At 46.5% G+C, this 1140014-nt stretch overlaps 4 protein-coding genes across 4 annotated transcripts; 1 reads left to right on the forward strand and 3 right to left on the reverse strand.

Annotated features, from left to right (window-relative positions):
* Positions 1-8939: 8939 nt before the first annotated feature.
* LOC147101849 (uncharacterized) lies at positions 8940-145326 on the reverse strand. The gene is made up of 9 exons (XM_085965844.1): positions 144741-145326; positions 60375-60561; positions 58709-58940; positions 43024-43118; positions 26981-27177; positions 25695-25773; positions 19318-19496; positions 14360-15067; positions 8940-10445 (listed from the first exon to the last, which is right to left on the reverse strand). The coding sequence occupies exons 1-9, from the start codon at positions 144953-144955 to the stop codon at positions 10211-10213; spliced, it is 2127 nt and encodes a 708-aa protein (XP_085821970.1). The 5' UTR covers positions 144956-145326; the 3' UTR covers positions 8940-10210.
* Positions 145327-151521: 6195 nt separating this feature from the next.
* Positions 151522-181060, forward strand: paxx (PAXX non-homologous end joining factor). Its single transcript, XM_085965845.1, has 8 exons — positions 151522-151717; positions 155222-155362; positions 162590-162650; positions 164372-164421; positions 166925-167115; positions 168288-168356; positions 179078-179174; positions 180833-181060. The coding sequence occupies exons 2-8, from the start codon at positions 155247-155249 to the stop codon at positions 180879-180881; spliced, it is 633 nt and encodes a 210-aa protein (XP_085821971.1). The 5' UTR covers positions 151522-151717; positions 155222-155246; the 3' UTR covers positions 180882-181060.
* A 26264-nt stretch (positions 181061-207324) lies between these two features.
* Positions 207325-250829, reverse strand: LOC147101851 (chloride intracellular channel protein 5-like). Its single transcript, XM_085965846.1, has 6 exons — positions 250546-250829; positions 231547-231656; positions 224615-224740; positions 214374-214480; positions 213930-214093; positions 207325-211194 (listed from the first exon to the last, which is right to left on the reverse strand). The coding sequence occupies exons 1-6, from the start codon at positions 250579-250581 to the stop codon at positions 211033-211035; spliced, it is 705 nt and encodes a 234-aa protein (XP_085821972.1). The 5' UTR covers positions 250582-250829; the 3' UTR covers positions 207325-211032.
* A 22282-nt stretch (positions 250830-273111) lies between these two features.
* Positions 273112-876281, reverse strand: abca2 (ATP-binding cassette, sub-family A (ABC1), member 2). Its single transcript, XM_085965847.1, has 49 exons — positions 875975-876281; positions 666281-666374; positions 651651-651762; positions 633843-634006; positions 624920-625041; positions 583982-584086; positions 553176-553358; positions 499396-499614; positions 496108-496424; positions 488224-488383; positions 471002-471130; positions 459035-459202; positions 457227-457323; positions 448033-448206; positions 444729-444831; positions 441479-441593; positions 437331-437521; positions 435307-435457; positions 433220-433424; positions 427950-428114; positions 423738-423918; positions 423113-423325; positions 421030-421226; positions 414930-415112; positions 411072-411247; positions 409523-409643; positions 404280-404561; positions 388672-388887; positions 388395-388497; positions 384879-385207; positions 373932-374145; positions 367059-367164; positions 362497-362608; positions 341054-341114; positions 339682-339856; positions 336382-336497; positions 323776-323923; positions 319503-319626; positions 318274-318406; positions 317355-317475; positions 314402-314580; positions 314080-314221; positions 310970-311104; positions 305447-305550; positions 298581-298673; positions 296253-296355; positions 290662-290799; positions 286934-287140; positions 273112-277333 (listed from the first exon to the last, which is right to left on the reverse strand). The coding sequence occupies exons 1-49, from the start codon at positions 876038-876040 to the stop codon at positions 277298-277300; spliced, it is 7488 nt and encodes a 2495-aa protein (XP_085821973.1). The 5' UTR covers positions 876041-876281; the 3' UTR covers positions 273112-277297.
* Between the last annotated feature and the right edge of the window lie 263733 nt (positions 876282-1140014).

Raw genomic sequence — 1140014 nt, forward strand, 5'->3', positions numbered from 1 at the left:
CTCTTTCCCTTTATACCCTTTCTTATCACGGCTACGTGGCGGTCAGTATGTCTTACCGGCCCTACTCCCCTTTGTTTTCACACCCTACTGAGCTCTATTATATTGAGAGAGAATATTTGTCCAAATAATCCTTCCCTCCTGAGTTAACACCCCAGAGTCCTGACAGCCCCTAACCGAATTCTGTATTGCTCCTGCAGCCAGGACTATCTTGTCCTGTGTTCCTGCAGGCATCCATTTCATACCCCAGTGTTACCTTTGCCTGGATTGGTTAACCCCGCCTGTGTTAAATCAGAAAGCAGTCCTGATGTTTTCCCAACTTCATCAGTATTACCACAAGAACATCTGCATATTGTCCTGAAACATTTTCTCATTAAAAGACCATGGGCCTAGAAATTCGGTTTGAGTCGGCCAGGGCTTTCGCGCCCGAAATTTTGCGCCCGCCATAATTGCCGCTGCGCCCGCCTAAAATTCAGTTGCCCCGGGCCCAGACGGCGGCGGGCGCTAATGGAGGGTTTTAGCGCCTCGCTATGGGCGTTGAATGCAGGTTTCAGGCGCTAATCCCCCGCTGCGGCACCCAATGCGGTGCGGCAGGCTGTGGTACTGCAGGCCTCCTTCGCTTAAGGAGGAGCTGCGTGCAGCCGACAGCTGACCGGTGGATTCCCCCGACAAATGAGCCCGGCACCTCGGAGAAGTGCCGGGCTCGCGGGACACACACATCAGTGCCACGAGGGGGTGGTGCAGGAGTCCGGGGAGGGAGGTGCGGGCAGGCGGCCGCCGGGAAAGCGGCCGGCCGCCGCTCCACCTTTATGCGCCGGCCTTACGGTGCTGCAACATCCCGTTCCACAATCGTTGTTTGCGGCTGCCACGGGCGAGGCGGCCGCAACTGAATTTGGCCATCGGGCCGGATTACCACTGCAACCGGGGCGCTGCGCACACCGATGACGTCATCGGTGCCGGCGCAGCGCTACCGGGTAACACCGATGTTAGGGCCCATCGCAATTTCGGGCGCAGCGATACCGCCGACGCAAGCCACTCCAACGCCCCTAATTGGGCGCTAACCCAACCGAATTTCTAGGCCCATTTGTTTAAACATTCCCTAACAACTGTAATGAATAACTGATTAGTTACTTTAAGACATTGTGGCTTAAGGATCATATTATCGTGTTGCCAAAGCATGGCAATGCTAAGCTAGCAGATTCCCTCAAATCAATCAGTCAGCCACAAAATTTCTGCTGCTAACCTGATTAGCCTTTCCATGCTGGTCTATTACAACCAGTATATCTATTATCCATAGGAACATAGGAACAGGAGTAGGCCATTTGCCCCTGGAGCCTGTTCCACCATTCAATGAGATCATGGCTGATCTGCGACCTAACTCCACATACCCGCTTTTGTCCCATATCCCTTAATACCTTTGGTTAACAAAAAGTTATCAATCTCAGATTTATAATTAACAACTGACCTACCATTAACTGCCATTTGCAGAAGAGAGTTCCAAAGTTCTACCACCCTTTGTGTGTAGAAGTGTTTCCTAACTTCACTCCTGAAAGAGTTTCTACAAGTATGTAAAAAGGAAAAGAGTAGCAAAAGTAAACATTGGTCCCTTAGAGGCTGAGACAGGAGAAATTATTGTGGGGAGTAAGGAAATGGCAGAAACATTAAACAAATAGTTTGTATCTGTCTTCACAGTAGAAGACACAAAAAGCATACCAAAAATGGTGGGGAACCAAGGGTCTAATGAGGGTGAGGAACTTAAAGTAATTAATATAAGTAGAGAAAAAGTCCTAAAGAAACTAATGGGACTAAAAGCCGACAAATCCCCTGGACCTGATGGCCTACATCCTCAGGTTTTGATAGAGGTGGCTGAAGAGATAGTAGATGCATTGTTTTAATCTTCCAAAATTCCCTAGATTCTGGAATGGTCTCAACGGATTGGAAGGTCACAAATGTAACACCGCTATTCAGGAAGGAAGGAGAGAAAAAACAGGGAACTGCAGGCCAGTTAGCCTGACATCAGTCGTCAGGAAAATGCTGGAATCCATTGTTAAGGAAGTGGTATCATGGCACTTGGAAAATGATAACATGATTAGGCAGAGCCAACATGGTTTTATGAAAGGGAAATCGTGTTTGACAAATTTATTAGAGTTTTTTGAGGATGTAACTAGCAGGGTAGATAAAGGGGAACCAGTGGATGTAGTATATTTGGATTTCCAAAAGGCATTCAATAAGGTGGCACATAAAAGGTTATTGCACAAAATTAGGGCTCATGGGGTTGGGGGTAATATAGTAGCATGGATAGAGGATTGATTAACAGACAAAAAACAGAGAGTAGGGATAAACGGATCTTTTTCAGGTTGGCAGGCTGTAACTAGTGGGGTGCTGCAAGGGTCAGTGTTGGTGCCTCAGCTATTTACAATTTATATTAATGACCAGCATGAAGGCATCGAGTGTAATGTATCCAAGTTTGCTGATGATACAAAGCTAGATGAGACAGTAAGCTGTGAGGAGAACACAAAGGGCTGGATTTTCATTCAGCAGTCGGGAAGGAGGCGGGACTACAACTTTCGGGTTTTAGTCCCGCCTCCATCGACGTCCGGCCAATCCATGCGATTTTCCCTTGATTGACCTTGTTGAGCCCGCCCAGCGGGCTCAGCAGGTCAATTAAGGGCCACCCGGCAACAGGTGACGTCACAGACTGAAATTTCATTTGTCAGGGCGTGCTGACAGATGAAATATCAGTGTTTCACAGCTGTTTGAAGCTGTCAAACACTGACAGTCTGACTTCTAACCTGAGTCCTTCTACGCAGACTCATTTAGAACTCTCACCGGCACTAAAAGTTGAAGGCTGTCACTTCTGACAGATCGCAGCCATTCTGCTTTCAGTGCCGGCTGAATGATGGACTCCCGATGCCTAGAGGAAGAAAGGCTGTTAAGGTAAGTACAGGTAATTTAAACTTCTTTACACACTTTAGACACACCAAACACACTTACCTTTGCACTCATGCACCCATCACTCACCTTTACACCGACATCTCGACCCCTCCAAGCCCTTCAACCCGACGGCCCGCCTGCTCTAACCTGGCGTGGTTTGGAGCCGTCGGGAATCCCACGCGACACCCCTCAAAATAGGGATTAGGCTAAAAACTACCTGTTAACAGGCAGTTAATTGGCACTAATCCCTTCCCGCCTCGGGTCGGCGGGTTCCAGTGCGGGGCGGGTACCCGCCTCCTTTGAAACTTACATGGAGGCGGGATGGTGTCGGGACCCCCGAATTCGGGATTTTAGGCCCCCGCACGCCTAAAAGCCTGCCTCACAGCACACTGAAAATCTAGGCCAAAGAGTCTGCAAAGGGATATAGATAGACTAAGTGAGTGGGCAGTAAGGTGGCAGATGGAGTATAATGTAGGGAAATATTCACTTTGGTAGGAAGAATAGAAAAACAGAATATTCTTTAAATGGTGAGAAACTTTCAAATGTTGGTGTTCAGAGAGATTTGGGTGTCCTCGTGCAAGAAAAACAGAAAGCTAGCATGCAGGTACAGCAAGCAATAAGGAAGGCAAATGACATGTTGGTCTTTATTGCAAGGGGATGGTGTATAAGAGTAAGGAAGTCTTGTTACAATTGTACAGGGCCTTGGTGAGACCACACCTGGAGTACTGTGCACAGTTTTGGGCTCCTTATCTAAGGAAGGATATACTTGCCTTGGAGGCGGTGCAACAAAGGTTCACTAGATTGATTCCTGGGATGAGAGGGCTGTCCTATGATTAGAGATTGTGTAGAATGGGCCTATACTCTCTCGAGTTTAGAAGAATGAGAGGTGATCTCATTGAAACACACAAGATTCTGAAGGGGATTGACAGGGTAGATGATGAGAGGTTGCTCCCCTGGCTGGACTGTCTAGAACTAGGGGGCGTAGTCTCAGGATAAGGGATAGGCCATTTGAGACTGAGATGAGGAGGAATTTCTTCGCTCAGAGGGTTGTGAATCTTTGGAATTCTCTGCCCCAGAGGGCTGTGAATGCTGAGTCTTTGAGTATATTCAAGGCTGAGATCGATAGATTTTTAGACTCTAGGGGAATCAAGGGATATGGAGATCAGGCGGGAAAGTGGAGTTAAGGTCGATGATCAGCCATGATCTTATTGAATGGCGGAGCAGGCTCGAGGGGCCGTATGGCCTACTCCTGCTCTTACTTCTTATCTTATCTTATAAAGGCCTGGCTCAAATTTTTAGTCCTAGACTCCCCAACCAGCGGAAATAGTTTCTCTCCATCTAGACTATCAGTTCCCCTTAATATGTTGAAAACTTCAATCAATTCACCCCTTGACCTTCTAATTTTCAGGAAGTTTGCGTAATCTCTCCTCATAATTTAACACTTGGATAAGATTGCATTCTGGTAAATCTATGCTGCAATCCCTCCAAGGCCACTGTATCCTTGCTGAGGTGTGGTGCCCAGAACTTCTCAAAGTATTCCGGGTGTGGTCTAACTAGGGCTTTGTATAGTTGTAGCATAACTTCTACCCCCTCAGGTGCTATTATGGCCCTGAAAATACGATCTTCCTGTTCGTTATCTTTGCCCTTCAGCCTACAGTGTGATAAACCTAAGAAAGGAGAAAAAAGGAGAATTACCAAACATTTTTGAAGTAAATGTTCTTTCTCCCAGCAGTTTTTTCTCCTCTCCTGAAGGCAGAGACTCCTGTACTGGTGTTCAGTTCCACAGCCAATGACCGTCCCCCCAGCAACACATTAACTGGCCATTATTGATATGTTAGCCTTGACGAGTGTCAGCAGACTATTTGACAGCAGGTGCCATTTCAGGCAAAGCCACTTTTATCGCCATCCAATATAGACACACACTTGCTTCCAGCAAGAGTCACTGTGTTGCAATCAAGAAGAGAAACACTTCCTTAATTTGGGCCATTGCAGTAAATTGTACCAGCCCTGATGCTGCTCGACCGTGATCAGCTAACTCAGCGGAGGCTGGGAATCAAACCTAAGAAAGTCTAGAACAAGGAAAGGCAATCCAGCCCATGAAGTCTACTCCACCCAGAGTACATATATGATTATTCTAGCTTGGGCTTCTTCCCATCAACTTTAGAAGGAACACTGGCCTAGAAATTCACTGGCGCCCCGTTTGGGGTGCCAGTCTCACCAGGGCGTCGGAAGTACTGCCCCGGAAGGAGTCATGGCCGCCCGCCGCAAATTCACTTTCAGCGCCTCAGACGGAAGCGCGGCGCTACTCAAGGCGCCCCACATCCCTCTTGGGGCGCTGCAACTGAAAATCGCAGCGCAACGTGCCACAGCGCCACACACTGTGGCACGGCACGCTGTGGTACTGCAGGACTTCCTCTCCTTCTTAAAGGGGAGGGGCCTGCTGCAGCGCACTCGAAGAGCGCGAGTGCCAGCAAAAGAGCCCGGCACCGAGGAGAAGTGCCGGGCTCTTGGGACACAGCCGGCACTCCGCGGGGGGGCTCAGGAGGCCGGGGACGGCGGCGCGGGGAGGTGCTGGCAGGCGGCCAGCAAAAAAAATGGCCGCCCCGCACCTCAGCGCCTCTACCGCCGCAGGTAGGCCCCCCTGAACCGGTTGCAAATTGCAACCGGTGTTAAAGCAGGGGGTGCTACTAAATTTCGCGTTCGGGGCGGTAGCGGGGTGCTGCGCACACCGATGACATCATCGGTGGTGGTGCAGCGCTAACGGCTAGCGCCGCCATTAGCGTCCCGCTAAATTTAGCGGGAGGCATGGCCAGTGGCGCAAAACCCACTAAGTACCCTCTTAGGGTGCTAACGGGTGGCGCAGCCCACTGAATTTCTAGGCCACTGTTTCTTCCCCTATCTCCCCTCAAAATACCAAACAGCCCCATCAATATGTTTAAGATGTTAGCCTTGGCTTAGTGGTAGCACTCATGCCTCTGAGTCAGACAGGTCGTGCATTCAAGCCCCACTCCAGAGACCTGAGCACATAATTGGCCTACTGAAATTCCAAGCTTCATATTTCGACTTAACGTTGTCGAAGGCCTCATTTAACTCCCGGTCACAGGTGCCAGGTGAAGCAGCAATCAAAAGAAAGCTGCATGAGTTCCATTATCACAGCTAATGAGTCCTATAATGGAGCCCATGTAGACGGAGGTGATTGGTAATTTAACACAGCAGCTTCATCAATCCTTTGATGCTCAACACTCTATATATACGGCAGTGGCGTTCGGGCGAAGTATGCTTCTTGCACTGTTACCTGTAGCAAGAAAAAGAATTGGAAATCCAACATGACCTCTTTAAATTTTAGAAGCCCTTTAGTTAAGGTGTCAGCTGTGGTTCAGTGGTAGTATAGAAACATAGAAGATAGGCGCAGGAGTAGGCCATTCGGCCCCTCGAGCCTGCTCCGCCATTCAATGCGATCATGGCTGATCATCCAAACTCAGTACCCTGTCCCTGCCTTCTCCCCATATCCCTTGATCCCTTTAGCCTTAAGAAATATATCCAACTCCTTCTTGAATATATTTAATGAACTGGCCTCCACCGCCTTCTGTGGTAGAGAGTTCCACAGGTTCACCACTCTCTGGGTGAAGAAATTCCTCCTCATTTCTGTCCTCACCTTTTGAAATCAGAAGGTCATGGGTTCAAGTCTCCACTTTAGAGACTTTAGCACAAAATTTATGAAAAAAAAGACTCCAGTGCAGAGTGCTGCACTATTGGTGATGTTGTCTTTTGGATGAGATCCTAAACCGAGGCCCTGTCTGCGGAGTTCCCCCCATAGTCCTGTCCAATAGTTATCCCTCAACCGACATAACTGAAACAGATTATCTCTTCAGTAACTCATTACTGTTTGTGGGACCTTGCTGTGCGCAAATTGGCTGCCATGTTTCCAAGAATGACGACACTTCAAAAGTACTTTATTTTGCTATAAAGCAGTTTGGGATGTTCTGAGGTCATGAAAGGCACTATCTAAATGTAAGCTCTTTCTTTCTTCTTTGCAATCTTCAAACCCCCTTCTCAATGGATATCAATCCAGCAGGTGTTTTGTTAAGGGAATTGAGGAGAATATCTGAAGGAGAGTATTTACAGATTGTTCTCGTTCACCTCCCAGTAATCGCTCATGAGCATTACAGACAATGGCTTCAACCACGGGTGGCATTGAACCCTCGGAGACGTGAAAAGGAGGAAAAAGATAATAGCTGCAGGAGACAGAAGGAGTGAAGAGAGAGAAACCGTACAATCATACAAAAATCTGGACAAAACTGCTTCAAATCTACAAAAGAGACACAGCTGACAAAACAGCCTGGCTGAGAAATAAAGGCTACATTATCTGTAAAACCGCTGCACAATTTGCTGCTCCTTTCTGGATTTTCCAGGCTGTTTCGATTCAGCGAGTCCCTCGCACACTGCTTGCTAACCATTGTCTTTGGATCCGTGTCAAGGTTGCATGGAGCTTGAAAGTCTAAGCATTTCAGAATTATTCAGAAGCAAATATTTTCTGAAATGTCTGAATCCCTCCATTCTGAAAACACTTTCATTGACTTCTGGTTCACTTTTTTTGATGGAATGTTAGGTAACCCTGAATTTAAGACAAGCTAAGTCCCACTGCACTTTCAGCGTATGTATTTTGTTTTTGTATATTATAGGCCTTTATTCAGGGATGTATTTGTGTCATTAGCTCTTATTGAAACTGTTGGCCAACGTTTGTGAGTTTTTGAGGTTGATATATAGGAATAGGAGAAGGAAACTATTCCTCCTATCGTGAAAACCTAACTATTATAGGGAGACAATAAGAAATAAGTTTATAGAACTGGGAGCAGAGATAGGCCTGTAGAGTGAGCTACGAGAGGGGAGAGGCCTGCAGAGTGAGCTATGTGCAGGGAGAGGCCTGTAGAGTGAGCAATGAGCAGGGCAAGGCCCTGTAGAGTGAGCAATGAGCAGGGAGAGGCCTGTAGAGTGAACTATGAGCAGGGAGAGGCCTGTAGAGTGAGCGATGAGCAGGGAGAGGCCTGTAGAGTGAGCGATGAGCAGGGAGAGGCCTGTAGAGTGAGCGATGAGCAGGGAGAGGCCTGTAGAGTGAGCTATGAGCAGGGAGAGGCCTGTAGAGTGAGCTATGTGCAGGGAGAGGCCTGTAGAGTGAACTATGAGCAGGGAGAGGCCCTGTAGAGTGAGCTATGTGCAGGAAGAGGCCTGTAGAGCAAACCAGGACCAAAGAGAAGCCCAATTTTGCAATTATCTAATGGTCTCTACTGACCCCTACATCACAAATTATTGTTTGTGTCTTGGGCAGTCGGAAATTGCTGAATGGCAGTTGTGTGTCTTCCGCACTCAATTTGTAAACAATATTTTCAATTTTTTAACAGGACCAGTTCATGTTAAAAAAGTAGTCCAAGTTTTTTTACTACAGACCTCAGATGAGGGGGACTCATTGCAATCAGACGACATCTCGCTCGACTATGTCACAGATCTCACTGAAGCCTTCCTGCATGAATATGAAATCCTTCTTCATCATTATTCCAAGTATTATACTTTTCTTTGGCTTAATTACACTCAAATTTTCTATTTCTTTTTCTCTTTCCTTCCATACCCTCCCATGCCATACACCTCTGTCAGGAAGGTAGGTAGGCAGCATATTTCTAATCTTGTGCCAATGCTGTTCTTGAGCCAGTCACCAGAAGGTCTGCGATTTTCTTGGTTTGATCCACACTCTTTTCCTTCCCTTCCCATGGGAACGCAGCTTCCTTCCACATCAGTGCCTCGTCCCGACAATCCGTCAAAATGGAACGCTCACCGTTTGGAGAATAGGGAGTAGGAACTTGTGTCTTGTCATTGAGTGGCACAGCCCGTTGACACACCACTCCCCAATGTCACCAGACCATCCTTTTTGCAACTATTCTCTTTCAGCCATGGTAAGCCCTTTCACCGACCACCTAACCCACAACTGTAAATAATATCACAACACGTTTAAGGCATTTTTTTTTAAATTAAAATGTTTTATAAAATGTGTACAAGCTGCACCAAATTACAGAAAACATGACATTGAACAAAAAGTAATAATAGCTTCCAATTTTGTATTCATTTGCTTGCAACACCACCAATACTGGTTGATAGCCAAGCCCTTTCTATGTGGTCACTGATTGGGATCATTTGCTTGGGGACTCTGTTCAACGTCATATTATTTAGTGCTCATAGTGCCTGTAAGCAAGTCCTCTTCCTGAAAACCTGGTCCTCATCCCTGTGTGGGCCAAACAGGGATAAGACCCTCCTCTCCTCTCTCACGTCAGGGTAGATTGTAAAGTAAAATGGCTGCATGAACTGAGAATACTCTCGCTGATCTGGATTCATCAAAGTTGAGTTGATTTCGCAAGGGACAGGTATTTGCACAAAGTTCTTCACATTACTGAACACTGTCAATGTATTGGCTTTCTGGCAATGGGTCTCCTTCGATACAGCATTGTGGTGGAATAGAGGGGGCATTAAACTCAGCAAGCTTGGTTTTTGTCCCATCTTGTAGACAACCTCAGCCATGTGTGGTATTTCCACCTTCTTCTTCCCCTTTGAAATCAAGGTTGGCCGTAGCCAACCCTAGAAAGGCTGGCCCATAGGGGAAGAAGCCCATTCCTGAGGATGAGGCAAGTCTTTCAGCATGGAATCTGTTGGCTTCCCAGCAACGTGGATACCCCGTTGGGCAAGCAGTGAGGCGCCTTGAACGAGGGACCACCTTGCTGAAAACCTAGAACCCTAACGTCTTGATCGCAGGCGCCATATAATTTTCCTTTAAGGCAGGGAGAAGTAACTGACAGGAGAGTCAATTCTGACCCCAAGACATTAGAGCCATCGTCACGTAAAAATCCAACTACTGTTCTAAGATCACTGTCTATTTATCACAACCGAGCTCACTGCTACATACACAGCTAGGGCCTGCTGCTCAGCAGTATTTCTACATAGACAAATAGAGTGTATTGCAAGCAACAAAGGACCCTTCAGAGAGATCCTGCACTTTTTTTGATTTGTTCACGGGATGTGGGCGTCGCTGGCACGGCCAGCATTTATTGCCCCTCCCTAGTTGCCCTCGAGAAGGTGGTGATGAGCCACCACCCTCATTCCGCTTCTGCTGTACTTATATGTACCTTTGCTAATACAACTGTACGATTACAGATGCTGTATGAAATAAAATGTGTGTGGATTTTGAAAGTAATTCCATATCTCAAAATTACTTCTAAAAGTGTTACAATCAAGGCTTTTACTTGTGTCGTGCAACAGTTTTGAACATTACATCGCTGTCACACTGCTTATGGGTTCCTTTAAGATTGCCTTTGCTTAGGGTTTGCTGAGCTTTAGGTGTTTTGCCAGGGGACTGTTCTTTATGAATCCCTGGTTGGGTTCTGGACCTCCTGAGCCGTTCAGCTAATTCCGAAACTTCTTTGGTTGAAGGCGAAGCAGTCGGCTGGCTCATCCGGGCAGGGGAATAAAGACATCTGTAAACAAAGCAAAACCAGAAACGGAATTTAAAAAATGGGGCTAGGTATTCAAAGGCCTAGAAATTGAGTTTGCGCTGCGCCAGGGCTTTAGCGCCGGAAGTTAGCGCCGGCGCTAAGTCCCTTTGCGCGCGCCAAAAATTCAGTAGCGCCGCGCCCAAACGGCTGCCGGCGCTACTGAAGGGTTTTAGCGCCTGAAAACTGGCGCAACGCGCCGCATTGCGGCGCTATTCCGGCGCTGCGGCGCCCGCTGCGGTGCGACAGGCTCGGGAAGTGCAGGCCTCCTCCTTCCGTTAAGGAGGAGCTGCCTGCACCCGGCCGCGGCCCGCGCAAATCTCTTCAAAAATGAGCCCGGCACCTCGGACAAGTGCCGGGCTTGCATCTGTTCCGGGGGGGGGGGGGGGAGCTGCGGGCAGGCGGCCGGCGGGAAAGCGGCCGGCCGCCGCGGGGCCTTTAATGCGCCGGCGCAAACACATGTTGGACTCTGTTGCCAGAGTCTTAGTTGCGGCTGCCACGGGAGAGGCGGCCGCAACTGAATTTCGGCGCTGGGGCCCGTCGGCATGGCAACCGGGACGCTGCGCACACCGATGACGTCATTGGTGCCGGCGCAGCGCTACCGGTGCAACGCCGCTTTAGGGCCCCAGGGAATTTTTGAACTGGCCATAACTCTGGCGCTAGTCCCTCTAGCGCCTCAAAAGCGGCGCTAAGGCTAGTGAATTTCTAGGCCAAAGTGTCTGCAATTTTCAGATTAAACCACTTATTCCACTAAAGTTCTCAGGAACTATGTTTATAGAATGATACAGCACAGGAGGAGGCCATTCGGCCCATCGTGCCTGTGAAAGAGCTCTCCAATTAGTCCCACTCCACCCTGCACTTTCTTCATCGTCCTGCAAATTTTTCCTTTTCAAGTATATTTCCAATTCCTTTTTGAAAGTTACTATTGAATCTGCCTCCACCACCCTTCCAGGCAGCGCTTTCCAGATTCTAATAACTCGCTGCGTTAAAAAATAATTCTTCTCATCTCTTGCCTGGTTCCTTTGACAATTATCTTAAATCTGTGTCCTCTGGTTAATGACAATCCTGCTAGTGGAAACAATTTCTCCCTATCTACTATATCAAAACCCCTCATAATTTTGAACACCTCGATTAAATCTCACCTTAACCTTCTCTACTCTAAGGAGAACAATGCCAGCTTCGCTAGTCTCTCCACATAACTGAAGTCCCCTTTCAGCCCCTTTGCTTAAGTAACATACTATACAGTAATATACTATAAAATGCAGCATGAAAATGTCGGAGATGAAAAAAAAACCTAAATGCATAAACCAAAATAAAACCAGAAAAGATCGGAATTGCACAACAGGCTAGTCAGCATCTGAAAGACAAAAACAGGTTAATGTTTCCGATGCAACTCTTCTTCAGAACTGGTGTGATTAGGCGATAGAAGCCTCCGTTGCAGGACTGACAACTCAGGACATCCGCAAGGACAAAGAAGGCAAGACAAGAAGTAGGAGGTCCAAAAGTCTACCGCTGCTCAATACATTCACAAAATCCCAGCTGATGGGTGAACAGCCTATTAGATTTTGGAATACAGGAAAGGAATGTAGAGTGGGTCCACACTATACAAAGGTCATACCGAACAGAGGTTCGGTACTGAGGAATTTCAAAAAACCAAGACATTGGAAAGGGGAAGTGAGACATGGTTCCAAAATGAAAGGGGAAACATGTGAATGACACCTTTAGGGAGAATCCAGCAAGGGGAGTAAACAGCAGAACAACTAAGGACTGAAGCTGAAGTCAATGCCCAGACCAGAAGGCCCAGGCGAAGGAGGAAATGCAGTTTCTAAAGTTTAGGTTAAGTTTGGTTAGAGCAGTGTAAAAGATCAACGCCAGAAAGGTTGTCTTGTTTTGCACACTTTGTACAAAAATAATAAATTGCAGGACAACGGAGTATTACAGTTTAAACTCTTTTAATGAAGCATCAGGTCTGTAAGCTTTCTCAATCAATACAGCACCATGTGGACAAGATGGAGTCAGGACCCCCTGGGTCTTCTAAACAATAGCAGTCCTTACAGATGCCTGCAGGCCAATGACAACTCAGCATGTGATCACATGTGAATATAATAGGTATTCCTTACAGATGCCTGCGGGCCAATGATAATTCAGTATGCAAATGTTACAAAGGTCAGATGAGAATGGGAGAGGAGAGAATTAAAGCCACTGGGCAGTCAGGATTATGTTTATGGGCAGAAGAGTATTCAATGAAACAGTCAGCAAATTTGCATTTAGAAAAGTCGAAGGGGGTTCAGATCACACTGCGAAAGCAATCAAGTTATAACTGAAGGATTTTTCTTAGGATGAGTGTACCTAACCTTAGGTTGGTTTTTCATGTAAAAACAAATCCATTTGCAGGAAGGTGCTCTGGAATTTCAAAGCTCGATGTATTACAGAGTTTACAAATCCACTTCGGTTCAAGTGCTTTTGTTGTTAAATATGTACTTCTTTATCCTCCTGTCACATATTTCACTGTCTCCCCCGTGACCCATTATATCTTCAGTTCTGTCAGGGTAAATCAGTGCCTGTCAGATTTGGGAGGGGCCAAAAAACACTGATAACTGGCCACACACTCAAAAAAAACACTTTGCTAATTAGATTAAATTAAAAATGAATAAAATACAAACATCCTATTAAGCTTTAACAGTCAGGCCAAAAAATAGACAGGTGGAGATCCCAACCAGAAGTATCCAACTGAATGATTTCCATGTCCTGGTGTGGCAACAAGCAAACTACCACTTAGTTTTCAAACTGGAGTCTACTGGGAATGGGGTAAGATATTCCCAAACAGCTTGTTCAGGACAAGTGGTCAAATGCAAAACTACTGGTTGAGGGGAGCTTTTATTGACAATTCGTTTATAAGTCAACTGAGCAGTGAGATTGATGATAGTGATGTTGGCCCCTATCAATAGGAATGACATAAGCTTTCTTTCCCTATCCTCATATTCAGATTCAGATTTTTCCCTAATCCCTACTTGATATTTCCTGAATGTGAATTTTAAAAGCCCCAGTAAGCTTCCCTACATCATCAGGAAGGGACTGCTTCATCCCTTAGGTGGGAACACTAAACAACAACAACTTGCATTTATATAGCGCCTTTAACATAGTAAAACATCCCAAGGTGCTTCACAGGAACGTTATAAACTTGAGACTGAGCCACATAAAGCGATATTAGGACAGGTGAGGTAGGTTTTAAGGAGTGTCTTAAAGGAGGAGAGAGAGGCAGAGAGGTTTAAGAAGAGAATTCCAGAACTTAGGACCTAGGCAGCTGAAGGCACGGCCGCCAATGGTAGAGCAATTCAAATTGGGGATGCGTAATTGGCCAGACTTGGAGAAGCGCAGAGATCTCGGAGGGTTACAGGGCTGGAGGAGGTTACAGAGATAGGAAGGGGCGAGGCCATGGAGGGATTTGAAAACAAGGATGAGAATTTTAAAATCGAGGCCTTGCCGGACCGGGAGCCAATGTAGGCCTGCGAGCACAGGGGTGATGGGTGAACGGGACTTGGTGCGAGTTAGGACACGGGCAGCAGAGCTTTGGATGAGCTCAAGTTTACCGAGGGTGAAACGTGGGAAGCCGGCCAGGAGAGCATTGGAATAGTCATGTCATGGGGTAACAAAGGCATGGATGAGGGTTTCAGCAGCAGATGAGCTGCGGCAGTGCGAGACGGGCGAGGTTACGAAGGTGGAAATAAGCGGACTTGGTGTTGGAGAGGATATACAAACAAAGCTTTTTCTTTCAAAGTTCCTACTGTCTTTTGTATTCAAAAGCAATGGGGGTGCCATTGAAAAGAACCGAAAACGATCCATTCGACTATTGAGCTAACTTGTTCCAAAATGGACTGGCGCAATAAAGGATAACATACCTGGTTGTATTTTCATACTCATCCTTGGCCGTCTTCTTTATTACTGGCTTGCTTTCGCATTTCCCCTTGCTCGTGATGGCACTCACGGTGCAGGCATATTCCGTGTTCGCGGTCAGGCGCCTTGCAGTGAAGGAGCGGTCCGGTCCCAGGTACACCACCTTCCCGTTCATGCACAGTTCAAAGTTGAACAGGCGTCCCAGGGGCACCTCGGGCATGTCCCAGGTGATGAACATCTCATTGCGCCCCAGAACGTTGAGGGTCAGTTTGCTGGGAGCGTGATCACCGGGGTCAGCGGTGCTCGCTACGAGCGAGGACTTCTTGCCCTTCCCTTTGCTCGTGCAGGCGCCCACGTGGAACCCGTAGGATTTGGATGGCGCGAGGCCACTGACGATGCAGCTGCATTCTGAAGTAGATTCGATCACCGTGTCACCTCTGTACACCGTGTAACACTTAATGACGCCGTTGGGCTCGGCCGGTGGGGCCCACGCCAGCTTGAGCTGCGTCGGAGTGCAGCCTATCACTCGAAAATCAAGTGGGCAGCTCGGCACCGACTCTTCGACGGTCACCCTGGCAATGTCACTGTAGAGCCCATCATCTCCCTCTGTGGAAACATGGAGCTTGAAAGCGTATTCTTGGCACAGCTTTACGTCTGTTAGAACATAGCTGCAGTCTGGGCCCTTATACAGTGGTTTATCGCCATCAAACAAGCTGAAATCACAGCAAAAGAGAATCAAAGCCAACTAGGTTTATAGCAATAGCAAAATACTGCGGATGCTGGAAATCGGAACTAAAAACAGAAAATGCTGGAAACACTCAGCAGGTCAGGCAGCATCTGTGGAGAGAGAAACAGAGTTAACGTTTCAGGTCGATGACCCTTCGTCAGAACTGGAAAAAGCTGGAGATGGGACAGGTTTTTAAGCAAGTGCAGGGGCAGGGAAAGAGGGGAGGGGAGGAAAAAAAACAATTTCAGACCATAACTTCTGCCCCTACCTTTTTTTTCCATTTTTTTCTCTCTCTCACATGGCAGCTGTCTTTCATTCTGCCAGGGCCATTAACACTTCATCTAGAGCCATGTTTTGTTTCTTAACTTGTCCCATTACCATCTCCTTTTGCCTTGCACCATCATCCCTTTTGTCTTTTAATCTCTCCTGCCTTCCATCCTATCATAGACCTTCCCTTTTGTTCTTTCCCCCTCCCCCCTTTCCCTGCCCCTGCACTTGCTTAAAAACCTGTCCCATCTCCAGCTTTTTCCAGTTCTGACGAAGGGTCATCGACCTGAAACGTTAACTCTGTTTCTCTCTCCACAGATGCTGCCTGACCTGCTGAGTATTCCTAGATTTATAGCAACTTCTACTTTATATTCAACTTCTAACACTAAATTAGAATGCTCCCCAGCAATACTAGTCCAGTAACATAACCACTATGCTACTGTACCCCCATACATATATATCATTGTATACGTGTATATATGCGCATGAATGACTGCACTTTATACTTTTGACTACATAATAGTGACTGCCCTTCAAAATAATCCATTGGTTGTAAATTGCTTTAGGATCTCCTGAAGGCTTGATGAGGCATTTATATAAATGCAAGGTCTGTTTCATTTTGCTGTAGCACATCAATTACTTGAAATTACATATCTCATAGGATTCAGTCTTCGCATGTTACATATCCTTCAAATAGCAGCTCTCTTCCGTATGATGGGCAACGTATTGGTGGGCAGAATTCTTGAAGAATTAGATATTTAGTTTGAGACGGGCATGTTTTCAAGCCCCATTTTAAGACCTGACCTCATAACTGCCCTCTGAAATGCCACTTACTCAAGAAGGTGGCTCACCACCAGCTGCTCAAGGGAAATTAGGGATGGGCAATAAATGCTGTCCTTGCTGGTGACACCCACATCCCGTGTATGAATAATACTAATAAAGTAACAGTGTCCACAAGTTTACACTATGGTGCATGAGTAAATATCTTCAGCAGGTTTTACACTTCCCTTAGTGGCTCTACCCGACTAGGAATGTCTCAGGGTCCATCGCTAGTGTTGAGTTGGTTGATCTCTGCCAAGGAAGTGAGCTGCGGGGGGGCGGTGGGGGTTACAATTGGCCTCAGCATCCTGGAGCAGCTGGATCAAGAAGATAATTCTCAGCGTGCCAATTTCCTGAACTCTCGGCCCCATGTGCTCCTCCTGTTAAGCTTGCTTTTTTCAAAATGGCCTTTTAGCGTCACGGATTTCCACGATGGAAGGGACCGCACAGTGGAACCCAAAAACAACATCCTACGGAAGAGAGTGCAGTCCACTGGCAACAAGCAGGGGGAGATCCCATGGATTGAGGCCACTAACAGCGATTGATAAGTTGTCCATTCACGCATCGGGCAGGAGGTTTTTTTTTAGAAAGAGCATGCCACTAAATATTTGCCGATCACGCAGCAGCTCAGTAGAAAGATTGTGAAAAACAAAAAGAATCGCTCAGGTTGAATAATGAAAATATGCCTAAGACAGCGGAGCATTGGTAATTTAGCTGACTAGAACATCAGAGTATCTTCAAGAGTAGTTGGTCCAACACTTTCCCTGCCACTGAGGGGGGAGCTTTTGTTTCTCTCTCCCACCTGGCAGCTATCTCTTATCCTGCCAGTACACTTCACACCTAATCTCAGCTGTCTTTTGTCTTCACTGGCCTATTACCATCTCGTCTGGTTTCGAATACCTTTTATTGTCTCTTTTACTTCTTTTGTTTGATCGCAGCCCTGCCTTCGATCTATTTTATTTTCATTCCAGTTTTGAAGAAGGGTTTCGACCCGAAACGTCAACTCAAATTTCTCTCCACGGATGTTGCCTGACCTGCTGAGTTTTTCCAGCATTTTCTGTTGTTATTACGTTAGATATTGGGGCCTAGAAATTCAGTGCCCTTAGCACCGATTTTGCGGCGCTAGAGGGCCTAGCGCTGCAATTGGCACCGGTTCCTAAATTGCCTGGGGCCCTTCCACGGCGGTAGACCGGTAGCGCTGCGCCGGCACCGATGACGTCATCGGTGTGCGCAGCGTCCCGGTTGCCGTGGTAACCCGGCCCCAAGCCGAAATTCAGTTGCGGCCGCCTCGCCAGTGGCAGCCGCAACTAAGACTCCAGCAAACGGGTGTTGCCGGAGTCTGCGCCGGCGCTTTAAGGAGGCGCGGCGGCCGGCCGCTTTCCCGCCGGCCGCCTGCCCGCAGCTCCCTCCCCGGACTTCTTCCCCCACCCCCCCCGGAACAGATGTAAGCCCGGCACTTGTCCGAGGTGCCGGGCTCATTTTTGCAGAGATTTGCGCGGGCCGCGGCCGGGTGCAGGCAGCTCCTCCTTAACGGAAGGAGGAGGCCTGCACTTCCCAAGCCTGCCGCACCGCATCGGGCGCCGCAGCGCCGGAATAGCGCCGCAATGCGGCGCGTAGCGCCAGTTTTCAGGCGCAAACAGCCTTCAGTAGCGCCGGCAGCCGTTTGGGCGCGGCGCTACTGAATTTTTGGCGCGCACAGCGCGACTTAGCACCGGCGCTAAATTTCCGGCGTTAAGCCCCGGCGCAGCGCAACCTCAATTTCTAGGCCTCGGTCTTATAATAAGGGACATTTTCATTTCAAAGGAAAAGTAGTACGGCTTCATAAATGACATCCAATTTTGTACGGCAAAATTCAGAGAATGATCATAAGGCAACGTGACACCTCTGGATGGTTTTTCAATGAAACTGTCGTTTCTTGTATAGGTCTGCACAGCTTCATATCTGCACTGACATATGTTGAAAACTCAACAAGGATGAGGTGACTCTCAATCTGTGTGCGGACTGGCCACACTTATATTAATACCAACCATCAGATGTTCCCAGGAGGGAGGATGTCTGCAACTAAGAATCTCTAGAATAAAAGAAGGCATTTTAAAAACAAGAAGCTGGAAAACATAACCGGGAAAGCATGTTGCAATGAAATTACTCACCATAGTTACCATCTCCATTAAGCTTGGTGAAAAGGCTGAACGTTTGACAGTAAATTCATTAGGCCGAGAGGAAGGGTTTCTGAAATAAGGCTACCAATCTCCATGACAACATGTTCATTGATGTTGAAAAACGTCCAACAATCTTATTGGGGCAGCAGGGCTTCCAGCTGTCTAGGTCATGCCCTCTGCAACTCCCTACCTAACCATTTTGCCTTGCTATTTTCTTTCCTGGCTTTATAAAGGTCTGCAAAGCCTCCCCTTTCAACTGTGCATCTCTCCTAATCTCCTACAACTGTTCAGGTCTTCCCTGCATTTGTCAAGCACCTTGAGACACTTTATTACCTTTCCTACATTACAACAGTGATGACAATTAAAAAGTACGTCATTGGCTGTGAAGCACTTTGGAACATCCTAAAGTCGGGAAAGGCGCTTTTTAAATACAAGTTTCTCCTTTCTCTATCTTTCTAAAGGCGCCATGCAGATAGAAGCTAGTATTATTTTCAACATGACTGGTTGCCTGATTTCAAGGTTTTAGCAAAGAACTAGAATAAGAACAATTGGGAAAGTTTATTATTTCGGCTCTGGCAATATTACGACACTGTTCTACCGAGCACGGACTAACCGCTGGCAACGAGTGGTCAGATTGAAAATAATTCACCAAGTACAGTTGAAAAGATGTAACTCATCAACCAAAATGCAAGAGCGCCCTGATTTTTATGTTTCATTCGCCTCCCCAAAGTATCTCACTGCTTCCAATTCAGTTATATGTCACAATTTTATTCCGATACATTAATAAATTGATGATTGAATGGGGCGGAAAGTCACATCCTCAGCAAATGGGATTGTGACGTCATCAGAATTACTTTTGAGCTACAAAAAAAGTGAACAGTAAACTGGTCTTTCAATCACACGTGTGCTCCAATGTCTAAATCGATCCCGAACTAATTCTAGAAAAGGTTATTGCTATCGTATCTTGCTCAACCGTGAAGTATCTTCTCACCTGTATGTCACCTCCAGTCCGCTGTCAAGTACAAGATTACTCCAGGTAATTCGGATTGAATTGGTATTCAGAACGTCTACACGTGGAGGAGAAGGCTTGGAGAGAGGCTGCAGCTTTCTCAAGGTGAAGTCCACTTCCTCCAGCAGATCCTTGCCAGCAGTGGGAGAGCAGGCCACGGTCTGTTCAGTTTGGGTAGAACTAAAATCAGGTCTCAGTGTGCATCATAACTCCCAGGACTGTGTGACTATTGGATAATGCCAGGGTTACCCTGGTCACCTCATAGCTTGAAGGCTGCGCGTTTGAGCGCCAGGAGTAAACCGAACATCAATGTCAGCTATCTCACTGACAATGAGTTTGGTTGATTCCCATCATGACAGCATGATTTGCAGCAGCATCTCGGCACCACATCCAGTAATAACACAACTTTACAGTGAGTCTATCCTGTTCACACGGTAATAGAAATAGAAAGCTGGCCAATATATCACTGACATTTTAATGTTTGCGTACTCTGACCAGTGTATGTGATCCTCCTTTCCGTCTAATTCGGCCTCTCTCCAAGTTCTCCAGAGTCACACACCTATTGTGGTACAACAGTGGTGTTGGAGGCTTGTTCCCCGGCCACCCCGTGGTCACTCTGTGGTGTTTATCTGGAATCATTGAGAGTAGCCTGGTGCTAAGTTGGCCCATCTGATCTTGCCCTCTTCTCCGCCCCCGCCCCCCCCTTAATACGTTATCCTATCTGAAAGAGTTTAAGATGTGTAGCCTCTCTGCCACAGCGAGGCGGATCTCAGATCAGTGCGTTACTGAATCTGAGTGCCAACATTTTGGAGTAGCGCCCGTCCAACTCAGAATTCTTCAGAGGCCTCTGCGGCTGCCAAATTGAGGAACGTTTTTAGAAATTCTTTTTTCTAAAAAAAAAACTCTCTGTGGAGCCAGAAGGAGCAGGGTAGCTGGCTGCAACGCCTACTCACTTCCCCATAGCCTGCTCCTACTCCCCCATAGTCTGCTCCAACCACACCCCCCCCCACCCCGTAGCCTGTTCCTATGACCCCGCCCCACAACAGTCTGCTCCAAAACCACCACCCACCCTGTAGCCTGCTTCTATCCCACGGCAGCACACTCCAACACTGATAGCCCACTTCAACACCCCCATAGCCCACTCCAACCCCCCATAGCCCACTCCAACCCACCATAGCCCACTCCAATCCCCCATAGCCCACTCCAATCCCCCATAGCCCACTCCAACCCCCCCATAGCTCACTCCAACCTCCCATAGCCCACTCCAATCCCCCCATAGCTCACTCCAACCTCCCATAGCCCACTCCAATCCCCCATAGCACACTCCAACCCCCCATAGCCCACTCCAACCCCCCATAGCCCACTCCAACCCCCCATAGCCCACTCCAACCCCCTCATAGCCCACTCCAACCCCCTCATAGCCCACTCCAATCCCCCCATAGCCCACTCCAACCCCCCATAGCCCACTCCAACCCCCCATAGCCCACTCCAACCCCCTCATAGCCCACTCCAACCCCCCATAGCCCACTCCAACCCCCGATAGCCCACTCCAAACCCCCATAGCCCACTCCAACCCCCCATAGCCCACTCCAATCCCCCATAGCACACTCCAAGCCTCATAGCCCACTCCAATCCCCCCATAGCCCACTCCAACCCCCCATAGCCCACTCCAACCCCCCATAGCCCACTCCAACCCCCCATAGCCCACTCCAACCCCCCATGGCCCACTCCAACCCCCCATGGCCCACTCCAACCCCCCCATAGCTCACTCCAGCCTCCCATAGCGCACTCCAATCCCCCATAGCACACTCCAACCCCCCATAGCCCACTCCAACCCCCCATAGCCCACTCCAATCCCCCCATAGCCCACTCCAACCCCCCATAGCCCACTCCAAACCCCATAGCCCGCTCCAACCCCCCCATAGCCCACTCCAACCCCCCCATAGCTCACTCCAACCTCCCATAGCCCACTCCAATCCCCCATAGCACACTCCAACCCCCCATAGCCCACTCCAATCCCCCATAGCCCACTCCAATCCCCCATAGCCCACTCCAATCCCCCATAGCCCACTCCAATCCACCCCCCACCCCGTAGCCTGTTCCTATGACCCTGCCCCACAACAGTCTGCTCCTAAACCACCACCCACCCTGTAGCCTGCTTCTATCCCACGGCAGCACACTCCAACACTGATAGCCCACTTCAACACCCCCATAGCCCACTCCAACCCCCCCCCCATAGCTCACTCCAACCCCCCATAGCCCACTCCAACCCCCCATAGCCCACTCCAACCCCCCATAGCCCACTCCAACCCCCCATAGCCCACTCCAATCCCCCATAGCCCACTCCAACCCCCCCATAGCTCACTCCAACCTCCCATAGCCCACTCCAATCCCCCATAGCACACTCCAACCCCCCATAGCCCACTCCAACCCCCCATAGCCCACTCCAATCCCCCCATAGCCCACTCCAACCCCCCACAGCCCACTCCAAACCCCATAGCCCACTCCAACCCCCCATAGCCCACTCCAATCCCCCCATAGCCCACTCCAACCCCCCCATAGCCCACTCCAACCCCCCATAGCCCACTCCAACCCCCTCATAGCCCACTCCAAACCCCTCATAGCCCACTCCAATCCCCCCATAGCCCACTCCAACCCCCCCATAGCCCACTCCAATCCCCCATAGCCCACTCCAATCCCCCATAGCCCACTCCAATCCCCCATAGCCCACTCCAATCCCCCATAGCCCACTCCAATCCCCCATAGCCCACTCCAATCCCCTATAGCCCACTCCAATCACCCCATAGCCCACTCCAACCCCCCATAGCCCACTCCAACCCCCCATTGCCCACTCCAACCCCCCATAGCCCACTCCAACCCTCCATAGCCCACTCCAACCCCCCATAGCCCACTCCAACCCCCCGTAGCCCACTCCAATCCCCCGTAGCCCACTCCAACCCCCATAGCCCACTCCAACCCCGCCATAGCCCACTCCAACCCCCCATAGCCCACTCCAACCCCCCATAGCTCACTCCAATCCCCCATAGCCCACTCCAATCCCCCATAGCCCACTCCAATCCCCCATAGCCCACTCCAATCCCCTATAGCCCACTCCAACCCCCCATAGCCCACTCCAACCCCCCATAGCACACTCCAACCCTCATAGCCCACTCCAACCCCCCGTAGCCCACTCCAACCCCCATAGCCCACTCCAACCCCGCCATAGCCCACTCCAACCCCCCATAGCCCACTCCAATCCCCCATAGCCCACTCCAATCCCCCATAGCCCACTCCAACCCCCATAGCCCACTCCAACCCCCCATAGCCCACTTCAACCCCCCCATAGCCCACCCCAACCCCCCATAGCCCACTCCAACCCCCCATAGCCCACTCCAACCCCCCATAGCCCACTCCAACCCCCCATGGCCCACTCCAACCCCCCATGGCCCACTCCAACCCCCCATGGCCCACTCCAACCCCCCATGGCCCACTCCAACCCCCCCATGGCCCACTCCAACCCTCCATAGCCCACTCCAACCCCCCCGTAGCCCACTCCAACCCCCCCGTAGCCCACTCCAACCCTCCCATAGCCCACTCCAACCCCCCCATAGCCCACGACAACCACAGCCCCCCACCTCACTGCAGGCCTACCCGAGGGCCACAGCCATCAAGGCCCGAAATGAGCTTGTCCTGTCGGGCGAGCTGCCTAGGGAGGTGCGACAGGCACTGGCAGCTCACCCCAAGTATGTAGATGAGGCCGAAGGACCAATACCTGCCAATCCTTTGGCCCGAAAATAGGCCCAGATGAAAATCGACCCCTTTGTGTCTCTATGTATTGCTACTCCCGTGTGCTGCACCACTTCACCACCCCAATACATTCTGAACGTTATACAGCAGCTTTGTTGCCAAGAATGTGTCTGGGTGGATACCGGGGGCAACCATAAGTGGAACATTTATTATAAAGGAAAAGGAAAAAAATAGATTAGTCAATCACCTCTGGCCTTGCAGACGGTCAGTCAAGACCATGTGCAACATGTTAAGTCAGGCAGGGAAGTGTGAGGATGAGAGGGGTGGAGAAAGTGGGAGGGGAAGAGTTATGGGAGGTGACATGGGAGAAAAAGTTGGGAAACTGTCTTGGTGGTTGGGGTGGAAAAGAAAGGCTGGAAAACAATCCCAGTATGGGTGGGGGGTGGTGATGGTGTAGCCAGCAAATAATCTCCATTCGGAGGGGAGCGGGAGGGGGCAAGGCTAGGAAATATTCTAAGTGTGTGTTTAGGGTATCCCAGCAGGGGAAGGGCGAGGGAAGAAGATCGATGATGGGCAATGTCGGAAAAAAGAAAGAAAGATTTGCATTTCTATAGCGTCTTTCATGACCACAGGGTGTCTCAAGGCGCTTTACAGCCAATGAAGTACTTTTGAAGTGGAGGCACTGTTGCAATGTGGGAAACGTGGCAGCCAATTTGTGCACAGCAAGCTCCCGCAATGTGATAATGACCAGATAATCTGTTTTTGTTATGTTGATTGAGGGATAAATATTGGCCAGGACACCGGGGATAACTCCCTTGCTGCTCTTCGAAATAGTGCCATGAGATCTTTTACGTCCACCTGAGAGAGCAGACAGGGTTTTATGTCTCATCCGGAAAGACGGCACCTCCAACAGTGCAGCACTCCCTCAGAATCCAGTGGGGTGGAGGGTGGGAGCGATATATCTGAGCAAGGGTCAGTGCCAGGAAACATTCTTGGGGAGGGGCAAAACATCTCAGCTGGAGGTGGGGGCGAGGTGGGTCGGGGGGGGGGCGGAAAGGAGAGGGTAATAGTCGGCAGTCTCAGCATTGGGGGAGGGGAGTGGAGAGGGATGCCAAACATCTCAGCAAGCAGGGGAGGGGCCAGTGACATCTCTCGTGGGAGGGTGGGGGTCAAAGAGCAAGCACCATTCTCTTGCCGAGTAACAAGTCAGAAGCAGGCCCATGGGAGTGGTATACAACATTTTGATCAGAACAATAAATGAAGCTAAGCAGGCTCGTGTGGGAAGGGGGGAGCGTTCAAGCATGATAGATCTAATTATCGCAGAAGGACCTGCAGATATGCAACTTTGGAGTGTGACTGAGCCAGGACTCAGGGCCTGGTGAGAAGCATAAAAGTTTTTGAATCACTCCGGGTCTGTTCAGAGTAGAAAACACTGGGATTTAAAGTAATTGGATTAAGCACAATAATAACGATTCTAAAAACGTCTTGCATATTAGCTCACACTCAGACATGGGGTTTGAGTGAGCACATTGGTGCTGGGCCACCTGGTGGTTAGGATGTGAAACTACTTGCAGACTCAAACCACCAGTGTAAAATATCAGCTATTGTTTAAGTGGCTCACGTTATGTGACATTTAATATTGAAATCACCAACATACACGTATTACCGGGAAATGTGGACACTTCAAATGAGAAATCCCAAAAGGGAGAGTTGACACAGGCGTTTACAGTGTATTTGGAAATGGAATGTGGTGACTCACGTATCAGTTTTAATGTAAAAGAGATAGTAGGTAGGACTGATGTAATGATGCAGTAAGGTGACCTCATTTGCATAGGTGAGCTGTTCAGAGAGGTATTAAGGAAGGACTGCGAGTGCATTGCCCACCTACTCTCTTAGCCACAGTTGCTACATGGACCATGAGAACAAAAGGAGTTAGAAGCTAAATACCCTCGAAGCGTAACTACTGCTTATAGTTCCTTGAGCAGGCTCGTCTACCCTTACATCCGATGCATATTCAAACTGTTGGACAAGTGCCCAGGCGGGTGAGGGGACTGTACCTTTGGTGCCCTGATGTGGAATTTTCCCTTGTCCTCACGTGTTTTATGCTCTGGCCTCTCTGCTCCAGATTACCACACAGTGCCGATCCCATGTCGATTACTGGACAGTTCCATGTTGTGGAACCACACTCATTCACAATCGGGTTGAGATTATCCAAGCTCACTTTTGCACTGGACCATTAGACCTGCCAGTGAAAGCGGAAAGTTTAATATTCCCCCATTTATCTTTAAGAAAAGGAGTTCATCAGCTCAGTATTAACTGCTTTTGCTTGGAGTCTGTAACGGCTGCCTGTTCTCATTTGATCAAGCTTTAGTTAAACATTACCTCCATTGCCTTTACTAAAAGAATGTTCTCAATTTAAATTTCATCAACAGCTCAGTTGGAGGGAAAACTGAAAAATGTATCAGAATTCCTCAATCACTGACTTTTGGTACTTGACCATGTCACTATAAGTAAAGTGTGGAATTTCTCACTATTGTTCTCATGCTCATGTTTCAGCTCTAGGAGCGTTATGTCAGTCTATGTAGTCTGACCATTCCTTAGCCATCGCTTACCTTTAAGAGGGCTGATATTTTCGGGTGCTCTCTCAGTTTCACAACCCCTTTTGGATGACTGCCTAACACTTTTAGTGTCCTGTAAAGTACAGAAACAGTATTGAAACACCATTCCTCACGCAACAGCCAAGTACTGAGTCAGTCCCGCCGAATCATAGAAATCATAGAAACCCCACAGTGCAGATAGAGGCCATTTCGGCCCATCGAGCCTGCACCGACACATATTCCACCCGATCCCCGTAACCTTGAAGAATGTTTACTTGCTTCGTGAGCTACCATTACTTTCTTCGTACAGCAGATGTTTGATGACCACATCACTTGGCCCTGAATTTTCACAGGTGTGGCCTTCATCTCCTGCCGTAACTTTGGCAGGAGATCAGCACAACCACCAAATCAACAGTGTAAACGGCCACTTTCAGCTGGAGGTAAGGATGGGGGCTGGGGACTGGGACAACCCTCCCTCCCACTTCCCCCCATTGTGTTCTATGCTGGAATATTGCTTCTGTTTCCTCAAGATCCCCCATTACCATTGCCATTCTAGGTTATTGTATGCTAACAGTCTACAGACACGTTAAAAATCACAAAGATTCCAAACGTGATTGGCTGGCTAATAGGTTACGTTGTGGCAGAACCACTGAGGGACTTTGAACAACTGTACATAATTCCCTTTAACGATGTGTTAGCTACAGACTAAATCTGTACCATTGTATATACTGTTTGCATGTACAGTGTGCGGCCCCTTTAAGAGCGCGGGTAAACGCGATGACGTCATGCCGCTAATCACATGATCACCCAAACGCGGGAAAAACGTGATGACGTCATGACGCCATCCACGGGACCGCCCAGGCAGTCCTCGTGGAGCCTCCGACCTGTTAAGACCTGTATTCATAGTTCTCTTGCATCAATCTGTTTAAGCTCGTTAGTTTGACATTAAAAACCTTTTCGATTGATTGCCTGCGTCGAACTCAATCTCTAGATAGGAATTTGACCATTCCTACAACGTTATACTTAACTATCATGGTACAACAGCTAATAGGATAGAAAACTCTTCAAAATAGCATGGGCACTAAAACAATTATTCAATGTCCCCACATTGCTTTTCCTGATTACAATGACCTGTGACTGCATTGGCACAGACTGTTTCTTCAATATCAACCCAACATTAATCTTCTGCAGTCAGGTCTAAAAACTGAAGCACGTTATCTTAAAGCAACACCAAGATGCTAAACATTAAAAAAGACCTTTATATTTGTTTTTATTAAACATGATTTCTATTCACTACGTACATGGCAGCAAACCAAGCTGACTCTTGCTCTTTGGATTCCAGTAACATGCACAAGGTGTTTAATATTTCTGGGAAGATGGGGTTCATCAGGATATGGGCGTGGCCGTCGTTGTCGGTTGCCAGGCAACTCAGTGCAAAACAGGCGTTTTTGCTTCCTGCCATATCCCCATTTGCCATCATCTTCTCTAGCGCCGTGATCTGAATAAGGAGAGGACAGAGACTCAGGTCACAGACATCGCTTATAACATGGGAACAGAGAGTGAACGCCGAACCTCTCAGAGGTCTTGGTGCCCACCCCTGCCCCAAAGTCAAGGTCAAGGTTCATCACACTACATTCCACGATCAGAGCCAACTGAGACCTCACAGGAAAAGAGTCATCCGCTCAGCCAAAACCAAATACTGCGGACGCTGGAAATCTGAAATAAAAGCAGGAAGTGCTCGAAAAGCTCAGCGGGTCAGGCAGCATCTGTGGAGAGAGAAACAGAGTCAACGTTTCAGGTTGATGACCTTTCTGACGAATATCAGTTCAGACCAGTTCTGATGAAAGCTCATCGACCTGAAACGTTGGGCTGGATTTTACGAACCTCAGCGGGTCTGTGGCGGGCGATGTCGGTGGCGGTTCGCGGCCCCGCTGCTGTCTCCATCCCGGCCTCTGAAATGAACTTACCGTGATTGGGTTTATTAAGCCCGCCCAGCTGGTTTGCCGGCCGATTAGAGGAAGTGGGTCTGGTGACATCACTTGATGACGCGTCATCAACCGGTTTCCTTAAAGGGACCATGGCCAACTTTCTTTGACGTTTGTGCTGTCAGTGTTCTACAGCACTGAGGTGCTGCAAACACTGAGAAGCGCTGCACCCAGGCTCTCCCATGACTCCCTCCATATGCTTGTGAAGGGAAGAGACCTCACTAGGAGGTCAACACAGCCTGGTTGCACATTGCAGAGGAGGCCACAAGCAGGGGTGTGGTCAGGAGGACCTGGGTTCAGTGCTGCAAACGTTTCAATGATCTCAGTAGATCACAAAACATTAATACAAAGTCACACTCAACCTCATCCAGCTGTGCCTCTCATCACATCCCCATCACTCTGCCTTCCCTACCCTACTCCTGCACATCTTTACTCACACCTTGCACCTCCACCCATCACTCTCTGTCTACATCATCACATCCCCATCTCACTAGTCACCCCTCACACTCACCCTCATCCTAGTGCAATCATACCAACTAACAACACACAAGGGTAGGCACTTGGGTGTTTTATGCAATGTTCATGTAAAGTTTCTGTTAATGTGGTGTCAAACATTGAAACCTTTATTTTCAAGACTTTGCATTCTTGGACAGATTTGTGTGCACCTTTGCAAGTGGCTTAGTGAGTTACAGTGAATGGTGAGACATAACGGTACCCCCCGCAATGGTGATGAGCGTGAAAGGAATGACTTGGGCATTGTAGGGATGTTTTATGGTGTTGGTGTGGGGTGGTGCCAATCTGGCACATCATGTGGCAGCCAGGGTGTACAGTGTCAAGTGAAGTAAATCTGGCCATGGTGAGGCCATCCCTGGCCTCCCAGGCAGCAATGTGCTTGGGTGCTGATGCCCTCTGTCCTGTGCAGCATCAGGTGATTGTGGAGAAGGTTGTTGGTGTTGGTGTTGTTGTTGGTGCTGCTGGTGTACCTGATGCTGCTGGTGTTGGGGCTGATCGTAGTGGGATTCTGAGGACCAAGGTGAGAGAGTTTCAAAGGTACCTATGCTGATGGAATAGATGGCAGGTGAAGTAGCGATGACAGAAGCGATCTGTCAATGGTGGGAGAGGTAATGAGGTCAGACTGGATGGAGACTTACAGCACCCTGAATCTGTAGTGGAAATGCAGTTTAGAGAAGCTAGTGGTTAAGGGAATATTATTCAATCAGCTAGGAGCTTTTATTTGACATTTGAAGCTGTCAACTCATCAGCTGAATCAATGGCCACTGACTTCCCACCTCAGCTTCACAGACGAGGTCTAGGCACAGCGGGAAACCGGTGGGCAACCTGTCAAATCCAAAAAGCTGGGGAAAAAGCATTGATAAGTGGCTGTAAACAAGCCACTAATAATTTTAATTGCCTCCTCTGCTGCTACGTGTCGGGTCTGCTCAGCGCTGACAGACTCGCCATTTGGAAAAGGTGTGTGGCAGCGGGGTCCTGACCTGCTGGGGAAAAAAACACTTTCCCACCCGACCCACCACCAATCATGCCCGCTGACCCTGCCTCCCCCCACCCCCGCAAAATCCAGCCCAACTCTGTTTCTCTCTTCACAGTGCTGAGCGTTTCCAGCATTTTCTGTTTTTATTCCATCTGCTCAGAATTCTTTCAAAATGTTCTTTAACCTCTGCAACTTCAGGTTTTTAATCCTAAACACATAATGAATAAGAGAGTGAAGCAGGAGAAAAGGAGAACATATAAGAAAATCCTTCAAAAGATTTAAGTACAATGAAGCCTGATTAAATATGCATCGTGGTTGCTGGATAACAATGTGCAGAGGACTAGGCTGTGCGTTTAAACTATCTGCTATTGAAACCAATGGTGCTGCTTCAGCTGTTCGAAGTTTACTAGTTCTGTACTGTTTGGTGCTTTCCTTTTTCCGACAGATTATGAACAGAAAATCAAAATAAAGAAAACAAGTCAGTCAGTAGTCCTTATTTTCTTATATATAAAAAAAACAGCAAGAGCTTATAGTTACGTTCCTCCAACTCTGGCCTTTTGTGCACCCCCGATTTCCTTCGCTCCACCATTGGTGGCCGTGCCTTTGCCCATCTAGGCCCTAAGCTATGGAATTCCCTCCCTAAACCTCTCCACCTCTCTCTCCTCCTTTAACTCCCGCTTCCCCCCCCCTTAAAATCTACTTCTTTGACCAACCTGTCCTGATATCTCCTTATGTGGCTCGGTGTCAAATGTTGTGTGATTACACTCATGTGAAGCGCCTTGGGACGTTTTAGAATCATTGAATCATAGAATCATCACAGCACAGTAGGAGACCATTCGGCCCATCGAGTCCGTGCCAGCTTTCTACAAGAGCACTTCAGCTAGTCCCAATCCCTGCCCTTTCCCCGTAGCCCTACAAACTTTTTTTCCTTCAGGTACTTATCCAATTCCCTTTTGAAAGCCATGATTTAATCTGCCTCCACCACCCTTTCAGGCAGTACATTCCAGATCATAGCCACTCGCTGTGTAAAAAAGTTTTTCCTCATGTCACCTTTGGTTCTTTTGCCAATCACCTTAAATCTGTGTCCTCTGGTTCTCGACCCTTCCACCAATGGGAACAGTTTCTCTCTATTGTAGTGTATGTAACTGTTCTACCTTTAAGAGAACTATTGTATGTAACCGTTCACCTTTAAGAGAACTATTTTAGGTGTGGCACTACTTTATCTTGGCTGCTGTATACTGTAATACCGACAGTGACCACACCGGTATATAAGTGCTGTGTCAGGATTTATTGGGCAGATTCGCCCTGACCTTCGAATAGTAAAGTCCTGTTAAAGTTACTCTTGTAGTCTGTGTATTAATTCGCCATAATACCTACAGACTTTACAGTGGCGACGAGTTCGATCTTACCCTGCGGCAACAATACTTCCGAAGCAGTTAACGAGCGTCGAGAAGAGGCACCCGCCCTCGTCGTTCTGCTGAGAGAAAACTCGAGTCTGCAGAGCAAGGAAGAAGGAAGAATTCAGACACGAAGCCTTCCATCAGTAACAGGCACTGATTGTCCCTTCTGCCACGGTGGTGAGTGAGCCGATCAGCACGAGAAGCAAGTCGGCCACGGTGACTGTGAGTAAAGGGAAAATAAAAAAATAAACGGAGGATAAGGGCGGTGAACTCGACCACGGTCGGGGGAAAGGAGCCGGACAGAAGTCGGGCCCAGAGGCGCTGAGACTGGGGCAGCGTGGAGCACGGAAGCCGCGGTACAAGCGGGCTGGGAGACACAACGGCGTCGTGAGACAGCTAGACCGCGACCGGCGAAAAAGGCCGGGCAGCTACCGAGGCCACGAGGCGCTGCGACCGGGATCGTAAGGCGCGGGAAGGTATAAAAATAAATAAACCGCGGGGAACTCAGCCGCAGCCGGGGAGGAAAGCACCGGACTGCGAGAGGGCTGGGAGGCGCGATTGGAGTGAAAAAGACCAGGCAGCGACCGAGGCCACGAAGCGCTGCGACCGGGATCGTAAGGCGCGGGAAGATATAAAAATAAATAAATCACGGAGAACTCAGCCGCAGCCGGGGAGGAAAGCACCGGACTGCGAGAGGGCTGGGAGGCGCGATTGGAAGCCGCTGAGGGAGAGACAGAGCCCGAGCGAGCGGGAGAGACAGAGCCCGAGCGAGGGAGACTGAGCGAGATCCAGCCAAGCGGCTGAAACTGTTCGCCGTCAACGGGTTGTACCCAGCGCCGGTTGCCCTGCCGAGAAAAGGGAACAAGGAACGCACTGAAGCTGACGCGCAGGCTGCGAACCCCGAAAGCCAGCGGTCGTCGCCCGAGGGAAAAGCTTACCCCTCCCGCCAGGGGAAGAAACGCGGGAAGCCGCCAGTAGGCGGGGAAGACGACAGAAGCGGGAAACCGCCATTTTGAAAGTGGGCGGGGGAAGAAGACAAGCGCGGGAAACCGCCATTTTGAAAAAAAAAGTTAAAGAAAAATTTTGTGTTTGTTTCGCAGAAAGATAGTGAGAGATAGTGAAGATGCCTAAGCATGGTAACATCAACAACTTTGATTCCGAGGTGGAAGATTGGGCCACGTACGTAGAACGTATCGAGATATATTGTGAGGCCAATAAGATAGCAGATGATGATAAAGCTCTCACCTTATTAAACGCAATGGGGGCAAAGACATACGGGCTAGTGAAGCATCTTCTATCACCAGCTAAACCAGCGGATCAGACTTTCGCTAATATTGTTGCTGTCCTGAAGGATCGTTTGAACCCCACACCACTGATGTTGGCGGAACGATTCAAATTCTATGCGAGAACACAACAGAAGGAGGAAAGCAACGCGGAATACTTGGTCGAACTGCGTAGACTAGCGAAATACTGCCAGTTTGGGGAAAATCTGACAGAGGCATTGAGAGACAAGTTCGTGTGCGGGTTGTCGAAGGAAGGAACACAAAAGCGTCTGCTAGAAGAGAACGATCTCACACTTGATAAGGCTGTCCTTATTGCAGCATCGCACGAAGCCGCAGTGAGAGGCACAGCGGAAATGCAGCTGAAGGCAGCGGTACTCAGTGTGGATCAAATTACTTCGGGTACATCGAAATGTTATCGTTGTGGGAAGGCAACACACGACCAGAACCAATGCTGGTTTAAAAACCAGGAATGTAGAAAATGTGGCAAACTTGGTCACATAGCTAAGGTATGCCGGTCAGGAAAGAAGACCAACAACAACAAAAAAAAGTCATCGCAGGAAAAGTACAATAAGGTACACAAGGTGGCTGAGAAGAGTTCAGATGAACAGAATTCAGATTCAGACCCAACCGTTCAGGAACTGGGTAGTCTGAGAATTCACAATGTGAGTAAGGAAGCTGACCTGCAAACTATCTGGGTCATGCTAAAAATAGCCAGAGTCCAAGTGAAAATGGAATTGGACACAGGATCAGCCCTATCAGTCATAAATCGAAGGGATTACAACCGGCTATTCTCACACATACCCTTGAGAGATACCAAGATCGTATTGCAGACATACACGGGGCAGAAAGTATACCCCATGGGAAAGATAAAAGTCAAGGTGAGAGACAGGGGCAAAGAACACCAAGGAATGTGTTTATATGTACTACCTGAGGGAGGTCCACCACTTCTGGGACGGGAGTGGATCTGGGAAATAAACATGGAATGGCACTATTTAAAAGCAATAATGAGTGAGAACTCGGTGAAGACAATCAGCTCAGACTCTGAAACGGATGACGATAAGACCAGCCCAGGTGCGAAAAACAAGTTTAAAATGGACTTGCTGACTAAGGTTGGAAAAATGAAGGAGTGCATAAATGCTTATGCTTCAGAGGAGAACAAAGTTTCAGAACAGAATTCCACTGAACAACAACAACATAGTTTGACAGAGAATTCTGAGTCTGTCCAGTTTACAGATATGCACAATTCTGAGGAACGCCGGGCTCGAACGCAACTCCATTTCAAATTACAACAGCAATTAGAACAATTGAGTTGCCGTCTCGAACAAGAGATGAAAGCAATGAAAAAGTTCTGTGACGCAGAGTGGGAGAACCTGGAAAGACAACAGAAACAGCTGATGGAGAAAAAGGAGCAGGAGCACACAAACCGTCGGGGCAAGGAGGCCAAACGAATCAAAGCTGATTCGGTTTCAGAAGGTGCGTGCTTTAATCTGGTGGAGCAAGAGGTTCAGCAACTGAAAGCGCTTGTTAGCGGATTGCAGGCAGAAAAGACTGATTTGGTCGCCATGAACTCCGAGCTCCTACTGAAGTTGGGTGCAGCATCACCGGACGATTCAAGTGGGGAAATTCGAATGGTGGAGGCTGCGGATGATGGCGAAGTGGAAACAGCAAAGGAGCCCCAGGGCAAGGTTATAAACAGCCCTGCAGCTACTGGGAAACGTATGAGGTCAGAAGAGTTAACGGTCAGCCAACTCTTTCATATGCTGAAGGACAAGACTCTGAAATGGGAACAAATTGAACAGGAGTTTAAATCTTCAAAGGAGAGGGGTTTGGAGCTCCCAAAAGTTATTGAAATAGCTGAGGTTGCAACACAGACTGAGAAGATGGCAGCAGAGCAACCCTTGGATGCCAAAAGTACGCTGACTCACGTCAATGTTGAACAACAGAAGGTTGAAACAGCTGCTGCAGTAGAGGGATTGAATAGTCCGATCAACCAATCTCCGAATGAAGTTGAAGTATTGAAATCACAAATGACGTCATTAGTAAAAGACTTGCAGGAAGCCCAGAAAAAGCTGGATGAAGCTGAACGCCTGAAGAAGTCTCTTCAGGAAAGATGTCTGGATTTGGAACAAAAGCTGGCTAATGTCCAGCTGGGTATGGAGGAAATAGAAGACCCTCTCACTGGCCTAGCTCAAGATGACACCGAATATTACCATGACCTGTTGGACGACATCGAATATTACGATGACCTGTTCTGCCCAGCTTGTGATGAAAACTCCCAAAGTGCAGAAACCATGAAGAATCACAAAAAGTCTAAGGAACATCGGGAGATGGTGGCGCTACTACGGAAAAAGGAGGACGAGAAGGAGGAACTGTGCATGCAGCTGGCAGCTGACAGTGGAGCCCAGAGAGTCTCCAAGAAGCAGAAAAGGAAAAGACGAAGCAGAAGATGATGATCATCTGCACCATCATCATCACTACTAGATCACGCACGGGGTCCCTTCGAACGGAGCCAAATCAGTTTGGAAGTAGAAAAACTTCCCAAGGTACTCAAGTTTTTACAAGCCAACAATGCTGGTTCAGAAGGACGGAAGTTCAATCTGTTAAGTCCAGTGAAGGACTATTGGATGAGTCACTCCAGCAACGTGAACCGACTACACCACAGGGAACTGCTACACCACTGAGGTGTTGTCAGGACCGAGTCAAGAAGCACGGAAGGCGCATCCACCGAGATTGAATCTGTGAACTGTTTTCCGCAGAGACTGAATCTATGAACTGTTTCCCGCAGAGACTGAATCTGTGAACTGTTTCCGCAGAGACTACATCTGTGAACTGTTTTAACATGAAGTTGGATATATGTTATGATGTTATGTTTAATGGGGAATAAGTATGTTGTAAGCTAAAAAGGGAGGATTGTAGTGTATGTAACTGTTCTACCTTTAAGAGAACTATTGTATGTAACCGTTCACCTTTAAGAGAACTATTTTAGGTGTGGCACTACTTTATCTTGGCTGCTGTATACTGTAATACCGACGGTGACCACACCGGTATATAAGTGCTGTGTCAGGATTTATTGGGCAGATTCGCCCTGACCTTCAAATAGTAAAGTCCTGTTAAAGTTACTCTTGTAGTCTGTGTATTAATTCGCCATAATACCTACAGACTTTACATCTATCTACTCTGTCTAGGCCCCTTATGATTTTGAACACCTCTATCAAATCTCCTCTCAATCTTCTCTGCTCTAAGGAAAACAACCCCAGCTTCTCCACTCTATCTACATAAGTAAAGTCCCTCATCCCTGGAACCATTCTTGTAAATCTTTTCTGCACCCTCTCTAAAGCCTTCACATCCTTCCTAAAGTGCGGTGCCCAGAATTGGACACAATACTCCAGTTGAGACCGAACCAGTGTTTTATAAAGGTTCATCATAACTTCCTTGCTTTTGTACTCTATGCCTCTATTTATGAAGCCCAGGATCCCGTATGCTTTTTTAACCGCTTTCTCAACCTGCCCTGTTACCTGCCTCCTTTAACAATTTGTGCACATGTACCCCCAGGTCTCTCTGTTCATGCACCCCCTTTAGAATTGTACCCTTTAGTTTATATTGCCTCTCTTTGGTCTTCCTACCAAAATGTATCACTTTGCACTTTTCTAGGTAAACTTCATTTGCCACGTGTCCGCCCATTCCACCAGCCTGTCTATGTTCTCTTGAAGTCTATCATTGTCCTCCTCACTGTTCATTATACTTTCAAGTTTTGTGTCATCCACAAATTTTGAAATTGTGCCCTGTACACCCAAGTCTAAGTCATTAATATATATCAAGAAAAGCAGTGGTCCTAGTACCGACCCCTGGGGAACACCACTGTATACCTTCCTCCAGTCCGAAAAACAGCCGTTCACCACTACTCTCTGTCTCCTGTCACTTAGCCAATTTCGTATCCATGCTGCCACTGTCCCTTTTATTCCATGGGCTTCAACTTTGCTGGCAAGTCTATTATGTGGCACTTTATCAAACTCCTTTTGGAAGTCCATGTACACCACATGAACCGCACTGCCTTCATCAACCCTATCTGTTACCTCATCAAAAAATTCAATCAAGTTAGTTAAATACGATTTGTCTTTAACAAATCCGTGCTGGCTTCCCTTAATTAATTCACACTTGTCCAAGTGAGTGTTCATTTTGTCCCGCATTAACATTTTTAAAAGCTTCCCACCACCGAGGTTAAGCTGACTGGCCTGTAGTTGCTGGGTTTATCCTTACACCCTTTTTTGAACAAGGGTTTAACATTTGCAATTCTCCAGTCCTCTGGCCCCACCCAAGGAGGATTGGAAGATTATGGCCAGTACCTCCACAACTTCTTCCTTCACTTCCCTCAGTATCCTAGGATGCATCCCACCCGGTCCTGGTGATTTATCAACTTTAAGTACAGTCAGCCTTTCTAGTACCTCCTCTTTATCAATTTTTATCCCATCCAGTATCTCCACTACCTCCTCCTTCACTATGACTCTGGCAGCATCTTCTTCCTTGGTAAAGACAGATACAAAGTACTCATTTAGTAGCTCAGCCATGCCCTCTGTCTCCATGCGTAGGTCTCCATTTTGGTCCCTAATCACCCCACCCTTTCTCTTACTACCCGTTTATTATTTACTAGCTGGGGAGCCCCGCGTTGCGAGGGCAATTTTGGGGCGCTTGGTCTCCCTGCCCCTGTGTGTCCCCCCTCTCCCTGTCATGTCCTCTCCCTGTCCTATCCCTCCCTCCCCTCCCCTCCTCTCCCTCCCCTCCTCTCCCTCCCCTCCCCTCCTCTCCCTCCCTCCCCTCCCTCTCCCTCCCCTCCTCTCCCTCCCCTCCCCTCCCCTCCCTCCCCACCCCCACCCCTCCCCTCCCCCCACCCCCTCCCCTCCCCCACCCCCACCCCTCCCCTACCCCACCCCCACCCCTCCCCTCCCCCACCCCTCCGCTCCCCCACTCCCCCACTCCCCCACTCCCCTCTGTCCGGGCAATTTTGGGGCGCTTGGTCTCCGTGCCCCTGTGTGTCCCCCCTCTCCCTGTCATGTCCTCTCCCTGTCCTATCCCTCCCTCCCCTCTCTCCCTCCCCTCCTCTCCCTCCCCTCCTCTCCCTCCCCTCCCTCCCTCCCCTGTCTCCCTCCCTCCCTCGCCCACCCCCTCCCCCACTCCCACTCCCCCACTCCCACTCCCCTCTGTCCCTCTCTCCGGCCCCTCCCCCTGCCTAGCGCCTGAGGTCCGGAGCTGAGGTCTCCCGCGTATGGCGCGGCTGATGGACGGCCGCTGTGGGCGGGCGGGCAGCGCATGCGCGGTCAGTGCGGGCGGCGCATGCGCGGGCGGCGCGAGCCCCCCGCGATTTCCCGAGGCTCGCCCCCCCCCCGCGATTTCCCGAGGCTCTCCCCCCCCGCGATTTCCTGAGGCTCTCCCCCCCCCCGCGATTTCCCGAGGCTCTCCCCCCCGCGATTTCCCGAGGCTCTCCCCCCCCCCGCGATTTCCCGAGGCTCTCCCCCCCGCGATTTCCCGAGGCTCTCCCCCCCCCCGCGATTTCCCGAGGCTCGCCCCCCCCCCGCGATTTCCCGAGGCTCTCCCCCCCCGCGATTTCCTGAGGCTCTCCCCCCCCCCCGCGATTTCCCGAGGCTCTCCCCCCCGCGATTTCCCGAGGCTCTCCCCCCCCCCCGCGATTTCCCGAGGCTCTCCCCCCCCCCGCGATTTCCCGAGGCTCTCCCCCCCCCGCGATTTCCCGAGGCTCTCCCCCCCCGCGATTTCCCGAGGCTCTCCCCCCCCCTATTAAATTGTTATTTAATTCCCTAACACATCATTAAAATATTTACCTTAGTTCCCTAACACACAGAAAGTGTGGGGGAAAAAATTGTGAAAAATCAAGATGGCGGCCACTCACCTCGGTTCAGAAGGATAAGGCCCACCCACACACGCACCGATTGGTCGACCGGTCAAGTCACCGAAGCGTAGGATTGGTCAATCGTCGAGTCACTCGACACTCAACTGTAGGAAGGAACCCGCCGTCCGATTGGTGGACCTCGACGTCACACGGTCGCTAATGAGATGCTAATGAGCGGAACGCTGAAAGTTTTTGGGATACCGCGGGCGGGATTTTTGTCCGGCCGAAACGTAAATACGCCTATGACCGGTCCGGAATCGCAAGCTTTCTTTTGAGGTGACGCGCGCGTCGGTACGCTCTGTAACTTTCAAACGTATAGAGAACGGACAGACATCGGGACAGACAGAAGAGCCGCTTTATATATATAGATATGCCTATAGAAGACTTTTGGATTCCATTTTATGTTTCCTGCCAATCTATTCTCATACTCCCTCTTTGCCCCTCTTATTTCCTTTTTCACTTCCCCTCTGAACTTTCTGTATTCAGCCTGGTTCTCACTTGTACTTGACTACATTAAAGGTACTATATAAATCCAAATTGTCGTTGTTGCCATTTTGGCAAACAGGAGTAGGGGCAGTCAGGGAGAGCCCTCAAGAGAGGGACAAAGCAGGAGATGGGGAACCTCCCTGAAGCAGAGGCAGCCAGAAACAATACTCAGGGGAAGAAAGGAGCAGAATGGGAATGAGGGTCAGAGGGAGACACATCTTCATAAGGCAAGGCCCCTTCACGCTGTCCTTTTGGCAAGTCTCCAAGGCGAAGCTAGTGAGTCATTAACTTTATTCAATACAACCCTCAGTTCACTGCCTGCTCTCTACATCCTGATGGATTGAAACACCAGAATCAGTGACACCAGATGAAAGAAGCAAGTACCCCATCAGCTAGCTGCTAGACATCCTGGGGAGATGTATGTCGGACATCTTGAGGAATTAAAAGTTTAACAGTCGAACTTCTTTGTTAAACAGGATGAGATTGAAGTGTAGTTAAAGGAATGCATTGTCAGGCTTTCTGATATAAACAGCATGACATTGAAGTGTCGTGAGGAGAAGGCATGGCTTGTCTTCTGATATGTAAAGTGCTTGTGTAAGGAAATAAGTGTGGGGTAATAAAACAGGGGTAGCGAGTCCTTTTGCTAAAAATAACAGTAGGTAAAGGAAGTTTTGTTTAAGGGAAGTGGTTCTGAGGTAAACAATTGCAAACTGTTTACATAGATAATCTGTTTTCAGAGGATTTGGGAAATAGATACGTCGTTTTGACATTTTCCTTTGATGTAGTAAAATATGGTGTATAAAGGGTCATGGTTTTCAACAGTTTGTCAGAGTGTGCTCGAAAGATACAGAAACCGGCAAAGTCACTCTCTGTATACAGTTAAAGGCCGATCACTTTTCTGTGTATCAATAAAATCTGTTCCTTATACTCCACTACGAAGTCTCGTGCTTACTTGAAATGTGTTGTTGTGAACCAGAGGTGTAGGGTTTGGCCGGTGCCAACATCAGTGGGTGCATGTGCAGGAAGGATTTTTGGACTTTTAAAATGGATATGTACCCTTTTAAAATGGAGACGTACTTGGGCTGCATTTTAAAAATGGAGTTTGGACTTTTGGACTTTAAAAGGGACTGGTTTCTGGTTGGTGTCTGTCTTTTGGGTTGCCATGGGACCAGTCTCAACGCTGACATCATGAAAGGCCGGAGCCTTTTCATATTCGAACTTGTGTGATTTGTGGAAAACCACCTTTTGTCCATGGAGCCGGGATGTCTGGATAGACAATGAGGTTTGGAGGCCAAAAGTAACACCTCTGGACTCTTTCAATGTAGGAGCAGTCAAGAACTTAAACAGTTAGCAATTCGAGAACTGCTCAACTACAGTAATGGCCTACCATTGTTTTCTTCAACAACACAAAAAGAAAATACTGCAGATGCTGGAAATCTGAAATAAAAACAGAAAATGCTGGAGATACTCAGCAGGTCAGGCAGCATCTGTGAAGAGAGAAACAGAGTTAACGTTTCAGGTCGATGACGAAAGCTCATCGACCTGAAACGTTAACTCTGTTTCTCTCTTCACAGATGGTGCCTGACCTGCTGAGTATCTACAGCATTTATTGTTTTTTTCAAGATGACCAATCCAGGACAAAGACAGCACCAGGAAGGCCAACTAGCATCTCTGCGACCATGGTAACCAGGAATCGCCCAACAAGTTTTGTGTATTGCACGGGGTATAAACATGCTGAACTTTGGGGGACGCAGGGCTTGCTTGTTTTTCCTCTACCATCTGGGACGGGGGTTCTCCGCATAACTATGCATCCATCAATTCTCCAGGAACGCCCGAAGTGAATGCCTCACCGTACCACCCGAACGTAACTCTCTAGGCCTCATCACATGCCTCTGTTAGGCACGGTTTGGTCTCTGGAGTCGAACGGACCTGGGACCGCGTGAATCAATGACAAGGGCTGGTAATTATATCCAGCATACACCTCTAGAAATCCCCAGGACCGCCCGCGTGTTTTACTGCTGAGGAACTGCAAGTGTCCAAGACACAGGCTAACACGTGTGTGTGTGTGAGGAAGCTTCCAAGTGTGGGCTCTGACCAAACCAGGAGAGGGGTTTAGTTAGAAGGGTTTTTCCATTATCTAGGCTTAGATTCTGGGAAGGGGTGGGTTCGGCGTAACCAACAGGGTGGGCATTTTAGTCTAAAGTTATAAGCTAGTGTCCACGGTCACCTACTCGTTCTGCCGTAAACGAGAGGACTAGGGATTGTCGTTTTTGTGAGTGTAATAAAAGGAATTGATCTTTGACCAACCTGAACTGTTTTGTTTTGTCTGAATCATTTTTAATCTATCCATAGTAACTCCTTGGGTCCGAACCTGGGGGTTGTGGGGGTTGTGGTTCACAGTATAATTCGGAAGACCAACTGGGTGGCATCCGGTCATGGCCAGGCTGCACAGTAATCCCGCTGGGGACGCTGCGCATCGGGCATAGGAGAAGACCTATCTGGCCTTGGTCTCTCTCTGTGTGGGATTACCCGCTAATCGATGGGCTGGGCAGGGACTATTGGCAAAAGCTCCTGCCGTCCAAGGGGAACAACCCAAACCGGGGAGCTTTTGTGGCACGGGTCGACTCAAGGGAAAGTCATAGAAACACGGGGCACGCGAAAACACCCTGCAGAGGAGAAAGAAGGTTGCTTAACACCAGCTTGGTGATTTAGCCCAAGATATGAAGAGAAAGAGATAAATAAAACACAAGAAAGTTAATCTCAGCTATAAAGTTAATAGAGCTTGCTTGATTAGAATTTATAACCCTCTTAAATTAACACACTATTAAATTTAACACAATATACTTTAAAATGAGCTGGCAGTGTGGTCGTGGCAGTGTTCAATTCTCAATCAATGAATCTGAGACAGTGTGATTGATCTTACCATTAATTCCAATCACTTTCCCTAACAATATGTGAACATTTTTCCGCATGGGAGAATGAGCTCAAGAAACATTCTGTGCATTTAGATAACTAGATGGACCATCAGAAAATGGCCCACTGGAAGACGTAAAGATCTACGCAGGTAAACACAATGGGGCTGAAATTCCGTCCCGGATCAAGGATGGACAGTGGGTGAATTCCCTGGCACCAGCCCAAAATTTGAGATTCCTCTCCATTTCTTTTCAATGTAGAGAAGCTGTTTCCTCTGGTGAGTGGGGGAGTCCAGAACAAGGGGGCACCTTCTTAAAATTAGAGCTCGGCCATTCAGGAGTGAAATTAGGAAGCATTTCTTCACACTTCTTCCACACACAATCTAGAACTCTGACCCCCCAAAGGCCGTGGATGCTGGGTCAATTGAAATTTTCAAGGCTGAGATGGACAGATTTTTAACAGATAAGAGTATCAAAGGATATGGAGCAAAGGCGGGCAAATGAGGTTGAGGTACAGATTAGCCATGATCTCAATGAATGGTGGAACAGGCCCGAGCAGCTGAATGGTCTACCCCTGTTGCTATAGTCCAGTCAGTTTCTGACAGGAAGATCATTTGCCTGCTCCCTCATGTCAGGGGGGGTAGAGTCTAGGGGCATTCCCGGGCCAACCTGGGAATTCTGCCCATTCCGCGCTTATAAACTTTCAGCAGAACTTGCAACAGCTGAGATTGAGGGGATTTTAAAAAAAATCACACTAACACTGAAACCACGTTTCTTCAACTAACATTGATCTTTTTATTGAAGTATCAAAAAATGCCACAGAATTTAAAGGATAAGCTGGGGGGGGGGTGGTGGAACACTCAGCTTCTGGCATTATCTATCGAGCTTACCTATTGTTTGACTCCCTCAGGCCTATCTATTACTAACAGCACTTCTACATGTGTGTTAAAGGGAACAGAACGCCTAGTCACAAAATATCACCAATAAAACAATGATCAGCAAGTTAGATACCCTCCAAAGCACGAGAATGGGTTTGTTACATTCATATTTGGGCATTTCGGATACAGATGTCAATTTTCAAAAATCAACACAAGGCTGGAAAAGAGCTCAGTCCACCCAGGAGCAACTGATCTTTCTTTAGCTGTGTATATAAGCGTGTTAAGACTTGGTCTACCTCGCGTCCCTTGGGAACAGTGCCCATTACTGACTGAACTGGCCAGTCACAAAGCGTTGTGCAAGCTAAACTGTATGCAGCTTTCGAGTTTGACATTCCAGGTTAACTTCAAATGGAGTAAGTTTTCCTTTTTATTGTCTCGTTGACCTCAAAGAGGGAGTTGTTTATGAAAATGGACGGCTACAGTGAAACACAGACTGGGCTAAGTGTTCAAAGAACAAATGGACAGATTCCTGCCTCCACGAATGGACATGCAGGCTTGGCACCATGGCAGGAGACAAGTACAAGTGGTTTGAAAGAGTCCTGTATGTGAACTGATGGAGTGGGATGACCTGGGTAGGTGGAGAAGCCTCTTCTCATTCTTATCAATTTTTCAAATGAACGTAAACATCTCAAACAAAAGCAAAAATACTTTTGCCTTGCACCACTTTTGTCAGTTAATCTCTCCTGCCTTCCACCCTATTGCAGATCGTCCCTTTTGTTCTTTCCTCCCCTTCGCTGCCCTCCCCCCAACTTTCCCTGCCTCTGTACTTGCTTAAAAACTGTTGCATCTCTAATCTTTTCCAGTTCTGACGAAAGGCCCTCGGCCGGAAATGTTAACTCTGTTTCTATCTCCTGAGTATTTCCAGCATTTTCTGAAAACATCTCAAAACAACTTTTCATCAGTGGGTGTCTGCCCGCTGGTATCGTTATAAGTTAAGACCACACCGACTCACCATATTTGGAGCCTCCTCCATGTCCAGTATCTGCTCACGACCTATGTCCAAGTTATAGAGGCGGCCGAGTGCAAATGCAGCGCTCATTCCACAGCCTGCAGCAGGAAATAAGAGAGAGTTACGTCCAACAGGGCTAATTGGAAATGATGTCTTCTATGGAATTTTCTTCTCTTTTCTCTTTCAATGTTTGCTCATGAAGATGAAGCGTGTAAGTGCTTAGAATTGGAACAGTTGCCCACTTCAGCTACTCAATGGCAGCATCAAGGACAAACAAGTCAGGGATAGCACAGAATGGATGCAAATCAACGATTTAAAAGGACCTTCTAGTCTACGATCCCTCTCCCTCTCTATGACTTTCTTGTCTCTCTGTTAAATCTACACACATACGGTCAGTGCTCATCTGAACCTTTCTCCCTTGTTTCTCCAAATATGCTACCCTCCATGACCTTCCTTCTCCCTGCATTCTCGATATGTTGAAATGTAGGCTCATCACACTGTTTCCTACTTTGGCTCATTCTGTCCCAGAAGCCAGCACTGCGGAACACCTTACACTCCTTCGTCTTCCCTTCTTCCTAAACCATACAAGCTTTTAAAACCCAAGCACAGTCTCAGCTACTCAGTACTTCTTAATTTACTTTGTCTTCTCTCCAACACTTCTCAATATCCTTGCACTTTTGGACAATGGCCCATTTCTTTGCATTTTTTTTTAAATAATGGCTCATTCCTATTGGGGTATAAGGGCTGATACGTGGAGATAAGGGAGACCTCTGTCTCTTTAAATGGCTCACATGCTCTAATAAATCGTGTGTATTTTTCTAACCAGACATTAAATTAATAATCAATTTGGGTCACTTTGAACTCTGAATACATTGCACAAGAATCCTTCCTAATATCACTTCCCGACAGACAGTCTTTGACAGATCTATGCCCTCCTGCACGCATTCTTATTCCAGTGAGGGACTGGTGGAGGAATGTACCAACAAGTTGAACACACTGTTCATTGCACTGTTTGTTCATTGATCTGAAGGTTGACAATTCTTGTGCCTACAGTGTAAATATAGCTTTACTAAAAGTGCACAATAAATATCTGTATTTGCACAGTTGCAGCTAAATGCTAAGGGAAAGGCTTAGTTCAGAGCAGCTTATTGTTCTTTAACTTTCGGTTTAATATTAATAACTATAACTAATATTCTCCCTACTCTCCTTTGATTTTCTCCTAAAGTTGTTTGACTGCATCTGAAAAGGAGCAGCGATTACAAATCCTCTGTTGTCATAGTCATTCTCAGTTCAAGGAAAAGGTGATTCTGAAGGAAAGTAGCCACATGATGAATACGTCCTATTTATTGACTCACTAAACTTTTGCTTTTCAAATATTTAGCAACTGGGTGCCAAGCAGGTATAGACAGACACAATTAGACAAGCAACATTGTGTTATATACAGGAAACTTTGGTTTATCCGGAGGTTATATGTCCGGAATACTCGATCTGACGGCAAAAATCAGGAGCCGTTTTCTATAAGTTTTTTTAGTTCTCGTTGCTTTTTTTTCCCCCAGTCAGGCACTGCAAGGTCTGTAGCTATAGCAACAGCTTCAGCTAGAGACGCTTGCAGCTGCAGCTGACTGTTTAGAAGCTGTTGCTAAGCAACAGTGTTTGTTGTCAGATACGGAGATGAAAACCTCCGTATGCTTCAACATTAACTTTGTATGTCCGGTAGTTTTGATAGATCGGCAACAGCTCGGTCCCGTCGGTGCCGGATATCACAAAGTTTCCTGTACAATAGAGCAAGCAAAGTTCAGGGCAATCCAGCCCAATGCAACATGGTTAGAAATGGTACTACAAGCTCGGCTAAGTTGGTAGCACTCTCAGCTTTGGATTGGAAGGTTATGGGTTCATGCCCCACATCAGAAGTTGAGCTCCTCACCACAGTGCAGAGCTGCACTGCCTGAAGTGTCATCTTGTAGATGAGACATTAAACTGTAGCTGTCACCAGCTCTTCATGGGGACATTCAAGGTCCTTTATTATACTGTTTAAGGAAATTCAGGCAGCTTGCATGCTGTCCTGGCAAACACACCTCACCAAAAAACAGGTTAACTGGTTATTGATCTCATTGCTTTGTATTTGTATCAGCAATCACTGTTCTCCAAATGTAATTCATTATTTGAAACCCTTTCAGATGTTTTCATGAAGTGATAATCTGGTTAATAAAAGCAAATACTTCTTTAACTCCAACAGATTACAGAATGAAAAAGAAAGAAAGGCCTAGAAATTGGCCTGAGGTGCCCAAGCGGCACAAAGTTCGCCTGGGCGCTGGAATTTGCACCGCGATCGCCGCATTAGCGATCGCCGCAAATTCAGTTGAAGTGCCCCTAGAGGGAGACGGGGCGCGGCTCGAGGCGCTCCGCGTCCCTCTTAGGGCGCTGAAAGTGAATTTCGCAGTGCTACGTGCCGCAGCACGGCACACTGCGGTACTGCAGGCCTTCTTCCCACGGTTAAGGGGGAGGGGCCTGCAACAGCGCGAGCCCCAATCACGAGTGCCGGCAAAAGAGCCCGGCACCAAGGAGAAGTGCCGGGCTCTCGGGAAACAGCCGGCAATGCCGCGGGGGGGGGGGAAGCAGGAGGCCGGGGACGGAGGTGCTGGCAGGCGGCCCCGCACCTCCACCTTAACTTGTGCCTCTGCCGGCACAGCAAGGCCCAGTGAACCGGGCACCGAACGGCGCTACAGCGGCGGTCGCTACCAAATATCGCGATCGGGGCGCTGCGCACACCGATGACGTCATCGGTGGCGGCGCAGCGCAAAAGGCTAACGCCACCATTAGTGCCCCTGCTGAATATCGCGGGAGGCGCAGCCAGTGGCGCTACAGCCACTGACTGCCTCTTTAGGCGCTAACAGGTGGCGCTACTCACCCAATTTCTCCCCCACAGACTTATATATTTATATAGCGCCTTTCACGACCACTGGATGTCTCAAAGCGCTTTACAGCCAATGAAGTACTTTTGGAGTGGTCACTGTTGTAATGTGGGAAACATGGCAGCCAATTTGCGCACAGCAAGCTCCCACAAACAGCAATGGGATAATGACCAGATAATCTGTTTCTGTTATGTTGATTGAGGGATAAATGTTGGCCATGACACCGGGGATAACTCCCATACACTTCTTCGAAATAGTGCCATGGGATCTTTTACATCCATCAGACGGGGCCTCGGTTTAACGTCTCATCCAAAAGATGGCACCTCCAACAGTGCAGCACTCCCTCAGTACTGCACTGGAGTGTCAGCCTAGATTTATGTGCTCAAGTCCCTGGAGTGGGGCTTGAACCCACAACCTTCTGACTCAAAGGCGAGGGTGCTACCAACGGAGCCACAGCTGACATGGAATGAACATTTGATTGCAGTACAGGACGCCCAGTTGTACAGTCAGCCCTAATGGAAAGGAGTTTTCTCCCTGCATGCCATGCTCTCTACATAACTGGAGCTAATGTTCCAGAGTGTCCGACCACCCAGGCTTGACCACCTCCCTGCAACTGTAAAACTTTTTTTTTAATCTCTACATGCATCCAGCTCCTTTTTAAAGAAATAAAATCAGGTCAACATTAGCATGAGTATAGGTCCAGGGAAAACAACCTTTTGCAATCCCATAACTGATCCCAAAGTTTAAAAACTGCAATCTAATCCATAGACCACTTTCTCTAAGAGACAAAATAAATTATTGTAGGAGTCTCTGCACTCCCAGCAAAGAATCTATAAACTCAATAGTAGTTAACAAACTGAGTTTAATGTACTAAAACTTTACAAAACAAGAAAATGCAGGAGAAGCTCTAAACAGGTCTATTCACTATCACTCCACACGAGGACTGGCTAGAAACGCCCTCTACTTCTGACATCATGACATCATCACGTTTCCCGCCGTTGGGAACGTCACGTGACCCACGTGATGACGTCATCGCATCAGATCGCGATTTTGTCGATCTAGCTCTGTTTAACCAGAGCCAACATTAAAAGGTAATAAACATGATTAAAGGCAATTGTACAAGTCACTGTGAGAGTCTCTTAGTGGCTTTGCCACATTATTCTACTTTCTCTTTACTGAGCAAGTTTCTCTTTGCCTCAGTTAATTTGTCATTGGTAAAAGGGCGAAGTTAAGAAGGAGGAGAAGGCGTAAAGTTCTGACAAGTGATATTTCAGAGGACTGGAACTTGGCTAAGTTGGAATGTTCCTGTAGGAGGATTCTATGACCATATCAGTGAAATCCCAAGACCTCACCAAAGTTTCAAGTTTATTTTCAGGCTTTTAATACTTGTATTTCCTTCCATTTTAAGATAAGTTTCCCCCTATTGAGACTCTAGGAGCATAGGAACAAGAGTTGACCATTCAGCTACCTCGCGCCTTTTCCGCATTCAATTAGATCATGGCTGATCTGTATCTCAACCCCATTTATCCACTTTGGTTCCATATCTCTTAATACCCTTCCCTAACAAAAATCTATCAATTCTCCTGTGCTGTACGCCAACCCCTGTCCAGGAGGGACAAAAGACCACCTGCCCCTACAAGCCTAGCAACGTTGCTCCATATCTGACTACTGGAAGCTGTGCATGTGGCAGCCCAAGATGTTTGAGCCACCTATTTTTCTCTACACATGATCCCTCTTGCATAATGTCCCACATAAGATCAGGAACTCACCACATGGAGAGTGTGAATCCACCATCTGTCAATGTACAGTGCAGCCTGTATCCCTGCATTGTACACAAGCTACACCTTCCATTAGCAACAACCACGTCTGGGGCGTTGCTATGGAAGCACAAACAAACCACGCCACGATACTGCAAGCTGTGTGACCCAGATCGGTGTTATTCAAATCACACATCCGCCTGGGTCAGAAAGATAACCGAGGGGTTTTCTTCAACATTCTATGGAATGGATCATTTCAATAAACTTGGAGGCAGACAATGCCAGTCAATTATTTGTCCACCATGCAAATCATGGTGCAGACAAGGCAAACATTACGATTGTTGCCAGATTTGTGTTGCAGTTTTGGCAACTGGCTCTCGAGCTGACATTTTATCTCAAACCTACATTCAGTATGGCTTTCTCCCAACAGGACATCATGATCCCAAGAGGCTGCTCATATCCCTGGGTGGTGTTAAACTCCCGTGTCGGTCAATGATGTAAACAGTCTTTGCAGAGTGAAATATTTAATACCAAGGACATTAACTGTCTGCTCTGCATTGGTGCTACTGTAAACCCTGAAGCAAGCCCCAGTATAAAATAAGAACATAAGAACATAAGAAATAGGAGCAGCAATAGGCCACTTGGCCCCTTGAGCCTGCTCCGCCATTCAATAAGATCATGGCTGATCTTGGGCTCAAAGCCACTTCCCTGCCCACGCCCCATAACCCTTCACTCCCTTATCTTGCAAAAATCTGTCTCTCTCCACCTTAAATGTATTTAATGACCCAGCCTCCACAGCACTCTGGGCAGAGAATTCCACAGATTTACGACCCTCTGAGAGAAGAAATTCCTCCTCATCTCAGTTCTAAAAGGGCGACCCTTTGTTCCGAAACTATGCCCCCGAGTTCTAGATTTCCCCACGAGGGGAAACATCCTCTCTGCATCTACCTTGTCGAGCCCCCTCAGTATCTTATATGCACCGTAGGCTGAGTGCCTTCATAGGGGGCATTACTGGGGAGGAAGTGCAAGAGCAGCCAATAGTATTCCAATTACAGTGGTTGATCTGAGGAAAGAAAATTCAGGGCTCCCATGAAATACGAGAGTCGTGGCACTCCTACTCTGCCCATTCCATTCGATTCAAGGCATCACAACAGAACCTCTCAATAGGAAAAGGAATGTTAAGGGCATCAAGCTCTGTGTGGAGAGGGTCCACGTCTCAACTCAATCAGAGTGAAGTGAGCTTCTTAAATTCAGGAGAAAGCAGCTCCCAGATAAATGGTCTCAGGAAGTAAAATCTGCCAGAGGAGGGAATACCCACCAGAAATACCACAGAGCAGATTTTTATAAAATATATTGTGGAGTAATTTGAGGCTTAGTCTCGCCTGTGGTTTCATACAGTAGCTTCATGGTATTTAGCATCAATATTATCTGCATTCCTTAATGAGATTAACTTTATCACTTCCAGGTATTCTTTGTTCTATATACAATCCCTCTGAATGCCTTAATCAGATTTCAGTTTGTAACTCATTCCAGCCTGCAACACTCCTGGTATCCATTACTCGATATATAATCCACCCAAACCCCTCAATTAGATGCCAGTCTGTAACTCACTCTCGGGTATCCATTATTCCACATATAAAAACTGCCTGAACCCCTTGTGACAGATGGGAGATGTGCCCTGTTTCAGCTGGAGATAATCTCTATGCTGTATTTTTTATTATATATCGGAATGTGCCAGCTGGAAAATTGTCTGTAACTAAAACACATGGCTCTTCCCTGCTTATGGTGATTACTGAAATGCAGTCCCCCATCTCCAGGCATTCAATTGCCTATATATAGCTAATGGCATTTGCAATTGAAGGGCCTTTACTTGAAATGTATGTTGAAATGGGGCCCTGTCTACCAGGCTCGCAGTTCTGCTTTGTCCGGAAGCTGGGTGAGTTTCCTGAGTCAGATATCCCATAGGTCAACCCCCATGTCTTTGAAGCCTGACTTGAGTGAATCATGTGTGGAGAAGTGATAAACCATAAGTCAGCTTTATTACGATAGCAAAATACTGCAGATGCTGGAAATCCGAAATAACAACAGAAAATGCTGGAAAAACTCAGCAGGCCAGGCAACATCTGCGGAGAGAAATTAGAGTCGACGTTTCGGGTCGAACCCTTTTTCAAAACTGGAAGGAAATGAAATAGATCGAAAGGCAGGGCTGGAGAGAACAAAAGAAGTGAAGAGACATTAAGAGGTATTCAAAACGAGACAAGATGGTGATAGGACTAGTGGAGATAAAAGACGGCTCTAGATTAGGTGTGAAATGTTCTGGCAGAATGAGAGGCAGCTGCCATGTGGGAGAGAGAAAAAAAAGGAAGGGGGGGGGGAGGGGAAAAACCAAAACAAAGGGGTGGATAAAAAATAAGTAAAAATGTAATAGGGGCCGAGGTTATGATCTGAAATTGTTGAACTCGATATCGAGTCCGGAAGGCTGTAAAGTGCCTAATCGGAAGATGAGGTGCTGTTCCTCGAGCTTTATTAGTTGTCAACAATATCTGTCGGTTTTCGTTTACTAGCCAGGGTGTAAGGAATGAGTGATATAACTGGGACTAGCTCTGTAGTTCTCCAGTCCCCTTCTTACTATACTGCTATATCGGCAATTGGGAATTCCTTTCTTTCGCACATAAAAGTTCAATATCAGAAACACATCCCAACACCTCCCAAACCCGCAACCTCTACCCTAGAAGGACAAGGGCAGCAGGCGCATGGGAACACCACCACCTCCAAGTTCCCCTCCAAGTCACACACCATCCTGACTTGGAAATATATTGGCCGTTCCTTCATCGTCGCTGGGTCAAAATCCTGGAACTCCCTCCCTAACAGCACTGTGGAAGTACCTTCACCACACAGACTGCAGCAGTTCAAGAAGGCGGCTCACCACCACCTTCTCAAGGGCAATTAGGGATGGGCAATAAATGCTGGCCTTGCCAGCGATGCCCACATCCCGGGAACGAACAAAAAAAAAACACATATTCCAAGTTACATAAGTTATAGCAAAGTTCTGCTATAGCAAAGTACAGCAGGAAAGTTTGGGACTTGTAAGTTAATTGTTCAATTTAGATAAATCTGCTGTTTTCTCTTCTGTTTATTACTTAGTAATAATTTCATTCCTAACTTTCAGCCTGAGACACATGGTCTGTCAGTATGGAGTTTGTCACTTGGAGAGATCCGAGGTGTATGGGGTGTCCCAGATTGTTCCCAGTGCTTAGTTCAATGGTAAAAGGATTCATTGTTCACCCTCTAACCTCCAATTCCAGTTACTTCATACCTAAGATCGAGTTTCAGTTCAGAAAACAACAAGGTCATGCCTGCAGATGTGAACTTCTGCATTGGGCACGAGCAATGATTGTTCAGAGCTCTAATCATAACACCCCTTAATTAGAGCCCAGCCTATAGCTCACTCCCAGCTATACATTTGTCTGGGGAGTAAATTTGCAAGGCATGTCCCAGTGCAAAACTTTGCTTGACAGATGTTCAGAGCAGAGGATTGGATGTGGAGTGCCCTGAATTCAGCTTACGGAGCCCCACACCCAATTCTCCAATCCTGCCTGAAACATAGCCTAGGAAAATTACCCTCAGCAATAAGCCATCGGAAGCTCTCGTGTAGATTCCAACTTGTAATTCACTCCCAGATATCTGTTCTATGTTTCATAAAAGAAAGAAAGGAACAACTTGGATTTATATCGTGCATTTCATAACCTCAGGATGTTCCAAAGTGCTTTACAACCAATAAGGTACATTTTTGAAGTGTAGTCACTACTGTAATGCAGGAATGCACAATATGGAAGTTTCTCAACAGTTCATTCACTCTCAGTTATTGACCCAGGAGAGGGAAGCAAGAAAAAAGCGTGCAAACTCTTTGAGATTCTCCACAGGTCAAGCCCAAGGAAGGCAGTTGTCCACTGTGACAAAGTCTGAGCCCTCTAGATTCAGGGCTTGACTCATCCATGTGCACTTGTGCCACAGTTGGGGTTACGAGGAACTGCAGCTTGGAGTCTTTGGCTTAAGTAAGACTCTTCAGTCAAGTGTCTGCAGTCAACTCCTTCCCTCGTTTCCAGAAAGGACGTAGATTAAGCCTTCCATGTTGTTTATCCAAGACTGGACGACAAAGCGTCCGCTACATAAAAATAAAATTAATTTGTACCGTTGCTTACCTCGAACAAGATCCTAACTAGTCAGAGACTGAAATTGTCGGCTTTATGGAATTTGAACCATTGTGTTTTTTTGATACCAGAAGGAGGGTTTAAAAGGACACCACCCCTCAACAAGTCCTTCTTTTAAGTTTCTGACATTTTGATTTCTGTGGTTCCCTCGGCCCTCAGGACTTCGACAAATCTGTCTTGGTCAAAAAGAGAGATCGGGCCCAACGATAAAGCGCGTCGACCGCCTTTGAGGCTTGTATTGCATATGTTGAATGCCCCAGTTGGAAGCCGAGGGCAGTGCCGATAATGGGTCAATGCAACAATATACCCAAAGGCATCTCCAAGCAACGTATCCAATAGGTGCCAGCATTCTATTTTCGGCCAGTACTTTTTTGGGGGGGGATCCAAAGTCAGTCCATTCCCAAAAATCCCCAAAATGGTTTAAACCCAACAATTTGTATTTGAGACTCTTTAGCCCAGTGGGAAGCACACAGGTATCGCCGCACTGAAAAAAAAAGGAACATATTCACATCTACAGTGTCAAGAGATTGGGACCAAGCCCTTCCCCAGCTCATTCAGCCTACCAAACAAAATAGACACACTGTCACTTCTACACTTTCAGCATTAGGTGCAGACAAACCATCCTGCCGACAGCGTAAAGGAAAAAATGGAGATTGGCAGGCCATCGGAATACTGAACATCTACTGATTGCACATCCAGAGGTCCCAGCCAAAATGTATCAGCGGAGATTGGCCACCCTACAGCAGACGTCTAGTCACCTTATACCTCCCTGCTTCACACCAACTTCAGTCCCTGCTCTAGCAGATTACAAAGTAAAAACAATCTTTTTTTATAGATGTGGCAATATTCTTATTTGCCTATAATCAACTTTCTTTTAATGATCACACCTCTGAAGCACCATGGGAGGTTTTACTACATTAAAGGCGTTATATAAATGCAAGTTGATTTGTTGTTAATTGCCATTTTATATATTTGTAGGGACAGTAAGGTAAATTTTAGAAACGCACACTCCCAGTGCTGATGCTCACCTGCTGGGAGCAGACATCAGGAATTTTTCCATGGCCTAATGGATGGAAAGCATGCATTCGTAAAATGTATCTTGTATCACTGTAATGACCGTCAATGTAAGCTCATGCATTAGTCCCCTCTTTTCCACCGCTTCTGCCAAGTGAGAAAAATTATACACAATTATACGCAAAACCAAACTGTCCCACAGTGCATCTCATAAGAGATGTAAGAATCTCATTTTGCAGTTCAGATGACAAGCTAGAAGCCTCATTAGGTTCACACTTGCTATTTATGATGTCACTTGAACTCCCTAATCAGGTCATTGCCTAGCTTCTAACCATAGAATCATAGAATCATTACAACAGTGACTCCACTTCAAAAATACTTAATTGGCTGTAAAGCGCTTTGAGACGTCCGATAGTCGTGAAAGGTGCTATATAAATGCAAGTCTTTCTTTTAAGTCTTTCTTTTCATAGAATGGTTACAGCATTTCACCCCCCCCTTCTAACCACTCCTCAGCGAGCCACTGAATGCATCAACCAACAGAATGCCATTATTAAACTGCAGTTTTGTAATCAAACCCAGGTGTCTATTATTCCTCATATTTTTTCTTTTAAATGTTAGTTTTGAAAATGATTGGTTGTTCCAGACACAAATAGCAGCCACCAGCCAGCCAACGCCAAGTTGCGGTGATGCGGAAAATGGCGGCACATGTCTCGTCTCCGGGTGTGAGGATAGTATAGACTGGAAAAAACACCTCATCAACAGGTACAACCGGAAAGTATTCAAGAAGGCATAGCCCCCCGTCTCAATGCTCTCATCGCCATTTCAGCCATCGCACTCTAATATGAACATACGAAAATGGCGGAGAACATAAGAACATAAGAAATAAGAGCAGGAGTAGGCCATATGGCCCGTCGAGCCTGCTCTGCCATTCAATAAGATCATGGCTGATCATCGACCTCAGCTCCACGTTCCTGCCCAATCTCCATATCCCTTGATTCCCCTAGAGTCCAAAAATCTATCTGTTTCAGCCTTGAATATACTCAAAGACTGCATTCTCAGCCCTCTGGGGCAGAAAATTCCAAAGACTCACAACCCTCTGAGTGAAGAAATTCCTCCTCATCTCAGTCTTAAATGGCCTATCCCTTATCCTGAGACTATGCCCCCTAGTTCTAGACACTCCAGCCAGGGGAAACAACCTCTCAGCATCTACCCTGTCAATCCCCTTCAGAATCTTGTAGGTTTCAATGAGATCACAACTCATTCTTCTAAACCCCAGAGAGTATTGGCTCATTCTACACAATCTCTCATCATAGGACAGCTCTCTCATCCCAGGAATCAATCTAGTGAACCTTCGTTGCACCGCCTCCAAGGCAAGTATATCCTTCCTTAGATCTTCTTCTTCTTAGGCAGTCCCTCGGAACCGAAGATGACTTGCTTCCACAATAAAAATGAGTTCTCAGGTGACTGATGAGTCCAATGCGGGACCTACAGTCTCTGTCACAGGTGGGGCAGACGGTGGTTGAAGGGGCGGGTGGGTGGGGTTCTTGGGTTGACGTGCGATCCTTCCGCTGTTTGCGCTTGGCTCCCGCTTGCTCCCGGCGAAGAGACTCGAGGTATTCGGCGTCTTCCCGGATGCTTCTCCTCCACTTTGTACGGTCTTGGGCCAGGGATTCCCAGGTGTCAGTGGGGATGTTGCACCTTTTCAAGGAGGCTTTGAGGGTGTCCTTGAAGCGTTTCCTCTGCCCACCTGGGGCTCTTTTGCCGTATCGGAGCTCCGAGTAGAACGCTTGTTTTGGGAGTCTCGTATTGGGCATGCGGACGATGTGACCCGTCCATCGGAGCTGATCGAGCGTGGTCAAAGCTTCAATGCTGGGGATGTTGGCCTGAGCGAGAACACTGACGTTGGTGCCAATGGATTTGCAGGGTCTTGCGGAGGCAGCGTTGGTGGTACCTCTCCAGTGCTTTGAGGTGCCTGCTGTACATGGTCCATGTCTCTGAGGCATACAGGAGGGCGGGTATTACTACTGCTCTGTAGACCATGAGCTTGGTGCCGGGTTTGAGGTCCTGGTCTTCAAACACTCTCTTCCTCAGACGACCGAAGGCTGCACTGGCACACTGAAGGCGGTGTTGGACTTCGTCATCGATGTCTGCCCTCGTTGACAGTAGGCTCCCGAGGTATGGAAAGTGGTCCGCGTTGTCCAAGGCCTTGTCATGGATTTTGATAATCGGGGGGGCAGTACTGTGTGGCGGGGGCAGGTTGGTAGAGGACCTTTGTCTTACGGATGTTTAGTATAAGGCCCATGCTCTCGTATGCTTCGGTGAAGGTGTTAACGATGGTTTGGAGTTCGACCTCCGAGTGTGCGCAGACGCAAGCGTCGTCTGCATACTGTAATTCGACGACAGAGGATGGGACGACCTTGGATCTGGACTGGAGGCGACGGAGGTTGAACAGTTTCCCGTTTGTTCTGTAAATTAGCTCCACTCCAGCGGGGAGCCTACTGAGGTAAGGAGACCAAAACTGTGCACAGTACTCCAGGTGTGGTCTGACCAAGGCCCTGTACAATTGTAGCAAGACTTCCTTACTCTTATACTCTGACCCCCTTGCAATAAAGGCCAACATGCCATTTGCATTCCTTATTGCTTGCTGTACCTGCATGCTAACCTTCTGTGTGTCCTGCATGAGGAGAGGAAAAGCCCAGCGGGTCCATCGAGCCATGGTGAAATTGAGCATCTTGATCTCCAATGCCCCCTCCGCCCGCCCACCCACCAGCATCCATGTGGCCTCCTGGGAGAGGCAAGATATCTTTGTACCTACACTGGTTGAGGTGGGTTGGTGGGGAGGGGTGGGAAAAGGGAAAGGGAAAGTCTCCACAGCCACCGGAATTGCTGTGCATATTGATTTTTACATTGCACTGTGAAATTCCTCTTTTTACTAAATTTACTAATGCTGCTGTTTCAGATATTGTACGAGGAATTTCATACAAATACATTATGCCTCCATATGCTAATAAGTGCAGAGCATCACTTAGAGGCCAATTCATTTTCTCATGTTTATATTCCTCCTCCATTTTCCTCCCTTTTTCTTTTATCTTTCCAGGTGCCACGTACCTACTCGGGTTTGAGGATGTGCTGAAGCCCTGCCCCCCAACCCCGTCAATAATACTGCGAAATCAGCTGCTAGCAAGTGTTTTCTCGTAACCCTAGGTGCCAGTTCCCTCCAATTCTCCCTCCCTCGGTAGCAGCATTTGCATTGGGAACGCAATATGTGGAGATTTGCAGCAAGAAACCCACTGTGGATAAAAGGAAGCATTTTCTGTCTCTAATGTATGTGGCGTTGGCTTCTTTCTATTTGTCACAGTACACATAGGGTTAAAACCTAGGTACACTCACATGGAAAAATGGGTTAACTTGTTTTGATACAAAACAGGAACTTATGACCTGCCAAGTGTCCCAATGAGAGGCCAAGGAATATGTGCGTGATTAGCTACTCTATTGGAGTTTAAGTGATACACATTTGTTAGCGCCGCCCGTTAGCTCCTGGCGGGGGCGCTAATGGACGCTAAGAGCATAGCGCCCGGGCACGGCGAATGCAGCAACGCTCGCAAACGTCAGTGCCGGTTTATCGCTGGCTCTTAGCGCCTGGGTCTCTAGCGCCTCGCAGATCGTGACGTCATAAAGTGCGCAGCGCCCCGTTATCGTCCCGGATAGAAAAGTCACTCGCGCCCCCTGCTTTATCGCCTTGCACCGACAACGCCAGCAAGAGGAGGGGTTGCGAACTCGGCTGGCCACTTCGGGAGCGGTAATTAAAGGGAACGCTTTTCAGCCAGCGCATCCTTTATTACTTGCACCAGTCTGGCGCCTGTGGAAAGTTTTTAATGTTTCATTGGTGCGAGATGCCCAAGCCCTCCACTGTGTGGGTGTGTTTAGGGCTGTAATGGCAGTTGCCCAGGTCACCTTGCAAAACAGAACTGATGACAACGAGCTAGTGCAGCATCATTGGCCCTTCCCTGTAAGCGAGGGAAGCAGCCTCTGTGATGAAAGAGTGCCGTTTACAACCCGCTCGAAATTGTTCAGGGCTCTGCCGCTACCGCCCCGCTCTCGGACTTTAGCACCCTAAGAAAAGTGGTTAGCACTTGATTTAGCGCTCCACTTCCCTCTTGGAGCGCTACAACTGAATATCGCAGGAGGCGAGAATGATTAGCGCCTGGCGCTAATTTTGCAACTTTCAAAGTTTTAGCACCCCAAACAGGGCTAGACTGAATTTCTCCGCGCCCCCCCCCCCCCCTGCCCCCACATTTCAATTCCCCTGGTCATTTTTTAAAAAGTGTTTTTCAGCCCACCTTAATCAAATTTAATAGTCTATCTGAAGCCATCAGAAAGAAATAGGTGGGCCAGAGAGAGAGTCCGTAGACTCTCAGCAACAACAAAAAGGCCACGTTTGATATTTATATTACAAGTTAGCACAGCAGAGGTGACTGTTTATTATTTTCTACCAACTCAAGCAGAGATGGTTAACATAAAACCTACACTATTGTTCACTTATCCATTTAATAATTCTGTTGGCATTTCTAGCCCAAGTCACATTTTAATGAAGTGTTCATTCTGTCATCTTCCGAAGTCAATTAAGCTCACGGGAGGTCACGAGATATACCCAGTGAGCCAAAATAAACCGAACATGGGGTTTTTGTTGAATCTTAGGGCTTGATACAAATGACCTAGATACAGGTAAAGACAAATTCCAGGCCTTGGGGGAGCAAGGGTTCATTTACACAAATGGTCTGAGATGCTAAAACTTAGAAAAATAATCTAGAGTAAAAACTAAAAAAAAGTTACTCCCACTTCTATCCATTCTGTTTGTACTTCTCCTTCATTTGTACAGTTTTCTTCTCTTTATGTTTACGCAATACGCCTTAACTGAGAGGCAACCATTGCAGGGGCCTCGGTCAATGCCATTCAAGTTAGTTGCTAGAGATGTTGAGAAGCAACCTTGGGTCACTTACCTTCTGATATTTCTGCCCACTGTGGGTGAGGAACTCTTGTCTCATGCAAAGCATTTACCTCATAGCTACAATTGGAAACTTGCTATGGTCGGAGCTGAGCACGCAAGTACATAAGAACATAAGAAATAGGAGCAGGAGTAGGCCATTCGGCCCTTCGAGCCTGCTCCGCCATTCAATGAGATCATGGTTGATCTTCTGCCTCAACTCCATTCACCGGCCCTATCGCCATATCCCTTGATGCCCTTATTAATCAGAAATCTATCGACTTCTGTTTTGAATATACCCAATGACTGAGCCTCCGTAGCCCTCTGGGTAGAGAATTCCAAAGATTCACCACCTTCTGTGTGAAGACATTTCTTCTCATCTCAGTCCTGAATGGCCGACCCTTTATCTTGAGGCTGTGGCCCCTGGTTCTAGACTCCCCAGCCAAGGGAAACATTTTCCCAGCATTCACCCTATCAAGCCCTGTAATAATTTTGTATGCTTCAATGAGATGCCCTCTCATTCTTCTGAATTCAAGAGAATACAGGCCTAGTTTACTCAGCCCACTATTACATAGAATCTACAGCACAGGAACAGGCCAGTCGGCCCAACAGGTCTGTGCTGGTATTTATGCTCCACACGAGCCTCCGGATGACTTGGGTTGTCCTGCACCACGTTTTCCGCTACACCACCAACGAGGGAAGTTCCAGGCATTTGGAAAGTAACTTTGTTCGCAGTGTGAATATCCATGTGCTTGTGTGTTCATGGCGTGGGGCAAGCAATACAACACGGAGAAGAGGAATGCTGCTTACCTGTCTTGTCCACACCCAGAGATGCAATCAGCTTGCCGAGCGTGTGCCGGGAGTTAGAATGTTCCAAGAGCTTCCTGCAGCCAGACTCGCAGATGGCGATCCTCGCCAGTACCAGAGCAGCATTGCTGGCTGTCCACTCGTTTACATTGTCCAGCAGAGCAGTCACGTTACCCACTATCTCCTCAATGTGAGAGTCATTCAGTAACCATTGACGACCTTCATTGGTCTCGGCCTGAAACAAAAAAAATACAAAACCCCCGCATAACAAAAGCATTTTAAGTACTTGCTTCTCTTTTGAGATGGAAGAGCATTTGATACTTATTTGGAAGTAAAGCCCTGATGTGAGCTGTGGTATGGGTGTTGGGATTTGGGTCCATGCAAGTGATTCCCAGAAAAGCAACGTTCCCACTATCCCACTGGTTAGACCCCATCTGGAGCACTGTGTTCAGTTCTGGGCACCAGGAAGGATATATTGGCCTTGGAGGGGATGCAGAGCAGACTCATCAGAATGATACTGGAGCTAAAAGGGTTTAATTCTGAGGACAGGTTGCACAGGCTGGGCTTGTATTCATCTGAGTATCGAAGATTAAGGGGTGATCTAATTGAGGTACTTAAAATGATTAAAGTATCTGATAGGGCCGATAGAGAGAAACTATTTCCTCTGGTGGGGGAGTCCAGAACAAAGGGGCAGAACCTTAAAAATTAGAGCTCGGCCATTCAGGGGTGGTGTCAGGAAGCACTTCTTCACACAAAGGGTAGCGGAAACCTGGAACTCTCTCCCCCAAAAGCTGTTGAGGCTGGGGGTCAACTGAAAATTTCAAAACTGAGATCGATACTTTTTGTTAGGCAAGGGTATTAAGGGTTACGGAACCAAGGCGGGTAGATCGAATTAAGATACAGATCAGCCATGATCTAACTGAATGGCGGAACAAGTTCGAGGGGCTGAATGGCCTCCTCCTGTTCCTATCCCAACAGGAGGAGAAGGAGCCAGTTACAGGTAAGGCAGAAATAGGTTTGGTGGTCAAACAATCCCAACCCACTCTCATACATTTCTGGGCAATTGGCTCAGAAACAGCCTCCACAGAGGCCTGGAAGCAGGGTGCTTGTCTGATGAATGGTGCCTGAAGAGGGTAAGGGGAGATACATTTGAAAAGGAGATCAAAAGACAAAGGAGGTTCACTTTTCGGTAAGTACGAACTAAAAAAAACACTGGTTCTATGACAAGTAACTGCTCATCCTGCACAAGTTCATGCGGAGAGGTGATCTGAGAAAGTGCAAAGGGTCAAAGAGTTTCTTTTGAAACTGATGGTGTTGGCCGATTGATTCACTAATCACTGATCATGCCAAGTGGGTTCAACATGTATATGTGGATGTTCAAACTCACTAACAAATGTATCAACATACATTGAGTGAGACCTTTTTCTTGTGTTATGAAGCAGACCAGAGGTTGTTAAGATCGATTCTCATTGGGAGTAGCCCATTATGATTCCAAAATAAACCTCTAGATTCCATTCAATGTATCATACGCTGATCACAGTTCCTTAATCTTTTACATTTTCCTCGGTTTTGTTTTAATGTAAGTTATGCCTGTGCTGAATTGGTGTAAAAGTCACACGGGTGACCCTTAGGCCGGACACACCTGCCCAGAGTTGATGGATATTCTTACCATTGTACCGAGGGTCCCAGCAGCATTCATCACTGCTTCAGCATCTGTCCACTTTAACATGGAATTCAGGTTGCCAAGGAGATTGTCAGATTCCAACAGCTGGGTCTGTGCCATTGTCACCAAACGCTGAGCGCCAACCTCGTTTTCTGCAATTGTGCCCAGTATGTACACCACATTACTGCAGAGGCTGCAAATTAGGACAGTGGAAATGAGTAATACAGCAAGTGTTATTAACCAGTAATGCACAGGGTTGATCATTAAGTACAGCAGACATGTACCAATGTGAAGTTAAGGTGATTGAGCATAATTCTGGGAACATTAAAAATGGAAGTTTCACACCAGCATGGGTTATATATATTCCAGGAGAATTCGCTCAGATTTTGCCCACTGTATCTCTACCTCAAACTGTACATCATCGATGCTTAATTCTTCATGCCTCATGTTCACATCCCACCTCCCCCACTTCTTTAATGGGACATTGATTTCTTGAAAAGCATTTAGCTACTTTTTCTTGCTTTGGAGAAGTAGAGGTACCGGGACAAAATTAACAGTCACTTGGACAAGTGTGGATTAATTAAGGAAAGCCAGCATGGATTTGTTAAAGGTAAGTCGTGTTTAACTAACTTGATTGAGTTTTTTGATGAGGTAGCAGAAAAGGTTGATGAGGGCAATGCGGTTGACGTGGTGTACATGGATTTCCAAAAGGCGTTTGATAAAGTGCCACATAATAGGCTCGACGCAAAGTTGAGGCCCATGGAATAAAAGGGACAGTGGCAGCATGGATACGAAATTGGCTAAGTGACAGGAAACAGAGAGTTGTAGTGAACGGTTGTTTTTCGGGCTGGAGGAAGGTATACAGTGGTGTTCCCCAGGGATCGGTACTAGGACCACTGTTTTTCTTGATATATATTAATGACTTGGGCTTGGGTGTACAGGGCACCATTTCAAAATTTGCAGATAACACAAAACTTGGAAGTATAGTGAACAGTGAAGAGGAGAGTGATAGACTTCAAGAAGACATAGACAGGCTGGTGAAATGGGCGGACACGTGGCAGATGAAATTTAACGCAGAAAAGTGCGAAGTGATACATTTCGGTAGAAAGAATGAGAGGACATATAAACTAAAGGGTACAATCCTGAAGGGGGTGCATGAACAGAGAGACCTGGGGGTATATGTGCACAAATCGTTGAAGGTGGCAGAGCAGGTTGAGAAAGCGGTTAAAAAAGCATACAGATCCTGGGCTTCATAAATAGAGGCATTGGGGCTAGAAATTCGGTTCCTTTGCGCCTGCCGATAGCACCTCGGGGGGGCGCTAACGGGGCGCAAAGGTCTTATCGCCTGGGGGGGGGGATGAACAAATGCCTCCTGGTAGTGCACGGGCTGCTGCACCACCGGCAATGACATCACGCGGTGCGCCACGGCCTCTTAGCGCCCCGCTGCAGCCCCTTACTGCCCCGCGGCAGAAATTCGGCTGCACCCCACGAGGCTGCCGCGGGACACGTCAGCGTCAGCCTCGCAGGGATGCAAGTCGGGCCGACCTCCACTCACAGGGCGATATTTTAAAGGGAGGTGCGGCCGCGACCCACGCTGCCATTTTCTTTTTGTGGCCGATCTCCAGGTCGGCCCTCTGTGATGGGCCATGGCGTGGTCCTGGCCGTCATCACGGAGCCCGGCACCGCGTCTCGGTGCTGGGCTGCGGCTGCAGCACCACGCCGCCCTGGTGGCCTAGTGTTGGCCATCGGAGGTCCTGCAGAGTGCGCAACAGCCCTCCCCTTTAACTGAATGAGCCTCCGCGGAGCGCTGCCGATCGCGCCCCGACATCACCTCGGTTACCGCTGGGGTGAGCGGTACTAATCTGAATTTAGCGGCCGGGGCGTAACTTCTGCGCCAGGTGCTAAATGTCCAGCCTTAACTCGGTTACCACCCCCAAACAGGGCGTAACCGAATTTCGTGCCCAGAGTACAAAAGCAAGGGAGTTATAATGAATCTTCATAAAACACTGGTTCGGCCTCAGCTGGAATATTGTGTCCAATTCTGGGCACCGCACTTTAGGAAGGATGTGAAGGCCTTAGAGAGGGTGCAGAAACAATTGACAAGAATGGTGCCAGGGATGAGGGACTTCAGTTACGTGGGTAGACTGGAGAAGCTGGGGTTGTTCACCTTCGAGCAGAGACGGTTGAGAGGAGATTTGATAGAGGTGTTCAAAATCACGAGGGGTCCAGACAGAGTAGATAGAGTGAAACTGTTCCCATTGGCAGAAGGGTTGAGAACCAGAGGTTACAGATTTAAGGTGACTGGCAGAAGAACCAAAGGCGACATGAGGAAAAACATTTTTACGCAGCGAGTGGTTAGGACCTGGAATGCACTGCCTGAGAGGATGGTGGAGGCAGACTCAATCACGGCTTTCAAAAGGGAATTGGCTTAGGTACCTGAAGGAAGAATATTTGCAGGGCTACGGGGAAAGGGCAGGGGAGTGGGACCAGCTGAAGTGCTCTTGCAGAGAGCCGGCATGGGCTCGCCGAGCCGAATGGCCTCCTTCCGTGCTGTAACCATTCTATGATTCTATGATTCTATATGTTACCCTTGTTACGATGATGTGAATGCGACAGTAACAACACCCCATCCTGCTCCATATTATAAATACCTTTTGCATGTGGAATTTCAAACTATTGTGAATTTAAAATGGAACTCTTTGCTGTCTCCTGAAAAGAATGTTTTTGTCTTTTTGTGGGGGATGTGAGATAATCCACAAATCCATCTAGAGATAGCTATGGCTGTTGACTGCCTATACTTCAAAGTTCATTGGATCAGAAAACAAACTGGGTTTTTGTGTTCTGATTCATTTTTCTGAAGCCAAACTTTGGACCGTCAGAAACTTGAAATATTTTTGCTATGACCAGCCAAAGCTAAGACCTTAATAACTCCAACAACACTCAAGAAGCTTGACACCATCCAGGACAAAGCAGCCCACTTGATTGGCACCCCATCCACCTCCTTAAACATTCACTCCCTCCACCACCGGCGTACCGTGGCTGCAGTGTGTACCATCTACAAGATGCACCGCAGCAACTCGCCAAGGCTTCTTCGGCAGCACCTCCCAAACCCGCAACCTCTTCCACCTAGAAGGACAAGGGCAGCAGGCGCATGGGAACACCACCACCTCCAAGTTCCCCTCTAAGTCACACACCATCCAGACTGAGAAGTATATCGCCGATCCTTCATCATTGCTGGGTCAAAATCCTGGAACTCCCTACCTAACAGCACTGTGGGAGTACCATCACCACACGGACTGCAGCGGTTCAAGGCGGCTCACCGCCACCTTCACCAGGGCAATTAGGGATGGGCAATAAATGCTGGCCTTGCCAGTGATGCCCACATCCCATAAACAAATTTAAAAAAACTTACTCCCATCAGAAACACAAATTCAGGGTTAATGTTATTAATAAAAAGACTTGCATTTCTATTGCGCCTTTCACGACCACCGGACGTCTCAAAGTACTTTTTGAGGTGTAGTCACACTGGTGTAATGTAGGAAACACAGCAGCCAATTTGTACACAGCAAGCTCCCACAAACAGCAATGTGATAATGCCCAGATAATCTTTTTTTCAGCAATTCTCTCCTGCTTTTGAGAAGTTAGATTGGGTGTTAAAAATAATCAAAACCCATCAAATGCTAGAAGTCTACAGGTCACACTTTATCCACCTAAAAAGGTAACATTGATTAATAGCATGTTTACATGCTGCATGAGAACATTATTTTGGTCTGCGGTGTCCCAGCAGAATAATCCATTTGCAACTGCAGTAACCCTGTTTCCATCATGTGATTCCATATCACAGCAATTAGCTGGGACTCCCTGGAATGAAAGACTAACCACGTTACATTCATCAGAAGGATTAAGACTTCAGGGAGGAAAAATTCAGTATTGCCCATTTTAGGCGCTAATATCGGCCGGGCGCAAAATTTAGCGCCCGGCACAAATTATCGTCGGCAACCAGGAAATTCGTCTCCAGTGCCCCTAGAGGTGATTGGAGCGCTAAATCAAGTGCTACACACCTCTCTTAGGATGCTAACGTGGGGGAACGGGGCACTACCTCAGAGCGCTACTCAAGCTCAGACGATGTCAATCACCAAGTCCTCAGACAGACTGGCACCTTCCAGTTCTTAAAGGGGAAGGTCAATGATGCTGCAAAGCCACACCCTGATCATTGCTGCGTTTGCCCTGGGCCTGCAAGGAGGTGCAAATCTTCATCAACGATTATCATGGCTGCTCAGAGGCCCAGGGAGAGAGCTCACCGGTTTAGCGACCAGGCATTGGTGGCTCTGGTTGGCACTGAGGAACGCCGACGGGCAGTGCTGTTCCCAGACACTGGCAGGAGGTCGTTGCCCGGGAGTTTACAAGGGTGTGGAGGGAGGTGGCCCAGTACGTATCGTCCAGGAGCCTGGTCCAAAGGATGCTTTCGCTGTGTCGCAAGAAGTTCAATGACCGCACTCGGGTGGTCAGCGTGAGTAGATACCTGAAAAAACTCTACATCCCACCATCTCAACCTCACTCTGTGCACAGACAGTGTAAAGTCTCAAATCCTCAACACTCACCCAACAGCTATGCCTATCTACTAAAAGTCACATCCACATCTCACACCTTGCAGACATTAACGGCCATTCAACTATGGTAGGCACATCTGCCAAACACATGGCTGCACACTCGCTCACACGCTGCCCTTTTTCTTGCAGGCCAAGCTTTCACATAACCAGAGGGAGCAACAATGCACAGGAGGAGGTCAGGAGGAGCTGCACCCCCTCACACAGCTGGAGGAGCGAGTTCACAGACTCATTGCAAGTCATGTCGTGGGTGCTGTGGCAGTTGGAGAGGTCGACCCCATGGGGACAGAAACGGTATGTTCATCTTCTCTCTCTCCTCTCTCATACCACTTCCCCCTAACAACACCAGCCTTTCCCACTTTCCATCTAACTACACTGTCTCCAGTCCTTGCTCCCTTCCTGCCCCCCTGCCCTCACATTAAAGCCTCTCTTGTACCTTCCTGCTTTCAGATAGTGAACCACCAGCTGACCAGCCTGTCCCTCAGCCTCCCAGTGGCAGTGACACGAGAGAGGAGAAGGAACACGAAGCTGGCGCCTAACCGCCTGCATCTCCCGAGAGCAAGACATCCGATACTGGGGCCATGCATTCACTGGAGGGGAGCAGGGGGTTTGGATGCGATGTGGGTGAAGCTCCAGGACCCAATGGGCTGCAGCAATGCCATGGGGAAAGGGAAGCTCGGGGGCCATCTCCCCGGAGGGTGAGTGCGCGCACGAGTTCTGCTGCACAGGACTCGGATGAGGGCCTCGATATCGCGGCGATGAATACTCAGGCGATGAGCATGCAAACTGAGCTCATGGGTGCAATGGCAAGGATGCCCAAGAGCATGGATGCACTGGCTAGGAGCGTGGAGGAGTCCACCGCTAACACAGCTGTCATCTGTGCGCAAACCCTTGAACCCATCCTTGCCTTGTTGCAGAGGATGGTTGAATTGCAGGGAGACCGTGGGGACCCAGAGCCCATGCCGCGTGTAATGGGCGAGGTGGCAGGATCTATTGCAGCACAGGCCGAGGCAACGCAACGGCTTAGTGCTGGAATTGAGTCATTGGTCGGTGCCATCCAATCTCAGACTGCGCTGATGCAGACTCAGATTGATGCCACACAAGCGCTGGCTGCTGCCATTCTCGCTGGGTTGCCCGGGGATCTGACGGCGCCGCAGCAGGCCAGCAATGTGGGCTCGAGCAGATTGCTCTGGATGCTGAGGTACTGCCCCGTAGGAGTGGCAGTGTGTCGGTCGAGCAGGAAGATGCTGCCCTCTCTCAGGATGACAGCATTCCTGCTCCCACCACTGCCACTCCACCACTGCACTTGCCACAGCCTGCAACACAGCCAGCCCAGACTGCTGCCACCCATGCAGAGTTGGTGCAGTCTGCAGCCGGGCCCTCCAGGCCCAGAGCTGGTCGAGGCCATCCTTCAAAGCCATCTGCAGTCTCTGGATCCAACATTCAGCAGCCTTCCGCCAGCCTTGCTGCAGCCACTGGGGCCACATTACGGAGGAGCAGTAGGGTGGGGAGGGGGGGAAGTGCGAAGGGGAGGGAGATCATTCTCAAAGGGCGAATAACTAAAAATTCTCAAACAAATGGGGGGAATGTTTGTCCCAAAGTTGAATGTGTTTGTAAATATATTGTTCACTCTGTTAAGACTTATTAAGAATCAGTTTTGTTTGTTAATGAATTGTTGTGTTTGTTTGTTATTGGTTGTGCTTAATAAGAGACAGTTGGTCAGAAAAATAAAAATTTTATTGAAACATTATAAATTTCCTCATGTTGCTTATTGGAACTTTGCCCGGTAATAGGGCCGCGGGATGGCTGTAATGATGTGCTTGTTAATCCCAAAAGCCATCTTCTCCGTCATTCATCAGAAGCGGTGCCTTATGAGCCGTTCACGAACGGCCCTTGCAGAGGCAACATTGGGCGCCTCCCTCCCGCGTTGTTGCTGCTCATCCTCCTCCTCTCCCTCTTCCTCCTCCTGAGGTGGTCCACCAATCCCTGGTGGCAATGGCTGGGTCCTCATTGTAATGTATATACCTTTAAGGGGGGGAACTACTTTTTACAGCTCATGTATACTGTAGTACCGGCAGTGACCACACCTGTATATAGCACTGAGTAGTAATCTGTACAGTTCAGTTCCAGAGTGAACCACGTTGAGTAAACACATGTTGTACCGTTCTCCTGCAGTCTTGTGTCTTACTACTGACGGACACAACATTGGCGACGAGACAAATTCGATCCTACCTGATACTATGCATCACCTCCCAGGGATTCATTCCTGGAGACCAGTAGATTGGAGGTCAAGGCCAGAGACATGGGCGTCGACCACGGGCAACCGCCCAGTCATCCGGCAGGGACTCGAGAATTGCGGGGGAGGCTGTTGAGAGCCAGGCTTGCCTTTCCAGTCGCAGTGGTCCAGCGAAACGGGCTGGCAACAGGTAGTGCGCAGACCCTTCCCGGACAGCGGCGGGCTAGAGCCCGACCGAGCGGCACAGCAAAGGGCCGAGCAGCGTTGACGGGGGAGAGAGAGAGAGGGCAGAGCGCACAGGGCACAGCCGGCGTTCAGGGGCCGAGCAGCGTCGAGGAGAGGGAGAGAGATGCGCAGAAACCCGCGAGGCGCCGCCATTGCCACGAGAACCGCCGAGAGCGGCGTTGGCAGCAGCGCAGGAGAAGCGCGCGAAACCTACAGGGTGCCGCCATTGCCACGAGGACCGCCGAGAGCAGCGTTGGCAGCAGCGGGGGAGGAAGGAAAGCGCGGGAGATGCCATTTTAAGCCATTTTAAACCACACCCAAAATGCCGAAGAGTGGCAGTATCACCGCATTTGACAATGAAGTCGAAGATTGGACTACATATGTCGAACGAATAGAGGTATACGGCAAGGCAAATGAGGTGTCAGATGACAAGAAAGCGCCGGTATTGTTAAATGTAATGGGTGCAAAGACGTATGGCTTATTACGAAATCTAGTAACCCCAGCGAAGCCAGTGGAAAAGAGTTTTGGAGACATAGTGACGATACTACAGGAACATTTAAACCCCACACCGCTGCTGATAGCAGAAAGATTCAAGTTTCACAAACGGAACCAGCATAAGGATGAAAGCAATGCTGAATATTTAACAGAACTGCGCAAACTATCGAAACAGTGCCAGTTTGGAACGGGACTGGCAGATACCTTAAGGGACAAGTTTGTGTGTGGGCTTCAAAGTGAAGGAATCCAGAAACGGCTTTTATCTGAAAAGGACCTTACGCTGGACAAGGCTTTCAGCATTGTGGTATCATATGAAGCAGCAGCACGGGGCGCTGCAGAGATACAACAGAGACTGCAAGAATATGGCACAAACGAAATGTCATACAGAACAGAGAAGTGCTATCGCTGCGGCAGAACAACACACGACCACAATGATTGCTGGTTCAAAGACAAAGTGTGCAGACAGTGTGGAAATGTAGGACACATAGCACGAGTCTGCAGGTCGGGAAAGAAAACCAGCAATAAGAAATCTCCAAAAGAAAAGTACAAGAAGGTACATAAGGTGATGGAGAATAGTGCAGACGAACAAAAGAGTGATACCAACTCCAAAAGCAGGGAGCTGAGTTGTCTGAAACTACATAATGTGATCAAAACGGAGGATCACCGAACCATTTGCGTCACTCTCAAGATAGCAGGAGTCCAGGTAAAAATGGAATTGGACACAGGATCAGCCCTAACAGTCATAAACTGACAGGACTACGAGCGGCTATTCTCACACATACCCTTGAGAGACACAAAAATTATTTTGAAGACGTACACGGGGCAAAAAGTCTACCCCAAAGGAAAAATAAGGGTGACCGTTATATATAACGGTAAGGAAACACCAAAACTAGACCTGTATGTATTGCAAGATGGAGGACCACCATTACTGGGACGTGAATGGATCCGGAAAAGACAGCTGGATTGGCATTCCATACAAGCACTGACTGTGGCTGCCAAAAAGGATGACGACGTCACACCTGGGCGACTGTCAAAGATCCTAACCGACGCGCAAGAAGTGTTCCAGCAAGGACTCGGAACACTAAAAGGCATGACAGCAACAATTAAAATTGAAGAAAACGCAAGCCCAAAATTTTTAAGGCCAGACCAGTACCTTATGCGATCCGCCCAGCCGTCGAAGCAGAGCTGGAGAGTTTGGAACGTTCAGGAGTACTGTCCAAGGTAGACTGGAGCGAGTGGGCTACACCCATCGTCCCTGTGATGAAAAAGTCGTTGAGTAGCACACCTGGGGAACCAAGGAAGGTTCGCATCCGTGGGGACTTTAAGGTAACAGTGAACCCAGTCCTTCACACCGTACAATATCCACTTCCGCGGATTGAAGATATTTTCGCCTCGCTATCTGGAGGGAAACGCTTCACTAAGATTGATCTGGCCCAGGCGTATCTGCAAATGGAGGTAGAAGAAGCATCAAAAAAATACCTCACAATCAACACCCATAAAGGTCTCTACCAATAAAACCGGCTGGTATTCGGGGTAGCATCAGCTCCGGCTATTTGGCAAAGGGCAATGGAACAAGTCCTGCAAGGGATCCCAGGGACCCAGTGTTATTTGGACGACATCCTGGTCACGGGCGAAAATGACAGTGATCACCTCGCCAACCTGGAGCAGGTGCTCGCTAGATTGAAGGAATATGGGCTCCGAGCTAACCGCCCCAAATGCGAGTTTTTTTTAGAAAACAGATCTCGTATTGTGGCCAGGTTATCGATAAAGAGGGGTTACATAAGTCCCCAGAAAAGATTGAGGCAGTAGTCAAGGCTCCAGCACCGGAAAACGTGTCACAACTGAGGTCGTTCCTCGGGCTGGTAAACTACTACCATAAGTTCTTGCCAAATTTGTCTACAATACTACACCCACTGAATGCCCTACTGCAAACTGGAGTGCCATGGAAGTGGAGTGACGAATGTAAATGAACTTTCCAGAAGAGCAAAACACTAATCACATCGAAGGAGGTATTTGCCCATTTCAACCCAGCACTACCAATTCAGTTGGCGTGTGATGCGTCACCCTACGGCATTGGAGCGGTGCTGTCGCACAAATTCTCGGACGGCTCAGAGAGGCCAATAGCCTTTGCGTCACGATCACTAATCTCAGCCGAGCGTAACTACGCCCAGATTGACAGCGAGGCCCTCAGCCTAGTGTGGGGAGTGAAAAAGTTCAATCACTACCTGCACGGGCAGAAATTCACCTTGCTGACTGACCACCAGCCTCTTGTCTCCATTTTTAATCCGAAGAAGGGCGTTCCGGTAATGACTGCACAACGACTACAAAGATGGTCACTCTTTCTAGGGGCACACCACTATGAGATTGAATATAAGGGCACGAAACAGCATGGAAATGCTGATGGGCTATCACACCTGCCACTGCCGACTGCGGAGGAAGCACCAGCAGTGGATCCTGTCGAAATATTTCATTCGACTATAGTTGAATACCTACCGGTAACTAACGCTCGTATAGAAAAGGAGACCCGAAATGACCCGACACTGTCTCGGCTATATGATTTGACGGTGAAGGGATGGCCAGCACATGGCGACTCACTGTTGCCAGCATTCTCGACAAGAAGAGAACAGCTGTCAGTGTGCTGGGGGATCTTGATGTGTGGATCCCGAGTGGTAATTCCACCCAAGTTAAGGGATAGAGTGCTCAATGAGCTTCATGAGGGTCATCTGGGAGGGGTGAAAATGAAAAGCCTTGCCAGGGCTTGTGTGTGGTAGCCGGGAATCGATAAACAAATCGAGGACCTGAACAAGAGCTGCTCAGGATGCCAGAAAGTCCAAAATGCACCACCACATGCCCCTCTACACCCATGGGAGTGGCCCTCATCTCCATGGCAACGGGTGCATATTGATTTTGCTGGTCCATTCATGGACTCAATGTTTTTAATAGCCGTGGATGCGCACTCGAAATGGCCTGAGGTCATCAAAATGTCCTCCACCACCACGGAGAAAACTTTTGCAGTCCTACGGACCATTTTTGCCAGGAACGGCTTGCCAGAACAGATTTGCTCCGATAACGGACCACAGTTTGTGTCCGAAGAGTTCCGGAGGTTTATGAAGAAGAATGGGGTAAGGCATTACACATCCGCCCCGTATCATCCAGCCACAAATGGATTGGCTGAGAGGTTCGTACAACCCTTTAAGAAGGCAATAAAGGCTATGTACAATGACAACATTCCGCTGCAGCATAAGGTGGACAATTTCCTGTTCGCCTACCAGAATGCGACACATGTAGTCACCAACCAGGCCCCGGCCATGATGTTCTTTAACCGAAGGTTAAGATCTCGCCTGGATTTGCTCAGACCAAACGTACGAAGAGATGTTGAGAGTAAGCAATTCCAGCACATCCATGAGAAGCCAACAAGGAGCTTCAATGTAGGGCAACCAGTCTTGGCCCGCGACTACCGAACAGAAAAATGGCAGCCAGGAACGATATGCACACGGCAGGGCCCACTAATGTACACAGTGGACGTTGGGGAGAACATCGTGAGACGCCATGCTGACCAGATCCTAGAGTCACAGGAACAAGTCAACCCTGTGCCTTGCCCATACGTACCTGGTGAGGAACCCGACGTACAGGTCACATCTACCCCAGGAACAGTAGCATCGGAAGCTGATGACCCAACCGATGACAGGGTGCCAGAATCGCCTCCGCACCAAGAGCGAGACACTCGGGAAAGGCGCTATCCAGAAAGGATCAGGAAGCCTCCCAAAGACTGAATATATAAATAGACTATTTTCACCAATGTTGTATGTTAAAAGTGTTAATTGTAATTAGTTTGATATTTAATTGTTAAATGAGTGTTATGGTACTGTTAATCTAAAAGGGGAGGAATTATAATGCATATACCTTTAAGGGGGGAACTACTTTTTACAGCTCATGTATACTGTAGTACCGGCAGTGACCACACCTGTATATAGCACTGAGTAGTAATCTGTACAGGCAGTTCCAGAGTGAGCCACGTTAAGTAAACACCTGTTGTACCGTTCTCCTGCCGTCTTGTGTCTTACTACTGACGGACACAACACTCATAATTGCGAGGTTGTGAAGCAAGCAGCACACAACAATGAAAACCGATACTCGATCGGGAGAGTACTGCAGAGCTCCTCCAGAGTGGTCAAGACACTGGAACCATTGCTTCAGCACGCCAATGGTCTGCTCAATGAGGTTCCTAGTGGCGCTATGGCTCTCACTGTATGCAAGCTCAGCAGGAGTGTTGGGGTTACGGAGCGGTGCCATCAGCCAGGTGGCGAGTGGATAACCCTTGTCCCCGAGGAGCCAGCCACCAGGTTGATGCGGTGGTTGGAACAGGTCTGGGACGCCAGTCTGGTGCTGGATAAAAGCATCGTGGCTGCTGCCAGGGTAGCGGGCATTGACGGCGAGGATGCACTGTCTGTGGTTGCAAAGCAACTGGACGTTGAGAGAGTGGAAGCCTTTGCGGTTGCGGAAAACCTTTGCATTTTTATGAGGTGCCTGCAATGCCATGTGCGTGCAGTCAATGGCGCCCTGAACCATGGGTGTTAAGTCCGTGAATGATTGAGACACAGACCAGCAGGAGTGAAAACAAACAAGTCTTTACTGGTGGAAGTCAATAGCGAAACTAACAAACAGAGGCTCTCTAGCGCCTTTTATACAGGGGTGGTCACTGCCGGTACTGCAGTCTGAGACCAGTTATTCTCTTAAAGGTACATACACAACAATTGGGAACCCCGCTATCCTAGCGAAGCCACATGTGCATTCACGCTGTTTGTCTCGGGTCATGGGGAATGAGATATACTCCCTTCTCCTTTTGTACAGAGCATTTGTGACCTCCCGGATGCAACAATGGACAGCAAACTGGGAGATGTTCGCAATATCCCGTGTTGAAGCGTGGAAGGAGCCGCTGGCATAGAAATTGAGAGCCACCATCACCTTCACTGCCACCGACAGAGACGTCCTGGTCCTGAGCTGAGGCTGGAGCTCTGGCTGCAGGAAGTGGCAGAGCTCTGTGATCATCTCCTTGCTGAAGCGGAGCCTTCTAAAACACTGCTCCTCGGACAGATGGATCAATGAGAATTGCTCCTGGAATACCCTGGGAAGGGAAGGTCTCCTGTGCAGAGCCCTGTTGGCCCTCCTCCCTCTGGCCACATTCTCCACTCTCTCTCTCTCCGCCTCCGCCTCCGCTAGCTCCGACGGTGAAGCTGGAGGGCGAGGCTCCGTGCCAGGACAGCCCCCATTAAATCTTCTAAATTCGGTAGTAATAAAGCTGACAGAAATAGGAACCTGATAAGTCTTACTGAGGAACAAAACTCCTTGTAGGACAGCGTTAAATGTCTGCAGACGCCTCTCTCCCTCTCTCAACCTGCGTATGCAGAATCTTTTGCTGACAGGAAAAAGCAGGAAGTGCACGCCTTTAAGTAGCGCTCCCCCAGCTCCCAGCCGACTGAAAACCGTCCCCCTCTACCTGTTGTTCCTAGTGGCAGGCGCTGAGGCAGGGGGCGAGAATCAATTTCCGGTCCGGGGTGCTACCAGGACGATACGCACTTCGATGACGTTGCGATCTCCGGGCGCAGGAGATTGTGGCGGTAGTGTTTAGCACCACCGCAAACCGCTAGATCAATTTCGTGGGCGGCACTAATATCACCGCGTTCAGGCGGTAATTCGTTAGCGCCCCCCGGAGGCACTAACGGGTGGCGCTAATCAACCGAATTTCTCCCATCCAGATGTTATGATTTCCAAGGAAGTTTAAGAGTATTGTATAAGTCAAGTATTGTATTGCCAATTAGCCTTTTGCTTCAAGATTAATTTCTAAATCTTGCAACTAAATTCGACTACTAGTTTTAGCATAAATGATATGATCTGACATTTTGGGCTGAATTTTAAAGGGGAAGTGGGGTTGGGGGCGAAGGGAGGGACAAGGCGGTCAGCAAACCTGGGAGAGCGGGTTTCCTGCAGGCCCTGTCAAATTTAATGTCAGGGCCTGATTTGAATGGGATGCCTCTGTTTCCCAGATTGAGAAGCTGGCTGGCTCCGGACGGGTAGGCCTGCGGCACTAGGCCGCACAGAGGAGGGAGGTGGGATTGCGAGGGGGCTGTCAAGCGGCCATAGTAGCAGGAGGGGGGGGGGTCTGAAAATCGATCGGGGCCCGTGGAGCCGCCAAAGCAGCAGGGAGGGGGGGATCCTGAGGATCGGGGGCCAGAGGAGCATGGTGGAGGGGGAGGGGGAGGCCTAGTGGGGGGACCTGAGGCCTGGGGGTCAGGTGGTGGAATCAGAGACCTGGGGGGGTTTCCGATCACGGGAGTTGGGTTAGGTTGGGACCCTGGATCCAGAAGGCACTTAGCTCCTGGATGCAGCAGTCCTCGCCTTACTTTAGCTGCCGGGTTTCACGAGGTGTACAAAACCCAACCAGCTAAAGTTAAATACAAAATGGAGGTTAAAGCAGAGGCTTCCAGCCTCATTATAATATTTAAATAGACGACCCGCCTCCTAGCTGAGGATTGGCTGCCCGCACCCCGTCCACCTCCGTTAAAACCGCAAGTGGGCGGGTTGGAGGCGGGTTCAGGTCGGGATCAGATTTTTAACACTTTAACTACCCCAACCCACCCGTTTTTTAGGTTAAAATTCCGCCCTTTGTGTTTTTTCCAGAGTAGACAGGAGCCCATGGTGGGTAGGCCATGCAATCTTCAAGGTGAAAGGGTAACTATTAATCCTGCAGCAGTCTCCCTGCATTTTCAACATGCACAAAAACAACCAGAAGAATTCAAACAGAGGAGTCATGGTCAAATTACATTACATTGAATTACATAGGACATACAGCACAGAAACAGGCCAGTCGGCCCAACCAGTCCATGCCGGTGTTTATGCGCCACACAAGCCTCCTCCCCTCTTTCCTCATCTAAATCTATCAGCATAACCCTCTATTCCTCAGATGCTTATCTAGCCTCCCCTTAAATGTATCTAAATTATTGGCCTCAACCACTCCCTGTGGTAGCGAGTTCCACATTCTCACCACTCTCTGGGTATGAAGTTTCTTCTGAATTCCCTATTTGATTTCTTGGTGACTATTGTATATTGATGGCCTCTAGTTTAGTTCTTCCCCTAATTTGGTTAATTAGTTTATTTAATATTTCTCCTCTTTCTATTTTAAATGCAATTATATCATTTCTAATCTCATCTTCTGATGTCATATCCACCTGATCGGTCTCCCTGGTAAATACTGAAGAAAATTAATGATTTAATATTTCTGCAATTTTGCTCTCGCTGCCTGTGATTTTATCTTGTCCATTCCTTAGTGGCCCTATTCCCATCCCAACTTTCCTTGTTTTATTTAAATGCCTACAGAATATTTCACAATTTTGGTTTATGTTCCTGAATAATTTAATTTCATACTTGCTCTTTGCCTACCTAATTGTTTTTTTTTTGTATTTTAATGGGCTCTGCATCAATTTATTCCTCTATACATGTTGAAAGAAAAGAGGTCTGCCTCCCTGCTTTGCAAAAACATTGTCCCTTTAAAAAAAACGAAGTAAAATCACACCATCTGTTAGGAAGTACGCAGTACACATGCACATACACAGCAATATTAAAAAATAATGTGGAGCAAAGGAGACTGTCATCTGCCCCAAGTGTGCAGAACATCAACAGCTGGGTCATTGGAGTTATCCTGCTGGGAGATGTAACTGGAGCTAACTCATGTAGGATGGCTTCAATCATCCCAACTTCATTCTTGTGTTCAAATCCCTCCATGACCTCTCCCGTCTCTATCTCTGCAACCTTCTCCAGGCCAACTCTGCGTTCCTCCAATCCTGGCCTCTTGCGCGTCGCTAATTTCTTTCTCCCCACCATTGGCAGCCGTGCCTTCAGCCGTCTCGGCCCTAGGCTCTGGAATTCCCTCCCTAAAGCTTCCCCGCCTCTCCTCCTTTAAGACACTCCTCAAAACCTACCTCTTTGACCAAGCTTTTGCTCACTAACGTCTCCTTCTTTGGCTCGGTTTCAATTTTTTTTTTTGACTGATCACGTTCTTGTGAAGCGCCTTGGGATGTGTTACTACTTTAAAGGCGCTATATCAATGCAAGTTGTTGTTGTTGTTGGGCCATTTCACCGAGTCCGAATGATAGATGCCCGCCTACTAAACTCAGAAAAGCAGACCGACAGCTGACACCTCGAGGGAAACAAAGTACAACTGACAAAATAGTCTTCAATAAAGGTCCATGGCCAAGGCCACTGCTTCAAGGTGGCTGCATAAGTTTACTTCCTTTTTATGACACCATTTTTCATGATTTTCATTGGTGTTTTGGGATCACATTCTGCAATTGTTTGTTGTTCTATGAAAACTCAAACCAAACAGTCTCACATCTGATATACAAAAATAATTATTTGCAGTAGTTCGGTGGGACATGAACTGGTCATCAGCTATGACCTACATTCCATCTTGTATTATATGGGGACAAATAACTTACAATAAAAAGTGTCAATTTTGCAGTTGTAGATTTAGAAATTTTTGAAGAATGAAGGAGAGCTGATTGTGCAAAATGGATTTTCTACGGGTCTGTAGGCATACCCCTGCCCCAGGAAATGTTACTTTCTGCACGTTTTTGGGTACATTTGCCAGCATTTAAAGTGTACTGTGATTCTTTTCCTTGCCTGTTTTTCCTGTTCTTTCGCTGTGCTTTCTCTTTCTTTTCCCCCATACAAATGTCTTGATTGTTTTTTTGTCCTGCTATTGAAATGCAGCCCAGCCATAAATCTTTACCGCCTTCCACTCCTGTGCTGACGTCGTCCCATTAATACAACCCTGAGCAACTCCATGGGCCTTGAACTAATTGAAATAGAAAACTCAGAACAATCCAAAATGGGTGTGTTGAGGTGAAACTAATAAACATGCAAAATGAAAATGCTGCATTGTGTCGAGAAAGATGCTGTTGAAAAAAAATACCCTGTAACCATTAAGTTAATCTGTGGTTTTATCAAGTGTGGAACCAAATAAGCCAGGAGAGTGTAGAGTGCTACTCACAGTTTAGTGAGGATAAGAGCCACATTTGTTAGACTTTCATTTTTAAAATAAAACCGTCACTTTTACTTTGACTCCAATCGCTCCAATTTCAAACTCCTTTTTCCTTTTCTGTGCAATCTCAAGCATTTAATAAAATAAATTCACTTTCTGCCACTTGTTCCTTGCTTCTCCTGTTAAATCACCGCATGCACACACCTTCCTAAATACTTGTTCACAAAAACAATTTGTTTCAAGTGGAAGAATACGTACTGGCATTGTAATCTTATGCCTTGTGGTGACTCGCCACCACTGGACATAATCCGCTCACGGCGGCACGGACAGTTTAAGCAGACACCCCCAGCCGGGGGCCCTTTCCTCCAGCAACTTGTTTTCTGCAGGGACAGGCTGCCGGGAGCACTTCCTGTCTGGGGAGTATTTAAGTGGATGCGCGGGCTTTTCCAGTTCCTCTTTGCCATGAGGTTGAATAAAGCAGTTGTGTTTTACTAACTCTGGTCTCGACTCCCACGTTTGCCGCGGTATCTCAACACTGGTGACCCCGACGCTCAGGACGAATCCTAAGCTAGCATGGCGGATACAAACGCAGTCACGGTTAAACGACCGGACTTTTGGGAGAACCTGGCCGAAGTCTGGTTTGTTCAAGCCGAGTCCAGATTCCGGCTGAAACACATTACAGTCGACACCACAAAGTACGACTACCTCGTCTCCTCTCTCACCTACGCCACAGTCCCCAAGGTTTGGGCAGCGCTGCAGGATCCACCAGTGGAAGGCAAGTACGAACATCTGAAGGCTGCGCTCCTTAAAAAATTTCAAACGTCCTCTTACCAGCGCAACTGCCAACTCCTTGACCTCCCTGGCCTTGGTGACGCTTCATCGTCGGATCTGCTTTCCCACATGCTGTCCCTCTCGGACGACAAAAACACCGGCGCCCTCTTTCGCACGCTTTTCATTCGGCAGCTCCCCGCCAGCATCCGCCCGCTCATTGTGGAGTCTGGCTCCACGGACCTGAATGACATAGCCGAAAAGGCCGACCGGCTGCTCTCTGCGCAGTCCGCTCGCGACGTCGCGCCCGGCCTCACGGCAACGACCACGCGGTCTTCCCGGCCCACTAGGCCCGACCGCCCTACCACTCCGGGTCACTGCTACTGCCACACCCGTTTTGGCACTAGGGCCCAACGCTGCACGCCACCGTGCACTTTCAAACCCCCCCCCCGCGATGGCCGCGGAGCAAAAGGGGCCTCTACTGTACGTCACCGACGACAGAACCAACCGCCGATTTCTGTGCAACACAGGGGCCCAGCACAGCATCACCCCCGCCTCCGCCCTCGAAATCCAACGTGGCGCACGGGGTATCACGCTGGCCGCAGCCAATGGCTCTGACATCCGCACATATGGCACCCGCATGGTCACGCTCGACCTCGCAGGCCGCCGCTACCGCTGGGAGTTCCTCACAGCCAGGGTCCTCTGCCCACTCATCGGCGCCGACTTCCTACGCGCCCACGGCCTCCTTGTCGACATTCCGAGGCACCGCCTCGTCGACATCAACACTATGGCCCCCATCCCCGGCGCATTCACCCCGGCCCGTTCGGCCGGCCTGACGACCTACTGCCTCGCCAGAGCCACGGACGACTACTCGGCACTTCTAGCCGAGTTTCCCGCCCTCACTAACCCGACCTTTTCGGCCAAAGCCACCAAACACGGTGTGGAGCACTATATCCCCACCACCGGCCCCCCAGTTTCTGCCCACGCCCGCAGACTCAACCCGGCCAAGCTGGAAATCGCGCGGGCCGAGTTCACCACCATGGAACAACTCGGCATCATCCGCCGCTCCAGCAGCCCTTGGGCCTCGCCCCTCCACATCGCCCCCAAGTCCGGCGGAGGCTGGTGCCCTTGCGGGGACTACCGCCGCCTCAACGACGCCACCACCCCCGACCGATACCCGGTGCCACACATCCAGGACTTCTCGGCCCGACTGGCCGGACGAACCGTCTTTTCCAAGGTCGACCTGGTGCGCGGTTACCACCAAGTCCCCGTACACCCCGCGGACATCCCCAAAACGGCCGTCATCACCCCATTCGGCCTGTTCGAGTTCCTGAGGATGCCCTTTGGCCTCAAGAATGCAGCCCAGGCTTGCCAGCGCCTTATGGACTCAGTCCTCCGGGACCTGAACTTCCTATTCGTCTATCTAGACGACATTCTCGTGGCCAGCTCCTCCAGACAGGAACACCTCGAACACCTTCGCATCCTGTTCGGGCGCCTAGCCCAACACGGGCTCATCCTCAGCCCGGCGAAGTGCCAATTCGGCCTAACCGAGATCGATTTTCTCGGTCACCACATCACCCCTGCTGGGGCCGTTCCCCTGCCCAACAAGGTGCAGGCCGTCCAGCAATTCCCCCGCCCCAAAACCATCAAGGGCCTCCAGGAGTTCCTCGGGATGGTGAACTTCTACAACAGGTTCATCCCCAGAGCTGCAGCCCTCATGAAGCCCCTATACGACTCCCTCCGAGGTAAATCTGGCAAGATGGACGTAGCCTGGACCACTAACACGTCAGCCGCCTTCGACGCCACCAAAAACGCGCTCGCCGACGCCACCCTGCTCGCGCACCCGAGGGCCGATGTCCGGGTCGCGCTCACTACCGACGCCTCTGACCACGCGGTCGGAGCCGTGTTCGAGCAGTGGGTCAATGGCGCGTGGCAGCCACTTGCCTTCTACAGCCGCCAACTGCGCCCCCCGGAGGTCAAATACTCTACTTTCGACCGCGAGCTTCTCGCGCTCCACCTGTTGGTCCGCCATTTCAGGTTCCTCCTGGAAGGCCGCCCCTTCACCGCGTACGTGGACCACAAGCCGCTCACATACGCGATGGCCAAGCACACCGAACCCTGGTCCGCTAGGCAGCAACGCCAGCTCGCGGCCGTGTCCGAGTTTACTACGGACATCCAGCACGTCTCCGGTAGAGACAACGTTGTCACCGACTGCATTTCCCGTCCCGCCATCTGCGCGAATCACCTCGCGGTCGACTACGCGCAACTAGCAGCGGCCCAGCTCACGGACCCAGACCTCCTCTCGGCGGCTACCAGCCTGCCAGGGCTACGCCTAGCCAAGGTCGCGCACGGGCCCGAAGCCACGGCAGTCACTTGCGACGTCTCACTCGGCCAACCCAGGCCGGTCGTCCCTGCAACCTGGCGCCGCCGCATCTTCGACACGCTACACGCGCTCTCCCATCCGGGTGCCCGCGCATCCATCAAACTCCCCTCCCAGCATTTCATCTGGCGCAGCCTCAGCAAAGATGTTCAGACTTGGGCCACCTCCAGCCTCGCCTGCCAACGGGCTAAGGTACAGCTACACATAAAAGCACCCCTGGGAGACTTCGAGGTACCCAGCCGCCGCTTCGACCACGTACACGTCGACATCGTCGGTCCTCTGCCGCCATCGCAAGGCCAAACTTATCTCCTCACGATGGTCGACCGCTACACACGCTGGCCTGAGGCAGTGCCACTGCCCTCCACCACTACAGCTGACATCGCCAGGGCATTCGCTAACACCTGGGTCGCAAGGTTCGGCGTACCAGCCGACATAACCTCCGACAGAGGCGCCCAGTTCACCTCCGAACTCTGGACGGCCACAGCACGCAACCTCGGGGTGACGCTCCACCGAACCACGGCGTACCACCCGCAGGCCAATGGGCTGTGTGAACGCTTCCACAGGTCACTCAAGGCCTCACTCCGCGCCGGCCTGCAGGACAGTACCTGGACTGACCACCTACCGTGGGTGCTACTAGGCCTACACACCACGGTCAAGGAAGACCTCCAGTCCTCGGCAGCGGAGTTAGTCTACGGACAACCGCTGCGCGTCCCAGACGAATTCCTTCCGGAGGCTACCACACCTTGGTCGGCCGAACAGCAGCGGCTCAACTCTTTCTCTTCCGCTCAGCAGTTCACCCCACTTCCGGTCAACCGACACGGCGAACTCGCACCTCACGTCCCGCCAAATTTACAGCAGGCGCGCTTCATCTTCGTGCGACACGACGCGCAGCGCGGGCCCCTGCGACCCCCGTACGACGGACCGTACGAGGTACTACAAACCGGGGACAAGGTCTTCAAGCTGCGACTCGGCGACAGGGTCGACACAGTCTCCATCAACCGGCTCAAACCAGCACACACAGAACCAGGGGAACAGGTCCCCGTGGCCCGGCCTCCAACTAGAGGCCGTCCCGCCAGCAAGCCAGCACAGCCGGCGGCGAACCGCCCGGCCCCACCAACTAGACCGGCGACCACTCAGAGCCGCTCCGGCAGAACCATCAGACCACCGTCACGACTCGTCCACTCCTCCTAAGCGGATTCTGGGGGGAGCTCTGTGGCGACACGCCACCACTGGACATAATCCGCTCACGGTGGCACGGACAGTTTAAGCAGATGCCCCCAGCCGGGGGCCCTTTCCTCCAGCAACTTGTTTCCCGCAGGGACAGGCTGCCGGGAGCACTTCCTGTCTGGGGAGTATTTAAGTGGACGCGCGGGCTTTTCCAGTTCCTCTTTGCCATGAGGTTGAATAAAGCAGTTGTGTTTTACTAACTCTGGTCTCGACTCCCACGTTTGCCGCGGTATCTCAACAGCCTTGTAGATACTAGAGACGATATAGTCTCAGTTCATTATCGAACGTCTATCTTATCATAGAATCCTACAGCACAGAAGGAAGCCATTCAGCCCATCGTGCCTGTGCCGGCTCTTTGGTAGAGCGATCCAATTAGTCCCACTCCCCCCTGCTCTTTCCCCATAGCCCTGCAGATGTTTCCTTTTCAAGTATTTATCCAATTCCCTTTTGAAAGTTACTATTGAATCTGCTTCCATTACCCTTTCAGGCAATGCATTCCAGATCACAACAACTCGCTGCATAAAAAATATTCTCATTCTCATCTGGTTCTTTTGCCAATTATCTTAAATCTGTGCCCTCTGGTTACTGACCCTCCCATCAGTAGAAACAGTTTCTCCCTATTTACTCTATCAAAACGTCTCAGAATTTTGAACACCTCGATTAAATCGCCCCTTAACCTTCACTGTCCTATGGAGAACAATCCCACTTTCTCGAGTCTCTCCACATAACTGGAGTTCCTCATCCCTGAGATTTGTGTATGTGAAAGCCCAGGTCGCTCTGTTCCTGCACCCCCTTTAAAACTGTACCACTTGGTTTATGTTGCCTCTCCTCATTCTTGCTCGCAAAATGAATCACTTCATACTTCACTGCATTAAATTTTATCTGCCATGTGTCTGCCCTTTGCCTATGTCCTCCTGAAGTCTGCTACTACATTTACAAGTTTTGAATCATCTGCAAACTTCAAAATTGTGCCCCCTATACTCAAGCCCAGGTCATTAATATATGTCAGAATCAATAAATTAATGGGATATTTATATTATACATTTAGAAATTAAACCTCAACTTCTATTAGGAATGAAAATCATTTCCCCAAACACAGTTTTTACGCAGATTGGCCGTTTTGTGAATTTGCTAATGATAATTTTTCTAACATCCCTCTTCGAATTGTGATTATAGACAATTGTATTTCTGTTGGGGAAGAAAGCAAATACAAAGAAATGATGATGACATTTAGAACAGTCAGGAAAATATAGCACTGAATAAATAGAAAGAGCGCTTGGTAAATAAATCACATCTGTTTATTACAGGCAGCAGTTGAAATGAGGCTTCAAACATGAATTTGCTATAGATCAGTGTTGATGATACTGTCCAGACATTTTTATGTTCTGAAATTTTCCACAAAATCTAAGTGGCCTTTCATAGCATAGGTCAATAGAAAGATAATCAACCCACACAACCTACTGTAGGTGGTTTTTCAACCAGTATAGCCAACTGGATGAGCCTCAAGGAGATTAGGCTTACCTTCATACCTGCAACACTGCTCTACCCTCTAGTTATGGGACCTTGCGCAATATATTCTGTGCATGCACAATATTAGGATGAGCCAAAGTCAATGACAACAACAACAACAATCTCCTTGCGCCCGGGCGTGGCGCCGCTAACGCCTCTCGTAAAATTCTGTGGGAGGTTAGCGGTGGTGGTAGCTGGTAGTGCCCTGCGCACTGCGCCGCCAGCGATGACGTCATCACCATGCGCAGCGTCCCGGCTGCAAACTTCCCTTGCACCCCCTGCCCTATCGCCGGATGATATGTCCAACAGGATCAGGGGACGTTTTTGCAGCGGCAGTGGCGGTACTTAAAGGGCAGGTGTCAGGCGGCCATTTTCTTTATTTCGGACGCCCGCCAGCACCTGCCCCCTTCCCCTTTTTTTCAATTGGGGTGCCAGCCGCAATCGCTCAGCCTGGTACTCCTCTATAGTGTCAGGCTGTTTTCCCGGCACCCCACTCCCCGGTGGTCCAGGAGGGCCCCGGTGCGTGAAGTGCTAGGCCCCTCCCCTTTAATCAGCGGAGGAGGTCTGCAATGACGTGGCGCTACGTGCCGATGCATGTGGTGCTGTTGCACGTAGCGCCATGAACTTCAGTTGTTGTGCCCCAAGAAGGAGGTGGAGTGCTTCCAGTAGCGCCCCGCCTCCTGCTTGGGGCGCTACTGCTGAATTTCCGGCGGAGTGGTGCTAACGTTTTCAGGGCGCTAAAATTAGCGCCACAGCAACGTTAGCTTGGGGTGCCACCCAATTTTTCCCCCCACGGTTGTGAACAGTGTGGTTCAGTCTCAGTCAGATGTTAGGGAGAGGGATGGAGTCAGTGGCTCGGGAACGGTGACGGAAAACAATGGCTTCGGTCTTCCCAATATTTAATTGGAGAAAATTTCTGCTCATCCCGGACAAGCCGTCTGACAACTTAAAGAGTGGGGAGGGGTCGAGAGAAGAGGTAGTGAGGTAGAGCTGGGTGTCGTCAGCGTACATGTGGAAACTGACGCTGCGTTTTCAGATGATGTCGCCAAGGGGCAGCATGTAGATGAGAAATAGGAGGGGGCCAAGCATAGATCCTTGGGGGACACCAGAGGTAACTATGCGGAAGTGAGAAGAGAAGCCATTGCAGGTGATTCTCTGGTTAAGATTAGTTAGATAAGAATGGAACCAGGCGAGTGCAGTCCCACTCAGCTAGACGACGGTGGAAATGCGTTGGAGAAGGATGGAGTGGTCAATCGTGTCAAAGACTACAGACAAGTCAAGAAGGTTGAGGAGGGATAGTTTACCTTTGTCACAGTCACAAAGGATGTCATTTGCTACTTTGGTGAGAGCCATTTTAGTGCTGTGGCAAGGGCGGAAACCTGATTGGAGGGATTCAAACATGGAGTTGTGGCAAAGATGGGCACAGATTTTGGAGACTTTGGAGAGGAAAGGGAGGTTGGAGATGGGGTGGTAGTTTGCAAGGACTAAGGGGGTCGAAGGTTGTTTTTTTTGAGGAGGGGGTGATGACAGTAGATTTGAGGGAGAGGGGGACAGTACCTGAGGAGAGAGAACCATTAACAATATCAGTTAACATGGGAGCCAGAAATGGAAGTTGGGTGGTCAGCAGTTTGGTGGGAATAGGGTTGAGGGAGCAGGAAGTGGGTCTCATGGACAAGATGAGCGCGGAGAGGTCATGACGGGAGATCCAAGAGAAACTGGGGAAAGATGTGAGTTCAGGGCTAGGGCAGGGGGGAACCTTTGAGGAAGTTTGGCCCGTTGGGCTAGGGGAAGGAAGGGAAGTGGCAGAGGCAGCTAAACGGATGGTCTCAATCTTACAGACAAAGAAGTCCATGAGCTCCTCACACTTGTTGTTGGAGGTGAGGCTGGAGGAGACAGGGGAGAGGGGTTTAAGAAGACGGTTAGCAGTAGAGAATAGGAGCCGGGGTTTATCTTTGCATTCCAGAATGATTCTGGAATAGTGAACAATTTTGGCAGACGAGAGCAGGACCCGATAATGCTTTATGTGGTCCAGCCAGATCTGGCGGTGAATGGCTAAACCAGTTCATAACCATTCAAGTCTGCATCCCTTGGACTTAAGGGAGCGAAGATGAGGGCCGTGCCAGGGGGAACGGCCAGGGTGAGAGAGGGTCATTGTTTTAATAGGGACTAGGGCATCAAAGGTGGTGGTGAGGGTGTGGTTGAGCAGATCGGTAGCTGCAGGAATATCATGGTGAATGGAGGGCCAAAGGCTGAACAGTTGGGATTTAATAAGTGCAGTTTTAAGAGTGTTTGGAGAGAGTTTTTTCCACGGGCGGATGCAGAAGGAAGTAGGGTTGGGGGGCGGTGGAAGGGGGATGTGGGTGGAGAGCGATACGAGGAAGTGCTCAAAGATGGCCCTATCTGCGATTGACACGATGGGAGTAGCGAGGCCACGAGAGATGGCAAGGTCGGGGGGGGGTGGCCGTGAATATGGGTTGGGGAGTTTGCATGGAGGGAAAGATTAAGGGATAGGAGGCTAGTGAACTCAGAGGAGAGAGAGAGGATGAATTGAGATGGAGGCTGAAATCACCGAGGATGAGAAGTCGTTCGGTGCAGAGGCTGAGGGAGAAAAGCAGTGAAGATATCTCGGTAATAAAGTTTTTTGTGGTACTTAAGTGGGCGGTGGAGAACAAGATTTTTAAATGAGGGGTGAGAGGAGTGGAATAAGGTGAGATGCTCAAAGGAGGAGAAAGTGCCGGAGGAATGGGGGACAGGCCAAGGTGTGATTTGGTGATGAGAGCCACACCGCCACCACGGCGGTCTGAGCGGGGCACGTGGTGGAAGGTATAGCCAGGCGGGGAGGCTTCATTTAAGGAAAAGGTGTCATAACCCCTCAGCCAAGTTTCCGTCAGGGCCGTTATGTCGATGCAATCATCCACAATAAGCTCATGGATGGCAAGGGCCTTGTTCTCAAGTGAACGGACATTCTGGAGGGAGATGCGGAGCGGGTCGGTGAGGGCTGACCGACTGCCAAGTCCACTGCCAAGTCCTGAAAATCCACCAACATTAAAGGGGCTGCACGAGCAAGCCATTGGAAGAGCGGGCGCTGATACCAGCCCAGTTTAAATTCCAATGGTTTGAGGAAAATTTGAGGAAAACTGGCACATTATCTCTGCACACGCGGCCTCTGGATACACATCCAACTCAACGAACCCCTAACTATTACGTCCGTGAATGATTGAGACACGGACAGCAGGAGTTGAACAAAACACGTCTTTACTGATGGAAGTCAATAGTGAAACTGAAAACAACAGAGGCTCACTAGAGCCTTTTATACAGGGGTGGTCACTGCCGGTACTGCAGTCTGAGACCAGTTATTCTCTTAAAGGTACATACACAACAATTCCTCCCCTTTTAGATAAACAGTACATAACATTCATTTAACAACTAAATGATAACTAATTACAATCACAATTACGGTTGCTAGATACATTGGTTAAGGTTAAGCAATTATAAGTTCAGTCTTTGAGGAGGCTTCCTGATTCTGTCTGGATAACGCCTCTTTGGGGTATCAGGTTCTTCTGGCAATGTTGAGTCGGGATCAATGTTGTTGTTTGGTTCATCTGCTTCCAATATCACCGGTTCTGCGGTAGCTGCAATTGGAACGTCGATTTCATTACCAGGTGTATCAGATCATGGTGTGCAGTTGACGTTTTCCAGTGACTCTAGAATCTGGTCAGCATGGCATCTTACAATGCTCTCCCCAACGTCCACGGTATACATGAGAGGTCCTTGTCGTGTACAAATCGTTCCTGGCTGCCATTTCTCAGTGCGGTAGTCCCGGGCCAAAACTGGTTGACCTATCTTAAAACTCCTGGTTGGCCTTTCATTCATATTCTGAAACTGCCTGTTCTCCACATCTCTTCGGACGTTAGGCTTAACCAAATCCAAGCGGCATCGTAGTCTTCGATTGAAGAACATCATGGCTGGAGTTTGGTTGGTAACCGCATGTGTCGCATTCCGGTAGGCAAACAAGAAGTTGCCCACCTTGTGTTGTAGGGGTATATCTTCATTACACATTGCCTTGATAGCCTTCTTGAATGTTTGGACAAAACTCTCGGCCAATCCATTAGTGGCTGGATGATATGGGGCAGATGTGTAATGCATAACACCATTGTTCTTTAAGAACCTCCGGAACTCTTCAGACACAAACTGTGGTCCATTGTCAGAGCAAATCTGTTCAGGCAGCCCATTCCTGGCGAATATGGTTCGTAAAACTGTGATAGTTTTTTCCGTGGTGGTTGAGGACATTTTTATTACCTCTGGCCACTTTGAATGTGCATCCACCGCAATTAAAAACATCGAGTCCATGAAGGGACCAGCAAAATCAATGTGCACCCTTTGCCATGGAGATGAGGGCCACTCCCATGGATGCAGAGGAGCTTGTGGTGGGGCGTTTTGGACCTTCTGGCATCCTGCACAGCTCTTGGTCATCTCTTCGATTTCTCTATCGATTCCCGGCCACCACACAAACGCTCTGGCTAAGTTCTTCATTTTTACCCCACCCAGATGACCCTCATGAAGCTCATTGAGCACTCTATCCATCAACTTAGGTGGAATTACTACTCTGGATCCACACATCAAGGTTCCTCTGCACACTGACAGCTGTTCTCTTCCAGGCGAGAATGCTGGCAGCAGTGGTTCGCCATGTGCTGGCCATCCCTTCACCGTTAAATCATAGACCCGTGATCGTGTCGGGTCATTCCGTGTTTCCTTTTCTATGTTTGCATTCGTCACAGGGAGACATTCGACTATGGTCGAGTGGAATAACTCCATTGGATCCACTGCAAGGTCTTCTTCTTCCACCGTCGGCAACGGTAGGCGTGACAATCCATCAGCATTTCCATGCTGTTTGGTTCCTTTGTACTCGATGTCATATTGGTGTGCCCCTAGGAAAAGGGACCACCTCTGCAGCCGTTGTGCTGTCATTATCGGTACGCCCTTCTGAGGGTTGAAAATGGAGACAAGAGGTTGATGATCAGTTAGTAGAGTAAATTTTTGACCGTGCAGGTAGTGATTGAACTTCTTCACCACCCACACTAGGCTGAGGGCCTCTCTGTCAATCTGGGCGTAGTTACGCTCGGCAGAAGTTAACGAGCGTGACGCAAAAGCTATCGGCCTCTCTAAACCATCAAGGAATTTATGTGACAGTACCGCCCCAATGCCGTAGGGAGGCGCATCACACGCCAGTCTGATCGGCAGTGCTGGGTTGTAGTGAGCCAATACTTCCCTTGAAGTGATTAAGTCCTTACTCTTGTGAAAGGCCCGCTTACAATCATCGCTCCATTTCCATGCTACCCCCGTTCGTAGCAGGGCGTTCAGTGGGTGCAGAATTGTCGACAAATTCGGCAAAAACTTATGATAGTAATTCACCAATCCGAGGAATGACCTCAGTTGCGACACATTTTCAGGTGCTGGGGCCTTAACAACCGCTTCAATTTTGTCTGGGGACTTATGTAACCCCTCTTCATCAATCACGTGGCCACAATACAATATCTGTTTCTTAAAAAATTCGCACTTGGGGCGGTTGGCTCGCAGCCCATGTTCCCGTAGTCTAGTGAGCACCTGTTCTAGGTTGTTAAGGTGTTCACTGTCATCTTCACCTGTCACAAGGATGTCGTCCAAGTAACACTGAGTCCCCGGAATCCCTTGCAGGACTTGTTCCATCGCTCTATGCCATATCGCCGGAGCCGATGCTACTCCGAATACCAATCGATGATACTGGTAAAGACCTTTGTGAGTGTTTATCGTGAGATACTTCCTAGAGGACTCTTCAACCTCCATCTGCAAATATGCTTGTGCTAGGTCAATTTTTGTAAAACGCTTCCTTCCAGACAGTGAGGCGAAGATGTCTTCTATCCTTGGAAGAGGATATTGTACTGTGTGCAGGACTGGGTTCACCGTCACCTTGAAATCCCCACAGATGCGAATCTTCCTTGGCTCCCCGGACTTATTGCTTAACGTTTTCTTCATGACAGGAATGATGGGTGTCGCCCACTCGCTCCAGTCAACCTTAGACAACACGCCTGCCTTCTCCAGATTCTCCAGCTCTGCCTCGACGGCTGGGCGAATTGCATATGGTACCGGTCTTGCTTTGAAAAACTTGGGAACTGCATTCTCTTCTATTTTTATCAAGGCGGTTACGCCTTTAAGCATGCCCAGTTCTTGTTGAAATACCTCTTTGGCGTTAGCTAAGATTGTTGACAATCGTCCAGGAGTGACGTCTTCATCTTTTTTACCGTCCACCGTCATTGCATGAATGGAGTGCCAATCTAAGTTTATCTTCCTGATCCATTCCCGTCCCAAGAATGGTGGTCCACCATTTGGCAGTATGTAGAGATACAATTTCCGTATTTTCTTGCTGTTGTATTCGACAGGCACCCTTATTTTTCCTCTGGGGTATACTTTTTGCCCCGTATACGTCGTCAAGACGATGGATGTCTCTCTCAAGGGTATGTGTGAAAATAGCCGCTCGTAGTCTTGTCGATTCATGATGGTTAGCGCTGATCCTGTATCCAATTCCATTTTAACTTGGGACCCTGCTATCGTGAGGGTGACCCAAATGGTTCGGTGATCCTCTTTTGCGATTACATTGTGAAGTTTGAGACAGCTTAGTCTCCTGTTCCCGGATTCACTATCGCTCATCTGGTCTTCGGAACTACTGTCTGCCATCTTTTGTACTTTCTTGTACGGTTCCTTAGTAGCCTTTTTGTTGTCGCTGGTCTTCTTCCCAGACCTGCAAACTCGTGCAATGTGTCCCATCTTCCCGCATTGCCTGCATATTTTGTCTTTGGACCAGCAGTCCTTCTGGTCATGGTTAGTTCTGCCGCAGCGATAACATTTTGCAAATCCCCGTGTCATTTCGTGGGTGCCGTATTCCTGTGGTTTTTGTTGAATTTCTGCAGCTCCCCTGGCTGCTGCTTCATACGATACTGCCACGCTGAAAGCCTTATCTAGCATCAGCTCTTTCTCTGAGAGTAACTTCTTCTGTGTTCCTTCACTCAGGAGTCCACAGACAAATTTGTCCCGTAGGGTATCTGCCAGTCCTGCTCCGAACTGGCAGTGCTTTGATAGCTTGCGTAGTTCCGTAAGGTACTCAGCATTGCTCTCATCTTTATGCTCAGTTCTCCTGTGGAATTTAAATCTTTCTGCTATCAACAGCGGTGCAGGGTTTAGGTGTTCCTGTAGGACAGCAACAATTTCGTTAAAACGCTTCGCCTTCGGTTTGGCTGGAGTAATCAGGTCCCGCAATAGGCCGTACGTTCTAGCGCCCATTAAGTTTAGCAATATCAATGCCTTTTTCTCCTCCGCTATTTCGTTTGCCTCGAAATATACCTCGACTCTTTCCACATACGTGGTCCAGTCCTCTATTGTATTATCAAAAGCAGTGATACAGCCAGTCTTCGGCATCTTGCAAATCTAAAATGGCGCCTCCCGCGCTTTGCCTTCTTCCCCGATTTAACAAAATGGCACCTCCCACGCTTTGCCTTCTTCCCCGCTGATTAAGATGGCGCCTCCCGCGCTTTGCCTTCTTCCCCGCTGTTGTTAGCGCTGCTTTCCGCGGTTCCCGTTGCAACCTGCAGCTCCTCGCGGTTTCTTGCGCGTTTAATATTTCTTTTTTTTTAATTATTTTCCCATCGTGGAACAACCCTGTGGGACTCTTGCCTCCCTCTTCGCGGGTCTATACGCAGCCCGGCTTCGTAGCACCGGCCGCGCCCTGTGTGCTCCACTCTCTCTCTCTCTCTTCTTCCCGACAACGCTGCTCGGCCCCGTTGCAAACCACCCACTCGAGTTTGCGACCGCCGCAGCCCAGGAAGGATCAGTGCACTACCTGCCACCAGCCCGATTAGCTGAAGCACCGTCGACAGGAACCAGGCCCCGCTTCCGACAGCTTCTCCAGCAATCTTCAACTCCGGAAACACAGGGGCGGATGCCCATGGTCGACGCCCGTTTCTACTGCCTCTTACTTTCTTTTCTTTCTGGCCTCGGCCTCTGCTCACTTCGCTGTAGGAATGGATCCCAGGAGGTGGTGCAGACTGTAGGTAGGTTCGTATCTGCTCGTCGCCAGTATTACGTCCGTGAATGATTGAGACACGGACAGCAGGAGTTGAACAAAACACGTCTTTACTGATGGAAGTCAATAGTGAAACTGAAAACAACAGAGGTTCACTAGCGCCTTTTATACAGGGGTGGTCACTGCCGGTACTGCAGTCTGAGACCAGTTATTCTCTTAAAAGGTACATACACAACACTAACTTCAAAATTTAACAGAGCCAATCCTCCTTCAGGAGAGGGTTGAGTTTATCCCACAGTGAATCCCGATACCAGACGACTTGTAAACAGATTATAAAATCATGACAATCATGACAATGCTACAATGATTCCATTTTTAGAGGGGTTTCAAAAAATTCAAGAAATTAATCGAAGTAACCACTAGTAACTATTACCTGGTGTGGGAGGGAGGGAGGCAAATGTTGCTCCAAGTTGACAGGCTTGTGATGAAAGTACATAATAACCAATTCGATTCTCTGTGGCAAACTTCAAAATCCGATCCATGAGTCAATCAGATCCGCAGTACTCCAAGGCACTCTTGATCATTGATCAGCCTGGCTCGCTCACTCATGGAACCTTGAGCGATGGACCCACCACTAGAGGCTGGGATTCTTCCCATTCACCTCCAGATAGCCCTGTAAACCAGTGCCCTAACATTTAGGGTTGTCCTGGTGGGAAGCTGTGCTCAGTGCTCATAGACTTCAGCAATACACATTTGCACACTTGGAGGTCCCTAAGTGTTGGCTCTGGCAACCTGTGCCTGAACTCTCCAGATTCAGATCCGGGGAATTGTTCTGCTGGGACAGGTGTTAGCCATGGCTCAGTGGTAGCACTCTCGCTTCAGAGTCAGAAGGTTGTGAGTTCAAGTCTCACTCCAGAGACCTGAGTACATAGTCCAGGCTGACACACCAATGCAATACTGAAAGAATGCTGCACTGTTGGTGGTGCTGTCTTTTGGATGAGATGTTAAACCAAAGTCCTGTCTGCCCTCTCAGATGGACGTAAAATATTCCATGCCACTATTCTGAAGAAGAGCAGGGGAGTTCTCTTGGTGTCCTGGCCAATATTTATCCCTCAATCAACATCACTAAAAAAATAGATTATCTGTCATTATCACATTGCTGGTTGTGGGACTTTACTGAATGGCTGCCGCGTTTCCTACATTGCAACAGCGACTACACTTCAAAAGTACTTAATTAGCTGTAAAGTGCTTTGGGACATCTAGAGGTCGTGAAAGGCGCTATATAAATGCTAGTCTTTCTTTTCTTTCAGAGTGCGGGTTCCACATTGGGCAAACAGGAAGTGTGAGTGTGGGTTTCTCAGCAGCCTAGCTTGGAGACTCAAATATGAAATGGGTTTCCATTGTTCGTTAGACACCTGGCTGACCTAAAAAGAACTCAGATTAAACACCAGTATGTATGAAATAGGGTGGCACATGGCTTAGATATACAATGCTAATTGTAAGCAATGATTAACTCAGTTGGATACAGCAGACAATAGCACTGAAACAGAGCCCAGTAACTGTAAACCATCTTACAAGAGTACAACAGAGGTTCTGTGACTAGGTTTATTGATTCTGTATGAATAGAGCGTTTACAAACACATTGTAAGATCAGTTGAAGTTTTCTGTTACTAAAGGGTTATGCTTGTGTGGGGGAGGGGAGAATACGTTCAATATTAAAGAATACTCCTCCTCCTTCTCCCCTCCCCCAATCATGGTATTGGACGAAATATTGGGGTAATTTTAACTTTTATCACCAGGCAATAGCAAATTGGCAGCCCACTTTACACCCATCACCATTTTCTTTTCCACTGAAGTTAAAATTACCCCCATAATAGATTTCCCTCCTCTGTTAGGATACAGTAGTCATCTTAATCTGCTTCCCTCAGAATGCAGGCCTTCCATCTTATGCCACTATCTCTCTGCAGGTGAAAAGGTGGTATCCGTGACAAATAGTCCTGATTCTCACCAACTGGTCTCTCGGGCTATTCTGCAGAATGCCGAGTAGAAGTGCTTTCTGATGAGCTTGGCTAGTGCATCAACCCTTTGCAGAGAGAGGGAAGGTTTCATTGGATGGAAGAACAGAATAAAACCAGCTGGCATCGGCGAACAAGCAGGAGATTGTTCTACGTTTTTTTCTCACAATTGAATTTTGGAGAGGAGGAGGATGACCTCTAATGTCAAAAGTACCTTCTGTGAACGTATCTTCTCCTTTACGGTGAGGTTTTTCGATTGCAGAGCAAAGAATGCTCACCAGTATTGTGGCTCATGGGCCTATTCGGTTGCCATGGAGCTTATTCTTTCATCTCTTGGATCTGGGTTTTGTTGAATCCGTGATTCTTAAAGTATGATGTTTCCCAATAACTACACGGAGGCTGTAACTTAACAATCAACAGGTGTTTACTGGAGGAGGGTAGTCTAAAGACTGACAGTACAGAGGCATGCTCAAGGCTTATATACAGGTGTGGTCACTGCCGGTACTACAGTATACAGGAGCTGTAAAAGTAGTTCCCTCTTAAAAAGGTACATACACTACAATTCCTCCCCTTTTAGATTAGCAGCACCCATAATGTTCAAATAACAATTAACACTTTAACATGCACATTAAACTGAAATAGTCCATTTATAGATTCAGTCTTTGGGGCGGCTTCCTGATCCTTTTTGAGATTTTAAACTTCAGCACTGCCAATAATTCAGGACTAAGTAGTGGGTTTAATAACGCTCTGTGCAATGTTCCCCCTAATTTTTTGGGCGGGGTGCCCGGCCCCTTTAAGGGGCTGCGTGACCCATTCACAGCTTAGCGCGAAATTTAACATTGAAAAAGCCAGTCCCGGGCTGTGCTGAACCAGCAGAAAGCTGCGTGGGCATCAGAGGGATCAATGCCTCTGTGTACTATTTTTACCACACGGGTTAGCACATTCACCTTGAATTTTGCTCTGTACTGTTTTAAACACCGTCATTAACCTAGTTAAAATAAACAGTTAGCGGGCTCACTGAGGGGAGCCACATAGTTTGCTGGGCTGGAAAATGGAAACATTAGAGATGCAGTCAGGGGTGGCCAGCCCTCCAGGATTGGGCTGGAGTCTCCAGGAATTGAAGATTAACCTCCAAGACACTGACTGCGAGCAATCCTGGAGAATAATCAGAGAGCCATTAAACTAATAGTGGGGTTTTTTTCATTGTCTTTGAATACTTCTGTTTATTAGTTATAAAAATATTGGAGATGGGAAAAAGGCTGTTTGATTGACAGTCAAGAATCATCCAATCAGGTGATGAAGAGTCTTTTCGCTTTTCTATTGGTGTGGGAAGGTGAGGCGTGAGGATGGATGTTTTGGGTGACCAATGACGGAAGCATGAGGGCGGGGCAGTTAGAGGCAGGAGGTCGTGGGTGTGATGAAACCTCCGGGAATATCGTCAACAAGAGTTGGCAAAACTAGATGCAGTAGGAGGCACTTTTGGAGGGGGGGGGGGGGTTGTGTTTGCAGAGCAGAGCCATCTTCGCTCTACAACTGACCCAATCCGTGGGAATACTTGGCCCAACCCCAGGTGAGGGGAAAAAAATGGGAAAACATTGAATTCATCAGGACTGATATATCTCACCCTGAGCAAATTCCCCCCCCCACAAAAAATTTTGCATTTTAGTCAGGAACGTGTCAGTAATTATCAAAATGTTGTCGCTATAGTGAATGATTGGTAATACGGACCAAGTGTCTCCATACTACGAGACAGGGTTGAACGAGTTCAAGGCAGAACCCTCGGCGGGGCCTTTGGCTCAGGATTTGGAAATTACATAGAATTTACAGAGACAGGCCATTCGGCCCAGTGGCTCCGTGCCAGTGTATATGCTCCACATGAGCCTCCTCCTATGCTTCATCTCACCCTATCAGCATATCCTTCTATTCCTTTCTCCCTCGAGTTCTTATCTAGCTAAGCAATCAGCAGATTATTGGGGTGGGTTTTGATGTCTTAATCTGCTCAATAATCAACAAAATTATGAAAAAATCATACTATTTACAATCTATATTAATGACTTGGATGAAGGGACCGAGTGTAATGTAGCCAAATTTGCGGATGATACAAAGATGGGTGGGAAAGCAAGTTGTGAAGAGGACACAAAGAATCTGCAAATGGATATAGACAGGCTAAGTGAGTGGGCAAACATTTGGCAGATAGAGTATAATGTGGGAAAGTGTGAGGTTATCCACTTTGGTAAGAAAAAGAAAAAAAAATTATTGTTTAAATGGAGAGACACCTCAAAATGCTGCAGTACAGAGGGACCTGGGGGTCCTTGTGCATGAAACACAAAATGTTAGTGTTAGATCTGTGTATCTATGTTGTGTCCTTCAATAATTAGACAACAGACTGCAGGGAACGATTCAACAGGTGTTTACTGAATGAGGGTTACTCTAGAACTAACTGTACAGATCACTACTCAGGGTTTATATACAGGTGTGGTCACTGCCGGTACTACAGTATACAGGAGCTGTAAAAAGTAGTTCTCCCCTTAAAGGTATATACATTACAATTCCTCCCCTTTTAGATTAGCAGTACCATAACACTCATTTAACAATTAAATATCAAACTAATTACAATTAACACTTTTAACATGCAACATTAACTGAAAATAGTCTATTTATAAATTCAGTCTTTGGGGAGGCTTCCTGATTCTTTCTGGATAGCGCCTTTCCCGAGTGTCTTGCTCTTGGTGCGGAGGCGATTCTTACACCCTGTCGACAGTTGATTCATCAGCTTCCGATGCTACTGTTTCTGAGGTAGATGCAACCTGTACGTTGGGTTCCTCACCAGGTACGTACGGCCGAGACATGGGGTTGACTCGTTCCTGTGACTCTAGGATCTGGTCAGCATGGCGTCTCACAATGTTCTCCCCAACATCCACTGTGTACATTAGTGGCCCCTGCCGTGTGCATATCGTTCCTGGTTGCCATTTCTCTGTTCGGTAGTCGCGGGCCAAGACTGGTTGCCCTACATTGAAGCTCCTTGTCGGCTTCTCATTGATGTGCTGGAATTGCTTACTCTCAACATCTCTTCGTACATTTGGTCTGAGAAAATCCAAACGAGATCTCAACCTTCGGTTAAAGAACATCATGGCCGGGGCCTGGTTGGTGGCTGCATGTGTCGCATTCCGGTAGGCGAACAGGAAATTGTCCACCTTGTGCTGCAGCGGAATGTTGTCATTGTACATAGCCTTTATTGCCTTCTTAAAGGTTTGTACGAACCTCTCAGCCAATCCATTTGTGGCTGGATGATACGGGGCGGATGTGTAATGCCTTATCCCATTCCTTTTCATAAATCTTCGAAACTCTTCGGACACAAACTGTGGTCCGTTATCAGAGCAAATCTGCTCTGGCAAGCCGTTCCTGGCAAAAATGGTCCGTAGGACTGCAATAGTTTTCTCCGTGGTGGTGGAGGACATTTTGATGACCTCAGGCCATTTCGATGACCTCAGGCCATTTCGAGTGCGCATCCACGGCTATTAAAAACATTGAGTCCATGAATGGACCAGCAAAATCAATATGCACCCGTTGCCATGGAGATGAGGGCCACTCCCATGGGTGTAGAGGGGCATGTGGTGCATTTTGGACCTTCTGGCATCCTGAGCAGCTCTTTGTCAGGTCCTCGATTTGCTGATCGATCCCCGGCCACCACACATAAGCCCTAGCAAGGCTTTTCATTTTCACCCCTCCCAGATGACCTTTGTGAAGCTCATTGAGCACTCTCTCCCTTAACTTGGGTGGAATTACCACTCGGGATCCACACATCAAGGTCCCCTGGCAAACTGACAGCTGTTCTCTTCTGGATGAGAATGCTGGCAACAGTGAGTCGCCATGTGCTGGCCATCCCTTCACCGTCAAATCATATACCCGAGACAGTGTCGGGTCATTTCGGGTCTCCTTCTCTATACCAGCGTTAGTTACTGGCAACCATTCAATTATAGTCGAATGAAATATTTCGACAGGGTCCACTGCTGGTGCTTCCTCCGCAGTAGGCAGTGGCAGGCGTGATAGCCCATCAGCGTTTCCATGCTGTTTCGTGCCCTTATACTCGATTTCATATTGGTGCGCCCCTAGAAAAAGGGACCATCTTTGTAGCCGTTGCACAGTCATCACCGGAACGCCCTTCTTTGGATTAAAGATGGAGACAAGTGGTTGGTGGTCAGTCAGCAAGGTGAACTTCTGCCCATGCAGATAGTGATTGAACTTTTTCACTCCCCACACTAGGCTGAGGGCCTCCCTGTCAATCTGGGCATAGTTACGCTCGGCTGAGGTTAGTGACAGAGACGCAAAGGCTACTGGTCTCTCCGAGCCATCCGGTAATTTGTGCGACAGCACCACTCCAATGCCATAGGGTGATGCATCACACGCCAACCGAATTGGTAGTGCTGGGTTGAAATGAGCCAACACCTCTTTTGATGTGAGCAATGCTTTGCTCTTCTGGAAAGCTCGTTTACATTCGTCACTCCACTTCCATGGTACCCCCGTTTGCAGTAGGGTGTTCAGTGGGTGTAGTACCGTAGACAAATTCGGCAAGAACTTATGCTAGTAGTTCACCAGCCCGAGGAACAACCTCAGTTGTGACACATTTTCCGGTCCTGGAGCCTTGACTACTGCCTCAATCTTTTCAGGGGACTTATGTAACCCCTCTTCATCAATAACGTGGCCACAATACGAGATCTGCTTCTGGAAAAACTCACATTTGTGGCGATTGGCTCGGAGCCCATATTCCTTCAATCTAGTGAGCACCTGCTCCAGGTTGGCGAGGTGATCACTGTCATTTTCGCCCGTGACCAGGATGTCGTCCAAATAACACTGGGTCCCTGGAATCCCTTGCAGGACTTGTTCCATTGCCCTTTGCCAAATAGCCGGAGCTGATGCTACCCCGAACACCAGCCGGTTGTATTGGTAGAGAGCTTTATGAGTGTTGATCGTGAGGTACTGTTTCGAGGCTTCTTCTACCTCCATTTGCAGGTACGCCTGGGCCAGATCAATCTTAGTGAAGCGTTTCCCTCCAGATAGCGAGGCGAAAATATCTTCAATCCGCGGAAGCGGATATTGTACAGTGTGAAGGACTGGGTTCACTGTCACCTTAAAGTCCCCACAGATGCGAACCTTCTTTGGTTCCGCAGGCGTATTACTCAACGACCTCTTCATTACAGGAACGATGGGTGTAGCCCACTCGCTCCAGTCCACATTGGACAGTACTCCTGAACGTTCCAAACCTTCCAGCTCTGCTTCGACGGCTGGGGGGATCGCATAAGGTACCGGTCTGGCCTTAAAAAACTTTGGGCTTGCATTTTCCTCTATTTTGATCGTCGCTGTTATGCCTTTTAGTGTTCCGAGTCCCTGCTGGAACACTTCTTGTGCGTCAGTTAGCATTTTTGACAGTCGTCCAGGTGTGACGTCGTCATCCTTTTTGGCATCTACAGTCAGTGCTTGTATGGAATGCCAATCTAGCTGTATCTTCCGGATCCATTCACGTCCTAGTAGTGGTGGTCCTCCATCTGGCAATACATATAGGTCCATTTTTGGTGTTTCCTTGCCGTTATGTATAACGTTCACCCTTATTTTTCCTTTGGGGTAGACTTTTTGCCCCGTGTACGTCTTCAAGACAATCTTTGTCTCTCTCAAGGGTATATGTGAGAATAGCCGCTTGTAGTCCCTTCGGTTTATGACTGTTAGGGCTGATCCTGTGTCCAATTCCATTTTCACTTGGACTCCTGCTATCTTGAGCGTGACCCAGATAGTTTGGTGATCCTCCGTTTTGATCACATTATGTAGTTTCAGACAACCCAGCTCCTTGCTTCCGGAGTCTGTATCACTTTTCTGTTCATCTGAACTACTCTCCGTCACCTTATGTACCTTCTTGTACTTCTCCTGTGGAGATTTCTTGCTGCTGGTTTTCTTTCCCGACCTGCAGACTCTTGCTATGGTCCTACTTTTCCACACTGTCTGCACACTTTGTCCTTGAACCAGCAATCATTATGGTCATGTGTTGTTCTGCTGCAGCGATAGCACTTCACTGTTCCGTATGACATTTCATTTGGGCCATATTCTTGCGGTCTCCGTTGTATCTCTGCTGCGCCCCGTGCTGCTGCTTCGTGTGATACTGCAATGCTGAAAGCCTTGTCCAGCGTAAGATCCTTTTCTGATAGAAGCTGTTTCTGGGCTCCTTCACTTTGAAGCCCACACACAAACTTGTCCCTTAAAGTATCTGCTAGTCCCGTTCCAAACTGGCAGTGTTTCGATAGCTTGCGCAGTTCCGTTAAATACTCAGCATTACTTTCATCCTTATGCTGGTTCCTTTTGTGAAACTTAAATCTTTCTGCTGTCAGCAGCGGTGTGGGTTTTAAGTGGTCCTGTAGGATTGACACTATGTTTTCAAAATCCTTTTCTACTGGCTTCTCTGGGGTTACTAGGTTTCGTAGTAAGCCATCTGTTTTTGCACCCATTGAATTCAACAATACCAGCGCTTTCTTGTCATCTGGCACTTCATTCGCCTTGCAGTATACTTCTATGCGTTCGACATATGTCATCCAATCTTCGACTTCATTGTCGAACGCTGTGATACTGCCACTCTTCGGCATTTTTGGGTGTGGTTAGACTGGCTTAAAATGGCGTCTCCCGCGCTTTCCTTTCTTCCCCGCTGTGGCTTAAAATGGCGTCTCCCGCGCTTTCCTTTCTTCCCCGCTGCGGCTTAAAATGGCGTCTCCCACGCTGCTGCCAACGCCGCTCTCGGCGGTCCTCGTGGCAAATGGAGATGCCCTGTGGGTTTCGTGCGCTGCTCCTGCGCTGCTGCCAATGCCGCTCTCTGCGGTCCTCGTGGCAATGGCAGCGCCTCGCGTTTTCCTGCGCGCCTCTCTCCCCCGTTGACGCTGCTCGGCCCTTGAACACCGGCTGCGCTCTGCGCGTTTTCCTGCGCGCCTCTCTCCCCTGTTGACGCTGCTCGGCCCTTGAACACCGGCTGCGCTCTGCTCTCTCTCGCCTCTCTCCCCCGTTGACGCCGCTCGGTCCTGAACACCGGCTGCGCCCTGTGCGCTCTACCGTCTCTCTCTCCCCCGTCGATGCTGCTCGGCCTTTTTCTGTGCCTCTCGGTCGGCTCTAGCCGCCGCTGTCCGGGAAGGGTCTGCGCAGTACCTGTTGCCAGCCTGTTTCGCTGGACCACCATGACTGGAAAGCCAAGCCTGGCTCTCGACAGACTCCCCTGCGATGCTCAAATCTCCGCTGGATGACTGGGGGGGTTGCCCGTGGTCGACGCCCGTGCTTCTGGACTCGGCCTTCTCCCACTGTTCTCCAGGAGCGAATCTCTGGGAGGTGATGCAGAGTTGCAGGTAGGTTCGAATCTGCTCGTCGCCAATATTAGATCCGTGTATCTTGATGTTGTGTCCTTCAATAATTAGACAACAAGACTGCAGGGAACGATTCAACAGGTGTTTACTGAATGATGGTTACTCTAGAACTATTGTACAGATCACTACTCAGGGTTTATATACAGGTGTGGTCACTGCCGGTACTACAGTATACAGGAGCTGTAAAAAGTAGTTCTCCCCTTAAAGGTACATACATTACAGTTAGCATGCAGGTACAGCAAGTAATCAGGAAGGCAAATGGAATGTTGGCCTTTATTGCAAGGGAGCTGGAGTATAAAAGCAGGGAAGTCCTGCTACAACTGTACAGGGTATTGGTGAGACCACACCTTGAGTACTACGTACAGTTTTGGTCTCCTTATTTAAAGAGGAATATACTTGCATTGGAGGCAGTTCAGAGAAGGTTCATGATGTTGATTCCATGATGAGGGGGTTGACTTATGAAGAAAGGTTGAGCAGGTTGGGCTTATACTCATTGGAGTTTAGAAGAATGAGAGGGGATCTTATTGAAACATATAAGATTCTGAGGGGGCTTGACAGGGTAGATGCAGAGAGGATGAGGAGGAATTTCTTCTCTCAGATTAAGACATCAAAATCCACCCCAATAATTTGCTGATTGCTTAGCTAGATAAGAACTCGAGGGAGAAAGGAATAGAAGGATATGCTGATAGGGTGAGATGAAGTATAGGAGGAGGCTCATGTGGAGCGTAAATCTGTGGAATTCTCTGCCCCAGAGAGCTGTGGAGGCTGGGACATTGAACATATTTAAGGTGGAGATAGACAGATTTTTGAATGGTAAGGGAGTGAAGGGTTATGGGGAGCGGGCAGAGAAGTGCAGTTGAGCCCAAGATCAGATCAGCCATGATCTTATTAAATGGCGGAACAGGCTCGAGGGGCCAAATGGCCTACTCCTGCTCCAATTCTTATGTTCTTATTTTCTTATGTTGAGGAAATCCATTACAACTTGGTCGCACTGGGATTAAAAGGCTGAATTACAATCACTGTTTCACTGCTCCTATATGAATATGATCTCACCATCACCCTCTCGGCAGGCCCGCGGCCACCCTGTAGCTCTTTTAAATCTTCATTAGACGCCGGCCATGTGTTAAAATGTTAATATGGCCAACAACCAAAGCGCTTGGTCATTTCCATCATCATTAATCTAACTGTGAGGCACTTTGCATCGCTGATCATTACTGCCATTATAAAACAGCTCAGCCCTGGCTCCCATTTATAATCCTGGTCGTGCAACCACTGGCTTATTACTCCAAGTTGTTCCAACATAATGACGGCTGACAGAATGTGCAGGCAATCCATCAAGGAGAAAGTCACTTACCCCGTGATGGATTTGCACAGAGAGCGATGTGGTTATTAGACCTGCTACTGAGTAAATATTGAATATTTGCAATCACATGTGACTTACTGCTGGGATACCCTTCAGTTAAGCAATAACATGGCAATTTGTGCTGAGCTGAAGTATTCGCCAAACAAAGGGAGTGTCTGGAACAGTGGGTTTTCTGTGTGGGAGACCCACCGCAAATATTGACGCAGTCCAGGGGACCCCCTGTCCTGCTATTCAAAAGGCAATGTCAGCTAGTCAAAGATTTTTTGAAAAGTGCCACCATCACAGAGAATATTTATTGGTATGGAGCAAATGAATAATGAGCTAGTAAGTCAACAAATTCAGGAAAAAAAATACAGAATACAGAACTATCATCACGAGGTTGATTCCAGAGATGAAGGGGTTGTCTTATGAAGGAAAGTTGAGCAGGTTGGGCCTACACTCATTGGAGTTTAGAAGAACGAGAGGCGATCTTATTGAAACATATAAGATTCTGAAGGGGCTTGACAGGGTAGATGCAGAGAGGGTGTTTCCCCTCATGGGGGAATCTGGAGCTAGGGGGAATTATTTCAGAATAAGGGGGCACCCATTTAAAACGGAAATGAGGAGGAATTTCTTCTCTCAGAGGGTCGTGAATCTGTGGAATTCTCTTCCCCAGAGAGCTGTGGAGGCTGGGTCACTGAATATATTTAAGGTGGAGATAGACAGATTTTTGAACAATAAGGGAGTCAAGGGTTATGGGGAGTGGGCAGGGAAGTGGAGTTGAGGCCAAGATCAGATCAGCCATGATATTATTGAATGGCGGAGCAGGCTCGAGGGGCCAAATGACCTCCTCCTGCTCCTACGTCTTATGTTATTATGTTCCTGGCCCCAGACAGACAGAAACCTGATCAGCTCAGGTGCCCTTGGGAATCCCCCAGTTGACTCCACATTCAGCAAAATGCATGAGGGCCAACTCAAGATCATAGACCAAACAGTGCATAGGTTCCACGAATTCCACCTTCCCCTACTGGGTAACTGCAACCAGAGGGCACGCTCCGACATGTTGTAATCAGGTCCCCAGATCCAATTAATCCAGGTGGTGGGTAAAGATCACAGGGACCATAGTACTGCAATCCTTCCCCTCTCACATCCCAGACCCAGCCCCAGGACTGCTGGGTCACTCACCAGCAAGCAGATCTCCTTGTGAAGGAATAAGCCATATAACCTAGTCAGAAAAATACACCATTCTATGAAATAATTCTGGCTTTATTAAAACATGACAAACTGGGTCTGGAAATCTAGAAACCTAACGATGAAAAAGCTGTGATAGCATTCTGGCTATAGAGATAAGATAAGTTGTTGACACTGAATCAATAACCTTATTGAAACAGAAGGTTAAAGGCTCCCGACAGTCTGAACCTTTCGGAATCAAACAAGGTGTTCTAATTTACATTTCGTAAAGAAGCACAAACATCTGCCTTCGTAAAAATGACATCAAGTAAAACGCATCTGCTGTTACACCGTTTTTTATGGTAAACTTAGAACACCTAGAGAAGAGACATAATTCTGTAGTGCTACCAGCTGAGGTGACTGTAAGAATTGCAGGGGTCAGCAGAAATATAACTAGAGATAATTAGCTTACATCAGCAGAAAACCTTAAAGGAAATACCACTGGAAAAGGGTATAAATATTGAACTCTCAAATGAGATAGTAGACTTGCTGTAATCGGGCAAAGTGATTCTCGGCTTCAGAGGCGGCTCTGTAAGTCTCCAACTCTTTGTACCTCGGGGATCAAAGGTACTGTATTTGATTTTGGTGGATATCCTGTAGAAAACCAAGAGCTGTAAAACTGTAGCGATGTTAAGATTTGAGAATAAGGTTCTCTGATAATAGAATTGTAAGTTTTCTCTTTTTGAAACTGTTAATGTTGCGATTGACTCACCAACTGTAAATTACATGTCGGTTCTTTAATAAATCTATATATTTTTAGAATTGTCTCATGTAAGACTTCTGTATCAAACTCGCGAACTCAATTTCTGTAAACTCTTTGCTGAGGAGTTGCGGAATTCTGGTGGGGGGGGGTTCCAGACCCTCATAATATCCGGAATGTTACAGTCTAGCTAAACTTATTAAAAGTGCTATCTGGAGGACAGTAACATTTTCAGGTTGTTCCTTTCCTTTAGGGAGAGATGGTCCAGGACTTTAGACCCAAGTGAGCATCTTTAAGGTTCAGCTACCTCAAACTTTAGTTGAAAGTGAACGTCTGGGGAATACGCCTGATCCGGGGTAGCCCTAAAGGGGCTAGGACTAGTAATTATCCCTTCATCCTTCCCGCCCCTCCCATCGCCTGTAGCATGGAGTTTAGCACAACTCCGACTGCCAGTCTCACTGTGTAGGGAGGACTACACTGCACCAATATGTGCTTGGGAAATAAGTCGGAAAAGTTCTGTTCAACCTCCACCTGGTTCCCCTGCATAAAGGGCCTCTTCCAAATACTGGAGAACGCACACTAAGGCAGAAAGGGGAAAGAGGACAACAGCAGTGTTTTGCCAGAAGTCAAGCTAAGACAGCAACCCCAAAGGGAAGACAAACAGAAGGACCTCCTTTCCCCCTCAGCCCAACCAAAACCCAGAGGTTAAGACTAAAAGTTTTGCTTCATGCCTTAAATAGGCACAGTCCATGCACAACAAACTCAATGGATTCTCCCTACATGTAATCAAAACATAAAAGTGCGTTTATATGTAAACTCTTGAAAATTTAATTCAGAAAAAAGGATAATGTGGTAGGTCAAATCCTACAACTATCCTCAAATTCCTCCAACCGTAAAATGTACACGTACGGTATTGCTGTTCTGTCACTACTCCTATGAAACTATCACTTGATGAATAAATCATTAGTGTTTTTGTATTTACAATAGCCCTGGGTACAACTTATGCTGGGAACCGTGCCATGGAAAGGGTGTGAAAGAAAGACTTGCATTTCTATAGCACCTTCCACAAGCTCAGGACATCCCAAAGCGTTTTAGGGCCAATGAACCACTTTTGAAGCGTAGTCACTGTTGTAGAAAAAGCAGCAGCCAATTTGCACACAGCGGAGTCACACAAACAGCATTGCGATGATGACCAGATACTCTGTTTCTGGTGGTGTTGGTTGAGGGATAAATATTGCCCAGAACATCAGGGATAACTCCGCTGCTCATCTTCAAAATAGTGCCATGGGATCTTTTACGTCCGCCTGAGAGAGCAGACGGGGCATCAGTTTAACATCTCATCTGAAGGACGGCACCTCCGACTGTGCGGCACTCCCTCAGCACTGCACTGGTGTGTCAGCCTGGATTATATACGTAACGTTTCTGGAGTGGGACTTGAACCCATAACCTGCTGACTCAGAGGTGAGATTGCTTCCACTGAGCCAAGGCTGACCATAGTGATAAGTTATCTCACTAAGGTATGTATGATCCAGTCAGTCAGAGTGTTCTCAACTCTGAAAGGATGGCCAGAAGCCAATCAGAAGGTGGAATTTGCCAGACATATACTCAGAATATGCATTATTTCTGATCGATGCTGGCTGTCATTTCCTGGTAATTAACTGTTCATTGAAGATCCCGATCGTTAGTCCTTTAGTGTGGAAATTATCGTGCAACAACAATTTGGAACGCTATCTGTCAGAATTTGCCAAGGACATAAAGCTCAACGGAACCACCCCAAGTCATTACTAACCTATCCCAGCCAAAAACAAAATGCTTCATGCACTGAGCGAAGAACAATAACTCGGAGAAAAGCATTTGGACACAAGCAAAATTCAATCAATGCCAGAAGTGATCTGAGCAGGCTCTGCTGTATGCAATTCTCGAGCACACTCCAATCGAACAGTTTCCACTTGGGAGCTGCAATTAGTAAAACAGTGGACATGTATTCCACCCATTGCAATAAATAACAGTGTGCTGATTCAATGTGAGTTTAATCAAGTTAATCTCCCCTGGCAGTGACTCTCTGATCTGAGAGGTTCGGAGATTCTCCTGCCAGCTGCTTCTTTCCATGCTGTGTAAATATTGCTTATCTGACAGCCCCGCAAAGGTTAGGAATGAAGCAATCTGTGCAGAACTGCCAGGTTTCAACAACTTGCCTCTCTATCTACCTCCTCCACTCTCTTCTAAATAATTAACGGAATCAGAAAAAAAACACAGTTGTATCATTTAGATATGACTCACTCCTAGGGTAAGGAAGATCATTTTATAAGACGTTAAACCGAGGTCCCGTCTGCTCTCTCAGGTGGACGTAAAAGATCCCACAACACTATTCGAAGAAGGGCAGGGGGGGTCTCCCTGGTGTCCTGGCCAATATTTATCCCTCAACCAACATCAATAAAAACAACTTATCCAGCCATTTACCTCATTGCTGTTAGTGGGGCCTTGCTGTGCGCAAATTGGCTGCCACGTGTCCCTATGCTACAACAGTGACACCAAAGTGCTACACTGGCTGTAAAGAGCTTTGGGACGTCCCGAGGCCATGAAAGGCGCTATATAAATGCAAGTTCTTTCTTTCTTTTCACGGTGCTAAGAATAAAGTGCTGAAATTAGAAGCTGAACTGGAAATTCATTTGGGTTCAGGTACGATCCAGTTGGTTGGCTTACCCAAGGAGAAGGAGATATTTAAATATCCTAGGTTGATGAAGGAGCTTTTTCCCCCCATCTCTAATAGTTTGATAGCCAATAAACAAAAAGTGTTAAAAGAAATGTTTTAAAAACACACAATATTTTTTCTCCTGGATTGGTCATAGAAACCCTAATTAAAACTAGGAAACAGCAAGGGGGGAATTTTGCCAGTCCTGGGGAGGTGGGTATTGAGACAGGACTGCCGGGAAAATGGCAGAAACTGGGAGGGGGTACCGAACCCGCTCCCAACGCGCCTCCATGCCATCTTTCTGGGAGGTGGGTCCCCGAGTCGCGCAAGGACCCGTCTCCTCGAGGTGGGAAGGTGATTACAGCCATTTAACTGCCTGTTAACAGGTAGTTAACAGGCAGTTAAGAGGCTTATCTCCATTTTACCCCTGCAAGTGTGGGCTTCCCGACAGCTGCGAACCTCGCCAGGGTCAGCGAGGCGAGCAGTGGGTCTGCGGGAGTGAGAGGGATTGAAAAGTGCGCTGTGGAGGTGAGTGATGGGTGCAAGTGTGGAGAGGTAAGTATGAGAGGCGAGTGTAAAGTGTCCTCTGTCACCGGCTTTCCCTTAATTGGCAGGTTAAGCCCACAGGGCAGGCTTAACAAGGTCAATCAAGGGAAAATAGTGTGGGTTGGCCGGATGTCGTTGGGGGCGGACCTAAAATACGAAAACCAACAGTCCCGCCCCCCCAACGCGTCCCCATTGACAAAATCCAGCCCAGAGAGTATTCAGGAACAGTTTAGTGTCAGGGGTGAATAAAGTTCCACTGGAGTTAATACCTGAAGACATAACTACATAAATGTCCCGGATGTAGAAACCCCATGTGATCTGTGTTGAATTTTTAGATGACACTTAAAATAGAGAGTACAGTTGGGATTGAGTATACAGTTACGGTTTATCAGGATGGACATAGGAACGTGGGAATTTCTAGACGAGAAAAGACCCAGTCCATGTAGTTCACCTTCTACCATCCTAATAGTAACATGGTACAATGATAATGGAGTTGCTGACTAAACATGGCAATCAATCTCTCTCAATTAGTCTACAACAGAGCCAGGCATGAGGCGAGGAAAACCCCCAGTGGTGGAGAGCTTTGGTAACCATAGCTCCAAAGTGACCTGTTCCTCCCAAGCACTCTACACTCACTGCATGTTCTGTCTCAAATTGCTCAGACACTGGAGGATTTATATCTGTTGTGCAATTGGGCAGACAAATGGCACATTTAATTTAAATACTGGAAAATGCAAACTATTGCACAGCATTGGCAAAAAAGGCAGGAAGGAGATGAGAATTTTTTTTACGCATCGAGTTGTTGTGTTCTGGAATGCACTGCCTGAAAGGGTGATGGAAGCGGATTCGATGGTAACTGTCAAAAGGGAATTGGATATATACTTGAAAAGGAAAAGTTTGCAGGGCTATGGAGAAAAGAGCAGGGGAGTGGATAGCTCCTTCAAAGAGCCGGCATAGGCACGATGGGCCGAATGTGCTGTAAGAGTCTATGATATTGGAAGAAAAAAGTTAATTCAAAAGGCAACATAGAATGTTGGGACACAAAGGCTGAAGAGCGGAATATAAGTCAACAGAAGTTACACACTGATCAGACCGCATTTGGAGGACAGTGTACAGTCCTGGTTATTATACTTCACAAGGGGCATATATGCACTGGAATGGGATAACACAAATACCAAAATGATCCCAAATGTGGAATGGATGAGATATCAGGAAAGATGAGAAAGGGTTCATTCAGCTTCACTTTCTTGTGTGACGGTTAAAGGGGACCTCAGGTATATGAAGCATTCAACAGCATAGATCAGACGGACCCGTAATATTACTTTAGGTTGGTTGGGCCAGTAGAACAAAGGTCAAAGATTTAAATTAGCAGAAAGTAAATATAAAAACAGATTTTACTCCTCCTTCCACTTCCTACCAAGGACTACTATTATCTATAACAGCTCCTTAAATAGCAGCACTAAACCTTTGTTAAATAGGTTTTATATTAACAAATATATGCTCTAAGCAAATCATTACTGGGTTCAGTTTATTTGTGACTAAGTCAGTGCTGGTCCTGTCACTGTGTTAGCAAGTCTTCATTTTAACTGTGATTGGCAGTCGCATTGGTGGGAAAAGGGTGCATTCAGTGTTGAAATGACAGACCCCCCATACCATCTCTGATTTACAATGAACAGCCAGGTGACTTTGGACCTTAGAGCTGGTTTCTATTTGTTCAGTTTTACAGGTACATCAGGACTTGACCTGCACAAGCTTATTGACCAGCTCCGCTTCAGACAAACGGACCCGAGTTACCATGGCTACCAAGTAAACACACGCCAATACATCTTGGCTGCAGAGAGAGGGCTGACCGGGAACAATCTACTGCAGCTTGCTTGTCATAAAACGGCAGAGAAAATACACAAGTTTATGGATTCAGAATGAATCGTGCGTGTGTGTGGAACACAAGCATTTCAAGTATGAAGTGAAGATGCACTTTTACTCAATGCAATTACTGCATGTTTGAGAGGATATGGCTGAGTCCCAGAATGGTGATAGACATTTGGACACTAATAATTTTGCGAGTTGGCAAGTCTAAAGCCAGCATGCAATTTTATTACCATAAAGAGCAAAATATTAACTAGAGATGAGATAGAATTTACAGCAGAAACAGGGCTTTTGGTCCAACTGGTCCATGCGATGTTTATGCTCCACACAAGCCTGCTCCCACCCTATTTCATCCCGCCCTTTCAGCATATCCTTCTATTCCTTTCTCCTCCATGTACTTATCTAGTTTCCCCTTAAATGCATCTTAGCTGTCCGCCTTAACTATTCCCTGAGGTAGAGAGTTCAACATTCTAACCACTCTCCGGATAAAGTTTCTGCTGAATTCCTTACTGGATTTATTCGTGTCTGTCTTATATTGATGACCCCTTGTTTTGGACTTCCCACAAGTGAAAACATCTTCTCTACATCTACCCTATCAAACCTCTTCATAATTTTAAAGACCTCTATTTAGGTCACCCTCAGTCTTTTATTCTAGAGAATAGAGCCCCAGCCTGTTCAATCTTTCCTGATAGTTATAACCTCTCAGTTCTGGACTCAGCGCTATATTTAGATGAAGGACAGCCATCTCTAAGTGTGATCTAACCAAGGTTCAATACAAGTTTAGCATAACCTCTATGCTTTTCAATTTTATTCCTCTAGAAATAACCTCTCTGCTTTTCAATTCTCCTCCTCTAGATGCAGCGTGTTTATGTTACAATTGCCCAGTGAGGTCCAATCTCTCTGCAGCACTTCAGTGGAATCGTACTTTCCCACAGACAAGGCAAAGGAGATAAAACAAATACAAGGTCTAATTAGCCTAGTTGTACAACACTAAATGGCTGGTCACAAAGCCTTGTATCGGACCTGCACTCAATCACTCACTTTAACACATTACAGGAAACTTTCAATTTACCGGCACCTAAATAACCGGAAATCTCGGTTAACCGACAAAATTCAGGAGTAGGTTTTACTTCATATTGTACTTGCGTTCCTCCGTCTGTTGCTGTGCAAGGGTGTGGCTGCAGCTGTTGCTAAGCTACAGAGACGCTTGCAACTTGTGGCCATTGTTCTGAACTTGTTGCTAAGCAACAGGGTTTGTTGCTTTATACGGAGCTCTTGGCTCTCTGTATCTTTTACTATAGCGTTCGGTTATCCGGAATTTTTGGTGAACCGGCACCACGTCGGTCCCGTCCGTGCCGGATAAAAAAAAGTTTCCTGTACTAGAACCCTGGAGTGCTATAACCCATAGTAATGGCTGACTTGCAATTCCATTGTTGACTTTAGGAATACCTATATGCAATATGGAAACATAGAGTAGTGTATTTGTTGAATACTTCAGTTTAAGTATTTAAAGCTTGTCATCCATAAAGTGGCTGCTACAAAACTACCAGAGGTAGCAACATTCAGCAATCCCCAACTTTGTGATTTTCAACTGGAACCACCATGGCTTTCTAAGCAACTAGATTCTTCCAGCTGACGGCAGGAACATCTGCCACGTGGACCAGTCTCCAGTTCACAGCAAGTTACAGGTAACACTTCCCTCACACAAAAAGCATAAGCACGTGTAAAAGGGCTTCATGGGTCACTTGGAATGGCCGAGTGAGATTAACATATTCTGCTTCTCTCGCATTCCTCTCTTTCTCTACGTTTCTTTTTTCTCTCTGCATGGTCTACCTGGGTGTGGTGTTTACAGGAGACACTTTGGCTTCCTCTGAGTGGAGAGCATGAGAGTGCTAGGACATCTTGTTGCTGAAGTGGCAGGGCAGGAGTCTACAACCTCGGGACTCCAGCTGAACATGGGCATTCATGTGCAGCCAAATAACGACAAAAGAAAGAAAAAGAAAGACTTGCATTTCTATAGCGCCTTTCACGACTACCAGATGTCCCAAAGCGCTTTGTAGTCACTGTTGTAATGTAGGAAGCGTGGCAGCCAATTTGCGCACAGCAAGCTCCCACTAATAGCAATGTGATAATGACCAGATTGAGGGATAAGTATTGGCCAGGACAAGGAGGGATAAATATTGGCCAAAGTACAACATATAGTTGTAATTCAGGTTGGCTCAGTGAGTAGCACTCTAGCCTCTGAGTCAGAAGATTGTGGGTTCTAGGACCCACTCTGGGATTTGAGCACATAATCCAGATTGATACTTCAGTGCTGAGGGAATGCTACATTGTCAGAGATGCCATCTTTTGGTGGAGATATCAAACCTAACTTTTTGAATAGGAGCGAGGAATTCTCCCTGAGTCACAGAAATCACAGAAACCCACACAGTGCAGATAGAGGCCATTTCGGCCCATCGAGCCTGCACCAACACATATCCCACCCTATCCCCGTAACCCCACGTATTTAATCCCTCTAACACTAAGGGTCAATTTATCACAGCCAATCAACCTAACCCGCACATCTTTGGACTGTGGGAGGAAACCGGAGCACCCGAAGGGAACCCACGCAAACACGGGGAGAATGTGCAAACTCCACACAGTCACCCGAGGCCGGATTCGAACCCGGGTCCCTGGCGCTGTGAGGCAACAGTGCTAACCACTATGCCACCGTCCTCGCCAATGTTCATAATTTGGCCAACAGCACAAACATAGATTAACGACTCAGTCACCTCATTGCTGTTTGTGGGTTCTTGCTGTGCACCAATTGGCTGCCACGATTGTCCACAACCTGTGACTACACTTCAAAAGCTTTCATTGGCTGAGAGCATGAAATGCATTATATGAATGCAAGCTCATTTTTAATTCAAATTATCTGTTAATTTGAATTGAAATTTTACAAATTAAAAGCCTCCAGTTCTGTTTTATTAAAACTGCTTAATTCATACTTCAAATGTTCCGATCAAAAAAACAACTTCAAACTAACTGCACTGACTAATGAACCAGACTGCATTCATGCACAATATAAGGCTGAATACATTATACAAAGATAACTAGCTTCCCCCACTGCCAAACTCAGTATTGTAACTGATATAGGTTTTTTTTAAACAAACAGCTCATTTTCAAATGACTTCTAGTTCATAAACTTTGAATTAAAAGTCTGCAAGAAATTCTGCTATTAAATGGTCCAATATTTCCACTAGAAAATTACTAATGAGAGAACACCCTCGATTAAGTGAAATGTTGTAACAAAGAAATTATTGACTCGTCAAGAACAGACAGTGCTAAGGAGCACTGACTCGAAATATGAACATGGTGACAGACACGGAGGCTCTCTACCATGGTAATAACCAGATTATAATTTACCAAGCCAGGACAGGAGACTTGCACAAGATGTTTACTTGCTGAACGAGTGCATTTTGGTATTTTAAACTTGCATTTATATGGCACCTCAACGTGCCCCTCAAAAGTGTCCCCAAGCACTTTACACATAATGAATTGCTTTTGAAGTCCAGTTACAGTTGTTATATAGCCAAATGTGGCAGCCATTTTGTGCACAGCAACATCTCATAAGCAGCAATGAGACAGGTGACCGGTTAGTTCTGTTTTTGGATGCTATTGGTTCAGGCAGGAATAGAGACCACCACACTGGGAACCTCTGTTCTTCTTTGAATCGTGCTTGCAGAGTTGTCAGTATTGGAGTATTGTGCAGAGTTTTGGTCTCCTTAGCTAAGGAAGGATATACTTACCATAGAGGGAGTGCAGGATAGTTCACCAGACTGGTTCCTGGGATGGGGGGATTGTCCTATGAGAGATTGAGTAGGCTAGGCCTATATTCTCTAGAGTTTAGAAGAATGAGTGGTGATCTCATTGAAACATACAAAATTCTTACAGGGCTTGACAGGGTAGATGCAGGGAGGATGTTTCCCCTGGATGGGGAGTCTAGAACCAGGAGGTCACAGTCTCAGAATAAGGGGTCAGCCATTTAGGACTGAGATGAGGAGAAATTTGTCCACTCAGAGGGTGGTGAATTTTTGGAATTCTCTGCCCCAGAGGGCTGTGGCGGCTCAGTCGTTGAGTATATTCAAAACAGAGATCGATAGATTTTTGAATATTAAGGGATATGGTGATAGTGCAGGAAAGTGGAGATGAGGTAGAAGATCAGCCATGATCTTATTGAATGGCGGAGCAGGCTCGAAGGGCCAAATGGCCTACTCCCGCTCCTATTTCTTATGTTCTTATGTCAGAATCTTCTTTGTTGTTTCATTCCCCTGATTTTAATCATTGTCCCCTCAATTGATCCCAACTCCGCATAGATCGTTTTGTTTTTCATTCCCTCTCTCTAGTATACTGGAACACCTATGACAAAAATGGTTGTTGATTATGTATCGTAATATTGTCTTCTTTTGTTCTGTCATGGTACAGGTGGGATTAAAAGTGAAGGAAACTCATCGAAAATGCCCAGCTTGTTTTCATATAATAGCTGCAGAATATAAGAAAGACTTGCATTTATATAGCGCCTTTCATGACCTCATGTTCCAAAGCACTTTGCAGCTACTGAAGTACTTTTGAAGCGTAGTCACTGTTGTAATGTAAACCTTTTGGCTGGTCAGGTACTTGAGGGAGGGCCAGGCTATTCAATTCAAATACAAGCACCTTGTGAGTTTTCTTTGTACAAATGTTTGATTGGCAGCTCTTTTTGATTTTAAGACAATTATTTACATTTTCTTTGTCCTGGTCATTTTTATGAAAACTATTTCTCAGTCTATCTTGTAAAAATTGGGTAGTCCATCTGAAGCCAGAAATTGATAAATAGGCCAGAGAAAAAACTCTGTGGATGATAAACAACAAACCACTATATAAAAGGTTAATATTCAAGTAATTTATACTGTAAATCTACAGTGTGTCATTATTTCTGTTGACTTATCCATTTATTGTTTAATAAATTTGCTTGTCAGATTATAGAATACGCCATTGTCCAGCAGAGTGTTTATTTTATTGCCTTCTGAAGTCAAGGAAAATAATGTGGGCACATGGTATAACCAGCAAAACAAAATACAGTAACGAGGGTTTTCTCTACGATCCCTCGGCTACAAATTACTCGGCATTGGCCAATTAAAGGCACATGCCAGGTCACAATGAGCAAGGGCTCACTCACAGGAGTGGCCAGATATAGCGAACCCAAGAAATGTATCCCTTTCCCCATAACAATAACAAAGAGACAATCTTCTTTCAACGCCACTCGAGCCATCTACAAGAACTGCTCCAGCTTGAATCTCTTTTATTTCTCCCCTCCCCGTGTCCATCTTGGACAGTCCATCTGTCACACCTCTGATTGCCGACTGCTTGCCCACTCCAACGATGCCCTGTTGACTGACACGTCTAAATATGAAAATCAGTACTTCGAGTTGAGAGCGCGGATTCCTCTTCCAAATGCTGTGCCCTTTCTTTGAAAACTTTTAAACTTTTACCATCAGCCTTGGGGAACTCATGCTGCGAATTACTGCATGGAGGCACGATGGGGCCAGCAAAGTTGTGGTGGGAGAGATGAACCAAAATCCTGATAGCGCCATGACAGTTGGTCAGCCAAAGGCACATGGAGCAGTTCAGCTGCATTCGCAGGCAGGCAACAAAACAGAATGGTGGGGCTGTGACAGACAGACAGACAGACAAACCCTGATAGGCATGGAGATCTTGAAACTCAGTCCTTCCAGGCAAACAGTTTCAGGCAATCTCCTTACACATGGAGATCTTGAAACTCAGTCCTTCCAGGCAAACAGTTTCAGGCAATCTCCTTACACGGTGTCTTTATTCCACCAAACTGTTGTTTTATTGGCTTTGTAAGCAGAGCTCCAAAGTCACCCAGCAACTTTACAAGAGCAATGGAGCCCTCTTGAAGCCTGCGAGTTGAGGGGAATTGGAGATTAAGCAAAAGAATTGCAAACATTAAAAAGGGCCATAAACCCCACAAAGCTTCTATCCCGTTGAATTCTCACCGAGGCCAAGTTTATTTTGCTTCGCACAGTCCAACTGCAATTATATTTCAATGAGATGACTAAAGTTTGAAGAGCTTGTAGATGTAGAAGAGAATCACGCTTTGTCTGATTCTGTTAAATATGCAGAATGTGTAAAGAAAAGAACTTGCATTTACCTCATCGCGTCTTCTGGATGTCCCAAAGCGCTTTACAGCCAACGATGGCTTTCGAAGCGCAGTTGCTATTGTTATGTAGGCAAATACATTGGCAAATGGGTGACGGTTACTGTAACACTGTTGACTGAACATTTCATGTCCAAACATTCTCCATCCCTGGGAGTCGCTGCAATAAAGAAATACTTTGCCATGCCGACAATGGCCCAGAAATTCGGGTCTCCACGGGTGAGTACGTGCTGGGTACTCACCTGTAGGCCCAACGGAAGTGCTGGATTCATGCATGCACTGCGCATGCGCGGGAAACCGGAACTTCCGTTCCCTTAAAGGAAGGGGTTCAGAGGTCGAATGCGTGCGCCGGAGAGGCAGTGCGTGCGCCTGGAACTTACGTTTTTTTTCCAGGTTTCTCCGGGAGGGTAAGTCTCCAGGAGTTACACTTTTAAAAAGCAGGCGCAAGGCCTGCTTTTAACAAGGTAAGTGGTGAATTAATTAAAATTAAAACATTTTTTCCACAGGTTTATTATTTTTAAATACTTTAAAGGTAAGTTTATTTTTAGCCCCGTTAGAAAATGTAATTAATTTTTTCAAAAATTTAAATTATTGTTTAAAATAGTTATTTTATGTAATTTATAATTATTGTAAAAATGTGATTTTTCAAAAATTTATTTGAAGTTTAAGTTATGTTTTGGGGCTTATAGTATTTATAGTTTTGACAGCTCTTCCTGTCAATTTTATGAATGGGCATTTCCCTGCTACCATTGGCTCTCCATGGCCCACGTGATCCCAGGTGACACTTCAAACTAACTGCGCCCCTGCGTGCCGGCAGTTGGAGGAGGCCCAGGATCGCAATTCCACGCGGGCCCACAGCTCAACGGCCGGCACGCTAGGTAAGTGCAGGTCGGGGGCTTGCACCCACGGGAAGCCTCCGACCCGAATTTCTGGGCCAATATCACCAACTGCATCAAGAAAGGTTCTCTAACATCAACTGAAAACTTGCGTTTTCTATATCCCTTACTGACAAGTGCAGAATATAAACTATTGGGACCATCCAGATAAGATAAAATTGGTACAGGATGCCCTCGCACAAATAGTTCCTAAAAGACTGAGCATCATTATAGTTAATATACTGCTGGAGTACTGTATACATTGGTTGGGGGAAATATTACGAATCGTTCAGATCAAAGCTGGTTGCTCTGCCACCGCATTCCTCCCCTCCCACATTAGCTACAGAATATTCTCAGTAATGATAAACTTGATTTCTGATAATCCTGTAAAGCAATAAAGGACGTTGTGGATGGATGCATTGGAACACTATTAATGTTTGCACATTTCGATTCAGTGCTAGAAGGTAGTCCAGACTACTTGGAGCCAAATGGAATCATATTAGAGACAGACCAACTGTGAGCGCTTTTGCAAGTCAATACTGGAATTATTGCGGACCTGAATTGACCTTTATAAAGTCACCAAGTAATACGTTCAGTGCTGGCTGGGTTCTGCCTGTGTGGACCATTGAAATCTAGCCCACACATCTCGAACAATAGAAAGTGTTCAAAAGTTACACATTAATAAACAACAATGTTGTAATGCACAGGGGAAATATATTATTAAATGTAGTACTAGGTAACTAATTTTGTTTTAACATTTATCACAAAGATGTAATTTCTGCAAATCCACCTGTCTGGAGAATTCATGCATGCAGGTGTCAGCCATGACTTGCAATGAGATCACAACCACTTGGGTGGTTTTATTGAGCTTTAGGTCCTTGGCAAATTCTGTCAGCGAGTGTTCCAATATGTTGCAGGTGTCAGGCGTGGCTCAGCGGTAACACTCTCGCTTCTGAATGAGAAGGTGCTGTTTTCAAGTCCCACTACAGAGAGCTGAGCACATAATCTAGGCTGACGTTCCAGTGCCGTACTGAGGGAGTGCTGCACTGTCAAAGGTGACGTCTTTCAGATGAGACGTTAGAACTTGACCCCGTCTGACCTTTCAGGTGGACATAAAAGATCCCATGGCACTATTTTGAAGAAGAGCAGAGCAGTTCTCCCAGTGTCCTGGCCAATATTTATCTCTCAACCAACATCACTAACACAGATTATCTAGTCATTGGGCTAAATCTTCCTGGTAAATGAATGGCCTGTTAACAACGCACGCACCTTTATTAATGTGCAGATCAGCCAGCAAGTTCAGGTGATTAACAGACATGCCATGAGTTGTGAATCTCCAGGACTTGCTGGTCCATTTACATCACTCTGCCGTTTCCTTCGCACAAACGGCATCACGCCCTTAGCCTCCACGTTATTTTAAAGAACTTGCTGAATTTGCACATGAAACTCGCCGCAGAAAGTTAGGGCTTGTTGAGATACCGCGGCAAACGTGGGAGTCGAGACCAGAGTTAGTAAAACACAACTGCTTTAATCAACCTCATGGCAAAAAGGAACTGGAAAAGCCCGCGCATCCACTTAAATACTCCCCAGACAGGAAGTGCTCCCGGCAGCCTGTCCCTGCGGCAAACAAGTTGCTGGAGGAAAGGGCCCCCAGTTGGGGGCGTCTGCTTAAACTGTCCGTGCCGCCGTGAGCGGATTATGTCCAGTGGTGGCGTGTCGCCACAGGCTCATAATTAACAGCCTAAGTACCCTTTTAACAACATGAGAATTGGTAATACAATGTCAATCAATCTCTCCAGCCAGAAAGGGAACAATTTATGCTGTCTCATGAGTCTCATATCTGCATGTAGTAAAATGTTACAGATTTGCAAAATTTCAATTTTTTTATTTTTTCTTCATTTTCTTTTCTGTCTCTTTTTTCTTTCTCTCTTAATCCAATCTTTCTTTCCCTCTCTATTTCTCTTTCTGTAACTGATTTGACTCTAATTCACCCTCCTTCTCCGTCATTCCCCTGTTTCCTTCTCAATTCTTAAATCTCCTTGGTTAAGGTGATAAGACTGTTGGTCCCATCGTTCACTAAGATCCCATTGCCCTGCCGCACTGTTATCAGCTCGCACTTCCAGCAAGTTACGGTACAAATTATATTCGAGTTGAAATTGTACAGGAAAGAGATGCATGCTGCAAGATGCACCGATCCAGCAAGATTTGGCCATTATCACATTGCTGTTTGTGGGCCCATTATCACATTGCTGTTTGTGGGCCCATTATCACATTGCTGTTTGTGGGCCCATTATCACATTGCTGTTTGTGGGCCCATTATCACATTGCTGTTTGTGGGCCCATTATCACATTGCTGTTTGTGGGCCCATTATCACATTGCTGTTTGTGGGCCCATTATCACATTGCTGTTTGTGGGTCCATTATCACATTGCTGTTTGTGGGCCCATTATCACATTGCTGTTTGTGGGACCAGTATCACATTGCTGTTTGTGAGCCCAGTATCACATTGCTGTTTGTGGGCCCATTATCACATTGCTGTTTGTGGGCCCATTATCATATTGCTGTTTGTGGGACCAGTATCACATTGCTGTTTGTGGGACCAGTATCACATTGCTGTTTGTGGGACCAGTATCACATTGCTGTTTGTGGGCCCATTATCATATTGCTGTTTGTGGGCCCATTATCACATTGCTGTTTGTGGGCCCATTATCACATTGCTGTTTGTGGGACCAGTATCACATTGCTGTTTGTGGGACCAGTATCACATTGCTGTTTGTGGGCCCATTATCACATTGCTGTTTGTGGGCCCATTATCACATTGCTGTTTGTGGGCCCATTATCACATTGCTGTTTGTGGGCCCATTATCACATTGCTGTTTGTGGGCCCATTATCACATTGCTGTTTGTGGGCCCATTATCACATTGCTGTTTGTGGGCCCATTATCACATTGCTGTTTGTGGGCCCATTATCACATTGCTGTTTGTGGGCCCATTATCACATTGCTGTTTGTGGGCCCATTATCACATTGCTGTTTGTGGGTCCATTATCACATTGCTGTTTGTGGGACCAGTATCACATTGCTGTTTGTGGGACCAGTATCACATTGCTGTTTGTGAGCCCAGTATCACATTGCTGTTTGTGGGCCCATTATCACATTGCTGTTTGTGGGCCCATTATCACATTGCTGTTTGTGGGCCCATTATCATATTGCTGTTTGTGGGACCAGTATCACATTGCTGTTTGTGGGACCAGTATCACATTGCTGTTTGTGGGACCATTATCACATTGCTGTTTGTGGGACCAGTATCACATTGCTGTTTGTGGGACCATTATCACATTGCTGTTTGTGGGAACATGAAAACGGTGGTCTTGCTGTTGACAGATCTAGCTTAGTTAATAATCAATAACTATTGGACTGGTTTATTTAAGATGGTTCAAAGCAGGTTAGCTTAGGTAGTAGTGATTAGATGTTTTTCTGACTGGAGAGATATAGTGGGGTCCCACAGGGGCCAGTATTAGGACCATTGTTTTTCTTGTGATATATAAATACCTGGACTTGGGTATAGGGAGTACAATTTCAAAGTTTGCGGATGATACAAAACTCAGCAACTTAGTAAATAGTGAACATGATAGCAGCAGACTTCAGGAGGACATAGACAGACTGAGGAAATGGGCAGACAAATGGCAAATGCAATTTAATGCGGATAAGTGTGAAGTGATGCACTTTGGAAGAAACAACATGGGAGAATCAACATGAATATAATCTAAATGGGACTATTTTGAAGGGGGTGCAAGAACAGAGGACCTGGGGGTGCATAGTCAGAAATCTTTGAATGTGGCAAGGCAAGTTGATAAGGCAGTTAAGAAAGCATATGGAATACTTAGCTTTGTACATAAAGTCATTGAATACAAAAAACAAGGAAGTCATGCTAAACCTTTACAAATTTCTGGTTAGGCCTCAGCTGGAGTGTTGTGTCCAATTCTGCGCACCACACTTTAGGAAGGATGTCATGGCACTGGAGAGGATACAGAGGAGGTTTACCAGGATGATACCAGGGATAAGGGACTTCAGTTATGTGGAGAGATTGGAGAAGCTGGGATAGTTCTCCTTGGAGCAGAGAAGGTTAAGGAGAGACCTAATGGAGGTATTCAAAATTATGAGGGATTTTGACAGAGCAAGTAGGGAGAAACTATTTCCTCTGCCAAGTGGGGGTCGGTAATCAGAGGCCATAGGCTTAAAATAATTGGCAGAAGAACTAGAGGGGAAATGAGGCAAAAGGGTTAAGATCTGGAACGCACTACCTGAAAGGGCAATTAGAACTAATTTGCAGGGTATGGGGAAAAAGCTGTGGTATGGGACTAAATTGGACAGTTCTTTCAAAGAGCTGGCACAGACATGATGGGCCGTATGGCCTCCTTCTGTGTTGTAAGATTCTATGGTTCTATGTATGAAATTGAATGCAAGTGGTAAATCCCCCAATCCACTTCTCCGAAACAAATTCTGAGGGTGGTAGATTCATCTGATGTCCTTCAACTAATATGGGGTATGTACAGGGACTTTGCTTTCTATACATAGTGGCCCTGAAATTAGGATCGGGAGCTTGCCGCGCGTGCAAGCCCCCGATGTGCACTCACCCGGCGCGCCGACATCTGAAGCCCGGGCCTGCTTGCATTTCCTGTCACTGGCCCGGTTCAGATGTCGGCGCGATGTGCTTACCTGATCCAGCGGCGTAGTTAGTGCGATGTGCCGGCTGGGATCAGGTGAGCACTGTGCAGCCAATCAGGGGAGGGGAAACTTCATTCATGAGTTTGAGAGTAAGAACTGTCAAGCTCATGAAAAGTATGGGCTGCCAAAACACTACTTAAACTTTAAATAACATTTTTTAAAACATCCCACTGATTATATTAACTATAAATAAGTTTTAAAAAATATTTTAAACAATTAATCACATTTTTGAAAAAAATACATTTTTAAAAAATAGGGTCTAAAACTAAACTTATCTTACTGTAAATTCTTTAAAAATAATAAACCTGTGGAAAAAAAAATTCTAAATTGTACTAAAAGACCACTTACCTGTAAAACTAAGTACTTACGTCTGGTTTTTCCACGCGTAAAAAGCGGAGGCCTTTACACTCGGGCAACTCTGGAAAAAAAAAGGAATTTCAGCGCGCATGCGCTGCATCCCAAGTCACACGCGTTCAGCCTCTTAACCCCTTGGGTCAGAGGACAGGAAATGCCGGTTTTCAGCGCGTGCGCTGTGCATGCTGAAAACCGGCAATTCCTCCGGTCACACGCGTGAGTACCCCGTCCGTACTCACGCGTTGTGCCCGGAATTACTGGGCCAGTATGTTCGTTTTGTTTGGAACTTTTCACTAATGCTCCCTATAGTTTCCTTGGGAACTTAGAACATAACTCCATCACCCTTTGGGTGAAAAGGTTCCACCCAACTTTTGTTCTCATTTCTTGCTTCCCGTAAATCTAAAACGCCAGTCCCATGTATTCAACGTTTCAATTGAATTAGTCATTTGCTTGGATCCGGTTGGTCAGATCCTTTCATTATCAAGAAAAATTTTAATGACATTACTTGGAATTCCCCGTTTCTAAACAAAGCAAACGCTACTCCTTCAATCTCAACGAGCCAAAGCTAAAGATGCCCGAGTTCAGACAAGCACATTTTGTTGCTGTTATGAAGACGGAGCCCACACAGTACATCAACACCGAACATACCTCTCCCACCTTCCAAAACCGCCCTCCTTCAGTGAAGCCAACATAACCTGCCAGGGAAGAAGGTCAGAGAGAGGAGCACACAAAACATTAATCCATTCAAGTTTACCATGGCTGTGCCACCACAGCAGCTCAAGTATTAACAAAGAGGAGACAAAGGTATCTTTCTTTCTATACATAACTAAAAACCGGGTGATATATTGAAGAAACCAGGAGCAAAAGGTAACCATCGCAAATGATGAAATGTGCAGTGAATATTTAAAAGAGCAGCAATGTTTTCGCCAAACAAGGATTACGAAGATGACTTGTTGTCTTTCATAATCAAAGGGTTTTAGTTGCCTTTCTTTTTGTGAACTAAAGTAATTAGCTCGTCTAAATGCTAAGTTTAATTGCCAAGTCCTGCAGACTCAGAAATCGGTTCCAGCCATTCAATTCCAGGAATTGTTTATGTGAAGTTCACCATTGTTCAGTGACAGGCACAAGCAATGGTTACACGTCATTACACAATGCAGACATTCACATCACCATGTTTGTGTCTGTCACTGCACAATGGTGCAAGTCAGACTCAAACACGGTTGTGTGTCAAAACTGGCCAACTGGCATATGTGAAAGTGGCTGCGGTCTACTCAAAAGTCACAAAGTAGTTTCGTCTGCGCAGATTTTAAAAATTCATCAGCATTCCTTTTTCAAAGTAAGTGAATAAAAGCGAGGTCTGTCTGCAAATCCCTAAGTTCCTGCTCGATTCTGAATCGTGTTCAAGTATTAAAAAAACAGGGGCGAGATAAGGAGACATTCTTTTATGCAGCGAGTTCTTCTTCTTAGGCAGTCCCTCGGAACCGAGGATGACTTGCTTCCACATTAAAAATGAGCTCGCAGGTGACTGATGAGTCCAATGCGGGACCTACAGTCTCTGTCACAGGTGGGGCAGATGGTGGTTGAAGGGGCGGGTGGGTGGGGTGCTTGGGTTGATGTGCGCTTCTTGCGCTGCCTGCGCTTGGCTTCCGCTTGCTCCCGGCGAAGAGAATCAAGGTGTTCGGCGCCTTCCTGGATGCTTCTCCTCCACTTTGTGCGATCTTGGGCCAGGGATTCCCAGGTGTCGATGGGGATGTTACACTTTTTCAAGGAGGCTTTGAGGGTGTCCTTGAACCGTTTCCTCTGCCCACCTGGGGCTCTCTTGCCGGAGCTCCGAGTAGAGCGTTTGTTTTGGGAGTCTCGTATCGGGCATGCGGACAATGTGACCCATCCATCGAAGCTGATTGAGCATGGTCAGAGCTTCGATGCTGAGGATGTTGGCCTGAGCAAGAACACGGACGTTGGTGCGCCTATCCTGCCAATGGATTTGCAGGATCTTGCGGGGGCAGCATTGGTGGTACCTCTCCAGTGCTTTGAGGTGCCTGCTGTACATGGTCCATTTCTCTGAGGCATGCAGCAGGGCAGCTATCACTGCTGCCCTGTAGACCATGAGCTTAGTGCCGGGTTTGAGATCCTGGTCTTCAAACATTCTCTTCCTCAGGCGACCGAATGCTGCACTGGCACACTGAAGGCGGTGTTGGACTTCGTCGTCGACGTCTGCCCTTGTTGACAGTAGGTTCCCGAGGTATGGAAAGTGGTCCACGTTGTCCAAGGCAGCGAGTTATTGTGATCTGGAATGCACTGGTTGAAAGGATGGTGGAAGCAGATTTAATAATAACTTTCATAAAGGAATAGGATAAATACTTGAAGGGAAAAATGTGCAGGGCTATGAGAAAAGAGCAGAGGAGTGGGGCTAATTGGATAGCTCTTTTCAAAGAGCCAGCACAGGCACGATGGGCCGAATGGCCTCCTTCTGTGCTGTATGATTCTGAAGAGCTTCACGGGCATGTGGCTTAGATAGTCCACCAGAAGCTCTCCACCTGGTACATACAGCTCGAGAAGATTGAACTGTTAATATTCACTATATGAAGGATTTTTTTTTTAATTCCAAGAGTTTATTCTTGCTGTGGGAGAATGACTAATAAGAGCACTAAGATACTGACGTTCTAAATCATAATGGGATTATAGTGTAGTATTAGTTTGGATTACTGTATTTTATAATTCTACCTGATTTTGTGAATACATTTTTATTAGTTATTTTAACCTGTTGCAGCTCTGATTTCGATTATTTTTCTTCCGTCCAAATTGACTATGGAAGTTTAGCAGGAGGCTAAACTTAATCCAGTAGCAACTGGGATCATTATTAATCCCTGCATCCATTTACTCTATATAAAGTTGTTAATTTGCAAAATAGACTGGCCCCAGCAGAATGAACGAGGACTCGAAGCGATGTCCAAAGAAGCAGTGGCAATGTTTCTGATTTGTGATGGGACACTTGGTGTCAAAGTAGGGTTAGGGGATGAAAATGTTTAAATGTTTTCCCTACATAGATCTAAACTTTTGGGACATAGTAAGTAGATGATCTGAAGTGACCCTTTCATAATCTTACTTTTTTACATATTGTTTGAGTAAAATTAATGTCAAAATTAGCCTTGATTTCTGTGGTTTTCTAGAAAGAAAGAAAGAATTTATACAACACCTTTCACGACCTCAGGATGTCCCAAAGTGCTTTACAGCCAATGAAGTACTTTATTTAAGTGCAGTCATTGTTTTAATGTAGGAAACACGACAGCCAATCTGCACACAGCAACGTTCCACAAACAGCAATGATATAATAACGCGATAATCTGTTTTAGTGATTTTGGCTGAGGGATACATATTGGCCAGGACTCTGCGGAGAACTCCCCTGCTCTTTTCGAAATAATGCCATGGGATCCTTTATGTCCACCTGAGAGGTCAGATGGGGCCTCGGCTTAACGTCTCGTCCAAAAGACGGCACCTCCGACAGTGCAGCACTCCCTCAGCATTGCATTGGAGAGTCAGCCTGGATTATATGCTCCAGTCTCTGGAGTGGGGCTTGAAACCATGAACTTCTGACTCAGAGGAAAGAGTGCTACCACTGCACCAAGGCGGACACCTTAGACGTATTGTTGGGACAGAGCTTTGCTCTACATGCTACGGTGGGAGATCTGACCTTGGAGTGCTTAGTGCTGACAGCAGATGCTTGCAAAGTGAAATGTTCCTTTCCCAGCACCAACATCCCTCACCTTGGTAATCACAAAGAGTACCAAAACAAAAAAAAAATCTCTGAAAAATTGACGTAAAATTTTTATTCGCACTCTTGGCTCCCAAATTTTAACATGGAATTTGTTTTAAAATTGCACCAAAATAAAAGGAGTTAATAAAATCAAGTGTACTGGGGCCTGCATCTAAAGAACATTAAATAAACGAGAACATGTAAGCATGCATCAGGTAGCATTGTGATAAGCTCTTCTATTATGTTAGGAATGGCTTGGGAATAGACTTTGACCAAAAGAGTTGCATGAGGCAGGTGATCGTAACATTTTTCAAAAGGATTCTCCTTCGAAAGAGTCCTAAATGGAGGATACCCAGCAAATGATTTGTATGCCAAATAAATAGCCATGTGCAATCAAGTAGGAAAGCACAGGGACCACAAAAATGTGCTGGTGCAGGTCCTCAATCAACTGTTAGCAAAACCCTTTCAGTCAAACTTGATTAAAGTTTTGCCAATGGCTGGTTTCTAACAAAGGTGCAGTTGCAAGATAATAACAGTGTGCAATAAAATATACTATTACAGTGAAATCTAGTTAAGAAAATCAGATAGCAAAATTTAAAAAAAATGCAGTCCAATGGACTGCCATGTTATTTTTTTCTTCATTAAGCAATCACAAGGATTTATTCAAAGAGTCAGTCAAGCTAACCAGGTGAACTCAATGTACCAAAATATAATTCACAATAAATGTTGTTAGCTTTTGATAAACTCTCAGTCAGATTCCTCTCCCACTGCAGCTAAAAGCCCTGAATCCCATCACCAATGTGGTTTTTATTTTACCTAGGATTGGTCAATAATTCATTGGTACTTTTTAATATTGTGCGAATGGAACAGTCAATAAAATAGCAGCCACCAGAAGGAAAGCTGTAAGTACAGGTGAAACTGAGACATGGGGACCAGAGACAACAATAGAGACACACCTCTGGGCTGGATTTTGCCAATGGGGAGCTTTTGGAGGCGGGACTCCCACTTGTCGGGTTTCAGTCCCGCCTCCATCGACTTCTGGCCAACCCACGCTATTTTCCCTTGATTGACCTTGTTAAGCCCACCCAGCTTAACATTCTCCGTAGTTTGATGAGTTCTTGAATTCAAGACTCATCAAACCTCTTTCTTTAGCAGAAATTAGATGGTTGCTGCATTGGAGAATGCAACGGCCATCTGCCATCTCTGCCGGTGAGTTGCGAGACTCTCTGCATCCCCAACTGTTGAAGCCTGCAGGAAAAGGTAAGTAAACATTTTCTAACACATTCCACTTACCTCACATACTCACCTCTCCACACTTGCAGCCATCACTTACCTTCACAGAGCACTTTTGCACCCCTCCGACCCCCACACACCCACTGCTCGCCTCGGTGACCCTGGCGGGGTTCGCAGCCTTCGGGAAGCCCACGCTTGTGTGGGTAAAATGGAGATAATCCTCTTCTCTGCCTGTTAACTACCCGTTAACAGGCAGACAAGTGGCACTAATCCCCTTCCCGCCTCCAAGGAGACGGGACCCGACGCGGGTCGGCTACCCGCCTCCTGGCAAGATGGCACGGAGGCAGGTTGGGGGCGGCTGGGCACCCACCCCCAGATTCTGCCATTTTTCCAGCAGTCCCTCCTCCAAACCCGCCTCCCCAGGGCTGGCAAGATCGCGCCCAGAACTCCTCGTAACCATATTACAGTACCAGGGCTCAGAGCAATATCACCTCAGAGGCTGGCGACTGGAACACAGGGATATCACAGCACCCAGCCAGCTTCCTTCAGTGGTTACCAGGTCTCAAGCACTAAGCTAGTGGTTACAGTGCAGACTGAGATGCAGGGAGCTGATGGTTATTTGAGGAATGGAAGTCTTAAAAACAGTCTCTGAAAGTGGCAGAAGGTGGTTCACACCCCACCATTTTGATTTCAGTGCAGAGTCCATAAGACAGATCTGAATTTTAGACAGCGGCAGAGTTTAATCTGAATCTTTTCCCAGATACCAGGGGATAATTTCATTTAATGGAATCAGCTGATTAAGTGAATCAAAACATTCTGAATCAAATTGATTTCCCGATGTGACTTCACCAAACTGGCTGCCAACCTTTCGTGGCCCTGTCACTCATACTAGAAAACAGATGCCATATGTTCTGTGTCAGCTGCGGCTCAGTTGGTAGCACTGTCATCTCCGAGTCAGAAGGTTGCTCGTTCAAGCCCCACTTCAAGACTTGACCATGTAATCTAGGCTAACACTCTAGTCCAATACTGAAGGAGTGCAACATAGTTGGAAGTGTCGTACTTCAAACAAGACATGAAGCAGATGCCTACTCTGCCAGAGCAGGTGGATATTTAAGATCCCATGGCACAATTCAAAGAAGAATGCCCATTCCGTAAAATAGATCAACTAGTCATTCACCTCACTGCTGTCAGTGTGGTCTTGCAATGGGCAAAATGGCTGCTGCATTTGACCTCACATAAAAGTAATTCATTGTATATGAAATGCTCAGATATATTTCTGAGAGACAGGATAAGATGTTATTCGAGTGTCTTGTTTTATAAATGATAAAAGTCATGTTATTTATTAATGCTACAGCCCGGGGCCATAGACCATAGTTATCTATACTGCCTAATTAAGGGGTGTAGGCGTGCAATTCCCAAGGACAGCACAATTTGCAAAAGCATTAAAGGTTACTTCAGTAAGGATTGTCTGGTGACATAGAATATTGACCGAGCAATTCACTACAGGACAGACAAATACCTCTTAGGTTTGCACTTGTAACTCCTCAAGCTCCTAAATATTATGTCGAATAACTCCAGTTTAACCTCCTGCACTTTACAAGAGGACACAAGGGCACTGGAAGGGATGACAAAAAGCAGCAAAGAAGGTAGCAACTCGTAAAAGAACGCAATATGGAGAGAGAGTGAAAGAACTGAACCTTTTTTTCATACGAAAAGAGAAACGGAGGGACTGACATAATTTTTTTTTAAATCACAGAGGGAAATAACAAAATGGATGCGGAGAAGTTATTTATGTGCAACGAAGGAAGCTAATAAAAACCACAAATTAAATGTAGCTCAAGGAGTCTGCACCCCCTCAGAGTTGTTAACTTGTAGAACAGAAGTTGATTCTGTTTAGAATAGGCTTCACACCAGGGCTGGACCGAGATCAAAATTGTACCGATCCTGAACATGGACCGAAGTGATGGACAACCTAGATGGGCTGAACGATCTTGCCTCGATTATTGTGGGGAATTATATAATTTTTCCAACGCCAATGGAACTTACCAACATTTTAAACGGTTTTCTGTTTGAAGCTGGTAAAACCAGATCATATTTTCAAAAACTACCGAACACAATGCACCCCACACAGTTTGTTAGCACACACATCTCCTGACAACAAATACTACACCATGTCGTCTTCCAAACAGCACATCAGCTTAAGCAACAGAAACCATTGCTTGCTCACCTCTGTGGCTACAAAGTTTTTCCCAATGACATTTGCGCATTTTGAAAAGAGTAACATGGCTTTTTGTGCACAAACAGCAGCAAGGAATGCTCATACTATCCATCTTCGACATGGCACCAGATGCAACCTACTGCATGAGGGAGTGTGGTGAGCAACACAGTGCAAATATCATCAGTAGCAGAATGGGATCACTTGCAAACAATGCAATGATGTTTTCCTGTGATGCTATGCCATTGTCATGACATAATTTGCATCAAGACCTTGTCAACATTAGGAAAGATTTCCCCAAGACCAGGGGTGACAATGTTCCTTTAAATATACAACAGGAAACAGGCATGTATAAATACATCAATGTCAGCACTGATTGCTATATATTAAAAGTCTTGCGTATATCATCTTTTGTTTCTTAACTTGTCCCATTACCATCTCATTTTGACTTACACCGCCATCTCTTTTATCTTTTAATCTCACCTGCATTCTATCCTATCACAGATCTTCCCTTTGCTCTTTCCTCCTCTCCTCCCTTTCTCTGTCCCACACTTGCTTAAAAATCGTGTTACTTCTCCAACTTTTTCCAGTTCTGACAAAGGGTCATTGACCTGAAACGTTAACGATACTGCCTGACCTGCTGAGTGTTTCCAGCATTTTCTGTTGTTGTTTCAGATTTCCAGCATCCACAGTATTTTGCTATTGTATTGCGTATAGTATGCACTTGCTGCAAGTGTCACACCTGTAAAATTTCTCCCATCAAAGTTTGCTGCTAACACTGCGATCATTTAAAGCAATGTATCCTCTGATTCACTGTGAACAATGCCACTTCAATATCACAATCCAGTCGTCCCTTGTGAGCTCTCTGAGCTTTCCCTGTGGACATGATTAGAAGAAGTGACTTGGTGGGTTTTGACAGCAAAAAATTTACAAAGTTTTTACAAAGTATTTATAGCACAGAAACAGGCCATTCAGCCCAACAGGTACATGCCCGTGTTTATGCTCCACACGAGCCTCCTCCCACCTCTCTTCATCTAACCCTATCTGCACATCCTTCTATACCTTTCTCCCTCATGTGTTTATCTAGCCTCCCCTTAAATGTATCCATACTATTCACCTCAACCACTCCTTGTGGTAGCGAGTTCCACATTTTAACCACTCGCTGGGTATAGAAGTTTCTCCTGAGTTCCCTATTGGATTTATTAGTGACCATCTTAAATTTATGATCCCTAGTTCTAGTGTCGCCTGCAAGTGGAAACATCTTCTCTGCATCTACCCTATCAAATCCTTTCATAATCTTAAAGACCTCTATCAGGTCACCCCTCAGTCTCCTCTTTTCTAGAGAAAAGAGCCCCAGCCTGTTCAATCTTTCCCAATAGCTGTAACCTTTCAGTTCTGGTATCATTCTAGTAAATCTTTTTTGCACCTTCTCAGTGACTCTATATCCTTTTTTATAATATGGAGACCAGAACTGTCCACAATACTCCAAGTGTGGTCTAACCAATGTTCTATTCAAGTTTAACATAACTTCACTGTTTTTCAGTTCTATCCCTCTAGAAATGAACCCCAGTGCTTTGTTTGATTTTTTTATGGCCTTGTTAACCTGTGTCGCTACTTTTAGTGCTTTGTGTATCTGTACTCCCAGACCCCTCAGCTCCTCTACCCCATTTAGACATTTAGGGCTAGATTTTCAGTACAGACAGTTTTGGGGCGCTAACCTTAGCGCCCACCCGAAGTTAGCGCCCGCCCCAAAGTAGCGCCCCGTTGCCGGAAATTCAGTGGCTTCGCCCTAAGAGATTGGTGGAGCGCTAAAAGAGGCGTTCCACTCCTATCTTTAAGCGCTAAGCCGGCGGTCCAGAGGGATAGCGCCCAGGCGGGGCGCAGCGCGGGTGCGGTCATTTTTGCACTGACAGCAGACCCCATGGCGCCGACCAGCTCTTAAAGGGGGAAGGGACGAATTGGTCTGCTGCCACGCCCTGCACACTGCAGCCTTGCAAAGAGGCCTCAACACTGTTGCTCAGCCCCAGGGAGTCATGGCAACGCCAGAGAAGGCCCGTCAGCGTGCCCTGCGCTTCTCAGAGGGTGATCTGGACATAATGGTCACAGCTCTGGAGGTGAGGCGCAAGATCTTGTTCCCAGAGAGTGGGAGGAATCCAACCCACCACGACTACACCAAAGCCTGGAAGCAGATCGCCCAGAGGGTGACGTTCACCGGCGATGCCCCCAGGACCCACAAACAATGTCGTAAAAAATACAACGATCTGACCAGGATTGTGAAGGTGAGTAGCCTTTCCAGTCTCCTCCTCATTCTTGCATGTACACCTGACATGATGGGCAAAGGGAGCTGAAAGTCCTATTGGCCAGCCCTCAGCCAGCAGAATTGGGACAGTCATGAGCATCACATGGCCATTCGGCACTCTACACTTTGTCCAAGCTATTCCACCATGGGAGGCAGTGCACACTACATCAGGGCTTCACTCTGTCCATGCTATTCCACCATGGGAGGCAGTGCACACTACATCAGGGCTTCACTCTGTCCACGCTATTCCACCATGGGAGGCAGTGCACACTACATCAGGGCTTCACTCTGTCCACGCTATTCTACCATGGGAGGCAGTGCACACTACATCAGGGCTTCACTCTGTCCACGCTATTCCACCATGGGAGGCAGTGCACACTACATCAGGGCTTCACTCTGTCCACGCTATTCCACCATGGGAGGCAGTGCACACTACATCAGGGCTTCACTCTGTCCACGCTATTCCACCATGGGAGGCAGTGCACACTACATCAGGGCTTCACTCTGTCCACGCTATTCCACCATGGGAGGCAGTGCACACTACATCAGGGCTTCACTCTGTCCAAGCTATTCCACCATGGGAGGCAGTGCACACTACATCAGGGCTTCACTGCGCACTTACAGCCCGTCCTTTCTCTTGCAGGCTAAAGTAGCGTTTAATCGCCAGGCGCGTGCCAGGGGTGGCTGCGCCAAGCTGCAGAAGCTCACTCGGCTGGAGGAGCGCGTGTGTGTGCTCATGGGAGCCCATGTGATTGTCCCCACAGCGTGCGGAGTATCCGACCCTCCACTGCCCAGCCACCCAGGAGCCATGCGCGTGGCCCGCGGCCTTCCCCCCAAAGGGGGGAAGGATCAGAGGGGAGTGCTGCTGATCGGCACACTCGCCGCCACCAACGCGGCAAGGGTCCCCTAGTTCGGCCCCCTCCTCCCCAGCAGGAGAGTCGCGACTCCAGTCCGGACACCTTCACCTCGGAGGAGGTGCGGAAGCTGGATAAGATGGCCGAGGATTCGGACCGGCGCCACACGGAGCTCATGAGCGTGCTGGGGCACATGCCTGAGGCCATCGAGTCGCTGGCGACCAGTGTGCGCGAGTTCGGGGCAGCAACTGCCGCGAGTGGCCGCATGCTGACTGATGCCGTCAAGACCCTGGCGGCTGTGATGCGCGCGCACACCAGGACCACAGGGGCACTCACTGCTGCCACACGCGCTGTCTCAGGCAGGCATCGCCAGGGCAGCCGCCGCGCTGGACCATCCCAGCAAGCCGCCCCTCGGCTGATTGTTGCGGATCCTGCAGTGCGGGCCCGGCCGAGTGCCACCGCGCCACAGCACCAGCCAGCGCATCCCAGACGCCAGCTGGCCCACATTGCGCCATCCGTCGCCGCCATTCCCCCACTGGGGCGTCAAGGGCAAGCGGCTGCAGCTGATGGTGGCCAGGCTCAGGTGCGCCACTCAGCAGACGGCCCCTCGAGGCCCAAACGCCGTGTAGGCCGCCCCCCAGCGGCATCTGGCGGAAGGGCATCTGAGCCTCAGGCGCCTTCCCCCAGCCTCGCAGCAGCCACTGGGCAGAGCTTGCAAAGGAGCAGCAGGCCGGGCAGGGGAGGCAAAAGGCTGGGCAAGGTCTCGCCCTCGCGGGCCACTCAGTAGAGGGTGTGGGCAGCTTTCCTTTTATATGGCGGTGGCCATCTTTATTTTGCCCATGGTTGTGTTGTTGGAGGGCTTATTTTTTGCGTTAGGCCGACGTTGAGGCCCGGTTTGAAGAAAGGTGGAGTGACTCCTCCCCAGTTTGTGGGAGTGAGTCATTTGTTGGGCTTTTTGTGGGGCCCGTTTATTGTTTTTGGGGATTCATGTGGGAAGGGCTTTTCATTTTTGTGTAATAAAAAATTATCTTTATTCATGCAGTCTCCATGGTTGTTCTTCTTAGTGTTTGTTGGCTTCGCCGGCTGAGGGGTTGCGGAGCGGCTGCATTCATCTTCCCTCATGGCCCCTGGCCATTCCCTGACAGGGGGCTTAGAAGTACCGTGTAATAAGGTGGCGTCGTGCGGCCCTTGGCCCTGGTCGCTCCCTCCTGGGAACGTACTCCTGCTCCTCCTCCTCCTCCTCCTCATGCTCCTCCTCCTGAGGTGCTGGTCCAATGTCAGGTGGCAGTGCCCGAGTCCTGCGGATAGCCAGGTTGTGTAGCATGCAGCAAACCACCACAAATTGGGAGACCCGGTCCGGCGAATACTGGAGAGCTCCTCCGGAGCGATCAAGGCAGCGGAACCGCTGCTTGAGGACCCCAATAGTTAGCTCGATGATGTTGCGGGTGGTTTGATGGCTCTCGTTGTAGGCCTCTTCAGCAGCGGTCCTGGGCGCGCGGAGCGGGGTCATGAGCCAGGTGCACAAAGGATAGCCTTTGTCCCCGAGTAGCCATCCTCTTGGGGGAGGCTGTGCCTGGAACATGTCATGCACAGTACTCTGCCGCAGGATAAAGGCATCGTGGCTGCTGCCTGGGAAGCTGGCATTGACTGCCATGATGCGCTCCTTGTGGTCACAGACCAGCTGCACATTCAGAGAATGGTAGCCCTTCCTGTTGCGATACTGCTCGCCATGCTCCAGAGGGGCCCGCAAAGCCACATGCGTACAGTCAATGGCGCCCTGCACCAAGGGGAATTCCCCGAGTCTGGAAAATCCCAATGCGCGCTGATGCTGGCTCTCCAGGGCCATGGGGAAGGAGATGAATTGGCTTCTCCTTCTGAACAGTGCTTCGGTCACCTGGCGGATGCAGCGATGCGCGCCGTACTGGGAGATGTTTGCTATGTCCCCAGCAGCGTATTGGAAGGAGCCGGTGGCATAGAAGTTCAATGCCACCGTCACCTTCACTTCCACCGACAGAGACGTCCTGCACCTGAGCTTTGGCCGCAGATCTCGGCGAAGCAGGTGGCAGATCTCTGCAATCACCTCCTTTCGGAATCGGAGCCTTTTAACACATCGCGCGGCACTCATGTTTAGGTAGGAGCGCTGCTGGCGGTATAGCCTGACTGGGTAAGGCCTACGTGGCCGACGCCTGTAGCCCCCTCTGCCTCTAGCCAGGGCTGCCCCTCTCACAATGCGTCTGCGAGCCCTACGGACATGGAGCTGCAGCTCCGCGTTGGCACCCCATGCAACCCCCATCAAATCCTGGCAAACACTCTAATTTCCAAAAGGCCACTTGCAGCGCTCTGGCCTGAGTCCAAAAATACCTGGCTCTTGCTGCTTGAAACCAGTTAGCTATCCTCCTTGTTGTGTCTCCAGAAATGCGTTGCACAAGAGTGTTTTCTGAAAAAAGGCTGGCCTTTATACTGGAGAGTACGTCCCCTTTAATTTGCGCCCCCCGGGGCCCACGCTGGTTGTGTTGCGTTCCTTTTTCCAAACGCTCCGGCCGCCAGCCGCACAATGGGGCGGTCCGACTGAAGTTTGGAATCGGGGCGCACAAAGGGCGTTGCACGAGGATGTGACGTCATTTTCTGCGCGCGCATCCGGGCGGGCGCTAAACTTTGCACCGGCGCTGACGGGCAACTTAATTTGGGGCGGGGCGCAAACTGCGCTGCGCCCGGGCGCTACACGCATAGCGCCCGAAAATCACTTCTCTTAAGGCGCTAACTGCTGGCGCAAGCGACTGAAAATCTAGCCCTTATTTTCCTACCAAAATGTACTACCTCACACTTATCTATATTGAAGCTCATTTGCTAATTACACGCCCATTCTGCAAGTTTATTAATGTCTTCCAGTACTTTGTCGCAGTCCTCCTCTGTATCAACTACACCCCCCAAGTTGGTGTCATCCACAAATTTTGAAATTGTACACCCAATTCCCGAGTCCAAACAATTTATGTAAATGATAAACAACAGTGGTCCCAGCACTGTTTTTTGTGGAACACCACTTCCCACCTTTTGCCAATCTGGATGGACCTGAGTTTTATCCTCTCTAAGTTTGATTAGTTTATCAATGATCTCCTACTCTCGGTTTACTGTTCTGTAGCCAGCTTGCTATCCATTCTGCTATTTGTGCCCTGACTCCACGTGTTCTGACCTTAGCCAGGAGCCTACTATGCAGTACCTTATCGAAGGCTTTTGGAAATCCAAATATATTGCATCTAATACATTACCCTTATCCACCCTTCCTGTTACTTCTTCAAAGAATTCAATAAGGTTGGTCAAGCATGACCTTCCCTTTTGGAATCCATGCTGACTTCTCTTTATTATATTTTCTGCTTCTAGATGTTTTTCTATTACATCTTTGAGTAAGGATTCCATTATCTTTCCTACCACCAACATTAAGCCAATTAAGCTACAGTCCCATCTCCTTTTTTATGAATAGGAATCACATAAGCTGTCTGCCAGTACTCTGGCATGATTCCCTTTTCTAATGAATTTCATATATATCTGTAATACAGGAAACTTTTTTTTATCCGGCACCGACGGGACCGACGTGGTGCCGGTTCATCAACAATTCCGAATAACCGAAAGCTATAGTAAAAGATACGGAGCTGAGAGCTCCGTATAAAGCAACAAACCCTGTTGCTTAGCAATAGGTTCAGAACAATGGCCACAAGTTCCAAGCGTCTCTGTAGCTTAGCAACAGCTGCAGCCACACCCTTGCACAGCAACAGATCGAGGAAGGCAAGTAATAAAACTTACCTGAACCTACTCCTGAATTTTGCCGGTTAACCAAGATTTCCGGTTATTTAGGTGCCGGTAAATCGAAAGTTTCCTGTAGTTCCCTAACTATTAATATGCACGGATGCAATCCATCCAGACCAGGGGTTTTATCCTCTCTAAATTTGATTAGTTTAGCAATTATCTCTCCCCTTGCTATCTCAAATGTCTTTGGATCTTTTTTGCTCTCTTCTTCCAATGTCATGTCCACCATATTAGTCTGGGAAATACCAAGGCAAAGTCATTATTTAATATAGCTGTCATTACCTGTGAGTTGATTGTGTGTATCCCTTAGTGGCCCTAGCCCTATCCTGATTTTTCTTTTGTTAGTTATGTGTCTGTAGAATACTTTACTATTTCTTTTCATATTCCTTGATAACTTAATTTCGTAGTTTCTCTTTGCCTTCCTAATTGTTTGTTTGACTTCTTTCCTAACCTTGTATTCCCTTTTGTCATCCTCTCCTTTGTTGTCTATCCTCCAACAAATTCCACTAAGTTCGACACTATTGCTCGAGGATCCAGCAGCACGCCGGTGAGTAAGATGGCCAACTCTGGTTTGAGGCATTCCTGGAGGTTTGATCATGTGATGTTCTGACCACATGACATCTGACCATGTGATGCCTAGTCACGTGACATCTGATCACATGACATCTGATAACATGATTTCCACAAATGTTACTGCATTGACCTTATAAAGGATGGGTCCCCTGTTGTTCTATATCTTTGCTCATAGTTTTGGTTTTGTGCCAGCAGCTGTTGTTTGAGAAGTTCCAAGAACCAGGATGCCACCCATGAGCAGGTGGAGAGGGTAATCCGAGGGCGAGGAAGAGGGGAGACCGAGGGCGGGGAAGAGGGGGGACCGAGGGAGAGGGTAAACCGAGGGCGGGGAAGAGGGGGAGACGGAGGGGGGGAAAAGGGGAAACTGTAGGTGGGGAAAAGAGGGGAAACCAAGGGCGGGGAAGAGGGTAAACCGAGGGCAGGGGAGAGGGGAGACCGAGGGCAGGGGAGACCGAGGGGGGGGGGGAAAGAGGGGAAACCGAGGGGGGGGAAGAGGGGAAACCGAGGGCGGGGTAGAGGGGAGACCGAGGGGGGGGGAAGAGGGGGAAACTGAGGGGGGGGAAGAGGGGGAGACAGAGGGTGGGGAAAAGGGGAAACTGTAGGTGGGGAAAAGGGGAAACTGTAGGTGGGGAAACCGAGGGCGGGGAAGAGGGGAAACCGAGGGCGGGGGAGAGGGGAAACCGAGGGCGGGGAAGAGGGTAAACCGAGGGCGGGGAAGAGGGGAGACCGAGGGCAGGGGAGACCGAGGGGGGGGGGAAGAGGGGAAACCGAAGGGGGGAAGAGGAGAAACCGAGGGCGGGGTAGAGGGGAGACCGAGGGGGGGAAGAGAGGAAACCGAGGGCGGGGTAGAGGGGAGACCGAGGGGGGGAAGAGGGGGAGACCGAGGGGGGGGGAAGAGGGGGAGACCGAGGGGGGGGGAAGAGGGGGAGACCGAGGGGGGGGGAAGAGGGGGAGACCGAGGGGGGGGGGAAAGAGGGGGAGACCGAGGGGGGGGGGAAAGAGGGGGAGACCACCGGGGGGGGGTAAAGAGGGGGAGACCAACGGCGGGGGGGGGGAAAAGAGGGGGAGACCGAGAGGGGGGGGAGACCGAGAGGGGGGGGGGGAAAGAGGGGGAGACCGAGGGGGGGGAAAGAGGGGGAGACCGAGGGGGGGGAAAGAGGGAGAGACCGAGGGGGGGGAAAGAGGGGGAGACCGAGGGGGGGTAGAGGGGGAGACGAGGGGGGGGGGAGAGGGGGAGACCGAGGGGGGGGGAAGAGGGGGAGACCGAGGGGGGGAAAGAGGGGGAGATCGAGGGGGGGGAGAGGGGGAGACCGAGGGGGGGGGGAGAGGGGGAGACCGAGGGGGGGGGAAGAGGGGGAGACCGGGGGGGGGGGAAAGAGGGGGAGACCGAGGGGGGGGGAAGAGGGGGAGTCCGAGGGGGGGGAAGAGGGGGAGACGGCGAGGGGCGGGGGTGAGGGGAGACCGAGGGCGGGGGTGAGGGGGAGACCGAGGGCGGGGGAGAGGGGGAGACCGAGGGCGGGGGAGAGGGGGAGATCGAGGGCGGGGAAGAGGGGGAGATCGAGGGCAGGGAAGAGGGGGAGATCGAGGGCGGGGAAGAGGGGAGACCGAGGGCGGGGAAGAGGGAGAGACCGAGGGCGGGGAAGAGGGGAGACCGAGGGCGGGGAAGAGGGGGGAGACCGAGGGCGGGGAAGAGGGGAGACCGAGGGCGGGGAAGAGGGGGAGACCGAGGGCGGAGAAGAGGGGGAGACCGAGGGCGGGGAAGAGGGGGAGACCGAGGGCGGGGGAGACCGAGGGCGGGGGAGAGGGGGAGACCGAGGGCGGGGAAGAGGGGGAGACCGAGGGCGGGGAAGAGGGGGAGACCGAGGGCGGGGAAAAGGGGAAACTGAGGGCGTGAAGAGGGGAAACTGAGGGCGGGGAGCAATTTGCAGAGAGGAAACCAGAGGTGGGAGGAACTTTGATTCCACCAGTAACGAATGGTAACTCATTGAAATTGCACAGATAACTAATAGTAATACTGGTAACTGCCCTCATAACCAACAGTAATACAATAACTCACTGATGGTCTATATGTAGCTGTTGTAATAAGTGTAATGCCCGATATCCTACCTGTACCTATTAATAATCCTACAACCCACTGGCATTCGCCCTGAAACCATAGCCAGAAATCCCCTGCACTGAACAAGGTGCGCTCAGGCTGCCCAGTTGATGCCACTTTTAAAAGACCCCATCTCTCTCCCTACGCCCTATATCCAGCAGCCTCGAGTGGGACTGGGGTCCAGGAGAATGGGGCACAAACTGTGGTAGACCTCTTTCAGACAATCAGGCATCCCCCCTCCTCCCATCAACCTGTCAAACTCCTCCCCGTTTCCCATCGGCGGCCCCTCTTGAAATTGAATTCTCAAAGCTTTATTTTAAGCAAGTTTCATATTTAAAATCTTAGCAACTGCTCCTCTCTTATTATTCGGTGCACAGCTTTACCTCACAGTTAGATGGCCCTGTTGATAAATGAAACCTCTCATGTAAGTCCATGTTTAGTGGTACTGACAAGAAATTTGAGAAGTTTCAGAATTTTTTGTGCCCCAAGGGATGGAAGTCAAAATCTCCAATCAAGTGAGCTCTGCTGTGTTGATTTTATGCCATTGTCTACTTTATTGCTGATAATAAACCCACTCAGTAGTTTAAAGCCCTAGTCACAGAGTTAATAGTATTTATTCTTTGCCTATCTGATGATTAGGAGAAGATGAAAGGATGTGTGTCAAATTATTGAGCTAATTACCGTAACGAGAGTTTCTTTTTGCCACCTTGGCAATGCTGCATTATTGGATAAGATGTGCCTCAATGAATCCGAGACTCAACGTTAACGGAGCATAGCAAGGCTTTTATTAACTCAGAAAGTAATACACAGTGGAGAAGTGTCTCTCATCCAGAGATCTGCTGTACTGCCTGTGAGACACGCTGGGGCCTGCTTAAGTAGGGGCCAGGTATGGGCGGAGCCCTACACACAATACAATACAGGTAAGGAAATGCAACTGAAACTAAACTCCCCTGCTTGTCACAGTCACAGGCACAATCAAACACAGAGAATACAGAGTGCCTGATGAATGGCATATTTCATCACATTCACCCCTTCTACAGATTTAGTCTGTTCGGGGGTTTGATAGTCCTCTGTGACCGACGTAGCTGTTGTGGTGCCGCGGGTGTCGGCTGGGTGTCCCCGGTGGCCTCCTGGGTCTCTGCCGGTGGCGCCGCCAGGGTTGTTGAAGGGGTAGTTGGTGGGGGCACCATTGGTCGATGTTCTTCCGGGGGTGATGAAAGGATAGTGGGTGGGTAAGAGTTGCTGTGATTGTTGTTGCTGTTGTTGTCGTGGTTGTTGTCGTTACCGGCTGGGGCAACGTCTTTTATGGACACTGTGTCCTCCCTTCCGTCGGCGTGCCGGACATACGCGTATTCGGGGTTGGCGTGGAGTAGGTGCACTGACTCCATGAGAGGGTCCGTCTTGTGGCCCCTCACATGCCTTCGTACAAATACCGGACCTGGGGTGGAGAGCCATGACGGCATGGATACGCCTGAGGTGGATTTCCGGGGAAAGACAAACATTCGTTCATGAGGCGTGGCATTAGTGGCAGTACACAATAGCGACCGTATCGAATGGAGCACATCTGGGAGGACTTCCTGCCAGCGGGAGATAGGGAGGCCCTTGGTCCTTAGGGCTAGAGTGACTGCTTTCCATACTGTCCCGTTCTCTCGCTCCACCTGGCCGTTACCCTGGGGGTTGTAGCTGGTGGTACGGCTCGTGGCGATCCCCCTGGACAGCATGTACTGGCGTAGCTCTTCACTCATGAAGGACGCCCCCCTATCCGTATGGATGTAGCTCGGCATACCGAACAGGCAGAACAGGCTGTTGAGGCATTTAATGACCATGGCGCTGGTCATGCCTGGGCAGGGGAAGGCGAATGGGAAACGGGAGTATTCGTCCACAATGTTCAGGAAGTAAACATTGCGGTCGACTGACGGGAGGGGGCCCTTGAAATCTAAGCTGAGCCGCTCAAAGGGCCGTGTAGCTTTGATTAAGTGGGCTCTATCTGGGCGGTAGAACCGAGGCTTGCACTTAGCGCAAGTGCAGCAGTTCCTGGTCAGAGACCGAACTTCCTCAATCGAGTAGGGTAAGTTGCGGGACTTTATGAAGTGGAACAGCCGCATGACCCCTGGGTGGCAGAGGTCGTTGTGGAGGGTCTGTAGCCGATCCCCGGTGGCGCTGGCACACATCCCTCGTGAGAGGGCGTCGGGGGATTCGTTAAGGGCCCCTGGCCGGTAAATGATGTCATACTCGAAGGTGGAGAGCTCGATCCGCCACCTGAGAATCTTATCATTTTTAATCTTCCCCTTCTGTTTATTATTAAACATAAACGCTACCGACCGCCGGTCGGTAAGTAGGGTGAAGCGTTTGCCAGCTAGGTAGTGGCGCCAGTGGCGCACTGCCTCCACGATGGCTTGGGCCTCCTTTTCCACAGAGGAGTGTCTGATCTCGGGCCCTTGGAGGGTCCTCGAGAAGAAAGCTACGGGCCGCCCCGCCTGGTTGAGGGTGGCCGCCAAGGCAAAGTCAGACGCATCGCTTTCCACTTGAAAGGGAGTGTTCTCGTCCACTGCCTGTAGCGTGGCCCGCTCAATATCCCGCTTAATGCTTTTGAAGGCGGCGTGGGCCTCAGCAGAGAGCGGAAAAGAGGATGCTTTCAAGAGGGGGCGGGCTTTGTCGGAGTAGTTGGGGACCCATTGGGCATAATAAGAAAATAACCCCAGGCACCTTTTCAGGGCTTTGGGAGTGTTGGGCAGGGGCAGCTCCCGTAGGGGACGCAGTCGGTCGGGGTCTGGTCCGATTTCCCCATTCTCCACCACGCTGCCTAGTATGCAGAGGCGCGTGGTGTTGAAAGTGCACTTGTCCTCGTTGTAAGTGAGGTTGAGTTTTTGTGCGGTTTTCAGGAACCTCTCGAGGTTCGAGTCGTGATCCTGCTGGTTGTGACCGCAGATGGTGACATTGTCGAGGTAGGGGAAGGTTGCCTGCAAGTGGTGGTCATCGACCATGCGGTCCATCTCCCTCTGGAAGACCGAGACCCCATTCGTCACCCCAAAGGGGACTCTGAGGAATTGGTAGAGGCGTCCGTTCGCCTCGAAGGCGGTGTACGGGCGATCCTCTGGTCTGATAGGGAGCTGGTGGTACGCTGACTTGAGGTCGATGGTGGAGAACACCCGGTATTGGGCAATTTGGTTCACCATTTCTGATATGCGGGGTAGCGGGTAGGCGTCTAGTTGGGTGTACATGTTGATCGTTTGGCTATAGTCGATCACCATCCGTTTCTTCTCGCTACCCCTCACCACCACCACTTGGGCACGCCACGGGCTGTTGCTGCGTTCAATAACGCGCTCCCTCAGCAGCCTGTCCACCTCGGTCGCGATAAACCGCCTGTCCTCCCAGCTGTACCTCCTGCTTTTGGTCGCTATTGGCCGGCAGTTGGGAGTAAGGTTTGCGAATCGCGAAGGCGGCTTTACCTTCAGGGTAGCCAGACCGCACACTGTGAGGGGCGGCTGGGACCCACCGTAATTGAGCGTGATGCTTTGGTGGTGGCACTGGAAATCCAGGCCCAAGATCACGCTCGCACATAGACTCTTCATGATTAGTAATTTAAAATTATCGTATACAGTTCCGTTAACGGACAATTGTACCGCGCAGTAACCCATAATGGTCGATGTCTGGGTTTTATCAGCCATAGAGATGGTGCCCCGAGCAGGGACCACCGTTAGAGAGAGTTGTTGTGCTAGTTCAGGGTGGATAAAACTCTCCGTGCTTCCACTGTCAATTAAACATTTAACCCCGCACCCGTTTACCTCGATGTCCACCATTGATTTGGATAGCGGGTGCGGTCTGGTCTGGTCCACTGTGACCGATGCCACTGTAGGGCCCTGATCGAGACAAGATGGCGTCCACGCTGTCTGCTCACAAGATGGCGGACCCCACGAGGTCGGGCAAGATGGCGTCCAAGATGGCCGCTCCCACGGCGCACACGCGGCGGTGGTGGGTTTTCCAGCGGGGTTCCCTCTGCACACCTTCCCGAAGTGCCCCTTCTTACCGCACTTAAAGCAGGTGGTGCCTTTCGCCGGGCACAGGTTTCTGGTGTGCTTCGGCTGCCCGCAGAAGTAGCAGTTGGGGCCCCGACGCGTCGCGGCTGTCGTAGGGCTTCTGGGGGGAGAGCGGGGCCCCGACGGTGTCGGGCTGCCGGGCGGGGAAGATGCCTTCCAAGATGGCGGCGCCCTTGGTGCACACGTGGCGGCGTGGGCGGCGCGGGCTGAAGAGTAGGCATCCGAGTTTCTCTGGGCCACATCCAGGGATCGCTCTGTGTCCACAGCCTGTTTCAGGTCCAATCCTGTTTTTTCCAGTAGTCTCTGCCAGATGTAAGTGGAGCTGAGGCCTGTGATAAAGGCATCACGAACAAGCTCGTCAGTGTACACTGCGGCTTTTACATCTTGGCACTTGCAGTCTTTGCCAAGCGTTTTCAGGGTGACTAGGAATTCATCCAGCAATTCCCCAGGTCGCTGTGTGCGAGTAGCGAGCAGATGCCTAGCGTACACCTCGTTCGTAGGCTGCTGGTAATGCGCCTTTAGGATGTCGTAGGCGGCCGGGTACGTGTCGGCGTCTTGGATGAGGGGGTAAACCCGGTGGCTTACCCAATTCCGCAGGATTCCGAGTTTCATACTTTCAGCGTCCGTAGCATCTGTGATGGCTGCGGAATTGTCCAGGAAGAATTCCATACACTTAAACCAGTGTCCGAATCGTGCCGATGCGTCCGAAGCATGCGGGTCCAAATCCAAACGTTCGGGTTTCAAGAGTTGATCCATTGCGTTGAAAATTGAGTTAATAAAATTGATGTGCCTCAATGAATCCGAGACTCAACGTTAACGGAGCAAAGCAAGGCTTTTATTAACTCAGAAAGTAATACACAGTGGAGAAGTGTCTCTCATCCAGAGATCTGCTGTACTGCCTGTGAGACACGCTGGGGCCTGCTTAAGTAGGGGCCAGGTATGGGCGGAGCCCTACACACAATACAATACAGGTAAGGAAATGAAACTGAAACTAAACTCCCCTGCTTGTCACAGTCACAGGCACAATCAAACACAGAGAATACAGAGTGCCTGATGAATGGCATATTTCATCACAGGATATTAAGCGAATAAAAGCACATTCCCGTTGGTGGGGAGCAGAAGCGCGCTTGTAACAGTGGTCCCTCGCTCCGAGCACAAGGCAAGTAGCAGGAGACAGGGGGGGGCTCGAAAAATGTAACACCACGATCTGTCAGCATTGAGCCAGAGGACGCCAGGATGTGGCACCATTGGGGAGGGTACGGGGGACTGGCAGCATTAGGGCGAGGTCTTAGGGTTTGGTGGTACTGGGACTTTAAATAGAACACCTGCACTGCAAGCTATAGCTAAGTCTCACAGTTTGGGAACACTGGGGGTACTCTTTCAATGTCTAAGTGTTATGGATGGCGTGGATGTCCTGTACTGTACAAGTGACAGAAAGTACAGTGTGTGATAGCACTGGGGGTGGGTCCCAAGGTCTGGGAATATTGGCAACAGATGGTCCTAGAATCAGAGGCACTGTAGAAGGAGGGGTCCCAGGGTCTGGGAGCAGCGAAATAGACACAAGGGTCTGGTCGTATTAAGGTGACCCAGAGATGGGCAAGCCCAGTACAAGATAGCTCAACCCACCCCTGAAGTTTCCCCACCATCAGCTCAGGTTCCAGGCTGAAGTTCGATTTTACGTGCAAAAATCCTCTGTTACTGCTTGCCGGCAAATAGTTGTCAACTGCAATATTTAAAATGCTTGTCGTGCTTAAATCTAGCACAGGCTGACCACTCAATGGCTGGACACAGGCCAGGAGTTGGTCATGGGGCTGATGGCTGGGAGCATGGCAGGCAGGAAGGGCCAGGAACACACTGGGTCCAGGAGTGGGTCACCACAGGTTAGCCAGATGGTTGAAAGGGGAATAAAAGGACATGGGAACGGGGGTGGTGGGATTAGGACTGCTGCTCGTGTGGAGGAGAAACAGCGACACGGACTGGTCACACTGAATGTCCTTCCGTATTATAATTTCTATATGATGTAATATAATTCTACCTAACAGAAACTCCCTTATCTTCTTGTTTCTCTCTTACACACACACTTCTTTTCCTACATTACAACAATGACTACACTTCAAAAAGTACTTCATTGGCTGTAAAGCACTTTGGGACATCCGGGAGTCATGAAAGGCACTATATAAATGCAAGTCTTTCTTTTTTCTCTCTTCTACATATACTCGCACACACAAACATATACACAAACGCACAGGCACACATACACATATACACAAACAAGCATGCGCACATACACACATACACCCAAACACAAACACATGCATACACGCACATCCACCACCTTAAACATTCACTCCCTCCACCACCGGCACACCGTGGCTGCAGGGTGTCCCATCTACAAGATGCACTGCAGCAACTCGCCAAGGCTTCTTTGGCAGCACCTCCCAAACCCGCGACCTCTTCCACCTAGAAGGACAAGGGCAGCGGGTGCATGGGAACACCACCACCTCCAAGTTCCCCTCCAAGTCACACACCATCCTGACTTAGAAGTATATCGCCGATCCTTCATCGTCGCTGGGTCAAAATCCTGGAACTCTCTCCCTAACAGCGCTGTGGGAGCACCTTCACCACACGGACTGCAACGGTTCAAGAAGGCAGCTCACCACCACCTTCTCAAGGGCAACTAGGGACGGGCAATAAATGCTGGCCTTGCCAGCGACACCCACATTCCAAGAACGAATAAAAAAAAACACACAAACAAGCATGTTCACATACACAAACACACACGTGCACACACATACACACACAAACGCACACACGTGTGCTTGCCACTTTCACATTGACAGTAGGTTTTCTCTATATTATGTCACAATATACCACAGGTAGGCAGGGATGTAATTACATAGATAGATAGCACAGAAGTTGAGTCTGTCCTGTGCCCAATCTGAAGAGTCGAAGTGGTGCAAATAAAACTGGATCAGTGTCTATCGCCAGTAAACCTGTCAGTCAGACCCCCGCTATCACATATGGAGAGAATTTGGGCACTCACCGCGTCTCTCCCGAAGCCATGGACCTGCAGAGAGCTAAGAGAAGCTGTTGGCAGCTGGGATCCTCCAGGAAAGACCCGACCAGCTTCTCCTTATCCTGGTGCAGCCCCAGCACCAGACTGTCCACCGTTTGCTGGACCCCTTTCTGGTCTGCAGACAGCAACTGCGAGAAGCAGCTGTGCCCGTCCGCACCTTCTGCACCGCCGCACCGCAACATCCTGGGGCGTCCAGCAAGAGATGGGACTTTATCTGCCTTTCGCTGTATAAAAATCACACCTCCCGAGGGAACCGAGAGCTCAGAATCTGGGCAATGTGTAACAGACCCGAGTGCGTCGATCTTACGCTCGGTGCAATTAAGGTCGCAAATGCGGCGCACTGCGCTGTAATGAACCCACTGGCGTTGCACGGGGGCAACAATCAAATTTGGGCGGAGTGCAGCATTCTGCTCCCTCTCTAACTTGTGCCGCTTTTCCGGGCTACTGAGACTTTCTTAAGCAATTGCACATATTTCACACGTTGACAGGTCGCTGTCGGTCCACCCCTTGTTGTTCCAGAATGAAAAATGTCCCCGAGTCTCCAATCAGGCTCAGGGAGCCGCCCAGCTCCTGACAGGCACGGCTGGCAGAAGTGGCCATGAGAAGGGCCATGGTTACTGGTTTCATGTTTTATGATTGCGCCCGCCCCTCCCGCCTTAAACAAGCTGTAAATTTCTTAAGGTTTGTTTCACATTTTAGACTAAAAAAAAACATCAGCCCTGCACAGTCTTATCCAAAAAGTGATACAAATTACTGTGACATCTATTTTTTTTACCTTAAGAATTGTTACTCCCCATTTACTCTGTACTAATACCTATAACGGTTCAGCACTTTAAAGAGGCACCGTTCATCAAGAAAAAGAAAAGAAATTAACTTGTGCCTGTATCATGCCTCAGGACATCCCAAAGTGCTTTACAGCCAATGAAGTATTTTGAAGCATAGTCACTGTTGTAATGTAGGAAACGCGGCAGTCAATTTGCGCACAGCAAGCTCCCACAAACAACAATGTGATAATGACCAGATAATCTGCTTTTAGTGATGTTGGTTGAGGGATAAATATTGGCCAGGACACCGGGGAGAATTCCCCTGCTCCTCTTCAAAATAGTGCCATGTAGATAGTGTGTGGCATCTGGAGTGCGACAGGGGGGATGTGCACGCATTTGTAAGGTGTTATAATATTCTGGATACATTCTGGAGTTCATAGGGCAAAGTCCCGGCTGCTCCTTTCTGTCCCTGCGACAGCACCGAAAGGCTCTGGCCGAAGTCACAAATTACACCCTCTGTGATTGTGACCTTCCTCAACTTCTTCGATCTCTCTGCAACCTTTCATACAGTCGGCCACACCATCCTCCTCCAATGCCTATCCTTCGTTAGCCAGCTCAGTGGGACTGTCCTTACTTGGTTCCACTCTTACCTATCCAATCGTAGCCAGAACATCTCCAGCACTGGCTTTTCTTCACACCCCCTCCCCCCCCCCCCGCCACCCCCGGTAACATTACCTTCAAAAACCCCATGGATCTGTCCTTGGCCCCCATCACTTCCTCATCGACCTGCTGCTCCTTGGTAACATGGCCTACAGACATGGGGTCAGGTTCCACATATATACTGATGAACCTCGCCTCTAACTCTCCACCACCTGTCCGGACTCCTCCACTGTGTTGTCACCTTGCTTATCTGACATCCAGGCTTGGATGAGTCGCAGTTTTCTCCAGCTAAACATTAGGAGTACTGAAGCCATCATTTTTGACCCCCGCCACAAACTCTGTACCCTTGCCATCAGTTCCAACCCTCACCTCACCACTGTCTTGGGCTGGGCCAGACCATTGCAACCATGACATCTTACTCTTCTACCCTGAGCTGAGTTTCCGACCCCATATCCTCTCCATCACAAAGACCGCCTATTTTTACTTCCGTACCATCGCTCGCTTCTGCCCCAGCTCAGCCCATCTGCTGCTGAAACCCTCATCTATGTCGAAACCTTCATCTATGCCTTTGTCACCTCGACTATTGCAACACTTTCTAAAATCCTCATCCTTGTGGTTAAACTAATGGCCTTGTTAATTTGCTACTGAATGCTTGGCAAAACTGATTGCAAATTGCACAGCGCATGCTGCAGGGATGTGCAATCGAATTTTGCAAAGGGAGCCTGAAACAAGCATAGGCCCGTTATTTGCATATGCAAAGGACCTAACGTCTGTAAAATTTATGCAGCGCGATCCAATGTCTAGGCCCAAGATTATAATCTTAAATAGAAGTCGGTTGGTTTCCATTTGGGTGTGCGTCATAATTATTAAAGTTGTCAATTCATTCTCATCAGCATCAAACACTGAAACTCAAGCCATGATTCTGATTTGGTTCTTTTTTGACATAGGATAGCAGATTATGGCACAACAAACCACACCTCTCAAACAAACCTAAAATTATCCTCACTACGTGCAGGGTATGCATCAGCTTGACTTGGTAACCTTCTCACCTTTGGGTTGCGAGGTTGTGGGTTCAAGCCCTACACTGGGTCTTCGAGTTCACAAACTACGATGACACTGAGCGTTGTTGGAAGAGTCAACCTTCAGATGGCACATTAAACTGCACTGCTGCGTACAAGTAGACATTAAAGATCATAGAATCTTACAGAACAGAAGGAGGCCATTCGGCCCATCATGCCTGTGCCGGCTCTTTGAAAGAGCTATCCAATTAGTCCCACTCCCCCACTTTTTCCCCATAGCCTTGATTTTTTTTTCCTTTTCAAGTATAAATCCAATTCCCTTTTGAAAGTTACTATTGAATCTGCTTCCACCGCCCTTTCAGGCAGTGGATTCCAGATCATAACAACTTGTTGCATAAATTTTTTTCCTCATCTCCCCTCTGGTTCTTTTACCAAATACCTTAAATCTGTGTCCTCTGGTTAATGACCCTCCTGCCAGTGGAAACAGTTTCTCCTTATTTACTCTATCAAAACTTTTCAAGATCTCATTGCACTTACCATAAACATCCATCACCTCCACCACTGCCGCACCGTGGCTGCAGTGTGTACCATCTACAGGATGCAATGGAGCAACTCACCAAGGTTTCTTCGACAGCCTCTCCCAAACCTACGACCTCTACCAACTAGAAGGATAAGGGCAGCAGGTGGGTGGGAACACGATCACTTCCAAGTTCCCCTCCAAGTCACACACCATCCCGACTTGGATATATATCACCATTCCTTCATAGTCGGTTGGTCCAAATCCTGGAACTCCCTACCTAATGTCACTGTAGGAGTATCATCACCACACGGACTGCTGCGGTTCAAGAAGGCAGCTCACCACCACCTTCTCAAGGGGAACAAGGGATGGGCAATAAATGCTGGCCTTGCCAGCGACGCCCACATCACCAGAAAAAAAGCCAGGACTTCTCCTGGTGACTACAAACATAAAACAAATTAACTGTTCATTCATCTTGTGACTTATTGTGAAAAATGTACAGAACTGCACTGCACGTCCAGCTCCATTCCCTAGTCACCGACTCCATTCCTTCTCCCTAGCAACTGTCTGAGGCTGAACCAGATCGTTCGCAACTTTGGTGTCAAATTTGATCCTGAGATGAGCTTCCGACCACATATCCACGCCATCACCAAGATCGCCTACTTCCACCTCTGTAACATCGCCCGACTCCGCCCCTGCCTCAGCTCATCTGTTGCTGAAATCCTCATCCATGCCTTTGTTACCTTTAGACTTGACTATTCCAATGCTCTCCTGGTCAGTCTCCCAACTTCCACCTTCTATAAACCTGAGCTCATCCAAAATGCTGCTGCCCATATCCTAACTTGCACCAAGTCCTGTTTACCTATCACCAATGTCCCCTGTAATTTTTTTGGCCCCGCGCGGTTTTTATATTGAAAAGCCAGGAAGCCAGCTGTGTGGGTTCCCTGGAGCGCTGCGGGGCCACGGAGCTTACAGGGAACATTGCCCATCACCCCTGTGCTCGATGACCTACATTGGTCCGGCAACGCCTCAATTTTAAAATTCTCATCCTTGTCCACAGCCTCACCCCCCCCCCCATCTCTGTAACCACCTCCAACCCTACCACCTTCCCAGATCTCAGCGCTCCTCCAATTTTGGCCTCTTGCACATCCCCAATTTTTATGCTTTCAACTGCCAAGCCCCTAAGCTCTGGAATTCCCTCCCTAGACCTCTCCACCTCTCTACCTCTCCTCCTTTGAGACGCTCCTTAAAACCTACATCTTTGACCAAGCTTTTGGTCATCTGTCCTTTTGGCCTGGATTTTGCGGTGCCAAGTAAGTCTTGTAAAAGGCCCTGCAGTGCATGCGCGAAAACCCAGAACTTGCGATCTGTCCAGGTCCGCCTCGACAGATCTACTGCACCACCTCAAAAATCATTTTCACTGGTGCAAAACTCTTTGTCCAACTACTGCCCAGCAAATGCCCACGAAACCCTTATGCCTGGTAAAAGCAGGCACAGAGCTTGCTTTTACCAGTGTAAAGGTTAACATAAATCTTAAATAAAAAATAAAAAAATCATGCACAAACATGTAAATTTTGGCCTGGATTAAAATTATTTTTCAAAAAATTAAATTTTTATTGTAACTGCGGCATTGAAGGGACTTTTATTTAATTCGGAAAATGGGAACGTTTATTTTTATTCCAGTTGTATAAATTATTTAATTATTTGGGGATTCCTCATATGCTTATGGTGATTCTGTTCGTAAATGGAATCCACATCAGCATATTAGGAATCATCTTTTCTGATTGGTGGAGCTGGCCCACGTGATCCCCAGGGAAACTTCCGAACCGCCTGCGTCCCTGGGATCCGTGGGCCTTTACGCAGGCGTATGCCTACAGGCCCAGGACCCGAACGTTCCGAAGCCCGGGAGCCTGAAGGTAGTTGTGGATTTTTTTAGCAGGTCGGAGGCGTACTCGGGAGGTACGCCTCCGACCACAAATTCCGGCCCCATATCTCCTTATGTGGCTCGGTGTCAAATTTTGTTTGATAACACTCCTGTGAAACACCTTGGGGCATTTTACTACATTAGGCCACTATATAAATGCAAGTTGTTGTTATTGAGTAATTCCTTGTCTGAAGTGATTTGAGAGCAAAATTAGAGACTGAAGATAAAGCCCTGTATAAAAGCAAACATTATTATTTATTATAAGGCATTGCATGCACTTCTTAAACTTACACATGGCAAGACTAATATTATCTAAGGAAGGATATACTTGCCTTGGAGGCGATGCAACGAAGGTTCACTAGATTGATTCCTGGGATGAGAGGGCTGTCCTATGATGAGAGATTGTGTAGAATGAGCCAATACTCTCTGGAGTTTAGAAGAATGGGAGGTGATCTCATTGAAACATACAAGATTCTAAAGTGGATTGACAGGGTAGATGCTGAGAGGTTGTTTCCCCTGGCTGGAGCGTCTAGAACTAGGGGACATAGGCCTAGAAATTCAGTGGGCTGCGCCACCAGTTAGCGCCCAAAGAGGGCACTCAGTGGCTTTAGCGCCACTGGCCACACCTACCGCGATATTTAGCGGGGCGCTAATGGCGGCGTTAGCCTGTAGCGCTGCGCAGCCACCGATGACGTCATCGGTGTGCACAGCGCCCCGCTCCCGCCCCGATGACCATATTTGGTCGCGCCCACCTCTTTAGCGCCGGTCGCAACTAGCGACCGGTTCACAGGGGCCTACCTGTGGCGGTAGTGGCGCTAGTTAAGGTGGAGGTGCGGGCGGCCGCTTTTTCGGCGGCCGCCTGCCAGCACCTCCGTCCCCGGCCTCCTAACCCCCCCCCCCGCGGCATTGCCGGCTGTTTCCCGAGAGCCCGGCACTTCTCCTTGGTGCCGGGCTCATTTGCCGGCACTCGCGAGCGGGGATCGCGCTGTTGCAGGCACCTCCCCCTTAACAGTGGGAGGAAGGCCTGCAGTACCGCAGCCTGCCGTGCCACAGCGTGTGGTGCTGCAGCCGTTAGCGCGCCGATATTCAGGGTGAGCGCCGCAAGCGGGGCGCGGGAAGCCTCGAGTAGCGGCCCGCTTCCATTTGGGGCGCAGAAACTGAATATCCGGATGGCGCAAGTGGCTCCGCTCGCAACGGTAATTCCGGCGCCCAGGCGAGCTTGGCGCCCCAAACAGCGCCCAACTGAATTTTTAGCCCATAGTCTCAGGATAAGGGGTCGGCCATTTAAGACTGAGATGAGAAGGAATTTCTTCACTCGGCTGTGAATCTTTGGAAGTCTCTGCCCCAGAGGGCTGTGAATGCTGAGTCTTTGGGTATATTCAAGGCTGAGATAGATAGGTTTTTGGACTCTAGGGGAATCGAGGGATACGGAGATCGGGCAGGAACGTGGGGTTGAGGTCGAAGATCAGCCATGATCTTATTGAATGGCGGAACAGGCTCGAGGGGCCGTATGACCTACTCCTGCTCTTACTTCTTATGTTCTTAAAAGGGAATTGGTTGCTGGAATATTAAATGACAACAACTTGCAGTTATATAGTGCCTTTAACTTAGGAAAACGTCCCGAGGCTGAAAGGGTATGTGGAGCAAGCGGGAGAGTGGAATTAGAGGAGCGGGGCAAAAACACCACACAGCCCCGAATGGTGTGTTTCTGTGCTCCCAACACGATGATCCTCGGATTATATTGAAGAAAAGAAAATAGAAAAATCCACTCGTCAGTCCGGAGTTCTCTCGCCAACACGAGATGGCGCTGTGAAGAAACCCGGTCGGACTTTTCTAGGAAAGTTTTCTCCCCAGTTTTTATCCCCTTGTTGTGTGCGAGGAGCCGGTTTGACAGGTCGGTGCCGAGCGCCTGCAGCGGGGGAGAGAGGACGGGGTCAGTGCGGCGACAGGGAGCGCAGACCCAGACCCACTGCTACTGCCTGCACCAGAGGCAGGATTGCACCGGGGTCAGAAACAGGCAACTGGGAGAGGGGAGAAAAGCCTTCCATTCATTTTAAAATGTAACTTCCGATTATTGGTCATTGTTAAACCCAAATATTTGAACAACATCAAAGAGTTTTGTACTTGTAGCTGGAAAGAGCAGACTCCGTTTTGTGGTTTTCAGTGTTTAAAGATTTGTGTTATAATATTTACCGTGTTACAGTGTTAACTGTTTTTATATTATAGTACTTAGTTAAACAGTAATTAAAGTCTTTATTACAGTATTTACTATAGTGTTTACTGTATGTTGTATTTAGTTATACAGTATTTACAGTGTTTATTACAATATTTACTGCATTTATGTTAGTGTTTAGTTATTGTATTTAGTTCAGTATTAACTGTATCTATGTTATAGTATTGCAGTAGTTTCTCTTCCCGCACCCACACCATTACCTCTGGTGTCCCCCAAGGATCTATCCTGGGCCCCCTCTTATTTCTCATCTACATGCTGCCCCTCCGCGACCTCATCTGAAAACGACGTCATATTTCACATGTACGCTGACAACACCCAGCTCTCCCTCACCACCACCTCTCGCGACCCCTGCATTGCCTCTGATTTGTCACGCTACTTCGCCGACCTCCAGTACTGGACGAGCAGAAATATCCTCCAACTAAATATTGAGCAGACCGAAGTCATTGTCTTCAGCCCCCGCCACGAACTCTGTCCCCTAGCCACCGACTCCATCCCACTCCCTGCTCACTGTACGAGGCTGAACCAGCCCGTTCGCAAACTTGGCGTCCTATCTGAGCCTGAGCTGGGCTTCTGACCCCATGTCCTCTCCATCACCAAGACCGCCTCCTTCCACCTCCCTAATATCACCTGTTTCCTCCCCTGCCTCAGCCCATCTGCTGTTGAAACGCTCACCATGCCTTTGTTACCTCAAGTATTGACTATTCCAATGCACTCCTGGCCGGCCTCCCACCTTCCACCCTCCGAAAACTTCAGCTCATCTAAAACGCTGCTGCCCGTAACCTAAATTGCACCAAGTCCCATTCGCCCATCACCCCTGTGCTCGCTGACCTTCATTGGCTCCCAGTCCGACAACGCCTCGATTTAAAAATTCTCCATCCTTGTTTTCAAATCCCTGTATGACCACACCTCTCCCCATCACTGTAACCTCCTCCAGCCCGACAATCTTCCGAGATCTCTGCTATCCTCCAAGTCAGGCCTCTTGCGTATCCCCGACTTTCATCGCCCCACCATTGGCGGCCGTGCCTTCAGCTGCCCAGACCCTAAGTTCTGGGATTCCCTCCATAAACCTCTCCACATCTCTACTTCTTTCTCCTCTTTTAAGGTGCTCCTTCAAACCTACCTCTTTGATCAAGCTTTTGGTCACCTGTCCTAATATCTCTTTATATGGCTTGGTGTCAAATTTTCTTTACACTCCTGTGAAGCACCTTGGGATGTTTTACTATGTTAAAGGTAGCCATCTAAATGCAAACTGATGTTGTAGTAGTATTTAGTTTTACAATATTTACTGTATGTTATAATATTTAGTGTTATGGTATTAAATGTATATGTTATAGTATTTATTATACAGTATTTATTACAGTATTTAGTTTTTATGCTATAGTATTTAGTGTTAGAGTAATAACTGTATATATGCTGTGGTATTTAGTTATACGGTATTTATTGCACTACTTACTATATGTATTCATGCTCATTTACTGTCAGCATTTGTTATATATTTACAGTTTTTTGTTACAGTATTGCCACTATTTATGTTACAGTATTTACTGTCAGTATTTATTTATTTATTTTTTAAATTCGTTTTTATGGGATGTGGGCGTCGCTGGCAAAGCCAGCATTTATTGCCCATCCCTAATATTGCAGTATTTACTGTACACTACACTATATGCTATGTAATTGCTTTATTATAATATTTATTTATATTACAGTACATACTGTATGCCCAGTACATTACAGTGCATATTATCATAGAAACCTACAGCACCGAAGGAGGCCATTCGGCCCGTTGTGCCTGTGCCGGCTCTTTGAAAGAGCTGTCCAATATGCCCCATAACCCTGCAAATTAGTCCTCTTCAAGCACATGTTCAATTGCCCTTTGAAAGTTCCTATAGAATCTGATTCCACCACCCTTTCAGGTAGTGCGTTCCAGATATCAACAATCCTCTGTGTGAAAAAATTTCTCCTCATTTCCCCTCTAGTTCTTTTGCCAGTTATTTTAAAACTATGACCTCTGGTTACCGACTCACTTGCCAGAGGAAATAGTTTCTCCCGACTTGCTCTATCAAAACCCCTCAGAATTTTGAACACCTTGATTAGATCTCCCCTTAACCTTCTCTGCTCCAAGGAGAACAATCCCAACTTCTCCAATCTCTCCACATAACTGAAGTCCCTCATCCCTGATATCATCCTGGTAAACCTCCTCCGTACCCTCTCCAAGGCCTTGACATCCTTCCTAAAGGGTGGTGCCCAGAATTGGACACAATACTCCAGCTGAGGCCTAACCAGTGATTTGTAAAGGTTTAGCATGACTTCTTTGTTTTTGTATTCAATGCCCCTATTTGCAAAGCCAAGTATCCCATATGCTTTCTTAACTGCCTTATCAAATTAGCCTGCCACCTTCAAGGATTTGTGAATATGCACCCCCAGGTCCCTCTGCTCAAAATAAGACCATTTAGATTATACTGCCTCTCCATGTTTTTCTCCCAAAGTGCACCACTTCACACTTATCCGCATTAAATTGCATTTGCCATGTGTCTGCCCATTTCACCAGTCTGTCTGTGTCCTCTTGAAATCTGTTGTCAAGTTTTGTTATCATCCGCAAACTTCAAAATTGTACTCTTTATACCCAAGTCCAGGTCATTTATATATAACAACCCCTGGGGGACCCCACTGTATACTTCCCTCCAGTCAGAAAAACATCCATTCACCGCTGCTCTCTGCCTCCTATCCCTTCATACCCAAGTTACCACCGTCCCTTTTATACCATGTGCTTCTATTTCCCGAATAAGTCTGTTATGCGTTAATTTATCAAATGTCTTTTGAAAATCCATATATACATCTACTGCGCTACCTTCATCAACCCTCTCTGTTACTTCATCAAAGAACTCAATCAGGTTAGTCAGACATGATTTGCTTTTAACAAATCTGTGCTGGCTATTCCTTAATAACCCATGCTTCACCAAGTGAGAAATAATTTTGTCCTTGACAATATTGTCTGTCATTTTAGTATTAATGTAATTACAGTATGTACTGCATGCTAGCATTTAATGTACACTACATTATATACTATGTTAGTATTTAATGTACATTCTCCTAGATACTATTTTAGTATTTAATGTATACATTGTACACTATGTTAGTATTTACTGTATGCTATAGCAGGTTCTGTCTTTGTAATTAGTGTACATTACACTATGTATGTTGGGTCTATTTGTTGCACCATGTACTCCATGCATTGCGTTAGTATTTACTGTACATTGCAGCATGTACTGTGTGTTAGTGTTTGTATGTGACTGTACTGACTGTGCTTTATCATATTTGCAATTTTTTCAAGAAACTGACCACTCAGCTGCTGGAAGATGGAAGCTAAGCAGCGACTGCCCTCTGTCGGGTCGCTACACATCCACACCCTCCCTCAGAGCCACCAGAGGTACCTTTGCTACACCCGGCCCGGCCCTCACAACTTCCATCTGTGGTGAGTCCGTGAGAGGCGAGAAAATAATTCCAGTGAAAGATCTTTGTTGCTAGTGCTGGCTGTGCTGGGGATTGTGGGGCCTAGTTATTGTGCCATTTGCATGTCCTATTCTGCTGCATATCGATGGGAAGTTACAGTACAACTCTGGAGTCAGGTCCTGCTTTGGTTTCACACACCACTTGAGCTTGACACCGTGCATAGTACAACCCTGGTATAACGTCAAGACAGATTTAAGAAGTTCTCAGATTGCCCATTGGTTTTCTGTCACTTTATAAACTTGCAGGAGTGGGGGATTTTTTTGTGATTTAAGAGAACAGGCACACCAGACTGTGGTTTCAAAATTTCCTCAGTAACTCTAATAACCAAAAACTTCAATAATTCTCAATAAAAACTTGTAATAATAAAAAATCTTAAGCAACTCTAATACCCTCACTGACTCTTAATTAACTTGAAACATCAGCAGCTATGCACCTCAGTAATTCTAATAGCTTGTAACCTCAGTAGCTCTAAGGGACAGAAAGCAGAGAATAGTGGTGAACGGTTGTTTTACAGTCTGGAGGGAAGTGTGCAGTGGTGTTTTCCCGAGGTCAGTGTTGGGACCACTGCTCTTTTTGATATATGTAAATGACCTGGATTTGGGTATACAGGGCATAATTTCAAAATTTGCAGATGACACGAAACTTGGAAATGTAGTAATCAGTGAGGAGGATAGTAACAGACTTCAGGAGGTCATAGACAGACTGGTGAAATAGGCAGACACATAACAGATGACATTTAACTTGGAGAAGTGTGAAGTGATTCATTTTGGTAGGAAGAATGAGCAGAGGCAATATGAACTAAATGGTACAATATTAAAGTGGTGCAGGAACAGAGAGACCTGGGGGTGTACGTACACAAGTCTTTGAAGGTGGCAGGACAAGTAAAGGCTGTTAAAAAGGCACACAGGACCCTTGGCTTTATTAATAGAGGAATAGAGTACAAAAGCAAGGAAGTTAGGCTAAACCTTTATAAAACACTGGTTAGGCCCCAGCTGGAGTATTGTGGCCAATTCTGGGCACCACATTTTAGGAAGGATGTCAAGGCCTTGGAGAGGAGATTCACTGGAATAGTACCAGGGATGAGGGACTTCAGTTATGTGGAGAGACTAGAGAAACTGTGGTTGTTCTTCTTAGAGCAGGGAAGATTAAGGGGCCATTTAATAGAAGTGTGCAAAATTATGAAGGGTTTTGACAGAGTAAATGAGGAGAAACGGTAGAAGGGTCAGTAACCAGAGGACACAGATTGAAGGTAATTGGCAAAAGGACCAGAGTTTTTTTTTTTAAAGGGATGTGGGCGTCGCTGGAAAGGCCAGCATTTATTGCCCATCCCTAATTGCCGTTGAGAAGGTGGTGGTGAGCCGCCGCAGTCCGAAGTCGATGCCGGGTGGTCCGGCCAATTATGTTTCGTAGCGGTTACAACTGAGTGGCTTGCTAGGCCATGTCAGAAAGCAGTTAAGAGTTACATGTAGGCCAGACCAGGTAAGGACGGCAGATTTCCTTCGCCTAAAGTACATTAGTGAACCAGATGGGTTTTTACGACAATCCGATAGTTTCGTCAATGCTAGTAATTATTCCAGATTTATTTAATTAACTGAATTTTCAAATTCCCCAACTGCTACGGTGGGATTTGAACTCCCGTCTCTGGATCATTAGTGCAGGCCTACTGGATTACTAGCCCAGTGATATTACCACTACACCACTGTTCCTGTGCTATGAGGAATTTTTTTTTTATGCAGTGCATAAAAACCAGCCTGCCCATCTAAAACTGGACAGGTGGGAATGTCATTAGTTTTGAGATTATTAACTACAGTGAATTATATAGCAGCCACCCTCAGAACGATTTACAGAAATTTTATTATTTGGCAAATAGTTAAATTTCACACCCTTTAAAAATGATATTGCTACATCCAAGGTTTTCACAATAACAGTTATGTAACATTCCCAGATGTTAAAAAACACTGATTTGGGATATTTTCTGTACTTAGATAATTGGGCATTTTGTTTTATAACTCCATGCTGGGGGTCAGCCAAAAGAGAACGCCAGTGGTTTTCAAACTGTTCTATGTGGGAGGAGGTCCTGCAAATATTTACACATGGGCCTCCTGCAAAGATTGGCGTACTTTCAGAGAGCTGTGCAAGCATTGGCACATTCTCAGGGACTTTCTATGAAGATTGATGCATCCTCCTGTGGCCATGTAAATATTGGCACATTTTCAGAACCCCCTGTAAAGGTTGATGCACTTTCAAAGACCCCTCCGTGCCACCACCTTGCAAGTATTGGCACATTTTCAGGGCTCCCAGCAAAGACTGACGCACCCTCAGGGACCCCTGCAAGTACTAGCTCACTTTGAACGATCCCTTACACTAAAACTTCCAACGGTGACCCAAAGGTAGGCACTGTTATCACTGCAGAAAACAGCTTCCTTGACTACACAAACACCACACCAATGTCAGAACTGTAGGTACACTGACAGAGTTCCAGATTTCACATCAGCACCTACCAGACCCTAGTTTGGAAATCACACAAGTACGCGCACACTATTGTGAAATTCCACGTAGGACAATTGTCACCTTGGCATTCTACGGTTCGTTTTAATTTTTATCCTATAAGACCTATCAAAATGTAAAATATCACAAGCTTACAATCGAGATCGGTTCCAAGAACATCTTCCATTGGATTGTCCCCCGCCCCCAGTCCCTTGGTTTTCCTCTTCCTTGCACCATATCTTGACGGAAGAGGCAGGCAGACGCACGACTCCCAGGTCTTTGTCCCGCCTGTCCATGAGTTGGCCACAGGAGGCGCACAAGAGCATGTTAGAATAATTGGCCCTCTGCTCAGATCCTCCTCTTTATTGGTCCGCGGAGCCCGAAATCACTAATGTAAACCTACCACTGGCCACTTCCTACACCAGTTGTTCTGCTGATGTTAGCTACTGATGTGTCAGGGGGAAGGTCCACTTGTAACCCCAAGAATCAGTGTCCTGGCCTCCTTGCTGAGCTCTGAGTTGCTTCTAACTTTTTCCTCCCCTCCCATCTTTCCCTACCCTCAATCTCTCCTTCATCCATCTCATTTATGACCAGTGTATGTGCAGGAAGATTGGAGTTAGATAGCTCTAGATGAAGAGATAGCACAAGCACATTGGGCTGAATGGCCTCCCTCTCTGTTATAATCTCTGTGACGCCTCCCTAACTCCAATCCTGTATTTCCGACTACAGAGAAATTGAATTGCCAATGTAAATTTACACTATTATGGGGAAAGGCAGGTATTTGAAATAAATTCTTCACAACTGAAGACTCAGTCGGTCTGAGGATGCCATTGTCCATTGCGGTCAGAAAAGCAAGTGTAATAAAGAAATTCAAAGGCTGAAATGTGTACAAGGCACCTGAATAAGTGGGCCAGGCCTTGGAGTCCTCAAGGAAATGAGCAAGGAGAGGCTGTAGTTAATATATGAGGAGCTCCAATAATATAGAGGCTATGCCTGGACATAGCAAGTCATCAAATGGAAGGCATTTTAACAGGGCAATGATAGACTCCTCAGTAGTAGAGAAAATGCTGAAGATAATTTCACAGAAACAGCAGAATTACTGATCCAAAAGACAGAGAGTGCACAAGCAGTCACCAGTCTGGACTTGGAGGTAATCACAGACCTACTGGGATTATTTGAGGAATATACTGAATTAAGAAAAATAACCCGTCTAATTATTTCGCGCCTTATTATGTCATTTAAACATCTCAAAGCACTTAAGCATCAGCCTTGGCTCAGTAGTCGCGCATGTGCCTCTGATTCAGAAGGTCGTGGGTACAAGACCCATTCCAGAGGCTTGAGCACAAAATCTAGGCCGACACTCCAGTGAGACGTTAAACTGAGGCCCCACCTGCCGTCTCAGGTGGATGTAAAAGACCTCATGGCACTATTCGAAGAAGAGCAGGGAGTTCTCCTGTTATCCTGGCGAATAGTTATCCCAATACTTAGCCCTGAACCAACATCACCGACACAGACTATCTGGTCATTTAACTCATTGCTGTTTGTGACACCTTGCTGCGCACAAACTAGTTGCTTTGTTTCCTTACATTACAACAGTGACTACACGGCAAAAGTATTTCATTGGCTGTTAAGCACTTTGGAATGTCCTGAGGTTGTGAAAGGCTCTATAAACTGAGGAGTCTCATTCCTTCAGGTAGTGAATTGTTGTTGATGATTTCAAAAATGTCAAATTTTTTATTTTTTTTTACTTTTCCTTTCTATCTAATCTTTCTCTCCCTCTTAATCCAATCTTTCTTTCCCTCTTTATTTCTCTTTCTATACCTGATTTGACTCTAATTCACCCCCTTCTCAGTCATTCTTCTGTTTATTTCTTAATCCTTAAATCTAATTGGTTAAAGAGATACGTAGGATTACATAGAATATGCAGCACAGAAACAGGCCATTCGGCCCAACCAGTCCGTGCGACGTTTATGCTCCACTCGAGTCTCTTCCCCATCCTTCCTCCTCTAACCCTATCAGAAATACCCTCGATTCCCTTCTCCCTCATATGCTTATCTAGCTTCCCCTTAAATGCATCTATACTATTCGCTTCAACCACTCCCTGTGGTAGCGAGTTCCACATTCTCACCACTCTCTGGGTAAAGAAGTTTATTCTGAATTTCCTATTTGATTTTATGGTGACTACCTTATATTGATAGCCTCTGGTTTTGCTCTTCCCCACAAGTGGAAATATTCTCTCTGTGTCTACTCGATCAAAACCTTTCATAATTTAAAAGACCTCTATTATGTCACCCCTCAGCCTTCTCTTTTGAAGAGAAAAGAGACCCAGCCTGTTCATCCTTTCTTAATATGTATACCCTCGTATTTCTGGTATTATCCTTGTAAATCTTTTTTTCACCCTCTCCAGTGCCTCTATATCCATTTTGTATTATGGTGAGCAGAATTGTACGCAGTACTCCAAACATGGTCTAATCAAGGTTCGATACAAGTTTAGCATAACTTCCCTACTTATCAATTCTATCCCTCTAGAAATAAACCCTAGTGCTTGGTTTGCTTTTGTTGTGGCCTTATTGACCTGCGTCACAACTTTTAGTGATTTGTACTCCCAGATCCCTTTGCTCCTCTCCCCCATTTAGATTCTTTTTTTCCAAATAATATGTGACCTCCTTATTTTTCTTACCAAAATGTAATACCTCACACTTATCTATGTAGAAAAACACTGTTAATCGCGCTGTTCACTAAGGTCCCAGATGCCGCGCTCCTGTTATCAGCTCGCACTTCCAGCAAGTTACGGTGCAAAAGATTTTTGAGCTGAAGGGTGCAAAACGAATTGTGATTAACGGGCATTGCCCTGTTCCAGCAATTGATATTAACCGGGCATGCCCTGTTCCAGCAATTGTGATTAACCGGGCATGCCCTGTTCCAGCAATTGTGATTAACGGGCATTGCCCTGTTCCAGCAATTGTGATTAACCGGGCATGCCCTGTTCCAACAATTGTGATTAACCGGGCATGCCCTGTTCCAGCAATTGTGATTAACCGGGCATGCCCTGTTCCAGCAATTGTGATTAACCGGGCATTGCCCTGTTCCAGCAATTGTGATTAACCGGGTGTGGTAAACCACTGTCGTTCACTGTGTTCACTGTTGTTGTTGTTGTTGTTGTTGTCATTCACTCTTGTTTCACTGTTATACCTGACTATGCCTCAGCTGACTCCGCCCTTGGCTACCTGGTATAAGGACGGCTGCACGGCAGCTCTCTGCCATTCGGTCGTCCACTAGAGGCATAGTCCTGATCTGTTTGTAGTTGCATTCAGTAGTTAATAAAAGCCTGTTGTTCTGAACTCTACTCGGCCTTTTATTAGAATCGATAGCGCATCACCGGGCATTGCCCTGTTCCAGCAATTGTGATTAACCGGGCATTGCCCTGTTCCAGCAATTGTGATTAACCGGGCATTGCCCTGTTCCAGCAATTGTGATTACCGGGCATTGCCCTGTTCCAGCAATTGTGATTACCGGGCATTGCCCTGTTCCAGCAATTGTGATTAACCGGGCATTGCCCTGTTCCAGCAATTGTGATTACCGGGCATTGCCCTGTTCCAGCAATTGTGATTACCGGGCATTGCCCTGTTCCAGCAATTGTGATTAACCGGGCATTGCCCTGTTCCAGCAACTGTGATTAACCGGGCATTGCCCTGTTCCAGCAATTGTGATTACCGGGCATTGCCCTGTTCCAGCAATTGTGATTAACCGGGCATTGCCCTGTTCCAGCAACTGTGATTAACCGGGCATTGCCCTGTTCCAGCAATTGTGATTACCGGGCATTGCCCTGTTCCAGCAATTGTGATTAACCGGGCATTACCCTGTTCCAGCAATTGTGATTACCGGGCATTGCCCTGTTCCAGCAACTGTGATTAACCGGGCATTGCCCTGTTCCAGCAATTGTGATTACCGGGCATTGCCCTGTCCCAGCAATTGTGATTACCAGGCATTGCCCTGTTCCAGCAACTGTGATTAACCGGGCATTGCCCTGTTCCAGCAATTGTGATTAACCGGGCATGCCCTGTTCCAGCAATTGTGATTAACGGGCATTGCCCTGTTCCAGCAATTGTGATTAACTGGGCATTGCCCTGTTCCAGCAATTTCCAGCCCAATTAACTGTTTTTTCAGTGTGCAGTGACTGTTGTTATGTAGACCAATACAGTAGTTACTCTATGCCTTCTGTGTCCACAAACAGCAACGTGTTGAAGAAGAATACCAGTCAGATTAGTGGTTAAACTCCATGCTCTTCTTCAAATAGTGTTATGGAATCCTTGATGTCCACCTGAACAGGAAGAGGTGACATCAGTTTAAAGGTCAGCACCTCCATCAATGCCGCATTCCCTCAGTACTGCAGCGGAGTGTCAACCTGGATAATGTATTTACGCCTCAGGTCAGGATTCTGACCCAGAACCAAGAACGCTACCCACTGAGCCAAGCTGCCATTGGGCTCAGACTGGCGCACTCATTTTCACTTCAAACCTTTACGGCTGTCAGAGGAGACTATTGACCCATTACTCTGAGCTGGATCCTAAATGGCGTCCCTGAGTTGAAAGGACTCCATCGTGCTCCACTGTGCCTCCAAGTCTATCCTCTTATTTCACTCTTGTGTACATGACTCTGTAAGATAAAGCACTGACAACAACTGTCCACCTTTCCTTTGCAGTGTTACAAATGTTGTGGATGTTTGGAGTACAGGTTTCAGTCCACAAAAGCTGGAGGAACATGTAAGTAGCAGGGCTGCTAATTTCCCTAATGTTGGAGGACTGAGATAGAATCATTGCATAGGTGTGCGATCCTGCTGCTGACAAATGGTCCGGTGTTTTTATAACTATATACTATTCAAAATTTTGCAAAAGGTCCACAGTTCCTGTCTACAAACCTTAGTTCCTGTTGTCTAGATGTTTGATCATGCTTTTGTGTCAACATTTCCCATTGAATTGTGCTATGTCAACTGTCACAGTGAAGCTGCAGGCCATGACCATTAGGTGGCCCCATGGAGCAAGTGTCTGGAGTCTCTCCACTAACTCTGTCATCATCTTCTATATAAAAAAGACTCAGCTTTATCAACTGACCGTGGGCAATGTTTACTCGAATCTAGCTATATTAAAAGTCTTATGTATAGTATGCACATCCTGCAATTGTCACACTTGCTTCCTATAACACTTTCCTTGACAGACTTTACTCATCATGCTTTGCTGGTAACATCCCTATTGTTATAAAACAGCAACTCACCATGATCAATGCAATGGGCCATTAAGTGGAAGAACAATAGAACGCCAATGTTTGAGTGACTGGCTCCAGACCAGTTGCAGTCTGACGCCATTACCAAGACAGGTGTCACACAGGGACAGATTCTACTGGCTCAATAATGAATCTGTCACTGCACATGGCCCCAAGACAAAGCAGAGTCCAGTGAGCCGGGGTGGATTGTGGGTGTGCCAGCAGGTGCATGAGTGTGGCCCTAATACGATTCTTCTTCCAACTGTCCCTCCTTCAGAGCCTGTCCTCTGCTCAATGTCTCCCTGTGGTAACATGGGTAGGAGGGGCGGGGGGGAGAGATGGCGGGGGGGAGAGATGGCGGGGGGGATGTCATGGGTGTGAAAATTAAGTACTCGCATTAATAAAGAGGAATATTGACACTTTTGCCTAAGAAAATATTATCCACTTAGTTTTGCCCAGTTCACTCTCCGCTGGAGTTTCTCTTGGGCGACCTGCCTCCTTCAGCTGAGATGGAGGGGTACAGGGTGGCTGTCCTGATCCCAGATCATTGCAAGTGCCCCTGCTGGTGATAGCCTAGGGGATGCTTAATCGTAGTGCCTTGTTGACTACTTTCCCATGTTCTGTCTCCCAACTCAATCTGGGTTCATCCCCTCTGCAATACAGGTAGACTATCCTTTATCCGAAAACCTCGGGACCAACCGAGTTTCGGATAAAGGAGAATTTCGGATTTCGGAAGGTGGGTCGGTAGGGGTCCGCGGGGGGGTCGGCGGGGGGTCGTGCGCACGACTTACGCTGACGCTCAGCGTAAGTCAGTCGGGGTCGGCGGTTGTCGGGGCTGGCAGGGTCGGCGGTTGTCGGGGCCGGCGGGGTCCGCGGGGGGGGTCGGCGGGGGGGATCGGCGGTTGTCGGGGCCGGCGGGGTCCGCGGTTGTCGGGGCTGGCGGGGTCCACGGGGGGGGTCGGCGGGGGGTCGTGCGCACGACTTACCCTTTATCCGAACTTCCGAAACCGGAAGCCTCTAAAAACCGAAGGTTTTTTCGTTCGTACGCACGACTTACGCTGAACGAAAAAACCTTCGGTTTTTAGAGGGTTTCGGTTTTCGGAAGTCCGGATAAAGGGTAGTCTACCTGTACGATTCACCAGCACTCCACTGTACTGCCATTAAGCTCATTTTTTCACATTGGAAGAAAACAATGTTTACTTTTATTTCTTTTTTTTTTAAACAGAAATCTGCACATGGGGTGAAAACCTCTGAAGAATACCACACTAGAACCAGGTGTGTAACCGTCAGTCCTCAGGGGAAAGAAGAGCTGATGGTGATCTAGGAGCATAGGAACAGGAGGAGCCCCTCGAGCCTGCTCTGCCATTCGATGAGATCATGCTTGATCTGTGCATCAACTCTATTTACCCGCCTTAGCTCCATATCCCTTGATACCCTTAGCTAACAAAAATCTATCAATCTCAAACTTGAAAGCTCCAATTATCCCAGGAACCACAGACTTTTTGGGGGAGAGAGTTCCAGATTTCTACTACCCTTTGTGTGAAAAAGTGCTTCCTGATTTCCCTCCTAAATGACCTAGTTCTAATTTTAAGATTACGTCCCTTTGTTCTTGATCACCCCACCAGAGGGAGTAGTTTCTCTGCATCTATCCGTTTAACATTTTGAACACCTCGATCAGATCTTTAGTATTCACTATGGCTTCTCATGGATCTGCCATGCAGCGGGCTTTTACCCACTTTCATTGGCCCACTGGGTGTTGATGGCAGGAAACATGTCCTGGCAAACATTTTACCCAATGGGTAACTGGAGGGGAAGCATGATGGCATGCAACTGGCATCATCTCATCACCAACTGGACCTGTAGCTAAAACCATTTTTATCTATAAACGCGGCACAGAGAATTCTGGCATGCCAACCTGCACACCCTGGGTAGTAGGAGGCAGCTCAGTCTTGTATTAATCAACTAGGACCCCTGTCTCAACCACACTGCACCCTGGGAGGTGCCGGGTGAAGGTCACAAGAGGGAGAGAAAAAATAGATAGACTTGCATTTATATAGCGCCTTTCACAACCTCAGGGCATCCCAAAGCGCTTTACAGCTAATTAAATACTTTTTGAAGTGTAGCCACTGATGTAACGTAGGAAACGCGGCAGTCAATTTGTGCACAGCAAGCTCCCACAAACAGCAATGCAATAATGACCAGATAATTTGTTTTAGTGATGTTGGTTGAGGGATAAATATTGGCCGGGACAGCGGGGATAACTCCCCTGCTCTTCAAAATAGTGCCATAGGATCTTTTACATCTACCTGAGAGGGCAGACGGGGCCTCAGTTTAACGTCTTCTCCGAAAGATGTCACCTCCAACAGTGCAGCACTCCCTCAGCACTGCACCGGGAGTGTCGGCCTGGATTTTGTGCTCAAGTCTCTGGAGTGGGACTTGAACCCACAACCGTCTGACTCCGAGGCGAGGGTGCTGCCCACTGAGCCACGGCTGACACCTAAATAGATGGGGGTCTGCGGCAGCTGCTCTCAGTCACTTGGTTAACCACTAACCAAGTGCAGCATTGGTGGTGCCTGGGTGTACAAAGTGTCTAAGCAGAGGAGAAGGGGCCAGCGAGAGTTAAAAATTAAGAGGAGGAAAGAGGATGAGATATACAGAAAAGCTAGAAATACATTGCAAAACCTCACAAGAGAACATTGTCACAAAAATATATTTTTCTGACTGCTAGCATGGTAGCAGCTTGGAGCAGGCACGAAACTTGGTGGCTGCAATAGCTACTTAAACACGCAGTCATATATTTGACAACGTCTTACAATATATTGCGGTTCCTAATGAGAGTTATTTGGATGTGAAATGTGTGTAATATGACCTGTTGAGCCACTGAACCTTATTAACTATAATAGTCCTTTTTTGTTGCTCCTTGTGGCAGATTTTCACTCTTCCCTCTTCTCCCCTCCTCCCAAAGACTCATTGTTGGGGTACAGCTCCATGGCCCCAGGCACAATGCAGTGCCTCACGCAGACGGCCATTCTCCATGTGGCAGCCTGGTGAGTGTTGGCATGCTCGTTGACAGGAAAGGCATCACAGCCACAGCCCGATCCTGTCCTACACACACACACACACACACACACACACACACACACACACACACACACACACACACACACACACACACACACACACTCTCCCAGCCGGGGTTGCTGGGCAGCGACCAAAAGTGGGAAGTCGAGCTGAATTCCCCCCTTCCTAACCGAGGGAAGCTGCGATTGATTGTAGCGTCCAGATCGCTACCACAGTTGGGAACCAGCTGTCTCAGCATTTAACCGGAAACTTCCAAAGCTGTGCGGCTCAACTACTGACTGAGCCAACTTGGGAGCTAAAATGGACTCACTGAATCAGAGAGTATTGAGGGATATGGAACCAAGGCGAGTAAATGGAGTTAAGATACAGATCATCCATAATCTAACTGAATGGCGGAACAAGCTCGAGGGGTCAAATGGCCTATTCCTGTTCCTATGTAACTCACTACAGTGTGGCTGGGCCATTTCAGTCTCACTAAGTATTTTATTTTAATACTAAAGTTCTATTTATTTGGAAGGTCCTGTCACTGAGGGAGAGAAACCCATGGGGGAATGAAAGAGTGGGTCCATACACGTCAGTGAGAAAGTGAAGTCAACTGTTGTGAAGTATCGCGACACATTGTCCTTCGGATCAGGAAGGGCGAGTGCTCGATGTAATAAATCAACGCTGCCACTCACACTTTCTGCCGTCCCCACAGAGAAGCTTTCCAGAAGGCCGCTGTCAGCCTCACTGTCCTGGACAACACAATAATACTGAAACTCAGCCAAGATGACCTGGGACTAACCTTTGACCTCTACAAGCTGTCCATTTCTGAAGCCAAGGCGGAGATCCAGTCGGTCATGTTTCACCTGGTGAATCAAGTACATGACCTACAAAACCAACTGAAAGGTACGGGGGAGTGTGAGGGGTTTGGAGGGGGGCGGGTGGCGGGTTGGGTGGGGAGGGGGGTGTTGATAAGGCGAAAACTATCGGAAAACTACCAAGTGCTTTTTTGGAGGGCAGAGGTAGAGAGTGGGGCAAGGTTCTTTTGGTCAGTGGCAATGTCTTAAATCTTCACAATCTTTAAAAATACCTCAGCACAGTTTTTAAAAACTTGCTTCCATTTTAAACTTGATTTAACGATCAAGCCATGAACTAGGTGATAGTCTCGGGGAGTGAAGTTTCTGTAGATTGAATTGCACATTTTGTCTGCAATTGCTTTTATTGTTGGTTTTCATTCTCCTTCCAGTCTCTTTACACTTCGACCAGCCTAGCGGACAAGGAGGTGTCCTGTTTCCTGGCCTCTGCCATTAACTTCTATTAACAGCCTGTGGGAGGCGTGAAGGGGCACAACCCCAATTTCCTTGCCTTCACTCTGCAGCACCATTTGGCAGCCTGGCTGAGCAAGATGGAAGGAAGGACTTGCATTTCTATAGCGCCTTTCACTACCTTAGGATGTCCCAAAGCACTTTCCAGCACTTTTGAAGTGTAGTCACTGTTATAAGGTCCCACAAACAGCAATGAGATAATGACCAACCAGTTAATTTGTTTCTTAGTGATGTTGGTTGAGGGATAAATGTTGGCCCAGGACACCGGGGGAGAACTTCCCTGCTCTTCTTCAAAATAGTGCCATGAGATCTTTTACATCCTGAGAGGCCATACTGGGCCTCGGTTTAATGTCTCATCCAAAAGACAGCACCTCCGACAATGCAGCACTCCCTCAGTACTGCGCTGGAGTGTCAGCTTAGCTTTTGTGCTCAAGTCCCTGGAGTGGGGCTTGAACCCATGACCTATGCTGACTCAGAGGCGAGGGTGCTACCAACTGAGCCACAGCTGATGCATTAGAGGTGTAGAAGAGAGCACCATGTGTTAACCTTCCTTCATAACGAGCTGGCTGCTTTACCCCTGTCGCTAATCACTGTTGTGGCTGGTTTGAGCAATTAGAACTGCAGGGAGATGCTGTTAATGATTCTTGTATGTGTGAATAGCGAAGGCTGTTCTTTACTGTCACACTGAGGGAGGGGCAGTGCCCTGATGAATACTTAAGCTTATTCTTCAATGCTACATTTTCCACCCGGCAGCTTCTGAAGAAAGCAACGCCTTAAACCTTGAGAAGAGGATGCAGAGGACACAAAGAATGTTTCTAGCAGGTAAGACAAGTCATGGAGCTGTGATGCAGGGATCTTACAGATGCTGATCAAGCTGCTGTGCAATCCCAGCATTTTCAGGTTTCATCTAAGAACCCGTCACTACTTCTCCCCTTTAGCGGTTGCCAGTTTCTTTCATTCACATTGCCTCAGCGACTGACCTAAGCTGAAAGTAAATAGGCAGGTGGAAGTCCCTCTGGGACTGGTATTGTAGGATTGGGCAAGTGGTCATGGTTTTCTCTACAGTTACCACCGGGCCATTTGTCACGATTTGATGTAAAATTATTTTCTTGCTTGCTCTCCTGAAAGAGTGGCCTCCTCACTGAAGAACAAGCAATGGAGGACCCTCTGGCAACCTGTCCAACTGGCCAATATTGATGTGTGAGCCTTGATTTTAAAAAAGACTTGCATTTATATAGTGCCTTTCACAACCTCAGGACGCCCCAAAGCGCTTTACAGCCAATGAAGTACATTTGAAGTGTAGTCACTGATGTAGGAAACGCAGCATCCAATTTACACGCAGCAAGCTCCCATAAACAGCAATGTGATAATGACCAGACTACCTGTTTAAAGGTGTTAGTTGAGGGATACATAGTGACCAGGACACCAGGGATAACTCCCCTGCTCTTCTTCAAATAGTGTCATGGGGTCTTTTACATCCACCTGAGAAGACAGACGGGGCCTTGATTTAACGTCTCATCTGAAAGACGGCACCTCTGACAGTGTAGCATTCTCTCAGCACTGGGCTCAACTCTCTGGAGTGGGACTTGAACCCACAACCATTTCTGACTCCGAGGCAAGAGTGCTACCACTGAGCCACAACTGACACCTGATGGGGAATGTCAGCAGGCTGCTGATTGTGGAGAGAATCCCAGCCTAATCTTCTCTTCACCTGACATTCATTTAGACTCGCACACAAGTCCAGGAGGAGTCACTGGATAGTTATCAGGAGTGGGCCCCTGGCTGATTTTCCCCTCTTTAACAGGGGAGTCCCTGAGGCCTGTTGTTAGGACGCCTTTCCATCAAACGCTGTGTTCTTCCAGGGTCTGTTTGACCCTGTTACTCACAGGCCGGGGCGGGGGGTAGGTCGTATTCCGAGTACACTGACAACACATTGCAGTAAGTCCGCGAGTGCTATCAGAAGCCGAGGTTCCATCACCAGTGTGTAGTTAGACAATTACCCCCCTCCCCCACAAGTCACTGAGGGAATCTGGAAAATAATTTGAATATCGAGAAGTGTTTGTCTTCAGCAAACCTTCAGAGTGATAGTTTGAAATATTGAACATGTCCAATTATTTTTCATTCGAACAGTTAGTTTAAATATATTAAAGAAATTTGGAAAGGTAGAAATATTGGTAATTTCATTGGTTATTTTGGTTGTTTCAGTTACAGAAAGTTCTGGCAGTTTCTAGGTTAATTCAACTGTTTTAATTCGAGTTAGCAAAATTGAAGCCCATGGGATTAAAGGGGCAGAGTCTGTGTGGACAAGAAATTGGCTAAGGGACAGAAAGCAGAGCGTGGTGGTGAACGGTTGTTTACAGACTGGAGGGAAGTGTACAGTGGTGTTCCCCAGGGGTCGGTATTGGGACCACTGCTCCTTTTGATATATGTTAATGACCTAGACTTGGGTATACAGGGCATCATTTCAATGTTTGTTGATGACAAAATATCGGAAATGTAGGCCGTGAATTTAATAGCGCTCAGGGGTCGGGTTTGGAGGCGGGTCCGCTGTCAAACTAGCAAAGATTGATAGTGGGTAGGAAACCCGCTGTCATCGCGCCTCCACGCTGTTGTGTATGTACCTTTAAGAGAATAACTGGTCTCAGACTGCAGTACCGGCAGTGACCACCCCTGTATAAAAGGCGCTAGTGAGCCTCTGTTTCAGTTTCACTATTGACTTCCATCAGTAAAGACTTATTTTGTTCCACTCCTGCTGTCCGTGTCTCAATCATTCACGGACGTAATACTGGCGACGAGCAGATACGAACCTACCTACAGTCTGCACCACCTCCTGGGATCCATTCCTACAGCGAAGTGAGCAGAGGTCGAGGCCAGAAAGAAAAGAAAGTAAGAGGCAGTAGAAACGGGCGTCGACCGTGGGCATCCGCCCTGTGTTGCAGAGTTGAAGATTGCTGGAGAAGCTGTCGGATGCGGGGCCTGGTTCCTGTCGACGGTGCTTCAGCTAATCGGGCTGGTGGCAGGTAGTGCACTGATCCTTCCTCGGCTGCGGCGGTCGCGAACTCAAGCAGGTGGTTTGCAACGGGGCCGAGCAGCGTTGTCGGGAAGAAGAGAGAGAGAGAGTGGAGCACACAGGGCGCGGCCGGTGCTACGAAGCCGGGTTGCGTATAGACCCGCGAAGAGGGAGGCAAGAGTCCCACAGGGTTGTTCCACGACGGGAAAATAATTTTTAAAAATATATTAAACGCGCAAGAAACCGTGGAAAGCAGCGCTAACAATAGCGGGGAAGAAGGCAAAGCGCGGGAGGCGCCATCTTAATCGGCGGGAAAGACGGCAAAGCGCGGGAGGCGCCATTTTGTTAAATCGGGGAAGAAGGCAAAGCGCGGGAGGCGCCATTTTAGATTTGCAAGATGCCGAACACTGGCTGTATCACTGCTTTTGATAATACAATAGAGGACTGGACCACGTATGTGGAAAGAGTCGAGGTATATTTCGAGGCAAACGAAATAGCGGAGGAGAAAAAGGCATCGATATTGCTAAACTTAATGGGCGCTAGAACGTATGGCCTATTGCGGGACCTGATTACTCCAGCCAAACCGAAGGCGAAGAGTTTCAACGAAATTGTTGCTGTCCTACAGGAACACCTAAACCCTGCACCGCTCTTGATAGCAGAAAGATTTAAATTCCACAGGAGAACTCAGCACAAAGATGAGAGCAATGCTGAGTATCTTACGGAACTACGCAAGCTATCAAAGCACTGCCAGTTCGGAGCAGGACTGGCAGATACCGTACGGGACAAATTTGTCTGTGGACTCCTGAGTGAAGGAACACAGAAGAAGTTACTCTCAGAGAAAGAGCTGACGCTAGTTAAGGCTTTCAGCGTGGCAGTATCGTATGAAGCAGCAGCCAGGGGAGCTGCAGAAATTCAACAAAAACCACAGGAATACGGCACCCACGAAATGACACGGGGATTTGCAAAATGTTATCGCTGCGGCAGAACTAACCATGACCAGAAGGACTGCTGGTCCAAAGACAAAATATGCAGGCAATGCGGGAAGATGGGACACATTGCACGAGTTTGCAGGTCTGGGAAGAAGACCAGCGACAACAAAAAGGCTACTAAGGAACCGTACAAGAAAGTACAAAAGATGACGGACAGTAGTTCCGAAGACCAGATGAGCGATAGTGAATCCGGGAACAGGAGACTAAGCTGTCTCAAACTTCACAATGTAATCGCAAAAGAGGATCACCGAACCATTTGGGTCACCCTCACGATAGTAGGGTCCCAAGTTAAAATGGAATTGGATACAGGATCAGCGCTAACCGTCATGAATCGACGAGACTACGAGCGGCTATTTTCACACATACCCTTGAGAGAGACATCCATCGTCTTGACGACGTATACGGGGCAAAAAGTATACCCCAGAGGAAAAATAAGGGTGCCTGTCAAATACAACGGCAAGAAAATACGGAAATTGTATCTCTACATACTGCCAAATGGTGGACCACCGTTATTGGGATGGGAATGGATCAGGAAGATAAACTTAGATTGGCACTCCATTCATGCAATGACGGTGGATGGTAAAAAAGATGAAGATGTCACTCCTGGACGATTGTCAACAATCTTAGCTAACGCCAAAGAGGTATTTCAACAAGAACTGGGCACGCTTAAAGGCGTAACCGCCTCGATAAAAATAGAAGAGAATGCAGTTCCCAAGTTTTTCAAAGCAAGACCGGTACCATATGCAATTCGCCCAGCTGTCGAGGCAGAGCTGGAGAATCTGGAGAAGGCGGGCGTGTTGTCTAAGGTCGACTGGAGCGAGTGGGCAACACCCATCGTTCCTGTCATGAAGAAAACGTTAAGCAATAAGTCCGGGGAGCCAAGGAAGATTCGCATCTGTGGGGATTTCAAGGTGACGGTGAACCCAGTCCTTCACACAGTACAATATCCTCTTCCAAGGATAGAAGACATCTTCGCCTCGCTGTCTGGAGGGAAGCGTTTTACAAAAATTGACCTAGCACAAGCATATTTGCAGATGGAGGTTGAAGAGTCCTCTAGGAAGTATGTCACGATAAACACTCACAAAGGTCTTTACCAGTATCATCGATTGGTATTCGGAGTAGCATCGGCTCCGGCGATATGGCAAAGAGCGATGGAACAAGTCCTGCAAGGGATTCCGGGGACTCAGTGTTACTTGGACGACATCCTTGTGATGGGTGAAGATGACAGTGAACACCTTAACAACCTAGAACAGGTGCTCACTAGACTACGGGAACATGGGCTGCGAGCCAACCGCCCCAAGTGCGAATTTTTTAAGAAACAGATATCGTATTGTGGCCACGTGATTGATGAAGAGGGGTTACATAAGTTCCCTGACAAAATTGAAGCGGTTGTTAAGGCCCCAGAGCCTGAAAATGTGTCACAACTGAGGTCATTCCTCGGATTGGTGAATTACTATCATAAGTTTTTGCCGAATTTGTCGACAATTCTGCACCCACTGAACGCCCTGCTACGAACGGGGGTAGCATGGAAATGGAGCGATGATTGTAAGCGTGCTTTTCAGAAGAGTAAGGACTTAATCACTTCAAGGGAAGTATTGGCTCACTACAACCCAGCACTGCCGATCAGACTGTCGTGTGATGCGTCTCCCTACGGCATTGGGGCGGTACTGTCACTTAAATTCCTTGATGGTTTAGAGAGGCCGATAGCTTTTGCGTCACGCTCGTTAACTTCTGCCGAGCGTAACTACGCCCAGATTGACAGAGAGGCCCTCGGCCTAGTGTGGGGGGTGAAGAAGTTCAATCACTACCTGCACGGTCAAAAATTTACTCTACTAACCGATCATCAACCTCTTGTCTCCATTTTCAACCCTCAGAAGGGCGTACCGATAATGACAGCACAACGGCTGCAGAGATGGTCCCCTTTCCTAGGGGCACACCAATATGACATCGAGTACAAAGGAACTAAACAGCATGGAAATGCTGATGGATTGTCACGCCTACCGTTGCCGACGGTGGAAGAAGACAACCTTGCAGTGGATCCAATGGAGTTATTCCACTCGACCATAGTCAAATGTCTCCCTGTGACGAATGCAAACATAGAAAAGGAAACACGGAATGACCCGACACTATCACGGGTCTATGATTTAACGGTGAAGGGATGGCCAGCACATGGCGAACCACTGCTGCCAGCATTCTTGCCGAGAAGAGAACAGCTGTCAGTGTGCAGAGGAATCTTGATGTGTGGATCCAGAGTGGTAATTCCACCTAAGTTGACGGATAGAGTGCTCAATGAGCTTCATGAGGGTCATCTGGGTGGGGTAAAAATGAAGAACTTAGCCAGAGCGTTTGTGTGGTGGCCGGGAATCGATAGAGAAATCGAAGAGATGACCAAGAGCTGTGCAGGATGCCAGAAGGTCCAAAACGCCCCACCACAAGCTCCTTTGCATCCATGGGAGTGGCCCTCATCTCCATGGCAAAGGGTGCACATTGATTTTGCTGGTCCCTTCATGGACTCGATGTTTTTAATTGCGGTGGATGCACATTCAAAGTGGCCAGAGGTAATAAAAATGTCCTCAACCACCACGGAAAAAACTATCACAGTTTTACGAACCATATTCGCCAGGAATGGGCTGCCTGAACAGATTTGCTCTGACAATGGACCATAGTTTGTGTCTGAAGAGTTCCGGAGGTTCTTAAAGAACAATGGTGTTAAGCATTACACATCTGCCCCATATCATCCAGCCACTAATGGATTGGCCGAGAGGTTTGTCCAAACATTCAAGAAGGCTATCAAGGCAATGTGTAATGAAGATATACCCCTACAACACAAGGTGGACAACTTCTTGTTTGCCTACCAGAATGCGACACATGCGGTTACCAACCAAACTCCAGCCATGATGTTCTTCAATCGAAGACTACGATGCCGCTTGGATTTGGTTAAGCCAAACGTCCGAAGAGATGTGGAGAACAGGCAGTTTCAGAATATGAATGAAAGGCCGACCAGGAGTTTTAAGATAGGTCAACCAGTTTTGGCCCGGGACTACCGCACTGAGAAATGGCAGCCAGGAACAATTTGTACACGACAAGGACCTCTCATGTATACCGTGGACGTTGGGGAGAGCATTGTAAGACGCCATGCTGACCAGATTCTAGAGTCACTGGAAAACGTCAACTCCACACCACGATCTGATACACCTGGTAATGAAATCGACGTTCCAATTGCAGCTACCGCAGAACCGGTAATATTGGAAGCAGATGAACCAAACAACGACATTGATCCTGACTCAACATTGCCAGAAGAACCTGATACCCCAAAGAGGCGTTATCCAGACAGAATCAGGAAGCCTCCTCAAAGACTGAACTTATAATTGCTTAAACTTAACCAATGTATCTTGCAACAGTAATTGTGATTGTAATTAGTTTTCATTTAGTTGTTAAATGAATGTTATGTACTGTTTATCTAAAAGGGGAGGAATTGTTGTGTATGTATCTTTAAGAGAATAACTGGTCTCAGACTGCAGTACCGGCAGTGACCACCCTTGTATAAAAGGCGCTAGTGAGCCTCTGTTGTTTCAGTTTCACTGTTGACTTCCATCAGTAAAGACTTATTTTGTTCCACTCCTGCTGTCCGTGTCTCAATCATTCACGGACGTAATACACGCGAGTCTCCCAGGTGTCGCGTCTGTCAGCGGAGAACTGACCCGACACCAAGCAGCGGGGGATACAATTCAGCTTGTTAAATGGCTTGGTAAGAGCCAATGTAAGACTATTTTGAGGCTTACTTCTAATTTTACGTTCTCCCCCACGGGTTACCTGCTGTTCGGGGAACATGCCAGCTGAGCCTGGCGTGATTTGAGTCTGCTCTGATGTATCTGATAAGCTGACAGCTGCAGAAGTGGTGTAAAGGATGCCATGTTGCAGATGGTCAGTTTCAGAGCGCAGAAACTGTTGGTTACTGCATTTTTAATACACATAGAGATTTCTTTAGCTTACAAGTTTTTAGATCCAACTGTATGTCCAGTGCCACCTCATTGGGAGAACCTCTCTCACCAGCGACAGATCGCTTCTGTCATCTCACCTGCAGCTGCCATCTATTGCAGCAACATCAGAGCTAATGAAACAATCAGACCTTGGTCCTCCGAATCCTTCCACGATCAGCCCCAACACCAACATCACCAGGCACACCAACATCACCAACCTTCGCCGCCATCGCCTGATGCTGCACAGGACACAGGGCATCAGTCCCTGACAACATTGCTGCCCGGGAGGCCAGCGATGGCATGACCATGGCCAGATTTACTTCACTTGAGGCTGTTAACCCTGGCTGCCACATGATAAACCAGGTTGACACCATCCCACACCAGCACCATGAAGCATCCCTTTAATGTCCAAGCCATTCCATGAACACTCATCACTATAGCGAGGTGGGGGGGAGGTGGAAGTTATGTCTGAACAATCACTGGAACTCAGTATGACACTTCTCAAGGTGTGCTCAGATTTGTCCAATAAGGGGCACTTTTGGAAAAATAGATTTCACTGTATGACAACACATTACCAGAAACTTCACATGTGCCTACCCTTGCGTGTTGTTAGTTGGTATGCTTGCAGTTGGATGAGGGTGAGTGTAAGACGTGGCTAGTGAGATGGGCAAGTGATAAAGTAGATAGAGAGGGTTGGGTGGAGTTGCAAGGTAAGTTGGTGTGAGTAAGGATGTGCAGGAGAAGGGTAGGGAAGGCAGCGTGATGGGGATGTGTTGAGTGGCACAGCAGGGTGAGTTTTGAGTGTGGCTTTGCAGTAATGTTTTGTGCAGCCAGGGACCCCTGACAACACCCCTGCTTTTGCCCTCCTGTGCAATGTGCAAGCAGGCTGCGTTGGTGTCCTGGGGGGGTCTCTTCCACCCTTGGAAGGGAAGAGAATGTTGTCAGCATCAGGTGATGGCGGAGAAGGATTCGGAGGACCAGGGTCTGATTGTTTCATTGGCTCCGATGTTGCTGCAACAGATGGCAGCTGCAGGTGAGATGACAGAAGCGATCTGTCACTGGTGAGAGAGGTTCTCCCAATGAGGTGGCACTGGACATACAGTTTGATCTAAAAACCTGTAAGCTAAATGCAGTAACCAACATTTTCTGTGCTCTGAAAGTGACCATCTGCAACATGGCATCCTTTATACCACTTCTGCAGCTCTCAGAAACATAGAAACACAGAAGATAGGAGCAGGAGTAGGCCATTTGGCACCTCGACCCTGTTCCACCATTTAATGAGATCATGGCTGATCATCTAAATTCAGTACCCTGTCCCTGCTTTCTCCCCATATCCCTTGATCCCTTTAGCCTTAAGAAATATATCTAACTCCTTCTTGAATATATTTAATAAGTTGGCCTCAACTGCTTTCTGTGGTAGAGAATTCCACAGGTTCACCACTCTCTGGGTGAAGAAATTCCTCCTCATCTCAGTCCTAAATGGCTTTCCCCTTATCCTTAGACTGTGACCCCTGGTTCTGGACTTCCCTGCCATGGGGAACATCCTTCCAGCATCTAGTCTGTCTAGTCCTGTTAGAATTTTATAAGTTTCAATGAGATCCCCTCTCATTCTTCTAAACTCCAGCAAATATAAGCCTAATCGACCCAATCTCTCTTCATACGTCATTCCTGCCATCCCAGGTATCAGTCTGGTAAATCTTCGCTGCACTCCCTCCATGGCAAGAACATCCTTTCTCAGATAAGGTGACCAAAACTGCACACAACACTCAAGATGTGGTCTCACCAAGGCCCTGTACAACTGCAGCATGACATCATTGCTCCTGCACTCGAATCCTCTCGCTATGAAGGCCAACATACCATTTGCCTTCTTAACCGCCTGCTGCACCTGCATGCTTACCTTGAGCGACTGGTGCACAAGGACACCCAGGTCTCGTTGCACTTCCCCTTTTCCCAATCTATTGCTGTTCAGATAATAATCTGCCTTCCTGGTTTTGCCACCAACATGGATAACCTCGCATTTATCCACATTATACTGCATCTGCCCAATCACCCAACCAGCTTATCAGATACATCAGAGCAGACTCAAAACACGGCAGGTTGAGCTGGCGCATTCCCCGAACAGCGGGTAACCCGTGGGGGAGAACGTAAAATTAGAAGTAAGCCTCAAAATAGTCTTAAATTGGCTCTTAACAAGCCATTTAACAAGCTGAATTGTATCCCCCGCCGCTTGGTGTCGAGTCAGTTCTTCCTGCCCACTGTCAATCTTTGCTATTTTGACAGCGGATCCACCTCCAAACCCACCCCCTGAGCGCTATTAAATTGGCGGCCTACATATAAGCATTGGAGTCATTGGAGAGCCTGGGTGCTAGCGTCCACCTTTGTGCAGTGCTTGTCAGTTTTTGCAGCACCTCAATGCTGTCAAACACTGACAGAACAACTGTCAAACTCCAAGTGGACATGGTGCCTTTAAAGAAACCGGCTGATGACGCGTCATCAAATGACGTCATCAGACCCTCTCCCTGTTAATTGGCCGGGAAGCCCGCAGGGCGGGCTTAACAAGGGCAATCAAGGAAAAATCACGTCTACAGAGCGGCTGCAGCCGGGTGCGGAACCAGAACCCGGCAACCAGCTATCCCGCTACCATCCTGCCTCCTCCATTAAATTCATGGCCTTAGTAAACATTGAGGAGGATAGTAACAGACTTCAGGAAGACATAGACAGACTGGTGAAGTGGGCAGACACATGGCAGATGAAATTTAATGCAGAGAAGTGTGAAGTGATTGATTTTAGCAAGAAGAATGAGGTGAGGCAATATAAACTAAATGGTACAATATTAAAGAGGGTGCCGGAACAGAGCGACCTGGGGGTGTACGTACACAAGCCTTTGAAGGTGGCAGGACAAGTTGAGAAGGCTGTTTAAAAGGCACGCAGGATTCTTGGCTTTATAAAGAGGGGCAGAGTGCAAAAGCAATGCTGTTAATGCCAAGCCTTTCTAAAACACTGGTTAGGCCCCAGTTGGAGTACTGTGGCCAATTCCGGGCTCCCCACTTTAGGATTTACAGACGGTGTGAAAGAGATTCACTCGAATGGCACAGGGATGAAGGACTTCAGTTAAATGGTGAGACTAGAGAAACTGGGGTTGTTATCCATAAAGCAGTGAAGGTTAAGGAGAGATTTGATAGGGGTGTTCAAAATCATGAAGGGTTTTGATAGAGTAAATAAGGAGAAACTGTTTCCAGTGGCAGAAGGAACCAGAGGACACAGATATAAGGTAAAAAAAAACAGAGGCGGCATGAGGAAAACATGTTTTACGCAGCAAGTTGTCATGATCTGGAACGCGCTGCCTGAAAGGGGCGGTGGAAGCAGATTCAACAGTAACTTTCAAAAGGGAATTGGATAAATACTTGAAGGGGAAAATTTTGCAGCGGCTATGGGGAAAGGGCAGAGGAGTGGGACTAATTGGAGAGCTCTTTCAAAGAGCCGGCGCAGATACGACGGGCCGAATGGCCTCCTGTTCTATTGATTCTGATTCTATGATTGAATTCTGTTGCAATTTTGTTGCAGACTACGATTCTAAGAGGAAAGGAAATGGACCTGGCTCTTCATCAGTGGCCAAGAAGAAACTTGCAGGAGAGTCCCTGATAAATCCAGGCAGTAAGAGGTAACCTTACTTACTCCATTTTTTTTAATGCTCCACACAGGCCTTTGTGCCAACCAGTGTGAAGTGTACGAGGCTAGGTCCCAGCGACATAGCCTTCATTTCTTATTTTTTTTTTGCTGTCACCGAGGTGAGGGATATTAGTGCCTAGTGTCACCATCAAGGTATAGTACAGTTTGGTGCAAAGTTAAGCTCCTTCTCTATCTAAACCTCAACCTTAGAAGACAGCCCTCTACAACAACAACTTGCATTTATATGGCACCTTTAACATGTAATAAAACGTCCCAAGACGCTTCACAGCAGAGTTATCAATCAAAGTTTGACATCGAGCCACATGAAGTGATATTAGGACAGGTGACCCAAAGCCTGGTCAAAGAGGCAGGTTTTAAGCAGTATCTTAAAGCAGGAGCGCGCGCTAGAGAGGTGCGAGAGGTTTGGAGAGAAAATTCCAGAGTTTAGGGCCGACGCAGCGGAAAGCACGGCCGCCATTTATCGAGTGATGGAAATCAGGGATGCACAAGAGGCCAGAGTTGGAGCAGCGCAGAGATCTGGGAGAGTTGTAGGGCAGGAGGAGGTTAGAGATAGGGAGGGGCGAGGCCATTGATGCCCTACTGTTTTTTTTTTAACGATAATGCTCGTGTGAGAAGCGCCTTGGGATGTTTTACTATGTTAAAGACGCTATACAAATGTAAGTTGTTATTGTTTCCCACACCGAACATCTTTGGGCCAGTTCGAGTGACATTGCCGGTTTGTTCTTATTTATTTGTTCTTGGGTGGATGACATTGGCAACAACAAAGATGCCATGTCACCATCCCGAGGTGCCCTGAGGGCATTAAGAGTCTATTACATAGTCTGGAACTGAAGTCACACGTAGGCCAGAGCAGGCAGAGGTGGCAGGTTGCTTTCCCTGTAGGGCATTAGTGAATTAGTTGGGTTTTTATTACAATCCAGCAGCTTTCTTGGTCATTTTGAATTCAATTTCACAATTTGCCATGTAGGGATTTGAACTCTCAAGGCCCTGGGTGCGAGTCCAGTACCATAACCACTAGGCTACCGTACTCGGATCAGCCTTGACCAGAGTGATGAGTGCCAATTTTGTGCTGTAGGCCCAACTCCATTAGTAGACTGACAAAAAGCATTTCACAAAGGCTCCTTACAGCCAGAGGAAACTTTTAACGTCACCTGTCTGGGCTGGGCTTTCACTCAAGTCCGAGATGTGAAAAGCCAGCCTCTAACGCACTGCGCCGCTGGTTCCTCTGCCTCTTTATTTTGTTTCAAAGCGGTGTGGCTCCCGAATGACACTTAAAGGAGCTTCAGGGAAATTTTCAGGTGCCCCCCGCCCCCCCAGTTCCTGGAATGGCCCGGAATATTGCTCACGATGCCAAGTGAAGAGAAGAATGAAAGATTATACGAAGAAAAATTAGTGATGGCAACTGATGTTATCTTTCATCCTGTACAAAGAGAGGTGTCTCACAAGGCACTTTGCCTTCATAGCCCTGTCCCTTTAAGTATAAAACCTGCTCCCTGAGGTTTTCAGCTGAGCACTGGCTGTCCAAGTCTTATACTGTGCAAGTCGGTGGTGCCATTGGTGCTTTGTACAGATGGAAGGTTGTACTCCCTGTGTCATAGATACAAACTGTCTCTTTCCTCTTTCATTCAGAACAAAGGCTCCCACTGGAGTGAGTTTTGAAGACAAAGGTGACGAGTGAAGCATCCCATTGGGCTCGAAATGAATTTGCTGGAGATATTTATAATGAATTGTAGTTTACCATAATGTATTGCTTATTATAAACAATGATGAATATCGATTTTAAAAGAAATTTTAACAAACAATAATGGGACATTTTATAAGGCTTTTTAAATTAAAGATTGAAAGTATAAAAAAAAATTGTTTCACAGTGTGTGTTAAATGTAGAAGGCAGAGTTCACACACGGGTGTTGGAGGGGTAAGCTTTGTCGTAGAAGCGTGGTATATAAGATTGGTGAGATGCAGGTGCAAATAGCCACATGGGAATATGATGTCGTGGCGATAACGGAGACCTGGCTCAAAAAAGGGCAGGATTGGGTGCTAAATATTCCTGGATATAAGGTGTTCAGGAATGTTAGGGAAGGAAAGAAAGGAGGTGGTGTGGCAGTATTGATTAAGGAGAATGTTAGTGCTGGAGAGAGAGGATGTCCTGGCGGGGTCAAGGACAGAATCTACTTGGTTAGAGTTAAGAAACAATAGAGGTGCCATTACATGACCAGGTGTATTCTATAGGCCACCAAGTAGTGGGAAAGATGTAGAGGAGCAAATTTGCAGGGAAATTACACAGACGTGCAAGAACTATAGAGTAGTAATAATGGGGGACTTCAATTATCCTAATATAGACTGGGATAGTAATAGTGTAAAGGGCAGAGATGGGGAAGAATTTCTGAAGTGTGTTCAGGAGAACTTTCTTGATCAGTATGTTTCTGGCCCAACGAGGAAGGAGGCATTGCTGGATCTGGTTTGAGGGAATGAGGTGGATCAAGTGTAGCAAGTGCCAGTAGGTGAACATTCAGGGAACAGTGATCACAGTATCATAATGTTTAGATTAGCCAATGGAAAAGGACAGGGAGCAATCTAGAGTAAAAATACTTAATTGGAGGAAGGCAAATTTCAGTGGATTGGGTACGAAACTGACCCAGGTAAATTGGAATCAAAAGTTGGCAGGCAAAACTGTCATGAACAATGGGCTTTATTTAAAGAGGAGATGGTTAGGGTACAGTCGAGGTACATTCCCACGAGGGAGGAAGGCAGGGCAACTAAAGCCAGAGCTCCCTGGATGATGAAAGAGATAGCGAGAAAGATGAAGCAGAAAAATAGCGTGTATGCCAGATGTCAGGTTGAGAATACAAGTGAGAATCAGGCTGAATGTAGAAAGTTCAGAGGGGAAGTGAAAAAGAAAATAAGAGGGCCAAGAGAAAGTATGAGAATAGATTGGCAACTAACATAAAAGTGAATTCCAAATTCTTCTATAGGCATATAAATAATAAATGGGTAGTAAGAGGAGGAGTGGCGCTGATTAGCGACCAAGGGGGAGAAATACGATAACACCCCATTTGGGGCGCCATTATTGGCCGTGCGCAAAGTTTAGCGCCTGGCGCTAATTATCGCCTCTGACTGCAAACTTGGCTTCTATCACCCCTGGAGGTGATTGGAGGGCTAAATCAGGCACTACACACCTCTCTTAAGGCGCTAACGCCGAGGAGGGAGGCGCTACCTAAGAGCACGGGTGAAACTCATGTGATGTCAGTCAGCAATGGAACACAGACAGACTGGCGCCGGCCAGTTCTTAAAGGGGAGGGTCGATCTTGCTCTCCATCCACACCCTGCTCATTGCAGCCTTGAATCTCGGCCTGGAGAGACCTGTACATCAAATCTGCTGGAAAGAACAATGGAGAGGCCCAGGGAAAGAGCTCAGAGTGCAGCCCCCACAGTCTCTTCTAAATCAATGCAAGGAAGGTCAAATCAAAATGAACCTGCAAAGTGCAGCTCAGTATCCAAAACTCCTTCACACAGCGTTGAATCTCTCCAGAAGTCTCTCAGAATGCGTGGTGCAAAAATGTCGCCGACAAAAAAAGGCAGGAAGCGGTCGCCTTGAAATAGCGCTCTCCCAGTCCCTTCCCGACTGCAAAACGCTCCCCTCAACCTGTCGTTGCTAGCGGCAGGCGGTAAGGCAGGGGGCGCCACTCAATATCCGGTCCGGGGCGTTGCATGCTTGACTGGCGTCACGATCTGCAGGTGCAGGAGATCGTGGCGGTAGTATTTAGCACCACCGCAAAACGTCTGGTCAATTTTGCGAGCGGTGCAAACATCGCCGCGCATGGGCACTAGTTGCTTTGCGCCCCATTAGCGCCCTCTTAGGACGCTAACAGGAGGCACAAAGCAACCAAATTTGTCCCCCCAAAAAGGAGACCTGGGCATGGCTGAGGTACTAAACGAGTACTTTGCATCTGTCTTCATCAAGGAAGAAAATACTGCCGAAGTCATAGTGAAAGAGGAAGTAGTGGAGATACTAGATGAGATAAAAATTGATAGAGGTACTAGAAAGGCTGTCTTAAGTCACCAGGACCGGATGGGATGCATCCTAGGATGCTGAGGGAGGTTAAGGAGGAAATTGCGGAGGTACTCGCCATAATCTTCCAGTCCTCCTTAGATACGGGGGTGAAGCCAGAGGACTGGAGAATTACAAATGTTACTCCCTTGTTCAAAAAAGGATGCAAGGATAAACCCAGCAACTACAGGCCAGTTAGTTTAACCTCGGTAGTGGGGAAGCTTTTAGAAACGATAATCAGAGACAAAGTTAACAGTCACTGGGACAAGTGTGGATTAATTAATGAAAGCCAGCACCGATTTGTCAAAGGCAAATCATATTTAACTAACTTGATCACATTTTTTGATGAGGTAACAGAGCGGGTTGATGAGGGCAATGCGGTTGATTTGATGTACATGGATTTCCAAAAGGCGTTTGATAAAGTGCCACATAATAGACTTTCCAGCAAAGTTGAAGCCCATGGAATAAAAGGGACAGTGGCAGCATGGATACGGAAACAGAGAGTTGTGGTGAACGGTTGTTTTTCGGACTGGAGGAAGGTATACAGTGGTGTTCCCCAGGGGTCGGTTCTAGGACCACTGCTCTTCTTGATATATACTAATGGCTTGGACTTGGAAGTACGGGGCACAATTTCAAAATTTGCAAATGACACAAACTTGGAAGTATAGTGAACAGTGAGGAGGATAGTGATAGACTTCAAGAAGACATAGACAGGCTGGTGAAATGGGCGGACTCATGGCAGATGAAATTTAAGGCAGAAAAGTGCAAAGTGATACATTTTGGTAGGAAGAACGAGGAGAGGCAATATAAACTAAAGGGTATAATCCTAAAGGGGGTGCATGAACAGAGAGACCTGGGGGTATATGGGCACAAATCATTGAAGGTAGCAGGGCAGGTTGAGAAAGCAGTTAAAAAAGCATACATAGAAACATAGAAGATAGGAGCAGGAGTAGGCCATTTGGCCCCTCGAGCCTGCTCCGCCATTCAATGAGATCATGGCTGATCATCCAACTTCAGTACCCTGTCCCTGCTTTCTCCCCATATCCCTTGATCCCCTTAGACTTAAGAAATATATCTAACTCCTTCTTGAATATATTGAATTGGCCTCAACTGTCTTCTGTGGTAGAGAATTCCACAGGTTCACCACTCTCTAGGTGAAGAAATTCCTCCTCATCTCAGTCCTAAATGGCTTATCCCTTATCCTTAGACTGTGATCCCTAGTTCTGGACTCCCCCGCCATTGGGAAAAGCCTTCCTGCATCTAGTCTGCCTAGTCCTGTTAGAATTTTATAAGTTTCAATGAGATCCCCTCTCATTCTTCTAAACTCTAGCGAATATAAGCCTAATCGACCCAATCTCTCTTCATACCTCATTCCTCCAGGTATCAGTCTGGTGAATCTTCGCTGCACTCCCTCCATGGCAAGAACATCCTTCCTCAGATAAGGTGACCAAAACTGCACACAATACTCAAGGTGTGGTCTCACCAAGGCCCTGTACAACTGCAGCAAGACATCCTTGCTCCTGCACTCGAATCCTCTCGCTATGAAGGCCAGCATACCATTTGCCTTCTTAACCGCCTGCTGCACCTGCATGCTTACCTTGAGCGACTGGTGCACAAGGACACCCAGGTCTCATTGCACTTCCCCTTTTCCCAATCTATTGCCATTCAGATAATAATCTGCCTTCCTGTTTTTGCCACCAAAGTGGATAACCTCGCATTTATCCACATTATACTGTATCTGCCATGCATCTGCCCAATCGCCCAACCTGTCCAAATCGTACTGGAGTTTCTCTGCATCCTCCTCACAGCACACACGCCCACCCAGCTTTGTGTCGTCTGCAAACTTGGAGATATTACATCTAGTTCCCTCGTCTAGATCATTAATATATATTGTGAATAACTGGGGTCCTAGCACCGATCCCTGCGGTACACCACTAGTCACTGCCTTCCACTCGGAAAAAGACCCGTTTATTCCAACTCTTTGCTTCCTGTCTGCCAACCAGTTTTCTATCCAAGTCAGTACCTTACTCCCAATCCCATGTGCTTTAACTTTGCACGCTAGTCTCTTATGCGGGACCTTATCGAAAGCCTTCTGAAAGTCCAAATACACCACATCCACTGGTTCTCCCTTATCTATTCTACCAGTTACATCCTCAAAAAATTCCAGTAGATTAATCATGCATGATTTACCTTTTGTAAATCCATGTTGACTTTGTCCGATCCTGTCACTGTTTACCAAGTGCTCTGCTATTGCATCTTTTATAATGAACTCTAGCATTTTCCCCACTACCGATGTCAGGCTTACCGGTCTATAATTCCCCATTTTTTCTCTACCACCTTTTTTAAATAGTGGGGTTACATTGGCTACCCTCCAATCCATGAGAACTGTTCCAGAGTCTATAGAATTTTGGAAGATGACCAGCAATGCAGCTACTATTTCTAGGGCTACTTCCTTAAGTACCCTAGGATGTAGATTATCAGGCCCTGGGGATTTATCGGCCTTCAATCCCGTCAATTTCCCTAACACCATTTCCCTACAAATACTGATTTCATTCAGTTCCTCCCTCTCATTAGACCCTGTACGGGTACGGGATACTGGGCTTCATAAATAGAGCCATAGAGTATAAAAGCAAGGAAGTTATGATGAATCTTTATAAAACACTGGTTCGGCCTCAACTGGAGTATTGTGTCCAATTCTGGGCACTGCACTTTAGGAGGGATGTGAAGGCCTCAGAGAGGGTGCAGAAAAGATTTACGAGAATGATTCCAGGGATGAAGGTCTTCAGTTATGTGGATAGACTAGAGAAGCTGGGGTTGTTCTCCTTCGAGCAGAGAAGGTTGAGAGGAGATTTGATAGGGGAGTTCAAAATCATGAGGGGTCTGGACAGAGTAGATAGAGGGAAACTGTTACCGTTGGCGGAAGGATCGAGAACCAGAGGACACAGATTCAAGGTGGTTGGCAGAAGAACCAAAGGCGACATGAGGTAAAACTTTTTTATGCAGCGAGTGGTTAGGATCTGGAATGCACTGCCTGAAAGGGTGGTGGAGGCAGACTCAATAGCGGCTTTCAAAAGGGAGTTGGATAAGTACCTGAAGGAAAAATAATTGCAGGACGGGGGAGTGGGACTAGCTAAAGTGTTCTTGCAGAGAGCCGGCACGGGCTCGATGGGCCGAATGGCCTCCTTCTGTGCTGTAACCATTCTATGATAGTATAAAACGGGTGATATCAGGATCGTCCACCCGTTATTTACCTCTTCTTTGTAACAGCTTCCATAATCTATCAACTATAGTAAGAAAGACATGCATTTTTATAGTGCCTTTCACGACCACCGAACGTCCCAAAGTGCTTTACAGCCAAGGCCGTACTTTTCAAGTGTGACCACGATTGTGATATAATGTTGTAAGGCAGCCCATTTGCACACAGCAAGGACCCACAAACAGCAACGTGATAATGACCTGATAAACTGTTTTAGTGATGTTGGTTGAGAGATAAATATTGGCCAAGACACCAAGGAGGAACTCCGCTGCGCTTCTTCGAAATAATGCCATGGGACCATTTACATCCACCTGAGAGGGCAGACGGGACCTCGGTTTGACGTCTCATCTGAAAGAGGGCACCTCCGACAGTGCAGCACTCAATTCAATTCAATTCAATTCAAATCGCTTTATTGGCATGATAAGTTACATCTTATGTTGCCAAAGCATCAAAATACATTTATGGTTTAGCACATAAACGCAGTTCTATTCATACAGTGTATAAACAGGTGTATCCCTGAGTGTATAAATATACATTCGCATTGTTTATATATATTCTTTTCTTAGTTTACTGGTTGTCCCTCTGTTCATGGCAAGCTGTAACATAGTGTGCCGCCAGTGTTACACAGCTTCTCTCCTCTCCCAGTAGGAATGGGAGTTTTTGGTTGTCATTCAGATTTCTGAAATCAGGGCATATTTGTGAGAATTTTTGGTAGAAATTCTCCCTGATGCCCTGATATTTTCCGCAGGCTGTGAGGAAGTGCATCTCTGTCTCCACTACTCCCTGACTGCAGTGAGTACTGCACTGGAGTGTCAACCTAGATTTTGTGCTCAGTATAAAGATGTGAGTGCAACCACCTGAGCCACAGCAGTCACCTACAACTACAGTATTGAAACAACACACAGACCCTCAAATAGAGCTTGAGCAGTTATTAAAATCAATATCCCTCATTTCGCAGTTCCTTTAAGGGCTTATGTTTTAATCTTTCTGCAATTGATTTTCTTTGTCCGAGTTTCTGCATGAACAAATCCCTGAAAAGAACAGCGGAACACCATTTACCCAAACAGCTTAGCAAAACGTGGCTGTTTAGAGAAATAAATAATTCTGATAACTGATTATGTATTAATTCTAATGCTGTGACATATTAAATGATCAATTCAACACAAACACCAATGTACAATACAATGAAATAATGAAGCACATAGAGCACGTTGTAAAATTAATACAAACTGTCTAAAGGCCTTTAACCTAACATCGCTACTTCCCATGGCAGTTAACTTAACAGAAGCCTGCTTAGTCGATGAACATAGTCCCTGGAACCTATTCAATTAGATCATGGCTGATCTGTATCTAAACTCCATCTACCCAACTTGGTTCCGTAACCCTTAATACTCTCAGCTAAAATCTATCGATCTCAGTTTTGAAATATTCAATTGACACCCAGCCTCATCAGCTTTCTGGGGGAGAGAGTTCCAGGTTTCCGCTATCCTTTGTGTGAAGAAGTGCTTCCTGACATCACCCCTGAACGGCCTGGCTCTAATTTGAAGGTTATGCCTCCTTGTTCTGGACTCCCCCCACCAGAGGAAATAGTTTCTCCCTATCTCCCCTATCAAATCCTTTAATCATCTTAAACAGCTCTACTAGATCACACCTTAATCTTCTATACTCGAGGGAATACAAGCCTAGTCTATACAACCTGCCCTCATAATTTAACCCTTTTAACCCTGGTATCATTATGGTGAATCTGCGGTGGAATCAGGGAGCAAATCAGCTTGAACCACACATGCACCTCCCAAAGGCAACTCCGAAACGTCACTGGATGATGGTAGCGCTTTTCCCACTCTCTGACGCCTACATGTGCTTTTGTCGGGTACTGGAGCTTTACTTTAGTGGGTCTGTGGCCAACAGCATTGGAGGCTAAGCTTGTCTCGTCAGCTGTTGAACCATGAGTACTTTTGAAATATCATTTTGCAGAGAGAGAGAGCTGCTGCAGTGGGTTTAGACACCTGCCCTTTTCTTTCGCAGATTTGGGCTCAAAATAAAGGGATGAAATTCTCTGCCTTTCTGCCATCTGTAATTGAATCTCAGCAGTCTCAATCCATTTCCTGGGCACAGTTTGTGACGTAATTGGGTACTACATGGCCAGTCTTGCCACAGGATTGATATTCCCACACTGTGGCTGTCATGGCAGCCTTAGCCTGCTTCAAACGACTATAACTGACCAGGCATGGTTAATGATGACACTGGATGTTCCACTTGTACAAGTGGCCCCTTCACCTTAAGCACAAAATGTCTTTCAACTGCCGGAACTCTGTTGAAACTTGACTTCCATCACTGGATTCCTCTACCAACAGGAATTCGCTGCTCTACTGACTACACGGTTTGACTCAGTGGCTGTGACTCTGCTCTGCTTTTCAGTCGCTTCAAGTCTTATGCTGCTGAATTCTTTTGTCAAATTGGTTTCCGATCTCCTGGACTTCTCTGGACATCTAGACTACGTTTCTGCTTTGAACTACACTGGATTACACCACTACGTTTCTGCACTGGACTACACTGGATTACACTGTAACAATTACCTGCTGTGTCTCTGTCTCTGCTGCTAAAAAAAAAATTAACTTTTAAACTGCGGTTGTGTCTCTGCTGAACTGGTTCTACGGGTTCTACTGGTTTTTCAGCTCTGCTGGCTTCTAGCTAGCAGCTGCTGGTTCACTTGCTGTCCGATGACTCGTTCTACTGGTTTTCAGCTTTGCTGGTCACTGGCTTGTGGTTTTACTTTGATCTACGGTGACCTCCAACTTGCGTCAATTTCACCATCATCTTCCTGCACCGCTACCGACTCTCATTCCTATGGCAACAACCTCCATCCTCGAACTTTCTACCCTTCAAATATCTTCTGGACTTCACTCGCCTGCTTTGGACAGCGGTCCGTCGATGCTCCATGCCGGCCCCATCCAACTTCCATCGGCTTTGTCCTTCCATGGGACCTCTGACTTTGACCCTGGTCTCCCTACTATTCCCTGCTACCAGGAAATATGTATCCCATTAATTACTACATTTAACCAGGCCTATGTAACCTGAGCTTTTCCCCTGTGTCCATTTGCGTGCGCACTTTGACTGCCGCTCCGGACCCGAGCCATTCAATACATTTCCACTTTTTCACCCCCTTTTCCTTTTCTCTCTATCCCTCCCTGGCCGCTCTTTCCGACATGCCTCCTTTCATCTCTCCTCTCTCGGATACACTCCCTCCCAAATCCCTACCCAACCCTTCATTACTCTTCGACCTTCCGACTCTCCTGTCGCCGTCCCAGGCTCGACGCCCTCTTAAATTAGCCTACAGCTTCTCTCTGTGCCTCTCTTGGCATCCTACGAAGGGCCCATTGAGGCACTCGTTGCTGCCTCCTTACGAGCAGCAACCCCAACTATCCCATCCTACTCCCTCGTTGACCTTCCCGCCCAACGCACCCACGGGGGGCTAATCTTGCCAATCTCCTCCCCATCCAACTCATCCACCCCAGCGCTGACCCTGTGAATGCTGGCATTGGGTCAGCCATCACCGACCCTCTCCGCATCTCCCTCCAGAATGGCCGTTCACTTGCGAACAAGGCCCTTGACATCCATGAGCTTATCGTGGATGATTGCATCGATATCATGGCCCTGACGGAAACTTGGTTGAGGGGTGATGACACCTTACCCTTAAATGAAGCCTCCCCGCCTGGCTATACCTTCCACCACTTGCCCCGCTCAGACCGCCGTGGTGGCGGTGTGGCTCTCATCACCAAATCACATCTTGGTCTGTCCCCCTACTCCTCTGGCACTTTCTCCTCCTTTGAGCATCTCACCTTATTCCACCCCTCTCACCTCTCATTTAAAACTCTCGTTCTTTGGTGATAAATGTGTTAACACATCCCTATGAATTCTGTCGATCATCATCTTAATAAAAGCATTAATCCATTTAAAATAAATGGGTTAGTGCCTTTGTTAAAATAGGAGTACTATCTAAGCACATTAACACCTTCATAGGCGTTTATCTCATTTGTTCTTGGTAGGACCGTTCTATGCCAACATTGTTTGCCCCGTTACCTACAAAACAACAGCGACTATATTTCAAAAATAATTCTTTGGCCGTGAAGTGCTTACGGGATGTTCTCTGTTCCTCCAACTCTGGCCTCTTGCCCATCTTCAGATTCCTTCACACCACTATTGGTGGCAGTGTCTTCAGCAGCCTTGGCCCTAAGCTCTGGAATTCCCTTCCTAAACCTCCCCACCTCTCCTCCATTAAGACCCTCTAAAACCTACCTCTTTGACCAAGCTTCTGGTGACCCATCCTAATGTCTCCTTCTTTGGCTCGGTGTCAATTTTTGTCCGATTATGCTCCTGTGAAACACCTCAGAACATTTCATTACGTTAAAGGCGCTATATAAATGTAAGTTGTTGTTGTTGACATGAAAAGCACAAACTATGCAAATGCAAACACGATAACATCTCCTGGCACGAATTCAGCCTCTTTGTACTTTTTCAATCCCCATTTAAACTATATATTTTTAATTGGCTGAGAGAATCACAATATTTGCAAATCTAACGGCAATGGCAGCAATTAAACATCTGGTCCCGCGAATAAACATGACAATTTGTCACAGTGCTGCACAAATTGCAGATATAAATATCCCTTTGTGTTCCTGCCACACTAAAGCAGTTAAAAACATAACGGGCAGCTTCACGCAGCTGCAGAAAACAAAACCAGTTCGTCCAATCTTGACTCTTGCTTCTGAAACAGGAAACAAAATATTCAGTTACTTGGCCATGAAAGAAATTGTGCGTTGGTTCTTGGCGCTCCATGCCCAACAGCTGCAGAATGTGCAATACAGGGGAACGGCCCTATCATTCTGTTCTGGTTGGGCGGGAGGGGGAGAGGAAGTACAGATGATCTGATGTCGCTTCTAAGTCCCCTCTGCAGTAACAGCACTTCAAACTCGAGCCAGAGAAGCAGATAGAATATTTGCGCTGAATGACGCAATGTCAGTGAGCTAATTAAGAAGCATGTTATCATGGACACAACATAAAAAGACAGAAAGTACCCAGTCCCTCCCATGAAGTGTGAGATAAACGGATGGATATGGTGGACAGGAAGAAACAGAGAGAAAGCATTAGAAGCTCACAAAAATCAGCTCTGACAGGATGTTAAAATGCAGGCTCCTCTACAAAGTAGCAAGTCATTTTTTAAAATTTGTACTATTTGGTATATTTTTGTGCTCATCAAGGTTAGGGTGTCAGTGCCTGGGAATGGAACACTTTCAGCACTGGATGCAATTGGAGTTCCCACTTTCCCACGTGGGATGGTAGCATAGCAGATATGTTACTGGACTGGTAGTCCAGAGACGCAAGTTCAAATCTCACGAAGAATTTAAATTCAGTTAATTAATTAAATAAAGCTAGTGTAATGGTGACCACGAAACTATCAAATTGTCGTAAAAACACATCTAGTTCACCGTAGGGAAGGAAATCTACCGTCCTTACCTGGTCTGGCCTATATGTGACTCCAGACCCACAGCAAATGGGTTGACTCTTAACTGCACTCTGAAATGGACGAACAAGCCACTCAGTTGTAACAAACTGCTAACAATAAGAAGAATAAAACTGGACAGACCACCCAGCACTGACTTCGGACACGGCAACACCCCAGTCGACCCTGCAAAGTCCTCACTAACATCTGGGGACTTGTGTCAAAATTGGGAGAGCTGTCCCAAAGACGAGTTTGCAACCATCTTCAGCCAGAAGTGCCAAGTGGATGATCCATATGGGCCTCCTCCTGAGGTCCCCCACCATCACAGAAGCCAGTACTTCAGCCAATTTCATTCACTCCAAGTGATATCAAGAAACGACTGAGCGCACTGGATACAACAAAAGCTATGGGGCCCCAACAACATCCCGGCTGTTGTGCTGAAGAATTGCATTCCAGAACTAGCTGCACCTCTAGCCAAGCTGTTCCAGTACAGCTACAATACTGGCATCTACCCGACAATGTGGAAAACTGCCAGGTATGTCCTGTCCACAAAAAGCAGGACAAATCCAATCTGACCAATTACCGCCCCATCAGTCTCCTCTCAATTATCAGCAAAGTGATGGAAGGTGTCGCCGACAGTGCCATCAAGCAGCACCTGCTCACCGATGCTCAGTTTGGGTTCTGCCAGGTCCACTCAACTCCATACCTCATTACTGCCTTGGTCCAATCATGGACCGCAGAGGTGAGGTGAGAGTGACTGCCCTTGACATCAAGGCAGCATTTGACTGAATGTGGCATCAAGGAGCCCTAGTAAAACTGAAGTCAATGGGAATCAGGGGGAAAACTCTCCACTGGTTGGCGTCATACCTAGCACAAAGGAAGATGGGTGTGGTTGTTGGAGGTCAAGCATCTCAGTTCCAGCACATTGCTGCAGGAGTTCCTCAGGGCAGTGTCCTAGGCCCAACCTGCTTCATCAATGACCTTCCCCTCCAACATAAGGTCAGAAGTGGGGATGTTCGCTGATGATTGCACAGTATTCAGTTCCATTCACAACTCCCCAGATGATGAAGCAGTCCATGCCCGCATGCAGCAAGACCTGGACGACATTCAGGTTGGGCTGATAAGTGGCAAGTAACATTTGCGCCACACAAGTGCCAGGCAATGACTATCTCCAACAAGGGAGAGTCTAACCACCATCCCTTGACATTCAACGGCATTACCATCGTCGAACCACCCACCATCAACATCCTGGGGGTCACCATTGACCAGCCACATAAATACAGTGGCAACAAGAGCAGGTCAGAGGCTAGGTATTCTGCGGTGAGTATCTCACCTCCTGACTCCCCAAAGCCTTTCCACCATCTACAAGGCACAAGTCAGAAGTGTGATGGAATACTCTCCACTTAGCTGCATGAGTGTAGCTCCAACAACACTCAGAAGTTCAAAACCATCCAGAACAAAGCAGCCTACTTGATTGGCACCCCATCCACCACCTTAAACATTCACTCCCTCCACCACCGGCGCACCGTGGCTGCAGTGTGTACCATCTACAAGATGCACTGCAGCAACTCGCCAAGGCTTCTTTGGCAGCACCTCCCAAACCCACGACCTCTACCACATAGAAGGGCAAGGGCAGCAGGCACATGGGAACACCACCACCTCCAAGTTCCCCTCCAAGTCATAAACCATCCTGACTTAGAAGTATATCGCCGATCCTTCATCGGCGCTGGGTCAAATTCCTGGAACTCCCTCCTTAACAGCACTGTGGAAAGTATCTCCACCACACGGACTGCAGCAGTTCAAGAAGGCAGCTCACCATCACCTTCTCAAGGGCAGTTAGGGATGGGCAATAAATGCTGGCCTTGCCAGTGATGCCCACATCCCAGGAAAGAATTTTTTTAAAATTGAAACTTAAAAATTCCTCTGCCCAACAATGTAGTCTAACCCAGGCCTACCAACGCTGCCAATTTTAGTGGGAGACTTGTGATTACACACTGGAGAGCAAGAGAGCACAAGGGAGGTAAAGCTATCCCAGCATTCATACCACTGGTGAAAGCACCCTAGTAAAACTACAAGCTCTACTGTTTCAGTAGAGTGCTTTCACCACCACTATGAATGCTGGGATTACACTCATCATGTGGCTCTTTCTTGCATTGTCTGAGCCTCCAGCTAAAGAAAGCAAGAGAATACGCTTGCAAATACAATGGGTAGGCTGTGAAGAGAAAGAGAACTAAAATCAAAAGCGAAGAAGTTATGTTAAACTTGCTTACACCACACTTGGAGTGCTGTGAACAGTTCTGGTTTCCATATTACAAAAACGATACAGAAGTGCTGGAGAAAGTGCAAAAAAGTTTTACAAGGATGATACTGGAACTGAGAGACGAAAACTATCCGGGTAGACTGAACAAAGTGCGGCTCCTCTCTCTAGAAAGTTGAAAAATGAGAGGTGATCTGACCGGGGTCTTTAAAATTATGAAGGGGTTCGCTAGGCTAGACGTAGAGAAGATGTTTCCACTTGTGGGGAGTCCGAAACTAGGGGCCACAATTATAAGATAGTCACTAATAAATCCAATAAGGAATTCAGGAGAAACTTCTTTACCCAGAGAGTGGTTAGAATGTGGAACTCGCTACCATGGGGAGTAATTGGAACGAATGGCATAGATGCATTTAAGAGGAAGCTAGATAAGTATATGAGGGAGAAGGGAATAGAAGAACATGTTGCTAAAGTAAAATGAAGTAAATAGATTAAGGGTAGGCTTGCGTGGAACATAAACACCAGCATAGATCTGTTGGGCCGAACGGCCTGTTTCTGTGCTGAAAATCCTATGTAACTCTATGTAATTGAAGAGAAGTGGCAAAGAATATGAGTTGGGGAAGGGAAAGAGGAAGAACTACATAGAAACTACAATGTGGAAACAGGCTGTTCGGCCCAACCAGTCCGTGTTGGTGATTATCTTCCACATGAGCAGTAATCCTAATCCCATGTACCTGTCCTGCCCATCTATACACCTTTCCTTCAACTACCTGCTGAACTTATTCCTAAATGTTTGCATGGTCTGGTAACTCTGCATTCCACAGCTTCACAACCCTCTGTAAAAATGTTTCTGCTGCTCCCTGTTCTCAATCTGTTACATATATCTGTATCCCTTTGTTCGAGATTCCTCACCCACCAGATAGTCTGTTCTGATCTACCATGTCACATTCCTTCATAATTTAAAAAAAACCTCCATCAAATCACCTTTTAATCTCCTCTATTCTATTCTAACAAATACAGGCTCAGAATAATATATTGATTGCGCGCAGCCTTTCCCCCGCAGGCCATGTGCCACCTTAAGCAACGTTTATGTTTTTGTTGCAAAGCAGACCCTCAGACATGATTCAAAAACTCATATCCAGGAGCTGTCCAAAGTTCACAGCCGTTTTTATTATTCATTCTCGGGATGTGGGAGTTGCCGTCATTTATTGCCCATTCCGAGTTGCCCGTGAGAAGGTGGTGGTGGGCCGCCTTCTTCTTGAACCACTGGTGATGGTGCCCCCACAGTGCTGTTAGGTAGGGGAGTTGCAGGATTGTGACCCGGGGCATCCTCTCACTGGGTGAACTTTTCCACTTCTCACACCAGCCGCCCTTGTGACCAGAGCACTCTTGCCAACTTCATGATGAATTGTGAGCAATTCTGTGCGGTGGGGCCACACTCAGAAGGAAGTGGAATTAAACTGTCAAACCCGGGATTCCACTATTACCATTTTAGTCCATGTTACCATCCATCCACCATGTGAAAATAAAAATGTACCTGCTGTCATGTCTGTATATATTTGTTTTCTGTTCCTGAGCACTGCCTAGGGAGCTTTCCCTTGCAAACACTTGCTGTGTTTTCCCCAAACATACAGTTTGTGCAGGTTGCTATGATACACTCATCCACAGTTCACATATGTAAACATCAACAACAACAACTTGTATTTGTATAGTGCCTTTAACGTAGTAAAACATCACAAGGCGCTGCACAGGAGTGTTTTAAGACAATAAATTTGACACCGATCCACATAAGGATAAATTAGGGCAGGTGAACAAAGAGGTAGGTTTTAAGGAGCGAGGTAGTGAGGCAGACAGGTTTAGGCAGGGAATTCCAGAGCTTAGTGCCTAGGCAGCAGAAGGCACGGCCACCAAAGGTTGAGCGATTATAATCAGGGATTCTCAAGAAGGCAGAATTAGAGGAGCGTAGATATCTATGGGGGTAGTGGGGCTGAATGAGCTAACAGAGATAGGGAGGGGCGAGGCCATGGAGGGATTTGAATACAAGGATGAGAATTTTGAAATCGAGGCATTGCTTAACCGGGAGCCAATGTAGGTCAGCGAGCACAGGGGTAATGGGTGAACGGGACTTGGTGCGAGTTAGGACACGGGCAGCTGAGTTTTGGGCCTCACGTAGGGTGGAATGTGGGAGGCCAGCCAGGAGTGCGTTGGAATAGTCAAGTCTAGAGTCAACAAAGGCATGGATGAGGGTTTCAGCAGTGGATGAGCTGAGGCAAGGGTGGAGACAGGCGATGTTACGGAGGTGGAAATAGGTGGTCTTTGTTATGCTACGGACATGTGGTCGGAAGCTCATTTCAGGGTCAAATATGACACCAAGGTTGTGAACAGTATGGTTGAGCCTCAGACAGATGTTAGGGAGAGGGATGGAGTCAATGGTTAGGGAACGGAGTTTGTGGTGGGGACCAAAAACAATGGCTTCGGTTTTCCCAATATTTAATTGGAGAAAATTTTTGCTCATCCAGAACTGTATGTCGGACAAGCAGTCTGACAATTTGGAGACCATGGAGGGGTCAAGAGAAGAGGTAGTGAGGTAGAGCTGGGTATCGTCAGCATACATGTGGAAACTGATGCTGTGTTTTTGGATGATGTCGCCAAGGGGCAACATGCAGATGAGAAGTAGGAGGGGGGCCAAGAATAGATCCTTGTGGGACACCAGAAGTAACGATGCGGGAGTGGGAAGATAAGCCGTTGCAGGTGATTCTCTGGTTATGATTAGATAGATAAGAATGGAACCAGGCGAGTGCAGTCCCACCCAGCTGGACGACGATGGAGAGGTGTTGGCGAAGGATGGAGTGGTCAACCGTGTCAAAGACTGCAGACAGGTCAAGAAGGATGAGGAGGGATAGTTTACCTTTGTCACAATCACAAAGGATGTCACTTGTGACTTTGATGTGAGCCGTTTTCGTACTGTGGCTAGGGCAGAAACCTGATTGGAGGGATTCAAACATGGAATTGCGGGAAAGATGGGCACGGATTTGGAAGGCCACAACACGTTCAAGGACTTTGGAGAGGAGAGGGAGGTTGGAGATGGGGCGGTAGTTTGCAAGGACGGAGGGATCAAGGTTTGTTTTTTGAGAAGGGTGATGACGGCAGATTTGAGGGAGAGGGCGACAGTACCCGAGGAGAGAGATCCATTAACAATGTCAGCTAACATGGGAGCCAGAAAAGGAAGTTGGGTGGTCAGCAGTTTGATGGGAATAGGATCGAGGGAGCAGGAAGTGGGTCTCATGGACAAGATGAGCGCAGAGAGGTCATGAGGGGAAATCGGAGAGAAACTGAAGAAAGATGTGAGTTCAGGGCTAGGGCAGGGGGGAATCTTAGAGGAAGTTTGGCCCAGTGGGCTGGGGGAAGGAAGGGAAGTGGCAGAGGCAGCTGATCGGATGGTCCCAATCTTAGAGACAAAGAAGTCCATGAGCTCCTCACATTTGTTATCAGAGGTGAGGGTGGGGGAGACAGGGGGGGTGGGGTTTAAGAAGACGGTTAGCAGTAGAGAATAGGAGCCGGGGTTTATCTTTGCATTCCAGAATGATTCTGGAATAGTGAACAATTTTGGCAGACGAGAGCAGGACCCGATACTGCTTTATGTGGTCCAGCCAGATCTGGCGGTGAATGGCTAAACCAGTTGTCCGCCATATCTGTTCATATCAAACTGAAAGAAAGAAAATAAAGGCTTACATTTCATGACCTCAGGACACCCCAAAACGCTTTATAGCCAATTAGGTACTTCTTGAAGTGTAGTCACTATTGTAATGTGGGAAACATGTCAGCCAATTTGTCCACAGTAAGGTCCCACGAACAGCCATGTGATAATGGTAATCTATTTTAGTGATGAGGGATAAATATTGACCAGGACATTGGGGGATAACTCCCCTGCTCTACTTTGGATTGGTACCAAGGGATCTTTTACGTCCACCTGAGAGAGCAGACGGGGCCTCGGTTTAATGTCTCCTCCGAAAGACGGCACCTCCAACAGTGTAGCACTCCCTCCGCACTGCACTGGAGAGTCAGCCTAGATTATGCACTCAAGTCACTGGAGTGGGAACTGAACACATCAGCTTCTGCCTCAGAGGCGAGAGTGCTACCACGGAGCCATTGCTAAGATTGGGTTGTCTGCATTGCCCCCATGCTCCCTGCCATCACTCACCAGCAAGGCTCTCTTACAAATAGCAGGCGCTTAGGTGAGTTGCCAGGTGAGCAGCACCTGTAGGGACGAAACCCCGGCAAGGAATTAAGTCCATCCGGAGAGGAGAGGAAAGAAAATACAGGAACTGTAGTTTTGCCACCCATGCAATTGTGGATGAGACAGTCCACTCTTTTAATGCAGAAACATCCAGCATCCAAAACAGACTTCCATTTTTCCTCTTCCTTTGGATTAATTATTGATTGAGCACATTAAGAAATGTTTATGAATTTTCACTGTTTCACCAAAGAACTCAATCCCTGCTCCAACTCATTTCGGGTTTTATAAAAGATGATGAACTTCAGTGACCAAAAGATACACTTCTGTTCAAAAAACGACTCTCATATCCTGTTCATTACACCGGCTTGCTTCACAATGCATTCCTAGGTCTGACACCCAATCCAAGCACTCAGCTGACTGTGTGTGTCACAAAACATGGAATGGAAGATACCAAAGCAGATGGGATGGATATTTCTAATACAAAACATGGAACGGATCATGTCTAACCTCACTTAGCCCAGAAATGATAGGCAGCCTACTGCACCACCTATCAGAAAATGGAACAAAGAGAAAAGGAGTTTTAAAGTTGCTTGGGTTTGGGAGAGTGTATAGAATTAGAAAAATGATTTCAGTATCCTCGAGGGACAGTGGCATTGTCATTTTGGGACTGTTGTACTGTAATTAGTTATTAATCTTAGAAACAAGCACACATGTTACTGAAACACCACTGCTGAAGGAATCTTTAACAGAAAGAGGAAATGGTAAAACCAGGTGGCTTACAGTCCTTAAGATGTTGTTAAAGAATACTTGTGGTAAAGAAGAAAATGATAACCGGGAAGTTGAATTTTCAGTGTCTCCTGGTGGTAGAAACCTTCAGTGTGTCCAAATTGGTACCTTGCATCTAAATAGATGACAAAGTGGGGTCTGCTGACCAACCATCCATTAACACATCTAGTCATGGAATGTCTTTGACCACTCTCTAACCAAATATTCCGAGCCATAAGGCAGTAACCAGTGGCTCCCATTGTTGACCCTTAGTGCTAGGGGGATTAAATACGTGGGGTTACGGGGATAGGGTGGGATAGTGGTTAGCACTGTTGCCTCACAGCGCCAGAGACCCGGGTTCGAATCCGGCCTGGGGCGACTGTCTGTGTGGAGTTTGCACATTCTCCCCGTGTTTGCGTGGGTTTTCTCCGGGTGCTCCGGTTTCCTCCCACAGTCCAAAGATGTGCGGGTTAGGTTGATTGGCTATGATAAATTGACCCTTAGTGTTAGGGGGAATAAATACGTGGGGTTACAGGGATAGGGTGGGATATGTGTTGGTGTAGGGGTTACGGGTGGGATATGTGTCGGTGCAGGCTCGATGGGCCGAAATGGCCTCTATCTGCACTGTGGGGTTTCTGTGATTCTGTGATTCTGTGATGTGTTGGTGTAGGGATTACGGGGATCGGGTGGGATATGTGTCGGTGCAGGCTCGATGGGCCGAAATGGCCTCTATCTGCACTGTGGGGTTTCTGTGAATTCTGTGAATTTTTAGTCCTGAACTCTCCAAATTACAGTTACAAATGTTCAATTTTTAAGTGAGATGTTTGGAAGTTTCTAAATGCAAGTTAAATGCCAAAAATCTGTGTTTTTTTAATTCAGATGTCTATTTTCCTCACTCAGTTCTGAGTGTTATGATATGGAGATATTCATTGTTAAGGGTTTCAATGAGCTTTCATCAGTAGCAAAGCAAACATCAGAACTGAAGATATGATCCCAGTCATTTTTACAATAACAACCCAAGCATTTCAATTCAAAATTTCACAGTTTTGATTTTCCCAGTGCCGTTACCTGCGCCTTCAATCTAATTTAGGTTGTTCACACAATTGTTATTAAGAGTTCAGGAGTTCAAAGTTCAAGAGTTCTTAAAAACTAACGGGGCCTGATTGCAGAGCTGGGAAGCAGGGAGTGGGGAAAGAGCTTTAACATCCTTTCCAAACTGCTGTGCAGCACATCTGGGAGTGGGGCTGTAGTTTTATTATTTTAGAGGGTGGCATCGCTGAGGTGGGCTGCTCGTTGCCACGTTTCAAATAGAGGCGAGAGAGTTGGGTTACCGGGGCTTGAAGCCAAACAGCGAGGATCAGGCTGAAGATTTAATTTATTTTTTGAACGACAACTAGATGAAGAGCAGGTAGCAAGGCAAGACTTTTAAATAACAACAGAAAATGCTGGAAAAACTCAGCAAGTCAGGCAACATCCGTGGAGAGAAATTTGAGTTGACGTTTCGGGTTTGACCCTTCTTCAAAACTTCAAGACTTTTAAACTCCCCCCGTAACTCCAAATGGATGTTACTCACCCCCTGCTGTTACTCACTCCCTGCTGTTACTCACTCCCTGCTGCTACTCACCCCCTGCTGTTACTCACCCCCTGCTGTTACTCACTCCCTGCTGCTACTCACCCCCTGCTGTTACTCACCCCCTGCTGCTACTCACCCCCTGCTGTTACTCACCCCCTGCTGTTACTCACTCCCTGCTGTTACTCACCCCCCCTGCTGCTACTCACTCCCTGCTGCTACTCACCCCCTGCTGTTACTCACCCCCTGCTGCTACTCACCCCCTGCTGTTACTCACCCCCTGCTGTTACTCACCCCCTGCTGTTACTCACTCCCTGCTGTTACTCACCCCCTGCTGCTACTCACTCCCTGCTGTTACTCACCCCCTGCTGCTACTCACTCCCTGCTGTTACTCACCCCCCCTGCTGCTACTCACTCCCTGCTGCTACTCACCCCCTGCTGTTACTCACCCCTACATCATTAAATTAATTTAAAACAGAAATAGATAGTTTCCTAGAAGTAAAGGGAATTAAGGGTTATGGGGAGCGGGCAGGAAATTGGACATGAGTCTAGGTTCGGAATGGTCATGGCCCTGTGGGTAGTGGAGTGGGCCCAGGGGCCGTGTAGCCTGGTTCTGCTCCTACTGTGTTCTAATTCTGTGTTAGATTTCAGGAGATGGTTTTATTCCTGTTCCTGGCTGGGGTGGAGAACACCTTTACAGAAGGTAAGTACTGTAGAAAATATAGGGACAGAGTGATCTCCTGGACGAGTTTCGATCGCCTAGATGGGTCGGAGAGGAATTTCCCAGATTTTTTTCTCCCAAATTGGCCATTGGGTTTTTTATCTGGTTTTTCGCCTCTCCCGGGAGATCACATGGGTTCGGGTGGATGGAGAGTGATAGAAGATTTGAGGTTAGGATCAGATCAGCCATGATCTTATTGAATGGTGGAGCAGGCTCGAGGGGCCGATTGGCCTACTCCTACTCCTATTTCTTATGTTATGTTCTTATTAGATAGGACTGAACTTCAATCCTCCGCAAAAACAGCAGGCGGTGAGTAACAGCAGGCAGTGAGTAAGAATAGGTGGTGAGTAACAGCAGGCAGTGAGTAATAGCAGGGGGTGAGTAACAACAGGGGGTGAGTAACAGCAAAAAGTAACAGCAGGCGGTGAGTAACAGCAGGAAGTGAGTAACAGCAGGGGGTGAGTAGCAGAAGGGAGTGAGTAACAGCAGGGAGTGAGTAACAGCAGGGGGTGAGTAACAGCAGGGGGTGTGTAACAGCAGGGGGTGAGTAACAGCAGGGGGTGAGTAACAGCAGCGGGTGAGTAACAACAGGGGGTGAGTAACAACAGGGGGTGAGTAACAACAGGGAGTGAGTAAGAATAGGGGGTGAGTAACAACAGGGAGTGAGTAACAGCAGGAAGTGAGTAACAGCAGGAAGTGAGTAACAGCAGGAAGTGAGTAACAGCAGGAAGTGAGTAACAGCAGGGGGTGAGTAACAATAGGGGTGTGTAACAGCAGGGGGTGAGTAACAGTAGGGGATGAGTAACAGCAGGGGATGAGTAACAGCAGGGAGTGAGTAACAGCAGGAAGTGAGTAACAGCAGGAAGTGAGTAACAGCAGGGGGCGAGTAACAGCAGGGGTGAGTAACAGCAGGGCTGAGTAACAGCAGGGCTGAGTAACAGCAGGGGTGAGTAACAGTAGGGGGTGAGTAACAGCAGGGGGTGAGTAACAGCAGGGGGTGAGTAACAGCAGGGGATGAGTAACAGCAGGGGGCGAGTAACAGCAGGGGGCGAGTAACAGCAGGGGGCGAGTAACAGCAGGGGGCGAGTAACAGCAGGGGGCGAGTAACAGCAGGGGGCGAGTAACAGCAGGGGGCGAGTAACAGCAGGGGGCGAGTAACAGCAGGGGGCGAGTAACAGCAGGGGGCGTGTAACAACAGGGAGTGAGTAACAGCAGGGGGTGAGTAACAGCAGGGGGTGAGTAACAGCAGGGGGTGAGTAACAGCAGGAAGTGAGTAACTGCAGGAAGTGAGTAACAGCAGGCTGTGAGTAACAACAGGAAGTGAGTAATAGCAGAGGGTGAGTAACAGCAGGCGGATTATAAGTAAGCAAGCAGGGAACATAAAAACTGACTGTAAAAGCTTTTATAGATATGTGAAGAAAAAAAGATTGGTGAAGTCAAGCGTAGGTCCCTTACAGTCAGAATCAGGGGAATTTATAATGGGGAAACAAAGAAATGGTAGCCCAACTAAATTCATACTTTGGTTCTGTCTTCACAAAGGAGGACACAAATAACCTCCCAGAGATGCCGGGGAACATAGGGCCTGATGAAAGGGTGGAACTGAAAGAAATCAGTATTTGTAGGGAAATGGTGTTAGGAAAATTGATGGGACTGAAGGCCGATAAATCCCCAGGGCCTGATAATCTACATCCCAGGGTACTTAAGGAAGTGGCCCTAGAAATAGTAGATGCATTGCTGGTCATCTTCCAGAACTCGATAGACTCTGGAACAGTACCCATGGATTGGAGGGTAGCTAATGTAACCCCACTATTAAAAAAAGGTGGTAGAGAAAAAGCGGGGAATTATAGACCGGTAAGCCTGACATCGGTAGTGGGGAAAATGCTAGAATCTATTATAAAAGATGTAATAGCAGAGCACTTGGTAAGCAGTGACAGGATCGGACAAAGTCAACATGGATTTACAAAAGGTAAATCATGCTTGACTAATCTACTGGAATTTTTTGAGGATGTAACTGGTAAAATAGATAAGGGAGAACCAGTGGATGTGGTGTATTTGAACTTTCAGAAGGCTTTCGATAAGGTCCCACATAAGAGATTAGCGTGCAAAATTAAGGCACATGGGATTGGGGGCAAGGTATTGACTTGGATAGAGAACTGGTTGGCGGACAGAAAGCAAAGTGTTGGAATAAACGGGTCGTTTTCCGAGTGGCAGGCAGTGACTAGTGGGGTACCGCAAGGATCGGTCCTCGGACCCCAGCTGTTCACAATATATATTAATGATCTGGACGAGGGAATTTGATGTAATATCTCCAAATTTGCAGACGGCACAAAGCTGGGTGGGAGGGTAAGCTGTGAGGAGGATGTCGTGAAACTCCAGTACGATTTGGACAGATTGGGTGATTGGGCAGAAACATGGCAAATGCACTATAATGTGGATAAATGTGAGATTATCCACTTTGGTGGCAAAAACAGGAAGGCAGATTATTATTTGAATGGCAATAGATTGGGAGAAGGGGAAGTGCAAAGAGACCTGGGTGTTCTTGTGCACCAGTCGCTGAAGGTAAGCATGCAGGTGCAGCAGGTGGTTAAGAAGGCAAATGGTATGTTGGCCTTCGTAGCAAGAGGGTTTGAGTACAGGAACAAGGATGTCTTGCTGCAGTTGTACAGGGCCTTGGTGAGACCGCACCTTGGGTATTGTGTGCAGTTTTCGTCGCCTTACCTGAGGAAGGACGTTCTTGCCATGGAAGGAGTTCAGCGAAGATTCACCAGGCTGATACCTGGGATGGCAGGAATGACGTATGAGGAGAGATTGTGTCGATTGGGATTATACTCACTGGAGTTTAGAAGATTGAGAGGGGATCTCATCGAAACCTATAAAATTCTGTCAGGCCTGGACAGACTAGATGCAGGAAGGATGTTTATGATGGCCGGGGAGTCCAGAACCAGGGGTCATAGCCTAAGGATAAGGGGTAAGCCATTTAAGACTGAAATGAGGAGGAACTTCTTCACCCAGAGAGTGGTGAACCTGTGGAATTCTCTGCCACAGAGGGCAGTGGAGGCCAGTTCATTAAATATATTCAAAAAAGAGTTGGATATATTTCTTAAGGCTAAAGGGATCAAGGGATATGGGGAGAAGGCAGGGACAGGGTACTGAATTTGGATGATCAGCCATGATCTCATTGAATGGCGGAGCAGGCTCGAAGGGCCAAATGGCCTACTCCTGCTCCTATCTTCTATGTTTTCTATGTCTATGTTTTCTAATGGTGGGAGAGAATGCTGCTCGGTGGAAGTGGTCGTAGAGGGTATGAAGGTATCAGGGCAGCAGTGACATGGTTAGAGGAAGGGTGAGCAAGAAGGGAGCTAAGAGCTAGGTGCCAGCCTAGGTATCAGCCTGGGCTCAGTGGGCAGCACTCTCCCCTCTGAGTCAGAAGGTTGTGGGTTCAGCTCCCACTCCAGAGACTCAAGCACATAATCTAGGCTGACATCTCAGTGCAGTGCTGAGGGAGTGCTGCACTGTCGGAAGTGCTGTCTTTCGAATGAGATGTTAAACCGAGGCCCCGTCTGCCATCTCAGATGGGCGTAAAAGATCCCATGGCACTATTTCGAAGAAGAACAGGGGAGGTTTACTGGTGTCCTGGCCAACATAACTATAAAAAGTCAGATTATCTGGTCATCATCACATTGCTGTTCGTGTGACCTTGCTGTGCTCAAATTGGGTGCTGCGTTTCCTACATTACAAGTGACTAAACTTTAAAAGTACTCCAAAATGCTTTGGAACGTCCTGAGGTCATGAAAGGCGCTATAAAAATGCAAGACTTTTAAGAGAGAGTAATAGAAAGAACTTACATTTCTATAGCGCCTTTCCCGACCATCAGACTTCCCAAAGCGCTTTACAGCCAATGAAGTACATTTTGAAATGTAGTCACTGTTGTAATGCGGAATACGAAAGAATTTGCATTTACGGAACACCTTTCACATCCTCAGGATATCTAAAAGTGCTTTGCAGCCAATTAATCTTTTTTGGAGTTTGCTCAGTGTTGTTTTGTAGGCAAATGTGGCCACGAATTGGTGCACAGCAGGATCCCAGACTGAGATGAACCACCAGTTAACCGGTTGTTAATGTTGTTGGTCGAGGAATTATTGTTGCCCGGGACACTGGGAGGCCTGCCCTCTCTTCTAATCGCGGCACGGGATCTTTTACATCCTCCCGAGTCGGCAGACAGAGCCCACAGCTTAACGGCCCATCCGAAAGACGGCACCTCCGACAGTGCAGCACTGAATTTCAAATCCCACCCTCCCCGCGGCAGCAGGAATTGGGTCGCGGGCTGATGGGGGCATGAGTTGTTTACTTACAAAAGCTTTTAAAAAATTTAAAAACACGCCTACAGAGAAGATTAACAAGAAAACAGCAGCTGGAGTTGGCACAGATCAGAGACTGGGACCCATGCCATAGCGCCACCTAGTAGCCAGAGCCTACAATACATCATAACGGGCAATTGCTGACGTTCGACATTGTCACAAGCGTTTACATGTAAAATTGAAATTGTTGGCATAAAAGCAACACCAAAAGAATCGTGGTCACAGAAGTAAAGTTTGTAAGTAGGGAGCGCGAGAGCTTTAACTATATATAGGTACAAGGTGGCGAAGAAGCTGGCTGTTTCCTTCCATGCTGTGTTCACACTGGTCAATTCAGAACTGGTGTTTCTTTCCCCCTTTGAAAGCATAAGAGGTGCAGTGGTGAGCAGGACCTCACAGGTGTGCACATCCAACAACATGGAAGCTTTGTATAACAGCAAACAATTCTTTGCATATTCTTCTCCTTCTTAGGCAGTCCCTCGGAACCTGGGATGACTTGCTTCCACATTAAAAATGAGTTCTCAGGTGACTGATGAGTCCAATGCAGGACCTACAGTCTCTGTCACAGGTGGGGCAGACGGTGGTTGAAGGGGCGGGTGGGCGGGGTGTTTGGGTTGACGTGCGCTGCTTCCGCTTGCTCCCGACGAAGAGACTCAAGGTGTTCGGCGCCTTCCCGGATGTTTCTCCTCCACTTTGTGCGGTCTTGGGCCAGGGATTCCCAGGTGTCGGTGGGGATGTTACACTTTTTCAAGGAGGCTTTGAGGGTGTCCTTGAAGCATTTCCTCTGCCCACCTGGGGCTCTCTTGCCGTGTCGGAGCTCCGAATCGAGCGCTTGTTTTGGGAGTCTCATATCGGGCATGCGGATGATGTGACCCGTCCATTGGAGCTGATCGAGCATGGTCAAAGTGTCCCATATATAGAATGATGGCTACCACCTGGAATCTAAAGTAGAGGGCTTCAGGTGGTTTATATATATATATATATAATAATGGCATCACTAATATTGTGTTCATTAATAACTAGTAGTTTTCATTAAGAACACAGCTAGCTTCTTAGCTAGTCACTTTATTAGTATATGAGAACTTCAGTACATCAAGACTTCTACAGCTTCTTTCTAGAGGCTTCCATCTTGACTACTGCCTTGTGGGTAGCCTAGTGCATTGTGGTTAATGTAGTCTTAATATACATACAGCTGGGTAGTGTAGTCTTATATACATACAGCTATATACAGCTCCACCTAGTGTCCACTATAGAATGACATGTCATTGATCATTACAACTAAGTTAACTGAAGTTTACCAGGAAATGCTGGACCCTTAGTGTCATCTAGAAAGACGTTCAGCTAACTCCAACCTGCCTTGCATATAATACAATGGCAAGTGATGAACGAACAGAAAGAAATTCGAGAGACAGAGATGGCATTCATTCAGGGTTTTTATTCATGATATAATTACTTACAAGTAAATAATTCAAGGACACCAGTAATCATTACGCAAACAGTTGATCCATTAAATATAGTGCAAGGCATATTAAATATAAGATACTCAAGATCGGATTGTGACAAGAATATCCATGGATACAAGGCAATATGAGCATAATGCAAGATTCAAGAGCAGGAGGGAATTTTTATTGCACTTGTGGCCCTGTTTCATTTTTAAACCATTTGCCCCACTCCCTCCAAATTTCTTCTCTTCTCTCCTGAGGGCCTTGTCTCAAGCTGCCACCAGCCGCCCTCCAGAACTTCACCCAAGTGACCGTTCTTGATATCTTTTATTCTTGGGATATGCACATTGCTAGCAATACCAGCATTTATTGCCCATCCCTAGTTGCCCTTGAGAAGGTGGTGGTGTGTCGCCTTCTTGAACCACTGCAGTCCGTGTGGTGAAGGTATGCCCACAGTGCTGCTAGGTAGGGAGTTCCAGGATTTTGATCCAGCGACGATGAAGGAATGGTGATATATGTCCAAATCAGGATGGTGTGAGACTGGGAGGGGAATTTGGAGGTGATGGCGTTCCCGTGTATCTGCTGCCCTTGTCCTTCTAGGTGGTAGAGCTCACGGGTTTGAGAGGTGCTGCCGAAGAGCCTAGGAAGTGATGTCAGCAGGTAACCTGATCACGGTGGAGCACCTGATCTTACCCTCATCTGACATCCAGCCACAGGCACGTTGGAGCGGGAATCAACGAATGGCAATAGTGCGTAACCCCAGTGTTTTTTTGCTCCTCCCCAGACCTAGGACACGGAGACCAGTTGGAGCACTCCCAACACTGCCCTGGTTGAGATTAGCTAATACGAGACAGACCAGGGATTGTACCTGGGACTTTCATGGTCTTTATGGGCTCAGGTCCATACTAGGTTAGTAAGTGATTTACAACTGGGGCACAGAGAACGATTGCAACTTCTCAGTAAATATTGAAGGGAATTCTCCACGGGGTGGAGATGCGGTGAAAAGAACTTGTCTAAGATTCCTCCAACTTTACAATTAGAAGCTGCAGAATGCACCATTTTACATTGAGCAATGGAACTCAAGTCAATGGCGAAGATAGCTTATTCTTGGTAAAACCACTAACGATAAACATGGTTCATTACCTCAGAGACTGGATATATGAAACACTAAGTATGCTTAGAGGTGTAATCTTCTTGGGTAGTGAATCCCAACACAAAATGACAGTCAGACCTCTATTAGCAGCAAATCTTCCTGTAAATGCTCGTCTCAAAATCAGATCAATATTGCAGCCTGTTAATTTGCAAATCTGCTTATATTGATATTCAGTGCACTGCAAAGTTTCCACAGCACTGAAAGACTAGTGTGCAAGTCTCCAAGTACAGGTCCCCGGTACCTAGAAAGTTTTCACATAGTAGATCTTTTACACAGACACAACTAGACTAGGGTTGCCAACACTCCAGGATTTGAAGGTTAATCTCAGAGACACTGTAAGCGGGCAAATCCATGTGAAAAAACCATTGGGGCATTTAAAAGTGCATTTTTCATATATTTTGAACACTATTGTTTATTAGTAATAGAAATATTGGAAATGGGAAAAAGGCTTTTAGACTGTCTAGGGCTGTTAGAGGCGGGGGTGGAGAGGGGTCATGTGATGAAGCCTCCAGGAATATGTCCAGAGTTGGCAACCCTAAATTGGACTGAACATCAAGAATCCAGTAATCGGTGCCAGTAAAACCCAGGCCATCTGATCAAAAGAGACACAAGTGTTAGTAAAGTGCTGAAATTAAATATTAGAAGGGAAGTCAACCCACCACAATTTGAGAGCAGCACTGGCAACAAAATGCAGCCATTACTGCAAAGCTTTGCAATGCAGCATGTACAGTGTTGAGCGCACCGTGAACACCCCTAATAGCTATCGGGAAGTGTTGCCAGGAAGCTTTCCAAACCTCCGTCTAACCCACGTAGCCTCCCACCCGCAGCTTTGGGAGGACAGCTGCAGATATTACAGTAGAGACCGGAAGAGAGGGCACAACAAGGCTCAGGATTGATGTTCCTCACTGTATCACATGATGGGAACTACCAATCGTAAAGGATGCCTCCTTACAAAATGGTACTGAAGGGCTACATGTTGTATTGGCTGTGAAGCGCTTTGGGCCGTCCTGAGGTCATGAAAGACGCTATATAAATGCAAGTCTTTCTTTTATCAGCAGACAACCTCCTTATTGCAAGCTTGGCGTCAACAGAATGATTCTGATTAGGGACTTAAGCCATCAAGGTTGAAGTTTTTCTACTGGCTGTAAAGGGAGTTTCTGCAGGATTAAGGGGATGATGCTTGTAATACAGTATTATGGCATCCTTCATCTGAGTTAATCATCGAGAATACACAAGGCTCTCCCAGAATTAATAAAACTCAACAGAAAAGAGAATTAAACAGCATCCAAATCATAATCTGTAACAAAAACATTTATCAGAAAGCTAATTTAACTATACAAGTGATTAACTGTGCTACACTATAATGTTCTGAACGGCAACTTATATTGTACTTTAATATGTTTAACAGACACGCTCACAAAATGTCTGAACTCTGATGTGAGAAGGCCAATTATGTGTACAGATTTACTGAATGATCCACTCTTTAGCAAATCACACTTTGTCTCCTCGTTCAGCAGTCCTATCCATATCACCAATGTGAGGCTTAGTTCTCTTTGGGTAGAGCTGCATTAGGTGCGATCGATGGATTCCTGGCCGCTTTCTCTCTATTATTCCTGCCCAACAAGTGCAATTGGGAATTCACCAAGGAATGCAGAGGTAAAAATTACTTCAACTTGAGGTCACAGAGCACATTTTTTATAACTTTGTTTTCTCTCTCATCTTAGTTTGTCCAATTTGCTTTGATTTTCTCTCATTCCCATCAACCTGCCGCTCTACATTTGGACTTCTAGAATTTTAAAACAATAACCGCGATTCTCTGAGAAAACGCAGATGATTTTTTTCCAACTGTACTTTGGCAGCTATCTTAAGCGGCATCGCCACATCCCTGGAGAACACATCTGCACAAAAAGACAATTTACCTACCTGTGTCGCCACAGGCCTCCAATTTTCCCATCAAATATAGATTCTTTTAAATGAAAAACATCTACAAAAATAATTTTTCTTGGCTTCAAATTAAATGTGTGCTTTGTTAGGCGGTACAAGGTTGGTGTTGAATCAGTTAGAGAGAACTCAGTCACATTTTGTGAGTTTGCCCTTCTACAGACATAATTTCAGATCAATCGAAGCTGCGTCTTAAAAGCGCACTAAGGATCTAAAGATCAATTCACCATAAATTCCGTAAAATCATTACTAGGTGGAGTTGCGATTTTGAGGGGAATTATATTTTACAGCGTTAATACTGCCCTTGGCCTACCATTCCCCTCATTTATTGGATTACATCACGAGAGACCTACAGGAAGTGGGTCATAGTAGCTGATTTTTCGCTTATATTTTGGGGTATGCGGTTTCTCAGTGGGCTACAGTGCCCCTTTAAGAATGGAAGCTTCATATAAACACGATATCCAGCACTAAAGGGCGGAGTTGTAAGCGAGAATGCTGCATTGGGTTAAAGCTCGATAGTTTTAATCTCCAGCATAAACAGAGCCATGACAGGAGATAATCTCTTAGTCACTGCTGGCGCTCCAAATCTATCTTAATGTCGTAGCAACATTTCTATATGCCAGTTTGATCTCCTCTTCATTGGGGCAGGTATTCATGAACTCTTCGTGTTTCTCTGCATTTTTCAGATATCTACACAGGCCTGTAAGTTGTTGCGAGATTGTAAAGTTCCGATAATGCTTGCACACAACCTGTTAAGAAATCAGATAATTGTCGTTGTCATCCAGACCACAATATACCACATGAACACTATAGTTAGCCCCTGGACTTGGTTATAGCCATGACCTCCAACCTTCCATACTATGTCGGGTAGTCACGCTCTCCCAATTTTTCAATTGTTATCTGACCACAGGAGAGATGGAGAGACTCATAGATGGAATTACATAGAATCTACAGCACAGAAACAGGCCATTTGGCCCAAATGGTCTATGCCGGTGTTTATGCTCCACACGAGCCTCCTCCCACCTCTCTTCATCTACCCCTCAACTCAGAAATCAGTCCAAGTTCATCACTGAAGCTTTTTTTTTTAAACCAAGCCATATGGACACAGGAATAAAGGGTAAGTGAGAGATCTTTATGTCATCACATCAGATCTTTCTTAGAGTGCATAGAGTAAGGCCCAAGGCCAATGCTGCACTCAGATGACTCGTGTTATGAATCTTATGATCCATGAAGAAAGACTCATGAAATAACACTAGACAGCCAGCTGGTGGCGCCGTCCAAGGAGTATAAATACTTGGGCGTGGGCCCAGCTTGCCCAGGACATTATGTAAACAGGAAGTAGTGAAAGATAACTAGACCTCCATGTTTTGAAATAAGTTGATTAAAGCCTTGCTTTATACTCAAACCAAGTGTGTAGTGAGTTTTATTACGTCAACCCGTATATAAACTGAGAACCAGACAGTACACAATGCAACACATGTCCAAAGAGGTTTCTCTAAACGTCACATGCAAATGGTGATGGTTTTGCAGATTCACTGGACTGAGTTTGTTTCTCTCTTTCCCAAATGCATTCTCTCCCACCTAGGGGAAGGCAAGTAAAGAACTTGGTCAACAGCAAATGTATGGTGTCAGCTGTGGCTCAGTGGTAAACTCGCAATGGTTCTTCGAGATGCAATGGCGCCAATCTCAAGAACCATTTTCATTGTCTTTCAGTCATTTACTTTCCAGAAATTCTCCGACGATGGAATGTAAAAGAAGGCAGCTGCAGATTCCTTAAAGACTTTGGGAAGCCCGTGCTAACCAGCGTTGCACCAGAAATAATCCAAAGCAAGACTTGCATTTATATAGTGCCTTTGACAAGCTTCGGACGTCCCAAAGCGTTTTACAGCCAATGGAGCACTTTTCAAGTGTAATCACTGTTGTAATGTAGGAAACACGGCAGCCAATTTGCGCACAGCAAGCTCCCACAAACAGCAATGAGATAATAACCAGAAAATCTGATTTTTTAGTGGTGTTGGTTTAGGAATAAATATTGGCCAGAACCGCGGGGAGAATGCCCCTGCTCTTTTTTGAAATAGTCTCGCGGGATCTTTTACATCAACCTGAGCAGCTAGAAGGAGTCTGTTCATCAGCAATGGCCCAGTGACATTTATCATTTATAAACCACCCCAGCTACTCTTCCCTAGCAAGTGGATCAAGAATCTCATGTGTGAGACTTGAGTTCGGACCTGCCCTAGGGGCAGAACGCATTGTTCTGACGGGCAGTACAGCATGATTCTAAGCAAATTCATGGCCATTCACTTCTCGGTGGATTCAAAGGTGCTGGCTGGGCATGGGGAGAGATCTATTATGGCAGCCAATATATTTCTTGAAACAGTTTTGATGCAGTCACTGTCTCTCCTTCTCCCCTCTCCTCCCCTCCGACCTGGTGAGGTTAAAGGTTAGAAGAACATTTGTACAGTAGCAGGGTCAAAGAAACACAGGTGGGTGGGAGGGGATTCAGCAACTGCTCCTTCTTAACAAATTCTGCTGTAACCAGCCAGTGTGCAGAGAAAAAGACAACCGAACAAAAACCCACTTTCAAAATAAATTGAGGGGAAACCATCTCTAACACAAGGAAAGGCGTTGACACCTCAAGCACTTTCATTGTACAATTGGCATCACTTTCCACAATGAAATCGAACCATTACTTTCAGAACACTGTTCCCTCTTATTTTATTTTTGGGTGCACGGCTCCTTCAAACTTCCGCGCACGCGCGGTTTTTCCATTGAGAAACCGGCAAGCGCCTGCGCAGGAGCTTCAGTCGGATGCGTGGCCATGCTGCTAAGCGAGCAGTGGACCGTACATCACAGCAAAGCCATGCCTTGGTCACTCACAAACCATACAACTGGTTCATCCATTGTTCAAACAGTGGTCAAAAAAAAATGCCGTAAAACAGGCCTCTGCTGCAGGATCTTGGTAATAAATATATAGGAACAGGAGCAGGCCATCCAGCCCTCGAGCCTGCTCCACCATTCAATTAGATCATGGCTGATCAGTATCTTTACTCCATCTACCTGCCTTGGTTCCACATACCTTAATATCCTTACCTAACAAAAATCTATCATCTCAGTTTTGACATTTGACATTTTCAATTGACTCCCACCCACCCCAGACTAAGGGGGTTAAAGTTCCTTTGTTCTGGACCCCCTCACCAGAGGAAATAGTTTCCCTCTATCTACCCTATCAAATCCTTTAATCATTTTAAACACCTCCATTAGATCACCATTAATCCTCTATACTCGAGAGAATATAAGCCTAGTCTGTGCAACCTGTCCTCAAAACAATAAAACAGAAGTTGCTGTTAATGTTAGTCACAGTTGTCTGTTAGCCCAGAATGCCCCACCCGCTCCTAGCTCAAGGAACAGATTGGACGATAAACACTTTTTCTGTGGAAATAGAGAGGACCCAGTGATAAGGATAAAGTTTTAAAATCACACTGACCTTAACTACGTGGAGTTTGGGTAAGAGGTTGCAGTCAGCTAGGGTCAGCTCATTTCCATCCAGGAATAACCTCTTTGACGGGTAGGTTTGATCCTCGTGTGGCAGTGGCGTGTTCAGATATTGTTCCAGGTCCAATAGCGCTTTCAGGAACATCCTCTCCAAATCTAAACATAGAGAGAGCTATTAGCACAATGCAAGAACCCGCCACCAGTTGCACCAGCCCCTCATTAATAGCAAGGGCCGCTGAACGTCCAAAGCTGGCCGAGCCCTTGTCCAAAACATTGGTTAACCAAAAGGCAATAGGGTAGATTTTCCCCACCTGGGCATCAACGACGCCTTCTGCATTCTCTGCCAAACATATGGATACCAATTCAAAGAAGTGGGCCTTAATTGTGCCTCCCCATTGTAACATCAATGCTTCAAGTCAGCAGATGGTGAACTTACGCTCATTGTTTTGAAGAAGTGGGTTCTTAATGTAAGCTGAGAACTTCTGAAAGACATTAGCGCCTGCGTTCCTGGATTCCTTGTATCTGACATCCAGTTTGGGGTGCCTGGGGAAAGAACGAAGCATAGCTTAACTCTCTATGGCCAATAAAGACTAATACATAAAAAGGCTACGTGCCTCAGTGTTTCTGAAATGATACAAATCGACTGGGGTGCGTTAATGTATCTTTATGAAAAGCCATTTTTATGCTTTGGCCTGTTCCTTTCACTAAGACGTCCCTTGTTGGGCACCTGTACCCCAACTGAGTGGGAGAGCATGTGACCTGCCAGCAGATACAAAGAGGTACACAATAAGAGCCTAGAATGATCAAAAGCTGGTGTACTAACCCGGGGCAGCCCAATCCTGCTGTCCTTGCCCAGTCCAGTTTATATGTGACTCTTAATTGCCCTCTGAAGTGGCCTAGCAAACTTCTACTGCACATTTTAAGAAGAAGGCCCACTACCATCTTCTCAGGGCAACTGGGGATGGGCAATAAATGGCGGCCTTGCCAGTGACGCCCACATCCCAAGAACGAATTGTAAAAAGTCTCTGGCTGTAAGGATGATTAGGGTCCACTTCTAAATTTTAAATGGGACGGTCTGAAAAATCTGCCCCCTGGGCCCAATGGATTTACCAGGGAGAAGAGGAAGAGGAGAAGGTGAAACAATTGGATGGATAGCACTGCTGGTTCACTCAGTGGCTCCCACCCCTAGTCGCTCTTCCTTTCCCGGGGCAGGTCCCTCGGGAGTAGGAAAGTGGGCGTGACAACCAGAAACACTGCCTGTCCGATTGTTTAATCCCTCACCGCCAACCCATTTTTCAGAGGTGAGCGCTTTCATTAATTGTGCTCACTTCACTCATGTGTAGCTCTGTGCTGGAGCAGCAGGGAGGATTGTGATTAAGAGTTTACTCGACCTTATTATTAGAGTTTGGCCAGCACACCTCAATAGTAATTCCAATTAGCCATTATAGATGCTTAAAGTGCTGATTTCAGGGGAGTGGAAATACATTGGCATCCCACTGCTGCTCTCTCCACTGCGCAAATTGGCTGCTGTGTTTCCCTGAATTACAACAATGACTACAATATAAAAATAAAAATGCAAGGTCTTTCTGCCTTTAGTAATCTTTGCTGCCGCTGGAATAAGTTGGCATGATTACATTTTAAACTACAGTTCAAAGGAAGACATTTTTTCCTATTAGAGGCAGCTTTTAAACTTATGGGGGTACAATTTGTCCCCTTAGCGCCGCTCGTTAGATGGCGCTAATGGGGTGTTGAGACCAGTACCGATAGGGCGAGGCGAATCCAGTGCCGCAAACCAAATTGGGACCCTCGTAGCGCTGCCGGTAACAACTATCGCCAATGACCTCAATGCCAGGGAGACTGTGACTTCAGTGAGTGTGCAACGCTCACTGAACGCCCGATTTCCCAAATTGCTTTTAGCCACTTACCTCACCGCCTGGAGTAAATACTGACAGGGAGAGCTGGCGTGCAGCACCAGGAAGCTGGCTGCAGGGATGTTATTTAAAGGGATCATCAGTAATCACTCACGCCTGTCAGGTTAGTGCAGTTTCAGTGGCTTTTTGTTGGTTTCAGCTACTGCAACAGTTTCATTGAATGTTTTATAGTTCTTTTGTATCCGGAGTCTTGCGGCAAGTACAAAGTAGCTACATTTATTCTTCAAAGATTCAAACTGCAACACTTGGTAAGATTAATGGAGGCTGTACTGGCATGCCACCTTTCCCTCCAGGATCTATGGCGGATGGAGCGTAGGCAGCAAAAGACGGGAACATGTGTGCAAAGGGAGGAGGATGAGGATGAGGAGCAAGAAGACGAGGAGGAAGAAGACAAGGAGGAAGAAGACGAGGAACAGGAGGGAGGGAGGAGGCAGCTGGACAATCGGGCTTCCAGATGGGTGGTCCATGATGTGGTGTGCCACCTCCCCCCATGTACTGCGGCAGACTTGGGGCGAGGGCCTCCTGCCAGTTGCCCACCTTCTCTCCAGCGCTAAAACCAATGCCTCTAAAGCTTCATGGGAAAACCTGTGGGCTCTCTCCCTGGGGCGGCGATCTTCCATGAGGATTTGTAAATAAGTGCTCCTTCTCCCTGTCCTCCTTCTTATGGTTGTTGAGGCAGTTGCACAGCCAACAATGCTGAGAATGAGGTGCTGCAGCATCAATGAACCTCCCCTTTAAGTAGTGAAAAAAGCCTGTGGCAATCATGAGTTGCGATTAAGTTGCACCTGATATTGGTCCAGCCTTTAAGTGTAATGCCAATGAGCTTGGGTTTTTAGACTTGATTTAAGACTTCAATCATTTTATTGAGCAGCGAGGACAAATTTTGCATGCAGTCTAGAGCATTTTCACTGGGCGCTAATTCAGCATCTTTTGTCCTAACACCGCCCATTCCTTGGATATAGCAAGTTTCTAGTCCACTATCTAAAGTTGGTCCCTTGCAGGCAAAATGTGAGCAAAATATTTCAGCCAAGGTTCCCACTCCTGATCGCCACCTTGGTAGAAAGTATGAAGGCTTGTTGAGGACAAATTGGTTTTGCTGCAATGTTTTCTGTAGGTAATAGGCTTAACCAACACTCCCTGTCTCGGCTCACACCCGAAGAGGTAATAGTGGATTGATGGTGATTGGAGATTTAAAAAAATAATTTTTTCCTTCTTACACCCTTCCCCCTAGAAAATGTGGTGCATAAGCTTTGAACTCGTACAACAGACACACTCAGAGAGAGCTCCACGTGTGGCAGTCACATTCTGAGCTGATATTTCTCATTTCCCCTTCTTCTTTCATATGGTGGCAGAAAAGCAAATCAAGTGTCAATATCTAAGTCAGATATCCAGGCCAAAGCTTCCGGTGTAACAGCGTGGATATCTTGTAGGCTGCCTGTGAATTTCCTCTGAGGGCAGTGCTCAATGACGTGCTCCAGGGTCTGATTAGGAGCTCCACAGTCACATGATGGGGATGCTTTAATCTTCCATCTATGGAGAAGGTGGCAGCATCTACTATGACCGGTTCTGAGGCGGTTGATGGTTGTCCACTGTTTGCGAGGAAGGTTCGATCCTTCAGGTTGTACTGTGGGGTCCTCTATAAGGAATCCATTCCATATATCACAGTTCTTCCAAGCATTTCGCCATTGGTCATCAAGGCTGAGGGGAGATCGCTGAATGATTTCGGCGATGGTCCAAAATGGCCTTCTAGATTTGAGACGGGTTGGTGGTCGGTTGTTCAAGTCGGCCTGGATTGGCATGTCTTTGTTGGTGTAGCGGTTGTATTCTCTGGAGACGGCATATTCGCGGCGTAGGTGTGGTGGTGCGATGTTTGCAAGCACAGGCAGCCAAGGTGTTGGTGTCGATAAATGCGTACTGGTGGTAATTCTCATAGTAGAATTCAGCTGGACATCAACGGATTTGACATGCAGACTCGATAGCCATGCCTGAGAGCAGTACTCCGCTGTAGAGTACACCAGGGCGAGTGCTGCTATACAGAGGGTTTAAGCGTCTGCTTCCCATGTGGATCCGACGAGTTTCTGGATCAAGTTGACCCTATGCTTTAGTTTTTTCCCCAAGATTCTGGAAATGCTGTTTATACGACAGGGTGCGATCGAGCATGATTCCTAAATAGGAGGGTTTTTTCGCATGGTTTACCTCTCATTTGTTGGTCTACTGTGTTGGAATTTTGTGGGTCTGCAAGTTTGTAAACAACTGTGTTTTTTCAAGGATCATTGCTTCAGTAGTGACTAACTCTTAAATCAGAAACCCAACCTCAGTTATTTTCAGCCACGTGACATATTTACAGTTCAGTGAAAACATGGATTTAACCTTTAGCTGTGCTTCTCCTCCCCCTCCCCGAGGCTCCATGATACACACTTCTGCATCTCAATGGCAAAAACTCAGAATCTCCCATTGGAAAGGGTTGACAGTCCAGTTACTTCGAGGCATGGAATGAGGCACTTTTCATCCAAACCCAACGGACTGCATGGCCTTGGACTGTATTGGAGCAAGAGATGAGTTTGCTGTCTGGCCTCCCACATTAGGTGTGTGCAATATTCCATCTCTGGGCAAATGCAGGTTTTTGCAGAACATAGAATTTGCTGATTTAGTGTTTAGGGGGAAAAATTTGGTTGGTTTGTGCCTCCTGTTAGCGCCCCGAGGAGGCACTAACGGGGCGCAAAACCCCTAGTGCTTGGTGGGACGCCACTAACGCCTCCCGCAAAATTTAGCGGGAGGTTAGCGGCCGTGGTAGCCGGTAGCGTCCCGTGGCGCTGTGCCTCTGGCGATGACATCATCGCCGTGCGCAGCGCCCCGGCCGCAAAAACTTGGCTCGTGTCCCCTGATCTACCGCCTGACATTATGTCCGACCGGGTCAGGGTGGTGTTTCAGCGGTCGCGGTGGTGCAACTTAAAGGGCAGGTGCCAGGCGGCCATTTGTTTTGGCCACATGCCAGCACCTGCCCCCTCTGGCCTCCTCCTGCGGGGTGCCTGCCGCGATCAGTCAGCCCGGTCCTCCTTTTGAGCGCGGGGCTCTTTTGCCGGCACTCCGCTCCCCGGTGGTCCAGCAGGGCCCCGGTGCGTGCTGCGCTAGGCCACTCCCCTTTAATCAGGGGAGGGAGGCCTGCGGTACCGTGGCGCTACGTGCCGACGCGCACAGCACTGCTTCACGCAGCGCCGCGATGTTCAATGGGAGCGCCCCAAGAGGGAGGGGGAGCAATTCCAATAGCGCCCCGCCTCCTGCTTGGGGCGCTACCATTCAATTTCGGGTGCGGGGGCACTAAAAGTACACCCCGGCGAAGTTAGTGCCCCAAAGGGGGCACGACCCAATTTTACTCCCGAAGTGTTTAATTTTTTTATTTCAACTGTGAAGGTGCCCTGGTATCACAGGCAAGTGCAATACCTTCATCACTCCAAGGCAACATAAAAAAGAGCTGTGGTTTGTTTTGGTTGTCTGGTGAGAACTTGCAGTTCACCTGCAGGATGTTGAACAATGTCTCATTGATATCAGCACCCAAATTTCAACAAGTGCTCCCGCTGTCATAGAAACCAGAGCTCTTCAAACTATGAAGAACCGTTCAACAATGAAAGCACTTAGCGTTCCCAACTGCAACACAGCAGTTTTGCTTCAGGCTGTGCAACTTGTTGAACTACAAGAGGAGACACAATGGAGCCCTTTTATAATAGGTTCTCAAAAGGGAAATACAGCTCCAGGAGAAGCTGGGATTGTTCTCCTTAAAGCAAAAGAAGTTAGGGGAGATTTAATAGAGGCAATCAAAATTATATGGGGCTTCGAAAGAGTAGATAGGGAGAAACTGTTTCTACTGGCAGGAAGGTCGGTAACCAGAGGACACAGATTTAAAATAATTGGCAAAAGAACCAGAGAGGATAGATTTTTTTTATTCAGCAAGTTGTTATGACCTGGAATGCAGATTTAATAGTAGCTTTCAAAAGGGAAGTGGATATAACTTAAAAAGGAAAAATTTGAAGGGCTACAGGGAAAGAGCAGGGGAGTGGGACTAATTGGATGGTTCTTTCAAAGAGCCGGCACAGGAATGATGGGCCAAATGGCCTCCTTCTCTGCTAGATGACTATGATTCTACACTTTTCTGGTCAAGTTACATTTGAGTCTTTTACCCCCCTTTTTATCCCAGAGCTTCTGCATTTTCTCTCAGTCTCGTAAGTGACTTCTTAGATGCTGCCAGTTCGGATTATCTTCACTGGCTCTGATACCTATATGAATTTTTGGTCGTGGGCCCAGGATAACAAACCAGAAAACAAACCGAAGCTTCATTAGCGATTGGATCTGCGCTGTGCCTCCTGTGATGAAATATTCCATTCATCACTCATCAGTATTTCTCTGCCTGTGACTGTGGTTGGTTTCAGTTTCATTTCCATTGTATTGTACTGTGTGTAGGGCTCCGCCCATACCTGGCTCCTATGTAAGCTGGCCCAGCCTGCAGCACATCCAGTATGGCAGACCTCTGGATGGAAGATACATTCTCCTCTGTGTGTTACCTTCTAAGTCAATAAAAGCCTTGTTTTGTTTCGCTAACATCGAGTCTCGGATTTATTGAGGCACATCAATTTTATTGACTTAATTTTCAACACAATGGATCAACTCTTGAAACCCGAACGTTTGGATTTGGACCAGCATGCTTCGGACGCATCGGCACGCTTCGGACACTGGTTTATGTGTATGGAATTCTTCCTGGACAATTCCGCAGCCGTCAAAGACGCTACGGACGCTGCGAGTATGAAACTCGGAATTCTGCGGAATTGGGTAAGCCACCGGGTTTACCCCCTCATCCAAGACGCCGACACGTACCCGGCCGCCTGCGACATCTTAAAGGCGCATTACCAGCAGCCTACGAATGAGGTATATGCTAGGCATCTGCTCGCTACTCGCGCACAGCGACCTGGGGAATCGGTGGAGGAGTTCCTAGGCACCCTGAAAACGCTTGGCAAAGACTGCAAGTGCCAAGATGTAAAAGCCGCAGTGTACACTGACGAGCTTGTTCGCGATGCCTTTATCACAGGCCTCAGCTCCACTTACATCCGGCAGAGACTGCTGGAAAAAACGGGATTGGACCTGAAACAGGCTGCGGACACAGCACGATCCCTGGATGTGGCCCAGAGAAACTCAGACGCCTACTCTTCAGCCCGCGCCGTCCACGCCACCACGTGTGCACCAAGGGCGCCGCCATCTTGGAAGGCATCTTCCCCGCCCGGCAGCCCGACACCGTCGGGGCCCCGCTCTCCCCCCAGAAGCCCTACGACAGCCGCGACGCGTCGGGGACCCAACTGCTACTTCTGCGGGCAGCCGAAGCACACCAGAAACCTGTGCCCGGCGAAAGGCACCACCTGCTTTAAGTGCGGTAAGAAGGGGCACTTCGGGAAGGTATGCAGAGGGAACCCCGCCGGAAAACCCGCCACCGCCGTGTGTGCGCCGTGGGAGCGGCCATCTTGGACGCCATCTTGCCCGACCTCGTGGGGTCTGCCATCTTGTGAGCAGACAGCGTGGACGCCATCTTGTCTCGATCAGGGCCCTACAGTGGCATCGGTCACAGTGGACCAGACCAGGCCGCACCCGCTATCCAAATCAATGGTGGACATCGAGGTAAATGGGTGCAGGGTTAAATGTTTAATTGACAGTGGAAGCACGGAGAGTTTTATCCACCCTGAACTGGTACAACAACTCTCCCTAAAGGTGGTCCCTACTCGGGGTACCATCTCTATGGCTGATAAAACCCAGACATCGACCATTATGGGTTACTGCACGGTACAATTGTCCGTTAACGGAACTGTATACGATAATTTTAAAGTATTAATCATGAAGAATCTATGTGCGAGCGTGATCTTGGGCCTGGATTTCCAGTGCTACCACCAAAGCATCACGCTCAATTACGGTGGGTCCCAGCCGCCCCTCACAGTGTGCGGTCTGGCTACCCTGAAGGTAAAGCCGCCTTCGCTATTCGCGAACCTTACCCCTAACTGCCGGCCAATAGCGACCAAAAGCAGGAGGTACAGCTGGGAGGACAGGCGGTTTATCGCGACCGAGGTAGACAGGCTCCTGAAAGAGCGCATTATTGAACGCAGCAATAGCCCGTGGCGTGCCCAAGTGGTGGTGGTAAGGGGTAGCGAGAAGAAACGGATGGTGATCGACTATAGCGAAACGATCAACAGGTACACCCAACTAGACGCCTACCCGCTACCCCGCAAATCAGAAATGGTGAACCAAATCGGCCAATACCGGGTGTTCTCCACCATCGACCTCAAGTCAGCGTACCACCAGCTCCCTATCAGACCAGAGGATCGCCCGTACACTGCCTTCGAGGCGAACGGACGCCTCTACCAATTCCTCAGAGTCCCCTTTGGGGTGACGAATGGGGTCTCGGTCTTCCAGAGATGGACCGCATGGTCGATGACCACCACTTGCAGGCAACCTTCCCCTACCTCGACAACGTCACCATCTGCGGTCACAACCAGCAGGATCACGACTCGAACCTCGAGAGGTTCCTGAAAACCGCACAAAAACTCAACCTCACCTACAACGAGGACAAGTGCGTTTACAACACCACGCGCCTCTGCATACTAGGCAGCGTGGTGGAGAATGGGGAAATCGGACCAGACCCCGACCGATTGCGCCCCCTACGGGAGCTGCCCCTGCCCAACACTCCCAAAGCCCTGAAAAGGTGCCTGGGGTTATTTTCTTATTATTCCCAATGGGTCCCCAACTACTCCGACAAAGCCCGCCCCCTCTTGAAAGCATCCTCTTTTCCGCTCTCTGCTGAGGCCCATGCCGCCTTCAAAAGCATTAAGCAGGATATTGAGCGGGCCACGCTACAGGCAGTGGACGAGAACACTCCCTTTCAAGTGGAAAGTGATGCGTCTGACTTTGCCTTGGCGGCCACCCTCAACCAGGCGGGGCGGCCCATAGCTTTCTTCTCGAGGACCCTCCAAGGGCCCGAGATCAGACACTCCTCCGTAGAAAAGGAGGCCCAAGCCATCGTGGAGGCAGTGCGCCACTGGCGCCACTACCTAGCCGGCAAACGCTTCACCCTACTTACCGACCAGCGGTCGGTAGCGTTTATGTTCAATAATAAACAGAGGGGGAAGATTAAAAATGATAAGATTCTTAGGTGGCGGATCGAGCTCTCCACCTTCGATTATGACATCATTTACCGGCCAGGGGCCCTTAACGAATCCCCCGACGCCCTCTCATGAGGGATGTGTGCCAGCGCCACCGGGGATCGGCTACAGACCCTCCACAATGACCTCTGCCACCCAGGGGTCATGCGGCTGTTCCACTTCATAAAGTCCCGCAACTTACCCTACACGATTGAGGAAGTTCGGTCCCTGACCAGGAACTGTCGCACTTGCGCTGAGTGCAAGCCTCGGTTCTACCGCCCAGATAGAGCCCACTTAATCAAAGCTACATGGCCCTTTGAGCGGCTCGGCTTAGATTTCAAGGGCCCCCTCCCGTCCGTCGACCGCAATGTTTACTTCCTGAACATTGTGGACGAATACTCTCGTTTCCCATTCGCCTTCCCCTGCCCAGACATGACCAGCGCCACGGTCATTAAATGCCTCAACAGCCTGTTCTGCCTGTTCAGTATGCCGAGCTACATCCATACGGATAGGGGGGCGTCCTTCATGAGTGAAGAGCTACGCCAGTACATGCTGTCCAGGGGGATCGCCACGAGCCGTACCACCAGCTACAACTCCCGGGGTAACGGTCAAGTGGAGCGAGAGAACGGGACAGTATGGAAAGCAGTCACTCTAGCTCTAAGGACCAAAGGCCTCCCTATCTCCCGCTGGCAGGAAGTCCTCCCAGATGTGCTCCATTCGATACGGTCGCTATTGTGTACTGCCACTAATGCCACGCCTCACGAGCGAATGTTTGTCTTTCCCCGGAAATCCACCTCAGGCGTATCCATGCCGTCATGGCTCTCCACCCCAGGTCCGGTATTCGTGCGAAGGCATGTGAGGGGCCACAAGACGGACCCTCTCGTGGAGTCAGTGCACTTACTCCACGCCAACCCCCAATACGCGTATGTCCGGCACGCCGACGGAAGGGAGGACACCGTGTCCATAAAAGACGTCGCCCCAGCTGGTAACGACAACAACCACGACAACAGCAGCAACAACGACCACAGCAACTCTTACCCACCCACTACCCTTTCATCACCCCCGGAAGAACATCGACCAACGGTACCCCCACCAACTACCTCTTCAACAACCCTGGCGGCACCCCCGGCAGAGACCCAGGAGGCCACCGGGGACACCCAGCCGACACCCGCGGCACCACAACAGCCACGTCGGTCGCAGAGGACTATCAAACCCCCGAACAGACTAAATCTATAGAAGGGGTGAATGTGATGAAATATTCCATTCATCACTCATCAGTATTTCTCTGCCTGTGACTGTGGTTGGTTTCAGTTTCATTTCCATTGTATTGTACTGTGTGTAGGGCTCCGCCCATACCTGGCTCCTATGTAAGCTGGCCCAGCCTGCAGCACATCCAGTACGGCAGACCTCTGGATGGAAGATACATTCTCCTCTGTGTGTTACCTTCTAAGTCAATAAAAGCCTTGTTTTGTTTCGCTAACATCGAGTCTCGGATTTATTGAGGCACATCACCTCCACTAACACATCAGATCTCGTTTTACACCTTAACTAAAAGATCAAATGCAGCCTTGACTTACTTGGGAGGAGCGAGCACCTCCTCCAGAAATTCCTCGATTTTGTTATTATCCGTCTTGAGCTCTCCGTTGTAAATGACAAATGGCAGCTGACTCCCTGGTGCAATATCTCTCAGCGTGTCTGGGTTCCTGCAAGGTCAACGGCCATACATTATGGTTAAAGACAGCACTGAGACCTAAGTGAAGCCTGGGACTCCAGCAATTCAGTGACAGAAAACAAACAAACCAGCTGGAAAAAGGGATGAAGCGATGGCAGAGCGTGTGGCGTCTTGCACGTGTACAGATCGGGGGCAAATTAACACACGGGGTCCATGCTGTATGGCCTATTTCCTGCTCCTATTTCTTATGTGCCAAGAGGCTCCAACACCCCTTTAAAACTCACCATAAGGCAAACATACTGCATACAAAGAGATCCGTTTCATAGTAGATAGGATTTGCTTTATTGGTAATGCAATGTGCAAACATTCTCGGGGCCAATTTCTTCACGTGTTTTATTACACATTTGTGTTTTAATGGATTGGGGAGGGGGGTTGTGTGATGGATGCGGAGGGGCACTGAATGTTCTTGGTGCCCAGGAATTCTTAATCCGTCTCTAGGTCAGGGTCTTCCTCACATGAAGGGAAGCTTTAAAAATAATGGCCCAGAAATTCGGGTCTCCACGGGTGCGTACGCATGGGGTACTCACCCGTAAGCCCAATGGAAGTGCCGGTTTCCTGCGTGCACTGCGCATGTGCGGGAATCCGGCACTTCCGTTCCCCTGAAAGAAGGGGTTCAGAAGTCGAACGCGTGCGCAAGAGAGGCAGCGCGTGCGCATCGAACTTACCTTTGCTTTGCAGGTTTTCCCGGGAGGGTAAGTCTCCAGAAGTTAGACATGTAAAAAGCAGTCGCAAGGCCTGCTTTTTACAAGGTAAGTGGTGAATTAAAATTAAAACATTTTTTCCACAGGTTTATTATTTTTAAATACTTTAAAGAAAGGTAAGTTTATTTTTAGACTCGTTAGAAAATGTAATTAATTTTTTCAAAAATTTAAATTATTGTTTAAAATAGTTATTTCATGTAATTTTTAGTTTATTTTAAAAATGTGATTTTTGAAAATTTATTTGAAGATTTAGTGATGTTTTGGGGCTTATAGCATTTATAGGTTTGACAAGTCTTCCTGTCAAACTTATGAATGAAGCATTCCCTGCTACCATTGGCTCTCCATGGCCCACGTGATCCCAGGGGACGCATCGAACTAACTGCGCCCCTGGGATACACAAGCACTGTGCGCCGGCAGTTGGAGGAGGCCCAGGATCACAATTCCACAGGGTCTCACAGCTCAACGGCCGGCGCGCTAGTCGGGGGCTTGCACCCGCGGGAATTTCTGGGCCAATACTGAGGGCTGCTCCTGTGAACACCCTATTGGCTATCTTCAACAAAGCCTCTCTTTTCGTCAATCTTCTCTTCAAACCCCCACTCCCAATCTTCTATCCTTAAGGCATTAACTCCTTTTTGGGCTATAATCCCATGGGGACTCAGTGCCTTCCTGTACCTCAGGCAAATGGCTCTTAATTATTCATGTGCAAGAGGCTGATTGGCGTTTCTTGATAAGCTATTTGAGCACGAGGAGTGGGGAGAGGGACAGGACACCAGAGCCCAATGCTGTCCTCACCCAATGTCCCTGCACTCACGCTTCCACAGGGGGCACTGGGGCGGTCAGGAGGAGGATCCTGGTCTGATTTTTCCCTCTACCCCCAGCACAGGCAAGCAGACCAACTCCCTGAATGGCGCCTAGGCTGAGATCAGCGGGCCCGACACAAACCACGGATGTAAGCTGCGACCTCCCGTGGTGTGAATGACCTCAGCTACTCATCCGCTTGACGAACTGAGTCATGGGAGTGCCCCTACCAGCAGCATTTCTGGAAGCGAATTACCAATCCTTTGTCGGCAGCAAATGATGCGTGGATTAGGGAGATAAAAAGAGGGGAAGGAAAATCAGCAATGGGGATGGAGGAAGCAAAACTAAAAAGGACACAAAGCAACATTAGTAAATCATCAAGTGTTGGATCATTTCATTTTCCAGGAACCTTGTTCAGATAACTTCACATAAAGGAGGAGATTTTGTATGGCTTCCTCACAAATGGATCATCAAACCCACTTCCTCGGAGAGGTTTGCTGGGTTTTGCCACATACTCAAATGAGTAGAGAGAGGTTCCGATACACTACCGCCCACATTAGCGCCCACACCCACACTCTCACCCCAGGGCATGCGCCATCCTGTCCTGTAACCAACGTCACTGAGGTAGCAGAGGAAGGAATGAGACCTCAATCACAGAAACCTCACAGTGCAGATAGAGGCCATTTCGGCCCATCGAGCCTGCACCGACACATATCCCACCCCCGATCCCCGTAACCCCTACACCAACACATATCCCACCCTATCCCCGTAACCCCACGTATTTAATCCCCCTAACACTAAGGGTCAATTTTATCATAGCCAATCAACCTAACCTGCACATCTTTGGACTGTGGGAGGAAACCGGAGCACCCGGAGGAAACCCACGCAAACACGGGGAGAATGTGCAAACTCCACACAGACAGTCATCCGAGGCCGGATTCGAACCCGGGTCCCTGGAGCTGTGAGGCAACAGTGCTAACCACTATGCCACCGTGCTGCCCATGGATGGGTCCAGCCCCGACTGATGGGATGAAAGTCTTTCTTCTCTCAGCTGGCTGGTAGGGTCTTGCAGGAAATGAGTTGGATTCATCTCCACTTAATTATTTAGCAATGGACATAAGTGGAAAAGGCCTTTGTTGTCCATCTGGCTAGTCCCAGAGGTTTGACTCACACCATAAAAATACCCACAGCAGCTGCTACTAATTCGCATTCAGAAAAGTAGCAAATTTAATGATATTTTAAAAGAGTCGAGATTATATTTACTACTTTCTAAAACACAGCTGGTGGAATATTTTGAACAAAAAGTGCTCTCTCTCTCCGACTTTCCTTCCACTCGAACTGAACACCTCATATTTCTGCCTGATGACTAGAAATGGGAATCTGAGTGTTATTTTGGGGGGATTTAACTCTGTTGTGAGCAAAAAATGCATCCCTGTCTTACATATTTTGCTGCGTTTATAGTTGTCTTGACTGGAATATATTCTGTGCAAGGCAAGTAATTCCACTCAGGTCCTCTTTTGTAGATCTGAAAAACACAACCCAGCACCATGTAGGTTTTTAACAGTCGCCAAGTTTTTCTGGCGATGGCTGGTCTCTTTCTAAATAACTCCGCTTTGCATCTCTCCTGGGGCATGGAGAAAGCTTGTGGGGTCAACACACCAGCGACAGTCCCCACAGGAATTGTTTGCACTCCTGTATAAGTTCAGTTTCCTTTGACTAGTTAGTAACATGTGGTTCTGAATTTATAAGCACCTCAATTTGATTGCATCGTAGACTTCAGTTCTGGGCAGTATCTTTTCAGGAGCTGATGAAATTATTGCACGTCTCCAGACACTTCTTAAAAAGAAAGACTGTACTTGTAATTCTTATACGATAGCAAAATACTGCGGATGCTGGAAATCCGAAATAACAACAGAAAACGCTGGAAAAACTCAGCAGGCCAGGCAACATCCGTGGAGAGAGAAACAGAGTTAACGTTTCAGGACGAAGGGTTGTTAACTCTGTTTCTCTCTCCACGGATGCTGCCCGGGCCTGCTGAGGTTTTCCAGCATTTTCTGTTGTTATTACTTGTAATTCTTATGTTGGCTTCTGCAAATCTTTGCGTTCCTAGAACTGGCAATATAGTGCCTGGTATTATATAGAATGCACAGCAAAGAAACAGACCATTCAGCCCAAATGGTCTATGCCGGTGTTTATGCTTCACATGAGCCTTCTCCCACCTCTCTTCATCTCACCCTATCAGCATATCCTTCTATTCCTTTCTCCCTCATGTGTTTCTCCAGCTTCTCCTTAAAATCATCTATGATATTCGCCTCAACTACTTCTTGCGGTAGCGAGTTCCACATTCTAACCACTCTCTGGGTAGAACAGTTTCTCCTGAATTCCCTATTGGATTTATTGGTGACTATCTTATATTTATGGCCCCTAGTTCTGGGTGCGCCCACAAGTGGAAACATCTTCTCTACATCTACCCTCTCAAACCCTTTCATAATCTTAAAGACCTCTATCAGGTCACCCCTCAGCCTTCTCTTTTCTAGAGAAGAAAGCCCCAGCCTGTTCAGTCTTCTCTGATAGGTGTAAACAATGCAATGTGTCCCTCCTATCATTTGTTGTTTCTTCCTCTACTATTTTGAGACCTGTTCCTACATTACAACAGTGACCATGCTTCAAAAGTACTCAATTAGCTATAAGGCGCTTTGGGACATCCTGAGGTTGTGAAAGGTGCTACAGAAATGCAAGTTCTTTCTTTCTTTGCTACCTGGCTGCTTGCTTGAATACAACAATGATGTATTTAATTTGAGGATTTGTTTCTTCACAAAGTTCAAGGATTTCTTTTTGGCAGTTGCCTCCCCACTATCAGCATTGTTTACTATTCCTCCCTATGCCTTATGGGAGATCCAGTGCCCACTGGGAGAAAACCATTGTCCAGCCACAGACTGATTTATACATGAGTTATGTGACCTCCTACCCTCCCGTGTGGCATAACCTCCACCCACAGGCTCACACTTGGCTATTTTTGACAGAGGACCTGTGATTTATGCTTAGTGTTGTCAACTTTGGCTAATAATGCCCCCCCCCCAAAAAAACTCCAAATCAGAGTCTCAAGCTGTGGAAAATGGGGAAGGGGGGAAGCAAAATATGAAAAGGACAACCAACATTTGAGGCATGAAAACTGTGCCAAAAAGGTACAGGAAACTCTTTCTTATCCGGCACTGACGGGACCGGCGTGGTGCAGGTTTATCAAAAAGTCCGGATTACAGAGAGGTATAGTGAAAGGTACGAGAGCCCCGTACACAGCAACAGATCCAGGCTTCCCTGTTGCTTAGCAACAGGTGCTGGAGCCCCAGCCACAGACCAAGTGTCCCTGTTGAGTGCAGGAACCCTGGTTACACAGCCACAGATCCAGGAACGGCCACTAATATGAAGTAAAACTTACCTGAACTTACTCCTGAATTTTGCCGGTTAACAGAGGTTTCCGGTTATTCAGGTGCTGGTAAATCGAGAGTTTCCTGTACATGCTCTTGTTTTGTTTACTTGTTAAATACACTTATGCGCTCAAAGAGAGAAAGGGAGCATTTTTCAACTGCTGACGAGAAGCATTCCCGACACAGAGTAAAGTGCTCTCTATTGTCCCAGCTACATGCATCAATCCCCAACTTCAGAAAGCGCTTCCTACAACACTAATGTGATATGTGACTTCTCACACCAGCTGTCATCATAGGCTCTCAGAGATTAGCAACTCAGCACAGATTTGCACCAATTGTTGTGTACTGTGGGCCCATTGCCAGGAGGAACTGAGTTAAGACTATTCTAATTCCTCTCACAGGGGATCATGATTGCCAGCAGAGAGAGAAAACACTCTTTCACCCCATTGGTCTGGTCCAGCTTCAAACGCAGCAGAGCCTCTTGGAACCTGTTCAGTCATAAAACCAGTGTCAATGTATTTTCAAACCAATTGGAACATTTGTGAAGTTGGCTTGTAAACTTTAACATTTTGCAACAAGGCACTGAGGGGGATACAAAATCACAGAGGGAGAGCATGCAGCACAAGTGCTTGACATCTAACTCAAGAGAGGGCGACACATGACACTGAGAGGGAGAGACAAAGAGAGAGAGACACAGACAGAGAGAGAGATAGACAGAGAAAGAGAGACACACACAAGACACAGAGAGAAAGAAAGAAACAGAGAGACACAAACAGAGAAAGAGAGAGACACAGAGTACTTTGAATACTAACTAGCCATGTTTTGAAATATATTACTCAATCTTCTGTGGATTTGCCCACAGTAGAAAAACAATTTTAAAATATTAAAAATGTATTCTGCTATCCCATATTTATATTTTATTTGCTCTTCATAGCAATATATCAAAAAAATGTCCTTCCTCTAATAGTTGGCTTGCAATCCTTAGTTCATCTTTGTACTCAATGTAATTATCCTTCTTTTCCGATTTGTTCTATTATTTACTTGTGCAAAACGAGATTTACTTTCGTATACCACAAACTGCAGATGTTTCAAAATTTTGTACTTACCCCTCAACACATCCACTGTGACTAAATCTGAGAGTTTAAGTAATCAATGTTGTACTGTACTGCATGTTTTAACCAAAGGGAAGAAAGGGAGATGGCAGCAAAGTCCACTACGTACATGAGGCTGGGATGGTGTGGGGCGGCCGAGCGGCAAAGTCCAGGAGCACTGACCAGAATGTAAAACAGCAGAAGTGTAGAGTGTGAGCTCATGGATAGGGGCTAACAGGCTAAGGAGTAGGAGGTAGCCAGGGCAGGGTTGAAGCTGGGAGGGAGTGGGGATGTGGGCTGCTGGGAGACACAGGGGAGGGGAAAGGGAAAATACCTAGGGCCTAGGATGGCATGATGGGTTTTTTTGAGAGTTGTGATCTGGTCGCTTGGCCGTGTCACATTAGGCTCATATTAAAATTGCAATCCTTGTGCCGGCATAGTGCTAGAAGCTGAGACATGCAGTGGCTCTTGGGAGTTTAGTGCAGTTGTCTGGTTCAGAGCATTGAGCCTCAGCTGCGTAGGCCGGGCCGTGAAGTGTCAGATCAGAGACGTTGATGAGGCCCTGTTGGATATGTCGGCGGATCGTGTGATGGGAGGGAAAGAGAGGGAGGAGTTGCTGGGGTGATTGGAAGATGGCAAAGTTACGGATATAACACAGGCATTCTTGGTATTCGTCAACAAAGTGGCTCATTGTCACAGCTCTTTGTGCACCACCTCTCTTTCTCTTGGATCAACACTCAGTTCACTTCAGACAGCACTCACCTTTTCATATCCACTGTGTTAATGGTGAAAGCCACTCTCTTCAACCACAGGATCATGAATAGGCGTTGGGAGAACGGGCAGTTCCCAATGCTCTCACCATCATCGCTGGCCTACACACAAAGAATAGGTTCAAAAGTTATGACTGTCATTTTTCATTTAGCTATAAAGACTTACATTTCTATAGCGCCTTTCACGACCACCGGACGTGCCAAAGCGCTTTACAGATAATGAAGTAGAGTCATTGTTGTAATGTAGGAAACGCAGCAGCCAATTTGCACTCAGCAAGCTCCCACAAACAGCAATGTGATAATGACCAGATAATCTGTTTTTGTTATGTTGATTGAGGGATAAATATTGGCCAGGACACCAGAGATACCTCCCTTGCTCTTCTTCCCTCAGCACTGCACCAGAGAGTCATCTCAGATTTTTGTGCTCAAGTCTCTGGAGTGGGACTTGAACCCACAACCTTCTGACTCAGAGCTGAGAGTGCTACCACATTTTTTTTTAATATACTTTATTGAACATTAAGAACATTTACAACATCGTGATCATTTCATTGTTTCATACAAATCAATTCTGCCGCTCTGCACAGCCATTCCGCCACCACATTTTAACATCAAAACCTGAAGTTTACTTTGTCTCCTGTAACATATATTAATCGATTGTACTTTAAAAATTGATTATAAAATACTATCTTTAAATTCCTTTCTGAATAAAACATCCACAGAGCCTTATAATGATCTTTTAGCTTATATTTAAAGTACTCTTTTAGATTGATTCTCCTCCCCTTAAAAAACAGAGCATTCCTTCTTTGCACAATCACGAATCTAGCCAAACTGAACATTAAATTAATTGCCACTCCGCTGGACTCGGGCAGACTCTCCTGCAATCCCCATCTCAAAATTGAGTCCCACGGGATTCCCATTCTCGCTCTTCAGTCCCCACCCAGCAAAAAAGCTTCACACAACTGTTGAACATAGTTCTTAAAGTCATTTAACTGCGGACATAACACCAGTAAATGGGACAGAGTCTCATCCCATGTCCCACACACTGGGCAAGTTGCCCCCTCCACTCGTCCAATCTTGCACAAGACTATCATGGTAAAAATCCAGTTATGAGCCAATTTGAAATCCAGTTCAATCCACTCTGGACATTTAAAATTCACCCACACTCCCTTCCAAATCCTGTTGAAGTCCAGCTGTGGGTATATACTCTGCCAAAACTCCTGACCAGCAGGTTACTTGAATCCCCATTCTCCAAATACCCCATAGAAATCTCGAGTATTACAGTTGTCAAATTGGACCAACTCTTCCCCTTTCTCCAGCAGAAAGCTTGGAAAAGCGGGAAGCATTTTACTTCCTTTGGAGATTTCCGCATTTATTTCTTCCATCCAATCCTGTGGCATTGCCCTCACAATCTTCTCATACATGATTCCTATTGCTTTTTCCTCTACCTCCTGATCCTCCTCCCACACCATGTCCCTCACTATCGCTTCCGGCAACCAACCTGGAATTACCTCGTATAATACATCTTTCACACATATAATACCAGCTTTTATAAAAGCTTGATTAAATAAAACCTCTCCTTCAATGTTAACCCACCTGTTCAAAAATAAGGGCTGTTCTAAAAATTCCTCAGCCCCTTTGGGAATAAACTGCGCACTTTTTAAAAATTGGGCCCAAATCTCTACAACCCCCTTATAAAACCTAGGGAGAAGATTAATCGATTTCAAAAACATATTATTGTATTCCATATACAATATCTCCTGCCCTCCTATCCCACTACATTTTTTAAAAATACTCAAAACTCTTCCAAAAACTTGACTTCTGAAGAAATCTCTTCACCCATTTGATTCTAAAGGATTTTTTCTTCAAATCAATATCTGGGAAATTGAGTCCTCCCTGATTTCTCCATCCAATGATGGTATTGTAAGCCACCAAGGCTGGTTTCCCTTCCCATAAAAACCTCACACAAGCTTCTCGGATGGACTTTTCCGCCCATTCAGGAATATCCTCCACCGTGAATAAGTACCATAGCTTAGATAGCAGGAGAGCGGGCACCACTGTCGCTCTTCCTTGCACTTTCAACCACCTTCTTTCCCATCTTCCCAAAATCTTTATAATTTTCATAACCTTCGGTTCCCAATTTAATCGATCCACTTCATCCCTGTCTTTTTTGCACCCCATATGCACCCCCAGAACTTCCAAAACTTCCACCACCTTAAAGGGACTTTCCCCCATCCATTCCCCCCTACCCCTTCCTGCAACCAGGCATTGGGATTTACTATAATTCACTCTGGCTCCTGAAGCTCTACAATATTCTGTGGTGTATGTGCCTTTAAGAGCCCCTGTGTACTGTAATGCCGGTAATGGCCACTTGGGCTATATAAGCCTGTATAGTGTCTTGTATCGTTTAGTTCACCTCCAGACTTTGTTCAGTAAACACCTGTTAAACCAACTTCTGCATTCCGTGTCTCCATTAACACATGGATACAACAGTGGCGACGAATTGGAAACGGACTTACCTGCAATTCGGCAGCACCTCAAGGAGATCGATTCCTCAGACGAAGGTCGAAGAAAAAAAAAAAGAAAAAACTGTGGTTTCACCAGCTAGCCGGGCTGGTGGCAGGTACTGCAATAATCCTTCCTGGGCAGCGGGCTGGGGCTCGATCGGCTGGCTCTGCAGCGGGGCCGAGCAGCGAAAGCGGAGGCAAACAGAGACGGAGGGTGGAGCACTCAGGAGACGGCCAGCGCTGCAAAGCAGGTTGGCGTTCGGACCAAGCAGAGGGAGGGGAAAGTCCCAGAGAGTCCGGCGGGAACGAGTCTCCAACTATTAAAAATATCTGTATAAATAAAAAACGCGGAGAACAGCGTTGTCAGCAGCGGGAAAGCGCGGGAGGCGCCATTTTTTCTCGGCAGGGAAGAAAGGAAAGCGCGGGAGGCGCCATTTTTTTTCAGGATGCCTAAGGCTGGCAATATTACTGCTTTCGATAGTGATGTAGAGGATTGGACCACATAGGTGGAAAGAGTGGAGGTATATTGCACAGCGAATGAAATAGAGGATGATAAAAAGGCATCGGTACTTCTAAATCTAATGGGCGCAAGGACATATGGGCTGTTACGAAACTTAATCGCTCCAGCCAAACCGATGGACAAGAATTTTAAGGAGATTGTTGATACCCTACAGGAGCACTTAAACCCAACACCGCTACTGATAGCGGAACGATTCAAATTCTTCAGGAGGAATCAGCAGAAGAATGAAAGTAACGCTGATTACCTCACCGAATTAAGGAAGCTGTCAAAGCACTGCCAATTCGGGGCAGGACTGGCAGATTCTCTTCAAGACAAATTCGTCTGTGGTCTCCTAAGTGAAGGAACACAGAAAAGGCTACTTTCTGAGAAAGATTTAACACTGGACAAGGCTTTCAGTGTGGGTGTATCATACGAAGCAACAGCAAGAGGAGCTGCAGAGATATAACAAAAGCCACAGGACTTCGGCACCCATGAAATGACACAGGGTTTCGAGAGATGTTATCGCTGTGGCAGATCCACCCATGACCAGAGGGACTGCTGGTTCAAGGACAAAGCATGCAGGCAATGCGGAAAGATGGGACACATTGCACGTGTATGCCGATCTGGAAAAAAAAATCCACTGACAGTAAAAAATCAATAAGGAAAAGTACAGAAAGGTACAAATGATGACGGACAGTAGCTCCGAAGACCAGAAGAGCGATAGCGACTCCGGAAACAAAAGACTAGGCTGTCTCAAATTACATAATGTAATTGCCAAAGAAGATTACCAGACCATTTGGGTTACCCTCACGATAGCGGGGTCCCCAGTTAAAATGGAGCTAGATACAGGATCAGCTCTGACCGTCATAAGTCGATGGGATTACGAGCGGCTATTTCCGCATATACCTTTGAAAGACACATCCATTATCTTGAAAACATATACGGGGCAGAAAGTATACCCCAGAGGGAAAATAAGGGTGCCTGTTGTATACAACGGCAAGGAAATACCGAAGTTGTATTTATACGTTCTGCAAGATGGTGGTCCACCGCTGTTGGGACGTGAATGGATCAGGAAGATACGTTTAGACTGGCACTCCATTCAGGCACTGACGGTGACCAGTAAGAAAAAAAATGATGATGACGTCATACCTGAACGATTAAAAGACATCTTGGCCAACGCCAAAGAAGTGTTTCAACAGGAACTAGGAACCCTGAAAGGCGTCACCGCCTCAATAAAAGTGGAAGATGCGGCAATTCCCAAGTTTTTTAAGGCAAGGCCGGTGCCATACGCAGTTCGTCCAGCAGTCGAGGCAGAGCTGGAGAATTTGGAAAAGGCAGGCGTGTTATCCAAGATAGATTGGAGCGAGTGGGCAACACCCATCGTCCCGGTCATGAAGAAAACATTGAATAATGATAAATCTGAAGAACAGAGAAAAATTCGCATCTGTGGGGACTTCAAGGTGACTGTGAACCCGGTCCGTCACACGGTACAGTATCCTCTTCCGAGGATAGAAGATATTTTCGCCTCACTATCCGGAGGGAAACGTTTCACCAAAATTGACTTGGCACAGGCATATCTACAGATGGAGGTTGAGGAGGCCTCTAAAAAGTATCTCACGATAAACACACACAAAGGCCTGTACCAGTACAATCGACTGGTTTTCGGAGTAGCATCAGCTCCAGCTATCTGGCAAAGAGCTATGGAGCAAGTCCTGCAAGGGATTCCAGGGACTCAATGCTGCCTAGACGACATCCTTGTAACAGGAGAAAACGACAACGAGCACCTTGCCAATTTGGAGCAGGTGCTCACTAGGCTGAGAGAACGGGGCCTACGAGCAAATCGCCCCAAGTGCGAATTTTTCCAGAAACAAATATCGTATTGTGGCCACATAATTAACGAAGAAGGGTTGCATAAGTCACCTGAAAAAATTGAAGCGGTCATAAAAGCCCCAGCACCTGAAAATGTCTCACAATTAAGGTCGTTCCTGGGATTGATAAATTACTATCGTAAATTTTTACCGAACTTGTCAACTGTTCTGCACCCTCTTAACGAACTGCTACAAACGGAAGTAATTTGGAAATGGAGCGAAGACTGTAAATGTGCCTTCCATAAATGCAAAGGCTTGATCACGTCCAAGGAAGTTTTGGCTCATTACAACCCATCACTGCCAATCAGACTGGCGTGCGATGCATCCCCTTACGGCGTAGGAGTGGTATTATCGCATAGATTCCCTGATGGCTTGGAGCGGCCGATAGCTTTTGCGTCACGCTCATTGAACTCAGCTGAGCGTAACTATGCCCAGATCGACAGGGAAGCACTCAGCCTGGTATGGGGAGTGAAGAAATTCAACCATTACCTACACGGACAAAAATTTTCCTTGTTGACTGACCATCAACCCCTCGTCTCCATATTCAACCCTAAAAAGGGCGTTCCCATTATGACAGCGCAAAGGCTACAGAGGTGGTCCCTTTTCCTAGGGGCACACCAATATGACATAGAATACAAAGGATCAAAACAGCATGGAAATGCTGACGGTTTATCGCGTCTACTGTTGCCAACGGTAGAAGAGGCACCTACAGTGGACCCAGTGGAGATGTTCCACTCAACCATAGTGGAATGTCTACCAGTAACAAATTCTACCATTGAAAAGGAAACGAGAAATGACCCGACTCTCTCACGAGTCTACGATTTAACGGTGAAGGGATGGCCAGCACATGGCGAACCACTGTTGCCAGCATTCTCGCAAAGAAGAGAACAGCTGTCAGTGTGTCGAGGAATCTTGATGTGTGGATCCAGAGTGGTGATTCCACCCAAACTCCAGGATAAAGTGCTAAAGGAGCTTCATGAGGGGCATCTGGGTGGAGTGAAAATGAAGAACCTAGCCAAAGCATTTGTGTGTTGGCCAGGTATTGATGGAGACATCGAAGAAATGACCAAGGGCTGTCTAGGATGCCAGAAGGTCCAAAACGCCCCACCACAAGCCCCTCTACATCCATGGGAGTGGCCCTCATCTCCATGGCAAAGGGTACACATCGACTTTGCTGGTCCATTTATGGACTCAATGTTCTTAATCGCGGTTGATGCACACTCCAAGTGGCCGGAGGTAGTAAAGATGTCCTCCACCACCATGGAAAAAACCATCACAGTATTAAGGACCATATTTGCCAGGAATGGGCTGCCTGAACAGATCTGTTCTGATAATAGACCGCAATTTGTGTCCGAAGAATTCAGGAAGTTCTTAAAAAACAATGGGGTTAAGCACTACACGTCCGCCCCATACCATCCCGCCACCAATGGATTGGCTGAAAGGTTTGTCCAGACCTTCAAGAAGGCCATAAAGGCCATGGGTAATGAAGACATAAATCTACAGCATAAGGTAGATAACTTCTTGTTTGCATACAGGAATGCAACACATGTGGTTACAAACCAAACTCCCGCCATGATGTTTTTCAATAGAAGACTAAGATGCCGGCTGGATTTGATCAAGCCAAACATCAGAAGGAACGTAGAGAACCGGCAATTTCAAGGCATGAATGAAAGGCCAACTAGAACCTTCCAGATAGGTCAACAAGTTTTGGCCCGGGACTACCGTACCGAGAAATGGCAGCCTGGAACTATTTGCACACGACTAGGACCGCTGATGTATACCGTGGACATTGGAGAAAGCATAATAAGGCGCCATGCTGACCAGATCATAGAGTCATCCGAAAAGGGACAACCTACACCACAACTCTATACGCCTAATGATGAAGCAGAGGTACCCATAGTATCTACCTCCGATCCGGTGATACTGGAACCAGATGAACCCGACACTGGCATTCAAGCCGAATCGACCTTGCCAAAAGAACCTACTACACCACCGAAAACTACTACACCACCGAGGCGTTATCCGGACCGAGTCAGGAAGCCTCCAGAGAGACTGACTTATAATTGATTAACTGCAGCAAATGTGTAGATTATTGTTCTTGTAAACATGTTAATTAATAATTACTTAAAATGTTATGTACTGGTTGTCTAAAAGGGGAGGAATTGTGGTGTATGTGCCTTTAAGAGCCCCTATGTACTGTAATGCCGGTAATGGCCACTTGGGCTATATAAACCTGTATAGTGTCTTGTATCGTTTAGTTCACCTCCAGACTTTGTTCAGTAAACACCTGTTAAACCAACTTCTGCATTCCGTGTCTCCATTAACACACGGATACAACATATTCCTCCACTACATCCATAGCTTTCCTCACTGACTCCCCATTTCTCAATGTTAAGGTTGTGTCATCTGCATATTGGTGTATCACCGACACCAGCCCAGAACTGGGAACTACAATCCCAACTACACCTTGTTTCTTTCACATCATGTAACCTAATGGTTCTGCTACCAATATGTACAACAATGGGGACAGGGGACAACCCTCTCTCACTGATCTCTATATCGGAAAATACTTGGATAAAAAACCATTACATTTAACACAGCTAAATATGTTTGAATAAAAATCCTTGTCCACTCAATGAAATTTTCCCCGAAACCAAATGCTTCCAAAAACTTCAATAAAAACTCATGAGAAACCCTATCAAAGGCTTTCTCTTGATCTATCTTTAATACATAAGCCTCCCTCCCACTCTCTTCCATGAGCTCTATCACATCTCGGATTGAGACCACAGAGTCTGCGATGTCCCGGCCTATGATTCCATAGGACTGAGAGGGCAAAACTTTCTGCGGCAACACCTCCTTCATACGATTTGCCATAACCCTCGCCAAGATCTTATAATCCACATTTAATAATGTGATGGGCCTCCAATTCTTCAGATCCCTTCTATCCCCTTTAATTTTATATAAGCTAAGCTTATGACACCTCTCCTCATAGATGGGGCCAGGCTTCCCTCAATTTTAATTTCCTTAAAAACTTCTAAGAGCAATGGACTTAAAATCTCAAAAAATTCTTTATAAAATTCTGCACTTAGTCCATCGGACCCTGGGCTTTTCCCCCCCTTCATTCCACTTATTCCTACTTTTATTTCCGCTAATCCTACTTCTTTGTCACACATGCTTCTCTCATCCTCCTTTAAACCCTCTTCAATTAAAGCACTAACCTTCTCCATCGCCAAATTGTAAATGTCTTCTTTTGTGTATAACTCTTGATAAAAGCTGCTAGCCACCTCTAAAACCTCCCCACTTTCATGAATGATCTTCTCCCCAACCTTCAACTCTCCAATTAATGATAATCTCTGTCGCAGCTTCTCTTGCTCTAGAAAATATCTAGTGCATCTTTTGCCCTCCAATGCATCTCTAGCCTTTGCGCGGAGAATGGCCCCCTTGCATTTTTCAGCTTGCAATAATTCCCACTCTTCCTTTAGCACCCGGAACTTAGTCTCAGCTCCCTTATCCCCTCCGTCAACTGCTTTACAGACATCCGTAAACCTTTTGTTTATATTCTCTTCTCGACGCCGGTTAGCTCCCATAAAGAGTCTTCCTGCTATCGTGGTTTCTCCAACAGTGTCGCTCCCTTCGACCTCATCTCCAGCTCTGACCCTTGCTCCCTGATCCTTCTCTCTCTGGGACAATGGCGCACCTATATCGTTCCCTTCTGGCATCTTTGTCTCGCTGCTCCTGTCCTGCTGCCCCTTTAAGGCTCCTGCCTCTTGCACCCTCTCGTCTTGCCCCCTCCTGCTCACCGAGATGTCCGACTCCCCGTCTTTCTTTGGAGTACTTACGTTTACCACACACCCCGCCCGCTCCCGCCTCCTCTCCCCCCGCGGACACCAGATTCTTTAGGGAGAGCTGAACCAGATTAAGGCTTGAGTCTGCACTCGACCCTTGCTGCCCTCTGCTGTCTTTGTTCTTTTCCACTGTACTTGGTGTGCCGTTTCTCCCCTAATTAAATTCATCTTGGGAACACTATCCTCTGAGGGGCCCGCCCGGCTGTTGATTATGGGCCAAAAAGGCCCTAAAACCTGAAAGAAAAACCACCACCAACTTTTTACAAACTCACTCCAACTCCCTGATGAAATCAGGCAACCAGTAACACCTGCTCACTCGTAGCCCCTCCCACCTAGAGAGTGCTACCATTGAGCCACTGGCTGACGCCATTACAAAATACTGGTATTATTAGGTCCAGTACGATGATTTTTTTTTTAATGTGAAACTCTTGCCCAGTTCTGTTGTACGACTACATGACATTATTACATCAGTGCTGGCTGCACTCAAAGGCGAAGAGGCCAGTTTTCAGGAGGCTTATAAAGGAGAAGAGATGTGTAGTAAATGGAGGGGTTGAAGAAGAGATCCATAGGGTTATGGTGGCTGAAGCCTCGGTGACTGTTGGTGGACTATAGGGGAGGGGAGTGGGTGGATGGGAAAAGATCGCCTGTTAAAGGGGCAGAGTCTTTTTCTGGCAAATGCTGATCACTTGTGCATGGCGCTATTCCAACAAAATCAACTGGTTGTTTTGGCTCTTCTTCTTCCCTGTGACGGAAATACTGGCTCTTTCAGAATGTCTTCTGCCAAAACATGATCTTAATCAGACAAGCATACCATGGTAATTTGTCAGAGGCATGTGCTAAGCATGGGGCGGTTGCATAACCAAATAAAATGCTGTTGTGTTGGAAACTGCAGCATATTCAAGGGCGTGTGACAGCTAGATAATAGCTGCTCAAAGCAGGGAGAAAATAATGCAACAATAATTATCAGGAAACATTTTGCAGAGAACTAGTTTGTGTCTTGAGTTTCCTTAATGTAAGCAAGAACCTACGTTTCTATAGTGTCTTTCACATCCTCAGGACGTCCCAAAGCCAATGAATTACTTTTGAAATGTGCCCAGTGTTGTACATGTAGGAATGTAGTAAAGGTGCCGTGTTCATTATAACTCAATGTTATATGAATCTGCCGTGTGACACTTGCCACTGGCTGATACTACTGCAAAACACTGGTATTATTTTAGGGTCCAGTACGACGATGTTTTTTTAAAAATGTGAAACTCTTGCGCAGTTCAGTTGTACAACTACATGACATTATTACGCCATGGTGTGGAGATGCAAATAAAACTGTTGGACTATAACCTGGTGTTGTGTGACTTCTTACATTTAACATTATTACATCAGTGCTATTTGTCTTTTTTTATCTTTAACACTTTAGATATGCAGGATTATAAGACTTCCTATCTTCACAATTCCATTCCTAATAAAATGTTTCAATGACCTTGCAAATATTCTCACTGTAAGTCACTGTAGATAGCGTTCAGTGCCAATATAAACAGGAAGCCAGGTCCATGAACAGACACTATTTATTTCGATAGAAGCAACAGGTTACCTATTCTGGGACAACCAGTAGCTTCCTCGGGCAAATTGAAAAGAGGGACAGGGTAGACTGGGAAGGCTGCAGTGGGCTGGATACCAGCCATTCACCTCTGGGGATCTGGGCTCAAATATAGCCTACACCGAGGGTCCGATGTGAAATGAGTGTGGACAGTCTCAAAGGGAATACCTTCAGCTGCCTTGGCCCTTCACTCTGGAACTTCCTCTCTCCACTTTATAAAGACTGTCCAAATCCATCTTTTCGATCAAACTTGTGGTCGAAAGCTTGACAGCAGACGGTTACCTCGCCAGACCCGCCTCCTCTTCTGACACCATGGGTGGGCATATGCAAGAAGTGCCCATGTCCTGCCCATTAAAATTTCACTGCAGAGAGAAGAAAAGAGGGCAGGCACTTGGCACTAGTCCAAATTCTGCCACTCCCACCCAACTTATGCTGTAGAAAAACCCTCCCATACCCATCCTCCTAAGGAATTTCTGGGAACCCCTCCCTACAACAACCTCATTATAGCACCTTGCTACACTCGCTGCAATAATCTCATGATATGGTCTAACTGTGCACATCCTATATACAATAAGCTGTGACTGCAGAGATAGCAGATTCTCCTGTTCTACTCCACTCTGCATGTATGCATTCCACACTACTGTCGCACTTACTGTGCTCAAATAAAAGATCTGAAAACAGCTCAATGCACCAAGTAAAGATTAGAAGCCAGTGATCCATGATTAGATCACTTCTTGACAAGAAATTAATGGCCCCGATTTTAACTCCAGGTGGATACCCCACTCAGGCCTGAGTTAAAATTAACTCAATTATGTCATCGGGCGGCAACATGCCTATATAAAGAAGGACCCCGTTGGCTCCGGGCGTGTGTCCTTGCTGCCTGCTCTGGAGAGCAGGTTAAAATTGCAGCTGTTGCGATCGTGGCGGCTTTTGGACAGCTAAGAGCCAGGGCGATTTTAACTGCCCTCCTGCCAGGTTTCTGCTGAGCGAGTAGGGTTAAAATCGCCCCCTTTTTAAAGTCCCAGTACACCCAACTTTAAAGGAGGAAGGAAAGAAAGTAGAATCAAATAGACGTACATTGATCAGTTTTAGGTGAGACATGAGAACCACCTTTGTAGGACGTTGGATGTGCTTTTATTGCCTCTGAAATGACATCAACTAGGAAGCTAATTAGAGAGGGAATTGGACAATACAATGGCTTGAGACACTATCAACTGTGGGATCTGGATTTGAATCCTGCCCAAACAGATGTGATTAAACTCTCCTGAACCTTCTGTTGACGGTAAGGGGCCGAAGTGAAATCAAGTTGGGCAAACTCAAACTTGGACAAGTGGTGGGGATAAGTCTGCAATTATCCATTGCTAAAATAATGATCGGCAGTCTCGCCAAGAGAGGGGACAAGGAACGCTGGGGTGGGAAATGGAAAAGGTCATAATCCTTAAGGAGAGGGACATCAGTATTGGATAGTGAAACACTTGTGCACTAATGTCATCAAGAACTTCCAAATCAAGAGTGTGGGAGGATTAAAGTACACGGCTGAGGCAGAGTAAAGGACCCTGCAGTATCTGAGCTGAAAGTACTTGATGACACTTGGTTCTCAAGTGTTCCAGCACTGACATCCCTCACCTCAAGGAGCCAAATGTCTTCAGCAGGACATGTCTGTAGCCTTCAACTGCAAACATTTATTTATACCTATTTATATGTTTAAAAAATACTCCTTGCTCTTTTTTGAACAAAGCACAGAAGTGCTCCTGCTCTATCAGGACTGCCGATGAATTGCAGCTCTGCGATTCCACCACTGAATGCCTGGACGTGTTGCCATTGCTGTCTCCACTGAAGGGAAATAAGATGGAACTCCCTATCCCGTTTGGCGCTATATCCACTTCAGACGACGGGGAAGTTACCCTGATCTTACGAACGAATCATTAACAATTCCAACTTTAAGATTTTTAATGTTTAACAGCTATTCTTGGGAAGAATGAGAACAAGTAATTATGCTTTTATGTATGAAAAAACACAAGATGCTACTCCTTTAATCATCTAACACAAATAAATATTCAGGCCCAACCTAGACATTAGACCCAGAAATATGGCGACCATTTTGCCGATGTCAAGTTATGCTCAAGTATCCTTCCAATCTTATTAGAATACGCCTGAACTTATAATGGTCATAAATAAGTGTAAAACAATCAGAGCCCAAGGAAAGCGTCGAACCCACACCAGTATATTTCTTCTTCAAGTATGAAAATTTAAGTTTCAACTTATTTAACAGTTTTGGTTCCCTTATTTAAGGAAATATACACTTGTATTGGAGGCAGTTCAGAGAAGGTTCACGAGGTTGATTTCTGGGATGGAAGGGTTGTCTTATGAGGAAAGGTTGAGCAGGTTGGGCCTATATTCATTGGAGTTTAGAAGAATGAGAGGAGATCTTATTGAAACATAAGATTCTGAAGGGGTTGGACAGGGTAGATGCTGAGAGGATGTTTCCCCTCGTGGGGGAATCTAGAACGAGGGGGCATAGTATCAGAATAAGGGGTTGTGCATTTAAGACGGAGATGCGGAGGAATTTCTTCTCTCAGAGGGTCGTGAATCGTTGGAATTCTTTACCCCAGAGAGCTGTGGAAGCTGAGCCATTGAATATATTCAAGGCTGAGATAGACAGATGTTTGAGCAACAGGGGGGTCAAGGGTTATGGGGAGCGGGCAGGAAAGTGGAGTTGAGGCCAAGATCGGATCAGCCATGATCTTATTAAATGGCGCAGCCGGCTCGAGGGGCCGAATGGCCTGCTCCCGCTCCTGCTAATATCTTATGTTCTTAACCATCATTCAAACACATCAGGCACAGCATGTTTAAGAACCTGCAATCAGGGAAGCTTTTCAACTTTTAATGTGACTTATACTTATGCCAGAAAAATCCATTCAAAGAAATAGAAAATCCAGAGCAGGTCTCCGTGAGGATAGATTTTTTTTTAATGCACAAAAAATTGCAATTGCAAGACCAAAAGAATTACTTTGTTTCCTGCTGCACCTGAAAATCTGGTGGCAATGTTGATTGACGGCACCCACCAATCACCCATCCCCCCCCACCCCCACCCCCCCGAACAAGCGCTATTGGAGGATACACGCACTTGAGAGTCGTGGGGTGGTGTGGCCAATTTTGTGGGAGGAGATTTGTTCGGACAAGGGTTTGATGGATGAACGTAAAAGATTACGGGTATATCTGGGCGCCAGTGCGGAGGAGAACTCCAGGCCGCATAGTTTGTTAATAATATTGACTGGAAAATTGTTTTTTGGTTAGAATATGGAACAAGCTACCACATGGAGTGGTTGAGGCAAATAGCATAGATGCATTTAAGGGGAAGCTAGCTAATGACACGAGGAGGAAAGGAATAGAAGGATATGGTGATAGGGTGAGATGAAGTAGAGCGGCAGGAGGAGCATCAACACCAGTGCAGACCAGTTGGGCTGAATGGCCTTTTTCTGTGCTGTAAGTTCTATGCAAATAATCTTATTGCTGTACATGCTCATCAGGCTGTGCCTCTCAGGACCGTATTGGACAATCAGATGTAGCACAGGCCAAAAGGCAGATATACAAGGACCTGCCTAAATTGCCTTGACAACATCTAAACTTCAGCTTCAGAGTGACAGCTGCTGATACACCAGCCCCTTTTTTGCTCAATTCTCATTCCCTGCAACCTCTTAAAGCACGAATCAATGTAACACTTATTATTGGATTTACACGGTGATTGGCTACATTTTCATAAAGGGGTCCTGATACTGAAATTTTTAATGCTATTGTATTAATTATTAAGCCAGATGATGGTGTGATACTTGACTTCTTCTGCTCTACCTAAAATTGACAAGACTCCATCGCTATCCTTTTTCTTTTTGTATAGTGCAATCTAAATGAGAACTCCAGAGGGTGTTCACACTGAACATGATTTGCTATAAAAAATACAGAACATCCTAGACAACCCTGTAATAATTCACTATGAGACAAGTCCCTTAGGTACTGACTGCTACTTCTCATCTCGTTAGCCATTTAAGTCCTCAACAGCCCTCTTTTGAACATAAGAATTAGGAGCAGGAATAGGCCATACGGCCTCTCGAGCCTGCTCTGCCATTCAATAAGATCATGGCTGATCTTCGACCTCAAATCCACTTTCCCGCCTGATCCCCATATCCCTTGATTCCCCCAGAGTCCAAAAATCTATCGATCTCAGTCTTGAATCTACTCATCGACTGAACATCCACAGCCCTCTGAGGCAGAGAATTCCAAAGATTCACAACACTCTGAGTGAAGAAATTCCTCGTCATCTCCGTCTTAAATGGCCGACCCCTTCTCCTGAGACTATGCCTCCTAGCTCTAGACTCTCCAGCCAAGGGAAACAACCTCTCAGCATCTACCCTGTGAAGCCCTTTCAGAATCTTAGATGTTTCAATGATATGTTTCAATGTTGCTTTTAAAAGCTCATCCAACTAAGGTGATCTGAAAGAAACTTCAGTATGATGGAATATCTGAAGGGGGAAAATTCGGTTGGTTTGCGCCTCCCGTTAGCGCCTTAAGAGGGCGCTAATGGGGCGCAAAGCAACTAGCGCCCGGGTGCGGCAATGTTTGCGCCGCTCGCAAAATTGACCAGACATTTTGCAGTGGCGCTAAACACTACCGCCACGATCTCCTGCACCCGCAGATCGTGACGTCAGTCGAGCGTGCAACACCCTGGTAGCGCCCCGGATCGCATATTGAGTGGCGCCCCCTGCCTTACTGCCTGCCGCTAGCAACGACAGATTGAGGGGAATGTTTTGCAGTCAGGTAGGGACTAGGGGAGCGCTATTTAAAGGCGACCGCTTCCTGCCTTTTTTTCGGTGACATTTTTGCACCACGCATTCTGAGTGAGAGAGAGAGAGAGACTTCTGGAGATATTCAACGCTGTGTTGAGGAGTTTTGGGTACTGAGCAGCACTTTGCAGGTTCATTTTGATTTGATCTTCCTTGCATCAATTTAGAAGAGACTATGGGGGCTGCACTCTGACATCTTTCCCTGGGCCTCTCCATTGTTCTGTCCAGCAGATTTGATGTACAGGTCTCTCCAGGCTGAGATTCAAGGCTGCAATGAGCAAGATCGACCCTCCCCTTTAAGAACTGGCCGGCGCCAGTGTGCCTGTGTTCCATTGCTGAGTGACATCACATGAGCTTCGCTAGCGCTCTGAGGTAGCGCCTCGCTCCTCGGCGTTAGCGCCTTAAGAGAGGTGTGTAGTGCCTGATTTAGCGCTCCAATCACCTCCGGGGCAATAGAAGCCAAATTTACAGTCTGAGGCGATAAATAGCACCAGGCGCTAAACTTTGCGCCCGGCCGATAATTGCGTCCCAAACGGGGCGATACCGAATTTCTCCCCCCTGAACTTTTAAGTCCAGCTGTTGTTTTCATTTTGAATCTCTCTAAAAACTCTCCAGAATCCTCCTTTCCTTTTGTAAATCTCTTGAAAAATAAATTATTTATATATGACTGATGCCATGGAGCAGGTTGAAAATCTGGGTAAGACAAAAATATAATTAGAATTAAACTTCCAAATATTTTTTTGCAAAGGATCGCCAAATTAATGTTGCTCTCCTCAAAGTATTAAAGGGGGGAATTCTCATCAGGTCCTTTTCAAACAAAACCAGAATTTGGTTGCAGTTGCTATCAAGTGAATCTATGATTCTGCAGATGTCAAGCAGTTAAGCAACAGGATCAGTCTCGAGAGCAACCCGGAGAAACCAAGAAGGGGATAAGTCAAGTGACAAGTCCAGTTGGAACAGTCGCAGACGGAAAAGGGCTGAAGGGAACCGAGCACGGTCAGAAACACAGAAAGACTGGCACAGTAGTCGCAGTGTCTGACGTCATTAAGGATCAATATCTCACGCTCCGAGCTCCAAGCATAAATAGTGAAGGAAAGCACCCAAGGCTGGCATAATGGTCAGAAGTTGGAGAAGGTCAATGAAGCAAAAGTCAAGGAACAGCTCAAAGATAGTGGGCAGATCAGAATAGAAGTACAGACTTAGAGACCAAGAGAAGGACTGGGATCAACGAGTGAGAAAATTGAAAGCAGAAAGAATAAGTAAAACAGAAACCAGCGACGTGGTAGCGGCACAAAATAACAGTGAAGGCTGCAATGCACTAATGGTCTATGCTGGTGTAATGGTAGCTACAACTGGTTAAAATTAATGGGGAACACACACTTTCTGCATTGTAATCTGCTGTCATCAGCTCCACCTCGGCAACCTGTACTATTTATCATTTGCAACTTTTAAATTACGAGCCATATTCTGTATTTACTCTTTCCAGCTCTAAGATATTTTATTCTGATCACATTTTTCTGAAGGTAAATCTGATCTCCCTTTATTTCTGGTGCTTGTTGTCTTTGCAATTGCAACCCAATAATGGGAGGGAAATTGCACTTAAGACATAAGGAGTAGGAGCAGGAGTAGGTCATTTGGCCCCTCGAGCCTGCTCCGCCATTCAATAAGATCATGGCTGATCTGATTTTGGCCTCAACTCCACTTCCCTGCCCGCTCCCCATAACCCTTGACTCCCTTACCTTTCAAATCTCCACCTTAAATATATTCAGTGACCCAGCCTCCACAGCTCTCTGGGGAAGAGAATTCCAAAGATTCCGGACCCTCAGAGAAGAAATTCCTCCTCATTTCCGTTTTAAATGAGTGCCCCCTTATTTTGAAATTATGCCCCCTAGTTCTAGATTCCCCCACGAGGGGAAAACATCCTCTCTGCATCTACCCTGTCAAGCCCCTTCAGAATCTTATATGTTTCAATAAGATCCCCTCTCATTCTTCTAAACTCCATAAGACACTTTGCTGCATTTCATTGACGACATGACACCTTAAGGAGAGCAATGTCCATCTTGTAAACCGTATGGATTGCAGAATTTCTCGGGAATCAAGTTATTTCTCAATAAGCTTACAATAATGATGCCATTAATTTTTCAGTGTGCATAATATCAGGTGTAAACAGCAGGAGGCACACCGACAGTCACTCTCTGAACAGATGGTGCTGGCATTAAATATCACTCATAAAATGAACAGTGCATGTAATTAAGAAATAACAACAGAAAATGCTGGAAACACTCAGCAGGCCAGGCAGCATCCGTGGAGAGAGAAACAGAGTTAACGTTTCAGGTCTGGGACCCTTCATCAGAACTGGAAAAAGCTGGAGATGTAACAGATATTAAGCAGGTACAGAGACAGGGAGGGGAGGAAGGAATTGAAGGAATATACTGTGCTAAGGTAAGAGGCAGGGAAGATAAAATGTTGCAAATGGGGATTGCAAAATCATACAGCATGAAAAATGGGAGATGGGGTTATAGTTTGAAATTGTTGAACTCAATGTTGAGTCCAGAAGGCTGTAAAGTGTCTAATCGAAAGATGAGGTGCTGTTCCTCGAGATTACGTTGAGCTTCATTGGAACAGTGTAAGAGGCCGAGGGCAGAGAGATCAGAGCGGGAGTAATTAAAAAACCTTGCAGAGCAATCTAATCCTAAAACCACACAAGCTTCCCTTTTACAGTCAAAATAAAGCCTTTTGATAGATCCCAGCCTGTAACTCAGACCTGTACATCCATTATTCTATACCTAACATATCTAAATTCTGGTTAAAGTCCAGCCTGTAACTTAGTCCCAGGATCTATTGTTTATTCTATAAAAGTCATCTGAACCTCTCTATTAGATTCCAACCTGTAACCATATATTTTATCTGTACACCGATATATTAGCACGGGTATCAAAATCAAACACAATAAATTTGTGTAAACTATTAAACAAGGAAAACAGTGGAGGCAGAGGATTTACATTAGACTGCCTATACAACTGGGCAGAAACATGACACAATAAAGTGTAAATGTGCATCTTAACCAAAGAATGAGTGGGATTAAATTGACAGAGACTGAGAAAGGGTCTTGGGAACAATGCTAAATGCACATCTTTCAACATGTAGACTATGTGGTGGAGCAAGTAAAAAAAAACAAGTAGAATGACATAGAGCAGAGGGCAGCAACAGAACTGATTCCAAACTTAAAGAAAGGCTATAAGGAAAAAAAGAAGGAAGCTCACACTGAATGCAGTTAAGGACGGGAACCTCTTCAAGCTAACTACTAAATGGTATAGATTAAATTAACTGAGAACATTACTTCAAATTAAGACAGTGGAGCAGAGGACATACATTTAAATGAGGGAAATGCAAATTGAAAACATGCATATTAGGAAAAAAAATCTTTCGGAGTGGGGTATTTGGACGGTGAAAGTAGCAGCAACTTGAGGTACTCTGTATCTAAAGACAGAGCCGGGGTTCTGGAGCGTTGATGGGCAGGCACTGCCTTTCAATCCTTGGATGTTCTCACATACTCGAAATCCAAATCTCAGAGTGAAGGAAGTCGCTCCCGGGGCGCACAAATTGACAGCTTTAGAATCAGTGCCGACCAAAAGAAAGTGGACATCAGTTCAGAGCTAGTTTAATTATTCCGACTCTTTTCAAACTTCACCATCTTTACTACAGACTTAAATTTTAAGTTTAAACAAGGGATGGGGCTAAAATAAATTATTTAGCGCAAAAAAAAATACCATTTAAAAAACATTTTATTTAAGACTTCGATATTTCCAGAAACGGATGTTTCCCTCAGTAGCGATCTAGCATTACCTTGATGAACAGCTCGATCTTGGGCTCCTCCGCCATTCTCTCTCTCCCTGCACTGTTTCTCCTGTGATGTGCTTACACAAACACAGCAGCTGGGGGTGACAGTAAGTGCCGCTCTCTCGGGGTTGGCTCGTTAAAGACTTCTCTCAGACCACACCCAGCAAGCTCAGGAAGCCTGCTCTCTCCCCACCTGTTGGACCAGTAGAATTTACTCTCTCTCTTTCTCTTTCTTTCTTAGTCTAAAAGTCTAGAACTGGGGCGCGATCTCCTGCTCTCCAGGATCAAAGACATCAATTTTTTTTTTTGCTTGCTTACTGTACAGCTTGTCCCACACTGCCACCCAGAAACTGAGAGGGTGTGGGAGGGATTAGCGCATAGTTTCTCTTCTCTCAAATTGTGGTGACCTTTCATGTTATATTTACCGAATGATTTATTTATAGAGCTCAACACAAGGTTTGTGGAAGCGATAAAATATCGGATTCTTGAGTAGGTGTGTAATCTGATCAAATATTAATTTATATACTTATAATTATGTTTAAAGTAAACCAAGTTGACCGAATATTTTTGAGAGGATGTTGCCCTGTAATTTGTTCTCCTTTTGTCTTCCCTAACTGTGTAGGATGTCTGCCAAGGAGAACTTGTGGACAACTTGCGCCCAAGCGTATACCTTTAATGGCCCAGAAATTCGGGTCGGGGGTTTCCCGCGGGTGCAAGCCCCCGACCTGCACTTACCTTGCGCGCCGGCCGTTGAGCTGTGGGCCCGCGTGGGATTCCGATCCTGGGCCTCCTCCAACTGCCGGCGCGCAGTGCTTGTGTGTCCCAGGGGCGCAGTTAGTTCGATGCGTCCCCTGGGATCACGTGGGCCATGGAGAGCCAATGGTAGCAGGGAATGCTTCATTCATAAGTTTGACAGGAAGAGCTGTCAAACCTATAAATACTGTAAGCCCCAAAACATCACTAAAGCCTCTAATAAAAAAAATTTTAAATCACATTTTTTAAATAAACTATAAATTACATGAAATAACTTTTAAACAATAATTTAAATTTTTGAAAAAATTAATTACATTTTCTAACGGGGCTAAAAATAAACTTACCTTTCTTTAAAGTATTTAAAAATAATAAACCTGTGGAAAAAATGTTTTAATTGTAATTGATTCACCATTTACCTTGTTAAAAGCAGGCCTTGCGCCTGCTTTTTAAAAGTGTAACTGCTGGAGACTTACCCTCCTGGGAAAACCAGGAAAACAAACATAAGTTCGATGCGCACGCGCTGCCTCTCCGGCGCACGCGTTCCACCTCTTAACCCCTTCTTTCAGGGGAACGGAAGTTCCGGTTTCCCGCGCATGCGCAGTGCATGCACGAAACCGGCACTTTCGTTGGGCCTACGCGTGAGTACCCCGTGCGTACTCACACGTTGGGACCCGAATTTCTGGGCCATTATGAGTTGGTATATGAAGGCAGGCAAGTGGAAGGGGGGACTGTCACTATGAGTGATCTGTTTTTTTCCCTGCCTTGTGTGCAGGCGATTTGCCACAGCCCAGGAGCAGAGATTGTCAAACCAGCAGCATCAGGGAAGGAGTCAAACTTCAATCCCACCAGACCATGGTGGCGTTCCAATCAACCATGATTATTTGGTATTATTTGTAAAGCGGCTCATATGAGGGCAATGTCCTGTTAAAAATTAACCCAGTGCCACTTGAAAGAACTTACATTTATATAGCACCTTTCATAACCTCAAGACGTCCCAAAGCACTTTACAGTGAATTAAGTACTTTTGAAGTGTAGTCACTGTTATAATGTAGTGGAACATGGTAGCCAATTTGCATGCAGCAAGGACCCACAAACAGCAATGAGATAAATGGCCAGATAATCTGTTTTAGTGATGATGGCTGAGGGATAAATATTGGCCAGGGCACCGGGGAGAACTCCCCTGCTCTTCCTGAGGGAAGATCTTACCGAGAGAGTGCTGCAATGTCAGAGACTGTCATTTGGATGAAGTTTAATTTGATACAGCTACCTGCTTCAACTGAAATGGAGCTAGCAGTCCTGAGTTATACTGTGCACCCTCCTCTGGTTCAAGCAAAATGGATTTCTGTGTAGCTCAGTGGGGTCTTAATACCAGTTCAATTTTAATGTTAGTGAAGTGCCCAGAAGAATTGTCCCATCATGTAGGGCACCGTGATGATTGGAAAAGAAACCAGACAAATCAACAGTAGTAAGTCTCCAGCAGTTACACTTTCAAGTAGAAAGGCAACACTAAGCTTAGGTTTTTAAAGGATGTTCCCACTGGAAGGGCGGTGGAAGCAAATTCAATAGTAACTTTCAAAAGGGAATTGGATAAATACCTGAAGGAGAGAAAATTGCAGGGCTATGGGGGAAGAGCGGGGGAGTGGGACTAATTGGATTGTTCTGTCAAAGAGCTGGCACAGGCATGATGGGCCGAATGGCCTCCTTCTGCTGTAAGAACCAATGACTCTCTGATGTAGATTGTAGGAGGAAGGGAAGACTTATGGGAAAACAAACCGGATCACAAAGGGAGCCAGATGAGGAAAGTCCATCCTGCTTCGCCCATCCAAAAATAAACCACAGTTCGCACCCTGTTTACAGTTTCCAGGGCTTGTGCTTTGTGGTGTAACTCTCCCGGAAACTGGCAGCATCTTCTCAGTAATTTTGAAACCACGCCATAGCCAGAAGAAAAATGGTGGGAGGAAAGCAGACGATTCCACCCCAAGCTTTTTAAAAAAAACTGTATGCAATGTGGTGAAACCAGTTTATAGAGTCAGGAATTCACCAGCAGCATTAATGGCCAGAGACTGAACAAGATCTCAGTTTTGCAACAGAGATATTTTTAATTAAAACCAGTTTGGTTCAAAAAGGCTAATGGAATGCTGGCCTTTATATCTAGAGGACTAGAATACAAGGCGGTAGAAGTTATGCTGCAGCTACACTGGTTAGGCCACACCTGGAGTACTGTGAGCAGTTCTGGGCACCACATCTTAGGAAGGATATATTGGCCCTGGAGGGAGTGCAGCGTAGGTTTACCAGAATGATACCTGGACTCTAGGGGTTAAGAACATAAGAAATAGGAGCAGGAGTCAGCCATTCGGCCCCTCGAGCCTGCTCCGCCATTCAATAAGATCATGGCTGATCTGATCTTGGCCTCAACTCCACTTCCCTGCCCCCTCCCCATAACCCTTGACCCCCCTGTTAAATTATGAGCGATTATTACACAAACTAGGGTTGTAGTCCCTGGAATTTAGAAGTTTAAGGGGTGGTTTGATCGAAGTTTTCAAGATATTGGGTTCGATCTTCCCGAACCTGTCGGGAAGAAGGTGGGACTACAACTTTCGGGTTTTTGACACACCTACATCGACGTCCGGCCAATCCGCGCGATTTTCCCTTGATTGACCTTGTTGAGCCCACTCAGCGGGCTCAGCAGGCCAATTAAGGGCCACCCGGCAACAGGTGATGTCACAGATTGCAATTTCATCTGTCAAGAGTTCTTGACAGATGAAATATCACTGTTTCACAGCTGTTTGAAGCTGTGAAACACTGACAGTCTGAGTTCTAACATGAGTCCTTCTGCACAGACTCGGTTAGAAATCTCAGCAGCACTCAAAGCTGAAGGCTGTCACTTTTCACAGATCGCAGCCGTTCAGCTTTAAGTGCCGGCTGAGTGATGGGCTCCCGACGCCTACAGGAAGAAAGGCTGTTAAGGTAAGTACAGGTAAGTAAAACTTCTTTACACACTTTAGACACACCAAACACACTTACCTTTGCACTCATGCACCCATCACTCACCTGAGCGCCGACATCACGACCCCTCCAACTCCTTCAACCCGACGGCCCGCCTGCTCTAACCTGACGTGGTTTGGAGCCGTCGGGAATCCCACATGACAACCCTCAAAATAGGGATTAGGCTAAAAACTGCCTGTTAACTACCTGTTAACAGGCAGTTAATTGGCACTAATCTCTTCCCGCCTGGTTTCGGCGGGTCCCAGTGCAGGGCGGGTACCCGCCGCCCCTGAAATTTGCGTGGGGCGGGGTTTTGGGCGGGATGGTGTCGGGACCCCCAAATTCGGGATTTCCCGCGCCCCCCCACACACTTGAAACCCCGCCTGACAGCTCCAGGAAAATCTAGCCCATTATGGGGAACTGATAGTGTAGATAGAGAGAAACTAATTCCGCTGGTTGGGGAGTCTAGGACTAGAGGGCATTGTCTAAAAATTAGAGCCAGGCCTTTAAGGAGGGAAGTTAGGAAACACTTCTACACACAAAGGGTGGTAGAACTTTGGAACTCTTTTCCGCAAATGGCAGTTGATGCTAGGTCAATTGTTAATTTTAAATCTGAGATTGCTAGATTTTTGTTAACCAAAGGTATTACGGAATATGGGCATGGAGTTAGGTCACGGATCAGCCATGATGTCATTGAATGAGGGAACAGGCTCAAGGGGCTAAGTGATCTACTTCTGTTCCTATGGGGTTGAAATTGGGTGAGTAGCGCCACCTGTTAGCGCCTAAAGAGGCAGTCAGTGGCTGTAGCACCACTGGCTGCGTCTCCCGCGATATTCAGTAGGGGCGCTAATGGTGGCGTTAGGCATTTGCACTGCGCCGCCACCGATGACGTAATCGGTGTGCGCAGCGCCCCATTCGTGCCCCGTTCGCGATATTTGGTAGAGAACGCCGCAGTTGCGCCATTCGCTACCCGCGCCTGGTTCACGGGGCCTTACTGTGCCTGCAGCGGCGCAAGTTAAGGTGGAGGTGCGGGGCGGCCGCTATTTCGGCGGCTGCCTGCCAGCACCTCCGTCCCTGGCCTCCCAACCACCCCCCCCCCACCGCGGCATTGCCGGCTGTTTCCCGAGAGCCCGGCACGTCTCCTTGGTGCCGGGCTCATTTGCCGGCACTCGCGAGCGGGGATCGCGCTGTTGCAGGCACCTCCCCTTAACAGTGGGAGGAAGGCCTGCAGTACCGCAGCCTGCCGTGCCGCAGCATGTGGCGCTGCGGCACGTTGTGCTGCGATTATCAGTTTCAGCGCCCTAAGAGGGACGCGGAGCGCCTCGAGCCTCGCCCCGTGTCCCTCGAGCGGCACTGAAACTGAATTTCTGGCGATCGGTATTACTCCGATCGCTGCGCTAAATCCTGCGCTCAGGCGACTTTTGCACCACTTTGGCGCCCCAACCCAATTTCTAGGCCATATATGTGCCTTATGTAAAAAAACAATTTTCTTTCAGAGCTCTAATTAGAATGTGATATGCAATAACAATCTGCCATGATAATTTTAGGTGTCTTCATTAAACAGTGTGTAAAATAAGGGGAAGCTAGATAAGTACATGAGGGAGAAAGGAATAGAAGGATATGCTGATAAAGTGAGATGAAGTAGTGTTGGGGGAGGCTCGTGTGGAGCACGGTGGCATAGTGGTTAGCACTGTTGCCTCACAGCGCCAGGGACCCGGGTTGAAATCCGGCCTCGGGTGACTGTCTGTGTGGAGTTTGCACATTCTCCCCGTGTTTGCGTGGGTTTCCTCCGGGTGCTCCGGTTTCCTCCCACAGTCCAAAGATGTGCGGGTTAGGTTGATTGGCTATGATAAAAATTGGCCCTTGGTGTTAGGGGGGATTAAATATGTGGGGTTACGGGGATAAGGGCTTGGGTGGGATGGCTGTCGGTGTAGGGACCGGGTGCTAGGGTTTGGATGATCAGCCATGATCTCGTTGAATGGCGGAGCAGGCTCGAAGGGCCGAATGGCCTACTCCTGCTCCTATCTTCTATGTTTCTATGTTTCTATAAACCCCGGCATAGACCAGTTGGGCCAAATGGCCTGTTTCTGTGCTGTAAATTCTATGTAAAAAATAGTTGTCAGTATTGGACCAATTTGCATGCTGATAGTTGCCATTTTATATGCTATTATTAATAAGATATGAAGGGAGCAATTATTTAACTCAATATAAATGGCGCTGTTCCTATTCAGTTACTTCACAATTGTTGGGATCGGTAGTAACTCCAAGGCAGATCCCATAACTCTCCCTCTCCCCTTTGCTGAATTAGTTTATCAACATTCATTGTTCTCAACTAGTTTCAAAACAATCACAAACATTAGAAATTGGTCTTAGGTAGTGGTGCCAAACGGGCGACAGTGGAATTGGCAGCTCATTTTACGCCCAGCTGGATTGACTTCGAAGGAAAAGAAAACCGGGGAGGCTGTAAACGGCGCGGCTGATTCGCTAGCGCCTGTTTGGCACTACTGCCCAAGACCAGTTTCACCCCTCCGCCTAAGGTTGCCTGAAAAGCCACCAGCCGAGAGATTCGATTGCTGAAAACGGGCCGGCAGGGGGGTCGACGTGGTCCCAGGCACCACGCTAAATTCGTGCTGGGACCTCATTAAAATGGTTCAGGCGTGCAGCCAGCGCGACCCACGCTATTCATTGGCTGCATGCCTGTTTGGGGGCGGTGGGGGCGTGAAATCGGGTGTCTGAGGGCACTTATAGGCAGCCAATACCACTTAAAAGGGGGAGGTGCACTCTGGCTGCAGACAACAGCAAAACATCCTGGAAGAGAATAAGGGTTTAAAAGAGCTTTTGAGGCATTATGGGATGGACGTGTTTTGCTTAAATCATAAATATGCTTATCTAGATGGTTAGTCATAGATCGCAGGTGCAGGACGACTAACAGTTGGGAGTATCCTGTTGGTGCATACCAGAGGAGGAGCTTCGAGATATGAAACTTGCTATCTTGACTGTTACAGCCCTGACCATACTTACTTAAGAGGGCTCTTTTATTATTAGTAAATCTTCAAACTATAAAAGATAGGAGCAGGAGTAGGCCATTCGGCCCCTCAAGCCTGTTCCACCATTTAATATGAGGTCATGGCTGATCATCCAAATTCAGTACCCTGTCCCTGCTTTCTCCCCATATCCCTTGATCCCTTTAGCCTTAAGAAATATATCTAACTCCTTGAATATATTTAATGAATTAGCCTCAACTGCCTTCTGTGGTAGAGAATTCCACAGGTTCACCACTCCCTGGGTGAAGAAATTCCTCCTCATTTCTGTCCTAAATGACTTACCCCTTATCCTTAGACTGTGGCCCCTGGTTCTGGACTCCCCCGCCATCGGGGACATCCTTCCTGCATCTAGTCTGTCCAGTCCTGTCAGAATGTTATAAGTTTCAATGATCATGCTTTTATAAGCTTCAGGCCTTGCTAGATGCATTTTTAGTATTGAACTCGTTAAGGCCACGAATATACTCACTCTTTTGCTACTATTATGGAAAGTATAGTAATCTGGGATGTTATGATTAAGGTTATCCACCAGGTGGTGCTGTAGCCGGTGCTGCTGTTAGTTAAGTTCAGCAAGCTGGAATGTAAGGATGCAGGCCTGTATATTAAATGTGATAACTCCATGTAGTGAAACAAGGAACTCGAAGTGGCGAGAAAGTACCATGGGAACGCAGATGCCTTGAGCCATCTCCCACTGCCAGGCACACCTACCCTTGCAGCTCCAGAGGACAGATTTTTGATGTTGGGGGACACTGACACGGCACTTGTGACTGCGGAGCAAGTAAGAACATGGACAGGTAAAGATCCAGTACTGTCTAGAGTTCAAGAATATGTGGTGAGGGGATGGCCACAGCATCCGGAAGGGATTGACTTCACACCTTACAGTGTCAGGAAAACAGAGCTGAGTGTGCAGGATGGTTGCGTGTTGTGGGGAGCACGAGTGATTATTCCACAGCCAGCACGACAGTCTATCCTAGAGCAACTACATCAGTGTCATCCTGGGGTCTCGCGTATGAAAGCCTTGGCTAGGAGTTACTTGTGGTGGCCAAAGCTAGATGAGGAGATCGAAAATCTAGTCAAGACATGCAGCACTTGTCAGGTACACAGGAAGGCACCAGCAGCGGCTCCTCTCCACCCCTGGGAGTGGCCGGATAAACCATGGAGAAGATTGCACTTAGATTATGCGGGTCCATTCATGGGGAAGATGTTCCTCATAATCATTGATGCACATTCCAAATGGATGGATGTTTATCCTGCTAATTCTGCTTCCTCCACTACTACTATAGACTGCCTGCATCAGAGCTTCAGTAATCAAGGGCTACCGGAGATCGTGGTAAGTGACAATGCCACTTGTTTTGTGAGTACAGAGTCAAAGGAGTTCATGAGAAACAATGGCATAGTGCAGGTGACCTCGGCTCCATATCATCCATCCTCAAATGGACTTGCGGAGAGAGCCGTACAAACATTTAAAGAGATGATAAAAAAAAGTGCAGAAGGGAGTATAGCAGCCAAAGTGTCACGGGTTCTGTTCAGCTACAGAATAACACCTCAATCCACCACAGGACCCTCTCCTGCTGAGATGTTATTAGGTCGTAGACTGCGCTCCACTCTTGACCTTGTCCACCCAGACCTAAAAAGGAAAATGGAAAACAGACAAAACAAACAAAAAGAGAACCATGACAAAAGAACAAAGAGCCGAAGTTTTGGAGAAGGAGATGCGGTCCTTACCAGGAATTTCAGTTATGGACCGAAGTGGATTCCTGGCTTCATAGACTCAATGACAGGTCCAGTATCATACAAGGCCAGGGTGGGAGATGGTAGGGTAGTACGCAGACATGTCGATCAGATACTTACCAGACAAGGGGAAATGGAAATCGAGGTTCCAGATGCAATGGCTGAGGACAGGTTTGCCCCCAGTTATCCAAGTGCATCTGTGGTGTCACCACCATGGACGGAGACAATTCCACAGGAACCTATTCGGCAAGAGGAAACCATCGTTGCGGAGTCAGATACTCTGAGCACTGCTCAGGAGCAGCTGGTGGCTTCACCACAAACAAGCAGGGACTTTACTGTTAGATGTTCACAAAGGACTCGCAAGCCACCAGAGAGATTGGTACAGACCTGTTAGATTCATCAAGTATTGAACATAGTGAATGGAGACTTCTTATGTGACCCTTAGGAATGGTTGTTTGTTAAGAAATTCATACTGAAATCTTAAGGGGGGAGGAATATAGTAATCTGGGATGTTATGATTAAGGTTATCCACCAGGTGGTGCTGTAGCCGGTGCTGCTGTTAGTTAAGGTCAGCAAGCTGGAATGTAAGGATGCAGGCCTGTATGTTTGCTACGCAGTTGTTAATAAAGTACACAAACTAATTCTACTATCTCGCCCTCTTCGAGTTCCTTGTTTCACTACATGGAGTTATCACAGAAAGCTAATATCAAGCTCAGAATCCAGTGTTTAGAATAGCCATTAGCTTCAAGGCCTCCATTAACGGTTGAACAAGGAAAACTTGTAGAGAGGCTGAAATCAAAGATAAGGGGAGAGAAATTCCTATAGACCCGTTTGGGGTGCTAACTTTTAAAAGTTGAAAAAATTAGTGCCAGGCGCTAATGTTTTTCAATTTAAAAAAAAATTGGTTTTGTGCTCCAAGAAGTAAGTGGAGTGCTAAATCAAGCACTCCACTTCCTCCCTGAAAGAAAAAAGAAAGACTTACATTTCTATAGCGCCTTTCATGACCACCGGACGTCTCAAAGCGCTTTACAGCTAATGAAGTACTTTTGGAGTGTAGTTACTGCTGTAATGTGGGAAACACGGCAGCCAATTTGCACACAGCAAGCTCCCACAAACAGCAATGTGACGATGACCAGATAATCTGTTTTTGTTATGTTGATTGAGGAATAAATATTGGCCAGGACACTGGGGATAATTCCTCTGCTCTTCTTTGAAATAGTGCCTTGGGATCTTTTACGTCCACCTGAGAGAGCAGATGAGGCCTCGGTTTAACGTCTCACCTGAAAGACGGCACTTCTGACAGTGCAGCACTCCCTCGGCACTGCACTAGAGAGTCAGCCTAGCTTTATGTGCTCAAGTCTCTGGAGTGGGATTTGAACCCACAACCTTCTGACTCAGAGGTGACTGAGCCACAGCTGAGCGCAACACGCAACAGGCGGGGCGGTAGGTGAGCTGCGCTGCGTGCAGCGCTGCCACATTGGAAGGCTCCTTCCCTCCCTTAAAGGGAAGGGTCATCGCTGCAGGCTCTGCAAGGGGAAAACTTACCTGGTCCCCGACGGCAGCTGTGATCCGGCCTGATCAACTGCAGCAGAGTGCCGGGCTGATCGATTGCTGGTGAAGAAAACGGAAAAAAAACAGAAAGAGCATTTGAGATTTTCTTTCCACTTACCTCGGCCACCTCACCTTTAAGTATCGCCTCCAAAGCGCTCGGCCTCCTGATGAACGCCTCCTGTAGCTGCCGGTGTTTTTGCCCGAAGTTCGGGTCCAGGGTGCTACCGGGGCGATGTGCACGGTGATGACATCATGATCTCCGGGCAAAATGAGATCGGGGCGCAACGCCATACCGCCGCCGCAAACCTCCCGTCAAATATAGCGAAAGTCGATCTTCTTGCTGCGCCTGGTCGGAAAGTGATTAGCGCCTCGTTATCGCCCCCCGGAGGTGATAACGGGAGGCGCTAAGGTGCCCAATTTCTAGCCCAAGGAGTTACAAGACAGTACCCTGGGTCTGGACATGTATGTGCCGAACCCATGGTTGGGCAGAATAGGGGATATGGAAGATACATGATTGGATGGATTTTTCTGCAGTTCTGGTTTTTGTGGTAGATCCTAGGGGTTTGAGACAGGTGTACAAGCGTATGTGAGTAGGAGGTATGAGGAATAGGCCATGCCTTCTTCTTAAGGATCAACAGAGTAATGTACTTCTCAGTTGTTCTTTGTAAACTGCTGCTCAAGTACTGTGTATATTAAGTCTCACTTATGCTTAAATAAAAATCATTACTGTTACCAATATGGAGTCAGCTTCGAACTATTGAACAGACAGTCCAAAGGGACTATAAATCTATTACAATCCCAGATCGTAGAAGATGGCCGGAAGAGGTTCAGACAGGGCTCTCAGGTTCTCTGCTCCCATGTTGTAGGCTCTGGTTCAGGCGGTGGACAAGAGGAGGGAGGTCCTCTTCCACCCCAGGGGGCAGAAACCCTCCTGGCAATACCTCTGCTGCCAGTGGGAAATCGCTGAGGTGGTCAATGCCAGGAGCTGAGCTTCCAAGACATGGCTGCAATGCTGAAAGAAGTTCAATGAGCTCATCAGAGTTGTAAAGTTAAGAATATTGCATTCTTACTTGCTGCGCACACCTGTCACTAACACATTCCTTTCTTACAGGAAAAGGGCATGCCAGGAGGCTGCACCTGCCTACACACCCTTTGCACCATGGAAGGGAATGTGCTAGCCATGGCCGTGATAGGCTAGGCTCGTGAGGGGGCTTCATGTGGTGAATCATCGGCACAAGTGTGCAGGAGCTAGGGCTGGGGGATAGGTCTCCACAGGTGCCAGCTCACGGGAGGGTGAGATCGCATACTAAGCAAGTCATGAGTGCCAGATTCAGGAGCTGAGTTGTTGCTAACATTTTGTGAGCAATGCCACGAGAGATCAGTAATTGCAATGTAAAAAAGCAATGTTTATTATATATCCAGCAGTGGAATTTCCCAATTATCCACGCTAAAACATTGGAATAATTACTGCCATTTACCTATTAACCATTGTTTTTTTGCAAAGTAGTTCTTCTGGTTTGACAAACCCAATTAATCCTCCTCCTTAGGAATGTGTGGGGGAGTGACATGTGCTGGGCTAATTGCTGCATCTCTCATTGCAGCTGTTTTGGCAAAAAGAAACTTAAAAAAACTTTAAAAAAAATCTTCGATGTTTAAGTGAGAGACCACAAAATAAATCTTAGGGATAATATGCCACAAAAACCCATTCAGCCATAAAATAAGGATGTCCTTCATCAGGCCATCATCTTCTTGCCCCTTTGCAGCTCTTCTTTGCTCTCAGTCCCACTCTACCCTCCCCCACCAACCCACCATCACTTTTAGTGGGGCAAGAGCAGTTACTGAGAGCTAAGGGTGACCATCAAAATATTGAGCTCCAATGCCCTGCCTCAGAAATAGTAGCAATATGATGACCCTGAATATCAATATCGCCAATCTATCCAATTTCTTTCACCTGTTATTTCCATTCCTTCAATTGCTGTTATGTCATATCTTACTTCCCCAGTGATAGCACACTTCTAGTTTAACATAATGATCTATTTTTGCTCCATCTCATTTACCATTACAAATAGTAAAAAGCAGATTATATAAATGGGTTCATGGGACAATTAAATGTGCAACAACTGGAAGGAGTGAATGGAAGTATTTGGTAGGAAGATGTGGTTGATTGATGTAAAATTAGTTTTTTTGCCGAAGTGGTATTTTCCTATTCCTAAAACTTATCTGTTTTTTAAATTTGTTTTTATTAGACGTGGGTGTCGCTGGTAAGGCCAGCATTTATTGCCCATCCCTAATTGCCCTTGAGAAGGTTGTTCTGGACCCCCTGGTGGTAGCTATCGTATAGCAGTGACATTCTGGACATTTTTACATGCAGATAGCACCCTCTGGTGGTGGTTATTGTGTTAGCAGTTTGTATGCAGCAAAGGTCATTTGACCTTCGTTCCTTTCTTCCTGTGAGAGGTCATTTGACCTTCGTACCTTTCTTCCTGTGTGACTCAGGAAGTAGAATCCCAGGAAGAACCTGGCAGTAATGGAGGATTCCATAAGGGATTCACAATCCAATGTAATCTGATGTTCTATGTTAGGCCAAGCGCAATATCTTTTCACAAATTTGTTCAAGTAAAGCTTCAAAACAGCAAACGGCTTCACGAGGAATTATTTTGAATAAGTGTTTAACTTGCTGGATAACTAGATAGGAGCACGTCTAGTGAGGCCAGTACAAAGGTGGTGGTGAGCCGCCTTCTTGAACCGCTGCAGCCTGGGTGGTGAAGGTACTCCCACAGTGCTGTTAGGTAGGGAGTTCCAGGATTTTGAACCAGCGACGATGAAGGAACGGTGATATACTTCTAAGTCAGGATGGTGTGTGACTTGGAGGGCAACTTGGAGGTGGTGGTGTTCCCATGCACCTGCTGCCCTCATCCTTCTAGGTGGAAGAGGTCGCGGGTTTGGGAGGTGCTGCCGAAGAAGCCTTGGGCATCTTGTAGATGGTACACACTGCAGCCATGGTACATCGGTGGTGGATGGTGTGCCAATCAAGCTGGCTGCTTTGTCCTGGATGGTGTCGAGCTTCTTGAGTGTTGTTGGAGCTGCACTCATCCAAGCAAGTGGAGAATATTCCATCACACTCCTTACTTGTGCCTTGCAGATGGTGGAAAGGCTTTGGGGAGTCAGGAGGTGAGACACTCATGACAGAATACCCAGTCTCTGACCTGCTCTTGTTGCCACAGTATTTATGTGGCTGGTCCAGTTTAAGTTTCTGGTCAATGGTGACCCCCTGGATGTTGATGGTGGGGGATTTGGTGATGGTAGTGCTGTTGAATGACAAGGGGAGTTGATTAGACTCTCACTTGTTGGAGATAGTCATTGCCTGGCACTTGGGTGGCGCAAATGTTACCTGCCACTTATCAGCCCAAGCCTGAACATCGTCCAGGTCTTGTTGCATGCGGGCATGGACTGCTTCATTATGTGAGGAGTTGTGAATGGTACTGAACACTTCGCAGTCATCAGCGAACATCTCCATTTCTGACTTTATTTTGGAAGGAAGGTCATTGATGAAGCAGCTGAAGATGGTTGGACCTAGGACACTGCCCTGAGGAACTCCTGCAGCAATGTCCTGGGGCTGTGATGATTGACCTTCAACCGCCACAACCATCTTCCTTTGTGCTAGGTATGACTCCAGCCAGTGGAGCATTTTCCCCGATTCCCATTGACTTCAGATTTACTAGGGCTCCTTGATGCCACACTCGATCAAATGCTGCCTTGATGTCAAGGGCAGTCACTCTCACCTCACCTCTGGAATTCAGCTCCTTTCTCCATGTTTGGATCAAGGCTGTAATGAGGTCGGAAGCCGAGTGGTCCTGGCAGAACACAAACTGGGCATCAGTGAGCAGGTTATTGGTAAGTGCCGCTTAATAGCACTGTTGACAACACCTTCCATCACTTTGCTGATGATTGAGAGTAGACTGATGGGGCAGTAATTGGCCGGGTTGGATTTGACCTGCTTTTTGTGGATGAGACATACCTGGGCAGTTTTCCACATTGTCGGGTAGATGCCAGTGTTGTAGCTGTACTGGAACAGATTGGCTGGAGGCATGGCTAGTTCTGGAGCACAAGTCTTCAGCATGATAGCCGGGATGTTGTTGGGGCCCATAGCCTTTGCTGTATCCAGTGCACTCTGCCATTTCATGATATCAGGTGGAGTGAATCGAATTTGCTAAAGACTGGCTTGATGAGTGGGGACCTCAGGAGTAGGCTGATATGGATCATCCACTCGGCCCTTCTGGCTGAAGGTGTTTGCAAACGCTTCAGCCTCGTCATAGAAACATAGAAGATAGGAGCAGGAGTCGGCCATTCGGCCCCTCGAGCCTGCTCCACCATTCAATGCGATCATGGCTGATCATCCAAATTCAGTACCCGGTCTCTGCTTTCTCCCCATACCCCTTGATCCCTTTAGCCTTAAGAAATATATCCAACTCCTTCTTGAATATATTTAATGAACTGGCCTCCACTGCCTTCTGTGGTAGAGAGTTCCACAGGTTCACCACGCTCTGGGTGAAGAAATTCCTCCTCATTTCTGTCCTAAATGGCCTACCCTTTATCCGTGGACTGTGTCCCCTGGTTCTGGACTCCGCGACCATCGGGAACATCCTTCCTGCATCTAGTCTGTCTAGTCCTGTCAGAATTTTATAAGTTTCAATGAGACCACCTCTCATTCTTCTAAACTCCAGCGAGTACAAGCCCAATCGACCCAATCTCTCCTCATACGTCATTCCTGTCATCCCAGGTATCAGCCTGGTGAATCTTCGCTGAACTCCTTCCATGGCAAGAACATCCTTCCTCAGATAAGGCGACCAAAACTGCACACAATACTCAAGATGTGGTCTCACCAAGGCCCTGTACAACTGCAGCAAGACATCCTTGTTCCTGTACTCAAACCCTCTCGCTACGAAGGCCAACATACCATTTGCCTTCTTAACCGCCTGCTGCACCTGCATGCTTACCTTCAGCGACTGCTGCACAAGGACACCCAGGTCTCGTTGCACTTCCCCTTCTCCTAATCTATTGCCATTTAGATAATAATCTGCCTTCTTGTTTTTGCCACCAAAGTGGACAACCTCACATTTATCCACGTTATATTGCATCTGCCATGTTTCTGCCCAATCACCCAACATGTCCAAATCGTACTGGAGTTTCTCGACATCCTCCTCACAGCACACACGCCCACCCAGCTTTGTGTCATCTGCAAATTTGGAGATATTACATCTAGTTCCCTTGTCTAGATCATTAATATATATTGTGAATAGCTGGGGTCTAAGGACCGATCCCTGCGGTACCCCACTAGGCACTGCCTGCCACTCGAAAAAGGACCCGTTTATTCCAACTCTTTGCTTTCTGTCTGCCAACCAGTTCTCTATCCAAGTCAATACCTTGCCCCCAATCCCATGTGCCTTAACTTTACACGCTAATCTCTTATGCGGGACCTTATCGAAGGCCTTCTGAAAGTCCAGATACACCGCATCCACTGGTTCTCCCTTATCTATTTTACCAGTTACATCCTCAAAAAATTGCAGATTAGTCAAGCATGATTTACCTTTTGTGAATCCATGCTAACTTTGTCCGATCCTGTCACTGTTTTTCAAGTGCTCTGCTATTACATCTTTTATAATGGACTCGAGCATTTTCCCCACTATCGATGTCAGGCTTACTGGTCTGTAATTCCCCGTTTTCTCTCTACCACCTTTTTTGAATAGTTGGGTAACATTAGCTACCCTCCAATCCATGGGTACTGTTCCAGATTCCATCAAATGTTGGAAGATGATCAGCAATGCATCTACTATTTCTAGGGCCACTTCCTTAAGTACCCTAGGATGTAGATTATCAGGCCCTGGGGATTTATTGGCCTTCAATCCCATCAATTTCCCTTTTTCTTTTGCACTCACATGCTGGGCTCCACCATCATTGAGGATGGGGATGTTCATGGAGCCTCCGCCTCCCATTAGTTGTTTAATGGTCCACCACCATTCACGACTGGATGTAGCAAGACTGCAGAGCTTTGATCTGATCCATTGATTGTGGGATCTCTTAGCCCTGCCTATAGCATGCTGCTTCTGCTTTTTAGCATGCATGCAGTCCTGTGTTGCAGCTTCCCCAGGTTGGCATCTCATTTTTAGGTGCGCCTGGTGCTGCTCCTGGCATGCTCTTCTGCACTCCTTATTGAACCAGGGTTGGTCCCCTGACTTGATGGTAATGGTAGAGTGAAGGATATGCCGGGCCATGAGGTTACAGATTGTGGTGGAATACAATTCTGCTGCTGCTGATGGTCCACAGCACCTCATGGATGCCCAGTTTTGAGCTGCTAGATTTGTTCTGAATCTATTCCATTTAGCATGGTGGTAGTGCCACACAACACGATAGACGGGACTTCATCTGCACAATGACAGTGTGGTGGTCACTGCTACTAATATTGTCATGGACAGATGCATCTGCGATAGGTAGATTGGTGAGGATGAGGTCAAGTAGGTTTTTCCCTCATGTTGGTTCTCTCACCACCTGTCGCAGGCCCAGACTGGCAGTTATGTCCTTCAGGACTCGGCCAGCTCGGTCAGTAGTGGAGCTACCGAGCCACTCTTGGTGTTGGACATTGAAGTCTCCCACCCAGAGTACATTCTGTGCCCTTGCTGCTCTCAGTGCTTCTTCCAAGTGGTGTTCAACATGGAGAAGTACTGATTCATCAGCTGAGGGAGGGCAGTAGGTGGTAATCAGCAGGAGGTTTCCTCACCTGATGCCATGAGACTTCATGGGGTCCAGAGTCAATGTTGAGAACTCCCAGGGCCACTCCTTCCTGACTGTATACCACTGTGCTGCCACCCTTGGTGGGTCTGTCCTGCCCGTGAGATACCAGGGATGGTGATGGAGGAGTCTGGGACATTAGCTGAAAGGTATGATTCTGTGAGTATGACTATGTCAGGCTGTTGCTTGACTAGTCTGTGGGACAGCTCTCCCAATTTTGGCACAAGTCCCCACATATTGATGAGGAGGATTTTGCAGGGTCAACTGAGCTGGGTGTGCCGTTGCTGTGTCCGTAGCTGGTGCCGAGATTGATGCCGGGTGGTCCATCCAGTTTCATTCTTATTATTGTGTTTCGTAGCGGTTTGTTGCAACCGAGAGACTTGCTGGGCCATTTCAGAGGGCAGTTAAGAGTCAACCACATTGCTGTGGGTCTGGAGTCACATATAGGCCAGACCAGGTAAGGACGGCAGATTTCCTTCCCTAAAGGACATTAGTGAACCAGATGGGTTTTTACGGCAATCCGGGTTGGTCAGATGGGCGGAAAAGTGGCAAATGGAATTTAACCCTGAAAAGTGCGAGGTGATGCATTTTGGACGGACAAATAAGGCAAGGGAATACACAATGAGTGGTAGGACCCTAGGAAGTACAGAGGGTCAGAGGGACCTTGGTGTACATGTACATAGATCCCTGAAGGCAGCGGAGCAGGTAGATAAGGTGGTTAAAAAGGCATATGGGATACTTGCCTTCATTAGCCGAGGCATAGAATATAAGAGCAGGGAGGTTATGATGGAGCTGTACAAAACGCTGGTGAGGCCACAGCTGGAGTACTGTGTGCAGTTCTGGTCGCCTCACTATAGGAAGGATGTGATTGCTTTGGAGAGGGTGCAGAGAAGATTCACCAGGATGTTACCTGGGATGGAGCGCCTCAGCTATGGAGAGAGGCTGGACAGGCTGGAGTTGTTTTCCTTGGAGCAGAGAAGGCTGAGGGGGGACCTGATTGAGGTGTACAAAATGATGAGGGGCATAGATAGGGTAGATAAAGAGGAACTTTTCCCTAGTGGGAGGGTCAATAACAAGGGGGCATAGATTCAGGGTAAGGGGCAGGAGATTTAGAGGGGATTTGAGGAGGAACTTTTTCACCCAGAGGGTGGTTGGAATGTGGAACTCAATGCCTGAAAGGGTGGTGGAGGCAGGAACCCTCACAACATTCAAGAAGCATTTGGATGAGCACTTGAAATGCCATTGCATACAAGGCTATGGACCAAATGCTGGAAAATGGGATTAGACTGGACAGGGATGGATGGGCGGCGCAGACACGATGGGCCAAAGGGCCTCTTTCTGTGCTGTAAAACTCTATGACTCTATGACAATCCGATAGTTTTATGGTCACCATTACTGATACTAGTAATTAGTCCAGATTTTATTTAATTAACTGAATTTAAATTCCCTAGCTGCCGCGGTGGGATTTGAACTCACGTCTCTGGATCATTAGTCCAGGCCTCTGGATTACTAGCCCAGTGACATTACCACTACACTACCGTTCCTCATATGACAGCTATCATATACTACTAGCCATATTTCTGTGACATCAATATCAATTATTTCTATTTAGCTGCACATACCTGCTCCATTTGGGGATCAGGTCTCTGCATTGCCTTCACTTACCTCATCCACATGGCAGTTCAATGTTATGGTTTTGTTCATTGACAGCTCCAGCATTGCCTTCTGATAATGCACTCACCTTGAGACATCAATCTGCTTCTGAGTTTCACGCAGGTCTTCCAGTCATTTCAATTTTGCTTCTAATTTATGCATCGTTTTCTGAAACTCTTCCACTTGTTTGTATCTGAACCAAACAATGCCAGCCCCCAAACTATTGTGTTAATACCACCCCCACATGAATTTTATTCGGAAATATTCCATGTGGTCTTCTCTTAATTCCAATCTCTCTCAATTTATACCTTCTCTTATACATCATTTAAAAGTAAAATACATAATTGAAATATTTCAGATGGCTTTTTCTTGTTCGTTAGATTAGTTATTGCTTACCGTCCCCCTCTCCCCCCCACCGCCAATGCTAAATAAAGGAAACTCTTTATTATCCGGCACCAACGGGACCGGCGTGGTGCCGGTTTACCAAAAAGTCCGGATTACAGAGAGGTATAGTTAAAAGGTACGAGAGCTCCATACACAGCAACAAATCCAGGCTTCCCTGTTGCTTAGCAACAGGTGCAGGAACCGGCCACAAGAGCCAAGCGTCACTGTTGTTTAGCAACAGGTGCAGGAACTGACCACAAGATCCAGGAATGGCCACTAATATGAATTAAAACTTACCTGAACCTACTCCTGAATTTTGCCGGTTAACAGAGATTTCCGGTTATTTAGGTGCCGGTAAATTGAGAGTTTCCTGTACTTCCTTCATGATGAAGATCTTTGCTCTCCAGTAGTGACTGGTGAAAGCATTATGGTGCTTTTATACAATAATGCTTCATGATTCCTGACCCCTTAATTGCACAGTGGAACCTACAGCTGCAGCAAATAAGTCACAATTACTTTTTTTTTCTCTGCCATACCCTCCCCCTAAAGGCCAAGGAAGATCCACACACACCAATAAGGAAAACAATGCTTTGCTGGCCTGCACGGGTAGACTGGGTGCCTCAGTTCACCAATGACCAGAAAACACAGCGACAGTGCTGCAAAGTAAATGGGTATAAGGCGCTTCAGACTTAAATGGCCGCCCAGTTAACAGTTACCACATCAAAATCTCTCAAAACGCTTTATCCACTGGATTACTTTTAAGTACCGCGAGTGTTTATGTAGACAAATATGACAGCCAATCTGTGCCAGCAATATCCCACAAACACCAAGGAATGGCCAGCTCATTTATTTTTGGTGATACTGGCCGAGGGAGAAATGTTAGCCAGGACACCAGAAAAAAAATGCCCACTGTTTTTCAAATGTTGCCATGGGACCTTTCAACGTCTGCTTGAATGACCAGAACCGACGCCAGGGCCTTGGTTCAACGCCTCAGCTGAAGGACAGAAGGTTCAATAATCCAACACTTCTCTGATACTGTGCTGAAGTGTCAGCCTAGGTTATAAGTAGAATCCCGCAATCTTCTGAGACACAAAGAAATATATTCTTAAAGGGCTGTTCCCCTTTAGTTCATTTAAGTCCCACTCCAGAGACTGGAGTACATAATTCAGGCTGACACATCAGTGCAGTACTGGGAGAGCACTGTGCCATCGGAGGTGGTGTCTTTCAGATGAGACATTAAACCAAGGCCCCGTCTGCCCTCTCAGGTGAACGTAAAAGATCTCGTGGCACTATTCGACGTAGATCAGAGGTGTTATCCCCGGTGTCCTGACCAATGTTTATCTCCCAACCAACATCACTAAAAAACAGATTATCTGGCTATTTATCTCATTGCTATTTGAGAGAATTTGCTGTGCACAAATTGGCTGCCACGTTTCCTACATTACAACCGTGACTACACCATTGGTTATAAAGCGTTGGGACATCCTGAGGTCATGAAAGGTGTTATATAAATGCAAGTTCTTTATTTATTTCTATCTGACTGATCACTCAGCTTCTTGCTCCACTGATTCAATGATTGAGGACCACCAGGAAAAAAATGGCAGTTCATTGTTCAATCAGAAATATCAACAGATAGGAGAAGAACTTAGAGGTGATGGTGTTCCCACAACACTGCTGCTCTCTCTCTACCACCCCTCTCAGTGGTAGAGGTCACAGGGAGGGAGGTACTGTCAAAGTAGCCTTGATAGGTTTCTGCAGTGCATCCTGTAGATCAGACATACTGCAGCCACAGTGCACTGGTGCTGGATGGGGTTGATATTTAGTCCAGTGTCAGGGGCACCAATCAAGAAAATTGCTCTGAGGTAGTGTCGAGCTTTTTGAGTGTTGTTGCAGCTGCACCCCTCAGTCACATGGTGAGTATTCTATTACTCCTGAATAGAGCCTTGTAGATGTTGGATAGACTTCAAGAGGTCAGGAGGTGAGCCACTTGTCGCTGAGTATCCAGCCTATGTCCAGATTTGTAGCCACAATGTTGATATGGCTGGTCCAGTTAAGCTTCAATGGTGACCTCCCAGGATGTTGCTAGGGAACTTGGCCTTGGTGGTGCCTTTGAAGGTAACTGGGCTTTCTCTTGTTCAAGATGGTCATTGCCTGACTTATATTGTGCAAATGTTATTTGCTACGTGTCAGCCCAAGCCTGGATGTTATCCAGGTCCTACTGTATGTGCTGTTGCATGATCAGAGGAGTTGTGAATGGAGCTGAATACAGTGTAATAGGCAGTTAACAGCCCCACTTTTGACCTTATGACAGAAGGTAGGTCATTGGTGAAGCAGCTGAAGATGATGAGGCTGAGGACACTTTCCGAGGGCCTTTTGCAGTGATGACTAGCCTCCGACAACCACCACTATCTTCTTTTGTGTCAGGTATGACTCTAGCCACTGGAGTGTTTCCCTTTGGCCATAAGTGAGCTCAGTTTTGTTAGTGCTTCTTGGTCGAATGCTGCCCTAATACCAATTCAACTTTAGTGTCCAAGCCTGGGTTAAGCCTGCGATGAGGTCTTGAGCCAAGTGCTTCTGGTGAAACCCAAACTGAGCATCAGTGAACAGCTTATTGGCAAATAGGTGTTTCTTGATGGCATTATGGATGACTCCTTCAATCATTTTACCGATGCTTGGGAGGAAGCGGATAGGGCAGGAATTAGCTTGGTTTTTGTGCATAGAACATACTCGGGCAATCTTCCAAATTGTCAGGTAGATGCCAGTGTCATTGATGTACTGGGGCAGCTTGGCTAGGGGAGCAGCTAACTCTCATGTGCAGGTCTTCAGTGCTAGAGCAGGGATGTTGTCAATGCCCGTAGGTTTTGCTGTGTTCGGTACACTCTGCTGCTTCTTAAGGTCACTTGGCTAGACACTAGTATCTATGATGGTGGGGGATCTTGGAAGGACACCAAATACGATAATCCAGTTTGCAGTTTTGGTGTTAGACACTCCTAAGCACTGCAACCATGTTTCTTACACTCACCTGCTGGGTTCCACCATAGTTGAAGATGTAGATGCTCAAGGAGCCACCTCCTCCTGTCAGTTGCCTAGTTGTCCACCACCATTCTGGATGGGATGCAGTAGGACTACAGAGCTTTGCACTGATCCATTCATTGTGGGACCACTTAGTTCTGTCTATAAGCCTGCTGCTTTTGGTGTTTAGTATGCAGGTGGCCCTGTGTAGTAGCTTCATCACTAGATTCATACCTCAGCCCATGGTATGCTTGGTGCTGCTCCTGGCACACCCTCCTACACTCTGCAATGAACCAGGGTTGGTCTGGCTTGATGGTGATCAAGGAAGGACGTGCTGGGCCAAGAGGTTCCAGATTGTGGCGGTATCCAATTCCGCTGATGGTCCACAGAACCTCAAGGATGCCTAGTTTTGGGTTGTTTTTCTCTCCTTAGTCTACCCCACTTAGTACAGTGGTATAGTACTGCTTGATATTTTATTCAAGGGCAAGAGCAGAAGGGACTTATGGTTCCTTAAACTGGGAGATGAATATAGCTTAGTGGTACAGTGGTATCAGGAGAAGTACACAAGGGAATAATGGATGGGATGGGCTTGATGGGGTGGAAGGCCCTCCACATTTTTCTTATGTTCTTCATCCAAGTATCACAATCCAAATGAAAAGGCAAAGCCTCTCCGAAAAAGTTTTATACAACAAAACAAATATTTATTTTGTTCTTGCTAGCAATATACAGGCCGTTCTGTCATTGCCCTGAACTGAAAACATTACAGCAATGCAGGGCGCTTCTAGCCCAATAGTCAGAAATACCCCATAAAAGACAAGAGACACACACACAGGAATGTGCAAATATGACACTACTTAACACGTCCACTGCTCTCACGAAGAGGCACGCCAACAATTCCATTGACACACAAATAAATCGAGGGTCAAAAGCTCAGCTCAACAGGCCAGACACACAGAAAGATTTTTGCAAAAATATACAAGTGTGCAAGCACAAGGTTCTGGAGGAGAGGGAGGGTCTGGGCAAAAATCGATGAAACGAATTTTATTTTGAAAACTGGGAACCATATGTCAGGAAAAGCTCTGGGGACCCTGCCACTGGAGTTGAAAGATTAAGAGGGATGAGAGACCAATAGGAATGGTATACTGATACCAAAGTTTTAAATGGACATTTGCTCAGACTCAGCGATGAGGATTGTGGCTATAAAGGGCTACTGTTAATACCGTTGCATTGCTCATGTACTATTTATTTTTTACAATAACTTGTGATGCTCACGGTACCAGGCTTGTATCACCACCCTCTCCTGCATTAGAATGGACTGGGACCAACCAGGTTGGTTGGTATAAATCCTTTATAAAATTTATTGGCACCCACTTTGGAGTTGCATGTTAGTTGGGTGGCTTTGCCACTTTGTGGATGTAATGCAGGAAGGCCCACATTAAAGAATTATAGAGAACAAACATGAGAGAAATCCTGATTTTCTATTTTTTTTTTTAAAAAGGGAAATTACCCTATTGGAAAGTGAACTTAAAGCCCTCCATTATCTGGAGGGTTTATATTGAACAGTCCAGCTGTTCCTAATAGTGATGCTTATTAAGGTCATGGTGCCCATATCCAAGTCGATGACGGCAGCACTTTATTGCATTACCTTTGTTCATTAAGTGGGAGCTGGGTTGTAGCATCAGTGGAAATGTAGCAGCCAAGCCTGTCAGAGTGCTTCAACAAGCTACAAGTTAATTTAGTTGCATCACATCGCTGGGTTCAGTAACTCCTCCAAATCCAGTTCTTCCCCCTCAGCATCCACTGTTAATTGATATTCCGCAAACAAACCAAGAAGGGACAGTAACAAGAGAAAACCACAACCATGCGGAAGTGAATAGATACGCTTTGTGACTATTTGATTTTTTTTCTAAAGAAAGGGTTTTGATGGAAATGCTCACCCCCCTTTACCTCGTTCTACATTGGATTTTCTTCTTTTGCACGATACAGAAATCCATGTGTCTCATACTCTGGGGGGGTTTTTTGAGCCAAGCTTTTTAGTACTTTTTCTCAGACAGGATGCAGCCTTCCAAACATTCAGGTCCCTTGTGTTTAAGTGCGTGGGGTAAGATATGACATTAAGAGGCTGCAAGGCACAATACAATGTCAGGGTTCAAGCAGTTAACGTTTAAAGAAAAAACAACATAACATGTTCACACTTAACAAGGAAATCTTCAAATCAAATGAAAATTAAAATACAGAAAAGCAGGAGAAAAAAAATGAAAATATAAATGTGACAGAATTAAATGTCAAGTTACTTTCCATGAGTCTCTTTAAACTCTGCCTTCTCAAGCAAGGTCAAAATTAACAATTAAGTTCTAATGACGCAAAAAAAAATCCCTTACTGATTATTCTTTATTTTCATTGCACTGGTTGCCATGGAGATGTACCAAAAGATAAAAGTCAACTTAAAACTACCATCTCTCCTCCCGGCCCACAACTTTCATTATTTAATTCCAAAGCTCTGAATGACCAAAATAACTAATCTTCAAAAATAAAAGAAAGAGAGGCACTCCCTGGTTCCACGGAATGACTGGGATGCAGTAATCTGAGGATCATTTAGATTTCTTGACTGTTCCAATTGTCTGCCAGGTACATGGGTGTGGCCAGTGTCCGAGGCCGCCGTTGGATTGGAGGCTCAGCAACATAGTCACACCCACCTGAGTGACAGACAGCACTGAAGGTGGCCACAGACAATCACCTGAGGTCACTTTATCGCAGCGATGCAACGGAATTGGAGGCCAACTTCAATGTTACTTTAACATTAGGACCACTGTGGGAGATGCTTTCCAAGTAAAAGGGAAAATATATATATATATATATCTCTATATCTCTATAGATATATATAGATGAGGCATTCCATTTCAAATGAGAGTTATTATCTCGATGCGTTCCGTTTAGAATCTTTGCAATAATCAGCTGCATTAGTAGAGTGACAACCTCGAGTAACAGCAGTTCGAGGTTACATTTGCACGCTTTGTCGTGTTGCTGATGCTTATTTTAAATAAAGCACCTTCAAGAGAAATTGTTGTCCTGTACCGCAGCTCATTGTAAACACTCAAGAGATTTTTCAACATTTACCATTCTGTTTGGGGCGAGAAGCACTGCTATAATTGAAAAGATCAACTCTTTTCTCCTTATACGATCACTTGCATGTGAGCCTTGGCTCGGCGTGTGTTTTGACCTTGTGTCTGAGGTTATGGCAGCATCTCCTTTTAAAATTAATTTATTTCCAATATAGCTACCAAGGGATAGGCTGAAGGTCGTGTGAAATACATGTTTAAAGATTTTAAAAGAGTTAGATGAACATAACATTTTATTTTATAGCCAAATGGGGCCTTCATTCGGTTTCTATTACATTTCTGTGCTTTACTTCAGCTTAGAAGGTACTTGCATGGGCTGTCGCAAACACTTGCCTGTTGGTACATTTACAAGATAAAAAATAAATGTCCGCATATTAAAGACAATATATCACCCAAAGTGTGTCAGAACCATTTAGGAAGAGCTGCTTCAGGGGCAAACATGTGTCAGTCAGCAGAAGGCAGCCTTGGAAAATGGTAACTAATCCCATATAGTATCCTGTACCACACAGGTCTAATTTGTGCTGTCGTAATTGAACCCTTTTATTCCATGCTCATTTGGTGCAAGTGATTGTTACGAGGTGGAATAAATCAGGTGGGTTCATTTGCATGCATTTTGTCTTCAATAATATGTTAACGTAAAGAGAATGTCAACCAAATACATGGAATAGAGACCTGAAGGATGTACTATGGTGTTAAGAAAAGGGACAGGTCGAGCAGAAGTGTAGGGACAATGTCAGGAGCAGGGTAACAGTAAGAGTTTGGTTTGCCCTCGTTTAAGTTTCAAAGATCTAATCAATAGCGTGTGGGTGGGTTCAAAGAGTGGTAATGAGATGTCTTATTTATAAATAGTCACATAAGGTTTACTCAGATGGTAAGAATCTGCTTACAGATGCATTTTTCCCAGAAGTAGGGTTTCAAAAAATATAAGCGAATTTCAATTTCTAGGACACTACCCATTGGATAATAATTCAAAAGATCCTGACTTTTCTAATTCTGAAATGTAAAATCCTAATCATTTAGTGGAAGCTGGACTGCCATCGATGGACAAACCACCAACTCCTCCCTATAACATTCTAGGTTACCATCCAACAAACACTGACAGTAATTTAGACTTGCTGTTAGCATTTGAGTTACTGTTATGTGCACTAAGTGGAGTTGCACTTAAGACCTTTCAAGGTTAGGCCTAATTTGTAGTCTGGATTTCACTGTACAGGTCTGTAGGCCACAGGCCCAGGGTGCATTGGCTAAATTCATGCACTTGTTGTGAAAAGGGTTAAAAATCTGAGTGTTTACAATGTTTTTATAATTGAAAATAAGGATCCTAAATGTTTTGCTCATCACTTCTACACTGTTCTTAAAAAATATTTTTTTAAATATTTCAGTACACAGCAGACAGGTATTATACACTATTTTTTTGACAGTGCGTTAAAATAAAACAGCTCTGCATTAAATAAAATGCAACGGACTCATGTTCGTTGGAGATTTACTTCGCCAATACGACCCAGAAGCAATGCATGGGCACCAAAACTGCTCACGCCAACGAAGCAGCGTTCTCTGCTGGTTAATGGGTTTAATGTCTCCATCCGAAGTGTTTCAGCTCGAAGGAACTACTGACCCTACAGACAGTCATGTCCACCCTCCCTTCCCGGCACTGCCCTTAGTCTGGTGCCGGGATGATGCAAAGTTGTCAAATGTCGTGTACATGGGCTTCAGAGATGGAAATCTTCATGGGACTTCATCTACTCAGCACAGGGTGTCCGTGTTGAACGAAAGTTGAGCCTGAAGAAAGAGAAAGATAACATCAGAGGATATCCATCGAGAATCATGCAATAAAACAACACTTTGGAACGTACGAAATTGAAGGGTAGGAAAAGACCAGCTGGTCCATCACGCCCATGATGGCCGGAGCATCACGACCAAACACTTCTTCCCTCCTATTGACAGGAGCATATCACAGAATTGTAATAGTTCTGAGAGAACTGGGCAGCGCAGTAATTTAACACATGGTCCTTAAATCTAGTTTACTGGGATATAAGTTTGTGTCTCTCTCTCCATACATACCATTTTTTGGGAGCCTGGTCTGGCCTGGTCAATGCACCCGCATTTAAAGACAAAAATCAGTGTAGTGGGGGCCCCTCTGACCCTAATCTCGCTCCTCTAGAGTCTGGTGCCCAATGCACTGGAACAGGACCCTGTCTCCTCTCAATCTCGCTTTCACCGTTATGGTCAGAATTGTTCTCACTTGTATATACAGAGGCTGAAATCCTGTCCATTAGCAACTGGGGACTCAGGTAGGAGGGGAGGGGAACGGATAGAAGTGAAAGGGGGAGAAAGGATGGCAGTAGAGGAAAGGGGTAAATAGAATCATAGAACCTTACAGTACAGAAGGAGGCCATTCGGCCCATCGTGCCTGTGCCGGCTCTTTGAAAGAGCTCTCCAATTAGTCCCACACCCCTGCTCTTTCCCCATAGCCCTGCAATTTTCTCTCCTTCAGGTATTTATCTAATTCCCTTTTGAAAGTTACTATTGAATCTGCTTCCACCACCCTTTCTGGAAGTGCATTCCAGATCACAACAACTCGCTGCGTAAAATTTATTCTCCTAATGTCACCTCTGGCTCTGACGCCAATTACCTTAAATCTGTGTCCTCTGGTTACTGATCCTTATCCCAGTGGAAACAGTTTCACCTTATTTACTCTATTAAAACACTTCATGATTTTGAACACCTCTATCAAATCTCCTCTTAATGGATGATAATGTAGCTGAGAAGGAAGGGGGTAGTAGCTGTGAATGATACATATGAACAATGTTCCCTTTAAGCTGCGTGGCTGTGCACTCTAGGGGTCCTGCGCAGCGGGCGAGCCGCCCTTTAAATTGAAAAGAAAACGCGCATGCGGTTAAATTGATGGGGAGGAGGAAGAGTGCCAGTATGAACTGGGAAGGTTGGAGGAGAGGAGAGATTCTCTGTGAGAGGGTGGGGAGTTAGATGGGCTGCACTGTTCCTGTGAACTGAGTCCAGAGTGGGTAGAGCACCTTTGGGAACTGTGACTGTGGAGGGTTTACATACATAGGATTACATAGGATATACGGCACAGAAACAGGCCATTCGGCCCAACCAGTCCATGCCAGCGTTTATGCTCCACTCGAGCCTCCTCCCGTCTTTCCTCATCTAACTCTATCAGTATAACCCTCTATTCCCTTCTCCCTCATATGCTTGTCTAGCCTCCCCTTAAATACATCTATACTATTCGCCTCAACTACTCCCTGTGGTAGCGAGTTCCACATTCTCACCACTCTCTGGGTAAAGATGTTTCTTCTGAATTCCCTACTGGAGTTCTTGGTGACTATCTTATATTGATGGCCTCTAGTTATGCTCTTCCCCACAAGTGGAAACACTCTCTCTGTATCCACTCTATCAAAACCTTTCATCATTTTAAAGACCTCTATTAGGTCACCCCTCAGCCTTCTTTTTTCCAAGAGAAAAGAGACCCAGCCTGTTCATCCTTTCCCGATATGTACACCCTCGCATTTCTGGTATCATCCTTGTAAATCTTCTCTGCACCCTCTCCAGTGCCTCTATATCCTTTTTATAATATGGTAACCAGAACTGTATGCAGTACTCCAAGTGTGGTCTAACCAAGGTTCGATACACGTTTAGCATAACTTCCCTACTTTTCAATTCTATCCCTCTAGAAATATACCCTAGTGCCTGGTTTGCTTTTTTTATGGCCTTGCTAACCTGTTTCGCAACTTTTAGTGATTTGTGTATTTGTACTCCGAGATCCCTTTGTTCCTCTACCCCACCCAGACTCTCACCCTCCAAGCACCTCCCTATTCTTCCTAGCAAAATGTAATAGCTCACATTTATCTGTGTTGAACTTCATTTGCCAATGATATATGCTCATTCTGCAAGTTTATTAATGTCCTCCTGTAATTTGTCACAGTCCTCCTCAGTATTGACTATCTCCCCCAATTTGGTGTCATCCGCAAATTTAGAAATTGTGTTTTTCATTCCAAAGTCTAAATCGTTAATATAAATTGTGAACAGCAGTGGTCCCAGCACTGATCCTGTGGAACACCACTACCCACCTTCTGCCACTGTGAATAGCTACCCTTTACTCCTACTCTCTGCTTTCTGTCTTGAAGCCAGCTAGCAATCCATTCTGCTACTTGCCCCCTGACTCTGCATTCTCTGACCTTGTTCATCAGTCTATTATAGGGGTACCTTATCGTAGGCCTTTTGATAATCTAGAAAAATTACATCTACTGAATTAACATTGTCTATTCTCTCTTTGTTACCTCTTTAAAAAATTCAATGAGGTTGGTCAAGCAAGACTTTCCCTTGAAACCCATGCTGACTATTCATTACTATGTTTTTGGTTTCTAGATGTTCTTCTATTTTCTCCTTTAGTAGGGATTCCATTATTTTTCCTGCCACCGATGTTAAGCTGACTGGTCTATAATTCCCTGGACATGTTCTATCCCCCTTCTTAAATATAGGTATTACGTTAGCTATCCATCAGTCCTCTGGCACTACATCTTTTTCTAAATAATTATTAAATATATGTAGTAATGCCTCTGCTATCTCTTCCCTAGATTCTTTTAATATGCGTGGATGCATCCATCTGGACCAGGGGCTTTATCCTCTTTGAGTTTGATTAGTTTATTTAATATAGCCCTCTTTTTACTTTAAATGCACTTATCTCATTACTAATCCTGTCATCTAATGTCATGTCCACCTGTTCTATCTCCCTGGTAAATACTGAAGCAAAATAATTATTTAATATTTCAGCCATCTCTCTATCGTTACCTGTGGTATTATCCTGTTTATCTCTTAATGGCCCTATTCTCATCGCAACCTTTTTTCTAATTGATGTGCCTGTCAAATATTTATCTATTTTATTTTATGTTCCTTGATAATTTAATTTCATAGTTCCTCTTTGCCTTCCTATATGTTTTTTTTTTACTTCTCTCCTAATCTCTTCATATTCTCCCTTATCATGCACTCGCCTGCTGTCTATGTAGTTAATGTATGCCTCTTTCCTTACCCTCAATTGTTCCCTAATGGCTGGAGATGTGAGAGTGACTGTTGGGGTAACATTTGGCTAAATGATGGTCTGGCTGGTCTACTGACAACCCAAATAATAGCTTTGTTAATCAACTTTTATAACATTAAAAATCTATTAATTGCAAAGTATAAAAAGTAACTACAATAAATGTTTTTAATGTAAAATCATTATTTTTCTGGGGAGCATTCGCTTGCAACTCTCCACCCTCCCAGAAATGCACCACCAATATTGTGCCTTCCGCACTTGGATTTCCCCTTTAACCTTTCATGCACTGATGTTTCCTGAATACAAATGAAGGAATGTGTGAATAACACTGATTTCACACGCCAGGAGCATTTTGGGGGCCGTGCCAGCTCTTTGAAGCTGTTGGGCAGTTTGCTAAGTTGCCATTTATGCTCTCTCTGCCCTTTATTAGGGTTATTGGTGAAATACATTTGATCATTTGTACGCTGGCTGGGATAGGGTTGTGTGGACAGTCCAGATTTCTCCACAATTTGGCATCACTTCATAACGAAATAGCGGTTTGTCAGAAAGGCCAGTGAGATAGCTGATGTGGGGATCACTGTATGATAATGGAGGTTAACGGGCATTTTTCCAACGGAGGGAGATACACTCTCCAACACACTGCATACTCAACATTGACTCCGGACCCCGTGAAGTCTCATGGCTTCAGGTCAATCATGGGCAAAGAAACTTCCTGCTGATTACCACCTACTGCCCATCTTCAGCTAATGAATCAGTACTCCTCCATGTTGAACACCACTTGGAAGAAACACTGAGGGTAGCAAGGGCACAGAATGTACCCTGGGTTGGGGACTTCAATGTCCAACACCATGAGTGGCTTGGTAGCACCACTACTGACCGAGCGGGCCGAGTCCTCAAGGAGATAGCTGCCAGACTGGACCTGCAGCAGGTGGTGAGAGAACGAAGACGAGGGGAAAAACCTACTTGACCTCGTCCTCACCAATCTACCTGTCGCAGATGCATCTATCCATGACAATATTGGTAGGAGTGGCCATCACACAATCTTTGTGGAGATGAAGTCCCATTTTCACACTGAGGACACCCTCCATTGTGTTGTGTGGCACTACCACCGTGTGAAATGAGATAGATTCAGAACAGATCTAGCAGCTCAAAACTAGGCATCCATGAGGCGCTGTGGACTATTAGCAGCACAATCTGTAACCTCATGGCCCGGCATATCCCTCACTCTACCATTACCATCAAGCCAGGGGACCAGCCCTGGTTCAATGAGGAATGTAGAAGAGCATGCCAGGAGCAGCATCAGGCATACCTAAAAATGAGGTGCCAACTTGGGAAGTTGCAACACAGGAATACATGGATGCTAAACAGCAGAAGCAGCATGCTATAGACAGGGCTAAGCGATCCCACAATCAACGGATCAGATCAAAGCTCTGCAGTCCTGCCACATCCAGTCGTGAATAGTGGTTGACAATTAAACAACTAACGGGAGGAGGAGGCTCCATGAACATCCCCATCCTCAATGATGGCGGAGCCCATCACGCAAGTGCAAAAGACAAGGCTGAAGCATTTGTAACCATCTTCAGCCAGAAGGGCTGAGTGGATGATCCATCTCGGCCTCCTCCTGAGGTCCCCACCATCACAGAAGCCAGTCTTCAGCCAATTCGATTCACTCCACGTGATACCAAGAAATGGCTGAACGCACTGGATACAGCAAAGGCTATGGGCCCTGACAACATCCCGGCTGTCATGCTGAAGACTAATGCTCCAGAACTAGCCGTGCCTCTAGCCAAGCTGTTCCAGTACAGCTACAACACTGGCATCTACCCGACAATGTGAAAAACTGCCCAGGTATGTCCTGTCCACAAAAAGCAGGACAAATCCAATCCAGCCAATTACCACCCCATCAGTCTCCTCTCAATTATCGGCAAAGTGATGGAAGGTGTCATCAACAGTGCTATCAAGCGGCTCTTACTCACCAATAACCTGCTCACTGATGTTCAGTTTGGGTTATGCCAGGACCACTCAGTTCCAAACCTCATTACAGCCTTGGTCCAAACATAGACAAAAGAGCTGAATTCCAGAGGGGAGGCGAGAGTGACTGTCCTTGACATCCAAGGCAGCATTTGACCGAGTGTGGCATCAAGGAGCCCAAGTAAAATTGAAGTCAGTGGGAATCAGGAGGAAAACTCTCCACTGGCTGGTGTCATACCTAGCACAAAGGAAGATGTTTGTGGTGGTTGGACGCCAATCATCTCAGCCCCAGGACACTGCTGCAAGAATTCCTCAGGGCAGTGTCCTAGGCCCAACCATCTTTCGCTGCTTCATCAATGACCCCCACTTCTGATCTTGTGATGAAGTGAAGATGTTCGCTGAAGATTGCACAGTGTTCAGTTGCATTCGCAACTCCTCAGATAATGAAGCAGTCCATGCCTGCATGCAGCAAGACCTGGACAACATTCGGGCTTGGGCTGATAAGTGACAGGTAACATTCGCGCCACACAAGTGCCAGGCAATGACTATCTCCAACAAGATAGAGTCTTAACTACTGCCCCTTGACATTCAATGACATTACCATCGCCAATTCCCCCACCATCAACGTCCTGGAGGTCACCATTGACCAGAAACTTTACTGGACCAGCCACATAAATACTGTGGCGACAAGAGCCGGTCAGAGGCTGGGTATTCTGTGGCAAGTGTCTCACCTCCTGACTCCCCAAAGCCTTTCCATCATCTACAAGGCACAAGTAAGGAGTGTGATGGAATACTCTCCACTTGCCTGGATGAGTGCAGCTCCAACAACACTCAAGAAGCTCAACACCATCCAAGACAAAGCAGTCCGCTTGATTGGCACCCCATCCACCACCTTAAACATTCACTTCCTCCACCACCAGCACACCGTGGCTGCAGTGTGTACCATCTACAAGATGCACTGCAGCAACTCACCAAGGCGTCTTTGGCAGCACCTCTGAAACCCATGACCTCTTCCACCTAGAAGGACAAGGGCAGCAGGCGCATGGGAACACCACCACCTCCAAGTTCCCCTCCAAGTCACACACCATCCTGACTTGGAAATTTATCGCCATTTCTTTGTCGTCGCTGGGTCAAAATCCTGGATCTCCCTCCCCAACAGCACTGTGGGAGTACCTTCAGCACAAGGACTGCAGCGATTCAAGGCGGCGGCTCACCACCACCTTCTCAAGGGCAATTAGGGATGGGCAATAAATGCTGGCCTTGCCAGCGACGCCCACATCCCAGGAATGAATTAAAAAAAAGCTAACATCAGAAGGGAGGGAATAGGCTTTACAGTCCCAAAGCTGAGATCCCCCAACTCAAGGGACAGTAAAATCCTTCAGACTTGGTACAAGGGCTGTGGTAGAAAGATTTCCGAATAGAATTTTATTCTGGAGTTAGTGGAAATTTGAATTTACAGGTAAAAGTTCTCGGCTAGAGTCAAATCGTGATTCAACTGTAAGTCTTCATAATTACAAGTTGATGGCATGCTTCTTCATTATTCTGAGCATTATTTTGAAAGAAGTCTAGGAAATGGTAGGGTTGTGCAGTTTTAACTGCATCACAAAGAGCCTCTCAGCAAGAATGATAGGCGGGGAAGGTGGCTAATGTGCTTCTGGCACCCTTGTTGAGTTAGCTGCTTAATGCTCGGAATGCCATAATTCTGTGAAGCTTCTCTTTGGCTTAGAGGGACCCAACTATTTGGGTAATTACACATTGCACCTTATGGCACAGCTGTCTCTGGATGGAAAGACACCAGTCTTTGAACAACTTAGAATAACACAATTGCAATTCATCAGTCCTGTGAAGAGGAAATCAATGGCTTAGCTGTGCACTGTACTTGTTGAACAATGCCTCACAGCTATGGGAAACACCTAGCTCACGTTTAGTGGATGACTTTATTCAGTGAAGTTATTTGTTGCTGCATGGCACATTTGACTAGGGAAGGAGTGTGGGCTGCGGCAGGAATCAATTACCGGCTCGTTCCCCTTGCCACCCCCGCCCCATCCCCCGTTAACAGCACGCACTGTTTGCGCAGAAGACTTCAAAGAAGGGACCAAAAGCAAATGTCGAAGTTAAATAGTAATTTACTGCAGTAACTGGATCTTTAATCCTCAAGAATCCCTCTTCAACATCTCTACTGGACAGACACAACTGAGCATAAACAATTGCTCCCTCTGGCTGGTGCAACAACCTGTTGGCGCCACATTTGCCCGCATAATAAAAGTTACTGCCTAAAATAGGTAAATGTGTGAAGCACTTTTGAGGCATCCTGACACAATAAGGTGCTATAAAAATTCAAGTATTACCTCACATTTACCCTTGGTGGGAGCTTCACTAGCAAGAGGGAGAAAAATAGGGGTTGTGCAGTTTTAATAATATCACAAGAGCCTCTCAGCAAGAAAGATGGATGGGGAAGGTGACTAATGTGGTTCTGGCACCCTTGTTACGTGAGTTGTTTTGACGCAGTAAATGCCATAATTATGACCTTGGGACATGTTTACATGAAGGGAAAACTGCCCTTTTACCGATGCAAGTAGGTACATGGACAGTTCATCCCTAAAAGAAAGGTTAGAACTGTAATGTGGCTGTTTTCCCCGGCTATAAACAGGCAGCAGCCATATTCCAAGGTGGAACGTCCACAAAGCTTTGGTTGTGGTCACGGTAGAAGTAGAAAGCAGTTGGACTGGTGGTCTCGGCCACCTCAGATTTGGTTTTGATAATCGCAATTTGAGAGAGTGAATTCAAGCTGACATCTGACCGTCAATCTTTGAAAGCCGACAGTGAGTTCATTTAAATCTTTCACTGGCCGCAAGCAGGAGCCAAATATTTTTTGGCAATTTAGATCTGATTTGCTACAGAAAGTGACTTTGTTTTCATAGACAAACTTGGAACAAGGAGGTGATGTTACAAGAATTTGCCCACGGGCTGCCAATGACACAGATTTCAAAACAAAAAAAAAGCATTGCTGTATTCCAAGAGAATAAAAATCTCCACAGTCTCACGGCAATCAACAAATAGCTGAAACTGGAACCAGCATAGAAAAATAGACAGTTCTATCCTTGTTTGTGGTTAACGGTTGGTGGGGTGAGCTATATGTGGCTCATATCCTCCCTTGGGCTTCTTTCCTAGACAAGTAATGTTCCTAAAGATGGTGGAAACCCCAACTGCACCAGGCCAGTGCACGTCCATCAGTGTACCAGACCAGTGCACGTCCATCAGTGTACCAGACCAGTGAATGTCCCATCAGTGTACCAGACCAGTGCACGTCCATCAGTGTACCAGACCAGTGCACGTCCATCAGTGTACCAGACCAGTGCACGTCCATCAGTGTACCAGACCAGTGCACGTCCATCAGTGTACCAGACCAGTGCACGTCCATCAGTGTACCAGACCAGTGCACGTCCATCAGTGTACCAGACCAGTGAATGTCCCATCAGTGTACCAGACCAGTGCACGTCCATCAGTGTACCAGACCAGTGCACGTCCATCAGTGTACCAGACCAGTGCATGTCCATCAGTGTACCAGACCAGTGCACGTCCATCAGTGTACCAGACCAGTGCACGTCCATCAGTGTACCAGACCAGTGCACGTCCATCAGTGTACCAAACCAGTGCACGTCCAGTGTACCAGACCAGTGCATGTCCATCAGTGTACCAGACCAGTGAATGTCCCATCAGTGTACTAGACCAGTGAATGTCCCATTAGTGTACCAGACCAGTGCACATCCATCAGTGTACCAGACCAGTGAATGTCCCATTAGTGTACCAGACCAGTGCACATCCATCAGTGTACCAGACCAGTGAATGTCCATCAGTGTACCAGACCAGTATATGTCCCATCAGTGTACTAGACCAGTGCATGTCCATTAGCTGCACCAGATCAGTGCACGTCCATCAATGTACCAGGCCAGTGCATGTCCATCAGCTGCCGATCCTCTCCTCCAGCAGTGTGATATTTGAATGGCAACTTTTTCTGCCGACTTCAGTCTCGGACAGATACGGGGACAGCTTTGGGGGGGGGGGGGGGGGATTTATAATCAGCGATGGGAACCAAGACTGAAGTTTAGAAGGACAGCTGCCTTTAAAATATGACAGCAATAGAATAGCAGACCAACAGCAGATAGGAAACTACTGGTTGTAATGGGAATGAACAGATAAAGAATTTATTTATGATGCCAGTGGGAGGGTTTGATGACGAGAAGCTTTGGAGTGCTGCCCTCATCTTACGATGGATGTTTTGGGTGGACTTTTGGGGGCAGCAGGGGCTTAATAATAGGTTGGGTCCTTTAATCACACCTGAGTGCGGTACTTACGCGCTCCTCCTCGAAGCTGATTAGACCTTCGTCGTCACTCTCTAACTCCTCGGGCTCTTCAACGGTCAGAGCCTGTAGTTCTGTCGTGGTGCCCCTTGGCCGTAGCAGGCTGAGAATGCGTTTGACCGGTGACTGCACGCTCCCAGTGCTGACTGTTTCCTGCTGCTCCAGGTTGTCGCTCTGCTTCTTCGCAAAGTTTACAAAGACCTGCAACGATCGACAAGGTAGAAGTTCTCAACAACAGCAGCTTGCATTTATATAGCGCCTTCAACATAGTAAAACATCCCAAGGCGTTTCACAGGATGTGACGCCAAGCTAAAGGAGGAGACATTTAGGTCAGGTGACCAAGTGCTTGGTCAAAGAGGTAGGTTTTAAGGAGCGTCTTAAAGGAGGAGAGAGCTAGAGAGGCAGAGGTTTATGGAGGGAATTCCAGAGCTTGTAATCAGCTATCTGATCTAATTTAAGACTGAATTCAAAGCTAGATGTCTTGTTTACATGAGCACTTCAGTTACATACTGCTAGCCTATCGCTTGAAGGCGTCAGAGCATTTTCCAAATAAAAACCAACTGGGACAGGGCAAGGAAAACTGGGTGAGGCAGCACACGAGTCTTTGAACTTTACGATCTGTGTTTGAATCAAGTTCAGGCCAATGGGATGGAAGTCTTCTCTTGCTGTTGGCTCACAGGATCCTCCATGAAATGAGCTTGAGCAAGGTCAAACCAAATCCGAGTGGGTGTCAGCCCAGAGGACAAAACGGATCACGATTTGGTAGCGTCACTTGGAGGGTTTGCATGGGACATTTGGTGCGGCAAATAGAAAATGTCACACTGGGTCAGGAAGTAGTAGATGCCAACAATGGGTGCCTGCCATTTTATGCTCAGCAACAGGAGGGATATCAGTGATAAGAATGCAACATTTTTCTAGTTCTCGCATCCAGCTCAGGCTGCTCACAGGTTAGATTCAAAGGAAAGGTCCCTTCACTCTTCCCCGGCAATGTGCACCAATGCCATGTACAAAAATCCAGCGCAAATGTTATTTTTCTACAACAGCTATGCTTTCTGTATTCCTAAGTGAGATTTGGTGCTTAATTATGGGCACAATTTTCTTTTGCCATGGATTTGTCAACAGGAGGAACTGGGTTGCAAGCTTGCCCAAAGGTTTTTCACTTAAGACCCTTAGGGGGAACAATTCAGTATCGCCCCGTTTGGGGCGCCATTATCGGCCGTGCGCAAAGTTTAGCGCCTGGCGCTAATTATCGCCTCCGACGGCAAACTTGGCTTTTATCGCCCCTGGAGGTGATTGGAGCGCTAAATCAGGCGCTTCACACTTGTCTTAAGGCGCAAAGGCCAAGGAGCGAGGTGCTACCTCAGAGCGCTGGCGAAGCTCATGTGATGTCAGTCAGCAATGGAACAGACGCACTGGCGCCGGCCAGTTCTTAAAGGGGAGTTCTGACGAAAGGTCATCGACCTGAAACGCTAACTCTGTTTCTCTCTTCATAGAAGCTGCTTGACCTGCTGAGTTTCTCCAGCATTTTCTGTTTTTATCTTAAAGGGGAGGGTTTATCTTGGTCTCCATCCACATCCTGCTCATTGCAGCCTTGAGTCTCGGCCTGGAGAGACCTGTACATCAAATCTGCTGGAAAGAACAATGGAGAGACCCAGGGAAAGAGCTCAGAGTGCAGCCCCCACAGTCTCTTCTAAACTGATACAAGGAAGGGCAAATCAAAATGAACCTGCAAAGTGCTGCTCAGTACCCAAAACTCCTTCACACAGCGTTGAATCTCTCCAGAAGTCTCTCTCTCTCTCTCTCTCTCAGAATGCGTGGTGCAAAAATGTCACCAACAAAAAAAGGCAGGAAGCGGTCGCCTTTAAATAGCGCTCCCCCAGTCCCTTTCTGACAGCAAAACGCTCCCCTCAACCTGTTGTTGCTAGCGGCAGGCGGCAAGGCAGGGGGCGCCACTCAATATCCAGTCCGGGGCGTTGTGCACTCGACTGACGTCACGATCTGCCGGCGCAGAAGATCGTGGCGGTAGTGTTTAGCGCCGCCGCAAAATGTCTAGTTAATTTCACGAGCGGCACAAACATCGCCGCGCCCGGGCGCTAGTTGCTTTGTGCCCCATTTGTGCCCTCTTAAGGCGCTAACGGGAGGCGCAAACCAACCGAATTTTTCCCCCTTAAAACCTGAAAGAATTTCATCCCATCAATTTGGCCTGGAATCCACGAAGATCCCAGAAGGAACTGTATTCCAAGAATCTTTGTCATGCAGTCTAGATAATTCATCGAGTTCAAATGATTTTACACAATGGAATATTTGTAATTGAAATTTCCCTGCCCCCCCCCCCGCCAATCCAGTATTCAGCTAACTTAGGCAACTTATCTCACCTCATACTTCAGCAGACTGAACCCTACCACACCAGTGGGTTTATGGCAAAACTGTGTGGTGGACAAAGCCGAGCCTGTCTGACCTGAAGTCAACCGACCACTGGCCAGAAATACCCAGTGATAAAGACCTTGCCTTCTGCAGGATTTTATACCAAATTCTATTTAAGCACACAGCAGTAGCAAAGTCTGCTTTATGTTTTAATTTCCTGTGTCTTAGGACTGAGAACACAAATTTAGTCATTCTGACAAATTGAAAAAGATTAACAACCAGCAGCAGAGCTATGAAGTATATTGGACATTACAGCACAAGTGATAACGGTTATCAATGAACTCTACAGTCTCAATTCTATTAATGGTATAGAAGAATAATCTCCTCCAGCGAGACTGACTGGATATCCCATTTGCAGTGTGGCACTCATCTCAATTGGTAGCACTCTTGCCTCTGGGTCAGAAGGTTCCACACCAGGGCTCGAGCTCATAATGTAGGCTGGCACTCCAGCTCAGTACTAAGGTAGTGCTACATTGCCTGTGTTGCCGTTCTTTGGGTGAGACATTAAATCAAGGCCCTACCTGCCTGTTCAGATAGATAGATGTGGCGTTATTTGAGTTTTTCCCCTAGTGTCTTGGCCAAGGTTCCATCCTCAATCAATCAGTGAGAGAGAAAAAATCTTTGAATTGGTCACTTATGGAATGTTGCCCACATATTTCAGAAGTGGATAATTCTATGAAGCACTTTTGAGAACTTTTAATGACATAAGGTGCTATATAAATGAAAGTCTGTCTTTCTTATTACCACGCCTATTTCTCCATATGGATAATACTACGTGACAAATAATGGATAGAGAGCGTTGTAAGATGTTATAAACTGCAAGAGTAGCTAGTTTGTCACCTGAACCACAAGAATGGCCAACCAACCACAATCCTTTGCTGCCCGTCTGTGTGATACACCTTCTTTTGGCTTATGCGAGCGTCATTTTAAGAAGGCTTAATGGTGGCGGGATTATCAAATTTTACATGCTGCGTGGTAATGTAAGACATCTCAGAATGTGCGGTTAATGATGTGGAAGCTTACTGGATTATTTTGGATGGTGAATTTTAAAGGAACACATCATCCTCCACTGCTCACTGTGGCAAGATTCATATTGCACCTGTGGCACTGGCCAAAAATTGACCCACAAAATGACATCCTGAATATCTTCATGATCTATCCTCTATGCACTTGACTGATGAGTATCACCCACTCATTTGCCAGTATGTTAAATATGTTACACCTTATGAAGAGATCCTTGCCAGAGATCCAGCAATCATCATTACCCTTGTTCGCCACGTGCGCCAGGATTTACTCACGTTGTCCAGTGTGGTTTGACTGACGGAGTAATCTTCAATACCCAATACGTCAACTACTTGTTCCATCTTACTGAAAACCTGGGCCAGTGAGATGTTTTCTGACTTCAGCTGGTACTGCACTTTGGTATGGTGTCTCTCCTAGAACAAAACAAGTCTGCATCAGAATTGGAATGAGTCCAGTGCTGTGACAGCAACTTTAGAAAATTGGGCCCCACTGGAACAAAACAGAACAATGATCACAAATAAAACGGTTCAGTGTCAGCATGGATCAGTCATTGTGAATATTTTGTTTCACTCGGCAAGGTAAGTTTTAAATGCAACCGGGAGGCAATACACCACATCACATTTATATTTTATCCTCCGCGTATTCCTGCTCGAAATTCTAATGGTTAACTTTAACTGCGAGGCCCCGTCTGCCCTCTCAGGTAAACATAAAAGATCCCAAGACATTATTTGAAAAAGAGCAGGGGAGTTTCTCCTCGGTGTCCTGGCCAACATTTATCCCTCAACTGACGTCACTAAAACAGCTGATCCGGTCATTATCACATTGCTGTTGTGGGAGCTTGCTGTGCGCAAATTGGCTGCCGTGTTTCCTACATTACAACAGTGACGCCACTCCAAAAGTACTTTGTTGGCTGTGAAGCGCTTTGGTCATGAAAGGTGCTATATAAATGCAAGTCTTTCTTTCTTTCTTTCTTTACTGCTCCCAGTAGGGATGGCTGGTGACCACTCTGCTTCTCCCTTGATTGGAGAGTTGAGGGGCACGGTATCACGGAGAGTTTTCCGTAACTATCAAATCATGCAAAGTTCAATTAAATAATAAATTACTGTTAACAACATACAAATTTGAGGCTCTATGTTTTCACACAAAGAGGATACGGGGGTCAACTGTATCTGTGAATATGTATTGTAAACAACAACAACTTGCATTTATATAGTGCCTTTTAATGTAGTAAAACGTCCCAAGGCGTTGCACAGGAGAGATTATCAAACAAAATTTGACACCGAACCACGTAAGATGATATTAGGACTGATGACCAAACGCTTGGTCAAAAAGGTAGGTTTTAAGGAGCATCTTAAAGGAGAGAGAGGCGGAGAGGATTAGGGAGGGAATTCCAGAATTTAGGGCCTAGACAACTGAAGGCACAGACATAGAAGATAGGAGCAGGAGTAGGCCATTCAGCCCCTCGAGCCTGTTTCTCCATTTAATGCGATCATGGCTGATCATCCAAATTCAGTACCCTGTCCCTGCTTTCTCCCCATATCCCTTGATCCCTTTAGCCTTAAGAAATATATCCAACTCCTTCTTGAATATATTTAAGGAATTGGCCTCAACTGCCTTCTGTGGTAGAGAATTCCACAGGTTCACCACTCTCTGGGTGAAGAAATTCCTCCTCATCTCAGTCCTAAATGGCTTACCCCTTATCCTTAGACTGTGACCCCTGGTTCTGGACTCCCCCGCCATCAGGAACATCCTTCCTGCATCTAGTCTGTCTAGTCCTGTTAGAATTTTATAAGTTTCAATGAGATCCCCTCTCATTCTTCTAAACTCTAGCTAATATAAGCCTAATCGACCCAATCTCTCCTCATACGTCATTCCTGCCATCCCAGGTATCAGGCTGGTGAATCTTCGCTGCACTCCCTCCATGGCAAGAACATCCTTCCTCAGATAAGGCGACATCAATGGCGGAGCAATTAAAACTGGGGATGCGCAATAGGCCAGAATTAAAGGAGTGCAGGGATCTTGGAGGGTTGTAGGGCTGGAGGAGATTACAGAGATAGAGAGGGGCGAGGCCATGGAGGTATTTGAAAACACGGAAGAGAATTGTAATATCGAGACGCTGCTGGACCGAGAGCTAGCATAAGTCAGCGAGCGCAGGGTTGGTGTGAGTTAGGATACGAGCAGCAGAGGTTTGGATGAGCTCAATTTTATGTAGAAAAGCAAAATACTGCGGGTGCTGGAAATCTAAAATGAAAGCAGAAAATGCTGGAAACACTCAGCAGGTCAGGCAGCATCTATGGAGAGGCAAAATATCTCAATGGTCTCACAAGTAGTCAGAAGCAAGTCCAATGATGTCGAGAATGAAAGAAAAAAAAATCACTCAAAAAACCACAGTAATTGGTGTTCAACTTTCTTAGTCTTCAGGCTTAAAAGCTCTGGATGAACCTGGCAACAGGTACGCCTTATATTTCCTGTTCCAATTTACCCCTAGTGCATTGTGAGCGTAAATACAGGAAATTTGGGACTACAGCATCAATGACCCTCATTTAAATATTGCTCAGTGGTAACACTCTCGCCTCGAATTTAGAAGATCATTGTTTCAAGTCCCTCTCCAGAGACTTGAGCACATGATCTAAGCTGACACTTCAGCACAGTACTGAGTGAGTGCTGCAGTGTTGGAGGTGCAGTCTTTCAGATGAGACATTAAGCCAAGGCCCTGTCTGCTCTCTCAGATGGACACAAAAGATCCCATGGCACTATTCAAAGAGAATGTCTAGGCCAACATTTATCCTTTAACCAACTTCACTTAAAAAAACAGGTTATGTGAACAAAGATTCAGTAGAATGGGAAGTTCTTTACCCAGCATCCATAGTGGCAGAGAAACCACTCTATCCCTGGATCATGCCACACAAAAGTTAAATACAATCCATCTATCAAAGTATTGTGGGTTCTTGCAGGTGTTCGATTAAAAAATCTCCCCTGCATGGTCCCAATGTTTCAAGTAGTGGCCAAGTTGCACAATATATTCATTAAGTATAGGCAAGGACACAACCATCTCCACCGGAAAGCTTTTAGTTAACTATTCTTAACTGCAGGGTACAGTAGTGTAGTGATTATGTTATTGGACGTAATACCTATATTTAAGAAGGGGGATAGAACATGTCCAGGGAATTATAGACCAGTCAGTTTAACATCGGTGGTAGGAAAAATAATGGAATCCCTACTAAAGGAGAAAAATCATCAAGGGAACTAAATTCGGTTGATTTGCGCCTCCCGTTAGCGTCCTAAGAGGGCGTTAACGGGGCGCAAATCAACTAGCACCTGGGCGCAGCGCCGCTAATGCCTCCCGCGAAATTCAATGGGAGATTAGTGGCGGCGCTAATCGTTGGCGCGGTGCGGCGCTGCGCCGCCAGCGATGACGTCATCACCGTGCACAGAGTGCTACTCGCGCCCCGGCTGTAATATTGGGTGACGCCCCCCGATTTACTGCCGGACGCTATGTCCGCCGGGGTCAGGGGGCTCTACCTGCAGCCAGGGCGGCGCTAGTTAAAGGGGAGGTGGCGGGCGGCCACTTTTGTTGCTGGCTGCTTGCCAGCACCTGCCCCCGTTGCTGTCCCCGGCCCCCGTGAAGCCCCCCTCTCCGTGAGTGCGGCACTCCTCTAGAGTGCTGGGCTCGTTTGCTGGCACTCCCGATCCTTGGTGGCCCAGCTGGGTGCCGGGACGCGCTGCACCTGGCCCCTCCCCTTTAATAAGGGGAGTAAGACCTGCAGTACCGCAGCGTGACGTGCCGCATGTAGCGCCGCGATATTGGCTCGCAGCGCCCCAAGAGGGATGAGGGGCGCTTCCAGTAGCATCCCTCCTCCCTCCCGGGGCGCTACCTGGGAAAATTGGCCGTGGGGGTGCTAACTTTATTTTTACCCCCAAGAAACCAAAAATATAATAATGAATAGTCAACATGGATTTCAAAAGGGAAAGTCTTGCTTGACCAAACTTATTGAAATTTTTGAAGAGGTAACAGAGAGAGTAGACACTGGTAATGCAGTAGATGTAATTTATCTAGATTTTCAAAAGGCCTTCGATAAGGTACCCCATAATAGACTGATAAACAAGGTCAGAGAATGCGGAGTCAGGGGACAAGTAGCAGAATGGATTGCTGGCTGGCTTCAGGACAGAAAGCAAAGAGTGGGGTAAAGGTAGCTATTCACAGTGGCAGAAGGTGGGTAGCGGTGTTCCACAAGGATCAGTGCTGGGACCACTGCTGTTCACAATTTACATTAACGATTTAGACTTTGGAATCAAAAACACAATTTCTAAATTTGCAGATGACACCAATTTGGGGGGGATAGTCAATACTGAGGAGGACTGCAACAAGTTACAGGAGGACATTAATAAACTTGCAGAATGGGCAAATAATTGGCAAATGAAGTTCAACACAGATAAATGTGAGGTATTACATTTTGGTAGGAAGAATAGGGAGGTCACTTATCACTTGGAGGGTGCGAGTCTAGGTGGGGTAGAGGAACAAAGGGATCTCGGAGTACAAATACACAAATCACTAAAAGTTGCGACGCAGGTTAGCAAGGCCATAAAAAAAGCAAACCAAGCACTAGGGTATATTTCTAGAGGGATAGAATTGAAAAGTAGGGAAGTTATGCTAAACCTGTATCGCACCTTGGTTAGACCACACTTGGAGTACTGCGTACAGTTCTGGTCGCCACATTATAAAAAGGATATAGAGGCACTGGAGAGGGTGCAGAGAAGATTTACAAGGATGATACCAGAAATGTGAGGGTATACATATCAGGAAAGGATGAACAGGCTGGGTCTCTTTTCTCTTGAAAAAAGGCTGAGGGGTGACCTAATAGCGGTATTTAAACTTATGAAAAATTTTGATAGAGTGGATAGAGAGAGAATGTTTCCACTTGTGGGGAAGAGCAAAACTAGAGGCCATCAATATAAGATAGTCACCAAGAAATCCAATAGGGAATTCAGAAGAAACTTCTTTACCCAAAGAGTGGTGAGAACGTGGAACTCGCTACCACGGGGAGTGGTTGAAGCGAATAGTATAGATGCACTTAAGGGGAGGCTGGACAAGCATATGAGGGAGATGGGAATACAGGGTTATACTGATAGATTAAGATGAGGAAAGACGGGAGCAGGCTCAAGTGGAGCATAAACGCCGGCATGGACTGGTTGGGCCGAATGGCCTGTTTCTGTGCCGTATATCCTATGTAATGTAATCTTATGTTAACTGGTCATTCATCTCATTGCTGGTTGTGGGACCTTTCTGTGTGCAAATTGGATGCCACGTTTTTTCACATTACAGTTCAGAAGTACTTGATTGGCTGTGAATCAAATTGCGATCGTGAATTTGGACGCATTGTTCTTGGGAACTGTCAGAAACAACTTCCACCTCAATTTACTGACAAGGAAATAAAGCAACTCGATCTTAGGCCTGAGAAACATGAAAACTGGGGCGGAATTTTGGGCCCATATATTCACTACAAGTCACAAACAACTTTAAGGGGTTGCCTTCGATGTTTATTGATATCAACAATTTAAACTTGTACTAAAAGCTTTGGAAAAATTAGAATTGATGTGTAGGACATCCAACTAGTGCGAAAGAAACTAATGAGATGGTAATGAAATACTTTCCTGGGTGTGACAGACAAAAGAGCGGAGGTATTCTTCCAGAATGAGTATCTTTACACAGCGGGATTGGGAAGGACCACAGGGCCCATGTACCTCTTGTATGGCACCAATCCTTTAAAGGGATAGTGTCAATGTTTCCTGCTGTCTGCATAACTACTTGTTCATTTATGAATGGAGACTGTGCAAACAAGAAGATGGTCTTTAGCTGAATATATACCTTTAAAACTGCTTCGGGGAAATTTCTGTTGAAAAAGCGGACAACTTCTTTCACGTACAGGCTGGACTTTGTGCGGACAGTGATCATGTAGCCATCGCCAAACCTAGGAAAGAAGCAAAACAGAAGAGGCGATCAGTCTGCACAAGCGAAACAATGGCACAGAATCCATTTTAAAATCAGGTGACCGTCCCTCTGAGTTTGCAGAGTTGTCTGTCATACACTACAGAAGAAATTGTGCACGTGTTGTGAATTTGTAATTCTGGCCTTAAATGGGGCTCAAAGGGCAGAATCTTGAACACAGACAGGATTGGTAGGTAGACTTTGGTCATCAATTCCTAGTCATTCTGCAACTTCTCTAACATTCCTCCCCGCTTCAAAAAGCTCAGCCTTGATCCATTCATCCTCTCCAACTCCAACCTCCTTTTTTTGTCTAAGGTCCTTTAACGCGTCTTCAGTTCTTAACTCCATGACCAGCTCTCCCAAAAACTTCCTGTTCAAATCCCTACAGGTCTGTAAATAAAACAGCGGAAAGATCGCTCTGATCAAAGTCACGAATGGTATCCTCTGTGACCAGTGCACATTATCCAGCCTTGCTTTCTGTGACCTCTCTGCTGGTGTTGATTGCATTATTCCTCCCCATTATCCAGCTCTTTGGGATTGGTCTCAGGTAGTTCCACTCCTATGTATCCCAACGCAGTCAAGCACATCTTTGGAGATTGCTTGCTTCCCACCCTCGCGCAGTCACCTCCAGAGTCCCCCAAGGCTCTATCCTTGACCCCCCCTTCTCCTCCATTTATATGCTGCCCCTTTGTGACATCGTCCACTGGTACCAGGTCAGTTTCCATATATATACTGATGATACCCAGCTCCAAGTCTTCCTCACTTCCCTTAACCCCAAGACCTCTATACTGTTAAAATGGCCTGACTGACATCAACTTGGGGACGAGTCAAAATTTTCTCCAACTGAACAACGAGAAGCCATTATTTTTTTGCTCCCGCCATAAACTCTGCTCCCTGCCCCCAGCATCAGGCTGAACCAGGCCTAAGAAGCTGTGGCATCCTGTTCAACCCACAGCTGAGCTTTAGACCACACATGCCATCAATCAGCAGGAACCACTTACTTTCACCTCATTCAGCCCCCCATCCACATTTTTGTCACCTTTCCACCTTCAGTCCTCCACCCTCAATAAAATCCAGCTTGTTCAACACGTGACTGCTGGGATCCTGCCCTGCACTAAGTTCCACCAACCCATCACCTTCGTTCTTGCTGATTTAGTGATCACCCGCATCCCCCCGCCCCCTCACCTCCCCCCGCCACGCCCCCTCCCTGGTTCCCCAATGCACTGAATTTAAAATCCTAGTCCTCAAATCCTTCAGTGGCCTTACCCCATATTATTACAGGTACTGCAAACATACTCAATCATTATGTCCCCTCTAGTCTTCCGAGTGTCTTCGCACAGTCCTTCTGTGCTTCGCCCCCTCCCTTTGCCCCACCATTGATGGCAGAGCCTTCAGCCCATTACTCAGTAACTCCACCACCCCTCTACTTTTAGAAACCCTCTCAAAACTCACTATTAAAGCCAATATTTCGGTCACCTCTTCTAACTCTCCCACTTCGTTTCAGTGTCTGTTTCTTTATTTGTCAATTTTTCGTCCCCCTCCATGAAGCACCTTAGACTGTCTTCCGTGTTCTTGAAGAGCGATTGTTGTGCAGTTGGCTGTGACTCAAAGGTAACACCGCCGTGACCAACTGCTGGGAAGACCCAGTTTTAGTGGGCCCTCCTTGCCGCTGGTCTAAATGAGTCCTGGCAGTTTTTAAAATAACAACAGAAAATGCTGGAAATACTCAGCAGGCCAGGCAGCATCCGTGGAGAGAGAAACAGAGTTAACGTTTCAGGTCTGGGACCCTTCATCAGAACTAGCAGTTTTTACATTGGTTTGTAGCTTGCAGACCTGTGCTTTGGGAACCCAGTGACATTTTAGAAGTATAAAACATGAAGTAGGAACTTCACTAATCGTTCTCAGGGAATGGCCAATGTACTCAGGTTTTTGCTCTGATAATCACCTGGTTTTCCAACCTCTGTCATACACCAGATGTCAAAGTGCATGCCAGTGCATGACAGCAGTGTCAAGAACGCGTGCCAGTGGTGTCATGGGTAAAGAGCATTTTATTTCCATTCTATTGGTTCAAAAAGCCTTTGTGTCCAAGAAGGAAAGCACTGAAGATCAGTATAAATGAAACAAAGATTAGCTGATTGCGCTGATTAGTTGGTTCAGCGATGAATGTGTGATTAGGTTGGGTTGGGAAGAGCTGGAATGTCAAGTTACCGGTTTTTCAGGTGCTGGATGCTGCCAAGACACTTGAACCGTCCGTTTACCATGATGGCCAGTCTCGTGCACAGTGCTTCGCACTCCTCCATGCTGCAGAGATGAAAAGAAGCAGGTTAGAAACAGCATGTTTCTCACCACTCACATACCTCACTAACTCCCAGAGCCCCGCCAAAGAATGGCGAAAAAATGTTTTCTCTTCTGCTCAGCTTGGCTTTTCAAATTATTTAACAAGACCACAACTGCAGTGAAAAGGTCACATCAATACTTGTGTCCTGTGTCCTTTTGGTGAGGCGGGGGAAGAGGTGAGGTTTTATATTCATTGGTGTTAGGAAAGCCACAATGCTGAAGAATGTTATAGTTCTACTTTCAGCACCCGATATCATCGTCAAACACTTCCTGGTCACGTACAGAATAGTTTCAATGCAGAGTAAAAGCTGCCTCTACTCCAACAATGCAGACTAGATTACTGCTCACCCAGTTCTGAACCAGATATGAGGGTATTTTGAGTGAGCTGTCCAAATATTTATCGAATTGGAACTGGATATTTGAAGCCTGTTTTTTTTTTTTTTAAACAGACAAAAGGCATTTTTCTCCCCTGTTTCCTTCTGTGTCTGATGATATGGAGATATTGGTCATTAAGTTTTCAATGAATTTTCAGCAGTCACGTAAACCTCAGCATTCAAGTCATGATGCACACGGGGGATACGTGTCTCCTGTCCCAGTTTTGCACTTGATGAAATTTGACAATCCTAACCGCACAATAACCCTGAACTTCAGAACAGCACCTGCTAATGCACCTTTTATTGTCCACTGGGTTCTATGAATGAGGCTGTCAATTTAATGCCAAATTGCTATTTGCTGTTGAAATGTGCCTACTCCCAAGTGGATTCAGTTCAGCTTGTGCCTTCACAGAAAGGGCTAGATTTTCGTGGAGCCGTCAGGCGGGGTTTCAGGTGTGTGTGGGGGGGGGGAAATCCCAAATTTGGGGGTCCCGACACCATCCCGCCCAAAACCCCGCCCCACGTAAGTTTCAGGGGCGGCGGGTACCCGCCCCGCACTGGGACCCGCTGAAACTAGGCGGGAAGGGATTAGTGCCAATTAACTGCCTGTTAACAGGCAGTTTTTAGCCTAATCCCTATTTTGAGGGGTTTCGTGTGGGTTTCCTGACGGCTCCAAACCACGCCAGGTTAGAGCAGGCAGGCCGTCGGGTTGAAGGAGTTGGAGGGGTCGCGATGTCGGTGTTCAGGTGAGTGATGGGTGCATGAGTGTAAAGGTAAGTGTGTTTGGTGTGTCTAAAGTGTGTAAAGAATTTTTACTTACCTGTACTTACCTTAACAGCCTTTCTTCTTGTAGCCGTCGGGAGCCCATCACTCAACCGGAACTGAAAGCTGAACGGCTGTGATCTGTGAAAAGTGACAGCCTTCAGCTTTCAGTGTCGATGTAAGTTCTAACCGAGTCTGTGCAGAAGGACTCATGTCAGAACTCAGACTGTCAGTGTTTCACAGCTTCAAACAGCTGTGAAACACTGATATTTCATCTGTCAAGAACTCTTGACAGATGAAATTGCAGTCTTTGACGTCACCTGTTGCCGGGTGGCCCTTAATTGGCCTGCTGAGCCCGCTGGGCGGGCTCAACAAGGTCAATCAAGGGAAAATCGCACGGATTGGCCGGACGTCGAAGTAGGCGGGTCAAAAACCCGAAAGGGGAAGTCCCGCCTTCTTCCCGACAGGTTCGGCAAAATCTACCCCAAAATGTTCATTCAATCAGACTTGACTAGATTCAAGATACCCTGGTCCCAGAGTAACAGGCTGGTGATTGAACCAACTTCACTTCTCAGTGTACACTGCAGATTAATGTTAAAAAGATAGTGTTAGTTAACAGGTCTTGTGAGACACTACAGCATTGCGTTGACACATTTGCATAAAATCCTATGGGGGAAAAATTCAGTTGGTTGCACCTCCCGTTAGCGCCTTAAGAGGGCGCTAACGGGACGGAAACCAACTAGCGCCCGGGCGCGGCACTGCCCACACCTCCCGCAAAATTCAGCGGGAGGTTAGTGGTGGCGCTAACCGGTAGTGCCCTGCGGCGTTGCGCCACTGGCAATGACGTCATTGGTGTGTGCAGCACCCCGGCCAGCAACAAAAATGGCTGCCACGCACCTCGCCTTTAAATTGCGCCTCCCCGGCCGCAGGTACGCCCCCCCCGTCCGGCAGTAAGTCAGGGGACTTACTGCCGGACGGGGGGGGCGTACCTGCGGCCGGGGAGGCGCAATTTAAAGGCGAGGTGCGTGGCAGCCATTTTTGTTGCTGGCCGCTTGCCAGCGCTCCCGTCCCAGACCTCCTGAAACGCTCCCCCCCCCCCCCGCGGAGTGCTGGCTGCGCTCCCAGAGCCCAGCACTTCTCTTGAGTGCCGGGCTCTTTTGCCTGCACTCCCGATCCCCGGGGGCCCAGCTATTTTGATATGGTTCTAACCTAAGCTCATTTTGAAATCCCATGCTTTTATAAGACAACCGGATAAATATTTGGTTATAAATGTGATTGAAGGTTCTAGGAAAAGCCACTGAATTATAGGTGTGATGGTAAAAATGAAAAGAATCCCAGAATGCAATTCCCAAATCACCAGTGAAATTCTCCGAATTGGAATAGAAACAGAATATGACCTGCTGAGCCAGTATAAATCAGTCTCCCTGGTTACAGCGATAGCCTGAAAAGATCAAAAAGGAATGATCAAATACTCTGTGGAATAAGATCATCCCTCTGCTGTCAATGGACGTGTCCACTGTGGCAAGCATCTGGCCAGGTCTGAGTAATGGAAGTGCAGCTGTGGTCAGATAAGGTGAAGGTTTAACTCAACTGCCTTTGGGATTGGGCAGAAATCCTAGAGAATTTTCCCTTAGGTGGTGGAAGAGAACTCATAACAGGGCAGATTATACATGGCCTGTGGAAAGAACGGACTGGACGAGCATTTTCTGATTCATGTTCTCTTACGGCCCCGATTTTCTACCAGCTGTTGGGCGGGTTTTCAGGCGGCCGGGGGCCAAAAATCACCGAAATGGTGGGTTGCGACCCCCGCCCCCCCACCCCGCCTGATTCCCTGCCCCGTCCGACTTTCGGACCGCCGTTTCTCCGCGACCCGAATCAGTCCCGCCCGCCGCTGGCGGGACTGGCCGTCGGGACCCTAATCACCAATTATTGGCATGTTTAATGCCATTTTAGGGGGCCCTTGCGATTTTCAGGGGTTCCCCACGCTAAACACGCCTGTGGGGAACCCCGCTGATGAAACCTGGCGTGAAGCTTGCCGGGTTGCTTGCTCTCAGCTGCAGGTCATTCGGGAAAGCTGCGATTTAAACGGAAAGCATTTGTACAGGAAATCTCGGTTAACCGGCAAAATTCAGGAGTACGTTCAGGTAAGTTTTACTTCATATTACTGGCCGTTCCTCGATCTGTGGCTGTGCAATCGGGTGTGGCTGCAGCTGTTGCTAAGCAACAGGGATGCTTGGCTCTTGTGGCCATTGATAAACTGGCACCACGCTGGTCCCGTCGGTGCCGGATAAAAAAGAGTTTCCTGTATGTTGAAGGACCTTGTTGTTGCAGGATTGGGGCTACTTCTTCAAGGCTTAGGCACAGCTGCTGCAGGCTCCTCTGCCATCCTGTATGGTTCGTTTGGAAGCCAACAGAGGAAGCAATGCTTGCTGTGGTCCTTGAAAGCAACATGAATGATGACATCATACTGTGGGGCTTCCGCTGGAAATTAATTGGCCACTTGAGGGAAAATTGCGTGCAGCTGGCTGACCCATTTTTTTGTGGGTCAGAAACCCCACATTCGGGGAATCCGACCATTTCCCACTCAATCCACAAAATCGGGCCCTACATCTTCAAATGTTTCCCCCACCCCACCCACTTCACTTTTGACTGCTGGCAGTTCAGAGTTCAGTTCCATCTGCTTATTGTGCATTTCATTTGTAGAATGTCATACAACAGTGACAGGGTCACTTCCAGTACTATTGATATCTGTCGGCACCATTGTCAGCACTGTTTTGATTCAGTGTGCTGAAACGGAATGCAACTTTGTTGTATTGAAAGAAGATAAAAGAATTTGCAAAAAAATATACAGATGCCATACCCAGCTTCCATTCAGAACTAGCGCCTTCACATACTTTCTTTGAAGGAGTAATCCCCTTGAATTTTTTATTTATTCTTTCCTCCCTCACGCTAATTAGGTTTTCAGCGCACACCATCCTTCACTGCCAAAAAGGTCTACTGCTCCCAGGCTTTTTGCTTAAAGCAGGCCACAGGGTATAACATGTGTTTGCATCATAAACCTTTCATGCACTGCTGGGTTATGAAGGGCTGCATCCCAATTTCAACCGTTTGCTCACAAGCAATTGTCCATCCGCAGACAAGCTACATCATACGTTGCTGTGCACTCAACAAATCCACAAGGCAGCTTCTCAGCACTGAGCGAGCGCCATTGGTTCCCCTTCCCACAGTGCACTGTGGGACTTGTAGTCCACAGCGCAGGTTACAGCACCGCCTGCATGATGGGAAGCGCGGTACCATTAAATTCCACTTGGGATTTTGGGCCCCTAAAGTGTTTCCGGGCTCATAAAACACAAAAGCCTCTTTTCACTTAAAGCTGTCAGTGAATTGGCCATCCTTCGTGGACTGCACCAGAGGGTGAAGCATTCTCTTCTCCTGGGAACATAAAGCAATGTGGCAAGCTGAACTTCTCTGCAGATCAGCACAGTTGACGGAGGACATGTTGATGAGTAAACCATTAAAATATGACACAAGGTTGACTTGCATAACAGTGATTGAGTGCCCGGTGAGCTGCAGAGAAGGAATTTGTTGATCGGTGACATTATAGCAATTTTGGAGCAGGTGTAAAAATCTCAGAACCAGATGATTCAAATGTCTGGGATGCTCCTAACAAGAATACCTATGTTATTAAAACCTGTGCATTTCCTAAAAAGAACAAATTACTTTCAGGCGTTCTGCCATTTCAAAATATTACTCAAAAGTTGCCTCAGATTCAATAAATTCTTTGGATTTGGGTGTGCTAATGAAAGGCTTTGTACACCACAAATACCCTGTAATCACCTCTTCCGTGGAAAAAAAACCTTACAAATATGATTCAATTTATATGAACACAGTCATTTAACAAATGTTCCTGGTGGGTGTGTCAGTTTCCTTTTGGCTGCGTGGGAAGCTGAGGGGAAAGGCAAAGATTCATCCTTCAGCACCCAGATACTGTGCAAGACTAAAAATAATATGCACATTAGACAACCGATTCATCAGCGCTCGCTGAAAACTCTTTTAGATAGGAATGCCAGATTTCGAGTTCTTTCTGGTCCAGAGACCTGCAACTGAGCCATTTTGCAACTATTGACTGAACAATATGGCCTAGAAATTCAGTTTGGGCCCGCCAGCTCGCTTGCGCCCAGAAGTTACCGCTGCGCGCGGAGCCACTTGCGCCCGCCGGAAATTCAGTTTGCACGCCCCAAGTCGAAGGCGGCCGCTATTCAAGGGTGTGGCCGCCCCCGCTTGGGGCGCTGAAACTGAATTTCGGCGCGCTAGGTGCCGCAGCGCCACCCGCTGCGGAGCGGCAGGCTGCGGTACTGCAGGCCTTCCTCCCTCTCTTAAGGGGGAGGTGCCTGCAACAGCGAGATCACCGCTCGCTAGTGCCGGCAAATGAGCCCGGCACCACGGAGAAGTGCCGGGCTCCCGGAAAACAGCCGGCAATGCCGCGGGGGGGGGGGGGGGGTGGAGGAGGCCGGGGAAGGAGGTGCGGGCAGGCGGCCGCCGAAAAAGCGGCCAGCCGCACCTCCACCTTAACTCGCCCCACTAACGCTACAGTACGGCTCCGTTCTCTGAACGTTGTTTGCGGCCGCTGCGGAAGAGGCGGCCGCTACTCAATATGGCGGTCGGGCTGGTATCGGGGCGGTAGCGGGGCACTGCGCACACCGATGACGTCATCGGTGGCGGCGCAGCGCTACTGGCTGCCGCCATTACCGCAGCGCTGAATATCGGCGAAATCTCAGCAACTGGCGCAAAAGCCCTCTTTGGGCGAAAAGTGGGCGCAAAGCCTACTGAATTTCTAGCCCTATGGCTTTAATATCATGGTCACTTGATACTGGTCATAATCTCTGACCTGTAACCTGTTTGCTCACTGTTCTTTTAATCCAATTGTAAAAGATTGCAACAAACTATTTTTAAAAATCCCAACTTCTCTGGTCTCTCCAGAGAAGCTGGGATTGCTCTCCTTACAGCAGAGAAGGTTAATCGGAGATTTCCTAGAGGTGTTCAAAAGATAGAGTAGATAGGGAGAAACTGTTTCCACTGGCAGGAGGGTCAGTAACCAGAGGTCACGGATTTAAGATAATTGGTAGAAGAGTCAGTGTGAAAACAAGGAGAATTTTTTTTACACTGCGAGTTATGATGATCTGGAATGCACTGCCTGAAAAGATGGTGGACGCTGATTCAATAGTAACTTTTAAAAGGATACATACTTGAAAAGTAAAAAATTGCAGGGCTATGGGGAACAAGCAGAGGAGTGGGACTAGTTGGATAGCTCTTTCAGACAGCTGGCACAGGCACGATGGGCTGAATGGCCTCCTTCTGTGGTGTATGATTCTATGAATTTCTCTTCCTCGTATTATATTGTCAATCAAAGGATAGGTTAATTCTACAGGTCAGTATTATTAAGCACTCACATCGGGGAAGAGCTCGGACTATTTTATCTACAAATATTAATCAACATTTAAGAAGCTTGGAATACATCTTTGTGGATGTGGGACGGGTGTCATGATTTTCCTCCAAAGGCGATATACAGTGGCAACTGCGAATCTGGGCCAAGAGACTCACCTGTGTGATGTCAGCACCACCGAGCGCCCAGTCTTGATGATGTCGAGAATCAGGTTCCACAAGAATCTGCGTGCCTTGGGGTCCATTCCTGTCGTCGGTTCATCCTGAATCAGAAGCAAAGCAGTAATTTGCAGAGTGCAAGATTTACATTAAAAAAAAAGAGCAGGAGTAGGCCATACGGCCCCTCGAGCCTGCTCCGCCATTCAATAAGATCATGGCTAATCATCGACCTCAACTTCACTTTCCTGCCCGATCTCCATATACCTTAATTCCCCTAGAATCCAAAAAGCTCTCTCTCAGCCTTGAATATACTCAACGACTCAGCATGCACAGCACTCTGGGGCAGAGAATTCCAAAGATTCACAACCCTCTGAGTGAAGAAATTCCTCCCCATCTCAGTCTTAAACGGCCGACCCCTTATCCTGAGACTATGCCCCCTAGTTCTAGACACTCCAGCCAGGGGAAACAACCTCTCAGCATCTACCCTGTCAATCCCCTTCAGAATCTTGTATGTTTCAATGAGGTCACCTCTCATTCTTCTAAACTCCTGAGAGTATCGGCCCTTTCTGCACAATCTCTCATCATAGGACAGCTCTCTCATCCCAGGAATCAATCTAGTGAACCTTCGCTGCACCGCCTCCAAGGCAAGTATATCCTTCCTTAGATAAGGAGACCAAAACTGTGCACAGTACTCCAGGTGTGGTCTCACCAAGGCCCTGTACAATTGTAGCAAGACTTCCTTACTCTTATACTCCAACCCCCTTGTAATAAAAGCCAACATGCCATTTGCCTTCCTAATTGCATGCTGTTCCTGTATGCTAGCTTCCTGTGTTTCTTGCACGAGGACACCTAAATCTCTCTGAACACCAACATTTGAAAGTTTCTCACCATTTAAAAAATATTCTGCTTTTCTATTCTTCCTACCAAAAAGTGAATAACCTCACATTTCCCTACATTATACTCCACCTTCCACCTTACTCCCCACTCACTCAGTCTATCTATATCCCTTTGCAGACTCTGTGTTCTCCTCACAGCTTACTGTCCCACCTAGCTTTGTATCATCAGCAAACTTGGATACATCACACTCGGTCCCTTCATCTAGGTCATTAATATAGATTGTAAATAGCTGAGGCCCCAACACTGATCCTTGCGGCACCCCACTAGTTACAGCCTGCCAACCTGAAAAAGATACGTTTATCCCTGCTCTCTGTTTTCTGTCCTTTAACCAATCCTCTATCCATGCTACTATATTACCCCCAACCCCATGAGCCCTAATCTTGTGTAATAACCTTTTATGTGGCACCTTATCGAATGCCTTTTGCAAATCCAAATATACTACATCCACTGGTTCCCCTTTATCTACTCTGCTAGTTACATCCTCAAAAAACTCTAATAAATTTGTCAAACACGATTTCCCTTTCATAAAACCATGTTGACTCTGCCTAATCATTTATGATTTCCCAAGTGCCCTGATACCACTTCCTTAACAATGGATTCCAGCATTTTCCCAACGACTGATGTCAGGCTAACTGGCCTGTAGTTCCCTGTTTTTTCTCTCCCTCCTTTCTTGAATAGCGGCTGTGTTACATTTGTGACCTTCCAATCTGCTGGGACCATTCTAGAATCTAGGGAATTTTGGAAGTTCAAAACCAATGCATCCACTATCTCTTCAGCCACCTCTTTTAGAACCCTAGGATGTAGGCCATCAGGTCCAGGGGATTGGTCAGCTTTTAGTCTCATTAGTTTCTCTAGTACTTTTTCTCTACCTATATTAATTACGTTAAGTTCCTCACCCTCATTAGACCCTTGGTTCCCCACCATTTTTGGTATGCTTTTTGTGTCTTCTACTGTGAAGACAGATACAAAATATTTGTTTAACGTTTCAGCCATTTCCTTATTCCCCAGAATAATTTCTCCTGTCTCAGCCTCGGTGTAGAGAATCAGGTTCCAGAAAGGTCTGTGTGCCTAGGAGCCCTAGACCCACAGCATAAGATACATTTACCAAATATCAAATATATAGGCTCAAAATATCAAATACATAGGCCCAAAATATCAGATACATTGACTAAATAGGGTGTGGTAACAATGTTTGGTGGGGAGCGAGGAGGGGTGATTTTCATGTTCGTCAAGGTGAGATGTCAGCACTAGGGAATGGAATGTTCTTTCATTTCCTCACCAATCATCCTTATGGCTCTCTACGAGCAACAGCGTTGGGCAGTACCAAACAGTGGAGAATTTGTGCTGTGTGATTTACCCCTATTACAGTCTGGGTTGAACCTATCCAAACTCATCTCACTTTGCACCGTTAAAAAGCTGGGAGAGAAAAGAGCTTTATTCAATCAGTCTGGGCTGGATTTAAACCAGGTCTCACACGCGACAGGGCATTCTGCTTGGCCAATCTATCACCTAGGCCCCAACCGAGCAGAACATTCCCAAATGATTGTCACAGATAGTAAAAAAACATTTTTTAAAATAATGTAAATTTGTCTTCCTTGTATTACACTGCCAATCAATGGGCAAGTTAATTCTACAGGTCAGTAATAATAAGTAGTCACATCGGGGAAGAGTCTGGGCTATTTTATCTACAAATACTGATCGACTTTTAAGAAGCTTGGAAGACATCTTTGTGGATGTGGAACCAATGTCATGGTTTTCCTGTGAAGGAAATATACAGTGGCAATTTTGAATCTGGGCTGAAAGAACAACCAAGGCGAATGAGCACACTGTGTGAAACACTGCAGTTAAACAGTGCATGGTGCTTTGTACAGCAAGAGCTGTGTAGCTGCTGAAGGAGTTCTGACATGAGAAACACTTAGACATGTTTTTGCACATATGTGCACTAAATCCCCACATGCAAGATTTGGACTTCCCAACAACTCACTACAATTAGACCCATAACAGGCAATGCAAATGGTTCAAAAGGTTTTTGCCCATTATTGAGATGCACATAAAGAAAGACTTGCATTTATTTAACGTCTTTCACAACCACCGGACGTCTCAAAGCGTTTTACAGCTAATGAAGTACTTTTGAAGTGTAGTCACTGTTGTAATGTGGGAAACGCAGCAGCCAATTTGCGCACAGCAAGCTCCCACAAACAGCAATGTGATGATGACTAGATAATCTGCTTTTGTTATGTTGATTAAGGGATTGATTGGCCAGGACACTGAGGATAACTCCCCAAACTCTTCTTCGAAATAGTGCCATGGGATCTTTTACATCAACCTGAGAGAGCAGACGGGGCATCGGTTTAAGGTCTCATCCGAAAGACGGCACCTCCGACAGTGCAGCACTCCCTCAGCACTGCACTGAGTGTCAGCCTAGAATTTTGTGCTCAAGTCCCTGGAGGTGGGAATTGAGCACGTGCATGTAATTAGTGTAATATTAAAACCATCGAGCAAAACGAGCTTGCTCTCTCCGTTTCTCTTTTAAGAAAAATCATGCTAGCATTAAATGTTCATTCACAAGGGAACACCTTTGCTAACAGAGAATGATAACTGGTATTTTAGAATAATGAAACTGGAATTTTTGAATGGACACCATTGCTCGTAGAGGTGAGGAAGACCGAGTTTATTACAGAGTTAAATGACACATCTCTACATTATTGATTACAAATCTCACACGGACTGTTACGCCAGTGAAAGTTTGTAAAAGGAATCTATGGTGTGATGAGGGGGTCGACATTTGTGCAGTTTGTTTAAAATGTGGCGAGGAATCCAAGTTATTTATGTGCTGACGAATTACTGATCATGGAGAAGTGGACAGTAAGCACAACATATCTTGCCTCTTCTAGTGGAATTCATAATCAACAGGAACACTGAGCATGACTGGGTTACTGAGGGACAACTGAAAATACTGGAAAGTTCAGTATTTCACATTGTTACAGCGCAGGATGCTGCCCTTGAGCCCATCGTGTCCGTACTGATGCCCTCAAAGTTCTATCCAGCGGTCCCATTCTCCTACACTTACCCTTTAAAATTTTTCTTTTAAAAATATTTATCCACTTCCCTTATAAAAGCTTTTATAGATTCTAATCCCATCATTATATCTAGCACGGCATTTCACAGCCACACACATTCCCACAAACTTTGGACAATAGATCAGTTTCGGTAGAAAATATCAGGAACTTTGAGAATGCTGTCTTCCAGATGTAGAGCTTTGATTTGCATGGGTCTGCCCTATCTTGCTCCATTTTTTTCCAGCTTTTTCTTCTCTGGTTGGCCCACATAAGACCAGAGGGAAGTAAGCAACACAAAGACTGTACGGATAAACATTGCCAACTCAACAAAACAAGTTGAAGGCTGCTTTTGGAAGCTGCCACAAGATTACCAAATATTAGTGACTAGATGACGTTAGGAACATTTTTTCCATCTAAAGGACAACTTCACGAAAAAGGCCCTAAAACTATTTTATCGTTGGACATTCACGTGTGATACACCATTTATATATTCTTATGCTGCTTGTCTTTAACAAAAAAATATATAAGGCAGTTATGTAAGCATACAGAGGTGCATTTTGCATATGAATACCCAAGTGTCTCATCTCCTGATTCCTCAAAGCCTTTCCACCATCTACAAGGCACAAGTCAGGAGTGTGATGGAATACTCTCCACTTGCCTGGATGAGTGCAGCTCCAACAACACTCAAGAAGCTCGACACCATCCAGGACAAAGCAGCCCGCTTGATTGGCACCCCATCCGCCACCTTAAACATTCACTCCCTCCACCACCGGCGTACCGTGGCTGCAGTGTGTACCATCTACTAGATGCACTGCAGCAACTTGCCAAGGCTTCTTCGGCAGCACCTCCCAAACCCGCGACCTCTTCCGTCTAGAAGGACAAGGGCAGTAGGTGCATGGGAACACCACCATCTCCAAGTTACACACCATCCTGACTTGGAAATATATCGCCGATCCTTCATCGTCACTGGGTCAAAATCCTGGAACTCCCTAATGAGCACTGTGGGAGTACTTTCACCACACAGACTGCAATGGTTCAAGAAGGCGGCTCACCACCACCTTCTCAAGGGCAACTAGGGATGGGCAATAAATGCTGGCCTTGCCAGCGACACCCACATCCCATGAACGAATAAAAAGAGAAATCCACTGTAGGAACTTAATTGTCAGTATTCTTTCAAAGGAGCTTCAGCCTAAGGGGAGTAGATTAATGGAATAAGTAGATGGGGCTGTTTTACAATCTGCCTAATGACAATGTAACTTGTGTTTGTGCCTAGGGCACTGTGCAATCTCTAGTCCTTACAATGAGATAGGCACAGTGCTATTCCAGCATTAAGACAACTGCTTAGGTAATCTTGAGAGTCATGGCAGACAAATTGGGACGTTACACTTGTATTCTACACTTGGATTCCATGCTGAATGTGCATTGCTATTCCCAAAAATGGGCGCAAAAGACCTGGTAGGACAACAGCACTTAAAAAGCCAACAAAACATTGACCTTGTTGGAATAATTTTGTGATCTGAACACAATTTATGTAACTGTGGCAGCCCAAGATACTTGTGATTCTTACCAGGAAAATTAAAGAAGGATAGCCGATCAGAGCAATGGCGGTAGACAACTTCCGTTTGTTGCCACCACTGTAGGTTCCCGCGGGCTTGTCCGCATATTTCGTGAGTTCCAGTTTATCAAGTGCCCAGTTTATAACCTAGAGAAATGGAGTCGAGGGTAAAAAGATCTTATAAGTTTGAGGCGAAAAATAAATCCCTTGTCCACTGATTTTTAAAACCAATGTCAGTGACAAACGCTCCCAGATCAGGTATACATATTAAGTAAACTTCTCTCAACTCTACTGAACAGCAAGAGCATCTCATAACGCATAACGTGGTGTCTAACATTTTTATTCCATTTTGCGCTGCAGCCATCTTGGCCCTTCTGGGCGAGATTGCCAAATTGGTGCCAATTAGTGCCAATCATTGCCTCATTCCAGTCAGTTGTGTGTGGTGGGCACAAGCTCACCCAAAGTCTTCTCACAGAGGACCTTCATAGCCAGCAGACAGAGGCCACATTCATGCTGCCATTTCCGGGCTGGATTTGAATTCATGCCCCAGAGGGGAAAAAAGGCCAGTTGCTCACCCCACTGCAGCACCCAGTCAACGTGACACTTTTCTGTGGACAGACTGGGAAACAGGATCAAGGTGCAAGTAGCTAGGAATGTGTAAGCAGTCACCTTGCCTACCCTACAAAATGATAATCCTTGTGAGAGTTTAAAGATTGTTCTGTATGTAACATGGAAAATTGTGGGTGCCTGGGAGCGAACAGAAATTATTTCACTGATGTGTTCAGGTAATATCGTGACTGGAACACAAAGTTGTCCCATATGCCCCCATTATTTGTACTGTAGGTTCTATGGCGCTGTGGAGGCAGATTTACTTCCTTTTGTGCTCCATGCATTCGATGTACGATTTCAACCTTGCTGAAGATGACATTTACTGCTGTCGTTTAAAATCGGGAAATAACACTACAGGAAGATATCCTCTTGTAGTTTTAAGGGACAAAATCGTAAACCTCTTTACTTCTTCAGTTCAGAAGACAGAAACCACTCGAGTTTTTCTCTCACAGTTAAGAACATCATCTGCATTCCTCCATTAGATTACTCTCTATTGACATTACAAGTTAAATGGAATCAGCTGTTATGTAATGAAAAAATAATTTTATCAGGAGAAACTTCTTCACTCAGAGTGGAGAGAGCGTGGAACTCTACTACAGGGAGTGGTCGAGGTGAGTAGCATAGATGTATTTAAGGGGAAGTCAGACAGCACACGAGGGAGAAAGGAATAGAAGGATATGCTGATAGGGTTAGATGAAGTAGGGTGGGAGGAGGCTCGTGTGGAGCATAAACACCGGCATAGACCAGTTGGGCGGTACGGCCTGTTTCTGCGCTGTAAATTCATGTACAGGAAACTCTCGATTTACCGGCACCCAAACAACCGGAAATCTCGGTTAACCAGCAAAATTCAGGAGTAGGTTCAGTTAAGTTTTTCTTCATATTAGTGGCCGTTTCTTGATTCTTGGCTGTGTAATCGGGGGGTCCTGCACTTGTTGCTAAGCAACAGGGACGCTTGGTCTGTGGCCGGGCTTCTTGCACCTGTTGCTAAGCAACAGGGAAGCCTAGATTTGTTGCTGTGTACGAAGCTCTCGTACCTTTTAACTATAACTCTCTGTAATCTGGACTTTTTGATAAATCGGCACCACGCCGGTCCCGGATACCAAAGAGTTTCCTGTAATAAATACCTGCTAAACAGTAAAAGATGCTCTACAATTCCATTGGTGCAATTTTTACACCAAATTTACACTGTGTTCTGCCTGCTGCCCGTAGATCTTCACAGGACTGCAGTAATAAACAACTTTATTGGTAAGTTTTAGTAACCCATAGGAGTTGGAAATTCCTCCTACTTCACTGTGTGTACACGACTTTGCTAGTGACGTATATGCAATGCCCAAGGCAAATCCCAGCCATAAATGTCGGACACTAAAGGAAGAGGAAAGTCTAGAGGGCAGGTTTTTTATTTGCTCAAAGTACTTCCCGATGTCTATATATAGGAATACTTATTTTAAAAAGTACACCCTGATGTTTAATAAAAAAAGAAATATTCTTGCCCCAGTGAGGGGAGTTGTCTCTTTGCCTCCAGGGCACTCCAGTGCCATCACGAACGGCTGTTCCCTTTATTGCAGTGGGAAATACTTTGCACTGAACAAATTCTGTTTGACTTCCCTTTCCCTTTGATCAATATTACAATGATACAAAGGCCTAGAAATTGGGTTGAGGCGCCAAGTTCGCCTGGGCGCTGATTTTTGCGCAGCGTTCGGAGCATTAACGAACGTCAGAAATTCAGTTTCAGCGCCCCTAGAGGGAGACAGGGCGAGGCTCAAGGCACTGAAACTGAATATCGCAGCGCAACGTGCCGCAGCGCCACAGCATGCTGCGGTACTGCAGGCCTTCCTCCCACTGTTAAGGGGGAGGGGCCTGCAACAGCGCGATCCCTGATCGCGAGTGCCGGCAAAAGAGTCCGGCACCAAGGAGAAGTGCCGGGCTCTCGGGAAACAGCCGGCAATGCCGCCAGGGGTGGGGGGGGGGGGGGGGGGGTGTCAGGAGGCCGGGGACGGAGGTGCTGGCAGGCGGCCGCCCCGCACCTCCACCTTAACTTGTGCCACTGCCGGCACAGCAAGGCCCCGTGAACCGGGCGCGGGTAGCGAATGGCGCTATAGCGACGTTCGCTACCAAATATCGCGATCGGGGCGCTAATGGGGCACTGCGCACACCGATGACGTCATCGGTGGCGGCGCAGCGCAACAGGCTAATGCCACCATTAGCGCCCCTGCTGAATATCGCAGGAGGCGCGGCCAGTGGCACTACAGCCACTGACTGCCCTCTTTAGGCACTAATAGGTGGTGCTACATACCCAATTTCTCCCCCAAAGAGTATTCTTGACCCATTATGTAGAGTAGGTCATTAACTTGCACCGCACTGAATTGGAACACAATTAAAGCGACAAATACGGGTGTGGAGCATAAACACCGGCATAGACCTGTTGGGCCGAATGGCCTGTTTCTGTGCTGTAAATTCTATGTAATTTTATGTAATACTGATCTGTGCTTTGAGACCCTCCTCCCAACTCTTACCCTATCTTCGTCTTTCCAGGGGACTCCGCGTAGCCTTGTGTAGAGCTCCATGTGCTCCCGGGCGGTGAGCTCATCGAAAAGTGCATCAAACTGTGGACAGTACCCAATGCTCTGCTGCACCTTCAGCAAGTCCTTGAGAATACTGAAACAGACAATGAAAAAGTGAGTGTCATGCAGTGCAGCCTTGCATGGTTGTGGGGGAATACTGAACGTTCTCCTGTGAAGTTAAGGCCCGAATGAATGATGGGGAGATGATTAAAGCTCAAGGCATCACTAAGTGTTTTTCCTTTCCTCACTATAACAAGCAACTCCCGTCATTTACCTGTTTCCATTAACAAAGGCCTCTCCGCCAGTCGTACTCTCGTCCCCAGTCAGCATCTTGAATGTTGTCGTCTTCCCAGCTCCGTTCACTCCCAGTAACCCGAAGCACTCTCCAGGACGCACACCGGCACACAAGCGATCCACTGCCAGGATCCGGCCCATCCTCCGAGACTTGTACACCTGTTGATGCCGTGGACACAAGAAGTATCAAGTCTGAACAAAACTGAACACAGCTCTTCTGATTTTATGACTGATTGGTCATCAAACAGTCAGTAAGACACATGACCACACTGAGTATTAACCGGGAATTTCTATACATATAGGAATCTTATCAGAAGTGATTTATTTTAGTTCCTGTATGCACGTTGTATATATGAATCCAACATTTTGGAAGACAAAGCACATTGCATTGGAACACCAGGTACCGTCAGAACACTGCCCAGCATGACTTCTTATCTCAATTGTGTCACAGAAGCATAGAATGATATGGCACAAAAGGAGGCCATTTCGCCCATCGAGCCTGTGCTAGCTCGTTGAAAGAGCAATCCAGTTACTCCCCTGCTCTTTCCCCAAATTTTCTCCCTCCAAGTATTTATCCAATTCCATTTTGAAAGTTATTATTGAATTTGCTTCCATCATCCTTTCAGGAAGTGCATTCCAGATCATAATAACTTGCTACATAATTTTTTTTCCCTCTGTCGCCTCTGGTTCTTTTGCCAATTACCTTAAATCTGTGTCCTCTGCTTACCAACCATTCTGCCACTGGAAACAGTTTCTCCTTATTTACTCTATCAAAACCCTTCATGACTTTGAGCAAGCTACCAAATCTCACCTTAACCTTCTCTGCTCAAAGGAGAATCAGGAAAATGTTCATGCACGTTACTTTTTTTTTCGAAGTAATAATCCATATTCCTGGATTTTTTGCCCCATGTCTGAAGCACTTTGCATTTCCCTACATTGAATTTCATTTGCCACCCGTCTGCCCCATTCCCAAGTATATTTAAATCAACATGTACAATTTCGTCACATTTAGTCATGCTGTGAGAGTAACCATTACAGCATAACCCTGGAATGAATCTTGTGTAATGCAGTATTTCCGTGCATGGTCCTGGGAAGTATCGATTGCACTCTGATTAAGAGAAACTGATGATATGTTTACTTCAATTCACACTGTTCTAGTTATGCACGAACTCCAGTTGTTGCTGTTGGTTTATGTGAGCTCACCGTGTGGCCAAATCTGCAATTGGCTCATTTGGTTTTTTGATGGTTAATTTACAGAATGTGTGGCATGCTGGTACAGGATTGTTTATTTACTTTCTAACAACCAAAAGCTAAAGAATTCAAAAGGGAACATGTGGCTACTTCCATCGAAAATTGGTTCATTCTAATAAAATGAAAGCTAGATTGGAGCTGAAATCTTCAGTTGAATATCACCTGTGAATTACAAGGTCTTCCTCATGGGTGGAATAAACAGCATCACTCAGTTCCTTATTGGTTCTTCTCTGAAGAACTTATAATCATGTTGGGCTAGAATCGGGCAGGTAACGGGTCAACTGAGTGGGGCTCCCATTGACATCCACTGCTGATGTCAACCACAAGTATCAGGCAGGTGAGCCAATAATGTCCGAGGCATCTACTAGCTTTAGGGCGCTCAGGAAACTGAACTCACTCGCTTCAGCTAATAAAAAGTGTCAGGCGTGGCTCGGTGGTAGCACTCTCGCCTCCGAGTCAGAAGGTTGTGGATTCGAGTCCCACTCCAGAGACAGGAGCACAAAATTCTCGGCCGACACTCAAGTGCAGTACTGAGGGAGTGCTGCACCGTCGGAGGTGCCGTCTTGTGGATGAGACGTTAAACCGAGGCCCCGTCTGCTCTCGCATGTGGACGTAAAAGATCCCACAGCAGTATTCTAAGAAGAGCGGGGAGTTCTCCCTGGTGTCGTGGACAAATATTTATCCCTCAACCAACATCACTAAAATGGATTATCTGGTCATTATCACATTGCTGTTTGTGGGACCTTGCAGTGTGCAAATTGGCTGCCGTGTTTCCCATATTGGTGCGGATTTAGCAGTCAGCGGCGAATGAACAGGGCTCGCCATTCATTACCCTTACAGCTGCCCACAGACATTTTGTGCGGCAACTTACGGTCATCAGGAGTCTGAAGCACCACGGCGACCTCTATAGGGGATCTGGTACCTGTGTGAACAGGGCAAGCAACAGCGTGTCTCCTCAACCAATCAGATTGAAGAATCCATACTGGATCACAGTATCATACCAGGAAGTGTAAGTTAGAATATTTAATTCAATGCAAAATCATGTACAGAAAGCGAAATATAGAGAGGGAAAGATGGATGGGATTAAGAGAGAGAGATGAGAAAGAAAGAGTAAAAAAAAATATTAAATTTTGTTTAAAATCTCCAACAATATTTAAAATCTGAAGGATTGAGTCTCCACACTTGTAAAAGTAAATTTTCAGTGCCAGAGAGGTTGTTTGGCAGTAATTAAGACTCACCATGCCGTTAGAAATGCACACACTTGAATGGACAAGCTCTAACTTTTTCCGGCATGTTTAGTGAGTATCTAGTGGGTAAGTACCACAACATCATGGCCTTCATGCGTTTCAATGCTGAATCTCTCAGCAAGATACTGGTGTAGCGAAGCTTCAGGAGGAGCAGGGCATCTCAGACAGCAACTTCCTGATTTCCGCATTTAACTGGGCTTGTGTGGACGCCGGAAGTTGCTGTCCAATTTACTCCTCAATACGGGTGAGTGTTGATAGCCTCACCATTATTCCTACTGCAAAATCTAATATAACAGTGACTACACTTCAAAAAAAAATTACTTTATTGGCTGTAAATCGCTTTGGGATGTCCTCGGATCATGAAAGGTGCTGTATAAATGCAAATCTTTCTTTTCTTTTTTAAAGGCAGAATTCCCAATGTTCCCATTGCTTTACCTTTGTCAGGTTCTGAATTTTGAGAACGTCGGTGTCCGCATCACCTCGGAGCACACGTCTCCTCTCGTTCCCCACATCGATATCGTCATCTTCTATTGGCTTGTTAGAAACTGGTAGGCGCCTGTTACAGAAGGAGGAATTAGTGCTGAGGTGAAGCAAAACAGACGCTTAAAAACAAATGTTTATAATCAAGTACAATTACATATCTTCATTATCAAGGTGCATGCAGTACACACCAGGAAGCTTGCTCATCCCAATCTAAAAGAAATCACAAGATCACAATATACGTTTGGATGAAAAAGTCCCCTCAAGCCCATTTGCCATAATACCAACAATCTCCCCATTCCAGAACCTGCCATTTCTTCAATGAGTCTAATGTCCTGGCCTCATCCACCCTTTTCAAGCAAATAGTGCACCACCCTCTGTGTAAAGAAATTTGCCCTGAACTTGTGCCCTCTTGTCCTGCAGCCTTGGTGTGTCTGAAAGTACTGGCCCTAGTTTACTTTCTCTGCTCCATTAAGTGTCTTGTAAAGCTCTACGATACCCTTTGAAACAGCTCTTCCAAGGCTGAAGAACTCTGGTATATGCAGTCGTTCCACATAGCTCTTCCCACTAACACCAGGGACCTGCCTCACTGCTCTTCCAGTGTCTGGACTACCTCTTACTTCTGATTTGACTTCCCTGGTTAACATTTGTTTTAATGATAGTTTAATGGAAGTTTTCATAGCCTCCAAAGAGTGGGGGCAGGAAAAAGAGAAGCTATTTAGGACTGTGCAATTCATATTATTTTATCTGGGTACCACAAAGATTGTGGGACAAATGCACAAGTTGCTACAGCACTTTTTCTTCAAGTTGCAAGTCTAGATGGTACAGGAGCTTACAGATGTCATTTGTTCACTTGGACATATAACAAACTTACTGTGGCTTTCTGAAGAAGTTGTACTGGCACATGATAGTGATGAAGAAGCCCACAAACCCTTCTATTGCCATGGCAACTAGGCCTCGTGTCACGATATCCCATTCAAAAGGAGATTTCATTTTGCCAAACTGGCCTGCAGGGAGAAATTATGCACATAAGAGCTAAACCCAAAGCATTTTACAGAATACACAGGCCTCACCCCTATTCATTTTCCAACGGCAATGTAAACACACGACAACAGATTGTGTGGAAATAAAAGCACCAAATTGGCAAGAAAAGGCCTGGCCCGTTGATGCTGACTACCAATACTGCGTATGTTGACGAGGTGCACACATGAAGAATGACCACATAGGTGAGGTAATGGAGGACAGCTAGTCACTGTGCAACTAGATCTCAGCGAGTCAGAGCCTTCAGTGGGGAGCATAACAAAGGGCTGGGGGACAGAAATTAACGTGCGCTGATCACTCTCCATTAACTCACGGAAGTTGTGCAGAAAATTGAATTGATTGGTTGAAATGGACGAGAGTGTAACCAGTGGCACAGTCATTGGCTGCGACTTTTCCAGTGAACATATCCTTAAGTGTCATCTTGATGGGCTGATTGCATATGTGCTGGTGCTTGTTGGTTTATTTGTTTGGTTAGCTATTTTCTGATTAGAGAAACCTGTCGCTATGCCCAAAAGTCTCCAAACCAAAGAACTGAGAAATCTACATAAGTAGAGTTTCTGTTTGCCTGATATGGAATGCACACGCTCTCTCTCTGTAGGGACACACCCCAGTACAGAGAACTAAGTTGCAGTTTGGCAAGCGTCAAGGATTAAGTGTGCCCAGGTTTGCTGCTGAAACAACATACCTTACTGCACACATCTTGCTTCCCCACCTGTTAACCTGACTCTTGGAGGGGCAGGGCGAGATTTCATGCCAAGTGTCCTGAATATCACTGTGTCAATGGCAGTGCCAGAGTTCTACTCCAGCGTTTCCAATCGGGCAGTTAGCCATTATTTTGGCACCAAAGTCTGGGGCAGTCACTCTTTGTGTGGGGTGGGGGGTGAACTCTTGTCTGCATCCTGTTACCATAGCAATCCACTAACAAAAGCAGATGGCTCTACAAAGGAGGCCTGGAAATGCCAATATAAGCACTGAAACACTCTATGGCCAAATACTTACTTTTCCAGTCACCTTCCCTTTTAATGGTCAACTAGTAGTTCTGGGTAACACTTCTGTATTTACCTATTTTTGCGTAGTATTCATTGATGTACTCATTGTAGGCCATTTCCATCAGTCCATGGCCCAGATTATAATTCGGGAAAATGAGGAAACAGGATTTCAGGTAGCCGTTCACAGCTTTCAGATCCTGTGAAGGGAAACACGAGAAGACGTTGGAAACATACACAACGTTATCTAACCGAAGGGAGTGCATGGACCTTTGTAATGCCATAATTGCTTAAAAGCGGAAGGAAAGACTCTCCCAGTGCAGAGATTTAAAAAAATACACTCATAATAATATCCAATTTCATATCTTAATGGAGTTCTACCATTTCGGGATCATCATGGGCCGGGGGTAGCTGCCTGTGTCCTCCAAGTGTTTTCATGGGGTGGTGCGTCAATACTTTGGATCATCTGAGCACAAACATACACCCCTTTTCCCCCAATAAAACACATTACTGGTGAAGAATGCAGCCATCCAGTAGGGTGTTGTCCAGATCCAGGAATATTGTTACATTTCACATATACAGTAAATGGCAGAGGGGGTGTAAAACTGCTTCCCCCATTAAATTAAAGGAGCAGGGTCACCAAGAATCTCGGCCTTGGAAGGAGGGGTTTGATGAGAGTGGGAAGTGTTTTGACCCACCCTAAACCGGCTCGCAGCTACAATCCTCCCCACCCCCCCGCCCCGCCACGTGTCAGCCTTGGCTCAGTGGTAGCATTCTCACCTCTGAGTCAGAAGGTAGCGGTTTCAAGCCCCACTCCAGGGACTTGAGCATATAGTCCAGGCTGAGACTTCAGTGCAGTACTGAGGAAGTGCTGCACTGTTAGAGTTGCCCTCTTTCGGATGAAATGTTCAACCAAAGCCCCACCTGCTCTCAGCTGGATGTTAAAAATCCCACAGCGCTATGCGAAGAACAGCAAGGGGAGTTCTCCGACATTTACCCCTCAACCAATATTACTTTAAAAAAAACTGATTATCTGGTCATTACCTCATTGCTGTTTGTAGGACCTGTGTGCAAATTGCTTGTCGCATTTCCCTACAATACAACAGTAACTACACTTCAAAAGTACTTCATTGGCTGTAAACAGCTTTGGGACGTACTGAGGTAGTGACAGGCGCTTTATAAATGCAAGTTCTTTCTTTCTCTCTATGCAGCTGAATTTTTGAAGAAGTGTCACTCAACTAATTCTACCGAAAGCCACTCATGATGACTTTTGTTTAATTCTGTATTTTCAGTTGTGAAATGGCATGGATTAAAAAAAACATCAGAACGGTTTTATCACTCATTTAATGCTTACTCCCATCTGCATTATTCCCTTTCTTTTCTAGTAATTCTTCCTCCCCCTCCTGAAGCCTCTGATACCTCACCCAAGTGGCCATTCTTCATAGGCTACATTAGAGGGTGACTGCCAGAAAGGGGCAGGGTGACAACAACTTATATTTATATAGCACCTTTAACATAGTAAAACATCCCAAGGTGCTGCACAGCAGTATTTTGAGACAAAAAAAAGACACCGATCTATGCAAGGATAAATTAGGGTAGGTGACAAAAGCTTGGTCAAAGAGGTAGGTTTTAAGGAGCGTCTTAAAGGAGGAAAGAGAGGTAGTGAGGCGGAGAGATTTAGGCAGGGAATTCCAGAGCTTAGGGCCGAGGCAACAGAAGGCACAAAGGTTGAGCGATTATAATCGGGGATCCTCAAGAGGGCAGGATTAGAGGAGCGCAGATATCTCGGGGGGTTGTGGGGCTGAAGGAGATTACAGAGATAGGGAGGGGCGAGGCCATGGAGGGAATTTGAAAACAAGGATGAGAATTCCATGATCCTCATTTGCTATCTGGTCCTATTCTACTTCCAGCAGGGGTCACTGGGTACTGATCAGGAGTTTGAACCAATATTCAACTCTCTAACCCAGAGAATTGATGTCCATTGTATCACCCACACTGTTGGCCAGCTTGGATGAGCACACCCAACACAGGCCAGAGATTGAACTTAGGATCTAACTGGTCTTTCTTAACCAGCTGAGCTATTGGGTGACTCCTTGCCTCTTCCCTCAGAGTTGCATTCCTATGGCAGCTTTATCATCTCCTAAAACATTTGCAAAAGGGATAGATTGATTAAAGACTGAAAAAATAATACATTCATCACTCAGTCTCCGGATCTCAATCATAGTAAAATCAACTCTATAATACATCATGAAATGTATGTATTACACCCTGACATACAAGGGCCAATTTTGTAAAACTGTGTTCGCTGTCAGGGTTTTCCCAGAGGGTGAGATGAGGAGAGTGTTTTTGAAAAATCTGAACTATAATTGTTAGCAATTGACTCACATCCAATACTGGAAATACACAGACATTTTGAAACCAAACACAGGCACTAAGAACCATGAGGTAGCCTCAAATCATAGTTTGGGAATCAGAACACATGAACCTTTGAGAGTTCATCTGTGACAGGAATAGCCAAGTTCTGTACGACCAACAAATTAACTTGTACTCGTACAGCACCTTATCATGGCCTTAGGAAGCTCCAAAGCACTTCACATCCAATTACTGTCTTTTAAAAAATATATATATTATCGCTGTTGTTGTTTAGGCAAATGTGGCAGCCAATTTGTGCACAGCAAGATACCACAAACAGCAAAATGCATGACCAGTTAATCTGCTTTTGGTAATAAAAGCAGAAAATGCTGAAAATAACCAGATTTCCAGCATCCGCAGTATTTTGCTTTTGTATGACTGCTTTTGGTGATGTTGGCTGAAGGAAGAATTTGGCCAGGATAGCAGGAGAACTCCGAGAATCATACCATGGAATCTTTTATGGCCACATTAACAAGCAGAGGGAGCCTTGGTTTAATAAGTTACTGAAGCTTGAAGCAGCAGCAGAGTCTTACGATTAATATTCCTTTGAAAAAGATTGCAAAGAATTATCAAATTTAATATCCTTCGATTTTGGTGGTTTGCTTTGCGCTTTTGGATAATTTTGTTCAGTCAGTGACTGCTGGTGGCATTTGTAGATATGCTGCCGATGTATGGGAGACATGACTGACGTTGACAGTGTATTAATATGGTAGAAGCGGCCCTTCGCCAAGAGTACTTCAGGTATCACTTCAAATTTGTCTTTTGTTCATCTTCACACTATTGGGTGAGTAAGTCTGCCCGTCTGGTGGGAGTACGATCAGTACGATGACTGCAGCTGTTCAAGGAGAAGGCCCACCACCTTCTCAGGGCACTTAGGGATGGTCGATATTATGCAGCCTTGACAGTAACGCCCACATCCGAGAACAAATCTATATGGGGGAAAAATTCAGTATCGCCCCGTTTGGGGCGCCATTATCGGCCGTGTGCAAAGTTTAGCGCCTGGCGCTAATTATCACCTCCAACAGCAAACCTGGTTTTTATCGCCCCTGTCTTAAGGCACAAAGGCCGAGGAGCGAGGCGCTACCTCAGAGCGCTGGCGAAGCAAGGAAGGGCAAATCAAAATAAACCTGCAAAGTGCTGCTCAGTACTCAAAACTCCTTCACACAGCGTTGAATCTCTCCAGAAGTCTCTCTCTCTCTCTCTCAGAATGCGTGGTGCAAAAATGTCACCGACAAAAAAAGGCAGGAAGCGGTCGCCTTTAAATAGCGCTCCCCTAGTCCCTTTCTGACAGCATAACGCTCCCCTCAACCTGTCGTTGCTAGCAGCAGGCCGTAAGGCGGGGGCGCCACTCAATATCCGGTCCGGGGCGCTAATGGTGCGTTGCGCACTCGACTGACGTCATGATCTGCCGGCGCAGGAGATTGTGGCGGTAGTGTTTAGCGCCGCCACAAAATGTCTGGTTAATTTTGCGAGCGGCGCAAACATCGCCGCGCCTGGGCGCTAGTTGCTTTGCACCCCATTAGCGCCTTAAGAGGCACAAACAACTGAATTTTTCCCCCCATATATTTTAAAAATTCAGCAATGACAGCAGCAGCCCTCACTGTAGAAACGGAAGTACTTAAAGAAAACAAAGCAACTGATAGGAAAAAATAATAATTCTTCACAATTGTTTTGCTTTTAAAGGCCGTACTTAAGCTAGGACTCAAGATCTAAAAATACAATAACATTGGCAGCAGAAACAACATAATATACTTTATTAAACATCACGAGAGCGTGACTTTAAGGCAGTAATCTGATAAATGAGCTGCACAAGATGGCTACCAACCACTTGGCTTTTGCTCTCAAGACTTGCTCATCGTAGAAAATGGGCCTGAAGGAAAAATGGAGGAACAGGAGAGGAAAGGAGTACAAAAGACTTACATTGCTCGAGTACCCACCTTATCATGTTCAAAAAGTTGAAGCAGGAATGTGGCAACCGTTGCTGTGATACCAATGAAGAGGTTGATGACAATCAGGAACACATAGGCTGTACTGGGAACCTCAAACCAGAAAGAAGCTGGATACATGATTGGAGTGATCGACCAACTGTGGAGCAAGCAGCAATAGTTACGATCAATGACCATGCCCCTGCTTTTCAAGCTTGTGCTCCTCCCTCTTTTTTTGGTCATCACAAAATGCTGCCCGCCAAGCGGGTCCAGAGGGGTGGGGTTAACAGCTCTCTAATGACGGCACTCTGTAACTGCGATGAGAGAGACACCAGCTGGTCTCACCTGCTGACTTCTCTCTTTTCCTGAATGGAATCTTCTTGGCCCCACCCTGTACCTTGCCAATAGCCCGGATGATATTGCGCATTCACTAGATGGGGAACTGCAGCTATGAATCTGGTACAAACTCACATCTTACCACACATTGGCAGAAGCGATCTGTGCCACCTGGGTGTGCAAGGGGTTAAGAAATTTCAAAAACTTTTACCATGTTGGCTTTTGAAAGTCATGTGAGAATATAGTCGGAGACAATGTTGGTTAGAGTGGGGACGAAACCAAAAAGTGGTTTCGATTTTCTTCGGGAATCGGGAACACAGTCCTTTTGAAGCTCCCCAGGTACTTGTATTGCCACTGAATGAACCGAGGATTACAGGTCGGATTCGGGCATCAAGGTAAAATCCAGATGGTTGATCAGACAATGAGTGGATCCTGAAGACTGTGCATCAGAGTGAAGCACTGTGCTAATATTATAAAACAAACCTCAATTTTCAGAAATGATCCTGGAGACTCGCCGTGATTGAGTTGCCAAGTAACTAAACGCAAACCAGTGGATAACCTGTCAAGGGCTGACACTCAGGCAAAGGACAATTTCATATATCAGGAAATTAATCAATACTAGTGTCTTAAAATCATCTTTTTATATTGCCTGTATTTTCAAAGCAAATGATTGTCTGGAGCACAGAGAGCATTCTTCACAATATGTCTGGGTGTTCACTAACTTGATTTTACACATCAGTGATTTTTGTTTTCCTGTGATCTTACAGGAGCCTGTTTTTTTTCCTGAAGTTTCTTATTCAGCTGAATCAAATATTAAAAAAAAGTATAAAAAGCTATAAAACTAAATATAGTGCTGATGGGACATTCAACACGAACCTCTTCTTCTTCTTAGGCAGTCCCTCGGAACGGAGGATGACTTGCTTCCACGCTAAAAATGAGTTCTCAGGTGACTGATGAGTGCAATGCGGGACCTACAGGGCTGGATTTTCCAAGCCCTGTGGAGGCGGGTTTGGAGGAAAATTGCAGAATCGGGGGCCACGATTCCCACCCCCAACCCGCCTCCATGCCCGTTTCCCAGGAGGCAGGTACCCGACCTGTGCTGGGAGCCGCCTCCCCGAGGCGGGAAGGGGATTAGTGCCAATTAACTGCCTGTTAACAGGTAGTTAACAGGTAGTTTTTGGCTTAATCCCTATTTTTAGCCCTGAAGTGTGGGCTTCCCAACGGCTCCAAACCACGCCAAGTTAGCGAGGCGGATCGTCGGGCTGAAGGGCTTGGAGGGTTCGAGATGTCCGGTGTTCAGGTGAGTGATGGGTGCATGAGTGCAGAGGTAAGTGTGTTTGGTGTGTGTAAAGTGTTTAAATAAGCTTTACTTACTAATGCAGGCTTCCTTCCTTCAGGTCTCAGGAGTCTCTCATCTCACCGGCACAGAAAGCAGAATGGCCGCGAGCTGTCAAAAGTTGCAGCATTCTGCTTTCTGTTCTGGAGAGATTTCTAACTGAATCTGTGGAGAAGGACTCAAGTTAGAAGTCAGATTGTCAGTGTTTGACAGCTTCACATAGCTGTCAAACGCTGATATTTCATCTGTCAAAAACTCTTGACAGATGAAATGTCAATCCCTGACGTCACCTGTAACCGGATATCCCTTAATTGGCCTGCTGAGCCCACCAAGGTCAATCAAGGGAAAATCGCGTGGGTTGGCCACAAATCGATGGAGGCGGGATTACAACCCAAAAAGTGGGAGTCCCGCCTCCATCACGTCCCCATTGACAAAATCCAGCCCACAGTCTCTGTCACAGTTGGGGCAGATGGTGGTTGAAGGGGCGGGTGGGTGGGCTGCTTGGGTTGACGTGCGCTCCTTCCGCCGTTTGCACTTGGCTTCCGCTTGCTCCCGGTGAAGAGACTCGAGCTGTTTGGCGCCTTCCTGGATGCTTCTCTTCCACTTTGTGCGGTCTTGGGCCAGGGATTCCCAGGTGTCGGTGGGGATGTTGCACTTTTTCCAAGGAGGCTTTGAGGGTTTCTCCTTGAAGGGTTTCCTCTGCCTACCTGGGGCTCTCTTGCCGTGTCGGAGCTCCGAGTAGAGCGCTTGCTTTGGGAGTCTCGTATCGGGCATGCAGACGATATGGCCCGTCCATCGGAGCTGATCGAGCATGGTCAAAGCTTCGATGCTGGGGATGTTGGCCTGACCGAGAATAAGCAACCGGGGTCAGAAGTGCCAATGTGACACTTTAGGAACAGTTGCAGAAACTGAAGTCGACCCCACTGCCTGCGAGTATTCCCAGATCCTGAGTACACATTTTCCAACTGGGAGGTGCACGGGGGCCATTTGTACAAAATGACTTTCTGCCAAGATCGACTGCATCGATGTGGGTTTCATTAAAAACTATTGCCCTAATGTTTTTTCATTCCTCCAACTGGGAAATGGAATAGTCTCAAGTCACAGATATCACTCTGGAGTGAGTGTGTGGCACAGGCAATGTTTGTCCAGTGGGGAGAGAAGAGATAGGGAGAGGGCGATCCCCTTCATGAGCTTAAAGCCATAGTAATTCATAGTAACTGGGGGAATCTGCTCAATCAAGTTTTGACGGACAGGGGTGTAACACTTGGCTCTAAATGCAACCTGTTGATGAGATCACTGGCTGATATAAAATCATTACAAAAACATACATACAACCTACAGTTCGAAGAACATGAAATGGCAGCCACGTTAAATCGAGAAAAATGTGTTCTTTCTGAAGGTAGGGGTTGCATTTCTCCCTCTGTTTTCTCTCTTTCAACCTAGCACCTACTCCTTCTATTTAAACCCCAAATGCCTCTGAGATTTTTTCCTTAAAATTACATATTACAAATGTTAAGCACTTGTTAAAACTGATGCATAGAAGAAAGTATTGGTGCAAATCTATTACAAAAAATATCTAAATTTAAAGGTTCTTTTGAAATGGTTACATCCCAAAATAATATTTTGCATTATCCAAAGGATGACCATTTTTATTTATCACACAATTTATTCAACCATCAACACCTCCACTCACCTTAATATGAAAAAAAAGTGAACCACAGTTTTGTCGTTTCAATAACTGCAAGTACTCATGAGTTCATGAGGCAATACAAACAAGCAAATTGTTCGCTGATTTGGGGAGAGAGATTCTGTCACAATTTTGATGTCCCTTTCATGCTTTGTGAATTCTAAGCATGAATACTGACAATATTTGACAGCAAGAGTATAAGAAAAAAAGGCATTGCAGCAAAAATGGCCATCAGTGGGACAGGAATTTAGTCCCAACAACTTTCCCAATTTTGGGATTCACACTCCCATCCTCCCTCCTCCTCCACATAAAGGTGACTTGGACCATGGACTTCGCTCCATCTGCCAATGAGGCTTCATAATCACGAACAGTATAGTATTTTGTGTCGGGAAAGAGCTAGTTCCATTAGTTTTTGCTCTCCCCTGAGACCGAGAGCTCCAATGAATAGTTCGACCACTGAAATCCAGGATTATGATGCTTTATGTCCAATCAAAGTCTGATTTCCAGCTTTTGAGGTCCAATCAAAGGAGTCAAAGTGAAAGGAAGATGGCACAGTAATGGTATTGTGCCCCCAGATGTAATACAAAATATGACAGAACATAGTATCACTAGATCTGTTGCTGACTTGAAGCAGACTATCAAAAATACGTTAATTTATTTTGTATTATTTTGAGTTGTGTCCAATTTGGACCTTTTTCCAATGGTGTCCAACTATCATGTCAATTATTCAGTAGCCAACTTAAATACAGGAAACTCTTTGGTATCCGGAACCGAGGGGACCGGCGTGTTGCCGGTTGATCAAAAATTCCGGATGACGGAGAGGGTTATCTACCGAGGCTATTTTCAACAAAGAAAAATTTTAAAAAATCAAGAAATGTGCAGTATACAGTAATTGGGTACTCACCTACAGAATGTTGTGTTAAATGGATGGTGGAAGATGCTTGATTAAGTACAGTACTGCCAGTTGAGGGCAATGCAATGACTACCAGCAATGTGGGAGACACACAGTACCCCTGTAAAATGGCGGATCAGAAGAGACTACCGGCAGCGCGGGAGAGTCAGACTCCTGTTACAGGGGTATTGAGGTGTTCCGACTTCCGACAGCGCCAAGAAGCTGAGTAGTGCCAGTTTGGAGAACTACCCCCAGTGACTAACTCGGCCACCGCGGGAGACTCGGACTCTGACTCGGCAACATTGCCGGTTATTGAGGTGTTGTTTTCGGAGTGAGAATTTTGCCGATTAATAGAGAATTCCGGATATTTAGGTGCTGTTTAAACGAGAGTTGCCTGTAAGTATGTATCTAACACTGGCTCCGAATACTTCTTTCAGGAGCATTGAGTTAAGATGCATTCTAAGGTTTGTGTTACAAATTTAATGCTCTGAGTTGGATGTTCCATACTTCGCCATTGTGAACAACTGCATTGCTTTCACTGAACTTTGGTCACATTTTCTCTCGGTTACTGTTTTAAGCATACAATAACTCTGGGTAGAAACCCATCACAGGCATCTTGTTTTAGTCACCGCACCTCTCCATTTAATCAGATCTCTGATGTTTTCCACAAAAATATTTTGTTTTTGTTTCTTTTAAAGTCAAATTACCGCACCCAGAATATGTACGTGCTCGAATTACTGGCTCCATTTCATAAATAAAAGGGCTTTAAACTGCATTTACTTTTGTTGCCAGCAATAGAATCAAAATAAAACTGAAAGGAATTTTAAGGCTATTTTTGGGAGATTAAATTTCCTCAATAAACTTGCAAAGAGTGACTATTGGCAACAGTGACGAGAGTGGTTGGGAACCACCTGATCGCCATATTCAATGACACTGTAAATTCATTCATGGAGGTACTAGAAAGGCTGGCTGTACTTAAAGTAGATAATTCACCAGGACCGGATGAGATGTGCATCCTAGGATGCTGAAGAAAGTTAAGGTGGAACTCGCAGAGGTACTGGCCATAATCTTCCAATCCTCCTTAGATACGGGGGTGGTGCCAGAGGACTGGAGAATTGCAAATGTTACACCCTTGTTCAAAAAAGGGTGTAAGGATAAACCCAGCAACTACAGCCCAGTCAGTTTAACCTTGGTAGTGGAGAAGCTTTCAGAAACGATAATCAGGGACAAAATTAACACTTGGACAAGTATTAATTAAGGAAAGCCAGCACGGATTTGTTAAAGGCAAATCCTGTTGAACTAACTCGATCGAGTTTTTTGATGAGGTAACAGAGAGGGTTGATGAGGGCACTGCGGTTGACGTGGTGTACATGAATTTCCAAAAGGCGTTTGATAAAGTACCACATAATAGGCTTGCCAGCAAAGTTGAAGCCCATGGAATACAAGGGACAGTGGCAGCATGGATACAAAATTGGCTAAGTGACAGGAGACAGAGAGTAGTGGTGAACGGTTGTTTATCAGACTGGAGGAAGGTATACAGTGGTGTTCCCCAGGGGTCGGTACGAGGACCACTGCTTTACTTGATATATATTAATGACTTGGACTTGGGTGTAGAGGGCACAATTTCAAAATTTGCAGATGACACAAAACTTGGAAGTATAGTGAACAGTGAGGAGGATAGTGATAGACTTCAACAGGACTTAGACAGGCTGGTGAAATGGGCGGACACGTGACAGATGAAATTTAACACAGAAAAGTGTGAAGTGATACATTTTGGTAGGAAGAACGAGGAGAGGCAATATAAACTAAAGGGTACAATTCTAAAGGGGGTGCATGAACAGAGAGACCTGGGGGTATATGTGCACAAATCGTTGAAGGTAACAGGGCAGGTTGAGAAAGTGGTTAAAAAAGCATACGGGATCCTGGGCTTCATAAATAGAGGCATAGAGTACAAGAGCAAGGAAATTATGATGAACCTTTATAAAACACTGGTTCGGCCACAACTGGAGTATTGTGTCCAATTCTGGGCACTTTAGGAAGGATGTGAAGGCCTTAGAGAGGGTGCAGCAAAGATTTACGAGAATGATTCCAGGGATGAGGGACTTCAGTTACATGGATAGACTGGAGAAGCTGGGGTTGTTCTCCTTAGAGCAGAGAAGGTTGAGAGGAGATTTGATAGAGGTGTTCAAAATCATGAGGGGTCTAGACAGAGTAGATAGAGAGAAACTGTTCCCATTGGTGGAAGGGTCGAGAACCAGAGGACACAGATTTAAGGTGATTGTCAAAAGAACCAAAGCGACATGAGGAAAAACTTTTTTACGCAGTGAGTGGTTAGGATCTGGAACGCACTGTCTGAAAGGGTGGTGGAGGCAGACTTAATCGTGGCTTTCAAAAAGGGAACTGGATAAGTATCTGAAGGAAAAGAATTTGCAGGGCTACGGGGAAAGGTCAGAGGAGTGGGACTGGCTAAAATGCTCATGCGGAGAGCCAGCACGAGCTCGATGGGCCGAATGGCCTCCATCTGTGCGGCAACCATTCTATGATACTATGAAAATTTCCTGTTTGGTATTTTCAATATAGGAAGTCTTTACAAACACACACAAAAGTGTTTCGTAAGGGTTTTGATGGGAGTAGATAGAGTGAAATTGTTTCCACTGGCAGGAGGGTCGGTAACCCATAGACACAGATTTAAGATCATTGGCAAAAAATCCAGGGGGGTAAAATGAGGAAAAAAAATTAGGCAGCGAGTTGTTCTGATCTGGAATGCACTGCCTGGAAAGGTGGTAGAAGCAGATTCAATAGTAACTTTCAAAAGGGAATTGGGTATAAACTTGAAAAGGAGTAATTTTCAGGGCCACAGGGAAAGAGCATGAAAATGGGACTAATTGGATCGCTCTTTCAAAGAGCCGGAACAGACACGATGGGCCAAATGGCCTCCTGCGCTGTATGATTCTACAGGGAGACCAAAGAATTCTTACTTGCAAATGGTCTTGGAGTAAAAGTTAAGAGTAATAATAAGGTCGCGCTTTGCTTGCTTATGTTATAGAGTATAATAAATAATAGATACATTTCCTGTGAAACTCAGCGATCTGCCTTCTACTTATATAACTCAATAGCTGGAGTGCCCGGCGGTGCCGAGGCTTTTTTGAGGGCATGTTGTTGTTGGAAGAGAGAGAGAGAGCGACTGGGGGAAAGGGGGGAAGAGAGAGAGAGAGCGCGACTGGGGGGGAAGAGAGAGAGAGAGCGCGACTGGGGGGGGAAGAGAGAGAGAGAGAGCGACTGGGGGAAAAGAGAGAGAGAGAGCGACTGGGGGGGAAGAGAGAGAGAGAGAGAGCGACTGGGGGGGAAGAGAGAGAGAGAGCGACTGGGGGGAAAGAGAGAGAGAGAGCGACTGGGGGGGAAGAGAGAGAGAGAGAGCGACTGGGGGGGAAGAGAGAGAGAGAGCGACTGGGGGGGGAAGAGAGAGAGAGAGAGCGACTGGGGGGGGAAAGAGAGAGAGAGAGAGCGACTGGGGGGGAAGAGAGAGAGTGAGAAGCGACTGGGGGGAAGAGAGAGAGCGACTGGGGGGAAGAGAGAGAGCGACTGGGGGGAAGAGAGAGCGCGACTGGGGGGAAGAGAGAGAGCGACTGGGGGGAAGAGAGAGAGCGACTGGGGGGGAAGAGAGAGAGCGACTGGGGGGAAGAGAGAGAGCGACTGGGGGGAAGAGAGAGAGCGACTGGGGGGAAGAGAGAGAGCGACTGGGGGGAAGAGAGAGAGCGACTGGGGGGAAGAGAGAGCGCGACTGGGGGGAAGAGAGAGAGCGACTGGGGGAAGAGAGAGAGCGACTGGGGGGAAGAGAGAGAGCGACTGGGGGGAAGAGAGAGAGCGACTGGGGGAAGAGAGAGAGCGACTGGGGGGAAGAGAGAGAGCGACTGGGGGGAAGAGAGAGAGCGCGACTTGGGGGGAAGAGGAGGGAGAGAGAGAGCGACTGGGGGGAAGAGAGAGAGCGACTGGGGGGAAGAGAGAGAGCGACTGGGGGGAAGAGAGAGAGCGACTGGGGGGAAGAGAGAGAGCGACTGGGGGGAAGAGAGAGAGCGACTGGGGGAAGAGAGAGAGCGACTGGGGGGAAGAGAGAGAGCGACTGGGGGGGAAGAGAGAGAGCGACTGGGGGGAAGAGAGAGAGCGACTGGGGGGAAGAGAGAGAGCGACTGGGGGGAAGAGAGAGAGCGCTGGGGGAAGAGAGAGAGCGACTGGGGGGAAGAGAGAGAGCGACTGGGGGGAAGAGAGAGAGCGACTGGGGGGAAGAGAGAGAGCGACTGGGGGAGAAGAGAGAGAGCGACTGGGGGAAGAGAGAGAGCGACTGGGGGGAAGAGAGAGAGCGACTGGGGGGAAGAGAGAGAGCGACTGGGGGGAAGAGAGAGAGCGACTGGGGGGAAGAGAGAGAGCGACTGGGGGGAAGAGAGAGAGCGACTGGGGGGAAGAGAGAGAGCGACTGGGGGGAAGAGAGAGAGCGACTGGGGGGAAGAGAGAGAGCGACTGGGGGGAAGAGAGAGAGCGACTGGGGGGAAGAGAGAGAGCGACTGGGGGGAAGAGAGAGAGCGACTGGGGGAAGAGAGAGAGCGACTGGGGGGAAGAGAGAGAGCGACTGGGGGGAAGAGAGAGAGCGACTGGGGGGAAGAGAGAGAGCGACTGGGGGGAAGAGAGAGAGCGACTGGGGGGAAGAGAGAGAGCGACTGGGGGGGAAGAGAGAGAGCGACTGGGGGGGAAGAGAGAGCGCGACTGGGGGGAAGAGAGAGAGCGACTGGGGGGAAGAGAGAGAGCGACTGGGGGGAAGAGAGAGAGCGACTGGGGGGAAGAGAGAGAGCGACTGGGGGGAAGAGAGAGAGCGACTGGGGGGAAGAGAGGAGAGCGACTGGGGGGAAGAGAGAGAGCGACTGGGGGAAGAGAGAGAGCGACTGGGGGGAAGAGAGAGAGCGACTGGGGGGAAGAGAGAGAGCGACTGGGGGGAAGAGAGAGAGCGACTGGGGGAAGAGAGAGAGCGACTGGGGGGAAGAGAGAGAGCGACTGGGGGGAAGAGAGAGAGCGACTGGGGGGAAGAGAGAGAGCGACTGGGGGGAAGAGAGAGAGCGACTGGGGGGAAGAGAGAGAGCGACTGGGGGAAGAGAGAGCGACTGGGGGGAAGAGAGAGAGCGACTGGGGGGAAGAGAGAGAGCGACTGGGGGGAAGAGAGAGAGCGACTGGGGGGAAGAGAGAGAGCGACTGGGGGGGAAGAGAGAGAGCGACTGGGGGGAAGAGAGAGAGCGACTGGGGGGGAAGAGAGAGAGCGACTGGGGGGAAGAGAGAGAGCGACTGGGGGGAAGAGAGGAGAGCGACTGGGGGGAAGAGAGAGAGCGACTGGGGGGAAGAGAGAGAGCGACTGGGGGGAAGATGAGAGCGCGACTGGGGGGGGAAGAGAGAGCGCGACTGGGGGGGAAGAGAGAGAGCGACTGGGGGGAAGAGAGAGAGCGACTGGGGGAAGAGAGAGAGCGACTGGGGGGAAGAGAGAGAGCGACTGGGGGGAAGAGAGAGAGCGACTGGGGGGAAGAGAGAGAGCGACTGGGGGGAAGAGAGAGAGCGACTGGGGGAGAGAGAGAGCGACTGGGGGGAAGAGAGAGAGCGACTGGGGGGGAAGAGAGAGAGCGACTGGGGGGAAGACAGAGAGCGACTGGGGGGAAGACAGAGAGCGACTGGGGGGGAAGACAGAGAGCGACTGGGGGGGGAAGACAGAGAGCGACTGGGGGGAAGACAGAGAGCGACTGGGGGGGAAGACAGAGAGCGACTGGGGGGGAAGACAGAGAGCGACTGGGGGGGAAGACAGAGAGCGACTGGGGGGGAAGACAGAGAGAGCGACGGGGGGAGGGGGAGGGGAGAGGGGAGGGGGGAAGGGGGGGAAGGGGGGTGGGGGAAGTGTGTGGGGGGGAAGGGGCGGGGGGGAAGTGTGTGGGGGGGAAGGGGAAGGGTGGGGGAAGGAGGGGGAAGGGGAGAAAGGGAGGGGTGTGAGCCAGCAGACCCTCTCCCCTCTGCAGGCGATGTCTCCACGGAGCTCCGTGGCCGCCCCACGCACTGACATCGCCCAGCCGAGCGCAGTGCCCCGGTCAGCCCGAGCCCCGCCCCCCCGAGCCCCGCCCCACGCGCCCCAGCTTCAAGACCGGCGATTGCGGCTGGGGCCTGCGCTGGAGCCAAGCCGCGGGAACGGGCGTGAGCCGGCTTGAGGCTGTGAGAGAGGGCCGGGGCACGGTTGCCGGGGGTAACCCTTCCCGCTCTCCTGAGCACCGGCCTCCCGAGCTTCTGCCCTCCCGAGCACCGGCCCGCCGCCCGAGCCGCAGGGGGGGGGAAGGAGAGAGCCGCTGCTCCTCCGGTCGATGTGTTGCGGGCTGACCCCTGATGAGCGCCCGATCAGCTGAGCCCGAGCCCCGCGGTGACCGCAACTCATCTCCCGCTAGGCTCCCTCCCGCCCCGCCAGCCTTTACCAAAATGGTGGCGATGGCCACGCTTGGCCCAGTCCCGCGCCGCCAGCCTTTACAAAGATGGCGGCGATCGTGGGGCGGACCCAGTGGGAGGGGCGGTGCCTAGCTTGGGCGTGGCTGGGCAACAGAGGCCCAGGCTTGCAGGCCTGTAAAAACGGTGAAAGGTAGGAAAATTATAGAGGTTAGAGCAAAGATTAACAAATTAACTTTTTTTAAAAACAATGTGTGTTTTAAAAGCAACTTTTTTTTTTTGCTGGAAATGTAGATTTGAAAAGAAACACGCAGAAAGTGGGGGAAAAAAAAACTTACGAATCAAGATGGCTGACACTCACCTCAGTTCAGAATGATAAGGCCCGCCCACACACGCACCGATTGGTCAATCGTCAGGTCACTGAACTGTAGGATTGGTCAATCATCACGTCACTCAACTCTAGGATGGCCCGCCCGCACACACAATGAACTCGCCCCCACTCGATGCTAATGAGCGGAATTTTGAAAGTTTTTTGGATACCGTCGGCACAATTTTTGTCCGAGCAAAAAGTAAATATGCCTACAAGAGTCCCCTAATGATGAGCTTTCTTTTGATATAACATATGCTCTATAACTTTTGATTGTATAGCCGGACAAACAGAGAGACAGAGAGACAGACAGACATACTGTTTTATATATATAGATGTGGATACTTCTCAGACCAGTGTGGTATGGCGCTAAACCTACGACATGTTCTACATGGTCAGGAACAAAAAGAGAATTTGAGGAATTGATGTTAACCACACGAGATCTCAAATAGTAACCAGAAAGGGTTATTGGGTCTTGTCTACCTTACTTGGTCCTGAAATCCATGTACAAATGTGTACTTGCCCGTACTGAAATTTCCCAGCTCAGATATTTCCATATTGGCATTCAGGAGAAGAAACAATCCCACAACTGGGTCTCCGACGACTGGCTCCTTGCTGCATGTGAAGACCCAAAATTTGCAAGTTTCCACACAGCGGAGTCAAAATATAAAATCAAGTATTCAAACTACGTGCTTAATAACACTCACTAAATTCACTGCATGTTGAGCACTTATTTCTAAGAGATATAGATACAAGACTTTTATTTTGTCTTATATTTCCTTTAAGGTCAGAGGCTTTTTTTTACTTGAATGATGGGGAAGAGATTCCAAGTACTGCCTCTTTGAATAAGAGTCGTTGCTACAATGTTTAAAAGTACGACAGTGGCGCTCTTCAACCAGATTCTCTCTTTGACCGGTGGACGACACCAACATCGTTTGGGATTCCTCTACCCGCTGTCATGGGTTGAAGAGTTATTTAAAGCTACATATCGGAGGTTTCTTCTTTTTGATTTGTTTTCTCCATCTCTCCTGAACTTAATGGCTGTTGCACACATGTAACTGCAGCGAGTGCCTCCCCCAAGTACGAGCCTGGACGGCAAGTGCCAGCAGGCTATTTCATGGTGGAAGGCATTATAGTCGAGCCAAATCCTGCTCACGCCCGACGCAGACGCACTTTCCAGCAGAGCTCACCATATTGCGACCAGGAACAGGAACTCTGACCAACTGTAGCGCACCATTTGCTGTACTGGCTGAGGTTGACCAACTCAGCATTGAATGGGAATGAAGCCTTCTGGTCTGCACAGATTAGAGCCTTTCCCTACTAGGCCAAAAGAAGACCACTACGGTTGAACTCCAAGCGATAACACCAGAATTGCTGACCGACAACATGGGACTGGCATAAATTTGGCAGAAAAAATCAAAAATGATAGGAGAATTTGTAATGTTACGAACATCATACTTTTAATAAAGGCTACATTAAGATTAATGGTTTATTTAGTTTGTTTAGCTTCTGGATTTAATTCACGGATGTATCACATGACTTACCCATATAGCAAGAAGAGTGAGAGGACTGCTGGGAAGTTGGTGGGCGACGTGTAGGCTGGCAGATCAAACACAAAGAGAATGATGATGCAGCAGGTCGCTGGTACCAAGTAATTCAACTGGAGATACAGAAACAGAGGAAGGGGAAACAAAATGTGAATGAACAAACCACAACTAAACATCAATAGCTGTTCATGTTGCCTGCTAAGAGAAAACAGTGAGAGTTTCTAGGTTTTAAGTCAATTATTATGATTCATATTTCAGGTCAGTTGTGTAAAAAACAGCGGTGTCTAATTTCAAATTCTGTATTTTGCACATTTAGAACATAAGAAACAGGAGCAGGAGTAGGCCATTCGGCCCCTCGAACCTGCTTCGCCATTCAATAAGATCATGGCTGATCTTCGACCTCAACTCCACTTTCCTGCACTATCCCAATATCCCTCGATTCCCTTAATATCCAAAAATCTAACGACCTATCTGGAGTATACTCCACAGCCCTCTGGGGTAGAGAATTCCAAAAATTCGCCACCCTCTGAGTGAAGACATTTCTCCTCATCTCAGTCCTAAATGGCTGACCCATTATTCTGAGACTGTGACTCCTGGTTCTAGACTCCCCAGCCAGGGGAAACATCCTCCCTGCATCTACCCTGTCGAGACCTGTAAGAATTTTGTATGTTTCAATGAGATCACCACTCATTCTTCTAAACTTCAGAGAATATAGGCCCAGTCTACTCAATCTCTCCCCATAGGACAATCCCCCCCATCCCAGGAATCAGTCTGGTGAACCTTCATTGCACTCCCTCTATGGCAAGCATATCCTTCTTAGGTAAGGAGACCAAAACTGTACACAATACTCCAGGTGTGGTCTCACCAGGGCCCTATATAATTGCAGTAAGACATCTTTACTCTTATACTCAAATCCTCTTGTAATAAAGGCCAACATGCCATTTCCTTTCCTAATTGCTTGCTGTACCTGCAAGTTAACTTTCAGTGATTCGTGTACAAGGACACCCAGGTTCCTCTGAACACCAACATTTCCCAATCTCTCACCATTTAAAAAATACTCTGCTTTTCTAAATTTCCTACCAAAATGGATAATTTTACATTTCTCCACATTATATTCCATTTGCCATGTTCTTGCCCACTCACTTAGCCTGTCTATATCCCCTTGAAGCCTCCTTGCATCCTCCTCACAACTTACATTCCCACCTAGCTTTGTATCATCAGCAAACTTGGATATATTACATTTGGTCCCCTCATCCAAATCATTGATGTAGATTGTGAATAGCTGAGGCCCAAGCACTGATCCTTGTGGTACCCCACTAGTTACAGCCTGCCAACCTGAAAATGACCCGTTTATTCCTACTCTCTGCTTTCTGTCCGTTAACCAATCCTCAATCCATGCTAGTATATTACCCCCAATCCCATGAGCCCTAATTTTGTTTAATAACCTCTTGTGTGGCACCTTATCGAAAGCCTTCTGAAAATACAAATACACCACATCCACTGGTTTCCCCCTTATCTATTCTGCTAGTTACAACCTCAAAAAACTCTAACAGATTCGTCAAACATGATTTCTCTTTCATAAATCTGTGTTGACTCTGCCCAACCCTATTATTATTTTCTAACTGCCCTGTTACCACGCCCTTAATAGATTCTAGCATTTTCCGTATTACTGATGTCAGGCTATTTTCCCACACTGTCTCCTGTGTAGTAAGCAGTGTGCCTGAGATATCAGTATTCCCTTATAATATTGAAGGATTATTTGTCAATTCAGTCAAATGAATTGCTTTAATATCCTTATACATGCTTTCATCAACTCCAGACTCCACTACTGCAACACTGCCTTTGATGGTCTTGAAAACTCTAGCTTGTCAAAAACGCTACCATTTTTCTGTTCGGCACCAAGTTCTGCCTGCCCATCAATCCTGCCTTTGTTGACTTACACTGGCTCTCTGTTCCCTAATGCCTCAAATTTGACATCCTCATCTTCAAGTTCCTTTTTCATAAGATATTTCAATTGTGTTACGGTACTTTACTGATAAAAGTGCAAGTGATTTGTCGTGGCAAGTTAACCACTGTGGATCAGATCCATTTGCAACCCACCATTTGCACTTCCTCCGGGATATTTTAATACTTAGGAAGCAAAGTATGTGCTGCACACAGAGGGTTTAGAAATACAGCAAGTCACGTCACGCCAAATCACTTGCCCTATTGATGAAATCACGCTGTTTAAATTGGTCCAAGCCTATCAATACAAGGCAGAAAATCATTGGTTTATTTAAAGAAGAACAATGGTATTAAAAAAACAATGACTTATTCTCAACAACTTGCCTTTATATAGTACTTTTAATGTACAGAACACCTAAAGGCAGATGGGCATATAGAAAATGACACAGAGCCTGGGAAGCAGCAAATAGAAGGGGTAACTAAAAGCTTGGCCAACAAGGTGGGTTTTGAAGATGTTTTTAAAGAGGACAGGGAGGTGGAGGGATCTAGTGAGGGAATTCCAGATGGTAGGACCCAAGCAACTGAAAGCATTCTTACCAATGACAGGGTGCAGAGGGAGCATGCAGAGGAGGCCGGATTCAGAAATGGGGCTGTAACAAGTTTCAAAGATAGGGTAGAGCAAGGCCATTGAGGAAATTGACGTTGAGGATGTCAAATTTGAGGCATTAGGGAACAGAGAGCCAGTGTTAGACAACAAAGGCAGGATTGATGGGCAGGCAGAACTTGGTGTGGAACAGAAAAATGGTAGAGGTTTTGACAAGCTGCAGTTTTCCAGACCATCAAAGGCCGTGTTGCAGCAGTGGAGTCTGGAGTTGATGAAAGCACGTATAAGGATATTAAAGCAATTCATTTGACTGAATTGCCAAATAATCCTTCAATATTATAAGGGAATACTGGTGTCTCCGGCACAGCGCTTACTACACAGGAGACAGTGTGGGAAAACCCTGTGACCTACAATTCCATGGCACAGTGCATTGGCGCACCAACACATTACACCACTGGCCTTTCAGCTATCGTGGATTCAGATAGTTTGTAGTATTGCAGGGCTCATGACCACATTGAATATGGGGCAATGGAGTACAAGTTATTTTGTTTACAGCGATTCTTTATTGTCATACTGAGTTGGAACATTGAAATGAACCTGTGCAATAATCACACGCACCCACACAATAGGGAACCTATCTGTCAGTTTCAAGCCACTTTCATATATTTAAAGGAGAATCAAAAAACAGAATCTCTTAAGATCAGTGCTAAAATTGCTTCCCCCTCTTGAAGAACAAAACCTATTCTCACCATGTCCCAGACGTAGTTGGCCAGCCAGTAGATAACAGGGTCACATCCACTAACAAACTGCAGGTGTTTCGCTTTGGTCGATTTCTCTGCCACCAGAAACACCACAAAGCTGGCCGGGACGAAGGACATGGCCACGATGATGAAGATGGCAATGACCACGTCTGTGCCCTGCAAACTGAGAACAATTCAAGAAAAGAAGTGAGAATTTCTGAAACCAAACCACCGGCAAAAGATTATACCACAGGTTGATAATGATCAACAATGCAGCTTCGAGCTAGTCTAGTGGGGAAAACAAGTACAGTCATAAATATTTTTCTATCTAAGTTCTTTTGGACAGTATTAAATAAAAAGATTGGTCCATTCCAGGGAGGTCTCCTTATATGAAGTCAAAGATGCTCCATGAACTTAGGCTATTCAGGAGAAAAATGGACAGTTCTTCCTCTTTAGTTCCAATCAAGATACTTTTCCTATTGATGTAGGTGAAGCTGGTATAAATTGTCCACTAGTGACTTTGCAAATGTGAATGTAAGATTAGCTTTCAAACTTGAGTCTCCCACCCATTCGCACAAAATACTGGTCGTCGTCAACAAGTCAGGGTTTAAAAGCAGGACATCAACGTCAAAAGTCTTCAACTTTGTTCTGTACTGGGAGACCCAGCACAAATATTCACACGCTCCAGAGAACCCAGTGTTTAATTTCCAAAAGATATCGTCAACTACAAAAATGAAAACAGTGCCATCCTTACATAAAATGTTTTTTTTCCTATCTTGGCATGTAGCCACAGGAATAATGTGGAAAGAAATCAACAAATACAGAAAACATATTGAATACAGGATCCTCAAGATACCCAGCCCAGTGCCCAGCCACAGGCAGATAGAACTCTGATAACCTCACAGACCTCTCGGGAAGCCCTTGTGGACCCTCAGAGTCTACAGACCGCAGTTTGAAAAACTACGGCATCATATACTTAAGTAACAATTCGCCTGCGTGACGTGCAATGACACACTCAGTGGTGTGATAGCATCTACCACTAAAATAGTTTAACTGCATCTACTCCATCTTGTGGTCAACCATCAATAGATGCTTACTGCATGGAAGATGGTGCAGGATAACCTGCAACCCCGTGGCACAGTGCATTGGCGCACTAACACTGCAGCACTGCCCTTTCAGCTATGATACATTCAGGCACTTGGTTACTTGCAAGGCTCATTATTACATTGGTCATGGGGCAGCGGGGAACAGTTTTTATATTTAAACCAGCGAGGTAGTCATATACGGGCATGCAACAGGAAACAGTATCAAGGAAACCTGGACAGCGAGCACCTGCAGCCCAGAATTAAATATTAAATGTAATGTTCACTCCTATTCTTACAGGTAATCGAGGGACAAGCTGGCGCTGGTCTTGTTCATGGGGTGGTTTGTCACTGTGATACCTGCAAGACAAAAGAAGCACAGTGATTAAAAACAGCACTGAAAAGCCTTCTGAAACTACAGAATGTACTTCAAGTAGTTAAAATACTTGCTAACTCCACACCAGAGCTAATACAGTTCCTGTATAAGAGAATCTGTGCTGTTTTCAATTCAGCAGCAGTGATTTGAGGCAATTTTTAAAAAAAAGACTTGCATCTATATAGCGCCTTTCACGTCATCTGGATGTCCCCAAGCGCTTTACAGCCAATTATGTACTTTTGAAGTGTAGTCGCTGCTGTAATGTGGGAAACGCGGCAGCCAACTTGCACACAACAATGTGAGAATGACCAGATAATCTGTTTTTGTTAAATATTGGCCAGGACACTGAGGATAACTCCCCTGCTCGTCTTCGAAATAGTGCCATGGGATCTTTTATGTCCACCTGGGCCTCGGTTTAACATCTCATCCGAAAGACGGCACCTCCGACAGTACAGCACTGGAGTGTCAGCCTAGATTTTATGTGCTCAAGTCCCTGGAGTGGGACTTGAACCCACAACCTTCTGACCCAGAGGCGAGTGTGCTACCCACTTTTTTTTAATATTATCCTTTATTGAACATTAAGAACATTTACAACATCGTGATCATTTCATTGTATGATACAAATCAATTCCACCGCTCTGCACAGCCATTCCGCCACCACATTTTAACATCAAAACCTGAAGTTTAATTTGTCACCTGTAACATATATTAATCGATTGTACTTTAAAAATTGGTTGTAAAATACTATCCTTAAACTTCTTTCTGAATAAAACATCCACAGAGCCTTATAATGATCTTTTAGCTTATATTTAAAATACTCTTTTAGATTGATTCTCCTCCCCTTAAAAAACAGAGCATTCCTTCTTTGCACAATCACGAATCTAGCTAAACTGAACTTTAAATTAATTGCCGCTCCGCTAGACTCGGGCAGACTCTCCTGCAATCCCCATCTCAAAATTGAGTCCCACGGGATTCCCATTCTCGCTCTTCGGTCCCCACCCAGCAAAAAAGCTTCACACAACTGTCGAACATAGTACTTAAAGTCATTTAACTGCGGACATAACACCAGTAAATGGGACAGAGTCTCATCCCGTGTCCCACACATTGGGCAAGTTGCCGCCTCCACTCGTCCAATCTTGCACAAGACCGTCATGGTAAAAATCCGGTTATGAGCCAATTTGAAATCCAGTTGAATCCATTCCGGGCATTTAAAATTTGCCCACACTCCCATCCAAATCCTGTTGAAGTCCAGCTGTGGGTATATACGCTGCCAAAACTCCTGACCAGCAGGTGTCTTGAATCTCCATTCTCTGAATACCTCATAGAAATCTCGAGTATTACAGTTGTCAAAGTGGACTAACTCTCCCCCTTTCTCCAGTACAAAGCTTGGAAAAGCAGGACGCATTTTACTTCCTTTGGAGATTTCCGCATTTATTTCTTCCATCCAATCCTGTGGCATTGCCCTCACAATCTTCTCATACATGATTCCTATTGCTTTTCCTTCTACCTCCTCCCACACCATGTCCCTCACTGTCGCTTCCGGCAACCAACCTGGAATTACCTCGTATAATACATCTTTCACAGATATAATCCCAGCTTTTATAAAAGCTTGATTGAATAAAACCTCTCCTTCGATGTTGGTCCACCTGTTCAAAAATAAGGGCTGTTCTAAAAATTCCTCAGCCCCCTTGGGCATAAACTGCACACTTTTTAAAAATTGGGCCCAAGTCTCTACAACCCCCTTATAAAACCTAGGGAGAAGTTTAATCGATTTCAAAAACATATTATTGTATTCCATGTACAATATCCCCTGCCCTCCTATCCCACTTCGCTTTAAAAAATGCTCAAAACTCTTCCAAAAACTTGTATTTGACTTCTGAAGAAATCTCTTCACCCATTTGATTCTAAAGGATTTCTTCTTCAAATCAATATCTCAAAAATTGAGTCCTCCTTGATTTCTCCGTCCAATGATGGTATTGAATGCCACCAAGGCTGGTTTCCCTTCCCATAAAAACCTCACACAAGCCTCTCGGATGGACTTTTCCACCCACTCGGGAATATCCTCCACAGCTTAGATAGCAGGAGAGCAAACACCACTGTCGCTCTTCCTTGCACTTTCAACCACCTTCTTTCCCATCTTCCCAAAATCTTTTTAATTTTCATAACCTTCGGTTCCCAATTTAATCGATCCACTTCATCCCTGTCTTTCTTGCACCCCATATGCCCCCTCAGAACTTCCAAAACCTCCACCACCTTAAAGGGACATTCCCCCCAACCCTTCCCCCCTACCCCTCCCTGCAACCAGGCATTGGGACTTACTATAATTCACTCTGGCTCCTGAAGCTCTACAATATTCCTCCACTACATCCATAGCTTTCCTCACTGACTCCCCATTTCTCAATGTTAATGTTGTGTCATCTGCATATTGGTGTATCACCGACACCAGCCCAGAACTGGGGACCACAATCCCAACTACACCTTGTTTCTTTCGCATCATGTAACCTAATGCTTCTGCTACCAATGTGTACAACAATGGGGACAGGGGACAACCCTGTCTCACTGATCTCTGTATCGGAAAATACTTGGATAAAAAACCATTACATTTAACGCAGCTAAATATGTTTGAATAAAAAATCCTTATCCACTGAATGAAATTTTCCTTGAAACCAAATGCTTCCAAAACCTTCAATAAAAACTCATGAGACCCCCTATCAAAGGCTTTCTCTTGATCTATCTTTAATACATAAGCATCCCTCCCACTCTCTTCCATGAGCTCTATCGCATCTCGGATTGAGACCACAGAGTCTGCGATGTCCCAGCCCATGACTCCATAAGACTGAGAGGGCCAAACTATCTCCGGTAACACCTCCTTCAAACGATTTGCCATAACCCTCGCCAAGATCTTATAATCCACATTTAATAGTGTGATGGGCCTCCAATTCTTCAGATCCCATCTATCCCCTTTATTTTTATATAAGCTAAGCTTATGATACCTCTCCTCATAGATGGGGCCAGGCTTCCCTCAATTTTAATTTCCTTAAAAACTTCTAAGAGCAATGGACTTAAAATCTCAAAAAATTCTTTATAAAATTTTGCACTTAATCCATCGGACCCTGGGCTTTTCCCCCCCTTCATTCCACTTATTGCTACTTTTATTTCCGCTAATCCTACTTCTTTGTCACACATGCTTCTCTCATCCTCCTTTAAACCCTCTTCAATAAAAGCAGTAACCTTCTCCATCGCCAATTTGGAAATGCCTTCTTTTGCATATAACTCTTGACAAAAGCTGCTAGCCGCCTCTAAAATCTCCCCACTTTCATGAATAATCTTCTCCCCAACCTTCAGCTCTTCAATTAATGATAATCTCTGTCGCAGCTTCTCTTGCTCTAGAAAATATCTAGTGCATCTTTCGCCCTCCAATGCATCTCTAGCCTTTGCACGGAGAATGGCCCCTTTACCTTTTTCAGCTTGCAATAATTCCCACTCTTCCTTTAGCACCCGGAACTTAGTCTCAGCTCCCTTATCCCCTCCATCAACTGCTTTACAGACATCCGTAAACCTTTTGTTTATATTCTCTTCTCGATGCCGGTTAGCTGCCGCCCTCTTTATCCCATAACGTACCGAAAAAACTTTTACCTCATATTTGAAATTGTCCCACCAAACTCTTCTTTCTTTCAAGAACAAAGGTTCCTTCCGAGCATTCTTTATTGTATTTATAATCCCTTCTTTATAAGCAATTTCTTTCAGGTATTGATTGTTTAAAATCCACACCCCTGAACCGATCTTAACTCTGCTGTTCCTAATTCTAAGAACCAAAGCCAAGTGATCACTAAAAAATACTTTTTTATAATAAAGCTCCATCACCTCCGAACTTAACCCTTCCTGCATTAACACAAAATCTATTCGGCTCTGTTTTAAAACATCACCCACCCAACCTGCTCTGGAGAACTCCCTTTTTATGGGGTTCCGGTCCCTCCATAAGTCTCTCAAATTTAAATTTGCCATCATTTTTACAATCATCCCTCTGGAGTTATCATCCTTAAAGGTCATCTGGGCTGAAATGTCCATCCGAGATAAAAATACATTAAAATCCCCCACTATACAAGGATTTTCCACCTCTGCCACTTCAGTGAATAACCCCCGAAAAAACTCACGACGCTTGCAATGGTCGTTCGGTGCATAGATATTAAAGAGATCGCAATTAAATCCCTCCATTTTTACCCTTAGCCGTAAAAATCTCCCCTCAGTGTCCTTGTCCACCAAGGCAACGTTCTCTTTTATGGACGGACTCACCAAAACAGCCACCCGTCTACGGTTACTGTTTGCACAACTTGCAAACACCTCTCCCTTCCAAACCTTCTGAACTCTTTCTAGAATATCCTCATCCCAAAAGGTTTCTTGCAGACACAACAAGTCCGAACCTTTAAAACCCTGCAACAACTGCTGCAATTTCTTCTCACCCCTCAGTCCGTTCACATTAATCGAGACCAATGTAATCATGGCTCCAAAGAAGGGAAGTATGCCCAATAATCTCCCCATCATTTAATCTCAGGCTCTTCCCTCCTCTCATGCTCCTTCTCAACTTTTCGGGCAGCTGTTGCTTTTTCCTGCAGCCTCTGACTCTTTTTCACCTCCTGTTTGAACCTTCCCTGCTGTTTCAGCCTCTTCCTTGCATTAAGTTTGGGCCCAGGAGCTGCCCTTTCTCCCTCCTTCTGCCCCTCACTAACCTTTCCCTTTCCACATAGAGTCATAGAGTCATAGAGTTTTACAGCACAGAAAGAGGCCCTTCGGCCCATCGTGTCTGCGCCGCCCATCCCTCCCTGTCCAGTCTAATCCCATTTTCCAGCATTTGGTCCATAGCCTTGTATGCAATGGCATTTCAAGTGCTCATCCAAATGCTTCTTGAATGTTGTGAGGGTTCCTGCCTCTACCACCCTTTCAGGCAGTGAGTTCCAGCTTCCAACCACCCTCTGGGTGAAAAAGTTCCTCCTCAAATCCCCCCTAAATCTCCTGCCCCTTACCCTGAATCTGTGCCCCCTTGTTATTGACCCCCCTACTAAGGGGAAAAGTTCCTCTTTATCTACCCTATCTATGCCCCTCATCATTTTGTACACCTCAATCAGGTCCCCCCTCAGCCTTCTTTGCTCCAAGGAAAACAACCCCAGCCTGTCCAGTCTCTCTTCATAGCTGAGGCGCTCCATCCCAGGTAACATCCTGGTGAATCTTCTCTGCACCCTCTCCAAAGCAATCACATCCTTCCTATAGTGAGGCGACCAGAACTGCACACAGTACTCCAGCTGTGGCCTCACCAGCGTTTTGTACAGCTCCATCATAACCTCTCTGCTCTTATATTCTATGCCTCTGCTAATGAAGGCAAGTATCCCATAAGCCTTTTTAACCACCTTATCTACCTGTTCCGCTGCCTTCAGGGAATTATGTACATGTACACCAAGGTCCCTCTGACCCTCTGTACTTCCTAGGGTCCTACCACTCATTGTGTATTCCCTTGCCTTATTTGTCCGTCCAAAATGCATCACCTCGCACTTTTCCGGGTTAAATTCCATTTGCCACTTTTCCGCCCATCTGACCAACCCGTTAATATTGTCCTGTAGCCTGAGGCTTTCCTCCTCGCAATTTACCACCCCACCAATTTTCGTGTCATCCGCGAACTTACTGATCATACCCTTTACATTCTCATCCAAATCATTAATGTAGATCACAAACAGCAAGGGACCCAGCACCGATCCCTGAGGTACCCCACTGGACACAGGCTTCCAGTCACAAAAGCAACCTTCGACCATCACCCTCTGCCTCCTGCCACTCAGCCAGTTTAGGATCCAATGCGCCAAGGCCCCCTGGATCCCATGGGCTCTTACCTTCTTGACCAGTCTCCTATGCGGGACCTTGTTAAAAGCTTTACTGAAGTCCATGTAAACCACATCCACCGCATTTCCCTCATCCACACACCTAGTCACCCCCTCGAAAAATTCAATCAGATTGGTCAGACATGATTTACCCTTGACAAAGCCATGCTGACTATCCCCGATTAATCCTTGCCTCTCCAAGTGGAGACTAATTTTGTCCCTCAGAATTTTTTCCAATAATTTCCCTACCACAGATGTTAGGCTCACTGGCCTGTAATTCCCTGGTTTATCCCTGCTACCCTTCTTGAATAATGGTACTACATTAGCTGTTCTCCAGTCCTCTGGTACATCCCCTGTGGCCAGAGAGGTTCTGAAAATTTGTGTCAGAGCCCCTGCAATCTCCTCCTTTGCCTCACACAACAGCCTGGGATACATCTCGTCCGGGCCTGGGGATTTATCCACTTTTTGGCCTGCTAAAACCGCTAGTACCTCCTCCCTCTCGATGCTAATATGTTCAAGTATGTCGCAGTCCCCTTGCCCGACTTCTATATCTACATCGTCTTTCTCCATAGTGAACACTGAGGCAAAAAATTCATTTAAAACCCCACCTACTTCATCTGGCTCTACACACAGCTTGCCACTTTGGTCCCTAATGGGCCCTACCCTTTCCCTGGTTATCCTCTTGCCCTTAATATACTTATAAAACATCTTAGGATTTTCCTTTATTTTGCTCGCCAGTGTTATTTCATGGCCCCTCCTCGCCCTCCTAATTTCCTTTTTAAGTATGCCCCTGCACCTCCTATACTCCTCTAGGGCTTCCACCGTCTTTTGTCTTTTGTAACTGCCAAAAGCCCCCCTTTTTTTCCTAATGCATTTTTGTATATCCTTTGTCATCCAAGGTTCCCTTTGCTTGTTGGTCCCACCCTTGACCTTTACAGGAACATGTTGGTGTTGTACTCTCTCTATTTCCCTTCTGAAAGCCTCCCACTGTTTTGATGTGGATTTTCCTATAAGTAGCTGCTCCCAGTCCACTTTTGCCAGATGCTGTCTTATCTTATTAAAATCGGCCTTCCCCCAATTTAGAACCCTGATTTCCGGGCCGTCTTTGTCTTTTTCCATGACCACCTTAAATCTCACCGAATTGTGGTCACTATCGCCAAAATGCTCTCCTACAGACACTTCCACCACCTGCCCGGCTACATTCCCTAGAATTAGGTCCAGTACCGCCCCCTCTCTTGTAGGACTTTCTACATGTTGGCTCAAAAAGCTTTCCTGGATGCACTTTAAGAATTCTGCTCCCTCCAAGCCTTTCACACTCTTGACTATCCCAATTTATATTGGGGAAGTTGAAATCCCCCACTATTACTACCCTATTATTTTCACACTTTTCTGATATCTGCCTGCATATCTGTTCCTCTATCTCCCCCTGACTGTTTGGGGGCCTATAGTACACTCCCAGCAAGGTGCTTGACCCCTTTTTGTTTCTAAGTTCTACCCATATGGCCTCATTAGAGGAACCCGCTAATATATCATCCCTCCTTACAGCAGTAATAGACTCCTTAATTAATATTGCAACACCCCCTCCCCTTTTACACCCCCCTCTGTCTCGATGCCACCCCACCCCCCACTTCCATGTCTCTGTCCCCCTCTAATTCCTTTTGCAACCCCCTGTGCCTGCTCCCCATCAGATACTTCATCTCCCATAGAGAGTCTTCCTGCTATCGCAGTTTCTCCCACTGTGCCGCTCCCTTCGACCACATCTCCACCTCTGACCCTTGCACCCTGTTCCCTCACTCCTTGTGACAATGACGCACCTAAATTGTTCCCTTCCGACGTCTCTATCTCGCCGATTCCATCCTGCTGTCCCTTTAAGGCTCCTGCCTCTTGCACCATCTCCCCGTCCTGCCCCCTCCCGCTCACCAAGATATCCGACTCCCCGCCTCTCCCCGGAGCACCCACATCCACCACACCCCGCTCCCGCCACCTCTCCCCCCGCAGACACCAGACTCCCCAGGGGGAACCGAACTGCACTAAGGCTCGAGTCTGCACTCGACCCTCGCTGCCCGCTGCTGTCTTTGTTCCCCTCCACAGCACTCGGCGTGTATTCCGCCATCTCCATCCCGTTCTCCGCTCTGCCATCCTCTACCTGTGCTCCTTTTTCCTTCATTTTACCGGCTGTGTCCTCCAACTGCACCGCTCCTCCGGCCGTTCCACTCTCATCTCCTGCTCCTTCTCCCATCTCATCACTCATATCGCTCCCTTCTGCCACACACTCAGAGGGTGGGGCCTTTGCGACACACCCCACAGCTCTCCGCTTTGCAGCTCCGAGCAACGTGTCCCGACTCACCGCAATTGTAACAATATAGGTCTGGACAGTTTCTTATGAGATGGTCATGTCCAAGACAATAATAGCACACCTTTACTTGGTTATCATGCAGCACACGAAAGTACTGCACTCCTTCCAGTGTCTCGAACTTCATACTGTACGGCAATGACCTCACCCCCTCTGGGAACCGCACCTTTACATACCGGGTTCCGTCTGCTACCCGTGTTCCCGGATATTACCTCCTTTTTATTGCAGAACAGATTTTAATGTCCCACGACTCCAACTTCTTGCTTAGCACTTTGTCCTCGATGTAAACTGGCAAGTTTAAAAATTAAACCACCACCTCCTCTGAATATAGCAGAGTCACCTCCAAGAATTACTCACCAACTTTCAGACTGAATAACAGTCTTTCCAACTCCTCACGACCACTGACCGTCACCTCGAAACCCACATTTGGCTTAGGTTGGCAGGCAAAGCAGCTTCCCTCGCCACAGTCCTCATGAACCGCCTGGATAATATCCCAAGCTCGAATCTTCTTATCTTCACACTGCACCACCACCGTGTTTTCTTTACCAAACCTCCTGAGGTCCCGGCCCAAATCTTTGGGCCTTTTTTTTTCCTTTCCCACCACAGTTTCTTCCCTAATTAAATTCCTCTCGGGAACATTGTCCTCTGAGGGGCCCGGCACTCCGGACCCCTCAGCAGCCATCTGGTTGTTTTTGTGGGCCAAAAAGGCCCTAAAACCTGAAAGCCAAACCCCAAAACCCACCACCAACTTTTTACAAAACTCCCTCGAACTCCCAGCTGCAATCAGGCAACCAGTAACACCTGGCTCACTCTTAGCCCCTCCCACCTAGAGAGTGCTACCCACTGAGCAACAGCTGACACTGATGTCGCAAGCTACAGAGAACATCACCGAGTCAAAGCTAAATAATATTACGATGTAGGCATTTAGTGAAATGAATCTCTGTGTCTCAATAGAGAGAAAGAAGTTGCATTTACATAGCGTCTTTCATATCCTCAGGATATCCCAAAGCGCATCACAGCCAATGAAGTACTTTTTGTCACTGTTGTAATGTAGGGAAACGCAGCAGCCAATTTGCGCACAGCAAGCTCCCACAAACAGCAATGAGATAAATGACCAGACAATCTGTTTTAGTGATTTTGGTTGTGGGATAAATATTGGCCAGGACTAAATCAATTAGAGCCTTGTATGCACTGACACCCCTGCTCATGAACAACCTTTCTTGTTCGAAACATAGTGCAATGTTCATAATATAACAGAGGCTGTTCAATCAACTTCACATGTATGTCATTAGCAGGTAATTGTTGGGAAGGGGGATCCTGCAGCTTTGAAAGTTATCGGGCTGGATTTTCATTCAGAAGTCGGGTTGGAAGCGGGTCTACAACTTTCGGGGTTATAGACCCGCCTCCATTGAGATGCGGCCAATCCACGCGGTTTTAACTTGATTGACCTTGTTGAGCCCGCCCAGCGGGCTCAGCAGGCCAATTAAGGGCCACCCGGCAACAGGTGACGTCACAGGCTGAAATTTCATCTGTCAAAATGTCTTGACAGATGAAATATCAGCATTTCACAGCTGTTTGAAGCTGTCAAACACTGACAGTCTTGCTTCTAATATGAGTCCTTCTCCACAGACTCAGTTAGAAATCTCTCCTGCACAGAAAGCTGCAGGCTGTCACTTTTGACAGTTCGCAGCCATTCTGCTTTCTGTGCCGGTGAGATGAGGGACTCCCGAGACCTAAAGGAAGGAAGGCTGAAAAGGTAAGAAAATGTATGTAAAACTTCTTTACACACTTTAGACACACCAAACACACTTACCTTTGCACTCATGCACACATCACTCACCATCACTGACATCTCGACCCCTCCAAGACCTTCAACCCGACGGCCCGACTCCTCCAACCTGGCGTGGTTTGGAGCCGTCGGGAATCCCACAGTTAAAGCTTCAAAATAGGGATTAGGCTAAAAACTGCCTGTTAACCACCTCCTTTGAAACTGACATGGAGGCGGGTTGGGGGCGGGATGGGGTCGGGACTCCCGATTTTGGGAATTTAACCCCCCGCACGCCTCCAATCCCGACTCCACGGCACACTGAAAATCGAGCCCATCGAGTCCGTTACTCGAGAAACACTGGTGTGGCTACGTTGAGCTCTACTCAAGAACTGCACAGTTTACCACTACTATAGCTACCAGTTAACGAATTCCTACTATATTTGAATAGTAGCCACAAAGTTCATTGCAAGTTCTTCCATCCTACCACAGACCTTCCCTTTTGTTCTTTCCTCTCCTACCCACCTTTCCCTGCCTCTGTACTTGCTTAAAATCTGTTACATCTCTAACTTTTGCCAGTTCTGACGAAAGGTCATCGGCCTGAAACGCCAACTCTGTTTCTCTCTCCACAGATGCTGCCTGGCCTGCTGAGTATTTCCAGCATTTTTTGTTTTTATCACTGTAATCCTGATGTGATCATCTCAATCTGCACTGCCAGGCTGCAAACATTTGACAGCAAAGGCATGCAAGAGAACATAAAACAGCAATCAGTGAGTCTTGAAACTGGTTTTATATAAAAAATGAAAACAATTCAGGTTGCAATGAATCACGCACAATGCATTGTATTTCCTGATATCAAAGTGTAAATTAAAATTACTGCTCTGTAGCTTCATGTCACTCCAGTTTAGACCACAATCTATCAAATCACTAGGGTTTAGAGTCATAGGCCTAAAAATTCAGTGGCGCCCCATCCCGCCCCGGAAGGAGCTAGGAGCGCCAGCGTGATATTCAGTTTGAGCGCCCCAAACGGAAGCGGGGCGCTGCTCGAGGCGCCCCGCGTCCGTCTTGGGGCACTGAAACTGAATATCGCAGCACAACGTGCCGCAGCGCTACATGCTGCGGGACAGCGTGCTGCGGTACTGCAGGCCTTCCTCCCCTTCTTAAAGGGGAGGGGCCTGCACCAGCGCGATCTCTGATCGCGAGTGCCGGCAAAAGAGCCCGGCACCGAGGAGAAGTGCTGGGCTCGCGGGACACAGCCGGCACTGCCCGGGGGGGGGGGGGGGGGGATCAGGAGGCCGGCGCGAGGAGGTGCTGGCAGGCGGCCACCGAAAAAAATGGCCGCCCCGCACCTCCCCTTAATTTGCGCCACTACCGCCACAAGTAGGACCCCCTGAACCGGTCGCGATTTGCGACCGGCGCTACGGGGGGGGGGGCACGACCCAATATCGCGTTCGGGGCGGTAGCAGGGCGCTGCGCACACCGATGATGTCATCGGTGGCGCTACAGGCTAACGCCGCCATTAGCACCCCGCTAAATTTCGCGGGAGGCGTGGCCAGTGGCGCTAAAGCCACTGAGTGCCCTCTTTAGGCGCTAACTGGTGGCGCAGCCCACCGAATTTCTAGGCCATAGAATTTTACAGCATAGAAGGGGGCGCATTCAGCCCATCACACCTGTTCCAGCTCTTTGAAAGACCTATCCATGTAATCCTTTTCCCCAACTGTTTTCTCATACCCTTTAAAAAAAAAACCTTATTTCACCTTCAGTTCTACCAGAGCTCAGGTTCCCTCTCCAGCATAATGCCAGAACAAACTAGCTCCCTCATTCCATGCTGCCAAACTTCAGGAACTCTACCCCAGCACTGCCAAACTCAAGGACCCCATCTCAATCGAAAGCCTAGGACCATCCCCCAGTGCTTACAAAGCCCAGAACTATTCCACAGTGCTACCAAAGCTCAGGTCCACCCCCCAGTGCTACTAAAGCTGAAGATCAGCCCCAGGACCATCTCCCAGTGTTACTAAAAACTCACGTCCATCCCCCAGGACCATCTCCCAGTGCTACTAAAGCTGATGTCCATCCTCCAGGACCATCTCCCAGTGCTTACCGAAGCTCATGCCCAGCCCAGGACCATTTCCCAAAGCTACCAAAGCCCAGGACACTCCCTAGGATCATCTGCCAATGCTACCAAAGCTCATGACCAGTCCCAGAATCATCTCCCAGTGCTACCACAGAATAATGGACAGAATTGTGTAATTCAATCCTCAAAGTACCAGTAAAAATCCTAGAACACCATTTTGCTATCGTACTAAAAATGGTACTTGACTTATTCAATCATTATAAATCAGAGGCCCTGATAAAACAGTGCATCTACCCTCTGATCACTCTGAACAATGCTGCAGGAGAACTGACAGATTATAAACAGAACATGCCTTTATTTTAAAATATATATTCCTTTGAAGGAGCAGAATTTGCTGCTTGTTTAACTTGTGTGTGAAACAAGGAATGTTTCACTGTTTCAATGCCAATAGATGGCACTGTTACACAATTTTTTTCAACAGTTGAATGCAGCATCATTCAGTATGTGGACGCGACGCTTTTGATACAGAATAAACATCCAATTTCTTCTGCAAATCCCTATAAACCACTACATATAAAACAGCTCATGCTGGGCTTGATGATACAGTTGTTGAGGAGGTGCTGGTCTCAAATGGAGTGTGAAGGACAACACCAGACTCTGTTGTGCAGTTTCCGATAGCAGAATAATAGCGGGGCTTAAAGGGTTAATTTGTGAGGACAGGTTGCACATAAACTTGGCATGTAGTCCCCCTCGAGCTTCGATGGTTGAGGGGTGATCTAATCGAGGTGTTCAAAATGACAAAGGGATTTGCTAGGGTAAATACAGAGAAACTATTTCCTCTAGTGGGGAAATCCAGAGCAATCTTAAAATGAGATCTAAGCCGCCGTGCAGGAGTGCAATCAGGAGGCACTTTTCCCACACAAAAGGTAGTGGATATCTGGAACTCTCACCCAAAAGGCTGCGGCTGCTGGATCAATTGAAATTTTCCAGACGGAGATCAATAGATTTTTGTTCAGCAAGGACTTCAGGGGATATGGAGCAAAGGCGGGTAAACGGAGTTGAGATACAGTTCAGCCATAATCTAATTGCACAGCATTGCGGGGCTTAATGGCCTACCCTTGTTGCTACGACGCTTACTGCAGTCCGAGTGCAACCTCAATTTAACAGCATCCATAACAATGAAACACCTCATTGTGTGAACTGGGTATTGCAATCTCCCACATACATTTCTCCTCCCTATCTTCCAGGAGGCAGACTGAAGAAATCTCTAGTGAGACAAGGCTATCAACATGCAGTTCTGGTCACCACATTACAGGAAAGATGTGATTGCACTAGAAAGGGTACAGAGGGAATTTACAAGGATGTTGCTCGGAGTAGAGAATCTTAGTTATGAGGAAAGACTGGATAGGCTGGGACTGTTTTCCTTGGAACAGAGAAGGCTGAGGGGAGACCTTATTGAGGTGTATAAAATTATGAAGGGCATAAATAAAGTGGATAGAAAGGACCTATTTCCCTTAGCAGAGGGGTTAAAAACCAGCGGGCACAGATTTAAAGTAATTCACAGAATCACAGAAACCCCACAGTGCAGATAGAGGCCATTTCGGCCCATCGAGCATGCACCGACACATATCCCACCCGATCCCCGTAACCCCTACACCAACACATATCCCACCCTATCCCCGTATTTAATCCCCCTAACACTAAGGGTCAATTTTATCATAGCCAATCATCCTAACCCGCACATCTTTGGACTGTGGGAGGAAACCGGAGCACGCGGAGGAAACCCACGCAAACACGGGGAGAATGTGCAAACTCCACACAGACAGTCACCCGAGGCCGGATTCGAACCCGGGTCCCTGGCACTGTGAGGCAACAGTGCTAACCACTATGCCACCGTGCTGCCCTAATTGGTGGAAGGTTTAGAGGGGATTTGAAAGGAAATTTCTTCACCCAGAGGGTTGTGGGGTCTGGAACTCACTGCTTGAAAGGGTGGTAGAGGCAGGAACCCTAACCACATTTAAAAAGTACTTGGATGTGCACTTGGGATGCTGTAACCTGCAGGGCTACAGACCAAGAGCTGGGAAGTGGGATTAGGCTGGATAGCTCTTTGTTGGCCGGCGTGGACACGATGGGCCGAAATGGCCTCCTTCCGTGCTGTAACTTTCTATGATTCTATCTGTAAACCGACAAGATTTGCACATAATGGCCCGTCATTTGCGATCAGCCGCTCAGCGCTGGCCCCCGAAGTAAGCTTCCCGCAAAGATCTCGCGATCTCTGTGGCGAGAAGGACGGCATTTCCGACGTTCAGTTGAGATCAGCGCAAGTTAATGGGGATCCCCGAGTGCGAGCTGCTGTTACGTCAACAGCTGTCTAAGCTGCCAATCACAATGCAGAATTCTCACAGACCAGGAACCAGGAAGTGAATAAGCTCCTTTTATTCTAACTTTTTAAAAATGTTGTAGAGAGCAAAGCAAAGATTGGGGAAAAGGTAAACCTGAAATAATGAACAAACTTTAAAAAAAATGTTTTTTTTTTTTTTTTTTTTTTTTTTTTTTTTTAAGTACCTTAAAAAATTGTAATTTTTATTAAAATGGATAAATTTGACACTCCACAAAATTAAAATGAGTTTTTCAGGGCCATAACGTTTGTTTAGCAGTCAATTCGCTGTCAAAACCCCAGTTACACCTAATCCAAAAGGGTCCAACTTTTAATGGGGTGTTTAACAGCAATATTACTGCGGAAAAGCCAAAGCTTGTCAGTTTCCCTGATTACACTGATTGCCGGCTAGTGTTGGAGCAGTGACTGACTGACCTAGTTGATGGTTGCAGGTTCATAGCACAGATCGTGCGGTCAGTTTCAAAGGGGTAATAACAGCGAACGCTGTTAGTTCGCCGTTATTACCCACCGCAAATTCCGGGCCAATGTATGCCCAATCGACATGACAGCTTTCAAAGATGAAGTCTCGGAGACTCCCAGTTCAGGTGTGATGAACAGACGGACAGTGAGCGCATGACCTTTTAGACACATATAATTACAGGAAGGAGAGGGTAATTGAATAGGCAGGATGGATGTACTGGTAGTCTCCTTCTCCCTGAAGTGTTTCCAAACACTTACAGGGCTTGACAGGGTAGATGTTGAGAGGCTGTTTTCCCCTGGCTGGAGAGTCTAGAACCAGGGGTCACAGTCTCAGAATAAGGGGTCGGCCATTTAGGATTGAGCAGAAATGTCTTCACTCAGAGGGTGGTGAATCTTTGGAATTCTCTACCCCAGAGGGTTGTAGAGGCTCAGTCGTTGAGTATATTCAAGACAGAGATCGATAGATTTTTGGATATTAAGAGAATCAAGGGATATGGGGATAGTGCATATAGTAATCTGGGATGTTATGATTAAGGTTATCCACCAGGTGGTGCTGTAGCCAATGCTGCTGCTAAGGTCAGAGGTTTGCTTCCTGTCAAGGTCAGCAAAGGTGGAATGCCAGGATGCAGGCATGATGTTTGTTACTCTGTTTGTTTAATAAAATACTTGTACTAGTTCCAAGATATCGCCTCTTCGAGTTCTTGTTCCACTACATGGATTTATCACAGTGCAGGAAAGTGGAGATGAGGTAGAAGATCAGCCATGATCTTATTGAATGGCGGAGCAGGCTCGAGGGGTCGAATGGCCGACCCCTGCTCCTATTTCTTATGTTCAAACTGCTCTGCACAATTCTGAACATCTTAAAACTGTGGTTTTAGTCATTTTTAAAATATTTGCCTCGACTGGAAATTTAATTTACTGCGGAGAAGTAAAAAATGGCTGTATAGTTCAACATGAACCGTTGACAACAGTCACTGGAATTTATTTATGTTCAATAATTGACACAGAAATGGGCAACTTAAGAACTGTGTAATTCAGTCATTCATAATGTAGTAACCTGGGAGGTTATGAGTAACCTGATCCACCAGGTGGTGCTGTGGCGATTGCTCTCCTGAGTTAAGTCTGATCTGTACTGGTTGTACTCTTTGTTTTTGCTGCCTCATGGCAGAAGCTTTTATGTGCAAGTGTTGATTAAACCATGTTAAGGAGTTAACCTGTGTCTGTCTCCATCTATGGCCACCTCAAGATACCACATATGGCGACGAGAATAAAGGACGGAAGAGTTTTGGAGTATTCAGAAGAGGTGCTCGGGTTGGTTAGCAAACTAGTCGGAAAAGCACGAGGCTAGGCCGCGGGAGTCGAAACGGAGTTTGATTTTTTGGCTGAAGTGACCGGACTCCAAGGATGGCAGGAACGGTAGGCTCCGTGGCACCTTTTGACAGCAAGTCGCAGTCTTGGGAGGAGTATTGTGAAATACTGGGCCATTTCTTTATGGCAAACGAGGTGGACAGTGCAGAAAAGAAAAGGGCCATTTTACTGAGTTGTGTGGGAGCGCAAACCTATACGCGGATGAGGAATCTGCTGAGCCTGGAGCGGCCAGGAGAAAAATCTTTTGACGAGTTGGTGAGTCTACTAAAGAATCATTTCAATCCGAAACCTAGTGAAATAGTACAGAGATGGAAATTCAATTCGAGGATTAGGAGGCCAGAAGAAAGCGTTACTGAGTATGTGGAGGAGCTTCGGAAGCTCGCACAGGACTGTAATTTTGGAAATGCGCTCACAGTCATGTTAAGGGACAGACTAGTATGCGGAGTTAACGACGACAGTATACAGCAAAGGTTGCTGTCAGAAGAAGGATTAACGTTTGAGACGGCACTTAAAAAAGCACAAGCCATGGAGACGGCTAACAAGGACATTAAGGACTTAAATAGTATGAGCAAGGAGAAAGGGAGTAAACCAGTGGGAGGAGCTGTTTTCAAGATGGAAGCTGGCGCGAAAAGTCCACCAGTCGGGGTTGGGGATTGCTACCGATGTGGCGGAATGAGCCATTATGCAAAGGACTGCAGGTTTGCAAAGACAAAGTGCCACAATTGTGGAAAAATAGGGCACTTAAAGAAAGTCTGTAAAAGGGCAGTGAGTGAGAGAAGCAGTGCTAAAGGGGCAAAGCATGCTAAAGGGGGGAGGGAGAAGTACACAAAGCGGGCAAATTACATACAAGGGGAGGAAGAGTCTAGTGAGGAGGTTTTCACAATATACAGTATAGACACTTCAAGGCCCAACGTACCCCCTCTCACTCAGTATTTGATAGTGAACGGAGGTCAAGTAAAGTTTGAGATTGACACCGGATGTAGTGTAACCATAATGTCGCAGACTGAGTACGCCAAGCTATGGGGGGGAAGCAAAAGTACCAGAGCTAGGTCCATGCCCCATTAGTCTCAAAACCTACACAGGACAGAAGGTGGACATTTTGGGGGCGGCCGAAGTACAAGTGGAACACAAAGGAGTCACCAAAGAGCTTATGGTGGTAGTGGTAGCAGGGTCAGGGCCAAACCTGTTAGGGCGAGGGTGGATCAGTGAGTTGAGTGTGGACTGGCAGGCAATGAATAAAATGGAGGACAGTACAGAGGCACTGCAAGAAGTGCTGATGAAGCATGAGTTAGTGTTCAAGGACGAACTGGGCACCTTAAGGGGAGCCACAGCCAAGATTCATGTAGCCAGTGATGCCACGCCTCGTTTCTTTAAACCATGGTCGGTACCTTTTGCAATGAAAACCAAGGTTGAGGCGGAACTAGATCGCCTGCTAAAGGACAAAGTAATAGAACCAGTGAAATTTTCAGACTGGGCGGCACCAATAGTCCCGGTATTGAAGCCCGACGGTAACGTAAGGGTGTGTGGTGACTATAAGTTAACAGTGAACAGAGTATCATCACTGGAACAGTACCCCATTCCGAGAATGGAGGACATGTTAACATCGCTCGCTGGGGGAGAAAGATTCAGCAAACTGGACATGAGTCATGCATATCAGCAGATATTGCTAGATGAAGAATCAAAAAAGTTTGTCACGGTGAACACGCATAAGGGGCTGTTCACGTATGCCAGGTTACCATTTGGTGTCAGTTCCAGCCCAGCAATATTCCAACGGACTATGGAGGGCATTCTGCAGGGCATTCCAAAGGTGGCCGTGTACTTAGATGATATTCTGCTAACAGGAAGTGATGATCAGGATCACTTAAAAACACTGGACAAAGTGCTACAGCGGCTGGAAGAGGCGGGGCTACGCCTGAAACGGAGTAAGTGTAGTTTCATGGAGAAGGAAGTTACATTCCTGGGACATCGGGTGGATGCCACAGGCCTCCATCCATTACCAGGGAAAGTGCGGGCAGTGCAGGATGCACCGGCACCCACCTCAGTGACTGAACTGAAAGCCTATCTAGGGCTCCTGAATTATTATAACCGGTTTCTTCCAAACTTATCGATGCTGCTGGCACCCCTGCACAAACTGCTGAGAAAGGAGGAGCCATGGCGTTGGGGGCCAGAGCAAGCAAAAGCGTTTCAGCAGTCAAAGGAGCTACTTCAGTCCAGCAGGGTGTTAGTGCATTACGACGAGAAGAAGGAGCTGATAATGTCCTGCGACGCATCACCCTATGGAGTGGGGGCAGTGTTGGCCCACCGCATGCCAGATGGTGCGGAAAGGCCCATCGGGTTTGTTTCACGCACGCTCACAGCTGCGGAAAAGAACTATTCACAGCTTGATAAAGAGGGGTTGGCTATTATATTTGGAGTAAAGAAATTCCATAAGTACATATATGGGAGGAAGTTTGTAATCATTACTGACCACAAGCCTCTTATTAGCTTACTGAATGAGATGAAAGCGGTGCCTCAAATGGCATCACAGAGAATAATGAGATGGGCAGTAATACTAAGAGCCTATGAATATGTGATCACGTACAGAGCCGGCAAGGAAAACGGGAACGCGGATGCTCTCAGCCGCCTGCCCCTCTCAAAATCTCCTCGCAGTACTTCCCCTGAGGAGCATGTCCTGATGCTGGATCAGGAGATCAGTCCCCTGATGACTTCAGCGCAAATCCAGGGCTGGACAGCCAAGGACCCCGTTCTGTCAAGGGTCCGTGAGTATGTGTTGAAAGGCTGGCCAGATCACCGTGAGGGACTGGAGTTCGCGCCGTACAGACAGAGACAGCACGAGCTCAGTGTCCAAGATGGATATGTGCTATGGGGAGCACGCATCATAGTCCCAGAGCGGGGACGCTCTACTTTGATGGAACAGTTGCATCAATCACACCCAGGAATGACTAGAATGAAAGGACTGGCTAGGAGCTACCTGTGGTGGCCTAACTTGGATGCTGAAATTGAGTCAAAGGTAAAGTCATGCACTATATGTCAGGAACAGAGGAAAACACCTGCCGGGGCACCACTCCATCCCTGGGAGTGGCCCAGCAAACCCTGGAGGAGAATTCACATAGACTATGCGGGACCTTTTATGGGCAAAATGTTTTTGGTGCTGGTTGACGCTCACTCAAAGTGGATCGACGTTTATCCAGTGAGCTCTGCAATGACTGATGCCACACTGAATTGTCTCAGGAACAGCTTCAGCACGCATGGTATTCCAGAAATGATTGTATCCGACAATGCACAGTGTTTTGTTAGTGAAGGGAGCAAAGAATTCATGGTAAGGAATGGAATCACACGTCACCTCGGCTCCATATCACCCAGCCTCAAATGGGTTAGCTGAGCGAGCCGTGCAGACTTTTAAGGAGCTCATGAGGAAGAGCTCAGGTGACACCCTGGAGACCAAGCTCAATAGAGCCTTGTTTAGTTATCATATAACACCCCAAGCTACCACGGGGCTTTCTCCGGCTGAGTTGATGATGGGGAGAAAGTTACGGTGCACGTTAGACCTGATACACCCAGATCTCAAAAGCAAGGTTGAGACAAAACAAACAAACCAAAAAGCGTACCATGACAAACATACTAAAGCTCGCCATTTCACCATAGGGGACTCTGTGTACACCCGGAACTTCGGTTATGGACCGAAATGGATACCAGGACTAATCCAGGACATTACAGGACCTGTGTCGTACACCGTGTTACTAGGGGATGGTCGAGGGGTTTGTCGGCATGTGGATCAGCTTTTCAGCCAGCAGCAGGGGGAACTGCCTCAGATGGAACAAAGGGCAGTAGAGGAGGCTGTTCCAGGACCCAGCACGGCTTATAAGGTGCCAGTGGACACTGGTACTGCCAGGCCACAGCGGGACAGAGTAAAACCAACATCAGAGACTACTCCAATCTCAAGTGCGAATGAATCTGAGAATCCACCACAAGTGGAATTAAGACGTTCACAAAGGATTCGCAAGCAACCAGAAAGACTTATACAAACCTGTTAAATTAGTCAGGGGTTAACCATGGTTAGAGCATACTGGTTAATTAAAACGTAGTACCTAGTAAGGGTTATTGTTTAAGAATTGCATACGGCAATCTTAAGGGGGGGAGGAGTGTAGTAACCTGGGAGGTTATGAGTAACCTGATCCACCAGGTGGTGCTGTGGCAATTGCTCTCCTGAGTTAAGTCTGATCTGTACTGGTTGTACTCTTTGTTTTTGCTGCCTCATGGCAGAAGCTTTTACGTGCAAGTGTTGATTAAACCATGTTAAGGAGTTAACCTGTGTCTGTCTCCATCTATGACCACCTCAAGATACCACACATAACCAAGGTTCTATCGCATGAAGATATTTCAATCTTTTATCCATGTACAAATTGTATGGTTATCAGTTGGATACATTAGGGTTTGGCGATCATCTGTACTCAATGCGAGGAATGCCAGCGTTGTAGAACAGGAAACTCTCGATTATTTTAGGTACCATGGGTGTGCAGTGAGTCAGATACTGAGTAAAAATCCCTTGGTTCTCCACAACAATGTATCTCAGTCCAACCTCCTGCTGCATCGGTGTGATATGTTTAGATTTTCCACACCCATCCACCTGGTCTTTTGAGTGAGGTTGCCAGTTTTTAATGTCAATCAGCACGACCTGTGCTATGAACCTGCAACCATCAGCTAGGTAAAGGCTGCTCCAACTCATTTCAGTTGCAGCTATCAGACATAGGAGACCTTCAATTTAGGCTTTATTCAGAGTCAGGTTCCAGAGATTTGCTAAGCTGTAGGTCGCAGAAAATTCTATATTTGTATTAAATCTGTGTACAATTCAACTAAACGCAACAATTGTAAAGGACAATTATGGAATCACAAGAGCATGAAGAAATATCTGGAGCTGCACGATTTGACTGCTGACATCAGTGGCTGTACCAATATTGACCAAATATTAAATTTCATTGGTTCGTTGCCAGTACCATCAATAGCAAGAGACAGCAGCGTTTTGCTTCTGAATTCAGAGTGACCTCTAGTTCAAAGGGTTTACTCAAATTGATTCTTTGGGCTTACCATATCCCGCAGGGTTGCCCTTGCTCTTGGGTAGGTTGGCTCGGAGAATGGCATTGTTCAGGGTATTCAGATAGGTTGGCATGCTGTGATAACCCTTGTTGTTGTAAAACGCCTACAGAAATAAAAGAAAAAAAGTGGTAAGTGTTAGCTAACTGCTCGCCTCTGTGTTTGTTTTAATGTCAGATTACAACTGGGTTTCTATTTTACTTCCAAAAATATCATCTTCAGCAGTCGTCCTCCTGATATCAGGCACTGAGGGAGGATGAAACAATTCCAGTGATCATAACTTTGCCAATAGTTACAGGCAAATCAGACCTCCTTCAACCCGTCAGTAAGGTCAGTTAGCAAGGATTCCATCATCTCCCTCCTACCCCGAGCCCAGAACCCGCCACTCCCCAATAAAGCAGAAATCTGCCAATTACCGTAACAATGTTTCAACTATGTCAATAATATTTTTAGTTGGCAGCTTGTTCCATAAATTAACTCCAACGGTGAAGGAATTGCTGCTTAATTCCTGTGCTGCGTGCCAATATGCTTAGAGCAGCACAGAATCCTGGTGCACAGCAAGTCCAATACCAGAGCTCCATCAAGGCTCAAACAAGTGGAGCTGCGCTGCGGTACTACTGAGTTAGCTCCAGTTCAACTAGCCTCGCCCTCTAGAAATGTATCCACATCATATTGTACATTGAAGCCATCCTGTCCACTCAGTGGTGCTAACCCTATCTTTCCACAGGCTGCTCTGGCTCCCTGTGAATCCCGGAGGTGCCGCGGCACACACGGACACGGACGGAGGCACTGCTTTGTGGGTAACACCTGCTTTCTTGTGCACATCTGGCGGCACGTCAAGTTCTGCGAGAAGGCCGAGTGTCACCGATTGCACCAAGTATCACCTGGTCAAGTTAGCCATGTCATTTAACGGGCCACATCCACACTGGCCAAGTAAATGAAGGAAGGGCATTAGCTAAGATTGAATACGTGGCTTTCTTGGCTTGTATTCATGTAGCCCTGCACTGGGTTAACAAAAACCATTTCTTTCTTCAACCAGAATGTGGTAAACCACTGTTATACCTGCCTGTGTGGGTGTTTGTATTCCACTGTGTACATGTCTGTACATGCCTCGGCTGACTCCTCCCACGAGTCCAGGTATAAAGGTGACTGCTCCACAGTCCCTCTGTATTCTGGACTGGTCGACCACTCGAGGCACACCTTCATTCTCTTGTTAATAAAAGCCTGTTAGTTACTCGCTTAACCTCAGTCTTTTGAGTAATTGATAGTGCATCACAGAACATATGTTCCCTTGGCTGCTTTTTATAGATCAGTGACTAAATCCCTTCGCTCTTTCAACCATCTTCACACCGGTTTGTTGAAACCCAAAATTAGATACAATAAAGCATCAGTCTAGATTTTGCGATCAGTTTCATCCGAACAAAATGGGCATAAATTGGCACAAACCAAGCAGAGGTTGGGGTGCGGAGCGATCATGCTGGTTCTTTGCCCACTTAGCTCCCCATAAAAGCTTTGCTGACATTTCTGATGCCAGTGGCACCCATCAGTTTTTAAATGGAAGTGAGGCCCCAATGATGTATTAAATCCTTTGCACAATTTCCAGGCTTGCCCCAACAGGTTATTCCTGTTTTGCCAACCAGCTAGGGCCTGACCTTTCAATGCTAGTGCTTTAGAGAGCTCTGCTTAAATACTGTAAGGAGAATCTACACCCCACTTGTTAACATCTTATTCTCGTCACTCAGGACCTTCACGGCAACTGTTGAGTGAGTTCTATCATCGTTCCAACCTCATAAATAGTTAACATGAAGAAACCACTGCTGTGGTGAAGCAGAGCTTCTGGTGCCAGGATAGATTTAGAGATGCCTGGCAATATAGCCCAAATAAGGCTTCAAGGATCAAATTAGAGTGCTGCACCCTGTATAACTGCACTCTGTAAAGAGGCCTCAACATGGAGGACCTAGCGTTAGGAGAACTCCAGGTACAGAAGGGAACCACCATGAGGAACAGGAGGAGACTGATGAGGCTGCAGACCAGAACCTGATGCTGGCTGAGAGCCATCAAACAAACCCTCACACAGGAGTCCTCTTCATTTGGAGATGTGCCCATGGCATTAACAGTCCTGTGTTTAAGCATCTTCCAAGGGAACGTGAGCAGTAGCTTTGCTACAGTGAAGATCTGCTGACCATCAGTAATGTTGTATGTAAATGGCTGGACCAAGCTTGCGACACATTTTGAATTAATTGCTGCCATCTATTTTTCTCTATGAACACCTCACCTCACCCCTCGTGCTATAAAGACAATGCTGAATATGCTGTTCTATTATGAAAACCATTATAAAAAATTCCATTTCTACCATACAGTTTTCTTCCCCATGATCCCATCTCTGTTGTCTATATTCTCTAAAGTTTAGAAGAATGAGAGGCGATCTCATTCAAACATATACAATTCTTACAGGGCTTGACAGGGTAGATGCTGGGGGGTTGTTTCCCCTGGCTGGGGAGTCTAGAACTAGGAGTCAGTCTCAGAATAAGGGGTCGGCCATTTAGGACTGAGATGAGCAGAAATGTCTTCACACAGAGGGTGGCGAATCTTTGGAATTCTCTACCTCAGAGGGCGGTGGCGGCTCAGTCGTTGAGTATATTCAAGACAGAGATCGATAGATTTTTGAATATTAACGGAATCAAGGGATATGGGGATAGTGCAGGAAAGCGGAGATGAGGTAGAAGATCAGCCATGATCTTACTGAATGGCGGAGCAGGCTCGAAGGGCCAAATGACCTATTCCTGCTCCTATTTCTTATGTTTAATATGTTGTACTTGTTATTCAGTTCCTTATCTTCATGTCAAAATGATTTCTATACGTTCTATATTTCTATTCCCACATTCCCTTACAACCTATATTTCCAGTTTCTTTTCAATCCAGAGTTTGGTGCTTGAACTTTACATATTTTTTAAACTCTCTACTCCTTCACGTCCTTAAAAATGTCCTTTGTGAAATTTTCATCCTCTCTATTTCATCTAAGTTCTAGTGAGCCGAGATAGTGAGCGTTGGTGAGCTAAGTGAAGCACCACAACCATTCCTTGCCATGCATGTGGACACTCCAATCAGGGAATCACTGGACAGCATTCAGAAGCAGGAACTCCTAGCTGATATTTTCAATCCCCACCCTAAAGACACTAACATGTGTGTAACTTCTGTTCGGCTAAATCAACAAACATGTCTAAAATCCTGCTGTATTTATCCCAATATGAGAAGTCTTCGGACACAGAACGATCAATTAAGAAAGATCAAAGGCACAATGGAGGGTGATGCCCGCATTCCATGTTAATGGGCATGGACACCAGCGCTTGTGCTACCCAGGAACTGCTAATGCTGACGTCGTAACTCAAATGTTATTTTTAATGGCTCGACCATTACAGTTAATGACTATGCCTGCGAACTTGCATTTTTTGACAGGAATCTGCCAGTTCCTACATACAAGTTAATCAGTGTCCTAAAAGGGAAATCATTCGGTTAGCTATGCATCAAAGTTCCTGGGGCATCCAACAACTACGAAAAAATTTCTGTTTGAACTTCAAACAGAATTGTGTATCTTAGCCGCTTTCAGATAGCAGTTTAAATTTGCCACAGTTAGCCCAGCAAAAAATTTAAATAAAAGATATCAACCTCTATTTTAACACTGCACTCTCCCCCCGTCTCTCCCCCCTCCCGCCCCCCCACGACAGGCAGGAAAAGGGTCGGGCGAGGGGTTACAATCTTGAAAATCACGTTCCCGCTGCCGTATTATTCACAAGGGTGATTCAGGCTCTGGCCGAGGCTCCTGCTAAAGGTAGGTCGGGGCCTACTTAACGTGCAAAAGTCACAGCCCAATGACACCATTGGTGCCACAACATTAACGTCGTCAGGAGGAGTCCTGCACTATCTGACGCCCGGCAGCAGAACCATGGTGGGAGGAGCCGACTGGCCAGAAAAGGCCAAGTTAAGCTTCAGAAATCTGCCACTGTTTGAACTCCTTGTGGGCCAGGGCTGCTCCCCCCGCAGGCCCCTCAAGGAGTCCTTGGGCCACACCAGCCCCAGAATTTCCCCAAACGTGCTGGAAACCTCCCCCGACTACCCCGCCCCCCCCCACCCCTCCCCAATTGGCTCCAGACGTAACTGCCCGCAGGTCCCCGGGCTGCGGCCTCCTCCTGCCAAATTCCCGCTCCCACCTGTCAGCCATGCAGTGAATTTGGCCAGGTGTCGAGAGGGACTCCAGCAACTTTTATTTAAATGTGGCCTTCCCGTTCAGCTTGGCAGAGCCACCACGTCCCTGAACTCTGGGTGCGCCACCCCGCTCCCCCCCACCCCATAAAAATCAAGACGATAATATAAAAATGTTGTAACTTAAAACAGGATGGCGTCTGCTTCTGTAGCTCTAGAACCTTGGTCCACATACTACTGCAAACAAATTTCAATTTATATGTCTTCTACTGCAGTTAAGTTACCTCAGTTTGTTGCACAATTCAACATTATTGCAACGTACATTAATAACCTGAGAAAAGCACCCTTTGCCCTACCTGCGCAGTTCTTCTAACTGCAATCTTCCGCACCATTGGAGCAGCCTTTGTACTGAAGGACGCTGGGATAGATTTGAGTACATTCCCAAATGTCAGCCCTCCATACCTGAGAAAATCAGAATAAATTAAACAGCAACTTGTCATTCCCTACATGTACAAGGCAATTATTGGCTTCTCCCCATTGAGTACACTCAGAGACAGCCAGGGCAGATTACACTTGCTTAAAAACCTGTTACATCTCCAACTTTTTCCAGTTCTGGCGAAGGGTCATCGACCTGAAACGTTAACTCTGTTTATCTCTCCACAGATGCTGCCTGACCTGCTGAGTATTTCCAGCATTTTCTGTTTTTATTTCAGATTTCCAGCATCCGCAGTATTTTGCTTTTGTATCAGGGCAGATTATTTGTGTGCAGGAGCTGATGGATCTCATGCTTCAAGGTGATCAAAGATTCAGTAGTAAAAATACTTATTTATTTACAGTACTCTTCTTACCACTTAATTAGTGGAATGTTTCTAAGCTCTCTCTCATTCTTCAATCCTTATGTCACACCGGTTGTTGTGAAACAGTTCTTCCTGCATTGGGTTAAGCACCAAAATCTTCCCATGGATGGTAAAGATTCAGGGAATAGAATGGGCACCTGCTCCTCAATAACCCAGACAAATGGATCAGTTACCAGGACAAAAAGAGTTCCATCCAATCCCTGATCACCAATTCATTCATTAAGTTTCCAATTAACATCGTCCTGACCAATATTTATCCCTCAAAGCAACATCACTACTAAAAACAGATTATCTGACCATTATCACATTGCTGTTTGTGGGAGCTGGCTGGGTGCAAATTGGCTGCCGCGCTTCCTGTATTACAACAGTGACTACACGTCAAAAGTACTTCATTGGCTGTAAAGTGCTTTGGGACATCCAGTGGTTGTGAAAGGCGCTATATAAATGCAAGTCTTTCTTTTTATTAACAACATTAACCCTGAATTTGTGTTTCTGATGGGAGTAAGTTATTAAGGTCTTAGCTTTGGCTGGTCAAAGCCAAATGATTTCAAGTTCCTGACGGTCCAAAGTTTGGCTTCAGAAAAATGAATCAGAACTCAAAAAACGAGTTTGATTTCAGATTACTTGAAGTTTACTGATATCAAACTGGAAAGCTTGCGATAAAAAATGAATAAGCTTCTTTTATATAGCACCTCATCAGGTCCTCGGGAAGTCCCAAAGCACTTCCCAGATAATGAAGTACTGTTGCAATCTAGTCACGGTTGTTATGTAGGCAAATGCAGACGCCTCTGCACGCAGAAAGCAAGATCCCACAAACTGCGATTCAATCACTCAGTATCCTGTTCTTGATGGTGTTAGTCGAGGAAGACATATTGGCCAGGACACCATGAGAACGCCCTGCTCTTCTCTGAGCAGTGCCTTGGGATCATTACTATCCACCGGAGCAGCTGGACTGATCTTTGGTTTAATATGATTTGGTTTAATTTGTTACTCTAGACTTGACGATTCCAACACACTCCTGGCTGGCCTCTCACATTCTACTCTACGTAAACATCCAAAACTAGGCTGCCCGTGTCCTAACTTGCACCAAGTCCCATTCACCCATCACCCCTGTGGTCGCTGACCTACATTGGCTCCCGGTTAAGCAATGCCTCGATCTCATCATTGTTTTCAAATCCCTCCATGGCCTCGCCCCTCTATCGCTGTAATCTCCTTCAGCCCCACCCCGAGATATCTGCGCTTCTCTAATTCTGCCTTCTTGAGCATCCCTGATTATAAATTGCTCAACCATTGGTGGCCGTGCCTTCTGTTGCCTGGGCCCAAAGCTCTGGAATTCCCTGCCTAAACCTCTCCGCCTCGCTACCTCTCTCTCCTCCTTTAAGACGCTCCTTAAAACCTACCTCTTTGACCAAGCTTTTGGTCACCTGCCCTAATTTCTCCTTATGTGGCTCGGTGTCAAATTTTTGTGTCTTATAATACTCCTGTAAAGCGCCTTGGGACGTTTTACTACATTAAAGGCGCTACAGGAAACTTTGGTTTATCCGGAGGTTGTATGTCCAGAAACCTCGATCTAACGGCAGAAATCAGCAGCCGTTTTGTTAGGGTTTTTTTCCTTTTTTTTTTTCCTTCTCCTAGCATTTTTTTAAACAGTCAGTCTCTGGAAAGCCTCTCTGAAGCTGTTGCTAAGCTACAGAGACGCTTCCAAGGTACGGGCCGACTGTTTACAAGCTGTTGCTAAGCAACAGTGTTTGTTGTCAGATACGGAGATGAAAACCTCCGTATCCTTCAACATTAGCGCTGGTCTGTCTGGAAGTTTTCATAGATCGGCATCACGCCGGTCCCGTCGGTGCCGGATATCGCAAGTTTCCTGTATATAAATATAAGTTGTTGTTGCTGCTGTTATATTATCTGATAACAACTTCAGCAATGTAATACTGCCTCGGTATTGCAGTGAAATGCCAACATAGATTATGTACTCAACTCCCGCAGTGAGACTTGAAGCTACAACTTTCCGATTCAGAGATGAGAGTGCTACCAACTGAGCTAAGCTGACAGCAAGATAACTCTGAAACCAAAGCTCGTCTTGAATATACGGCTCCAAAGGGAATCATTAAAATTCCCTCTCTCTCTATCAGAGACACAGACCACGTTTGGCATCAGCTAGATATTAATTCTTTATCTATCTCATCATCTCTCCTTGCAGGTGTCGAGCATTATTAAATAAAATGAAATTAAATATCTATGTTGTTCAAAAACTGGAGCCCCAAGACATAGAAGTTTGGGCTTGCTGCATTCTTTCCAAATCAAATCTCTTCACAGAGAATCCCAGCGAAAAGTAACTGTCACAACAAATTGAGTAACGTCACCATATTTAGTGTCTCTTTAAGAAAAATACTGAGATATATTTTCACTTGAAAGTGGAGAAATTATTAGGAAAGATTTTCCTCTGCTCTGTGCCTGGGTAATAGAAAACAGATGGAAATAGGAGAAGGAATTAACGTGACCTGAATTCGAGAATACGGGAAGGGAGCATTATAATCACCATCAATTGTCGTGCAGCACGAAGAAAGAACAATCAGCTCTCACTAGAATGAGACCTACTCAGGTACAATAAAAGCAGAGTACTGTGCTGAGGCATTTTTACTGAATTAACTTATTCCAATTGGTAAAAGTCTCTAAAACACACAGTTGAATTATACCTTTTTTTAAAGGCCGCACAATATAGAACAGATACAAGCCTTCCTTTCTCATTATTTCAAATCAAATGCTTATTATGGAAAATAATTTTATCACTGATGAAGGGAGATGCATTTTCCATTGTGGGAGTTAAATTCAACATCAAGCACTTCCAGGTGAAGTACAGGGTGGGATAAAGCTTCACTCTATTCGATCCATAAACTTGGCTTGTATGCCCTTGAGTATAGGAGATTGAGGGGTGACCTGATCGAGGTGTTTAAAATGTTAAAAGGATTTGAAAGGGTTGGCTAAGGAGAAACTATTTCCTCTGGTGGCAGCACGGTGGCATAGTGGTTAGCACTGTTGCCTCACAGCACCAGGGACCCGGGTTCGAATCCGGCCTCGGGTGACTGTCTGTGTGGAGTTTGCACATTCTCCCCGTGTTTGCGTGGGTTTTCTCCGGGTGCTCCGGTTTCCTCCCACAGTCCAAAGATGTGCGGGTTAGGTTGATTGGCTATGATAAATTGACCCTTAGTGTTAGGGGGATTAAATACATGGGGTTACAGGGATAGGGTGGGATATGTGTTGGTGTAGGGGTTACGGGAATCGGGCGGGATATGTGTTGGTGCAGACTCGATGGGCCGAAATGGCCTCTATCTGCACTGTGGGGTTTCTGTGATTCTGTGGTGGGGGAAACCAAGGGCAAGGGAACATAATTTTAAAATTGGGGCTCGGCTATTCAGGAGGGTAGTAGAAATCTGGAACTCCTTCCCTCAAAAGGCTGTGGATGCTGGGACACCTGTTCAGCACCCAATGAGGCCGCCCAGTGTGCAGTGTCCTGGCAGCCTGCACACTAAATGTGTGTCCAACTCATTCAGGTCCCAGAAAGTATTTAAATTAAGGGGTCTCCCCACATTGCACTTGAGGCAGCTGAGTCGTGCTCTGGGGTGGCCTGTAGGGAAGGGAAGGGGGAGGGGAGGGGAGGGGGAAATTGTGCTTCTCAGATTAAGATAAGGCCATCTCTGGTTTGTGCCACACCGTTCTGTAGGCATCCAGGTGCCAATTCAGAGGACTTTGTGTCCCACCAACTGCAAGAAACAATTAAGATAAATTAACACCTGAATCTTTGGAATTCTCTGCCCCAGAGGGCTGTGAATGCTGAGTCTTTGAGTATATTCAAGGCTGAGATAGCTAGGTTTTTGGGCTCATGGGGAATCAAGGGATATGGAGATCGGGCAGGAAAGTGGAGTTGAGGTCGATGATCAGCCATGATCTTGTTGAATGGCGGAGCAAGCTCGAGGGGCCGTATGGCCTACTCCTGCTCTTATTGCTTATGTTCTTATTAACACCTCTTCAGGAGGCACAGTAAGTTGTGTAGGTGGGACACACACAGATTAAGTGAGTGGGGAAAACTGTGGTAGATAGAGTTCAATGTGGGAAAGTGTGAGGTCATCCAATCAGGATTCAAGAAAGACAAATCGGAATATTTTCTTAATAGGAAAAGACTAGAAACTGCGGAGGAGCAAAGGGAATTGGGTGTCCATGTACACAAATCACTAAAAGCTGGTGCACAGCTCGAAAAATCAATCAAAAAAGGCTAATGGAATGTTGGCTTTAATCTTAAGGGGGTTGGAATACAAAAGTGAGGTAGTACTGAGCCCTGATCAGACCCAAGCTGGGGTACTACATTCAGTTTAGAGGGTTAAATTGTAAGGTAAGGTTGCATAAATTTGGATTGTATTCCCTTTGAGTTTAGAAGGTTGAAAGCGGTGATCTACTTGAGGTATTCAAAATGATAAACGGATTTGATAGGGTAAAACACCCTTTAGGAAAGACGTGAAGGTTTTGGAGAAAGTACAGAAGAGATTTACAGAATTGGTTCCAGGGATGAGGGATTACAGTTACGTGGATAGACTGGAGGAGCTGGGCTTGTTATTCTTAGAGCAGAGAAGGCTTAGAGGAGATTTGATAGAGGTGTTCAAAATCATGAAGGGTGTAGATAGGGTAAATAAAGAGAAACTGTTTCCAGTGGCTCAGAGGGTCGATAAGCAGAGGGCACAGGTTTAAGATGATTGGCAAAAGAACCAAAGGCAACATGAAGAAAAACGTTCTTACGCAACGAGTGGTTAGGATTTGGAATGCACTGCCTGATAGGGCGGTGGAAACAGATTCAATAGTAGCCTTCAAAAGTGAATTGGTAAATACTTGAATGCGAAAAAAAAGTGCAGGGATATGGGGAAAGAGTTGGGGAGTAGGACTAACGGGATTGCACTTCGAAAGAGCTGGCGCAGATTCGATGGGCCGAATGGCCTCCTTCTGTGCTGTGCTATTATATGATTCTATATTACTGAGAAACGATTTCCTTTGCTGGGGGAATCCAGAACTGGGGGGGAAGGGGTTGGAATTATATTAAAATTAGAGCTCGGCCATTTTGGAGTGAAATCAGGAAGCACTTTTTCACTTAAGTGGTAGCGGAAATTTTGGAACTCTCTCCCCAAAAGGCTGTGTATGCTGGATTAACTGTCATTTTCAAGACTAAGTTCAACAGATTGTGCTTAGGTAAGGGTATCAAGGGATATGCAGCAAAGGCGGGTAAATGGAGTTGAGGTGCAGATTAGCCATGATTGAACAGAATGGCGGAACAGACTCGAGGGGCTGAATGGCCTCCTCCTGTTCCTGTGTTCTTCACGCTGTTGACATTTAAGCCTCCAACCCACATGATGCTCCTGGCATGTCTTGCGAAACAGAACACTGTCGAATTATGTAGATGTACTGACTGATCTGGATGGAGCAATGCTATATGGTGGGGGTGGGCACAGTATTAGTAGCTCCACGGTCTCCGTGTATGTGATTGTCAATTTATAGTGCCGGTACATGCTGAATTGTTGGGGAGCTTTGGCACCATGCATCCACATCCATCTGGAACTGTAGTGAAACTGCTCAAGTATATTTCATTGGGAATTCTTGCAATTGGCACTGAGGGTTCATATTCATCTCACCTGTGTAAGCTGGATTCAAACCCATAAATGAGAGGATTGTGTTCTAACTCAAGTCAGGAGTGTTTTGGAATACTCTCCACTTGCCTGGATGAGTGCAGCTCCAACAACACTCAAGAAGCTCGACACCATCCAGGACAAAGCAGCCCACTTGATTGGCACCCCATCGAACACCTTAAACATTCACTCCCTCCACCACCGGCATACCGTGGCTGCAGTGTGTACCATCTACAAGATGCACTGCAGCAACTCGCCAAGGCTTCTTTGGCAGCACCTCCCAAACCCGCGACCTCTTCTGCCTAGAAGAGCAAGGGCAGCAGGCGCATGGGAACACCACCACCTCCAAGTTCCCCTCCAAGTCACACACCATCCTGACTTGGAAGTATATCACCGTTCCTTCATCGTCGCTGGGTCAAAATCCTGGAACTCCCTCCCTAACAGCACTGTGGGAGCACCTTCACCACACGGACTGCAGCGGTTCAAGAAGGCGGCTCACCACCACCTTCTCGAGGGCAATTAGGGATGGCCAATAAATGCTGGCCTTGCCAGCGATGCCCACATCCCAGGAACGAATTTAAAAAAATCCTGTCCAAGATACAAGCTGAACAATTGTACAGGATCAGTCACTGAGCCCAACACGTAAACCAATAATCTATTGTTGCAGAAGGATAAATACTCAGATGTACAGCACGCTACAAACCTATGGAGCCGGAAGCGATCGGAAGTGTGCAGAATGTACTCAGAAACATTGCGGCCTGTAATATCCACCAGAATATCGCCCGTCACTACTTTCTTCTGTGGAGGGTGACCTCCGACCCCACTTGGGCAGGAGAACCCGGTTCCTTGCATCGAGCAGCTGCATCTAACTGGCTCGTGGATGGGGCGCGGAACTGAAGGAGACGATGTAAATGTTTCTGAAAAAGAAACAGTTCAATAAAGTTATCACTTGTTTAAACTGTAAGCACCCGAGCTTCACGTTTAGGAGAGAATATATTCCACCTTTTTAAAATAAAAACTCAGGCTCACAGTTAGTATGGGTGTAACTGTGAATTCAAACTTAAATTTCTAAATGCATAAACGACAACAACTTGCATTTATTTAGTGCAGTAAAACATCCCAAGGTGCTTCACACGAGCATTATCAGACAAAATTTGACACCGAGCTACCCAAGGACATATTAGGATAGGTGACCAAAAGTTTAGTCAACGAGATAGGTTTTAAGGAGTGTCTTATAAGGAGGGGAGAGAGGTAGAGAGGTTTGGGGAAGGAATTCCAGAGCTTGGGGCCTAGACAGCTAAAGGCACGGCCGTCAATGGTGGGGTGAAGGAAATCGGGGACGCGCAAGAGGCCAAAATTGGAGGAACGCAGAGATCTTGGAGGGTTGTAGAGCTGGAGGAGGTTACAGAGGTAGGGAGGGGCGAGGCCATGGAGGGATTTGAACACAAGGATGAGAATTTTAAATTCAATGCATTGCTGGACCGACAGCTAATGTAGGTCAGCGAGCACAGGGGCGATGGGTGAACGGGACTTGGTGCGAGTTGGGATACGGGCAGCCACGTTTTGGATTAGTTCAAGTTTACGGAGGGTGAAAGATGAGAGGCTGACCGGGAGAACATAGGAATCGTCAAGTCTGGAGGTAACAAAAGCATTGGATGATCAGAAAAATACACAGTGTGTATAATCCCAGGCCACAGTCCTAGAAAACAAAAGCCTAAATAAGTGCCTTTGGAAATCAGCGCTGAAATAGATTGGAATCTAATAGGTTGGGGACTTGTACTAGAGAGGGAGAACGAAGACATTTTCAAGTTTTCCAACTCCATTTTAACTTTTATATTAATATTTTAAAATTAAATATTATATCCATAGTAACAATATACAGGGATTTCTTATTCAAGCATCACATTCTGACATCTAGCCTGATTACCTGCATATTTAATTTTTTGGCTGGATAAGCTATTAACCTCTACACGGCATCAATGGGAAAGAACTTAAATAATACATTACATCTATCCATTTGGAAGGCAGCCTGGCTTTTAATAGACCGACTGAAATTCAAAGCATCCCATTTAGACATAACGTTGTCGAAGGCCTCATTTAACTCCCAGTCACAGGTGCCAGGTGAAGCAGCAATCAAAGGAAAGCTGCACGAGTTCCTTTATCACAGCTAATGAGTCCTATAATGGAGCCATTTAGACGGAGGTGACTGGTAATTTAACACAGCAGCTTCATCAATCCTATATATACGGCAGTGGCGTTCGGGCGAAGTATGCTTCTTGCACTGTTACCTGTAGCAAGAACATTTTTTCTAGCAAGACCTGGAAATCCAACTTGGCCTCATTAAATGTTAGAAGCCCTTTAGTTAAGGTATCAGCTGTGGCTCAGTGGTAACACTCTAACATCTGAGTCGGCTGGTTGTGGGTTCAGGTCCCCACTCCAGAGACTTTAGCACAAAATCTAGGCTGGCGCTCCAGTGCAGTGCTGAGGGAGTGCTGCACTGCCGGAGGTGCCGCCTTTCGGACGATACATTAAACCGAGATCTCGTCTAACCTCGCAGGTGGTCGTAAAGAATCGCATGGCACTATTTCAAAGAAGAGCAGGTCAACTTGTCCGGTGTCCTGGCCAATATTTATCCCTCACCAACATCACTAAAAAACAGATTATCCATTCATTATCACAGTGCTGTTTGTGGGACCTGGCTGTGCGCAAATTGGTTGCCGCGTTTCCTGCATTGCAAGTGACTCTCTCTTCCTTTTTTTTTCGCTTTCTTTTTCTCTCTACTTTTAATCTTGTGGATACTTGTATTAAGAATGCTAATTTGCCCTGATCTGCCCACAAGAAGAATTTGCTACAGCACATTATGGGCTGGATTTTGTCATTGGGGGCGGGCTGGGGGCGTGTCAGGACCCCGCCTCCGATGCGAGGCGGGAAAAAAGAGCGATTTTGCCCTAATTGGGCACTTGATTTCCAGCGTGTGGGAAGCCCTGGCCCAATGAGTCTTTTGATACTGAAACTCGTCTCTGAAGACATCATCTATGCAGCTGGATTTAAAGGCCTGCAAGCAGCCTTGGTTCTCTTTCAGCCTTTCAAGTTTATCATCATACTTCTGAGGGATTCCTACTGCAACTATGTCCAGCACCAGACCAAAGTGTGCACCCCAATTCGATGAGGCCTCCCTCCAAGCTCTGGTGGAGGAAGCAAGAGCAAATAAGGAGGTGCTCTTTCCTTCTTCATTGAGGAAAAAACCTCCACAACAGACCAAAGCTGTGAGGCTGCAAGTGGCACAGGAGGTCAGTGCCATTTCAATGTGCAGCAGAACCTGGCTGCAATGCAGAAAGAGGTTTCATGACCTTCTCCGCACAGGAAAAGTGAGTATGACTTTCTCATCATCCTCAATCTCACCCCCATCGCCTCTCCTCACCAGCACTCTGCTTTGTCAAGCTCCTCCTCAACATCCCACTTCACCCTTACATCCCTGCACCTTTATCCATTCCCTCTCTCTGTATGTTCACATTCACTTAACTATTCGACTATGCAGCCCTCACATTCCCTATCACTGTGATGCTATGACAACTTACAACACACAGGGAGGGCCCTTGGTCTTGGCACCTCAATCCAAATTTTGTGTCCTTCTAAGCATCTATGTTATGGATTCTCTACACTCACTCCTTCATTCTCACTCAAACTCCACTTGTCTCCCTCATTGCAGGAAAAGAGAGCCCACAATAAGAGGGAGAGGACAGGAGGAAGGCTACCCTCAATAGCCCAGCTCACCACTGCAGAGGCGGTGGCCCTGGAGATCGTGGGAGTGGAGGAGGATGCACAAGTGGGGGACGGACAGACGGACGCATCACAGCAAGCTGGTGACAGAATAGTTTTGCCTCTCTCTCATTGACATTGCATGAGTGACTGATATGGATTATGGTGCTTCAATGTGCATGCAACGTTTATCTCACATGTCTAACTCTTTCCTTTACCCTCCCACAGGACCATCGACAACCCCCCTCCCCACTGTCCAGGAGGAACAGCCTGAGCCAGAAGACTCCTCAGAGGTCAGCAGAATTCAGCGCACCCAGCACCAGCGCAGAAACTCACACCTCGGTGGGGCCTTCGCAAGATAGAGTAGTATTGTCACATGGTGTATCACAGCTCACAAGTGAGCATCAGCAGATGGTGGAGACAAGGACAGCAGTGCAGAGTCCTCGTCGGAGGGCGCAGGACTCTCCCAGCTCGGCTCAGCTGCATGTCGACCCTGTGGCTCTGGGTCCATCCAGAAGGAGAGCGGTGCTGGAACTCCAGGAACAGGTGCAGGAGTCTCTGGCAAGTTTTGTCTCCAGGGTCGCTGTGAGTGTGGAGCGAATGGAGGAGTCCATCGCTAACATGAGCAGAGCCTTTGTGGAGGCAATGGCACATGAACGCACCAACATGGATGGGATGGCAACCTCCGTGGAAAGGATGGCTACCTCAGTGGTAAGGCTGGCTACCGTAGAGGAGAGGATGGCTACGGTAGAGGAGGATGGCTACGGCCATGGTGGAGCTTAGTTGCCAGGGTCTTGAAAATACGGTCAATGTTCAGAATAGACTGACATCTCTTGAGGAGTGATGGTCAGCTATTGAGCAGAGAAACCAGATCTTCATGGAAGTCCTCTGGAGTAGGACTTCCTGTGCAGAAACAGGTCATCATGGCCCCCCTGAAGAGCTGCAAGGTGCTGTCAAGCCACTTGCTAGCTCTGAAATGGGGCTGACCCATGAGACGGATGTTGGTGGCAGAGAACAAGGAAGTGGGGCTCCTCTCCAAGTGCTCACACGACCATGCCACTGCAGAGCCCTCGGTCAGAGCCCCACCAGAGTCCTCACTCAACGGAGAGCGGCGTCTCAGCCCCTGCACAGCCACAGGAGCAGCATACTGTTGCAGAGCCCTCACATGCTTGCAACCCCAGAGGCAGTTGAGGCCAATTCATTAAATATATTCAAGAAGGAGTTAGATATATTTCTGAAGGCTAAAGGGATCAAGGGATATGGGGAGAAAGCAGGGACAGGGTACTGAATTTGGATGATCAGCCATGATCTCATTAAATGGCGAAACAGGCTCGAGGGGCCGAATGGCCTACTCCTGCTCCTATCTTCTATGTTTCTATGTAGGACGCCCACCAAAGGTGTCGAGGCAGGAGCAGCAAGGAAGTGAGCAAGGGGCCTCCACATCTGCTGAAGCCACAGGGGAAGCACCACGTAGGTAAGAGGAAGATAAAGCACAAGTAGTCACAAGGGTAGTCACTTGGGAGTTCTGTTGTGTTTATTTTTGAAAAGCCATCTGTGAATTGTGAAGATAAAAAAATTTGATGGCAAACTGTTGAAGTTGTGGCCTGTGTCATTTCGCAAATGGGACTTCACATTGAGGGCCTAGGGCGACTTGCAATTGTCAGTATGGTGGTCAGAGTGATAGGAATCCGCAGGTTCTTGTCCATTGTTGATGCTCTGGTGAGAAAGTGCGAGGCAAAAGTGATTGATTGGGCAGGCTAAGCAAATCTGGCCAAGATGAGTGCATCCCTTGCAGCAATGTGCTCGCGTGCTGCTGCCGCTGGTTGATGTGCCTCTGCAAGCTGTTCATTGTCACACTCCTCCTCCTCCTCATCTGAGGAGGCTATGTGATCAGCCACTTGTACCTCAGCCAGCTGCAAGCCACGATGCTGTGCCATGTTGTGAAGTGCACAGCAGACGACGACGATTCTGGAGACCCTGGCTGCTGAGTGCTGCAGGGCTCCACCTGTTCTATCCAGGCATCTGAATCGCATGTTCAGCAAGCCGATGGTTTGCTCGATTATGGATATGGTGGAAATGTGGCTGGAGTTGTAGCGCTCCTCAGCTTAGTTGGATGGGCTCCTCAACGGCGTCATTAGCCACGTCTTCAGGGGATAGCCCTTGTCTCCAAGTAGCCATCCGAAAAGTTGGTCTGGCGGACTGAAGAGCGGAGGCACACTAGACTAGCGCAGGATGAAGGAGTCATGGTAACTGCCAGGGTACTTGGCACAAACATGCAAAATTTCCTTCTTGTGGTCACACATCAGCTGCACGTTGAGGGAGTGGAAGCCCTTGCGGTTGACAAAAATACCTGGATTGTGATAGGGTGCCTTAAGGGCCACGTGTGCAGTCAACGACGCCCTGCACCCTTGGAAAGCATGCCAGATTCGCAAACACAACCGCACGCGCGGTTACACTTGCTTGATCCTTGGAGAAGTTGATGTAATTGTGCGCGATGGCAAAAAGGGCATCGGTTACCTGCGTGATACAAGTGTGTGCGGCCGCCTGGGAGATGCCGCTGATGTCTGTTGATCCCTGGAATGAGCCTGAAGCAAAAAAGTTGAGTGCAGTGGTGACTTTGACGGCCAATGGTAAGGGGTGTCCACCGGATCCTCTGTGCTCCAGGTCTTGTTGCAGCATTGCGCAGATGTCAGTCACTACCACTCGCAAAAGTCTGAGCCTCCTTAAGCACTGCTGCTCAAACATGTTGAGGTAGCTCATCCTCTGTCTGTAAACCCTGTTTTGGGGGTATCTCCTGTGGTGACGTGCTTCCATGCGCTGGCGCCTTCTGGCCTGAGCAGCAGCTTGGCGCTCCTGTTGTTGCACCTGCTGTTGTTTAAGGTTCTGCTGCTGCCGCAGCTGGTCTTCGTCCGAATCTGATGCCCAGGAGGAAAGGAAATAAATGGTCCCCATTCTTCTGGTATATACCTCAGTTGAGGAAGCGTTCAGTCAAGGTGGGGAGAGGGGTTTCCCAGGAGGTCACACTGGAGATGGGTGTCAGGCTCCAAACTTCCACAACAATGAGTAGGCCGCTAAAAGTTCCCCCAGATCTGAGACAACAAAGTTCTGCCACCTGCAAATGATGACTGCTGAAAACTCCTTGATGTAATAAAACTCACTACACACTTGGTTTGAGTATAAAGCAAGGCTTTAATCAACTTGTTTCAGAACATGGAGGTCTAGTTGTACTTCACTAGTTCCTTGTCTTACAAAATGTCCCTGGCAAGCTGGTCCCACGCCCGAGTATTTATACTCCTTGGACGGCGCCACCAGCTGGCCGTACAGTGTTATTTCATGAGTAGTTTCTTGATAAATGATGAGATTTACAACACTCCTTTTTAATGGTGGAGCTGCAGCTGTTAGTAAGCAATCCACTTGTGAGGCCGCCAGGATTAACTGGCGTGTTCCAGAGAAGACGTGCAGCACAGGGGAAATGTGTTAAATTCAGAAAGGCCTCTCAAAATGGGATTATAGAGGCACTTAACTAGTTGTTAAGGGCTTTAAGGGTCTAAAACCCTGATTCTGAGAAAATTGCGCAGAGGCGGGCTGGAGGCGGGATCGGATCCACCCGCCAATTAGTGTGATTTTAACACCTCACACGCCTCCACTCCCGCCTCCTCGGGCCTGGCAAAAATCGAGCCTTATGTCTCCATTGTGTATATGGACTGAATGGACTTGGTTATCTTAAACTCAACCTACAAAGATAGTTGATGGGTTTGTAAATTAGATTTATTTCGCAGAAAAGGTTTTGTACAGTCCTGATATATTACAGACATGACGTGGACCTAAACTCATCTGTCAATGCAGAGAAAGACCCTGCTGTAACATTGTAAACTGTGGTTATTTTAATAAATTAATACAATGCCTTCTTGACCAGGTCATGCAGGAGAGGAACAGGTTTAGGAATTTGGTTTTAGAAGCACAAACACAAGTTTCAAAAAAAGAAAATTATATAATTTGCTCTGATGATTCTGACGACATAAAAATCTTGCTACTGGCAGGCAAGGAAATGATTTGCAATTGCAGTTCAAGTGCTCAGCCAGGTTTTCAGGAGATTTTCTGTGAAGGCTGTTCACTGCATATTTTTTTTTGACTATTCCCCATATCTTTGGTTTAACAAAGTATCAGGTGAGGTTTAAGAGAGCAGCCCGATCAGAGGGCCACGTTATTGACAGCGGAAGGTAGGCTGTACAGCAAGAGGAATTTTTAAAAAGTGTCAAAGGAAACAGCTTGTTAGAGCACCAACAAGGGCTTGAACATCTCTAACTGAAAGGCGTGTGGCTGTGCTCAGTGTGATGATTTGAAGGCCACAAGCGGACACAACTTCAAAAGAAGCATACATCAAGATGCTGCCAAATCAGATTCAGATCGCACAACGGTGTGGAGGAGTAGACAAAAGGCCTGACCTTCCAGGCCCCATCGGTGAGAAGACAGAAAGTTGGAGTGGTTACTAGATGCACTTTGACGAACAAAGGTTTGTCTGATTTGGCAGCATCTTGATGTATGCTTCTTTTGAAGCTGTGTCCGCTTGTGGCCTTCAAATCGTCACACCGAGCACAGCCACACGCCTTTCAGTTAGAGACGTTCAAGCCCTTGTCGGTGTTCTAACAAGCTGTTTCCTTTGACACTTTTTAAAAATTCCTCTTGCTGTACAGCCTGCCTTCCGCTGTCAATAACGTGGCACTCTGATCGGGCTGTTCTTAAACCTCACCTGATTATTTGTTAAACCAAAGATGAGGGGAATAGTCCAAATAAAGTTTTGCAAATAGAGAACAGAATTTCACTTTTGACGAAAAGATTTGCTGGATGCCAACAGTGTAATCACTTTGAAGATCGATCTTCACTTACCTATTCTGTTCAAACGTAAAACCGCCTGCCAAAGTGCCCGAAAAGAATTGCATTGGATTTTTTGGCAACTTGAATACAATGGAGCTGGCACATGAGGGGGATAGGTGGAATTGAAAACCAGTAGGGGTGAAACTGGTCTTGGACGGGAGTGCAAAATGGGCTACAGTGAATCGGCAGCCTATTTTACAACCAGTCAGATTTTTTTCCATTGAAGAAAAATTTCAACTCCAGCAAATCTGAAAACCAAGCATTCATGACTGGAGTCAATCTAAGCCTTTGCCCAAAGCTCTGGAAGCAATATTTAAGGCATTATTCCTTTCCTGAGCATCACAAGGTTGACGAATGTTCCATGAGTTTAGTTTCAACAACTTGCTTTATATAGCATCTTCAATGTAGAAAAACTTCCCAAGCTGCTTCGCAAGAATTTGCTCGCAGAGAAGGTATCAGAGAAAAAAAGAAGCATTTCTGGTTTGTCAGATTGGGGAATAATCAAAGGCCCATATATTTAATAACCGTTTAACTTGTGACGGGTCTGTGTCTCAAAGAAACAGATCCATCCTTCCAGGTAAGATTGGTGCTGGACTAGTATCCCAATGTGTGAGGGAGATGCTCATGATCAGAACAAGTGACAGCAAAGGCATGACCTTATTTAAATATTACTCGCTTTGTGATCACTAAAGCAAGGCTTATGCTGACTCATGTATAATCGCCAATGATCTCATGTAGACTAGAGTACAATAAAAAAATGAAAGACAGTAATGAGAGAAGGAATCTCAAAGACAGAGATACTGGGGAGAAGGGGGCGGGTTCTCAGCGACTGGAACATCCTGGGTGCTTAACAAAAACTGAGGAATTGCTTCATCAGAGACTAAGGGCAGGATTTTCATTGGGCTGTGGAGGCGGGATTGGAGGCGTGTGGGGGGGTTAAAATCTCGAAATCGGGGGGCACAAACCCATCCCGCCCCCATGCCAGTTTCAAAGGAGGCGGATACCCGACCTGTGCTGGGACCCGCCTCCCGGAGGCGGGAAGGGGATTAGTGCCAATTAACTGCCTGTTAACAGGCAGTTTTTACCCTAATCCCTATTTTTATTCCTGAAGTGTGGGATTCCCGACGGCTCCAAACCACGCCAAGTTAGCGAGGCGGGCCGTCGGGCTGAAGGACTTGGAGGGCTCGAGATGTCCGGTGTTCAGGTGAGTGATGGGTGCATGAGTGAAGAGGTAAGTGTGTTTGGTGTGTGTAAAGTGTTTAAAGAAGTTTTACTTACCTTTACAGCCTTCCTTCAGGTTCTCGGGAGTCCCTCATCTCACCGGCACAGAAAGCAGAATGGCCGCGAGCTGTCAAAAGTTGCAGCATTCAGCTTTCTGTTCTGGAGAGATCTCTAAATCATCCTGAGAGGAAGGAATTAACTTAGAGTTCAGATTGTCAGTGTTTGACAGCTTCAAAGAGCTGTCAAACGCTGATATTCCATCTGTCAAAAGCTCTTGACAGATGAAATGTCAATCTGTGACATCACCTGTTGCCGGGTGGCCCTTAATTGGCCTGCTGAACCCGCTGGGCGGGCTCAACAAGGTCAATCAAGGGAAAATCGAGTGGGTTGGCCACAACTCAATGGAGGCGGGACTACAACCCCGAAATTTGTAGTCCCACCTCCTACCCGCCTCCAGAATCAAAATCCAGCCCGAACAGCTTGAACATTGCTCCCATGTTATGTTTGATATGTAGATCAGCCTAAGTGGACTGAAATAGTCGACTGTGTGACTGGTCAATGGTGACAATGAAGGTGCTGGGGCTTTACCCGAGGATGCACCAATAATTTTTGAAGTTAAGTCCAAACCAAAAGATGCACCTTGCTTCCTGCTGATAAAGACAAAAACTGGAACAATGAGGGATTTTGTGAGAAATTAAATGACAGTAACTTCTGTATTTATTCAGACATTGGGCAGCCAATTCCAAGTCGTCCCAAACCAGCGACAGCATAGATCAAATTGAACTAAAGTGCTTTTCCATGTGATCTCTTGAACTGGTTTAGATCACCTAAAGGGGTCAGAGAGGAACTTTTAGATTATTCCTTCCCTTATTGGCCCTGGGTTTTTTCTCTTGCTATCCCAGGAGATAATATGGCTGTAGGGAGGAAGTGTTCAGTCATGATGCTGCGGCCATCATGAGTGTGGGGCAGGCTTGATGGACCAGCTGCCGTCACTTTCATATCACAGAATCACAGAATTCCCACAGTGCAGATAGAGGCCATTTCAGCCCATCGAGCCTGCACCGACACATATCCCACCCGATCACCGTAACCCCTACACCAACACATATCCCACCCTATCCCTGTAACCCCCCTAACACTAAGGGTCAATTTATCATAGCCAATCAACCTAACCTGCACATCTTTGGACTGTGGGAGGAAACCGGAGCACCCGGAGAAAACCCACGCAAACACGGGGAGAATGTGCAAACTCCACACAGACAGTCGCCCGAGGCCGGATTCGAACCGTTCGTATGTTATTCTTTCCAGCACCGACTTAAACCCCAGCCTCTGGAGAGCAGTCCCTAACGGACCAGTGTCAATTTTTCCACATCAGCCAATCTTATAGGCACCATTGGTGAGACGACAATCCTTGGGCTAATTGTGGGAAGGTTTCTGTTGTAGACTCACACCCATATATATTTCATGTAGAACCTTAATCCAAAGGCTGTGACTTGAAAGCATGCCATCTAAGTCTCTGTTTGGTCTTCAGTCCCTCCATTTGGTCAGAGGTGGTATGGCGTGTGGGGAGATGCCAAAGGTGTACAGGTTAAAAATATCTTAAGGAAAACACATTCATGATTTTTTTTTTGCAATCCATTTTGAGCGTTCCTGTTAAGTTTATATCCAAACAAGAATATAAAATAGTTTTGGAAAATCTGGCCTAAAATCTCAGTGGAAATGGTTATATTGCCATAATAAAACATTTGCTAACTCGAAGGGCCCTTCTATTTTTGTACCTTGCTTAATTACGCACCTTTCATTGTCACAGGTGATGTTGTCAAATTCCATGTGTGCGTTCCTTCATCGATTCCTGTGTCGGGGAAATCTGACGGAGCAGGTGATGGGGGCAGTGGGACAAAATTGGAGAGTGGGAGGCCTTGAGTGAACGAGTCCAGACACATTGAGTCAAAGTACTTGGAGGCCAGCATCTTGGTCTCGCTGGTCGAAAGATTGAGGGTCTGTACCAGCTGGTCTAATGTGCTGTTGTAAGGAGTCTTCAGGACACAGGTCGCACCAATCCCCGAGGGCAGATAGAAGGTGCTTGCCAGCTGCTGGGGGCTGGCATCAGGTGATAACTTTATCCTGTGTTAGAATAAAAACAAAACAAAAACACACATTTGTACCAAATGTTTGTTAAATTGTGTTCAAAATGTGGTTGCTGGGAATGCAATAATATTGCAGTATTTCCCACTCAATTTCCACATTAACCACTGCCCATTCAGAAAAAGCACTAATCAGGTTGTAATCAATCATCCCATACTCTGCCCCAACAATATCCGTTCATCCCAATCTTGGAAGAATGTCATGTATTACACTAATCTGACATTTTTCATTTCCTACATTAGCCTCTCTCAATGAGCCTGATAATTCTTCTTTAGAATTGGGCAACTTTTGTGCTGTGACTTCACGCCCACCAGAAATTGGACTGATTTGACCTAATGTGTCAGCCAGTGGCTCAGTTGGCAGCACTCTTGCCTCTGAGTCACAAGGTTGTGGGTTCAAGTCCCACTCCAGAGACTTGAGCACAAAAATCTAGGCTGACACGCCAGTGCTGCACCGTTGAAGGTGCCGTCTTTCGGATGAGGACCCGTCTACTCTCTCAGGTGGACATAAAAGATCCCATGGCACTATTTGGAAGAAGAGCAGGGGAGTTATCCCCGGTGTCCTGGCCAATATTTATCCCTCAATCAAAATCACTAAAACAGATTATCTGGTCATTATCACATTGCTGTTTGTGGGAGCTTGCTGTGCCCATATTGGCTGCCGCGTTTCCTACATTATAACGGTGACTACACTTCAAACGTACTTCATTGGCTGTTTAGCGCTCTGGGACTTCCTGAGGTCGTGAAATGCGCTATAGAAATACATGTCCTTTCTTTTCCTTTTTATTATGTGAACATATTCCCTGGGGTGTCCCTGGGAACAGGGGTCAATGGACAACCGCAAGACCAGTCAAACATATATATGTGGCATAACAACAGAAAATGCTGGAAATACTCAGCAGGCCAGGCAGCATCCATGGAGAGAGAAACAGAGTTAACGTTTCAGGTCTGGAACCCTTCATCAGAACTGGAAAAAGCTGGAGATGTAACAGATATTAAGCAGGTGCAGAGACAGGGGGGCGGTTAGGAGGGGAGGAAGGAATAGAAGAAATAGAAAGAACACCCTGTACTTTTGTAAGAGGCAAGAAAGATAAAATGTTGCAAATGGGAATGGCAAAAATCATACTGCATGAAAAATGGGGGCACGGATAATTATCTGAAATTGTTGAACTCAATGTTGAGTCCGGCAGGTTCCAAAGTGCCCAATCGAAAGGTGAGGTGCTGTTCCTCGAGCTTACGCTGAGCTTCATTGGAACAATGCAATAGCCCGAGGACAGAGAGATCAGAGTGGGAGTGAAGCGGTGAATTAAAGTGACAGGCGACCGGAAGCTCAGGGTCACCCGTACGGACTGAACGGAGGTGTTCCGCAAAGCGGTCGCCCAATCTGCGTTTGGTCTCCCCAATGTAGAGGAGACCGCATCGTGAGCAGCGAATACAGTATACTAGATTGCAAGAAGTACAAGTAAATCGCTGTTTCACCTGGAAGGGGTGTTTGGGGCCCTGGACAGTGGAAAGGGAGGAGGTAAAAGGGCATGTGTTGCATCTCCTGCGCTTGCACGGGAAGGTGCCGGGTGAAGGAGCAGGGCTGTTGGGGGTGATTGAGGAGTGGACCAGGGTGTCGCGGAGGGAGCGGTACTTTTGTATATATGTGGCAGCTTTCCGCCAATTTTTCAGTTCTTCTGGTTCCATCAATGTACATGCGAACACCTGAAAGCTCTCTGATGTTTGACTAAAGCTAAGGTTTGCAATAGTAGAGTTAGCAAAGTGTTTAATCTTTTATTATATTTGTATTCAAGGAGGTGTAAACCAAGACATCTGTAGTCAAGTGAAATCTGCTCTATTGACTTTTCGCTACTGTTTAATTCCCCACCCCTCCCCATGGTCTTGGCCCCTGTCTGGTGTTGCTGCTGCTCCAGGTGATTGAACTTTGCTGCACGCCATGGGTGGAAATTCCCGGTCGTACAAAGCTGTGGCGAGATCTGGAATTCTCATCCACGGGGTGCAGAAGTGTTCAGTCCCCCGGGAAGAGCAGCACCATGAGTGGGAGCTGGGAGTGGTGGTGATGAGTGAGTCGGAGAGGGTCATTTTAGCTGGAAGCATGGCAGGGTCAGGGTACAATTATCTTGGGCAGCATGATCGAGTGTTGAGATTAAAAACACGGTCTCCATCATCCAGTGGCCCTGATTCTGATTGGTGCATTTGCAAGGCGGAGGCATTGTCATGAATTGCGCCACTTGATTTGAAGATTAAAAAGCACTATAGTAGTTGATTTTCTACATTTTACCAGGTTATATACTCTACCGTGCATGTCATGTGAGTGGAGGACTTTAAAAATCAGCAGAACACAAGACTCCTGAGTTACAGGGACTAATAAAAAGAAAGACTTGCATTTATATAGCGCCTTTCACGACCACTGGACACCTCAAAGCACTTTACAGCCAATGAAGTGCTTTTGGAGTGTAGTCACTGTTGTAACGTGGAAAATGCGGCAGCTAATTTGCTCACAGCAAGCTCCCACAAACAGAAATGTGATAATGACCAGATAATCTGTCTTTTTGATTGAAGGATAAATATTGGTCGGGACACCGGGAATAACTTCCCTGCTCTTCTTCGAAATCGTGCCATGGGATCCTTTACGTCCACCTGAGAGAGCGGACGGGGCCTCGGTTTAACGTCTCATCCGAAAGACGGCGCCTCCGACAGTGCAGCACTCCCTCAGCACTGCACTGGAGTGTCAGCCTAGCTTTATGTGCTCAAGTCCCTGGAGTGGGACTTGAACCCACAACCTTCTGACACAGAGGCGAGGGTGCTGCCCACTGAGCCACGGCTGGCACATGAAGTGTCATTTTTGTGCAATGTAAGTGGTCAGGGTTGAAGAAAGCAGGCTGCAATGCTAGACTGATATCCTGGAGTCTTACTTGGGAATTTGGGGGAAAAAAAACTACAGGAGATTTCACCTGAGGTTGCTCACACCCCTCAAAAGGTTGGATAAGTTGAGTACAATTCTTGATCGAGCAAATTGCGCATGGTCTGTGCAAGAAGCAGGCTTTTGAACGCGAATGATCTTTTCTCATTCTATATTTCCTGAACCTCGATGTGCTCCTGTAACATCTTGTAATAACTTTTGCTACGATGAGTGGTATTAAAGGTCCCCTCTAATCTCATACCTGTACTCATTTCTCTCTTCGTCTGCGTATGGAATAAAGTTCCCTCGAGGTTGGGTATAATTGTGGTACTGAGATGGGGAAAGAATCAGTGGAGGCAAGTCACCTGGAAAGATGGAAATAAATTAGATAAATATTCCATAGGTGAAAATATAATGGGAGTCATTTAAGATGGCTCTCCTAAAGAATAAATCTCAGCTCTACTCAAAAGGGTCTATTAAGTGTTTTTGATCCTGTCAATAACATTGCATCATTACCCATATACTTGGAATTGCAATACCTATTTCAGGCACTGAGAGTGCCACCGTCATTGCCACACACACAAAGAACGCTGGGAGCAGGATCTGAGAGAAAAGACTCTTGGTGTTGCGTCTGGCACAGTGGTAACGTTTCACTATCAGCCCGTAGAACTGACACAGTTTCAGCCAGGAGCCCTCCAGTTTCATACTTCCTTGACCATCCAGGACAAAGCTCTTCAGGTCTGGTTCTGGTTCTGCTGCAGACGGCAAGAGAAGAAAACAGGAAACATGGATCAGCATTTGGGGATATTTCCAATTCACTTCAGCAAAATGAAAATCTGAGTTTTTAAATCATTTTTTTTTGGTGGCACTTTCTGTTCAAAATACTTCCTCATCCCCTCAGCTATATCTTAAGATAGTAAATATCTTGGCCTAAATATCCTTGATATTATGGGTTCTTTGTATCATTAGCATTCAATAGTCTTTGCAGGTCTCTGTGCTGATTTGAATGATTAAGAGTTTGTGTATTGAAGTATCCCATCAGCTTTCAAGATAGTTACAACTTTCCAAATCTTCCACTCCTGTCCACAATGGCCCAGAAATTCGGGTCTCCACGGGTGAGTACGCGCTGGGTACTCATCCGTAAGCCCGATGGAAGTGCCGGTTTCGTGCAATTTAAAAAGCAGGCGTGAGGCCTGCTTTTTACAAGGTAAGTGGTCAATTAATTAAAATTAAAACATTTTTTCCCCACAGGTTTATTATTTTTAAATACTTTAAAGCAAGGTAAGTTTAATTTTAGCTCCGTTAGAATATTAAATTATTTTTTTCAAAAATTTAAATTATTGTTTAAAATAGTTATTTAATGTAATTTATAGTTTATTTAAAAAATGTGATTTTTTAAAAATTTATTTGAAAGTTTACTGCTATTTTGGGGCCGTAGTATTTATAAGTCTTGACAGCTCTTATGAATGGGCATTTCCCTGCTCCGATTGGCTGCCCATGGCCCACGTGATCCCAGGGAACGCATCGAACTAACTGCGCCCCTGGGATACGCAAGCACTGCGCGCTGGCAGTTGGAGGAGGTGGTGATGTAGTGGTTATGTCACTAGACTAGTAAGCCAGAAGCTCAGTCAAATGCTCTGAGGATATGGGTTCAAATCCCACCACGGCAGCTGGTGGAATTTAAATTCAATTCAATTTAATTCTGGAATTAAATGTTAGTCTTAGTAATGGCGACCATGATACCATTGTCGATTGTTGCAAAAACCCATCTGGTTCACTAATGTCCTTTAGGGAAGGAAATCTGCCGTCTTTACCTGGTCTGGCCTACATGTGACTCCAGACCCACAGCAATGTGGTTGACTCTTAATGCCCTCTGAAATGGCCTAGCAAGCCACTCAGTTGTAAACAACCGCTACGAAAAACAATAAGAATAAAACCGGACGGACCACCCGGCATCGACCTCGGCACCGGAAACGACAACAACAACGGCAAACCCAGCCCTGTCGACCCTGCAAAGTTCTCCTTACCAACATCTGGGGGCTTGTGCCAAAATTGGGAGAGCTGTCCCACAGACTAGTCAAGCAACAGCCTGACATAGTCATAATTACCGAATCATACCTTACAACCAATGTCCCAGACACCACCATCACCATCCCTGGGTATGTCCTGTCCCACCGGCAGGACAGACCCACCAGAGGTGGTGGCACCGTGGTATACAGTAGGGAGGGAGTAGCCCTGGGAGTCCTCAACATTGACTCAGGACCCCATGAGGTCTCATGGCATCAAGTCAAACATGGGCAAGGAAACCTCCTGCTGATTACCACCTACCGCCCTCCCTCAGCTGATGAATCAGTACTCCTTCATGTTGAACACCACTTGGAAGAAGCACTGAGGGTAGCAAGGGCACAAAATGTCCTCTGGGTGGGGGACTTCAATGTCCATCACCAAGAGTGGCTCGGTAGCACCACAACTGACCGAGCTGGCCGAGTCCTAAAGGACATAGCTGCCAGACTGGGTCTGCGACAGCTGGTGAGGGAACCAACAAAAGGGAAAAACCTACTTGATCTTGTCCTCACCAATCTACCTGTTGCAGATGCATCTGTCCATGACAGCATTGGTGGAAGTGACCACCGCACAGTCCTTGTGGAGACGAAGTCCCGTCTTCATGTTGAGGATACCCTCCACCATGTTGTGTGGCACTACCACCGTGCTAAATGGGACAGATTTCGAACAGATCTGGCAACTCAAAACTGGGCATCCATGAGGCGCTGTGGGCCATCAGCAGCAGCAGAATTGTATTCAACCACAATCTGTAACCTCATGGCCCGGCATATCCCTCACTCTACCATTACCATCAAGCCGGGAGATCAACCCTGGTTTAACGAAGAGTGCAGGAGAGCATGCCCGGAACAGCACCAGGCATACCGAAAAATGAGGTGTCAACCTGGTGAGGCTACAACACAGGACTACTTGCATGCCAAACAACAGAAGCAACATGCGATAGACAGAGCTAAGCGATCTCACAACCATCGGATCAAATCAAAGCTCTGCAGTCCTGCCACATCCAGTCGTGAGTGGTGGTGGACAATTAAACAGTTAACAGGAGGAGGAGGCTCCAAAAATATCCCCATCCTCAATGATGGTGGAGCCCAGCACGTGAGTGCAAAAGACAAGGCTGAAGCATTTGCAACTATCTTCAGCCAGAAGTGCCGAGTGGATGATCCATCTCGGCCTCCTCCTGAGGTCCCCAGCATCACAGATGCCAGTCTTCAGCCCATTCAATTCACTCCACGTGATGTCAAGAAACGGCTGAAGACACTGGATACTGCAAAGGCTATGGGCCCTGACAACATTCCGGCAATAGTACTGAAGACTTGTGCTCCAGAACTAGCTGCGCCCCTAGCCAAGCTGTTCCAGTACAGCTACAACACTGGCATCTACCCGGCAATGTGGAAAATTGCCCAAGTATGTCCTGTCTACAAAAAGCAGGACAAATCCGACCCGGCCAATTACCGTCCCATCAGTCTACTCTCAATCATCAGCAAAGTGATGGAAGGTGTCGTCGACAGTGCTATCAAGCGGCACTTACTCAGCAATAACCTGCTAACTGACGCCCAGTTTGGGTTCCGCCAGGGCCACTCAGCTCCTGACCTCATTACAGCCTTGGTCCAAACATGGACAAAAGAGCTGAACTCAAGAGGTGAGGTGAGAGTGACTGCCCTTGACATCAAGGCAGCATTTGATCGAGTGTGGCATCAAGGAGCCCTAGCAAAACTGAAGTCAATGGGAATCAAGGGGAAAACTCTCCATTGGTTGGAATCATACCTAGCACAAAGGAAGTTGGCTGTGGTTGTTGGAGGTCATTCATCTCAATCACATGACATCACTGCAGGAGTTCCTCAGGGCAGTGTCCTAGGCCCAACCATCTTCAGCTGTTTCATCAATGACCTTCCCTCCATCATAAGGTCAGAAGTGGGGATGTTCGCTGATGATTGCACACTGTTCAGCACCATTCGAGGCTCATCAGATACTGACGCAGTCCGTGTCCATATGCAGCAAGACCTGGACAACATTCAGACTTGGGCTGACAAGTGGCAAGTAACATTCGCACCACACAAGTGCCAGGCAATGACCATCTCCAACAAGCGAGACTCTAACCATCTCCCCTTGACATTCAATGGCATTACCATCACTGAATCTCCCACTATCAACATCCTGGGGGTTACCATTGATCAGAAACTGAACTGGACCAGCCATATAAATACTGTGGCTACAAGAGCAGGCCAGAGGCTGGGAATTCTGCGGCGAGTGTCTCACCTCCTGACACCCCAAAGCCTTTCCACCATCTACAAGGCACAAGTCAGGAGTGTGATGGAATACTCTCCACTTGCCTGGATGAGTGCAGCTCCAACAACACTCAAGAAGCTCGACACCATTCAGGATAAAGCAGCCCGCTTGATTGGCACTCCATCCACCACCTTCAACATTCACTCCCTCCACCACTGGCGCACTGTGGCTGCAGTGTGTACCATCTACAAGATGCACTGCAGCAACTCGCCAAAGCTCCTTCAACAGCACCTTCCAAACCCGCGACCTCTACCACTTAGAAGGACAAGGGCAGCAGACGCATGGGAACATCACCACCTACAAGTTCCCCTCCAAGCCACACACCATCCTGACTTGGGCCTGTATCGCTGTTCCTTCACTGTCGCTGGGCCAAAATCCTGGAACTCCCTTCCTAACAGCATTGTGGGGGTACCTACACCATACGGACTGCAGCGGTTCAAGAAGGCGGCTCACCACCATTTTCTCAAGGGCAATTAGGGATGGGCACTAAATGCAGGCCTAGCCAGCCAGCGACGCCCACATCCCATCAATGAATAAAAAAAAAGGATCGGAATTCCATGGGGGCCCGCAGCTCAATGGCCGGTGAGCAAGGTAAGTGCAGGTCGGGGGCTTGCACCCGCGGGAAGCCCCCGACCCGAATTTCTGGGCCATTATCCTTTGTGCTCCTTTCCTGAAGGTGTTCACTCCCTACTAGCATACATCCCATGGGGGTCAGTTATTTTCCAATCATTTTTCATCTGTGAATGTAGATTGTAAGGGTGGAGGGGGGGGGGGGTCTCTGATCGCGCGGGGGGGTTGGCGAGGTAGGAACACTGGATCCAGCAGGTAAGTGAAAAGGCACTTAGCTCCTGGATCCAGCAGTCCTCGCCTTCCTTTAGCTGGTGGAATCCCCGAGGCCCCGATCCCCAAATTACTTGGCAAAAGCATTTAACAGTTTTCCTCTGTACTTCCTTCGACACAGACTGGTCAGTAAACCCCAGACTGCTCCTTGACGAAGAGCTAAGGTTCATCTGGTGCCTCTGTATTACTACAATTGTTTACCAATCCCAGTGTTTTTATAACCTCAAACTTTTGCAACATTGGCAACCTGCATCCTTGCCTCAAATCCTCTGCTGCGAAAACCCTTCTACATGCCTTTGTCACCTTCAGACTTGATTACTCCAACATTCCCTTTATTGGCCTCCAATCCTTCCCCCTGCATGAACTCCAACTTCTCCAGAATTCTGCTAATCGTATCCGGTCAGCACCAAGTCCCGCTTGCCCATCATCCCCTTCCTCACAAGTCTACACTGGGTCCTCCACCTCCCAACCGCACTGGTTTATAAACACGGTTACATTAAGAAAGAAAGACAGACTTGCATTTCTATAGCGCCTTTCACGACCACCGAACGTCTCAAAGTGCTATACAGCCAATGAAGTACTTTAGGAGTGTAGTCACTGTTGTAATGTGGGGTATGCGGCAGCCAATTTGCGCACAGCAAGGTCCCACAAACAGCAACGTGATAATGACCAGATAATCTGCTTTTGTTATGTTGATTGAGGGATTGATTGGAATAGTGCCACGGGATCTTTTACACCCACCTGAGAGAGCAGGTGGGGCCTTGGTTTAATGTCTCATCTGAAAGACGGCACCTCCGTATCAGAGTATCAGCCTAGATTTGTGTGCTCATTACCACAATGAGATCACCCCTTCGACAAAATGCTGTACTGTATAATAAGCTAATGCTGAACACTGTGTTGGCATTCGGCCAATCGACCAAATTTCAATTGAAGTCGATTTTTTTATAATATAAAATGCTACAAGCATCAAAGTTTCGCAACACCTCATTTAAGATTTTCAGACTTCATCAGCCGAAGAGAATCAGAATGAAAATACGATCGTACAAGCTCAAGTAAAAAAAAAAATTTAATTGGTGAGGCAGGAATGGTAAAATCTGTGTTCCGTTCACTGTGAAATCTGTGTAGTCAACCTCCGCAGGTTAGGTTTCTATAAATATAATGAGGTAATTATTACACTGCGTAGCATTTTGCATAGAAATGCCATCTCTGCAATAAAGCACTGCCAAGGGTAGAGAGCCAATAGGCCAATACAATATAATAGATTCCTGGACTGAGGAGAGTATTCTCCAAGGTGGGCTTTGGTTTGATATGAAAAACGTTTCAATATAATTGAAACCAATTATTATTGTGACCACTTAATTATTTCACACTACTGTGTCACTTCTTCTTTTCATGTATGGGCCGGGATGTAAAAGTGTGGGACAAAGGTCTTTCAAATGAGTAAATTTGTTGGAAAGGTTCCCAGAATGTAGATGGAGCGTGGTGCTGCTGCTCGTGTTAGCACGTGCAGCAGACTCACTGATCATGTTGTCCCACATATCAGACTTACAAACTACAACTGTCCTGCCTTGGGGTCATTTAAAAAAAAATTGATTTACAGGCAGACTCCGATGAAAATGTAGAAAACACTGGTCATTTATAACAGGTCATGGATGAAGAAGCATGAAATATAACGAGACAGAAAAAGGGCTGCGGGTGTTGTGTATGTAATATGTGTGCTACTTTGAACCTATGGACAGGACTGCACTACTTGTTGGGCGTAGTGATACGCAGTACCACTCCTGGCCATAGGGGTATAAATAGTACTGTGGGTACTGATCTCCCCTCAGTTCCCGCCTGTGGGCATGAAGTAAAGACCTACGTGTAGTCCCTACCTCCAACCAGTAAAGACCTGTTTTATTGTTACTGATTAAGTCTGAGTATTAATTACTTGAACAACTCACAGATTTAACACTGGCGACGAGTCTGATTCGGACCCTGCGGCAGTCACTCCACGGCAGCTTCGTCCACAGCCAGGACGTTGCAGAGAGGTTTCCACCCTCTCCACCCCACTGGAAGACATCCTGACCTCGGAGCCTCCATCGGCGACCGTCAGCTTCTTCTCCAGCTTGGTGGTGGGTAAGCCGTTGTCTGAGCCGGGCAGCGACGCGACAGGCAGTCGACCGCGTTGGCCGCACGAACGGGGCTGGGGGAGCTGGAGGAATAGGGCGCGAGAGCCGCTTCGAGCGGGAGGCGTTTCAACAGAGCGATCGCATCTCCTGATAAGAGCCGAGAGCCGCTTCGCGATCCAGCGATCGCATCCGCTGATAAGGGCCGCACTCGGGGGCTGAAGGGAGACGGCGTCGGGGGACGGGTGAAGACCGCCAAGCGCGGGAAAACCGCCATTTTGTGGGCGGAGGACGACGGCAAGAGCGGGAAGCCGCCATCTTTGATAACAAGTAAAGAAAAGAAAATCTGAGAAATTGCAAATCTACAATGCCTAAACACGGGAATATTAGCACCTTTGATAGTGACCTCGAAGATTGGGCCATATATGTTGAAAGAGTAAAAAATTATTGTAAGGCCAATAAAATTCGTGACCAAGATAAAGCTCTAACATTATTAAATTTAATGGGTGCGAAGACATACGGGCAATTGAAACACCTGTTATCACCAGATGAACCGGCGGATAAGACGTTCGATGAGATTGTTACTGTCCTGAAAGATCATCTAAACCCCACGCCGCTGATGCTAGCGGAACGATTTAAATTTTACGACAGAAGGCAGCTACAGCATGAAAGCAATGCTGATTATTTGCTGGAATTGCGTAAATTAGCAAAATATTGCCAGTTTGGAACGGGACTGACAGAGGCACTTCGAGACAAATTTGTGTGTGGTTTATTTAAACAGGATACACAAAAGCGACTGCTCGAGGAGAATGAGCTGACGCTTGAGAAGGCGGTCACTATGGCAGCAGCACACGAAGCCGCAGCGAGAGGCACGGCAGTAATGCAGCTACGGTCACCGGAGCTCAGTGCACACAAATTGGGTGTGAGTTCTGGCAAATGTTATCGTTGTGGAAAGACAACGCATGATCAGAACCAGTGTTGGTTTAAAAACCAAGAATGTAGAACTTGTGGTAGGCTTGGACATATAGCTAGAGTATGCAGGTCAGGGAAGAAGACCAGCAACAAGAAATCACCGCAAGGAAAATACGCAAAGGTACACAAGGCGACCGAACAGGAGTCCGATTCAGACGCTAGCAGTAATGAACTGGCTAGCTTAAGCTGTAATGAACTGGCTAGCTTAAGAGTACTCAACGCTGGTAAGGGTGCAGACCTCCAGACAATTTGGGTCACTCTTCAGATAGAAGGAGTCCAAGTAAAACTGGAATTGGACACTGGATCGGCATTGACGGTCATAAATAAGAAAGATTACGGAAAGTTATTCCAACATATTCCCCTACAGTATACGGGGATTATATTGGAAACATACACGGGGCAAAGAGTGTACCCCATCGGGAAAATAGAGGTTGCAGTGGTCCACAAGGGCGAAGACAGTCAAATAATGGACTTATATGTGATATCTGAAGGAGGTCCTCCACTACTAGGACGGGAGTGGATTAGGAAAATGAATATGGACTGGCATTTCCTACAAACAATAACGAGTGCGAACTCGGTGAAGATAGTCGGCCCAGACTCTGGAACGGATGATGGTAAGCCCAACTCAGGCGCAAAAGACAAAGTTTCAGCACAGAATTCCACTGAGCAACAACAACATAGTTTAACTGTGGATTCTGAGTCTGGCAAGTCTACTGATGTGCCCATTTCTGAGGGACACCGGGCTCGAACTCAACTCCATTTCAAACTACAACAGCAATTAGAACAAATGCTTCGCCGTTTTGAGCAAGAGTTGAATGCAACGAAAGAGTTCTTTGATATAGAGTTGGAGAATCTGGAAAGACAACAGAAGCAGCTGATGGAGAAAATGGAGCAGGAGCACACAAAACGTCTGATGTCAGAGGAGTTAACGGTCAGCCAACTCCTGCATATGCTGAAGGACAGGACTCTGAAATGGGAAAAACTTGAACACGAACTTCAATATTCAAACGAAAGGGGTTCGGAGCTCTCAAAGGTTATTGGAAGAGCTGAGGTGGCAACACAGACTGAGATGACTGCAACAGAGCAGCCCTTGGATGCCAAAAGTACGCTGACTCACGTCAACGTAGAACAACAGACCGCTGAAACAGCTGCTCCGGTAGAGGGATTGAATAGTCCGATCAATCAATCTCCAAAAGAAGTTGAAGTAGTAAAATCTCAAATGAGGTCATTAGTAAACGACTTGCTGAAAGCCCAGAAAAAGCTGGATGAAGAGGTACGCATGAAGAAGTCTCTTCAGGAAAGATGTCTGGACTTGGAACAAAAGCTGGCTAACGCCCAGCTGGGTATGGAGGAAATAGAAGACCCTCTCGCTGGCCTAGATCAGGACGACACCGAATATTACTATGTCCTGTCCTGCCCAACTTGTAACTTCGACTCCCACCATACAGAAATCATGGAGGAGCACCGAAAGTCTACGGAACATCGGGAGAAGGTGGCTCTACTACGGAAAAAGGAGGGAGAGAAGGAGGAACTGCGCATGCAGCTGGCAGCTGACAGTGGAGCCCAGAGAGTCTCCAAGAAGCAGAAAAGGAAAAGTCGAAACAGAAGATGACCCATCTGAACCATTATTACCTCTACCAGATCACACACGTGGTCCCTCCGAACGGAGCCAATTCAGTTCGGAAGTTCAAACTGTTAAATCCATGGAAGGACTATTGAATGAGTCATTCCAGCAACGTGAACCGACTCCACCACAGAGATTGAATCTGTGAACTGTTTTCCGCAGAGACTGAATCTGTGATCTGTTTTGACATGAAGTTATATATGTATATATGTTATTACGTTATGTTAAATGGGGAGATGACTGTAAAGCTAGGAAGGGAGGAATGTTGTGTATGTAATATGTGTGCTACTTTGAACCTATGGACAGGACTGCACTACTTGTTGGGCGTAGTGATACGCAGTACCACACCTGGCCATAGGGGTATAAATAGTACTGTGGGTACTGATCTCCCCTCAGTTCCCGCCTGTGGGCATGAAGTAAAGACCTACGTGTAGTCCCTACCTCCAACCAGTAAAGACCTGTTTTATTGTTACTGATTAAGTCTGAGTATTAATTACTTGAACAACTCACAGATTTAACAGCGGGGAACGAGCGGGGGAGTGGGATTAATTGGGTCGCTCTTTCAAAGAGCCGGCACAGGCACGACGGGCCAAATAGCTGCCTTCTGAGCTGTAAGATTATATAAAACAACAGAACAACACAAAAGTTGTCAGGTACAGTAGCAAATTAGCTGATATCTACATGGCACTGAAATAGGAGACTGTAGCAGCAAAGTACAATAGCTAAGCAGCAATATTAAACACCAGTCTGCAGCAGGCGGTTAAGAAGGCAAATGGTATGTTGGCCTTCATATCGAGAGAATTCGAGTACAGGAGCAAGGATGTCTTGCTGCAGTTGTACAGGGCCTTGGTGAGACCACACCTTGAGTATTGTGTGCAGTTTTGGTCGCCTTATCGGAGGAAGGATGCTCTTGCCATGGAGGGAGTGCAGCGAATCTTCACCAGACTGATATTGGGATGGCAGGAATGACGTATGAGGAGAGATTGTGTCGATTAGGCTTATATTCGTTAGAGTTTAGAAGAATGAGAGGGGATCTCATTGAAACTTATAAAATTCTAACAGGACTAGACAGACTAGATGCAGGAAGGATGTTCCCGATGGCGGGGGAGTCCAGAACCAGGGGTCACAGTCTAAGGATAAGGGGTAAGCCATTTAGGACTGAGATGAGGAAGAATTTCTTCACCCAGAGAGTGGTGAACCTGTGGAATTCTCTACCACAGAAGGCAGTTGAGGCCAATTCATTAAATATATTCAAGAAGGAGTTCGATATATTTTTTAAGGCTAAAGGGATCAAGGGATATGGGGAGAAAGCAGGGACAGGTTACTGAATTTGGATGATCATCCGTGATCTCATTAAATGGCGGCGCAGGCTCGAGGGGCCGAATGGCCTACTCCTGCTCCTATCTTCTATGTTTCGATGTTAAAGACAGGAGAGACACAATGACCCTTCAAGGAGTCCAGAAGCTTTTGACAACCAATGCCAGAATATATCAAACCCAAAATCTATTCAGAGACGTGGGAGACAAGTCAGCGGCGTGAGACGCTGCATCAATTTCCGTTCTGTTTCCTGGGTGGCTCAATGCAACATCGTCTCGGAGCAGAAAACCTCAGACTTCTGCAGCACGCATCCCAAACAGGGACTGTGGTAAACCACTGTTTGTATTCCACTGTGTACATGCCTGGACGTGCCTCGGCTGACTCCTCCCACAAGTCCTAGTATAAAGGTGACTGCTCCCCAGCCCTTTGTATTTCTGGACCGGTCGACCACTCGAGGCAGACCTTCATTCTTTTGTTAATAAAAGCCTTTCGTTACTCTCTTAACTCTCAGTCTTTTATGAGTAATTGATAGCGCATCAATTTTATTAACAAAAGAATGAAGGTCTGCCTCGAGTGGTCAACCGGTCCAGAAATACCTTCAGGCACTGTCTGTGCTTGGCCGGGCCTGTGGTTGTAAGGATGTAAAGGCCGCCGTGTACACAGAGGAACTTATCCGGGACGCTTTTGTAGCGGGCCACAGATCCAATTACACCTGACAGCGACTGTTGGAGCAGAGTGACCTCGACCTCAACAAGGCCTCTGAAGTCGCACTATCATTGGATGCAGCCTACCGGGGCATGGATGCCTACTCCTCTGCACCGTGGATGCCGCGGGGAATGACAGCCTGGGACACGGTAGGACCGCCTCATAGCGCCATGCCACCCCAGCCACACCCCAGCAACGGCCCAACTACCGCAGCAGTGTCCCAAGGCCAGACAGCAGTGCCCCAAGGCCAGAAATGCTACTTCTGTGGCCAGGCAAAACACCCCAGAGCGCGCTGCCCGGCGAAAAACGCGATCTGCTCGGGCTGCGGGAAGAAGGGACACTACGCTAACGTCTGCAGGGCCAAAGCCACCCCGAACCCCAGCAGCGCCGCGTGTGGGCCATGCGGGCCGCCATCTTGGGCCTCCCCGGCCATGTGCGAACCACCGGTACAGCAGCCATTTTGGACGCCTCCAGCCACATGGGGATCATGGACGCCGCCATCTTGGACGACAGCCGGAATGCAGCAGGCCCCCAACACCGCCTCATCTGATACCCGCAGCGACACACCGACCCCTACGCTGGCATCTGTTACACTGGACCAAGCGAGACCGCACCAGCTGGCCAGTTCCACAATGGACATTAAGGTAAATGGCCACGATACAATCTGCCTTTTTGACTCTGGGAGCACGGAGAGCTTCATCCACCCCGACACGGTGCGGCGTTGCTCTCTCCCAGTCCTGCCTGTGCACCAGCGGATTTCTATGGCCTCCGAGTCCCAGTCGGCGGACATCGGCGGCTACTGCGTAGTGACACTCGTAGTAGACGGGACCGTGTACGATCATTTTAAACTTCTGGTCCTGCCCGACCTCTGCGCTGCCGTCCTGCTGGGGTTAGATTTTCAGTGCCACCTTAAAAGTGTTGCGATGGCGTACGGTGGACCCCTACCCCCACTCACAGTCCGCAGCCAGCAGCTCCCAAATTGCCCGCCGCGCACCAGGTGCAACCTCTCCACACTCAGAGTCACCCCCCCCCCCACTGTTTGCTAACCTCACCCCCGACTGTAAGCCCATCGCCACAAAGAGCAGGCGATACAGTGCCGGGGACAGGGTTTTCATTAAAACCGAAGTGGAGCGGCTCCTGAAGGAAGGGATTATTGAGGGCAGCACCAGCCCCTGGCGAGCCCAGGTTGTGGTCGTTAAGACCGGCGAGAAGCAGCGCCTGGTCATCGACTACAGCCAGACAATAAATCGCTACACCCTGCTGGACGCCTACCCACTCCCCCGCATAGCTGATATGGTCAACCAGATCGCGCAGTACCGCGTCTTCTCGACCATTGACCTGAAATCAGCATACCACCAGCTCCCTATCCGCCCTGAGGACCGCCAGTATACTGCCTTTGAGGCAAACGGCCGCCTCTACCACTTCCTTAGGGTTCCCTTTGGCGTCACCAACGGGGTCTCCGTCTTCCAAAGGGAGATGGACCGGATGGTCGATCAAAATTCGTTGCAGGCCACTTTCCCATATCTGGACAATGTGACCATCTGCGGCCGTGACTTGCAGGACCATGACGCAAACCTCGAAAAATTCCTCCGCACCGCCCAACTCCTGAACCTGACATATAACAAGGAGAAGTGCATATTCCGCACAAACCGCCTCGCCATCCTTGGCTGTGTTGTGGAACACGGAGTCATCGGCCCCGACCCCGATCGGATGCGTCCCCTTATGGAACTCCCACTGCCCCACTGCCTCAAGGCCCTGAAGAGGTGCCTAGGGTTTTTCTCCTATTATGCCCAGTGGGTCCCCTACTATGCGGACAAGGCCCATCCGCTGATCAAGTCCACCTCTTTTCCCTTGACGGCAGAGGCCCGCTTAGCCTTCCACCGTATCAAGGAAGACATTGCCAAAGCCACCATGCACGCAGTGGACGAATCCATCCCCTTCCAGGTGGAAAGCGACGCGTCCGACTTTGCCCTGGCCGCTACCCTCAATCAGGCGGGGAGACCCGTGGCCTTCTTTTCACGAACCCTCCAAGGCCCGGAGACCAGACACTCCGCTGTTGAGAAGGAGGCCCAGGCGATTGTGGAGGCTGTGCGTCATTGGAGGCACTACCTGGCCGGAAAACGATTTACCCTGCTCACTGACCAACGTTCAGTTGCTTTCATGTTTAACAACAAGCAGAGGGGCAAAATCAAAAATGACAAGATCTTGAGGTGGAGAATCGAACTTTCCACCTACAATTACGAGATCTTGTACCGGCCCGGGAAGCTCAATGAACCCCCGGATGCGCTATCGCGTGGCACCTGTGCCAGCGCGCAGATCGATAGACTGCGGGCCCTCCACAATGACCTCTGCCACCCGGGGGTCACCAGGTTCTTCCACTTCATCAAGGCCCACAACCTGCCTTACTCTATTGAGGAGGTCAGGACCATGACCAGGAACTGCCAAGTCTGCGCTGAGTGCAAACCGCACTTTTATAGACCAGACAGGGCCCACCTGATAAAAGCCACTCGCCCCTTCGAGCGCCTGAGCGTTGATTTTAAAGGGCCTCTCCCCTCCTCCGACCGCAATGTGTACTTCCTCAATATTATTGATGAGTACTCCCGTTTCCCGTTCGCCATCCCCTGCCCGGACATGACCAGTGCCACGGTCATTAAATGTCTGAACGACCTCTTCACCCTGTTCGGTTTCCCCAGCTATATCCATAGCGACCGGGGCTCATCGTTTATGAGCGACGAACTCCGTCAGTACCTGCTAACTAGGGGTATTGCCACAAGCAGGACCACCAGTTACAACCCCCGAGGGAACGGACAGGTGGAAAGAGAAAATGCGACAGTTTGGAAGGCCGCCCTGCTAGCCTTAAAGTCTAGGGGCCTTCCAACCTCCCGCTGGCAGGATGTGCTCCCCGATGCGCTCCACTCTATTCGGTCACTGCTCTGCACTGCCACTAACGCCACCCCTCATGAGAAAATGTTTGTCTTCCCAAGGAAGTCCACATCGGGGACATCGCTACCGCCATGGCTGACGTCCCCAGGGCCGGTCCTGCTGAGAAGGCACGTGAGGACCCATAAAACGGACCCCCTGGTCGAGAGGGTCGACCTCCTCCACGCCAACCCCCAGTATGCTTACATTGCATACCCGGACGGGCGGGAGGACACAGTCTCCATAAGAGACCTTGCACCCTCGGGGGCCGCAGTAACCCACTACCAGCCCCCCCCACGATCCGATATCCAGCCCCAGCAGACGGCAGGCCTGGGCCCCGCGACCCGCTCGACATCTACGAGGACGACACGCCTGTGCCACAGCCCACGCAGGACTCGACGCCGGAAGTTCCACTACCCCTGCCGTCGCCACGCCGATCACAGCAGCAGACAAGACCTCCGGAGAGACTCCAATACACTAACTTTTAATACACTTCACCCCGCCGGACTCAATTTTAAACAAGGGGTGAATGTGGTAAACCACTGTTTGTATTCCACTGTGTACATGCCTGGACATGCCTCGGCTGACTCCTCCCACAAGTCCTAGTATAAAGGTGACTGCTCCCCAGCCCTTTGTATTTCTGGACCGGTCGACCACTCGAGGCAGACCTTCATTCTTTTGTTAATAAAAGCCTTTAGTTACTCTCTTAACTCTCAGACTTTTATGAGTAATTGATAGCGCATCAGGGACACCGTGACGTCAGCAAAGATCGGAGAGAGCTGGTTGCTCCTTAACCCTGTGGCCAGGAAATTCAAACATTGATCTGCACATACACCATTAAACGGAAAAGAGTTGCATGTTTCCCCAAGCCAAAAATAAAAAGAATGAGATGAAACCTGTACAACTGTTTTCATGCGTGAACATTAAATATGGCAAGCCTCCACGGTTAACATGGACATGCTCCTTAGCCAGAGTCAATGGTGGCATCAGCTTAGAGTGGCTGCTCTCATCATACTCGGTCTGATGGTCACTCCTGAGCAAACATTTGGTAGAGTTATTCTTTATATTCAGGAATAGGGATTTAAAGAAAACTAAAATGGATTAAATTCACTATACTTGAGGTACTCTTCCCCTAATTTCAATGCTCTTCTGGAAATATAGCTTGCTCAAGTCCTTAAGCCAGGAGTCAAATGGCCAAATAGTTAGCTATTAAATCTATGGGGTTAACTATCTCTATTTATGACCCCTTTCTCACCTTTAGAAATATAGAAAGCACAACAGACTATTCCTGTTTTAACTTTGGTTGTTGACATACCTTGTAAACTGAGGTTGTCTGGATCGGTCAGGTTATCGAAGAGCGGTGCGTAGTCTCCGTAGAATTCAGAATAACCACCCATCTCATCACCTCGAACAGAACCAACAGAAGAGGAGGAATGCACAGAGGACTGGGATTGGCTTAGCCTGGCGCAGGTGACCAAATTGCTCACGTTCACTTTCAGCTTGTTTGCACTCTCTTGCGGAGGGGTGTCTTTGTGGCGGCCATTTTTATTGTCCGTCTGTGGTGTCTGCAAGGCCTCCTTCCCTGAATCTTTGTCATCTTCAAAAAATCAAAAACAAACTTTGTACGCTTTGAGACATGCCAAAAACTTCCACTTACCTTGCAGCTTTATTAGCGCACGAGAGCATGGGCCTTACACTAAACATCCGTAAGACAAAGGTCCTCTACCAACCTGCCCCCGGCACACAGTACTGCCCCCCAATTATCAAAATCCACGACAAGGCCTTGGACAACGTGGACCACTTTCCATACCTCGGGAGCCTACTGTCAACAAGGGCAGACGTCGACGACGAAGTCCAACACCGCCTTCAGTGTGCCAGTGCAGCCTTCGGTCGCCTGAGGAAGAGAGTGTTTGAAGACCAGGACCTCAAACCCGGCACTAAGCTCATGGTCTACAGAGCAGCAGTGATACCCGCCCTGCTGTATGGCTCAGAGACATGGGCCATGTACAGCAGGCACCTCAAAGCACTGGAGAGGTACCACCAACGCTGCCTCCGCAAGATCCTGCAAATCCATTGGCAGGATAGGCGCACCAACATCAGTGTTCTCGCTAACATCCCCAGCATCGAAGCTCTGACCACGCTCGATCAGCTCTGATGGACGGGTCACATTGTCTGCATGCCCGATACGAGGCTCCCAAAACAAGCGCTCTACTCGGAGCTCCGGCACGGCAAGAGAGCCCCAGGTGGGCAGACGAAACGCTTCAAGGACACCCTCAAAGTCTCCTTGAAAAAGTATAACATCCCCACCAACATCTGGGAATCCCTGGTCCAAGACCGCACAAAGTGGAGGAGAAGCATCCGGGAAGGCGCCGAACACCTCGGGTCTCTTCGCCGGGAGCAAGCGGAAGCCAAGCGCAAACAGCAGAAGGAGCGCACGTCAACCCAAGCACCCCACCCACCCGCCCCTTCAACCACCGTCTGCCCCACCTGTGACAGAGACTGTAGGTCCCGCATTGGACTCATTAGTCACCTGCGAACTCATTTTTAATGTGGAAGCAAGTCATCCTCGGTTCCGAGGGACTGCCTAAGAAGAGAAGAATTAGCATTTCGTCTTGTCTTCGAAACTTCCCTTGTTTTTTTGTGGGAGGACGGAGCGGGTAAACATCAGGTGGAGTGTGGGAGTATTTTTTGCTGGCACTCGCTCCCATTTGCCCTCGCTGCGAGGACGCATCTCTCCATTTGCTGCCTCCTTCAGTAGGCCCGCGACTGGAAACTCTTCACATGGGGGACGGTGCGCGTGACATGCTGTTTAACTAACATGGTACGTCAACAGCCCAGCAATATGCTTTGGGTCTGAAACTGCACCGTGCGATATTAGGGTACAAATGCTTAACTGAGCCATCTGAAACTTCTCTCGTTGCTTGATCAGCGGGGATTCTAACTCGTTTAAAATTAATGGGTCAAACTCCTTCACTGAAGCAGCCAAGAGATGAATTTAAGACAAATGCAGTAAGCATCTGTACATTAGTTTACCCAGGATAATTTCAGGGCCTTTGACATTTTAAAAGTATACGTTTGCGCCAAATTCTTTGTCTTATAATTCTCCTGTGAAGCACCTTGGGACATTTTACTACGTTAAAGGCGCTATATAAATACAAATTGTTGTGTTGTCCAATTAATATCTTCCCTCCTTTGAATCTCAGTTAACCTGGCAGTTCATAGAATCATAGAAAGTTACAGCACGGAAGGAGGCCATTTCGGCCCATCGTGTCCGCGCCGGCCAACAAAGAGCTATCCAGCCTAATCCCACTTTCCAGCTCTTGGTCCGTAGCCCTGCAGGTTACAGCATCCCAAGTGCACATCCAAGTACTTTTTAAATGTGGTTAACGTTCCTGCCTCTACCACCCTTTCAGGCAGTGAGTTCCAGACCCCCACAACCCTCTGGGTGAAGAAATTTCCCTTCAAATCCCCTCTAAACCTTCCACCAATTACTTGAAATCTGTGCCCCCTGGTTTTTGACCCCTCTGCTAAGGGAAATAGGTCCTTTCTATCCACTTTATCTATGCCCCTCATAATTTTATACACCTCAATAAGGTCTTCCCTCAGCCTCCTCTGTTCCAAGGAAAACAGACCCAGCCTATCCAGTCTTTCCTCATAACTAAGATTCTCTACTCCCGGCAACATCCTTGTAAATCTCCTCTGTACCTTCTCTAGTGCAATCACATCTTTCCTGTAATGTGGTGACCAGAACTGCACGCAGTACTCTAGCTGAAGCCTAACTAGTGTTTTGTACAGTTGAAGCATAACCCCCCCTGCTCTTGTATTCTATGCCATGGCTAATAAAGGTAAGCATTCCGTATGCCTTCTTAACCACCTTATCTACTTGGCCTGCTACCTTCAGGGATCTGTGGACATGCACTCCAAGGTCCCTTTGTTCCTCTACACTACTCAGTGTCCTACCATTTAATGTATATTCCCTTTCCTTGTTAGTCCTCCCCAAATGCATTACCTCACACTTCTCCAGATTGAATTCCATTTGCCACTGTTCTGCCCACCTGCCCAATTTATTGATATCTTCCTGCAGTCTACAGCTTCCTTCTTCAGTATCAACCACACAGCCGATTTTAGTATCATCTGCAAACTTCTTAATCATACCCCCTATATTCAAGTCTAGATCATTGATATATACCACAAAAAGCAAGGGACCTAGTACTGAGCCCTGCGGAACCCCACTGGAAACAGCCTTCCAGTCACAAAAACACCCATCAACCATTACCCTCTGCTTCCTGTCTCCGAGCCAGTTTTGAATCCAACTTGACACTTTGCCCTGGATCCCATGGGCTTTTAACTACTTGACCAGTATGCCATGTGGAACCTTATCAAAAGCCTTGCTAAAGTCCATATACACTACATCAAACGCTCTACCCTCCTTGTTACCGCCTCAAATAATTCAATCAAGTTGAGAGATGTCCTGTCAATATAAACAACTGCTATAATTTCACAATCTGGGTTATATGTATGGTCATTCTACAATGTAACCTACACTGTTTATGCCAATTTGAATATGCCCATAACACTTAGAACCAAAGAATTCTGGAATATCAGAGTGCATGGAATCATACAGCACAGAACGAGGTCATTTGGCCCATTGTGCCTGTGCCGGCACTTAGAAAGAGCGATCCAATTAGTCCCACTCCACTGCTCTTTCCCCATAGCCAAGCAAACCTTTCCTTTCGAGTATATAGCGCTGTATCATGTTTTCGGGCTGTCCCAAAGCACTTTACTGCTCTGCACTATTAGATTTAGTGGTTCCCACAGGCCGTGGCTTTAAAAGGTTCAATCCTAATGTTTACGTTGGAAAGCCTTAATGGAATTTATATGGAATATTGCATGTGCATGAATTTGTATTTACCAACTACATGTTGAGCACATTCCATTAAATTTGTGACTTTACCATGCTGACCTGGACGTTTTAAATTGTTGCAGAGGAACACCAAGACGGAAAATCAGACAAACATATTTTATACATCACAGATATCTAGACATGCAAACCCGTATGTCTCTCATTCTCATAGAGACTCATGTTTTTCAAGTTTTTAAAAAAAGCAACAAAGTTATGGGTTGTAATTTATACCCCACAAGTGGACTATGTTGCGCACAGCAAGATCCCACAAACAGCAATAAGATAAATGGTCAGATAACCTTTTTTTTTAGTGATATGGGTTGAGGGATAAATGTTGGTCAAGACACGAGGAGAACTCCCCCGTTTCTCAGAAATATACCTGAGGGGACAGACAGGACCCTCAGTTTCATCCGAAAGACGGCACCACCGACAGTGCAGCACTCCCTCAGCACTGCGCTGAAGTGCTAGCCTAGATTTTTGTGCTCAAGCCTCTGGAGTGGGGCTTGAACCCACAACCTTCTGACGCAGAGGCGAGCGTGCTACTACTGAGCCACAGCCGACACCTAATATACTCATTATTTGTGTACACAACGCCCTTTTGAAACCGCTTACAAGGTGGAGAAAACTGGCATATTGGTCAAATTGGAGGTGTTTCCTCCTAATGACTCGGTTTGCCTACGTGGTACTGAGCCACAAAGTCCAGGTTTAACTGCCACCTGTGCTGAGTTTGCTGATTTCATCCAGGATGCTGTGCCTTAGCAAATCCCAGGCTTGGGAGGAAAGAATCGGCCAGAGTTTCCACTCCTGATTGCTATTCTCGCACATTTGTGGGTGCGTCGGGCGATGACTGCTTTGAGCTCTGCTGGAATGCCCCTCACGGTTCAACAGCCCTCTGAGACGTAGGCTTGCACATGAACATTGGTCAGATAACTGCAGGCAAATTAGCACCTGTGTCGCCAGACCCCCAGCATGATTGAGTGGCTTCACAAGAGAGAAAATTATTGGGGTAATCGGGAAAATAAAAGCTGGTCTAATACAGGAAACTTTGTGTTATCCGGAGGCTAAATGTCCAGCAAGCTCGAGCCACCAGCAAAAATCAGGAGCAGTTTTGTTAGGTTTTTTTTCTTCTCGTGGCTTTTTTTCTTCTCGTGGCTTTTTTTTCCAACAGTCAAGCTCTGCAAAGTCTCTGTAGCTTAGCAACAGCTTCAGAGAGACGCTTCCAAGGTACGGGCCGACGGTTTAGAAGCTGTTGCTAAGCAACAGTGTTTGTTGTCAGATACGGAGATGAAAAGCTCCGTATGCTTCAACATTAACGCTGGTGTGTCCGGCAGTTTTGAGGGGACGGCAACAGCTCAGTCCCGTCGGTGCCGGATAGCACAAAGTTTCCTGTACTGCTCATTAGATCACGAGCTAGATTGCTCCAGTTTCCTTACATCTCTGCGAAGCACCTTGGAACATTTCTCTGCATTAAAGGTGTTCAATAAACACAAGCTGTTGTTGCAGATTGAAATTGAAAGCCATTTTGGCTATTTACAACTGTTTTTCTTTGTTCAATTGGCACAGTGAGACCGTTATTAACCAACAGAGAATAAATGTATTAAATCAATCAATGGACAATAAAAGATGCCTCCTCACATTAGGTCTTTCATATCTACCTATGTCACTGTTCTCCAAGGACTGATCTTCTTCAGAAACCTTCAGAAAAACCTCCTCCAGTGTGGTGTCCATCAAACCAAAACTAGTCAAATTCAGGTCCTCCAGGTTCAGATCCAGGGCCTACCAAGAAAGAATCGTTACTTCAGTGTACCCCGTGTCACTATTATTTCCACTTGTCTAGTTCTGAAATAGGTATGCTGCTGAACTGCAAGACGTAGCATCCCAATGAAGCTCTCAGAGAAATCCATTATGTAAGTTCGTATCAGAATGTATAAACAAGGTGTCATTACCGAGAGTCTATCTCCCCTCTCCCACATGCGGCACTACTCCACTACAACAAAGTTCAAAATGCATGGTATGTAGAGCAATTGGATTAGGTCCGTTAAATTTCCCTTCTAGCCTTAACCATCCTTGATTCAGTACGTGAGCACTTTACATCTCGTTATCACTGTGCTGCGATGAGACTCATCGCATTGGCCAAAATTAGGTTCAAAGCCCAAGGGATGGAAATACCCAGCAATACCATCCGGTATTACTGCAATGGACCACCAGAAGACCACAGAACTCTGTAAACAGTGCACTACAGCAAACAGAGTCTATTTAAACAGCGCATTACAGCAAACAGTGTCTATTTAAAGAGAGTCTCTATGAATTGCAGCAAACAGAACTCATGACCGAAACTACAGCAATCTCCTGATAAAAGCAGGGTTATTCCTCCAGCAAAATGCAGTGAGTGGAGGATAGTTACATAATACAAATTCTGTGCGTAAAATTAATCCCAGTCACTTACAGCAGTGCAGTCTCCAGGCGAGAGTGACAGGGGAATTACCCAATCATCTCCATTCTGACTGGGAATAGTGGCGTCACTATAAGCAGCCATTAATAAAACCAGTTCTTTTATTCCAATGTCAGAGTTCCACACCAACGTTTTGCCGTTGAGGGAAGGAAGTTGAATTTAGCAAAGCGAGCACAGAGAGCTGGCAAACAGACTTCAGTCTCCTGTGATTTGAACTATAGGAGAATTGGTTGTAAAAAAAAAGCCTGTACAATACTTCGCAGACACACAGATGAGATTTTCCTCTGATCTGTCTGGTCCCAAGTCCCACAAAGGCAAGAAGTGTGTTCTTGATCCATGTGACATCCAGTCCCTGACACGCTGCTTGTCTGTCGGTCTCATGTACCGACACCCCGCTGCTGGGGATTATATTATTATTTACAAACATACAAAATTGATGGGCAGGAAAAGATCAGCTGGTCCATCAAGCCTGCCCCACACCATGATGGCCGGAACATCATGACTAAACACTTCCCCACTGCCCCACCACCCCCCCACCCCGCCGCCATGTAATCTCCTGAGAGGAGCAAAAGAGAGAGAAAAACCCGGGACAATAAGGGAGAAAATACTCTGGAAAATTCCTTTCCAACCCCCTCAAGTAATAAAAGCCAATTCAGGAGATTACATGGACCAAATGTTATCTATAAGTACACTTACCTTCTAATTATTCTATTACAATTATAGGGATAGGCTATTAGAGGAGACAACATTACCTGGAAAAGTCTCTCAAAGCATCCTTTCTTCACAGCTTCTGATGGCAGAATGTAAGATATCTCAGTGTTGGTGTCCGAGATAAGTATGGTGGACACTACATACTTCTTAATAAACTGGCTGACCTTGGTCTCCAAGCAGGAGGAGCGCGATGAAGGGCTGAGATCCTGGCCTGAATCTGAAAGATATATAGTGGAACAAATATCTAATTTATTACAAGTCTTGCGTATAGTGTGCACTACTTGCAAATGACACACTTACATTCTATAACACTTTCCCCGTCACACTTTGGTGATAACACCCATATTGTAATTTAAAAAAAGCATAGATTCTCAATCACAGTGAGCAACTCTACGGAATATCTAATAGCGTATTAAAAAAAAAAGCTATGACATTTTCAGCATAGAATATACTTTTGAGGGGAGCGCAGAGGTGAAGGATGTTGGAGCTCTACCTTTTTGCGGGGATCAGCACTCTCGAGCTGTTCTTGCACTGATGGGATGCTGGTGAACGTGTTGTGAATGGTGAGTGCTATCCTGAGATGTGTCCCAAGGCCAGGAACTTTTTCATGACTTGTGAAAATAATTGCACTGAAACCTCCTGTGGTGCTATCCTCATCAATCCCCTTCTTTTTGCCATCTTGACAAAGGACAACAAAAGGACACCATCCATCCAGCCCTCTCCCCCCCACCCCGATCCAGCCATCAACTTTTAACATAACAAAAAACATGGATTCTGACTATAGATGTGTCCGCACTCCAAGGGGATCCCTACGAGTTAAGTCACTAGGCTATAGGAACATATGAACAGAAGGAGGCCATTCAGTCCCTCGAGCCTGCTCCACCATTCAATTAGATCGTGGCTGATCTGTATCTTAACTCCATTTACCCACCTTGGTTCTGTATCCCTTGATACCCTTACCTAACAAAAAATCTATCAGTCATAGTTTTGAAATTTTCAATTGACAGCTTTTTGGGAAAGAGAGTTCCAGATTTCCACTACCTTTTGTGTGGATAAAGTGCTTCCTGACATCACCCCTGAATGGCCTCCTCCTGCAGCAAGCTGATGTCAACAGCTGAGTGACGTAATTCCTAACTAAGCCAGGAACAGCCTGCTCTGTTACTACAATGAAAGGTCATCAACCAGAAATATTAACTTTGTTTCTCTCTCCACAGATGCTACCTGACATAAGAACATAAGAAATAGGAGCAGGAGTAGGCCAATCGGCCCCTCGAGCCTGCTCCGCCATTCAATAAGATCATGGCTGATCTGATCCTAACCGCCAATCTACTATCACAGAACCATCTCCTGAATCTAACAGAATTAGACACACGAAATAGGAGCAGGATCAGGCTACACGGCCCCTGGGCCCGCTCCAATACCCACAGGGCCATGACCGATCCGAACCTAGACTCATGTCCAAATTCCTGCCCGCTCCCCGTAACCCTTAATTCCCTTTACTTCTAGGAAACTGTCTATTTCTGTTTTAAATTTATGTAATGATGTAGCTTCTACAGCTTTTTGGGGCAGCATATTCCATGGACCTACCACCCTCTGAGTGAAGTAGTTCATCCTCATCTCAGTTTTGAAAGAGCAGCCCCTTATTCTAAGACTATGCCCCCTAGTTCTAGTTTCACCCATCATCGGGAACATCCTCCCCGCATCCACCCGATCCAACCCCTTCACAATCTTATATGTTTCAATAAGATCGCCTCTCATTCTTCTGAACTCCAATGAGTAGAGTCCCAATCTACTCAACCTCTCCTCATATGTCCATCCCCTCATCCCCGGGATTAACCGAGTGAACCTACTTTGTACTGACTCGAGAGCAAGTATGTCTTTTCTTAAGTATGGACACCAAAACTGTATGCAGTATTCCAGGTGCGGTCTCACCAATACCTTGTACAACTGAAGCAATACCTCCCTATTTTTATATTCTATCCCCCTAGCAATGAAAGCCAACATTCCATTGGCCTTCTTAATCACTTGCTGCACCTGCATACTAACCTTTTGAGTTTCGTGCACCAGGACCCCCAGATCCCTTTGTACTTCAGTACTTTCCAGTTTCTTGCCCTGTACCCTGACCTGCTGAGTATTTCCAACATTTTCTGTTTTTATTACATGATAGCTAAAACCTTGTTGAAAATGTTCTTGCTGCAGTGTAAAGTTTCCCTAGGCATGGCCTTCTTACAGAGGACCATTCAGATCAGGCTGTTCCTGGCTTAGTTAGGAATTATGTCACTCAGCTATCGACATCAGCTTGCTGCAGAAAGGAAAAAAAATTCCCCGTAGGCCAATACAGTTTTCGTACGATGCTCTTAATTCATCCTTTCAAATTGCTCCATCATTATAGAATCATAGAAACATAGAAGATAGGAGCAGGAGTGGGCCATTCAGCCCTTCGAGCCTGCTCCGCCATTCAATGAGATCATGGCTGATCATCCAAATTCAGTACCCTGTCCCTGCCTTCTCCCCATATCCCTTGATCCCTTTAGCCTTAAGAAATATATCCAACTCCTTCTTGAATATATTTAATGAATTGGCCTCCACTGCCTTCTGTGGTAGAGAATTCCACAGGTTCACCACTCTCTGGGTGAAGAAATTCCTCCTCATCTCTGTCCTAAATGGCTTACCCCTTATCCTTAGACTGTGACCCCTGGTTCTGGACTCCCTGACCATCGGGAACATCCTTCCTGCATCTAGTCTGTCTAGTCCTGTTAGAATTTTATAAGTTTCAATGAGATCCCCTCTCATTCTTCTAAACTCCAGCGAGTACAAGCCCAATCGACCCAATCTCTCCTCATACGTCATTCCTGCCATCCCAGGTATCAGTCTGGTGAATCTTCGCTGCACTCCCTCCATGGCAAGAACATCCTTCCTCAGGTAAGGCGACCAAAACTGCACACAATACTCAAGGTGCGGTCTCACCAAGGCCCTGTACAACTGCAGCAAGACATCCTTGCTCCTGTCGGCACAGAAGGAGGCCATTCAGCCCATTGTGCCTGTGCTGGCCAAAAAAGAGCTATCTAGCCTCCTCCCACTTTCCAACTCTTGGTCTGTAGCCTTGTAGGTTACAGCACTTCAAGCGCATATAAAAGTACTTTTTAAATGTGATGAGGGTTTCTGCCTCTACCACCCTTTCAGACAGTGAGTTCCAGACCCCCACAACCCTCTGGGTGAAAGAGTTTCTGAACTCCCCTTTAATCCTTCTACCAATTACTTTAAATCTCTGCCCCCTGGTTATTGACCTCTTTGCTAGGGGAAATAGGTCCTTCCTATCGCTCTATCTCGGCCCCTCATAGCTTTATACACCTCAATCAAGTCTCCCCTCAGCCTCCTCTGTTCCAAAGAAAACAACCCCGGCCTCTCCAATCTTTCCTCATAGCTAAAATTCTCTACTCCCGGCAACATCCTCGTAAATCTCCTCTGTACCCTCTCTAGTGCAATCACATCTTTCCTGTAATGTGGTGACCAGAACTGCACGCAGTATTCTAGCTGTGGCCTAACTAGTGTTTTATACAGTTCAAGCACAACCTTCCTGCTCTTACCATTCTCAGCTCCAGTGAAAGACCAGTGGCCACCATTATTTCACCAGCTTCGAAGAGCCAAGATACACGATCGTATTGCTGGATATGTTTCACAGTTTAACTGGACACAGTACGAAAATGTCACAACTTCACTGTTGCCCTTCACCGAAGCCCTGATCACAGCACTGCACAACAGGCTGCATTCCAATCACATTCTGAAACGCATACCACGGATGGGCTCACTAGAGTTTCTGTGAGAAACGCTAAATTAGTTGGACCGCCACTCTGCGGCGCAGAATCACCGCCTTGTACGCGAGGAATTCAGTTACGAACCGGGGTTAGTTTGAGAGTCGGGCTGCTTCTTCACCACCGTCAGCTTGTAGCCGTCCCCGTAGGTGCTTTTGAGGAACAGAGGCGACCCGCAGCACTTCAACTTTCCGTGCGAGATTATCGCAATGCGGTCGCCAAGGAGATCAGCTTCGTCCATGTAATGTGTGGACAGGAGGATCGTCCGGCCTGCAATTATTTAAAAAAATCCATCTTTACTAGGGTGCGCTGTTAAACAAGGAGGCACGCCCCTGGGCTCCTTTTGAGAATGAAATCGTACTAAATAAATTTATGGTCAACTTCAATAACCTTTCGTCATTTTTGAAATTATTATCTCAATACTTTAGTTTAACAAACATTGATTTCATCGGTGATCTTGTTACTTTCACCGTGCAGGTTAATTCATCTCCCTGCATATTGCCGTTGATCCCAATTAAACTAAGAAAGAAAAAGCAACACTTTGAAAAAAATAAGATATCCACCCCACAGCCCCTCCCCCCACCCCCGCTGACTCCCCAAGGCACGGAGTATCCCAGACCGAGGCTAGGTAACCAGCTCCCAGGACCCTCCGCACATCACTCACTGTATAATCACCAGAATCCATTTACATCTACTGACCAGTTCAAATGGAATCTTTTAATTTATGTCAATAATCTTGGGGAATAAAAATGCATCAAGGATATATTATGGATTACAGGACTTTTCTAAATTCTCATAGTCTCAAAGATTTGGCAGGCAGGACTATTAATCCACTGCCTGAGATCAAAGCCTTTTTAGCCATAACTTCAATGTTGATTTGTGTCTGATTGGCAAAATATTCTATTAGCTTTGTACTGTGGAGCTATGGTTACAAAAGCCTGAGATGAGAGTGCTCCAAGTTCCGTTGGCCTGGGGCTTTGAAACTGGCGGAGAGATTTAATCCCATTGGCCCTCCATCCCATCGGCCCTGGCTGGATTTTTCCCAAGGTGCAGGCAAAGACATTAATCCACGTACCGCCCAGATATCTTACCCACTTCCAAAAATGTTACATTGTAAATCAAACATGAACGAAACATCAACGATGAAATAATTTGCACATATCCCTCACTCTTTCTAATTAGGTATAGCTAGGAGGAGAGGGAACTTGACACACCTTGTACCACAATCCATCATGAAGTTAGCTTGCTCAGCTTGGTGATAATCCTGCACACTTCAAAATTATGCCCCTTGTTGTTGTAGTCTTGATTTTGCCGATTACTATTAAAGCCAATATAAGAGAGGTAGGGGAAAAATTTGGTCGCGCCTCCTTTGGGGCGCTAACTTCGAAAAAATTAGCACCCCCGCGGCCGAAATTCACCGGTAGCGCCCCATGAGGGAGGCAGGGCGCTACTGGAAGTGCTCCACCTCCCTCTTGGGGCGCTGCGAGTGAATATCACGGCGCTACATGCCGCAGCACCATGCGCTGTGGTACGTCGCGCTGCGGTACTGCTGGCCTTCCTCCCCTTATTAAAGGGGAGGGGCCTAGCACAGCGGGACCCGGGGCCCAGCTGGGCCACCAGGGATCGGAGTGCTGGCAAAAGAGCCCGGCACTCAAGAGAAGTGCCGGGCTCATGGAGCGCAGCCGGCACCCCGCGGTGGGGCTGCTCAGGAGGCCGGGGACGGCAACGGGGGCAGGTGCTGGCAGGTGGCCAGCAACAAAAATGGCTGCCCGACACCTCCCCTTTAATTTGCGCCGCCCCGGCCGCAGGTAGGCCCCCCTGGTACGTCAGAGGGCGCTACCGAGGATTGCGGCCGGGGCGCTGCGCACGGCGATGACATCGTCGCCGGCGGCGCAGCGCCGCGGGTCGCTAATGGTTACCACCGCCGCTAACCTCCCGCTGAATTTCACGGGAGGCGTTGGCAGCGTCGCGCCCAGGCGCTAGTTGCTTTGCACCCCATTAGCGCCCTCTTAGGGCGCTAACAGGAGGCGCAAAGCAACTGAATTATTAGACTGTAAACTCTCCAGTACATTTCACTGACCCAAACAGTCTGTTTGTAGTTGGCAGGCTGCTTCTATTTCAGGTCAACATGCCAGTATTCATACTGGTCGATACCTCCATGTATCGCTGCTCTCCAGCTCGTGATCAACTGAAAGATTTTCCCAGCTGTCAACATTAATATTCCATATTGTCAAGTTGTGCTCGAGTGTGTCCTCATGTCTCCTTCACTGCCCACCCTACTTAGGTTTGCCCTATTTCTGTGTGTGATGCAAGATCTTTTTTTCTCATTCTGGAGTCTTCCATGCAGACATCTCCTGACCATTGTGGCTATGCTTTCATTGGCATGATCTCAAAAGGCTGGTCCCCATGGCTTGTTCAATCACGCAGTTGTTCGGCCCTTCGATGAACCTCAAATGTTGGAGCTGAAAGGTTTAAAGCTGGTGAATGCAACGAGAGTAACACATCCAGGACTCTCACCATTTTGGAGAGGGGATGACAACAGCCCTGTAGACATTCAGCTTTATTCTGAGCTTGATTCCACGCTGGCTCCAGAATTTTTTTTTCCGTTGTCTTCATCCTCTAGACTTGACTATTCCAACGCACTCCTGGCTGGCTTCCCACGTTCTACCCTACGTAAACTTGAGATCATCCAAAACTCGGCTGCCCGTGTCCTAACTCGCACCAAATCCTGTTCACCCATCACCCCTGTGCTCACTGACCTACACTGGCTCCCGGTTAAGCAATGCCCCCTCCCGAGATCTCTACGCTCCTCTAATTCTGGCCTTTTGAGCATCCCCGATTTTAATCACTCAACCATTGGTGGCCACGCCTTCAGCTGCCTAGGCACTAAGCTCTGGAATTCCCTCCCTAAACCTCTCTACCTCTCTTTCCTCCTTTAAGATGCTCCTTAAAACCTACCTCTTTTCTGCCCTAATCTCTCCTTATGTGGTTCGGTGTCAAATTTTGTTTTATAATACTCCTGTGAAGCGCCTTGGGACGTTTTACTACGTTAAAGGTGCTATATAAATACAAGTTGTTGTTGTTGACTGAACAGAGCTGGCTTCTTTGATACAAGAGAGCAGTTCTTTGTCTATTAGTGAATCGGACAACACTCTCCAGGTAACTGAACCAGTTGACATTCAGTTCAGAATGGCCAGTTGGTGGTTGGTTCAGTATTGTGCTTTCCTGAAGTCGATTGGCACGTGACCTCTATGTCCTTCAGGTCTATGAGCCCTATCTTTCTGCTGCTGTGATAAATCAGTAAGTAGTGAAACTTTTGTTGTGTCATCAAGCACAGTCACAAACAGGAGCCCAGAGAAGCCAGGTACAAGCACATCCCTTTATTTGACTCCAGTGCTGAGAGCAAAAGGCACAGTCAGCCCTCCATCACGAACTCTACCATCAAACTACGTTCAATTTGTACAAATCATTCTGGGCACCCAAACTTGGACATCTACAGGCTTGGTCAACTGACTGTACTGAAAGCCTTGATCAGGTCAATGAAAACCCTGTAGACATCCTCATGCTTTGCCCTGATTCTGCCAAGTGATCAGAACTATGTCTAAAGCCTCTTGGAGCCTGAATCAGTGACATTTCCAAGTAGGCGATTGAGAAACACATTTGCACAGATTTTCCTGGGTATTGAAGGAAGCAAAATTCCATGATAACTGCTGTCGTTTCTCTTCCCTGGTCTTCTGCTTGTAGATAGAGTGCATGTAGCTCGGCATTGGGGGTTCTGCGTCCTCACTTCTCTGCAGGGTTCCCGGCTGGTCTTTGAGTCTTCCCACTTTTCACTGTTCAATGGTTTCACAAACCTCGGTAGTCATGGGGATCTCATCTACATCATGGTGTTGTGGCCACAATGTGATTCTAATGAGCACTTTGATGGAAAGTCCATTCAGTGGCTCATCAAAGTGCTCATGCCATCGCTGCACACTGTCTGCTTTGCCAGTGACAAATGTGGCACCATCCACACTCTTCAGGAGATTCAATATTGGTATACTGAGGGATTTACCAATATTGATACACTGAGGGATTTACCAATATTGGTACACTGAGAGATTTACCAATATTAGTATACTGAGAGATTTACCAATATTAGTATACTGAGGGATTTACCAATATTGGTACACTGAGGGATTTACCAATATTGGTACACTGAGAGATTTACCAATATTGGTACACTGAGGGATTTACCAATATTGGTACACTGAGGGATTTACCAATATTGGTACACTGAGGGATTTACCAATATTGGTACACTGAGGGATTTACCAATATTGGTACACTGAGGGATTTACCAATATTGGTACACTGAGGGATTTACCAATATTGGAACACTGAGGGATTTACCAATATTAGTACACTGAGGGATTTACCAATATTGGTACACTGAGGGCTGCACCAATATTGGTATACTGAGGGATTTACCAATATTGGTACACGGAGGGATTTACCAATATTGGTACACTGAGGGATTTACCAATATTGGTATACTGAGGGATTTACCAATATTGGTACACTGAGGGATTTACCAATATTGGTACACTGAAGGATTTACCAATATTGGTATACTGAGGGATTTACCAATATTGGTACACTGAGGGATTTACCAATATTGGTATACTGAGGGATTTACCAATATTGGTATACTGAGGGAATTACCAATATTGGTACACTGAGGGAATTACCAGTATTGGTACACTGAGGGAATTACCAGTATTGGTATAACTGAGGGATTTACCAATATTGGTACACTGAGGGAATTACCAATATTGGTATACTGAGGAATTTACCAATATTGGTATACTGAGGGCTGTACCAATATTGGTACACTGAGGGATTTACCAATATTGGTATACTGAGGGATTTACCAATATTGGTACACTGAGGGATTTACCAATATTGGTACACTGAGGGATTTACCAATATTGGTACACTGAGGGATTTACCAATATTGGTATACTGAGGGATTTACCAATATTGGTACACTGAGGGATTTACCAATATTGGTACACGGAGGGATTTACCAATATTGGTACACGGAGGGATTTACCAATATTGGTATACTGAGGGATTTACCAATATCGGTATACTGAGGGATTTACCAATATTGGTACACTGAGGGATTTACCAATATTGGTATACTGACGGATTTACCAATATTGGTATACTGAGGGCTGTACCAATATTGGTACACTGAGGGATTTACCAATATTGGTATACTGACGGATTTACCAATATTGGTATACTGAGGGATTTACCAATATTGGTACACTGAGGGATTTACCAATATTGGTACACTGAGGGATTTACCAATATTGGTATACTGAGGGATTTACCAATATTGGTACACGGAGGGATTTACCAATATTGGTACACGGAGGGATTTACCAATATTGGTATACTGAGGGATTTACCAATATCGGTATACTGAGGGATTTACCAATATTGGTACACTGAGGGATTTACCAATATTGGTATACTGACGGATTTACCAATATTGGTATACTGAGGGCTGTACCAATATTGGTACACTGAGGGATTTACCAATATTGGTATACTGACGGATTTACCAATATTGGTATACTGAGGGATTTACCAATATTGGTACACGGAGGGATTTACCAATATTGGTACACGGAGGGATTTACCAATATTGGTATACTGAGGGATTTACCAATATTGGTACACTGAGGGATTTACCAATATTGGTACACTGAGGGATTTACCAATATTGGTATACTGACGGATTTACCAATATTGGTATACTGAGGGATTTACCAATATTGGTACACTGAGGGATTTACCAATATTGGTACACTGAGGGATTTACCAATATTGGTATACTGAGGGATTTACCAATATTGGTATACTGAGGGATTTACCAATATTGGTATACTGAGGGATTTACCAATATTGGTACACTGAGGGATTTACCAATATTGGTATACTGACGGATGCACGCCTCCTTTGCTGCACCTTAGAAATTCTTCGTGTCATTTAAGTCCACATAAGATTTGATTTTATCAGCTTTTTTTGTCCCGCTAATGTCCTTTCGTTTGTTACCACTTAACTTGGCTAATACTCAGTATGCACCAGCCACATATTACTCAGTCCACTATCGTAATCCAAACCATTTACACACCTTGTTTGTACTTGAGGATTAGGTCCCAGATAGCTCGACGAGCGTACGGATCAACCCCCGCCGTTGGTTCATCTAAAATGACTGCTTTGGAGCCCCCAACAAATGCGATGGCGACCGACAATTTGCGTTTCATGCCGCCAGACAGCGTCTGAACCAGAGAATGCCGCTTGTTGGAGAGTTCCAAGTCTTCGATCATTCTAAACAGAAAGCAAGAAAGTAAGAGTGGGCAAAAAAAAAAATTCTAAAAGTCTGAAATGCATTTGCAATTTTGTGTCAGCTTTTGCTTGTTCATCTTCAGATATGGAAACACAAGCGAGTACAGCAGCAAAGATTGCATCAGAGGTTGGAGGTCACACACAATGGAAAAAGGACAACAATTGGGAATAATGGAGGGGCGGGGGAATTGAGCTGAGATATGGAGCACAGCACAGAGTGACAGTCAATAGGAGGAAAGATTAGTGAAGACAGTTGGTCAAATAAGAGAAAGAATGACGTATTCAAAGAGTTAACACTTGCCATTTATGTCTGTAACATCTGTAACTTTGGCATAAGGCCAATGCAGCCTGCTAGCCGTGACAATTTAGCTCACAAAGCTCAGGCAACTCCATTCTATTGGTGTTTATACTTCTCAGTTGCTGGTTTGTCCTGCATGGACCTCGCAGCTCAGCAAGGGCTGTTCTTAGCACTACTGCCTCAATGGTGGATAAATCCTCAATCAGAACACCAAGATCGGGTAGTAACTTGAGATATATGCAAATTGATGGGAACATAGATTGAAGCTTCATTTGCCCCACAAAGCTCCATGCTATGCAGCTAAACGCCACATATGGTCAAAAGATTTGGATACTCCAGCAACGAATCTTGGAGTTGTTTTCATGAGCTTTGGCTGCCGACAGTATTGCTGAAGCTTAGTTTCTTCAGCAAGGTTTGACCTGCTATTGCTTCAGATGCAACAAATATTTCAAAAGCTACAAGTTTCCCACTTCTGTGGCTCAGTGTGATTGGACTGCGACGGATTGGTAAAGGTGACATTTAGCCAAATTGCCACGGGGAGGGGTGGGGAGTGGGTGCCAGGTGTCGCAGGCCACTCGCAAGGGTGCCTGAATCGACTATACATGGCTGCAAAAAGGATACCGACTTTGCTGGATCACAATTACAGAATGAGTTAAAAAAGCATTAATCTTTTCCGATTATTTTCTGAAATTTATTCCTGTTTTTTTCCCTCTACAAAGCAGCCCCTTCAAATGGATACCAAGTTGATTCAGGTTATTGGTTTAAGATTGAGTAATGGGAAAGGAGAAGGGTCAAAAATTTAACATCCTCTTTGCCTTTCTATCTCAATATGGTGGGATGTTCGGCTTTTATAAGGTTAAGTAATGAACGCAAAGAAATTCAACTCAGCTGTGAGATGGACTCAAATGGCACCTCAAGGCATAACTATCCATTTAGGAAGACAGCACGTTTGAAAGGGGAGATACAGGAACACAAAGTGAAGCACGGAGAGTCCAACAGCAGCAGCAGCAGCAAACCACTCGCCGCTGCAAAGGGAAAATCCAAGTGTAAGCTGTATAATAAAACACAGGCCTGGGTTGAATGGTGAGGAATTAAGGATAAGGACTATTCTGGGATTTTATTTAATTGCTTTTGGTGATAGCTGGAAACTTACACAGAACTTTCCCTCAGGAAAACAGGGCTACGGGGAAAGAGCAGGGGAGCCGGAGTAATTGGATCGCTCTTTCAAAGAGCCGGCACAGGCACGATGGGCTTGAATGGCCTCCTTCTGTGCTGTAAGATTCTATTCTATGAGGAGAGTAAAGTCCCTGATAGGGTAGATTGTACATGGTCTGTGGAGGGGAACAGATTGATGGTCTTTTCCAATTCCATGTTTCACTATGTTCTTATGTTTTCACTATATTATTAAGCTCCTTACTGCCAACAGGTAACTTCTCTTCTCTTCCCCTCCCTACCACCGACAGTTCCTGCCCAATGGGTCACATGTTTATGTTATAATTGTCCAGATCCAAGCAAAACCCATCGAGCCAGTTACACATTGCCAGGCTCCAACAGCATCAACCAGGCTTACTTGTTCATTTCTTTGCGGATCTCATCCTCAGCCATTCCCTTCAGGCGAGAGTAAAACCAGAGATGCTCCTCCACTGTCAGTTTGTCAAACAGTACGTTGTGTTGAGGGCACATGCCCAGGTTCTTCCGGATTTCATCCATTTCCGTTCGAATGTCGTGCCCGTAAATCGTGGCCGAACCAGCAGTGGGTGGGAACAATCCCGTCAGAATGGATCTGGAAAATAGCAATACATCAGAGCGGCTCAATGCGCAAAATCTCGACAGTTTTCTTCTCCTGTTTTCAATGCAGGTTCTGCTTATACATCTGGACTTCCAACTTATTTATCGTTCCTCAGCCTGATAGCACCACATCAATCAGGAACCACCAAGAACAAACCCGACCAACCACTCAACACATCAGATGCAATTTCAAAGGTCACCAGGGAGACTCTTTTACTGCAATGTTTTTTCCAACTTCTTTTTTCAATCTGATTTTGATTAATTTTGAATGGCCCTTCAGGTGATTGTTGTGCAAGTCTGGCTGAAAGCTTTTGCAACGGCCATATTCTGACTAAAGGATAGCTCCTTTTTAGGAAATAACAAAACAAAACAAAAGAAGGGAAAGCTTTTTCTAGCCTGGAACTCACATTGTGGTGGTTTTGCCAGCACCGTTGTGTCCCAGGAATGACACCACCTGGTTCTCATGCAAGTTCAGGCTGAGCTTGTTCAAAGCCAGCTTCTTCCCCGTCTTGTAGACTTTGGTCAGCTTGTCGATACACACTACCAGGGGCAAATGGCTTGGTTCCTCCTCTATCCCACGAGTCTCTTCTGTGAGGGGATTGGACAATAAATTAGGTTAGAAAGATGGACATATAACATGTAATGACATCCTTTCCAAGTGTCCAACTGAGGATCGTCCTACAATAAATTTCATAACTACATTACAATCATTAGCCCCTCAAGAATGGTCACATGTCAATCATCAGCATCTAGCAAGACTTACATTGCCAGACAAAATAAAGGCAACAATGGGCAGAAAATGGAATAAACCTGCCCCATAAATTTCCCTGTACATATGATTGAAAAAAGCTAAATAGCAGATACAGTGAAGCACAAGAAGATTACAATCTCATATTGGGCTTCGAATGACGGTTATGAAGGTTAAGGTTAAGAGTGAAGCTCACTCGACCTTTGATGAAGTGACTACCTCGCACTTAGCTCCAAATATTCGTTACTCCTTTCGAGGTAGGTCATTTTTTTTCCTGGACATCCATACTCCCCCAGATATATAAACTACTTCAGTACATATCGTCCTTGAATTATCAGTCTGTACAATCTAAAACGACTTGATGTATAAAAGCTTTTGATTTCTATGCCGTTCTTCTGAGTGACTTTCTCTGATGGTATCACCCTGTGGAACAACCTGTCAAGACATGTGCTGAGTATGGAGTACTTGTCCTGTAAACAGGAGCAAGTACTCGAGACAAGAGAACATTTCCAGTTAAGGGGGTTAGTTGCCCGTTAGTTGGAATTGTGACAGGGATTTGAAGGAGCTTTTGATGCAATGTTTTCCTCCTTTTGCCTCTCAGGACTCAGCATTGTGAGGGGATGGCTGGATGATTTGCCAGGTTGCACTGTTGACTGGATGGGGTGTGCCTGATGATCTTTCACACTTCTTTTCGTATGCCTATATCCACATGCGTCACTTAAATAGCAGAAAAACAGCGTAAATTAAAAGTGCGCTAACTTTAATGAGAACAATTTGTCATGGCTTACCTTCAAAAGATTCCCTGATATTTACATATGCAGAAACAGGCCATTCAGCCCAAATGGTCCATGCCGGTGTCTCTGTTCCACACGAGCCTCCTCCCATCTTACTTCATCTCACCCCATCAACATATCTTCCTATTCCTTTCTCCTTCTTGTGCTTAACTAGCTTCCCCTAAAATGCATCTACGCTATTTGCCTCAACCACTCCATGTGTTTACGAGTTCCATATTCTCACCAATCTTTTGAGTAAAGTTTTCCCTGAATTCTTTATTGGTGACTATATATTACCTGTACTAGCGACTTATACATATGGCCCCTAGTTTTGGACACCCCCACAAGTGGAAATATCTTGGCCCAGAAATTTGGGTCTCCACGGGTGAGTACGCACGGGGTACTCACCCGTAGGCCCGATGGACATGCCGGTTTTCTGTATGCACTGCACATGCGCGGGAAACCGGCACTTCCGCTCCTCTGAACGAAGGGGTTCAGAGGTCGAACGCGCGCGCAGGAGAGGCTGCACGTGCGCATCAAACTTAGTTTTTTTTTTTGCAGGTTTTCCCGGGATCGTAAGCCTGCAGGATTTAGAAATGTAAAAAGCAGGTGTAAGGCCTGCTTTTTACAAGGTAAGTGGTCAATTAATTAAAATTAAAACATTTTTTCCACAGGTTTATTATTTTTAAATACTTTAAAGCAAGGCAAGTTTATTTTTAGCCCCGTTAGAATATAAAATTATCTTTTTCAAAAATTTAAATTATTGTTTAAAATAGTTATTTAATGTAATTTATAGTTTATTTAAAAAGTGTGATTTAAAAAAAAAAAATTATTTGAAGGTTTAATGCTATTTTGGGGCCCGTAGTATTTATAAGTTTTGACAGCTCTTACCGTCAATCTTATGAATGGGCTTTTCCCTCCTCCGATTGGCTGCCCATGGCCCACGTGATCCCAGGGGGTGCATCGCACTAATTGTGCCCCTGGGACACGCAAGCACAGGCAGCTGGGCCAGGCCCCGGAGCGGAATTCCACGGGAGCCCAGAGCTCAACGGCCGGCGCGCAAGGTAAGTGCAGGTCGGGGGCTTACACCCGCGGGAAGCCCCCGACCCAAATTTCTGGGCCCTTCTCTTTGTCTAATGCACGTTATTTATTTTAAAGCAACTCTATAAAGGAGGAGAACCAAATACAAACAACAAACAATTCAGCAGGGTTAACACTTTTTTATATGATGTCACTTTTTACATAGTATTTACAGCACAGAAACAGGCCATTTGGCCCAACAGGTCTATGCCAGTGTAAATGCCCCACACGAGCCTCCTCCCACCCTACTTCATCTCAGCTCGTCAGCATATCCTTCTATTCCTTTCTCCACACTGAGTAAATCTAACTCTATTGGATTTAGTAGTAACTATCTTGTATTTATGGCCCCTGGTTTTGGATTCTCCCACAAGTGGAAACGTTCTCTCCACATCTACCCTGTCCAACCCATTCAGAATTTTAAAGACCTCTATCAGGTCACCGGTAGGTTTTTTTTTCTAAAGGAATCTTTCCTGATAGCTGTAATCTCTCAGTTCTGGTACCATCCTTGTAAATCATTTTTGCACTTTCTCCAGTGCTTCTATGTCCTTTTTGTAGTATGGAGACCAGAACTGTGCGCAGTGAGGTCCTGTTTTTCAACTTAGCTCCTAACTCCTGATACTCCCTTAGCAGGACCTCTTCCCTAATCTTTCTTATGTCGTTAGTTCCGACATGGAGCACAATATCTGGATTCTGCCCCTCCCTTTCCAGGTTCTTTTCCAGCCATTTTGAGATGTCCCTTACCCTGGCACTGGGGTAGGCAACATACCCTTTGGAACTCTTGATCCTGACTGCAAAGAATACTTTCTATCCCAATTAGAGAATCCCCTATAACTAAATCCTTTCGACTCTGCATCTCCCTTCCTTGGACAGCCTTCTGCTCCATGGTGCCTTGGTCAGCATTCTGGCTGTCCTTCCCACAGGTATCGAGTACCTATTGGACAGGAGAAGTATCTGCTGGACCTCCTTCACTGCCTCTCCTACGTTCCCTTTACCCGACTGACTGACAGTCACACCTCCCCCTTCCTGCACCTGTGCTTTCCTCTGGTGTGTGAACGTACTCTGGAGTAAATTATTCAGTAATTCCTCCTCCTCCTCCCTTATGTGTCAGAGTGTCTCTAGCTTGGATTCCAGTGACTGAGCCGGCGTGTGACGAGGCAGAGACATTTCTTGCAGATGTGGCAATCTGGGATAGACTGATTGTCCACAAACTCCCACATACTACAATCCCGACACACTGCCTGCGCTGCCTCGTATTTATTAATTAATTCATCTATTTATTTATTTAGTTAGTTATTCATTAGTTACCTGTAGTTTATTGACTGAACTAATTGGTCACTTGAGGTCTAGTTTTATTAAATAGGTGGATTTAGCTTGCTTTTAAATAAATCAGTAATTACATAGTATTTACAGCACAGAAAACAGGCCATTCAGCCCAACATGTCCATGCTGCTGTTTATGCTCCACATGAGACTCCTTCCACCCCATCAACGAGTTACTGTGATTAATTACTTAGCTATTTATATCAGTTATTAGTGTCTTTAAATGTAGTTAGATTTAATCACTTAGCTCATTTTCTTTTGACTTACATTTACTTGCACTAATACTATATCCCTACTAACTCAAGCTTAACACTAACCACTAAAGATACTAAACACACAAAGAGATATCTAGATACTTACCAATATACTAATCTTCATTTCCTTGGGTTCTGCCGCTCCTCTCTGTGTGTTGGCTAGGACGTCACTTTTTCTACTTCCTCCGGTGCGATTATTTACTTATTTACTCTTGCCCCTTGGTTTAAATTACTCAGCACCTCCTTCCCCTTCTGCCCTGAATTCCCCCTCTCACCAAATTCCTGTTGTCACTCAGTTTAGCAGATTCTTCGAGCCCTGTGCGCACACAGCTCTGGATGGAAGCACCAATCCTTTCTGCTATCCCAAGCTACTGAGAACAACAACATACGCTCTTCCAGCAGCAAAGCATCTTAGCAAATAGAAATAAATGAATCAGTAAGTTACCCAGCCTCCTGCTCTCCATCGCACAAGCCTGGTCATCCTCCATGATGCTGAGCCTGCTGCTTCTGGACCAGGGCCAGGACCATTCCCACGTTTCGATTCGTCCATTGCCCAACCAATATGATTTCTGGAACGGAAAGTACCATGGTCTGGGCAGTCCGTACATCCCTGGAGATAAAGGAGAAAATAGGTTAAGAAAGAAGGAACATAGCACCTTTCCTGTCCTCAGGATGTCTCAAAGCCCGTCACAGCCAAGGAGTTACAACAACAACTTGTATTTATATAGCGCCTTTAACGTAGTAAAACGTCCCAAGGCGCTGCACAGAGGTATTTTGAGACAACAAATTTGACACCGATCCACATAGGGATAAATTAGGGCAGGTGACCAAAAGCTTGGTCAAAGAGGTAGATTTTAAGGAGCATCTTAAAGGAACAAAGAGAGGTAGAGAGGCGGAGAGGTTTAGGGAGGGAATTCCAGATCTTGGGACCTAGGCAACAGAAAGCACAGCCACCAAAGGGTGAGCGAGTATAATCAGGGGTGGTCAAAAGGGCAGAATTAGAGGAGCGCAGATATCTTGGCCGAGGGGGCGGGGGGTTGTGGGGCTGAAGGAGATTACAGAGATAGGAAGGGGCGAGGCCAGGGGGGGGGTTTGAAAACAAGGATGAGAATTTTGAAAGCGAGGCGCTGCTTAACCGGGAGCCAATGTAGGTCAGCGAGCACAGGGGTGATGGGCGAACGGGACTTGGTACTGTTGCTCTTTAGGTAAATGCAGCAGCCAACATGCGCACAAGCAAGGTCTCACAAATGTGATAAATGACCAGTTAATCTGCTTTTGGTGGTGTTGGTTGAGGGATAAATGTTGGCTGGAGCACCAGTGGAATTCCCTATTTCCTCATTTACACCCACCTGAGCAGGCAGACAGGACTTCTGTTTAATTCAAAAGGCAGCCAGCACCTCAGTAGTACACTGAGGTATCAGCTTAGAATACGTGCTCAAGTCCACAGTGGGGCCAGAACCCACAACTTTCTGACTCAGAGGCGAGTGTAGTACCAGAGACAAAATGACACTGCGATGATTGTCTTCCAAAATACTAACGAATCTATATACAGTATGATGTATTCATCATAGAATTCTGTAACAGCCAACCACAAATCATTTCTTGGTAACCTCCAGGAACAATATTACCATCCTTTCCCTCAGTCTGTAAACAATCCATGGCACTGGATAATTGGCATCACACTGACAACACAATAATGGGTAAAATAATAAAATACCTCGGAAAGTGCAATGTACATTATTGAAAACAAAGGCATAATCCCGGAATAATCTCGAGGCTGTAACAGAATCTTGAAGTTCAGGCAACTAATATAAACCATTTGATCTTCCTTCTGACTGTTTATAAAACACTATTGGCAGGGTCGCTGTTTCATGGTGACTGAATAGGTTAGATGCCTTTTTATTACATTAAATTCCAGAATTTCCACTGGTGTTCGGGGGATCGCATTCCACAACTATATACTAAACAATTAAAATTCTGCTTTTATCTCACAGGGCACTAGGATTTTCATCAATGTTTTGAGCATCAAATTCTGCAATTCCATCCATTTTCCGCTGAAAACCCTGAACATCGGCTACCCAACATCGCATGGCTTTTCAAAAGATCACTTGTCTCCAAAATTTGTTTAAAAATTCTGTGAAATGACTCCCGTAAACCTGAAGCTGCTTCTTAAAATGGTTTGGTGACACTGTAGCATCAGAACCTTCGCGTCCAATTAGCGCTTCTTTAAAGAGAGAGAGAGAAAAAGAGAGAAAGAGAGAGAAAGAAGGAAAGGAAAGAAGGAAAGGAAAGGAAAGAAGGAAAGGAAAGAAGGAAAGGAAAGAAGGAAAGAACTTGCATTTATATAGCACCTTCAATGACCTCCGCAAAGTCCCAAAACACTTTACAGCCAATTAATTATTTTTGAAGTGTAGTCACTGTTGTAATGAAGGAAACGCGGCAGCCAATTTGCACACAGCAAAGTCTCACAAACAGCAATGAGATAGTGACCAGATAATTTGTTTTCGTGATGTTGATTGAGTCATAAATATTGCCCAGGACCCTGCTCTTCTTTGAATAGTGCCATGGGATCTTTTACGTCAACCCGAGAGAGCAGACTGGACCTCGATTTAACGTCTTATCTCGTAGACAGCACCTCCGATAGTGCAGCACTCCCTCAAGTGCTGCACTGAACTGTCAGCCTAGATTATGTGCTCAAGTCTCTGGACTGGGGTGGTCTGAACTTGCGGCTAGAAAGGAAAAGATGCTCATTGCATTCATTAAATGGTCATCATTGCCATTTTCAGATCCTTCGACAGCGCTGGAAACAATTACTCGATACCATCAGGCACTGAGGAGTGTCTGAGAGGACAATGTGCGGATGGAAACACTTCGCACATCAGACCTTCAGTCGAGGTGTTTGGCTGGCAAAGTGTGGGAGCGAAGCACCAGCTGTTTGTCGGCCGTACTTGAGTGCTCCGAGTTTCAAGTCGATTCCCAGGTATTCACTTGCAAATTTCTTTGCAGCTTGCTGTCGTATCTCAGGGACATCTATTAAAATGTGTCTGACAGACAGGCAGGAGATGTGCAGCAGTGTGAGAAATAAATCACCCACCGCACAGAAATTTTAAAAAGTTGCTGAAGTGTTGCTCTGTGACGGCGCTTTGTACAGTTTCCTGGCATTCCTTACAAATGACCCAAATACAGGAAGGTAAAGGGGGGGCAGGTGAAACTCTTCAATTACAGCAAAGTACAAAGCAGGGCTGCCGCCATTAGAAGAGCTAATCTAAAGCAGTACAACCATACTGAGAGGTTATAACTATCAGGAAAGACTGAACAGGCTGGGGCTCTTTCCTCTCAGGGGTAACCTAACAGAGGTCTTTCAAATTCTGAAGGGATTTGATGGGGTAGACATAGAGAAGATGTTTCCACTTGTGGGGAGTTCAAAACTAGGGGTCATAAATTACATAGTATTTACAGCACAGAAACAGGCCGCTCAGCTCAACTGGTCCATGCCGGTGTTTATGCTCCACACGAGCCTCCTCCCACCCTTCTTCATCTCACCCTATCTGCACATCCTTCTATTCCTTTCGCCCGCATGTGTTTATCTAGCTTCCCCTTAAAGGCATGTGTGCTATTCACCTCAACTACTCTGTGGTAGCGAGTTCCACCTTCGAACCACTCTCTGGGTAAAGAGGTTTCCTCTTAATTCCCTATTAAGATTTATTAGTGACTATTTATGGCCCCTAGTTCTGGTCTCCCCCACAAATGGAAACATCTTTTCTACCTCTACCCTATCAAAGCCTTTCATAATCTTAAAAACATCCATCTGGTCACCCCTCAGTCTTCTCTGAGAAAAGCGCCCCAGCCCGTTCAATCTTTCCCGGTAGGTTTAACCTCTCAGTTCTGGTATCATTCCAGTAAATCTTTTTTGCACCCTCTCCAGTGCCTCGATATCCTTTTTATAATATGGAGACCGGAACTGTTCACAGTATTCCAGTGCGGTCTAACCAAGGTTCTATACAAGTTTAGCATAACTTTTCTACTTTTCAATTCTATCCCTCTAGAAATAAGCCCTCGTGCTTGGTTTGCTTGTTACCGATTTACTGACCTGCGTCGCAACTTTTAGTGATTTGTGCTCCCAGATCCCTTTGCTCCTTTGCCCCATTTAGATTCTTATTTCCTAAGTAATATGTGACCTCCTTATTTTTCTTACCAAAATGTAATACATATTTATTTTTATCTATATTGAAGTTCATTTGGCAATACACGCCCATTCTGCAAGTTTATTAATGTCTCCTTGTATTTTGTTGCAGTCCTGCTCAGTATTAACGACACCCTTCAATTTGGTGTTGTCTGCAAATTTAAATATAACACAGTCACTAACAAATCCAATAAAGAATTCAGGAGAAACTTCTTTACCCAGAGAGTTGTTGGGAATGTGGAACTCGCTACCACAGGGAGTGGTTGAGGCAAATAGCATAGATGCATTTAAGGGAAAGCTAGATAAGTACAGGTTACGTGAATGGGCAAGAAGGTGGCAGACGGAGTATAATGAAGGGAAATGAGAGGTTATTCACTTTGGAAGGAAAACAGAGTATTTTTTAAATGGTGAGAAACTATTAAATGTTGGTGTTCAGAGGGATTTGGGTGTCCTTGTACATGAAACACAGAGAGTTAGCGTGCAGGTACAGCAAGCAATAAGGAAGGCAAATGGCATGTTGGCCTTTATTGCAAGGGGGTTGGAGTGTAAGAGTAAGGAAGTCTTGCTACAATTGTACAGGGCCTTGGTGAGACCACGCCTGGAGTACTGTGCACAGTTTTGGTCTCCATACCTAAGGAAGGACATACTTATCTTAGAGGGGGTGCAACGAAGGTTCACTAGATTCATTCCTGGAATGAGAGTTTTGTCCTAGGAGGATAGATTCAGTAGAATGGGCCGATACTCCCTGGAGTTTAGAAGAATGAGAGGTGATCTCATTGAAACATAAGATTCTGAGAGGGCTTGACAGGATAGATGCCGAGAGGCTGTTTTCCCTGGCTGGGGAGTCTAGAACTAGGGATCACAGTCTCAGAATAAGGGGTCGGCCATTTACGACTGAGATAAGGAGAAATTTCTTCACTCAGCGGGTAGTGAATCTTTGGCATTCTCTACCCCAGAGGGCTGTGGATGCTCAGTCGTTGAGTATATTCAAGGCAGAGATCAATAAATTCTTGGATATTAAGGGAATCAAGGGATATGGAGATAGTGCAGGAAAGTGGAGTTGAGGTAGAAGATCAGCCATGATTTTATTGAATGGCAGAGCAGGCTCGAGGGGCCGAATGGCCTACTCCTGCTCCTATTTCTTATGCTCTTACGACAGGAGGATACATTAAGTTATTGGGCAGCAACCGAGCTGAAAACAGAACTGGATCATGAGAGAAACAGTATGTATTAACAAAAATGAAACACTGTATCACTAAAACAGAATCGGAAATAAAATCCCATGGATCAATCTTGCTCTTAAGTGGAACCTGTTCTTATCCCAGTTGTTCTCAAGTGTTGTAGCTTGTTAATGGATGGATGTAATGATCAAGACAGACAGAGGAAATGAATCTAGATAGACAGTGACTGAAAGGCAGAGTGTGAACACATGCATAGGAAGGCAGAATGAACCAACATAGATACAATGAATGCAGACATTTATAACTAAGGATTGCACAAATACAAGAGTTAAGTGAATGAGGCAGTAGTACCTGGATGGACAGCCTCGATGTACCATGTTAGTACTCCATAGACAGTGGCATCGACGATCAGCATGACCATGGAGAGGAGCAGGTTGAAGTCATCTCCTTCTACTGGTGACTGATTGAAGGTGTGCCATTGAATTCCAACCCCTGCCACCTCATAGAGTGCAAAGTACTTAGAACCAAGGCCAAATGCAGTCGTGGACATGAGAGACTGAAATTACAAAGAGTAGCATTAATACTCAATACTTCTTAGTTCCTGATATCCTACAGTTATGGTATTCGATGTGTGGCTATATCTATATATAAAACATGTTAAATACAGTATGCACAGTCGTCTGTGATTGATCTGTAGGTGATCCTACAATTTTGTGCAAGTTGTGAAGGGTGTTTCTGAGAAAGTGTGCTGCAATGTTTGCTGAGGCGTTTTTAAATATGGATTGTTTTACTCTTTCTGCGACATGCTTGTTGGATTACCGTGCATTATAATGTGTTTTCCCACAGTTTGGTGTTAACTCAGAAGTTTGCCTAATTCTGGATCGGGATGGGTCAACTTTGTGGAATCCTCTAGTCCTGGGTTGCATCCAGCTCCGCAGTGACTGGAGTAACATCGTTACTTCCCTTCAGCATGTTTTTACAGTAGACGACCCCCTGCACAATCTCTGCTGGGCTTTGGGAATCCAGTTGTACAAATGAAAATGGGTGTGATATGTATGAAGGTTGAGCTCAACTTAGCCTCCTCTCAGAGTCCCTTCCCTAGGCTCCTTTTACTGCGCTTGCATTTTCAGAACACATCAAAATATCAGATTTGGACGTGTCTCCATGGAAAGAGAAGGATATTTCCAGTATCGTTATTAGAGCTTATTAGAGTAGGAAGGATCTAATCTGTAGTCAATGGGAAATGTTAGTACTGTACCACTAAGTCTGAATTCAGTTTGGAGCACATCGTAAAATCTAATGCTGCCATATCAATCACATGCAAAGTTTTTATAACTTCATTTTGCCATGATTTGAAAGCCCTGCCTAAGGCTACTTGTTCAATGTTGATGTTGCGTCATTGTTAGTAATAATGCCTACAGTCCCCTCAAAGTATGGTAACTTTATCCTCTTAATAAATGCTTTCCTGAATATCACATCTTCAACACTTCCCTCAGAAAACTCCATTTGATTCTGTTGATTTTTTTTTACCTTGACAAAGAAATACTGGGAATAGTTTTTGCATTTATTGAGTAGGAGACAACCATGTTGTTATCCATAGATGACGAATTGCATCTGGTCTTTCATTCAGTCACAGGGTTGCACCAGTCTGAACAATACCTATATGGGAGAAGCCAGACATTTCCCAACAGGAATTGGAAGCAGTCACTCCGGCTGCCCTCACACACCTCCCAGGAGCCAGTTACGTTTCACTACTGGCAGGTGTTCAGTATGCCCTCTGGGTTGAGGGTTTTCTATGGCTTTGATGATCATTAATGTAAGAGGATATTATAACTAGAGAATGGGCCTTTTTGCACCTGGTAGTAGGCACTGAAAAAAACTCAGGTCATGGATTCAGTGTAAGATTTCCCTTTAAAGAACCAACATGCCTACACTAGTGAGATAGATCCATTTTCCAGGTCATCATTGTGGCTGCCCTAAGTGCAATAGTTAATTTAGTGCTGAATTATGCACCCTTATGAATTTTGCCCTGCACTAATTTAGAGGGCCCAAAATCCTCATGCTGGATCAATACACCAGTTGAGGGGCCATTGACATCCCATCAGTCTGAGCAAACCTAAAGGATAATGCTCTAATCCTTACTGCCTTTCATGAACCTTTACTGCAACAATAAATCTCCATGGGGTAAAAAGACTAACAGGCAGTGTACTGGGCTTCCAACATTTGAAATATCATACCCATAATAAATTTCCACAATTACCAGGCCTCAACCGGCATCTGTGGAAAGAGGGCATTGGATTACTGAGGAGATTTTGGTGGGTTAAAGATCTAACTCACTGAATAAAACTCAGCGTATGAATACATTTTATTCTTGCACAACTCATTCAGCACAATGTTAAGAAACATAATTGGCCACACTATTTTTTTAAATATCGTACCGCAATGCACTTCTCGAATGCTGTGATCCTATCATGAGCTACTTCCTCGCGGATAGCCACGTACATGTACGGAACATAGCTGAGGAAATAAATGATCCCACCGCATGCTGAGGCCAGCTTCGCCTTGGAGTAGACCACAGAGATCAGGAAACTGCAAGAGTTCAAGGAAGAAGTCAGTTCAACAAAAGTAATGAGACCAGCTTTCCATTATGTCTCAGAAAAAGATAGTGCAACTTGTTCCAGTATGCTACTCAGAAGCTGTGCAGCATGGGTAAATGTACTGCCCAGTGTGATACTACAGGAAACTCTCGATTTACCGGCACCTAAATAACCGGAAATCTCTGTTAACCGGCAAAATGCAGGAGTAGGTTCAGGTAAGTTTTACTTCATATTAGTGGCCGTTCCTGGATCTGTGGCCATGTAACCGGGGTTCCTGCACCTGTTGCTATGCAACAGGGACGCCTGGCTCTGAGGCTGTGTACAGGGCTCTCGTACCTTTTACTATACCTCTCTGTAATCCGGACTTTTTGAAAAACCGGCACCACGCCGGTCCCGTCGGTGCCGGATAAAAAAGAGTTTCCTGTACTAAGTGAAATTGGCTAACATGGCCCTGATTCAGTCTCTGGTCTGTCGAGTTAGCTGAACTCAGTCAGAAGTGGGGGGGGGGGGGGGGGGGGGGGGAGAACAGTAGATACAATCCCCACCACTTTTATCTGGCGTGTTGGGTGCTAACACAGTTTGCCCGCTACATGAGAAGGACGGGAGTAATTGTAATGCACTGAAGCACCAACAGGTCGTGCCCCACAACGGTAAGTCTTTGATACATGGCCACAAATCCCCACATGGTGATTTCCCCAGCCTTATCATCATAGCGTGTCAGAGGAGAAAGAAAGGGAGTGTGGGTTGTAGGGGGAAGGAAGAAAACAATTCAATTAGCAAGAAGAGGAGCTCAGGGATCAGAATGAAGTATAATTAATTGAGGCTAAGATCTTCCAATTGAGATTTATCAGGACAGCAGGAGGGCAAAAGGTCAATCCACCATCTAATCAAATCAAGTTCTGTTATCATCACCACTGACTTCTTCAATAATTCATCACCACTTATTTTAATGTCATATTTTGTTGCCGTATAATACTCCCATAGAAATACCCTAGTAATTGATGACATCTCCTGTCCATCAAAACAGACACACTGTTTGTTTGGTTTATATTCCCTGGAGTATAGGAGAGTGACGGGTGATCTGATCGAGGTGTTTAAAATGTTGAGAAGATTTGATAGGGTTAGATACGGAGAAACTATTTCCTCTGGTGGAGAAAATCAAGATCAAGCGGACATAATCTTAAAGTTAGAGCTAGGCCACTCAGAAGGAGAATCGGAATACTCTTTTTCACACAAAAGGTAGTGGAAATTTGAAACTCTCTCCTCAATAGGCTGTGGATACCAGGACAATTGGAGCTTTCAAGCCTGAGATGGATACATTTTTGTTAGGTGAGGCTAGCCAGGGATATGGAGCAAAGGTGTGAAAGTGGAGTTGAAGTCTAGATCAGCCATGATCTCACTGAATGACAGAGCAGGCTCAGGGGCTGAATGGCCTCCTCCTGTTCCTATGATTGGCTGATAGAAATGATATTGCTATTGTAATTACATTAGTCTAACAACAGGAAATGCTGGAAACACTCAGCAGTTCAGGCAGCATCATGGAGGGAGAAACAGTCAACGTTTCAGGCCGATGATCCTTCGCCAGAACTGGCCTGACTCATGGAATTAGTTGAAGACCTGACATGTCTGTAGTGCTAAATTCGAGGAGAATGCTTTTCACCATGAATTCATATGCCTGTTGGTGCATTTGTGAAATTCTGACCAAGATTAGATATTTACAATGGACAAAAGGAAATCACCACCCTTGGGAGATTCGGGGGAGAAGGGCGAGTGCCGTCAGTTCCATGTTTTTGGACGAGATATAGAGCAACCCTTGATCTCGGAGTCTTCTTTAGCTATGTTGAATGTACAGCAATTTAACTCACCAGAACATGATGGTAGCTATGGCATAGATTGTAAGGAACAGCCAGATTATAAAGGGATCGCTGTGCATCAGGACTTTGCCATACTTCAGGATACCCGTCAGTGCAGTTACAGAGATCGAGAGCTGCACAAAGCCTGTGATGAACCAGGCCACCCAGTGGACAGCATTGTTCAACCCCATCATCTTCATGACCTGGAGGAGAAGGTAGGCAATTGGAAGGGTTGTTTACATCAACTCACCTATAGACAGACTAAAGTGCTGATACTCACCAGCTCCTCACTAGTACCAAAAAACATATACAACAGCATCTCGATAAATAAAATGAATGAGTAAACAGATGCCATTGTCCAGCATGTTATCTTAGTACTCATATTCGCAGGGTGCACTTTATAGTTTGTGCGTGTTTTTTTTGTAAAATGGTTAGATGAAAAGCAGTGTGTTTGAGTGTTTTTTTTTATTGTTGCGAGTGCCTTACCTTCCTTGGTTACTAGATGGTGGTAGATGTCTGTTAACTAAATATACACACCAGAAGTATAAAGCAAAACAAGACGATCACTTCCTTCACCCTGAATAGGTCACCTTCCGATGACGTACACAGTGCAGCACTGGGACACAAACATCACGGGGTCGATTTTCCCGAAGCTGTCAGGAAGAAGGCGGGACTTCAACTTTCGGGTTTTTGACCCGCCCACATCGACGTCCGGCCAATCTGCTCGATTTCCCCTTGATTGACCTTGTTGAGCCCGCCCAGCGGGCTCAGCAGGCCAATTAAGGGCCACCCGGCAACAGGTGACGTCACAGACTGAAATTTCATCTGTCAAGAGGTCTTGACAGATGAAATATCAGTGTTTCACAGCTGTTTGAAGCTGTCAAACACTGACAGTCTGAGTTCTGACATGAGTCCTTCTGCACAGACTCAGTTAGAACTCTCAGCAGCACTCAAAGCTGAAGGCTGTCACTTTTCACAGATCGCAGCCGTTCAGCTTTAAGTGCCGGCTGAGTGATGGGCACCCGGCGGCTACAGGAAGAAAGGCTGAAAAGGTAAGTACAGGTAAGTAAAAGATCTTGACACACTTTAGACACATCAAACACACTTACCTTTGCACTCATGCACCCATCACTCACCTGACCACCGACATCACGACCCCTCCAACTCCTTCAACCCGATGGCCCGCCTGCTGTAACCTGGCGTGGTTTGGAGCCGTTGGGAAACCCACACGAAACCCCTCAAAATAGGGATTAGTTTAAAAACTGCCTGTTAACTACCTGTTAACAAGCAGTTAATTGGCACTAATCCCTTCCCGCCTGGTTTCGGTGGGTCCCAGTGCGGGGTGGGTACCCACCGCCCCTGAAACTTGCGTGGGGCGGGGTTTTGGGCGGGATGGTGTCGGGACCCCCAAATTCGGGATTTTTCCCCCTCACACGCCTGAAACCCCGCCTGACGGCTGCAGGAAAATCGACCCCCATATTTCCAAACCAATCCCCCCCCCCTGTTGGCTGAAGAAGAGCAGTGTGGAGACAAAGAGGGCAAGAAACTTAAAACAAACCAAAAAAACATATCTCCAACATTTCCTCACATCCTGTGACAAAATATAGTCAAGGCAGTGCATATTCCTGAAAATCATTTAAGATGCACCTTAGCATTTGCCGAGTCAAATTAGTCCCTGTAATTAGAAGGAGGTCTTATTAATGTGCCTGGCAGATAAATTAATACATTGATGCAATTTAGCTTTTATTAAATCACTGCCAATAATAATTGTATGGAATGATTATCTATTTTTTTTTAAATGACAAGATTCAGATGCTATTTGAGTTATCCTTTCCATTCTGTGCAGACACAAAACAACACAGTGCAACATGCAACTCTAATGGCATTGCACCATCTTCACCATTTCCTGGGTCGGGGGGGGGGGGGGGGGAGAGGAGTACACAGGTTGGAATGTACCAACTGTGCTATCTGAATCTAAAAATATCGAAATAATAAAACGACCGAGTATCTCTTAACTCGAGCACTCCATACTACAATACAGATGGCATCAAGACCACATGGCATGGACAGCAATGTCGCCATTTGGTGGCTTCCTGGGACCAGGAATTGCAATGAGAATGATACAAATTGGTGTCTTTATTTGGGAATGAGTTAAAAGTTACTGAGTGATTTGTAAGTTTGAAATACAGAAGGCCATTTTATCAAAGTGCCTGTAATATGCATGATATTCTTCAATGCTATCCTTTAATATTTCAGGAGTCCTAGTGCTGGTGAAACATAATGGCTTTTATATTGTACTCATTTTAATTTGCCATCATAGCTCAGATAGACATCGTACACATGCTTTTAAACTAAGAATTTGTTTCTAAGTATACAGCACATCAGTTCTGTGGTACAATTTCAGCAAGTTTCTCACCTCTTCATAGTTAATTTACACGTCTATTTCAAGCCAATTTCATAAGCTCAAACTTAATGAACCATCCATTGCTGGGCCATTTTTTTTTCTTTAGTAATGGCTTTGTCAAGACTAAACAGAGATTATGTTTATGAATTAAACGTTAATTTCTTATAGCTGCCTTTCTGCAATAGCCTTTACTTCAAGAACTAGTTTTTAAAAAATAAAATAAACTACTAGTTGATTGCTCACGAATAACAATAAAAAAAAAACATGCGTCACTACTGCTGTAACTGTGTCTGAACTTTCAGCCCACTTGCAAATTCCTTTTGTCTGCTTCTGTGATTGTCTTTGTGGGTCTGGATGGTTCTTGCGCACTTGGTTATTGTTCACTGTAGCTCGGACTCAAGCTTTTTATTAGTCTATCTGCCTCTTCATGGAAGTCTCTTCTGTGTTTCCTCTCTCTCACCAACTCTGTGCACCTCTCTCACATGCAGCTTTACTGAGTTACTCCATTTGCACCCTTAACCTTCGTCCAACGTCTGTGCTAAACACCACACTGGCAGCCAGTACAGCGGAGGTCACCAGGACTGGCTGAAGAGTACCCAGATGTCAGAGGGATACAGGTTATTCCAGGTGAGGGGTTATGACAGAGTACATAGGGATAAACTGTTTCCACTGCCGCCGGTAACCAGAGGACACAGATTTAAGGTAATTGGCCAAAAAAAACCAGGGGGAGATGAGGAGAATTCTTTTTATACAGCGAGTTGTTACGATCTGGAACGCACTGCCTGGAAAGGTGGTGGAAGCAGATTCAATAGTAACTTTCAAAAGGGAATCGGATAAATACTTGAAAAGGAAACATTTTCAGAGCTATGGGGAAAGAGCAGGGGAGTGGGACTAATTGGGATAGTTCTTTCAAATAGCCGACACAGGCACGATGGGCCGAATGGCCTCCTTCTGTGCTGTATGATTCTATGATTTGCTGAAACATATATTGGTGAGAGAGGAACCTAAGACTGGGAGAGAGCAGGGATGAGGGAGGTCAGATTAGAACAGAATAGAATCTGGAAGGGAGCAGGAATGGGATGGAACCCCAAGGTCGGAAGGATTAGAGGACCAAAGCTTGGTCCGGGATACACATCTACTGTGGACTGCATGATCATCCTTTTTGCTGTGATAATAGAAAGAGTTGATGGATCAGGCAGATCATGAATACGGAGGCTGCTGCTGGAAGGGTGAGGAGGGCCTGGACCAGATCCTGTGGCTGAGAGGGACTGAGATAGCTGGCATTAGGCTGGATCTGAGAATGAGCAAGGTTGACTGACAAGGCAGCACCTAGTCAGAAAGAGTGGGTATATTAGCACCAGGCCCGAGTGGTGATGTACTGATGCCTCAGCGAGGAGGCGTCAAGGGTTCAGCAGAAGCAAACAGGAGTGTCTACATTGCGGGCTGGCTTGAGGGAGTCAGGGTTGGGGAGGGAGGCAGAGAATCAGCAAGTGCAGCATTGAATGGTGAGTGGAGAACGAGGCTGGACAGCAGAGCAGTTGGCCGAGGTGCAAATTGCAGCAGAGTCAGTTTCTTGCCTTCCGACAACCGGGGCACCAAAGACAGGGGCTGGCTGGATTCAGAACTGGGGAATTCAGGAGAAAACTGGGAGCAACAAAGTCTGAGGGATGGGATGGCTAGCACCAAAAAAAAAGGGGATTATGGCCCCAGTGAGATACACCAGAAATGATCTTCCCCAACTCCCATCAAACCTCACCTCTTTGAGCCTGTGTTCCTTCTCTGCGACGATGTGCTGAATCATCATGGCCACGGAATACACCCACGATATCATCATGCAGAGAGGCATCATGTGCTCAATCACAAACAGGAAGCTGGGCAAAAAAGGCAGGAAAAAAGTTTTGTTGAAACAACTATTTTTTTTTATGGTGATTACTTTCCAATAACGAGTACAGTATAGCTCAATCTTCAACTAACATTTGTCCCATTGTACCTACCAACATGTAGAAGCAATGAGAAGTACCCTAATATCATATAAAATATATAAATGCTTCTCACCACCATCAGCCTTCTGTAACTGGCTATGTTAATCTAAACAAAGTCAATATTGACACCGCTGTGTCAGCTAATGAGCTGGAGGCGGAGCGGGACTTGCGGTTTACATTTATTCATGAACTACAGCAGTGCAACACCTCGATTTCAAAATTCTCATCCTTGTTTTCAAATCCCTCCATGGCCTCGCCCCCTCCCTATCTCTGTAATCTCCTTTAGCCCCACAACCCCCCTCCCCCCAAGATATCTGCGCTCCTCTCATTCTGCCCTCTTGAGCATCCCTGATTATAAATTGCTCAACCTTTGGCGGCCGTGCCTTCTGTTGCCTAGGCCCTAAGCTCTGGAATTCCCTGCCTAAACCTCTCCGCCTCGCTACCTCTCTCCTCCTTTAAAACACTCCTTAAAACCTACCTCTTTGACCAAGCTTTTGGTCATCTGCTCTAATTTCTCCTTATCTGGCTCGATGTCAAATTTTTTGTCTTCTAATACTCCTGTGAAGTGCCTTGGGATGTTTTACTACGTTAACATAAGAACATAAGAAGTAGGAGCAGGAGTAGGCCATACGGCCCCTCGGGCCTGCTCCGCCATTCAATAGGATCATGGCTGATCCGAACTTAGACTCACGTACACCTCCCTGCCCTCTCCCCGTAACCCCTAATTCCCTTATCAGCTAGGAAACTGTCTATCTCCATTTTAAATTTATTTAATGTCACAGCTTCCATAACTCTCTGAGGCAGCAAATTCCATAGATTTACTACCCTCTGAGTGAAGAAGTTTCTCCTCATCTCAGTTTTGAAAGGGCAGCCCCTTATTCTAAGATTATGCCCCCTAGTTCTAGTCTCACCCATCAGTGGAAACATCCTCCCCGCATCCACCCGATCAAAGGCGCTATATAAATACAAGTTGTTGTTGTTCAGTCTCTAAACTCATGACCAAAGTACAGCAAAGACAGCCTCCTGAGTACAACAGGATTATTTCTCCAGCAAAATGCAGTGAGTGGAGGGTAGCTACACAATGCAAATCATGTGCGTAAAATCAACACCAGTTAGTTACAGCAGTGCGGTCTCCAGATGTGATTGATGGGGGCACTACCCAGTCATCTCGATTCTGACTGGGACTTGTGGTGTCTCTATATGCAGCCCTATCTCTTGAAGCAGTATCAACTTGCAATGAGTCTCTTAAATCATCACTCTTAAATCCAAGCCCTTTTGTCTTACACCACATTGCACACGGTGACAATGCTGTATTTTTAGATGAGGTGATCACTGGGGAAGGGCACAGGCAACGCTGTCCTGTTCTCTTGTCTGAATGAAGACAGAGCTGTAGTTATGAAAAGCAATTGGATTCATTGCATGTTGATACCGCTTCAAGGAATGGTTCTCAAATCATTCCTCAGGGCCCCACAGTGCTGTGCGGACTATCTGGATTGTATTGTTGGGCGGTTTCTACAACAGTTTAAAATGTACAAGGTTCACAAGTTTGATTCTGGTCGTCACATCTTCTCTAATGCCCGGGGAAGGTATTCATACATCAGGAGCACAAAACTAGCTGGCGGTGAGCAGAAAGAATGCCTCCCTCCAATGTTCCCATCAGGGCCATTTCACACTTTTGGAAAGGTCAAAGAACCAACTCCTTTATTGAGTCTCAGGACTCTCCAAAAGCAACTGTTGCACCAGATGAAATTTATTATGCTACCTACGTAGTAGCCTATGACATTAAACAATTCAGCTCACAGACAATTCAACCCATGGTAAGCGCATGGCGTTACCTTTCCACCAACGTGCCTGTATCTTTCAGAGTCCCAGAGTCAGAAATTGGACTTGTGAGAAACCAGCACAATGGCCCAGAATTTGCTGGGAAAATAATGGCGAGTTCATGGCACTCTGTGTTATTAGTGCGTATAAAAAAACCCAGCAATTTGTGGCGAGGAGGAGGAGATATGCCACGAGTCGCAAATCACCTCAAATTGGTGGACAATTCGCGCAACTCCACCATTAGTCTTCCAAAAACAGGATCTAATCATCAACCTCCCCATGAGTATCAAGAATTTGCTGCATTTGCGCTGTAACTACAAATTAAACTCGCCGCAGAAAGTTAGGGCTGCTATTTCACAGCGTAAGGAGGTGATTTATGGTCCTGGCATGCCACTCAGTCTTGGAGGCCCAGAAAGGGAACAATTGAAACTGTGAAGTCTCATTCCTGCAGGTAATAAATTGCTCCTAGAGGCTTTTAAAATTTTAATTTTCTTTGCTGGTTTTCTTAAAGGGACCATGCACAATTTTTCTTTGACTGCTCATTTCTCAGTGTTTGACAGCATTGAGGTGCTGCAAACACTGACAATCACTGTACAAAGGTGAGCTCTTGCACCCAAGCTCTCCAGTAACACCCTCCATAGGCTGGAACAGATGGCAGCTGCAGGTGAGGTGACAGAAGCGATCTGTCACTGGTGAGAGAGGTTCTCCCAATGAGGTGGCACTAGACATCGTTTTCAAAACTTGTTACCTAAATAAATGTGTAAATGCATTAAAAATGATTTTCCCAACATTTTCTTACCACTTCTGCAGCTGTCATCAATGCAGTAACATTACAGCAGTCTCACAACACGCCATACTTACCTGGTGTGGTGTCCGGACATCAGGAAGCCCGAGGCAGAAGCGGCAAAATAAAAAAATAGCCTGTTAACTACTCTCAACTACCTGTTAACAAGCAGATAAGTGGCTTTAATCCTCTTCCCGCCGCTAGGTGTCGGGTCCATGCACAAATCGGGGACCCGGCACTTGGGAAAATTGTTTGGAAGCGGGATCGGACCCTGCCGTCAATCAAGTCGATTTTAACCTTTGACCCGCCTCCATACCCGCCCTCTCAGTGCCGATAAAATCACGGCCCAACAGTCTGAGTCAGTTTATTTCATGTTACTCCCCCTTCTTCCGTACTGCCATGAATGGACCAATACTCACTCGTCCCTGGTGTAGCAAGGGTAGGGAAACATCTGGACATAGTTTCCAGGCTCCACCACATCATGACCCACAAATGTGTTGATAATGGCCCGTTCCATCATATCTACAGAGGAAGAGACAGACAGTACATTAAATCTGAAGAAAGGTCCCAAATCACATCATTGAGTGTTAGCTGCCACCTGCATAAAGGGCAAAGTATACATCAAAGTGGTTGAATGCTCCAATGGAATAAACAGCTTATCTGTGAAAAGAATCTTCTAGTGACGGCAAAAGGAACTGAGCTGAATTTCCAACTAAATTAGCATTTTAAGCTGAAGATGCAGATGATCCCTTCTTTATACAGGAAACTTTCATTTAACCAGAGGTTAAATATCTGGAATGCTCTATCCACCGGCAAAATTCAGGAGTCGGTTCAGATAAGTTTTTTTACTTTTCGTTGCTTTTTTTCTCCAGTCCTGGCTCTGCAAGCGTCTAGCTGAAGCTGTTGCTTAGCTACAGAGACGCTTGCAAGCTGCGCCGGCTCTTCTGAAGCTGTTGCTAAGCAACAGGGTTTGTTGCTTCAGACGGAGCTCAGAAGCTCCATATGTTTTAACATTAACGCTCGTTTTTCCGGCAGTGTTGATCGACCGGCACCAGCTCGGTCCCGTCAGTGCCGGATACCAGAAAGTTTCCTGTACATTTGGTGTTGATACAAAACAATTGGTTTATATTTAAACAGTGCAGTTTTTAATGATGCACCAGGATCAAGCGGCTATGTACTGTTCCTCAGATACGTTTAAATGTCCCAATGGGTAAAGATCTTGTACTTGAATATAGAGGGTATGATTGCGAAGTTTGCAGATGATACTAAAATTGGCCGTGTGGTTGATACTGAAGATGGAAGCTGTAGGCTGCAGGAAGATATCAATAAATTGGTCAGGTGGGCAGAACAGTGGCAAATGGAATTCAATCCGGAGAAGTGTGAGGTATGCATTTGGGGAGGGCTAACAAGGAAAGAGAATATACATTAAATGGTAGGACACTGAGTAATATAGAGGAACAAAGGGACCTTGGAGTGCATGTCCACAGATCCCTGAAGGTAGCAGGCCAGGTAGATAAGGTGGTTAAGAAGGCATACGGAATGCTTGCCTTTATTAGCCATGGCATAGAATACAAGAGCAGGGGGGGTAATGCTTCAAACTGTATAAAAACACTAGTTAGGCCTCCGCTAGAGCACTGTTTGCAGTTCTGGTCAGCACATTACAGGAAAGATGTGATTGCACTAGAGAGGGTACAGAGGAGATTTACAAGGATGTTGCCGGGAGTAGAGAATCTTAGCTATGAGGAAAGACTGGATAGGCTGGGTCTGTTTTTCCTTGGAACAGAGGAGGCTGAGGGGAGACCTTATTGAGGTGTATAACATTATGAGGGGCATAGATAAAGTGGATAGAAAGGACCTATTTCTCTTAGTAGAGAGGTTAAAAACCAGGGGTCACAGATTTCAAGTAATTGGGGGAAGGTTTAGAGGGGATTTGAGGGGAAATTTCTTCACCCAGAGGGTTGTGGGGGTCTGGAACTCACTGCCTGAAAGGGTGGTAGAGGCAGGAACCCTAACCACATTTAAAAAGTACTTGGATGTGCACTTGGGATGCTGTAACCTGCAGGGCTATGGACCAAGAGCTGGGAAGTGAGATTAGGCTGGATAGCTCTTTGTTGGTCAGCGCGGACACGATGGGCCGAAATGGCCTCCTTCCGTGCTGTAACTTTCTATGATTCTAAGATACCATTTGCTGTGATTTTGAGCCGTGCAAACAAGAAAGGTTCCAGGTACAACTTATGCGTCTTAGTTAGTCAGGGTGTCAGGTCGTCAGAAAGGGCGCTGGGAAAGGAGTCAGTGCCTGTGGCATGGGGATGGGGCAAAATCAGCCGGGCTTCCAACTCCTGCTGGAAAATGTAATTATGTGGACATTATGCCAAGGATAGGATTGTGTCCTCAAGGTCAAACAGCCTGCTGATGTCCAACGCTCAGGTTGTGAATGCTCATGAAGAATGTCTACTTGAGGTATCGGAGGCCAACTGGTGCATGCAGTGCTATAGCCTACAAGAGGTCAGCACCTTTGGGGAAGAACAACAACAAAAACAAACAGAAAATGGTGGAAACACTCAGCAGGTCAGGCAGCATCAGGGGGGGAGAGAGAAACAGACTATTTCATGTTTAAGTTGCAGACACTTCGCCAGAACTGGAAGAAATTACACAGGAACAGGACTTAAAAATGAAAAAGAACAAACCGAAGTGGAAAAGCACCCATAAGAGAAGAACTAAGATAACCTGTGAGGTATTAAAATGGAAAACAGGAGCGGGCTAAAGGGCCGAATTGCTATTGACATGAGACAACAGGAGGCATAATGAGAGAAATTGAAGAAATGCAAGACGCAGACACAGAGAACATGAGAATAGATGAGGTGATGGGTGGCGGGAAGTAAAGGCAGGTAGAAATGGAAGGAGGAAAAACAGGCAATTAATGTTCGCATCTCAAACACCGTTCAGCAATTTCACCAAATGTATTACTTCACACAATGGCAAAAAAAATTCCATCAGGAAACCTCGAGTTGTGCAGCCAGTGGCACTGAGGCCCCTACCTCGGCAGGTCCGTGGCGGGCGATGTCGGTGGCGGGTCCCGACCCCGCTGCTGGCTCCAGCCCCCTCTGTAGAATGAATTTCCCTTAAGTGGGCTTGTTAAGCCCCGCCCAGCGCGTTTCCCAGTCCAACTGAAGGAAGCGGGTATGACCCGCTGACCAAAAAAAAACCACTTTTCCACCCGACCCGCCACTGATCGCGCCCGCTGACCCCCTAGAAAATTCTCCCCTTAGTGTTTGATTCTTTGTACAGCATTATCTACGTAACACAACCGAGGATTCTAGATCGGCAGGAATCCTTTAACATACAATGTGTGCAGCCTTGGATTTTACATCAGTGACCACACCATGAATTCTAGGCTGAAAAAATCAAAACCACAAACATGTGTGATTGGGTGGCTGCGTAACTGGGCAACACTTCCATTCTGTCCCCCACGTAGCCCGTCTGCGTTCCCCCATTTGCTGGACAAATCACGCTCACACAATATTTTGAATCACTGATGCTTGAAATCATGCTCCCACAACAATGCATCCATTAACCAGTGGCAGCTGTACAGATTGAAGAGGGCCGAGGTGCGGTCAGGCTGAAGCGCAGACAACAGATGAAAGAGGAATTGGAAGGAAAGCTATTAGAGATTGAGTAGTCGACAGTTGATTAAGAGCCACGCCAGTGTCTCGATGGACCCACCTTGTATCCAGACGAATCCGTACAGGAAATAGAATCTCCCGCCAGTGTTGGGGCCTGGTCTCCAGTAGGCCCTGCGGATTTCATTGGTCTTCTCCGTAAAGCTGGAGTTTTGGCGGATCTTCAACATGACATGAGGGGGCAGGGTGCCATCCTCCTTCGTCTGAAATATCACACCTTGGGGATGAAAGAAATAAATCTGCTCAGGAAAAATTTCAAATATTTTTGTGTTTCAAAATTGAAACAAAGCTTTCGCTGAATGAAAACGGCAGTGGATCGCAGACCACGAGTCTTTGTGCCCATCACTAAGATGCAATTGAAATACCTGGATCATATCAGCATACATCTATGTAGGAAAAATATATATGTTAAAAAGTGACTTCAGTGAAACCATGTACAATTTTCTGGACGGTCTATTTAATGATTCTAGCCACGGCTGTGATTATAACGTTTAGGTCCCGATTCTAAATCGGTGCTCAGCTGCCTGAAGATGCTGCGTCCCATTGCGCATATGAAAAGCGATTTAACAACCCAAGGCTGATGAGAAACAGACCTCGGCTCTCATTTTAATTGTTCTGAAATGTTAACTGGCATTCATGCGTGCGATTGTTTAGTAATTATATTATTTGGCACCAATTTCTCCACCATTTAATCCAATGATTCTTTGGAATTGGAATCGTTAGGAGCTTCACTAAAATCAGAACAAAGAGCAAATATAAATATAATAAAGGATCGTTATTCAGGAGGCAGTTTGTTCCAGGCCATTTGACGATTCCTTTACATTTACACCCCGTGGATGGCCATCCTCCATCCTGAGTTTACTTTGAAGAGCAGGTATAAATTATTATTTAAAAAGGGTCAATGGAATTTCTTTCCCCTCCCCTAATAGATCCCCCCCCCACCCCCCCCACCGCAGGCCGAAGCCTTGCGTGGTTACATTAAATTAATTGTCAGTTCATTCAGCTTTTGCCTTCTTTGTGTCTCACGTAATGTCCCCACGTCGAACCTCCATTCATGGCTGCATCACTACTGGGAGGTGCAGAGCCTAAGGCCGGGGATACCCCAACATGGAGGGAAGGAAGAAACATCAGACAGAAGCTAGGCCCCAAACCGCTCTCACACAGCTCCTAGCAGCTGCAACTGGAGCAGAATTAGGGGAGACCAGCGACCAGAAGCTGTGACACAACAGGAAAAGGAAGCAACAACCTTAAGGAAGCATTAACCCAGAAAGGGAAAATTAATAATCTTCAGCCCTGCGCCAGAGCCCATGTTGAACTGCAAGCCCATTTGGACAGTTCTAAAAGTGACTTAATAAACAGTCCTATGAACACACAAGGTCCCTTGTGACAACCTTTGGTGATGTCTTCACATTAAGATGCTGTGTTGCCTGAAAACAGGAAAACTGCTCATACATTAGCGTAAAGATGTTATGTAAATTAGTTTGCAATGATTAAGATAGTGAGCCTCTATTATTCTGATCAATGAGCGATGTTCCAGCTGGCCATCTATACGTGAAGATTCTCATCTATTTTTAGCTCAGGACAAATGGAAATCGAGGGTTTCAATCCATCAAGAACAGTCCTGACTTCAGTCAAGTGGGCAAATGTATAACGAGCATTCAAAGTGTTAGCTTCCTTGCAAAAGATACACATCCTGATTCAGATGGAGGAAACACATGACCATTAATTATCTGCTCTGCTTGCTCACTCATTTCCACCTCCACTTCGAAGAGCTCGAAGTGACATTGCTGACTGACTAACTCTGTAGCGTTCCCTTTCTTATCTTACTGACTGAAGAAGAATGGCTTCAATGTTAAAGACACAATGAATGCAATGTAAAAGAAGAAATATTTCTGTCTGGTAGAACCACTGGTCAGGTCAAAGAGTAGCCCAAGCAGCACATGATAGACACAGTCTACAAGCCAACCAGCTCCCTCTCTCAGCTGGATAAAGAACTGGGGGGGAAAAAATTGGGTTGTTTTGCGCTTCCCGTTATGGGCGTAAAGCACCTAGCGCCCAGGCGCTGCGCCGCTAACTCCTCCCGCGAAATTCAGCAGGAGGTTATCGGCAGTGGTAGTCGGTAGCGCCCCACGGCGCTGCACCTCCGGTGAGGATGTCATCGCCGTGCGCAGCACCCTGCTGGTGCCCCAGCTGCAAACTTCCCTCGCGACCCCTGACTTGCGGCCGGACGATACGTCCGACAGGGTCAGGGTGCCGTGTTTGCGCAAATTAAAGGGCAGGTGCTGGGCAGCCATTTTTTTTGGGGCCTCCTGCCAGCACCTGCCTCCTTGCGCCTCCTCCTGCGGGGTGCCGGCCGCGATCGGTCAGCCCGGCACTCGTCTTGAGTGCTGGGCTGTTTTCCTGGCACCCAGCTCCCTGGTGGTCCAGCAGGGCCCCGGTGCACGTTGCGCAAGGCCCCTCCCCTTTAATCAGGGTAGGGAGGCCTGCAGTACCATGACGCTACGTACTGACGCTCGTGGCGCTGTTGCACATAGCGCCGCGATATTGAATGGTAGTGCCCCAAGAGGGAGGGGGAGCGCTTCCAGTAGCACCCCGCCTCCTGCTTGGGGCGCTACCATTCAAATTCCAACACGGGGGCGGTAACTTTTTCGGGGTGCTGCGAAGTTAGCGCCCCAAAGGGGGCGCGACCAATTTTTCTTCCTTGGTGTTTATTTTCCATCCTGAGGAAGTAAGATGTTTAAGTTTTGATAGCCAACCCATCTGATCACACAGGCCAAACCCTTAACACGTATGTTCTATATTTCTCTAGTTGACAGAACCTGAGCTAACTACTACGATAGCAAAATACTGCGGATGCTGGAAATCCGAAATAACAACAGAAAACACTGGAAAAACTCAGCAGGCCAGGCAACATCCGTGGAGAGAGAAACAGAGTTAACGCTTCAGGTCGAAGACCCTTCGTCAGAACTGAGAAAAAAGCAGGAAATGAAACGGATGAAAAAGCGTGTTTGGGGGCTGGGAAATGGGGGAGGAGATGAAAGAACAAAAGGGAAGGTCAGTGAGTAGTGAAGAGCCATTAAGAGATATTCAAGGCGAGACGAGATGGTAATAGGACAGGTAAAGAGACAAAGGATGGCTCTAGATGAAGTGTGAAATGCGCTGGCAGAGTGAGAGACAGCTACCATGTTGCTTTGTACCTTTGAATTCGATATCATATTGATGTGCCCCTAGGAAAAGGGACCATCTCTGAAGCCTCTGCGCCGTCATAACCGGAACACCCTTCTTAGGGTTAAAAATGGAAACCAACGGCTGGTGATCTGTCAGCAGCGTAAACTTTTGGCCTTGCAGGTAATGGTTAAATTTCCTAACTCCCCACACGAGGCTGAGAGCCTCCCTATCTATCTGAGCATAGTTGCGCTCTGCGGAGGTCAATGATCTGGATGCGAACGCGACTGGCCTTTCCAAGCCATTTGGCAACTTATGTGAGAGCACTGCCCCGATACCATATGCAGAAGCATCACAAGCTAAGCGAATAGGCAGCGTTGGGTTAAAGTGAGCCAACACTTCCTTAGAGGTGATCAGTGCCTTGCTTTTTTGAAAAGCCCGCTTACAATCCTCGCTCCACTTCCATGGTACTCCCATTTGCAAAAGAGTGTTCAGCGGGTGCAACACTGTGGATAAATTTGGAAGAAACTTGTGGTAATAGTTAACCAACCCAAGGAACGACCTCAACTGGGGTACATTTTCCGGAGCGGGAGCTTTCACAACAGCTTCGATCTTGTCAGGTGACTTATGGAGCCCCTCCTGGTCAATGACGTGGCCGCAGTACGAGATTCGCTTTTGAAAGAACTCACATTTCTGGTGATTAACTCTGAGTCCAAGTTTTTTCAATCTGGTGAGCACCTGCTCCAAATTCGCGAGGTGTTCCTTATCATCATCTCCTGTAATCAGAATGTCGTCCAGGTAGCATTGTGTGCCTGGAATTCCCTGCAATACCTGCTCCATGGCCCTTTGCCAAATCGCTGGAGCCGATGCCACTCCAAAAACCAGTCTATTATACCGATATAAGCCCTTATGTGTGTTGATCGTGAGATACTGGCGTGACGCTTCATCAACTTCCATCTGTAGGTACGCCTGCGCCAGGTCTATCTTGGTGAAGTGTTTCCCGCCAGACAGCGAAGTGAAGATATCTTCAATCCGCGGAAGCGGATATTGCACCGTGTGAAGAACCGGATTAACAGTGATCTTGAAATCGCCACAGATGCGAACCTTCCCAGGTTCCCCCGGCTTGTTGCTCAACGAACGCTTCATGACGGGAACAATGGGTGTGGCCCATTCGCTCCAGTCCACCTTTGACAGTACTCCTGAACGTTCTAGCCCTTCCAGCTCTGCTTCCACAGCAGGTCGTATCGCATAAGGTACCGGTCTGGCTTTGAAAAATTTTGGGTTTGCATGTTCTTCAACCTTGATGTTTGCCGTAATTCCTTTCAGTGTTCCCAGTCCCTGTTGGAACACCTCCTTAGCATCGTCCAATATTTTGGACAGTCGTTTAGGTTTGACGTCGTCCTCTTTACAGGAATCTACAGTTAGTGCTTGTATGGAATGCCAGTCCACATTTATTCTCCGGCTCCATTCCCGTCCCAGTAGTGGCGGACCTCCATCAGGCAACACATACTAGTCCATTTCCTGACTTTCTTTACCATTGTAGACCACATTTACCTTTATCTTTCCGATGGGGTATACTCTTTGCCCCGTGTATGTTTTCAATACAATCTCCGTATCCCTCAGGGGAATGTGTGAGAATAACCTTTTGTAATCTTGCTTATTCATGACCGTCAATGCCGATCCAGTGTCCAATTCCATCTTCACTTGGACTCCTGCTATCCGAAGCATGACCCATATAGTTTGGTGGTCTGCTGTGTTACCCACATTATGTATTTTTAGACAACCCAGTTCCTTACTGCTGGAGTCGGAATCCGTCTTCTGTTCATCCGAACTGTTCTCTGTCACCTTGTGTACTTTTTTGTACTTCTCCTGCGGCGACTTTTTGCTGCTGGTCTTCTTTCCTGATCGGCATACTCTCGCTATGTGACCAAGTTTGCCACATTGCCTGCATTCTTTATCTTTGAACCAGCACTGGTTCTGGTCATGCGTTGTCCTTCCGCAACGATAGCACTTTACTGCGCCCAATGCCATTTCATTGGTGCTGAATTCCAATGGCCTTTGCTGCATTTCTGCAGTGCCTCGTGCTGCTGCCTCGTGCGATACTGCAATGCTGAAAGCTTTGTCCAGCGTAAGATCCTTTTCCTCTAGCAGTCGCTTCTGGGTTCCTTCCCTTAGGAGCCCACACACAAACTTATCTCTCAGTGCGTCTGCTAGTCCTGTACCGAACTGACAGTACTTTGATAACTTGCGCAGTTCGATTAAGAATTCAGCGTTGCTTTCCTCTTTAAGTTGAATTCTTTTGTAGAATTTAAATCATTCCGCTATCAGCAGCGGCGTGGGGTTTAAATGCTCTTGCAGGATAGTAACAATATCCGCGAAACTCTTTCCTACCGGTTTATCTGGTGTTACAAGGTTCCTTAATAGCCTGTACGTCTTCGCACCCATCGAGTTTAATAGGGTTAGTGCTTTCTTATCCACCGGTACCTCATTCGCTGTACAGTAAACTTCAACGCGTTCCACATAAGTGGCCCAATCTTCCACATCGCTATCAAAAGCAGTGATGTTACCCGTTTTTGGCATCCTTGTTGAGTTTCCTTTCCTTCGGATTATGATTATTATTTTATTTTATTTTTCAAAATGGCGGCTTCCCGCGCTTGGCGGCTTTTTCCGCGCTTGTCTTCTTCCCCCGCCGACTAAAAATGGCGATTACTGCACTGTTGCCGTTCTCGCCTCCCAGCGGTCCTTTATTTTCCCCGACGCTGCTGCTCTTGTTCCCCGCCGCTCCCGCGGTCCTTGTGGACATAAACGATTTTCTGGCTGCTGCGCGTCTCTGCCCCGATTGCAGTCCGGCCCCTGACACCGGCTGCGGTCGTGTTCTCCGCCCTTTTCGTCGTTTCCCTCCCCTTCTCTTACTGGCAACTCGGCCGACTTCCCCCCCCGTTCCGCTCGATCGGGCTTACCCGCCGCTGTCGTCGAAGGGATGTTCACTGATGTTAGACTTCGTGGCCAGAACCCAACCCGGGTTCCCGTTTGCCTCCCGTGCTATGCAGTGCCCAGCAGGATGTTGAGGGTGGATGTCCTTGTTCGACGCCCGTTTCAGAGGCGAAGCTTCCTTTGATGCAACTGCCGCTAGGTAAGATCAGACTCGTCGCCACTGTTGAGTCTGTGCTTTCAAATGTAGTTATGCTGAATAACTGGACACAGACTACAGAAATACTTAAACAGGTCTTTCGTAACTGAGGGTCAGGGCTGAACTGGAATACACTTTGCTCCACAGGGTTTATATACCGGTGTGGTCACCACCGGTACTACAATGTACAGGAGCCATCAAAAAGTAGTCCATCACCTTAAGGTATCCTCTTAAGGTGGTACAGGTTACATACACTACACTTTCATCACCTCCCCCATTTTCCAGCCCCCAAACTTGCTTTTTCATCTGTTTCATTTTCTGCTTTTTTCTCAGTTCTGACGAAGGGTCTTTGACCTGAAACGTTATCTCTGTTTCTCTCTCCACGGAGTTTTTCCAGCATTTTCTGTTGTTATTTCTGAGCTCACTGCTGTTGCTCCTCCTCCTCCACCTATGTATGGCAGACAATGTTCGAGCACTTTTATGCTTTAGCAGTGCAACTAATTGCACTCCATAGTCTTAGCAAACATGCCACCTGGATGAGCAGCTCTCAGTCTGATATTAAAAGCAGAGAGAGGCGCACTGACATTAATACCCTGAAACTGAATGCAACGTCAAGCATGAAGAAAGAACAGAATCTGTGAAAGCTATGTTGGGGCTGAGTACTCTCAAAAGTACAATTCATACATAGATGTTGTCAGATTTAAATGAAGCAGCATGTGGTAGACAAAAGTGCCTCCACATCACAGAATCTTACAGCACAGGAGGTGGTCATTCAGCCCATCGTGCCTGTGTCAGCTATTTGAAAGAACTATCCAATTCGCCCCACTCTCCTGCTCTTTCCCCATAGCCATGCTAATTTTTGCCCTTCAAGTATTTATCCAATTCCCTTTTGAAAGTTACTATTGAATCTGCTTCCACCGCCCTTTCAGGCAGCGCATTCCAGATCATAACCACTCGCTGCGTAAAAGAATTTCTCCTCATCCCCCCCTCTGGTTCTTTTGCCAGTTACCTTAATTCTGTGTCCTCTGGTTACTGACCCTCCTGCCAGTGGAAACAGTTTCTCCTTATTTACCCCATCAAAACCCTCATATTGGACATTTCAACTGGCAAGTATCAGGAACTATATCTGCTGTTCCAATTTTAATATTTATACACGCACACAATAGATAGCTGATCTTGCCCGTTTACCTCTGCTGTGAATATAATTCCAGAGGTAATCCCTATGAAGGACAACATACATTGAATCGTGTCCCAAAAACTACTTGTTTCGACTGACGAGCCTCAACAATATACTAAAGATTTCGAGCTGAAGCTGTACCAAGAGATTGTGGTCTTCAAATTCTGCAGGAGTTCTTCCGGTTTCCCATCGTAGTTACGGTGGGAGACCAAGAGAAGCACGTGGATGTTTAGGACCCAAGTATCCACGACCAACTGAAGTCAGCCCCAAAGGAGATTGTAGACAGGCATCACTGCAGCCTCTGCCCTGGATTACTATGTTGCTATCAACAACGACCCTGCTGCTAACATACATGAGAAACAACTGCAACAATTCATAGCCGAACATGTTGGTTTTTATTTCATAGCATTGAAATGAAGTCAACTATTGCCCCTGGTAGGAACCCCACAGCAGATCACATTCGATCTCACTCACTGAGAAATAGGGCAGGATTTTCATTGTGCCGTGGAGTCGGGATTGGTGCCATGCGGGGGGTTAAAATCCCGAATTCGGGGGTCCCGACACCATCCCGCCCCCAACCCGCCTCCATGCCAGTTTCAAAGGAGGTGGGTACCCGCCCCGCACTGGGACCCGCCGACCCCAGGCAGGAAGGGATTAGTGCCAATTAACTGCCTGTTAACAGGTAGTTAACAGGCAGTTTTTAGCCTAATCCCTATTTTTAAGGTTGAAGTGTGGGATTCCCGACGACTCCAAACCACGCCAGGTTAGAGCAGTTGGGCCGTCGGGTTGAAGGACTTGGAGGGTTCGAGATGTCGGTGTTCAGGTGAGTGATGGGTGCATAAGTGCAAAGGTAAGTGTGTTTGGTGTGTCTAAAGTGATTAAAGAAGTGTAAATGACCTTTTCTTACCTTTACAGCCTTCCTTCCTTTAGGTCCCGGGAGTCCGTCATCTCACCAGCACAGAAAGCAGAATGGCTGCGAACTGTCAAAAGTGACAGCCTGCAGCTTTCTGTGCAGGAGAGATTTCTAACTGAGTCTGTGGAGAAGGACTCATGTTAGAAGTAAGACTGTCAGTGTTTGACAGCTTCAAACAGCTGTGAAACACTGATATTTCATCTGTCAAAAGCTCTTGACAGATGAAATTTCAGTCTGTGACGTCACCTGTTGCCGGGTGGCCCTTAATTGATCTGCTGAGCCCACTGGGCGGGCTCAACAAGGTCAATCAAGTTAAAATTGCGTGGATTGGCCGCATCTCGATGGAGGCGGGACGACAACCCCGAAAGTTGTAGTCCTGCCTCCAACCCGACTCCTCAATGAAAATCCAGCTCATAATGTTTCCAAAATGCGTGTAGTAATTTTGTACAATCATCCAAACTGTCTGGGGGAACAAAACAACTAGCCTCCAGGCAATTTGGTTGAGCATCAACATATAGTGCCATGAAACAAGGGGACACTGGTTTGATCCTGGGCTTTGCTGAGTGCTGGATCTCTGGCTAGAAAAATTTTTAACTGATGAGTCTCCACTTATTGCTGTCCTGCACCTCTTGGCCGTTAGCTTACACTTGCCACCCACCCCATCCTTCCATCCATCCCTCTCAGCTGTAAGATGTGCATGGATCTGGTCATGGAGTAAAGGGGGATTGCCTTAATAGGAGTATAAATACCCCCAATAAGAGGGGGAGGAAAAGAACATTTGCTTCTTGTTATAATCATTTTTAAACCGCTTGCATTGTAACAAAAGGTTAGCTGCAAATAGAAAATACTTACTGGCAAACACTGTGACATTGTCCTGATATGCCTGGCTTAAGGTGTAGTTCACAATACTCTCCTCATTGGGGAAGCCTTTAAAAATGTCCACACTCACCTGTAGAAACAACACAGCAAACAAAATCACCGCCATGATAGCAACAGCGTGAAGACACAGTTTCCCAGAATCTCCAGCAGATGCTGAAACTAAATCCCAGCCAAGACGGGTACTAAATCTCAGCTGCCCTCAATGGGTGAACTTCTTGGATAGGCTGCTAATAGTACAGTTGCAAATGATCCATCCTCAGAGAAAGTGAAGGTCTACAAGATCAATCCTATCTTCTGGGAAATCACAGAGCAGTGGGCTCGCTGGAGTTTAGAAGAATGAGAGGGGATCTCATTGAAACTTATAAAAGTCTGACAGGGCTGGACAGACTAGATGCAGGAAGGGTGTTCCCGATGGCGGGGGAGTCCAGAACCAGGGGTCACAGTCTAAGGATAAGGGGTAAGCCATTTAGGACAGAGATGAGGAGGAATTTCTTCATCCAGAGAGTGGTGAACCTGTGGAATTCTCTACCACAGAAGGCAGTAGAGGCCAATTCATTAAATATATTCAAGAAGGAGTTGGATATATTTCTTAAGGCTAAAGGGATCAAGGGGTATGGGGAGAAAGCAGGTACTGAATTTGGATGATCAGCCATGATCGCATTGAATGGCGGAGCAGGCTCGAGGGGCCGAATGGCCTACTCCTGCTTCTATGTTTCTATGGGCTGAGGATAGGCACTTCAACACAGGGCTGGGGGAGAAAAGACTGGGAGAGTCATCTCAGGCCATTCTTGTACACTTACCAGATGATTACAAGTGGCATTGGTAGGGGCCTGGAAGCAGGTTGCATGCCCGCTGTTTGAGTTGGGGTTTAATGTGCGACCCAGAGATTCAAAATAATTTACCGCTCAAAAGTAAACAAATATAGAAAGTTTTCTAAGAAAAATCAAGGTTGGACAGGCTAGGTTTATATCCGCTGGAGTTTAGAAGATTAAGAGGTGACTTGATTGAAACATATAAGATCCTGAGGGGACTGGACAGGGTGGATGTGGAGAGGATGTTTCCTCTTGTGGGAGAATCTAGAACTAAGGGCTCACTGGTTAAAAATAAGGGGTCGCCCATTTAAGACAGAGATGAGGAGAATTTTTTTCTCACAAAGGGTCGTGAGTCTTGGAGCTCTCTTCCTCAGAGGGCAGTAGAAGCAGAGTCTTTGAATATTTTTAAGGCAGAGGTAGATAGATTCTTGATAAGCAAGGGGGTGAAAGGTTATCGGGGTAGGCGGGAATGTGGAATAATCGGATCAGCCGTGATCTTATTGAATGGCGGAGCAGGCTCGAGGGGCCGAGTGGCCGACTCCTGCTCCTAATTCGGATGTTTGTATAAAAAGGCTGTATTGCACATCAAAGATCATCCTCCAGTAACTAATTTTTCCATCATGGACTCATAGTATTTTAAACAACCTAATATTTTTACCTTATTTGGCAGATGATTCCAAACATTTATTCTTTCAGTAAAATGTTCCCTAATACAGTATATCTATATAAATTTGCTTTTCACTCATTTCTATTTATGCCCTCTGGTTCTACATTCTTGTTGCACATTGAATTAACCTTTTCCACACAAGTTAAACCAACTCATTTGTTGCAACAACTGCACAGGTTGTTCTGCTGTGTCCATCGCGGAGATTTAACCAGCGCAGAGGATTCCAGAAAACAAGTTTTATTTTTCCCAACAAAACTCTGCAGCCCGAGCCCACCAGTTTAAGTGGCCGCTTGCATCCTAACCTTGGACATGAACTGGATCCAGCCACAGGCTGCGTTATCAATGGTGTCCAGCTGCTGGAGCAGTGTGCTGGAGTTCGGCATGGAGAAGTTGCTGTTGATGAAATTCCTGATGATGTCGCTATCGGAGGCGTTCAGCACTTCCGGATGCCTTTTCAGATCGGAGGTGAACTGCAAAAACAACCAAAAAAGGAGCAAAAGGTTAGAAGCGTACGGCTTATATGTCTCGCACAGCGGCAGATCCCATTTCTGTGGTTCTACATCAGATTCAGCTGACTCCACTTACAAAGTGAATCTCGAAATAGGCAGCATATTAACAGACAAATTGGTTGGCGAATGTTTTGAAGTCAGAGTCAACATTGGTAGTGCATTTTTCAATCAGTGTTACATTAACGTCACTGTTGTTTAAAATAAATTGAGTAACGCGGATTGCATAACATATCCCCTTACGTTTTATTGCCAGCATTTACTTTATGCTTAATCGGCCCACTTAAAAGTATTAAAATATACCAATAACACAGTTATTGTATATAGTTTTGTGGTCACGTTTTGGTTCAATGTTCAGAGAAATGGTGACAAACAAGCTATTTCCCAACTTCCATCAAGATTAAAAGAAGCTGTTCCGCTTAAAAAATGACATTCAAGGCTTCGCATCTGGAACTGGAGTTGATACTCGGACTAGGCTGATGCAATCAAAGTCTCCTCTCTGTCCAAGGGTCTGAACTAAAACAGTCTCAAGTCCAGAAGGCACAAAGTGCTCATAATTCAAGAAAACTTGGCACACCCACCCAACAAAGTCATAAGGATGACTGGCGGTGGAAAAACAATTCTCTCACTGTGCAGGCAGGGTGGTCTTCTGAAGCTGGGATTAAAGTCTATTGTTCAGTCTGCAGTTGACCGGGCTACACATGACCCTGGACTGCTTGATGCTGACACTAAATGCCTAAAATGGAAAAAGTTCCATTTCCAAAAGCCCTCACCACTTTGAGCACAAAAACTGAGCACAGAAGTCTATAGGAAGACAGCAGTTATACTACCATTTTTGAATTGATGCAAAATAATTTTGGGTGTGCATCAACACAAAAGTGGCAGTGTCGCTCAGGAGACTTCTTAGGGCATTAAAGTCACAAGATGCAAGGCCATCCCCACTAAGCACCAAGTGTAGTATAGCTTCACCTTTAGAGATACAAAAGCTATCTGAATCATTCACTGTAAAAAGTAGTGTGTTTTTTAAAAAACATAAACCTCGATGAAGAAATTCGACTTCGACAGGGGCGCAAAAAGAGCAGTAGGGATCGACCGCCTATTATACATCCCGTCGATGTTCCCTTTAAACTGCTCAACACTCTGGAACTCCCACGCAACCGAAACACCGGCATGCGCAGATTTTTGAATGGGCCGCCCAGCTCCAAAAAAAATTTAGAGGGTACATTGCATCCCGTCCAATTTTCCTTTTCATTACTTCAAAATCGGGTGAGGTGTGTAACGGGTGCCCGATCCACTATCACCCAGTTTACGCCCCTACCAATATCCCTCCTGGATCCGAATGTGTAACCTGAAGGATATGAAAACCGTCATCTATTTAATTTATTTTAAAAGAAGTTTAAGCTTTCCTCATTGGGCTAAAATGTTTGGCACTGTAGCAGTTCGTGTAGATCGCCACTAAATAAGAGAGTTTGACTTCGACGAACTATTAACAAGTTGTTTATTTACAGGAACAGACTAATTACATCAGGTAAGATGGCAGGTAAGATGGCCGACTGTAGGAGCAGCGTGGTATAGGTCTTGTCCCAGCGGGGACTCCACGAGGACTGAGTTCGCAGTCCTGTAGGGAGCGTGATGACGTCATCGTGTTTGTGTTGTGACGTCATCACATTGTTCGCGTTTCCCGCGCTTAGGGCGTCACGTGATGCGCGGCGTTGCGTCGCTGGCCGTTGAGGCCGAAGTCGCGAGCGCGGGAGCTGGAGGCCAGGCTGAGCTGGTGCTTGCCGCGGGAGCGGAAGATCGCGTCACTCCCGTCGGCTGGCTGATGCGGCCGAAGACGCTAGGCCGGCGACTGTCCTGGAAGGCCGACAGCCGCCGCACGCACGTCACACGTGACGTCAGCGCGCTAGGGCGCGTCTTAAAGGGGCAATGGCCCCAACAGGTAAGTTAAAAGGGCAACAGCCCCAAAAGGTAAGTTAAACATACAGTAAGGTAAGTTAAAGGGAATTATGTGTCTTTATGTAAGGTACAACCGGTGGTACCGCCACAGCACTTTCTTTTGTTAATACAGCTTTCTCTCAGCTAGCCATGCCAATGGACTTTGAAAGCATCAGAATGGGAAATGTTTAGGTGCGGAATAAGGTATTACACAGCTCAAATACAATTCTGTGGCAGCTGAGATCAAACAGAATTATGCCACTTATTACCATATAAACAAGAAGCAATTGCTCAGTGAAAAATCCACTGGCACACAATCAAATCCCAGCAGGTTTCTTGAAGTCGGATTTTGATTCTGGATTTCAACTCTCTGTTTCTGATCTTAATTAGGACTATGATTAGTCCTGAGATGAAGACGACTATCTGACAACATGTCTATTACATTAACACCGTCACAGATGGTTTCAGAACATCCTGGAATTGTAGAACACACCACATTTCACCCCTTTTATTCCCATTATTTGAAGTGAACACAAACTGCGATGACAGTTTTCACCTTGATAATTTGCTATTGGTGGTAAAAACTCCTGCCACTGACAGCACCCAACGATATGAAGGTGGTGAACTCCAAGCTCTCAGTGGCATCTGTGACCTGAGATTTTACGGGTCCAGGCATCTGTCATCGCAAGCACTGCATCCCATCCCTGTTGTGTAATGGGTGTCAATCGTGGCTCGGTGGGTAGCACTCTCGCCTCCGAGTCAAAAGGTGGTGGGTGCACGTTCCACTCCAGGGACTTGTGTACTAAATCTAGGCTGACGCTCCAGTGCAGTGCTGAGGGAGTGCTGCACTGTTGGAGATGCTAGCTTTCAGATGAGACATTATACCGAGGCCCCGTCCACCCTTTCAGGTGGACGTAAAACATCCCATAACACTATTTCAAAGAGCAGGGAAGTTCTTCCCAGTGTCTGGGCTATTAGTTATCCCGCAACAAACATCACTAAAAACAGATTATCTGGTCATTATCAGATTGCTGAATATGGGAGCTTGCTGTGCGCAAATTGGCTATAGAGCGTACCTACACATATGTTATATCAAAAGAAAGCTTATGATTAGGGAAGTTTCATAGGCGTATTTACTTTTTGGTCAGACAAAAATTGTTCGGACAGTATACAAAAAACCTTCAAAAATCCGCTCATTAGCGGTTGACCAATCCTACCGCTCATTAGCATTGGGTGACGTGATGGTTGACCAATCCTACAGTTCAGTGACCTGGTGGTTGACCAATCGGTGCGTCGCGGGGGGCGTTTCATTCCGTGTGTGGGCGGGACCTAATCCTGCAGCCCCCCGAAACGTAGCCGCCATTTTTTTCACTGCCTTTACTCAACAGTGAGCGGGGCAGCTGTGGTGGCCCGCCGGAGCGGGAGGTGAGTTGGGGTCACTCGGTCCGGGCCTGACAACCGCTCGGCCCGAGACACAGAGCGGGGGAGCGGCAGCGGCCGGCCGTAAACCGCGTGGCTCTGTAAACTGCCGTTTTACAAAAAAGCCTTGGCAACGCCGGGCCCCCCCAGCTAGTTGTATATATACTGAATGGACTTGGTTATCTTAAGCGTTTCTTTGTCCTTGAGTTAAGGTTTTTCCGTTTTCTGTTCTAAATTTAGAAATGTGTCCCTTCTAGGTGTAGTTTGAGGTTTTAATCAGCATTTACCTTCTCTAAACTATTTAATATTTTATATAATTTAATGAGTTCTCCTGTAACTGCCTTCTCTCTAGACAGCTCATCAATGCTCATCCTTTTATACTCGGGATCGGTCACGTTGTTCTTTTTTTGTCTCCTTTTTAAGAATTACAACAACAAAAAACAATTTACAGTCGCGGCAAATCAAAGAGCTAGAAATTTAAATTTGTTTCGCAAGATTCGCTATTCCAACCATGCTTCGGGAGCTGGAGATCTGAATTATTTGGCCCTCCTCACGCATAGTCCTTTCTCAAGTCCTAAACACGCAGCGTACCCTGCTTGAGGTTTGATGTGGAAATGCTGCATTCGGTCAGTAATTCTCAGCCCTCACTGACTCCTGGTGAGGTGCAAGCTCCTTTGAGGAGGCTTCTATCATGATTCACAATTACAGTCCTGAGGAACCATAGGTTAGATTAGATTTTTATGGGAATACTGAGAAGCATACCGTAATTTATTATTAAATATTCCTCAGCATCTTTTTCACGGGAAGCCAAATTCTCATTTATTCAATACTTAAAATGACATGCCTCGTGGACATGGCTCCTTCATTTGAAAAAAAAGATTTTATTGAGTCAAGGTACGTATTTAAGTCATACAGTATTAAAAAATGTACAGCATGATCTGGTACTTTTCATTTTAAACATGATTTCTTCCCTATTCCATCTACACTTCATGGCTGGTTGGCCTGCATCAACGCCTTAGCCACACTCTCAATCCCCCTGCTGGGACTGCATGAGGGCTGCTGCTCTCATGGTCTGAACATCCCTCCCATTTGACGCATGAGGATACATCCAGTGAACATGAACAGGATATTCACAATTTGGAACAGTTGAATTAATTTACTAGACGTTTCCATCTGTCTGGATGGGCAATCCTGTGCCATTAATAAAAAAGAATTTGTCTTCAGTTTTCTTTTTCAGCACAATACATTTACAGACCAATGGTGCGGCACACTTGATATTGCTTTGAAGTCAGTGCAGCGGCACAAATGTGCCAGCTTTAAAATGGCAGATTTCAGATCCTGGGCATGGTCGTGCACAGGGTTTACAAAGCCATACGAACATGAAAAAGGATGGAAGTAAGGACTTGCAGTCAATGAAGTACTTTTGAAGTATAGTCACTGTTGTAACATAGGATATACAGCACAGAAACAGGCCATTCGGCCCAACCAGTCCATGCCGGTGTTTATGCTCCACTCGAGCCTCCTCCTGTCTTTCCTCATCTAACTCTATCAGCATAATCCTCTATTCCCTTCTCCCTCATAGGCTTATCCAGCCGCCCCTTAAATGCATCTATACTATTTGCTTCAACCACTCCCTGTGGCAGCGAGTTCCACATTCTCACCACTCTCTGGGTAAAGAAGTTTCTTCTGAATTCCCTATTTGATTTCTTGGTGACTATCTTATATTGATGGCCTCTAGTTATGCTCTTCCCCACAAGTGGAAACACTCTCTCTGTATCCACTCTGTAAAAACCTTTCATAATTTTGAAGACCTAATGTAGGGATCATAGGAGTACAGCACAAACAGCAATGAGATAAATGACCAATTAAATGTTTTCTTTAGTGGTGTTGGTAGAGGAATAAATATGTTGGCCAGGACACATGGGGAAATCCCTTGCTCTTCTTCGAATAGTGCCGCGGGATCTTTTACGTCTACCTGAGAGGGACCTTGGTTTAACGTCTCATCCTAAGGCAGCACCTCTCTCGGCGCTCCCTCAGTACTGCACTGGAGTGTCAGTCGAGATTAACTGCTCAAGTCTTGGAGTGGGGTTTGAACCATGACGTTTCGACTTAAGACTGCTAATACTGAGCCAAGTCAAACACCTTAAGTGAAGCAGTGATTGGACTGTTTGCCTTGGGTAGTGGACACTGTTTTTTGGAAGTTGCGACAGGGGCGCCCCGAGAGTGTACTTATGTTCACAGAGGGTCCCGGGAGTGTGACAATGATAGACAGGGGTCCTCTGGAGGGTAGTAATATTTGTAGTGGATGCCTGCAAGTGTGGCAATATGGAAAACGGATAAGGGCATGTCACAACAAGTGAAGACGGGTCACAACTAGGCTTGGTTACAGTAACCCCATGCTCAAATAGCTCATCCACACTCATTATCAAGGCTCACCCATTAAGAATGGGCATGCAGGTGAAGTACTGGAAGGTTGCTGGGAGGGACATTTTGAGCTGTTCCCTACCAAGGAGTCACCCCTGCTGGGAGTGAAGGGGAGAAAATATGGCATTAAAAAATGGATCTCTCTTAAAATTTAAGATACCTTGGCCTAGAAATTCGGTGGGCTTTGTGCCCAGTTAAGGCCCAAAGAGGGCCTCTGCGCCCTTGGAGGAGTTTGCGCTGAAATTGAGCGCTGCGCTAATGGCGGCGGTAGCCGGTAGCGCTGCGCCGGCACCGATGACGTCATCGGTGTGCGCAGTGCCCCGGTTCCGGCCCGACCCCCATACTTAGTTGCGGCCGCCTCCTCCGTGGCGGCCGCTACTAACATCGGGAGACCAGGGCCTTCCTGCAGCCTTAGTGGGGCGCATAAAGGTGGAGGTGCGGCCGGCCGCTTTTTCGGCGGCCGCCTGGCCACACCTCCCTCCCCGGCCTCCTCCACCACCCCCCCCGCGGCATTGCTGGCTGCTTTCCGCGAGCCCGGCACTTCTCCGTGGTGCCGGGCTCATTTGCCGGCACAATCCAGCGGCGATCTCCCCCTTGCAGGCACCTCCTCCTTAAGAGAAGGAGGAGGCCTGCAGTACAGCAGCCTGCCGCACCGCATCGGGTGGTGCAGCGGCACCTGGAGCGCTGAAATTCACTTTCAGCGCCCCAAGCGGGGGCGGGCACACCCTGGAACAGCGCCCGGTTCCGCCTTGGGGCGCTAAAAGTGAATATGGGACGGGCGCAACTGGCTCCGCGGCCAGCGCAAAATTTTCGGCGCAACCGAGCTGGCGGGGCTATACCCAATTTCTAGGCCCATAGCTCTTAATTAAAATAGCATATAACATTCTTTGTCCTCAAAACCCTCTCAGAACACTGTTCTTGAAGCACTTCAACCTAAAGTACTCTGGTTAAACACAGTGAAGTCAGTGTGGGTATGAATACACACTTGAGTTGATGCAAAACTTGCGTGCGTCGGCGGGAATTTCATTTCAGCGGCAGCAGCGGGGCTGTAAAAGGCTCCAGAGACCCAGGTAGGCCTCAGTGCGTCGGCGGGAATTTCATTTCAGCGGCAGCAGCGGGGCTATAAAAGGCTCCAGAGACCCAGGTAGGCCTCAGTGCGTCGGCGGGAATTTCAGCAGCAGCAGCAGCGGGGCTATAATAGGCTCCAGAGGCCCAGGTAGGCGTACCAGTCTCCGAACTCGGAACTCAGAGGGAAGAGAGAGGTAAAAGGTAATAGAGGTGTGACGTCACCAGAAAGCAGGTAAGTGATTGGTTGGTGAGTATTTCTCTCTTTTAAACTTAAACTCTGTGGTTTATAGTTTCTAAATTCTCTGTGGTGTAGCGGGGACTGTTTATAAACCAGGGCCCTTAAAATATATTATTTAATAACTGTAGTGTAATTGGTGGGATTGATTTGATTTAATTTAATTTGTTGGTAAATTTTATAAGTTGGTAAGTTCAATTAAATAGAGGTGTGATATTCATCATCTAGAATCAGGGCAGAGGGTATTTAAAAATAATATTAATAAATGTAATTAATTACATAGAATGGGAGAGCAGGTGATGTGTTACTGCTGCAATATGTGGGAGCTGGTGGACACCATTGATGCTCACGGTGATCACATTTGCAGTAAGTGCTGGCTGCTCGAGGAACTCCAGCTCCGTGTTGAAGAGCTGGAGTCCAAGCTTCAAACACTGCGACACATCAGGGAGGGGGAGAGTTACCTGGACTCTGTGTTCCAGGAAGTAGTCACACCAATTAGATTAACTAATTCAGATGTAGTCCGTGGTCAGGGACAGGAGGGTGTGACTATGAGTGAGACAGGTACGGGGATCCAGGAGGTAGTGTTGGAGGAGTTGCAGCCCTTGCTCTTGTCCAACAGGTTCGAGGCTCTTACTCCCCGAGAGGACGGGAACGGGGACTGCAGGGAGGATGAGCAACCTGGTCACAGCACCGTGGAACGAGGGGCCATTCAAGTGGGGGGAGTAAAAAGAAATGTTGCAGTGGTAGAGGATAGTATCATAAGGGGGATAGATAGGGTTCTTTGCAGCCGAGAGCGAGAGTCTCGAAGGTTGTGTTGCCTGCCCGGTGCCAGGGTTAAGGACATCTCCTCTGGACTGGAGAGAAACTTGGAGTGGGAGGGGGAGGATCCAGTTGCCGTGGTCCATGTTGGTACCAACGACATAGATCGGACAAGGAAAGAGGTTCTGCTGAGGGAGTATGAGCAGCTAGGGGCCAAATTAAAAAGCAGAACCACAAGGGTAATAATCTCTGGATTACTACCTGAGCCACGAGCAAACTTGGCTAGGGTAAATAAAATCAGAGAGTTAAATGTGTAGCTCAAAGACTGGTGTGGGAGAAATGGGTTTTGCTTCTTGGGACACTGGCACCAGTACTGGGACAGGAGAGAGCTGTTCCGTTGGGACGGACTTCACTTGGCTAGTGCTGGGACTAGAATCCTGGCGAATCGAATCACTAGGGCTGTAGAGAGGGCTTTAAGCTAATTAGTGGGGGGGAGGTTTCAAGAGAGCAAAAAGTAAAAATGTCAGCGGAGAAGGCAATAGAGCAAAGTGGCAGTGGGGAAATTAAAAACCAGAGCGAGTCAGGAAGGGACAGAATATATAAAGATAAAGGTAAAGTAGTAAAGGGGGTAAAAGCAGGAATAAATTGTCACATTTAAAAGTTCTTTATCTGAATGCACGCAGCATTCGTAACAAAATAGGTGAGTTGACGGTAGAAATAACTACACATGGGTATGATCTGGTGGCCATTACAGAAACATGGCTGCGAGATGACCATGACTGGGAACTAAACATCCAGGGGTGTTTGACTATTAGGAAGGGCAGACAGGAAGGAAAGGAAGGTGGGGTGGCTGTGTTAATAAAGGATGGAATCACTGCAATAGTGAGAAATGATATTGGGTCAAAGGATCAGGATAGTGAAACAGTTTGGGTGGAGATAAGGAATAATAAGGGGAAAATGTCACTAGTGGGCGTAGTCTATAGGCCTCCTAACAGTTGCAACTCTATTGGTCAGAGTATAAATCAGGAAATAGTTGGAGCTTGTAATAAGGGAACAGCTATAATCATGGGAGATTTTAACTTTCATATTGACTGGACAAATCAAATTGGGCAGGGCAGCCTTGAGGAAGAGTTCATAGAGTGCATTAGGGACGGGTTCCTTGAGGAGTATGTTACTGAACCAACTAGGGGGCAGGCAATCTTAGATCTGGTCCTGTGTAATGAGACAGGATTAATAAAAAAATGTCCTAGTAAAGAATCCCCTTGGAATGAGTGACCATAACATGGTTGAATTCCAAATTCAGTTGGAGGGTGAGAGAGTTGGATCTCAAACCAGCGTACTAAGCTTAAATAAAGGAGACTATGAAGGTACGAGAGCAGAGTTGACTAAAGTGGACTGGGAAAATAGATTAAGGTGTAAGACGGTACATGAGCAGTGGTGTACATTCAAGGAGATATTTCACAACTTTCAAGAAAAATATATTCCACTGAGGAAAAAGGGGCGTAAAAGAAAAGATAGCCATCCGTGGCTAAGTAAAGTAATAAAGGACAGTATCCGACTGAAAACAAGGGCATATAAAGTAGCCAAATCTAGTGGGAGGATAAAAGATTGGGAAGCATTTAAAAGCCAGCAAAGAATAACCAGCAAAGAATAACTAAAAGATTAATTAAGAAAGGGAAGATAGATTATGAAAGTAAACTAGCAAAAAATATAAAAACAGATAGCAAGAGTTTCTACAGTTACATAAAAAGAAAAAGGGTGGCTAAAGTGAATGTTGGTCCCTTAGAGGACGAGACCGGGAAATTAGTAGTGGGGAACATGGAGATGGCAAATACGCTGAACAAATATTTTGTATCAGTCTTTACAGTAGAGGACACTAAAAATATCCCAACACTGGACAAACAGGGGGCTATGGGGGGGGGGAGGAGCTGAACACGATTAAAATCACTAAGGAGATGGTACTCGGTAAGATAATGGGACTTAAGGCGAATAAATCCCCTGGACCTGATGGCCTACATCCTAGGGTCTTGAGAGAAGTAGCAGTAGGGATTGCGGATGCATTGGTGGTAATTTTCCAAAACTCCCTGGATTCAGGAAAGGTCCCAGCAGATTGGAAAACTGCTAATGTAACGCCCTTATTTAAAAAGGGAGGTAGAGAAAAAGCTGGAAACTATAGACCAGTTAGCCTAACATCTGTGGTTGGTAAAATGTTGGAGTCCATTATTAAGGAAGCAGTAACAGGACATTTGGATAAGCATAATTTAATCGGACAGAGTCAGCATGGTTTTATGAAGGGGAAGTCATGTTTGACAAATTTGCTCGAATTCTTTGAGGACGTAACAGGGTGGGTAAAGGGGAACCAGTGGATGTGGTGTATTTGGACTTCCAAAAGGCATTTGACAAAGTGCCACACAAAAGATTACTGCACAAGATAAAAAATCACGGGATTGGGGGTAATATACTGGCATGGGTGGAAGACTGGCTATCTAACAGAAAACAGAGAGTTGGGATAAAAGGTTCATTCTCGGGTTGGCAATCAGTGACTAGTGGTGTTCCGCAGGGGTCAGTGCTGGGACCCCAACTCTTTACAATCTATATTGACGATTTGGAGGAGGGGACCAAGTGCAACGTATCCAAGTTTGCCGACGATACAAAGATGGGAGGGAAAGCAGTGAGTGAGGAGAACATAAAAAACCTGCAAAAGGACATAGACAGGCTAACTGAGTGGGCAGAAATTTGGCAGATGGAATATAATGTTGGACAGTGTGAGGTTATGCAGTTTGGCAGAAAAAAATCAAAGAGCAAGTTATTATCTAAATGGAAAGAAACTGCAAAGTGCTACAGTACAAAGGGATCTGGGGGTCCTGGTGCACAGAAGGTTAGTATGCAGGTACAGCAGGTGATCAGGAAGGCCAATGGAATCTTGGCTTTTATTGCAAGGGGGATGGAGTATAAAAGCAGGGAAGTCTTGCTTCAGTTATACAGGTGAGGCCACACCTGGAATACTGCGTACAGTTTTGGTTTCCATATTTAAGAAGCGATATACTTGCTCTCGAGGCAGTTCAGAGAAGGTTCACTCGGTTGATTCTGGAGATGAGGGGGTTGACTTATGAGGAAAGGTTGAGTAGGTTGGGCCTCTACTCATTGGAATTCAGAAGAATGAGAGGCAATCTTATCGAAACATATAAGATTGTGAGGGGGCTTGATCGGGTGGATGCGGGGAGGATGTTTCCACTGATGGGTGAGACTAGAACTAGGGGGCATAATCTTAGAATAAGGGGCTGCCGTTTCAAAACTGAGATGAGGAGAACCTTCTTCACTCAGAGGGTAGTAAATCTCTGGAATTTGCTACCTCAGAGAGCTGTGGAAGCTGCGACATTAAATAAATTTAAAACGGAGATAGACAGTTTCCTAGCTGATAAGGGAATTAGGGGTTACGGGGAGCGGGCAGGGAAGTGGACGTGAGTCTAGGTTCGGATCGGCCATGATCCTATTGAATGGCCTACTCCTGCTCCTACTTCTTATGTTCTTATGTTTTCCTCGTCCCAATTATTTTTAAGATTGTCAAATCTGTAATAAGCAACTCTTCTGTCATGCTAGCGGATAATAGAGCTCCATTCCTTCTGAATAGGTTTGTGTTGGTGAAATGGTTCATTCATTCCCTAATGACAGCCTGATGAGCTCCAGTGAATGCTACCAGTGGTGCCGGTGATTTGTGCTGGTATGTTATATAAATGCCTTTCAAGTCAGCATATTAAATTGATGTCAACCCCCCACATCATGCTGCTCACTGAAAGGATTATATTGCTCTTCAGTCACCATTTGACAGAAATGTGCAGAAAGGTCATTAAATCTTGTCTTGCCGTTCTGGCTTCATATTCCCTGCTGTGCTACAAATTGATAAGGTCCACGATCGCACGTACCTGCTGTAGCCAGCTGATGCGATTCTGCAGCTTGCCTTCTTCCAGGAACGTGCGGATCTCTGAGGAAATGTTCAGCCAGACTGTGGCATAGTGTGTGACGTTCCCAACGAAGGCAAATGTTTCATTAGCCTGGAGAAGGAAAAAAAGACACAAGCAAACTTATTAACTAACATTTCCGAGAATGAATGGAATTCATACGTATGATTCCAAATTGTTGACATCAAAAGGGGATTTGGTGACACTTGTGCTCGACGTCTCTCCAAAACAGACAGCTCTGCAATGTCAGCCATGCTGCTGTGGAGAGGCACCTAGTAAAGGCCAGGCACTTCCCTCAGCAGAGAAGAGCAGAAATCACACTGGGGCGCTCTGATACACCACCGAGTACCTGGTTACATACAGCAAATCTGCACACTCAGCCAAGCAAGTGAGAAGAGTAGAAGAGGTGCGGTCACCTGTCTCACCACAAGTAAGGCAAGAGATTTGATGCGCTGTGACATCCTATAGTAGACGGATCAATTTCCACCAGACAGCAGAGTTTCCCCTGCCGGTTTCCCTATTCACCATCGAGAGCATGGTTTCAAGTGCAGGTGTTCTACATTTCTCTGCCTGCCTAATAGCGACACAGTAACCAATTGGCCTTTTCGTCACCACGCACTCTACTCATCAATACTGTTTAGAATTGGAGTCGGAACTGAAGTGCTGGCAAGTGAAGCAGACGCGAGTACATGCTAACTGCAAAGCTAGCTGTTATTGTACGAGCTAGAAATTTTCTTCACCATTAGGCTGGCAGAGAGAAGCAGATCTCTGGCACCTTAAAGCACATCTATAATATATTAAAAATGCTACGTCTGTTTACATTTCCTGTGTATAAAACCATACTTTCTTTATTGTCAACTTTTCTTATTATAATTTCTATGTTCACATTTGTAATGTAAATGGACTTTATAAGCTGCTCGTGCTGTAGAGAGGTTATGCTAAACTTGTATTGAACCTTGGTTAGATCATACTTGGAGTACTGTGTACAGTTCTGGTTGCCATGTTATTAAAATGTATATAGAGAGGCACTGGAGAGGGTGCAAAAAAGTTCACAAGGATGACACCAGAAATGCGAGGTTATACCTATCAGGAAAGGATGAAAATGCTGGGTCTCGTTTCTCTTGAAAAGAGAAGGCTGAGGGGTGACCTAATAGAGCTCTTTAAAATTATGAAAGGTATTGATAGAGTAGACACAGAGAGAGTGTTTCCACTTGTGGGAAAGAGCAAAACTAGAGGCCATCAATATGAGATAGTCACCAAGAAATCAAATAGGGAATTCAGAAGAAACTTCTTTACCCAGAGAGTGGTGAGAATGTGGAACTCACTACCACAGGGAGCGGTTGACGTGAATACTATAGATGCATTTAAGGGGAGGCTAGACAAGCATATGAGGGAGAAGGGAATAGAGGATTGTGCTGATAAGAGTTAGATGAGGAAGAATGGGAGAAGGCTCGAGTGGAGCATAAATGCCAGCGTGGACTGGTTGGGCCGAATGGCCTGTTTCTGTGCCATATATCCTATGTAATTCCACCCTCCTGGCAGTGGTGGCGCCAGTCCCCCAGCGTATACTGCACAGAAATTCTTGTGTTCAAATTAACTCGACTTCTCCGCTTCCCAAATTGTCCATATTTCACTATAAATATCATCAATTTGAAGTATTATACAAAATTAGGACAGAATATATGATTTAAAATGGAGACCAAGCTACATCGTCATGCCTTGATGCAGTGTGTCTCCTGCCCCCTAACGCCACTTCACCTGAAGACTAACTTGGTCTTCGCTCCTCCTGTACATCACCACGGGAGAATGATTAATCCTTGATGAAGACTGAAGTGCCAGTGAGAGAAAAGGGACTGGGACTAGCCGACACCTCCAAGTATCTCCTATCACTGCTCGTCATCGACACCACTTGCCACTGTTCTGCAAATTTTTGACAACTTTCGCCACGCTCAATCATTTGTCCCCAAATTCTCTTTTATGATACATTTTTGTTTAAAAATAGTGTGTTGGTGACTCAAGGGGGACGGGTTGCAAGGTGCTATTGAGAACCAATACAAGGAAGCTGAATTGATGGACAACATCCGAGCTCTAATTATTACTTAGCTTTCCCCTTCGTTGTTCAATGGTTGCTCACAAAAGCAGTAAAGCCTTCCTGCCTGTTGAGTGCGTTAAGTGAATCAGGGGTAGGTTGTTAGGAGCTGTTACCCACTCTCAGTTTTGCCTTTAAGAATCTGATGTGATGGCAAAAGCCTATTTTCCATTAACCTGCAACATTTAGAAACTAAAAAAAACCCTCCTCAAAACACGTGAGATTATGTAAATTCAATGAAACGGAGGGAAGAGATTTTTTGTAAATAAACTGAAGCCAGTCTTTATTTCAGAGCTGGGATGGATGTCTCTTCCTCTGCTCTCATCATCTGAAGTATAAAAGCATTTGCACACTGCCGGTAGCTGAATTAAATATTTTATTAGTGTGTTTTTTTCCCCCCACAGTTGCTGCTGCAAGATTGCAAGAGCAGGCTCTCCATCTGCTGATATTGAGTTTTAACGAGCTCCTACAGAACGCCTCTCGCTATATCTCTACTTCTGTTAATAAGCTCCCAGCTCTCTACTCCATGCATTCCAACCGGTACAAATAGTCTCTTTCTAGCAAGACCAGACAAGACTGGGGGACGAGGGGGTGTTGGATTCAGCTGGCAACTATGGAGTGAGACTGAGCATGATGAATTCATTTTTCTTTAAAACACAACAAATTTCCTTGGATCTAAGAGTGTTTTTCTAATCGGTGGATCTCACCAAAGAATGCTTAATGTCCTCTTACTCCATTCCTCTGTGCACTAATCTTAGGCAGGCATTAACCCATTTACAATAACTTGCTGATGGGAAAATCTGCCCCTCATGTTCTTTTCTGTGTAGAAGCGTGGTCTGATTTTGTACGTTTGACGGTTCACATACATTTAATTTGTACTTTGCTTTCAGTCCCCACAAGTTACATATTGTTGCCTACCCAAGACACTGGTAGCTGACCTGCTTCCATTCTTGAGCTGACGGTATCCAACTAGATGGTATCCAAGAATGGAGGGAGGTGTATTTAAAGAAAGAAAGATTTGCATTTATATAGCGCCTTTCCTGTCCTCAGGATTGCTCAAAGTGCTTTACAGCCAATTAAGTACTTTTGAAGTGTAATCACTGTTGTACAGTAAGAAACATGGCAGACAATTTGCAGACAGCAAGCTCCCAGAAACAGTAATGTAATAATGACCAGATAATCTGTTTTGAGATGTTAGTTGAGGGATTAATTTTGGCTAGGACACCGGGGAGAACGCCACTGCTCTTCTTTGAAATAGTCCCGTGGGATGTTTTACGTCCACCTGAGGAGTCAGACATCTCATCTGAAAGGCAGCACATCAGACAGTGCAGCGCTCCCTCAGTACTGCACTGAAGTGTCAGCCAAGCCACTCTGACTCAGAGGTGAGACTGCTACCAGTGAGCCATGGCTGACACATTTACAGTGTGACAAGTTTACATTGGATGTTCCAATTATAGATGTGGACATAGTTTTATACTTTCATTATAAATTCCTGAGGACAGAAGGTATGACTTGAAAATGGGGACTGAACTAAATCTGTGCGCCCTGCTCCGACTATCACCCAACCACAATCCCACTTCACCTGAAGACTAGACTGATCTCAACTCCCCATGTACAATGCTACGGAAGACCAACTAGTAATGTTAAAATAATGCCGTTTTGTCAAGGCATTTTCTTTCTATACTACAATTCAAAAACACATTTCTTGTCCTTCAGACAAAGTAGCTGCAGGATCTGTGTTGCATCACACAAGGTCAGGTTTCTGGAAATCAGTGACGAGGGTTTACCCTCCTCCGTGCACTATATTTAGCAGACTGTTTAACGTGCTCACGTTAAATTTGTTATTTGAATGTAATCGTTAATTCATTTAATATAAATCAGTTAATGAATGCATTAAAATCATGCAGATAGGATTTTAATACAGGCACTAATCAAAGCACAGAGGAAATTAAACCCTCTGAAGCCAATAAAGATTAGATAATTACTTTTAAGACATCAGTGCAACAGTGAAGAATGACCAACATGGACACATGCAAAATCTCAGAATATGGCCTAGAGCTTTGGAAAGAGTCAATAGAAAAAAATCTTCATCTCTGTGCTGTGAAGATTCTGTTCTTTGATTTATTAAAATTGGAGGTTCCCCCCCTCCCAGTGGTTACGGCAGAGAGTAGCTGAGCACAAATCAGGAGAGCCGTAGGTTGAATCACTGGTCTACTAGAGTTAGCTGGTCTCCGCTAGGGCTGGGGGAAGAGGCAGACCCCACAGCAAAGCAATCAGGAGTGAGAATCCTGACTAGGGCTCCTGCTCCAGATTGCTATTCAATGACTGTCAATGGATGTGCACACTTGGATTTTGGGCAAGGACGAGGTCGGGTTCCAGCTGGGACGCTCTTCCTCCGACCACCTCACATCCAAATACCCTGCCGACGCTCACTGTCAAACCTCTTGGACAAAAGTGCTGCTAGATAACTGGTGCCCAAGCAAGCATAGCCTGGTAAGGAGTCAATGCCTTCAGGAGAAGAAGGGAGGGAAGAGCAATGATGAGAAGAAAAATGAAGTTTATTAAAATTAATTGTAACTACCAGCTTTTGATTAGTGAACCTATTTGCAACAAGGGCCAAGCAGGGCTTAAAGTCCTGTCCACAAATGTCCCTCACAAGAGGACCTTCTATTTGACGTTGAAGGGCATTTAATAAAAGGAGACTGCCACTACGAAGATCAAAACAACTGTAGCTTTACAATTTTGACAATATTTAGAAGTATTTCCATAACAAAAAGGTACGGATGACACATCTCATATCGCTTTCTAAAACATTTATTTTCATCAAAAGTTTTAAGTTACGAAATTTGGAGCCATTCATACTCTTGTATGAATTATAAGAATCCAATACTGGATTCAAGGAATCAAGTGGATAAAATGTGCTAAAAGTGAAGACCCTCACGGTCGACTTTCAGGAACCAGTCCAACTCTGGGCATCTAACGGCAGAGTACCTTCTCTGGCACAGACGACTGCAGTTGTGGCATTAACAGATTATCACCATCAGACAATATGAATCTCCTTCCACCATGTCCAACTGGAATGTCAACACTGTTGGACACCTGAAGATGCAAGCCTGACTGAACATGGAGTGCCAGTGCAAACCAAGCCAGGAGAAGGGACAGGAAAAAAGAAAATGAAAGATGGAAAGATGAAAGGAAGGAAAGAAAGGAGAGGAAGAAAGCAAGGAGATAAAGAAAGCAGAGAAAGAACGAATGAAAGAATGAACTAACTTTCATTTATATAGCGTCCTTCACATCACCAGGACATCCCAAAGCACTTTGCAGCAAATGAAATACTATTGAAGAATCGCCACGTCACCGCTGTAATAAATACACTGGGTAAAGGCTAATGAAGCATTTCCAAATGGTATCATATGTATACTGCGTGCTGTTAAACTGACAAAGCTAAGCATCCATTATAGCAAAGAACCAAACATTTGAAGGCAGGTTAAACCACAGTGGTAACAAAGCAGCCAGCATTCATTTATCTCAGAGAGATCGATTGGTGCATAACTTCTGCACTAATGACAAGAGAACTCCCACACAACTGTGAGGTACAGGTACCACTGTCAACTTACAGGCCGTCTATACTGTTGCTACTGAATTATGTAACAGCTGTTCAACCTAAGTAGTGCATTTTCTGAGAAACCGTATGTGGATACAGAAATTGGAACAGCATAATTAGTTATTGACTTGTTCACAGTACTTCACATCACAGAGCAAAAACAGATAGGATGTAACCGCTAGAAGCTGGGGCTAAATCAAATTAGGAAAGGCTATTCAATACTACCCATCATCAAGGTCCTCTTTCAGGGCCCAGTTTTATCATCTCTTGTCCATCCCATCCCCATAGCCATCTACTCTGACAGATCAGAAACCTGTCTGGTTCCCTTCTGAATAATTCAACTGAGTTATCATTCAACAAGGTGGTCGGTACTCACTTGAATACATTGGGGAGAAATTCGGGAGCCCACCCCTCCCCCACCTGTAATTACCCTGTGCACAAATGGTGAGGTTTGAGGAGCCCTGGATATTGGGCCTCGAACCTCATTAGACTGAAGACGGCGCCGCAGGAGAAGAGAAGGCCACACAGGTAATGGCCGCTGACATATTCGGGCCGCTGCTAGTGCCACGGGTAAATGATCGGTGGCCTGCGTTGCGATCGCGGCCTCGGGGGATGGAGTGATCAGCGTCTCAGTGGCATGAGGGGGGGGGGGGCGAGTGGGGATCGGGGGGGTGAAGGAGAAGGGAAGGCGATTGGGAGACGAGGTGTCTGCAGGTCGAAGATCATGGGGCCGGGATTGGCGGTGATTGGGATGGTGATCGCAGTAAGCAACTTATCTTGTTTTTATGTAGGCGATGTTTAGAGTTGGTTTCCCTGAGTGCAGCCAGTGTTAGCTGGCTCAGGGCAATCCAATGTCGCAGTGGGGACCTGAAGCAGGCGCTATGCCCCTTATTTGCATATGCAAACAGCCTCACGCCTGCTTCAGGGTGGTTAACGGACACCTCTTGTTTGTCCTTACCAAATATGGCGGGTACGCATTTCCGGTTGGAAGTGTGCGCGCTTCCTGCCCACCATTTTGGGACCCAATTTAATCCCCATTAATTCTTCAGTATGAAGGCACTACTTAAACGAGCACCTCAACACTGGGCGAGAAAAGGGGAAAAGCACTCTGCCAAAGAGAGCCTAAAAATATTGATAACGACATGTGCTCCCTGCTCGAGGTGATACTCCCATCACTGTCACTGCCGGTAGCGATCAGATATCTATCGATAATAACAGAAACATCTTACATCTGCACACACTTCTGGTCAACTTTTTTCCATTATAAATTCTTGTGTCTACATTTATAATGGAAACTGCCTATGTAAACTTGTCACGCTCTGATCACACCCACCCACCCAGGGTAGCTCTGTAGTGCCTCAGTTTTGTATCTCCTGCGCCTATGGTCTAAGCAACTCTCGTTCTGCTTCCCAACTGACATATGATTTGCTAATTAAATATAAGTAATAATATAAGTACACGATCAAAAAATAAGGGCAGAATGTATGATTTTAAAATGGTGACCGCATTATGTCTGCATATAATCTTACCGACTCTCTTCCTTTCAACAACTTGAGCCATCCCTCTTCCCATAAAAATCTGTGTTGCTCTAATGAAATTTATCTACTTGACCCTCTCTAGATGCCTCAAATAAATCGAGAACTACCCTAGTTACCCCTTCCCTGAACCTCTACATGCCCCTCTATGTTTAGCCAACTATTAGACCCAGACTTTTCACATCTTATTTCACAACACATCCTTCAATTTATAGTCGTGTGCTATTTTAGCGCCACTGTGCATTACTTTACATGTAAATTCAATGTAATTTTAGCACAGAAACAGGCCATTCGGCCCAACAGGTCTATGCCGGTGTTTATGCTCCACACAAACCTCCTCCCACCTCTCTTCATCTCGCCCAATCAGCATATCCTTCTATTCCTTTCTCCCTGATGTGTTTATCTAGCGTCCCCTTAAATGCATCTACGCTAGTCACCTCAACTAATCCTTGCAGTAGCGAGTTCCACATTCTAACTACTCTCTGGGTAAAGGATTTCCAGCATTTTGAATTTTAATTTCCGGGTTCTAGCATTTGCAACATCTCTCAATATCAAACACCATCTACAAATTCCTTTCCTTTGCTCATAGCATCCTGCACTCCTACAAAACGTGAATACCACTGACAAAGACATATGACTTTCAATACCCTTGCCTAGATCATTTAGAAAGAGTCTGTGCGGCAGAGGTCCCAATCATACGCTGCTGATCACCATTATCCAATTAACATTACGCTCGTTGATTACAACCTTTTATTCCCCATTAACTGCACAACATACAATGTCAGAATAGGTCTATCATGGAGCACATCATTAATGCTTCCAGCAAGTCAAATTATATAGCGTCTAATGCAGGTTTATCAACCAGTTTTGCTACATGCTCAAACAACTTGCACACATTTCCCAGATGTGACCAGTTTCCCATAAACCGACAAAGGCCCGCAAATGCTTTCACTCTGCTTAATAGGCTTGAATTGCTCTGTCTGTAAAGCATTAATTTTTTTTGCAAACTACATGGCAAGGTATTCGATCTGTAATTCTCAGGACCTTGCCATTAGTGATCAGCCGAGGCTCAGTGGGCAGCACTCTCATCTCGGAGTCAGAAGGCTGTGGGTTCAAGCCCCACTCCAGAGACTTGAGCTCAAAATCTAGGCTGACACTCCAGTGCAGTGCTGAGGGAGCGCTGCACTGTCATTGGTGCAACTTTCAACTGAGGCCCCGCCTGCCCCCCCTCAGGTGGATGTAAAAGATCCCATGGCACTCTTTCGAAGGAGAGCAGTATTTATCCCCCAACCAGCATCACTAAAAACAAGATTATCTGGTCATTATCACATTGCTGTTTGTGGGAGCTTGCTGTGCCCAAATTGGCCACCGCATTTCCTACCTTACAACAGTGACTATACTTCAAAAATACTTCATTGGCTGTGAAGTGCTTTGGAACGTCCTGAGGTTGTGAAAGGTGCTGTATATATGCAAGTACTTTCTTTGTATCAAGTTTTTCCACTTGATATTTTCCTCGGGTTCAGCATTTCAAACCGTTCCAATAAGGTGAGCCTTCACTCCCTACGAACTAGAGTGTGCCTTTACCTGTCCTAAAAGTAGGCAACTGTAGAGAGCCCTGATATCAAACAAAGAAACCTTTTCAACTTACTCGGTATATCACATGCTACAGTACCAATATTATATCCATGACTCCGGAAGGCAGAAGAATAAACACACTACAGTATCTGACTGTGGCGACGGTTATACAGTACCTTACTGGACAAATTTACTGAACAGTAAAAAGAAAATGAATGATTGAGAACAAAAAAACTTACAGTAATTATATACTTAACTACAGCTCCTTGAGAAATGGAAACCAACAAAAGTTGGCTAAGACTGAATGAAAAAATTAGATCTAAATCAAGGCCTGAAATTAATCTTACACGGTGGTTCACTACTGACCTCGCACAGAATCTATGATGATGTCGGGTGGCTTCTGAATAACTGCCAATTTGGAGCAAGTCAGCCAGAGTAACTTTCCAGAGTCCTTTGAAGATTGGAACAAGGGAGATTAAAAACCTGTCTCTCAAACTCAAGTAGAATTGCCAAACATGTATTTTATAAAGATCCACGTATTTGAATTGAATGGCTGTGCTTCCTTCCCGGGGACAGATTCTGCTCCAAAACACTTCAGACACTATTTGTGAAGCATTTCCTCATCCAGGAACAGTAGCAACGATAAACACTCACATATCAAGGCCTCCCTCAACTACACTTCATCTCTGGCCAGATTGGACCATTTTCTGTAACTGAACCCAAGTTTCTAACCCTGCATGCACTGTAACAAGAAAGAAAGGAGCCAACAACAGAACACATCTTAAAGAATAAATGCTTCATTTTTGTCACACTTGCTTCTAACGCTTTTATTTTTGAATGGAATAATTAGGAAGTATTTGTTAATCTTTTGGTGGCATCCTGGCATCTGACAAGCTTCAAAAAGTTCTGCCGTAGATTCCCTTGTTTCAGCCTCACTTCCCTAAGTTCACTCAATGCCTCATTTATAGTTGGGATAATAATCCAGAAATGTCCAGAAACCTGCAATTGTTTTGCACTGTAAACTGACACAGTTCAAAACTAGCACATCAGTCAACAAGAGCCACCTCTAAGACTGGCCTTATCTTGAGCTGCTTCCCTTGGGCACAGCGTGCTCATACTGTGAACTGAAGAGGAGAACCTCTGCTGAAATGCCCCAAATGTTCCTGTCCATACATTATTGGTTCACCTTCGGGGCAAGTACAGTAGAGGCAACCCACTGTCACATAAAATTGTGCTTCGTTCTCCTGATGGTTTCAGGCAGTCAGCTCATACCAAAGAGGAATATAGTCATTCTGTGGTAGGAACGCCACTGGATAATCGGGATGGTGAGAGCAGCTAGAGCAGGAACAGTGTGGCTCTGGGTGTCTCCGACTTTGCTTCTATCAACCAGTGGCACTAAATACTGATGCTGAGCTTAGATCCAGCTCCAGAGCTCAGCCGTAAATGATAAATTGGATAAATTACATCTCACCTTGATGGCCTTGTGGGTATGCAAATACCCAGGGGTACAGTATCCGCTTTGGGCGATTCTGGCGGAAATTGCACCCAAACTTGCGCCCGTTTTGATACGTGTTTCTCTCCCCACCCCCCACGCCGAAGTCCTACTCAATCTAATTTGCATATCGCCAAACGCAAAATCGGCCATGAGCCAGCGCAATCGGGCAGCGTTTTAAAAAGTGATTTTTTTTTTTTAAATGTTGCTTTAAAAAATATTTCTTGATATATTTAAGAGTGGTAACTTGGTTTGATTAAGACAACTGAAAATGGGTTTCACACAAAAAATAAGCATTTTAATCAGTGTGTCAATCCACCGCCTGTGAGTAACCCGATTTTAAATTGAAAACGACTTAAAAAAAAATATACGAACCTGTTTTCTAGTTAGATTGGGGTGCAGTAATCATTTCCTTAGTAAATTTAAAAAAAAGATTACATTCAAAACCTTTTAAAATGTTCCTATTGGTGTCCTTATGCCCAAAAGATCCAGCTTAATTTCTGGAGCCTCCTCGAAGGCCCCGCCAACGAGCACAATTAGTGGAAACTCCCAATGGTGATTCATTCACCCTAGGGCCGTGGCCAGTTTTGTGGGTGGGGCCTGCCTCTAGCGTAATATTTTGAAAACTAGTGCAAAAGATCGCAGAAACTCGATTTGTGCTGATTCCGCGATCTTCTGCGCCGGTTACGCCGATTTCGGCTGAATTGCGCCGAAAACCCAGCGTAACCGAGCGGAGACCCCAGGCCCTACTCTCCAGCCTTTTTAAAAGGGTCCTGTAGTCATGAAAATTCCTAGCAAACAAATCAAAAGATTTGCCGAACACACAAGATGGGGACATAAAACATAGTAAAACACGTCATGATGTTGAAAATGACAAATACCTCTTTGGTCGAAAGGATTTGCCAGCACTTTATAAAGACAATGACCATTTCAGTCCGGCACGGCAAGAGAGCCCCAGGTGGGCAGAGGAAACGCTTCAAGGACACCCTCAAAGCCTCCTTGAAAAAGTGCAACATCCCCACCAACACCTGGGAATCCCTGGCCCAAGGTCGCACAAAGTGGAGGAGAAGCATCCGGGAAGGCGCCGAACACCTCGAGTCTCTTCGCCGGGAGCAAGCGGAAGCCAAGCGCAAGGAGCGCACGTCAACCCAAGCACCCCACCCACCCGCCCCTTCAACCACCGTCTGCCCCACCTGTGACAGAGACTGTAGGTCCCGCATTGGACTCATTAGTCACCTGCGAACTCATTTTAAATGTGGAAGCAAGTCATCCTCGGTTCCGAGGGACTGCCCAAGAAGAAGACGACTGACCTGTGTTCTTGACTCTTCTAATTATTATAAAGGCTAAACCATCAATATTTCTACATTTAAAAACCATTGTGAAGATCATTTAAAATGACTTAGGCCATCTAATCTTTAAGGAGCTCCAACCTGTGTTGCATCGACTCTGTTCCTGTACTGACTGTGTTGCTGTCTGTCAGTCACGCTGAGGGAGAAATATGTTATGAAAAAGCTTAGCAAGCTTGTTTTGTTTGTTAAACTACGTGAATATGCAGTGCAAAGGGCTTTCTCACATGGCAGAATGTAATACACTCAGAAGTAATGCTTCATTAGCTTGTCACAACATGATTGTTAAATGCACCCCACCGGCCAAGAAGTGCATAATGTTTAAGAAAACCAAGTCGAGACAAAAGTACAGGATTCCGAGGGGAGAGGGAGAAACCGAGACAGGGCGAGGGCAGAGATGGGGTTAGGAAGAGAGGGGGCGAGACAGAGGGAGGAAGAGAGACCGAAGAGAGGGAGAGAGAAATAAAGAGAGACAGACAGACATAGGATGAACATAAAAACATTAAGATATAGGAGCAGAAGTAGGCCATTTGGCCCTTCGAGCCTGCTCCGCCATTCAATAAGATCATGGCTGATCTTCTACCTCAACTCCACTTTCCTGCACTATCCCCATATCCCTTGATTCCCTTAATATTCAAAAATCTATCGATCTCTGTCTTGGATAGGTGGACTTGCCTTGAGAGGGTGGACTGCAGTAAACTAATCCACTTGTGACATGGCTGACACTATCGATCAGTTCCTGCACCAACAATTAGCTAAGCATCCCTGTGTCATACTTATTTTTAAGTAATTCACCACTTCTCAATGTGTATCCTTTTATGGAATTTTAATGGAGCAAATAGCAGAAACACCTGGTTCACCTTATCCATAATTTCACCCACTTAACTTCCAGCATGCTCTGCATTTTTAACACTTCACTAACATCAAGTACATCTGCTTACACTGATAACATGATGGAAGGGGAAATAAGAGCCAAGAGCTTTTTTGTTTCCAGTACTCAGTCCAAGTGTTTTCTTCCCATTAGCTGCTTTTTTTATACAGCTCATAGTTGGTGATTCAAGTACTCTCAGCCTCTGAGAGGCTAAATGTAATTATGTACTCCACTCGCCTCTGTTCACATGAACTGACTGAACCCTATGCTGCTCAGAGGTTAAGAGCAGCTCCTTCTCTCCCTCTGCTGCCAATCAAAGTCACTGGCAAGCACATAATATGAAAGGCTTTATTTTGTTATTTGCATCATTGAAACCGCTCCCTCAGGATACCAGTTATAATGGCTTTTGCCACCTTCTGCTTCATAAAATGACATTGGAACCAGCAAATAGAATCAAAATTTAGGGAGCAGCCTGTAAAGCTGAAATTCCCGTTGTTGGACGGTATAGCGTAATTCGAAAAGGAACTTGTACAGATCAATGAAAATAAGTATGGGGACTTTGGTGGGTTGTCTGGATTCAAACTCATGAACTGGCTGTCTTGTCGGTTGTTCCAGCCTCTGACGATGTTCTGTGCATACTTCTGGCCAAATCCAGATTACCTTAGCAGATCTGACATTCCTACATTAAAAAAGTGCTTCAAATGTACTTCATTGGCTGTAAAGCGCTTTGTAAGGATGTCCTGAGGTCTTGAACGGCGTGATATAAATGGAAGTCTTTTCCTATCCTCATCTCTAACATTGATGGAAATTATGAGGAGACACTAAGTTCTGGTTTCAGAAGTTAAGTTGGGTTTCCTTTAGGATACAGCCTATGAAGTGCAACACAGACCACAAGGGCCTTAGTCCGTGCTGCATTAGCTTATCTTAGCCAGAGCACCAGTTGGGGCCGTACAATTGGCCTCAGCACCCCAGCGCATAAAAAGGAAAAAAAAAAAAATCATACAGGGATTCTATTCATGATTGCTATTCAGTGCCTCGCTGGAAGGTGTCTTGACAGTGTGTATCTAACTAATACATGCGCACATGCACGCACACACACACACTCGACAACAAACTCCTAAGAAGGACCTCTGTCAAATGGTATTGTCAAGAAGGAGCTGGGCCTGTATTTGTCGAGAACAAAGACTGAGGGCTATAGACAACATTGCCCACTCCCAGAAGAGGGAAGGGAAGGGAATTAGTGTCCCCTAAAGTAGACGATCAGCAGGTGTTGTAGGAGGAAAGTCCGTGAAGTAATAATCATACATGGACACTAGATGGAGCCGGCTTGATGGACTGAATGGCCTTTTCTCTCTTTGGACCTTCTTATGTCAGGCTTGGACTTGGCTGTGATGCTCTCCGTGGAAAATGGTCTGCCAATCCTCACTGTCATGGCTTACACATGGAGACTGGCTTCTTGGGAGAGGTTGCAAAGGGCAGCCAGCACCTAGCAGTCCCTCCCCACCTTTGGTGGGGGCGGGGGCAGGAAGTGCTATCCAAGTATATTTGTGAAGCAATGTTATATTTTGAGCTCTCTACTACTGCAATGCTACTGTCAGGATGGCTGCTGGGGGCACCAACTACCAGACACCGTCTGTGAGTCGCAAAAAGAATCTGAAGAAACATTCCCAAGATGGCGCAGGGATGGCCTGATTCCAGGTTCGACAAACACTGCTCCTAAACTGGCTGCTGAAGGCTGTGTGACAGTAGTGCACTGTGATTGACACTGGATTTTCTCTCTATCTCTCCAGGGAACGCCTGGTCGCCACCTTGACATCGCACTGACTGCCTGGTCATAGTCAGCAACTCCACACATGACTTCCTCTCTCTTACAACTTCAAATAATAATTTCCTTAGCCTTCTGCTTAGGGAAAAACACAACAGGAACAAATGTTGAGATTACATTGGGGCAAACCAGACAAGACGATCGAGATGGAGAGACACAAGCAGGGACAGATTGGAGAAATCTAAGCAAAGCAGCCTTGGCTTAGCGGGTAGCACTCTTGCCTGAGTCAGAAGGTTACGGTTTCAAGCCCCAATACACTTTAAAAGTACTTCACTGGCGCTTTGGATCATCCTGAAGTCGTGAAAGGTGCTACATTAATGGAATTTCTTTTTTTCTTTCCTAAAGGCCAACCTATCCCCTATCACTAAGACCCTTATCTTTGCCCCATTTGAGACTCTATTTTGATAGTATCGTTAATTATATCATTGACAACTGAGGACAGTTTCTGTTTTTAAGTGTGAGATTTTAAATGAAAAATAAAACAATAAAATTCCAGTGCTTCTGGCAAATACAAGAAATACACTGAGCGGAACATTATTCAGCTAGTAATAAGCTTCTGCCTCAGAATAATTCAGCAGCTCTCTTGATTGCTCAGCGAGTTTATTCAGTGAACAGCTTTGTCACACTGACCGGGAAGAGCCAGGTTTGATCCCAATCTATGCCGATTTAGTTGGCCTCAGTTGGGGCAGCAATAAGGGAGAGCTACAATTAGTCTCAGTGCCTCTAGGTTGGGAAAGGAAAATTGGCCAGCGTTTTCCATTCTCGATCACTATCAGTGACTCCTGTTGCAAATGCATCTGTGTGGACATCAGGTGAGGACAAGACAAGACCCCCCTTCAGTTAAACAGACTGCCAAAACTCAAAACCAAGGTCATTATCATATAATGGCCACCTGGGTGAGGTACTGGAGGGCAATCGCACTCGAGCAAAGAATTATATCTTCAGAAGGACAGAATATTAGACAAAAAAAGATCAGCACTGGGAAAAAAAAATCTAAATAATTAAAAATACAAGAAAAGCAGGAACAGGAAACGGTCAGTCAGCTCAATGAGCATGGCCAACATAACTGCAGATAGACAGTGGATGGATCCTGGGGGATGTGTTGCTCAGTCAACGCAGTCTCCTGGAACTTGTTCGATTGTCTCGGGGGGGGGGGGGTGGTCAGAGAGGAATTTCACAGACATTTTTCCTAAATTGGCCTAAAGATTTTTTTTTCTTTTTTTTTGTTGTCTTCCAGGAGATTGTGTGGTCGGGTTGGCAGGCACACACAATCTCCCTCCCTCCCAAGTGCCTGGCCCACATTCCCTCTATTCAACGGCGATTGCCGTTTTCCTCTGCAGACTAATGTCCAAGAGAGTTGGGTTGAATCATTTCACCAAGGGCAATTATAGTCAACAAGCAGGGAGGGAGATTTTCATCCCATCAGTCAGGGCTAGTTTTGAATAAAGGTCTGAGAAGAGAAATAATAGCACTGAATCTCACTGTGTAATTCAGGTAGGTTTTTTTCAAATGCAAAAATGAAATCCATTTCATGTTCTTCTGTATCTACAGATTATTTTTGAGAAATATAAATTTAAATCTTGCTTAGTGTTTCTCAAGCATAATGTAATGTTTCCACAGTATAAATAAGATAAATAGTGTGTTTATTACTCTTCAATAATTACAAAATGAACAGAACAAAGGGCGCCCTATGTGATATTGATTTATATTTTATGACAATGGCCTATATAACCCAATTTGCCTGCAGTACAAGTTAGTCTTTCGCACTCTCAAAGATTAAATCAATAGTACAGCTGTCACCATCTATGATTAGCATCTTGTACTCAGCAGCCTTTGCTAATTTATGGAGAATACTTTCACACCCGATTTTTTAAAAATCTACTGCCGAAAAAAACCTTTGCATTCATTTCACCTCTCCCCCAAGAAAAGCAGGGCTCCATCAATGCTTCGCGCTTGCCAGAATAATCTGTTTAACATGTTTCTTCTTAGGCAGTCCCTCGGAACTGAGGATGACTTGCTTCCACACTGAAAATGAGTTCTCAGGTGACTGATGAGTCCAATGCGGGACCTACAGTCTCTGTCACTCAAAATGTTGCAGTTGTACTGGATTTTTGAATAATTGCAGGGCAAATTTAAAATATAATTTTCATTATAAATGTGCTGCATGTTGAACATGTCACTCCCCGTCTAGTTTATTAGAACTTCCACAGCTCACATCAATCGCTCAGCCCCAAGCACTCCCACCCAAACAGTTATATGGAGGAGACTGGGGACGCTGGGATTGTTCTCCTTAGAGCAGAGAAGGTTAGGGGGAGATTTAATAGAGGTGTTTTTAAATTATATGGGGTTTTGATAGAATAAATATGGAGAAACTGTTTCCACTGGCAGAAGGGTCGGTAACCAGAGGAACCAGGTTTAAGATAATTGGCAAAAGAATCAGAGGGGAGAGGAGGAGAAATATGTAGCGAGTTGTTGTACTCTGGAATGCGCTGCCTGAAAGGGTGGAGGAAGCTGATTCAATAGCAATTTTCAAAAGGGAATTGTATACTTGAAAAGGAAACATTTGCAGGGCTTTGGGGAAAGAGCAGAGGAGTGGGACTAATTGGCCAGCTCTTTCAAAGGGCTGGCACAGGCACAATGGGCCGAATGGCCTCCTTCTGCGCTGTCAGATTCTATGACACGGTGGTTCAATATATAAGTATTTATGATTGGCACTCCTGAAGCACCAGTTATGGCCAAGTACCCAGTCTGAACCATTCTTTCTGCCAACTGAGAGAAGTTAGAACAGATGCAAGACATGGGGGTTTGGTTTCATGAAGCTGTGGTTGGTAGCTTCGCTGGGCTCTGACCTTTTCTATGACTTTGTCCACCTCTGTGCCGACTGGCGAATAAAGGATTTTGGGATTAGTGGTCATCAGGTGCACCAGTAGTCCTAGGTTGCGTTGCTCCTTGCTGGTGAAGCCCAGCGAGCTCATGTTTCCCTGCTTCAGTGCCTCAGGTTCTATCGTTCTGGAAAGGGGAGAGAGAAAAGTAAGTGAGATGATGTACAACTGCCAGCAGGAGGAAAGGAGCAACACATCATTAATAATCATAATTAAAATTATTTCTGGAGTACTTATTTCAGTAAATGAGTTCTGGGAAAAATTCTGACAAAATTCAGATTTGTTTTAAAGCCACCAGTTAAAACAGAATGTTTTAGTTTATAACCAAGGGCGATCTCTGAGCATCGCAAACAACTTCAGGACAACAGGTGTCCAAATAGAGAACAAATGGATATGCAGTCGGACCCTAAAATGAGCAAGTTCCATAGATTATGGGGTCGATTTTCAGTGTGCCGTGAGGCGGGCTTTTAGGCGTGCGGGGGGCTAAAATCCCGAATTCGGGGGTCCCGACACCATCCCGCCCAAAACCCGCCTCCATGTAAGTTTCAAAGGAGGCGGGTACCCGCCCCGCACTGGGACCCGCCGACCCGAGGCGGGAAGGGATTAACAGGCAGTTTTTAGCCTAATCCCTATTTTGAGGGGTGTCGTGTGGGATTCCCGACGGCTCCAAACCACACCAGGTTAGAGTCGGGCCGTCGGGTTGAAGGACTTGGAGGGGTCGAGATGTCAGTGTTCAGGTGAGTGATGGGTGCAGGAGTGCAAAGGTAAGTATGTTTGGTGTGTCTAAAGTGTGTAAAGAAGTTTAAATTACCTGTACTTACCTTTACAGCCTTCGGGAGTCCATCATTCAGCTGGCACAGAAAGCAGAATGGCCGCGAGCTGTCAAAAGTGACAGCCTGCAGCTTTCAGTACCGGTGAGATTTCTAACTGAGTCTGCGTAGAAGGACTCAGGTTAGAAGTGAGACTGTCAGTGTTTGACAGCTTCAAACAGCTGTGAAACACTGATATTTCATCTGTCAACACGTCCTGACAGATGAAATTTCAGTCTGTGACGTCACCTGTTGCCGGGTGGCCCTTAATTGGCCTGCTGAGCCCGCTGGGCGGGCTCAACAAGGTCAATCAAGTTAAAATCGCGTGGATTGGCCGCATCTCGATGGAGGCGGGACTAAAACCCGAAAGTTGTAGTTCTGCCTCCTTCCCGACTTCTGAATGAAAATCCAGCCCAATATCAGTTGCTGGCCAAACTTCACAGACTCAAACTAGATAAAAGAGGTGACAACATATTTTATCAGAATGTTATTCCAAGTACATTTTCCCTAATTACAAGTGTAATGTTGTTCTAATGATGAGAAAATACAGCAAATGGTGTGTCAGAATTTGGGATTCTTTGGCAATTTTTTCCTTGGATATGAGCTATGTCAAAATGTTTTGAGCAAAAACTTACCTAAAAGAGATTAAATTCTCAAGTCAGCCCCACAATGGTTGTGAATCCATAGGCAGACAAATAATATTTAATATGTAAGATGGAAAGTTGTTTCACTTCAAGACCAATCAATTCGTTAGCCACATTTGATTATTCAGAAAGATTTCTATTGATCTGTGAGAAAGGCTTTTAAAAATGAGAACACAGACACCAAAAATGTCAATCAGGAAGCAGCAGACAGCAGATCTATCAGAGGCAGTAGGACAGGGCGCAGAGAGATTGGTTTCATAAGCTGAGCAAGTCAATCTACTGAAGTGGGCTAAGGGCTTGCGTGTTCTTTATTTTTTGTATCGCTTGTTAAGCAAATCTCATCAAACTCTTTGTGCGGTTATGCTTTACCTATTGTAGTCTACAATTCGAACCAAACTTTGCCTCCCCTTGTGTTGACCAAGTCAGACCTGGGAGAGACTGAAGCAGGTGTGTGTAAGACATGGAGGCATTGTTATACGCTCCTGGATCCCGATACCGCACAAGTATAGATATCGGGCAGTGGGGGTCAATCCCCCATGAAAGGTAGGCTTTACCATCGTCGAATCCCCCACCATCAACATCCTGGGGGTCACCATTGACCAGAAACTTAACTGGACCAGTCACATAAATACTGTGGCAACAAGAGCAGGTCAGAGGCTAGGTATTCTGCGGCGAGTGTCTCACCTCCTGACTCCCCAAAGCCTTTCCACCACCTACAAGGCACAAGTAAGGAGTGTGATGGAATACTCTCCACTTGCCTGGATGAGTGCAGCTGCAACAACACTCAAGAAGCTCGACACCATCCAGGACAAAGCAGCCCGTTTGATTGGCAACCCATCTACCACCTTAAACATTCACTCCCTCCACCACCGGCGCACCGTGGCTGCAGTGTGTACCATCTACAAGATGCACTGCAGCAACTCGCCAAGGCTTCTTCGGCAGCACCTCCCAAACCCGCGACCTCTTCCACCTAGAAGGACAAGGGCAGCAGGCGCATGGGAACACCACCAGCTCCAAGTTCCCCTCCAAGTCACAAACCTTCATCGTCGCTGGGTCAAAATCCTAACAGCACTGTGGGAGTACCTTCACCACACGGACTGCAGCGGTTCAAGAAGGTGGTTCCAACACCATCATCAAGTTTGCGGATGACACCACGGTAGTAGGCCAGATCACCAACAACGATGAGTCAGCCTACAGGGAGGAGGTCCAGCATCTTGTGAAGTGGTGCGCCCATAACAACCTGGCCCTTAACATCAAGAAAACCAAAGAAATCATTGTGGACTTCAGGAAGTCCAAAGGCGGAAGTCACACCCCCAGCCACATCAATGGGGCTATGGTGGAAAGGGTGGACAGCTTTAAGTTCCTCGGAGTCCACATCACGGAAGACCTCTCTTGGTCCCTCAACACCTCCTCTCTGGTGAAGAAGGCCCAGCAGCGCCTATATTTCCTAAGGAGGCTGAAGGGATGTAACCTGTCACCCCTGATCCTCTCTAACTTTTACCGCTGCACTATAGAGAGCATCCTGACAAACTGTATCACAGTATGGTATGGCAGCTGTAGCTACTATGACCGGAAAGCCCTGCAGCGGGTAGTCAAAACTGCCCCACGCATTACCGGCACCTGGCTACCGACCATAGAGCACATATACCAGAAACGCTGTCTACGGAGGTCACGGTCCATCATCAAAGACCCTACCCACCCCAGCCACAGTCTGTTCGCCCTCCTGCCATCTGGGAGACGCTACAGATGCATTCGCACCCGTACGACCAGATTTAGGAACAGCTTCTTTCCCAGGGCTGTCATCCTACTGAACTCCACAAATAAACTCTAAAGCCTGCACATCTGCCAATGCATTTTATTATGGTTATGTTTATGTTAATATACTACAAGCCAAATGTATGTTGAATGTTTAAATGTCTTAATCTAAATGTACACTCTCGGGAGCCGCAAGCCTACATTTCGTTGTACTGCACTTGTGCACTAACAATGACAATAAAGTTGATTATGATTTTTGATTTGATTTTGGTTCACCACCACCTTCTCGAGGGCAACTGGGGATGGGCAATAATTGCTGGCCTTGTCAGCGACGCCCACATCCCATAAGTGAATTTAAAAAAAAGACTGTTTATGGGAGCAGTTGACACCCCCATACCCGCCGAGGAGATATCTACAGCAGACCTAAATTTGTGACAGGGTGTAGAATTATATGATAAATTGCATGCAAGGATAAAGCATCAGAAACATTAAATGGGGCACAGAAAACATTAGCAAAGATCACAGAGAAAAATACTTTAGTCTCTGTTCGAGGAACAAGAAAACTTACATTCACAAGTTTCTTGTTTTAGGTTAGTATGACGGTGAGATTGAATGGCAAGCAGTGCCACATGAAGGCCTGGTGACGGAAAGGGCCAAGAAGGCAACTATAATACATTGCAGCATATTTGAGAACATATGGGGGGTGAAAACAGGCACTAAATGGGCGCTGTGCTAATAAGAAATGCCTGTTTGAAAATCTGGATTTAGCACTCAATTTACAGGCTAATTGATGATTATCATGATTTAAATATGCCGGCAGGCGCTAAAACCGACAACTGCAGGTTTAATACTCAAGTACTGATGAGCTGCAACTTTCCTGGAGCTGTATATGTGGGCTCCTCTCACCCATTTCCACTTAAGGTGTGGAGTGCGATGGCTGGAAGTCACAAGGAGCAAGAGAGGGGGCGCAGAGGCTCTCCGATGTGGCACTGAAGGTCCTTGTAGGGGAGGTAGAGAGGAGGAACAATGTCCTCTACCCGCAGGAGGGGAGGAGGCCACAGAGGCCGCTAATGTGGCGAAATCGCCAAGGAGGTTACAGCCAAGAGCCCGGGCCCCAGGACATGGTGCCAGTTCAGCAAGAAATTTAATGATTTGACACGAATAGTCAAAGTAAGATCCCGTCTCACAAGCACACTTCTCAATAACTGCACCAGCATCACAACCTCACCACACTTCATCCACCATCGAACTATACACTGACATTCACACCCCCCACACTATCGCATCCTTCATAGGCACTACTCACACCTCAAGACACATCTCGCAGCTCTTCAACCATGTGAGGCATCACACATACACCTGTCACTACACTCATTCACAATCACCCAACTTTCTCTTCCAGGAAAAATTAGCAAATAACAGGTGGCAGCAGGATCTGACCCAGGGAGGACAACCACGTCTGCATGACATCACTCCCCTTGAGGCGGCGGTGCTGGTCGTGATCGGGAGGAGAGTGGGAGATGCCGTGGTCAGAGGCAGAGCAAGGGGTATATCACCTAGAGGTATGTGGCCACTCCAGCTTCCTTACAGATGCACAACTATTTCCCCCAAAGCTATCCACACTCCCAAGCTCCATATGGTCTCATCACACCCATCTTCCTATAGTGGCCACACGCACTGCACGCTAACCCTTCCAGCATCATCACTGCAGGCTCCCAGGAGCAAGATGCACCTCGCACCCCTGGAGCAAATGCAAGTTGAGCAACAGCTACCTCGTGCCCCTGGAGGAAGAGGAAGAGGAGGAGAGCGGGGAAGAATGCACTGCGTCAATGGCTACCACGGTCGCAGGCACCGGCTCAGAGAGCGGCATCACACATAACTTAGAGGCTAGGTTAGAAAAGTGATTCTCGCAGTGGAACGCACCGAGCACTAGTGGGCAGCAGCCACGCCGGGTGGAAGGGACACCACAGGTGCCACCTTTCCAGGGGCAAGGTCGCATACTAGTTCTGCTGCAGAGGATTCAATGAGGATCTCGCAGGAACCAGCCTCAGAAGAAGTCTGATGGGTGCGACACACCAAATGCTTGGTGCAATGGAGAGCTTGCCTGAAAGCCTTTGGATAGTGTCTCGGGGGAATGGAGGAGTCCTTCTCCATCTTGGTCTGTGGCATGGACACAGAGTCTGGAACCCATCCTCTCCAGCGTGGAGAGGCTGGTCAATGCCAGCCAGTGAACTGTGGAGCCTGACATCTTGCAGCGTCTGATGACTGAGCTCGCAGCTTCCACTGCAGTCATTACAGCTTGCATGGATTGGCAATCACCACTAATGTAGACACCTTCTCGGCAGAGTACTATAGGGCACCTCCTGACATCTAAACCTCTACTCGAGGACCCCAATGGTCTGCTCAATGATATTCCTGGTGGCTGTGTGGCTCTCATTGTATGAGTGTTCAGCTGGTGTCCAGGAGTTTCTCAGGGGAGTGATGAGCCATGGCATCAGAGGGTATCCCTTGTCACCTAGTAGCCAGCCATGCACATTGTGTTGGGACTCAAAGATCTCTGGGACAGAAGACTGTCTCTCATTATAAACGCATCGTGGCAGCTCCCTGGATAGCAGGCATTCTCCTGCATGATGCGCTGCAGGTGGTCGCAGACAAGCTGCACATTGAGGGAATGTAATCCCTTCCTGTTCCTGAACACCTCCGAGTTTAAATGAGGGGCTCGCATGGCCACATGTGTGCAGTCAATGGCTCCCTGGACCATGGGGAATCCCGCAATCCCGTCAAATCCTGGAGCTCTCTGTCTCTGGTCTTCTTTGGCAATAGGGTCATAGCTCAGAGTGTAAAGAGCTTCAGAGGCCTATCTTATCCAGAAGTGCTCAGAGGATTGTGATATGTGCCTGATATCACCCGTGCCAGCAAGTTAGAAGGTTCCAGTAGCATAAAAATTAAGTGCTACTGTGACCTTGACTGCCACAGAAAATGCAGTCCTGCCTGTGCTGGGCGGTCTGAGTCTTCATTCCACGAGGCCACAGAACTCTGTGACGACCTCCTTGGTAAAGTGCAGCCTCCTCATGCACTGGTCTTGGATCATCTGAATGTAGAAGTCGTGCTCTCTGAATACCCTGGGTGGACACGACCTCGTGCTGACAGCCTTCCTTCCCTCCTGTCCCTACTCTCCCTCTCTCCTACAGCAGTTGGTGCTGCTCTGTCTGGCCTCAATCTCCTCTGCCAATTCCTCATGCAGAGTAAGGGGGACCCCTAGCAAGATGCCCATGACCAAACACTCCCTTTCTCCTGGTGACTCCTATAAGGTGTCCAATAAGGTGGAGTAGCACAGCACTCACACTTATTAGGTGAAGTCCTGAGAAAATTTCCAGGAAAAGTGTTGATAGATTGTTGGTGAAGTCTTGACAAAATGTCCCAGAAAGTCTCCCGATGTGTCTCAAAAGTCCTCTTCAAACGCAGTGCAGTCAGTCGATCTCCAGCAGCAGGTGAACAGTGAAAGCTGAGCATGGCTTTACGTAACACTCAAAATCCTCAGCAATGACTTGTTTATTCCTGTTCAGCTGGTCGCTGCTGGGAGAGTTCGTTAATTGAAGCGGTACTCACCGAAATGGCATGCAGCCTCTTTAATGAACACTAGCAGGCAATTTAATTGTCCATTGGCCCCTTAATGATCCTCCGGATGGCTGTTCCTAGTGTGCGCTTCAACTCCTTTACCAAGATGGCGTCTTGTGCTAAACACTGGCGTTGCTACTTGAGACCCCATCTTGGCCACCTCAGAGGCTCATTAGCGCCCAAAGTATCTGGTGAAAATTGCCCCCATGCACTGTAAAAAATTTTTTAAAAGCACCCTACCTGGGAAGGGGTGGAGGGGAAGAAGGGGGCATGCTTTCCTGACATTTTTTCCAAAGGTGAAGAATATAGGTATGGCACAGTGAGCTAGAACCCCAACAGACTGCAACAAGTGGGAGGGAGTGGGTTTACTTCACTACCTTTCCATGCGATGAGTTTGCTGATCTAACTAAAGCTGCAGTGGGGAGGCGGCAGGCAGAGGCCATGTATTTCTACACGGAGGGAGGGTCATCACAAACTGATCTCATGTACCTCCTCGCAGTCTATTCTGGAGTGCCACTGCCAGAGAGGAGGTCTCCAGGCTGCCCTCTCACCCACAGGAGGTTCATGCCACAAGAATCCAAATGAGTTGGGAGGAAAATAAAGAAACAGTAACTTGAACATCTAATCCTCCCCTGACTGAAAGCTAAAAAAAAAAATCCTGCTTTTTCTATATTATGGGTGGATATTTTCAGTTGCTTTACAAAATACAATAATGGAAAGAACGGATTTTATCTCATGTCAGAACACAGGACTGAAAGTGTCAGTAGTACAGAGTGTACAAAGGGAAATGGGAGGAGATGGTGCTTAAGCCCAGTGCTGACCTGTAAATTAATCAACTGTGTCACTGCGATAAGATGAATTGAAAGCCAACTCTGAAGAGATGCATGCTGAGCGAGGGACGGTGGGATATGCAATTTGGACCATGAATGAACTAGTGAGCGATAAAGTCAAAAATTGCTTCTGAAGGTCGGTCTTGTATCAATTTCTCACCACAATACCAGGATCATGTCGGCTTGAAGTTTTACCTGTTATTCCCACAGAGGATTGGCTGAAGGCCAGCCCAGAGCTGGACAAAGGCTGAAAACTGGGTGTGAGGATTCTCCTTCTCGGGCTCCTCTTCCTCCTCCGAGGTGGCATTGGCGACAGTGAAGTTGCCGCTCCAGCTGGTACTATTGGCAGCGGCGGGCGGGCTTTTGCCCGCACAGGCCCCCTTTGGGAGCAGTCGGGCCAGTCCTGATAAGGCATCCACATCTTTCAGAATCTTTTCCACCTCAATGAGGTCTTCCAGCAAGGCCTGAAGGTGATGCTGAACGGCTGTGCTGTTCACCTCATTCAATTTGAGCTGCACAGGGGAAAGGAAAGAGTTATACAGCGGTACCAGTAGGTTATAATCAGCGTGGTATATAAATACAAGTTGTTGTTGGTACAGTTATTCATAATAGAAACATAGAAAAATAGGAGCAGGAGTAGGCCATTCGGCCCTTCGAGCCTGCTCCGCCATTCAATGTGATCATGGCTGGTCCTCTATCTCAATACCATATTCCCGCTCTCTCCCCATACCCCTTGATGCCTTTTGCGTCTAGAAATCTATCTATCTCCTTCTTAAATATATTCAGTGACTTGGCCTCCACAGCCTTCTGTGGTAGAGAATTCCACAGGTTCACCACCCTCTGAGTGAAGAAATTTCTCCTCATCTCAGTCCTAAATGTCCTACCCCGTATCCTGAGATAATGTACTAAAATAACACAAGGATCAGCCACAAGGTGATGCTAAGAGTCAATGGGAATCTCATTTGATATTTCAGGTTGGTTGGCCAATGCTCTTCCATTTCTGTATATTGAAATGTATGTATTGGCTTTTTTCAAACTCCTCAATGTCAGGCGCTTACTAAAATGCCACAAGATTGGTCACCATTTGGGACTTGGTTGAATTATGAGCAATCTACCGTTGACCGTGTGCATGGGCAGGGTACACTAACAGAAATCAAAATCTTGCGAATCCAATCAATATTTCCTTTTTGTCAAACGACTTTTCAATGCCTAATCATATGAAAAATATCCACGGCAGCTTATAGAATGACCTTACATCCACATCTCTCCAACGTGTGTCCTTCAACAGGATAAGTATGTGTGTATTTTAATCCTATGTTTGCATTTAAAATTAGAGTTAATATAAGCACAATAAACATCTAATTTAGTGTCTAATCCACTATTCAATCCAGCCATTTTGTTCTTACTTTTCCTTTGTTTCTTTTTTCTCTCCCTCTTAATCCAATCTTTCTTTCCCCCTCTTCATTTCTCTTTCTGTACCTGATGTGACTGTAATTCCCCCTCCTTCTCCATCGTTCTTCTGTTTCTTTCTCAATCCTTACATTTCATTGCTTGCTCCCGCCGTTCACTAAGGATCCAGATTCCCCGTTGTCCTCGCTGGGCCATTAGCAGCTCGCGCTTCCCTCAAGTTATGGCGGAAAAAAATTTGAGCTGAAGGGTGCAGGAAAAAGTCTAACTAAGGGCGCACGCCGTGAGAGGCCCGGCTCCAGCCAGATTTGGCCCAATGTCAAGGTTGACCTGTGACCACTTGGCTGAGGCAACCAGCATCCATCGGCGTACAACCCAGCGCTAATCAGCCCAGGAGAGGCAAGGAAATGGGAGAGAAAAATGAAATGAAACGCATCAGTTCTTTAAGGGAACCACTTGAGATGTTAATGCAATGAACCCAATGTGGCCCTTTAAAGCCCCAAAAACTGAAGTCCTCTTCCTATTGCCCCACTGAGCTCCTTGGAACTGGTCAATCAAATATTTAATCTGTTTTAGGCACTCGATTATCTGTTACTGTTATATAAAAAAGTGGCATTGATTGCCAAACGATAAACCCACTGTGTGAACATACAAGGAATCAAATCAGTGCCACACTCCCTTCAATTAAATGTTCCCATCAACATGGTATTCAATTGTCTGGCACCATGACAGCCATTTATTCCATCAAACCACGTCCTATCTCTGTAAGCTTCAGGCTATTTTATTAAATAATTCAACAGGAGGCATTTTTTTTTTTTTTTTAAATGAAAGTATGCGGGATGCACTTTAACAACCCTGCCAATAGTGTTCCGTGGCAGCAGGCTATCAGCAGGTGGAGGAAGGCATCCCGCTGAGATTTCCCACACCAATTTCCTCCCGTCATTCGGAGGACAGGCTTCCCTCTGTTCAGCCTCGTCCTGCAGCGGCTCGAGCAACATCTGTAACTCGCCTTGTCTGGGGAAATCGTGGCTCTGGGGCCTCTATTATAGAATATCACAGCACAGAAGGAGGCCATTCGGCCCATCGCGTCTGTGCCGGCTCTTTGAAAGAACTGACCAATTAGACCCGCTCCCCAGCTCTTTCCCCATAGCCCTGCAATTGTTTCCCCTTCAAGTATTTATCCGATTTACTTTTGAAAGTTATTATTGAATCTGCTTTCACCGCCCTTTCACGTAATGCAATGCACATCTTAACAACTTGCTGCGTAAAATAATTTCTCATCTCCCCTCTGGTTCATTTGCCAATGATCGTAATTGTGTGCCATCTGGTTACTGACCCTCCTGCTAGTGGAAACAGTTTCTCCCTATCCACTCTATCAAAACTCCTCATTTTAAAACCTCTCTATTAAATTCCCCTTAACCTTCTCTGCTCTAAGCAGCACAATCCCAGCTTCTCCAGTCTCTCCACATAACCGAAGTCTCTCACCCCTGATACCATTCTGGTAAATCTCGCCTGCACCCTCTCCAAGGCCTTGACATCCTTCCTAAAGTGTGGTGCCCAGAATTGGACAGAATACTCCAGCCGAGGCTTAACCAGTGATTTATGGCGCAATGTATTTCCCAACATGCACAGCTGGCGGACGAGCCGCCCCACTGGCAGTGCAACCAAGAAAAATCACCCCACCCCTTCCATGGTGCCACCCTTCGTTCAGTTATGTAGCAAGTGATTCGGGGACACTGCAGGTATTCTACATCACGCTAAGTAAATTCGGTGCAAGCATATCTCAATGCATCAGAGCTTCCTGACCTCTCATGCTGGAGCCAGACACCTTGATGGACAACCAAATGCATCTTCCCCCAGTTGTGCAATTTTGACTAGTTGGGACACTGCACAAAGAGGGACTCATCTTAAGGATGAGAACAACCAACATGGAATGATGAGGTGGAAAGGCACGCATCATCAAGAGGCCCAGCTCTCCCACACTGGGGAATCATTAGAATGAGCGGGAGGGTTCTACAAAGAAAAAAGAAAAAGTTGATTTTGTTTCCCCCAAGATCAGATCTTAATGCAACTCACCTTGTCCACAATTTTCTGGATGTCCACTTGGCTTTTAAGTTCATTAGCGAGTTCCTGAAAATGTTCCTTCCGCACTTCGGTGGTGGTGTTACAAACAGCTGCCCGGTAACCATTTAGCCTCATCTTCTGAGACGCAGGGATCATTAGAATCTTCTGGAGATCGTCCTCTTCATCGTTACATGTCAGGTATTCCAATACGTTGGGCATGAACAGAACATTCTAGAAACCAGAACAAAAAGTTCCATCAGTTGTGGAGAAAAAACAGAAATAATGCACAAGATGAGAAGCAAGCCAAGTCACAATACATTGATTAGTCAAGTTGTGGAAATTCATAAAAATGCATCTTCTGCTAATGTTAATGGTAACCACAGTAACTTGATTGATGGATGAGAAAATATGATTTAATCTTTCATGAGGATTGGCCTTGCAGTTGCACAGCAGTGTTGAGTTCAAAACAAGGAGGCACGGTCAATACATGGCCATTGTCTGCAGAATGGTCAATACATGGCCATGGTCTACAGAATGGTCAATGCATGGCCATGGTCTACAGCTTGGTAAATACATGGCCATGGTCTACAGCGTGGTCAATACATGGCCATGGTCTACAGCGTGGTAAATACATGGCCATGGTCTACAGAATGGTCAATGCATGGCCATGGTCTACAGCTTGGAAAATACATGGCCATGGTCTACAGAATGGTCAATGCATGGCCATGGTCTACAGCTTGGTAAATACATGGCCATGGTCTACAGAATGGTCAATGCATGGCCATGGTCTACAGCTTGGTAAATACATGGCCATGGTCTACAGCTTGGTCAATACATGGCCATGGTCTACAGAATGGTCAATACATGGCCATGGTCTACAGAATGGTCAATACATGGCCATTGTTATAAATCTCATCATCAAAAAGAAACTACTCATGAAATAACGCTGGACGGCCAGCTGGTGGCGCTGTCCAAGGAGTATAAATACTCGGGCGTGGGCCCAGCTTGCCCTGGGACATTTTGTAAAGACAAGGAGCTAGTGAAGTACAACTAGACCTCCATGTTCTGAAACAAGTTGATTAAAGCCTTGCTTTATACCCAAACCAAGTGCGTAGTGAGTTTTATTACATCAATTTAATCAACTTGCTATCGACTCCACGCTTTGGGTGATTTTGGGAACAGCCAGCTACGACTCGAACCGTAGAAGGGAACTCAGACAAGTAATCGATCCATCATGGAGAAACTACTCAGACCCGCCCGTCTCGACCTGGACCTGAATTCACTTACAGCTGCTAAGGTATGGAAACCTTTAGCAACTTCCTTGAGGAGTGTGGTGAGAATGTTCCTAATAAGTTACGAATGCTTACTAATTATGTATCCCCTCATGTGTTTGACTATATCGAAGACTGTGTAGACTATGACGCCGCTATCTAAATGCTACAACAGCTATATGTCAAGTCCCCAAATGAAATTTTTGCTTGGCATCTACTGGCCACAACCCAGGGAATCACTTGACGAATTCCTTCAGAAACTTTGCAGGCTCAGCAAGGATTGTAATCTTAAAGCTGTCACAGCTGAGCAGTACCAGGAGGAGTTAATTCGTGATTCCTTTATTAATGGGATTGCGTCTCCCTTCATACGTCAGCGTCTGTTGGAGAATAAAACCCTCAAGTTACAGGCTGCCTATGACCAGGCATGTTCTCTGGACTTAGCAAAGAGGAACGCAGATACCTATCTTTCACCACGTGCACGGGCTGCTGCTATCACTTTTAGTGACTCCTTCGATAGGCCTCGGGCGGAAGCCCTCATGGATGAAGACTCCAACCTGGCTGATGACAACCCTACCCTAGAAGCCTTCACTGATGACGACCCTGCCCTAGCGGCATCTTGGCAATCTGGAAGGAAATGTTTCTTCTGTGGAGGTGTGTTCCATTCTAGGAAATTTTGTCCTGCTCGTAACGCAACCTGCAATCATTGCAGCAAGAAAGGTCACTTTTCTAAGGTATGCCAGTCAAGAGCCTCTGTTAGTAAGAAAGGCCACTTTTCTAAGGTATACCGGTCGAGAGCTCCTGCTGGTTTTGCAGCTACTATCTATAAAACTGCTCCTCCCCCAAGAGCCACTACTAAGGTTACAGCTTCAATCTATAAAACTGCTCCTCCCCCAAGAACCACTACTAAGGTTACAGCTGTCAAGGGTAAAACTGCCCCTCCTCCCAACACAGCTGTTTTTCCCCAAAGTCTGTTCCATGCAGCCACGAAGGTCAAATTTTAATTTGATTTGTTAAGTTTTATTTAAAGATTTATTAGAGTTTTAGTTACAGTTTATTTGTTTAATTTATTTTGGTCTTACAAAAAGAGGGCCACGAAAGTTTCGGTAAATGGACACATTTTGAGCGCACTAATCGACTCATGCAGCTCTGACAGCTTAATTAGTGAGCGGGCTGTCAGTAAGTTAAAACTGCGTATTTACCCCTCGGACAGGGAAACTGCAACGGCTCTGACGACACTGACCACCAATTCTTCCAGCTTTTGTCGTGTCGACCTTATTCTCAATGGCCGCACTTATTTCTCCACCCGGCTCGGGGTGCTCAAAAACCTATGCAGTGACATGCTCCTGGGACAGGATTTCCAGAAACAACACAAAAGACTCACTTTCGAGTTTGGAGGGTCAAAGTCAGAACTTACTATTTCCAAAGTACCGGTTTGTGCGCTTTCGGCGGCTTTGTTTGACGAGCCCTCCTTGTTTGCCAGTCTTTCCCCCCGATGTAAGCCCATAGCCACTAAACCACGACGTTTCAGCCAAGATGATCGATCCTTTATCAAGGCAGAAATCTCTCGCCTTCTAGCTGACGGTATCATTGAGCCATGTTCATCTTCCTGGCGGGCTCAAGTCGTCGTTGTTAAAAATCCTCTGAAGCAACACAAGAAATGTCTTTGCATCGATTACTCGCAAACTATTAACCAGTATACCGACCTGGATGCCTACCCACTACCACGCATCGATGACATGGTCAATAACCTTGCCAACTACAAGGTATTTTCAACTTTTGATTTAAAGAGCGCATATCATCAAGTACCGTTAAAGGACTCTGACAAAAAGTATACAGCCTTTGAGGCCAATGGTCGGCTTTATCAGTTTTGTCGCCTTCCATTTGGGGTCACCAATGTGGTGGCCATCTTTCAATGGGCAATGGACAGCCTAGTCAAACAGGAGAACTTAACGGACACTTTTCCATATCTAGATAATATCACCATTGCCGGTCATGACCAGTAGGAGCATGATGCCAATCTCCAGAAAATTTTTGACGTTCTCCGTCGTCGCAACTTAACCTTAAATGAGTCCAAATCTGTGAAATCAGTACCATCAGTCAACATCCTTGGCTGCTGGGTGGGCAATGGTGTCATCAAACCGGATCCGGAGTGACTTCGTCCGCTTCAGGAGCTCCCTCCCCCTACGAATCTCAGTTCTCTTCGTCGGGCACTCGGCATGTTCGCCTATTATGCGAAATGGATACCCCACTTCTCCGACAAGATCCAGCCCCTGCTTCACGCAAAAGTCATTTCCATTGGCGGCAATGGCTATTTCAGCTTTCAACCTCCTCAAGCGACAACTGGAAAAAGCCACGCTTCGTTCCATTGATGAAAATATTCCTTTCGTGGTCGAGTGCGATGCATCGGATGTGGCGATCTCTGCTACCTTGAATCAAGGTGGTCGACCCGTTGCATTTCTGTCCAGAACTTTGCAAGGTAGCGAGCTACATTATCCTCCTGTCGAGAAGGAGGCTACGGCCATCATCGAAGCTGTACGTAAATGGAGTCATTTTCTCGCTCGTCGCCATTTCACACTTATAACCGATCAGCGCTCCGTGGCCTTTAGGCTGGATAACCGGAAACGCACTAAGATCAAGAATAACAAGATACAACTCTGGAGGATGGAATTGGCCGCCTTTGGATACACCATACATTATCGACCCGGCAAAGAGAATGTGGCCCCGGATACCCTCACGCGTGCATTCTGCTCTTCCATGTCAACTTCGACTCTTACGGATTTTCATACTGACTTGTGCCATCCTGGCGTTACCCGTATGATGCACTTTGTGCGATCTAAAAATCTCCCATTTTCTACGGAAGATGTGAAAAGAACATGCTCCTCCTGTAGAATTTGTGCGGAATTAAAACCGCAATACTTCCATCCATCGGATGGCTCGCTCATACACGCTATGCACCCTATGCAGCGACTCAGCATTGACTTTAAAGGGCCATTGCCTTCCTCAACGCGAAACACCTACTGACTTACTATGGTGGACGAATATTCACGCTTTCCCCTGTCCCAATATGCTTACTTCCACAGTGATCAAATGCCTCGATCAAGTCTTCTCCCTTTGCGGTACGGCCAATTTCATCCACTCTGATCGGGGTCCCTCCTTCATGTCAAGCGAACTCAAAAGTTATCTTTCCCAACGGGGAATCGCCACAAGTAAAACGACACCATACCATCGGTAACAGACAGGTTGAGAGATACAACGCTATCATTTGGAACGCTGTTCGTCTTGCACTGAGGTCACGCAACCTACTAGACCAGCAGTGGGAAACTATGCTCCCTGATGTGTTGCATTCCATCAGGTCTCTTCTTTCTACATCCACCAATGTCACGCCTCATGAGCGATTCTTCAGGTTCCAGCGTCGCTCCACTCATGGGAGGTCCCTACCGTCATGGTTGGCAGCTCCCGGCCCCGTGCTGCTCCGAAGATTCGTCCGATCTTCTAAACACAATCCCCTCGTCGACAAGGTAGAACTCACGGATGTTAATCCCACGTACGTGCACATGCGGTACCCTGATGGCCGGGAGTCCGCCGTTTCGCTCCGAGACCTGGCTCCCTGTCCAGCCGGTCCCACGGGCCCAACTGATAGAGGGACCCACGGTAATGATGCCGACACTCTGCGCTTCCTTGAAGATGACGCCCTACCTGGGACATCACGAGATCTGCCGGCTACCCCACGGATCCACTCAGGGAGCCGCGTGCTCCCCGTGGGATAGCCACCCGAAGCCAGGTCACCGGTCAATCCCCAGCTATCAAACAAGATGAAGCCAGCTCTGCGCCTGTGGGGACCCGCACCCGGAGTCACGATCTCCTCAACCTCCCTCAGGTCGATCAAGGCAACACGGGCCCTGTCGATCCACCGGCACGGATCAAGCAGCCCAGGGACCAAGACACGGTCCGGGGAGACGTGCCTTCCAGCCATAAACAAAGATCTAATAGACTGCGGCTATTTGTGGTCCGCCTAGGAGGAAGTCGTCAGACTTCCAAATCTTTTAGGCAGGAAGAATGTTGTAAATCTCATCATCATAAAGGAACTACTCATGAAATAACACTGGACGGCCAGCTGGTGGCGCCATCCAAGGAGTATAAATACTCGGGCGTGGGCCCAGCTTGCCAGGGACATTTTGTAAGACAGGAACTAATGAAGTACAACTAGACCTCCATGTTCTGAAACAAGTTGATTAAAGCCTTGCTTTATACTCAAACCAAGTGTGTAGTGAGTTTTACTACGTCAGCCATGGTCTACAGCTTGGTCAATGCATAGCCATGGTCTACAGAATGGTCAATGCATGGCCATGGTCTACAGAATGGTCAATCTATGGCCATGGTCTACAGAATGGTCAATGCATGGTCATGGTCTACAGAATGGTCAATGCATGGCCACTGTCTACAGCTTGGTCAATGCATGGCCACTGTCTACAGAATGGCCAATGCATGGCCATGGCCTACAGAATGGCCAATGCATGGCCATGGCCTACAGAATGGTCAATGCATGGCCATGGTCTACAGAATGGCCAATGCATGGCCATGGTCTACAGAATGGTCAATGCATGGCCATGGTCTACAGAATGGTCAATGCATGGCCATGGTCTACAGAATGGTCAATGCATGGCCATGGTCTACAGAATGGTCAATGCATGGCCATGGTCTACAGAATGGTCAATCCATGGCCATGGTCTACAGAATGGTCAATGCATGGCCATGGTCTACAGAATGGCCAATGCATGGCCATGGCCTACAGAATGGCCAATGCATGGCCATGGCCTACAGAATGGTCAATGCATGGCCATGGTCTACAGAATGGCCAATGCATGGCCATGGTCTACAGAATGGTCAATGCATGGCCATGGTCTACAGAATGGTCAATGCATGGCCATGGTCTACAGCTTGGTCAATGCATGGCCATTGTCTACAGAATGGTCAATGCATGGCCATGGTCTACAGAATGGTCAATCCATGGCCATGGTCTACAGAATGGTCAATGCATGGCCATGGTCTACAGAATGGTCAATGCATGGCCATGGTCTACAGAATGGTCAATGCATGGCCATGGTCTACAGAATGGTCAATGTTTCCATCCCACTCAGGGTTACTGGGTCATTCCTTCATTTTGCCAAGCACACCACCAAGGTGGTCCAGGAATCAATGTTCAAAGAGGTAGCTACACATTAGAGTGGCCTACAATCTCCACCGATTGAAAACTCCATGGGTGTGAGGGTCTAAGTGAGTGGATGTGCATGTGTGTGTTGAAATTAGTACTGAGGGAAAGCAGTCCAGAATAAAGACACTTTCCCTGAAAACATTTTCTGTAACAATGCCGGAATTTGAGGTATCCTATATCTTCGGATTCTCTGTATACAAGAGTGGTTTCAATTGATTTTTGTAATACCAATTGTGTTGTGGACTCGAGACATGGGCTGGGCTAGTCCTAAAGTATTTCATTTCCATCCTCCAAGCCAGTTTATAGAGCAGATCTTATTAGCTGGAATACATGCAATGCAGCAAGATTCCAAGTCATCTGCAATCATTTTTCATCAGAATTATTCAACCCAGTCATTAAGAAATACCGCATTACTGTTGATTTTGTACTTATATTGCAAAGCTGACACTAGAGGCAGACCTATGTGCTGTCTCCAGTGCTTGAGCCTGGCCCCACACCATAAATGGGGTTAATTCAGAGCACCAATGGCATTCACGACAACTTATATATATATGAGCCTTTAACGTATCTTATCCTGTTCAGCTTTGCAGTCTACGACCTTCATTAGTAACATAGAGATAGGAACAGGAGTAGGCCATTCGGCCCTTCGAGCCTGCTCCGCCATTCAATGAGATCATGGCTGATCCTCGTCTGAGATCATAGCTGATCTTACCAGTTCAGTACCCCGTCCCCGCCTTTTCTCCGTAACCCTTAATCCCCTTAGCCTTCAGAAATATATCCAATTCTCTCTTGAAAATATTTATTGAATTAGCCTTCACAGCCCTCTGTGGCAGGGAATTCCACAGGCTCTGTATTCATCTGCAAATTTAACCGTTTTTGACTCCAAGCTCCAGATAATTTATGACGGTATTACAACAACAACAACTTTCATTTATACAGCACCTTTAACATAATAAAACGTCCCAAGGCACTTCACAGGAGCGTTACCAGACAAAATTTGACATCGAACTACAGAGAGAGAAATACTAGGACAGGTGACCAAAAAACTTGGTCAAAGAGGTAGATTTTAAGGGGCGCCTTAAAGGAGGAGAGCGAGGTAAAGAGGCGGAGAGGTTTAGGGAGGGAATGCCAGAGCTTAGGGCCCAGGCAGCTGAAGGCACGGCCGCCAATGGTGGAGCGATTAAAATCGGGGATGCTCAAGAGGCCAGAATTGGAGGAGCGCAGAGATCTCGGAAGGTTGTAGGGCGGGAGGAGGTTACAGGGATGCAGAGGGATGAGGCCACGGAGGGATCTGGAAACCAGGATGAGAATTTTAAAATCGAGGAGGTCGCCCATTTAAAACTGAGACGAGCAGGAATTTCTTCTCTCAGGAGGGTCGTAAATCTGTGGAATTCTCTGCCCCAGACAGCTGTGGAGGCTGGGTCTTTTGGAGAGAGACAGATTTTTGAACAATAAGGGAGTGAAGGGTTATGGGGAGCGGGCAGGGAAATGGAGCTGAGCCCAAGATCAGATCAGCCATGATCTCATTAAATGGCGGAGCAGGCTCGAGTTCTTATGAGTTGCCGGACTGGGAGCACAGGGATGACGGGCAATGTTCCCAGTAAGTTGTGCAGCCGTCTGGATGTCCCGCGCAGGCCGATCACCGGCTTTTCAACGGGACATTTTGCGCATGCGTGAAATTTTGAATGGGCCGTGCAGTCCGCTAAAGGGGACCGCATCCTCAAAAGAAAAAAATGAGGGGGAACATTGGCGATGGGAACACATAGCACAACGCCTTACAGTTGAATCAGTTCCACAGCAATAATCCGACAGGTGACTAGGACTGTAACTGTACGAATAATAACACGGTTCCCTCATCATCGTCCTCAGCATCTTCTTCAGCTTAGTTCTGTCACTAATATAAAAAAATTTAAATTCAAAAGCTGGCAGAAATGGGTTGAAATGAAGTATGTGAATCTGAATTCTTTTGAATTTTTTTTAAAAAGGGCCCCTGAGGGAGAGGCCGCTTCCTTTGACACCGCAGGAGGTTTCACTTGGCTTCATCCTGCCAGGATCAATTCAATGAGAACAGAAAAAGCTGGGAAATACTCAGCAGGTCCAGCTTTTTGTTGTTATTTCAGATTTCCAGCATCCGCAGTATTTTGCTATCGTTTCAATTCAATGAGAATGGGTGAGCCGAGTTTGTTGCGTTAACAATGATCAATTTGTTAATAGCCTCATCTATAAGTCATCTGTGATGTTTTGCCATAAAGCAGCCAATCTTGCTCGTGTTTTAGTGACATGTTTGTTCAGAAAAGATACACAGGGGCATTGTTACACAGTGAAGGATGGTCTTGCTCTCAAACTAGAGGCCACTTATTCTCTGCTGAAGCCTCATGCCTGCCATTTATCAAATAAAATTCCTCCTGCTCGGTTTGTTAAAGATGGATGGCTGCTGAATGTACTATTAAATTTGGGTGGGATCCACAGAATCATACAGCACAGAAGGAGGCCATTCGGCCAATCGTATCTGCGCTGGTTCTTTGAAAGAGCTCTCCAATTAGTCCCACTCCCCCCCTTGCTCTTTCCCCACAGCCCAGCAAATTGCTCCATTTCAAGTGTTTATCCAATTCCATTTTGAAAGTTACTACTGAATCTGCTTCTGGCAGTGCATTCCCAAATCGTAACAGCTCGCTGTGTAAGGAAAAAAAAGAGCGTTCAAGCCCCACTTCAGAGACTTGAGCACATAACCAAGGCTGACTCGCCAGTGCAGTACTGAGGGAGTGCTGCACCGTCGGAGGTGCCATCTTTCTGATGAGACATTGGCCCAGAAATTCGGGTCGGGGGCTTCCCGTGGGTGCAAGCCTCCGATCTGCACTTACCTAGCATGCCGGCCGTTGAGCTGTGGGCCCCCGTGGAATTCCGATCCTGGGCCTGGTCCAGATGCCGGCGCGCAGTGCTTGCGTATCCCAGGGGCGCAGTTAGTTCGATGCATCCCCTGGGATCACGTGGGCCACGGGGAGCCAATCGGAGCAGGGAATGCTCCATTCATAAGTCGGACAGGAAGTGCTGTCAAACTTAAGAAATACTACGGGCCCTTTCTTCTTACAAAACATCACTAAATCTTCAAATAAATTTTTAAAAAACATCACATTTTTTAAATAAACTATAAATTAAATGAAATAACTATTTTAAACAATAATTTAAATTTTTGAAAAAAATAATTTTATTTTCTAACGGGGCTAAAAATAAACTTACCTTGCTTTAAAGTATTTAAAAATAATAAATCTGTGGAAAAAATGTTTTAATTTTAATTAATTCACCATTTACCTTGTAAAAAGCAAGCCTTACGCCTGCTTTTTACATTTCTAAATTCTGGAGACTTACCCTCCCGGGAAAACCTGTAAAAAAAAAAAAAACGAAGTTCGATGCACATGCGCAGCCTCTCCCGCGCACGCGTTCGACCTCTGAACCCCTGCTTTCAGGGGAACGGAAGTGCCGGTTTCCCGCGCATGCGCAGTGCATGCAGAAACTGGCACTTCCATTGGGCCTACGAGTGAGTACCCCGTGCCTACTCGAATTTCTGGGCCAATATTAAACCAAAGTTCTGTGTTCCTCTTTCAGGTAGACGTAAAAGATCCCATGGCACTATTTTGAAGAAGGGTAGGGGGGTTCTCCCTGATGTCCTGGACAGTATTTATCCCTCAATCAACACCTAAAAACAGATTATCTAGTCATAATCACATTGCTGTCTGTCGGCAAATTAGCTACCGCACTTCAAAAAAGACTTCATTGGCTGTAAAGCACTTTGGGACATCCTGAGGTGATGAAAGGTGCTATATAAATGCAAGTCTGTCTTTCTTTCTAGACAACAACACCATCACAACCCCTTTAAACACAAGTAAGTCAACTATACATCTCAAGTATTCTAACTGGATGGCCAAGAGGAAGTAGTCGATGATAGGCTCTGAGAAAGCTGCTTGAAAGAAGCGACCAGAGACGATGCCATTGGCTATCCTGTAAGCCCCATTGGTCTTCAAAGAGCGACTGGGACAACGGATGTAGGGCTGATTAGTCTCCTGCTCTCGTTTGACCAGCTCTCTGTTCCCACTTTCTCATCACAAAACCTGCGAGATGCTGTGTAACAGCTATTATTAGATAAAGGGAGCTCGGAATCATTATGCAAGGGAAAAGGTTTATATAGGTTAATACTGGCTGGGAGGCAATCAGTTCAAACATTAAAATAGGTGACCCCAAAAAAAAATGAATGCTAACTAATGTGAAAAGACCCACTGATTACACTACACTATTTTCCATAAATCCAATCTTTATAGGGTGACCAAGATAAACACTCTAAACATATTATGCAAAACACAGCTTCTTAAAGGACTGAAATTTTGACAGAACTATGTTTATTGTGACGTGTCCATTTTCTTTCAATGATTATACATGAATAGCTATTATCTGTCACTTGACTATCCCGCAGGGAGGGGAGTTGCATAACTTCGGATGTCCTTGACCAACATTTCAACAAGAATAAATGACACAACCACACTGCAGAAAACGTTATCACCAGGCCATCGTCTCCGCTACCTCGCACAGACAGCTGACAATGATGAACAGGCCGGATTAAACTAAGAGGAAAAAGAAAAAATCAGCTCTACAGTATTCATCACAAAAGGTGCAGCAAAAGATATTCTTGCGCTGCCCTCTCAGACATTTTAACTGAATTTTTCTGAGAAGATTTTTGCTCTGTTGGTGACATTTTGTGCATTTTATTTAGCTGCGGACTGGCTGTATAGATACAAGCTGTCTTCACTCTCAGAAAATACAATAAAATAATGGTGATGCTAACTCATCACAGTTCACTTGCGCGGTTTCAAACTCTAAAATATAAGCCTCATAGGTGAAATCTAAGTTCGTTCATATACATCGACATTTTAGAGTACACCTACAGGAGGCACTGCAACACCACCCTAGCCCACAATCTCCGCCACCTCGGAGGACAAGGGCAGCGGGTGCTTGGGAACACCATCACCTTCAAATCACACACCGCCATTATACGGCTGTTCCTTCATCGTCGCTGGGTCAAAATCCTGGAACTCCCGTCATTAGAAGGACTGCAGCTGTTCAAGAAGATGGCCCACCATCACCTTTTTCGAGGGCAACCGAGGATGGGCAATAAATGCCGGCTTTGCCAGCGATGCCCCATCCCGAGAATCAATATTGAAAAAGCAGCAGCTCACCAAGGTTACTTTGACGGCACCTCCCTCCCCTATGACCTCTACCGCCGAGAAGGGCCCCTGGGAACACTGTCATTTCCTCCCGAGTCACACACAGCACCCTGATTTGGACAAATATCGCCATCCATTCATCTTCACTGGGGCAGTATCCTGCAATTCCCTATCGAACACAATTGTGAGAACACCATCACGACAAGGACTGCAGTGGTTCACTTTCTCAGGGCAATGAGGGATGGGCAATAAATGTGGCTTTGCCAGTCTCTCCCACATCCCACGAACAATTAAAAAAAAAAAAAAATTGGAATCTACCTAATTAAAATGTTTCCTAAACTAAATAAAAGTGCACGTATTCTTTCCCAAGACACCACAACCATGTACAGGAAACTCTTATTTATCCGGCACCGACGGGACCGGCGTGGTGCCGGTTTATCAAAAAGTCCAGATTACAGAGAGGTATAGTAAAATGTACGAGAGCTCCGTACACAGCAACAAATCCAGGCTTCCCTGTTGCTTAGCAACAGGTGCAGGAACCCCGGCCACAGACCAAGTGTCCCTGTTGCTTAGCAACAAGTGCAGGAACCCCGGTTACACGGCCACAGATCCAGGAACGGCCACTAATATGAAGTAAAACTTACCTGAACCTACTCCTGAATTTTGCCGGTTAACAGAGATTTCCGATTATTTAGGTGCCGGTAAATCGAGAGTTTCCTGTAACTCCTTCCCTCTCTTAGTCTTCCCTTGTTGCTCGAACTTAAAAGCTTCCAAAGCCCAATCTTGGGGTCACTTACGAATTTACCGTGTTTTCTCCTTGACTCTTGTCTTCTTAAAGGCATCTTGCGCCGTGGCTTTGGGTCTTCAACATTCATCTCATTATGAACAAGATTTGTCATTTTTCTGGAGTCTTTAAGGCCTCCACACAGCAGAGACTAGGCAGACACCAAGCAGTAGAAGAGGTTAGAGGGATGACTGAAAGCTCAGCCGCAAAGACAGGCTTTGAAGGAGACTGTTAAAGCTGGGAGGAGAAGTTACAAGGTGCTGGAGTTTACAAAGAGAATTCCAGAGAGGCGAAGCTGAAGCAGGTTTCTGTTCTGATTAGAAGGTCGCAGACTCCAGGGCTGCTGGTCACTTGAATCTGCCTGATAAGAAGGAATGCAACAACATTTCCACTCTCACTCAAGAGTACAATATGGAGCAAGATCACTTTTACTTCTGAGGCATAAAATCAGGAATATTTGATCAGGTAGTACAATTTTTGGTCACCAGGAGGCAGTGTTGCACTTCCAAAGTCAAATTTTGAATCGTTCAGTGCAAATGTTTTGCCCTAGTTTGGAATGGCTCACTGAAGGAGACTCGCAATCCGGGTCTTTTCCTTCAGGTGAGGACCTGGAACTCGCTGCTGACGGAAGTGGTGGAAGCGGAGACACTCAATGTTTTCAAGGGGAGACTGGATAGGTACTTGAGGGCTACGGGGATAGAGCGGGGAAATGGGACTGAATGGATTGCTCTAGAGAGCCGGCACGGACTCGATGGGCCGAATGGTCTCCTTCTGGGCCGTTATGACTCTGTCTGTGTGGACTTTGAGCATCTGTGCACAGGATGTTGCTATTGGTGCTCTGAACCCGCTTCGAGTTTAGTAACTGAATTTTTCCTTGATGTAATGATTTAATGAAGGTTCGGGTGAAAAGGTTTCCATTCGGGTTTGAACTTGGACAAAGTTCAAAAAAAACTTTGGCTGTTTAAATTCAAACCGGAATGGGAAACATCTTCACATATCCCCACTAGACATCTTCTGTAATCTAGGAGGGAGGGAGTTACAGAGGGGCATTCGCCAACCTGTTTGTGGCATAGGCAAGTGAGATCTGTGTGCCAGCATGCCAGGCGAAGGGAGATTCTGCAGTGAACTTGGAAATCTGGGGCAGCAGTACTGCAAATCACTGTTGACAACTGGCCAGCCAGACAGGTACATAAAGGGGACCTGGAGGATGGGATTCTTCACACTCGGGATAAGATAATCCGCCCGTCTCTAACTCAAGCCCCACACCAGTGCTGAGGGAGTGCTGCACTGCCGGAGGTGCCGTCTTTTGGATGAGACTTTCAATGGAGGCCCCGTCTGCTCTCAGGCGGATGTAAAAGATCCCATGGCACTGTTTCAAAGAAGAGCAGGGGAATGTCCTGGCCAATATTTACCTTTTTACCATCACTAAAACAGATTATCTGGTCATGATCACATTGCTGTTTGTGGAAGCTTGCTGTGCGCAAATTGGCTGACTACACTTCAAAAGTACTCCATTGGCTGTGAAGCACTTTGGGACGTCCTTTGGCCGTGAAAGGCGCTATAGAAATGCAAGTCTTTCTATCTTTCTTTCAAGCCATGTCCTGTTGATATGGTTGTGTTGACTAGGCAACAGTAGGCTGCTCTATCCTATTAAGCTGCATGGTTTGAGCAGATTAAACTCTAGCAGTACCTCCGTGAGGAACACTTAGGGGTTTCTACACACTGGCCAAACTGCGCTTAAATTGCCGGGACTCAAGTAAGCGGGGCGTGTTCCTCTGTGGAGAGCGTGCGCCCTCCTAATCAGCCAAACAGAAACACGACTTATGTGGATGTGGTGATTATTCTTTATGTTTAGTAACAAGTATTGTGATTGGTTGTTTGTTTCCTGCCTTGGGATATATGCTGTAATCTCATTGGTAGTTGATGTCATGTGATTTGTGGTGGCCATCTTAAATTCAGTTCTTTCCAGCCTTTAGTTGGGACTGGGTGTTGAAGATGTGCTACAGGGTTTTTAAGTTAATAAAGCCTAGATTAGAAAGGCAAATCTATTCTTTATTTCAATTTATTAACTTTGTCAGAATGGAGCGATATCTTCAACCAGAACGATTCAATGCTGACCCTAATTCTGCAGGAGTGGATGATAAATGGAAACATTGGTATTGTACATTTAAAAACTTTTTGGGCGTGTTGGATCAAGAGTCTCTAAATAAGCTGAATATGCCGATCAACTACATTGCTCCGGATGTGTATAAGTATATTTTGGACTGTAAAACTTACGAAGTGGCTATTTCTACATTGGAAAAGATTTTTGTTAAACCAAAGAATGAGGTATTTGCACGTCACCTTCTATCTGCCTGTAGGCAGCAGGTGGGAGAATCTTTGGATACTTATTTACAAGCACTTCGGTGCCTTAGTGTTAACTGTAATTATAAGGCCGTGACGGCTGAAGAATATAAGGAAGAATCGGTACGGGATGCTTTTATTAATGGATTACTGTCTAGATCAATTCGTCAGCGGTTGTTAGAAAATAAGACTTTGGATCTTAAGAGTGCTTTTGAGCAAGCTTCTACATTGGATGTGGCTCAGAGAAGTTCGGATTCTTATGCTCTTTTTAATCGGACTGTGACTGTGGTTTCGGCAGTTCCGGATGAAAAGGAATTATGTGGACTTAATAGGAGTGGTTTACTAGATTCTGAAACAGTTTCTACTTCAGCGGCTGTTGCCTCTAGGATTCAGAAGTGTTATTTTTGTGGGAACGTCCGGCACCCTCGTCTGAAGTGTCCTGCTCGGGAGGCTGTGTGTGGTAAATGCGGCAAGAGAGGCCATTACGCACGTGTGTGTAAATCATCAGGTTCAATTACCTCCTCTGTGACTATTCAGCCTTTAGATAGGGCGTTTATTGCATCAATTTCTGCTGCATTTGCTCATGGCCTAAACAAAGCTATAGTTACGGCCCAAGTTAATGGGTTGGAAGTGAAGGCCCTTATAGATACGGGCAGTACCGAGAGTTTTATAAGTCTTCAGTTTGCAAAGGAGAAGCATTTGAAAATTTCGCCTGTTTCCTATCAGGTGTGTATGGCTCAGACGACTCTCACTTCACAAGTAGCTGGTTGTTGCCTTGTGAAATTGATTCTTCTAGGTAATACGTATACTGATCTACGCCTATCTGTTTTGCCTAATCTCTGTGCGGATATTTTGATTGGTCATGATGTGCTTCAGTTACACGAGTCTCTCAGTCTTTCATTTGGCGGGACTAAGCCACCTTTATCTATTTGTGGATTAACCTCTTTATCCATTTCTCCATTATCACTTTTTTCCAATTTGATGCCGGATTGTAAGCCAATTGCTACCAAGTCAAGAAGGTATAGCAGTCAGGATAGAGAATTTATTAATTCTGAAGTTCAACGTCTCTTATTGGAAGGAATCATTGAACCTAGTTGTTCGCCTTGGCGGGCACAGGTAGTTGTCACGACTAACGAGAGACATAAGAAACGAATGGTGATAGACTATTCCCAAACTATTAATAGGTATACTCAATTAGATGCGTACCCTTTGCCTAAGATTGATGAGCTTATCAATAAAGTATCTCAGTATAAGGTTTTTAGCACTATTGACCTAAAGAGTGCTTATCATCAGATTCCTATTGTTAAGAAGGATCAACCATATACGGCCTTTGAGGCTGGTGGAAAGCTGTATCAGTTTTGCCGAATACCATTTGGTGTTACTAATGGTGTTACTTGTTTTCAACGGGCAATGGATGCTTTTATAAGTGATAACTCTCTCTCTGACACCTTTTCATACTTAGATGACATTACGGTGTGTGGCAAATCAAGGGTGGAGCATGATTCTAATTTAGAAAGATTCCTTCAAGCTGCGGAAAAAGTTGGTTTAACTTTCAATAAAGAGAAGTGTACCTTTTCGACCACTGAGGTAAATCTACTGGGGTACATTATCTCGGGAAACAAGATTAAACCAGACCCAGAATGTCTGCGACCATTGATTGATTTACCTTGTCCTACTAATCCTAAGGCTTTGCAACGAGTTGTTGGACTGTTTTCTTACTATTCTAATTGGATTGCAAATTTTTCACAGAAGATCCGGCCTCTTATTCGGGTTACGACATATCCTCTATCATGGGAGGCCAGGACGTGTTTTGATCATTTTAAAAAGGATATCCTTGGAGCAGTTGTGCATTCTATTGATGAGCAGGTTCCTTTTGTGATTGAGACGGACGCTTCTGATTTTGCAATTGGGGCTACTCTGAACCAAAATGGAAGACCTGTGGCCTTTTTCTCACGTACCTTGAACAATAGTGAAAAAAGGCATTCTTCAATAGAGAAAGAGGCGTATGCAATAGTAGAAGCACTGCGTAAATGGAGACATTATTTATCGGGGCGACATTTTACGTTGGTAACTGATCAAGAGTCTGTGTCCTTTATGTTTGATGTCAAACATTTTGGAAAGATTAAGAATGATAAAATAATGAGGTGGAGGATTGAGTTGGCATGTTACCATTTTGATATAGTTTATCGTCCGGGGAAGGATAATGTTGCTGCTGATGCGCTGTCGAGGGCTTATTGCTCTGTGATTCACGGAGATGCGCTTATTAATCTTCACAATGCCTTTTGCCATCCTGGGGTTACGAGGATGATACACTTCGTACGCAGTAAGAATTTGCCCTTTTCAGTTGAAGACGTCAAGCGGATGACTTCATCATGTTCTATCTGTGCTCGGTGTAAACCGAATTTCTTTAAGCCTCAACGAGCTCATCTTATAAAGGCTACTTCTCCTTTTGAACGTTTGAGCGTCGATTTCAAGGGGCCTCTTCCTTCAACTACTCAAAACCGATATATATTTACTGTTGTGGATGAGTTTTCAAGGTTCCCTTTTGCTTTTCCTTGCGCAGATGTATCAGCTGCTACAGTTATCAAATGTCTGACTCAACTTTTTGTCATCTTTGGGATGCCTGCGTATATCCATTCGGATCAGGGAAGTTCTTTTATGTCTTCCCAGTTGAAGGAATACCTTCAGAGTCGGGGAATTTCTACTAGCAGAACTACCCCGTATAATCCCCAGGGTAATGGACAGTGCGAACGATACAATGGGGTGATCTGGAAGGCAGTTATGTTGGCTTTGACATCCCGGAACCTTAAGAATACACAGTGGGAAATGGTACTGCCTGATGCCCTGCATTCCATTAGATCATTGCTTTCAACGGCTACTAATGTGACCCCCCATGAAAGGCTCTTTAACTATCCGCGGAGATCACTACGGGATATTCGGTACCTTCATGGCTTACTATGCAGGGACCTGTGCTGCTTCGACGCCATGTTAGATTGTCAAAATATGATCCTTTAGTGGAGGAGGTGGAGCTGTTGGAGGCAAATTCCCAATATGCTCATATTCGATTCCAAGATGGGAAAGTACCGTTTCAATTAAAGACTTGGCTCCTTGTGGTGGCCAGCCCTCTTCTGAGGATATTAACAATAGTCATGATTCAGATAATGTGGATGCTGTTACAGATACTACGAATATTTCCAATCCAACTGCAGATAATTATACTTCTATTAGTCAGCCCTCGATGGATGTTCATGACCGTCCCAGTTTACCTCCTGATGGGATTTCTAATCCGGAAACCGTTGAAAATCGGGATATGGATAGCCTTCCTGCAGAAGATACTTCTGTGTCTCCTGGTGTGGGAGGGCAAGGAATTTCACCAAGGTTGAGAAGGTCGACACGAACAAGATATCCGGTCGACCGATTGAAAATGGACTTTTAAATTGATAGTAATGTTTTAAAATTGTTGAAATATTATATTATATTGTTTTAGTTGAGAGATACTTAATACTTATGTGCAATGTTACTATTTGTTGTTGCTCACTTAGTATTGTGTCATGTTGAATAGTTTTATTTTGTCTGTGCATAGTTTTAGTTGTAAATAATTAATTATAAATTGTAAAGGTTATTTAGGTTGGAGTATATTTTAAAAGGAGGGGTGAATGTGGTGATTATTCTTTGTTTAGTAAGAAGTATTGTGATTGGTTGTTTGTTTCCTGCCTTGGGATATATGCTGTAATCTCATTGGTAGTTGATGTCATGTGATTTGTGGTGGCCATCTTAAATTCAGTTCTTTCCAGCCTTTAGTTGGGACTGGGTGTTGAAGATGTGCTACAGGATTTTTAAGTTAATAAAGCCTAGATTAGAAAGGCAAATCTATTCTTTATTTCAGTGGATTTCTGCGTAGATTAGTTTGGAGACTCCTAGACGAACAAGTTGAAGCGTTTCTGCATGCGTCAGATAACAGGCTGCCCAAAAAATAAATAGTCTTTGGGGATAGATTTTCAACTCGCCGCCCTGGCAATTCAGCGTAAATGAAAACCGTGTGGCTTCTAAAAACAGGCAGCCAATCCACAACAGCAGTGTTACACCCAGGTTGGCAAGCATGTGTGTGTAGAACGGTCCAGATATAATAATATAACTAAACGAGTGAGAAGGGTCAAATTACGCGTGGTATACTTTCTGCCATACTTCTGGTATAAAGATAAGATTTGATGAGTCATTACATCCACCATTGGACTCGGGGACAGTTTCTGCATAACTCTGACACCACATAGAATCTCTGTTGCATGGATCACCACCAAGTGCCCACATAAATATTTCACAATCCCATAATCACACCACATCTTGCCGCAAAAGACGAACCAAGTCTGTGCCACAACTGTTAGAAAAGCCTTCTTTTTGTATCTTGACCACTACAGATCCACCGGGTCCTTCAGTCTCACTGCCGCCACCAACTTTCCCCACTGATCCTTTCAAGGCACTTTCATAATGGCCTGGAATTTGCGGTCCCGGTGACGGCAAACCGGCGGCGTTCGTCGCCATTCCGCCTTTGAGACTGAACGGCAACTTCAGGATTTAGCGCAACCTAGAGCGGAAACCCTGAAGTTTCAGTCTGTCGTTCACTGCTCCGCTACAGGCTGCGCGGCGTCCCCCCACCCACTCGTCCCTCCCCCCCCCACTCGCTCCCCCACCCGACCCCCCCCCACTCCCGACCCCACCACCCGACCCCCCCCACTCGACCCCCCCCCCACCCCTCACTCCCCCACCCGACCCCCGTCCCCCCCCACTCCCGACTCCCGCCCCCCCCCACTCACTCCCCCACCTGACACCTGCCCCTGCCCCCCCCCCTCCCCTCGGCACAGAGCCGGCAATCGGTGAAATCTCTCAAATCAGGGAAACTGACGAAAACATCGGCTCTTCCGCAGTGATACTGCTGTTAAATACCTCACTAAAGGTTAGACCCAAAGGGGTTAGATGTAACTTGGGTTTTAACAGCGTAGAGACTGCTAAGCAAAGGTTATGGGCCTGAAAAATGAATTTTAATTTTGTGCAGTGTCAAATTTATAAATACAAATTTTTTATTAAAATGGATAAGAATTTAATTTTTTTTTAATTAATCTTTATTTCAGGTTTGCCTTTTCCCCATGTGAGAGACCCACTCTTTGTTTTGCTCTCTCTCACATTTTTAAAACATTAAAATTCTAAGAGCTTACTCCCTTCCTGATTCACTGTGTGAAAATTCTGCGTTTTGATGGGCTGCTTGGACAGCTTGCTGACATCACAGCAGCTCGTACTAGGGGATCCCCACTATACTCCGTTAATTTTGAATTACACATCGGAAAACCTGAGCTTCTCGACACCGAGAGCTTTGTGCGAAGCTTATTTCGGGGCCAGCGCCGAATGCCTTTGCTTCGCCGCTGCCCGCAAAGTCTGGGCCGTTAGGTGTCCCTGCATTGCCTGCGTGGAACGATCAACTGCACACCTTAGGGTAAAGAAGCCCGGCTTCCTTATTGCGATGGTATCGTGGACACATTAAACGGGATAAGGGAGCGCTGGCTGTGACTATGTAAACGTGAGGAGCCAGCGCAATCGTAGGTTGACTGCAGTGGACGTACGTGTCAGAATTTTCTTCCCCTCCCCAGCTGATTGAGCAGGTTGGGAGAATTGCAACCGATGAATTCTCAAGCAGGGATTTTCTGCCATGCAGTCACGTACAAATAACAGTGCCAAAAAAGTTACACGGTGGAAGCTCTTCAATTGTTTAATTTTATCAGAACCTGGGTCCATAATAAACTGAGCATTCTGCAGAGGTGAAGAAAACAGTTAGTTCATCCCAGAACAGACATTAATATGTGTCCAATGCCAGTAGACAAGCTGTGAATATTGTAAACAATTTTTTTTTAAAGCACAAAGAAGAATACAATTTCCATTTTTTCTATCCTCTGACATTATCGCAGCCCTCGTCTAACATCACATCTATCTATCTATATATAAAGCGGTTTGTCTGTTTGTCTGTCTGTCCACAATACACTCAAAAGTTATAGCGCGTACCAACATGCATGTTATATCAAAAGAAAGCTTATCATTAGGGGAGTCTAATAGGTGTATTTACTTTTTGGTCAGACAAAAATTGTTCGGACACTGTACAAAAAACGTTCAAAAATCCGCTCATTAGCGGTTGACCAATCCTACCGCTCATTAGCGTTGAGTGACGTGATGGTTGACCAATCCTACAGTTCAGTGACCTGATGGTTGACCAATCCGCCGTCTGTGGGTGGGCCTAATCCTGCAGCCTCCCGAAACTTCGCCGCCATTTTTTTCATCCCCACAGCGACAGCACCAGCCAAACAAACCCCCACATTGCGGCTCCGGGAGCGGGAGGTGAGGTTGGAGTCACTCGGGCCGGGCCTCACAGCCGCTCGGCCCGAGACACAGAGCGGGCGGGGGAGCGTCAGCGGCCGTCCATAAACCGCACTACCCGCGGCGCGGCGGCCGGCCGCACCGGGTAATCAGCTGGGGTCCGTCTCGGCCCGAGAGCCCAGCCGGCCCTGAACCGCTAGGCCCCGCACGGCCACCGTGGCCGGGCTCAATTTTCAAAGCCCTTCCCCGGGTGCCAAAAGAGGGGGAGGGAGGGAGATCAGAGGGGGAGAGGTAGAGAGAGGGAGGTAGAGAGAGAGGGGACATACAGGGGCAGGGAGAGGGGGCGAGAGAGGGGGCAGGCAGAGAGAGGGGGAGGGAGAGAGAGGGGGTCAGGGAGGGAAAGAGTGACACAGAGCGCGGGAGCGGCAGCGCCCAGCCGTAAACCGCGCAGCCCAAAATTACCCTGGCAACGCCGGGCCCCCCCAACTAGTAATCTTATAAAATGGCAGGCAGTGCAGAGCCAGTCTCCCTCTTTTAGCTCCACGCCACAGTCTAAAGAGGTGGCACTGTGATTGCTCTGCGGGGATAAGGGAGCCAGGTTCATTTCTGTACACACGGGAGCCAGCTCCGTGGCATTGCTCTCTGTGGGGAGGGGTTGCCAACGCTCCAGGATTGCCCTGGAGTCTCCAGGAATTAAAGACTGATCTCCAGGACAACTGCTGCGAGCCAACCCGGGAGACAAATCATCGGGACGTAAAAAATAATTTTTTGTTTTTAAATTACTTTGAACACACTTGTTTATTAGTTATGAAAATATTGGCCCAGAAATTCAGGTCGGGGGCTTCCCGCGAGTGCAAGGCCCCAACCTGCATTTACCTAGCACGCCGGCCGTTAAGCTGTGGACCCGCGTGGAATTCCGATCCGGGGCCTGGTCCAACTGCCAGCGCGCAGTGCTTGCGTATCCCAGGGGCGCAGTTAGTTCGATGCGTCCCCTGGGATCACGTGGGCCATGGAGAGCCAATGGTAGTAGGGAATGCTCCATTCGTAAGTTTGACAGGAAGAGCTGTCAAATCTATAAATACTATGAGCCCCAAAACATCACGAAATCTTCAAATAAATTTTAAAAAATCATTAAAATAAACTATAAATTACATGAACTAACTATTTTAAACAGTAATTTAAATTTTTGAAAAAATTAATTACATTTTCTAACGGGGCTAAAAATAAACTTACCTTTCTTTAAAGTATTTAAAAATAATAAACCTGTGGAAAAAATGTTTTAATTTTAATTAATTCACCACTTACCTTGTAAAAAGCAGGCCTTGCGACTGCTTTTTACATGTCTAACTTCTGGAGACTTACCCTCCCGGGAAAACCTGCAAAAAAAACGTACGTTCGATGCGCACGCGCTGCCTCTCCGGCGCACGCGTTCCACGTCTGAACCCCTTCTTTCAGGGGAACGGAAGTGCCGGTTTCCCGCGCATGCGCAGTGCATGCAGGAAACCGACACTTCCATTGGGCTTACAGGTGAGTACCCCGTGCATACTCACCCATGGAGACCCGAATTTCTGGGCCAATGTATATGGGTGGGGGGAGGCTGTTTATCTAATGGTCAGGACTCCTCCAATCGGGTAATGAAGAATCTGTTTACTTTCCACAAGTTTGGCCGTGCAGGGTGACCAATGGTAGAAATGTAGGGGGGAGGGGCAAGTGGCAGCCACAGGTCATGTGATGAATCCTCCAGGAAAGTGTCCAATCAGAGTTGGCGACCCTATCTGTGGGGCTGTGTATAAAAGTAGAGCCCGGCATATCTATGAATGGTTCCCCCATAAAACTAGATGAAGTTATGCGCAACCAGTGTGCAAGGAAAAACTTAACAGAAGCAACTGCTTCAGATATGCCCCAAGGGGGCTTCTTTCCATGGCACCAGCCGCAAGGCCGTTACCAGTAAGGTGGCCTCAGAAAGATCAGACGCAAATACTGCTGTTATATGACCAGGTACAGGAAACTTTTTTTTATCCGGCACGGACGGGACCGACGTGGTGCCAGTTCATCAAAAATTCCGGATAACCGAACGCTGTAGTAAAAGATACGGAGAGCCGAGAGCTCCGTATAAAGCAACAAACCCTGTTGCTTAGCAACAAGTTCAGAACAATGGCCACAAGTTGCAAGCATCTCCGTAGCTTAGCAACAGCTGCAGCCACACCCTTGCACAGCAACAGATGGAGGAACGCAAATACAATATGAAGTAAAACCTACTCCTGAATTTTGCCGGTTAACCGAGATTTCCGGTTATTTAGGTGCCGGTAAATCGAAAGTTTCCTGTAATCTGTTTCGGCTCCCTCTCCCCTTAGTCTCGTTCCTAAGTGTGTCCTGCTGCTAATGGAAGTGATTCCAGCCACTGAGTACTGTAGGAGGGAATTCTCATAGGAGCGTCCACCTTCAATGTGCAGGGGCCAGAATCAGGTCGGAGCGATGCCAAGGGGACAGGGAAGAGGGGAAATGATGATGGGATTGAAGGGGACAGGAAAAGGGAAATGAAAGGGAGAGAAAGGGGGAATGATGGCAGTGAAGTCGAGGGGGAAGGTGGAAAATGGAGGGGTTAAGGAAGGGGGAATGAAGGAGAGAAAGGGCGTGAATAGAAATGAAGGGGAAAATGGATGGCAACAAAGGCGGGAGGCAAAGGAAAAATTAAGGGAAGAAGGAAGGGTGCAGAATCCGGGAGTAGTGCTTTGGAGTGGGAAGGAAGGGGAATGCCAGCACTAACTGTGTCTCTGTGAACTGGGGGTGGATGTGGGCGAGTCACTGTTAAGGCAATTTTGTGCCAACTGATGGTCTGGTTGGTGAACTGAAAATCCAATTTTCACTTTACTTTTCCTTTTTTTTTGAAAATTAAAATGAGAATCTTTTTCAAGTGATCAGGCCAGCTTTTAAAAGGCTGGGGTAAGGCAGCTTGACCTGAAAGCAGGCCAAATGTTTCCAGGTGGCAAGGAGGTTGGAATCGGGGCTGGGGGGGGTGAGGGGGAAATTGGACTCGGTAGTGCCCGTTTTTTAAGCTTCCAAAATGGCATCCGCAGCACGTGCCCACATTTATTATGCCAAGTGCGCCGGACGCCATATTGGTAAAGGGGTTAGCGTGAGAGCACCTAACGTCCGCCGGTAGCATGCTGGGCAAGTAGATCATGACTTCAATCAGCGTGCAATGCTGATTTGACTTCAGTGCCGCCATCTTGGACCGCAATGCTCCAGCCTACAGCCTCTGTTAACCTCGTATTGTTGAACACGAAGTTAAGCAGCATGAAGGACCCCCCCATCAGCGCTATTTAAAGGGATCATCAACTACTTGCAAGTTAGTTGCTGAAGTATTTCTTCTGGCTGTTGCTGCAATTCTATGAGTTTTGGGTGCTTTCCATAGTTGTTTAAAGTTTTAAAAGTCTACAACGACTGGTCTGGCAGCTGCTACAGTCTTTTCTTCTTGGGCAGTCCCTCGGAACCAAGAATTGTAGTGTATGTACCTTTAAGGGGAGAACTACTTTATACAGCTCCTGTATACTGTAGTACCGGCAGTGACCACACCTGTATATAAACCCTGAGTAGGGATCTGTACAGTTAGTTTTAGAGTAACCCTCATCCAGTAAACACCTGTTGATTGTTCTCTACAGTCTCTTGTCTAGTTATTGAAGGACACACAACATCAAGATACACGGATTTAACATTGGCGACGAGTAGATTCAAACCTACCTTCCGGTGATGACTGCGCAACGGCTACAAAGATGGTCCCTTTTTCTAGGGGCGAACCAAAATGAAATCGAGTATAAGGGCACGAAACAGCATGGGAACACTGATGGGCTATCACGCCTGCCACTGCCTACTGCGGAGGAAGCACCAGCAGTGGACACTGTCGAAATATTTCATTCGACTATAATTGAACGCTTGCCAGTAACTAACGCTGATATAGAGGAGACCCGAAATGACCCGACACTGTCTCGGGTATATGACTTGACGGTGAAGGGATGGCCAACACATGGCGACTCACTGTTGCCAGCATTCTCATCCAGAAGTGAACAGCTGTCAGTATGCCAGGGGACCTTGATGTGTGGATCCCGAGTGGTAATTCCACCCAAGTGAAGGGAGAGAGTGCTCAATGAGCTTCATGAAGGCCATCTGGGAGGGGTGAAAATGAAAAGCCTTGCTAGGGCTTATGTGTGGTGGCCGGGGATCGATCAACAAATCGAGGACCTGACAGGGAGATGCTCAGGATGCCAGAGGGTCCAGGGTGCACCGCCACATGCCCCTCTACACCCATGGGAGTGGCCCTCATCTCCATGGCAACGGGTGCATATTGATTTTGCTGGTCCATTCATGGACTCAATGTTTTTAATAGCCGTGGATGCGCACTCGAAATGGCCTGAGGTGATCAAAATGTCCTCCACCACCACGGAGAAAACTATTGCAGTCCTACGGACCATATTTGCCAGGAACGGCTTGCCAGAGCAGATTTGCTCTGATAACGGACCACAGTTTGTGTCCGAAGAGTTTCGAAGATTCATGAAAAGGAATGGGGTAAGGCATTACACATCCGCCCCGTATCATCCAGCCACAAATGGATTGGCTGAGAGGTTCGTACAAACCTTTAAAAAAGCAGTAAGGGCCATGTGCGATGACGACATTCCACTGCAGCATAAGGTGAACAATTTCCTGTTAGCCTACAGAAATGCGACACATGCAGTCACCAACCAGGCCCCGGTCATGATGTTCTTTAACCGAAGGTTGAGATCTCGTCTGGATTTGCTCAGACCAAATGTACGAAGAGATGTTGAGAATAAGCAATTCCAGCACATCAATGAGAAGCCGACAAGGAGCTTCAATGTAGGGCAACCAGTCTTGGCCCGCGACTACTGAACAGAGAAATGGCAACCAGGAACGATATGCACACAGCAGGGGCCACTAATGTACACAGTGGATGTTGAGGAGAACATTGTGAGACGCCATGTTGACCAGATCCTAGAGTCACAGGAATGAGTCAACCCCATGTCTCGTGTACCTGGTGATGAACCCGACATACAGGTAGCATCTACCCCAGAAACAGTAGCATCGGAAGCCGATGAACCAACCGACAACAGGGGGGCAGAATCGCCTCCGCACCAAGAGCAAGACACTCAGGAAAGGCGCTATCCAGAAAGGATCAGGAAGCCGCCCCAAAGACTGAATTTATAAATGGACTATTTTCAGTTAATGTTGCATGTTAAAAGTGTTAATTGTTAAATGAATGTTATGGTACTGTTAAGCTAAAAGGGAAGGAATTGTAGTGTATGTACCTTTAAGGGGAGAACTACTTTTTACAGCTCCTGTATACTGTAGTACCGGCAGTGACCACACCTGTATATAAACCCTGAGTAGGGATCTGTATAGTTAGTTTTAGAGTAACCCTCATCCAGTAGACACCTGTTCTCTGCAGTCTCTTGTCTAGTTATTGAAGGACACACAACATCAAGATACACGGATTTAACAAGGATGACTTGCTTCCACATTAAAAATGAGTTCTCAGGTGACTGATGAGTCCAATGTGGAACCTACAGTCTCTGTCACAGGTGGGGCAGACGGTGGTTGAAGGGGCGGGTGGGTGGGGTGCTTGGGTTGATGTGCGCTCCTTCCGCTTGGTTTCTGCCTGCTCCCAGCGAAGAAACTCGAGGTGTTCGGCGCCTTCCCGGATGCCTCTCGTCCACTCTGTGCGGTCCTGGGCCAGGGATTCCCAGGTGTCGATGGGGATGTTACACTTTTTCAAGGAGGCTTTCAAGGAGCTGCTACAGTACATTTCTGCTGACTTCAAGGCTTCTGCACAAACCAGTTGCTTCCACAAATGGGTGGGACCAGTAGGCCTTCCTCTTGGCATTGATCATGACTAGGAGAAAGAGCAACGGCCACACAGAGCAGGACAAGCTGCTAGATGAGGGAGGAGGAGGAGGGGGGGGGGGAAAGGGCTCTCAGCAGGAGGCCATATCCAGGGTCTTTAGGGAGCAATTCTCCTACCTGACCCTCAGCGAGGATCAACGTTCGAGACGCGTGTGCTTCACTAAGGAGGTCGTCACTGAAATCTACCAACTGCTGCAGCCACAACTCCAACCTCAGAGCAGGGCGAGGACCGCACTGCCACTGGCTATGAAGGTGACCATGGCGAAGAACTTTTATGCATCTGGCTCCTTCTAGGCTGCTGCTGGAGATATAAGCAACATCTCACAGTTTGCAGTGCACTGCTGCATAAGAGCGGTCACTGAGGCTCTCTATGCAGACAGACAGCTTCATCTCATTCCCTCTTGCCAGAGAGAAGCAAGTGGAGTGAGCACGAGGGTTTGCAAGGATTGCAGGCTTCCCCATGGTGCATGGTGTCATTGACTGCACGCACATTGCTTTGGGTGCGCCTCATGTCAACTCTGCCTGTACCTGAACCGAAAGGGATTCCTCTCCCTCAATGTGCAGCTGGTGTGTGGCCATCGGCAGCGCATCATGCAGGTCAATGCCCGGGTCAATGACTGCTCGCACATTGCTTTGGGCGCGCCTCATGTCAACTCTGCCATGTATCTGAACCGAAAGGGATTCCATTCCCTCAACGTGCAGCTGGTGTGTGGCCATAGGCAGCGCATCATGCAGGTCAATGCCCGGTATCCTGGCAGCAGTCATGATGCCTTCATTCTGCAGCAGCCCACTGTGCCAGCTGTATTTCAACCACCACGGCAAACCAAAGGGTGGGCTACTGGGCGACAAGGGCTATCCGCTGTCGACATGGCTCGTGACTCTGGTCCGCAACCCACGCACACGTATGCAGCCATGCTGCCACAAGAAATCAGACAGGGCAGATCACTGGCATCCTGAAGCAACGATTCTGCTGCCTGGACCATTCTGGAGGAACCCTGCAGTACTTGGCTGAGCAGGTCTCAAGATTTGTCGTGGTATGCTGCATGCTGCACAGGAGGAGACCGAGGAGGAGGAGGTGGAAGAGAAAGGGAGGCTGCAACCTTGACGGCTCCTTTCTGCCCGGGCAGTACATGAACAAATAATTCGAGAAACCAGTTACCTCAACCACAATTCCCCATTCACCAACAGTCCCACACTTCTTACCTGTCCTCTGGCACTGACCATCACATCATCCTCTTGCCCACAATACAAAAATAAAAGCCAACACAAAATACACATTCCAATCCAAATTTATAAAATACTTCATTTTTGTATGCAATATGGCATGATTTAATCACCCTTGTGCATTCCCTTAGTGTCTCTTCTGTGTCCAGTGAGCGTGAAAGGCACTATATAAATATAAGTCTTTCTTTTTTTCTTTGCCTGTCCTAGTGCTCCTACGAGGTGCTACCCCAGTGTCTGCAGCATGGCTGGTAGAAGGCTGCTGACTTACAGTGGAGGGGACTGCAGATGGCCTTGGAGGATGAACTCGAGCAGCTCTGGGCCTTGCAGGCCCGGCTGCCGACTGCACCACCTCGGCATAGGGGGCAGCAGTTTGGGCTGTCTGGCTGACGGGCAACAGCAAGGGCACTGGCAGAGTGGCAGGGGTGGGAGGACGAATGCTGTCATCCTGAGAGAGGACAGCAGCTTCGTGCTCCATGGAGCCATTGCCACTCCCCTAGGGTAGCACCTCAGCAATCCTAGTATTCTGTTGGAGAACAGGTTGCTGGACTGCAGTGACACCCTGGGAGCCCCTTTGAACACTGGTATCTACGGCCATGATGGCAGCAGTCTGAGCTTTCACTGCAGCACTCAGACGTTGGATAGATGCTGCTTGTGCTGCAATGGAAGCCGAGACATCGGCCATCAGACGCATCTTCTTCTTCGGCAGTCCCTCGGAACCGAGGATGACTTGCTTCCACACTAAAAATGAGTTCTCAGGTGACTGATGAGTCTAATGCGGGACCTACAGTCTCTGTCACAGGTGGGGCAGACGGTGGTTGAAGGGGCGGGTGGGTGGGGTGCTTGGGTTGACGTGTGTTCCTTCCGCTGTTTGCGCTTGGCTTCCGCTTGCTCCTGGCGAAGAGACTCGAGGTGTTCGCCGCCTTCCCGGATGCTTCTCCTCCACTTTGTGCGGTCTTGGGCCAGGGATTCCCAGGTGTCGGTGGGGATGTTGCACTTTTTCAAGGAGGCTTTGAGGGTGTCCTTGAAGCGTTTCCTCTGCCCACCTGGGGCTCCCTTGCTGTGCCATAGCTCCGAGTAGAGTGCTTGTTTTGGGAGTCTCGTATCGGGCATGCGGACGATGTGACCCGTCCATCGAAGCTGATCAAGTGTGGTCAAAGCTTTGATGCTGGGGATGTTGGCCTGAGCGAGAACACTGACGTTGTTGTGCCTATCCTGCCAATGGATTTGCAGGATTTTGCGGAGGCAGCGTTGGTGGTACCTCTCCGGTGCTTTGAGGTGCCTGCTGTACATGGTCCATGTCTCTGAGGCATACAGGAGGGTGGGTATCACTGCTGCTCTGTAGACCATAAGCTTGGTGCTGGGTTTGAGGTCCTGGTCTTCAAACACTCTCTTCCTCAAGCAAACGAAGGCTGCACTGGCACATTGAAGGCGGTGTTGAACTTCGTCATCGACATCTGCCCTTGTTGACAATAGGCTCCAGAGGTATGGAAAGTGGTCCACATTGTCCATTGCCTCGTCATGGATTTTGATGATCGGGGGGCAGTACCGTGTGGCGGGGGTAGGTTGGTAGAGGACCTTTGTCTTACGGATGTTTAGTGTAAGGCCCATGCTCTTGTACGCTTCGGTGAAGGTGTTGACGATGGTTTGGAATTCAGCCTCAAGAGTGTGCGCAGACAGAAGCGTCGTCTGCATACTGTAATTCGATGACAGAGGATGGGACGAGCTTGGATCTGGACTGGAGGCAACAGCGGTTGAACAGTTTCTCGTTTGTTCTGTAGATTAGCTCCACTCCAGCAGGGAGACTACGGAGGGTGAGATGGAGCATTGCAGCCAGGAAGATAGAGAAGAGCGTTGGTGCGATGACACAGCCTTGCTTGACCCCGGTCCGTACGTGAATTGGGTCTGTGGTGGATCCGTTGGTCAGGAGCATGGCTTGCATGTCGTCATGAAGCAGGCGGAGGATGGTGACAAACTTTTGAGGGCAGCCAAAAGTGAGGAGGACACTCCATAATCCCTCACGGTTGACGTTGTCGAAGGCCTTTGTGAGGTCAAAGAAGGCCATGTACAGTGGTTGGTGCTGTTCCCTGCATTTCTCTTGTAGTTGACGCGCGGTGAAGATCATGTCCATTGTGCCCTTTAGTGGGCGGAATCCGCATTGCGACTCTGGGAGGAGCTCTTCAGCCACTGGGAGAAGGCGATTGAGGAGGATTCTTGCGATGACTTTCCCTGTGGCAAACAGCAGGAGGACTTGCAATCGGACTTGTCACTTGCATCATGGTTGGCTCCACAGGTGTGTTGATGGAGGTGGCCATCAGCTCCATGTTGGAAAGGATGGATTGCAAGCTCTGCGCAAAGCCCTGTGTCAAGTTGGTGCCTGACTCCTCCATGCTCCTTGCCACTGAACGCAGGCTTTCTGGCAGGCTTCCCAATGCACCAAGCATTTTGATGTGCACACCCATCAGCCTTCTTCTGTAACTTGGCCCATCGAAGTCCTCATCTGAATCCTCTGCAGCAGAACGAGTGTCCGAGCGCGCCTTCCAGTGGAGCGTCCGAAAACCTGGCCCGCTTTCTTCCATGGTCAGCCAGTATTCATTCTTTCCCAGGTCAGATTCACTTGTAGAACGAGTCCCAGCACCTGCTCCAGCCACAATGCACCTCCCCTTTAAGATGTGCAGGCGAGCTTTAAGTAGTGCAAGTTACTAACAATATTGGGCCCCCTGCTGATACATGCAGCCAATGAACAGCACTGACTACACGCAGAAATCATTATAATGTGCAGGCAGCACGAAGTTGGCGAGCTGCCTGCATTCCACTCAACGGGTGTCAGAATTACTCACTACCTCTACCTTTGTAACAACTGGCTTGCTGTCCCAAGCAAGAGCAATCACAGTGCTGATGCTAGATTTACTGAGCCAGCAATCAAGTTACTGCATTGGGGAAGGGACTGCACTGCAATGTTGCACCATGGTTATCTAAATCACCTCTGCAAAACCAGAGCAACATTTTCTCGTCCAAATGTATTCGGCAGTGAATAGTGCCCAGGAAAAAGTGAGATAGAGGCTGAAGCAATGTCACAAACACTACGATTCACACAGCTCTGTCCAGGGGGAAAAAAAATATTGTGGATAATCTTGCAAAAGCGGCAGCCACGATTCAGCGCATCAAGAGCAATTCACCACGATTCAAATGAAACAGAACAGCAGAATAATACTGGAAAAGTAATATCCACCCTCTCTCGGCCGCTGATCCCGATCAGCACAGTGTTACCAATATTCATGACTTCGCCGATGACTTAATGATTTTGTATGATTGCTTTAATGCACTTGATCCACAAGGCTAGAGGGCGGGCAGACAGACACAGGCAATTTTTCTCTCCCTCGCCCTAGGTGTCAGCTGTGGCTCAGTCCCCGGCGTCCTGGCCAATATTTATACCTCAACCAACAACACTAGAAACAGATTCTCTGGTCATTATCACATTGCTGTTTGTGGGAGCTTGCTGTGCGCTGATTGACTGCCACTTTTCCTGCATTACAACAGAGTGACTACACTTCAGAAAGTACTTAATTGGCTGCAAAATGCCTTGGGACATCCTGAGCAATGTTTCCTGTAACTTTTTTTTGGGGGGGGCTACACGTTATTTTGAATGGGCCACGGTTTTTCTGTTTAAAAGCCAGCAAGCCGACTGTGTGGGACCCCTGGAGATCTGCACAGTCGCGCAGCTTAAAGGGAACATTGTTTCCTGAGGTCGTGAAAGGTGCAAGTCTTTTCCTTTTTTTATTCCCAGTGAATCACATACACTACAACGCAAAATCAATAAATCGTCAGTAAAAGCACTTTTATCACAGCCTTGGCTCACTGGCAGCACTCTCGCCTCGGAGTGAGAAGGTCGTGGCTTCAAGCACCACTCCAGAGACTTGAGCACGTAATCTAGGCTGACACTCCAGTGCAGTACAGAGGGAGTGCTGCACTGTCGGAGGCGCCATCGTTCGGCTGACAGGTTAAACTGAGGCTCACTTCTGCATCTCTCTCTTCATTCTTCCCTTTTGTTACTCTCTGTGGCACTCATTCACCTCAGTTTCTCACTCAATCCCTCCTCTAATTCAGATGCTGATTCTCTGTAATATTTATGCCTCCCTTTCTTTTTCTTCATTTCTTTGGGCAGCCTATCACCCAACATCGCTTGCTTAGCAGGCTGTCATATTTTGAGATTTATTTTTAACCTAGTGCCCTGGGAGAAATTTTTAGTGTTATCACGTTATTTAAAAAAAATTAGTTCCTGGGATGTGGGCGTCGCTGGCAAGGCCAGCATTTATTGCCCATCCCTAATTGCCCTTGAGAAGGTGGTGGTGAGCCGCCTTCTTGAACCGTTGCAGTCCGTGTGGTGAAGGTACTCCCACAGTGCTGTTAGGGAGGGAGTTCCAGGATTTTGACCCAGCGACAATGAAGGATCGGCGATATACTTCTAAGTCAGGATGGTGTGTAACTTGGAGGGGAACTTGCAGGTGATGGTGTTTCCATGCGCCTGCTGCCCTTGACCTTCCAGGTGGTAGAGGTCGCGGGTTTGGGAGGTGCTGCCAAAGAAGCCTTGGCGAGTTGCTGCAGTGCATCTTGTAGATGGTACACACTGCAGCCACGGTATGCCGGTGGTGGAGTGAGGTAATATTTAAGGTGGTGGATGGGGTGCCAATCAAGCAGGCTGCTTTGTCTTGGATGGTGTCGAGCTTCTTGAGTGTTGTTGGAGCTGCACTCATCCAGGCAAGTGGAGAATATTCCATCACACTCCTTACTTGTGCCTTGTAGATGGTGGAAAGGCTTTGGGGAGTCAGGAGGTGAGACGCTCGCTGCAGAATACCCAGCCTCTGACCTGCTCTCGTAGCCACAGTATTTATGTGGCTGTGCCAGTTAAGTTTCTGGTCAATGGTAACCCCCAAGATGTTGATGGTGGGGGATTCGGCGATGGTAATGCCGTTGAATGTCAAGGGCCGGTGGTTAGACTCTCGCTTGTTGGAGATAGTCATTGCCTGGCACTTCTGTGGTGCGAGTGTTACTTGCCACTTATCAGCCCAAGCCTGAATGTCTTGCTGCATGCGGCATGGACTGCTTCATTATCTGAGGAGTTGTGAATGAAACTGAACACTGTGCAATCATCAGCGAACATCCCCACTTCTGACCTTATGATGGAGGGAAGGTCATTAATGAAGCAGCTGAAGATGGTTGGGCCTAGGACACTGCCCTGACGAACTCCTGCAGCGATGTCCTGGGGCTGAGATGATCAACTTCCAACCACCGCAACCATCTTCCTTTGTGCTAGGTATGATCCCAGCCAGTGGAGAATTTCCCTCGATTCCCATTGACTTCAATTTTACTAGGGCTCCTTGATGCCACACTCGGTCACATGCTGCCTTGATAGTGAAGAATGTAGGTCCCTTAAAGTCAGAAACGGGAGAATTTATAATGGGGAACAAGGAAATGGCTGAGCGATTAAACAAATACTTTGGTTCTGTCCTCACGGAAGAGGACACAAATAACTTCCCAGAAATGCTAGGGAACCAAGGGTCTAGTGAGAAGGAGGAATTAAAGGAAATTAGTATTAGTAAAAAAAAGTGCTGGAGGAATTAATGGGACTGAAAGCCGATAAATCCCCAGGGCCTGATAATCTGCATCCCAGAGTACTAAAAGAGGTAGGCATGGAAATAGTGGATGCATTGGTTGTCATCTTCCAAAATTCTATAGATTATGGAACAGTTCCTGCAGATTGGAGGGTGGCAAATGTAACCCCACTATTTAAAAAAGGAGGGAGAGAGAAAACAGGGAACTACAGACCGGTTAGCCTAACATCAGTAGTAGGGAAAATGCTAGTCTATTGTAAAGGATGTGATAACAGGACACTTAGAAAATATCAACGGGATTAGACAAAGTCAACATGGATTTATGAAAGGGAGATCGTGTTTGACAAACCTACTGGAGTTTTTTGTGGATGTAACTGGTAGGATAAGGGAGAACCAGTGGATGTGGTGTATTTGGATTTTCAGAAGGCCTTTGATAAAGTCCCACATAAGAGGTTAGTGTGCAAAATTAAAGCACATGGGATTAGGGTTAATATACTGGCATGGATTGAAAATTGGTTGACAGGAAAGAGAGAGTAGGAATAAATGGGTCTTTTTTGGGGTGGCAGGCGGTGACTAGTGGGGTACCGCAGGGATCAGTGCTTGGGCCCCAGCTATTCACAATGTGTATCAATGATTTGGATGAGGGAACCAAATGTAATATTTCCAAGTTTGCTGATAACATGAAACTAGGTGGGATTGAGTTGTGAGGAGGATGCAAAGAGGCTTCAAGGCGATTTAGACAAGTTGAGTGAGTGGGCAAATACATGGCAGATGCAGTATAACGTGGATAAATGTGAAGTTATCCACTTCGGTAGGAAAAACAGAAAGGCAGAGGATTATTTAAATGGTGATAGATTGGGAAATGTTGATGTACAAAGGGACCTGGGTGTCCTTGTACACCAGTCACTGAAAACAAACATGCAGGTGCAGCAAGCAGTTAGGAAGGCAAATGGTATGTTGGCCTTCATTGCAAGAGGATTTGAGTACAGGAGCAAGGATGTCTTACTACAGTTATACAGGGCCTTGGTGAGACCAAACCTGGAGTACTGTGTGCAGTTTTGGTCTCCTTACCTAAGAAAGGATATACTTGCCATAGAGGGAGTGCAGCGAAGGTTCACCAGACTGATTCCTGGGATGGCAGGACTGTCGTATGAGGAGAGATTGGGTCGACTAGGCCTGTATTCACTAGAGTTTAGAAGAATGAGAGGGGATCTCATTGAAACGTATAAAATTCTGACAGGGCTAGACAGACTGGATGCAGGGAGGATGGTTCCCCTGGCTGGGGGATCTAGAACGAGGGGTCTCAGTCTCAGGATACAGGGTAGGACATTTAGGACTGAGATGAGGAGAAATTTCTTCACTCAGAGGGTGATGAACCTGTGGAATTCGCTACCACAGAAGGCTGTGGAGGCCAAGTAACTGAATATATTTAAGAAGGAGATATATAGACTGCTAGACACAAAAGGCATCAAGGGGTATGGGGAGAGAGCAAGAATATGGTATTCACAGAATCACAGAAACCCCACAGTGCAGATAGAGGCCATTTCGGCCCATCGAGCCTGCACCGACACACATCCCACCCGATCCCCGTAACCCCTACACCAACACATATCCCACCAACCCCACGTATTTAGTCCCCCTAACACTAAGGGTCAATTTATCATAGCCAATCAACCTAACCCGCACATCTTTGGACTAGAGGATCAGCCATGATCACATTGAATGGCGGAGCAGGCTCGAAGGGCCGAATGGCCTACTCCTGCTCCTATGTTTCTATATCAAGGACAGTCACTCTCACCTCACCTCTGGAATTTAGCTTGTTTGTCCATGTTTGGACCAAGGCTGTAATGAGGTCTGGAGCCGAGTGGTCTTGGCAGAACCCAAACTGGGCAGTGAGCAGGTTATTGGTGAGTAAGTGCCGCTTGACAGCACTGTCGATGACATCTTCCATCACTTTGCTGATGATTTAGCTTAGACTGATGGAGCGGTTTTTGGCTGGATTGGATCTGTCCTGCTTTTTGTGGACAGGACATACCTGGGCAGTTTTCCACATTGTCGGATAGATGCCAGTGTTGTAGCTGTACTGGAACAGCTTGGCTCGAGGCGCAGCTAGTTCTGGAGCACAAGTCCTCAGCACGACAGCCGGGATGTTGTCGGGGCCCATAGCCTTTGCTGTATCTAGTGCGCTCAGCCGTTTCTTGATATCACGTGGCGTGATTGAATTGGCTGAAGACTGGCTTCTGTGATGGTGGGGACCTCAGGAGGAGGCCGATATGGATCATCCACTCGGCACTTCTGGCTGAAGATAGTTGCAAACGCTTCAGCCTTGTCTTTTGCACTCGCGTGCTGGGCTCCGCCATCATTGAGGATGGGAATATTCATGGAGCCTCCTCCTCCAGTTAGTTGTTTCATGGTCCACCACCATTCATGCCTGGATGTGGCAGGACTGCAGAGCTTTGATCTGATCCGATGATTGTGGGATCGCTTAGCTCTGCCTATAGCATGCTGCTTCCGATGTTTAGCATGCATGTAGTCCTGTGTTGCGGCTTCCCCAGTTTGGCACCTCATTTTTCGGTACACCTGGTGCTGCTCCTGGCATGCTCTTCTGCACTTATCATTGAACCAGGGTTGGTCCCCTGGCTTGGTGGTAATGGTAGAGTGAGGGATATGCTGGGCCATGAGGTTACACATTGTGGTTAATTCGCAGGAATACACAAATTACTAAATCCAGGGAAAGCAGTTAACAGGATTCGTATTTCGTGCATACCAGATTCGTTTGAGATACAGTGATTCTCCAACAGTACCTCCTCAATGACTCATTCACTGAACACACCAAGGGGGCAGCTGGTCAGACAAAGGTGTTGCCATGACACTGGCGCCAAGGGCATTGGGGAAGTGCCACACTTGCGGTGGTAGTTGTGATTGATGAGCTATCAACAACAACAACTTGTGATATAGCGTCTTTAATATAGTAAAACGTCGCAAGGCGCTTCACAGGAGCGTTATCAAACAAAATTTGACACCGCCACATAAGGAGATATTAGGGCAGATGAAGGAGGTAGGTTTTAAGGAGCGTCTTAAAGGAGGAAAGAGAGGTAGAGAGGCTTAGGGAGGGAATTCCAGAGCTTAGGGCCTTAGCAGCTGAAGGCACGGCCACCAATGGTGGAGCGATTAAAACGGAGCTGCACAAGAGGCCAGAATCGGAGGGTTGTAGGGCTGGAGGAGGTTACAGAGATAGGGAGGGGGCGAGGCCATGGAGGAATTTGAAAACAACCATTAGAATTTTAAAATCAACTCACTGCGTAACTGGGAGCCAATGTAGGTCAGGGGTGATGGTGAACGGGACTTGGTGCGAGTTAGGACACGGGCAGCAGTTTTGGATGACCTCAAGTTTACGGAGGGTGGAAGATAGGAGGCCAGCCAGGAGTGTGTTGGAATAGTCAAGTCTAGAAGTAACACAGGCATGGATGAGGGTTTCAGCAGCAGATGAGCCGAGGCAGAGGCGGAGATGGACGATGTTACGGAGGTGGAAATAGGCGGTCTCAGTTATGCTGCGGATACGTGGTCGGAAGCTCATATCTGGGTCAAATACGACACCAAGGTTGTGAACAGCCTATTTCAGCCTCAGACAGTTTGCCAGGGAGAGGGATGGAGTCAGTGGCTCGGGAAAACAGAATTTGTGGTGGGGACCAAAGACAATGGGGTCGATTTTCATTGACCCGTGGAGTTGGGATTGGAGGCGTGCGGGGGTTAAAGTCCCAAATTCGGAGGTCCCGACACCATCCCTCCCCCAACCCGCCTCCATGTAAGTTTCAAAGGAGGTGGGTACCCGCGCCGCACTGGGACCCGCCTACCCGAGGCGGGAAGGGATTAGTGCCAATTAACTGCCTGTTAACAGGTAGTTAACAGGCAGTTTTTAGCCTAATCCCTATTTTAAAGCTTGAAGTGTGGGATTCCCGATGGCTCCAAACCACGCCAAGTTAGAGGAGTCAGGCCGTCGGGTTGAAGGACTTGGAGGGGTCGAGATGTCGGTGTTCAGGTGAGTGATGGGTGCATGAGTGCAAAGGTAAGTGTGTTTGGTGTGTCTAAAGTGTGTAAAGAAGTTTAAATTACCTGTACTTACCTTTTCAGCCTTCCTTCCTCTAGGTTTCGGGAGTCCATCATCTAACCGGCACAGAAAGCAGAATGGCTGCGAACTGTCAAAAGTGACAGCCTGCAAGTGACAGCCTGCAGCTTTCTGTGCCGGTTAGATTTCTAACTGAGTCTGTGTAGAAGGACTCAGGTTAGAAGTAAGACTGTCAGTGTTTGACAGCTTCAAACAGCTGTGAAACGCTGATATTTCATCTGTCAAAACGTCGACAGATAAAATTTCAGTCTGTGACATCACCTGTTGCCGAGTGGCCCTTAATTGGCCTGCTGAGCCCGCTGGGCGGGCTCAACAAGGTCAATCGAGTTAAAATCGCATGGATTGGCCGCATCTCGATGGAGGCGGGACTACAACCCCGAAAGTTGTAGTCCCGCCTCCTTCCTGACTTCTGAATGAAAATCACCCCCAATGGCTTCGGTCTTCTCAATATTTTGTGGGAGGAAATACCTGTTCATCTAGAACTGGATGACAAATCAGAGACAGTCAACACAAAAAGCTGGTGAAGGAGCACCTTTGGCTTCCTCTGTGGGGGAAAAAAAGTCTGCACGGGGTTTGTTGCTGGAGCTGTTCAAGAGAGACAGAACCGTCTCACTTTCAAAGTTAGTGCCATTCAAGGGCAAAGTTTGTATAATTTATTATTTTTGGTGTTACGAGGTGCGATAACAGCATTCTATTCATTCATGTATTATAAACCAATGTGGTGGTTTACAATTTGCCTCTCGTTACACTAGAGTGCTTATCTGGAAAATGTGAGAAATGCGCATGGGGCAAGTGCAAGATCACAGTATCCAGTGCATGCAATGAAGAGGCTTATTGTTATGGTCCCTGGGTCCCACAAGATATCGGGCAGTAAAGGTATAAGCCTGACACTAGGGAGTGACCAATGGCACTAAGCCTTTTAGCGCAGACACAACATTTGTAACAAAGGCCTCAGGCAGTCCAAACTCACTCGACTTCAAATCAGTCTGGGTTGAATTAAAATCCAGGTCCCAGAAGTAAAATGACTGACTGACTGACTGACAACCACCCAACCACTCATCTTTCCACAAGTGATTGTTTTCAGTCTCTGTGATCTCGCTTTTGGTTAGCAAACTATCGGACCGACAGTTCTAAAAGGCCAAATTAACTCCAATTTACAAAGTACAGGAAACTCTTTTTTATCCGGCACCAACGGGACCGGCGTGGTGCCGGTTTATCAAAAAGTCTGGATTACAGAGAGGTATAGTAAAAGGTACGAGAGCTCTGTACACAGCAACAAATCCAGGCTTCCCTGTTGCTTAGCAACAGGTGCAGGAACCCGGCCACAAGATCCAAGCGTGCTTATTGCTTAGCAACAAGTGCAGGAACCCGGCCACAAGATCCAAGCATCCCTGTTGCTTAGCAATAGGTGCAGGAACCCGGCCACAGATCTAGGAACGGCCACTAATATGAAGTAAAACTTACCTGAACCTACTCCTGAATTTTGCCGGTTAACAAGAGATTTCCGGTTATTTAGGCGCCGGTAAATCAAGAGTTTCCTGTATTAGAATATACAGATGTTGGTTCGACTCCTCTCGGCCCATCAGTACAGGACAGCAGTGCAGCATCTGCCTTGTCGGGATGGATAACATCCCCACTCTCAAAACATTGGGGAAGGTCCACCACCAGGATGTTGAAGTCACAAAGGTGACTCTGGAGGAACCACACACTCGCAAAAGAAAGAAAGACTTGCCTTTATATAGCACCTTTCACAACCACCGGCCGTCCCAAAGTGCTTTATAGCCAATTAAGTACATTTTGAAGTGCAGTCACTGTTGTAATGTAGGAAACGTCGTAGCCAATTTGCGCACAGCAAGCTCCCACAAACAGCAATGTGATAATGACCAGATCATCTGTTATTAGTGATGTTGATTGAGGGATAAATATTGGCCCCAGGACACTGGGGATAACTCCTCTGCTCTTCTTCGAAATAGTGGCCGTGGGGATCTTTTACGTCCACCTGAGAGAGCAGACGGGGCCTCGGTTTAACGTCTCAGCCAAAAGATGGCACCTCCGACAGTGCAGCGCTCCCTCAGTACTGCACTGGAGTGTGAGCCTAGATTTTCGTGCTCAAGTCTCTGGAGCGGGACTTGAAGCCACAACTTTCTGACTCAGAGGCGAGGGTGCTAAGAACGGAGCCACTGGCTGACACTGACAAATCCCAAGCACGTGTATTTCTCTTCTGGTCTTGCTGCCAGCGTAAACGGAGCAGATGAGCAGCCAGTATCAGAATTAAAATCTCTTCCACATCAAATTACAGACCAGGCGGTGACTGAATGAATGGACCTGTCTAATCATGGGTGCAAAGCAAAGATTACCTTACTCCAACCTTCAGGTGCACCAGCTGAACATTCAGCAGCTGGAGCAGACTGATGAGAAATGAAGAACAAGGCTATGTGGAACCAGATAGCAACTATCTGTCCAAGGCACCCCAATCACAAATTAGCACCTAAGAGAGAAAACAATGCCCAAGGCCTCAAAGGAAGACTTCAATTATTGAACAAAGTAAGCTCGGGGCTTTACTGGCACTAAACAAGAGAGGCTGTTAATATTTTGCCTATAAAAGAAACTACGTCCAGCAGGAAGCAACAACTCTCTTAAAACCACATCAGATGGAGACACAATTGCTTTAAGAGTTAAGAGTAGAGGATTCTGCTGGTGTACAACTCAGTTCCTTGCTCCAGGTCTGGAAAGTTGCCTGCTTGCAACCTACTTCACCCCCTCTGCATTTGACAGCTCCATCATCTCAAGCATCAGCTTCTCAAATACAAAGAATCAAAGTTGCTTTGATATAGCATCTTTCGTGACCAATGGACGTCCCAAAGTGCTTCACAGCCAAGGAAGTACTTTTGAAGTGTAGTCACTGCTGTCATTGTGTGAAATTTTTCTCCCAACCAATCGCCCTGCCTCCACCATCCATAGACTACAGCTAATCCAAAACTCTGTGGTCTGAGAATCCTCCTGCACAGTCCCCCCACACCCATCACCCCTCCTACAGTCCCCCCACATCCATCTCCACTCCTACAGTCCCCCACACACCCATCACCCCTCCTACAGTCCCCCACACACCCATCACCCCTCCTACACACGCCCCCACACACCCATCACCCCTCCTACAGTCCTCCCACACCCATCACCCATCCTACACACCCCCCCACACCCATCACCCCTTCTACAGTCCCCACACACCCATCACCCCTCCTACACACACCCCCCCACACCCATCACCCCTCCTACAGTCCCCCCACACCCATCACCCATCCGACACACCCCCCCACACCCATCACCCCTCCTACAGTCCCCCCACACCCATCTCCACTCCTACAGTCCCCCCCACACCCATCACCCCTCCTACACACCCCCCCACACACCCATCACCCCTCCTACAGTCCTCCCACATCCATCTCCACTCCTACAGTCCCCCCCACACCCATCTCCACTCCTACAGTCCCCCCCACACCCATCACCCCTCCTACAGTCCCCCCACACCCATCACCCCTCCTACAGTCCCCCCACACCATCACCCCTCCTACAGTCCCCCCACACCCATCACCCCTCCTACACAACCCCCGCACGCCCATCACCCTTCCTAGTCCCCCGCACGCCCATCACCCTTCCTACAGTCCCCCACATACCCATCACCCCTCCTACACACCCCCCCCACACCCATCACCCCTCCTACAGTTCCCCCACACCCATCACCCATCCTACACACCCCCCCACACCCATCACCCCTCCTACAGTCCTCCCACACCCATCACCCATCCTACACACCCCCCCACACCCATCACCCCTCCTACAGTCCCCCCACACCCATCACCCCATCTACAGTCCCCCCACATCCATCTCCACTCCTACAGTCCCCCACACACCCATCACCCCTCCTACACCCCCCCCCACACACCCATCACCCCTCCTACAGTCCCACACACCCATCACCCCTCCTACACCCCCCGCACACCCATCACCCCTCCTACACAACCCCCCACACCCATCACCCCTCCTACACACCCCCCCGCACACCCATCACCCCTCCTACACACCCCCCCCCACACCCATCACCCCTCCTACACACCCCCCCCACACCCATCACACCTCCTACAGTCCCCCCACATCCATCTCCACTCCTACAGTCCCCCACACACCCATCACCCCTCCTACACAACCCCCCCACACCCATCACCCCTCCTACAGTCCTCCCACACCCATCACCCATCCTACACACCGCCCCCCACACCCATCACCCCTCCTACAGTCCTCCCACACCCATCACCCATCCTACACACCCCCCCCCACCCCTCCTACAGTCCCACCACACCCATCACCCCTCCTACAGTCCCCCCACGCCCATCACCCCTCCTACACCACCCCCCACACCCATCACCCCTCCTACAGTCCCCCCACATCCATCTCCACTCCTACAGTCCCCCACACACCCATCACCCATCCTACACACCCCCCCACACCCATCACCCCTCCTACAGTCCCCCCACATCCATCTCCACTCCTACAGTCCCCCCCACACCCATCACCCCTCCTACAGTCCTCCCACACCCATCACCCATCCTACACACCCCCCCCACACCCATCACCCCTCCTACAGTCCTCCCACACCCATCACCCCTCCTACAGTCCCCCCACGCCCATCACCCCTCCTACACACCCCCCCAACACCCATCACCCCTCCTACAGTCCTCCCACACCCATCACCCATCCTACACACCCCCCCACACCCATCACCCCTCCTACACTCCCCCCACACCCATCACCCCTCCTACAGTCCCCCCACACCCATCTCCACTCCTACAGTCCCCCACACACCCATCACCCTTCCTACAGTCCCCCCACACCCATCACCCCACCTACAGTCCCCCCACACCCATCACCCCACCTACAGTCCCCCCACACCCATCACCCCTCCTACAGTCCCCCCACACCCATCACCCCTCCTACAGTCCCCCCACACCCATCACCCCTCCTACACTCCCCCCACACCCATCTCCACTCCTACAGTCCCCCCACACCCATCACCCCACCTACAGTCCCCCCACACCCATCACCCTACCTACAGTCCCCCCACACCCATCACCCCTCCTACAGTCCCCCCACACCCATCACCCCTCCTACAGTCCCCCCACACCCATCACCCCTCCTACACACCCCCCACACACCCATCACCCTTCCTACAGTCCCCCCACACCCATCACCCCTCCTACAGTCCCCCCACACCCATCTCCACTCCTACAGTCCCCCCACACCCATCACCCCTCCTACAGTCCCCCCACACCCATCACCCCTCCTACAGTCCCCCCACACCCATCACCCCTCCGACACTACCCCCACACCCATCACCCCTCCTACACTCCCCCAACACCCATCACCCCTCCTACACTACCCCCACACCCATCACCCCTCCAACACTACCCCCACACCCATCACCCCTCCTACACTACCCCCACACCCATCACCCCTCCTACACTACCCCCACACCCATCACCCCTCCTACACTCCCCCCACACCCATCACCCCTCCTACAGTCCCCCCACACCCATCACCCCTCCTACACTCCCCCCACACCCATCACCCCTCCTACAGTCCCCCACACACCCATCACCCCTCCTACAGTCCCCCACACACCCATCACCCCTCCTACACTCCCCCACACACCCATCACCCCATCTACACTCCCCCACACACCCATCACCCCATCTACACTCCCCCACACACCCATCACCCCATCTACACTCCCCCGACACCCATCACCCCTCCTACACTCTCCCCACACCCATCACCCCTCCTACACTCCCCCCACACCCATCACCCCTCCTACAGTCCCCCCACACCCATCACCCCTCCTACACTCCCCCCACACCCATCACCCCTCCTACAGTCCCCCACACACCCATCACCCCTCCTACACTCCCCCACACACCCATCACCCCATCTACACTCCCCCACACACCCATCACCCCATCTACACTCCCCCACACACCCATCACCCCATCTACACTCCCCCGACACCCATCACCCCTCCTACACTCTCCCCACACCCATCACCCCTCCTACACACTCCCCCCGCACCCATCACCCCCCTACACTCCCCCCACACCCATCACCCCTCCTACACTCCCCCCACACCCATCACCCCTCCTACACTCCCCCCACACCCATCACCCCTCCTACACTCCCCCACCCCATCACCACCCCTACCCACTCCCCCCACACCCATCACCCCATCTACACTCCCCCCACACCCATCACCCCTCCTACACTCCCCGCACACCCATCACCCCTCCTACACTCCCCCCCACACCCATCACCCCTCCTACAGTCCCCCCACACCCATCTCCACTCCTACAGTCCCCCACACACCCATCACCCCTCCTACACTCCCCCAACACCCATCACCCCTCCTACACTCCCCCCACACCCATCACCCCTCCTACACTCCCCCCACACCCATCACCCCTCCTACACTCCCCCCACACCCATCACCCCTCCTACACTCCCCCCCGCACAACCATCACCCTTCCTACAGTCCCCCCACACCCATCACCCCTCCGACACAACCCCCACACACCCATCACCCTTCCTACAGTCCCCCCACACCCATCACCCCACCTACAGTCCCCCCACACCCATCACCCCTCCTACAGTCCCCCCACATCCATCTCCACTCCTACAGTCCCCCACACGCCCATCACCCCTCCTACACCCCCCCCCGCACAACCATCACCCTTCCTACAGTCCCCCCACACCCATCTCCACTCCTACAGTCCCCCCACACCCATCACCCCTCCTACAGTCCCCCCACACCCATCACCCCTCCTACAGTCCCCCCACACCCATCACCCCTCCGACACTACCCCCACACCCATCACCCCTCCTACACTCCCCCAACACCCATCACCCCTCCTACACTACCCCCACACCCATCACCCCCTCCTACACTACCCCCACACCCATCACCCCTCCTACACTACCCCCACACCCATCACCCCTCCTACACTCCCCCCACACCCATCACCCCTCCTACAGTCCCCCCACACCCATCACCCCTCCTACAGTCCCCCACACACCCATCACCCCTCCTACACTCCCCCACACACCCATCACCCCATCTACACTCCCCCACACACCCATCACCCCATCTACACTCCCCCGACAACCATCACCCCTCCTACACTCTCCCCACACCCATCACCCCTCCTACACACTCCCCCCACACCCATCACCCCTCCTACACTCCCCCCACACCCATCACCCCCCTACACTCCCCCCACACCCATCACCCCTCCTACACTCCCCCCACACCCATCACCCCTCCTACACTCCCCCCACACCCATCACCCCTCCTACACTCCCCCACCCCATCACCACCCCTACCCACTCCCCCCACACCCATCACCCCATCTACACTCCCCCCACACCCATCACCCCTCCTACACTCCCCCCACACCCATCACCCCTCCTACACTCCCCGCACACCCATCACCCCTCCTACACTCCCCGCACACCCATCACCCCTCCTACACTCCCCCCACACCCATCACCCCTCCTACACTCCCCCCACACCCATCACCGCTCCTACACTCCCCCCACACCCATCACCCCTCCTACACTCCCCCCACACCCATCACCCCTTGTTCTGGACCGATGGACATTTTTACATGCAATAGCACCCTCTGGTGGCAGTTATTGTGTTAACAGTTTGTAAGCTGGAAAGGTCATCTGTTCCTTCCTGTGTGAGGTCATTTGACCTTTGTTCCTTTCTTCCTGTGAGAGGTCATTTGACCTTCTTACCTTTCTTCCTGTTGACCCCAGGAAGCAGTTTTGCCAGGAAGAACCTGACTTGAGTAATGGAGAATTTGCTATGAGAAGTTCCACTTACAATCTAATGTAATCTGACTTCATATGTTAGGCCAAACGCAATATCTGTGAGTAGCTTTAGTTCTTAGCATAATAGCAATGTTGTCAGAGTAATATTTTGATAATACTATGTTTATAAAAGGTTAATATTTAATAGTTACAGAAGTTAGTTCAAATGTTAGTTAGTTATACAATTAGTCTATTCTACTGTTGTAAATATGTTTGTATCTTGTGTAATATCGAATGTGTAGTACTCAGTTTATGTACAAAACATACTTTGTCTTTGTTTACAGTTTCACAAATTCGTTCAAGTGAAAGCTTCAAACAGCAACCGCTTCACGAAGAATTATTATGAATGAGTGTTTAACTTGCTGGATAGCTAGATAGGAGCACGTCTAGCGCAGCCAGTACACCCCTCCTAAACACTCCCCCCACACCCATCACCCCTCCTAAACACTCCCCCCACACCCATCACCCCTCCTAAACACTCCCCCCACACCCATCACCCCTCCTAAACACTCCCCCCACACCCATCACCCCTCCTAAACACTCCCCCCACACCCATCACCCCTCCTACACTCCCCCCACACCCATCACCCCTCCTACACTCCCCCCACACCCATCACCCCTCCTACACTCCCCCCACACCCATCACCCCTCCTACACTCCCCCCACACCCATCACCCCTCCTACACTCCCCCCACACCCATCACCCCTCCTACACTCCCCCCACACCCATCACCCCTCCTACACTCCCCCCACACCCATCACCCCTCCTACACTCCCCCCACACCCATCACCCCTCCTACACTCCCCCCACACCCTACACTCCCCCCACACCCATCACCCCTCCTACACTCCCCCCACACCCATCACCCCTCCTACACTCCCCCCACACCCATCACCCCTCCTACACTCCCCCCACACCCATCACCCCTCCTACACTCCCCCCACACCCATCACCGTGTGGGGGGAGTGTAGGGGGGTGATGGGTGTGGGGGGAGTGTAGGGGGGTGATGGGTGTGGGGGGAGTGTAGGATGGGGGATGAGTGCGAGTCAGCAGAGAGTGCTGAGAGTTTGGGTAAGTGTGAGAGTTCTTTAATTGTTATTTCTCGTTAAATCATTCTTGATAAGATTACTTAAGCAGTTTAAGTAAAGGGGAAAAGTTAAATATTTGGGATTCTGTTGGTTTAAGAGTAAAACAAGGTAACACTGCAGTAGGAGTAAATTGGCACAGCAGGCAGTAGAAACCAGTTCTCTAACCAATCAGCAGGGGTGACTCATTTGGCTGTAAACAAACAAACAGTATAAAAAGACCAGTGCTAGTGCGTGCAAGCGCTGAGTGCGAGTCAGCAGAGAGTGCTGTGAGTTTGGGTAAGTGTGAGTTAGGGTAAGTGGGGTGTTAGGTGCTCTTTTCAAACTTTAACTCTGTGGGTTGTAGTAAATAAGGCCTTTCTGGTGCAGAGTGACTGTTGGTAAACCATTTAACTGGTGTAATTAGAGGGATTGATTTAATTTAAATCCAATTAATTAAAGGGGATACTAGCATCTATAATCGGGCAGAGGGTGTCCATAACTAACAATAAAAAATTTAATTAATTACATAGAATGGAGCAGGTGATGTGTTACTGTTGCGAGATGTGGGAGCCGGTGGACCCCATTGAGGCTCACGGTGATGACATCTGTGACAAGTGTCTGCTGCTACAGGAACTCCAGCTGCATGTTGATGAGCTGGAGTCTGAGCTTCAGACACTGCGACACATCAGGGAGGGGTTGAAGTACCTGGACTCTGTGTTTCAGGAGGTGGTCACACCTATGAAGTTAATTAATTCAGATGTAGCCCATGGTCAGGGACAGGACGGTGTGACTACGAGTGAGGCAGGTATGGGGATCCAGGAGGTAGTGTTGGAGGAGCCACAGCCCTTGCTCTTGTCCAACAGGTTCGAGGTTCTTACTCCCTGTGGGGACAGGAGCAGGGACTGCAGGGAGGATGAGCAACCTGGCCACAGCACCGTGGAACGGGGGGCCATTCAAGAGGGGGGAGTAAATAGAAATGTTGTAGTGGTAGGGGATAGTATTATTAGGGGGCTAGATAGAGTTCTCTGCAGCCGAGAGCGAGAGGGTTAAGGACATCTCCTCTGGGCTGGAAAGAAACTTGCAGTGGGAGGGGGTGGATCCAGTTGTCGTGATCCATGTTGGTACAAACGACGTAGATAGGACTAGGAAGCCGGTTCTGTTAAAGGAGTATGAGCAGCTAGGGGTTAAATTAAAAAACAGAACTTCAAGGGTAATAATCTTTGGATTATTACCTGAGCCACGAGTGAATTTGGCTAGGACAAATAAAATTAGAGCGTTAAATGCGTGGCTCAAAGACTGGTGTGGGAGAAATGGGTTTTGCTTCCTGGGACACTGGCACTAGTACTGGGGCAGGAGGGAGCTGTTCCGTTGGGACGGGCTTCACTTGGCCAGTGCTGGGACGAGAGACCTGGCAAATTATATAACTAGGGCTGTAGAGAGGGCTTTAAACTAACTAGTGGGGGGGAGGTTCTTAGAGAGCAAATAATAAAAATGACAACAGAGGAGGTCATAGACTTAGGTAGCAGTGGGGAAATTAAAAACCAGAGCGTGTCAGGAAGGGGCAGAAGGTATGGAGTAAAAGGTAAAGTAATAAAAAGGGCAAAAGCAGGAACTAAGTGTCACAAAACATCTTTGAAAGTTCTCTATCTGAATGCACGTAGCATTCGTAACAAAATAGACGAGTTAATGGCACAAGTAACTACATATGGGTATGATCTTGTGGCCATTACAGAAACATGGCTGCAGGGTGACAATGCCTGGGAATTATACATACCAGGTTATTTAACGATCAGGAAGGACAGGCAGGAAGGAAGGGGAGGTGGGGTGGCTATGTTAATAAAGGAAGGAATCACTGTAATACAGAGAAATGATATTGGGTCAAAAGATCAGGATAATGAAACAGTTTGGGTGGAGATAAGGAATAATAAGGGGAAAAAAACACTAGTGGGCATAGTCTATAGGCCTCCGAACAGTTGCAACTCTGTTGGACGGAGTATCAATCAGGAAATAGTTGAGGCTTGTAATAAGGGAACATCTATAATTATGGGGGATTTTAACTCTCATATAAATTGGGCAGGGCTGCCTTGAGGATGAGTTCATTGAGTGTATTAGGGATGGGTTTCTTGAGCAGTATGTAACTGAACCGACCAGGGGGCAAGCAACCTTAGATCTGGTCCTGTGTAACGAGACAGGATTAATTAAAAATGTCCTAGTAAAGGATCCCCTTGGAATGAGTGACCATAACATGGTTGAATTCCATATTCAATTGGAGGGTGAGAAGGTTGGATCTCAAACAAGCGTGCTAAGCTTGAATAAAGGAGACTATGAAGGTATGAGAGCGGAATTGCGTAGAGTGGATTGGGAAAATAGATTAAAGGGTAAGACGATACATGATCAGTGGTGTACATTTAAGGAGTTATTTTACAACTTCCAAAAAATATATATTCCACTGAGAAGAAAAGGGTGTAAAAGAAAAGACAGCCATCCGTGGCTAAGTAAAGAAATTAAGGATAGTATTCGACTAAAAACAAGGGCATATAAGGTAGCCAAATCTAGTGGGAGGATAGAGAATTGGGAAAACTTTAAAAGACAGCAAAAAATAACAAAAAGATTAATTAAGAAAGGGAAGATAGATTATGAAAGTAAATTAGCAAAAAATATAAAAACAGATAGTAAGAGTTTTTATAGTTATATAAAAAGAAAAAGGGTGGCTAAAGTAAATGTTGGTCCCTTAGAGGATGAGACCGGGAAATTAATGGTGGGAAATATGGAGATGGCAAAAACACAATGAATATTTTGTATCAGTCTTTACAGTAGAGAATATCCCAACACTGGACAAACAGGGGGCTATGGGGGGGAGGAGCTAAACACGATCAAAATCACTAAGGAAGTGGTACTCGGTAAAATAATGGGACTCAAGGCGGATAAATCACCTGGACCTGATGGCTTACATCCTAGGGTCTTGAGGCAAGTGGCGGTAGGGATTGTGGATGCATTGGTAATAATTTTCCAAAACTCCCTGGACTCAGCAAAGGTCCCGGCAGACTGGAAAACTGCTAATGTAACACCCTTATTTAAAAAGGGCAGTAGACAGAAGGCTGGAAACTATAGACCGGTTAGCCTAACATCTGTGGTAGGTAAAATTTTGGAGTCCATTATTAAGGAGACAGTAACAGGACATTTGGATAAACATAATTTAATAGGACAAAGTCAGCATGGTTTTATGAAGGGGAAGTCATGTTTGACAAATTTGCTGGAGTTCTTTGAGGAAGTAACATATAGGGTGGATAAAGGGGAACCAGTGGACGTAGTGTATTTAGACTTCCAAAAGACATTTGGCAAGGTGCCACACAAAAGATTATTGCTTAAGATAAAAAATCACGGGATTGGGGGTAATATTCTGGCATGGATAGAGGATTGGCTATCTAACAGAAGGCAGAGAGTTGGGATAAATGGTTCATTCTCAGACTGGCAATCAGTAACTAGTGGTGTTCTGCAGGGGTCAGTGCTGGGTCCCCAACTCTTTACAATCTATATTAACGATTTGGAGGAGGGGACCGAGTGTAACATATCAAAGTTTGCAGATGATACTAAGATGGGAGGGAAAGTAGTGAGTGAGGAGGACATAAAAAACCTGCAAGGGGACATAGACAGGCTAAGTAAGTGGGCAGAGATTTGGCAGATGGAATACAATACTGGAAAGTGTGAGGTTATGCACTTTGGCAGGAAAAATCGTAGAGCAAGTTATTATCTTAATGGCAAGAAACTGGAAAGTACTGAAGTACAAAGGGATCTGGGGGTCCTGGTGCATGAAACTCAAAAGGTTAGTATGCAGGTGCAGCAAGCGATTAAGAAGGCCAATGGAATGTTGGCTTTCATTGCTAGGGGGATAGAATATAAAAATAGGGAGGTATTGCTTCAGTTGTACAAGGTATTGCTGAGACCGCACCTGGAATACTGCATACAGTTTTGGTGTCCATACTTAAGAAAAGACATACTTGCTCTTGAGTCAGTACAAAGAAGGTTCACTCGGTTAATCCCGGGGATGAGGGGATGGACATATGAGGAGAGGTTGAGTAGATTGGGACTCTACTCATTGGAGTTCAGAAGAATGAGAGGCGATCTTATTGAAACATATAAGATTGTGAAGGGGTTGGATCGGGTGGATGCGGGTAGGATGTTCCCGATGATGGGTGAAACTAGAACTAGGGGGCATAGTCTTAGAATAAGGGGCTGCTCTTTCAAAACTGAGATGAGGAGGAACTACTTCACTCAGAGGGTGGTAGGTCCATGGAATATGCTGCCCCAAAAAGCTGTAGAAGCTACATCATTACATAAATTTAAAACAGAAATAGACAGTTTCCTAGAAGTAAAGGGAATTAAGGGTTACGGGGAGCGGGCAGGAATTTGGACATGAGTCTAGGTTCGGATCAGTCATGGCTCTGTGGGTAGCGGAGCAGGCCCAGGGGCCGTGTAGCCTGATCCTGCTCCTATTTCGTGTGTCTAATTCTGTTAGATTCAGGAGATGGTTCTGTGATAGTAGATTGGCGGTTAGGATCAGATCAGCCATGATCTTATTGAATGGCGGAGCAGGCTCGAGGGGCCGATTGGCCTACTCCTGCTCCTATTTCTTATGTTCTTATGTTCCCCTCCTACACACTCCCCCCACATCCATCACCCCCCCTACACTCCCCCGACACCCATCACCCCTCCTACACTCCCCCCACACCCATCACCCCTCCTACACTCCCCCCACGCCCATCACCCCTCCTACAGTCCCCCCACGCCCATCACCCCTCCTACACTCCCCCCACGCCCATCACCCCTCCTACAGTCCCCCCACACCCATCACCCCATCTACACTCCCCCCACACCCATCACCCCTCCTACACTCCCCCCACACCCATCACCCCTCCTACAGTCCCCCCACACCCATCACCCCATCTATACTCCCCCCACACCCATCACCCCTCCTACACTCCCCCCACACCCATCACCCCTCCTACACTCCCCCCACACCCATCACCCCTCCTACACTCCCCCCACACCCATCACCCCTCCTACACTCCCCCCACATCCATCACCCCTCCTACACTCCCCCACACACATCACCCCTCCTACACTCCCCCACACCCATCACCCCTCCTACAGTCCCACACACATCCATCACCCCTCCTACAGTCCCACACACACCCATCACCCCTCCTACAGTCCCACACACACCCATCACCCCTCCTACAGTCCCCCACACACCCATCACCCCTCCTACAGTCCCCCACACCCATCACCCCTCCTACACTCCCCCACACACATCACCCCTCCTACACTCCCCCCACACCCATCACCCCTCCTACACTCCCCCCACACCCATCACCCCTCCTACACACTCTCCACATCCATTACCCATCCTGCACAGAGTCCTGTGCACGTGACACTCCCACTCTTACCCATCTCCATTAGCTCCCTATGGCTCAGAGAATCTACCAAGATCCTTGCTCTCTTTTCAAATTGCTCCACAGACTCACTGCACCCTATCTGGGAAATCTCCAGCCATAGGGCCCAGTTTCACACTCCATTCCTTCACCCCAGAGTACTGCTCGCCCCCACCTCACTACTCGAACTTTTGAGGCCGAACGTTCAACCACAATTCATTTCTTCCTGCTTTCCAAAGATTTCTTAAAGCTCATCTTTTCAATCATGCATGCAGTCTCGAGCTTCAAACGGTGCTACTGCCCGCTCGCCATGCACTTCTCCCTCCATCAAGTGTTCCGACAGATCCTCTTTATATGTTAAATTAAATAAATACAAGTGATCAGGTCTGCAGGAAGAAATTACTAAAAAGAATATCAAACTCACACTTTGCATTCTGATGCAATGGAGGGGGGGGAAGGATCAAATTAAGGTTACAGATTTGAGATGAATTAAAAATCAATAAACCCGCAGTATGATTTATCCACAGGGTTAAGCCTCCAGTCATCAGGAAACCGCTTGACACACAAAAAGTGGTTGATGTACGGCTCTGTAACTCGTGCAAGTGACTTGTTGCATTAAATGATTTGTTATTGCTCAGATTCCAGCATTTTTACAGCCTGCCAAGGCCATTTATGCAAACTGCAGTCATCAGGCAGCAACGGCTCTGCACAGGGGGAAGGGGGGAATTTCACACAAGCCGTGACCTGTCAAGTCACTTGCTCTATCAACAACCAATTTATATTGCAGGAAACTTTCGATTAACCGGCCCCTAAATAACCAGAAATGTCGGTTAACCAGCAAAATTCAGGAGTAGGTTCAGGTAACTTTTATTACTTGCCTTGCTCCATGTGTTGCTGTGCAAGGGTGTGGCTGCAGCTGTTGCTAAGCTACAGAGACGCTTGCAACTTCTGGCCATTGTTTTGAACCTGTAGGTTTGTTGCTTTATACGGAGCTCTCAGCTCCGTGTCTTTTACTATAGCGTTCGGTTATCCGGAATTTTTGATGAACCGGCACCACGTCGGTCCCATCCGTGCCGGATAAAAGAAAGTTTCCTGTAGTCCCTCGATATAGTGATCCGCAGGATCTTATAATTATTATAGGTCGTCATAGCTTTCTCTTTTCAGAGAAATAATATAATCCATCATGGCTTCTATACAACGCCCAAAGACAGCCTCGGATCGGATCTGCTGTAGTATTCAGTTTGTAACTTGAATCCTAGAAAGCAAATGTTGGTTTTTAACACACACAAGTCTGACCGTTGAATCGTCCTTCCATTACTTTACCTCCATCTCTCCAACAAGTGCCTCTGGATCATAGCCATCTGTGGAGTTACTAGACCCTGCTAGGCCAAGAGCCTGGGCCAACAGTTGGACAAGTGTCTGTCTGTGTGTCGCTTTTTCTGGGTCACTCAGTGCCTTATGAATCAATCCTCCTTCTAGCTTCCTCCAGCCTCCCAGAAGATGCTCCTGCAACACAAATCTTTGTCTCAATAAATTCATCATAAATCTCTCGAGTCCCATTTCCCCACCCTACATATTGCCAACATTTTGGAAACTAGGAAAAAAAAACTTGACAAACTACAGGAAAATGAAAGTTATTCATTATTCTATTTCCTGGATAGCAACACAAGGTAATGATAGCAATACAGATAATGAACATATGTACCTTTTGGACGGGGGGTATGTTATCTATGCTGTGCGGGGTATGTTATTGGGGGATTGGAGTAGATGGCTCAACTTGAAGAACTACACCAGCACAAACACGATGGGCCAAATGGTCACCTTCTTTGCTGCCCAATGCCACCCAAGATCAGGCACAGGTTAAATACAAGGCAACACTCTCTCTGCTCTACTCAAACAGTGAGTCTTAGGATCATAGGAACAGGAGTAGGCCACTTAGCCCCTCGAGCCTGCTCCGCCATTCAATGAGATCATGGCTGATCTGTGACCTAGCTCCATATACCCGCCTTTGGCCCATATCCCTTAATACGTTTGATTAACAAAAATCTATCAATCTCAGATTTAAAATTAACAATTGACCGAGCATGAATTGCCATTTGCGGAAAAGAGTTCCAAACTTCCACCACCTTTTGCGTGTAGAAGCGTTTCCTAACTTCACTGCTGAAAGGCCTGGCTTTAATTTTTAGACCATGCCCCCTAGTCCTAGAATCCCCAACCAGCGGAAATAGTTTCTCTCGATCTACCCTATCAGTTCCATTAATATCTTGAAAACTTGGATCAAGTCACCCCTTAACCTTCGAAATTACAGGGAATACAACCCTAATTTGTGTAATCTCGCCTCGTAATTTAATCTTTGGAGTCCACGTATTATTCTGGTAAACCTACGCTGCACTCCCTCCAAGGCCAATATATCCTTCCTAAGGTGTGGTGCCCAGAACTGCTCACAGTGCTCCAGGTGTGGTCTAACCAGGGTTTTGTATAGCTGCAGCATAACTTCTACCCCTTGTATTCTAGTCCTCTAGATATAAAGGCCAGCACCCATTAGCCTTTTTGATTATTTTCTGTACCTGTTCATGACATTTTAATGATCTATGTACCTGGACCCCCAAGTCTCTTTGGACTCCACTGTTTCTAGCTTTTCACCAATTGGAAAGTACTCTGTTGTATCCTTTTTAGGTCCAGCGTGGATAACCACACATTTGCCTGCAGTGAAATCCATTTGTCACAGTTGTGCCGTCATATAATCTATTAATATTTCTTCATAATTTTATGCTTCCATCTACACTGCTTAAAAAGCGTCCTATCTTTGTGTCATCTGCAAACGTGGATATGTGGCTTTCTATCCCATCATCTAAATCATTAATAAATACGGTGAATAGTTGAGGCCCCAAAACAGATCCTTGCGGGACACCACTAGTCACATCCTGCCAATTAGAGTATCTAAACAGTATCCCTACTGCCTGTCTCCTGCCGCTCAGCCAATTTCCTAACCAGGTCAATAATTATCCTTCAATTCCATGAGCTTCAACTTTAGCTAACACCCTCTTATGAGGGACTTTATCAAATGCGCTGTGGGAGTCCATATAAATAACATCCACAATTCCCCTGTCCACAATTTAGTCAACTCTTCAAAAAATTCAATCTGGTTTGTCAGGCATGCCCTACCCTTTACAAATCCATGCTGGCTCTCTCTGATCAGCTGAAAATTTTTCGTGAATTTTTCTAATTTCCCACACCGAACACGCCTGTGCCCTGTCTGAGTAAGATCGTCATTCAGCATTAATTTATGCCAAATTACTACATAGTTCTGATATGAAAAATTCTACAAAGACATGGGGGGGACAATTGAGTTGCGCTCCCTTTGGGGCGCTAACTTTGCCAGGGCGCTACTTCTAGCACCCCGAAAAAATTAGCGCCCCCGCAGCTGAAATTCATCGGTAGCGCCCCAAGATGGAAGCGGGGTGCTACTGGAAGCACCCCGCCGCCCTTTTGGGGCGCTGCAAGGGAATATCGCGGCACATCGCGCCACGGTACTGCAGGCCTTCCTCCACTTCTTAAAGGGGAGGGGCCTTGCGCAGCGCGACCCGGGGCCCAGCTGAGCCACCAGGGAGCGGAGTGCCAGCAAAAGAGCCCAGCACTCAAGAGAAGCACTACGCCCGGGGGGGGGGCAGTTCAGGAGGCCGGGGACGACAACGGGGGCAGGTGCTGGCAGGCGGCCAGCAACGAAAATGGCCACCCGACACCTTGCCTTTAATTAGGGCCGCCCCAACAGCAGGTAGGCCCCCCGACCCTGTCGGACATAGCGTCCGGCGGTAAGTCAGGGGCGCTACCGAAGATCACGTGCAGGGCGCTGCACACGGCGATGACGTCATCGCCGTGTGCAGGGCGCTGCACACGGCGATGACGTCATCGCCGTGTGCAGGGCGCTGCACACGGCGATGACGTCATCGCCGGTGGCGCAGCGCCGCGGGGCACAAACGGTTACCACCGCTGCTAACCTCCCTAATGGGAGGCGCAAAGCAACCGAATTTTTCCCCCATGAACTTTCCCAGAGAACACAATCCCCCTCCAAAATAAAGCATGTAAATATCTGTTCATAGTTCCCAGTATATTTATCATTTAGGAGGAAAGTAAGAAGGGAAAGAGGCCAGACTCTGGATATGGTTTCCATCCTGCTCTATTATTCCTGTGCAATTCAGTTCTGAAACCTGACAACACTGTGAATACAACATGCAGCAGAATGCCAACAAGAGGCGATTATATTGAGAATAAAACCAGTGAATTGTGAATGGCAGAAAAATTCCTCAGGAAATCATTAATATACAAGTTGCTGGTCTATTGTTTGCCTGCCATGTTTAAGTAACATTAATTCCTCATTTGTCAGTCAAGCTTCATCTGCAATAGTGACGCTAATTAAACAAAAATCAATAAACGCTGGTTTCTTGGTGACTGTTCTGTTCACTAGATTCAAACCAGAGATTTAAAAACTGAGGCAGAAAGAACACATTTGGAGTTACATTCCACAAAAGTCCTGTCGCACAGGTTACAATCGGCAGCATCTCAGGCAAAACACTGACGTTGAACTTCGGCAAAATAATTTTGGAGTGTGTACAAGAAAGGGATCAAGGGATATGGGGAGAAAGCAGGGACAGGGTACTGAATTTCAATGATCAGCCATGATCTCATTAAATGGCAGAACAGGCTCGAGGGGCCGAATGGCCTACTCCTGCTCCTATCTGCTATGTTTATATGTTTCTATGACAAGACAAAAAGATGAAGAGAGGAAGAAAGATAGCAGCTATACCATCATGTACACCCAGATATATTTCACATAAAGTTAAATAATGGATACATTACAAATAAGGTGAAAGCAAAATGCTGCGGATGCTGGAAATCTGAAATAAAGACTAAATTGCTGTAAACACTCAGCAGGTCAGGCAGCACCTGTGGAAAGAGAGATGTTACAGCTGAACAGCTTTTAAGCAAATACACAGCCAGTGAATGTACCGATAGGAGATCCCCACCTCAAGCACCAGCCCACACTTCTTCCACTCCCACTGCTTCAGGTGCCCCCTTCTCCATGGCTTAAAAGCTGTTCATCTCTAACATCTTCCAGTTCTGATGAAAGGTCATCGAACTGAAACGTTAACTCTGTTTCTCAGAATACAAATAATACAAGTCACCTGTTGTCAAATGGGTGTTAAGTTTGAAAATGAGATTAACTCACTTGGCATCTTTAGGGCAATGATATTCATAATAAGGTTGGGGGAGACACCCGAGGCCCACCTCTCCTTCACTGGACTGCAGCTGACCCGCTTCTCCACATCTTTGGACTCCAAACACGGCCTGCCTGACTACAGGATGTCTCTATAGCTGGGACTCTGCCGGTTCTACCTCCGGCTGTCCAACAAGAGACAGCTGGGAAATGCTATTAGAAGATAGGGCAGTTCCTGCGTGCAGGGATCAAAGGACAGGGCTCTATCAAAACTACAGCGTAAATTTTACACCGATCTGCTGCAAATAGAGAGCCTTGCACGATGCAAAAGTGATTCGGAGAATTGGGATTAGAGTTTTATACCCACATCTCTAATCCACGCTCGTACCAGCTGGCAGGGCCTCTCAAAATTTACCCTCATAAGAACACAAGGGGTTTAATAGAAGGCAGTGACACCACGAGTCCCGGCCTGAATGGAGATTTTTGGGTAATTCTCCCATCAATCACACACTGCTGCAAGTGACTGGAATTGATTTTCAGAGAATCATAGAATGATAACAGCACAGAAGGAAGCCATTCGGCCCATTGAGCCCATGCTGGCTTTTACACACATGATTTGCATTGTGCAACGACTTTGTTGGCTGTAAAATAGACCGTTTGCTGCAAGTCCTGCTCCGCATCCAACTCATTGGCTGACAGTGGCGTTAGTACTCACTCCGTTAATAGAATGACCAATCTGTATTTTATCCTCTCTTCCTCTGGGGAAGTGCTTGGTACCTGGTTGGCACATTTCAAACCAGGAGCTCGCTCCTGTGCAAAACCAGTGGGCACAGGCCCCTGCATCATCGTTCTATGGTGCAGCCTTCCCAACAACAATAACTTGTATTTATGTAGCGCCTTTAACGTAGTAAAACGTCCCAAGGCGCTTCACAGGAGTATTATAAAAGACAAAAATTTGACGCCGATCCACATAAGGAGATATTAGGGCAGGTGACCAAAAGTTTGGTCAAAGAGGTAGGTCTTAAGGAGCCTCTTAAAGGAGTAAAGAGAGGTAGAGAGGCGGAGGGGTTCAGGGAGGGAGTTCCAGAGCTTAGGGCCTGGGCAGCTGAAGGCACGGCCACCAATGGTTGAGCGATTATAATCAGGGATGCTCAAGAGGGCAGAATTAGTGGAGCACAGATATCTCAGGGGGTTGTGGGTCTGAAGGAGATTACAGAGATAGGGAGGGGCGAGGCCATGGAGGGATCTGAAAACAAGGGTGAGAATTTTGAAATCGAGGCGCTGCTTAACCGGGAGCCAATGTAGGCCAGCGAGCATGGGTGAATGGGGCTTGGTGCGAGTTAGGACACGGGCAGCTGAGTTTTGGATGACCAAGTTTACGTAGGGTAGAATGTGGGAGGCCGGCCAGAAGTGCATTGGAATAGTCAAGTCTAGAAGTAACAAAGGAATGGATGAGAGTTTCAGCAGCAGATGAGCTGAGGCAAGGGCGGAGGCGGGTGATGTTACGGAGGTGGAAATAGGCGTTCTTAGTTCTGCTGCAGCTATGTGGTCGGAAGCTCATTTCAGGGTCAAATATGACAGCAAGGTTGAGAACAGTGTGGTTCAGCCTCAGACAGATGTTAGGGAGAGGGATGGAGTCATTGGCTAGGGAACGGAGTTTGTGACGGGGACCGAAAACAATGGTTTCGGTCAATATTTAATTGGAGAAAATTTCTGCTCATCCAGTACTGGATGTCAGACAAGCAGTCTGACAATTTAGAGACTGTGGCGGGGTCGAGAGAAGAGGTAGTGAGGTAGAGCTGGGTGTCGTCAGCGTACATGTGGAAACTGACACTGTGTTTTCGGATGATGTCGCCAAGGGGCAGCACTAGATGAGAAATAGGAGGGGGCCAAGGATAGATCCTTGGGGGACCCCAGAGTTCATGATGCGGGAGTGAGAAGAGAAGCCATTGTAAGCGATTTGCTGGCTACAATTAGATAGATAAGAATGGAACCAGGCAAGTGCAGTCCCACCCAGCTGGACGACGGTGGAGAGGCGTTGGCAAAGGATGGAGTGGTCAACCATGTCAAAGGCTGCAGACAGGTCAAGAAGGATGAGGAGGGATCATTTGTGACTTTGATGAGAGCCATTTCGGTACTTTGGCAAGGGCGGAAACCTGATTTGAGGGATTCAAACATGGAGTTGCGGGAAAGATGTGCACCGATTTGGAAGGCGACAACACGTTCAAGACTCAGGAGAGGAAAGGGAGGTTGGAGATGGGGCGGTAGTTTGCAAGGACGGAGGGGTCAAGGTTTTTTTTTTTTTTTTGAGGAGGGGTGATGATGGCAGATTCAAAAGGAGAGGGGGACAGTACCTGAGGAGAGCGAACCATTAACAATGTCAGCTAACATTGGAGCCAGAAAAGGAAGTTGGGTGGTCAGCAGTTTGGTGGGAATAGGATCGAGGGAGCAGGAAGTGGGTCCCATGGACAAGATGAGCGCGGAGAGGTCAAGAGGGGAGATCGGAGAGAAACTGGAGAAAGATGTGAGTTCAGGGCTAGGGCAGGGAGGAACCTTAGAGGAAGTTTGGCCCGGTGGGCTAGGGGAAGAAAGGGAAGTGGCAGAGGCAGCTGAACGGATGGTCTCAATCTTAGAGACAAAGAAGTCCATGAGCTCCTCACACTTGTTGTTGGGGGATGAGTGTGGAGGAGATGGGGGGAAGAGGGGTTTAAGAAGACGGTTAGCAGCCAGGGGTTATCTTTGCATTCCAGAATGATCCTGGAATACTGAGCAGTTTTGGCAGACAAGAGTAGGACCCGAGGGTGATCCGTGAGCAAGACATTACTTAGGATTGTAGCACTGGTCAAAAAGTTTGAATTACCACCTTAAATAAAAACAAACCTGGCTCATTTCAAACAGATGTACTTCAGAGTGCTGCATTATCCTCGTAATCAATTATTTTCTTATTTCAGGGAAAAAAACTTTGCAGTTGTCCAACATAAAATCAATAATCTGAAAGCAAAGTATCTTTTTCTTCTCCAATAAAGCAATAGACTTCCACCAACAATTCTGAACAAATATATTGAACGCACAACAACAAATAATTTTTCATTAATATTAAAACATGCCTCCCCATAAAGAATGACAGAGTTCCTTACGTCTGTGTGTATCAATAACTGACTGCAGCTGCCTGCTAATTCCTAGCTCCAGCCCAGGAGAACTCATCGTGAAACCAGTGGCCATCTTTCTCTTGTTTTAAATCCATGACAAATTCACATTGAAACAAACCGCGACATCCAAGAATGAGGGACACGTGCCACGTTTCTGCGTGAATTCTGTGATCATCAAGCCTAAGGGATGTTGGGGCTGGGACTTAAAAGTGTTTTTAATTTCAAGCATTCAGCATCAAGTATTCCCAAATCACGTGCAGTAATTAGATGCAGAGTAAAGTTTTCTCAATGCTCGGTTTGCCACCCTCCAGGATTGTCCTGGAGTCTTCAGGAATTGTAGATTGATCTCCAGGACACCTCTACGGACAACCCAGGAGGAAAAGCAAAGGGCCATTAAAAGCAATTATGTTTTTATTTTTATTTTCTTTGAACACTTTTGTTTATTAGTTATAACTCGGCTGTTTGACCGAGTGGGACGGTCAGAGGCAGGAGGCTGTGCGATGAAACCTCCAGGGATACATCCAACCGCAGCTGGCAACCCTACTCTATGCTACCCCTTCAAGCACTCCCAGCACAGGTACAGTGGAGTTCGATGCAGCATAAAACTGTCTCTATGCTAACCCTTCAAGCACTCCCAGCACAGCTACAGTGGAGTTCGATGCAAAGTAAAGCTAACTCAACTCTGCCCCAACAATTGTGCCTCAGACTCCAGCTCAGGAGAACATCCACTGCAGTGCAGTTTAGAATTTTTCCATTTCCCAAACCAGTCGTCCGTTGATATTGTCCATTCAGTGCCAAATTAGGAGGTTGCTTTTGCTGTGGGCCCATAACCACTCAGAATTGGACCGAGACTGTCCAAGCTCAGATCATGTGGGATCCTTACAAGCGGCAGACAGGAGCAGGTTGTCCCCACCCATCTGGACTCAAATCCAGAAAGGCCCATGACGAAATTACAGCACCACTCAATGTTCCTATCCCTCCCATTTTTTTATGAAGGGATATTCATTCATTAATATAACTATTGGAAGAACTGGCAATACTCCCATTCCACCAGTCTCAGTATGCCAATTAAAAATTATGGGGAGGATATCTTGACACTGGCTATTTTGGGCACAGTGGAATTTTGATCCCCATTAACTGCCTCTTCCAAATGTTAGCTTTTCTTACTTCAGTACCAAACACAGGCTTCTTAAAATAATTCCTGCAATTTTCCCTCTGTTCCCAGCAAAAATAAATTCAGACTTACTAAAGGGCAAATGGCTCATTTCTTGTTAAGCTGATTTATTTTCATGTTATATTAACTTACCACTGGCCGTAAATTAGAAATGAGCAGTGACATGTCACGCTTAAGTGCTTGGGTGTCAAGACTCTCAACAGCCACGCGTTGGACTGCCTCGCCACTGCAAATATAAATTAATGATCAACTTGAAGTGGAAAATTAACTGCTGCTGCCCCGCTTGTGCCGCCATTTTCAGTGTGGACAAGCCAAGCAGCTCAATGCTACCACAGCCGGCTCCATTTCACATTAGTATTAAGCCACCTTAAACCGGACCCTGAAGTGCTGAATGGTGATAATTGGTGGCTGAAGGGTTGGGATTTGAGCCAGTTGAATGTTGCAGTTAAACGACACAGCATGACAGCCTAGTTTCGGTTGAAACTAGTTGAAACCACAAATGGAACAGATGGTCAGAAACTGAACGACAAAAGTGATTAAGCATGTGGAGATATGAGAAGCTGCAATAACAAGGTTAACATTTGCACAACAATCGGGTTACAAAGTAACAACTGTCACGCGGATGTATGTAGGGTATATTTGATTAACCTTTGAGCCATGTCCAATCACGAGTCACTGAGTCAGATCGGCCGAAGCCACGATGAAGCAAGAATGGGCCCTGCGATCCAGATAACTGGACAAACTTAGATAAAAGACAGAACTGAAAGAAGGGGCTTAGCTAACGATGTAAAGTTATAATTAGGTTGTTTTTGAAGGAATATAATTGAGCCGGATTGGCCAAGGAATAAGTAATGTAATAATGGCTATCGGTGTGCTCCAGTCTTGTACTGTATATAAGCTTGTGAATTTTGTTGATCGGAGAGAAGGTGCTCGCACAGACCGCGGGGTCTGAGACGCTTCTCCCAGAGCTCTGTTTTCAATAAACTGCACCTTTTACTTTACCACAGATTAGATGTGAATTTATTTTCACCCAACAGTGGCCAAAGTGGAAGATGGCCAAAACAGGTTCACAAAGGGCAGGTCTTGTCAATCGAATTTAGCGGTTTTCTTTGAGGGTGTGACAAGGGAGGTTGATAAAGGTAAGGCAGTAGATGTGGTGTACTTGGTTTCAGTAAGGCCTTTGATACAGTGGCCCCGCGATTAAAGCGGAGGCGGGGAGGGAGCGGGGATGCTGTTTTGCGGTCGGAAGAATGGGTTTCCCTCACGTCTTGCCGAATTTAACGGCAGGACCTGATTAACATTTTTTTGTCTCCATTTCCACAGGCCACATCTGGGGAGCGGAGAGGGAGAGATTGTAGGCCAGGGGCCGTGGATTGATCGGAAGGATCGGAGACATTGGGGGTCCGGAGACCGGGGGGGGGCAGTTGGAGGGAGAACAGAACAGTGGAACAGTCGGGTTGGTGGGAGATTGTAGAGGGGTTCGATTGCGGGTGAGGGGTGGGTAGCGGAAGCAGGTAAGCTGGATCTAGCAGATAAGTGAAAAGGCACTAACCTGCTTGATCCAGCAGTCCTTGCCTCCATTTAGCTGCCAGATGAAATTTAAAATGGAGATAAAATCTGAGGCACGCAGCCTTATTATAATATTTAAATGACCAACCCGCCTCCTGGGAATGGATTGGTTGCCCGTCCCACCTCCATTAAAACCGGAAGTGGGCAGGTTGGAGGTGAACTGGGGTCGGGTTTGAGATTTTTAACATTTTTACTGACCGAAGTCCACCCATTTTGGGGGGTTAAAATTCCCACCAGTGTCTCTGAATATAACGAAAGTAATTAATGAAAATATTTTACAATGGATATATAATTGGTTGACCGCTGGAACCCAGAGGATGGCAGTACAGGGACTGTCATCAGCCTGGGCGGCTGTTACCAGTAGGGTCTCACAGGGGTCTGTTTTGGGACCTCTCTTGTTTAAACCACAAACTCCGACCTCTAGCCATCGACTCCATCCCTCTCCCTGGCCACTATCTGAGGGTAAAACATGGCGTTCTATTTGACCTTGAGCCGAACTTCCGACCACATATCCTCTCCATCACCAAGATCGCCAACTTCCACCTCCCTAACATCGCCCATCTCCGCCCCTGCCTCAGCTCATCTGCTGCTAAAACCCTCATCCATGCATTTGTTACCTCCAGACTCGACTATTCCAATGCTCTCCTGGCCGGCCTCCCATTTTCCACCCTCCATAAACTTGAGCTCATCCAAAACTCTGCTGCCCGTGTCCTAACTCGCACCAAGTCCCGTTCACCCATCACCCCAGTGCTCGCTGACCTACATTGGCTCCCTGGCCGGCAACGCCTAGTTTTAAAAATTCTCATCCTTGTTTTCAAATCCCCCCACTGCCTCACCCCTCCGTATCTCTGTAACCTCCTCCAGCCCTACAATGCTCCGAGATCTCTGAGCTTCTCACATTCTCGCATCCCTGATTTACATGGCTTCACCATTGGTGGCCATGCCTTCAGCTGCCACGGCCCTAAGCTCTGGAATTCCCTCCCTAAGCCCCTCTACCTCATTTAGGACACTCCTTAAAACCCAACACTTTGACCAAGCCTGTCCTAATATCTCCTTATATAACTTGGTGTCAAATTTTGTTTGATAATGCTCCTGTGATGCATCTTGGGATGTTTTACTACGTTAAAGGTGCTATATAAATGAAATTTGTCATAATATCATCATAAATTATCTGGGGCTAGGAGTCACAAGCACAGTGGTTAAGTTTCCAGATGATATAGAGCTAATGAAGGTGGTAGACTACAAAGCTGAACAGGATAATCTACAGGGGTATTTGAATATACTTGGGAATCGGGCAGACAGGTGGCAGATGAAATTCAATGTAGAGAAAAGCAAAGTGCTTTACATGAGGACAAAAAATCCAGGAAGGGACTATTACTTAAATAATGTGAAAGATAATAATGTGCATGGAAAATAAAAGAGATCTGGGGGTCCTGATTGACAATAAATTGAAGCTATCGCAACAATGCTCGGTGGCAGTGAGTAAAGCTAATCAGATGTTAGGATGTATTAAAAGGTCAATATTGAGCTGAAATAGTGAGGTAATCCTGCCACTTTATAAATCATTGGCGTGACCACACTTAGAATACTGTGTACAATTCCAGACTCCGCAGAACAAAAAGGATATTGCAGTTAATGAAAAGGTACAGAAGTGAGCAACCAGAATGATTGAGAGGATGGCGGGATTGGATTATGACAAGTGATTAGGTAAACTGGGCATGTTCTCACTGGAAAAAAGGTTTGAGAGGCCGCTTTAGGATACTAAAGGGACTAAATAATGTAAACCATGACGAGCTGTTTAATTTTGCCCATCCTTGAAAATGTTCATTTGGGAGTATCCTGCATCATTTTGTATCTGAGTAAATGCCTCCATAATGTTAACCATAGAAACAGGGACCAGCATTAATTATAATTTGAAGCTGTAATTACAAATAATTGGATGGCACGCTAAAGAATACCACGGTTTGTTTAGCGTTTAATTCATTCATTCCAATAGGCTAAACATGAGCCAATTCTACAAGAAGTGTGGAACAGATGAGTTGTCAAACAAAATTACACGGGGCTTCAACCAGTTTGACATGAGTTTGTGTGTCAATGTTTAGTATGGAGAAGCTTTGGGGGGGGCGGAAGGGCCCAAAACAAACGCTTTAAATTACGATAGGGCTGAGAGGGTAAATAGTGGAAAATTCTCTCTGTTCGCTAACAAAAAGGGCTGCTGACTCATGCTGGGATTTGGGTTCATGGAATAACAACAGAAAACGCTGGAGAAACTCAGCAGGCCGGGCAACATCCGTGGAGAGGGAAACAGAGTCAACGTTTCAGGTCGAAGACCCTTCGTCAGGACTGAGGGAAAAAAAGCAGCTTTTTTTTCCTCAGTCCTGACGAAGGGTCTTCGACCTGAAACGTTGGGGTCGATTTTCATTCAGCAGTCAGGAAGGAGGAGGGACTACAACTTTCGGGTTTTAGTCCCGCCTATATCGAGATGCGGCCAATCCACGCGATTTTCCCTTGATTGACCTTGTTGAGCCGGCCCAGCAGGCCAATTAAGGGCCACCCAGCAACAGGTGACGCCACAGACTGAAATTTCATCTGTCAAGAGGTTTTGACAGATGAAATATCAATGTTTCACAGCTGTTTGAAGCTGTCAAACAGTGGCAGTCTGACTTCTAACCTGAGTCTTTCTACACAGACTCAGTTAGAACTCTCACCGGCAATGAAAGCTAAAGGCTGTCACTTTTGACAGCTCGCAGCCATTTTGCTTTCAGTGCCGGCTGAGTGATGGACTCCTGAAACCTAGAGGAAGAAAGGCTGTTAAGGTAAGTACAGGTAATTTAAACTTCTTTACACACTTTAGACACACCAAACACACTTACCTTTGCACTGATGCACCCGTCACTCACCTGAACACCAACATCGCGACCCCTCCAAGTCCTTCAACCCGACAGCCCGCTTGCTCCAACCTGGCGTGGTTTGGAGCCGTCGGGAATCCCACACGACACCCTTCAAAATAGGGATTAGGCTAAAAACTGCCTGTTAACTACCTGTTAACAGGCAGTTAATTGGCACTAATCCCTTCCCGCCTCGGGTCGGCGGGTCCCTGTGCGGGGCGGGTACCCACCTCCTCTGAAACTTACATGGAGGCGGGTTTTGGGCAGGATGGTGTCGGGACCCCTGAATTTGGGATTTTAGCCCCCCCACACGCCTAAAAGCCCACCTCACGGCACACTGAAAATCTACCCCGTTGACTCTGTTTCTCTCTCCACGGATGTTGCCTGGCCTGCTGAGTTTCTCTAGCGTTTTCTGTTGTTATTTCGGATTTCCAGCATCCGCAGTATTTTGCTATCATATTTGGGTTCATGGATGCTGGTTCATTGGTTCCTTGCCTAGTTCACCAAAAGATTATTTCACCAAGCGTGGAGTGGGACCTCACAGCAAGACTGGGCTCGTCATCCCTCCTGGCATCCGGACGCACTTTCCAACACGGAGCAAGAACGCTGGGGGTAATAAGGTTACCTGTAGCAACCCAACCGTCACCTCAGCTGAGATCAACCAATTCAGCACAGATCAAAGATCAAACCTCCTGTTCCGTATGGCTCGCTACCACACTGGCCGATGGACTTTGCCCACTATTGTTCAATCAGGTTCGCTCGCATCTTGTGCAAAAACGAAGAAAGCCCACAGCTTCAAGCCGCACCTCTTGAGAGTCTAGAGGCAGCTCACTTAAGTCATCCCCTTCCCTGACAATATTATGTACAAGCCACGGGGCCAAGAACCACTGCAACAACAATATACCCTTCTTCTAAAGGAACCTGCCAGAGGTGGCAATTAGAATGGAATCAGGTTCATTCTAGCCGGCAGTTTTCAGCATAATGACTGACCATCTGTAGACTGTAAAAGCTGCAGAAAAGCTACAGCATGTCCAAGTCACAGTTGACAGCAGGAAGGGGTACGAACTGTCCAAATCACTTACAAAATCAAAAGTGTTCAAAATAAATACTAGCTTCCTTTATTAATTTTTTTAATCCATTTTCATGGATTTTTAGTTACATCCTAAAAAAGGTTTTATTTGCGACTAATCCCTTTATTTGAATTGATTTGGCTAATTAGAGTCTTATGGTGTAAAGGAGCCAAATTAAAATGGTAGGAGGGGTTATATCATTATTATAGCTATAATTCAGCTGCTTCATCCGGTGAGGCTCAGTACTGCAGCATTGCTTCACCTGACAGTAGACCTGTAACAGTGCCAGTGCTGTGGAATCTGCCGTCGTTTACATTTCAGGGAAGGTCCCGCAACGCTGGAGGGAACAAGCCACTGCTCTGTAAGTGATTGGGACAGTTAGAACAGCTTCCTGCTGTCAACTGTGGCTGAACAGGCTGCAGCTTTTCCAGTCTACAGATGGTCAATCGTTACCCTGGAAACTGCTGGCTAGGATGAACCTGATTCCATTCTAATCGCCACCTCTGGCAGGTTCATTGGAAGGAGGGTGCAGTTGTTTAAAAGCCAGCCGGGTTTGTTGGTGCTGGAGGAGCATCAATATGGGCCGGTGATCAGGAACAGGCGTTCTTGGACTGCGCGGGCTGGCTGAGCCCTCAGACAGAAAAGAAATGACTGCTGAAGGCAATTCTTAAGTTGCCGGCCCTTGTACTCCTGGCTTTCATCCAAACCTCTGCTGCCCGTATCCTAACTCGCAGCAAGTCCCGTTCACCCATCACTTCTGTGCTTGCTGACCTACCACACTGGCTTCCAGTCCACCGATGCATCCTTGTGTTAAAATCCCATAACCTCATCCCTCCCTATCTCTGTAACCTCCTCCAGCCCTACAACCAATGTTCCCTGCTGAGTATTTCCAGCATTTTCTGTTTTTATTTCAGATTTCCAGCATCTGCAGTATTTTGCTATTGTTTTAGTGTTTAATTCACAGCCACTTCTCTTCCAGGAATGCCAACCTTGAAGATGTACTGCTCTTCTCTCCGATGCGATTTCCAATTGTCTCTTTTACCTTGTTCATCTTCATTGTTTTCTGTTTCCCTTCTCTTGTTTGATCAAGTAGTTACCAAAACTCGCTTTTACAGCCACATCTCTTTCCTCAGCAACTGTCTCCGGCTCCAACTTATTCCACGTGGATTCCAACTGAAATTCCACCCTTCATGTTTTGGATCCACCCAGGATCACAGATATCTCCAAGATATTCAGCGTCCCTCGAACCACTGCTCTCGCCACATCCTGAGATCCACGCTCAATGTCATCACATGCACGCTCTCTGCCATCACATACACGCTCTCGACCTCTCTCTTCAGCAGCACCGGCGCACTCTATCTCAAAGCTGTCCTGGTCCGCAGTTCCATTTCAACCTTCGCCTCATCCGGCGCTTTAACAAAAATCTTTTTTTCTTCCTTTCAGGTGTCAAGGATTGCAAGTTTCAACAACTCTTGGGCACCTACTCACCTCTGGAACCTTCTTCCCCTTCACTTTCCTCTGACCCCATCCCTCCTTCTAATCTCACCCCCAGCCGTGTTTTCACTATGCCCTCTGACCCCGAATGATCAGTCCTCAGCAAAGGCCTGAGCTTCATTCCCTTACGTCCCCACCTCGATGAATTTCGAGTTCGGCACAATGCTGAGCTCTTTTTCCGTCGCCTTCGTCTCCGTGTCCACTTTTTTGACCAGGAGTCTTCCCCCCTGCACAGCTGACCCTTTCTCTCATTTTCAGAATTTTCATTCTACCTGGACCCCTCCCTCTGGCCTCTTACCCTCTCTAGATCTTTTCATTGCGAACTGTCGGCATGACACTGGCGGTCTCAATTTCTCTGCTGCCCTCACTCACTCCAACCTACCTCCCTCTGAATGTGCAGCACTCCATTCTCTCAGATCCAACCCCGACATTGTCATTAAACCTGCTGACAAGGGTGGTGCTGTTGTTGTTTGGCAAACCGACCTCTACCTTGCGGAAGCTAAACGCCAACAGCTCCTCCTACCTCTGCCTGGACCATGACCCCACTACCGAACATCAAGCCATCCTTTCCAAGACTGTCACTGAATTCATCTCCTCTGAAAATCTTACGTCCATGGCCACCAACCTCATAGTTCCCCAACCCCGCACAGCCCGCTTCTACCTCCTTCCCAAGATCCACAAACAGGACTGCCCTGGTAGACCCATCGTTTCAGCCTGTTCTTGCCCCATGGAACTTATCTCTTCCTATCTCGACTCTATTTTTTCTCCCCTTGTCCAGTCTCTTCCCACCTACATTCGCGACTCTTCCAACGCCCTCCACCACTAAGTTTCCAGTTTCCTGGCCCCAACCGTCTCCATTTCACTATGGACATCCAATCCCTCTACACCTCCATCCCCTACCAGGATGGCCTGAGGGCACTCCGCTTCTTCCTTGACCAGAGGCCCAACGAGTTCCCATCCACCACCACCCTCCTCTGCCTGGCTGAACTTGTTCTCACATTGAACAACTTCTCCTTTGACTCCACTCACTTCCTCCAAATTAAAGGTGCTGCTATGGGAACCCACATGGGTCCTACCTATGCCTGCCTTTTTGTGGGATATGTGGAACATTCTTTGTTGCAGTTCTACTCAGGTCCCCTCCCTCACCTCTTTTTCCAGTACATTGATGACTGTATCGGTGTTTCCTGTTCTCGCCCTGAACTAGAAAATTTCATTCACTTTGCTTCCAATTTCCACCCTTCCCTTACCTTCACATAGTCCATCTCCAACTCTTCCCTTCCCTTCCTCGACTTCTCTGTCTCCATTTCTGGGGATAAGCTATCGACAAACATCCACTATAAGCCCACTGACTCCCACAGCTACCTGGATTACACTTCGTCTCACCCCACTACCTGCAAGGATACTATTCCATTCTCCCAGTTTCCGTCACATCTGTTCTGACGATGTCACCTTCCATACCATGTCTTCCTTTTTCCTCAACCGAGGATTCCCCTCTACCGTGGTTGACACGGCCCTCGACCGTGTTAGTTCCATTTCCTGCACTTCTGCTCTCACCCCTTCCCCTCCCTCCCAGAACCACGATAGGGTTTCCTTTGTCCTCACCTTTCACCCCACCAGCCTCCACATTCAACGGATAATCCTCCGCCATTTCCACCACTTCCAGCATTATCCCACCACCAAACACATCTTCCCCTCCCCTTTCAGCATTCTGAAGGGACCACTCCCTCCGCGACACCCTGGTCCACTCCTCAATCATCCCCAACACCCCCTCCCCTTCCCACTGCACCTTCCCGTGCAAGCGCAGGAGATGCAACACCTGCCCTTTTACCTCCTCCCTTCCCACTGTCCAGGGCCCTAAACACTCCTTCCAGGGGAAACAGCAATTTACTTGTACTTCTTGCAATTTAGTTTCTGTATTCGCTGCTCACAATACGGTCTCCTCTACACTGGGGAGACCAAACGCAGATTGGATGACCGCTTTGTGGAACACCTCCGTTCAGTCCATAAGCGTGACCCCGAGCTTCCGGTCGCCTTCTGGACTCAACATCGAGTTCAACATTTTCAGACCATAACCTCTGCCCCTATTTTTTCCACGTGGCAACTGTTGATGATTCTGCCATTCCCATTTACACCTCTTCTAGACTCATCTTTTGTTTCTTTGCCTGTTCCATTACCATCTCCTTTTGCCTTGCACCATCATCCCTTTTGTCATTTAATCACTCCTGCCTTCCAAACTATCACAGACCTTTCCTTCCTTGTAGTGTATGTACCCGTCTACCTTTAAGAGAACTATTGTATGTAACCGTTCACCTTTAAGAGAACTATTTTAGGTGTGGCACTACTTTGTTTGGCTTCTGTATACGGTAATACCGACGGTGACCACACCAGTATATAAGTGTTGTGCCAGGAGTTATTGGGCAGATTCGCCCTGACCTTCGAATAGTAAAGTCCTGTTTTAAGTTACTCTTGGAGTCTGTGTATTAATTAACTAAACAACCCACAGACTTTACAGTGGCGACGAGTCCGATCGTACCCTGTGGCAACAATACTTCCGAAGCAGTTAACGAGCGTCGAGAAGAGGCAACCGCCCTCGTCATTCTGCTGGGAGAAAACTCGAATCTGCAGAGCTGGAAAGGAGGAAGAATTCAGAGACAAAGACTTCCATCAGCAACAGGCACTGACTGTCCCTTCTGCCACGGTGAGGAGTGAGCCGATCAGCACGAGAAGCAAGGCGGCCACGGTGACTGTGAGTAAGGGAAAAGTAAAAAGAATAACCGGAGGATAAGGGCGGTGCACTCGACCACGGTCGAGGGGGAAAGGAGCCGGACAGAAGTCGGGCCCAGAGGCGCTGAGACTGGGGCAGTGTGGAGCAAGGAAGCCGCGGTACTAATAGGCTGGGGGACGCAACGGCGTCGTGAGACAGCTAGACCGCGACCGGCGGGAAAAGCCGGGCAGCGACCGAAGCCACGAAGCGCTGCGACCGGGAGCGTAGGCGCGGGAAGAGATAAACTCAGCCGCAGCCGGGGAGGGAAGCACCGGACTGCGAGACGGCTGGGAGAGGCGTTTGGGAGCCGAGCGAGCGGGAGAGGCAGAGCCGACCAAGGGAGACTGCGCGAGAGCCAGTCCAGCGGCTGAAACTGTTCTCCGTCAACGGGGTGTACCCAGCGCCGGTAGAGCCGAGCGAGCGGGAGAGGCAGAGCCGACCAAGGGAGACTGCGCGAGAGCCAGTTCAGCGGCTGAAACTGTTCTCTGTCAACGGGGTGTACCCAGCGCCGGTAGAGCCGAGAGAGCGGGAGAGAGACCGAGCCCGAGCAAGGGGAACTGAGCGAGAGCCAGCCCAGCGGCTGAACCTGTTCGCCGTCAACGGGGTGTACCCAGCGCCGGTTGCCCTGCCGAGAAAAGGGAAAGCCCTGAAGCCGACGTGCAGGCTGTGAACCTGAAAGCCAGCGGCCGTCGCCTGTGGGGGAAAGTGTACCCCTCCCGCTAGGGAAGAAACGCGGGAAGCCGCCATTAGGCGGGGAAGAAGACAGAAGCGGGAAACCGCCATTGAAGTGGGCGGGGAGAGAAGATAAGCGCGGGAAACCGCCATTTTCGCGGGAAAACCGCCATCTTAGAAAAAAAAAGTTAAAGAAATAATTCGGGGTGTTATCAGAAAGAGAGGAAGATGCCTAAGCGTGGTAACATCAACGATTTTAATGCCGAGGTAGAAGGCTGGGCCACGTACGTGGAGCGCATCGAGATCTATTGTGAGGCCAATAAAATAGAAGAAGATGACAAAGCTATAACCTTGCTAAACTCGATGGGCGCGAAGACATACGGGCTCTTGAAGCATCTACTATCACCAGCTAAACCGGCGGATCAGACTTTCGATGATATTGTGGCTGTTCTGAAGGATCACTTGAACCCCACACCGTTGATGTTGGCGGAACGATTCAAATTCTATGCGAGAACGCAACGGAAAGACGAAAGCAACGCAGAATACTTGGTCGAACTGCATAGACTAGCGAAATACTGCCAGTTTGGAGGGAATCTGACAGAGGCATTGCGAGACAAGTTCGTGTGCGGGTTGGCAAAGGAAGGAACGCAAAAGCGACTACTCGAAGAGAACGACCTTACACTTGACAGGGCTGTCCTTATTGCAGCATCGCACAAAGCCGCAGCGAAGGGAACTGCGGAAATGCAGCTAAAGACAGCAGCACTAAGTGTGGATCAAATTACCTCGACAACAACAAAATGCTATCGTTGTGGGAAGACAACACACGACCAGAACCAATGCTGGTTTAAGAACCAGGAATGTAGGAAATGTGGCAAACTGGGTCACATAGCTAAGGTATGCCGGTCAGGGAAGAAGACCAACAACCAAAGGAAGCCATCACAGGAAAAGTACAACAAGGTACACAAGGTGGCTGAGAAGAGTTCAGACGAACAGAATTCAGACTCAGACCCAAACGGCCAGGAGCTGGGTAGTCTGAGAATTCACAATGTGAGTAAGGAAGCTGACCTACAAACTATCTGGGTCATGCTAAAAATAGCTGGAATCCAAGTGAAAATGGAGTTGGACACTGGATCAGCTCTATCAGTCATAAATCGAAGGGATTACCACCGGCTATTCTCACATATACCCTTAAGAGATACCAAGTTCATATTGCAGACATACACGGGGCATAAAGTATACCCCATGGGAAAGATAAGAGTCAAAGTGAGAGATAGGGGTAAAGAACACCCAAGAATGAACTTATACGTACTACATGAGGGAGGACCACCACTTCTAGGACGGGAGTGGATCAAGAAAATAGACATGGAATGGCACTATCTAAAAGCCATAACGAGTGAGGACTCGGTGCAGACAATCAGCTCAGATTCTGAAACGGATGACGATAAGACCAACCCAAATATGAAAGACAAGGCTGAAATGGACTTGCCGACGAAGGTTGGAAAAACGAAGGCATGCATAAAGGCTTATGCTCCAGAGAAGAACAAAGTTTCAGAGCAGAACTCCACCGAACAACGACAACCTAGTTTGACAGAAAATTCTGAGCCTGTTCAAGTTACGGACATATCCATGACGGAAGAACACCGAGCTCGGACTCAAACTTATTTCAAATTACGACAACAATTAGAACAATTGAGTTACCGTCTCGTACAAGAGATGAAAACAATGAAAAAGTTCTATGACACCGAATGGGAGAATCTGGAAAGACAACAGAAGCAGCTAGCTCAAGCAGAGAGCGACCATAGAGCCATCGTGACCAATTACCGATCACATCTCCCTTATGCTGTTCAGGAGTTAGACTATTTGCAGGAAGAAGCAAATGAAGAGGAATCTTCAGGAAGCCAGGATTTTATTCCAGTTCTTCTCTACGACTCCTTACAAGCAGAGTGTGAGAAGTTGAAAGAACAGTATGAACAGGCCCAGGCTACAATTCTGGAAGGGGTTAACTCGGCAACCTCCGAAAAGCTAGTTTCAGTGGAAGCATATGAGCAACTGAAGGTTGAACATGAGCAAGAAGTCCAAAGGCTGCAGGAAATTCTTGATGAGCTCAAGGCCAAGACAGACTCATCGGTAGAAGTTCCATCCATAGATGAGAAATTAGAGGTGAAAGACATGGCAGAACATGAAAGACAAGATGTACAAGAACTCATAAGAATATTAAAGGAAACCCAAGACAAATATGGGGCGGCAATGACCGAGATTCAACAACTTGAAGAACAGATTCAACTGGGAATCCGTTCAGTGGAAGAAAAGGGAACTGTAAGAAACACAGAGACTGTAAGAATGGCCTCTGAACATGAGCTAGAGAGCATCAAGGCGCAACTTCTCCGAGCGCTGGAAGCCAAAGTACAAGAGGAAAAGAAGGTGAAAGCATTGGAGGAAAAGGTGGATGAAATGGAGAAGACTCTGACCCACAGTGTTCCCGTGGAAGAGTTAACGGTCAGCCAACTCCTTCATATGCTGAAGGACAAGACTCTACCATGGGAACAATCTGAACACGAGCTTCAATCTTCAAAGGGAAGGAGTTCGGAGCTCTCAAAAGTTATGGAAATAGCTGAGGTTGCAACACAGGTTTTACAGGGATGCCAAAAGTACGCTGAATCACGTCAATGTGAACTACAGAATGTTGAAACAGCTGCTCCAGTAGAAGGATTGAATAGCCTGATCAATCAATCCCCGAGGGAAGGGGAAGTATTGAAATCACAAACGAGGTCATTAGTGAAGGATTTGCAGGAAACCCAGGAAGAGCGGGATGAATATGAACGCATGAAGAAGTCTCTTCAGGAAAGATGTCTAGGGAGGGAACAACAGTCGGCTAACGTCCAGTTGGGTACGGAAGAAGTAGCAGGCCCTCTCGCTAGACTAGCTCAGGACGACACCGAATATTACCATGACCTGTTGAGTGACACGGAATATTACGATGACTTGGTCTGCCCAGCTTGTGATGAAAACTCCCAAAGTGCAGAAATCAGGATGAAGCACTTAAAGTCTAAGGAACATAGGGAGATGGTGGCGCTACAGCTGGCAGCGGATAAGGGAGCCCCGAGAGTCTCCAAGAAGCAGAAAAGAAAAAGACGAAGCAGAAGACGATAACCATCTAAATCATTATCACTTCTATCAGGTCATGCACGTGGGCCCTACGAAGGGGGCCAAATCAGTTGGAAAGTAGGAAAAATTACCAAGGCAGTCCAGCTGTTTGTAAAAGTCAGCACTGCTGGTTCAGCAGGACGGAAGTTCAAGCTGTTAAGCCAAGGGAAAGACTATTGGATGAGTCACGCCAGAAATGTGAACCGGCTACACCACAGAGATGTTGTTCGGACCGAGTCAAGACCAGAGACTGAATCTGTGAACTGTTCCTGCAGAGACTGAATCTGTGAACTGTTTCCCACAGAGACTATATCTGTGAATTGTTTTACATGAAGTTGATTATATGTTATGTTTAATGGGGAATAAGTATGTTGTAAGCTAAAAAGGGAGGATTGTAGTGTATGTACCCGTCTACCTTTAAGAGAACTATTGTATGTAACCGTTCACCTTTAAGAGAACTATTTTAGGTGTGGCACTACTTTGTTTGGCTTCTGTATACGGTAATACCGACGGTGACCACACCAGTATATAAGTGTTGTGCCAGGAGTTATTGGGCAGATTCGCCCTGACCTTCGAATAGTAAAGTCCTGTTTTAAGTTACTCTTGGAGTCTGTGTATTAATTAACTAAACAACCCACAAACTTTACATTCCTCCCCTCCCCACTTTCCCTGCCCTTGCTTAAAATCTGTTACATTTCTAACTTTTTCCAGTTCTGATGAAAGGTCATCGATCTTTAGCTAACTAACAGAAAGCAGAGTCAGGAAAAATGGGTCATTTTCCAGATGGCAAACGGTAACTAGTGGGGTGCCACAGGGATCGGTGCTGGGGCCTCAACTATTTACAATCTACATTAATGACTTGGATGAAGGGACCAAGTGCAATGTAGCCAAGTTTGCGGATGATACAAAGATGGGTGGGAAAGCAAGTTGTGCAGAGGACTCAAAGAACCTGCAAATGGATATAGACAGGCTAAGTGAGTGGGCAAACATTTGGCAGATGGAGTGTAATGTGGGAAAGTGCAAGGTTATCCACTTTGGCAGGAAAAATAAAAAAGCAAAATTATTTAAATGGAGAGAGATTACAAAATGCTACAGTTCAGAGGGACCTGGGGGTCCTTGTGCATGAAAAACAAAAAGTTAGCATGCAGGTGCAGCAAGCAATCAAAAAGGCAAATGGAATGTTGACCTTTATTTCAAGGGGGTTGGAGTATAAAAGCAGGGAAGTCCTGCTATAACTGTACAGGGTATTTGGTGAGACCACACCTTGAGTACTGCGTACAGTTTTGGTCTCCTTATTTAAGGAAGGATATACTTGCATTGGAGGCAGTTCAGAGACGATTCACACGGTTGGTTCCTGAGATGAAGGGGTTGACTTATGAAGAAAGGTTGGGCCTATACTCATTGGAATTTAGAAGAATGAGAGGTGATCTTATTGAAACATAAGATACTGAGGGGGCTCGGCAGGGTAGATGCAGAGAGGATGTTTCCCCTCGTGGGGAAATCTAGAACTCGGGGGCACAGTTTCAGAATAAAGGGTCGTCCTTTTAGAACTGAGATGAGGAGGAATTTCTTCTCTGAGGGTCGTAAATCTGTGGAATTCTCTGCCCCAGAGAGCCGTGGAGGCTGGGTCATTAAATACATTTACGGTGGAGATGGACAGATTTTTACAAGATAAGGGAGTGAAGGGTTATGGGAACCGGGCTGGGAAGTGGCTTTGAGCCCAAGATCAGCCATGATCTTATTGCATGGCGGAGCAGGCTCGAGGGGCCAAGTGGCCTATTCCTGCTCCTATTTCTTATGTTATGATCTGAAACGTTAACTCTGTTTCTCTCTCCACAGATGCTGCCTGACCTACAAAGTATTTCCAGCATTTTGTGTTTCTGTTCCCTTTAAGCGGCCACACAGCTCTCTGGCCCTCCCGCGCAACCGGCTCGCCGGCTTTTCAATGGTAAAAACCATGCTTGCGCAGTATTCTGACTGGGCCGCACAGCCCCTTAAAGGGGCCGCGCACCCAAAAAAAATTAACGGGAACATTGCCTACACCCTCTGAAAATTCTGCGTTCCTCCAGCTCTGGCCTCTTGTGTATCCCCACCATTGGCGGTTGTGCCTTCAGCCGTCTAGGACCCAAGCTCAGCAATTCCCTCCCTGAACCTCTCCCTCCTCCTTTAAGATGCTCATTACCCCCTACTAGTTTGGCCAAGCCTGTCCTGATGCTTCCTCCTTTCACTCAAGGTCAATTTTTATCTGATTGCGCTCCTGTGAAGCGCCTCGGGGACGTTTTGCTACATTAAAGGTGCTGTGCAAATACAAGCTGCTGTCGTCATTGTCGTTGCAAGGACCAGAAAAGGCCATTTCATCAGGTTGGGTATCGGCGCCTGCGGAGGCAGTCGCGACGATTCCTTGTTCCTGGGACTAGGGACAGCGTCACTGGCAAGGCTTGGAAGCTAAGCAGAGCCAGGCCTGGTTAGTACCTGGAAGGGTGACCATCAGGGAAGACCAGGTGCAGAAGGTCACGGAAGGAGCCCCGAGGAGGGGCGGTTGGTGAGAAGGTCACGGAAGGAGCCCCGGGAGGGGCGGCTGGTGAGCAGGCCCGGGCGTTGGGCTGAAGATTGTCGGACAGGAGGAATGGTGGAAATGGAATGGCGGCGCGCACAGACGCAGCGGCTTTGCTTCTCCCAGGACGGTGCTATTTACGTTTAATGTTAATGTTATTTGTACTGGACTCATGGGAGCTTGCAAGATCACATTTCGTTGTTCATGTACTTGTGCATTGTACAATGACAATAAAGTTGAATTATTATTATTATTCACCCGCAGCACTGCGGTTGCACTCAGGGCTGTTGCTGGCCGCAGCTCTGAACTGAATGGTAAATGCGACTTCGTGTTTGATACAAATACCTGCAGTGCAAATAGCGAAAAAACGTAGCACTCTCCAGCATCGTCCATGATATGTACATATTGACTACACCATGCAAATATGTTCAGAAAGTTAAATTCATCTGTGCAAGCCTTGTGTTGCAGGACTTTCATTCAAATGTATTAATAGAAAATCAAACACTTGCAGCAGGACTCAAATTATTATGAATTGCTACTGAATTACGCAGCAGCAGGGAACGTGGAAATGTTTTATTTACAAGGAGTTTCACACCCCAGCTTCAAAGATCACAGCAAATTTCCATTAAATATAAGAAAAATCTCTCATGTTGTCAATAATTGTGTGTACGTCTTTCTTCTGGGGAAGACAAAAGACCATTCTTCAAAATGGTGAATAATTCAGCACCATTTGCAGAAACGTGTATCGTACTTTATTAGCAGTGTCAATTTATAGTCGGCAAACTAACAGCAGGCAAAAATAGTCCTAGACCGTGGAAGGGGCCATTCGAGACTCGTCAGATACTGACGAAGTCCGTGTCCATATGCAGTAAGACCTGGACAACATTCAGACTTGGGCTGACAAGTGGCAAGTAACATTCGCACCACACAAGTGCCAGGCAATGACCATCTCCAACAAGCAAGACTCTAACCATCTCCCCTTGACATTCAATGGCATTACCATCGCTGAATCCCCCACTTTCAACATCCTGGGGGTTACCATTGATCAGAAACTGAACTGGACCAGCCATATAAATACTGTGGCTACAAGAGCAGGCCAGAGGCTGGGAATTCTGCGGCGAGTGTCTCACCTCCTGACTCCCCAAAGTCTTTCCACCATCTACAAGGCACAAGTAAGGAGTGTGATGGAATACTCTCCACTTGCCTGGATGAGTGCAGCTCCAACAACACTCAAGAAGCTCGACACCATCCAGGATAAAGCAGCCCACTTGATTAGCACCCCATCCACCACCTTCAACATTCATTCCCTCCACCACCGGCGCACTGTGGCTGCAGTGTGTACCATCTACAAGATGCACTGCAGCAACTCGCCAAAGCTCCTTCAACAGCACCTTCCAAACCCGCGACCTCTACCACTTAGAAGGACAAGGGCAGCAGACGCATGGGAACATCACCACCTACAAGTTCCCCTCCAAGCCACACACCATCCTGACTTGGACCTGTATCGCTGTTCCTTCACTGTCGCTGGGCCAAAATCCTGGAACTCCCTTCCTAACAGCATTGTGGGTGTACCTACACCATATGGACTGCAGCGGTTCAAGAAGGCGGCTCACCACCATCTTCTCAAGGGCAATTAGGGATGGGCACTAAATGCAGGCCTAGCCAGCGACGCCCACATCCCATCAATGGATAAAAACATTTTTTTTAAAAATATGCTGGCAAAATCACGGCAAGGCTAATGGCGCTGGCCGTTATTTAGGGGTAAATGGTACAGCAACTGCAGGCGAGGGGCAGACGCATGGTTAAATGTCGCTCTCCGAGTTGTGCCGCTTGGCCATTAGCTTTGTGAAAATGGCACCCCGCCCTTCGCCTCCTCCCGCCCCCGTTTTTATTTTAGGAACTTCCTGCATTTGCTCATTAAATTGTCCATTAAACGCGCCACAGAAAGTTAAGTCTTGTTACTACAAGCATAAGTACCCGTTTAACGACACGAGAAGTGTTAATGACTGCCAATCATCCTCAAAATCACAGAAAATTCATTACCAGCGTGGAGTCTCATTCCTTCAGGTATTGAATTTTTGGGGGCGATTTTTAAAAATATTAAAATTTTTAATTTTAATTTTTTTTTAAAAACTTTTCCTTTATCTCTCTTTTATCTCTCTCTCTTAATCCCATCTTTCTTTCCCTCTCTTTATTTCTCTTTCTGTACCTGATTTGACACTGAACTCACCCACTCTAATTTACACTTCATTCTCAGTCCTTCGCTGAGACCTTATCAACTCACACTTTCAGCAACTTGGTGGGCAACTTTTTGAGCTGAGCTGAAGGGTGCAGGGGCAAGTCTAACTAACGGCAGACACTGTTAAATGCCCGGCTACAGCAAATTCTGGCCCATAATCATTCACTACTCTTTCACCATTGTACATCCTGGGTAGTTCCTCCTACCGTAAATCACGTCATATAACAAGAGGCTGATGCGTACTGTAAGTACCAGAGGCTGAGCTTCAAAATTGACAGGCTTCCCACCCTGCCCCCACTCCGCACCCCCCCCCCCCAACCCCCCACAGGCAGTTAGGAGGATTATCCCGATTTTTCCAACACAAGTGCGGGCTTCTCGACGTCGGGAAACCCCGCCAGGGTCAGCAAGGCGAGCAGTGGGTCTGCGGGGGTCAGAGGGTTCGAAAAGTGCGTTGTGGAGGTGATTTGGACAGGTTGGGTAATTGGGCAGGTGCATGGCAGATGCAGTATAATGTGGATAAATGCGAGGTTATTCACTTTGGTAGCAAAAACGGGAAGGCAGATTATTATCTGAACGGCAATAGATTTGGAAAAGGGGAAGTCCAATGAGACCTGGGTGTCCTTGTGCACCAGTCGCTGAAGGTAAGCATGCAGGTGCAGCAGGAGGTTAAGAAGGCAAATAGTATGTTGGCCTTCATAGTGAGCGGATTCGAGTACAGGAACAAGGATGTCTTGCTGCAGTTGTACAGGGCCTTGGTGAGGCCACACCTTGAGTATTGTGTGCCGTTTTGGTCGCCTTATCTGAGGAAGGATGTTCTTGCCATGGAGGGAGTGCAGTGAAGATTCACCAGACTGATACCTGGGATGGCAGGAATGACGTATGAAGAGAGATTGGGTCGATTGGGCTTGTATTCGCTAGAGTTTGGAAGAATGAGAGGGGATCTCATTGAAACTTATAAAATTCTAACAGGACTAGACAGACTAGATGCAGGAAGGATGTTCCTGATGGCCGGGGAGTCCAGAACCAGGGGTCACAGTCTAAGGATAAGGGGTAAGCCATTTAGGACAGAGATGAGGAGGAATTTCTTCACCCAGAGAGTGGTGAACCTGTGGAATTCTCTACCACAGAAGGCCGTTGAGGCCAATTCATTAAATATATTCAAGAAGGAGTTAGATATATTTCTTAAGGCTAAAGGGATCAAGGGATATGGGGAGAAAGCAGGGACAGGGTACTGAATTTGGATGATCAGCTATGATCTCATTAAATGGCGGAGCAGGCTCGAGGGGCCGAATGGCCTACTCCTGCTCCTATCTTCTATGTTTCTATGAGTGATAGGTGCAAGTGTGGAGAGGTAAGTATGTGAGGTGAGTGAAAAGTCTTAGAAAAAGTTTCATTACCTTTGATTCTCTGATGCAACAGCCATCTGATTTCTGCTCAGCAGATAAGTTTGATGACTCTTGAATACAAGGACTCACCAAACAACAGAGAATGTCAGTGGTGGACAGCTTCTCAAAGCTGTCAAACGATGACAATTCATCTGTCAAAAATTTTTGACAGATGAAACTTCATACGCTGACGTTCTCTGTCACCGGCTTTCCCTTAATTGGCCTGCTAAACCCGTTGGGTGGGCTTAACAAGGTCAATCAAGGGAAACTAGCGTGGGTTGGCCGGACGTCAATGGAGGCGGGACTGAAACCCGACAAGCAGCAGTCCCGCCTCCACCACGTCCCCATTGACAAAATCACCCCCTTGGTTTCATCACTCTAACATGGAGTCGGGAGTGATCCCTACATTACAACTTCAAATGTACTAATTGGCTGTAAACAACTTTGAAAGCAAAGAGAAACTTGCATTTATATAGAGCCTTTCACAAACTCAGGACGTCCTAAATCGCTTTACAACCAATGAAGTATTTTTGTAGTGTAGTCACTGTTGTAATGTGGGACACGCAGCAGACAATTTGCGCACAGCAAGCTCCCACAAACAGCAATGAGATTACGACCAGATAATCTGCCTTAGCGACGGTTGAGGGATAAATATTGGCCGGGACACCGGGGAGAACTCCCGCACTCTTCTTCGAATAGTGGCATGGGACCTTTTACGTCCACCTGGGAGGGAAGACAAGGCCTCGGTTTAACGTCTCATCCTAAAGATGGAATGGGTGGTGAAAGGCGCTATATAAGTGCAAGTTCTCTCTTTGTGTTCGGAGGGCACATACTCGCGTCCTGAAGCAGTTCCACCAATGCCAGTAGTCTTATAGCATCTCATTTGTGAGCCTACCCAGAGCTATTCAATTGTGGTAGGCCACACAGCCCAGTCTGATCCTGACATCTCATCCTTTTCAGATACGTAATTCCCAACAGGAGTTATCGGACAGCAGTTAGGAACAGGAACCTTTGATGATGTTTCTCCTTCCTGCTCCTGAAGCACGAAGGCCAACTGTAGTACCGCAAGATTGGCTAACTTAGCACAGATTGGAGATTGACCCCGACAGCTTCCTGGTTTATCTGGCTCAGTACCACACTACATCTGAATTTACCCACTGAGGAATCAGGGGGAGCTCCGTTTTCAGCATCCAGTCTGGAGTCTTTATTACAACAACTTGCATTTATATGGTGCCTTTAACATAGAACAGAATCCCAAGGTGCTTTACATCATGGAAACAGGCCATTCAACCCAACCAGTAATGGTGTTTATTCTCTTTTAGAGCAGTTTTTCTATTCCCATATGCCCAGCCTGTTCCCATATCGCATCTTCCCTCATTCCTTCAACGACCTATCTAACCTATTCTTAAATGTTGACATGTTTCTGCTTCAATCACCAGTTCACAGAGTGCAATCCACAGCCTCACAATCCTCTGTGTAAAAAACGTTTCTACTGCTCTCTGTCCTAAATCTCGTACATTTAACCTAATATCCGAGTCCCATCATTCTAATGTTCTTAATCATTGGAAACAATCTGTTTCTGTCAACTCCGTCCTACCTGTTCAGAATTTTAAACACCTCTATCATATCATCCTGTAATCTTCTCAGCCTTGCTGTCATTTTGCACTTGTATTACCGCACACCAAGGAGAAAGACGTCAAAGTAATTTGGTGGTGCACTGATTTCAGTTGACAAGGGAAGTCCTGTTACAACTGTACAGGGCGTTGGTGAGACCACACCTGGAGTACTGCGTACAGTTTTGGTCTCCTTATTTAAGGAAAGATATACTTGCATTGGAGGCAGTTCATGGAAGGTTCACGAGGTTGATTCTGGAGATAAAGGGGTTGTCTTATGAAAAAAGGTAGAGCAGGTTGGGCCTATACTCATTGGAGTTTAGAAGGAGGAGAGTGGATCTTATTGAAACATATAAGATTCTGAAGGGGCTTGAGAGGGTAGATGCAGAGAAGATGTTTCCCCTCGTGGGGGAATCTAGAACTAGGGGGCATAGTTTCAGAATAAGGGGGCACCCATTTAAATGAGGAGGAATTTCTTCTCCGAGTGTAGTGAATCTTTGGAATTCTCTACCCCAGAGAGCGGTGGTGGCTGGGTCATTGAATATATTTAAGGTGGAGATAGACAGATTTTTCAAAGATAAGGGAGTCAAGGGTTATGGGGAGCGGGCGGGGAAGTGAAGTTGAGGCCAAGATCAGATCAGCCATGGCCTTACTGAATGGCGGAGCAGGCTCGAGGGGCCAAATGACCGACTCCTGCTCCTACGTCTTATGTTCTTATTATGACAACAATTGAGAAGGGAGCTTCCTGCCACATTACACGATTCAACTAAACCAAGTGGGTAGAGTTTGTTCACATGTTTTTTTTAGGATTGCAAGCAACAATGGGCATCCCAGCCATTAACTGCACATGCACTGGTTTGGTTGTCCTATGAGTGACATATTCCTCCAACCTCTCGTCCACTATCTCCCCCCGCAAGATTACAGTGCTCATACCAAATGCTAGGTACAACTCATTATTCCCAGCACCATTCATGACTGTCTCGTTACCGACTGTTTCCCACAAAATGGCACAGAAACATGAGGGAAATTGGGATGACCACACTGAGCAGTATGCAATTCCTAAAGAATCAGTGGCTCCTAAAGATTGCTGTCTAATATCTTTTACTGTATGTGATATCTGCAACTTCAAAAGGGGGGAGTAAATTCTTTTCTTGCTCCCACAGTTGTGCCCCTACAATGACAACTGAAGACCCTCTTACCTCTAACCGCAGGAGTTTCTCTCCAGCGCTGAATGCATCCCAACTTTCACTGTCCAGTCTGTTGTCCACAGCAGAAGGATATGATCCAAAGCAAAGGCGGAACACCTGGAAAACAACACAATTAACTAGCTGTGTGACAAGATTAATTACCATGAGAAGGCACAGGCGAAGGTAACTTTAATAGGTTTTCACAATGCTAATCCATTATGTCCTCGGTTCTATGAATAATAAGTGAAGTCAGATACGCGCAGAGTACAAAGCAACCATCCTGTGCCCTGAGCTCTTGTGATTTAATGCACTTGTCTGGTGGATTCACAATATATACATTGAGGGAGCTTGCATTGTTCTGCCTCACCCACCATTTTATAGAGTGGTTTACGAGCAGTGTCTACTGTGGGCTACATCAAGTATTTAAACAAACATCTTGCCCAGTTAAATTTAATACTAAGACTTGTGTCTTAGCATCGCGCCTGTGCCACCTGAATTCTGGTGTAAATGATATCAGCCAAGTGCCCATTCTACAGGAGCGGGGGAAACGGGATTTCTGCTTCTGATTCCCAATGTAGCTCCCAATCTCGGTTGAGTCACTTGTGAAAGGCCAACTGCTTCCACCCACTGGGCGAGGGAAGGGAAAGAAAGGGATAACCAGTCAATCAGCCAGTTACTCCAAGCCACTCTCACGTATTTGAGTACTTGATCACAGAGCAGCATTGAGAGGCCTGGTGCAGGTCGCCTTCCTGTTTTCTCACATTAGGAACGGTATTGGGAAGAGAAGTAAAATGGGGAGAAAATAAGTGGCCATGGGGATAAAAATCTCAGCCTTGGTACCTTTAAGCTGTTAATAGCTCCAAACTATACCCTTTAATGCAGTGCTAATTGCTCGTGCCTGCACAACCTACTGGAGTTTTGCTTACATTTTCTGTTAAAAACACAAATCGGAGTTTGTGCTGCTGGATCGAGCAAAATTGGACCCAAACTAGTTGGTACAATACAAGATTTTTCTTGACATTGGAATAGAAACAGATCAAATTATTATTAATAACTGGAGTCTTGCTGCCCTCCGACAGACAAGTGCACTCATGTGAAACAGTTCATTTATATTATCTAATGAGCTTTGAACTTTCTGCGAATCAACTGCAAATTATTGTTGGATAAATTTGTTGTAATGACATTAAAATCGCTAATCCTTCATTGCGATCATCATCATGGGTGAAATGAAGCACGCTGGCTGTCAGCATCAATCCAAGTCGGAGCACACACCCCATAATATTTACAGTATATTAAAAACAGTAATGAAGTGATTACAAAACAGTGATCTCATCCCTGCATTTGATGGACAAGTTGTAAACTATATCTTAATCCGAGACCATTCACTGATTACTGCTTTGCAATCACTCCCACAAATCCATTACTCATTGAATAAATCATCCGAACCCTTCAATTAGGTTGTTGTTTATACTCATGTGCATTTATAAATTATTCTGCACAAAAGCCACAAGTTGTTTATTCGCAAAGTTACCCCTGTACACCCTGCACCGAACAAGTTTTCGGTTTTCTGACACGGCAAGAGAGCCCCAGGTGGGCAGAGGAAACGCTTCAAGGACACCCTCAAAGCCTCCTTGAAAAAGTGCAACATCCCCACCGACACCTGGGAATCCCTGGCCCAAGACCGCACAAAGTGGAGGCGAAGCATCCGGGAAGGCGCCGAACACCTCGAGTCTCTTCGCCGGGAGCAAGCGGAAGCCAAGCGCAGGCAGCGCACGTCAACCCAAGCACCCCACCCACCCGCCCCTTCAACCACCGTCTGCCCCACCTGTGACAGAGACTGTAGGTCCCGCATTGGACTCATCAGTCACCTGAGAACTCATTTTTAATGTGGAAGCAAGTCATCCTCGGTTCCGAGGGACTGCCTAAGAAGAAGAAGATTATTTATAAAGATATTCAACAACAACTTGTATTTATGTAGTTCCAAGGTGATTCACAGAGACATCATCAGAAAAATGAATACCAAGCCAAAGGAGTAAATTATTAGGAGGGGGAACCAAAAGCTTGGTCATGGAGGGTCTTAAAGAAAGAGAGGGAGGTGGAGAGAGAGAAGTGTTTAAGGAGGGAATTCCAGAGCATGGGGCCATGGTGGCTGAGGCACAGTTGCCAAGGGCGGCCTGAAGGGAGGGTAATGCACAAGAGGCCGTAGTCAGCGGAACATCGGGGGAGGGATTATAGGGCTGGAGAAGGTTAGACATAGGGAGGCGAGACCATGAAGGGATTTAAACTCTGGGATAAGAATGGGGGGATTTGGGAAACCAACCACCAATTTTGATGTGGGATAGGATATAGACAGCAGAGCTTTGGATGAACTGAAGTTTACGGAGGTCGGAGGATGGGAGGCCGGCCAGAAGAGCAGTGGAATAGTCGAACCTGGAGGTAAGAAAGGCATTGCTGAGGGTTTGAAGTTGTACACCCAAGGCCAATCTCAGAAATGTGCAGTTTATGTGTTCACACCACTGACCCACTTCCCAACCCACAAATCCTGCTAAACGATGGGCTGGATTTTGCCAGCCCTGAGGAGGTGGGTTTGGAGGTGGGACAGCTGGAAAAATTGGGAGTGGGTCCCAACCCCGCTCCCAACCCGCCTCCGAACCATCTTCCCAGGAGGAGTGTCCCCGACTCGCGCAGGGACCCGTCTCCTGGAGGCAGGAAGGGGATTAGAGCCAATTAACTGCCTGTTAACAGGTAGTTAACAGGCAGTTAAGAGGCTTTTCCCCATTCCCCATGATGCAGCCTTCCCGACAGTGGGAAACCCCGCCAGGGTCAGCGAGGCGAGCTGCGGGTCTGCTGCAGTGTAAGTGTGCAAACGACAGCTGCAGAGGTAGTGTGATGGGTGCAATTGTGCACAGGTAATATGACAGGTGAGAGAATGTAGTGAGAAATATTTTTATTCTGTTTATATATATCTGCAGGTGACAAGATTCGCTGTTTCGGTGAAGCCTCATCTGATCGGCAGAATTGACAGATGGTTTCTGCAATCTCACATGCAGCTGCCATGTGTTTTCTCCTAAGGAGAGTCATTGGTGAGCTTGGGTACAAGGGCTCACCTTTGGACAGTGATTGTCAGTGTTTGACAGCACCTCAATATTGTCAAACACTGACAATTCATCTGTCAAAAAGTTATGGTGCCTGTCCCTTTAACAAAACCGGCAGATGAAGCGTCATGCACGGATGTCATCGGACACTGGTTTTCGCTTAATTGGCCGGCAAGCCCGCCGGGCGGGCTTAACAAGGCCAATCAAGGGAAAATAGCATCAGGTCGTCAGACGTCATTGGGAGCGGGAAAGAACCCGGAAACCAACAGTCCCGCCCCCAACTCGCCTCCTCCGGGAAGATCCCGGCCTAAGAGTGTGAAGCAGGGACCAACTGGAGCACAAAAATAATCAAGAACAACCTCTGCTATCAAAACTTTGATGCGCCATCAATAACTCCAGAAGACTAAGAGTTAAACTTATAACAAGTAGGCTTTTATTAACAAAAGAATACGAGCATGCCTCTGCTGGTAGACCGATCCTTAAAGCCAGGGGGACTGGAGGTCAATCACCTTTATACCTGGGCTTAGGGGTGGAGCCAGGGGCGGAGCCAGCTGAGGCATGCCCAGACATGTTCTGTACAGGCAGATTAGTGGTTTACCACAAACTTCAACATGTGAGCTTCAAAGAACGATATCGGAGTAACTCAGATTGGGTTCTTCAGATGTCGCTATAGTGGACGAGGGGTGAGAATTATTTATTTGGCAAGACTGAGAGAGGCTGCAGCTTTAAGAACATGTGGCACAACTATTAATTAGAGGGCACATCACGTTCTGTAATGTGATGTGACCCGACAACTATGTCAATTAAGGCAAACTGGGTAACCTACAAATATCGCAGGACATATCAAATTCCTCCAACGCCTCAGTAAGGCCGGTGCCGACTACGGAATCAATGCAGACTGACTAGGAAGGTTTCAGTTTGATACTTGGTCTGAGCCCAGTTGGTTGATCTCAGACAAGCCAGAAGTGGTGCTACATCTGGCCTTTATGCTGCTGACCAAGAGACGGAAATACTACTTGGGGTTTTCCTGGTTCTGATGGTAGGAACATAGAAACAGGAGTCGGCCGTTCAGCCGCTCCGCCATTCAATTAGATCATGGCAGATGTGCACCTCAACTCCATTTACTTGCCTTTGCTCCATACCCTTGATACCCTTAACGAACAAAAAATCTAGCGATCTCAGTCTTGAGAGCTCCAATTGTCCCAGCATCCACAGCCTTTTGGGGGAAGAGTGTTCCAGGTTTCCACGACCCTTTGTGAGGTTATTCAGCGGCCCCGGTAAGAAGTGTAGATGTCGGGTGAGGACAGGATCAGGCTGGGCTGTGAAACCCCATCTAATCAAATAGTATGCTGGCCCTCACTGCCTAAGCTCTTATATAGGAACAAGGTGAGTAACTGTGACAGGTTGCCAATGCAGGTACCACCATATCCGCCCATGCATCGGCAACGTCATAAGAGGAGGAAAGAAAAAGGGATGAAACTGAACATTAAATTTCTAAATTATGGTGCAATTCTGCCAGGTTCATAGCGCTTGTCCCCATCTCTGTAAAGTCTGCAAATTTTGTTTCATAATCGCTCCTGTGAAGCGCCATGGGGACATTTTACTACGTTAAAAATGTTGTTGGTGTTCAGTTACACAGGCATCGGTGCCATTTCACCTAAAGTATCCTAACCTGCCCTACATTCAGCAATACTCTGCTTATATGCAACAGATACACGCGGTGACATAAAAGGGCCTCCCTCACACCACAAAAAAAAGCATGGGGGTAATTTTGACCCCTCCCCCCTCCCGAATGTCATAGGGTGGGGGGGGGGGGGGGGTTAAAAATAAAGTATCGTGTAATGCGACCCCAACCTGCCGCTAACGCGCCTGCCGCCATTTTTACGGTGGCGGGTTGGGTGGCGTGTCTGCGTCCCGCTCGAGAGGCAAATGGTCTGCCGCAATCGGCTGCCCTCCACCCCCACCCCACCCACGATTTCCCCCAGCCCCCTCCCTCCTGACTGGCAGTCCGAGACCCCACTCTTCTGCACCGTGATCTCTGCTGGTCCTCCCTCCCTATCGATTGCTGGTCCAACACCTCCCTTCTGCCCTGCACTCTTTCCCAGTCTGCTTCCCTCCCGACTGCTGGTCTGAGAAACACCACCCCCCCCCCCCACCCCCCGCCTCTGCCCAGTAAACTCTCCCAGTCCCCCCACCCTCCCAATTGGTGGTCTGAGACCTCCCTTCTCCCCTGCAATGTTTCCCGGCCCCCCTCCCTCCCGATTGTGGGACCAAGAACCCTGCCTGCCGCCCAGTAAACTCTCCCAGTCCCCCCACCCACCCAATTGGCAGTCCGATACCCCCCACCCCCTCTCTTCTGCCCAGTGATCTCTCCCGGTCTCCCCTCACTCTCAATTGGCAGCCCGACACCCCCCCAACCCCCTCTTCTGCCCAGTGATTTCTCCCGGGACCCCCTCACTCTCAATTGGCAGTCCGACACCGCCCACCCCCCTCTCTTCTGTCCCGTGATCTCTCCCGATCTGCCCTCCCCTCCTGATTGCTGGTCCGACACCCCCTACCAAATCCCGATCTTTTCTGGTTGCCAGGGATCGTCAATCTGGCCGGCAGCCAGGCAGGAAACAAAGTAAACAAAAAATAATGAATGATGCTGTTAAATCTGTGTTCCCGGGATTCCCCACCCACTCCGCAGCTCCCCCCCACCCCCGGCGCCCCGCTTCACCAACACTCTCCCCCACTCCCTCCCCACCTCCCTAAATATATCGGAGCCCATGTCTCCGGGAATTTAAAATGACCACTGTGGAGATGGTTATTCTAGTGCAGCAAACCTTTAAATTTTGTACGAGATCAAGTCGTTCACAGGAGGTGACTAGAGATAGTGACAGATTCCATCTATCTCACTATAAAAATAGACCTGAATACGACGAGAGGTGAGTTTAGAAACAGACGGCAAGAAATAAGATCAAAATGAAAAAAAAAACATTGCGATCTTCATTTTTCTTGTTAACTTGTACGGCTCCTGCCGTTTACCTTTAAGCACTCAAATATGTGCCATTAGTGTATTGCCAATTTGTGGGCAGGGTGATCGGAGGTCACAAGAAGTTCATTTGAGATTGTCCTAAACACATCTGAGAGAGAGCCTTTACACTCAACAAACAGAGAAGGCTTTCAGCCATGAGTCTGGGCTGGATTTAAGCCCAGTTTTCCCCATCCCTTTATTTCTCTATCATAACTGCTCTTGCACATCTCTCACCCCACTTGTTTCTGCCTCCCTCCTTGGTCAGAGAGAGAGAGAGGCAGATATAGCAACCAGCCAATCACGTGCATGCCGCCATTGGAACCAGGTGGCACTTCATCATTCATTCAGTAAGTCATAAGCACAACTGAAACATCTTTCCACTTCATTTGACTGCCCTTAGTTTTAAACTGGCCAGGATACGGGAGCCCTGAAAGGCAGTCAAATTGATTTATTTTTGCCACTTCGTAATGAGTAGTTATCAGGGGGTTAATTTTATATTTGGCTTGAGCTCCTCTGCAGTTTCAACCAGGACCAAGGGGAATGTTTACAGTAGCAAGATTTTTGGAAGAACAATTGCAATGATGCTTTAATTAAAGAGATGAAAAACCACGTTAAAACCATTCAAGGCTTGTGAGGGGGTAGGGGAGATAAAACTAGCATTTTACATTCAATTCTGTGTACAATCAATTTATTCTCTGGCTGCATGCAGAAGCTCAGTAACCAAACAATATCCTCCATTTACTTAGAAGGTTACTGTCGAGGCAAAATTACGCTACTTTCAAATAAATAAATGACCTCATTGCTCAGTTTCATTGTACTTCAGTAATCAAACACATTATTCACTTCTGAATCACATACTCAAAATAGTAATGGTGAAATGCATTTAGGAATGCAGTTAGCAAGATGACATGCAACACAGAGAACATCTACATGCCACTGCGTCCCCCGCTCCCGTCACCCCCGCCCCCACCCACCCCGTCCCACACCCACCACCCCAAAGCAGTCAGCTGGGTCTTGATCTCCGTATTATTGCTTGGCCCTGCTGTATGGAGACTGAATTGAGTGCAAACATGGGGAGCAGCTTACTATACAGGAATCGGTGGCATTAGCCTGATGATGACAGGTTAATAGGGCTACACTTTCACCGGTTGAATAAAGGAAGCTCTTGGAGAAGTAAGCTTTAATTAAAAAAAAGTGCTTTGCATTGTTCAGGAAGCGAAAATGTCAAAGCGGTTAAAATAACGAAAAATAGTACGAGAAAGGTGCAGATGACATGGAGAGGAGGGATAATGAAAAAAAACAGTAAGTGTAAGGGATGTTTAATTACGAGCCGATGCCCAGTGCCGTTGCTCACGGTGCCTCAGAAATGATGCTGTTGTGAAGGGGGTGGGAGGTGCAGAATTGGGAGAGTAGTTCACATCTCCATTGAATGGAATTGGCAAGACGCCTTGTTTGTAAGGGATCCCCTCAGACATGATAAAATGCTTTTTTTTAAATTTATTCTCCAGACACCAACATTTCCCTTACCCACTGCAGCTAGATAATAAATAAGTTTCTGGCCTTCACGTGAATAAATCAACGTCTGCATGTAACATGGGAGAGCAGCTCTGTACTACAGGAAACTCTCTTTTAACCGGCACCTAAATATCCGGCAATCTCTCTTAACCGGCAAAATTCAGGAGTAGGTTCAGGTAAGTTTTACTGTATATTAGTGGCCGTGTAACCGGGGTTCCTGGATCTGTGGCCGTGTAACCGGGGTACCTGGACCTGTGGCCGTGTAACCGGGACTCCTGCACCTGTGGCCGTGTAACCGGGACTCCTGCACAAGTGCCCTGTAACCGGGGCTCCTGCACCTGTGGCCGTGTAACCGGGACTCCTGCACAAGTGCCCTGTAACCGGGGCTCCTGCACCTGTGGCCGTGTACGGGGCTCTTGTACCTTGGTAAGTATACCTCTCTGTAATCTGGACTTTTTGATCAACCAGCACCACGTTGGTTCCGTCGGTGCCGGACAAGAAAGAATTTCCTGTATAACCCCGCCCCCTTTTTTTCAGGCGGCAGCTGTTGATTATTCTGCCATCCCCATTTGCAACATTTAATCTCTCCTGCCTCCCAGCCTATCCCAGACTATCCCTTTAGTTCCTTCCTCCCCTTCCCACTCCCCCCCCCCGCCCTTTCCCTACCTCTGCACCTGCTTAAAACCTGTTACATCCCTAACTTTTTCCAGTTCTGACGAAGGGTCACAGACCTGAAACGTTAACTCTTGTTTCTCTCTCCACGGATGCTGCCTGGCCTGCTGAGTGTTTCCAGCATTTCCTGTTGTTATTTCAGATTGCCAGCATCCGCAGCATTGTGCTATTGTAGCTCTGTACCTTTACTGTGAATTGATTTAGGGATGTGGTTTTGGGATAAAAATGCCTAACAAATAATAATTTATAAGGCTAAACTAGTTGACATGTTTCCTCCTGGGCCAAATTTCTCTGCAACAGTACTTTGCATTACTTAAAGATACTGCTTAAATAAAGATTTACATTCATGATTTTTATTCAGAAACTCCCTCCTAACTTGAATAACACAGTACAGAATATAGGCTGTTAATATTGAGGGTATTTTTTGCTGATTTATTTATGGTCATCTAAGAGCAGAAAAACAAATGCAGCTATTGTGACAGTTTAGAAAACATTTTAACATATAAAAAATCAAACAATTTTAAACTGCAATGGTTGATTTCTTACACACGCCATGCTGTACTTGCTAAATAAACAGTAAGTTAACCTACATGGGCTTTTTTCCCCCCTAACAAAGTTACCTCAATAGGAATTAAAGCATTTATTTTGATACTAGCTGAAGTGCCCGGCGGTGCCGAGGGATTTTTGAGGGCATGTTGTTGGGAGAGAGAGAGCGACTGAGGGGAAGAGAGAGCGCGACTGGGGGGGAAGAGAGAGAGCAACTGGGGGGAAGGGGGGTGAAGGTGGGGGGGGAAGGGGGGGAGGTGGGGGGAAAGGGGAGGGGAGGAAGGGAGGGGGGGAAGGGAGGGGGGAAGGTGGGGGGAAGGGGGAAGGTGGGGGGGAAGGGGGTGGGGGGGCGAGGAGCTTGCAGTGAGCCCAGCCAGCCTTTAACAAGATGGCTGGCCGCTGGTTCGGAATCGGGCCCAGCGGGGGGGTGGGGGGTGAGGGGTGGGAGGAGCTTGCCACAAAACAATTGCCTAGGGTCCAGCATGGCTGGCAACAGACGCCCAGGCTTCGAGGCCTACCTGCAAAAACGGGGAAAGGTAGGAAAATTAATGAGATTAGATAAAAGATTTAGAAAGTAATTAACTTTTTTTTTTAAAATATGTGTTTTAAAAGCAACTTTTTTTTTAAAGATGCAGAAAGCGGGAAAAAATGAAAAGTTTGGAATCAAGATGGCGGCGACTCACCTCGGTTCAGAACGATAAGGCCCGCCCACACATGCACCGTCAGGTCACCGAAGCGTAGGATTGGTCAATCGTCTCGTCACTTGACTCTAGGAGGGCCCGCCCGCACGTGCCAGGAACCCACCCCCGCCACGCAGCGATTGGTCGACCGTCGGGTCGCTCGACCATACGATTGGTCGACCTCGATGTCACTCAGTGCTAATGAGCAGATGATGAGTGGAATTTTGAACGTTTTTTGGATACCGCGGGCACAATTTTTGTCTCACCGCAACGTAAATATGCTTACAACCGTTCTGGAATCGTAAGCTTTCTTTTGATGTAACACACGTGTAGGTACGCGCTATAACTTTTGATTGTATAGCCGGACAGAGAGACATACCGTTTTATATATATAGATTTTATTGCAAAAAAAAATCTGGTTACTTTCAGTGCTACCAAAATGGTTTCTCTGAGCGGGTTTTTGTCCTTAGTAATTTCCATGAATAAAGCTGAATGGAGAATGTGGAGGTGGGGTTTAAAAACACTAAGGGCTGGATTTTCATTGAGGAGTTGGTAGGAGGCGGGACTACAACTTTCGGGGTTGTAGTCACGCCTCCATCGAGTTCTAGCCAACCCACGCGATTTTGACTTGATTGAACTTGTTGAGCCCGCCCAGCGGGCTCAGCAGGCCAATTAAGGGCCACCCGGCAACAGGTGACGTCACAGATTGATATTTCATCTGTCAAGACCTTTTGACAGATGAAATATCAACGTTTGACAGCTGTTTGAAGCTATCAAACACTGACAATCTGTACTCCAGGTTAATTCCTTCCTCTCAGGATGATTTAGAGATCTCCCCGGAACAGAAAGCTGAATGCTGCAATTTTGGACAGCTCGCAACCATTCTGCTTTCTGTGCCGGTGAGATGAGGGACTCCCGAGACCTGAAGGAAGGAAGGCTGTAAAGGTAAGTAAAGGTATGTAAAACTTATTTAAACACTTTACACAGACCAAACACACTTACCTTTGCACTCATGCACCCATCACTCACCTGAACACCGGGCATCTCGACCCCTCCAAGCCCTTCATCCCGACGGTCCGCCTCGCTAACTTGGCGTGGTTTGGAGCCGTCAGGAATCCCACACTTCAACATTAAAAATAGGGATTAGGCTAAAAACTGCCTGTTAACTACCGGTTAACAGGCAGTTAGTTGGCACTAATCCCCTTCCCGCCTCGGGGAGGCGAGTCTCAGTGCGGGTCAGGTACCCGCCTCCTTTGAAGCTGGCATGGAGGCGGGTTGGGGGCAGGATGGGTTCGGGACCCCCGATTTCGGGATTTTAACCCCCCACACGCCTCCAATCCCGCCTCCACGGCCCGATGAAAATCCTGCCCTAAGTTTGCCACGTTATGAATAGTTAGTCAATCGTAAAAAAAAAAAAATTCTGAGCGTTGTGAGCTGGGAGTTCTGGGGGCTGTAGTCTGCCACTTTGCCGAATCTCTTCCGCTAACAGCGATAGGACTGGGAAGCCCCATGAACTGAGGGCTCAGGCTCCAGAGATAAGCACAAGCCTGTGACGGGAAAATTGCGTCTGAACACAGGAAATGTGTCAGTAAGTTTAAGCACTTTCGTGTAAGCTTTATCAGTCCTGTCTTTATGATGTTACAACTTCCAGTAGTAAGTCTTTGATTTAGTGCAGGAACCAAGATGGCAGTTCAAGGATTTAAAAAGGAAATGGGAGCAATTTGATTGGATTCCCCTCGCTTGTTTTTGTTACGAGATGTTGCTGACTGCTCGCGTTTAATTCGTTATTTTCCTATGCCCTTAGTCGTTCCTCGTTGCTAACTTTATGATCTACTTATCTCAAGTTTGATTTGTACATTCCCTACCTCTTCAGTTGTGACTTGTTACTCTTTTTATGAATACGTAGTTTCAACTAATCCCTGGCAAGTGTAACACAGAAACTTGCCTAATTCCAATGCGTGATTGACATTGTATTCAACATGCAAGACTCTTATTATGTATCTGCTGGTCAGTTTCCCATGACTTTGCACACGGGGAGTCAAGCGTAGTCCTGAGGTGGAAAAAACAGTGCGATGTTATGTATTATTGGAGAAATGGCGGAATGGAATAGGTGTTTGTTCAAACTGTGTAAAGGGAGTGGTTATTAAGGGAATGGATTCAGGTGTGTGGATTTCCCAGGGCTCTGTGCTGGGTCTTTTATGGTTCATTATTTTTATTAATAATTTTTGACAGCATTAAAAAATTTACAGATATGAAATGAAAATGTATGCAAGGATTGGCAATGAGGAGGAGACTGGTTCAAGCTAATTTGATAAGTTAAGTGAATGAGCTCATAAGCGGCAAATGTAATTTAATATAGGAGAAGTGCTTTGTTATGTTCACAGGGTCAGGCAACTCAGGGCATCTTGATCCCATGTGTTGGTGCCCATTAGAAGTAATAAAGCAAGAAAGGGACTCAGGGTAGTTACTGACCAGTCACTGAAGGTGCAGAAGCAATGTGAGGTCACTATAGTGAAAGTAAATACATTTTATGGAAGCATTGTTTGGTCAATGAAGTACAAAACTGAGAGCGGCAAATTAAGGGTGCGATCTTGCCAGCCCTGGGAGGCAGGTATGGAGGCAGGACTGTCAAAATCTGGGACCGGGTGCCCATCCCGCCCCCGTGTCATCTTGCCAGGGGGTGGGTAGCCGACCCGCTTCGGGTCCCGTCTCCTGGAGGCGGGAAGGGGATTACAGCCACTTAACATCTGTTAACAGGTAGTTAACAGGCAGATAAGAGGATTATCCCCATTTTACCCACACAAGTGTGGGCTTCCCGAAGACTGGGAACCTCGCCAGGGTCAGCAAGGCGAGCAGTGGGTCTGCGGGGGTCGGAGGGGTCCAAAAGTGCGCTGTGGAGGTGAGTGATGGGTGCAAGTGTGGAGAGGTAAGTGTGTGAGGTGAGTGTAAAGTGATAGAAAATGTTTACTTACCTCTGTTTCTTCCTGCAGGCGTCAAACGTTGGGGATGCGGAGACTCTCGCACCTCACCGGCAGAGATGACAGATGGTTGCTGCATTCTCCGATGCAACAACCATCTAATTTCTGCTCACAAAAGAGTTTTGATGAGTCTTGACTACAAGGACTGATCAAACAACAGAGAATGTCAGTGGTTGACCGCTTCACAGAGCTGTCAAACGATGACAATTCATCTGTCAAAAATTTTTGACAGATGAAACGTCATACGCGGACGGTCTCTGTAACCGGCTTCCCCTTAATTGGGCTTAACAAGGTCAATCAAGGGAAAATAGCGTTGGTTGGTCAGAAGTCGATGGAAGCGGGACTAAAACCTGACAAATCCAGCCCTAAGAGTTAGAACTGGCTATGGTTTGTTGCACCGGGAGTGTTGTATCCAGTTTTGGTCCTTACATTTGGTGAAGGATATTGAGGGTGAAGAGGAGCTCAACAGAGAGGATACCTAAACCTAAATCTCCTAGATACTAGGATAGGCTTAGAAAGTTAGAGCTACTCACTGTGGAGATGCTCGGGCTCAGGGGGATATAAGCGAGGGCTGTTTGAAATGAAGAAAGAATTGGCTGTAGTAGATTCTGGTTTGGTGTTGTAAATTTGGATAGGATATTTCAAATGGATAATATCAGTAGGACTGAAAGGCATAAATACTTGTTAAATATTAAAACCAAGAGTCAGGTTGTAGGCCAAGTGTTGAGTGCTGTTGCCCTCTGAAACAGGTCACCACAGGCCCTGCTGAGCATGGCTACTCTACCGCAAAGATATACAACCTTCTGAAACTGGGGGCCAAAACCAGTGAGTCAGCTGCATTTAATTGTGTAATAATGCCATCTTCCATACACACACACAAAAAACAAGGCCTTCATATAAAAAAGCCATATATAAAAAGGGAGATCACCAGATACATAAAAAGCAAGACCTCTATACAAAAAAAACAGGTTGCCCACACACAAAAAAGAGAGACCATGTATGCAGAGTGACACCCCTTACACATGAACACAAAAAGCCCCCATCCTCCTTTTGCCCCCTCCTCCAAAACCTGAGAACTTGGAAGCCTTTTCTCTTTACAGTTCCCGGGACTGCAGGACTGGAAAAGGCTACTTGATGGTTTTCCACTGATTAAGGAGCAGCTTTTTTCCCACTCCTCGAGGTCAGGGAATTTTGAGGAGATTTTCCGCTCAGCCGCTATGCCAGCAGAGGTGCAGCATGGCGGGAGTCGTTCCCGCCACACAGGTGCACCGATGACCCCGGCACATATTCCTGCCTTATTTATAAAAAGAAAGAACTTGCATTTATAAAGCGCATTTCAAGTCATCCCAAAGCATTTTATAGCCTATAACAGATTTTGAAGTGCAGTCACTGTTGGACTGCAGAAAACGCAGCAGTCAATTTGCGCACAGCAAGGTCCCATAAACAGCAATTGTTTGAGGGATAAATATTTGGCCAAGACATTGGGAAAATTCCCCTGCTCTTCTTCGAATAGTGCCATGGAATCTTTTACGTCCGTCTGTGAGGGTAGACGGAGCTTCAGTTTAACGCTTCATCCGAAAGGCGGCACCTCCGACAATGCAGCACTCCCTCACTCCTGCACTGGAGTGTCGGCCTGGATCGTGTGCTCAAGTCTCGGGTGTAGGACTTGAGCCCACAACCTGCTGACTCAGAGGCGAGAGTGCTAGCGCTGAGCCAAGGCTGATACCATGTAATTTTGGTGGGCTCCCCGGCCTCCACCAGGCAGAGAATCTGGACAGAGGAGGTATGGGGCGGGGCTCCAACGCCAGCTGTAGAGCAGCTATAGATGGTGGCTTCTGTACAACTGGTTTAAATTAGAAAAAAATTAATTTAATTTCTTTTTAAAAAGTGGCACGTAAGCTTATTGAGTGCTCCGAGACTGATTATAAAGTTTTTTTGGCAGGCAGGTTAGCTCCAGCAGCATTTTCCACCAGCCTCCTCCGAGTTAAACCAGCTCCCTGCAGCAACTGCAGCTGAAGCACTCAGCCCTGATGTCCAATGCTGTCAAAGTCAGATTTGCAGATGATAAGAACCTTCTTCTTCTTCTTAGGCAGTCCCTCGGAACCGAGGATGACTTGCTTCCACACTAAAAATGAGTTCTCAGGTGACTGGTGAGTCCAATGTGGGACCTACAGTCTCTGTCACAGGTGGGGCAGACGGTGGTTGAAAGGGTTGGTGGGTGCGGTGCTTGGGTTGACGTGCGCTCCTTGTGCTGCCTGCACTTGGCTTCCGCTTGCTCCCGGCGAAGAGACTCGAGGAGTTCGGCGCCTTCCCGGATGCTTCTCCTCCACTTTGTGCGGTCTTGGGCCAGGGATTCCCAGGTGTCGGTGGGGATGTTACACTTTTTCAAGGAGGCTTTGAGGGTGTCCTTGAAGTGTTTCCTCTGTCCACCTGGGGCTCTCTTGCTGTGTCAGAGCTCCGAGTAGAGCGCTTGTTTTGAGAATCTCGTATCGGGCATGCGGGCAATGTGGCCCGTCCATCGGAGCTGATCGAGCCTGGTCAAAGCTTCGATGCTGGGGATGTTGGCCTGAGCGAGAACACTGGCGTTGGTGCGCCTATCCTGCCAATGGATTTGCAGGATCTTGCGGAGGCAGCGTTGGTGGTACCTCTCCAGTGCTTTGAGGTGCCTGCTGTACATGGTCCATGTCTCTGAAGCATACAGCAGGGCAGGTATCACTACTGCTCTGTAGACCATGAGCTTGGTGCCGGGTTTGAGGTCCTGGTCTTCAAACACTCTCTTCCTCAGGCGACCGAAGGCTGCACTGACACACTGAAGGCGGTGTTGGACTTCGCCGTCGACGTCTGCCCTTGTTGACAGTAAGAAGCAGCAGGAGCTTCGCTCGCTGGATTCAAGGAGCTCGCGGCTCACCTTTTGTGGTGTATGTAACCGTTCCACCTTTAAGAGAACTATTTTAAGAGATGCACTACTTTATCTTGGCTGCTGTATACTGTAATACCGGTGGTGACCACACCGGTATATAAGTGCTGTGTAATGATTTATTGGGCAGTTCAGCCGGACCTCCGACTAGCAAAGACCTGTTGAATTTACTCTTGTGGTCTGTGTGCAGTGATTCTTATTAACAATAACTAGAACACACAGACTTAACAGTGGCGACGATGACGATCTTACCCTGCGGCAGAGATATATCCAAGGCAGTTTAACGGGCGTCGAGAAGAGGCATCCGCCCTCATCATCCTGCTGAGAAAAGACTCGGGTCTGAAGAGCAAGGAAGAATCCTGACACGAAGCCTTCCATCAGCAACAGGCAGTGATCATCCCTTCTATCACGGTGGTGGGTAAGCCGATCAGCGACGAGCAGCAAGTCGGCCACGTTGGCTGTGAAGTAGGGGAGGGAAAAACGGAGGATATAAGGGCGGAGAACTCGACCACGGCCGGGGAAAAGAGCCGGACAGAAGTCGGGGCCAGAGGCGCTGAGACTGGGGCAGCGTAAGGCACAGGAGCCGCGGTGAATGCAAACGCAGCCGGTGTAAAAGACCGGGCTGCAAGACGCAACAGCGTCGAGAGAGAGCTCGACCGCGACCGGGGAAAAAGGCCGGGCAGCTACCGAGGCCGCGAGGCGCGGGATAAAAAAAATTTTTTAAAACGCGGAGAACTCAGCCGCAGCCGGGGGAAAGGACCGGACTGCAAGAGGGGCTGGGAGGCACGATTTGAGAACCGCTGGGGAGGGCGAACGCAGCAATACGGCAATCGCCATTACAGCCAGCGGGGGAGAAAGGCAAACGCGGGAAGCCGCCATTTTCGTAGGCGGGGGAAAAAGACAAGCGCGGGAAACCGCCATTTTGAAAAAAAAAAAAAAAAATCTTTTTTTTTCTCAAGAAGATTGCGAGGATGCCTAAGCGTGGTAACATCAACGATTTCGATCCCGATGTTGAAGATTGGGCCACGTATGTAGAACGCATAGAGATTTATTGTAAGGCAAATAAAATATCAGATGAAGATAAAGCACTAACCTTACTAAACTCAATGGGTGCAAAGACATACGGGCTATTGAAGCATCTTCTATCACCAGCTAAACCGGCGGATCAGGCTTTCGCTAATATTGTTGCTGTCCTGAGAAATCATTTGAACCCCACACCGCTGATGTTAGCGGAACGATTTAAATTTTATGCGAGAACGCAACTGAAAGAGGAAAGCAACGCGGAGTATTTAATTGAACTGCGTAAGCTAGCGAAATACTGTCAGTTTGGGGAAAGACTGACAGAGGCACTGAGAGACAAATTCGTGTGTGGATTGTCGAAAGAAGGAACACAAAAGCGGCTGCTTGAAGAGAATGATCTTACACTTGATAAGGCTGTCACTATTGCAGCATCGCACGAAGCCGCAGCGAGAGGCACTGCGGAAATGCAGCTGAAGGCAGCGGTACTCAGCGTAGATCAAATGGCTTTGGGTACAGCGAAATGTTATCGTTGTGGAAAGACAACACACGATCAGAACCAATGCTGGTTTAAAAATCAGGAATGTAGAAAATATGGCAAGCTTGGTCACATAGCTAAAGTATGCCGGTCAGGAAAGAAGACCAGCAACAAAAAGTCACCACAGGAAAAGTGCAGAAAGGTACATAAGGTGGCTGAGAAGAGTTCGGATGAACAGAATTCGGATTCAGACTCCAACAGCAAGGAACTGGGTAGTCTGAGAATTCACAATGTGAGTAAGGAAGCTGACCTACAAACTATCTGGGTCACACTGCAGATAGCAGGAGTCCAAGTGAAGATGGAATTGGACACCGGATCGGCGTTGACGGTCATGACTAAGCAAGATTACAAAAGGTTATTCACACATATTCCCCTACGGGATACGGAGATAGTATTGCAGACATACACGGGGCAAAGAGTATACCCCATCGGAAAGATAAAAGTCAAGGTGGTACACAAGGGCAAAGAACACCAAGGAATGGACTTATATGTACTACCTGAGGGAGGTCCACCACTTCTGGGACGGGAGTGGATCAGGAAAATAAATATGGACTGGCACTCCCTAAAAGCAATAACGGTAGATTCCGGAAAAAAAGATGTCAAACCTGAACGATTGTCCAGAATATTGGATGATGCTAAAGAGGTGTTCCAACAGGGACTGGGAACACTGAAAGGAATTACGGCAAAAATCAAGATTGCAGAACATGCAAACCCAAAATTTTTCAAAGCCAGACCGGTACCTTATGCGATACGACCTGCTGTGGAAGCTGAGCTGGAAGGGCTAGAACGTTCAGGAGTACTGTCTAAGGTGGACTGGAGTGAGTGGGCCACGCCCATTGTTCCCGTCATGAAGCGTTCATCGAGTAACAAGCCAGGGGAACCGGGGAAGGTCCGCATCTGTGGAGACTTCAAGATCACGGTTAATCCGGTGCTTCACACGGTGCAATATCCGCTTCCGCGGATTGAGGATATCTTTGCTTCATTGTCTGGCGGGAAACACTTCACCAAGATAGACCTGGCACAAGCGTACTTACAGATGGAAGTTGAGGAAGAGTCGCGCCAGTATCTCACAATCAACACGCACAGAGGCTTGTATCGATATAATAGACTGGTTTTTGGAGTGGCTTCGGCTCCAGCAATTTGGCAGAGGGCCATGGAGCAGGTATTACAGGGAATTCCAAGCACTCAATGTTACTTGGACGATATCCTGATTACAGGAGATGACGATGAGGAACACCTTGCAAATTTGAAACTGGTGCTCACCAGATTGAAGGAATATGGACTTCGAGTTAATCGCCAGAAATGTGAGTTCTTTCAGAAACGGATCTCGTACTGTGGTCATGTCATTGACCAGGAGGGGCTGCACAAGTCACCTGACAAGATCGAAGCTGTTGTGAAGGCTCCCGCTCCGGAAAATGTATCCCAGTTGAGGTCGTTCCTAGGGTTGATTAACCATTACCATAAGTTTCTGCCAAATCTATCCACGGTGCTGCACCCGCTGAACGCTCTTTTACAGAAAGAAGTACCATGGAAGTGGAGCGAGGACTGTAAGAAGGCCTTTCGCAAAAGCAAGGCATTGATCACCTCAGAGGAAGTGTTGGCTCACTTCAACCCAACGCTACCTATTCGTTTAGCTTGTGATGCTTCTCCTTATGGTATTGGAGCAGTACTCTCACACAAGTTGCCAAATGGCTTGGAAAGGCCAGTCGCATTTGCATCCAGATCATTGACCTCCGCTGAGCGCAACTATGCTCAGATAGATAGGGAGGCTCTCAGCCTTGTGTGGGGAGTAAAGAAGTTTAATCATTACCTGCAGGGCCAGAAGTTTACACTGCTGACAGACCACCAGCCGTTGGTATCCATTTTTAACCCTAAGAAGGGTGTTTCGGTGATGACAGCACAGAGACTCCAGAGATGGTCCCTTTTCCTAGGGGCACATCAATATCAGATAGAATTCAAAGGTACAAAGCAGCATGGTAATGCTGATGGGCTGTCGCGCCTGCCACTACCTACTGAGGAGGAGGCACCGACGGTTGACCCGGTGGAGTTATTTCACTCGACCATCATCGAATGTTTACCTGTCACCAATGCAAATATCGAAAGGGAGACTAGGAATGACCCGACACTGTCCCGGGTCTACGAATTGACAGTAAAGGGATGGCCAGCCCATGGTGATCCACTGTTACCGGCATTCTCAGCAAGACGAGAACAGCTGTCCATCTGTCAGGGAACATTGATGTATGGAACAAGGGTGATTATCCCTCCTAAGTTAAGAGAGAGAGTTCTAAAAGAACTACATGAAGGTCATCTGGGGGGAGTCAAGATGAAAAGCCTTGCTAGGGCTTATGTGTGGTGGCCGGGTATCGACCAACAGATAGAGGATCTGACGAAAAGCTGCTCAGGGTGCCAAAAAGTCCAAAATGCACCTCCAATTGCACCGCTGCATCCATGGGAATGGCCTTCAACCCCATGGCAACGTGTACATATTGACTTTGCTGGTCCATTCATGGATTCCATGTTTTTAATTGCGGTGGACGCACATTCTAAATGGCAAGAAGTGATTAAAATGACTACCACTACCTCGGAGAAGACGATCGCGGTGCTAAGAACGATATTTGCAAGAAATGGATTGCCAGAGCAAATATGTTCAGACAACGGACCACAGTTCGTGTCAGAGGAATTCCAGAAATTCCTGAAGAAGAATGGGGTGAAACATTATACCTCTGCCCCATATCATCCAGCTACGAATGGGCTGGCCGAGAGGTTTGTACAGACGTTCAAAAAGGCAATAAAGGCCATGAGCGAAGATCAGATTCCACTGCAACACAAGGTGGACAATTTCCTACTAGCATATCGAAACGCCACCCATGCAACAACAAACCAAAGTCCTGCCATGATGTTCTATAACAGGAGGTTGCGGTCCAGGTTGGACTTGTTAAAACCAAATGTGCGGAGGGAAGTCGAAAACAAACAGTTCCAGCATATCAATAACAAGCCCACTCGGAGTTTTGAAATAGGACAACCGGTGTTAGCCAGGGACTATAAAAACGAGAAATGGCAATCTGGAACAATTCGGGCCAGACAAGGACCCCTGATGTACACGGTAGATGTTGGTGAAAATGTAATGCGACGTCATGCTGACCAACTGGTGGGATCGAGAACAAGGGTCGAGCCCATGGTTACGACTGAGACAACCGTGGAGGAAGTTAGTGAACCTGAAGCATCTACCTCAGAAGTGAATATACCTGATGATGATGTCCTATCCATAGGGGATCAACTAGATGAGTCACCCCAGCAACGAGAACCAGAGACCCCTGAAAGGCGTTATCCGTCTCGGATCAGGAGGCCTCCTCAGAGACTGAATCTGTGAACTGTTTTTACATGAAGTTGTGTATATATGTTATTATGTTATGTTTAATGGGGAATATATACTGTTAAGCTAAAAAGGGAGGATTGTGGTGTATGTAACCGTTCCACCTTTAAGAGAACTATTTTAAGAGATGCACTACTTTATCTTGGCTGCTGTACACTGTAATACCGGTGGTGACCACACCGGTATATAAGTGCTGTGTAATGATTTATTGGGCAGTTCAGCCGGACCTCCGACTAGTAAAGAGCTGTTGAATTTACTCTTGTGGTCTGTGTGCAGTGATTCTTATTAACAATAACTAGAACACACAGACTTAACACCTTTGGACTCACCTACTCTCGCGCCCGTTTAAGAAGTTACTTGACAAAGTCACCGGGGTGTATCAGAGGCAATGTTCCCTGTAAACTGCGCTTTGTTCTGGGCGGCCCGTTTCTTTTACTGCGCGATCCCTTTTAAATTTCAGCGCCTGCCCCGGTACCTACAGTGGAAAAGCTGGTGAGCGGCCTGCGCGCAGTTTCGAGGGAACATTGATCGGGGCGTTGGGGTGAGTTGGGCTCAGCGAGTGATGAGTCATGGGTCGGGTTGCCAACTCTGGTTGGACATCTTCCTGGAGGTTTTATCACATGACCTCCCTCCTCCAGCTTCCCCACACACACACACACACAGACAGCCTCCTCCGGCCTCCCCCCACACACAGACACCCTCCTCCAGCCTCCCCACACACAGACAGCCTCCTCCAGCCTCCCCACACACACAGGCAGCCTGCTCCAGCCTCCCCCCACACAGCCTCCTCCAGCCTCCCCCCACACACACAGCCTCCTCCAGCCTCCCCACACACAGGCAGCCTCCTCCAGCCTCCCCACACACAGACAGCCTGCTCCAGCCTCCCCCCACACAGACAGCCTCCTCCAGCCTCCCCACACACACAGACAGCCTCCTCCAGCCTCCCCCCACACACAGCCTCCTCCAGCCTCCCCACACACAGGCAGCCTCCTCCAGCCTCCCCACACACAGACAGCCTGCTCCAGCCTCCCCACACACACACAGCCTCCTCCAGCCTCCCCACACACAGACAGCCTCCTCCAGCCTCCCCACACACAGACAGCCTCCTCCAGCCTCCCCACACACACAGACAGCCTCCTCCAGCCTCCCCACACACAGACAGCCTCCTCCAGCCTCCCCACACACAGACAGCCTCCTCCAGCCTCCCCACACACAGGCAGCCTGCTCCAGCCTCCCCACACACACAGACAGCCTCCTCCAGCCTCCCCACACACAGGCAGCCTGCTCCAGCCTCCCCACACACAGACAGCCTCCTCCAGCCTCCCCACACACAGGCAGCCTGCTCCAGCCTCCCCACACACACAGACAGCCTCCTCCAGCCTCCCCCCACACACAGCCTCCTCCAGCCTCCCCACACACAGGCAGCCTCCTCCAGCCTCCCCACACACAGACAGCCTGCTCCAGCCTCCCCACACACACACAGCCTCCTCCAGCCTCCCCACACACAGACAGCCTCCTCCAGCCTCCCCACACACAGACAGCCTCCTCCAGCCTCCCCACACACACAGACAGCCTCCTCCAGCCTCCCCACACACAGACAGCCTCCTCCAGCCTCCCCACACACAGACAGCCTCCTCCAGCCTCCCCACACACAGGCAGCCTGCTCCAGCCTCCCCACACACACAGACAGCCTCCTCCAGCCTCCCCACACACAGGCAGCCTGCTCCAGCCTCCCCACACACAGACAGCCTCCTCCAGCCTCCCCACACACAGGCAGCCTGCTCCAGCCTCCCCACACACAGACAGCCTCCTCCAGCCTCCCCACACACAGACAGCCTCCTCCAGCCTCCCCACACACAGACAGCCTCCTCCAGCCTCCCCACACACAGGCAGCCTGCTCCAGCCTCCCCACACACACAGACAGCCTCCTCCAGCCTCCCCACACACAGGCAGCCTGCTCCAGCCTCCCCACACACACAGACAGCCTCCTCCAGCCTCCCCACACACAGGCAGCCTGCTCCAGCCTCCCCACACACACAGACAGCCTCCTCCAGCCTCCCCACACACAGGCAGCCTGCTCCAGCCTCCCCACACACAGACAGCCTCCTCCAGCCTCCCCACACACAGACAGCCTCCTCCAGCCTCCCCACACACAGGCAGCCTGCTCCAGCCTCCCCACACACAGACAGCCTCCTCCAGCCTCCCCACACACAGGCAGCCTGCTCCAGCCTCCCCACACACAGACAGCCTCCTCCAGCCTCCCCACACACAGGCAGCCTGCTCCAGCCTCCCCACACACAGACAGCCTCCTCCAGCCTCCACACACACAGGCAGCCTGCTCCAGCCTCCCCACACACACAGACAGCCTCCTCCAGCCTCCCCACACACAGGCAGCCTGCTCCAGCCTCCCCACACACAGACAGCCTCCTCCAGCCTCCCCACACACAGACAGCCTCCTCCAGCCTCCCCACACACAGACAGCCTCCTCCAGCCTCCCCACACACAGACAGCCTCCTCCAGCCTCCCCACACACAGACAGCCTCCTCCAGCCTCCCCACACACAGACAGCCTCCTCCAGCCTCCCCACACACACAGACAGCCTCCTCCAGCCTCCCCACACACAGGCAGCCTGCTCCAGCCTCCCCACACACAGACAGCCTCCTCCAGCCTCCCCACACACAGACAGCCTCCTCCAGCCTCCCCACACACACACAGCCTCCTCCAGCCTCCCCACACACACACAGCCTCCTCCAGCCTCCCCACACACAGACAGCCTCCTCCAGCCTCCCCACACACAGACAGCCTCCTCCAGCCTCCCCACACACAGACAGCCTCCTCCAGCCTCCCCACACACACACAGCCTCCTCCAGCCTCCCCACACACACACAGCCTCCTCCAGCCTCCCCACACACAGACAGCCTCCTCCAGCCTCCCCACACACAGACAGCCTCCTCCAGCCTCCCCACACACAGACAGCCTCCTCCAGCCTCCCCACACACAGACAGCCTCCTCCAGCCTCCCCACACACAGACAGCCTGCTCCAGCCTCCCCACACAGTCAGACAGCTTTAAAAAAAAAAAAATCATCTCCAATATCTTTTATAACTAAATAAGCAAAAGTGTTCAAAGAAAATGAAAAAAAAACCTTAAAAAAAAAAATTCCTCTCTGATTTTTCTCCCGGGGTTTGTTCGCAGCAGCGCCCGGGAGATTAATCTTTAACTCCAGGACAAGAGTGGAGGGTTGGCAGCCCTAGTCATGGGCAACCACAGCCTCCTGGAGTTTACCAGATTGCCTTGTGACATTCGGGACAATTTCCTTGTGGTTCCAGAAATTGTCCACAGGTTTTTTTTTCCTCTTCTCTGTTGTCACCCCAAAAGGTAGCGTTACTAGTGTTTGGGAGGGCAGAGCATGAGATTGGGTGAGCGTTGATGAGCCTGGCTTTTCTTTTCACATACATTTGTAATTTACATATTGTCTGTTACATTAATTGCACCATTAATCTGGTATGCCTATACTATGTACCAGAACTCTCCTAGACACGCTGTGCAGCATTATTAGAAACATACATCAGGCTAGTAATGACTGCAAGGTCATCGGGAAACAAGAAACGTGCAGAACAAAGTTAACATGGAGATGTGTGTGAGTGTCTGTGTAGGTGCATATGTGTATGTGCGTGTGTGTGCGCGTGTGTGTCTCGGTGCGCGAGTCTTTTTAAAAGCTACAAAAGCAATAAACCAAGCCTGTAGTCACTAGATGTCATATATTTGGCAAACAGCAAAGGACCGTTATTACACTGTGTCAATGACCTTGTTGATTAGAGCACAGTAATAATTCCTGCCGTTTTGGATGAAGCAGCGCCAGATCCTTGCCTGTCATTTTGATGAAAACTCATCAGGGCTTTCTCTTGCTGAGTGGCAGCTGGTGTACCAGAACAGTGAGTGCTGCAAAAACCAAATGAACTGGCACTTCCTAATCTGGTCAGATAGCCGCCAGTGTCCTCATTTGCTCCGTTATTACCATCAGTGAATGGAAAAATGTGCTCACATTTTAATACCCAGAGATCTGAAACAAAAAAGACTCCTCTTTTACGTGAATATACTGCAGTAAAATGTGTCTTGCTCTTGCGCAACACAAGTACTGACCAGACAGGTCTTAAAAATGTCAATGGCCCACAGTGCATCAAATAAACACATTTTTAAAGTAAATCCTAAGCTACCAGCTCAATTTTTAAATCCCAAAGCACAGTTTTGTGCATGAGCAGCCTTTCCCACTCCTGGCATCAAACAAATCATGACCCAGCACAGCAACACCTTCAGACAAGGTTAGCGTCCCCCTCCCCAGCCCCAATCCTTGCAGTAAAACAATGGCATCCGCTCGTGGGTATTACCGCCCGTGGGTATTACCGCCCTTGGGTATTACCGCCCGTGGGAATTACCGCCCGTGGGAATTACTGCCTATGGGAATTACTGCCTATGGGTATTACTGCTCATGGCTATTACTACTAGTGAGTACGTAACTATGCCGCCGGACTCACTAATTCACACCCCTGTAAATTCCGTGTTTGCAGAGTGCAAAACAACTGAAAGCCTAAACCAGTTTTGCAAATTTCCAGCTCTTGAACTGATACCATAATTTATATTAATGGAAGTATCTAGGCTTCCTCTTTAAGAATGCACTGTCATATTGAACATCGTGAATGGAACAGAGAATGATGAAGCATGCCAGAGATCCAGACCATGATACACACTGTAATATAAGAAACTCTTTGCACTCCTGTCGTGCCGTTCACGTGCAGGAAGATGCCTTAACGTGCTTCACATTGAGGAGCAAACAATGGACATCCAGCAGGTGGCCAAAAGGGACAAATGGAGAAGATTAGGGTGGTGGGACCAGAAGCATGGTTGAACAGCAAGGTTATGAAGAGGTTTTTGATGGTGTGGAGGGAGCGGAGTGGGAGTGTATTTGCTAAACTCAAGACCACCGACGGCAGAGTGGAGAGAGCAAGGGAAACGGAGAAAGACAGAGTGTTACAGGAGCAGACAGTGCGTGCAGGGATGTGAGGTAGGGACAGGTCACTAAGATAGCGTACAGTGAGGCAATGAAAGGACCTGAAAGCAAGAAGAATTTTGAAGTCAACTCTCTGGGCCACAGGGGGCTTGGGGAGCATAAAGATGATGAGGGTGTGAGTGACGATGCTGGCTGCAATATTTTGGATGAGCGAAGCTTGTGGAGGGGTTGTGGCACCGAGGCTAACTAGGAAAGCATGAAAAGAAATCAAGCCACGAGGTGAAGGTTTCTGTGGTGATGAGGAGGAGAGCGGGAAGGTAGAATTAATCTAGGGAGCGAAGATTAGCTCAATGCTGACTTTCTGGGCGCATTATTCAGAACATAGCTTGAGAAACAGCACCTCATCTTCCGATTAGCCACTTTACAGCTTTCCGGACCCAATATCGAGTTCAACAATTTAAGATCATAACCTCGGCCCCCATTACATTTTAATTAATTTTTTTATCCACACCTTTGTTTTGGCCCTTTCCCCTCCCCCTTTTTCTCTCTCCCACATGGCAGCTGTCTCCCATTCTGCCAGCGTATTTCACACCTAATCTAGAGCCGTCTTTTGTCTCCTCTAGTCCTATCACCATCTCGTCTGGTTTTGAATACCTCTTAATGTCTCTTCACTTCTCTTTTGTTCTCTCCCAGCCTGGCCTCTTAATCTAGTTCATTTCCTGTGCTTTTCCAGTCTTGACAAAGGGTTCTGACCCGAAACGTTGACTCTATTTTCTCTCCACAGATGTTGCCTGGCCAGCTGAGATTTTCCAGCATTTTCTGTTGTTATTTCGGATTTCCAGTATCTGCAGTATTTTGCTATTGTCGTTATTCAGAACATATGCAGTTTCTTGCTTAACTGCCAGCAAATTGTTTATTTTTATCCCTTTCTTCGTGGAAAATGTGTCCTATAATTGGAATCATAATTCTACATTTGGTACATTTTTATTTTATTTTCCACAGAATACTAATTATATCTCTCAGCGGGAAATGTTATCATCCTTTTCAGTTGTCATCCATATGCACCTTGTAGTTACTCCCCATTAATACCGGATATAGTGGAGAGCGATATTCCCTCAAAGGTGCGCGGCCACGCAACAATCGGGAGTTCCCGCGCAGGCTGTTGTTGCTGGAAGATGCCGTGCGTGTGTGACAGCACAGCAAATTTAAAGGGACCATGCGCAAAAAAATCAGAGGGAACATTGGTGGAGAGTTGTAGACAGCAAAAAACTCAAAAAATGTCAAGAATTGAGTGTTGAACTATGGCCAGTTTTTTGCTGTAAACTGGTAGGTACAGGACTGCAACTACCCAAACTCATTTGACATGGAAGCCTTACAAGGCTTGTGTCTCATTTTCCAAAAGAAAAGAAAGATTTGCATTTATACAACGCCTTTCACAAACTCAGGGCATTCCCTCCCTCCACCACCGGCGCACCGTGGCTGCAGTGTGTACCATCTACAAGATGCACTGCAGCAACTCGCCAAGGCTTCTTCAGCAGCAGCTCCCAAACCCGCGACCTCAACCACCTAGAAGGACAAGGGCAGCAGGCGCATGGGAACACCACCACCTCCAAGTTCCCCTCCAAATCACACACCATCCTGACTTAGAAGTATATCACTGATCCTTCATCGTCGCTGGGTCAAAATCCTGGAACTTCCTACCCAACGGCACTGTGGAGGCACCTTCACCACACGGACTGCAGCGGTTCAAGAAGGCGGCTCACCACCACCTTCTCAAGGGCAATTAGGGATGGGCAATAAATGCTGGCCTTGCCAGCGACGCCCACATCACATAATCAAATTTTTAAAAAGGACGTCCTGAAGCACTTCATAGCCAATGAAGTACTTTTGGAAGTGTAGTCACGTTGTAATGTTGGGGAATGTGGCGGCCAATTTGCGCACAAACAGCAATGACTTGATAGAGTATTTTAGTGATGTTGGTTAGGGATAAATTTTGGACACATCATGAGAACTCCCCTGCTCTTCTTCAAAATAGTGCCACAGGCTCTTTAAAGTCCACCTGAGGGGGCGGGCGGGACCTCGATTTAATGACTTATCTGAAAGATGGCACCTCCGACAGTGCAGCACTCCCTCAGTACTGCACTGGAGTGTCAGCCTAGATTTTGTGCTCAAGTCTCTGGAGTGGGACTTGAACCCACGACCTTGTGACTCAGAGGCGAGGGTGCTGCCCACTGAGCCACGGCTATTATTCCTAACACGTATTAATGGCAATTATCGAAAAGTGTTGAACACAATTGGTTTTCTAATGTTTACCATCAAAATTTAAAATTAGCCGACAGGGCGTGTGACACACCTACAGAAAGGTGGTCACGGTTAACTTTCTACCCTCTGGAACACCACCTTTTTGCAGTCTAAGTTGGCACACAGCATGGGGAGGGGGGGTGGGGGGGGGGAGAATGTTATAGAGATAAAAACAGAAAATGTTGGAAACACTCAGCAGGTCAGGCAGCATCTGTGGAGCGAGAAACAGAGTTAACGTTTCAGGTCGATGACCTTTCTTCAGAACCTGAAGCGTTAACTCTGTTTCTCTCTCTACAGATGCTGCCTGACCTGCTGAGTGTTTCCAGCATTTTCTGTTTTCATTTCAGATTTCCAGCATCCGCAGTATTCTGTATTAACGTTATAGCGATGATCTGTCCATAGGAAAAAACAGATATCTTTGCATCAGCAGCAACACACCCAACCTTTTAAATTATTACAGGACTGCGCACTCATAACTGGACTGTTGATAACCCGCCTGAAACACAATTAGAGTTAAATGGCAGAGAAGCCGATTGAATAGGTTTTTCTTGTTCCATCTTCCTTTGGTTTTTGTAAAATAATTTTTACTGAAGTAAATATACATCAATAACTTCTTCTCTTCTTCTTAGGCAGTCCCTTGGAACTAAGGATGACTTGCTTCCAGGCTAAAAATGAGTTCTCAGGTGACTACTGAGTCCAATGCGGGACCTACAGTCTCTGTCACAGGTGGGGCAGACGCTGGTTGAAGGGGCGGGTGGGTGGGGTGCTTGGGTTGACGTGCGCTCCTTGCGCTGCGCCTGCACTTGCTCCCGGCGAAGGAGACTCGAGGTGTTCGGCGCCCTCTCGGATGCTTCTCCTCCACTTTGTGCGGTCTTGGGCCAGGGATTCCCAGGTGTCAGTGGGGATGTTGCACTTTTTCAATAACAATGGACTATGGGCAGACAATGAGTTAGTATTAAATTACTCTGCTATTTGAGCAGAGGTTTTAACCCTTCTTGACAGGTGTCTGGTGTATCAATAAACAGCACGAAGATAATACAGGAGTCCAACACTTGGCTACAATGATAATAGCACAGATAAATTGTTGACTTAAATGAAATAATTAAACCGGACTTCATGATACAGTTACTCATTAACAGGATATTTGCTAAATGAATTAAAAATATTAAACTTTAATTAAATCCTCCTTTAATGAAATCATAACTGCACATGGTACCATAGCAGTTACCAGTAGACTGAACGCATCTGACTGCACAAATTGCTCACTCTCTGGATCTTGAATCGGCTGACCCCGATCTTCCACTGTTGCATCTCTTTCTTCCCAGGCCGATCCAATCTGCTGCACTCCCCAACTTGCTGCTTTCTGGGCCCCACTATTTCGAGTGGGCTCTACAGCTGCTAAAGCCCACTTGTGCTCAAATCCCATGCCTGACCAATGGTCCCATTTTAACAACTGGATCCTGATTGCAGGAATTCGCTGGCATCTCGCGCTGTTCCACCTTTTCTTCTGGCTTTGGCCTTTGTGCACGAGAGCTGAGTATTTTCCAATGGAGCTCCGTTTCACAAAGACCCGGATTTTGCGGTCAGCGGTGAACGAAAGGCGCTCGCCATTCATTGCACTTACACTTGCCCGCAGACTTCCTATGGGCTTTTGGACTGGAACTTGTGGTTATTAGAAATCCAAAACGGCGCGGCGCCCTCTACAGGGGATCTGGGACCTGTGTGAACAGGGCACGCAACTGTGTGTACCCTCAACCAATCAGATTGAAGAGTCTAAGCCAGGCAGTGTCAGTTAGAATAGTTATTTCAATGTCCAAACATGTACAGAAAGTGAAATAAAGCAAGAGAAAGAGACAGAAATAAAAGATTGAAAAAGAAAAAGAAAAACATTTTTTTTTTTTTTAAATTTAAATCTCCAACAATAATTAAAATCTGAAGGAATGAAACTCCGCACTTGTAAAAGTTAATTTTCAGTTCCAGAGAGGTTGTTTGGCAGTAATTAAGATTTATCACGCCAGTAAAAATTCACTTGCACTTGAATGGACCAGCCCTAACTTTTTCTGCCATGTTTAGTGGGTATCTAGTGGGTAAGTATCACAACTTCACACCGTTCCATGTGTTTCAATGCTGAGTCTCTTGGCGAGGTACCGGTGTAGCGAAGCTTCAGGAGGAGCAAGGCATCTCAGACAGCCACTTCCTGATGTCTGTGTTTAACTGCGCATGTGCAGTCGCTGGAAGTTGCTGTCCAATTTAGTCTTTAATAACGCTGAGAGCCGATAGCCTCACTGTTATTTCTACCGCAAAAATCAGGGCCATAGAGACTCACAGGAACCCAGCAGATTCCAAGTAACCTTTTGTGACTATTTAAACCGTGAGTGCAGTTTTACATTTTGATTTTTGTGAATTGTCATTTAACTTGGAGTTTTGTTGGAAATCAGATGACCTCGCCAAGAGGCAGAAGGAACTCATTCTAGGAATATAACTGTACATTGTAACTTAGTTAACTTCACTGTGAAGAGCACTGGTTAATCATCAGAAACCACACTCCATACCTCAGATTACCCCTAAGCAGTTCCATGTGAGGCTTACTAGTATTGATAGTGTATATCTGATATATTTCATGAAAAATTTTAGTCTCGACATTCTCTTCCCTGGTCTTTATGGACGGAATTGTAAATTATATTGAACGATTAGCAAAAGGTTGACAGCCATAATAAATCTGTCCAGGATTTATTGATCATTACAGTAGTAGCCAATCATTTTTACAGCACTGTTGTCCAAGTTTCTTCTGATATAATAATAGAAAACTTTTGGCAAAATATAACTTACTTGAAGAGAAAAAAATTAAGAATTTCAGTTGGCAAGAACTGTTGCTTTAGGTTCTACAAAGCCTACAATCACCCAGAATACTGGAGATCTGTTTGGTAAACTGCAAAGAAAACATGTCTCTTCCCCCTGGATTCATCACAGTGCAACGCCAAATGGAGCAATGTGCTGGAAGAGGACACTTTGTTCTAACATCAGAGAGACCGGTCAGTCTTCTATTGTAATGACTGAAGCAGGCACAGAACAGTTCCCAATGTTTAATGCAGGCTCTGCTGGAGCAGAAGAGTTCCTTCAGCATTCATTATCAATCCAGAAAGTCTGCACAGAATGCTGGCAGTAAAGTTTCTCCAACCTGAAGAACCAGCCCTTCAGGCAGCATCATCACTTGGAACGAGGTCCCGTGCACGCACAAGGGGCAACCATCACTTGCTGGATCACAGCTGCTGTTGGCATTCAGTTGCCAATTGCTCCAATTTGTCATGTCTTACTGTGTTCCCAGCAACTGCCAGGGTCAACTTCAGCAGAATCTATCCTGGTTACAGATATCACTGTTGTTCTAAATCAATGAATATAATGTCGACCAACCATCTATCTGACAAGCATGGTATAAAAGACCTTAACCAGAAAGGAAGAATAAAAGAAATTACAGTGGAGGAGACGACCATTTGGCATGATGAGCCTGTGCCACTACTAGTGCCTTAACTAGATATCTGTTCCAATTCCATTTAATGCCCCTTTCCTGCATCCTTTTATATTCTTCCTTTTCTATATACCTATCAAATTCCCTCTTCAATTATGCTATACCCTGGGAGTCCTCAACATTGACTCCAGACCCCATGACGTCTCATGGCATCAGGTCAAACATGGGCAAGGAAACCTCCTGCTGATTACCACCTACCGCCCTCCCTCAGCTGATGAATCAGTACTCCTCCATGTTGAACGCCACTTGGAAGAAGTATGAAGGGTAACAAGGGCAGAGAATGTACTCTGGGTGGGGGACTTCAATGTCCATCACCAAGGGGTCGATTTTCAGTGTGCCGTGGAGTCGGGATTGGAGGCGTGCGGGGGGTTAAATTCCCGAATTCGGGGGTCCCGACACCATCCCGCCCAAAACCCGCCTCCATGTAAGTTTCAAAGGAGGCGGGTACCCGCCCCGCACTGGGACCCGCCGACCCGAGGCGGGAAGGGATTAGTGCCAATTAACTGCCTGTTAACAGTTTTTAGCCTAATCCCTATTTTGAAGGTTGTCGTGTGAGATTCCCGAGGGCTCCAAACCACGCCAGGTTAGAGTCGTCGGGTTGAAGGACTCGGAGGGGTCGAGATGTCGGTGTTCAGGTGAGTGATGGGTGCATGAGTGCAAAGGTAAGTGTGTTTGGTGTGTCTAAAGTGTGTAAAGAAGTTTAAATTACCTGTACTTACCTTTACAGCCTTCCTTCCTCTAGGTTTCGGGAGTCCATCATTCAGCCGGCACAGAAAGCAGAATGGCCGCGATCTATCAAAAGTGACAGCCTGCAGCTTTCAGTGCCGGTGAGAGTTCTGAGTCTGCGTAGAAGGACTCAGGTTAGAAGTCAGACTGTCAGTGTTTGACAGCTTCAAACAGCTGTGAACACTGATATTTCATCTGCCAATACGTCTTGACAGATGAAATTTCAGTCTGACGTCACCTGTTGCCGGGTGGCCCTTACTTGGCCTGCTGAGCCCGCTGGGCGGGCTCAACAAGGTCAATCAAGTTAAAATTGCGTGGATTGGCCGCATCTCGATGGAGGCGGGACTACAACCCCGAAAGTTGCAGTCCTGCCTCCTTCCCAACTTCCGAATGAAAATCACCCCCCAAGAGTGGCTCGGTAGCACCACTACTGACCGAGCTGGCCGAGGCCTGAAGGTCATAGCTGCCAGTCTGGGCCTGCGACAGGTGATGAGAGAACCAACACGAGGGGGAAAAACCTACTTGACCTCGTCCTCACCAATCTACCTGTCGCAGATGCATCTGTCCATGACAGTATTGGTAGCAGTGACCACCGCACAGTCCTTGTTGAGACAAAGTCCTGTCTTCACACTGAGAACAACCTCCATTGTGTTGTGTGGCACTACCACCATGCTAAATGGGATAGATTCAGAACAGATCTAGCAGCTCAAAACTGGACATCCGTGAGGTTCTGTGGGCCATCAGCAGCAGCAGAATTGTATTCCACCACAATCTGTAACCTCATGGCCCGGCATATCCCTCACTCTGCCATTAACATCAAGCTAGGTGACCAACCCTGGTTATTATTATTATTATTCCTTGAAATAAGTAAATATAAAAAGAGGGAGTCTTGATCTTAACAACCAAAGCATGCATCATATCCTTTTGCATACTTTGTTGGTTAAGTTTTAATCAGTTCTTGTGTCATTTCTATTGAATCAGGAGTATTATCTCTTAAATGTACCAATGTACTTCTAAGAGACTGTATACTTTAGCAATTGTCTTCTGCATGTATGCTCAGGAGTCCACTGGCTAAATCTCTGAACAATCTACTGCACACTGTCAATACAACAAATGGCCTCAGCTATTTGACTGAAACAAATATTGATTGCCATGGCTCTTGTTGTCATGACAAGCAACTGGCCATTATCTGATGGAAGATGCTGTCAATTTACTTTATTAGCCTAATTTAGCAGACACAGAAGTGATTATATTCCCTCTGTAAACAAGGTCACACTTTGCTTCCTCTGCCAGCCGCAGAATACTGCAACCCGCACGTGCGCCAAGCTCACTTTGATAGTTATCAGCAGCTTTTAAAGAGGCACCATCTGGTATTCGTTCGCTTAATTACATTGTATTTCAGAGTCTATTTGCCCAAGGATAACTGTCCTGGGATGTTACATATTAAGTCTACAATAGACTCGGGTCGCATTATTCGGGGTCATGTGTAGTGTGGCACAGTTGCAGTGTTTTCTCCAACGCAAGCTGCATAAAGAGCACCATTCACCCTTCAAACCATCGGAAAGCCTAACACGCTGCACCACCCTGTTCTGCAGTTGAGTGTTGCAGCTATTCTACCTGGGTATTTTTTCCATCAAGGAACCCAACAGGTGAGTGAGAGGAATGCTCTGCACCTTTGATGGCATCCAGGTCCCAACTTTGTGTGGCTACTGGCAGTTGCCCATAGAAGCAGCACAAACATAGGCCTCCAATTGATTCAATATGGTCTGGTGGCATAAGCAAGAATGAGGAGAGCGGCACTTGTAGCCTATGGTCTTCCCTTGAACCTACAATTGGCATTTAGTGATCATCCAGTGACTAGAGTTAATAATAGGGCTAATACAGGGGTGGGTAAAATACGGCCCACCAAGTCATTCTCTCCAGCTCACGAGACAGGACAGAAATAGAACACGAGCTGGAGCTCAAGCTGCACATTAGTCACTTTCACTTCTCGTGGGTCAGAGATGGACCCGAACTGCAGCCAGGGAAAACACACTAAAATACTTAATTCAATTTATCAATTCCCAAAAGCGATTCCCCCCGGCCCAATCCTAAAAGCATCCTTCCTGGGCCAAAATGGCGGACGTCCGTACCCACAATGCACTGTATACTGGAATATGTCCTATCCATTTCAGAGTCGCGGCATTGCTGCTCATCTCCAGGACTCTTTTACTGCGTCTTTTCTCTCCCGGTACCCAGAGTATGACGGCAAGGGTGGGGGGGGGAGGGGGAGATTCTCATCACCGTCTTAGACACGGGAGTGGGTCCCGGAGCACAAGGACTCCAGGTAATGGCACGCGATTATAGATACTGTGCATGCCCTCGTTGCTTATAGAGCAGCATGTTTAGTCTGCCCTCATTTTTGTGATCAATATTGTTTCTGGCGTAATGGAGGGCTCTTCATTTCAACCTTGCTGTAGCTGGGGGGCCGTGATGTGGGTTTATTTCTGCTTGCTGGGTCAGTGTTCATGCTAATTGGAACTTCTGTTGAGTCTGGATTGCAACCAACGTTCCCTTCAATTTTTTAGGGGTGCGTGGCCCCTTTAAGGGACTGCGCAGCCCATTCAAAATACCGCGCATGCGCGGTTTTTTTCCTATTTAAAAGCCGGTGAGCCAGCTGCGCGGGAGCTGCAGAGCGCTGCACAACTTAAAGTGAACATTGAATCGCAACTTCTTCTGACTTGCATTCCACTGCATTGGCGATGTAGTTCAACATCCGACTGGCCCTGTCGATTGTGCCGCTGTATTGGTTGGGACATATTGGCCGTTGAGTCTACTAGGAGTCTTGTATCCCTTTCCATTTCGTCATTAGTTATTGCAACTAGATTCATCCTACTGGTGGTAATACTTTACATTTGCCTACATTAAATTTCATCTGCTTGACCTTCTTTCTACAATTAATTCACGACGCTCTACTCTACCTATACACTATAATAAATAAGAGTAGTTAAGGTGGTTAAGACCACTCTGAGTAACCACATCGGACAAAGGTAGAGTTTTGTCAACTCTGCAAAGTGATAGCTCAAGGTGTGGTTTCCTAGACAATTTTTAATCGACCGAAGGTTGAAATAATGCAGCAGAGATTTAACACAGCGCAAAGTTCTGATGCGTAGGGCGACCTCTGGGATTCTCTGCTAATGGATTTCTCCCTTCCTGTTGGGACTTCTGATCAGCCCAACAATGGTACAGTCTCATGGCGATGAGTCAACATGGCATACATCTGCTCTCCTACACTGCAGAATAGTATTGTTTCTTATGTCTTGCATTGGCATTGCAAGTAGAAGTAGTGCCCCAGGAGGAAGACGCAACACATCAGTAATCCACAGGCTACGTAAAACATAACATTATATCCCATTCTATGTACCTAACATTTCAATACAGATTTTTGAATTTGTATTTCAATACCACGGTCTAACAGAACATACAACAACTTGCATTTATATAGCGCCTTTAACGTAGTAAAATATCCCAAGGCACTTCACGGGAGCTTTATCAGACAACATTTTACACCGAGCCACACAGAGATATTAGAGTCATGGGCCCAGATTTTCGGCTTGTGTGGGAAATGGTCGGGTTTCCCCGAATGTGGGGTTTCTGACACACATAAAAAAGTGTCAGCCAGCTCCACGCAATTTTCCCTCAAGTGGCCAATTAATTCTCAGCATGTGGGAAGTCTTGCTAATTGTCCAATTCGAGTCAGAAATCCCCACAGTATGATGTCATCATTCGTGGTGCTTTCAAGGTCCATAGCAAGCACTGCATCCTCTGAAGGCTTCCAAATGAACCATACAGGATGGCAGAGAAGCCTGCAGCAGCTGTGGCCAGTGCCAGACCCCGAGCTGCCTTCAAATTCGACGCGGCTTCACTGCAGGCATTATTGGATGGGGTTAGGGCCCACAGGGAGGTCCTCTTCCCTAGGTCAGGGAGGAAGAGGCTTCCCACTGAGACCAATGCTGCATGGACGCAGGTGTCAGCAGATGCCAACTCGCTGGGAGTCACCAGAAGAACCTTGGCATTACATCTCTAACTCCTTCCTTACCTCCCCCACAGTACCATCCAGAACCCCCGTCCTCACTGTGGAGGAGGAAGAGGCTGTGCAGCCAGACTCCTCAGAGGAAGCTCCAACCTCTGAGGGCGCAGCATCAGCAGAAGTAAGCGCACCCAGCACCAGCGCAGACACTCACACCTCGGGGGGACCTTCGGGACAGAGTAGTGTTGTCACCTGGTGTTTCACAGCTCACAAGTGAGCCTCAGCAGATTCTGGAGACAGGGACAGCAGTGGAGAGTCCTCGTCGGAGGGCGCAGGACTCTGCCAGTTCAGCTCAGCTGCGCTGCATGTCGACCATCTGCTTCTGGGTCCATCTGCAAGAGGTGATGGATCTCCATGCACAGATGCAGGAGTCTCTGGCAGGTTTTGTCTCCAGGGTCGCTGCAAGTGTGGAGCAAATGGAGGAGTCCATAGCGACCATGAGCAGAGCCTTTGTGGAGTCATTGGCGCATGAACGCATCACCATGGAAAGGTTGGCAACCTCCATGGAGGAGATAACTCGCCAGGGTACGGAAAACATGGTGAGTGCTCATAAGAGAATGACATCTCTTGAGCAGCGTTGGCCATCAGTTGAACAGAGAAACCAGATCTTCATGGAAGTCCTTCTGAGTAGGACTGCCAGTGCAGAAACGGGTCCCCATGGCCCCCTAAAGCGCAGCAAGGTGCTCTCAAGCCACTTCCAAGCGCTGGCCCCTTCTGGCCTGTGCAGCTTCAGGTGAGTGAGCAGCAGCCTGGTGCTCCTGGTGCTCATCATGCTGTTCCTAGTTCTGCTGCTGCCGCCTCTGCTGTTGGAGATCCTCTAATGGCAAGAAGGGAAGGAAAAAAAGGCATCCCATGCTTCTTGTAGATGCCGCCGCTGAGGAAGCGCTGAGTGAGGGTGGCGAGAGGGGCTTCCCAGGAGATCGCATTGGAGAAGTGTGTGAGGCCCCAACCTTCCACAGCTGTGCCTAAGCCTTGAAGAAGTAGCCCCAAGCCTTCAGCGACAAGGTTCTTCAACATACAAGTGCTGTCCCTTTAAATCGCAGCTTCTCCATTGACCTGCAGCTGACAGCTAGCAAGCCGGCAAGCTTCACGCCAGCTCTCAGCAGCGGGGTTCCCCGCAGGCGGGTTTCATGTGGGGAAAGCCCCAAAGTCGCAACGGCCCCGGAAAATCTACCTCAACGAGGTAATTATTGGTAATTAGTGTGCCGACGACCAGTCCTGCCAGCGGCGGCCGGGACTGAAGCAGGGTGCGGGGAAACGGCGGTCCGAAAGTCGGACGCGGCGGGGAATCAGGCGGGGGGGGGGGGGGGGCCCCGACCCGCTTTTTCGCCGATTTTCGGCCCCTGGCCACATGAAAAGCCACCCGACGGCGGCCAGAAAATCGGGGCCATAGTCATAACGGCACAGAAGGAGGCCATTCGGCCCATCGAGTCCGTGCTGGCTCTCTGTAGAGCAATCCAGTCAGTCCCATTCCCCCGCTCTATCTCCGTAGCCCTGCAAGTTTATTTCCCTCAAGTGCCTATCCAGTCTCCCCTTGAAAACATTGAGTGTCTCCGCTTCCACCACTTCCGTCGACAGCGAGTTCCAGGTCCTCACCACTCGCTGTGTAAAAAAGTTTTTCCTCACCTCCCCCCTGTATCTCTTGCCCAAGACATTAAATCTGTGTCCACTAGTCCTTGTACCATCAACTAGTGGGAACAGCCTTTCCCCGTCTAGCCTATCCAAACCCGTCATAATCTTGTACACCTCTATCAAATCACCCCTCAACCTCCTTTGCTGTAATGAAAACAAATCCAGCTTCTCCAACCTGTCCTTGTAGCTAAGATTCCCCAATCCCCGGAACCATTCTGGTAAATCTCCTCTGCACCCTCTCAAGGGCCTTCACATCCTTCCTAAAGTGTGGTGACCAGAACTGGATGCAATACTCCAGTTGTGGCCTAACCAGCGCTTTATAAAGATTCAGCATAACTTCTCTGCTTTTAGGACACATGACCCAAAAGCTTGGTAAAAGAGGTAGGTTTTAAGGAGCCTCTTAACGGAAGAGAGAGAGGTAGCAAGGTGGAGAAGTTTCGGGAGGGAATTCCAGAGCTTAGGGCCTAAACAACTGAAGGCACGACCACCAATGGTGGAGCAAAGGAAATCGGGGTTCCACAAGAGGCCAGAATTGGAGTTGATATTTGAGGCTAGGACAATCTGTGCTGGTGATGCAGAGATGGATAATCATTGGCTGTAAAGCGCTTTGGGACAGCTGGTGGATGTGAAAGGTGCTATATAAATGCAAGTCTTTCTTTTTCTTTTTTGTCTTCGACCTTTGGAGTATGCAGCAGCAGCAGCAGCCCAAGGTCATACTTCTGCTGAACATTCCTTTGCATTCCCACAGGATCTGTGCACGAGTGTCATCAGGGAGTACTCAGCAGCCAACAGATCTCAACCTTTCACAGCAAGCTGTTTTCACTGTCTGCGAAAATAGCACCAGGTGAGGGGGGCATTGTACTGATGAAAATGCTCCTTTTGATATGGACACCTCCAAGGAAAAGTAACAAAAATAACTGTCCAAAAATTTCAAGCGGTCCCATAAAATCAAGGGTCATCCCTGAAAACATTTTACTGTAATAATTTTAAAACATTAATAATCTGCTGCATTATCTCTTCAGATTAACATCCTGAACAGCTATCCATAACAAGCAGCACCATCTGGCACTGTGCAACTATTCAGTATTGTGTCACAAAGTATTTATTGATATTAAATGAGCAGCACGGTGGCATAGTGGTTAGCACTGTTGCCTCACAGCGCCAGGGACCCGGGTTCGAATCCGGCCTCGGGCGACTGTCTGTGTGGAGTTTGCACATTCTCCCCGTGTTTGCGTGGGTTTCCTCCGGGTGCTCCGGTTTCCTCCCACAGTCCAAAGATGTGCAGGTTAGGTTGATTGGCTATGATAAATTGACCCTTAGTGTTAGGGGGATTAAATACGTGGGGTTACAGGATAGGGTGGGATATGTGTTGGTGTAGGGGTTACGGGGATCGGGTGGGATATGTGTCGGTGCAGGCTCGATGGGCCGAAATGGCCTCTATCTGCACTGTGGGGTTTCTGTGATTTCTGTGATCAGAAAGGTGGGTAGAAAAATAGAAATACCCTCTTCCAAACTGGGATAGGTGTCAAGATTACAATATAGCCTCGATAGAGCTAGTTAAATAACAGAATGTAATAGACTGAATATTTGTTACTATGCAGTAATTACTTTACAGTTAGATTGTGAAATACGCATTTTTAAAATCAATTTCACCTGACTTCATTCATTAATATTAATTGTGTTAAATCCATCCCTGTATTAGCCCTATTATTAACAGACTGCACTTGGTTTCTGTTGACGTGGGCTTCACAGCAGGATGGGGAACCTTGCAAAAGGCCGATAGGAAATCTCAATCACTGTTACCAGGAACAGGAAGCTGACCTGATATGGGGTGTGCCAATATTTTGAGCCCTGCAGTCTTTTCTTGTGTTTTTTTTAAATCTTACTATGCCAAATTCTAGCATCACCCACATTAGTTAAAATAATTCAACACTGCGGACTCGCATTCCAGCACCACCACATACAGGAAACTCTCGTTTAAACGGCACCTAAATATCCGGAATTCTCTATTAACCGGCAAAATTCTCACTCCGAAAACAACACCTCAATAACCGGCAATGTTGCTGAGTCCGAGTCTCCCGCGGTGGCCGAGTTAGTCAGTGGGGGTAGTTCTCCAAATTGCCACTACTCGGTTTCTTGACACTGTCGGGAGTCGGAACACCTCAATACCCCTGTAACAGGAGTCTGACTCTCCCGCGCTGCCGGTAGTCTCTTCTGATCTGCCATTTTACAGGGGTACGGTGTGTCTCCCAAGCTGCTGGTAGTCATTGCATTGCATTACCCTCAACTGGCAGTACTGTACTTAATCAAGCATCTTCCACCATCCATTTAACACAACATTCTGTAGGTGAGTACCCAATTACTGTATACTGCACATTTCTTGATTTTTTTAATTTTTTCTTTGTTAAAAATAGCCTCGGTAGATAACCCGCTCCGTCATCCGGAATTTTTGATCAACCAGCAACACGCCAGTCCCGTCGGTGCCGGATACCAAAGAGTTTCCTGTACACTCAATAAAACAGGCATTTCTGGCTTGCAAACTGGAAATCATATATAGCGAGCCCCGGACTACATAACTACATGCCACAACTACACTCATCCATGAAACCAATGGCAACAATAAGCACAGAGGGGGAAAAAAATCACTTCCTTGGATGAAAGGCCCTCTTTTGGCATTTCAGTGGGAATTTAATGGTGATTCATCACACCTCGTCATGGTCCTTAATTGTGGGAATTATCAGACCAGTGGTTTTTCATGATATTCCCCCATCATCCGCCTGCAGCTCGCCAACTGTTCACCAATCGACTGTGAATGATCCGCTGATCCACATGAGGTGCTTTCTCCAATGCAGCTTAGCCATGACGGAAATCAAAAATCAACAAACGCCCCTCAGATCTTCATGGAAGGTATATTGTTGGGACGAGTGCGTGCAATTCTAGCTCTCCTGTCCTACACCCTGCACTGTCCTACGTACCATCTTTCAAATGAGACGTTAAACTGAGGCCCCGTCTTCCCTCTCAGACACCATGACACTATTTCAAAGAAGAGCAAGGGTGTCTTAACCCATACTTATCTTTCAACCAATGTCACTAAAACACATGCTTGGACGTACTGGTAAAATGGGCCAGTTCAAGCACAACAGTAAGATCAGGAGAGAAATACCGTGAGTGAGGATTGGACGCGCCTGCTGTCGCCTCCTACAGGTGGATACTCTACGTGACAGTGTACATGATGTATGCTTGTCCATATGTTTGTCCTTGCCTCTTCACATTACTCCCAAACAAGTACTGGTTGTCGAAATTCATCTGATCAACCACATATTTCATTCTCGTTTCCCTTACCTCCTTCAAATTGACACTTGATCCCAGTAGGAGTCCAGCTGTTTCATTGGACATGGACAAGTTGTGTGTCAAGAAGTGTTGAAGTTCAGCCCGGTCCTTCACAACTGATCCAAGAGTGAACCCTAATGAGATACAGGAGCGAAGGCAAAATAATTAAACCTAAGCTTTAACCTCTGGAAGTTGCTGCATATTATCAAACTCAAAATAAAAAGCTTACAACTTATAACCTTCCTCAGCGAACCCTATGCAGAGGAGAGACATCTGTGGTTGTATGACATTAATTCACTCACTTCAATTAGCTGTACAACTGATTGTTGAAGCCCTGTAAGTCACCATTGGTGTAAGTGAGTTACAATGGTCCTGTTTACAAGGGAACAGTGACTGAAATTCACCTGCACTTGAGAGAAACAGCTTCTTCAAAAGCCCTGATGCTCTCAATCATACTTCAGCAGCCCTGCTGAATAAATATTCTGAAACATCACAAATGTTTGGTGGCCACTGCTGTAAAATGTGGCGTTATTCACATCTATGTGTCTTCTAAACACAAGAGATCAAGCTACACTAATATGAGATAGAAGCTTTTACTGGTGATAACACTAGAATAGAGAAGCTATTGGTGCCCTGGATACATGCTGTACTATTTTATACCCATTGGTAATGAAAGAAAAGAACTTGCCTTTACATTGTACCTTTTACATCCTCCGAATGTCCCACAGCACTTCACAGGTAATGAATTACTTTTTGTAGTGTAATCGCTCTTGTTACCTATGTAAACATGGCAGCTAATTTGTGTTTCTCGCCGACGCTCTGAGGCCTTACCTGGCCTTTATTGCAAGGGGGATGGAGTATAAAAACAGGGAAGTCTTGCTGCAGTTATACAGGGTATTGGTGAGGCCACACCTGGAATACTGCGTGCAGTTTTGGTTTCCATATTTAAGAAAAGATATACTTGCTCTCGAGGCGGTTCAGAGAAGGTTCACTCGGTTGATTCCGGAGATGAGGGGTTGACGTATGAGGAAAGGTCGAGTAGGTTGGGCCGCTACTCATTGGAGTTCAGAAGAATGAGAGGCGATCTTATCGAAACATATAAGATTGTGAGGGGGCTTGATCGGGTGGATGCGGGGAGGATGTTTCCACTGATGGGTGAGACTAGAACCAGGGGGCATAATCTTAGAATAAGGGGCTGCCCTTTCAAAACTGAGATGAGGAGGAACTTCTTCACTCAGAGGGTAGTAAATCTATGGAATTTGCTACCCCAGAGAGCTGTGGAAGCTGCAACATTAAATAAATTTAAAACGGAGATCGACAGTTTCCTAGCAGATAAGGGAATTAGGGGTTACGGGGAGAGGGCAGGGAAGTGGACGTGAGTCTAGGTTCGGATCAGCCATGATCCTATTGAATGGCGGAGCAGGCCCGAGGGGCCGTATGGCCTACTCCTGCTCCTACTTCTTATGTTCAATGTCCCACAAACAGCAGTGAGATAAATGACCAGATAATCTGTTTCAGTGATGTTAGTTGAAGGATAAATAATTGTAACAAAACTGGGAAAACTCCCTTGCTCTTCTTCGAGTGAAGCCAGGGAACCTTTTACGTCCACCCGAACAAGTAGACTGGGCCTCGGTTTAACGCCACATCCGAGAAACAGCACCACCAACAGTGCAACAATCCCTCAGTACTGCCCCGTTGACAGTTTAGATTAAGTACTCAAGTCCTGGGCTTGAACCCACAACCTTCTGACTCAGAGACACAAGTGCTACCACTGAGCTAAGCTGGCACCATATTACAATAATACTCGTCAAACAATACTCTAGGATACTTCGCATTACACAGTTTGTATTATTGCTTGAGCACAGAGCCTTGGTGACTGCTAAAAAGGCTACATGTTAGAAAACCACTGTTAGTAGAACACTATTTGATTCCAACCACTGTTAGTAGAATTCTATTTGATTCTAACCGCTGTTCGTAGAACACTATTTGATTCTAACCACTGTTAGTGGAACTCTATTTGATTCTAACCACTGTTAGTAGAACACTATTTGATTCTAACCACTGTTAGTAGAACACTATTTGATTCTAACCACTGTTAGTAGAACACTATTTGATTCCAATCATATATTCAAGCTAGCATTTCTTGTTTGTAAAGAGAACATGATCTGTTGCCACTGCAGGTTTATAGTAGACTCCATCTGCATTCAAAGAATAGCTGGCATTACAAAGAATGAAAGTCCTGTGCAGAGATATACAGGAGATTGGCAAGAGAAAAAAAAAATCACCTTTCATTGGGAACCCTGCCCCTCGAGGGCTGAACATGAGAACAGTGCAATCTCCTAAAGAAACCTTGGGACTTGATGCTTCAAATTGTTTATTGCATTTAACACTTCATGAACAAAAGGGAATGTATTTTTCTGCTGAAGAGTACGGTTTGTGGTTGAGGAAGTGAAACCCTCTTCCAAGCTTACAACCAAACAGCGCATTACGTTTACATTTCTTCAATGTTCACAGGCTCATTTCAACTAATAACTAAAGAGAGTATCTGGAAACTACACCTTTAATTCTTGAGCTTAATTATGGCCTTCCTTTCTCCATCAACCTGTCTCACCGAATAATCAAAGCTGCACTGTTGAATAATAAACACTCAGTTCCCCTGCCCAGTCATCTTTTTCTTTATTCGGTCCAGCAACAGGATGCAGGAAGAACATACCTGGCCACTTAACAGGTTCACAATCACCCCACTGTAGTGTAATCGTTCAACGAGTTTCCAGCACTCCCAGAACAACCAAATTCAAGAAACATGACAGCGAGTTACGTCAACAACTCTACTCAATTCCAGAAAGAACTGAAACCCCAATGAAAACTTTGTTAATCTCAGTTTCACTCATGGATACTCAATATTACAAAGAGGGTAATGTCCCATTGCTAGAGTTCAGAGTAGATTTAGCACTCTGCTGTAATGGCAAGTTACAGTGAAGACCATTGAAGCAGATACTATAAATGGGTTCAAGATTTGTTTATAGAGAGGAGAGGGCAGGCAGGTTAGCTGCACTTGATCTATATCTAAAAAATGAATGGGCTTGTATGGTTTAATTGCCTTTTCTCTGTTGCGAAAAAATCTCATGTTATTATCCCTTGCGTCAGTGATAAAGGCTGCTGTAATATTAACAGTTTTAGGTGCCTATTAAGAAACAGTAATATATCATCTCAGTTTCAGATAACATACACACGCACAGATCCTCCTTTCAGTGTGTCTACCCATGCCACACACAACATCCTCACACTGAGCACAGACAGGTAACTTGGTCCCTAGGCTTCACTAGAAAGGACACAGAAGCATCTCGGGGTGACCTCCTCCCCCTCTTTGGGCAACCAGCTGGTCCATATTCCTCCCAAACACCTATTACATAGAATTACATCGAAAATACAGCACAGAAACAGGCCATTCAGCCCAACCACACCATGCTCCACAGAGCCTCCTCCCATCCTTCCTCATCTAACTCTATCAGCATAACCTTCTATTCCCTTCTCCCTCATATGCTTATCTAGCTTCCCCTTAAATGCATCTATACTATTCGCTTCAACCACTCCCTGTGGTAGCTGGTTCCACATTCTCACCACTCTCGGGTTAAAGAAGTTTCTTCTGAATTCCCTACTGGAGTTCTTGGTGACTATCTTATATTGATGGCCTCTAGTTTTGCTCTTCCCCACAAGTAGAAACACCCTCTCTGTATCCACTCTATCAAAACCTTTCATAATTTTAAAGACCTCTATTAGGTCACCCTTCCTTTTTCAAGTGAAAAGAGACCCAGACTCTTCATCCTTTCCTGATAGGTGTAACCTCGCAGTTCGGCTTTCATCCTTGTAAATCTTTTATGCACCCTATTCAAGATCAAGGACTCTCACTGTGAGAAAGTGGAGGTGCCAATCCACATATGGCACCATTACACATTTCATCAGCAGTTTTCAAGAAAATGCAGCCCTTTTCAGCGAGTTACTGCTCTTCAGAAAAATAACTACAGTACGCTTGTTACTCTGCCACTGAAATCACTACAATTTATATTCCATTATTATTATTTCTTAACAAGGATAGGTCTAGCTTCACCTGAGCCCTAATGCACCATCAGATGTAGGAGCCGTCATACAAGCAGAGAGGTCCCAGGTTCAATCCCCACTCTGTGATGATGTCACCAACCTCAGTAGGGGCAGCAGTTGGAATACTACCTTGGTATTGGCTTCACAGGGCAGCTAAGCTAGGAAGGAGGGTGTAATGAAATCTGTTTGTCTTGCCTGTATTCGTTTTGCACTCATGTATATTACCCTCCCCCACACGGTGTATAGTTTCACTTCCTCTTTCCTGACTAACCTGGAAGGTTCCAGGTCTTGGCTCTTGGCTCCACCCCTGACTTCTCTTACTTAAAGATCCCAGGATCTGTATGACTCATTCCTGTGAGCCAGTCGGTGTGTTGAGATGTAAGCTCTGATCTTAGTGATTAAAAGCCAACTTGTTAAAGTCTATAACTTCTAGTTTTGTGGTTACTGAAAGCACATTAGAGGGTATAAAAAGAAACCAGCCAGGGATCCGGCTTGATTGCTGTCCAGCGACCCCTGTGAGCATGCAGATGTCGGACAATGGCAGTATTGGACTGTGCCGAGATGCCCACCAGTCAAGTACTCACTGTCCAGGTTCCTGCATGAGTAAGGGCCACTTGGTAAGTTGCCAGAGGGCACTGGACACCAGTACGACCATTCCCGAGCAAGTTTGCTAATAGCAGTACAAATAAAGATAGCTTCTTTACCCAAAGAGTGGTTAGAATGTGGAACTCGCTACCACAAGGAGTACTGGAGGAAAATAGCATAGATGCATTTAAGGGGAAGCTGGATAAGTACATGAGGGAGAAAGGAACAGAAGGAGATGCTGATGGGGCGAGATAAAGTAGGGTGGAAGGAGGTTCATGTGGAGCGTAAATACCAGCATAGATCAGTTGCGCAGAATGGCCTGTTTCTGTGCTGTAAATTCTACGTAATTCTATGTAAAGCAAAGCAGAGCTGTGAGTTCGAGACTCTTGCCCACACAAACACTGCAGACAGTATTTACCAGTGTAGCTCAGCTGGTGTGAAGCTCTGTGAATGTCTTCCATCAACAAGCCTCACATGTCATAACTGGATAGTATTGCACAAGGTCAGGTAATGTCTTCACATGTTAAAACTGAAATGATTATACACCGCACTAAGAGACTAAACCATTATTAAAAGGCGGTGTACAGTGACAGCATTTCTGTACTGCAGTGAAGCAGAGAGTGATCTAAACAGTTCTAAAGGTTCCCCTCCTACATCCGTGTCTTCCAGATATTGGTACTGCCACAAGTGGCCATGTATTGGAAAACCAAAAGGTCAACTTACACACTGGGGAGAGAGAGGAGGCACAAGTAAATGTTGGTAAGACTCAGTAAGTGACAGCAGTCTATCTGAAGCCTATAAACATGCCACTTTTACAACCATCTAACAGTGATACTACCTACTATTTTCTCAAACAAAACAAGATGCTCAGTTTCACTAGGGAATTATTGGCTATATTTTGCTGGGCTTAGCACCTGAATAGAGCTTGAAAAGTGGGGGCTATGTACAAAAAAATGGGCGCTAATGTTTTTTTTCCCTGTTGTTCTCTGTCCAAATAGCACTGCTTCTGAATGTCCTGTCCTGGTGGCTGCATTTGAAGAGGATGCAGCAATTGAAATGACAGGCAGCTGAAGGCCAGGCCGCTCTGCACTTCGACATTTCCCGCAATAAGCACCGAGTGCAAATGCGAGGCAGAATGCTCCACTGACAGCCTGGCACAACTGCTTCCAGAGCTGACATTTAAGTGCCATCTGTCAGTGTCAGCCGTGGCTCAGTGGGCAGCACCCTCACCTCTGAGTCAGAAGGTTGTGGGTTCAAGTCCCACTCCAGGGACTTGAGCACAAAAAGCTAGGCTGACACTCCTGTGCAGTACTGAGGGAGCGCTGCACTGCCGGAGGTGCCGTCTTTTGGATGAGACGTTAAACCGAGGCCCCGTCTGCTCGCTCAGGTGGACGAAAAGATCCCATGGCACTGTTTCGAAGAAGGGCAGAGGAGTTATCCCCAGTGTCCTGGCCAATACTTATTCCTCAACCAACATAACAAAAAAACAGATTATCTGGTCATTATCACACTTGTGCGCAAATTGGCTGCCACGTTTCCTGTATTTCAACAGTGACTCCACTTCAAAAAGTATTTCATTGGCTGTAAAGCGCTTTGAGACCTCCAGTGATCACGAAAGGCGCTATAGAAATGCAAGTCTTTCTTTTCTTTTTTTATCGTAAAGGAACAGACCAGCATCACCAAGAAATCTCTTTCTTTTTGGCTTTTTGAATTAAAACAAAATGGTTTTGCTGCTTCAGTTCTTGTTGCAAAATGATGTTGGTCTCCTTACGCTTAATGATGGAGGCAATGTTTCGTACTGTGTCCCCCACCACCACCAACCCCGCCGCGGCCCCCCCCCCCCCACCTCCCAAGTCAAAATGGCGCCTTCCTCCTGCGTGACTGCTTAAGCACTAAAAGCTAGGCTGACACTCCAGTGCAGTGCTGAGGGAGTGCTGCACTGCCGGAGGTGCTGTCTTTTGGATGAGACATTAAACCGAGGCCCCGTCCACCCTCTCAGGTGGACGTAAAAGATCCCAAGCTGCTATTTCGAATAAGAGCAGGGGAGTTATCCCCAGCGTCCCGGCCAATATTTATCCCTCAACCAGCATCACTTAAACAGGTTATTTGGTCATTTATCACATTGCTGTTTGTGGGACCTTGCTTTACGCAGATTGCGTTAGTAAAGGGACAGCCAGCACAGATTTGTTAAAGGCAAATCTTGTCTGACTAACCTGATCGAATTCTTTGATGAGGTATCAGAAAGGGTTGATGAAGGTAAGGGGATGTTGTATATATGGACTTTCAAAAGGCATCAGACTTTTCGAAAAATAGAAGCTCATGGTATTAAAGGGATGGTGGTAACTTGGATACGTAATTGGCTCAGGGAGAGGAGGCAGAGTGTAGTGGTGAATGGTTTCAGACTAGAGATAAGTATGCAGTGCGGTCCCACAGGTGTCAGGATTAGGATCATTACTTTTATATATAAATGACCTGGACTTGGGTATAAGGAGTACAATTTCGAAGTTTGCAGATGATACAAAATTTAATGTGGTTAAGTGTGAAGTGATGCATTTTGGGAGAAACAACATGGAGAGGCAGTATAATCTAAATGGGACTATTTTGAGGGGGTTGCAAGAGCAGAGGGACCTGGGGATGCAGATTCATAAATCTCTGAAGGTGGCAGGGCAAGTTGATAAGGCAGTTAAGAAAGTGTATGGGATACTTGGCTTTGTACATAAAGGCACTGAATACAAAAATAAGGAAGTCACGTTAAACCCTTTACAAATCTCTGGTTAGGCCTCAGCTGGAGTAGTGTACACAATTCTGGGCACCACACTCTGGGAAGGATGTCAAGGCCTTGGAGAGGGTACAGAAGAGGTTTACCAGGATGATATCAGGAATGGGGGACTTATGTGGACAGATTGGAGAAGCTGGGATTGTTCGCCTTGGAGCAGAGAAGGATATGGGGAGACCTAATTGAGGTATTCAGAATTATGAGGGGTTTTGATAAAGCAAGCAAGGAGAAACTATTTCCTCTGGCAAGTGGGTCAGTAACCAGAGGTCATAGATTTATAATAATTGGCAAAAGAACTAGAGGGGAAGTGAGGAGACATTTTTTTTCCCCACAGAGGGTTATGATGATCTGGAACACACTACCTGAAAGGGTGGTGGAAGCAGATTCCACAGGAACTTTCAATAGGCAACTGGACATGCAGTTGAAGGGGACTCATTTGCAGGATTATGGGACTAAATTGAACAGCTCTTTCAAAGAGCCGGCAAAGGCATGACGGGCCGAATGGCTTCCTTCTGTGCTGTAAGATTTTATGATTCTAATTGTTTTTTTTTAAGTTTCTTAAAAATCAAGCATTTCAGATAATTGCTCTGAATTTAGCTTGCAGGAGTTGGGGGACCCAAGGGTATGAAGGGACCAGATTAGTGCACGCAGAACCTCCTCAGAAATTCCTCTCCATGATTACTGTAAAATTTTAAATGGGCTGGTGTTGCAACACTTGGTCACATGAAATATAAACAGTGGAGATAACAAACATTTTTTGTTTCTGTGCTAGTGTACACACAACACAACACAGACAGACAGACACACAGAGATAGATAAACACACACACAAACAAACAGACATACACACACAATAAATTCTGCCAGCTGGGATCTAAATGTAGAAATAAATGAATACTTTAACAGGTACCGTTAAAATAAACTCCAAAATATGGTATTGAGGTAGAGGATCAGCCATGATCATGTTGAATGGTGGAGCAGGCTCGAAGGGCCGTATGGCCGACTCCTGCTCCGATTTTTCTATGTTTCTAAAATTGAATATTACATTCATCAGCTTTCATAATAAAGCTCTTCTGCCTCAGCTCCTGGAAAAACCCAAGGAAAATCTTGTACACCTGACTGTGCAGGTCTGACTTTGACGAGTTTGGTTTGGCCCCGTGTTGACCTGTTTTGGTTCTTAAAGTAACAAAAAAAAATACATACTCATTCACATGGATTAAAGGATTTGTGACACTGTGGATTTTAGGCTAAAAATGATGACTTACAGATATCTGAGAAGTGCGAGTTTGTTTTAAGTGCAGGCGACATTCTATTTTGCCAGCACATTTCTTCTGTGTTTTTTCCCCAGGGGTCCTAAATCAATGCGGCCTCACAATTTAATTGTAGCATCTGACTTTGTACATTTTGCTTGTTTGCATCCTCCACCCCTCTCATTTTGTACAGCTCAGGGAGGGACCCTAAATAAGTGCTCTTTTACCTTGACTGCTATTGAAGTGGTTCTCCACTGAGCTTGGATCGTTGTTCATTGATTCCAGATGACGCCGCAGCGATTCCAGCTCTTCTTCAAGGCCTGGGCGATCAGGATCGAACAGATTGCTCTCTTCCACAACCTCATTGATTCGTTCGAGAAGCTGTGTGACCCTTCAAAGAAACAGCAGCCACAGTGAAAATTCACAAATTAATAGCCATTACGTGGGACACTAACTCCAATGCACGTTGACTCACTGCTTAACCCTAACACAGTCATTCCAACTTTACTGCCGTTAAGAGCAGCTCCTTAGAAGTTCCTTATATGGCTATTGTTCCTTCACTCAGAGCAAAATAAATTTCATCTCATTTCACGTTTGAATATACAGCATTCATTCTGCCACAGCATCGAATATTCAAACTAAACTTCAGGTTGTTAACCCAGGAAACGATGAAATGGAATCGGATATGATGGGATGCCAACCAGTTACCTATCAGTGGGTCAGTTGGAATGAAGTTCTCCACTATGGTTGAAGCCTGGCTACAATAATTTTTCAAAGCTACAAAGAGAGCAGAGAAACAGGGCATGGTTTAAACAGCAGGAGGGACAGAGACCGAATGGCGAAGGACAAATTCTGCTGTACCCATTATCAGGAGATAGTGGATAGCTGGCAGACTCAATGGGGTCGATTTTCATTGACCCGTGGAGTCAGGATTGGAGGCATGCGGGGGCTTAAAGTCCCGAATTCGGGGGTCCCGACACCATCCCACCCCCAACCCGTCTCCATCTAAGTTTCAAAGGAGGCGGGTACCCGCCCCGCACTGGGACCCGCCGACCCGAGGCGGGAAGCGATTAGTGCCAATTAACTGCCTGTTAACAGGTAGTTAACAGGCAGTTTTTAGCCTAATCCCTATTTTAAAGCTTGAAGTGTGGGATTCCCGACGGCTCCAAACCACGCCAAGTTAGAGGAGTCGGGCCGTCGGGTTGAAGGACTTGGAGGGGTCGAGATGTCGGTGTTCAGGTGAGTGATGGGTGCATAGGTAAGTGTGTTTGGTGTGTCTAAAGTGTGTAAAGAAGTTTAAATTACCTGTACTTACCTTTACAGCCTTCCTTCCTCTAGGTTTCAGGAGTCCATCATCTAACCGGCACAGAAAGCAGAATGGCTGCGATCTGTCAAAAGTGACAGCCTGCAGCTTTCTGTGCCGGTGAGATTTCTAACGGAGTCTGTGTAGAAGGACTCAGGTTAGAAGTAAGACTGTCAGTGTTTGACAGCTTCAAACAGCTGTGAAACACTGATATTTCATCTGCCAAAACGTCTTGACAGATGAAATTTCAGTCTGTGACGTCACCTGTTGCTGGGTGGCCCTTAATTGGCCTGCTGAGCCCGCTGGGCGGGCTCAACCAGGTCAATCAAGTTAAAATCCCAAAAGTTGTAGTCCCGCCTCCTTCCCCGACTTCTGAATGAAAATCACCCCCAATGACTCAACCTTGGGGATTTGTACTCCAGGTCAACAGTCCTATTGTCAATTCCACAGTCAGCTTTCCTGGATCATCTTGTAGGCCCTTGCATCACTGAATTTTCAGGGATGCTGAAGTGAAGCCAGTCAATCCCTCCAAAAAATCTGAGAGTGTTTCTAAAGTAATAATGGGAATCAATAGAGTTTATTAAGGAGATATTTTACGTGGAACTAAGAGAGGAGAACCAAGACAAGATGATCACCAAAGAAAGCAAACAAGCTAAATACTGTATAATTTAAGTTCAAGGAATTCCTCCTCAAGTAAAATTAAAGAAGTAGACATTTTAAACATATAAAAGCTACAAGATCTTTTAATTATATCAGAGGTGGTATCACAACTGGCAGCTACTGCAGACAATTAGAACATGGGCAGTTGTCTTATTAAATTGGCTCTTGCGACTGCTGGATAAGTTATGCTGAAGTAAGAGTGGGTGACAAATTTCCCAGGGTCCAACTCGTGCTCCAGCAACTCTAGCTGTTTGGATGATTCAACACTTAAATTGAGACACTGCCTGGAGGAGAGTCTGACAGGCAGAAGGTGAAGGGACATTTTGGATGGAGCAGTCTTCAGATCTTCTCTGGTGTTCCTGGCATCAATGTGGAGATCAAACGTGGGCAACAGTCACTCCTGCCGTGCCAGTCAGAACATCGTCAAGATGGTCAGACTGGCCACATCTCTCTGATGTTACTGTGGACACTAGCAAGGAGCAAGCCTCCCTCACCAAGACCAAGAGATGGATCCTACCAAACTGGCCTACAGTATTCCAAATCCTACCAAACAGGCTACAATCATCACTGACTAGCCTGTTCTCATTCATTCAAGCTTATGTTCTTAATACATAACCAAAACTGAGAGGTTACTCTCAATGTTTCACTACCTGTGATTGATGCAAGCTGGCATCCTTAGACCTTTTATCAGTCAATCAGGACTCTTCAAGATAATCCAAATATTAAAAAGCAATCAATTGCAATAAAAACTACCAAAATTAGACACTAGGCTTTATAGCTCTGAAACGGCCAATCATAACTTTTGGCTTTACAGCGTCACAGTGATACCTTTGACCCGCACGTCTTATTTAAGAAATTGATTAAGTGGATGATTCTGCCTTTAAATTGAGGGCTAAAGACACTCCCTAGAGGAGAGTCTGACAGGCAGAAGGTTAAGGGGCATTTGCACAGTTTTTCTTCTTTCAGAACTATCCCGTTTTATATTAACTGGAGTTATCTTCAGTGGATTTTTTCACTGCTTGATAGGAATATAGAATCGTATAGCAAAGTAGGAGGCCATTCAGCCCGTGGGGTCTGCACCGGCTCTTTTGAAGAGCAATCCAGTTAGTCTCACTCAATGTTCGCCCCAAGGCGTGCAGTAATCTCAAAGGTCCCGCGCAGGCCGTGTTTTATATAGGCTCTTGCATTCGTCTGCCAAGATTGCTCACTGTTCCAGAATTATTCTAGAATGTAAAGATAAACCCCGATTTCTATTCACTACTGCTAACCGTCTTCTTAACAAATGTGAGGAGTTCATGGGCTTCTTTGTCTCTAAGATTGAGACCATCCATTCAGCTGCCTCTGCCACTTCCCTTCCTTCCCCTAGCCCACTGGGCCAAACTTCCTCTAAGGTTCCCCCCTGCCCTAGCCCTGAACTCACATTTTTCTCCAATTTCTCTCCGATCTCCCCTCATGACCTCTCCGCGCTCATCTTGTCCATGAGACCCACCTCCTGCTCCCTCAACCCTATTCCCACCAAACTGCTGACCACCCAACTTCCTTTTCTGGCTCCCATGTTAGCTAACATTGTTAACGGTTCTCTCTCCTCAGGTACTGTCCCCCTCTCCCTCAAATCTGCCGTTATCACCCCTCTCCTCAAAAAATCAACCCTTGACCCCTTCACCCTTGCAAACTACCGCCCCATCTCCAACCTCCCTTTCCTCTCCAAAGTCCTTGAATGTGTTGTCGCCTCCCAAATCTGTGCCCATCTTTCCCGCAACTCCATGTTTGAATCCCTTCAATCGGGTTTCCATCCATGCCACAGTATCGAAACGGCTCTCATCAAAGTCACAAATGACATCCTTTGAGACTGTGACCGTGGTAAACTATCCCTCCTCATCCTTCTTGACTTGTCTGCAGCCTTTCACAGGGTTGACCACTCCATCCTCCTCCAACGCCTCTCCACCGTCATCCAGCTGGGTGGGACTGCACTCGCCTGGTTCCATTCTTATCTATCTAATCGTAGCCAGAGAATCACCTGCAATGGCTTCTCTTCCCACTCCTGTATTGTTACCTCTGGTGTCCCCCAGGGATCTATCCTTGGCCCCCTCCTATTTCTCATCTACATGTTGCCCCTTGGCGACATCATCCGAAAACACAGCGCCAGTTTCCACATGTATGCGGACGACACTCAGCTCTACCTCACTGCCTCTTTTCTCGACCCCTCCACGATCTCTAAATTGTCAGACTGCTTGTCCGACATCCAGTTCTGGATGAGCAGAAATTTTCTCCAATTAAATATTGGGAAGACCGAAGCCATTGTTTTCGGTCCCCACCACAAACTCCATTCCCTAGTCACTGACTCCATCCGTCTGAGGCTGAACCACACTGTTCGCAACCTTGGTGTCATATTTGACCCTGAAATGAGCTTTCGACCACATATCCGCAGCATAACTAAGACCGCCTATTTCCACCTCCGTAACATCGCCTGTCTCCACCCTTGCCTCAGCTCATCCGCTGCTTAACCCCTCATCCATGCCTTTGTTACCTCTAGACTTGACTATTCCAATGTACTCCTGGCTAGCCTCCCACATTCCACCCTACGTAAACTTGGTCATCCAAAACTCGGTTGCCCGTGCCCTAACTTTCACCACATCCCGTTCGCCCATCACCCCTCTGCTCGTTCGCCTACACTGGCTCCCGGTTAAGCAATGCCTCAATTTCAAAATTTTCATATCCCTCTGTGGCCTCACCCCTCCCTATCTCTACAATCTCCTCCAGCCCCACAACACCCAGAGATATCTGCGCTCCTCTAATTCTGCCCTCTTGAGCATCCCTGATTATAATCGCTCAACCATTGGTGGCCGTGCCTTCTGCTGCCTAAACCTCTCCGCCTCTCTACCTCTCTTTCCTCCTTGAAGACATTCCTTAAAATTTACCTCTTTGACCAAGCTTTTGGTCACCTGCCCTAATTTCTCCTTATGCGGCTCGTGTTAAATTTTGTCTTATAATTCTCCTGTGAAGCGCCTTGGGATGTTTTACTCTGTTAAAGGTGCTATATAAATACAAGTTGTTGTTGCTGTACTAACTGCTTTGTTGGTCTGTCCTGCCTCCTTCAAAGATTTGTGCGCAAGCAACCCCAGGTCTCTCTGTTCTTGCACCCCCTTCAAAATTGTACCATTTCGCTTGTATTGTCTCTCCTCATGCTTCCTACCAAAATGCATCACCTCACACTTTTCTGCATTGAATTTCAGCTGCCATTTGTCCACCCATTGCACCAGCCTGTCCATGTCCTTTTGAAGACCATCACTATCTTCCTCACTGTTTACTACACTTTGAAGTTTTGTGTCATCTGCAAATTACGAAATTGTGCCGTTCCCCCAAGTCACTTCTCTTTTGCACTTTTTGTATTCAGCCTGATTCTCCCTTGTACTATCAAGCTGACATCTGTCATATGCCCCCTTTTTCTCCTTCATCCTATTCTCCAACTCTTATCATCCAGGGTGCTCTGGCTTTGGTTGCCTTCCCTTTCCCTGTTGTGGGAATGTACCTAGGCTGTACCCAAACCATCTCCTCTTTAAAGGCCACCCATTTCTGTCTGCCAGTCTTTGACTCCAATTTACCCAGGCCAGATCCCTCCTCAATTTGCTGAAATTAATCCTCCTCCAGTTAAGTATTTTTATTCTAGATTGCTCCTTGTCCTTCTCCATAACTAAATTTAAACCTTACGATACTATGATCACTATTCCCGAGATGCTCCCCGCTGTGACGTTCTCTACTTGACCCACTTCATTCCCCAGCTCTAGATCCAGCAATCCCTCCTTCCTCATTGGGCAGGAAGCATGTTGATCAAGAAAATTCTCCTGAACACACTTCAGAAATTCCTCCTCTTAACACAATCACTGCCCCATTCAATAGTGGGGTAGTTAAAGTGCAAAGTTTCACAACATTAGGACTTAATGGACAGTTGCCAATTGCCAGGAAGAAAAGGCTTTACAGAAAAATGGGGGTTGCAATTTCAACCTAACTCGCTGGGGGGAAACGGACGTGATCGGTTGCAACATTTGTTTCAAACCTCGCCTGATTTAACTCTCCATTGAAGGCAGCGGAGAGTAATATTGGGCGAGGTGTAAATCTGGCGCTCCATCCTTTTCCATGGGTTACCCGCCCGACAAGTTAGGTTAAAATTACCTCCCCCCCTCCCCCCAACCATGATGTTCTGTCTTACTTTGAGTAATACCTCTCGGTATAAATGGACAGTCGTTCCTTTGAATGGCTCCCCCCACCCCCACTCCCACGTGAAGACTTCAACCTGGTCTCAGAAAAACAAAAGGATGCAGACTCCGAGTTTAGTGTCCGTCTGCAGTCCCAAGGTGAGACTGAAAGCAATGTTCTACAGTAAATACTATTCAGCCCCTCAGCTGCCTACTACTCCACTCTAGATATTGGTAAGCTTAAACCGGCTGAATTCCTATTGATTGGTAGCTCAGTCATTTTTGAACACTAACCCTTAAATTCAGTATCTATTGCGTAGCTTGCAAACGAAGGCTGCCTTTAATACTACGGCAGTGCAGCAAGAACATGCACTTCACAGACAATAATGTAATGTCTCAATTTCTAAATTACTCCAGTGACAGATTACTTCTCCCCAGCTCACAACACAATGAAATTGAAATGCATTTGCATAAAGTGAGAAACGTTAAAAATAAATTAATGGAAAAGAGGGTAATTTTAAAATATAGTCCATCTGGTAGCAAACATCTGCTGTCTGTTACATACAAATTGCTACGACTTTGTTCAGTGTGGGTCTAATCACTGGTATGCACTTAACAGAAGATTTAAAAGATGACAACTTTTAAAATTCTCTTTCTGTCCATTTGTGCTAATTGCTCAAATATCTTTCTTCAATGTTTGAATGCCTTTGTTTGGCCCGGAGTGCTGATGACAGCTATAACACAAATGAAGCATCTCTTCACCTACGATGCATCAGCCACAGTAAGCCAGGTTCACGCACAGAAAATGACCCAGCTTGTTCTGATACAATGGGGGAAAAATTCGATTGCTTTGCGCCTCCCATTAGCGGCGCCGCGCCCGGGCACAAAACTCCTAGTGCCCAGGCGCGGCACCGTTAATGCCTCCTACAAAATTCAGCGGGAGGTTAGCAGCAGCGCTCCACGGCGCTGCACCTCCAGCGATGTCGTCATCGCCATGTGCAGCGCCCCGGCCGCAAACTTGGCTTGCGCCCCCTGATCTTCTGCCGGACGCCATGTCCGACAGGGTCAGGGTGGTGTTTTTGCAGCCATTTCTTTGGGGGCCGCCTGACAGCACCTGCCCCCTCTGGCCTTCTCCTGCGGGGTGCCAGCCGCGATCTTTTGCCGGCACCCCGCTCCCCGGTGGTCCAGCAGGGCCCTGGTGCGCGCTGCGCTAGGCTCCTCCCCTTTAATCAGGGGAGGGAGGCCTGCAGTACCGCGGCGCTACGTGCTGGCACACGTGACACTGCTGCACGTAGCGCCGCGATATTCAATGGGAGCGCCCCAAGAGGGAGGAGGAACGCTTCCAATAGTGCCCCGCCTCCTGCTTGGGGCGCTCCCATTCAAATTCAGGCACGGGGGTGTTAAAAGTAGCGCCCCGGTGATGTTAGCGCCCCAAAGGGGGCACGAGCCAATGTTTCCCCCAATAGTCCCAGAAAACAGATCTTTGGCCAGTTCTCCAAGTCAGAGAACCAGTCATTCAATTCAAAGACATCCATCTTGTGAGATATTATTTTGTTGTACATTTTGTTTGATTGACAACTTTTTCTGAAGGAGTGTGTTATTGGTTTGGTGCTCACATTCCTGCCTCTGAGTCAGAAGTGCAGGGCTTGAATCCCACTCCAGACAGTCCTGGCGAAGCTCCAGCTTCGAATTCTGGATCGACATCCAGCAGGATACTCGCATTCGGTAGGTGTAAGTGATCACCACCCTGCCCCCATCATATGAGCTGTGGGAGCCCATAAAACTCTCCCGCCGTAGAGGATTAACCGCTCAATCACAGAATCACAGAAACCCCAGTGCAGATAGAGGCCATTTCGGCCCATCGAGCCTGCACCGACACATATCCCACCCAATCCCCGTAACCCCTACACCAACACATATCCCACTCTATCCCCGTAACCCCACATATTTAATCCCCCTAACACTAAGGGTCAATTTATCATAGCCAATCAACCTAACCCGCACATCTTTGGACTGTGGGAGGAAACCGGAGCACCCGGAGGAAACCCACGCAAACACGGGGAGAATGTGCAAACTCCACACAGACAGTCACCCGAGGCCAGATTCGAACCCGGGTCCCTGGCGCTGTGAGGCAACAGTGCTAACCACTATGCCACCGTGCAGCTGGGACAAAGATGGCTACAGCCACGGAAGGAGTGTTCATGGCCTGGCAAGACTGTTAATCAGCCTACAAATCCTATTCTCCAAGGGAAGAGTGTGAAGATATGAAAACAACCACCTTATCTAAGTTTAAGCGACATTTTGTTTGTCCTGGTCATTTTTTGAAAAGTATATCTCAGCCATTCTTGTAAAAATTGGGTAGCCTGTCTGAAGCATCAAAGGCCAGCGAGTCTCCATGGATGGTCAGCAAATAACCGCCACATGAAGGTTAATGTTTGCGTTTGGTCCACTTCACATTGCAAGCTAGCCCAGCACACACAGCGGTTTGTTACTTTTCTTCCAATCTGAGGAGGGATGGTTAAGCCAGTAACTTCCTATAGTGCATCATTAGGACTATCAGGAAAGGTTATAACCAGCAGGGAAGACTGAACAGGCTGGGGTGCTTTTCTCCAGCAGAGAGCAGGCTCAGGGGGAGACCTAATAGAAGTCTTTAAAATTATGAAGGAGTTCGATGGGGTAGACTAGAGAAGATGTTTCCACTTGTGGGGAGTCCAAAACTAGGGGCCATAAATACAAGATAGTCACCAATAAATCCAAAAAGGAATTCAGGGGAAGCTTCTTTACCCAGAAAGTGGAACATTTAACCATAGGGAGTGAGTGGTTGAGGTGAATAGCATAGATGCATTTAAGGGGAAGTTAGATAAGCACGAGGGTGAAAGGAATAGAAGGATATGCTGATAGGGTGAGATGAAGTAGGGTGGGAGGAGGCGCGTGTGGAGCATAAACACCGGCATAGACCAGTTGGCTGAACGGCCTGTTTCTGTGCTGTAACTTCTATGTCATGTAATTCTATGTCATCATTGCTTCTGTTCGCTATTCAATGTTCAATAAGTGTGTTTCAGAGTTTATAGCCTAAGTCACAAACTGAAGAAAAGTTTATTCGACTGTGTTCTAAAGTCAAGGAAAGCAACGTGAGCACAGTAAGCCAAAATGCAGTGATGACGGGTTTTCAGTTCTATTGTTGGACTTACCTACATATCGTGTAGGTAAAGGTACATTCCAGGTCAGAGGGAACGAGGGCTCACCTACAGGAGCGGTCGAAGATGCTAAACCTGAGAAAATTAAGAGTAGAAACCCAAAAACAAAGGATGATGACTTTTAACTTCCTTTTTCTGTCCGTTTGAACTGATTCCTTGAATGCCATTGTTCAAAGTTTGAATACTTCTTGAAGTGCCGGTGACGGTGTCGGGGGGTTAATAAAACCAATGTTGTGAGCCAAGCCAACATTTACACAGTTGAACATTTACACAGTTGAAATGAAAATCGTATTGAAGACTCTTGGGTTTAATTTTAGCGCCTTAACCATTTTCAGCTCCTCTCCAGCACAGCTAACCGAGCTTGAATAGTTGGCAGCGGGAAGATGAGAACTGGAGCTAAAGGAGATGATAGATCTAAAAAGATAAATGGAGGAGTTGCTTTATTGATAGGGAATGGTATAGCATTAGAAGGTGATACTATTGAATCAACATTGGATACAACACGGAACCAAGGCGGTTAACATAAGAACATAAGAAATAGGAGCAGGAGTAGGCCAATTGGCCCCTCGAGCCTGCCCCGCTATTCAATAAGAACATGGCTGATCTGATCCTAACCTCAAATCTACTTTCACTCTCCATCCCACCCGAACCCATGTGATCTCCCGGGAGAGGCGAAAAACCAGGTAAAAAACCCAATGTGCCAATTTGGGAGAAAAAATCTGGGAAATTCCTCTCCGACCCATCTAGGCGATCGAAACTCGTCCAGGAGATCACTCTGTCCCTGTATTTTCTACAGTACTTACTGTAATGTATGTACCTTTAAGGGGGGAACTACTTTCTACAGCTCATGTATACTGTAGTACCGGCAGTGACCACACCTGTATATAACGCTGAGTAGTAATCTGTTGTTTCGGTTGCAGTTTGAACCACGTTGAGTAAACACCTGTTGTACCGTTCTCTGCAGTCCTTTTCTTATTATTACACGGACGTAACAGTGGCGACGAGCAAGTTCGAACCTACCTGCAACTCTGCATCACCTCCCAAGGATTCACTCCTGGAGAACAGTGGAAGAAGGTCGAGTCCAGAAGCAAGGGCGTCGACCACGGGCAACCGCCCAGTCATCCAGCGGAGATTTGAGCATCGCAGGGGAGGCTGTCGAGAGCCAGGCTTGGCTTTCCAGTCACGGTGGTCCAGCGAAACGGGCTGGCAACAGGTACTGCGCAGACCCTTCCCGGACAGCGACCGGCTACAGCCCGACCGAGCGGCACAGAAAAAGGCCGAGCAGCGTCGACAGGGGAGAGAGGCGCGCAGGAAAACGCGAGGCGCTGCCACTGCCACGACGACCGCAGAGAGCGGCGTTGGCAGCAGTGCAGGAGCAGCGCACGAAACCCACAGGGCGTCGCCATTTGCCACGAGGACCGCCGAGAGCGGCGTTGGTAGCAGCGCGGGAGACGCCATTTTAAGCCGCAGCGGGGAAGAAAGGAAAGCGCGGGAGACGCCATTTTAAGCCAGTCGAACCACACCCAAAAATGCCGAAGAGTGGCAGTATCACAGTGTTCGACAATGAAGTCGAAGATTGGACGACATATGTCGAACGCATAGAAGTATACTGCAAGGCGAATGAAGTGCCAGATGACAAGAACACGCTGGTATTGTTGAATTCAATGGGTGCAAAAACGTATGGCTTACTACGAAACCTAGTAACCCCAGAGAAGCCAGTAGAAAAGGATTTTGAAAACATAGTGTCAATCCTACAGGACCACTTAAACCCCACACCGCTGCTGATAGCAGAAAGATTTAAGTTTCACAAAAGGAACCAGCATAAAGATGAAAGTAATGCTGAGTATTTAACGGAACTGCGCAAGCTATCGAAACACTGCCAGTTTGGAACGGGACTAGCAGATACTTTAAGGGACAAGTTTGTGTGTGGGCTTCAAAGTGAAGGAACCCAGAAACGGCTTCTATCAGAAAAGGATCTTACGCTGGACAAGGCTTTCAGCATTGCAGTATCACACGAAGCAGCAGCACGGGGCACTGCAGAGATACAACGGAGACCGCAAGAATATGGCACAAATGAAATGTCATACGGAACAGTGAAGTGCTATCGCTGCGGCAGAACAACACACGACCATAATGATTGCTGGTTCAAGGACAAAGTGTGCAGACAGTGTGGAAAAGTAGGACACATAGCAAGAGTCTGCAGGTCGGGAAAGAAAACCAGCAGCAAGAAATCTCCACAAGAGAAGTACAAGAAGGTACATAAGGTGACGAAGAGTAGTTCAGACGAACAGAAGAGTGATACAGACTCCGGAAGCAAGGAGCTGGGTTGTCTGAAACTACATAATGTGATCAAAATGGAGGATCACCAAACTATCTGGGTCACGCTCAAGATAGCAGGAGTCCAAGTGAAAATGGAATTCGACACAGGATCAGCCCTAACAGTCATAAACCGAAGGGACTACAAGCGGCTATTCTCACATATACCCTTGAGAGATACAAAGATTGTCTTGAAGACGTACACGGGGCAAAAAGTCTACCCCAAAGGAAAAATAAGGGTGAACGTTATATATAACGGCAAGGAAACACCAAAAATGGACCTATATGTATTGCCAGATGGAGGACCACCACTACTAGGACGTGAATGGATCCGGAAGATACAGCTAGATTGGCATTCCATACAAGCACTGACTGTAGATGCCAAAAAGGATGACGACGTCACACCTGGACGACTGTCAAAAATGCTAACTGACGCATAAGAAGTGTTCCAGCAGGGACTCGGAACACTAAAAGGCATAACAGTGACGATCAAAATAGAGGAAAATGCAAGCCCAAAGTTTTTTTTTTAAGGCCAGACCGGTACCTTATGCGATCCGCCCAGCCGTCGAAGCAGAGCTGGAAGGTATGGAACGTCCAGGAGTACACCCATCGTTCCTGTAATGAAGAGGTCGTTGAGTAATACGCCTGGGGAACCAAAGAAGGTTCGCATCTGTGGGGACTTTAAGGTGACAGTGAACCCAGTCCTTCACACTGTACAATATCCGCTTCCGCGGATTGAAGATATTTTCGCCTCGCTATCTGGAGGGAAACGCTTCACTAAGATTGATCTGGCCCAGGCGTACCTGCAAATGGAGGTAGAAGAAGCCTCGAAACAGTACCTCACGATCAACACTCATAAAGGTCTCTACCAATACAACCGGCTGGTGTTCGGGGTAGCATCAGCTCTGGCTATTTGGCAAAGGGCAATGGAACAAGTCCTGCAAGGGATTCCAGGGACCCAGTGTTATTTGGACGACATCCTGGTCACGGGCGAAAATGACAGTGATCACCTCGCCAACCTGGAGCAGGTGCTCACTAGATTGAAGGAATATGGGCCCCGAGCTAATCGCCACAAATGCAAGTTTTTCCAGAAGCAGATCTCGTATTGTGGCCACGTTATTGATAAAGAGGGGTTACATAAGTCCCCTGAAAAGATTGAGGCAGTAGTCAAGGCTCCAGCACCAGAAAATGTGTCACAACTGAGGTCGTTCCTCGGGCTGGTGAACTACTACCATAAGTTCTTGCCGAATTTGTCTACCGTACTACACCCACTGAACACCCTACTGCAAACGGGGGTATCATGGAAGTGGAGTGACAAATGTAAACGAGCTTTCCAGAAGAGCAAAGCATTGATCACATCAAAAGAGGTGTTGGCTCATTTCAACCCAGCACTACCAATTCGGTTGGCGTGTGATGCATCACCCTATGGCATTGGAGTGGTGCTGTCGCACAAATTCCCGGACGGCTCGGAGAGGCCAGTAGCCTATTCGTCTCGGTCACTAACCTCAGCCGAGCGTAACTACGCCCAGATTGACAGGGAGGCCCTCAGCCTAGTGTGGGGAGTGAAAAAGTTCAATCACTATCTGCACAGGCAGAAGTTCACCTTGCTGACTGACCACCAACCACTTGTCTCCATCTTTAATCCAAAGAAGGGCGTTCCGGTGATGACTGCGCAATGGCTACAAAGATGGTCCCTTTTTCTAGGGGCACACCAATATGAAATCGAGTATAATGGCACGAAACAGCATGGAAACGCTGATGGGCTATCACGCCTGCCACTGCTTACTGTGGAGGAAGCACCAGCAGTGGATCAATGAGCTTCACGAAGGTCATCTGGGAGGGGTGAAAATGAAAAGCCTTGCTAGGGCTTAGGTGTGGTGGCCGGTGGCCGATCAGCAAATCGAGGACCTGACAAAGAGCTGCTCAGGATGCCAGAAGGTCCAAAATGCACCACCACATGCCCCTCTACACCCATGGGAGTGGCCCTCATCTCCATGGCAACGGGTGCATATTGATTTTGCTGGTCCATTCATGGACTCAATGTTTTTAATAGCCATGGATGCGCACTCGAAATGGCCTGAGGTGATCAAAATGTCCTCCACCACCAGAGAAAACTATTGCAGTCCTACGGACCATTTTTGCCAGGAACGGCTTGCCAGAGCAGATTTGCTCTGATAACGGACCACAGTTTGTGTCCGAAGAGTTTCGAAGATTTATGAAAAGGAATGGGGTAAGGCATTACACATCCGCCCCGTATCATCCAGCCACAAATGGATTGGCTGAGAGGTTCGTACAAACCTTTAAAAAAGCAGTAAAGGCCATGTGCGATGACGACATTCCACTGCAGCATAAGGTGGACAATTTCCTGTTAGCCTACAGAAATGCGACACATGCAATCACCAACCAGGCCCCGGCCATGATGTTCTTTAACCGAAGGTTGAGATCTCGTCTGGATTTGCTCAGACCAAATGTACGAAGAGATGTTGAGAGTAAGCAATTCCAGCACATCAATGAGAAGCCAACAAGGAGCTTCAATGTAGGGCAACCAGTCTTGGCCCGCGACTACCGAACAGAGAAATGGCAACCAGGAACGATATGCACACGGCAGGGGCCACTAATGTACACAGTGGACGTTGGGGAGAGCATCGTGAGACGCCATGCTGACCAGATCCTAGAGTCACAGGAACGAGTCAACCCCATGCCTCGCCCATACATACCTGGTGATGAACCAAACGTACAGGTAGCATCTACCCCAGAAACAGTAGCATCGGAAGCTGATGAACCAACCGACAGGGGGCCAGAATCGCCTCCGCACCAAGAGCAAGACACTCGGGGAAAGGCGCTATCCAGAAAGGATCAGGAAGCCTCCCCAAAGACTGAATTTATAAATAGACTATTTTCAGCTAATGTTGCATGTTAAAAGTGTTATGGTACTGTTAATCTAAAAGGGGAGGAATTGTAATGTATGTACCTTTAAGGGGGGAACTACTTTCTACAGCTCATGTATACTGTAGTACCGGCAGTGACCACACCTGTATATAACGCTGAGTAGTAATCTGTTGTTTCAGTTGCAGTTTGAACCATGTTGAGTAAACACCTGTTGTACCGTTCTCTGCAGTCCTTTTCTTATTATTACACGGACGTAACACTTACCTTCTGTAAAAGGTGATCTCCACCCCAGCCAGGAACAGGCCCAATTTACTCTTGAAGGACTCCTAGCTGGTTAGATGGAGTTAGGATACAAATCAGCCATGATCTAATTGAATGGTGGCACAGGCTTAAGGGGCTGAATGGCCCACTCCTGTTCCTATGTTCCTAGAACTAAGTAATTATGAGGGTGATAAGTTGTAGCTGTTATTGTCCACCAGGATAATATGCAGAAGGAGCACTGTTTAGGCGGAGAGGCAGGATTGCATGTATTAATTATCAGGGGTTTCAATATTCCATTATGTTGAATGGACAGATCAGGAGCAACTAAAGGGAGGTTTGAGAGTACAAACAAATTCACTGAGGCAGTTATGGATGATTCCCTCACAGGACATGTGAAGCAGAGCACCAGAGCACAGGCTGTGTTGAACTTGTGTTTAGTAATCCAGCAGAGCTAGCGAGTTGGTGAGGAACTGCATTCATTATATTGTTGAATTTAATACAGGTCCACAACCCCTTATCCGAAACCCTTGGGGCCAGATGTGTTTCGGAATTCAGAATTTTTCGGATTTCAGAACGCTAGGGGTATCTGCAGCTCTTTTTGACATTTTTTTCAATTTTTACCCATTTTTGCGTAAGGGACCGTGTCCAAAATAATTAAAGCCGAAAAATCCGAGTTCAGACCGGGAAAATTTTTTCCCGAAATCGGCTGAAAATTTAAAAAATTCTCCTTTGCCACCGTGCAGGGCGGCATTCGAACGGGCACGGGAAGCTGCGTCTAACAGTGTAAAAATGGCTTGGCTCCGACACGGGAGTGCGGAGATATGGCCATTCAAAGTTGTACCCGAAGTACGAAAGCCAAGTGACGCTCCACGAAAAAACTTTCGGTTTTCAGAGCTTTTCGAAATTCGGAATTGCGGATAAGGGGTTGTGGACCTGTACTATCAAAGTTAAGGCTAAAATCAATGATAAAGGGTTTTGGAAAAGCAGATTTTGGAGCAATGAGAAAATGTCTAGGAAATATTAATTGGGAAGCTACACTTAAAAATTGAACATTGGAAGAAAAATGAAATTTAATTCCATTTTTATATAAGAGGAGGAAAAAAAGTATGTATCATTTGGAAAATGAGGCAGGAACATGAAAAACAAACAAAAATACTTCACAAAATATAAGCAGAGAAAAAGGGAAGATTGGGATACAGCAGAAAACAGCTAGGAAAAGTGAGAGAAGTAGGGAGGCAAAGTGCATCTTTCCAGCCCTATCCATCTCAGATCATCCAGAAAACTGGGAATTGGGAGTCGGAAAGTCTAGACCAACATCCCTAAACATGAAGTGGCTGCTCATTAAGCTAGATGAGCTCGAGGCTCCCATGCCTACAGTTGTTCCCCTTTGTTCATTTCTCTTGGTTCAACACAAAGATTTTCTCCACATTACCTCACTTATTCTCTTCATTATATGGGAAAAGCCCCACTGGGATCATGTACCAGTTTCTTTTGGGAGAGAAAGAGAATCAGCATCCTTACCTGCTATCCACAGTTCACATGGTGTTGTTACTTTCCAAATTTTTTTCCACAGCTTCTGTCCTTTCATAAATATTATAATCAAAAACATCAAGTGGTCTCTTCAACGCTTTATACAGTGTCACCATCATTTGGACTTGCATTCTATGGATCTATTTCTACATCCTAATATACTACTGCTGCCTTTAGCGGCATTAGTGTTAGACAAATGTTCAAAGTGTGGTAAATATTTAAATGTGACACCATGTAATAGGTCAGAGATGTCCAAACTCGACAGCCTCTCAACGTGCATTTGGCAAACTGACTTTCATATTGAATTTACAAAGTGCACTGAAGATATCTAGGAATAGATCATTGATGCATCAACTCACATTGACGCCTTGAATGCAGCAGTCCACACCCCAACATTGGGAGCAATTATAATGAGGCTCTGTTTGTCGGGTGGATGGTGGTTCTCGCAAGCCCACCACCTGCCCGATGAAGCCCACCAGAAGCCTGAGACGTTTTCGTGGTCGGGTCTCAGGATCAGCGAGGTGCCCCTTCCCCGCTCAGCGTAGATGATAGGTCTTTCGGATGAGACGTTAGACCAAGGCCCCGTCTGTCCTTGCAGGTGGACGCAAACGATCCCACGGCTCTATTTGTAGAAGCGCGGCAGAGTTCACCCCAGTGTTGTGACCATCTTTATCCCAAACAGATTATCAGCTCATTATCACATTACTGTTTGTGGGAGCTTGCTGTGCACAAATTGGATGCTGCGTTTTCAACATTACAACGGTGACTACACTTCAAAAGTACTTCATTGGCTGTAAAATGCTGAGAGATGCCCTGAGGTCGTAAAAGGTGCTGCAGAAATGTAAGTTTGTCTGTTTTAAATATGAACCATTGGCAGTGTAGTAACACAAGTGTGTTCATCCCTTGCCAGACAGTGGCACAATGCTGGTATCCACCTTTCCCCTTCCAAGGAGTTCCCAATTTAGTCATATAACAAAGGGATGCTATGAGCAGAGACCAGGCACTGTTGGACAGAGGGGGTGTGTAGGAGCAGGGGAACCTTTGCCTGGTGAGTCGCTGCAGTGTGTTCTTGGGTATTTCTTTTCGTCTACAGGAAACTCTTTTTTATCCGGCACCGACGGGACCGGCGTGGTGCCGGTTTATCAAAAAGTCCGGATTACAGAGAGGTATAGTTAAAAGGTAGGAGAGCTCCATACACAGCAACAAATCCAGGCTTCCCCGTTGCTTAGCAACAGGTGTAGGAACTCTGGCCACAAGATCCAAGCGTCCCTGTTGCTTAGCAACAGGTGTAGGAACCGGCCACATGATCCAAGCGTCCCTGTTGCTTAGCAACAGGTGCAGGAACCCGACCACAAGATCCAAGCGTCCCTGTTGCTTAGCAACAGGTGCAGGAACCCGGCCACAAGATCCAGGAACGGCCACTAATATGAATTAAAACTTAATTGAACCTACTCCTGAATTTTGCCGGTTAACAGAGATTTCCGGTTATTTAGGTGCCGGTAAATCGAGAGTTTCCTGTACATTGGTTTAGGAGAGAAAATCTTAATGGGAGAGGAAACAAGCCCCTTAAAAAATGGGCCATTGGTTTTGTTCAAGTAAAGTCATTTTGTGCAGGCATTGGTATAAACACTCCAGATCTGTGATAATCTGACAATGGAATCTTGAAATAATTTCAGTTTCACTTACGTTGAGTTGGAATACTGCAGGAACCCAAATTCATCCCTCTGGCCATCGGGACACAGAGACTGCATCACGGGGAGTATCCCAGCAGACGTCAGCGGTGCGGCTGTGTAGAATGCTGAAGGGAGACAGCAGTAAAACAGACAGGAGCAGGGAAAGGGGCAGGGGGGGGGGGAGAAAGGGGTACAGTTCAAAGAGCAGTTAAAGCGACAGCAGAGTAAGGTCACCTTCTTCATGCAATTAATAAAACCCACTACAGGCCAAAAAGAATACAGGTCAGAGGTCAAAAGGTCATGGTGGTATTTGCTGGCAAAGTATTTCCATTTTTGTTTGTTTGAGCAAGAAAGTATTATGAATCAGGTCATTAGATCCCAAGAATTGAGATAATCGCACAGCACAAAGTCATGAATTCCCAGCCTGGTGTCTCCTACAGTAAATGGTGATTCGTTTTGCCCAATACTACTCATGCTAATGATTTGCTGAGTCACTCCTTGTTTAAAAAATAATTGGAATTTATTATTCAACAAGTTTACACATTAGAGGTAAACATGAGGACGATAGGAAACTTTCACAAGAAGACACAGCACAGTCCAATGAAGTCAACATAAATGAGCATCCATTCTCCAATTCCTTTATAAATGGGTTTCAGTTGCCAGGTGCATTATCACAGGACTAGTCCCCGAAACCCTCTCGATCCTCAATGGTGAATCAGGGTCTGTAGTACAATACTCTCACCCGTCTGTAATGGACACTTACCATGGGGAACTGCATTGCTCGTAAAGCTAATGTACCCCCACTGCAACACAAAAATGAACATGGGCTCGCGAGAAATTGGCCTTTCAAGGGGCACAAGCAACAAATGCAGCATTTGTTGGCATCATAGACACAAGATTAAATCTAAGGGATTTGAGACAAAGAACAGGAGAAACTTTTTTTTTTACACAAAGGGGTTGTGAGGCTGTTGAATACATTACGAGATTTAGTGACGAAAGCAGAGACCATGTCAGCATTAAAGAATAGGTTGGATAGGGGGGCTGAGGGAAAGGGGGAACAGGGCTCCTGCTCATGTGGAGGATAAAGGGCAACACAGATTGATGTGCCAAACATGTTTCTGTAATTCTATGTAGTTGGGCATGTGTGTCGAGGTGTGAACATGCTCTGAAGCGGGGAGAGAGAGAGAGAGAGAGAGAGAGAGAGACTCCTTCCTCCAGGAAAGTCCCACTCCGTTTTCTTCTGGTGTCAAGCTGGGCCCAGATACTGGACTCAGGCTGGATTTACAATACAACTACAGCGTCGAAGCGAAGACAAACCACTTCACACCGACGCTCCAGTTGGGAGTGTGAATGCACCCCAGGAGTGTCAGGGACCAAGACCTGGGAACAGGTCACCTGTCCAAACTGCTTGGGAAACCTTGAAGATGATGGGAGAAAAAACAACTTCCAAATTTGATTTTTTTTGGGGGGGGGGGGGGGGGTGGTGAGAGAAAGAGAAGGGGAAAAAAAAGTAAAAAACAAAATTGATATTCCTGATTGAACTACTTTCCCGATGAGCATTACTTGAAGGTTTTAGTCTGCTCTTTTCAGCTTTTACCTGCCGAGATCAACATTGACAAATATCTAAATATCAAATATCTTCTTGTGAAAGTACCTGAAGGATGATCTCAGATCCAGGGAATCAACAGTGCCTGAAATAATTTGTTCCACTGATTTTCATGTGATTCATTTATTTCACCATTTTGACCTCATACCTGGAAGGATTTGAAACGTGTATACAAATTCTCGTCAGTCCATTAGTAGGAGTATTTTGCGTACCTCTCAATTTTTTTAGGAAATGGAGAATTAAATGGAAAGGGTATCAATTGAATATTAGTGCATTTGCAAACATTAGGTTATCTCCATCCCTTAAACCCACTGCACCCCAGCATCTCGACACAGACAGAGACACACTGTCTCGGTGAAACAAATAAAAAATAACTTAATAACAGAAGAAAATGCAGAAGAAATTCTTACAAATGTCTCTGCCATTCAAAACTGCTGTCTTACCATTAGCACTAATTATTGTAGTATATTCAGCCATTACAGGGCTTTCAGACCAATGACCAATGAGCAGTGAGTAATCATTAAAACATGGAAGGGACCTGGAGTCGATACATCTACCTCCCTTCACCAATAGCGTATATTTTTGATTGTAGAATTGTCTAGGTAAAATGCAGAGGATCTAAACTCTCCTGACAGTCGATTACAGATTAACTCTCTCAAGATGCCTATTAATCAACTGTGATTGTTTATCAGTGCGTTTTTAGTAATGTTTGAACCACTCGTTTCGTTTAGAGATCAGATTGTGTCTTTCATCAAAATAGCCGATCAGTTTTATTTATTTATTTCTTCGATTTAACTGGCAGCGTTGTTCCTTTGAAGCAAGAGAAATGGTTCCATCTGGCTGAGAAGCGTGGGCAGCCAAAATTCCTTGCAGTCTGTGCCAGTCTCCTACCACAACTCTAGCAAAAAAAAAACCCCGGCAAATGGCGGCGACCCGGCTATGCTGAGTCCCCGCGAGTTTCCTCTTTGCCTTGGTAAGGAGCAGTGCCTCCCTCTGCCCCTCTCGAGGCAAAGGATGAAAAGGGGACGGAGCCAAAGGTGGCTGCACCTAACATCGGGTGTTCCCTTTGGTTTCGTTGCATCTGTGGAGTCCCGTGTGCCCAGTGAGGTAAGACACACCAGCCTTCAAATGAGCAGGGGATGTGGGCTCCACCGATGGGGTCTAGGCCAGGGAAGCATCATAGACCCTCGAAGATTTTTTTTTTTAAAGGCAGACCAGCTACATAGCACTCAAGGAGGACATGGCTGGGGTCGGGGAGGGGCAGGCAGACACTGATGACGCACCCGAGTTGACACTTGTGCCCGACAGTGCCATGCTAATGAGGTGCCCTGTCACTGACCCCCCACAAGCTCTGGCTGAAGGTCACAGATGGGCATGACCCCTAAATTTTCAGAATTGTGAATTCTGTCTCTGGATTCGGTTGGCAATCAGAGGCTGACAATGAAACCAGCGGAATGCCTGGATTAAGCTACAACTTTATTAAGCATTTTTTTAAATTCCGCTGACCCTTCCATTGGCTTTCTCGTGTTTATTTATTTCATTTAAGCATAACTTGCTGAGCTACAGTGGATGCAAAAAAAAACCTAACTCATTATTTTAGATTCAACTGGGAACCACGGATTACACCTCAGATACTACGATCACCATGTGATGAATCAGAGGCACGAACCAGGTGGTGCGACGTGGTGGAGCCTAAGCTGAAGATCAAGTACAGCTAGCTTGTCTTTAAGGTACTTGGCCGTAGGAACTACCCACTCTGGTCAGAACACAACAGTTTTTGAAATGAGGTTCGCGTTCAGGAGTACATCCCCAATGGCTGAATATACTAACGTAATCTTCATATTAGATTATGAAGGTTATGATGCTCGGGGACTGGTGAAAATTCTCCCACACCTGCAACACTCACCGCCTCATAGGATAACCCAACAGGAGTGGGCGGGGCTTGATGATCAAGTGCCAATCTTTGTAAAATGGGGAGAGAAAAAAAACACCCGTCGGTGAACAACTGCCAACTGGCCACTAAGCCAAAATAGTGCCTCTATTGGCCAAAAGAGGCATCACAAGCAGCTGCTGCAAACTGGCTAATGCAGGTTGGGTTTGTTTAGCACCTTGGCCATTTTTGAAGGTCAGTGGTTATGGCAACAACTCCGAATTGCAGGCCATTCAGTGTAACAGCCATCATATTGTTCTTCAATGACTTGTAAGTTTTTACAACAACAACATACAGGACTGTAATTTATTTTAGTACTTGCTAAAAGTGTATTCTATTTTTGCTTCTTGAATTAATTTGAACATCTACTGTATCAAAAAGCATGTTGCTTTACAGAAATTCTGTTTTGAATGACTTTTTGCCATTTCACTGTTATATAGTCTTCAGGGTTGTAGCCAGTCCAAAGGACTTTGCCTCCAGGTTCATCATCTTTGAAGCTCCCCCTTCCAAAAAAGAAACCCCACTACGATCTCATTAAAATTAATTTTTATACTTCAGTCCAATCTGTGGGATGTGAAGGGTGTGTCTCGTAGTGCAAATTTGGCATCAGTGTGAAGTGGTTTCCACTTCAGTGATACGAAGGTTGCAGTGTAACTGTGAAGCTGGCTCTCTAACCTGTCCTTTTTCAAAGGGTTATTTTCTCTGGTTGAATCTCGAGTTAGCATTTTGGGAAAGCAATCTTTGTTTAACAATACAAAAGCAAAATACTACAGATGCTGGAAGTCTGAAATAAAAAAACAGAATATGCTGGAAAACACTTCAGTCGATCAGACAGCCCCTGTGCAGAGAGAAACCGAGTGAAAGGTAATGGGCCTGAAACATTAACTCAGTTTCTCTCCTCACAGATGCTGCCTGACCTGCCGAGTGTTTTCCAGAATTTTCTGGGGGGTTTTTTAATCTTAGTTTAAGAGAGTCGTCCCTTCTCAATAAAGGATCTCAAACGTTACTTATAGGAACAAGAGTGGGCCATTCAGCGCCTCGAGCCTCTTCCGCCATTCAGTTAGATCATGGCTGATCTGGACTTAAATTGCATTTCTAAAGTCTCTTTTTATGGTTAACAGTTGCTATAATATGCACGGAATTCTTTTAATGTACAGGAAACTTTGGTTTATCCGGAGGTTGTATGTCCGGAAACCTCAATCTACCAGCAGAAATCAGGAGCCGTTTTGTTAGGTTTTTTTTCTTCTCGTGGCTTTGTTCTCAACAGTCGGGCTCTGGAAAGTCTCTCTGAAGCTGTTGCTAAGATACAGAGACGCTTCCAAGGTACGGGCTGACTGTTTACAAGCTGTTGCTAAGCAAGAGTGTTTGTTGTCAGATACGGAGATGAAAACCTCCGTATGCTTCAACATTAACTTTGTATGTCCGGCAGTTTTGATAGATCGGCAACAGCTCGGTCCCGTCGGTGCCAGATATAACAAAGTTTCCTGTATGATGATTTATAAATATGCAGCACAGAGGTGCTTCCTGCTTATAGCATCAGCCTCCCACCACCGCCAAACATACTGGCTGCTCAGATGGAGGTCGGGCTACTCCAGAGTGCAGGGTGATGTCTGAAGAAGTAACGCTCGTTACACAGGTCGTCAATATACATCATTGACGTCCGGTTAAGTACTGCAAGAGCCCCCAGTTTGAGACCCAGTTCATTCTCTTTTTCTTAACGGTTAGTTTGACTAACATTCCTGCAGTTAGCTTTCACTTTAAAGAAAAAAAATATAGAGCCTGAAACACTGCTTTGTTTATTTTGAACGTAGAGGAAATAATACTCGTGGCAAAATTGCTCGAGCAGTTGGCCTCTCGTTGGTGTTCCTGGATGCTATGTTACTCTAGCACGCCTCCGGCTGCAAGAAGAGGATGGAGGCAAGATCGGAAGCCAGATCAAACTATTGAGGCACTCAGGGTGGTTTGGTGAATGTTAGAGACAAATCGTCTCACGGGACCAATACGGTGCTTCCTGTTACGAAGTAACAGATCAAGGGGCACCACTGTGGTTTTGGATTGTTTCCTGGTTCTTCAAGCTCAGCTTGGCTGAAATCGCCACCAACAAATTGGCTGCCGGGCAGAGTCTATGCTGTAGCAGTGACTTTACCTGCTGCACCACAGCGGTCAGTGACTTCTGAAAGTTGGGTTAACTTTTGAATTAAGTTGCAATGAACGGAAAGCTGTTTTAATGGCAGAAGCACAGGCTGCATCTGTTGCAATCCTAGTGAATGGCACACATCATTCCCCCAGTTAAGAGTGTTGCAGAGTATATGATACTGTTCACCAGTCCCTGGGTCTAGTCTAATCTGAAAAAGTTAATAATTAAAGGAGACAGATTATCGTTTTATTCAGAAGCCAAAGCAATGGAGAAAGTTGAGCTACTTTCCCATGATGCTTTGTTAAAAAAAAAAACACCCAAACCAGCAACTTACAGACTGGACAGCATGCAGCATGGCAGCAAGTCAAGCAGGTGGACAGGTGAAAAGAAAAGAATGTTACGTTGAAAGAAAACACACAATGAAAAAAAGAGAAAAAAAAAATATTAAAATGAATTTAGAACTCAGTGAATGCACCACAATACATTTATTACCAAACCACAGCGAGTGTGAGCGAGTGAGTGTGCGAGTGACTGCGTGTGTGTGAAAGAGTGAGTGTGAGAGCGCGCGAGAGTGAGAGCGTGAGAGTGCGAGTGAGAGCGTGCGAGAGTGTGAGTGTGTGAGAGTGTGCAAGCACGCGAGTGAGAGCGTGCGTGAGTGAGAGTGTGCGAGTGAGGTCTCAATCAGACAATCACAAACCGTGCGAGACCTTCCACTGCTCTCTTGCAATGTGAAGCTAATTAAAAGTGTGCCGATGATAATGTGCCCCAAGCATTCTCTCTCAAGTTATGAAAGACTCAGAACCCATGAGTCCTGCAAGTGTGAGTGAGTTACGTTGGTCCCTGACACAAGTGAATTAACAAGTGGTGAACTCCATCACCATTCTATTCTACAGGCATTGTTAGGGCTGGGGGGTGGGGGTGGGGCAGCATGAGGAATGGTGTAACCCCTGATATTTTGCACACATGGAATTTTTTTGAGTTTCACTGGTATCAATGACCACCTACACAGGATGGTAAAAATGGCATGATCATCCCATAGCAAAGAAAGGACTTGAGTGACAGACGGGCTGAATGTTGCAAAGGGCCATCACTGCATCAAGACAATCAGAAAGGAGAAACAACATGTTGGTTATGAAATACATCACCATATTCTTGTTTAAAATATCCAAAAAAAAGACCTAGTGAGGGCAGGATCAGGCTCAACTGTGATGCAGTCACATCCCTGTCCCGCCCCTCCCCTAGTTGAATGGCTGTAAAGCTGAGCTGAGCTGTCTCGGCTCAGAAGTGACGCGTTCCACTTGGACATGGTACCAAGATACCTGACACACGTGTAACTAAACTTATCACGAGCCAGCGCTGCCACATTTCCATCTGAAGATCAAAATTAACTGTCACATAACTGCAGACAAAAAAATATTGGAAAATCTGTGACACAGGACCCCATGGTATATTGCAATGTTTGGCTTTATTGCTAACTAGAAACCTGATGACCTTGATCATTATTTTTGAATGTCCCTCTTAAGCCTCTTGCAATGGAGCATTTGTCAAAAATAGGCCTGTTGTTCCAACGGAGGGATTGAAATCCTATCTGCCCTAAATCTCCCCCCCTTAGCCAGCTGTACGTCCATGCTGCGGAGGTCCCAATCTGCTTGCCACAGATGGCACGAGTTTCATGAGCTACTGGTGCAGGCCACTGGGTGGAGCAGCTCACAATATCGAGCGAGAGAGAGTAGCAGAAGCAGCACCTCTGCCCTTCCTTCCTTCCCCCTCCTGCCCTACGGGTGCTGACTGTGGGTTTAAATCTACACTCTGAATGACCCTGCGCTACAGGCAAAAGGCTTTAAATTTAGGGGTGCGGGGCAGAGGGAAGGAAAAATATCGGCAAGTTCTGGGATTTACAAGAGAACGGCAGACTTAAAGCGAGTTTATTGACAACTTATTTGCAAACTTCCGTGCTAACTGACTTGTGTCTGTGTACATAAGAATTAGGAGCAGGAGTCGGCCATACGGCCCCTCGAGCCTGCTCCGCCATTCAATAAGATCATGGCTGATCTTTGACCTAAACTCCACTTTCCCGCCCGATCTCCATATCCCTTGATTCCCCTGGAGTCCAAAAATCTATCGATCTCAGCCTTGAATATACTCAAAGGCTCAGCATTCACAGCCCGCTGGGGTAGAGAATTCCAAAGATTCACAACCCTCTGAGTGAATGAATTTCTCATCTCAGTCTTAAAAGTTAGGGATCATTGTGTTGCATTACTTAACTCCAGCTCAGTGTGACTATTTATTTCAAAAGTTACACTGGGTTTATATACCATATGTATACTGCTGCAATTATGTATTTGTGCGTGTTTTTTTTTAAAACATGGTTTTTAAATTTACAGCAGCGTGCAGGGATATAATGAGTCTGCACATACTGAACTCAAAGTGTGTGGTCAGCACAAATCACAGAGACTTGAACAGAAAATGCACAGTATTAAAGACAATTAAACCAAAGCAAAAACAAAATAACCCACTGGCATTTATTGCATGCAATCTGTGCACGTAACCGGCGAAATAAATGAAAGAACTAACATGTCACAAGCTATCAGTCGTCAAACCCTTCAGAACAAAGGCATTTCATTATAATATACCTGATAACATTCCCACGTGGAATGTGATTGCAAAATGTTGGCTGATTTTTGCTGAGTCACGAACACCTTGTTCAAAAGGATATTTCCCAACCTACCTTGGAGCATTTAGTAGCTGTAATTAAAGCTGACACTCAACGGTAAAAAGGAGCGAGTTAAATCGTGAAAAAAATAAACCTTGCTCCCAAACTGAAAAAAAGACTGGAGCGTCTTTAAATGTTTTACAGTAATTAAGACGGGCTCTCAGCCCTAGCCTCCTCTGAAGGACACAGCTTGCCACAGAAAGATGGCAGGCTGTGGTCTCCAGGCTTCCTCATTATGCCGTTGGCCAGTGATGTTGCTGCTGGGTGGCAGGAGCTGCTTTCTTTCCCGAAAAGCTCCTGCGATCACGTTCGCACAAAGTGGGACTTCACATCCTTAAAGTCAAACTTTCCAAACCAACGTGCAGTTTGGGAAAAGAACTGCTGACTGCCTGTAGGATTTTGCTCGGACAGTGCTGTCACTATTTTAATATGCCAAATACGGGTTAAAAATCGAAGTCAAGCCGATATGCTCGAATGAGGGGTGGGAGGAGACTCGAGTGGTGCATGAACACTGGCATGGACCAGTTGGGCCGAGTGGCCTGTGTTCCTGTGTTGTACACGCTATGTAATTCTATGAATGGTGTGCAATTCTTCCTACTGAACTCTCAAATCAGGCGGGTCGCTGCAAATAAAAACAAACTAGTTATAATCATCTCCTATCGCTCCTTATCCCCCTTCACCACCAACACCAGTTCAGAGGCCACTTACCCCCAGCAATGGCCCTCCAGCAGAGACTTGTCCCAATAATCACCGACACAATTATTTTGTCGGGCAGCAGGAAAGCAGAGGGCGACAGTTACCTTTGTTTCCCCTTAAGAATATTGTGATCGTCAGCGTGAGGCAGGTTTCCGCTGGAAAATGGAATATTTTCCCCATTCTGGGCACCGTGTGTCAGCATGAAGCACTTCCAAGACTCGGTGTGCAACAGTTAGGTGCAGCATAGAGCTCCCTCTACTCGATGTTTACCTCAGAAGAGAGCAGTTCTACTTCATGTTTTCTATACTAACAATTCAGTGCCAGTCAGTGTCAAATTAGGGACAACTCTTGCGTTTTGGGCAAAATGGGTTGAGACTATCCAACCACATTAAAGGAGTGGACTTTCATCATACCAATATGGACTAGGTTCGAATCCAGGTCCCACAAGTGAAAGGCCAGTGCCAGTGCCACCCAGTTTATATGCTGGCCCATTCAGCCTTGCTGGCATTACCTTAAATACTCTTAACAGTTAAGGCGCCATGCCATGAAGACACAGCAGGCACACAATTCAGTTCGCCAGCTAGGGCCACAAAAAGGCTGCAAAGATGGTGTCACTGGGCCAAGGGACACAGGTTCCCACAGGAAAAGGCAAATTTAACGGTGATTTCTGTTCACACGATGAGTAGCCAATACTTGAAATGGAAATGACAGGGCAGTCAAGGCAAAAAACCTTAGAGTCATTGAAAAGACAGTTGAATGCTGCGATGGGAATCAGTAGGGTTTTCTAGATCCACAAGCTTGGATGGGCCCACGGGCCTTGGCTCATCCTTATTTATTTTATTTCAGAAATGACTGAACAGGCTGGCCCTCTTTTCTCTTGAAAAAGAGAAGGCTGAGGGGTGACCTAATAGTGGCCTTTAAAAATTGGAAGGGGTTTGATGGGGTAGACTTAGAGAAGATGTTTCCACTTGTGTGGAGTCCAAAACTAGGGGTGATAAATACAAGATAGTCACCAATAAATCCAATAAGGAATTCAGGAGAAGCTTCTTAAGCCAGATAACAGTTAGAATGTGGAACGTGCAACCACAAATAGTGGTTGAGGCGAGTAGCAGAGATGCATTGAAGGAGAAGCTAGATAAGTACATTAGTAGGGTTGGAGGAGGCTCATGTGAAGCATAAATACTGGCATAGACCAGTTGGGCCAAATGGTCTGTTTCTGTGCTGTAAGTTGTATGTAATTCTCTGTAACGAACTCCACATCCTTGCCTATTCATAGATTTAGAGCAGCAAGGGTTAGAATGTGTTAATTCATTGACTAGATATGATTGGACATTAAATTGAACTCATTGCTTCAACAAAAAAATCATCTATGTAATATCATTATTGCATAAAGAGCACACATAGCGACAAGGAGGAAGTGAGCTGGGATTTTCCATGACAATAAAACCTATACTGAACATTACAAGGTTTCAGATCTAATGAGTCAAAGAATGAGCAAAGGGCAACTATTTCAATATATTTTCCATTATTCTTCCTCCTCACCTGACCTATGTTCGGGATCAGTTTCACAGCCATCGGCAATCTGTTGCTGCCTCTCCCAAGTGGCTGTTCATGTGTAGGCCTAGATAGCGACTGCCAACATGTTGTTCAACAGTGGAAAGCATCACACCTGAGCCTGGCCGCTTACACACCCGAGAGCCATGTGCACGCACACATTGAACAGGAGGGATTTCCTGGCTGATTTTTCTCTTACCTATACCAGGAGAGTCTGAGGTTCGTAGTGTTCCGTATTGCTGTCCCGGGGACTGAGGTTTGTAGAGTCTCTTACTGCTGTCCCGGGGACTGAGGTTCCGGGGACTGAGGTTTGTAGGGTCCCTTACTGCTGTCCCGGGGACTGAGGTTTGTAGGGTCCCTTACTGCTGTCCCGGGGACTGAGGTTTGTAGGGTCCCTTACTGCTGTCCCGGGGACTGAGGTTTGTAGGGTCCCTTACTGCTGTCCCGGGGACTGAGGTTTGTAGGGTCCCTTACTGCTGTCCCGGGGACTGAGGTTTGTAGGGTCCCTTACTGCTGTCCCGGGGACTGAGGTTTGTAGGGTCCCTTACTGCTGTCCCGGGGACTGAGGTTTGTAGGGTCCCTTACTGCTGTCCCGGGGACTGAGGTTTGTAGAGTCCCTTACTGCTGTCCCGAGGACTGAGGTTTGTAGGGTCCCTTACTGCTGTCCCGAGGACTGAGGTTTGTAGGGTCCCTACTGCTGTCCCGAGGACTGAGGTTTGTAGGGTTCCTTACTGCTGTCCCGGGGACTGAGGTTTGTAGGGTCCCTTACTGCTGTCCCGGGGACTGAGGTTTGTCGGGTCCCTTACTGCTATCCCAGGGGGTGGGGTGGAATGGAGATTTGCAGGGTCCCTTTCTGCTGTTCTAGTTGAGATCAGTTCTGTGACTTCCTTCACCTCAATGCCACAGAGGCAGTCGATATTTTTAATAAGTTGACTGCTGTCGTTGGCTGTTTAATTTCCATTGCAAACGACTACATCTTAAAAATTTGACAGTGCACATTACAAAATTTCATTTCATTTTTTTAGACCTTGCATACGAATTTTTGCATTGATCAGATTGAAGGGAATTTGCATGAAGAGTGGACCTTTTTCCATGTTCGGCTCCCTGCGTCACCAGCAAGCCCTCCCAGGTGAGGGGTAGTACAGCTTATTGCAAGCGACGCTCCCTCTGCTCTTACCCAACACTCTGCCTCACCCCAACCTCAGAAGAACTGACGTTTTAATTTCGCACAACATCCACTGTACAGGAAACTTCCTTTTATCTGGCACGGACGGGGTCGACGTGGTGCCGGTTCATCGAAAATTCCGGATAACCGAACACTATAGTAAAAGATACGGAGCTGAGAGCTCTGTATAAAGCAACAAACCCTATTGCTTAGCAACAGCTTCAGAACAATCGGCACAAGTTGCAAGCATCTCTGTAGCTTAGCAACAGCTGCAGCCACAGCCTTGCACAGCAACAGATGGAGTAAAAAAAAATAAAAGTTACCTGAACCTACTCCTGAATTTTGCCGGTTAACCGACATTTCCGGTTATTTAGGGGCCGGTTAATCGAAAGTTTCCTGTATAACCTCTCTGATCCGGATTGCTAATTTACTGCCAAATTAAATGGGCCTTTCGGGACAGTTTCCCAGGACTAGCTAAATGTATTTCCCATCAGAGGTGAGATTGCATCTTTGAAACAGTTTAAATTTCTCACACTAAAAATGATAGCAGGATTGATACGATTAATCTCCTTATTCACTTCTCCTCAGCCCCATCCCCTGCCCAATGCTGTGATTATGACAGGTGGATTTTAAGTCACACTGGCCGAGATGCAGTCATTTTGTTGGCCGGCAGTAATTTTGATAGAATTGACGACTCGGTTCACAATTTTATAAACAGTGGGGGTTTTTTTTGGTAAGTCGCAACTACACAGGACATATTAGGGTGTGATCATGGCTTCTGTACTGAGGTTTGCCTTTCTGCTAATGATAAAAATTCATGAAAATCCTTGATAACCTAAATAATTAAAGTCTCAATATCATGACGCAGAAGTGGATAAACTGGACTTTCATTTAGAAGAAAAGTAAAATCAGATGTTTGGTATCCAGACTGTATTTTAGAAATTTCCAAAGAGCCCACTCCAAAACCAGGTTGATTACAACCCTACCGAATATGTTTGTGTATTGAAATGATGCAAGGCCACTAAAAGAATCCAGTCTCTTTAACATAAAATTAATCAGTCGCTTGGACAACAAAGTGTCTTCTTTTTCAGGTGAATAAGATCATCTCGTCCTCCAAGCTGAGCAGAAGTAGGACTTCATCCCACTCTTGTCATCTTCATATCTTCCCTCCCTCTCCTCCCCAAAACGATCCTCACCGTGAATAAAATCACTTCTCACTGTTAATGGGCATGTAATTAATTCCCTAATTGGTTCCCTCTGATTAGCTCGTTATTTTCCTACAGTATCAAATATTTGAAGAGTGTCTGGAGCAGATCATTACTGAAGCAGTGAACTGATTAATAGTTTTGGATTGGAGCTGTCCAACTCAAAGGAGAAGTACTTGACTGGTTTTTAGCTCCAGTCTGAAAAACCAACAGGCAATTACGTCGCTCAAGCGCTGTCGAGGCTGTGTCACTGTCTTTTAAGCATTGGGGTGGAAAGGAAGAGAAGGCAAAAGAGGAGCAAAGGCAGATGCTCACCCCATTCAAATATCAAAATGGGCCAGCACTTGGATAATGATTTCAAGAGTGTGTAGCACCTGTTCTTGGCTTTGGCAGGGATCGCATCACATAGGAGCTAAGTGGTTTAAGAGTTAACGTACACATGGTCAATGTGATCTCCTGGACTGGTTTTGTTCACCTGAGGGGGTCGGAGAGGAATTTTCCAGAGTTTTTTTTCCCCTTTATTGGCCCTGGGTGGTTTTTTTTCTGGTTCTTTGCCTCTCCCAGAAGATGAGATGGCTGCTAGGAGGTAGGAAGTGTCTGGTCATAATGCTCTAGCCATCATGGGTGAGGGGTAGGCTTGAGGGACCAGCTGGTCTTTTCCTGTCCGTCACTTTTGTATGGTCCTTTGTCCGTATACCAGCCTCGAGAATACAGCACACCTCACCAAACGGTGATGTCTGCCATTGCCTGGGGAATATCAGACCGAGCATGGCCTAAGCTCTATAGAACCTCTGATTATCAATTTTCTTAATTGTAAGTAAACAGAGGAAAAGGGAGCACTGCTGCCTCAAACCAGATGAGTACCAACCCTTAAATTAAAGTTCACACTCTGAAAGTGGGCTCCCAAGAATGGGAAAGGTGGCAATGCCTTCAGATAGGCACCAGCTGGCTGAGAGTGAAGAGGGTTGGTGGTGGGGGCGGGGAGAGAAGTAGTGCTGGAAAGTTCACCTGTTTGGACATCAGGTGAGGACAGCATCAGGCTCCACCTACTTTCATGGTGGTTAAATAGCCTCTCAATGCTCACCATCAAGCTCGCACATGAAAAAAAATGCCCATTTTGGTGAGGTGTCACAGGTGTGCCCATGAAACCATAGCCTGGCATGAGGCACCACCTTCAGCAAAGGAAGTGAGGACATTTTTTGGGGGGAAAAAAAGACATTTAAGAGCACACAAATAAGCAAAGTGAAGGAAGTATCTGAACTATAATTCCCAACTGTACCCATTGTCATTTCAAAGACTGACACATGGCGGCTTCTGTTGTCCCATTACCAAGGCTAATGATGCACCTATATGGCTTTGTTGCTGAAAAATAATGTTTGAAGTATAACTTTTTGGGTCCTCCACTTCCCTGGTAAGATTAGCTATCCATGAACATCTGCATTTCCTGTGCTACTTGAAGTGTACAGCCCGGCCTACAAGTCCATCAAATGTTAAAGCCCCAGTGAGCTTTACCAGCCAAAATGGATCTTTCAAATCAGGTAATTTTGAACTTCACTGGCCAACAAGGAGAAAGTCCCATTTTTTACTACAAGTAATTACAATTGCGTTCAGATTATCAGATGCTTCAAATACTGTACCTTCCTTGACGGGAATAGTTGGCTTCTTCTGACGAAGTCCCAGCAAAATGAAAAAGAGAACCAGTGGTATAAAAATCTCAAACGCCAGTACCCACTGTGGAAAAAACAAAAAGAGAAAGAAATTTAATAAAGGAAAAGCTAGTCACAGCAATCGGCAACCCCAAATTGTCAAGCTTTAATGTTGAGTGTTCTTCTGCTGTTGGCCTTGTATTTTCTCCCATATGCCTCCCCCTCCACATTACTTCCCGCTAAATGCCAAAGCCAAGATTGGGAACTCACTGTATGCCTTTCAGTCCAAACTTCAACCCCGCCGCCCACCACCCCAGAGAGAGACTTTTAAGAATGTTTTTAGATCCCTTCACTGTAGACACTGCCTCGGAGTCAGAAGGTTGTGGATTCAAACCCCACTCCAGAAACTTTAGTACATAATCCAGCCCGACACTTCAGTACAGTACTGAGGGAGTGCTGCACTGTCGGATGTGCAGTCTTTCACATTCGATGTTAAACCATAGCACTCTGTCTGTCTGTTCAGGTGGATGTAAAAGATCCCATGGCACTATTCAAAGAGGAGCAGGGAGTTCTTCTGGTGTTGTGGCCAACATTTGTCCCTAAACCAATAACATCACAACGGACTAATGGGTCTTTAATTTCAATGGTGCTTGTGGGAGTTTGCTGTGCACAAATTGTCTGCCACGTTTCCCGACAAGACAATAGTGGCTCCACTTCAAAAGTGCTCAATTGGCTGCAAAGTGCTTTGGGATGTCCTGAGGACGTGAAAGGTGCTATATAAATGCAAGTTCTTTCTTTCATTCTTTCACAGAATGATCGCATACTGTATCCACACCGCGGTTCATAGGAACAGGACTAGGCCATTCAGCCCCTCGAGCTTGTTCCACCATTCAATGAGATCATGGCTGATCTGCGATCTAACTCCTTATACTCGCTGACGTACGAAAACTACTCGGCACTTGGTCTAAGCGTTAAACAAAGCTTTAATCAACTGTTTTACAACATGGAGATCTAGTTGTGTCCTTCACTAGTTCCTGTTAAGAATGTCCTGCGCAAGCTGGGCCCGTGCCCGAGTATTTATACTCTCCCTGGACAGCGCCACCCGCAGGCCACTCAGAATTATTTCATAAGTCTTTCTTTCATGAATGACTGATTCATGTCACCCGCCTTTGGCCCATATCCCTTAATACCTTTGGTTAACAAAAAACTATCAATCTCAGATTTAAAATTCACAATTGAGCTAACATCAATTGCCGTTTGCGGAAGAGAGCTCCAAACTTCTACCACCCTGTGGTGTAGAAGTTTTTCCTAATTCACTCCTGGAAGGTCTGGCTCTAATTTTTAAACTATGCCCCCGGGTCCTAGAATCCCCAACCAGCGGAAATCATCACCATCTTCAGCACATCAACAGAGGCCAGAAGAGTGAAAAAGATGCATTGCGAGCCTATAAATGAATGGTATCCAGCACAAATCTACCTCTCCATGAAGATGCAGTGGCACATAATGCTGAATGATTTTCTCAGACACATTCAGCTGACGTGCTGCATTTAAACTCACTTAAGGTAGACAACTCAACAGGTGGAATTCAATGGGTCTTGAGGACCATTGTTTTTAAAACTCCTCAGGCCACACTTGTAGATCTGGTGTATTACACATTCACTAATTGCCTACTCCTCAGACGAGGATAATGTGTGTCTGCGCCATTCAGAAGAGTCTCTCAATCAGTTAACATTGTAAGTGCTTCCCATTCCGTGCTACAACCTGACAGTTCAACTCTCAAGAGGGATGGGTAAGTACTGAAGATGTGAATTCTGCAGCACGGAAAAAGAAAGTCAAATATGAGCAAATGAAAACAGCTACAACGAAACGCTAATACACAAAATGCTACACCTGTCAGGATCACCCAATTGAAACAGAAATAAAGTACAGTAAGTACACGAACAACAGCACTGACTAAAAGTGCAAGAAAGACAAACTAATGGACTACTTCTTCTAAATAACAACAGAAAATGCTGGAAAAACTCAGCAGGCCAGGCAACATCCGTGGAGAGAGAAACAGTCGACGTTTCAGGTCGAAATCCTTCTACAGAACCGAGGAAAAAAAGGCAGGAAATGAAACAGATTAAAAGGCAGTTTGGGGGCTGGGAAATGGGGGAGGGGATGAAAGAAGAGACATTAAGAGATATTCAAGGTGAGACGAGATGGTAATAGGACAGGTAAAGAAATAAACAATCGCTCTAGATGAAGTGTGAAATGCGCTGGCAGAGTGAGAGACAGTTGCCATGTGGGAGAGAGAGAGAAAAAGGAAAAGGCACAAACCAAAAGTGTGGATAAAAAATATAATAGGGGCCGAGGTTATGATCTGAAATTGTTGAACTTGATATTGAGTCCGGAAGGCTGCAAAGTGCCTAATTGGAAGATGAGGTGCTGTTCCTCGAGCTTACGCTGAGCTTCCGTGGAACAATACAAGAGGACGAGGACAGTGAGATCTGAGTGGGAATGGGGCGGTGAATTATAATGACAGGTGACCGGAAGCTCGGGGTCACCTTTACGGACTGAACGGAGGTGTTCCGCAAAGCGGTCACCCAATCTGCGTTTGGTCTCCCCAATGTAGAGGAGACCACATCGTGAGCAGCGAATCAAGTATATTAGATTGCAAGAAGTACAAGTAAATCGCTGTTTCACCTGGAAAGGGTGTTTGGGGCCCTGGACAGTGGGAAGGGGGGAGGTATAAGGGCATGTGTTACATCTCCTGCGCTTGCACGGGAAGGTGCTGGGTGAAGGGGAAGGGGTGCTGGGGGTGATAGAGGAGTGGACTAGGGTGTCTCGGAGGGAGCGGTCCCTACAGAATGCTTAAAGGGGAGGGGAGGGGAAGATGCGTTTGGTGGTGGGATCACGTTGGATGTGGCGGAAATGGCGGAGGATGACCCGTTGAATGTGGAGGCTGGTGGAGTGAAAGGTGAGGATAAGGGGAACCCTATCATGGTTCCGGGAGAGAGGGGCAGGGGTGAGGGCTGAAGTGTGGGAGATAGAACGGACCCGGTCGAGGGCCATGTCAACCACGGTGGAGGGGAATCCTCGGTTGAGGATAAAGGAAGACATGTCGGAAGCACTGGTGTGGAAGGTGGCATCGTCAGAACAGACGCGGCGGAGATGGAGAAACTGGGAGAATGGAATAGAGTCCTTACAGGAGGCGGGGTGGGAGGAAGTGTAGTCCAGGTAGCTGTGGGAGTCAGTGGGCTTGTAGTGAATGTTGGTCAATAACCTATCCCCAGAGATGGAGACGGAGAAGTCGAGGAAGGGAAGGGAAGAGTCGGAGATGGACCATGTGAAGGTGAGGGAAAGGTGGAAATTGGAGGCAAAGTGAATGAAATGGTCTAGTTCAGGGCGAGAGCAGGATTCGGCACCGATATGGTCATCAATGTACCGGAAAAAGAGGTGAGGGAGGGGGCCTGAGTAGGATTGGAACAAAGAGTGTTCCACATATCCCACGAAAAGGCAGGCATAGCTAGGATCCATGCGGGTACCTTTAATTTGGAGGAAGTGAGCGGAGTCAGAGGAGAAGTTGTTCAATGTGAGAACAAGTTCAGCCAGGCGGAGGAGGCTGGTGGTGGATGGGGACTACTACTTCTTTTCAGTGTCTCAAAGCGTGACAGTGGCCTCAGTCCGTCTCCTTCAGGATGAACGGAGTGTGAGATCATTGCTTTCCTGCTTCCTTGCGTCGCATCTATGTCATTGTTACAAGCACTGGCGCCGAGTTGGTTTTTTCTGTTTTTTATTTCAGATTTCCAGCATCCCCAGTATTTTGCTTTTGTTTTAGTGCTTAAGTCACTGCCACTTCTCTTCCAGGAATGCTCAGCTTGGAGAAGTTCTGCTCTTCTCTCCGAAGGGATTTGAGTTTGTCTAAATCTCTATCTTCTTCCAGCTCCGATGAAAGCTCATCGATCTGAAACGTTAACGCTATCTCTCGCTCTCCACAGATGCTGTCTGACCTGCTGAGTGTTTCCAGCATTTTCTGTTTTTATTACAAATATTTTAGGGTGCAATCACAGCTAGTGTCAATTCGCAGCCAGCAGTACCTTATTTCTGCCGCCTGGTTTCAATCAGGCAGTAAAAATCGAGGAAAGATCTCCGTGCACGTCCACAGCGTATACACAGAGCTCCACTCCCTGCCATTAAACGTGACATGTTGCAGAGTCTGGGTAGGAGGGTGTGTTTTGAAAATGTTCAGGAAATCCAATGGATTCTCCCAGCATTTTACAAACGTAGATTGACACCAGACTGGAGTTCCATTCCTTGTGACATCAAGAGCAAGCGTTCAGAGTCTGTCTCTTTGGGGAGGGGTCATTCAGGAACTGACACTGGAGTTACACTGCTAAAGTTACGCACGCTTATAGGTATAGCGCTTTTAAAACTAATCCCAAAGTTATCCACAATTAAGCAGTTCCATTACCCTCTATGTACTGTTAAGTTTTATTTGTCAGCCATGGGTAGCACTCTCGCCTCGAGTCAAAAGGTTGTGGGTTCAAGTCCCACTCCAGAAACTTGAGCACATAATCTAGGCTGGCACTGCAGTGCAGTGCTGAGGGAGGGCTGCACTGTCGGAGGTGCTGTCTTTCGGATGAGACGTTAAACCGAGGCCCCGTCTGCTCTCTCAGGTGGACGTAAAAGATCCAATGGCACTATTTTGAAGAAGAGCAGGGGAGTTCTCCCCGGTGTCCTGGCCAATATTTATCCCTTAACCAATACCTAAAACAGATTATCTGATGATTACGTTTGTGGGACCTTGCTGTGTTTCCTATAGTCCAACAATGACTACACGTCTAAAGTAATTAATTGGCTGTGAAGCGCTTTGGGTCGTCCTGAGGTCGTGAAAGGTGCTGTATAAATGCAAGCTCTTTCTTGCTTTTATTTCTTCTCCTGCTCACTTAACTAGGGCATCCGGAATGTTATAAGTCTGCCATTTTGTGTTTTTAGATGTCAAAAACCAACATGTTGTGCATCATGTCATTTGAGTATCGTAGGATCTCCATCTCTTGATTGTAAACAACATCAGTGTACAAGACCCCAGTACTTACCTACATTTAATAGCGTTGCTTTAAACACATAATAAAACCTATAGGGTAGTTATACCTGCACTGACTGACGCACTGCAATAAGAATGTTCATCACTGGGCCACTTAAAGTTTGCAGGCAACAAGGATAAAAGGATTCCCAAGAAAAATGTATGGAGGAGATGAGGGAGACAGGACTGCACGTCCTGCTGCCGATCTAACTATCGCAATGTAGGCCAATCTCCTCAACAGCCCAGGGATGGCGAACTGTCATAAGGTGCATTCCTGCTCGGTTGGTCTTGTGACAACTCAACTTCTCCACTGGGTTATACAGCATTCCTCCACAATGCTGCTTTTCCTTTTCAGCACTTTCTAGCCCCATCGCAAACTGCCCCATTATTTTGTTGATATGGTGAAGAAATGCAGACGTTACACTCGGTTGATTCAGCACACTGACTTTGTTAACCCATGCCCCTTCCACCATGGGCTCCATCCATTAAAAATCCGCTCTCTATTGCAACGCATTCCATTTTACACACCTTTTCAAGAACCTTCTCGGGTGGGATCACCACGGTAGGCCCCTCCGTTTGCCTGTATTACCAGCTTTCCCGATTTGTCTTCCTGAATTTGCACACGGGAGATTTCCCTCTCCCATCATCCGGAAACATCACCGTCGCTGGTTTAATTTTGAAATGCATTTCAAGTCCCAAGGTGACAAGAATGTAAGAGGAAGCTAGATAAGCACACGAGGGACAAAGTACATGCCGATACTGTGAGATCAAGAGGGGTGGGAGGAGGCTCGTGTGGAGCATAAACACTAGCATGGGCCAGTTGGGCCGAATGGCCAGTTTCTGTGCTGTAAATGCTATGTATTTCTGTGTAGGTAATGAACACAACCTCTCTCCTTCATTGTGAACTATCCCAATTCATTCTGGAATTTTAAGAGTTTCGGACTTTAAAAAAAAAATGTTTACAGGTCAAATTTTTATTTAAAAATTTAAGAGCATTGAAAATCACTTTTTTTAATTTCTCGCATAAATCATAAGCATAAAATCATGCAATGAGTAACAGAACTCCGTGTTGGCAATACTGTTTCTCTGAACTCAGCACGTAGAAATGCTTGTGGTTGTGGGGAGGGGACGGAATGATGACAACATATGCTGCACTGCACAAGCTGTTAGGGAATTAAGCAACCTGTTTCGCAGGAGTGAAAGGAACGCGACGGAGATGTTATACGCAGTGTGTGGGTAGCGTTCTCATCCGAGGAATCATTTCGAGTTTTTGTCCGAGAAAAGATTTTCTTCTCCTTGGAGCGGAGGAGGGTTAAGGGGAGATTTGGTGGAGGCATTCAAGATTGTGAGGGGTTTTGGTGGGAGTGGATGGCGATAGGCTGTTTCCACTGGCGGCAGGGGCGGAGACCGAGGGAACACAGATTTGAGATAGTTGACAGATGAGCCAGAGTGGGGCGGAGGAGAATTTTTTTTTGCACAGCGATTTGTTATGATCTGGAATTCACTGCTGGGGTGGTGGAATCAGATTCAATGGTGGCTTTCGGGGGGGGAGGGGGAATCTGCAGGGCTGTGGGGAGCGAGGCGGCGGTGTGGGGGGTGGCGGCGGCTCGGGCACGATGGGCCAAATGGCCTCCTTCTGTACTGTGCGACTCTATGAATTCTTGTAGCCTTGCAAGTTGAGAAGTGTAAGAAGAAATGTCAGGAAGCAATAAACTGGGGCTTGAGTGACGACAAAAACGTTTCACACCAAGGTGTATTAGTCCTAGAAATACGTTTAGTTTTAAGGGGTGATTCCGTGCTCCCGCCGTGGAGCAGCCCTTGCTGGGGGCGGCGAGTTGCAGAACTGGTGCTAGAATTTTGTCGTGCTACCTCTGACCCGTGCTCCCTCCAGGTGTTGTGCAATCACCCATTTTAAAACCGGCTTGTTGTAATAAGAAATTTGATCCCAGATCTCATCTTTCTAGGTGAAAATACAAATCATTTTCCTCAAGAATATTTTTGCCCCCATTTTCATTGGTGCGAACACTCCTGGGTTAAATATTCAACGAGGTCATTTAAAAAATAATAATTATCTGGTCATTATCACACTGCAATTTGTAGGATCTTGCTGTGTGCAAATTGGCTGCCGCGTCTCCCTACATTGCAACAGTGACTACACTTCAAAAGTACTTCATTGGCTGTAAAGCGCTTTGGGACATCCTGTGGTCGTGGAAGGCGCTATATAAATGCCCCGATGCAATTTGTGCGACCGAGGGATGATGTATTGTCGATCCTCCTTATGTGGTGCAATGTGGCTTCCTGGCATGTGTGAGGCTGTTCCTTGGGAAAATATCACTCCTTACAGCCACAGTATCTGCCGTGATATCCCGATCAGCATCGTGAATCAGTTTAGCCTCCTTGAATACGTAAAAATGTGTATTTTGGGAAGTGAATGCAAGTTCATTCGTACGCACTCACTCGGTGGACGTTTCACCTTCCAGGAGGCTGATCAGAGAATCATGAATTGAGGTCAGTGCATCCAATTCGGGGGCATTCCTGATTTTCTGGTTATTAAATTGTGATGATTAGTAGGATCTGACCAATTCACGTTGTTCTAAAATGTCTATACTATTGCATCAGGCCTAAACAATGTCAATCTCGGCCTTCCAGCCTTCGCTGTGCTGTTTGCATCATCCAATCAGACTGAAAACCAAAAGGATCTATGGAACTGCTGGGCCCATCTCCCCAGTGACACTAACAGAACAGAGGTAGCTGGTGTCAGCATCGCAACTTCTGGCTCCAGTTCAGCTTTTCCTCCCACTTGCTGCATTACGGTTTCCCATAGGATCATGGAACGGCAGATTGCAATACCTCAGCTTCTTTTTCTGTCAAGCCAAAAGATTTTAAAGAGTTTGTGGCATCCACTTTTCTCCTTTCCTTGCACAGGCCTGGGGAAACGCAAGATTGTTGGGAAAACGCAGGGTGTCAACACGACAGATACAAAGTGAATGGCCAGGGCTCAAATCGCAACCAAGGCTGGCCAGAGAAGAGCAATAGTCAAGATAAACATTTGGCAAGAAATCAGCCAACTTGATCACACAGCAATCCATCAAACCATTAAAATGATCCATCAAACAGTGAGTACTGATTTATTCAAATGCAAATTAGAAAGGCTTCTTTCAGAAATAATGTTTTGGGATGCAGTACATGAGTAATTTGAGACTTGACATGTGTTAAGTATGGCGTGCTTGGGAGGAACAGGTAGGTGACTTTGGATCTATGCTTACCAAAGCTCTCCACCACTGGGATTTTCCTCACCTCATGTCTGGGTCTGTTGTAGACTAATTGATGAATGATTGCCATGATTAGTCAACAACTCAACGACTACCAGGATGGTAGAAGGCGAACTAGATGGACCATAGTCTTTTTTCACCTAGCAATTCCCATGTTCCTGCATTCAAATCACATCCTGTACAGCAAATATTCTTACCCAGACTCTTCAGGGCATCTGTACCTTACTATGGCAAAAGTCAAACAAGTCAGTAAGCTTTAATAACAACAGAAAATGCTGGAAAAACTCAGCAGGCCAGACAACATCCGTGGAGAGAGAAATAGAGTCAACGTTTCGGGTCGAAACCCTTCTACAATAAGCTTTAATGTTCAATTCGTCACCTCTTATGTCATCATATCATTGTTCTCATCATTAGTGTCAGACATCAGTAACTTAAAGCTGATGTTGCAGAGCTCAAAATGCACAAACCAAAGCTTAAGGGGCAAAATCTATAAGTGTATTGCTGGTTGTCATCCACAGTTCAAGTGGACACAATGAAAATTTCACATGCCATCACATTTCATTGAAAACCTAATGACAGCACAGTAACAGCACTCTAAACCCTGATACACCTCATATATTATGCTTAATATTTGGGATCACTTTTGCCTCAGAACGCTGTGCAGAACGGCCACAAGTCTTAAAGGATTAGTTAATTGGATTATGACTCCAGTGAGGACCTCAGTTTCGGCTTAAGGATTACTTAATTTTACACCAGTCCCCGGGGCAAAACACGTGCTTATACACAAATGTTTTATCTCCTCTGTTTGTGGATTGCGTGGGAATTTCACCTTGTTTCCTATTCCAGAAAAGTGCAACAGACACGGAGAATTCCCATTCTGTTCTGCCGCTGAACGCTTTGCCATCTATAGAGTGCAGAGGCGGAGGAAACACTCATTTGACAGATATTTGGTAGAAATGGTGTCAACCTGTGGCAGTGTTTTGGAATGCTGATGTGGGTGCATTCCCACATTTGCCAAGCTCTTGATCTCAGCCAGACCTTCAGACATGGTCTCCTGGCCAGAATTATCACCATTATTGTGCACTAATAGTGATCAAAATGGCAGATTTGCTGCTAAAGTGTACACGTAGTTATCACTTGGAGTAACCGCCTTTGCAAACATCCAATGTAATAAAAATCTGGGGTGGGGAAGAAGAGAGAGAAATAAAAGGAGACAGAGAGAGAGAGAGAGACATACACACGCACACACAGACATGGGGAAGGGAACAGGCTGAGCCGGTCTAGCCCAGTACATGACGGGGTGGGGAAGAGAACAGAGGGTAATGACTGGCTCAGGAGCAAAGTGCTGCCAAGTCAGCAAGGTCTTCAATAAAGTGAAGTACGCGGTTTGCAGACGGTAAAGGAAGAGGTTTCTTAATTACCGGATGTTGTACATAACAACTGTTCTGGGAGTATAAAATGCCAACAAATCACAAATTAACAATTTTTAAAAAGTACACAAGAGAAAGAACCCCACTTATTTCATGATGGTGTCATTTTGTGCCGAGGTCAACGACAGGTCTTTGGTAATGAAGTTTACACTTTGACCTGGAACCACAAATTTACAATTACCCAGTGATCTGTAAACTTCCCTCAACAACAGCAACTTAAAACAGACTGACCGCAAACATTCTGCTCACTTACAGCAATTAAGACTCGGTGGCCTTGAAGAGCCAGATCCACAGGGTGTGTCACACTTTAAAATACCACACCGTGTGTTAAAAAGTATCAAAAAGAAAGCCAAGTCTTTGGTACTGATTTTTCCTGATTTTGGGAATGACGCAGGGATTTAGCAGCAGTTAGAGCCAATCACCTCAGGATGTGCCCATTTACAAGAAAATTACTACCGAGTGGAGTGGAATCAGAAATAAAAACAGAAAATGCTGGAAATACTCAGCAGGTCAGGCAGCATCTGTGGAGAGAGAAAGAGAATTAATGTTTCAGGTCGATGACCCTTCGTCAGAACTGGAAAAAGCTGGAGATGGGACAGGTTTTTAAGCAAGTGTAGGGGCAGGGAGAGGGGGGAGGGGAGGAAAGAACAAAAGGGAAGGTCTGTGATAGGGTGGAAGGCAGGAGAGATTAAATAACAAAAGGAATGATGGTGCAAGGCAAAAGGAGATGGTAATGGGACAAGTTAAGAAACAAAAGATGGGTCTAGATGAAGTGTAAATGGCAGTGGCGGAATGATCGACAGCGCTGCCGTGTGAATCAGGTTGGATGGGGCCTACAGGTGCAAAAACCATCAAAATAACCAAGTATTTGCCAAATCCATTCAGATACACTCCCACAACAGACCCATTGGCCAGAAATAGTCCAACTGAGCAGCGTTTGCGGAGATGAAAAAGCCAAAATACTGGATTATTCTTGTATCAGGTTTGTACACAAGAGATGCACGATATGATTAGTGAAAGTAAGAAATTGCAGGTGAAATCTGTGTTGTAATAACGGTCACCGCCGCAGGCATGGCAACTGGCGCAATTAGAAATTCCCCAACAGACAAAACAGCAAGTGAGCCCAAAGGAAAACTGGCACGTAATCGGATTTCAGAGAAATATCTGCATTATAAAATTCTAACAGGACTAGACAGACTAGATGCAGGAAGGATGTTCCCGATGGTCGGGGAGTCCAGAACCAGGGGTCACAGTCTAAGGATAAGGGGTAAGCCATTTAGGACAGAGATGAGGAGGAATTTCCTTCACCCAGAGAGTGGTGAACCTGTGGAATTCTCTACCACAGAAGGCAGTAGAGGCTAATTCTTTAAATATATTCAAGAAGGAGTTGGATATATTTCTTAAGGCTAAAGGGATCAAGGGACATGGGGAGAAGGCAGGGACAGGGTACTGAATTTGGATGATCAGCCATGATCTCACTGAATGGCAGAGCAGGCTCGAGGGGCCGAATGGCCTACTCCTATCTTCTATGTTTCTATGTAGCAAATGTAATAAGAGCACATCTATGGACTAAAGCAACATTTACATGAAATTTCTCACTGAAGAACCGGGCCCTCACATTACAGAGTGGAAGGTCCTGCCAGTTAGGATTCCTCTTCCTCCATGGAGGAGAAACTCCTGCTACACTTTAAAATGAACCATTTATGAAAACTTAGCTCTATTACATTTTTTTGTAATCTGCATGTTAGTCCTCTATCCAACAATCATCCCTGCAAGCCCTGTAGTCCTACTGCTGTACTAACGTAGCACAACCCAGTTGGGCCGGAAAATAAATTTGGCTGAAATTTCTGGGAAAATAAGCAGCTCGGAAACATGAACTATGCTGGAGTGCCCGGAGTCATGAACAGAACAGCAATTAAACCCGGGGCGGAGACTGCAAGCTGTGCGTTTGCATCGGTGCGGATTTGGAAATTGTTGTGTTGCTGTCAAGACAGCCTGTTCCAGGCAACATGATTTATGCTGAACATCCATACAAACATTACAGCAGGCCAGTATTTCAGTTCACATGCACAAGTGATGCAGCCACAAGTAGAAAGAGCGCGCAACCAAAAATGGAGGAGGAGCTCAGTAGCTGGAACATCAGTATTTTCTGCCGAGGAATTTCTCATTGTATCAGTTACATTTCATCATATTGTGCCTCTACAATAAGGAAGGGGAGGAAATGAATGAAGGAAAGGTAGGAGGGAAGGAAGGGAGGGAGGAAAGGAAGGAAGGAAGGAGGGAAGGGAGGAAGGAAGAGGAAGGAAGGGAGAGGAAGGAAAGAAGGCAGGAAAGGAGGAAGGGAGGGAGGGAGGAAGGAAGGAAAGGAGGGAGGAAGGGACTTGCATTTATATAGCGCCTTCGATGACCTCAGGATGTCCCAAATGCTCACTGCCTTGTCACCTGACTAAGTTGGACAGCTATGGGCACTTAAGATTGGAAACAAAAGCCAATGACCATACAATGCCAGCTAAGATCAGACATCATCCTGACAGGGTTAACAGATATTAGGTTAGAAAAGATATCATCTCCACAACGCAACTTCGCAACACACCGATTGACAGGCTTGAAATGGCAAGAACCTCAAGAGTGCAGAGCAACAAAGGAGACACGTGTACAAGATGGGTGAGACAACAAGAAATTATCCCAAGAGGTTGGGGTAATTTCAAACCGCCTTTTCAAACATCCAACAGAATACCCACGCAAATAAAAAATCTGTGGGTGGGAGTAAACCCCATGGATAGCGTTTGAATGTTGAAAACCTAAAAGGGGACAGTAAGGGGCTGCAATGCCAAGTGAGGTCCAAAATATTTGCACCTCTTCACTACACTGCATTTGGATATGCAAGTCCAACTATAATCCGTTCTGGTCTGGTTCAATCCTAGATCAAATGATTTCCATCGTAAGTGAGTTATCATAACGCTGGGTGATGTGCTGTGTCAGCGCACTAGCCATTCACCTCTGGGAACTAGGTTCAAATCCATTCCATGGATGAATAGGTTGAAAACCTCTCCTTCGGTGTTAAGAGTTCTACATGAGGGAATTTGGCCAGTCACAAAGCAGCTCCCTGTGGGGACTGGACCACAGCACAAAAATCTGTCCCTAAGCTGGCACTATAGTGGCAATCTGACTCAGACAGACAGACTGCAGGAACAGCTGATGTAATATGTCGCACTTGTGCAGCGGAAGATGCTCTTCTGATGTCCGTGCTGAGGAATAACGTTGTGGCAAAGTGGATCAGACCATTCTCGAACTTGCTCGAATGGGCTTTTGATGCGGACACTGGCTGCTTGAAATAGAAACTCACTCCATTCCCCAGCATTAACGTGGCTCACTATGCAAAGAAAATTCACCAAAAAAAAGGTTAAATCATTTTGTTTTCTTAAAACGAACCGGTGGGAAGCATTAAATCTTGCTAAGCAACAGACCCACAAATAGTCACAGTGACCTCCTACATGATGCCATCAGCGTGGATTATAGGCAGCAACCCAATCTCGGGATTCAGCCAGCCGGTGTAAACTGAGCGCATTTCAATCACGGGGCTGGTGCTTGCTTGAACCCGTGTCGTATTTCTTTTCTGCCTTTTGGCTTATCAGTTTTATTTACTGTAATCATCAACATTTAGCAGAGGGAAAATAACAGCTTTCTAATGACTTGTGAAAAATGAGGTGCATGCATTTTGAAAAAATGCAAAAAGCAACACAAGGCCCACGGTGAAAGAGAATAACTGCAGACACATTTTGGACCATCTCAGCAACCACATGAAGGTGTGCAGCTGTGTTTTACTGATGCTGACACCACAACACAAGAGGCTTCATGCACAGCTATGGACAGATGCGCACACAACTGCAGAATGGCCAGTACATTATTTTGCCCCTACAATTGTTCCCCCTCCCCTCCTAAAGATCATGACTTGGTGGTTTGCAGTTGCGCAGGTGCAGTTTTGCACCTAAACGGTTGCTTTTCACGTACTAGCCTGGACAGAGATTGTCGGCAGGCTATTCGACCACAGGGGCGTTCGCAGTCCAGACCAATCCTGGCCTCACACAGCATGGAGACATTGGCCCACCACTGGGAATGGAATCCCAGGCCGATTCTTCCCTTCCCAGGCCAACTGTGGCATCCCAGCTGACACTCCAGCTGCGATCAGCTCCCTCTGTACAGCTGGTTGGGGGGTGGGGGGGGGGGGGGGGGAGCTGAGCTGCACGTTACATACTAAACTACAGGAAACTTTGTGATATCCGGCACTGACGGGACCGGCGTGTTGCCGATCTATCAAAAGTGCCGGACATACAAAGTTAATGTTGAAGCATACGGAGGTTTCATCTCCGTATCTGACAACAAACACTGTTGCTTAGCAACAGCTGCTAAAGAGTCGGCTGCAACTGCAAGCGTCTGTAGCTGAAGCTGTTGCTATAGCTACAGACCTTGCAATGGCTGACCGGGAAAAAAAAAGAACGAGATCTAAAAAAACTTACAGAAAACGGCTCCTGATTTTTGCCATTCCGGACATACAACCTCCGGATAAACCAAAGTTTCCTGTACCAATATGCAGATTTGTTAGGTGCCAATCTGCCTATCTCTGTAACATCCGCCCACTCTACAACCCACTCCCCACCAGAACTATTCATTCCTCTAACTCTGGCCTCTTGTGCATTTCCCCCTTCCCTTCATCCCACCATTGGCGGCCGTGCCTTCAGCCGTCTAGCTCTTAAGCTGCAGAATTCCCTCCCTAAACCTCTCTACCTCCGTCTCTTCCATTAAAGTTCAGCTCTTTGACCAAGCTTTTAGTCATCCCTTTCTCCGTGTCAATTTCTGTCTAATTGCGCCTCTGTGAAGTGCCCTGGGAAGTTTTTCTGCGTTAAACCTACTGAATAAATGCAAGTTGTTGTTGTAGAGTTGTATTAACGCCGTCTTTCTTGGGTGAACAGTGCATTTTCGGGACTTGAGTTCGTCACCTCCCACAGAACGACACAAAATAAATGACAGACTCATATTGAACAGTAGCATTCTTCTCGTTCCAATATAATCTCACATTCGACATCGAATATGCAATTATAGTGGTTGATTGGTCTCACTAAAGCAAGCCCTTTCTGTCTCTCCCGTTTCCCAAACTCTGACTTTGTCTTATCTAACAGAAACCTGCAGCAGACTCAAAAATGGAGGAACAATAGGGATCTACACACCAAGAAGTGATTAAGTCGCAACGACACAGCGAGAAAGTTTCCAATTTAAAATGTACTCGCTGTGGACACCCCTGATGTTACAAACTAATTTATTCTGAACTTGTTGCCATAGAAACTAAAGACCATTAGGATGACGAAATGGTCAAAGATGATTTTGCCCTTTGTAACGCTAGCGTGTTGCAGGGCCCAAGAAGGAGTACCATCCAACAGAAGATCTTGCTTATTACAGCAATACGTACTGCGGTATTTGGAGAAAAAATGAAGACACAGTCTCTGGTGTGGTTTACGTAACTCTCCCACTAGAATATGAATCAAAGTCTCAGCTGACTCATGGCAGAAGACATAAAAATAATTCAGAAATTCCAAGTAAAACTATTTTCTACCTGTAGGTGCACAAACAGCGATATTTTGACGTCATCCTGAATAGGCAATTCACACTACTTTGAGATAACACAAAGGCTACTGTCATTCCAACAACCACAGGCTACAAAGGCCATACTGGCAAACATTATACAGGGAGCGGAGTAGGCTGTTCCTACAAATACTGCTAAAGCATTAAATTCACTGTGCTACAGTAGTTAGGGTACGATTTTGTGGTCAAAACCAGGGCTTGATAGTGGAAGGCGGCAAGTGGAAATAAGGTGTTTAGCACATTGTTTGTGTGGATAGAGGTGGGTGGAAAGAAAGAGGCAGAGTCAGCCTCTTGGCCATCCTGACAACCCAACCACAGCCACGAATAAGCTCGAGACCAGGTGAGTGCCCACCAATGGTCCCCCTCATTTCTTTTTGGTGCGTTGCCCTTTTAAATTTGCTGTGCGGCAGCAGCTGGTGGTCTGCCTGCGGGGGCCTCCAACATTGGTGCCCACCCTTCCAATGTAGGAACACTGCTTGGCGCATGAAGCTAAATGTAAACGAAAACCAGCCACTGGTGTGTGTGGGTGCAAGAAAGAGAGAAGGGAGAGGAAAGAAAGAAAGAAGGTGGGAGAGGAAGGAAAGAGAGAGGGTGGGAGAGGAAGAGAGAGGGTGGGAGAGGAAGGAAAGAGGGTGGGAGAGGAAGGAAAGAGGGTGGGAGAGGAAGGAGAGAGGGTGGGAGAGGAAGAGAGAGGGTGGGAGAGGAAGGAGAGAGGGTGGGAGAGGAAGGAGAGAGGGTGGGAGAGGAAGGAGAGAGGGTGGGAGAGGAAGAGAGAGGGTGGGAGAGGAAGGAGAGAGGGTGGGAGAGGAAGGAGAGAGGGTGGGAGAGGAAGGAGAGAGGGTGGGAGAGGAAGGAGAGAGGGTGGGAGAGGAAGAGAGAGGGTGGGAGAGGAAGGAGAGAGGGTGGGAGAGGAAGGAGAGAGGGTGGGAGAGGAAGGAGAGAGGGTGGGAGAGGAAGGAGAGAGGGTGGGAGAGGAAGGAGAGAGGGTGGGAGAGGAAGAGAGAGAGGGTGGGAGAGGAAGGAGAGAGAGGGTGGGAGAGGAAGAGAGAGGGGGGGAGAGGAAGGAAAGAGGGTGGGAGAGGAAGGAAAGAGGGTGGGAGAGGAAGGAAAGAGGGTGGGAGAGGAAGGAAAGAGAGAGGGTGGGAGAGGAAGGAAAGAGGGTGGGAGAGGAAGGAGAGAGGGTGGGAGAGGAAGAGAGAGGGTGGGAGAGGAAGGAGAGAGGGTGGGAGAGGAAGGAGAGAGGGTGGGAGAGGAAGGAAAGAGGGTGGGAGAGGAAGGAGAGAGGGTGGGAGAGGAAAAGAGAGGGTGGGAGAGGAAGGAGAGAGAGGGTGGGAGAGGAAGGAGAGAGGGTGGGAGAGGAAGGAGAGAGGGTGGGAGAGGAAAAGAGGGGGTGAGAGAGGGAGGAGAGAGGGTGGGAGAGGAAGAGAGAGGGTGGGAGAGGAAGGAGAGAGGGTGGGAGAGGAAGGAGAGAGGGTGGGAGAGGAAGGAGAGAGGGTGGGAGAGGAAGAGAGAGGGTGGGAGAGGAAGAGAGAGGGTGGGAGAGGAAGAGAGAGGGTGGGAGAGGAAGGAGAGAGGGTGGGAGAGGAAGGAGAGAGGGTGGGAGAGGAAGGAGAGAGGGTGGGAGAGGAAGGAGAGAGGGTGGGAGAGGAAGGAGAGAGGGTGGGAGAGGAAGGAGAGAGGGTGGGAGAGGAAGGAGAGAGGGTGGGAGAGGAAGGAGAGAGGGTGGGAGAGGAAGGAGAGAGGGTGGGAGAGGAAGGAGAGAGGGTGGGAGAGGAAGGAGAGAGGGTGGGAGAGGAAGGAGAGAGGGTGGGAGAGGAAGGAGAGAGGGTGGGAGAGGAAGGAGAGAGGGTGGGAGAGGAAGGAGAGAGGGTGGGAGAGGAAGGAGAGAGGGTGGGAGAGGAAGGAGAGAGGGTGGGAGAGAAAGGAGTGAGGGTGGGAGAGGAAGGAGAGAGGGTGGGAGAGGAAGGAGAGAGGGTGGGAGAGGAAGGAGAGAGGGTGGGAGAGGAAGGAGAGAGGGTGGGAGAGGAAGGAGAGAGGGTGGGAGAGGAAGGAGAGAGAGTGGGAGAGGAAGGAGAGAGGGTGGGAGAGGAAGGAGAGAGGGTGGGAGAGGAAGAGAGAGGGTGGGAGAGGAAGGAGAGAGGGTGGGAGAGGAAGGAGAGAGGGTGGGAGAGGAAGGAGAGAGGGTGGGAGAGGAAGAGAGGGGGGAGAGGAAGGAAAGAGGGTGGGAGAGGAAGGAAAGAGGGTGGGAGAGGAAGAGAGGGTGGGAGAGGAAGGAGAGAGGGTGGGAGAGGAAGAGCGAGAGGGTGGGAGAGGAAGAGAGAGAGGGTGGGAGAGGAAGAGAGAGGGTGGGAGAGGAAGGAGAGAGGGTGGGAGAGGAAGGAGAGAGGGTGGGAGAGGAAGCAGAGAGGGTGGGAGAGGAAGAGCGAGAGGGTGGGAGAGGAAGAGAGAGAGGGTGGGAGAGGAAGAGAGAGAGGGTGGGAGAGGAAGAGAGAGGGTGGGAGAGGAAGGAGAGAGGGTGGGAGAGGAAGGAGAGAGGGTGGGAGAGGAAGGAGAGAGGGTGGGAGAGGAAGGAAAGAGGGTGGGAGAGGAAGGAAAGAGGGTGGGAGAGGAAGGAAAGAGGGTGGGAGAGGAAGGAGGGTGGGAGAGGAAGGAAAGAGGGAGGGTGGGAGAGGAAGGAAAGAGGGTGGGAGAGGAAGAGAGAGGGTGGGAGAGGAAGAGAGAGGGTGGGAGAGGAAGGAGAGGGGGTGGGGGAGGAAGGAGAGAGGGTGGGGGAGGAAGAGAGAGGGTGGGAGAGGAAGGAGAGGGGGTGGGGGAGGAAGGAGAGGGGGTGGGGGAGGAAGGAGAGAGGGTGGGAGAGGAAGAGAGAGGGTGGGAGAGGAAGAGAGAGGGTGGGAGAGGAAGAGAGGGGGTGGGGGAGGAAGGAGAGAGGGTGGGAGAGGAAGAGAGAGGGTGGGAGAGGAAGAGAGAGGGTGGGAGAGGAAGAGAGAGGGTGGGAGAGGAAGAGAGAGGGTGGGAGAGGAAGAGAGAGGGTGGGAGAGGAAGAGAGAGGGTGGGAGCAGAAGAGAGGAGAGCAAAAAAGAGAAAAGAAAGGCGAGAGAGAGAAAAGGGAGTGGGAGAGAAAATGGGGGAAAAGAGAGAACAACAACAATTTGTATTTATATAGTGCCTTTAATGTAGTAAAACATCCCAAGGTGCTTCACTGGAGTATTATCAAACAAAATTTGGCAACGAGCCACTTAAGGAGACATTAAGGCAGATGACCAAAAGCAAGGGGTAAGTTTTAAGGAGCGTCTTAAAGAGAAAGAGGTAAAGAGATGGAGAGGTTTAGGGAGGGAAATCCAGAACTTAAGGCCTAGGTAGCTGAAGGCACGGCCGTCAATGGTGGAGCGATTAAAATCGGGGTTGCGCAAAAGGCCGGAATTGGAGGAGTGGAGAGATCTCGGAGAGTGGGGAGAGAAAAGAGGGTGGGAAGGAAGAAAGGGGGATGGGAGAGAGAAGGAAAGAAAGAAAGAGATTGATTTCTGACATCAAGTAAAGTATGAGTTTTTGCAGTGCCATGGGCTAACTGCCATTTGGAACTGGACTCTGTGACCAAATTAATTTGTCTAAAACAGAGAATGGACAGAGGAAACCTTCCATCCAGTGGTCTCTATCATCAACTTCAATGTCACGGCTTGTACGATGAAATAATACTGCCATTTTTTTTTGTCAGAGGTTAGTTTCACTGCATTACCTAAAGGGGAGGAGTATTCATCAGACAGATGCCACCCAGGATGGTCCTGTGCAATGCCTTAAACCGCATCAGTTGTAGCACGGAGGCAAACATTCTCTCCAAAAAAAAGTGACACCTTATCTGGAAGTGTAACTGAGCCCAACTGCATAAGGGAGCTGAAATAACATACGCGCACCGTTAAAGCCACCTTCCCCCATCTTAGCTTGCAGCATACTACTGTTCCCTATTGAGCCTGTTGCAACAGGATAGAGACGATGAAAGCCTCAAAGAACAGCTTCCAAAACCCATAAAAATCCAGGTCTTGGATGCCATTCAGGGTTGAACAATTTAGGTCCTTTATGCTCTCGACTGGATCTCCTGGACTGGTTTCCATCGTCCGAGAGGGTGGGAGAGCAACTTTCCAGAGTATTTATTCCCTTATTGGCCGTGAGTTTTTCTCTGAGGTTTTTTTTTGCCTCTCCCAGGAGATTACATGGCTGTGGGGTGGGGGTGGTAGTAGGAAGTGTCTGGTCATGATGCACCAGCCATCATGAGTGTGGGGCAGGCCTGGTGGGCCAGCTAGTCTTTTCCTGCCCATCATTTTCATATGTCCATATGCTGTTGGCAGCAGGGGTACGACACATGTGCCACTACTAACAAATTATTATACTAAAAAGTACCATTAGAATGCCAAAGACACTGAAGTGCCCTGCGCTAATGACTCGATCCATCTTTGCGCGCACTATGTAGGTTTAAGTAACTCATCCCAGCCAGGTACTATAAGGATGTACTTATGGCTCAAACAGCAAGATCAATACTCTGAAAAATCACTCCTGGTTACAGCCATCTCTAGCCACACCCTGCTGTGCAATCTGATATGAAAAATAAAATCAACAATAGACAGATGAAAAATGTCAAATCATTTCACTCTTAACAGGCTCCTGATGAGACACCCTCTTTAATCTCCAAGTATAGACAATCTTTCCACAACACACTGCTTCATCAGTAAACAAGCAAGGTTTCTCTGTTCTGAGGTTACAATACAGAGTTGACTGCATTCCCTTATAAATGCACTTGTATCTGCAGTTGATAACTGAAAAATGATGTACAGGAAACTCTTTTTTATCCAGCACCGACGGGACCGGCGTGGTGCTGGTTTATCAAGAAGTCCGGATTACAGAGAGGTATAGTAAAAGGTACGAGAGCCCTGTACACGGCCACAGATCCAGGCTTCCCTGTTGCATTGCAACAGGTGCAGGAATCCCGGTTACACGGCCACAGATCCAGGAACGGCCACTAATATGAAATAAAACTTACCTGAACCTACTCCTGAATTTTGCCGGTTAAGAGAGATTTCCGGTTATTTAGGTGCCGGTAAATCGAGAGTTTCCTGTACCGGGGAATATTTTGCAATTATGAATTCAAGCAATCTTGTCGTGATTACATCACTATTTTCAACCTCCTGTAATGACGTCAACTCCAGCAGCGAACACACAGCCATGCCCTTCTACACCATGATGCCTGTTACCAAGAAATAAACAGCAGAGAAAACATACGCAATTTTAACCCCACCCAAATATCGGGATCGAGCAACCTGACCTCAACACGACCCCCATTCCCGCCCATTTAAAATTCAACAAACACAAATCAAGCCACGGACGAGGAACCCACAAGAGGCAGGCTGAGGCCTAATTAACATTCAACAAGTCGCGGTTGAATGATATCATCGGCGCCACGGCTTCCATTTAATAGTCAGTGGGGGAGGGCCGTGCTGTGGGACTCCTGGCAGCAGATCCAAGGTGGGAGGTGCCGTGTGGCCAAGGCATGAAGTGCCTCGAGTGCTGATGCTCAGCTCGTTTACGCACTCCTGGTGAGCCCGGAAGAGCAGGACTACTCAACAACAACTTGTATTTATATAGCACCTTTAACATAGTAAAACGTCCCAAGGCGCTTCACAGGAGTATTAGAAGACAAAAAATTTGACACCATCCAAGCCTCACAAGGAAGCCTCCGTCTTCCCGCCTCCCAGCAGTGGCCCCAATGTCCTCGCTTCCCCCCCACTCCCCAACCCCCAGTCCCGATCGCAGCCGGAGCCTTCGGCCTCTACTGACTGCCGGGGACCCGTGGGCCTCCTGTTTGCACTCCCATCTGCCAGCCAGGCTATCAGTTTGGCCGCCTGTCTGGCGTGAGTCTGCAGAAGATTATTTAAATGAGGTGCTGCCGGAAGATCGGCAGGGCCTCCACATCCCCGGTCTTGCGGGGGTTTTCCCCCCCGCTACCCCGCACCCACCCCGCCTCCATCAGGGCCAATATATCCACAACACGAGTGTTCCTACTTATTTTTCCACCTGATCTGCCACTCTTTCGGAAGGCAATATTATTAGCTGCAGTGACCTGCCACTTCTACAACAACTTTTATTTATTTGGCGCCTTTAATGTAGTAAAACGTCCCAACACGCTTCACAGGAGCGTTATCAAACAAAATTTGCCATCGAGCCACAAAGAAATACGAGGACAGGTGACCAAAAACTTGGTAAAGAGGTTGTTGTGTATGTACCTTTAAGAGAAGAACTGATTTTATACTGCAGTACCGGCAGTGACCACCCCTGTATAAAAAGCCCTAGCAGGCTTCTGTACTTCAGTCTGACGTTACTCTCTGTTCAAGTAAATACCTGTTATATTGTTCTCCCGCGTGTATTAAGGCGCGGACTCTACAGTGGCGACGAGCAGGTTCGAACTCACCTGCGGTACTACATCACCTCACGGGGATCTTTCCCTGAGAAGAAGTTTCTTGGAGGTCGAAGTCTGAGCAACGGGCGTCGACCGCGGGCAACCACCCAAGGATCCATCGGTGTTCGGAGAATTGCGGGAGAGGCTGTGGAGAGCTGGGCTTGGCTCCCCAGTCAAGAGGTTCCAGCAAATCGTGCTGGTAGCAGGTAGTGCGCTGACCCTTCCGGACTGCGGCGGGCTCGAGCTCGATCGAGCGGCTCTACAAAAAGGGCCGTGCAGCGTCGCCGGGAGGAAAGAGAGAGAGAGAGGGTGGAGCGCACAGGGCGCGGTTGGTGCTCAAGAACCGGGCAGCGTAGAGGAAATAAAACGAGGGGAAGGAAAGTGAGACGCGCCGAAGCCGCGGGTCGCCGCCATTACCCTGTAGAACGCTAGGAGCAGCGTGGCAGCAAGGGGAAGAAGGAAAAGCGCGGGAGGCGCCATTTTATTCCATTGGGGAAGAAGGAAAAGCGCGGGAGGCGCCATTTTATTCCATTGGGGAAGAAGAAAAAGCGCGGGAGGCACCATTTTAAATCACCCAAGATGCCGAAGAGTGACAGTATCACTGCTTTCGACAACGAGGCAGAAGACTGGACCATGTATGTGGAAAGAATTGAAGTGTACTGCAATGCCAATGAGGTGGCCAATGGAAAGAAGGCGTCGGTATTATTAAATTTAATGGGCGCGAGAACATACGGCCTATTGCGGAATTTAATTACCCCAGCTAAACCAATGGAGAAAAGTTTTGAAGAGATTGTTAATATCTTACAGGAACACCTAAGCCCTACACCGCTGCTGATAGCAGAAAGATTCAAGTTCCATAAAAGAAACCAGCACAAAGATGAGAACAAGGCTGACTATCTTACGGAACTACGCAAGTTATCGAAGCACTACCAGTTCGGAGCAGGACTGGCAGGCACCTTACGGGATAAGTTTGTCTGCGGGCTCCAGAGTGAAGGAACCCAGAAACGACTACTTTCGGAAAAGGACCTGACGCTAGAACAGGCTTTCAGCGTGGCAGTATCCTACGAAGCAGCAGCACGGAGAGCTGCGGAAATACAACAGAAACCACAAGAATACGGCGCTAACGAAATGGCGTATGGAGCAGAAAAGTGCTATCGCTGCGGCAAAACAACCCATGAGCAGAAGGATTGCTAGTTTAAGGACAAAGTATGCAGGCAATGCGGGAAAATGGGACATATAGCAAGAGTCTGCAGGTCGGGAAAGAAAACCAACACTACAAGAACTACTAAGGAAAAGTACAAGAAAGTAAAAAAAATGACAGACAGTAGTTCGGAAGATCAGGAGAGTGATAACGACTCCGGGAGCAGGAGACTAAGTAGTCTAAAGTTACACAACGTGATAGCAAAGGAGGATCACCAAACCATTTGGGTCACCCTCATGATAGCAGGGTCCCAAGTAAATATGGAATTGGATACAGGATCAGCCCTAACTGTCATGAATCGACAAGGCTATGAGCGGCTATTCTCACACATACCCTTAAAGGACACGTCCATTGTATTGAAGACATACACGGGGCAAAAAGTCTACCCCAGAGGAAAAATAAGGGTGCCAGTTAAATACAACGGCAAGGAAACACAGAAACTGTATCTATATATACTACAAGATGGAGGACCACTATTATTGGGACGTGAATGGATCCGAAAAATACAATTGGATTGGCATTCCATTCAGGCGCTAACTGTGACTGACAAAAAGGATGATGATGTCACACCTGGATGACTGTCACAAATTCTAACTGACGCGAAAGAGGTGTTCCAACAAGGACTTGGGACTCTAAAAGGAGTAAAGGCAACGATAAAAATCGAAGATAACGCAAACCCCAAAATTTTTAAGGCCAGACCAGTGCCGTACGCGATCCGCCCAGCCATTGAAGCAGAACTGGAGAGTCTGGAGCGTTCGGGTGTACTGTCCAAGGTGGACTGGAGCGAGTGGGCCACACCCATCGTTCTTGTAATGAAGAAATCATTGAGCAGCACGCCTGGGGAGCCGAAGAAGGTTCGCATCTGTGGGGACTTCAAGGTAACTGTGAACCCAGTCCTGCACACAGTACAATATCCACTTCCACGGAGAGAAGATATTTTCACCTCACTATCTGGAGGGAAACGCTTTACAAAGATTGATCTGGCCCAAGCGTATCTACAAATGGAGGTGGAAGAAGCATCTAGGAAATACCTCACGATAAACACTCACAAAGGCCTTTACCAGTACAATCGACTGGTATTCGGGGTAGCATCAGCCCCGGCTATTTGGCAGAGGGCGATGGAACAAGTCCTGCAAGGGATCCCGGGGACCCAGTGTTATTTGGACGACATCCTGGTTACGGGCGAAAATGACAGTGAACACCTTGCCAACCTGGAGCAGGTGCTCACTAGATTGCAGGAATATGGGCTACGAGCCAACCGCCCCAAATGCGAGTTCTTCAGGAGACAAATCTCATATTGTGGCCACATGATTGATGAGGAAGGGTTGCATAAGTCGCCAGACAAGATTGAGGCTGTAGTCAAGGCTCCAGCACCGGAAAATGTGTCGCAACTGAGGTCGTTTCTCGGGTTGGTGAACTACTACCATAAGTTCTTGCCGAATTTATGTACAATTCTGCACCCACTGAACGCCCTGCTGCAAACTGGAGTAACATGGAAATGGAGTGATGAGTGTAAGCGTGCCTTTCAGAAATGTAAATGCCTAATCACTTCAAAAGAAGTATTGGCCCACTACAACCCAACACTACCGATTCGGTTGGCATGTGATGCGTCTCCCTACGGCATCGGAGCGGTGCTGTCACACAAATTCCTTGATGGTTCAGAGAGGTCAATAGCCTTTGCGTCGCGCTCGTTAACTTCAGCCGAGCGTAACTACGCCCAGATTGACAGGGAGGCCCTCAGCCTGGTGTGGGGGGTGAAGAAGTTCAATCACTATCTGCACGGGCAGAAATTCACCCTACTGACTGATCATCAGCCCCATGTCTCCATTTTTAACCGAAAGAAGGGCGTTCCGATGATGACGGCGCAACGGCTGCAAAGATGGTCACTTTTTCTAGGGGCACATCAGTACGACATAGAGTACAAGGGTACGAAGCAGCATGGAAACGCTGACGGGCTGTCACGCCTACCGTTGCCTACGGTAGAGGAAGCACCTGCAGTGGACCCTGTTGAGATATTCCATGCGACCATAGTCGAATGTCTGCCTGTTACAAACTCAAGTATAGAGAAGGAAACCCGAAATGACCCGACACTCTCTCGGGTCTATGATTTGATGGTGAAGGGATGGCCAGCACATGGCGACTCACTGTTGCCAGCATTCTCGCCAAGGAGAGAACAGCTGTCAGTGTGCCGGGGGACCTTGATGTGTGGATCCCGAGTGGTAATTCCACCCAAGTTGAGAGACAGAGTGCTCAATGAGCTTCATGAGGGTCATCTGGGAGGGGTAAAAATGAAAAGCCTAGCCAGGGCTTATGTGTGGTGGCCGGGAATCGATAAACAAATCGAGGACCTGACCAAGAGCTGCTCAGGATGCCAGAAAGTCCAAAATGCACCACCACAGGCCCCTCTACACCCATGGGAGTGGCCCTCATCTCCATGGCAACGGGTACACATTGATTTTGCTGGTCCATTTATGAACTCAATGTTTCTAATCGCCGTGGATGCCCATTCGAAATGGCCAGAGGTCATCAAAATGTCCTCCACCACCACGGAGAAAACTATTGCAGTCCTACGGACCATCTTCGCCAGGAATGGCTTGCCAGAACAGATTTGCTCCGACAATGGGCCACAGTTTGTGTCCGAGGATTTCCGGAGGTTTCTGAGGAATAATGGGGTGAAACATTACACATCTGCCCCATATCATCCAGCCACAAATGGATTGGCTGAGAGATTTGTTCAGACCTTTAAAAAGGCAATAAAGGCAATATATAACGACGACATACCACTACAACACAAGGTAGATAATTTCTTGTTTGCTTACCGGAATGCGACACATGCAGTCACCAACCAAGCTCCAGCCATAATGTTCTTCAACCGAAGGCTAAGGTGTCGCCTGGATTTGCTCAAACCAAACATAAGACGAGATGTTGAGGATAAGCAATTCCAGCACATCAACGAGAAGCCAACCAGGAGCTTCAAGATAGGACAACCAGTCTTGGCCCGCCACTACCGAACAGAAAAATGGCAGCCAGGAACGATATGCACACAGCAGGGACCACTAATGTACACAGTGGACGTTGGAGAGAGCATCGTGAGACGCCATGCTGACCAGATTCTAGAGTCACAGGAACAAGCCAAACCTATACCACGAGCACATGCACCTGGTAATGAACCCGAAGTACAGATTGCGTCTACCTCAGAAGCAGTGGTATTGGAAGCTGACGAACCAACCAATGACAATGAGCCAGAATCGACTCCACCGCAAGAACAGGATACTCGAGAAAGGCGCTATCCAGTCAGGATCAGGAAGCCTCCTCAAAGACTGAACTTATAAATGATTATTTCAGTTGATGTATATAGTACAGAGAAAATTGTAATTGTAATTAGTTATTATTTAGTTGTTAAATGAATGTTATGTACTGTTTATCTAAAAGGGGAGGAATTGTTGTGTATGTACCTTTAAGAGAAGAACTGATTTTATACTGCAGTACCGGCAGTGACCACCCCTGTATAAAAAGCCCTAGCAGGCTTCTGTACTTCAGTCTGACGTTACTCTCTGAAGTAAATACCTGTTATATTGTTCTCCCGCAGTCCGTGTATTATTAAGGCGCGGACTCTACAGGGGTGGGTTTGAAGGAGCATCTTAAAGCAGAAGAGGTGGAGAGGCGGAGAGGTTTAGGGAGGGAATTCCAGAGCTTAGGGCCCAGGCAGCTGAAGGCACGGCCACCAATGGTGGAGCGATTAAAATCGGGAATGCGCAAGAGGCCAGAATGGGAGGAGCAGAGATCTCAGAGGGTTGTAGGACTGGAGGAGGTTACAGAGATAGGGAGGGGGCGAGGTCATGGAGGGATTTGAACACAAGGATAAGAATTTTAAAATCAAGGAGTTGCCGGACCACTGGGGTGATGGGTGAACAGGACTTAGTGCGATTAAGGTACGGACAGCAGAGTTTTGAATGAGTTCAAGCTTCGAGTATATTCAAGGCTGAGATAGATAGATTTTTGGACTCTAGGGGAATCAAAGGATATGGAGATCGGGCAGGAAAGTGGAGTTGAGGTCAATGATCAGCCATGATCTTATTGAATGGCGGAGCAGGTTCAAGGGGCTGTATGGCCTACTCCTGCTCTTATTTCTTATGTTCTTATAGAGGGTGGAGATGGGACGCCGGCCAGGAGAGCCTTAGAGTAGTCAAGTCTAGAAGTTATAAAGGCATGGCTGAGGGTTTCGGCAGATGAGCTGAGGCAGAGGTGGAGACGGACGATGTTACGGAGGTGGAAATAGGCAGTCTTGATGATGGAGCGGATATGGGGTCGGAAGTTCATCTCAGGGTCAAATAGGACGCCGAGGTCTAGGCCCTTAGCCTTTACCACCGCAACCAAGATAGGATTTCTCAAAACCATCTTAGTTAGTTGTAACATTTGCATATTGAATTATCATTGGCCCGCAGGCATCTGTAAGGAATACCTATTATATTCACATGTGATCACATGCTGAGTTGTCATTGGCCTGCAGGCATCTATAAGGAGTACTATTGTTTTGAAGACCCAGGCTAGGGGTCCTAATGCCATGCTTTTCCCCACCGGTGCTGCTATGAGTAAGATCACAGACCTAATGCTTAATAAAAGAGTTAAACTGTAATACTCCGTTGTCCTGCAGTTTATTGGGCCAGAAATTGCTGAACGGGGCTTGCAGCCCCGTTTTTGCACTTACCCCGCGCTCCTGCCGATCAGCTCCAGGGGCGCCTGCACTTGCTGAAACAGAAAGAAGAATCCCGGGCAGCGTATGACATCACGCCGCCCAGGAGTGCAGCCAGCGCGAAGCCAGGAGCGTGCAGTGCAAGTGAGACACGCCCCTTGAGGTCTCAGTTTCACTGGACACGCCCCCAATGTTTCTGTTAAGCTGCTAAGCATTTTTACATGCAAAGCAGCAGTTTAAATAGGTTTTTGGAAGTTTTTTGAAGATTTTGGTAACTTTTATAAACTTTTTTAAATGTTTACATTATTTTGAGTAATCTGAAGTAGTTTTAAAGAGAATTAAAGCAATTTAAAGACTTTTAAAAGCCCTAAAAGAATTTTTTTAATTCCATTTATTTATTTAGCAATGTCGTCGTCATACGTGTCTTCACACTGTTCCCTTTGGGGAACTGTATGAAGTGGTGGAAGGATTTATGGCCATGATTAATGCTCATTCCGTGACCGTAACCATCTTTGAACCAGCCATTAGGGCGGTTAGTCCTATGGCGGGAGGGTTTTACGGGCTCCCACAAGCTATACAAGGAGGGGGGGCCACCCACACCCACGGACACAAATATCCCACTGGATGTCAACCCAGAATTTAGAGCCGGAGCTCCGACTCCACTTGCCGGGACTGTCTGGAGCGGGGTTCGAAACCCTACCCTGATCTGGCCCAGCGGCGGGGATCCTACCGCTATGACAAAGGCCCAATCCGATTAGCAACGTGAAATGGCAGCATAGGGCTCCAGTCACGGGGAGGGAAAAGGCACAGGAAACGTATGGGTGTCACCTTTTGTGCGGAGTGGGCCTTTTGCGTAGCAGTAAGCATCCCCGCCGCTGGGCCAGAAGGAGTAGGGTTTTGAACCCCACTCCAGACAGTCCCGGCAAGTGGAGTCGGAGCTCCAACTTTAAATTCTGGGTGGACATCCAGCGGGATACTTGCGTCCGTGGGTGTTGGTGGCCCCCCCCCCCTCAGATGGGTTGTGGGAGCCCGTAAAACCCTCCCGCCATAGGACTAACCACCCTAATGGCTGGTTCAAAGATGGTTACGGTCACGGAATGAGCGTTAATCACGGCCATAAATCCTTCCACCACTTCATACAGTTCCCCAAAGGGAACAGTGTGAGGATACGTACGATGATGACCTCTTGCGCAATGCACCTCCTTGGACCCTCAGTCGCAGATGCGAGGGGGCAAGTCGTGCAATTGTTAAATTTTTCATTTTATTGACATGTAAAATGTTGGCCCAGTAATTCCCTTCCAAATGCGCGAGTACGGTCGGGGTACTTACGCATCTGGCTGGATGAAATGCCGGTTTTCAGCATGCACAGTGCATGTGGGGAAAACCGGCATTTCCTGTCCTCTGAACGAAGGGGTTCAGAGGCAGAACGCGTGCGACTGCACAGGCAGCGCGTGCGCAGTATAATTCGCCGCTTTCATTAATGCTTTCAGTGAGGTCAAGTCATTACAACTTACACATGAAAAAAGCATGGGTACAGTTGCTCCAGAGGCTGCGGAGGAAGATATTTATTATCGTGGAGCTTCTGAAAGTATGTATGTCTGTATATATTCCTTTGCGTGTTATGTATATATTCCTTTACTTATGTGTATGAATGTATTATTTAATTATGACTTTCAGAGAAAGTAACTTATTGGAAAATCATAATTAAAAACATACATTCATACACATTAGTAAAGGAATATAAAACATACATACATATACGTAAAGGAATATATGTGGACATACATACATAACTCATTCTCACATTCCATTCACACAGCCACAATTGCTCCTTCTACCTACCGTTCTGAAAACTCTTTTTAAAAAAAAAAAAAAATTTAACTTTAAAACTTACTTAAAATTTCTTAAAATAACTTCCCTCCCTTTCCCAAACAAAAATATTGCATTTCAGAAGCTCCACGATAAAATATATCTTCCTCCGCAGCCAATGAACAACTTTACACTTGCTTTTTTCAAGTGTAACTTCTAAGGACTTACCCTCACTGAATCCATCATTGAAATCCACAAAGTTCACTGCGCAAGCGCTGCCTGTGCAGTCGCACGCGCTGTGAATAGACCTCGGGTCTGGAAATGCCGGCGTTCCCCGCATGCGCTGTTCCTGCTGAACGCCGGCATTTCCAACGGCCAGATGCGTGAGTACCCCGACTGTACTCACGCTTCTGGCTGCGAATTTCTGGCCCATTATTTTTATACAACGTGTGTAAAACAAGACATTCGTAACCGTTGATATTTCACAGCAGTTTACTGTAGTTCCATAGCTAATGTGTCTCAGAATTCACGAGTAGCTAGGGGGTGATAAGGCAACGATTTAATCTAAGGGTCCATTTACACTCTTAAATTTCAGAATCAATGCAGAGTTTCCAGCTTTGCACCAATGGTAAATGTGCGTTGTGTAAATCAGATGTTAAAGTCTAAACTGGTTCTTCCAGGAAGTCTCACTCTGATGTCAGGCTGGCTTCTAACTGCATTTAAATCATAACTACAGGATTAGTGTTAAGCGAGAACCGTTTCACAGATATAGCAAGTGTAGTCTAAACACACCCAAAAATCTCCGATGTTAAAGCGCACCAAGCAAAGGTCCACTGACTTGAAAAAAGCCATCAGGTCTTCGAGATTATTGAACAGTTTTTAAAATGACTCCATTTCGTGGGGCACAGGGTGACCCAGTTTTGGGAACACATCTGTTGATTTTGCTGGTTCTCAGCCAACAGATCATTGAGGCATATGACTGTGTAATCACTGCAGGGCTGAATAATGATATTCAACCATCAGTCGAAAAAGAACTCACTTGATTACAATATACAGTAACGGGACCAACAGCAACATTTTGCTTTCAAAATTCATGTGCAGATCTGTGATAAATACTGTAGTTGCACATTAATAACCCCGCAATTGCATTTTTATTCATTGGATAGAACTCATTACCAAAAATGGAATTGCAGGGCTCATTAATATTACATTTTTGTCACAGAACTAATGGAGTCTGAGAATTTCAAATCCTATTTTAATATTGCAGAGCATTGCACCTGCAGTATAATCTGCTCACGTCTGCAATGCAGTGTCGTACACCCCTACCCTGGTTTATTGCAAGAAGAGCTTAGCTTAGCTCAGGGATGGACTGTCACAAGACAAGCCCTCCACTTACAGTGGAAGTATCTGACGTTGGAGCTGTCCCAACCAGCCCATTTCTTGTGTTGCCAAGGAAACTCTTCACACATCTAACAGGAAAGTACTGAGCTAAAGCATCCACAGAAACCTGACCCTGGAGATATAATCTGTGGAAAACAAGTCTCACTGAAAAAACAAATTCACTGATGTCGTATGAGGTGGTTTATTTAGTACCAGCGCACTATTGAAAAATCACAAACTAATAAACTTTTAAGCTGTCATGCACGTTACTTATCATCTTAAATTGCTCCCATTGCCAGTACCCAGTACTTCGCCCTACTGCTATACAACTTAAAAATGGTCTCTCTCGACACGAGATAAATTACAAAGGAAAAAATATATAATTGTCTTGCCGGGTGTTTTTCACAGTTGAAGTGGACATCTTCACATTCCCATCACGGCACTGTACCGAAAATTTCGTGGCAGCTCAAGAAACCACCATCACAGAAAAGCCAACTTACCACCTCCACCTGAATGGACCATCGAGATCACCTCCCCCCCGCCACACCTCTCCCCTCCTAAACTGGCTGCCGCGTTACATTACAACAGTGACTACAGCCAACATTACAACAGTGACTGCAGCCAACATTACAACAGTGACGACAGCCAACATTACAACAGTGACTACAGCCAACATTACAACAGTGACTACAGCCAACATTACAACAGTGACGACAGCCAACATTACAACAGTGACTACAGCCAACATTACAACAGTGACGACAGCCAACATTACAACAGTGACTACAGCCAACATTACAACAGTGACTACAGCCAACATTACAACAGTGACTACAGCCAACATTACAACAGTGACTACAGCCAACATTACAACAGTGACTACAGCCAACATTACAACAGTGACTACAGCCAACATTACAACAGTGACGACAGCCAACATTACAACAGTGACTACAGCCAACATTACAACAGTGACTACAGCCAACATTACAACAGTGACTACAGCCAACATTACAACAGTGACTACAGCCAACATTACAACAGTGACTACAGCCAACATTACAACAGTGACTACAGCCAACATTACAATAGTGACTACAGCCAACATTACAACAGTGACTACAGCCAACATCACAACAGTGACTACAGCCAACATTACAACAGTGACTACAACCAACATTACAAGTGACTACAGTCAACAAAGTACTTTGTTGGCTGTAAAGCGCGTTTGGACACCCTCAGGTCGTGAAAGGCGCTATATAAATGCAAGTTCTTTCTTTCATGTGCTGGAATGTACCAGCTAAAGCCTCACCAGCACAGAACACTGGTAAGTGTCCCGCTGCTTGCTCCGCTACAGCCACCCGACCCGGTAGGGCACTGGTATGCAGAGTTATCTGGAGCCAGGCAGAAAGAATCCCAGTGACCGACCTACAAGTCCTGCTAACGAGCCTGGCTGCCAGGTCAATGATAAACAGAGCCGTCAAGTACTGTGAGCCTGTCTGGCTTAGGCATTGGATTACTGGGTCTTCCACAGAAGGTTGACTTGCTCCATCAGCCAGTGTGCCGTATTAGAGTCAACTCAATCCCAAAGAAATCCCGCTGACCTCTTCCCCAAGGAAGACAGTTACCATCGGGTTAGACAACTGACTAACAAAGGTTTTAGCCCTCACTAGACCGGGACCTGCAAACTGGGCAACCTGATGAGCAGCACAACCCATTATATTAAAAAGTGTGAATATATTGTCACCACACCCCTACACACACCATACCCCACTGAGCAGCAGTATCGCCAGGTAACGGTGTGGAGCTTCAGCAGCAGGTTCCTGTCTTTCTGCAATCCAATTACAGCAGGAACCAGCCCTCGGATATATGGCCGCACGATCTCGTACCCAAGCTCCAGGTAACCCCTTCCCTATTGTCATTTCTTAATTGTTGGTAAGCGCTCAATAAGCAATGCCCTGACCCATTATAAACAATGCTTTAATACAAGAAAAATAGAAACAGAAAAAATCCAAGACCCAAACCTTTTTTTAAAAAAAAAGCATTCATTTTAAACAGCCTCAATAGAAGGCTGCTGAGAATCTCAAATTCAAGGAGCGTGCAAAATTATAGTGGGCTTGAGCTGCCCGTCACCCTTTCTGCTCCAGCTGCAATGAAGAGGTTGTGCAATAATGCGCTAATAAGAGTGGGCTGAAAGTGAAGCCTACAGCCCATTTAGATTCTAACCAAAAGGGGGCAGTCGGCTCCAACGAGCATTCAGATGTGCATCCCAACTGCCTGCAGGCGAGCGGTGAAATACAAAGTTGCTTCATATTAACACAGCGTTGACTTGACTGGAATTAGACACACCGACAATGAACAGGCAGCAGGGGCTCGCCAATGTGTAGTGCAGCAGCAGGTTTGCGCAGAAAGAACTACCAAGAGAGAGGAAACCTGTAACAGCACCAACTCCACACTCGAGCCTGCAATGTTAACAGGAGGTTAGAAATTCGTTTTCCACAAATCACTCAGGCAAGGTGAGCCCAATGGAGTTTGGTCTCCTATAGATCAGTCAAAACTGTGCAACACATTTCAAAATTTGGGGAATCCACTGACAGTCACACTTGTACCATCTGGAAGATGAAAAGAGATACTTGGATGCGACAACGAGACAATAAACTAAAGATAGTTCCGTTCCGATCAAGTTCAAATCTCTGAAAGCAAAACAGCAGTTTACAACCATCAGCTGCAAGCCAGCCCCTTCCTTGGTGTTACCAACCCTCCAGAATTAATCACCTGGACACTGCGGCGAGCAACAAAGGAGAAAATCATAGGGGCAATAAAAAAAATTGTCTTTTCTTTCATTTTCTTTGAGCGTTTTGTTTATGAGCTATAAAAATATTGAGGATGGCATAAAATGCTGTTTGACTGGGCGGGGCAGTTGGAGGTGGAAGAGCAGGCAATGAACCCTCCAGGAATTCATCCTACCGGAGTTGGGAACCCGACTCGTGTTCCAGGCTGTGGCGTTGCAGTCTCGAGAGTCGGGGAACGTGAAGTAGGGCAACAACAAAAAAAACCCAGAGAAAACATTCAAAGAATGAGACAGAAAATGTAACATAGAAAACAGTTACCACCTTTTTGGGTTTTGACTTCAAGCAATAAACTGTTGCACAGGAAACGCAGGCGATGGCCTTGATATCAGAGATACCAGCCAAGGCCAACTTCTAACCACAATCTAGTACTTCAATATTTTTCTAATCTAAAGTTCCGAACTGCCAGATTAACTCTCCGAGTGCTGGAACCTTGCTGCTCAAGGGAGCCTTGGACTCCATATTTACCCAAAGTGCAGACCCAAACAGTGAGGCCACAATTTTATTGATGTTATGTCAGCTTGATGGGTTACCAAGGAACTGGGCGACAGAATGAAAGCCAGCTGGTTGGTGCTCACGTTTTCTCACATGGGAAGGGTAATAGTCCAACTTCACACCTCCATTGGAGAGCCTTAAATACCAGAAACCCATATCAGAAACTCAGGCATGAGTCATTGAATATATTTAAGGTGGAGATAGACAGATTTTTGAACAATAAGGGAGTCGAGGGTTACGGGGAGCGGGCAGGGAAGTGGAGTTGAGGCCAAGATCAGATCAGCCATGATCTTATTGAATGGCGGAGCAGGCTCGAGGGGCCAAATGACCTACTCCTACATCTTATGTTCTTATGTTCTGATCTCCTGGTTGTTCAGTTAACTCGTCGGGAAAGAGCACATGACCTAATTTCCATATGCGCTGCCGAGCATGGCTGACCATCAGGAACGGGAAGCGACAAAACTATCCCTCGTGAGTCATGACCTCAACCATTCCATCAATGAAAGGCAACCCGTGGAGGCAAGTCGCTTCTCCTTGTAAAAGGGAAGAGGAAGTAAACTGCATAACGAGTGAACCCATGGCACTCTCATTCAGCTCCCAGCAGTCAGTCAGTTCCAGACACACTGGAAAATCAACTCAGTTGCAAGTTATAATGTGAGCTCCAAACTTTTGATGAAAGTAACTGCAGCATAGTGCAAGTCTTTGGTACAACTGAAAGATTCTGATGACGATTGAAAGTTTGAGATTCCCCTCTTACTCCCCCCTCCCCTCCTCTGGGCACCAGTTCACATTGGGTTACAGCTCAACAGACGCCAGCAGCTCTCTGTTAGCTCAGCCCGCTGGCCAATCTTCACTTGTGAGTCTAGGCAATGAGTGGTTCAAGCCCAATCCTAGATGACGACCAGAAGTGGGAACCCTGGCTGATTTTTACCCCCTTTGGTTCAGAGGCACCAAAACCAATTGTAGGTTTTTTCCCCCCCACCACTATCCAACAATCAACTGACCCAACCACAAACCAGGAACCAAAGTTGTACCTGGCCAGGCAGCCCGTTTGATTGGCACCCCATCCACTACCTTAAACATTCACTCCCTCTACCACCGGCGTACCGTGGCTGCAGTGTGTACCATCTACAAGATGCACTGCAGCAACTCACCAAGGCTTCTTCGGCAGCACCTCCCAAACCCGCGACCTCTTCCACCTAGAAGGACAAGGGCAGCAGGCACATGGGAACACCACCACCTCCAAGTTCCCCTCCAAGTCACACACCACCCTGACTTGGAAATATATTGCTGTTCCTTCATCGTCGCTGGGTCAAAATCCTGGAACTCCCTCCCGAACAACACTGTGGGAGCACCTTCACCACACGGACAGCAACAGTTCAAGAAGGCGGCTCACCACCACCTTCTCAAGGGCAACTAGGGATGGGCAATAAATGCTGGCATTGCCAGCGACGCCCACATCCCATAAGCGAATAAAAAAGTGCATTTAATGCCCTGAGCCACGAGGGAATTTTCAAACTTAAAACTATTTCTCTATCCCAGCAGAACTTGCATGGTTGAAACACTGCTTTAAATTAGCTATCAGCTATTAGATTTGTGTGTGAACAATACTTAGTATTTTTAGTGCCCAGTTAGGACCGAATAGTTAGGCTGAAAGTGATTGGAGAACGCTACCGCTTTTCATAGCACAAACTTCTTCTGCACTGATGCAAATTAATTTCAGTCGCAACACAAACTGAACAGAATTTAACTTACAATTCCCGACCCTAACACAGCAGTCATAAGCTGGAGACAGTCCGACATGGGTCTGACAAGGTACTTTGATATCGCAAATGTGTAGAACGCGCTTTATTTCAACAGTAGATTACTAGTTCAACTTATAGAAAAAAATGTAACTTGTGCATGAAGAGGAGAAACAAGAGCACAAAATAAAACAACATTTTCTTTACATAAAGTAATCTTTCACAACAGCTGAAGCTCTGTAGAGTTTGCTGTTTGAACACCGCGCTCTTCCATGGGTTAACAATCAAACTATCACAGCAGAACAAACACACTGAATAATGAAGATGCAAAATAGCGACAGTGGCAAGTGAGACCAACGTATTGTAATTTAAAAGGGAAAAAAAACTCAGTGCAACCCAGATAATGACTGGGTGCCTGGAAGTCAACCAGTGCCACTGCTGCCAATTCAATTTCACAGTTGAGTGATCTCTGCTTTTAGATTAAAAATGAAAAAAAAAACATTCACAATGCACACATTGTATCGAGCCGACTGATGCTAATGAGCTTGTCCATCTTCCACGTGCCAACCTTGTGTCAACAATAAATGTCACGGTGTTAAGAGGGGCCACTGGAGCCACTAGGGAAATCCAGGTCAGTACAGGGTACAAGAGGTGCACAGCTACACTCATCCAGCAAGGTCCCAGTGCAAAAGGGAAGCTTCTAGGTTTGTCGCTAGATAACGTTAGTGGCCACAACCCTGTCTCTACAACAGTGCCCAGCCTCTACATAACCTAGGAAAAAGGTTAAATGGATCCAAGAATTTCATTGCTTTCTGGCTTCTTAGGGTCAAGAATTTGACAGACACTTAGGGGGGAAAAATTGGGTTGCTTTGCACCGCTAACGCCTCCCGCGAAATTCAGTGGGAGGTTAGCGACGGCGGCAGCGCCCCGCGCCTCCTGCGAAAAGGTCATCGACGTGCGCAGCGCCCCAGCCGCAAGCTTCGGCTGCGCCCCCTGACCTAGCGCCGGACGATATGTCCAACAGGATCAGGGTGGCGTTTTTGCAGCCGCGGCGGCGATCTCTAAAGGGGCAGGTGTCGGGCAGCCAGTTTTCTTCCTGGCCGCCTGCCAGCACCTGCCCCTCTTCCCCTCTTTTATTAGGGGTGCCGGCCGCGATCGCTCAGCCCGGCACTCCACGAGTGCCAGGCTGCTTTCCCGGCACCCCTCTCGTCCAGCAGGGCCCCAGTGCGCGCAGCGCTAGGCCCCTCCCCTTTAATCAGGGGCGGAGGCCTGCAGTACCACCATGCTACATGCCGACGCGAGTGGCACTATTGCACATATTCATTGGTAGAGCCCCAGGAAGGGGGAGGAGGGCTTCCAGTAGTGCCCCGCCTCCTGCTTGGGGCGCCACCACTGAATTTAATCTTGATCTAAAAGTAGCGTGCCGGCGAAGTTAGCGCCACAAAGGGGACGCCACCAAATTTTTCCCCCTTAGCATTTTATGAAGGTCGTCACCCATTCTCCATGCCCAGTCCAAATAGTTAGAGGAGGGCAAATGGATTCCCATCCTCTGCCAATGCCCTTCTGAAAGCCTCCAGTATCCCCCAACCCTTCACAAATTATGCTCAACTTGTGTTGCACTTGCCTGTAAATACCTTGTGTAACCAGGTCTCAGACACACACTCTTGAGCTCCCTCACACTCTACCAGATCTGCATTTATGATGTAGGGAGCATGCGAAAGCTCACCGATGACTTAATCATTCACAGATTGTCTTCTTCGATAACTGGGTTTTAAACACAAGCTCGCCCTAGTTCTTGATTGACTGTATCTTCATCCTACTGCATCTTCATCCTACTCTTGGTAATCTCAACCCTTCACCAGATTTCTTAAGTTTAAAAAAAATGGTTAGATCAACAGTTAAAATAATTTTTGTACTCTTCTTCCACTCATAACCAATTGCCCATTAAAAATCTCATTACAGGAAACATGAGACGCCATTTCATTCCTGTGTCTCACTCACTGTCTGCTACATTGCTGTGAAATGGGCAAGTTCTATACCCACTAGGAGTAGAGGAGCAGATATTTCAGGGATGACAGTTGCACTCATACCATCTGGAGGAGCTGTTAGCTATTTTTGTATTATATCAGAGAGACAAGGCAGCCACATAAATGGCACCTGTTTGCCCTCTGAACACTGCTCCTGTAGAATTGTCTCTTGGTCATGTTTCAGGATCTCTGACAATGACATCTGGGGCTGGGGGGGGGGGGGAATGGGGGCGCGGAGAATATTGCGGTATTATGTAGCTCATAAACATCCCTGATGTTTGTGCTGAATCTGACATGACAGTACCTGCAACAGGTTTTTTTTGGGTGGCGCCCTGGCTGGATTTCATGGGGGTGATTTTCATTCAGAAGTCGGGTTGGAGGCGGGACTACAACTTTCGGGGTTGTAGTCCCGCCTCCATCGAGATGCGGCCAATCCACGCGATTTTAAACTTGATTGACCTGGTTGAGCCCACCCAGCGGGCTCAGCAGACCAATTAAGGGCCACCCGGCAACAGGTGACGTCACAGGCTGAAATTTCATCTGTCATGACGTTTTGACAGATGAAATATCAGTGTTTCACAGCTGTTTGAAGCTGTCAAACACTGACAGTCTTACTTCTAACCCGAGTCATTCTACACAGACTCAGTTAGAAATCTCACCGGCACAGAAAGCTGCAGGCTGTCACTTTTGACAGTTCGCAGCCATTCTGCTTTCTGTGCCGGTTAGATGATAGACTCCCGAAACCTAGAGGAAGGAAGGCTGTCAAGGTAAGTACAGGTAATTTAAACTTCTTTACACACTTTAGACACACCAAACACACTTACCTTTGCACTCATGCACACATCACTCACCTGAACACCGATATCTTGACCCCTCCAAGTCCTTCAACCCGACGGCCCGACTCCTCTAACTTGTCGTGGTTTGGAGCCGTCGGGAATCCCACACTTCAAGCTTTAAAATAGGAATTGGCACTAATCCCTCCCCGCCTTGGGTAGGCGGGTCCCAGTGCAGGGCAGGTACCCGCCTCCTTTGAAACTTACTTGGAGGCGGGATGGTGTCGGGACCCCCGAATTCGGGACTTTAACCCCCCCCGCACGCCTCCAATCCCGATTCCACGGGTCAATGAAAATCGACCCCCATGTGTTTAGAACTAAAGGGACCAACATGGCACCTGGCTCCCAACCAGGTTAATTCATAGTAATGGCAAACCAACGTTAAAAATGTCAGGGTTTCTGTGTTGAATGGTAAGGCAAATGAACCAGCTTCACAGAGACATTGGTTCCCGTTCATCCCATTGACGACCACTGATTTTGGGACTCACTTCACAGAGCGTGTTTAAATACAAGTGGCGTGCTGCAGATTCAATCCGATTTGGGAAATTCTTCTGGGGGCTGATGGCGGACAATCACCCGAGACAGCGGGCGAGAAGGGTCTCATTTTGAACTGGGTTTGAGCTGAACAATCACTGAGCTTGCTGGTCAGTTTCAGTTTGGATCTGGAGGAGCGGTTTTGCAAAGCTCCATGAACACGTTGGCCCGCTTTCGTCAGCTGGGCTGTGCTGAGGGCAGGTTCTCAGATCACCGAGGGAGGTTGTATAGGTCGAAGTTCATATTGCTGAGCTACACCGTGGGGTACCTGAGTGAAGTGGCAGCAGCAAAATGAATCAGTATTTTACTTGTATTTTTAAAAAATTACTTTCTACAGGAAACTCTCGATTTACCGGCACCTAAATAACCGGAAATCTCTGTTAACCGGCAAAATTCAGGAGTAGGTGCAGGTAAGTTTTACTTCATATTAGTGGCCGTTCCTGGATCTGTGGCCGTGTAACCGAGGTTCCTGCACCTGTTGCATAGCAACAGGGACGCCTGTATCTTGTGGCCGGGGTTCCTGCACCTGTTGCATAGCAACAGGGACGCCTGGATCTGTGGCCGTGTACGGGGCACTCGTACCTTTTACAATACCTCTCTGTAATCCGGACTTTTTGATAAACCGGCACCACGCCAGTCCTGTCGGTGCCGGATAAAAAAAAGTTTCCTGTAATTGCCTTCTCATTTGCTTACTGTAGGATTTTTCCCCCCCAGTTACAAATGTGGCATGAGTACGATATATTCTGGTCTTATTATCACACCTACCCATATGGAAATCAGCCTGTCAAAATATTAAATTTAGTCAACTCAAAAGCTATAGGGCTGCTTAACGTGATCAAAAAATATTAGAAAATAGAATTCACTGATTTTGTGCTCTCGGCTGGGAGCAGTGCTTGAAGGGAGCATGTGTCACAGATAGGACTGCAGCATCAATTGTCTGATTCTCTTGAGCTCACCTCCCCATGAGATCAGTGAATTTATCCATGCTCTGTAGACTAATCTCCAAAATGTGGTTATGGCAGATACTTGTTAGCAGTCTTCTGCAGAAATTAAGACCCAGACAAAATATAATCCTAATGAGGGCATTAAGTGAAAGTACAAAACCACAGAAGCAGAGGTGTGCAATGTACTTCCCAGTGCAAATATATTTGCAGATGAACTGATATACTTAAAAGAAAAATTAACACATTACACTAAATATATCAAGTAACTAACTATGGGAACCCGAAGCATCTGAAAGAAGCTGGTCCATAGCCACCGAAAGCTATTTCCACAAGAGGATTTAACATTAATACAAAGGCAAAATGCTGCGGGTGCAGGAAATCTGAAATAAAAACAGAAAATGCTGGAAACACTCAGCGGGTCAGGCAGCATCTGTGGAGAGAGAAAGAGAGTTAACGTTTCAGGTCGATAGCCCGAACGAAGGCTGGTATGCAGAGTCAGATTGTGGGGTGTTGGGTGTGGGGTGTGGGAGGATCCATACCAGGGAAGTGGCCTGGACTTCCAAAGATCCAAGAAATATGTCTTTCCTGGGAAGTGGTGTGGTCATCGACCTGAAACGTTAACTCCGTTTCTCTCTCCACTGATGCTGCCTGACCGGTTGAGTATTTCCAGCATTTTCAGTTTTTATCTAAGAAGATTTAACATATTGCTTTCACTTTAGTATTGTTTTTTATATCGATAGCTAACTAGCTCAATCAGATTGATTCGGCGCATTAAAACTAACAACACCTTACAGCTATTTTTGGTGCGTTGGGTTTCTCTACAAGATGGGTACCTATCACCATGCTGAAGAGTTTCCAACTGAAGCTACAAATATATCCAGACAGATATAGTTTGAGATGGACTTCACATTGTCTCTCATACATCTCACACACCCAAGTCCAGAGAACCTAGGTGCAAGTTGACAATAGCCAAGACTGCAGAATGTGCTGTTGGTTCACCAGTTAAAACCAAACAACTTGCATTACAACGTTCCGACATTACAACAGTGACTACACTTCAAAAGGACTTCGTTGGCTGTAACGCATTTTGGGAGATCCTGAGGTCGTGAAAGGCGCTATATAAATGCAAGTCTTTCTTTTTTTTTACCATCGCAGAGCACTGATAAGATTCCAGCTGCTTGTCCAGCTAGGTTAACCCCCACACCCATTGGGCACTGGCTTGCAAGGTTACCTGGAGCCAAGTACGAAGAGTCCAAACCCCCCAATAAAAGGCCTACCCTTCCAGGTCTAATTAATGAACTAGCCTTATTGGCCAATCATCAATAGCACCCTGGAGTACTGCAGAGCTGCCTGGCTCAGCTATCAGATTACTGACTCTGCAAACACAGATTCTAATCCCCCAGCATCAAGAGTGGCATCTTGGGCCCCAAACAAGGACACTGACAGTTCCTTCTTTCCTGGCCCGAATGAAGCCTGGTACACAGAGTCAGATTGTGGGGTTGGGGTAGATCCAAGACAGGGAAGTGGCCTGGACTGCCGAAGATCCAAGAAATATATGTCTTCCCGGGGAGATGGTGTAAATGGCAGCCAGGTGCCGGTGTTTCCTGGGCTGGCAGGTGTCCGAGGTGCTCCCACCATAGCCGGGCATATGCAAATGAGATGCCCCCCCACTGGCCCCCCTATGTTCAAAACAAGATCAGCACCGGAGAGCACTGGCTGGTGCGATCCCAGCATAACAGCCAGGATCACGGGCCGAAGATCTTCAGGCTCCTGTCTACCAGCAATAAGCTGGAATCACGCTTTGGCTAGGAAAATTCTCAATGGATTAACAGATCTGAATAACAGGTAGCCCAACCAATAGTGAAAATACTCCTGAAGTTGGCATTTTATAACAAGAGGACACTTCTAAAGCAATACTGAATACTTTGCTCTCTTCCCCTTTTCAGGTCCTCAGTATGGATCAAGAAACGCACGGAACAAAGGGGCAATAGTTCAAATCTGTATATTCCACGGACACAGGAAACGAGCACGACAACTTCAGGACCCTCGTCAAGGTAAGCTGTAAATACTGTGAACATCAATGTTCCCGAAACCAATCCTTGGGGTATTCTGCTGGTCACAGCAAACCAATTACTATCCCTATGATCATAATTCTTGCTTTCCTATTATCTGGCCAATTTTTTTAATCCAATTTACAACTCCCCCCTTTAATCTAACAGTTTCCACTTCTGCCAAAAGTCTCTTGTGAAGACACCAAATGTCTTCTGAAAGTGAAGATATATCACAACATCCACCAGTTTTACTACATTCTCAAAGAATTCCAATAAGTGTACTTGGCACTGCCTAAATTTTGCAGACTTGGAAATAATTGCTTTTCCTCTCTACATGTGTTTTAATTGCTTCCTCAACGACAGCACCAATAGTTTTCTGCTCTGCGGGTCAAGCTAACAACATCCCTGGAATAACATTTCTGACGTTTGTGAAAACTGAACACGCTATTTTCCAAACATGCAGCTCCTATTCCACATTCAGAAAAAAACTTCTGCCACAATGTCACCCTAATTTTCCTCAGATTTCCTAAATGGATCATCAATTTCTTCGTTTTTGGTTAATTCCCCACCCCTCTCATTACTGGGCAGAAAGGGGGGCACAACGAGCATTTTCCACAGCGCATACTGCCAGGGGAATAAGTATTTACAGTTTGCTCCTCCACTACCTCACCGCTCATCATCACTTACTTTTCATACTTTACTATGAATAAAACAAAATGCTCACTTTTGCTCTTTTCCCTAACAATCTGTCTTGGCAACAGAAACATTCAAAGTGACTTAGGGCATGTCGTCATGTGTTGTAAAATATTCTGTGCTCAAAGCTGAAGTATATTTATTTTATCAGTTTGTATACTTCCAATCTTCCTTTCCCATTACTTCAATTTTTCTCATCATACTTTCCCTCAGTGTGTGTATTTTTTTTTTAAATTGAACGATTTAGATCCTTTTTTGATATCACCTTCAATTTGTAGTTAATGATTTATTTACTTTATTCCCACTCCAATAATACCTCGCTTTTAAAAATGACCATTTTTGTTTTCAAATCCCTCCATGGCCTCGCCCCTCCCTATCTCTATAACCTCCTCCAGCCCTACAACCCTCCGAGAGCTCTGCGCTCCTCCAATTCTGGCCTCTTGCGCATCCCTGATTTTCATCGCTCAATCATTGGCGGTTGTGCCTTCCACTGCCTGGGCCCGAATCTCTGGAATTCCCTCCCTAAACCTCTCCGCATCTCTCTCCCCACCTTTACAGTGATTTTAATACCTAACTCATCTGTACGAATATCTCATGTGGCTCAAATCACAAATTTTGTTTGATAACGCTCCTGTGAAGCGCCGTGGGGCATTTTACTACGTTAAAGGTGCTATATAAATACTAGTTGTTTTTGTTGAAACACTTTGGTACTTTTTCCCTCTAACATGTGCTTCTTGATTTGTCCCCGTTTCCTCACAGATTCACGATCAGCGCTCTGGGTATCTGGATGTTCTTGCCATGGAAGGAGCGCAGCGAAGATTCACCAGGCTGATACCTGGGATGGCAGGAATGACGTATGAGGAGAGATTGGATCGATTGGGCTTGTACTCGCTGGAGTTTAGAAGAATGAGAGGGGATCTCATTGAAACTTATAAAATTCTAACAGGACTAGACAGACTAGATGCTGGAAGGATGTTCCCGATGGTTGGGGAGTCCAGAACCAGGGGTCACAGTCTAAGGATAAGGGGTAAGCCATTTAGGACAGAGATGATGAGGAATTTCTTCACCCAGAGAGTGGTGAACCTGTGGAATTCTCTACCACAGAAGGCAGTAGAGGCCAATTCATTAAATATATTCAAGAAGGAGTTGGATATATTTCTTAAGGCTAAAGGGATCAAGGGACATGGGGAGAAGGCAGGGACAGGGTACTGAATTTGGATGATCAGCCATGATCTCACTGAATGGCGGAGCAGGCTCGAGGGGCCGAATGGCCTACTCCTACTCCTGCTCCTATCTTCTATGTTTCTATGTTTCTAACTTACTCCATTAACCTTTGTTTCTTACCAATCCTTTAATATCAACGGTTTGGTATCGTGACGACTGTTGCCATGATCATCAGCAGTGCAACCTCTGAACTTTCCACCATACTAAGTTCACAGCCAATATCTGAATAAGTGCGACTATATTTGTTCAAATGTGGGCTCCTCTCCACTCTGCCCTTTTACCTATTGCATCAAAAGGCAATCCTGCATTAGTTCTATTAATTTATCTCTTTACATCTTCCCCGTGCCGACCCCCATGCAGATAAGCTCAGAGAAATGAAGATTCTCCAAAATGTATTACCTCTGTTCTGAATAATTTCAAATGAATGCTCTCCATTTGGCCTGGGGTTTTGTGAAGGGCCGGCTGCAAGGTTACTCGGCGCGTTCACCAGCCCCACACCGAAAGTTAACGCCATTGCTGTTACTTCTGGAGCAGTGACCGTAAGGAATGCAAAGTCAGGAGAAAAGTGATTGCATCAGTATTTGCCCCCAGAAGCCTACTTAATACAGAATTCCCCGGATGAATGCAAGCGGCTAAGGAAATGAAAAATTAGAATCCCGTATTATTTTGGGAGACAATATAGAAATATTATACTGGCATTCAGGAAAGACAAGCTGGCATTTATACAGCACCTTTCACATCCCAAGATGCTTCACAGCCAATGAACTCCTATTAAGTGCAGTCAATATTGTTATGAAGGGCAAACATGGCAGGCAATTTGCACACAGCAAGGTCCCACCAACAGCCAATGAGATAAATGACCAGTCAAGGCATTAGTTAACTTCAAGTGACACTTAGCAGGATTGAGTGCACACCCGTGCTGAAGAGGAGCCCAGTGCCCATTGTTTCATCTTTGTACTTAATTTCAGGATACTGTAAAACAAGCCCAGGAACGGAATAATGGCTGCGGCTGCACAAACGTACAGGGACAGCTGCTCGAACATTCTTCAAGAAAAAATGAATATAAAGGCTAGTGCAAATAACAACGGACAAAAGTACGACTCATTCCCTTGTCTATTCCCTCCCCACCTCCCCCGTGGTGGCCAGGTTACACCATCATCTCTCCAGCCCTGCCACTGGTAAAACCACCTCATCAGGTGAGCCAAATTGGTCTTATCCACTGGAGTTGGGCAAAAGACCAGCAGGAAAGCGTCCCGAAGCACTAATGCAACATCAAAGGAGGTCTTAAATTACAGGAGATGTGCATGACTTGGATTTTTAGTGCAAGCCCCCTGTTTTCCAAAACGTGTCTCCCATTGTGAAACAAGCAGATGTTAAGAGTCCATTAGCCAGGGCCGTCAACATGAATTTATTGGCAGAACGATTTGGTGTAAATGAGCTCTAGTCAAATCCTGGAGCACATTTTACCTGGGAACCATCATTTTTGTGTTGCACCAGATCAATCCTTCTGGCACAATATATATTCTCAATTATAATTTGACAAATTCATGTAAGCAGCCCCAGCAGTTTAAAGTTTTAACGCATTTGCGCTTCCTTCAGTTACTTGTCTCAAATAGCAGCCACTCGAGTCGCTTAAACGCCTTTGCCACACGTGCTCTGCTGCAACGTCACCAATAAGCAGAGGGGGAATAAAATCACATTTAAATCAGTAAGCTTCAACATTGGGCCAATCACTTCTTGTGTGTTAGCTCTTAATTATTCACCTCAAATTGCTTCCGTCATAAACCCACGAGCGTCAGATCTATCTTTCGCTCAAAATGCTCTCTCCAGAGACAGCCTACAACCTACATGATAGGGGATTCTATTGTAAGGGGAATAGATAGGCGTTTCTGCGGCCGCAAACGAGACTCCAGGATGGTGTGTTGCCTCCCTGGTGCAAAGGTCAAGGATGTCTCGGAGCGGCTGCAGGGCATTCTGGAGGGGGAGGGTGAACAGCCAGTTGTCGTGGTGCATATAGGTACCAACAATATAGGTTAAAAAAATGGGATGAAGTCCTAAAAGCTGAATATAGGGAGTTAGGAGGTAAATTAAAAAATAGGACCTCAAAGGTAGTAATCTCAGGATTGCTACCAATGCCACGTGCTAGTCAGAGTAGAAATAGAAGGATATTTCAGATGAATACGTTGCTAGAGGAATGGTGCAAGGGGGAGGGATTCAAATTCCTGGGACATTGGAACCGGTTCTGGGGGAGGTGGGACACGTACAAACTGGGCGGTTTATACCTGGGCGGGACCGGAACCGACGTCCTCGGGGGAGTGTTTGCTAGTGCTGTTGGGGAGGGTTTAAACTAAAATGGCAGGGGTTTGGGAACCTGTGCAGGGAGACAGAGGAAAGGGAAGCAAGGATAGAAGCAAAAGACAGGAAGGAGAAAAGCAAAAGTGGAAGGCTGAGAAATCAAAGGTGTAAATCATACAGGGCCACAGTAAATAATAATTCTAAAAGAACTAAGGGTGTTAAAAAATCAAGCCTGAAGGCTTTGCGTCTTAATGTGAGGAGCATTCATAATAAGGTGGATGAATTAGCTGTGCAAATAGATGTAAACGGATATGATATAATTGGGATTACGGAGACATGGCTCCAGGATGACCAAGTCTGGGAATTCAACATCCAGGGGTATTCAATATTCAGGAAGGACAGGCAAAAAGGAAAAGGAGGTGGGATAGCATTGCTAGTTAAAGAGGAGATTAACACAATAGTAAGGAAGGATATTAGCTTTGATGATGTGGAATCTGTATGGGCAGAGCTGAGAAATACCAAGGGGCAGAAAACGTTTGGGGGTCCGTATACAACTCCCACTAACAGTAATGCTGAGGTTAGGGATGGCATTAAACAGGAAATTAGAGATGCGTGCAATAAGGGCACAGCAGTTATCATGGGTGACTTTAATCTACATATAGATTGGGCTAACCAAATTAGTAACAATACTGTGGAGGAGGAATTCCTAGAGTGTATACAGGATGGTTTCCTGGACCAATAGGTCGAGGAATGAACTAGAGATCAGGCCATCTTAGACTGGGTATTATGTAATGAGAAAGGGTTAATTAGCAATCTTGTTGTGCGAGGCCCCTTGGGGAGGAGCGATCATAATATCAAAGAATTCTTCATTAAGATGGAGAGTGAAGTAGTTGACTCAGAGACTAGGGTCCTGAATTTAAATAAAGGAAACTACAATGGTATGAGGCACGAGTTGGCTAGGATGGATTGGGGACTGTTACTTAAAGGGTTGACAGTGGATAGGCAATGGCAAACATTTAAAGATCGCATGGATGGACTACAGGATTTGTTCATCCCTGTTTGGCATAAAAATAAAACAAAAAAGGTGACTCAACCGTGGCTAACAAGGGAAATTAGGGATAGCATAAGATCCAAGGAGAGGACCTATAACTTGGCCAGAAAAAGCAGCAAACCTGAGGATTGGGAGCAGTTTAAGATTCAGCAAAGGAGGACAAAGGGATTAATTAAGAGGCGGAAAATAGATTATGAGAGTAAGCTAGCAGGGAACATAAAAACTGACTGTAAAAGCTTCTATAGATATGTGAAGAGAAAAAGACTGGTGAAGTCAGAATCAGGGGAATTCATAATAGGGAACAAAGAAATGGCAGACCAATTAAATACATACTTTGGTTCTGTCTTCACAAAGGAAGATACAAATAACCTCCCAGAGATGTCAGGGATCATAGGGTCTAATGAGAGGGAGGAATTGAATGAAATCAGTATTTGTAGGGAAATGGTGTTAGGGAAATTGATGGGATTGAAGGCCGATAAATCCCCAGGGCCTGATGATCTGCATCCTAGGGTACTTAAGGAAGTGGCCCTAGAAATAGTAGATGCATTGCTGATCATCTTCCAAATTTCTAGAGACTCTGGAACAGTTCCCATGGATTGGAGGATAGCTAATGTAACCCCACTATTTTAAAAAGATGGTAGAGAGAAAAGAGGGAATTATAGACCGGTAAGCCTGACATCGGTAGTAGGGAAAATGCTAGAGTCCATTATAAAAGATGCAATAGCAGAGCATTTGGAAAGCAGTGACAGGATCGGACAAAGTCAACATGGATTTACAAAAGGTAAATCATGCTTGACTAATCTACTGGAATTTTTTGAGGATGTAACTGGTAAAATAGATAAGGGAGAACCAGTGGATGTGGTGTATTTGGACTTTCAGAAGGCTTTCGATAAGGTCCCGCATAAGAGATTAGCGTGCAAAGTTAAAGCACACGGGATTGGGGGTAAGGTACTGTCTTGGATAGAGAACTGGCTGGCAGACAGGAAGCAAAGAGTTGGAAAAAACGGGTCTTTTTCTGAGTGGCAGGCAGTGACTGGTGGGGTACCGCAGGGATCGGTGTTAGGACCCCAGCTATTCACATTGGCCCAGAAATTCGGGTCTCCATGGGTGAGTACGCACGGGGTACTCACGCGTGGGCCCGATGGAAGTGCCGGTTTCTTGCATGCACGGGAAACCGGCACTTCCGTTCCTCTGAACGAAGGGGTTCAGAGGTCGAACGTGTGCGAGCGGGAGTCTGCGCGTGCGCTTTGAACTTACGTTTTTTTTTTTTTTTTTTAAACAGGTTTTTCCGTGAGGGTAAGTCTTTAGATTTTAGAAATGTAAAAACCAGGCGTAAGGCCTGCATTTTAAAAGGTAAGTGGTCAATTAGTTAAAATTAAAACATTTTTTCCACAGGTTTATTATTTTTAAATACTTTAAAGCAAGGTAAGGTTATTTTTAGCCCTGTTAGAATATAAAATTATTTTTTTCAAAAATTTAAACTATTGTTTAAAATAGTTATTTAACATAATTTATAGTTTATTTAAAAAGTGTGATGATTTTTTTAAATTTATTTGAAGGTTTACTACTATTTTGGGGCCGTAGTATTTATAAGTTTTGACAGGTCTTCCTGTCACTACTTATGAATGGGCTTTTCCCTGCGCCGATTGGCTGCACATGGCCCACGTGATCCCAGGGGACGCATCGAACTAACTACGCCCCTGGGACACGTAAGCACAGCGTGCCGGCAGCTGGGCCAGGTCCCGGAGCGGAATTCCACGGGGCCCTACAGCTCAACTGCCGGCGCGCAAAGTAAGTGCAGGTCGGGAGCTTACACCCGCGGGAAGCCCCCAACCCGAATTTCTGGGCCAATATATATATATATATATATAAATGATCTAGATGAGGGAACTAGATGTAATATCTCCAAGTTTGCAGACGACACAAAGCTGGGTGGGCGTGTGTGCTGTGGGGAGGATGCAGAGAATTGGACAGGTTGGGTGATTGGGCAGATGCATGCCAAATGCAGTATAATGTGGATAAATGCGAGGTTATCCACTTCGGTGGCTAAAACAGGAAGACAGATTATTGTCTGAACAGCAATAGATTGGGAAATGGGGAAGTGCAAAGAGACCTGGGTGTTCTTGTGCACCAGTCGCTGAAGGTAAGCATGCAGGTGCAGCAGGCGGTTAAGAAGGCAAATGGTATGTTGGCCTTCATAGCGAGAGGATTCGAGTACAGGAGCAAGGATCTCTTGCTGCAGTTGTACAGGGCCTTGGTGAGACCACACCTTGAATATTGTGTGCAGTTTTGGTCACCTTATCTGAGGAAGGATGTTCTTGCCATGGAGAGAGTGCAGCGAAGATTCACCAGACTGATACCTGGGATGGCAGGAATGACATATGAGGAGAGATATTCGCTAGAGTTTAGAAGAATGAGAGGGGATCTCATTGAAACTTATAAAATTCTAACACGACTAGACGGACTAGATGCAGGAAGGATGTTCCCGATGGCGGGGGAGTCCAGAACCAGGCGTCACAGTCTAAGGATAAGGGGTAAGCCATTTAGGACAGAGATGAGGAGGAATTTCTTCACCCAGAGAGTGGTGAACCTGTGGAATTCTCTACCACAGAAGGCAGTTGAGGCCAATTCATTAAATATATTCAAGAAGGAGTTAGATATCTTTCTTAAGGCTAAAGGGATCAAGGGATATGGGGAGAAGGCAGGGACAGGGTACTGAATTTGGATGATCAGCCATGATCTCATTAAATGGAGGAACAGGCTCGAGGGGCCGAATGGCCTACTCCTGCTCCTGACCTCTATGTTTCTATCTCGAAGAAGAACATCAAGAGCGAATGTAGCCAATGTGAGAATTTCACACTCAGCTTTGCACTTTACTTCAATCCCAGTGATCTTGACTCAGCCACCAGGAGGCAGATGCTTGACCGCTCTGCCCGTCTCCCAATAGGCACTACCCATACTAAAAACCTGCTACCAAGAGAATCATGGATGCAACTTATATCCTATGGCACACAAGTGTGCTGCACAGACATGATAAAAATAAAAGCCTTCTTGAGCAGGAACAGGCTGTACTGAAATATACTTCCCCAGTTACATGGCCAATGCTAAATGCCTTTGCTTATATCGCAAGGGTTGTGTGCGTAATATTCACTCACTGACATCATTTTGGGACGGTCCATCACAAAGGGCGGGTAGATATTTTTCTCCTCTCCCTCTCCTATTCCAAGGCCACAAAGCTTCCTCATCTGAGAAGCGGCAAATGATTCGCTCCCACATCTATGCCGATCTCTCCTCAGTTACAGTCTGCACCTCTTAATTCAAAGTTGCTTAATTCACGTTGCTTTCAGTGCAAAAATACAACTCGATTATCAGGAGTCGACTGTATCACAAAGTGTTGAGAGGAGCTTCATGTGACAACTCATCATGTGTTAAACTACCTACATAAAACCACTCCATGGCACTGCGCCAGCAAGAGAAAGATCAATTGGAACCTGGTCAGGGCAGCAAGGCGATTTGATATTTAAAATACTTATTGTGTTTCACTCCCTTGATGGCTCAGCTGGTTAGTACTCTTGTCTAGTTTGACACAGTAATACAGAGCACGAAACTCCCAGGATTGATCGCTGGCTACAATGCCCTCATGGTCCAATCATCCCACACTCAACCTCTAGGCCTATTCACAAAGAATGATCCCCCGGGCAAGGCAACAAAGAACGACTAGCATCTCTGGAACCATACCACAAGAAAAAGAAAAACATTGTTATTTATGTAGCACCTTTCATAACCTGAGGATGCCCCAAAGTACTTCACAACCAATGAAGTAATTTTCAAGTATAGTCACTTGTAATGTAATGTAGGAAACCCGCCAGCCAATTTGCACACAGCAAGGTCCCACAAAGGAGATAAATGATCAGTTAATCCATTTTTTGTTTTAGTGATGTTGGTTGAAGGATAATTATTGGTCAGGACGCTGGGGAGAACTCCCCTGCTCGTCTTTCAATAGCGCTGCAGGATCCTTTACGTCCACCTGAGAAAGCAGCAGGGGCCTCGGTTCATCCGACAGTGCTGCACTCCCTCGGTGCTGCACTGAAGTGTCAGCCGAGATCAAATCACTGGAGTGGAACTTGAACCCACAACCTTCTGACTCAGGGGCAAGAGTGCTACTAACTGAGCCAAGGCTGACACCACGTATGAATCAGCACCTTCAAGAGAGGCAGTGCGAAAACTGGAGAAGGAAAATAAAAAAGTTCAAGTATTTGTTTTATGATTATACAATTTCTCTAAGGCTGTCTAAACAATAGACTTTCACCAAATAAGGTTGCTTTGTAATTGAGAACAGATACCCAGTATACTTAGAAAACCAGAAGAATCCAGCGCTTGAAATGTTATACACCATTTCTACACCAATCATTGATTTCACAGAGCACTAATGTTTTAATAAAATATAAATGGGGAGAGGGGGAGGCCAAAGATGTGGTCAGGAGATGGGGTTGGAATGTTAAGTACAGCAATGAAACTACCAACTAATTTGCCAATCACGCATCGACCCAAAGCAGAATGGCATCAGTGTGTCACTGCACAGGGTCTGAATCAGAAAGTCAATGAACGTCAGCACAAATTAGCAGTTTTCTCGGCTCTTTGGGAAAGTGTCTCCCATCAGTCACATTGATCAACCCAACAACTCAACAGTTACGTCAGCAACTGAACTGAGACGTCACGGAAATTTGAAACGATTTAAAAGAAGCAACCCACTCATCACCTTGATGCCCCACCAAAACTACACAACCATAGCCACATAAATCACTAAAAGACCGCTGTGATTCAGCTGTGTTGTCCCGAAGTTCAAAAATATCCGGTATGCCATCTCCGAGATCCTTGTATCCCTTCACCCTCCCTTTCCTATATAGGGTTTCCAGTTTACATCAAACACTACAAGGCATCAAGGGTTATGGGGAGAGAGCGGGAATATGGTATTGAGATAGAGGATCAGCCATGATCATATTGAATGGTGGAGCAGGCTCGAAGGTCCGAATGGCCTACTCCTGCTCCTATTTTTCTATGTTTCTAGAAGGGTTCAGTTTATCCATACTCCTCAGAATCTTGAAAACCTCCATCCAAAGCATTCTTCTATCCAGTGTAAACATTCCCGACTTCTTTTGTCTTCCCTTGTTCTGCAAGTGCCTAACTCCTGCTATCCATTTAGTTGCCCTCCTCTGTAACCTCTCCATAGCCAAGACGACCCCACTCCAATATGGCGATCAGAATTGTACACTGCACATGTGGACCTCACTGTTACCCCTGAAACTTATGTTCTAACCCTCTGTCTATATTCCCTAAAGTTTTATTTGTCACCTTTACTGCTGTCACAAACTTCGTTTGTCTCATCGTCTCAACCTTGAGGTGTCCTGCGCTATGAGCCTTGTTCCTTCACAGGGGTGTCTCGATGTGGTTTGAAAAAAGTCATGAAATGTACATAAAGCACACCATCACTGCGCAAGGAAACTTACATGAATTGGCTAATGGGGATTTTTTTAAAACTCATTATGAAGTTACATACACATATTTCAAATGCAAATGTGTATGTCATTTCGACAATTCTGTCCAGTTAGCTCCCAGCTTTGTCAGGTTGATGAGTGGGGTGGAAAGAGCTGGAGGACTTGACATCGCTCGCTCTTGTGCATTTCCCAGTTGCAGTACCAACGGCAGAGGTCTCAACAACAGATCAGCCACCCACGCTCCTGCCCAGGGAACAGTGCGTGGCACCGAGAGAGATAACAAAGAAGCAGTTATCTTTAATCTGTAGATGTAATTCACCATCAAACTGTTCAAATAACGTATCAGATGTGGTGGATACTCATGATGCAAAACAGTCAATTTAAAAAAAATAATTCCACGGATGTGGGCGTCACTGGCACAGCCAGCATTTATTGCCCATCCCTCGTGGCCCTCGAGTAGGTGATGCTGAGCCTTCTTCTTGAACTGCTGCAGTCCGTGTGGTAAAGGTGCTCCCGCAATGCTGTTAGGTAAGGAGTTCTATGATTTTGATCCCGCAACCATGGTGGAATTACGATATATATCCAAGTCAGGATGGTGTGTGGCTTGCAGGGGAATTTGGAGGTGATGGTGTTCCCATGGAATCTTTTCTCTCCAGCCGAGAGGGCAGACGGTGGTCTCGATTTAACATCTCATCCTAAAGACGTCACCTCGCAAAATGCAGCACTCCCCCCAGTACTGCACTGAAGTGTCAACCTGGGTTAGGTGCTCAAGTCTCTGGTGTGCGGCTTGAACCCACAACCTTCTGACACAGAGGCGAGAGCGCCACCATTGAACCACGGCTGACAGCACTGCAGGGATTAGATTTAATGGTCTACACAATGAGGAGTGCGAGCTGCAGCAGTGACTTTATATCACATGGTCCTTCGGGTCTCGGATTGGCTGGATTCTACCATCTAACTGGAATTAAATTTCCAACTTTATTAAAATGATAACGTTATTGAATAATTCAAAATTTATTTGTGTAAATGACAGCTTCTCGGGCAATGAATTGGTTTTTAAAATACCGTGATCGTCGCACACACACAAATCCAAATGTCAATAAATACAACATTCAACAACACCTTGTACATTAATCCATACAATAATAAATTAATCTATACATTGTGGGTACGGTAGCATTACTGGATTAATGATCTGGAGACGCGAGTCCAAATCCTATCGCGACAACTGGGGAATTTTAATTCAATTAAATAAATCTGGAATAAAAAGCTAGCATCAGTAATGGTGACCATGAAACTTGACCATGATTGTCGTAAAAACCCATCTGGTTCACTAATGTCCTTTAGGGAAGGAAATCTGCCGTCCTTACCTGGTCTGGCCAAAATGTGACTCCTGACCCACGGCAATGTGGTCGACTCTTAACTGCCCTCTGAAATGGAGTTATACAACTCAGTTGTATTCAAGGTGGCTCACCACCACTTTCTCTCGGGCAATAACTGACGTCCACATCCCATGAATTAATAATATTTTTTTTAAATCACAATTTATTGTTTTATTCTTTTTTAATACTGTGTAAAAACCTGGGAAATTGAACACTGTGCAATGGGTCCGAGCTATGCCTGCCTTTTTGTGGGATATGTGGAACGTTCTTTGTTTCAGTCCTACTCGGGTCCCCTCCCTCACCTTGTTTTCCGGTACATTGATGACTGTATCAGTGCCATTTCCTGCTCTCACCCTGAACTAGAAAATTTCATTCCCTTTGCTTCCAATTTCTACCCTGCCCTCATCTTCACGTGGTCCATCTCCGACTCTTCCCTTCACTTCCTCGACTTCTCTGCCTCCACCTCTGGGGATAGGCTATCGACAAACATCCACTACAAGCCCACTGACTCCCACAGCTACCTGGACTACACCTCCTCCCAATCCACTTCCTGTAAGGACTCTATTCCATTCTCCCAGTTTCTCCGTCGCATTTGCTCTGACGATGCCACCTTCCATACTAGTACTTCCGATATGTCATCCTTTTTCCTCAACCGAGGATTCCCCTCTACTGTGGTTGACATGGCCCTCAACCGTGTCCGTTCTATTTCCCGCACTTCTGCTCTCGCCCCTTCCCCTCCCTCCCAGAACCAAGATAGAGTTCCCCTTGTCCTCACCTTTCACCCCACCAGCCTCCACATTCAACGGATAATCCTCCGCCATCTCCAGCGTGATCCCACCACCAAACACATCTTCCCCTCCCCTGCCCTTTTACCTCCTCCCTTCCCACTGTCCAGAGCCCCAAACACTCCTTCCAGGTGAAACAACGATTTACTTGTACTTCTTGCACTCTAGTATACTCTATTCGCTGTTCACGATGTGGTCTCCTCTACATTGGGGAGACCAAACACAGATTGGGTGACCACTTTGCGGAACACCTCCGTTCAGTCCGTAAGTGTGACCCCGAGCTTCTGGTCACCTGTCACTTTAATTCTCCGCTCCATTCCCACTCTGACCTCTTCGTTCTCGGCCTCTTACACACTGTTTCAATGAAGCTCAATGTAAGCTCGAGGAACCGCACCTCATCTTTTGATTCAGCACTTTACAGCCTTTTGGACTCAACATCGAATTCAACAATTTCAGACCATCACCTCTGCCCCTATTTTTTCCACATGGCAGCTGTTGATAATTCAACCATTCCCATTTACACCTCATCTAGACTCATCTTTTGTTTCTTAACTTGTCCCCTTTTGCCTTGCGCCATCATCCCTTTTGTCTTTTAATTTCTCCAGCCTTCCATCCTATCACAGACTGTCCCTTTTGTTCTTTCCTCCCCTCCCCCCTTTCCCTGCCCCTGCACTTGCTTAAAATCTGTTACATCTCTAACTTTTTCCAGTTCTGACAAAGGGTCATCGACCTGAAACGTTAACTCTGTTTCTCTCTCCACAGATGCTGCCTGACCTGCTGAGTATTTCCAGCATCTTCGGTTTTTATGATGAACTTCTTGTGGTGAATGCAGCTGCATTTTGCATCTCCAAACTTCAATCTGAATGAGAATTACAGCATTGTTATTTTATTTGACTCGGTTAGTGGCACTTTTACCTCCCAATTCGTCCAGACCCCGACCCTCCAGTGCAGTACAGAGGTAGTGCTGCACCGTCAGAGTTGACACCCGTTGAATGAGATGATTGGCCAAGATCACATCTGCCAGATCTGGTGGAAGTTAAAGATCTCATGGCAATATTAAAACAAGAGCGGACAATTCTCCCAGTGTCCTGGCCAGCATTCCTCCCTCAATCGCTATCATTGAAAATAGATTAAGTGGTCCTTCCATCTCTCATGGTTGTCTACGTGCAAAATGTCTGCTGCCCTTGCCTACATAACAACAGCTGTTGCACTTCAAAGTAATTCATCACACATGACGTGACATTAGAGAGGCGTGATAAGGCGTTGTATAAACACATGGCTTTCTTCTTCAAAACAAGATTTTGAAGAGAAACAAGGTTTCGCTTTCAACAAAACATTTTATACAAAATGTAACCCTTCCTGCTACCCTGAAAATTTATCAGAAAAAAGGAACTTGCATTTATATCGTGCCTCATCACGTGCTCAGGATCTCTGAAAGTGCTTCACAGCTAATGAATTATAGTGACGATTATGTAAGCGAATGCAACTGTCATCTGTGTACAGCGAGGTCTCACAAAACAGCAAATGAGATGAATGACCTGTTTTTCGTGGTGTTGGCTGAGAGGAATGCTGACCAAAACACCAGGAGAACTCCAAGCTCTTCTTCAAATATGCAATGGAATCTTTTAGGTTCACCTGAACAGGCAGGCGAGGGCTTAGTTTAATATCTCATCCAAAGGACACCAGATCTGACTGTGCAGTACGCCTCAGTACTGCACTCAAACCCACAAGCTTCTGACTCAGAGAGGAGTGCTACCAACTGCGCCAAGCTGACACTTGACTATTAACCGCTGTAGCATCAAAAAATAGAACTACATTCATTATTTTTCCTTGTCTGAAATAACCTGGAATGTAAAAAAACACAACATTTTGGGAACACTGGTTGTTTTACCCCTTCCCTAACCCAGTGATACCCAGGTCAACTACAGCGATCTATCACCACTTGGCTGAGATCAGCCCCTGCATCAAAGCTAGGAGCTCAAACCTGAAACCTTCTGGTCTTCACAGTTTGTTGCCACCACGTGGTAAACTTACTCAGTAAGTCATTGGAAGCCCCATTTTACAACATGTTTATTTATACTATAATACAGCCACATGCAAAACGTGTTGTAAAGAAGGTCTCAGCCCGCCTGAGTAGCTTTCATTTCAACTTCGCCAGCCTGGCGCAGACTGGCTGCCACATTTCCTACATTACAACAGTGACTACACTTCAAAAAGTACTTCATTGGCTGTAGAGCGCTGAGGTGGTGGAAGCCGCTATATAAAAGCAAGTCTTTCTTGCACAACCTCTCCTCAGCACAGCAGAAACTGTAGTATAAGGTGCAATGCATATTGTGGTCAATCCCATTAGTAAAATGGGACTGTACATACGAAGGTAAATGCACACAATGTTACCTTGACACGATGCTTCCTGACAGAATCAGTTTCTGTTTCAGTTGAAAACTCCACAATTCATGTGAAGCTCTTTCACCTAAAATAACCATGCATTAAGCAAGTCAGAAACTGGTTGTAGATCTCACCCCCCGCTCATCACTTCCGGGGAAAGCACGGTCACAAGCAAGGATAAGAACATCAATTAGTTGTACTTCAATACCACATGCTCCTTAAGCTGGATGAACTATTCTCCAATTCCAATTCATACCAGCTAGAAGGCAAACTGCTTTGAACCATGAAGCAGAATTTTGAGGCAGGGCACCACGAGAGCTGCTCCTACCATGTTATAGAACTTATAAGACACACGAATGCTGATTTTGTGTATATTGTCTTGCATACCAAAACAGAATACTCCAGCTCTTTCAAAGAGCCGGCACAGGCGCAATGGGCCGAATGGCCTCCTTCTGTGCTGTAAGAATAGGATCTAACACTCATCCACCTTGTACCTTGGGCAGAGAGCAGTAGAAATCATCTCTCACAGCTTCACCAAACTAGGTGCAGCGTAGAAGCAGCAAGCAGTAAGTGCCGCTGCTGCAGTTTATTTTTCTCCTGACCATCTTGGTAAATGTCAGTCTCTTTTCTCTGGATCTACTCGGGCACCAGCAATCCGTCTGCAGTTCCATATAACAATATTTCAATAGGATTTACACCAGCGAGGGGGGGGGGGGGGAAAGAGAGGAAAACATCCGATAAACCTTAACGAGAAAGAAATAATCTTTGGACAATGAGGAAATGTCTAGATTTGCATCAGTGCCCATTTGGGTTGCTACTTCACCGGCTTTCTATAGAAAGTGCTGGCACTATCTCCGAGAGCAGCTTGCCAGGTAGCTGATGTATTTCAAAATGATCCACATTGTTAGGAGGCCACTTGGAGCTGCTGCTCACTCTGCACTGAAAGTCGTCAATCAGAGAGCATTAGTCTAATTATTTGGTCCATGCTGTTCACATTACTGGCCATGTGTTACAGCATTTATGGAACGCTGGCGGCAGTCGTCATGGGAACCAAGAAGTTGGAGGCGTTGCCATCAACGCCGGATTTGCTTCCCCGCCTTCCCCCCCCCCCCCCTTCTGCATTTGTTTTGCGGTTAAAAAAAAAAACTGCGAGTGAATCATCATCACCAACAGCCATTCTGCAGGGAACGCAAATATACACGGCAACTCTCCAATCAAAGACACAACTGCGGAGTTCTGTTTACACTCTGCCATTGCTTCAGGGGAGGGAGAAGCAAGTTCCCTGTTATTGATGGCTTTTGCAAGTCTGCCCACCATTCAACGCCAACACCGGGTTCCAATGTTTCCTCCCCCCCCCCCCCATTTCTCCCAGGGTGACGCGCAGCCCACGGACTGGAGTTATACTGCTAGCTGCACACCCACGCAGATCCAGCCAAGAAGGAGCTCTGTGCACCCGTGCTTGGACACGTGCACACAGCTGCACTCTCGGGGCCACTAATTTTCCAAGTTAAGGGTGACGTAAGAAAACTACTCGGCACTTGGTCTAAGTGTTAATCAACCGTTTTACAACATGGAGATCTAGTTGTGTCCTTCACTAGTTCCTGTAAAAGAATGTCCTGAGCAAGCTGGGCCCATGCCCGAGTATTTATACTCTCCCTGGACAGCGCCACCAGCAGGCTGTCCAGTATTATTTCATAAGTCATTTCCACATGAATGACAAGATTCAGGTCAAAGGGCGTGCAGCCAAGAGCGCTGTTTGTCGCATAGCATCAAAAAGCCCTCAGGAAGTTTAATGAACCTTACGTGCACTCAATTAGCATCCAAAGCTGCCTTGCATCAATATACAAATGACAGCATTACTGCAACCTTTAATTTAAAAGGCATATTAGCAATGTCAATTTTGCAACATTAAAAACCCCACAAAGACACCAATAACCTGCAATATATAGCGTCTTTAACAGGAGTGTTATCAAACAAAATTCAACACCGAGCCGCGTAAGGAGATATTGGCACAGGTGACCAAAAGCTTTATCAAAGAGGTAGGTTTTAAGGAGTGTCTTAAAGGAGGAGAGAGAGGAACACCAACGGTTCAAGGAGAAGGCGCAGCACTATCATCTTCGGGCAATTAGGAATGGGCAATAAATGTGGGCTCGTCAGCATCGTCCACATCCCAAAAACAAAAAGTGTAAGCTTCCACATGTATTGCAGAATAGCTATCATCGTCCCCTGCTGAATCCCACTCAATCCACTAGTCAACGTACAGCACATTAAAGGGAGAATAAAAGCCTGAGCCCCCTCGTACAATCTGCCGCAGAGAGGCAGCATCAGAGGACCGGGGGGTACATTAGGCGGAGAGTCAGATCAGCAGTGGCCACGGGAGAAGGCTAGCCATTGTACCATCTCAGAGCAGGCGAAGTGAAGGAATAAATACAACCAAAAGGTGATAGTCGGTACCCTAAAATATCCGAGTATCATCGACTTGGCTTCATAATGAACTTTTTTAAATCTACAAATAGCACTATTAGACTGGGACATTTAAAAAAAAAGTCAGCAGCTCAGCCTGTGCATCACTCGGCTTTGTTTATATCCATTACTAATTGATTTTCTGTGGAGTCACTCAGACAAAAATTTAAAAAACTCTCTTCACCTTCCTGTAACTGTGTCTCTGCTTGGCTCACTCTCTCTTATTCATTCATTCTTTCTCCCTCTGCAAGCTTTTGCTTTCTACTTTCTAGAAAGTAGACCTTGGAGAGACCAAATTTCGGCTCCGCTACAGTGCTCCTAATCAAACAGCCTTTTTTTCGCTCATGCTCTATATGCCTCTTGCATACTTTCCCTCTTTGTCTCTGTACCTCTCCACTTGTGATCAACTCTCACTCTTTCTGTACATTTCTCCTCACTTTGCTCTTTATTTTGCCTATCTCCTGATGTTTTGTATGGCTGGGCCAACAGTGCTTTACCAACCTGTTTAACTGGCATCTTGTACTTCTGTTAATTTTGACAGATTGGAGTAAAATGGCAGCCAATGTTTGATGGGTTGGGAATGGGTGCTGGGCTCTGGTGAGAAACATGCATCTGGGAGGTGCTGAGAGACATGCGGGTGGGAGAGACTTCAGGGGGTTGGTCGGAAGTAGGAAGCCAGGATTGTGGTACAGCGTACTGGGAGGAGTGGGAGGTAATACACTATTGTAATAAACAAATTTATTTTGTACAGTTATTTATTGTGCTGTACCTGCATTATTATAATAAACTGTGACTACATTACAACAGTGACTACACTTCAAAAGTACTTCATTGGCTGTAAAGTGCTTTAGGACATCCTGAGGTTGTGAAAGGTGCTACATAAATGCAAATCTTTTAGGGAGATAAGAATAAAGTTTGAGCTGTTTGGAAATTGAACCCGTTAAAGCAAAAGAATCTATTTTAATTAACAAGAGTGGCCATTCACAGATTATGCCATGACTTGCTGTTTGTAAATCCCACCCTAGTTTGATTTTACATTTAGGGTAAGGCGATACGCGAATTGCAGTCTGGAAGTTGTAGTTCGGATGAGTCTATGTCCAGAGTGACATTCGTGCATTCTATTTCCCAGTGTATCACTAAGCTGTAATGATATCAGCAAATAGTGATGGTATTTGCCTGTTTGATTATGATGCCTTACCAGCATGTTTGCCTGATTGATTACTTATGCCTGACCAGCAGAGGGCATGTGACAGAGACAAGCAGTTTAGTTTTAGTTTCGTTTTAGATGGATTTCTAGCATGGTGTCTCCTGTAAGGCTGTTAACCAGAGTTGAACAAACTTTAGATTAAAAGACATTCTCTTTCATAAATGTCTCGTCATTGAACCCACAAAGAAATCAATACATGGTGTCAGAAGTGGGATTGAAAGAGATGAAGAGGAAAAATCTGAAGTTAAATCAGCTCTCCACATATTAGCAAGCCAAAAGAGAACATCGTTACTTACCATTGGAGAATAGCTAACGAAGTGAAAAAATGGAAGGTTTACACCCACCGGCGAAGCTTCAGTTGACAGGTAATGTGGCTGAAAATTGGAGGAGGTTCAAACAACGTTTGGAGTTGTATTTATCGGCAATCGGAGCGGAGGAGAAAAGTGATAAAATGAAAGCATCAGTGTTCTTGCATGTCGTGGGTGATGAAGCGCTGGAGGTGTATAATAACTTTACATTCGCTGCTGATGGAGACAAAATGAAGTTGGATAAAATAATGGAACAGTTTGAGGCCTACTGTATACCTAAACGTAACGTGACGTTTGAGAGGCACAGATTTTTCACATGTGTACAGAAAACGGGTGAGACTATTGATCAGTATGTGACTGAACTGAGAAACCGAAGCAAAACATGTGAATTTGGGGGACTGACAAGACTCGCTGATAAAAGACAGACTGGTGTGTGGTATTCCAGATAATGGTCGAAGGGAAAGACTGCTAAGAGAGCAAGATCTAGACCTGGGAAAAGCCATAGCACTGTGTAGGGCTACAGAGACTGTGAAGTCGCAGGCAAAGGAGCTGTTCAGTGAGAGTAGCTGCAACGTGGATGCAGTGAGAATGAACGGACACAATCCGTTTAACAAAAAGAGCGCCAATGTGAAAAAAGAGGCGTGGCCAGCGAACAAAAATGAAAGGGGCAATCGAAAGTCATGTAGTCGATGCGGTACACAGCATCCACCAAAAAAGTGTCCCGCATATGGTAAAACATGCAATAGTTGCAACAAAAACAACCATTATGCCCGTTGCTGCAAGAACCAAGCGCAACAAAGCAAGGTCCATGCAGTAGATGAAAGCGAGATAGAGGAGTTCTATGTAGATGTTGTGTCTGAAAACAAAAAAGAAAAAAGAGACTGGGTGTTGACACTAAAAGTGAATGACATACACATTCCATTTAAATTGGATACTGGAGCACAAGTTAATGTGATATCAGAGACTGATTTTAAGAAAATTAGACCCAGACCAAAGATACATGGAATAAAAGTGAAAGTGACAGGATACTCAGGTACTGATATACCAGTGAAAGGAAGATGCATTGTCAAAGCCACAAGGACAGAGAGCACACGCTAGCATTAATCGTGGTGCCAAAGGATGTGCAAGCCATACTAGGTTTAATAGCCTGTGAGAGACTGAACCTGGTAAAGAGAGTCCTCGTTGTGGAAAGCGAAGGAGAGACAGTCTATGATGAACTCATGAAAGAGTACAACGACCTATTTAAGGGTCTAGGCTGCATTCCAGGAGAACACACGATCAGAGTAGATAAAAGTATGCCAACGGTCATACAGCCATGCAGAAAAGTTCCGTTTGCTCTTCAAAAGCAACTGAAGGCAGAGTTGGACAGGATGGAAAGCCTGAACGTGATTCAGAAGATAGATGAGCCAACTGAGTGGGTGAGTTCCCTCGTCATTGCAGACAAAAAGAATGGAAAGCTCAGAATTTGCCTGGATCCAAGAGATCTAAACAGAGCAATAAAGAGAGAGCACTTCAAGCTTCCTACACGTGAGGAAATCATGTCACAGTTTGCAAATGCGAAGTACTTCAGCAAGTTAGATGCATCATCAGGATTTTGGCAGATGAAACTGGACGAGGCAAGTTCAAGACTGTGCACGTTCAACACTCCATTTGGCAGATACAGATTCCTAAGGTTACCATTTGGCATTGCCTCAGCTCCTGAAGTGTATCACAAAACTATCCATATGATCTATGAGCATCTGGAGGGAGTTGATACTTCAATGGATGACATCATAGTATGGGGAACCACGAGAACTGAGCATGACGAGAGACTGAAAAAAGTGCTGGAAGCAACAAGGAAAACAAACCTGAAGCTGAATAGAGAGAAATGCCAGCTCGGGGTGACAGAACTGACATTCGTGGGAGATATCCTTAACAGTGAGGGCATCAGACCAGATCCCAGAAAGGTGTCCGCCATTGAGAATATGCCAAAGCCACAATGCAAAAAGGACGTGCAGAGGTTTAATGGAATGATCAACTATATGGGTAAATTCATATCCAACCTCTCAGAAAAGATGGCGCCACTGAGAAGACTAACTGAAAAGAACATAGAATGGGAATGGAATCATGAGCATGAGAAGTCATGGAGCGATCTAAAGAAACTGCTCACAGAGGAACCAGTTCTGAGGTTTTATGACCCAGCGAGACCCATCAAGATATCATCAGATGCATCACAGAGTGGGCTCGGTGCCGTTCTTCTGCAAAAATATGACTACTGGCAACCTATTGCATATGCATCGCGCTCAATGACAGACGCGGAGACGCGATATGCTCAAATAGAAAAGGAGCTGCTCAGCATCACATACGCCTGTGAAAGATTTCACCAGTTTGTGGCAGGACAAGCAATCAGTGCAGAGACTGACCATAAGCCCTTGATTGCATTGTTCCAAAAGCCACTAAATAGCTGTCCGCTTAGAATACAAAGAATGATGATCAGGCTGCAACGCTATACACTGAATGTTGCGTACACACTGGGTAAGCTTATGTATACAGCAGACACGTTGTCCAGAGCTGTTGACCCAAGTGAGCCCGCAAACACCAAAATGGATGAAAAAGTGAACGCCTACGTGGACATGATCACAAGTTCACTGCCAATAGCAGATGCAAAAATGGAGCTCATAAAGACTGAGACAAATAAAGATGAAACAATGAGACGACTGAGGAAAAGCATCTTGGATGGATGGCCCAACATGAAGCAAGACTGCTCACCTGACATGGCAGAGTACTGGAACTGCAGGGAGGAACTATCAGTGGTCGAAGACATCATCTACAAAGGAAGTAAAGTAGTTATCCCAAAGAGTCTGAGAAAAGAGATGCTAAAAAGGATCCATGGAGGACATCTGGGAATCAAAAAGTGTAAGAAAAGAGCACGAGAGGTGATGTACTGGCCACGAATCAACCAAGATGTGACAAATGAGGTGTCAAACTGCACAATATGCCTGAAATATCGAGCAAGCAATCCGATAGAACCACTAAAGCCACACCCAGCGCCAGACAGACCTTACCAGAAGGTAGGCGCTGACCTATTCGTATGTCAAGGGAAGGACTATCTTGTAGTCACAGACTATTACTCCCTGTATCCAGAGGTTTGTAGACTGTACACCACCACTGCAGATGCTGTGATAACATGTATGAAAGCCATATTCTCCAGACATGGCGTGGCAAGCGAGGTCTTCACAGACAACGGACCCCAGTTTTACAATGCAAGTTTCCGACACTTTGCCAAAGAGTGGGACTTTGTCCACACAACGTCAAGTCCTCACTTTCCGCAGTCCAATGGTCTAGTGGAAAAATCGGTCCAGACAGTGAAAAGACTGATGTACAAGGCAAAAGACAGTGGAACTGACTTCTACCAGAGCATGCTTGTATACCGCACAACGCCGCTCGAGTGTGGTATGTCACCAGCCCAACTCCTTATGGGACGTCTGCTAAGGTCAAACCTACCCATCCCGGAGAACCTCCTGAAAACAAGAGGGGGAGAAAGTGAGGAAGTTCAAAGAACAGAAAGACAAGCAAAAGTACTACTATGACAGAGGAACACAAAACCTACCTGAACTCCACACTGGTGACCAAGTAAGGTTCAAAGACAAAACAAACATATGGACTCAGAAGGGAACTGTCCTGAGTGAAGTTCAACCAAGATCATACACCATTCAGACAGATGAGGGTGCTGTTCTGCGAAGAAATCGTCGAGATCTTCTCATGGGACCAGCCACAGCAAGTCAAAAGACTGATACTGTTGAACAACCTGATCACACAGCAGGTCAAAAGACTGATACTGTTGAACAACCTGATCACACAGCTGAGAAACCATCATCTGAGGCAACAACTCAGATTCAAGGACAATCAATCAGAAAATCCTCAAGACGCGTGAAGCCTCCTGAGAGACTCATTGAGCAAGTTTAAGGACTCTTGTTATAGAAGGAAGTAATGTTATCTTATTCTTTCTTCAAGTTCTAGTGTATTTACATATTTCATGTGAACACACAGAACAAGGTTAAAAAACCTTGATCGTGATAATGATAATGTAAGTTCATTAAGTGTTACAGTTAAAATGCAGATTAATACAAAGAAAACATGTTGTTAGATAAAAGTAAAATACTTTTGTTTTAAGAAAGGGAGATGTAATGATATCAGCAAATAGTGATGGTATTTGCCTGTTTGATTATGATGCCTTACCAGCATGTTTGCCTGATTGATTACTTATGCCTGACCAGCAGAGGGCATGTGACAGAGACAAGCAGTTTAGTTTTAGTTTCACTTTTAGATGGATCACTAGCATGGTGTCTCCTGTAATGCTGTTAAAAAGAGTTGAACAGACTTTAGATTAAAAGACATTCTCTTTCATAAATGTCTCGTCATTGAACCCACATACAAATCGATACATAAGCCACACAGAGCAGGAAGGGCCTGAGCCTGGGACTGATCCCCAGCTTGTGTGGACTGGGATCTGGTCCCAGCCACACCAGCAGCTAGAGTGCAAAAAGTGGCCTCAGTGCCCCTAAGTTGCAGAGGGGAAAATTTAACCAAGATTCATGGCCCAGATTTCTGTCCAGTGACTCATACTGAAAAGTGGACCTTCGTGAGGCCAGGATTTAGCTCCACTACAATGCTCCTAATCAAACAGCCTGCAGTCACCCTCTAGACTTATACATAAAGCCCAGACCCAAACCCAAAACTACGTATTGAAAGTGTAAAATCAAACCAGGGTAGGGCTCCTGAGAGATACTGAGGGGGCTCGACAGGGTAGATGCAGAGAGGATGTTTCCCCTCGTGGGGAAATCTAGAACTCGGGGGCACAGTCTCAGAATAAAGGGTCGCCCTTTTAGAACTGAGATGAGGAGGAATTTCTTCTCTCAGAGGGTCGTAAATTTGTGGAATTCTCTGCCCCAGAGAGCTGTGGAGGCTGGTTCATTAAATACATTTAAAGTGGAGATAGACAAACTTTTGCAAGATAAGGGAGTGAAGGGTTATGGGGAGCGGGCTGGGAAGTGGCTTTGAGCCCAAGATCAGCCATGATCTTATTGAATGGCGGGGCAGTCTCGAGGGGCCGGGTGGCCTATTCCTGCTCCTATTTCATATGGTCTTATGAAAGGAAAGTAACTGCGAGTCGGAGGAACAGGAAATAAACACACAGCTGATTTGATAAAACATGAATGGCATTGCAATATGGGCAAACAGGTCCGGGTTGTCATACCTTTGAGAATAAGATTGCCAGGGCTGCGAGGCCCCACGTTGGATACCCTTACCCCCATGCCCAGTAAAACAAAAACATTGAATTAGACTAGATCTCAGGAAGCCACTTCCTCAAGAAAATTGCTCTTTACAAACAAAAGCAGCTGCTATCTGGTGCACCGATGGGACTATCCACAGATAACAATGTGTGAAGTCTACAGATAATGGCTTGCTTAGTTTTATATTAAGCCTCCGTGGGCTGCATTAGTACATTGGTTCTTGGGCTCTGCATCCTGACTGCTGAAACACAGATTGCAATCAGTTTATTTGTATCTCTGAATAAATGAACTACAGAATCTCATTAACAAAGTTAAGGGAGAAGCTGTTGCCATAGCGAAGTCTCGAGATACGATCCTGTTTGTATACCAATAACAAAATTGGAAACATAACATGTCACCACGTCGGCTCTGAAACCGTGGCAAAGAATATCGCAGCATAATCCTCAGCGAATAAATGGACTGTGCATTGTACTGAGCCATAGATACAGACCACAAAGTCACGGGTTTGATCGCCAAGCTGTGCTGTGTTAGCCGATTGGCCTCAGCACCCCTGAACTTTGGACAGACAAGAAAAATTTATCTAAGGCGGGTGGGTGGAGTTAAGATACAGACCAGACATGATCTAATTGAATGGCAGAGCAGGTTCGAGGGGCTGAAAACCCTACACATCAATGTTCCCCTTAATTGTTTTTGGGTGCCCGGCCCATTCAAAGTACCGCACATGCGCATTTTTTCCTAGGTAAAAGCCGGTGAGACGCTGTGAGGAAGCTGCAGGGTGCTGCGCGGCCACGCGGCTTAATGGGAACATTGCTACTTGTGCTCCTATGCTCCTAGATCCTGGGATCTGGCTCACTGTCTAGCAACACCCGTTGTGAAGTGTACACGTCACGACATTGGTTGAGGGCAATCGTCCGACTCCGCCTCTGCCTCAGCTCCTCTGCTGCTGAAACCCTCATCCATGCCTTTGTTACCTCTAGACTTGACTATTCCAACGCACTCCTGGCTGCCCTCCCACGTTCTACCCTCCGTAAACTGGAGGTCACCCAAAGCTCTGCTGCCCATGTCCTAACTCACACCATGTTCCATTCGCCCATCACCCCTGTGCTCACGGACCTACATTGACTCCGGTTAAGCAGCGCCTCGATTTCAAAACTCTCATCCTTGTTTTCAAATCCCTCCATGGCCTTGCCCCCTCCCTATCTCTGTAACTGATCCAGCCCCACAACCACCCCGAGATATCTGCGCAACTCCAATTCTGGCCTCTTGAGCATCCCTGATCGTTCCACCATTGGCGGCCGTGCCTTCAGCTGCCAAGGCCCCGATCTCCAGAATTTTCTCCCTAAACCTCTCTTTCCTCCTTTAAGGCGCTCCTTAAAACCTACCTCTTTGACCAAGCTTTTGGTCATCTGCCCTAATATCCTTATGTGACTCGGTGTCAAATTTTGTTTTATAACGCTCCTGTGAAGCGCCTTGGTTTTACTACGTTAAAGGCGCTATATAAATACAAGTTGTTGTTGATTGGGCTCAACTATGATACCCTCACCCCGCCCACACTTTACCTCCAGTTACACATGAAAAATAGCCACTTGCATGATGTACAAGAGGCTACTACCACCCAAAGAATGACACACAGAAATGTGTCACCATCTTCTGGGAGGAGGGGGGAGGGGAGAGTGGAGAGGAAAGGAAGACATTTCCAGCACTGCTGCACAGTGAACTCAGAGAACCAACGCAGTGGTACTGCAATAACAACAGAAAATGCTGGAAACACCCAGCAGGTCAGGCAGCATCCGTGGAGGGAGAAACAGATTTAACATTTCAGGTCTGTGACCCTTCGTCACGTTAAATCTGTTTCTCTCCCCGCGGATGCTGCCTGACCGGCTGAGCGTTTCCAACATTTTCTGTTGTTATTTCAGATTGCCAGCATCCCGCAGTATTTTGCTATTGTGTTGTTGCAGTAGTACTGCAGCTGCTTTTTCAGCACAAGCTGCACCAGGACACAAGCCAAGCCCCCACTTTAGTTTCCATTATGTGCGCATCAGTAGCGCCATTAACAGGAAGCAGTATCGGGCAAAGCTGATGAAATCACAATCTCCTTCTGTTTTATGCAAGTAATCTGATGGAGGTGTTGACTGTGCATTGCAACATCCAACTTCAAAGAACAAAGGATCATTGTTCTGGTGTCTCTGCGCACAAGGACAGAAGTCACCAGGACTTTGAAAGACAGCAAACTAAAAGAAAGACTTGCATTTATATAGCGCCTTTCACAACCTCAGGAGGTCTCAACGCGTGTTACAGCCAATTAATTTTTGACATGTAGTCACTGTTCCAATGTAGGAAACAGGGCAGCCACTTTGTACACAGCAAGCTCCCACAAACAGCAATGTGATAAGTGACCAGATAATCTGAGTTTTTTTTTTAAATGATGCTTGTTGGGGGATAAATATTTTCCAGGACACCGGGGAGAACTCCCCTGCTCTTCTTCGAAATATTGCCATGGAATCTTTTACATCCACCTGAGGGGACAGGCTCTGTTTCCCGTCTTGTCCGAAAGGCGGCACCGCCGACAGGGCAGCACTCCCTCAGTGCTGCACTGAAGGTCTCTCTCTTGTGTTGAGTTTGGTGATCTCAGCCAATTGACTTCAGTGGCACGGGGTGGGTGCGTGGGGACAAAGAGAAGTAAATCAGCCTGCGTTCCACTCCTGGTTTTTGTCCACTGACCTCCCGCATGATCGGATGAAAAGAGCAGAGATACCCTCCACAGTCACGCAGCCTTCCAACCCACACAGGCTGAGATCATCCATGAAAAATGGCCACTTGGGGAGGTCAATGCAGCCCATGCCCAGGGAATCGTACCCAACTTTCAAGAAACTAGGAAGAAAATTTTATGAGGGGGGAGAGAGAATAAAGGAAAAAACAGTGAGCGGCGACAGTACTGGGGGAATATTGGCTTGAAGTTTTTGTGCTTGATAAAGCAAAATTGGTCAACAGACAGTCAATAGATACTGTGTCATATGGAAACGGTAGCATAGTGGTAATGTTACTGGGCTAGTAATCCAGAGGCCTGGACTAATGATCCAGACACGTGAGTTCAAATCCCACCACGGCAGCTGGGGAATTTAAATTCAGTTAATTAAATAAATTAAGTAAATCTGGAATAATTACTAGCATCAGTAATGGTAACAATGAAACCATTGGATTGTCGTAAAAAGCCATCTGGTTCACTAATGTCCTTTAGGAAGGAAATCTGCCGTCCTTACCCGGTCTGGCCTATGAAGTGGCCCAGCAAGCCACTCACTCAGTTGTAACAAACCACTACGAAAACAATAGTCAACCCTGCAAAGTCCTCCTCACCAACATTGTCCCAAAATTGGGAGAGCTGTCCCACAGACTAGTCAAGCAACAGCCTGATATAGTCATACTCACAGAATCATACCTTTCAGCCAATGTCCCAACCTCCTCCATCACCTTCCCTGGGTATGTCCCAGCAGGACAGACCCACCAGGGGTGGCGGTACAGTGCTATACAGTCGGGAAGGACTGGCCCTGGAAGTCCTCAACATTAACTCTGGACCCCATGAAGTCTCATGCCTTCAGGTCAAGCATGGGCAAGGAAACCTCCTGCTGATTACCACCGACCGCCTTCCCTCAGCTGATGAATCAGTACTCCTCCATGTTGAACACCACTTGGAAGAAGCACTGAGTAGCAAGGGCACAGAATATACTCTGGGTGAGGACTTCAATGGTCATAGAGTCATAGACTTATACAGCACAGAAAGAGGCCCTTCGGCCCACCGTGTCCCCGCTGGCCATCAAGGCCAGTCTATTCTAATCCCATTTTCCAGCACTTGGTCCATAGCCTTGTATGCTATGGCGTTTCAAGTGCTCATCTAAATGCTTCTTGAATGTTGTGAAGGTTCCTGCCTCTACCACCCTTTCAGGCAGTGAGTTCCAGATTCCAACCATCCTCTGGGTGAAGAAGTTTTTCCTCAAATCCCCTCTAAACCACCTGCCCCTTACCTTGAAACTATGCCCCCTGGTTATTGACCCCTCCACCAAGAGGAAAAGTAACCCTCTATCTACCCTATCTATACCCCTCATAATTTTGTACACCTCAATCAGGTCACCCTCAGCCTTCTCTGCTCTAAGGAAAACAACCCCAGCCTGTCAAGTCTCTCTTCACAGCTGAAGCGCTCCAGCCCAGGTAACATCCTGGTGAATCTCCTCTGCACCCTCTCCAATGCAATCACATCCTTCCTATAGTGTGGCGACCAGAACTGCACACAGTATTCCAGCTGTGGCCTAACTAGCGTTTTGTACAGCTCCATCATAACCTCCCTGCTCTTATATTCTATGCCTCGGCTAATGAAGGCAAGTATCCCATATGCCTTTTTAACCACCTCACCCTACCTGTCCTGCTGCCTTCAGGGATCTATGTACATGCACACCAAGGTCCCTCTGATCCTCTGTCCTTCCTAGGGTCCTACCATTCATTGTGTATTCCCTTGCCTTGTTAATCCTCCCAAAATGCATCACTTCACACTTTTCAGGGTTAAATTCCATTTGCCACTGTTCTGCCCATCTGACCAACCCGTCTATATAGTGCTGTAGCCTGAGGCTTCTCTCCTCACTATTTACCACTCCACCAATTTTCGTGTCATCTGCGAACTTACTGATCATACCTCCTACATTCATATCTAAATCATTAATGTACACTAAAAACAGCAAAGGTCCCAGCACCGACCCCTGCGGTACACCACTGCACACAGGCTTCCAGTCACAAAAACAACCTTCAACCATCACCCTCTGCCTCCTGCCACTAAGCCAATTTTGGATCCAATGTGCCAAATTGCCCTGGATCCCATGGGCTCTTACCTTCTTGACCAGTCTCCCAAGCGGGGCTTTGTCAAAAGCCTTGCTGAAGTCCATGTAGACTACATCAACTGCACTACCCTCATCCACAGTCACCCAATCGAAAAATTCAATCAAATTGGTTAGACATGATCTCCCCCTGACAAAGCCATGCTGACTATCCTTGATTAATCCTTGCCTCTCCAAATGGAGACTAATTCTGTCCCTCAGAATTTTTTCCAATAATTTCCCTACCACTGATGTTAGGCTCACTGGCCTGTAATTCCCTGGTTTATCCCTACTACCCTTCTTGAATAATGGTACTACATTAGCTGTCTGTCAGTCCTCTGGCACCTCCCCTGTGGCCAGAGAGGTTCTGAAAAATTGTGTCAGAGCCCCTGCAATCTCCTCCCTTGCCTCACACAGCAGCCTGGGATACATCTCGTCTGGGCCTGGGGATTTATCCACTTTTAAGCCTGCTAAAACCGCTAGTACATCCTCCCTCTCAATACTAATTTGTTCAAGTATATCACAATCCCCCTGCCTGATTTCTATGCCTACATTGTCCTTCTCCATAGTGAACACAGATAAAAAATATTCATTTAAAACCTCACCTACATCTTCCGGCTCCTCACACAGATTGCCACTTTGGTCCCTAATGGGCCCTACTCTTTCCCTGGTTATCCTCTTGCCCTTAATATACTTATAAAACACCTTGGGATTTTCCTTTATTTTGCCCACCAGTGTTTTTTCATGCCCAGTCTTCGCTCTCCTAATTTCTTTTTTAAGTACCCCCTGCACTTTCTATACTCCTCTAGGTCTTCCACTGTTTTTAGTCCTTTGTATCTGCCAAAAGCCTCCCTTTTTTTCCTAATCCATTCTTGTATCTCCCTTGACATCCAGGGTTCACTGGGCTTGTTGGTCCCACCCTTGACCTTTACGGGAACATGTTGGTGTTGTACTCTCTCTATTTCCTTTCTGAAAGACTCCCATTGCTCCGATGTGGATTTTCCTACAAGTAGCTGATCCCAGTCCACTTTGGCCAAATCCTGTCTTATCATATTAAAATCAGCCTTCCCCCAATTTAGAACCTTTATTTCCAGTCCATTTTTGTCCTTTTCCATGACTACCTTATCTCACTGAATTATGGTCACCGTCACCAAAATGCTCTCCTACTGACACTTCCACCACTTGCCCGGCTACATTCCCTAGAATTAGGTCCAGTACCACCCCCTCTCTTGTAGGACTTTCTATATGCTAGCTCAAAAAGCTCTCCCGGATGCACTTTAAGAGTTCCGCACCCTCTAAGCCTTTCACACTCTGACAATCCCAGTTAATTTTGGGGAAGTTGAAATCCCCTACTATTATTACCCTATTATTTCTACACTTCAGAGATTTGCCTACATATCTGTTCCCCAATCTCCCCCTGGCTGTTTGGGGGCCTATAGTACACTCCCAGCAAAGTGCTTGCCCCCTTTTTGTTTTTAAGTTCTACCCATATGGCCTCATTAGAGGAACCTGCTAAGATATCGCCCCTCCTTACAGCAGTAATTGACTCCTTGATTAATATTGCGACACCCCCTCCTCTTTTACACCCCCCTCTGTCTCGCCTGAAGATTCTATACCCCGGAATATTGAGCTGCCAGTCCTGCCCCTCCCTAAACCATGTCTCTGTGATAGCAACAATATCATACTCCCATGTGTTCATCAACACCTTCAATTCATCTGCCTAACTCGCAAGACTCCTTGCATTAAAATAAATGCTATCCAGCCTGGTCATACTCCCTTGTGCCATTACATATTTGCTCTGCCTTCCAGGCTGACTTGTTCTTTCCTCTATATTTGGCTGTGCATCACCCCCTACTATAGTTCCATTCCGTATCCCATCCCCCTGCCAAATTAGTTTAACCCCCCCCCCCCTCCCCACAGTACTAGCAAACCTCCCCGCAAAGATGTTGGCCCTGTTCCGGTTCAGGTGCAACCCGTCCGACTTGTACAGGTCCCACCTTCCCCAGAAGCAGACCCAGTGATCTAGGAAACTAAAGCCCTCCCTCCTGCACCAACTCTTTAGCCACGCATCCATCTGCTCTATCCTCCTATTCCTATACTCACTAGTACGTGGCACCGGGAGTAATCCAGAGATTACAACCTTTGAGGTCCTGCTTTTTAATCTGCTACCTAGCTCCCTAAATTCTTGTTGCAGGACCTCAACCCTCTTTCTACCCATGTCGTTGGTACCAATGTGAACCACAACCTCTGACTGTTCGCCCTCCCCCTTCAGAAAGCCCTGCAGCCGTTCAGTGACATCCTTGACCCTGACACCAGGGAGGCAACATACCATCCTGGAGGCACGTCTGCGGCCACAGAAAAGTCTATCTGTTCCCCTTACGATAGAATCCCCTATCACTATTGCTCTCCCACTCTTTTTCCTCCTCTCCTGTGCAGCTGAGCCACTCGTAGTGCCACGGACTTGGCTCTTGCTGCATTCCCCTGAGAAACCATTTCCGCCAGCAGTATCCAAAACGGAAAATCTGTTGGAGAGGGAGATGGACCCAGGGAACTCCTGCATTACCTTCCTAGTTCTTTTACTCTGTCTGGCGGTCACCCATTTCCGGTCTGCCTGTCCATCACCAAGAGTGGCCCGGTAGCACCACTACTGACTGAGCTGGCCAAGTCCTGAAGGACATAACTACCTGTCTGGGCCTGCGACAGGTGGTGACAGAACCAACACGAGGAAAAAACCTACTTGACCTCGTCCTCACCAATCTACCTGTGCAGATGCATCTGTCCATGACAGCATTGGTAGCAGTGACAGCCGTACAGTCACCGTGGAGACGAAGTCCCGTCTTCACACTGAGGACACCCTCCATCGTGTTGTGTGGCACTACCACCGTGCTAAATGGGATGGATTCAGAACAGATCTAGCAGCTCAAAACTGGGCATCCATGAGGCGGTGTGGGCCATCTGCAGCAGCAGCAGAATGGTATTCCACCACAATCTGTAACCTCATGGCCCGGCATATCCCTCACTCTTCCATTACCATCAAGCCAGGGGACCAACCCTGGTTCAATAAGGAGTGTAGAAGAGCCTGCTAGGAGCAGCACCAGGTGTACCTAAAAATGAGGTGCCAACCTGGGGAAGCTGCAACACAGGACTACATGCATGCTAAAAAGCAGAAGCAGCATTCTATAGACAGGGCTAAGCAATCCCACAATCAATGGATCAGATCAAAGCTCTGCAGTTCTGCCACATCCAGTCGTGAATGGTGGTGGACCATTAAACAACTAACGGGAGGAGGAAGCTCCATAAATATCCCCATCCTCAACGATGGTGAAGCGTAGCACGTGAGTGCAAAAGACAAGACTGAAGCGTTTGCAATCATCTTCAGCCAGAAGTGCCGAGTGGATGATCCATATCGGCCTCCTCCCGAGGTTCCCACCATCACAGAAGCCAGTCTTCAGCCAAGCCAATTCAATTCACTCCATGTGATATCAAGAAACGGCTGAGCGAACTGGCTACAGCAAAGGCCCCGACAATACCCCGGCTTTCGTGCTGAAGACTTGTACTCCAGAACAAGCCATGCCTCTAGCCAAGCTGTTCCAGTACAGCTACAACACTGGCATCTATCCGACAATGTGGAAAACTGCCCAGGTATGTCCTGTCCACAAAAAGCAGGACAAATCCAACCCGGCCAATTACCGCCCCATCAGTCTACTCTCAATCATCAGCAAAGTGGTGGAAGGTGTCATCGACAGAGCTATCAAGCGGCACCAACTCACCAATAACCTGCTCATTGATGCCCAGTTTGGGTTCCGCCAAGACCACTCGGCTCCCGACCTCATTACAGCCTTGGTCCAAACATGGACAAAGGAGCTGAATTCCAGAGGTGAGGTGAGTGACTGCCCTTGACATCAAGGCAGCATTTGACCGAATGTGGCATCAAGGAGCCCTAGTAAAACTGAAGTCATAGAGTTATACAGCACAGAAAGAGGCCCTTCGGCCCATCGTGTCTGTCCCGGCCATCAAGCCCTGTCTATTCTAATCCCATTTTCCAGCACTTGGTCCGTAGCCTTGTATGCAATGGCATTTCAAGTGCTCATCTAAATGCTTCTTGAATGCTGTGAGGGTTCCTGCATCTACCACCTTTTCAGGCAGTGAGTTCCAGATTCCAACCACCCTCTGAGTGAAAAAGTTTTTCCGCAACTCCCCTCTAAACCTCCTGCCCCTTACCTTGAAACTATGCCCCCTGGTTAATGACCCCTCTACTAAAGGGGAAAAGTTCCTTTCTATCTACTCTATCTATGCCCCATATAATTTTGTACACCTCAATCAGGTCCCCCCTCAGCCTTCTCTGCTCTAAGGAAAACAAGCCCAGCCTGTCAAGTCTCTCTTCACAGCTGAAGCGCCCCAGCCCAGGTAACATCCTGGTGAATCTCCTCTGCACCCTCTCCAATGCAATCACATCCTTCCGATAGTGTGGCGACCAGAACTGCACACAGTATTCCAGCTGTGGCCTAACTAGTGTTTTGTACAGCTCCATCATAACCTCCCTGCTCTTATATTCTATGTCTCGACTAATGAAGGCAAGTATCCCATATGCCTTTTTAACCACCTTATCTACCTGTCCTGCTGATCTACCTGTCCTGCTGCCTTCAGGGATCTATGTACTTGCACACCAAGGTCCCTCTGATCCTCTGTCCTTCCTAGGGTCCTACCATTCACTGTGTATTCCCTTGCCTTGTTAGTCCTCCCAAAATGCATCACCTCGCACTTTTCAGGGTTAAATTCCATTTGCCAAGTCAATGGGAATCGGGGGGAAAACGCTCCACTGGCTGCAGTCATACCTAGCACAAAGGGTGGTGGTTGACTGTCAATCATCACAGCCCCAGGACATCGCTGCAGGAGTTCCTCAGGGCAGTGTCCTCAGCCCAACCATCTTCAGCTGCTTTATCAATGACCTTCCCTCCAACATAAGGTCAGAAATGGGGATGTTCGCTGATGACTGCACAGTGTTCAGTGCCATTCGCAACTCCTCGGATAATGAAGCAGTCCATGCCCGCATGCAACAAGACCTGGCGACATTCAGGCTTGGGCTGATAAGTGGTAGGTAACATCCGCGCCAGAGAAGTGCCAGGCAATGACTATCTCCAACAAGCAAGAGTCTAACCACCTCCCCTAGTACCATCGCCGAATCCCCCACCAACAACATCCGGGGGTCACCATTGACCAGAAACTTAACTGGACCAGCCACATAAATACTGTGGTAACAAGAGCAGATCAGAGGCTGGGTATTCTGCGGCGAGTGTCTCACCTCCTGACTCCCCAAAGCCTTTCCACCATCTACAAGGCATAAGTAAGGAGTGTGATGGAATACTCTCCACTTGCCTGGATGAGTGCAGCTCCAACAACACTCAAGAAGCTCGACACCATCAAGGACAAAGCAACCCGCTTGATTGGCACCCCATCCACCACCTTAAATATTCACTCCCTCCACCACCGATGTACTGTGGCTGCAGTGTGTACCATGTACAAGATGCACTGTAGCAACTCGCCAAGGTTTCTTCGGCAGCATCTCCCAAAGCCGCGACCTCTTCCACCTAGAAGGACAAGGGCAGCAGGCGCATGGGAACACCACCACCTCCAAGTTCCGCTCTAAGTCACACACCATCCTGACTTAGAAGTATATTGCCGATCCTTCATCGTCACTGGGTAAAAATCCTGGAACTCCCTCCCTAACAGCACTGTGGGAGTACCTTCACCACACGGACTGCAGGGGTTCAAGAAGGCAGCTCACCACCACCTTCTCAAGGGCAATTAGGGATGGGCAATAAATGCTGACCTTGCCAGCGACGCCCACATCCCATAAACAAATTTTTAAAAAAATTATCCTGGGTGGTTTCACCGATTTTCTCACGGTGTGTTCAATCACCTTCCTAGCACAGTCGGCTCAAGAACTCCACAACGTCTCATTTTCCTGATGGTAGTAAAGGGCAATTGTATGAGGCAACAATGAGACTCTGATAGCGAATAAAACAAAAGGAAAATACACAAAAGAAAACTCATAAAATACTGGCAAGCACATACTAGCGTTGGTAGAGGGAAGGTTGGGGGGGGGGGGGGGGGGAGGGAGGTGTTGGGAAGGAACTGGACAGCAGAGACAAATTGGCGGGGACTTCAACCACCAGAGGACAGTGCAGTCCCACCAGCACAAATACAGGTATCACTGGAGATATGAAAAAATATGCGTCAACATCCATTTCCACAAAGCTCACTGGCCGGAAAGTGCACAGATAAACCTTCACCTGCAGAAGATTTAAAGAAAGAAGAAGAAACAATAACTTGCATTTATGGACCGATAATAGTGCAGTAAGATACAAATTCCAATGACATACTGTTGCAAATTCCATCATTCTGACTGGTGCCCATAGAACACTGGCTCATTATGCTCTAATTTGAATGCAAAATCTACCCACACTGGTGCCCTTTAAGGAGGAAACAAAACAAAAGCCCCTAAATATTTTTGGAACTTCAGTTGCCTTTGGCTTTCCTTTTTGTCCCAGCAGTTCTCAGACGGAATATGTAACGGAAACATGCAAATACTTATTTCTATTTCACTGATGAACACCACCTACACAACTCATGAGGTTGCTGTTCACAAGTTACATAGGCTGTCCTCACCCTGGAATATAAATAGGTATTAGACAGTCACCAGCCTACCTTGTGCCAGTTTAACCATCGATTGGCATGTCCTCTTTGTAACCGGAGAGGCCACTGTTTACGCTGTGGTTGAGAGATTTCTGGAACAAGCCATCAGGTGTGACCTCCACTGAAATGCTGCTGCTGGCCGCAAAGTGTTATTTCGCCGATAGCAATTTTCACTTTGGATTTTCACACAGGTGAAATGTCCTTCGTGTGTGAAATGGGGGGTTGCTACAAGTACATGGTTTAAAAAACAAACCTGAAATCTGCATTAGGTTTTTAAAAAAAAATAGCTTTGACGTTTGTGCAATGAGAATTTAAAAACAGTCCTTAAAAAATTAAAAATCCACTCAATACTGACAAGCACGAACATTTTTTTTATTCCCCAGTCTTGGTCCCTCTGCTTTGCTCCCCAGTTTCCCCTCCATCTTTTCTTGGGTCCAAATTGCTTCATAATCCCAGATTGCTGCCTTCAAGTTCCACACCACACTCCTGACTTGGTTGTGTGGGGTGGGGGGGTGCAAGGAAGAGAGGGGCTCCGCCCCACCCTGCCGCCACTCAGCACCTCCCCCCACTCAGCACCTCCCCCAAGCAGCAAGCATCAGGGAGGCACAAAAGAAGCCTTTTAATTTATCTTTCCAAAATTTGAGAAACCAAGATGCAGAACCAAAGCTCTATACTGCAGGACACCACCAGGTTAGAAAACAGAATAAGGGAGGGCAGAGTATGATGGGAAGTAGCAAGTAGATGACGGCAAGTTGGAGTTTTAAAAGCCTGAAAATACAGGAAGGAGGGGGAAAATGGCCAAAAGTGGGGGGTTTAGAAATTCGAGCCTCCCAAATACAGGAGCAGTTTGCAAATCTTAGACATGTTTGGACTTTGCACAACATCTAAAGTTGTTAAGAGGGAAAGTAGTATTTGGATATCAAGGAGGAAATAGAGCTTCTACATGACATCTTTAGTAATGGAGAGATGGAAGTTCAATTTGAGGTCAGGGGAGATTGTGAGGCCAAGAATGTGGATAGATGAATGATTAAGGGTGCACCAAAGGTAAGGGGTGGCAACTGCTGGTTGGATTTATGAGAGACAAATAAACTGTGTCTTTGAAGAATTGAAGGAAACAAGGTTTTAACTGCCTCATAAAAAGGGAATGGATATCTAAATGTAGTGATTTCAGCCTTTGCACTGCAAGTTGACTCGAGATTGTGCACACTGTGATCTGATGAAAACTGACAAATGTAAAGTGGAATCATTAGTAAACCAGTGAATGCACTCTGGTAATGAGTGAAGAAGGTGTCTAATATGAAGAAGGAACAGACAGGCAGAGAGGACAGAAGGTGGAGCCCCTGGAGGTAATAATATTATGTAGGCAAACGTGGCAGCCAATTTGCGCACAGCAAGGTCCCACAAACAGATAAATGGCAAACTCAACTGTTTTTGGTGGTGTTGGATGTGACACCAGGAGAACAGACCGCTCTTCAAAAACTGTGGGATCTTTTACATCCACCTGAACAGGCACACTTCACGCTGCTTTAACGACTCATCTGAAAGACTGCACCTCTGACAATGCAGCACTCCCTCGGTGCACCTTTGCAGTGGGCTCAGGTCCTGGCTTAAATCCACGACCTTTGGACGCCGAGAAGAGTCTTCTACTAATTGTGCCAAGCTGACACTTTGCATCGGACTTGTATATTTTTTAGCCAACAACCAAGACCAGTCCTTGCTCCCCTGATTTTAGCACCGATGGTGCATTATGCGCGTGGAGTTCAGTATTTATTTTTGTACTACTCATTAAAGGGAAGGGAATAGAACACATTCCCAACACAGGTACAGCGTCAAGCACTGCTAGGACAGGATTCGCACAGTTTGATGTAGAGTAAGGCTAACCGTTTAATGTGCCTCACATTTTTTAAATGCTGCTCTGATTCTCTGACAAAGAACAAATAGCTCTAAAAAAAAATTAAAGGATCATATATTTTTCCAAGAACCTCAGGAGTTCAAAGGTTGTTAGGTAGGTCAGATGCTGGGCATTCAGCACAACAATAGACCTCATTAGCCTTTCTTGGGAGAATGGGGGGGTGGGGGATAAAATTGGCCAACGTTTGTGCTCCTGATCTCTATCCAGTGACCCTGTTGGTGACACCCGAGTGCAGGTGTGGGGCGAAAGCTGAAGCTAGCTCAGCTGTAATGCCATCCACAGTTTAGTAGCCTGCTAACATTTGCCGTCAAAGGTGGCACATGAAGAATGCCCTCTCGAGTGAGATATTGATGAGTGACCGGCAATTGGCAACAAGCCATTGACTTCAGGAAAAGGAAGGTAGAACATTGGTGAGCTGATGATTTTTTAGAAAGTGTGGTTTATTAAGTTGAATAAAATAACCCAGGGCTCCCACACACTCAAAGTTAATTATTTACTGGACTCTTATCTAGAGAATTCATTTGGAAGATTTAATATAGCATAAAAGTGCAACTGCAGAGTCTGCGGGCGGCGCACTGGAGAAACTTGGCCAGCCTTCACACTCATATTTCATTCATGTACAATGTCCAAGTACAGCCCATCTTTACAAAACACAGCAGGTCCACAATAAGCCAGTCCAACTGTTAAAAAGCTCAGCTCACAAGTGACACAATTACGAGATCTTTTATTTTCTCCTTCCCCCAAACTCGCTAACTTGTTTAAAGGGAATGCGGTTGCAAATAAAAGGGTTTATGAAAGACGGAGGCGATTTAAGCCTGTTTTATTTATTGAAAGAATGGAGGGGGTCAATTCAATTCAATTCAAATCCTAGCTTGGTCTTCAACCTCGCCCTTGGTTGGCTCACGGAATTAGCGTCCAACTCCTGTTATTCTACATCTAACACAATTTTCATGCAATATTTTTCATATCTTGTGGGCATGGCGATAAATAGCACCTCATTACTGGAGCTATTGGGGGGGATTTTAACCCGACTCGCTCAGCAGAAACCTGGCGGGCGGGCAGTTAAAATCGCCCTGGCTCTTGCCTGTCCGAAAGCCGCCACGATTGCAACATCTGCAATTTTAACCTGTCCTCCTGAGCAGGTAGCAAGGACACGCGCCCGGAGCCAACGGGGTCCTTCTTTACATAGGCATGTTGAGGCCCGTTGGCATAATTGAGACCCGGGCTGAGCAGGGAATCCACCTGGAGTTAAAATCGGGGCCATTTTCTTTTACTAAATCATTTGGAAGCTTTTAACATTCTAAATCTACATATGATAACTAACAAGTCAGCACCCAATCATGAACAAGTAGGTGCTTTGCGGAAGCCATCTTTACCTGCTTGCCTGCCTAATTATGTTGAAGTATAGGATAAACAGAATGCATTACGAGGACCCCATGAGACAGTTATCAGGTCAACTGGCCCATGGGATATAAATCGCATCTCATAGGTTATCATCATCTAGCCTGTGATTATAACGAGGGCTCACTGCACCAGCACTTTTTGCTCATCAGCTTTACCTCGCAGACTTTGGAATTTTGCCTTGTTTACACGGGGAGGTTAGTTGGAAGAAAATAGCTTCTGTAAATGCAATTTGAGGCGGAGGTATATAATGCTGGAGATAATGGCATCTTGTATTTCTGCACGTTGCGTCTGGCCTGGGAGTGCTTAAGATGACGGAGTGCATAAAATGGAAAATATTACATTTGTTAACTACTATCCCTCGCCCCGATGAACATAAAAGTCACATTAAAAAAAAGAAATGCCAGCAAATGCATATCTTTAAAACTAATTTCACATGTTGAAGTTATATTGCGGATACCACTGCAAGCGCCGGGAAAATCTAGGATATCAATTCAAATGCTGCTTATGGAAAATTTAAAAACACAAACGCATTTGTTCAGGGAATATAAAAGGTTCTCAATAGAACACAGTACACACACTTTTCAGTAGGAGTCACCAGTGAGCCATCTGAATGGTGACGGATATTTCCTCCTCCTAGCCCAGGATTGAGGGCAACATGACCGCCACCACAATCACCCGTGGCTGCAAAGTGTTACCTCAGCATAGATCAGGAATGAAACGTACGATATTCCTGTTCTGAATGACTCAGTTCCACCATAGGCAGTGCGTTTACTAAGTCATCAGTAAACAACACAAAATGGGGAATAAACAGTGCATAGCAAGCGTGTGATATCCGAGTGGTAAGGTCAGAAACTGAGAGAAGCGAGATATTAGGAACAAAACCCAACTGTTTGATTACATGGTGTAGCAGAGAAACATCTCTTACAGGCTGCAGGCAAGGCACACAATTCTTACTGCACGATGGCAAGATGGAGGATTCACCTGAGTCATACCCATAATGCAATGCCACATTACCTTAATAACTGGTGTACCAGGACATTGAATACATGACCCATTACCTTAAAAACTGGTGAATGTGAACCCTTAATATTTGGCTCCATCTGGTGGATAACTTAAACATTACATCCCAGATTACTATAAAGCGTTAAAAATGTTTTTATCCTTGTGTTTAAATCCCTTCAAGGCCTCACCGCCTCCCATCTCTGTAACCGCCTCCTGCCACACAACCCTCCAAGAGCTCTGTGTTCCCACCAATACGGCCCCTTGTGTACACGCCACTCTTCGCCCCAGCACTGCCGGCCGTGCCATCAACCTTTCCCTCTCTGAACCTCTCCACCTCTTTCACCGCCTGTAAGACCCTCCTTAAAACCCACCTCTTTGAACAAGCTTTTAGCCATCACTCCTAATATATCTTCCTTTGTCTTGGCTTTTTCTCTGAATACGCTCCTGTGAAGCGCCTTGGGATGTTTCTCTATGCGCTATAAAAATACAAGTTGTTGTAGTTGTTAAGGGCAGAGACACAGAGAGTCAAAATTTGCTGAGGTAATCATGGCCACCACAAATATAGCCACCCACACGTTTGTATTATACTATCACAATGCAACATGATGTTTGACTCAGTTCCATTTACCATTCTTATCTTTACCGTACATGCACAATAATGGTGTACATTCAATCTCAGTGTGTTGAGTTGACTACAATTCCGAAAAGTATCTGGGATTGCCTCAATGTCGGCTGCAGCCTCAATAGCAAATGCAGGTGAGTTTGGTTGGCAGCTTGTTCCCCCAGTGGCTACCATCATTCTCCACGATCCAGGGGCCGAGCCCAAGGTGTAAGTTCATGGCTCAGTGGTAGCACTCTCGCCTCCGAGTCAAAAGGTGTGGGTTCAAGTCCCACTGCAGAGACTTGAGCGCTGCACTGTCGGAGGTGCCGACGTTCGGCAGAGACGTTAAGCCAAAGCCCCGTCTGCCCTCTCAGGTGGATTTAAAAGAAGAACTAGGTGTCCCCTTGTCCTGAACAATATTTATCCCTCAATCAGCATCACTAAAACACTACACAAATGATCTGGTCATTAACACATTGCTGTTTGTGGGAGCTTGCTATGTGCAAATTGGCTGCTGCGTTTCCTACATTACAACAGCGACTACATTTCAAAAATAGTACTTCATTGGCTATAAAGCACTTTGAGATGTCCTGAGGTCACGAAAGGTGCTACTGTATATAAATGCAAGTCTTTTCTTTCTTCTTAACTCAGAAAAAAACTACCTAAGAACAGATGCCCATTCAATGAAGGTGAGTACTGAAGGGTACATTTTGCTAACCAATCAGTTTTAGCAGTACACAACCATTTGTATTCCATTGGTGTCTACCAAATTGATATTTACTGCAGCAATGCACCAAGTTTCCTGCCATTTACATAGCTGGAAATCTTTAAATAATCTGATCAGTGGATAAAATTGGGCCGCATCTGCCCCTGGAAGTATGGCCAGGAACACTGCTCAAATTAAGAGGTAGTGAATGCTGTTAGCCAACTTCCGTGACAAATGAAACTCCGAGATAGAAATAGATTGAGGGGGGACAGTGAGAACAAGATACAGTCTTTGACAAAAAGTGACAGAGGCAAAGAGGAAGAGAGAGCGAATGCAGAAAATAAAGTTTAGAAGATTATTTTTCCCCCAAAGTAGACATACAGTTGCAAAAGAACACCCCAGCATCAGTGAAAAGGATACCTTAAAATCTTCCTGCAACAGCAACCTAACAAGAATGATGAATTTTCAGTCTGCTAAAGCAAAAGAGTTAATGCAGTCTAAGGAAATATTACCTTCTTTACTCTGCTTCAAGGTTATGTCAAACACAACATCCTTCTAAAATATAATTGCAGCAACCGGTATAATGTTCAGGGTTATTACTTAATCCCTCAGTTTTTTGCTACTTTCTAACAGTCTAGACAGGCTCCACATGCTAGAGAGAGAAGATGGTACACAAAGGATTGACCAGTCAAGTCACTGTGAAGAAGAACATTTGAACAACCAGGTTCAAAAAGACATCTCAGAAATATCGGAGAAGCATGGACTTGGTTTACGTTCATCTCCCTGCAAAGTCTACACCAATGGACTTTGGGGAATGAGCCAAGAGTGGGAGGAAGCCATTTTAGGTGGGGTTCTGATGCAGTGATTGGCACCTGCTGCAAAGAATTATAGGAGGAACATCAAATAGATTTACAAAAAGTAATTTTAAGCTAATTTGCTATTTTTCTCTCCAAGGCAGACCTCAGATGTTCTCAATTTATTCCTCCAGCTGTGCCAGGGAACAGGATGCAGGCTGAATTATGTGCAATTCTTCAACAATTAGATTTGCTCAGCAATGCAGTGACTCCAGGTTATGAAACAAAATGTTTGTTTACGTTGACATGATTCTAATTTAGAGAATGAAGCTTTCTGAAGCAGGTCTAGTTACCAGCATTGTTATGCGTTTTAACAGTTTGCCGCATGTGTAATATATTATCACATGGTTTAGTATGAGCATGCTCAGTACGCTCTGACCTAGGAAAGCAAGCACATGGACTAGCAACTCATCATGTCTCGGTCCTTCATTTGTTCTACCCACATATATTACATTTTTGGCGATGAGGATGGGATCCCAAAGCCATTTTTAGGGATCATGGAAGGACACAGTGTTCAACCTTCGAGTGGAAAAGTTTAAGGTGAATTTGTGACACTTAAAACTGAATTTTTGCGATGTTTTACCGTTCATGCTCATGCAGAATCGTCTGTGCTTCGCCTTCACGTTTATGTATACACAGCAACAGCGACATTGATACACAGGTAGCGTGCCGAGTCACTGTTCAACGGAATTGGGACAATCATGGCCGCGCCTACGGGATTCATCGGAAGCCTCGATATGTATGACCGAGCTCGCAAACCATTTAGCCAACAACATTATTGAGAATGAAGATGCAGATGAGAATGTTCAAGCTCAAAATAAAGTAATTCGTGAACGGAAGAAAGCAATTTTTCTGACGGAGATCGGGCCAGATGTCTACGGAACGTTGACAAACCTACTGGCGCCAGGGAAAGCGAAGGATGCGTCGTTTGAAGACATTGTTGAAAAACTCGAGGACCATTTCGACCCAAAGCCGTTAGAAATAGAGAGGTACCAGAAACCAAAATCAAAGTGAAACCATCAGTAAGTACATTATAGCTCTAAAAACCTGTCTTTGCATTGTAACTTCGACACATTTTTGGATCATGCGTTGCGAGATAAGTTTGTGTGTGGACTGGTGGATGAGCGCACACAGTCCAAGTTACTGAACACTCGGAACCTAACGTTTGACAAAGCATGTAAAATTGCCCTATCTATGGAGATGTCGTCTTTAGAATTCTTTGGAGCTCCATCCAACTCAAGTGACAAGTGCAGCTAAGGTCTACAGTCACAAAGCCACCGCCAAACCTAAAGCTGTTAGACCAAGTCAAAAGTATGTCGGTGAGAGCAGTTCAGTGAATTGTTATCGCTGCAATGGAAATCATTCACCACAATCCTGCCAGTATGGAAATGCAAAGTGTTTTCACTGTCAGAAGCAAGGCCATATTTCAACAGCTTGCAGAGCTAGATCTCAAGTAGGAAGAAAGAACCATTCTAGTGGCAATGCAAAGCAGCGACAACAAAAGGGAGGAGTTCACAATATTGAAGTGAACACTCCTGATGCTGAAGAACAAGGCATCTACAGTATCTATGCCACTAGAGGCAATGCTAGCAGTCGGGAGAAAGACTTCTGTACAAAACTTTTGATCAACGACCAATATATTGATATTGTGTATTGACCAGTGGCAGACTGCTCTATCATGAGTAAGGATACATGAGAGTAAGTTTAATCAAATACCACTTGCAAAGAGTACTGTAGAGTTAAAAACCTACTCCAGAGAAATCCTAAAGACATGTGGACAAATGGAATGTACAGTTCAACACAATGGCCAGTCAGTAAAGCTGCCTATTATTGTAGCGCGCTACAACAACAGACCAACCCTCATGGGCAAAGAACATAAGAAATAGGAGCAGGAGTCGGCCATTCAGCCCCTCGAGCCTGCTCCGCCATTCAATAAGATCATGGCTGATCATCTACCTCAACTCCACTTTCCCGCCCAATCTCCATATCCCTTGATTCGCTTAATATCCAAAAATTTATCAATCTCTGTCTTGAATATACTCAACGACTGAGCCTCCACAGCACGCTGGGGCAGAGAATTCCAAAGACTTACCACCCTCTGAGTGAAGAAATTTCTCCTCATCTCAGTCCTAAATGGCCGACCCCTTATTCTGAGACTGTGAACCCTGGTTCTAGACTCTCCAGCCAGGGGAAACATCCTCCCTGCATCTACCCTGTCAAGCCCTGTAAGAATTTTGTATGTTTCAATGAGATCACCTCTCATTCTTCTAAACTTGAGAATATAGGCCCAGTCTACTCAATCTCTCCTCATAGGACAATACCCCCATCCCAGGAACCAGTCTGGTGAACCTTTGTTGCACTCCCTCTATGGCAAATATATCCTTCCTTAGGTAAGGAGACCAAAACTGTACACAATGCTCCAGGTGTGGTCTCACCAGGGCCCTATATAATTGCAGTAAGACGTCTTTACTCTTATACTCAAATCCTCTTGTAATAAAGGACAACATACCATTCGCTTTCCTAATTGCTTGCTGTACCTGCATGTTAACTTTCAGTGATTTGTGTACAAGGACACCCAGGTCCCTCTGAACTCCAACATTTCCCAATCTCTCACCATTTAAAAAATACTCTGTTTTTCTATTTTTCCTACCAAAGTAGATAACTTCACATTTCTCCACATTATATTCCATTTGCCATGTTCGTGCCCACTCAGTTAACCTGTCTATATCCCCTTGAAGCCTCTTTGCATCCTCCTCACAACTTACATTCCCACCTAGCTTTGTATCATCAGCAAACTTGGATATATTACATTTGGTCCCCTCATCCAAATCATTGAAATAGATTGTGACTAGCTGAGGCCCAAGCACTGATCCTTGCGGTAGCCCACTACTTACCAACCCGAAAATGACCCTTTTATTCCTACTCTCCATTTTCTGTCCGTTAACCAATCCTCAATCCATGCTAGTATATTACCCCCAATCCCATGAGCCCTAATTTTATTTAATAACCTCTTGTGTGGCACCTTATCGAATACCTTCTGAAAATCCAAATACACAACATCCACTGGTTCCCTCTTATCTATTCTGCTAGTTACAACCTGAAAAAACTTTAACAGATTTGTCAAACATGATTTTCCTTTCATAAATCCATGTTGACTCTGCCCAATCCTATTATTATTTCTAAGTGCCCTGTTATCACATCCTTAATAATAGATTCTAGCATTTTCCCTACTATTGATTTCAGGCTAACTGCTCTGTAGTTCCCCCTTTTCCCTCTCCCTCCTTTCTTAAATAGTGGGGTTACATTTACTACCTTCCAATCCGCGGGAACCGTTCTAGAATCTATGGAATTTTGGAAGATGACAACCAATGCATCCACTATCTCTATAGCCACCTCTTTTTAAACCCTAGGATGTAGGCCATCAGATCCAGGGGATTTATCGGCTTTCAGTCTCATTAATTTCTCCAGTACTATTTTTTTTACTAATACTAATTTCTTTCACTTCCTCATTCTCGTTAGACCCTTGGTTCTCCACTATTTCCAGGTTTTTTTTTTGCGTCTTCTTCCATGAAGACAGACACAAAAGATTGGATAAAACATCTTCAGTGTAGATGCTTCAAAAAAGCGACTCGACACAATGCTGAACAAGTACGAAAGCATGTTCTCAGACAGTTATGAGGGTATCACTGGGTATGATGCGCATATCCACATCAAGTCCAACGTGAAGCCTGTCTATTGTAAGGCAAGGCCGGTCCCCTATGTGTTGAAAAGTCAGGTGGAGGAAGAGCGAGAGAAACTGAGAGAGAACGGAGTGCTAGTAAAAACTGACAAAAGTGAATGGGCTACCCCGATTGTGGTAGTGCCCAAAGCAGACAAACTGTACGCTTGTGCGGTGACTACAAAGTTACTATCAACCAAGCAGTTGATGATGAGCAGTACCCGTTACCTACATCGCAAGATTTGTATGCTGCACTCTCTGGGTCAAAGGTTTTCTCCAAGCTTGACCTGTCACACGCTTACACTCAGCTGAATGTTGACAAAGAGAGTCAACAGTATCTCACCATCAACACACACAAGGGTCTGTACTCATACGCCAAGCTGCCGTATGTTGTAAAGTCCTCCCCCAAAATCTTCCAGGCTACAATGGAAAGATTTTGCAAGGAGTTCCAAATTGCTTATGCAATCAAGACGATATGCTGATCGCAACAAGCAGCGAGGAAGAAAATCTAGCAATGTTAGATATAGTGCTTCAAAGGCTGAATGCCCACAATGTCAAATTGAAAAGGAGCAAATGTGCTTTTGTGCAGCCCGAGGTTGTGTCCTTGGTCTGAAAGTTGATGTAAATGGCTTGCAACCAATGAAGGAATAGGTTGATGCTGTCATCAATGCTCCAAAGCCACAGAACATGTCTGAGTTAAGATCTTTCCTTGGAATGGTCCAGTACTACACATTTCTTACCTGAGTTAGCGATCATAGAAACAGAGAAGAAACATAGAAGATAGGAGCAGGAGTAGGCCATTCGGCACTTTGAGCCTGCTCCGCCATTCAATGCGATCATGGCTGATCATCCAAATTCAGTACCCGGTCCCTGCTTTCTCCCCATACCCCTTGATCCCTTTAGCCGTAAGAAATATAGCCAACTCCTTCTTGAATATATTTAATGTATTGGCCTCTACTGCCTTCTGTGGTAGAGAATTCCACAGGTTCACCACTCTCTGGGTGAAGAAATTCCTCCTCATTTCTGTCCTAAATGGCCTACCCCTTATCCTTAGACTTTGACCCCTAGTTCTGGACTCCCCGACCATCAGGAACATCTTTCCTGCATCCAGTCTGTCCAGTCCTGTCAGAATTTTATAAGTTTCAATGAGATCCCCTCTCATTCTTCAAAACTCCAGCGAGTACAAGCGCAATCGACCCAATCTCTCTTCATACGTCATTCCTGCCATCCCAGGTATCAGCCTGGTGAATCTTCGCTGAACTCCTTCCATGACAAGAATATCCTTCCTCAGATAAGGCGACCAAAACTGCACACAATACTCAAGATGTGGTCTCACCAAGGCCCTGTACAACTGCAGCAAGACATCCTTGTTCCTGTACTCAAACCCTCTCGCTATGAAGGCCAACATACCATTTGCCTTCTTAACCGCCTGCTGCACCTGCATGCTTACCTTCAGTGACTGGTGCACAAGGACACCCAGGTCTCGTTGCACTTCCCCTTCTCCCAATCTATTGCCATTCAGATAATAATCTGTCTTCCTGTTTTTGCCACCAAAGTGGATAACCTCACATTTATCCACGTTATATTGCATCTGCCATGCTTCTGCCCAATCACCCACCTGTCAGAATCTTCCTGTAGTTTCTCTGCATCCTCCTCACAGCACACACGCCCACCCAGCTTTGTCGTCTGCAAATTTGGAGATATTATTTCTAGCTCCCTCGTCTAGATCATTTATATATATTGTGAATAGCTGGGGTCCTAACACCGATCCCTGCGGTAACCCACTAGTCACTGCCTGCCACTCAGAAAAAGACCCATTTATTCCAACTCTTTGCTTCCTGTCTGCCAACCAGTTCTCTATCCAAGACAGTACTTTACCCCCAATCCCATGTGCTTTAACTTTACACGCTAATCTCTTATGCGGGACCTTATCGAAAGCGTTCTGAAAGTCCAAATACACCACATCCACTGGTTCTCCCTTATCTATTCTACCAGTTACATCCTCACAAAATTCCAGTAGATTAGTCAAGCATGATTTACCTTTTGTAAATCCATGTTGACTTTGTCCAATCCTGTCACTGTTTTTCAAGTGCTTTTGCATTGTCGTGTGTCTCGAAGGCCGCCTTGGAGAATGCTTACCCGAAGATCGGAGGCTGAATGTCTTTGACTGCTGAAGTGTTCCCCGACTGGACACACGACAACGCAAAATCGTTGAGCAGAAACTGATAGCCAAGTTCCGCACTCATGAGGATGGCCTCACCCGGGATCTTGAGTTCATGTCACGCTACATGTAACCTCACCTGACGTAAGGTCACCCAGACTCGAGTCGTCGTTGGCTTGTTCTCTCTACACAGATGCGGCCGGACCTGCTGTGATTTCCAGCAAAAAAAAATTTGTGTCTGTTTTTTGTTTTTCATACAGACCCCAGCATCTGCAACATTTGACCCCTTGTGACCCCACCTCATTGTTCTTTGATGTAATGTTTTCCTGACTAACCTGTTTGGACACCATTCACACCTTGATTGCTGTGATTATCTCTCTGCCGAGGTGTGATAAATGGCAGTTAGAAAGATTACCTGTAATCATCTGGCATTATTCTCTGACTATATGAGCTGTGTCTTTATGCATCTCTCCACTTCACCTGATGAAGGAGCAGCGCTCCGAAAGCTTGTGATTTCAAATAAACTGTTGGACTATAACCTGGTGTTGTGTGACTTCTTACATTTGTCCACCCCAGTCCAACACCGGCATCTCCACACCATGGCGTCCTTTATTTAAATTCAGGACCCTGAAAACTAACGTTTTCTGCCCCTTTGTATTTCTCAGCTCTGCCCATACAGATTCCACATCATCAGAGCTAATATCCTTCCTTACTATTGTGTTAATCTCCTCTTTAACCAGCAATGCTACCCCACCTCCTTTTCCTTTTTCCCTGTCCTTCCTGAATATTGAATACCCCTGGATGTTGAATTCCCAGACTTGGTCATCCTGGAGCCATGTCTCCGTAATCCCAATTATATCATATCCGTTTACATCTATTTGCGCAGCTAATTCATCCACTTTATTATGAATGCTCCTCACATTAAGACACAAAGCCTTCAGGCTTGATTTTTTTTAACACTCCTTTTAGAATTCTTATTTACTGTGGCCCTGTTTGAGTTTGGAACCAAAACAAAACACCCCGAAAATTGGTTCAACACCAAAACGTTCTGTAAGGAGATCAGGAAGGCTCCACAAACCTGTTATTAAACTGGATTTGTAGTTCATTTACAAGAAAAAAAGCCAGGAGGTTTTGTTTTGTGGTAACATGTAATGCTGGGAAAGGTGGGGCCATAGTTTTGTTGTATTTGAGAGGGGAATACATATGTTTTTTTTAAAGTGGGAAGCAGTGTAATGTATTGTCACATGGTTTGTCACATGGTTTAGTATGTGCATGCTCAGTTTTGTTTGGCCTAGTAAATCAAGCACATTGAGTAGCAACTCATCGTGTCTCTATCCTTCATTTGTTCTACCCACATATATTACAGCACGTACTGACCAACCCCATTTCTGAATCGCAATAAACCAACTTTGTTTTGTTGAACTGCATTCAAAAACTCTGGATTTCACAAAGATGGCCATGCATTGCATTCAGCCTGTCTGTGAGATGACAATAACCCCCTTAATAATTTGCAAAACACAAACCCAAAATTGTTTAAGTTGTTCCACGGACATCCCCCCCGCTCCCAACCATGGATTAGTAGGTAAAAGAACTTGCATTTATATGGTGCCCTTCACAACCTCAGGATATGCCAAAGCACTTTACAGCCAATTAAATACTTTAGAAGTGGCGTCATTGTTGTCACGTAGGAAACGCAGCAGCCAATTTGTGCACAGCAAGCTCCCACAAACAGCAATGTGATAATGACCAGATAATCTGTTTTAGTGATATTGGCTGATTGGCCAGGACACCGGAAAGAACTCCCATGGTCTTTATCAAAATAGTGCCACTGGATCTTTTACTCCACGTGAAAAGAAAGACAGGGCCTCAGTTTAACGTCTCATCCGAAAGGTACTTGCATTATGCACTGAACCATGGACACCAGGCAACCCTCCTGTCAAGTGAGGAGAAAATTGGAATAATCACCAACACAAAAACATACCGTTTCATTTAATGTACCCAGACATTTGTCCTTGCACAACTTGTGTGTTTCAAGATTAAATATTTAACTTTCTTGGCATTGTCACATCTTAAAAATATTTGTTGTTCACCAGAGCATGTTAATAGCTGAATGCTGTAAAAAATATATATTATGGTGGCTAATAAAATTTAGTGACAGATGAGCTATTCACAAGTATTGTTAATGTTTACGAATGGAATATAACATTTTATTACATGCAGAAGGCAAGAGGAAAGTTCCGTCCCAGGCAGTAGGGCAGATTCCTCACACCAGAATACTCAGTCTCTGTTTCTCGAGGAGCTTACATAAAAGTCGGCACAGTAAAAGGCCATTTTTGCCACTGCGAGCCCGTTCCTCCCGCAAACTATATACGATTTTCCCCATCGTGGACTTGACTCCATTTTCCCCAAATGTTCCCCATCCTTCTGAAGGCACTGAGCCGTGCTTGGTGCATTTCCACGCTGCGCCGTTTGTCTCAGCCCTATCCTGATCCTGTTCCACATACCAGCAGTGAGGGATTATGGACTGTCCTCCTCAAATTCGGCTGCCCTCAAAAGTTTGTCACCATCCTCCGCCTGCTTCACGGCGACGTGCAAGCCGTGCTCCTGACCAACGGATCCACCACAGACCCAATTCACGTACGGACCGGGGTCACGCAAGGCTGTGTCATCGCACCAACGCTCTTCTCGATCTTCCTGGCTGCAATGCTCCATCTCACACACAGTATGCTCCCCGCTAGAGTGGAGCTAATCTACAGAACAAACGGGAAACTGTTCAACCTCCATCGCCTCCAGGCCAGAGCCAGGGTCGTCCCATCCTCTGTCATCGAATTACAGTATGCAGACGACGCTTGCGTCTGCGCACACTCTGAGGTCGAACTCCAAACCATCATCAACACCTTCACCGAAGCGTACGAGAGCATGGGCCTTACACTAAACATCCGTAAGACAAAGGTCCTCTACCAACCTGCCCCCGCCACACAGTACTGCTCCCCGATTATCAAAATCCATGACGAGGCCTTGGTCAACGTGGACCACTTTCTATACCTCGGGAGCCTACTGTCAACAAGGGCGGACGTCAACGACGAAGTCCACCACCGCCTTCAGTGTGCCAGTCCAGCCTTCGGTCGCCTGAGTAAGAGAGTGTTTGAAGACCAGGACCTCAAACCCAGTACCAAGCTCATGGTCTACAGAGCAGTAGTGATACCAATCCTCCTGTATATTTCAGAGACATGGACCATGCACAGCAGGCATCTCAAAGCACTGGAGAGGTACCACCAATGCTGCCTCCGCAAGATCCTGCAAATCCATTGGCAGCAGAGGCACACCAACATCCCCAGCATCGAAGCTTTGACCACGCTCAATCAGCTCCGATGGACGGGCCACATCGTTCGCATGCCCGATACGAGACTCCCAAAACAAGCGCTCTACTTGGAGTTCTGACACAGCAAGAGAGCCCCAGGTGGGCAAAGGAAACGCTTCAAGGACACCCTCAAAGCCGCCTTGAAAAAGTGCAACAGCCCCACCGACACTTGGGAATCCCTGGCCCAAGACCGCACAAAGTGGAAGAGAAGCATCCGGGAAGGCGCCGAACACCGAGTCTCTTCGCCGGGAGCAAGCGGAAGCCAAGCACAAACAGCGGAAGGAGCGCACATCAACCCAAGCACCCCACCCACCCACCTCTTCAACCACCAGCTGCCCCACCTGCGAGAGACTGTAGGTCCCGCATTGGACTCATCAGTCACCTGAGAACTCATTTTTAACGTGGAAGTGAGTCATCCTCGGTTCCGAGGGGCTACCGAAGAAGAGCACTCTCCAGCAGGAAAAAGATGAGGAGCAGGAACTCCTGGCTGATTTTCCCCTCCCTAGCCCCGGTACACCACCAACGCCAAGTCGAAATCAGCTGCCTCAGTACAGACCAGTAATGCACAGAAGTTACAACACAGGAACCAGTCATTCGCCCCAACCAGTACGTGTTGGCATTTACCCCTATGTGTGAGCAAACACAGTCCTAATTCACATTTACCCATCCTTGGAGAGTAATCTAGCCAAACTTCAGGTGATCAATTTGAGGCTACAACTCGCACTATTTGACCCGTACAGGTGGAATTGTACACGTTTCCATGGTCCCAGCAGCACATGCCGTTCCGTTTGGTCGATGTCTACCCCTATCTTTACAACCTACAATGTCGTGCCTGAGTTAAAGCATGAAAGCACTTATGCTGGCATCCTACTGCAGTTCTCGGTGTTCTGTGGAGGTGGGGGGGGGGGGGGGGGGAGGAGGAATTCAGTGAATTCCTCATTTCAGTTGATACTTATCAATGGAGCTGGCTCCAATCTCTTTTGTAAGAATATCTGCATGGAGTTCGCAGCTTCATTGGCATCTTGGGAATTAAAGATACAATTCAGATCACACAACAGCAGAACTGATAGTGACTTCTTAATGCTGATTACGACAATATATATTATTTCGCCTAAATTCTGACAACGCTTTGGCAGAGAAAAAATATCTATCGGAACATTGTGCACCTTCAGGTAATATATCAAATTATTACCCTGTAGGATTCACAAAATTCCCACATCTCCCAAGTTATTAATAAGGGACCCTGAAGGACAAGTTATTAACAAGGGTACCCGAAAAGGAAATGGCTTTTGGACTTCATGACAAAACCTGCAAGGTTAAAGGCAGGACCCTGCAAAAAGCATGTCAAAGCTCAAAACTTGACATGCCCGGGCCTGTAGGAGCTTTAATTTGTGATTTCAAACCAGACAGCTAAAGGAGACAGAACACGCATTCTTCCCTTTAAAACAAATCAACTCAGGAAGAGGTTTAATCATGCACAAAGTTAAAGCCATCAAGACTATGCATATATAATCGCATACAGTTCAAACTAGCTACCAAGCCAGGAAGACACCGATTTACATTATGCATAAACAAAAACCAAGGCATTAAAAACCATTTAACAACGGGACAACCGCCCAAAAACCAGTTAAGGTGAACGGCTATAATCACCTTAATGAGCCCGCCAAAATTAGACAAAGAAATAACCCTGATTTGGCGCGCAGATAACAAACTCAAAAATAGTATAATTGTAGGCCCACCGGTAACCAAAAGCAAGCAAGCAGGCACACGCTCGGGACCAGGTTACTCGAACCTCAAAGAAGCAGGCCGGAAGGCTCACGGAACATCGCGGCGAGAAGGCACGGTGGGGCAGGCTCGACCGAAGACGACTAGGCCGCAACTGCAGCCTTACACGAGGACCGTGGTAACAAAGGGCCGGGTAAACCATACCTTCAGATCATTACCACTGCACAGGTAATGATCCAGGCCACCGCAACCGAGCTGACACCGAAGACCGCCAGCCGAACTCCAACCGCAACAAAACTTCGACGACCAGATCACCACCAGAAGAACAAAACCCGAAGTTTTCCACTCTACAAGCTAAAGTACCCAACAAAAACTTTATTCCCTATCTCTAACGGAGAAAAGAAGGTACTTACCCAGACAAATCCACAACCGCGCCCTTACCGCATCTGCGGACTCCACCCAACTGAAGAATCTTCGCAGATTCTAAGACTGGGACCACATTGCGACAGCAGTCCCCAAAGGACACAAAGAGCAAACCCCAAAAACGCAACCGGCTTAATTGACAGGATTCGAACTGTCAAGAAACCCCTATTGGTGAGCATAATCCCCGGCTCTTGTAGTGCAATTTAGTTAGGTATTGGGGGTGGGACAAGGGTAGGGGGATTATTAACGTGATTTTTCCCTCGTTGTGCCGTGTGTTCCCCATTCTTAACTAAGTGTACTTTTGTATGCCTGTAATCGCTCCAGTAATTTTAAGTGTGTCTAAATAAAATACAGTTTTCTTGCACCAAACCAGTTGTCTACTCCAATTCTGTATCGCCGCCTGTACCTAAGTCCGGTGTCTAGAACCCAGGGGTGTGGGAGCGATTCGAACCGCTCAAAAACAGTCAGAGGCAGAGTTGACTGCACACACGCCACCCCCTACTACCCTCCTTGCACGCTCACAGCCTCCTGCACAACAGTAGGCTTCACCTATCCAGTAGTTCGCAGGGATGCTTGGAAGTGCAACTTTTTCTGTTTAGTAACAGGAAAGGACCAGCATGTCCATCGAGCCCACCCTACACGCTCATGGTGTTGTTACACCTGCGCACCATGACCCCCCAGTGCACCACCACCCCCCCCCCCCACCCATGCAACCTTCTGGGAGGGGCAAAGACAGGTCGGGGGAAAAAAACACTGGGAAATTCCTCTTTAATCCCCAAAGGCGATCAAACCAGTTCCAGGAGGCAGTCATTTGAAGAGCTCAAATGGATTCCAGCTTGCCGTTCGCTCCAGATACCCATTACTCCCTATACACACCATCCGAGCACCTCAATTTGGGTATAATCTACCAACCTGCACCCCACCACACCCCCCACCCCGCAACAATGGCAGATCTGTAGACTAGCAGATGACTTCACTCCAAAGCTGGAAATGCTATCTCCAGGTGCAACCCAAGTCTGGAAGGACGACATCTAGAATTGTGCTGCTAGGCAGCATTTTCACTGCTCCAAGTGGAAACATGACAAGGTCACCCATCATCATGTTTTACTGAAATCCTGGTATTGCAGTAACTCACCTGTGCGTATCGATTATTTTATAAGTAAACCATCTGGACACAGTAACTCACTGGATGACCAGTTCTGACAAAAGATCATTGAGCTAAAATGTTAACTCTGTTTCTCTCTCCACAGATGCTGACTCACCTGCTGAGAATTTCCAGTATTTTCTGTTTTTAATCACAGTAACTCACTCTCGGGTATCTATTGTTTAATGCTTAAACAATTCAAACCCAATTAGATTCCAGCCTGTAACTCAGGCCGACATTTTCCTTACCTCGGCGGGTCCGGGTCCGGAGCAGGTGACGTCGGCGGCGGGTCCCAACCCCGCTGCTGACTCCATCCCCCTCTGGACAATGAATTTATGTTGATGGGGCTGGTTAAGCCCGCCCAGCGCGTTTGCCGGTCCAATTAGAGGAAGCGGGTCTGGTGACGTCATTCAAGACGCATCATCAGCCGGTTTCCTTAAAGGGACCATGGCAACTTTCTTTTGACATTTGTTCTGTCGGTGTTCTACAGCATTGAGGTGCTGCAAACACTGACAATCACTGCACAGAGGTGCAGGGCTGCACCCAGGCTCTCCCATAGTCACAGCATGCAGTGAGGTCCTCTTCCCTTCCGATGAGCAGAAGAGACCTCCCCAGGAAAACAAAACAGCCTGGTTGCAACATTGCACAGGAGGGCACAAGCAGGGATGTGGTCAGGAGGACCTGGGTGCAATAGCACAAACCTTTCAATTATCTCATTAGATCATGAAATGTTAGTACAAAGCCACACTCAACCTCATCCTGCTGTGCCTCTCATCACATCCCCATCACTCTGCCTTCCCTACCCTAAACCTGCATATCTTTACTCACACCAACTTGCCTTGCACTTCCACCCATCCCTCTCTATCTACATTATCACTTCCCCAACTCACTAGCCACCCCTCACACTCACCCTCATCCTAGTCCAATCATACCAACTAACAACACACAAGGGTATCCACTTGGGTGTTTTATGCAATGTCCATGTAAAGTTTCTGTTAATGTGGTGTCAAACACTGAAACCTTTAGTTTCAACACTTTGCGTTCTAGGACAGATCTGTGTGCACCTTTGGAAGTGGCTTAGTGAGTTGCAGTGAATGGTGAGCCATAAAGGTACCCCCCGCAATGGTGGCGAGTGTGAAAGGAATGGCTTGGGCATTGTAGGGATGCTTTATGGTGTTTGTGTGGGGTGGTGCCAACCTGGTGCATCACGTGGCAGCCAGGGTGTGCCGTGTCAGGTGAGGTAAATCTGGCTATAGTGAGGCCATCCCATGCCTCCCTGGCAGCAATGTGCTCGGGTGCTGATGCCCTCTGTCCTGTACAGCATCAGGTGATTGCAGAGGTCGGTGTTGTTGTTGGTGCTGCTCGTGCACCTGGTGTTGGAGTTGATCATGGTCGGATTCTGAGGACCAAGGTGAGACAGTATAAAGGACACCCATGTTGATGGAATAGATGGCAGGTAAAATAGAGATGACCTTAGCATTCTGTCAATGGTGAGAGGGTTCTTCCAATGAGGTAAGAATGGATGGAAAGTGGAAAGCCTGCAGAATCTGTGCTGGAAATGGACTGAGAAACAGCTTGTGGCTGAAAGAAAGTGAAGATCTGTCAGGTGGGAGCTTTTACTGTACATTTGAAGCTGTCAAGTAATCAGCTGGAGCAATGGCCACTGAACTCCCGCCTCAGGTTCACAGATGTGGTCCCCGAACAACGTGGTTCCCATGGCCATGAAGTTTAAAGTTAAAAAGTAAGGTAAAAAAGCTTGTTAAGGGTCTGTTAAGTACATTATAATGAGTTTAATTGGGTCCCCCGTCACTGCCCGTCGGGTCTGCTCAGCGCTGACGGACCCTACATTGGGAAAGGCGCGGGTTGACAACAGGGTCCCAACCCACTGTAAAAAAATCAAATTTCCCATCCGACCTGCCACCAAGCCCATCAGTCTCCAATTTCCCCCCAAATTTTAATCACCTTTTTAATGTATTGAGAGGTTCATGGGGTGGCTCCCCACTTTGTGAGCAACTGCCGGTCTCTACGGTGGCCTCCCAGCAAAAGCTCCTCTCATCATCGTGCATCAATGACACTCACGCTAACAAACAATGAGAGACTATGCCAATCACAGCAAGTTTAACAATATTGAGAGAACAAGGGATAAAGGATTAGAAGGCTGTCCCATCTGGTGTTGGACTTGAATTGGCATTAACGGCAGTTAACAAACCATTTTTCATCCTAAAATCAAATACAACCTACTTACGCATCATTCTTTTTAAATGAAGTAAATGAAAATTGGATGAGACCGCTTTACTGAATAGAAACCCTCCCTCCCTGTGTAAGTTTCAACAATTTTGGAGATCCCTTCCCCCAACAATTCCTTTCCCAACCCAGTTTCCCCCAATTCAAATTGATTAGTCACAGGGCAAACCTACAAATACACAGACTTCAGCAGGACAAACCAGACCGTTCTCATCACCCCCCGCACCACCACCCCTACCCCGTGACAGGTAGGGCAAGGCACTCAGTCAAATAATTAAATTCCAATCATGCTTTGTAATTTCCCAAAATATGTGAAAAACATTCGCTCCTTACAAAATACTGAGGAGGAGGGCTGAGCCCAAATGCAGTGCAGTTCTCCACTTCCAACGCAAGCACCTGAAATAAAGATGGAAACTCCCAAATCTATACCCATCTCTCCCGCAACTCCATGTTTGAACCTCTCCAATCAGGTTTCCGCCCCTGCCACGGCACTGAAACGGCCCTAACCAACGTCACAAAGGATATCCTTTGTGACTGTAGCCGTGGCGAACTATCCCTCCTCACCCTTCTCGACCTGTCTGCAGCCTTTGGCACGGTTGACCACACCATCCTCCTCCTACGCCTCTCCGCCGTTGTCCAGCTGGGTGGGACTGCACTCGACTGGTTCCATTCTTATCTCTCCAGTCGCAGACAGAGAGTCCACTGCAATGACTTCTCTTCCCGCTCCTGCAATGTTACCGCTGGAGTTCCCCAAGGATCGATCCACAGCCCCCTCCTATTTCTCATTTACATGCAGTCCCTCAGCAACATCATCCAAAAAAATATCAGATTTCACATGTACGTTGACATCTGCCAGCTCTAGCTCACCACCTCTCTAGATCCCTCCACTGCATCTGATTTGTCACGCTGCTTGTCCAACATCCAGTATGAGATAAACAGAAACTTCCTCCAATTAAATATTGGGGAAACCAATACTGTCTTCAGTCCCCATCACAAACTCCATTCCCCATCCACCTATTCCATCATCCTCCCTCCCTGTCTGAGGTTGAACCAGACTTTTCGCAACCTCGCGTCCTATCTGAACCCGAGCTGAGCTTCCAACATCATATCCTCTCCAACACCAAGGATGCCTACTTCCACGTCCAGAATACCTCATGCTTGTTTTCAAATCCCTCCATGGCCTCGCCCCTCCCTATCTCTGTAATCTCCTCCAGCCTTAAAACCCTCCGAGAACTCTGTGTTCCTCCGATTCTGGCCTCTTGTGCATTCCCAAATTCCTTCGCCCCAGCACTGGCGGCCGTGCCTTCAGCTGCCGAGCCCCTAAGCTCTGGAATTCCCTCCCTGAACCTCTCCCCCTTTAAGATGCTCCTTAAAATGTACCTCTTTTACCACTATCTCATGTGGCTCGGTGTCAAATTTTGACTGATCATACTCCTGTGAAGCACTTTGAGACATTTTATTACGTTAACGGTGCTATATAAATGCAAGTTGTTGTTGTTGCTGGCAACACACAGGGGCCCTGTCAGCATCGGTAAAGAGAAAAGACAGGGTCACGTTTCCGGTGTATACTATCCTTCAAAATTGAAACCGAAATAAATATCTACCCTTAACACACTAACCTATCCGTAACTATGCGCTTTTTGCAAATGGCCCAACATCTGAGCTAACCCTGTGAATGAATGGTGCTCATCGGGGCCGAACAATGATAGTACTAGAGGTGCATCAAAAAGGGACAGTTAGTCCATCAGTATTTTGGGATACTTTCCTCCAATTCCCGTCTTTAGGTCTCAGTGTCATTCAACGTGCTCCAACCGAAAGGTAGGCACTGCTTCTTGGCCTCTACCAATGCTGCTCTCTAATTGGCTATAAGGCCGTTTAGAGGCTTTCGACTGAGAAAATTGGGTGGGTGGAAATCAGAAGCAGTCAGCTTTAAATCTTCATACTGTGCTTTTTAAAAACAATCCTCCATTCTGCAATACCATCTAAGGCTAAAGGGATCAAGAGGTATGGGGAGAAAGCAGGGACAGGGTACTGAATTTGGATGATCAGCCATGATCGCATTGAATGGCGGAGCAGGCTCGAGGGGCCGAATGGCCTACTCCTGCTCCTATCTTCTATGTTTCTATGTTTCTATCCAAACAGAAACCGTTTAAGAGACTATCCATCATTTGTAACTATCACAAGCTTGAACAGGTTACCCTTGGGGGAAAGGAGGAAGTATTCCTGGTACAGGTACATACAGGTGGACATGTAAAACTACAAGTGGAGATGGAATATGGAGATGGAGAGTATATGTCCATTGTGTTGAGGATTAAGAATAAGTTATCATTGGCTCAGCACTTTCCATTGTGTACCTAGATTAAAATTCCTTAACAATGAAACATGGATGTTTCTGTGCAATGAACAGATTCATGTTTATCTCGAATCCCTCAAATTGCTATGAAAAACCTATTAAAACCGGGTCCTAGTGAGGGAGATACAGAGCTGAAGACTGAGTATTGTTTACTGCAGAACAGTAGTCTGACTCACAAAGGATATAATAAGGGAACTGTTCTGCAGTTCTGAAGCATTAAGATTCCAAGATTCATTCAAGTTCATATACTTTTTCCTCCCATGTTCTGTTCACCAGTTCTTCTGTTAAGAGTGATGGAAAATATCAGTTTCATTTCAGTACTTGATATCTAAACTGAATAGGCTCGATAATAACCTTAGGAAGAGAGAAGAAAAATCTGAAAAAAAATCTACCTGCTATTTATTTACTTACTTTTTATTAATTTATTCAACGAAAAAGCTGGATATTTTGTGAAGTCAATGTACAGTAAACACTTTTGAAACAGAATATGTAAATGTGAGCTTTTCTCTTAAGTCGCTGGAATTTTCCCTCCTTCTCCAATCAGGTTACTGTTGACTACAATCACCTGAAAGGGAAGGTTGACTGAGGAAATGGATGAAATGTTGCAGATAAGCTTATGCAATTTATTTAAGCAATAATGAACGTATATGGGCACAGACAGTCTTGGCATACAGAGGGCAAATGGATGATTGAAGGCCAAGAGGGAAGGTCAAGTCTGTCAATCATCTTCACTTTAACAAAGCAGCTCACATGCACTCCATCACTGGTGTTCAGGCATGTTGGGCAATATAATTACATTTTAATCTCAGTGTTGTCACCAGGCTTGGTACCATGAAACTATGGGAAAACTGCACTTAAGGCAAGATGTTTTAATATTCTGTGATGCTCTTAATCAATCACCTCAACTGAACCACTACCACCCCCTAAGTGTCAATTCGCCCTAGAGTTAGCTAGTTCAGAATGCTACAAAACTCAATGCTTGGTAGGACAAAAGCACTGTTCAAGTGGGCACACTGCAAACATTTCACAGACTCACCATTTTTTTTTGTATTCGTTCACGGGATGTGGGCATCCCTGGCAAGACCAGCATTTATTACCCAGGAGAAGGTGGTGGTGAGCCGCCTTCTTGAACTGCTGTCGTCCGTGTGGTGGAGGTACTCCCACAGTGCTGTTAGGGAGGGTGTTCCAGGATTTTGACCCAGTGTAGTAGAAAGGTATGCTGGGCCCATAACCCAGAGGTCAAAGGATCAAACCATTTCTACTAGTTTGACTGGTCTCTGTTCATGTGGAGGGTAAACACTGGCACAGATTGATTGAGCCAAAAGGCCCATTTCCTTGTTGCGACTTCGATGTATTTCAGTTACACAAATTATTTGGTCACTTTTAACTGCTTTACACCAGGATGTTGATTAGTCTTCTGCCGCCTCGATTTGCTTCCGCTATGACATCACAGTGGAATTAATTACATACATATTACATAGCATTTACAGCACAGAAACAGGGCATTTGGCCAACAAGTCAATGCCAGTGTTTATGTTCCACATGAGCCTCCTTCCACCCTACTTCACCTCACACGATCAGCGTAACCCTCTGTTCCTTTCTCCCTCATGTGCTTATCCAGCTTCCCCTTAAATGCATCGATGCTATTCCCCTCATCTACATGTGGTAGCAAGGTCCACATTTTAACCACTCTCTGGGTAAAGAAGTTTCTCTCAAATTGAGGGCACCTTTCAACCAATCCATCAGATCACACTATTCAAAGGGAGTTGAGATTTCATTCCCTACACTGGATCCTGGCAAATTGGAAGTGGTCTTGATCCCCATCACGACAGTTGCTCTCTCAACCATTAAAAGACAGTGCATCAGAGTGGAAGAACTACTGACAGAGTTCACGTAGCATATGTTACAACAACTCAACCAGAGGAAGAAAGTGACCGGTTCAACAGCAGTTTTCTCACAAACTCTTCACTGAAGTGCCCTAGCAAGCCAATCATTTGTATCAACCTGCGATAAAGAACTACAACGGTTCAAGAAGACCCACCATCACCTTCTCAAGGTAAGAAAGGATGGGCAATAAATGCCGGCCTTCTTGAGAATGAATTAAAAAATTGAATTGACCTGAACAGGATTACTACAATGGGTGAGCGCTGGCACAAGTGGCTTGCAATGGATAGTTCTACAGAGGTGCATGTTAACACAAGAACCTGTGCAAAGACCTTTCTCTGTGCTGATCAGCCACACAATTCCACACATCAGAACAGACACTGCTTACTGCAAGAACAATTAGTTAACAACTGGAAATTCTTCCTGCTGTGATTGGAGATTGCTTTGGGACACAGCATCAATCCAGGCACCACAGTCTGGAACAGTTTCCAATCACCAAATGTCAGGGATCATAGCCCAGGCACAGTATCAGACGATACAGCACTGCAAGAGAACAGCTGATCCTAGTCGGAACCGATCATACTACCTCGCAACACATAACGTGTCGTCCACGTTTCTGTCACCAGGTTGTTTTTATACATCAATCTCTCTCGACCAGCCACAGTGGGATTAACAGTAGGCTGTGAGCCATTCCTACCCTTACTAAAATCAGCCAGCTTGCCCCAGATCAGAGACTGAACCTGGTACTTTCCTGGTCGGAATTGCTCTTGCTAAATAGTTAGATCTGTATTCTTCTTTGTTCCGTCTAAGCATTGTTACGTGAATCTTAAAACTGATCAGAAAGTTTGAGACAGTGGTGTCACCTAGTAACTATTTAGCAAGAGCAACTCAGCCCAGGAAAGTATCAGGTTCAGTCTCTGATCTGGGGCAAGCTAGCTGATTTTAGTAAAGTGTTTCACATCCTACTATTAACCCCATTGTGGCTGGTCTAGAGAGATTGATATATTAAAAAATGCACCCCAGGTTCCTGCTGAAGCAATCGCCTGCTCTTCTTTCAATAGTACCATGAGATTTTTTACGTCCACCTGAACGGGTGGATGGGACTTCGGTTTAAACGTCTCGTCCGAAAGATGGCATCGCCAATAGTTCAACACTCCCTCAGTACTGCACTGAAGTGTCAGCCTAGATTACGTGCTCAAGTCTCGAGTGTGGTGCGAATCCACGATCTTCTGACTCAGTGGGAAGAGTGCTACCACTGAGTCAAGCTGATACTGCTTGTTTAATACAGGAAGAATGACCACTTGGGTGAGGTACTGGAGGGATGGAAGTGGTCACAGAGCCTTACCATAAGTCACTGTGTTCAGAAGAAGAGAGAAAATGAGGGTGGGAAGACATGTATTTCAACATCATTAACCACCTTCCTGCCATGAAATCTCCAGGAGAACTTCCGTCTTCACCGTGCTCTTCCTCACCTCCACTCGTTGTCTGATGGAAGTACATAAGAACATAACATAAGAAGTAGGAGCAGGAGTAGGCCATACGGCCCCTCGGGCCTGCTCCGCCATTCAATAGGATCATGGCTGATCCGAACCTAGACTCACGTCCACTTCCCTGCCCGCTCCCCGTAACCCCTAATTCCCTTATCAGCTAGGAAACTGTCTATCTCCGTTTTAAATTTATTTAATGTCGCAGCTTCCACAGCTCTCTGAGGTAGCAAATTCCATAGATTTACTACCCTCTGAGTGAAGAAGTTTCTCCTCATCTCAGTTTTGAAAGGGCAGCCCCTTATTCTAAGATTATGCCCCCTAGTTCTAGTCTCACTCATCAGTGGAAACATCCTCCCCGCATCCACCCGATCAAGCCCCCTCACAATCTTATATGTTTCGATAAGATCGCCTCTCATTCTTCTGAATTCCAATGAGTAGAGGCCCAACCTACTCAACCTTTCCTCATAAGTCAACCCCCTCATCTCCGGAATCAACCGAGTGAACCTTCTCTGAACTGCCTCGAGAGCAAGTATATCTTTTCTTAAATATGGAAACCAAAACTGTACGCAGTATTCCAGGTGTGGCCTCACCAGTACCCTGTATAACTGAAGCAAGACTTCCCTGCTTTTATACTCCATCCCCCTTGCAATAAAAGCCAAGATTCCATTGGCCTTCCTGATCACCTGCTGTACCTGCATACTAACCTTGTGTGTTTCATGCACCAGGACCCCCAGATTCCTTTGTACTGTAGCACTTTGCAGTTTCTCTCCATTTAGATAATAACTTGCTCTTTGATTTTTTCTGCCAAAGTGCATAACCTCACACTTTCCAACATTATATTCCATCTGCCAAATTTCTGCCCACTCACTTAGCCTGTCTATGTCCTTTTGCAGGTTTTTATGTCCTCCTCACTCACTGCTTTCCCTCCCATCTTTGTATCGTCTGCAAACTTGGATATGTTGCACTTGGTCCCCTCCTCCAAATCATTAATATAGATTGTAAAGAGTTGGGGTCCCAGCACTGACCCCTGCGGAACACCACTAGTTACTGATTGCCAACCTGAGAATGAACCATTTATCCCAACTCTCTGTTTTCTGTTAGATAGCCAATCTTCCACCCATGCCAGTACATTACCCCCAATCCCGTGATTTTTTATCTTGTGCAGTAATCTTTTGTGTGGCACCTTGTCAAATGCCTTTTGGAAGTCCAAATACACCACATCCACTGGTTCCCCTTTAACCACCCTGTTTGTTACGTCCTCAAAGAATTCAAGCAAATTTGTCAAACATGACTTCCCCTTCATAAAACCATGCTGACTCTGTCCGATTAAATTATGCTTATCCAAATGTCCTGTTACTGCTTCCTTAATAATGAGCTCCAACATTTTACCAACCACAGATGTTAGGCTAACTGGTCTATAGTTTCCAGCCTTTTGTCTACCTCCCTTTTTAAATAAGGGCGTTACATTAGCAGTTTTCCAATCTGCTGGGACCTTTCCTGAATCCAGGGACTTTTGGAAAATTACCATCAATGCATCCGCAATCCCTACCGCTACTTCTCTCAAGACCCTCGGATGTAAGCCATCAGATCCAGGGGATTTATCCGCCTTTAGTCCCATTATCTTACCGAGTACCATCTCCTTAGTGATTTTAATCGTGTTTAGCTCCTCCCCCCCATAGCCCCCTGTTTGTCCAGTTTTGGGATATTTTTAGTGTCCTCTACTGTAAAGACTGATACAAAATATTTGTTCAGCGTTTTTGCCATCTCCATGTTCCCCACTACTAATTTTACGGTCTCGTCCTCTAAGGGACCAACATTCACTTTAGCCACCCTTTTTCTTTTTATATAACTGTAGAAACTCTTGCTATCTGTTTTTATATTTTTTGCTAGTTTACTTTCATAATCTATCTTCCCTTTCTTAATTAATCTTTTAGTTATTCTTTGCTGGCTTTTAAATGCTTCCCAATCTTCTATCCTCCCACTAGATTTGGCTACTTTATATGCCCTTGTTTTCAGTCGGATACTATCCTTTATTACTTTACTCTAATGTACCAATCATTTTTTCCATTCACTCTTATTGTACACAATTCCAATGGACATAAAGTTGTGGGTTCAAACCCCACCACAGACTTCAACACAAACTAGGCTGACATTTCAGTGCAGTTAAACCAAGGCCCCACTCACCTCCTTAGGTGGACGGAGGAGGTGCTATTTTTCCGATGAGGCATTAAAACCGAGGCCCCATCCACCTGTTCACATAGCTCTATTCAAAGAAGGGCAGTGAGTTTTTTTTAATTTTTATTCGTTCATGGGATCTGGGCATCGCTGGCAAGGCCAGCATTTATTGCCCATCCCTAGCTGCCCTTGAGAAGGTGGTGGTGAACCGCCACCTTGAACCGCTGCAGTCCGTGTGGTGAAGGTACTCCCACAGTACTGTTAGGGAGGGAGTTCCAGGATTTCGGCCCAGTGACGATGAAGGAACGGCGATATACTTCTAAATCAGGATGTTGTGTGACTTGGAGGGGAACTTGGAGGTGGTGGTGTTCCCATGCGCCTGCTGCCCTTGTCCTTCTAGGTGGAAGAGGTCGCAGGTCTGGGAGGTGCTGCCGAAGAAGCCTTGGTGAGTTGCTGCAGTGCAGCTTGTAGATGGTACACACTGCAGCCACGGTACGCCGGTGGTGGAGGAAGTGAATGTTTAAGGTGGTGGATGGGGTGCCAATCAAGTGGGCTGCTTTGTCTTGGATGGTGTCGAACTTCTTGAGTGTTGTTGGAGCTGCACTCATCCATGCAAGTGAAGAGTATTCCATCACACTCCTGACTTGTGCCTTGTAGATGGTGAAAAGGCTTTGGGGAGTCAGGAGGTGAGACACTCACCACAGAATACCTAGCCTCTGACCTGCTCTTGTTGCCACGGTATTTATGTGGCTAGTCCAGTTAAGTTTCTCCTGGTGGATAGGCCAACATTGCTCCCTCAATTGACAACACTAAAGACAGATCATTCATGTGATGTCTGTGGGACCTTCACTTCATTATATAGAATTCCAATGGACCAGCCATCAGATAGGATTGCAATAGGGCTAACTTCCAGTCACATTCCTAATCTAAGCAGAATATATTCCCAATAAATGAATTTTTCTTCACAAAAACATTCAGTGCTTTAATCCAGTGCCTTCTGTACTGTGCCACTTGAAAGTCTTATCAAATTGAGTTTGATTTACTGAACACGTGCAGCATAAAGCTGCAGTTTCTAGAAATCCTGATTCAAGCATAAATATCTTGACAAATCAGCAATTCAGTTTTCCAGGATTCAACTGATTAAATACAACTGAGCAGGTGATCCGAGAGCACAGGGCAAGCAGGTGATGACATTATATAAATTATGAATAAGGATGAAAATTATGGACTAGAAAGTGAGAATAGTTCATCTGCACGAAACATCAACAGAAAAGGCTAAACAGAAGTTGGCTGAAAATCTGGGCGGCGCAGTGGGTTTTGACTCTGGGACTTGGGTTCACATCCAGCCTTGCCTGACTGGATGAATATCTATTCTCTCTACTGACTCCAGAGGCCCATGTAGAATTCGTTTGGACAGTCGCAACCACTATCAAGATTTTCACCGAGAGGAGCCCCGGGGGGGGGGGGGGGGGGGAGGTGGCAGCTGTGGGAAATGGGGAATGTCACACTGGTGAGGTGAACAAGCACCTTGATGGGCACACAAATTCACCAAACAGAAAAGGTCAGGGTTACTCAGTTTTTCCAATGTTTGGATACACCCTTGTTTCAGACTCTCAAGAGAGAAAGCCACAGCACGCGCACACAATATGCCATGATGCCCTCTGTCACTATTTCATGACGTGGTTCATGCAATGCCATACCTGCTATTTGCACCTGAAATATTTGGGAATTACTTAACAGATAAATTTAATTTGCATACCTTCCAATTCATAAAAAATGGAGAGGATTCCAGTATCGGGGAAAAGTACAATGAGTGGCTTCCCCGACTTAAGTACTTATGCAATGATTAAGCACTTTAAACGTTTACATTTAATTTTCAATCTGGTTGAGTACCAGGGTTTAAAAGCTATCTCGACAGTAGGAAAGTTACACTCTGTTGAGTCTGTGTGTCCCAGTTATGCGTATGATCAATTACTGGACACAGACAACAAGAATAACTTTTAACAGGTCTTTACTATTCGGAGGTCAGGGCTGAACTGCCCAGCAAATCCCTACACAACACTTATATGCCGGTGTGGTCACCACCGGTATTACAGTATACAGCAACCAAGAGAAAGTAGTACATCTCTTAAGGTAGTTCTCTTAAGGTGGAACAGGTTACATACACCACACACTCGTACCATTTATTTTCCCTCAATGCTACTTCACCACCAATCGAAAGGTCACTTTGGGTTTCTCCACTCGAACAGGTTCAGAGTAACGCTACAACGAGCCAGCATGTCCTGTCCTCTAGATATCGACATTAGGTCCGTGGAGCAATACAGAAGCAGGAGTCGACACCTTCCGGGGAAGTGGGGGAAATGCAATTGAGAACGGAGACCGTGGAAGTCGTGAGAACAGTCAGACTTTGTAAAAACGAATAGGACAATGGAGTGATTTAACAATAAAGGCAGACCGTGAGCTAAAATATTGCCAGTCGAATGGCGATTGCCACATACCAAGAACTTTCATTAACTCCTTTATCTGTGAGCCTCGCAGCTTTATATTCAACCTCTGCCACATGATGTTTATTTTTCACTAAAACTCTACACCCTGCCAGGAAAAGAAATAATTTGCATTTAATCTCTTGTCTCAAAATATAATCTAAGTAAGGCCAAGAGACACTTGTACTTAAAAGTGCCTTATTAAACCTTTCCAAAATATCCTAAAGCATGTCACGTACAATGAACTGAAGTGCTCACAAGGCAGCCATCTTGTACATAGCAGTGACGAGAATTACCAGTTAATCGGTTATTTGTAGTGCCGGTTTCTTTGATACAGAAATGTTGCTCAGGACATCAGGATATTTCCCCACTTGTTAAGCTTGTATTTGCTATTTTGAACAATATACAAGTGAAAAGCAGATTATTTCAAAAAGTTAACATATTCTTTTTCTATTTTTCCCCCTTTCCACTACAGGGCTAACGGAGCTCCCTGAAAAGCCTGGTACATCTCCGCACCTTGCATACAGGGTCAAAGAATTCTCCTCCCCTACACATAGGAGGTTTTGTACTGTTTGAATTACGTGGCTGGGCTTTGTCCTAATAGTCTAAATTTTAATAATCATAACGTGCCAGGCAACAGTAGCTTCCTGATGACAGACTACAGAAGTTCAGTTCCCTTCAGCCCAAGTCCACATAACTAGAAAGCAACACAATATAAAACTGCTTGGCTGATGCAATTTGCATTACTAAACGCATCATTTATAAAACCATGCTGTAGAAATGGTGTAATGTTTGGCCAGAACTTCATGGCTTTATGATTGTTTGCCGTGCAAGGATGTTCTTTTATGTGGCTTTTATGACCATTATTTTCCCAAAGTAATACATTCAGTTCCCTGGGGTTTATTTGCTGATTTTCTCTCCTGTTCCAAGGGCATCAACTCACACTGGAGAATTGTTGCACAGCCACCAGCAGATCTGTAGCACCTCCCCCAGGTGCCCAATCTTGACGGGTAAACAGCAAGTGGCATCAGGCTATTTGACCACCGCCATCTCGCACCCAGTCCCACCACATCCACACCACACTTTCCACCAAGAGGGAGGGGACAGCAACCAGTCTTGGAAAACAGTGACCAATTCACCCCTCCCTAGGCCAGGGACACCAAGGTCTTTCAGCATCCCCCTAACCATACTGCCAGAGCAGATTGTGAATGTCTTCCTGGGAAGGATGAAAAGGGGAGGGGAGCGGAGGAAAAAGAGAGGGAGTAATGAGATCGAAATGGAGATGGAGGGGGGGATGAGAGGACGCAGAGATGAGGGGGGAAGGAACAGGAAGAAGAAATGGGGAGGGAGGAAGGAGATGGAAAGGGAGGGTGGAAAAAAGAGGGGCAAGAACAGCGAGGGAGGGGGAGAAAAGAACAAAAATGGCGGGGGGGAGAAAAAGGAGAGGACTCACATCACTTTCACCCATCTCCCAGCAGTCGGCTTCAAAGGTGCATGGCAGATAAACAAGAAATGAAAAGGTAACATGCCCTCTAAAAGGGAGAGACATGGTTTGGGTGTGTACATATATTTACATCCAACACACACAGGTGTGTCACTCACAAACATAAACCAAGTAGGCAAAGGTTAAAAATCTAATAGCAACACGTAGCATTTTACCATCCCAGTAAACTGTCCGCTGCATCTGATCTTGGCAGAAAACCTTCACAGTCGGCGTGAATCAAAAATCTTGTTATTGTGAGACTGGGTTCCCCACACACAATAGTTTGGAAGTCACTGCTCTATTGTACAATATTAAAATGACATTGTCAAATCTCCAATAATATGCATTATAAAACAGAATTAGAGGAGTTTGTCACCAAAGTTTTATCCCGTTTAAAATGTAAGGTGCAGACTCCTGGGCTGATTTTTTTTTGCTCTTTATCTCCTACCCCCAAAAATTAAATATGCTTGGGTGCAAAATGCCATTCAAGACTTCAAATGGAAAGCTTAATGTTCCATTTGTGTTACAAGCCACAGCCAAGATCCTGCCTCAATCACATAACCTCCTACACAATTTTTTTTTAATTAACAAAAAGGGGCTTTTTAGCTGCAGATAATTAGGTCGGATCTATACCATTTGTACCTTGTGCTACTCAGCTACTAGCTCCAGAAAATGCTGGAAAAACTCAGCAGGCCAGGCAACATCCGTGGAGAGAGAAATAGAGTCAACGTTTCGGGTCGAAACCCTTCTACAGCTACTAGCTCACCAGAGCAATCCTCTACCTCATGCTGCTGGACCTGGGTCAGTAAATATCACAAAACAGCCTACAGTAATCTTCATGCTGCGCAGAACTGATCTCTTTTAAGACAATGGTAGTTTGAAAAAACACACACAGAGGCAGGGTTGACTTAGTAAGTCGGCTGCCCGTGATTCACCTGTGCTCACGATTCCAGAGAGGTATAATTGCATGAAAAACATGAACATCTGTAAAGCACCCTTTATATGGAAGAACATCCATGTAAAAAGGCTCCAGAGACTCATACATAATTTTCATATATAATTTGAATATTTCTATGCCTTTTCTCGAAATGTAAATCACATGACTGGAACTTCAAATCAATGTACATTCCACAAAAGTTTGCAATGGAACACCAACACTGTGAAGCTCCGATGCAAGATACCATGGACTAGGTGGGATCCCAACGTTGAGTTAATGTCAGCCATGTTATTGCAGAGAGGACAAATACAACAACAACTTGCATTTATATGGTGCCCTCACAGGAGTGTTATCAAACAGAATTTGACATTGAGCCATATAAGATGATGAAAGGAAAGGTGGTGAAAAGCTTGGTCAAAGAGGTAGGTTTTAAGGAGTGCCTTTAAAGAAGAGAGAGGTAGAGAGGCGGAGAGGTTTGGGGAGGGGATCTAGATAGTTGAAGGCACAGCAGCCAATGGTGGGGCGAAGGAAATCGGGGATGCACAAGAGGCCAGAATTGGAGGAACACAGAATTCTCGGAGGGTCGTAGGGTTGGAGGAGGTTACAGAGATAGGGTGGGAGGTGGTGCTGAAGCATCAGGTAGAGACGCTTCACTATTCATTCTTCAGTGCCCGAAAACAATCAGTTAATCGCAGCATTCGTAGTCTCAGGGGGGACGATGAGGGGAGGAAAATAGCAGAGGATCGTTGGCCGCCAGCAGCCGTTACATGAAGTATGAGGGCTCACCACCACCTTCTCAAGGGCGACTAGGGATGGGCAATAAATGCTGGCCTTGCCAGTGACAACCACATCCTGCAAATGAAAAAAACTCAACCATAGAGGCATTAAAAAGTGTGCGTCATAAAAATATTGGAGATGAGGGGAAAAAAGGCTGTTTGACTGACAGCGAAAAATCATCCAATCAGGTAATGAAGAGTCTGTTCGCTTTCCAATTGGCCGTGGGAAGACCGTGCAAAGTGTTGGGCAACCAATGGCGGGAGTTGGGTGCGGGGCAGTTCGATGAGGGAGGTCACGTGGTCAAACCTCCAAGAATATGTCCAACCAGAGTTGGCAACGCTAACTTTACGACATCACCCAGACATAGCCAGAGTACCATCAGGCCAGTGAGGAAGACGTATTATTACATTTCCCGTTTTCTATTAAGTTTAAAAATGGGGCTCACTCAGCTGATGGGACTATTTAGGAATGATATATTGTGTGCTGTTGGACAAGTGCAGTCAGAGATAGAGAGACACTCCAGAGAGGCCTCAACAAAAGCTGCCCTTCTGCATTCAAGTCGAAGCAGTCGCCAAGTTTGCATCAGTTCAAAACCGCGTCCAAATGCTCACCATTTAAAAGAATAAATGACTCTGGCGTTCTTCCACGGGCGCAATTCTTCCGCTTCAGTAGCTCGCACAAATTATTCAGTGCACCCAAGAGATGTGCAGTAGTAAATGGCTTCATTTAACTCGTCATTTAAAATGTCCCCATGCCTCATGGCAGGAGAGGCTTGAAGAATTAATATGAGGTCTGGTACAAAATGGCCTGTTGAACTTAAAAGGTTTCAATCAATGTCTGATTACAGAACCAAGTGGTTCCTCCCTCACAGCAAAAGCTCTCAGGTGACTGGGCACATGTTGTCGTCGTCAATTTTTGATTTCCAATGAAGATGGACACAGCTGCCTTATGCGCTCCTCCCTGCTCTTCCCCGCCTCCACCACCCCCACCCACCGTCTCTACAAAGCACAAAATCTGGAACAAATGTAGACTGGGTATTATGCAACGAGAAAGGATTAATTAGCAATCTTGATGTACGAGGCCCCTTGGGTCGGAGCAATCATAATATGATTGAATTCTTCATTAAGATGGAGAATGAAGTAGTTGACTCAGAGACTAGGGTCCTAAATTTAAATAAAGGAAACTACGATGGTCTGAGGAGCGAGTTGGGTAGGATTGATTGGGGAATGTCACTCAAAGGGTTAACAGTGGATAGGCAATGGCAAACATTCAAAGACCGAGTGGATGAACTACAGAATTTGTTCATCCCAGTTTGGCATAAAAATAAAACAAAAAAGGTGACTCAACCGTGGCTAACAAGGGAAATTAGGGATAGCATAAGGTCCAAGGAGAGGGCATATAAATTGGCCAGAAAAAGCAATAATCCTGAGAATTGGGAGCAGTTTAGGATTCAACAAAGGAGGACAAAGGGATTAATTAAGAAAGGGAAAATAGAATATGAGAGTAAGCTTGCAGGGAACATAAAAACTGACTGTAAAAGCTTTTATAGATATGTGAAGAGAAAAAGATTGGCGAAGTCAAGCGTAGGTCCCTTGCAGTCAGAATCAGGGGAATTTATAATGGGGAACAAAGAAATGGCAGACCAACTAAATACATATTTTGGTTCTGTCTTCATAAAAGAGGACACAAATAACCTCCCAGAGATGCCGGGGAACATAGGGTCTGATGAAAGGGTAGAACTGAAAGAAATCAGTATTTGTAGGGAAATGGTGTTAGGTAAATTGATGGGACTGAAGGCCGATAAATCCCCAGGGCATGATAATCTACATCCTAGGGTACTTAAGGAAGTGGCCCTAGAAATAGTAGATGCATTGCTGGTCATCTTCCAGAACTCGATAGACTCTGGAACAGTACCCATGGATTGGAGGGTAGCTAATGTTACCCCACTATTCAAAAAAGGTGGCAGAGAAAAAGCGGGGAATTATAGACCGGTAAGCCTGACATCGGTAGTGGGGAAAATGCTAGAGTCCATTATAAAAGATGTAATAGCAGAGCATTTGGAAAGCAGTGACAGGATCGGACAAAGTCAACATGGATTTACAAAAGGTAAATCATGCTTGACTAATCTACTGGAATTTTTTGAGGATGTAACTGGTAAAATAGATAAGGGAGAACCAGTGGATGTGGTGTATTTGGACTTTCAGAAGGCTTTCGATAAGGTCCAGCATAAGAGATTAGCATGCAAAATTAAGGCACATGGGATTGGGGGCAAGGTATTGACTTGAATAGAGAACTGGTTGGCGGATAGAAAGCAAAGAGTTGGAATAAACGGGTCGTTTTCCGAGTGGCAGGCAGTGACTAGTGGGGTACCGCAAGGATTGGTTCTAGCACCCCAGCTGTTCACAATATATATTAATGATCTGGACGAGGGAATTGGATGTAATATCTCCAAATTTGCAGACGACACAAAGCTGGGTGGGAGGGTATGCTGTGAGGAGGATGTCGTGAAACTCCAGTACGATTTGGACAGGTTGGATGATTGGGCAGAAACATGGCAAATGCACTATAATGTGGATAAATGTGAGGTTATCCACTTTGGTGGCAAAAACAGGAAGGCAGATTATTATTTGAGTGGCAATAGATTGGGAGAAGGGGAAGTGCAAAGAGACCTAGGTGTTCTTGTGCATCAGTCGCTGAAGGTAAGCATGCAGGCGGTTAAGAAGGCAAATGGTATGTTGGCTTTCGTAGCAAGAGGGTTCGAGTACAGGAACAAGGATGTCTTGCTGCAGTTGTACAGGGCCTTGGTGAGACCACACCTTGAGTATTGTGTGCAGTTTTGGTCGCCTTATCTGAGGAAGGATGTTCTTGCCATGGAAGGAGTGCAGCGAAGATTCACCAGGCTGATACCTGGGATGGCAGGAATGACGTTATGAGGAGAGATTGTGTCGATTGGGCTTATACTCACTGGAGTTTAGAAGATTGAGAGGGGATTTCATCGAAACCTATAAAATTCTGTCAGGCCTGGACAGACTAGATGCAGAAAGGATGTTTCCGATGGCCGGGGAGTCCAGAACCAGGGATCATAATCTAAGGATAAGGGGTAAGCCATTTAGGACTGAAATGAGGAGGAATTTCTTCACCCAGAGAGTGGTGAACCTGTGGAATTCTCTGCCACAGAGGGCGGTGGAGGCCAGTTCATTAAATATATTCAAGAAAGAGTTGGATATATTTCTTAAGGCTAAAGGGATCAAGGGATATGGGGAGAAAGCAGGGACAGGGTACTGAATTTGGATGATCAGCCATGATCTCATTGAATGGTGGAGCAGGCTCGAGGGGCCGAATGGCCTACTCCTGCTCCTATCTTCGATGTTTCTATGTTTCTATGACCGGAGTGCCAAAGACTTAAATCCAGGTTATGCTTCTCTGCCCTCACGTAATATTTATGGGACTAAGTGCGAACGATGTGCTGCAGGCACCATAAATCAGAGTGCAGTGGACAAGTCGGATGCCATGAAACACTTTTCTTTGAGTCACTGCACTCCGGCACTGACAAGATCAAACTGTTTTAAGGAAGAAAGTGATCTTAAGGAAATGAAAATGTATTACAAATCCCGCACTTTTGGCAAGAAGACACCGAGCAGGAGCCAAGTAAATTCCCTGCCAGCTTAGGCTCCAAGTAACCATTGCGTACAACAGTGATATTTTCGTGGTATTTTCCAGTCAGTTGCTTAACGAGATTTTCTGGAAGGATGGGAGTCCAAAATCTCACTAGTGCTCCTCAAGACTACTCAGACACCAATTACAGGCACTCCTTGCTTCTGGTGTGACTTGTGTAGAATTCTGGAGGATCAGCTGCAGTCTGCCTGACAGAAACACAGAGCTTCCTCGATCAGCATCAGGCGAGTCCTCGATCTGTGACAATCATCAGCTGGAGCCACAACTGGCTTCAGGTTCGTAGTTGGCTTGCAGAAGACTTTTGTTGCTGGTCGCGCGAAGCAGGTCATTTAAGGAGAGTTTGAAGGCAGGTTCACGCATTGGAACATCCTGTTGTGAAAACTGCAAGCAACGTTTAACTTCAGAATGCCTGAAGAATCTTTAGCGGGAGACAGCTGGTAGTTGATAACCAAAATATCATTCACTGAGCATTGGGATATGGATTGGTAATCAAATGGTGAACTTCTGCTCAACATGGCAATGGCGGTGGGTGGACATAAATAGCTTACAAAGGGCACAGAAAGTTGGTATGTGAGTTATCCCTGTTCAGCTTCTGGTGGCCAGTTGCAGAATGCCATAGCAGAGCCCTGGGAAAAGATCCAGTCGAACAGAGAGTGACGAACACAACAGGGAGGGTTAAGGTGGAAGGTGAACATATACTCTTAGCAATTGTGGAAAACAAAAATGATTTGCATTAAAGCAGACAATTGATAACACAATCATTGCAAGACTAGTGACCTCTCGTCAGAAGTCAATGATGGTGCCACGTTGGAGCTGTGTAATATAATGTGTTTTTTTATCTTTGCCTCTCCTGATTTATGCTGGGTTCTTGCTCCTCAGGCATCAGCAGCCTCTTGTACTTCATCTAAACAGCCTGGTCATTCTTCATACCTAGACAGGATCGGATTTTATTAAGACCCATGTTGGCCAGCTAGCCAGCAAAGGACCTTAAGCAAATCCTGACAATTTTAGCTTTGGGATGCACCCAACAGTTTGAGAGCTGCACATCAGATCTTGCATAATATAACCGCAGCTAAAGAGTGACAAGCTATCTGTGAGCAGGAGGCCCTACAGCCAGGCCTGACCCTGTCATCCAATGTTAACACATGCGCAAACACACACGTACGCGCACGCACACACACACAAACATGCATGCACACAAATACGCACACAAACACACACAAACAGCAGGGGTCTATTGATAACTATTGTTTTATTTCACACAGGAACCAAACATTATGTTTAAGAGGCTCCAAATCATGTTACTGAGAAATCTATAAAACTTGCAGAGATTTTGTTTGCCACATATGGAGTGGACACTCTCCTTGTGTAAACGTATCTCACTTATCCAAGTCCAGAGAGTTTAGCTGCAGGCTGGCAGAGCCAAGTCTCAGGGACCCCAAACTGTGAATACGGACAATTGCTGAAGGTTAACCAGCTAAATCTGCACAACTTACCAGACCTACTTCTTGCTGCTTGTCCAGCTAGGACCATCTTGTCCACAATGTCATTGGGAGCCAAGTGGGGAAAATTCTGGCTTCCAGTGACAGGTCTACCCCTCTGGATTCATTAATGAGCTAGGTCAATCATCAACAGTGCGCTGGAGAACTTTACATCTGCCTAGTTCAGGTATCAGGTTACAGAGTCTGCAATAGAGAGCTGACTTCATTCCAAGCTTCCAACACCAGGCATGTCATCTCAGGGGCCCCTCAGACCCAAAAGAACCCACTTACTTCCCCCATCCCCAAGGAAGACCAGTAGGCCATCAGACAATAGATAGCAATTTGGAATTGAAACATGTCTGTCTTGGTTCATAAGCCAAGTGATTTTCGCACTCCCCAAGTTCAAGGCCATTGAGGCCAATTGTTGCAGACCTACCTTAACGCTCAGCTTGGCCCAGTGATAGCACTCTCAACTCTGAACTCCAGGAATTTAAGCACAATCTTAAAAAACTAACACTCCAGTGCAGTTGATCGACTGCTGCAATGGCAGAGGTGCCAGCTCTTGGTTGAGGCGTTAAACCGAGGGCCCGTTGTAGAGGTGGACATAAAAGAGCCAATGGCACTTCTTGAAGAGCAGGGGAGCTCTTCTGGCCAATATTCAGCCCTCAATCAACACGACCAAAATCAGACAAACTTTGCTGTTTGAGGGACTTTGCTCTGCGCAGATAGTTGGCCTAGGTTAGCCTAATAAAAGCAACAATGATTTCACTTCAAAAGAAATTCATTGACTGTGAAGAACTTTGGGATGTCGAGTACGTGCAAAATGCCATAAAAATGCAAGTTCTTTTTTCCTACCACTACCTTGGCCAAGATCAGTTAAATCAGCGCATGCCAAAACTATGCTAACAATCTTCACCAGAAAAGGGCCTTCTTTTTTCAATTGTCACATATTTGGAGGAAGTAACACTACGAGTATATAGTTTTCACAGGAAAATGGATGGAATCATGGGATGCAATCCGGAAAAGAGTGGTAAAAATGTCAGACATTCCTAGAATTTCATTTAGTTAGTCATAATACTGAAAACACTGGAAAAATCCTAGAATCCCATGTCATAAAAATGGAATTGTACTTATTCAGTCACTGTAAACCAGTAAGTGAAGAAGCTGGTCCACAGTACAAGGGGGAAAAATTGGGTTTTGCCCATTTTGGGGCGCTAATATCGGCCGGGTGCAAAGTTTAGCGCCTGGCGCTAATTATCACCTCCGACTGCAAAATTTGCCTCTATCACCCCTGGAGGTGATTTGAGCGCTAAATACCTCTCTTAAGGCGCAAACGTCGAGGAGCGAGGCGCTACCTCAGAGCGCTACCGAAGCTCAGGTGGTCAGTTACCATGGAAGCCAGACAGACTGGCGCCGTCCAGTTATTAAAGGGGAGGGGCCATCTACCTGGCCAGCCACACCCTGCTCATTGCAGCCTTGAATCTCGGCCTGGAGAGACCTCTAAAGCAATTGTGTGGAAGCACTAATGGATAGGCCCAGGGAAAGAGCTCCGCGTTTAGGAACCTCAAAAGTGGTGCTGAGGGCCAAAACTCCTTAGGACAGCGTTAAATCTCTCCAGACGTCTCTCTCCCTCTCAACCTGCGAGTACCAAAAATTTTGCGGACAAGGCAGGAAGCGCCCGCCTTTAAATAGCGCTCCCCCAGCCCCTTCCCAACTTGAAAATGTTCCCCTCTACCTGTCGCTCCTAGTGGCAGGCGCTAAGGTAGGGGGCACGACTCAATATCCAGTCTGGGGCGCTGCACACTCGACTGACATCACGATCTGCGGGCGCAGGAGATCGTGGCAGTAGTGTTTAGCACTGCCGCAAAACGACTTGTCAATTTCGCGAGTGGCGATTAACTCGCCGCACTCGGGCGCTAAGTTCCTAGTGCCCAATTAGCGCCTCCGGGAGGCACTAATCAACCGAATCCCCCCCCCCCACCAAGTCTTTTAGAACTCGGAGCTCTGCACACTCATCCTTTCTCACGGCTTTTGTGGGAGACTGCAATTGGGTAGAAGCTCAGAATGTGACACTCAGATCTGGTTGCTATGAGCTTGCCTTTGAGTGATGTGGTTGTCCATCATTAATGTCATTTTCCTACTTACCTATTAAGTTGAATGAGTTTTCTGTGCGTGGCTGCACAAGAAAGACAACATTACAAACTGTAAATGAGGGAATCCTGCTCACAGGGCATCCTCTTCAAATCCAAACACTGGCCTGTGCCAATGGACAGGTTCCATTCAAAAGCTGCAATAGTGCGCACACAAACATAAGGAAAACATCTCTGCTGCAGTGTTACTGTTGCAGGACGTGGTTCTAGAAGCGAGTCTGATGTTAATGAGTTTTAATGGGGAGCTCAAGCTAATAAGACTAAAGGTTGCTTACTGCTATGCTAAGTTTCGGGCTTTTCTTTACTGCATAGCAAGTTCCAAAGACCAGATAGTCACACCAGCATTCTGTTAGAAGCTGGATTCATGTCATACTCGCGACTTCCTATAAATGAGATTACCCAGAATAAGAGCTTCCTATTAACAGGAACCTCCTGCTTCATGCAGTGTAGGAAGTGCATGCAGCATGCAATTAGACAACTGTAGCTGAAGAAGAAATGCACGTGGCTCAGCCTTAGTGTTTGGAAAACACGGGGTGGGAGAGAATATCACGGACAATAGTTTAAAGAAAAAAAAGTGAAAGCCATAGGGAGATTAAGCCGTGCTGAGAGTTTTTTTTAAAATCAAGGTGAAGTTAGGTTGACACAGAAAGGAACCTACATTTATATAGCACCTATCACGTCGCCAGGACATCCCAAAGATCTTCACAGCCAACGAAGTACCTTTGAAGTGTAGTCACTATTGCAGTGTAGGCAAATGCGACGGCCAATTTGCACACAGCAAGGTCCCACAAGCAGCAACGAGATAAACGGCCAGACAATCTGTTTTGGTGGTGCTGCTTGAAGGGTGAATGGTGGCCAGGACCCCAAGGAAACCCCCCTGCTCTTCTTCAAAAGATTCTATTTCAGGTAAGAAGATTTGGGTCTTGAAACAACACTTTGGGATAACAGCATATAGAGACAGTGGGCTAGAAATTCAGTAGGCTTTGCGCCCAGTTTTCGCCCAAAGAGGGCTTTTGCACCACTTGCTGAGATTGCGCCAATATTCAGCGCTGCGGTAATGGCGGCGTTAGCCAGTAGCGCTGCGCCGCCACCAATGACGTCATCGGTGTGCGCAGTGCCCCGCTACCGGCCGCCATATTTAGTTGCGGCCGCCTCTTCCGCAGCGGCCGCAAACAGCGATCTGAAAACGGGGCCGTCCTGCAGCCTTAGTGGGGCGAGTTAAGGCGGAGGTGCAGCCGGCCACTTTTTCGGCGGCCGCCTGCCCGCACCTCCTTCCCCGGCCTCCTCCACCGCCCCCCCCCCCCCCCCGCGGCAATGCCAGCTGTTTTCCGGGAGCCCGGCACTTCTCCGTGGTGCCGGGCTCATTTGCCGGCACTAGCGAGCGGCGATCTCGCTGTTGCAGGCACCTCCCCCTTCAGAGAGGGAGGAAGGCCTGCAGTACCGCAGCCTGCCGCTCCGCAGCGGGTGGCGCTGCGGCACCTAGCGCGCTGAAATTCAGTTTCAGCGCCCCAAGCGGGGGCGGCCACACCCTTGAATAGCGGCCGGCTTCGACTTGGGGCGCTGAAACTGAATTTCCGACGGGCGCAAGTGGCTCCGCGCGCAGCGGTAACTTCTGGACGCAAGCGAGCTGGCGGGCCCAAACTGAATTTCTAGGCCTTTGTCTAATATCCCTAGCTCCACTATTTTAATTTGGAGGCATTAACCCACTTAAATATAAATGGATTAACACCTCCATGTGCTTAGTGCTTTTACACTGTGATCCTGCAGCACAATTTCAAGACCTGAGTCGGCACTGGCTATGAGCACTGCTAACTCACGGACCATTCCCCAGGTCCCATTAATGCTGCCATTATATAGACATAGATACAATGAATACTATGAGCACTGCTAACTCACGGACCATTCCCCAGGTCCCATTAATGCTGCCATTATATAGACATAGATACAATGAATACTATGAGCACTGCTAACTCACGGACCATTCCCCAGATCCCATTAATGCTGCCATTATATAGACATAGATACAATGAATACTATGAGCACTGCTAACTCACGGACCATTCCCCAGATCCCATTAATGCTGCCATTATATAGACATAGATACAATGAATACTATGAGCACTGCTAACTCACGGACCATTCCCCAGGTCCCATTAATGCTGCCATTATATGCACATAGAGACATAGATACAACTAATGTTTCAGATTATATCCCAGATGGCTCTGTTCTCGGAGTCCATGTCTAAACTTGCTATAGCTGATTGAGAAGCAAATTGCTGCGCTCAACCAGAATTCAGTGTGTACCACAAGGTTGAAGCAGGCCTTTTCAGGTTTTGCACAAGATAGTGAAAACGTTTCCCCGCTATTACGCCACACAACCTAGCAGCCGTCCTTGCTGCATTGCATTCACTGTCAGGAAGATGCACCGCACGTAGCACTGCCTCAGATAAATGCATTGCGTAAAATGTTTATGAACCAAGACAGACATGTTTACAACTTGCTTTCGACTGGAATTGACTATCCTTCATTCTAAATGCCAGGACAATGCTGTGTCATTATCTTACATAAACTCAAGGCAAATGAATGATCTCTGCCCACATTTCTGAGTCAACTGAAGAAGTGGGCTCATTTTAGTGATTGAATTATTGGACAAAAAGCAAACGACAAAAGCTTCTGACTCAGTAAAGTGAAGGTAATGCCGCGAAGGATGACAGTTAACTGCAGCATTATGCCCTTCTGCAATTTTTTTGTCCTCTTTTGATGGAAGCTTGCATGAAATAGGAACGTAGGAATTGCTAGCCAAAAGAGACCAAAGGCTTCACCGATTTTGCCTTCTACCATCCTGGTAGTCACATGATATTCAGTCAACTAGAAGCCAATATCAGGCACGTACCATTAAACATCTGAACCCTTCAGGGCATCAGCGTACGAAGTCACAGGTTCAAGGCACGAGTGAACTTCCTCGCAGTTGATCAGGGTTTATCTAAAGAGGCCGATAGTCAGCATTGGCTGGGAGCCGATACAGAAATGTTCTGCTGGATTCAACTTTAGAACTAATGCAGAGCATTGTGAAGCCTATATTCAGGTATACTGAGTATACTCACCTTTCATTTTTGGGGCAAGAGTATGCTCATGTTTTGGCGGCACCTAGTCACAATCGCACACACCAAGATATTTACAAGGATTAAACACAGTTGTCTGGAATTTCTGCAGGGATTCACCCAATCTTCAAACCAGATTACGACGGATGATCGGAAGAACCCCTTTGGAAACCCTACCCCAGTGCGTTTTGCTTATTCCTCAACAATAAAACTTCCGCATACATATACAAATTATGTTTAATACTCCTTTGCACCTAATCATATGAAATTTTATATATAATCCACAGTCACACATATGTTTTCCATTGCCTTTACAGATGCTTAGTCCTCATTTATATTCCATATAATTATTATAGCAAATTTTCCGCTCCTTAACTTAATGCAGTGCTGCCTGCTGATTAACGTGATTGTGGCGTACAGCTCAGCGCTGAACGTGCTGCTGAGTGGCTGCACGCTCAGCAGAGGGCCCAAGTTTGTGCAAGGCTAGCACCAATTAAAGCTAGCCTGCACTTCTTAAAGGCAGTCTGCACCTCTGAAAGGGGAGTGCATTCTGGCTGCAGGAAGTGATTCAACTGGATGGGGAACAGAGTCTGAGCAGGAAAAAGTACTACTGATTGAACAGGGGAGAAAGCGTGCTCCAAGGTTCTCGGATGCAGCACTATAGGCCTTGGTGCAGGAGGTGGACAGGAAGAGTGTGGTCCTGTTTCCATAAAGGGCTAGGACACCCTCCAGGCAAATTTGGAAAAGGCAATGGGAGCAGATAGCCATCATGGCCAATGCCAGTCGTGTAGCCCTGAGGACCTGGATGCAGTGCAGGAAGAAGTTAAATGACCTCACACGAGTGATCAAGGTCAGTGAATTCATCTTCAAATGTCATATTCCACCATCTGCACAACTAGCCTCACACACTGCTCAATGCACCACACCCCCATTACTCACCTACCAAGTGTCTCTACCAAACGCTACTCACACCTCACATTTATAACTACCCCTCACCCTCACACACTTACCACTGTTGCAAGCCTCACACCCACATCTCACAGCTTGCACACACTGTCAGCAATTCAACCATGACAGGAACATCACCCAAACACATTACACCACATTCACTGACACGCTTCCCCTCTCTCTTGCAAGACAAGGTGGCTCACAACCCAGCAGGACCTAACAGGCGGGGGACAGGCGCGTCTGCATAACCTTAACCTGATGGAGGAGACGGTACTGGCCATTACTGGGAGGGCCATCGCTGAGCCCATGGCCAGCGGTGGGGCTGAAACAATACAAGATGACGGTATCCTCACACGCAATCCTCCTTCTCACATCCCACAATCTCTTCTGATTTACAAGCTGCACGTGCTGTAAGCATGCGCCTCTTACTCCCCCCCCTTCCCTCACCAGAACCTTACCTTGTGCCCTTTTTCCTGTCAGATAGCCAAGAACTGCCACCTGGCCGGCACCGATGGAGGAGGAGGAAATTGGAGAGCGCCAAGGCGCTGATAATGAAGACACAGCACCATCGCTCGATTTCACAGTCCCAGCCACTAGTTCAGATACTGACACTCCGCGTACTTTAGAGGATAGGTTAGAGGAAGGGATCTGCACATGGAGACACACCGGGCACGAGTGGCCTGCAGCCAGGGCTGAGGGAAAGGGTAGCGCAGGTGCCAGCTCCCCCGAGGGCGAGGTCACACACACACACGGGTTCTGCTGCAGAGGACTCGAATGAGGACTTCGATGGGGCGGCCTACAGAAGAATGCTGATGGGTATGGACAATGAAATGCTTGGTGCATTGGCAAGCCTGAGTGCAATGTCAAGGAGCATGGAGGAGTCTGGCAGCAACCTTGCACAGGGCTTTGCACAGAGCTTGGAGCCCATCCTTTCCAGCATGGACGTGATGGCCAACTCCATTCGCGCACTTGTGGACACAACCATCACATGGCCGATGTCTCAGCTTCCATTGCAGCACAAGCAGAAGCCACCCAACGTCCGAGTGCTGCAGTGGAAGCTCAGACTGCTCTCACGCAGGCTCAGCTTGCTGCCATCGTGGGTGCGTTTACCAGTGTGGCAAGGGGCTGGCAGGGTGTCACAGCACTCCAGCAATTTTTCCTCCAACAGATTACCAGGATTGCGGAGACGCCACCCCCGAGTGGCTATGGCTCTGTGAGGCAAGACCCTGCTGTCCTCTCTCAGGACAACAGCATTCATCCCTCCCACCATTTTCACTTCACCAGTGCCTTTGCTGTTGCCTGTCAGCCAACCAGCCCAGACTGCTGCCACCCCTGCCAAGGTGGTGCAGTCTAAAGCCTGGCCTTCTAGGCCCAGAGCTGCTCGAGGTCGTCCTGCAAGACCATCTGCAGTCTCCCCTACTGAAAGTCAGCAGCCTTCCACCAGCCATGCTGCAGCCACTGGGGTAGCACTTCGCAGGAGCACTAGGACAGGCAAAGGCACACAGAAGACAGGTAGTAAGGGAATGCACAAGGGTGATTAGTTGACTTTGTTATGTAATATTGGATGGATTGATGTATAAGGTTGGTTTGGAATATTTCTTTTGTGGTCGCTTTTGTTCCAGCATTGTGGCCAAGAGAATGCTGTGATGGCCCAGAACAGAGAGATGATGAGGTGTGTGACTGTTGTACAACAGGGATTTGGGGGCTGTGTTCAGTGGAACCATAGTCAAACAGCCTGGCTGGAAACGGGACGTGCTGGTTGCCTCCTCCCTTCCTCGTGCTCCTCCTCTTCCACTTCCTCCACCTCCCTCTGCGAGCAGCTTGTCCTCTTCTTTGCTGCCTCTGTTCCATCTCCCTGTCATGCTGCAGGCCAGGGAGGATGGCAACTACAACACACCTGACTAGGAGCAGGTGGTCTGACCAGAACCCTTGAAGTCGGAACCAAGGCCATCTCCACTTGCAAGCACCATTCCCAGTCACCTCACCAACTTTAAACAAGGGGGTCCTTGCTGCTGCCGAACACATGTTCAGCTGTGCAAGGTTAAGACAGGGCGTTAGCTCCAATGTTGAGGACGAAAATGGCAGCGTTGGCGTCAAATCAGCGTTGCACGCCAATTGATGTCACAATCTGCCTACTCTGCATACTTCCGGCGCATGCTCCCAACACCTGCCCTACCCAAAATGCTGTCCACGTGGCCTGCACCAGAAGTGTGCGCGCATGGCCCAGACGCATTGACAACACAAATCGCCACACGCAGCACCAAAAAATCAGGCGTTACGGAGCCGAATTTCTAGCCCGGAATGATTTAACACAAACGTTTACTGCGCCAGAGACATTTGCATTTAAAAAGGATAACTTTTGCAAAAGTAGAATAAAAAGATGTGGGGGAAAAGGCATGGACGTGGCATAACGGTAGAAAGCTCCAACTGAAGAGCTAGAAGTGGCACAGGGACGCTGAGCTGATAGGCCTGCCTAACTGTAATTGCTAGGATTCTGTTTCTGTCATTCCAGGGTGCTGAGGTTAGAGAGATAACATTTATCTGGCCCAGCTAGCGGAACACGTTGTGGTCTGAGGTAAGAAATGCACATCTGAAGCCATGCAATACTGTTCGGTGGAGAAAGCGATATTTCAGCCAATTCAGGGGGAAACACTGTTACAGTTTCCTTTTATTTCCCGGGTGCATCACAAGCTGAACATCTTGTGGTTTTTGCCGAGTTAAAGTAAAAGATCATGCTCAAAAGTAGCAATGTTAAAAGTCTTGGCCTTTAAAAGTTATTCTACACACTTAAATGATTGGAAGCATTTGAATATGGGCTTCACATGTTGAATGTGCAGCCTATTGTTAGAATCAAATTTTCATAGCTCATCCATTTTATTACATATACAGGCGGTCATATTTGTTCATTAAGAATACATGGGGCCGGAATTTGCGGTGGGTAATAACTAACTAACAGCGTTCACTGTTATTCCCCCTTTGCAACTGATCGCAACATCAGGATGTAGCGCATGCGCATCTAAAAGCGGAAATCCTTTAGTTGCAATCAGTCAGTCATTCACTGCTCCAACACTGGCTGCGCTGTTGAAACCCGCCCCCCCCCCTCCCCCCACCAAACAATAGCCGGCAATCAGCGAAATCCTGAGCTTTTCCGTGGTAATACCACATTAAATGTTTGGCCTTTTTGAATTAGGTGTAACTGAGGTTTTAACAGCGTATTGACTGCTAAACAAACATTATGGCCCTGAAAAACTAATTTTAATTGTTTTGGGTGTCAAATTTCTCCATGATGATAAAAATTACAATTTTGAAAAGTTTGTTGATGATATTTCAGGTTCCACCTTATCCCCATGTGAGAGCCCCAATCTTTGCTTTGCTCTCTAACATTTTTAAAAAGTCAGGATAAAAGCAGCTTCTCATTTCCTGCTTCTGTGAGAATTCTACAATGTGATTGGCTGCTGAGACAGCTTGTTGGCGTCACAGCAGATCGCACTCGGGATGCCCACTGCACTTCACTGAAATCATATGCGCGTCGATAAAGGCAAACCTCTCGCCACAGCGGCGAGCAGCTGTCTTCAGGGGCCAACGACGAACACCTTCGCTTCGCCGCTGACCGCAAATTCCGGGCCATGGTGTTTTGTATTAAGATGTGCATGAGGGAACCGTGTTGCTGGACATCACATATGTCCCCAGCTCCCAGTGCTACCCTACGTCTACATGGTTTAATTGCTGCACTTGTACTGTGGCACTGTTGTATGTGCTTACAGCCATTTGGATTTTGCACAGTATAGCTGTATCTGGTTACTCAAAGTTTTATTAGATACTGCAACGTTTTCCGATTTCTATTAGCACAGTGCTGATTGGAGAACATTTCAATAATGTATGCAACAAGGGGCAATGAAGCTGCATACAAAGGGGAGGCGGGCACGTCCGGTAGGTAAGTGCGTGCGTTTCAAGCTTCTATTAGAGATGTGAAGGGGAGGCAGGTGAAATAGTGATTTACTTGTACTTCTTGCAATTTAGTATACTGTATTCGCTGCTCATGATGTGGTCTCCTCTACATTGGGGAGACCAAACGCAGATTGGGTGACCACTTTGTGGAACACCTCCGTTCAGTCCCAAGGGTGATCCCGAGCTTCCGGTCGCTTGTCACTTTAATTCTCCGCTCCGCTCCCACTCTGACCTCGGCCTCTTACGCTGTTCCAATGAAGCTCAACGTAAGCTCGAGGAACAGCACCTCATCTTTCGATCAGGCACTTTACAGCCTTCTGGGCTCAACATTGAGTTCAACAATTTCAGACTATAACCCCTGCCCCCATTTTTTCAGGCAGCAGCTGTTGATGATTCTGCCATCCCCATCATTTGCAACATATGTACATTTAATCTCTCCTGCCTTCCGTCCTATCACACACCTTCCCTTTTGTTCCTTCCCCCCCTTTCCCTGTATCTGCACCTGCTTAAAGCCTGTTACATCCCTAACTTTTTCCAGTTCTGACGAAGGGTCCCACACCTGAAACGGTAAATCTGTTTCTCTCTCCACCGATGCTGCCTGACCTGCTGAGCGTTTCCAGCATTTTCTGTTGTTATTTCAGATTTCCAGCATCCGCAGTATTTTGCTGTTGTAGATAGGGAATGGTGCAGGTTGCACATCTTGTAATAATAGATATATGAAAGGCGCTGGATGAGAGGAATAAAACTGCGGAATTGAAGAACTTTATTACTATTAACATTGATGGATTTTATATTGGTGTCAGTGGGTGATTGGGCCACTGGTTCCTAAAGCGCAGGTCTCGGGCATACCCGCTGCAAACACGGCAGAATCACGAGTAAATACACCACATTTACATAGGATTTGTCATCAGCCGCAGAAGATCCATGTTTCAGGAACCAGCAGGGTAAACGCCCCAGTAACTCCAGTGTAAAAGCAGCTGGTAACAGAAATATACCATTCGATCAACGAGATGCCCCTCAATGGCGAAACCATGGAACTGTCACAGACAGAAATTGGGAAGTCTTAACAATCAACACGAAGTTGGGAAATAGTGTCTTGCGAACAGCTTCTTTATTCAAAATCCAACTCAGAAAAGAATTGAGGATTCAACACAGCCACATGTATCCCACATGTTAGGGTGAAAATTATATAGCTTAAAGCAGCAATATAAAGAGTTAAAGAATGTATTGTAAGAAGTGAACTTGTAAATAAGAAACAATGGCACAAGACAAAACAAACTCAGCTTAAGACGGGGCAGGAATTAACTGTTTGTGTCTGCTCCCATTAAAACCATTGTGCTTGACATTATTGTTGAACAGTTACTGAATGTGGGAAACACTAAGGCCTAGAAATTCAGTATAGCCACGTTTGGGGCGCTACAGTCGGGCGGCCGCTAAAGTTTGCGCCCGGCGCAAGTTCGCGCCACCTTCGCCGATATTCAGTCGCATCGCCCCAAGAGGTTGCTGCTGCGCTAAAACAGGCGATGCACGACTATCATTAGGCGCTAAGCCGGCGGTCCGGGGCGATACCCCCGAGGGCGGGCGCAGCGCAGGTGCGGCGAGTTGCTGATTGACGGCAGACACTCTGGCGCCGGTCAGCTCTTAAAGGGGGAGGGTGGATTTGTTTGCCTGCCACGCCCTGCACACTGCAGCCCTGAAGCTAGGCCTGACCACTTCTGCTTCATCTGTGCAACACCCAGGGCTATGGAGAAGGCCAGGGAGAGAGCGCAGCGCTTCAGCGACGGCGACCTGAGGGTGCTGGTTGGCGGAGTGGAGCGCAGGCGCCATGTTTTGTTCCCTGAAGGTGGCAGGAGGCCGCTGCCCAGCGCCTATCGGAAAGCCTGGAGAGAGGTGTCAAACAGGGTGACCTCCAACAGCGTGGTTGCCAGGACTCCTGTGCAATGCCGGAAAAAGTTCAACGACCTCACTCGGGTTGTCAGGGTGAGTACCCTTTCCAGTGTCCTCCTCATCCCTGCATGTGCACCTCAGTTTATGGGCAAAGGGACCTGAAAGCCCTAATGCCCAGCCATCATCCAGCAGCTATGGGACTTTCATGAAAATCACTTGCACATTCAGCACTTTACACACTGTCAGGGCTACTCGACCATGGGAGGCAGTGCAGCCAAGATCAGGGCTTCACACTGTACTTAGAGGCTGTCCTTTCTCTTGCAGGCCAAGGTGGCGCAAAACCGGAGGAAACAGCGTGAGACCAGGGGAGGCCGTCCTGACCTCAAAGAGCTCTCCGACCTCGACCAGCGTGGGGAGCGCATTATGGCAGGCCGGCTGATTGGCCCCGTCGCCAGTGGAGATGCCGACCCTGTTCTGGGCCCCAATGGTAAGGGCATCACCTTTTTGACCTCTCTCTTTCCACTTGCGCCTCAGAACAGCATCCTTTGCCACTGTCCGACCAATGCAGTGCATGGCAGCACTCATGCCTCCCTCGCTGCCGCCCTGTCCTCACTCTAAAGCAACTCTTGTGCCTCCCTGCTTTCAGATGGTGAATCGCCAGGTGAGGAGGCGGGCCCTCAAGCTGCCACTGTCAGTGATTCAGAATTCGAGGAGGAGGAAGAGGATGCTGGCCCATCAGTGCCACCCTCAGTCGAGGCAGCCCATGGCGATGAAGGGGACACGTCTTCCCTGGAGGGGAGCCGGGGGGAAGGGTCGGAGGAGAGTGAAGCTCCGGGGCCCAGCGGCCTGCAGCAACGCGGGAGGGGTGGGGAAGCTCAGCGGACTTCTCCCCAGAGGGCGAGTGCGGCCTCCAGTCCTGCGACGGTGAGCGCAGAGGAGGTGCGGCTCCTAGAGGAAATGGCCGTCCAGGCTGAGCGCAGGCACACTGAGCTCATGGCTGCAGTGGCAAGGATGCCTGACTCCATAGAGTCTCTGTCAAGGAGTGTGCAGGAACTTGGAGCAGCACAGGCCAGGAGTCTGCAGGACTTCGCGGCGGCACAGGCGGCTTCTAGCCAAGTGCTCAGTCGTGCCGTCCATTCACTGGCTGGTGTCATGCGGACACAGACCAGGGCCACACGGGCACTAACTGTTGCCACCCTCGCTGGATCGGCCAGGCATCGCCAGGGCACTCGCCACGCAGCAGCAGCCCAGCAGTCTGTTCTTCAGCAGTTTGCTGCGCATGCTGCAGTGCTGGCCCGTGCGAGTGCCAATGTCTCAGGCGACCAGGGAGTACCTGTGATCTGTCAGGTTGGCACCATTCCTGCAGCCGACATTGCCACTCCTCCATTGCAGCTGCCACCAGCCGCTGGACAGACTGCTGCCGCCCAAGCAGAGTTGGAGCAGTCAGCAGCCGGCCCCTCCAGGGCCAGAGCTGGTCCAGGCCGACCCCCAAGGGCATCTGCCGTCTCGCCATCTGACCCTCAGCAGCCTTCCCCCAGCCTTGCTGCAGCCACTGGGGTCCCATTGAGGAGCTGCTGCAGGGCGGGCAGGGGCCAGTCACGGATGCGAAAGGCATCACCCTCGCAGGGCAAAAAGTAGAAGGTCTGGCCAAATGCTTTGTGTTAGTTGAAAGGCCGAGACTGGTGTAGTTGTGTTTTTGGAAAGGCCGAGATTGGTGTCTTTCTTTTTTTTGTAAGGCCGAGACTGTTTGCTTTGTGTTTTTTGAGGGGGCTTCTCTCCATTAGTTTGTAATGCGGGAAGGGCAGAGGTTTCCAAGCAATAAATGTTCTTAAATCGCACTGTCCATGCTTTATTTTGCAAGTCCTGGTTGCCCTGCTCGGCTGAGGGCTTGTGGAGCGGCTACATTCATCTGGTGACATTGGCACAAGCCATTCCCTGAGAGGGGGCCTAGAACAGACGCTCAATAAGCCGCCGACGGGCGGCCCTTGCACTTTCTGCCTCCCTCCTGTGCTGGTCCTCCTCCTCCTCCTCAGGTGGTCCTCCAATCTCTGGTGGCAGTGGCCGAGTCCTGCGGATAGCCAGGTTGTGCAGCATGCAGCACACGACCACGAAATGGGAGACTCGCTCCGGCGAATATTGTAGGGCTCCTCCGGAACGATCCAGACAGCGGAACCGTTGCTTCAGGACGCCGATTGTTTGCTCAATGATGTTCCTGGTTGCTTGATGGCTGTCATTGTATCGCTCTTCAGCAGGGGTGCTGGGCGCACGGAGCGGGGTCATCAGCCAGGTGCGCACGGAGCAGGGTCATCAGCCAGGTGCACAAAGGATAGCCTTTGTCCCCGAGAAGCCATCCTCGTGGGTGAGGCTGGGCCTGGAACATGTCTGCCACAGAAGTCTGGCGCAGGATGAAGGCATCGTGGCTGCTGCCTGGAAAGCAGGCATTGACAGCTAGGATGAGTTGCCTGTGGTCACACACCAGCTGAACGTTGAGGGAATGGTAACCCTTCCGGTTGCGGTAATCCTCGGCATTCTCCAGAGGTGCCCGCAAAGCCACATGCGTGCAGTCAATGGCGCCCTGCACCATTGGGAAGCCCGCTAATGCTGCAAAGCCCATTGCATGCTGTTGCTGCTTGACAAGGGCCATGGAGAAGGAGATGAACTGACGTCTCCTTCTGAAAAGGGCATTGGTCACCTGGTGGATGCAGCAATGCACGGCAAACTGGGAGATGTTGGAAATGTCCCCAGTAGCGGATTGGAAGGAGCCGGTGGCATAGAAGTTGAGTGACACCGTCACCTTCACTGCCACCGACAGAGACATCCTGCTTCTCAGATGTGGCTGCAGATCACCGCGAAGCAGGTGGCAGATCTCAGTGACCACCGCCCTTTGGAATCGCAGCCTCCGAACACACTGCTCGTCAGACATGTTCAGATAGGAGAACTGCTGGTGGTATACCCTGGGTGGGTAAGGCCTCCTTTGCCGACGCCTGTTGCCCCCTCTCCGTCTGGCCATGACTGCCACTCTCTCACAGCGTCTGTGAGCCCTTTGAATGTAATGGAGAAGGCCAACGTTTGCACCCATTGCAGCCCCCATTATATGTTTGCAAACAATGATATGACACTGAAGGTAAAGACAAGTGGAAAGCTGTGGCCTGAAGCCACAAGTACCTGTGTGAGTGTTGAGCCAAAGCAGAAAGCTCTCTACCTTTGTCTCTCTGCAAAGATCCGTCTCTCACAAAGAAGGAGTGTTGCAAAATGGCTGCCTTTTCTACTGCAGGAGGAGTGCCCTTTAATTTGCGCCCCCCCCCGCGCCCCGCATCGACTGAGAACCGTTCCCCTCTACCAGTCGCTAGGGGCGCCAGGCGCACAATAGGGCGGTGCCACTGAATTTCCAGTTTGGGGGCGAACAAAGGGCGTTGCACGATGAAATGACGTCAGGATCTGCGTGCGCAGCTGAGCGCGCGCAAAGGCTTTGCGCCGCCGCTAAATCTTTACTGAAGTTGGGGAGAGGCGCAGATCGCGCTGCGCCCAGCCGCTAGCCGCCTAGCGCCCAACATCTCCTCCTCCTAAGGCGCTAGCGGCTGGCGCAAACAACTGAATTTCTAGGCCTAAGTATCACAATTATTCAGTGGTGCAGCCTTCTGCAAACTATTTGCTGGAAGCCCTTTGGATGTATTAATGTAATTCTACTATTCTATAATGCAAAGTAGATGAATCAAAATTGTGTGTATTGATGAGTTACAGTAATTGGTAGCTGCAAAACTGTCCATTTTGTAATTAACTAGTAAAAAACCGCCCAAAGTTCTAGAAGGTTCCATATAATTCCTGTGAGGACAGGGGAGTTGTTGCTGGGGGAGCGTGATTGGTTGAAGACACCTGTGTGTAATATTTTGCTATAATGTATAAAAGAAGTTTCAATACCTTGTTGCTGGGGGAACATGATTGGATGAGGACAAGAGAATTGTTGCTGGGGGAACATGATTGGATGAGCACATTTGTGTGTAAAGTTTCAATACCTTGTTGCTGGGGGAACATGATTGGGTGAACACACTTGTGTGTAATGTTTTGCCTGTATAAAAGAAGTTTCGATACCACTGAACGGTAAGAAGCTTATCACTAGACCGCGGGGTCTATGGTTCTTCTCCCAGAACATTCTGTTAATAAACTGTGTACTTTTACTTTAAGACAGACTCGAGTGAATCTATTTTTCACCAACACCACACAACCATCACCCACGTCCTTGCTGCCGTACAGTGGCTCTCTATCCCCAAATACATTTCATTTAGAGTCCTTGTCCTCATTTAGTAATCCCCCCCCCCATGTCCTCGCCCCACCATATGTCTGCAACCTCCTTTCAGTTTTAAATCTCCTCCTGCACCCTCCAGTCCCCCAATTATGGCCTTCATGCACCCTGACCCTCCCTTCACCCTATCACAGGTCAAAGGGCAGGTGTGAGCTTGTAAAGAAAACAAAAAAAGATCTGCACACTTCGCTGGGTGACGTTGTGAAGGAATGAGCCATACCTATTCAGAAAAATACACCATTCTATGAAAAGTTCTGGCTTTATTAAAACATGACAAACTGGGCCTGAAAATCTAAAAACCTAACAATGGAGAAGCTGTATTGTAAACAGCATACAGGCTATTGAGATGAGTTGTTAACACTGAATCAATAACCTTATTGAAACAAGAGGTTGGAGGCTCCTAAAGTCTGCAGCTTTGGAAAGAACACAATGGTACACCCTGTTAAGGTGTCCTAAATTACGCTTCGGAAAGAAACACATAAAATTAAGAAACCTATGCCTTCGTAAAAGTGACATCAAATGAAACACAGGAGACACGATTCTGTGTTGCAACCAGCTGAGGTAACTAAGAATTGCATAGATCACCCTAGTTGAGGTGTTTTAATTTACACGTCATAAAAAGACACAAACAGAAGACTTTGGTAAGAATGACATCAAATAGATACACCTGCTGTTACATTGTTTTTATGATAAGCTTCGAACGCCTAGGGTAGAGACATAATTCTTAATGCTACCAGCTGAACTGACTGTAAGAATTGCAGGGGTCAGCAGAAAAATGACGAGATAATTAGCTTACATCAGCAGAAAACTTCAAAGAAAATACCACTGAAAAAGGATATAAATATTGAACTTTCAAATGGGATGATAAAGTCACTGTAAAGGGGCAAAGCGATTCTCTACTTCAGAGGCAGGCTCTGTAAGTCTACACCTCTTTGTACCTCGAGTATCAAAGGTATTTGATTTTGGTGGATAGCCTGGAATAAGACTAGAAACTGTAAAAATGTAGCGAAGTTAAGATCTGATAATAGAATTGTAAGCATTCTGTTTTTGGAACTGTTAATGTTGCGATTGAAACACCTACTGTAATTACATGTCGGTTCTTTAATAAATCTATATTTTTAGAATTGTCTCACATAACACTTCTGTATCAAACTCGCGAACTCAATCTCTGTATGCTCTTTGGTGAGGAGTTGCAGAATTCTGAGGGAGTTTTCCGGACCCTCATAATATCCGGAACGTTACAGTCTAGCTAAACTTATTAAAAGTGCTACCTGGAGGACGGTAACATCTTCAGGTTGTTCCTTTCCTTTAGGGAGAGATAGTCCAGACCTTTAGACCCAATTAAGCGTCTTTAGGATTCGGCTACCTCAAACTTTAGTTGAAAGTGAACATCTGAGGAATACGCCTGATCCGGGGTAGCCCTAAAGGGGCTAGGACTAGTAATTATCCCTTCAACGTTAGGGTTTTTTCCTCACATTTCAATACTGGACCTATCTGCCATGTTACTCAGCGAGATGAGAGATTGGTTGGCAGCAGCCAGATTCACTTAGTGCACTAAGAGTTAACGCCTTTAGCATAAACACAGCTCTATATGAGCGATTTAAAATGGAAATTTTTTTACTCTTTGCGCACCACTACACTCACCCTTGGGATAGTAGAATCTGTAAAGGATGTTTTATTATTTTTAAAAACCTGCAGTTTCCAACCAGCTCTTTGTACAAGCCAGCACTACTGGGTGGGAACTAAACTCCAGCTGGCTGTTGGCAGCACTGATATCGGATCCGACATTTAGGAGTGGACAAAGGAACTGTTCAGTCAGAACCCAAAGTCCAGCTGTTGTTACCTACGTCATGGCCTTTGCTATGCAGGAAGGTTGATGGGAGGAGTCTGGCCCATGATGAATAAGCCCAACTCAAGACCATATCTGAAGCATGGCACAGAGAGCAGCCCAAGCCCACCGAACAAGTCTAAGAATGTGGTTCGATTTCAGTTTGCTGCCACAACACCCTGTCCCCTATTTTCTACAAGCACTTTTACATTCAGTAGTCCAGTTTGGGGAACGATGACCCCCGTAAGCTGGCTCCAACATTTGCACTGTTGCCACCAGCTCGCTCAACAGCAGAACTGTAAAAGTTGTGGCTCTACAATTCTGCAGCTGAGATAACAGAGCCGACTGCAGCAAGGTAAGCATGTAGAGCCGATGCACAGGTGTTACGCTCCTGCGACTGTAACTTACAGATGTGCAAATTCAAAAATACCTCAAGTTATTTTTCCCCCCCATCAAACAACGACCATTGTTCAAAGATCCAAGCGGGATGACTTGTTCCTACATTCGTGGCTACGTTTTCTCAAACTACAGGAAACTTTTTTTTATCCGGCACAGACGGGACCAACGTGGTGCCGGTTCATCAAAAATTCCGGATAACCGAAAGCTATAGTAAAAGATACGGAGCTGAGAGCTCCGTATAAAGCAACAAACCCTGTTCTTCAGAACAATGGCCACAAGTTCCAAGCGTCTCTGTAGCTTAGCAACAGCTGCAGCCACACCCTTGCACAGCAACAAATGGAGGAAGGCAAGTAATACAAGTTACCTGAACCTAATCCTGAATTTTGCCGGTTAACCGACATTTCCGGTTATGTAGGTGCCGGTAAATCGAAAGTTTCCTGTAGCTGGGAAAATTGTTTATCCTGCCTGTGCTGATACAGTTATACTAAAGATAACCACAGCTCTCTTTGGGGGCACAGGGGTGAGAAAGTGGAACTCGCTACCACATGAAGTGGTTGGGGCGACTAGCATAGACGCATTTAAAGGGAAGCTAGATAAGCACGTGAGGGAGAAAGGAATAGAGGGATATGTTGACGGGGTGAGATGAAGTAAGGTGGGAGGAGGCTCATGTGGAACATAAACGAGGCGTAGGCCTGTTGGGCTGAATGGCCTGTTGCGGAGCTGTAAAATTCTATGTAATTCTATGTAGTTATGTGCACTTAAAAATGTTCCCTTGCTTCAGTGAGCATCAGTGTTTCTAATCAGTTTGAGAATGCACACTTCCGGACAGTCCCTTAACAATCAGTTTTCGGACAAGGTATCGATTCACTAGAGCCCGCTGGAACTGGGCTGAAGTGAGTCAGTCAGTCTGCAGGAAGGAGTTTGTAAGTTAGCACAACAGAAAAGTTGTTTCCAACCTTACAAAATCTATTTATTATTCAATCTTGGATTTTAATGAACTCTAAAACACGTTCAACATAAGATCTCTGCACTTCAGGCACAACATGCCATGCACTCGCAGGGCTGTGCCACCTTCATCTGTGACCAGCACCTCAAATATGCTCCCAGCTGGATTTACTAACCTTTACTAAATTAAAGCTGCTGTAGCTCTTTACCAAGCTCCATACTGAAACAATAATTCAATACACGTACTTTGTTTGCCATTGACCTTTCTGTAATTACTGAATCCCTATCTCTGTAATCTCCTTCAGCCCCACAACCACCGCCTCCCTGCCCGCCCCCTCCCCGCCCCCACCCCCGAGATATCTGCGCTCCTCTAATTCTGCCCTGAGGATCCCTGATTATAAATCGCTCAACCATTGGTGGCCGTGCCTTCTAATACCTAGGCCCTATGTTCTGGAATTCCCTGCCTAAACCTCTCCGCCTCTCTTTCCTCCTTTAAGATGCTCCTTAAAACCTACCTCTTTGACCAAGCTTTTGGTCACCTGCCCTAATTTCGCCTTATGTGGCTCGGTGTCAAAATGTTATGTCTTGTGAAGCGCCTTGGGACGTTTTATTACGTTAAAGGCGCTATATAAATACAGTTGTTGTTGTTGTACTGTGCAGATACGAAAGCAGGTCTCATACATTGAGCTAGTTATTGCGACTAGATAGTAATGGTTTTGAGACCTCTGCGGTGGTCGTTTTGTGGCAATACCACAATCTGAAACTTTCACCCAAGCAGCCCCGCTGGTCTCTGTAGTGCATGTGGCAGCCAAGTAAGAGCCTCCATCTATCTGAAGGAGGAAGGAGAAAATAATTCAAGGGAACATGACACTCCCACACTCACAAAATGAAGGCGCGCACGTAAACGGCCCAGGTACTTGTGGCACAAACGAAGCATTAAGTAAATCAAGGGCGGAAATCTGGAACTGTCGCACACGAGAGAGGTCAACAACCTCGAGATTGTCCACGGTGCATTTGGGATCGTAGAACGTTGCAGCACAAAAAAAAACAGGCCACTCAACCCATCAAAGTCCAACAGTGCTTTTCTCCTAAAGACCCCTCGTGTAACTCCACTCTACTGCTTGCACGCTGTTTCCTAGCACTTTGAGTATTCACAATCACAGACAATCCCTTAATAATCAGCTTTCAGACGAGGTGTCAATTCGCCAGAGCCCGCTGGAGCTGGAGTCAGTCAGTCAAACTGCAGGAAGGAGTTTGTAAGTTAGCAGGAGCTTGCTTGCTACCCATACATAACCCTTTATAAGATTCTTCTTTTCAACCAATTGTTTTTAATGCTCTTAAAAAAAATAATTACAGCCGTTGCTTCAGCAGCGAGCTTTAGGGACCACATCATCCTTTCTGGCACGGAGTTTTCTTCTGTTAACGTGCTAATATTGCACAGCGTGATTTCACCCGGTGTGTCATTTTATCTTTTTTGTTTAAATTTGTGGCCACAAAACGTGGATGAGAAACGGCAAAAAAATATATATTAATATGGGGGTGGGGTGTGTGGAGAAGATCAAACCAAAAAAAAATCAAAAGGAATAATTCAAACAAGGAAGAACTGTGACTTACAGCTAGTGTTGGAAGAACGTAGCCATTTACCAATCTGGGCCAAGGATCTGCTATCAATTGGGATACCATGCATGCATTACAAAATTTAACTTTACACTGATAAAATGTATTTTTTTTTAGGGATGGGATGTGTTCATCAAATTTCTGCTTCAGTAATGGCAGGAACAGACTGCACTTACATGTTAACTACCACGCTGGGAGCAGACGCTGGTTTCTGTAGTGCATCTGGCTGCCCAATGAGATACTCCATCCGGCTGAAGGTGAAAGGAGGAAAGGAAAATAATTCAAGGAAACGCGACACGCTCACTCACAAAACGAAGGAGCGTGTGTAAACGACCCAGGCACTGGGGCCACAAAAGAGGCATGAAGCAAATCAAGTGTGGCAAAGCCACTAAGAGACTCTCTCAGTGACTTGTACAATTGACTTTAATCATGTTTATTACCTTTTAATGTTGGCTCTGGTTAAACAGAGCTAGATCGACAAAATCGCGATCTGACGCGATGACGTCATCACGTGGGTCATGTGACGTCCCAACAGTGGGAAACATGATGACGTCAGAGGTAGAGGGCGTTTCCAACCAGTCCTCGTGTGGAGTGATAGTGAATAGACCCGTTTAGAGCTTCTCCTGCATTTTCTTGTTTTGTACAGTTTTAGTACATTAAACTCAGTTTGTTAACTACTAGTGAGTTTATAGATTCTTTGCTAGGAGTGCAGCGACTCCTACACAAGGATGAACATCTGGTCTCACAAGCAGGGGTCAATTTAAGATTGTCTGTGTTGCATTACATCCAGGCAGTACCCCTCGTTTATACTGTTGGCCTCTGAAAACATTCGCACAGCACCAAGAGAACCTACCCTCGCCGTTATACTTGAGAGCACCTAAATCAAGTCTGCACAAATTTCAAAGGTGTTCCAGACGTCCAGGGAACCCCATAAACACTTATTAAACATTGTCAGGTTTGATACTATGTGGCGTCAAGCTCGAGCAGTGCGAGAGGGACTCCCCGAGGCACTGCGGGCGAAATCTCACACTACTTCCTTCCAAAGAACTTGCTTTGCATTGAAAAAGATTTACATTTATATAGCACCTTTCACGACCACCGGACGTCTCAAAGCGCTTTACAGCCAATGAAGTACTTTTTGAAGTGCAGTCACTGTTGTAATGTAGGAAACGCGGCAGCTAATTTGCGCACAGCAAGCTCCCACAAACAGCAATGTGATAATGACCAGATAATCGGGTTCCGTTATGTTGATTGAGGGATCAATATTGGCCAGGACAATAACTTCCCTGCTCTTCTTCGACATAGCGCCATGGGATCTTTTACATCCACTCGACAGAGAGCAGACGGTTTACCGTCTCATCCGAAAGACGGCACCTCCGACAGTGCAGCACTCCCTCAGTACTGCACTGAAGTGTCAGCTTAGATTTTTGTGCTCAAGTCTCTAGAGTGGGACTTGAACCCACAACCTTCTGACTCAGAGGCGAGGGTGCTGCCAACTGAGCCACTGGCCGATACCAAAGGAGCAGTGTAAATGAAAAAAAGTGTAGATTTCACTAGGACGTTACCCAGAAAGCGAGGTTAGAAAGTAATTGTGCCTGGTCGACACCCTCAGGTGAGGAGAGGGCCGAGAGGGACACAAAGCAGTAGTCCAAAGTAGTGCCAACAGTCTGATAAAATCTGTAAACCAACACAAACAACCACTGTGTATCACTAGTGTAGTACAGGAAACTTTGGTTTATCCGGAGGTTAACTGTCCGGAATGCTCGAGCCACCGGCAAAATTCAGGAGTCGGTTCAGTAAGTTTTTTTTCTTTTCATTGCTTTTTTTTCACCAGTCAGGCTCTGCAAGGTCTAGCTAAAGCTGTTGCTTAGCTACAGAGACGCTTGCAAGCTACGGCCGACTGTTTAGAAGCTGTCAACAGGGTTTGTTGCTAGATACGGAGCTCAAAAGCTTCCGTATATTTTAACATTAGCGCTGGTTTGTCCGGCAGTTTTGATAGGACGGCAACAGCTCGGTCCCGTCGGTGCCGGATATCACAAAGTTTCCTGTATAAAGTGTGCTCTACTTAAGAGCAAGTAAAATCCTCAGGAGATTTTGCTTCCTTATCGGGCTGTGCGGAGAGCGCTTATTCTTTTAGCATGAAGTGCTTATTCATTTCAATCAAAAATCTCCAACACGTCATAAAAAAATTATTTCTACGTGTAAAGCTGCAGCTCATGGCTGCCTGCTATTCTGTAAATGCGAATAGAATGGAACAAAAAAAAGGAGACAGGGGTCTAAACATTTCAATTAACATTCAGAAATTTGAGACCAACTTAATTCGAAAATACACTGGTGACAAATTTCCTGCTAAATGCCAGGCAACCATGAGAAGGTAACCCAAGAGCTCTGTCCTGACCTTTTATCAGTTTTGTTTTGGTTAAATGTCTCTGGTTATGTGTTCCAACCACTAAATACAGGAAACTGTTTGGTATCCGGCACCGACGGGACCGGCGTGTTGCCGGTTGATCAAAAATTCCGGATGACGGAGAGGGTTATCTACCGAGGCTATTTTTAACAAAGAAAGATTAAAAAATCAAGAAATGTGCAGTATACAGTAAATGGGTACTCACCTACAGAATGTTGAGTTAAATGGATGGTGGAAGATGCTTGATTAAGTACAGTACTGCCAGTTGAGGGTAATGCAATGCAATGACTACCAGCAGCTTGGGAGACACACCGTACCCCTGTAAAATGGCGGATCAGAAGAGACTACCGGCAGCGCGGGAGAGTCAGACTCCTGTTACAGGAGTATTGAGGTGTTCCGACTTCCGACAGCGCCAAGAAGCCGAGTAGTGGCAGTTTGGAGAACTACCCCCACTGACTAACTCGGCCACCGCGCGAGACTCGGACTCGGCAACATTTCCAGTTACTGAGGTGTTGTTTTCGGAGTGAGAATTTTGTCGGTTAAGAGAGAATTCTGGATATTTAGGTGCCGTTTAAACGAGAGTTTCTTGTACACAGTTCAGTTTGTTTGAACCAGACAAATTAGTTTGGTGTTTTAAAGTTAGATCCTTAACTCCCATTTTCTCTTGGACATTCTGTAGTCATTTACACCTCCTCTGGACCTAATTTTTGGTTTCCATGTTTGTCCCATTATCACCCCCTTTTGTCTTGTGCCATCATCCCTTTTGGCTTTTAATCACTCCTGCCCTCCACCCTGGCACAGACCTCTCCCTTTTGTTCTCCCCCCCCCGCCCCCCACCCTTCACCACCCCTTTTCCTTGGCTCTGTATTTGCCTAAAGAGGTTCATCTGTAACATCGTCCAGTTCTGATGAAAGGTCAGCGACCTGAAACGTTAACTCTTGTTTCTCGCTCTCCACAGATGCTGCCTGACCAGCTGAGTGTTTTCCAGCACTTTCTGTTTTTATTTTAAATGGGTTAGCTGGGTCCACAAACAATATGGCAACTTCTGCACAAGCCATACAATGAAATCACTGCTCTCCCCCGCTGTGGCCGACGGCTTTTTCCTTAATTGGGAAACGCGAGTGGAGGGTCAAGGCTCACCAAAGGAGGAAAAGAAAAGCACAGGAGAGTTGGTGAGTGAAACCAAAAAAATTAGCAACGAGGTGACATCAACAAATAGAGGTGTACAAGATTATGACGGGTTTGGATAGGCTAGACGGGGAAAGGCTGTTCCCACTAGTTGATGGCACAAGGACTAGGGGACACAGATTTAAGATTTTGGGCAAGAGATACAGGGGGGCTGTGAGGAAAAACTTTTTACACAGCGAGTGGCGAGGACCTGGAATTCGCTGACGACAGAAGTGGTGGAAGCGGACACACTCAATGTTTTCAAGGGGAGACTTGATAGGTACTTGAGAGAAATAAACTTGCAGGGCTACGGAGATAAAGCGGGGGATTGGGACTGACTGGATTGCTCTACAGAGAGCCGGCACGGACTCAATGGGCTGAATGGCCTCCTTCTGTGCCATTATGACTCGATAACAATAACTGCATTTCGTCGCCTGCATTGCCACTGGCCCCATAACCAGGAGAGGCCTACGGTTTGCTTCCCTGTTTAAACTGGCTGCAAGTTTTGGAGCTAGAAATGGTTTCTTAACTTCGTAGGCTTTTTTGCAAGGTTGGGGGACAGTTCGATGAACCAGCTTTTAGGGAGCCCCTGAATCTCACTGAGAATAAGCAAGCTCAAAACAGGTGCTTTTTATTACAAATTTGTGCTGCTGGTCAACGTGCACACAGGCACTTTGTGTCGTTGCAGAGTTGAGGCAGTCATGAGCCAGTCACGATGACAACAGCAATTCTGACCGACACTAGTAACTGTAAATAAAAACTGATATTGCCGACCATCAGTTAGGCAATCGAGCGCCAGCATTTATTGCCTTTATGTAAACAGCCAAATGACTCAGATAGGGCGGTTTCCTCTTGGAAAATGTAAACGAGCACAAGCTGGAACTGGTTCTGATAACAGTCCCAATGAGGTGTAAATGCACATAAAATATCAGATAGTAAAGACTTCCTCTGGTCAACGATTGTGCAATGAATTCCCTGCAGCATTCACATTATTTGAGCTGCTAAACAGCATCTGCATCGTGCTGTAAAGGTAGACATTAAATAAAAGATAGTTTCCAATCAACACACACTGTCCACACGTACTTGTTTGTAAGTGTACATTCAAGGTTTTAAATCCTATTTGGCAAAGGAGCAAAATCACACCACACACATTAGAAATTTAAGGCACAAATTTCCTTCCATCTATTTTCTGCCCCCTCTGTTCACTTCCTTTAATTCCCCATTTGAGAAGGTGCTTTTCCTCCCTCAAATTATACCTACTGCTACATTATCAAATGTTTGTGCCTGATGAGATGAAAAATTCATTTTCAGGATGCGGGCACCATCAGCAAGCCTGGCATTTATTACTCATTCCTCATTGCCCTGTTTGATACAACTGAGTGGGCCGCTTCAGAAGGCAGTTAAGAATCAACCACATTAGTGTGGGCCTGGGCTATAAGGCCAGACCGGGTAAGGACGGTAGGTTTCCTTCCCCTAAAATGAATCAGTTGAGAGTTTTAATGACAATCCGACAGCTTTGTGGTCACTTTTACTGATACCAGCTTTTTAATTCAAATTCCTAATGGTGTAATTTGAACTTGCACTCGCTGGATTACTAGTCCAGTAACATAACCACTACGCTACCATGCCCGCTGACTGATCCACTGATTTATTTCCCACTCTTCTCCCATGTGCTGTGCGAGCATCAAAAGCCCTGTGCACTGCCCTGACCCAAGTCAACAGTTCAGTCTTAGACTTCAGGCCGTGTCTATAATGAAGGGTCATGTGTAAAACCGCGCACAGTGGAGTACAATTATATATTTTTTTAATTATCAACTCGTTGGTACAGTGAGTCGCAGCCCGAACACTCTTGTGAAGCAGCAGAACACAAGTTCATGCCATACACAGAGCTCCCAATCTCAGTTGTGTCCCTGTGGGGCCCAACAATCAAATGGCAAGCACTAGGGGAGGAAGGTGGGGGGAGAGGGTGGAGAACTGGAGGATCATATAGGTCGCTCTAATCCACTAAGAGGTGACTTTAGGCAGCCACTGGTAGAAACTTTGAAGCAGGTTGCTCGCTTGTCCAGCCAAAGGGGAGAATTTTTTTTTTTTAAATGATGCATTTACTCTCAAAATAGATGATGCTGCCTGAAAGTTCTATCGAGTCGACGATGAGGTCTTCCTGTTGTAAGGAGAGCAGAGAGTCATAGAAATAGCACAGGAGGCGGCCATTCGGCCCATCTTGTCCATGCCGGCTGACAAAGAGCTATCCAGCCTAATCCCACTTTCCAGCTCTTGGTCCGTAGCCCTGTAGGTTACAGCACTTCAAGTACTTTTTAAAATGTGATGAGGGTTTCTGCCTCTACCACCCTTTCAGGCAGTGAGTTCCAGACCCCCACCACCCTCTGGGTGAAAACATTTCTCCTCAAATCTCCTCTAAACCTCCTACCAATTACTTTAAATCTGTGCCCCCTGGTTATCGACCCCTCTGCTAAGGGAAATAGGTCCTTCCTATCCACTCTATCTAGGCCCTTCATAATTTTATACACCCCAATTAGGTCTCCCCTCAACCTCCTCTTCCAAAGAAAACAACCCCAGTCTATCCAGTGTTTCCTCATAGCTAAAATTCCCCAGACCAGGCAACATCCTTGTAAATCTCCTCTGCGTCCCTCTCTAGTGCAATCACATCCTTTCTGTAATGTGGTGACCAGAACTGCACGCAGTACTCTAGCTGTGGCCTAACTAGTGTTTCATACAGTTCAAGCATAACCTCCCTGCTCTTATATTCTATGCCTTGGCTAATAAAGGCAAGTATCCCATATGCCTTCTTAACCACCTTATCGACCTGTCCTGCTACCTTCAGGGTTCTGTGGACATGCACTCCAAGGTCCCTCTGATCTTCTGCACTTCTCAGTGTCCTACCATTTAATGTGTATTCCCTTTCCTTGTTAGCCCTCCCCAAATGCATTACCTCACACTTCAGATTGAATTCCATTTGCCACTGTTCTGCCCACCTGACCAATTTATTGATATCTTCCTGCAGTCTACAGCTTCCTTCTTCAGTATCAACCACACGGCCAATTTTTGTATCATCTGCAAATTTTTTAATCATACTTCCTACATTCAAAGCCAAATCATTGATATATACCATAAAAAGCAAAGGACCCAGTACTGAACCCTGCGGAACCCCACTGGAAACAGCCTTCCAGTCACAAAAACACCCTTCGACCATTACCCTTTGTTTCCTGCCTCTGAGCCAATTTTGGATCTAACTTGCCACTTTGCCTTGGATCCCATGGGCTTTTCCTTTCATGACTAGTCTGCCATGCGGTACCTTATCAAAAGCCTAGCTAAAATCCATATAGACTACATCAAACGCACTATCCTCATCGACCCTCCTTGTTACCTTCTCACTATTGTAAAAATACTGCCACTGACAGCAAACACAACCAACATATTGTTCAATAGTCTATCCTTGGGCTTGAAAGTGAAACTGAATTAAGTGGTATTAAAACCTAGAAAATTGCAAGAAGCAATTACCGCTCCCTGATTGTTAACAGCTGAATAGCTTTTTTGAAAAATATTTTTGAGTCACAATATATAAATATAGATGAGGAAGATCATTCAGCCCAGCTTAGCTCATTCATCCAGAAAACCACACTGTCCCTTAGGAGTTAGCGGTCTCTTCAATGATCCTGCCATTTTTGCCTTCATTACTTACCCAGAAGTCCATTCCTTGAGTTGATCACTCTGAATGATGTTCCAGACATCAGTCCTAAATTGACCTTTCACCATTTGAACCTGTGGCCCCATTTTCCTACCTTCAGCGTTTACCTTTTCCAAAGGCGGGAGCCTGATAGGGTAGATAGAATCTATTTCCACTGGTTAGGGAGTCTAGGATTAGGGGTCATAGCCTAAAATTTAGAGCCAGATCTTTCTGGAGTAAAGTTAGGAAACACTTCTACATGCAGAAGTTTGGAACGCTCTTCTGCAAACGACAGTTGATGCTGGGTCAAGTGTTAATTTTGATTGCGATTTTGATTGAGATTGAGAGCTTTTTGACAAACAAAAGTATTAAGGGATATGGGGCAAAGGTGGGTATATGGAATTAGGTCACAGATCAGCCATGATCTCACTGAATGGCGGAAGAGGTTTGAGGGGCTACATAGCCGAGTCACGTTCCTAAGCCTCTGTCCAAGGAAGAAGGATCTGTAAAATAAACCGATCTCCTTGTACAGGCCTGCAAACTAATTAAAAATTGGGCATTTCCAATTGCATTTTATTTTGCAGTCCTCAGGTTTTACACAGCTCAAGTTACATTCAACTGGTCCATTGCGAGACAACAGTTAGGAATGCTCCTGCAATTAGATTCATACAAACATGATTAATTTCTGAGGACTAATGTACCCACTATAATAATAACACACTATTCTAATGCGCTTTCCAACACAAGATGATTTCTTTAATGATCTTGAAATGTTATCCTAACTGACGGGCTTGGTGCCTGGTTTGACTGTTCTCTGGTTTTATTCCAAAACCTTTTTTGAAGTAAACTAAAAAGAATTCACCTTTCCGCCTGACGCTTCAGTCTCCTTATAGCATGTGTCACCTCCTAATGACAAGGCAAGGCAAAGCAAATCACCCCAGCTCACTTTGTGTCACAGCAGCTGATTGCAGCACTGACAACTACCCTTCAAGGAATGGTGTTGGTTCATGGGAACAATGAAGATTATTTCTTTACAAAGGTGAGGCTCTACCCCTATCTGATGAACATATGATTCAGAGTAATTAATTTTACAAACAAATTAAAGCCACAAACGATCCCGATGCCTCGGTTGGTAGTTGCACTGCTCAGTGTGGAACAGGGTGAGACACACCCGAGAGGTCACAGGTCAGTGAAGAGCAGCCACACATACCCGGGAGGTCACAGGCCAGTGAAGAACAGAGCCATACACACCCGGGAAGTCACAGATTAGTGAGGAGCAGAGGCAAACCTGGCAGGTCACAGGATTAGTAGCTGACCTCAGCGCCAAATGATTGGCTTTATTTTTAAGTGGGATTGTGCCACTGACTAGCAATAGACAGATATTCTGGCTCGTGTCAAATAACCACCTTTGCTTCTTCATACTTTCCTCCTCTCTCCCCCTCTCCCCCACAAGTGTGACAGGGAACGCAAGCTACATGTAACAATTTTATATTATTAGAAGTGGATCGTCCCATGGCATTGCAAACAAGAAATTACCTGCCTCTGTCACATTTGCGTTACGGTTGCCTTGTGTCACATGCGAACTGGACGGGCACACGTGATTCGGACTACTGCTCGTGTGAACGGTAAACACCAATATGGACTGGCTGGGTCAAACAGAAATTATTGCACAGAAAAACGCTATGTAAATTTTATGTTCTGCTTATGTACTCTCCTTTCTCCTTGGTTTATATTTATGTTTAATTTTTCTGCTTATCCGTTTCTGGTCTGATTATCTCTTTGAGAGAGGAGGTGGTGGGTTCTGTGGTAGGGAAAGGAGTTGTGGAAGGCGGCAAGTTGCATTTCTCAGGTGGCAGGTGTGGGAAAAATGCAGTTCATAGAAACATAGAAGATAGGAGCAGGAATAGGCCATTCGGCCCCTCGAGCCTGCTCCGCCATTTAATGAGATCATGGCTGATTATCCAAATTCAGTACCCAGTCCCTGCCTTCTCCCCATATCCCTTGATCCCTTTAGCCTTTAAAAATATTCAAGAAGGAGTTTGATATATTTCTTATGAATTGGTCTCAACTGCCTTTTGTGGCAGAGAATTCCACAGGTTCACCACTCTCTGGGTGAAGAAATTCCTCCTCATCTCTGTCCTAAATGGCTTACCCCTTATCCTTAGACAGTGACCCCTGGTTCTGGACTCCCCTGCCATCGGGAACATCCTTCCTGCATCTAGTCTGTCTAGTCCATAAGTTTCAATGAGATCCCCTCTCATTCTTCTAAACTCCAGCGAATATAAGCCCAATCGAACCAATCTCTCCTCATACGTCATTCCTGCCATCCCAGGTATCAGTCTGGTGAATCTTTGCTGCACTCCCTCCATGGCAAGAACATCCTTCCTCAGATAAGGTTCGTGGGACCTGGGGGTTGCTTTCACTCGCTCTCCTGTGTAACCTGCCCTTCTTGGTTCACGGAACTCCCTTACGCCATTGCACTCCATACAGCTTCCCACTTGCAGAAACGCCTCTGCATCTGAACCCCTAAACCATCTCACGCTGTCTCCACACTACCGCTTCCCTCTTGTACTACACCTTCATTCCCAGCGTGTTATTAACACCTTGCGCTACCAGACTGAATATTGGCTAACCCATTGCTGCCATGTCATCTTACGCCTCACTTGTTATCATGTGCTGTCCATCTCTAACGCAGGCACCATCCCCCCTTCCTCGCTCCCTGCCCCATCATCTGAACTCCAAAGCCAAATTACTTTAAGCTGCTTGGGCTCCATTCCACACCCTTATGGCAGCTTCGTTCCCTTCCCTTGCCCCTCATTCTCTGTGCAGCGACCTGTTTGATCCATATCCCCTACCAGCCAAGATTGGCCGGTGAGTGGGGGTCTGGGGTGGGCCTGCGAAAATGTTTGAAGAGTCAGAGCCAGGAAAAGAACAGAAAGCCCCGAGGAAAGATTTGAAGAGTCCGGGCCAGGAAAAGTTGGGGGGGGGGGGGGGGGGGGTGAACCAGAAAGGGTGGCTGAAGGCAGAGAAGATTATTTTTTGGAAAGGGCCGGCGAAGCAGAACTGGACACAAGGTGGCGGAGAACAGGGTGGATGGGGTGGGGGAGGGAGCATGGCAAAACCGGGAGCAGGACCTAAAGCTCCCTCGAACTCAAGAGCAGTGGGGCAGAGCTGGAAGGCCAGCTGAAATGGGGTTTGGGGGGGGGGGTGCAAAGCTGTAGTGTACTGGTACCTGAAGGCCCACATGCAAGTGAAGAAGACGACACAGGACCTGGTTCAGCAACGAGCAAAGTCATTCAGCTGAAACCAAAAATATCAAAATTCTAAAATTTAAAATATTTTATCAGATGGGGGTGGCGGGGGGGGGGGAATAAATCGGTTGAAAAAACCCACAAAATGCTGGGCTGAGCTGGGTGTCTCGTGCCTAGCTCCACCCAATAGTGGGAGGAGTGAACAGCAGGCATTAGCTATTGAAAGTAATAGGAGCAGGTGTTACATTTTAGGAGTGACCTTATGAAATGTCACAAAAGTGTGATCTTAACTACAGGAAACAGGAGACAACAGCTAGTCTCAATATTTTTAATATATTACAGATATAGGTGTATATATATATATATTTGCAGAATTTCTCATTACTATATAGTCACTCTTTCAGATTCTTTATCTAATGCAGGGTTATCGTCCATTTTTCGCCACTTCATGAAATTTAATGTGCTGACTAATTTTTGAAAATTACAGCAGAGAGAAATGCCAGACCATAAGGGGCTTGCTGTTAATGTGATTTTCCCCATCAATTGGACACGTCCTGACATTACCCACGCACAGAAATAAGGAGGTGACTGCAATACACAACTTTTATTTTGGTCAACAAACTCCAACTGAAGCATTTATTTCCACTCATCAGTCATTTACTGGTACGGTAGCATCGTGGCTATCTTGCTGGACTCGTATCCCAGAGGCCTGGACTAATAATTCGAAAATGTGAGTTTGTGAATTTGAATTCAGTTAATTAAATAAATCTGGAATAAAAAGCCGGCATCAGTAATGGTGACCATGAAGATTGTTGTTAAAAACCCATCTGGTTCACTAATGTCCTTTAGGGAAGGAAATCTGCCGTCCTTACCTGGTCTGGCCTATATGTGACTCCAGGCCCACAGCAATGTGGTTGACTCTGAACTGCCCTCTGAAATGGCCTAACCAGCCACTCAGTTTTATCAAACCACTACACTGTGGGAGTACCTTCACCACACGGACCGCAGCAGTTCAAGAGGGGCGGCTCACCACCACCTTCTCAAGGGCTACGAGGGATGGGCAATAAAATGCTGGCTTTGTTTCACATCCCGAGAATGAATTAAAAAGTCAACAGGAACAACAACTTGCATTTATATAACACCTTTAGTGTAGTAAAAACATCCCAAGGCGTTATCAGACAAGAATTTGACACCGAGCCACAAAAAAAATATTTAAAAGACAGGTTTTAGGTTTTAAGGAGCGACTTAAAGGAGGAGAGAGCGCTGGAGGGTTAGGGACAGAATTTCAGACCTTAGGGCCTAAGCAGCTGAAGGCACGGCCACCAAAGGGAGAGCGATGAAAACTATCCTCGTCAGTGAGGTGCAAATAGCAATCTGTCTCAGGTGTAGACACTCGAGCACCACAACAACACTGCAGCCTTTTACATCTTCACAAAAAAGAGATTTTAAATTTGTTTTGTCAGGGTACCAATTTCCTTATTGAACGTATATTAAGTAGAAAATAAAAGTTTTCCATTTATATAGCGCTGTCCATGAGCACCGGACGTCCCAAAGCGCTTTACAGCCAATGAAGTACTTCTGAAGCATAGTCACTGTTGTAATGTAGGCAACGTAGCAGCCATGGGTCTTACGTCCACCTGAGGGGGCAGTTTAACGTCTCATCCGAAAGTCAACACCTGCAACAGTGCAGCACTCCCTCAGCGCTGCATTGGAGCGTCAGCCGAGATTTTTGTGCTCAAGTCTCATGGAGTGGGACCACGAACCCACAACCGTCTGACTCAGAAGCGAGAGTGCTACCCACTGAGCCACAGCTGACGTGCTACTCGGGGCCAGTTGAGGTAGGAGCAGAAACAGGCAGTGTTGCAGAGATGGAAACAAGAAGTTGTGGTGATGAGTAGCATGTAGTGTTTGGAGCTCAGCTCTGGATCAAATTCAGATAAAGTGCCAGAACTGCGTTGTCATTTACAGTGCGGCACAATCAATCATTCACCTGCAAATGCTGCACATCATCACGCCAATATAGTAATGCCAACTCTCGTGATTTAATTGTGAGACATGCAATTTTTAATGAAAATCCCCCCCCAACTCGCGATCGCGCGGTGCAGCTCAGAAAACTCGCGAGCTGAACAGTTGATTAATTCCAAACCAGAACCTCTGTACAGGGAAAAAAGTGAACTCTCCCTGCGCGCCTCTATAGATAATGTTCCAATACTGAAAGGGGACGGGCTCCCGTTACCTCGACACTGACTGATCGACAGGTATGTTTCGATGGAATCTTCACAAAGCATAAAGGAGGCGTGACCATGCCAGTAAAACACTGACTGACTGATTGATCCTGCAGGATGATCTGGGGGGTGGGGGGGCTAACTGGTTCAAACTACAAGGTGTGCAACAGAAGGCTTCCTTTAATCCGCGTGTGAAATCCAGAAACTAAGTTGTAGCAAAAAGGGAGAAGAGTTTATTAAGGTTGGTGTAGGAAATAGAACACTAAAGCCTGCACAAAGGTCACAGTATATAAGAAATATTGTATTAAAAATTCTAAAGTGGATTCTATCAGTTCAAAGGCATCAGACATTAATTTTCTTCAATTGCACATAGTGTATTGAGGTGGCTTTTCAAGGTGGGGAGAGAAGCAAGAGGTGGCGGGGTTAAGAGAGACTTTCCAGAGAATGAGACGAGACAACTAAAAGGTTCTGCCACCAATGGTGAGGCGAAGGGGCTGGGAACGCACAAAAGCCCAGAGTCAAAAGACTAAAGGATGCAGGAGGGGGTATAAAACCGGAGGAGGTTGCAGAAAGCTGGGCTGAGATAGTGAAGGGATTTGAAGATACCAACAAAGATTCTAACTTTAAAAAGTGTTGGGGGGGGGGGGGGGGGGGGTACACAGCCAAAGTTAGCTTGTGAAAATGGGGATAATGGGTGAACAGGACCGAGTGCAGAAAAGAATGAGAGTGGCTAAATTTTGGACAAGTTAGAAGTTATGGAGGTTGGGAGAGTCAGAGCCAGAAAGAGGGCACTGGAGAAAAAAAAATTCCGTCGGTGACAAATGCATGAACAATGGGTTTCGCAGTGCGGGAGTGGAGGTAGGAGCAGAAACAGGCAGTGTTGCAGAGATCGAAACAGGAAGTTGTGGCGATAGGTAGGATGTAGTGTTTGGAGCTCAGCTCTGGATCAAACAGAGGTCAAGGTGTCTCACTGTCTGCTTCAACCTGAATGACTCCATCCCCCTCCCCAGCCACTCAGTGACAAGGAGCAGAGTTTATGGTGATGGCCAAAAACAATGATAAAACGTATCGTTACTTCTGGACTATCTCAGACACAGCATGTTTAATAGCGTACATTTTGGTTTTGGTTCACAGGAGAGTCGAGGCTTGATTTTAACCTCCGGCATCAAACAGGCGGGCAGTGGGCAGAATGCTCTCCTCCTCCTGCTGGAGGGGTGGCCCAAGCCAGAAATATATATGTTTAATTTTTGTATAACTAATTTATATTCATCATTGTAGCCTTAAACTGAAATGCATTTAGGACAGAGGGTAGGCCATTTAGGACAGAAATGAGGAGGAATTTCTTCGCCCAGAGAGTGGTGAACCTGTGGAATTCTCTACCACAGAAGGCAGTAGAAGCCAATTCATTAAATATATTCAAGAAGGAGTCGGATATATTTCTTAAGGCTAAAGGGATCAAGGGATATGGGGAGAAAGCAGGGACAGGGTACTGAATTTGGATGATCAGCCATGATCTCATTGAATGGCGGAGCAGGCTCGAGGGGCCAAATGGCCTACTCCTGCTCCTATCTTCTATGTTTCTATGTATGGCAGTGTGGTGATAACGGGTAGGATTTTTTAACAAGTTTTTGGTAAAGCATTTTCAGATGCAGTAATAAAGTTTTTGTAAAGAGCTATGACCTGATACATAAGACGTAGGAGTAGGTCATTTGGCCCCTCGAGCCTGCTCCGTCATTCAATAAGATCATGGCTGATCTGATTTTGGCCTCAACTCCACTTCCCTGCCCGCTCCCCATAACCCTTGACTCCCTTATCGTTCAAAAATCTGTCTGTCTCCACCTTAAATATATTCAATGACCCAGCCTCCACAGCTCTCTGGGGAAGAGAATTCCAAAGATTCCGGACCCTCAGAGAGAAGACATTCCTCCTCATTTCCATTTTAAATGGGTGCCCCCTTATCCTGAAATTATGCAAGAGATTAAATAAAGCCACTAATGAGGTTTATAAACAAACTGCCAATTTATACTGGTTTATGTTTGGGGAAAAAAATGGCAACTCATGATTTCTTACCAAATCTCATAATTTTTAAGAGTTTGTCTCATGATTTAGGAGACTGTTGGGTTGGCATTACCGCCAGTAGAATGCTTATGTTGTGATCTGTCGTGGATCTAGGTTTATCGCAATGTCTGCACTTTCCTCAACAGTTCATCTTAACCTTCAAAGACACTGTCCTACATGCCCTTCCCCCTTCCCACATACTCATTGTGTTGAAATCAAAGTTCATCACAAAAGGCTCCTCTTGAAAGAAAAGAAGACTTGTATTTATGTAGCACCTTTCACGACCACCGGACGTCTCAAAGCACTTTACAGCCAATGAAGTACTTTTTGAAGTGGAGTCACTGTTGTAATGTAGGAAATGCGGCAGCCAATTTGCGCACAGCAAGGTCCCACAAACAGCAATGTGATAAATGACCAGATAATCTGTTTCTGTTGTGTTGGTTGAGGGATAACTATTGGCCAGGACACCAGGGATAACTCCCCTGCTCTTCTTCAAAATAGTGCCATGGGATCTTTTACGTTCACCTGAGAGAGCAGACGGGGCCTTGCAACACCTTCTTTAAAGAACCTCCAAACTGTGCATCTCCTCAGCTCCCCAAGTTTTATTTTATCCATTCACGGGATGTGGCCGTCGCTAGCAAAGCCAACAGTTATTGCCCATCCATAATTGCCCTCGAGAAGGTGGTGAGCCTCCTTCTTGAAAACTGCCATTTCAGGGGGGCTGTCGAGAGTCGACCACATTGCTGTGGGTCTGGAGTCACGTATAGGCCAGACTGGGTAAGGACGGCAGATTTCCTTCCCTAAAGGACATTAGTGAACCAGATGTGTTTTTACGACAATCCGTAGGTTTCATGGTCACCATTACTGATCTTAGCTTTTTATTCCAGATTTAATTAACTGAATTTAAATTCCCCAGCTGCCTTGGTGGGATTTGAACTCATGTCTCTGGATCATTAGTTGAGAGCTCTAGATTGCTAGTCCTGTAACATATCCACTATGCCACTGTTCCCGTAAAGTCTTCCCTTCTTCCTGCAATCTACATGTTCTTAAAATTCCATCCTGTTCAAATCCCAAGCTGTTCATCAACCAACAAACCAACTGCATTTCAATTTACAGGAAACTTTCAATTTACCAGCACCTAAATAACCGGAAATCTCGGTTAACCGGCAAAATTCAGGAGTAGGTTCTAAGTTTTACTTCATATTGTACTTGCCTTCCTCGATCTGTTGCTGTGCAAGGGTGTGGCTGCAGCTGTTGCTAAGCTACAGAGACGCTTGGAACTTGTGGCCATTGTTCTGAACCTGTTGCTAAGCAACAGGGTTTGTTGCTTTATACGGAGCTCACATCTCTCCGTATCTTTTACTATAGCTTTTGGTTATCCGGAATTTTTGATGAACCCGCACCACGTCGGTGCCGGATTTTTAAAAAGTTTCCTGTACTTCATCTTCGCTCCCAATTGTTCCAACCTTGGTGATGCTCTGCATTATGGGCCACGGCCTTTCACCTACATTTCTCACTTTAGAAAACAGCTGTAAAGTCAACGTCTAGCTGGAGAAGCTGTCTGTGAGCAGACATTGAGTGGGGGGAAGTTCTCCCGCAGCAATGTTACACACGAACATGAGCGGGGCTGGGGGGGGGAGGAAATGACCAGCTGGTCCACCAAGTCTGCACAAGTCTGATAATTACCATTGGCTGGTGTAACAATGGAACAAGAAAAACATTCTGCACATCCACTAATGCAACACTTCTAAACTTCACCTGCATTAATTTTTGTTCTCCTATCCTTCTACTTCTGTGTTTGTGTTCCAGGTTTTGTCATCCATTGCCCTCATTTTAAAAATCAAGATAATGCCCCTCTTCTCCTTACCTTCAATGCAACTCATGTCTGATCTGCTCATTGAAATACTGTTTAATTAGATGAATGAGAGAAGTTAGTTAATCAAAGTTTAGCTTTGGTGGGTCCAAAGTTATTAACATTGCAAGATGGCTATTCCTAATTAGCGTATTCTTTGCTGTTCCATTATTACATTAGCCAATGGTAACTACCAGGCTTGGTGGACCAGCTGGTCTTTTCATGGTCTGAATACAGGCTGCTGTTCAATGACTTTGTCCAATGTACTTATTTTGAACACCCCTTAATGTCACTGCAAGAGAGCTTTTGTACACTAAGGGCAGGATTTTCATTCAGGAGTCGGGACTACAACTTTCGGGGTTGTAGTCCCGCCTCCATCGAGATGTGGCCAATCCACACGGTTTTAACTTGATTGACCTTGTTGCGCCCGCCCAGCGGGCTCAGCAGGCCAATTTAAGGGCCACCCGGCAACAGGTGACGTCACAGACTGAAATGTCATCTGTCAAGAGCTTTTGACAGATGAAATATCAGTGTTTCACAGCTGTTTGAAGCTGTCAAACACTGACAGTCTTACTTCTAACATGAGTCCTTCTCCACAGACTCAGTTAGAAATCTCTCCTGCACAGAAAGCTGCAGGCTGTCACTTTTGACAGTTCGCAGCCATTCTGCTTTCTGTGCCGGTGAGATGAGGAACTCCCGAGACCTAAAGGAAGGAAGGCTGAAAAGGTAAGAAAATGTATGTAAAACTTCTTTACACACTTTAGACACACCAAACACACTTACCTTTGCACTCATGCACACATCACTCACCTGAACACCGACATCTTGACCCCTCCAAGTCCTTCAACCCGACGGCCTGACTCCTCTAACTTGGCGTGGTTTGGAGCCGTCGGGAATCCCACACACCAACCTTAAAAATATGGATTAGGCTAAAAACTGCCTGTTAACAGGCAATTAATTGTCACTAATCCCTTCCCGCCTCGGGTAGGCAGGTCCCAGTGTGGGGCGGGTACCCGCCTCCTTTAAAACTGGCACGGAGGCGGGTTTGGGTGCGGGATGGGGTCGGGACCCCTGATTTTGGGATTTTAACCCCCTGCACGCCTCCAATCCCAACTCCACGGCCCAATGAAAATCCTGCCCTAAATGTCTGTTCACAAGTGCTCTTCTCTACCAACAGGTTTCATGGCACGTAAAAACCTGAGCGCTAGTACCTGTACCTCTTTTTAAATTGTAGCATTATATAGAAACTCTGATAAATTAGGTGGATGAGAGACGTTAGTTAAACATGATTTCAATGAGATCAGATCAGACATGAGTTGCACGGGAGGTAAAAAGATGATGAGGGGCATGATCCTGGTTTTTAAAATGAGGGCAATGGATGACAAAACCTGGAACACAAACGCAGAAGTAAAAGGATACGAGAACAAAATTATGATTGAAGGTTAGAAGAAATTTTTATCTCCTGTTGCATTAGGAGACGTCCAGAATGGAGTCCTTTCTACAACAGATAATGCTGCAGTTAACACTTTTCGTACAAAAGGAAATAAACCCAATTGCAAGAGTAGTGAATATTTACTGCGTGTGTCTCCTTGCTCTAGAAGTGCATCTTTAATAGAGCAGGGTGAATTCCTGGTCAGCAGCACCATTGTGGGTTCGATAGATAAGTGTAGTCTGAGAAGATTAAATGCTGTGCAGAATGATTACTGGTACCATATAAATGTCCTGCCAATCAGGCATAAGATGAAGAATGTATGGTTAGATACATATTCCGCAATTTCAGTTGATGGATCTTTTCTGGCATGAAGCAAAGAGAAATTCAGGATATTTCTTCAGGAGGTTAAATGAGTTGCAGGGAGTCCATGGTAGAATGGATCGTGCATGGCCTGTGGATGAATGGCCTGGCCGATCTAATGGCCTCCTCTCTCCTTCCAAGGTTTGTTCCTATTCCCCATTGCTTGCCATCACATTTTGTTCATCCCACTACTAATGTAAACCACTCCAGTTAAAAGCAGAACAGTCAAGCCACTCAGCACTTTACAGGGCCAAGCTGCACTTTCATTAACATCACACAGTAGCAAAACTTAACGATTTATGCTACTGATATTTAACTTGCATCTTTATAATTTCAGCCATGTAAGCTCATTTATTCCATGCTGGCAAGTCTTTGTAAGGCACCGATCCATTCGATAATGGAGCTCTCAAGGACAGAGGGAGCTACGACCTTTACACCACCTTCAGGAGGAGATAAGTGTGCCCCATGTTTAGTCAACCCCTAAAGCCAGATTGTACCCCAGCATTATACAGGTCTTATAAAGGGATAAAAAATATAATTTTGCAATGTACTTTGATTGTGCCTAATGATGCAAGAAACTGCTGGTCTACTTTACTCAACTGGCTGCTCTGAACATTATTAACATTTATTCTCTGCTGGGGGACAGTGAGGTTTTTTTCACTGCACTCATGAGTAATCAATCATTGAGCTGAGGAACAGGAACTAATTTCTCATTCTTAGCACCCAGTAAGTACTGCAAGTTCAGGCTGAGCACAGGACAGATACAGAATAAAGCTTGCCTTCATATCAGAACATCACTGCCATTTTACATAGAATTACAAGGTATTTACAGCACAGAAACAGGCCATTTGGCCCAACAGGTCGATGGTTTATGCTCCACACGAGCCTCCTCCCACCCCTCTTCATCTCACCCTATCAACGTAACCTTCTATTCCTTTCTCCCTCATGTGCTTATCTATCTTCCCCTTAAATGCATCTGTAAGAACATAAGTAGGAGCAGGAGTAGGCCATACGGCCCCTCGGGCCTGCTTCACCATTCAATAGGATCATGGCTGATCCGAACCTAGACTCACGTCCACTTCCCTGCCCTCTCCCCGTAACCCCTAATTCCCTTATCTGCTAGGAAACTGTATCTCCGTTTTAATCTATTTAATGTTGCAGCTTCCACAGCTCTCTGGGGTAGCAAATTCCATAGATTTACTACCCTCTGAGTAAAGAAGTTTCTCCTCATCTCAGTTTTGAAAGGGCAGCCCCTTATTCTAAGATTATGCCCCCTAATTCTAGTCTCACCCATCAGTGGAAACATCCTCACCGCATCCACCCGATCAATCCCCCTCACAATCTTATATGTTTCGATAAGATCGCCTCTCATTCTTCTGAACTCCAATGAGTAGAGGCCCAACCTACTCAACCTTTCCTCATACGTCAACCCCCTCATCTCCAGAATCAACCGAGTGAACCTTCTCTGAACCGCCTCGAGAGCAAGTATATCTTTTCTTAAATATGGAAACCAAAACTGCACGCAGTATTCCAGGTGTGGCCTCACCAATACCCTGTATAACTGCAGCAAGACTTCCCTATTATACTCCATCCCCCTTGCAATAAAAGCCATTCCCTCAACTACTCCCTGTGGTAGCGAGTTCCACATTCTAACCACTCTCTGGGTAAAGAAGTTTCTCCTGAATTCCCTATTGGATTTATTACTGACAATCTTATATTTATGGCCCTTAGTTTTAGATTCTCCACAAGTGGAAACTCTTCATCTACCCTATCAAACCCCTTCATAATTTTAAAGACCTCCATCAACTCGCCTCTCAGCCTTCTCTTTTCTAGAGAAAAGAGTCCCAGCATCCTGACACAGCATGAGGCTGCCTGTCCGTGTCCATGTGGGTGTAGCATTGGATTTGTGAGGACTCGAGCTCACTAGGAACTGGACTGACACTGCTCCAAAGTCACTTCACGATGGACCCTTACAGCCAGCAGAAACGCAAGACTTTTATCTCCTCTCTTTGGGGTGGGTGGAAACCCAAGCTCCGAAGATGAACCAATGGTATCCCAAAGCCCATGACATCCATTCCAGTTTGTAAAATTGTTCACAATTTTAGAAAAATAACGAGCACTGATGTAATAAAGACTCACTACGCACTTGGTTGTACATAAGGCAAGGCTTTAATCGACTTGTAACAAAACATGGAGGTCTAGTTAGTAGTCACTAGCTTCCTGTTTCCAGACTGTCTCTGGCCAAGGTGGGCCCACGCCCAAGTATTTATACTCCTCGGGCGGCGCCCTCAGCTGGCCGTTCAGTAGTACTTCTTGTAGAAGTTGCGATTTATAACGAGCACTGTATTTGCTTTGTAGAGGAAATGCTGCTCAAATATCAAGAGCGTTTTGAAGAACCCGAGTGCGCAACGCTGCAGTACACGCTAGCAAATACTGTCAGGTAAATTAAGGAGCAGGAGCACCTCAAATGACAGTTTAATGGTGCTTCTCTCTAATAAGGATTTGGTTGTTTAAGGAAAACTGTATATCTTCACAATTCATTCCGTGTGGAGCTACAAGTACATCCAGCCGAAACAAATTGCACTGTCCCAGTCAGAAATGCCGATCTCTAGCACTCAATTATTGCAGAGTCTCTGTGGCTTGAAGGGGTCCAATCACAACAAAATCTGGATCATTTATTTTTCTCCACAAATAAATCCAATGCAACAGGAACTTTATATTAAAAAAAAAACCTGAAGTATGAGAGGGATTGATTGTGAATATTTACTGAGGTTTCTAATACGCTCCTCGTCATTTCTGGAAGTGCATCATTGACAGCACACATCAGATCAGCAAGGTTAGAACGCACAAATAGGCTTGCACAAATGTGGTGCCTTCCGTGGCCAAATAGCTGGTTGGCATTGTTAAAGCTCATCCATAAATAATGGCCACTTAGGTAAGTACTAAAGGGTACCTAAGCAAGGGTTCCACAGTGAGAAAAGTGGGGGGGAGGGGGGTGGCGGGAAGGAAGAATTGCCAAAAGCAAAAAAAAAGTAAACTTCCAAAATTGTGTCACACACACTCACAATTGCCATTGTTTCCTTGCAACAACTATAAACAATGGATGGCAGCTTTCTACTCCACACAACTTTTCATTCTATCTTCTTCCACACCCTATTGTTTATCATGGTCTCCATCCTAGTCCCATGCTTCTCAATGGCCAAACCAGCACGCACCAGCTGTACACCAGGCATCAGGCAGTAGTCTTCCAAGAAGGTGCATGTTCACAGTCTAATAATAAATATTTTCTTCTAAACTTTAAATACAAACACAAAGCTACCAAAATCATTTGTACCACTTGACTGGGAAGGCACAGTGAGTCTCAGTGGTTTACTGAAAAAAAACAAAATCACAAGTCAGTCAATCAGACCTCCATAACTCACCTGCTTTTCAGGCTAAGACAGGGTGACACCAGTAAGAGTCAAATTACAAACTCTCCCAATGTAAACAGGAAAGGATGTTAATGATGATTCTTAGCAACACGTACAGATAACTCTCTTCATTCTTACTATATTTAGCAGTTGAATTTTATTCTAACAGGTGTAGGAGTCGCTGGAAATAAACAGACTGCAAGACTTTCATAGCAGCAAAGAAAAACGCGTGTTAGCTTTATTAACTCTCCGCATGGACTGAGGGACTCGGCCTCGTCGCAGGGCTATGATGTCATCACACAACCGACTACTCTTAAAGGGACCCTGCCCCGATAACCCAACCAAGTTCCGTACATAACGTGGAGCGATAACAACATTGGCTATACATAGTGAATTGTGTTACTGTCCCTATGTGGTCTCTGCCACATACATCCCCCCAGAATTCACTAGAACTGGCAATGTCAGTCGTTGAGGGGCCCGGATCACACGGCCGAAGTGGCTCCTTAAGTCCGGGGCGGGGTCGCAGGTGGTTCCCCGGGCGCTCGGTGGTGGACTGAGGGTGCAAAAGCCAGAGGTCGGCCCCGCCGCGGGGGCTGAGCCAACCCAACGGGTCGGTCCAGATCCAGGTGGGCCGGCTTAAGGCGATCCACGGAAATGTAGTCCGGCTTACCACCAACATCCACCATGAACGCCTTGTCCCCGGCTTCCAGGACGTGGAATGGTCCGTCGTAGGGTGGGTGAAGAGGTCCTCGGTGGGCGTCGTGGCGGACGAAAACGTACTCCGCCGCACGAAGGTCGGACGGAACGTGGGACTGAGGGAGACCGTGCTGCAACGTGGGCACCGGCGCGAAAACCTTGGCGTTGTCCAGGAGGGCGGACCGCCGACGGGCTGCGGACCAAGGGTCCGTGGCGTTGGGGACGAAATCCCCGGGAACCCGCAGCGGCTGCCCGTAGACGAGCTCGGCCGACGAGGACTGGAGGTCCTCCTTGGGGGCAGTCCAGAGTCCCAGCATGACCCACGGGAGTCTGTCGCTCCAACTGTCGTCCCGGAGGCTGGCCCGGAGCGCGGCCTTCATGGAGCGATGAAACCGTTCGCACAGCCCGTTAGCCCGAGGGTGATATGCGGTGGTACGGTGGAGTCTCAACCCGAGGCCTCAGGCGACAGCGTTCCAGAGCTCCGACATGAACTGGGGCCCCCGGTCGGAGGAGACGTCAGATGGGGCGCCGAACCGGGTGACCCAAGTGCTGATGAACGCCCGAGCCACATCGGCGGACGTTGTTGACGACAGCGGGATGGCTTCCGGCCATCGGGTGGTTCTGTCGACCATCGTGAGGAGGTGGGTGAACCCGCGGGAGGGCGGCAGGGGCCCCATCAGGTCCACGTTAACATGGTCGAACCACCTCTCGGGCACCACGAAAGGCGCCAACGGGGCCTTAGTATGGCAATGCACGTTCAAGCTCTGGCATACCACGCAGGTATTGGCCCAGTCGCGAACGTCCTTCTTGAGCCCGTGCCAGACGAACTTAGCTGCCATCAGCTTCTGTGGCGGCTTCCTGCCCGGGTGAGAAAGGCTATGGACGGCGTCGAAAACCTGCCGTCTCCACCCGTCGGGGCATGGCTGCCCAGCGGAGACGTCACACACGAGCGTGGTGCCGGCATCGTCAAACGCGATGTCCGCTAACTGAAGGCCCGTGACAGCCGTCCTGTAAGCCTGGACGTCCGGGTTGGAGGCCTGGTCGGCCGCCATGCGGGTGTAGTCGATGCCGAGGTGTACGGCGCTGGCGACGGCCCGGGAGAGACAGTCGGCGACAGGGTTGTTATTTCCAGCCACATGCTGGATGCCCGTCGTGAACTCGGAGACGAAGGAAAGCTGGCGCTGCTGATGGGCCGACCACGGCTCGGAAACTTTGGCCATGGCGAAGGTCAACGGCTTGTAGTCCACGAACGCCGTGAACGGGCGGGCCTCCAGCAGGAAACGGAAGTGTCGGACGGCGAGGTAGAGGCCAAGAAGCTCGCGATCGAAGGTGCTGTACTTCCGTTCGTTGGGGCGGAGCTGCCGGCTGAAGGCGGCAAGCGGCTGCCAGGTGCTGCTGACCCACTGTTTGTGGACGGCGCCGACAGCATAGTCCGAAGCGTCAGTGAGGAGAGCGATGGGCACATCGGGCAACGGATGCGCCAGCATGGTCGCGTTATCCAGGGCCCTTTTCGTGTCCGTGAAAGAATTGGCCATCTCCTCGGACCAGTCGACGGCAAGCTTGCCTTTGAGGGCCTCGTAAAGGGGCCACATAAGCTGGGCTGCCCGGGGAACAAAGCGATGATAAAAGTTCACCATGCCCAAAAACTCCTGCAGGACCCTCACGGTGAGGGGTCGCGGAAAATCCTTCACGGCCTCCACTTTCAACTGCAGTGGCACCGCCCCGTCCTTCGTGATGCGGTGCCCGAGAAAGTCGATCGAGGACAGCCCGAACTGGCACTTGGCCGGATTGACGATTAGGCCGTGCTGGCTGAGGCGTTCGAAGAGAGTCCAGAGGTGGGACACATGCTCCGTCCTGGAGGTGCTGGCGATGAGAATGTCATCCAGGTAGATGAACAGGAATGGCAGGTCCCGTAACACGGTGTCCATTAGGTGTTGAAAAGTCTGAGCGGCGTTTGAGACCGAATGGCATGCGGAGGAATTCGAACAGCCCGAACGGGGTGATCACCGTGGTTTTCGGGATGTTTTGCGGCCGGACGGGGAGCTGGTGGTAACCCCGAACGAGGTCCACTTTAGAGAAAACAACTTTCCCGGCCAGGCGGGCGGTAAAGTCCTGGATGTGTGGAATCAGGTAGTGGTCGGGGGTCGTAGCGTCATTGAGGCGCCGGTAATCGCCGCACGGGCGCCAACCGCCGCCTGGTTTCAGTGCGATGTGGAGGGACGAGGCCCACGGACTGTTCGATCGGCGAATTATGCCGAGGCGCTCCATTGTGTCGAACTCGGCTTTAGTGATGGCGAGTTTCCCCGGGTCGAGGTGCCGAGCGCGGGCGTAGACAGGTGGACCGGTGGTTGGGATGTGGTGTTCTACCCCGTGCTTGGTGGCGGCGGATGAGAAAGTGGGCTTCATGAGGTCCGGGAACCCGGCGAGGAGGCGGGAGAACTTGTCGGAGGCCGAGTGCGCTGGACAACTTCGTCGTGCCGGAACCACTGAGCAAACACGGGAGCTAACTGAAAGTCTCAGCATTGACGAGACGTCGGTTCTTGACGTCCACCAAAAGGCCATTGGCGCAGAGGAAGTCAGCGCCGAGAAGGGGGGTGGACACTTTCGCTGTAACAAAAAGTCCCAAGCGAAACGCTGCCCGCCAAAACACAGCGCCACGCTCCGTTTCCCAAAAGTACGGATGGAACTGCCGTTGGCGGCTTCGAGGGCGGAGCCGTGGTTCCCCCACTGTATGTCTATGATTGACGCGGGCAGGACGCTCACCTGGGCACCCGTGTCGCAGAGGAAACGACGTCCAGAGTCAGTATCCGTAATTAGTAACAGACTACCTGAACGGCCGACAGCCATGGTAGCTAATGAGTGGGCCTTCACGTTTCCCGACGCGGTAAAGCTGCACGGAGGCCGGCACTTCTTAGCATTGGGGCCGAACTGCGCGTGGTAGAAGCATATGCTTGGGGGCTGCCACCGTTGGGCTGTGGCGGTGGGGGCAGGGCCCCGCACGGCCGCGCAGTACTGTTGCCTGGCGGAGAAACATTTGTCGGCCTCCTTGGCCAGGACGCGGAAATCACTAATATGAGAGTTGGCTAAAGCCAACCGTACCTGCCCTGGCAGCTGTTGTAGTAACAGTTCTCTGAAGAGGAAGCATGGCTTGTGCTTGCCCAGGAGGGTTAACATGTGGTCCATCAGTTCTGAGGGCTCGGAGTCACCAAGCCCGGGCAGAGAGAGAAGCTGGCGTGCGTGCTCTGGTTCAGTTAGCCCAAAAGTCTCTAGGAGGTGCGTTCTCAGCGTCGCAAATTTGTGGTGCTCCAGGGGATCCTCGAGCAGGCTCACGACTCTGGCCGCGGTGGAGCTGCCGAGAGCAGTGACGACGTAATAATACTTCGTGTCATCCGCGGTGATGTCCCGGAGTGCAAACTGAGCCTCGGCCTGGGCGAACCAAGCGGCAGCCTGCCGTTCCCAAAACTCCGGTAATTTGAGAAACGGCATTCGTCGCCATCTCGGATAAAGTCTTTGGCAACGTCCAAAAGAGAAACGGGGTCACCAATGTAGGAGTCGCTGGAAATCAACAGACTGCGAGACTTTCATTGCAGCAAAGAAAAACGCGTGTTAGCTTTATTAACTCTCCGCATGGACTGAGGGACTCGGCCTCGTCGCAGGGCTATGACGTCATCACACAATCGACGACTCTTAAAGGGATCCTGCCCCGATAACTCAACCAAGTTCCGTACATAATGTGGAGCGATAACAACATTGGCTATATATACATAGTGAATTGTGTTACTGTCCCTATGTGGTCTCCGCCACACAGGAATACTAAAGTTGAAATACTTTAGAAAGGTTAAAGTTTTATTTGGTACTGAGCTGATACAGCAGCTGAACGTTCTTGCCCTTTACATCACAGACCTGGGATTGAATCCAGTCCAGATCCATGGGGCGAAAGGACCTTTAAAGCCAACATGGAGAGGAGACTGTGTGAAATGAGCTTGGGGCAGTTTCTAGTGGGCACAGGCCCACAGCATAAAATTACCAAAAACAATGTGTCGCTCAGCAGCAAATTCACTGATAGGTCGCAAAGATGTAGGAAATGGAAATGTCACACGAGGGCAGTCAAAGACGGGGCAGCGTGAAATGTTTTAGTGTGCAGCTGCCAGAGCTATTCTGCATTGGGAGCCCTGAAAACAGAAAGTGATCCATTCTCCCGGCAATAATTTCCATGCTTTGATAACCGCAAGACATACCCCCAAAAAACCCCAGATTAACAGGAAATACACATTGGGGGTGAAATTGGTCTTGGCAGTAGCACTCAACGGGCGATAACAAATCGTTTTTGCAGCCCGCCCAATTCTCTCTTCCGAAAACGAATTTCGCCCCATTGCCTTATTAAAAGATCGGGTTTTTGTAGATCCTGCAGAGAATGAAAGAACCCTAGAGCACCACAGGAACGATTAAGTCAAGGCAGCCAAACAAGCCAAAGAACATCGGTTCTGCATCGTCAGCGATGCCGTGACTCCTATTTGCTCAATATGTGGTATGGGCCACTAAGTAATAATTAACTGCATTAAAAAGAAAAGCATCAAACTGCAGTTAATTATCACGACCACCCGTAGGATACTACACGCCGTTTATAAAATGTTTTAAAACTCAAGTACCAGGAAGATCCAGTTATTCCATTTGTAAAACCCAACTTTTTTTGTGAGGGGGGAGAAAAATGTTAGAAACCTGAAATGCACAGATTATCATGGGCCTCTACCCAAAGATTAAGTGGTCTTTCTCGTTCAAATGCTAACCGATTTGCTATGTATTTCCAGCATTTCAGGAACAAACTTGCATTCATATAGAACCTCATCCTCAGAACATCTCAAACCGTTTCACAAGTAATGAATTACCTATTGAAATGAAGTCACTTGTCATGCCGGCAAATATGCCATCCGATTGGCACACAAACAGCAAAAGCGATGACTGATCAGTTAATCCATTTTTAGTGCTGTTGGCCAGGGCACTGAGAGAACTCCACGCTCTTCTTCAAATAGTGGCATGGGATCTTTTACGTCCACCACAACAGGCAAATGGGGCCTCGGTTTAATGTCTCATTCTGAGCAACTACACATCACTGGAATGCCACCCTAGATGTTGTGCTCCAAGTCCTGGAGTGTGATTTGAACCTACAGCCTTCTGACTCAGGGGCCAGATTGTTACCAACTGAGCCAAGCTGACGCTTATACATTATCTTTTTTTGTTCTGTGAGGGTATTAAGGGGTATGGGTGAAAGGCGGGTAAATGGAGTGGAGGTACAGATCAGCCACGATCTGATCGGACAGCGGAACAGGCTCGAGGGGCTGAATGGTCTACTGCTTCTATGTTCTATTTTTGTGCATATCAAGGGCAAGGGGTGTTGTTGCAGTTGCATGGGACACGATCACATCAGCATCACCATCAAGCACCCTAGGATCAGGTAGCACAATGTTTCTGAACTGAAATAAAGCGTCCTCTTAAAACTCTTCCTCGATTCTAAACCTTTGAACCGCATCCGCCCAAGATCACCAGTCATCCTTGTGACGTCTCTCAGTTTTGTACTATGAACAGATTCCAGACTCCTCAAATTCATTTCACCTACCTTGGACTCTCATATCCAAAGAGAGAGGAGATTTTAATGGCATTAATCTGGGCAGAATTCAAATCCACGTGCAAAAGTGAAAGAGATTGTCCCTGTCCCTGCTCTCTGCAACACCCAGTTCTTCTGGCAAAACTGAGCTCGTCTCAGCAAAAATGATGATGGATTCTTCCTGAGACTGTGGCACTTTGGTTTGAAGGTACCAATGTCTGGCCAGTTTTGAACCCAAATCAGAAATTCATGCGTCAGTAGGATCTCTCAAGAGTGCAAAGAAAGGAGGAAGCAGGCATCCAAACCTGCAGCTGAGGCAGGCAATTATTTCATAATCATCTTTTCCATCATTTACTGACATCAATCAAATTTTTCAGTGCACCAAATCATAAAAAGGTCACAAAGTGAGCAGTCAGCATATTAAGCAGAAAGCTGCTATGATGGTACAGAGGCCCCAACTCATCCAGGTGCTGTTTGTGTTAGAGGAGAATGGTCACTTTAATAGGTTTACAAATAAAGGTGTATCGTGTATTAGATTACTGTCTGTGAGGATGTTACTGCAGCACAATTTCACACTGTAGCAAATATCACTGCTGCACAAACTATGGACTTACTAACGGGCATTCTTTCGACAGAGACAACATCAATCCAGAGAATAAACTTGCGGTTAGCTTCAGAGAGGAGCACAGCTACAGTCAGTCCAACACACCCAAGGCAAGACTCGCCAGTTCACCAACATACAGTCAACCTCCTAGAATTTTAACTCACCTGGGCACCACAGTGCGTCCGTCACGGCATCGGCATTCATTTGAAGTCGCTGATATACAATGATGGCTAGAGTACAGAGCACAAACCCAGAGCAGCAACAAGCATAGGATTCCTGCTCAATGCAGAACCCAGGTACAAAATTGCAAATCAAGCATGAAGTCCAAGATTATCCAATTTTAATATGCAACACATTATCCGGTCAATCCACATCACATCTCGCCCAGGGATTTTGTTTAAATTGGGACTGAATGAATGATTGAAAAGGATGTGCACAAAGATTCGCAAACTTTTTTTTTTTTTTTAAATGAAGTTTGTAACCACTTGATGTTTCCACTTGTGGGGAGGTCCAAAACTAGGGACCATAAATATAAGATAGTCACTAATAAATCCAATAAGGAATCCAGGAGAAACTTCAGAGAGTGGTGAGAATGTGGAACCCTCTACTACAGGGAGTGGTTGAGGCGACTAGCATAGATGCCTTTAAGGGGAAGCTAGATAAGTACATGAGGGAGCAAGGAATGAAGAGGGGTGGGAGGAGGCCGGTGTATAAACCTGATTGGGCCTAATGGTCTGCTTGTGCTGTAAACCCTGGGGGTCACCATTGACCAGAAACTCAACTGGACCAGCCACATAAATACTGTGGCTACAAGAGCAGGCCAGAGGCTGGGTATTCTGCGGAGAGTGTCTCACCTCCTGACTCCCCAAAGCCTTTCCACCACCTACAAGGTACAAGTCAGGAGTGTGATGGAAAACTCTCCACTTGCCTGGATGAGTGCAGCTCCAACACTCAAGAAGCTCGACACCATCCAGGACAAAGCAGCCCGCTTGATTGGCACCCCATCCACCACCTTAAACCTTCACTCCCTCCACCACCGGCGTACCGTGGCTGCAGTGTGTACCATCTACAAGATGCACTGCAGCAACTCGTCAAGGCTTCTTCAACAGCACCTCCCAAACCCACAACCTCTACCACCTAGAAGGACAAAGGCAGCAGCCGTATTGGAACACCATCACCTCCAAGTTCCCCTCCAAGTCACACACCATCCTGACTTGGAAATATATCATTCCTTCATCGTCGACTGGTCAAAATCCTGGAATTCCCTCTCTAACAGCACTGTGAGAGCACCTTCACCACACGGACTGCAGCGGTTCAAGGCGGTGGCTCACCACCACCTCCTCAAGGGCAATTAGGGATGAGCAATAAATGCTGGCCTTGCCAGCAACACCCACATCCCATAAATGAATTAAAAAAATTCTATGTAACAATTCAGATGAAATGTAAAATATACAACTGATTCAACAATAGACTCATCAGAATTCCGTACCACACAGTCACCTCCTTAAATTTAAGTCATATGATCAATTGTTACTTTAAGTACAGTGCAGGAGCTCATTTAAATGCATTAAGATGCTCAGCCCAGTCACTTCTATAGTGAACCATGACTACTGGAATCCATACTATGCTTTGTATTGGTTCATAGGGACAAATATTGAGTTTATCCATCTCTATAAATTGCCTTCCCGTGCCCCAACTCCACTCACCACCATTAGCAGTTGTATGAAAGTTGGATTTGATTGCTTGTACTGAATGCGGGTTCACTCAGTGAATGTTACAGCTCATAAATAGGTCCTTTGGCCCATCCAGTCTGCACTCGTGTTTTTCTCCACACCGACCACCGAGACTTAACCCATTCTCCTGTCGTTTTGTACCTCCTTTAATACGCCAGAGTCCGAATTTAGAATCTTTCTTATTGAGAAATGAAGATCCAAGGCAGAGAGTGCATGACACCACCAAGATTGAAGAGTAGGACCAAAGACAACACAAATCAGGATGTAGTACAGGAAACTTTGGTTTATCCGGAGGTTAACTGTCCGGAATGCTCGAGCCACCAGCAAAAATCAGGAGCCGTTTCGTTAGGTTTTTTTTTCTTTTCGTTGCTTTTTTTTCACCAGTCAGGCTCTGCAAGGTCTCGCTGAAGCTGTTGCTAAGCTACAGAGATGCTTGCAAGGTACGGCCGACTGTTTAGAAGCTGTTGCTAAGCAACAGGGTTTGTTGCCAGATATGGAGCTCAAAATCTCCGTATGTTTCAACATTAGCGCTGGTTTGTCCGGCAGTTTTGATGGGACGGCAACAGCTCGGTCCCGTCGGTGCCGGATAGCACAAAGTTTCCTGTAGTTATGTGAAGGAATAGCCGTGATTCAGAGAAATACACGATACCATGAACAGATTTCTAATATTATTAATAAAAGACATACTGGGTTTAAAAGACACAAGTCTCAGCAGACAAGGCTGTGAACAGAAATACAGGCTTCTAAGATAAGATCAGTTGATAAAGTTGTAAAAAAGTTTGAAATGGGAATTAGTTAAATATACTAAAACAATGAAAGATTTAAGCAAACCATTGGTGCTTCCGAAAGGTCTAGAGTTTACATAACATAAGAACATAAGAAATAGGAGCAGGAGTAGGCCAATCGGCCCCTCGAGCCTGCTCCGCCATTCAATAAGATCATGGCTGATCTGATCCTAACCGCCAATCTACTATCACAGAATCATCTCCTGAATCTAACAGAATTAGACACACGAAATAGGAGCAGGATCAGGCTACACGGCCCCTGGGCCCGCTCCGCTACCCACAGGGCCATGTCCGATCCGAACCTAGACTCATGTCCAAATTCCTGCCCGCTCCCCGTAACCCTTAATTCCCTTTACTTCTAGGAAACTGTCTATTTCTGTTTTAAATTTATGTAATGATGTAGCTTCTACAGCTTTTTGGGGCAGCATATTCCATGGACCTACCACCCTCTGAGTGAAGTAGTTCCTCCTCATCTCAGTTTTGAAAGAGCAGCCCCTTATTCTAAGACTATGCCCCCTAGTTCTAGTTTCACCCATCATTGGGAACATCCTCCCCGCATCCACCCAATCCAACCCCTTCACAATCTTATATGTTTCAATAAGATCGCCTCTCATTCTTCTGAACTCCAATGAGTAGAGTCCCAATCTACTCAACCTCTCTGTCCATCCCCTCATCCCCGGGATTAACCGAGTGAACCTTCTTTGTACTGACTCAAGAGCAAGTATGTCTTTTCTTAAGTATGGACACCAAAACTGTATGCAGTATTCCAGGTGCGGTCTCACCAATACCTTGTACAACTGAAGCAATACCTCCCTATTTTTATATTCTATCCCCCTAGCAATGAAAGCCAACATTCCATTGGCCTTCTTAATCACTTGCTGCACCTGCATACTAACCTTTTGAGTTTCGTGCACCAGGACCCCCAGATCCCTTTGTGCTTCAGTACTTTCCAGTTTCTTGCCATTAAGATAATAACTTGCTCTACGATTTTTACGAAGTTTGGAGGTAACACAATGAAAATGCCCAGTTTAAAGTGTGAAGAGCTAACACGTAAAACAGAAATATAAACATTAAAAAAGGCATGTGCCTTTGAAACATGACATCAAGTAAAGAAACCTGGTCAAATAGTTTTATGCTAAACTTGGAAAACAGGAACCATAAAATTAAATATGCAACCAATTGAGATAGCTAGAAAACAAGTAAACACACAGTTAAAGTGGTTTTGATTTACATATTGCAAATATAATACCAACAAGAAGACTTTGAAAATATGACTTCAATAGAGACACCAAGCAATTGCATTGTGTTTGTATTAAACTTGGATCACCACAGAGTCAAAATGTCTGCTAAAAACCAGTAAAGCCAATATTAAGAATTGAATGAAAGCATTTTGTAGGAATGACATCAAACAGAAACCATAGCTGTCATTGTTTTTATGATGGTTTTTGGAACACCTAAAGGTAGAGAAATAATTATGCATGCAATAGTAGAATTGATAGTAAAAATAGAAAGCATTCGAAAGAGGTATCAATAAAGACAATTAGCTGACATCAGCAGAGAACATCAAAGAAGAAACCACTGCCAAAAGGGTATAAAAATAAGACCTTTTTAACAGAAAAGTCAGAACTCGCTGAACGGGCAAAGCATTTCTCAACTCTTCAGAGGCATCTCTATAAGTCTCGGGAAGTCTAAGTGATTGATTTTGGTGGATGTTCTGGATTTAGAAATAAGTAAGAAATAAGAAATGTAACGAAGTAAAGATTTGAGAATAAGGATTTCTGAGAAAGAAGAAATGTAAGCTAATTGTATTTTGAATTGTTAATGTTACGACTAATTCAACAGATGTTAACTGTGTCGGCTCTTAAATAAAACTATATATTTAGAATTGTCTCAAAGAGTAATTCTGTATAGACTCGCAAACCCACAAATTCTGTACACTCTTTTGTAAGGAGTTGCAGAATTCTGAGGGGTATTCCGGACCCTCATAATATCCGGAAGGTTACAGTCTAGTTCAACTAGTGCTATCTGGAGGACGGTAACATCTTCAGTCGTTCCGTTCCTTTAGGGAGAGATAGCCTGAACCTTTAGACCCATTTAAGCGTCTTATGGAATTCGGCTATCTCTAACTTAAGTTGAAGGTGAACGTCTGGGGAATACGCCTAATCTGGGGTAGCCCAAAAGGGCTGGGACTGTAATTATCCCTTCAGTTAGATGGTACCAGCGTTCTGGCGTCTAAAAGAGCTGGGATTCTACACTTTAGAGAAGCGCAGACTATGGGGTGATTTGATCAAGGTTTACAAGATGTTGAAGGGAATAGATGATTTCAGAGTAGGCCTGTTTGTTCCAACTAAATAGGTCAGGGAGGGGCCACGGGTCACAATTTAAAGTTATATAAGTCCCGATCTGGCTTTCATGTCAGGAGGTGGTTCTTTTCTCAGAGAATAGTGGGCCTCTGTAACAGGCAGCCATCTCGTGCAGTGGCCGCCAAGTCGCTGAATTCCTTCAAGCGCGGGCTGCACCTGTTTTTGGCAGGGGCAGAGATCACCTCAGGAAGAGTAATTTTCCTTTATTTGCTGACTGCAAGGAACCCGCGTTCAATGAGGTTCGATGGTCTCAGCCCAGATGTTCATGAGCTATAAGCCAGCAGCACAAAGCTGCCCATAATTTGGCACTAAAATGGTAAATCAAGTTCAGAGAAGCCACAAGGACAACTGAGTGGGAAGTAGAATAACATTCTCCACTAGAATGAGAATACAATATACTAATTTCCAAAAATATATCTACTTTTTAAAATATGCTCTAAGTAAATGCACTCAGATTCACGGAGGAATCTTTGGCAAGTGCGCGATCAGAGGGAGCACAAAGACATCCTGCAAACTGTATCATCCGACAGAGTTTGTGCTTACCCAGCAGACTGGCAAAAGTTAGCACTGGCAGCTGTTCAAAGCCTTGATGCACATAGGCAGCAACATACTTCCTCAAACGGTAGGAAAAAAAGTCACACAAGGAAACAAGCTCATTCTATTTAATTGTGATGGGAACACTGCATGCTGGAAGACCTGTGACCAGAACGCTTCATCAACGTAAGGCGCCACGGTGACCCCGGCCCGGCCTACGCCTGACCCCGGCCTGGCCTAACGCTGAATGGCCCTATGGAAAACAAATAAATTAAGGAAGGCTGTTCAACACTGGAGAAGGTGCAAAAAAGATTAACTAGAATGATACCAGAACGAAGAAGTTATAGCTACAGGAAACTCTCTTTTAACCGGCATCTAAATAACTGGAAATCTCTGTTAACTGGCAAAATTCAGGAGTAGGTTCAGGTTAGTTTTACTTCATATTAGTGGCAGTTCCTGGATCTGTGGCTGTGTAACTGGGGTTCGTGCACTTGTTGCTAAGCAACAGGAATGCTTGGTCTGTGGCATGAGTTCCTGCACATGTTGCTAAGCAACAGGGAAGCCTGGATTTGTTGCTGTGTACGGAGCTCTCGTACCTTTTAACTATATCTCTCTGTAATCCTGACTTTCTGATAAACCGGCACCACGCCGGTCCCGTTGGTGCCGGATAATAAAGAGTTTCCTGTATCAAGAAAGATTGAACCGGTTGGGGCTTTTTTCTAGAAAGAGAAGGCCGAGGAGTGACCTGTTAGAGGTCTTTAAGATTATGAAAGGGTTTGATAGGGTAGAGGTAGAGAAGATGTTTCCACTTGCAGGCAAGACCAGAACTACGGGCCATAAATATAAGATAGTCACTAATAAATCCAGTAGGGAATTCAGGAGAAACTTCTTTACCCAGAGAGTGGTGAGAATGTGGAACTGGCTATCGCAAAAAGTGGTTCTTTTCTCAGAGAATAGTGGGCCTCTGTAACAGGCAGCCATCGTGTGGTGAACACCAATTCGCTGAATTCCTTCAAGCGCAGGCTGCACCTGTTTCTGGCAGGGGCAGAGATCACCTCAGGCCAAATAGCCTGTTTCTGTGCTGTAAATACGAGTCAATGGCGCACACAAATTAAACATGGCTGATGTCACCTCATCTTCCGACTGAAGTGCAAGGAAGACTCTGGGATTCATTTTATTTGTTCGATAACGGATAGCCCCTCCAATGCTGCAATCTACAGAAAATGCAATATGACGCACATCATCTTGAGAAACGGTTTGAATATTTTTCATGATACACAAATAATATAGTTTATGCAAAGGCTACGTCCTCCGTATAAGCAAGCGCATTACTTATCTGACCCCATCCATCCTTGTGTTTCGCTTTCACTCAGCCTCACGTGATCACACTTGACCCGAAACACACCAGAGACTTTTACATAGCCATCTACAGCTGCTGCTGCCGACAGATATATGTAGGGATGTCCCAATCAGTTGTATTTAAAAGGAAAATCTACATCCCAGTTATGAAGAGGAGTAGACGGTCTGAAATAGACTACAGTTTGAAGAGAACTGCAATTTTAACAAATGCAATGTGTGCACAAGGTTAAAAAAAAATTATTTCCAATTACTGTGATGATTTTTTTTTTAGATTCACCAAAGATGCAAAAACTACATCAGGCCAGCAATACTGCAACTTTAAACCTTCAACCATCATGAGCTGCAACAAATCTAGTGTTTTTTAAGCTTCTTTACAGTCCACTTGTTCAGTCGGGAGAGCGAGAGGCTCCGCTCGGCGATGCAGAGAGCTCTGTGGATGGAGAAGAATGTCAACCAGAGTCTGCCGGATCTGCACAAACTCTCCACTGGGAGCGCCAACCCTCATCTGTGTGAATTCCTGGAGACCCATTATCTGGATGAACAAGTGAAGACGACCAAGAAGCTTGGAGATCACATCACCAACTTGCAGAGACTGGGACCCCTGCCTTGTAGGCATGAGGGCTTGTGACTTTATACAAAGAGCTGAGGCTTGAGCTCTGTAAATGTCATTTACTGTAAAATGTTCAAAATTTAAATTTAAAAAAAATGGGAATTTTCCCTGACACCTCCCCCCACCCCCAGTGTCATATTATAAACATCATTCAAGAAATTAGTTTACAAAGAGTTGGAGCTGTTGGAGACATATTTAAGGGGATCTAAATCCCACTGCTTGGATTAATATCCAAAAGGGAGTTTAATAAAGGACGAGAGGCGGGCAATGTTCCCTGTAACTTTTTTCGGCCCGGGCTGCGCAACCCATTCAAAATACCACGCACGCATGGTTTTTCTATTTAAAAACCAGCAAGCTCGCTGCGCGGGACCCTTGGAGCGCTAGCTTACAGGGAACTTGGAGGTGGGCGACCAATCTGCTCTCAGGAGGCAGGTCAGTCAGTAAAACCTTTCAAGGAGGCTGCGTGCCTCCATTTTGACAAGATTTCTATTTTTAAACCAGAGTCAGCCGGGATTCCCGGGCTTCGGGAAACCCGGCAGGGTAAAAGGAGGCCAGAAGGGCTGGATCCATCAGGTATGTGCTTTTACAGCACTACTGGTGGGCCAGGAGCTGCAGGAGCAGGACCAACAAGCAAATCTGTAAACACCCCAGTGATCTGTCCGGCCCCCCCATCTCCTTGACCTCCAACACCCCACTGCGATCTCCCCCCGATCCTGCATGGGACACACCCCACCCCCCACCATCTCCGCACCACAATGCCCCCCGCCCAATATGTCTAACCCCAATCTCCACCCACCCCCCATGATCACCAACCCCCCCTATAATCTCCCCCCCTTGATCTCACCCTCACCTCCCGCCCCCCACCCCCCAACCACGATCTTTCCCCTCCGCCCCCACACAGTGTGAAAAGCCACAGGAGGCTGCTATTCGGCACAGGCACGATAGGCCTCCTTCTTTGCTGCCTCATTCTATTTGGGTCGCACCATCTGTGCCAGAAAATACTGCAATGTCTTTGGCCCGGGGTTAGCTGTTGTCTGCTGGTGCAGTTTAACCAAATTTTCCTTCTTTGTATCCTCGTCAAGGGAACAATTGACCACACTGGGGGACATCAGACAACTAATAGTTCATCGGACCCCATGCAACTCCACCCCCCTCCCACTCCTTCTCCCGAGGTGCAGATGTAACACTGCAGCACTGTTTTGCACTGCAACAATTTGTCACCGTCAATATGTCAAAGCAGAAGCAAAACTGATTTAATAAGGAGCTGCTGCACTTTGGCAGGCTGTGGCACAGACTGGGAGTGCCGGAGGTTCGCCCCCAGTGGCCAGTATCTGATCTAAACCATACTGTTACACATCCAGGCACCTGCAGACAGAAAATTTGCAATTACTTTGGTGAAAGGGTGAAAACAGGCGCTAAATGGGTGCAGTGCTAATAAGACACGCCTGTTTGACAGTCTGGATTTAGCTCGCGATTCTGGTCCTAGTTGCTGATTACCATAATTTGAACTTGCCTGGAGGCACTAAAACAGACACCTGCAGGCTTAGCACCAGAGCGCTGAGTAGAGAAAAAGCGGGGAATTATAGACCGGTAAGCCTGACATCGGTAGTGGGGAAAATGCTAGAGTCTATTATAAAAGATGTAATAGCAGAGCACTTGGAAAGCAGTGACAGGATCGGACAAAGTCAAAATGGATTTACAAAAGGTAAATCGTGCTTGACTAATCTACTGGAATTTTTTGGAGGATGTAACTGGTAAAATAGATAAGGGAGAACCAGTGGATGTGGTGTATTTGGACTTTCAGAAGGCTTTCGATAAGATCCCACATAAGAGATTAGCATGCAAAATTGAGGCACATGGGATTGGGGGCAAGGTATTGACTTGGATAGAGAACCGGTTGGCGGACAGAAAGCAAAGAGTTGGAATAAACGGGTCGTTTTCCGAGTGGCAGGCAGTGACTAGTGGGGTACCGCAAGGATCGGTCCTAGGACCCCAGCTGTTCACAATATATATTAATGATCTGGACGAGGGAATTGGATGTAATATCTCCAAATTTGCAGACGACACAAAGCTGGGTGGGAGGGTAAGCTGTGAGGAGGATGTCGTGAAACTCCAGTACGATTTAGACAGGTTGGGTGATTGGGCAGAAACATGGCAAATGCACTATAATGTGGATAATGGAATGTTATCCACTTTGGTGGCAAAAACAGGAAGGCAGATTATTTGAATGGCAATAGATTGGGAGAAGGGGAAGTGCAAAGAGACCTGGGTGTCCTTGTGCACCAGTCGCTGAAGGTAAGCATGCAGTTGCAGCAGGCGGTTAAGAAGGCAAATGGTATGTTGGCCTTCGTAGCAAGAGGGTTCGAGTACAGGAACAAGGATGTCTTGCTGCAGTTGTACAGGGCCTTGGTGAGACCGCACCTTGAGTACTGTGTGCAGTTTTGGTCGCCTTACCTGAGGAAGGACGTTCTCGCCATGGAAGGAGTGCAGCGAAGATTCACCAGGCTGATACCTGGGATGGCAGGGATGACGTATAAGGAGAGATTGTGTCAATTGGGCTTATACTCACTGGAGTTTAGAAGATTGAGAGGGGATCTCATCGAAACCTATAAAATTCTGTCAGGCCTGGACAGACTAGATGCAGGAAGGATGTTTCTGATGGCTGGGGAGTCCAGAACCAGGGGTCATAGTCTAAGGATAAGGGGAAAGCCATTTAGGACTGAAATGAGGAGGAATTTCTTCACCCAGAGAGTGGTGAACCTGTGGAATTCTCTGCCACAGAGGGCAGTGGAGGCCAGTTCATTAAATATATTCAAGAAAGAGTTGGATATATTGCTTAAGGCTAAAGGGACCAAGGGATATGGGGAGAAGGCAGGGACAGGGTACTGAACTTGGATGATCAGCCATGATCTCATTGAATGGCGGAGCAGGCTCGAAGGGCCGAATGGCCTACTCCTGCTCCTATCTTCGATGTTTCTATATGTTTCTATGCAATTTTCATGGAGCTGTATATGTGGGCTCCTTGCACCCACTTCCACTGTGGGTGTGGAGTGCGCTGGCTGACACAAAGTGGCACATTGCAGGATGGCTCAGGGACCGAGGGAGAGGGCGCACAGGTTCTCGGACACAGCACTGGGGGGTCCTGATGGAGGAGGTCCAGAGGAGGAGGGATGTCCTGGACCCGCGGTGGGTTGGGGGGGGGGGGGGAGAAGGAAGCCCACCTAACCCTCCTGTTCATCTCTACAGCAGCTGGTGCGGCTCTGCCTAGCCTCATGTCCTCCTCCCATTCCTCGTGGAGACCAAGGGAGACCCTTGGAAGATGCCAGTGACCAAACACTCCCTTTCTCCTGGTGACTCCTATAAGGTGGAGTAGCACAGCACTCAATCTTCAGAGAATTTCCAGAATAAATGTTGATAAGAATGTTGGTGAAGTCTTGACAAAATATCCCAAAAGTCTCCCAATGTGTTTCAAAAGTCCTCTTCAAACCTTCAGCAGCAAGTGAACAGTAAAAGGTGACATGTCTTTAAGTAGCACTCAAAATCCTCTGCAACGACTTGTTTACTCCCAATCAGCTGGTCACTGTTATGCGAGGACTTTAGTTCAAGTACTAGCCACCAAAATGCTGTGCAGCCTCCTTAATGAGCGCTAGCAGGCAATTTAAGTGGTAATCAGCCCCTTAACTATCCTCCAGGCAGCTGTTCCTCATAAACGCTTCAACTCCTTTACCAAGATGGCGTCTTGCTCTAAAAAAACGGGCTAAACTGGCATTTCAGCTCAAGACCCTATCTTGGCCACTTCAAAGGCCCAGTCACTCTTGTGAAAACAGTGAACACACACCCAGCAACTCTCTCACCTCCCAAAAGCCACAAAGCACCGTACTTTGGGTACACAAATCTGCTGCCGGTAAACAGCTGATAAGGGTCAGCCGCGGCTCAGCGGGTAGCACTCCTGTGTCTGAGTCAGAAGGCCATGGGTTTAAGTCCCACTCCAGAGGCTTGAGCACATAACGCAGGCGGACACTCCAGTGCAGTGCGGAGGGAGTTCGGATGAAACGTTAAACCACGTCTGCCCACTCAGGTAGATGTAAAAGATCCCGTGCCACTATTTGAGGAAGAGCAGGGGCGGGCGTTCTCTCTGGTGTCCTGTAAAATATTTATCCCTCAACCAACAGATTATCTGGCCATTATCTTATTGCTGCTTGTAGAACCTTGCTGTGCACAAATTAGCTGCTGTGTTCCCATACCTTACAACAGCGACTACACTTCAAAAAGTACTTCATTGGCTGTAAAGAACTTTGGGACGTTCTTGAGGTCATGAGAAGCGCTACACAAATGCAAGTTCTTTTCTTTTGGTAGGGCCCCGAGAGCAGGTCTCTCATTGGGCAGGGAATGGAAAAAGAGCGAGAGCATAAACAGCTTAATCATAGGTCTGGAGAGAAGGCATTTAAGAACAGCACGCACCAATAGGTGCACACGGAAATAGTTGGGCCTCATCTTGACTACTGTGTGCAGTTTTGGGCATTCCATTATAGAAAGGTTAAATACATAAAGCGTGCACAGCATAGATGCACCAGGATGATACCAGGGGCGAGAAGCTACAGTTAGGAGGAGAGACTTGCAATACTGGATTTTCTGCCACTGAAACAGAGGGGCCAAGAGGAGATTTTGTAAAACCATGAAGGGTTTTAACAGGGAGAAAGACTATTTCCTCTGATTGGGGAAGTCAGTGGCGAAGGATCTTCAATTTAAAATTGCCACAAAGAGTGAGGACAGAGGTTAGCAGAAATGTCTTTCTGCAGGGTTATTACAGAATGGAATGATAAATCACAAAGAGTAGTTGAGGTAGAGATCACTCCATTTTTTTTTTAAATGGGGAGAGTAAGTAAATATTTGAAGATGATGATACAGAGCTATCGGGAAGAGAGCGAGGCTGCCAGATTGCTCTAGCAAAAGAACAGTGCACAGTGGCCTGCTTCTGAATCGTAAGCCTCGGTGATTCTTCTAAATTGTGACAGAGAATCCATTAATCTACAATTCTGGTGAGAGTGAACCATACTTCCCCAGTGGCTCACTGAGCCAATCTACTACCCGAAGAATGGACACTTTATAAAAGTACTGGAGATCCATCATCACTCACGGACAGACAGTCCAACAACCAGCACCTTCAGGAGAGGAGAAAACTGGGGGAGGAGAATAGGAAGCAAAGCACAATAACTGTGGCAAGGATGGCAGACGAGTTGGAAATCAGTCGGGGAAAACGTACGGTCAAACCATACCCTTGCACGAGCTACTGAAGAGAAGAAGAAAACCAAATCACAATGAAACCTTTTCAGGCAGAAACCAAGACTGCAGAACACCTGTATACACCTCAATCCCAAGGTATCACACGAACAGAGACATCCAACTTCAAGATTCACGGTCGGATTTGTGCCATATTCTTATCTCCTCTCTGCTATGAGGCATCCAGTGTTCGTACTGAATTTCGACGGTCCGCTGAATTACAGAATCATACAGCAGAGAAGGAGGCCATTCACCCATCGTACCTGTGCCGGCTCTCTGAAAGAGCTACCAATTACCACGCCCCTGTTCTTTCCCCATAGCCCTGCAAATTTTTCCTTTTGAAGTAGAGATCCAATTCAGTAGCAAGCCCAATGGAGATGCCCTGGAGATCGGAGCTGAAAAACAATTCTCCAACATGTAACAAACATTTGCTCCTTTCAGTTGGCAGCTTTGGCAAGCTTTGAATAGTAATAGATAACTCACTCAAACGACTCATTGAGAATGTGCCAGTTCTTTCTAAATTGTAACTAATAAACCATCCCCAGATAAGTGTGTGCCTAATCTAAGCTGTAGGAAATACTTCATTATAAGGCCAGCTTCAAATGATCGTGAAGGCCAGGTGGTACTTAAACTGTGTCCTGTGCTACACAGCTGAGTGAAGAAGCTTAATCAGACAAGGGGAAGAAGCAAGACTTCTCTATTCAAATTACAGAATCATACAGCACAGAAGACAGCCATTTGTGCCTGTTCTGGCTCTTTGAAAGAGCGATCCAATTCGTCCCACTCCCCTGCTCTTTCCCCACAGCCCTGCAACTTTCTCCCCTTCAAGTATTGATCCATTTGCCTTTTGAAAGTTACTACTGAAACTGGTTCCACCACCCTTTCAGGCAGTGCATTCCAGATCATAACTTGCTGTGTAAAAAAAAAAAAATCTCATCTCACCTCACAGAATCACAGAAACCCCACAGTGCAGATAGAGGCCATTTCGGCCCATCGAGCCTGCACCGACAGATATCCCACCCGATCCCCGTAACCCCACGTATTTAATCCCCCTAAACACTAAGGGTCAATTTATCATAGCCAATCAACCTAACCTGCACATCTTTGGACTGTGGGAGGAAACTGGAGCACCCGGAGTAAACCCACGCAAACACGGGGAGAATGTGCAAACTCCACACAGACAGTCGCCAGAGGCCGGATTCGAACCCGGGTCCCTGGCGCTGTGAGGCAACAGTGCTAACCACTATGCCACCATGCTGCCCACATGTTAGGGTGAAAATTATATAGCTTAAAGCAGCAATATAAAGAGTTAAAGAATGTATTGTAAGAAGTGAACTTGTAAATAAGAAACAATGGCACAAGACAAAACAAACTCAGCTTAAGACGGGGCAGGAATTAACTGTTTGTGTCTGCTCCCATTAAAACCATTGTGCTTGACATTATTGTTGAACAGTTACTGAATGTGGGAAACACTAAGGCCTAGAAATTCAGTATAGCCACGTTTGGGGCGCTACAGTCGCCTCTAGTTCTTTTGCCAATTACCTTAAATCCGTGTCCTCTGGTTACCGACCCTTCTGCCAGTGGAAGCATGACTTTGAACGCCTCTATTAAATCTCCCCTGAACCTTCTCTGCTCTAAGGAAAACAATCCCAGCTTCTCTAGTCTCTCCGCACAACTGAAGTTCCTCATCGCTGGTACCATTCTAGCAAATCTCCTCTGCACCCTCGCCAAGGCCTTGACATCCTTTCTGAAGTGTGGTGCCCAGAATAGCTAAGGTCAAACCAGTGATTTATAAAGATTTAGCATAAGTTCCTTGCTTGTGGGGAGTGGGAACAAAGTTGAATGGCGGAGTAGGCTCGAGGGGGTGAATGGCCTACTCCTGCTCCTATATTCCTGTTGCCTGCAGTACCAAAAAGTACCTTGCCTTTTAAAATGTAGGAAGCTTTGAATTATTCAATCTCCACACACTGAGGTCTAAAAGGTTATTCATAAAGAATACTGCAAATGTTATTCAGCTGTACTTTTAAACTGAAGGTCAGGTCCATTGCTACAGTGGATTAAGATAGTCAAATTACATTTAGCACAAGAGGTGTTGCTTCATCCAGCCTCACTTGTAGCACAGGAGAGCTGGCAGATGATCTCACCCTGTCAGAGCACCCTGCCGATAAGAGCACAGTGCCACAGAATGTCACAAACTACCTCTGTGTCGCAAAAGCTTTAGTAATAAGAACATCCCAGGAAGAACCGGGAGACTGAGCATGTAATCATGGGAGGTTTCAACTGGATTCTAATCCCGTAGAGTTGGGAACACTCCAGGTTCTTTGTCGAATAGGGCTGTGACCACACAGAGTGCTGGTCAATTTTCATTTAATATCTCTATATCCCCAATTTAAAATGCAGGGACTACAAGTCAAGTGGTTGGTTAGATTAGCAACGATAAAGAAAAATAAAGACTTGCATTTATATAGCGCCTTTCACAACCACCGGACGTCCCAAAGCGCTTTACAGCCAATAAAGTACTTTTTGAAGTGTAGTCACTGTTGTAATGTAGGAAACGCAGCAGCTAATTTGCACTCAGCAAGCTCCCACAAACAACAATGTGATAATGACCAGATAATCTGTTTTTGTTATGTTGATTGAGGGATAAATATTGGCCAGGACACCGGGGATAACTCCCCTGCTCTTCTTCGAAATAGTGCTGTGGGATCTTTTATGTCCACCTGAGGGGGCAGACGGGACCTCGGTTTAACATCTCATCCGAAAGACAGCACCTCTGACAGTGCAGCACTCCCTCGGTACTGCACTGGAGTGTCAGCCTAGATTTTTGTGCTCAAGTCTCTGGAGTGGGTCGATGGTTCGTCAGAAACAAAAAGGTCATCAACCTGAAAATTTAACTCTGTTTCTCTCTCCACAGATTGTGTCTTTCCAGCATTTCCTGTTTTTAATCTATGACATACAATCCCTGTTCCCAACACAGATCCTTAATTGCCTGGCTGTTAAAGATCCACACGCACGGAATCTACGTCAAAATTTCACTTGGAGCCGACAGCAGGTTTGAGAAGCACAATTACTTTTGCATAATGAAGGAGGTTTTTTTTTTTTTTTTTTAAGCATTTTCTGTTGGTATTGATTAGATTGGGATGCTGGCTGGCTGGCTGGATGAAACCGTCTGCAGTACTAAGATGTGCAAATTGGCCAGTTTTAACTGCCATTTATAGAAATCGTGATCCAAGTAAAGCCTGAATCCAAGCCAAGCGTTCCCCTTTAGGACTTTACAGGTTACACCCAACACACCATCAGATTTTAACCCTCCTCCATGAGCTGAAACATAGGGATGTTTTGCTCATCATACAATAACCTCGGGATTTATATTTAATTACAATCTTTTCTGTCGCTCTCTATTTTATCGATACTTAGACACTGCTCCTCAGCTATCCTCCTAGGTATGGTGTGGAGATGCCGGTGTTGGACTGGGGTGAACAAATGTAAGAAGTCAAACACCAGGCAACAATCGCCAGGCAGGAGTGTTCCCTCCCAGTCGGGGGAACACTTCAACAGTCAAGACACACGACAACGCAAAATCGTCGAGCAGAAACTGATAGCCAAGTTCCGCACCCATGAGGATGGCCTCAACCGGGATCTTGGGTTCATGTCACGCTACATGTAACCCCACCTGATGTAGGGTCATCCAGACTCGAGTCGTCGTTGGCTTGTTCTCTCTACACAGATGCGGCCAGACCTGCTGTGATTTCCAGCAAAAAAAATGTTTTTTGTCTGTTTTTCATACAGACCCCAGCATCTGCAACATTTGACCCCTTGTGACCCCACCTCATTGTTCTTTGATGTAATGTTTTCCTGACTAACCTGTTTGGACACCATTCACACCTTGATTGCTGTGATTATCTCTCTGCCGAGGTGTGATAAATGGCAGTTAGAAAGATTACCTGTAATCATCTGGCATTATTCTCTGACTATATAAGCTGTGTCTTTATGCATCTCTCCACTTCACTTGATAAAGGAGCAGCGCTCCGAAAGCTTGTGATTTCAAATAAAGCTGTTGGACTATAACCTGGTGTTGTGAGACTTCTTACCTTTAATCCTCCTAGGTGCCAAAGATCCCATTCTAAATGCTTTTCACTATCCTACAGGATCTTCCTTCTTTCTGTAACCTCACTGTGCTGAAATCAAGAATCATTCCAACAGTCTCCTGCTCCAAATCATTCTTTCCCAGGAACTCACCAGCTCCTTTTGTCAAAAGTGCATAGACTTGCCCATACTAGTTTAACATGAAGTTCAGACAGTTCCTATTTTTCCAAGAGGTAAAAAGCAAAGTGCCCTTTCCTGTTTAAAACTGATGATGGCTGCACTTGGAGACAGTTGTACCTCCTGCTTCACTTTGAGGTGAACTTGCCAATGTGCGCATGCTGACATTTGTACATTAACCACAGATTTACAGACACAAACAAACATTCTTACAGAAGGTGTTTTGTCTGTCACAGGTACAAATCTGTTTCTCTGTTTGAGTCATGGAGAATCTGTTAAGCTGACTATTGCATCTAAATATATTCAAATTGCATAGCAACATAGGAATTGCTAGTCGAAAAAAGTCCAAGGTCCATCTCGTTCGCCTTCTACCATCCTGATACAATGATAATGCAGTTATAAAGAAAAGAAAGACTTACATTTATATAGCGCCTTTCATGACCACCGGACGTCTCAAAGCGCTTTACTGCCAATGAAGTACTTTTTGGAGTGTAGTCACTGTTGTAATGTAGGAAACGCAGCAGCCAATTTGTGCACAGCAAGCTCCCACAAACAGTAATGTGATAATGACCAGATAATGTTTTTATTATGCTGGTTGAAAGATAAATATTGTCCAGGACACCGGGGATAACTCCCCTGCTCTTCTTCGAAATAGTGCCATGGGATCTTCTACATCCACCTGAGAGCAGACGGGGCCTCGGTTTAACGTCTCATCTGAAAGACGGCACCTCCGACAGTGCAGCACTCCCTCAGCACCGCACTGGAGTGTCAGCCTAGCTTCATGTGCTCAAGTTCCCTGGAGTGGGACTGGAACCCACAGCCTTCTAACTCAGTAGACGAATCAATCTCCATCAATTAGTCTTAAGTAGGCCCAGACATGATGCGAGGAAAACCCCAGGGATGGAGAGCTTTGTGGCGCACAGCTCCAAAGTCATCTGCTCCTCTCAAGCACGTTACACTTACAATATGGCATGTCTCAAATTACTCATATACTCTATCCCATAATGTTATTTTTTACTATTTTCTGAAAGAAATCTTTCTAATCTAAATTGTTGAATGAATCCTTTTATATCCATGAATGAATTTCAATGTTGTTAAGTTTGACTGGCAACAAATTAGGTGATCAAGAACTTTCTTCAGTTCAATTCTAACTCCTGAGATTTGTCTGTGAAGAGGGACTGTGTCACGTAAAACTGACATTATCCAATCATAAGCCAATCCCAACCAGCGCCAATATCAATAGGGGTCAAGAGGTAAAAAGACAGACCAAATCCGACACTCAACGCATTTCTACAAGTAATTAACCCGTTACAGACTTTGTTCATTATATTTCGGACAAAGTCAACATGGATTTACAAAAGGTAAATCGTGCTTGACTAATCGACTGGAATTTTTTGAGGATGTAACTGGTAAAATAGATAAGGGAGAACCAGTGGATGTGGTGTATTTGGACTTTCAGAAGGCTTTCGATAAGGTCCCGCATAAGAGATTAGCTTGTAAAATTAAAGCACATGGGATTGGGGGCAAGGTATTGACTTGGATAGAGAACTGGTTGGCGGACAGAAAGCAAAGAGTTGGAATAAACGGGTCTTTTTCCGAGTGGCAGGCAGTGACTAGTGGGGTACCGCAAGGATCGGTCCTAGGACCCCAGCTGTTCACAATATATATTAATGATCTGGACGAGGGAATTGGATGTAGTATCTCCAAATTTGCAAATGACACAAAGCTGGGTGGGAGGGTATGCTGTGAGGAGGATGTCGTGAAACTCCAGTATGATTTGGACAGGTTGGGTGATTGGGCAGAAACATGGCAAATGCGCTATAATGTGGATAAATGTGAGGTTATCCACTTTGGTGGCAAAAACAGGAAGGTGTGGCAGAGCCACTAAGGGACTCGGATCAACTGTATATAATTCCCTTCAACAATGTGTTAACTACAGCCTGAATCTGTATCTTTGTATATACTGTTTGCATGTAGAGTGCGGTCCCTTTAAGAGCGCGCGCAAACGCGATGGCATCACGCCGTTCATCACGTGATCCCCAACGGCGGGATGACGTCATGACGCCAGCCACGGGACCGCCCAAGCCGTCCTCGTGGAGCCTCCGAACTGATAAGACCTGTATTCATACTTCCGTTTGTTTGTTAAACTCAGTTAGTTTTACATTAAACATTTTTTGACTGATCGCCTGAGTCGACCTCAGTCTCTTGATAGGAACTGGACATTCCTACATTGGTGACCTCGGCTTTTGCGAACTGTTTTCGCAGAAGGAACGAAGCATGGAAACAAACGCCGTTGCATTGAAGCTACCGCAACTCTGGGAGCAACAAGCGACCTCGTGGTTCGTCCAGGTTGAAGCCCAGTTTGCACTACGGAACATCGTTGCGGATCAGACCTGATACTTTTACGTGGTCTCCGCACTTGACAGCTCCACTGCCTCACGGATCGTCAGCCTGCTTGAGAACCCCCCGGATGACCGCAAGTATGAAACACTCAAGGCGCGGTTGTTACAGGTCTTCGGGCTCATGAAGTCGGAGCGCGCCCGCCGACTGCTCGCTATGCCCGGCCTCGGGGACTCCAAGCCGTCTGAGCTCATGAGCCAAATGCTCACGCTCCTTGGCTCCGAACCGGAATGCTTCCTCTTTAGGGAGCTATTCCTCAGTCAGTTACCGGAGCAAGTACAAGCTGCCCTGGCCAGGTCCGAAGTCACAGACTGCGCAGCGCTTGCTGCCGAAGCGGACAAGATTTTCGCGGTGATGCAGCAGTACTGTGCTGCCACGAGGTGCCCATCCCCCACGGACACCGCCCCAGCTCCTCAACCTTCAGGGCTGTGCTTCTACCACGCGCGGTTTGGCGCGAAAGCCAGATGTTGCCGCCCTCCCTGCAGCTTCTCTCCCAAAAAAAACTGCAACCCCGGCAAAAGAAGAACAGGTCTGATGGGTGCCCCGCGGCTGCGACGGCAATCGGAAATGCTGGCAAGCTGCTGTTCATCACCGATTCCATCTCTGGTCGGCGATTCCTATGCGACACCGGCGCACAGTGCAGCATTCTACCCGCGTCCACTATCGATGTACAAGCTGGGAGGCACGGCCTCTCCCTCGAAGCGGCTAATGGCGGAGCTATTCGGACTTTCTGCAAACGGCGGGTCCAAGTGAGCTTTGGCGGCCAGCGATTTGTTTGGGAATTTGTTACGGCCAGGCTTTCACAAGCCATCCTCGCGCAGATTTCCTATGCGCCAACGGCCTCCTGTTCGATGTGTGGAACCAGCGGCTGATCAACGCGGCCACGTTTCACTCTATTCCTTGCCACCGTTGTAACACCATGTCGCGCTCCGTCTCCTGCGCTTTCCCAACTCCGGATGAGCTCGCTCGCCTGCGAAGTGAATTTCCAGACCTGACCAGACCTACGTTCTCCTCTACGGCCACGAAACATGGTGCGGAACACCACATCACCACCACCGGCCCCCCGGTCCACGCGCGGGCCCGGCGCCTCGAACCCGGCAAGCTGGGGATTCTTCGCCGGTCGAATAGTCCCTGGTCTTCACCTCTCCACATAGCACCGAAACCTGGCGGCGGATGGCGGCCATGCAGCGACTATCGGCGACTTAACGACGCTACCATGCCTGATCGATACCCGATCCCCCACATTCAGGATTTCTCTGCCCATCTGGCAGGGAACACCGTGTTTTCCAAGGTGGATCTTGTCCGAGGCTACCCCCAGGTCCCGGTACACGCGCAGGACGTGCAGAAGACCGCAGTCATCACCCCATTCGGCCTTTTTGAATTTTTGAGGACGCCTTTTGGGTTGAAGAACGCCGCCCAGGCCTTCCAGCACCTCATGGACTCCGTGCTGCAGGACCTCAAGTTCCTTTTCGTCTACTTAGACGACATCCTCGTGGCCAGTCGAAATAAGGAGGAACACATCGTGCACCTACGCACCCTCTTTCGACGCCTCAGCCAACACGGCCTGATTCTCAACCCGGCCAAGTGTCAGTTTGGTCTGCCCCACATTGATTTCCTGGGACATCGCATTACATCGGAGGGAGCGGTGCCTTTGCAAGCGAAGGTAGAGGCGGTGGCATCCTTTCCGCGCCCGCAGAACATCAAGGCCCTGCAGGAGTTCCTCGGAATGGGAAATTTTTATCACCATTTCGTGCCTAAGGCAGCTCTGCTCATGCAGCCCCTGTACGAGGCCCTCAAGGGCAAGTCTGGCAAGTATCCGGTAAGCTGGACGGTCGACATGGACCGGGTGTTCGATGACACAAAACGCGCCCTAGCCAATGTGACCATGCTGGCGCACCCGCTGCCAGGTGCCACCATCGCCCTCACCACCGACGCGTCAGACCACTCCATCGGCGCAGTGCAGGAACAGTGGGGAAATGGAACGTGGCAACCGCTGGCGTTCTTCAGCCGTCAACTACGGTGAAACGAACGAGCGTACAGTACCTTCGACCGGGAGTTGCTGGCTCTTTTTCTGGCCATCCACCATTTCCGGTTCCTGTTGGAAGGACGTCCTTTCACTGCTTTTGTGGATCATAAGCCACTAACATTCACTATGGCCAAGACTGCCGAACCGTGGTCAGCCCAACGACGTCCGTTAACGTTTATCTCCGAATTCACTACTGATATTCAGTACGTGGCCGGTAAAGACAACCTGGTGGCAGATTGCCTCTCCCGCGCGACCGTTCAGGCAGTCCAGCTCGGCATCGACTATGCCCTCATGGATGCGGATCAAGCCTCGGATCCAGAGGTGCAGGCTTACTGAACCGACATCTCTAGCCTCCAGTTGGCCGATGTCCCATTCCATTCCGCAGGCACCACGCTGCTTTGTGACGTCTCTGTACGAGACCCTCGCCCTATCGTGCTGGTTGCCTGGCGCTGCAAAGTATTTGACGCCATTCACGGGTTATCACACCCCGGAATGAAGGCCTCTCAGAGGCTGATGTCATCCAAGTTCGTCTGGCGGGACATGCATAAAGATGTCCGCGACTGGGCCAACACCTGCGTGGTCTGCCAGAGGGCCAAGGTTCAGCGCCACAGCAAAGCTCCATTGGCCAACTTTGCAGTTCCGGAACGACGGTTCGGCCACGTGCATGTGGACCTGGTGGGGCCACTTCCACCTTCCCATGGGTTTACACATATCCTAACGATGGTAGACCGCACCACTAGATGGCCAGAGGCAGTTCCCTTGTCATCCACCACTTCGGCAGACGTAGCCAGGGCGTTCATCTCCTCTTGGGTCGCCCGTTTCGGGGTACCCACGGACATCTCTTCTGACCGTGGACCGCAGTTTACTTCTGAGCTCCGGAACGCGGTGGCTCAGGGGCTCGGCATCAAGCTACATCGCACCACAGCCTACCATCCACAGGCGAACGGCCTGTGCGAACAATTTCACAGGTCGCTAAAAGCTGCACTGAGGGCCAGCCTCCAAGGCGCTGGATGGGCAGACAAGCTACCATGGGTCCTGTTGGGTCTTCGCACGGCACCCAAGGAAGATCTTCGCTCGTCCTCTGCAGAGCTAGTCTATGGTCAGCCGCTACGAGTGCCAGGGGACTTTCTTCCAACGCCAACAGAACCATGGTCCGCATCCGACCAACTCCTCAGCCACCAGGAGGCAGCCAGGTGCTTTGCACCAGTACCTACATCACGTCACGGCTTTCGGAGCTCCCACGTCCCAGCAGAGCTGAAGAATGCCGAATGTGTGTTCATCCGTCACGACGCTCATCGGGATCCGCTCAAGGCCCCTTACACGGGTCCTTTCCGTGTGCTAGAGCCGGGAGACAAAACTTTCTCAGTGGATATCGGAGGTAAACCGGACCACATTTCGGTTGACCGGTTGAAGCCGGCACACTTGGACCCTGACCGCCCTATGGAGACCACACAGCCGCCAAAACGTGGTCGACCGCCCACAGTCACCATGCCAGATCAAGCGCAACCACCCGCCAGCCCGCCCGCCGTCCAGCAGCTTCCACTTCAGGTGTACAGAAGTCACTCTGACAGGGTTGTCAGGCCTCCTCGCCGTTTGACTTTTTCCTGTTAAAGACAATTCTGGGGGGAGGCGCATGTGGCAGAGCCACTAAGGGACTCGGATCAATTGTATATAATTCCCTTTAACAATGTGTTAGCTACAGCCTGAATCTGTATCTTTGTATATACAGTTGGCATGTACAGAGCGCGGTCCCTTTAAGAGCACGGGCAAATGCGATGACGTCACACCGTTCATCACGTGATCCCCCAACGGCAGGAAAAACGTGATGACGTCATGACGCCAGCCACGGGACCACCCAAGCCATCCTTGTGGAGCCTCCGAACTGATAAGACCTGTATTCGTAGTTCTCTTGCATTTGTTTGTTAAACTCAGTTCGTTTTACATTAAACATCTTTTGATTGATCGCCTGAGTCGACCTCAGTCTCTTGATAGGAACTGGACATTCCTACAAAGGCAGATTATTATTTGAATGGCAATAGATTGGGAGAAGGGGGAAGTGCAAAGAGACCTGGGTGTTCTTGTGCACCAGTCACTGAAGGTAAGCATGCAGGTGCAGCAGGCGGTTAAGAAGGCAAATGGTATGTTGGCCTTCATAGCAAGAGGGTTCGAGTACAGGAACAAGGATGTCTTGCTGCAGTTGTACAGGGCCTTGGTGAGACCGCACCTTGAGTATTGTGTGCAGTTTTGGTCGCCTTATCTGAGGAAGGACGTTCTTGCCATGGAGGGAGTGCAGCGAAGATTCACCAGGCTAATACCTGGGATGGCAGGAATGACGTACGAGGAGAGATTGGGTCAATTGGACTTGTACTCACTGGAGTTTAGAAGATTGAGAGGGGATCTCATCGAAACCTATAAAATTCTGTCAGGCCTGGACAGACTAGATGCAGGAAGGATGTTCCCGATGGCCGGGAGTCCAGAACTAGGGGTCATAGTCTAAGGATAAGGGGTAAGCCATTTAGGACAGAGATGAGGAGGAATTTCTTCACCCAGAGAGTGGTGAACCTGTGGGATTCTCTACCACAGAAGGCAGTAGAGGCCAATTCATTAAATATATTCAAGAAGGAGTTGGATATATTTCTTAAGGCTAAAGGGATCAAGGGATATGGGGAGAAGGCAGGAACAGGGTACTGAATTTGGATGATCAGCCATGATCTCATTGAATGGCGGAGCAGGCTCGAGGGGCCAAATGGCCTACTCCTACTCCTATCTTCAATGTTTCTATTTCTGTGTTGCATTACTAGTATTTGACAAATTATTTCATGCTTCATATTTCCATCAAATTGTAAATAAATATTTTAGTCCCTTTAGCCTGTACAAACTGCGGCTGGTGTTAAGATAGGCTGCCATTTTCTAAGATAATGGTGTTGTATTGTAAGATTTTGATTAATTTAGTGCACAGGTCACTGAAAAATAAGGCAATTGGCAATCCTATGGGTCATGCATCTGGGCGAGTACAGTTTATGGAAAAGGTACAACTTTCCAGATTGTAGGGCACAAGGTCCACCTCGGGGAATTGCGATGAAATCAGAGAGATTATCCCACGCAACCTAAAATGCAATCCCTCCCCAAAACAATCTTCAGGCTTTGAAAAGAATACAAGCTTGGTGTCACCTAGTTAATGCTTCTTGATTTACCTCATCTTCTCCTACACTTTTCAACTTAGGAGGCATCTTGCTCTAGGAGCCTTGCCTGTTCACCCAAGTTTCTCAATAAAAAAAAATAAAAGTACTAATTACACTTATGTTAGGACACAGTTGGACAGCCAATTCAATATAAGTAGTTTATTCAATTGTAAGTGATATTTCATTAGTTGTTAACAATCAGAATTCTGTAATTGGACAAATAACCAAGCTATGAGTTCCACTTTTAAGTTCCCCCTCAATCCAATGCCATATTCCCCAAGGTACAACAACCATATTTCTTGGGAAACTGTTATCAAGATTCAGCTCACGAGATCCAATTCTTACCTTTCAATTTGCTGCTTTTGTTTTGATAGGACAGACAGTATTCTGGTTCTTTTACTTTCATTTGACTAGTCTTCTTTAATAAGGCAAGAATGTCCAACCTATAGTGGCCATGACATAATGCATGGCACTTGTAGAGCAGCAGTCATGCATCCTCCCCTGCAGCAATGCTGCCGCTTCATGTTTTAATCAACTCAGATGCACTGGACTGACAGCCCTGCACCACTTAGATGTTGAAAGCAGGTTTTTATAGATGCTTTTAATGTTCTACCCTTTAATATAGAGAACAAAAAGATCAGACATGATCGGAGATGGTTTAGAGTATTTTAGGAATTTCTGACCTGCAAGTATGTTGAATACTCCCCATGTATAACTCTGTGGTAATTTACGTAAACGGATCCATTGAACAGAAAAGGGCGATTTATAAAGTTACATGTTCAGCGACTCAGTGCGGGATTATTTTCTTAATAACGGGACCGCTGGCAAACGCGGGGACCGCTGGTGCATGAAGCAGAGGCCAGCCCCTTCCCCAGAGGCAAGACACAGGGAAAATGAAGTTGGAAGCGTAACATCAAGCACACTCAATGGCCGGCTCCAGGCAGTCTGCGGACAGAACATCTGGCCACCCGCTCAGAGAGAGAAACAACGACAAAGGGAAGAGTGAGAGAGAGCGAGAGCGACAGAGTGAGAGTGAGAAAGTAAGAGACACAGAGTGAGCAAGAGAGTTATTAATAGTAACTTTCTGAAGGGAATTGGCTATATACTTGAAAAGGAAAATATTGCAGGGCTAGGAGGAAAGAGAGAGAATGAAAAAAAGACTTGCATTTCTATAGCGCCTTTCACGACCACTGGACGTCTCAAAGCGCTTTACAGCCAATGAAGTACTTTTGGAGTGTAGTCACTATTGTAATGTGGGAAACGCGGCAGCCATTTTGCACACAGCAAACTCCCACTAACAGTAATGTGATAAAAAGAATGAAAGAGTGAGGGAGAGAGAGAGAATGAGAGAGGGGGGAATGAATTCTCACCAAATACCTAGAATCATGACACCAACAATCCTTGTGTTGAACATTTTACCGCACGATGAGAGAAACAAAAGCAAACCATCAGCAACTTCAAAAAAAAATGCACTGATTCAAAATAAACATGCTTTGTCCCCATTCTCGGAGCACAGTGCCAGGAAATGTGTGATGTCCCAAGTTCCGGTTACCGTCTTGTCATATGACAACAAATCAGCGATCTGACTGCGCAGCAACCTGAAGAGACTTTAGATTCTTTTCAAACATTCCCTGGTCATTCATCGATGCAAACTTTTTGAAAACTGTACATTCAGTATTATTCCATCAAAGCAGTACAACCTCCCACCTGTCCAGGTGACCATTTCATTCCCCTTTCCAGCTGCACGACCCATGTCATTTATACTGCTTCTCCAACCAATCCACTTCCACCAGTGAATCACTCAATCAATTCAGTTGGATCGGGCCATACCGTCTGCACCCCCTAATTCAACATAACCAAAACTATTTTACAGCATAGAAGGAGGCAATTCAGGCCATCGTGTCTTAGCCAGCACTTTGCTGGAGCAATCCAAAACTAATCCCACCGGCCTGCTCTCCCCCCATAACCCTGTAGCTTCATCTGCTTAATTTGAATTTGCTTAGAGTCACAGCACAGAAAGAGGCCCATCGCGTCCGTGCCAGCCATCAAGCCCTGTCTAATCTAATCCCATTTTCCAGCATTTGGTCCATAGCCTTGTATGCTATGGTATTTCAAGTGCTCATCCAAATGCTTCTTGAATGTTGTGAGGGTTCCTGCCTCTACCACCCTTTCAGGCAGTGAGTTCCACATTCCAACCACCCTCTGGGTGAAAAAGTTCTTCCTCAAATCCCCTCTAAACCTCCTGCCCCTTACCTTGAATCTATGCCCCCTTGTTATTGACCCCTCTACTAAGGGGAAAAGTTCCTTACTATCTACCCTATCTATGCCCCTCATAATTTTGTACACCTCAATCAGGTCCCCCCTCAGCCTTCTCTGCTCCAAGGAAAACAACCCCAGCCTGTCCAGTCTTTCTTCATAGCTGAAGCGCTCCAGCCCAGGTAACATCCTAGTAAATCTCCTCTGCACCCTCTCCAAAGCAATCACATCCTTCCTATAGTGTGGTGACCAGAACTGCACACAGTACTCCAGCTGTGGCCTTACCAGCGTTTTGTACAGCTCCATCATAACTTCCCTGCTCTTATATTCTATGCCTCGGCTAATGAAGGCAAGTATCCCATATGCCTTTTTAACCACCTTATCCACCTGTTCTGCTGCCTTCAGGGATCTATGTACATGCACACCAAGGTCCCTCTGATCCTCTGTCTTTCCTAGGGTCCTACCATTTATTGTGTATTCCCTTGCCTTGTTAGTCCGTCCAAAATGCATCACCTCACACTTTTCAGGGTTAAATTCCATTTGCCACTGTTCCGCCCATCTAACCTTAATTTGAATTGAAGTCGTGCAAAAAATAGCTCCTGTGCTATTTTGTTCAAATTGTGTAATTCGAATTACTGGACCATTCAGATTCTTTTCTGAGTAGAAAGCAACTTTGAGTTGGACTGTGGGAATTTGGGAAGATCATTTTCTTAGTGTTTACCAAAACCAACTTGTGTCTTTACCTCAACAAACGTGGCAGGAATCACACACAAACATTGGGGGGGGGGGGGGGGGGGAGGGAACTTTTTCAGCTAATACTCTGCCTATAAAGGACATTGCATATGCCCAACGTACCTAATTAGTTCCCTTCTCAGACATCGTTAGATACAGCATGTGCCAGTTTCAAGTGGACATTGGGCAGAGGAATATAATTCTGAAAGAGGCACAATTCAGTCCTATAGTAATCTGGGATGTAATGTTTAAGTTATCCACCAGATGGAGCCAAATATTAAGGGATCACATTCACCAGTATTTAAGGTAATGGGTCATGTATTCAATGTCCTGGTACACCAGTTTATACGGTAATGTGGTATTGCATTATGGGTACGACTCAGAGGTTCATCCTCCATCTTGGCTCGTGCAGTAAGAATTATGTGCCTAGCTTCCAGCTTGTAAGGGATATGTTCCTCTGCTACACCGTGTAAATAAACAGTTGGGTTTGTTCCTAATATCTCGCTTCTCTCAGTTTCTGACCTTACCACTCGGATATCACAAGTCCCATACACAGATCCTTCTCTTCCTCTTCACCAAATGCACAACAGTCTAATCAGAAGATGCTTTCCACAAGAGCTTAGTTTCAGTTGAATGAAGGCAAAGTTCACCCATTCTCTTTAGCTAGAGGGAAACCAATCACGCTTATTTACAGATGGAGTTACTAGTCTTGCTGAGCACGGCGGGCAAGTTCTGCCTCAGTTTGTATGCAACCGAGGACCTGTAAAAGGGAGAAACTGATAAGCTAGCGAGAAAAACTGAAGTGAAGGGAGGGGGAGGAAGTACAAAGAAACAAAGGAAATACTTCAGATGCCCAATGGCATCTCCCACCCATGCCTCTGCCAGTTTACCTAAACAATCTTTCAAATGCTACCCATGTGGGGACCTTCGCTTTTCCCCACAAAGGCCACAGGTGAAAGCAGAAAGGCTGAATCAGTATGAGGATTGGGCAGGGACTTGATGAGGGACCTTTGATCTTGAAGATGCTTCCCTGGAAGTTGCATCCCTGTTCAGTTGAGTGGTGAAGAGTGCTGCGGGCAAGGAGCTCAAGTCAAAGACCCGATATCGCCTTTGATTGGCAGCCCGGCTTCATTTTCTTTGACTTTTTGGAGGCATCTCATAAAAAGGTCAGCACCGGAATTAAATGTCAACTGACAGATGGAAGCGTTTCGCCACCCAGCGAGGAAGGTTCATCCTTTATATTAAAAAAAATTAACTTCTTCCTCACCACAAACAGTTACTTAAAAAAAAAAAAACAGTATGCTGGAATGATGCAAAGCACTCCTATCCCTTGCATGAGTGGGTAGTTAGTGAGAGTGGCAAAAGGTGCAACAGGCAGCGGGAAAATAAATGCAGAGAGAAAGCAAAACATAAAGCAGAGTGGAGATGCAGGGAGAAAGACGCTGTGGTTGCCTGCTCCAACTGCCAGAACTGTGAAGTATTTTGCCCTACAAGAGCTGGGCAGAGATTTTCCAGTGTATAATGTGCTCAGTGTGCTTGTGGGTGCAGTGATATAGATAGTCATTCAGAGAAGTGGGTGTGGATTGGACATTAAACCCACAGAAGAGTGTGTATTAAAAATTATTGACACCTTATCTTTCTGTGGAATACCACCCTGGAGGCACTTTTTCTGTATTCTAGAGCATAATAGATCTTCTGTGTGCTGGGACTCTCCGAGGATTGCAGTAGAATTTCTGCACCAAAATAGAGAGTTTATTCAGAGAGAATGCAGTCAACAAAAATCTGTAGGAGCACAGCACATTCCTCAAACTGTAATTAATGGCTTACTGACTTCACAATCAGGACGCGTGTAGCGAGCGGCAAATTGACCCAATGATCCAGCGTTTAGGTGGGCTATTTGGACAGTTTTTTTTTTAAAGGAGCGCAAGAGGAAGTGCTGTGAAATTAAAAACAAGATTTAATGCATATGGACCAGCAAAACCTCCACACACTGCAGTTTCAGAGTGCTTGCAGTCGGACGAAGCCACACGTGATAGAAACTCTTAAACTGCACCTCTGCAGTATAACTGCGCAGTTCTCACTTTGCTCCTCCTGTCCAAATCGTTCATATCTAGAGAAAGAACATACTAATGTGCAACTGAAGTGTAAAATTACAATCAAAAAACACATTAGAACTCCCTTAACGTCGCGATACAGTTCCCAAGAAACCAGGTAGGTCGCAGGTTCAATCCCTGGTGCGCGCTGATTTGGCTGATCATCCGCAACATCAACTTGTATTTATATAGCGCCTTCAATGTAGTAAAACATCCCAATGTGTTTCACAGGAGCGTTATAAAACAAAATTTGACAGCGAGCCACATAAGGAGATATTAGGGCAGATGGCCAAAAACTTGGTCAAAGAGATAAGTTTTAAGGAGCGTCTTAAAGGAGGAAAGAGAGGTAGCGAGGCGCAGAGGTATGGGAGGGAATTCCAGAGCTTACGGCCTTGGCAGCTGAAGGCACGGCCACCAATGCTTGAGCGATTAAAATCAAGAATGCTCAAGAGGCCAGAATTGGAGGAACGCAGATATCTCAGAGGGTTGTGGGGCTGGAGGAGATTTCAGAGATAGGGAGGGGCGAGGCCACGGAGGTAGGGGGGCTAATATTCACAATCAAGACAAAGAAAGAACTTGTAATTATATAGGGTTATTCATGACCTTAGGACGTCCCAAAGCACTTCATAGTCAATGAAGTACTTCTGAAGTGTAGTCACCGCTGTAATGTAGGAAATGTGGCAGCCAATTTGCGCACAGAAAGCTCTCACAAACAGCAATGAAATAAATGACCAGATCATCTGTTTTTAGGTGTTAGTTGAGGGATAAATATTGGCCAGGACACCAGAGAGAAAAACAACACCTCCAACTGTTAATCACACCCTCAGTACTGCACTGAAGTGTCAACGTAGATTATGTGGTCAAGTCTCTGGCGTGGGATTTGAACCCACAACCTTTTGACTTGGAGGCGAGTGTGCTACCAACTGAGCCAAGGCGGACATTAAGGATCAAACATGAAAAATGGCCACTTGGTTAAAGTACCAGAGACTTGTTGGTGTCCATATAACTGCATCAAAGCATCAGGGAATGTGGAAATGGGAGGGGGGACTGAAAGAAAAGGCTGACTTCTTTATTATATTCACTGGTAGGTTTGTTTGTTCAAACACTTCAGTAAGTTGCACTTATTCTTTGGCACAAGTCCACATGCAGATGCCATTACCATCGCCCAGAAAACTGGGAAATTTTGATAACTTCTTGGGTAACTCAATCATTTTCACATCAGATTCACTTACAGTCTACTTCACGACAATTCAAAGCTGCTTTCTGTGCTGAAAAACAAACCATACAATAATTTGAATTCAGCAACGGAAATAACATGGCGTAGTGGAAGATTATTGCTGAAACTAAATCAGATCATTTGAATCAAGTTACTTTGAATTAAACGCAGAATGTACGAGGATTTCTGATGTCAGATGTCGTCATCCAAGCCTTCGTTAACTCTCTGGGTTTCCTTACCCTCCTTACAGAATAGCGTCTCAACTCTACTCACTGTCTCTCCAACACTGAGGTTGTGTAGTGACGACGTGAGAAAAGTCTGGAGACCAATCCATTTTCCTTCAACTGTACAGAACCTTGGTTAGATCCCATCTGGAATACTGCATTCAGTTTTGGGCAGCCTCACCTCAAGGAGGATATATTACCTTTGGAGGGGGTGCAGCGTAGATTCACCAGAATGATAGCGGGCCTTAGAAGATTAAATTATAAGGATAGGTCGCATGTACCTGGCTTATATTCCCTTGAATATAGAAGACTGAGGGGTGATCTGATCGAGGTGTTTAAAATGTTAAAAGGATTCAATAGGGTAGGTACAGTGTAACTATTTCCTCTGATGGAGGAATCAAGAATAAGTGGACATAATCTTAAAAAGAGAGCTCGACCATTCAGCAGTGAAATCAGGAAGCACTTTTTCCACATGAAGGATAGTGGAACTATGGAACTATCTCCCCAAAAGGCTGTAGATGCTGGGACAATTGAAGCTTTCAAGAGCAAGATCAACAGATTTTTGTTGGGTAAGGGTAGCGAGGGATATGGAGCCAAGGCGGATAAGTGGCACCGAGGTGCAGAACAGCCATGATCTAACTGAATGGCGGAGCTGGCCCAAGGGGCCGAATGGCCCACTCCTGTCCCTACGACCTAATACAGAAAACTTTTGATTTACCGGCACCTAAATAACCGGAAATCTCGGTTAACCGGCAAAATTCAGGAGTAGGTTCAGGTAACTTTTATTACTTGCCTTCCTCCATTTGTTGCTGTGCAAGGGTGTGGCTGCAGCTGTTGCTAAGCTACAGAGATGCTTGCAACTTGTGGCCATTGTTCTGAAGCTAAGCAACAGGGTTTGTTGCTTTATACGGAGCTCTCAGCTCCGTATCTTTTACTACAGCTTTCGGTTATCCGGAATTTTTGATGAACCGGCACCACGTCGGTCCCGTCCGTGCCAGATAAAAAAAAGTTTCCTGTACAGCTTGCTGGTACATTTAATGCGCCTTGCACAAATTAGCGTTACAAATGCAAACCATGGAGTTCTGACACTTCGGTACAGTCACAAAAATGGGACCGACCTTGGGAAACTCGGATGAATCTGGAGGCTGGTAAGACTGGTTTGGATGATCACATGCGGGCTGGTACGGGTAAATGCAGCCTCTGGATTCTGAATGCAAGTGTTGCAACGGGAAAGCAAAACCCAGGAAGTGAAACCAGAAACCTTAAATCTGAAGGTAAAGGATTCTGAACCGAGAGCTCAGATTAAAAAAATCTGGAGACTCAACAGATGATCCAACTGGCCCATCGGTGGCCGTTCTCAGCGCACCCTCCCTCTGATCCTCAGACCTTCGGAGCAGCAACGTAAAAAGAGCGTTGCATGACAAGCACAGAGGTATTTTATGTAACACAAACAAAACACCGGTTCTGACGAAAACCCGAGACAATTAACGCCACATTCTTCTCTTCACAGATGCGGAGTGTTTCCAGCATTTTCTGTTTTTATTTCAGGTGTTTTATTTCAGTTCTTCGGGAGCTGTGCGCAGTAGATGACAGATGGTGGTTGCACTGCATACGAGTAGGAGGTTTCACTATATTAAGTTAACTTTACGAGACTAGACCCGGACGCAGGCTTTTGTCCCATTGCCCTCTCAATATTAAAAGATTAAAGTTAAAATGAATCACTGATTACCATAATGTCATTTTTGTTTAGTTGTACTGAGCTTTGAAACATTTCTGTAAATGCTGACAACGCTGGTTTGGGACAGCAAGTGCCTGACCGCAAGAGTGAGCTGAATTAACAATGTTAGAGAGTGACAATCATTGAATCTCCCGCGATAAATGACCATCTCGTGTGGTGTTAATTCAGCCTCACCACATTACTTGGCTCAGGAATACCACTAGTGTCGCCTTTACATTGCGTGCAGAATCGTTGCAGGTAGAAGAGCATCTGGTCACCTTGTGGCACTCCACTGTTTGGCATTTCTGTAGCTAAGATTGTGGGAAACATCTGTGTGTACTGCTCCCAATATTTACATTGTTCAAACCGGCTCCCTTATCCTGACGGCACAATCTACAAGAATCTTTTAAAGTGAGGTCGATGATGTGGTTTGAAGAAAGAACTTGAATTTATATAGCGTGTTTCATAAATCGCAGGATGTCCCAAAGCGCTTTACAGCCAATGATGTACATTTGAAGTGTAGTCACTGTTGTAATGTAGGAAAACATCACTAAAACAGATTATCCAGTCATTATCACATTGCTGTTTGTGGGAGCTTGCTGTGTGCAAATTGGCTGCCACATTTCCCTACATTACAACAGTGACTACACTCCAAAAAGTACTGCATTGGCTGTAATACTTTGGGACATCCTGAGGTTGTGAAAGGTGCTATATAAATGCAAGTTATTTCTTGCTTTTAATGCAAAAACACACTGCTGCCCTCGACAGCTGAGCTCAACACTCAGCCCAGGTGTTGGCAGAGAGAGCGAGTGCCACTGAAGGCCCCCCACTTATTTTGGTGCTCGGGCTCCGCTGTCGTTGGTAGTCAGGCAATAACCAGCCCCGAGGTGGCTCTCTGTGCTGCACTGCTGGCTGATTAGCTACCTTACATAGCTGCTGCCCAAGTCTAGTCTGCCGGCAGTGGCAACTCTGCTGGGTAAATGACGGTTCTTCCAGCTCGATCGACACTCGCTGCTTAAAACAAAACGATCAGCAATGAAAAGAGGATGAAAATAAGCGAAGTGGTTCATCAGAAACCTCAAACCGTCTGACACAACATTCCAAAATGGACACAGACACAGCTTGAAGTAATGTGTCACACCTTTGTCACACTTAAGATTGGCTCAAATGAAGGAGATCAAAAGGCCACTGCCGCTAGTCAATCATTGTTTGAAAAAAAAAATTTCACTTAAACTCATGCTTAGAATCCCATCAAAACACCATTATGGAATCAACACAGCAGCATATAGTAACAGCATCAGGAAGAATATTAAATCAGGCACTGCACAATTTCACTAAAAGCCACATCCTAGATACTTTGCATTCAATAGAGAGCCAAGATTTCCACAGCATAATCGCCACAACATAATCAAATTTCTTTGCACTGATATCCCCTGTTATACGATGCCTTCAATCAAATCAGCCAGGCCTTCCAATCAATCACTATCTGCTGTGTGCGAGGGCCAACATCGGACAAGGACAGAATCAGGTGTGGTGCCCACTGTACTGGAATCGCCTTCTTCTGATGTTACTGGACAGTCTCATCCAAATAGGAAAGATCATCCAGGCGAGGTGCTGGAGGGCAACCCTCCCCACCCGTGGGATTAAATTCTGTGCCCCAGCACAATCCAACACCTTCCAGAAAAGAGCAGAGAATACTGGAGAGTGGACAATCCCCCACTAAGAACCATCAATAACCTTCAACAGATGAGCCCATCAGACCTAATGAAGCATGATTGCAAGTACGTTAAACAAACACCAATTCTTCATTTTTGCCCAAAATACCAAATTAATCTAGACATTTGCAAGACTGAATTTTCTGTGCACAAAGCATTCAAGCATGATGGGGCAGCCCAGAATTTCTTACAGCATGATAAATTCAATGGTTACCAGCCAGATTTAATTCCTGCGAGGTGTATTAGCACTGAGCAAACTTTCAGTCTTCACTTAAGTCGCTAAACGATCATCTAGTGATCGCTGTTACGTTACATCACTGCCACCGAGTGCATCCAGAATCTGGGCAGCACTGTAATATAAGCAGAGCGAGCTCTCTGTGCATGTGGCAGCAGAGAGACTAGCCGTCAACTAGAGGCAAACCAACCCTGTATAGGACACCAATGCGGGAATTGAATGTCACACAACTGCAACTCTTCAACAGCTGCATGTGCAGCACTGTGAATGGGGCGAATTCGAGAGCTGCAGCATATTGTGAAACTACTTATCAGTATAATGAAATTATTTAATATCAATACAAAATTAGCGAGCAAACATTCCATGTATACCGCACAAAAGTAAGCACCCATGTTACTCACACATTATTAATCTTTGGGAAAAGGAGTGGCAGGTACTAGTAGGCTACGGACCACTTGGACCAAATGGCCTATTTCTGTGCTGTAAATTCTTTAAGTATTTCCTTCCAAGTAGCTCCCACCACAACCTCTTACAAAATGAAAATGTTCAAATTGATTCTACTTGAACACATCTTCGCTCGTGCACAAGTGCCCTCTCTCCCCCCACCCACCAAACACCAATACTCTCCCTTCCAGTCCCTTTCCTTCCTGAAGACATTGACTCCTCAATGGGTGTGGTCACACCGGTTTTGGCCATCCTCTATTACCTAGCCACCAATCCACTCTTTATCCATGAGCTTTAACAGGCCATTTGATCGCATACTCTTGCCAGCGAGGGCTGCTGTGCAGCCAACAAGAACAGGAATGTTGATTGTCCCCTCCAGAAATCAGGGGCACCGAGGGCAACTGTAATGTCCACATAGCCACCACAGCAGAGCTAGGGGATTGAATCTGAAGAGACCTTCCTGCTCAGCAGGCTGAACTACACACTGTATAAACTCACTGAACTATCAGGGCATTCTGCACATGTTTGATAATTCCATAACTGTAACAGATCTCCGGGAAGGCTGGTAACCAGAGGACACAGATTTAAGATAATTGGCAAAATATCCAGGAGGATAAGGATGAAAATTCTTTTTTTATACAGCAAATTGTTACAATCTAGAATGCACTGCCTGAAAGGGTGGTGGAAGCAGATTCAATAATAACTTTTAAAAGGGAATTGCAGGGCTATGGGAAAAGAGCAGGGCAGTGAGACTAATTGGATAACTCCTTCAAAGAGCCAGCACAGGCACGATTTGCCGAATGGCCTCCTTCTGTGCTGTATGATTCTAGAAGGTGGAGCTCTACTCACATAAAATGGGTTTGGTTCCTGCAGCATGCATTTTGCAGGAACAAGGACCCTTGAATAAATGGCAAAAAATAAACATTCCCACACAATCAGTACAAGAGAAAAATACCAAATGCTACAAACAGACAACAGCTCCGTCAGCATCTGAAAGGAGGAGACTGGTTATCATTGATTCTGAAGCATCTCCACCTGACGCAAACACCTTCGCTATTTTCAGATGCTGACGGGCCAGCTTTTGCAGCGTTTTTCCAGGGGGTTTTGAAAGGAAAGACACATCGCAGCACGAGTGTGTAAATTGGGGCAATTGCGAATCCCACTGGTGGAGCTGCAGAATTATCCGTAATAACACCGACATCAGGTGTTTGTGAAACAGACAGAGCAATAAAATCCAACCTGTTGATTTTTCCACATCCTCCGACAAGCTCCTCAACACGGTGCCTTGTACATGCTAACCATCAACTGCAGCTTGATAAGGAGGAATGTGCAAGAGGTTTTGCTCTGGCTAGTATCAAAGACACTGATCACAATAAAAGTGCAAGACTGTAAACTGTATCATTCTATTTCACGTGTTCCCATTGCATCCTGTTTATTAAAATATAATTTTAAAAGTTTAGAAAGAACTCCTGGCCTAACTGGGGAAAAAATATAACAGTACAAAATATGTTACCAGATTCAAGTCACGTGTATGTAAAGCGTAAATTTTTTTGCTGTGTAATGAAGGTGTTTTACAGGGTGGAGCATTCTTTTCAACAACAACTTGCACTTGTACACAAAGTTGTGGGTTCAAGTCCCACTCTGGAGACTTGAGCACAAAATCTAGGCTGACACGCCAGTGCAGCGCTGAGGGAGTGCTGCACTGTCGAAGGTGCCGTCTTTCGGATGTGACATTAAACCAAGGCCCCGTCTGCTCTCTCGGGTAGTTGTAAACGATCCCACGGCACTATTCGAAGAACAGGGGCATTCTCCCCGGTGTCCTGGCCAATAGTTACCCCTCAACCAACATCACTAAAAACAGGTTATCTGGTCATTTAACATAGAAACATAGAAGATAGGAGCAGGAGTAGGCCATTCGGCCCCTGGAGCCTGCTCCGCCATTTAATGAGATCATGGCTGATCATCCAAATTCAGTACCCTGTCCCTGCCTTCTCCCCATATCCCTTTAGCCTTAAGAAATATATCTAACTCCTTCTTGAATATATTTAATAAGTTGGCCTCAACTGCCTTCTGTGCTAGAGAATTCCACAGGTTCACCACTCTCTGGGTGAAGAAATTCCTGCTCATCTCAGTCCAAAATGGCTTACCCCTTATCCTTAGACTGTGACCCCTGGTTCTGGACTCCCCGGCCATCGGGAACATCCTTCCTGCATCTAGTCCTGTTAGAATTTTATAAGTTTCAATGAGATCCCCTCTCATTCTTCTAAACTCTAGCGAATATAAGCCTAATCGACCCAATCTCTCTTCATACGTCATTCCTGCCATCCCAGGTATCAGTCTGGTGAATCTTCGCTGCACTCCCTCCATGGCAAGAACATCCTTCCTCAGATAAGGCGACCAAAACTGCACACAATACTCAAGGTGTGGTCTCACCAAGGCCCTGTACAACTGCAGCAAGACATCCTTGCTCCTGTACTCGAATCCTCTCGCTATGAAGGCCAACATACCATTTGCCTTCTTAACCGCCTGCTGCACCTGCATGCTTACCATTTATCTCATTGCTGCTCGTAGAAGTTAACTGCGCACAAATTGGCTGCCATGTTTCCGACATTATAACAGTGACTACACTTCAAAAGTGTTACATTGGCTGTAAAGCGCTTTGGGACATCGTGAGGTCTTGGAAGGCGCTATATAAATGCAAGCTCTTTTTTTGTATCGTGCTTTTACCAGGGAAATTCTGTTGTGGTGGAAAGCTCGGTCACCAGTAGTGGAGCACAGAGGGTGAGGAGGAAGGAGAAAGACTGCACTCTAGAGCGAAGACAGCAGGGTGAAGGGTGCGAGCTTGGACACAAGGCTGGAGGAGGTTGCAGAGGTAAAGGGAGGAAAGGCTGCGGAAGAAATTGGAACTGTGAAGGACAAAGATTTTAAAATAAATAGTGTGTGGGGGAGGGGTGACGGAAAGGAGCCAACGGAGGTTGCCAAGGACAGGTGTTGCTAGGCAAGCTGGACTTAGTACAGCATGACATACTGGCAGTAGCGTTTGGGATGAGTTAGGATTATTTGTATTAGCTTCTATATCAGGATCTCCGAAACAGCCTGTACAATAAAAAACAATGTTGATTCTTCCACGTCATCACAAATTGCTTAAACAATATATATATAATATATAATCAGTCCAATTACAATTGTTCAGTCAGGTGACAAGACTGTTTTGAGGGCTTTCAGAATGAAATAGATAAACTTATTAGGTGCAAAATGCAAAGCCATTGCATTTCTTCTTGGACGCGATTCTCAACTGAAGACGACATTAATAGGATTCCAAAAAGGTTTGCTGAGAAAACAATAATTTTTTTAGTAAAACAGCACAACATATATGCTTCTTTAATAACAGAAAATGCTGGAAAAACTCAGCAGGCCAGGCAACATCCTTGGAGAGAAATCAGAGTCGACGTTTCGGGTCGAAACCCTTCGTCAGGACTGAAAAAACACAGGAAATTAAACAAACTAAAAGGCCAGTTTGGGGGCTGGGAAATGGGGATGAAAGAACAAAAGAGAAGTGAAGAGACATTAAGAGGTATTCAAAACCAGACGAGATGGTGATAGGACTAGTGGAGACAAAAGACGGCTCTAGATTAGGTGTGAAATGCGCTGGCAGAATGGGAGACAGCTGCCATGTGGGAGAGAGAAAAAGGGGGAAGGGCCAAAACAAAGGTGTGGATAAAAAATATATAAAATGTAATGGGGGCCGAGGTTATGATCTGAAATTGTTGAACTCGATATTGAGTCCGGAAGGCTGTAAAGTGCCTAATTGGAAGATGAGGTGCTGTTCCTCGAGCTTACGCTGAGCTTCCGTGGAACAATGCAAGAGGCCGAGGACGGTGAGGTCTGAGTGGGAATGGAGCGGTGAATTAAAATGACAGGCGACCGGAAGCTCGGGGTCACCCTAACGGACTGAACGGAGGTGTTCCGCAAAGCGGTCACCCAATCTGCGTTTGGTCTCCCCATTTGGCAGCTGTCTCATTCTGCCAGCGCATTTCACACCTAATCTAGAGCCGTGCTCAAGTCTCAAGTGGGGCTTGAACCCACAACCTTCTGAGTAAGAGGTGAGAGTTCTTCCAACTGAGCCACAGCTGACATAAGGTTCTAACTATAACGTGGTATAAGTCACAAGACAACTGCAAACGAGAGTACACTAGCAATTTAAAATGCACTTAATTACCATAATGTGCATTGATCCTTGCTGTAAATCCACTGTTAACCTGCAGTGTATAGACTGATATGGCTGTTCAGAAAAAGTGAACAGGAGACATGCACATAAATAGTATATACCAAAGAGCAAATAACTTGTGTTCCAATACAATGGGGGAAAAATTCAGTCTCGCCCTGTTTGGGGCGCCATTATCGGCCGTGCGCAAAGTTTAGCGCCTGGCACTAATTAGCGCCTCTGACAGCAAACTTGGAGGTGATTGGAGCGCTAAATCAGGCGCTTCACACCTGTCTTAAGGCGCAAAGGCCAAGGAGCGAGGCGCTACCTCAGAGCGCTGGCGAAGCAAGGAAGGGCAAATCAAAATAAACCTGAAAAGTGCTGCTCAGTACTCAAAACTCCTTCACACAGCGTTGAATCTCTCCAGAAGTCTCTCTCTCTCTCTGAATGCGTGGTGCAAAAATGTCACCAACAAAAAAAGGCAGGAAGCGGTCGCCTTTAAATAGCACTCCCCCAGTCCCTTTCTGACAGCATAATGCTCCCCTCAACCTGTCGTTGCTAGCGGCAGGCGGTAAGGCAGGGGGCGCCACTCAATTTCCGGTCCGGGGCGCTGCGCACTCGACTGACGTCACAATCTGCCGGCGCAGGAGATCGTGGCGGTAGTGTTTAGCGCTGCCGCAAAATGTCTAGTTAATTTCGCGAGCGGCGCAAACATCGCCGTGCCCGGGTGCTAGTTGCTTTGCGCCCCATTAGCGCCCTCTTAAGGTGCTAACGGGAGGCGCAAACAACTGAATTTTCCCCCTAATATGCTCAGATATTTTATTGCTCCTGTCCAGTATTATTGCTGGGGGGCTGATGTATGCAGGCTGCACTACCACCCCCCCCCCCGCCCCCAATCCCCATCCCATCTCCCATGTTTAGTAAGGATATTTCAGTGTGATTTATGCTGGAATCTGTATCAATAACTAATTAAGCCACAATCTCTCTTATCTTTTCCCCCTCCCAATTTCCAAAGATAAAATACTGAAATTTTCGACATACACTATCATGAGTCAGACCCGCTGACCAACAGCTTTTACTATCTTCACGTCCTGAAAAATACTTAGGAACTGCCCTTATTGCCAAACTAAATTTCCTTCTCTGATGCAATTTGGCAATGCTTAGGACAGATCTGGTAAGAACAATTTATATAAGCACAGACCAGGCTGGCCCAATACAGGTTTAACTCGCTATCCACTGGTATATAGATTCAGCACTTGTCTGATGAAACCTTATTGTAAAACTGAGAAGCAATTAATACCAAAGTCTAGGGGAAGACTGCAGAATCCTTAAGAGCACCTGTGACCCTGTGTCACTGGTATAGGTCCAGTTACTAGTCCATCACTGGCTGATAGGCAGACGTGCTCAAACATGTACTATTAATTATTATTTATGATATGGTAGCCAGATCTGACCATTGAAATTCCGTTTATTTATTTTTTTAAAGTTGAGGACGATTTGCAAATGCATTCTTAGCATTCCCAAGCTTTGCATCCATCGAACACATACAATTATGCTGAACAAGGTATCCGAGTGCGTAGTAAAAAAAAAACTGTATGTTACTCCTGGCTCTGCCACAATGTAACTAACGGTAGCTGAATATTTTGCCTTTTCCAGGCCCGATAGACAGCCGGAAACTTCGGGTCAGTGCAAATAATAAGAACTCCTGCATCAGGATTTCAATCAAACCATCGAGCCCCTGAGAGATTGTCCATCCTGTCATAACAAAGCTCCCCCAATCCTCTGAGACCAGCGATATTAAAGAAGAAATAATCATGAAAGCTTCTCCCGGCAGCGGGTGCAGAGTGCGAGGCTGCAGCCGGCGGAATGAATGTGCCTCCCTCCCCACTTCTTGCTTTGTGTGGCTGGCAAGTCACTCACTCACTCACTCACCGGGCTCCGGCGCTTCAGGGTGATGTTCTTCCACAGGAGGAGATGCAGCTGGTGCAAGAAGCCCATGGCTGCGGGCGGACGGACTGGCTGGGCTGGAGACAGAGAGAGACAGCAAGGATACCGGCGGCTCCCCTTCTTACACTCGGCGTCCTGTGACAGACAGTGGCGGCTCCCCCAGCCCGCACCCCAACATCACCATCAGCACCAACACCGCCCGCTCCGGGGGTAAAGACACAGCTCGGGCTCGGCTCAGCGCAACGTCAGCGCAAACCCGCCGGCAGCTGGAGCGCTACTGGCGCGCGCGCGCCCTCGATCCGCGTCCCCGCCCCGCGCGCACCCCCCATCCCGCTCCGTGCTCGTGCACGGCTCCCCGTCAGACCGACGTTCGCGCAGAGCCACAGGCTCCGGCTCTCCCAGTCTCGCTGCTGAATTTTAAAAAAATTGAATGCATTTTATATATTCTATGGAAACATATAATATATGTGTCAACGTGTATTTATATTATATATATATATGTGTTTCTATAATTATGTGTTTCTATGTATGTGTTTCTATATGTGTGTTTCTATTTGTGTATGTGTATTTCTGTGTATGTGTTTCTATGTATGTGTGTTTCTATGTATGTGTTTCTATTTGTGTATGTGTATTTCTGTGTATGTGTTTCTATGTGTGTGTTTCTATGTATGTGTGTTTCTATGTATGTGTTTCTATTTGTGTATGTGTATTTCTATGTGTATGTTTGTGTTTCTGTGTGTGTTTCTATATGTGTGTTTCTATGTATGTGTGTTTCTATGTATGTGTGTTTCTATGTGTGTGTTTCTATTTGTGTATGTTTCTATGTGTGTTTCTATGTATGTGTTTCTATTTGTGTATGTGTATTTCTATGTGTATGTTTGTGTTTCTGTGTGTGTTTCTATGTGTGTGTTTCTATTTGTGTATGTTTCTATGTGTTTCTATATGTGTGTTTCTATGTGTATGTGTTTCTATGTGTGTGTTTTTATGTGTGTTTATATGTTTGTGTGTTTCTATATGTGCGTTTCTATATGTATGTTTCTATGTGTGTATTTCTATGTATGTGTGTGTATATGTGTTTGTTTATGTATATGTGGGTTTATTATATTTATATATATATATTTGTATATATGTGTTTGTTTATTTATATATAGATATACGTGTGTGTTTTTATTATATATATATATATATACACACACGTTATTATGTACATACATTTTCTGTCAGCTGTGGCTCAGTGGGCAGCACCCTCGTCTCTGAGTCAGAAGGTTGTGGGTTCTAAGTCCCACTCCAGAGACTTGAGCACATAAAACTAGGCTGACACTCCAGTGCAGTGTTGAGTGAGTGCTGCACTGTCGGAGGTGCTGTTTTTCGGATGCGACGGTAAACTGAGGCCCCGCCTGCTCTCTCAGGTGGACGTAATAGATCCCATGGCACTATTTCGAAGAAGAGCAGGGGAGTTATCCCCGGTGTCCTGGCCAATATTTATCTCTCAATCAGCATAACAAAAACAGATTATCTGGTCGTTATCACATTGCTGTTTGTGGGAGCTTGCTGTGTGCAAATTGGCTGCTGCGTTTCCTACCTTACAACAGTGACTACACTTCAAAAAGTACTTCATAGGCAGTTTAAGGTTTTGGGATTGAGGCCATTCTTCAGAATGCAACCTAAAGCAACCAGGTTAAACCCATATTTTCTCCCTTTCAGATACTGATCGGCAACTCATTTGTTGTGTTTTTCTAGAATTTTCCATTTTTCTCTCCGATTTCTACCATTTGCAGTTTTTCTATTTATCTCTCTGGAGAGCATGAGCTCATTGCTTGGGTACAGTTCTAGCAGTGCCAGACATATTCTAATACCTCGTACAAGTGGCCACTGTGAGTGTCAGCATTGGTACCAGTGTGGGCGGCACAGTCATTAACACTTGGCATTGCCTCAATTGAGATTGGTTCATTGCTAGCATTTGCCAGCCTTTCCAGCCACTTAGCATCAATCAAAGTTTGTGGTGGCTGATAGGTTGTCTCCTGGGAGTGTGGGAAATTTGAGTTAAGTACAAGCGCAGAAAGCAAGCTACTGCCCACACATTTGGGCAATGACTGGCCTACCCCAAATAAACCAAAGGCAACCAGAAATTGTCACCACTGCCCCACTTGCCTGTATTTGCAGCCAGTGAAATAGGCATATTCAAATTTCCTGTGTTCTGGAAGCCTTAGTGACTGATGAGATAGCTCCTGGGTTGCTGAGAATTGCAATCCACCAGCTAGCTGAAAATGGGACAAACAAAATATTCTCTCATGTCTTGGCAATGAACTCACTGCAATTGCCTTTTGTTCACAGTGTATCAAGATGGAAAGGTTTTGTATTTATATAGCCCCTTTCAAGACCTTTGGAAGTCCCAAAGTGCATTACAGCCAATTTTGAAGTATAGTCACTGTTGTAATGTGGGGTAATGTAATATTGTAATGTAATCTACCCCGAGAGGTGCTGTGGGAAGGCCCTGAGAATCATTAAAGACGCGAGTCATCCCAGCCACAACCTCTTCGCCCTGCTCCCGTCCGGTAAGAGATACCTAAGCATACGGTCTCGTACCAACAGGTTTCGAAACAGCTTCTACCCCCAGGCCATAAGACTCATGAACGATTAATTTATTATTATTTATTACTGTTGTTTTATTTATTATTACTGTCTTTCTATTAGTATTTCTATTAGTATTTTTATCATTGTTATGCCATATTTATTCCAATGTTGGGAGGACTCGTAAAAATCAACATTTCATTGTGCAGTACACACGTCTGCTGCATATATGACAAATAAAATTGAATTGAATTGAATTGAATTGAAATGCGGCAGCTATTTTGCACATGGCAAGGTTCCACAAACAACCATGAGACAAATGACCAGATAATCTGTTTTTAGGTGTTGATTCGTGATAAATATTGGCTAGAACACCGGGAGAACTCCCCTGCTCTTCTTCGAATAACCATGGGATCTTTTAAGTCCGCCTGAGAGAGTAGACAGGGCCTCATTTTAACTAAAGGTCTCGCAATGTAAATACAAGGAGCATCACTCTCCCATCATCAACATTCAGAATCGGCAAATGTAAAAAGTACCTTTGGCTGCTGGTGCTGTGAGATCCTTGCTGTATACATTGCAAGGGGGAATTATCAGAGCACAGGGAGCAACCAGCGATTGTTTATACGGTTCACCTGTAGCTGTGTAGTGCCATAGCATCTTTTCCACCCACCTGAGTGGGATGACATCCAAAAAGACAGCACTTCCAACAGTACTGCACCGAACTATCAGCCTGGTTTATGTGCTACCACTGAGACAAGGCTGACACCTAAAAGAAGATAGCAGAAAGAATCACACTTGGGTCCAGAGGGACACAAGCGTTATGAAAGGAAGAATTTTGGAATTTATAATTCAACAGCAACTTGCATTTATATAGCTCCTTTGAGGTAGACAAACGTTCCAAGCGTAATCAGACTAAAATGGATGTCGAGCCAAAAAGGAGATATTAGGAGGGGTGCCCAAAGGTTTGGTCAAAGAGGTGGGCTTTAACAAGGGCCTTTAAGGAGGAGAGCGAGGTGGACAGGTTTAGGGAGGGAATTCCAGAGTGTAGGACCTAAACAGCTGAAGGCACAGCCACCAATGGTGGGGAGAAGGGAGTGGGGAATGTGTAAGAGGCCAGAGTTGGAGGAATGCAAAATTCGGGGGGTGGGGGCAGCGGCGGGTGGCATTGTCGGGCTTAAGGAGGTTACAGAGATATGGAGGGACGAGGCCGTGAAGAGATTTGAACACAAGGATGAGTATTTTAAATTGAAAATGCTGAAAGACCACGAGCCACGGTAGGCCAGTGAGGATAGGGGTTATGGGCGAGCTGGACTTGGTGCAGGATAGGTTACAGGCAGCAGAGTTTTGGATGAGCTGAAGTTTACGGAGGGTTGAGGATGGAAGAAAAACCAGGAGAGCATTGGAATAGGCAAGTCTGGAGTTGACAAAGGCATGGGTGAGATTTTTGACCCAGGATAAACTGACTTTATGGCAAATCTGGAGATTTCTCAAGTGCCCCTGTGAATGGTTCCATAGCGCTGTAATATCACCCCGCAACCCCCCCCCTCACTTTTTCTGTTTGAATCCCAAAGAATGTCACACCCTTTCGGGGAAGCCAGTCTGCCCTTGGTTTCGCAGCAGATAGGGTGAGGCAGATGCAGAGGCTGGCAATGATACAGAGGTGGAAGTAGGCTGTCTCTGTGATGGAGAGTACATGGGGTTGGAAGCTCAATTCGGAGTCAAATAGAACGGCAAGGTTGCAAACAGTCTGGTCCAAACTGAGGCATTGGCTGGAAAAGGTGATGGAATTGGTGACAAGGGTATGAAGCCTGTGGCAGGGGCCGAAGACATTGGCTCAAGTCTTCCCAACTGCTGGAAATTGCAGCTTATCTAAGACTGGATTATGGATAAGCAGTCTGACAGTACAGAGGCAGTGGAAGGGTTGAGACAGTTTCTGGAGAAATAACGATGGATGTCATCAGTGTACTTATGGAAGCTGACCCCATCTCTTTGGACGATGTTGCCAAGGGGCAGCATGCAGATTAGGAAGAACAGTGGGCCAAGAATAGACACTTGGGAGGCTCCGAGTCCAGAGTGCGGAGGCGGGAAGAGAAACTTTTGCTGGAGATGCACTGGCTGCAATCAGCTATGTAAGAGTGGAACCAAATGAGGGCAGTCCCACTGAGATGGGCAATGAGGAGAGGCATTGGAGGAGGATGGTGTGGTCAACTGTGCCAAAGGCTGCAGAGAGGTCGATGACTATGAGGAGGGGCAGTGCACCATGGTCAAAATCACATAGGATGTGGGTTTGTAACATTGATTAGAGTTGTTTCAGTTCTGTATCAGGGCAGAAACCTGATTGAAGAACTTAAGAAAGAATTGCATTTATTTAGCGCCTTTCACAACCTCAGGACGCCCCAAAGCACTTTACAGCCAATGAAGGACTTTTGAAGTGTAGTCACTGTTGTAATGTAGGAAACACGGCAGCCAATTTGCACACAGCAAGCTCCCTCAAGCAGTGTGATAATGACCAAATCACCTGTTTTTAGTGATGTTGGTTGAGGGATAAATATTAGCCTGGACAGTGCAGTGGGATCTTTTACATCCAGCTGAGAGGGCAGACGGGGCCTCGGTTTAACATGGAGTTGCGGGAAAGGCAGTGAAAGAGTTGGAAGGCAACAACACAGTCAAAGACTGTGGAGAGCAAAAGAAGATCGGGATGATGGTTTGTAAGGACAGAGGAGTCGAGGGTGTTTTGAGGGGGTGATGTCGGCAGTTTTGAAAGGGAGTATTCAGTATTATATGTAATGGAAAGCAATTTACCTGTTAAATATACCCACAATAAAATATATTTCCCTCATATACAGTGAACTCTTTCGTACCCGGCACCTACGGGACCAGGATGGTACCGGTTGATCAAAAATTCTGGATAACAGAGAGGTATACCTACCAAGACAATTTTTAACACAAACAAAAATAAAAACCACTGACTAACTCGGCCACCGCGGGAGACTCGGACTCGGCAAAACGAGTGCTGGGTGGATTCGGCAAGATTACCGGTTATCTATTTTGCCGGTTATTAAAGTATTCCGGATGATTAAGTGCCGTTTAAACAAGAGTTTACTGTGTAATGATACTAGCTGAAGTGCCCGGCGGTGCCGAGGCTTTTTCGAGGGCATGTTGTTGTTGGAAGAGAGAGAGAGAGCGACTGGGGGGAAGAGAGAGAGCGACTGGGGGGAAGAGAGAGAGCGACTGGGGGGAAGGGAAGGGGAGGGGGGAAGGGGGGAAGGGGAGGGGGGAAGGGGGAAGGGGAGGAGGGGAGGGGAAGGGGAGGGGAGGGGGGAAGGGAGGGGGAGGGGGGGAGGGGAGGTGGGGGAGGGAAGGGGAGGGGGGAAGGGGGAGAGTCCCCGAGCCCCCTGATCTCCGCCCCCCCATCACCCGAGCCCCGCCCCCCCGAGCCCCGCCCCCGATCTCCCGAGCCCCGCCCCCCCGATCTCCCAAGCTCCGCCCCCCCGATCTCCCGAGCCCCCCCCCCCGATCTCCCGAGCTCCGCCCCCCCGATCTCCGGAGCCCCGCCCCCCCCGGATCTCCAGAGCCCCGCCCCCCCACCCCCCCCCCGATCTCCCGAGGCTCGCCCCCCCCCAACCAAGCACCGAACTCTGGAGGCCCGATCTCCCGAGCACCGGCCCCCCGCCCTCCGGAGCCCCGCCCTCCCGAGCTGGCTTCAAGTCCCGCCCGAGATCCGCACTCCCGAGAGCCCCGCCCCCCCCCGCCAGAGCCGAGCGGGGAACAGAGAGAGACGCCGCGTCTCAGCTGCTCCTGCTGCGCGCGCACCTTCCCGCTCACCAAGCCCCGCCCGAGAGCTCCTGCTGCGCGTGCACCTTCCCGCTCACCAAGCCCCGCCCGAGATCCGCACTCCCGAGAGCCCCGCCCCCCCCGCGCCGAGCGGGGAACAGAGAGAGACGCCGCGTCTCAGCTGCTCCTGCTGCGCGCACACCTTCCTGCTCACCAAGCCCCGCCCGAGATCCGCACTCCCGAGAGCCCCGCCCCCCCCCGCCCAAGCCGAGCGGGGAACAGAGAGAGACGCCGCGTCTCAGCTGCTCCTGCTGCGCGCGCACCTTCCCGCTCACCAAGACCTGCACTCCCGAGAGCCCCGCCCCCCCCGCCCAAGCCGAGTGGGGAACAGAGAGAGACTCCGCGTCTCAGCTGCTCCTGCTGCGCGCGCACCCTGACCCTCGTGACCCTCGTGGCTGAAATCCGTTGCCCCGGGTAACGTGACACGGGGGGGGGTTGGTGAGGAGCTTAGCAGAAGCCGTGGGACAATTACCTAGCTGGGGCCTGGCTGGGCAAGAAAGGCCCAGGCTTTGAGGCCTAACAAAAACGGGGAAAGGTAGGAAAAAGAATCTTCAGGTTAGAGAAAATATTTACAAATGAATGAAGTTTTTTTTAAAACAATTTAATAAAAGCAATTTTATTTTGCTGGAAATGTATATTTGAAAAGAAAGATGCAGAAAGCAGGAAAAAGAATGGAAGCAAGATGGCGGCTACTCACCTCGGTTCAGAACGATAAGGCCCGCCCACACACGACCGATTGGTCGACCGTCAGGTCACCAAAGCGTAGGATTGGTCAATCGTCCCGTCACTCGACCGTAGGAGGGCCCGGCTGCACGCGCCAGCAACCCGGCGTACGATTGGTCGACCTCGAGGTCACTCTGTCGCTAATGAGCGGATAATGAGATGCTAGTGAGCGGAATGTTGAAGGTTTTTCGGATACCGCGGGCGCGATTTTCGTCCGGCCGAAACGTAAATACGCTTACCAGGGTTTCGGAAAGGTAAGCTTTCTTTCGACGTAACGCACGTGTAGGTACGCTCTGTAACTTTCGAGCGCATAGCCGGACAGACGCACACCCGAGGACAGACAGACAGAAGGACAGACAGATAGACAGACAGACAGATAGACAGAAGTATCCGTTTATATATATAGATACGACGTACTCAGTGAGCCTTAGCCCGTTTCCCCCAATGTTGCCACCTATAAACATGCCCAATTTTTAAATAAATCTCATTCCTTACATTTCCAAATGTCAACAGTTGCTGGCACCATGGAAGCAACATTTCAAGGAAAGCAAAAAATGAAAACATCCATCATTTGTAAGGTTAGATGGGTAGATTGAAATGATCCTTAATTTACATTTGAGGACCAGGGGACATTTCTCTCAGGAGATTAAACAGATGGGGTGTGGTTTTTGTATCTTCTCTGTGGAAAGAATTGCCTTATTTGGCCATAAAGCTTGTTCTCTTACCATGCTTTCTTATTTAAAAATAATTATTTACATTTTTTTATTGTTTTTCTCCACCTCAATGCACCACTCCCCAGAGGTCTGGTTCCTCCTTCACAAACATCTTCTCATTTCTTTGTAACCTGCCTGCCACTCTGCTGTTCAATCGTAAACAACAATATTTACGTAACTTGTGCTCCTATGAAAAGCATCAGCCATCTTCAAGAAACCTGCCAAGATATAGAGTACTGACAGATCAGAATCTTCAATGGTACTTTAACTAGTGTTCTTCGCTATGGGTGGAAAGATCTGAAAGAATTTGAAAAGAAATCTCAATGGTTCAGAAAGAAAATGTATGAGGAGAATTGTAAGACTAACCTAAAACTAATTGCAGCGATTTACTTGTACTTCTTGCAATTTAGTATAATGTATTTGCTGATCACGATGCGGTCCCCTCTACACTGGGGAGACCAAACGTAGGTTGGGTGACCGCTTTGTGGAACACCTCCGTTCAGTCCGTAAGCGTGACCCCGAGCTTCTGGTCACCTGTCACTTTAATTCTCCGCTCCACTCCCACTCTGACCTCTCCGTCCTCGGCCTCCTGCACTGTTCCAATGAAGCTCAACGTAAGCTCAAGGAACAGCACCTCATCTTTCGATTAGTTACTTTACAGCCTTCTGGTCTCAACATTGAGTTCAACAATTTCAGACTATAACCTCTGCCCCTATCTTTTTTTTTCACATGGCAGCTGTTGATGATTCTGCCATGCTATTTACACTTCATCTAGACTCATCTTTTGTTTCTTAACTTGTCCCATTACCATCTCCTTTTGCCTTGCACCATCATCCCTTTTGTCATGTAATCTCTCCTGCCTTCCAGCCTATCACAGACCTTCCCTTTTGTTCTTTCCTCCCCTCCCCCCGCTCCCTGCCCCTGCACTTCTTTAAAAACCTGTTACATCTCCAACTTTTTCCAGTTCTGACGAAGGGCCATCGACCTGAAACGTTAACTCTGTTTCTCTCTCTACAGATGCTGCCTGACCTGCTGAGCATTTCCAGCATTTTCTGTTTTTCTTGCAGTTTGGTGAACCCCTGTGAAGAAAGAGCCTTGATAGACTGAGATATTCATGGTGCAGAACAATTTTGAGAGACACAAGCAATTATAATCTCACTGCTGTTGAAATGCCTAGAAGATGCCAGGATCGAAATGGATGGCATCACTTCATTATTTCCCTATTGTCCATCTGAAATCCAGAATGGATTAAGTTAAATGCTTGCATGCACCCATTCATGCGCTTCCTGTTGCTGAACACTATCAAGTGATTCCTGCTGGAAAGTGCATACCATTCAGGCGAGGACAGGATTAGACTTGGCCATGATTCTCCAGTATAGAATAATCTGATTGAGGGAGGTCCTAGAAGGCAGCTGGTGCATGTGCAACCCAAGAGGCCTCGTGCCTTCAGGAGAGGAAGGGAGAAAACTGACAAAAAAAGGTGCTCAGTTTTTAGTCTCGGTTCCCCAGTAGCAGTTGCAGAGGCAAACCCTGAGCTCATTGAACCGTCATTGTAGACTGCACGTTATTGAAAATAAGTCAAAGAGTAAATATGCAATTTGTCTCAACTCATGAGATTATTCTAATTAGATCTCTAGGGTACAGAAGTAAACAATAAAGATGACTCCAGGTATGAGCAACTGAAGATATAAGGAAACGGTTCAGGAAATTGAGTTTGGTTTCTTTGGGAAAAGAACTTGAGGTGAGCTTTCAACGTTATGAAAGGTATAAGAAAGTTGATCCAGACCAGTTGCTCACTGTGGTGAAGGGTCCTAATAGCAAAGGACACTTTAAATTTTAGGAAGGCAGGGTTAACAAGGGACATCAGACAGAACATATTGAATAATAGGATAGTAAAGGAATGGAATAAGTTACTAAGGAAACACAATATAAATGGGTTCAAGAGGCAATTAGTTGTAGTTCTGGAGGTTGAAGGAATTAAGGGTGAACATGAGAAGCTGGGTAAGTGGAGTTGATCTATGAAAACAGGACAAGCTAATTGCCCGTTGTCTAGTCCAATGCATAAAAACTAAAAGTCAAAGTAATGATTATTGGGACTTAAAAGGTCAACCTTCAATTATAAATAGTCACATACTTATGCAGAATCAGATGTAACAACTTGGTTGCAATTTCCAGGGTAGTTCAGAAAATGTTGAGGGAAGTTTTAAAACCATTTTCTCTGGGGGAAATAGTGTACAGCCGGTTGCCTAGTGAGAAAAACAAAACATGCAACTGTGGTCAATATATTCAAATGAAAGTTGGTGTTAATATGGTGGATGAGGATGTGAAGGAATAAGTCATATTCATAAAAATACAGCATTCTATGAAATAATTCTGGCCTTATTGAAACATGACTAACTGGGCCTGGAAATCTAGAAACCGAACGGTGGAGAAGCTGTTACAGTAATTCAGGTAATAGAGATAAGATAAGTTGTTGACACTGAATCAATAACCTTATTGAAACAGGAGGTTGGAGGCTCCTGAAGTCTGAAGCTTTGGAAAGAACACAATGGTACACCCTGTTAAGGTGTTCTAAATTACACTTTGGAAAGAAACACATAAAATTAAGAAGCATATGCCTTCGTAAAAATGACATCAAATGAAACACAGGAGACACGATTCTGTGTTGCAACCAGCTGAGGTAACTAAGAATTGCATAGATCACCCTGGTTGAGGTGTTTTAATTTACACCTCATAAAAATACACAAACAGAAGACCTTGGTCAAAATAACATCAAATAGATGAACCTGCTGTTACGCTGTTTTTTATGATAAGCTTCAAACACCTAAAGGAGAGAGATGAGTCTGCATTGCTACCAGCTGAGGTGACTGTAAGAATAGCGGGTCAGCAGAAAAATGATTAAAGATAATTAGCTTACATCAGCAGAAAACTTCAAAGGAAATACCACTGAGAAAGGATATAAATATTGAACTTTCAAATGGGATGATAGTCTCGCTGTAAAGGGGCAAAGCGATTCTCGGCTTCAGGGCTAGCTCTGTAAGTCTTCAACTCTTTGTACCTCGGGGATCAACGGCACTGTATTTGATTTTGGTGGATATTCTGAATAAGACTGAGAACTGTAAAAATGTAGCGAAGTTAAGATCTGATAATAAGAATTGTAAGCTTTCTCTTTTTGGAACTGTTAATGTTGCGATTGAAACACCGACTGTATTTACATGTCGGTTCTTTAATAAATCTATATATTTTTAGAATTGTCTCACATAATACTTCTGTATCAAACTCGCAAACTCATTCTCTGTAAGCTCTTTGGTGAGGAATTGCAGAATTCTGGGGGAGTTTTCCGGACCCTCATAATATCCGGAACGTTACAGTCTAGCTAAACTTATTAAAAGTGCTATCTGGAGGACGGTAACATCTTCAGGTTGTTCCTTTCCTTTAGGGAGAGATAGTCTGAACCTTTAGACCCAATTAAGCGTCTTTAGGATTCAGCTACCTCAAACTTTTGTTGAAAGTGAACGTCTGGGGAATACACCTGATTGGGGTAGCCCTACAGGGGCTAGGACTAGTAATTATCCCTTCAAGGATACTTTAGGGCACCTATAACATTTGAAGAGAAGAATCTCATTTTTCACATACCAAGATGATCAAGATAATTTTTGTGTGCAATTTATTGTTCACTGCTTCAGTTTAAGGAAGAAATAACATTTTGGCAGGATATGATCCATGCCTTTAAACTGAAGAGGAGAATCGATGAGGTGGATGTAAGGAGGTAATTTGTGCCAAACCTGGACGGAAGAATTAGAGGACAACATTTTAAGTTAACTCAGCTGTGGCTCAGTTGGTAACATTCTTACCCCTGAGTCAGAAGGTTGTGGGTTCAAGTCCCACTCCAGAAACTTGAGCACAAAAATCTAGGCTGACACTGCAGTGCAGTACTGAGGGAGTGCTGCACTGTTGGAGGCGCTGTCTTTCTGATGAGACATTAAATTGAGGCCACGTCTGCTCCCTCGGGTAAAAGATCCCATGGCACTATTTTGAAGAAGAGCAGGGGCGTTATCCCTGGTGTCCTGGGGCCAATATTTATCCCTCAGCCAACACCACTAAAACAGATGATCTGGTCATTATCACATTGCTGTTTGTGGGAGCTTGCTGTGCGCAAATTGGCTGCTGTGTTTCCTACATTACAACAGTGACTATACTTCAAAAAGTACTTCATTGGCTGTAAAGCGTTTTGGGATGTCATGAAAAGTGCTATATAAATGTAAGTCTTTCTTTTCTTTTGAAGCAATAACTCACATTTAGGGCTGTTGGCTTATGGAATAGACCTGCCACTTTAGTGCAATCAATCCTGGCACTGTTGAAGCATTCGAAAAGGAATCGGATGGATTCCTGATTTAGAAAAGAGTAAAGGGACATGGTTTGGGATTGGAAAATAAATTGACAATATGCTCCCATCCCTTCCTGAATGCCGATGTGAGCTGGATGGTTCAATCTCATTCCTGCACATTTCTTGTCTTACACAATTAATGTGATAGCTTAAAAAAGAAGTTTTTTGTATTCTTACATCTGCTTTGTTACTCTCCTTCACACATGCACACACACACATCAGTGTTCCCTGAGCTTTCGCCTAAATCTCAAGCAGCAACAGATTGAAACAAAGGGAAATGCACAGATAAATGTTCAAAAAAAATTTGGGAGGGGGAGGGCTTAGACCAACAATAAAGGTGCCGATTCCTCCCCCACAAATAATGTCACTCAGTCACTTAGCTTTCTTTTAGTCCCGGTTAGTCCCAGTTATACCGCATCTGTTTAAGTGCTCCAAAACAATGGGACCTTCATTATCTGCACTCCACCTTTCTGATTATTCAACAGAAATTTCACAGGACAAAGCTTTGCACAAGATTTTGCCTCATTGCACACCTTCTTTTGTTATTTGTATATCTTCATCAGTTAACGAATAAAGTTACATCATAGGGTAAATTCACTGTCGCGCTCCCAGCAGGAACCTACACAACAACTTGTATTTATATAGCGTCTTTAACGTAGGAAGAAGTCCCAAGGAGCTCCACATGAGTGTAATCAAACAAAAATTGACATTGAACCGAAGAAGGAGATATTACGATGGGTGACTAAAAGTTTGGTCAAAGAGGTGGCTTTTAATGAGGGTCTTAATGGAGGAGAGAGGTGGCGAGGCGGTGAGGTTTACGGAGGGAATTCCAGAGCTTAGGGCCTTAAGGCACAGCGGTCGAAGGTGGGGTGAAGGGAGTAGGGGATGCACAAGAGTTGGAGGAATGCAGAGTTCTTGGAAGGTTGTAGGGCTGGAAGAGGTTACAGAGTTAGGGAAGGATGAGGCCATGGAGGGATTTGAACATGATGAAGAAAATTTTAAAATAGAGGCATTGGTGGACCAGGGGCCAATGTAGGTTGGCGAGCACAGGGGTGATGGGTGTGGGCGATGTGGTGCGAGTTAGGATACGGACAGCAGAGTTTTGGATGAACTCAAGTTTATGAAGGATTGAAGATGGGAGGCCGGGCAGGAGAGACTTGGAATAGTCGAGTCTCGAGGTAACAAAAAGATGGATAAGGGTTTCAGCAGTCGATAAGCTGAGGCAGGGGTAGAGACAGGGGATGTGATGGAAGTGGAAGTACATGGTCTTTGTGATGGACAGAATATGCGATCAGAAGCTCATCTCAGGGTCAACTAGGACGCCAAGGTTGCGAACAGTCTGGTTCAGCCTGAGGCAGGATTGGATGTCAGACAAGCAGTCTAACAACAAAGAGGCAGTGGAGAGGTCGAGAGAGGTAGGTGGTGAGGTAGAGCTGGATGTCATTAACGTACATGTGGAACCTGATGTCATGTCTTCGGATGATAGCGCCAAGGGAATTGGATAACTACTTGAAGGGGAATATTTGCAGGGCTATCGGGAAAGGGCGGGGGAATGGGACTAATTGGATCACTCTTTCAAGGAGTTGGCACAGGCACGATGGGCTGAATGTCCTCCTTCTGTTCTGTATCATTCTATGAATCTATGTAGATGAGAAATAGGAGGGGGTCAGGGATAGCTCCTTGGGGAATCCAAAGTTAACGGTGCTGGGGCCGGAAAAGGAGTCATTGCAGGAGATTCTCTGGCTACGACTGGAGAGATAAGAGTGGAACCAGGCGAGGGCTGTCCCACCCAGCTGGGCAGCGGAGGAGGATGCTGTGGTCGACCATGTCAAAGTGTACAGAGAGAGAGGTCGAGCTGGATGACGAAGGAAAGTGCACTACGGTCACAGAGGATACCAATTGCGACTTTGATTCGTGTCTGTCAATTGTCTTGCTTCTCTTTTTTTTCAGTCTAACTTCAACCATTCTCCTGGAAGGGCTTGTCATTTGTAGACTAGTGCTGAGAGCAGAGTAAAAAGAGCGCCACACAATGGCTGAAACACCAAACTGCAGCAATAGAAGAAGCATATTACATTAAATGCTGCACTTCTTAAACTCAGAATAACCCCTCTCAACGCAAAGCCTAGTTTTATTTATGTATAACATTCGTCATTATTATTGAAATAAACAGCTCCAGTAAAAGGTGCAATTTCAATCCACATATTTTTAAGAGATGAAAAATTGTTGAATTGAATTGGAACTGATAGCCTTACCACAGTGAGAATACTGATCCCTGGCATCAGAGAGTTGCATTTTAAGGAACGACAAGAGAAACTTGGGATGTTCACCCTTGAAAGGAGACAGTTGAGAGGTGACCTCATGTAAAACAGTAAGCAGTATTTAAAAAAAAGAGCAAATACGGAAAACATTTTAAAATTAAACCATGCGAGTAGCATAAAGGAGGAATAGGGTCAAACTAGTAAGAGGCAAACTTAGATTTGATGCTAGGAAGTTCTGCTGAATGATCATAAGAACATAAGAAATAAGAGCAGGAGTAGGCCATTCGGCCCTTCGAGCCTGCTCCGCCATTCAATGAGATCATGGCTGATCTTCTGCCTCAACTCCATTCACCGGCCCTATCGCCATATCCCTTGATGCCTTTACTAGTCAGAAATCTATCGACTTCTGTTTTGAATATACCCAATGACTGAGCCTCCACAGCCCTCTGGGGTAGAGAATTCCAAAGATTCACCACCCTCTGTGTGAAGAAATTTCTTCTCATCTCAGTCCTGAATGGCCTACCCTTTATCCTGAGGCTGTGGCCCCTGGTTCTAGACTCCCCAGCCAAGGGAAACATTCTCCCAGCACCCACCCTATCAAGCCTGTAATAATTTTGTATGCTTCAATGAGATCCTCTCTCATTCTTCTGAATTCAAGAGAATACAGGCCTAGTTTACTCAATCTCTGCTCGTACGACAGTCCCGCCATCCCAGGAATCAATCTCGTTAACCTTCGTTGCACTCCCTCTATGTCAAGTATATCCTTCCTTAGGTAAGGAGACCAAAATTGTACACAGTACTCCAGGTGTGGTCTCACCAAGGCCCTATATAATTGGAGTAAGACTTCTTTACTCCTGTACTCAAATCCTCTTGTAATGAAGGCCAGTATACAATTTGCCTTCCTAATGGCTTGCTGCACCTGCACATTCACTTTCAGTGACTCATGTACAAGGACACCCAGGTCCCTTTGAGCATCTGCATTCCCCAATCTTTCACCATTTAGGAAATACTCTGCCTTTCTGTTTTTTCTACCAACGTGGATAACTTCACATTTATCCACATTATATTCCATCTGCCATGTTCTCGCCCATCACTGAGCCTGTCGAGATCCCCTTGAAGCCTCTTCACAACTGACACTGCCACCTAGCTTTGTATCATCAGCAAATTTGGAAATGTTACATTTAGTCCCCTCATCCAAATCATTGATATAGATTGTGAATAGCTGGGGCCCAAGCACCGATCCTTGCGGTACCCCACTAGTCACAGCCTGCCATCCTGAAAAAGACCTGTTTATCCCTACTCTTTGTTTTCTGTCTGTTAACCAATTCTCAATCCATGCTAGTACATTACCCCCAATTCCATGTGCCCTAATTTTGTTCACCAACCTCTTGTGTGGGACCTTATCGAAGGCCTTCTGAAAATCCAAATACACCACATCTACCGGTTCCTCTTTGTCTACTCCTCTAGTTACATCTGTAAGCAGTTTTTGATCCTAGCCCAATTGCTAGAGGGGCGGTTCGAATCGCCCCCGCCTTACGAAAATTCTATACCCGGGAATTATTATTCAGAGTGTAAATGAAATAAGTCACGGACAGGAATGCTTCGGTGAAAAATCAAACTTGTATTTATTTGGTCTAACATACACTGGCTAAAACATGCACTACTAAATGAAATCACAATATCTGGGGAGAATAAAATCCAGGTTACAATCAACATACATACAGTACAAAACTGGGGACTATAACAAGCAGTAATTCCCTTGTTACTGTGGTGGACTATAATTCCACCCCTATCAACGAATTACCCAGTCGCATAAACCCCTTCGCCTGGCTGAACCAAACGAAGCTCCCACCCTCGGAATAGCCCAAAAACTTCACTTCTGAGAGACTATGCTTACCCCCACATGTGGTTGGTTTCGATCGCTCTGCTCGTTAGCTTCTCTGGTACTTCTTGTTAGTTCGATCTTGTAGGAGCAGGGAGTGAGAGAGAGAGAGAGAATGGTGGAAAAGAGTCTATCTTTATAGTAGTCTGCCTGCCTTTTCCCACCAATCTTTAAAATCCATTTGCTTCTGAGCACTCCGGTGCTTAATCAGTGATGAGTCATCATCGGACCCATGCGTATTGGGTTAATGGCCCTAAGTCTGGGACATATCTTTCGGTCTTTGTGTTGGGAAAAACTGGCTCCCCTTCGGCTGGGTGAAGCTAGTGGGTCCATTGTTCTGCTTCTCTTCTGAGATGGAAGTGAGAAGTGCTTTGCATATTAGCAAGTTTAATGACCCCCTTCCTTTATCCAGGACTGTCGGGCGAACCCATACACAGTTCGTCATAGCCAACTGCCATGCGTTCTCTGGAGTTTTTAACAAAACCAGTCTTTCACGTATCTGCACAGGACGATCCCATAACAGGAAAAAATACCCTCAGAAAAATCCCATAAAGTCCACAAAATATTCCCGACTGAGTCCATTCTTCAGAGACTTTGCGGTCTCTTCACATCCTCAAAGAATTCCAATAGGTTTGTTAAACTGAATTTCCCTTTCATAAATCCATGTTGACTCTGCCCAATCTTACTATTAGTTTCTAAGTGCCCAGTTATTGCATCCTTTATAATAGATTCCAGCATTTTCCCAACTATTGATGTGAGGCTAACAGGTCTGTAGTTCCTCGTTTTCTCACTTCCTCCTTTCTTAAATAGCGGGGTTACATTTGCTATACTCCAATCTGCAGGAACCGTTCCAGAATCTAAAGAATTTTGGAAGATGACAACCAATGCATCCACTATCCCAATGGCCACCTCTTTCAAAACACTAGGATGTAGGTCATCCAGTCCTTCGGATTTATCGACTTTTAGTCCCATTAATTTTGCTAGTAATTTTTTTTACTAATAATAATTTCTTTAAATTCCTCATTCTCGCCACACCCTTGATTGTGGTGAGAATGAGGAACTTAAAGACATGTGGAATGGACATCCACTATGGTAGTGGAGGCAAAACCCCTGGAATCATTTCAGAGCCAGCCGGCCGATGCTGAGATGGAGGGTTGCAGGTTCTGTCTGGATGGATGAGCTAAGCTGGGCCAAATCATTTTGTCTGTATTTATCTTGTGAACTTGGTGTTGCTTTCATTCTAATCCACCAATCATGCTGTCGCTGCTCCTTACATGGTGGGATTAAATGCTCCCTCTCATAATTAGACTTGCCACGCAATCTTTCTATACGAGCAGATTACAACAAGTCAGATGTTAATATTGTTTTAATATGACAGGAGTGTTATGCCATATAATGCGTAAGGAATTATCTTGCTGTCAAAGTGGTACTATGTACCAGGCGTGTCTCTTTAAGGGCACAAAATTGAAATGTTATAAATCACCGCAACAACTTGCATTTATATAGCGCCTTTAATATAATAAAGCACCCCAAGGCACTTCACAGGAGTGTAATTAGGCAAAAATTGACACCGAGCTAAAGGGGGAGACATTAGGAAAAGTGACCAAAAATTTGGACAAAGAGGTAAGTTTTAAGCAGTGTCCTAAAGCAGGAGAGAGAAATGGAAAGGCGAAGAGGTTTGGGGAGGGAATTCCAGAGCTTGGGGCTTAGACAGCTGAAGGCACGGCCGCCAATGGTGTAGTGAAGGAAGAGGGGGATGCGCAAGCGACCAGAGTTGGAGGAACGCAAAGTTCTCGGAGGGTTGTAGGGCTGAAGGAGGTTACAGAGATAAAGAGGGGTGAGGCCATGTAGCGATTTGAACACAAGGGTGAGGATTTTAAAACCGAGGCGTTGGTGAACCTGAGATTAATTAGACTTTATTTGCTAATTGGTGAGAAAAGTTTGCAAATTAGCAGATGGCCAGTAAACCTCAAAGGCTGGAGTCATTTTTGTCCCCCCTCCACTTGTAAACTTCCAGCTCCATGTCAGAAGAAACAAGCAAGAAATTATTCCTTTAGTCTCTTTTTTGTACTTTCTAACTTTGAAGTGTGACACACACATGCAAGCCGTATATATGGAGAGCGAAAGAAAGAGTATATTAGTACACCTCCCATACGCTGTTATTGATTGTATCCTAGAAAATAAAGGGCCAGATTTTACTTTCAAAATAACGGTGAGGCTAAAGGCGTTCGCCATTATATATGTGCAAATGGTACAACAACTTCAGGCGAGGGGCAAATGTGCGGTTCTACACAAATATCCAAACGTTGCTGTCCGAGTTGCACTGCTCCGGCGTTAACTTCGCAAAACCAACATCTTGCTATCTGCTTCACCATTGGCATGCATTGAATGGTGTAAAGTTGTATAGTACATACAAACTAAACTCACCACAGAAAATTAAGTCTTGTCATTCCAAGTTTAGGGCCTAGAAATTCGGTTGGTTGCGCCAGCGATTAGCGCCTAATGAGCCCGAGATTTGGGGCGTTACCCAATTTTCGGGCGGGCGCAGTGATAACATAAGAACATAAGAAATAGGAGCAGGAGTAGGCCAATCGGCCCCTCGAGCCTGCTCCGCCATTCAATAAGATCATGGCTGATCTGATCCTAACCGCCAATCCACTATCACAGAACCATCTCCTGAATCTAACAGAATTAGACACACGAAATAGGAGCAGGATCAGGCTACACGGCCCTTGGGCCTGCTCTGCTACCCACAGGGCCATGACCGATCCGAACCTAGACACATGTCCAAATTCCTGCCCGCTCCCCGTAACCCTTAATTCCCTTTACTTCTGGGAAACTGTCTATTTCTGTTTTAAATTTATGTAATGATGTAGCTTCTACAGCTTTTTGGGGCAGCATATTCCATGGACCTACCACCCTCTGAGTGAAGTAGTTCCTCCTCATCTCAGTTTTGAAAGAGCAGCCCCTTATTCTAAGACTATGCCCCCTAGTTCTAGTTTCACCCATCATCGGGAACATCCTCCCCGCATCCACCCGATCCAACCCCTTCACAATCTTATATGTTTCAATAAGATCGCCTCTCATTCTTCTGAACTCCAATGAGTAGAGTCCCAATCTACTCAACCTCTCCTCATATGTCCATCCCCTCATCCCCGGGATTAACCGAGTGAACCTTCTTTGTACTGACTCGAGAGCAAGTATGTCCTTTCTTAAGTATGGACACCAAAACTGTACGCAGTATTCCAGGTGCGGTCTCAGCAATACCTTGTACAACTGAAGCAATACCTCCCTATTTTTATATTCAATCCCCCTAGCAATGAAAGCCAAAATTCCATTGGCCTTCTTAATCACTTGCTGCACCTGCATACTAACCTTTTGAGTTTCGTGCACCAGGACCCCCAGATCCCTTTGTACTTCAGTACTTTCCAGTTTCTTGCCATTAAGATAATAACTTGCTCTACGATTTTTCCTGCCAAAGTGCATAACCTCACACTTTCCAGTATTGTATTCCATCTGCCAAATCTCTGCCCACTTATTAGCCTGTCTATGTCCCCCTGCAGGTTTTTTATGCCCTCCTCACTCACTACTTTCCCTCCCATCTTAGTATCATCTGCAAACTTTGATATGTTACACTCGGTCCCCTCCTCCAAATCATTAATATAGATTGTAAAGAGTTGGGGACCCAGCACTGACCCCTGCGGAACACCACTATTTACTGATTGCCAGTCTGAGAATGAACCATTTATCCCAACTCTCTGCCTTCTGTTAGATAGCCAATCCTCTATCCATGCCAGAATATTACCCCCATCCCGTGATTTTTTATCTTAAGCAATAATCTTTTGTGTGACACCTTGTCAAATGCCTTTTGGAAGTCTAAATACACTACATCCACTGTTGTGTATGTACCTTTAAGGGAATAACTGGTCTCAGATTGCAGTACCGGCAGTGACCACCCCTGTATAAAAGGCCCTAGCAGGCTTCTGTAGTTTCAGTTTCCAGGTTGTCGCCATTCAGTAAAGACTTGTTATAATCAACTCCTGCAGTCCGTGTTTCAATTATACACGGACATAATACTGGCGACGAGTAAGAAACGAACTTACCTGCAACTCGGCAGCACCTCAGACGACGTTATTGAAGGTCGGAGCCAGAAGAAAAAAAAAAAAAAAATAATCCAAAGAAACTCGAGAAACGGGCGTCGACCGTGGGCAACCGCCCTCCAAATCATCGAATTGAAAAGTGCAGGAGAGACTGTCGAGAGCCTGGCTTGATTCTCCAGTCTGTGGTTTCACAGCTAATCGGGCTGGTGGCAGGTAGTGCACTGATCCTTCCTGGGCTGCGGCGGGCTAGAGCTCGATTGGGTGGCTCTGCAACGGGGCCGGGCAGCGAGTCGGGAAGCAGAGAGAGAGAGAGGGTGGAGCACACAGGGCGCGGCCGGTGCTTCGAAGCCGGGCAGCGTTCGGACCTAAGAAGAGGGAGGGAAGTGTCCCAGAGGGTGCGCTCCACGACGGGAACGGTTCTTCAATTAACGGAGCAAATATTGAAGCGCGATAGAAAAATAAAAATACCGCGGAGAGTGGCGTTGGCAGCAGCGATCGCGGAGGCGCGAAGACCATAGGGCGTCGCCATTACAGGATAGTAAAATAAATATAATCGCCAGCAACAGCGTTGGCAGCTGCGGCAGCGGCGGGAAAGCGCAGGAGGCGCCATCTTAACTCGGCGGGGAAGAAGGAAAAGCGCGGGAGGTGCCATTTTGATCCATCGGGAACGAAGGCAAAGCGCGGGAGGCGCCATCTTAGATTTTCAAGATGCCAAAGACTGGCTATATCACTGCCTTCGATAATGCAATAGAAGACTGGACCACGTATGTGGAAAGAGTCGAGGTATATTGCGAGGCAAACAAAATAGCCGATGAGAAAAAGGCATCGGTATTGCTAAATTTAATGGGCGCAAGAATGTACGGCCTATTGCGGGACCTGATTACTTCAGCCAAACCGAAGGCGAAGAGTTTTAACGAAATTGTTGCTATCCTACAGGAACACCTAAATCCTACACTGCTGCCGATAGCAGAAAGATTTAAATTCCACAGGAGAAATCAGCATAAAAATGAGAGCAATGCTGATTACCTTACGGAACTACGCAAGCTATCAAAGCAATGCCAGTTCGGAGCAGGACTGGCAGATACCTTACGGGACAAATTTGTCTGTGGACTCCTGAGTGAAGGAACCCAGAAGAGGTTACTCTCAGAGAAAGAGCTGACGCTAGATAAGGCATTCAGCGTGGCAGTATCGTACGAAGCAGCAGCAAGGGGAGCTGCGGAAATACAACAAAAGCCACAGGAATACGGCACCCACAAAATGACACGGGGATTTGCAAAATGTTATCGCTGCGGCAGAACAAACCATGACCAGAAGGACTGCTGGTCCAAGGACAAAATATGCAGGCAATGCGGAAAGATGGGACACATTGCACGAGTTTGCAGGTCTGGGAAGAAGACCAACGACAACAAAAAGGCTACTAAGGAACCATACAGGAAAGTACAAAAGATGATGGACAGTAGTTCCGAAGACCAGATGAGCGATAGTGAATCCGAGAACAAGAGACTAAGCTGTCTCAAACTTCACAACGTAATCGCAAAAGAGGATCACCGAGCCATTTGGGTCACCCTCACGATAGCAGGGTGCCAAGTCAAAATGGAATTGGATACAGGATCTGCGCTAACCGTCATGAATCGACGAGACTACGAGTGGCTATTCCCACATATACCCTTGAGAGAGACATCCATTGTCTTGAGGACGTATACGGGGCAAAAAGTATACCCCAGAGGAAAAATAAGGGTGCCTGTCGAATACAACGGCAAGAAAATACGGAAATTGTATCTCTACATTCTGCAAGATGGTGGACCACCATTATTGGGACATGAATGGATCAGAAAGATAAGTTTAGACTGGCACTCCATTCAGGCACTGACGGTGGCTGGTAAAAAGGATGACGCCATCACTCCTGGACGATTGACAACAATCTTAGTTGACGCCAAAGAGATATTAAAACAAGAACTGGGCACTCTTAAAGGCGTAACCGCCTCGATAAAAATAGAGGAGAATGCAATTCCCAAGTTTTTCAAGGCAAGACCGGTACCATATGCAATTCGCCCAGCCGTCGAGGCAGAGCTGGAGAATCTGGAGAATGCAGGTGTGTTATCTAAGGTTGACTGGAGCGAGTGGGCGACACCCATCGTTCCTGTCATGAAGAAAACGTTAAACAATAAGTCTGAGGAGCCAAGGAAGGTTCGCATCCGTGGGGACTTCAAGGTGACGGTGAACCCAGTCCTTCACACAGTACAATATCCTCTTCCAAGGATAGAAGATATCTTCGCCTCACTATCTGGAGGGAAGCGTTTTACAAAAATTGACCTAGCACAAGCATATTTGCAGATGGAGGTTGAAGAATCCTCTAGGAAGTATCTCACGATAAACACTCACAAAGGTCTTTACCAGTATAATCGACTGGTATTCGGAGTAGCATCAGATCCGGCGATATGGCAGAGAGCGATGGAACAAGTCCTGCAAGGGATTCCGGCGACTCAGTGTTACTTGGACGACATCCTAGTGACAGGTGAAGATGACAGTGAACACCTTGCCAACCTAGAGCAGGTGCTCACTAGACTACGTGAACATGGGCTACGAGCCAATCGCCCCAAGTGCGAGTTTTTTAAGAAACAGATCTCGTATTGTGGCCACGTGATTGATGAAGAGGGGTTGCATAAGTCCCCTAACAAAATTGAAGCGGTAGTTAAGGCTCCAGCGCCTGAAAATGTGTCACAACTGAGGTCATTCCTCGGATTGGTGAATTACGACCATAAGTTTTTGCCGAATTTGTCCACAATTCTGCATCCACTGAACGCTATGTTTGTTTTCCTTGTTGCTTCCAGCACTTTTTTCAGTCTCTCGTCATGCTCAGTTCTCGTGGTTCCCCATACTATGATGTCATCCATTGATGTATCAACTCCCTCCAGGTGCTCATAGATCATATGGATAGTTTTGTGATACACTTCAGGAGCTGAGGCAATGCCAAATGGTAACCTTAGGAATCTGTATCTGCCAAATGGACTGTTGAACGTGCACAGTCTTGAACTTGCTTCGTCCAATTTCTTCTGCCAAAATCCTGATGATGCATCTAACTTGCTGAAATACTTTGCATTTGCAAACTGTGCCATGATTTCCTCACGTGTAGGAAGCTTGAAGTGCTCTCTCTTTATTGCTCTGTTTAGATCTCTTGGATCCAGGCAAATTCTGAGCTTTCCATTCTTTTTGTCCACTACGACGAGGGAACTCACCCACTCAGTTGGCTCATCTATCTTCCGAATCACGTTCAGGCTTTCCATCCTGTCCAACTCTGCCTTCAGTTGCTTTTGAAGAGCAAACGGGACTTTTCTGCATGGATGTATGACCAGTGTCATACTTTTATCTACTCTGATCGTGTGTTCTCCTGGAATGCAGCCTAGACCCTTAAATAGGTCATTGTACTCATTCATGAGTTCATCATAGACTGTCTCTCCTTCACTTTCCACAACGAGGACTCTCTTTACCAGGTTCAGTCTCTCACAGGCTTTTAAACCTAGTATGGCTTGCACATCCTTTGGCACCACGATTAATGCAAGCGTGTGCTCTCTGTCCTTGTGTGTTACTTTGACAATGCATCTTCCTTTCACTGGTATATCAGTACCTGAGTATCCTGTCACTTTCACTTTTATTCCATGTATCTTTGGTCTGGGTCTAATTTTCTTAAAATCGGTCTCTGATATCACATTAACTTGTGCTCCAGTATCCAATTTAAATGGAATGTGTATGTCATTCACTTTTAGTGTCAACATCCAGTCCGTTTCTTCTTTTTTGTTTTCAGACACAACATCTACATAGAACTCCTCTATGTCGCTTTCATCTACTGCATGGACCTTGCTTTGTTGCATTTGGTTCTTACAGCAACAGGCATAATGGTTGTTCTTGTTGCAACTATTGCATTTTTTACCATATGCTGGACACTTTTTTGGTGGATGCTGTGTACCGCATCGACTACATGTCTTTCGATTGTCCCTTTCATTTTTGTTCGCTGGCCACGCCTCTTTTTTCACATTGGCGCTCTTTTTGTTGAACGGTTTGTGTCCATTCTTACTCACTGCATCCACGTTGCAGCTACTGTCACTTTGCCTGCGACTTCACAGTCTCTGTAGCCTTACACAGTGCTATGGCTTTTCCCAGGTCTAGATCTTGCTCTCTTAGCAGTCTTTCCCTTAGACCATTATCTGGAATACCACACACCAGTCTGTCTTTTATCAGCGAGTCTATCAGTCCCCCAAATTCACATGTTTTGCTTCGGTTTCTCAGTTCAGTCACATACTGATCAATAGTCTCACCCGTTTTCTGTACACATGTGAAAAATCTGTGCCTCTCAAACGTCACGTTACGTTTAGGTATGCAGTAGGCCTCAAACTGTTCCATTATTTTATCTAGCTTCATTTTGTCTCCATCAACAGCGAATGTGAAGTTATTATACACCTCCAGCGTTTCATCACCCACGACATGTAAGAACAGTGACGATTTCTTTTTATTACTTTTCTCGTCAGCTCCGATTGCCGCTAAATACAACCCCACACGTTGTTTGAATCTCCTCCAATTTTCAGCCACATTACCTGTCAACTGAAGCGTCGCCGGTGGGTGTAAACCTTCCATTTTTTCACTTCGTTAGCTATTCTCCAATGGTGTGGAGATGCCGGAGTTGGACTGGGGTGGACAAATGTAAAAAGTCACACAACACCAGGTTATAGTCCAACAGCTTTATTTGAAATCACAAGCTTTCGGAGCGCTGCTCCTTCTTCAGGTGAAGTGGAGAAATGCATAAAGACACAGCTTATATAGTCAGAGAATCATGTCAGATGTTTACAGGTAACCTTTCCAACTGCCATTAATCACACCTCGGCAGAGAGATAATCACAGCAGTCAAAGGTGTGAATGGTGTCCAAACGGGTCAGTCAGGGAAACATTACATCAAAGAACAATGAGGTGGGGTCACAAGGGGTCAAATATTGCAGATGCTGGGGTCTGTATGAAAAACAAAAAAACAGACAAAAAACATTTTTTTTTTTGGCTGGAAATCACAGCAGGTCCGGCCGCATCCGTGTAGAGAGAACAAGCCAATGTCGACTCGAGTCTGGATGACCCTGCATCAGGTGGGGTTACATGTAGCGTGACATGAACCCAAGATCTCTGTTGAGGCCGTCCTCATGGGTGCGGAACTTGGCTATCAGTTTCTGCTCGACGATTTTGCGTTGTCGTGTGTCTCGAAGGCCACCTTGGAGAATGCTTACCCGAAGATCGGAGGCTGAATGTCCTTGACTGCTGAAGCGTTCCCCGACTGGGAGGGAACACTCCTGCCTGGTGATTGTTGCGCGGTGTCCGTTCATCCGTTGTCGCAGTGTCTGCATGGTCTCGCCGATGTACCATGCTCCGGGGCATCCTTTCCTGCAACGTATGAGGTAGACAACGTTGGCCGAGTCACATGAGTATGTACCATGTACCTGGTGGGTGGTGTCCTCACGTGTGATGATGGTATCTGTGTTGATGATCTGGCATGTCTTGCAGAGGTTGCTGTGGCAGGGTTGTGTGGTGTTGTGGTCGCTGTTCTCCTGAAATCTGGGTAATTTGCTGCGAACGATGGTCTGTTTGAGGTTAGGCAGCTGTTTGAAAGCGAGTAGTGGAGGCGCGGGGATGGCCTTAGCGAGGTGTTCGTCGTCATCGATGACATGTTGAAGGCTGCGAAGAACATGGCATAGTTTCTCCGCTCCGGGGAAGTACTGGACGACGAAGGGTACTCTGTTGGTTGTGTCCCGTGTTTGTCTTCTGAGGAGGTCTATGCGATTTTTCGCTGTGGCCCGTCGGAACTGTCGATCAACGAGTCGAGTGTCATATCCCGTTCTTACAAGGGCGTCTTTCAGTGTCTGTAGGTGTCCATCGCGTTCCTCCTCGTCTGAGCAGATCCTGTGTATTCGCAGGGCTTGTCCATAGGGGATGGCTTCTTTAACGTGGTTAGGGTGGAAGCTGGAGAAGTGAAGCATCGTGAGGTTGTCCGTGGGCTTGCGGTAGAGTGAAGTGCTGAGTTGTCCGTCTTTGATGGAGATTCGTGTGTCCAGGAATGAGATTGATTTTGAGGAGTAGTCCATGGTGAGTTTGATGGTGGGATGGAACTTGTTGATGTTATCGTGTAGTCTTTTCAGTGATTCTTCGCCGTGGGTCCATAGGAAGAAAATGTCGTCGATGTATCTGGTGTATAGCGTTGGTTGGAGATCCTGTGCAGCGAAGAAGTCTTGTTCGAACTTGTGCATGAAGATGTTTGCGTATTGGGGTGCGAATTTGGTCCCCATGGCTGTTCCGTGTGTTAAGACATGCCAGATCATCAACACAGATACCATCATCACACGTGAGGACACCACCCACCAGGTACATGGTACATACTCATGTGACTCGGCCAACGTTGTCTACCTCATACGTTGCAGGAAAGGATGCCCCGGAGCATGGTACATCGGCGAGACCATGCAGACACTGCGACAACGGATGAACGGACACCGCGCAACAATCACCAGGCAGGAGTGTTCCCTCCCAGTCGGGGAACACTTCAGCAGTCAAGGACATTCAGCCTCCGATCTTCGGGTAAGCATTCTCCAAGGTGGCCTTCGAGACACACGACAACGCAAAATCGTCGAGCAGAAACTGATAGCCAAGTTCCGCACCCATGAGGACGGCCTCAACAGAGATCTTGGGTTCATGTCACGCTACATGTAACCCCACCTGATGCAGGGTCATCCAGACTCGAGTCGACATTGGCTTGTTCTCTCTACACGGATGCGGCCGGACCTGCTGTGATTTCCAGCCAAAAAAAAAAATGTTTTTTGTCTGTTTTTTTGTTTTTCATACAGACCCCAGCATCTGCAATATTTGACCCCTTGTGACCCCACCTCATTGTTCTTTGATGTAATGTTTCCCTGACTGACCCGTTTGGACACCATTCACACCTTTGACTGCTGTGATTATCTCTCTGCCGAGGTGTGATTAATGGCAGTTGGAAAGGTTACCTGTAAACATCTGACATGATTCTCTGACTATATAAGCTGTGTCTTTATGCATTTCTCCACTTCACCTGAAGAAGGAGCAGCGCTCCGAAAGCTTGTGATTTCAAATAAAGCTGTTGGACTATAACCTGGTGTTGTGTGACTTTTTACATTTATTCTCCAATGGTAAGCAACGATGTTCTCTTTTGGCTTGCTAATTTGTGGAGAGCTGATTTAACTTCAGATTTTTTCTCTTCATCTCTATCAATCACTTCTGACACCATGTATTGATTTCTTTGTGGGTTCAATGACGAGACATTTATGAAAGAGAATGGCCGAGAAATTGAGTTTTGGCGCAGCCAGGGCTTTAGCGCCGGAAGTTAGTGCCGGAGCTAAGTCGCGCTGGTTGGGCCCAAAATTCAATAGTTCTGCGCCCAAACGGCTGCCGGCGCTGCTGAGAGCTGTTTGTGCCTGAAAACTGGCGCTACGCGCTGAATATCGGCGCTATTCCGGCGCTGCGGCGCCCGCTGTGGTGCGGCAGGTTCGGGAAGTGCAGGCCTCCTCCTTCCCTTAAGGAGGAGCTGCCTGCGCCCGGCCGCGGCCCGCGAAAATCTTTTTAAAAATGAGCCCGGCACCTCGGACAAGTGCCGGGCTTGCTTCTGTTCCGGGGGGGGGGGGAAGTCCGGGGAGGGAGCTGCGGCCAGGCGGCCGGCGGGAAAGCGGCCGGCCGCCGCGGGGCCTTTAATGCGCCGGCGCAAAGTCATGTAAGACTCTGTTGCCAGAGTCTTAGTTGCGGCTGCCACGGGCGAGGCGGCCGCAACTGAATTTCGGCGCTGGGGCCCGTCGGCATGGCAACCGGGACGCTGCGCACACCGATGACGTCATCGGTGCCGGCGCAGCGCTACCGGTCTACCGCGGCGGAAGGGCCCCAGGCAATTTCGGCGCCGGCGCCAATTGCAGCGCTAGGCCCTCTAGCGCCGCAAAATTGGCGCTAAGGGCACTGAATTTCTGGGCCAATGTCTTTTAATCTAAAGCTTGTTCAACTCTTTTAACAGCATTTTAAAATAAAATCCGTTATTTCGTTTGCCTCGAAATATACCTCGACTCTTTCCACATACGTGGTCCAGTCCTCTGTTGTATTATCAAAAGCAGTGATACAGCCAGTCTTCGGCATCTTGCAAATCTAAAATGGCGCCTCCCGCGCTATGCCTTCTTCCCCGCTGTTGTTAGCGCTGCTTTCCATGGTTTCTTGCGCGTTTAATATTGATTTTATTTCGTTTATTATTTTCCCGTCGTGGAGCGGACCCTCTGGGACACTTCCCTCCCTCTTCTTAGGTCCGAATGCTGCCCGGCTTCGAAGTACCGGCCGCGCCCTGTGTGCTCCACCCTCTCTCTCTCTCTTTGCTTCCCGACTCGCTGCCCGGCCCCGTTGAAAAGCTACCCGATCGAGCTCTAGCCCGCCGCAGCCCAGGAAGGATCAGTGCACTACCTGCCACCAGCCCGATTAGCTGGGAAACCACAGACCGAGGAACCAAGCCTGGCTCTGGACAGTCTCTCCTGCAAGTTTTCAATCCGACGATTTGGAGGGCAGTTGCCCACGGTCGACGCCCGTTTCTCGAGTTTCTTTGGATTTTATTTATTTATTTATTTATTTTTCTGGCTTCGACCTTCAATAACATCGTCTGAGGTGCTGCCGAGTTGCAGGTAAGTTCGTTTCTCACTCGTCGCCAGTGTTACGTCCGTGAATAATTGAGACACGGACAGCAGGAGTGAACAAAATAAGTCTTTACTGGTGGAAGTCAATAGAGAAACTAAAAACAGAGGCTCACTAGCGCCTTTTATACAGGGGTGGTCACTGCCGGTACTGCAGTCTGAGACCAGTTATTCTCTTAAAGGTACATACACAACAGATAAGACCGGCGTGTGATGCGTCTCCCTACGGCATTGGGGCGGTACTGTCACATAAATTCCTTGATGTTTCAGAGAGGCCGATAGCTTTTGCGTCACGCTCGTTAACTTCAGCCGAGCGTAACTACGCCCAGATTGACAGAGAGGCCCTCAGCCTGGTGTGGGGGGTGAAGAAGTTCAATCACTACCTGCACGGTCAGAAATTTACTCTACTGACTGATCATCAACCTCTCGTCTCCATTTTCAACCCTCAGAAGGGCGTACCGATAATGATGGCACAACGGCTACAGAGGTGGTCCCTTTTCCTAGGGGCACACCAATATGACATCGAGTACAAAGGAACTAAACAGCATGGGAATGCTGATGGATTGTCGCGCCTACCGTTGCCGATGGTGGAAGAAGAACTGGCAGTGGATCCAGTGGAGTTATTCCACTCGACTATAGTCGAATGTCTCCCTGTGACGAATGCAAACATAGAAAAGGAAACACGAAATGACCCGACACTCTCCTGGGTCTATGATTTAATGGTGAAGGGATGGCCAGCACATGGCGAACCACTGCTGCCAGCATTCTCACTGAGAAGAGAACAGCTGTCAGTGTGCAGAGGAACCTTGATGTGTGGATCCAGAGTAGTAATTCCACCCAAATTGAAGGATAGAGTGCTCAATGAGCTTCATGAGGGTCATCTGGGAGGGGTAAAAATGAAGAACTTAGCCAGAGCGTTTGTGTGGTGGCCGGGAATCGATAGAGAAATCGAAGAGATAACCAAGAGCTGTACAGGATGCCAGAAGGTCCAAAACGCCCCACCACAAGCCCCTCTACATCCATGGGAGTGGCCCTCATCTCCATGGCAAAGGGTGCACATTGATTTTGCTGGTCCATTTATGGACTCAATGTTTTTAATTGCGGTGGATGCACATTCAAAGTGGCCAGAGGTAATAAAAATGTCCTCAACCACCACGGAAAAAACTATCACAGTCTTACGAACCATATTCGCCAGGAATGGGCTGCCTGAATAGATTTGCTCTGACAATGGACCACAGTTTGTGTCTGAAGAGTTCCGGAGGTTCTTAAAGAACAATGGTGTTAAGCATTACACATCCGCCCCATATCATCCAGCCACTAATGGATTGGCCGAGAGGTTTGTTCAAACATTCAAGAAGGCTATCAAGGCAATGTGTAATGAAGATATACCCCTACAACACAAGGTGGATAACTTCTTGTTTGCCTACCGGAATGCGACACATGCGGTTACCAACCAAACTCCAGCCATGATGTTCTTCAATCGAAGACTACGATGCCGCTTGGATTTGGTTAAGCCAAACCTCAGAAGAGATGTGGAGAACAGGCAGTTTCAGAATATGAATGAAAGGCCGACCAGGAGTTTTAAGATAGGCCAACCAGTTTTGGCCTGGGACTACCGCACAGAGAAATGGCAGCCAGGAACGATCTGTGCACGGGAAGGACCTCTAATGTATACCGTGGACGTTGGAGAGAGCATTGTAAGACGCCATGCTGACCAGATTCTAGAGTCACTGGAAAATGTCAACTCCACACCACGATCTGATGCACCTGGCGATGAAACCGAAGTACCAATTGCATCTACCACAGAATTGGTGATATTGGAAGCAGACGAACCAAACAACGACATTGATCCCGACTCAATCTTGCCAGAAGAACCTGATATCCCAAAGAGGCGTTATCCAGACAGAATCAGGAAGCCTCCTCAAAGGCTGAACTTATAATTGCTTAACTTCAACCAATGTATCTAGCAACCGTAATTGTAATTGTAATTAGTTATTATTTAGTTGTTAAATGAATGTTATGTACTGTTTATCTAAAAGGGGAGGAATTGTTGTGTATGTACCTTTAAGGGAATAACTGGTCTCAGACTGCAGTACCGGCAGTGACCACCCCTGTATAAAAGGCCCTAGCAGGCTTCTGTAGTTTCAGTTTCCAGGTTGTCTCCATTCAGTATAGACTTGTTATAATCAACTCCTGCAGTCCGTGTTTCAATTATACACGGACATAATATCCACTGATTCCCCTTTATCCACCCTATATGTTACTTCCTCAAAGAACTCCAGCAAATTTGTCAAACATGACTTCCCCTTCATAAAACCATGCTGACTTTGTCCTATTAAATTATGATTATCCAAATGTCCTGTTACTGTCTCCTTAATAATGGACTCCAAAATTTTACCTACCACAGATGTTAGGCTAACCGGTCTATAGTTTCCAGCCTTCTGTCTACTGCCCTTTTTAAATAAGGGTGTTACATTAGCAGTTTTCCAGCGCTTCCTGCCATATTGAGTAGCCTATTAGCGCCGGCGCTAACTCTTTGCGCCCGCTTGCGGGCGTAGCCAGATCATGACGTTATTTCATTGTGCAACGCCTTTTTGGCGCCAAGTACAGGAAATTAATTGGCGCCCCCCTCCGTTCTGCCTGGCGCTATTCGTGACAGTTGGATGGAACGTTACCAGGTCCTTCCCGGACTCGGGGGCGCTCTTTAAAAGGGACAGCACTAGTATAAAAGCGGCAGCCCTTTGGCCTGGCCATCCTGCTCGCTGCTGGAGAGAGTTGCAGACCTTCAGTTGCAGAGAGTTCTTCTCATTGAGCCAGAGGAGCCTTGGGACCTTCAGCCCTGTCCAGAACAGTTGGATCCTGAGAGATTACTGCGTCTTACTCGTCTGACAGAATAATGGGAGCTGCTTTGGAGGGGAACGTCATCCTGGCTGAACAACTGGCAAGGGCACAGAGACAGAGGGAGAGAGGGCCGGGATTGGCCAGAAGGAGGAGGGCCAATGGACGTCGCCAAATCCGACCATACACTGCCAGGGTTTTCAGGCAGCAGGTCTCATACCTTACCATGTCGGAGGAGCAGTGTCTGCGAAGGCTCAGATTCGGTAAGGATGTTGTGGCTGAGCTGTGCCACCTGCTTGCTGAGGATCTGCAGCCGCGGCTACGGTGCAGGACCTCTCTGTCGGTGGCCGTCAAAGTCACTGTTGCCCTCAACTTTTACGCCAGCGGCTTGTTTCAGGCAGCAACTGGGGACATCTCAAATGTCTCACAATTTGCGGTGCATTGCTGCATCCGGCAAGTGACAGCTGCCCTCTATAGAAGGAGGCACAAATTAATCACCTTCCCTGTGACCCTGGAGAAGCAGGGGGAGCACGCGCAGGGCTTCGCGGCTATTGCGGACTTCCCCATGGTGCAGGGGGCCATTGATTGCACACATGTGGCTTTGTGGGCGCCATTACAGAATCCTGAGGAGTTCCGCATCTGCAAGGGGTTCCACTCCCTTAATGTGCAGCTGGTCTGTGATCACCGGCAGATGATCATGGCGGTCAATGCACAATTCCCTGGCAGCAGTCATGATGCGTTCATCCTGCGGCAGACCTTAGTGGCTGACCTTTTTGAGGCACCGGCACACCCACGAGGCTGGCTTCTTGGCGACAAGGGCTATCCTCTCTGCCCATGGCTCATGACCCCGCTCCGTTTGCCCAGCACCCCGGCAGAAGAGCATTAAAACAACAGCCATCAGGCAACCAGGAACATTGTGGAGCACACAATTGGTGTGCTGAAGCAGCGTTTCCGTTGTCTAGACCATTCGGGAGGCGCCCTACAGTACTTGCCGGAGCATGTGGTGCGCATCGTCATTGTCTGCTGCATGCTCCACAACCTGGCCATTCGACGCACCCAGCCAATGCCAGCCGACCCTCAAGGTCCAGCAGAGCAGGCAGACGAGGAGGAGGAGGAGGAGCATGCGGACGAGGAGGATCAGGAGGAGGAGGAGGAGGAGGAAGATGGGAGGGCTTCAGAAACTGGAAGGGCCGTTCGTCAGAAGCTCATAAGGACTCGGTTCTAGGCCCCTTGGACGGAATGCTGGCTGTGATTGGAACAGCGCCCTTCGGTTTGCAGTAAGCCTATGAAGGCCACCATGATTGTAAATAGTCTACAGCTCCATTGTAAATAAAAAAAATTCTTTATTTTCAAACATGTGCTTCCTTCCAGCATGACAACGTAATGGTATCAGAAATCATAACTAACAAACTAACAGATAACTGTCTGGCAACCCGGCGAGACTAACCAAAACATAACAAACAAACACAGCAGGGGTGGAAGGCCTAAAATTCGAAAAAAGACACGTCTTAGCACCTCCCTCTACTGTTGACCTCTTGATGGAGACCGACTTGTTGTGTATGTACCCTTAAGGGAATAACTGGTCTTAGACTGCAGTACCGGCAGTGACCACCCCTGTATAAAAGGCCCTAGCAGGCTTCTGTAGTTTCAGTTTCAAGCTGCCTCCTGTTCAGTAAAGTACCTGTTAAACTGTTCTCCCGAAGTCCATGTATTATTGAGGCGCGGACTTTACAGTGGCGACGAGTAAATTTGAACTCTCCTGCAGTGTGGCATTATCTCACGGGGATCTCGCCTGAAAGGAAGGTCGTAGTCTGAGCAACGGGCGTCGACCGAGGGCAACCGCCCAAAGAATCCATCGGTGTTGGAGAATTGCGGGAGAGACTGGTTCCAGCGAATCGTGCTGGTAGCAGGTAGCGCGCTGACCCTTCCGGACTGCGGCGGGCTCAAGCTCGATCAAGCGGCTCTACAAATCGGGCCGCGCAGCATCGCCGGGAAAAGAAAACAAGAGAGAGAGGGTGGAGCGCACAGGGCGCGGTCGGTGCTCGAGAACAGGACAGCGGAGAGAAACTAAACGGGGGGGAAGGAAAGCGAGACGCGCCGAAGCTGCGGGTCGCCGCCATTACCCCGTAGAACGCTAGGAGTAGCGTGGCAGTAAGGGGAAGAAGCAAAAGCACGGGAGGCGCCATTTTATCCCGTTGGGGAAGAAGCAAAAGCGCGGGAGGCGCCATTTTATTCCATTGGGGAAGAAGCAAAAGCGCGGGAGGCGCCATTTTAAATCGCCCAAGATGCCAAAAAGTGGCAGTATCACTGCTTTCGACAACGAGGTAGAAGACTGGACCACGTATGTGGAAAGAATTGAAGTGTACTGCAAGGCAAATGAGGTGGCTGATGGAAAGAGGGCGTCGGTATTATTAAATCTGATGGGTGTGAGTACGTACGGCCTATTGCGGAATTTAATTACCCCAGCTAAAGCAATGGAGAAAAGTTTTGAGGAGATTGTTCATATCTTACAGGAACACCTAAGCCCTACACCACTGCTGATAGCAGAAAGATTCAAGTTCCATAAAAGAAACCAGCACAAAGATGAGAGCAATGCTGACTATCTTACAGAACTACGCAAGTTATCGAAGCACTGCCAGTTCGGAGCAGGACTGGCAGACACCTTACGGGATAAGTTTGTCTGCGGGCTCCAGAGTGAAGGAACCCAGAAACGACTACTTTCAAAAAAGGACTTGACGCTAGAACAGGCTTTCAGCATGGCAGTATCCTACGAAGCAGCAGCACGGGGAGCTGCGGAAATACAACAGAAACCACAAGAATACAGCACTAACGAAATGGCGTATGGAGCCAAAAAGTGCTATCGCTGCGGCAGAACAACCCATGAGCAGAAGGACTGCTGGTTTAAAGACAAAATATGCAGGCAATGCGGGAAAATGGGACATATAGCAAGAGTCTGCAGGTCGGGAAAGAAGACCAACACGACAAGAACTACTAAGGAACAGTACAGGAAAGTAAAGAAACTGACAGATAGTAGTTCAGAAGATCAGGAGAGTGATAAGGACTCTGGGAGCAGGCGACTAAGTTGTTTAAAGTTACACAACGTGATCGCAAAAGAAGATCACCGAACCATTTGGGTCACCCTCATGATAGCAGGGTCACCAGTGAAGATGGAATTGGACACAGGATCAGCCCTAACTGTCATGAATCGACGAGACTATGAGCGGCGATTTTCACACATACCCTTGAAGGGCACGTCCATTGTATTGAAGACATACACAGGGCAAAAGGTCTACCCCAGAGGAAAAATAAGGGTGCCAGTTGAATATAACGGAAAGGAAACACAGAAACTATACATGTATATACTACGAGATGGAGGACCACCATTATTGGGACGTGAATGGATCCGAAGACTACAATTGGATTGGCATTCCATTCTGGCACTAACTGTGACTGACAAAAAAGAAGATGACGTCGCACCTGGACGTCTGTCACAAATTCTATCTGACGCGGAAGAGGTGTTCCAACAAGGACTTGGGACTCTAAAAGGAGTAAAGGCAACCATAAAGATTGAGGATAACGCAACCCCAAAATTTTTCAAGGCAAGACCGGTGCCATATGCGATACGCCCAGCTGTGGAAGCTGAACTGGAGAGTCTGGAGCGTTCGGGGGTGCTGTCTAAGGTGGACTGGAGCGAGTGGGCCACACCCATCATTCCTGTAATGAAGAAAGCATTGAGCAGCACACCTGGGGAGCCAAGGAAGGTTCGCATCTGTGGGGACTTCAAGGTGACTGTGAACCCAGTCCTGCACACAGTACAGTATCCGCTTCTGTGGATAGAAGATATTTTCGCCTCGCTATCTGGAGGGAAATGTTTTACAAAGATTGACCGGGCTCAAGCGTATCTACAAATGGAGGTGGAAGAAGCATCTAGGAAATACCTCACGATAAACACTCACAAAGGCCTTTACCAGTACAATCAACTGGTATTTGGGGTAGCATCGGCCCCGGCTATGTGGCAGAGAGCAATGGAACAAGTCCTGCAAGGGATCCCGGGGACCCAGTGTTATTTGGACGACATCCTGGTTACGGGCGAAAATGACAATGAACACCTTGCCAACCTGGAATAGGTGCTCACGAGATTGCAGGAACATGGGCTACGAGCCAACCATCCCAAATGCGAGTTCTTTAAGAGACAAATCTCGTATTGTGGCCACATGATTGATGAGGAAGGGTTGCATAAGTCGCCGGACAAGATTGAGGCTGTAGTCAAGGCTCCAGCACCAGAAAATGTGTCGCAACTGAGGTCGTTCCTCGGGTTGGTGAACTACTACCATAAGTTCTTGCCGAATTTATCTACAATTCTGCACCCACTGAACGCCCTCCTTCAAACTGGTGTAACATGGAAATGGAGTGATGAGTGTAAGCGTGCCTTTCAGGAATGTAAATGCCAAATCACTTCAAAAGAAGTATTGGCCCACTACAACCCAACACTGCCGATTCGGTTGGCATGTGATGCGTCACCTTACGGCATTGGAGCGGTGCTGTCACACAAATTCTGTGACGGTTCAGAGAGGCCAATAGCCTTTGCATCGCGCTCGCTAACCTCAGCCGAGCGTAACTACGCCCAGATTGACAGGGAGGCCCTCAGCCTGGTGTGGGGGGTGAAGAAGTTCAATCACTATCTGCACGGGCAGAAATTCACCCTACTGACTGATCATCAACCCCTGGTCTCAATTTTTAACCCAAAGAAGGGCGTTCCGGTGATGACGGCGCAACGGCTGCAAAGATGGTCACTTTTTCTAGGGGCACATCAGTATGATATAGAGTACAAAGGTACGAAACAACATGGAAACGCTGATGGGCTGTCGCGACTACCGTTGCCTACGGCGGAAGAAGCCCCTGCATGGACCCTGTGGAGATATTCCATGCGACCATAGTCGAATGTTTGCCTGTTACAAACGCAAGTATTGAGAAGGAAACGCGAAATGACCCGACACTCTCTCGGGCCTATGATTTGATGGTGAAGGGATGGCCAGCATATGGCGACTCACTGTTGCCAGCATTCTCGCCGAGGAGGGAACAGCTGTCAGTGTGCCGGGGAACCTTGATGTGTGGATCCCGAGTGGTAATTCCACCCAAGTTGAGAGATAGAGTACTCAATGAGCTTCACGAGGGTCATCTGGGAGGGGTAAAAATGAAAAGCCTAGCCAGGGCATTTGTGTGGTGGCCGGGAATAGATAAAGAAATCGAGGATATGACCAAGAGATGCACAGGATGCCAGAAGGTCCAAAACGCTCCACCACAGGCCCTGCTACATCCATGGGAGTGGCCCTCATCTCCATGGCAACGGGTACACATTGATTTCGCTGGTCCATTTATGGACTCAATGTTTCTAATTGCTGTGGACGCCCATTCGAAATGGCCAGAGGTCATTAAAATGTCATCCACCACCACGGAGAAAACTATTGCAGTCCTAAGAACCATCTTCGCCAGGAATGGGTTGCCAGAACAGATTTGTTCCGACAATGGCCCACAGTTTGTGTCTGAGGATTTCCGGAGGTTCCTGAAGAATAATGGGGTGAAACATTACACATCTGCCCCATATCATCCAGCCACAAATGGATTGGCTGAGAGGTTTGTTCAGACCTTTAAAAAGGCCATAAAGGCAATGTATAATGACGACATACCACTGCAACACAAGGTGGGTAACTTCCTGTTTGCTTACCGGAATGCAACACATGCAGTAACCAACCAAACTCCAGCCGTACTGTTTTTTAACCGGAGACTAAGACGTCGCTTGGATTTGCTCAAACCAAACATAAGACGAGATGTTGAGGATAAGCAGTTCCAGCACATAAATGAGAAGCCAACCAGGAGCTTCAAGATAGGGCAACCAGTCTTGGCCCACGACTACCGAACAGAAAAATGGCAGCCAGGCACGGTATGCACACAGCAGGGACCACTAATGTACACAGTGGACGTTGGAGAGAGCATCGTGAGATGCCATGCTGACCAGATTCTAGAGTCACAGGAACAAGCCAAACCTGTACCACAAGCATGTGCACCTGGTAATGAGCCCGAAGTACAGATTGCATCTACCTCAGAAGCAGGGGTATTGGAAGCTGACGAACCAACCAATGACAATGAGCCAGAATTGACTCCACCGCCAGAACAGGATACTCGAGAAAGGCGCTATCCAGTCCGGATCAGGAAGCCTCCTCAAAGATTGAACTTATAAATGACTATTTCAGTTGATGTATATATTACTGAGAAAATTGTAATTGTAATTAGTTATTATTTAGTTGTTAAATGAATGTTATGTACTGTTTATCTAAAAGGGGAGGAATTGTTGTGTATGTACCTTTAAGGGAATAACTGGTCTTAGACTGCAGTACCAGCAGTGACCACCCCTGTATAAAAGGCCCTAGCAGGCTTCTGTAGTTTCAGTTTCAAGCTGCCTCTTGTTCAGTAAAGTACCTGTTAAACTATTCTCCCGAAGTCCGTGTATTATTGAGGCGCGGACTTTACACGACTCCTCTTATGAGGTCGGCCCCTTCCCTCCCTGCAGCTCCTCCATAATTGGACCTCAGTGGCTGCGTCAAGGCTGGGGATGCCTGCTGAATGTCTGGAAGCGCTGAATCCCCTGAGGGACGGCCTGGACGACCTCTGGGCTTGGAGGGCCCGCAAGCAGGCTGCTCCAACTGGGCATGTCTGGAAGCAGTCTGCCGTGCAGGTGGTGACAGCTGCACTGCTGACGTTCCAGCGGTGGCATCAGGAATGCTCACATGCAGAGAGAGGACACCTGCACCGTAGTCGGCCGACACACTGGCACTCTGACGGGGCCACACCGGATCATCCACCACAATCGACTGCTCCACAGATTCATTGCCTGCTGTGGTGCTGCAAGGGCCTGGGGTGATCCTGCCTGATGCAGCTAGGGTGGCAGCAGTGAGTGTTCGCGTGGCCTCAATTTGTGTGTGGACGAGGCCAGCAAGTGACTGCGTGGCAGCAGTGAGGACCTGCGTGGCAGGTTCCAGTGCTTCGGAGAAGCCATGGACAGTCCTTTCCACTGCTTTGGACAAGGCCGGAATAGTCCTTTCCACTGCCTCGGACAAGCCCTGGACAGACCTTTCCATTGCTGCCCCGAAGCCCTGGACAGACCTTTCCATTGCTGCCCTGAAGCCCTGGACAGTCCTTTCCATTGCTGCCCCAAAGTCCAGCACACTCTTTGCCAGTGTGTCGATCGACTCAGGCATCCTCCCCACTGCAGCCACAAGCTCAGTGTGCCTGAGCCGGGCCTGGGCGCTCATTTCGGCAAGACTACGCACCTCCTCTGCACTCTGTGCAGCAGTCATGGTGGCCTGCCTCGCCCTCCGGGGAGACGGCCCCCGAGCGTCCCTACCCCCCTCGCGTTGCTGCAGGCCGCTGGTACCTGTAACTGGCTCCTCATCAGAGCACCCCCCCTCCCCTCCAGGGAACTACTATCCCCAGTCTCCAGATGCGGTAGCTCCCCTGAGGCTGCCACGGATGTTCCGGCTTCCTCCTGCTCGTCTCCTCCGGAGGCACTGGCAGCTTGAGGGGCCGGCTCCCGAGCTGGTGATGCAGCATCTGAAAGCAGGGAGGTTGAAGAGTGGCTTTAGCAAAAGGACAGTTTGGCAGCAAGGGATGCAAGAGTCCGGCAATGCTATGACATGGGTCCACATTGAGAAAGCATGCTGGCGGGGGAAACAAGTGGAAGGAGATAGCTGTAATAGTTGAGAACCTTACCATCGCTGTGGACAATGGGGTCGGCAGCTGCAGTGGTGACAGGACCACTCAGACGTCCTCCCACAATCTGGTGGACTCTCTCCTCGAGATCCGTCAGAGGCTCCAGTTGAGGACGACCTCCTCCGGTGCGAAGCTGGTCCTTACGGTTTCTCACCAGCTTGGCCTGCAGGGGAAAGGACGGGAAGTGATGTTACATGATGCCCTGAGTTATCATCTCATGCCTCCCATGGTGGAACAGCCCTTACATGATGCCCTGAGTTATCATCTCATGCCCCCCATGGTGGAACAGCCCTTACATGATGCCCTGAGTCAAATGTGCATGTGTGTGACCAGAAAGGGCCATGGGTGCTTGCTGACAGATGGCCAGTGGGGCATAGCGCACCCTGTAGCCATAAAGTCAGGTGCTAATGGAGGGATGCATATGTTTACATAAGCACCACTCACCCTCACGACCCGAGTGAGGTCGTTGAATTTCTTCCTGCACTGCACAGGGCTCCTGGTCGCCATGCTGCTGGAGTTGACCCTCTGAGAAACATCCCTCCAAGCTCGTCGGTAGTCCTTATGATTAGGCCTCCTGCCATTGTCGGGGTAGAGGACATCTCGCCGGCGCTCCACTGCGGCCACCAATTCCTCCAGAGACTCATTGGTGAAGCGCTCTGGTTTCTGCCTCACCCTCTCCATCTGCTCCAAGTTTTTTGCACCAGAGAAGGGCCTGCGCTGATTTTCAGGCCTACAAGGCGCAGAGTGTGGATGCTGGAGCTGCCTGACCCACTCCTTTAAGAGCTGGCCGGCGCCTGGAAGTCTCGTGGTCATCGGTAAGTGAGAGCACCTGCGCTGCGGCCGCACGCCCCAATATTGGGTTGCGCCGGCATGTTAGCGCCTTAGGAGCCCCGTGTAACGCCTGAACTCGCGCCTCAATCCCCTTTGGGGTGCTGCAACCCAATATCGTGTGAGGTGGCAAGAAGTTGCGTCTTGCTATAAAATTTGCGCTCCGCCAATTGTAATGCCCCAAGCGGGGCTATACCCAATTTCTAGGCCTAAGTCTCCTTTTAACGACGTGATAAGTGTTAATTACTGCCAAACAACTGCTCCAGCACTGAAAAATAACTATTACAAGTGTGGAGTCTCATTCCTTCAGGTTTTAATTGTTGTTGGAGATTTTTAAAGTATTAAATTAATATTTAACATTTTTTAAACTTTTCCTCTCTGTCTCTTTTTTTCTCTCTCTCTTAATCAATCTTTTTTCCCTCTCTTTCTGTACCTGATTTGACATTGAATTCACCTCGCTCTTGTGGTGTATGTAACCGTTCCACCTTTAAGAGAACTATTTTAAGAGTTGCACTACTTTATCTTGGCTGCTGTATACTGTAATACCGGTGGTGACCACACCGGTATATAAGTGCTGTGTAATGATTTATTCGGCAGTTCAGCCCTGACCTTCGACTAGTAAAGACCTGTTAAAATTTACTCTTGTGGTCTGTGTAGTAATTCTCACTATAACACACAGACTTAACAGTGGCGACGAGTACGATCTTACCCTGCGGCAGAGATACATCCAAGGCAGTTTGACGGGCGTTGAGAGGAGGCATCCGCCCTCATCATCCTGCTGAGAAAAGACGCGGGTCTGAAGAGCAAAGGAAGAATCTTGATACGAAGCCTTCCATCAGCAACAGGCAGTGATCGTCCCTTCTATCACGGTGGTGGGTAAGCCGATCAGTGACGAGCAGCAAGCCGGCCACGTTGGCTGTGAAGTAGGGGAGGGAAAAACGGAGGATATAAGGGCGGAGAACTCGACCACGGCCGGGGAAAAGAGCCGGACAGAAGTCGGGGCCAGAGGCGCTGAGACTGGGGCAGCGTAAGGCACGGGAGCCGCGGTGAATGCAAACACAGCCGGTGTAAAAGACAGGGCTGCAAGCGGGCTGGGAAACGCAACAGCGTCGAGAGAGAGCTCGACCGCGACCGGTGAAAAAGGCCGGGCAGCTACCGAGGCCGCAAGGCGCAGCGACCGGGACAGCGTAAGGCGCGGGAGAAAATTTAAAAAAAACGCGGAGAACTCAGCCGCAGCCGGGGGAAAGGACCGGACTGCAAGAGGGGCTGGGAGGCACGATTTGAGAACCGCTGGGGAGGGCGAACGCAGCAATATGGCAATCGCCATTACAGCCAGCAGGGGAGAAAGGCAAATGCGGGAAGCCGCCATTTTCGTAGGCGGGGGAAGAAGACAAGCGCGGGAAACCGCCATTTTGAAAAAAAAAATAAAAGAAAAATTTCTTTTTGTTTCTCAAGAAGATTGCGAGGATGCCTAAGCGTGGTAACATCAATGATTTCGATCCCGATGTTGAAGATTGGGCCACGTATGTAGAACGCATAGAGATTTATTGTAAGGCAAATAAAATATCAGATGAAGATAAAGCACTAACCTTACTAAACTCAATGGGTGCGAAGACATACGAGCTATTGAAGCATCTTCTATCACCAGCTAAACCGGCAGATCAGGCTTTCGCTAATATTGTTGCTGTCCTGAGAAATCATTTGAACCCCACACCGCTGATGTTAGCGGAACGATTTAAATTTTATGCGAGAACGCAACTGAAAGAGGAAAGCAACGCGGAGTATTTAATTGAACTGCGTAAGCTAGCGAAATACTGTCAGTTTGGGGAAAGACTGACAGAGGCACTGAGAGACAAATTCGTGTGTGGATTGTCGAAAGAAGGAACACAAAAGCGGCTGCTTGAAGAGAATGATCTTACACTTGATAAGGCTGTCACTATTGCAGCATCGCACGAAGCCGCAGCGAGAGGCACTGCGGAAATGCAGCTGAAGGCAGCGGTACTCAGCGTAGATCAAATGGCTTTGGGTACAATGAAATGTTATCGTTGTGGAAAGACAACACACGATCAGAACCAATGCTGGTTTAAAAACCAGGAATGTAGAAAATGTGGCAAACTTGGTCACATAGCTAAAGTATGCCGGTCAGGAAAGAAGACCAGCGACAAAAAGTCACCGCAGGAAAAGTGCAGAAAGGTACATAAGGTGGCTGAGAAGAGTTCGGATGAACAGAATTCAGATTCAGACTCCAACAGCAAGGAACTGGGTAGTCTGAGAATTCACAATGTGAGTAAGGAAGCTGACCTACAAACTATCTGGGTCACACTGCAGATAGCAGGAGTCCAAGTGAAGATGGAATTGGACACCGGATCGGCGTTGATGGTCATGAAAAAGCAAGATTACAAAAGGTTATTCCCACATATTCCCCTACGGGATACGGAGATAGTATTGCAGACATACACGGGGCAAAGAGTATACCCCATCGGAAAGATAAAAGTCAAGGTGATACACAAGGGCAAAGAACACCAAGGAATGGACTTATATGTACTACCTGAGGGAGGTCCACCACTTCTGGGACGGGAGTGGGTCAGGAAAATAAATATGGACTGGCACTCCCTAAAAGCAATAACGGTAGATTCCGGAAAAAAAGATGTCAAACCTGAATGATTGTCCAGAATATTGGATGAGGCTAAAGAGGTGTTCCAACAGGGACTGGGAACACTGAGAGGAATTAAGGCAAAAATCAAGATTGCAGAACATGCAAACCCAAAATTTTTCAAAGCCAGACCGATACCTTATGCGATATGACCTGCTGTGGAAGCTGAGCTGGAAGGGCTTGAACGTTCAGGAGTACTGTCTAAGGTGGACTGGAGTGAGTGGGCCACGCCCATTGTTCCCGTCATGAAGCGTTCATCGAGTAACAAGCCAGGGGAACCGGGGAAGGTCCGCATCTGTGGAGACTTCAAGATCACAGTTAATCCGGTGCTTCACACGGTGCAATATCCGCTTCCGCGGATTGAGGATATCTTTGCTTCATTGTCTGGCGGGAAACACTTCACCAAGATAGACCTGGCGCAAGCGTACTTACAGATGGAAGTTGAGGAAGAGTCGCGCCAGTATCTCACAATCAACATGCACAGAGGCTTGTATCGATATAATAGACTGGTTTTTGGAGTGGCTTCGGCTCCAGCAATTTGGCAGAGGGCCATGGAGCAGGTATTACAGGGAATTCCAAGCACGCAATGTTACTTGGACGATATCCTGATTACAGGAGATGACGATGAGGAACACCTTGCAAATTTGAAACTGGTGCTCACCAGATTGAAGGAATATGGACTTCGAGTTAATCGCCAGAAATGTGAGTTCTTTCAGAAACGGATCTCGTACTGTGGTCATGTCATTGACCAGGAGGGGCTGCACAAGTCACCTGACAAGATCGAAGCTGTTGTGAAGGCTCCCGCTCCAGAAAATGTATCCCAGTTGAGGTCGTTCCTAGGGTTGATTAACTATTACCATAAGTTTCTGCCAAATCTATCCACGGTGCTGCACCCGCTGAATGCTCTTTTGCAGAAAGAAGTACCATGGAAGTGGAGCGAGGACTGTAAGAAGGCCTTTCGCAAAAGCAAGGCATTGATCACCTCAGAGGAAGTGTTGGCTCACTTCAACCCAACGCTACCTATTCGTTTAGCTTGTGATGCTTCTCCTTATGGTATTGGAGCAGTACTCTCACACAAGTTGCCAAATGGCTTGGAAAGGCCAGTCGCATTTGCATCCAGATCATTGACCTCCGCTGAGTGCAACTATGCTCAGATAGATAGGGAGGCTCTCAGCCTGGTGTGGGGAGTAAAGAAGTTTAATCATTACCTGCAGGGCCAGAAGTTTACACTGCTGACAGACCACCAGCCGTTGGTATCCATATTCAACCCTAAAAAGGGTGTTCCCATTATGACAGCGCAAAGGCTACAGAGGTGGTCCATTTTCCTAGGGGCACACCAATATGACATAGAATACAAAGGATCAAAACAGCATGGAAATGCTGACGGTTTATCGCGCCTACCGTTGCCAACGGTAGAAGAGGCGCCTGCAGTGGACCCAGTGGAGATGTTCCACTCAACCATAGCGGAATGTCTACCAGTAACAAATTCTACCATTGAAAAGGAAACGAGAAATGACCCGACTCTCTCACGAGTCTACGATTTAACGGTGAAGGGATGGCCAGCACATGGCGAACCACTGTTGCCAGCATTCTCGCAAAGAAGAGAACAGCTGTCAGTGTGCCGAGGAACCTTGATGTGTGGATCCAGAGTGGTAATTCCACCCAAGCTCCAGTATAAAGTGCTAAAGGAGCTTCACGAGGGGCATCTGGGTGGAGTGAAAATGAAGAACCTAGCCAGTGCGTTTGTGTGGTGGCCAGGTATCGATGGAGACATCGAAGAAATGACCAAGAGCTGTCTAGGATGCCAGAAGGTCCAAAACGCCCCACCACAAGCCCCTCTATATCCATGGGAGTGGCCCTCATCTCCATGGCAAAGGGTACATATCGACTTTGCTGGTCCATTTATGGACTCAATGTTCTTTATCGCGGTGGATGCACACTCCAAGTGGCCGGAGGTAATAAAGATGTCCTCCACCACCACGGAAAAAACCATCACAGTATTAAGGACCATATTTGCCAGGAATGGGCTGCCGGAACAGATCTGTTCTGATAATGGACCGCAATTTGTGTCCGAAGAATTCAGGAAGTTCTTAAAAAACAATGGGGTTAAGCACTACACGTCCGCCCCATACCATCCCGCCACCAATGGATTAGCTGAAAGGTTTGTCCAGACCTTCAAGAAGGCCATAAAGGCCATGGGTAATGAAGACATAAATCTACAACATAAGGTAGATAACTTCTTGTTTGCGTACAGGAATGCAACACATGTGGTTACAAACCAAACTCCCGCCATGATGTTTTTCAATAGAAGACTAAGATGCCGGCTGGATTTGATCAAGCCAAACATCAGAAGGGACGTAGAGAACCGGCAATTTCAAGGCATGAATGAAAGGCCAACTAGAACCTTCCAGATAGGTCAACAAGTTTTGGCCCGAGACTACCGTACCGAGAAATGGCAGCCTGGAACTATTTGCACACGACTAGGGCCGCTGATGTATACCGTGGACATTGGTGAAAGCATGATAAAGCGCCATGCTGACCAGATCATAGCGTCATCCGAAAAGGGACAACCTACACCACAACTCTATATGCCTAATGATGAAGCAGAGACACCCATAGTATCTACCTCCGATCCGGTGATACTGGAACCAGATGAACCCGACACTGGCATTCAAGCCGAATCGACCTTGCCAAAAGAACCTACTACACCACCGAAAACTACTACACCACCGAGGCGTTATCCGGACCGAGTCAGGAGGCCTCCTCAGAGACTGAATCTGTGAACTGTTTTTACATGAAGTTGTGTATATATGTTATTATGTTATGTTTAATCGGGAATATATACTGTTAAGCTAAAAAGGGAGGATTGTGGTGTATGTAACCGTTCTACCTTTAAGAGAACTATTTTAAGAGTTGCACTACTTTATCTTGGCTGCTGTATACTGTAATACCGGTGGTGACCACACCGGTATATAAGTGCTGTGTAATGATTTATTGGGCAGTTCAGCCCTGACCTTCGACTAGTAAAGACCTGTTAAAATTTACTGTTGTGGTCTGTGTAGTAATTCTCACTATAACACACAGACTTAACAGCTCTAATTTACACATCCTTCTCAGTCCTTGCGCTGTGAATTTCACAATCCTTCAATCTGATTGGTTGAGGAGATTCACAGTTGCTTGTCCTGTTCACTCGGGTCCCAGATGCTCTGTTTCCCCTCGCTACGCCATTATCAGCTCACACTTTCAACAATTTGCCACGCAAAAAATGTAAAAACCTAAACTTCCAAGGGCAAGTCTAACCAACGGCAGACACCGTTAGATGCCCTGCCACAGCAAAATCTGGCCCATTGTGTTTTACTTGAACACTGCAGATTCAATACAAAGTTATATACACAAATTACTAAATGTAACTTGGGGATTCAGCTCTTCACTGTCCACCTGGTCATATAAATAATTTCCCTGTGAAATTCTCAAAATAAAACAAGTAACAGCAACCACCACAACCATTTGTAGTACATTGTAAAATATATGGGCCATTTCCCTAACTGCAGAGAAATATCAGCCACACTCAGGGCACTCCTGTGTTCTCCCGTGCAAATGGATTGGCCATCTGGCTCTGCCGCATTCAGGATGAATTCATTTCAATATGGTCCCTGTGCACCTTGAGCTTTGCACGGGGATGGTTCAACGTTGAGGCTTGCAGAATTAGGAGCATACAGCCCTTAAGGGCTGCTGCTCCAAAGTAATGGGATACGGCCACTTAAATATAATTGGCCACAATGGAGAGGGAACAAAAATGACTCTAACCTTTGGCAAAGCTTAAAGGAATAGGAACATTTTTTTTTTGTGTGTTTCCAAAGACTATGGCCGGAATTTTCCGGGGGTCAACGGGAGGGATCAGTGGCAGGTCGGGTGGGAAAGTGTTTTTTCTGACAGGGGGTCGGGATCCCATCAAGATTGTCAAGATGGCGGCCGAGACGGTCCGGTGCTGAGCGCGCTCTCTCTGCTTCGGGCGGCCAGCTCTCGCCGCTCGCTCCCGCAACCGGAGCGAGGTGTTCGGCGAGTCGGGCAGAGGCAGTGCAGCGCGTCAAGCAGCAGCAGCAGCCAGGATGACCCGCTGGAGCACGTCGGCCGGCAGCTCCTCGGCGGGAAGGCATTCCGACTGGGAGGAGGGGAGCCGAGCATGGCGGCCAGAGGCCGAACCGTGAGAGGGAGAAGCAGGCCCCAGGCCGTCGGACCGTGGAGCCGGCGACAGTGAGGAGGATGCCGCGGCGACCGGAGCATTCACATCCCGACGATGTTTTCAGCGAGTCGGGCGGAGGCAGCGCAGCGCAACGAGCAGCAGCAGCAGCCACGACGTCCCGCTGCAGCACATCGGCTGGCAGCTCCATGGCGGGAAGCTCGCAGTCCGACTGTGAGGCGGGGAGCCGGGCATGGCGGCCAGAGGTCGGATCGTGAGCGGGAAAGCAGGCCACCACACGTGGAGCCGGCAGCAGTGAGGAGGAGGCCGCGGTGACGAGGAGGACGGAGCGGCTGAGGGACATCGTGCTCCCACTGCCACTGGAAGCCATTGTGTTGACTTTCTGAACGCGGCGCTGTATGATTAGCTGACGCGTCCCTACGGGGAGTAAGCATTCCATTGTAATTGTACTTGTACTGGTTACATATGGCAAATAAAATTGAATTGAATTGAACCCTCCACAACACACCTTTCCCAATGTCAGGTCTGTCAGCGCTGATCGGACCCGACGGGCAGCGGCGGGGGATCCAATTAAACTCATTACCATCTAGTTGACAGATCATTAACAGGCTTTTTTAACTTACCTTTTCACTTTAACTTCATGGCCAGGGGAACCACGCTGTTCGGGGACCACGTCTGTCAACCTGAGGCAGGAGTTCAGTGGCCGTTGCTCCAGCTGATTACTTGACAGCTTCAAATGTACAGTAAAAGCTCCCACTTGACAGATCAGCACTTTCCTCAGCCGCAAGCTGTTTCTCAGTCCATTTCCAGCACAGATTCTGCAGGCTTTCCACTTTCCACTCTCCATTCACTCTTACCTCATTGGAAGAACTTTCTCACCATTGACAGGATGCATCGGTCATCTCTACTTTACCTGCCATCTATTCCATCAACATGGGTGCCCTTTATACTGTCTCACCTTGGTCCTCAGAATCCGACCACGATAAGCCCCAACACCAGCAGCATCAGGCACAACAGCGGCACCAACAACAACACCAACCTTCTCCGCAATCACCTGATACTGCATCATCAGCTGCCCGGGAGGCCAGATTTACTTCACTTGATGCTGTGCACCCTGGCTGCCACATGATGCACCAGGTTGGCACCACCCCACACCAGCACCATAAAGCATCCCGACAATGTCCAAGCCATTCCTTTCATACTCATCACCATTGCGGCGGGGGGGGGCGGTGGGGGGCGGTTGGTGGAGGACTGTTATGTCTCACCATTCACTGCAACTCATTAAGCCACTTGCAAAGGTGCGCACAAATCTGTTCAAGAACGCAAAGTGTTGAAAATAAAGGTTTAATGTTTGACACCACATTAACAGAAACTTTACATGAACATTGGTTAAAACACCCAAGTGGATACCTATGTGTGCTGTTAGTTGGTATGATTGGACTAGGATGAGGGTGAGTGTGAGGAGTGGCTAGTGAGATGGGAATGTGATAATGTAGATAGAGAGGGATGGGTGGAGGTGTAAGGTAAGTTGGCGTGAGTAAAGATGTGCAGGAGTAGGGTAGGGAAGGCAGAGCGATGGGGATGTGATGAGAGGCACAGCAGGATGAGGTTGAGTGCGGCTTTGTACTAGCGTTTCATGATCTAATGAGATCATTGAAAGGTTTGCGCTACTGCACCCAGGTCCTCCTGACCACATCCCTGCTTGTGCTCTCCTCTGCAATGTGCAACCAGGCTGTGTTGGTCTCCTGGGGAGGTCTCTTCCGCCATCAGAAGAGAAGAGGACCTCCCTGCGTGCTGTGACTCCCTCCATAAGCATGTGGAGGGAGTCATGGGAGAACCTGGGTGCAGCCCTGCACCTCTGTGCAGTGATTGTCAGTGTTTGCAACACCTCGATGTTGTAGAACACTGACAGAACAAACGTCAAAAGAAAGTTGGCCATGGTCCCTTTAAGGAAACCGGCTGATGACACATCATGAATGACATCACCAGACCCACTTCCTCTAATTGGACCGGCAAATGCACTGGGCGGGCTTAACAAGCCCCATCAACGTAAAATCATTTTCCAGCGCGGGATTAAGCCAGAAGCAGGGCCTAGAACCGCCATCGACGTCGCCCGCCCCGGACCCGCCGAGGTAAGGAAAATCCAGCCGTTTGGGGTGGAGGGAGAGGGGAGGCTTCCCCTGATTGGTTCCCCAGGGTACTGACCCCAGAGGTCAGCAGTACCTGGCAGGAGGTGGCAGCCTGACTGAACACTGTCTGCATTACCTGCCGTACCTGGCAGGAGGTGGCAGCCTGACTGAACACTGACTGCATTACCTGCAGTGCCTGGCAGGAGGTGGCAGCCTGACTGAACACTGTCTGCATTACCTGCAGTGCCTGGCAGGAGGTGGCAGCCTGACTGAACACTGACTGCATTACCTGCAGTGCCTGGCAGGAGGTGGCAGCCTGACTGAACACTGTCTGCATTACCTGCAGTGCCTGGCAGGAGGTGGCAGCCTGACTGAACACTGTCTGCATTACCTGCAGTGCCTGGCAAGAGATGTGGGAGAGGATAGCACACTTTATGAAATTTGGCATGGTAAGACTAAGCAATAGAACCACGAACCAGATAGGTGGCACATGGCACAAAGTGTGGCCTGTCATCCTATTCCACCTTTACTGCTTTCCCATCCCAAGCCCTGATGCAACCTTACAGCCCTTTCATTACATCTCAGGCAGTCCCGTACCTCAGCAAAGCACACAGTCAAGATGGAAAGCGAAATAAAAGTCTTGCCATAGCCCAAAAGCTTCAGGTTGGAAACAAAGAAGCAATCAACAATAAATTGCATTTATATAATGCCTTTTGGGTAGAAACAAAACCCCAGGTGCTTACCTAAGATGTAAGGGAAACAGACGCTGAGCCAAAGAGGGTATTGGGCCTGAATTTGTGGTCGGAGGCTTCCCGCGGGGAAATGCCTCCGATCTGCAAATAAAGTCCGTGCCAACCTTCTGCCTCGGGATCCACGGAGACTCATGCTCCTGGGTCTCTATGCTTAGACATGCGTAGAAGCCCACATATCCCGGGGCGCAGGCGGTTCGCAAGCACCCCTGGGATCAAGTGGGCTGGCCCAACCAATGAAAGAAGGGGGATCCCCATTCATACTGATAGAGATTCCGTACACACGGAACTCCCATAAGCACGAATGGGAATCACATTAAAAAACACATTTACATAGCAAATACATTTTTTTATTACATTTAAAATTAATTAAAATACAATTTAATTAAACATTTAAAACAAAAATTTAATTTTTTGAAAAATAAATTTAAATGTTTTAAAGGGGCTCAAAATAACCTTAACTTATTTTACAGGTGTTTTAATGCTTAAATAATTGAAAAAAAATTATTTTTATATTCATTTAAACTCTTACGCTGGTAAAAACAAGCCTTATGCCTGCTTTTACCAGATGTAAGAATTTCACGGGCATTCGCTGGGCAAATAGCGCAACTCTCCGCCCGCGAATGCCCTTTTCCTGGGGATGTGGATGATCTGTCAAGAAGATTCTTGACAGATCGCAAGTTCCGGGTTTTCGCGCATGCTCTTCGTGCGCGAAAACCTGGAACTTGTGGGGGCCTGACAGGCACGTACGGACCCGGCGGCACCGGAAAATCCGGGCCATTAGGAGGGGTAACCAGAAGCTTCGTCAAAGAGGTGACCCCATTCTTAGGCCCTCACTGCACCGATAATGCCAATTTGACCGGCTGAATGTCGGCCCCACAAAGTTTCTATTGCACCCACTCAAAATGGAGCACAATGGAAAGCAAGCAAACCCAACACAAATCCCAGTGAACAGCGTTCAGTTAAATAGTTTTGCATCAACTTTGTGGCCTTATGATGCTAGCTCATGAGATGGGCTCTATCATTTCAGCCCACTGGAAGAAAGAACTTGCATTTCTATAGCGCCTTTCATGACCTCAGAATGGCCTAAAGTGCTTCATAGCTAATTAAATACTTTTGCAGTGTAGTCACTATTGTAACCTTGGGAAATATGACGATCAATTTGTGCACAGCAAGGTCCCACAAATAGGAATGAGATACATGACCAGATAATCTGTTTTATGGTGATTTTGGTTGATGGATAAATGCTGGCCAGGACACTGGGAGAACTCCCCTGCTGTTCTGCTATGGGATCGATTACGTCCACCTGAGAGGGCAGATGGGGCTTCGGTTTAACATCTCATCCAAAAGATGGTACCTCCAACAGTGCAGCACTCCCCCGGCCCTGCGCTGAAGTGTCAGCCTAGATTAAGTGCTCAAGTCTCTGGAGTGGGAAATGAAACCGCAGCCTTATGAGGTTGAGGCAAGAGTGCTGCCATTGAGCCAAGGCCGATACATTAAATGTCAGACTTAAGTAATGTTTTGAAGAAGAGTCCGCTGTGAAATGATAACCTGTCTGTTCTCTCTACCGATGCTGCCTGACTTGCTGAGTGGTTCCAGCATTTTTTTTGTTTTTTTGCTCCCTGTAGCGTGCACTGTTCATGATTTTCTGGCCATTAGAAAAGAAAAGAAAGAAATAACTTGCATTTATATAGTGCCTTTCATGACCTCAGGATGTCCCAAAGCATTTTAAAGCTAATGAAGAACTATTGAGGTGTAGTCACTGTTATAATGTAGGAAACGCGGCAGCTAATTTGCGCGCAGCAAGATCCCACAAACAGCAATGAGATAATGGCCCAGAAATTCGGCTCTCCCCGGGTGAGTACGCACGAAGTACTCACCCGTAGGCCGAATGGAATTGCCGGTTTCCTGCATGCACTGCGCATGCGCGGGAAACCGGCACTTCCGATCCTCTGAACGAAGAGGTTCAGAGGTCGAACGCGCGCGCAGGGGAGGCTGCGCGTGCGCTTTGAACTTAGGTTTCTTTTACAGGTTTCCCCGGGAGGGTAAGCCTGCAGGATTTACACATTTAAAAAGCAGGCGTAAGGCCTGCTTTTTGCAAGGTAAGTGGTCAATTAATTAAAATTAAAACATTTTTTCCACAGGTTTATTATTTTTAAATACTTTAAAGCAAGGTAAGTTTATTTTTAGCCCCGTTATAATATAAACTTATTTTTTTCAAAAATTTAAATTATTGTTTAAAATAGTTATTTAATGTAATTTATAGTTTATTAAAAAGTGTGATTTAAAAAAAAAATTATTTGAAGGTTTACTGCTATTTTGGGCCCGTAGTATTTATAAGTTTTGACAGGTCTACCTGTCAATCTTATGAATGGGTTTTTCCCTCCTCCGATTGGCTGCCCATGGCTCACGTGATCCCAGGGGATGCATCGCACTAGCTACGCCCCTGGGACACGCAAGCACAGTGTGTCGGCAGCTGGGCCAGGCCCCGGAGCGGAATTCCACGGGGCCCTACAGCTCAACTGCCGGCGCGCAAGGTAAGTGCAGGTCGGGGGCTTACACCCGCGGGAAGCCCCCGACCCGAATTTCTGGGCCAATTTAGTTTGATTTGCTTAATGGTCGAAAAATCTGAAAAACCCTTAACATCCAATATGTGCTTCCAGCGAGTGAGTTTTCCTGCCGTGTGTCAAGCCAATTACCCCATACAGAATATCAATGGCAATACTTTGCTCACTGCTCCTCATGCCTGCTGATCTCTCTTGGACACAACATCATCACTTGAAACTCTGTGCCTTGTGCACAGAAGTTAAATACACAGAAGTTAGAAACAGACCATTCAGCCCAACCAATCTGTATCCACATGAACAAATAGTCCTAATCATATTTACCCTCCCTGTTCCCAGATCCTTTCATCCCCTTTTCCTTCACCCATCCATCCAACCTAATCTTGGATGTTGCCATAGTTTCTGCCTCAGCCACTGATCCAGTAAGTGAATTCCACAGCCAGACAACTCTCTGTTGAAGACGTTTGTCCTGCTCTCTGTTCTAAATCTCTTACATTTAATCTTGTATCCATGACCTCTCATTCTAGACCCCTCAAACACTGGAAACAGCCTGCTTGTAACAAAAAACAGACAAAAAACATTTTTTTTGCTGGAAATCACAGCAGGTCCGGCCACATCTGTGTAGAGAGAACAAGCCAACGATGACTCGAGTCTGGATGACCCTACGTCAGGTGGGGTTACATGTAGCGTGACATGAACCCAAGATCCCAGTTGAGGCCGTCCTCATGAGTGCGGAACTTGGCTATCAAAAAATGTTTTTTGTCTGTTTTTTGTTTTCCATACAGACCCCAGCATCTGCAACATTTGACCTCTTGTAACCCCACCTCATTGTTCTTTGATGTAATGTTTTCCTGACTGACCTGTTTGGACACCATTCACACCTTTGATTGCTGTGATTATCTCTCTGCCAAGGTGTGATAAATGGCAGTTAGAAAGATTACCTGTAATCATCTGGCATTATTCTCTGACTATATAAGCTGTGTCTATAGGCATCTCTCCACTTCACCTGATGAAGGAGCAGTGCTCCGAAAGCTTGTGATTTCAAATAAACCTGTTGGACTATAACCTGGTGTTGTGTGACTTCTTACATTTGTCCACCCCAGTCCAACACCGGCATCACCACACCATTAATGAAAGAAAGCCTCAATTTTTCAGGTCATTCTCCATATTTGTATTATCTCATACCAGGTAGTACCCTGGTGAATCTGTGTTGCACCATCAATAAACCAGTAAGCCAGAAGTGCCAAGTGGATGATCCATATCGGCCTCTTCCTGAGATCCCCACCATCACAGAAGCCAGTCTTCAGCCAATTCGATTCACTCCACATGATATCAAGAAACAGCTGAGCACACTGGATACAGCAAAGGCTATGGGTCCTGACAACATCCCAGCTATCGTGCTGAAGACTTGTGCTCCAGAACTAGCCACGCCTCTAGCCAAGCTGTTCCAGTACAGCTGCAACACAGGCATCTATCCGACAATGTGGAAAACTGCCCAGGTATGTCCTGGTCACAAAAAGCAGGACAAATCCAATCCGGCCAATTACCGCCCCATCAGCCTACTCTCAATCATCAGCAAAGTGATGGAAGGTGTCATCAACAAAGCTATTAAGCAGCACTTACTCACCAATAACCTGCTCACTGATGCCCAGTTTGGATTCTGCCAAGACCATTCAAATCCTGACCTCATTACAGCCTTGGTCCAAACATGGACAAAGGAGCTGAATCCCAGAGGAGAAGTGAGAGTGACTGCCCTTGACATCAAGGCAGCATTTGGTTGAGTGTGGCATGAAAGAGCCCTAGTAAAACTAAAGTCAATGGGAATTAGGGGGAAAACTCTCCACTGGCTGGAGTCATGCCTAGCACAAAGGAAGATGGTTGTGGTGATTGAAGGTCAATCATCACAGCCCCAGAACATTGCTGCAGGAGTTCCTCAGGGCAGTGTCCTAGGCCCAACCATCTCCAGCTGCTTCGTCAATGACCTTCCCTCCAACATAAGGTCAGAAATGGGGATGTTCGCTGATGACTGCACAGTGTTCAATGCCATTCACAACACCTCAGATAATGAAGCAGTCCATGCCCGCGTGCAACAAGACCTGGACGACATTCAGGCTTGGGCTGATAAGTGGCAGGTAACATTCGCGCCACAGGAGTGCCAGGCAATAACTATCTCCAACAAGCAAGAGTCTAACCACCGGCCCTTGACAATCAATGGCATTACCATCGCCGAATCACCCACCATCAACATCCTGGGGGTCACCATTGATCAGAAACTTAACTGAACCAGCCACATAAATACTGTGGCAACAAGAGCAGGTCAGAGGCTGGGTATTCTGCGGCGAGTGTCTCACCTCCTGACTCCCCAAAGCCTTTCTACCATCTACAAGGCACAAGTAAGGAGCGTGATGGAATACTCTCCACTTGCCTGGGTGAGTGCAGCTCCAACAACACTCAAAAAGCTCGACACCATCCAGGACAAAGCAGCCCGCTTGATTGGCTCCCCATCTACCACCTTAAACCTTCACTCCCTCCACCACTGGCGTACCATGGCTGCAGTGTGTACCATCTACAAGATGCACTGCAGCAACTCGCCAAGGCTTCTTCGGCAGCACCTCCCAAACCCGCGACCTCTTCCACCTAGAAGGACAAGGGCAGCAGACACATGGGAACACCACCACCTCCAAATTCCCCTCCAAGCCACACACCATCCTGACTTGGAAGTATATTGCCGATCCTTCATCGTCGCTGGGTCAAAATTCTGGAACTCCCTCCCTAACAGCACTGTGGGAGTACCTTCACCGCACGGACTGCAGCGGTTCAAGAAGGCGGCTCACCACCACCTTCTCAAGGGCAATTAGGGATGGGCAATAAATGCTGGCCTTGCTAGCGACGCCCACATCCCAGGGACAAATAAAAAAAATTATTTTAAAAACGCCTCAATATCCTTCCTATAGTGTGGAGCCTAACACTGCACATTGTACGCTAACTGAGGTCTTATTAAGGATTTATTTAGGCTTGTCGTTACCTCTTGGCTTTTATATTCTCTATGTCTTGTGATGAAACCTACAATCCCATTGCTTTTTTTTTACAGCCTTTAATGTCCTGTGGACTGGTTTACCCAAATCCCATGGCTCTTCCACAGTTCTGACTCTCCTTCCATTCAGAGTATAATTACTGCTGTTATATTTTTAACAAAATGTCACACCTCACACTTACTAGCATTGAATTCCATCTGCCACTTTTTAGCCCATTCTCCTATCTTATCAATATTCCTTTGCAGCTTCCTTTAGTCTTATAATAAAGAATTAACAATATCTCCTACTTTGGTATCATCTGCAAATTTCGACACCACTCCCTCTATTACAACAGTGATTACACTTCAAAAGTACTGCAATTGAAGCGCTTTGGGGCATCCTGAGGTTGTGAAAGGCTCTATATAATTGCAAATCTTTCTTTCTTTTCTAGGCTATATAAAATCATCATTGAAATACAGTGAATAGAAGTGGCGCCAGAACTGAAGCTTGTGGGACACCATAACCCACTTACAAACACTCAGAACAACTCTCATTAACTCCTGCTCTGTTATCTCTCTTCTAACTGATTTTTCATCCAGTTTGCTATACTTCCCCAATTCCATACTCGTTTCCATAGTCCATAATCATCTCTACTAATCTCCTATGTGGTACCCTGCCAAAGGCTTTCCTAAAGTTCATGTACACTACATCCACTGCGTTTCCCCATCTACCATGTCTGTTGGCTCCTCAAAGAATCCTATGACGTTTATCAAGCACAATTGTCCCTTTTGAAATCTGCACTGGCTGCTTCTATTTTTGCTTTATTCAGATATGCGGTAATTTCATCCTTAATTAGAGACTTTAAATTTTTCCCTATCACAGGTGTTAAGCTGGCTGGTCTGTAATTATCTGGATTAGCGCTCTCTCCCTTTTTGAAAATGAGTACTACGTTGGCCACTCTCCAGTCCCCTGACACACATGCACACTCGGTAAAGCCCTGAAATATAATTTCGAGTGCCTCGGCAAATTCCTCCCTCCTCTCCCTCAGGATTCCAGGTTTGGTGTTTTGTCTTCCTTTAGCCTAACTGATCTAAAATCGTTGTTGAGCTATGGTTGTAGGAGGATGTATAGAAAGAGTTCACGATGTTAGGCTTACCCCCTTGGCATCCCAGATCCAACTTTCCAGGCCTTTCCTGTTCTTAGCAAAAGCCAGAGCTGATCTGTGAAACGTCCATCTTCCTTACAGTTCAACTCGAACACCAGGGGCAGGATTTCCATTGGGCCGTGGAGGTGGGATTGGAGGCGTGTGGGGGGTTAAAATCTCAAAATCAGGGGACACGAACCCATCCCACCCCCAACCCGCCTCCATGCCAGTTTCAAAGCAGGCAGATACCTGACCTGTGCTGGGATTAGAAGGGATTAGTGCCAATTAACTGCCTGTTAACAGGTAGTTAACAGGCAGTTTTTAGCCTAATCCCTATTTTTATTCCTGAAGTGTGGGAGTCCCGACGGTTTCAAACCACGCCAAGTTAGCGAGGCGGGCCGTCGGGCTGAAGGACTTGGAGGGTTCCAGATGTCCGTTGTTCAGGTGAGTGATGGGTGCATGAGTGCAGAGGTAAGTGTGTTTGGTGTGTGTAAAGTGTGTAAAGAAGTTTTACTTACGTTTTCTTACCTTTACAGCCTTCCTTCCTTCAGGTCTCGGGAGTCCCTCATCTCACCGGCACAGAAAGCAGAATGGCCGCGAGCTGTCAAAAGTTGCAGCATTCAGCTTTCTGTTCCGGAGAGATCTCTAAATCAGCCTGAGAGGAAGGAATTAACTTGGAGTACAGATTGTCAGTGTTTGACAGCTTCAAAGAGCTGTCAAACGCTGATATTTCATTTGTCAAAAGTTCTTGACAGATGAAATGTCAATCTGTGACATCACCTGTTGCCGGGTGGCCCTTAATTGGCCTGCTGAGCCCGCTGGGCGGGCTCAACAAGGTCAATCAAGTGAAAATCGCGTGGGTTGGCCACAACTTGATGGAGGCGGGACTACAACCCTAAAAGTTGTAGTCCCGCCTCCTACACGCCTCCAGTATTAAAATCCAGCCCATCATATATTAGTGAATGTATATATTAATATAATACATAGTATAGTATTACTGTTAGTAATTCCGCCCCCTGACTCTGTGGCTCAGTAACTAATTCATGCTGCTACCCAGTGCTGCCATCATAAACTCACAGTTTAAGCAATAATATTTTTAATTTAAATAGAAATAGATATGATAATGATTCTATAAATCTACCTCTGAACACACTTCAGCTACCACTCTTTGTCACACGGGCAAATCTATGTGTACAAAAAGAAAATACTGCAGATGCTGGAAATCTGAAATAAAAACAGAAAATGCTGGAGATACTCAGCAGGTCAGGCAGCATCTGTGAAGCGAGAAACAGAGTTAACGTTTCAGGTCGATGACTTTTCGTCAGTTCTGACGAAAGATCATCGACCTGAAACGCTAACTCTGTTTCTCTCATCACAGATGCTGCCTGATTGGCAAATCTTTCACTTCATTAGGTCAACTCTCAAAGTTCATAATAATAAAGCAGCGCCAAACAATAACTGGATAGACAACCATCCTACCATTGAGTCCTCATCCAACCTTGTACACTGATTCTTTCACACTCACACTCATGCACACTCACAAACTCTCACACGTTCACACACACTCACACACACTTTGACGTACTCATACACACTCATAAACTCTCACACATTTATACACACACACACACACACTTGTACACACTCACTCACTTGTACACACTCATTAACTCACACATTCACACTCACTCACACACACACATTTTCCAGTAGAACATTACTAGGTGGTGGTCAGCAGTAGGAACCTGAGCTGATTTTTTTCTTTCTTCCAATCCTAAGAACACGGTAGCCAAGTGCATCACCCTCCCACCCCGCTCCCCAACTGAGAACAGCTGGCCCAGCACAGACATGGATCAGACCTGAGAATTTCCTGCTCTGTACTGTTCTGTAATGCATCAGATGCACATTTGGCCACTGAACTGTAGAGGAGGGAGTCCAAGTCACTCTTGTCCCAGTCCCATTCGCCCATCACCTCTGTGCGTGCTGACCTACGTTGGCTCACAATGCCTCGATTTTAAAATTCTCATCCTTGTTTTCAAATCCCTCCATGGCCTCGCCCCTCCCTATCTCTCTAACCTCCTCCAGTCCTAAAATCCTCTGAGATCTCTGCGCTCCTCCAATTCTGGCCTCTTGCGCATCCCTGATTTTAATCGCTCCACCATAGGCAGCCGTGCCTTCAGCTGCCCAGGCCCTAAGGTCTGGCATTCCTGCCCTAAACCTTGTTGCCACTCTACTTCTCTTTCCTCCTTTTAGTCGCTTCTTAAAACCTACCTCTTTGACCAAGCTTTTAGCCACCTGCCCTAATATCTTCTTATGTGGCTCAGTGTCAAATTTTGTTTGATCACGCTCCTGTGACGTGCCTTGGGATGTTTTGCTACAGCAAAGGCGCTATATAAATGCAAGTTGTTGTTGTTATATTTCAGTTTATTTTCGTGGTAACTGGTTGAAAATCAAAGTGCAGTCACTCTTATTACCCGTCCAGCTTGGCTTTACCAAGACGTTCATGCAAAGTGCACGGATGAGTTCGAACAGAATTTCTGGGTGTCAGTCGTGTCAGTTGGTAACATTCTTGTCTCTGAGTCAGGGACTTGAGCATAAAAATCTAGGCTGACGTAGAAACATAGAAGATAGGCGCAGGAGTAGGCCATTTGGCCCCTCGAGCCTGCTCTGCTATTTCATCAGATCATGGCTGATCATCCAAATTCAGTACCCTGTCCCTGCTTTCTCCCCATATCCCTTGATCTCTTTAGCCTTAAGAAATATATCCAACTCCTTCTTGAATATATTTAATGAATTGGCCTCAACTGCCTTCTGTGGTAGAGAATTCCACAGGCTCACCACTCTCTGGGTGAAGAAATTCCTCCTCATCTCAGTCCTAAATGGCTTACCCCTTACCTTTAGACTGTGACCCCTGGTTCTGGACTCACCCGCCATCGGGGACATCCTTCCTGCATCTAGTCTGTCTAGTCTGTTAAGTCCGTGAATGATTTAGACACGGACTAGCAGGAGTGAAAACAAACAGATGTTTACTGGTGGAAGTCCATAACGAAACTAAACAACAGAGGCTCGCTAGCGCCTTTTATACAGGGGTGGTCACTGCCGGTACTGCAGTCTGAGACCAGTTATTCTCTTAAAGGTACATACACAACATAGTCCTGTTAGAATTTTATAAGTTTCAATGAGGTCCCCTCTCATTCTTCTAAACTCCAGCGAGTATAAGCCCAATCGACCCAATCTCTCCTCATACGTCATTCCTGCCATCCCAGGTATCAGTCTGGTGAATCTTCGCTGCACTCCCTCCATGGCAAGAACATCCTTCCTCAGATAAGGCGACCAAAACTGCACACAATACTCAAGGTGTGGTCTCACTAAGGCCCTGTACAACTGCAGCAAGACATCCTTGTTCCTGTACTCGAATCCTCTCGCTGCAAAGGCCAACATACCATTTGCCTTCTTAACCGCCTGCTGCACCTGCATGCTTAACTTCAGCGACTGGTGCACAAGGACACCCAGGTCTCGTTGCACTTCCCCTTCTCCCAATCTATTGCCGTCCAGATAATAATCTGCCTTCCTGTTTTTGCCACCAAAGTGGATAACCTCGCATTTATCCACATTATACTGCATCTGCCATACATCTGCCCAATCGCCCAACTTGTCCAAAATCATACTGGAGTTTCTCGGCATCCTCCTCACAGCACATGCCCACCCAGCTTTGTGTCGTCTGCAAACTTGGAGCTATTACATCTAGTTCCCTCGTCCCTGAGTCTCCAGTGCTGTGCTGAGGGAGTGCTGCATTGTCTAAAGTGCCCTCTTCTGGATGAGACGATAAACCGAGGCCCCGTCTGCCCTCTCAGCTGGACGTTAATAGATCCTATGGCACTATTTCAAAGAAGAGCAGGGGAGTTATCTCTGGTGTTCTCAATCACCATCACAGATTATCTGGTCATTATCACATCATCACAAGTTGGTGGAGTACATCAAGACTGCACACGCTGACTCAACTGAGACAAGACAAGCAATTGGCTAAAATAATCATAGGATTGTACAGCACAGAAGGAGCCATTTGGCCCATCGTGCCTGTGCCGGCTCTTTGAAAGAGCTGTCCAATTAGTCCCACTCTCCCTGTAGCCCTGCAATTTTCTTTCCTTTTCAAGTATTTATCCAATTCCTTTGTGAAAGTTACTACTGAATCTGCTTCCACCACCCTTTCAGGCAGTGCATTCCAGATCATAATAACTTGCTGCGTAAAAAAAATTCTCCTCATCTTCCCCCTGGTTCTTTTGCCAATTATCTTAAATCTGTGTCCTTTGGTTACTAATCTTCCTGCCAGCGGAAACGGTTTCTCCTAATGTACTCGTAACAGCGAAACTAAAGATGCAGAAATCTCACACATGAGTGAAGATTCACTGAGCAACATTTTTTATGCATATTTAATATTCTAATTTCAAAGAAAGCGGAAACACAAATCAGAGAGCTTAACAGTATCGAGGACTGGGGCAGGTCTGCAGTTCAATGAGGGAGAACCTTCAAAAGTGATCGAAGATATTACAAGCCATTAAGACTGTATTGTGTGAGCATATGAAAGATGAATAAAAACGTTAGGTTCAGTACACTGCAGTGCAACATTAATTCCACCGACTTTGCTCAGGAGAACACACCAGTAATTCTGCCCAATATTTAATCACTGCATTTTTCAATTAGTCAGTGGTTCCAACAATAATTGCATTTATGGATTAAATAAATCAAATTAGATCTGCAATTCAGTTAAACTTGGAAAACTGTCAGTTACATAACACGATTATTTAACTAGTCAGCACAATGGCCCATCTAAGTAGTTTGAACAAAGTTGGCGGTTGTGAGTTTTCTATCATTACAACAACTTGCATTTATATAGAGCCTATAACGTATTAAAACGTCCCAAGGTGCTTCACAGGAGCGTTATCAAACAATATTTGACATCAAGCCACACAAGGAGATATTTTGACAGGCTTGGTCAAAGAGCTGGGTTTTAAGGAGTGTCTTAAAGGAGGAAAGAGAGGTGGAGAGGTTTCGGGAGGGAATTCCAGAGCTTAGGGCCCAGGTAGCTGAAGGCAAAGCCACCAATGGTGGAGCGATTATAATCAGGGATAGAAAGAAAGCAAGAAAGCAAGCAAGCAAGCCAATGAAGTACTTTTGGAGTGTAGTCGCTGTTGTAATTTGGGAAACGCGGCAGCCAATTTACGCACAGCAAGCTCCCACAAACAGCAATGTGATAATGACCTGTTTTTGTTATATACAGGTACAGATGGATCAGCAGGATATGGGTTCTAAATCCTTCACCAGGGTTTGGATGTATCATCTTGACTGACACTCCAGAGCAGTGCTGAGAGAACGCAGTATTGCCAGAGGTGCCTGCATTGGTAGTTCAGGTGGATATTAAATATCCTATTGAAGATGCCACATCAGGACACACACAGAAGTAAACAAACAGAAAAACTAAAGAAAAATACAGTGGATGCTGGAAATCTGAAATAAAAGCAGAAAATGCTGGAAACACTCAGCAGGTGAAGCAGCATCTGTGGAGAGAGAAACAGAGTTAATATTTCAGGTCGATGACCATTCATCCGAACATACAGGAGTGGCCTGGAGATGACTATCCTTCCAGTTTTCTCTTCCTCCCTATGCCTGGTCATTACAGGGCGCCTTCCCACAATGATGTGGCTGATAACGGGGACTCAGAGGAGCTGGGGATCAAATGTGTGACTTGTACTTCTGTGACTGAGCAATGTGGTGCTTCAAAATGCAGGGCCACCTTGCCAATGAAGGAAATACATACCCATAACACCACCCAGCAAAGCCCTGTGAACATGCGGACAACAAATCAATGACAGGTAATTTATGTGCCCCAATGGGATCTTGTGACTGAAACCACTGGAGCCTTTTCATCAGAATTAATGTCTCCGGGGAGGAGCGACTCAACAGCACTATTTTTAAGGCAGGCATTGACCTGTTGAAAATAAAATACTGTAGATGGGTTAATGGCTACCTAAAAATAGTGCAGAGGGCAATGCAATACAAGCATCCTAGGCATTTGTACCTGTTCTTTGTGGATTGTAAAGTATAGTGTGCAGCGCAGTGTGCTCAGCCTGATAGCTGGCAGTGCAATAAATCTAATAGTGAATTCAGGGGGAACTTCCTTACCCAGAGAGTGGTTAGAATGTGGAACTCGCTACCACCGGGAGTACTTGAGGCAAACAGCAGAGAAGCATTTAAGGGGAAGCTGGATAAGTGCATGTCGGAGAAAGGAATAGCAGGATATGTTGATGGGGTGAGATGAAGTAAGTGGGCAGAGATTTGGCAGATGGAATACAATACTGGAAAGTGTGAGGTTATGCACTTTGGCAGGAAAAATCATAGAGCAAGTTATTATCTTAATGGCAAGAAACTGGAAAGTACTGTAGTACAAAGGGATCTGGGGGTCCTGGTGCACGAAACTCAAAAAGTTAGTATGCAGGTGCAGCAAGTGATTAAGAAGGCCAATGGAATGTTGGCTTTTATTGCTAGGGGGTTGGAATATAAAAACAGGGAGGTATTGCTGCAGTTGTACAAGGTATTGGTGAGGCCGCACCTGGAATACTGCATACAGTTTTGGTGTCCATACTTAAGAAAAGACATACTTGCTCTCGAGTCAGTACAAAGAAGGTTCACTCGGTTAATCCCGGGGATGAGGGGGTGGTCATATGAGGAGAGGTTGAGTAGATTGGGACTCTACTCATTGGAGTTCAGAAGAATGAGAGGCAATCTTATTGAAACATATAAGATTGTGAAGGGGCTTGATCGGGTGGATGCGGTGAGGATGTTCCCAATGATGGGTGAAACTAGAACTAGGGGGCATAATCTTAAAATAAGGGGCTGCTCATTCAAAACTGAGATGAGGAGAAACTTCTTCACTCAGAGGGTGGTAGGTTTGTGGAATTTGCTGCCCCAGAAAGCTGTGGAAGCTACATCATTAAATAAATTTAAAACAGAAATAGATAGTTTCCTAGAAGTAAAGGGAATTAAGGGTTACGGGGAGCGGGCAGGAAATTGGACATGAGTCTAGGTTCGGAATGGTCATGGCCCTGTGGGTAGTGGAGTGGGCCCAGGGGCCGTGTAGCCTTGTTCTGCTCCTACTGTGTTCTAATTCTGTTAGATTTCAGGAGATGGTTTTATTCCTGTTCCTGGCTGGGGTGGAGATCGCCTTTACAGAAGGTAAGTACGGTAGAAAATATAGGGACAGAGTGATCTCCTGGAAGAATTTCGATCGCCTAGATGGGTCGGAGAGGAATTTCCCAGATTTTTTTCTCCCAAATTGGCCATTGGGTCTTTATCTGGTTTTTCGCCTCTCCCGGGAGATCACATGGGTTCGGGTGGATGCAGAGTGATAGAAGATTTGAAGTTAGGATCAGATCAGCCATGATCTTATTGAATGGTGGAGCAGGCTCGAGGGGCCGATTGGCCTACTCCTGCTCCTATTTCTTATGTTCTTATGTAGGGTAGGAGGAGGCTCGTGTGGAGCATAAACACCGACATGGACCAGTTAGGCCGAATGGCCTGTTTCTGTGCTGTATTTCTTATGTAATTCTATGTAATAGAGAGTGGCTTGGAGTTTTGCTATTGCAGTTGCGGTTCCTGATTTGACACTTCTGCAAGTTAGTCATGTTTTCTAATTGGCCCCGCAATGCACATCTGGTTCTTCCTTCAAGGGCCTGCCGAATTAAACCGACAATGACACAATATTACATTGTGCACATGTAATAATTCATGTGAAAAATGCAACCGGTGCAGACCAAACTGCTGCAAACTGAATTTAAACTGATACTCAGTGGGCAACATATTAGTCCTTCAAAGGTAGACGCACATCAATGGTCTAAAGAGAACCAAATGCAATGGGGGAGGGGGAGGGTTGGCTCTTTGCATTTGATGCAAGATATCACATTGGTCTTGTTTATATAAGAGCTTGCAGAGATTTTCAACATGGCATTAACCAGGCTCTGCCTCCTACTAATGTCCAACATGGTGGGAAAACTGCAGGTGCAAAAGATTGTAAAAGATTCAAAAGCATTACTGAACAGATTACGACAGATTTACCATTAATTGCCAGGAGGGATGCTGCCATCACCATTGGTAACAGTTTCGGCTGCTCCAAGTTCCTTCCCGTAATTATTTGCTTCTTCATCCTCTCAAATCTGACAGTTTCCTTTTTATTGCCTAATTTAAACCATCTGTCTGGGCTGAATTTGAACCCAGATGAAGAAAGGACTTCACTCAAATCCGATATAGTAATCTGGGATGTAATGTTTAAGTTATCCACCAGATGGAGCCAAAGATTAAGGTATCACATTCACCAGTGTTTAAGGTAATGGGTCATGCAGTCAATGTCCTGGTACACCAGTTATTAAGGTAATGTGGCATTGCATTATGGGTGTGACTCAGAGGTTCATCCTCCATCTTGGTGCTCATGCAGTTAGAAATACTGTGTTTTGCTTGCAGCCTGTAAGAGCTATGTCTCTCTGCTACACCATGTAATAAACAGTTGGGTTTTGTTCCTTAAGATCTCGCTTATCTCAATTTCGGACCTTACCACTTGGATATCACATATTGGCGACGAGGATCAACAGATCACATCTTGAAGGAGAAAAAATAAAAGAGCGCTGAATAACCAATCATGGCTGCTATGGTAGGAAAGATCTCTGCTTTTGATGTTCAGACACAGACCTGGGATGAGTACTGTGAGGTGCTGATGCATTTCTTTGAAGCAAATGATATAGATGATGTCGGAAAAAGGAGAGCTATTTTGCTAACTTCCGTGGGAAGTCAGACGTATAGTTTAATGAGAAACTTATGCAGTCCTGAAAAGCCTGGAGACATTACATTTGCTAACTTAGTGGCCTTGCTGAAGGAACATTTCAATCCCAGACTGAGTGAGATTGTACAGCGTTTCAAATTTAATTCACGGAACAGAAAACCGGGAGAGACTGTATCTATATATATAAACCGGTACATCTCTCTGTCTGTGTCTCTGTCTGTCTCTCTGTCTGTCTCTCTGTCTTTCTGTCTGTCCGGCTATACAATCAAAAGTTATAGAGCGTACCTACACGTATGTTATATCGAAAGAAAACTTATCATTAGGGGACTCTCATAGGCATATTTACTTTTTCATCAGACAAAAATTGTCTGGACAGTATACAAAAAACGTTCAAAAATCCACTCATTAGCGGTTGACCAATCCTACCTCTCATTAGCATTGAGTGACATGCTGCTTGACCAATCCTACAGTTCACTCACCTGGTGGTTGACCAATCAGTGTGTCACGGGCGGCTCCTAATCCTCCAGTCTCCCTAAACTTCGCCGCCATTTTTTCCACCCCCACAGGGACAGCAGCAGCAAAAGAAACCCCCACATTGCGGCTCCCGATCCCGCTCCCGCCCCACCGGAGCGGCAGGTAAGTTGTGCTCACTCGGGCCGTGCCTCGCAACCGCTCGGCCCGACACACACAGCGGTCGGGGGAGCGGCAGCGGCCGGCCATCAGCCACGCGATCCACGGGGGAGCTCAGCTCGGGTCCGTCTCGGCCCGACAGCCCGGCCACACCTCAAGCGCTAGGCCCCGCACGGCCGCTATCACAACGGCACTGGGCCTCAGGTGCTAGGCAGGGAGAGGGGAGGGGAGGGAGGGAGAGGACAGCACAGGGAGAGGGGAAGAGGGAGAGAGAGGGGGGACAGACAGGGGCAGGGAGATCGCGCAGCCCAAAATTGCCCTGGCAACGCCGGGCACCCCCAGCTAGTTGGATTATGTAGCGGTGTTGCGAAAATTGGCACACGATTGCAATTACGGCAACAACCTGAAAGACATGCTGAGAGATAGGCTTGTTTGCGGGATAATGGATGATCGAATGCAGAGGAGATTATTGTCTGAGACTGGGCTTATGTATGAAAAAGCGTTGGAACTTGCTCAAGCCATGGAGACAGCGAACCGAGATGTAAAAGAAATACAAGGTTCAGACTGGGCTACGACAAAGCAAGTTGGAGGTCAGGTTAATGTGCACAAGTTAAATATGAGTCAGAAACCACAACGTGAGCATGTAAAGGCATGTTATAGATGCAATGGCGATCACCTGGTGAGGGAATGCAGGTTCCTGGAGGAAAAGTGCCACAAGTGTGGGAAAAAAGGACATATAAAACATGCATGCAGGGCAAAAGCAATCATGGAGGAATACAAACCAAAATGGGGAGGAAAGCAAAACCTAGGAAGAGAAGTTAAAAAACAGGGAGCACATCACATCAGCGGAGAAGCTGAGAAAGAAGACGACATGTTCATAATGCATAGTATGCTAGAGAACATTCCAAAAGTGGATCCTATCACTTTGCAACTGACAATAAATGACTCTAAGGTCAACTTTGAAGTGGATACAGGATGTGGCATAACCATAATGAATAGGGAGGAGTACTCAAAATTGTGGAACCGTGTAAAAGTTCCAGAGTTAAAGTCTTGCTCTATGCAGCTTAAAACATATACCGGTGAACGAGTGGCGACATTGGGTACAGCTACTGTAACTGTGCAACACAGGGACACCGTGGAACAGCTACCTGTAGTTGTAGTATCGGGTTCTGGACCAAACTTGTTAGGTCGGGGCTGGATACAAGAACTTAAATTAGATTGGGGAGCAATAACTCAACTAGAGGGAGGCAAACAGTTGTCTTTGCAAGAAGTGTTGATTGAACATGAGAACGTGTTCAAGGAAGAACTTGGCACATTTAATGCCCCCCCAGCTAAGATTTATGTAGACAAGGAGGCACTGCCAAGATTTTTTAAACAACAACCTGTGCCATATGCCATGAAACCGAAGGTAGAGGCTGAGCTTGACTGTCTTTTGAGAGAGAACATTCTGGAACTCGTGAAATGTTCAGAATGGGCAGCTCCCATTGTACCTGTTTTAAAACTGGACAATTCGGTAAGACTCTGTGGAGATTATAAATTGACAGTAAATAGGGTGTCTAAACTAGAACAGTATCCTATTCCCAAAACAGAGGATCTCTTTGCAAGCCTGGCTGGAGGGAAGAAATTCACGAAGCTGGATATGAGTCATGCATACTTGCAGATTACACTAGATGAGGAATCCAAGAAGTATGTAACCATAAATACACACAAGGGTTTGTTTACCTATAACCGCTTATCATTCGGTGTCTCATCTAGTCCAGCTATTTTCCAGAGGACTATCGAGGGTGTACTGCAAGAGATCCCACATATTTCCATCTATCTGGATGATATTCTGGTGATGGGAAGAACCGACCAGGAACATCTGAGCACTCTGAGAGAGGTACTACAAAGATTGGATAAGGCTGGGTTACGGCTCAAGAGGAGTAAGTGCACTTTCCTGGGAAATGAGGCCGTGTTCCTGGGACACAGAGTGGACGCCACCGGGCTCCATCCAATCAAGGAGAAGGTACAAGCACTGCAGGAGGCCCCAGCTCCTACCAATGTGACTGAGTTAAAAGCTTACCTGGGACTGCTAAACTATTATAACAGATTTTTACCAAACTTGGCAACAGTGTTAGCCCCTCTTCACAAACTTCTGCGTAAGGAGACACAGTGGCAGTGGGAATAGGAACAGAGGGTTTCATTTGAACAGTCCAAGAAACTGATGCTGTCCTCGGATGTGCTGGTTCACTACAATGCAGAGAAAGACATCATTCTCTCTTGTGACGCTTCACCTTACGAGGTGGGGGCGGTTCTTTCACACAGCTTGGAAAATGGAACAGAAAGACCGATAGGGTTTATGTCACGAACTCTGACACCGGCGGAAAAAACTATTCCCAGTTAGATAAAGAGGGGTTAGCAGTAATGTTTGGGTTACAGAGGTTTCACAAGTACATATATGGCAGGAAATTCACCATATGCACCGATCATAAACCTCTTTTATCTCTTTTTAATGAAATAAAAGCAGTACCACAGATGGTGTCACCCCGGATCCAGAGGTGGGCAGTGACGTTGAGGGCATATGAGTATGTCATCGTTTACAAGGCAGGCAAGTACCATGGGAACGCAGGTGCCTTGAGCCGTCTTCCACTGCCAGGTACACCTATCCGTGCAGCTCCAGAGGACAGAGTTTTGATGTTGGAGGACACGGACACGGCAATTGTGACCGCAGAACAAGTAAGGACATGGACCGGTAAAGATCCAGTACTGTCTAGAGTCCGAGAATATGTGATGAGGGGTTGGCCACAGCATCCGGAAGGGACTGATTTCACACCTTACAGTGTCAGGAAGACAGAGCTGAGTGTGCAGGGTGGTTGCGTGTTGTGGGGAGCACAAGTGATTATTCCACAGCCAGCATGACAGTCTATCCTAGGACAACTACATTAGTGTCATCCTGGAGTTTCGCATATGAAAGCCTTGGCAAGGAGTTACTTGTGGTGGCCAAAGCTAGATGAGGAGATAGAAAATCTAGTCAAGACATGCAGCACTTGTCAAGTACACAGGAAGGCACCAGCAGCGGCTCCTCTCCACCCCTGGGAGTGGCCGGATAGACCATGGAGAAGATTACATGTAGATTATGCGGGTCCATTCATGGGAAAGATGTTCCTCATAATCATTGATGCACATTCCAAATGGATAGATGTGTATCCTGTGAATTCTGCTTCATCTACTGTTACTATAGACTGCCTGCGTAGGAGTTTTAGTAATCAAGGGCTACCGGAGATCATAGTAAGTGACAATGCCACGTGTTTTGTGAGTACCGAAACCAAAGAGTTCATGAGAAACAATGGCATAGTGCACGTGACCTCAGCTCCATATTACCCGTCTTTAAATGGACTTGCGGAGAGAGCCGTACAAACATTTAAGGAGATGATGAAAAAAAGTGCGGAAGGGAGTTTGGCAACCAAGGTGTCATGAGTTCTGTTCAGCTATAGAATAACACCTCAATCTACCACAGGAGTCTCTCCTGCTGAGCTGTTGTTAGGATGTCGACTACGCTCCACTCTTGACCTGGTTCACCCAGATCTAAAAAGGAAGGTGGAAAACCGACAAATCAAACAAAAGGAGAACCATGACAGAAGGACAAAGAGCCGCAGTTTTGGAGAAGGAGATGCGGTCCTTACCAGGAATTTCAGTTATGGTCCAAAATGGATTCCTGGCATCATAGACTCAATGACCGGTCCAGTATCATATACGGTCATGGTGGGAACTGGTCAGGTAGTATGCAGACATGTAGATCAGATACTGACCAGACAAGGGGAAATCGAACTGGAGGTTCCAGAGGAGATGTCGGAGGACAAGTTGGCCCCCAGTTATCCAAATGCATCGGTGGTACCACCACCACGAACAGAGCCAGTTTCACCTGGACCCCTTCATCAAGAGGAAACCATCGTAGCAGAGTCAGATACTCTGAGTACTGCTCAGGAGCAGCAGGTGGCTCTACCACAACCAAGCAGGGACTTGACTGTAAGACGTTCACCAAGGACTCACAAGCCGCCAGAGAGATTGATAATGACCTGCTAGATTCATTCAGTATGGACTATCATTAAAGGAGATTCCTTATGGGACTTTTTAAGAATGTTGTTAAGAAATTAATGTAAACTTAAGAGGGGGAGGATATAGTAATCTGGGATGTAATGTTTAAGTTATCCACCAGATGGAGCCAAAGATTAAGGTATCACATTCACCAGTGTTTAAGGTAATGGGTCATGTAGTCAATGTCCTGGTACACCAGTTATTAAGGTAATGTGGCATTGCATTATGGGTATGACTCAGAGGTTCATCCTCCATCTTGGTGCTCGTGCAGTTAGAAATACTGTGTTTTGCTTGCAGCCTGTAAGAGCTGTGTCGCTCTGCTACACCGTGTAATAAACAGTTGGGTTTTGTTCCTTAAGATCTCGCTTATCTCAGTTTCGGACCTTACCACTCGGATATCACAACCCACATGGTCTTACTTTTTTTTTAAATATTGTTTTTATTCCTAGTTTACAATAAATACAAGGTGCCAAATAATTCCATATCAAATTGTAAAGTAAAAATGAACATATTGCCTATGCTACCTTTTCTTGTGTGTTGAGCTACAGCGACAAGACACCCAGTCCAATCCCACGCTATCGCACTGAGGTAGGCCTGGGCACTGAGACTATTCAAGTATATGTCAGCTGCCTTGACCTCAGTGAGGACCCACGTGTAAGAAATTTGTGCTTCATCAAAGATATCGGCCTAGATTTTGTTGTGCGTGGTGAAGGAACGGCTTTTGCCGTTCACCTCCCGTACAGTTGCCCAGAGACTTTTAGTGGGCCTGTCAGCGGAGATTTCCAGTAATCCGCTGTCTGTTTGAATTCGGCGCCCTCTACACGGGATATGTGGCGTCTGTGAGTAGTAACTCACTGCGAGCAGCCGTGGAGGAGCGGACCGAGCCGGGAACTGGAACAGAGGCCGGTAAATAAAGAGTGTGGTCGGAGAGGGGCCTGAACTCACAGCGAGCAGTCGAGGAGAAGCAGACCGAGCCGGGAACTGGAGCAGAGGCCGGTAAATAAAGAGCGCGGTCGGAGAAGTGCCTGAACTCACTGCGAGCAGCTGAGGAGGAACGGACTGAGCCGGGAACCGGAGCAGAGAGCAAAAAAATCCAGGAGTCCAAAAAACAAGGAGTGACGTCACAGGAAAGCAGGGAAGTGATTGGTTGGTCAGTATTTCTCTCTTTATCTTGGGCATTGGTTTAAATTAAGAGCCGGGATTAAAAACTAAACGTTCAAAAAGAGGGAGCTGATTGGTGAGTATCTGGTAAGTGTTTTTACTTGGCTTTCTTAAAGTTTTTAAGTTTATTCCAGCTAGGTTAGTAAATAGTCTGTTAATTGGAGGTATGGCAGGGCAGCTCACACCCGTGGAATGCACATCCTGTGCCATGTGGGAAGTCCTGGACATCTCCCGTGGTCTGGACGACCACATGTGCGGGAAGTGTCACCAGCTACAGCAGCTCGAGCACCAGGTTACGGAGCTTGAGCGGCGGCTGCTGTCACTGCTGTGCATCCGCAAGGCTGAGAGCTACGTGGGTAGCATGGTTCGGGAGGTGGTCACCCCGCAGATTATGAGTGTGCAGGCAGAGAGGGAATGGGTGACCGTCAGACAGAAGAGGAGGACCAGGCAGGAAATGCAGGAGTATCCTGAGCCCATCTTGCTCACCAACCAGTATTTGGTGCTGAGTACTGGTGAGGGGGATGGTTCCTCTGGGGAGTGCAGCCAGAGCCAAGTCCACAGCATCATGGAAGGCTCGGCTGCACAGATGGGGGGGGGGGAAGAGGAGAGGGAGAGCAATAGTGATAGGGGATTCAATAGTTAGGGGAGCAGACAGGCATTTCTGCGGCTGCAGACGTGACTCCAGGATGGTATGTTGCCTCCCTGGTTCCAGGGTTAAGGATATCACTGAATGGCTGCAGCGCATTCTGAGGGGGGAGGGTGAACAGCCAGAGGTCGTGGTCCATATCGGTACCAACGACATAGGTAGGAAGAGGGTTGAGGTCCTGCAGGCAGAGTTTAGGGAGCTAGAGAAGAGGTTAAAAAGCAGGACCTCAAAGGTAGTAATCTTCGGATTACTACCAGTGCCACGTGATAGGGAATACAGAATAGGAAGATAGAACAGATGAATGCATAGCTGGAGAGATGGTGTAGGAGGGAGGGCTTTAGATTCCTGAGGAATTGGAACCGTTTCTGGGGGAAGTGGGACCTCTACAAGCCAGACGGGTTGACCCTCAACGGGAACGGGACTATTATCCTCGTGGGAGGGTTTGCTACTGCTGTTGGGGAGGGTTTAAACTAGCTTGGCAGGGGGATGGGAACCTAAGTATAGAGTCACTAGGGAGGGAAGAAAAACTGGAATTGGAAAACAAAATCGTAGAAAGTAAATTGGAAGGACAGAGGAATCAAGGGCTAGATAGTAGTCAACAAGGAGGATTGCCTGTACTAAATGGTATATACTTCAATGCAAGGAGTATAGCGAACAAGGCAGATGAGCTGAGGGCACAGGTAGATACTTGGGACTATGATATTACAGAGACGTGGCTGAAAGAGGGGCAGGTATGGCAGCTCAACATTCCTGGTTACAGGATTTTCAGACGGGATAGAGAGGGAGGTATAAAGGGACGGGGGGGGGTCGCGTCATTGATTAAAGAAACTATTACAGCTGTGAGGAGGGATGATATGTTGGAGGGATCATCAAACGAGGCCATATGGGTCAAATTGAAAAGCAAAAAAGGGGCGATCACACTGCTGGGAATGTACTACAGACCCCCAAACAGTGAGAGGGAGATAGAAGAACAAATATGTAGACAAATTTCTGAGAAGTGCAAAAACTATAGGGCATTAATAGTAGGGGATTTCAACTACCCCAATATTAACTGGGATAAAATTAGTGTGAAGGGTATGGAGGGTGCGGAATTCCTAAAATGCATCCAGGAGAACTTTTTTAGCTAGTATATAGCAAGCCCAACAAGGGAGGGGGCGGTTCTGGACTTAGTTTTAGGGAATGAAACTGGGCAGGTAGAAGGCGTATCAGTGGGGGAGCATTTTGGTGCTAGTGACCATAATTCTGTTAGATTTAAGGTAGTTATGGAAAAGGACAAGGATAGACCAGGAATAAAAATTCTAAATTGGGGAAAAGCAAAGTTTGCTAAGCTCAGAAGGGATTTAGCCATTGTGGACTGGAAACAGCTACTTGAAGGTAAATCAGTGTCAGAGCAGTGGGAGGCATTTAAGGAGGAGATCTGGATGGTTCAGACCAAATATGTGCCCTTAAAGAAAAAAGATGGTACTAACAAATCTAGAGCCCTCTGGATGTGTAGAGACATACAGGGTAGGATGTCTCCAGGATCTTTAGAGGAGTACAGAAAGTGCAGGGGTGCAATTAAAAAGGATATTAGGAAAGCAAAGAGAGAGCATGAAAAATTCTTGGCAAGTAAAATCAAGGAAAACCCAAAGATGTTTTATAAATATATTAAGAGTAAGAGGATAACTAAAGAAAGGGTAGGGCCTATTAGAGATCATGAGGGTAATCTGTGTGTGGATGCGGGAGACGTCAGTAGGGTTCTTAATGAATACTTTGCGTCTGTTTTCACAAAGAAGAGGGGCGAAGCAGACGTTGCTATCGGGGGGAGGAGTGTGAAATAGTAGATGAAATAAACATAGTGAGAGAGGAAGTATTAAGGCGTTTAGCAGCTTTAAAAGCGGATAAATCCCAGGCCCGGATGAAATGTATCCCAGGCTGTTAAGCGAAGCAAAAGAGGAAATAGTAAAGGCCCTGACCATCATTTTTAAATCCTCTCTGGCTTCAGGTGTGGTGCCGGAGGACTGGAGGACTGCTAATGTGGTACCCTTGTTTAAAAAGGGAGAAAAGGATAGACCGAGTAATTACAGGCCAGTCAGCCTAACCTCAGTGGAGGGAAAATTATTGGAAAGAATTCTGAAGGACAGGATGAATCTTCATTTCGAAAGACATGGATTAATCAAGGATAGTGAGCACGGATTTGTTAAGGGAAGGTTGTGTCTGACAAACTTGATTGAATTTTTTGAGGAGGTAACAAGGAGGGTAGATAAGGGTAGTGCATTTGATGTAGTGTATATGGACTTTAGCAAGGCTTTTTACAAAGTTCCACATGGCAGGCTGGTCATGAAGTTAAAAGCCCATGGGATCCAGGGCAAAGTGTCAAGTTGGATTCAAAACTGGCTCGGAGGCAGGAAGCAGAGGGTAATGGTTGATGGGTGTTTGTGACTGGAAGGCTGTTTCCAGTGGGGTTCCGCAGGGCTCAGTTATAGGTCCCTTGCTTTTTGTGGTATATATCAATGATCTAGACTTGATTATAGGGGGGGTGATTAAGAAGTTTGGAGATGATACTAAAATTGTCTGTGTGGCTGATACTGAAGAAGGAAGCTGTAGACTGCAGTAAGATATCAATAAATTGGTCAGGTGGGCAGAACAGTGGCAAATGGAATTCAATCCGGAGAAGTGTGAGGTAATGCATTTGGGGAGGACTAACAAGGAAAGGGAATACACATTAAATGGTAGGACACTGGGTAGTGTAGAGGAACAAAGGGACCTTGGAGTGCATGTCCACAGATCCCTGAAGGTAGCAGGCCAGGTAGATAAGGTGGTTAAGAAGGCATACGGAATGCTTGCCTTTATTAGCTGTTGCATAGAATACAAGAGCAGGGGGGGTTATGCTTCAACTGTACAAAACACTAGTTAGGCCTCAGCTAGAGTATTGCATGCAGTTCTGGTCACCACATTACAGGAAAGATGTGATTGCACTAGAGGGGGTACAGAGGAGATTTACAAGGATGCTGCCGGGAGTAGAGAATCTTAGCTATGAGGAAAGACTGGATAGGCTGGGACTGTTTTCCTTGGAACAAAGGAGGCTGAGGGGAGACCTTATTGAGGTGCATAAAATTATGAGGGCCATAGATAAAGTGGATAGAAAGGACCTATTTCCCTTAGCAGAGGGGTCAAAAGCCAAAGGGCACAGGTTTAAAGTAATTGGTGGAAGTTTTAGAGGGGATTTGAGGGGAAATTTCTTCACCCAGAGGGTTGTGGGGGTCTGGAACTCACTGCCTGAAAGGGTGGTAGAGGCAGGAACCCTAACCACATTTAAAAAGTACTTGGATGTGCACTTGGGATGCTGTAACCTGCAGGGCTACGGACCAAGAGCTGGGAAGTGGGATTAGGCTGGATAGCTCTTTGTTGGCCGGCGCGGACACGATGGGCCAAAATGGCCTCCTTCCGTGCTGTAACTTTCTATGATTCTATGGCAAGCAGCAGCGAAGCTTTTCAACCAATCAGATTGAAGAATTCTCACTGCTACATGGAGACAGCAAAGCAGGAAAGAAAGAAAGACTGACTTGCATTTATATAGCACTTTTCACAAACTCAGGACATCCCAAAGCGCTTTACAACCAATGAAGTACTTTTGAAGTGGAGTCACTATTGTTTTTTTTTATTCATTGATGGGATGTGGGCGTCGCTGGCTGGCTAGGCCTGCATTTAGTGTCCATCCCTAATTGCCCTTGAGAAAATGGTGGTGAGCCGCCTTCTTGAACCGCTGCAGTCCATATGGTGTAGGTACACCCACAATGCTGTTAGGAAGGGAGTTCCAGGATTTTGGCCCAGCGACAGTGAAGGAACGGCGATACAGGTCCAAGTCAGGATGGTGTGTGGCTTGGAGGGGAACTTGTAGGTGGTGATGTTCCCATGCGTCTGCTGCCCTTGTCCTTCTAAGTGGTAGAGGTCACGGGTTTGGAAGGTGCTGTTGAAGGAGCTTTGGCGAGTTGCTGCAGTGCATCTTGTAGATGGGTAGATGGTGCACACTGCAGCCACAGTGCGCCAGTGGTGGAGGGAGTGAATGTTGAAGGTGGATGGAGTGCCAATCAAGCGGGCTGCTTTATCTTGAATGGTGTCGAGCTTCTTGACTGTTGTTGGAGCTGCACTCATCCAGGCAAGTGGAGAGTATTCCATCACACTCCTGACTTGTGCCTTGTAGATGGTGGAAAGGCTTTGGGGAGTCAGGAGGTGAGACACTCGCCACAGAATTCCCAGCCTCTGGCCTGCTCTTGTAGCCACAGTATTTATATGGCTGGTCCAGTTCAGTTTCTGATCAATGGTAACCCCCAGGATGTTGATAGTGGGGGATTCAGCGATGGTAATGCCATTGAATGTCAAGGGGAGATGGTTAGAGTCTCGCTTGTTGGAGATGGTCATTGCCTGGCACTTGTGTGGTGCGAATGTTACTTGCCACTTGTCAGCCCAAGTAATGTAATGTAGGAAACGTGGCAGCCAATTTGTGCACAGCAAGGTCCCACAATAGCAATGTGATAATGACCAGAAAATCTGTTTTGTCATGTTGATTGAGGGATAAATGTTGGCCAGGACACTGTGGATAACTCCCCTTCTCTTCTTCGAAATAGTGACATGGGATCTTTTACGTCCACCTGAGAGAGCAGACAGGGCCTCGATTTAATGTCTCATCCAAAAGACGACACCTCCGACAGTGCAGCACTCCCTCAGTACTGCACTGGAGTGTCAGCCTAGATTTTTGTGCTCAAGTCTCTGGAGTGGGACTTGAACCCACAACCTTGTGACTCAGAGGCGAGGGTGCTGCCAACTGAGCCACTGGCTGTAAAAAAACAGGACATATAAATTACATTTAAATCATCGTACAGGAAGTGAAATAAAGATTTGGACATGCACATGGGATTAAAGGAAAGACACAGAAGAGAAAAACAGAACAACTATTTAAAAAAAATTATTTTAATTTAAATTTTTTAAAATCTCCAACATTAATTTTCTTCTGAGGGAATGGGACTCCACACTTGTCAAATTAATTTTTCTGGACCAGAGCGGTTGTTCAGCAGTAATTATCACTTACTACTCCGTTAAAAACTCAGTTACTCCTGATTAAACAAGCCCTAACTTTCTCAGCCATTTTTTGAGTGAGAATAGTGGGTAATTAGCCTAGGTTCACGCCATCACAGTGATTTCTGTGCAGATTCCATTGGTGAAGATTGCAACAGCGCACCCTGTGGATAGGGTATGTCGGACAGCAACCTCCGAATTGCCCCATTTAACTGTGCATGTGCGGATGCCAGAGGTTGCTGTCAGTTTTGTACAGGAGTAACGGTGAGCGCTGACATTATTAGTACAGCAAAGACTGGGCTGTTATCTCTGATCTGTGTCAGCTCCTGCAACCAGACCTGCCACTAAGGAGCAAATGTCTATGCAACTGTGTCTTTCCAAACATCGTTTGGAGACATCACCGAGATCAGTCAGTGTGCAGTTAATTTCTGTGTCACAAAGGTAACAGGTGCCCTCTTTCAGCATGGCTCTGCATACATACAGTTTGACAGCACCAACCAGCAGTGATTTGGCCAGCAGAGGGATTATTTTTAGATAGGTACCATTTCCAAGTACAGAGCAGCACACTCTGTGTGTACTTCGCCACTGGTGTCCTCAATAGAAAGGTTTTCTGCTCATGTAATGCAGAGACTGCAAGTAGAAAATTCAGCCAGGAACTGTCGATTTTCTGAACAGTGTTTAGTATGCACAGATGTTGATAGAAAATATGTTGCACAGTCGGCTCCTGGGGACAATCAGCACCTGCTCAAAATGTGGCTGTTGGCAGCCCGGCAGAACACTTGCACTCCCCAAAAAAGGACCCACAACAAACCACATTCCAGAGGAAGAAATCTAATGAAGCACGGCTTGGGTCTATTGAAACAATGCTCCCAGTGTTGAGACTGCACTAGGGGTGACTTGCAATGTGAGTCAGACAATGGCAAAATGATAGTGGCTTATTGCAATCTATACAATATTACCATTGAGACAGGCATACGGACACTTGGCAAAGATGATCAGCAGCAGTAAAGCAGGCCCATGAAGAGTATGAAGGTGAAATTGATCCTTCCGAGGAGCCCCAAGTATTGAAAGAAGTTTCCCAGGCGAGGCAGGATCTCAACAACAAATGTTTCCATTGAGGCCTGCCCATAGGTTTTTATACAAAGGTGCGTAAATTGTAATTTCACAAGATTACAAGATATTGATGGATCAGGAAAACCATCTTAATTCATCTGTCCAGAAAGACTCTAAGGTCTTCCCACTGCAGTATCTAATTGTTTCATAGGAATATAGGAACAGGAGTAGGCCATTGAGCCCCTCGAGTCTGTTCCGCTATTCAATGACATCACGGCTGATCTATGATCTAACTCCATATACCCGCCTTTGCCCCATATCTCTTAATACCTTTGGCTAACAATAATCTATCAATCTCAGGTTTAAAATTAACAATTGACAAACAACCTAGCATCAATTGTCGTTTGCAGAAGAGAGTTCCAAACTTCTACCACCCTTGCCTAAATGATTCCAGAGTTCTTTCCCTCCGCTGTTCTACCTGGCATCCATTCCATGTGCTGATCATTCTTGGTGTGAAGAAGAACTTGCTGATATCAATCTTAAGTTTACCTTTTATTAGTTTCAACCTGTATCCACTTGTCCTACTTTCACAGTTTAATTTAAAATAATATTCCAGATTTACCTTTTCCATTCTGTTAACGATCTTATATACCATATAAGATCACCTGTCAGATACCTCCTTTCTAGTTTGAAAAGCCCAGACTTCTTCAGTTATTCCTCATAACTCAGACCTTTGACACGAGGTATCAGCCTCATCAGCCTTCCCTCCAGCACCGGAATATCTCCCTTGTTACTCGGTGACCAGAACTGAGCACAGTACTCGAGAATTGGCCAGGCCAGAGCACAGTACAGTTTCAGCAGGACTTCCTCTGAGTTAGATTTTATTGTTTTGACTATATGGTTCAACATTCTACTGGTGTTGTTGATTGCTGCCCTCCCTGCACTGGTTGGACATGTTGGGGTAGAATTGCCGGAGGGGTTCCTCAATTATTTGGTGTAACGTCGGCGGAAACCATGGGAAAATGGTCTAAAATAGCCAATGGACACTCTTTGAGTTGGGTGAAACAGTGTCCAGTGAAGATTGCAGAAGGGCCAGGTTGGCCACATTGATCTTCTTTAATAAACATGGTGATTAACGTTTCGTTGTTGCCATAACAGCATATGCGATGTTTGCATGGAGGGAAGGGCTGAAACATTGCTTTTAACGTAAATTCAAGTGGCAATCACTCAAATCATGTGATTGTCGTAGCACAAATCAGGAACATTAAAGCCCACATAAACTCCTGCATCACCCAGGTCACATACTGTCCCCTAGATGACGAGATTTGTTATGGCATCCTCATGAGGGGTCAGGGGTTTGACCCTCCACCATTTGACATCTGTTTTCACCTATTGAAAGCCACCTTTTTCTACAAAGAAAAGGGCGGTATGCATTGAATGGGATGAAATCTTAGAGAGAAGGGGAAGACTGCACCGCATATCATTAGGCACCAAGCGAAATACCTCTCCAGCTGCAGACATGAATCAGAGGCACTCTCAGGTAGTTGAAGAAAAACTGGCTCAGCTACAACTTGACATGTATTTTTCATAGCCTGCATTTATCTTATGCAAGGTCCTCATTATCTCTCTTTCATGCTGCACTTCCATCAATTCAAGTGTAAAGTTGGGTGAGTAATACTGTTTGTGAAATTAGTCATCGACGCCCACAACTTCCTTGGTTTGTTACTGGCATCAATGTAAGATAAATATGTGCAATGTCCATGTATAGTTATGTGAGATCATTGCAAACCAGTCCTATATATTGCTAATGTAATACACTTGTGACTCACACCCATGTATAGTGGTGTAAGGTAATGATCAGTTTTCCTTTTCACATTCTTTGACTGTTTTAAATCAGACATTGTCTTCCTTATATCCTCCCATGTGCAACACCTATATTGACACTGGAAGTAATTGACTCCCATGTCTGGCGGACCCACTGCTTATTTGTTGGATGACCTTTGGACCTGTAAACAGAATTATTTTCTCCCTCACGCCATGAATTATAATCCATAAGGCGTTACCAGTAAACCTGGCCTTCTGCACCTTGATCATCTCCATTTAGCTGCCATCTGTGGCTCAGTGGTAACATCTCGAATCAGAAGGTTGTGGGTTCAAGTCCCACTCTAGAGACTTGAGCACAAAATCTAGGCTGACACTGCAGTGCAGTGCTGAGGGAGTGCTGCACTGTCGGAGGTGCCGCCTTTCAGATGCGATGCTCAATTGAGGCCCCGTCTGCCCTCTCAGGTGCACATAGATCCCATGACACTATTTTGAAGAAGAGCAGGTGAGTACTCCTTGGTGTCCGGGCCAATATTTATCCCTTAACCAACATCACTAAAATAGATTACACCAGTGACAACCCTTCAAAAAAATACTTAATTGGCTGTAAAGCACTTTGGGACGTCCAGAGATCATGAAAGGCAATATATATAGTCTTTCTTTTCTTTCATTGGTCTGCTCATTTGACAGCTGTGTTTACTCACTGTGTGTTATTTGTAGCCCAATGTGCCAAATTGTGCTGGTTAAAGAGTATCTAAACAGCTGTGGTGAGACTGCATGCTCTATTCCATGTTACTATTGATGGATCAGACCTCAACAAGAGCACATTGAGTCAAGGTGCACTTAAAGAAACCTGGCAATTAATTCTCATTTAACGCACTCTCATCATGCTTAAGAGTAAATTCAGGGACCAAGGAGACTCTCCCTATTGAGCTAATTACCCTTAGCAACAACAATGCTTCTTAACTTGGCAAATAAAATTCATGATCCTGCATTGTTAATTCCACTACAACACGCAGATGAACCTAGTTGGTCAGAACAGATTGTGAAGTTGTCAGCAACTTTGGAACGAACACTTCTGCTTTTAGCCTTATCAGAGGCAGGGGACAACACTTCTAGGAATTCTCAAGTGTTCATTTTTCCTTGGGAAAAAAAAACCTGCAAACACTTTACGCATAAGTCTAATTAAATATAGGAAACCTACTTCACAAAATGTAATTGTTTTACAGGATGCTAACTGAGAGATATGAGCATTGCACATATATATTGGGGTTTTCCTCCGTATTCGTGGCCAGATACGCCCATATCTGGGAGCAAACAACTTACGTGGCATTATAAATCACACATAACTGCAATACGGCCAAGTCTCCTCGCTCAATTGCATCCATCCGTCAAACCCTCTGCCAGAACGATTGTCCGCGCTCAATATTGCCCGCACCCACAACAACTCTCAAATGTGAGAATCCTCCAATTGAGCTTGCTCGTGGGGGGGGGTGGTGGAGAGGAGGTTCTCTCAACATTGCGAGCAGATTTTTCAGGCGCAGCAGGAAGTAAAGTCATTCTTCTGGTCTTTTAGTTGTAATTTTTTGAGCGTTTTTTAAAGGAATTATCCTCGCTGAGACCCTCTCTGTATTTTCTGTTTCTTTGAATGCATTTTTATGGCAAAGTATAAGTCACATTAAAAAGCCCGGCCTACGTAGTTTTCCACACAAAATATTTCTGTACCTCCCATAAATAGTTAAATAATAATGAACATTTGCCAATAATAAATGTTCAGAGCAACACTGAGCTCAGTTTGTAAAGTGGGACTTTTTATAAAGATCAATTTTAGCTTTTCAGTCATCAAAAGCTGAATCCTTCCCAAAAAAAAAAGCATCACACGACCCTGAGCCATTTACGGGGACAGGGAACAGGTCATACGAACATACGAATTAGGAGCAGGAGCAGGCCACTCGGCCCCTCGAGCCTGCTCCACCATTCAATAAGATCATGGCTGATCAGAAGACCACAAGGCATCAGAGAGAGAGAGAAGTAACTGAAGACTGGGCACTGAGGAATAACCACGAGCATAGAAGCTGGCATAACAACAGAAAATGCTGGAAAAACTCAGCAGGTCAGGCAACATCCGTGGAGAGAAACTTGAGTTGACGCTTCGGGTCGAACCCTTCTTCAAAACTGGAAAGAAAAGAAATTAGATCGAAGGCAGGGCTGCGATCGGACAAAAGAAGTGAAAGAAACAAAAGAGCTAGACGAGATGGTAATAGGCTGAGATTAGGTGTGAAGTGTACTGGCAGGGCAAGAGATAGCTGCCAGGTGGGAGAGAGAAACAAAAGGAAATGGAGGGGGGGGAAAGGAGTGGAAAAATTACAAGAAAAAATGTGTAATAGGGGCCGAGGTTATGATCTGAAATTGTTGAACTCAATATTGAGTCTGGAAGGCTGCAGAGTGCCTGATTGGAGTGCCTCATCTTCTCTGCAGCCTTCCAGACTCAATATTGAGTTCAACAATTTCAGATCATAACCTCGGCCCCTATTACACATTTTTTCTTGTAATTTTTCCACTCCTTTCCCCCCCCCCGCCATTTCCTTTTGTTTCTCTCTCACACCTGGCAGCTATCTCTTGCCCTGCCAGTACACTTCACACCTAATCTCAGCCTATTACCATCTCCTCTAGCTCTTTTGTTTCTTTCACTTCTTTTGTCCGATCGCAGCCCTGCCTTCGATCTAATTTCTTTTCTTTCCAGTTTTGAAGAAGGGTTCGACCCGAAACGTCAACTCAAATTTCTCTCCACGGATGTTGCCTGACCTGCTGAGTTTTTCCAGCATTTTCTGTTGTTATTTCGGATTTCCAACATCTGCAGTATTTTGCTATCGTAGAAGCTGGCAAATGGCTCTGTTTGCAGCTCACCAATGTCAGGAAATGCGTGCAATCAGGGGCGGACAGATCCTGTGGAAAATCGAGAGATTTCCTGAGTTGGCCCCATGAATGGTTCCATAGCACTGTATTATCGAGGCCCAATCCCCCTTTCCCGTGGGAATCAAGAGGAATCCTGTGCCCTTTCGGGGGTGCCAGTCCACCGCAGCTTGCAACCCTGGTTCAGGTTCTCTAAGAATGAGACAACTCATCAGATTAGACAGAAGTAAAGAAGAAACATGTTGGGGCAGAAATTCGGATCGGGGGCTTGCCGCGCGTGCAAGCCCCCGATCTGCACTTACCCGACGCGCCTGCCATTCACCTCCAGGGACGCCTGGAATTCCTTTTTGAAAGAGAAGAATCCCGGGCAGCGTCTGACGTCACGCCGCCCAGGAGTGCAGCCAGTGCGAAGCCTGGAGTGCGCTGTGCAACTCAGACACGCCCCTTGAGGTCTCAGTTTAATAGGACACGCCCCCAATGTTTCTCACAAGCTGCTAAGCATTTTTACATGCAGAGCAGCATTTCAAATAGGTTTTTGGTATTTTTATGAAGCTTTTGGTAACTTTTATAAACTTTTAAAAACGTTTACATTATTTTGAAGAATCTGAAGTAGTTTTAAACAGAACTAAAGCAATTTAAAGACTTTTAAAAGCCCTGAAAGAATTTTTTTCATTCCATTTATTTATTTAGCAACGTCGTCGTCATACGTGTCTTCACACTGTTCCCTTTGGGGAACTGTATGAAGTGGTGGAAGGATTTATGGCCGTGATTAACGCTCCTTCCATGACTGTAACCATCTTTGTACCAGCCATTAGGGTGGTTAGTCCTATGGCGGGAGGGTTTTATGGGCTCCCACAAGCTATACGAGGAGGGGGGCCACCCACACCCACGGACGCAAATATCCCACTGGATGTCAACCCAGAATTTAGAGCCGGAGCTCTGACTCCACTTGCCGGGACTGTCTGGAGCGGGGTTCGAAACCCTACCCCGTCTGGCCCAGCGGCGGGGATCCTACCGCTACGCCAAAGGCCCACTCCGATTAGCAACGTGAAATGGCTGGAATGAGCACAATTCACGGCATTAAAAGAACTCACAATTGAACTGATGATGACCTCAGCAATCTCCTCAATGAGGTGGAGGCGCAGCGCCTGCTCATCATTGGTAATGAGAAGTCCAAGGCGCCGCAAAAAGGGCAGATGATAGCTTGGTCTTTCAAGTGGCAGCATAGGGCTCCAGTCACGGGGAGGGAAAAGGCGCAGGAAACGTATGGGTGTCGCCTTTTGCGCGGAGTGGGCCTTTTGCGTAGCGGTAAGCATCCCCGCCGCTGGGCCAGAAGGAGTAGGGTTTCGAACCCCGCTCCAGACAGTCCCGGCAAGTGGAGTCGGAGCTCCAACTATAAATTCTGGGTGGACATCCAGCGGGATACTTGCGTCCGCGGGTGTGGGTGGCCCCCCCGCCTCAGATGGGTTGTGGGAGCCCGTAAAACCCTCACGCCATAGGACTAACCACCCTAATGGCTGGTATGAAGATGGTTATGGTCACGGAAGGAGCGTTAACGTGGCCAGAAATCCTTCCACCACTTCATACAGTTCCCGAAAGGCAACAGTGTGAGGATACGTACAACGATGACCTCTTGCGCAATGCACCTCCTTGGACCCTCAGTCGCAGATGCGAGGGGGCAAATCGTGCAATTGTTAAATTTTTCATTTTATTGACATGTAAAATGTTGGCCCAGTAATTCCGTTCCAAACGCGTGAGTACAATCGGGGTACTTACGCGTCTGGCCGGAGGAAATGCCGGTTTTCAGCATGCACAGCGCATGTGGGGAAAACCGGCATTTCCTGTCCTCTGAACGAAGGGGTTCAGAGGCAGAACGTGTGCGACTGCACAGGCAGCGTGTGCGCAGTAAAATTCGCCGGTTTCATTCATGCTTTCAGTGAGGTTAAGTCCTTACAACTTACACATGAAAAAAGCATGAGTACAGTTGCTGCAGAGGCTGCGGAGGAAGATATATTTTATCGTGGAGCTTCTGAAAGGCAACATTTTTGTTTGGGAAAGGGAGGAAAGTTATTTTAAGAAATGCTGAGGTAAGTTTTAAAGTTTTTTTTTTTTTAAACGGGTTTTCAGTACTGTAGGTAGAAGGAGCAATTGTGGCTATGTGAATTGAATTTGCTGTGTTTATTAAATGTGAAAATGACTCCAACATTTTTAAGAAAGAAACTTTTCATCAGTAATATATTCTTTTAAGTAATTATGTATGTATGTCTGTATATATTCCTTTGCATGTATGTATATATTCCTTTACTTATGTGTATGAATGTGTGTATTTAATTATGACTTTCAGAGAAAGTAACTTATTGGAAAATCATAATTAAATACATACATTCATACACATAAGTAAAGGAATATATACATACATATACGTAAAGGAATATATACAGACATAATTACTTAAAAGAATATATTACTGATGAAAAGTTTCTTTCTTAAAAATGTTGGAAATGTTACATTACTCATTTTAGAACAGTCATTTTCACATTTAATAAACACAGCAAATTCAATTCACACAGCCACAATTGCTCCTTCTACCTACAGTACTGAAAACCCGTTTAAAAAAAAAAATTAAACTTTAAAACTTACCTCAGCATTTCTTAAAATAACTTTCCTCCCTTTCCCAAACAAAAATATTGCCTTTCAGAAGCTCCACGATAAAATATATCTTCCTCCGCAGCCTCTGGAGCAACTTTACACATGCTTTTTTCATGTGTAAGTTGTAAGGACTTAACCTCACTGAATCCATGAATGAAATCGACGAAGTTCACTGCGCACGCGCTGCCTGTGCAGTCGCACGCGCTGTGCCTCTGAACCCCTTCGTTCAGAGGACAGGAGTTGCCGGTTTTCCCCGCATGCGCTGTGCATGCTGAAAATTGGCATTTCCTCCGGACAGACGCGTGAGTACCCCGACCGTACTCACGCGTTTGGAACGGAATTACTGGGCCATTGGGCTGGATGTGAATGGAGACGAGTTGGAGGTGGGACTACTGCTTGTCGTGTCAATGTCCCGCCTCCATCCTCACCTGACCAACCAGAGGGATCTTCGCCTGATTGAGCTTGTTAAGCCCGCCCTGCGGGCTCAGCAGGCCAATTAGGGAGGAAGTCACTGACAGAGCATGTCAATGTCTGACGTGCTATCTGTCAAGACTTCTTGAAAGAAGAAATGTCAGCGTTTGACAGCTCTGTGAAGCTCCCAAATACTGACATTCTCTTTAGTTTGATGAGTCCTTCTGTTCAGGACTCATCAAACTTTTCAACTTTGTAAATTTCACATGGCTGTTGGATCGGAGGTTCCAACAGCCAGTCTGTGCAATTGACAAGGAGGATGTCGGCTCTCCCGATCCACCACGGCTGAAGGCTGTAGGAAGAAAACAAGGTAAGTGAACTTTTTTAAAACTTATCGCTCACCTTACATACTTACCACTCCACACGTGCAACCATCACTCACCTCTACACCTTACTTCCAGGTGCCTCCGACCACCGCAGACTTCCTCCACGTCTCCTCCAACCCGACGGGGTTCTCCGAGGTCGGGAAGCCTTCACCTGTGAAGGTAAAATGGCACTAATCCTTTTTTCTGCCTGTTAACTACCTGTTAACAGGCAGTTAACAGGATTCAATGCCTTTCCCGCCTCCAGGAGACGGGACCCGAAGCAGCACATCTTCCCGCCTCCTGGCAAAAGGGCTCGGAGGTGGGATGGGGGTGGGTTTGCCATCTGCCCCCACTTTCTCCTAATTTACTGGCTGGCCCGCCTCCTCGGGGCTTGGAAAATCCAGCCCATTAAGTGCCTTTGCTGGAACTCTAGATGAGATTTTCCAACTTTGATGCTCCTGGTACAGAACTGTGCCAAGCAAGAAAGAAAGAAAGAAAGAAAGAAAGAATCTTGCAGAAGGAGGCCATTAGTCCCACTTCCCTGTTCTTTCCCCATAGCCCTGCAATTTTCATCCTTCAAGTATTTATCCAATTCCCTTCTGAAAGTTACTACTGAATCTGCTTTCACCACCCTTTATGTCAATGCAATTCAGATTATAATAACTCACTGCGTAAAACAATTTCTCCTCATCGCCCCTCTGGCTCTTTTGCCAATTAAACCTGTGTCCTCTGGTTACTGAACCTTCTGCCACTGCAAACAGTTTCTCCTTATTTCTCTAGCAAAACCTTTCATGATTTTGAACACCTCTATTAAATCTCCCCTTAACCTTCTCTGCTCTAAGGAGAATAATCTTTACATTATATATAATACAGCGCCTTTCACAGCCTCAGGACATCACAAAGCGCTTTACAGCCAATCAGTTAAAGTACAATCTATCCGTCAGGATACACAATATAACCTCCGGGAAAGTCCCCTCTAAACAATTTGCCAACATCTTTGAGAGATCAGAATAAGCTCTTCAGTATTTAATCAAACCTTTTCTTCCTCGGAACACCATAAACTATTACTGCGATAGCAAAATACTGCAGATGTTGGAAATCCGAAATAACAACAGAAAATGCTGGAAAAACTCAGCAGGTCAGGCAACATCTGTGGAGAGAAATTTGAGTTGACGTTTCGGGTTTGACCCTTCTTCAAAACTGGAGAGAAAAGGAACTAGATCGAAGGCAGGGCTGCGATCGGACAAAAGAATAAAAGAACCAAAAGAAGTAAAAGAGATTAGAAGCTAGACGAGATGGTAATAGGCTGGGATTAGGTGTAAAGTGTGCTGGCAGGGCGAAAGATAGCTGCCAGGTGTGAGAGAGAAACAAAAGGAAAGGGGGGGGGGGAAGGAAAGGAGTGGAAAAATATAAGTAAAAATGAAATAGGGGCCGAGGTTATGATCTGAAATTGTTGAACTCGATATTGAGACCGGAAGGCTGCAGAGTGCCTAATCGAAAGGTGAGGTGCTGTTCCTCGAGTTTACGTTGAGCTTCCGTGGAACAGTACAAGAGGCCAAGGACGGTGAGGTCCGAGTGGGAATGGAGCGGTGAATTGAAATGACAGGCGACCGGAAGCTCGGGGTCACCCTTACGGACTGAACGGAGGTGTTCCGCAAAGCGGTCACCCAATCTGCGTTTGGTCTCCCCAATGTAGAGGAGACCGCATCGTGAGCAGCGAATACAGTATACTAGATTGCGAGAAGTACAAGTAAATCGCTGTTTCACCTGGAAGGGGTGTTTGGGGCCCTGGACAGTGGGGAGGGGGGAGGTATAGGGGCAGGTGTTACATCTCCTCCGCTTGCACGGGAAGGTGCCAGGCGAAGGGGAAGGGCTGTTGGGGGTGATAGAGGAGTGGACTAGGGTGTCTCGGAGAGAGCGGTCCCTGCGGAATGCTGAAAGGGGAGGGGAGGGGAAGATACGTTCGGTGGTGGGATCACTTTGGAGGTAGCGGAAATGCCGGAGGATGATCCGTTGAATGTGGAGGCTGGTGGGGTGAAAGGTGAGGACAAGGGGAACCGAGGATTCCCCTCTACCGTGGTGGACACTGCCCTCGACCGTGTCAGTTCTATCTCCCGCACCTCTGCCCTCACCCCTGCCCCTCCCTCCCGGAACCACGATAGGGTTCCCCTTGTCCTCACCTTTCACCCCACCAGCCTCCACATTCAACGGATCATCCTCCGGCATTTCCGCTACCTCCAAAGTGATCCCACCACCGAACGTATCTTCCCCTCCCCTCCCCTTTCAGCATTCCGCAGGGACCGCTCTCTCCGAGACACCCTAGTCCACTCCTCTATCACCCCCAACAGCCCTTCCCCTTCGCCTGGCACCTTCCCATGCAAGCGGAGGAGATGTAACACCTGCCCCTATACCTCCCCCCTCCCCACTGTCCAGGGCCCCAAACACCCCTTCCAGGTGAAACAGCGATTTACTTGTACTTCTCGCAATCTAGTATACTGTATTCGCTGCTCACGATGCGGTCTCCTCTACATTGGGGAGACCAAACGCAGATTGGGTGACCGCTTTGCGGAACACCTCCGTTCAGTCCGTAAGGGTGACCCCGAGCTTCCGGTCGCCTGTCATTTCAATTCACCGCTCCATTCCCACTCGGACCTCACCGTCCTTGGCCTCTTGTACTGTTCCACGGAAGCTCAACGTAAACTCGAGGAACAGCACCTCATCTTCCGATTAGGCACTCTGCAGCCTTCCGGTCTCAATATCGAGTTCAACAATTTCAGATCATAACCTCGGCTCCTATTTCATTTTTACTTATATTTTTCCACTCCTTTCCTTCCCCCCCCCCTTTCCTTTTGTTTCTCCCTCACACCTGGCAGCTATCTTTCGCCCTGCCAGCACACTTTACACCTAATCCCAGCCTATTAACATCTCGTCTAGCTTCTAATCTCTTTTACTTCTTTTGGTTCTTTTATTCTTTTGTCCGATCGCAGCCCTGCCTTCGATCTAGTTCCTTTTCTCTCCAGTTTTGAAGAAGGGTCAAACCCGAAACGTCAACTCAAATTTCTCTCCACAGATGTTGCCTGACCTGCTGAGTTTTTCCAGCATTTTCTGTTGTTATTATAAACTATTACTGTGTGGACTGTTCCTTCCTTTCTCACACTATCAGGATGGGAGAGTGCAAAGGGTTCCATTTTCTCACAGAAATATAAAAAAAAAATAGATTGCAAGTCAATCTTAGCCCAGGGGCTTTTTCCACAGTTCAGGGTAAATCCATCAATTTCTCGAAGAGAAGAGGCACTCCTACATTCCAGTTTTCTTCATTTAAACCAGTTTGATTTTCCATAATTTAACTTGTCCTTGCGCTCTCTCCATCATTCTTGTTTTCTCAATATAAAACCGTGATTTTAATTCATGATGATTTGTTTGCTTTTTCGCTTTCTCTTTTTTACTGGTGCTGTTTTGCAGTCACTGCCCCTCCTGGCTTGTACTCCCTCGAGATATAGAAGATTAAGGGGTGATCTAATTGAGCTGTTTAAGGTGATTAAAGGAGTTGATCGGGTCGATAGAGAGAAACTGTTTCCTCTGGTGGGGGGAGTCCAGAGCTAGGTGACATAACCTTAAAATTAGAGCCAGGCCGTTCAGGGGTGATATCAGGAAGCAGAAATCTGGAACTCTCTCCCCCAGAAAGCTGTTGAGGCTGGGGGGTCAATTGAAAACTGAGATTGATAGATTTTTTGTTAGGCAAGGGTTACGGAACCAAGGCGGGTCGATGGAGTTAAGATACAAGATCAGCCATGATCTGACTGAATGGCAGAACAGGCTTCGAGGGGCTGAATGGCCTCCTCTTGTTCCCATGTTCCGAATCTTTGTTCTTTCTTTCCTGCAGGCACAGATTCTGGTTTGGTGATAATTCCAGCGGCAGTGCGCTACCTCACCCAAGTGATTCAAACGCCCAGATAGTGGGTGTGGGCCGGCTATTTGACCATGTAGGGCGTCACAGCAGAGTTTGATCCTCTCCTCATCCACTGCCCAGATGTGCACATGTTTCAGGAGGAGTCGCCAGAATGTAACAAATAGCAGAAACTCGGGTTGATTTTTTAAAAAACATTTTTTATCTCTGTTTGCTCAGATATATATAAACTCAATTACAGGACCTCAACTGCCGACCCGGCTGAAATCAGCTCACTCGACAGAGATCAGAAGTGGAACCTAAGTATTTTGCTGGTCTGCATAGAACAGCATTTAGTCACCAAACCATCATGGAGATCGCTGGTCACATTCACCAATCCTCAACCTCATGCTTGCACCCAATTGCTCCCACAATCGCATCAGTTTGATACTCGCATCCAGTGGGTGTTGTTGTCCTTTCCTCCCTCATCGTATGGGTTGTAGGAGCCCATCTAACCCTCCCACTGTATAGGACTACCCACCCTATTGGCTGGTATATAAAGATAGTTGCGGCCATTGAAGGAGTGTTCACATCATCGCGGCCCTGTCAGACTGTTAATCAGCCTACGATCCCTTCCACTACTTCACACTATTCTCCAAGGGGAAGAGTGCAAAGATATGAAAACAACAAGAGCCCTAAAAGTGCATTTGGAATATGGGTACGCATCTCAGCCCCTCGAGCCTGTTCCGCCATTCAATTAGATCATGGCTGATCTGTATCTTAACTCTTCTCCCTGCCTTGGGTTCTTTAACCCTTAGTACCCTGTCTAACAAAAGTCTATCAATCTCAGTTTTGAAATTTTCAATTGAACTAGCGTCATTAAGAAAGAACTTGCATTTAAGGGTATCTACCACCTTGTGCACTAAATGATCAGGAGTGACATCTGCTTATGGAAGACTTCAATTAAGTGGATAGCGTATCCTACATTGCATGTGTGCCTGTTGAAGTCTTGCTATCTCTGTGGGAATTCCATAAGAGAAGTGCTAAGTGGTTGTCAAATTAAACATTAGCGAGCATTATTTTGTCATGTGTGCAATTCCCAAGGACAGGCTACAGGCAAAGGGACAGAAGGAGGAGGAGGAGGGGGTTAAAGCAAATCCTGGGAACCCACTCCGCTAATGTTGTGGGGGATAGGAAGGTGGGAGGGCCTGTTTGTGCTGACCAATGGTCAAAGGTCAGATAGGGCATCTCTTTTCTGAGGCTCGTACTCTGAGGAGATCCTCACATGAGCCTCACAGAGAGGCAAAAGTGGACAGCAGGAAACTCATTACATTTCTCATTCTTATCTCTATGGAATCTGGAAGCAAGAAAGATACTGCAGAGAGAGAGAGAGAGAGAAAGAGAAAGAGGAGGAACCAATGCCAGGACCTTCACCATCTGGAACTGCCAGCAGAAATTGGCCCACTACGTCATGAAACTTATGACTTACAATGACCAGCTCAGATAGGTTAACTCAGAGTGATGGAGGGAATTGACATAGGGTGATTTGCAACTCACAGGAAGCCAGAGGATGAGATATTGGAGATGGAGATGTGCCTGAGTGGAAGCTTAGAAGATGTCTGACCCTGGCTGTTGAGGATTCAGCCAATGATGTCAGGGGTCCTGTGATAAAAACAAATGTTTGCAGGGCATCAGAACCATATGAAGGCACAGCAAAAACTCTTTGTTAAAGTGCGGCACATGAAATAGATGGCAGCAGAGTCCAGTGACATCCTTTGAGGCACCATTTTAGGGGGCTTCTCTACAATGCACAGCATCCTGAAGTGAGTGGTAGCCTCAGGGATGTCTGCACATGTCTCACAGAACACAGAGGCCCTGTGACACACACAACTCCATGGATATAAGGAATGATCATCTGGGGCTATACATCCTACTGGCTGGCTATCTGGGGGAAAGTCTAGCTCTCCTGTGGCTCTGCCTTATAAGCCTGGCTTCCGGGTTGTTTGATGTGTCTCCTCCTCTTCCTTCTGCTCTGCATGCTGCCGGCAGTCGTTAGATGCGCTCACACAAACCCCTTTACCAAGATGGCGTCTGGCGCACTTCTGTGAGAGGTGTGCACGCACATCGTGGAATGAATGATAAGGATGGGAATCCCAATGCGGAAAAACATTTTGCAGCTTCAGTTTAGGAAAAGTCCCCAAACAAGAAATAGTCTCGAGGGAGTCTTCCAAATGAAGCTCAGAACTTCCAACATAAAGAGCAAAAAAATCTTTTGACAAAACATCAATCCAAAATAAAGTTGTGAACCTCTATCTACAGCACAATGAAACACAACAATTTCTCTTTAAGATCCCAGCATCAGCCTTCCTCAGTGGGTGGTCTAAGATACCCCTGTTTTATTGTCGCAATTTAGGACTTACGATGTCATGCTGGTCTAACTCATCATTTGCGTAGATGCATCTTAGCTAGGGTGGCCACATCTTGAACCCTCCCTTACTCCCAACAGTATTTAAGGCATCCAAAAGGGAACTGCTGAAGAAACAAGGACCAAAACAAGACACAGTTTCTTTCACAAATGCAATTACTAGGGCAACTGAGACCTTGAGCTTACAGGAGAATCTTGCAGTGGACTGGTTCAAGAGAAGTTAGTGATGGCAGGCTTCACAAACTTCAGTGATACCCTACTCTCCGCTTCACGTAGACCACTGGCCATCCTGCTGGGGTGCTCTGTACCTAGGACAGGGCAAGATAAGGGACAGGATGAGGCAACTTCCTCTGATTCTGCACATCCAATCAAACCAGCCAGCCCATCAAAAGATTGAAGTGCCCAGTGATGGAAACTCCCGTGCCAGCGACCACCTTCTCAGATGTGCCTCCAACTGTAGCAGGACCTATGTTGGGATTTCCTGGTCAGCCTTCAATCCCTAAAACACCAATAACAATCCCAGAACACCATGTAATAAAAACAGAATTTGGCTCAGTCGCTATAATCCAGTGGCCCTGACGGTACATTGTACATTACAATCCTACAGTTACAAAACAGCATATCCTATCACTCACTATGAGCAACGCTATGAGAGAGCTGCTTGTGTGTGTGTGTGTGAGAGAGAGAGTGAGTGAGAGAGACTGTGAGAGAGAAAGTGAGAGTGTGTGAGAGAGAAAGTGAGAGTGTGTGAGAGAGAAAGTGAGAGTGTGTGAGAGAGAAAGTGAGAGTGTGTGAGAGAGAAAGTGAGAGTGTGTGAGAGAGAAAGTGAGAGTGTGTGAGAGAGAAAGTGAGAGTGTGTGAGAGAGATTGAGTGTGGGGGATAAAGTGAAAGAGTGTGTGTGTGAGTGAGTGTGTGAGAGAGAGTGTGTGTGAGAGAGAGAGTGTGGGAGATAAAGTGAAAGAGTGTGTGTGAGTGAGAGTATGTGAGTGAGAGAGAGTGAGAGTGAGAGAGAGTGAGAGTGTGTGAGAGAGATTGAATGTGGGAGATAAAGTGAAAGAGTGTGTGTGAGTGGGAGAGTGTGCGAGAGAGAGAGTGAGAGAGAGTGAGGGAATGTGAGAGAGATTGAATGTGGGAGATAAAGTGAAAGAGTGTGTGAGTGAGAGAGTGTGTGAGAGAGAGAGTGAGAGAGAGTGAGAGGTGTATGAGAGAGAGATAGTGAGAGAGAGTGAGAGAGAGTGAGAGTGTGTGAGAGAGATTGAGTGTGGGAGATAAAGTGAAAGTGTATGTGAGAGTTGTAGTGTATGTACCTTGAAGAAGGAACTATATTCTGCAGCCCCTGTATACTGCAGTACCAGTAGTGACCACCCCTGTATATAAGCCTGTACAGTAACTTTGTATAGTAGTTCCAGTTTTGTCTCCATTCAGCTGTTATAACCAACTTCTGCAGTCCATGTCTCAATTACACACGGACATTACATTGGCGACGAACAGATCCGAACTTACCGACAGTTCTGCACCACCTCACGGGGACCCATCCCTGAAGCGAAGTTATTGGAGGTCGAAGCCAGAAGGAAGAAATCCAAAAAGAAAGGGAAAAAAAAGAAAAAAAACAGACAGAGGAAACGGGCGTCGACCGTGGGCAACCGCCCTCTGATTCATCGAATTCGAAGATTTGCAGGAGAGGCTGTCGAAAGCTGGGCTTGGTTCTCCAGTCTATGGCGTTCCAGCTAATCGGGCTGGTGGCAGGTAGTACACTGATCCTTCCGGGGCTGCGGCGGGCTAGAGCTCGATCGGGTGGCTTTTCAACGGGGCCGAGCAGCATTGTCGGGAAAGAGGAGAGAGAGAGAGAGATGGAGCACACAGGGCGCGGCCGGTGCTACGAAGCTGGGCAGCGTACAGACCCGAGAAGAGGGAGGAAAGTGTCCCATAGGTTCTGCTCTGACGATGGGAACAGTGATTAAAATAAAGGAAAAAGAATTTAGAAGCGCAGAAAGCCGCAAGGAGCTGCAGTTTGCCACGGGGACCGCGGAGAGCGCCGTTGGCATAGCGCGGGGGGAAGCGCGTGAAGACCATAGGGCATCGCCATCAAGGCATAAAAACGCCAGCAACAGCGCTGGCAGCAGCGGAAAAGACAGAAAGCACAGGAGGCGCCATCTTAATCCAGCGGGGAAGAAGGCAAAGCGCGGGAAGTGCCATTTTGTTCAATCGGGGAAGAAGGCAAAGCGCGGGAGGTGCCATTTTGTTCAATCGGGGAAGAAGGCAAAGTGAGGGAGGTGCCATCTTAGATCTCCAAGATGCCGATCACTGCCTTCGATAATGAAATAGAAGACTGGACCACATATGTGGAAAGAGTCGAAGTATATTGCAAGGCAAATGAAGTAGCCGATGAGAAAAAGGCATCAGTACTACTAAACTTAATGGGCGCAAGAACGTACGGCCTATTGCGGAACCTGATCACTCCAGTCAAACCGATGGGGAAGAGTTTTAACGAAATTGTTGATATCCTACAGGACCACCTAAATCCTACACCGCTGCTGATAGCAGAAAGATTTAAATTCCACAAGAGAAATCAGCATAAAGATGAGAGCAATGCTGATTACCTTATGGAACTACGCAAGCTATCAAAGCACTGCCAGTTCGGAGCAGGACTGGCAGATACCCTATGGGACAAATTTGTCTGTGGACTCCTGAGTGAAGGAACCCAGAAGAGGTTACTCTCGGAGAAAGAGCTGACGCTAGATAAGGCTTTCAGCGTGGCAGTATCATACGAAGCAGCGGCAAGAGGAGCTGTGGAAATACAGCAAAAGCCACAGGAATACGGCACCCATGAAATGACACGGGGATTTGAAAAATGTTATCGCTGCGGCAGAACAACCCATGACCAGAAGGACTGCTGGTTCAAGGACAAAACATGCAGGCAATGCGGAAAGATGGGACACATTGCACGAGTTTGCAGGTCCGGGAAGAAGACTAATGACAGCAAAAAGACTACTAAGGAAAAGTATTGGAAAGTACAAAAGATGACGGACAGTAGTTCCGAAGACCAGAAGAGCGATAGTGAATCCGGGAACAAGAGACTAAGCTGTCTCAAACTACACAACGTAATCGCAAAAGAGGATCACCGAACCATTTGGGTCACCCTCACGATAGCAAGGTCCCAAGTCAAAATGGAATTGGATACAGGATCAGCCCTGACTGTCATGAATCGACGAGACTACGAGCGGCTATTCTCACACATACCCTTGAAAGACACATCCATTGTCTTGAAGACATATACGGGGCAGAAAGTATACCCCAGAGGGAAAATAAGGGTGCCTCTCGAATACAACGGCAAGGAAATACAGAAATTGCATCTGTACATACTGCAAGATGGTGGACCACCGTTATTGGGACGTGAATGGATCAGAAAGATAAGTTTAGATTGGCACTCCATTCAGGCACTGACTGTGGCTGGTAAAAAGGATGACGACGTCACACCTGGACGATTGTCAAAAATCTTAGTTAATGCTAAAGAGGTATTTCAACAAGGACTGGGAACTCTTAAAGGTGTAACAGCCTCGATAAAAATAGAAGAGAATGCAATTCCCAAGTTTTTCAAAGCAAGACCAGTACCGTATGCAATTCGCCCAGCCGTCGAGGCAGAGCGGGAGAATCTGGAGAATGCAGACGTGTTATCTAAGGTAGGCTGGAGCGAGTGGGTGACACCCATCGTTCCTGTCATGAAGAAAACGTTAAACAATAAGTCTGAGGAGCCAAGGAAGGTTCGCATCTGTGGGGACTTCAAGGTGACTGTGAACCCAGTCCTTCACACAGTACAGTATCCTCTTCCGAGGATAGAAGATATTTTCGCCTCACTATCTGGAGGGAAGCGTTTTACAAAAATTGACCTCGCGCAAGCATATTTGCAGATGGAGGTTGAAGAATCCTCTAGGAAATATCTCACGATAAACACTCACAAAGGTCTTTACCAGTATAATCGACTGGTATTCGGAGTAGCATCAGCTCCAGCTATATGGCAAAGAGCGATGGAACAAGTCCTGCAAGGGATCCGGGGACTCAGTGTTACTTGGACGACATCCTAGTGACAGGTGAAAAGGACAGTGAACACCTTGCCAACGTAGAGCAGGTGCTCACTAGACTAAGAGAACATGGGCTATGAGCCAATCGCCCCAAGTGTGAATTTTTTAAGAAACAAATATCGTATTGTGGCCACGTGATTGATGAAGAGGGGTTACATAAGTCCCCAGACAAAATTGAAGCGGTAGTTAAGGCTCCAGCACCTGAAAATGTGTCGCAACTGAGGTCATTCCTCGGATTGGTGACTTACTACCATAAGTTTTTGCCGAATTTGTCCACAATTCTGCACCCACTGAACACCCTACTACAAACTGGAGTAGCATGGAAATGGAGCGATGAATGTAAGCGGGCCTTTCAGAATTGTAAAGACCTGATCACTTCAAGAGAAGTATTGGCTCACTACAACCCATCACTACCGATAAGACTGGCGTGTGATGCGTCTCCCTACGGCGTTGGAGCGGTACTGCCACATAAATCCCTTGATGGTTCAGAGAGGCCGATAGCTTTTGCGTCACGCTCGTTAACTGCAGCCGAGCATAACTACGCCCAGATTGACAGAGAAGCCCTCAGCCTGGTGTGGGGGGTGAAGAAGTTCAATCACTACCTGCACGGACAGAAATTTACTCTACTAACTGATCATCAACCTCTTGTCTCCATTTTCAAGCCTAAGAAGAGCGTCCCGATAATGACAGCACAACGGCTACAGAGGTGGTCCCTTTTCCTAGAGGCACACCAATATGACATTGAGTACAAAGGAACTAAACAGCATGGGAATGCTGATGGATTGTCGTGCCTACCGTTGCCGACGGTGGAAGAAGCACCTGCAGTGGATCCTGTGGAGATATTCCACTCGACCATAGTCGAATGTCTACCTGTGACTAATGCAAACATAGAAAAGGAAACACGAAATGACCCGACACTCTCCAGGGTCTATGATTTAACGGTGAAGGGATGGCCAGCACTTGGCGAACCACTGTTGCCAGCATTCCCGCCGAGAAGAGAACAGCTGTCAGTGTGCAGAGGAACCTTGATGTGTGGATCCAGAGTAGTAATTCCACCCAAATTGAAGGATAGAGTGCTCAATGAGCTTCATGAGGGTCATCTGGGAGGGGTAAAAATGAAGAACTTAGCCAGAGCTGTTGTGTATGTACCTTTAAGGGAATAGCTGTTCTCAGACTGCAGTACCGGCAGTGACCACCCCTGTATAAAAGGCCCTAGCAGGCTTCTGTAGTTTCAGTTTCCAGGTTGTCTCCATTCAGTAAAGACTTGTTATAATCAACTCCTGCAGTCCGTGTCTCAATTATACACGGACATAATACTGGCGACGAGTAAGAAACGAACTTACCTGCAACTCGGCAGCACCTCAGACGACGTTATTGAAGGTCGAAGCCAGAAGAAAGAAAAAAAAATAATCCAAAGGAACTTGAGAAACGGGCGTCGACCGTGGGCAACCGCCCTCCAAATCATCGAATTGAAAAGTTGCAGGAGAGACTGTCGAGAGCCAGGCTTGGTTCTCCAGTCTGTGGTTTCCCAGCTAATCGGGCTGCTGGCAGGTAGTGCACTGATCCTTCCTGGGCTGCGGCGGGCTAGTGCTCGATCGGGTGGCTCTGCAACGGGGCCGGGCAACGAGTTGGGAAGCAAAGAGAGAGAGAGAGGGTGGAGCACACAGTGCGCGGCCGGTGCTTCGAAGCCGGGCAGCGTTCGGACCTAAGAAGAGGGAGGGAAGTGTCCCAGAGGGTCCGCTCCATGACGGGAATGGTTCTTCAATTAACGGAGCAAATATTGAAGCGCGATAGAAAAATAAATATACCGCGGAGAGCGGCGTTGGCAGCAGCGATCGGGGAGGCGCGAAGACCATAGGGCGTCGCCATTACAGGATAGTAAAATAAATATAATCGCCAGCAACAGCGTTGGCAGCAGCGGCAGCGGAGGGAAAGCGTGAGAGGCGCCATCTTAACTCGGCGGGGAAGAAGGAAAAGCGCGGGAGGCGCCATCTTAGATTTTCAAGATGCCAAAGACTGGCGATATCACTGCCTTCGATAATGCAATAGGAGACTGGACCATGTTTGTCGAAAGATTCGAGGTATATTGCGAGGCAAACGAAATAGCCGATGAGAAAAAGGCATCGGTATTGCTAAATTTAATGGGCGCAAGAACGTACGGCCTATTGCGGGACCTGATTACTCCAGCCAAACCGAAGGCGAAGAGTTTTAACAAAATTGTTGCTATCCTACAGGAACACCTAAATCCTACACCGCTGCTGATAGCAGAAAGATTTAAATTCCACAGGAGAAATCAGCATAATAATGAGAGCAATGCTGATTACCTTACGGAACTACGCAAGCTATCAAAGCACTGCCAGTTCGGAGCAGGACTGGCAGATACCTTACGGGACAAATTTGTCTGTGGACTCCTGAGTGAAGGAACCCAGAAGAGGTTACTCTCAGAGAAAGAGCTGGCGCTAGATAAGGCTTTCAGCGTGGCAGTATCGTCCGAAGCAGCAGCAAGGGGAGCTGCGGAAATACAACAAAAGCCATAGGAATACGGCACCCACGAAATGACACGGGGATTTGCAAAATGTTATCGCTGCAGCAGAACAAACCATGACCAGAAGGACTGCTGGTCCAAGGACAAAATATGCAGGCAATGCAGAAAGATGGGACACATTGCACGAGTTTGTAGGTCTGGGAAGAAGACCAACGACAACAAAAAGGCTACTAAGGAACCGTACAGGAAAGTACAAAAGATGACGGACAGTAGTTCCGAAGACCAGATGAGCGATAGTGAATCCGGGAACAAGAGACTAAGCTGTCTCAAACTTCACAACGTAATCGCAAAAGAGGATCACCGAACCATTTGGATCACCCTCACGATAGCAGGGTCCCAAGTCAAAATGGAATTGGATACAGGGTCAGCTCTAACCATCATGAATCGACGAGACTACGAGCGGCTATTCTCACACATACCCTTGAGAGAGACATCCATTGCCTTGAGGACGTATACGGGGCAAAAAGTATACCCCAGAGGAAAAATAAGGGTGCCTGTCGAATACAACGGCAAGAAAATATGGAAATTGTATCTCTACATTCTGCAAGATGGTGGACCACCGTTATTGGGACGTGAATGGATCAGAAAGGTAAGTTTAGACTGGCACTCCATTCAGGCACTGACGGTCGCTGGTAAAAAGGATGATGACGTCACTCCTGGATGATTGTCAACAATCTTAGCTGACGCCAAAGAGGTATTTCAACAAGAACTGGGCACTCTTAAAGGCATAACTGCCTCAATAAAAATAGAGGAGAATGCAATTCCCAAGTTTTTCAAAGCAAGACCGGTACCATATGCAATTCGCCCAGCCGTCGAGGCAGAGCTGGAGAATCTGCAGAATGCAGGCGTGTTATCTAAGGTAGACTGGAGCGAGTGGGCGACACACATCGTTCCTGTCATGAAGAAATCTTTAAACAATAAGTCTGAGGAGCCAAGGAAGGTTCGCATCTGTGGGGACTTCAAGGTGACAGTGAACCCAGTCCTTCACACAGTACAATACCCTCTTCCAAGGATAGAAGATATCTTCGCCTCACTATCTGGAGGGAAGCGTTTTACAAAAATTGACCTAGCACAAGCATATTTGCAGATGGAGGTTGAAGAATCCTCTAGGAAGTATCTCACGATAAACACTCACAAAGGTCTTTACCAGTATAATCGACTGGTATTCGGAGTAGCATCAACTCCGGCGATATGGCAAAGAGCGATGGAACAAGTCCTGCAAGGGATTCCAGGGACTCAGTGTTACTTGGACGACATCCTAGTGACAGGTGAAGATGACAGTGAACACCTTGCCAACCTTGAGCAGGTGCTCACTAGACTACATGAACATGGGCTACGAGCCAATCGCCCCAAGTGCGAGTTTTTTAAGAAACAGATATCGTATTGTGGCCACGTGATTGATGAAGAGGGGTTGCATCACATCCCTGACAAAATTGAAGCGGTTGTTAAGGCTCCAGCGCCTGAAAATGTGTGGCAACTGAGGTCATTCCTCGGATTGGTGAATTACTACCATAAGTTTTTGCCGAATTTGTCCACAATTCTGCACCCACTGAACGCCCTGCTACAAACTGGAGTAGCATGGAAATGGAGCGATGAATGTAAGCGGGCCTTTCAGAAGAGTAAGAACCTAATCACTTCAAAAGAAGTATTGGCTCACTACAACCCATCACTACCGATAAGACTGGCATGTGATGCGTCTCCCTACGGCATTGGGGCGGTACTGTCACGTAAATTCCTTGATGGTTCAGAGAGGCCGATAGCTTTTGCGTCACGCTCGTTAACTTCAGCCGAGCGTAACTACGCCCAGATTGACAGAGAGGCCCTCAGCCTGGTGTGTGGGGTGAAGAAGTTCAATCACTACCTGCACGGTCAGAAATTTACTCTACTAACTGATCATCAACCTCTCGTCTCCATTTTCAACCCTCAGAAGGGCGTACCGATAATTACAGCACAACGGCTACAGAGGTGGTCCCTTTTCCTAGGGGCACACCAATATGACACCGAGTACAAAGGAACTAAACAGCATGGGAATGCTGATGGATTGTCACGCCTACCGTTGCCGACGGTGGAAGAAGAACTGGCAGTGGATCCAGTGGAGTTATTCCACTCGACTATAGTCGAATGTCTCCCTGTGACGAATGCAAACATAGAAAAGGAAACACGAAATGACCCGACACTCTCCTGGGTCTATGATATAATGGTGAAGGGATGGCCAGCACATGGCGAACTACTGCTGCCAGCATTCTCGCCGAGAAGAGAACAGCTGTCAGTGTGCAGAGGAACCTTGATGTGTGGATCCAGAGTAGTAATTCCACCCAAATTGAAGGATAGAGTGCTCAATGAGCTTCATGAGGGTCATCTGGGAGGGGTAAAAATGAAGAACTTAGCCAGAGCGTTTGTGTGGTGGCCGGGAATCGATAGTGAAATCGAAGAGATGACCAAGAGCTGTACAGGATGCCAAGAAGGTCCAAAACGCCCCACCAGAAGCCCCTCTACAACCATGGGAGTGGCCCTCATCTCCATGGCAAAGGGTACACATTGGTTTTGCTGGTCCATTTATGGACTCGATATTTTTAATTGAGGTGGATGCACATTCAAAGTGGCCAGAGGTAATAAAAATGTCCTCAACCACCACAGAAAAAACTATCACAGTCTTATGAACCATATTCACCAGAAATGGGCTGCCTGAACAGATTTGCTCCGACAATGGACCACAGTTTGTGTCTGAAGAGTTCCGGAGGTTCTTAAAGAACAATGGTGTTAAGCATTACACATCCGCCCCATATCATCCAGCCACCAATGGATTGGCTGAGAGGATCGTTCAAACATTCAAGAAGGCTATCAAGGCAATGTGTAGTGAAGACATACCTCTACAACACAAGCTGGATAACTTCTTGTTTGCCTACCGGAATGCGACACATGCGGTTACCAACCAAACTCCAACCATGATGTTCTTCAATCGAAGACTAAGATGCCGCTTGGATTTGGTTAAGCCAAACATTAGAAGAGATGTGGAGAACAGGCAGTTTCAGAATATGAATGAAAGGCCAACCAGGAGTTTCAAGATAGGTCAACCAGTTTTGGCCCGGGACTACCGCACAGAGAAATGGCAGCCAGGAACGATCTGCACACGGCAAGGACCTCTAATGGATACCGTGGACGTTGGAGAGAGCATTGTAAGACGCCATGCTGACCAGATTCTAGAGTCACTGGAAAACGTCAAATCTACACCACGATCCTATACACCTGGTGATGAAACCGAAGTACCAATTGCATCTACCTCAGAATCGGTGATATTGGAAGCAGACGAACCAAACAACGACGTTGATCCCGAATCAACTTTGCCAGAAGAACCTGATACCCCAAAGAGGCGTTATCCAGACAGAATCAGGAAGCCTCCTCAAAAACTGAATTTATAATTGATTAACTTCAGCTAATGTATATAGCAACTGTAATTGTAAATATGTTATTTAATTATTAATCGAATGTTATGTACTGTTTAGCTAAAAGGGGAGGAATTGTAGTGTAAGTACCTTGAAGAAGGAACTATATTCTGCAGCCCCTGTATACTGCAGTACCAGTAGTGGCCACCCCGGTATATAAGCCTGTGCAGTAACTTTGTATAGTAGTTCTAGTTTTGTCTCCATTCAGTAAACACCTGTTATAACCAACTTCTGCAGTCCGTGTCTCAATTACACACGGACATTACAAGAGTGAGTGAGTGAGAGAGAGAGAGAGAGACTGGGTGTGGGAGGTAAAGTGAAAGAGTGTGTGTGAATGAGAGAGTGAGAGTGAGAGCGAGTGAGAATGAGATCGAGTGAGCGAGCATACATACATGCATATATAGTTTGCAGGGGATGTTTTATTCCACTTTAATTATTCTTTGCCAGAAGGGATGTCATGACAATGATATAGGCAACAGTATGACTGAATGAGATGATCTGAATTAATGTGCTTTGGGGCCTGTTTTTGGATTAGGAGCTTTCAGGACTTTCAGTCATCAGTAAGTGATAACCCAACTCATTTGCGACCAAGCCAAAAAATATATAATTTTCAAATCGACCTCATTAAATTTACCAGCAGCAGTAAATTAAGTGGTGGAATAGTGAATTTGTTAGAATTATGTCAATTTAACCGCTCCACCAGTAATAAGCCCCAAAACTTTTGCAATCAGCTCACAAAATGTGTCTGTAAAAGAACAGAAAATATAACTAGATCAAATAGCATTTTTCAAGATTATGAATTATGGATTGATAAAGCAGATCCATGCAATTGCTCACTGTGGTGGAGAGTGTGACAGAAATGATAAAAGCAAAATACTGTGGATGCTGGAAATCTGAAATAAAAAGCAGAAATTGTTGGAAACACTCAGCAGGTCAGGCAGCATTTGTGGAGAGAGAAACAAAGTTAACGTTTCAGGTCGATGATCTTTCATCAGAACAGCTTTTAAGCAAGTACAGAGCCAGGGGAAAAGGGAGAGGCAGGGGAGGCCGGGAAAGAACGAAGTCTGTGATAGGATGGATGGCAGGAGTGATTAAATGATAAAAGGAATGAAGGTGCAAGTCAAAAGGGGGTGGTAATGGGACAAGATACAAACAAAAGATGGGTTCAGAAACAGAAATGGCAGATGCTTGTTTCAAACCATAAAAAGCCTTAAAGAGCCAATTTTCCTTAGCTCAGTGTCCCAAGTGCACCTACACTGCTCTGATGGTGCTGTGCGCTGACCTTCTCCCATGATGTACTGCAGTTCTGAAAATCCTTCACATTGCTGCAGAGATCATAGAGATACACTTCTGCACATTCTCCAACAACCCTTGTAGGGTGGGTAACTCTACCCCAAAGGGTGTCATGAAGGCCTTTGGTCATCGATCAACTCCCTTCCAAAGGCAGGTCCAGTAGGATATCAATCCCTTGTCCATACAGCAAGGAACTGCCTCGGGCTGGAATCCTGGGCAGCTGCTTACTGTTCCTCAACTGTTTGGGGCCCATCGTCACTTTCAGTGCTATGGGGATCCCATTTGGCATATCTTTATATCTGGTTTATTTGGAGGAAGAGGAGGACAAACAGGAGGAATGTTTGGATGCCAGGGAAGTGAGGCATCATAGGCAGCTATCCACTGTCACCTTGTTGGACATATTTATATGCCCCACAGGTCCTTTTTCAATTTTGATGGAGGACCAGTATCTTCAGAGGCTTCACTTCGCTAGGGAGGTGGTCCAAGACCTTTGCAACCTGTTGCAGGAAGACGTGCAGCCACACTGAAGGGCAGGCATGGCCTAACACTGCCATTGGAGATCGAGGTCTCCATGGCCTTGAGCTTTTTGGCCTCACATTCTTTCCAGGGGGACACTGGTGATATCACGAACATCAGTCAGTCAGTAGCACATCGCTGCATTCAATAAGTGACTGATGCCTAGTTCTAAAGAGCTAAGTCCTTGACTTCTTCAGAATGGCAGATTTCCCTAAAGCCCCGGGGGGGGGTCATGGATGTCACATGTGTAGCTGTTTGTGTTCCTGGCAACAGGAATGCCTCTTTTATGAACCTCAAGAGCTTCTACCCCATCAGAGTTCAGCTTGGGTATGATCATCTGAAACACACCATTTAAGTACTGCCAAACTCCCTCATTGTGGCCAACTTGTCCCATTTTCATGCCCACCTAAAATTTGCATCAAATGAGCCTTGAGCATTCATGGAGTGGCCGAGGTACCTATCCCAGTTTTCAATTGCCTGGAAAACGAGCAGTTGAAAATCACCCAAAGGAGATTGACTTTATAAAATTTATAAATACATGAAGCATATTCTATAAATCTCATTAGGATTCTTCCTTAATTCTGCATTCGTGTACACTGAATACATTTATACACAGTATTTAAAAATTGGGGTAATTTGTCACATTATTAGGCAATAAAAATGTCAAAACCATTCCAATACAGGGGCCCCTGTTGCTGGAACGTGTGTGCCTGTGGAGGTCAGAGGAGTACAGTATCGGGTGTAGCTGTGATGCACTCCATGGTGAATAGCTTGATGGCATTTACCTTCTATTGGGTGAGATATCGAAGGACAGCCAGTGCACATGGCAGTATATCTCAGCAGGTCAGTCTTCAGGAGGGGACGGGGGGAGAGGGAGGGAGGCGGGGGGCGGGGGGGGTGCGGAATGCTTGGATAGTATTCTGTATAGGGCTGTGAAAGGAAAATAGGTTGATCCAGTTGTATAAATTGCTCTTGACTGGGTTTATATGGTGATGCTCAGTTTAAGCTTAGACATGTTTTATAACAAGCTCAATTTGTCGTCGTCTGTCCTTCAATATTGAAGAAGGCATCCAGAATCATCTAATTTTTTGCTGACTGATGAGACCTATTTTTGCTCAAAATGGACGGGTGCAAAAGATAATTAAAAAGGCTAATGGAATGTTGGCCTTTCTCTCAAGGGGCTGGAATACAAAGGGGTGGAAGTTATGTTACAATTATATAAAGCTCTGGTTAGACCCTATCTGGAGAACTGCTTTCAGTTCTGGGCACCGCACCTCAGAAAGGTCTTGGAGGGGGTACAGTGCAGATTCACCAAAATGATACCGGGGCTAAAAGGATTGAATTATGAGGACAGGTTGCATACACTAGCCTTGCATTCCCTTCAGTACAGAAGATTAAGGGGTGATCTAATTGAGGTGTTTGAGATGATTAAAGAAGTTGATAGGGTAGAGAGAGAAACTATTTCCTCTGGTGGGGGGTGCAGAACAAGGAGGCATAACCTTCAAATTAGAGCTAGGCCTTCGGGAGTGATGTCATGAAACATTTCTTCACACAAAGGGTAGTGGAAATCTGGAACTCTCTCCCCCAAAATGCTGTTGAGGCTGGGGGTCCATTGAAAATTTCAAAACTGAGATTGATAGGTTTTTGTTAGGCAAGGGTATTAAGAGCTATGGAACCAAGGCAGGTAGATGGAGTTAAGATACAGATTAGCCATGGCCCAATTGAATAACGGAACAGGCTCACGGGGCTGAATGGCCTCCTCCTGTTCCTATCGTCCGATCTTCCAAATGAGCGTCCACAAATTGAACAGTGGATCCCGGACGTACCAGGTTGGGATCTTGATTTTTCAGGTGAGATTTCGTCAACTGGCCTTTCATTCAGCCTTAATAAAAACAGAAAATGCTGGAAATACTCGGCATGTCAGGAGAGAGAAGCAGAGTTAACGTTTCAGGTCGATGACCTTTCATCAGAACTGGATGAAATTAGAGATGTAACAGGTTTTAAGCAAGTACAGAGGCAGGGAAAGGGGGGAGGGAGGAGGAAAGAACAAAAGGGAAGGTCTGTGATAGGCTGAAAGGCAGGAGTGACAAAAGGAATGATGGTGCAAGGCAAAAGGGGGTGGTAATGGGACAGGTAAAGAAACAAGTCTTGCTTTTCATTATCTTGCTATAGTGTTCTACAAAAGCCATCATATGTGTAATGTCCGTGTGTAATTGAGACACGGACTGCAGAAGTTGGTTATAACAGGTCTTTACTGAATGGAGACAAAACTGGAACTACTATGCAAAGTTACTGCACAGGCTTATATACGGGGTGGTCACTACTGGTACTGCAGTATACAGGGGCTGCAGAATATAGTTCCTTCTTCAAGGTACATACACTACAATTCCTCCCCTTTTAGCTAAACAGTACATAACATTCGATTAATAATTAAATAACATATTTACAATTACAGTTGCTATATACATTAGCTGAAGTTAAGCAATTATAAATTCAGTCTTTGAGGAGGCTTCCTGATTCTGTCTGGATAATGCCTCTTTGGGGTATCAGGTTCTTCTGGCAAAGTTGATTCGGGATCAACGTCGTTGTTTGGTTCGTCTGCTTCCAATATCACCGATTCTGAGGTAGATGCAATTGGTACTTCGGTTTCATCACCAGGTGTATAGGATCGTGGCGTAGATTTGACATTTTCCAGTGACTCTAGAATCTGGTCAGCATGGCGTCTTACAATGCTCTCTCCAACGTCCACGGTATACATTAGAGGTCCTTGCCATGTGCAGATCGTTCCTGGCTGCCTTTTCTCTGTGCGGTAGTCCCGGGCCAAAACTGGTTGACCTATCTTAAAACTCCTGGTTGGCCTTTCATTCATATTCTGAAACTGCCTGTTCTCCACATCTCTTCTGATGTTTGGCTTAACCAAATCCAAGCCGCATCTTAGTTTTCGATTGAAGAACATCATGGCTGGAGTTTGGTTGGTAACCGCATGTGTCGCATTCCGGTAGGCAAACAAGAAGTTATCCACCTTGTGTTGTAGGGGTATGTCTTCATTACACATTGCCTTGATAGCCTTCTTGAATGTTTGAACGAACCCCTCAGCCAATCCATTGGTGGCTGGATGATATGGGGCAGATGTGTAATGCTTAACACCATTGTTCTTTAAGAACCTCCGGAACTCTTCATACACAAACTGTGGTCCATTGTCGGAGCAAATCTGTTCAGGCAGCCCATTTCTGGTGAATATGGTTCGTAAGACTGTGATATTTTTTTCTGTGGTGGTTGAGGACATTTTTATTACCTCTGGCCACTTTGAATGTGCATCCACCGCAATTAAAAACATCGAGTCCATAAATGGACCAGCAAAATCAATGTGTACCCTTTGCCATGGAGATGAGGGCCACTCCCATGGATGTAGAGGGGCTTGTGGTAGGGCGTTTTGGACCTCCTGGCATCCTGTATAGCTCTTGGTCATCCCTTCGATTTCTCTATCGATTCCCGGCCACCACACAAACGCTCTGGCTAAGTTCTTCATTTTTACCCCTCCCAGATGACCCTCATGAAGCTCATTGAGCACTCTATCCTTCAATTTGGGTGGAATTACTACTCTGGATCCACACATCAAGGTTCCTCGGCACACTGACAGCTGTTCTCTTCTCGGCGAGAATGCTGGCAACAGTGGTTCGTCATGTGCTGGCCATCCCTTCACCGTTAAATCATAGACCCTGGAGAGTGTCGGGTCATTTCGTGTTTCCTTTTCTATGTTTGCATTCGTCACAGGTAGACATTCGACTGTGGTCGAGTGGAATATCTTCACAGCATCCACTGCCAGTTCTTCTTCCACCGTCGGCAACGGTAGGCGCGACAATCCATCAGCATTCCCATGCTGTTTAGTTCCTTTGTACTCAATGTCATATTGGTGTGCCCCTAGGAAAAGGGACCACCTCTGTAGCCGTTGTGCTGTCATTATCGGGACGCCCTTCTTAGGGTTGAAAATGGAGACAAGAGGTTGATGATCAGTTAGTGGAGTGAATTTCTGTCCGTGCAGGTAGTGATTGAATTTCTTCACCCCCCACACCAGGCTGAGGGCCTCTCTGTCAATCTGGGCGTAGTTATGTTCGGCAGAAGTTAACGAGCGTGACGCAAAAGCTATTGGCCTCTCTGAACCATCAAGGAATTTATGTGACAGTACCGCTCCAATGCCGTAGGGAGACGCATCACACGCCAGTCTTATCGGTAGTGATGGGTTGTAGTGAGCCAATACTTCTGTTGAAGTGATCAGGCCTTTACACTTCTGAAAGGCCCACTTACATTCATCGCTCCATTTCCATGCTACTCCAGTTTGTAGCAGGGCGTTCAGTGGGTGCAGAATTGTGGACAAATTCCGCAAAAACTTATGGTAGTAATTCACCAATCCGAGGAATGACCTCAGTTGCGACATATTTTCAGGCGCTGGAGCCTTAACTACCGCTTCAATTTTGTCAGGGGGCTTATGTAACCTCTCTTCATCAATCACGTGGCCACAATACGAAATTTGTTTCTTAAAAAACTCGTACTTGGGGCGATTGGCTCGTAGCCCATGTTCTCTTAGTCTAGTGAGCACCTGCTCTAGGTTGGCAAGGTGTTCACTGTAATTTTCACCTGTCACTAGGATGTCGTCCAAGTAACACTGAGTCCCCGGAATCCTTTGCAGGACTTGTTCCATTGCTCTTTGCCATATAGCCGGAGCTGATGCTACTCCGAATACCAGTCGATTATACTGGTAAAGACCTTTGTGAGTGTTTATCGTGAGATATTTCCTAGAGGATTCTTCAACCTCCATCTGCAAATATGCTTGTGCTAGGTCAATTTTTGTAAAACGCTTCCCTCCAGATAGTGAGGTGAAAATATCTTCTATCCTCGGAAGAGGATACTGTACTGTGTGAAGGACTGGGTTCACAGTCACCTTGAAGTCCCCACAGATGTGAACCTTCCTTGGCTCCTCAGACTTATTGTTTAACGTTTTCTTCATGACAGGAACGATGGGTGTCGCCCACTCGCTCCAGCCTACCTTAGATAACATGCCTGCATTCTCCAGATTCTCCAGCTCTGCCTCGATGGCTGGGCGAATTGCCTACGGTACCAGTCTTGCTTTGAAAAACTTGGGAATTGCATTCTCTTCTATTTTTATCGAGGCGGTTACGCCTTTAAGAGTTCCCAGTCCTTGTTGAAATACCTCTTTAGCGTTAGCTAAGATTTTTGACAATCGTCCAGGTGTGACGTCGTCATCCTTTTTACCAGCCACCGTCAGTGCCTGAATGGAGTGCCAGTCTAAACTTATCTTTCTGATCCATTCACGCCCCAATAACGGTGGTCCACCATCTTGCAGTATGTACAGATACAATTTCTGTATTTCCTTGCCGTTGTATTCGACAGGCACTCTTATTTTCCCTCTGGGGTATACTTTCTGCCCCGTATATGTCTTGAAGATAATGGATGTGTCTTTCAAGGGTATGTGTGAGAATAGCCGCTCATAGTCTCGTCGATTCATGACGGTCAGGGCTGATCCTGTATCCAATTCCATTTTGACTTGGGACCCTGCTATCGTGAGGGTGACCCAAATGGTTCGGTGATCCTCTTTTGCGATTACGTTGTGTAGTTTGAGACAGCTTAGTCTCTTGTTCCCGGATTCACTATCGCTCTTCTGGTCTTCGGAACTACTGTCCGTCATCTTTTGTACTTTCCTGTACTTTTCCTTAGTAGTCTTATTGTTGTCGTTAGACTTCTTCCCGGACCTGCAAACTCGTGCAATGTGTCCCATCTTTCCGCATTGCCTGCATGTTTTGTCCTTGAACCAGCAGTCCTTCTGGTCATGGGTTGTTCTGCCGCAGCGATAACATTTTTCAAATCCCCGTGTCATTTCGTGGGTGCCGTATTCCTGTGGCTTTTGCTGTATTTCCGCAGCTCCCCTTGCTGCTGCTTCGTACGATACTGCCACGCTGAAAGCCTTATCTAGCGTCAGCTCTTTCTCTGAGAGTAACCTCTTCTGGGTTCCTTCACTCAGGAGTCCACAGACAAATTTGTCCCGTAGGGTATCTGCCAGTCCTGTTCCGAACTGGCAGTGCTTTGATAGCTTGCGTAGTTCCGTAAGGTAATCAGCATTGCTCTCATCTTTATGCTGATTTCTCTTGTGGAATTTAAATCTTTCTGCTATCAGCAGCGGTGTAGGATTTAGGTGTTCCTGTAGGATATCAACAATTTCGTTAAAACTCTTCTCCATCGGTTTGACTGGAATGATCAGGTTCCGCAATAGGCCGTACATTCTTGCACCCATTAAGTTTAGTAGTACCGATGCCTTTTTCTCATCGGCTACTTCATTTGCCTTGCAATATACTTCGACTCTTTCCACATACGTGGTCCAGTCTTCTATTTCATTATCGAAGGCAGTGATATTGCCAGTCTTCGGCATCTTGGAGATCTAAGATGGCGCCTCCCGCGCTTTGCCTTCTTCCCCGATTGAACAAAATGGCGCCTCCCGCGCTTTGCCTTCTTCCCCGATTGAACAAAATGGCGCCTCCCGCGCTTTTCCTTCTTCCCCGCTGGATTAAGATGGCGCCTCCCGCTGGTGTTTTCATGCCTTGATGGCGACGCCCTATGATTTTCGCGCGCTTCCCCCCGCGCTGCTGCCAACGCCGCTCTCCGCGGTTCCCGTGGCAAACTGCAGCTCCTCGCGGCTTTCTGCGCTTCTAATTTCTTTTTCTTTTATTTTAATTACTGTTCCCGTTGTCAGAGCAGACCCTATGGGACACTTTCCTCCCTCTTCTCGGGTCTGTACGCTGCCCGGCTTCGTAGCACCGGCCGCGCCCTGTGTGCTCCACCCTCTCTCTCTCTCTCTCCTCTTCCCGACAACGCTGCTCGGCCCCGTTGAAAAGCCACCCAATCGAGCTCTAGCCCGCCGCAGCCCAGGAAGGATCAGTGTACTACCTGCCACCAGCCCGATTAGCTGGAACACCATAGACTGGAGAACCAAGCCCAGCTCTCGACAGCCTCTCCTGCAAATCTTCGAATTCGATGAATCAGAGGGCGGTTGCCCACGGTCGACGCCCGTTTCTTCTGTTTGTTTTTTTTTACTTTTTGGATTTCTTCCTTCTGGCTTCGACCTCTAATAACTTCGCTTCAGGGATGGATCCCCGTGAGGTGGTGCAGAACTGTAGGTAAGTTCGGATCTGTTCGTCGCCAATGTAATGTCCGTGTGTAATTGAGACACGGACTGCAGAAGTTGGTTATAACAGGTGTTTACTGAATGGAGACAAAACTGGAACTACTATACAAAGTTACTACGCAGGCTTATATACAGTTGTGGTCACTACTGGTGCTGCAGTGTACAGGAGCTGCAGAATATAGTTCCTTCTTCAAGGTACATACACTACAATATACTTTCATAACCATATACTTTAAGCAATAATTCAGCTTGGCTCAGTGGCAGCATTTTTCCTTCTGAATCACAAGGTTATAGGATCAAGCCCAAAGCCAGGTACCTGAGTATAAAATCTAGATGGCCAGGGCTGAGGGAATACCCACATTTTTTCAGATGAGATATTAAACTGAAATCCCATCTGACTCTTTAAGTGGATGCAAAATGTCCATGGTGGCATTTGAAGAAGAGCAGGGGAGTTCTCCTGATCTCCTGGTCAATATTTATCCCACAACCAACATCACGAAGACAAATGATCTGGTCATTATGTGATTGCTGTTTGTGGGGCCTTGCTGTGCGCAAAGTGGCTGTCACGTTTTCTACATTACAACAGTGACTACGCTTCAAAATAATTAATTAGCTGTGATGTGCTTTGTGATGCCCTGAGGATGTGAGAGGTGCTATATAAATGCAAATACTTTGACATGTAAGACACCTTCAGCAAATCTGCAGGCTTCACAAGACCTGCAAAGTTTGCTTCAGGCAATCTGAAGAAACATACGCTTCATTAAGGATCAAGTGAACTATATAAAACATACTAAAATTAGAACTACAATTAACTTTTAAAACTCTTACATTCTTTACAGCTGCACCAATACAAAAGTAACACGATAATCCCGACCCGTGATTTGAATAGAGAAGACTTGCTTCTTCCCCTTGTCTGATTGAACGACTTCACTCAGCTGTAAGTACAGCCTGGCCTTGCGTCACGGTCATTTGAAGCTGATTCTTATAATGAAGTATTTCCTACAGCTTAGATTAGGCACACGCGTATCTCGGGGTGGCGGGGGTTTAATAGTTGCAATTTAGAAAGAACTGGCACATTCTCAATGAGTCATTTGAGCGAGTTAGCTATTACTATTCAAAGCTTGCCAAAGCTGCCAACTGTAAGGAACAAACGTTTGTTACATGCTGGGGAATTGCTCTGCTTTTCAAGTCAGACCTATAAGGCAACTCCGTTGGGCTTGCTACCGAATAGATTTTTACACAGGGCATGTCCTTGACTTTTGGATGCCAGGCCATTCCAATTTGGTGATAAAGAACAATGGATACACATTCAACAACAACAACAACTTGTATTTATATAGCGCTTTTAATGTAGTAAAACGTCCCAAGGTGCTGCACAGAAGTATTTTAAGGCAAAAAATTTGACACCGAGCCATATAAGGATAAATTAGGGCAGGTGACCAAAAGCTTGGTCAAAGAGGTAGGTTTTCAGGAGCGTCTTAAAGGAGGAAAGAGAGGTAGCGAGGTGGAGAGGTTTAGGCAGGGAATTCCAGAGCTTGGGGCCCAGGCAACAGAAGGCACGGCCACCAAAGGCTGTGCGTTTATAATCAGGGATGCTCAAGAGGGCAGAATTAGAGGAGTGCAGGTATCTCAGGGGTGGTTGTGGGGCTGAAGGAGATTACAGAGATAGGAAGGGTTGAGGCCGTGGAGGGATTTGAAAACAAGGATGAGAATTTTGAAATCGAGGTGCTGCTTAATCGGGAGCCAATGTAAGTCAGCGAGCACAGGGGTGATGGGCGAACGGGACTTGGCGCGAGTTAGGACATGGGCAGCCGAGTTTCGGATGACCTCAAGTTTACCGAGGGTGGAATGTGGGAGGCCAGCCAGGAATGCATTGGAATAATCAAGTCTAGAGGTCATGAGGTAAAGCCTTGCTTTGGTGGTGATATTTCAGATATAAGCATCACTTGAGTGTTATTGCCTTTTGAACCTTTGATCACTCGATAAGTTTATATTACAAAAGCACAACTTTTAGGCATGTTAACATCAGATGTGCCTGAAGCGTGAAGATTCCATGGCTAGTTCAAACCATTGTCTTAACCAATACTTAATTGACACTAAGCAATTCCAGATGGGTTGACTCTCACAATAACATCGGAAATTAGGAACGGGAGAGGCCACTCAGCCCCTCAGGCCTACTCCACCATTCAATTAGATCATGACTGATCTGTACCGCAATTCCATTTTCCCGCCTTTGCTCCAAGTTCCTTGCTACCCTTACCTAACAAAAATCTACTGATCGCAGTCTTGAAAGCTCCAATTGTCCCAGCATCCACAGCCTTTTGGGGAGCGAGAGTGCTAAATTTCTGTGGCTCAGTTGGCAGCACTCTCGCCTCTGAGTCTTGTGGGTTCAAGTCCCACAGAGATCTGAGCACAAAAATCTAGGCTGACACTCCAGTGTAGTACTCAAGGGCATTCTCTCTCTCTAGCACTGTAATATTTTCTTTAATCAAAACTGCTACCCTTCTGCCTTTTTTCCCTTCCCTATCTTTCCCGAATACTTTGTACCCAGGAATATTAAGCATCCAGTGCTCCCCTTTTTTGAGCCAGGTCTCTATTATCACCACAACATCATATTCCCATGTGGCTATTGCGCCTGCAGCTCACCAACCTTATTTATCACACTTTGTGCATTTACACGCATGCACTGTAAACCTACCTTAGACCTCTTTGTATTTTCTATGATCCCACCTAATTCAGCATTATTTCTTAATTTCTTAGCTGCACTGTCGGAGGTGCTGTCTTTTGGATGAGATGTTAAACTGAGACCCCGTCTGCTCTCTCAGGTGGATGTAAAAGATCCTATGGTACTATTTCGAAGAAGAGCAGGGGAGTTATCCCCGGTGTCCGGGCCAATATTTATCCCTCAATCAACATCTTAAAAAAAAAACAGGTTCTCTCGTCATTATCACATTGCTGTTTGTGGGAGCTTGCTGTGCGCAAATTGGCTGCCACATTTCCTACATTACAACAGTGACTACACTTCAAAAAAATACTTCATTGGCTGTAAAGCGCTTTGGGACATCCAGTTGTCGTGAAAGGCACTATATAAATGCAAGTCTTTTACTGCCCTTTGTGTGAAGAAGTGCTACCTAATTTTGCTCCTGAATAGCCGAGCTCTGATTTTAAATATAATTTAAGATATGCAGTAATAATTAGTAATACAGTATGTGGTAGACAATGCAGCTACTGATTCAGGCTTCTGCAGATATTTTTTCCTTGTGCCCAATATAAAGGTCAGCTCCCACAGAGTACATCTTTTATCTTCTGTGAACTGAAGTGGGACAATCTGCAAGACAGAGACACCGTTAACAATGAATAGCAAGTTCTGCAACATACATAATGCATGTCAGAGGCTGCCTGTGGTGCCTGATCAAGTGTTATTTATACTGAGACCATCCTAATTAGATTATGTTATTGTTTAATAGCCCAGTAATGCGCATCAATCGTTTCTCGTGCGAGTTCAGCAATCATTAACAGATCTACGTGTTCGGTGGGGGGAAATATACAGAACTGGCTTGGCCAACGTCCTCCCTCGGTTCCGAGGGACTGCCTAAGAGATAATTCACACAGACCCAAAAGACCCAAAAGACCCACAGCCACTTTGAGAGTGGTATCTCTTTAGGAAAAAAACACTGTTTTTAAATTAGGGAACATTACAGAGAAAGAACCCATAAACCATGAACATCACCACCCACTCCATTTTGGTCACAGTAGTATTTCATTACAATGTGGCCCAACGTCGGCATGAGCTGGGTGAGCCGCACTATGCCTCACTCTGGTGACATTACTTCACCATTAGTTTCATTGCGATGATTTAGTTGTGTCCAATGGTTTGCATTCTTGACACACACAGCATGAATAAAATGAAATTCAATTGTCGGCATCATCTTTCGGGCCTAACCTGGCAAATGCTTGTTTAGACACTAGTAGCTTTCACTGCCTAAGTGGCCATTTCTTCTTCTTCTTAGGCAGTCCCTCGCAACCGAGGATGACTTGCTTCCACATTAAAAATGAGTTTGCAGGTGACTGATGAGCCCAATGCGGGACCTACAGTCTCTGTCACAGGTGGGGCAGACGGTGGTTGAAGGGGCGGGTGGGTGGGGTGCTTGGGTTGACGTGCGCTCCTTGCGCTGCCTGCGCTTGGCTTCCGCTTGCTCCCAGCGAAGAGACTCGAGGTGTTCGGCGCCTTCCCGGATGCTTCTCCTCCACTTTGTGCAGTCTTGGGCCAGGGATTCCCAGGTGTCGGTGGGGATGTTATACTTTTTCAAGGCCATTAATTGGATTGTCATAATACAGTCTCAGCAGTGTATTGTATAATCTCGGGTATTTGGTCTTTAGATCTATACTTGGTCCTTAAGGGTTGTGCATCTACTCAGTTTCGGTGTCCTTCAGCCAATTGGACTCTAGTCTTTGATAAATCTGGATTCTTCATTCGCTCCTGCAAATTTTCATTACAAAATAGCACAGAGGAGCTGCTACAATATCTTCCAATTCAGGCTCACGATCAACTGTGAATCTGGACCCTTGATTATTTCTGTATCTACCTGTAGAGATGTCTTGGCTGTATCTGATTAATAGTCTTTGCCACGCTCAATGACCCGTGTCAATTGTAAGAGTCTAATTGACAAATAAGGGTGGTTAAACTTGCAGAGCTTCCACTACTGACACATATTCCTGTTCAAGAGCCAAGTGTCTCATTTTGCAAGCAATTTTCTGGTTCGATTCCAAATGCCACTGGATGTACCACCGGCATTCAAGTGCTCCAAAACAAAACCCACATCTACTTTCAATGCATCACTGGTGGCAATAAATGGTTCAGGCAACTTTAATGACCTTTACCTTAAGGGTGTCCAAGACCTGGAACTCATCCTTCTGGAAATTGGATAATGGTGCTGTAAATCCAGAAAAGTCTCTCATAAACTTCCTGTAGAAGCTATACAACCACAGGAACTGGCTAGGTTCCATCAGTCCCCGCCACAAACTCCATCCCTCTCCCTGGCAACTGTCTGAGGTTGAACCAGACTGTTCGCAACCTTGCCATCCTATTTGACCCTGTGCTGAGCTTCCGACCCCATATCATCTCCATCACCAAGACTGATACTTCCACCTCCATAACATCGCCCATCTCAGCCCCGCCTCAGCTCGTCTGCTGCTGAAACCCTCATCCATGCCTTTGTGAACTTTAGACTCAACTATTCTTCTGGCCGGCCTCCCACGTTGCACCCTCAGTAAACTTGAGGTCATCCAAAACTCTGCTGCCAGTAACCTAAGTCCCGTTCACCCATCACCCTTCTGCTTGCTGACCTACATTGGCTCCCGGTCTGGCAACTCCTCGATTTTAAAATTCTTATTCTCGAGTTCAACTCCCTCCATGGCCTCGCCCCTCCCTATCTCTGTAACCTTCTCAAGCTCTACAACCCCCCGAGAACTCTGCTCTCCTCCAATTCTGGCCTCTTGTGCATCCCCGATTTCCTTCGCTCCACCATTGGCGGCCATGTCTGTTGTGTATGTACCTTTAAGAGAATAACTGGTCTAAGACTGCAGTACCGGCAGTGACCACCCCTGTATAAAAGGCGCTAGAGAGCCTCTGTTGTTTAGTTTCGTTTATGCCTTTCACCAGTAAAGATCTGTTTGTTTCTCTCCTGCTAGTCCGTGTCTAAATCATTCACGGACTTAACACTGGCGACGAGTTAGAAACGAACTTACCTGCAACTCAGCAGCAGCTCCGACGACGTTGTTGAAGGTCGGAGCCAGAAGAAAGAAGAAAAAAAAAAAATAGGCCATTGAAACTCGAGAAAAGGGCGTCGACCGTCAATCATCGATTTCAAAACTTGCAGGAGAGACTGTCCAGAGCCAGGCTGGGTTCCTCGGTCCGTGGTTTCCCAGCTAATCGGGCTGGTGGCAGGTAGTGCTCTGATCCTTCCTGGGCTGCGGCGGGCTGAAGCTCGATCGGGTGGCTTTTCAACGGGGCCGGGCAGCGAGTCGGGAAGCAAGGAACGAGAGAGAGGGTGGAGCATACAGGGCGCGGCCGGTGTTTCGAAGCCGGGCAGCGTTCGGACCTAAGAAGAGGGAGGGAAGTGTCCCAGAGGGTCCGCTCCACGACGGGAAAATAATAAAAGATAAAGAATACGCGCAAGAAACCGTGGAAAGCAGCGCTAACAACAGCGGGGAAGAAGACAAAGCGCGGGAGGCGCCATTTTGTTAAATCGGGGAAGAAGGCAAAGCGCGGGAGGCGCCATTTTAGATTTGCAAGATGCCGAAGACTGGCTGTATCACTGCTTTTGATAATACATTAGAGGACTGGACCACGTATGTGGAAAGAGTCGAGGTATATTTCGAGGCAAACGATATAGCGGAGGGGAAAAAGGCATTGATATTGTTAAACTTAATGAGCGCTAGAACGTACGGCCTATTGCAGGACCTGATTACTCCAGCCAAACCGAAGGCGAAGAGTTTTAATGAAATTGTTGCTGTTCTACAGGAGCACTTAAACCCTGCACCGCTGTTGATAGCAGAAAGATTTAAATTCCACAGGAGAACTCAGCACAAAGATGAGAGCAATGCTGAGTATCTTACAGAACTATGCAAGCTATCAAAGCACTGCCAGTTCGGAGCAGGACTGGCAGATACCCTACGGGACAAATTTGTCTGTGGACTCCTGAGTGAAGGAACACAGAAGAAGTTACTCGCAGAAAAAGAGCTGACGCTAGATAAGGCTTTCAGCGTGGCAGTATCGTATGAAGCAGCAGCCAGGGGAGCTGCAGAAATTCAACAAAAACCACAGGAATACGGCACCCACGAAATGACACGGGGATTTGCAAAATGTTATCGCTGCGGCAGAACTAACCATGACCAGAAGGACTTCTGGTCCAAAGACAAAATATGCAGACAATGCGGGAAGATTGGACACATTGCACGAGTTTGTAGGTCTGGGAAGAAGACCAGCGACAACAAAAAGGCTACTAAGGAACCGTACAAGAAAGTACAAAAGATGACGGACAGTAGTTCCGAAGACCAGATGAGCGATAGTGAATCCGGAAACAGAAGACTAAGCTGTCTCAAACTTCACAATGTAATCGCAAAACAGGATCACCGAACCATTTGGGTCACTCTCACGATAGCAGGGTCCCAAGTTAAAATGGAATTGGATACAGGATCAGCGCTAACCGTCATGAATCGACGAGACTACGAGCGGCTATTTTCACACATACCCTTGAGAGAGACATCCATCGCCTTGACGATGTATACGGGGCAAAAAGTATACCCCAGAGGAAAAATAAGGGTGCCTGTCGAATACAACGGCAAGAAAATACGGAAATTGTATCTCTACATACTGCCAAATGGTGGACCACCGTTATTGGGATGGGAATGGATCAGGAAGATAAACTTAGATTGGCATTCCATTCATACAATGACGGTGGACGGTAAAAAAGATGAAGACGTCACTCCTGGACGATTGTCAACAATCTTAGCTAACGCCAAAGAGGTATTTCAACAAGAACTGGGCACGCTTAAAGGCGTAACCGCCTCGATAAAAATAGAAGAGAATGCAGTTCCCAAGTTTTTCAAAGCAAGACCGGTACCATATGCAATTCGCCCAGCCATCGAGGCAGAGCTGGAGAATCTGGAGAAGGCAGGCGTGTTGTCTAAGGTCGACTGGAGCGAGTGGGCGACACCCATCGTTCCTGTCATGAAGAAAACGTTAACCAATAAGTCCGGAGAGCCAAGGAAGATTCGCATCTGTGGGGATTTCAAGGTGACAGTGAACCCTGTCCTTCACACAGTACAATATCCTCTTCCAAGGATAGAAGACATCTTCGCCTCGCTGTCTGGAGGGAAGCGTTTTACAAAAATTGACCTAGCACAAGCATATTTGCAGATGGAGTTGAAGAGTCCTCTAGGAAGTATCTCACGATAAACACTCACAAAGGTCTTTACCAGTATCATCGATTCGTATTCGGAGTAGCATCGGCTCCGGCGATATGGCAAAGAGCGATGGAACAAGTCCTGCAAGGGATTCCGGGGACTCAGTGTTACTTGGACGACATCCTTGTAACAGGTGAAGATGACAGTGAACACCTTAACAACCTAGAACAGGTGCTCACTAGACTACGGGAACATGGGCTGCGAGCCAACCGCCCCAAGTGCGAAATTTTTAAGAAACAGATATCGTATTGTGGGCACGTGATTGAAGCGATTGTTAAGGCCCAAGCGCCTGAAAATGTGTCGCAGCTGAGGTCATTCCTCGGGTTGGTGAATTACTACCATAAGTTTTTGCCGAATTTGTCGACAATTCTGCACCCACTGAACGCCCTGCTACGAACGGGGGTAGCATGGAAATGGAGCGATGATTGTAAGCGTGCTTTTCAGAAGAGTAAGGACTTAATCACTTCAAAGGAAGTATTGGCTCACTACAACCCAGCACTGCCAATCAGGCTGGCGTGTGATGCATCTCCCTACAGCATTGGGGCGGTACTGTCACATAAATTCCTTGATGGTTCGGAGAGGCCGATAGCTTTTGCGTCACGCTCGTTAACTTCTGCTGAGCGTAACTACACCCAGATTGACAGAGAGGCCCTCAGCCTAGTGTGGGGGGTGAAGAAGTTCAATCACTATCTGCACGGTCAAAAATTTACTCTACTAACCGATCATCAACCTCTTGTCTCCATTTTCAACCCTCAGAAGGGCGAACCGATAATGACAGCACAACGGCTGCACAGATGGTCCCTTTTCCTAGGGGCACACCAATATGACATCGAGTACAAAGGAACTAAACAGCATGGGAATGCTGATGGATTGTCACGTCTCCCGTTGCCGATGGTGGAAGAAGAAGACCTTGCAGTGGATCCAATGGAGTTATTCCACTCGACCATAGTCGAATGTCTCCCTGTGACGAATGCAAACATAGAAAAGGAAACACGGAATGACCCGACACTATCACGGGTCTATGATTTAACGGTGAAGGGATGGCCAGCACATGTCGAACCACTGCTGCCAGCATTCTCGCCGAGAAGAGAACAGCTGTCAGTGTGCAGAGGAACCTTGATGTGTGGATCCAGAGTAGTAATTCCACCTAAGTTGACGGATAGAGTGCTCAATGAGCTTCATGAGGGTCATCTGGGTGGGGTAAAAATGAAGAGCTTAGCCAGAGCGTTTGTGTGGTGGCTGGGAATCGATAGAGAAATCGAAGAGATGACCAAGAGCTGTGCAGGATGCCAGAAGGTCCAAAACGCCCCACCACAAGCTCCTCTGCATCCATGGGAGTGGCCCTCATCTCCATGGCAAAGGGTGCACATTGATTTTGCTGGTCCCTTCATGGACTCGATGTTTTTAATTGCGGTGGATGCACATTCAAAGTGGCCAGAGGTAATAAAAATGTCCTCAACCACCACGGAAAAAACTATCACAGTTTTACGAACCATATTCGCCAGGAATGGGCTGCCTGAACAGATTTGCTCTGACAATGGACCACAGTTTGTGTCTGAAGAGTTCCGGAGGTTCTTAAAGAACAATGGTGTTAAGCATTACACATCTGCCCCATATCATCCAGCCACTAATGGATTGGCCGAGAGGTTTGTCCAAACATTCAAGAAGGCTATCAAGGCAATGTGTAATGAAGATATACCCCTACAACACAAGGTGGACAACTTCTTGTTTGCCTACCGGAATGCGACACATGCGGTTACCAACCAAACTTCAGCCATGATGTTCTTCAATCGAAGACTACGATGCCGCTTGGATTTGGTTAAGCCAAACGTCCGAAGAGATGTGGAGAACAGGCAGTTTCAGAATATGAATGAAAGGCCGACCAGGAGTTTTAAGATAGGTCAACCAGTTTTGGCCCGGGACTACAGCACTGAGAAATGGCAGCCAGGAACGATTTGTACACGACAAGGACCTGTCATGTATACCGTGGACATTGGGGAGATCATTGTAAGACGACATGCTGACCAGATTCTAGAGTCACTGGAAAACGTCAACTCCACACCACGATCTGATACACCTGGTAATGAAATCGATGTTCCAATTGCAGCTATCGCAGACCCGGTAATATTGGAAGCAGATGAACCAAACAACGACATTGATTCCGACTCAACATTGCCAGTAGAACCTGATACCCCAAAGAGGCGTTATCCAGACAGAATCAGGAAGCCTCCTCAAAGACTGAACTTATAATTGCTTAAACTTAACCAATGTATCTAGCAACAGTAATTGTGATTGTAATTCGTTATCATTAGTTGTTAAATGAATGTTATGTACTGTTTATCTAAAAGGGGAGGAATTGTTGTGTATGTACCTTTAAGAGAATAACTGGTCTCAGACTGCAGTACCGGCAGTGACCACCCCTGTATAAAAGGCGCTAGAGAGCCTCTGTTGTTTAGTTTCGTTTATGCCTTTCACCAGTAAAGATCTGTTTGTTTCTCTCCTTCTAGTCCGTGTCTAAATCATTCACGGACTTAACAGTGTCATCAGTGCCTAGGCCCTAAGCTCCGGAATTCCCTCTCTAAACCTCTCCAACTGTCATAGAAACATAGAAGATAGGAGCAGGAGTAGGCCATTCGGCCCCTCGAGCCTGCTCCGCCATTCGATGAGATCATGGCTGATCATCCAAACTCAGTACCCCGTACCTGCCTTCTCCCCATATCCCTTGATACCTTTAGCTCTAAGAAATATATCTAACTCCTTCTTGAATATATTTAAATGTTTCCTTACAGCCTATCTCTTTGACCAAGCTTTAGGTCACCTGTCCTAATATCTCTTTATGTGGTTCGGTGTCAAATTTTGTTTGCTAACACTTCCTTGAAGCGTTCTATGGACATTAAAGGTGCTATATAAATGCAAGTTGTTGTTGTTGTTCATTTGGTAAATGCTCATTTTGGATGATATCAACTTTTCTGTTTGTGGTTTGAAGCCCTTCCAACTTATATGGTCCAACAATTTGAACTTCTTGCTGGATGAAACTTAATTTACGGACAGATGATTGACACCTGCCCTCCTAGCAGTGTCAGTGCTCTTCCATTCTTTTTGGAAGCAGGTAAAGTTTTCATGGTTGGCCAAGATATCTTTAGTAGCTGGAATTTCACTGGGATAGATCTTGACTTTGTGCGATAGTGTAAAACGGTGACAGCGAGCCGACAGCCTATTTTGCATCTTTCCTGATTTTTATTCCCATTGACTTTAATTAAGGTATCAATTTAATAGAAAAAGATGTAATCAATGAAGAGGTGCTTATACACTCAGGAACATACAAAAAGAAGGGTGAGAAAAGACCATCAGGTCCATCAATCCTACCCATAGACCAGCACAGAATACCATAGAACAGCAATGGGAAACATTTAAAACGGTGTTCAACAGAGTCCTGGAAAAATACATTCTGCAAAAAAAAAGAACAAACTAAACACTAATGAGACACTGTGGATGAATAAAGCCATAAGGGAAAAATTGAGAGTAAGGAAAGAGGTATACACGAAGTACATGGACAGCAGGGGAGAGCATGATAAGGGAGATTAAGAGAGAAGTCAAAAAAACAATTAGAAAGGCAAAGAGGAACTGTGAAATTAAATGATCAAGGAACATAAAACAAAATAGTAAAATATTTTACAGGCACATAAATAAAAAAAGGAAGGTCAGGATGGGAATAGAGCCATTAAGGGATGGACAGGATAATACCACAGGCAATGATAGAGAGATGTCAGCGATATTAAATAATTACTTTGCTTCAGTATTTACCAGGGAGATAGAACAGGTGAACGAAGAGATTAGTAATGAGATAGCTGCATTTAAAATAAAAAGAGGAGATATATTAAATAAACTTATCAAACTCAAAGAGGATAAAACCCCTGGTCCGGATGGATTACTTCCATGCATTTTAAAAGAATCTAGAGAAGAGATAACAGAGGCATTACTACACATATTTCATAATTTGTTCGAGAAAGGTGTAATGCCAGAGGACTGGCGGATAGCTAATGTAATATCTATATTTAAGAAAGGAGATAGAACATGTCCAGGGAACTACAGACCAGTCAGTTTATCATCGGTGGTAGGAAAAATAATGGAATCCCTACTGAAGGAGAAAATAGAAGAACATCTAGAAACCAAAAATATAATAATGAAAAGTCAGCATGGATTTCAAAAGGGAAAGTCTTGCTTGACCAACCTCATTGAATTTTTTGAAGAGATAACAGAGAGAGTAGACAAGGGTAATGTAGTAGATGTAACTTATCTAGATTTTCAAAAGGCCTTTGATAAGATACCACATAATAGACTAATGAACAAGGTCAGAGAATGCAGAGTCAGGGAACAAATAGCAGTATGGATGGCTAGCTGGCTTCAAAACAGAAAGCAGAGAGTAGAGGTAATGGGTAGCTATTCACAGTGGCAGAAGGTGGGTAGTGGTGTTCCACAAGGATCAGTGCTGGGACCACTGTTGTTCACAATTTATATTAACGATTTGGACTTTGGAATCAAAAACACAATTTTAAAATTTGCAGTGACACCAAATTAGAGGGGGAGAAATAGTCAATACTGAGGAGGACTGCAACAAATTACAGGAGGACATTAATAAACTTGCAGAATGAGCATATAATTGGCAAATGAATTTCAACACAGATAAATGTGAGGTATTACATTTTGGTAGGAAGAATAGGGAAGTCATTTATCACTTGGAGGGTGCGAGTCTAGGTGGGGTAGAGGAACAAAGTGATCTCGGAGTACAAATACACAAATCACTAAAAGTAGTGACACAGGTTAGCAAGGCCATAAAAAAAGTAAACCAAGCATTGGGTTTATTTCTAGAGGGATAGAATTGAAAAGTAGGGAAGTTATGCTAAACCTGTATCGAACCTTGGTTAGACCACACTTGGAGTACAGCGTACAACTCTGGTTGCCATATTATAAAAAGAATATAGGGCCACTGGAGAGGGTGCAGAGATTTACAAGGATGATACCAGAAATGCAAGGCTATACCTATCAGGAAAAGATGAACAGGCTGGGTCTCTTTTCTCTTGAAAAAAGAAGGCTGAGGGGTGACCTAATAGAAGTCTTCAAAATTATGAAAGGTTTTGATAGAATAGATACAGAGAGGGTGTTTCCACTTGTGGGGAAGAGTATAACTAGAGGACATCAATATAAGATAGCCACCAAGAAATCCAATAGGGAATTCAGAAGTATTATGTCCGTGCATAATTGAGACACGGACTGCAGGAGTTGATTATAACAAGTCTTTACTGAATGGAGACAACCTGGAAACTGAAACTACAGAAGCCTGCTAGGGCCTTTTATACAGGGGTGGTCACTGCCGGTACTGCAGTCTGAGACCAGTTATTCCCTTAAAGGTACATACAAAACAATTCCTCCCTGATGCGCTATCAACAATACCAAAGACTACGAGATGGACTTAAATGAAGTAGGCTTTTATTGACTAAGAACTAGAGCATGCCTCTGCTAGTGAATCCATCCTAAGAGCTCTCGGGGGAAGGGTGGTGAGTCACCTTTATACCCGGGCTTAGGGGTGGAGCCAGGGGCTGAGACATGCCTGGACTTGTACAGGGTTAACAGTGGTTTACCACACAGGCATGTACAGGTTAACAGTGGTTTACCACATTCACCCCTCGTTTAAAAAAGAGTCCGGCGGGGTGAAGTGTTTCAAAAGTTCGTATACGAAAGTCTCTCCGGGGGTCTTGTCTGCCGTAATGATCTTCGTGGTGCCGGTTGCGGCGGTTCTTTGCCCGCGGCCGCTTCTCGCGTGGGACGGAGCACTGGCGTGTCATCCTCTCGGGGTAGGGATGGCACCGGCATGTCGTCAGTTCGTGGTAGACACCCCAGTGGTGCATCGTGGGTAGTGGTGGTGGGTGGAGGTAGTGGATGGTGATCGATGGTGTTTCGGGTGGTACCTGAGGGTGCGAGGTCTCGAATTGAGGCTGTGTCCTCCCGCCCGTCAGGATACGCCACGTAGGCATACTGTGGGTTGGCGTGGAGGAGGTGAACCTTTTCGACCAGGGGGTCTGTCTTATGGCTCCTCACGTGTTTCCTGAGCAGGACGGGTCCCGGAGATGTCAGCCATGGCGGTAGTGATGTCCCCGAGGTGGATTTCCTGGGGAAGACGAACATCTTCTCGTGAGGGGTGGTGTTTGTGGCAGTACAGAGCAGTGATCGTATGGAGTGGAGCGCATCGGGGAGGACATCTTGCCAGCGGGAGATTGGGAGGCCCTTGGATTTTAGGGCGAGCATGGCGGTCTTCCACACCGTTGCGTTCTCCCTCTCTACCTGTCCATTACCCCGGGGGTTGTAGCTGGCAGTCCTGCTCGTGGCTATGCCCTTCTCGAGCAGGTACTGGCGCAGCTCGTCGCTCATGAACGACGAGCCCCTGTCGCTGTGGATGTAATTGGGGAAGCCAAATATGGCGAACAGGTCGTGGAGGCACCTGATGACTGTGGCGCTGGTCATGTCCGGGCAGGGGATGGCGAAGGGGAAACGGGAGTACTCGTCAATAATATTGAGGAAGTACGTGTTGCGGTCAGAGGAGGGAAGGGGCCCCTTGAAATCGACGCTGAGACGTTCGAAGGGGCGGGTGGCTTTAATCAGGTGTGCCCTGTCTGGCCTATAAAAATGCGGTTTGCATTCGGCGCAGACCTGGCAGTTCCTGGTCATGGTCCTGACCTCCTCGATGGAGTAAGGCAGGTTGCGAGCTTTAATAAAGTGGAAGAACCTGGTGACCCCCGGGTGGCAGAGATCATTGTGGAGGGTCCGTAGCCTATCGACTTGTGCGTTGGCACATGTCCCACGGGATAGGGCGTCTGGGGGCTCATTAAGTTTCCCGGGCCGGTATAAGATATCGTAGTTGTAGGTGGATAACTCGATCCTCCACTGCAATATCTTATCATTTTTGATTTTCCCCCGTTGTCTGTTGTTAAACATGAATGCTACTGACCGTTGGTCAGTGAGCAGGGTGAAATGTTTACCGGCCAGGTAATGTCTCCAGTGCCGTACAGCCTCCACTATCGCCTGGGCCTCCTTCTCGACTAAGGAGTGTCGAATTTCGGGGCCCTGGAGGGTCCGTGAAAAGAAGGCCACGGGTCTCCCCGCCTGGTTAAGGGTTGCGGCTAGGGCGAAGTCGGATGCATCGCTCTCCACTTGGAAAGGGATGGACTCATCCACTGCGTGCATTGTGGCCTTCGCAATGTCCTCTTTTATGAGGGTGAAGGCCGCACGGGCCTCTGCCGTCAGGGGGAAGGAGGTTGACTTGATGAGGGGCCGGGCTTTGTCCGCATAGTTGGGCACCCACTGGGCGTAGTAAGAGAAGAACCCTAGGCATCTCTTCAGGGCTTTTAGGCAGTGGGGGGGGGGGTAGTTCCAGGAGGGGGCGCATTCGGTCGGGGTCGGGGCCGATGACTCCGTTTTCCACCACGCAGCCAAGAATAGCGAGGCGCGCGGTGCGGAACATACATTTTTCTCTGTTGTATGTCAGATTCAGCCGTTGGGCCGTACGGAGGAATTTTTCTAGGTTGGCGTCGTGGTCCTGCCGGTCATGGCCGCAGATGGTGATGTTGTCTAGATAGGGGAAGGTGGCCTGCAGCGCGTTCTGGTCAACCATCCGGTCCATCTCCCTTTGGAAGACCGAGACCCCGTTGGTGACGCCGAAGGGGACTCGGAGGAAGTGGTAGAGGCGACCGTCAGCCTCGAAGGCCGTGTACTGGCGGTCCTCAAGCCTGATGGGGAGCTGGTGGTATGCCGACTTCAGATCAATCGTCGAGAAAACCCGGTATTGTGCTATCTGGTTGACCATGTCAGATATGCGGGGAAGTGGGTATGCGTCTAATTGCGCGTATCGATTGATCGTCTGGCTGTAATCAATAACCAGGCGCTGTTTTTCGCCGGTCTTTACTACCGCCACTTGGGCTCGCCATGGGCTGGTGCTGCCCTCGATAATCCCTTCCCTCAGGAGTCTTTGTACTTCTGATTTAATAAAGCTCCTATCCCCGGCACTGTACCGCCTGCTTTTAGTAGCAATTGGCTTGCAGTCTTTGGCGAGGTTAGCGAACAACGGGGGGGGGGGTTGACCTTCACTGTGGACAGGCTGCATACTTTGCGCGGCGCCGTGTTTAAATTCTGCTGGCTGCAGACTGTAAGTGGGGGCAGGGGCCCGCCATATGCCATCGTGACGCTCTCCAGGTGGCACTGGAAGTCTAATCCTAGCAGTACGGGAGCGCAGAGCTGTGGCAGGACGAGGAATTTAAACTCTCTGTACTCCGCGCCGTTCACTGTCAGAGTCGCTACACAGTAGCCGCCGCCGTCCGCCGTATGGGACTTTGAGGCCATAAAGACCTGGTGGCGTGTGCGCATAACCGATAGGGAGTAGCGTCGCACCGTGTCGGGGTGGATGAAGCTCTCCGTGCTTCCGCAGTCGAAAAGGCAATTTGTAGCATGGCCATTTACCTTTACGTTCATCATGGACCTGGCTAGTTGATGGGGCCTAGATTGGTCCAGGGTGATGGAGGCCATCATCGAGGTCGGTGGGTCGCTGTAGTATTCGCCCGCGCCGAGGGCCTGGTCCTGAGATGGTGTCCAAGATGGCGGCTCCCCCTCGGCTGGTGGTGTCCAAATTGGCGGCCCGCACGGCTCACACGTGGTTGGTGGGGTCCAAAATGGCGGCCTGTACGGTTCACACGCGGCGCTGCTGGAATTGGGGGTCGATTTCGCCTTGCACACTCTCGCGTAGTGGCCTTTCTTGCCGCATTTGGAGCAGGTCGCGTCCTTTGCTGGGCATTGCTGTCTGGGGTGCTTGGCCTGGCCGCAGAAGTAGCATTTCTGGCCTCTGGTCATTGCAGCTGTAGTTGGGCTGCTGGCGGCTTGTGGCCTTACCAGGTCCCAAGATGGCTGCTCCCGTGGCATCCATGTGGCCATCCGGTCAGGGGGGTAGGCGTCCATGTTCTGGAGGGCCACGTCTAACGAGTTAGCGAGGGCCACCGTCTTCTGCAGGTCAAGCCCCCTCTGTTCCAGCAGCCTCTGCCGAGTATAGTTGGACCTGATGCCGGCTACGTAGGCGTCTCGGATCAGGTCTTCCGTGCATTCCTTGGCCGTCACCGCTTTGCAATTACAGTCCCGGCCGAGGACTCTCAGTGTCAGTAAATATTCAGCGCCCGATTCCCCGGGGCGCTGTTTTCGGGTAGCCAGGAGGTGTCTGGCGTAGACCTCGTTAACAGGCCTCACGTATTGTTCCTTTAGCGTCGCGATGGCGGCCGCGTAAGTAGTGGCGTCTCGGATGATCGAGTAGACTCGGTGGCTCACCCGTGAGTTCAAGACAAGCCGTTTTGCGTCATCTGTAGTGACGGTAGTGCTGGAGGCCTCCAGGAAGGCTTCGAAACAGCTCAGCCAGTGTTCAAAGTTATTGGCTGCATCTGCTGCTTGAGGATCCAGGTCTAAACGTTCCGGCTTCAAGATTTGCTCCATGTTGAAAATTAGTCAATAAAATTGATGCGCTATCAACAATACCAAAGACTACGAGATGGACTTAAATGAAGTAGGCTTTTATTGACTAAGAACTAGAGCATGCCTCTGCTAGTGAATCCATCCTAAGAGCTCTCGGGGGAAGGGTGGTGAGTCACCTTTATACCCGGGCTTAGGGGTGGAGCCAGGGGCTGAGACATGCCTGGACTTGTACAGGGTTAACAGTGGTTTACCACACAGGCATGTACAGGTTAACAGTGGTTTACCACACTCCCCTTTTAGATAAACAGTACATAACATTCATTTAACAACTAAGTAATAACTAATTACAATTACAATTACGGTTGCTAGATACATTGGTTGAAGTTAAGCAATTATAAGTTCAGTCTTTGAGGAGGCTTCCTGATTCTGTCTGGATAACGCCTCTTTGGGATATCAAGTTCTTCTGGCAAGGTTGAGTCGGGATCAATGTCGTTGTTTGGTCCGTCTCCTTCCAATATCACCGATTCTGCGGTAGATGCAATTGGTACTTTGGTTTCATCGTCAGGTGTATCAGATCGTGGTGTGGAGTTGATGTTTTCCAGTGACTCTAGAATCTGGTCAGCATGGCGTCTTACAATGCTCTCCCCAACATCCACGGTATACATTAGAGGTCCTTGCCGTGTACAGATCGTTCCTGGCTGCCATTTCTCTGTGCGGTAGTCCCAGGCCAAAACTGGTTGACCTACCTTAAAACTCCTGGTCGGCCTTTCATTCATATTCTGAAACTGCCTGTTCTCCACATCTCCTCTGACGTTTGGCTTAACCAAATCCAAGCGGCATCGTAGTCTTCGATTGAAGAACATCACGGCTGGAGTTTGGTTGGTAACCGCATGTGTCGCATTCCGGTAGGCAAACAAGAAGTTATCCACCTTGTGTTGTAGGGGTATATCTTCATTACACATTGCCTTGATAGCCTTCTTGAATGTTTGAACAAACCTCTCGGCCAATCCATTAGTGGCTGGATGATATAGGGCGGATGTGTAATGCTTAACACCATTGTTCTTTAAGAACCTCCGGAACTCTTCAGACACAAACTGTGGTCCATTGTCAGAGCAAATCTGTTCAGGCAGCCCATTCCTGGCGAATATGGTTCGTAAGACTGTGATAGTTTTTTCTGTGGTGGTTGAGGACATTTTTATTACCTCTGGCCACTTTGAATGCGCATCCACCGCAATTAAAAACATCGAGTCCATGAAGGGACCAGCAAAATCAATGTGCGCCCTTTGCCATGGAGATGAGGGCCACTCCCATAGATGTAGAGGGGCTTGTGGTGGGGCGTTTTGGACCTTCTGGCATCCTGTACAGCTCTTGGTCATCTCTTCGATTTCTCTATCGATTCCCGGCCACCACACAAACGCTCTGGCTAAGTTCTTCATTTTTACCCCTCCCAGATGACCCTCATGAAGCTCATTGAGCACTCTATCCTTCAATTTGGGTGGAATTACTACTCTGGATCCACACATCAAGGTTCCTCTGCACACTGACAGCTGTTCTCTTCTCGGCGAGAATGCTGGCAGCAGTGGTTCGCCATGTGCTGGCCATCCCTTCACCGTTAAATCATAGACCCAGGAGAGTGTCGGGTCATTTCGTGTTTCCTTTTCTATGTTTGCATTCGTCACAGGGAGACATTCGACTATAGTCGAGTGGAATAATTCCACTGGATCCACTGCCAGTTCTTCTTCCACCGTCGGCAACGGTAGGCGCGACAATCCATCAGCATTCCCATGCTGTTTAGTTCCTTTGTACTCGATGTCATATTGGTGAGCCCCTAGGAAAAGGGACCACCTCTGTAGCCGTTGTGCCGTCATTATCGGTACGCCCTTCTGAGGGTTGAAAATGGAGACGAGAGGTTGATGATCAGTTAGTAGAGTAAATTTCTGACCGTGCAGGTAGTGATTGAACTTCTTCACCCCCCACACCAGGCTGAGGGCCTCTCTGTCAATCTGGGCGTAGTTACGCTCGGCTGAAGTTAACGAGCGTGACGCAAAAGCTATCGGCCTCTCTGAACCATCAAGGAATTTACGTGACAGTACCGCCCCAATGCCGTAGGGAGACGCATCACATGCCAGTCTTATCGGTAGTGATGGGTTGTAGTGAGCCAATACTTCTCTTGAAGTGATTAGGTCCTTACTCTTCTGAAAGGCCCGCTTGCATTCATTGTTCCATTTCCATTCTACTCCCGTTCGTAGTAGGGCGTTCAGTGGATGCAGAATTGTGGACAAATTCGGCAAAAACTTATCGTAGTAATTCACCAATCCGAGGAATGACCTCAGTTGCCACACATTTTCAGGCGCTGGAGCCTTAACTACCGCTTCAATTTTGTCAGGGGACTTATGCAACCCCTCTTTATCAATCACATGGCCACAATACGATATCTGTTTCTTTAAAAACTCGCACTTGGGGCGATTGGCTCGTAGCCCATGTTCACGTAGTCTAGTGAGCACCTGCTCTAGGTTGGCAAGGTGTTCACTGTCATCTTCACCTGTCACTAGGATGTCGTCCAAGTAACACCGAGTCACCGGAATCCCTGCAGGACTTGTTCCATCGCTCTTTGCCATATCGCCGGAGTTGATGCTACTCCGAATACCAGTCGATTATACTGGTAAAGACCTTTGTGAGTGTTTATAGTGAGATACTTCCTAGAGGATTCTTCAACCTCCATCTGCAAATATGGTTGTGCTAGGTCAATTTTTGTAAAACGCTTCCCTCCAGATAGTGAGGCGAAGATATCTTCTATCCTTGGAAGAGGATATTGTACTGCGTGAAGGACTGGGTTCACCGTCACCTTGAAGTCCCCACAGATGCGAACCTTCCTTGGCTCCTCAGACTTATTGTTTAACGTTTTCTTCATGACAGGAACGATGGGTGTCGCCCACTCGCTCCAGTCTACCTTAGATAACACGCCTGCATTCTTCAGATTCTCCAGCTCTGCCTCGACGGCTGGGCGAATTGCATATGGTACCGGTCTTGCTTTGAAAAACTTGGGAATTGCATTTTCGTCTATTTTTATCGAGGCGGTTACGCCTTTAAGAGTGCCCAGTTCTTGTTGAAATACCTCTTTGGCGTTAGCTAAGATTGTTGACAATCGTCCAGGAGTGACGTCGTCATCCTTTTTACCAGCCACCGTCAGTGCCTGAATGGAGTGCCAGTCTAAACTTATCTTTCTGATCCATTCACATCCCAATAACGGTGGTCCACCATCTTGCAGAATGTAGAGATACAATTTCTGTATTTTCTTGCCGTTGTATTCGACAGGCACCCTTATTTTTCCTCTGGGGTATAATTTTTGCCCCGTATACGTCCTCAAGACAATGGATGTCTCTCTCAAGGGTATGTGTGAGAATAGCCGCTCGTAGTCTCGTCGATTCATGACGGTTAGAGCTGATCCTGTATCCAATTCCATTTTGACTTGGGACCCTGCTATCGTGAGGGTGACCCAAATGGTTCGGTGATCCTCTTTTGCAATTACGTTGTGAAGTTTGAGACAGCTTAGTCTCTTGTTCCCGGATTCACTGTCACTCATCTGGTCTTCGGAACTACTGTCCGTCATCTTTTGTACCTTCCTGTACGGTTCCTTAGTAGCCTTTTTGTTGTCATTGGTCTTCTTCCCAGACCTGCAAACTCGTGCAATGTGTCCCATCTTTCCGCATTGCCTGCATATTTTGTCCTTGGACCAGCAGTCCTTCTGGTCATGGTTTGTTCTGCCACAGCGATAACATTTTGTAAATCCCCGTGTCATTTCGTGGGTGCCGTATTCCTGTGGCTTTTGTTGTATTTCCGCAGCTCCCCTTGCTGCTGCTTCATACGATACTGCCACGCTGAAAGCCTTATCTAGCATCAGCTCTTTCACTGAGAGTAACCTCTTCTGGGTTCCTTCACTCAGGAGTCCACAGACAAATTTGTCCCGTAAGGTATCTGCCAGTCCTGCTCCGAACTGGCAGTGCTTTGATAGCTTGTGTAGTTCCGTAAGGTAATCAGCATTGCTCTCATTTTTATGCTGATTTCTCCTGTGGAATTTAAATCTTTCTGCTATCAGCAGCGGTGTCGGATTTAGGTGTTCCTGTAAGATAGCAACAATTTCGTTAAAACTCTTCGCCTTCGGTTTGGCTGGAGTAATCAGGTCCCACAATAGGCCGTACGTTCTTGCGCCCATTAAATTTAGCAATACCGATGCCTTTTTCTCATCGGCTATTTCGTTTGCCTTGCAACTCTTTCCACATACGTGGTCCAGTCTTCTGTTGCATTATCGAAGGCAATGATATCGCCAGTCTTTGGCATCTTGAAAATCTAAGATGGCGCCTCCCGCGCTTTTTCTTCTTCCCCGCCGAGTTAAGATGGCGCCTCCCGCGCTTTCCCGCCGCTGCCGCTGCCGCTGCTGCCAACGCTGTTGCTGGCGATTATATTTATTTTACTATCGTGTAATGGCGACGCCCTATGGTCTTCGCACCTCCCCAAACGCTGCTGCCAACGCCGCTCTCCGCGGTATTTTTATTTTTCTATCGCGCTTCACTATTTGCTCCGTTAATTGAAGAACCGTTCCCGTCGTGGAGTGGACCCTCTGGGACACTTCCCTCCCTCTTCTTAGGTCCGAAAGCTGCCCGGCTTCGAAGCACCGGCCGCGCCCTGTGTGCTCCACCCTCTCTCTCTCTCTTTGCTTCCCAACTCGCTGCCCGGCCCCGTTGCAGAGCCACCCGATCGAGCTCTAGCCCGCCGCAGCCCAGGAAGGATCAGTGCACTACCTGCCAGCAGCCCGATTAGCTGGGAAACCACAGACTGGAGAACCAAGCCTGGCTCTCGACAGTCTCTCCTGCAACTTTTCAATTCGATGATTTGGAGGGCGGTTGCCCACGGTCGACGCCCGTTTCTCGAGTTTCTTTGGATTATTTTTTTTTTCTTTCTTCTGGCTCCGACCTTCAATAACGTCATCTGAGGTGCTGCCGAGTTGCAGGTAAGTTCGTTTCTTACTCGTCGCCAGTATTATGTCCGTGTATAATTGAGACACGGACTGCAGGAGTTGATTATAACAAGTCTTTACTGAATGGAGACAACCTGGAAACTGAAACTACAGAAGTCTGCTAGGGCCTTTTATACAGGGGTGGTCACTGCCGGTACTGCAGTCTGAGACCAGTTATTCCCTTAAAGGTACATACACAACAAGAAGAAACTTCTTTACTCAAAGAGTGGTGAGAATGTGGAACTCGCTACCACAGGGAGTGGTTGAAGCGAATAGTATAGATGCATTTAAGGGGAGGCTAGACAAGCATATGAGGGGGAAGGGAATAGAGGGTTATGCTGATAGAGTTAGATGAGGAAAGACGGGAGGAGGCTCGAGTGAAGCATAAGCGCCGGCATGGACTGGTTGGGCCGAATGGCCTGTTTCTTTGCTGTATATCCTATGTAATCCCTTCTAGAACCAGTGCAAATACCGATAACATTGGCCCATCCCCTAACCACACAATCTCCTGGAAGAGGCAAAAGCACAGAGAAAAAAACTCTGCGGACAATCCAGGAAGAGGTCTGGGAAATTCTTCTATGACTCCCTAATGCAAGCTCCTGGAGACTGTGGTAGCCCATAACTCCTCATGATCCCAGGTAACAAGCAACTTATCTTCTATAATTGGAAATGTCCTGTTTGCTCAGGGACTTGTCCAGTTACTTTTGATAGGATCGCTGCGGAACCATGCCCATGTGATGTGGAGTGTTTTGTAGGCGACATCATAACCAATGTGCATTTACTGGAAAATTGTGCAGGCCGCAAATCAGACACACTGACCTCCATTCTCGAGCTGAGCGACCGTCGCATTCAGCTCTCTACTAGGAGAGTTAAATCATAAAATTTACCACAAGTCAAGATGTCAGGTTAGAACAACTTATAAGAAAGAAAGACTTGCATTTCTATAGCGCCTTTCATGACCTCAGGATGTCCCAATGCGCTTTACAACCAAAGAAGTGGTTTTGCAGTGTATTCACTATTGTAATGTAGGAAACACAGTGGCCAATTTGTGCACAGCAAGGTCCCACAAACAGCAATGTGATAATGACCAGATAAATCTGATTTGGTGGTGTTGGTTGAGGGGTAGCTATTGGCCAGGACTCCAAGAAGAACTTCTTCGAAGTAGTGCCGTGGGATCTTATACATCCACCTGAGAGGACAGACGAGGCCTCGGTTTAACGTCTCATCTGAAAGACTGGGATGTCAGCCCAGATTTCGTGTTTGAGTCTCTGAAGCGGGACTTGAACCGACGACCTTCTGAATCAGAGGCAGGGGTCTCAGCGACTGAGCCACGGCTGACACTTACATAGTTGAAGTTCACTTATGAATGCTGATCGCACTTGTACCCTATTCATTTTGAGCTATTTTTATGCAGGCATTAACCGGTTTGGGTATGTATAAAAGCAACATGCACAGGGAAGTAATATGAGTGCATTAAGCGTGTGCCAGCGAGCTTCACCTACTGTGAGGTCATATTGGGGAGCTTTACCTTAGGGTCTGCTGTATATGAAATGTCTTGTCAGAATGAAAATTGTGCTTTGTAATTGCCACAGTGAATGGGTTCAGAGCATGCAAGTGTCAGGATTTGTCACTTAATTAAACCAGCTTTCAACAACCCAGTCAGGGTCAGCGCTCAGGATAACCCCTTAAACGGACAACTTCAGTCCCCATCATAATATTTTATTATCAAAACAGCCCCCCTTCCCCCCACTGCTCACCCACCATCGATTTTAATGTGGTCTCTGCTCATTTTAATCATGAGCGCTTGTCTCATCTTTATTTCATTGCACAACCCCTGGGGGTGAGAATTATTCCTTTGTTGAGCTGTGCAGTGCACGGATCCGTGATCCAGGCCACATGATGTGACAGTGCTGAGGAATTTCTGACTGCACAAAATGCTGACATTGCCCTCGGGGAAGGATGACAAGTCACCATCACGTGAAGCAATAAAACGTGCAAAGAAATATAACTGAATGGCATGGACACGATGGGCCGAATGGCCTCCTTCTGTGTTGTAATTTTTTCTATGATTCTATGAATATCAAAAGGACTGACACTCAAATCCAAACATCCTTGGTTCTGGGAATGAAAATATACAAGTCACGAGTTCCAGCTAATCCCTGTGGGGAACAGCTTGTATTGCAAACAATTCCCCTTCCCCCACAACACCCTTCATTTTTCACAAGGGCAAAGGTCTTATTTGCATCTCACTGGCAAATTAATTGGGACACTACCATAAGAACATAAGACGTAGGAGCAGGAGGAGGTCATTTGGCCCCTCGAGCCTGCTCCGCCATTCAATAAGATCATGGCTGATCTGATCTTGGCCTCAACTCCACTTCCCTGCCCGCTTCCCATAACCCTTGATTTCCTTACCATTCAAAAATTTGTCTATCTCCACCTTAAATATTCAATGACCCAGCCTCCACAGCTCTCTGGGGAAGAGAATTCCAAAGATTCACGACCCTCTGAGAGAAGAAATTCCTGCTCATTTCCGTTTTAAATGGGCGACCCCTTATTCTGAAATTATGCCCCCTAGTTCTAGATTCCTCCATGAGGGGAAACATCCTCTCTGCATCTACCCTGTCAAGCCCCTTCAGAATCTTATATGTTTCAATAAGATCACCTCTCACTCTTCTAAACTCCAATGAGTATAGGCCCAACCTGCTCAACCTTTCTTCATAAGACAACCCCTTCATCTCCGGAATCAACCTCGTGAACCTTCTCTGAACTGCCTCCAATGCAAGTATATCCTTCCTTAAATAAGGAGACCAAAACTGTACGTAGTACTCCAGGTGTGGTCTCACCAACGCCCTGCACAGTTGTAACAGGACTTCCCTACTTTTATACTCCATTCCCTTTGCAATAAAGGCCAACATTCCATTTGCCTTCCTAATTACTTGCTGTACCTGCATGCTAACTTTTTGTAATTCATGTACAAGGACCCCCAGATCCCTCTGTACCTCAGCATTTTGTAATCTCTCCCCATTTAAATAATAATTTGCTTTTTTATTTTTCCTACCAAAGTGGATAACCTCGCATTTTCCCACATTATACTCCATCTGCCAGATTCGTGCCCACTCATTTAGCCTGTCTGTATCCCTTTGGAGACTCTTTGTGTCCTCCACACCATTTGCTTTCCCATCAGCTACTTTGTCACCTCTTATGATATCCCTCCCCCAGACCAATATCATGAGTGATGCTTCTAGCTACCAAGAAGACCTGTTTGGACAAAGTCTGAAGCCTTGAAGCAAATGACCTTCTGGGTGACAAAGCCTACCCCCTACTCCCATGGATAATGGCCCAGCACTCAGGGTTACCCGAACAGCAGCAGGGAAGAAAGAGACGTACCTCTACTAGATTGGTCATCAAGAGAACCATCAATGTCTTAAAAGCAAGCTTTCACTACTTGGACAAGTCAGGAGGGGCTCCAGATCATGTGTCACAAATAGTTCCTGCCTGCTGTGCCCTTCACAACCTTGCCATTCAAAAAGGGCTGGACTTTGACATTGCTAGCCAGAACAACAACAACAACAACTTGCATTTATATAGCACCTTTAACGTGGTGAAACATGTCCCAAGCGCTTCACAGAAGCGTTACCAGACAAAAGTTGACACTGAGCCACATAAAGAGATATTAGGACAGGTGACCAAAAGCTTGGTCAAAGAGTTAGGTTTTAAGGAGCGTCTTAAAGGAGGAGAGAGAGGTACAAAGGCAGAGCGGTTTAGGGAAGGAATTCCAGACCTTAGGGTCTGGGCAGCTGAAGGCACAGCCACCAATGGTGGGACGATGAAAATCAGGGATGCGCAAGAGGCCAGAATTCGAGGAACGCAGATACCTTGGAGGGTTGTAGGGCTGGAGGAGGTTACAGAGATAGGGAGGGGCGAGGCTATGGAGGGATTTGAAAACAACAATGAGAATTTTAAAATCGAGGCGTTGCTTAGCCAGGAGCCAACGTAGATCAGTGAGCACAGGGGTGATGAACTACAGCGACGACAGCATCAAGATGACCTCAGAGGACTCCTCAGCGACTGCTGCCAAGGGCATTAGAACACATCTCATCTCTGACACCTTCTGTTACACGCCCTCTACCTTTAACGCCTTGCCTTACATCCTTCTCCTCATTCCCTCAATCATAGAATCATAGAATGGTTACAGCACAGTAGGAGGCCATTCGGCCAGTCAAGCCCGTGCCAGCTCTTGGCAAGAGCACTTCAGCTAGTTCCACTCCCCCGCCCTTTCTCCATAGCCCTGCAATTTTTTTTTATCTTTCAGGTACTTATCCAATTCCCTTTTGAAAGCCACAATTGAGTCTGCCTCCACCACCCTTTCAGGCAGTGCATTCCAGATCATAACCACTTGCTGCGTAAAAAAGTTATACCTCATTTCACCTTTGGACCTTTTGCCAATCACCTTAAATCTGTGTCCTCTGGTTCTCAACCCTTCCCCAAGTCTAAGCCATTAATCCACTACCCATCCTACAGCATAACACATCAGCCCTCTTTACATGAGTGTCTCAATAATCATCATCAGAGCAAATAAGTCACCAAATTAGTTCACCCTTTCCTGTAAACTCCATGAATAGCAAAGCGTGACCTCAATGCACATTATACTTTATTACAATGAAGTCCAAAGTGAACACAAGCCAAACTCCTCTTTCCTAACACTGTGCTTCCCCTGGGTGCCTGCACATGCCTTTCTTTCTCCTATTCTATGGCTTCTCCTAGATACGACCCGAGGGCCAGTATTGCGAGAGGTGATTAGCTGCTCTTGCTCTACCAAAGGGTCAGGGGACTGAGGTAGCCCCTGCTCTCATGGCAGCTTACTCCTGACTGCATCTCTGGAGCTTGTTCCTGGGCAGCCTGGTGTCGACTCCCACAAGCCACTACTGTGGTACTCTGAGGGGGATGATCGAAGGCCTGACACGTGCTGCTGTTCTGAGAGACGGCAGTGTCAGACAGGTTGAACATTCCCATGGGCCCTGGATCTATGATCAGCAGGCTGGTTGGCTGGGTTAATGGCCCTGGGCGACAGCAGCTTGCGTTGTGGGGCACATGGCCCAGATGCCACTATGCAGGCTGCTCTCCACTCGCTCCCCTATTGGCACCAGCGCTACAACCTGTGCTTCCATGGAGGTGAAGGCACCAACTGATCTTTGGTTGTTTCCTAGCTGGGAATCTGCTGCAGATTCCAGGGAAGCTGCCACACTTTCCATTGGTGCCTGCAGCAAAGTAAAAGGTTCCCTGGTGTTGCCCGCAAATGAGAACTGTAAAATTCGAGAGTCACACCTGTCAGTTGGCACACATCCTTAGGACTGACCCCAGAGCCTACACGTAGCTACCATGTTCCTCAAACGCCATTCTTTGCAGGCGAGCACACGAATTCTGGATCCCACGACTGCGAACCCATGGGCAACCTTCTCCTCAGCCTCCACTGGGAAGGTGGCACACCTTCACCCACTTCCCACTCCTCCGGCTACCTCGTGCTCTGTGAATCACCCAGTGCCACATCCTCACGAATACTATCTAATTACCCCCTGGGCAAGAATGTCTGAGCTGATGCCTGGCAGTGAAGAAACAAATAATGCAGGGGTTGTGTTGGCGGGGGAGTTGGGGTAGGAGAACACAGGGGAGGGAGAGAAAATGCTAGAGGAGGACGCATCCTTCAATGTATCAGTTTTGGTCTTCTCTGACGGTGATGTGGAGACATTGCCAGTGGCGGTAATGTGACACCTGTTCACAGCCTCTGTGCTGTTTGCACCTTTCGAGATTGCTGTTTCAGGCCTCAGGCATTCCACCTCATAAGAAACCAACAGCAGGAATAAAAGTTGGATTGTCATGCCTGGATTATGGCATTCATGTTTCATCTCAGCTCGGTCATGGTGGGGAGATAGTTGGCAGAGGCCAGGCACTTCCATAAAGGGAGGGAGGAAGGGGGGGAGAAAACAACCACACGCCTACAGTTCTCACTGGGTCAGCTACTGCACAGCTCCTGGTAACTGGAAGGAGGCTGAGAAAGAAAGAACTTGCATTTATATTGCACTTTTCACAACCTCAGGATGTCCCACAGCGCTTTACAGCCAATGCAGTTTTTGAAATGTAGTCACTTTTATACTATAGGAACCACAGCAGCCAAATTGCATATAGCAAGGTCCCACAAACAGCAATGAGATAAATAGCCATATCATTTGATTTAGTGATGTTGATTGAGGGATAAATATTGGCCAGGACTCCCCTGCTCTTTTCGTAGTGCCATGGGATCTTTTACATCCACTTGAGAGGGCAGACAGGGCCTCAGTTTAACATCTTATCTGAAAGACCCAATTCCGACAGTGCCGCACTCCCTCAGTTACTGCACTGGGAGTGTCAGCCTAGATTATGTACTGAAGTTGCTGGAGTGGGACTTGAACCCACAGCCATTGTGACCTAGAGGCAAGAATGCTACCCACTGAGCCAAGGATGACACAGGCCTGAGGGTAGGTCACCTGTGCTGCCCTCTCAGAACAGCACTGAGCAAATAGACCAGGAGGGAGGGAAAATGTTGTGTATGTAACCGTTTACCTTTAAGGGAACTATAGAATGTGACCGTTCGCCTTTAAGAGCACTACTTCAGGGTGGCACTATTTATTGGCTCATGTATACTGTAATACCGATAGTGACCACACCAGTATATAAGGGTTGTGATACGTTAACTAGGGCAGAATTCGCCCAGACCTCTGAATAGTAAAGACCTGTTTTGTTTGTACTCCTAAAGTCTCTGAAGTTATTTACTGCACAACTTACAGACTTTACAATGGCGACGAGGCCGATCGTACCCTGCGGCAACAGTAGTTCCTAAGCAACTAAGGAGCGTCGAAGTGAGGCACCCGCCCTCGTCGTTCTGCTGGGTGAAAACTCGAGGCTGCAGCGATAGCAAAGAGGAAGATTTTGGCATTGAAAACTTCCATCTGCAACAGGCACTGACGGTCCCTTCTGCCACAGTGAGGAGCGAGCCGATCGACAAGAGAGGCAAGGCTGCCACGGACTGTGAGTAAGGGAACAGTAAAAGAAAATAAGGAAGGAGTAAAACCAGAGGATAAGGGCGGTACACTCGACCACGGTCGAGGGGGAAAGGAGCCAGACAAAGTCGGGTCCAGAGGCGCTGAGACCGGGAGCAGGCCGGGTGAGACAGAGCCGAGAAATCGGGAATTGGCCGAGAGCCAGTTCAGAGGCTGTAACTGTCCGCCGTCATCGGGGGTACCCGGAGCCGGTTGCCTGCCGCGGGAAGGAGAGCGCTGAAGCCGACGCGCGGGCTGGGGATCTGAAAGCCAGCGGAGAGCGCTGAAGCCGACGCGCGGGCTGGGGATCTGAAAACCAGCGGAGAGCGCTGAAGCCGACGCGCGGGCTGGGGGTCTGAAAGCCAGCGGAGAGCGCTGAAGCCGACGCACAGGCTGGGGACCGGTAGCCAGCGGCCGTCGCCCGCGGGGGAAAGTGTACCCCTCCCGCCAGGGGAAGAAGCGGGAAACCGCCATTGCCGTGGGCGGGGAGAACAGAAAAGCGCGGTGAAAACCGCCATTAAAGTGGGCGGGGAGAGCCGAGAAGCGCGGGAAAGCCGCCATTTTTCGCGGGAAAACCGCCGAAGAAGAAGGAAGAAGCGGGAAACCGCCATCTTGGAAATTATTAAGAATTTCAGAAAAGTAATAAGATTTTTCAGAAAGGCTGGTGTGTTCTCAAGAAGAGAGAAGAAAATTAATAATAAGTAAAGTAATACTTGTACTGTTCTCAAAAAGAGAAGAAGATGCCTAAGCGAGGAAATATTAATGACTTTAATGCAGAAATAGAAGACTGGGCCACGTATGTGGAACGCATAGAAATATATTGCGTAGCCAACGAAATTGAGGATGACAACAAGGCAATAACTTTGTTAAATTCGATGGGAGCAAAAACATACGGGCTTTTGAAACATCTAATAGCACCAGTTAAACCAGTGGACCAGACCTTCGAAGAGATCGTAACAGTGTTGAAGGATCACTTGAACCCCACACCGTTGATGCTGGCTGAACGATTTAAATTTTACGCCAGAACCCAGAGGCAAGATGAAAGCAATGCGGAATACTTAGTCGAACTGCGTAAGCTAGCGAAATACTGCCAGTTTGGAGGGAATTTGACAGAGGCGCTGCGGGACAAGTTCGTATGCGGCTTGGCCAAAGAAGGAACGCAGAAGCGACTTCTGGAAGAAAACGACCTCACACTGGACAGGGCTGTCCTCATAGCTTCATCGCACGAAGCCGCAGCGAAAGGGACAGCGGAAATGCAGCTAAAGGCGGCGGCACTCGGGGTGGACCAAATTACAACAAGCACTCCCAAATGCTACCGTTGTGGAAAGACAACGCACGACCAGAATCAGTGCTGGTTTAAGAACCAAGAGTGCAGGAAATGTGGCAAACCGGGTCACATCGCGAAGGTATGCAGGTCCGGAAAGAAGACCAACAAGCAAAGGAAGCCACCACCACAAGGAAAGTACAACAAGGTGCATCAGGTGGCTGAAAAGAGTTCAGACGAACAAAATTCAGACTCAGACCCAAACAGCCAGGAGCTGGATAGTCTGAGAATCCACCATGTGGGTAAAGTAACTGATCTACAGTTGATCTGGGTCACACTAAAAATAGCGGGAGTCCAAGTACGAATGGAGCTGGACACGGGATCAGCTGTATCCGTCATCAACCAAAAGGACTATCACCGGCTATTCTCTCACATACCCTTAAGAAATACAAAATTCGTATTACAGACATACACGGGGCATCATGTATACCCCTGGGAAAAATACGAGTCAAGGTGAGAGATAGGGGTAAAGAACACCCACGAATGTATCTGTACGTACTACCTGAGGGAGGACCACCACTTCTGGGACGGGAGTGGATCAAGAAAATAGACATGGAATGGCACTACCGACAAGCAATGACGAGTGAGGACTCGGTGCAGACAAGCAGCTCAGACTCCGAGCCGGAAGACGATAAGTCCAGCTTATGTATGAAAAACAAGATTAACATGAACTCACGGACTAAGGTTGGGAAATCGATGGCGTGCATAAAGACAGAGAATTCTGAGTCTGTTCAAGCTACAGACAGATGCATTACGGAGGAACACCGGGCTAGAACTCAACGTTATGTCAAAGTACAACGACAATTAGAACAGTTGAGTGCCCGTCTCCTACAAGAGATGGAAAAGGTGAAAAAGTTCTGGGACACCGAATGGGAGTCCCTGGAAAGACAACAGAGACAGCCCGCTCAAGCAGAGAGCGACCATAGAGCCATCGTGGTCAAGTACCAATCACATCTCCCTGAGGCTGTTCAGGAACTAGAATATACACAGAATGATCCAAAGGAAGAGGAATCTTCAGGAAGTCAGGATGGTATTCCAGTTCACCTCTACGACTTGTTGCAAGCAGAGTGTAACGAGTTGAAAGAACAGTATGAACAGGCTCGGACTACAATCCTGGAAGGGGTTAACTTGGCAACTTCCGAAAAGCTCGTGTTAGTGAAAGAACATGAACGACTAAAGGTTGACCATAAGCAAGAATTACAAAGTCTGCAGGAAATGTTTGATGAGCTTCAGGCCAAGGCTGACTCATCGTTAGGGATTCAATCCATAGGAAAAAAATTAGTGGTGGAAGACATACCAGAACAGGGAATACAGGATGTCCAAGAACTCGTTAAATTATTAAAGGAAACACAAAATAAATATGAAGCGGCAATGGCCGAGGTCCAACGACTTGAAGAACAGATGCAACTGGAAATCTTTTCAGTGGAAGAAAAGGGAACTGTAAGAAACACAGAGACCGTAAGAATGGGCCATGAACATGAGCTTAAATCGTCAGAGGAGAAGGGTTTGGAGCTCTCAAAAGTTATTGAAATAGCCGAGGTTGCAACACAGACTGAGAAGATGGCAGCAGAGCAACCCTTAGATACCAAAAGTACGCTGACTCATGTCAAGGTTGAACAACAGAACGCTGAAACAACTGCTCCGGTAGAGGGATTGAATAGTCCGATCAATCAATCTCCAAAGGAAGTTGAAGTATTAAAATCACAAATGAGGTCATTAGTAAACAACTTGCTGAAAGCCCAGAAAAAGTTAGAGGAAGCGGAACACGTGAAGAAGTCTCTTCAGGAAAGATGTCTGGATTTGGAACAAAAGCTGGCTGACGTCCAGCTGGGTAGGGAGGACATAGAAGACCCTCTCGCTGGCCTAGCTCAGGACGACTCCGAATATTACTATGTCCTGTCCTGCCCAACTTGTAACTTCGACTCCCACCATACAGAAATCATGGAGGAGCACCGAAAGTCTACGGAACATCGGGAGAAGGTGGCTCTACTACGGAAAAAGGAGGAAGAGAAGGAGGAACTGCGCATGCAGCTGGCAGCTGACAGTGGAGCCCAGAGAGTCTCCAAGAAGCAGAAAAGGAAAAGTCGAAACAGAAGATGACCCATCTGAACCATGATTACCTCTACCAGATCACACACGTGGTCCCTCCGAACGGAGCCAATTCAGTTCGGAAGTTCAAACTGTTAAACCCATGGAAGGACTATTGAATGAGTCACTCCAGCAATGTGAACCGACTACACCACAGAGACTGAATCTATGAACTGTTTTCCACAGAGACTGAATCTGTGATCTGTTTTGACATGAAGATATATATGTTATTATGTTATGTTAAACATGAAGTTATATGACGTTGACTCCATCGAGAGTATATCTGTAAATTGTTATATGACGTTGACTCCATCGAGAGTATATCTGCAACCTGTTTATATAAAATTGAAGATTGTATGTTTAACGGGATTCTGTAAGTAATAAGCTAGGAAGGGAGGAGTGTTGTGTATGTAACCGTTTACCTTTAAGGGAACTATAGAATGTGACCGTTCGCCTTTAAGAGCACTACTTCAGGGTGGCACTATTTATTGGCTCATGTATACTGTAATACCGATAGTGACCACACCAGTATATAAGGGTTGTGATACGTTAACTAGGGCAGAATTCGCCCAGACCTCTGAATAGTAAAGACCTGTTTTGTTTGTACTCCTAAAGTCTCTGAAGTTATTTACTGCACAACTTACAGACTTTACAGAAAACTTTGCAGGATAATAACTCCTCCAAAAGAGGGTTGGAAAGTCGAATCTCCTCCCTGACTCTTGGAAGCTTAGAGTGCTGTGCATACACAGACGGTTTCTGAAGGATACATCACTGACCGATCTGATCAGGACATGACACCTCAAAGTATCACACTTCTAAAGTGTGACCGCAGGGCATGACACCTCAGCAAAAAGTTGTGATTGGCTCAAAAAGCCCCTGATGTGTTAAGTTACCAAAAAAAACCTGATTGGTTAAAAGTGAATGATTCAAAGAAGAGGCAAAAGTACCAGTGAAAAATATGAGCGATCAAATTCCTCAATTTTTTCCAAAGGTTACTATTCATGAACCAGCAAAGAACACAAATTAACAAATTAAATGATTGCTGCACACTGTTTTTGACTGCCATTTTCCTGATTCACTCAAGTGAGTTTATATAGCTTGAACTAATGGCCTGGATTTTGTGGTGGTAATGACGGCGTTATTAGAGTTAGAGATGTAACAGGAAACTTTTTCCAGTTCTGACGAAGGGTCACAGACCTGAAACGTTAACTCTGTTTTTCTCTCCACAGACGCTGCCTGACCTGCTGAGTGTTTCCAGCATTTTCTGTTGTTATCCCTAAAATTTTAAGCCTTGTTGAAAGAGGTGTAACTCGTTTTAATGGCATACTGACTGCTGAACAATTATTCTAGGCCTGAAAATTAGTTTTATATTTGTGGAATGTCAAATTTTTCCATTAATATGACTAAGAATTACAAGTTTTTAATATAATTATTTTTTAAAGTTTGTGTATAATATTTCAGCTTCTACCTTAATCATATGTGAATGCTCCAATCTTTATATCACTCTCTGTGAAATTTATAAAAGTAAATTAGAATCTCTGCATTTTACTTCCTGCTTTGCTGTCTGTGAGAATTCTTCAATGCTGCTTAGCCAGCTTGATGACATCACTGTTGCTGGATGCTTAGGATTCAATTGCTTTGGCACCAGTTTCAAACAAAGGTCGGGACAGCTGAAATTGACGGCACAGGGATCACTAGGTCTTTGTGGGCAGCTTTCTTCGATATCGGAAGCGAGCACCATTGCTTCACCGCTGACCGCAAATTCCGGGCCGTTATTTATAACAACAAACAAATAAAAAAAACAGTTTTACAAAAAAACTATGCGTAAAATTGATTATTTAATGTTGGAAATATCTGCATGAAGTTTGCTCCTTTCCCCCACAAGCCTAGGCGTTTTGAGTTGGAATATCACCAGGACCTGAGTACTGGCAAGTTGTGTGTGTCAGGGAGACACATCATGGGAGTTGGTGTTATCACCCTGCACTCAGTAAAACTACAATTCATAGAGAACACTGTGTTAACAAAGCAGCAAATTCACAACTAATAAGTGTGAGGCTCAAGCAGAGTGAATAAACATCAGAAATAAGAAATCTTTTTTTTCAGCACCTGATAGGTTGTTAGTGATGAGGATTTGTGTGTTGCTGTGGGTAATTTGAGGCTGTGCACAAGGCACTGTGATACTGACCTCAAACTTTGCAGCTAGAGTCCCTCGGCCAGGCTTGGGCCACAGCACATGACCACCTCTTCATATTAGAGTGTCAGCCGTGGCTCAGTGAGTAGCACCATCACCTCTGAGTCATCGAAGGTTGTGGGTTCAAAGTCCCACTCCAGGGACTTGAGCACATAAAACTAGGCTGACACTCCAGTGTAGTGTTGCGGGAGTGCTGCACAGTCGGAGGTGCTGTCTTTCAGATGAAATATTAAACCGAGGCCCCCGTCTGCTCTCTCAGGTGGATGTAAAAGATCCCATGGCACTGTTTTGAAGAAGAGCAGGGGAATTATCCCTGGTGTCCTGGTCAATATTTATCCCTCAATCAACATAACAAAAAACAGATTATCTGATCATTATCACATTGCTGTTTGTGGGAGCTTGCTGTGTGCAAATTGGCTGCCGCGTTTCCCACATTACAACAGTGACTCCACTTCAAAAGCATTTCATTGGCTGTAAAGCGCTTTGAGACATCCGGTGGTCGTGAAAGGCGCTATAGAAATGCAAGTCTTTCTTTCTTGCTCTTTGGACAAGTGCCAGTGGGACAAATAAACCTTCCTGGACAATGTTACACCTGAGGGAGATTCAGCAAGAACTGCAAATCCACCATGAGAAGTAAAGGGGAAAATAGCCGCTCCACCTCTTTGTCCTGCTTCAAGACGCTTCTTAAAACCCACCTCTTTGACCAAGCCTTTAGTCACCTGCCCTAATGGCTCACATTTTGTGGGCAGCAGTGAAGGGACGGCGCTTGTCGTTTACCTCGAAAAAAGCTGCCCACAAAGATTTAGTGGGCTCGAGAGCACAGGCTTCCTCTTTTCCGATGTCAGTTTGAATTCGGGGTCAACTACAAGAGGATCTGTGGCGTCTGGCAAAAGGGCAGGCAGCAGGGAGGCTGATCAACCAATCAGATTGAAGAATCCTCACAGAAGGCAAAGCAGGAAGTAAAAGGCAGGAAATATTAATTACATTTAAACTCAAGAAAGGAGGGAGGCAGAAAGCAGGAAGCTATAGGCCAGTTAGCCTAACATCTGTCATTGGGAAAATGCTGGAATCCATTATTAAGGAAGTAATAACAGGACATTTAGAAAATCATAATACAATCAAGCAGAGTCAACATGGTTTTATGAAGGGAAAATCGTGTTTGACAAATTTACTAGAGTTCTTTGAGGATGTAATGAGCAGGGTGGATGATGGGGAACCAGTAGATGTAGTATATTTGGATTTCCAGATGCATTCGATAAGGTGCCACATAAAAGGTTACTGCACAAGATAAGAGCTCATGGTATTGGGAGTAATATATTAGCATGGAAAGAGGATTGGCTAACTAACAGAAAACAAAGAGTCGGGATAAATGGGTCATTTTCAGGTTGGCAAACTGTAACTAGTGGGGTACCACAGGGATCAGTGCTGGGGCCTCAATTATTTACAATCTATATTAATGACTTGTATGAGGAGACCGTGTGTACTGTAGCCAAATTTGCTGATGATACAAAGATAGGTGGGAAAGCAAGTTGTGAGGAGGACACAGAGTCTGCAAAGGGATATAGACAGGTTAAGTGAGTGGGCAAAAGTTTGGCAGATGGAGTATAATGTGGGAAAATGTGAGGTTATCCACTTTGGTAGGAAAAATAAAAAAGCAAATTATTATTTAAATGGAGAGAGAGTACAAAATGCTGCGGTACAGAGGGATCTGGGGGTCCTCGTACATGAAACACAAAAAGTTAGCATGCAGGTACAGCAAGTAATTAGGAAGGCAAATGGAATGTTGGCCCTTATTGCAAAAGGAATGGAGTATAAAAGTAGGGAAGTCTTGCTACAACTGTACAGGGCGCTGGTGAGACCACACCTGGAGTACTGCATGCATTTTTGGTCTCCTTATTTAAGGAGGGATATACTTGCATTGGAGGCAGGTCAGAGAAGGTTCACAAGGTTGATTCCAGAGATGAAGGGGTTGCCTTATGAAGAAAGGTTGAGCAGGTTGGGCCTATACTCATTGGAGTTTAGAAGAATGAGAGGTGATCTTATTGAAACATATAAGATTCTGAGGGGGCTTGACAGGGTAGATGCAGAGAGGATGTTTCCCCTCGTGGGGGAATCTAGAACTAGGGGCATAGTTTCCGGATAAGGGGTCACCCATTTAAAACAGAGATGAGGAGGAATTTCTTCTCTCAGAGGGTCGTGAATCTTTGGAATTCTCTACCCAGAGAGCCGTGGAGGCGGAGTCATTGAATATATTCAAGGCAGAGATAGACATATATTTGAGCTACAGGGGTGTCAAGGGTTATGGGGAGCGGGCGGGAAAGTGGCATTGAGGCCAAGATTAGAACAGCATTGATCTTATTGAATGGTGGAGCAGGCTCGAGGGGCCGAATGGCCTACTCCTGCTCCTATTGTACCGAAAGAAAATAAAGATTGGGACATGCACATGGGATTAATATGGTACTGTACCATGGATAGAGGATTGGTTAATGGTCAGAAAACAGAGAGTAGGGATAAACGGGTCTTTTTAAAGTTGGCAGGCTGTAACTAGTGGGGTGCCGTAAGGATCAGTGTTGGGGCCTCAGTTATTTACAATCTATATTAATGACCTAGATGAAGGGACCGTGTGTAATGTATCCAAGTTTGCTGATGATACAAAGCTAGGTGGGACAGTAAGCTGTGAGGAGAACACAGAGTCTGCAAAGGGATATAGATAGACTGAGTGAGTGGGCAGTAAGGTGGCAGATGGAGTATAATGTAGGGAAATGTGAGGTTACTCACTTTGGTAGGAAGAATAGAAAAACAGAATATTTTTTAAATGATGAAAAACTTTTAAATGTTGGTGTTCAGAGAGATTTGGGTGTCCTCATGCAAGAAACACAGAAAGCTAGCGTGCAGGTACAGCAAGCAATAAAGAAGTCAAATGGCATGTTGGCCTTTATTGCAAGGGGGTTGGAGTATAAGAGTAAGGAAGTCTTGCTACAATTGTACAGGGCCTTGGTGAGACCAAACCTGGAGTACTGTGCACAGTTTTGGTCTCCTTATTTAAGGAAGGATATACTTGCCTTGGAGGCGGTGTAACAAATGTTCACTAGATTGATTCCTGGGATAAGAGGGTTGTCCTATGATGAGAGATTGTGTAGAATGGGCCTATACTCTCTGGAGTTTAGAAGAATGAGAGGTGATCTCATTGAAACAGACAAGATTCTGAAGGGGATTGACAGGGTAGATGCTGAGAGGTTGTTTCCCTTGGCTGGAGTGTCTCAAACCAGGGGGCATAGTCTCAGGATAAGGGGTAGGCCATTTAAGACTGAGATGAGGAGGACTTTCTTCGCTCAGAGGGTTGTGAATCTTTGGAATTCTCTGCCCCAGAGGGCTACGAATGCTGAGTCTTTGAGTATATTCAAGGCTGAGATCGATAGATTTTTGGATTCTAAGGGGACCAAGGGATATGGAGATCAGGCGGGAAAGTGGAGTTGAGGTCGATGATCAGCCATGATCTTATTGAATGGCAGAGCAGGCTCGAGGGGCCATATGGCCTATTCCTGCTACTATTTCTTATGTTCTTATAAAAGGAGAGACTTAAATAGCAAAAAAAACCTAATTTAAATTTTTTAAAAATCTGCAACATTTTAATTTTCTTCTGAGGGAATGAGACTCCACACTTGTAAAAGTATTTTTTCAGGGTCAGAGAGGTTGTTCAGCAGTAATTATGACTTAGTACATTGTTAAAAACTCAGTTACTCCTGATGGAACAAGGCTTGTTTTTAATTGGTCTTTAGAGCCCGAATAGTGGGTAATTAGCCAAGGTTCACGCCATGACAGTGATTTCTGTGCAAATTTCATTGGCGAAGACTGCAACAGCGCACCCAGTGGAGAAGCAGGGTATCTTGGACAGCAACTTCTGGTTATCCACTTTTAACCGCGCATGTGCGGGCGTCCAAAGTTGCTGTCAGTTTTACCCAGTAATAACGATGAGCACTGGCAGCCTCACCATTATTACTACCGCAAATTCAGGGGCAATATCTCCTTCATTGGCTCAGCGTCAATTTTTGTCTGATAACGCTCCCGTGAAGCATGTTGGGACATTTTACTACGTTAAAGGCGCTAGATATATAAATGCAAGTTGTTGTTTATAATCATGAAAATATCCATAAAAAAAGGAGGGAAGAACAAAATATTTGCATAATATGTGATAGGTAGACAACATTATAAAGATTATTCCTCTGAAGCTTGTATCTTTCAGTAAGGTGTAAAACGGTTAAACCTTGTTGGTCATGTGACATCTATGGGTGAAATCTGTCACATTTAGGCTGCAGTGGGACTGCAGTGAAAATCAGAAACCACACTCCAAGAGCTGGATCACAGAAGAAATCTACTCCTCTGCACTTGATCCTATAACCCTTCGCCTTGGTCCTCTCCAAGCATCACTGGCTCCCCATGTACTAGTGTCTCAATTACAAAATCCTCACCTTCTCTCCATGGCAACCAGCCCGCACTAACTTAATGATCTGCTCCTTATTCACATGTTTAGAGACAGTATCACAGAGGAGAGTGACATGAATCAGTCATTCATGGAAGAAAGATGTAGTGTATGTACCTTTAAGAGGGAACTACTTTTACAGCTCCTGTATACTGTAGTACCAGCAGTGACCACACCTGTATATAAGCCTTGAGCATGCCTCTGTACCCCCAGTCTTGAGACTACCCTACTCCAGTAAATACCTCTTGATTGTTAAGTTACAGCATCCGTGTGGTTATTGAAAAACATCATACTCTCCGAATCACGGATCTAACAGTGGCGACGAGTGTCGATTCGAATCTACCTGCAACTCTGCATTTCCCTTCGAGGATTCGCTCCGGGAGGGCGGTGGAAGAAAGTTGAGGCCAGAAGCACAGGCGTCGACCACGAGCAACCGCCTAGTTGTCCGACAGAGAGTGAACATCGCAGGGGAGGCTGTGGAGAGCCGGGCTTGGTTCACCAGCCACGACGATCAGCAACAGACTGATGACAGGTACAGCGCAGACCCTTCCCGGACAGCGGCGGCTGGAGCCGACTGACGGCAGAGAAAAAGCCGAGCAGCGTCGACGGGGTAAGATAGAGGGTGAAGCGCACAGGGTGCAGCCGGGGGTTGAAAACCGAGCAGCGTCGAGGAAAAACAAAATGGAGAGAGAGAGGGTAAAGCAGCAGCCGGGTTCAGGACCGAGCGGCAGAAACGGGAAAGGCGCACAGAAATAAAAAATGCGCAGAGCACAACCAGGGCTCAAGGGCTGAACAGTGTCCGCGGGGAGAAGAAGGGAGAGCGCGGGAGACGCCATTGAGCTGCGGAGAAGAAGGAAGAGCGCGGGAGTTGCCATTTTTAGAAGCCGCAGCGGAGAAGAAGGGCGAGCGCGGGAAGAAAGGAAAGCGCGGGAGACGCCATTTTGTGCCAGCGGAGAAGAAGGGAAGAGCGCAGGAGATGCCATTTTGGACAGTTAAATCACACCCAGGGATGCCGAAGAGTGGCAGTATCTCTACGTTCGACAATGAAGTCGAAGATTGGGCGACATATGTGGAACGTATTGAGGTGTACTGCAGGGCGAATGAAGTGCCAGATGCTAGGAAAGCACTGGTTTTGTTAAATTCCATGGGTGCAAAGATTTATGGGTTACTGCGAAACCTAATAACCCCAGAGAAGCCTGTGAACAAGAACTTCGAAAGCATAGTAGAAATCCTACAGGACCACTTAAACCCCACACCGCTGCTGATAGCAGAACGATTTAAGTTCCATAAAAGGAACCAACACAAAGACGAAAGCAATGCTGAGTACTTAACAGAACTGCGCAAGCTATCGAAACACTGCCAGTTTGGAGTGGGACTAGCAGATACGTTAAGGGACAAGTTTGTGTGTGGGCTGCAAAGTGAAGGAACCCAGAAACGGCTTCTATCAGAAAAGGATCTTACGCTGGACAAGGCTTTCAGTATGGCAGTATCACACGAAGCAGCCACAAGGGGCGCTGCAGAGATACAACGGAGACCGCAAGAATATGGCACCAATGAAATGTCCTATGGAACAGGGAAGTGTTATCGCTGCGGCAGAACAACACACGACCAGAAGGATTGTTGGTTCAAGGACCAAGTGTGCAGACAGTGTGGAAAAGCAGGACACATAGCAAGAGTCTGCAGGTCTGGGAAGAAAACCAACAGCAAGAAATCTCCACAGGAGAAGTACAAAAAGGTACACAAGGTGATAGACAGTAGTTCAGAAAAACAGAAAAGTGACACAGACTCCGGAAGCAAGGAGCTGGGTTGTCTGAAACTACATAAGGTAACCAAAATAGAGGATCACCAGACTATCTGGGTTACACTCAAGATAGACGGAGTCCAAGTGAAAATGGAATTGGACACAGGATCAGCCCTAACAGTCAAAAACCAAAGGGGCTACAAGCGGCTATTTTTACATATACCCTTGAAAGCTACAGAGATTGTCTTGAAGACGTACACGGGGCAAAAAGTCTACCCCAAAGGAAAAATAAGGGTGAAAGTGATATACAAAGGCCAGGAAATATCTAAAATGGACATATATGTATTGCCAGATGGAGGAGCACCACTGCTAGGACATGAATGGATCCGGAAGATACAATTAGACTGGCATTCCATACAGACACTGAAGGTTGAGGCCAAAAAGGATGACGACGTCACACCTGGATGACTGTCAAAAATGCTAACTGATGCAAAAGAAGTGTTCCAGGAGGGACTCGGAACACTAAAAGGCATAACAGCAACGATTAAAATAGAGGAAAATGCAAGCCCAAAGTTTCTTAAGGCCAGACCAGAGCCTTATGCGATCAGACCAGCTGTCGAAGCAGAGCTGGAAGGGTTGGAACGTTCAGGAGTACTGTCCAAAGTAGACTGGAGCGAGTGGGCTACACCCATCATTCCTGCACTGAAGAAGTCGTTGAGTAATACGCCTGGGGAACCAAAGAAGGTCCGCATCTGTGGGGATTTTAAGGCGACAGTGAACCCAGTCCTTCACACGGTACAATATCCGCTTCCACGAATTGAGGATATTTTCGCCTCGCTATCTGGAGGTAAGCGCTTCACCAAAATTGATCTAGCCCAGGCGTACTTGCAAATGGAGGTAGAAGAAGCCTCGAAACAATACCTTATGATCAACACTCATAAAGGTCTCTATCAATACAACCGGCTGGTGTTCGGGGTAGCATCGGCTCCGGCTATTTGGCAAAGGGCGATGGATCAAGTCCTGCAAGGGATTCCAGGGACCCAGTGTTATTTGGACGACATCCTGGTCACGGGCGAAAATGACAGTGATCACCTCGCCAACTTGGAGAAGGTGCTCACCAGATTAAAGGAATATGGGCTACGAGCTAATCGCCACAAGTGCGAGTTTTTCCAGAAGCAGATCTCGTATTGTGGCCATGTCATCGATGAAGAGGGGTTACATAAGTCCCCATAAAAGATTGAGGCAGTAGTCAAGGCTCCAGCACCGGAAAATGTGTCACAACTGAGGTCATTCCTCGGGCTGGTAAACTACTACCATAAGTTCTTACCAAATTTGTCCACGGTATTACACCCACTGAACACCCTACTGCAAACAGGGGTACCATGGAAGTGGAATGATGAACGTAGACGAGCTTTCCAGAAGTGTAAAGAATTGATCACATCAAAAGAGGTGTTGGCCCATTTCAACCCAGCACTACCAATTCATTTGGCATGTGATGCATCACCCTATGGTATTGGAGCGGTGCTGTCGCACAAATTCCCAGACGGGTTGGAGAGGCCAGTAGCCTTTGCGTCTCGGTCACTAACCTCAGCCGAGCGCAACTACGCCCAGCTTGACAGGGAGGCCCTCAGCCTAGTATGGGGAGTAAAAAAATTCAACCACTATCTGCATGGGCAGAAGTTCACCTTGCTGACTGACCACCAACCACTTGTCTCCATCTTTAATCCTAAGAAGGGCGTTCCGGTGATGACTGCACAACGGTTACAAAGATTGTCCCTGTTTCTAGGGGCGAATCAATATGAAATAGAATATAAAGGCACGAAACAGCACGGAAACGCTGATGGGCTATCACGCCTGCCACTGCCTACTGTGGAGGAAGCACCAGCAGTGGACCCTATCGAGATATTTCATTCGTCAATAATTGAACGATTGCCAGTAACGAATTGCGGATATAGAGAAGGAGACCCGCAATGATCCGACACTGTCTCGGGTATATGATTTGATGGTGAGGGGATGGCCAACACATGGCGACTCACTGTTGCCAGCATTCTCATCCAGAAGAGAACAGCTGTCAGTATGCCAGGGGACAGTGATGTGTGGATCCCGAGTGGTGATTCCACCCAAGTTAAGGGAGAGAGTGCTCAATGAGCTTCATGAAGGTCATCTGGGAGGGGTGAAAATGAAAAGCCTTGCTAGGGCTTATGTGTGGTGGCCGGGGATCGATCAACAAATCGAGGACCTAACCAAGAGCTGCTCAGGATGCCAGAAGGTCCAAAATGCACCACCACATGCCCCTCTACACCCATGGGAGTGGCCCTCATCTCCATGGCAATGGGTGCACATTGATTTTGCTGGTCCATTCATGGACTCAATGTTCTTAATAGCAGTGGATGCTCACTCGAAATGGCCTGAGGTGATAAAAATGTCCTCAACCACTACAGAGAAAACGATTGCAGTCCTACGGACCATATTTGCCAGGAACGGCTTGCCAGAGCAGATTTGCTCTGATAATGGACCACAGTTTGTGTCCGAAGAGTTTCGGAAATTTATGAGAAGGAATGGGGTCAGGCATTACACATCTGCCCCGTATCATCCAGCCACAAATGGATTGGCTGAGAGGTTCGTACAAACCTTTAAAAAGGCGATAAAGGCCATGTGCAATGATGAAATTCTACTACAGCATAAGGTGGACAATTTCCTATTAGCCTACAGAAATGCGACACATGCAGTCACCAACCAGACCCCGGCCATGATGTTCTTTAACCGAAGGTTGAGATCTCGTCTGGATTTGCTCAGACCAAATGTGCGAAGAAATGTTGAGGATAAACAATTCCAGCACATCAATGAGAAGCCGACAAGGAGCTTCAATTTAGGACAACCAGTCTTGGCCCGTGACTACCGAACAGAGAAATGGCAACCCGGAACGATATGCACAAGGCAGGGGCCATTAATGTACACAGTGGATGTCGGGGAGAACATTGTGAGACGCCACGTCGATCAGATCTTAGCGTCACAGGAACGAGTCAACCCCATGTCTCGAGTACCTGGGGATGAACCCGACATACCGGTAGCATCTACCTCAGAACCAGTAGCAGTGGAAACCGATTAACTAACCGACGAAAAGGGGCCAGAATCGCCTCCGCACCAAGAACAAGAACCTCAGGAAAGGCGCTATCCCGAAAGGATCAGGAAGCCGCCCCAAAGACTGAATCTATAAATGGACTATTGTTGTTTAATGTACATGTTAAAGTGTTAATTGTTATTTGAATATTATGGGTACTGCTAATCTAAAAGGGGAGGAATTGTAGTGTATGTACCTTTAAGAGAGAACTACTTTTACAGCTTCTGTATACTGTAGTACCAGCAGTGACCACACCTGTATATAAGCCTTGAGCATGCCTCTGTAACCCCAGTCTTGAGACTACCCTACTCCAGTAAATACCTGTTGATTATTAAGTTACAGCATCCGTGTGGTTATTGAAAAACATCATACTCTCCGAATCACGGATCTAACAAAAGACTTATGAAATAATACTGAGCAGCCTACGGGTGGCGCTGCCCAGGGAGAGTATAAATACTCGGGCATGGGCCCAGCTTGCGCAGGACATTCTTATCAGGAACTAGTGAAGGACACAACTAGACCTCCATGTTGTAAGACAGTTGATTAAAGCTTTGTTTAATGCTTAGACCAAGTGCCTAGTAGTTTTCTTACGTCAGAGAGCTTATTCCCCAGGCCAGTGCTCCCAGCAAGGAATGGCACTTGCAGGGAGTACTGAGCTGGGAAACCGAGGTCCACTGCTCCTGATTTCTCTGTTCATGGATTTAAATGGATGAAAAATCAGATGCAATGAGTCTGCGATTTCCTAAGAAGGTGATTTTCAGTGAGCGCCTCACCATGAACACCCATCGAAGAATTGGTCATAATATCTGAGCCCAGATATCCCGCGGCATCATTGTGCTGCTGGAAGTGCGGCGATATAGAACGTCCACCCCCCCCTCCGTTTGCACCTGGCAGTGACTTTGTCCCCAAATCCCAGAGACGGAATTGACGTAATAAAACTCACTACACACTTGGTTCGAGTATGCCTTCGATCTATTTTCTTTTCTTTCCAGTTTTGAAGAAGGGTTCGACCCGAAACGTCAACTCAAATTTCTCTCCACGGATGTTGCCTGACCTGCTGAGTTTTTCCAGCATTTTCTGTTGTTATTTAAGGCTTTAATCAACTTGTTTCAAAACATGGAGGTCTAGTTATCTTTCACTAGTTCCTGTTTACAAAATGTCCTGGGCAAGCTGGGCCCACGCCCGAGTATTTATACTTCTTGGACGGCGCCACCAGCTGGCCGTCCAGTTTTATTTCATGAGTCTTTCTTCATGGACCATAAGATTCATAACAGGAGTCGTTTCAGTAATGGAGGCAGCTGCTGTGCCTGTAGCAGCACAACGAAGGATGCCTGGCTATTTTCAGCACAATCTCTGATCAGTTACTGTTTGCATTTGGCACTGTTGGGGCCTTCGCTGGGCCCAGAATGCGACCTACGCCTGCTCTCAACACACATAGGTCCTGCCAGACTCATCAGGAGGCACCTCTGCTGGAGGTCCAGGGGTTGCCCCAAACCATCCCCCCTCCCCCCCTAAAATGTTGGCTTGAAGGGGAGCAGAAGAATCACCTGCTCCCCTTCCCCTTGGATCAGGATTTTCTTTGGAGTTTAAATACAGCGGACACTAGGTTCCACCCCAAATTGTGACCCCTCAAATCACAGCTCCACCATAATGCCGCCCCACCCCCCCTGCTCTCTGGTCTCTATGTGGGCACCACCTGGCCTATAGTGATGACTGTATAGTTAGATTTCAGTTGCTGAGGTGACTTAATGCTACTAATAATTTAAGGTTAGTGCCCGACTTCAGGATGGCTGATCTTTCACAAATGGAGAACAAGTTGGGACAGGTACATTGGGGTGTGCTGTTGTGTAAGAGTATCTGCGATACAGAAGACAAAACAATTATTTTGAAATCAATGTTGGTGGACAAGGAATCCTTGTATAACCCAAGGGGAAAAACGGGGAGGTCAAGGTAAAGTGAAGCCTAAATGGTTAAATAGGGGAGCTCATAGAGAAATAAACCTTAAAAAGAACACTCTGTATAAAACGTATAATTGCCAGGAAGGTAGGGACAAGTATAAAGAACAGTAAGATAACTAAACACAGTACTAGGAATGTTTGATTAGATTAGGAAAAAAAAGGACATGATACAAGTACAATAGTGATGATGAGGCTCTCTTCAATTATGTTAGAAGTCAGAGTACAATCAAGGACTGCATTGACCCTGGGGGATTTATCAGGGCAGGCTGGGTATGAAGATAATAGCAGAGCAGGCAAGCTAAATAGACACTTTGCATCCGTGTTCACTTCTGAAGATGATGCCACATTCCCAGTATTACAGGATGGCTGTGTAGCTAAACTGGTTCAAGAGAAGTAACTGTAGAAACAACTTTAGCCAAGATTAACATACTGAACACCGAGAGCACTGTAGGACCTTACACCATTTACCTCAGAGAACCCGGGGAAACGGAGGGAGATCACAGTAGCCCACTGAGGTTGGGTTGGTTCCCATGGATTGGAGGGTGGCTCATGTGTTCCTATTAATTTAAAAAGGAAAGAAAGTAGACCCTGAACAAAAGTTTGGTAGTAGAGAAGTTGTTCAAAAGAGTTATACAGGATGTCATTTATGATCACTTAGAGGTGATGGTGGTTATTATGGAATTCCAACAAGGCTTCAGGAAACAGTTTTGGAGAGCTCTTAATTATGAGGATAGGCTCCAAGGGTTAATGTTACTTACTTTTGAGAAAAGTAGCGTTAGAGGGAAAGGATAGACTTTAGCTTTGACCGAGAGAAAAACTAGCGATTTTGGATCATCCTCCTTGTGGAAAACTAGCAAAAGTGGATCATTCACCTTGTGGAAAACTAGTGATAGTGGATCATCCACCTTGTAGAAAACTAGTGATAGTGGATCATTCACCTTGTGGAAAACTAGCGATAGTGGATCATTCACCTTCTGGAAAACTAGCAACAGTGGATCATTGATGTTGTGGAAAACTAGTGATATTGGATCATCCACCTTGTGGAAAACTAGTGATAGTGGATCACTGATGTTGTGGAAAACCAGCAACAGTGGATCATTCACCTTGTTGGAAACTAGTGATAGTGGATCATCCACCTTGTGGATAACTAGTGATAGTGGATCATTCACCTTGTGGGAAACAAGCGATAGCGGATCATTCACCTTGTGGAAAAATAGCGATAATGGATCATCCACGTTGTGGATAACTAGTGATAGTGGATCATCCACCTTGTGGGAAACTAGCGATAGTGGATCATTCACCTTGTGGAAAACTAGTGATAGTGGATCATTCACCTTGTGGAAAACTAGTGATAGTGGATCTTTCACCTAGTGGAAAACTAGTGATAGTGGATCATCCACCTTGTGGATAACTAGTGACAGTGGATCATCCACCATGTGGGAAACTAGCAATAGTGGATCATTCACCCTGTGGAAAACTGGTGATAGTGGATCATTCACCTTGTGGAAAACCAGTGATAGTGGATCATTCACCTTGTGTAAAACTAGTGATAGTGGATCATTCACCTTGAGGAAAACTAGCGATAGTGGATCATTCACCTTGTGGAAAACTAGCGATAGTGGATCATTCACCTTCTGGAAAACTAGCAACAGTGGATCATTGATGTTGTGGAAAACTAGTGATATTGGATCATCCACCTTGTGGAAAACTAGTGATAGTGGATCACTGATGTTGTGGAAAACCAGCAATAGTGGATCATTCACCTTGTTGGAAACTAGTGATAGTGGATCATCCACCTTGTGGATAACTAGTGATAGTGGATCATTCACCTTGTGGGAAACAAGCGATAGCGGATCATTCACCTTGTGGAAAAATAGCGATAATGGATCATCCACCTTGTGGATAACTAGTGATAGTGGATCATCCACCTTGTGGGAAACTAGCGATAGTGGATCATTCACCTTGTGGAAAACTAGTGATAGTGGATCATTCACCCTGTGGAAAACTAGTGATAGTGGATCTTTCACCTTGTGGAAAACTAGTGATAGTGGATCATCCACCTTGTGGATAACTAGTGACAGTGGATCATCCACCATGTGGGAAACTAGCAATAGTGGATCATTCACCCTGTGGAAAACTGGTGATAGTGGATCATTCACCTTGTGGAAAACTAGTGATAGTGGATCATTCACCTTGTGTAAAACTAGTGATAGTGGATCATTCACCTTGAGGAAAACTAGCGATAGTGGATCATTCACCTTGTGGAAAACTAGCGATAGTGGATCATTCACCTTGTGGAAAATGAGTGAGAGTGGATCATTCACCTTGTGGAAAACTAGTGATAGTGGATCATTCACCTTGTGGAAAACTAGCGATAGTGGATCATTCACCTTGTGGAAAACTAGCGATAGTGGATCATTCACATTGTGGATAACTAGTGATAGTGGATCATTCACCTTGTGGAAAATTAGTGAAAGTGGATCATTCACCTTGTGGAAAATGAGTGAGAGTGGATCATTCACCTTGTGGGAAACTAGTGATAATGGATCAATCACCTTGTGTAAAACTAGTGACAGTGGATCATTAAACCTTGTGTAATACTAGTGATAGTGGATCATTCTCCTTGTGGAAAACTAGTGATAGTGGATCATTCACCTTGTGGAAAACTAGTGATAGTGGATCAATCACCTTGTGTAATACTAGTGATAGTGGATCATCCTCCTTGAGGAAAACGAGTGATAGTGGATCATTAAACCTTGTGTAATACTAGTGATAGTGGATCTTCTTCCTTGTGGAAAACTAGTGACACTGGATCATTCACATTGTGAATAACTGGTGATGGTGGATCATCCTACTTGTGGAAAACTAGTGATAGTGGATCATTCACCTTGTGGAAAACTAGTAACAGTGTATCATTCACCTTGTGGAAAACTAGCGACAGTGGCTCATTCACCTTGTGGAAAACAAGTGACAGTGGATCATTCACCTTGTGGAAAACTAGTGACAGTGAATCATTCACCTTGTGTAAAACTAGTGATAGTGGATCATTCACCTTGTGGAAAATTAGTGACAGTGGATCATTCACCTTGTGGAAAACTGGTGATAGTGGATCATTCACCTTGTGGAAAACTACTGATAGTGGATTATCCGATCTATGCAAACTAGTGATAGTTGATCATTGACCTTGTGGAAAACTGGTGATAGTGGATCATCCTCCTTGTGGAATACTAGTGATAGTGGATCATTAAACCTTGTGTAAAACTAGTGTTAGACGATCATCCTTCTTGTGGAAAACTGGTGATAGTGGATCATTCACCTTGTGGATAACTAGTGATAGTGGATCACCCTCCTTGTGGAAAACTAGTGATAGTGGATCATCCACCTTGTGGAAAACTAGTGATAGTGGATCATCCTCCTTGTGGAAAACTAGGGATAGTGGATTATCCGAACTATGCAAACTAGTGATAGATGATCATTGACCTTGTGGAAAACTAGTGATAGTGGATCATCCACCTTGTGGAAAACTAGTGATAGTGGATCATTCACCCTGTGGAAAACTAGTGATAGTGGATTATCCGATCTATGCAAACTAGTGATAGTTGATCATTGACCTTGTGGAAAACTACTGATAGTGGATCATCCACCTTGTGGAAAACTAGTCATAGTGGATCATTCACCTTGTGGATAACGAGCGATAGTGGATCATCCACCTTGTGAAAAACAAATGATAGTGGATCATTCACCTTGTGGAAAACTAGCGATAGTGGATCATCCTCCTTGTGGACAACTAGTGATAGTGGATCATTCACCTTGTGGAAAACTAGCGATAGTGAGTCATCCTCCATGTCGAAAACTAACGATAGTGGATCATTCACCTTGTGGAAAACTAACTAGTGATAGTGGATCATTCAACTTGTGTAAAACTAGCGATAGTGGATTATCCTCCTTGTGGAAAACTGGTGATAGTGGATCATTCACCTTGTGGAAAACTAGTGGTAGTGGATCATCCTCCTTGTGGAAAACTAGTGACAGTGGATCATTCACCTTGTGGAAAACTAGCGATAGTGGATCACCCTCGTTGTGGTAAACTAGTGATAGTGGATCATCCTCCTTGTGGAAAACTAGTGATAGTGGATCATTCACCTTGTGGAAAACTAGCGATAGTGGATCATCCACCCTATGGAAAACTAGTGATAGTGGATCATTCACCTTGTGGAAAACTAGTAATAGTGGATCAACCACCTTGTGGAAAACTAGTAATAGTGGATCATTCATCTTGTGGAAAACTAGTGATAGTGGATCATCCACCTTGTGCAAAACTAGTGATAGTGGATCATTCACCTTGTGGAAAACTAGCGATAGAGGATCATTCAACTTGAGCAATACTATCGATAGTGGATCATCCTCCATGTGGAAAACTAGTGATAGTGGATCATTCACCTTGTGTAAAGCTAGCGATAGTGGATCATCCACCTTGTGGAAAACTAGCGATAATTGATTATTCACCTTGTGTAAAACTAACGATAGTGGATCATCCACCTTCTGGAAAACTAGTGATAGTGGATCATTCACCTTGTGGAAAACTACTGATAGTGGATCATTCACCTTGTGTAAGATTAGCGATAGTGGATCATTCACCTTGTGGAAAACTAGTGATAGTGGATCATTCACCTTGTGTAAGATTAGCGATAGTGGATCATTCACCTTGTGGAAAACTAGTGATAGTGGATCTTTCACCTTGTATAAAACTAGTGATCATGGATCATCCAACTTGTGGAAAACTAGTGATAGTGGATCATTCACGTTGTGGAAAACTAGTGATAGTGGATCATTCACCTTGTGTAAAGCTAGCGATAGTAGATCATCCACCTTGTGGAAAACTAGCGATAATTGATTATTCACCTTGTGTAAAACTAACGATAGTGGATCATTCACCTTGTGGAAAAGTAGTGATAGTGGATCATGCACCTTGTGTAAGATTAGCGATAGTGGATCATTCACCTTGTGGAAAACTAGTGATAGTGGATCATTCACCTTGTGTAAGATTAGCGATAGTGGATCATTCACCTTGTGGAAAACTAGTGATAGTGGATCTTTCACCTTGTGTAAAACTAGTGATCGTGGATCATCCAACTTGTGGAAAACTAGTGATAGTGAATCATTCACCTTGTGGAAAACTAGTGATAGTGGATCATTAACTTTGTGGAAAACTATTGATACTGGATCATTCACCTTGTGGAAAACTAGTGATAGTGGATCATTCACCTTGTGGAAAACTAGTGATAGTGGATCACTCACCTTTTGCAAAACTGGTGATAGTTGTTCATCCACCTTGTGTAAAACTAGTGATAGTGGATCATTCACCTTGTGGAAAACTAGCGATAGTTGATCATTCACCTTGTGTAAAACTAGTGACAGTGGATCATTCACTTGTGGAAAACTAGTGATAGTGGATCATTCATCTTGTGGAAAACTAGCAATAGTGGATCATTCACATTGTGGCAAACTAGTGATAGTGGATCTTTCACCTTGTGGAAAACTAGTGATAGTGGATCATTCACCTTGTGGAAAGCTAGTGATAGTGGATCACTCACCTTGTGGAAAACTAGTGATAGTGGATCATTCACCTTGTGGAAAACTAGCGATAGTGGATCACCCTCCTTGTGGAAAACTAGTGATAGTGGATCATTCACCTTGTGGAAAACTAGTGATAGTGGATCATTCACCTTGTGGAAAACTAGTGATAGTGGATCATTCACCTTGTGGAAAACTAGTGATAGTGGATCATCCTCCTTGTGGAAATCTAGTGATAGTGGATCATCCTCCTTGTGGAAAACTAGTGATAGTAGATCATTCACCTTGTGGAAAACTAGTGATAGTGGATCATTCACCTTGTGGAAAACTAGTGATAGTGGATCATCCTCCTTGTGGAAAACTAGTGATAGTAGATCATTCACCTTGTGGAAAACTAGTGACAGTGGATTATTCACCTTGTGGAAAACTAGTGATAGTGGATCATTCACCTTGTGGAAAACTAGCGATAGTGGATCATTCACCTTGTGGAAAACTAGTGATAGTGGATCATTCACCTTGTGGAAAACTAGTGATAGTGGATCATTCACCTTGTGTAAAACTAGTGATAGTGGATCATACACGTTGTGGAAAACTAGTGATAGTTGATCATTCACCTTGTGGAAAACTAGTGATAGTTGATCATTCACCTTGGGGAAACTAGCGATAGTTGATCATTGACCTTGTGGAAAACTAGCGATAGTGGATCATCCTCCTTTTGGAAAACGAGCGTTGGGGGATCATCCTCCTTGTGGAAAACTAGTGATAGTTGATTATTCACCTTGTGGAAAACTAGTGATAGTGGATCATCCACCTTGTGGAAAACTAGTGATAGTGGATCATTCACCTTGTGGAAAACTAGTGATACAGGATCATTCACCTTGTGGAAAACTAGTGATAGTGGATCATTCACCTTGTGGAAAACTAGTGATTGTGGATCATTCACCTTGTGGAAAACTAGCGATAGTGGATCATCCTCCCTGTGCAAAAATAGTGATAGTTGATTATTCACCTTGTGGAAAACTAGTGATAGTGGATCATCCACCTTGTGGAGAACTAGTGATAGTTGATTATTCACCTTGTGGCAAACTAGTGATAGATGATTATTCACCTTGTGGAAAACTAACGATAGTGCATCATTCACCTTGTGGAAAACTAGCGATGGTGGATCATTCTCTATTTGGTGAACAAGCGATAGTGGATCATCCTCCTTGTGGAAAACTAGTGATAGTGGATCATTCACCTTGTGTAAAGCTAGCGATAGTGGATCATCCTCCTTGTGGAAAACTAACGGTAATTGATTATTCACCTTGTGTAAAACTAACGATAGTGGATCATCCACCTTCTGGAAAACTAGTGATAGTGGATCATTCACCTTTTGCAAAACTGGTGATAGTTGTTCATTCACCTTGTGGAAAACTAGCGATAGTTGATCATTCACTTGTGGAAAACTAGTGATAGTGGATCATTCATCTTGTGGAAAACTAGCGATAGTGGATCATTCACATTGTGGAAAACTAGTGATAGTGGATCTTTCACCTTGTGGAAAACTAGTGATAGTGGATCATTCACCTTGTGGAAAGCTAGTGATAGTGGATCATTCACCTTGTGGAAAACTAGTGATAGTGGATCATTCACCTTGTGGAAAACTAGCGATAGTGGATCATCCTCCTTGTGGAAAACTAGTGATAGTGGATCATTCACCTTGTGGAAAACTAGTGATAGTGGATCATTCACCTTGTGGAAAACTAGTGATAGTGGATCATCCTCCTTGTGGAAAACTAGTGATAGTGGATCATCCTCCTTGTGGAAAACTAGTGATAGTAGATCATTCACCTTGTGGAAAACTAGCGATAGTGGATCATTCACCTTGTGGAAAACTAGTGATAGTGGATCATTCACCTTGTGGAAAACTAGTGATAGTGGATCATCCTCCTTGTGGAGAACTAGTGATAGTAGATCATTCACCTTGTGGAAAACTAGTGACAGTGGATCATTCACCTTGAGAAAACTACTGATAGTGGATCATTCACCTTGTGGAAAACTAGCGATAGTGGATCATTCACCTTGTGGAATACTAGTGATAGTGGATCATTCACCTTGTGGAAAACTAGCGATAGTGGATCATTCACCTTGTGGAAAACTAGTGATAGTGGATCATTCACTTGTGGAAAACTAGTGATAGTGGATCATTCATCTTGTGGAAAACTAGCGATAGTGGATCATTCACATTGTGGAAAACTAGTGATAGTGGATCTTTCACCTTGTGGAAAGCTAGTGATAGTGGATCATTCACTTGTGGAAAACTAGTGATAGTGGATCATTCATCTTGTGGAAAACTAGCGATAGTGGATCATTCACATTGTGGAAAACTAGTGATAGTGGATCATTCACCTTGTGGAAAGCTAGTGATAGTGGATCATTCACCTTGTGAAAAACTAGTGATAGTGGATCATTCACCTTGTGGAAAACTGGCGATAGTGGATTATCCTCCTTGTGGAAAACTAGTGATAGTGGATCATTCACCTTGTGGAAAACTAGTGATAGCGGATCATTCACCTTGTGGAAAACTAGTGATAGTGGATCATTCACCTTGTGGAAAACTAGTGATAGTGGATCATCCTCCTTGTGGAAAACTAGTGATAGTGGATCATCCTCCTTGTGGAAAACTAGTGATATTAGATCATTCACCTTGTGGAAAACTAGCGATAGTGGATCATTCACCTTGTGGAAAACTAGTGAAAGTGGATCATTCACCTTGTGGAAAACTAGTGATAGTGGATCATCCTCCTTGTGGGAAACTAGTGATAGTAGATCATTCACCTTGTGGAAAACTAGTGACAGTGGATCATTCACCTTGTGGAAAACTACTGATAGTGGATCATTCACCTTGTGGAAAACTAGCGACAGTGGATCATTCTCCTTGTGGAAAACTAGTGATAGTGGATCATTCACCTTGTGGAAAACTAGCGATAGTGGATCATTCACCTTGTGGAAAACTACCGATAGTGGATCATCCTCCTTGTGGAAAACTAGCGTTGGGGGATCATCCTCCTTGTGGAAAACTAGTGATAGTTGATTATTCACCTTGTGGAAAACTAGTGATAGTGGATCATCCACCTTGTGGAAAACTAGTGACAGTGGATCATTCACCTTGTGGAAAACTAGTGATACAGGATCATTCACCTTGTGGAAAACTAGTGATAGTGGATCATTCACCTTGTTGAAAACTAGTGATTGTGGATCATTCACCTTGTGGAAAACTAGCGATAGTGGATCATCCTCCTTGTGAAAAAATAGTGATAGTTGATTATTCACCTTGTGGAAAACTAGTGATAGTGGATCATCCACCTTGTGAAAAACTAGTGATAGTTGATTATTCACCTTGTGGAAAACTAGTGATTGTGGATCATCCACCTTGTGGAAAACTAGTGATAGTTGATTATTCAGCTTGTGGAACAATAGTGATAGTGGATCATTCACCTTGTGGAGAACTAGTGATAGTTGATTATTCACCTTGTGGCAAACTAGTGATAGATGATTATTCACCTTGTGGAAAACTAACGATAGTGGATCATTCACCTTGTGGAAAACTAGCGATGGTGGATCATTCTCCTTTTGGTGAACAAGCGATAGTGGAACATCCTCCTTGTGGAAAACTAGTGATAGTGGATCATCCACATTGTGGAAAACTACTGATAGTGGATCATTCACCTTGTGGAAAACTAACGATAGTGGATCATTCACCTTGTGGAAAACTAGTGATAGTGGATCTTTCTCCATGTGGAAAACTAGTGATAGTGGATCATTCACCTTGTGGAAAACTAGCGATAGTTGATCATTCACCTTGTGGAAAACTAGCGATAGATGATCATTGACCTTGTGGAAAACTTGCGATAGTGGATCGTCCTCCTTGTGGAAAACTAGCGTTGGTGGATCATCCTCCTTGTGAAAAACTAGTGATAGTTGATTATTCACCTTGTGGAGAACTAGTGATAGTTGATTATTCACCTTGTGGAAAACTAGTGATAGTTGCTAATTCACCTTGTGGAAAACTAGTGAAAGTGGATGATCCTACTTGAGGAAAACTAGTGATAGTTGATTATTCACCTTGTGGAAAACTAGTGATAGTGGATCATCCACCTTGTGTAAAACTAGTGACAGTGGATCATCCACCTTATAGAAAACTAGTGATAGTGGATCATTCGCCTTGTGGAAAACTATTAATAGTGGAACACTCACCTTGTGGAAAGCCAGTGATAGTGGATCATTCACCTTGTGGAAAACTAGTGATAGTGGATCATTCACCTTGTGGAAAACTAGTGATAGTGGATCATTCACCTTGTGAAAAACTAGCGATGGTGGATCATTCTCCTTTTGGAGAACAAGCGATAGTGGATCATCCTCCTTGTGGAAAACTAGTGATAGTGGATCATCCACCTTGTGGAAAACTAGTGATAGTGGATCATACACCATGTGGAAAACTAATGATAGTGGATCATTCACCTTGTGGAAAACTAGTGAAAGTGGATGATCCTACTTGTGGAAAACTAGTGACAGTTGATTATTCACCTTGTGGAAAACTAGTGATAGTGGATTATTCACCTTGTGGAAATCTAGTGAAAGTGGATGATCCTACTTGTGGAAAACTAGTGATAGTTGATTATTCACCTTGTGGAAAACTAGTGATAGTGGATCATCCACCTTATAGAAGACTAGTGATAGTGGATCATTCGCATTGTGGAAAACTAGTGATAGTGGAACATTCAACTTGTGGAAAACTAGTGATAGTGGATCATTCACCTTGTGGAAAACTAGTGATAGTGGATCATCCTCCTTGTGGAAAGCCAGTGATAGTGGATCATCCTCCTTGTGGAAAACTAGCGATGGTGGATCATTCGCCTTGTGGAAAACTAGTGATAGAGGATCATTCACCTTGTGGAAAACTAGTGATAATGGATCATTCACCTTGTGGAAGACTAGTGATAGTGGATCATTCACCTTGTGGAAAACTAGTGATAATGGATCATTCACCTTGTGGAAAACTAGTGATAGTGGATCATTCACCTTGTGGAAAACTAGTGATAGTGGAACATTCACCTTGTGGAAAACTAGTTGTTAGATCCGGGTATCTTAATGTTGTGTCCTTCAATTATCAGAGAAAGACTGCAGGGAACGATCAACAGGTGTTTACTGAATGAGGGTTCAAACTGCAACTGACTGTACAGAGCACTACTCAGGATTTATAGACAGGTGTGGTCACTGCCGGCACTACAGGATACAGGAGCTGTAAAAAGTAGTTCTCCCCCTTAAAGGTACATACATTACAATTCCTCCCCTTTTAGATTAACAGTACCATAACACTCATTTAACAATGAAATATCAAACTATTTACAATTAATACTTTTAACATGCAACATTAACTGGTAATAGTCTATTTATAAATTCAGTCTTGGGGAGGCTTCCTGATTCTTTCTGGATAACGCCTTTCCTGAGTGTCCTCCTCTTGGTGCGGAGGTGATTCTAACACCCTGTCATCAGTTGATTCATCAGCTTCCAATGCTATTGTTTCTGAGGTAGATGCGGCCTGTACGTTGGGTTCCTCACCAGGTACGTATGGCCGAGACATGGGGTTGGCTCGTTCCTGTGACTCGAGGATGTGGTCAGCATGGCGTCTCACAATGTTCTCCCCAACATCCACTGTGTACATTAGTGGCCCATGCCGTGTGCATAGCGTTCCTGGTTGCCATTTCTCTGTTCGGTAGTCGCGGGCCAAGACTGGTTGCCCTACATTGAAGCTCCTTGTCGGCTTCTCATTGATGTGCTGGAATTGCTTATTCTCAACATCTCTTCGTACATTTGGTCTGAGCAAATCCAGACGAGATCTCAACCTTCGGTTAAAGAACGTCATGCCCGGGGCCTGGTTGGTGACTGCATGTGTCGCATTTCTGTAGGCTAACAGGAAATTGTCCACCTTATGCTGCAGTGGAATGTCGTCATCGCACATGGCCTTTACTGCTTTTTTAAAGGTTTGTACAAACCTCTCAGCCAATCCATTTGTGGCTGGATGATACGGGGCGGATGTGTAATGCCTTCCCCCATTCCTTTTCATAAATCTTCGAAACTCTTCGGACACAAACTGTGGTCCGTTATCAGAGCAAATCTGCTCTGGCAAGCCGTTCCTGGCAAAAATGGTCCGTAGGACTGCAATCATTTTCTCCGTGGTGGTGGAGGACATTTTGATCACCTCAGGCCATTTTGAGTGCGCATCCACGGCTATTAAAAACATTGAGTCCATGAATGGACCAGCAAAATCAATATGCACCCATTGCCATGGCGATGAGGGCCACTCCCATGGGTGTAGAGGGGCATTTTGGACCTTCTGGCATCCTGAGCAGCTCTTTGTCAGGTCCTCGATTTGCTGATCGATCCCCGGCCACCACACATAAGCCCTAGCAAGGCTTTTCATTTTCACCCCTCCCAGATGACCTTCGTGAAGCTCATTGAGCACTCTCTCCCTTAACTTGGGTGGAATTACCACTCGGGATCCACACATCAAGGTCCCCTGGCATACTGACAACTGTTCTCTTCTGGATGAGAATGCTGGCAACAGTGAGTCGCCATGTGCTGGCCATCCCTTCACCGTCAAATCATATACCCGAGACAGTGTCGGGTCATTTCGGGTCTCCTTCTCTATACCAGCGTTAGTTACTGGCAAGCATTCAATTATAGTCGAATGAAATATTTCGACAGGATCCACTGCTGGTGCTTCCTCTGCAGTAGGCAGTGGCAGGCGTGATAGCCCATCAGCGTTTCCATGCTGTTTCATGCCCTTATACTCGATATCATATTTGTGCGCCCCTAGAAAAAGGGACCATCTTTGTAGCCGTTGCGCAGTCATCACCGGAATGCCCTTCTTTGGATTAAAGATGGAGACAAGTGGTTGGTGGTCAGTCAGCAAGGTGAACTTCTGCCCGTGCAGATAATCACAGAATCACAGAAACCTCACAGTACAGATAGAGGCTATTTCGGCCCATCGAGCCTGCACCGACACATATCCCACCCGATCCCCGTAACCCCTACACCAACACATATCCCACCCTATCCCCGTAACCCTACGTATTTAATCCCCCTAACACTAAGGGTCAATTTTTATCATAGCCAATCAACCTAACCCGCACATCTTTGGACTGTGGGAGGAAACCGGAGCACCCGGAGAAAACCCACGCAAACACGGGGAGAATGTGCAAACTCCACGCAGACAGTCACCCGAGGCCGGATTCGAACCCGGGTCCCTGGCGCTGTGAGGCAACAGTGCTAACCACTATGCCACCGTGCCAATGATTGAACTTTTTCACTCCCCACACTAGGCTGAGGGCCTCCCTGTCAATCTGGGCATAGTTACGCTTGGCTGAGGTTAGTGACCGAGACGCAAAGGCGACTGGCCTCTCCGAGCCGTCCGGGAATTTGTGCGACAGCACCGCTCCAATGCCATAGGGTGATGCCTCACACGCCAACCGAATTGGTAGTGCTGGGTTGAAATGAGCCAACACCTCTTTCGATGTGATCAATGCTTTGCTCTTCTGGAAAGCTCGTTTACATTCGTCACTCCACTTCCATGGTACCCCCGTTTGCAGTTGGGTGTTCAGTGGGTGTAGTACGGTAGACAAATTCGGCAAGAACTTATGGTAATAGTTCACCAGCCTGAGGAACGACCTCAGTTGTGACACATTTTCCGGTGCTGGAGCCTTGACTACTGCCTCAATCTTTTCAGGGGACTTATGTAACCCCTCTTCATCAATAACGTGGCCACAATACGAGATCTGCTCCTGGAAAAACTCGCATTTGTGGCGATTAGCTCGGAGCCCATATTCCTTCAATCTAGTGAGCACCTGCTCCAGGTTGGCGAGGTGATCACTGTCATTTTCGCCCGTGACCAGGATGTCGTCCAAATAACACTGGGTCCCTGGAATCCCTTGCAGGACTTGTTCCATTGCCCTTTGCCAAATAGTCGGAGCTGATGCTACCCCGAACACCAGCCGGTTGTATTGGTAGAGACCTTTATGAGTGTTGATCGTGAGGTACTGTTTTGAGGCTTCTTCTACCTCCATTTGCAGGTACGCCTGGGCCAGATCAATCTTAGTGAAGCGTTTCCCTCCAGATAGCGAGGCGAAAATATCTTCAATCCGCGGAAGCGGATATTGTACAGTGTGAAGGACTGGGTTCACTGTCACCTTAAAGTCCCCACAGATGCGAACCTTCTTTGGTTCCCCAGGCGTATTACTCAACGACCTCTTCATTACAGGAACGATGGGTGTAGCCCACTCACTCCAGTCCACTTTGGACAGTACTCCTGAACGTTTCAAACCTTCCAGCTCTGCTTCGACGGCTGGGCGGATCGCATAAGGTACCGGTCTGGCCTTAAAAACTTTGGGCTTGCATTTTCCTCTATTTTGATCGTCGCTGTTATGCCTTTTAGTGTTCCGAGTCCCTGCTGGAACACTTCTTGTGCGTCAGTTAGCATTTTTGACAGTCATCCAGGTGTGACGTCGTCATCCTTTTTGGCATCTGCAGTCAGTGCTTGTATGGAATGCCAATCTAGCTGTATCTTCCGGATCCATTCACGTCCTAGTAGTGGTGGTCCTCCATCTGGCAATACATATAGGTCCATTTTTGGTGTTTCCTTGCCGTTATATATAACGTTCACCCTTATTTTTCCTTTGGGGTAGACTTTTTGTCCCGTGTACGTCTTCAAGACAATCTTTCTATCTCTCAAGGGTATATGTGAGAATAGCCGCTTGTAGTCCCTTCGGTTTATGACTGTTAGGGCTGATCCTGTGTCCAATTCCATTTTCACTTGGACTCCTGCTATCTTGAGCGTGACCCAGATAGTTTGGTGATCCTCCGTTTTGATCACATTATGTAGTTTCAGACAACCCAGCTCCTTACTTCCGGAGTCTGTATCACTCTTCTGTTCGTCTGAACTACTCTCCGTCACCTTATGTACCTTCTTGTACTTCTCCTGTGGAGATTTCTTGCTGCTGGTTTTCTTTCCCGACCTGCAGATTCTTGCTATGTGTCCTACTTTTCCACACTGTCTGCACACTTTGTCCTTGAACCAGCAATCATTATGGTCGTGTGTTGTTCTGCCGCAGCGATAGCACTTCACTGTTCCGTATGACATTTCATTTGTGCCATATTCTTGCGGTCTCCGTTGTATCTCTGCAGCGCCCCGTGCGGCTGCTTCATGTGATACTGCCATGCTGAAAGCCTTGTCCAGCGTAAGATCCTTTTCTGATAGAAGCCGTTTCTGGGTTCCTTCACTTTGAAGCCCACACACAAACTTGTCCCTTAAAGTATCTGCTAGTCCCGTTCCAAACTGGCAGTGTTTCGATAGCTTGCGTAGTTCCATTAAATACTCAGCATTACTTTCATCTTTATGCTGGTTCCTTTTGTGAAACTTAAATCTTTCTGCTATCAGCAGCGGTGTGGGGTTTAAGTGGTCCTGTAGGATTGACACTATGTTTTCAAAATCCTTTTCTACTGGCTTCTCTGGGGTTACTAGGTTCCGTAGTAAGCCATACGTTTTTGCACCCATTGAATTCAACAATACCAGTGCTTTCTTGTCACCTGGCACTTCATTCGCCTTGCAGTATACTTCTATGCGTTCGACATATGTCGTCTGATCTTCGACTTCATTGTCGAACGCTGTGATACTGCCACTCTTCGGCATTTTTGGGTGTGGTTAGACTGGCTTAAAATGGCGTCTCCCGCGCTTTCCTTTCTTCCCCGCAGCGGCTTAAAATGGCTTCTCCCGCGCTGCTGCCAACGCCGCTCTCGGCGGTCCTCCTGGCAAATGGCGACGACCTGTGGGTTTCGTGCGCTGCTCCTGCGCTGCTGTCAATGCCGCTCTCTGCGGTCCTCGTGGCAATGGCAGCGCCTCGCATTTTCCTGCGCGCCTCTCTCCCCCGTTGACGCCGCTCGGTCCTGAACACCGGCTGCGCTCTGCTCTCTCTCATTGACACTGCTCGGCCCTTGAACACCGGCTGCGCCCCGTGCGCTCTGCCCTCTCTCTCTCCCCCGTGGATGCTGCTCGGCCTTTTTCTGTGCCGCTCGTTCGGCTCTAGCCGCTGCTGTCCGGGAAGGGTCTGCGCAGTACCTGTTGCCAGCCTGTTTCACTGGACCACCGTGGCTGGAAAGCCAAGCCTGGCTCTTGACAGCCTCCCCTGCGATGCCCGTGCTTCTGGACTCGACCTCCTTCCACTGTTCTCCAGGAGCGAATCCCTGGGAGGTGATGCAGAATTGCAGGTAGGTTCGAATCTTTCTCGTCGCCGATGTTAGTTCCGGGTATCTTAATGTTGTGTCCTTCAATAATCAGACAAAGACTGCAGGGAACGATCAACAGGTGTTTACTGAATGAGGGTTCAAACTGCAACTGACTGTACAGAGCACGACTCAGGGTTTATATACAGGTGTGGTCACTGCCGGTACTGCAGGACACAGGAGCTGTAAAAAGTAGTTCTCCCCCTTAAAGGTACATACATTACACTAGTGATAGTGGATCATTCACCTTGTGGAAAACGAGTGATAGTGGATCATTCACCTTGTGGAAAACTGGTGATAGTTGTTCATCCACCTTGTGTAAAACTAGTGATAGTGGATCATTCACCTTGTGGAAAACTACTGATAGTGGATCATCCTCCTTGTGGAAAACTAGTGATAGTGGATCATTCACCTTGTGTAAAATTAGTGATAGTGGATCATCCACCTTGTGGAAAACTAGCGACAGTGGATCATTCACCTTGTGGAAAACTAGCGATAGTGGATCATTCACCTTGTGTAAAACTAGTGATAGTGGATCATTCACCTTGTGGAAAACTTGTGATAGTGGATCATTCACTTGTGGAAAACTAGTGATAGTGGATCAACCACCTTGTGGAAAACTAGCGATAGTGGATCAACCTCCTTGTGGAAAATGAGCGATAGTGGATCATCATCATTTTGGTATAACAGTGATAGTTGATTATTCACCTTGTGGAAAACTAGTGACAGTTGATAATTCACCTTGTGGAAAACTAGTGAAAGTGGATCATCCACCTTGTGGAAAACTAGTGATAGTTGATTATTCACCTTGGAGAAAACGAGTGATAGTGGATCATCCACCTTGTGTAAAACTAGCAATAGTGGATCATCCACCTTATAGAAAACTAATGATAGTGGATCATTCACCTTGTGGAAAACTAGTGATAGTGGATCATCCTCCTTGTGGATAACTAGTGATATGGGATCATTCACCTTGTGTAAAACTAGCGATAGTGGATCATTCACCTTGTGGAATACTAGTGATAGTGCATCATTCACCTTGTGTAAAACTAGAGATAGTGGATCATTCACCTTGTGTAAAACTAGCGATAGTGGATCATTCACTTGTGGAAAACTAGTGATATTGGATCAATCACTTGTGGAAAACTAGTGATAGTGGATCATACACCTTGTGGAAAACTAGTGATAGTGGATCATTCACCTTGTGTAAGATTAGCGATAGTGGATCATTCACCTTGTGGAAAACTAGTGATAGTGGATCTTTCACCTTGTGTAAAACTAGTGATCGTGGATCATCCACCTTGTGGAAAACTAGTGATAGTGGATCATTCACCTTGTGGAAAACTAGTGATAGTGGATCATTCACCTTGTGGAAAACTACTGATAGTGGATCATTCACCTTGCGTAAGATTAGCGATAGTGGATCATTCACCTTGTGGAAAACTAGTGGTAGTGGATCATTCACCTTGTGGAAAGCTAGTGATAGTGGATCATTCACCTTGTGGAAAACTAGTGATAGAGGATCATTCACCTTGTGGAAAACTAGCGATAGTGGATCATCCTCCTTGTGGAAAACTAGTGATAGTGGATCATTCACCTTGTGGAAAACTAGTGATAGTGGATCATTCACCTTGCGTAAGATTAGCGATAGTGGATCATTCACCTTGTGGAAAACTAGTGAAAGTGGATCTTTCACCTTGTGGAAAACTAGTGGTAGTGGATCATTCACCTTGTGGAAAGCTAGTGATAGTGGATCATTCACCTTGTGGAAAACTAGTGATAGAGGATCATTCACCTTGTGGAAAACTAGCGATAGTGGATCATCCTCCTTGTGGAAAACTAGTGATAGTGGATCATTCACCTTGTGGAAAACTAGTGATAGTGGATCATTCACCTTGCGTAAGATTAGCGATAGTGGATCATTCACCTTGTGGAAAACTAGTGAAAGTGGATCTTTCACCTTGTGGAAAACTAGTGGTAATGGATCATTCACCTTGTGGAAAGCTAGTGATAGTGGATCATTCACCTTGTGGAAAACTAGTGACAGAGGATCATTCACCTTGTGGAAAACTTGCGATAGTGGATCATCCTTCTTGTGGAAAACTAGTGATAGTGGATCATTCACCTTGTGGAAAACTAGTGATAGTAGATCATTCACCTTGTGGAAAACTAGTGATAGTGGATCATTCACCTTGTGGAAAACTAGTGATAGTGGATCATCCTCCTTGTGGAAAACTAGTGATAGTGGATCATCCTCCTTGTGGAAAACTAGTGATAGTAGATCATTCACCTTGTGGAAAACTAGCGATAGTGGATCATTCACCTTGTGGAAAACTAGTGATAGTGGATCATTCACCTTGTGGAAAACTAGTGATAGTGGATCTTTCACCTTGTGGAAAACTAGTGGTAGTGGATCATTCACCTTGTGGAAAGCTAGTGATAGTGGATCATTCACCTTGTGGAAAACTAGTGATAGAGGATCATTCACCTTGTGGAAAACTAGCGACAGTGGATCATCCTCCTTGTGGAAAACTAGTGATAGTGGATCATTCACCTTGTGGAAAACTAGTGATAGTAGATCATTCACCTTGTGGAAAACTAGTGATAGTGGATCATTCACCTTGTGGAAAACTAGTGATAGTGGATCATCCTCCTTGTGGAAAACTAGTGATAGTAGATCATTCACCTTGTGGAAAACTAGCGATAGTGGATCATTCACCTTGTGGAAAACTAGTGATAGTGGATCATTCACCTTGTGGAAAACTAACGATTGTGGATCATTCACCTTGTGGAAAACTAGTGATAGTGGATCTTTCTCCTTGTGGAAAACTAGTGATAGTGGATCATTCACCTTGTGGAAAACTAGCGATAGTTGATCATTCACCTTGTGGAAAACTAGCGATAGTTGATCATTGACCTTGTGGAAAACTTGCGATAGTGGATCATCCTCCTTGTGGAAAATTGTGTTGGTGGATCATCCTCCTTGTGAAAAACTAGTGATAGTTGATTATTCACCTTGTGGAGAACTAGTGATAGTTGATTATTCACCTTGTGGAAATCTAGTGATAGTTGATTATTCACCTTGTGGAAAACTAGTGAAAGTGGATGATCCTACTTGTGGAAAACTAGTGATAGTTGATTATTCACCTTGTGGAAAACTAGTGATAGTGGATCATCCACCTTGTGTAAAAGTAGTGAAAGTGGATCATCCACCTTATAGAAAACTAGTGATAGTGGATCATTCGCCTTGTGGAAAACTATTGATAGTGGAACATTCACCTTGTGGAAAACTAGTGATAGTGGATCATTCACCTTGTGGAAAACTAGTGATAGTGGATCATTCACCTTGTGGAAAACTAGTGATAGTGGATCATTCACCTTGTGAAAAACTAGCGATGGTGGATCATTCTCCTTTTGGAGAACAAGCGATAGTGGATCATCCTCCTTGTGGAAAACTAGTGATAGTGGATCATCCACCTTGTGGAAAACTAGTGATAGTGGATCATACACCATGTGGAAAACTAGTGATAGTGGATCATTCACCTTGTGGAAAACTAGTGAAAGTGGATGATCCTACTTGTGGAAAACTAGTGACAGTTGATTATTCACCTTGTGGAAAACTAGTGATAGTTGATTATTCACCTTGTGGAAAACTAGTGAAAGTGGATCATCCACCTTGTGGAAAACTAGTGATAGTTCATTATTCACCTTGTAGAAAACTAGTGATAGTGGATCATCCACCTTGTGTAAAACTAGCAATAGTGGATCATCCACCTCATAGAAAACTAGTGATAGTGGATCATTCACCTTGTGGAAAACTAGTGATAGTGGATCATCCTCCTTCTGGATAACTAGTGATATGGGATCATTCACCTTGTGTAAAACTAGCGATAGTGGATCATTCACCTTGTGGAATACTAGTGATAGTGCATCATTCACCTTGTGTAAAACTAGAGATAGTGGATCATTCACCTTGTGTAAAACTAGCGATAGTGGGTCATTCACTTGATGGAAAACTAGTGATATTGGATCAATCACTTGTGGAAAACTAGTGATAGTGGATCATTCACCTTGTGGAAAACTAGTGATAGTGGATCATTCACCTTGTGTAAGATTAGCGATAGTGGATCATTCACCTTGTGGAAAACTAGTGATAGTGGATCTTTCACCTTGTGTAAAACTAGTGATCGTGGATCATCCACCTTGTGGAAAACTAGTGATGGTGGATCATTCACCTTGTGGAAAACTAGTGATAGTGGATCATTCACCTTGTGGAAAACTAGTGATAGTGGATCATTCACCTTGCGTAAGATTAGCGATAGTGGATCATTCACCTTGTGGATAACTAGTGATAGTGGATCTTTCACCTTGTGGAAAACTAGTGGTAATGGATCATTCACCTTGTGGAAAGCTAGTGATAGTGGATCATTCACCTTGTGGAAAACTAGTGATAGAGGATCATTCACCTTGTGGAAAACTTGCGATAGTGGATCATCCTCCTTGTGGAAAACTAGTGATAGTGGATCATTCACCTTGTGGAAAACTAGTGATAGTAGATCATTCACCTTGTGGAAAACTAGTGATAGTGGATCATTCACCTTGTGGAAAACTAGTGATAGTGGATCATCCTCCTTGTGGAAAACTAGTGATAGTGGATCATCCTCCTTGTGTAAAACTAGTGATAGTAGATCATTCACCTTGTGGAAAACTAGCGATAGTGGATCATTCACCTTGTGGAAAACTAGTGATAGTGGATCATTCACCTTGTGGAAAACTAGTGATAGTGGATCATTCACCTTGTGGAAAACTAACGATTGTGGATCATTCACCTTGTGGAAAACTAGTGATAGTGGATCTTTCTCCTTGTGGAAAACTAGTGATAGTGGATCATTCACCTTGTGGAAAACTAGCGATAGTTGATCATTCACCTTGTGGAAAACTAGTGATAGTTGATCATTGACCGTCTGGAAAACTTGTGATAGTGGATCATCCTCCTTGTGGAAAACTAGCATTGGTGGATCATCCTCCTTGTGAAAAACTAGTGATAGTTGATTATTCACCTTGTGGAGAACTAGTGATAGTTGATTGTTCACCTTGTGGAAAACTAGTGATAGTTGCTAATTCACCTTGTGGAAAACTAGTGAAAGTGGATGATCGTACTTGAGGAAAACTAGTGATAGTTGATTATTCACCTTGTGGAAAACTAGTGATAGTGGATCATCCACCTTGTGTAAAACTAGTGATAGTGGATCATCCACCTTATAGAAAACTAGTGATAGTGGATCATTCGCCTTGTGGAAAACTATTGATAGTGGAACATTCACCTTGTGGAAAACTAGTGATAGTGGATCATTCACCTTGTGGAAAACTAGTGATAGTGGATCATTCACCTTGTGGAAAACTAGTGATAGTGGATCATTCACCTTGTGAAAAACTAGCGATGGTGGATCATTCTCCTTTTGGAGAACAAGCGATAGTGGATCATCCTCCTTGTGGAAAACTAGTGATAGTGGATCATCCACCTTGTGGAAAACTAGTGATAGTGGATCATACAGCATGTGGAAAACTAGTGATAGTGGATCATTCACCTTGTGGAAAACTAGTGAAAGTGGATGATCCTACTTGTGGAAAACTAGTGACAGTTGATTATTCACCTTGTGGAAAACTAGTGATAGTGGATTATTCACCTTGTGGAAAACTAGTGAAAGTGTATGATCCTACTTGTGGAAAACTAGTGATAGTTGATTATTCACCTTGTGGAAAACTAGTGATAGTGGATCATCCACCTTGTGTAAAACTAGTGATAGTGGATCATCCACCTTATAGAAAACTAGTGATAGTGGATCATTCGACTTGTGGAAAACTAGTGATAGTGGAACATTCACCTTGTGGAAAACTAGTGATAGTGGATCATTCACCTTGTGGATAACTAGTGATAGTGGATCATCCTCCTTGTGGAAAGCCAGTGATAGTGGATCATCCTCCTTGTGGAAAACTAGCGATGGTGGATCATTCTCCTTTTGGAGAACAAGCGATAGTGGATCATCCTCCTTGTGGAAAACTAGTGATACTGGATCATCCACCTTGTGGAAAACTAGTGATAGTGGATCATACACCATGTGGAAAACTAGTGATCGTGGATCATTCACCTTGTGGAAAACTAACGATTGTGGATCATTCACCTTGTGGAAAACTATTGATAGTGGATCTTTCTCCTTGTGGAAAACTAGTGATAGTGGATCATTCACCTTGTGGAAAACTAGCGATAGTTGATCATTCACCTTGTGGAAAACTAGCGATAGTTGATCATTGACCTTGTGGAAAACTTGCGATAGTGGATCATCCTCCTTGTGGAAAACTAGCGTTGGTGGATCATCCTCCTTGTGAAAAACTAGCGATAGTTGATTATTCACCTTGTGGAGAACTAGTGATAGTTGATTATTCACCTTGTGGAAAACTAGTGATAGTTGATTATTCACCTTGTGGAAAACTAGTGAAAGTGGATGATCCTACTTGTGGAAAACTAGTGATAGTTGATTATTCACCTTGTGGAAAACTAGTGATAGTGGATCATCCACCTTGTGTAAAACTAGTGATAGTGGATCATCCACCTTGTGGAAAACTAGTGATAATGGATCATTCACCTTGTGGAAGACTAGTGATAGTGGATCATTCACCTTGTGGAAAACTAGTGATAATGGATCAATCACCTTGTGGAAAACTAGTGATAGTGGATCATTCACCTTGTGGAAAACTAGTGATAGTGGAACATTCACCTTGTGGAAAACTAGTTGTTAGATCCGGGCATCTTAATGTTGTGTCCTTCAATAATCAGAGAAAGACTGCAGGGAACGATCAACAGGTGTTTACTGAATGAGGGTTCAAACTGCAACTGACTGTACAGAGCACTACTCAGGATTTATAGACAGGTGTGGTCACTGCCGGTACTACAGGATACAGGAGCTGTAAAAAGTAGTTCTCCCCCTTAAAGGTACATACATTACAATTCCTCCCCTTTTAGATTAACAGTACCATAACACTCATTTAACAATTAAATATCAAACTATTTACAATTAATACTTTTAACATGCAACATTAACTGGTAATAGTCTATTTATAAATTCAGTCTTGGGGAGGCTTCCTGATTCTTTCTGGATAACGCCTTTCCTGAGTGTCCTCCTCTTGGTGCGGAGGTGATTCTAACACCCTGTCGTCAGTTGATTCATCAGCTTCCAATGCTATTGTTTCTGAGGTAGATGCGACCTGTACGTTGGGTTCCTCACCAGGTACGTATGGCCGAGACATGGGGTTGGATCGTTCCTGTGACTCTAGGATGTGGTCAGCATGGCGTCTCACAATGTTCTCCCCAACATCCACTGTGTACATTAGTGGCCCATGCCGTGTGCATAGCGTTCCTGGTTGCCATTTCTCTGTTCGGTAGTCGCGGGCCAAGACTGGTTGCCCTACATTGAAGCTCCTTGTCGGCTTCTCATTGATGTGCTGGAATTGCTTATTCTCAACATCTCTTCGTACATTTGGTCTGAGCAAATCCAGACGAGATCTCAACCTTCGGTTAAAGAACGTCATGCCCGGGGCCTGGTTGGTGACTGCATGTGTCGCATTTCTGTAGGCTAACAGGAAATTGTCCACCTTATGCTACAGTGGAATGTCGTCATCGCACATGGCCTTTACTGCTTTTTTATAGGTTTGTACAAACCTCTCAGCCAATCCATTTGTGGCTGGATGATACGGGGCGGATGTGTAATGCCTTCCCCCATTCCTTTTCATAAATCTTCGAAACTCTTCGGACACAAACTGTGGTCCGTTATCAGAGCAAATCTGCTCTGGCAAGCCGTTCCTGGCAAAAATGGTCCGTAGGACTGCAATCATTTTCTCCGTGGTGGTGGAGGACATTTTGATCACCTCAGGCCATTTTGAGTGCGCATCCACGGCTATTAAAAACATTGAGTCCATGAATGGACCAGCAAAATCAATATGCACCCATTGCCATGGCGATGAGGGCCACTCCCATGGGTGTAGAGGGGCATTTTGGACCTTCTGGCATCCTGAGCAGCTCTTTGTCAGGTCCTCGATTTGCTGATCGATCCCCGGCCACCACACATAAGCCCTAGCAAGGCTTTTCATTTTCACCCCTCCCAGATGACCTTCGTCAAGCTCATTGAGCACTCTCTCCCTTAACTTGGGTGGAATTACCACTCGGGATCCACACATCAAGGTCCCCTGGCATACTGACAACTGTTCTCTTCTGGATGAGAATGCTGGCAACAGTGAGTCGCCATGTGCTGGCCATCCCTTCACCGTCAAATCATATACCCGAGACAGTGTCGGGTCATTTCGGGTCTCCTTCTCTATACCAGCGTTAGTTACTGGCAAGCATTCAATTATAGTCGAATGAAATATTTCGACAGGATCCACTGCTGGTGCTTCTGCCGCAGTAGGCAGTGGCAGGCGTGATAGCCCATCAGCGTTTCCATGCTGTTTCGTGCCCTTATACTCGATATCATATTTGTGCGCCCCTAGAAAAAGGGACCATCTTTGTAGCCGTTGCGCAGTCATCACCGGAATGCCCTTCTTTGGATTAAAGATGGAGATAAGTGGTTGGTGGTCAGTCAGCAAGGTGAACTTCTGCCCGTGCAGATAGTGATTGAACTTTTTCACTCCCCACACTAGGCTGAGGGCCTCCCTGTCAATCTGGGCATAGTTACGCTTGGCTAAGGTTAGTGACCGGGACGCAAAGGCGACTGGCCTCTCCGAGCCGTCTGGGAATTTGTGCGACAGCACCGCTCCAATGCCATAGGGTGATGCATCACACGCCAACCGAATTGGTAGTGCTGGGTTGAAATGAGCCAACACCTCTTTCGATGTGATCAATGCCTTGCTCTTCTGGAAAGCTCGTTTACATTCGTCACTCCACTTCCATGGTTTCGAGGCTTCTTCTACCTCCATTTGCAGGTACGCCTGGGCCAGATCAATCTTAGTGAAGCGTTTCCCTCCAGATAGCGAGGCGAAAATATCTTCAATCCGCGGAAGCGGATATTGTACAGTGTGAAGGACTGGGTTCACTGTCACCTTAAAGTCCCCACAGATGCGAACCTTCTTTGGTTCCCCAGGCGTATTACTCAACGACCTCTTCATTACAGGAACGATGGGTGTAGCCCACTCACTCCAGTCCACTTTGGACAGTACTCCTGAACGTTTCAAACCTTCCAGCTCTGCTTCGACGGCTGGGCGGATCGCATAAGGTACCGGTCTGGCCTTAAAAACTTTGGGCTTGCATTTTCCTCTATTTTGATCGTCGCTGTTATGCCTTTTAGTGTTCCGAGTCCCTGCTGGAACACTTCTTGTGCGTCAGTTAGCATTTTTGACAGTCATCCAGGTGTGACGTCGTCATCCTTTTTGGCATCTGCAGTCAGTGCTTGTATGGAATGCCAATCTAGCTGTATCTTCCGGATCCATTCATGTCCTAGTAGTGGTGGTCCTCCATCTGGCAATACATATAGGTCCATTTTTGGTGTTTCCTTGCCGTTATATATAACGTTCACCCTTATTTTTCCTTTGGGGTAGACTTTTTGTCCCGTGTACGTCTTCAAGACAATCTTTCTATCTCTCAAGGGTATATGTGAGAATAGCCGCTTGTAGTCCCTTCGGTTTATGACTGTTAGGGCTGATCCTGTGTCCAATTCCATTTTCACTTGGACTCCTGCTATCTTGAGCGTGACCCAGATAGTTTGGTGATCCTCCGTTTTGATCACATTATGTAGTTTCAGACAACCCAGCTCCTTACTTCCGGAGTCTGTATCACTCTTCTGTTCGTCTGAACTACTCTCCGTCACCTTATGTACCTTCTTGTACTTCTCCTGTGGAGATTTCTTGCTGCTGGTTTTCTTTCCCGACCTGCAGACTCTTGCTATGTGTCCTACTTTTCCACACTGTCTGCACACTTTGTCCTTGAACCAGCAATCATTATGGTCGTGTGTTGTTCTGCCGCAGCGATAGCACTTCACTGTTCCGTATGACATTTCATTTGTGCCATATTCTTGCGGTCTCCGTTGTATCTCTGCAGCGCCCCGTGCGGCTGCTTCATGTGATACTGCCATGCTGAAAGCCTTGTCCAGCGTAAGATCCTTTTCTGATAGAAGCCGTTTCTGGGTTCCTTCACTTTGAAGCCCACACACAAACTTGTCCCTTAAAGTATCTGCTAGTCCCGTTCCAAACTGGCAGTGTTTCGATAGCTTGCGTAGTTCCATTAAATACTCAGCATTACTTTCATCTTTATGCTGGTTCCTTTTGTGAAACTTAAATCTTTCTGCTATCAGCAGCGGTGTGGGGTTTAAGTGGTCCTGTAGGATTGACACTATGTTTTCAAAATCCTTTTCTACTGGCTTCTCTGGGGTTACTAGGTTTCGTAGTAAGCCATACGTTTTTGCACCCATTGAATTCAACAATACCAGTGCTTTCTTGTCATCTGGCACTTCATTCGCCTTGCAGTATGCTTCTATGCGTTCGACATATGTCGTCTGATCTTCGACTTCATTGTCGAACGCTGTGATACTGCCACTCTTCGGCATTTTTGGGTGTGGTTAGACTGGCTTAAAATGGCGTCTCCCGCGCTTTCCTTTCTTCCCCGCTGCGGCTTAAAATGGAGTCTCCCGCGCTTTCCTTTCTTCCCCGCAGCGGCTTAAAATGGCTTCTCCCGCGCTGCTGCCAACGCCGCTCTCGGCGGTCCTCCTGGCAAATGGCGATGACCTGTGGGTTTCGTGCGCTGCTCCTGCGCTGCTGCCAATGCCGCTCTCTGCGGTCCTCGTGGCAATGGCAGCGCCTCGCGTATTCCTGCGCGCCTCTCTCCCCCGTTGACGCCGCTCGGTCCTGAACACCGGCTGCGCTCTGCTCTCTCTCGTTGACACTGCTCGGCCCTTGAACACCGGCTGCGCCCCGTGCGCTCTGCCCTCTCTCTCTCCCCCGTGGATGCTGCTTGGCCTTTTTCTGTGCCGCTCGTTTGGCTCTAGACGCTGCTGTCCGGGAAGGGTCTGCGCAGTACCTGTTGCCAGCCTGTTTCGCTGGACCACCGTGGCTGGAAAGCCAAGCCTGGCTCTTGACAGCCTCCCCTGCGATGCCCGTGCTTCTGGACTCGACCTCCTTCCACTGTTCTCCAGGAGCGAATCCCTGGGAGGTGATGCAGAATTGCAGGTAGGTTCGAATCTTTCTCGTCGCCGATGTTAGTTCCGGGTATCTTAATGTTGTGTCCTTCAATAATCAGACAAAGACTGCAGGGAACGATCAACAGGTGTTTACTGAATGAGGGTTCAAACTGCAACTGACTGTGCAGAGCACGACTCAGGGTTTATATACAGGTGTGGTCACTGCCGGTACTGCAGGACACAGGAGCTGTAAAAAGTAGTTCTCCCCCTTAAAGGTACATACATTACACTAGTGATAGTGGATCATTCACCTTGTGGAAAACGAGTGATAGTGGATCATTCACCTTGTGGAAAACTGGTGATAGTTGTTCATCCACCTTGTGGAAAACGAGTGATAGTGGATCATTCACCTTGTGGAAAACTGGTGATAGTGGTTCATTCACCTTGCGGAAAACTAGTGACAGTGGCTCATTCACCTTGTGGAAAACTAGTGACAGTGGCTCATTCACCTTGTGGAAAACTAGTGATAGTGGATCATTCACCTTGTGGAAAACTAGCGATAGTGGATCATTCACCTTGTGGAAAACTAGTGATAGTGGATCATTCACCGTGTGGAAAACTAGCGATAGTTGATCATTCACCTTGCGGAAAACTCGTGATAGTTGATCATTCACCTTGTGGAAAACTAGTGATAGTGGATCATTCACCTTGTGGAAAACTAGCGATAGTTGATCATTGACCTTGTGGAAAACTAGCGATAGTGGATCATCCTCCTTGTGGAAAACTAGCGTTGGTGGATCATCCACCTTGTGAAAACCTAGTGATAGTTGATTATTCACCTTGTGGAAAACTAGTGATAGTGGATCATTCACCTTGTGGAAAACTAGCGATAGTGGATCATTCACCTTGTGGAAAACTAGTGATAGTGGATCATCCACCTTGTGGAAAACTAGTGATAGTTGATTATTCACCTTGTGGAAAACTAGTGATAGTGGATCATCCACCTTGTGGAAAACTAGTGATAGTGGATCATTCACCTTGTGGAAAACTAGTGACACAGGATCATTCACCTTGTGGAAAACTAGTGATAGTGGATCATTCACTTTGTGGAAAACTAGCGATAGTGGATCATCCTCCTTGTGAAAAACTAGTGATAGTTGATTATTCACCTTGTGGAAAACTAGTGATAGTGGATCATCCACCTTGTGAAAAACTAGTGATAGTTGATTATTCACCTTGTGGAAAACTAGTGATAGCGGATCATCCACCTTGTGGAAAACTAGTGAAAGTTGATTATTCAGCTTGTGGAAAAATAGTGATAGTGGATCATTCACCTTGTGGAGAACTAGTGATAGTTGATTATTCACCTTGTGGAAAACTAGTGAAAGTGGATCATCCACCTTGTGTCAGACTAGTGATAGTGGATCATCCACCTTATAGAAAACTAGTGATAGTGGATCATTCGCCTTGTGGAAGACTAGTGATAGTGGAACATTCACCTTGTGGAAAACTAGCGATACTGGATCATTCACCTTGCGGAAAACTAGTTGTTAGATCCGGGTATCTTAATGATGTGTCCTTCAATAATCAGACAAAGACTGCAGGGAACGATCAACAGGTGTTTACTGAATGAGGGTTCAAACTGCAACTGACTGTACAGAGCACTACTCAGGGTTTATAGACAGGAGTGGTCACTGCCGGTACTGCAGGATACAGGAGCTGTAAAAAGTAGTTCTCCCCCTTAAAGGTACATACATTACACTAGTGATAGTGGATCATTCACCTTGTGGAAAACTAGTGATAGTGGATCATTCACCTTGTGGAAAACTAGTGATAGTGGATCATTCACCTTGTGAAAAACTAGCGATAGTGGATCATCCTCCTTGTGGAAAACTAGTGATAGTGGATCATTCATCTTGTGGAAAACTAGTGATCGTAGATCATTCACCTTGTGGAAAACTAGTGATAGTGGATCATTCACCTTGTGGAAAACTAATGATAGTGGATCATCCTCCTTGTGGAAAACTAATGATAGTGGATCATCCTCCTTGTGGAAAAATAGTGATAGTAGATCATTCATCTTGTGGAAAACTAGCGATAGTGGATCATTCACCTTGTGGAAAACTAGTGATAGTGGATCATCCTCCTTGTGGAAAACTAGTGATAGTAGATCATTCACCTTGTGGAAAACTAGGGACAGTGGCTCATTCACCTTGTGGAAAACTAGTGATAGTGGATCATTCACCTTGTGGAAAACTAGCGATAGTGGATCATTCACCTTGTGGAAAACTAGTGATAGTGGATCATTCACCTTGTGGAAAACTAGCGATAATGGATCATTCACCTTGTGTAAAACTAGTGATAGTGGATCATTCACCTTGTGGAAAACTAGCGATAGTTGATCATTCACCTTGTGGAAAACTAGTGATAGTGGATCATTCACCTTGTGGAAAACTAGCGATAGTTGATCATTGACCTTGTGGAAAACTAGTGATAGTGGATCATTCACCTTGTGGAAAACAAGCGATAGTTGATCAATGACCTTGTGGAAAACTAGCGATAGTGGATCATCCTCCTTGTGGAAAACTCGCGTTGGTGGATCATCCTCCTTGTGAAAAACTAGTGATAGTTGATTATTCACCTTGTGGAAAACTAGCGATAGTGGATCATTCACCTTGTGGAAAACTAGCGATAGTGGTTCATTCACCTTGTGGAAAACTACTGATAGTGGATCATCCACCTTGTGGAAAACTAGTGATAGTTGATTATTCACCTTGTGGAAAACTAGTGATAGTGGATCATCCGCCTTGTGGAAAACTAGTGATAGTGGATCATTCACCTTGTGGAAAACTAGTGATACAGGATCATTCACCTTGTGGAAAACTAGTGATAGTGGATCATTCACCTTGTGGAAAACTAGTGATAGTGGATCATTCACCTTGTGGAAAACTAGCGATAGTGGATCATCCTCCTTGTGAAAAACTAGTGATAGTTGATTATTCACCTTGTGGAAAACTAGTGATAGTGGATCATCCACCTTGTGAAAAACTAGTGTTAGTTGATTATTCACCTTGTGGAAAACTAGTGATAGCGGATCATCCACCTTGTGGAAAACTAGTGATAGTTGAATATTCACCTTGTGGAAAAATAGTGATAGTGGATCATTCACCTTGTGGAGAACTAGTGATAGTTGATTATTCACCTTGTGGAAAACTAGTGATAGTTGATTATTCACCTTGTGGAAAACTAGTGAAAGTGGATCATCCACCTTGTGGAAAACTAGTGATAGTTGATTATTCACCTTGTGGAAAACTAGTGATAGTGGATCATCCACCTTGTGTCAAACTAGTGATAGTGGATCATCCACCTTATAGAAAACTAGTGATAGTGGATCATTCGCCTTGTGGAAGACTAGTGATAGTGGAACATTCACCTTGTGGAAAACTAGCGATACTGGATCATTCACCTTGCGGAAAACTAGTTGTTAGATCCGGGTATCTTAATGATGTGTCCTTCAATAATCAGACAGAGACTGCAGGGAACGATCAACAGGTGTTTACTGAATGAGGGTTCAAACTGCAACTGACTGTACAGAGCACTACTCAGGGTTTATAGACAGGTGTGGTCACTGCCGGTACTGCAGGATACAGGAGCTGTAAAAAGTATTTCTCCCCCTTAAAGGTACATACATTACACTAGTGATAGTGGATCATTCACCTTGTGGAAAACTAGTGATAGTGGATAATTCACCTTGTGGAAAACTAGTGATAGTGGATCATTCACCTTGTGGAAAACTAGCGATAGTGGATCATCCTCCTTGTGGAAAACTAGTGATAGTGGATCATTCACCTTGTGGAAAACTAGTGATAGTCGATCATTCACCTTGTGGAAAACTAGCGATAGTTGATAATTGACCTTGTGGAAAACTAGCGATAGTGGATCATCCTACTTGTGGAAAACTAGCGTTGGTGGATCATCCTCCTTGTGAAAAACTAGAGATAGTTGATTATTCACCTTGTGGAAAACTAGCGATAGTGGATCATTCACCTTGTGGAAAACTAGCGATAGTGGATCATCCACCTTGTGGAAAACTAGTGATAGTTGATTATTCACCTTGTGGAAAACTAGTGATAGTGGATCATCCACCTTCTGGAAAACTAGTGATAGTGGATCATTCACCTTGTGGAAAACTAGTGATACAGGATCATTCACCTTGTGGAAAACTAGTGATAGTGGATCATTCACCTTGTGGAAAACTAGTGATAGTGGATCATTCACCTTGTGGAAAACTAGCGACAGTGGATCATCCTCCTTGTGAAAAACTAGTGATAGTTGATTATTCACCTTGTGGAAAACTAGTGATAGTGGATCATCCACCTTGTGAAAAACTAGTGATAGTTGATTATTCACCTTGTGGAAAACTAGTGATAGCGGATCATCCACCTTGTGGAAAACTAGTGATAGTTGATTATTCACCTTGTGGAAAAATAGTGATAGTGGATCATTCACCTTGTGGAGAACTAGTGATAGCTGATTATTCACCTTGTGGAAAACTAGTGATAGTTGATTATTCACCTTGTGGAAAACTAGTGAAAGTGGATCATCCGCCTTGTGGAAAACCACTGATAGATGATTATTCACCTTGTGGAAAACTAGTGATAGTGGATCATCCACCTTGTGTCAAACTCGTGATAGTGGATCATCCACCTTATAGAAAACGAGTGATAGTGGATCATTCGCCTTGTGGAAGACTAGTGATAGTGGAACATTCACCTTGTGGAAAACTAGCGATACTGGATCATTCACCTTGCGGAAAACTAGTTGTTAGATCCGGGTATCTTAATGATGTGTCCTTCAATAATCAGACAGAGACTGCAGGGAACGATCAACAGGTGTTTACTGAATGAGGGTTCAAACTGCAACTGACTGTACAGAGCGCTACTCAGGGTTTATAGACAGGTGTGGTCACTGCCGGTACTGCAGGATACAGGAGCTGTAAAAAGTATTTCTCCCCCTTAAAGGTACATACATTACACTAGTGATAGTGGATCATTCACCTTGTGGAAAACTAGTGATAGTGGATAATTCACCTTGTGGAAAACTAGTGATAGTGGATCATTCACCTTGTGGAAAACTAGCGATAGTGGATCATCCTCCTTGTGGAAAACTAGTGATAGTGGATCATTCACCTTGTGGAAAACTAGTGATAGTAGATCATTCACCTTGTGGAAAACTAGCGATAGTTGATAATTGACCTTGTGGAAAACTAGCGATAGTGGATCATCCTACTTGTGGAAAACTAGCGTTGGTGGATCATCCTCCTTGTGAAAAACTAGAGATAGTTGATTATTCACCTTGTGGAAAACTAGCGATAGTGGATCATTCACCTTGTGGAAAACTAGCGATAGTGGATCATTCACCTTGTGGAAAACTAGTGATAGTGGATCATCCACCTTGTGGAAAACTAGTGATAGTTGATTATTCACCTTGTGGAAAACTAGTGATAGTGGATCATCCACCTTCTGGAAAACTAGTGATAGTGGATCATTCATCTTGTGGAAAACTAGTGATACAGGATCATTCACCTTGTGGAAAACTAGTGATAGTGGATCATTCACCTTGTGGAAAACTAGTGATAGTGGATCATTCACCTTGTGGAAAACTAGCGATAGTGGATCATCCTCCTTGTGAAAAACTAGTGATAGTTGATTATTCACCTTGTGGAAAACTAGTGATAGTGGATCATCCACCTTGTGAAAAACTAGTGATAGTTGATTATTCACCTTGTGGAAAACTAGTGATAGCGGATCATCCACCTTGTGGAAAACTAGTGATAGTTGATTATTCACCTTGTGGAAAAATAGTGATAGTGGATCATTCACCTTGTGGAGAACTAGTGATAGCTGATTATTCACCTTGTGGAAAACTCGTGATAGTTGATTATTCACCTTGTGGAAAACTAGTGAAAGTGGATCATCCGCCTTGTGGAAAACCACTGATAGATGATTATTCACCTTGTGGAAAACTAGTGATAGTGGATCATCCACCTTGTGTCAAACTCGTGATAGTGGATCATCCACCTTATAGAAAACGAGTGATAGTGGATCATTCGCCTTGTGGAAGACTAGTGATAGTGGAACATTCACCTTGTGGAAAACTAGCGATACTGGATCATTCACCTTGCGGAAAACTAGTTGTTAGATCCGGGTATCTTAATGATGTGTCCTTCAATAATCAGACAGAGACTGCAGGGAATGATCAACAGGTGTTTACTGAATGAGGGTTCAAACTGCAACTGACTGTACAGAGCACTACTCAGGGTTTATAGACAGGTGTGGTCACTGCCGGTACTGCAGGATACAGGAGCTGTAAAAAGTATTTCTCCCCCTTAAAGGTACATACATTACACTAGTGATAGTGGATCATTCACCTTGTGGAAAACTAGTGATAGTGGATAATTCACCTTGTGGAAAACTAGTGATAGTGGATCATTCACCTTGTGGAAAACTAGCGATAGTGGATCATCCTCCTTGTGGAAAACTAGTGATAGTGGATCATTCACCTTGTGGAAAACTAGTGATAGTAGATCATTCACCTTGTGGAAAACTAGCGATAGTTGATAATTGACCTTGTGGAAAACTAGCGATAGTGGATCATCCTACTTGTGGAAAACTAGCGTTGGTGGATCATCCTCCTTGTGAAAAACTAGAGATAGTTGATTATTCACCTTGTGGAAAACTAGCGATAGTGGATCATTCACCTTGTGGAAAACTAGCGATAGTGGATCATTCACCTTGTGGAAAACTAGTGATAGTGGATCATCCACCTTGTGGAAAACTAGTGATAGTTGATTATTCACCTTGTGGAAAACTAGTGATAGTGGATCATCCACCTTCTGGAAAACTAGTGATAGTGGATCATTCATCTTGTGGAAAACTAGTGATACAGGATCATTCACCTTGTGGAAAACTAGTGATAGTGGATCATTCACCTTGTGGAAAACTAGTGATAGTGGATCATTCACCTTGTGGAAAACTAGCGATAGTGGATCATCCTCCTTGTGAAAAACTAGTGATAGTTGATTATTCACCTTGTGGAAAACTAGTGATAGTGGATCATCCACCTTGTGAAAAACTAGTGATAGTTGATTATTCACCTTGTGGAAAACTAGTGATAGCGGATCATCCACCTTGTGGAAAACTAGTGATAGTTGATTATTCACCTTGTGGAAAAATAGTGATAGTGGATCATTCACCTTGTGGAGAACTACTGATAGCTGATTATTCACCTTGTGGAAAACTCGTGATAGTTGATTATTCACCTTGTGGAAAACTAGTGAAAGTGGATCATCCGCCTTGTGGAAAACCACTGATAGATGATTATTCACCTTGTGGAAAACTAGTGATAGTGGATCATCCACCTTGTGTCAAACTCGTGATAGTGGATCATCCACCTTATAGAAAACTAGTGATAGTGGATCATTCGCCTTGTGGAAGACTAGTGATAGTGGAACATTCACCTTGTGGAAAACTAGCGATACTGGATCATTCACCTTGCGGAAAACTAGTTGTTAGATCCGGGTATCTTAATGATGTGTCCTTCAATAATCAGACAAAGACTGCAGGGAACGATCAACAGGTGTTTACTGAATGAGGGTTCAAACTGCAACTGACTGTACAGAGCACTACTCAGGGTTTATAGACAGGTGTGGTCACTGCTGGTACTGCAGGATACAGGAGCTGTAAAAAGTAGTTCTCCCCCTTAAAGGTACATACATTACACTAGTGATAGTGGATCATTCACCTTGTGGAAAACTAGTGATAGTGGATCATTCACCTTGTGGAAAACTAGCGATAGTGGATCATCCTCCTTGTGGAAAACTAGTGATAGTGGATCATTCACCTTGTGGAAAACTAGTGACAGTAGATCATTCACCTTGTGGAAAACTAGTGATCGTAGATCATTCACCTTGTGGAAAACTAGTGATAGTGGATCATCCTCCTTGTGGAAAACTAATGATAGTGGATCATCCTCCTTGTGGAAAACTAGTGATAGTAGATCATTCACCTTGTGGAAAACTAGCGATAGTGGATCATTCACCTTGTGGAAAACTAGTGATAGTGGATCATCCTCCTTGTGGAAAACTAGTGATAGTAGATCATTCACCTTGTGGAAAACTAGTGACAGTGGCTCATTCACCTTGTGGAAAACTAGTGATAGTGGATCATTCACCTTGTGGAAAACTAGCGATAGTGGATCATTCACCTTGTGGAAAACTAGTGATAGTGGATCATTCACCTTGTGGAAAGCTAGCGATAGTGGATCATTCACCTTGTGTAAAACTAGTGATAGTGGATCATTCACCTTGTGGAAAACTAGCGATAGTTGATCATTCACCTTGTGGAAAACTAGTGATAGTTGATCATTCACCTTGTGGGAAACTAGTGATAGTGGATCATTCACCTTGTGGAAAACTAGCGATAGTTGATCATTGACCTTGTGGAAAACTAGCGATAGTGGATCATCCTACTTGTGGAAAACTAGCTTTGGTGGATCATCCTCCTTGTGAAGAACCAGTGATAGTTGATTATTCACCTTGTGGAAAACTAGCGATAGTGGATCATTCACCTTGTGGAAAACTAGCGATTGTGGATCATTCACCTTGTGGAAAACTAGTGATAGTGGATCATCCACCTTGTGGAAAACTAGTGATAGTTGATTATTCACCTTGTGGAAAACTAGTGATAGTGGATCATCCACCTTCTGGAAAACTAGTGATAGTGGATCATTCACCTTGTGGAAAACTAGTGATACAGGATCATTCACCTTGTGGAAAACTAGTGATAGTGGATCATTCACCTTGTGGAAAACTAGTGATAGTGGATCATTCACCTTGTGGAAAACTAGCGATAGTGGATCATCCTCCTTGTGAAAAACTAGTGATAGTTGATTATTCACCTTGTGGAAAACTAGTGACAGTGGATCATCCACCTTGTGAAAAACTAGTGATAGTTGATTATTCACCTTGTGGAAAACTAGTGATAGCGGATCATCCACCTTGTGGAAAACTAGTGATAGTTGATTATTCACCTTGTGGAAAAATAGTGATAGTGGATCATTCACCTTGTGGAGAACTAGTGATAGTTGATTATTCACCTTGTGGAAAACTAGTGATAGTTGATTATTCATGTTAAATCTGTGAGTTGTTCAAGTAATTAATACTCAGACTTAATCAGTAACAATAAAACAGGTCTTTACTGGTTGGAGGTAGGGACTATACATAGGTCTTTACTTCATGCCCACAGGCGGGAACTGAGGGGGATCAGTACCCACAGTACTATTTATACCCCTATGGCCAGGAGTGGTACTGCGTATCACTACGCCCAACAAGTAGTGCAGTCCTGTCCATAGGTTCAAAGTAGCACACATATTACATACACAACATTCCTCCCTTCCTAGCTTTACAGTCATCTCCCCATTTAACATAACGTAATAACATATATACATAGATAACTTCATGTCAAAACAGATCACAGATTCAGTCTCTGCGGAAAACAGTTCACAGATTCAATCTCTGTGGTGGAGTCGGTTCACGTTGCTGGAGTGACTCATTCAATAGTCCTTCCATGGATTTAACAGTTTGAACTTCCGAACTGAATTGGCTCCGTTCGGAGGGACCACGTGTGTGATCTGGTAGAGGTAATAATGGTTCAGATGGGTCATCTTCTGTTTCGACTTTTCCTTTTCTGCTTCTTGGAGACTCTCTGGGCTCCACTGTCAGCTGCCAGCTGCATGCGCAGTTCCTCCTTCTCTCCCTCCTTTTTCCGTAGTAGAGCCACCTTCTCCCGATGTTCCGTAGACTTTCGGTGCTCCTCCATGATTTCTGTATGGTGGGAGTCGAAGTTACAAGTTGGGCAGGACAGGACATAGTAATATTCGGTGTCGTCCTGATCTAGGCCAGCGAGAGGGTCTTCTATTTCCTCCATACCCAGCTGGGCGTTAGCCAGCTTTTGTTCCAAGTCCAGACATCTTTCCTGAAGAGACTTCTTCATGCGTACCTCTTCATCCAGCTTTTTCTGGGCTTTCAGCAAGTCGTTTACTAATGACCTCATTTGAGATTTTACTACTTCAACTTCTTTTGGAGATTGATTGATCGGACTATTCAATCCCTCTACCGGAGCAGCTGTTTCAGCGGTCTGTTGTTCTACGTTGACGTGAGTCAGCGTACTTTTGGCATCCAAGGGCTGCTCTGTTGCAGTCATCTCAGTCTGTGTTGCCACCTCAGCTCTTCCAATAACCTTTGAGAGCTCCAAACCCCTTTCCTTTGAATATTGAAGTTCGTGTTCAAGTTTTTCCCATTTCAGAGTCCTGTCCTTCAGCATATGCAGGAGTTGGCTGACCGTTAACTCCTCTGACATCAGACGTTTTGTGTGCTCCTGCTCCATTTTCTCCATCAGCTGCTTCTGTTGTCTTTCCAGATTCTCCAACTCTATATCAAAGAACTCTTTCGTTGCATTCAACTCTTGCTCACAACGGCGAAGCATTTGTTCTAATTGCTGTTGTAGTTTGAAATGGAGTTGAGTTCGAGCCCGGTGTCCCTCAGAAATGGGCACATCAGTAGACTTGCCAGACTCAGAATCCACAGTTAAACTATGTTGTTGTTGCTCAGTGGAATTCTGTGCTGAAACTTTGTCTTTTGCACCTGAGTTGGGCTTACCATCATCCGTTCCAGAGTCTGGGCCGACTATCTTCACCGAGTTCTCACTCGTTATTGTTTGTAGGAAATGCCAGTCCATATTCATTTTCCTAATCCACTCCCGTCCTAGTAGTGGAGAACCTCCTTCAGATATCACATATAAGTCCATTATTTGACTGTCTTCGCCCTTGTGGACCACTGCAACCTCTATTTTCCCGATGGGGTACACTCTTTGCCCCGTGTATGTTTTCAATATAATCCCCGTATCCTGTAGGGGAATATGTTGGAATAACTTTCCGTAATCTTTCTTATTTATGACCGTCAATGCCGATCCAGTGTCCAATTCCAGTTTTACTTGGACTCCTTCTATCTGAAGAGTGACCCAAATTGTCTGGAGGTCTGCACCCTTACCAGCGTTGAGTACTCTTAAGCTAGCCAGTTCATTACTGCTAGCGTCTGAATCGGACTCCTGTTCGGTCACCTTGTGTACCTTTGCGTATTTTCCTTGCGGTGACTTCTTGTTGCTGGTCTTCTTCCCTGACCTGCATACTCTAGCTATATGTCCAAGCCTACCACAAGTTCTACATTCTTGGTTTTTAAACCAACACTGGTTCTGATCATGCGTTGTCTTTCCACAACGATAACATTTGCCAGAACTCACACCCAATTTGTGTGCACTGAGCTCCGGTGACCGTAGCTGCATTACTGCCGTGCCTCTCGCTGCGGCTTCGTGTGCTGCTGCCATAGTGACCGCCTTCTCAAGCGTCAGCTCATTCTCCTCGAGCAGTCGCTTTTGTGTATCCTGTTTAAATAAACCACACACAAATTTGTCTCAAAGTGCCTCTGTCAGTCCCGTTCCAAACTGGCAATATTTCGCTAATTTACGCAATTCCAGCAAATAATCAGCATTGCTTTCATGCTGTAGCTGCCTTCTGTCGGAAAATTTAAATCGTTCCGCTAGCATCAGCGGCGTGGGGTTTAGATGATCTTTCAGGACAGTAACAATCTCATCGAACGTCTTATCCGCCGGTTCATCTGGTGATAACAGGTGTTTCAATTGCCCGTATGTCTTCGCACCCATTAAATTTAATAATGTTAGAGCTTTATCTTGGTCATGAATTTTATTGGCCTTACAATAATTTTTTACTCTTTCAACATATATGGCCCAATCTTCGAGGTCACTATCAAAGGTGCTAATATTCCCGTGTTTAGGCATTGTAGATTTGCAATTTCTCAGATTTTATTTTGTTTACTTGTTATCAAAGATGGCGGCTTCCTGCTCTTGCCGTCGTCCTCCGCCCACAAAATGGCGGTTTTCCCGCGCTTGGCGGTCTTCACCCGTCCCCCGACGCCGTCTCCCTTCAGCCCCCGAGTGCGGCCCTTATCTTTGGTTCCGATCGCCCGAGTGCGGCCCTTATCTTTGGTCCCGATCGCTGGCCCGCGCTGCGCCTCGCACTTGAAGCGGCTCCCGGCCTCTGGCTTACCCGCTCGCGCGTTTCACCGCGGCTCTTATCAGGGATTGCGATCGCCCTTATCTTCTCCAACTTCCCCAGCCCTGTCTTTGCAGCCAACACTGCACGGCTTACCCCACCACCTAGGTTGAACAAGGAAACTGCAGAAAGACTTCTGTCAGTCGCTGGAAGCTGTCAGGATGTTTGCTGCACTCCAGAGTCAGTCGCTGATGGAGGCTTCAGAGTCCTAAAGCCTGTCGCTTCTAGTGGGGTGGTGATGTTTGAAACCTCTCTTCAACTGCCGCAGGGTAAGAACCTGACTCGTCGCCAGTGTTAAATCTGTGAGTTGTTCAAGTAATTAATACTCAGACTTAATCAGTAACAATAAAACAGGTCTTTACTGGTTGGAGGTAGGGACTATACATAGGTCTTTACTTCATGCCCACAGGTGGGAACTGAGGGGGATCAGTACCCACAGTACTATTTATACCGCTATGGCCAGGAGTGGTACTGCGTATCACTACGCCCAACAAGTAGTGCAGTCCTGTCCATAGGTTCAAAGTAGCACACATATTACATACACAACAATTCACCTTGTGGAAAACTGGTGAAAGTGGATCATCCACCTTGTGCAAACTAGTGATAGTTGATTATTCACCTTGTGGAAAACTAGTGATAGTGGATCATCCACCTTGTGTCAAACTAGTGATAGTGGATCATCCACCTTATAGAAAACTAGTGATAGTGGATCATTCGCCTTGTGGAAGACTAGTGATAGTGGAACATTCACCTTGTGGAAAACTAGCGATACTGGATCATTCACCTTGCGGAAAACTAGTTGTTAGATCCGGGTATCTTAATGATGTGTCCTTCAATAATCAGACAAAGACTGCAGGGAACGATCAACAGGTGTTTACTGAATGAGGGTTCAAACTGCAACTGACTGTACAGAGCACGACTCAGGGTTTATAGACAGGTGTGGTCACTGCCGGTACTGCAGGATACAGGAGCTGTAAAAAGTAGTTCTCCCCCTTAAAGGTACATACATTACACTAGTGATAGTGGATCATTCACCTTGTGGAAAACTAGTGATAGTGGATCATTCACCTTGTGGAAAACTGGTGATAGTTGTTCATCCACCTTGTGTAAAACTAGTGATAGTGGATCATTCACCTTGTGGAAAACAAGTGATAGTGGATCATCCTCCTTTTGGAAAACTAGTGATCGTGGATCATTCACCTTGTGTAAAATTAGTGATAGTAGATCATCCACCTTTTGGAAAACTAGCGACAGTGGATCATTCACCTTGTGGAAAACTAGCGATAGTGGATCATTCACCTTGTGGAAAACTAGTGATAGTGGATCAAGCACCTTGTGGAAAACTAGTGATAGTGGATCATTCACCTTGTTGAAAACTAGCTATAGTGGATCATCCTCCTTGTGGAAAACGAGCGATAGTGGATCATCATCATTTTGGTAAACTAGTGATAGTTGATTATTCACATTGTGGAAAACTAGTGATAGTGGAACATCCTCCTTGTGGAGAACTAGTGATAGTTGATTATTCACCTTGTGGGAAGCTAGTGATAGTTGATTATTCACCTTGTGGAAAACTAGTGAAAGTGGATCATCCACCTTGTGGAAAACTAGTGATAGTTGATTATTCACCTTGTAGAAAACTAGTGATAGTGGATCATCCACCTTGTGGAAAACTAGTGATAGTGGATCATTAACTTTGTGGAAAACTATTGATAGTGGATCATTCACCTTGTGGAAAACTAGTGATAGTGGATCATTAACTTTGTGGAGAACTAGTGATAGTGGATCATTAACTTTGTGGAAAACTAGCGATAGTGGATCATTCACCTTGTGGAAAACTAGCAATAGTGGATCATTCACCTTGTGCAAAACTGGTGACAGTTGTTCATCCACCTTGTGTAAAACTAGTGATAGTGGATCATTCACCTTGTGGAAAACTAGCGATAGTTGATTATTCACCTTGTGTAAAACTAGTGATAGTGGATCATTCACTTGTGGCAAACTAGCGATAGTGGATCATTCACATTGTGGAAAACTCGTGATAGTGGATCATTCACCTTGTGGAAAACTAGCGACTGTTGATCATTCACCTTGTGTAAACTAGTGATAGTGGATCATTCACTTGTGGAAAACTAGTGATACTGGATCATTCATCTTGTGGAAAACTAGCGATGGTGGATCATTCACGTTGTGGAAAACTAGTGATAGTGGATCATTCACCTTGTGGAAAACTAGCGATAGTGGATCATTCACCTTGTGGATAACTAGCGATAGTGGATCATTCACCCTGTGGAAAACTAGCGACAGTGGATAATTAACTTTGTGGAAAACTAGTGATAGTGGATTATTTACTTTGTGGGAAACTAGTGATAGTGGATCATTAACTTTGTGTTAAACGAGCGATAGTGGATCATTCACCTTGTGGAAAACTAGTAATAGTGGATCATTCACCTTGTGGATAACTAGCGATAGTGGATCATTCACCCTGTGGAAAACTAGCGATAGTGGAGCATTAACTTTGTGGAAAACTAGTGATAGTGGATTATTTACTTTGTGGGAAACTAGTGATAGTGGATCATTAACTTTGTGTTAAACGAGCGATAGTGGATCATTCACCTTGTGGAAAACTAGTAATAGTGGATCATTAAATTCGTGGAAAACTAGTGATAGTGGATCATTAACTTTGTGGAAAACTCGCGATAGTGGATCATTCACCTTGTGGAAAACTCGCGATAGTGGATCATTCACCTTGTGTAAAACTAGCGATAGTGGATCATTCACATTGTGGAAAACTAGTGATAGTGGAACATCCACCTTGTGGAGAACTAGTGACAGTTGATTATTCACCTTGTGGGAAACTAGTGATAGTTGATTATTCACCTTGTGGAAAACTAGTGAAAGTGGATCATCCACCTTGTGGAAAACTAGTGATAGTTGATTATTCACCTTGCAGAAAACTAGTGATAGTGGATCATCCACCTTGTGTAAAACTAGCAGTAGTGGATCATCCACCTTATAGAAAACTGGCGATAGTGGATCATTCACCTTGTGGAGAACTAGTGACAGTGGATCATCCTCCTTGTGGAAAACTAGTGATATGGGATCATTCACCTTGTGTAAAACTAGCGATAGTGGATCATTCACTTGTGGAATACTAGTGATATTGGATCAATCACTTGTGGAAAACTAGTGATAGTGGATCATTCACCTTGTGGAAAACTAGTGATAGTGGATCATTCACCCTGTGTAAGATTAGCGATAGTGGATCATTCACCTTGCGGAAAACTAGTGATAGTGGATCTTTCACCTTGTGGATAACTAGTGATAGTGGATCATTCACCTTGTGGAAAACTAGTGATAGTGGATCATTCACCTTGTGGAAAACTAGAGTTAGTGGATCTTTCACCTTGTGTAAAACTAGTGATCGTGGATCATCCACCTTGTGGAAAACTAGTGATAGTGGATCATTCACCTTGTGGAAAACTAGTGATAGTGGATCATTAACTTTGTGGAAAACTATTGATAGTGGATCATTCACCTTGTGGAAAACTAGTGATAGTGGATCATTAACTTTGTGGAGAACTAGTGATAGTGGATCATTAACTTTGTGGAAAACTAGCGATAGTGGATCATTCACTTTGTGGAAGACTAGCAATAGTGGATCATTCACCTTGTGCAAAACTGGTGACAGTTGTTCATCCACCTTGTGTAAAACTAGTGATAGTGGATCATTCACCTTGTGGAAAACTAGCGATAGTTGATTATTCACCTTGTGTAAAACTAGTGATAGTGGATCATTCACTTGTGGCAAACTAGCGATAGTGGATCATTCACGTTGTGGAAAACTCGTGATAGTGGATCATTCACCTTGTGGAAAACTAGCGACTGTTGATCATTCACCTTGTGTAAAACTAGTGATAGTGGATCATTCACTTGTGGAAAACTAGTGATACTGGATCATTCATCTTGTGGAAAACTAGCGATGGTGGATCATTCACGTTGTGGAAAACTAGTGATAGTGGATCATTCACCTTGTGGAAAACTAGCGATAGTGGATCATTCACCTTGTGGATAACTAGCGATAGTGGATCATTCACCCTGTGGAAAACTAGCGACAGTGGATAATTAACTTTGTGGAAAACTAGCGATAGTGGAGCATTAACTTTGTGGAAAACTAGTGATAGTGGATTATTTACTTTGTGGAAAACTAGTGATAGTGGATCATTAACTTTGTGTTAAACGAGCGATAGTGGATCATTCACCTTGTGGAAAACTAGTAATAGTGGATCATTAAATTCATGGAAAACTAGTGATAGTGGATCATTAACTTTGTGGAAAACTCGCGATAGTGGATCATTCACCTTGTGGAAAACTCGCGATAGTGGATCATTCACCTTGTGTAAAACTAGCGATAGTGGATCATTCACATTGTGGAAAACTAGTGATAGTGGAACATCCACCTTGTGGAGAACTAGTGACAGTTGATTATTCACCTTGTGGGAAACTAGTGATAGTTGATTATTCACCTTGTGGAAAACTAGTGAAAGTGGATCATCCACCTTGTGGAAAACTAGTGATAGTTGATTATTCACCTTGTAGAAAACTAGTGATAGTGGATCATCCACCTTGTGTAAAACTAGCAGTAGTGGATCATCCACCTTATAGAAAACTGGCGATAGTGGATCATTCACCTTGTGGAGAACTAGTGACAGTGGATCATCCTCCTTGTGGAAAACCAGTGATATGGGATCATTCACCTTGTGTAAAACTAGCGATAGTGGATCATTCACCTTGTGGAAAACTAGTGATAGTGGATCATTCACCTTGTGTAAAACTAGTGATAGTGGATCATTCACCTTGTGTAAAACTAGCGATAGTGGATCATTCACTTGTGGAATACTAGTGATATTGGATCAATCACTTGTGGAAAACTAGTGATAGTGGATCATTCACCTTGTGGAAAACTAGTGATAGTGGATCATTCACCTTGTGTAAGATTAGCGATAGTGGATCATTCACCTTGCGGAAAACTAGTGATAGTGGATCTTTCACCTTGTGGATAACTAGTGATAGTGGATCATTCACCTTGTGGAAAACTAGTGATAGTGGATCATTCACCTTGTGGAAAACTAGAGTTAGTGGATCTTTCACCTTGTGTAAAACTAGTGATCGTGGATCATCCACCTTGTGGAAAACAAGTGATAGTGAATCATTCACCTTGTGTAAAACTAGTGATAGTGGATCATTCACCTTGTGTAAAACTAGCGAAAGTGGATCATTCACTTGTGGAATACTAGTGATATTGGATCAATCACTTGTGGAAAACTAGTGATAGTGGATCATTCACCTTGTGGAAAACTAGTGATAGTGGATCATTCACCTTGTGTAAGATTAGCGATAGTGGATCATTCACCTTGCGGAAAACTAGTGATAGTGGATCTTTCACCTTGTGGATAACTAGTGATAGTGGATCATTCACCTTGTGGAAAACTAGTGATAGTGGATCATTCACCTTGTGGAAAACTAGAGTAAGTGGATCTTTCACCTTGTGTAAAACTAGTGATCGTGGATCATCCACCTTGTGGAAAACTAGTGATAGTGGATCATTCACCTTGTGGAAAACTAGTGATAGTGGATCATTAACTTTGTGGAAAACTATTGATAGTGGATCATTCACCTTGTGGAAAACTAGTGATAGTGGATCATTAACTTTGTGGAGAACTAGTGATAGTGGATCATTAACTTTGTGGAAAACTAGCGATAGTGGATCATTCACCTTGTGGAAGACTAGCAATAGTGGATCATTCACCTTGTGCAAAACTGGTGACAGTTGTTCATCCACCTTGTGTAAAACTAGTGATAGTGGATCATTCACCTTGTGGAAAACTAGCGATAGTTGATTATTCACCTTGTGTAAAACTAGTGATAGTGGATCATTCACTTGTGGCAAACTAGCGATAGTGGATCATTCACGTTGTGGAAAACTCGTGATAGTGGATCATTCACCTTGTGGAAAACTAGCGACTGTTGATCATTCACCTTGTGTAAAACTAGTGATAGTGGATCATTCACTTGTGGAAAACTAGTGATACTGGATCATTCATCTTGTGGAAAACTAGCGATGGTGGATCATTCACGTTGTGGAAAACTAGTGATAGTGGATCATTCACCTTGTGGAAAACTAGCGATAGTGGATCATTCACCTTGTGGATAACTAGCGATAGTGGATCATTCACCCTGTGGAAAACTAGCGACAGTGGATAATTAACTTTGTGGAAAACTAGCGATAGTGGAGCATTAACTTTGTGGAAAACTAGTGATAGTGGATTATTTACTTTGTGGAAAACTAGTGATAGTGGATCATTAACTTTGTGTTAAACGAGCGATAGTGGATCATTCACCTTGTGGAAAACTAGTAATAGTGGTTCATTAAATTCATGGAAAACTAGTGATAGTGGATCATTAACTTTGTGGAAAACTCGCGATAGTGGATCATTCACCTTGTGGAAAACTCGCTATAGTGGATCATTCACCTTGTGTAAAACTAGCGATAGTGGATCATTCACATTGTGGAAAACTAGTGATAGTGGAACATCCACCTTGTGGAGAACTAGTGATAGTTGATTATTCACCTTGTGGGAAACTAGTGATAGTTGATTATTCACCTTGTGGAAAACTAGTGAAAGTGGATCATCCACCTTGTGGAAAACTAGTGATAGTTGATTATTCACCTTGTAGAAAACTAGTGATAGTGGATCATCCACCTTGTGTAAAACTAGCAGTAGTGGATCATCCACCTTATAGAAAACTGGCGATAGTGGATCATTCACCTTGTGGAGAACTAGTGACAGTGGATCATCCTCCTTGTGGAAAACCAGTGATATGGGATCATTCACCTTGTGTAAAACTAGCGATAGTGGATCATTCACCTTGTGGAAAACTAGTGATAGTGGATCATTCACCTTGTGTAAAACTAGTGATAGTGGATCATTCACCTTGTGTAAAACTAGCGATAGTGGATCATTCACTTGTGGAATACTAGTGATATTGGATCAATCACTTGTGGAAAACTAGTGATAGTGGATCATTCACCTTGTGGAAAACTAGTGATAGTGGATCATTCACCTTGTGTAAGATTAGCGATAGTGGATCATTCACCTTGCGGAAAACTAGTGATAGTGGATCTTTCACCTTGTGGAAAACTAGTGATAGTGGATTATTCACCTTGTGGAAAACTAGAGTTAGTGGATCTTTCACCTTGTGTAAAACTAGTGATCGTGGATCATCCACCTTGTGGAAAACAAGTGATAGTGGATCATTCACCTTGTGGAAAACTAGTGATAGTGGATCATTAACTTTGTGGAAAACTATTGATAGTGGATCATTCACCTTGTGGAAAACTAGTGATAGTGGATCATTAACTTTGTGGAAAACTAGCGATAGTGGATCATTCACCTTGTGGAAAACTAGCAATCGTGGATCATTCACCTTGTGCAAAACTGGTGACAATTGTTCATCCACCTTGTGTAAAACTAATGATAGTGGATCATTCACCTTGTGGAAAACTAGCGATAGTTGATTATTCACCTTGTGTAAAACTAGTGATAGTGGATCATTCACTTGTGGCAAACTAGCGATAGTGGATCATTCACGTTGTGGAAAACTCGTGATAGTGGATCATTCACCTTGTGGAAAACTAGCGACTGTTGATCATTCACCTTGTGTAAAACTAGTGATAGTGGATCATTCACTTGTGGAAAACTAGTGATACTGGATCATTCATCTTGTGGAAAACTAGCGATGGTGGATCATTCACGTTGTGGAAAACTAGTGATAGTGGATCATTCACTTTGTGGAAAACTAGCGATAGTGGATCATTCACCTTGTGGATAACTAGCGATAGTGGATCATTCACCCTGTGGAAAACTAGTGATAGTGGATAATTAACTTTGTGGAAAACTAGCGATAGTGGAGCATTAACTTTGTGGAAAACTAGTGATAGTGGATTATTTACTTTGTGGAAAACTAGTGATAGTGGATCATTAACTTTGTGTTAAACGAGCGATAGTGGATCATTCACCTTGTGGAAAACTAGTAATAGTGGATCATTAAATTCGTGGAAAACTAGTGATAGTGGATCATTAACTTTGTGGAAAACTCGCGATAGTGGATCATTCACCTTGTGGAAAACTAGTGATAGTGGATCATTAACTTTGTGGAAAACTAGTGATAGTGGATCATTAACTTTGTGGAAAACTAGCGATAGTGGATCATTAACTTTGTGGAAAACTAGTGATAGTGGATCATTATCTTTGTGGAAAAGTAGGGATAGTGGATCATTCACCTTGTGGAAAACTAGTGATAGTGGATCATTCACCTTGTGGAAAACTAGCGATAGTGGATCATTAACTTTGTGGAAAACTAGTGATAGTGGATCATTAACTTTGTGGAAAACTAGTGATAGTGGACCATTAACTTTGTGAAAACTAGTGATAGTGGATCATTATCTTTGTGGAAAACTAGTGATAGTTGATTATTCACCTTGTGGAAAACTAGCGATAGTGGATCATTCACCTTGTGGAAAACTAGCGATAGTGGATCATTCACCTTGTGGAAAACTAGTGATAGTGGATCACCCACCTTGTGGAAAACTAGTGATAGTTGATTATTCACCTTGTGGAAAACTAGTGATAGTGGATCATCCACCTTCTGGAAAACTAGTGATAGTGGATCATTCACCTTGTGGAAAACTAGTGATACAGGATCATTCACCTTGTGGAAAACTAGTGATAGTGGATCATTCACCTTGTGGAAAACTAGTGATAGTGGATCATTCACCTTGTGGAAAACTAGCGATAGTGTATCATCCTCCTTGTGAAAAACTAGTGATAGTTGATTATTCACCTTGTGGAAAACTAGTGATAGTGGATCATCCACCTTGTGAAAAACTAGTGATAGTTGATTATTCACCTTGTGGAAAACTGGTGATAGCAGATCAGCCACGTTGTGGAAAACTAGTGATAGTTGATTATTCACCTTGTGGAAAAATAGTGATAGTGGATCATTCACCTTGTGGAGAACTAGTGATAGTTGATTATTCACCTTGTGGAAAACTAGTGATAGTTGATTATTCACCTTGTGGAAAACTAGTGAAAGTGGATCATCCACCTTGTGGAAAACTAGTGATAGTTGATTATTCACCTTGTGGAAAACTAGTGATAGTGGATCATCCACCTTGTGTCAAACTAGTGATAGTGGATCATCCACCTTATAGAAAACTAGTGATAGTGGATCATTCGCCTTGTGGAAGACTAGTGATAGTGGAACATTCACCTTGTGGAAAACTAGCGATACTGGATCATTCACCTTGCGGAAAACTAGTTGTTAGATCCGGGTATCTTAATGATGTGTCCTTCAATAATCAGACAAAGACTGCAGGGAACGATCAACAGGTGTTTACTGAATGAGGGTTCAAACTGCAACTGACTGTACAGAGCACAACTCAGGGTTTATAGACAGGTGTGGTCACTGCCGGTACTGCAGGATACAGGAGCTGTAAAAAGTAGTTCTCCCCCTTAAAGGTACATACATTACACTAGTGATAGTGGATCATTCACCTTGTGGAAAACTAGTGATAGTGGATCATTCACCTTGTGGAAAACTGGTGATAGTTGTTCATCCAGCTTGTGTAAAACTAGTGATAGTGGATCATTCACCTTGTGGAAAACTAGTGATAGTGGATCATCCTCCTTGTGGAAAACTAGTGATATGGGATCATTCACCTTGTGTAAAACTAGCGATAGTGGATCATTCACCTTGTGGAAAACTAGTGATGGTGGATCATTCACCTTGTGTAAAACTAGTGACAGTGGATCATTCACCTTGTGTAAAACTAGTGATAGTGGATCATTCACTTGTGGAAAACTAGTGATACTGGATCATTCATCTTGTGGAAAACTAGTGATGGTGGATCATTCACGTTGTGGAAAACTAGTGATAGTGGATCATTCACCTTGTGGAAAACTAGCGATAGTGGATCATTCTCCTTGTGGATAACTAGCGATAGTGGATCATTCACCCTGTGGAAAACTAGTGATAGTGGATAATTAACTTTGTGGAAAACTAGCGATAGTGGAGCATTAACTTTGTGGAAAACTAGTGATAGTGGATTATTTACTTTGTGGAAAACTAGTGATAGTGGATCATTAACTTTGTGTTAAACGAGCGATAGTGGATCATTCACCTTGTGGAAAACTAGTAATAGTGGATCATTAAATTCGTGGAAAACTAGTGATAGTGGATCATTAACTTTGTGGAAAACTCGCGATATTGGATCATTCACCTTGTGGAAAACTAGTGATTGTGGATCATTAACTTTGTGGAAAACTAGTGATAGTGGATTATTAACTTTGTGGAAAACTAGCGATAGTGGATCATTAACTTTGTGGAAAACTAGTGATAGTGGATCATTATCTTTGTGGAAAACTAGAGATAGTGGATCATTCACCTTGTGGAAAACTAGTGATAGTGGATCATTCACCTTGTGGAAAACTAGCGATAGTGGATCATTAACTTTGTGGAAAACTAGTGATAGTGGATCATTAACTTTGTAGAAAACTAGTGATAGTGGACCATTAACTTTGTGAAAACTCGTGATAGTGGATCATTATCTTTGTGGAAAACTAGTGATAGTTGATTATTCACCTTGTGGAAAACTAGCGATAGTGGATCATTCACCTTGTGGAAAACTAGCGATAGTGGATCATTCACCTTGTGGAAAACTAGTGATAGTGGATCATCCACCTTGTGGAAAACTAGTGATAGTTGATTATTCACCTTGTGGAAAACTAGTGATAGTGGATCATCCACCTTCTGGAAAACTAGTGATAGTGGATCATTCACCTTGTGGAAAACTAGTGATACAGGATCATTCACCTTGTGGAAAACTAGTGATAGTGGATCATTCACCTTGTGGAAAACTAGTGATAGTGGATCATTCACCTTGTGGAAAACTAGCGATAGTGGATCATCCTCCTTGTGAAAAACTAGTGATAGTTGATTATTCACCTTGTGGAAAACTAGTGATAGTGGATCATCCACCTTGTGAAAAACTAGTGATGGTTGATTATTCACCTTGTGGAAAACTGGTGATAGCAGATCAGCCACGTTGTGGAAAACTAGTGATAGTTGATTATTCACCTTGTGGAAAAATAGTGATAGTGGATCATTCACCTTGTGGAGAACTAGTGATAGTTGATTATTCACCTTGTGGAAAACTAGTGATAGTTGATTATTCACCTTGTGGAAAACTAGTGAAAGTGGATCATCCACCTTGTGGAAAACTAGTGATAGTTGATTATTCACCTTGTGGAAAACTAGTGATAGTGGATCATCCACCTTGTGTCAAACTAGTGATAGTGGATCATCCACCTTATAGAAAACTAGCGATAGTGGATCATTCGCCTTGTGGAAGACTAGTGATAGTGGAACATTCACCTTGTGGAAAACTAGCGATACTGGATCATTCACCTTGCGGAAAACTAGTTGTTAGATCCGGGTATCTTAATGATGTGTCCTTCAATAATCAGACAAAGACTGCAGGGAACGATCAACAGGTGTTTACTGAATGAGGGTTCAAACTGCAACTGACTGTACAGAGCACTACTCAGGGTTTATAGACAGGTGTGGTCACTGCCGGTACTGCAGGATACAGGAGCTGTAAAAAGTAGTTCTCCCCCTTAAAGGTACATACATTACACTAGTGATAGTGGATCATTCACCTTGTGGAAAACTAGTGATAGTGGATCATTCACCTTCTGGAAAACTGGTGATAGTTGTTCATCCACCTTGTGTAAAACTAGTGATAGTGGATCATTCACCTTGTGGAAAACTAGTGATAGTGGATCATCCTCCATGTGGAAAACTAGTGATAGTGGATCATTCACCTTGTGTAAAATTAGTGATAGTAGATCATCCACCTTGTGGAAAACTAGCGATAGTGGATCATTCACCTTGTGGAAAACTAGTGATAGTGGATCAAGCCCCTTGTGGAAAACTAGTGATAGTGGATCATTCACCTTGTTGAAAACTAGCTATAGTGGATCATCCTCCTTGTGGAAAACGAGCGAAAGTGGATCATCATCATTTTGGTAAACTAGTGATAGTTGATGATTCACATTGTGGAAAACTAGTGATAGGGGAACATCCTCCTTGTGGAGAACTAGTGATAGTTGATTATTCACCTTGTGGGAAACTAGTGATAGTTGATTATTCACCTTGTGGAAAACTAATGAAAGTGGATCATCCACCTTGTGGAAAACTACTGATAGTTGATTATTCACCTTGTAGAAAACTAGTGATAGTGGATCATCCACCTTGTGTAAAACTAGCACTAGTGGATCATCCACCTTATAGAAAACTAGTGATAGTGGATCATTCACCTTGTGGAGAACTAGTGAAAGTGGATCATCCTCCTTGTGGAAAACTAGTGATAGTGGATCATCCACCTTGTGTAAAACTAGCACTAGTGGATCATCCACCTTATAGAAAACTAGTGATAGTGGATCATTCACCTTGTAGAAAACTAGTGATAGTGGATCATCCACCTTGTGTAAAACTAGCACTAGTGGGTCATCCACCTTATAGAAAACTAGTGATAGTGGATCATTCACCTTGTGGAGAACTAGTGAAAGTGGAACACCCACCTTGTGGAGAACTAGTGATAGTTGATTATTCACCTTGTGGGAAACTAGTGATAGTTGATTATTCACCTTGTGGAAAACTAGTGAAGGTGGATCATCCACCTTGTGGAAAACTAGTGATAGTTGATTATTCACCTTGTAGAAAACTAGTGATAGTGGATTATCCACCTTGTGTAAAACTAGCAGTAGTGGATCATCCACCTTATAGAAAACTGGCGATAGTGGATCATTCACCTTGTGGAGAACTAGTGGCAGTGGATCATCCTCCTTGTGGAAAACTAGTGATATGGGATCATTCACCTTGTGTAAAACTAGCGATAGTGGATCATTCACCTTGTGGAAAACTAGTGATAGTGGATCATTCACCTTGTGTAAAACTAGTGATAGTGGATCATTCACCTTGTGTAAAACTAGCGATCGTGGATCATTCACTTGTGGAATACTAGTGATATTGGATCAATCACTTGTGGAAAACTAGTGATAGTGGATCATTCACCTTGTGGAAAACTAGTGATAGTGGATCATTCACCTTGTGTAAGATTAGCGATAGTGGATCATTCACCTTGCGGAAAACTAGTGATAGTGGATCTTTCACTTTGTGGATAACTAGTGATAGTGGATCATTCACCTTGTGGAAAACTAGTGATAGTGGATCATTCACCTTGTGGAAAACTAGTTAGTGGATCTTTCACCTTGTGTAAAACTAGTGATCGTGGATCATCCACCTTGTGGAAAACTAGTGATAGTGGATCATTCACCTTGTGGAAAACTAGTGATAGTGGATCATTAACTTTGTGGAAAACTATTGATAGTGGATCATTCACCTTGTGGAAAACTAGTGATAGTGGATCATTAACTTTGTGGAGAACTAGTGATAGTGGATCATTAACTTTGTGGAAAACTAGCGATAGTGGATCATTCACCTTGTGGAAAACTAGCAATAGTGGATCATTCACCTTGTGCAAAACTGGTGACAGTTGTTCATCCACCTTGTGTAAAAGTAGTGATAGTGGATCATTCACCTTGTGGAAAACTAGCGATAGTTGATTATTCACCTTGTGTAAAACTAGTGATAGTGGATCATTCACTTGTGGCAAACTAGCGATAGTGGATCATTCACGTTGTGGAAAACTCGTGATAGTGGATCATTCACCTTGTGGAAAACTAGCGACTGTTGATCATTCACCTTGTGTAAAACTAGTGATAGTGGATCATTCACTTGTGGAAAACTAGTGATACTGGATCATTCATCTTGTGGAAAACTAGCGATGGGGGATCATTCTCGTTGTGGAAAACTAGTGATAGTGGATCATTCACCTTGTGGAAAACTAGCGATAGTGGATCATTCGCCTTGTGGATAACTAGCGATAGTGGATCATTCACCTTGTGGAAAACTAGCGACAGTGGATAATTAACTTTGTGGAAAACTAGCGATAGTGGAGCATTAACTTTGTGGAAAACTAGTGATAGTGGATTATTTACTTTGTGGAAAACTAGTGATAGTGGATCATTAACTTTCTGTTAAATGAGCGATAGTGGATCATTCACCTTGTGGAAAACTAGTAATAGTGGATCATTAAATTCATGGAAAACTAGTGATAGTGGATCATTAACTTTGTGGAAAACTCGCGATAGTGGATCATTCACCTTGTGGAAAACTAGTGATAGTGGATCATTAACTTTGTGGAAAACTAGCGATAGTGGATCATTAACTTTGTGGAAAACTAGTGATAGTGGATCATTATCTTTGTGGAAAACTAGCGATAGTGGATCATTCACCTTGTGGAAAACTAGTGATAGTGGATCATTCACCTTGTGGAAAACTAGCGATAGTGGATCATTAACTTTGTGGAAAACTAGTGATAGAGGATCATTAACTTTGTGGAAAACTAGTGATAGTGGACCATTAACTTTGTGAAAACTAGTGATAGTGGATCACTATCTTTGTGGAAAACTAGCGATAGTGGATCATTCACCTTGTGGAAAACTAGTGATAGTGGATCATTCACCTTGTGGTAAACTAACGATAGTGGATCATTCACCTTGTGAAAAACTAGTGATAGTGGATCATCCACCTTGTGAAGAACTAGCAATAGTGGATCATTAACTTTGTGGAAAACTAGTGATCGTGGATCATTAACTTTGTGGAAAACTAGTGATAGTGGATCATTAACTTTGTGGAAAACTAGCAATAGTGGATCATTCAATTTGTGGAAAACTAGTGACAGAGGATCATTCACCTTGTGGAAAACTGGTGATAGTTGATCATTCACCTTGTGGTAAACTAGTGATAGTGGATCATTAACTTTGTGGAAAACTAGTGATAGTGGATCATTCACCTTGTGGAAAACTAGCGTTAGTGGATCATTCACCTTGTGCAAAAGTAGCGATAGTGGATCATTCAACTTGTGGAAAACTAGCGATAGTGGATCATCCACCTTGTGGGAAACTAGCGATAGTGGATCATTCACCTTGTGGAAAACTAGTGATAGTGGATCATCCTCGTTGTGGAAAACTAGCGATAGTGGATCAACCTCCTTGTGGAAAACTAGTGATAGTGGATCATCCTCCTTGTGGAAAACTAGTGATAGTGGATCATTCACCTTGTGGAAAACTAGTGATAATGGATCATCCACCTTGTGTAAAAGTAGTGATAATGAATCATTCACCTTGTGGAAAACTAGTGATAGTGGATCATTCACCTTGTGGAAAACTAGTGATAGTGGATCATTCTCCTTGTGGAAAACTAGCGATAGTGGATCATTCACCTTGTGGAAAACTAGTGATAGTGGATCATTCACCTTGTGGAAAACTGGTGATAGTGGATCATCCTCCTTGTGGAAAACTAGCGATAGTGGATCATTCACCTTGTGGATAACTAGTGATAGTGGATCATTCACCTTGTGGAAAACTAGCGATAGTGGATCATCCTCCTTGTGGAAAACTAGTGATAGTGGATCATCCTCCTTGTGGAAAACTAGTGATAGTGGTTTATTCACCTTGTGGAAAACTAGTGTTAATGGATCATCCACCTTGTGTAAAAGTAGTGATAGTGAATCATTCACCTTGTGGAAAATAGTGAAAGTGGATCATTCACCTTGTTGGAAACTAGTGATAATGGATCTTCCACCTTGTGGGAAACTATTCATAGTGGATCATTCACCTTGTGTAAAACGAGCGATAGTGGATCATTCACCTTGTGGAAAACTAGTGATAGTGGATCATCCACCTTGTGGAAAACTAGCGATAATGGATCATTCAACTTGTGGAAAACTAGCGATGGTGGATCATGCACCTTGTGGAAAACTTGCGATAGTGTATCATCCTACGTGTGTAAAACTAGTGATAGTGAATCATTCACCTAGTGTAAAACTAGTGATAGTGGATCATCCTCCTTGTGGAAAACTAGCGATAGTGGATCATTCACCTTGTGGAAAACTAGCGATATTGGATCATTCACCTTGTGGAAAACTAGTGATCGTGGATCATTCAACTTGTGGAAAACTAGCGACAGTGGATCATTCACCTTGTGGAAAACTAGTGATAGTGGATCATTCACCTTGTGGAAAACTAGTGATAGTGGGTCATTCACCTTGTGGGAAACTAGCGATAGTGGATCATTCACCTTGTGGAAAACTAGCGATGGTGGATCATTCACCTTGTGGAAAACTAGTGATAGTGGATCATCCACCTTGTGGATAACTAGCGATAGTGGATCATCCTCTGTGTGTAAAACTAGTGATAGTGGATCATTCACCTTGTGGAAAACTAGTGATAGTCATTGTGGAAAACTAGTGATAGTGGATCATCCACCTTGTGGAAAACTAGTGATAGTGGATCATTCACCTTGTGGAAAAGTAGCGATTGTGGATCATTCACCTTGTGGAAAACTAGCGATAGTGGATCATCCATCTTGTGGAAAACTAGCGATAGTGGATCATCCTCCGTGTGTAAAACTAGTGATCGTGCATCATTCACCTTGTGGAAAACTAGTGATAGTGGATCATTCACCTTGTGGAAAACTAGTGATAGTGGATCATTCACCTTGTGGAAAACTAGCGATTGTGGATCATTCACCTTGTGGAAAACTAGCGATAGTGGATCATCCACCTTGTGGAAAACTAGCGATAGTGGATCATCCTCCGTGTGTAAAACTAGTGATAGTGGATCATTCACCTTGTGGAAAACTAGTGATAGTGGGTCATTCACCTTGTGGAAAACTAGCGATAGTGGATCATTCACCTTGTGGAAAACTAGTGATAGTGGGTCATTCACCTTGTGGGAAACTAGCGATAGTGGATCATTCACCTTGTGGAAAACTAGCGATGGTGGATCATTCACCTTGTGGAAAACTAGTGATAGTGGATCATCCACCTTGTGGATAACTAGCGATAGTGGATCATCCTCCGTGTGTAAAACTAGTGATAGTGGATCATTCACCTTGTGGAAAACTAGTGATAGTCCTTGTGGAAAACTAGTGATAGTGGATCATCCACCTTGTGGAAAACTAGTGATAGTGGATCATTCACCTTGTGGAAAAGTAGCGATTGTGGATCATTCACCTTGTGGAAAACTAGCGATAGTGGATCATCCATCTTGTGGAAAACTAGCGATAGTGGATCATCCTCCGTGTGTAAAACTAGTGATCGTGCATCAATCACCTTGTGGAAAACTAGTGATAGTGGATCATCCTCCTTGTGGAAAACTAGTGATAGTGGGTCATTCACCTTGTGGAAAACTAGCGATAGTGGATCATTCACCTTATGGAAATCTAGTGATAGTGGATCATCCACCTTGTGGAAAACTAGTGATAGTGGGTCATTCACGTTGTGGAAAACTAGTGATAGTGGATCATTCACCTTGTGGAAAACTAGTGATAGTGTATCATTCACCTTGTGGAAAACTAGTGATAATGGATCATCCACCTTGTGTAAAACTGGCGATAGAGGATCATTCACCTTGAGGTAAACTAGTGATAGTGGATCATTAACTTTGTGGAAAACTAGTGATAGTGGATCATTAACTTTGTGGAAAAGTAGTGATAGTGGATCATTCACCTTGTGGAATACTAGCGATAGTGGATCATTCACCTTGCGCAAAACTAGCGATCGTGGATCATTCAACTTGTGGAAAACTAGCGATAGTGGATCATCCTCCTTGTGGAAAACTAGTGATAGTGGATCATCCTCCTTGTGGAAAACTAGTGATAGTGGATCATTCACCTTGTGGAAAACTAGTGATAGTAGATCATTCACCTTGTGGAAAACTAGAGATAGTGGATCATCCTCCTTGTGGAAAACTAGTGATAGTGGATCATTCACCTTGTGGAAAACTAGTGATAGTGGATCATTCTCCTTGTGGAAAACTAGAGATAGTCGATCATTCACCTTGTGGAAAACTAGAAAAAGTCGATCATTCACCTTGTGGAAAACTAGTGATTGTGGATCATCCACCTTGTGGAAAACTGGAGATAGTGGATCATTCCCCTTGTGGAAAAATTGTCTTAAGTTGATGAATTCAATGCAGTGTTGACCAGCCACAGTGCAGATCTGATATGAGATTCAAAGACATCGCACCCGACTTTGTGATCTTGTACCACTGCCAGTGTGAGCCAGAAGCACAGAGGGCTGGCTTCATTGGACTTTGCATGGCCAGTCCCTTCTACTAATTTTAATTGGCTTCCTTCCATGTGGGAAATGAGTGAAATGAGCAAGCAATCGGCCTGGGGTGGGAAATCCGGTGATTCAACAGCTCTGAAAGAACTTCTGTTTGCCATTAAAAGGTGTAATGGAAAGGAAATATTTTCAAGTGGTGACACTTCTTTTTGTTTACATGAAGCCCTGATTGTCGCTTAAATGTTTGGTCACCTCTTCTAACCTTTGCTACTTTGGCTCAGCATCCATTTTCCCTTCTGCCTCTGAAGCACCTCAGGTCATGTTTCTACATCGAAGATACTAAACGAATGCAAGATATTATCACCGTCGTATAAACTGTGGAGAAGTGCCAGCTGAAAGGAACGTCTGAAAGCAGTGAATTCCCCCTTTTGACAAAGGAGCCCTGGATATCCTGCTGAAGGAGAGGATGCAAACGAGAGTGACCGTCACTGGAGCTAAAGGACTGAACATTCCGGTAAGTGCAAAGGCACAGGATGCCTGGATGAAGGTGACTGAGAGTGAAAACAGTAATGCAGATCTATGGGAACCTGGGAGCGAGTGTACAAGAAGATTTTTTTTTCCCAGTATCAGGGGGAATGCCAAGCTAAGTGCATCAGTTTGTAGCATGTATAGCAGAAACAGGACTTGTGACCTGGTACTGTATACTCTCAGGGAGACAGCCTGGAGATAACCTCACCTTTCTCACACATGCCTTCGTGGCAATAAGGCCACCGGTTACACGTAGCATGGAGCACTGAAATAGCTTGCCCTATCAGACATGAATCTCCGAGCCAACAGTGCTGGCAGAAACTACATGCGTGTTGCACGAGAATGGGCAGACTCAGGGAGGGATGTAGCATGGTCACATTTCTTCCAAATTCTAACCTCTGGATGTGTTGTGTTGTGTGCTTTCAGGAGGAAGCACATTCCATGGGGAGTGACCCCCTAGAGGCAGGGGACCTCCCAACCTTAAGCAGCCCATTTGAGGAGAGGGTGCTAGTTATCTTCCTGGTTACAGATCTGCCTATTCCATTTCTTTACCCTCTTTCCCATCTTCCTCTGCTGGCAAGCTTGAGGTGGTGTCTCCTCTTCTTCCTGCTGCATAGTTACTCCATTTTGCGCTGCAAAGTTAAACAACAAGCAGTGGACAGTTTGGAGACCATTTCTGGGCTATTCAGAAGAACCCGGTTTGATTGGTCTGTGCAGCGGATTCATTGCTTGAGCATACAATGATTTACTCAGCGATAAGTCTGGTTGAGACACTTCAGCTGCTGTTAGAGATTCATAGAATCATAGTACAGCACCGAAGGAGCTCATTCGGCCCATCGAGTCTGTGCCGGCTCGTTCGAAGAGCAATCCAGTTAGTCCCACTCCCCCGCTTTTTCCCCGCATGCCTGCAACTTTTTCTCCTTCAACTATTTATCCAATTCCGTTTTGAAAGCTAATATTGAATCTGTTTCCACTGCCCTATCAGGCAGTGCGTTCCAAATACTAACCACTCGTTGAGTAAAAAAGTTTTTCCTCATGTCGCCATTGCTTCTTTTGCCAATCACCGTGAACCTGTGCCCTCTCATTATTGACCCTTCAGTCATTTCTCTTTATTTACTCCATCTAAACCTTTCATGATTTTAAACACCTCTATCAAACCTCCTTTTAGCCTTAATAAGATAGCAAAATACTGCGGATGCTGGAAATCCAAAATAACAACAGAAAAAGCTGGAAAACCTCAGCAGGCCAGGGCAACATCCGTGGAGAGAGAAACAGAGTTAATGTTTCAGGTCGAAACCTTTCTTCAGAACTGCTCTGAAGAGTTCTGAAGAAGGGCCTTCGACCTGAAACGTTGACTCGGTTTCTCTCTCCACGGATGTTGCCTGGCCTGCTGAGGGTTTCCAGCTTTTTCTGTTGTTATTTCTCCTCTTGGCCTTCTTTGCTCTAAGGAAAACACACCCAGCTTCTCCAGACTATCCACATAACTGTAACCCCTCATCCCTGGAACTGTAGGATTCGCAAAATTGGACTTTATATTAATAAGGGTCAAATGGCAGAAGAGGCCGTGATTTTAAAGACTGTTTTAAAAGAAGCCCAGAAAAAGGGGCATACAAAATGGCCGCCATACCATGTGACCAGCTTATTGGGACACTTTAAAATGGTTCCTGCGCAACCTCAGACAGATTTGTAGATTCAACCCACAGTAAGTTCTGGAAGCCGTTTCTGAGAACGAAACCAGACCCACATGTATGCATATGGATTAGATGCAGATCCAGTCAAGATCGGCCTGGAGACAGAGGCCATCAAAATGTTGCCCCAGACAAAAGGGGACAATTTCATATTCATGAGAACAGCACCCAGGACTAGATAACGAGATCAGCAGGACATTAAAAACAATTCCAGACCAGAGATGGGCCTTTTACCAGCCGTTTAAGACATTTTAAAATATAATGACTACCCCACTGTGCTCCCAGCTCGCCAAAAATAAAACAAAGACTAACCTGATTTTGGGCGGGAGACGGAGGTTTCTGGAAGAAAGTATATCTGGAAGACTTTTTCGGCAGTTGACACACAGACACAGGCAGACACGCAGGGTTGGAGAGCTGGAAACACGCAGCTTGCATCCGGACACCCAGAAGAAGAAGCAGGCAATCGCAGGAGGAAGAAGAAAGCCAACATCGAGAAGGCCGTCTCGAAACCAGCGTTCTGCCCCGGGGAAACACATCGGGAGATCATCGACCATCCCCGGGCCGTTGCCGGAATGAGAGGCCATCGACCCAACTTGGGAGAAGAGACAAAAAAATAAAGGTCCCAAGAGAAGAAACCTTCCAGCCACCCCAGCTCGGGAGAAGAGAAAAGAAACTGAAGAAGCGATGGGAGCCAGCCCAAGGCTGCTCTAACCAGGGTCGAGCCGACGATCCTCGACCCCGCCGACATCCAGGCCCGCCGGTGTCCAGCCGCCCCCGACCCCCACCTCAGTAGAGAGGTGTGGCGCAGCTCGCAGGGGCTCCACGATCCACGTGGAGACGAAATGCCTGAAAGGACCAAACACAGACTCGATTTCAAAACCTTGCACTTCCTAGTGGGATTGGTGAGCATGTTTCTGGCCTTCCACAATCAGATCTAGATAGGTTTAATAAGGGGGTGGATTTAAGGGTATAATTAACATGAGTTGTTGTCCCTCGATGTTCCGTGTGTTTCCTTATTTCATGATGATCTGTGTAGAGTATAAGATGCCTGTATTTGCTTTAGTTAGTACTGTGTCGTTATGATTTGTTTTGTGTTTTTCCCTCCCATGTACTCCCTTATCTGCTTGCATTTGATTTGATATTTTTCCTTATGCAATAAAATGTCATTTTGTTTCATCAAACTTGGCCTACAAGAGTTTTCTCTACATTGTAGTTCCTGCGCCTAAGTCCAGAGTACAGAATCTAAGGGGCGAGTGGGTCGAACCACTCAAGGTTTTACTGTGCAAGAGAGAGAGGCCTCTAGAGAGAGAAACCTCAGGGAAATCTCTCGAGGAAAATCCCTTACAGAACCATTCTAGTAAATCTCTTCTGCACCCTCTCCAAAGCCTTCACGTCCGTCCTAAAATGTGGTGCCCAGAATTGGACACAATACCCCAGCTGAAGCTGAACGAGTGTCTTATAAAGGTTTAGCATAACTTCCTGGCTTTTGTACTCTATGTTCAGATGTTTTTCAGATCCCATCTCCCATGGCCTGCAAATAATCCAGGGACAGTGGACTGCCATGGTGTGAAGACACCATGGGATGTTTTTGGGACATTTGGCCTTGACTTGAACAATGATGGTCCTGCGGTCCAACACTATGGGTGCCATGTTTAATGCCCCACACTCGCAGTAACGTCCTGGAGATTAATCTTCAATTCCTGGAGACTACAGGCCAACTCTGGAGGGTTGGCAAGCCCTAGCCCTGACCCTGAGCCCAGTAAAAGCTCTGTGCACTGCTGTGCCCGTACCTCCTTTCCACAGGGTAAGTGATGATGGCCGCTGCCCTTTGCAAACATGACACTTGTCACTTGGTTGGCATATCACCAGTCCGCCATGCTTGGCCTACATCCTCTGTGGTGGCTTAGAAGGATTTGGTTGCATATAAGCTTAATGCAGTGGTGACCTGTTCGAACAAGGGAACTGTTGCCTTTTTGTGGGGTTTCTTTACCCTTTTCTTTCACTTCAGATATTTTTAGGGTCGTGTTTCAGGCTACTCTCTTAGGGGGAGCCTTTGGCTGGGATGTTCCTCAGATCTGTTCCCACTCTCCCACCGAAACTTCACCGGAAGTAATTACGTCAGAGTTACGACAGCAGAGCAGAGGCAGCTTCAAAGAAATTTCTCCCTTCATCCTGAAAAGAGTATTTTCACTGGCCCAGATAGCAAGGTAATTTTTCTGGTGCTCAGGGAATGAATGGAGAGCCTCCTTCAGTTGATTCTGTGCTTTCATGTGATCCTCCCTGCTTCCAGAAGGGGGCAGAGTAACACCACACTAGACTTTTTGACTTAAAACTACCAAACAAATTTATTAAACAGTGAAGGAACGATGAATAATATCAGCAACACGGCAGATATTTTTACATTAGCTGCTGAGCCTAGCTGGCTTCTTGTGTAGTGAAAGATAAGCAGTTCACACCTGCTGTGTTAAAATACATAATATAAATAAAAACAGATAATGCTGGAAATACTCAGTGGGTCAGGCAGCATCTGTGGAGGGAGAGAAACAGAGTTAACGTTTCAGGTTGATGACCTTTCATCAGAACTCATAATATGTAAAACATAATGGCCCAGAAATTCGGGTCTCCACGGGTGAGTACGCACGGGGCACTCACCCATAGGCCCAATGGAAGTGCCGGTTTCCTGCATGCACTGCGCATGCGCGGGAAACTGGCACTTCCGTTCCCCTGAAAGAAGGGGTTGAAAGGTCGAACGCGTGCGCAGGAGAGGCAGCGCGTGCGCATTGAACATACGTTTTTTTTGCAGGTTTTCCCGTGAGTGTAAGTCTCCAGAAGTTAGATATTTAAAAAGCAGTCACAAGGCCTGCTTTTTACAAGGTAAGTGGTGAACTAATTAAAATTAAAACATTTTTTCCACAGGTTTATTATTTTTAAATACTTTAAAGAAAGGTAAGTTTATTTTTAGCCCCGTTAGAAAATGTAATTAATTTTTTCAAAAATTTAAATTATTGTTTAAAATAGTTATTTCATGTAATTTATAGTTTATTTTAAAAATGCGATGGTTTTTTAAAAATTTATTTGAAGATTTAGTGATGCTTTGGGGCTTATAGTATTTATAGGTTTGACAGCTCTTCCTGTCAAACTTATGAATGAAGCATTCCCTGCTACCATTGGCTCGCCATGGCCCACGTGATCCCAGGGGACACATCGAACTAACTGCGCCCCTGGGATACGCAAGCACTGCGCGCCAGCAGTTGGAGCAGGCCCAGGATCGGAATCCCACGCGGGCCCACAGCACAACGGCCGGCGCGCTAGGTAAGTGCAGGTCGGGGGCTTGCACCCGCGGGAAGCCCCCGACCCGAATTTCTGGGCCAATATAAATCATGTTCTTACCGTAGCGGTTCATTCCTTTTCTCACTGCCTAGAGAAACTGGCCTGACTACCGCTCCTCGAATTGAATGGCGGAGCAGGCTTGAGGGACTGGATGGCTGCTATCTATTTCTTGTGTTCTTATAATCTTACCACAACAGAGGGTACCCAAGAACTGGTCAAGCCATGTTAGTGATGGAGCTGATATTTGGGAACTGAAATGAAGTTTGGTTGTCTTATTTTAGATGGATAGGATAAGCAGGCTCACAGGACAGGACTGTGTCTATCTTACTAAAGCAGAATACTGCAGATGCTGGAAATCTGAAACAAAAACAGAAAATGCTGGAAACACTCAGCAGGTCAGGCAGCATCTGTGGAGAGAGAAACAGAGTTAACGTTTCAGGTCGATGGCCCTTCGTCAGAATTGGAAAAAAGCTGGAGATGGAACAGGTTTTTAAGCAATTGCAGGGGCAGGGAAAGAGGGGAGGGGAGGAAAGAAGAAAAGGGAAGGTCTGTGATAGGATGGAAGGCAGGAGAGATTAAAAGACAAAAGGGATGATGGTGCAAGGCTAAAGGAGATGGTAATGGGACAAGTTAAGGAACAAAAGATGGCTCTAGATGAAGTGTAAATGGCCCTGGCAGAATGAAAGACAGCTGCCATGTGAGAGAGAGAAAAAAAAAATAAATGGAAAAAAAAGATAGGGGCCGAGGTTATGGACTGAAATTGTTGAACTCTATGTTGAGTCCGGAAGGCTGTAAAGTGCCTAATCGAAAGATGCGGTGCTGTTCCTCGAGCTTACGTTGAGCTTCATTGGAACAATGTAAGAGGCCGAGGACGGTGAGGTCCGAGTGGGAATGGAGCGGAGAATTAAAGTGACAGGCCACCGGGAGCTCGGGGTCACCCTTACGGACTGAATGGAGGTGTTCCGCAAAGCGGTCGCCCAATCTGTGTTTGGACTCCCCAATGTAGAGGAGACCTATCTCTGTGTGTTGGACTCTCTCTCTCTCTATATATACAACTTTGCGTTGAGTTGTAGTAGCAAATACTTACCCTATATCAAAACCATTTACTGCCATTCTGACTGATCGTTAAAATGAACACTACAGTAATTGGGATCCACTTTTGGATAGACAGCATCCTTTGAGAGAATAGATGTTTTTTCCAATATGGCTTTGTGTGGCAATTACTTTCTCATTGACCAAGTTATTTTGGAACAATACTTGACAAATGCAAACACATGGAAATCACCAAAGGGGCTTGTGACTTTTAGTTATGGATTCTGAGTATTGCAGAGATGTATGGCTGAAATGTAACCTTGCCATTTTCCTGGAAAGCTATCAACTATGAGGAAAGATTGGAGAGGCTGGGGTTGTTTTCTTTGGAACAGAGGAGGCTGAGGGGAGATTTAATTGAGGTGTATAAAATTATGAGGGGCCGAGATAGAATGGTAGGAAGGACCTATTTTCCCTAGCAGAGAGGTCAATAACCAGGAGGTATAGATTTAAAGTAATTAGTAGAAGGTTTAGAGGGGATTTGAGGAGAAATGTTTTCACCCAGAGGGTGGTGGAGGTCTGGAACTCACTGCCTGAAAGGGTGGGAGAGGCAGAAATCCTCATCGCAATTAAAAAGTACTTGGATATACACTTGAAGTGCCGTAACCTGCAGGGCTATGGACCAAGAGCTGGAAAGTGGGATTAGGCTGGATGGCTCTTTTTTCACCGGCGCAGACAGGATGGGCCGAATGGCCTCCTTCTGTGCTGTAAATGTCTATGATTCTATGATAACAACTATTTGGAAACAGGAAGCCTTTCATTTTAAATAAAAAAAGCACCATAACTCCAATTAGTAGCAGACAGACTGCAGTGATCGACCCATTATTAGTTATGGCCATTTTGGAGTGTGATAATGGAACGCTGAAGGATTAGATAAATATATTTCAAAATACTGTCGTATTTATGTAAATATAAATATACTATTGTTGTGGTATCTTGGGCAGAATTTACTCCTTAGGCATAACATATAGAGACCGGCAGATCCAGGATTTGAGAAATGTAAAGATAATTGACAAAAGAACCAGAGGGAGATGAGGAGAAATCTTTTTACGCGGCGGGTTGTTATGATCTGGAACGCACTGCCTGAAAGGGAGGTGGAAGCTGATTCAATAGTGATTTTTAAAAGGAAATTGGATAAACACTGGAAAAGGAACAATTTTGCAGGGCTACGGGGAAAGAGTAGTGGAGTGGGACTAATTGGACAGCTCTTTCAAAGAGCCAGCAGAGACACGATGGGCTGAATGGCCTCCTTCTGCGCTGCATCATTCTATGAAATGGAGGGCAAAGAGTCACTTCAAAATCAAATTAACGTATCCAGTGATGAACATAGAAACATAGATACATAGAAGATAGGAGCAGGAGTAGGCCATTCGGCCCCTCGAGCCTGCTCCGCCATTTAATGAGATCATGGCTGATCATCCAAATTCAGTACCCTGTCCCTGCTCTCTCCCCATACCCCTTGATCTCTTTAGCCTTAAGAAATATATCTAACTCCTTCTTGAATATATTTAATAAGTTGGCCTCAACTGCCTTCTATGGTAGAGAATTCCACAGGTTCACCACTCTCTGGGTGAAGAAATTCCTCCTCATCTCTGTCCTAAATGGCCTACCCCTTATCCTTAGACTGTGACCCCTGGTTCTGGACTCCCCCGCCATTGGGAACATCCTTCCTGCATCCAGTCTGTCTAGTCCTGTTAGAATTTTATAAGTTTCAATGGAATCACCTCTCATTCTTCTAAACTCTAGCGAATATAAGCCTAATCATCCCAATCTCTCTTCATACATCATTCCTGCCATCCCAGGTATCAGTCTGGTGAATCTTCGCTGAACTCCTTCCATGGCAAGAACATCCTTCCTCAGATTAAGGCGACCAAAACTACACACAGTACTCAAGGTGTGGTCTCACCAAGGCCCTGTACAACTGCAGCAAGACATCCTTGCTCCTGTACTCGAATCCTCTCGCTATGAAGGCCAACATACCATTTGCCTTCTTAACCGCCTGCTGCACCTGCATGCTTACCTTCAGCGACTGGTGCACAAGGACACCCAGGTCTCGTTGCACTTCCCCTTTTCCCAATCTATTGCCGTTCAGATAATAATCTGCCTTCCTGGTTTTGCCACCAAAGTGGATAACCTCGCATTTATCCACATTATACTGCATCTGCCCAATCACCCAACCTGTCCAAATCGTACTGGAGTTTCTCGGCATCCTCCTCACAGCACACACGCCCACCCAGCTTTGTGTCATCTGCAAACTTGGAGATATTACATCTAGTTCCCTTGTCTAGATCATTCATATATATTGTGAATAGCTGGGGTCCTAGCACTGATCCCTGCAGTACCCCACTAGTCACTGCCCGCCACTCGGAAAAAGACCCGTTTATTCCAACTCTTTGCTTCCTGTCTGCCAACCAGGAACAAAGCAGTACAGGCTAGGAAGATTCCATGTTTAATCCCAGTCTGTGCTGAACCTCCAGCCATCCTGCTCCTACTCACCAGAACTGCCTTCCTAAATCCCTCTGCCTCTCTTATGTCTTTCTACATTTTTAAAGCCTTCTCAAAACTCAGACCTTCGGATGATCTATCGATCATTTCTCCGAACTCTCTCACTATGGTTTGGCGTTCGTTTCTTGATCCCTCTGCAAAGCATCTTGAGATGTTTTCTATGTTAAAGGCCTTATAAAACTGAACAATGTTGTGCTAAATTTGTTTACCTTAGGTGCGGTGGTGGTAAACTAACACTCCTAGATTACAGAGGAAAAAATTGGCAATGTTTCCAGCTAATATCCACCTTCACCAGTAAAGTATTGCACTTAAAGTCTCCTAAATACAAATGGAAACAGCTTGCTGTTGAGTGCTGGACTCCTGTAGCAGAGATCTGGGACACAGCCGCACCCTCTACTTGTCATTTAGATATCTTCCTGTACTGGCCTTGCTAGACGTGCTCCTATCTAGTTATCCAGCAAGTTAAACACTCTATTCAAAATAATTCTTCGTGAAGCCGTTTGCTGTTTGAAGCCTTTACTTGAACAATTTTTGTGAAACTGTAAACAAAGATAAAGTATGTTTTGTACATAAACTGAATACTATACATTCGATATTACATAAGATATAAACATATTTACAACAGTAGAATAGACTAATTGTATAACTAACTAACATTTGGACTAACTTCTGTAACTATCAAATATTAACCTTTTATAAACATAGTGTTATCAAAATACTACTCTGACAACGTTGCTATTATGCTAAGAAACAAAGATACTCACAGATATTGCGCTTGGCCTAACATATGAAATCAGATTACATTGGATTGTGAAACCCTTATGGAATCCTCCATTACTGCCAGGTTCTTCCTGGAATTCTACTTCCTGTGTTACACAGGAAGAAAGGTACGAAGGTCAAATGACCTCTCACAGGAAGAAAGGAACAAAGGTCAAATGACCTCAAACAGGAAGAAAGGAACAAAGGTCAAATGACCTCTGCTTCATACAAACACACTGCTAACACAATAACCACCACCAGAGGGTGCTACTGCATGTAAAAATGTCCAGAATGTCACATAATGTCCAGAACACTCCCTGTCTGGGGTCATTAACGACTCCACATAGTCCGAGCTCTACTTGTCACTGGAGTCCTCTGGCGACAAAAGAAGAACCACCTCAGAGACAGTCCATCGGTGTCGATGATAGGATGCAGCTTCCGTAGACTGCTTTGAGGAGGCAGGTTGCATTCTGCTACGCACAGTTCCAATCTGGGTATGGTGAGGTCTGGCTGGGGCGCCAACTTGCCTCTATCAAAGACGAAGCCGATTTTGCTTTGTCCTTCTTGAGTAGTGACCTTCAGATAAGCCACACTTGCAATGGCCTTAGCGGATGCGTCTGCAAAGACACAAAGCTCTTTGAATTGGGCATTTAAGGGAGAGAAAGACGAATAGCAGCGAGGTATTTGGATCTCCTGTAAGTCTTGGGGTGAGTCTCTCCCATCTGTCCCACTCTGCTTCCATCTCTTCAGGGAGAGGTGAATCCCACTCTTCAGCACATGTGGAGAGTTCCCTGAGGAGCAGCCTGCCTTGTATGGTGACAGGGGCTAAGAAGCCGAGAGGGTCGTATAGGCTGTTGACTGTAGAGAGCACTCCTCTTCGTGTGAAGGGTTTCTTGGCATCTAAGACTTGGAACGTGAACGTGTCTGTTGCTATGCTCCACGACACCTCTAGGCTACGCTGTAGGGGGAGGTCATCAGTGAAGAGGTCTAGGTCCTTGACGTCCTTAGCACGATCTTCCGGGGGGGATGCCTCCATCACTGCTGGTCTGTTAGAGGCTATCTTATGCAGCCTGAGGTTGGATAGTGCAAGTAGTTCCTGGGCTCGTCCGAGGGTACTGATGGCCTCTGCTTCGGTCGGGAATGACTTCAGTGCGTCGTCGACATAGAACTCTCGTTCGATGAACCCTCTCACATCACTGCCAAAGTCGTCGTCTTCTTCCTTGGCAGCACCTCCTCAGTCCGTATATGGTGACAGCAGGGGGCGGGCTATTCCCAAAGACATGGACACGCATTCTGTAGTCCACAATGTCTCTATTGGGGTCATTGTCCCGATACCACAGGAAGCGGAGGAAGTCTCTGTGGTCTTCTCTCACCACAAAGCAATGAAACATGTGCTGGATATCGGCAGTGATGGCGACGGGCTCTTTCCTGAATCTCATGAGCACTCCCAAGAGGCTGTTAAGATCGGGCCCTGTGAGGAGTACGTCGTTGAGAGAGACTCCCTGATATGGTGCACTGGAGTCAAACACCACGCGGATCTGTCTACTGCATGGGGTAAGGTAGCTTGGACGACCATTCTCCAAGATGGAAGTCTTGAGTGTGCTCACCTGAGATGGCTTCTTCTCAGGTTCTTGGCGACGTCCTACAGGGTACACATTAACGAGGCATATCTTGGAGCATGCTCTTGCGCTCACTCCTTCTCCACACACCTCGGTGCACCTGGATGTAATCTCTGGACCAGCAGCTCCCTCTCTCTCCCCGCCGTGCTCTGAAATGACAAAGGCACAAGGAGAAAATGTCATTTTACTCCCAATGTTGAAAAACATTCAGTTATCTCACTCATTAACATGCAATGTAAGTTAAAAGGATGGTATTGTGCAGGTACCTTAATTGACTGTTACTGCAATCCGAGTTTAGCTGGGTGAGAAGAGATATTAAAATTGGCAGATAGCATAATAGCACAATGATTAAAGGCAATCAGAGGCAATCAGTCATCCAGTATTTTCACTAAAATGTTCATCTTCGACTTTTGTAAAGTGAAAAACAAAATCCATCAAGAAAGAAGAATCAAAATGAACAACAGTAAAAGCCTTTGAGCCACATCAGCCCTTGAACAGCCCTCAATCTTCAGGTTTAATTAATCAGTAGAAATTTAAATAGATGTTCTCTGAAGACTTAATTAAAGTCTGATTAGACTAAAGCTTCAACTGACGAGAGCCCTTAAGTGCAAACTGTGAAAGGCCTTGTATTTAATATCCACTTCCCCATAAACCCAGTATACCTTTTATATTCCTGAATAATTGGAGGATGCATTGAGCCAGTGAAGTAGCAGCGATGTATTATCTCAGATTAAATCTGCAGAAGCTGCTCCCACCCCACTCCAATTTGGTGCTTGAAAGGTTGGCACTGTGATGCTACTTTTTGTGTGGCATGTTTGACTTGTTGGTAGCTCATAGGCATCACCCATTGGCAGTTCACGTGCCAGAATTTCCAACTTGCGCTGCCAGTGGACGATTTTAAATTATGAATTAATGAAAGGATGAACAGGCTGGAAGGCTGAGGGGCGACCTAATAGAGGTCTTTAAAATTATAAAAGGTTTTGATAGAGTAGACACAGAGAGAATGCTTCCACTTGTGGGGAAGAGCATAACTAGAGGCCATCAATATGAGATGGTCAGCAAAAAATCAATTAGGGAATTCAGAAGAAACTTCTTTACCCAGAGAGTGGTGAGAACGTGGAACTCGCTACCACAGGGAGTGGTTGAAGCGAATAGTATAGATGCATTTAAGGGGCGGTTAGATAAGCATATGAGGGAGAAGGGAATAGAGGGTTATGCTGATAGATTTAGATGAGGAAAGATGGGAGGAGGCTCGAGTGGAGCATAAACACCAGCATGGACTGGTTGGGCTGAATGACCTGTTTCTGTGCCGTATATTCTGTGTAATCCTATGTAATGGACTGTAAATCTTTGTCTGTAATTAATGTGTGAACAATTCAATCACAGCAATATCCAACACAAAGTGTTATGAACAATGTAATCGAATGGTTAGCTGTCAGTATAAACCCCCTGAGCTTTTTACTTCCTGGTAATGACACCATGGGGGTGAAATTCTTTGGGGCTTTTCCTATTCCGCCGCCATCACTTCGGCAGAAGTTTGGCAGAAACCCTAAACAGAACAGGCTAATTTCACTCCCACCCCACCGCCCCTATCTGAATCTCTCACTCAGATTATACCCTTGTGCTCATCCCTTCCATAATTATACAGACATGTAAGAACGCAGGACTTCTACACACCACTGACCCCCATCCGTGTCCCCACACACCAGACACGCAATCTCCCAGGAGAAGGAAAAAACAAATAGAGGAATAAAACCATAGGCCAATTTAGGAAAAGAACTGTGGGAAATTTCTCTCTGACCCCCGAAGGCGACCAGTCAAGTTCCTGGAGACCACAGTGACAGGGAGACGCATCCCCCAATACCCACTTGCCTTCGATGTTGACCGTACTCAGGAACTCATCCAGCTCCCTTTTGATGACTTGCAGTGAATCCGCACTCACTGCACATGCTGGGTAACTTGTTACAGAGGTTGAGGACTCTTGGAGAAAACATCTAACATCTAACATCTACCCTAATTCTGTACTTTACCAGCCCCTTTCTAGCTCAAATTGTCCATCCATGTGGACCGAGTCTAATCCTTTCATTATTTCAAAGACCTGAATCAAATCTCAAATTCTACCCTTTTCCAGAGTAAAAAGCCCAGACCTATAAGCCTATCATGGTAACTGAGGATTTTTAAACTAGGTATCCTTTTCCCGGACCTGTATATCACTCGCCACGTGAGGAGAGCAATTGTAAGGGGGTTTTGGTTTGGGGTTTGTGTCTGGCCAGTCAGGCGTATCTGAGCTGCTCCAGCCCTGTGCGGTTCGAATCGCTTCCCCTCTGGTTCTGACCGCCGGACTTATTTCAGTAGCGATATAGACAAAACGAGACCAGTGGTTTGGTGCAAAGAAAACCAATGTTTTATTGAAATAAAGAATGAATTGCTAATCAGTGAAAATAATTATGAATACAGTACACTTTTACTTAACGGGGAGGAGAAAAGACGGACACATCGAGGGAAAATTGACTAAAATGACAATTTAACAAAATTCCCCTTTAGTTCCCACCCCTTATACCTATCTAGGCTGCCTTGTAATGGGCCAGAAAGTTTATGCTCACCAGTCTACAATGTTGAAATGCCTGCTCCGTGCCCTGTGGTCTGCCTTGGATTTTTCACCGCCCAAAGTAGAGATACCCCAGTAATTCAAAAGTAACTGCGGGTATTCCACTTCTTTGGGCGGGCTGTGACGATCCTCTTGAAGGCAGGGCACTGGAGGCGAGGCGGTAGAGAGAGAATGGCTTCCTGAGGGGCTACCTTTATACCCCATTGGGAGCCCTTATCTTCGCGCCCAAATCTGGACGTATCTGGGTTACACAAAAGGGACCGATCTGGCCCCATTGACTGTAATGGGTTTGAATGCAGCTATAATGCATTTCCCATTCATTTAACTGGTTTGTGAATGGAGCTGTCCCAGTTTGAAATGTCCCGCTGGTTTCTTGAGTGCTAGGTAAACAATCCTTTGTCCTGTGGTTACAGCCCAACCGCAACTTGATTGACAGCAACGACTTAAGCCCTTGAGCCAACACTGCTGAGGGCTTGTGTAAACAGAGTCCTTTGTTCCGTGTTGAAACTTCCTAACCGCAGTTGATTGATAGCTTCAAGTACTTAAGTACTCAGAAGCTGGGTTTTTTTCCAATCCTTTCGTCAGCCAGTGCTGGGAGATCCTCCTTTCATATTCATACAGGCTGTCTTTCTCTTTTGCCACGGGGCCAGCTACAGCCATCTTTGATGTCCTGGGTTTTTAAAGTACATTCCAACCAGGTTTTCTTTAATCAAATAATCTTCGGGGGCTGCCGAAATTTTGTGAACCTTACAGTCCTCCCTTGGATACTAAACTTGCTTGCAGTATCCTATTAAAGGTGAGCAAAAATTTCTGACCCCCCCTAAACAACCTTCCCTTATACTTATCTATATCTATCTCTGATCCCTCGCCACCTCCATCCCCCTTACTCAGAGAGAATCGCAGTGCACGGTAGGCATCTATCGATAGAAAAACATGATTATTTACAATAATTCAAGCACGGAGGGGGTCCAATACCCCTGCACCACTTGTGACATCATAGAGCTTTATCACGATACAACATCTTTAATGAGATTAACACCAAGCCAAAACATATTTGTTAAAAATACAAATGGAAGAAAACGAGCTTCCCTTTTTTTTAAAAAAAAACAAACGAATCTGCCATCACTCATGATTAGTTACAATTCGGTCTTATTGACCTCCGAAAAGTCAAATTTACTGAATTTCCAAGACACCTTTTCCTTGGGGTGACGATTTGTATCCTCGGGCACTGGAGGGAGGCCTCCCCACACGTGAAGCCGGTCTCCCTAGAATACTGGATTGAATTGGATCCCAGTCATCCTGGCCAGCTCCCCTCATGGGCATCTGCCTCCCGCAGACCCCTCCCATCGTGGGCTAGGGGTGCTCCCTTCCCCGAGCATCCAAAGACACGATGGTCCACCGCACCTCTCGAAACTCTGAAAAAGACTTTAAAAAAAACATCTAGCCAGGTTCCCTGGCTCGGGGGAATGTGATCGGGTCCCACAACCTCGGCTCACATAGACAACACTCTGGAACGGTTCCATACTTAAAACTTATACCTTAATTCTTAAAACTACCGATTGCAATATAAAATTAAAATTAACACACTCTAACTTACTTGCACACATTATTAAACTCAAACAAAGCTATATACAAGTGCCGCCCGTCTCCGGGCGGCTAGCCTAATCTCTGTTAGGACTGTTGCAGGCTACTGCCTGCAGCGAAGCTGGACTGATCCCAACTTCTAGTCCCTCGCAGCTTATGGCTGCTGGTTGGGGACCTCTGTCTTTTGGCTTCTCCCTGACTCGGGAGTCCACCCCTTTTAACTGGAAAGCTGGTGACCATACTTTCCTGGGCTGGGGTACCCGAAGAGACCTCCTAGGGTGTGTCACTGGTAGGGCTACCCTGGCGAGCGGACCCTTAGCTCGGGTCACAGTCCTTGCTGGCTGGGGACCTTCTCCCTCGGGTACCTCCCTTCCCAAACCTGGGCTGGGGACGGGCAATCCCTCGCCACTGGCTGCCGGTGGCTGAGAGTCTTCCCCTTCAGGTTTAAAACCTGGCTCAGGCTCCTCCCCGGAGTCCCATAAGAGAGGGGGAATCGCTCGGGCCGAGTGCTGGGGAACTTCTCCTTTCACGCACGCGACTGCGCCTGCCTGTGCAGCCTGTGAGCTGGTACCCGCTGCAGGCTGAGGATTTCTAACCTCAGGTTCAATCCCAGCTGCCCGTTTCCCTGCCTCCAGCTTAAACAATTTACATTGATTCACAAGGAACCATTTTGTGCGCCGGGGCAGTTTTACTGCATAAACCATGGGGCTGGCTCTATCGACTATACTATAGAGTCCCATGTACAGTGGCTCTAAACTCCCACCCAGGCATAGTTCCTAATCATCACTTGGTCCCCTATCTCCCACTGATGACTCTTGCTAGGCTCGAGCAGCAACCGGTTATTCCGATGCTGCTTCCCCATGCTACCTGCTGCGTGCCCATAAACCTGTCTTAGGTGCTCGAGGAGTGCTCGGGCGAAGTTATCCCGATTTATTTCTCGAAGCTGCCCTTCAGTAAGGACTGGGGCTTGGGCATGGGTGGGGGTCCTCATAACCCTACTGGTCATGAGTTCGTGCGGGGAATACCCTGTACTCTTGGACTGGCTGGCTGGATCCCCATGAGGACTAGAGGCAGGGCTTCTGCCCATTTCTGGGGTGACCCCACTGTCTCCTTCCTCAACTTTTCCTTAATGGTGCGGTTCATGCGCTCCACAATCCCTGAGGACTGCGGGTTGTGGGCTACGTGCCACTTCCCCTTAATACCGAGCAGCGTGAGGGTGTCCTGCATGACCTGGCCGGTGAAGTGGCTTCCCTGGTCGGATTCCACAAACTGGGGGAGTCCCCACCGCGAGAACACCTCCCGTACCAAGATCCTTGCAGTCCCCATTGCTGTGGCCGTTTTACAGGGGAAGGCTTCCACCCACTTGGAAAACACGTCAACCAGGACGAGGCAGCGTTTGTAGCCTCCCTGGGTGGTGGGCAGGGACCCGATGTAGTCGATCTGGATCGACTGCCATGGTCCCTCTACCCTCCTAACGTGTCCCATGGGCACCTCCCTTCTGTGGGGATCGGGGTTATTTGCAGCACACACGAGACAGCTAGCACAGAACTCGTGGACGTCCTCCTGGAGTCCTGGCCACCATCCCGCCTGTTCCACCCGTTGCCAGGTGGTCTCAGGCCCGGGGTGTCCCGCTCCTGACCCCTCATGGGCCAGTTGAAGGAACTCCCTCCGGTGTTGCTGGGGTACTACCCACTGTTCTTCTCTGAACAGCATGCCTTCCCTTATGGAGAGGGGGGCTGCGCCGTAAGGGCCTTCTACCTTCCTGCCCTCCATTACTGCGCTAATGACGATTTTCAGGACAGGGTCCTGGGCTTGGACCGTTTTAAGATCTGGGGCTAACACTACTCCTAAGCAACCTTGGGTCCCATCCCTGCCTCTAACTGCCGCCACGGGCCCGGACTCATATGGGTCCCAGAATGTGCCTGCATGTGCACCCTCCTTGGCCAGCATGCTGGCTTGCTGGTTACCCTGGCTGCGGGGTTCTGTGGAGGAATGGGCCTTCACTTTGTGGATGAAGACCTCGCCTTCCTCCCCCACAGCTGCCAGGATTTTCTCCAGCAGGGGATTTACTGTTAAGGGCCTCCCATCAGCGGAGGTATACCCGCGACGGGACCAGATGGCCAGGTATTCCGTACACGAGTTGCAAGTGAACATGCTGTCAGAGCAAATCATATACGGGGTAGGGAAGATTTCGGGGTGGGTAACCACGTACATCACCGTGGACAGTTCAGCCTGTTGGGCGCTCATGGTGTTGGGGAGCTTGATTGCCAAGGCAATGTTTGCCGTTGGGTCATAGACTCCACAACCCGTGAGACGCTCGCCAGCAGATACCATGCTGGAACCGTCTACATAGATCTCGCGGCCTGAGGGATGTATCCCGGCCCGTAAATCTATGTTCACCTCCCATACCCCTTCTATGGAGCACCGATGGGCTGTTCCAGGATATACCATATTGGCCGCGAGCTTTAGCGAGATTTTTGATCCATCTGCGAGAGGAGGAGGGTCCAGCGTGCAATGCGGGCACTGCTGACTGTCCCAACTTTAATCCTCCCGTCCAGAAGTATCTGGGTGGGTGTGTGATGTGTGAGGAGGGTGATGGGAGAGGTGCCTGTGAAGATCAAGGACCTTTTCACAGCCCAATACGTGGCCAAAAGGTGCCGTTCGCATATTGAGTAGCTCCTCTCCACATCAGTGAGTACTCTGGAGGAGTAAACCATGGGCCTTAGCCTACCGCACCACTCTTGGAACAGCACAGCACTCAGGCTATCCCCACTAGCCACTGCCTCCAGAAAGAACTCTTTCCCCCCATCTATAGCTCCTAGGGCTGGTGCGGTCTGCAAGTCTCCCTTGAGCTTGACAAATGCTGCCTGGCAACCCTCATCCCAAGACCACTCCACTCCCTTGTGTAGGAGTCGGAGCAGAGGGGCTGCTGTGGCTGCATAGTCTTCAATGAAGTCCCTGCAGTACCCTGTTAACCCTAGGAATGACCTCACCACTCTCACTGAGTTGGGGACCGGTAATTCTTGGACCGCTTCCCTCCTCGCCTTGTCTATGGCCCTCTCTCCTGTGCAGACGGTTAGACCCAGGAATTTAACTTCCTGCTGACCGATCTGTGCCTTTTTCGGGTTGACTTTGAACCCCTTATTCTGTAGCAGCTCCAGCAGTTCGGCGAGTAGCGGGCTATGCTCCCCGACTGAGTCGGTAAACAAGAGCAGGTCATCCACATACTGCAGCAACTGGGTGGGCTGACTAAATTCCTTTAAGCTATCCGCCATACATTGGTGGAAGATGCTTGTGGCAAGCAGTTCCAAGTATACTGCTGCCCTTTAAAGGTAAAAGCGAACTTATACTGGTCCTCCCTCCTTAAGGGGATGGACCAAAACCCATTTGAAATATCCAGCACCGTGAACGTAGTCGTGGATGCTGGAATACTCCCGATGAGGTCGGCCACTGCTGCCACTGTGGGGGCGCACGCGGGGATATTGCTGTTGAGCACCCGATAGTCCACCATGGCTCTCCGTGAATTGTCCGGTTTTCTGACCGACCAAAGCGGAGAGTTAACATGGGTGGCTATGGGCCTCAACACTCCCTATTGTACTAAAGAGGACATGGCTGCCTCCATGTCGGGTTCTGCTTCTTTGGGGAAATTATACTGCTTCTGGGGCCGGGCCATGGGGTTCCCGTCCACTCTAACCTCAAACCCTGTGACCCTCCCGCAGTCGTGTTTATGCGTGGCAAACGCGGCTAGATTAGCCTGCACGACTGCCTGAAATTTCCCCGGGACACCCTCGACCATGAGCCCGAGGTTGTAACCTTCTTTCGGCTTCACAGTACACAGGGTCCCCTTCCCTTCCTTGCTCGGGATGACTACTACACCTCCCTCTTCACCCATGTTGGCTCCCCACAGGCAATGATTGCGGAGATCCACGAGGATCCCGTGGCCCACCAGGAAGTCGGCCCCTAGGATCCCCTTCCCTCCCTCCACTTCCCACCTTGCCAGGATGCACGTCCATTTGGTCCGGATCGTGCCCAGGCGGATTGAGAGCGGCTTGGAGAATACTCCCGCCTGTTCCTTACCGGTGAACCCCGATAGGGCGTATGGAACCCCGCTAGACAGAGGTGAGGTAGTGGGACTAGCTGCGTGGATCACGGTGCATGATGCTCCCGTATCCAGTAGATAGGTTCCTTTAACCCTCTCTACCTCCATCTGCACGAGCGGTCTCTTCCATCCTTCATACCGGAGGTCACACAGGTAGACAGGCTGCGCGGGCTGTAGTCATAGTGGGGCGGCAGAGGGGGCCGAGGGAACTACAGCACCGGTGGTGGCAGCTATTTTTCCCTGGCTGGCCAGGAGGAGAGATCGTATCGACTCCATGATTGGCTCGATCGCAGTGGGAGGGATATCTGGCCCTGCCTTTTGGGCTGGGACTGTTGGGTTCTTTGCTTTATTGTCCTTCCAAGGATTTCTACAATCCTTGCGCCAGTGGCCGTCCTTCCCGTACCCATAACAGTTTAACTTAGTCTGGGAGGGACAGTTCCCCTCCTGGTGCCACTCTTTCTTATTTGGGCCCCCAGGTTTAACCTCATGGACTTTTCTCTTGGGTTGGTGCGTCTCAGTACCCCTCATGTTTCTAAATGCTACTGTGAGCTGGCGGATCACCGCTTCTTCGGTGGTCTGGGGGTTTCGGGGGTCAAACCAAGCCACGGCCTGGGCTTGGATCTGGGGTAGGCTGTTTGTCATAAGACAACGGAGCTGGTGAGTCAATTGGACTGGGTCCAGTGCTGCCCGCCCTGGCATTCCTGGGCATGCGCTCCAGTAGACTGGCCACAGCCTGTCTGCGAACGCCTGCGGGGACTCCCCTGGGAGCTGCACCGTTCTTTCTACCCGGGCAAACGGACTACCATCATTGAGTCCCATGGCCTCCAATATCTCGTTCCTCAAATCCTCGTATTCTTTCTGCCCCTTTTTGCATTCGCCAGATAGGGTCTGGAGGAGATCACCTCCCAGGGAAAACAGCAGCATTTTAGCTTGCTCTGCGTCATCGCAGTCATTAACACAAGCTGCTTGTTCTATCTCCCTGAAGTGCAGAGAGGGGTCTCCCTTTGCTTGGGGATGTGGCTAACCATGGCCCTGAGCTGTTGGGTGCCATACGGCACCACAAACTGATTCTGGATGGCCCCTGGGTCATCATCATCAACGGGCGGACCGTACCTCTGTTGTCAGAGGGGGTACACTGGTCCTGGTCCCGGCCTATCTAGCGGGGCCTGCTGTGCTTCCTCTACCACCTCATCCTCCACCCCCCCCTTGCTGCCAGAGTGGCAGTCATGGGACCTCTGATTCCCTAACCAACTTTGTTCTGGGTGTTGCCTGTGGGACGGTTCTATTTGGGTTGCTGGTAAAGTCCGACTGGCCTATCTTCGGGCTGATAAGACATATCATCCCCTTTGCCCTCTTTAAAGCCATATTCAAGCTTTCTATCTCTTCCCTACAGGGGCCATGATCTGCTTCCTCAAACCCTTGGTCGCAGGCCAGCTTATACGCTGCCTTTACCTCCCTAACCTTTTCCTCCTGCTCTCTCTTACTTCTTGTGTGAGGCGGGCGTTCTCCTCCCGCACCCTCATCTCATTACTCTTGGCCTCTGTAACTAGGCACTTCAGGTACTCTAACTCGTGCCTCGTTTGGCTTTTGCCCTCACTAAACTGGTCCACCAGGCGCTCTATCTTGGCCTGGTATTCTTCAATCTCCATTTCCTTATCCCAACTCTCTGCTTTAACTTCCCTAAGCTTGCGGGCACCTAACCACAAACAGATCAGTGGTGTGATAAAAAGAAAACCAATAACTGCTGCTCTCTCCAGACCCAGACCACCGTCTGCTACACAATTATGGATGAAATCTAATCAAGGCCTTGTACAGGGAGAGGATAATATTTCTTATTTTGCGTTTAATCAGCCCGGCGGTACACCCTAACTCCATTCTCTCTTCTAATAGCCTCGCGGCACGGGTCATGGACCTTCAATAATTCATGCACTAGAACACCCAGGTCTTTCTCTGCTCAGCATCCTTGATCATGTAACCTTGTATCTATATTAGAAGACACCTGTCAGATACGGGCCCAGTGTCCCATTGTAACTATGTCAGTCTGCTATCTATTTTTCTTATCTAAGCATGGCAAGGTGTTGGTCTAACATCGACTTAAACCCTTGGGTTGCCGCAAGGTCATTCAGTGGGGTAGAAAACTGCTTTTGGACCTGGGTGGGAATCCGAGCCAAACTAATGAGATGAACATGTCCTCTCACTGTTCTTATGGGGAATCAAGGGCTATGGGGATAGTGCAGGAAAGTGGAATTGAGGTCGAAGATCAGCCATGATCTTATTGAATGGCGGAGCAGGCTCGAGGGGCCAAATGGCCGACTCCTGCTCCTATTTCTTATCTTTCTTATATTCTTATGTACACTGATGGGTGCAAAGCTCCTGAGTGAAACAAGGTTGGGCGGACTTCCCATTTTGGGCACGAAAACAGAAGAAAGGTCAAGGCAGCGACAAGCCCATTCAGCATTCCAGGACAGTAACCACAAGGACCTATGGCTGTAAGCTATTGCAGAACCTCGACAACAGCTGCCTCACTTAACCAGCCCAGTCACTGAGCGCCCTTCATCCTAGTGTGTGGAACAGAATAACAATGCATCATCCTCACATCATTTACCAGCAAATATTGTGAAACGTGCACTGTAGCATGTACTCGCATGTAGGGAAAGTGTATAAACTTTTTAAAATAAAATCATATATAGAAGAAATCTCCCCCCATTAGATTGCGGTCTGTGAAGAATAAAATGTTGCTCAACACTGACCTCTACTGTACAATATTGGAAATTGTCCAATAGAGAAATCATTTCCGTTTTTAACAACATACATCCCATTAAAATTAAATCTTGCATTTTACGTATGTCAAGTTCTCATAATGCAGGCAAGACTGTAACTGTGAATCTTCTGAGCTATTACATGATGACTAACATTATAAATGTCATTCATTTTATATTATCCATTCGTGCGTTTTCTTAAAAATAAATGAAATTTCTTGTGTAATTTTAGAAATCAGAAACATTTCTGCTCATTTGAACTGTCAGTTCACATCCTTAACCTAGTCAGTCAGACTGCAGCCTGAATTTCAGAAGCTTGTGTAAGCTGTGGCTCTGTGGGTAGCACTCTTGCCTTTGAGTCAGAAGGATGTGGGTTCATAATCCCACTCCAGGGACTTGAGCACATAAATCCAGGCTGACACTCCAGTGCAGTGCTGAGGGAGTGCTGCACTGTCGGAGGTGCCGTCTTTCGGATGAGATGTTAACCATGGCACTATTTCGAAGAAGAGCAGGGGAGTTATCCCTTGTGTCATGACCAATATTTATCCCTCAATCAACATAACAAAAACAGATTATCTGGTCATTATCACATTGCTGTTTGTGGGAGCTTGCTGTGCGCAAATTGGCTGCCGCGTTTCCCACATCACAACAGTGCCTAGACTCCAAAAACTACTGCATTGGCTGTGAAGCGCTTTGAGACGTCCGGTGGTCATGAAAGGCGATATAGAAATGCAAGTATTTTCTTCTTTCACTGTTGGACTCCTGTCTTCTGTCTATAATCTTTCTACTTAAAGGGGAAGTCTCACCATCAGTACTCCTTTCAAATAGCGGGAATGTGTGCTAGTTTCTGCCCACTATTAATGGTGATAAGCAATTAGAATTTGACAACATAGCCAGCTTGGTATTAATACCAGTTCCCATTTGGTGCTGGGAATTGGGTGTTTGCCATCCATCCACGCAAACTGCAGACTTCTAGGATTTATCAATCGAGCATTGCAGCCTACGTTATTTACCCTGGACCAGCTGCATTTCACAAGCCTCTGAGCGCCAACAGTTAGAAAGCAACATTGATGGAAATCTGAAATCCGGCCTCCTGCCCGTCCATTGTGACCGGGAGCCCGAGGAAGAGGAGAGAAAAAATAATAAATTTACCTCAAGATAAAATTGGGAAACATTTGTAAAAATGCATAAATGAGAGAAGCAAAAGTAAGATTGAAGTCATGAGGTGTGTTTGCTGTTTGCAGAAGAAAGAATCGTGTTTAATTGGTGGGCTAAAAGATGCATAAATTGTCGACTGAGCAATAAGTGTAAAGACAGGGTTGTGGCCTTCGAGAGGGAGGTGCAGGAACTTACAAAATGAACTATTCTGTGTAGACATTTCTAATGTGAAAACATCCACGTTGACACTAGGAGTATGCTACAAACCCCAGGCCACCATAAGAAGGACACTGATCAAAGAAGTGACATAAAGTGGAACACCTTTAAAGGTATAATAATGCTGGAAGTACAGCATAAACACATACCGAAACCAATAAGGTCAGACTAAACAAATGTGACCAAAGATGGATTAACAGACAAATTAAAATAGATATAAAAAAGAAGTAGCTTCTAGGAATCCTGTGGAGAGAAAGGGGAAGGGGTTTACTGGGAGGAATATAAGAAAATGCAGAAATTAGTTAAAAGGGAGATCAGAGGGACAAAGAAAGATCTAGGAAAAGGATTGCAGTAGAGGTAAAACATAACAGCAAAGTCTTCTTTCAGTACTATGAAATATGAGAAAAGTCAGAGGCACAAAATAGTGAATGGTATGGGAAAGATAGATCCAAAATATTATTTTAAATTAAATGGTAGCAGTAGGACAGGAGGGCATGGCTTCAAACTAGTACAGTAAAAGGTAACCAGGACCAGGCACGACTGTTGGCTGCTTCTGGATGAATGGACTAATATGGGAGGACTGGCCAGCCTCATCCATAATTATCTTCTGAACTCAGTCTGAAAATCTGCCTGATGTGTATGTAAGTGGGATTGAATAGAAGGAGGCCATTCGGCCCATTGTGCCTGTGCCGGCTCTTTGAAAGAGCTCTCCAATTAGTCCCACTCCCCCCTGCTCTTTCCCCAGAGCCTTGCAAATTTTTCTTTTTCCAGTATTTATCCAATTTTGAAAGTTACTATCGAATCTGCTTCCACCGCCCTTTCAGGCAGTGCATTCCAGATCATAACAACCCGCTGCGTTAAAAAAACACTCCTTGTCTCCCCTTTGGCTCTATAGGCAACTATCTTAAATCTGTGTCCTCTGGTTATCGACCCTCCTGCCAGTGGAAACAGTTTCTCCCTATCTACTCTATCAAAACCCCTCATAATTTTGAACGCCTCTATTAAATCTCCCTTTAACCTTCTCTGTTTTGAGTTTTTGGTCCTCTATAAAAAGCCAAACTCTGCTTATTCGATATCTGTGGTGTTGGCCTGGCCTCGGTGAAACGACTGCTGTGGTGAATAAAAGTTGTTCCTGTTAACCATCCCTGGCCGACTCTCCCATGCCTAAATGAGAGAGCGAAAGGAAAAAAGAGAGGTGGAGAGTGTGAGAGATACAGGAAACTCTTTATTATCCGGCACCAACGGGACCGGCGTGGTGCCGGTTTATCAAAAAGTCCGGATTACAGAGAGGTATAGTTAAAAGGTACGAGAGCTCCATACACAGCAACAAATCCAGGCTTCCCTGTTGCTTAGCAACATGTGCAGGAACTCCGGCCACAGACCAAGCGTCCCTGTTGCTTAGCAACAAGTGCACGAACCCCAGTTACACAGCTACAGATTCAGGAACTGCCACTAATATAAAGTAAAACTTACCTGATCCTACTCCTGCATTTTGCCGGTTAACAGAGATTTCCGGTTATTTAGGTGCCGGTTAAAAGAGTTTCCTGTATGTCAGTACAGGTGTATGAAAAAGAAAAGCAATAAACAGCTGTAGAAGCACAATGCAGGATGGGCAGCACGGTGGCATAGTGGTTAGCACTGTTGCCTCACAGCGCCAGGGACCCGGGTTCGAATCTGGCCTCGGGTGACTGTCTATGTGGAGTTTGCACATTCTCCCCGTGTTTGCGTGGGTTTCCTCCGGGTGCTCCGGTTTCCTCCCACAGTCCAAAGATGTGCGGGTTAGGTTGATTGGCTACGATAAAATTGACCCTTAGTGTTAGGGGGATTAAATACGTGGGGTTACGGGGATAGGGTGGGATATGTGTTGGTGTAGGGGTTACGGGGATCGGGTGGGATATGTGTCAGTGCAGGCTTGATGGGCCAAAATGGCCTCTATCTGCACTGTGAGGTTTCTGTGATTCTGTGATATCCGTGTGGAAACAAATGGTTTCGTGGTGGAAAGCGGAAGGGCCCAACGCTCCTTTGTGATACGCTCTTGGGGTTTTAAAAGCCTGTAGATTGCAGGTAGAAGGGAATACTGAACAGTGTTGGCAGATTCACAGTTCCTCTGAAATGGCCTAGCAAGCCACTCAGTTGTATCAAACCGCTACGAAAACAGTGAGAAGAATAAAACCGGACGGACCCCCGGCATCGACCTAGGCACCGGCTTCGGACACGACAAAGGCACACCCAGCCCAGTCGACCCTGCAAAGTTCTCCTCACTAACAGCAGGGGACTTGTGCCAAAAGATTAGGATAGGAGACGTGAGTGCTGGTTAGAACATACTGAAGAGGCAGGGAGGAGAAAGAGCTGTGCTGGACATTTGGCGCTCAGGAGGAACATGAGAGGAAAGTTCAGAGGAACAATGGCCATTGTAGTATTAATAAAAGAGAGAGAGAAAAGAAAGTTTCGATGAAGAGCACCTATCGGAAGTGTCATAAACTGTGTTTTCTCTTCACAGATGCTGACTGACCTGCTATGTATTTTCAGCATTTTATAGTTTCAATTCAGATTCCAGCATTCAGTTATTTCCTGTTTATCTTGCAGAGATTAGAAATGTTGTGACAGAGAGCGAGGTTGGCTCTTGGTTGGCAGGTTTTTTTTAATATAGAAAGAAGAAAGAACTTAAAATTTTAATAGCGCCTTTCTTTCCTAACCTCAGGATGTTCCAAAGCCATTTTTTTTGTTTATTTATTCGTTCATGGGAGGTGGGCGTCGCTGGCAATGCCAGCATTTATTGCCCATCCCTAGTTGCCCTTGAGAAGGTGGTGGTGAGCCGCCTTCTTGAACCGCTGCAGTCCGTGTGGTGAAGGTACTCGCACAGTGCTGACTTTGTCGCAGCGGTTTTGGTATAACTGAGTGGCTTGCTAGGCCATTTCAGAGGGCGGTTAAGAGTCAACCACATTGCTGTGGGTCTGGAGTCACATATAGGCCAGACCGGGTAAGGGCGGCAGATTTCCTTCCCTAGAGGGCATTAGTGAACCAGATGGGTTTTTACGACAATCCGATAGTTTCATGGTTACCATTACTGATACGAGCTGTCTTTTAATTCCAGATTTATTTCACTAACTGAATTTAAATTCCCCAGTTGCTGTGGTGAGATTATTAGTCCAGGTCTCTGGATTACTAGTCCAGTAACATAACCACTAGGCTACCGTACCCTCAATTAAGTACTTTTGAAGTGTAGTCACTGTTGTAAGGTAGGAAATGTGGCAACCAATTTGTATGCAGCAAGTTCCCACAAACAGCAATGTGATAAGTGACCAGATAACCTGTTTTTTTTTTAAGTGATGTTATTTGAGGGATAAATATTGGCCAGGACACCGGGGATAACTCCCCTGTTCTTCTTCAAAATAGGGCCATGGAGTCGTTTACATCCACCTGAGAGAGCAGGCGGGGCCTCGGCTTAACGTCTCATCCGAAAGACAGCATCGCCGGCAGTGCAGCACTCCCTCAGTACTGCACTCGAGTGTCAGCCTAGATGTTGCACTCAAGTCTCTAGAACGAGGCTTGAACTCACAGCCTTCTGACTCAGAAGCGAGAGCGCTGCCACTGAGCCACGGCTGACACTTTAACACCTTTACGATATCTTTACCCTGCTCCCCTCGCCAGACCCAGCGCAGCCCCTATATTAGCTGTGTTCTGTATCAGATTGTGAATCCTGCAATGCGTGACACCAGTGTAAATGATTCAGTTCTTGTATCCTGGCACGCCTCAAATGGAATGCTTTTTTAACAAGTCTCCTTGGCATTCAATTCCGATGTCAGGAATTGTTTATGTGAATGTTGTCATTCTGTAACACCAGGCTCCAATGTCATTCTGTTGTGGCTGTGTGTTAAAAATGGCAGCCAGTAATCTGCTCCAAAAGCACCAATTGCCATCCCATTGTATTTTGATTATTAAAATTGCTAAAGTCAGTTTCCTACTTGAAATAAATGAAGTGGACAAAAGCCAGGGACTTTCTGCTTTTCTTTAGCTCCCGGCAATTTGATTCAAATACAGGAACTCTGTGATACAAAGTTTATGTTACGATTTTCAATTTCCATTTCAACTGACTTGTGACCTCCCCTTGAGATTGCTGTTCCTGCTGAAGATGTGATTCTGAGGGCAGTTCCCCATTAATATACATTTATATATATATATATTATGAAGCCAGTGTGCATTTTGATTGTGGGAGGAATGCATTGATACACCCACCACAGGATGTTCCACATCCAGCTGGACTATCGCAGGCAGACAGACAAGACATTGGCTTAATGTTTCATCAGAAGGTTGGCACCTCTGACACTGCAGCACTCTCTCAGTACTTTTTTTAAAATTTGTTCATGGGATGTGGGCGTTGCAGGCAAGGCCAGCATTTATTGCCCATCCCTAATTGCCCTTGAGAAGGTTGTGCTCAGCCGCCTTCTTGAACCGCTGCAATCCGTGTGGTGAAGGTACTCCCACAGTGCTAGGGAGGGAGTTCCAGGATTTTGACCCAGCGACGATGAAGGATCGGTGATATACTTCTAAGTCAGGATGGTGTGTGACTTGGAGGGGAACTTGGAGGTGGTGGTGTTCCCATGCGCCTGCTGCCCTTGTCCTTCTAGGTGGAAGAGGTCGCGGGTTTGGGAGGTGCTGCCAAAGAAGCCTTGGCGAGTTGCTGCATTGCATCTTGTAGATGGTACACACTGCAGCCACGGTACGCCGATAGTGGAGGGAGTGAATGTTTAAGGTGGTGGATGGGGTGCCAATCAAGCGGGCTGCTTTGTCCTGGATGGTGTTGAGCTTCTTGAGTGTTGTTGGAGCTGCACTCATCCAGGCAAGTGGAGAGTATTCCATCACACTCCTTACTTGTGCCTTGTAGCTGGTGGAAAGGCTTTGGGGAATCAGGATGTGAGACACTCGCTGCAGAATACCAAGCCTCTTATTGCCACAGTATTTATGTGGCTGGTCCAGTTAAGTTTCTGGAGTGTCAGCTTGGATAATGGGCCAGAAATTCAGGTCGGGGGCTTCCCGCGGGTGCAAGCCTCCGACCTGCACTTACCTACCGCGCCGGCCATTGAGCTGTGGGCCCGCGTGGGATTCCGATCCTGGGCCTCCTCCAACTGCCGGCGCGCAGTGCTTGCGTATCCCAGGGCGCAGTTAGTTCGATGCGTCCCCTGGGATCACGTGGGCCATGGCGAGCCAATGGTAGCAGGGAATGCTTCATTGTCAAACCTATAAATACTATAATCCCCAAAACGTCACTAAATCTTCAAATAATTATTTTTTAAATCACATTTTTAAAATAACTATAAATTACATGAAATAACTATTTTAAACAATAATTTAAATTTTTGAAAAAATGAATTACATTTTCTAATGGGGCTAAAAATAAACTTACCTTTCTTTAAAGTATTTATAAAAATAATAAACCTGTGGAAAAAATGTTTTAATTTTAATTAATTCACCACTTACCTTGTAAAAAGCAGGCCTTGCGCCTGCTTTTTAAAAGTGTAACTCCTGGAGACTTACCCTCCCGGGAAAACCTGGGACAAAAATGTAAGTTCGATGCGCACGCGCTGCCTCTCCTGCGCACGCGTTCCACTTCTGAACCCCTTCTTTCAGGGGAACGGAAGTGCCGGTTTCCCGCGCATGCGCAGTGCATGCAGGAAACCAGCACTTCCATTGGGCTTATGAGTGAGTACCCCGTGCGTACTCACCCGTGGAGACCCGAATTCTGGGCCCAGGTGTTCAAGTCCTGGAGTGGAACAGCCTACAAGTGGATATTTCCTCAGTTAGTCATGTGGGCAACATTAACAAGGCAATATTAATTGACAATCGCTACTTACTCTGAGGGTATTAGGGGTCAAGTGTTGTGGCACTGAAGTCACTCCCTGCAGGACATTAGTGAGGCAATTACAACAAAATATCGGCTTTCATAGTCATTTTTCAGCTGCCAGCCCATAATTTACCAGATTCATTGAATTCAATTTCACGACTTGCTCGATTGGGATTTGGAACTCATGGCTTTCAGGGTTGCTAGTCCAGTACCATAACCAACAGGCTACCGTACCCTTTTACTTGCTGTGTCACTCCTGCTGCCACCTGTGTGTTAGGGAGAGCCCCTCTTGTGAGGTTGTATTCTGCAACGCAGCCCCTTCACTTACACTGCTGCTGGAGTTGGGACTGCTGGAAGGTGGCAGCACCATAATGTTAAGGCAGTGTTAGTCCGTGCATAGAGCCATGGATGTTTGTAGCACCGAAGGAGACCATTCTACCCATCCCATCTTTGCTGGCGCTTTGCCATATGCTCTCCCCAGAGCCCTGTATGTTCCTCTGCCTCAACTATTTATCCAATTTCCTCTTAAAACATATAATAGTCACTGCCTTAAACAGCCCTTGAGGCAAAGCATTTCATGATTTAACAACAAGCAGCTTGAAGACATTTCTGTTAACCTCGTTCCTTGCATGTGTACAGCTGTGGACATGGGTGTGGAGAGGATTGGAATCAGACACAAAAGGAGACGGTTGTGGCTGTTGGACATCAGTTGTCGCGGCCCCCACACATCACTGCTGGAGTTCCTCAGGGAAGTGCCTTCAGCCCAACCAACTTCAGCAGCTGCTTCATCAAAGACCTTCCTTCCAGCAGGAGTGGGGCTGCTCGCTGATGATTCTTGTGTTCAGCTTCATTCACAACTCCTCTGGTAATGAAGCCGCCTATACCAGCCGATAGCAGCACCTGGATAACACCCAGACCTGGACTTACAAGTGTCAGGTAACAACCATCTCAAGCAAGAGAAAGCCCAGCCATCTCCTCTTGACCTTCAACAATACCACCATTACCAAATCCCCCGCTGTCGACATCTTGTGCGGGTTGGGGTTAGCAGTAACCAGACACTTAACTGGAGTAGTCATATCAACACTGTGACGACAAGAGCAGGGCAGAGGCTGGGTACTCTGTGACAAGTGACTAACCTCCTGACCCTTCAAAGCCTATTCACCATCTACAAGGCTCATGTCAGGAGTGTGATGGAATATGCACCACTCACTTGGATCGGTGCAGCTGCAACAACACTCAAGAAGACTTGGCACCATCTAGGACAGAGCAGTTCGCTTGATCGGTGCCCCGGCACTGAATTCAATACCCTCTTCCCTCCACCACCAGTCCATTGTGCATGCAGTATGTACAATCTATAAGATGCACTGCAGCAACTCACCAAGTTTACTTCAACAGCACCTCCCTCCCTTGTGACCTCTATATAGAAACACAGAAAAATAGGAGGAGTCGGCCATTCGGCCCTTCGAGCCTGCTCCACCATTCAATATGATCATGGCTGATCCTCTATCTCAATACTATATTCCCCCTCTCTCCCCATACCCCTTGATGCCTTTTGTGTCTAGAAATCTATCCATCTCCTTCTTAAATATATTCAGTAACTTGGCCTCCACAGCCTTCTGTGGTAGAGAATTCCACAGGTTCACCACCCTCTGAGTGAAGAAATTTCTCCTCATCTCAGTCCTAAATGTCCTACCCCGTATCCTGAAACTGTGACCCCTTGTTCTCGACCCTCCAGCCAGAGGAAACATCCTCCCTGCATCCAGTCTGTCTAGCCCTGTCAGAATTTTATACGTTTCAATGAGATCCCTTCTCATTCTTCTAAACTCTAGTGAATACAGGCCTAATCGACCCAATCTCTCCTCATACGACAGTCCTGCCATCCCAGGAATCAGTCTGGTGAACCTTTGCTGCACTCCCTCTGTGGCAAGTATATCCTTTCTTAGGTAAGGAGACCAAAGCTGCACACAGTACTCCAGGTGTGGTCTCACCAAGGCCCTGTATAACTGCGGTAAGACATCCTTGCTCCTGTACTCAAATCCCCTTGCAATGAAGGCCAACATACCACTTGCCTTCCTAACTGCTTGCTGCACCTGCATGTTTGCTTTCAGTGACTGGTGTACAAGGACACCCAGGTCCCTTTGTACATCAACATTTCCCAATCTATCACCATTTAAATAATACTCTGCCTTTCTGTTTTTTCTACCAAAGTGGATAACTTCACATTTATCCACGTTATATTGCATCTGCCAGGTATTTGCCCACTCACCCAACGTGTCTAAATCGCCTTGAAGCCGCTTTGTGTCCTCCTCACAACTCACAATCCTACCTAGTTTCGTGTCATCAGCAAACTTGGAAATATTACATTTGGTTCCCTCATCCAAATCATTGATATATATTGTGAAATACCTGGGGCCCAAGCACCGATCCCTGCAGTACCCCACTAGTCACCGCCTGCAACCCCGAAAAGACCCATTTATTCCTACTCTGTTTCCTATCACCAAGAAAGGCAAGAGCAGCGATGTTGTGGGAACACCATCAACTGCAAGTTCCCCTCCAATCACACACCATCCTGACCTATACATATATCGCCATTATTTCATTGTCGCTGGGTCAACATCCTGGAACTTCCTACCGAACAGCACCATTACCACAAAGGACTGCAGTGGTTCAAGGAGAAGGCTGACCACCAATGTTCCCCCTAAGGTGCGAGTCGAGAGGTTCTGCGCAGGTTGCTTACCAGCTGCTGCCGCTGGTAGATACCGCACATAGCGGCCATGCAGCAGATTTAAAGGGACCGCGCACTTAGACCGCAAATTAGAGGGAACTTTGCTGACCACCACCCTGTCAGGGCAACGAGGGGTGGGCGATAAATGCCGGCCTTGCCAGTGACATCCACATTCCGAGAACAAAGTTAAAAAACAAATTGCTGTGATACTCCTACGCTCAAATAGTCACAAAGTTATTCAAATTGAGCACACTTAACAAGCGAAAGTGAGGCACTTGAGCTGTGTGTAATGGAATCTCTCTGTCTGCAGAGGGCAGAAAATACCACTTGAAGAGGAGACCAGTGCTTCAGTGGGAATGAGTTGCCTCAATTACCTGTAGACTTTGTCTTTGTTGCCTTTGTTACCTCTAGACTTGACCAGTCCAACGCACTCCTGACCAGCCTCCCTCGCTCTACCCTCCGTAAACTTGAGGTCATCCAAAACTCTGGTGGTCGTGCCTTCTGTGGCCTAGGTCCTAAGCTCTGGAATTCCCTGCCTAAATCTCTCCGGCCTCCTACCTCTCTTTCCTCTTTTAAGGCGCTCCTTAAAACCTACCTCTTTGACCAAGCTTTTGGTCATCTACCCCAATATCTCCTTATGTGGCTCGGTGTCAAATTTTGTTTTATAACCCTCCTCGTTTTACTATGTTAAAGGCGCTATATAAATATCCAAGTTGTTGTTGTTAATGAAGCAATACATCTACATGCCTTTTTTGCAGAAAAACAGCAACAGAGGACCGACAAGTATGGTCAATCACTGTCGGGAAAGTCAAGGTTTCTCAAGTTACCAGAAATAGAGGATCGCAGGAAACAATGGTTTGCAAACCGTCCATCTGTACAATAAGGAACATGCAAATAGTGAGAAACAAAAGATGGTTTGCCGCCAGTAAACAAAATTATTTCAAAAGTATTCAATCTTCTGTTGAAGGGAGGAAGGATATCCGCTGAGCCTCCTGGTAAGTGTTGGAGGTTGATTATCTGGAGTTACTTGGAAGTAGACATGAAGTGTTGTGCAGCACGCTTGCCAGTAATAAAGTCTTGTAGTCACACCTCGAATAAATGTGGTCTTGTAGGAACGTGGGTTCCTAACTAAAAGACTGAGTTCGACTCAGGAAATCAAACAAAACGAACTTTAATGAAACAAACAGGTTTTAACAAGAAACTGCAGGATAACATCGAATGTAGGTCTGCTCTCTTCAGAGGCTCTACGAGGACTGCCTCGGGCGGTCCCGGGCTGACGTCATGACGTCATCACGTTCTTCCCGCCAGTGGGGGATCACGTGATGAATGGCGTGACGTCATCACGTTTTAACCGCGCTGTTAAAGTAACCACGCTCTGTACAGTTAAACAGCATAAATAAAGATACAGACTCAGGCTGTAGCTAACATGTTGTTAAAGGAATTATATACAAACGATCTGAGTCCTTTGGTGGCTCCGCCACATGCGCCCCCCCAGAATTGTCTTTAACAACAAAGGTGAGGCGTTGAGGAGGCCTGACAAGTCTGTCCGAGCGACTTCGGTAACCCTGCAGAGGAAGCTGATGGACGGTGGTCGAGCTGGTGGGCGGCTGTGGTCGAGCTGGCGGGCGGCTGTGGTTGAGCTGGCGCGGCGGGTGTGGTCGAGCTGGCGGGCGGCTGTGGTTGAGCTGGCGCGGCGGGTGTGGTCGAGTTGGCGGGCGGCTGTGGTTGAGCTGGCGTGGCGGGTGTGGTCGAGCTGGCGGGCGGCTGTGGTTGAGCTGGCACGGCGGCTGCGGGAGGTCGGCCATGTTTCGGCGGTTGAGCGATGACGACTGGGCAGTCCAGGTCCAAGTGAGCCGGCTTCAACCGGTCTACCGAAATGTGATCCGGCTTTCCTCCGATGTCGACCGAAAAGGATTTGTCTCCCGATTCAATGACGCGGAAAGGACCAGTGTAAGGGGGCTTGAGCAGATCCCAGTGAGCGTCGTGGCGGATAAATACGTACTCGGTGCTCTTCAGCTCAGCCAGCATGTGGGAATTCTGTAGGCCGTGATTTGATGTAGGCACCGGAGCGAAGCATCTGGCCGCTTCCTGGTGGCTGACGAGTTGCTGGGAGGCGGACCATGGCTCTGTGGGAGAAGGGAGGAAATCCCCAGGTACTCGGAGCGGCTGGCCATAAACGAGTTCCGCTGAGGACGATTGCAGGTCTTCCTTGGGCGCCGTACGAAGACCCAAAAGGACCCATGGGAGTCTGTCCACCCATCCTGCACCTTGACGACTGGCCCGTAGTGCAGCTTTAAGCGACCTGTGGAATCGCTCGCACAGGCCGTTCGCCTGTGGATGATAGGCGGTGGTGCAATGAAGTTTGGTGCCGAGCCCCTGAGCTACAGCGTTCCAGAGCTCCGAGGAAAATTGTGGCCCATGATCGGAAGAGATGTCCACCGGTATATCACAATATATATTAATGATCTGGACGAGGGAATTGGATGTAATATCTCCAAATTTGCAGACGACACAAAGCTGGGTGGGAGGGTAAGCTGTGAGGAGGATGTCGTGAAACTCCAGTACGATTTGGACAGGTTGGGTGATTGGGCAGAAACATGGTAAATGCACTATAATGTGGATAAATGTGAGGTTATCCACTTTGGTGGCAAAAACAGGAAGGCAGATTATTATTTGAATGGCAATAGATTGGGAGAAGGGGAAGTGCAAAGAGACCTGGGTGTTATTGTGCACCAGTCGCTGAAGGTAAGCATGCAGGTGCAGCAGGCGGTTAAGAAGGCAAATGGTATGTTGGCCTTCGTAGCAAGAGGGTTCGAGTACAAGAACAAGGATGTCTTGCTGCAGTTGTACAGGGCCTTGGTGAGACCGCACCTTGAGCATTGTGTGCAGTTTTGGTCACCTTACCTGAGGAAGGACGTTCTTACCATGGAGGGAGTGCAGCGAAGATTCACCAGGCTGATACCTGGGATGGCAGGACTGACGTACGAGGAGAGATTGTGTCGATTGGGCTTGTACTCACTGGAGTTTAGAAGAGTGAGAGGGGATCTCATCGAAACCTATAAAATTCTGTCAGGTCTGGACAGACTAGATGCAGAAAGGATGTTTCTGATGGCTGGGGAGTCCAGAACCAGGGGTCATAGTCTAAGGATAAGGGGTAAGCCATTTAGGACTGAAATGAGGAGGAATTTCTTCACCCAGAGAGTGGTGAACCTGTGGAATTCTCTGCCACAGAGGGCGGTGGAGGCCAGTTCATTAAATATATTCAAGAAAGAGTTGGATATATTTCTTGAGGCTAAAGGGATCAAGGGATATGGGGAGAAGGCAGGGACAGGGTACTGAATTTGGATGATCAGCCATGATCTTATTGAATGGCAGAGCAGGCTTGAAGGGCCGAATGGCCTACTCCTGCTCCTATCTTCTATGTTTCTATGGTACCCCGAAACGAGCAACCCAACAGGAGATGAAAGCTCTAGCGACGTCTGCCGAAGTGGTGGACACCAAAGGAATTGCCTCTGGTCACCTAGTGGTGCGGTCCGCCATGGTGAGGAGATGCGTATAACCCTGGGAAGGCGGAAGTGGCCCCACAAGGTCCACATGCACGTGGTCGAAACGACGCTCCAGAACAGCGAACGTAGCCACTGGAGCTTTTACATGACGCTGGACCTTGGCCTTCTGGCAGACCACGCAGGTGTTGGCCCAGTCACTGACATCCAGTTGCATACCCTTCCAGACGAATTTCGCCGACATTAGCCATTGTGAAGCCTTCATACCAGGGTGCGACAAACCCGTGTATGGCGTCAAACACTTTCCGGCGCCATGCGACTGGCATGATAGGTCGGGGAACGCCCATGGAGACGTCGCAAAGGAGCGTAGTGCCTGTGGCCTGGAAACTGACGTCGGCCGCTTGGAAACTAGAGGGGACGGTTCTGTATGATTGGACCTCTGGGTCCGAGGCCTGATCCGCAGCCATGAGGGCGTAGTCAATCCCAAGGTGAACCGCATGGACCGTCGCACGGGAGAGGCAATCCGCTACCAGGTTGTCTTTACCAGACACATGTTGAATGTCCGTGGTGAATTCAGAAATAAACGTCAGGTGACGTTGTTGACGAGCTGACCACGGTTTGGCGGTCTTGGCCATGGCGAACGTTAGTGGCTTGTGGTCGACAAAAGCCGTGAAGGGACGTCCTTCTAATAAGAACCGGAAATGGAGGATGGCACAGCAACTCCTGATCGAAAGTGCTGTATTTTTTTCATTTCTCCGTAGTTGACAGCTGAAAAACGCCAGCGGTTGCTACGTGCCGTTCACCCACTGCTCCTGCACTGCGCCGATGGCGTTGTCTGACGCGTCGGTGGTAAGTGCGATGGTGGCACCTGGACGTGGGTGCGCCAGCATGGTTGCGTTGGCCAAGGCGCTTTTGGTGTTGACGAACGCCTGGTCCATCTCGGCCGTCCAGATGATTGGATCCTTCCCGGACTTGCCCTTGAGGGCCTCGTACAAAGGCTGCATAAGCAGAGCTGCCTTAGGGATGAATCGGTGATAGAAATTGACAATCCTGAGGAACTCTTGCAGGGCCTTGACGGTTGGCGGGCGCGGGAAAGAGGTAACAGCCTCCACCTTCGTCAGTAAGGGGACGGCGCCGTCTGAAATAATGCGGTGTCCCAAGAAATCGATCCGCTGCAGGCCGAACTGGCACTTGGCCGGGTTGATGATCAACCCATGCTGACTGAGACGTGTAAAGAGGGTACGCAAATGGCAGGTGTGCTCTTCCTTGCTAGCGCTGGCGACGAGGATGTCGTCGAGGTAGACGAAGATGAAGTTTAGGTCTCGGAGCACGGAATCCATAGAAACATAGAAACATAGAAGATAGTAGCAGGAGTAGGCCATTCGGCCCTTCGAGCCTGCTCCGCCATTCAATGAGATCATGGCTGATCATCCAAATTCAGTACCCGGTCCCTGCCTTCTCCCCATATCCCTTGATCCTTTTAGCCTTAAGAAATATATCCAACTCTTTCTTGAATATACTTAATGAACTGGCCTCCACCGCCCTCTGTGGCAGAGAATTCCACAGGTTCACCACTCTCTGGGTGAAGAAATTCCTTCTCATTTCAGTCCTAAATGGCTTACCCCTTATCCTTAGACTATGACCCCTGGTTCTGGACTCCCCGGCCATCAGAAACACTCTTCCTGCATCTAATCTGTCCAGGCCTGACAGAATTTTATAGGTTTCGATGAGATCCCCTCTCAATCTTCTAAACTCCAGTGACTATAAGCCCAATCGACACAATCTCTCCTCATACGTCATTCCTGCCATCCCAGGTATCAGCCTGGTGAATCTTCGCTGCACTCCTTCCATGGCAAGAACGTCCTTCCTCAGGTAAGGCGGCCAAAACTGCACACAATACTCAAGGTGTGGTCTCACCAAGGCCCTGTACAACTGCAGCAAGGCATCCTTGTTCTTGTACTCGAACCCTCTTGCTACGAAGGCCAACATACCATTTGCCTTCTTAACTGCCTGCTGCACCTGCATGCTTACCTTCAGCGACTGGTGTACAAGAACACCCAGGTCTCTTTGCACTTCCCCTTCTCCCAATCTATTACCATTCAAATAATAATCTGCCTTCCTGTTTTTGCCACCAAAGTGGATAACCTCACATTTATCCACATTATAGTGCATTTGCCATGTTTCTGCCCAATCACCCAACCTATCCAAATCGTGCTGGAGTTTCACGACATCCTCCTCACAGCATACCCTCCCACCCAGCTTTGTGTCGTCTGCAAATTTGGAGATATTACATCCAATTCCCTCGTCCAGATCATTAATATATATTGTGAACAGCTGGGGTCCTAGGACCGATCCTTGCGGTACCCCACTAGTCACTGCCTGCCACTCGGAAAGCGACCCGTTTATTCCAACTCTTTGCTTTCTGTCCGCCAACCAGTTCTCTATCCAAGTCAATACGTTGCCCCCAATCCCATGTGCCTTAATTTTGCACGCTAATCTCTTATGCGGGACCTTATTGAAAGCCTTCTGAAAGTCCAAATACACCACATCCACTGGTTCTCCCTTATCTATTTTACCAGTTACATCCTCAAAAAATTCCAGTAGATTAGTCAAGCATGATTTACCTTTTGTAAATCCATGTTGGCTTTGTCCAATCCAGTCACTGCTTTCCAAGTGCTCTGCTATTACATCTTTTATAATGGACTCTAGCATTTTCCCCACTACTGATGTCAAGCTTACCGGTCTATAATTCCCCGCCTTTTCTCCACCACCTTTTTTGAATAGTGGGGTAACATTAGCTACCCGCCAATCAATGGGTACCGTTCCAGAGTCTATCGAGTTCTGGAAGATGACCAGCAATGCATCTACTATTTCTAGGGCCACTTCCTTAAGTACCCTGGGATGTAGATTATCAGGCCCTGGGGATTTATCGGCCTTCAGTCCCATCAATTTTCCTAACACCATTTCCCTACAAATACTGATTTCTTTCAGTTCCACCCTTTCATCAGACCCTATGTTCCCCGGCATCTCTGGGAGGTTATTTGTGTCCTCCTTTGTGAAGACAGAACCAAAATATGTATTTAGTTGGTCTGCCATTTCTTTGTTCCCCATTATAAATTCCCCCGATTCTGACTGCAAGGGACCTACACTTGACTTCACCAATCTTTTTCTCTTCGCATATCTATAAAAGCTTTTACAGTCAGTTTTTATGTTCTCTGCAAGCTTACACTCATATTCTATTTTCCCTTTCTTAATTAATCCCTTTGTCCTCCTTTGTTGAATCCTAAACTGCTCCCAATCCTCAGGATTATTGCTTTTTCTGGCCAATTTATATGCCCTCTCCTTGGACCTTATGCTATCCCTAATTTCCCTTGTTAGCCACGGTTGGGTCACCTTTTTTGTTTTATTTATATGCCAAACTGGGATGAACAAATTCTGTAGTTCATCCATTCGGTCTTTGAATGTTTGCCATTGCCTATCCACCGTCAACCCTTTGAGTGCCATTCCCCAATCAATCCTACCCAACTCGATCCTCAGACCATCATAGTTTCCTTTATTTAAATTGAGGACCCTAGTCTCCGAGTCAACTACTTCATTCTCCATCTTAATGAAGAATTCGATCATATTATGATCGCTCCGACCCAAGGGGCCTCTTACAACAAGATTGCTAATTAATCCTTTCTCGTTACATAATACCCAGTCTAAGATGGCCTGATCTCTGGTTGGTTCCTTGACATATTGGTCCAGGAAACCATCCCATAAACACTCCTGAAATTCCCCCTCCACAGTATTGTTACTCATTTGGTTGGCCCAATCTATATGTAGATTAAAGTCACCCATGATGACTGCTGTGCCCTTATTGCACGCTTCTTTAATTTCTCTTTTAATGCCATCCCCAACCTCCGCCTTACTGTTTGGAGGTCTATAAACCACTCCCACTAACGTTTTTTTCCCCTTAGTATTTCTCAATTCTACCCATACAGATTCCACCTCATCAGAGCTAATATCCTTCATTACAATTGTGTTAATCCCTTCTTTAACCAGTAATGCTACCCCACCTCCCTTTCCTTTTTGCCTATCTTTCCTGAATATTGAATACCCCTGGATGTTGGGTTCCCAGTCCTGGCCTTCCTTGAGCCACGTTTCCGTAATCCCAACCAAATCGTATTTGTTTACTTCTATTTGTGCAGCCAATTCATCCACCTTATTACAAATGCTCCTCGCATTAAGACACAAAGCCTTCAGGCTTGTTTTTTTAACGCTCTTAGACCTATTAGAATTATTATTTACTGTGGCCATGTTTGATTGAAACCGTTGATTTCTCTGACTGCCACTTTTGTTTTTCTCCTTCCTATCTTTTGCTTTTATCCTTGTTTCCCTTTCCTCTGTCTCCCTGCTCAGGTTCCCAACCCCCTGCCATTTTAGTTTAAACCCTACCCCACAGCACTAACAAACACTCCCCCTAGGACATTGGTTCCAGCCCTGCCCAGGTGCAAACCATCCGGTTTCAACTGGTCCCACCTCCCCCAGAACTGGTTCCAATGTCCCAGGAACTTGAATCCCTCCCCCTGGCACCATTCCTCTGGCCACGTATTCATCTGAAGTATCCTTCTATTTCTACTCTGACTAGCACGTGGCACTGGTAGCAATCCTGAGATTACTACCTTTGAGGTCCTGTTTTTTAATTTATCTCCTAACTCCCTATACTCCGCTTTTAGGACCTCATCCCGCTTTTTACCTATATCGTTGGTGCCTATATGCACCACGACAACTTTTCTAAGGTCGACCTCGTCCGTGGGTATCACCAGGTTCCCGTGCACCCGCAAGATGTCCCGAAGAGGCTTTCCATCAAGCGCTGGAAAGCCTGTGCCGCGTTCTTCAAGCCAAAGGGCATCCGCAGGAACTCAAAAAGGCCGAACGGGGTGATGACTGCGGTCTTCGGGGCATCTTGCGGGTGCACGGGAACCTGGTGATACCCACGGATGAGATCAACCTTAGAAAAGATGGAATTTTCCGCCAAGTGGGCCGAGAAATCCTGAATATGCGGGATTGGGTAGCGGTCAGGAGTAGTGGCGCGTTCAGGCGTCGGTAGTCGCCGCATGGCCGCCAGCCGCCGCCCGGTTTCGGAACAATGTGGAGAGGCAAAGACCAGGGACTATTCGACCGGCGAATAATCCCCAGCTGCTCCATCGTGTCGAACTCCGCTTTCGCAGCCACGAGCTTGCCGGGTTCAAGCCTTCGAGCCCGTGCATAAACTGGGGAGCCAGTGGTGGTGATATGATGTTCAACACCATGCTTCGTGGCCGAGGAGGAGAAAGTGGGCCTGGTCAGCTCCGGGAACTCTCCGAGGAGCCGAGTGAAGTCGTCCGGAGATGGGAACGCACAGGAGACAGTGCGCGGCACGGCGTTACCGCGGTGGCACGGGATGGAGTGGGAGGTGGCCGCGTTGATCAACCGGCGGTGCCAGACATCGACGAGGAGGCCATTGGCACACAGAAAATCCGCCCCTAGGATGGCTTGCGAGACTGTGGCCATGACGAATTCCCAATGGAAGCGCTGACCGCCGAAACACACTTGGACCCGCCGTTTTCCGAAAGTTCGAATGGCTGCGCCATTAGCCGCCTCAAGGGAAAGGCCGTGTCCCCCAGCTTGAATGTCGAGATTTGACGCAGGTAGGATGCTACACTGCGCCCCGGTGTCGCAAAGGAAACGTCGACCCGATAGGGAGTCGGTGATGAAAAGAAGTTTCCCTGGAGAGCCGATGGCCATCGCAGCCGCGGAGCGCCCGTTAGACCCAGTCCTCCTTCGCCAGGAACGCTGCAGGAGCTTTGGTTTTTTTGGGGCGAAAAACTGCAGGGAGAGCGGCAGCGTCGTGCTTTCGCGCCAAAACGGGCGTGGCAGGAGCACCAGCCCGCTGCAAAAGGAGCTGGAGCCGCATCTGTGGGGGATGGGCGTCTCGTGGCGGCGCAGCACTGCTAGGTTACAGTGAAAATCTTATCTGCTTTGGCAGCAAGCTCGGCGCAGTCTGTAACCGCGGACATGGCTAGGGCAGCCTGCACATGCTCCGGCAGTTGGCAGAGGAATAGCTCTCGGAAGAGGAAGCATTCCGGCTCTGCACCCAAGAGCGTGAGCATTTGGCTCATGAGCTCGGATGGTTTGGAGTCCCCGAGGCCGGGCATAGCGAGGAGCCGGCGAGCACGTTCTGACTTTGAGAGGCCGAAGACTTGTAGCAACCGTGCCTTTAACGTATCATACTTGCAGTCAGTAGGTGGACTACCGAGAAGGCTGACGATCCGTGAGGCAGTGGCGCTATCGAGGGCGGAGACCACGTAGTAATAATGGGTCTGATCCGCGACGATGTTCCTGATGGCGAACTGGGCTTCAACCTGGATGAACCACGCGGCTGGTTGTTGCTCCCAGAACTGTGGCAGTTTCAGAGTCATGGCGTTCGTTTCCATGCTGAAGATCTTCCGCGAAAACCATTCACGAAAGTCAGGGTCACCAATGTAGGGACGTGGGTTCCTAACTAAAAGACTGAGTTCGACTCAGGCAATCAAACAAAACGAACTTTAATGAAACAAATAGGTTTTAACAAGAAACTGCAGGGTAACATCGAATGTAGGTCTGCGCTCTTCAGAGGCTCCACGAGGACTGCCTCGGGCGGTCCTGGGCTGATGTCATGACGTCATCACGTTCTTCCCGCCAGTGGGGGATCACGTGATGAACGGTGTGACGTCATCACGTTTTAACCGCACTGTTAAAGTAACCACGCTCTGTACAGTTAAACAGCATAAATAAAAATACAGACTCAGGCTGTAGCTAACATGTTGTTAAAGGAATTATATACAAATGATCTGAGTCCTTTGGTGGCTCCGCCACAGTCTGTCTGTAATTTTTGCTGTGCTTGAAGAAAGTTATTGGTTCTGAGTCCTGTGACATGATAGTTGTGAAACATTGCTGTTCAAACAAATATAGTCCGGTTAATTAGGGAACTGTTCTCCCGCATTCCAATTCCTTAGATTCACACCCGGAGATCAGCACTTTCCCAGAGGAGGAGAGTAAAGATGAGAATAACTTGCGTATACAAAGATATTTCAAAATACCTACAAGGCAGTGGACAATAATGGGCACAGAGAAGGCGGGTGGGGATGGGGGGCAATTGAAGAGTTAGCAGGAGCAGAAGGGCTTTTAGGAGGTAGTAAGGCAACTGGAGTTAGTGAGGGTATTCCAGAGGGCAGGAGCATAGTGACCGAAGAAGCAGCTGCTGATGGTGGAGCAGAACGAGCTGGGAACAAGGGGTAAGTCAGCACCTGAGGAGCGGATGGTGCATGTGTGGATGTATGGCTGGGGAGGAGACCATCGAGGAAGGATGGGGGAGATCATCAAGAGATGAGATGGTGTGGGGAGCCCATGGAGCTCGGAAAGGACAATGGGAAAATTAGATTTAGCACGGGTGAAGACGCCATCTGTGCCATTCCAAATGAGTTGTAGTTTGTAGAAAGTGAAAGCAGGGAGACCAGCAAGGAGAGGATTGGAGAAATTGAGCCTTGAGGTGATAAAGGTGTGGGTTAGGGAATGAGCAACAGTGTGGGGAGAGAAGGGAGTGGAATAGGCAATCTTTCAGGGGTGGAAGAGAGTGTGACTGGATAGGATGATGAGGAAGAAGCTGTTTGCTTTGGATTTAGTCTGAGGTAACAACTGATGGTTTCAAGGACGGACTTATGTCTTGGTTTGCGATTCAGGGAGACAAAACTTTGTGCCGAGAGTGCACCTTTGAAGAATTTACACTGTAATGTCTATGATGCAACTAGTATGTGTAGAACCAGAAGAGAGCAGTGCCATAGAGGTGAGCTGATGGAGGGTAATGGAATAGTTGATAGTGCCAAAAAAGCAGCAAAGAGGTCGAGGAGGATAAGAAGAGACCATGAGCCATGATCACTTCACACAGAATGTCATTTGTGACTTTAACCAGTGCAGATTCACTATTGTGGGCAAGGCAAAAGTTAGATTGCAGGATTTTGAATAAATCGAAGTAGGAACAGAGTTATGAGATGATGGCGCATCCTGGAGAGGAAGTTTGGAGGTAGGGATAATGAAATTCTGTGCGGATTCTCCCGGTTTCCTGCCATAACTCTAGCAGGAGATCGTTGAACCCCAAGGGGAATGGTGGAGACCTGGAGTTACCTGACTTATGCCGGGTCTCCATCCTGTCCCTCGGGGTTCCACTGGTCTCCCGTCGGAGTTACAACAGGAAGCCTGGGGAATCCCAGCAGCACATAAAGGCCTGGGTGTTAATTGGAGAAGATGGTGGGGTTCAGGGTGCTTTTTTTGAGGGGTAATAACAACTCTTAATGAAGTGGGTGGTGGATAGAGAGAGGCTATTTATCTTGATGAGCATGGGGCTGTGGAGGATGGGCAGTCTGCTCTGGACCTGACATTGGAGATAATCATGGATTGTAAGAAGAGGTCAGGAGATATGGGAGAAACAGTGGAGCATGAGTATTTTGGGGCTAGGGTGGGAATCAACAAGTGATGGCTAAGGGTTAAAGCAGGGAGGGGCCAGAGGCAACTGAGTAGATGCCTTGATTTTGGACACTAAGAAGTCCAGGAGCTCCTCTTGCTTAATATTTGAGGGAAGGATTCAGGGTGTTGTCGAGGGAGTTTGGAAGAGACCGTTTACAGTGGGGAAGGGGATTTTGGGATGATTCTTGTTCTCCTGGATGATGTTGGGTTGCATGAAGATCTAGCCACGAAAGGGAAATGATGTCAGAGTCAGACGGATGGTTGATCTAGATATGGCAGTGGACAGCCAGGCTGGTTGCTTGCCATGTGCGTTCAAGCCTTAAGGCCCATGGATTGGAGGATGTGGAGGTGGCTGTCACGACAGAGACATTGATGGAGGTGTAAAACCATCTGGGATCTCACGGAGAAGAGGTGTCGAAAGTGCAGCAGCACAGTTATGGTGGAGATTACAGAGGCGTCAGTGTTGTTGTGTATAGCTGACCGTCAAGCCTAATTCTCCAACCTGCTTTCCTGTCGAACGAGACTCTACCCCAGGGCTTTACTGTCTAGGCTTGCATGTGAAGATTGGTGAGATACTGGAGGGTGCCCAGCAGCCATCCAAGAAAGGAGTCAACATCTCCAGAAGAGCTAAACTAAAGAGGCCGTTCAGGCAGTTTATACCAGGTTCCACCTCAGTAGCATGATAAATAGAAGCAGCGGGCCAGAAGAGAGACGCGTGGGAGCATCTGTATAACAATAATCTTTAAAATATATAGCACAGGAGCAGCAATTGTATAAAGATTAGGTGCTTCCAGTTGCACTGTATTTATTGCAGACATCATGAGATCTTGGTGCCACCCAGTCAACTGGAACGATATAAAGTTTCACAACATTGGATGGCCAATCTATCTGAGACATATGTTTCAACAGCCATGGCTTAACCAGCATTACACAAGTCCCACAGCCAAGGAAATAGACTTGCCAATCCCCAATGCTGTCCAGGGTCTACCCAAACTAGCCTAGCCAGGCTGGTACTATAACCATTCCATTGGCCAGTCACAACTGTTCCCTTACCCCAAGACTTCTAAGAAAAAAAGTGTCAGAGGCTTGTTGCCTCGTTTAGCATCTCCATGTGTCCAGCACATCATTGTAGCTAGGACGTCACATACCAGCAGGTCAAAATCTTTCCAACGTGTTGAAGCCCCCAGATATGATGACTTCAACCTCTTGGGCAACTGCACTGGATCACTGGATGTCTGGGTGAGCTCCATGCCTGGACAGTGCACCAACAGGCAGGGGCTTAATGGCCAGGCGTCAAGTGCTAAAGGTGAGCCACTTGGTCAAACAAGGCAGGATGAATCATACTTTGATGTGAGGTCGCCTGGGTTTTCAGATGACATCTGCATCTTGGACCAAGTCAAACCAACAAATATCCAAGAGGTGGCATTGGCACTGCATGCGGGAAGCTTTCAAGTCAGTTTTCAGAAGCAGCCACAGAGTAGGATGGAGTGCGCTGATTGTAGTGATTCAATCTGGACTGCAGACATGTGTTTAAAACAACAGGGATTCCCAATCGCTGTGCAATTTCCCTGCACGGCAAGCAACTATAAAGTGTTGACATGTGATCTGGCAGCCATTTTGTGGAAGCTATGGTGAGGTATGCAACTACACAGTGCATTGGACAAACCACACCTGGAGTATTGTGTGCGGCTCCAGAACCCTCACTGCAGAAAGAATACAGCCGAGTTGGGAAAGGTACATTGAAGAGACAATAGGATAATTAGGAGTCTAGAAAGTAAAATATCCGAGGATAGACTAACAGAACTGGGAATGTTCTCATTGGAGGGACAAGGACTGAGGGAGGAATATCATTGAGGTTTTCCAGTATATAAGTCTCAGATCAGTCAAAGCTATTTGATTTGTTGTAAGACAGTACAACAAGGAGACACAAGCATAAACTGAGAGAAATATAAGGAAGCATTACTTTACTGAGAGGATTGTTGTTTTTTTTTTGTTGGAATAGCTGGCCAAAAAATGTTGTCGGGACAAGTTGATAACACTTCATCGAGGTCAAACTGGTCAAGTATCTCGAAAGGAAACACTTTATTGGTTACAACTGCTAAGGTAGCAGGAATACAGACTAGGCTGGCCTACAGTCTCTGCCGGCCTTGACATTTCTTTGTGTTTCTTAGTGACTGCACCCCGATGACGTACAGTTTGCAAAGTAATTATTTTTAGTGCCAAACAGATAGCAAAAACTACAAGTGATGTAACAGGCTCATAGCATCAACTTCTAAGTCTTGTTTAATGAAATCTGAACGTCCAGCCTGGAGTGCTCTTTTAAGTGATGTTGACTATTTGTGTAAACCATTGCTAAATTCCTTTCCTCGTTCAGTGCCTCCTGGTTTAGTGTAACTACAATCACCTTTGTTTCAATGGTATGAATATAATTGTAATTGTGAACCATGGATACTTCATGTTGTGTAAAATAATTTAGAAGAAGCATCTCTGCTGTGAATCCTGTGGAAATATTTTCAATCTTCCTGGTCACGAGCTACTGTTCTGTTTTGTTGTTTACGTCGATCTTTCATCTACACTGTTCCTCATTCCTACACACTCACGGTGTTGAAACCAAGACTCATCCTACTCTAACTTAGTCATTCCCAGAATCTCAAAACTCTGGAACTCCTCGACTGCCATCAGCCTTTCCTGTTAAAGTCCAAACTTGATGTCATCTAATCATGACTTTCTGGTCTACCTGAATACAGAAAGTACAGAGGAGATCTAAAAAAGTGAATAAGAGGGGCAAAAAGAGAATGGGAATAGATTAGTGGCTAGCATAAAAGGGAACCCGAAAGTCTTTTATAAACACAGAAATAATAAAAGGATAGTCAAAGGAAGGATGGGACCAATTTCGGACAAAAAAGGAGATTTTCTTGTGGAGGCAGAGGGCGTGGCTGAAATACTAAATTAATACTTCACATCGGTCTTCACTAGAGAAGAGGATGCTGCCAATGTACCAGTAAAGGAGGAGGTAGTAGCGACGTTAGATAGGATAAAAGTAGATAAAGAGGAGGTACTTAAAAGGTTGGCAGTACTCAAAGTATAAAAGTCACCTGGTTCGGATGGGATACATCCTAGTGTAGGAATGTCCAGTTCCTATCAAGAGACTGAGGTCGACTCAGGCGATCAACAAACGATGTTTAATATAAAACAAATGGAGTTTAACAAACTACAAAAACAGGTCTAGTCAGTTCGGAGGCTCCACGAGGACTGCTAGGGCGGTCCCGTGGTTGGCGTCATGACGTCATCACGTTTTTCCTGCCATTGGGGGATCACGTGATGAACGGCGTGACGTCATCGCGTTTGCCCGCGCTCTTAAAGGGACCGTGCTCTGTACATGCAAACAGTATATACAAGGGTACAGACTCAGGCTG

This window comes from Somniosus microcephalus, chromosome 23, assembly GCF_052327205.1.
Source record: "Somniosus microcephalus isolate GS21.2 chromosome 23, FLI_Smic_1.0, whole genome shotgun sequence".
Classification (NCBI taxonomy): Eukaryota; Metazoa; Chordata; class Chondrichthyes; order Squaliformes; family Somniosidae; genus Somniosus; species Somniosus microcephalus.

Coding starts and splice junctions, on each gene's coding strand:
- paxx (XM_085965845.1), top strand. CDS start 155,247: ATGGAAGCTAAGCAGCGACTGCCCTCTGTCGGGTCGCTACACATCCAC. Junction 155,363..162,589: donor CCTCACAACTTCCATCTGTG/GTGAGTCCGTGA, acceptor TTTCCTTTGCAG/TGTTACAAATGTTGTGGATG. Junction 164,422..166,924: donor GAATACCACACTAGAACCAG/GTGTGTAACCGT, acceptor CCGTCCCCACAG/AGAAGCTTTCCAGAAGGCCG.
- LOC147101849 (XM_085965844.1), bottom strand. CDS start 144,955: ATGTTGCGGTGCGGCGGTGCAGAAGGTGCGGACGGGCACAGCTGCTTC. Junction 43,119..58,708: donor TCTGGGTGTGGACAAGACAG/GTAAGCAGCATT, acceptor TTCCTGCTGCAG/GCTGTGGAATGAGCGCTGCA. Junction 25,774..26,980: donor TCAGCTTGGTTTGCTGCCAT/GTACGTAGTGAA, acceptor TGTACTTTACAG/GACACTAAAAGTGTTAGGCA.
- LOC147101851 (XM_085965846.1), bottom strand. CDS start 250,581: ATGGCGGAGGAGCCCAAGATCGAGCTGTTCATCAAG. Junction 224,741..231,546: donor AACACAGTGGATATGAAAAG/GTGAGTGCTGTC, acceptor TTGACCTTGCAG/GAACCCAGACACGCTGAGAG. Junction 214,481..224,614: donor GAGGTGCTCGCTCCTCCCAA/GTAAGTCAAGGC, acceptor TTCTTTCCCCAG/GCACCCCAAACTGGATGTCA.
- abca2 (XM_085965847.1), bottom strand. CDS start 876,040: ATGGGCTTCTTGCACCAGCTGCATCTCCTCCTGTGGAAGAACATCACC. Junction 471,131..488,223: donor TGGACAAAGTCATAGAAAAG/GTCAGAGCCCAG, acceptor TTCCTTCTCCAG/GCTAATGAAACATTTGCCTT. Junction 448,207..457,226: donor CAATGTCACAGTGTTTGCCA/GTAAGTATTTTC, acceptor TTCATCCCCAAG/GTGTGATATTTCAGACGAAG.